General features: G+C 51.8%; 7 protein-coding genes and 2 long non-coding RNA genes across 23 annotated transcripts; 3 read left to right on the top strand and 6 right to left on the bottom strand.

Annotated features, from left to right (window-relative positions):
- Nucleotides 1-1,644: 1,644 nt before the first annotated feature.
- Nucleotides 1,645-2,951, bottom strand: LOC115639842. The gene is made up of 2 exons (XR_003997760.1): nucleotides 2,626-2,951; nucleotides 1,645-1,910 (listed from the first exon to the last, which is right to left on the bottom strand). It is a non-coding gene; the product is annotated as an uncharacterized LOC115639842 (long non-coding RNA).
- A 26-nt stretch (nucleotides 2,952-2,977) lies between these two features.
- On the top strand, nucleotides 2,978-49,261 carry RABL2B (RAB, member of RAS oncogene family like 2B). Of its 10 annotated transcripts, none has more exons than XM_030541970.1 (9): nucleotides 2,978-2,996; nucleotides 32,992-33,143; nucleotides 33,423-33,452; nucleotides 34,344-34,423; nucleotides 41,160-41,239; nucleotides 46,992-47,103; nucleotides 48,103-48,200; nucleotides 48,460-48,543; nucleotides 48,808-49,261. In XM_030541970.1, the coding sequence occupies exons 2-9, from the start codon at nucleotides 33,028-33,030 to the stop codon at nucleotides 48,883-48,885; spliced, it is 678 nt and encodes a 225-aa protein (XP_030397830.1). In that variant the 5' UTR covers nucleotides 2,978-2,996; nucleotides 32,992-33,027; the 3' UTR covers nucleotides 48,886-49,261. The 10 variants fall into 10 exon arrangements, with proteins under 10 accessions (XP_030397830.1, XP_030397400.1, XP_030397736.1 ...); XM_030541540.1 differs by lacking the exon at nucleotides 2,978-2,996 and adding an exon at nucleotides 29,888-29,964; XM_030541876.1 differs by lacking the exon at nucleotides 2,978-2,996 and adding an exon at nucleotides 29,899-29,964 and having other exon boundaries at nucleotides 32,995-33,143.
- Nucleotides 17,151-29,682, bottom strand: NME6 (NME/NM23 nucleoside diphosphate kinase 6). Of its 4 annotated transcripts, none has more exons than XM_030542648.1 (5): nucleotides 29,551-29,682; nucleotides 21,333-21,435; nucleotides 19,054-19,093; nucleotides 18,209-18,369; nucleotides 17,151-17,916 (listed from the first exon to the last, which is right to left on the bottom strand). In XM_030542648.1, the coding sequence occupies exons 1-5, from the start codon at nucleotides 29,638-29,640 to the stop codon at nucleotides 17,750-17,752; spliced, it is 561 nt and encodes a 186-aa protein (XP_030398508.1). In that variant the 5' UTR covers nucleotides 29,641-29,682; the 3' UTR covers nucleotides 17,151-17,749. The 4 variants fall into 4 exon arrangements, with proteins under 4 accessions (XP_030398508.1, XP_030398388.1, XP_030398469.1 ...); XM_030542528.1 differs by having other exon boundaries at nucleotides 21,333-21,520; nucleotides 29,551-29,618; XM_030542609.1 differs by having other exon boundaries at nucleotides 21,333-21,523; nucleotides 29,551-29,578.
- Nucleotides 49,262-51,274: 2,013 nt separating the features above from the next.
- Nucleotides 51,275-53,436, bottom strand: LOC115639758 (acrosin-like). Its single transcript, XM_030542750.1, is given in 5 exon segments — nucleotides 51,275-51,508; nucleotides 51,895-52,160; nucleotides 52,663-52,866; nucleotides 53,298-53,380; nucleotides 53,383-53,436. Coding segments are annotated over 5 exon segments (813 nt in total). The 5' UTR covers nucleotides 53,431-53,436; the 3' UTR covers nucleotides 51,275-51,296.
- Nucleotides 51,503-53,436, top strand: LOC115639911. Of its 2 annotated transcripts, none has more exons than XR_003997782.1 (3): nucleotides 51,503-51,618; nucleotides 52,684-52,876; nucleotides 53,287-53,436. It is a non-coding gene; the product is annotated as an uncharacterized LOC115639911 (long non-coding RNA). The 2 variants fall into 2 exon arrangements; XR_003997779.1 differs by having other exon boundaries at nucleotides 52,681-52,876.
- Nucleotides 53,437-56,816: 3,380 nt separating this feature from the next.
- LOC115645396 (acrosin-like) lies at nucleotides 56,817-103,192 on the bottom strand. Its single transcript, XM_030549996.1, has 6 exons — nucleotides 103,117-103,192; nucleotides 101,513-101,711; nucleotides 64,857-65,122; nucleotides 58,418-58,563; nucleotides 57,592-58,131; nucleotides 56,817-56,921 (listed from the first exon to the last, which is right to left on the bottom strand). Exons 1-6 carry the CDS (start codon nucleotides 103,190-103,192, stop codon nucleotides 56,817-56,819), a joined length of 1,332 nt encoding a protein of 443 aa, XP_030405856.1.
- A 31,680-nt stretch (nucleotides 103,193-134,872) lies between these two features.
- ARSA (arylsulfatase A) lies at nucleotides 134,873-150,511 on the bottom strand. 2 transcript variants are annotated; one of them, XM_030541324.1, is made up of 9 exons: nucleotides 150,428-150,511; nucleotides 149,353-149,692; nucleotides 141,682-141,922; nucleotides 139,557-139,775; nucleotides 139,034-139,203; nucleotides 138,201-138,325; nucleotides 137,650-137,777; nucleotides 137,043-137,145; nucleotides 134,873-136,901 (listed from the first exon to the last, which is right to left on the bottom strand). In XM_030541324.1, the coding sequence occupies exons 2-9, from the start codon at nucleotides 149,580-149,582 to the stop codon at nucleotides 136,597-136,599; spliced, it is 1,521 nt and encodes a 506-aa protein (XP_030397184.1). In that variant the 5' UTR covers nucleotides 149,583-149,692; nucleotides 150,428-150,511; the 3' UTR covers nucleotides 134,873-136,596. The 2 variants fall into 2 exon arrangements, with proteins under 2 accessions (XP_030397184.1, XP_030397271.1); XM_030541411.1 differs by lacking the exon at nucleotides 150,428-150,511 and adding an exon at nucleotides 150,158-150,253.
- A 179,543-nt stretch (nucleotides 150,512-330,054) lies between these two features.
- Nucleotides 330,055-1,057,812, top strand: SHANK3 (SH3 and multiple ankyrin repeat domains 3). Its single transcript, XM_030541199.1, has 25 exons — nucleotides 330,055-330,122; nucleotides 381,232-381,435; nucleotides 391,512-391,583; nucleotides 441,580-441,688; nucleotides 472,783-472,934; nucleotides 473,989-474,156; nucleotides 475,579-475,695; nucleotides 483,184-483,261; nucleotides 520,177-520,243; nucleotides 620,140-620,333; nucleotides 629,821-629,839; nucleotides 667,472-667,513; nucleotides 678,590-678,609; nucleotides 719,473-719,659; nucleotides 821,615-821,728; nucleotides 907,185-907,260; nucleotides 946,508-946,590; nucleotides 969,593-969,717; nucleotides 988,109-988,244; nucleotides 992,490-992,570; nucleotides 998,102-998,125; nucleotides 1,003,140-1,003,267; nucleotides 1,004,579-1,004,684; nucleotides 1,019,556-1,021,881; nucleotides 1,055,503-1,057,812. Exons 1-25 carry the CDS (start codon nucleotides 330,060-330,062, stop codon nucleotides 1,056,044-1,056,046), a joined length of 5,235 nt encoding a protein of 1,744 aa, XP_030397059.1. The 5' UTR covers nucleotides 330,055-330,059; the 3' UTR covers nucleotides 1,056,047-1,057,812.
- A 14,164-nt stretch (nucleotides 1,057,813-1,071,976) lies between these two features.
- On the bottom strand, nucleotides 1,071,977-1,134,824 carry MAPK8IP2 (mitogen-activated protein kinase 8 interacting protein 2). The gene is made up of 12 exons (XM_030541064.1): nucleotides 1,134,747-1,134,824; nucleotides 1,119,707-1,119,812; nucleotides 1,110,546-1,110,773; nucleotides 1,101,041-1,101,149; nucleotides 1,097,318-1,099,885; nucleotides 1,096,434-1,096,509; nucleotides 1,095,791-1,095,963; nucleotides 1,080,830-1,080,939; nucleotides 1,077,138-1,077,257; nucleotides 1,075,584-1,075,654; nucleotides 1,074,405-1,074,503; nucleotides 1,071,977-1,072,936 (listed from the first exon to the last, which is right to left on the bottom strand). Exons 1-12 carry the CDS (start codon nucleotides 1,134,809-1,134,811, stop codon nucleotides 1,072,864-1,072,866), a joined length of 3,798 nt encoding a protein of 1,265 aa, XP_030396924.1. The 5' UTR covers nucleotides 1,134,812-1,134,824; the 3' UTR covers nucleotides 1,071,977-1,072,863.
- Between the last annotated feature and the right edge of the window lie 13,844 nt (nucleotides 1,134,825-1,148,668).

The raw sequence follows: 1,148,668 nt of genomic DNA, 5'->3' as shown, positions 1-1,148,668 counted from the left end.
ATAGGTCCTTGTGCTGTTCTTTTGTGCTCCTCCTTAGCCGTTAGCCATGTTTCCCCTTTGTGTAGGATTCCTTTTCAGGTCACTAATGAGCTTCTGATGGAGCCATATTGGGCTCCGACTATTTTTCCTCTCTTTCCTTCACATTGGAATAGTTTTCAGCTGTGCCTTTAATACTTTCTCCTTGAGAAACTGCCAGATCTCCTGACCTTTTTCCTTTGATTTTCTTCCCATGGGACTTTACCTGCCAGTTCTGACTTTGTTAAAGCCTTTTCTGGAAGTCCATTGTCCTTATTCTACTGCTCTCACTCTTCCCTTTTCTTGCAATCATAAAATCTCTCATTTTACAGTCACTTTTACCCAAATTGCCTCCTACCTTCCGATTCGCTACCAATTCCTCCCTGTTGGTTAGAATCCAGTCTAAAATGGCCGTGTCCCTGGTTACTTCCTCCACTCTCTGAAATAAAAAATTGTCTCCAATACATTCCAAGGATTTACTGGAAATATTGTGTTTTGACACATTACCTTGGGGGGAGGGATAGCTCAGTGGTTTGAGCATTGGCCTCCTAAACTCAGGGTTGTGAGCTCCATCCTTGAGGGAACCATCTGGGGCAAAAATCAGTTCTTGGTCCTGCTAGTGAAGGCAGGGGGCTGGACTCAATGACCTTTCAGGGTCCCTTCCAGTCCATGAGATAGGTATACCTTTCCAATAGATGTCTGCATAAAGTCCCCCTGGTCTCATGTTGTAGATATTTGTTGGTTGTTCTAGAAATGCCTTGTTCAGGAAGAGGAGGTGTTTGGTGGTCTCTAGTAGACCCCATCATGACCTCACCTCTATTTTTCACTTTTGTACCTTTACATAGAGACTTCCAGCTGGTCTGCCTCTCACCATCTTGATTTCCTTAGGGAATATGGTCCTGGGCTAGGCCTTACTGAGAAGCACTGGCTCAGTTCAGGAGGAAGTTGGCTTGAATGTAACTGTGTGTAGTGAGATGAAAAAGGGAAAAAACTAGATGGAACTTCAGGAAAAATGGGAGGTGACTCTGCAGCCTCACACAACAGAGGGGTGGGACCCAATCAGCCTGCACAAAGCCAGGGAGAGGAGAGGGTAAGGAACTTGTCTTGCCCTGGCCCAAGGGGTCAGGGGGAGACTGGTTCTAGCTCTGATCTCAGTGATCCTTACTGGCCAGGATGCTCCTGCAGGGACATGGTGACCGGCTGTGAAAGCTCTTCTGCAGCCACGGGGATGACACTTTGTCTTTAGTATCTTATATTGGTGTTGATGAAATGCACTGACTTGAGGGTCCTGGTGGGTCTGTTACTGCACAGAACAGGTACAGCGCAGACAGCAGCTGCTCCAGCCACCCTCTCCCCTTCCTAGCCTCTCCCAGTGACCTAGAGGAGGTTCCCTGCATGACAGCCTCTACCTATTCAGTCCTGAGCTTGTACCTCTCTCTGCTGAGAGGTAGAAACTGCACAGGGGTCAGTGAGTGCCCCTTAATAGCACACTTTAAACTGAATGGAAAAGCTGAAGTTTGAAAGTGAAGTTTTCCTGCTCCTTGTCTCTGCTCAGGACCTTCCCCACAACAGTCCTGATTTGTCTCCATGACAAATCCCTCCAAGATTTGAGCATTAATGACAACAATACAGAATTTCCTGGGGATTTATTAACCAAGGTGTTTTTCTGTAACTTATAAATCAGTCGCAAAGGGATCTGTTAAAAGTTTGTTTGTCTGAGACACTCGCTGCTGCAGTGTTTCCCCTCAGCTGTGACTTTAAAAACATTATTTCTAAAATTAGTTAATTGCACCATAACATGAAAACAATGGGGAAGGAGAAGAAAATGCCAGTTGGTAAAGCAGAAAGTTCTCCCCTCTGCTCAGCCCTTTCTTCCTTTTCCATGTTCTAAGCTCCTGGGAAAAGAATGGACACAAAGTACTGAACGAGACATGGAAAGAATAGATACAAGTTAAAGATTTTACAGCAGTTTAGAGTGTCAATATGTAGCCCAAGTAAATTAAAACACACTTAAAAAAAATCCTGAGTCAAGAAGCTTATAGTTAGTGCCACACAGAGCTAGAAGTCTGGCCTTGTATCCCTGCCCAGATCCCTTCTCTACTATGATGCAATACAACCATCACATCAAGATGTTACTAATGTGTATAAAAAATAAAAACCCGAGGAGTCCTTTTGGCACCTTAGAGACTAACAAATTTATTTGGGCATAAACTTTTGTGGGCTACAGCCCACTTCATCGGATGCATACAATATTTCCCACTTCATGCATCCAATGAAGTGGGTTTTAGCCCACAAAAGCTTATGACCAAATAAATGTGTTAGTCTCTGAGGTGCCACAAGGACTCCTCGTTCTTTTTGATGATACAGACTAACACGGCCACTATTCTGAAACCTGTCACTAATCTGTAAATTATTCCAGCTGCTATGTATTCTGGAGGTGTTACCCACACAATTTAGGCCCTCCCGCTCTCCTGGGTCCAGTGGCCCTCTATGGGTTAACAAGACCTTGTGCCAGTGAAGGAGCCTTTACATGGTAATACCGTTAAACATGTACACGTATTTATTAACAATCAATCAACAAAATAGACACGCCAAGCATCGACTGCTCACCACTCCCAACAAAGCAGCCAGACTTCTCTCAACGGTCAGTCAGCATCAGATTTCGTCCGGGGGGCTGGCTTCTGCAGGATGTAAGCATTCTGGCAGCTTTGTTCTTGAGCTGTGTCCTGGAGTTAGTTCCAGCTGGCATCTCTTTTGACTCTCATTATATAGTTAAAATGAGAGTCCTTCTTATCTATACTTTTAACCAACTATTTTACTTGAAACATGACTATGCAATAAATTTAACCAATCATAATCCCAATGGGCTCAAACAACTTCTCTAGCAACAGCAAAACCTCATAATTGCTACTTATCAGCAGAAGCAACTTTGAACTAAAAACTCTCACAGGCACCCAGTAAGAAACTTGCAGAAACTCAAGGTTAGTTTGTCCCTACTTCCTTCTATTCCCATGAATGTGATTTTACTGTATCTATCCCTGTTAGTAAGGCTGCAGATGGTATTTTTCTGTCTGCTGAGGATGAATTTTCCTGACTCTGTAGTTTTTATTTCTAATTTATGGTGGCTGAGCATACAAGATGGCTGCGGGTTATGCTAAGTCATACACAAGATGGCTGTGGGTCATGTCAAGTCCAGGCCTCTCACAACAGAGGGTGGGAGATGTATCCTGGTCTCCTGGACTCTTCGTGGAATGACAGCTGTGAAATGAATGGTTCTAGACTTCATATGGAGCAACAGGAGACAAGTTAATTGTTGTCGTCAATTGACATATGAAGTGAAGGAGGGTCTGCATGTGGACTGCACTGTGTGTTGGGATGAGGTGAAGGAATAGCATTGTATCTACAGTAGGAGAGAAGGTATTCCTGATACTGGAATAAACCAAACAGCCCATTTGTATAGGTCTTTGCCATGTCCACAGTGTGGTAGCTGAGGGCTTGAGGTGCATGCTGGGAGAGTGGCTGAGGTGTGGTGAGCTGGTGATATAATGGCTGGGTTTATGGGCTCATGCAGAGGTAGAGCATCGTAATATCCAGTTAGGGCTAAGGCTGTTTGTGAAAACTGAAGTGAGTTTTCAACTTTTTGATGGTGAAATATTTCTCCAGAGGCCTGTCCTGGCTTTGTGCTGGGTTCAGAATGATTCTGAACAGGACAAGAGTGCCCCCTAGAGGCCAGTAGAGATTTGGGACACACAAGACACCACAGCGGAGTGCAGCCAGTATGACCCAGCAACGAGAACTGTATGGGCAGAGACGGTATTGCCCATTGGACCAATTGGAATTCGACTGTAAGGCCAATAACAATTTATTACCATATTTACAGTAAATAACATTTTGCAATTCAAAGGCCCCAGACTCCAGCTAGAAAGTCATGTAATAGCACAGATTCCCAAATGTCAGACAATCTGTGCAGTACACACAAGTGCTCCAGCCAGGCCCTGAATGCCACTGCTGTATAAATGCACCTTGCCCTGAAGCCAGCCGCAGGAGAGGCGCCGCCATTGTCTCTGCTGCAGGGAGTCTGGCCCAAGGCTAGAGCACTTCCAGAAAGGAAGGCACAGCACAAGTTCTTGGACTAGCAAGACGTATCCTGTCACCACTCCACATCAGTGAGTGTCCCAGACTGAGGCAGTCAGTGGCCCCATAATCTGGAGTAGCCTACAAAAATGAGCATGTGTAAACGTGGATGTGATGCACACTGTGGCCCAGCACAGTTAGAACATGGGTCTTCTTGCCTGTGTGGACAAACCAAAATGTGACAGTGGTTAACCCCTTGTTCTCTGACCCTGTTGGTACAGCAGTGCCAGAGGCACTAATCAGGATCAGGGCCACATTCTGTGGGGCTCTGTGTAAACCCAGAGTAAGAGACCGTCCCTGCGCCAGAGAGCTCACAGTATAGCTGCAGATGGGAATCAAAGAGTTGCTGAAACAAGCAAATGGGTGGGGGGGCTGAGGGGAATGTTGACAGGACATATGGTTAACAGAATGATTGTCTGTCTGTCGAACTCTGGGCTAGGTGGGAGTTTTTCATGGGAAGGGGGCTATTTTTGTGTTTAAGCTATCAGTAAATGAGATAGTGATGATCTCAGTCGCCCTGCTGATCACCTGCCCAGTCACTCATTTCTACATGTACAGGCAGGAGGAAAACATGATCACACACCGCTAGGCCACAGGCTTGTTTAAAGCTGCTTGTTCTCGCAGTGTAGTCGACACCTGTGTTGGGTACAGTCCTTTCTGCACAGAGTCATTCTTTCCAGATGACAATTCTGAGGAACTGTCCCAGACTAGAATTCCAATGGAGGAGGTTTGGGAACAAATTGATAAATTAAACAATAGTAAGTCACCAGGACCAGCTGGGATTCACCCAAAAGTTCTGAAGGAACTCAAAGGTGAAACTGCAGAACTACTCACTGTGGTATGTAACCTATCACTTCAATCAGCTTCTGAACCAGATGACTGGAAGGTAACTAATGTAACACTGTTTTTTTTTAAAAGGCTCTAGAGGTGATCCTGGCAATTACAGGCCAGTAAACCCAACTTCAGTACCAGGCAAACTGGTTGAAATTATAGTAAAGAATTATTAGACAAATAGATTAACATGATTTGTTGGGGAGGAGTCAACACAGCTTTTGTAAAAGGAAATCATGCCTCACCAATCTATTCAAATTATTTGAGGGGGGTCAACAAACATGTGGAAAAGGGCGATCCGGTTGATAGAGTGTATGTGGACTTTCAGAAAGCCTTTGACAAGGTCCCACTCCAAAGGCTCTTAAGCAAAATACGTTTTCATGGGATAAGAGGAAAGGTTCTCTCATGGATCAAGAACTGGTTAAAAGACAGGAAACTCAGGGTAGGAATAAATGGTCAGTTTTCAGTGGAAGAGGTAAATAGCAGCATACCCCCAAAGATCTTTACTGGAACTGGTGCTGTTCAACATATGCATAAGTGATCTAGAAAAGGGGGTAAACAGTGAGGTGGCAAAATTTTCAGATGATACAAATTTACTCTAGATAGTTAAGTCCAAAGTAGACTGTGAAGAGTTACAAAAGGATCTCACATAACTGGGTGATTGGGCAACAAAATGGCAAATGAAATTCAATATTGATAAATGCAAAGTAATGCAAATTGGAAAACAGTCCCAACTATACAGATAAAATGATGAGGTCTAAATTAGCTGTTACCACTCAAAGAGAACTTGGAGTCATTGTGGATAGTTCTCTGAAAACATCCGCTTAATGTGCAGCAGCAGTCAAAAAGCTAATGATGATAAGAACCACTAGGAAAGGGATAGACAACTTTAGCGGGTCTTGGATGAGTTCTCCCCTGACATCTAGTGATGAGTTGGTAAAAAAGGACTTCAGGAACAGAAGGTGTTTGCATAGAACTGCCTGTTCTGCCTAAATGCATAGCATGATAGAGGTGCTTTGCTAAAATCACTTTTGGCCAGTGTTGTTACAAATCACTTTAATATTGAGTGATGAAGTGGTGTTATCCTGATTGTACGAGTAAAGGGCAGAAGAACTGTGCTTAGCCTGCCCTGATTGAGGGGGTCACTCTCAACTGAATTGCACTTGCTAAGCAGTGGGTAGGGAAGCCAAATGCCATGAGGAAGAAAGAAGGTGAGGACAGGTTTTCCTATGTGGGGGTAGGGGTGCTGCTTAAAGAGTCCTATACACTGTTTGGCTCCTCTCTCTCCACTGTTTAAAGACAGCTGATTAGACTCAGTTGTATGTTGTTCTTTTGCTCAGCTATTACTAGAGCTGAAATAACTGATAACCAGGTGCTGAACCTTAGATCAACAGTGGCAGAGTGAACAGCAGCAACGTTGAACTAGTTGTAGCAGCTAGGGCATTGCTCAACACTGCCCACTGCAGCGGGCGGGGGGGCGGGGGGAGGAATGAACTCATGTGAACATATTTCTCAACTCTGGGTCTTTGCTAACCAAAAACAGCAACTGAGTGGTGTGTTAAAGGAATATTTGTTTGTTAGACTTTCACACCACAAGGTGAGAAACTGAAGCAAAGGCCTTTACCCAACATATTCTGGGGTGGGTGTTTGTTCGTGGTCATGTGCTTTTGAATCCTGGTTGTGGTATTTTCCCAAATCAGTGCTGGGTTCCTTTTCCCTTTTTACTGAATGCTTTCTTGGCTACACACACTGTATGCTTAAAAGAGTAGTAGTATTTCCTCTTGGAGGCACCCAGAGGTGGTAGTTAATTTTCCAGATTAATGGATGGGAGCTTGAGCTGGTTCTGTTTTGTATTGTCAAGAAAAATCCTTAGATATTGAACCCAAAAAGATTACAATAAGACAGAAAATATCATAATGCCACTATATACATCCATGGTACACCCATACTTTGAATACTGTATGCAGTTCTAGTCACCCCATCTCAAAAAAAAGATGTATTAGAATTGGAGGAAAAGTACAGAGAAGGGCAACAAAAATGATTATGGGTATGATGAGGAGAGATTAAAAGGCCTAGAACTATTCAGCTTGGACAAAAGATGACTAAGGAGGGATATGATAGGTCTATAAAATTGTCAGTGTTGTGGAGAAAGTAAATAAGAAAATGCTATTTATCCCTAATATAACACAAGAACCAATGGTCACCAAATGAAATTAATAGGCAGCAGGTTTAAAACAAACTTCTTCCCACAATGCAGTCAACTTGTGGAACTTGTTGCCAGGGGATGTTGTGAAGGCCAAAAGTATATGTGGGTTCAAAAAAAATTAAATAAGTTAATGGAGGATCAGTCCAAGAATGGCTGTTAGTCAAGATGGTCAGGATGCAACCCCATGCTCTAGATGTCCCTAAACCTCTGACTGCCAGAACCTGAGACTAGATGACAGGGGATGGATCCCTCGATAAAGTGCCTTGTTTTATTCATTTCCTCTGAAGTGTCTGGCACCAGCCACTGTCAGAAGACAGGGTACTGGGCTAGATGGACGATTGGTCTGACCCTGTATGGTTGTTCTTGTGTTAATGCCATGTTCCATTAGCTGACTCTGCCCTCTCCTGCCTACATCTGGTGATTCATGAAGCACCCATTCTTCCCATGGTCTGCTCCTGTCCTAGTCAGACTCTGTCCTTGAAATATTCTTGGACAGTCAGTGGCCAGTGGTTCTAGGCTTCTCTCTGCTGAAGTCTGTATTGTACAAGTGCAAAATGTCAGTGTTGCATTAAGGTAATAATTGGAGATATACCAATCTCCTAGAACTGGAAGGGACCTTGAAAGGTCATTGAGTCCAGCCCCCTGCCTTCACTAGCAGGACCAAGTACTGATTTTGCCCCAGATGGCCACCTCAAGGATTGAACTCACAACCCTGAGTTTAGCAGGCCAATGTGCAAACCACTGAGCTATCCCTCCTCCCATGAATTGATGATGATTGAAAGATTCAGCAAAGAGTTTCCTGTGGTCCTGGGTGGGGACCCATAGGGAAAGCTTGTGCTACTGCTCCCTGGCATGATAGAAGCACAGGGGCTCTCCAGACAGCTGGGAGAAATGCAATGTCTCCCCTGCTGGCACTGGGTTCACAGCATGGCTGGACATGGGGAGTGGCCTATTTGGAGGGTGGGGAGTAGGGAAGTTTAACTTTTCTGGTACCCTGTGAAGCTTCTCGTTTTTATTGCTCATTGTTTGTCAAGTATTCCCAGAGAGCCTGTCTCTATACACAGGATGCTGCTAGCTTTTCCCCAAGAGTCTGGATAAAGGGTAACAAGACAACATTCTACAACTACATTAGAAACAAGAGGAAGACCAAGGACAGGGTAGGCCCATTACTCAATGAGGGGGGAAAAGAATAACAGAAAACGTGGAAATGGCAGAGGATCTAAATGCCTTTTTTGTTTCAGTTTTCACTAAAAAGGTTAGTAGCGACTAAACATCTAACTTAATGAATACCAGTGAAAATGAGGTAGGATCAGATGCTAAAATAAGAAAAGAACAAGCTTAAAAATTACTTGGACAAGTTAGATGTCTTCAAGTCACCAGGGCCTGCCGAAATACATGCTAGAATACTCCAGGAGCTGACTGAGGAGATATCTCAGACATTAGCAATTATCTTTGAAAAGTCATGGAAGATGGGAGAGATTGCAGAGGACTGGAAAAGAGCAAATATAGTGCCCATCTAAAAAATGGGGATTAAGGATAACCCAGGGAATTACAGACCAGTCAATTTAACTTCTGTACCCGTAAAGGTAATGGAGCAAATAATTAAGCAATCAATTTGCAAACACTTAGGAGATAATGAGGTGATAAGTAAGGATCAGCATGGATTTGTGAAGAGCAAATCATGTCAAACCAACCTAGTAGCTTCCTTTGACAGGGTAACAAGCCTTGGGGTGGGGAGGAGAGGGAGAAGCAATAGATGTGGTATATTTTGACTTTAGTAAGGCTTTTGATACTGTTTTGCATAACGTCTCATAAACAAACTAGGGAAATGCAACCTAGATGGAGCTACTATAAGGTGGGTGCAAAACTGGTTGGAAAACCGTTCCCAGAGAGTAGTTAGTGGTTCATAGTCAAGCTGGACGAGCATATTGAGTAGGGCCTTGCATGGATCAGTCCAGTTCTGTCCAGTATCTTCATCAATGATTTAAATAATGGCAGAGAGAGTACACTGATAAAGTTTGCGGACAATACCAAACTTGGAGGGGTTGCAAGTGCTTTGGAGGACAGGATTAAAATTCAAAATGATCTGGACAAACTGGAGAAATGGTCTGAAGTAAATAGGATGAAATAAATAAGGACAAATGTAAAGTACTCCTCTTAGGAAGGAACAACTGCACACACACAAAATGGGAAATGACTGCCTAGGAAGGAGCACTGTGGAAAGGGATCTAGGGATCACAGTGGATCACAAGGTAAATATGAGTCAACAGTGTGACACGTGCAAAAAAAAGCAAAAATAATTCTGGGCTGTACTAGCAGGAGAGTTGTAAACAAGACACAAGAAGTAATTCTTCCGCTCGACTGATTGCTGATTGGGCCTCGGCTGGAGCATTGTGTCCAGTTCTGGGCGCCACATTTCAGGAAAGATGTGAACAAATTGGAGAAAGCTCAGAGAAGAGCAACAAAAATGATTAAAAGTCTAGAAAACATGAGCTATGAGGGCAGATAGAAAAAATGGGTTTGTTTAGTCTGGAGAAGAGAAGACTGAGAGGACATAATTTTCAAGTACATAAAAGGTTGTTACAAGAAGGAGGATAAAAACTGTTCTCCTTAACCTCTGGGGATTGGTCCTGCTTTGAGCAGCAGGTTGGACTAGATGACCTCCTGAGGTCCCTTCCAACCTTGATATTCTATGACTCCAGGATAGGACAAGAAACAATGGGCTTAAATTGCAGCAAGGGCGGTTTAAGTTGGACATTAGGAAAAACTTCCTGTCAGGATGTTTAAGCACTGGAATAAACTGCCCAGAGAGAGGTTGTGGAATCTGCATCATTGGATATTTTTAAAAGCAGGTTAGACAAACATCTTAATCCTGACTTGAGTGCAGGGGACTGAACTAAATGAGCTCTCGAGGTCCCTGTGACACTGCACTCCATATTCTTCGAAGTTGTATGATTATGATATAGCTATGATGTATTTTGTACAAGATGGGCCATGTAAGGTGTGTGACGAACTGGAAATTTTCTTAATGTTTTCTCTGAATACTGTGTTGGTGCCTCAGTGTCCCCTGTGCAGTTCTTAAGTATCTAGGTGGTGGAATAAGGGTGTGTGATTTCTACAGTGCACCTAAATGCCTGGCACTCTGTCTCCTAGCAACTGATGGCCTGGGTCCCTCCTCTGCAAAAGTGTCAACTGAAGGTGTGGGAGACAGAGAGATCAGGTGAGCTCCTGGCCTGGGAAAGGGGCTGAGCAGAGGAGGAGGGGCTGGAGGGGGTTTTGGAGTCTGGAGCTGGCTGGGGACGAGGAGTGAAGTGCAGACGTGAGGGTCTGGCTCACTGCCCCGCAGAATGGACCCGGCTGAGGGGTCCGGCTCGTGGTACCTACAAGCTCTGTTTTAGACCCTGTTTCTGTCATCAAATAAACCTCTGTTTTACTGGCTGGCTGAGGGTCACATCTGACTGCGAAGCAGAGGTGCAGGACCTTGTGGCTTCCCCAGGACCCCGCTGGGGCAGGCTCACTGGGGGAAGTGCACGGAGGGGCAGAGGATGCTGAATGCTCCAAGGAGAGACCCAGGAAGTGAAGACGTGTGAGCTTCTTGCCCTGAACAAGTCTGCTCCAAGGGAGAAGAGGCTCCCCAAAGTCCTGACTGGCTTTGTGGGGAGCAGTTCCAGAGCATCGCCCGGTGACTCCGTGACAAGGTGTCATTGGAAGAGTTATGATATATGATTTTTATTTGTATGCATGTATCATTTTTGTATCTGAAGTTATGAATATTGACCATGTTATGTGTATTTCACATGTAGTCACGTCTGGGTGACGCCCACTAAGTGAAAGAGCCTATTTAGGGTAATGGGCTATTAGGAAAAACAGTAGCCCTTAGGAGAAGCTTATCCCCCATCTGGGATGATCCAGACCACCTGTAAGCAATGCCTTACTATGGCTGCTATGACTCAGTAATAAACAGGGAGAGAATTGCTTCTGGGCTCTGGAAAGCTCAAGGTTGTCTCTCTTCTCCCAGGTAACAATCCCAGTTTTTCATAGGTTTTTCCAGGCCCTTGGTCATTCTTGTTGCTTTTCTCTGAACCCGCTCTACTTCTGCCATATCCTTTTTGAAACAGGGAGACTTCTGCTGCACATGGTGTCCAGAGAAAGCTGCCATTGCTCTATATAAAGGCATTAGAATATTTTCCATATGATCCTCCATTCTGCACCTTATGCACCCTAACATCTGGTCTGCCTTATTGACCAGAGCTGTGTGCTGAGCAGAATTCACCACCGAACTGTCTCCACGGACACCAGGTCCCCTTCCTAAGTTGATTCAGAGCTTGTAAGGTATGTGAGTAGTTTACATTTTCTTCCAATGTGCATTCTTTTGGCATTTATTGACATAAAACTTTATTTGCCATCATGTTGCCCATCCCGCTGGCTTGGTCACGTCTCTGAATATTTCACAGTCCTCTCTGATTCTACCTAACCTAAATAACGTTGTGGGCCTGGTAACCTGTTGCTTCATAAACTAACAATTTGCTCCAGCATCATTTCTTCTGGTCACTGCTAGCAACCGGATATTATAAGGAAAGAGCAGGTGGGGGACAGAGAGGAGAGGGCTAGCTCAGTGGTTTGAGCATTGGCCTGCTAAACCCAGGGTTGTGCGTTCACTCCTTGAGGGGGCCGCTTAGGGATCTGGGGCAAAATCCGTACTTGGTCCTGCTAGTGAAGGCAGGGGACTGGACTCAATGACCTTTCAGGGTCCCTTCCAGTTCCATGAGATAGATATATCTCCATATATTACTTATTACCTCCTCTGCAGTGACGACTGGTATAGATCATTTAGCTCCTCATCGATGTCCTTATCTTTCTTAATTGCTCTCATTTACTTCTTGATGATCTAGGTGACCCACTAATTCTTTCACAGGCTTCCTGATTTAGATATAGATTCATCAATTCTAGGGCCTGAAGGGACTATTATGATCACTTACTCTGACCTCCTATATAACACAGGCCAAAATTCCCCAAAATAATTCCTAGAGCAGATATCTTAGAAAAACATCCAGTCTTGGTTTAACAACTGTCAGTGACAGAGAATTCACCACAACCCTTGGTAAATTGTTCCAGTGGTTAATTACTCTCGCTGTTAAACATTTATGCCTTATTTCCAGTCTGAATCTGTCTAGATTCAACTCCAGCCTTTGGATCTTGATGTACCTTTGTCTGCTAGATTGAAGGGCCCATTATTGAATATTTGTTCTCCAGGTAGGTACTTACAGACTGTGATCAAGTTACCCCTTAACCTTCTCTTTGTTAGGCTAAATAGATTGAGCTCCCTGGGTTTATTACTATAAGGGTTGTTTACTAATCCTTTAATCATTCTTGTGGTTCTTCCCTGTATCCTCTCTAATTCATCAACATCCTTGAAATGCGGACACCAGAGCTGGACACAGGATTCCAGCAGTGATTGCATCAGTGCCAAATAAAGATGTAAAAAACCCACTCTATTCCTACTCAAGATTCCATGTTTATCAATTCCAGGATTGTGTTAGTTCTTTTGGCCACAGCGTAACCCTGGGAGCTCATCCACAACCTCCAAATCTTTTTCAGTCACTCGTTTCCAGGCTAGAGGCCCCTGTGCTGTAAGTATGGCCTGCATTTTTTGTTCCTAGATGTATATGTTTACATCCAGCCCTATTAAAATGCATATTTTGTTTGCTTGCGCCCAGTTTACCAAGCAATCCAGTGACCTGTTCTCTTTATTATTTATCACTCCCCCAATTATTGTATTATCTGCAAACTTTATCAGTGACAATTTTATGTTTTCTTCCAGGTCACTGATAAAAATATTAAATAAGAACAGGATTCTGTTTTCCAACACTGGCCAATGCCAGCTCCTCCAGAGGGAATGAACAGAACAGGTAATCAAGTGATCCATCCCCCATCACCCATTCCCAGCTTCTGGCAAACACAGGTTAGGAACATTATTCTTCTTCAGCATGTTTCCAAGTTCCCTGAAGTCATCTGCTATGTGCAAGACAGTCTGCAATGCAGTGACATTGTGCACTGATATGAACCATGACCAATGGATCGTTGCCTATCAACTTCAGAAAGCTGTCCAATCTTAGAGTGACATCTCATGTCTTAGCTCCAGGATGGCTGCATGCTGTCCTGTTGTCTGCCTATTCCTTGCAGAATGTTTTCAAGCCTTCTGAGTACTGAATCTCCAACAAGGAGTGTCTGTCTTTCTTGGATGGATAGAGAACTCTTGGCAAGTAAGCTTGATTTTCTTAGCGATTGGACCGAGCTGCCATTCACGTGTATCCCATACATCTGTTCGATTGGACCTGCTGGATCTTGAGAGGTATCATCCATAGTTTCCAGTCTGCCCATCCTCATCTGTCTCCTACTAAGTAGAAAGCAGCTGTGACCTCTTGCCTCTGATCAGGCCTCCTCTCTCACCAATTCCTTTGTGGCCAGCTCCATTCTTCCTTGAACCTGAAGTGCTGGTGTTTACCCAACCTGGTTGTCTGCACTTAAAGAACCCTGTTGTAAATGGCTATGGGTCTCAAATCTGGGCCCACAGGTTCCCACACACCCCTTCCACCTGGGCCATCACCGGGTATCTATCCTGAACTCCCGGAAGTGAGGAACTCCCAGAGGCATCACCCACAAGCACCCTGACTGAGGATAATGACCAGCCCAAGTGACTGTCCGGAACAGACTATTTTAAGCCAGGAGACACAAGAAATTGTCTGAATCACTGAATCACTTCCTGACTGGCTGATCCACTGGATCTGACTCTTTCTTCATCCCTAAACTCTGCTTCTGGCTCTAACCCCTAGCTTAGTTCCTGCTTCCTCATTCTGGCTCTGACCACTAGGGTACTCTGCCCAAGTCCCTGTTCTGACAGCTTGCTTGGACCACACACCCTTTGGAAGGAGAGGATCTGCCAAGCATGTCCCCGCAGAGTTCCTTCTGCCTCAAGGGGTGCCAGCAGGCAGCCCACTTTCAGGCAGACAATCAAGTGATGCAGGCACAGGCTACGTAGTTGGCCACGGCAAACCAGACACTGCAGAACAACTGCTCCAATGAGAATACTATGCTTCTGACCCGACTTCCTGCACCAACCTCTGAGCCAGCATCCATCATTCCCCTGCCAGAGCAGTTCCATGGGGATTGCCAAAGATTTCATGAATCCGTGCCACAGATTACTCATTTAATGTGGCCATGGTAAGCCTGGTTGTCAACCTGACTCAAGAATCATCAAACTGGGCTTCCATTTACTTGAGGCTGACAGTCCACTGCTGTCTAACTCGGTGCCTTCCAGCGATTTATATCAACCATCTTTGGTTATCCCAATTGTGCCTACAGCACGGCTGCTGCCCGAGTAAGCTCCAGCAGGAGGCAGGTATCACTTGCCTCTTTTGCAGAGTGTTTCCACTTGTTCACATCAGATACAGTCTGGAATGAGGCAGACAGACTCTATAGAATTATAGATTATTAGGGTTGGAAGGGACCTCAAGAGATCATCTAGTCCAAGCCCCTGCTCAAAGCAGGACCAATCCCCAAATGGCCCCAAGGATTGAACTCACAACCCTGGGTTTAGCAGGCCAATGCTCAACCCACCCAGACATTAAGATCAGAAGGAACTATCTTGATCATCTAGTCTGACCTTCTGCACATCGCAGGACATATAACCTCACCCACCCACTGCTGTAATAGACCCCTCACCTCTGCCTGAGTTACTGATGGCCTCATGTCATGGTTTAAAGACTTCAAGTTACAGAGAATCCACTATTTACACTAGTTTAAATCTGCAAGTTACACATGCTTCAGAGGAAAGCCAAAAAAAACTCAGAGTCTCTTCCAATCTGACCCGGGGGGAAATTCCTTTCTGACTCCAAATATGGCTATCACTTAGACCCTGAGTGTGAGGGCAAAACCCACCAGCCAGACACCTGGGAAAGAATTATTGGTAGTAATTCAGAGCCCTCCCCATCTACTGTGCTCTCAAGGTTTCTTTCCCCACTCTGAACTTTAGGGTACAAATGTGGGGACCTGCATGGACACTTCTAAGCCTAATTACTAGCTTAGATCTGGTATACACAGCCACTACCCAGAATTTCAGTGTCTGGGGCACTCTGTCCCCCCAAACTTCTCCCCCCCACGAGTTGCCTTGAGGGACTTCACCAATTTTCTGGTGAACACAGATCCAAACCCCTTGGATCTTACAACAAGGAGAAATTAACTATACCCCCTCCTTTCCCCCCCACCAATCCCTGGTGAGTCCAGATCCAATCCCCTTGGATCTTAAAACAAGGAAAAAATCAACCAGGTTCTTAAAAAGAAAGCTTTTAATTAAAGAAAGAAAAGGTAAAAATTATCTCTGTAAAATCAGGATGGAAAATGTTTTTACAGGATAATCAGATTCCTATAGACCAGAGGGCTCCCCCCGCAGCCTTAGGTTCAAAGTTACAGCAAACAGAGGTAAAATCCTTCCAGCAAAAAGAAACATTTACAAGCTGAGAAAATAAACATAAGACTAACACGCCTTGCCTGGCTAATTACTTACACATTTGAAACATGAGAGACTGAATCAAAAAGATTTGGAGAGCCTGGATTGATGTCCCATCCCTCTCAGTCCCGAGAGCGAACAACACCACCACAAAGAGCACAAACAAAAGACTTCCCTCCACCAAGATTTGAAAGTATCTTGTCCCCCTATTGGTCCTCTGGTCAGGTGCAAGCCAGGTTTACTGAGCTTCTTACCTCTTGTTTAAAGACTTACAGGTAAAAGAGACATTAACCCTTAACTATCTGTTTATGACATGTCCCATCGCCAGCTGCTGGAGGTACTTGCTGCTAGCAGTCGCAGACTGGCTACATGCCATTGCAGGCAGCACCATCACACCATGCCCTCCATAAACTTATCAAGCTCAGTCTTGAAACCACTTAGGTTTTTTGCCTCCACTGCTCCCCTTGGAAGGCTGTTCCAGAACGTCACTCCTCTGATGGTTAGAAACCTTCACCTAATTTCAAGCCTAAACTTGTTGATGGCCAGTTTACAGCCATTTGTTCTTGGATCCACATTGGCACTTAACTTAAATAACTCCTCTCCCTCCCTGATATTTATCCCTCTGATGTATTTCTAGAGAGCACTCATATCTCCCCTCAGCCTTTGTCTGGTCAGGCTAAACAAGACAAGATCCTTGAGTCTCTTCTCGTAAGGTAGGTTTTCCATTCCAGCCAGTCCCCTGACATGGGGCTGGATTGGAGCCAGCATCCACTAGAGGTAAAGGCTCTGTGATGGGGCTTTATCCCCATCATACAGAAGGCTAGTGAATGTACCCAATTTGTCATGCTTTACACCCAGGGAGGTGGATAGCTAACTGGCTCCTGGTCAGAGGGTATAGAGCTAAGCCATAATAAAGTAGACTGAGGGAGCTCAATTGAGGGAGAAACAGCGGAGGAGACAGGTCTTTCTGAGAGAAGCGGTGGGTTAGGATACACAGACAGAGAATGGGGGTAGTGGGCTACAGGGGAAGCATAGGCTCCTGCAAGGGAAGCCCCAAGATAGGGTCTTTAAGTAGAGAAGAAATGATTTCAGTAGCCCAAGAGGGCAGAAGAACTATTCAATTTTGTTTGGACTTGTTCATGATACCCCAGAAGGTATCACTTAGGTGGCTTGGGTGGAGGGTTGAGACACACAAGAGCTGGTGCCATAGGCAGGTGGGCAGTAAGAACTGCTGGAGCTAAAGATAGTGCCACTGATGCTAGGGGGTGCTCCGAAGGTCAGTGAGCTCAACCACAGGCTCTTACCCTGATTCGCTGCATCCCACCACCCTGGGCATAGGCTGAAACCAGCACCCCTAGAGGTGAAGTTGTCTCCCATGTAACACAGAGGTATCTCTGAGATCTGGCTCGGCCATGCCAGCTGATCCACTCTGTCCTCAGCAAGCTCTGTCAATGAATATGCCTGCAGCAAAGAAAGCTTTATTACTGCAGCACACCATGGCTGTGTTGGAGAAATGCTTTACAGACAAAAGCACAAGATAAGCAAGGAAGATTGTTGCTGGTAGTGAACATCCAGACTGCATGTGGGCAAGGCAGTGGGATCGGCTTTGCGCTTCACAGAGATATTCCAGACTCATCCTCATCACTGACACCTGTGCTCTCACCCCTGCACACAGCTCTGTGCCCTGTGGGGGTAGCCCCCTGCCCCACTGCACCCAGCTTATATGCGAGCACACTCGGTGTTGGTGAATTGCAGGCTGGGGTTCCTCTGCCATGCTGGAGTTCAATGGATTCCTGCTGGTATCTGAGGTTTGTCTGTAGCATCCATGCTATCTAGGAGCTACACGTGCAGCCAGAGGTAAGTGAGACACTCCCCCAGAGCGTGGTGTAATGTGTATTGCATCTGGTATTCACCCACTGTAACAGACATTACATAGCTTCCTGTCCTTGTTACAGGGATAGTCCAGCTGGTGCTGCTAGCAGCACTTCCTGCATGGAAGGCAATGCCCCCTCCCCATCTCCAAGGGGGTTAGTCAATGGTAAGTCTCCCCCACTGCTCTAGGATGACTCTGTCCTGCCAGCCTTGGGTAGGCTGTGAACACGCTCCCCTGCGTCGTAGCGTGCCAGGCCGCACCGCAGATGTGGCTCATCCTGCTGGTACCAGAGACTCTCGCTGAACTCTGGGAAGAAGAAGGCAATTTCTCTACGGGCTGATGCCACCGAGTCTGTGAGAGGAGAGAGAGAGAGCGCCTGAGGTGGTGGTGGCACATTGCCTCGATCGTACCGTGAGTTCTGCTCAGAGGGGTGAAGGGGACAGCCCATGCTCATGGGCCTAAATTCTACCAGTGCATCCCTGAGTCACAGGACTGGGGTGAATGGAGTCTGTCTGCTTAGACGGGAGGAACCTGCAGTGATGCAAGGACGTGGGGTTTGGGCACCAGCAGAGGCAATGAGTTCACTGAGACAGTGCCCCCATCTGGCCTTCCTCCACCCCAACAACTGCCCTGGTGTTCTTACCTGAGCCATGTGTGGTGTTCCTCGTGTCAGTGAGGCCATAGGCTCCTCGGATGGAGTCTGGAGCTGTGTTTCGGGCTCGGTACACTTTGGTGGGTCCCATGAGAGACCTCCAGCGTGCAACAGCATCTTCATGGGCTAGGATATAAGCCCGCATTGGGCCACTGTGAAAACACAGCCAGGTGGGTACAAGAAAAGACAAGATTACAGCAGGATGTGGGCATCTGAAGTACTTTCTAGCCTCAGACACAGCAGAATCAGAGTGGCAGGCGAAGGGGGCTGCCATGCAGCATTCCTCGGGATCACAGAACAGGCTGATTGAGAAATGACAGTAGCCAGGACCCCAGGGTTATCCCAGACTGTTAAAACACCCTGATTCCAAGGCAGTGACCTGATTTAAGGTAGCCTAGAAAGAATGGCATTTCTGACAGTACAGCTCACACTCCCCCAAGGGCTATGCTGGCAGGGCAGCACTGAGGATCAGTTGGTGCTGGACTGGAATCACCAAGTTCTAGCCTTGAGGCCTAAGCATCATTCACTGTCCTACGAATGCTGCCTCTCTAGGACATAAGTTTCATGAATCCAGGAATGAGCTTGCCCATTGCCCTGTCCCACCCACATTCTCCCCTTACCAAGGCAGGGGAGGGAGGGTTTACCAAGGTGAAGGAGCCTCCCATAGCCAAATGGCAGCAGCATTGCTAAAAGCAGCACCAGCATGAGGGGGCAATGGCATGTGTGTGACCGTGGGTGTCACCCCCACTCACTCCTGACAGCCAGAACAGCTCCCAACCCCCATGGCTGGGATCCACTGCTGAGCTAGGATTGATGGGGAAGGGGAGGGGAGGTACCTGGCCATGAACTCCACCAGCCTCTGATAGAAAAATCGCCCTGCAAGGAGAGAGAGAGCATTTCACTCTAAGGGGGCATAGATGCCCAGTTTCCCCGTCACACTGATACCCTTTCTTGGCCTTGCCCTACCACCCTCCCCTCACCCCACTGCCCTTTCCTTTGGTGCTCTTACAATAGGAACAGAGGCATTGCCAGCCCAGGGCATGTCTAGCAAAGCAGCCTGTCTCTGACTGGGACTGATACCAGCTACTTCGACAGCAGGGGCAGAACACCCCAGTGGACAATTCTGGGATAACCTGCCCTTATGGGAGAGTCTCCCCAGCTCTATCGATCAATGGCGAGCGCCTCCCTGCAGCAGAAGGGTTTATCTCATCCTAGCAAAAGTAACGAGGAGTTCTTGTGGCACCTTAGAGCATAACACATTTATTTGGGCATAAGCTTCTGTACGCTAAAACCCACTTCATCAGATGCATGGAGTGAAAAATACAGTAAGAAGAATATATATCAGGGGTCAGCAACCTTTCAGAAGTGGTATGCCAAGGCTTCGTTTATTCACTTTAATTTAAGGTTTCGCACGCCAGTAATACAATTTAACCTTTTTAGAAGGTCTCTTTCTATAAGTCTATAATATATAACTAAACTACTGTTGTATGTAAAGTAAATAAGGTTTTTAAAATGTTTAAGAAGCTTCACTTAAAATTAAATTAAAATGCAGAGCCCCTTGGACTGGTAGGCAGTGTGAGTGCCACTGAAAATCAGCTCGCGTGCCGCCTTCAGCACCCGTGCCATAGGTTGCCTACCCCTGATATATATTATAGCACAGGGATCGGAAACCTTTAGCACACAGCTCGCCAGGGTAAGCACTGGCCTGGAGCGGCGAACCACGGCCAGTGGGAGCCGCGATCGGCCGAACCTGCGGAAGTCGCAGGTAAACAAACCAGCCCGGCCTGCCAGGGTGCTTACCCTGGCAAGCCGCATGCCAAAGGTTGCCGATCCCTGTTATAGCACATGAAAAGATGGGAGGTGCCTTACCAAGTGGGGGGTCACTGCTAATGAGCCCATTCAATTAAGGTGGAAGTGGCCTATTCTCGACAGTTGACAAGAAGGGGTGAATGCCAAGGGAGGAAAAGTATCAGAGGGTAGCCGTGTTAGTCTGGATCTGTAAAAGCAGCAAAGAATCCTGTGGCACCTTATAGACTAACAGACGTTTTGGAGCATGGAGGAAAAATTACTTTTGTAGTGCTAACAAGGCCAATGCAATCAAGGTGGCCCCTTTCCAGCAGCTGACAAGAAGATGTGAGTATCAGTAGAGGGAACATTACTTTTTATAATGACCCATCCACTCCCAGTCTTTATTCAGGCTTAATTTGATGGTGTCCAGTTTGCAAATTATTTCCAGTTCTGCAGTTTCTCATTGGAATCTGTTTTTGAAGTTTTTTTGTTGAAGAATTGCTACTTTTAAGATACCATCAAGACTAACATGGCTACCACTCTGAAACTTATCCTAGTAGATATAATAGGAGCCGTTTATTTCTTTGTATCCATCCATCCACGGTACATATCTGGCCCCTATTACTCCAGGAGCAGAGCACCTGGCAATTTTTAATGTACTGTATTTATCTTCACAACTTGAGGCACGTAGGGAAGTGTGATTATCTCCATGTCTCAGATGGGGAACTGAGATACTAAGTGACTAGTCCAAAGTCATGCAAGAAGTCTGTAATAGAGAACTATGCACGTAAGTGTCTAATTTTGTTTTGACTCCTACTGAACTCTTCGCCTCAGTAATGCCTCGTGGCAGTGAGTTTCACAGATTGTGTGTTGCATAATAAATATTTCCTATGATAAGTTTTACGTGTAGTGCCTTTTGGGTTCTTTGAATGACCTGTTGCATTCAGAGAGAGTGAACAGGACTTCCTGATTTATCTGCATCTGTCCTAGGGTTTATACTGGCATCTATCCTCATAGTATCACAGCACCTTCCAAGAGAAATCTGCTCTGTATCCCTCTGTCATGCCCCCTTTCATTCGTCTCCTCACTGAACTACACAATCTGTCTTCAAATCTCTCTCCACACAAGAGTCTTTCCAACTCTCTCCTCCTCTTTGCCTATCTCTCAACCCCCTGTCCTTCTGCAGTGTCCTTCCTGAGAGAGGCTAACCTGCGCCCTTTCCCTGTGCTCCCCACTGCCCTGCGTGAGCAAAGACAACCTCCCGTCCCAGGGTTCATGCCCTGAAGGGCGCAGTTAGGATCAGTGGCAAGCTCCCTGTGATCACTACCTGAGTGCTCCTGGTAAAATCGCTGGCTGTCTTCCCTTCTCCACATCAGCTCCTTGGTCCGCACGATGAGGAATTTGTTATTTAGGATGGTTTCATGCACGGCCTGGAAAGGCAGGGCAAGGGTGAGGCACAAACACATCAGATGTTGCAGAACCAAGACTTCAGCCAAGGGCCCAGAGGGATCCTGACTACTGGGAGAAAGGTGTGGTCAGAGCAAGAGAGACTGCAGTGCCAAGCACAGGCGCCAGGTACAGGCTAGCTCCTGGAAACGGATACAGTGCAACTAGAATAATTCACAAGGCCTCATACTCCACCGACCTGAATTCCAGGGTAGGACCCCTGGTTCCTGTGGCACCTCCAGCAAGAATGGGGCAGTTCTTCTTCGAGTGATTGCTCATATCCATTCCATGTAGGTATGCGCGCTGCGCGTGCACGTCTGCCGGAAACTTTTTATCCTAGCAACTCCAGTGGGCCGGCAGGTCGCCCCCTAGAGTGGCGCCAGTATGGCACCAGATATATACCCCTGCCGGCCCACCCGCTCCTCAGTTCCTTCTTACCGCCGTGTCGGTTGCTGGAACTGTGGAGTGCGGCTTGCTGACCTCCACGTCCCTAGCTCTCCTGTATTTGTTCATCGTCTTTCGTTGTAAATAGTTCATAGTTAATTAGTAGATAGACTGTTCGTATAGTAGTTAGTTAAAATATTGTATATAGTTGTCTAACATCGCTTGCGGGTGGGCCGTTGGCCTCCCCGGCACCGGGCCCATGCCTGGCTCGCCGGACTTCAAGCAGTGCTCGGCTTGCAAGAAGCCGATGCCTACGAGCGATCCCCACGACGCATGCCTTAAGTGCCTGGGGGAATCGCACATCAGCGACAAGTGCCGCATTTGCAAGGCTTTTAAGCCTCGCACGAAGAAGGAGAGAGACCAAAGACTTTGCGCTCTCCTTATGGAAGCGGCTCTGTCTCCGGCACCGGTGGTGCAGTCAGCCAGTTCTACTCCAGCACCGGACTGCGCCGGCACCGGCAAGACTCCCCGGCACCGACCATCTCCGGCACCGGGAGCAGACTCTCGTCCCTCGGCGTCTGCAACACCATCCAGGCAGGCCCGAGTGGAGCGCCCGGCACCTACCCTGGCCGCGGCACCGCCTGCAGGACTGCTGTCGACTCCGGGCCTGGAAGGTCCGTCGAGTCCAGCTCCTCCTAGCTCCCCCTTAAGATCAGGGGTCAAGCTCCGGGTACCGTCTACGCCGGAGACCTTTGCCTCGGCTCGGGACCTGATAGCGATGACGGAGCCATCACAGCCTCAGCCGGCACCCCCGGGACGGGTAACCTCCAGGGGTAAACCGATGCCTCGAGCGCTGTCTCCCGAGTCCTGGCACCGTTCACCCCGGAGGCGTGAACGCTCGCGCTCGGGGCGCCGCTCTGAGTCCCGGCACCGCTCTCCCAGGCGGTACCGGTCGTACTCGCGGCACCGATCGCCATCTGCACGGTCCCGGTCGGCTTCGTCTCACCGCCGGCACCGAGACTCCAAGAGCCGTTCACCTCGGTGTTCGGCGCCCCGGTCGACCTCCCGGCACCGAACCGGTGGAAGGTCCCAATCCCGGTCGACCTCCCGGCACCGTGCTGGTGGAAGGTCCCGGTCTCCGCTGCCGTCCCAGCACCGCGCTCAGCGAAGGTCGCAGTTCCGCTCCCGGCACCGACATCGATCCCGATCCGGATCCCGGCACCGGTCATCACGCTGTTCCCGATCCCGGCACCAATGTGGGTCCCGGCACCGAGCCTCGGCACCGAGGGGAGCATCGGTCTCGGCGCATGGAGCCACATACCAATCTGGCTCAGCGCCTCCGTGGCCGTCTCGAGAGCCGTCGGTCTCTTCCCAGACTGACAGCGCCTATGCCATGGCCCAGGACACGCACTCAGCCCTGTTCCAGGACCCTCCCCCCACAAGTGCGAGGGCCTCAGCAGTGGGGGTTTGGGACCCCTTGGGCGTATTCCCAGGCCCAGGGCCCGCAATACATTGCCCCCCATCCAACGGGGGAACGCAGACCTCCAGAGGCGACGGTATCGAGGCCCCCTCACTCTCCAGAACCAGATGGCAGGTCCAGTCACCAAGACCCAGAGCTCCCTCCAGGGACTGAGGTGCAGCCCCACACGGACCCCCCCGTGGACACTTTGTTGCCGGGGGTTTCCTCGTCCTCCTCTCCGGATGAGGCAGTGGCGGGTACCTCGTCCTCCAGTCCTCCCCCGCTGGATCTTAGGGCGCACCAAGACCTCCTCCGCCGGGTGGCTCAGAACCTGGACTTGCAAGCGGAGGAGGTGTCTGAAATTGAGGACCCGGTGGTGAGCATTTTATCCGCCAATGCGCCCACCAGAGTGGCCCTGCCCTTTATAAAGACAATCCAGGCCAACGCCAATAACATCTGGCAGTCACCGGCCTCCATCCCTCCGACTGTTCAAGGGGTGGAACGAAAGTACATGGCCCCCTCGAAGGGCTATGAATACTTATATGTTCACCCGACGCCCTGCTCGTTAGTGGTCCAGTCGGTGAACGACAGGGAGCATCACGGGCAAGAGGCCCCAGCGCCCAAGTCGAAGGAGGTGAGAAGAATGGACCTCCTGGGCCGCAAGGTCTATTCGGCAGGGGCGCTACAGCTCCGGGTATCAAACCAGCAGGCCCTCCTCAGCCGCTACTCCTTCAACTCGTGGGTAGCGGCGGGGAAGTTCACGGAGCTCTTGCCTCAGGACGCCCGGCAGGAATTTTCCACGATCCTGGACGAGGGCAAGAAAGTAGCAAGAACATCGCTACAGGCCTCCCTCGATGCTGCCGACTCGGCCGCTCGGACCCTGGCCTCGGGGCTCACGATGCGCCGAATTTCCTGGCTGCAGGTCTCTGGCCTTCCACCGGAGCTCCAACATACGATCCAGGACCTCCCCTTTGAAGGCCAGGGCCTGTTTTCTGATAAAACAGACCCGAGACTAAAAGACCTAAAAGATAACAGGGTCATTATACGGTCACTCGGCATGCACACGCCTGCGACGCAGCGCAGGCCATTCCGGCAGCAAAACCAGCAGCAGCAGCGGCGGCCGTACCCCTAGTTCCGCCCAAGGCAGGACCTCTCTAGGCGCCGCGGCAGGAACAACTGCCGCAGGCAATCCGGTGGCCAAACGGGGCAGAACCAGGGCTCCGCCAAGGCCCCTCCAGGGCCTAAGCCTTCCTTTTGAAGGTGTGCCCGAGGGCGCAGTACCAGTTTCCCCTCCGGATCCCTCCCCGCAGTTTTCCAACCGCCTTTCTTTTTTCCTCCCGGCGTGGACCCGAATAACGTTGGACCGTTGGGTCTTGCGTACGGTGCAGGCCGGTTATCGCCTGCAGTTTTCTTCACCCCCCCCCACCCTCCATCCCCGTCCCTCTTCAGGGACCCCTCTCACAAGCAATTCCTCCGTCAGGAGGTACACGCGCTCCTTGTCAAGGGAGCCGTAGAGGCGGTTCCGGACAAAGAGAAGGGCAAGGGGTTTTATTCCCGATACTTTCTAATCCCCAAATCCAAGGGCGGCCTCAGGCCCATCCTCGACCTGCGGGAACTCAACAAGTATATCGTGAAGTTGAAGTTCTGCATGGTGTCCCTTGGAACCATCATACCATCCCTGGATCCCGGAGACTGGTACGCCACCCTCGATATGCAGGACGCTTACTTTCACATCTCCATCGCTCCACAACACAGACGTTTTCTCCGCTTTGTGGTCGGCCGCCAACATTATCAGTTTGCGGTCCTCCCGTTTGGCCTCTCTACGGCCCCGAGGGTGTTTACGAAATGCATGGCAGTCGTCGTCGCACATCTTCGACGTTGCCGCATTCACGTCTTCCCCTACCTGGACGACTGGCTGATCCGAGGCACATCGGAGCTGCAGGTCCGCGTCCATGTCGACAGGATCAGCACCCTCTTTGCTGCCTCGGGCCTCGTCATCAATGTGGACAAGTCCACTCTGCTCCCCACGCAGCGGATAGAGTTCATCGGGGCCGTTCTGGACTCTACCCTGGCCAGGGCCTTGCTACCCTTCCCCAGGTTCCAGTCGCTGTCGACCATCACTCTGCGTTTGCAGGCGGCCCCGCTGACCTCTCTATGAACATGTCTGGCCCTTCTAGGCCACATGGCGGCCTGTACGTTCATAACGGCATATGCCCGGCTCCGCATGAGGCCTCTTCAATCATGGCTCATTGCACAGTATTGGCCGGCCAGACATTCCCTGGACACGGTCGTCACCGTTCCTCAGAGGGTACTGGACTCCCTTCGCTGGTGGCTGGACCAGTCCATGGTCTGTGCGGGGCTCCCATTCCATCCGCCACAACCCTCGGCATCCCTGACCACGGACGCCTCAGATCTGGGCTGGGGAGCGCATTGCGGCACCCAGAGAACTCAGGGCTTGTGGACGCCTCAAGAGATCAACCTCCATATCAACATATGAGAGTTGAGAGCGGTCCGCCTTGCTTATCAAGCATTTGTCCATCTCCTTCGAGGTCGTTGTGTCGCGGTGTTCACCGACAACACGACGACCATGTTTTACATCAACAAGCAGGGCGGCACCAGATCCTCTCCCCTGTGTTTAGAGGCAATGCACCTCTGGGAGTTCTGTATAGCCCATTCGGTTCACCTTTCCGCCTCCTATCTCCCGGGAGTGCGGAACACTCTGGCGGATCGGCTGAGCAGATCCTTCCGTTCGCACGAGTGGTCCCTCTGTCCGGACGTCGCCCTCTCACTCTTCCAGAGGTGGGGTCGTCCCCGGATGGACCTCTTCGCGTCCAGGCAGAACAGGAAGTGTCGAGCATTCTGCTTCTTCCAGGGTCGGGAACCAGGGTCTCTAGCAGATGCATTCCTGATCCCATGGACAGCCCACCTGTGTTACGCATTCCCTCCCGTTCCACTGATACACAGGGTTCTCCTCAAGGTGCACAGAGACAGAGCCCGGGTGATTCTCATAGCGCCAGCATGGGCCAGACAGCATTGGTACCCCATGTTGCTGGACCTGTCAGTAGCCAACCCAGTTACCCTGCCCCTGCATCGGGACCTGATCACCCAGGACCACGGCAGGCTCTGTCACCCGGACCTTCCGTCTCTACACTTTACGGCGTGGCTCCTGCGTGGTTGACAGACTCCGAGTTGCGCTGTTCTACCCCGGTTCGGGAGGTTCTCATGGGCAGTAGAAAGCTTTCCACCAGGGCGACTTATTCAGCTAAGTGGAAGCGTTTCTCCTGCTGGTGTTCAGAGAAGGCTCTTCGCCCTATGGAGACTTCCGTCACCACTATTTTAGACTACATCTGGTCCCTCAAGACCCAGGGTCTGGCTTTGTCGTCCCCTCGAGTCCACCTAGCGGCCATCTCCGCGTTTCACCTTGGAATAGACGGATGTTCGGTCTTCTCCCACCCTATGGTGGCGAGATTCCTGAAGGGACTGGAGCGGCTCTATCCACAAATCCGCCCTCCAGCCCCTTCATGGGACCTTAACCTGGTCCTAACTCGGCTCATGGGCCCTCCATTCGAGCCATTAGCTACTTGCTCCCTGCTCTACCTCTCGTGGAAGACCGCCTTCCTAGTGGCCATTACCTCAGCTAGACGAGTGTCTGAGCTGAGGGCCCTCACTGTGGACCCACCGTATACCATCTTCCATAAAGACAAGGTACAGCTGAGGCCTCACCCTGCTTTTCTTCCCAAGGTGGTCTCAGCTTTCCATGTGAATCAAGAGATTTTCCTCCCAGTCTTCTTTCCCAAGCCCCATTCGTCCCGCAGGGACCAACAGCTCCACTCGCTAGATGTACGTCGGGCGCTAGCCTTTTATGTGGATAGGACCAAACCCTTCCGCAAGTCCCTCAGTTATTTGTGGCAGTAGCGGACCGGGTTAAGGGGCTACCGATTTCCTCCCAGAGGTTATCTTCCTGGGTTACCTCCTGCATCAGGACCTGCTACGACCTGGCCCACGTTCCGGCGGGCCGTGTGACTGCTCACTCCACCAGAGCGCAGGCATCATCGCTGGCTTTTCTGGCCCGCGTACCGATTCAAGACATTTGTAGGGCGGCGACCTGGTCATCGGTCCACACATTCGCTTCCCATTACGCCCTGGTTCAGCAGTCCAGAGATGATGCGGCCTTTGGCTCTGCTGTACTCCAGGCCGCGACCTCTCACTCCGACCCCACCGCCTAGGTAAGGCTTGGGAATCACCTACATGGAATGGATATGAGCAATCACTCAAAGAAGAAAAGACGGTTACTCACCTTTGTAACTGTTGTTCTTCGAGATGTGTTGCTCATATCCATTCCACACCCGCCCTCCTTCCCCACTGTCGGAGTAGCCGGTAAGAAGAAACTGAGGAGCGGGTGGGCCGGCAGGGGTATATATCAGGTGCCATGGCAGCGCCACTCTAGGGGGCGACCTGCCGGCCCACTGGAGTTGCTAGGGTAAAAAGTTTCCGGCAGACGTGCACGCGCGGCGCGCACACCTACCTGGAATGGATATGAGCAACACATCTCGAAGAACAACAGTTACAAAGGTGAGTAACCGTCTTTTCTTGCCTCATCAAGCTCTTGTGCCAGCCTCTGCAGACAGAGAAACCCCAGCAAATGTCTTTCCAAAAGAGGACTAAGCTTGTGGCGCACAGCTCGGTATGGGCAATCCAGGGAGGTATCTGGCAGGCTCCGCAGCAGCAGAACAGGGCATAACTGGGCCCAGGAGTCGTGTTCACATGGGTCAGTGTCCAATAATCCGAAGGGAGGGAAGGGGGGTACTACCGCCTCCTGGGGGGATGGGCTAGGCCAGGAGGTAGCAATGACTAATGCGTGGGGAAAGGGGGCATGGGCAAAGCCAGGGGGGTATCACTAACTAACGCCTCCCGGGGGGATGGGCCAGGCGGGGGGGTACCACCAACTAATGCCTCCCGGGGAGGAGGGTGCCGGGCCAGGTGTGTATGTGGAGAGGGTACCACCAACTAACACCTCCCGGGGGGCCGGGCCGGGTGGGGGGAGGCCCCTGAGGGGGCGGGCCGGGCCAGGGGCAGGTATCACCAGCTAACACCTTCCTGGGGTGTGGGCCAGGTGTGTGTTGGGGGGTACCACCAACTAACACCTCCCGGGCTGGCTGGGGGGAAGCTCCTGGGGGGGGGGGGCGGGCGGGTGGGTGCTTTCGGGCCAGGTGTGGAGGGGGGGTTGTACCACCAACTAACACCTCCTGGGGGGCAGGGCTGGGCGGGGGGAAGGCTCCCAGGGGGGTGAGCCAGGTTGGGGAGGGGGGTACCACCAACTAACACCTCCCAGAGGGCAGGGCCTGGGGGTGGTGGTTCAGGGCCAGGTGGAGGGGGGGTTGTACCACCAACTAACACCTCCTGGGGGGTGGGGCGGGGCCGGGCGGGGGGAAGGCTCCCAGGAGGGTGAGCCAGGTGTGGGGGGGGTACCACCAACTAACACCTCCCGGCGGGGCGGGGGGGGGAGGCTCCTGGGAGGGTGAGACAGGTGGGGGGGAGGGTGTACCAGCAACTAACACCTCCCCGGGGGGGCGGGGCCAGGCCGGGCGTGGGAAGGCTCCCAGGGGGGTGAGCCAGGTGTGGAGGGGGGTTGCACTAACTAACACCTCCCGGGGGGGGCGGGGGTGGGCAGGGGGAAGGCTCTCGGGGGGGGAGCCAGGTGTGTGTGTGGGGGGGTACCACCAACTAACACCTCCCGGGGGGGAAGGCTCCCGGGGGGTTGTACCACCAACTAACACCTCCCGGCGGGACCGGGGGGGGAAAGGCTCCCAGGAGGGTGAGACGGGGGGGGAGGGTGTACCACCAACTAACACCTCCCGGGGGGGGCGGGGCCGGGCCGGGCGGGGGGAAGGCTCCCAGGGGGGTGAGCCAGGTGTGTGGGGAGGGTACCACCAACTAACACCTCCCGGGGGGCGGGGGGAGGCTCCCAGGGGGGTGAGCCAGGTGTGTGGGGGGTACCACCAACTAACACCTCCCGGCGGGACCGGGGGGGGGAAAGGCTCCCAGGAGGGTGAGACGGGGGGGGGGGGAGGGTGTACCACCAACTAACACCTCCCGGGGGGGCGGGGGCGGGGCCGGGGGGAGGCTCCGGGGGGTTGTACCACCAACTAACGCCGGGCCGGGCGGCTCCAGGGGCTTTGCCAGCGGGCGGGGCCCGGGCGGGGCGCAGCGGCTGGAGCCGGCGGGGAGCGGGGAGCTGCGCGAGGACCCCCCTCACCTCGAGCACCAGCGGGTGAGCCACAGCGTCCGGCTTCAGCACCGCCAGCGTGAGCTGCAGCGGCCGCGCGGAGCGCAGCACGGCCCCCATGGCGCTCGCGGCCGCGCAGCGCGTGCACGGGGCAGCGGGGGCGCGCGGGGCCTCGGGCGCGTCGCCATGGTGACAGAGGATGGTGCAGTGCCTGGGAAGGGATAGATCGGGAGGCGGGCTCGGGGCCCGGGGTCTGCCCCGGGGGGGCGGGGTACGGCGCCCCCCTTGGTGTCCAGGCCCAACCCCTAGTATCTCGCTCAGCGGTCGGCGGCTCAGGCGCTCCGTGGACAGCCTGGGCCGCCAGGTCCTTTAGGCGCGTGGGGGGCAGCCCGGGGCCTCGCGCCACCGCGTCGCGTAGCAGCGGGAACGCGGCTGGGCAGGCCGGTGAGTGTCGGGCCGGGGCTCTGCGGAGACGGGGCAGCCTGGGGAGGGGTGGGGAGCTGTCCCCCGGGGGGGAGGGGTGATACGCGGGGAGCTGTCCCGGGGGGGGTGATAGGTGGAGAGCTGTCCCGGGGGGGGGTAGCCAGGAGCTGTCCCGGGGGGGGGTGATAGGTGGAGAGCTGTCCCGGGGGGGGGGGTAGCCAGGAGCTGTTCCTGGGAGGGAAGGCGTGATACGCGGGGAGCTGTCCGGGGGGGGGGGTGATAGGTGGAGAGCTGTCCCGGGGGGCGCGGGGTAGCCAGGAGCTTTTCCTGGGAGGGAAGGGGTGATACGCGGGGAGCTGCCCCCCGGGGAGGTGACAGGCGGGGTAGCCTGGAGCTGTTCCTCGGGGAGGGGTGGGGTGATGGGTGTGGAGCTGTTCCGGGGGGGGCGGGGTAGCCTGGAGCTGTCCCTGGGTGGGGGAGGGGTGATAGGTGGGGAGCTGTTCCCGGGGGGGGGTAACCAGGAGCTGTTCCTGTGGGGGAGGGGTGATATGCTGGGAGCTGCCCCCCTGGGGGTTGACAGGTGGGGTAGCCTGCAGCTGTTCCCAGGGGAGGGGTGGGGTGATAGGTGGGGCGCTGTTCCCGGGGGGGAAGGCAGGGGAGGGGTGATGGGGGGGTAGCCAGGAGCTATCCCCGAGGGATAGGAGTGGGGAGCTGTCCCTGGGGAGAGGGGTGACAGGTGGGGAGCTGCCCCCTGGGGGGGTGACAGGCGGGTAGCCAGGAGCTGTCCCCAGGGAAGGGGTGGGGTGATAGGTGGGGTGCTGTCCCCGGGTGGGGGGAGGGGTGATGGGTGGGATTCTGTCCCCGGGTGGGGGGAGGGATGATAGATGGAGTAACCAGGAGCTGTCCCTGGGAGGGAGGGGGGAGAGGTGGTGTCATAACATATTCCCAGATTTGGACCTTAGCGTCCAAAATATGGGTGTTAGCATGAAAACCTCCAAGCTTAGTTACCAGCTTGGACCTGGTAATGCTGCCACCACCCAAAAAATTAGAGTGTTTTGGGGCACTCTGGTCCCCCCAAAAGCCTTCCCTGGGGACCCCAAGACCCAAATTCCTTGAGTCTCACAACAAAGGGGAATAAACCATTTCCCTTCCCCCTCCTCCTTTCCAGGTGTTCCCTCCCTGGGTTCCTGGAGAGGTACACAGAAGCAAGCTCCGTGAATCTATACAGAGGGACTTCACCCTCCCTATTTCCAGTCCTGGAAACACAAGTACTTCCCTCTTCACCCAGAGGGAATGCAAAGTCAGGCTAGTAAATCTAACACACACAGATTTCCCCCTGACTTCTTCCTCCCACCAATTCCCTGGTGAGCTACAGACTCAATTCCCTGGAGTTCCCCACTAAAGAAAAACTCCAACAGGTCTTAAAAAGAAAGCTTTATATAAAAAGAAAGAAAAGGACATAAACATGGTCTCTCTGTATTAAGGTGACAAATACAGGGTCATTTGCTTAAAAGAAAAAAATGAATAAACAGCCTTATCCAAAAAGAATACAATTTAACACATTCCAGCAACTATACACATGTAAATACAAAAAAAAAAAAACCCAATAACCCCTATTGTTTTATGATCTTTGTACTCACAACTTGGAAACAGAAGATTAGAAAGCAGGAGATAGAAAAATTCTTCCCATAGCCGAGAGGGACAGACACAAAACAAAGAACTCACACCCAAAACTTCCCTCCACCCAGATTTGAAAAAGTCTTGTTTCCTGATTGGTCCTCTGGTCAGGTGTTTCAGGTTACTCCTTTCCAGGTGAAAGAGACATTAACCCTTAGCTATCTGTTTATGACAGGTGGGGTAGCGAGGAGCTCTCCCTGAGGGGTGGGAGTGGGGAGCTGTCCCCCCAGTGGGGCAGGGGGAGGGGTGATAGGTGGGGAGCTGCCCCCGGGGGGAGAGAAGAGGAGCTGTCCCCCATGTGGGAGGGGTGATAGATGCTGTAGCCAGGAGCTGTCCCCAGGGGAGGGGTGGGGAGCTGCCCCCAGGAGGAATGGGAGACCAAGGAGTTGTCGGTGGTGTCAGGAGGGTCTGGATGAATTGGTGCCTTTCCATTCCACTCTGGTTAGGTGTCTCCACCAAAGGGCTGGCGTCTGATCCAGCAGAGTGGTTCCATTTATTGCAGGGGCTGGCAAACTTTTTGGCCCAAGGGCCGCATTGGGTTTGTATGGAGGACCAGTTAGGTGAGGCACAAGCATGTGTGGCCCAGCCCCTATGTCTCCCTGCTTCTTGCTCCCTGATGCCCCCTCCCAGGACTCCTGCCCCATCCAACTCCCCCATTCCCTGATGCCCCCCCCTCCCGACCACTGCCCTTTCCACCTACCTCAATCCCTGTCCCCTGACAGCCCCCGGAACCCCTACTCCTAACTGCCCCCCCATCCAACCCCCCCTCATTCCTGAATGCCCCCCAGAATCGCTGCCCCATCCACCCACCCCTTCTCCCTGACAATCCCCAGAACCTCTGCCCCTGACTGCCTCCCACTGCCCCATCCAACCTCCTCCTTCCTGACTGCTCCCCAGGACCCCTGCACCCATTCAACCCCCCTGTTATTCACACCGCCACCCTCTGACCACCACCCCAAACTCCCCTGCCTTCTATCCAACCCCCCCTGTTCCTTTCCCCCTTACCGCGCTGCCTGTAGCACCCGTGGCTGGTGGCGCGGTTGTGGCTGAAGCCAGCCAAGCCACTGTGCAGCACGGAGCACTGGGTCAGGCTGCAGCTCTGCAGCTGCGCTGCTCGGCCATCCAGAGCATTGTGCCAGCGGTGGTGCACTGAGCCTGCGGGGAGGGGGAACAGCAGGGGAGGGGATGGGGGCTACCCTCCTGGGCCAGGAGCTCAGGGGCTGGGCAGGAGGGTCCTACGGGCTGTAGTTTGCCCACCTCTGGTTTATCATAACTGCTCTTTGACGGCTAGGAAGGAGACTGTAATACTAGTAGCTTATCCTAGCTCTTTCTGAGAGGCTCAGAAAAGTAAAATCTTCCCCTTGGTCCTAGGAGAGGTGGCTTCTGTGCAGCTAGGGTGGAAGCAGCATGGCTAGAAATGCACCAGGGGGAGATTTGTGTGAGGAGCTGGACCAGATGAAGTATGATGCAGATGAGAACGTGAAGATTATCTGCCTGGGGGACAGCGCTGTGGGGAAATCCAAGTAAGTAACTGGCCCTTATTGCACATGCCAAGAAGGCTCCAGCAACATACAAGCTTGGCACTCCTCGACCAGTGTCTGGTCTCTGCCTCTCCTTTGCACAAAGCAGCAGCTCTAGTTATTGTTATTACCTACACAGTGGTTTATTAGTTGTGTCTGAGGCCAACAGAGAGGCTGAATGTGTAGGAATGGGGTGCCTATCTGTATCAGGGATGAGGAGAAAGAAGATAATAAGATGATCAGGTAAGGACTAATGGGCCTGTGTCATTTCTCTACTTGCAGGTTAATGGAAAGGTTCCTCCTGGATGGATTGTATCCTTCGGGTTCTTTCAGACCTCACCACTGTTTATTTTTGTTCTTGGGCCCAGGAGGGTACATGAGGGGGAAATGGTCTGTTTGAGACCTTTTTGTTTAACCATGTTCTTCCAATCAGGGGCTCTCATTCCATCTTCACCAGAGTTCTGTTTCCTGGCTTTCCCTGCCTGATCTAGACTCTCTTTATACTACATTGATGAGCTAGCTAAATCCACACAGCACTTGGGAACTTATAACTTCTATTCCTCCTAAGAAGGTCTCCTGCCCCCCACCCCCATCCCAACTACAGTATTTTCTTTAGAATTCCTTTCCTGAGCACTGCAGTGCTAGCAGCTGGTCCTGTGAGGCGCATAGGACTGTCATGTGCACTTCAAGTACAGAGCTCCTACTCCCTCCCTTAAGGCTTGTACAGAGTAGCACTTACTTCAATATAACTTATGTCGCTCAGCGGTGTGGAAAAGCCTCCCCCGTCCCCAAGCGATGTAAGTTACACTGGCCTAAGTGCCAGTGTGGACCATGCTATGTCGGTGGGAGACGCTCTCTCGCCAACATAGCTACCACCTAGTAATTATGCCAATGGGAGCACTCTCTCCCATCAGCATAGAGTGTCTGCACTAGCAGCACTACAGTGGTGCAGCTGCCTCAGTACAGCTGGGCGGCTGTATTGATTCTAGTGTATACTAGCCCTTAGTTTGGGATTGAAACTCTGAGGCAAATTTGAGTGAATTGCTTGGCTGTGCTACACCCTGCAGAGGAGCAGCTTGGTGACCCAGCTGCTGACTGCTTGCCCTAGCACCCATCAAGCAAGTTCCCCTCACAGGTGCTCTACTGAACATGAGATTGGTGTCTGGATAAGACTCATTTTTCAGCTCCTTAACCTATGCACAGCCGACCCCAGCAGCTCTCTACGTTTGCATTGACACTCTACAAATACACAACCAATGTGGATGGGAAGAATATCCTTGTGGGTAAGCACCTCCTAGAAAATGAGCACCTATCCTCCTTGTGAGTGCTGGGTGCAGCTGCAGGAAATCCCTGCTATGGCATCACTAAAGGATTTCTGTTGATTCCAGGAATTCCTGTGCATCTCAGTTGGGTGTAAAGTGAACCCAAATAAGGGCAATGGCATTGTCCATGGTATCAGTGTCACTGTTGACCATTTTGTAGAAACACTTGTGCTATTTTGTACTTTTCATGCTGATTGTGCTTGGGGCTATATAGGACACAAAGACAGTGCCTGCTTGAGAAGCTTACAATCTCAAAGGCTGCATTAGGAAGACAGATCACACTGGGAAATTGAGATGAGGGAATGACCTTTGTTATTGCTATGAAATCCCAGTTTTGGGGTACTGCAGAAGAAATGAGTCTAAGAGGGATTTGAATGAGAACTTGGTGAACACAGATTGGAGATCATTTTGCACCTGAGGCAGTATGAAGAAGGCCCAGAGACAGAAGTGTGAGAAGGAATGAAAAGACCATTGAGGCTAGTACCATTGGTGGAGTGGAAGGGGTTTGGAGGGCATGTTAACGGAAAAGTATTGTGATGTAGGCAGGTGTGCAGTGATGCAGGACATTGGAGGCAAGACCAAGGAATTTAAATTTAATGCAGTTGCAAAGAGGGAGCCAGTAGAGGGACCAAAAGGGGTGAGAGGTCAGCTTGACAGACACGGAAGTTAATGTTATGGGCTGTATTTTGGGTGGACTGAAGGGGCATGATGAAAGAATCATAGAAGCCACCGAGGATAAGGCTGCTGTAATCAGGATGGAAGGTGATTGAAGCCTGGACAGGTGTTCTAGCTTTTGGGACCAAAAAGAAGAGCTGGATTTTTAATATATTGTACATGTAAAAGCAGTGAGATTTGGATGAGATGGGAGGAGGAGTGGGAGAGGTCAGTAAGGCTGGGCCACAGGATGGTGGTGGTGTCATCAGAAATGGGAAACGTTACTAATGTGCTTCTCCAGGGGGGCAGGAACTGTGTGAGAACCTGAGAATAAGGTTACAAATGACTCAGTGTTCTGTCCTATTTTGGTCTGTGTCATGGCAGTGAGGCTAGCGGCACTTCAGTCCTCTTTCTGATCTCTCTGACTCCAAAGTGTTTAGTCTCTTGAGGTGGAATCTCATGATTCTTCTGTTCTTAGATGGTATCCTGGTATACTGACCCATGAATACCCAAAGCTTATCACCTTGCTGGCCAGACTCAGTTTCAGGAACCTGTGTGCTTCCTACTTTCAGGATCCTGTGAAAAGCAATACTGACCAACAGCTTTCTTAAAACCAATTGTTTTGATTTAGCAGTTGGAATGAAGTACAGCATATACCACTTATCAGCAATCTCTCATTTCCGAGCAAGAAGTTGCTATTATCCAGAAGTTGCCGATAACCAAAAGGCAGGTTTTTGGGGCTACAGCCAGGAATGAAGTGCTGGGACATGTGAGCCTGGGCCCCCAGCGCCAGGCCAAGATGCAGCCCTGAGAGCGCCAGGAGTGGCACCTTGCAGGCCCCTAGCACTTCTGCTCCTCCTGGAAAGCATCTGGACCGCAACTCGCATCCCAGCTGCTGCCCTGTCTATAGCTCCCCCTCCCAGCCTGCAGCACCACTGGAGAGGAGACTGGGGGGGTAGTCTTTGGACAGGGCAGCATTGGGGAGAGGCAGGAAGCAGCCCAGGTGCTGGGGCTTTCCACGGGGAACAGGGATGCTGCAGGCTGGTGGGGCTGCACTGTATCTCTTCCTGCATTCTCCCTCTCCCTGGGTTTTTCATATCCCAGTGCTTCCATACCTGGCTGCAGACCCAAAAACGGGCCTACTACTGGGTCTTTCCATGGGGAATGGAGGTACTGAGCCCAGGCCCCCAGTGCCAGGGCAGGGCACAGCCCAGACAGCGCAAGAAGTACTGTGCAGCCCCATGGGCCCCCAACATCCCGGCCCCCAGTGGAAAGCCCTGGCATTCGGGCTGCAGCCCAACTCCATGCTGCTGCCCTCTCTGCAGCCTACCCTCCCAGCCTCTCCTTCCACTTTGCAGTGCTGGGACTCATGCGTTATCTCCTGTGTGACTGCTGGATCCCTACCCATGGGGGAAGCTCCATGTCAAAGAAGAAAAGTTGCCAATTAGCATCATGACAGTTGCAAATATCTGAGTCTAGTAAACTTTATAATTGATGGGATAGGATCAGTTTCCAGCAAAATGTTGCTAATAACCGAAAATTGTCAGTATCAGGATTGTTAATGAGCAGTATGTACTGTATTAGAGAAAAAGGGATTTTTTAAACAGCGAAGAGCCTACACATTACACATATAGTCTCATTGATAATAATCATCATCCCCAGAAGGGACCATTGCAGTCATCTAGTCTGGCCTCCAATATAGTACAGGCCACAGAACTCCCACCCCGCAAAAAAATTCCTAGAACATATCTCTTAGAAAAATATTCAATCTTGATTTTAAAATTGCCAGTGATAGAGGATCCATCATAGCCCTTGATAAATTATTCCAGTGATTAATTACTCTTATAATTAAAAATGTACGCTTTATTTCCTGTCTGAATTTGTCTAGCTTCAACTTCCAGCCACTGGATCATGTTAGATCTTTTTCTGCTGGGTTGAAGAGCCTATTAAGTGTTTGTTCCCTATGTAGGTGCTTATAGACTGTAATCAAGTCACCTTTTCACCTCCTTTTCAAAGACTCTAGGGCTGGAAGGGACCTCGAGAGGTCATCGAGTCCAGTCCCCTGCCCTCATGGCAGGACCAAATACTGTCTAGACCATCCCTAATAGACATTTATCTAACCTACTCTTAAGTATCTCCAGAGATGGAGATTCCACAACCTCCCTAGGCAATTTATTCCAGTGTTTAACTACCCTGACAGTTAGGAACTTTTTCCTAATGTCCAACCTAAATCTCCCTTGCTGCAGTTTAGGCCCATTGCTTCTTGTTCTATCATTGGAGGCTAAAGTGAACAAGTTTTCTCCCTCCTCCTGATGACACCCTTTTAGATACCTGAAAACTGCTATCATGTCCCCTCTCAGTCTTCTCTTTTCCATACTAAACAAACCCAATTCTTTCAGCCTTCCTTCATAGGTCATGTTCTCAAGACCTTTAATCACTCTTGTTGCTCTTCTCTGGACCCTCTCCAATTTCTCCACATTTTTCTTGAAATGCGGTGCCCAGAACTGGACACAATACTCCAGTTGAGGCCTAACCAGCGCAGAGTAAAGCAGAAGAATGACTTCTTTTGTCTTGTTTACAACACACCTGTTAATGCATCCCAGAATCACGTTTGCTTTTTTTGCCACAGTATCACACTGTTGACTCATATTTAGCTTGTGGTCCACTATGACCCCTAGATCTCTTTCTGCCATACTCCTTCCTAGACAGTCTCTTCCCATTCTGAATGTGTGAAACTGATTGTTCCTTCCTAAGTGGAGCACTTTGCATTTGTCTTTATTGAACTTCATCCGGTTTACCTCAGACCATTTCTCCAATTTGTCCAGATCATTTTGACCCTGTCCTCCAAAGCAGTTGCAATCCCTCCTAGTTTGGTATCATCTGCAAACTTAATAAGCGTACTTTCTATGCCAACATCTAAGTCATTGATGAAGATATTGAACAGAGCCAGTCCCAAAACAAACCCCTGCGGAACCCCACTTGTTATACCTTTCCAGCAGGATTGGGAGCCATTAATAACTACTCTCTGAGTACAGTTATCCAGCCAGTTATGCACCCACCGTATAGTAGCCCCATCTAAATTGTATTTGCTTAGTTTATCGATAAGGATATCATGCGAGACCATATCAAATGCCTTACTAAAGTCTAGGTATACCACATCCACCGCTTCTCCCTTATCCACAAGGCTCATTATCCTGTCAAAGAAAGCTATCAGATTGGTTTGACATGATTTGTTCTTTACAAATCCATGCTGGCTATTCCCTATCACCTTACCACCTTCCAAGTGTTTGCAGATCTGGTCTGTAGTTTCCTGGGTTGTTTTTATTTCCCTTTTTATAGATGGGCACTATATTTGCCCTTTTCCAGTCTTCTGGAATCTCTCCCGTCTCCCATGAATTTCCAAAGATAATAGCTAGAGGCTCAGATACCTCCTCTATTAACTCCTTGAGTATTCTAGGATGCATTTCATCGGGCCCTGGTGACTTGCAGGCATCTAGCTTTTCAAAGTGATTTTTAACTTGCTCTTTTTTTATTTTATCTTCTAAACCTGCCCCCTTCCCATAAGCATTCACTATGTTAGACGTTCCTTCAGACTTCTCAGTGAAGACCGAAACAAAGAAGTCATTAAGCATCTCTGCCATTTCCAAGTTTCCTGTTACTGTTTCTCCCTCCTAACTGAGCAGTGGGCCTACCCTGTCCTTGGTCTTCCTCTTGCTTCTAATGTATTGATAAAAAGTCTTCTTGTTTCCCTTTATTCCCATAGCTAGTTTGAACTCATTTTGTGCCTTTGCCTTTCTAATCTTGTCCCTGCATTCCTGTGTTATTTGCCTATATTCATACTTTGTAATCTGACCTAGTTTCCATTTTTTACATGACTCCTTTTTATTTTGTAGGTCATGCAAGATCTCGTGGTTAAGCCAAGGTGGTCTTTTGCCACATTTTCTATCTTTCCTACCCATCGGAATGGCTTGCTTTTGGGCCCTTAATAGTGTCCCTTTGAAAAACTGCCAACTCTCCTCAGTTGTTTTTCCCCTCAGTCTTGATTCCCATGGGACCTTACCTATCAGATCTCTGAGCTTACCAAAATCCGCCTTCCTGAAATCCATTGTCTCTGTTTTGCTGTACTCCCTTCTACCCTTCCTTAGAATTTCCAGCTCTATGATTTCATGATCACTTTCACCCAAGCTTCCTTCTACTTTCAAATTCTCAACGAGTTCCTCCCTGTTTGTTAAAATCAAGTCTAGAACAGCTTCCCTCCTAGTAGCTTTTTCAATCTTCTGAAATAAAAAGTTGTCTGCAATGCGGTCCAGGAACTTATTGGATAGTCTGTGCCCCGCAATGTTATTTTCCCAACATATATCTGGATAGTTGAAGTCCCCCATCACCACCAAATCTTGGACTTTGGATGATTTTGTTAGTTGTTTAAAAAAAGCCTCATCCACCTCTTCCACCTGGTTAGGTGGCCTGTAGTAGACTCCTAGCACGACATCACCCTTGTTTTTTACCCCTTTTATCCTAACCCAGAGACTTTCAACACTTCCATCTCCTATGTCCATCTCCACCTCAGTCCAAGTGTGTACATTTTTAATATATAAGGCAACACCTCCTCCCTTTTTCCCCTGTCTGTTGTTCCTGAACAAACATCCACACCACATTCCAAACAGATCTTTCAACGTTCCAATTAGTTGAGTCTATCATTTTAAGGCATGTTTTCCCATCTTTTAATCATTCTCATGGTTCTCTGAATATTCTCCAATTCACCAACATCCTTCTTGAATTGTAAACACCAGAAATGAACACAGTACTCTAGGATCCCAGGATCTCTTTAGCTCTTTTGGACACAGTGTTGTACCTGGAGCTCATGTTCAGCTCATTATCCACCAAGAACCTCAAATCTGTTTCAGAATCACTTCCTTCCAGGCTAGAGTCTCCCATCCTGTAAGTATGGCGTACTGTCTTTGTTCCCAGATGTATACATTTACATTTGGGCATATTAAAACTCATATTGTTTGGTTGCACACAGTTTACTAAGCAATCTAGATTGCTCTGCATCAGTGACCTGTCCTCTTAATTATTTACCACTGCCCCAATTTTTGTGTCATTTGCAAATTTTATCAGCAATGATTTTGTTTTCTTTCAACAAGATGTAAAATAGTGTAGGGCCAGAGGCATGGATGGCAAGAAGGAGGGAGAGATTGGGGCCGGGGAGGCAGGGGGGATGTATGTGAGTAGCCATAGCAATGGGTGTGATGGTGGGAATGTTGGAGCAGTGTCCAAACTGTTTGAGGGTGAGGAGAGGCGGAGCAGGGGAGTCTAAGCAGTTGGAGGCAATATGGAGACGTTAGAATTGGGGGAGGGTCTTGGTACAATGCAGGAAAGAACGGAGTGGAAAGGAGGGGGTTGGAGCTGTGCAGTGGGGAAGTTAGTGAAGCTATACTTGCTCCCCTTCCTCTTACACTTCACAGCAGAGTCTTAGTCTGTGAGGCACTCAGTAGTTCGGGACCTGGCTACTTCAGAGAGCACCTTATCCTCCATGGCTCCGCAGCCACAGAGACAATGCAGCTGGACAGAACCACAGTTAGGCTGCCCAGTGAGGATGACAGCCAGGATTCTGGCATGGAGAATGCTCTACAGACCACCCTGCTAAAAAGATCACACTGCCATTGTTGAGATCACCCCTGATCTGTGTAGGTTTGTATCCCACAATCATCACAGTACTATCTGCATACTTCTAACCCTATTTTCCTCAGCTTTCACACCCATACCTTGCCTTGCTAGTCTGCGTTTTTTAAAATCCAGTTTACACAGAACTTTTTGCACTACTGTATTTACACCCATGCCAACTGTCTCTGCTGGGACATTGTACAGGCATAGCTAAACCCCATGTATCGCTAGAGCCTATGTTTGTAAACTGGTCAAGGAATATCAGCCTGTTATGGCAAAGGCTCGTGTCAGTCGGCATATAGGATAGGGCTGGGTTGTGAGGGGCTTGGAAGCTCTTTCCTGTCATGACATGCTGAACTTGCTGGTTTGTGTCTTTCAGACTTCTGGGACACAGCTGGACAGGAGAGATTCCAGAGTATGCATGCATCCTATTACCACAAGGCCCATGCTTGTATCATGGTAAGGCCATTCTTCTGGCTTTTCATCTGTATGTGTAAAGGATTCCTGGCTGGTAACAGAACCTGTTTAGTATGCATCCTACACATTACCTTTAATAATGTTACTCCAAGTATAGCCTCTTAAGGCCAGAGTGGCTGAACTGGAGGAGCGAAGGGAGACGGAGAGGTGCACAGAGGAGACTCTCCAGGACACAGCAGAGCGGTCCTACCCCCACCCTCTGTGCTGCTGAGGAATATGAAGGTCTTGGGGAAGGAGAACATCAAACTGGAGTAGATGGAAACAATCCCATAGTTGGGACCCTCCTTTCAGATGATGCCATGGTATCTTCTCACACTGAGGATATCTCTCCAAGGGAGGGGACCCCAGTTATTGGAAGAGACTGGTAATAGTAATGGGGGATTTGATTATTAGAAATATAGATAGTTAGGTTTGCGATGACCAGGAGAACTGCATAGTAAATTGCATGCTGGGTGTGAAAGTTGCAGATCTTTCAAGACATCTAGACAGATTTATGGGCAGTGCTAGGGAGGAGCTGGTGGTAATGGTTCATGTGGGTACCAGTGACATAGGGGAAGGTAGGCAAAAGGTTCTGGAGGTCACATTTAGGCTGCTAGGTAAGAGACAAAAGTCTAGGACTTCCATTGTCTGATATGCTTCCAGTTCCAAGCAGAGAGCCAGGTAGACAGGCATCACTGCAGGGTCTCAATGCATGGATCAGACAGTGATGCAGAAATGAGGGGTTTAGATTTATTAGGAACTGCGTAACCTTTTAGGAAAGGAGGAGCCTATATGGGAAGGATGGGCTCACCCTAAATCAAAATGGAACCAGGTTTCTGGCACTTAAAATTAAAAAGGTCGTAGAGGAATTTTTAAACAAAGGGCTGGGGAAAGTTGAAAGGTGTGGAGGAGAACATGGTGCAGACAGAGACATTCCTTAGGGGAGGATCTATTAATGGGAGTTCTCTATGTCCTAGTAAAAAAGTTCATAAAGTACAGGTAGAAGCTTAAGAGAAACAGTCAAATGAAAGAGAGTCCCACTCGGTTACATCACACAAAGGCAGACAATTAAATATTGACAAATTTTATAAGTGCCTATAGACAAATGAAAAAAGTCTAAATACTAAAATGAGTGAACTTGAGTGCCTGGTATTAAGTGAGGCTATTGATATCACAAATACTTGAGGGAATGATGATAATCAATGGGACAGGGTAATACCAAGGTACAAAATATAAAGGAATGGCAGAGTAGGTCAGGCTGGTTGGGGAGTGGCACTATATGTGACAGAAAGCACAGAGTCAAATGTAGTAAAAGTCATAAATGAATCAAACTGCCATAGAATTTCTGTGGATAGTAATTCCATGCTAGAATATTAAGAGTATAGCAGTAGGAATATACTGCCGACCGCCTGACCACAATAGTAATGGTGATTTATAAAATGCTCAGGGACTTTAGAGAGGCTATAAAAACTGAAAAGTTAATAATAGGATATTTTAACTATCCCCATATTGACATGTCACCTCAGGATGGGATGCAGAAATAACATTTTTAGACACTATAAATGACTGCTTCTTGGAGCAGCTAGTCCTGGAACCCACAAAGGCAGAGCCAATTCTTGATTTAGTGGCACACAGGATCTGGTCCAATGGGTATACATAGCTAAATCACTCAGTAATAGCGACCATAATGTATTGAAAATTAACATCCTTGTGTGGGGTGAAATACTAAAGAAGTCCACCTCTGTAGTATTTAACTTCAGAAAGGGGAACTACACAAAAATGAGGAAGCTAGTTAAACAGAAATTAAAAGGAACAGTCACAAGAGTGAAATGCCTGCAAGCTGCATGGAACATTTTAAATAACACCATAATAGAGGCTCAAATTAAATGTATACCCCAAATAAAAAAATAATAAGAGGACCAAAAAAAATGGCACACAGCTAAACAACAGAGTAAAAGAAGCGGTTAGAGGCAAAAAACCTTTCTTTAAAAATTAGAAGTCTGAAGAAAATAGAAAGGAGCATAAACTCTGGCAAATCAAGTGTAAAAGTATAATTACGCAGGCCAAAAAAGAATTTGAGGACCAACTAGCAAAAGACTTAAAAGTATTCTTTGCTGTAGTTTTTAAGTACCTCCAAAGCAGGAAGTTTGCCAAACAATCAATGGGGCCACTTGACAATCAAGATGCTAAAGGAGCACTCAAGGAAGACAAGGCCATTGCAGAGAAGCTAAATGAATTCTTTGCATCTGTCTTCACAGCAGATGATGTAGAGGAGATTCCCATACCTGCACCATTCTTTTTAGGTGACAAATCTGAGGAACTGTCCCAGACTGAGGTGTTGAGAGAGGAGGTTTTGACACAAATTGATAAACAGTAGTAGTAAGTCACCAGGACCACATGAGATTCACCGAAGCGTTCTAAAGGAACTCAAATAAGAAATTGCAGAACTAGTAACTGTGGAATGTAACCTATCGCTTAAATCAGCCTCTGTACCAGATGACTGGATGATAGCTCCAGGAACAATCCTAGCAATTACAGGCCAGTAATCCTAACTTCAGTACTAAGCAAAATGATTGCAACTATAGTAAAGAACAGCATTATCAGACACATAGATAAAGATGGTTTGGGGGAACAGTCAACATGGCTTTTGTAAAGGGAAATTGTGCCTTACCAATTTATTAGAATTCTTTGTGAAGGTCAACAAACTTGTAAACAAGGGTGATCTGGCTGATACAATGTACCTGGACTTTCAGAAAGCCTTTGATAAGGTCCTCCACCAAAGGCTCTTAAGCAAAATAAGCTATCAGGATATGAGGGAAGGTCCTCTCATGGATCAGGGACTGATTAAAAGACAGGAAATAAAGGGTAGAGATAAATAACCAGTTTTCACAGTGGAGACAGGTAAATAGTGGGGTTCTCCAGAGATCTGTACTGGGGCCAGTGCTGTTCAACATGTTCATAAAGGATCTGGGAAAAGGAGTAAACAGTGAGGTGGCAGATTTTACGGGTGATACAAAATTATTCAAGCTAGTTAAGTTCAATGCAGACTGCCACGACTTACAAGGGACCTCACAAAACTGGGTGACTGGGCAACAAAGTGGCAGATGAAATTCAGTGTTGATAAATGCAAAGTAGAGAACACTGGAAAACAACTGTACATCCCAAAGAATGGGGTCTAAATTATCTGTTACCACTCCAGAAAGATCCTGGAGTCAGTGTGGATCATTCTCAGAAAACATCTGCTCAGTGGGCAACATCAGTCAAAAAAGTGACAGACTCATTAGGAGGGGGATAGATAATAAGATGGAAAATATCATAATGCCACTATATAAGTCATGTTGTGCCCACACCTAGAATACTGTGTGCCATTTAGGTCCCTCCCATCTCAAAAAAGATATGTTAGAATTGGAAAAGATACAGAGAAAGGCAACAAAATGATTACGGGTATGGAACAGCTTCCAGATGAGGAGAAGTTAAAAAGACTGGGACTGTTCAGGTTGGAAAAGAGACAACTAAGTGGAGATGTAATGGATGTTAATAAAATCATGACTGGTGTGGAGAAAGTGAATAAGGAAGTGTTATTTACCCCTTCACATAACACATGAACCAGGCGTCACCTGATGAAATTAATAGGTAGTAGGCTTAAAACAAACAAAAGGATGTACTACTTCACCCATTGCACAGTCAACCTGAGGAACTCACTGCCAGGGGATGTTGTGAAGACCAAAATTATAACTCGGTTCAAAAAATAATTAGATAAGTTCATGGAAGATAGGTTCATCAGTGGCTATTAGCCAAGACTATCAAAGATGCAACACCATCCTCTGGGTATCCCTAAGCCCTTAACTGCCAGATGCTGGAATTGGACAACGGGATGGCTCGATAATTACCTTGTTCTTTTCACTCCCTCTGAAGCATCTGGCACTGGCCACTGTCAGAAGACAAGTTATTGAGTTAGATCAGTGGTTCCCAAACTGGGGTTTGTGAACAAATGTTACAGGGGTTCTCGGGGAAAAATTCCCTAATGGTGGTCAGAGCTGTTCCTAGGGACCCCGGGCAGCATGGGGCCAGCAGCACAGAGCCCCTGGACCTTCAAGAGCTAAGCAGATCAATGCAAGCATATCTATCACACTGAGGAGATTTAAACTTCAAGATTCCTTATAAGAAATGGAAAGGGAGTTGGATTTTTTTTGCTGTTTTTAAAATTAAATAGGCAGCTAGTGTTGTTTTTAAAATTATTATGAAGAACAAGTTTAAGCTTTGTTGTAACGTGTCTTGTTTGCCTGGACTGCTTAAGACCTGAATGCTTGTGTCGGAGGGACTCTTTGAGCTGGCTTCTTAAATAACTTCATGCTATTTCACATGATGAAACATAGCAGCCTTGTCTTATAACAGGCTTATTCAAGGTGATACAAGCTACGAAAGTGAGATCTTGGAAGAGTGTTGCCGTTTTCCTAATGTAATAAAAATACTGTAATGATAAATAATAATAGTGTGTAATAAGCATGTCTTAAAAACAAATTTTATATTTCCACGTCACTGCTTTTATAATTTATACTCGGATAAATCCTGGAAATATTCATTTTTAGGAGGGAGTTCACAAGACTTGATATTTTAGTGAAAGGGGTTCACAGGTTGTTAAAGTTTAAGAACCACTGAGCTAGATGGACCTTTGGTCTGACCTAGTATGGCCATTCTTATGTTCTTACATAGTGCTGTAAATATTTCCTTTCCTGGCTTGCTGTTGACAGTCCTTCCTATACTGTTCACCTGTTCCTTCTCCCATCATTGTTTAGCTTTAGCACCTTTCACCTTTCCTTGTAACTCCGTCCCTCCACCCCTTTGTATTTCTGTTGTTTGCTCAACTCCGTCCAATTCATGAATAGCTTTCCAGTAATATCATGCCCAGAACAGGATGCACTTTTCCTGGTGCAATCACATCAAAGCCATGTAGGGAGGTCTGTCCCTCTGTTGCTTTGTGACTCGGTGCCTTGGAGCTGCAGCACAAAGCTGCATTGGTCTATTCTGCAGGATTAGTGCCTTGTAAATTCATGTACCATTTGCTGCCTCCTCTCACTGCCTGTGTCTTTCAGCCATTGCTGCTTCCCATTGCTGGAGTTTCCTGCCCAGATGTGTTCCCTTTCCAGGCTTTAATCTCTTTACTCTCCTCTGTCCACACTGTTATTCTCAGCTCCTCTTAACTTAGCATCATTTGTAAAGCTCACTAACCCCATGTTGCTGACTCCCTTGTCTAGATCATTAATGAAGTTTGTAAATCAGACTGGGCCTGACACCTATCCTTACAGAGCTCATTAGACTTTTCCTCACCTTCCTCATTGTTAAGGGCGAGTACCCTCAGCACTATACAAGGCACGCTGTGCAGAGAGACCAAGAGGCTGATGATAGCTTAGTGCAGGAAGAGGGGCTGGTTTTATTTTTAAGGGCTTGGTGATAGTTTGCCATTTACCATAGCCTCTGTTTTACCACCTTCCTGCCAGTTGTCAGCCCCTAAGCCAATTGTAATTAATTCTGACACTGAGGTTCCATGGAATGCTGTATCAAACGTTTTGATCCAATCTAAATAATCTCCCTTCAGCATCTTCCCTTCCGGCACTAACTCTGCAATTCTGTGTGTTTAAAAAGAAAGGCAGTGGTTTTGCATGGTGGAATGAGATCTTTGCAAATGCTCAGCGCAGTGGGTTGCTCAGGGACTGTCCAGCTGCAGGCCTGGTGACAGGTGGCTCCTCCTTGGCAGGTGTTTGATGTGCAGAGGAAGGTCACCTACAAGAACTTGAATAACTGGTACAAGGAGCTGAGAGAGTTCCGCCCAGAGATCCCCTGCATTGTGGTGGCCAACAAAATTGATGGTGAGTGTTTCTGCCTCTTAGCCTTTCAGTGCTGTGGGATGGTCCTTTTGTGATATGGCTGAGGGAAGTGACCACCTGGCTGGTCCCAAGGGCTTCTTGGAGATGGGACTCCATCAGTCATATTTTACCTAGATAAAGTGCGGGCCTTTCACAGCATGTTTTTGCCTCTTGACTTTGTTTTGCTCAGAAAAAGAAACTGAAAACACACATTTGTTTTCAGCACAGACGTAAATATATAGCACAGTTAGCTGAGCTCTGCCCTGATATCCCCCAGTAACCTTCCTACCCCCTCCCCTAACAGCAACTTGCACCACACTGGCCAGCTGGCACAGCCCTCTTAGCTCACCAGGTTCCCTGACCTGGCTGCTGTTCATAGTCTGTATTGTGGAAGGACCCAGAGGCCCTATCCAGATCAGGCCCCTTTGTGCATAGGATGAGACTGTCCCTGCCCCAAAGAGATTGCAGTCTGCTTTGGGACAAGAATCAACAAGTGAGTGTGACAAACTGTGGAAAAGCAGTGGAGGGAGGGCAAAGGTGATGGTTCTATGCCAACACTGGTATGCTGCAAGTGTCCTAGGAGGTGAACCACTGTTAGCAATAGTGTGAAACGTTTGAAAGACATCCCTAGCACAGACAGCCATGCAGGCCTGGGAGCTGGGACAGATGACAAGTAATGCTCCATTGTTTACACTGCACCAGATGTCCCTCAGTGAGGTGAGAGTCCCTGTCGGTCTCTCTGTGGAAAGCCTTGACCAGCAACAAAAAGGTCCTTTTCCATCCTGTACTTCCTTGCTAATTGTTAGCTTAGCCTGCCACCCTTTGCAGGGACCTCTCGTTGTCAGGAGGCACCATCCAAACTATGCGGTGTATGAAGGGGGCCTTGCCAGCGAGATGCCCTCATGCAGGTTGCATGGATTCCTTCTCTATGCTGTCCCAGGGCATGCTTGGCCTGCTACCAGCAGTGATGGCTCAACAACTGCTTCTCCTTTGCTCCTTCAGCGGATATGAAAGTGACTCAGAAAAGCTTCAACTTTGCCCGGAAGTTCAATCTGCCCTTCTATTTTGTCTCAGCTGCAGATGGCACCAACGTAGTGAAGGTATATCTTGGCTATGTTAGGTGGGACTGGTGCCAAGTTGCATGGGGACATGAGAAGGAGCAGGGGTTCTTTCTGAGACAGGATGTTTCACTGGCTGCCTCACAGGGGTGGGGGGTCCCATTGCTGGGGGGTTGTCTCATGGCTGGTTTCTCTAGAGTGCTTTAGGGTTGGGGGGAAAGTCTTGTGCATTTACCTGGGGTTGGGCATCTCAGACGCCTCTCCCATTCCCAGAGTGACAAGTGCCCCTCTTTCTCCTCAGCTCTTCAGTGATGCTATCAAACTGGCCATTGCGTACAAACAGAATTCAGGGGATTTTATGGATGAGGTCATGCGGGAGCTGGAGGTAAGAGAGCCCTGCCTAAAGCTCGCCTCCCTCTTCTTAGTGGTTGCCAGCACCACACACCTTCCCTCACTAGGAAAAAGCCCCCAGTCCCAGCTCAGAGTGGGTGAGGCAGGCCCTGTGTTGGGAGCGTTGTGGGGATCCTGTACAGACAGTTCCAGATTAGGGGTGAGGGGATGAGGTGCTGTGCTGGGAGTGCTATGGTGGGGTGGGGAATGGCTGGTTCCCATTTGCTTCTCACCATTCCCCCGTCCTGCTCCCTTCCAGAACTTTGAACTGCAGAAAAAGGGAGAGGACTTGGATAAAGAGGAGAACTACCCTGAGGCGAAGCCCCCATCCACCTGAGCCCAGGCCTCAGACCAACCTTGTGCTGCCCCCTATCGCCCAGCTTCTTCATGGTTGGTCAGAACCATCACTCTCTGTCAGGGGAGAGCAGATTTCTAATGCACTGGCCGTGCTGGGAGCCTATGGCTGGGACCATCCCTCCCTGGGAGGGAGACTGTTTGGGCCTGATCTTCCTGGCCTGGACCCCATCCTCCTGCGCATCCGGGACACAGAAGGAACAAGAATACATGTGACTGCTGCCTGCCCCTGTGGGAGGGAAGGAGGGCATTTGCTGAGGTGTTGGGCCACTGCCTGCCCTGCAGGGAAGGGTCCTGCCCAGGTGTCTATAAGCAGAGCCCAGATTGAGAAAACCAACACTAAAGGATTGTTTTACAAAGCGTTGAGCCTGGGTCCTTCCTGCACCCAAACCATGTTTGAATAGCAGCCCTTCCCACTGCTGTTTCAACCCAGTCAGCTCTACCTCTCAACCCTCCCTAACCCCACCACCATACCAGCCCTTCCATTCCACCCCAATGCTTCTCTGGCTCTGTGTGCGCCACCCTTCCTCGTGCCCACTGTTCCAGCCCAGCTGGCTCTGTGTACCACCCTTCTCCACCCACACTGTCCCAGCCCACTACGAGCCATCCCCCCCTTCCTCGGTCCACCACTCTAGCCCAGCTGGCTGTGTGCAGCCCCTGCTCCTGTGTGGTTCTGGGCATGGCATAAAAGGCTGAATAGAACAGAGGCAGAGCTGGTTCTGTTGTGGGCACTGTTTTACTTCTGCGGTGAGGTAAGTGCTCAGTCTCCATCCACAAGGACAACGGGAAGGATGGGAGCTGCATGCTGGTACAGAGTCCTCTAGCGCAGTGGGCAAAGCATCAGAAATGGCCACTGTCCATCTCAGCCTCCGCTGTGCTCTGCTCCCCTCCCTTCTCAAGTCCCCTTTCCCTTCAGGCCCTGTAGGAACTCGTTCAGCTTCCTGAAGAAGTCAGACAGACTGCTGTGGATTGACAGGCAGAGGCCTGGCCTGGGCCTGGGCCTGGGCCTGACTTTCCCCAAGATCCAGTCATGAAAGTGCAGAGTGGAACTGTAGACTCCTGGCCTCTGTGCCTTGGCGCAGCCCAGCCCCCAACTGGTGACTCCAATAACCCAGAAGCGCTTTGACCTTTCCTCTGCGCACATGAGGGGGCCTCCGCTGTCGCCCTGCAGCAGGGGAGAGAGGTCTGAGGCAAAGCCAGCTCCTCACGGTGCATCAGGCTTGGCAGTAGGGGTGACTCCTTGAAAGAGGATTAAGGACCCACAACCCCTATGGCATCAGCCACTGGGAGACATTTGTCAGCTAGAGCTCAGAGGAAGGGGCTCACTCCCAAGGCCTGGCTAGCGTTGGCAAAGCCCTAGCACATGTTCCAAATGGGGACAATCTTGCAGTGCCCCCCACCCCTGGGAATGGACTGTCTAGGGGCTGCAGCCAGGGCTTCCCCAATCAGGAGTCAGCTGCATTTCGGTGTTAGCTCATAGCTGAGCAGTCAGCTCCCTCCCCTTCCTGCTCCCATACAGAGCCCTCTTGGGTACCACACCTCTGAACGCCGCCTCTATGCAGCGGCGCTGTGGCACGGGGCCTTCCTCCCAACTCTGTGTACCATGGGCAGAGTGTCTGCCTCACTGGCCCTGAGCAGTAGCTGCGCTCTTAATCCCAAGAGCGCCTGACCCAAATTGGGTCTCTGAGTCATTGACATTAAAGATAAAAACCGTCTATTGTGCCCCTCTTGTCCATTCCTGTAAGGTTTCCTGTGGCCTGTTCCTTAGTGTTCTGGCCGGTTCCATTGCTGAGGACACTTAAATGGGACTCTTCCCGCTTCCTTTGGGAGATTGCCACAGCCCAACGCAGCTCATTGTGGGCTCTACAATCCCCCTCCTTTTGCATAGCCTCCCTGGGGCTTTACACCCCTAATACAGTGACAGAGAGAAAAGCAGAGGTTTCCAGCTGAGATTACCCAGGAGATGGGCAAATGGAAGGAGTTCTGGTAGCAGGCAGACAGAGGAGAAGATTCCCATACCACCAGGTAGAGAGAGGCCAGTGCTGCTGAACAAGCAGAAGGACCGGGGCATGGGTTTTAAAATGGGGTGGGACAGTTTGGAAGGGACTGGGCACCAGTGGAGGAGCTTGGGGGTGGGCGAGGAGGAATGATGGGGTTGCACTTCCTTTTGTATGCCAGAAACAGCATCATCTGGGACTAAAGGAGACCATAGCCAAGGGTGCCAAAACTGTTCAGGTTGGAGGAGATGGGGGAGGATCTGGTGGGAAAGGAGAGGGAAGCAGAGCCCTGGGTAGGGATATTGAGGAAGAGGAGGCAGGGTCTCAGGTGAGGATTCCAGCAGAGCAGGGGAAAGTGAGAGTTCTAGGCAGGGATCCCAGAAGAGGGATTGTGAGGTCACAGCATGAGCATTTGAGTGGAGCTGGGGAGGAATCTGCAGTGAGAGGGCTCTGTCCTACGTACCTGGCAGCTGTCGACACCTCCTTGCTCGTACCCTGCACACAGGTTGTTGCTGGCGATGGCCCCGTTGTACCAGCGGCTGCTGTTACAGGTTGTGATGTCAAGGAGATGCACCTTGGCTTCCTGCAGGATGTCGGCTGTTTCCTGGGCTGCAGAGACATGAAGAATATTTACTGCACAGCTCTTAGCCCTATCTCCCGTTTCCCAATGCGCCACATGGGTGTGCCCCTCCCCCAGTGCCCAACCTTCACTCCGTCAGGTTTGTGGGAGCTGGTTCTGCTAATGCATCCCCTCCTCCTCTTCCCTTGCCTGGGCGGGTGGTTTGGATCCAGCCCTCGGTGGGCACATGCCCTTGGCTCAGTGAGGTGAGCTGTGAGGGCACTGGCACTGTCAGGAGGGGCAGCTGCTGTCTTTTCCCAGCAGCAGAGGCCTAGACCTTCAGGCTAGCCAGATCCCAGTCGTCCCAGCTGAGGTCACTGTGTCTCTGCTGGGACAGGTGCCCAGTTAGACTGATCAGGGAGCCTGGGGCTCTCACATGTCTCTTGCGTGACTCCCCAGCCGCTGATGTAGCAGTGGGACAGGTTCGACACCTCCACCATGGCATCGGGCAGGCAAGCGGGCTGTGCGTAGTCATTGCACTCGATTGGCTGGTCGAGCTCCAGTAGAGCGATGTCGTTGCTCTCCATGCGCGGCTCGTAGTGCTCGTGCTGCACCACTTGTTTGATGGAGCGCACCTGGGCCTCAGGGCCACGCTGGGATAGCTGGGATGCACCTATCACAACACGCCACTGCGAGAGCAGCCTGGAGACCAGAGTGGGAGTCAGTCACGGGGAGGAGGTGGGAGGGGATAGAGTGGCTCCTCTCCCGGCCAGTGCAGGGCCCCAGAGAGATGAACTGTTTCTGGGTGCATTGCACTGCCCTATTGTCTGAGGTACAGGAGAGAGAGCAGTAGCAGGGAGCCAGGTACAGAAAACAATGGCCAGCTGCTCTGACAGTGTGTTCTCCAGCCTGCTCTCACCTGGGGACAAGCTGTCAGTCAGTGCTCATGCACACCAGGGGCTCAGCCGAGGCTGTGTTGATGCCTGGCCAGGGAGCGGTGCCAGGCTGTGGGATAGGCCATGGTGCCCAGCTATCTCTCCCCATAAGGATCAGCCCCATGGCCTGGCCAGTTTCATGGCATTGCCCAGATGCCCTTCTGGCTTGCAAGTGCTGGGAGTACATTGAACAGTGGGTGGGTGGCCTGAGCTGATGGCCCCCTGCCTGGCCTGTGAGGGCCCCCCACCCCCAAGGTCACCCGTCTCACCTTCTCTTGGCTTTGAAGCAGTGAGCTGCTGTGAGGACCCAGCGAGTGCTGATGAGGGACCCACCACATGAATGCCGGGGTCCCATTCGGGTGGGGATCTGGACGCTGACGAGCCAGGGCCAGGCCCCTGGCAGAGCATCTACACCACCCACGATCCGCATCCCGCCGTAGCCAGACATCAGGGGGCGGCGCCCACAAACTGCACTGGAGACAGGTGCGTTACTGCCCTGCTGCCTGTGGCCTGACTGAAGGCAGTAGGGATTTGACACTTCCCCTCAGCTGACCTTTGCCCCAGCCTGTTTCTGTCTCACTCCCCAGGTCTTGCCATGCATCTTCTGTGTCATGCCAAATGCTTCTCCCTGGACAGAGCACGTGGGCAGCAGCAGGGCCTAGGAGCCCTGTGTGTTACCCACCCCATGTGAGATGGCCCATGGGATTTATATGCCAGGGCCTTATTTCTAACCGAAGAGGCACAGACGTCACCTGAACCTGGGTGTGACCCTGAGAAGGGGGCAGGAATCCCTGTCATTCAGGACAGCCTCATGTTGGGGAGAAGCCAATGCCCTTTGGTGCTTGGGAAGTGCCCCATCAGGGCCACTCTCAGTATTTCCTCTTATGGCCCAGGTGTCACTTACTCACAGCTGCCATTCATGCTGTGCATGGGCCAGACCAGGGTGTGGAACAGGAGGAGGGAGAGCAGCAGCATCTTCCACCGGAGCACCAGATGCCTGCATCTACGGAGACTTGCCTCACCACTCGTGACATCATAAACCAAGTTCTGGGCCTCCGTCCAATCAGTGTCTGGCCAATATGACATCACATAGGTCTCTGGTTTCCTCCTTTCTTTGTGACGAGCAAGAAGAGCTGAGAAGGTGCTGATGGAGGCTGTGAACACTGAGAGGGTGACATGGACGGTGACTTCCATAGACGATGGAGATACCTCTGGGGCAGGTAGGAACAGGTAGGCTACTGGCTTCTGCTTACAGCACAGAGGGAAATCTCCCTGAACAGTGTATCTGGCTTGGCCAGCTCTCCTCCCATCCTGCTCTAGCTATAGTAGGGCACTCTGGGTGTATTACCGCACACAGTGTAGGTTGTGTGAGCCTGTTCTCTAGGCACTCTGTGCCCTGCTGAGGCATCATGGAGTAGCTGCATACATTCTCCCAGAGTGCACTGATACATACACTAAAACAAGAAACATAGTACTGGCCAGACTCGGCAAGCTCCAAGATCCTGCTAGTCCAGTGTCCTGTGCCCAACTGTCCAAAACCAGGTGCTCCAGAGGAAAGTGTAAGAACCCCAAAGCAGTAGATGAAGGGTAATCTGTTCCTCTCCCTCCCCACAAAGGTTAGATTCTAACCTTTAATTGTTGGAGATTGTGCTTCAGGATTTAATCCAATGTGTTATATTCCTCCCAATATCTCTTTTTGCATTAACTCTTATAAATCTGGATAGTCTCATTATCCATCTAAATGTCCAGTCCTTTTTGGATTTTTGCTAAATTTTTGTCCTTAATGATTTCCAGTGGCAAGGAGTTCCACAGACTATGTGTTTTGATGGACAGTATTTTCTTTACTGGTTTTTGAATTTGCCACCTTTTGATTTACTCAAATGACCCCTTGTCCTTGTGCTGTGAGAAAGGGAGAACAGAAGCTCCTGATCCAACTTCACTAGATCATTAATTACTTTATAGATTTGTATCATGTCCCCTTTTATTCATCTCTTCTCTAAAGTAATAATCCCAATCTTTTCAATCTCTCTTCATATGATAGTTTCCCCAGGCCTCTTGAGTATTCCCAATGCCTTTCTCTACACTCCTTCAAATTCTGCCATATCCAGGTGAGGCTGCACCCTGGAATATATAAAGGCATTAGACTCCAGTCCATGCCTTATGCGTCCCAGCACCTGGTTTGCTGTTTTGACTGCAGCTGCACACTGAGCTGCTGCACCGGCACCTGGGTCACTTTCTGAGCTGGTAGAGCCCTGTAGAGTGTATGAGTAGTTCTGATGTTCCCCTCCAATGTGCATTACTTTGCATGTATCTACACTGAACGTGGGCAGACACTTGTCCCCACATGGTGCACGGTTGTGAGTAAGAAGCTGTGCCCAGTGTGGTGGGGTGTGTCACTGGAGGACGAGGGGTAAAGTTTGGCCAGGATCTACCAAGAGGCCCTGCTGACAGTTTGCACTGGGGCAGCGCAGCTAACACCTGCAGCATGGACTGCACAGACTGGCTCTGTGTATGACAGCAGAGATGTATTTAGTGAGTATTTAAACTGTGCTTTGCAAACCAGCAACTAAGAAGTCAGTATCATTGCTCATTTCACTAGTGCTGCCGGGGCAGTCAATACGCCACAGGTGCACGTAGGAGGAAGCCAGCCGGCCAGCATTGTCCGAGAGCTTAGCCTTTCCAGCTGCACACCCCCGTCTATCTGCAGGACCTATCCATCAGACCTGGGCCATCCACCAGCAAGGAAAAGCTTTCTAAGTTCTAAAGCCATCCAGACAAGAGCCTCCCTCTGAGTGTGACGGCGATGGGGACACCTTGCCAGAGAAGTCAGCCTGCTGCAAAGGGTGAGGCCTTTGAAAACAATTCTCCTCCCGTGTAATTCTAATATAGTCACTTCCTGTGGGCACAGTGGATTTGAATGAGGAATAGGGGGTGCCTGTCTGAGGCTCATAAACTCCCTGTGGCTGGTATCAGCGTTCTTCAGTGGTGGGGAATGCCAGGGAGCCTGAGTGCCCAAGTAGCCATAGGAGAGCAAGGTGCACTGGAAGATTTTAACATCAGAAGAGAACATAATCATTAAATTGTGCTTTATTCCTACTCTGAATGTGTCTTGCTCCAGCTTCCAGCCCTGAGATTTGTTCTGCCTTTGTCTGCTAGGGTAAAGAGGCCTGTGCTATCAGAAATCTCCTCCCCATGTAAGTACTTATAGACCGTGGTCAAGTCACTGCTCAACCTGTCTCTCACTCTAAGGCATGTTTCCCAGACCTTGAAAGGTTCTCATAGCTCTTTGCCTAATACTTGCCAATTTATCAGTATCCTTATGGAAGTGCAGGCCCAGAACTGGATACAGTATCCAGCAATGGTCTCACGAAACCTGTATATATAGGTAATATATAGTCCTGCCTGATATCCCCTTGCTAACACAGCCAAGGATCACATGTACTCTCCTAGCACAGCATTGCCCTGGGAGTTCATTTCAGCGGGTTTCTACCATGACCCGTAAGTCCTTGTCAGAGGCCCTGCTTTCCAGTCCCCCGCTGGTACGTGTGACCTCCATTCTTTGTTTCCAGCTCTGCAGCTGATGGCAGTGTGGGAGGGGACTGGGCCGTGATTTTGCTTTTACCTCCCTCTCTCCCAGCTCCCCAGACTCATTCTTTCCCATCGGACTGGCTCTTCAAGGCAATTGTCCATGTGGATCCACACAGTCAGGGTGAACGCTCGCACAACAGGCAAGGTCAGAATCCCTAAAAACAGCATCCTTTGGGGCCACTCATCCAGGCTTTCAAACACACAAACGGACCCCAAACATCCTATATGCCCTCCTACTCTGCGAATGCTTCCCCAAGACTCGGGGGGAAGGGAGCAGGGTCATAATTACTCCGGTGAGGAATCATTTTTATTCTTTGAGAACTGTCCCATAGATTCCCATGCTGGGCAATGGGCAAGCAGTCTTGGGCCTCTAGGAGCACTAGCTACAAAGCACCTGTGCCTTGGGCATCAGCTTGAGAGAGTCGCACTGCGTAAGGGGGGTGTAGCACTGCAAAGTGTGGCTTTGTGTACATCAGTGAGGGAGCCAATGTGGAGGCTTTGGCCCTAGCTTAGTGTGCACTGATCTCCCCAGGTGGCTGAACAGCAGCCAGGTGAGAACAACTGAGGTACAGTCCGATTCATTTGTACCACTTGGGAGCGACTGAACTGGCCTCACCCCTCCATGTCACAAAGGGATGAGGCCCTTGCAGATACATTTGGTCCCACATACAACGTAACTGAAGCGCTGCAGGCAGGCCCAGCCTCCCTGGGCGTGAGGCTTTTGAGAAACACCAAGGGGCTAATGACCGGAAAGAGCCCAGGTAGCTGAAGCAAAGGGCTGCCACTCAGGAGCTCTGGATTCAATTCTGGCTCTGCCACAGATGTCCTGTGTGCCTCAGTTACCCATGGCAACACAGGAGCCAGTCTGTCTACCATCACTCCTCTCCCCACGCCTCACATCGATCTTGGCTGCAGAACTGTGGTCGCAGGAAACCAGGGGCTGAAAGGGATCCGCAGGAGAGCAGGACACTGCATGCTCTCCTCACCATCCTTGTCCTTTCAGTCGCCACCTCTGTGGGGTTGCAGATTATTTGAGGAAGGTGCATGCAGTGGGGGATGGATGAACATACAGATGGGCCCCTATGAACAGCCTCTACAGGGCCTCCATGTGTGTGACGTGGGCCTGCTGCCTGAGCAGTGCTGAGACATCTAGGCACATGCCTCAGTTCCTGGGGAGAAGCCGGGACACTGGTGCCTTCCAAGGGCCCCAGGCTAAACAGACCAGAAGGACAGCCAGAGGGAAATTCAACACATGTAATGCATACGTGGTCTGGGTCACTCAGATCACTGTCCCTCAGGGCACAGGCGCTGCTGGTCCCCTCCAGCCACTACATTCTCCCCCCACCCAGAGGTGGAGTCAAGACTCTTCTTCCCAGTTTGTCTCAGTCATTCTTTAAGTCCTAGGCAATTCCAGGCCTCTGGGGTGCAGACAGGGCCGAGACAGCTGGTGGGGAGGGGCTGCTCTTTTTGTGATGGGTGTGGGTGTATATCTTTGGGGGGATCAGTAGTTTCAGAACAATTACTGGTCTGTGGGGATAACTGGCTTTGGGGAGATTAATTTGTGGGGGATAAATGGCTTTGTGGGTGAGGGATGGTCTGTGTGGGCTCACTGGTTCTGGGAGAATGGCTGGCTTTGGGGAGATGTAGGGTGTCTCTGGGGGTTCGTAGGGTGGTTCAGGGGGTATGTAAGGTGGCTCCAAGGGGGCAACTGGCTCAGGGGGTATGTAGGGTGGCTCTGGAGGTATGTAGGGTGGCTTCAGGGGGGCAACTAACTCAGGGGGTATGTAGGGTGGCTGCAGGGGGACGACTGGCTCGGGGGGTACATAGGGTGGCTCTGAAGGTATGTAGGGTGGCTCCAGGGGGGCGACTGGCTCTTGCAGGACAGGGAGAAGGACAGGTGCAAGTTTGGTGGCAGCAGCAGGAGACTGGAGGGGCACGATCTGTGGTGGCAGTATCTCTTCAGGCGTCGTCTTCTCCTCAGGCTCCAGGAACCCAGTGTTTGCCAGGATCCACTCCAGAAAGGGCTGGGTAGAGGTGTATAGGCCCAGCTTGTAGGCCTGGGCACAGTCTTGGCCCCAGCTGGTGATGCCAATCACGTAATATCGGGATGTGACCTCATCTTTGCACATTAATGGTCCCCCACTGTCCCCCTGCAGAAAGAGGAAAGGAGTGTTACTGAGGGCTTGTGACCTTCTCCAACTCCTTAGGACCAGCTGCAGCCCCTCAAGCCCACGCAGCCCTGATATCTACAGAGCTCAGCTCTCCCCCGGCCCCGTGCTCATTTCTGGGGGAGTGGGTGTTACTTGGGGGGCAGGGCCTGTGTACCTGGCAGCGGTTGCTGGCTGGGGACAGGCTGGTGATGCCCAAGAAGGGCAGGGGGAGAGGGGCTAGAGCTGGGGTGGGGGCTGTGCAGTGAGAGGGCTCCAGCCTGCATACCTGGCAGCTGTCGACGCCTCCTTGCTCGTACCCTGCACACAGGTTGTTGCTGGCGATGGCCCCGTTGTACCAGCGGCTGCTGTTACAGGTTGTGATGTCAATGAGCTGCACCTTGGCCTCCTGCAAGATGTCAGCTGTCTCCACAGCTACAGAGAAGAAGGTTTCAGCTCTGTCCCTGTTCATCCAGCCCGGATCCCGCTCTCAGCTCTGCCCCTCCCTTGTGTGCCCTTGCACCCCCTCCCCTCCCTGGCGTCGTGTCTCAATGCCCCGGCACAGGCCAGTTCTGGCTCCAGGAGTTCTCCCCATGGGCCCCAGGAACTGTCATTCTGACTCCTGTTCCAGCATGGAACCACAGAAAATCAGGGTTGGAAGGGATCTCAGGAGGTCATCTAGTCCAACCCCTGCTCAAAGCAGGACCAATTCCCAACTAAATCATCCCAGCCAGGGCTTTGTCAAGCCAGATCTTAAAAACCTCTAAGGAAGGAGATTCCACCACCTCCCTAGGGAACCCATTCCAGTGCTTCACCACACTCCTAGTGAAATAGTGTTTCCTAATATCCAACCTAGACCTCCCCTACTGCAACTTGAGACCATCACTCCTTGTTCTGTCATCTGCCACCACTGAGAACAGTCTAGATCCATCCTCTTTGGAACCCCCTTTCAAGTAGTTGAAAGCAGCTATCAAATCCCCCCTCATTCTTCTCTTCTGCAGACTAAACAATCCCAGTTCCCTCAGCCTCTCGTCATAAGTCATGTGCCCCAGACCCCTAATCATTTTTGTTGCCCTCCCCTGGACTCTCTCCAATTTTTCCACATCCTTCTTGTCTTGTGCATCCAAAAACTGGACACAGTACTCCAGATGAGGCCTCACTAATCTCAAATAACGGAGAATGATCACGTCCCTTGATCTGCCGGCAATGCTGCTACTTATACAACCCAAAATGCCATTGGCCTTCTTGGCAACAAGCGCACACTGTCGACTCATATCCAGCTTCTCGTCCACTGTAACCCCTGGGTCCTTTTCTGCAGAACTGCTTCCTAGCCATTCGGTCCCTAGTCTGTAACAGTGAATGGGATTCTTCCATCCTAAGTGCAGGACTCTGCACTTGTCCTTGTTGAACCTCATCAGGTTTCTTTTGGCCCAATCCTCTAATTTGTCTAGGTCCCTCTGTATCCTAGCGCTACCCTCCAGTGTATCTACCACTCCTCCCAGTTTAGTGTCATCTGCAAACTTGCTGAGGGTGCAGTCCACTCCATCCTCCAGATCATTAATGAAGATGTTGAACAAAACCAGCCCCAGGACCAACCCCTGGGGCACTCTGCTTGATTCCAGCTGCCAACTAGACATGGAGCCGTTGATCACTGCCTGTTGAGCCCGACGATCTAGCCATCTTTCTATCCACTTTATAGTCCATTCATCCAGCCCATACTTCTTTAACTTGCCAGCAAGAATACTGTGGGAGACCGTATCAAAAGCTTTGCTAAAGTTAAGGAATAACACATCCACTGCTTTCCCCTCATCCACAGACCCAGTTATCTCCTCATAGAAGGCGATCAGGTTGGTCAGGCATGACTTGCCCTTGGTGGATCCATGCTGACTGTTCCTGATCACTTTCCTCTCCTCTAAGTGCTTCAGAATTGATTCCTTGAGGACCTGCTCCATGATTTTTCCACGGACTGAGGTGAGGCTGACTGGCCTGTAGTTCCCCAGATCCTCCTTCTTCCCTTTTTTTAAAGATGGGAACTACATTAGGGTCCAAAGGCAATGGCTGCGGGGGAAGGGGTGGCAGCCTAGGCCCCTCTCAACCACTGTCCTATTCCCCCTCCCATTGCCATGAGTAACTGTCAAGTCATCACTAGTCGGTCACCCCAGGGATGGCACGCCTCCCAGCCACGGCACCCAACAAGGCCAGAGCCGACTGGCCACCAAGACCCACACAGGGCACCTGGGGATTTTAGTGATTGTTTCCATCTCTTTCTCCCCACGGCAGTTGGGGTGAGGCGAAGACGTGACTCTAACTCTTGAGGCTGCTGTGAGATCTGTGCTCATTTGCCTCTCCTCACTAATGGGCCACAACACCTCATCCCAGCTGCCCAGAAAGCCTGGCTTCTGCTTCACAGGCTTTCTCCGTGTGGCTGACAGCGCATAGGAGTCATGGACACGTGCTCTCGGTGGTATCCGGCACCAGTTCTATGGAGGACCTTGAAGATTAACCCTGAGACCATGAGATGGGCTGGGCCCACCAAGGTAGCCATGCCGTGAGCATAGCATGAGGCAGAGGTGTGTGCATACGTGCATGGTGCCTGATGCATGCTGGACTGAGGCTGAGTGCGTGTAGCTCTGTACAACGAGTGGTGAGAGCCCAGCCTGGCTCACAGAGCCTGGAGCACCACAGCCAGGTTGGTTTGGTGTAGCTGAATTGGAGCATGTTTGTGGCCACGGCTGGCCTTGTGTCCAGACTGAATGAGGCGGACAAAGGATGCTGGCTACTGTGATGCTGTGTGAGTAGCTCCCATCCATGGAGGGCTCCAAGCCCTCTGCCTGCCAGCTTGGCCCTGCTTTGCCCAGCTCTGGCTTCAGCCTCCTCTCTGTTGCTCTCTGGCCTGGACAGGGGTTGTTGTGAATGTGGGTACAGAGCTTTATGGGACAGCGCCAGGGCAGCAGGACAGTTACTCATCACCACTGTTTGTGAGTGTGCTCACCGGCAGCAGCGGAGCTATTCTCTGACTTTCCATCACCCCCTGCTAGGTCTCCAAGGCAGGTCAATGGGCCATGGTCCAGGTGTTAAATCCCATTGGCAGATGAAGCCGAAAGTGCTGTCTGAGCAGGAGGCGGCCATCCACCAGTGCTCCCGGCACTGTGTCCACTGCAGGTAGGGCCTCACTGGGCCATGGGCCATGCAGCCATTAAGCAGAAAAGACAGAAAGTCCCTGCCTCAGGAGTTTAACGCTGTTATTGCTATTTATGTGAACGGTGGGAGTGCCTATGCATGCCAGACCCGGGTGGCGCTGCCAGGTGCTGTTCAAATGCAGACCAATGAGCCAGTCCCTGCCCCAGGAGCTCCCCCTCTAAGACCAAAAGACAACAGGTGGCTTCAGGGAGAGCAGTGAGACAACGCTGGTCAGCAGGACGAGCCAAGGGGCCAGCTCCCCCGCTGCCTAGCTGATGCTGAGGGTTTGCAGGCCTCCTGGCAGAAGAGAGATTTGATCTGCTGTCAACTGGCAGGGCAGGAGGGTTGAAGGGAAAAGGGGAACTAGAGAAGGTAACAATTGTGTTTCACACTAAGCAGTACTCCTGGCAGGTCAGCCTCCCAACAACCTATCCTCTGCTGGCTGACAGGTTTCTCTGTCCCAGTCATTCTTCTGAATCCCTCCATGACTTATATGTCTCCCCTCTAAGGCAAGAGACAGTCCCAGTCTCTCTTCACAGATCTGCTAGTTCTTGGCCCGTCTCTGAATTTCCCTCCCTCCCAACCCAGTGACCAGTATAGCACAGTTCCAGGAGGAGGGCACTAACAGTCCAGTTACGTGCTATCCCATACCTTATGCACCCAAACAGCCCCTTTGTGGCTGCGGTGGCTGCTGCACATTGAGCAGAAGTTTCACTGGGCTGCAGGGCTCTGTGGTTACAGTTAGGTTAGAACCCAGCAAGGCGTGAGCTGGTCCAGTTAGCCCTTCCACCATGCAGCGACCAGCACTGACTTCCATCTGCCTTCGTGCTGCCCATGCCCAGCTGGCTCCGGTCCCTCTGATGGGCCTCACCATCTTCTCTGGAACTGACTGTGTCAGCGGCAAGACCTGTCCCTTGCTGCACAGCCCCCTTTCCAGAACCTGCCCCAGTCCTGGTACAGCTCCCTGCTGCTCGCCTTCAGCCAGGATGAAAGATGACCATTTAGTTGTGCTTGTCTCTTAGCCAGTTTCTCATCCAAGACAGCACTCAGCCTCTCCCCCCAGGACTGGCTGACTTTCCCTAACACTCTTTCCAGAGGACCCCATCAAAGGCCTCTGGAAAGTCCAAAGAAATCAGCTGGTTCCTCATTATCCATTATTTTAGTGTCACACAGAAAGCATGTTAATAGCCTGGAGAGGTGCGCTTTGCTATGTAGAACCTGCAGGCGAGAAAGCAGAGACACTGGGGAAAGCAGCTAATGCTCTATGGGCAGGTTAATGCCACTGAAGAGCCAGGGGTTGGAGCTGCAGCTGCCAGATGCAGGGAGGAGGCAGCCCTGGCTGGGTAGGGACTGGTGCAGAGGATGGCACAGTGCCTCCTCACCTTCCCCACCCCTAGTAAACAGACTTGTGGTGTCTGGTCAGTAGATGAGAAGTGGGACTACGGGGAGTAGCTTAGGTCAGGTCCTATATGGCAATTTCAGTAATGACCTACAGCAGGGAAGCAAACATGAACTTCAAGAACTAGGCAGAAGATACTCAATTCCCACGGACTCCAATAGGGCCAGGCCTTCACCTGCACTGGAAGCAGTTGCAAATACTAGTGTAGAAGGGAGGGGGAGGGGAAGAGCAGCCAGTGACAGGGAGAGGAGGAGAGGAGTGAACGGGGTGAAGACTCAGGAGGAAGGGGCGGGGTGGGGCGAGACCTTGGGGGACGAGACAGGGCAAGGTGAGACCTGGGAGGAACTGCAGGGCAGGGGTGGGTCTTAGGGGGGACAAGGCAGGGCTGGAGTGGGGCCTCAGGGGAAGGGACAGAGCTTCCGGCACTACTGCTGGAGTGTCTGTGTTTTATCTATTAGAAAGTTGGCCACCCTAGTGTCTGTCTGCCAGCCACATGGTTTTAGGGTTACCTTACGTCCGGATTATCCCAGACATGTCCGGATTTGGGGGGTTTAAATAGCCATCCGGGAGGACTTTGTAAAAATCTAAAAAGCTCTGGGATTTCCCTCCCAATGCAGAGCGCGGCGCAGCTGACAGGGCGGCCTGGCCGGATTGAGTCGCTTGGATCGGGGCCTCCAGCAGCCAGACCCCGTCCCCTGCTTCCCGCTCCCCCGCAGCCTACCACAACACACACAACAGGGACAGAAGTTACACCCGTAACTGGCACATCACTCGGTGCTCGCTTTGTGAAGAGCAGCACCCTGCTAGCTTTTCTTCAGGCTCCCTTAGAAGGAGCTGTCACGTGTTCAGTCAGTCCACTGGCTAATTCTGCTCCAGCCTGCAAAGGCCACTGAGCAGTGCCGACAGAACTGCTCTCTCACATGGGACCAAGTTCCCAAAAGTCACCATTGGAGAGGGCTCCAGTCACCATGTGGACAGTAGCTCAGAAACAACAACCCCAAATCTCTTCTCCAAACCCTCTGCCTCGGGTTTCTCACAGGTTCCAGTAGCCCTTCGCCATGGCTCCATTGGGCCATTCTGTCCTTTGGCACATTCCCTGCCTGCAGGGCCGTCTCTCGGCGTTGTGGGGCCCGAGGCAGAAGTGATCGATTCATCTTTCTGGGACCGACCATGGTGGCCAATCGCACCAGCCCACAGGGCCCCACAAAGCGTGGGACCCAGAGCGGTCGCCCCGATTTGCCCTATCCAAGAGATGGCTCTGCCTGCCTGAGCTTCTTGTTCCCAGACAGGCTGTTTAACCTGGCCCCCAACTGACCAACACTATCCTCTCCAGCCAGCTCCTCCCTGAGCAGTGGGACACCCCTGACAGACAAGGGGGTAGAAAAGGGATTTTCTAACTCTGGCCACCCCAACCACAGTCACAGCCCAGCTCCTTTCATATAGGTTCTTTGTGCGGCCTGTTAAGACGCTAACAGCACCTGCTGGCGTCCCTTGGCAGATGACTGTGCCCAGTGCAGACTCCTGACCAGCCAGCAGCTTGTCTGACTCCTGGCGTGTTAGAGGCTCAGTAGGATTTGGTACTGCAGGATGGTATGGTACAGGAACCCCCTGGTGTCACTGCCATGCAAATTCACCCTGATGGATAAATTGACCATGAACGATAACACCCCCCACCAATAACGGCTGCAGCTGCATGCCACTGCCCAGCACTGTGTCACCTACACCTGTGCAGAGCAGGTGACAAGTATTCTCAGCCCAGCATTCACCATTCGCACCACTGGGGTAGCTGGCCAGCAACAGCTCAGGTACCGTGCCAGGCAGCACCTGTCTCTCTGTCCACACAAGAGGAGTAAGTGAGCCTCATCCAAGGGGCTACTGGCAGTATGGGGCAGGAGGGACATGCAATGCATTTTCCAACCCCTGTGTGTGCCCCCATTCATAACTGCAATGCATGCATGTGGCCATGAGGGTATCTGCATGTGTGGTGCCCGCACATGTATTTGCATGTGCATCCCCATGCAACTAGCTGAGTGTACGTGTCCCCGTGTGTGGCTGATCTAGGGCAGCCCAGCAGTAAGGGCTGGGTCTGTCTCACTCCTAGACCCCCCCCCGAGGTAAGAAGGTGGCACCCGCGCATACAGCCCCTCACTGTTCTGGGTGGTGGTGCCCCAACCACTGACGTAGCAGGGGGAGAAGGTGGTGACAGCCATGTGTGCGCTGGGCAGGCAAGCCGGCTGTGTGAGGTCATCAAAGGTCACAGGACGGTCAAGCTGGATGAGGGCGATGTCATTTGTCTCCTTGCGTGGATTGTACTCCTGGTGCAGCACAGCCCTGTGCACTGAACGGATCTGCGCTAAGGCTGACAGGTGGGAGAGCTCTGAGATGCCAATCACAATCCTCCACCGAGCCAGAAGCCTAGACATGCACATACAGCTGGGTTAGTGCACAGACCTGGGCACCACAAACTCCTAACACCCACCATACATCACACATACAGCTGGGTTAGTGCACAGACCTGGGCACCACAAACTCCTAACACGCGCTGTACATCACACACACACAGCTGATTAGTGCATAGACCTGGGCACCACAAACTCCTAACACCCATCGTACATCACACACACACAGCTGGGTTAGTGCACAGACCTGGGCACCACAAACTCCTAACAGGCGCTGTACATCACACACACATACAGCTGGGTTAGTGCACAGACCTGGGCATCACAAACTCCTAACACGCGCTGTACATCACACACACACAGCTGGTTAGTGCATAGACCTGGGCACCACAAACTCCTAACAGGCGCTGTACATCACACACACATACAGCTGGGTTAGTGCACAGACCTGGGCGCCACAAACTCCTAACACCCACCATACATCACACATACAGCTGGGTTAGTGCACAGACCTGGGCACCACAAACTCCTAACAGGCGCTGTACATCACACACACACAGCTGGGTTAGTGCACAGACCTGGGCACCACAAACTCCTAACACCCACCATACATCACACATACAGCTGGGTTAGTGCACAGACCTGGGCACCACAAACTCCTAACACGCGCTGTACATCACACACACAGCTGGGTTAGTGCACAGACCTGGGCACCACAAACTCCTAACACGCGCTGTACATCACACACACACAGCTGATTAGTGCATAGACCTGGGCACCACAAACTCCTAACACGCGCTGTACATCACACATACAGCTGGGTTAGTGCACAGACCTGGGCACCACAAACTCCTAACACGCGCTGTACATCACACACACACACAGCTGGTTAGTGCATAGACCTGGGCACCACAAACTCCTAACACCCATCGTACATCACACACACACAGCTGGGTTAGTGCACAGACCTGGGCACCACAAACTCCTAACAGGCGCTGTACATCACACACACACAGCTGGGTTAGTGCACAGACCTGGGCACCACAAACTCCTAACACCCACCATACATCACACATACAGCTGGGTTAGTGCACAGACCTGGGCACCACAAACTCCTAACACGCGCTGTACATCACACACACACACAGCTGATTAGTGCATAGACCTGGGCACCACAAACTCCTAACACGCGCTGTACATCACACACACAGCTGGGTTAGTGCACAGACCTGGGCACCACAAACTCCTAACAGGCGCTGTACATCACACACACACACAGCTGGTTAGTGCATAGACCTGGGCACCACAAACTCCTAACACGCGCTGTACATCACACACACACAGCTGGGTTAGTGCATAGACCTGGGCACCACAAACTCCTAATACGCGCTGTACATCACACACACACAGCTGATTAGTGCATAGACCTGGGCACCACAAACTCCTAACACGCGCTGTACATCACACATACAGCTGGGTTAGTGCACAGACCTGGGCACCACAAACTCCTAACAGGCGCTGTACATCACACACACACAGCTGATTAGTGCATAGACCTGGGCACCACAAACTCCTAACACCCACCGTACATCACACACACAGCTGGTTAGTGCATAGACCTGGGCACCACAAACTCCTAACACGCGCTGTACATCACACACACACACAGCTGGGTTAGTGCACAGACCTGGGCACCACAAACTCCTAACACACGCTGTACATCACACACACACAGCTGGTTAGTGCATAGACCTGGGCACCACAAACTCCTAACACGCGCTGTACATCACACACACAGCTGGTTAGTGCACAGACCTGGGCACCACAAACTCCTAACACGCGCCGTACATCACTCACACAGCTGGTTAGTGCACAGACCTAGGCACCACAAACTCCTAACACGCGCCGTACATCACACACACACAGCTGGGTTAGTGCACAGACCTGGGCACCACAAACTCCTAACACGCGCTGTACATCACACACACAGCTGGTTAGTGCACAGACCTGGGCACCACAAACTCCTAACACCCACCGTACATCACACATACAGCTAGTTAGTGCACAGACCTGGGCACCACAAACTCCTAACACCCATCGTACATCACACACACACAGCTGGGTTAGTGCACAGACCTGGGCACCACAAACTCCTAACACACGCTGTACATCACACACACACAGCTGGGTAGTGCACAGACCTGGGCACCACAAACTCCTAACACGCGCTGTACATCACACACGCACAGCTGGTTAGTGCATAGACCTGGGCACCACAAACTCCTAACACCCACCGTACATCACACACACAGCTGGTTAGTGCATAGACCTGGGCACCACAAACTCCTAACAGGCGCTGTACATCACACACACACACAGCTGGGTTAGTGCACAGACCTGGGCACCACAAACTCCTAACACGCGCTGTACATCACACACACAGCTGGTTAGTGCACAGACCTGGGCACCACAAACTCCTAACACCCATCGTACATCACACACACACAGCTGGGTTAGTGCACAGACCTGGGCACCACAAACTCCTAACACCCATCGTACATCACACACACACAGCTGGGTTAGTGCACAGACCTGGGCACCACAAACTCCTAACACGCGCCGTACATCACTCACACAGCTGGTTAGTGCACAGACCTAGGCACCACAAACTCCTAACACGCGCCGTACATCACACACACACAGCTGGGTTAGTGCACAGACCTGGGCACCACAAACTCCTAACACGCGCTGTACATCACACACACAGCTGGTTAGTGCACAGACCTGGGCACCACAAACTCCTAACGCGCTGTACATCACACACACACAGCTGGTTAGTGCATAGACCTGGGCACCACAAACTCCTAACACGCGCTGTACATCACACACACAGCTGGGTTAGTGCACAGACCTGGGCACCACAAACTCCTAACATCCATCGTACATCACACACACACACAGCTGGTTAGTGCATAGACCCAGGCCTATGGATTCCTAACACCCACCGTACGTCATACACACAGCTGAACTAGTGCACAGACCCGTGCACCACAAACTCCTAACACCCATCGTACGTCACACACACTGCTGGTTAGTGCACAGACCCAGGCCTATGGATTCCTAACACCCATCGTACGTCACACACATAGCTGGTTAGTGCACAGACCCGGGCACCACAAACTCCTAACACCCATCGTACGTCTCACACACAGCTGGTTAGTGCACAGACCCGGGCACCACAAACTCCTAACACCCATCGTACGTCACACACGCTGCTGGTTAGTGCACAGACCCAGGCCTATGGATTACTAACACCCAGCGTACGTCACACACACAGCTGGTTAGTGCATAGACCAGGCCTATGGATTCCTAACACCCATCGTACGTCACACACACATATCTGGCTTAGTTCACAGACCCAGGCACCACAAACTCCTAACACCCACCATATGTCACACACACAGAGCTGGGTTAGTGCACAGACCCGGGCACCACAAACTCCTAACACCCACCATACGTCACACACACATACACAGCTAGGTTAGTGCACAGACCTGGGCACCACTATCTTCTAACACCCACCGTACGTCTCACACACACAGCTGGTTAGTACACAGACCCAGGCCTATGGATTCCTAACACCCATCGTACATCATACACACTGTGACAATGCGGTTCTGGTGGGACCCAACTGAGAGTGCCAATTCAGGACCAATTGCAGTTACAGCCCTAGGCTGGGGTTTTTCCACCTCTAAGGCAAACCAAATCAGCCAGACAGAGAGGACTTTGATTTCACCCCACTGGCTAACCACAAGTCACACAAGCAATTTCGTTAGACACTCCAGTTTCCCAGTATGACCACCAGTGCCACTCGTCCTAGGGATGAACGGTTATGAAAACCAACACCCCAGTAAAAGAAAAAGGTTCTCTCGATCCCAAAGGACCAAGCCCCAGACCCAGGTCAATATACACATCAGATCTTACCCACAAATCACGCTGTTGCCAATCCTCTAGAATCTAAAATCTAAAGGTTTATTCATAAAATGAAAAAGATAGAGATGAGAGCTAGAGTTGGTTAAATGGAATCAATTCCATACAGTGATGGCAAAGTTCTTAGTTCAGGCTTGTAGCAGTGATGGAGTAAACTGCAGGTTCAAATCAAGTCTCTGGAGTACATCCCCCACTGGGATAGGTCATCAGTCCTTTGTGTAGAGCTTCCGTTTGTAGCAAAGTCCCTCCAGAGGTAGAAAGCAGGATTGAAGACAAGATGGAGATGAGGCATCAGCCTTATATAGGCACTTCCAGGTGTAAGAACACTTCTTTGTTCTTACTGTGGAAAATTACAGCAAAATGGAGTTTGGAGTCACATGGACAAGTCCCTGCATACTTTGCTGAGTCACAAGGCGTATCTGTCTCCTCTCAATGGGTCAATTGTGTAGCTGATGGTCCTTATTGGGCCATCAAGCTGGCTAAGCAGAGGTAACACCAACTTGTCTGGGGTGTTTCCCAGAACTGCAGCACCAATTTGAAATACAGACAGTATAGAGCCAATACTTATAACTTCAACTACATAATGATACAGACAGCATAATAATAACCAGTAACCCATAACCTGGTCTTAGACACCTTATATGACCCCCTTTACATAGGATCTGGTGCCACTACAGGACCTTGGTTGCAACCCATGTTCTATATGGTCCCAGTTTATATCAATAACATCACACCCCCAACGCAAAATTGATGCAGGAAGGGATGGGTTAGAAGCTATATCAATGTATAACAGAAATGCTTTACCAAACTCATGTTCAATAACATGATTGAATCTCTTTACAAACTTAAGGTAAAACTTGGTTAGAACAATAGTGGATTGGATCTGCTTTTGCAGCAGGATTCCTGTATGTCTCATATGATCTTCCCAAGAGCTAAAGAAACTAGCTATTTTATCTATACAAGCTCTGGCAAATGTTTGGAACCAAATTAACATCAAATTAACATAGATATTAATGTTGTTTATAGTGTAGGAATCTTGGCATTTAGCCATGAATGCAATATGGTAGTGTGCCTCAGTTTCCCTTTTCATACAGCACATCCGGTCTGGAATGTCTTTTCTTCTGTGAAAAGTTCCAAGACTGTTTACAGGCACTAGCAGTGAAACATCAGTATAACAAGGCCTTTTAACATAACGTATGTTCTCATGTACTGCTTTCAACACGTTCAAGGGACTTTCCAAAGGACTGGGCACATTGTACATTCTTACAATTCTTGGTAATAGCAACACATTAATTACAAAAATCACCATTAGCAATAACAACAAATTCATTGCAAGTGTCCATTTACAATTATGTTTGTTATGCCAGACTTTTGGCTCAATACCATTGGAGTTTGGGAATTTTAGAGTTAACTTTTGGCTTCTCTTTGCAAAATTCAGTTTTCTTTTTTCTCCTTGTCCTGCAGGATCAAACCCTGATTCCTCTTGCTTAACCACATTTACTGGCTGATGGGGTGGGCTCTCTATGCTAACAGCTATTAGCAAGTCTTTTTTCTCCCTGCCAGCCAGGTAATTTGCATTAACACAAACCCCAGCTTTTAATTTCTTAGCTGCTACCAATTCCAAGGCTGGACTCTGTCTTACAGAGATACCACACAAATCCAAAGGGTCTGAGAGTGAGAGTTTGCTTGCTCTTCCCTGCATCCTCAAGCCTTTATCCATAAAACTATTCTGCTCTGAAACACCAGTAACCCAATCTGTTCTCAGATCCTGAAGCACAGACTGCTCACTTACAGAATTAGCATGGAGACATTCCTGTTCCAACACCATTGTCATCCCAACAAGCTGGCTACACACAGCCACGCGGTTATAGGGCTGCTCAACTTTCTTAACAGCTTCTACTCCATCTGAGATCTTTTCAAAGCTACCCCCACTGGATCTTTCAAAAGGAAAGTCAGTGGATCCATTCACAACAGAAAAGTTCTGGCTGTTAGGAACTGAAACTTCCTTGATTAAATCACTTTTACACCCTTCAGTTGCAGTAAACTGTTCGCACAGATTACCCTGAGGATTCCTTTCCCCAGGAGCTTTTCTAAGCAGCAATTCATCTCTCTCAGAACTTTTGTCCTTACTCTCTTCACCTAGGGCTTGCTCTAAAGGAACACTTTCCTGAGCAACCACAGGCTCTTTTTGGGCCTCCCTTACATTTAGAATCACCTCAGGCCCATCAGGCAGATTCCTACACAATTCCTTTTTAGGAAAACTTATAAACTTTCTAGATAACAGGTTAGAAGCATTCTCCTTCCCTTGGCCAGGAAGAAGTTTAGGAATCATTTCCTCCTTGTTACCAGTTGTTAAACTGTCAGTGGGTAACACAATTAAATCACCTTTTTGCTCTCCTTGCGTCCTGGCTAGGGTATCACCCTGATTAGACAGAGCTGCTACACCCTTTTCCAACCACACATTAGCAACTGGCAAACTACAAGCACCAGATTTGTCTGATCTCTGGGATTTTGCTAAGACACTAACTGGATGCAACCTAGTTACAGTGCCATTCTCCCCAGCAGACACAAACTTAGGACCATTCCCTTCCTGGGCTTTTGCTGTATTTACAACCAACTCTGAGACAACTGCACTATTCTCAACCATCACAGACTGAGAGGCACCTTCTGTCTGCTCCACAGACACAGAAGAGCCGGAGACACATTCTCCTTCACCAGACACACAGCTCGGGATCTTATTTCCCTTGTCCCAGCACACAGGGCTGTTCACAGACAACTGCTTGGAGACCGAGGTAGCTTCCTCCATAGGCAAGTCAATACCCCTGACAGACACAGGCACATTCCCTTCTCTGTCACATTTCTCCACACAGGAAACAGGTAAGGGATAGGGACACTCATCTTCCGCTATCCTTGTCTTCCCACACTGCTGACTAGACAAAGCCATTAGCTCACAAGGCTACCTAGGCTTCTCCAAACTTTTCCTCCAAGGCACATTGCCACACCCAACAGATAAGCTGCTGCTTTTTTCACTACACTGAGCTACTTCCAGCAAACAACAGTTACCCATTTCAGGTTCACTTTTACAAGCTGTACTAGCCACCAATTCATCACCCATCGCAAATCTACCCTTTCCTTCCTCAGTTAGGGCTTCCACCTGACCATTTACTTGAATCTGCTCCTGAGAAACATTTTCCTCCCCAATGAGATCTTTTTGCTCTTGATCTAACTCCAGATTCACTTCTGAGACATTAGACAGACATTCAGAAACTCCATTCACAGACACACTGCTTTCTTGCACAGACAAACCTTTGGAGCAACCCTCCTCAGGCATTTCAGACAAACCTTCACCTGATTCATCTTGAGAGACACTCTCTGTCTGTTCGCCGTCCCCCTCACTGCCATCAGTCAGGGCATCTGCCACAGACCCAAACTTCCTCTGTGACCTGGTCACCACATTCACTTGGCCAGGCACCCCCAGTATGTTATTTCCTACCAAAACATCAGCCGGAATTAAATCTCGGACTGCAGCCTTCATGTCCCCTTTAAAGCCGTCCCACTCAAGGTGGATTCTAGCCATCGGCAGGCCCACAGAGTACTCAGATAGTGCCACTACCATTACATATTCCCCAGGCAACATGTCCTCTGGCTTCACCAGATGTCCCTTGACTATAGTTACACCCGAGCCAGTGTCTCGCCATCCCATGCATTCAACACCATTGACCTTTGCCTCCATAATAAACCTCTCACTTCCTTGCCAAGCCTCAGTTCTGACATAGCTGGTGAGCTGATCCCCTCCTCCCAGAACACTGGAGACGAGAGGGTTGGCATTAGCCACTGCTCTGCTTGCCCCTGGACTTCAGGTGGTGCTGTTGTGGCTTGGCTCAGCCTGGGTGCTCAGGGTAATGGAATTGGAATCTACTGTGGCTTTTGGGGTTGCTGGTTTTGGGCTGCCCTTTAGGGTTGGGCAATCTGGTCTTATGTGGCCAAGCATCCCACAGTGATAGCATGTAACCTGTTTATGTTTGGGGTGAGAGTTCCCACCCTCTGCGCCCCCGTGAGCCACCTTACAAGAGTCAGGGCCAGGTTTACCTTTAAATCGTTCCCTCCTCTTAAACTGGGGAGAATGGTGACTGCTTTTCCCTTGGGGTTTATACCCTTCCCGAGCCCTGTTTCGGGTATGGGCATCCGCAATCTCTGCAGCCCGTAGGACTAACTCAGGGTCCCTATCACACACAGCTGCTCTCACGTGGTCAGGCACAACGTTTAAGAACTGTTCCAAAGTTATTAAATCCAGCAGCTTTTCAAAACTCCCATGCGCCTTTGCTCCCATTACCCACTTTTTAACAAAACCCATCAGCTTATGAGCACATTCTACAAAAGTACAATCATTAGACATCTTAAACTTTCTAAACTTAACCCTGTAAGAATCAAGAGTCAATTTGAACCACCTTAACACTGAATCTTTAAACCGCCCGTAATCCAAGGCTTCTTGTTCTCCCAAATCATTAAATACCTCCCTGGCTTTTCCAGTCAGTCTGGTAAGCAGGACAGGCATTCGCTGATCATCAGGGATCTGGTACAGATTGCAGAGGTGCTCAAAGGTGGACAAAAACTCCTCTATATCCTCCGTATCATTGTAAATGGGACACATCTATTCCCAGATCTTCTCCTGGCGGTGGGTATGTGGAGTACCAGGTGGCGATGACTTTCTCCGCTCTTCCATTACTCGGAGCTGCAGTCTGGCCGTCTCCTGTTCCATCTTTTGAGTCTCCTGTTGCCTCTGTCAAGCTCTCTCCTCAGCAGCCAGTAATTCCAGACGCCCCTTACGAGCTTTTTCTTCTCTCTCATCAGCCTCCTTCTTTCGTTCAGCAGCTTCTTTCTGTCTTTCAGCAGCTTCTCTTTCTAATTCAGCTATTTTCTGCCTTTCCAGCAATCGCAGGTCTGCTAGTTTCTGTTCATGCTCGAACTGCAGTTTATTCGCTGCCTCTTTCATTCGAATTGCTTCTGCAGTCTCTGTAGTATCAGGTAAGGGCTGTGCTCCTGCCTCCTGATCACTGGCCATTAACAGATCTCTCAGTTCTTGATTTGTAGCTTTCTTTCTAAAGCTTATCCCCTTTTCTGAACACAAATCTTCCAGGGCTTTTTTGTTAAGACCCTCATATGCTCTTTGCTCACCCATTGCAACTGCTCTTCGACCAATCAAACTCTCAATCCCGAATTTCAAATTTGGATAGAGTGGGGTTCTGCCCCAAAGCTTAATTGACCTGGTTCTGTGGATCCTGCTGACTACGCCACTGTGATGATGTGGTTCTGGTGGAACCCAACTGAGAGTGCCAATTCAGGATCAATTGCTTAAACAGGGCAGTCACAGCCCTAGGCTGGGGTTTTTCCACCTCTAAGGCAAACCAAACCAGCCAGACAAAAAGGACTTTGGTTTCACCCCACTAGCTAACCACAAGTCACACAAGCAATTTCCTTAGACACTCCAGTTTCCCAGTATGACCACCAGTGCCACCCGTCCTAGGGATGAACGGTTATGAAAACCAACACCCCAGTAAAAGAAAAAGGTTCTCTCGATCCCAAAGGACCAAGCCCCAGACCCAGGTCAATATACACATCAGATCTTACCCACAAATCACGCTGTTGCCAATCCTTTAGAATCTAAAATCTAAAGGTTTATTCATAAAGGGGAAAAAATAGAGAGGAGAGCTAGAATTGGTTAAATGGAATCAATTCCATACAGTGATGGCAAAGTTCTTAGTTCAGGCTTGTAGCAGTGATGGAGTAAACTGCAGGTTCAAATCAAGTCTCTGGAGTACATCCCCCACTGGGATAGGTCATCAGTCCTTTGTGTAGAGCTTCCGTTTGTAGCAGAGTCCCTCCAGAGATAGGAAGCAGGATTGAAGACAAGATGGAGATGAGGCATCAGCCTTATATAGGCACTTCCAGGTGTAAGAACACTTCTTTGTTCTTACTGTGGAAAATTACAGCAAAATGGAGTTTGGAGTCACATGGGCAAGTCCCTGCATACTTTGCTGAGTCACAAGGCGTATCTGCCTCCTCTCAATGGGTCAACTGTGTAGCTGATGGTTCTTATTGGGCCATCAAGCCGGCTAAGCAGAGGTAACACCAACTTGTCTAGGGTGTTTCCCAGAACTGCAGCACCAATTTGAAATACAGACAGTATACAGCCAATACTTATAACTTCAACTACATAATGATACAGACAGCATAATCATAACCTGTAACCCATAACCTGGTCTTAGACACCTTATATGACCCCCTTTACATAGGATCTGGTGCCACTACAGGACCTTGGTTGCAACCCATGTTCTTCTTCGAGTGATTGCTCACATCCATTCCAGTTAGGTGTGCGCGCCGCGCGTGCACGTTCGTCGGAAACTTTTTACCCTAGCAACTCCAGTGGGCCGGCAGGTCGCCCCCTGGAGTGGCGCCGCCATGGCGCCCAATATATATCCCTGCCGGCCCGCCCGCTCCTCAGTTCCTTCTTACCGCCGTGTCGGTCGTTGGAACTGTGGAGCGCGGCATAGCTGTCCTCCACGTCCCTAGCTCTCCTAGTTATCTATCGTTTATCTATCGTTCATCTCTAGTCCATTATAGTTGTTAATTAGTTGGTTAAGTAGATAGTTAAGTTAAATAGTTGTTAAGTAGTTCTTCGCCGGGGGCTTAGCCCTTCCCGGCACCCGGCGCCAGGCTCATGCCTGTTTCGCTGGGCTTCAAACAGTGTGCGGCCTGCAAGAAGCCCATGCCTACCAGCGATCCCCACGAAGCGTGCCTGAAGTCCCTCGGGGAATCGCACAGTTCTTCTTCGAGTGATTGCTCATATCCATTCCAGTCATATCCATTCCAGTTAGGTGTGTGCGCCGCGCGTGCACATTCGTCGGAAAACTTTTACCCTAGCAACTCAGTGGGCCGGCAGGTCGCCCCCTAGAGTGGCGCCAGTATGGCACCAGATATATACCCCTGCCGGCCCACCCGCTCCTCAGTTCCTTCTTACCGCCCGTGTCGGTCGTTGGAAAAGTGGAGCGCGGCTTAGCTGACCTCCACTTCCCTAGCTACTCATATTTCTTGTATATAGTTATGCAGTTATAACCCTTTTATATATATATATTGTATAGTTATACGTGTTTTCTTTGGTAACATGGTTAGTTTAGTTAGCGGGGTTCAGGAAGTAGCCCCTTCCATGATCCCGGTGCCGGAGCCCATGCATGGCTCACCGGGTTTTAAAATGGGCCCGGCCTGCCAGAAGCTGCGGCCGAAGGGAGATCTACACGACTCCTGTTTGAAGTGCCTCAGGGAATCACACTTGATAGCTAAGTGCCCCATTTGCAAGGCTTTTAAGCCGAGAACAAAAAGGTGCGGGACTTTCACTTACCCCTCCGATCGATGTTCAAGCGGTGGACAGAAGCGCCTCCTCGGCACCGGACCCCGCCGGTACTACCAAGGCCTTTCGGCACCGATGTCGACTCGGCACCGCTCCCTTCTTCCGAGGTCGAGAAAGCCTACGATTTCTGCTGGTGCCTGATGGCTCCCCGGCACGCGCCGTGGTTGAGCCCCCTGCTCCTGCTGCTTCCGTGCCACCTGCATCGCAGCCAGAGAGCTCGTCTAAGTTGGATTACCCGGCACCGACACCTGCAGAGGCACCGATGACATCGGCACTGTCGATTCCAGTCCCTCAGGGCCACTGAATCCGGTGCCTGGCAGCTCCCCGGCACGCGCCGTGGTAGAGCTTACTGCTCCTGCTGCTTCCGTGCCAACTGCACCGCAGCCAGAGCGCTCGTCTAAGACGGATCGCCCGGCACCGACGATGTCGGCACCGTCGATCCCGGTCCCACGAGGGCCGTAGAATCCGGTGCCTGACGGCTCCCCAGCACGCGCCGTGTTTGAGCTACTGCTCCTGCTGCTTCCGTGCCAGCGGCACCACAGCCAGAGAGCTCGTCTAAGTCGGATCGCCCGGCACCGACACCTGCTACGGCACCGATGACGTCGGCACCGTCGATCCCGGTCCCACAAGGGCCGTAGAATCCGGTGCCTGACGGCTCCCCGGCACGCACCGTGGTTGAGCTACTGCTCCTACTGCTTCCGTGCCAGCGACACTGCAGCCAGAGGGCTCATCTAAGTCGGATCGCCCGGCACCGACACCTGCTGCGGCACCGACGACGTCGGCACCGTCGATCCCGGTCCCACAAGGGCCGTAGAATCCGGTGCCTGACGGCTCCCCGGCACACGCCGTGGTTGAGCGACTGCTCCTGCTGCTTCCGTGCCAACGGCACCGCAGCCAGAGGGCTAGTCTAAGTCGGGTTGCCCGGCACCGACGCCTCTGAGGCACCGACAACGTCGGCACCGTCGATTCCAGTCCCACAAGGGCTATCGAATCCGGTGCCCGACGGCTCCCCGGCACGCGCCGTGGTTGAGCTTATTGCTCCTGCTGCTTCCGTGCTGACGGCACCACAGCCAGACAGCTTATCTAACTCGGACCGCCCGGCACCGACACCTACCGAAGCTCTGACGACCTCGGTACCGTTGATCCCGGTCCCACGAGGGCCGTCGAATCCGGTGCCTGACAGCTCCCCAGTATGCACTGTGGTTGAGCCTGCTGTTCCCTCCACGCTGGAGACGTTACCAACGGCGAGGGCTCTCAGTGCCATGACAGAGTAGATGCTGCATGACCCCGACACCGCCGATGCGGGTAATACAGTCTCTTCAGGTGACTGTCCTCTGTCAGCACAGCAGAGCGGCACCGTTCATGATCACGGTCCCGCAGACACTCCAAGTCCTGTCGGCACGCCAGACACCACTGGCAGTCCCGGTGCTGTTTTCCTCATCGGTACTGGTCGCACTCGCTGCACCGGTCGGTATCCCGTTCGCCGACCTGCTATCGGCACCGTTCCGACTCCCGGCACCGCGGCAGGTGCCTTGGCTCCTGTAGCCTCTCCCCGAGCCTCGAGAACTCGGTCGACCTCCTGGCACCGTTCTGGTTGCGGGTCTGGATCTCGTTCCAGGTACCGATACGCCTCCCGGTGCCGGTCCCCGGTGCCGAGTTGGGCAAGGTCCGAATGAGTCAGAGATTCTGCCTGTGCCTTCTTTTAGTACCTCCATGGCCGTCCGGACACGCATCCGTGTCATCCCATATGCGCAGATTTTATGCTCAGGACCATGATTCTGATATGATGGCCAGCGGGCGCCAGCCCCGAAGCAGAAAGAGGCTTGGCGAATGAACCTGCTTGGCCGCCAGGTGTACTCTGCAGGGGCCCTGCAGCTCTGGGTAGCAAAGCAACAAGCCTTGCTTAGCTGCGATAATTATAGCATCTGGGTGAAGGAGTTTCTCCCTCAAAACTCCCACCAGGAGTTCGCTGCCGTCTTGGAGGACGGGGGAAAAGAAGGTTCCCAGAGCGTCCCTCCAGGCCTCGTTGGGCGCAGCAGACTCTGCGGCCAGGACTCTGGCCTTGGGTGTCGCCATGAGGTGCATTTCATGGCTTCAGGTTTCATACCTCCGGCCGGAGCTGCAGTATGCCATTCAGGATTTACCCTTTGCTGGTAAAGGCCTCTTTGCGGCAGAGACAGCCCCAGGCTGCGAAGCCTGATGGACAATAGGGTCCTAATGCGCTCTCTCAGCATGCATACACCAGCGACCAAACGCAGGCCTTTCTGGCCCCAGCCGCCATACTCTGTACCTAGCCAGAGGCAGAACTCTGGCAAACGGCAAGGCCAAGGTGGTCGCAGACGAACGTCAGGACCCCTAAAGAGCCAAAGTCAAGGTCCCTCGCAATTACCACTGGGACCGAAGACGAACCTTCCAAGGTTCGCCTGAGGGCGGTGTACCAGTCGCAGGCCGGGATCCCGATCCCGCTTTCTCCTGGCGTGGCCCCAGTTACTTTCAGATCGCTGGGTCCTGCGCACGATGGAGCATAGGTACCACCTTTAATTTGCTCCAACCCTGTCCCCCTTCAGCGGACGAAAGGGGCAAGGGGTTTTACTCCCGTTATGCCCTAGTCCCCCACTCGAACGCAGGTCCCAGACCTTCCTGGTCCTGCACGGACTCAACCGGTTTAGGATAAGGTTGAAGTTCCGCACGGTATCCCTGGGAACCATTATTCCATCCTTGCCTCCTGGGGGCTACTATGCCGCCCTGGATATGAGGGATGCGTGCTTTCGCAATGCCATCTTCCCTCCGCACAGGAGATGCCTCCGCTCTATAGCCGACTGTCAATACTCCCGGTTTACGGCCATAGTCGCCGCCTACCTTCGCTGATGTCGGATATGCGTTTTTCCGTATCTGGACGATTCGCTTATCTGAGGAGACTCCGAGAGACAAACCACTCAGCGCGTGGGCATCGTCACGGTCTTATTCACAGGTCAAGGCCTGATGATTACTATAGAGCAATCCACTCTGGTTCCCACGCAGAGGTTGGGCTTCCTAGGGGCTATTCTGGTCTCCTACCTAGCCGGAGCCTGCTTATCACAACTGCGGTTTTAGGCGATGGCAACAATCACTGAGGTCTGAAGGCTTTCCCGACGACCTCGGCTCGTTCTTGTCTCATTCTTGTCTTGCCCGCAAGTTTGTAACCAAACACGCCAAGCTCCGCCTCCGTCCTCTCCAAGTCCGGCCCACCTCGGCGTACCGCCCGGACAGGGAGCCAATGGTCATGGTAGTCACCGTTCCCTCAAACACCTTAGGCTCCCTAGAGTGGTGGCTAACTCCCTCCTTGGTGTGGACAGGGATGCGGTTTCATCCGCCCCAGCCCTCACTGCCCTTGACGACGGACGCATCATCTCTCTGCTCGAGTGCTCATGGTCACCTCCGAGCTTAAGGCCTTTGGTCTTCTAGGGAGCTGGCATTCCTCATCAATGCCCCAAAAATGAGAGTAGTCCGCCTGGCGTGCCAGGGGTTCCAGCGGCAGCTGCGAGGCCGTTGTATCTCGGTGTTTACAGCCAACGCAACGGCCATGTGCTTCATAAATATCCAGGGAGGGACATAGTCCTCCCCCCCTTTTTTGTCAGGAGGCCATCCATTTCCGGGTCTTTTGCATGGCACACTCGATGGACCTGGCGACGTCCTTTCTCCCACGCTCACCGCGAGAGCAGGAAATGCCAGGTGTTCTGCTCCTTCCAGGGTCTCTCCTCGGAATCGATCTTGGAGGCGTTCCTGATGCCATGGAAAGGCCGACTGCATTATGCCTTCCCACTGTTCCCACTGGTTCATCGGGTCCTGCTCAAACTCCGCAGGGGCAGAGCGCGCATCATCATGATCACTACAGAGTGGTCCAGGCAACACTGATATACCACGTTGCTCGGCCTGTTAGTAACAGACCCAATTACCCTTCCACCCCACCCAGACCTCATCATTCACGGCAACGACAGGCTTCGTCACTCGGACCTGCAGCCTCTTCGCCTCACGGTGGCTGCTGCGTACCTGAGTCGGGGGTAACAGGCAGCCTTCCACCTGCGCAATGTACCGGGCCAGGTGGAAGCGTTTCTTCTACAGCTGCAATACGCTCGATCTTGCTTCTGCTGAGGTCTCGATCCCCCTCTATTTGGCCTGCCTCTGGCCTTCAGCGGCAGGACCTGGCGGTATCATCGCTGAGGATACGCTCAGCAGCCATCTCTACCTTCCAGCAGGCTAAGGTGGACGTTCCGTGTACTCACGCTCTATGGGTTCGAGGCCCCTCAAGGGCTTGGAGCGCTTGCACCCTCGGGTGCGCCGCCCAGCCCCAACCTGGGACCTCAACCTAGTCTTGGCCAGACGGGTCTCCGAGCTCAGAGCTCTTACGGTGGTTCCACCGTACATTAGGTTTCACAAAGACATGGTGCAGTTATGACCGCACCCGGCTTTCCTCCCTAAGGTGGTTTCGGCCTTTCATGTTACCCACAGCTCAACGCAATGGGCTCAACCATTGCACTCCTTGGACATCTGTGGAGTGCTCGCATTATATTGTGCTGACAGAACCATTTCCTAAGGTGCCCCAGCTCTGTCCCAGTAGCGGGCCACAGGGAGGGCTTGCTTGTTTTCCTCTCAGAGGATCTCATCTTGGGTGATGGCGGACATCCCCACTTGTTATGATTTGGTTCATATTCCCCAAGCCACATCACCGTGCATTCTACCAGGGCTCAGGCTTCATCTGCCGCCTTGCTGGCTCGTGTTTCTACCCACGAGATCTGTCGCGAAGCTCCATTGGTCCTCGGTCCATACCTTTGCTTCGCAGTATGCCCTGGTTCAACAGTCAAGAGAGGCTGTAGCCTCTGGCTCAGCAGTTTTCATTCTGCCACATTTCACTCCGACCCCACCGCCTTTGTAAGGCTTGGGATTCACCTAACTGGAATGGATATGAGCAATCACTCGAAGAAGAAAAGACGGTTACTCACCTTTGTAACTGTTGTTCTTCGAGATGTGTTGCTCATATCCATTCCACACCCGCCCTCCTTCCCCACTGTCGGAGTAGCCGGCAAGAAGGAACTGAGGAGCGGGCGGGCCGGCAGGGGTATATATCAAGCGCCATGGTGGCGCCACTCTAGGGGGCGACCTGCTGGCCCACTGAGTTGCTAGGGTAAAAGTTTTCCGACGAATGTGCACGCGCGGCGCACACACCTAACTGGAATGGATATGACTGGAATGGATATGAGCAACACATCTCGAAGAACAACAGTTACAAAGGTGAGTAACCGTCTTATCCGACAAGTGCCGCATCTGTAAGGCTTTTAAGCCAAGGACAAAGAAGGAGAGGGATCAAAGGCTCCGGACTCTCCTCATGGAGGCGGCACTTGACCCGACGGCTTCGCAGGCCGTGATCTCGGCGCCGGCACCGGATCGCGCCGGCACAGAGAAGACTCCCCGGCACCGACCCTCTCCGGCACCGGAATCAGAACCAAGGCCGTCGAAGTCCAATACTCCGGCCAGGCAAACCCGGCTAGAGCGCCCGGCCTCGACATCGGCCGCGGCGCCGCCGACACCGTCGACTCCGGGCCCGGCGGGTCCGTCGAGTCCGGTACCGCCGAGCTCCCCCATGAGATCTGGGGTTGAGGTAGTGGTCCCATCCACACCGGAGACCTTCGCCTCGGCTCGGGACCTCATAGCCCTGACTGAGCCCACTCGGCTGCCACCCCCGGTACCTCCGGTGCGGGTTGTGTCCAGAGGCAAGCCCATGATGTCGGCACCGCCCAGAAACTCTCGTTCACGATCCAGGTCCCGACGTCTTGGGCGCTCCAGGTCCCGCCGCCGCTCGCAGTCCCGGCACCGCTCCCCTCAGTGGTACCGGTCGCACTCGCGGCACCGGTCGACATCGAGACGATCGCGGTCAGGTTCCAGTCGCCGAGACCGGCACCGCGATTCCAGGAGCAGGTCCCGACGCTACTCGCCGCACCGGTCGACCTCCCGGCACCGAGCTGGTGGCAGGTCCCGGCACCGAAGCGGCGCCCGGTACCGATCAGGATCCCGGCACCGTGACAGAACCCGGTCCCGATCCCGATCCCGGCACCGATATGACTCCCGGCACCGGTCCCCGGCACCGAGACGATCCTCCGTGCCGACCCGCGCAGACCCTTACCATCCAGGGTCGGCCCCTCCATGGCCCTCTAGACAGCCGTCCGTATCCTCCCAGACGGACAGCGGGTATGCGCTGGGCACCGACCGGCAGGCGGCGCTGTTCGGGGATCCGCCGCTGCAAGACCAAGGCCCACAACAGTGGGGATTCTGGACACCCTGGGCGTACCATCAGGCCCAGGGCCCCCAGCAGCTCCCTGCTAGGCCGGCGACTGCGGAGCGTAGGGCTCCTGAAGCCTCGTTGTCTCGCCCCCCTCCCTCCCCGGAAGGGGAGGAAGGGTCCAAGCAGCAAGACTCCGCTGTGGCTCCTGAGGCAGAGGCGAGGGCTGAGGAAGACCCTCAGTTAGACACTCTCGTGCCTGGGGTCTCCTCATCCTCCTCCCCGGATGAGGCGGTGGCGGGTACCTCCTCCAACAGTCCCCCCCCGCTGGATCTCAGGGCGCACCAAGACCTCCTCAGGCGTTTGGCTCAAAATTTGAGTCTGCAGGCAGAGGAGGTCTCGGAGATAGAGGATCCAATTGTGACCATCCTCTCTTCTGATGCTCCCACCAGGGTCGCCCTGCCCTTCATACGAACCATCCAGGCCAACGCCAACACCATCTGGCAGTCTCCGGCCTCCATCCCTCCGACAGCGAAAGGCGTCGAGAGGAAGTACATGGCCCCTTCTAGGGGATACGAATATCTCCATGTACACCCGACTCCGGGTTCACTGGTGGTGCAATCAGTGAACGATAGGGAGCGTCATGGCCAGGAGGCTCCAGCCCCCAAATCCAGAGAAGCCAGGCGGATGGACCTCCTTGGCCGTAAGGTGTATTCGGCTGGGGCGCTGCAGCTCAGGGTCTCCAACCAGCAGGCCCTGCTGAGCAGATATGCCTTTAATTCCTGGGTGGCAGTGGACAAATTTAAGGAGCTGCTGCCACAGGATGCTCGCCAAGATCTTGCGGCCATCTTGGACGAAGGCAAGAAGGTCGCACGCACGGCCTTGCAAGCCTCCTTGGACGCTGCGGACTCGGCTGCCCGTACCCTCGCGTCGGGAGTTACGATGCGTCGCATCTCCTGGCTGCAGGTTTCCGGCCTTCCGCCGGAACTCCAGCATACTATACAGGACCTTCCTTTCGAAGGCCAGGGCTTGTTCTCCGACAAGACAGACCCCAGACTCAAGAGTCTGAAAGACAACCGGGTCATTATGCGGTCCCTCGGGATGCACACCCCCGTGACGCAGCGTAGACCCTTCAGGTCGCAGCAACAACAACAGCGCAGGCCGTTTTCCCAGTTCCGCCAGCGGCAGGACCTTAACAGGCGCCGCGGCAGGAACGGAAGGCGCAGGCATTCGGGGAACCAAGGGGGGCAGAACCAAGGCTCCTCAAAACCCCCGCCTGGACCTAAGCCTTCATTTTGAAGGTGCGCCCGAGGGCGCAGTAACAGTTTCCCCTATGGATCCTTCCCCCCCATTTTCCAACCGCCTTTCGTTTTTCCTCCCGGCGTGGTCCCAAATAACATCGGACCGCTGGGTCTTAAGCATGGTGCGGACGGGATACCGCCTGCAGTTTGTTTCATTTCCTCCTTCCCGCCCTCCTTCCTCGTCCCTCTTCAGGGACCCCTCTCACGAGCAATTCCTTTGGCAGGAGGTGCAGACGCTCCTCAGCAAAGGAGCTATAGAGGCGGTTCCGGAAAGCGAGAAAGGCAAGGGGTTTTATTCCCGCTACTTTCTGATCCCCAAGGCCAAGGGGGGCCTCAGGCCTATCCTCGACCTGCGAGAGCTCAACAAATACCTGGTGAAGTTGAAGTTCCGCATGGTATCCCTGGGGACCATTATTCCATCCCTGGATCCGGGAGACTGGTACGCTGCCCTCGACATGCAGGACGCGTATTTCCACATTGCCATTTGGCCGCGCCACAGACGCTTCCTCCGCTTCGTGGTGGGGGCTCTTCATTATCAATTTGCAGTCCTCCCATTTGGCCTGTCCACGGCCCCGAGGGTGTTTACAAAATGCATGGCAGTTGTCGTGGCGCATCTTCGACGCAACCGTGTCCACGTGTTCCCTTATCTGGACGATTGGTTGATTCGGGGCACGTCGGAACAACAAGTCAACAGCCATGTCCGCGTGATCACCGGCATGTTTGCAAGTCTGGGCCTCTTGATAAACACAGACAAGTCCACCCTGAGGCCCACTCAGAAGGTGGAATTTATCGGGGCCGTCCTGGACGCCACTGTGGGCAGGGCCTTGCTGCCTCTGCAACAGTTCCAGACCATGGCGGCGATCGTTCAACGTTTGCGGTCAGCCCCATTGACGTCAGTGAGGACATGTCTAACCCTGTTAGGCCACATGGCGGCTTGCACCTTTGTGACCGATTACGCTCGGCTCCGCATGAGGCCTCTCCAGCTGTGGCTTATCAGTCATTACAGGCCGGCAAGGCAACCGTTAGACATGTTAGTCACAATCCCCCAGAAGGTCTTAGATTCTCTCGGCTGGTGGCTAGACCAGTCCGTATTATGTGCGGGTCTTCCCTTCCGCCCCTCTCAGCCCTCGGTATCCCTGACGACGGATGCCTCAGATCTAGGCTGGGGGGCCCATCTAGGGACCCTGCGGACACAGGGCCTGTGGTCTCAGGAGGAGGTGGGGCTACACATCAACATGCGGGAGTTGAGAGCGGTCCGCCTTGCTTGTCAAGCGTTCTGTCATCAGCTTCAGGGTCGTTGTGTCGCCGTGTTCACGGACAACACGACGACCATGTACTATATCAACAAGCAGGGCAGCACCAGGTCCTCCTCCCTGTGCCACGAGGCGATACGACTCTGGGACTTTTGCGTAGCCCACTCCATTCACCTCAGGGCTTCTTTCCTCCCTGGAGTACGGAACACGCTGGCGGATCGATTGAGCAGATCCTTCCTGTCACACGAGTGGTCCCTTCGCCCGGACGTCGCTCTCTCCATTTTCCGGAGGTGGGGTTATCCCCGGGTGGACCTCTTCGCGTCCAAGGGGAACAGGAAGTGCCAAGCGTTCTGCTCCTTTCAGGGCAGGGAGCCGGGGTCGATAGCGGATGCCTTCCTCATCCAGTGGTCGACCCACCTGTACTATGCGTTTCCCCCATTCCCTCTGGTCCACAAGGTCCTCCTGAAGGTGCGCAGGGACAGGGCTCTCGTGATCATGGTGGCCCCGGCATGGCCCAGGCAGCACTGGTACACCATGCTGCTGGACTTGGCCGTAGCCGACCCAGTTCCCCTGCCCCTTCATCCGGACCTGATTACCCAGGACCACGGGACCCTCTGTCACCCAGACCTGCAGTCACTGCACCTGGCGGCGTGGCTCCTGCATGGCTGACTGGTTCCGAGCTGCGCTGCTCCACGCCTGTGAGGGAGGTGCTCTTGAGCAGCAGGAAACCGTCCACAAGAGCCACATATTCGGCGAAATGGAAACGCTTCTCCTGTTGGTGCGTAGAGAGAAATCTCCGCCCTATGGAAGTTTCGGTGACCGAAATCTTAGACTATGTTTGGTCCCTCAAAGGGCAAGGTCTGGCCTTATCGTCGTTGCGAGTCCACCTAGCAGCTATCTCCACCTTTCACCCGGGTGCGGACGGTCGCTCCGTTTTTTCTCACCCGACGGTGTCGAGATTCCTTAAAGGGCTGGAACGTTTATTCCCTAACGTCCGTCCCCCTGCTCCGACCTGGGATCTTAACCTGGTGTTGTCCCGGCTCATGGGGCCCCCCTTTGAGCCGTTAGCTACTTGCTCCCTGCTCTACCTCTCTTGGAAGACTGCCTTTCTAGTAGCTATCACCTCAGCTAGACGGGTGTCGGAACTCCGAGCTCTTGTGGTAGACCCCCCATATACGGTCTTCCACAAAGACAAGGTGCAGCTGAGACCACACCCTGCATTTCTGCCCAAGATGGTCTCAGCCTTCCACATCAACCAAGAGATTTTCCTCCCGGTTTTTTTCCCAAAACCTCACTCCTCAGGCAGGGAGCAGCAGCTCCACTCGCTGGATGTCCGTAGGGCTCTCGCGTTCTACATAGAGAGGACCAAACCCTTCCGAAAATCCCCCCAGCTTTTCGTGGCGGTAGCGGACCGTATGAAAGGGCTTCCTATCTCCTCCCAGAGGGTATCCTCTTGGGTTACGTCCTGTATCAGGACCTGTTATGACTTGGCCCATGTCCCTACGGGCCGTGTGACTGCGCATTCTACCAGGGCGCAGGCGTCGTCGCTGGCTTTCCTCGCCCGTGTGCCCATCCAGGAAATCTGTCGGGCAGCGACCTGGTCATCGGTCCACACCTTTGCTTCCCACTACGCCCTGGTCCAGCCGTCAAGGGAGGATGCGGCCTTCGGAACTGCAGTGCTCCGTGCCGCGACTTCTCACTCCGACCCCACCACCTAGGTATGGCTTGGGAGTCACCTAACTGGAATGGATGTGAGCAATCACTCGAAGAAGAAAAGACGGTTACTCACCTTTGTAACTGTTGTTCTTCGAGATGTGTTGCTCACATCCATTCCACACCCGCCCTCCTTCCCCACTGTCGGAGTAGCCGGCAAGAAGGAACTGAGGAGCGGGCGGGCCGGCAGGGATATATATTGGGCGCCATGGCGGCGCCACTCCAGGGGGCGACCTGCCGGCCCACTGGAGTTGCTAGGGTAAAAAGTTTCCGACGAACGTGCACGCGCGGCGCGCACACCTAACTGGAATGGATGTGAGCAACACATCTCGAAGAACAACAGTTACAAAGGTGAGTAACCGTCTTTTCTATATGGTCCCAGTTTATATCAATAACATCACACACACCCAGAGCTGGGTTAGTGCACAGACCCAGGCCTATGGATTCCTAACACCCACCGTACATCACAGAGACATCTGGTTAGTGCACAGACCCAGGCCTATGGATTCCTAACACCCACCGTATGTCATACACACAGCTGAGCTAGTGCACAGACCCGGGCACCACAAACTCCTAACACCCATCGTACGTCACACACACATATCTGGGTTAGTTCACAGACCCGGGCACCACAAACTGCTAACACCCACCATACGTCACACACAAAGAGCTGGGTTAGTGCACAGACCCGGGCACCACAAACTCCTAACACCCACCATATGTCACACACACACAAACACACAGCTAGGTTAGTGCACAGACCCGGGCACCACAAACTCCTAACACCCACCATACGTCAAACACACATACACGGCTAGGTTAGTGCACAGACCCGGGCACCACTAACTTCTAACACCCACCGTACGTCTCACACACAGCTGGTTAGTGCATAGACCGAGGCCTATGGATTCCTAACACCCATCGTACGTCACACACATAGCTGGTTAGTGCATAGACCCGGGCACCACAAACTCCTAACACCCATCGTACGTCACACACACACAGCTGGGTTAGTTCACAGACCCGGGCACCACAAACTGCTAACACCCACCATACGTCACACACAAAGAGCTGGGTTAGTGCACAGACCCGGGCACCACAAACTCCTAACACCCACCATATGTCACACACACACAAACACACAGCTAGGTTAGTGCACAGACCCGGGCACCACAAACTCCTAACACCCACCATACGTCAAACACACATACACAGCTAGGTTAGTGCACAGACCCGGGCACCACTAACTTCTAACACCCACCGTACGTCTCACACACACAGCTGGTTAGTGCATAGACCGAGGCCTATGGATTCCTAACACCCATCGTACGTCACACACATAGCTGGTTAGTGCATAGACCCGGGCACCACAAACTCCTAACACCCATCGTACGTCTCACACACACACAGCTGGGTTAGTGCATAGACCCGGACACAACAAACCCCTAACACCCACCGTACGTCACATGCACAAAGCTGGTTAGTGCACAGACCCAGACACAACAAACCCCTAACACCCACCATACGTCTCACACACACAGCTGGTGAGTGCACAGACCCGGGCACCACAAACTCCTAACACGCACCGTACGTCACACACGCATAACTGAGTTAGTGCACAGACCCGGGCACCAAAAACTCCTAACACCCACCGTATGTCTCACACACACACAGCTGGTTAGTGCATAGACCCAGGCCTATGGATTCCTAACACCCACTGTCCATCACACACACACAGCTGGTTAGTGCACAGACCTGGGCACCACAAACACCTAACACCCACCGCACGTCACATACACACGGCTGGTTAGTGCACAGACCCAGGCACCACAAACTCCTAACACCCACCGTACATCACACACACATATCTGGGTTAGTGCACAGACTCGGGCACCACAAACTCCTAACACCCACCGTACGTCACACGCACACAGCTGGTTAGCGCACGGACCCGGGCACCACAGACTCCTAATACCCACTGTCCATCACACACACACATAGCTGGTTAGTGCACAGACCCAGGCACCACAAATGCCTAACACCCACCGTACGTCTCACACACATACCTCTGGGTTAGTGCACAGACTCGGTCACCACAAACTTTTAACGCCCACCTACGTCACACGCACACAGCTGGTTAGCGCTCAGACCCGGACACGCCAAACCCCTAACACCCACCGTACATCACAAGCACACAGCTGGTTAGCACACAGACCCAGGCACTGCAAACTCCTAACACCCATCGTACGTCACACACACTGCTGGTTAGTGCACAGACCCAGGCCTATGGATTCCTAACACCCACTGTACGTCACACACACATATCTGGGTTAGTTCACAGACCCGGGCACCACAAACTCCTAACACCCACCATACGTCACACACACAGAGCTGGGTTAGTGCACAGACCCGGGCACCACAAACTCCTAACACCCACCATATGTCACAAACACAGAGCTGGGTTAGTGCACAGACCCAGGCACCACAAACTCCTAACATCCACTATACGTCACATACACACACACACACAGCTAGGCTAGTGCACAGACCCAGGCACCACAAACTCCTAACACCCACCGTACGTCACACACACAGCTGGGTTAGTGCATAGACCGAGGCCTATGGATTCCTAACACCCATCGTACGTCACACACACAGCTGGTTAGTGCATAGACCCGTACACCACAAACTCCTAACACCCATCGTACGTCTCACACACACACAGCTGGGTTAGTGCATAGACCCAGACACAACAAACCCCTAACACCCACCATACGTCACACACACAGCTGGTTAGTGCACAGACCCGGGCACCACAAACTCCTAACACCCACCATACGTCACACACACACATGCACAGCTAGGTTAGTGCACAGACCCGGGCACCACAAACACCTAACACCCACCGTATGTCTCACACACACACAGCTGGTTAGTGCATAGACCCAGGCCTATGGATTCCTAACACCCACTGTCCATCACACACACACAGCTGGTTAGTACACAGACCCAGGCACCACAAACTCCTAACACCCACCGTACATCACACACACATATCTGGGTTAGTGCACAGACCTGGGCATCACAAACTCCTAACACCCACCGTACGTCACACGCACACAGCTGGTTAGCGCACGGACTCGGGCACCACAAACTCCTAATACCCACTGTCCATCACACACACACACACAGCTGGTTAGTGCACAGATCCGGGCACCGCAAATGCCTAACACCCACCGTACGTCTCACACACATACATCTGGGTTAGTGCACAGACTCGGTCACCACAAACTCTTAACGTCCACCTACGTCACACGCACACAGCTGGTTAGCACACAGACCCGGACACGCCAAACCCCTAACACCCACCGTACATCACAAGCACACAGCTGGTTAGCACACAGACCCAGGCACTGCAAACGCCTAACACCCAACGTACGTCACAGGCACACAGCTGGATTAGTGCACAGACCAGGGCACCGCAAACCTGTAACAACCACCGTACGTCACACCCACACACAGCTGGGTTAGTGCATAGACCGAGGCCTGTGGATTCCTAACACCCACCGTACGTCACACACACAGCTGGGTTAGTGCACAGACCCAGACCTATGGATTCCTAACACCCACCGTTATGTCACACACACACTTGGTTAGTGCACAGACCCAGACCTATGGATTCCTAACACCCACCGTACATCACACAGACAGCTGGTTAGTGCACAGAGCCAGGCCTATGGATTCCTAACACCCACCCTACATCACACACACACACACAGATGGTGAGTGCACAGACCATGGCACTGCAAACCCCTAACACTCACCATACAGCACACACACACAGCTGAGTTAGTGCACAGACCCGAGCACCACAAACTCCTAACACCCACCATACGTCACACACACACACACACACACATACACAGCTAGGTTAGTGCACAGACCCGGGCACCACTAACTTCTAACACCCACCGTACGTCTCACACACACAGCTGGTTAGTACACAGACCCAGGCCTATGGATTCCTAACACCCATCGTACGTCTCACACACACAGCTGGGTTAGTGCATAGACCCGGACACAACAAACCCCTAACACCCACCGTACATCACACGCACACAGCTGGTTAGTGCACAGACCCAGACACAACAAACCCCTAACACCCACCATACGTCACACACACAGCTGCCCTCTCTAATTCCAGTCCTGGAACAAAAAGCACTTCTCTCTTCACCCAGAGGGAATGCAAAGCCAGGCTAGTAAATCTAACACACACAGATTTCCCTCTGACTTCTTCCTCCCACCAATTCCCTGGTGAGTACAGACTCAATTTCCCTGAAGTTCCTCACTAAAGAAAAACTCCAACAGGTCTTAAAAGAAAGCTTTATATAAAAAAGAAAGAAAAATACATACAAATAGTCTCTCTGTATTAAGGTGACAAATACAGGGTCAATTGCTTAAAAGAAATATGAACAAACAGCCTTATTCAAAAAGAATACAATTCAAAGCACTCCAGCAACTATAGACATGTAAATACAAAAGAACATAAAAATTCCCTATCTGATCTTTGGTACTTACAACTGGGAAACAGAAGATTAGAAAGCAGGAAATAGAAAAATCCTTCTCTAGCTGAGAGAGATTCAGGCAGAAGACAAAGAACTCAGACACAAACTTCCCTCCACCCAGAGTTGAAAAAAATCCTGTTTCCTGATTGGTCCTCTGGTCAGGTGCTTCAGGTTACTTTTTTTCCAGGTGAAAGAGACATTAACCCTTAGCTATCTGTTTATGACAAGTTGGACCTTACAAAGGGAATTAAACCAATAGTAAAAGGTTCTACAGCCATATAAATAAGAAGAAAACAAAGAAAGAAGAAGTGGGACCGCTAAACACTGAAGATGGAGTGGAGGTTAAGGATAATCTAGGCATGGCCCAATATCTAAACAAATACTTTAATGAGGCTAGTGAGGAGCTTAGGGATAATGGAAGGATGACAAATGGGAATGAGGATATGGAGGTAGATATTACCACATCCGAGGTAGAAGAGGTCAATGTTAATTGGGACAAAACACAACATGGTTTTACAAAAGGTAGATAGTGCCAAACCATCCTCATCTCCTTCTTTGAGAAGGTAACAGATTTTCTAGACAAAGGTAAGCAGTGGATCTAATTTACCTCGATTTCAGTAAGGCATTTGATACGGTTCCACAGGGGAATTATTAGCTAAATTAGAAAAGATGGGGATCAATATGAAAATTGAAAGGTGGATAAGAACCTGGTTAAAGGGGAAACTACAACGGGTCATACTGAAAGGTGAACTGTCAGGCTGGAGGGAGGTTACGAGTGGAGTTCCTCAGGGATCAGTTTTGGGACCAATCTTTTTTAATCTTTTTATTACTGACCTTGGCACAAAAAGTGGGAATGTGCTAATAAAGTTTGCGGATAACACAAAGCTGGGAGATATTGCCAATACAGAGAAGGACCAGGATATCATACAGGAAGATCTGATGACCTTGTAAACTGGAATAACAGTAATAGGATGAAATTTAATAGTGAAAAGTGCAAGGTCATGCATTTAGAGATTAATAACAAGAACTATTGTTATAAGCTAGGGAGGCATCAGTTGGAAGGAACAGAGGAGGAGAAGGACCTTGGAGTATTGGTTGATCACAGGCTGACTATGAGCAGCCAATGTGATACGGCTGTGAAAAAAAGCTAATGTGGTCTTGGAATGCATCAAAAGAGGTATTTCCAGTAGAGATAAGGAGGTGTTAGTACCTTTATACAAGGCAAACTGGAACAGGTACAGAGACGGGCTACTAGGATGATCCGAGGAATGAAAAATCTGTCTTATGAAAGGAGACTCAAAGAGCTTGGCTTGTTTAGCCTAACCAAAAGAAGGCTGAGGGGAGATATGATTGCTCTATATAAATAGATTAGAGGGATAAATACCAGAGAGGGAGAGGATTTATTTAAGTTCAGTACCAATGTTGACACAAGAACAAACGGATATCAACTAACCATCAGGAAGTTTAGACTTGAAATTAGACAAAGGTTTCTAACCGTTAGAGGAGTGAAGTTCTGGAACAGTCTTCCAAGGGAAGCAGTGGGGGCAAAAGACATATCTGGCTTCAAGACTAAGCTTGATAAGTTTACGGAGGGGATGGTATGATGGGATAGCCTAATTTTGGCAATTAATTGATCTTTGACTATTAGCGATAAATATCCCCAGTGCCCTGTGATGGGATGTTAGATGGGGCAGGATCTGAGTTACTACAGAGAATTCTTTCCTGGGTGCTGGCTGGTGAGTTTTCCCCACATGCTTAGGGTTTAACTGATCTCCATACTTTTCTTCCGGGGCAGATTGGCAGAGGCCCTGGGGGTTTTTTGCCTTCCTCTGCTGCGTGGGGCACGGATCAGTTGCTGGAGGATTCTCTGCACCTTGAGGTCTTTAAACCATGATTTGAGGACTTCAGTGGCTCAGACATAGGTTTGATACAGGAGTGGGTGGGTAAGATTCTGTGGCCTGCACTGTGCAGGGGGTCAGACTAGACGATCATAATGGTCCCTTCTGACCTTAAAGTCTATGAGTCTATGAAACACCTGTCAAGGATGGTCTAGATAATCCTGAGTTCTGCAATGAGTGCAGGGGACCGGACTAGATGACCTCTCAAAGTCCTTTCCAGTCCTATGATTCTATATCAGTGGAAGACCCTACAGAGACAATGGGAACCCCAAGGGCTGAACAACTGACACATGTCTGTGGGATGCTCCAGTGGGCTGAACATGTGAATTTAGCCCAGCATTGCAGCAGGAGAACAATGGGGGAAGGTGACAGGAAGGGGCCATAAAGAGGTGTGCTCACAAAGACGTGGGTCTCTTACCTGGAACTGAGACACAAGGAACAGAGAGAAAGCAAAGGTGGTTCCTACAGCAGCTTGGCTCAAGGGAGCCCTAGCCTTGGCCAGTCTGAACTCTTCTTATCCTTTGCCTCTCTGTTAACCTAATGGCTTCCCAATGCTGTGCCCAGCTGACTAATAAACCCGACTGTTTTGAAAAGGCTGCGTGGAGTTGCGGCAGATACCTGCTAAGGTGCCTTGATCAGGAAGACTGGAAGAAAGTTAATGTTGTGCCAAGATTTAAAAAAGATAAATGGGGTGGCTCCGATAATTACAGGCCTGTCAGCCAGACATCGATCCCAGGCAAGAAAATGGCATGCCTGATACAATCCGATTAATAAAGAAATAAAGGGAGGGCAATATAATTAATGTCAAGCAATAAACATAAGAAAGCACAAAATCATCAGTGATCAAGTTTGCAAATGACATAGATGTGGGGAGTGGTCAATAGTGAAAAGGCAGGTCACTGATCCAGAGCAATCTAGTTTGCTTGGTAAACTGGGTTCAAGCAAACCATATGCATAATGTGGCTAAATACACATCAGGGAACAAAGAATGTCGACCAGATGTACAGGCTGGGGGATGCTCTCCTGGGAAGCAGTGACTGACAAAGATTTGGGGGCAGAGGGGGACAATCAGCTGAACAGGAGCTCCCAATGTGACACTGTGCCCAAGACAGCTAATGGGATCCTAGGCTGCATAAACAGGGGCATCTCAAATATGAGCAGAGAGATTATTTTACCTCTCTATTGGGCACTGATGTGACCACTGCTGTCATCCTGTGTCCAGCTGTGCTGGCCACAAGTCAAGAGGGATGCTGATAAATTGGACAGGGCTCAGAGAAGAGCCACAAGAATGATCAAGGGACTAGAAAACCTGCTGATAGCAATAGACCCAAGGAGCTCAATCATTAGCGTAACAAAGAGAAGGTTCAGGGGTGACTTGATCACACTCTATAAGTACCTATGGGGGAACAAATATTTAATAACAGGCTCTTCGATCTAGCAAACGATGGTCTAACGTGATCCAGTGGTTGGAAGTTGAAGCTAGACAAATTCAGAGTGGAAATAAGTGTAAATTGTTCACGGTGACAGTAATTACCCATTGGAAAAATTTACTAAGGGTCACGGTGGTTTCTCCGTCAGTGACAATTTTTAAATCAAGATTGGAAGATTGTCTGAAAGCTCTGCTCTAGTCTGTTAGTCTATAAGGTGCCACAGGATTCTTTGCTGCTTTTACTGCTCTAGGAATTAATTTAGGGGCAGGTCTCTGGCCTGTTTACACAGGAAGTCAGACTAGATTCTCCCAGGGACCCTTCTGGCTTTGGAAGCTATGAATCCCTGACTAGGATAAAAGTCTCTGAACAGGAGTCTGCTTCAGGCAGACTCTCCTGGCAGAGTTCACAGGGAGGAGCAGGAGTGCTGCAGCCTGGAGACATGGTCTGGCAGGCGCTGAGGCTGCATGGCCTACCCCTATGGAAAGGTGTGACCTCCCGGGGGTCTGGCACACTGAAAGCGTTCTCCCAAGGGAGCGCTGACAATCCAGGGCATAGGGGCAGGCCCTGTCCATCTGCAGCACTAGTGCCAAACAGCTATGTGGTGCTAGCAATTTCCAAATACACTTTCCAGGAGTCCGCTTTATCCAAGTGCCCCTCAGCCCACAGTTCTGACCCTCACTGAGGCCATGTCTGCATGAGTGGAGTGTGTCATTCAGAAAATGTGTTGTCATGACTTAGCCTCCAGTGTAGACCGAGGTGGGCGACAGTGAAAGCTTCATAGCTGGTTGTGGCTAATCTGGGGCACCCCTTTCTAAAATGATCCACTTTCCCAAGGCAGGCATGGCCTGTGTGCAGAACCGCAGCGCTTGGCAGCACATCTCATGTGAACAGTGAATGAGGTGCAGCAACCAGGGAAAGGGGTCCCCCCCAGATCCACACCCTTCCTCTCACCCTCTTTATGCAGGCTTGAGGGGAGCGAACAGGAGCTGCTAACAGGGAGTTTTGCAAGGGAGTTTGGAAGGGGAGTAGGAAGGGGGGGGTCCCTTGTCAGTCTCATCTGTGACCCATTGGTCCCCTGAACCCATAACCTGAGCCACATCGAAAACCTTTCTGTTTACAGCAGAGAGGAGCGGATAGGGAGCTGTAGACAGGAATTTGAGAGTGTTTGACAGAGGGAGGCTTACAATGGTGAGGAGGACCCGCAACACCTGTGCCAGCACTGCTTCTGTCTCCTCCACCTGCGCCTGTAGCCAGACAGATCACCAAAGCATGGATGCTTTTACCCAGATTCTGGTGTGGGCTTGCAAAGACTGTAATTTGCAATTTTCACTTACTGATATCCAGGCTGGGGGTGGCATCCAATGTGAAAGGTGCCTACTGGTGGAATCTCTCAGGCAGCAGGTGGGAGAGCTACAGGAGGAGGTGGCCAGGCTGAGGAACATCTATGTCCATGAGCAATTCCTGGACAGTATCCATGTGGAGACAGCTGACGGTGCTGTCCCAGTTGACAGGACTACTGACACACCAGTGGAGGAGGAGATGCCTCAGGGTGTGTCTGACACACCAGTGGAGGAGGAGGCTCAGGGTGGACACAGCCAGCTGGTTACTTCTAGCAGCAGGCAGTGCTCCACCGCTGCTGCGAACCCTCCTGCTGTGGTAAAAGATAACCATTATGCTCTTCTTGATACAGGAGAGAAGAAATCACCCCCAACAGTTAAGGAGGTGAAGCCTCGTACCCCTAAGGCTGGGAGGTCTGCTGCCACCACTGATAAGAAACGTAGGGTAGTGGTGGTTGGAGACTCTCTGCTGAGGGGGACGGAGACACCCATCTGTCGCCCTGACCGTTCATCCCGGGAGGTATGCTGCCTGCCAGGGGCCCGTATCCGAGATGTTACAGAGGCTTTGTCGAGGATTATCCGGCCTTCTGACTACTATCCCATGCTACTCATCCATGTGGGCACGAATGATACTGCGAGGTGTGACGCTGAGCAGATCAAGAGTGACTACAGGGCTCTGGGAGTACGGGTTAAGGAGTTTGGAGCGCAGGTGGTATTCTCTTCGATTCTTCCTGTTGAAGGTAGGGGACCGGGCAGAAACAGATGCATCGTGGAGGTGAATGCCTGGCTGTGAAGATGGTGTCGCCAGGAGGGCTTTGGCTTCCTCGACCACGGGATGCTATTTGAGGAAGGACTGCTAGGAACAGATGGCGTTCACCTTTCGAAGCGGGGAAAGGCCTTATTTGCGCACAGACTGGCTAACCTAGTAAGGAGGGCTTTAAACTAGGTTCGACGGGGACAGGTGAGCAAAGCCCACAGGTAAGTGGGGAACAAGATCTGGGAGATGGGTTGGAAACAGGAGGGAGCACGGGCTATAATAGCAGAGAGGAAGGAGGGTCAGGGCAAAGCTGGGAGGCGAGATCAAACCAGTATCTTAGATGCCTTTATACAAATGCAAGAAGTATGGGTAATAAGCAGGAAGAACTGGAAGTGCTAATAAATAAATACAACTATGACATTATTGGCATTACTGAAACTTGGTGGGATAATACACACGACTGGAATGTTGGTGTGGATGGGTATAGTTTGCTCAGGAAGGATAGACAGGGGAAAAAGGGAGGAGGTGTTGCCTTATATATTAAAAATGTACACACTTGGACTGAGGTGGAGATGGACATAGGAGACGGAAGGGTGGAGAGTCTCTGGGTTAGGCTAAAAGGGGTAAAAAACACAGGTGATGTCGTGCTGGGAGTCTACTACAGGCCACCTAATCAGGCGGAAGAGGTGGATGAGGCTTTTTTCAAACAACTAACAAAATCATCCAAAGCCCAAGATTTGGTGGTGATGGGGGACTTCAACTATCCAGATATATGTTGGGAAAATAACACCGCGGGGCACAGACTATCCAATAAGTTCCTGGACTGCATTGCAGACAACTTTTTATTTCAGAAAGTTGAAAAAGCTACTAGGGGGGAAGCTGTTCTAGACTTAATTTTAACCAATAGGGAGGAACTTGTTGAGAATTTAAAAGTAGAAGGAAGCTTGGGTGAAAGTGATCATGAAATCATAGAATTTGCAATTCTAAGGAAGGGTAGAAAGGAGTACAGCAGAATAGAGACAATGGATTTCAGGAAGGCGGATTTTGGTAAGCTCAGAGAGCTGATAGGCAAGGTCCCATTGGAATTAAGAATGAGGGGAAAAACAACTGAGGAAAGTTGGCAGTTTTTCAAAGGGACGCTATTAAGGGCCCAAAAGCAAGTTATTCCGATGGTTAGGAAAGAGAGAAAATGTGGCAAAAGACCACCTTGGCTTACCCTTGAGATCTTGCGTGACCTACAAAATAAAAAGGCGTCATATAAAAAATGGAAACTAGGTCAGATCACGAAGGATGAATATAGGCAAATAACACAGGAATGCAGAGGCAAGATTAGAAAAGCAAAGGCACAAAATGAACTCAAACTAGCTATGGGAATAAAGGGAAACAAGAAGACTTTTTATCAATACATTAGAAGCAAGAGGAAGACTAAGGACAGGGTAGGCCCACTGCTCAATGAGGAGGGGGTAACAGTAACGGGAGACTTGGAAATGGCAGAGATGCTTAATGACTTCTTTGTTTCGGTCTTCACTGAGAAGTCTGAAGGAATGTCTAGTATAGTGAATGCTTACGGGAAGAGGGTAGGTTTAGAAGAGAAAATAAGGAAAGAGCAAGTAAAAAATCACTTAGAAAAGTTAGATGCCTGCAAGTCACCAGGGCCTGATGAAATGCATCCTAGAATACTCAAGGAGTTAATAGAGGAGGTATCTGAGCCTCTAGCTATTATCTTTGGGAAATCATGGGAGACGGGGGAGATTCCAGAAGACTGGAAGGGGGCAAATATAGTGCCCATCTATAAAAAGGGAAATAAAAACAACCCAGGAAACTACAGACCAGTTAGTTTAACTTCTGTGCCAGGGAAGATAATGGAGCAGGTAATCAAAGAAATCATCTGCAAACACTTGGAAGGTGGTAAGGTGATAGGGAATAGCCAGCATGGATTTGTAAAGTACAAATCATGTCAAACTAATCTGATAGCGTTCTTTGATAGGATAACGAGCCTTGTGGATAAGGGAGAAGCGGTGGATGTGATATACCTAGACTTTAGTAAGGCATTTGATACAGTTTCGCATGATATTCTTATAGATAAGCTAGGAAAGTACAATTTAGATGGGGCTACTATAAGGTGGGTGCATAACTGGCTGGATAACCGTACTCAGAGAGTAGTTGTTAATGGCTCCCAATCCTGCTGGAAAGGTATAACAAGTGGGGTTCCGCAGGGGTCTGTTTTGGGACCGGTTCTGTTCAATATCTTCATCAACGATTTAGATGTTGGCATAGAAAGTACGCTTATTAAGTTTGCGGATGATACCAAACTGGGAGGGATTGCAACTGCTCTGGAGGACAGGGTCAAAATTCAAAATGATCTGGACAAATTGGAGAAATGGTCTGAGGTAAACAGGATGAAGTTCAATAAAGATAAATGCAAAGTGCTCCACTTAGGAAGGAACAATCAGTTTCACACATACAGAATGGGAAGAGACTGTCTAGGAAGGAGTATGGAAGAAAGAGATCTAGGGGTCATAGTGGACCACAAGCTTAATATGAGTGAACAGTGTGATACTGTTGCAAAAAAAGCAAACATGATTCTGGGATGCATTAACAGGTGTGTTGTAAACAAGACACGAGAAGTCATTCTTCCGCTTTACTCTGCGCTGGTTAGGCCTCAACTGGAGTATTGTGTCCAGTTCTGGGCACCGCATTTCAAGAAAGATGTGGAGAAATTGGAGAGGGTCCAGAGAAGAGCAACAAGAATGATTAAAGGTCTTAAGAACATGACCTATGAAGGAAGGCTGAAGGAATTGGGTTTGTTTAGTTTGGAAAAGAGAAGACTGAGAGGGGACCTGATAGCAGTTTTCAGGTATCTAAAAGGGTGTCATCAGGAGGAGGGAGAAAACTTGTTCACCTTGGCCTCCAATGGTAGAACAAAAAGCAATGGACTTAAACTGCAGCAAGGGAGATTTAGGTTGGACATTAGGAAAAAGTTCCTAACTGTCAGGGTAGTTAAACACTGGAATAGATTGCCTGAGGAAGTTGTGGAATCTCCATCGCTGGAGATATTTAAGAGTAGGTTAGATAAATGTCTATCAGGGATGGTCTAGACAGTATTTGGTCCTGCCATGAGGGCAGGGGACTGGACTCGATGACCTCTCGAGGTCCCTTCCAGTCCTACAGTCTATGAGTCTATGAGATAGCCAGCAGCCCACAGCTAGCACAGCGTCAGATCTACAGTAAAGGTGAGTGAGGAGCTCTTCCCCGTCTCACTCGCCAATGCACCCAGGCCTTCCCCCAGTACTGGGCCTGATGCCGTTCACCATTTTCAGCAGTGCTCTGGTAGTGAATATCAAATCGCTGCTGGTACAACTTAGGGATGCCCCACAGATGGGTGGAGTGGTAAATAATGATGAGGCAAGGGGAGCCATACAGAGCAATCAGGATCATTTGGTCAACTGGGCCCATTCAAACAACATACATTTTAATACAGCCAAATGGAAAGTTATGCACCTAGGAACAAGAACTGCAGACCATAGCTACAGAATGGGGGCCTGTGACACTGAACAGGATTTAGGGGTCATAGTGGACAAGTAATTGAACATGTGCTCCCAGTGTGATGCTGTGACAAAAGGGCTACTGTGATCTTTGGATGTATAAACTGGGGAGAAGTGAGTAGGAGCTGGGAGCAGATTTTACTTCTGTTTGCAGCATTGGTGAGTCTCATGCTGAACACTGCATTCAGTTCTAGTGTCCGCATTTTAAAAAGAATGTTGAAAAATTGGAGAGGGTGCAGACAAGAGCCACAGAAGTGATTCAAGGGCTGTAGAAAATGCCTGACAGTGAGAGACAGACAGAGCTCTATGCTCAGCCTAGATTGAGAAGTGACTCAAGTACAGTGCATATAGGCCTTCAGGGAGAGAAAGGACCCCGCAATGACACCTATTCAATTTAGCAGAGAATGGCAGAACAAAAACTAGTTGCTGGAAGCAGAAGCCAGACAAATTCAAATGAGAAATTAGGCCCAAACAGTCAACAATGAAGGTGACTAAGAACTGGAACAAACTCCAAAGGGCAGTGGTGGATTCTCCATCTCATGGTGTCTCCAGATCCAGACTAATAATAATATATGGAGATATGCCTAACTCACAAAACTGGAAGGGACCTTGAAAGGTCATTGAGTCCAGCCCCCTGCCTTTGCTAGCAGGACCAAATACTGATTTTGCCCCAGATCCCTAAATGGCCCCCTCAAAGACTGAACTCACAACTCTGGGATTAACAGCCTAAGGCTCAAATCACTGAGCTATCCTTCCCCCCACAAAAACATCTGATGCTTCTGGAAAATGTTTTAGCCGAACCCAAGTTATTGGGCTTAATACAGGGGGTCAGACTAGAGGTTCTAATGGTCCCTACTGTCCTTACATTCTATGGATCAGCTGCTCATGCTCCCCAAGTGTCTTCCAGCCTCCCCCGCACTGTCTCCCTAAGATCCTGGCACAGACTGCCCCTGTCTCACCTTCTCTTGGCTTTGAAGCAGTGAGCTGCTGTGAGGACCCAGCGAGTGCTGATGAGGGACCCACCACATGAATGCCGGGGGCCCATTCGGGTGGGGATCTGGATGCTGACGAGCCAAGGCCAGGCCCCCGGAAGAGCATCTACGCCACCCACGATCCGCATCCCGCTGTAGCCAGACATCAGGGGGCGGCGCCCACAGGCTGTGGAGAAGATCAAAGACAGGGTCTGTGTGTGAAAAGGAATTGCTGGGCTGTGTGAGCCTGAAGGGACCCATCAAGGGCATGAAGGAAATATACACCCCCAAGCAGTTCTCTAGAGCCATTTCCACTCCCCGGACAGCAGAGATTCAGTCAACAAAGAACCCAAGATCAGAGGTGCCTCCACACCCGAGTTCTGCCAACCTGCAGCTCCTTAATTTCCCAGGCCTGGGATCCATCCCTCCTGCCCCCCCAGCTCTGCCAATGCCCCTTAAACCCAACCCCCAGCCCACAGCTACCCCTGCCCTCAGCCCCATCCCCCTGCCCCAGCTCTGCCAACACCCCTCAATCCAACCCACAGTCCCCTGCCACCCCTGCCCTCAGACCCATCCCCCTGCCCCAGCTCTGCCAACACCCCTCAATCCAACCTACAGCCCCCTGCCATCCCTGCCCTCAGACCCATCCCCCTGCCCCAGCTCTGCCAACACCCCTCAATCCAACCCACAGCCCCCTGCCACCCCTGCCCTCAGACCCATCCCCCTGCCCCAGCTCTGCCAACACCCCTCAATCCAACCCACAGCCCCCTGCCACCCCTTCCCTCAGACCCATCCCCCTGCCCCAGCTCTGCCAACACCCCTCAATCCAACCCACAGCCCCCTGCCACCCCTTCCCTCAGACCCATCCCCCTGCCCCAGCTCTGCCAACACCCCTCAATCCAACCCACAGCCCCCTGCCACTCCTGCCCTCAGACCCATCCCCCTGCCCCAGCTCTGCCAACACCTTTCAATCCAACCCACAGCCCCCTGCCACCCCTGCCCTGGGCTCCCCACCTCTGGCACAAGGGCCTCGCGGGAGTTAAAGCTGCTCAGATGAATTAGTGGGAGGCAACGGCGTCCCCTTGTCGCCAGTTGGAAACGATCTCTGAGTTCCCACGTATTTCTCACTTCTGGGGCTGGGGCTGCTGGATACTTAACCGGAGCCACCTAAACCCTCTCTACCCTGCGGCCTTCTCCATCTCACTATGGGCAAAGGCCTCAGCCCCTCAACACCTCCCTCTCTGCTCTCCTCCCCTTTCCCCTGTAAAGGAAGGGCTTGGCCTCACTGCCTCCTCTCCTGCTTGGAGCACGGGAGGGGCTGGGGCTCCCCCAAGGAGTGTGTCTGGACATTGGTGCATGGGCAGGCCCCACCATGCGGCTGTGCTCATGGCATGAGTGGGGGCAGGAGCCCCGGCCACCTCCATGGGAGCCCCTCACACATAAGTGCTGGAACTAAGGTGCTGGGGGTGGTCCAGCAGCCCCTGCGTTGAAGTGGTTTCCATTACATACAGGATTCACAATTTGGTTCATTGGCTCTCAGCACCCCCATTATACAAATTGTTCCAGCGCCCCTGGCCCCACATCCCGCTCACACTTCGAGCTGTATCCCTGCGTTGCCAGGAGCAGCAGGGGCAGAAGCCCCACGGACAGCCAGGCCAGGGACCCCATCGCCAAGCCCGGCTCCTGGGCACCATTGTGACATCACCAGGCCTTGCCTTGGGCTGGAGGAGCCACATTCTCCCACGTTATGCTAGGAGATGGTTGTAATGAGCTGAGCCCACAGCTGGACTTTGCCTCCCCAAGGGGCTGGGCCAAGCTGAACCAGCCTGGAGAAGAGGCCGGGGGTACAAGCCAGCCTGGGATGGGGGAGCTAAGCAGGCTGGAGGGCAGGGTCATAGATTTTTTAAGGCCAAAAGGGACCATTAGATCATCTTGTCTGACCTCCTGCAGGACCCAGGCCAGCCTCTGTTACCCATTACCCCGTATGATGAAGTGGGAATTTTCTCTAATATTTTCATTAATTCAAGGCATGCCTCAGTTTCCCTGTGCTACCTGCTCCTGGAACAGCACAGGGACAGGAGATGAGTGTGTGTCCCCTAGCAGTCCGGGTGGAATGACTGGGTTTTTAAGGAACTGGTTGAACCTGACCCAGACCTCCAGAGGATACAGTAAGACAAAGAGACACACACACACACCCCTCCAAGTGACTGAACAATCAACATGTAAGAGCAGGAAACCCTGGCAAGCGGGATGTGAACTAAACTGTAATCAGGCCTGCCCCTGAAGGACTTTGGCGCTTTCACCTGGGAACTGAGTGAAAGGAAGGAAGTCAGAGAGAGCACCAGAGTCTGAAAATGGAGCGTGCTGCAGCTTGGCTGCTGAACTGCTCTGGGCTGATCAGAATGGACTATGCTTTACTTTGCCTGTCTCTGTGCTGACCTAAGGACTTCCAATGCTACATTCCCGCTGACTAATAAACCCCACTGTTTTGAAAATGCTGCTTGTGTGTCACTGCAAATATCTGCTAGGCTGCATTCATCCCTGAAGTCTCTGCTGAAGTCTGTCTCAGCTGGAGTAGCTGGCCAGAGCTCACGGTGTGAAGCAGGAGGTCTGAAGACCCAGAAGTTTAGTCTAGGGGGGGTGAGGCTGTGTGGCTCACCCTGTGGGGGTTCCTCCAAGAGTCTGTTCTGAAGCTGGGGCGTAGCACTGAGCCTGTGGAACTGTGAAACCCTCTCTCGATGCGTTTGGCTAAAGCATCTTCCAGAAAGGCATTGGTGTCAGCTCAAAAGCATGAATCCCAACCTCGGGGCAGGCTGCTAGGAACTAGGGCACAATCCCAGACTGGCTGTGAGCGCTAGATTTTGATTTCACCAACCAATTATCCAGTGTAAACTGCTCAGACACCATAACAGCTGTAACGGAGTAAGCAACAGTCCCCTCGGTATGCCGATCTGCCTGCTACCCACCTGAGCCTACCCTAGGGCTTGTCTACACTGGCAATTTACAGCGCTGCAACTTTCTCACTCAGGGGTGTGAAAAAACAGCCCCCGAGAGCAGCAAGTTTCAGCACTGTAAACTGGTAGTGTAAACAGTGCCCCAGCGCTGGGAGCTACGCCTCTCATGCAGCTGGTTTGTTTAGATCACTGGAAGAGCTCCCCCCCAGTGCTCTGCCGTGATGACACAAGCCACATTAAAGTGCTGCCACGGCAGCATTTTAGCGTTGCCAGTGTTGACTAGCCCTTGGTGATAGGTGGCCCCTTGTGCCAAATATCAGAGCAATATTCAGGCTACTCTATCCCAAAAGATTGATCACTCACCCCAGGTCCAGTACACTTCAGATCTCACACCCCAGACAACACCAGTGTAACCAACTGTATAATAAACTATCTAAAGATTTATTAACAGGCAAAGGAAACCAGAGAGTTATTTACAAGGTTAAAGCAGGTAGACATATGCATACAAATGAGTTACAATCTTAAGTTTCCAAAAAGTAATAGATGTTTCAATGATAAGCAAACTCTACATGTCCTTTAGGGCTAACCCAGGCTAAGCAGTGGGGACTTTTGCTTATGCCTGTGATGGGTTGCTATCCCCGGGGTGCAGTCTGGGAGCCATGAGAATTGCTGTGTCTCTCTAAGACACACAGCTGGGCTGGGGACACAGCCAGCCTCACCCAGGCCCTGCTATCACCCAACACGGCAGCAGGTGGTGCCACTCACCCAAACTGGGCTACCTGAGTGCCAACAGCAGACACCAGCCAGTTTCCCAAGCATGCACCCCCCTTCTGGAGTGTAAACCCCAAATTACACCATTGTGCACTGCACAGGGATTTATACAGTGTAAGCTCATTAATATGTCTCCCCCCCCCTCAACATGGAGAGGAATAAGCACAATGCGCTTGTGTTAAACCACGCTGAGATTTTCTCCAGACACTTCAGTCAAAGTCACACTGGTTTGAATTAAAACATAAACCAGTTTATTAACTACAAAAGGATAGATTTTAAGTGATTATAAGTGACAGCAAACAGCTCAAAGCAGATCACCTAGTAAATAAACAAAACTGAAAACTAAGCCAAAGACACTAGAAAGATATGAATTAGCAAATTCTCACCCTGGCTGATCATAGAATCATAGAATATTAGGGCTAGAAGAGACCTCAGGAGGTCATCTAGTCCAACCCCCTGCTCAAAGCAGGACCAACACTAACTAAATCATCCCAGCCAGGGCTTTGTCAAACCAGGCCTTAAAAACCTCTAAGGAAGGAGATTCCACCACCTCCCTAGGGAACCCATTCCAGTGCTTCACCACACTCCTAGTGAAATAGTGTTTCCTAATGTCCAACCTAGACCTCCCACACTGCAACTTGAGACCATTGCTCCTTGTTCTGTCATCTGTCACCACTGAGACCAGCCGAGCTCCATCTTCGTTGGAAACCCCGTTCAGGTAGTTGAAGACTGCTGTCAAATCCCCCCTCACTCTTCTCTTCTGCAGACTAAACAAGCCCAATTCCCTCAGCCTCTCCTCATAAGTCATGTGCACCAGCACCCTGATAATTTTCCTCTGCTGGACTCTCTCCAATCTGTCCACATCCTTTCTGTAATGGGCAGCCCAAAACTGGATGCATTACTCCAGGTGAGGCCTCACCAGTGCCGAATAGAGGGGAACAATCACTTCCTTCGATCCGCTGGCAATGCTCCTACTAATGCAGCCCAAAATGCCGTTAGCCTTCTTGGCAACAAGGGCACACTGCTGACTCATATCCAGCTTCTCGTCCACTGTAACCCCTGGGTCCTTTTCTGCAGAACTGCTTCCTAGCCAGTCGGTTCCTAATCTGTAACAGTGAATGGGATTCTTCTGTCCTAAGTGCAGGACTCTTTTAGAAAAGCTGGACGAGCACAAATCCATGGGGCTGGATGCTCTGCATCAAGGGTGCTAAAGGAATTGGCGAATGTGATTGCAGAGACATTGGCCATTATCTTTGAAAACTCATGGCGAACGGGGGAGGTCCCGGATGACTGGAAAAAGGCTAATGTAGAGCCCATCTTTAAAAAAGGGAAGGAGGAGGATCCGGGGAACTACAGGCCAGTCAACCTCACCTCAGTCCCTGGAAAAATCATGGAGCAGGTCCTGAAGGAATCAATTCTGAAGCACTTAGAGGAGAGGAAAGTGATCAGGAACAGTCAGCATGGGTTCACCAAGGGCAAGTCATGCCTGACTAACCTAATTGCCTTCTATGAGGAGATAACTGGCTCTGTGGATGAGGGGAAAGCAGTGGATGTGTTATTCCTTGACTTTAGCAAAGCTTTTGATATGGTCTCCCACAGTATTCTTGCCGGCAAATTAAAGTATGAATGGACTATAAGGTGGATAGAAAGCTGGCTATATCTTCGGGCTCAAGGGGTAGCGATCAACGGCTCCATGTCTAGTTGGCAGCTGGTATCAAGCGGAGTGCCCCAAGGGTCTGTCCTGGGGCCGGTTTTCTTCAATATCTTCATTAATGATCTGGCGGATGGGATGGACAGCACTCTCAGCAAGTTTACAGATGACACTAAACTGGGAGGAGTGGTAGATATGCTGTAGGATAGGGACAGGATACAGAGGGACCAGGGCCAATGCAAGGATGTTTTGTGCCCTAGGCAAAACTGCCACCTTGTGCCTCCCGTGCCCCCTTCCTGAGGCGCCCCCCTTGCGGCAGCTCCTGAGCCCGCCTCAGCTCACCCCTGCTCTGCGCACAAGCACCCCGAGAACGCCATGGCTGCTTCACTTCTCCTGCCTCTCAGGCTTGCAGCGTCTAAGTTGATTGGCACCGCAAGCTTGGGAGGCAGGATAAGTGAAGCAGCTCACCCCTGCTCCTTCTCCTCCTCCTTCTCCTCCTCCTCCCCGAGCACGCCATCGCTGCTTCACTTCTCTCACCTCCCAGGCTTGCGATGCCAATCAGCTTAGGCGCCGCAAGCCTGGGAGGCAGGAGAAGTGAAGCAGCCACGGCGTGCTCGGGGAGGAGGAGGGGCAGGGGTGAACTGGGGCGAGGAGTTCCCTTGAATGCCTTCCCCCCCACACACTTGCTGCAGGCGGCCCTCCCTGCGCTCCTCTGCCCCAGCTCCTCCCCCTAAATGCAGGAGGCGACTGGGGCAGCTGAAGATCCAGTCGCTGCCAAATAAAATGGCACCCCCACCAAATCTCAGCACCCTAGGTGACCACCTAGGTCTCCCAAATGGTTGCACCGGCCCTGAGAGGGACCTAGACAAATTAGAGGATTGGGCCAAAAGAAACCTGATGAGGTTCAACAAGGACAAGGGCAGATGGGGAGGGATAGCTCAGTGGTTTGAGCATTGGCCTGCTAAACCCAGGGTTGAGAGTTCAACCCTTGAGGGAGCCACTTAGGGATCTAGGGCAAAAATCAGTACTTGGTCCTGCTTGTGAAGGCAAGGGGCTGGACTCGATGACCTTTCAAGGTCCCTTCCAGTTCTACAAGATAGGTATATCTCCAATTATAAAAAAGAAAGAGTCCTGCACTTAGAATGGAAGAATCCCATTCACTGTTACAGACTAGGGACTGAGTGGCTAGGCAGCAGTTCTGCAGAAAAGGACCTAGGGGTTACAGTGGACGAGAAGCTGGATATGAGTCAATAGTGTGCCCTTGTTGCCAAGAAGGCTAACAGCATTTTGAGCTGTATAAGTAGGGGCATTGCCAACAGATCGAGGGACGTGATCATTCCCCTCTATTCAACATTGGTGAGGCCTCATCTGGAGTACTGTGTCCAGTTTTGCGCCCCACACTACAAAAAAGATGTGGAAAAATTGGAAAGAGTCCAGCAAAGGGCAACAAAAATGATTAGGGTATTGGAGCACATAACTTATGAGGAGAGGCTGAGGGAACTGGGATTGTTTGGTCTGCAGAAGAGAAGGATGAGGGGGGATTTGATAGCTGTTTTCAACTACCTGAAAGGGGGTTCCAAAGAGGATGGATCTAGACTGTTCTCAGTGGTGGCAGCTGACAGAACAAGGAGTAATGATCTCAAGTTGCAGTGGGGGAGATTTAGGTTGGATATTAGGAAAAGCTTTTTCACTAGGAGGGTGGTGAAGCACTGGAATGGGTTCCCTAGGGAGGTGGTGGAATCTCCTTCCTTAGAGGTTTTTGAGGCCCGGCTTGACAAAGCCCTGGCTGGGATGATTTAGTTGGGGTTGGTCCTGCTTTGAGCAGGGGGTTGGACTAGATGACCTCCTGAGGTCCCTTGCAACCCTGATACTCTATGATTCTATGATCACTGGTCCAAAGGCAACCACCTGCTTCCAGGCCAGAGATTAATTCATCTGTACATGTCACAGTGAGGTCCGAAGCAGAACTTCCTCACGGCCGGTGCTACACTTTTAGTATTAGAAAATTGTATCTTTAACGTTTAGAGACTCCAATGCTGTGTTACTACTGGCTGCACAAGACATCCAGCCTGTCTCTCAAACTGCAGGCCCCCATAACATCACAGTGTTTTTTTCCACGCATTACAGACAGGTGCCTGAGGAGAGACTCATCCTGTTTTCTGCTGTGATTCAGTCATCTGTAACAGACCCCCACCAGGTCACTCTTAGTGAGAACCTTGATCCATATGTATTAGAGAGCCCATGGTTTGACTTATCAATAATCCTAAAGCAGGTAATGGTGTCTTTAATGTAGAAAGTCACCTTCCCCAGCCCTTTTACGCAGTCTGCCCTTCCTATAGGACCGGAGAGTTTAACATTCCACTCAGGAATTGTCCTTCCAGGTTTCAGCAATGTCAGTTACATCCAATTTCTTCTCAGATGTGAGAATGACTAGTTCTGCTTGCTTATTACCCTAGCCCCTAGCTTTGGTATATAAACAACTGACAAATGTATTCCTGTCTCGTCCTTTGCCACTTCAGTTCAATTTGTTCATGACACAGAGTGTGAATTAAGCGCCCTCTCTTGCATTCTTAGTGTAGAGCCCCTCTCTACCTGGTTACCTCCTTTAATGGCAATCCGCTTACAGGTTTTGAGGGACAGGTCTGGGTTCTTTTGGATCCCACCACCCACTCAGCAGGGTGAATCTTTTTTCTTTTTTGCTATGAAATTATTTGGCGGTGCCTCCACCCCCCTCGCTCCTTCCTGGCAGGGTCACCAGGGCAGCTTGGGTGGAAAATTCTAACTACAGAGTAATCCCCACTTACTTGCCAGATAGTTGGAGACTTCCAAGAAATAACACAACACCTAAAAATATATTCAACACAATATTTATATTAAACAGGCAACAAATACAAAATAACAGGGTGAAACATTATTTTTAGGGTCACCAGTGCCCACACTTAAAATACCCGTGGCTTGATGTAAAAAGTGTAAAATTAGTGTCCTGTTGGTACACGTACTTTGCTGGGGCCCTTGATGACCTATAAAATTCTCTGTGGTGGTTTAGCAGTGTGGCTGACTGGGTTCAGTACAGCCTCAAGGACTAACAAGTGGGAGGGGGTGGTGAATCCCTCCACAGGTGTAATAAGCAGCAGGTTATAAAATCCTCAAACCCTCACTCCCTGGCTTGAGGACACCGTTCAGGGAGTTGTGGGGGGGGGTCCCCAAAACAAATTCCCTGACTGACTGACTAAAATCTGGTGCACTCACGAACTCCATGAATGATCTTCAGGTTTGAAGATGATGCTGGACTCCTCAGTCACTGCAGAGGGGCTGCTGTCTACTGTCAAGGATTCTCCTCAGGCAGGAGCCAGGCTGCATCGGTCCCAGGATCTCCCCTCATCACAAAGGGGTGCAGGGTTCAAGGGGCAGGTTAAACAACTACCCTCACATCCAAACTGTCGTCTCCTAGTCCAGCCTCCAGTCACACACTCAGCAGGCAGCTTCCCTGGACTAGCAGAGCTGACCATGCGGGACTAGTCTCACCAGGGGAGCTGGAGGTGAACCCAGCCTGGCTGGGGAAATTTCTCAGCAAACATAACAATTGGGAATCATCCATGGGGAAGGAAAACCCAGCTGGGGGATCTGCTGTCAGGTCCCTAGAGGCCAGTTCTCAGGAAGAACCCTGCCTGCAGGCCTGGGACTCCCCAGCTCCCCACACAGCCAGTCCTGCCCTTGCCCTGGCTGGCTCCAGCCTCTCCAAAAATGGCTTCTCCCCGTGGAGGGGCATCTCACTCCCTGTTGTTTGGCAGGCAGACTCTGAGTTTGCTTTGGCTCCCCCTCCCTGAGCTGACAGCAGACAGAGCCCCAGGAATCTATGTAATCTCCTTGGGGGTACATTAGTTTAACTCCAGTATTTTCTGCTTTCTGCTTTCTCTTGCTCGTGGGACTGGAAGGATCTCTGAGGAGATCACATGGACCTGCCTTTTCTTCAGCTCCATTCCTAGATCCCTGAAGTCTTCAATAATCTGTGTAGTTCCACCTGATGCCATCCCTGTGGTTCCACAATGCATCGTCACCAGTGGAAACTTGCAGCTGGCTTCACAGTCCTGTCCAATCTTGCACTTACATCTTGTGTCTTCACTCCCGGGAGACAGCACCCAGTCCTGCTGTCCTTGCATCCCATGCTGAATTCTCTCTCCACTCTTCTTACTATGGAGTCATAATGGTGATTTTTGCCTTCAAGGGATGGGTGAAGAATGGCTCTTGGTAGCTGCTTGCTTCATATCCCAAGGACACCCATTGGGTACATCTCCTGTAGCTTTCTGCTCAGTTCCTCTGGAGGACAGTTCCTTGGTAGATGTCTCACTGAGTATCTTCTGTGCTGCTTCTTCACAAGCCCCAGGGCCGGGCAGAGAGCCAAGTGGGCCTGGAGCGGGGCAGCAGGCAGAGAGCTGAGCAGGTCTGCAGTGGGGATGGGGCAGGGGCCAAGAAGGCCTGGAGAGGGAAAGGACAGGTGCCAAGCTGTCTGCCCACCTACATCCTTATTTGGACCCATCCTCAGCAGCCTGGTGCAGCTCATATATATTCAATAATGGTAATGACATCATTCGGTCCCTGTGCAAAGCACCATGCAGGGAGGGTATTGGTAAGAGGGCTGGGTCTGGGGGTAGAGGGGAAGGGAGCGGTGTGTTGTGGGTCTGGTTCTGCATGAACAGCTTATTAATGCTCAGCTAACCCTGGGCTTGTGTCAGGATTCCCAGGCTCAGATCCCAGTTCTGCCACGTAGGGTTGCCAGATATCCGGGTTTTGACCAGAATGTCTGGACAAAAAGGGACTCTGGTGGCTCCAGTCAGCACTGCTGACCGGGCTGTTAAAGGTCTGGTCGGCAGCACAGTGGGGCTAAGGCAGGCTCCTTGCCTGCCCTGGCTCCACGTGGCTCCTGGAAACAGATGCCAGGTCCCTACAACCCCTAGGCACATGGGTGGAAGCTCCATGTGCTGCCCCAGCCCCAAGTGGTCAGGAACTGCGAACAATGGGAGCTGTGGGTCAGTGTCTGCGGGCAGCATGCAGAACCTCCCTGGCCGCCCATGCACCTAGGAGGCTGCAGGGACCTGGCGTCGCTTCCTGGGAGCCTCAGTAAGTGCCACCGGGAAACCCACACCCCAAGCCCCCTCCCACATCCCACCCCCTGCCCCAGCCCAGAGTCCCCCTTCTGCACCCCTGACTCCTCATCCCCGTCCGACCTTAGAGCCCACATCCCCAGCCAGAGCCCTGAAGGCCCCACATCCCAGCCCTCTGCCCTGTCCTGCACCCCAGACCCTTCATCCTTGCCCCACCCCAGAGCTCATAACCCCAGCTGGAGCCCTCACCCCGCCCACACACCTGAATCCCCTGCCCCATCCCAGAGCCCTGTCCCTCATTGCTGGCCCCACCCGGAACACCCCTCACACACTGCCTGGAGCCCTCACCCCCACCCCTACCCTAGACAAGAGCCTCTCCCATACCCCCCACCCCAACCGCAGAGCCCTCACCCCCCACACACACCCTAACCTCCCGCCCCAGCCCAGTGAAAGTGAGTGTGAGGGAGAGTGAGTGATGGAGGGAAGGGAGATAGAGAAAGCAGGAGCAGGGCCCTGGGGAAGGCGTGAGGAAGGAGGCGGAGCAGGGATATTCAGTTTTGTGCGATTAGAAGGTTGGCAACCCTACTGCCGGGCACCCTTGGACAAGACACTGCTCTTCTCTGGGCCCATAAGAACGGCTGTACTGGGTCAGACCAAAGGTCCATCTAGCCCAGTATCTGTCCACCGACAGTGGCCAATGCCAGGTGCCCCAGAGGGAGTGACCCTGATAGACAATGATCAAGTGATCTCTCTCCTGCCATCCATCTCCATCCTCTGACAAACAGAGGCTAGGGACACCATTCCTTACCCATTCTAGCTAATAGCCATTTATGGACTTCTCCTCCATGAATTTATCCAGTTCTCTTTTATTTATATTCATCTAAATTCAAATTCGTCTAGCTCAAGGGCAGAAGGTACCCCTGTGCTCACCTGGTGCATTACACAGGGCAGAGACCCTCCCCCAGTGAGTCCAGCCGCCAGCCCATCCCTGCTGGCTGAACTATGGAGTGACTTGTAGACAGATGGCCAATCCTGATTTAAAGATGCCACATGACAGCAAATCCATTGTGTCCCAGGTCAGTTATCTCCTCTCACTGTAAAGAAAAATTGCATGTTATTTCTAGCAGACTGTGTTTCACGGCAGGGTCCAGCCGCTGGATCTTGTGCTGCCTTTGTCTGCTGTACCGAAGAGCCCTCTGCTATCAGACATCTTCTCCCCTGCTAATCAGCTGTGATCAAGGCACCTCTTACCCATCTCTTTGACAAGCTAAACAGACTGAGGTGCTTTCTGGGAGACAGATTTTCCAGAATCAGAGGGGTAGCCGTGTTAGTCTGGATCTGTAAAAGCAGCAAAGAATCCTGTGGCACCTTATAGACTAACAGACGTTTTGGAGCATGAGCTTTCGTGGGTGAATACCCACTTCCTCTGCTGCTTTTACAGATTTTCCAGAACTCATCTTGTTCTTGTCTTTTCTGGATCTTATTCTTCTCCAGTTTATCAACATCCTTTTTCAAGTGGGGACACCAGCTCAGCACACAGGCTGCAGTGATGCCATATACAGCGGTACTCGCATCTTTCTGCTCCTAGGCGGTAGGATCCTGCTTGTACCGGAAAGGATCACCTCTGCTCTCTTAGCCACCGGATCACACGGTGAGCACATGCTCACTTGGTTTCCACCTGGAGCCCCTAAGTCCTTTTCACGTGGGTGGAGATGGGGGAAATGGGGGGGGCGTCCTGTGCCCCCCAACCTGCAAGTCTCGGGCAGACAGTGTGCAGTGTAATGAGTTCTGCAGAGGAGACAGGAGTTGTGCTGCTCCCAGCTTGTGCCTCTCAGGCAGGGAGTCAGAATTTTGTTTATAAACAGAGGAATTAAGCGGTGATTAAGATAAGAAAGGGCTGTTAGGATGTTTCCTAAAGTTAAACGATCTGTTCCAAGCCTGGTAAACTGCAAAAAAGAAATAGCCTAGATGATAGAAAGTTATTGTAGATTTTTCTACAATAGTTTCAGTTGTATTCAAGAGGTAGTAACAAAGATACTAATATCAGAGGGTAGCCGTGTTAGTCTGGATCTGTAAAAGCAGCAAAGAATCCTGTGGCACCTTATAGACTAACAGACGTTTTGGAGCATGAGCTTTCGTGGGTGAATACCCACTTCCTCAGATGCATGTAATGGAAATATCCAGGGGCAGGTATATATATGTGTGCTAGCAAGCAAGCTAGAGATAACGAGGTCAGTTCAATCAGGGAGGATGAGGCCCTGTTCTAGCAGTTGAGGTGTGAAAACCAAGAGAGGAGAAACTGGTTCTGTAATTGGCAAGCCATTCACAGTCTTTGTTCAGTCCTGAGCTGATGGTGTCAAATTTGCAGATGAACTGAAGCTTTGAGACGATAACTGATTTATTAGACAAAAGAAATGCAGTATATCTAATTTACCTGGATTTCAGTACAGCATTTGATACAGTTCTACATGAGAAATTACTAGTTAAATTGGCGAAGATGAGGATTAATGAGTGAATTGAAAGGTGGATAAGGATCTGGTTAAAGGGCAGACCACAACCCGTCACACTGAAAGGTGAACTGTCAGGCTGGAGGGAGGCTACTAGTGGAGTTCCTTAGGGATCATTCTTGAGACCAATCTTATTTAACATTTCCATTCACGAGCTTGGCATAAAAAGTGGGAGTGTGATGACAAAATTTGCAGATGACGCAAAGTTGGGAAGTATTGCCAACACGGAGCAGGACCGGAATATCATACAAGAAAATCTGGATGACCTTATAAACTGGAGTAATAGAAATAGGATGATATTTAATAGTGCAAAGTGCATGGTCATGGATTTAGGGACTAACAACACAAATTTTTGCTATAAGTTGGGGACTTATCAGTTGGAAGTGACAGAGGAGGAGAAAGACCGAGGCATATTGATTGATCACAGGATGACTATGAGACATCAATGTGATATGGCCGTGAAAAAGGCTAATGCAATCCAGGGTGCATCAGGCAAGGTATTTCCATTAGAGACAGGGATGTGTTAGAATAATTAAACAAGGCACTGGTGAGACCTCATATGGAATACTGTGAGCATTTCTAGTTTCCCATGTTCAAGAAAGAGTAATTCAAACTGGAACAGATGCAGAGAAGGGCTATTAGGATGACCCAAGGAATATAGAATCTACCTTGAGGAGACTCAAAGAGCTTGGCTTGCTTAGCCTTATCAAATGAAGGCTGAGGGGAGATCTGTTTGCTCTGTATAAATACATGAGAGGGATAAATACCAGGGAGGGAGAGGAGTTATTTAAGTTAAGCGCTAATGTGGTCTCCACAACAAATGGATATAAACTGGCCATCAACAAGTTTAGGCTTGAAAGTAAAGGAAAGTTTCTAACCATCGGAAGAGTAAAGTTCTGGAACAGCCTCCCAAGGGGAGCAGTGGGGGCAAAATACATAACTGGCTTCAAGACTGAGCTTGATAAGTTTATGGAGAGGATGGTATGACAGGACTGCCTGCAATGGTGTGTGGCCCAACAGCACCAGCCTGTAACAAAAATCCTGAATGGCCAGAGACAGGACATTCGATGGGCAGGGTTTTCCCAGGTGTCTGGCTCGGGGGGGGGGGTGGGGTCTTGCCCACATGCTCAGGGTCTAACTGGTCACCACATTTGAGGTCAGGAAGGAATTTTCCCCTATATCAGATTGGTAGAGACCCTGGGGATTTTTTGTCTTCCTCTGCAGTGTGAAGCACTTGCTGGTCTAAATTAGTGTCAGTGGTGTGTTCTCTGTAACCTGAAGTCTTTAAACCATGATTTGAGGGCTTCAGTGACTCAGCCAGAGGTTAGAGGTCTATTCCAGCAGTGGGTGGGTGAGGTTCTATATCCTGCGATGTGCAGAAGGTCAGACTAGATGAGCATGATGATCCCTTTGGACACTAGGAAGAGTATCTGAGTGAGAATATACATTACAATGTTAAACCTAACCAGTGTAAGCAGAGTCAGGATGAGCTCTACCCTGACATCTGGTGGTGAATTATGGGGAGTGCGGAAAGGAATTTCAGGTATTTGCATTGGCACACCCACCTCACCTAGCATAGCCCACGGCAGCCTGGGATGGTTATTTTGACAGCGCTGGGATCCCCAATTTCTTTGTTATTGGGGCAGGAGGAATAAAGTGTTGTCACTCTGATTATGTGAATGAGGAACTATGAGACTGCTTTATGACAGAGATGATTCAACCTCAATTCAGTAGTACTTGTTAGACAAGGGACATGGGTTCCAAACCCCAGTGAATTGAGAGAGGTTGGGGACTGGTGTGTGTGTGTCTGATGGTATGGGCCCCTTTTGAGGGCCTGGAACACCAGTTGCACATCCGCCTCTCTCCACTGTTAAAGAGTAGAGCTTATTTTGATTCTATTAGGAGTCCATCTAAAGGCTGCTGAGCTGAATTCATGTTGGGCCAATGGTGCACCAGCACGGGGCTCCCCTACTACAAGCTGAGATCACTGAGTGCTGTGTTAACTAGTGGGGGAGCCTGAAGACATATCGCTAAGCGGCTGGCAGAGTGGAGCAGTTTGCAGCATGTTGGAGCAGCCCATGGAACAGTGAGCGGAGTGGAGCGGTTTGCAGGGATGGCTGGAGTGGCTCACGGGTTGGCTGGAGGAGTGGCACAGCTGGTGTAGTGGAGCTAGTTGTGGTGAAGGCTGCAGCAGAACTCCATGGAGAGGTGGAGCAGTTGGCCTTGGCCTATGTAAGGTGCCTCTTACCACCCTGTGTGGGACCCACCACCCTGTGTGGCCCCCCCCTCATTTCCACCCAGGCTGAGGGGGGTAAAACTCTGCAGATAAACTTTTGAACTCTGGGGTGGCACTGACCAGAGACTTTTGGGTTGTTGGACTTTGGGCTGATTGGACTTAAGACCCTAAGAGGGAAAGGACTTTGCCAAACGTACTTGGAGGTGGGTTTTTTGTTTATGGTTTGTGTTATAATCCTGTTTGTGGTGTTTCTCCAGTGTGATGCCGCATTGTTTCCTTCCTTTATTAAAAGGATTTTGCTACACTCAGACTCCGTGCTTGCAAGAGGGGAAGTATTGCTTCCTAGAGGCACCCGGGGGGTGTATGTAAGTGTCTCAGGTCACTGGGTGTGGGCTCGAGCTGGTTATGTATTGTGTTATTGAAACGGAACCTCTGGATACCGAACCCGGCCCTTGTTGCTGCCAACTCAGAGGGGCAGAAGGGTTACACCAGTGTCCCATACATGACTTGCCACAAGATGTCAGAACGTGTTACTATTAGAGCTGAGTGGGTCTAATATTTATTTCTTTCTTGATATAGGAATTAGATACAATGCTCCTGCTGATAATTTTTTAAGTTATTATCAGCAAAAAAAAAACAACAACCAAACCTAGAGTGTTCGGGGCATAAGTAGCCCCTGGAATCATGGTTACAATTGCCTCCCACACCCTAAAAATTTATGAAATGGCACCTCTGTGGGCAAGCATGGAATCTGCAACCCCTCCCCCCACGCTTGGCCCCATTGGCCTGAGTGGAGCCACACCCATGAAATAGAGAAGTCAAACTACACCTATGGTTTTTCAGAGTCTCGGTTTTCCAAAGTACTGTCCACCATCCTGTAACTGTGACCTATACTCTGGGTGTCCCCTTCCAGTTAGCTGCATTTGTTCAGCTGAGCGCAGAGTGTGCAATCCATCTGACACTGTGTAACTGACTTGTCTCATCCTTATTTATCACACAGCCCATTTGTTCGTCATCTGCAAACTTTACCACAAAGGATTTTATATTTCCTACACAGCATTAGTAAAGGTTCTGACTAGCATTGCGCTAAGAACAGATACCTGCGGGATCCCACTAGAAATACCTCCAATGGCTGAGAAGTCCTCACTTACCATCACTTTTTGAGATCTATCAGCCAATTCATAATCTGTTTAATGTAGGCTGCACTGATTTTGTATAGCGCTAAATTTAAGCAGAATAGCACGTGATACTAAATCAAACTTGTAAGCTTGTGAAAAAAACACTGTCAAATTGGTTTGACAAGACCTATTTTCCATTAACTGATGTTTGCTTAGCACTAACTATGTTGACATCCTTTAACTCTTTGATTGCATCCAGTGTCAGTCTTTCCATGATTTTATCCAGGATCCAAGTCAAGTGGTCTGTTGTTATCTAGGTCATTTCATTTAACGTTTTTAAATATTGACATTTTTTCCCAAGTCTTCTGGGACAGGCCCAGTGTTCCAATATTTGTTAAGAATCAACAATGGCTCAGCGAGCACCCCAGCAATTTCTTTTAAAATGCTTGTATGCAAGTTACCAGGTACCACAGACTTAGGAAGCGTTAGTTTTAGCACTTGCTGTTTAACGAAGTTAGTTAGAATTGAAGGGATTTCATTTGTACGGTAAGCTGGGAGTTTGTCTCAGAGAGGATTATTTCTTGAGCACATTTGCCTTTTGTGCATCAGGATGGACCATTTTCCTGGGCTGCTCCAATTGCGGCCCTAGACCGTGGTGGCATTTTGTTTGCTCCCTGTTTATTTTTAAAACCCTTATTGTCCGGGCTAGTTACATTGCTCAGTGCATGGGGGTGTTCACATGCCGGTAAGGGGCACGAGCGAAGCACCTAAGCCTGGCAAGATTCCATAGGTGTCGTGTTGGGGCATGAAAGAGCCCCGTGGAGCAGCCAAGCCCAAGGCTTAACCCCATTCATTATTGTTTAAAAGGAGGAAATTTCATTGCTCTGGGGTAAAAAGGTCTAAGTAGAGAGCAACAGGGACACAGCTGGGCAGTGAACCAGGGAGCTGCCCATGTGCCTTCTGTGGCAGGGGAGGGGGTACTCACCCCTCACCTGCAGCATGGCCCCAATGCAGCACTAGGGTGGGGGCACAGGAGGGGTGCGGTCCGCTGATAGTGCAGCACAGGGGCTTGCTGTACTACATGGAGCAGGGGAGGGGGCTCAGCTCTGCTTTGAGTTCCTACAGGGAGGCGACTATGGAAATCTCCCCCATCCTGGTTATTTTGCCCCCTTTACTCACAGGAGCCCTGGGGGTAGGTGTTGCACCTTGTGGGTCCAATAGCCCCCTGTGAGCACCAAGGGGTGGGGCTGACTCTCCATCCTCAACCCCTGCCTGGTGGGTCACAGAGCTGTGAGCTAAGCACCTAAGCCTCCCCCCCACCCCTTCCCAGCATTTCCAGCCTGGCTGGCTTGGGCAGCTCCCCACTCAATAGGCTGGTTTCTGAGTATTATTCCGAGGTGCCTAACTTGGGGCTGTGAGTCCCTCCAGGCAGTCCAAGACCTACCTGGGACGCGTTGCACTACCCAGGTCCCCTTTGTGGATCCAGCCCCAAGGTTTGGGGCAGTGAAACACGCTACGACTCAGCCTGACCAAGCGTGTGGAGTCACTTGTAACAATAGACGCACGGGCCGATAGCTGGGCTATCTCGTGCAGAGGGCTCCCAAGGGAAATTACGTATTTGGCAAGTGGCTCCCATTTCCTGCAGGGGGCGTGTCATAACCTTAGTCCCAGATTTGGACCTTAGCGTCCAAAATATGGGGGTTAGCATGAAAACCTCCAAGCTTAGCTACCAGCTTGGACCTGGTACTTGCTGCCACCACCCAAAAAATTAGAGTGTTTTGGGGCACTCTGGTCCCCCTGAAAAACCTTCCCTGGGGACCCCAAGACCCAAATCCCTTGAGTCTCACAACAAAGGGAAATAATCCTTTTTCCCTTCCCCCCTCCAGGTGCTCCTGGAGAGATACACAGACACAAGCTCTGTGAATCCAAACAGAGTGACTCCCCCTCTCCGTTCCCATTCCTGGAAACAAAAAGGACTTTCCTCTTCACCCAGAGGAAATGCAAAATCAGGCTAGCAAATTCAACACACACAGATCTCCCCTGATTTCTTCCTCCCACCAATTCCCTGGTGAGTACAGACTCAATTTTCCTGAAATTTCCCAGTAAAGAAAACTTCAACAGGTCTTAAAAGAAAGCTTTATATAAAAAGAAAGAAAAATACATACAAATGGTCTCTCTGTATTAAGGTGACACAATACAGGGTCAATTGCTTAAAAGAATATTGAATAAACAGCCTTATTCAAAAAGAATACAAATCAAAGCACTCCAGCACTTATATTCATGCAAATACCAAAGAAAAGAAACCATGTAACTTACTATCTGATCTCTTTGTCCTTACACTTAGAAACAGAAGATTAGAAAACAGAACTACTTCTCCAAAGCTCAGAGAAAGCAGGCAGACAGAAAACAAAGACTCAGACACAAACTTCCCTCCACCCAGAGTTGAAAAAATCCGGTTTCCTGATTGGTCCTCTGGTCAGGTGCTTCAGGTGGAAGAGACATTAACCCTTAGCTATCTGTTTATGACAGGGCACTGCCTGTGGGGGAGGTAGGGCAGGTCTCGCATATGCCCAGGCTGCGAAAGGTGTGCCCTGAATTACTCCAACACTTTCCAGCACAGCTGTGTAAACAGTCTATCCTGTCGACTGACGGATGTATTCATTCCAAGGCTCAGAGGCATTAAAGGTGGATAAATTCTTTCACGGCCCAGCATGATACAAACAGGTCTGAGGGTTTTCTATATAGACGCTGGTTTACTCGTTTCTTGGAAAATGCCCATAAGCAGAGTCACTCCAAAGCTGAACCTGTGTTGATCAAACAAGAAATTAAAACAAGCATTTGTATTGAAACTGAAATTGAGAAATTATGCAAACAATTAAAACCTTTACAGTCTCTCTCCTTTGGGAGGCAAAATATCAGTCTCTTATTTTCAAAACACCCTTTCTTTGTTGAAATGGAAGGATTAATTTTACTTTCCATGCTGGTGTGTGAAGGATATTCACCTCTGTTTCTAGCAGCCAGCCAGCCAGACACAAGGTGGAGGAGAGAGAAGATAGAAAAGGTGGGAGAAGTACAACTTTTGTCGATGTCTTTGGAACACTGGATGCCTGGTCAGACATGAACAGATGCTTTGGCTGGCACGCCAAACGCAGCTCCTATTGCTTCGACGTGGGGTCACTTTCCAGTCAGGGAGGTCACCTGGTTGGGTTCTTTCTCCTCAGACAGTGTGGACTGGGGTGAAAGCCGTTCAGTTGGTTTTTAAAAGCAGCAAAGAATCCTGTGGCACCTTATAGACTAACAGACGTTTTGGAGCATGATCTTTCGCGGGTGAATACCTACTTCGTCAGATGCATGTAGTGGAAATTTCCAGGGGCAGGTATACATATGCAAGCAAGAAATGGGCTAGAGATAACAAGGTTAGTTCAATCAGGGAGGATGAGGCTCTCTTACAGCAGTGGAGGTGTGAAAACCAAGGGAGGAGAAGCTGGTTTTGTAGTTGGCAAGCCATTCACAGTCTTCATTTAATCCTGAGCTGATGGTGTCAAATTTGCAGATGAACTGAAGCTCAGCAGTTTCTCTTTGAAGTCTGGTCCTGAAGTTTTTTTGCTGCAGGATGGCCACCTTAAGGTCTGCTATAGTGTGGCCAGGGAGGTTGAAGTGTTCTCCTACAGGTTTTTGTATATTGCCATTCCTAATATCTGATTTGTGTCCGTTTATCCTTTTCCATAGAGACTGTCCAGTTTGGCCGATGTACATTGCAGAGGGGCATTGCTGGCACATGATGGCGTATATTACATTGGTGGACGTGCAGGTGAATGAACCGGTGATTGTGTGGCTGATCTGGTTAGGTCCTGTGATGGTGTCACTGGTGTAGATATGTGGGCAGAGTTGGCATCGAGGTTTGTTGCATGGATTGGTTCCTGAGCTAGAGTTATTATGGTGCGGTGTGCAGTTACTGGTGAGAATATGTTTCAGGTTGGCAGGTTGCCTGTGGGTGAGGACTGGCCTGCCACCCAAGGCCTGTGAAAGTGTGGGATCATTGTCCAGGACGGGTTGTAGATCCCTGATGATGCATTGGAGGGGTTTTAGCTGGGGACTGTGTGTGATGGCCAGTGGAGTCTTGTTGGTTTCTTTCTTGGGTTTGTTTTGCAGTAGGAGACTTCTGGGTACACGTCTGGCTCTGTTGATCTGTTTCCTTATTTCCTCGAGCGGGAATTGTAGTTTTGAAAATGCTTGGTGGAGATTTTGTAGGTGTTGGTCTCTGTCTGAGGGGTTAGAGCAGATGCGATTGTACCTCAGTGCTTGGCTGTAGATAATGGATAGTGTGATGTGCCCGGGATGGAAGCTGGAGGCATGAAGGTAGGCATAGTGGTCAGTGAGTTTTCAGTATTGGGTGGCGTTCATGTAACCATCACTTATTTCCACTGTGGTGTCCAGGAAGTGGACCTCCCGTGTAGATTGGTCCAGGCTGAGGTTGATGGTGGGGTGGAAGCTGTTGAAATCGTGGTGGAATTGTTCCAGAGTCTCCTTCCCATGGGTCCAGATGATGAAGATGTCATCAATGTAGCGTAGATAGAGAAGGGGTGTGAGTGGACGAGAGCCGAGGAAGCGTTGTTCCAAGTTAGCCATAAAAATATTGGTATATTGTGGGGCCATGTGGGTGCCCATAGCGGTGCCACTGATCTGGAGATATATATTGTCATCAAATTTGAAATAGTTGTGTGTGAGGATAAAGGCACAGAGCTCAGCAACCAGTTGTGCTGTGGCATCATCAGGGATACTATTCCTGACAGCTTGTATTCCATCTGTGTGTGGGATGTTCGCGTAGAGAGCCTCTGTATCCATGGTGACTAGGATAGTGTTTTCTGGAAGGTCACCAATGCATTGTAGTTTCCTCAGGAAATCAGTGGTGTCGCGGAGATAGCTGGGAGTGCTGGTGGCATAGGGTCTGAGTAGAGAGTCCATATATCCAGACAGTCCTTCAGTGAGAGTGCCAATGCCCTAGATGATGGGGCGTCCAGGATTTCCGGGTTTGTGGATCTTGGGTAGTAGATAGAATAACCCTGGTCGGGGCTCTAAGGGTATGTTGATTTGTTCCGGTGTTAGTGTAGGGAGTGTCCTGAGTAGATGTTGCAGTTCCTTAGTGTATTCCTCAGTGGGATCTGAGGGAAGTGGCCTGTAGAATTTGGTGTTGGAGAGTTGTCTGGCGGCCTCCTTTTGGTAGTCAGACCTGTTCATGATGACAACAGCACCTCCTGTATCAGCCTCTTTGATGATAATGTCAGGGTGGTTTCTGAGGCTGTGGATGGCATTGCGTTCTGCACAACTTAGGTTATGAGGCAAGCAATGTTGTTGTTCCACAATTTCTGCCTGTGCACGCCGACGGAAGCATTCAATGTAGAGGTCCAGACTGTCATTTCAACCCTCAGGAGGAGTCCATGTGGAGTTCTTCTTCTTGTGCTGTTGGTGGGAGGGTACCTGTGTATCAGTGCACTGTTCAGAGTTGTCCTGGAAGTATTCTTTGAGTCGGAGACGGCGAAAGTAGGCTTCCAGATCGCCGCAGAAGTGTATCATGTTGGTGGGGGTGGCAGGGCAGAAAGAGAGTCCACGAGATAGGACAGACTTTTCTTCTGGGCTGAGTGTGTAGTTGGATAGATTGACGATATTGCTGGGTGGGTTAGGGGTACCACTGTTGTGGCCCCATGTGGCAGGTAGGAGTTTAGACAGCTTACCGTCCTTTTTCCTTTATAGAGATGTGAAGTGAGTAATGTAGATCTCCTGTCTTATTTTAGTGAAGTCCGTTTGTATGGAAGTTTGGTTATTAATGAGAGTCTCCAGGTTGGAGAGCTCTTTTTTGATGTTTTCCTGTTTGCTGTATAAGATGCTGATCAGGTGGTTCCTCAGTTTCTTTGATAGAGTATGACATAATCTCTCACTGTGGTCTGTGTAGTATGTAGATAGCAGTGGATTTTTTACCTTTAGTCCATTTGGTATGATGTCCATCCATTTGCATTTGGAAAGGAAGATGATATCTGTCTGTATTTGTGCAAATTTCTTCATGAGGTTGATGGATTTCCACTCCATACGGCTAAATGCAGTGCCCTGCATGGTGTCAAGAATCAGAGGGTTGGTTCTTAGAATTTGATCAAATGCTGAGAGAGAGAGAGAGAGAAGAAGAGGAAAGAAACAGTGGAGCAGAAAGTTACACAACAGGGAAGGGTGGCAAACCAAGAACTTACATGTTTCTGTAAGCTGGCGGAGGGCAGATGTCATGATGATTTTCAGCATGCATGATGAAAATACAGCTCCTTAAACCAGACCAAGGCCAGCTGCCATCCTCCTCAGAGAAAGTTATTCTGGCTGGTCTGCACCCTCTAGTTCAGGGTCAGAGCTGGGCTGAGCTAGGATGAAAGACAAGACGAGAGATGAAAATGTTTTTTTCCAATGTCCTTTTTTAAGTAAACCACAAAAGAGGGAAAGTGGCTGAATAGTTCATCCTCCACCTTATTTTGTCCACCAACTAGGCTTAATATCTGTCACACCGATTTCGGTCCTGTAACTTCTGGCTTCCACAGGGTCTGTTTATACAAAGCATGATTTCAGCAGGTCATTTTCATTTGGCCACTTGTAGGCCCAACTATCCCAACGTGCCCTTCCTTGAGGGACATGGGAATGCTCACAGAAGACTCGTTACACATCACAGTGTTTATTGGTATGATCCCATCCCCTGAGGGGCACCACGCTCTTTACCAAGCAAGCCAAAGCCAGGGATCTGCCCCTGGAACTCACAGCCAAAGACACCCAGGGGCCAGCTTGGGCAGTATTTAAAGTCCCAGCGCCTAATGTCCTAGAATTACAAAAGACTCTCCTTCTGATCGGAAGCAAGGCAGGTTCTGGCCTTCCTGCTTGGGGAGGAAAGCTGGAAATCGTGAGCCAAGTGCAGCCAAAGGCGCCAACGCCAGTATAGGAAAGAAGCCAAATAGTTTATCTTTAAACATCACATGACTGGGGGGATGGGCTGACGCGCGAGTTCTGAAGTGCTTGGGATTGGCAAGGCTGGGCACCGTGAGCTAGGGGACAGGCAAGCCAAAGGGGCAGAGTGGACAGTTATTTGGCTGAGGCCACATGCACCCTGAAGAGGGGCATAACCCCACAGCTGAAATCAGGGCTGTGGACCCCCTCCCAGCATTAGCTGAGATGCTGCCCAGAGATTCCGAGGTCTCCTCCAAATAAGAACAAAGCCACATTGCAAAATATCTAAATTCACAGCTTCAAGGCCAGCAGGGACCATTGTGACCATCTAGTCTGACTCCCTGCCCCACAATAATTCCTAGAGCAGATCTGTTAGACAAACATCCAGTCTGGACTTTAAAATTGTTAGTGATGGGGAATCCACCACGACCCTTGGTAAATTGTTCCAAGGGGCAATTACTGTCACCAGCAAAAATGTACCCCTTATTTCCCATTTCCGTTTCTGCCACTGCAGAGAAACTAAATGAATTCTTTGCGTCGGTCTTCACAGTTGAGAATGTGAGGGAGATTCCCAAACCTGAGCCATTCTTTTTAGGTGACAAATCTGAGGAACTGTCCCAGATTGAGGTGTCATTAGAGGAGGTTTTGGAACAAATTCATAAACTAAACAGTAATAAGTCACCAGGACCAGGTGGTATTCACCCAAGAGTTCTGAAGGAACTCAAATGTGAAATTGCAGAACTACTAACTGTAGTCTGCAACTTATCATTTAAATCAGCTTCTGTATCAAATGACTGGAGGATAGCTAATGTGATGCCAATTTTTAAACAGGGCTCCAAAGGTGATCCTGGCAATCACAGGCCTGTAAGCCTGACTTCAGTACCAAGCAAACTGGTTGAAACTATAATAAAAAACAATATTGTCAGAAACAGATGAACATAATTTGTTGGGGAAGAGTCAACATGGTTTTAGTAAAGAGAAATTGCACCTCACCAATCTACTGCTGCACGGGGCAGCACAGCATGGGGAGGAGGTGACCAGCCCTCTGTGGAGAAAGAAGTGGTTCGGGACTATTTAGAAAAGCTGGACGAGCACAAGTCCATGGGGCTGGATGCATCCGAGGGTGCTAAAGGAGGTGACAGATGTGATTGCAGAGCCATTGGCCATTATCTTTGAAAACTCATGGCGAACGGGGGAGGTCCCGGATGACTGGAAAAAGGCTAATGTAGTGCCCATTGTGACAAACTGGGAATGTTCTTAATGTTTTCTCTGAATACTGTGTTGGTGCCTCAGTGTCCCCATGGCAGTTCTTAAGTATCTGGCAGAGCAAAGGGCCAGTGCACCTAAATGCCTGACACTCTGTCTCCTAGCAACTGATGGCCTGGGCCTCTCCTCTGCAAAGGTGCCAGCTGAAGGTGTTGGAGACAAAGAGATCAGGTGACCTCCTGGCCCGGGAAAGGAACTGAGCAGAAAAGGGGAGGGGGGGTCCTGGAGGGGTTTTGAGTCTGGAGCTGGCTGGAGAGGAGGAGTAAAGTGCAGATGTGGGGGTCTGACTCACTGCCCCCCAGAACGGACCCAGCCAAGGGGTCCGGTTCACTGTACCAAGCTCTGTTTTAGACCCTGTTCCTGTTATCTAATAAACCTCTGTGTTACTGGCTGGCTGAGAGTCACGTCTGACTGCAAAGTGGGGGTGCAGGACCCTGTGGCTTCCCCAGGACCCTGCCTGGGTGGGCTCGCTGTGGGAAGCGCACGGAGGGGCAGAGGATGCTGAATGCTCCAAGGAGAAACCCAGGAGGTGAAGACATGTGAGCTTCTTGCCCTGAAACAGTCTGCTCCAAGGGAGAGGAGGCTCCCCAAAATCCTGACTGGCTTTGTGGGAAGCAGTTCCAGAGCATTGCCCAGGGACTCTGTGACAACTGGTGGGAGCGGTGGGATGTAATGCACCCCATGAATGGTGCTGCTTGCAGTAAGTGACTGGGGAGCAGTAAAACAAAGAGGGGATAATGAGAACCAGGCATGCTGAAGGCTCAGAGAGGGATGGTTTTAGGGGGCAGTTAACCTCTGGGAGTGTGTGACCAGCAAGAAAGACTGTGGGAGTAATGGGGTCCCCCTGAGGACTGCAACCAGCAGTCTCAGGGACGGAGGAACTTGCCACTCGACACTGGGAGAAAGAAGGATTTTTGCAGTAGCTGGGTTCCCCTGGGGATTGCAGGAGTAGTCCCAGGGGCAGAGGAGTCTGCAGCTCGACCCTGGCAAAGAGGTGGTGATCACGAGAAGGGCTGGCACACCCGGGGTTCTTCCTGGAAACCATAGGGGAGCCAAGAGCACACAGGCCTGTGAGTTCAGAGCCACTTGGGAACGGTGAAGTGATGGCCTATCACCATCTCCTTGAGAAGGACATTGTGATCCTGTGCACAAAGAGAGGGTTACGCATGGGGACGTTCATCAAGGCACAGTTAATCGTGCAGTTGGAGGAGAAGCACCGCTCTGAGGAGCAGATTCCTGGCCCAGATGGGGCTACAAGAGGATCTGAGAGCAGCTGGAGCATCAGCCAGGCATCCCTGGGAGTCTGGTCCCCAGTCAGATGAGGGTCTTCACGACTGGGTTCCCCATCAGGAGATTGGAGACAGATGGCATGGGAGCAGAGCCCGAGAGAGCGAGAGGACTGTGAGAGAGAGCAAGAGCCCGAGGAAAAGCTGCAGGAGAAGCAGCAGCAGCGTGGACTGGTGATGGTGGAGCAGAGAGACATAGGGGGCTGCCCAGGGGTCAGTGGGGAAACACGCCAGCAGGGGCGAGACCCTGGGACAGAGAGAACTGTGGTGGTGCAGCCGCAGATGCTGAGGGGCTGTGGGACCTGGGTGAAGGTCCCTGGGGTGAAGCCCCTCGCCCTGCCTATGGCCCGGATCCCTGTGCAGATCCAGGACGGGTTGGGCTGGCTGGTCATTGGGGTTCTCCAGGACATCGGCTGGGAGATCCTGTTGGGGGGTGACTGTGTCTCTTTGTCTCTCTGCCAGTGGATAAGAGGGAAGGTTCTCTCATGGGTTGGTAACTGGTTAAAAGACAGGAAATAAAGGATAGGAATAAATGTTCAGTTTTCAGAATGGAGACAGGTAAATAGTGGTGTTCCCCAGGGGTCTGTACTGGGCCCAGTCCTATTCAACATATTCATAAATTATCTGGGAAAAGGGGGTAAACAGTGAGGTGGCAAAATTTGCAGATGATACAAAATTACTCAAGATAGTTAAGAGCCAGACAGACTGTGAAGAGCTACAAAAGGATCTCTCAAAACTGAGTAACTGGACAACAAAATGGGAGATAAAATTCAATGTTGATAAATGCAAAGTAATGCACATTGGAAAATGTCATCCCAACTATACATATAAAATGATGGGGTCTAAATTAGCTGTTACCACTCAGGAAAGAGATCTTGGAGTCATTGTGGATAGTTCTCTGAAAACATCCACTCAATGTGCAGCGGCAGTCAAAAAAGCAAACAGAATGCCGGGCATGATTAAGAAAGGGATAGGTAATAGTACAGAAAATATCATGTTGCCTCTATATAAATCCATAGTACGCCCACTTCTTGAATACTGTGTGCAGATGTGGTCGCCCCATCTCAAAAAGGACATATTGGAATTGGAAAAGGCTCAGAAAAGGGCAACAAAAATGATTAAGGGTATGGAACGCCTTCCTTATGAGGAGAGATTAATAAGGGTATGGCTACATTTGGAATTTCAAAGCGCTGCCCCAGCAGCACTGCGGGAGCACTGCCGCGGCAGCACTTTGAAGTGTGAGTGTAGTCGAAGCGGCAGCGCTGGGAGAGAGCTCTCCCAGCGCTGCATGTAAACCATATCCCTTACGGGTGTAGCGTGCAGCGCTGGGAGTCACGCTCCCAGCGCTGCTGCCCTGATTACACTGACGCTTTACAGCGCTGTATCTTGCAGCGCTCAGGGGGGTGTTTTTTCACACCCCTGAGAGCGAAAGTTGCAGCGCTGTAAAGTGTGAGTGTAGCCATGGCCTCAGTCATATTCTCCCCTCCTCCCCCAGTCTCTATTCCAAGCTTAAAAGTCCCAGTCTTAGGCTATGGCTACACTTGGAGATGTGCAGCGCTGGGAGTTACAGCTGTGTTTGTACAGCTGTGGAGGGAAAGCGCTGCAGGGTGGCCACACTGACAGCTATCAGAGCTGCAGTGTGGCCACATTTGCAGCGCTGTTGGGAGTGGTGCATTGTGGGCAGCTATCCCAGCGTTCAAGTGGCTGCAATGTCCTTTTCAAAAGAGGGGGGTGGGGTGGAGTGTGACAGGGAGCGTGGGGGAGACAGAGAGAATGGATTTTTGGAGCTGACACTGTTCTCAGCTCCCTGCCTTGCAAGTTCTAAGGACTGGAAGATACACAGCACCAACCTTCAATCATTTTAAAAGTTTTGACCTTTCCCCCACCTGTCTCTTATTCACTAAATGCAAATTATGCACTCCTAAATAGTCTTTAGACCATATAAGCAGCTGCTCAACATGGACTCCCCCCCCCAAGCAAACAGCTGTGAACATTCCAAAGCAATTCCCCTGCCTCCGCTCGCTCGCTGGAGCAAAGAGCAACTGTGTTTGTTTTTTAGCTAAGTAGCTACAGGGAGATGGAGTTCAGCCATTCTTCCGGTTTGTTGTGGACAGGAATTCTGGGATACCTCCTAATACCCTGGAGGCCAATAACAGCGCTTTTGGTGGCTACACTTGATGACCAGCGCTGCATCACCAGCGCTGCAATCGTTACACCCCAGGCAAACCAGGTGTACAGCCAGCGCTGCAACCAGGGAGTTGCAGCACGGGCCGTGCTTTGCAAGTGTGGACACAGAGTGAGTTGCAGTGCTGTAACCCCATCACCAGCGCTGCAACTCTCCAGTGTAGCCATGCCCAAAGAAAAGGAAGTATTTCTTCACACAACACACAGTAAACCTGAGTAACTCCTTGCCAGAAGATGTTGCGAAGGCAACAACCATAACAGGTAAAAAAAGAACTAGATAAATTCATGGCAGATAGGTCCATCAATGGCTATTAGCCAGGAGGGGCAGAGATGGTGTCCCTAGCCTCTGTTTGCCGGAAGCTGGGAATGGGCGACAGGGGATGGATCACTTGATAGTTACCTGTCTGTTCATTCCCTCTGGGGCACTTGGAACTGGCCACTGTCAGAGCACAAGATACTGGGCTAGATGGACCTTTGGTCTGACCCAGTCTGGCCATTCTTATGATCGTCCTTTGCTAGATTGAAGGGCCCATTTTAAATATTTCTTCTCCATGTCAGTACTTAAAGACTGTGATCAAGTCACCGCCTAACCTTCCATTTGTTAAACTAAACAGATTGAGCTCCTTGAGTCCACCCCAACAAGGCAGGTTTCTAATCCTTTACTCATTTTTATGGCTCTTCTCTGAGCCCTCTCCAACTTACCATCATCCTTTCTGAACTGTGGACACCAGAACGGGACACAGGATTCCAGCAGTGGTCGCACCAGTCCTCAATGCAGAGGTAAAATAACCTCTGTGCTCCTAGTCGAGATTCCTCTAATCATGCATCCCAGGATAGTATTAGCCCTTTTGGCCCAGCCTCACACTGGGAGCTCATGTTTAGTTGATTATCCATCACGACCCCCAAATCTTTTTCAATCACTCTTTCCCACGATAGACTCCCACATCCTCTAATTGGGCCTTTTCTTTGTCCTGGATTTATACACTGGAACACATATTGTTTGCTTGCACCTCATTTACTGAGTGCTCCAAATCGCTCTGTACCAGTGACAGGGCCTCTTCCTTATTTACCACTCCCCCAATTGTTGTGTCATCTGCAAACTTTATCAGTGATGATTTTATGTTTGCTTCCAGGTCACTGATACAAATGCTAAACAGCACAGGGCCAAGAACCAATCCCTGCAAGCCCCTATTGGAAACACAACCTGTCAATTCCCTATTTACAAGTAAATGTTGTGACCTATCAGTTAGCCAGTTTTTAATCCATTTAATGTGTGCCATGTTAATTTCATATTGTTCTAATTTTTATTTAAAATGTCATGTGATCCAAGTCCAATGGCTTCCAGAAGTCGAATATATTCATCATCACTACATTACCTTTACCAAACTAGTAATCGCATCCAGAAAAATTAGCAAGTTAGTTTGACAGGATCCATCTACCCTAAACCCATGTTGATTGAATCCTCCATGAAAGGGATGCACCTTTCTCGACAGAGCCCTCGTCACGTCTCCAGCTGAAGCCACAGTAGCGTGAGCAAATTCACTCCCTTCCATCCCATCAGCGCTACCGTCTTGGGGACCCTTTTTGGCTGGTCTCCACCCACAAGCTGCACTAGTTTCACTAAAACTGTTTTATATTGATTGTAAGTTTCACAAACGCCTGCGTGGACACTGCTAATTCAATTCAAGCCTGGCTTGAATCAGTTTCAGATACCTCAGTATAAACCAGAGTGAGATCCAATTAGTGTAACACAGGGGGTTGCACTGGTGTAATCTGCATCCATTCAAAGCCCACAGCTTGGCTCCAGCCCCAGCCCCTGATGAGTTCCTGTTGGACCCAGCACCGCCTGTTCTGTGGAGAGCTGCACAATGTCCTGCTCACATTGTAGCTTCACACTGACATTAATAAGTGCTGCCCATGCCAGTACAGCTCCTGGTGCTCTCTGAAAACGCATCAGAGCTCCACACGGCATCTGCTGTCAGAAGAATGGTACAAAATGTGAGAAGAGCACTAGGAAATTAACCCAGGAGCAAGTGCCTTGTCCCAGCTCCCAGGCCTGGCATGGAGCTTGAGCTTCCACCCACATCTCCGTTTGCAAGGCTCCGGCCCTACAGCGCCTGCATTTGGAGCACAGTTCTCACCGCCTTTCCTACCCAGCATCCAGCCACCTTCTGCTAAGGAGTCAAGTGTTTCAGTAATTAACACTAATGCTGACTCAGCCTCTTAATAGTCCTTCCCTGCGCACCAGCTCTGTGCTGGGCTCTGCCCAAGGAGCCGACTGTCCCTCTCTCACACGCACGCGGCCGCAGGATGCCATGGGCACCCAAGGGTGGGAAGGATTTCGGGTTCAGGAGTCTCCTCCCGCAATGATAAGCAATGGATTCAGTAACACCATGTTTTAACCATTATTTACGAGGTGCCAGGGTCATAAACAGATAGCTAAGGGTTAATGTCTCTTTCACCTGGAGCACCTGACCAGAGGACCAATCAGGAAACCGGATTTTTCAACTTTGGGTGGAGGGAATTGTGTGTCTGAGGTCTTTGTTTTCTGGCTGCCTGCTGTCTCTGAGCTTTGGAGAAGTAGTTCTGTTTTCTAATCTTCTGTTTCTAAGTGTAAGGACAAAGAGATCAGATAGTAAGTTATATGGTTTCTTTTCTTTGGTATTTGCATGAATATAAGTGCTGGAGTGCTTTGATTTGTATTCTTTTTGAATAAGGCTGTTTATTCAATATTCTTTTAAGAAATTGCCCTGTATTGTGTCATCTTAATACAGAGAGACTATTTGTATGTATTTTTCTTTCTTTTTTTTATATAAAGCTTTCTTTTAAGACCTGTTGGAGTTTTTCTTTACTTCAGGGAAATTGAGTCTGTACTCACCAGGGAATTGGTGGGAGGAAGAAATCAGGGGAGATCTGTGTGTGTTGAAGTGGCTAGCCTGATTTTGCATTCCCTCTGGGGGAATAGGAAAGTCATTTTTGTTTCCAGGATTGGGAACGGAGAGGGTAGTTTCACAGAGTTTGTGTCTGTGTATCTCTCCAGGAGCACCTGGAGGGGGGAAGGGAAAAAGGATTATTTCCCTTTGTTGTGAGACTCTAGGGATTTGGGTCTTGGGGTCCCCAGGGAAGGTTTTTCAGGGGGACCAGAGTGCCCCAAAACACTCTAATTTTTTGGGTGGTGGCAGCAAGTACCAGGTCCAAGCTGGTAACTAAGCTTGGAGGCTTTCATGCTAACCCCCATATTTTGGACGCTAAGGTCCAAATCTGGGAATAAGGTTATAACAGCCAGGCACTTTCTAAACACTCCAATATGGTTTGTCCCTGCCCCAAGGACACAGTTCAAACCCAGACAGACAGACAGAGCCTGTTTAGGGAAGGTTGTGCATCAGGAGGAGTCATGGGGTAAAGCCCTTCCCTCCCTCCCCATATAGATCCCCATCCATCCAGCTCAGGTACCCACATGGCACTGATCCCCGGAGCACAACGCCTAGGCACAGACACACCCAAACCCCACAGCGCATCACCCAACACTAGTGGCCTCTGTTCTCACTTGGCCAGGGTCTAGCTGCCTGTGTGACAACTGAGGGGGTTCCCCAAGGTGCCTGGGGTGAATCGCTACCCTGTTACAGCATGAGGGAGTCCTATCCGTGCCCACCAGGGACGTGCTCCCAAAGCTACCAGGGGCAGGTTACACAAGTTCTCTATGCTGGGCTGTGAGTGTGGCGGCGTTTCTGCTCCTGGAATGCTAACGCCAGAGGCACTAGCAGGGAATGCAGCTCGCCTATTCAGCAGACCATGATGTTGTCATAAGGAAAGACCAAAGGCTCGGTTTGGTGGCGACAGTGCTTGGCCAGGTTTATTGTCAATGAAGCATGGTCCTAGCGCCCCGGCCTGATGGTGACAGGTACACTAAAGTGTAGGCCCATGCCAGTGGCATTGGCTCAGTCAGGACACCAGGATTCTGGCATAAAGGTGCCCCTCCTATGACTTCTCCTTTTATACATTGATATAAACAAGGTACATATCACACTCCAGATGTTGTGTTACCAGCCTTCTCCGTGTACCTGCTAGTCCCTTCTCCATTATCCTGCCATTCCCTCCTTATCTTACAAGGGGTCAGTGCATTCCTGTGCCAGTCTGGAAGGTGCTGACTTGGTGTTAGCTAACACCACATAAGAACAGCCATACTGGGTCAGACCAAAGATCCACCTAGCCCAGGATCGTGTCTTCCAACAGTGGTCAATGCCAGGTGCTTCAGAGGGAATGAACAGAACCGGGAATCATCAAGTGATCCATCCCTGTTGCTCATTCCCAGCTTATGACAAACAGAGGCTAGGGACACCATCCCTGCCCCTCCTGGCTAATAGCCATTGATGGACCTGTCCTCCATGAACTTAGCTAGTTCTTTTTGAATCCTGTTATAGTCTTGGCCTTCACAACATCCGCTGGCAAGGAGTTCCACAGGTTGACTGTGCACTGTGTGAAGAACTTCATTTGTTTTAAATCTGCTGCCTATTGATTTCATTTGGTGACCCCTAGTTCTTATGCTATGAGACGTAGTAAACAACACTTCCTTGTCCACTTTCTCTATGCCGGTCATGATTTTATAGACCTCAATCGTATCCCCCAGCCATCCCTTTTCCAAGCTGCAACGCACCAAACGAAAACTCTAGTTGACGACGCGACTGGGCAAGTGTCAGATTTCTGCTCCCTGCAGCACATCTGGCCAGCTCCAAACCGTGTCCACACCAGACATGGAAGATGCACACTGTAGTGGTGGCTCAGTCATTCCTTTCTCTCTGGGTCGGAGGGAGAGCACACTGCATCACTACACACATACTTACACCAGAGATGGAATTGAGAGAATCGCAGAACCGCACCTGTGGCGGGGTGCAAACTGTCAGACAAATCACAGATGACTGTCCAATCTATGCTCATCCTGGAGGCAGCAGAGCCCTTCACATGGCTACCCCCTCAGCTCTGGATAGGATAAGAGCCCTTACGATCCAGCCGTTGCATTTACTGATTCACTATCACCACACGAAAGAAGAATTCCACCTAGTGTGTTGTTATTCAGGCCAGGCCTGCGCTGGTTCACAGCCTTTGTTCACACTGCTAATTATGCCTACGGATCCAGCAAGACTACCTGGGCTACTGAAAGCCCCACTCTTCCCCTCTGTGGGCTACAATTTACACACCCCACCGCCCAGTCCCTTATCTTCTGCACATGCACAATGGACACCTATTAGCTGCTTCCCGTTTACTGGCATTGCTTCAGTTCAACACAAGGCACCTGGACATGTCTACAGTAAAACCAGATTTCAGTTTATTTAACAGAGCTCGGGTTACAGATTTGAATAAAAGCAAGGAAGAGAGTTTGGAAACATGAGGTTACAGGTAGAAGAAAAACATAAAATGTAACCTAGAGTCTGTACTTGTTAGCGAGTCCCTTTCCTGTCTAAGCAGCCATTTGTCATCCTGTAATCAGTGTGTCCAGTTCAGAGAGCAAGGATCCACTTTTCAGGGGACGCTCCCCTGACAGAGAGCCCTCCGTAATGGATAACATCTTGTGCCCTTTCTTCTTCTCCTATACATCCCCCGACTTGGTCTCTCTTCATGATCAGCAGCTCAGCCCTGAGGGTCCCCGTGGCAGTCTCTCTCCTTGGGGTTCTTTCGTCTGTCAATGCTGTGGCCTGGATCCAGTCCAGACTGTACATACAGCTCTGAGCTGGGTCGGAAAGCACTGACTGGTCTCAATCTTGAGTTTGCCAAGACCCATCCCACCACAGACGGTGTGCTTCTGCCCCAGTAGCTGTGGAACTTTACATCTAAGAAAATTTCCAGTACAAATGTCCTGCAAGACCCATGGCAATCAGCTAGCTTAGCTCAGCAGTGACCACACATGACCCGCCCCCTTCGGTAAAGCACGGAGAAGCTGGTAAAGCCGGAGGGATAACATGCCTGTCTGGGCATGCGTGTCACAGCTTGTACCTGGCCCTTCTCTGCAGGATGCCAGCAGCTTCCTCCTTCCCTGGGTATCCCAAGCAGCTGCTTAGGCCCTCCTTGGCTGGACCTATCCTGCTCTTCTCACAACTCTCACTCCCCGGGCAGGAGCACTGCCAAAGGGGCTCAGGACCAGCTCTGGGCTGGGAACCCTGGCTCCTTGGCCTGCCGGTGCACACAGCCCTGGTCACACCTGCCCAGGGACTGCAAACACCAGCTGAGCCTGGAGGGCAGCCACGCCATGGACTCGTTTTTCCTCATTTCACCCTTTAAACAAGCACAAGTCGTCTCCCAGAGCCACAGGTGGATGCATCCACGCAGCTGAAGGGACCTGCCCCGGAGCTCTGCACAGCTACTCTCCTGACTGCAGAGTCATTTGTCAGTCCCCCATCCACAGGCTCCGGGCCAAGCACCCCAGCTGCTGCTACTGGCCCTGATCCTAGCGTCGCACCCTACACTCCATCTCTGCGCCAGTATTGATACGGCTTGGCCCTCACTGCTGTGCCAGGGTCCAGGGACAGCTGCCAGTCCCCCAGAGCTAGCCATGCTCCACTCCCTGGCCGTCCTGCTCCAGCCGGCTGGTACTGCCGGGCCCCCAGCTGGCTGCATTGGGGCGCTAGGCTCTGAGGGCGTGCCCTTTCCTTTGTTCCAGAGCCCAGTGCGCCCAGGAGAGAGCTGCGGTTTGTGTCAAATAGCCAAAGGCTCCCAGTGCAGAGGTAAAACATCCCACTCCCCAGGAACCTGCATGAGTGCCCCATCCCCCCCACCCCCATGCAGCCAGCACATAGGTGCCTCTGCGTCAGGCCTGAGGAGCGGGAGTCTGGGGGCAGCTCCAATGGCCAGGGAAGCACCCCAATGCAGCACACCCAGCTGCAGGCAGGTTTGGGGAGAGCAGCGGGGAGGCCAGCGCAGGGACTTTAGAGTGGTAGCAGAGAGATGGGCACAGCAGCAGGAGGCTTTCAACGACCAGGGGGGTTCCAGGCAGTGGCGAGAGGAGAATTAGAGGGTGCAATACAGCAGGCAGATTAGGAGCAGTGGCAACAGGAGGGCTTGGGGGTGCAGTGGGGGGCACAGCAGGGCTGGAGGGCAAGGTCAGTGCCCTTCCCTATCTGGCTTTCCCCAAACTCCATGCGCTGGTCGAAGAGCGCCTTTTGCAGCTTGATCTCCTTCAGCACCCACAGCACCTCCAGCCCCACGGCACCACCCTGCAGCAGGTTATAGTTCTCTGCAGGGTCAGTCTCCAGGTCAAAGAGCAGTGGGGGCTCGTGGGGCGTCAGGGGCGTCAGCCCATGGCAGTCCGGGTCGGGGGTCGTCCCACTGTGGAAGGCACCTGGGAGACAAATGCAAACAGCAGCTGAAGCCACCTTCACTCAGCCGGGATCCCCAGGGCTCGGCTGGAACCACAACCAGAACCCTGACAAGGATGCAGGGACCGTGGGCCTGCCCATTCCACTCACATAGAGGTAGCTACCTTGTGTGAAGAAATGGGCCTTGTGCTTCCCGTATCTGACGGCAAAAACGCCAAGCAGCTCGCTGGGGCTGGGCGGGTAATAGAACATCATCTGCCGGGGACTCTGTGCAAGCAACCAGAAGCAGCGTCATGCAGGGCAGTGGCCGAGCCACGTATGGGGAGGAAAGGGCAGTGACTAAGCCATGGCCGGGCCAGCGGACACAAACAGGGAAGGAGATGGGCCGGGCCAGTGGCCATGGACAGGGGAAAGGAGATAGCAGAGGAGCCGGGCCGGGCGGGGCCGGGCCAGTGGCCACGGACAGGGAAGGGGCCAGACTGGGCAGGGATCTCAGAGCCCAGGCTCTAGCCCAAGGCTGAATGCCGAGACTGCAGTTTCAGAGCTCCGCAGCCCAAGCCCCAGAGCCCGCACCAGCTGAACAGGGCTCAGACTCGGTGCTGCATTTGTTATTGCAGTGAAGACAGCCCGAGTCACGGATGCCCCTAGCCCACCCCTCTCCCAAGCAGCGTGCGGAGCACCCACGGGCAAGGGCAGCCTGTCAGACACTGGTGCCCCCTAAACCCCCATCCTCACAGCGTGACCGCGGCAGCACTGGCCTGGGGCACTCACCTTCCCACCTCCAAAGAGCACCGGGCTCAGGTCGTAGCCGTCCAACGGGACAGTGGGGAGAGGCACCTTAGCCAGGGCAGCCAGGGTTGGCAGGACATCCAGGGTGCTGGCCATCTCGTGGGTCACACCTGGTATCCAGCCACAGGCACAAGGAAAAAGGCTCAGGAGCCATTAGTCCCCTCCCTCACACCAGCAATATCCCCCGCCATCCCAAGAGCAGGCTGGTACCCTCCTCCCCCTCGTCCAATGGCTTCCCGCAACCCCTCTGGCCCCTCCCTCACCCACTGCCCCCAAGCACCGCCCTGGGGCCTAGAGCAGAAGGGCTGAGGGGGCCTGGGGCGACAGCCTCCTATGCTCAGAATTTGGGGTGCCAGGCCTACAGACACCACCCAGCCATAGGCACACATTGTTCCCCCTCCACAGGGGTGAGGCCTTTGGATCCTCCACCCTGCCAGCCCTGCACACTCCCTGGTCATCTCCCCCGCACGCCAAGCAGGGGTGTGGGGAGCCCCCGCCCCCCGAGCTGTAGTTTGTAGCAATGCCAGGCTTACCCGGGGAGATCCGGCCTGGCCAATAAGCCACCGCAGGCTCCCGCATCCCACCCTCGTATGTCGTTCCCTTTCCGCACTTCAGGAGGCCCGAGCTGCCCCCACGGGCCATTCGCATGGTCTCAGGGCTGCGGGGTTGAGGAGAGCGCCCATCAGCAAGCACACAGGTTAACACTGTCCTGCCACGCGGCCCCTTCCCAGCCAGCTCCCTGTGGGCACCACAGCCTCACTGAGTATCTGTAGGGAAGGGCACCACCGGGCTGGTAAAGACCCTTGGCTCTCGGGTCCCACAGGCAGGACAGGCCAGCGGGAGCCTGGAGGGACATTCATGTTCCAGCACCAGGCTGGGGATGTCCCTCGCCTGGGAAGTGGGGGTGTGGGTGGAGCCTTCCCCACCCTAGTGCTCCCCTCCCCCCGCACTGCCCCGAGAGCGTGCAGGGAGCTGTGGAGGTGGGGAGCACCCTGAGCAGCCCAACAACTTGCAAGTTATGGCGTTGATCTGATTTCATGTCATTCCAAATGTCCCCACCGAGGGTCCGTGTCACCCCCTTCCCCAAGCACCCAATCCCCACCTGCCCCAACCCCACAGCACCCTGAAACCTCAGCCCTCGAGCACCCCAAATCCCCCTGCTCCAAACACCCCCAAAACCTCCTTGTTCTATCCCTACCTACCCACAACCTCCCCAGCACCTCCCAAATCCCCCTGCCTCATCCCACCCCACCCCCCAGCATCCCCATATCCCTGGGAGTCCCACTCCCACCCTGGACACCACGCTCAGCCCCACAGCCTCCCGTCCCTGGCAGGAGGGGGGGCTCCCCAGCTCGCTCACACTCACCCATTGTCCGCAGTGAAGAAGACCAGCGTGTTCCCCTCCAGGCCATTCTCCTGCAGTGCCTGGAGCAGGAGCCCCACTGAGCCGTCAAACTCCATGAGGGCATCCCCAAAGGGGCCCCGCAGCGACTGGCCCACATACTCCTGGCTCCCAAACTGGGGGTAGTGGGTGTGCTGGGCAAAGGAGCAGCCAGTGAGAGGGGATCCCTGCAGCAGACGGCAAAGCCGGGACCAGCCACCTCTCCCAGCAGAGCCTGGGGCTGCCAGACTGGAGAGGAAGCTGGGGGGGCTTTTCCCTTCCTCTGGGAACCAAGCAGGGGCCATCCATCATGGCCAATGCTCTGTGCTGCAGGACAGGGGGTAAAGGTGCCCCCCCTTGCCCTGCCCCCCAGTATCTCTAGGCCTACCCACCACCACCCCAGGCCACGCCCAGCCTCCCCAGCACATCCAAGTGTCCACAACTACCCTCTATCCTGGCCAACCCCCAGGTCCCATGCCCACCCCAGGCCACCTGCCCCAGCACCTACATGGGAGGCATAGTAGAGAAAGAAGGGGCGGTCCCGGCGGGCGCAGTCAGCAATGAAGTCGCGAGAGAACTTGTTGTAGAGCGGCACCAGCTGGGGGAAGGCAAGCGGCTGCTGCAGGATGCTCTGGTTTAGGAGCAGTGGGACGGGCACCACGCCCTGGTCGCATGTCCCAAAGCACTTGGTGTCTGGGGGGAAGCAGGTGAGATTCTGGCAGGGGCCCTGGAGTGAGAGGAGAGACGCTCTGCTCTGTATCCCCGCCTGGTGGCCAGCACGGTACCAGCCCCACACCTGAGCTCCAACCCCTGAGAGGCAGGCTCCTTCCCTTCCCACGCCCCAGGACCAGGCCACAGCCCAGTGCCCCAAGGACAAGGCTCAACTCCCACCCAATTACCAGTTCATACCCCGCAAATCACTCTGGAGAGTGGCAGTCCTCATGTCTCCCCGCGTGGCCCGGACCCCATCCTGCCCCATAGGAACTCCTTCCCCACAGCACCCCACAACCCAACCCTTCCCCAGGGGGCAGGACCCCATTTCCCCTACAGCAACCCCTTCCCCACAGCATCCCAGTTTGTCACAGGGGATGTTCTTAATGTTTCCTCTGAATACTGTGTGGGTGCCTCAGTTTCTGGTTGACACTCTGTCACCTGGCAACTAATGGCCTGGGCCCTTCCCCCCTGCAAGGGGATACTAAAGGTGTGGGAGAACAAAGATTAGGTAACCTCCTGGCCCGGGAAAGAGACAAAGTCCAGAAAGGAAGGGCTGGAGGGGGTTTCAGTTTGAGGCTGGCTGGGGATGGGAAGTGAGTGCAGACGGGGTTGTTCGGCTCACTGCCCCCCAGAATGGACCCGGCTGAGGGGTCCCATTCTCTGTACCTACAAGCTCTGTTTTAGACCGTGTTCCTGTCATCTAATAAACCTCTGTGTTACTGGCTGGCTGAGAGTCACGTCTGACTGTGAAGTCAATTGGGGGTGCGTGCAGGACCCTCTGGCTTCCCCAGGACCCCGCTGGGGTGGACTCGCTGTGGGAAGCGCACGGAGGGGTAGAGGATGCTGAATGCTCCAAGGAGAGACCCAGGAGGTGAAGCCGTGTGAGCTTCTTGCCCTGAACAAGTCTGCTCCGAAGGAGAGGAGGCTCCCCAAAGTCCTGTCTCGCTTTGACAACCCCAAACCCAATCCTTTCCAGGGGCCTGGACCCCATCCCACCCTACAGCAACCTGAATTCCCCCCTCCCCCACAGCAGCCCAAACCCAACCCTTCCTCAGGAGCCCCAGGACTAGATCCCCACTAACCCAGGCACTGTCTCTCCCCCTCCGACACCTCACAGGGACGAGGGCCCATTATTTCCTTGTGCAGCACGCTAGGGACTGGCCAGGCATCTCCCCGCTCCCCCCAGAAATGTAAACACTTCTGGGTTATTGGCATACACTGACCCCACCAGGAAAGGGGGAGCCCAGCCTGCCCCACCCAGCCTCACATCCAACTGCCCTCCAGACACTGACCCAGCCATCCCTCCCAATCCCCTTCACCCAGCCCATGCCCACCTCCAGTCTCTCACCCACCCTGCTCCCCATTCACCCAGACTGTGCCCCCCAAAGACAGATCCAGCCTACCTCACCCATCCCCCAAGACACTGACCCAACCAACCCTCCCAACCCCCATTCACTTAGCATATGCCTCAAGAAACTGACCCAATGTGCCCCTCCCAGCCCCATATCAATGCAGCCCATACCCTCCTCCAGCCACTCACCTGCCCCCAGTCACTGACCCAACAATCCCTCCCAACCCCTATCCACCCAGCCCCTGCATCCCCCAGACACAGACTACCTCACTCAGCCCCCATTTCAGAGAGATCCAGACCCAGCATGGTCCAGCCTCCTACCAGCCCAGCCACGCCACCAGCGCCCCATTCAGCTCCCCCTCTTGCCCCCATGGCAGAGCCTGCATCCCCTCCCAGCCACCATCAGCCTTCTGACCCAGCTCCCTCAGGCACCATCCCAAATCAGCCCCCAGCCTCCTGTTGCCCCAGGCACTGTACCGATCCCTTCCTGGCCCCTAGACATGCTCCCAGCACTGCCAGGAGGCCAGGACACCCCCCAGGCCTGTGCCCCAGGACGCCAGACACTCACCTGGTCATGGGAGTACGGCACCCCCAGGAAGTGGTCAAAGCCCTGGTGGATGGGCAGGAAGGAGCCATTGGCCCCCAGTCCCAGGTGCCATTTGCCGACCATGGCTGTGGCATAGCCTCGAGCCTTCAGCACCTCCGCGATGGTGACTTCGGACAGCGGGAGGCCTCCCCGGGAGCCAGGGTAGAACACGCCAGGGTAGACCCCAGAGCGTGTCTGGTACCGACCCGTCAGCAGGGCCGCCCTGAGGATGAGAGGAGCCCAGAAAAGCTGGAGCAGCCGGAGAAGTCCTGTGCCCACGCCCAAAGGGGCTGCCAAGCTCCCGGCCCAGCCCGAGGGGAAGGAGCCTAGTTGAGCCCCTGGAGCGGGGGGGGTGTGCGTGTGTGCAAACTTTTTGTCTCAAGGGCCACATCTGGGTGGGGAAATTGCATGCAGGGTCATTAATGTAGGGCTGGGGCAGGGGGGTGGGGTGCAGGAGGGGGTGCAGTGTGCAGGAAGGGGCTCAGGACAAGGGGTTGGGGCACAAGAGGGGCACGGAGTGCAGGAGGGGGCTCAGGGCAGGGGTTTGGGATGCAGGCATGGGCTGTGGCATGGGGCTCAGGGAAGGGAGGGCTCAAGGTAGGGGTTTGGGGTGCAGGCTCCAGCCCAGAGCCACTTACCTTAAGCGACTCTGGGATGGCAGTGGGGCTAAGGCAGGCTCCCTGCATGCCCTGGCCCCGTGCCACTCCCAGAAGCGGCCAGCACCACGTAACTGCAGCCACGGGAGGGGATGGGGAGCAGAGGGCTCCACGCGCTGCCCTCGCCTGCGGTACCTCCTCCAAAGCTCCCATTGGCCATGATTCCCGTTCATGGCCAATAGGAGCTGCCTAGGGCAATCCCGCAGGCTGGATCCGGCCAACGAACCATAGTTTACCCACCCCTGCCCTGGAGGGAGGTGTTTTGTTCAATGGTACCAACACCCCATGGCAAGGGAAGGCCGGTCAGCTTTATGCCAGTCTCTAGAAAAATCATGTATCAAAGGGGTAGCCGTGTTAGTCTGGATCTGTAAAAGCAGCAAAGAATCCTGTGGCACCTTATAGACTAACAGACGTTTTGGAGCATGAGCTTTCATGGGTGAATACCCACTTCGTCAGATGCGAGGGCAGCGCACGGAGCCCTCTGCTCCCCATCCCCTCCCGTGGCTGCAGTTACGTGGTGTTGGCCGCTTCTGGGAGCGGCATGGGGCCAGGTCAGGCAGGGAGCCTGCCTTAGCCCCACTGCCATCCCAGAGTCACGTAAGGTAAGGAGAGCCGGGCTGGAGCCTGCACCCCAAATTCCTCCTTCACCCCGCATCCCAAACCCCTACCTCGAGCCCTCCCTGCCCTGAGCCCTGATGAAATGGGTATTCACCCACAAAAGCTCATGCTCCAAAACGTCTGTTAGTCTATAAGGTGCCACAGGACTCTTTGCTGCTTTTAGAAAAATCATGGAGCAGGTCCTCAAGGAATCAATTCTGAAGCACTTAGAGGAGAGGAAAGTGATCAGGAACAGTCAGCATGGGTTCACCAAGGGCAAGTCATGCCTGACTAACCTAATTGCCTTCTATGAGGAGATAACTGGCTCTGTGGATGAGGGGAAAGCAATGGATGTTATTCCTCGACTTTAGCAAAGCTTTTGATACGGTCTCCCACAGTGTTCTTGCCAACAAGTTAAAGAAGTCTGGGCTGGATGAATGGACTATAAGGTGGATAGAAAGCTGGCTAGTTCGTCACGCTCAAGGGGTAGCGATCAATGGCTCCATGTCTAGTTGGCAGCTGGTATCAAGTGGAGTGCCCCAAGGGTCGGTCCTGGGGCCGGTTTTGTTCAATATCTTCTTTAATGATCTGGAGGATGGCGTGGACTGCACCCTCAGCAAGTTTGCAGATGACACTAAACTGGGAGGAGTGGCAGATACACTGGAGGGTAGCGCTAGGATACAGAGGGACATAGGCAATTAGAATATTGGGCCAAAAGAAATCTGATGAGGTTCAACAAGGACAAGTGCAGAGTCCTGCACTTAGGACGGAAGAATCCCATGCACCGCTACAGGCTGGGGACCAATTGGCTAGGCAGCAGGTCTGCAGAAAAGGACCTAGGGGTTACAGTGGACAAGAAGCTGGATATGAATTGACAGTGTGCCCTTGTTGCCAAGAAGGCTAACAGCATTTGGGGCTGTATAAGTAGGAGCATTGCCAGCAGATCGAGGGACATGATCATTCCCCTCTATTTGACATTGGTGAGGTCTCATCTGGAGTACTGTGTTCAGTTTTGGGCCTCACGCTACAAAAAGAATGTGGAAAAATTGGAGAGAGTCCAGGGGAGGGCAACAAAAATGATTAGGGAGCTGGAGCACATAACTTATGAGGAGAGACTGAGGGAACTGGGATTGTTTAGTCTGCAGAAGAAAAGAATATGGGGGGATTTGATAACTGCTTTCAACTATCTGAAAGGGGGTTACAAAGAGGATGGAGCTCGGCTGTTCTCAGTGGTACCAGATGTCAGAACAAGGAGTGATGGTCTCAAGTTGTAGTGGGAGAAGTTTAGGCTGGATATTAGGAAAACCCTTTTTCACTAGGAGGGTGGTGAAGCACTGGAATGGGTTCCCTAGGGATGTGGTGGAATCTCCTTCCTTAGAGGTTTTTAAGGTCAGGCTTGACAAAGCCCTGGCTGGATGATTTAGTTGGGAATTGGTCCTGCTTTGAGCAGGGGGTTGGACTAGATACCTCCTGAGTTCCCTTCCAACCCTGATATTCTATGACTTGTTATCTATGGTTCTGAACTACTAGGTACACTCAGCCAAGAGCTTATCGTCTACTTCCAGCCAGACATTTGGTTTTACCATCACTGACCTAAAAGCCTTTTTCTTGCCACTTCTGTGAAATCTCCAATCCCCTTTGTGCCACTTCACCTGTCCTCGTGTGACAGCCAGGCCATCCACATCACCAAAGAGTTGGTGCAGACCATTGAGTCACCCACCTGCTCTGGAATCATACCACATTACCCGTGGCCATGTTAGAGTCCCAGGGATCACGTCTCTCCCTGCTTTAGGCCAGCACTGATGTCACTGGCCATGGTACTGAACCCGCTGCTGAATGGCAAATACACAACTGGACCATCCTTACCAGGGATCACAAACAGCTGCGCTGCAGCCCACAGGCCATCCCACGATTTGCGACTATGTGCCGCCTTCTCCCCTGCAGAACTATTCCCACCTTACAATATCTTCCCTGCATTGCCTTTCCAGCTCCAGCCCGGCTTCCTGCAGCCTGCTCCTGCTCCCAAGCCCTCACCCTGCCAGTTCCATACTATCATTCCTCAGAGGATGCACACGCCCCATCTCTCCCTCTGCACCAGCACCGCAAACTCCCCGGCCGGCTCCACACCACCGTGCACCACACACTGGCAAGTCCCATCTCTCCCTCCCCACTGTCGCCACAAACTCCCCACCAGTTCCACACTGCCATGCACCACACACTACGCATGCCTCATCTCTCCGTCTGCACCAGCACCGCAAACTCCCCGGCCGGCTCCACACCGCCGTGCACCACATGCTGCGCACGCCCCATCTCTCCCTCTGCACCAGTGCCACAAACTCCCCACCAGTTCCACACCACCGTGCACCACATGCTGCGCACGCCCCATCTCTCCCTCTGCCCCAGTGCCACAAACTCCCCACCAGTTCCACACCGCCGTGCACCACATGCTGCGCATGCCCCATCTCTCCCTCTGCACCAGTGCCACAAACTCCCCACCAGTTCCACACCGCCATGCACCACATGCTGCGCATGCCCCATCTCTCCCTCTGCACCAGTGCCACAAACTCCCCACCAGTTCCACACCGTCGTGCACCACATGCTGCGCACGCCCCATCTCTCCCTCTGCACCAGGGCCACAAACTCCCCACCAGTTCCACACCGCCGTGCACCACACGCTGCGCACGCCCCATCTCTCCCTCTGCACCAGGGCCACAAACTCCCTACTGGCTCCCCAGAGATGTACCCCACACACTGCACGTCCCATCTCTCCCTCTCCACTGTTGCCACAAACTTTCTGCTGGCTCCACACCACCATGCATCACACTGTGCACACCCTATCTCTCCCTCTGCACCAGCTCCACACCACCATGCACCACACGCTGCCCACGTCCCATCTCTCCCTCTGCATCGGCACTGGAAACTCTCACAATCAAATAGTTTAGGCCCCTCTCTAGGTCGTCTCACCATGGCTCAGAAGGTTCCAGCCTTCACACAATGCTGGGAAAGCAAAACCCAAGACAGCGTTGTGACATTCGGTACCTTGTGGGAACACCCTACACCCCCATGTTAATCTCTATAAAATGACTGTATAGTGTCCAATGCAAAGTTTGTCCTGTCAGGTGTCTTTGGAAGGCTCATGATGCACTCAGCATTGTTGTTACAGTAATCATTGTTACAGCAATGTGACAGTAATGTTATAGGTCAGGAGTCGGCAACCTTTCAGAAGTGGTGTGCTGAGTCTTCATTCATTCACTACATTTCAATGTTTTTAGAAGGTCTCTTTCTGTAAGTCTAATATATAATTAACTATTGTTGTATGTAAAGTAAATAAGGTTTTTAAAATGTTTAAGAAACTTCATTTAAAATTAAATTAAAATGCAGAGCCCCCCGGACCGGTGGCCAGAACCTGGGCAGTGTGAGTGCCATTGAAAATCAGCTCGCGTGCCGAAGGCGGCACACATGCCATAGGTTGCCTACCCGTGTTATAGGTTATAATTTCATGTACATAGTTTGAGGCTGAAAATGTATCCTCATGGCTTAAAATAAGCCCACGTAAAAACTCTCTAAGAGCAGAGAGGCAGCTCACACCTTATCAAGGCCTGTATGGGACAAACCCAGCCCAACCTCACAGGAGCAAAGGATGCTGGCCTAGGCAGCAAGAAAGGATCTGTTGGACTCTTGAGTGAGTCACGCCCCTTCCTTTGGGCTGTCTGGGACTGTGATGAGGTAATGCTGACTCTGAAGGGGGGGTGCAAAACAAAGAGGGAAGAAAGGACATAATAAAAGGGAGAGATGTTTGACATGTTCTTCCTCTCTTCCACCTCCATCTACAGACACTACCACCAAGCGACTGAAGCACTGATCAAAGGGGAGAGCCTGGCTGAAGGGCAACCAGCCAGCCTGTGGTGAGAAGCATCTCAGTTTGTAAGGGCACTGAAAGTGTTAAGATCAGTTTAGAATGCGTTTTGCTCTAGTTTCATTTGACCAAATACAACTCATTATGCTTAGATTTTAAGTGATTATAAGTCAAGCTTTCATAGTTAATAGATTTGTTTGTTTGTTCTACCTGAAGCAGTGTGTTTGGTTTGAAGCCCGTCATAGACTCTCCTTGGGATAACAAGCCTGGTACATATCAATTTCTTTGTTAAATTGATGATCTCATATAAGCTTGCAGCATCCAGCGGCCATAACTGGACACTGCAAGACAGAGGTTCCTAGGGTTGTGTCTGGGACTGGAGATATTGGCTAGTGTCACTCGGCTGCACAGTCCAAGGAGCAGCTTACATGCCACAGGCTGTGCGTAAACAGTCCAGGAGTTGGGGTTCTCACAGCAGAGCAGGGTCAGGCTGGCTCCGGAGTCAAGGATTGGGGTAACCTAGCAGATCACCGGTCCAGACAGTACCAGAAGGGATCACCACAAGCATCTTCTCCTCACCCTTTCCGGCAGCCATGGGGAAAGTGCCCTAAAAACACCAAGCTCAGACTCCACAAGCTCTAGTTCTCGCTCTTCCCCAGATGGATGTGAACATTTCTGTCCCTTTGTGCGAGCCAAGGTACCATACTCTGGGGTAACTCATTCCCCCCTTGGCATGTCAGCCAGCAGATCTCCCAGCATTTTACAAAGGAGGTGGGAGCTCCATGTGAGACAGGGAAGCTGAAACACAGAGCAGGGAAGGGACTTGCCCAAGGTCACCCAGCAGGCCAGTGGCAGTCAGGAATGGAACCCAGCTCTCCTGCACCCTACTAGGACCACCCTTCACAAGGTTCCTTCAGGCTGAGCTGGGCTAGACTCCCCATCACTCATGCAGCACAGTCACAAGGCTCAGACATGTGGCCACACTGTCTGTCATGAGCAAATTAGGTGCTAATGTAACCAGCGCTAGTGCCCTGCGGCTCAGTCACCCACTACAGAGATAGTATCAGAGGGTAGCCGTGTTAGTCTGGATCTGTAAAAGCAGCAAAGAATCCTGTGGCACCTTATAGACTAACAAACGTTTTGGAGCATGAGCTTTCGTGGGTGCATCTGAAGAAGTGGGTATTCACCCACGAAAGCTCATGCTCCAAAACGTCTGTTGGTCTATAAGGTGCCACAGGATTCTTTGCTGCCACTACAGAGAGCGATTCATGACACTGCTACTTTGCTGGGAGGGGGCTGGCTTGCTCCCTAGCGCTCCAGGTTTTCCAGTCAAAGCTTGCAGGTCCATTTCCCAACTCATGCCCCAATAACCCAAATGGGGTGTCGTTCCCCTGGGCTGCGCTGCCTGTAACCACTTGATCCTGCTCTGCTCCTGAAATGGACACAATTAATCTCAAGACCTGACGCTCTGCTGCGGCCTGCCATTCTCGTGTAACCCGCTGGCAGTGTGTGCTGTGTCTCCTGCAGGGGCTGATCCCCACTGAGGGTAAGAGCTTGGTGTCCCACCTCACAGGAGGAAGAAGTCTGCACTGTAAATCAGAAGACTATGAACTCAGGCTTGGTAAAAATACTTACCTTGGTATGCAAGTTAGCACCAGCACCCTCGGTGCGTAGACACTGCTGAACCGTGTGTCCTTAGAAGGGAATTTGGGTCTTGTGCTAATACTTGTTTTACTGACACACTATTAGACGTGGTTAATGGGAGCTACTCCTTTAAGAACAGGCTGGGACAGACAGAGACACTATGTGCAGAAAGAGAACACGCTGCCTGGACATGCTTCAGATTGTAACACTTTTGCTTCCCCAAAACAGCCTCATTCCCCCAGGTGTGAAATTAGCACCACTGGGGCCTGGCTGCCTTGGGTTTGCTCATGAGCTGCAGAGACTCCCAGCTGGAGCGCACCAGCATGAATCCAGCCCCGCAGGAATTCACAGCAGCTCCCGTCTAAGGGGTGTAGGTGGAGTCCTGGCTCCCACGTCTCTCACACCCACACCCCATTCCTTGCACTGCACTGTGAAGTCTCCAGGCAGGGACTGTCTGCCTCCATACAGTGCCCGGAACAAGGGAGCCCCGATCTTGGCTGGGTCCTCGAGTTAGAGCTCCTGCAGAAAGCTCCATAGCTGCCGTTCCCTACAATTCTACCTGTCTCACACACGACGGGGGAGGAGGTGAGACGATTTAACCTTTTAAACAATTTCACTATCTCAGGGCTAGCCGCAGGGCCATTCGGTCACACAGCTGCTGCCACCAGCACGGCTCACCCTGATCCTGTCTCTGCCCCTGCTGGCAGCAAAATCACCCACAGACATTACTATCAAGCCATTTATCCCCCTCCTGCAGTTCAGTAGGGAGGACATTAGACAGCTCCCTGTGGCCCCCATTCAGTTCTCTGCTGTTTCTCAGTGCCCTGCCTTCAGAGACCACCAGCCAGTTTACTGCTCTGTCCTGGGAGGGGTTGCAGACTGGGATGAAGCTGGACCTACCGCGAGGGGCTGCAGAGTGGACAGCTGGCATAGAAGTCGGTGAATCTTAGGCCCCTGGCCGCCATCTTGTCCAGGTTTGGCGTGGCTGAGGTGGGGTGCCCATAGCTTCCCAAATCTCCAAACCCCAGGTCATCCGCAAAGATTAACAGGATGTTGGGAGGGTTTGTGGGTGCAGAGAGCAAGACCAGTGGGCCCAGGGGACAGAGGAGCCAGATACACGCCCACCTCATGTCCCCAGAGGCCCCCGAGCATGGACAGGACTCTCTCAGCAGGCCCTCCTCTGGCCATCCAGATATCCCCAGCGGCCCACTGGCCCGGGCAGGGCCTCTCCACCCACGACCTGCCAGAGAAACCAGAGTTTAGCACACAGCACAGTCTGCACTACATTAGCTAACTACTTTTAGCTGCCAATCCCAGTCCCAGCAGCCCCAGGGTGTTCGGGGAGACTGAGGCACAAGGGCTCTCCAGCCCCTTTCTGCAGAGCAGGCAGCAGCAGAGCTAGGGGCCCCTGCCCCACCGGCTGCCAGGAAGGGCTATGGACGCTCCCGGAGCAGGGGGCGGGATCCAGGGCAAAGCAGGCGGGCACTCTGGCCTGCACACCGGCGCTCCGTGCTCGCTGCAAAGGAAGGGGGGAGTTTGAATCGGTCTCACTCCTTCCCTGGGAGCTTCAACGTGCAGGCCGGATCCCCCCCCCGCCGGCCCTTCCCGGGATCTCGCTCTGCGCCGCCCGGCCCCTCCGAGCCCGGCTCTGCGGAGTACGGGGCGGGGAGCCCCGGAGCGGGCAGAGGGACCGGGCCGCCCTTACCGAGACCGGGCTCTCCCCGCCGGCCCTTCCCGGGATCTCGCTCTGCGCCGCCCGGCCCCTCCCGGCAGCCTCCGAGCCCGGCTCTGCGGAGTACGGGGCGGGGAGCCCCGGAGCGGGCAGGGGCACCGGGCCGCCCTTACCGAGACCGGGCTCTCCCCGCCGGCCCTTCCCGGGATCTCGCTCTGCGCCGCCCGGCCCCTCCCGGCAGCCTCCGAGCCCGGCTCTGCGGAGTACGGGGCGGGGCACGCAGAGGGACCGGGCCGCCCTTACCGAGACCGGGCTCTCCCCGGCGGACACGGCTCCGCGCTCAGCTGAGCCGGTCACGTGTGCCCGAGGCATTCTGGGAGCTGTAGTCGCCAGGGCTGGTCTCCCTTAAAGGGGCCGCGCGTGCGAGGGGCAGGGGCGGGGGCTGCGCGGGGAGGGGCGGGGTCCCTGGGCTCGGGGGTGGGGCACGGCCTGGGATGGGGCACGGAGTTTGGGGGCATCACCCCGCCAAGCAGGCTCACACATCACACGTGTACTTGTGAATCACATGTGTGCATTGCAGCGTGCGACTGGCAGACACGGCCCCACCAAGGCCGGCTGCAGATTGACCATTTGCCATCACGTGCAGCATCCAGACTCCAGGGCCCGTGACCCCTGCACAGAACACACTGGCCAGCACTGTCCCAGGGCACAGCAGGTGAAATTTCCGTGGGGGCTGGGCCCTGGATTCGCCACCCAGGCCGTGGTGACTGCACAGCGCTGTACACTGGAGCACTCCAGCCGCCCCACGCAGACCCTGCCAGCACGCTGGGCACCTGCCAGAGCATGCCAATGCCAGGACACCAGAGCATGCCACCCCGTGCAGACCCTGCCAACACACGAGGTACCTGCCAGAGCATGCCAATGCCAGGACACCAGAGCATGCCACCCCGTGCAGACCCTGCCAACACACGAGGTACCTGCCAGAGCATGCCAATGCCAGGACACCAGAGCATGCCACCCCGTGCAGACCCTGCCAGCACGCTGGGCACCTGCCAGAGCATGCCAATGCCAGGACACCAGAGCATGCCACCCCGTGCAGACCCTGCCAACACACGAGGTACCTGCCAGAGCATGCCAATGCCAGGACACCAGAGCATGCCAGTGCCAGCCCAACACAGCATGCCGCCCCCGTGCAGACCCTGCCAGCATGCTGGGCGCCTGCCAGAGCGTGCCAATGCCAGGACACCAGAGCATGCCACCCCGTGCAGACCCTGCCAACACACGAGGTACCTGCCAGAGCATGCCAATGCCAGGACACCAGAGCATGCCACCCCGTGCAGACCCTGCCAGCACGCTGGGCACCTGCCAGAGCATGCCAATGCCAGGACACCAGAGCATGCCACCCCGTGCAGACCCTGCCAACACACGAGGTACCTGCCAGAGCATGCCAATGCCAGGACACCAGAGCATGCCAGTGCCAGCCCAACACAGCATACCGCCCCCGTGCAGACCCTGCCAGCATGCTGGGCACCTGCCAGAGCGTGCCAATGCCAGGACACCAGAGCATGCCACCCCGTGCAGACCCTGCCAGCACGCTGGGTACCTGCCAGAGCATGCCAATGCCAGGACACCAGAGCATGCCACCCCGTGCAGACCCTGCCAGCACGCTGGGCACCTGCCAGAGCATGCCAATGCCAGGACACCAGAGCATGCCACCCCGTGCAGACCCTGCCAACACACGAGGTACCTGCCAGAGCATGCCAATGCCAGGACACCAGAGCATGCCAGTGCCAGCCCAACACAGCATGCCGCCCCCGTGCAGACCCTGCCAGCATGCTGGGCACCTGCCAGAGCGTGCCAATGCCAGGACACCAGAGCATGCCACCCCGTGCAGACCCTGCCAGCACGCTGGGTACCTGCCAGAGCATGCCAATGCCAGGACACCAGAGCATGCCACCCCGTGCAGACCCTGCCAGCACGCTGGGCACCTGCCAGAGCATGCCAATGCCAGGACACCAGAGCATGCCACCCCGTTCAGACCCTGCCAACACTCTGGGCACCTGCCAGAGCATGCCAATACCAGGACACCAGAGCATGCCACCCCGTGCAGACCCTGCCAGCACACTGGGCACCTGCCAGAGCATGCCAATGCCAGGACACCAGAGTATGCCACCCCGTGCAGACCCTGCCAGCACGCTGGGTACCTGCCAGAGCATGCCAATGCCAGGACACCAGAGCATGCCACTCCATGCAGACCCTGCCAGCACGCTGGGTACCTGCCAGAGTATGCCAATTCCAGGACACCAGAGCATGCCACCCCATGCAGACCCTGCCAGCACGCTGGGCACCTGCCAGAGCATGCCAATGCCAGGACACCAGAGCATGCCACCCCGTGCAGACCCTGCCAGCACGCTGGGCACCTGCCAGAGCATGCCAATGCCAGGACACCAGAGCATGCCACCCCACGCAGACCCTGCCAGCACGCTGGGCACCTGCCAGAGCATGCCAATGCCAGGACACCAGAGCATGCCACCCCGTGCAGACCCTGCCAGCACGCTGGGTACCTGCCAGAGCATGCCAATGCCAGGACACCAGAGCATGCCACTCCATGCAGACCCTGCCAGCACGCTGGGCACCTGCCAGAGCATGCCAATGCCAGGACACCAGAGCATGCCACCCCGTGCAGACCCTGCCAGCACGCTGGGTACCTGCCAGAGCATGCCAGTGCCAGGACACCAGAGCATGCCAACAAGGCACTGTGAGCACAACACCCTGCAGCTTATGCTCCTCCAGGCACCTGCTTGGCCCCTAGATCCTAGGTAGGGCTGGGCGCAAGGAAGAGGGGCTGTTGTAATCATTAGGCCTGTAATGTGATCTAAACTGTGAAGAGGAAGTGAAAGTTCAGACAGAGTCACAGTAACCTTGAGCGACCCAAGGAGACAGAAAGGTGGAAGTAGACCAGACAACAAGGGCGACTGATATAACTCCAGGACTGTGTTAAGATCATGCCTGGTAGACAGGAGACATGTGGGACCAGAAATCGGTGAACCAAAATTGCTGTATCAGATATTGGTCCTAACTGGTGGACAACATCATGGGGGACAGGCTATTTGGCCAGCCTGTCACTCCCTTTTGGGGTCCTCAGAAAGAGCCTCTGGACGGAAAGCTGGCTACCGCAAACGCTGGCTGAAAAACAAACAAAGGGGCAGGAGGGAGCTTCACCATCATGGCTGCAACTCCAACCTTCTCCTGGGACCCTGGGTTCTACTGTGACAACACAGTCCCTTCTTCGTCCTGATCCTGAGAGGTGACGTGACCAAGCCAGGCCAGAGACAGGCATCACAATGACATCTTGTGACAGAGGGGGAATTCTCTGTAATATTTTGTATGATTACTGTGTGTGCCTTAGTTTCCCCTGTGTGCTGCATGGTTTACTGGCAGTGGGGGAGGGGAAGGTTGCAGAGTTCCCGGTGTGACTGATGCCTGGCCATCCGGGGCCTGGGACCCATGTCCATGGACAGTCCGAGAGGACAATGGCCACTCCAATTGCCTGGACATTTGGTACCTAGCAACTAGTGACCATGGAGGGCCGCCCCCTTTGCAGGAAGCCAGCTGTGTTTGCCCAGGAACAAGAACAAGGACTGAGGAGGGGCCTGCTGGTGGGTTGTTAAGTTCGGGCTACTGGAAGCTGAAGTCTCCTGAACCAGGACAGAAAAGGGATCAGAGGGCTCTGGGCTGCCCAAGATGGACCAGGCTGTAACTTTCTGTTCTCTGTGCTAAGCAAGGACCATCTATGCCGTGTTCCAGACGTCTAACAAACCCGACTGCTTTTAGCTCACTGGCTGAGAGTCGCGGCAGGTGCTGGAGGTGGGTGCATGGCTCCCTCTGAGTGAACGAGTCTCTCTCTGGCGCCCAGCTCAAGAGGACTTGCTGCAGGGAGCTCACAACGTGAAGGAGGGTTCCGAAGGCTCCAAGGGTTGGCCTAAAGAGGTAGTGAAGCCAAGTGGCTTCCCCTAGCGATGGAGCAAGACCTAAAGGGGCTGGCATACTGAAGGGGGCTCCAGGGCCGGCTCCAGGGTTTTTGCTTCCCCAAGCAGCACAAAAAAAAGAAAAAAGAATAAGAAGCCGCGATCACAATCTGCAGCTCTACCGCCACCGCTTCAGTCTTTGGCGCCAATTTGGCAGTTGGTTCTTCACTCCTAGAGGGACCGAGGGACCCGCCGCCAAATTTCTGCCAAAGACCCAGACGTGCCGCCCCTTCAACTTGGCCACCCCAAGCACCTGCTTGCTGGGTGGGTGCCTGGAGCCGGCCCTGGGGGTCTCCCAGGGACTGTTCCAGAGCTGCTCCAGAACACTGGGCCTGTGGCTCCATGACACACCTCCACCAGCTCTGGTTAAATCCCCGTCATCACCTGGGATAGCACACTTTGTCCTCCCTCCCATGTGTCCTTTTCTTTCATCTCTCTCTCCTGTTTCCTTCTGTCTAATCAGACTCTAGTCCTGGCTGGCTGAGCCATCTATTTTGCAACATGGTGACCAGAACAGCAGTTCAAAGCAGTGCCCCAAACAGCCCGATGCTTGTACAAGTTTGCCAGGTCTCAGACTGGCTTATAAAACCATGTGCTGGCCTGGGTTTAGCAGTGAGCTTATAAATGAGACTTGTCACAGCTAAAGGCAGAAGCCGCATTTCCAGTCTTTGCTGCTTCCCCCTTGTCTGTACCTTGTTTGCCTTCAGGAAATGAGACCGGATTTTAACAGCAGCCCCAGCCCATCTCAACTCACTTCTTCTCTTCTCCCCAGGCGGCCAGTGCTTATCATGGAAGAGACTGTCAGACGTGGGGGGTTTCCTGGAAAGACTCTCTCCAGCTAATGGTAACGGGAACAAGAAAGATTGTTAAAATAAACCCTCACTTGCGTGCGCCGTTGCCCATGTGACCCAGATTGTGGTCAATGACCTGTCCTCTTCATCATTCACCACGCTCTGAGTCTTTGGCTCAGTTGTAAACTTTATCAGTGATGATTTTATGTTTTCTTCCAGGTCTCTGGGAATACAGAGCGACTCCAGTTGGGTGGCAGGTTTCTCTTCACTTTCACAGAACACTATAAACAGCTGCTTCTCCAGGGATGTTCAGCCAAGTCCCCGGGGCGAGCATGTGGGTTAAATGTCCTCTGCCTGGTGCCACAGGCTTTGGGCTAATTCCCAGCTGGATTCATTCCCAGTGAGGCACCTGCTCCGCCAAGCCACGGACACCTGCCAGGGAGCTGTGGGATAGACAAGGCAGAGATCTGTCATTCCAGCACTGCAGACAGAGCAGCCACAACCTGTGTGCCTAGCTGCATGCGTCAGGCTGGTTTTGATCTCTCACCTCCAGCCTGGTGGGCTGCTTATGCCAGTTTAACTTGCTCTGCTACTCATGGCTTGTGCTACTCAGAGTCAGTGGATCTGAAATTAGCCAAGCTGCACGCTGGGTCTGTTGCTCTTTACACAGCAAATATAAGTGGAAGAAACAACATGGGCACAGTGGGCTCAAATCACCCTGTCTGCCAGCCTGGCTACATCCCGCCCTGCCTCTCTGCTGCAGGGGTTGGAACAGAGAAGACAGAGAGCAGCACTAGAGTGCTCACAAACTACTTCAAGGGATACTGGCCAATTCTTATTGACTACGGAGAGAGGCTGGACTGGGAGCAAGGGGACCTGTTGGGAGAGTTCATATCTGATGCCCCAAGGGCTGGTCAGAATCCCGGGAGTCCAGCACCTGCCCCTCACCCCCAGGCAGTCCAGCACCCATGTTCCTCAGAGTCCCCACACAAAGGTTCCCGTGAGCTGTGACCAGAACCCCTGCCCTTCTCAGAAAGCACCCTCCAGGCCCACTTCTCTGAAACATCCCAGCAACAGCTAGGCCAACTTTGTTCTCTCGCTTTTTTCTACAAAAAGTGGCTCTTTGAGTCAACAGAAAATTTCATGCATAAATGTCCTTTAATGTTGGGATGGGGGTATGTGATAAATTAAGGGAGGGGGGGTAGCTCCCTTTTATGGACACCCAGCCAGCCAGTTAGCTATAAAATCCCTCTTGTAGCTGTTCTCCAGTTGATTTACCTGTAAAGGTTAAAAAGTCTCACTGCTATGCATAGGTAAAAGGAAATGAGTGGGCACCTGGCCAAAAGAGCCAATGGGAAGGCTAGAACTTTTTAAAAGTGAAACAAGACTCCCCTTTTGTCTGTCTGTGGTTGTTCTCCTGGAGAGGAGACACAGGGCTTGTCTACACTACCTGCCGGATTGGCGGGCAGCAATGGATCCAGCAGGGGTCAATTTATTGCATCTAGTATAGACGCGATAAATCGACTGCTGACAGCTCCCATCAACTCCGGTACTCCACCTGAACGAGAAACACAAGTGGAGTCGGTGGTAGAGCGTCAGCTGTCGACTTACCACAGTGACGACACCACAGTAAGTAGGTCTAAGTATGTCAACTTCAGCTACGCTATTCATGTAGCTGATGTTGCGTATCTTAGATCGACCCCGCACTGTAGTGTAGACAAGCCCACAGAGCAGCTGCCCCCAACAAAAAACAGCCTTTCCCCTCCTGCCACCAGCAAAACCTGGCCACTGAGCATCCCCCAGCAACTAAACTGGCCACCCCCCAGCACCAACAGGAACAAGATGGCCCCTAGTGCTGACTACAGCTAGTGACTCCTAGCATTCAGAAAACACACACACAACTCAAGTATTTTCATGTTATTTTAGCATTTTTCTTTCCTTGTGCTAACATGGCGTCACAGCCTGGGCTGCCAGGCATGAATTGTAGCGTGCTCTAACATGTCCCCAGTAGAAACCCCAGCACAATCCTGTATGCAGCTGAGTGCTGCTAAATGGCCAGCTGGCACCCTCAGCTCCGGAGTCACTGTCCCAAACACACCCTTGCTCCTCCCTCACCACGAATCACAGCCCGGGGTGCGCCAGAGACCATAGGTCACACTGGGAGGGTCTCGGCTCAGACAGGCCCTGCCTGTGCCAGCCTGGAGCCCAACCTGGCTGTTTTCTGGCCGTGCTCTACACCATTGCTGTGGGACACTATCACACATCAGTTAGTCCCTGAGCAGGACAGCGCAGGTGGACACGGGTGGGTTTGGGTTGCGGCGGGAGAGAATTCACGACTGAAGGGAGGGGGGATTAGGGGGCGAATGACTAGGAAAGATCCAACCAGGAGCAGCATGCGTGTATGTGCATGAGAACGCGTGTGTCAGAAGTGCAGGTGTGAGAATGAGTGAGTGCTCGGTTGGGGGTGGGGACTAGCCAACTCTGCGGGGGAGGGGACAGTGCGTATTTGTGCACTTTTGCATTCACATTGAGCTCGTGGCTCCTGGGCTGGGCTGGGGAATTTCTCTGGCAGTTTAGCAAGGCAGAATGGAGCGTTTTAGTCCCTTGTCAGTGATGCAAAGGGCAGGGCCGGCTCCAGGCCCCAGCGCGCCAAGTGCATGCTTGGGGCGGCATGCTCTGCCGCTTGCCGAGAGGGCGGCAGGCGGCTCTGGTGGACCTCCCGCAGGCGTGCCTGCGGATGCTCCACCAGAGCCACGGGACCAGCAGACCCTCCGCAGGGACGCTTGCCGGAGGTCCACCGGAGCCGCAGGAGCGGCAGAGCGCCCCCCGTGGCATGCCCCCATGCTTGGGGCGGCGAAATGGCTAGAGCTGGCCCTGGCAAAGGGTCTCCAGACAGCCTGGGGCAGGGCTGGGGCTGGGGGCGACCTGAGTCCTGGAAGCTCCATGCTAGAGTGTTCCTGCCAGCAGGTGGCTCTCTGCAGGGGGTTCTCCATGAGACCCCAGGCCCTGAGCTGCTGTTCTGGTTCCTAGAACCCAGGCCCAGGCTGACCGTCCATACCACTGCTGTGGGACGCTGGTGTCCCTCCTGCATGCCTGTGCCTACCTCATCAACCTGCCCTGGGGACAGGGGCAAGGCCTGGCTCCACTCACACACCTGTGCCAGTCCCACCTGCCCCTTGCACGCACCCTGCACTCGTCCCCAGCTCTGGGTGCAGGGCTTTGGCCCTTGCATGTCTATCTGCCTGGCTCTCAGCACACAATGGATCCAGCTGCTGCTAGCACTGTTTGCTGTGTCATCAATTATTCAGGGCCAAGAGGCAGAGCCAGGGGGTTGCTGCCGCATAAGGAATGAGGCTGCTGCAGAATTCCTGCCTCCCTCTAGCAGGGTCCGGAGCGAGTGAGTGGCAGCGCCCAGTGCTCGACCTTTCCCAGCACGCCCCAGCCAGAGAAAAGGCAGGGCCCACGGGTGGCCTGGGGATAAGGAGAGGGCTGGGGAGAGCACCGCATGGGGCCCAGCAGATGCTGTGCGTCACCAAGCTAGCAGTGCAAACCAGGAGGCACAAAGGCCAATCCAAATTCAGAGAGAAGCCACCGCCCAGCCAGCCGCCCAGACCAGAAACTGGGCCATAAATACCCCCAGCCATTGTCCCAAACACCAGGGAGTGCGAGGGGGAGAGTGAGATATTCCCCGGAACTGCCAGGAATCGTGAGCCAGGCCTGAGGGAACAGTGATGAGGATGAATTGGGCCTGACTCTGAGATGGCCAGCGACGCAGAGATGGCCCCGCAGTGCATAGTCACAGGAATGGACAGGAATGACAGACAGGGGCTCACACCTGAGGAGGGAGGGACGAGGACCCTACCCTGCGCTCTGACGCTTTGCAACACTTGTACAGCGTGAACTGCCCATCAAGCCTCGGCGAACTGAGCTGAGCTGGGGGGAGCTCAAGCAAGTGTGGTAACCATCTGCTAGCGGAGTTGGCAGCAACAGGGGCCACGTTCAATATGTAGGAGTTCCTCTAAACAATACAGCACAGAACCAGCTCAAGGCCCCACCCAGTAACCCGGGACAATTACACACCACCCCTGGGACCCCCAAGAGGCAATACTTACCCCCTCGCAAGCACAGAGTCTGAGCACAGAACAGAAACATGAGGAAAGGAGGGAAGTCACCTGACATTAATTTGGGAAAATGCCACAAGCAGGATTCATAAACATAAAACCATGAGCCAAACCCCGACCCCAGAGCTTGTTGGGCAGCATCCTTCTGCCTCAGGTTCCTAAGCCCAACAACCAAAAGTTCCTTTAATGCTCTCCTCCCTTCTCTGCATCCGACTCACTGATGATGTTCTTGGTCAATGAAGACCAAGAGTTCAGAGGTGTATCTTCATAAGTTCACTCCCACTCTGGCAGGGGTGGAGGGAAAGGCACCTTGGTTGCTCCACTATCCAGGTACTCACTCGAGTCTACCACTCACCATTCTGCCCTGCTAGCAGCTCCTCTGGCTTCTCTGCACTCTCTGGGATATCTTAAGGCAGGGGTCCCCAACGCAGTGTCTGCGGGCACCATGGCTCTCGCCTGGGCATCTATGTGTGCCGGCGTACTGGCCGGCGGATGAGCAGCTACCAAAATGCTGCCGACGAGCTGCGCCATCCAGAGGCGTTGCTGCAGATTTTCAGTGGCATTTCGGCGGCAACACCTCTGGAGGATGCTGCAGATTTTCAGTGGCATTTTGGGGCAACGCTTATTGATGTTGCCACTTGTCAGTGGAATTTTTGGCAGATGCTCGTCTGCCACCACAGTCTTCTGTGGCTCATTGTCTGGCACCCACCAGCTGAAAAAGGTTGGGGACCACTGTCTTAGGGTGCTACCACTTAGCAAAGCCCTTACTGATTTCAGCAGTTATAGGATAATCTCTTCCATCAGAGACACTATCCTAAAGCAGGTCTAACATTTACACCTAGTTATCAGTGATTGCAGCCCCAAAGACCTGCAACAAAGGACTCTTCTTCTTCTCCACCTCCACACCCAACTGTATATCATCACCTTCCCCCCACTAGCTGCTGGCATCCCTATCCCCTGCCTAGCAAGTGCTGTTTAGTTTACAGTGATCCCTCAATCAGGTTATGACAAGCACAGTTCTGCTGCCCTGGATTCACACAACAAGGACAATGACCTTTAGTACCTCTGCACCTAATAACAAAGGGCCTTGCAATCCAGCACCTGCCAACAGTGATCAGTGAGGCAAAGCAGCCCCATCACGCAGCTCCAGGGCCGACTCCAGGCCCCAGCGCGCCAAGCGCGTGCTTGGGGCAGCATGCCATGGAGGGCACTCTGCCGGTTACCAGGAGGGCAGCAGGTGCCTCGGGTGGACCTCCCGCAGGCGTGCCTGTGGAGGGTCCGCTGGTCCCGCAGCTATGGTGGACCTCCCGCAGGTGTGCCTGTGGAGGGTCCGCTGCTTCCGCAGCTATGGTGGACCTCCCCCAGGCGTGCCTGTGGAGGGACCGCTGCTCCCGCAGCTATGGTGGACCTCCCGCAGGCATGTCTGCGGATGCTCCACCGGGGCCACGGGACCAGCGCACCCTCCTCAGGGACGCCTGCGGGAGGTCCACCAGAGCCATGGGACCGGCAAGTGGCAGAGCGCCTCCCACGGTGTGCCGCCGTGCTTGGGCGGCGAAACGGCTCGAGCCGGCCCTGCGCAGCTCACCTGGGCAGGGTGGGCGTGCCCATGCAAACAAGGTTGGCTCCTGAAGTCTCCTCCCCCAGCTCACCACTAGATGTCAGGGGAGAGCTCATTCAGAGCCTGCTTCCGTGTGCATGTGTGAATGGGCATGGAAACACACGTGTGCAAACAGCCAGGAGTCCTTGTGGCATCTTGGAGACTAACACATCTATTAAAATTATTAAATACATTTATTAGTCTCTAAGGTGCCACAAGGACTCCTGGCTGGTTTTGCTGATACAGACTAACCCGGCTACCACTCTGAAACTTGTCATCATGCATGTAAGTGTGCACATGTGAGTGTGTGTTCGCCTTGTGTGTCTGTGCTGATGCATGTCCTGCTTCTGAGCTGCATCAGCCCCACCCCCACCCCCACGCTCACGCAATGCGGAGCAGCCCCAGAGCTTGCAGGGCCTGGCAGCCACCTGGCTCAGCGCTGACTCGGGAATTTTTTGTCCAAGCAGCCACAAGGGGGAGCAGCTGACTAGCATGAAGGGCCTGACACCCTCCCATCGCCTGTCAACTGGATGGGGTCTGCGGCTGCTGCAAGCCCACCCCTCCCAGCCCACCCCACACGAGCCCCCAGAGCCAGCGCTCACCATAAACAGACTAAGGAGCGATTGCTTAGGGCCCCGAGCCGCTCAAAGGGGTCCACTATTTGCTTTTTATATAAGAACTTGGCTGTTTTACTGTGTTTGTGGGGGGGAATCCTGCTCAGTGCCCCCAATGAGCTAGTATTGGCATTGCCCTAACCCCTCCCGCACCTGCCTCCAATACCACACACCAGCCCCAGCCGCTCCCCCACCTGCCCCCAACACCAGCCCCAGCCCTAACTCTTTCCCCACCTATCTCCCACCCCCACACCAGCCCCAGCTGCTCCTCCACCTGCCCACACACCAGCCCCGCACCCCTGACACCAACTCCAGCCCTAACCCTTCCCCTACCTGTCCCCCACCAACAACCCTTCCCCATCACCCTCCAACACAAGCCCCATCCCCTGCACCATGTACACCCCACCCCTGACAACAGCCCCTCCCCCACTAATCCCCACTCCCCCACCAGCCCCAGGCCTAACCCCCCAGGGCCAGTGGCCCAGTCATGCCCCACACACACTCTGCCTGGGCCAGTGGGCAGGGGGCACACACCACAGGCACCACGCAGGACCCCAGTGAACCCCAGGCATGGCCAGGCCGTGGGACTAGCCTCACCACCCCCAGAGCTCACTGCCTGCAGCCACACTGGCCATCTGGCTGGCATGTGGCAATTCCCCAGCTGGGCTGTCAAGCCGCTGACCAGCCTGTTAGTTCCCAGCCAGCGGGAAGCCAATTAGTGCCGTTTTCTGACAAGGACGCTGCGCCGCCTGATCGATGGCCCTGTCCATGCAGTGCGCCAGCAAAGGGGAGAGCGTGCGGCGGCTTAGCACCCAGCCAGCCAAGCCCCAAGCGAGGGCCTTTCAGTCCCATGCTGGGCATCGCGTGCAGAGCCTGCCTCGCCTGGGGCTGCAGCACACGGCCAGCCACGGCCAGCCAAGCCGGGGGGTCTCCCCAGGGCAGGGAGCGTGGCCTGAGGCTGTGTGCACTGAATAACCCAGCGGAGGGGCCCCAACACTGGCTGGGGCAGGGCCCTGTTAATGGGGCGGGAGAGCGGTGCTGGGGGGAGAGGCTGAGACTGTGAGCACTGACTCCCCCAGGGGAGAGGCCCCCACGCAGTGGGGTGGGCAGGGCCCTTCTGCTCCCAGCTGCGCTGGGAATGGACTGATCAACCACCCGGCATTGGCCCGAATGCCCCTCCCTGGTGGGTGGGCGCTGAGGGGTGCAGGCTCAGGGCAAATCCTGCCCTCCCCGAGCTAGGACTGAATTGGCTGGGCGATGGGGGGACGGGTTGGCGTTCCTTGTCTCATCGCCATGGTGATATGGGGCATGTGACTGCCGCGCAGAGGAGCCCATATTGACTGGGGTTCATGCTGCATGCCAGGCCCATCACATCTCCCTCCTACCAGGGCCCCTGCCAGTCCCACGAGGAGCAGCACAGAATCAAACTGGGGTTAATGGCAATTAACAGGAGCCTCAGCTGGGGTTGCTACCTAGCCCAGGCCACCATCCCACTCTGTGATCGCTCAGGGGCTGCATGGGGAATGGGCTGCTATGGTTCTGCGAAGCAAAGCCCTGCCTGGAACAATGGCCTGGGTGCCCCCAGACCGGGCGTGGGGTGTGCTGAGACCTGGCAATGCCCCCCCCCCATCTCAGGGGCAGCTATACAGCTCCCCCAGCACTGGATGCTCTGAAAGGGTTAAACAGAGCCAGCGAGAGTCCCTGGGCCCCTGGCACCTTGGGGTGGGGGTAGCTGGGCTGACTCTTTGCTGAGCAAGGGACAGCTGAGTGGGGCATGCAGGCCAGAACGGGTGGGAGGCAGGGCTCTGGAGACACCTTCTGCTGGGTTCCTCCCTGCACCCTTGGTCCCAGACGTTGCCCAGAGGTCAAAGCAATGCTGGGGCATGGGGGGGAGGCTCAAGGAGGGGCAGGTGTAAGTCTCCCTGCTGTGGGGTGAAGAGCAGGGCCATTGCGTGGGACTATGCCAGCAGGGCTGCTTGGACTCCATGGTGGGCTTCGCCTGGAGCATGGTCTAGGTGCCTAGGGTTGCCAACCTCCTACTTGCACAAAACCAAGCACCCTTGGCCTGCCTCCTGCCCCGCCCTCCTCCAAGGTCCCACCCCCACCCCACCCCTTCTCTGAGACCTGGCCCAGCTCACTCCATCCCCCCTCCCTCTGTTATGTGCTCTCCCCATCCTCACTCACTTGTTCATTTTCACCAGGCTTGGGCAGGGGGTTGAGGTATGGGGTGGGGGGAGCACTCCAGCTGGGGGTGCTGGCTCTGGTGTGGGGCTGGAGCTGAGGGATTTGGGGTGCAGGAGGGGGCTTCAGGCTGGGGCTGAGGGTTTGGAGGGCTGGAGGAGGCTCTGGGCTGGGGCAGGGGGTTGAGGGGGGGATATGGGGTTTGGAGGGCAGGAGGAGATTCTGGGCTGGGGCAGGGGGTTGGGGCGCATGGAGGGGCTCAGGGGGTGCAGGATCCGGATGGAGCTTACCTCAAGCAGTTCTTGGAAGCAGCAGCATGTCCCTTCTCCAGCTCCTACACAGATGCATGGACAGGTGGCTCTGCACACTGCCCCTTCTGCAGGCGCCACCCCCACAGCTCCCATTGGCAGCGGTTCCCAGCCAATGGGAGCTACAGAGCTGGCGCTTGCAGCAGGGGCAGTGCACGGAGCCCTTCGAATGCCCCTATGCCTAGGAGCCAGAGGGGGGACATGCCGCTGCATCCAGGAGCCGCGCGGAGCCACAATAGGCAGGGAGCCTGCCTTGTCCTGCTGCACAGCTGACCGAACTTTTAACAGCCTGGTCAGCGGTGCTGACCAGAGCCGCCAGGTCCCTTTTCGATCGAGCGTTCTGGTAAAAAAACAGACACCTGGCAGCCCTATAGGTGCCGCTTGCCCTGACTGCTTTGTTGGAGGGCCCAGGGATGCTGGGGAGCTCAGAAACAAGGGGGAAGGGGGTGCTCCTCATGCACAGACGGGCTCAGGGCCCTGAGGGGTTCCTCACTGCTCCTGGGGGTTGAGAATCGGAGAGCAGGAATGGCCCTATCTGGCAATGTCAGGTGGCCCCAGTGGTCCAGGCCCTGGGGCTAGCTGGGTGTCCCAGGGAAGGGAAGCAGGAGAGACAAGGGCTGGCTGGGACGTTCCCCACTTGTGGAGTACAGCGGGGACCGACTCAGTGAACTCGCCCCCAAGCGCTGACGGGATTGGCTAGGAAAAATGACACTCCCTTAGCTGGAGGCTCCTGGAGCAGAGAGGGCTGGAAAGAGAAGTGCCCATTCTAGAGAGACAGGGAAAGGCCATAAACCATCCCAGGCCAGGCTCATTAGTCTCCTTCAGACCCAGGCACTCGCAGAGCCGTGCCTCAGAGAGGGCTGGCAGCCCCAGGGGATGGCTACAGCCCCTTGGCTTTTCCATGCCCAGCCTCAGAGCTGGGCTGCACTCCCTGGCTACATCTACACGGTGATTAAAGGAACAGCAGCACCAAGTCTCAGACCCCAGGTCAGCTCACCAGGCTGGGGCTGCAGGGCTGTAAAACTGCAATGGGGTCGTTTGGGCTGGGGTTGGAGCACTGGCTCTGGCACATGGCCCCCTTGGGGGTCCCAGAGCCCAGGCTTCTGCCCAGGCCCAAATGTGCACGCTGCAATTTTACAGCCCCACGAGACTGAGTCTGCCTCCCTGGGCCAGCCGCAGCCGTGCCGTGGGCTTTGTCTTGCAGTGCAGACATCACTCTGAGGTCAGCGAGAGCAGCTGGGGGGTATGTGGCTAAGGCCTGTTGTGATAATTGGGCCTACAAGTTTACCCTAATTGTGAGCACAACTATAAAACGTGCACATAAGTTCCTAGCATGTTGCACTATCGGAGTCCAATGAACATTGCTAGGAAAAGGTGCAAAGAGGACACAGAGAGAATCAGCCAAATAAAAAGACCTCGTGCTGTAACTCAGGGACTGTGTTCAGGTCACGCTGGATAAAGAGCCATGTGGGACCAAAAATCCACAAACCAAAATTGGTGTGTCAGAAATTCGGGCTATTGGTGGACAAACTAATGAGGGGCTGGGCTATTTGGCCTGTCACTCACCTTCGGGGGAGCCTCAGAAAGAGACTGTGGGGAAAATGGGGATGGACGGATCCAAAATGTTGGCTGGGGAAAGGGAAGGAACAAGCATCACCTCCTGGTGCCTCTCGCACCGTCTCCTGGGACCCTGGGCCTTCGCCATCCTGTCTTGACCAGACGGGCCAGAGAGAGGGACCCAGGGACACCGCCCCTGGCTAAGTCCCAGACACCACCTGGGCTGGCCTGCACCGAAAGCTCGCATTGGCATAGCTGTGTCTCTCCGGGGTCTGAAAACCTTACCCTGAGGGCTGAAGCTCTGCCACCCTAGCCCCTGGCACAGGCGCAGTTTGGGGGATGGATGTATTTTTCCATTGACGTAGCTACCACCTTCGGGAGGTGGATTACTTGTGCTGACCAGAAAACCCCTTCTGGCACTGTGGTGAGTGTCTACACCGACGCATAACAGCAGGTGCAGCTGCAGCACTGTGCCGCTGTAGCCTTCTAAGTGTAGACACAGCCAGAGACTTTGTAACCCCCACTCCATTCTGTCCATTTCCTTTCCCACCATTTCTTTTTTTCCTTTTCTTTCTTAGTGCTCTCCTCTTGCCTTCTGTTTAATGAGCGTCTGGCTTGGCTGCCCAAGACGGCGTGCTTTGTAAGAGCGCCGTGAGGCTGAGACCAGAGACAGCTGACAGCAAGGCAGTCCGATGCTGGTGCACGGTTGCTAAGTCTCAGAGTGGCTGATCACACCCTGTGCTGGGCCCGTGTTTCTCCTGCCATGAGGTTCCAAGTGTGAGTCGGTGCCAGAGACAGAAGCTGCATTTTCCTGCTTTGCTGTTTGTTTCCCTCTCCTTGTGTGTGTGTCTCATTGTGTTTTCTTAGGCAGTGGGATCTGCCGTTAACAACAGTCCATTTTCTCCTTTCCACACAGGGACAATTAGCATCTAAGAGACTGTCAGACCAGGGCCTTTTCCTTCTAAAAACTCGCTCCAGTGAAAGGAACAAAGGCTGTTGTTGAAATAAAAGCCTCACTTTGTACTGAGATTTCCAACGCTTTAGCTGCTTTTCCTTCTTTTCTATCTCGCTGGTAGAAGATTAAAAGGATTTGTAGTGGGGTGTTTGCCCTGGCACTGAGCAGGCTGAGCTGCTGTGCACCAGCCCTGGACCTCGTTGAACACGGTTTAATGTTGAACAGTTTCAGGGTTATGTTAACACCTTTGACACTTTGGGCCCCTGCATTCCAAGTAAATTAATAGGCAGGGACTCAGGGAGCAGCGGTATCTCCCCCTGACTCTGCTGCAGTCTCCTGTCCCCTTGGACAAGGGCCGTGCAGGGGATCCTGCCCGGGGGTGGCAGGAGAGCTCAGGGCCCAGCTTTGGAGGACACATTAGAGATGGGGCCAATGCTGGAATTTCTGGGTGGGGGTTTCCCAGTGGCTGCGGGTCAGGGGTAGCATGGTCAGGCCTGGGTGACAGGGAAACTCCAGACATGGTAGAGGGACTCAGTGAGTAAGGGCAGGCCAGGCACAAGAAACAGGCTCTCCAAGGCGAGGTTACTGCAGCACAAACAGGACCATTCCCATACAGCTGGGCTAGGCCTGTGCTGGGAGAGGGAATTGTCTGTAACACAGTTATGAGCCCTGTGTTCCAATCACTGTGGTATTGCTACCCAGGGTTACATGCTGCCCCGGGGCAGCGCAGGAGACAGGAGGTAAGTTCTCTAGGCTGGTCTGAATGGGTGGTTCAGGAGTGGCTGGGCCCAGCCCGTATCAGTGGAAGACCCAAGAGACACTGGAAACCCACAGGCTGAGCAATCGGTGCCTGTGAAGGGGGATTCCCAGCGGGCTGAACGTGTGACCTCAGCACGGTTTTGCAGCAAGGCCAATGGGCAGCGGTGGCAGGAGACATGCGGAGAACTGGCCTCCCCAATCTCTTACCTGGGTCAAAGACAAACAAACAGCTAGAGGGGGGAAGGTGGGGTGGATCCTACAGCAGCAAAACCAAAGGAGCCAGATGCCGGCTCGTCTGGACGGTATCTGAACCATTGCTTTGCTGCGCTGCCCGAAGACCATCCCACGCAGCGTCCCAGGTGACTAGGCCGCACCTCTGATTTGAAACAGGTCACGGAGTGACTGCAGATACCTGCAGAGGAGCATTGACCCCTGAGGGAGCCAGAGTCTTTGACCAGGAATCGCTCACAGTTGGACTTGCTGGACAGCGCTCACGGGGAAAACTGGGGATACATCTACCCAGCAAGCCGAAATCCACAGCAGCAAGTCCCCAAGCCCGGGTCTACAGCAGAGGTCCCCAAACTGCCATTCAGGGGCACAGCGGGGCCAGGGCCAGCCCCACAGGGGGTGGGGAGGGAGCACCACTCAGTCCTGCTCTGCCCTCAGCTCTGCTCTGACCCCACCTCCAATCCCAGCCTCGGCCTCTGGCTCCTGACTCCGCTCCTCCACACCGCCCTCACCCAAGCCCCCGGCACCTGGCCCCAGCTCCAGCCCCAAATGGCGGTCTGGCTCCGGCCCAGCGCCTAGCCCCAGCCACGCCCCCACTCCCGGCACTGACTCCCGGCACGGGTGAGGCAGATTACATTGGGATAAGGGAAGGCGGGATGTAAAACATTCGGGGAGCACCAGCCCGCAGTATGGGGCTCTGGCAGGCCTTGGAGCTGAGACTAGCTGTGGGGTGCTCAGGCCTAGGGAAGCTAGAGGGCTTGAGACCCTGCGCACCCATGTCTACACAGCTGCTTTTAGCAGCGTAGCGCGAATCCCGCAGCCCACCGATGGGGAGCCAGGCTCTGAGAGGTGCTGCCAAGGGCTCTGCTTGCCATGTAGACGTACCGAGAGCGCTGGAGTCCAAGACTCAGGCTAGGAGGCCAGGTGGCCTAGCCTTGTGGAACAGCGGGACCCCCTGGGTGCTCCCAAGGGAGGGGTTACCAGCTGGGACACAGCACAGCCCCTGTGGGTGTGTGGCATCTCCCTGGGAGCACTGTGAGGGGAGGGGATGCTCTCAGTGGCCTCTGGCCATTAGATTACACTGCTCCCAGGACACCCCACTAGCCACCCCAGCCACACACCGCCCCCGCCCCCGCCCGCTGGCTCCCTTGGCCTGGCCGCTTGCTAGGATTGCCAACTTCCTATTTGCAGAAAACCGAACCCCTTTCCCCCCCCGCCCCGAGGCCACACCCCTGCTCACTCCATCCCCCCTCCCTCCTTTGCCCACTCGCCCCCACCCTGGCTACTGTCTCATTTTCACGGCTCTGGGGGGTTGGAGTGTGGGAGGGGGTGTGGGCTCTGGGGTGGGGCCAAAGATGACGAGTTTAGGATGTGGGTGGGAACTCAGGGCAGGGGTCAAGGGGTTCGGCATGTGGGGGGGTGTAGGTGCCAGTCTCAGGTTTGGGTGCCGGAGGGGGCTCAGGGCTGGGGGTCAAGGGGTTCAGCATGTGGGGGGGGTGCAGGTGCCGGGCTCAGGTCTGGGTGCCGGAGGTGTCTCAGGGCTGGGGTCAAGGGGTTCAGCATGTGGGGGGGGTGCGGGTGCCAGGCTTAGGTTTGGGTGCCGGAGGGGGCTCCAAGCTGGAGTCAAGGGGTTCAACATGTGGGGGGGTGCGGGTGCCGGGCTCAGGTCTGGGTGCCGGAGGTGGCTCAGGGCTGGGGTCAAGGGGTTCAGCATGTGGGGGGGGGTGCGGGTGCCGGGCTCAGGTTTGGGTGCCAGAGGGGGCTCAGGGCTGGGGTCAAGGGGTTCAGCATGTGGGGGGGTGCGGGTGCCAGGCTCAGGTTTGGGTGCCGGAGGGGGCTCAGGGCTGGGGTCAAGGGGTTCAGCATGTGGGGGGGGTGCGGGTGCCGGGCTCAGGTTTGGGTGCCGGAGGGGGCTCAGGGCTGGGGTCAAGGGGTTCAGCATGTGGGGGGGGGTGCGGGTGCCGGGCTCAGGTTTGGGTGCCGGAGGGGGCTCAGGGCTGGGGTCAAGGGGTTCAGCATGTGGGGGAGGTGCGGGTGCCAGGCTCAGGTTTGGGTGCCGGAGGGGGCTCAAGGCAGGGGTCAAGGGGTTCAGCATGTGGGGGGGGAATGCGGGTGCCGGGCTCAGGTTTGGGTACGGGAGCGGGCTCAGGGCTGGGGTCAAGGGGTTCAGCATGTGTGGGGGGTGCGGGTGCCAGTCCCAGGTTTGGGTGCCGGAGGGGGCTCAGGGCTGGGGTCAAGGGGTTCAGCATGTGGGGGGGGTGCGGGTGCCAGTCCCAGGTTTGGGTTCCGGAGGGGGCTCAGGGCTGGGGTCAAGGGGTTCAGCATGTGTGGGGGGGCGGGTGCCAGGCTCAGGTTTGGGTGCCAGAGGGGGCTCAGGGCAGGGGTCAAGGGGTTCAGCATGTGAGGGGGGTGCGAGTGCCAGGCTCAGGTTTGGGTGCCGGAGGGGGCTCAGGGCTGGGGTCAAGGGGTTCAGCATGTGAGGGGGGTGCGAGTGCCAGGCTCAGGTTTGGGTGCCGGAGGGGGCTCAGGGCTGGGGTCAAGGGGTTCAGCGTGTGTGGAGGGTGCGGGTGCCAGGCTCAGGTTTGGTTGCGGGAGCGGGCTCAGGGCAGGGGTCAAGGGGTTCAGCATGTGGGGGGGAGGAATGCGGGTGCCGGGCTCAGGTTTGGGTGCCGGAGGGGGCTCAGGGCTCGGGTCAAGGGGTTCAGCATGTGTGGGGGGTGCGGGTGCCAGTCTCAGGTTTGGGTGCCGGAGGGGGCTCAGGGCTGATGTCAAGGGGTTCAGCATGTGGGGGGGGGAGTGCGGGTGCCAGGCTCAGGTTTGGGTGCCAGAGGGGGCTCAGGGCTGGGGTCAAGGGGTTCAGCATGTGGGGGGGGGTGCCAGGCTCAGGTTTGGGTGCCGGAGGGGGCTCAGGGCTGGGGTCAAGGGGTTCAGCGTGTGTGGGGGGGTGTGGGTGCCAGGCTCAGGTTTGGGTGTGGGAGGGGGCTCAGGGCAGGGGTCAAGGGGTTCAGTGTGTGGGGGGGGGGGGTGGGTGCCAGGCTCAGGTTTGGGTGTGGGAGGGGGCTCAGGGCAGGGGTCAAGGGGTTCAGCATGTGGGGGGGGGTGGGTGCCAGGCTCAGGTTTGGGTGCCGGAGGGGGCTCAGGGCAGGGGTCAAGGGGTTCAGTGTGTGTGGGGGGGTGTGGGTGCCAGGCTCAGGTTTGGGTGTGGGAGCGGGCTCAGGGCTGGGGTCAAGGGGTTCAACATGTGGGGGGGGTGCGGGTGCCAGGCTCAGGTTTGGGTGCCGGAGGGGGCTCAGGGCAGGGGTCAAGGGGTTCAGCATGTGAGGGGGGTGCGGGTGCCAGGCTCAGGTTTGGGTGCCCCGTGAGTCCAACCCCCTGTTCAAAGCAGGACCGACCTCACTTAATCCCCCACTTAAAATAGATCTTCTGGAGTTAATAAACTTCTTTTATGTTTTAATCCAAACCAGTGAGCTTTGACGAGTGCTTGGGCGAAATCTCTGCTTGGCTACCACAAGTGTGTTCCTCTTCAGATGGAGGGAGAGGCGGGCTGGGTGTTAAACCCCTAGACTGGCCAGGTTTGGCCAGGGCAGGACGTGCTGCTCTGGGTTCTGGGCTGGGTGGCTGGTCCTTACAGAGCCTGCATGTGACTGCAGCTGGGTGTGTCCCTGCCTGTGTGAATGCTGGCGAACGCATACGCTTGGAGGGTTTTGCAGTTTGTCACAGCAGCAAAGTGGGAGAGGGGGCCCAGGCTGCTGGGTCAGAAGGCTCAGTGGTACCCCATTTCCAGGTGGCACCTGGGGGGAACCGGTCACAGAGGTGTGAGGGGGAGAGGGGGAGTTCAATGAATTGACATGGGCAGGCAGCACTACATGCCTCCCAGGAAGGCATGGAGTCATGACCAGTGCCAGCTCTGTTTGGCGTGTGGCTTTTCCATGCGGAGCTAAGGCCTCGCTCATGCTGGATTCCCGGTGACTAATACAGGCTGGCTTGAGAAGGCTGCGCTGCACTGCTGCAGACGCTCACCACGTGCATCGCTCCTGTGGGGGTAGCAGATGCCAGCAGGAGCCTGAACAGCTCTGGACTCGCGGCAGGGCCCTGGCTGAGCGCATGCAGGGAGGCAGCCCGAAGACCCACTCCTGGAGCTGTTGGAAGCTAAGCCCAGGGCCTGGTGAACATGAAGGGGGCTCTGCGAAGGGACTGATGTGTGGGCCCAACAGGCTTGGGTAGATTTAGGACACCCCATGGCCATGCAAACTGGGCCGTCCCCTCCCCTGGGGCGAGAATTTCTAAAGAGTTCAGCAGCCAACAGCCCCTGAATTCTCCATGGAGGGGGTGGGGGGCAGGCTGTTCATTACACTCCATGGGGGGGGGCTGTTCTCCATTGAGATCTATGGGGGGAAGGCTGTTCTCCATTGAGATCCATGGCGGAGGCTGTTCTCCCGTGCACTCCATGGGGGGGGCTGTTCTCCAGTGTGCTCCATGGGAGGGGGACTGTTCTCCATTGCGCTCCATGGGGGGGGGCTGTTCTCCATTATGCTCCATGGGTGGGGGGGGCTGTTCTCCACTGTGCTCCATGGGAGGGCTGTTCTCCATTGCGCTCCACCTTGGGGTGGGCAGTTGGTCTCTGTGGTGCTCCACACTCTGTGTGTGTGTGTGTGTGTGTGTTTTCTCCATTGCGCTCCATAGGGGAGTGGGGGAGAATATTCTCCACTGCGCTCCGTGGCAGCTGCTACATGCTCATCCCTGGTGCCTGCTGGAAGCCCACGTGAAGGTGCTGTTCCCGGGACACTCATTTCCATCTGCTCATTTCTGACTCCAAATGCACCAGCTCCTGCTCCGTGCTCACACCGAGCATCTCCCTGGAGAAGCTAGCAGTTCAGGGGCAGGAATAGAAGGGAACTAATGAGATAAATGCAAATAACTGGAGCTAGATCTGTCACAGCCCCGAGTTTTGCAGTGAAACCGAAACACTTTACAGGCTGTGTGAGGTGCAGAACTTTGAGCTCAGAGAATTTGCACCATTTTTAACCAGTGCTGGTGTCTTTCTGAAATGGTGGGATCAACAGCCTCTCCCTCCACACGCACAAACACCAGCTTCTTCTTTATATCTGACACCTTTACCAGACCCATACAGAGCCCTGTGGGGGGGGAGCCCCGGCCTGGAGCAGCAGGTAAGGGCAGCTGTGGGTGGTGCCTGCAGAATGCTGGGTGAAGGGAGGAGAACAGCAGTGGGTATGGACTGGGCCGGGGCATGGCAGAGTGGGGCTGAGATAAGAGAAGGCTGCACGTGGGGATGAGGTGGAGCGATGGAGAAGAGCTGGGGAAAGCAGGGGGTGGACTGAAGAGCTGGGGGAAGAGCCCAGAGCTGGAATAATGGGGCTGTGGGTCAGGACTGAGGGGCCTTGCACAGGGTCTGCCTGTGGCATGCCTGGCTCAGCCAGCAATGACAGTCACCAGTGCCACCCTGGGACTCTCCTGAGTCGAATACTCTCATCAGACAGCTGCTGTGGCTGTTAAATAGACAGCAGGGGGGAGGCATGGGGCCAAAAAACGTGAGGCTGGGGGAATGGGGCCTGGTAGGGATGGGGGCAGAGGGGCTCAGCGAGCAGGATGCAGGAAGCTGAGGCATGGGCAGGGGGGACAGGCAGGGGTGGGGTGCAATAAGTCAGGGGGGACAGGTGAGAGGGCATTGGTTGGAGAGGCAGGGGGGCCAGGCAGGGGGGTCGGTAGGAGAAGGCAGGGGGGCCAGGCAGAGAGGGAGGGGTGTGGGTGGGAGAAGGCAGGGCGGATAGGAAGGTGGGGTGTTCGTAGGAGAAGGCAGGGGACCAGGTAGAGGGAGGGGTGTGGGTGGAAGAAGGCAGGGGGGCAGCGGGTGGGTGTCGGTAGGAGAAGGCGGGGGGACCGGCAGGGGGGTTGGTAGGAGAAGGCGGGGGGACCGGCAGGGGTGTCGATAGGAGAAGGCAGGAGCCAGGCAGAGGGAGGGGTGTAGGTGGAAGAAGGTGGGGAGAACAGGCAGGAGGTTGGTTGGGAAGGCAGGGGGGGCAGCAGGTGGGTGTCGGTAGGAGAAGGCGGGGGCCAGGCAGAGGGAGGGGTGTGGGTGGGAGAAGGTGAGGGGATAGGCAGGGGGTGTCGATAGGAGACGGCGGGGGCCAGGCAGAGGGAGGAGTGTAGGTAGGAGAAAACAGAGGGGCAGGCGGAGGGAGTCGGTAGCGGAAGACGGGGGGGGCAGGTGGGGCGGTGTCGGTAGGAGAAGGCGGGGGCCAGGTAGAGTGACGGGTGTGGGTAGGAGAAGGCAGGGGGGCAGCGGGTGGGTGTCGGTAGGAGAAGGCGGGGGCCAGGCAGAGGGAGGGGTGTGGGTAGGAGAAGGCGGGGGGGCAGCGGGTGGGTGTCGGTAGGAGAAGGCAGGGGGGACAGGCAGAGGGAGGGGTGTGGGTGGTAGATGGTGGGGGGCTAGGCGGAGGGTGTCGATAGGAGAAGGCGGGGGCCAGGCAGAGGGAGGGGTGTGGGTGGTAGATGGTGGGGGGCTAGGCGGGGAGTGTCGGTAGGAGAAGGCAGGGGGGACAGGCAGAGGGAGGGGTATGGGTGGGAGAAGATGAGGGGATAGGCAGGGGGTGTCGATAGGAGAAGGCGGGGGCCAGGTAGACTGACGGGTGTGGGTAGGAGAAGGTGGGAGGGTAGGCGGGGGGTGTTGATGGGAGAAGGCGGGGGCCAGGCAGAGGGAGGGGTGTCGGTAGGAGAAGGCGGGGGCCAGGCAGAGGGAGGGGTGTGCGTGGGAGAAGGCGGGGGGGCAGCGGGTGGGTGTCGGTAGGAGAAGGAGGGGGGGCAGCGGGTGGGTGTCGATAGGAGAAGGCGGGGGCCAGGCAGAGGGAGGGGTGTCGGTAGGAGAAGGCGGGGGCCAGGCAGAGGGAGGGGTGTGGGTGGGAGAAGGCGGGGGGGCAGCGGGTGGGTGTCGGTAGGAGAAGGTGGGGGCCAGGCAGAGGGAGGGGTGTGGGTGGGAGAAGGTGGGGGAATAGGCAGGGGGGTGTCGGTAGGAGAAGGCAGGGGGGGAGCGGGTGGGTGTGGGTAGAAGAAGGCAGTGGGGGCAGCGGGTGGGTGTCGGTAGGAGAAGGCGGGGGCCAGGCAGAGGGAGGGGTGTGGGTGGAAGAAGGTGGGGGGGTAGGCGGGGGGTGTCGATAGGAGAAGGCGGGGGCCAGGCAGAGGGAGGGGTGTGGGTGGTAGATGGTGGGGGGCTAGGCGGGGGGTGTCGATAGGAGAAGGTGGGGGCCAGGTAGAGGGAGGGGTGTGGGTGGTAGATGGTGGGGGGCTAGGCGGGGGGTGTCGATAGGAGAAGGCGGGGGCCAGGCAGAGGGAGGGGTGTGGGTAGGAGAAGGCAGGGGGGGCAGCGGGTGGGTGTCAGTAGGAGAAGGCGGGGGCCAGGCAGCGGGTGGGTGTCGATAGGAGAAGGTGGGGGGCCAGGCAGGGGGAGGGGTGTAGGTAGGAGAAAACAGAGGGGCAGGCGGAGGGAGTCGGTAGGGGAAGACGGGGGGGCAGGTGGGGCGGTGTCGGTAGGAGAAGGCGGGGGCCAGGCAGAGGGAGGGGTGTGGGTAGGAGAAGGCAGGGGGGGCAGCGGGTGGGTGTCGTTGGAGAAGGCGGGGGGACCGGCAGGGGGGTTGGTAGGAGAAGGCAGGGGGGATAGGAAGGTGGGGTGTTGATAGGAGAAAGCGGGGGCCAGGCAGAGGGAGGGGTGTGGGTAGGAGAAGGCAGGGGGGGCAGCGGGTGGGTGTCGGTAGGAGAAGGCGGGTGGCCAGGCAGAGGGAGGGGTGTGGGTGGGAGAAGGTGAGGGGGTAGGCGGGGGGTGTCGATAGGAGAAGGCGGGGGCCAGGCAGAGGGAGGGGTGTGGGTGGGAGAAGGTGGGAGGGTAGGCGGTGGGTGTCGATAGGAGAAGGCGGGGGCCAGGCAGAGGGAGGGGTGTGGGTAGGAGAAGGCAGGGGGGGCAGCGGGTGGGTGTCGGTAGGAGAAGGCGGGGGCCAGGCAGAGGGAGGGGTGTGGGTGGAAGAAGGTGGGGGGCTAGGCGGGGAGTGTCGGTAGGAGAAGGCGGGGGCCAGGCAGAGGGAGGGGTGTGGGTGGGAGAAGGTGAGGGGGTAGGCAGAGGGTGTCGATAGGAGAAGGCGGGGGCCAGGCAGAGGGAGGGGTGTGGGTGGGAGAAGGTGGGGGAATAGGCAGGGGGGTGTCGGTAGGAGAAGGCAGGGGGGCAGCGGGTGGGTGTCGGTAGGAGAAGGCAGGGGGAACAGGCAGGGGGGTTGGCTGGGAAGGCGGGGGCCAGGTAGAGGGAGGGGTGTGGGTGGGAGAAGGTGAGGGGGTAGGCAGAGGTTGTCGGTATGAGAAGGCGGGGGCCAGGCAGAGGGAGGGGTGTGGGTGGGAGAAGGTGGGGGAATAGGCAGGTGGGTGTCGGTAGGAGAAGGCAGGGGGGAGCGGGTGGGTGTCGGTGGGAGAAGGCAGGGAACAGACAGGGGGGTTGGCTGGGAAGGCGGGGGCCAGGTAGAGGGAGGGGTGTGGGTGGGAGAAGGTGAGGGGGGAGCGGGTGGGTGTCGGTAGGAGAAGGCGGGGGCCAGGCAGAGGGAGGGGTGTGGGTGGGAGAAGGTGGGGGAATAGGCAGGGGGGTGTCGGTAGGAGAAGGCAGGGGGGCAGCGGGTGGGTGTCGGTAGGAGAAGGCAGGGGGCAGGTGGGGCGGTGTCGGTAGGAGAAGGCGGGGGCCAGGTAGAGGGAGGGGTGTGGGTGGGAGAAGGTGAGGGGGTAGGCAGAGGTTGTCGGTATGAGAAGGCGGGGGCCAGGCAGAGGGAGGGGTGTGGGTGGGAGAAGGTGGGGGAATAGGCAGGTGGGTGTCGGTAGGAGAAGGCAGGGGGGGCAGCGGGTGGGTGTCGGTGGGAGAAGGCAGGGGAACAGGCAGGGGGGTTGGCTGGGAAGGCGGGGGCCAGGTAGAGGGAGGGGTGTGGGTGGGAGAAGGTGAGGGGGTAGGCAGGCTGTGTCGATAGGAGAAGACGGGGGCCAGGTAGAGGGAGGAGTGCCGGTAGGAGAAGGCAGGGGGGGCAGCGGGTGGGTGTCGGTAGGAGAAGGCGGGGGCCAGGCAGAGGGAGGGGTGTGGGTAGGAGAAGGCAGGGAACAGGCAGGGGGGTTGGCTGGGAAGGCAGGGGGCCAGGCAGAGAGGGAGGGGCGTGAGGGTCCAGCAGCGGAGGGAGATGTGCTGGGGGCAGACGTGGGGCCTGGGGCGCAGGCCCCTGTGATTCGTGCTGGGCAGTTCTTGGCGTCAGGGCTCTGATCCCCGAGGCTGGAACATACTTGGCGTCTCTGCCTTTCTGCTTCTGCTCCCGGTGTCGGGCTGGGCCCTGGGCCGGCTCTGGGTGGCTGGGAGCTGGTCCAGTACAGACAGCCATTTCATCCGCTCACCCACGCTCCCCGTCTGCACAAAGCCGCCTCTGATCCCGCTCCTTGGCTGCTCCCCCTAGAAGATGCTAATGGGACAGGGTGGCATTTCGGGAGGCAGTGCATCTCCGAGAAGGAGGGGGCCGCAGGGCAGACAAAGCCCAGAGACCTCCTTGTCCAGGGGGGTGATGGGCAGAGGAGTCAGGACTAATTACAATTAACAGACGGAGCTGGTGAAAGCAGCGCTATGAGCAACAAGCCCCTGCCAAGGGGCTGCCAGCCAGGGCCCGGCGAGAGGCACAGGCACAGGGAGCCGCCCATGGAGAGAATTCGGGTGTCCCCCCTGCCTAGAAGAGATGGGATGCAGAGGAGATGGGGCAGGTGTGTAGGGGTGCAGAGGAGATGGGGTGCAGAGGAGATGGGGCAGGTGTATAGCAGTGCAGAGGAGACGTGGTGCAGAGGAGACGGGGTGCAGAGACCGGGGCAGGTGTATAGGGGTGCAGAGGAGATAGGGGGCAGAGGAGACGGGGCAGGTGTATAGGGGTGCAGAGGAGACGGGGCAGGTTTATAGGGGTGCAGAGGAGACCGAGTGCAGAGATGGGGGGTAGGTGTATAGGAATGTAGAGGAGCTGGGGGGCAGAGGAGACAGGGGGCAGGTGTTTAGGGGTGCAGAGGAGATGGGGGCAGGTGTATGGGGTGCAGAGGAGACGGGGTGCAGAGGAGACGGGGTGCAGAGGAGACGGGGCAGGTGTTTAGGGGTGCAGAGGAGACGGGGGGCAGAGGAGATGGGGCAGGTGTATAGGGGTGCAGAGGAGAAGGGGGCAGGTGTTTAGGGGTGCAGAGGAGATGGGGTGCAGGTGTTTAGGGGTGCAGAGGAGACGGGGTGCAGAGGAGATGGGAGCAGGTGTTTAGGGGTGCAGAGGAGATGGTGCAGAGGAGAAGGGCAGGTGTTTAGGGGTGCAGAGGAGATGAGGTGCAGAGGAGATGGGGGCAGGTGTGTAGGGGTGCAGAGGAGACGGGGGGCAGAGGAGATGAGGCAGGTGTATAGCAGTGCAGAAGAGATGGGGTGCAGAGGAGACAGGGCAGGTGTTTAGGGGTGCAGAGGAGATGGGGTGCAGAGGAGATGAGCAGGTTTTAGGGGTGAAGAGGAAACGGGGGCAAGTGTTTAGGGGTGCAGAGGAGACGGAGTGCAGGTGTTTAGGGGTGCAAAGGAGATGAGATGCAGATGACATGGGGCAGGTGTTTAGGGGTGCAGAGGAAACGAGGTGCAGAGGAGATGAGGCAGGTGTATAGTGGTGCAGAGGAGATGGGGTGCAGAGGAGACAGGGCAGGTGTTTAGGGGTGCAGAGGAGACGGGGTACAGAGGAGACAGGAGCAGGTTTTTAGGGATGCACAGGAGATGGGATGCAGGTGTTTAGGGGTGCAGAGGAGACAGGGTGCAGAGGAGACAGGAGCAGGTTTTTAGGGGTGCAGAGGAGATGGGATGCAGGTGTTTGGGGTGCAGAGGAGACGGGGTGCAGAGGAGATGGGATGCAGGTGTTTAGGGGTGCAGAGGAGATGGGATGCAGATGACATGGGGCAGGTGTTTAGGGGTTCAGAGGAGATGGGGTGCAGAGGAGATGAGGCAGGTGTATAGCGGTGCAGAGGAGAAGGGGTGCAGAGGAGACAGGGCAGGTGTTTAGGGGTGCAGAGACGGGGTGCAGAGGAGACAGGAGGTTTTTAGGGATGCAGAGGAGACGGGGGCAGGTGTTTAGGGGTGCAGAGGAGACAGGGTGCAGAGGAGACAGGAGCAGATTTTTAGGGGTGCAGAGGAGATGGGATGCAGGTGTTTAGGGGTGCATGACAGTTGGCGCTGGGGCTGTGGATGGCAGACTGGGTGCCAGCAGGTGGGAGAGGAAAGGGGCTGTGGCCTCTCTAGCCATCACCCTAAGCCATAGCGGCTTCAGGAGCTGAAGGCAGAACTGCAGGCAGCCCCAGCACCCAACGGGGGGAGAAGGGGGCAGGCAGGCAGCCCCGGGCGGCCCGAGGCTCCAGCCTCGCATGCCCGGCAGTGACAGGCAGGGCAGCTGAGCCCCATAGGCTTTGCCCCATAAACGGTGACTTGTAGGGGTTGGGACAGGAATCATGGGGAAATAAACAGAAAGTGAGGCTGGAGCCCAGGCAATTCCTTGTAGGCTGACCAGACATCCTGGTATTATAGGGACAGTCCCGGTTTTGTGTCTTTTTCTTATATAGGCTCCTATTACCCCCCACCCCCATTCCAATTTTTCACATTTGTTGTCTGGTCACCCTAATTTCTTGACAGTGAGACGCAGGAACTGGGAATCGCCCCTGGGGGGAAAGGCCAGGCCTGTCGCTCTCTGACACATGGATCCAGACGGGAATTGCCCCTGGGGGGAAGAGCGAGGGCCTGTCGCCCCCTGACAGGGGGTGGATCCAGCCAGGAATCGCCCCTGGGGGAAGGGCTGGGCCCATCGCTCCCTGACAGGGGGTGCATCCGGGCAGGAATCTCCCCCCAGGAAGGGCCAGGACCTGTCGCCCTCTGATAGGAGGTGGATCCAGCCAGGAATCGCCCCCAGGGGAATGACCAGTCTGGTGCCCCCTCCCTGTCCAGCACCCCTCTGCATTGGCATCTCCCCCCCATACTGTGTGCCCAGCCTGGTGCCCCCTCCCTGTCCAGCACCCCTCTGCATTGACATCTGCCCCAACACCAAACCAGCCCCTGCTGCAGCTTCTCCCAAACCCAGCTCCATCTATGCAGCCCCCCACCCCCACCCCCAGCAGCACCCCTGGGCACTAGCAGTGCCATCGCTGGGGTGGGCAAGCGGGACGGGCTGTGTGGGTGACTCACTATGGCTCTCTGCAGAGAGGGTTTCGCTGGCTGGGATCTGCCCTGTTCTGGCAGGGGGCTCTGACTGGGCACATGGGGGATGAGCCGGGGGCACAAGGCAGGGCCTGGCTGTCTGTGCCCTGGCAGCCCTGCTCAGCGGCTCCTTTCTTCTGCCCCGCCTTTGTGTGGCTGGTGAATTCCAGGCACAGCTGCCTGTGGAGAGCAAGCTGTGTCCCGCCGGTCAGGGCCAGGCTGCTGTGCGGGGGCAGCTGCCAATGGGCCGTGCTACACTGCGGGGAGGGGGGCGGAGGGGAGCTCCCTACCTCCTGCTCTGCTCTGGCTGGCTCTCAGCGGCTGGTTTCTCTGCACCGAGCCCTGCAGCCACCTTGGGTTTCAGTGCCTGGGAGACAGGCTGAGGCCGGGAGAGGAGCTGCTGGCTGGGCTCAGCCTGCTCCCTCCCTGGCTCGTGCTAGGGAGTGGTGCCCAGCACATGGCAGCCCATCCCCTATTGCCTGTGGCTTCTCCGGGCATGGGCAGGACCCCTGCCGAGCGACCTGGGACATTGCACCTCAGCTCCATCTCGGGGAGCGTTTGTCGGACCTGCCGCTGCCCCCGCCAGGCTGCCACAGGACAGGTAGGTGAAATTCCTCCTGCCCACTGCCCAGGGCCAGGTGCCCTGACTCGGTCCTGCCCACAGCAGCCCCCTCGGGGCTGGTGTGATCCCTGCAGCAGAGGACTGGGGGTGGCAAGCCAAGGACACGGCCCTGTGCTCTGCACTGCCTGCCCCACTCCTCGGCGGTCTGGCCTAGCCGGGGGGAGGGCGGGGTTGACTCTGCCCTCACTGGGGTGGGCGTGCAAGCCCAGCCGATCAGTGCGGGCAGGCGGCCCTCTGGCGGAGCAGCCGCCTGTTCCCCTCCCAGGCTCTGCTGTGTGCTGATGGGCAGGATCCTGGAACTCCCTTCACCACGGGAAACCGCCAAGGTGCATTGTCACAGGGAGTTTTTACTTTTTACACTGTGAGAAAACAAAACCATATACAGCAGAACCCGGGTTCTCCGCATTATCCGGCTCTCTGTATTAACTGAGCTGGGCTGGCAGCCCGAGTCCAGTGCTGGGAGGGCGCCTGCTGTCAGCCCCCGGGGACTCGCTGTGTCATAAACAGATAGCTAAGGGTTAATGTCTCTTTCACCTAAAGCACCTGACCAGAGGACCAATCAGAAAACCGGATTTTTTCAACTTTGGGTGGAGGGAAGTTTGTGTCTAGGTCTTTGTTTGCTGTCTGCCTGCTTTCTCTGAGCTTTGGAGAAGTAGTTCTGTTTTCTAATCTTCTGTTTCTAAGTGTAAGGACAAAGAGATCAGATAGTAAGTTCTAGGGTTTCTTTTCTTTGGTATTTGCATGAATATAAGTGCTGGAGTGCTTTGATTTGTATTCTTTTTGAATAAGGCTGTTTATTCAATATTCTTTTAAGCAATCGACCCTGTGTTGTGTCACCTTAATACAGAGAGACCATTTGTATGTATTTTTTCTTTCTTTTTATATAAAGCTTTCTTTTAAGACCTGTTGGAGTTTTTCTTTACTTCAGGGAAATTGAGTCTGTACTCACCAGGGAATTGGTGGGAGGAAGAAATCAGGGGAGATCTGTGTGTGTTGAAGTGGCTAGCCTGATTTTGCATTCCCTCTGGGTGAAGAGGAAAGTCCTTTTTGTTCCAGGACTGGGAACGGAGAGGGGGAGTCACTCTGTTTGGATTCACAGAGCTTGTGTCTGTGTATCTCTCCAGGAGCACCTGGAGGGGGGGGAGGGAAAAAGGATTATTTCCCTTTGTTGTGAGACTCAAGGGATTTGGGTCTTGGGGTCCCCAGGGAAGGTTTTTCAGGGGGACCAGAGTGCCCCAAAACACTCTAATTTTTTGGGTGGTGGCAGCAAGTACCAGGTCCAAGCTGGTAACTAAGCTTGGAGGCTTTCATGCTAACGCCCATATTTTGGACGCTAAGGTCCAAATCTGGGACTAAGGTTATGACATGGTGTAGCAGTGGTGGGATATAGACAGAATCCAGAAGCCAGTAGGAATATTACATTTTTCTTTTCTCTGCTAAGGGCTTTTTAGCAGAGAGAAAAGTTTGGTTTTAAAAGGGAACCAGAGAGAATTTTTTTTTCTGCTCTCTCTGGCAGTTTGTGGCTTGCATGTTAAGCAAGAAGCCATTACCAGACTGTTAAGGGTCTTTTGTCATGCAATAGCACTCCCATTAGGAGTCATTACCAGCACTGTATACATGCAAATAAAGTGGTTTTTCAGGTTTACTTAACATTGAAGATTAGCTAAAGTCACTGTTGCTAGGCAGACTTCAGGAGGCAACAGAGAACCTGCAGTTCAGAGGATAAACACCGGAGGGCACCCCAACACAAGAAAACAGGAATCATGACTTCTAAGGCAAAAATGGAGGCCGAAGACCAATTCAAAGAAGCTGAACACAGGCGACAACTGGAAATAAAACAAAAAGAGATGGAGATGAAAGAAAAGGAAGAAAGCATCAAACTGGCAGCCTTCCAAAGAGAACAGGCAGCCAAAGAGGCAGCCCACAAAAGAAAACTAGAAGAAGAAGAGGTGGCCTACCGAAGGAAACAAGCAGAAGAAGAGTTGGCCCACCGCCGAGACATGGAAAAACACCAAAAAGAAATGGAAAAACACCAAAAAGAAATGGAAAAACAGCAAAAAGAGAATGAAGAGAAGGAAAAACAGAGAAAACATGAACTGGAGTTGGCAAAAGCTGGGCTGCATGTGCCAGCCAACCCTAACAACCCGGCGCCAATTATTGCTCCACAGCACAGGAAATTTCCCACCTACAAGGCAGGTGATGACACCGAGGCCTTCTTGGAAAATTTTGAAAGAGCCTGTCTTGGGTACGAGCCCTGCCACCCAGGGATGGCCAAGGGAGGGGTTCTAGGCTGCGACTCATTTTCCGCTCTTCCCCCTCAGGCCCCATCCCTGTCTTCTTGTCCCAGCAACCCGCCTCCCACCTGCCAGCCTCTTTCTCCTGCTTCTCCCACACCCTCCTGCCACCTCTGCGATGGCACCAGGAGCCAGCTCCCTCCCAGCAGAGCCCGGCCAAGGGGCCGCAGGGATCCAGTCACATCTGGTGCAGACACTGCCTGGGTAGTCAGAGCCGGCAGATCGTGCCTAGCACCCCTTGTAACTGCGTGACCTAGTGGCACCCCACACACATTGTACCTACTATCTAGCTAGGCCTTTGTCTCCCTCTAGCCAGATGCCTGGGTCACTGAGTGGGGCAGGCAGGGACTAGATAAGTTCATGGAGGAAGGTCCATCAATGGCTATTAGCCAGGATGGGCAGGGATGGTGTCCCTAGCCTCTGTTTGCCAGAAACTGGGAATGCGTGACAGGGGATGAATCACTTGATGATTCCCGGTTCTGTTCATTCCCTCTGGCGCAGCTGGCATTGGCCACTGTCGGTAGACAGGATACTGGGCTAGAGAGACCTTTGGTCTGACTCAGTATGGCTGTTCTTATGACACCCTTCCTGTTAGCACTATTCAATGTCTGGGGGGATCTGCAACAGAGCCTCTGCAGGGCACAGGAGATGGGATGGGCCCAGCAAGAAACACCTCGTGGTAAGCTGCCTCCTCAGTACACCCCCTTGTGTCCAGGTATGGCATTGCAGCAGCCATGCCTCAGTTTCCCCCACCCCATCCTTTGGCCTACTCCAACCATAGGAGTGTTCTGGCTTTCCACCCAGACCCCTTTCCAGAGCCTCACCCCTTCTGGGGTCACAGAGGCCTTCACTGAAGCCCTTAAGTAACGGATAAAAAACAAACCTTCAGCCCGGCTGGGCTCAGCTGACCTACCCCTCGTCGCACGTGTAACTCTGCTGCTCTAGACTGGCCTTCTGTGCCTCCATCTGCCCCACAGTCTGGGGTGGCCTCTCCTCCTCTTACCCAGGGCTCAGGGAGGCTCCACTCACCCCAGAGAAACTGCTCTGCTCTCCTCCTTTCACCTCTATAGCCATCCGTCAGGCTGCTTCTCAGAGAGCAGAATCTCCCCCAGCCCTCCTCTCCTGCAGCTCTGCAATAGCATTAATTAGCCCTGGCCCACCCTCCCAGTCCCAGCAGGAAGCTTAATTAGGTCTCAGACCCAGATTAATCCCCTTATGGCATTTGTGGGATAAACACCCCATCACAACCCTGCCTGTGCCCCATAGTCCCCATCCACAGCCCCTCTGCTATCCCAGCCCTGCCCCCTCCCAAGGGGGCCAGTGCCCCTCACTCACCACCCGCAGCCCCTCTGCTATCCCAGCCCTGCCCCCTCCCAGCCCTGCCAGTGCCCCTCACTCCCCACCCACAGCCCCTCTGCTGTCCCAGCCCTGCCCCCTCCCACTCTGCCAGTGCCCCTCACTCCCCACCCACAGCCCCTCTGCTATCCCAGCCCTGCCCCCTCCCAAGGGGGTCAGTGCCCCTCACTCCCCACCCACAGCCCCTCTGCTATCCCAGCCCTGCCCCCTCCCAAGAGGGTCAGTGCCCCTCACTCCCCACCCACAGCCCCTCTGCTATCCCAGCCCTGCCCCCTCCCAAGAAGGTCAGGGCCCCTCACTCACCACCCACAGCTTCCTGCTATCCCAGCCCTGCCCCCCTGCTCTGCCATTGCCCCTCACTCCCCCCCTGCAGCCCCCTGCTATCCCAGCCCTACCAGTGCCCCTCACTCCCGACCCGCAGCCCCTTTGCTATCCCAGCCCTGCCCCCTCCCAGCCCTGCCATTGCCCTTCGCTCCCAACTCACAGCCCCTCAGCTATCCCAGCCCTTCCCCCTCCCAAGGGGGCCAGTGCCCCTCACTCACCAGCCGCAGCCCCTCTGCTATCCCAGCCCTGCCCCCTCCCAGCCCTGCCAGTGCCCCTCACTCCCCACCCACAGCCCCTCTGCTATCCCAGCCCTGCCCCCTCCCAAGGGGGTTGTGCCCCTCACTCACCACCCACAGCCCCCTGCTATCTCAGCCCTGCCCCCCTGCTCTGCCATTGCCCCTCACTCCCCACCCGCAGCCCCCTACTATCCCAGCCCTACCAGTGCCCCTCACTCCCGACCCGCAGCCCCTTTGCTATCCCAGCCCTGCCCCCTCCCAGCCCTGCCATTGCCCTTCGCTCCCAACTCACAGCCCCTCAGCTATCCCAGCACTGCCCCCTCCCACTCTGTCAGTAGCCCTCACTCCCCACCCACAGCCCCTCTGCTATCCTGGCCCTGCCCTCTCCCAAGGGTGTCAGTGCCCCTCACTCCCCACTCGCAGCCCCCTGCTATCCCAGCCCTACCAGTGCCCCTCACTCCCGACCCGCAGCCCCTTTGCTATCCCAGCCCTGCCCCCCCCAGCCCTGCCATTGCCCTTCGCTCCCAAACCACAGCCACTCTGCTATCCCAGCCCTTCCCCCTCCCACTCTGTCAGTAGCCCTCACTCCCGACCCGCAGCCCCTCTGCTATCCCAGCCCTGCCCCCTCCCACCCTGCCATTGCCCTTCGCTCCCAACCCACAGCCCCTCAGCTATCCCAGCCCTTCCCCCTCCCACTTTGTCAGTAGCCCTCACTCCTCACCCACAGCCCCTCTGCTATCCCAGCCCTGCCCCCTCCCACCCTGCCGTTGCCTCTCACTCCCAACCCGCAGCCCCTCTGTTATCCCAGCCCTGCCCCCTCCCATTCTGCCAGTGCCCCTCACTCCCAACCTGCAGTCCCTCAGCTATCCCAGCCCTGCCCCCTCCCACTCTGCCATTGCCCCTCACTCCCAACTCGCAGCCCCTCTGCTATCCCAGCCCTGGGCTCTCTCCCCACCTCCCCCCAGCTCTGTGGATGCACCTCAATCCTGACCTGCAGCCCTCCCTCCCATTATTCCTGTTCTGGTCTCCCCACGCACGCAGCCCCTCAGTCCCCCTCCGTTATTTCAGTCCTGCCTCCCCACTACACTAGCAGCTCCAAGAATGCAGCTCGCTGCCTCCAGGAAGTGGCCCTGTTACAGGAGCAGCAGGGAAGGTGCACTTGAGGCAGTTTTCTAGCCATGAATCACAGACACTGTGCTGGGGCTCCCAGAGAAGCAGCTTGTGCCTGGTCATTAAATAAAGGAGTCTCCACATCACTCCAAGAAGCAGGTTTGTTCTACAGCGAGTGAGGAGCTGCACGGAGGGAGCAGGAGAGGGCACAGATTGCTAGGGGCTGCTCTAAGCCCCACTCTCTGCAGTTCACCAGCCAGGGCCAGGCCTGGACCACTCTTGCCAAACGGGAAGGCGTTGAACTCTCTCCCATGGGCCACGGGCAGGAGAAAGGCTCTAGCACTTCCTAGCCAAAAGCAGAGAGGCTGGAAGAGCCAGGGAGAGGGACCAAACCCTTGGGAGGTGGCAGGGCTGACCGGCCAGCCGTGGGAGTCCAGGCCCAGACCCAGCCCTCGGGGGCAGGAGATGGGCTCATGGGCTGGCTGCCTAGATGGCGTGTGGGTAGGCAGAGTTAGCTAGTTAAGCCATGCCACCCCATGGTGATGGGGTAGGTGTGCTGGCTGAGAGAGCTGCCCAGGCTCTTACAGATGTGACGAAGTGGGAATGTTCTTAATGTTTTCTCTGAATACTGTGTGGGTGCCTCAGTTTCCCTTATTTCTCAAGTGTCTAGGTGTGTGTGATTGTTGCAGAGCCTTAGGGGACCAGTGTGATGCTGTCTGCACAGAGAATGGCAGACACACTGTCTCCTGGCAAGTGATGGCCTGGGCCCCTCCTCTGCAAAGGTGCCAACTGAAGGTGTTGGAGAACAAAGAGATCAGGTGACCTCCTGGCCAGGGAAGGGGACAAAGGCAGAGGAGGGGCTGGAGAGTTTCAGTCTGGAGCTGGCTGGAAAAATGGTGGGGAGGCTAAACAGACGTCCTGGTCTCCCCTGGCCCCCTAAGATGAACCTAACTAAAGGGGGTCCTGCTGTCTGTACCTGCAAGGCCTGTCTTGGACTGTGTTCCTGTTGTTTAAATAAACCTTCTGCTTTACTGGCTGGCTGAGAGTCATGGTGGATTGCAAGAAGCTGGGGCTGCAGGGCCCTGAATCCCCCAAACTCCATGACAGCAGGGTGCCCCAGAGCTGCCAGCCCGAGGGGCTCTGTGCAGGGTCTCTCTGTGTGCAGGCCCTTGGAAGCCAGCACCACGTGGGTTGGGCCAGGGCCTCTGGCTGGAGTCAGAGGCCTGGGGGAGCTCTGGTCTGGGACTGGCAGTTTGGACAACGGGCCCTAGCTCACATTCTGGTGAGGGGATCCAGCGAATGGTCACTCGCTTTGGGGACAATGTGGGAGCAGCTCTGGCGGTGCCCGGGGTCCTCAGCCTTCCTGAGTGTGGGTCTGGCAGAGGCCATGTGGGGCTCCCCCTGGAGTCCGTGCTCTCTTGGCAGCCAGCCACCCCCTTGTCCCCGGGGAGCTGCTGGCCCATCTCTGGTCCCTGGCAGATACAGACACGGCTCCTGCTTGTCTCCTGTGTCCTCCCTGCCCCTGCTCCATGTGTAGGTGGGGTTCCTGGGGAGCCAGTGGGAGGGTGTCACGGTTTCCCCGGGTGATGCTCTGGAACTGCTCCCCACAAAGCCAGTCAGGACTTTGGGGAGTCCCCTCTCCCTTGGAACATTCAGCATATGTCCCTCCGTGTGCTTCCCACAGCGAGTCTGCCCCAGCGGGGTCCTGGGGAAGCCATAGGGTCCTGCCCCCCCACTTTGCAGTCAGACGTGACTCTCAGCCAGCCAGTAAAACAGAGGTTTATTCGATGACAGGAACAGGGTCTAAAACAGAGCTTGTAGCAACCGCGAACCGGACCCCTCAGCCGGGTCCATCCTGGGGGGCAGTGAGCCAGACCCCCACGTCTGCACTTCACTCCTCGTCCCCAGCCAGCTCCAGACTGAAACCCCCTCCAACCCCTCCTCTCTGCTCAGTCCCTTTCCCGGGCCAGGAGGTCACCTGATCCCTTTGTCTCCAACACCTTCAGCTGGCACCTTTGCAGAGGAGGGGCCCAGGCCATCAGTTGCCAGGAGACAGAGTGTCAGGCATTTAGGGGCACTGGCCCTTTGCTCTGCAGCAATCACACACCCTTATCCCACCACCTAGATACTTAAGAACTGCACAGGGGACACTGAGGCACCAGCACAGTGTTCAGGGGAAACATCAAGAACATTCCCAGTTCGTCACAGGGGGTTTGGGCTCTGGGGCCGTCCCAGAGCTCAGTGTCTCTGATGCACCGGAGCCAGGGGCACAGACCCCCCCACTGGCCCAGCCCTTCGGTCCCACCTGGCTGGGCCCTGGGATGAGCCGCTGTGCAGCACGACCAGCTCCCACTGTGTTTCTGCAGCCACGGGATTGGCCAGGAGGGAGCCAGTCTGGCAGTGACACAAACAGCCTAGTGAATTTGAGCACTCTGATTGGCTGCCTGTCCCACTTTCCCCACCTCCTGAGCAGGGCCAGCTCCAGCTTTTTTGCCCCCTCAAGCAGCAAAGAAAAACAAACAAACACACAAAAAACCGATAAAGCCGCGATCGGCGGCACTACGGCAGCTTCATTCTTCAGCGACAATTCTTCAGTGGGTCCTTCGCTCCGAGAAGGACCAAGGGACCTGCCGCTGAATTGCCACCGAAGAGCTGGACGTGCTGTCCCTTTCCAGGGGCCGCCCCAAGCACCTGCTTCCTGTGCTGGTGCCTGGAGCTGGTCCTGCTCCTGCTCCTGAGGCTGACCAACCAATCAGAGCTGCTGCAGGCCGAGAGCCTTCTCCTGCCATGCCCCACCGCTCCCCATTCACACTGGGGGGAAGGAAAGATCCCAGCAGCTCAGGGCAGCTCCTCCCCCCCATGAGCACCAGGAACGATGGTGACTCTGCCCTCCCTAGACCCAGCACAGGGAGGGCAGAGGGGACCCTGCTGCAGCTCCCAAGCCCCCTCCCCTCTGCTGCTCCAGGGCTCTTCACCTCCTCCCCCACCTGGGAACGGCTGGGGGGCTGCACCGCAGGGAGATGGGGGCGCTGGACTGAGGGGCGGGCTGGGCAGAACTGCTGCCAGGACAGGCTTGACTGGGAGGTGAGGGGCAGAATTAATGGCAGGTGTTGGGGTGAGCACTCCTACCGCAAGGCCCAGTGCCAGAAAGCGTGGGGGGGGCAAGACTGAGCGTCTCACAGGCATGGGGTCAGGGATGGATGGAAGCAGCAGTTCGACAAACAAGAGACAGGCCAGAAACACAGTATTCGCTTTGGCAAAAATCTCTCAAGTTCCGGGGTCAATCTCAGATTTCCGGGACATGACTCCTGCTCTCTGGGGCTGGCAGCCCTAAAGTCAGCAGCCAGCGGGTTGTCAGGGTGAACCATGCAGCCTCCCTGCTCCTTTCCAGCTGCCAGCCAAGCCTGTGGCTGCTCTTCACCCCTTGGGGGGAAATCAGCTTCTGGAGACATTTGCAAGCTGCCCCCTGCCTGCAGCCCACCCTGGCAGCTAAACCACTGTGCCATCAGGGCATACGCAGTCTGTCCTCGGGACACAGCGAGCTTGCCCAGTCCCAGGGAGGCAAGTGATGGATGCTGGACTCCACTGGGGGTGAGTTTTCTGCTCCAGTGGGGCTGGGAGATAGTGCATCCCGCCTGAGAACCAATCCACTTTGGTACCCAGACCAGCGAGGGGCGACCAGCGTGGCCAGGACCCAGGCTCCCCTCTCATTCCCTGCAGGCTCAGCTCATCCAGGCAGCACCACACCAGCAGCTCTCCCCACAGATACCCTGGGCTGTAGGGCCCCGTCCTGCCAGGGGCTGTGAAGCCCAAGGGAGCTCTGATTATATGGAGTCCCCAGGGCATAGCCAGCTTGTGCAGCTGAGCCCAGCCAGCCGACCGGGAGCCAGAGACCTGATCCGCTTGTGGGACGGAACAGATCCTGGGAACAAGATACACCTGAAACCCAATGCCCGCCACATGCACCCTGAGCACCAGGGCAGGGAGCAGCGCCACAATGGGGAGCCGTGGCCTGGGCATTGAGCCAGGCGGGGGGCACCAGTATCATGGCTTGAGGGGGAGCTGAGCCAGGGGGCTGTTACGACAGGGGGTGGGGGGCAGAGATCCCCACTTAATGTCTCCTGCTGCCCCTTGGCCCAGCTCTTCTCCCATCCCTCTCCCCACACAGGGCATGGAGAAACGGCGTTGGCAGCACATGGGACCAGCCCTGCCCACCCACCCATAGGGCAGGGAGGAGAAATGTGGCCTCTAGGGGAGGCAGGGAAGGTTTGGGGCCAGGCTGCCTGACTCTCAGGCTTGGGGCAGACGCAAGCCCAAGCAGCAGTCCCAGGGCAGTAGGCTGAGGAGAGTCCAGGCTGCTGCCCCGGCAGGGTCATGGGGGAGGGCTCCCCTTTCAGCCATGGGGCCTGGCAGGATAGAAAGCCCCTCCTCATCTGGGGGAGCCCAGCTGGCTGGCTGCCTGAGTCAGGGAGTGGGGTGAGCCCTGGGGAAGGTCACAGACTCAGCTGGCTGGCTGGGGCCCTGGTGTTTTGCCCCAGGAAGAGGAGCCATCTCCCTCAGCCCAGAGAGGGAGCGTCCAGCAGAGGTGTAGCAAGCGCCCTCCGTACCCTCCGACCGGAGGGGGCCCCGCAAGGAAGGGGGCCCCTAAAAGTGACAAAAAAAAGTAAGGTATAACTAGGTAAGTGACATTTATTGACGCTATTGCACAATCCATGTTGGTTTTACTGACAAAACCGTGAAGTCATTATGATACATCATAATGCTATTGGCTACATCAGTTGTCTGTCGGTCAGTTTCGAATTTTAGTTGGACCCATTCAAAGAATGTGTATTTGCGTTCATAATGGCGGTCGGTGGATAAATGTTATTAATTTAGTTGTTTAGTTTTTTATCGTTTCCAACGCAGAAGCGTGCTTTGTGATGTCTAAGAGAATGTATAAGAGCAGAGCTAGTAAAGGAAAGGCAGCAAAAGATGCCGAGAAGGAACTTGAGAAAATTCCAAAGTGGTCAACGTATTTTGCGCTGCAATCCAATGTACAGGTACAGGCACATGAAACGGACAGCACTAGCAGCGACGAATCGTATCCAGAAGTATCCAGAAGTGCTTCAAGTGAGGTCGAAGGTGAAGCCAGTTGTTCTACCAAACAAACTGTGACAGATATTCCAGCTGCTGCCAGGAAAGAAGTATCTGAATCTGAACCACTGACTGATGACCCAGGAGATTGGCCGTCTATAATATCGGACAGGCAAGTGTGTGACATTGTTGCACGTGGCCCACCGCAGCAGAATGAAAATTACGAATTTCCATTTAACGAGGAAAGACGGAGGTTCACAAGCACTCATTTCTATCGAACCATGGCAAATGGCGAGAAAATAAGACGTTCATGGTTAATGTACTCAGTTCAGAAAGATGCCATTTTTTGTTTTTGTTGTAAATTATTTGGCACTGGCGACATACCGCTACGTCGTGGAACATCTGCTTGGAAAGCACTGTCAAAAAGACTTCAGCAGTATGAAACAGGCAAAGGTCATCAAGACTGTATGGTGAAATGGTTTGACCTTCAGTCAGGCATAGTAAACCGTACATCTATTGACCAACTCGAATTGCAGGCTTTTCTGAAAGAAAGAGATTTCTGGAGAAATGTTGTCAAACACATGGTTGATGTCGTTATTTTCTTGTCCGAAAGAAACTTGGCATTTAGAGGAAGTAATGAAAAGCTCGGCGATCCTTCGAATGGCAACTTTTTGGGACTGTTTGAATTGCTTGCAAAGTATGATACTGTCCTCAGCGAACTTTTACAGAGATTAAGAAGGCAGAGACACATGTTCAGTACCTCAGTCCACAGATCCAAAACGAGCTGATTCAACTTGTTGCCAATAACATTCAAGAGGCTAACATAGCGCAGCTTAAAAAAGCAAAATATTATTCAGTTATTTTGGACTGTACTCCCGACGTGTCACATGAAGAACAGATGTCTGTGGTGTTACGCTTTGTTGAATGCAACGGTGAAGATGGTGTCAATATTCGTGAAGCGTTTGTTGGTTTTCTTAATGTTCATGATACAACTGGCGAGGGCTTATTGGAAGCGTTTCTTGAAAAGGCAAACAACTTAGGAATAGACATTGCTGACGTGAGAGGCCAAGCTTATGATAACGGAGCAAATATGAGAGGAAAGAATAAAGGAGTTCAAGCCTACATGCAAGAAATAAATGACCGTGCGTTGTATGTACCATGTGGAGCTCACACTTGGAATCTTGTGATCTCAGATGCGGCAAAGTCATTGAAATATGCCGTTGACTTTTTCGGTCTGATTAACAGAATATATGTTATCTTTTCTTCTTCACCTTCATGTTGGGATATACTTCAAGAAGATATGCCAATATCTGTTAAAGGGTTATCGGACACTCGTTGGGAGTCGAGAATTGATGCTGTGAAGCCATTGCGTTATCACCTTGAAGAATTGTGCAATGCTTTGTCATCTTTGTGAGAATATGCGCTCGAAGAGAAAGATGGCAATACAGCAACAGAAGCCGGTGCGCTTTTAGACCATGTTACTACGTGGCCTTCTGTTCTGACTGTTTACATCAGGTACGATATACTATTTCATGTCAATAAAACCAGCAAATTAATTCAGTCACCAGATGTGTCAATTGACGTACTGCAGGCAGAAGTCGGTGCTACAATGAAGTTTTTGGAAGACTATCGAAATACAGGATATAACTCTGTGGTCACAAATGCACGTGAAATAGCAGAGCATATGGGTATTGAGCAGGTGTTTCCAGAAACCAGGGTGCGACGTAAGAAGAGAATGTTTGATTACGAATGTGCTGATGATTCGAGTCATCTTTCTGCCGAAGAAAAATTCAAATCGCAGTTCTTTCTTGTTCTCACTGATCAGGCCATATCTTCTGTTTCGTCGCCATTTGACCAACTCGTGGAGTGGTATAAGTTGTTTGGATTTCTGTACAACGCTAACAGCCTGAAGCAGTGTCACAGAGAATATGAACTGGAGAATCACCACAAAAATTTTGAAAGAAAAATGGGAGACATTGATACCAACGAACTCATAATGGAATTGAATTGTTTTATTTATGTCATCGAGAAAGAGAGAGGACTTGTCACGGCAAACAATTTTTTAACGTACATGTACAAGAACAGCCTTCAGGAGATATATCCAAATCTTTGCATTTGCATCAGAATTCTTCTGACCACACCACTTACTGTCACTGGTGCTGAAAGGGAGCTTCAGCAGAATGAAACTGATCAAGAATATCCTGCGCTCAACCATGACAGATGACAGGCTTTCTGTGCTTGCAGTTATCTCAATCGAAAACAAGATTGCCAGATCTCTGGACTATGACGCATTGATTAACCAATTTGCGGAGAACAAGGCTCGAAAGAAGCGCTTTGTGTAAATACGGAATACATGTACACTGTAGGCCTATGTATACATAATATGAACCCTGTATATTGTATAAAATAAATACCACATTCCAGTTTCTGCATTGTAAGGAGCCACGGACATATGTTCGGAGGGGGCCATGTTCTTTGTTCCTACGGCACTGTCTAACCCCCCCCCTTCTCTCCAGCTCCCACCTGGCAGGAGCAGAAGGGGGTGAAGAGCCCCCAGCGGCTGCAGTGGGGCTGGCTCCCTAGGTCTCTTAGCCTGCTGTCGTGGGAAAACTATACCCTGTCCCCTCTTGGAGCAGGGTTCTGGGGGTCATAACCTCATAATCAAGTGAGGCAGGCTACCCTCCACTCCTGAATGGAGGGGGCCTAGTGGCCAAAGTCTATATGGTTGTCCCTGCCCTCAGAACTGTGGGGCTTAGTGGCCAGAATCAATATGGCTGCCCTTGCTTTCAGGGCTGTGTGGCCTATTAGCCAGCATCAATGGGCTGCCACCCACAGGAGAGGGGGTGGCAGCCAGGGAAGGGGGACCCAGGCCCACCATGCTCCACCAGGTCCCAGACCTGGGTCCTAGTGGCCACAGAGTGTTCCATCAGTGAGGCTCCAAGTGAAACACCCCAACTTCCCACAGCACTACAGCTAGTACCCTCCAGGCCACTTTCTATCATGTCTCTTGGAGCAACAGTCAGGACATTGCTGGGGTTTCTGGGCTCTTCAGCACATGCGGCTCCCAGTAACTCCATTCCCTCTCCAGCATCCACAGGTACTATTGGGTGTTTGGCCTCCACTATCAGATGAGGAGGAGGTGCTGCTGGAGCATGCAATGTGCATCCTTCCCCCTCAGCACTCAGCCCAGACTGAGCTGAACTGCTCCCTCTTATACTAGTGCAGCAGCTGGAGCATGCTCAGGAGGGGTGAAGGGGTGTGGCTTCCCCTTCCCAGAAGGAGGGTTTAACCCCTTCCTGATCAGTGTGGAGAAAGTATACCCCATCACATCTGTCCTGAGAGCAACAGTCCTTTTTCATTCACTGGCAACAATGCAATGCATAGGGTAAACTCAAGCACGCCTCGCTGTCATGTAAAAATGCTACAAAAATTCCCATATCATCACAACGGGTAGGCCAGAAACACATGATTTTATTATATCTCATGGGTTTTGGTCTCTGGAGGTTTCAATATGTGGGATTGTGACAAAGTGGGACTGTTCTTAATGTTTCCTCTTGTCACAGATTTCCTGGGTGATGCTCTGGAACTGCTCCCCACAAAGCCAGTCAGGACTTTGGGGAGCCTCCTCTCCCTTGGAGCAGACTGTCTCCAGGGCAAGAAGCTCACACGGCTTCACCTCCTGGGTCTTTCCTTGGAGCATTCAGCATCCTCTGCCCCTCCGTGCACTTCCCACAGCAAGTCCACGCAGGCGGGTTCCTGGGGAAGCCAGAGGGTCCCGCACCCCCACTTCACAATCAGACATGACTCTCAGCCAGCCAGTAAAACAGAGGTTTATTAGATGACCGGAACACGGTCTAAAACAGAGCTTGTAGGTACAGAGAACAGGACCCCTCAGCCGGGTCAATTCTGGGGCCCAGTGAGGCATACCCCCATGTCTGCCCTTGCTCTTCATCCCCAGGCAGCCCCAAACTGCAAAAACATCCTCCAGACCCTCCTTCTCTGCTGAGTTCCTTTCTCGGGCCAGGAGGTCACTTGACCTCTTTGTTCTCCCACACCTTTAGCATCCCCTTGCAGGGGGGAAGGGCCTGGCCATTAGTTGCCAGAGAGACAGCGCATCAGCGATTTATATACAGTGGCCTTTATCCCACCACCTGGAGACTTAAGAACTGCATAGGGGACACTGAGGCACCTATACAGTATTCAGAGGAAACATTAAGAACAGTCCCACTTCGTCACACCTCTGAATACTGTGTGGGTGCCTCAGTGTCCTCTATGCATTTCTTAAGTCTCCAGTGTGCATAAATGGCCGATACCCTGTCTCCTGGCAACAAATGGCTGGGGCCCTTCCCCACTGCAAGGGGATGGCTAAAGGTGAACAAAGAGATCAGGTGACCTGCTGGCCCGGGAAAGAGACAGAGCCCAGAGAGGAGGGGCTGGAGGGGGTTTCAGTTTGGAGCTGGCTGGGGACAGGAAGTGAGGGCAGACGTGTGTGTCTGGCTCGCTGGGCCCCAGAATGAACCCAGCTGAGGGGTCCTGGTCTCGGTACCTACAAGCTCCGGTTTAGATAGAGCCTGGGCAGAGACAGATGCATCGTGGAGGTGAATGCCTGGCTGCGAAGATGGTGTCGCCAGGAGGGCTTTGGCTTCCTCGACCACGGGATGCTATTCGAGGAAGGACTGCTAGGCACAGATGGCGTTCACCTTTCAAGAAGGGGAAAGGCCTTATTTGCGCACAGACTGGCTAATCTAGTAAGGAGGGCTTTAAACTAGGTTTGATGGGGACAGGTGAGCAAACCCCACAGATAAGTGGGGAACAAGACCTGGGAGAGGGGTTGGAAACAGGAGGGAGCACGGGCTATAATGGCAGAGAGAAAGGAGGGTCAGGGCAAAGCTGGGAGGCAAGATCAAACGAGTATCTTAGATGCCTATATACAAATGCAAGAAGTATGGGTAATAAGCAGGAAGAACTGGAAGTGCTAATAAATAAATACAACTATGACATTGTTGGCATTACTGAAACTTGGTGGGATAATACCCACGACTGGAATGTTGGTGTGGATGGGTATAGTTTGCTCAGGAAGGATAGACAGGGGAAAAAGGGAGGAGGTGTTGCCTTATATATTAAAAATGTACACACTTGGACTGAGGTGGAGATGGACATAGGAGATGGAAGTGTTGAGAGTCTCTGGGTTAGGCTAAAAGGGGTAAAAAACACGGGTGATGTCGTGCTGGGAGTCTACTACAGGCCACCTAATCAGGCGGAAGAGGTGGATGAGGCTTTTTTCAAACAAGTAACAAAATCATCCAAAGCCCAAGATTTGGTGGTGATGGGGGACTTCAACTATCCAGATATATGTTGGGAAAATAACACCGCGCGGCACAGACTATCCAATAACTTCCTGGACTGCGTTGCAGACAACTTTTTATTTCAGAAAGTTGAAAAAGCTACTAGGGGGGAAGCTGTTCTAGACTTGATTTTAACAAATAGGGAGGAACTCGTTGAGAATTTGAAAGTAGAAGGAAGCTTGGGTGAAAGTGATCATGAAATCATAGAGTCTGCAATTCTAAGGAAGGGTAGAAGGGAGTACAGCAAAATAGAGACAATGGATTTCAGGATGGCGGATTTTGGTAAGCTCAGAGAACTGATAGGTAAGGTCCCATGGGAATCAAGACTGAGGGGAAAAACAACTGAGGAGAGTTGGCAGTTTTTCAAAGGGACGCTATTAAGGGCCCAAAAGCAAGCTATTCCGATGGTTAGGAAAGATAGAAAATGTGGCAAAAAACCACCTTGGCTTACCCTTGAGATCTTGCGTGACCTACAAAATAAAAAGGCGTCATATAAAAAATGGAAACTAGGTCAGATCACGAAGGATGAATATAGGCAAATAACACAGGAATGCAGAGGCAAGATTAGAAAAGCGAAGGCACAAAATGAACTCAAACTAGCTATGGGAATAAAGGGAAACAAGAAGACTTTTTATCAATACATTAGAAGCAAGAGGAAGACTAAGGACAGGGTAGGCCCACTGCTCAATGAGGAGGGGGTAACAGTAACGGGAGACCTGGAAATGGCAGAGATGCTTAATTGACTTCTTTGTTTCGGTCTTCACTGAGAAGTCTGAAGGAATGTCTAGTATAGTGAATGCTTACAGGAAGAGGGTAGGTTTAGAAGATAAAATAAAAAAAGAGCAAGTAAAAAATCACTTAGAAAAGTTAGATGACTGCAAGTCACCAGGGCCTGATGAAATGCATCCTAGAATACTCAAGGAGTTAATAGAGGAGGTCTCTGAGCCTCTAGCTATTATCTTTGGGAAATCATGGGAGACGGGGGAGATTCCAGAAGACTGGAAGGGGGCAAATATAGTGTCCATCTATAAAAAGGGAAATAAAAACAACCCAGGAAACTACAGACCAGTTAGTTTAACTTCTGTGCCAGGGAAGATAATGGAGCAGGTAATTAAAGAAATCATCTGCAAACACTTGGAAGGTGGTAAGGTGATAGGGAATAGCCAGCACGGATTTGTAAAGAACAAATCGTGTCAAACTAATCTGATAGCATTCTTTGATAGGATAACGAGCCTTGTGGATAAGGGAGAAGCGGTGGATGTGATATACCTAGACTTTAGTAAGGCATTTGATACGGTCTCGCATGATATTCTTATAGATAAACTAGAAAAGTACAATTTAGATGGGTGTACTATAAGGTGGGTGCATAACTGGATGGATAACCGTACTCAGAGAGTAGTTATTAATGGCTCCCAATCCTGCTGGAAAGGCATAACAAGTGGGGTTCCGCAGGAGTCTGTTTTGGGACCGGCTCTGTTCAATATCTTCATCAATGATTTAGATGTTGGCATAGAAAGTACGCTTATTAAGTTTGCAGATGATACCAAACTGGGAGGGATTGCAACTGCTTTGGAGGACAAGGTCAAAATTCAAAATCATCTGGACAAATTGGAGAAATGGTCTGAGGTAAACAGGATGAAGTTCAATAAAGATAAATGCAAAGTGCTCCACCTAGGAAGGAACAATCAGTTTCACACATACAGAATGGGAAGAGACTGTCTAGGAAGGAGTATGGCAGAAAGAGATCTAGGGGTCATAGTAGACCACAAGCTTAATATGAGTCGACAGTGTGATACTGTTGTAAAAAAGCAAACGTGATTCTGGGATGCATTAACAGGTGTGTTGTAAACAAGACACGAGAAGTCATTCTTCCGCTTTACTCTGCGCTGGTTAGGCCTCAACTGGAGTATTGTTTCCAGTTCTGGGCACCGCATTTCAAGAAAGATGTGGAGAAATTGGAGAGGGTCCAGAGAAGAGCAACAAGAATGATTAAAGGTCTTGAGAACGTGACCTATGAAGGAAGGCTGAAGGAATTGGGTTTGTTTAGTTTGGAAAAGAGAAGACTGAGAGGGGACATGATAGCAGTTTTCAGGTATCTAAAAGGGTGTCATCAGGAGGAGGGAGAAAACTTGTTCACTTTAGCCTCCAATGATAGAACAAGAAGCAATGGGCTTAAACTGCAGCAAGGGAGATTTAGGTTGGACATTGGGAAAAAGTTCCTAACTGTCAGGGTAGTTAAACACTGGAATAGATTGCCTAGGGAAGTCGTGGAATCTCCATCTCTGGAGATATTTAAGAGCAGGTTAGATGAATGTCTATTAGGGATGGTCTAGACAGTATTTGGTCCTGCCATGAGGGCAGGGGACTGGACTCGATGACCTCTCGAGGTCCCTTCCAGTCCTAGAGTCTATGAGTCTATGAGTCTAGACCATGTTCCTGTCATCAAATAAACCTCTGTTTTACTGGCTGGCTAAGAGTCACGTCTGACTGCGAAGTGGGGGTGCAGGACCCTGTGGCTTCCCCAGGACCACGCCTGGGTGGACTCGCTGTGGGAAGCACACGGAGGGGCAGAGGATGCTGAAAGCTCCAAGGAAAGACCCAGGAGGTGAAGCCGTGTGAGCTTCTTGCCTTGGAGACAGTCTGCTCTGAGGGAGAGGAGGCTCCCCAAAGACGTGACTGGCTTTGTGGGGAACAGTTCCGAGTTCGTGACAGGGATGGACCAGGCGTTTGCTGCCCCCCTACTGGAGGTGCCCTGCCTTGGCACACTCTTAGAAGCACCACTTGTGGAGGAGAACAACAGCAAATTCAGACCTCCAGAGGTTACCTAGAGAGGCCTTCCAGGAACAGCAGCTGGTGGAACCAGCGAGACATGGTCCTCCAGTGGCTAGAAGGGTTGGGAGCAGGTAGAGGCCAATCAAGGCCCTGCAGGCGAGATAAAAAAGGCTGAAGGGGGGGTGTGATACTGGCAGTGGGGCAGGTGTGGCCAGGCACTCACCTCTGACAGTGCTTTGGTTGGTGCAGTGCAGGTTTCACACTGTGGGCTTTGCACCCAGGGCTTGGTGACATGAAGATGAGCTCGCTCTGCAGAACGCCCTGTGTCAGCTGCACCTCTGGCTGTTTGGTCCAAGATGGGCTCCTACTCTGTGGTGTCTGAGCTCCTTTCAGTTGTGCACTGAGCAATGTGACTGGCACACGTGGCTCGCTCTCTCACCCTCTTCCCAGGGGGCTGGGCATGCTTTGAGTTGGCAAGATTTCTCTGTGAAGGGTTTCTCTTTATTTATGGCCATGCTGCTGTGTGTGTGTTAGGCAGGCCAGTCAGAGCAGAGCACCAGGCATGGAGTAGAAGGTGGGGAGGTCTGGGACCGTCTGTCCCTCCAGTGGGAGTGAGTGCAGTCCACCACGCTCCAGGGCTGGTCCTCAAGAAACCTCCATCTCCTTAACACAGGAGCTCTGCCCTTGCTGTGGACTGCTCCATCATGTCAGAGGAGAGGAGTTATTGAGCACACTCCTCAGCCCGGAGCTTTAGGTCGCTGAGCCCAGGCCATGGCGTCCCTGGGAGATAAGGAGTGAGCCTAGGAATCTGACATGGGGTCTTTGGGAAACCTGTGTCAGGCTGGGGAGCAGGTGTGACATGCTGCATCATTCTGCACTAGCTGGATGTGCTGTTGTTGTAGCCCAACCAGGAGGTGACAAAAACATGAACAGTTGAGGCCAGGTCTCATGTGCCGTGATGGGGGGAGTCTCCGAGGCGACTGGAGCTGGTGTAAAGTATCCCTCCAGACACTGCTGTGTGAGTGTGTGGTATCCAGGAGGAATCCCAGTGCCCCCTGCCAATCCCAGACTGTGTGATGGCACCAAGGACAGGCTTCTGTGTCCCGTATTCTCTGCGCTGGTGCCAGGCATGGAGCCCCAGGTGCCCAAGGGCTGGTAGCCGAAGCTGACAGCAGGTATCCTGGGAACAGGCCTGGGACCCAGGCAGGCATGTGTGCAGCAGAAGGCAGCGGGGGCAGGATTAAGGAATAAGACACAGCTGTGCTCAGCTGTGTCCCCCCTGGATGAACGACACCTGAGGATGGGCAGGCTAGAGACAAACTACACACCCTTGGGGAGTGTCTATACTAAGAGGCAGGGGAGCCCACTGTGTCCATTGTCCCACTAGTCTGTGTCTGGGGAGACATTTCCCCCCATGCCACTTTCTTTGCTCCAGTAACTCCTCAGCAGGCAGCCTCTGCCCTTGCTCCCAGGCTCAAGGGGAAAGGGGAGTGGGAGTGGGAGCGGGAGCTAGGAGAGCTCTGGGGGAAGCCAGTGGTGCTGAGAGGGGTCTGGGGCAGGACAGAGATCCTGGTGCTAGCCCTTTCCCAAGGGGCAGTGGGGCAACCCTCCACACAGTGTCAGCCCCTCCTGGGAGATCTCCCCCTTCTCTGCACTGTGGCACCCACAGGGTTAACCCTGTTGTGACCCCTAGGTGTGAACTCTCAGGGGCTAGGCCCACCTGAGTGTCCTGGGCAGGAGCTGTGGCCTTTGTCCAGCAGGGGGAGCCCTGCTGCTTCTGCCTCCAGAGAAGTTGGCAGGTGTGGTGGCACCCTCCTCTGTGCACAGGCTGGGGATGAAGATGCCAGGTGCCCCTGCGTGTCCCAGCTCCCCCAACTCCCATGCGGGGAGCTGGATCCAAACACTCATGTTAGACCCGGGACAAGCCCAGAAATGTGTCTCCCTTACATCTTGGGTCAAGCGTCTGGCTCCAAGCAGTCTGGCCATCTAATCCAGCCCCTATTGTCTCCCCAAGAAACTCCAGCACAGTCTAAAAATACAGCCTGTGCCATTGCTAGCCTTCTCCCGCCTTCTCTGAGCAAAGCAGGGTAAAAATAGCCGTCTCCAGGGTTGGGCTGTGAGATGCAGCATCAATGAGGTGGCATGGGGGAGCACCCCAAACAGCCTCAGACTGGAGCGGAGCTGGCTAGCACTGGAAACAGCAGCTCTCCAGGTAGCAAAGACTCCAGTGCCAGCCTGCTCCGAACTGCAGGAACAGCCTGGGAGGCAGGAGGGAGAGCCGGCCCCTATCGGCCCAGGGCCCAGTCCAGTGCAGAAGCCCCCCGGCCAGGAGTGCCTCGACTCGGGGTGCGCATGGATGAGAAGGAGACTCTGAGGTGGTGCAGTGGGAAATGGAGTTCCTGGGCCATGCTTTGGAACTGCTCCCCACAAAGCCAGTCAGGACTTTGGGGAGCCTCCTCTCCCTTGGAGCAGACTGTCTGCAGGGCAAGAAGCTCACACGGTTTCACCTCCTGGGTCTGACCTTGGAGCATTCAGCATCCTCTGCCCCTCCGTGCGCTTCCCACAGCGAGTCCACCCAGGCAGGGTCCTGGGGAAGCCAGAGGGTCCTGCACGCACCCCCAATTCACTTCACAGTCAGACGTGACTCTCAGCCAGCCAGTAAAACAGAGGTTTATTAGATGACAGGAACACAGTCTAAAACAGAGCTTGTAGGTACAGAGAACCAGACCCCTTAGCTGGGTCCATTCTGGGGCCCAGTGAGCCAGACAACCCCGTCTGCACTCACTTCCCATCCCCAGCCAGCCTCAAACTGAAACCCCCTCCAGCCCTTCCTTTCTGGCCTTTGTCTCTTTCTCAGGCCAGGACGTCACCTGATCTCTTTGTTCACCTTTAGCTATTCCCTTTCTGGCCATTTGTTGCCAGGATACAGAGTGTCAGCCATTTATGCACACTTGAGACTTAAGAAATGCATAGGGGAAACAGTATTCAGAGGAAACATTAAGAACAGTCCCACTTCGTCACAGGAGAGGTCAGGTTCTCTGGCTCTGTGATAAGTCTGGCACATCAGGCACTGTTACTGTTACTCAGAGAAGTGGTGGGCACAGTCCTGCTTTCCCCCAGGAAGTCATATCCTGCCCCGGGATCTCTGAGCAGAGACAGACACAGCGTGGCTGGTGCATATGCCTGGCCAGGGCTCTAGGCCTGCAGCTTGTCTCTGCTGAGGCCTCTCCCAGTGCCTAGGACCATAGGGCACCCACCAGCACTCCCAGCTAGGAGGGTTTGGTTGTAAGCACTGAGAATCTGGAGGCCAGGGCCTGGCCCCTCTTGGCTGTGGGGTTCCCACTGTTCCCCATTCCCACTTAAATCAATTTGGAGCCCAGTAACCAAGCCAGGTCCCGTCAGAGGATTCCCCTCCAGTCCCTTCATGTGCACTTGCAGGAAAGGCTGAGGCATGGAGATGGGTCCTCCCAGGAACCAGCCAAGGCTCTGCTGCATGGGGTGCTGCATGGAACACCCTCTCCTGGCATTTCTCCCTGTGGCAGGGGACCGTGAAAACACCTGGCATCTCCGTGATTCAGGGAAATCCTCTGGCCTGCCTCACACAGCAGCTCAGACTAAGGAATCACAGGTCCCTTCTGGCCTGAGACCCTCTGAAGCCTCTTGTAGGGTGTGGCCCCCCCGTGCTCTGCACATGGGGCCCCCTGGCCAGCTCCCCCACGTTGCACCTTCCCTCCTGCCCAGGGGCCACCTTTGTCACCAGTGACCTGAAGGCTGAAGCAGGGTGAGCAGGTGCAAGTGGCTGCCATAGTCACTGGGAGCCTCAACCTCCGGCAAGGCCAGGCCACGCAGGCCCCAAGAGGCCACACTGTAAACAAGCTACAAGAAAAACAGACAGACAGACTGGCCCACTCACTCCAAGGATTCACTCTGCTTGTTCTTCAGCAGGGGACCTCCCTCCATCTCAAAGCAGTTCAGTTTGGGCATTAGTCAGGTGCAGCAGGGTGGACTGCCAGCGCCTGCATCCCCACCCTCTGGCTTCTCAGCACTTGTGCCCTGACTTTAATGATGATTTTACAGATTTGTTTTAAACTGACTTTCAGAATTTTTAAAAAGAAACTGCTCTCTGATTAATCCCAGAGCGAGCTGTAATCACATTGTAATAAGGCACAGCTCCTGCTTATCTGAATGTGTAATCACTGCAATGAATAATACTCAGTACTTAGCATTTAGCTAATTAGCTCTGTCTAGGGGGTGCTGGGCTTTTCACAGATAGACCCTCTCCTGGGTTGCCCACCTGGGAGTCACAGCTCTGAGCAGGTAGGGGCAGAACCCAGCACCTGGTCAGTTATGAATGGTTCATAAGAACTGCTTGTATTTTGAAGGCCCCAGTAGAGGTGCTGGACTCTGTACAGGCACCTGGTGAGAGACAGTCCCTGCCCCAGGAGCTCCTGGTCTACTTAGACAAGGCAGGATTATTATCCCCGTATGACACATGGGAAACCAAGCACAGAGCTGCAGGGACTTTCCCAGTGTCACATGGAGAGTCTGTGACAAAGCCAGGAACTGAATCCAGCTCTTCCGAGTCCTAGTCCAGCCCCTGAACCTCTGATTCCTCCTCCCCCTACAGCCAGCGCTAATGGGCAGCCTGCACACAAGGTCTAGCTGTGTTCAGGACAGCTGCTGTGCACACCCCACACTGCCACTCTGGGCAGCATCCTGCAAGAATCATAGAACTGGAAGGGCCCTCGAGAGGACACCTAGTCCAGTCCCTTGCACTTATGGCAGGACTGAGTATTATCTAGAGCAGTGCTTCTCAAAGTCAGGCTGCTACTTGTTCAGGGAAAGCCCCGGCGGGCCGGGCCAGTTTGTTTACCTGCTGCATCCGCAGGTTTGGCCGATTGTGGCTCCCACTGGCCACGGTTCACTGCTCCAGGCCAATGGGGGCTGCAGGAAGGGTGGCCAGGCGGTGAACCGTGGCCAGTGGGAGCTGCGATTGGCCGAACATGCGGATGCGGCAGATAAACAAACTGGCCCGGACCATCAGGGGCTTTCCCTGAACAAGCGGCGGCCCAAGTTTGAGAAGCAGGGATCTAGATTGTCTAGATTGTCTAACCTGCTCTTCAAAACGTCCAATGACAGAGAACCCACAACCTCCTGGGGCAATTTATTCCAGTGCTTGTCTACCCTCGCAGGAAGTTTTTCCTACTATCCAACCTAAACCTCCCTTGCTGCAGTTTAAGCCCGTTGCTTCTTGTCCAATTCTCAGAAGTTAAGGAGAACAATTGAGCTCCCTCCTCCTTGTAACAACCTTTTATGTACAAATGCATTTTTTTCAGTCTTCCCTTTAATCATTTTTGTTGCTCTTCTCTGGACTTTCTCCACTTGGTCCACATCTTTCCTGAAATGTGGCTCCCACAACTGGACACAATTCTCCAGCTGAGGCCTCATCCACGCGGAGTAGAGTGGAAGAATTACTTCTTGTGTCTCGTTTACAATACTCCTGCTAATACAGCCCAGAATGATGTTCGCTTTTTTTTTGTAACAGTGTTACACTGTTGACTCACATTTAGTCTGTGGTCCACTATCACCCCCAGATTCCTTTCCGCAGTGCTCCTTCCTAGGCAGTCATTTCCCATTTTATATGTGTGCAACTGATTGTTCCATCCTAAATGGGGTACTTTGCATTTGTCCTTATTGAATTTCATCCTATTTATTTCAGATCATTTCTCCAGTTTGTGCAGATCACCCCGAAGTTAGCGCCAGCTCAGGGGCTGTGTCGGGCACTGCACAGACACCCCCTGGGTCAGTGCCGGAAGGAGTCCTGCAGAAAGGGATCTGGGGGTCATAGTGGACCCCACTGCCACCTTCCACCCCACTGCCCCCACCCCCAGGGGATCCCAGCCCCACCCAGAGCAGGTCACTGCAACCCTCCCCCTGGAATCTCAGCCTTGACCAGAGCAGGTCACTGCCCCCCACAGGGGATCCCAGAGAAGGTCCTTGACTCTCCCCACCAAGGGATCCCAGCCCCACCCAGAGACTGCCCCTGCAAGGGGACCCCAGAAAAAGTCCATGCCCCCTTCCACTAGTATCCTAGCCCTGCCAAGAGCAGGTCACTACCCCCCCACACACCAGGATCCTGCCCACAGCGGGTCACTGACATCCCCCACCACACCACCCCCGCCCCAGGGGATTCCACCAGCTTACCTAGTGAGGTAGGAGCTGGTTCCCAGGAGCTGAAAGGCGAGACTGCTGCCCTCCTCTTGGCCAGCCAAGCTGTCCCCAAACTCACAGCTTGAATCTGAGTTGCGGAGGATGCCTAGTCGGGTTTGTCTGACTAATTCACACATCAGGAGGCTCATGCCGCCCACCTGTGCAGAGGTTTATTACTCAGGGAAACGTGGCAGGACTTGTCCTTTTTGATTGACCATGACAGTTCCCTGTGCTCATAGCCCTTCCCCAGGACTCTCCATCGCCCGTGCTCCAGGGAACATGCAATGACCAGCTGGTAGCTTGGCCTCACCCCTCAGCACATGGAGGCCCAGAATTAATAGCTGGGTCACAAGAATTCTCTTCGTCTTATGCTGGGGCTGTCACAGCTCACAAACTACACTGTCACTCAGCGCCTGGGGCAATTCTGTGGGCTCAGGCAGGGGTAACTGTGGGAAATCAGAATGTAAGAATGGCCATATTGGGTCAGCTCGACGGTCCAGCTAGCCAGTATCATGTCTTCTGACAGTGACTCATTGAGTCATAGACTTTAAGGTCAGAAGGGACCTTTATGATCGTCTAGTCTGACCCCCTGCACAACGCAGGCCACAGAATCTCACCCACCCACTCCCACAACAAACCCCTAACCTATGTCTGAGCCACTGAAGTCCTCACATCATGGTTTAAAGACTTCAGGATGCAGACAATCCTCCAGCAAGTGACCCGTGCCCCACGCTGCAGAGGAAGATGAAAAAACCCCAGGGCCTCTGCCAGTGTGCCCTGTAGTAACTCAGATCCCGCCCCATCTAACATCCCATCACAGGGCATTGGGGATATTTATCGCTAATAGTCAAAGATCAATTAATTGCCAAAATTAGGCTATCCCATCATACCATCCCCTCCGTAAACTTATCAAGCTTAGTCTTGAAGCCAGATATGTCTTTTGTCTCCACTGCTCCCCTTGGAAGGCTGTTCCAGAACTTCACTCCTCTAATGGTTAGAAACCTTTGTCTAATTTCAAGTCTAAACTTCCTGTAGCCAATGCCAGGTGCCCAAGAAGGAATGAACAGAACAGGGAATCATCCAGTGATCTATCCCCTGTTCCTCGTTTCCAGCTTCTGGCAAACAGAGGCTAGGGACACCATCCTTGTAAATGTAACGGCCTGTGGTGTGCAGGAGGGCGGACTGGATGGTTTGATGGTCCCTTCTGGCCTTAGACTCTGTGACATGATGAAATCATTAGGTGCTCACATATCTGAGTGCTACGAATGTCTAAATATCTCGCTAACTAGCTAGTGTCAGCACCATGGCTCCCTACCCAAGGATCTTATTTAACCAGGTCAGCTGATTTCAGATAAGGCAGATGGTGGGGCTTTCTTGACTAGTTCACTTTAGTAATTCAGCCAAATGCATTAACATGAAAACACCCGTGTGATCCTGACCCAATCCAGTGAGGCAAAGAGATGCAACCATTCCACCTTCGCTGTCCCATTCATTATTCCATATCCTGCTGTCCTAGCCCCCCTTACTCATCTCCACTCTAAACTACAGTAGTCTTTCCAGGCTCCTAATCATTGGCATTGCCCATCTCTGAACCCCCTGTGATGCTAGTAGACCAGGTACCAGCTCAGGCCAAGGTCCCCTTGGCTCAACTAAACACTGACAGGCCGGCTCACCAGGGTGTGTGTTGTTAAAACAGGTATAAGAATTACAAGGGCGTGTATACTGTTTAGACTCTATGGAACATCCGCACCCTACATTCTAAGGTGAAGCTTGCATGTTTGCATCATAAGGCTCAGTAACTGCAAATCACTGGACAGAAGAGAGACATTCTAGGCTACAGCTAGCTAGAAGCACTACGATGGGGCAGCTGCTGCCGTTCTGGTGGAGATGCTCTAAGCCAACAGCAGACAGCTTTTGTAATCACTCTACCTCCTGGGAGAGGCAGTAGCTGTGTTGGTGGGAGAAACTCTTCTCTCAACATAGCGCTGTCCACGCTGGCCCTTAGGGTGGTGTAACTACATCACTCGGGTGGATTATTCACACCCCTGAGCGACGTAAATTCTAGTGTAGACAAGGTCCTAGTGTAAAGTGCTGATCCCCAACAGAAGGTGTGACATCCTGGCCAACAAGGAAGGCCCATTTACAGTTAGGTTAGAACCCAGCAAGGCGTGAGCTGGTCCAGTTAGTCCTTCCACCATGCAGCGCTCAGCACTGACTTCCATCTGCCTTCGTGCTGCCCATGCCCAGCTGGCTCCGGTCCCTCTGACGGCCTCACTGTCTTCTCTGGAACTGACTGTGTCAGCTGCAAGACCTGCCCCTTGCTGCACAGCCCCCTTTCCAGAACCTGCCCCAGTCCTGGTACAGCTGCCTGGGCCCTGCTGCTGACCTTCTGCCGGGGTGAAAGCTGACTGTTCCTGCTCTCTGCTCTGTCATAGCCGGCTGCAGGCCCATGGAGCACTTTTCCCTCTTGCCTCAGGACCGACTGACTGTTCTGAACCGTGCTCAGGAGGGATCTCATCCAAGACCTCTGGTGAGGCCAGATAAATGACATCACCCCATCCCGCAGAGGGGTTCAGCGCTCTAGCAGAGGTCAGAGGCAGGTTCCCTCTGCAGACGCAGTGTGGTCAGACCCAGTCTCATCTACTCCCCGACCCTGAGGGGATGATCTCTGGTGCTATTAGCAGTTCAGCCTGTTTCATCTCTCCTCGCAGGTGAGAGCTCTGCAAGGGGGTGTCACACTCAGAGCTGCAGGACACCAGCCCCATCGGGGAACCTACGAGAGCTGAGTCTTCCCAGCCCAGCCCCACTGGGCAGGAGCAGCAACATGAGGCCCTCTGGGGCAGGTAGGTGAATCGCTGGGCCAGCAATGGCCGCCCTAGCTCTTCTGGGGAGGTGGGGCTGCATGGCTGCTCCAGGTGCCCAGGTCAGTGTTACTGGGCTACTTGCTGAAGGGATTAATGGGAATGTCTGCGCAAAGTTGATGTCCTGCACTTTGGGCCTGACTATGGAATCAGAGGGGTAGCGCCTCTGAGCACCCCCAGTGTGTGTGGAGTGGGCTGGACTTGATCCGGTTCGGGGCTGCAGCATCCTGGACTGGGCCCTCCAACACAGCGCCCGCTCCAGTCCTTGGGAGATGCCCTGCGAGCGCTCTGTGCACACCCTTCTGCTCCCCCAGGGCCTCGATTCCCTCTCCCTGCACTAGGCTTTGCCAGGATGCAACATGAGGGCAGCCAGGTTCCCCAAGCCCCGACGCTGCACTCAGACTGCTACATGGCTGCTCCCCAGCCAGCTCTCGGGTCTCTCCTTCCCCCTCGCTGGCAGTCTCTCAGTGGGCCCAGGCTGGGAGCCTGGAAAGGGCTAAACCCAGCCAGAGCCCAGGCCACCCCAAGGCTTTCCCCCATGCCCAGGGAGTGTCAGGAACTGGCTGGTTTGCTCTGGGGACGCTCCTGCTCGCCGGTATTTCTGTAGAGGCAGCTGTGGTAGGGTGGAGCAGGCAGCGCATGTCTCAGTCTGGAGCGCCAGAGGAGCGTGTCCCGTCGGGGCCCTGCTGCAGGCAGCTCTGCGGGGTGGAGGGCAAGGCTGAGCTAGCTGTCTGCTCGTGGGCTAGCTCAGGGAACGCCCAGGAGCCCAGTGGGATTCCCAGGCTGGGCTGGCTCCAGGCCCTGGTCTGAGCATGGCCTGGGTGGGGCGGGTTTGAGCAGCAGGGTTTGGGACCAGGGCTGCTGTGCTCAGTGCCCATGCGAGCCTGACCCAGGACAGAGCACGTGGGACACAGGCTGGGCCCCTCTCACTGACAGAAATGGCCTGTGTACAAAGCTGCAGCAGGAAAAGCCGCTGGGATTCTGAGGTGATGGGCCAGAGATGCCTGTGAGTGACTGCAGGGAAGTGCAGGGTCCACCCTTTAAAGGGAAGGTATGGGACTGTCGGGGGAAGGGCCCAAGGTGCTAGGGCCCCCTCAAAATAATTAATTGTGGCGCTAACATGTTGTTGTACACTGGGTAGAAACTCCCAAAGGGCAGGCCCTAGGCTGGCGCAGCCGGTGGGTCCGGGGGCTGGGCTGGCTCGGCCGGTGGGCCCTGGGGCTGGTGGGCCTTGGGGCCGGGGTAGGGCCTGGGCTGGCTCGGCCAGTGGGCCCTGGGGCTGGTGGGCCCGGGGGCTGGGCTGACTCGGCCAGTGGGCCCTGGGGCTGCTGGGCCCTGGGCCCTGGCTGTCTCGGCCGGTAAGCCCAGGGGCCAGTGGGCCTGGGGGCCAGGCTGGCTCGCCTGCCCACAGAGCAGGACCCCAGGTTGGGGCAGGCCATGGTCAATCTGCTCTGGTGGTTCCAATGTTATTTTAAGTCCCAATTTCAGCATGGAGAAGCTGCTGGGCTGGCTGGGTTCTGGGCTGGGCTGGGCTGGGCTGGTGAGACGTGTGAGATCGAAGGTGTCTGAGCTTGTCCAGTGCAAACAGAAAGCTGGAAATGTGTCTGCCAGCTGGACATCCCCCTGCCCACTCATGCATAGCCCCTGCCTAACCCCTTAGCGCTCTCCCCACTCCATGGGCAGCTAAGTCCACCCTGGCTGCCTCTCCTGTCCCAGGGGCCCCAAGTCGCCTTAGTGAAGGCCGCAGGAGAGTGCTCCAGCCCCAGAGCATTGTTTTGGAGGAAGTGGGGGCTCCGATGGCCCTGGAGGGAAGGGAAGTGAGGGTTGTGATGGGCCAGGGGGAGGGGAAGTGGAGACTGCAATGGCCCTTCGGAGGGATAGAGTGGGGGCTGCAATGGCCCTGGGGGGAAGGGAAGTGGGGGCTCCGATGGCCCTGGGGGGGAAGGAAGTGGGGTCTCCGATGGCCCTGGAGGGGGAAGGAAGTGGGGCTCTGATGGCCCTGGGGGGAAGGGAAGTGGGGGTTGTGATGGGCCAGGGGGAGGGGAAGTGGAGACTGCAATGGCCCTTCGGAGGGATAGAGTGGGGGCTGCAATGGCCCTGGGGGGAAGGGAAGTGGGGGCTCCGATGGCCCTGGGGGGAAGGGAAGTGAGGGCTCTGATGGGCCAGGGGGAGGGGAAGTGGGGGCTCTGATGGGCCAGAGGAAGGGGAAGTTGGGGCTCCAATGGCCCTGGGGGGGAAGGGAAGTGGGGGCTCTGATGGGCCAGGGAGAGGGGAAGTGGGGCTCTGATGGCCCTGGGGGGAAGGGGAGTGGGGGCTCCGATGGCCCTGGGGGGGAAGGGAAGTGGAGGCTCTGATGGACCAGGGGGAAGGGAAGTGGGGGCTCTGATGGACCAGGGGGGAAGGGAAGTGGGGGCTCCGATGGCCCTGGGGGGAAAGGAAGTGGGGCTCTGATGGCCCTGGGGGGAAGGGGAGTGGGGGCTCTGATGGACCAGGGGGATGGGAAGTGGGGGCTCTGATGGCCCTGGGGGGGAAGGAAGTGGGGCTCTGATGGCCCTGGGGGGAAGGGAAGTGGGGGCTCTGATGGACCAGGGGGATGGGAAGTGGGGGCTCTGATGGCCCTGGGGGGGAAGGAAGTGGGGCTCTGATGGCTCTGGGGGGAAGGGAAGTGGGGGCTCCGATGGACCAGGGGGATGGGAAGTGGGGCTCTGATGGCCCTGGGGGGAAGGGGAGTGGGGGCTCCGATGGCCCTGGGGGGGAAGGGAAGTGGAGGCTCTGATGGACCAGGGGGAAGGGAAGTGAGGGCTCTGATGGACCAGGGGGGAAGGGAAGTGGGGGCTCCGATGGCCCTGGGGGGAAAGGACGGGCTCAGATTCTCTAGTGCAGCCAGCGAGAGGGTCTGGATTCACCTCACTAAGACCCAGGGGAGCTCAGGACAGCTGGTGACATGTGGTAGACACCCCAGGTTGGGGGAGCGCCTCCTACACAGACAGCTGCTGAGGTGAATCACCCACTGGCTCTGCCTCCGCGGGCTGCCTGCCCTCCTGCTGGGCACGTCCACTCAGTGACTGCCTCGCTGGCCTTCACAGCTGCCCAGCCGGCAAAAACAGCAGCGGGGAGGCACTGACTCCACCCTCTGCCAGCTGCCTGCCTATGCCCCGCTAGTCGTGTGCACTCGCCCTGGTACACTGCAAGGACCCACACCCTTGCACACACACCCTGGGCACAGAGCTGTACAGGTTGTGTGTCCCCCCCGCCAGATATGCACACATCCCAGGCACACACAGCTGGACAGGCTGCCACCCACAGACGTGTGCGCACACCCCATGCACAGACAGCTGGACAGGCTCCCCCCCCAACATGTGTGCACACACAGCTGGACAGTTCCCCCCCCAATGTGCGTGCACACACAGGTGGACAGGCTGCCCCCCCCAGATGTGCACACACCCCATTCACACACAACTGGACAGGCTGCCCCCTACAGACATGTGCGCACACCCCGTGCACACACAGCTGGACAGGCTCCCCCCCCGACATGCGTGCACACACAGGTGGACAGGCTGCCCCCCCAGATGTGCACACACACACGCTTTGCTCATACATGCATTCACCTCACTGCACACTTTCCTGCCACCCCCAGCATCCTCCCCTGCCTCCCCCGCGTGCCGTGCGTCACCAGCTGAGCTTCGCGCATCTCGCCAGGGATTGTCAGAAAACAAATGGAAATAGCACAGAAAACCTTGAGTTTTGCAGATTTTAGTGTGACCATGTGATGCTGTTGCCAGGACAACAAGTCATGTGCCCCCCAGCCGTGACTTACACCTGTTGCAGCCCATGAGTCGGGCCCAGGGGCTTCCCAGAGAATCAGGCTCTGGGTGCGTTCTGGTTCCCCCTCACTGCATGGCCCTGTGTGCCCCTGGGAAGCCACGATTTGCCCACCCTTGCTAGGAAAGCCCCAGTCTTTAGGACCCTTCTTGTCCCACACAGCCCCCACGTCAGACAGGGGCACTCTGCGGCTCTGCAGCCCTTGGCCTGTCCCAAGGGCTGTTGTGGCCAGCGCCAGGATGTCCAGCTGTACCGGCACTGGGGCTGTTGGGCCAGTACCACCAGGGCCTTCACTGCAACTCTTGGTAGCCCCTCTTAGGCCTCTCTGCCGCCACCTGGAGAAAGCCCCGCTTGCCTGAAATAACCAGGGCTCTGTTGCTGCCCAGGGCCCAGCCATGGCCACTGACCCAGGGAAATCGCCCAGTGGCGGGCTCGGTGAGGATCAGAATCCAGCCGAGCGAGGGGGTCTGCTCCCCTGGGCCTGTTCAGGGGCATGACAGCCTATGTCTGACCCAGCCTGGCCTGGGGGAGTGGGACAATGAAGCAGAGGGGCCCAAAGGGGCTGCAGTGTGTGAGCAGACCTGGCTCTGCTCTGGCCCTGGAGCCCCCTCAGTGCTTTAGGCCTCTCCATAGAGAGCCTACAGCCTGGGTCAGGGGCCGCTCTCCCTCTCCCAGATATACCTGTGGGCAGGACTTGCTTGAAGTGCCAGCTAGGCTGTCCGGAGAACCTGAGGTGTGTGTGGGGTGTGTGGATGTCTTTGCAGGGGCGGCCAGGGCTCTGGGTCGCAATGACGGGGGGGCCTGGCCTTTACTACAGACCATGGGTGGAGCCTCCTTTGTGCATGGCCCAGAGACGGTTGCTTGCTGTTTGTAGCCATCTGAGCTGTGCCCCATGGCAGAAGCTGTGGACTGGTTGGTATAGGCTGGGACGGGCCACCTGCCTTGTGGAGCGTTGGCCCCAGTGGTGGCCTAGGATGGCTTCACGCTGCTCAGAACCTGGGTCCATGACACACTGGGACCAGGCCTGGTGCTCTCTGAGAAGCTGGCTTTGCGGAGATGCCCTTCCCAGTGGCCTGGGGCGCTTGCCTTGCTGCTAGTGCTCTGCTCCATGCAGATGCCTTTGATTCAGTAACTCACAGCCCTGGGAAGGCACCATCTGCAGCTGCACTGCCAAGCCTGTCCCTGCCACGTCTGCTCTGCCGCGTGACCAGTGATGCATCCTAGGAGCTGGGGATGGCCTGGCCCAGTGCAGCTACCCGTTCTGCAGCCATGCCTCTGTGCCAGGCACCAGCCAGTGCCCTGGGGACTCCGCTCACCCCCTGACTTGCTTGTCCTCTCCCGGAACTGCATCTCCCCCTCCAGAACTCTGACCAGAGCTGGGATCCAGCTTCCTCTGGGCCCCGCAGCCTTGTCCTGTGGTTGAGGGCTCCAGTTGCAGCTGCTCAGGGTATGTTCCATAACCGGGCCCCAGTCCATTCGTGACTTTACAGTGCAGAGCCTGCTCTGTGGACTCTGCTTAGCTCCTTGCACAGCCCCCCACTGCCCCATAGATGTCAAAGCCAGGAGGGACCAATAGGCTCATCTAGTCTGACCCCCTGCAAGACATATGGCAGAGAATCTCAGCCAGTGACGTCTGCTTCCCGCTTATCTTTTCTGGCTGAGCCAGAGCCTCAGGAACAGCCAGTCTTGATTTAAAGACCTCAGGGGGAGAAGAGGAGGCCTGAACCCCAAAGAATAAACAATTGAATCAGCTGATTGTATAAAAGCTTATTAAACATGCCAGTGATCCTGGCGATTAATATCACTGTGAAATGTTTGTATTAACACTCTGTGAGAGGTTATGGCTGCTCACTGATACTCTGCTTTAAAGTCTCTGGCCAAACAAAGGGAGAAACAGGTTTTCTCCTACACAGGAAAGATGGTTATGACTCACTGCCTGTAGTTCAGCCAGTGTCTGACCCCCTGCAGCATTGTAATAGGAGAGGGGTGACCTTGGGAGCCCCTCAGTACCAACTGGCACAGGGCCCCCCAGACTATAACTCATAGCAGGCCTGACACACACATTGTCCCAACACACTGGTGTCATAAAATGGAGATCAAAGGTGTCATGTAAGGCATCCAGTGTAAACTGGTGACATGCTGGTCCCCAAAATCACAGTGTGATGTATGTACAGATTGTGTACCAAGAACCATGTATGTGTGCTAGAAATATGTTCTTAAAATGTGTTAGGGAAACAGAGCATGAACCTAGCCTGCCCTAGACAAAGGAATGTGTGTTCACCTGTCTCACCAGGCTGGTTACAGGCAGAGGATGATGGCAGTACATCTCATGTAAGGTAAACAAAGCCATCAAGATAAATAGGCGGGGAAGAAATCCAGTTACAATCACGCCAGGGGACAGAATCTGCACCCCAGGAAGCCTTCCTGGCCCTTGAGGCAGAGACAATGGACTTTGAGTAACACAGGGAGCAAAACCACCTTTTAGTTACCCATTACAGAGGAGATGTAGGGTACAGAACCCTGTGAGCTTGTGAAAGTTGGATCCCCTAGTCTGCAGGACAAAGGATGCTGGAAACTGGATGTAAGTAAGAAAATTGCTTAGGCAAAGATTATAATGTGCTAACATTATATTTGAGTCTCTAGGAAGTGTGTTTCATTTTATACCTAGTGTGACAAAGTTCCTCCTCTACCTTGGTGGGTCCTGCACTTATTGGCAGATTTGCTCACCTCAGTGATCTTCCCCACAGTCTGGGTCAACTCCTCTTGTGTCTGATCAGGAGTTGGGAGGTTTGGGGGGAACCCGGGCCCACCCTCTACTCTGGGTTGCAGCCCAGGGCCCTGTGGATTGCAGCTGTCTATAGTACCTCCTGTAACAGCTGCATGACAGCTACACCTCCCTGGGCTACTTCCCCATGGCCTCCTCCAAACACCTTCCTTATCCTCAGGGCCGTCCTTAGGCATAGGCAACATAGGCAGCTGCGTAGGGCACCTGAAAATTTGGGGCACCACTGGGTCTTAGCGTCCACCCTCTTGTTTTCCTATCCCTGTTCTGACCCTTCCTGCAGGCTCCCACAGATGGCTGCTCTAGCCTGGTGAGTCTTCCTTGGGAGGGAATCTAGTAGTTAAAAGTGAAAAAACCTCCAGCCTGCCAGACCTATTAGCACAACATTGAAACTGTTAAAGAGACATTCAAGGGGTAATAAAGCCATTTAACAGGCATTTGCCAACCCCAAGGTATATACTGACAGGTTTCAGAGTGGTAGTCCTGTTAGTCTGTATCAGCAAAAACAAGGACGAGTCCTTGTGTCACCTCAAAGACTAACAAATTATTTGGGCATAAGCTTTTGTGGACTAGAACCCATTTCATCAGATGTCCACGAAAGATTATGCCCAAATAAATGTTTATACTGTCAGTTTCTGACTTTACTGACAAAAACAGTTGTGCATTAATGTAATATTTACACAGAACATGTCAGTCTACAGGACCTTAGTTTAAAATTTGCTTTAAAAATATTTCATTAGTGAGCTGGTGAAGATTATAAAATCACATTTCTAAAAAATGCTTGCATAGAGTTTTAGATGCACAATCATCTTTAGCCTTAAATGTGTGGATCTTCACACAGAGTTTTTTAAATAAATCCTTCAAAAGACCTCCCTTATCTAAAATACACATTTTAATTACTATAGTTAAAAAAAAAGTTCTTCCAAGTCTTCCTGTCCTTTCTGTCCATCCCTTCACCACCTTTCCCCCCACTCCCCACTGAAGAGAGCCCTTAAAGGGACAACAGTCCTTCCCTTCCAGATAGCTGGACAAAGAGTTCCCTTTCTTTACTTCTGACTATCCGACAAACTAGTTTTAAAAGAACCCTCCAGCAAAATCAGTACCTTAGTAAGACAAAATCCTTGTTATATCTTTGGAAATCTTTGGAAACATATTTTTTTAAAGTTGGTGAAATTTCATAACCATGTCTCTTGTTATGGAGATCACACAAAGTAAATTACTGTTCCCTTTTTCTAAAAGCAATGAACATTGTTCTGAACACACTAAACCTCTCTGATTAATTTAAAATAATGTCTTTGTTTCAGTGAGTTAAATATGTAGTAATCTGGAATGCTGGCTTAAGATTTGAGTACATTTAAAATATAAGTTCAACTTAGAAATACTGATGAAGAAAATGTAAAACAGAGAAGAGCTGCATCATGTATTCCATTATATGTAATGTTGTATTCAGCAGGACAGCTGACTCACCCTTACTATGAAGTTTTTGCAAATAAATCTCTGACAAACTTCAGGGCATATCAAAAAACCTGTGACTGACATTTTTTATTCCCAAATTTTAGTGCTTTTAATTAGGTACTTTCTTCATGTCCATTCTGCATGAGGGAGAGTGCATGGAAGTCTCTGCGGGGAACTGTGACTCTTCGCCACCATGAGGCAGGCTGGGCATCTCATTATCCTTTGCTGTCAAGTCCCTCCTCCCCCTCCCCCACCAGGCTGTGAGCTTGGGCTGCCATCCGGCATAGGGGCACCAGTTTAATAATACTGCGTAGGGCCCCATAAATCCTAAGGACGGCCCTGCTTATCCTCACCACAGGACCTTCCTCCTGATGTCTGATAACGCTTGTACTCCTTAGTCCTCCAGCAGCAGAGCCTCTCCCTCTCAGTTCCTTGTGGAAAAACTGGAAAGAGTCCAGCGGAGGGCAACAAAGATGATCAGGGGTCTGGGGCACATGACTTATGAGGAGAGGCTGAGGGAACTGGGGTTATTTAGTCTGCAGAACAGAAGAATGAGGGGGGATTTGATAGCAGCCTTCAACTACCTGAAGGGGGGGTTCCAGAGAGGATGGATCTAGACCAGGGGTCGGCAGCCTTTCAGAAGTGGTGTGCCGAGTCTTCATTTATTCCCTCTAATTTAAGGTTTCGTGGGCCAGTAATACATTTTAACGTTTTTTAGAAGGTCTCTCTCCACAAGTCTATATATTATATAACTAGTGTTGTATTGTAAAATAAACAAGGTTTTCAAAATGTTAAAGAAGCTTCATTTAAAATTAAATTAAAATGTTGATCTTACGCAGCCGGCCCGCTCAGCCCGCTGCTGGTCTGGGGTTCTGTTCACCTAGGCCGGCAGTGGGCTGAGTGGGGCCTGCGGCCGGGACCCCAGCTGGGAAGGGTCTGGCAGCCAGAACCCCAGACTGGCAGCGGGCTGTGCGGGGCCGGCAGCAGGGACCCCAGACTGGCAGAGCAGCTCAGCCCACTGCTGTTCAGGGGTTCCATCCGCCGGCTCCTGCCAGCCGGGATCCCGGCTGCCGGACCAGCTCAGCCCGCTGCCAGTCTGGGGTCCCGGCCCTGCCCACATACAGTGGGTACCTACCTTCTCCTGGTTCTGGCCCATTCTCTTCCTCTCTTTGCACTGAGCTGAGGGTGGGAGTGGACCGAGCACAGGGCTGGGGGTGAAGGGTCTGGCCAGGAGCTAGAATGAGGGTGGGGGCTCAGGGTTGGGGTGTGGGGACACTTACCTGGGCAGCTCCCATTTGGTGTGAGGGGTGCAGGTGGGAATGTGAGTGGGGGTGCAGGAGCTCCTGTTTGGTGCTCAGGGTGGGGATGGGGATGTGCGGGGTGCATGGGATGTGGGGGGGGCTGGGGATGTGGGGGGTGCAAGAGTCAGGGCTGGGGTCATGCAGGGGGTGAAGGAGTCAGCAGAGGGCTGGGTGGTACAGGACTCACAGCAGGGGCCTGGGGATGTGTGGGGGTGCAGGGCTCAGGGCAGAGGGCTGGGTGACTGCCACCCCAGAACCCCCAACCCTCCTCGCCCCGACTACCTTCTCCTGGGACCCCACCCCCTAACTAAGCCTCCCTGCCCCTTGTCCCCTGACTGCCCCCCTAGGACCCTACCCCCTACCTGTCCCCTGACTGCCCCAACCCTTATCCACACCCCCGCATGCACACAGAACCCTCTGGACTCCCATGCCTATCTAACCGCTCCCCGCCCCCTGACAGGACCCCCAGAACTCTGGACCCATACAACACCCTCCTGCTTCCTGCTTGCCCAACCCCTCTCCACACCCCCTACCTCTTGATTGCCCCTCCGAACTCCCAACCCCCCCAGCTTCTTGTCCCTTGACCATCCCCTCCAGAGACCCCCCCCAACTGCCTCCCCAGGACCCTCCTTGCTCCCTGTCCCCTGACTGCCCTGACCCCTATCCACCTCACACCCCCTAACAGACCCTAGGGACTCCCATGCCCCATCCAACCCCCCCCCCCGCTCCCTGACTGCCCCCTCCAGGGACCCCTGCCCCTAACCACCACCCCGGGATCCCACCCCCCCATCCAACCCACCCTGCTCCCTGTCCCCTGACTGCTCCCACCCCTTATCCAGCCCCCCCCCCCCCCCCGGGCCCGGACCCCTTACCATGAGGTTCCCCGCTGACCTGGAGCCCTGCTGCCACGCGCGCAGTGCTGTGAGGGGAGGAACGGGGCTGCGCGAGGCGGCGGGGCTCCGGATGAGTGGGGAGCATCTCTCCCACCCCATGGAGCCAAATGCTGTCCCACAGGAGCGCACAGCCCCAGCCCCAGCCCCCAGAGTGCTGTACGCGGCAGCATTGCTCGTGGGGAAGGGGCCAGCGGCTTGCTGCACTCGGCCCGGCGCTCCAGCCCTGGAGCGCAGACCATGCAGCGTGCTGTGTCGGCAGGATTTTTAATGGCATACTGGGGTCCCAGCAGGCCTCAGCGTGCCATTAAAAATTGGCTTGCGTGCCATCGGTTGCCGACCCCTGATCTAGACTGTTCTCCATGGTAGCAGATGACAGAACAAGGAGCAATGGTCTCAAGTTGCAGTAGGGGAGGTTTAGGTTGGATATTGGGAAACACTATTTCACTGGGAGGGTGGAGAAGCACTGGAATGGGTTACCTGCGGAGGGATGCACGAATCCCCTTCCTTAGAGGTCTTTAAGGTGAGGCTTGACAAAACTCTGGCTGGGATGATTTAGTTGGTGTTGGTCCTGCTTTGAGCAGGGGGTTGGACTAGACACCTCCTGAGGTCTCTGATATTCTATGACTCTATGATCCATCAGAGCTGCTAAAGCTCATTCAGGTCCCTTTCCTGGTTGTGCCAGGTCTAGGCTTCCCGGAACTGGAGCTCCATGAGGGATGTGCGGTCACTCAGCCAGACTTCCCTTGGCCGTGCACGCCTGCTGCCCAGCTTCACGGTGCTGCCCACCTGACATGTGGCAGCAGCTCCAGCCTGGCACTCTCCCAAGCCAGGGTGGCCGGCTCTGTCCCTGCTCCATTCATGTGTTGATCTCACCCACAAGCTGGGGTACAAAGGGTACATGGGAGCAGCACATGTCCCAAGGGAGCACTCAGCTGCCTCTTCCCTTAACGGGACAGTGACTCAGGGCACTGTTGCCAGGGTTCCTCCTGGGTGCTGGAGACAGGAAGGGGTGAGGTCTGGAGAGATGGGAGATGGCTTCCCGCAACTCAGGGAGTATCCTCCCCACAGGGGATTATACCTCCGTGCTGCTGTCAGGCCTGGTGCAGAGGTCCCCAAACTGGGGCGTGCCCCCTGAGGGGGTGCAGAGGAACATTCGGGGGCATTGCTGGGGCCCAAGCCAGCCCCCACAGGTGGAAGGGAGGGAGCACCACCCAGCTCTGCTCCCGGCCCAACCCCCACCCCCTTGCCCCCAGTCCGCATCCCCTGTTCCCACAGCCATGGCCCCGCTCCCTGCTCCGGCCTTGGGGGGGATGGACAGAGGTAAGGGGAGGCCTGATGTGTCACGGAGTCACCGGGCGATGCTCTGGAACTGCTCCCCACCAAGCCAGTCAGGACTTTGGGGAGCCTCCTCTCCCTTGGAGCAGACTTGTTCAGGGCAAGAAGCTCACACAGCTTCACCTTCCTGGGTCTCTCCTTGGAGCATTCAGCATCCTCTGCCCCTCCGTGCGCTTCCCACAGCGAGTCCGCCCCAGCGGGGTCCTGGGGAAGCCACCGGGTTCTGCACCCCCACTTAGCAGTCAGACGTGACTCTCAGCCAGCCAGTAAAACAGAGGTTTATTCGATGACAGGAACAGGGTCTAAAACAGAGCTTGTAGATACAGCGAACCGGACCCCTCGGCTGGGTCCATTCTGGGGGGCAGTGAGCCAGACCCCCTCGTCTGCCCTCAGCCAGCTCCAGACTAACAACCCCTCCCAGCCCCTTCTCTCTCCTCAGCCCCTTTCCCGGGCCAGGAGGTCACCTGATCCCTTTGTCTCCAACACCTTCAGCTGGTACCTTTGCAGAGGGGGGGCCCAGGCCATCAGTTGCTAGGAGACAGAGTGTCAGGCATTTAGGTGCACTGGCCCTTTGCTCTGCCAGATACTTAAGAACTGCCATGGGGACACTGAGGCACCAACACAGTATTCAGAGAAAACATTAAGAACTTTCCCAGTTCATCACATGATGTAAAAAGTTTGGGGACCGTCAGCCTAGCGGGAAGCTCCTAAGAGTCTCTGAGGGCTGGAGGCCACAAGCAGGGCGGCTGAGTGAAGCAGCAAAGCTCTGCTCTGGGAGCTCAAATGTTGCAGGGGCTGCAGGCTCCCAGACTGTGGAACTGGGGCTCCAGCGAGCCCCACCATCCCCCAATCCCTGGTCTCTGGGTGCCTCTCTGAGCACCAGATTGGGGCTCCCAGACGGACCCTCCCCCGCCTGGCTCCATGCTCCCCTTCTGTTCCAGGAGACACCATTTCCTGCTGCCTCCCACTTGCTGTGCTTGGCTCCTGTTACGTATTCTCTGACCTTCAATTCAAGTAATACAGCCAGACATGCCAGGGAGCTCAGCACTTCACGTTGTCCCTGTGCAACCCCTCCCTGTGCAAAAATCCCTACGTAATACCCCCAGTTTAATCCCCCATGCAGCACCCCCCAAATCCTGCATAGCCTCCTCCATCCCCGGGCTGTGATCCCCAGCTGACCCCTCCCAAGAACTGAGAGCCCAAAGGTTTTGGTACGAGAGAGGCACTGCAGAACTGCTCCTCCAGACATTTGCACACTCGCTGTAGTGCAGACACACATGTATGTTACACGTATGGGCACACTTGCACGCACACCTGCACCTCCACAGATTCATATCTATGCACAGACTTATGCACATCTATGCATGTTGGACACACTCCTCCAGGGTGCACTCAGGTAAATCTCAGATTTATACAGGGGCTGACAGGAGCTTGGCACCAAACACTCCTGGGCTTTCACTGGCATTGGGACACCAGGCTCCCTTAGGCCACAAGCACTTGTGCTTGTATGGAGTCACATGCATACACAGAGAGTCTGCAGGTGCATGCGCAGGCTAATGTAGTCACACCCACCCACTTGCACACACTTGTGCTGACAGTTGCACACAGTGACATAAGCCAATCCACGTACCCAGTGCCGCTCTCCTGCGCTGTAGGTCTCCTCTCTCTGCTTGCTCTGGGTCTATTTCCCATTTGGCTGGTCTCCAGGAAGCTGCCCATGTGCACTGAGACGGCTCCATGCTCAGCTCTGGCATGTCTGAGCTTTCCCGGTGCAGCATCTGAACCAGCGTATGAGCTGCCCCCTGACTCTCCCCAGCATGGGCCCAGGAAATGTGCTGTCCCATGCAGCCCCCCAGGACAGTCCCCATAATCCCTGGCACAGACCTTACCCATGGGGTGACCTGCACTACTGGAGCAGAGCAGCTGCCATGGGTGGATTTATCCCCATCCTTGTCTGCCCATGACTGGCCTGTGCTCCTGGCCCTTCCTGACATCACCCAGCTGCCCATCAGCCCCCTTCTCATGCTGGGTCCCGTCTCCCCATCACTGCTCATGACAATAACGCCTTTAGCTGCTCTGACCCAGAGTTCTAAACTCTGTTCCTGCCCACCCCGGAGCACGGCCCTTGCTCACTCCCACTGGCTCTAACCTGCCCTGTCTGGGCCAGGGACCTGGCGGTGTCTCCATCACCGACATGCAGCCGCCAGTCTGTGCTCCAGCTCCTGGCACGTTCCCCTAGCCTGCTGCTAACGAGGAGCCCAGAGTCGAGCCCGAGAGGCCAGGTGTGCACCGAGAGGGACAGTGCATGAGGCCTCTGCATGCTGATCAAAGTCGCATTGGCTTCCTCTGCAGCTGTGAGCCCAGGCAAACTCCTGCCCACTCTGCTGCCCTTCAGTCCCTCTCCATGGGGCTGCTCCTGAGCTTCTGGCCCCTCCAAGGTTCTGGGCTCCGGAGGGTTCCCCCCAGACAGCATGGCTGCCCTTTTCCAGATGAGTCTCTTTGTTCCATTCCCCTCACCCTCACGGGTCCCATTGTTTGGTTTCTCTGGGTTGCCCCCAGCTTTGTGGCATCTGGAAAAGTCTTTCTCCCCTTTCAGGCCCTTGGTGAAGATGTTCAAGGAGAGCAGCCTTGTCTGTTACAAAGCCAACTCTCCTTCACTAAGGCCAGTTCCTCAGAGGGATCCAGACTCCCATTGATTTCAGTGGCCATAAAGGCTAGTTACGTCTACCCAGCAATTAGCCGCCCGCAGCTGGGCCAGGCCAGCTGACTTGGGCTAGCAGGGCTTGGGCTGCAAAACTGCCATGTAGATGTTTGGCCTTGGTCTGGAGCTGGGGCTCTGGGACCCTCCCCATAGAGGTGGAAAATCCACACCTGAGCTGACCTAGTACCTGGACAGTGCTAGGTTGATGGCAGAATTCCTCCGTCGCTTGAGCTACCTCCTCTTGAGTATGCTGATGGGAGCATGCCTCCCGTCACCGTAGTGAGCTCTACAGCTGTGCCGTCAAAACATTTCAAGTGTAGACAAGCCCTTAACGTCTCAGCTCCTGGAGCCCTAGGATTGGGGGAAAAGTCTCAGATTTTGTTTAAGAAAAACAAAGCTGGGAAACACGGCCCTTAATGTCAAAGCTCAGAAGGCAAAGAAACCCTAAAACATATTGTTTAAAAAAACTCCTGGTTTTTAAATAACTCTCAAGATGTGGAGGGCCTGGTGCCCAGTTCCCAAGCATGTGGGGCTGGTGGTACTGCATGAGCAAGGAAACAAACGTCTCCTGGTTACTGCAGCTGCTCTGGGAGCACAGGAACTGGGCCTGCGTGTCCTGGGTGGAGATGGACGAGGACTCAGGCACTGCAGCTGTCCTCAGCACTGGGGAGCAAACAGGGCCCTCCCAAGATTACAGCAGAAGGGGACATGGGGGTGGGGGTGGGGGTTTCAGGCCTAATCAGAGCCCACAGGGGCCTCGTGCTGGGCCAGAACAGCCTGGTGCTGGCTAGTCCACTACCACTGGTAGAGGCCATTGTAGGAACAGCTGACTCATGCTGAACAGGTGCCTGGAGCCCCTGGGAGGCTATTGTCAGCCAGGGAGAGGTTTGTGCTGGCTGGGCCCAGCCTCAGGGTGAGGTCTGGGCTGGCGTATCGGGGGGAGGACTGGGCTGGCGCCTTATGGGGAGGTCTGGGCCGCTGCCTCAGCGGGGGGACTGGGCCGGTGTCTCCGGGTGGGGACTGGGCTGGTGTCTCTGGGTGGGGACTGGGCTGGCACCTTATGGGGAGGTCTGGGCTGGCGCCTCAGGGTGGAGGGGACTGGGCCAGTGTCTCTGTGTAGTGACTGGGCTGGTGCCTTGGTGGGAGGTCTGGGTCGGCGCCTTGCGGGGAGGTCTGGGCCGGCGTCTCAGGGTGGGGACTGGGCTGGCACCTTGCGGGGAGGTCTGGGCCGGCACCTCGGGGTGAGCACTGGGCCAGCATCTCAGGGTGGGGACTGGGCCGGCGCCTTGCGGGGAGGTCTGGGCCTGCCCTCGGGGTGGGACTGGGCTGACACCTTGGGGTGGGGCCTGGGGGGTTGGGCTGTTGGCACACACCCGGCACAGGCGGGTGTACAACCAGATTGGTTAGGGTCTCTGCACTGATGACTCACATGGCACAACCCTTGACGGGCAGCATGTCTGAGTTCTTTTTGCTGGGACACAGACACGAGTCTCAGCCTCTATCCCGTGCTCCTCTCACAGGCGACAGGCCAGCTGGGCAGGGCTGGCCGTGGGATGGGAGGCCACCAGAGGCCACCGAGGGACTCCAGGGTGGAGTGCTGGGGATTGAGTAGGGGGCGCAGTCCCTGTGGGTCACTGCTAGCCCCACTGGTGTGAGCGGGCCCTCAGGACACGGTGCTGCTAGGGGAGTTGCCTTAAGGACTCCCTGAGTAGCTATGACCATCCTGCCTGGACCTACACATTCCATCCTGCCCCACACTTCCAGGCCAGCCCCACTTCTGCCCAGCTCCACACTCTGTCCTGCCCCCTCTCGGCTCGGCCCTACATGCTCCATCCTGCCCCCTCCTGGTTTGGCCCCACAGGCTCGGTCCTTTCCCTGCTCAGCCCCACACATTTCATCCTGCCCCACACCCTCAGGCTGTCCCTGCCACTGCCCAGCTCTGTACGCGCCGTCCTGTCCCCTGTTCACTCAGCCCCACACGCTCCCCACACGCTCCGTCCTTTCCCTGCCCAGCCACACACATTCCATCCTGCCCCACACCCTGAGGCTGGCTCTGCCTCTGCCCAGCTCCACACACTCTGTCCTGCCCCCTCACATCTCGGCGCTACACACTCCATCCTACCCTCTCCTGGCTTGGCTCCACAGGCTCGGTCCTTTCCCAGCCCAGCCCCACACATTCCATCCTGCCCCACCCCTTGAGGCCAGCTGCACCTTTGCCCAGTTCTGCATGCTCTGTTCTGCCCCTGCCCACTCATCCCCACACACTCCATCCTTTCCCTGCCTGGACCCACAGGTTCCATCCTGCCCCACCCTCTCAGTCTGTCCCCACCCCTGCCCAGCCAGTCCAGACCCTGGTTCATGTAATGAGTGCACCAGGCCTGGATGCAAACTGCCCCTCCCTGTGCCTGCTGCATTCCTATGGGGCTGACAGACTGTCCGAGGGGAGGAGGCTGCTCCCCATCATAGTCTGGGGGGTGGGAGGCGGTTCCTCTGGGCGCAGAGCAGGAGGAAGTGGAAATCACTGCTCTGGCAAGGTGCTTCCTGGCTGTGCAGATAGTCTGTGGAAAGCACATCCTGACTCTCCTGGTGTGTGTCCAGATTCCCTGGGAAGTGTGTGTGCATGCGCGCACACACACACACACACACACAGCACCTCCATCACGGGACAGACCCCACGACACACATACATACAGACAGCCCTCTCAAGCCAGGCACACACCCAGCCCCCAGCCCATCTCCGCCCAGCACCCCTACTTTGCCCTGCCTGTGGGCTTCTCTCCCCCGATGGCCAAAGGGCTCATTTGGTGTCTCTGCCTGGGGAGGCGGGTTCTGTCCTGTGGCTGGAGTGGGGGCAGGTGAAAGCCCGAAGGGGCGTCCTCTTCCTGGCAGGAAAGGGACAGAGCCAGCGGCTGTAGATTTCCTTTTGGCCCTGGCCATGAGCGAGGCTGGGAGCAGGAGTCGCTGTGGAGGTAAGGAGGCCACTGGCTGGGTCGGCAGTGAGTTCTGGGCAGAGGGAACTGGCTAGGAGCTGAGTCTCCCTGGACGTGTTGGGGGGGCCACTGGGGCCAGGACAGACCCCTGCTTTGCAATGGTGGCTACTGCCCATTATGGGCCCGGCCTCCCGGGACTCTGGCACCGCCCCACCTCCAGAGGCCACTGTGCATGGCTGTCCCGGCACAGCCACTCATTCCCTGCCCTGAGGAGCTGCCACGCCAGGGCGGGCATGACGGGGAAGGGGCAGCAGAGCAGCCAGGGCCCAGCTCATGTGCTCGCTGCTGGAGAGTGCTGGGCGCTCTGCCGTTTGCTCTGCCCCGACAGGGTGGGGCCCCATGCTCTCCTGGGCTCCGCCGAAGCCCCATTGTTGGGCTCCAGGGGGAGCAGAGTCAAGCCCAGCTTTAGGGGCAGGGACCTGGCTGGCTCTGTGGCAGGAGCCATGAGGCGGGTGGGCAGAGCGCCTGGGCCAGGCTAGTGGCCAGGGCTCGCGCTGTGCTCAGAGAGCTTCCTGGTGAGCTCCCTCGGGGCGTGCACAGCTCAGTCCCGCACGCTCAGCTTCCGGCGGTAATTCCCGGGTGCGGCAGGGAAGTGGCTGCAGCCTCTCGCCCCTGCACGCCCTGAGATGGGCCATGCACTGGCCTCCTCCCCCTTCATTAGCTGCTCCAGCAAGCTGAATCCTGCCTGCAGACTTGTGCGTGGTGGGGGGAGTGGTGGGGCACGAGGAAGGTGGCAGGGGGACGGGCAGTGAACAGATGGGAAGAGGGGGCTGAGAACATTTTAACTCGCACTGTGGAGACTGAATTTTGTGTTGTGGAAAGTCGGTTGATAAGGAGAGATTAAAAGAGCGAATGGCACCAAGCAATAAGGGTGTAGGTACAATCAGCTGCATTCCTGGAGCTCCCCGTGTCATTGAGAGCGGAGAGCGACTGTTCAGAGCGAGTTCTACCTCCCCCAGCCCACACACTCCAATCCCCACACACGTACACGCAGATGCATGCATCCCCACTACTCACACCACACATACAGCCCCCCATAAACACACATACACGCAAACCCACACCCTCTACATCCACACCCCCACACATGTACATGCAGATTCATGCACCTCCACATCCACAGACATCACACATGTACACATACATGCAGATGCACAACCACCCACATACACACACATACACACAGACACACCCACACCCACATCAACACATCCCCACATACGCACACATACATGCAAACACACCCCACATAGCATACGCACACACCTCACATACACACAGAGACACATACGCACACAGACACCCAGCCCCCCCCACACCCACACACACCTCGCTCTGGGCTGTGCAATCCTTTGTACTTGTCAGAAAAGTGATGTTTACGGCCCCCGCTCCAGCCCCTAAAGGGCACCTGAGACTCCACTGGAACAGGCGAGTGTCCCACACCCTTCCGTGGTGTAGGAGGCGTGCAGAGGACATGCTGGGGCAGGAGGCAGCGTGGCCAGAGTGGACTGTGGCTGGCTGGTGATACTGCTCCTAGGGGTTGGTCCCAGTCAGATGAACTCAGAGCAGCCTTGGGGCTGCTTTCAGTTATATGCAGGGTCAGACTGGCCTACGGCAGCCACTGAGCCTGCCCCCCAGCTGCACTGAATGGAGCACTAGCATAGCAGAGGGCCTGTGTCTGGAGTAGGAAGAGCAGGGCATGCTGGGACGGGTGCTGTGTCTAGCGCTGGCTGCAGTTGCATTCTGCGAGTTGGGCTGCGCCTCTGACAGCCTGTGTGACCGGCCCTGGTGACGGGCCCTGGTGTAAATTGGCCTTTTCTGAAGACGAATCTGGTGGCAAACGCCTGTCTGATGTGCTGCTTCCAGCAGCAGGAGCTGTATTCAGCTCCTCATCCCTCAGTCTCAGGTCTGTGGGGGCTAAGATCTGGGCTGGAGTCCTGAGAAGCTGGACACTCTGGGCTGCTAAATCCAGGTGCTCTTCCTTGAGCCTCCCTGAACTTGGCACCAGCTCCAGTCTGAATTTCTCTGGCTTCATTTCCCAGCTATTAGTTCTTGGTCTGCCTTTCTCCAGAGCTGCCAGCATGTGGGCATCCCCTGGCCTGTGGGAGCCTGGTGGGGAGCACTGCTGATTGGTGCCCTGGCCTATGACGGCAGGAACACAGACTTGGGGTGCGCACGCTGCTGTGTAGACAGAACTATGAAGTGGTGGCTGGGGCTCTGGAGCCTAGGGAGGGGGCAGGGGGGCCTTGACCAGGGCTGGGAGGCTTGCTGCCCCAGGCTCTGTGGACATACTCCCTGACACCCCCCTGGAGATGGCCATTGCTGGGTGCTTGCCAAGGGACTGCCCCCCACTAGGAGGGTCAGGGTTAAGAGATGTGGGGGGGCAGGGTGGATGTGGGCTGAGGGGGCAGGGTTAATAGATGTGGTGGTGGGGGCAGGGTGGATGTGGGGCCGGGGGTGCAGGGTAGATGTGGGGCCGAGGGGGCAGGGTTAAGCGATGTAGTGGTGGGGGCAGGGTGGATGTGGGGCCAGGAGGGCAGGGGTAAAGGATGTAATGGTGGGGGCAGGGTGGATGTGGGGCCGGGGGGACAGGGCTAAGAGATGTGTGGGGGGGCAGGATAGATGTGGGGCCGGGGGGGCAGGGTAGATGTAGGGCCGGGGGGGGGCAGGGCTAAGAGATGTGGTGGTGGGGGCAGGGTGGATGTAGGGTTGCGGGGGCAGGTTTAAGAGATGTGGTGCTGTGGGGCAGGAGGTCTATGTTGAGGGCTCAGGGGGCTATGGTAATCCTACCATAACTGGCAGTAATTAACATCAACTGCTATTTGTGTTCTTGCGTCCTGCATTATCCGGCAGCATTTTACATGGGTGTTTCCCTGGGGTAGAGGGTGCTGCCTGCAGGGGATGGATAGGGCAGAGGCTCCTGACTTGTAGGCACCCCATGTGGAGCACCAAACTACCCACCATGGCCAAGGCATGGTCATGCAGAGCCCCCACCCTCTGGCTCTCCTCGCCCCAGGGCAGGGCGTGGCTGTGGGCACAGCCCCCTGCACCCCTCCCCCAGGGCAGCATGTGGTCCTGGGCAGAGCCCCCAGCTCCCCCCCATGGCATGGCCATGACCAGACCCCCTAGCTCCCCTCCCCCCAGGGCAGGGCGTGGCCATGGTCAGAGCCCCCAGCTCCCCCCCAGGGCAGGGTGTGGCCGTGGACAGAGCCCCCAGCTCCCCCCCAGGGCAGAGTGTGGCCGTGGGCAGAGCCCTGAGCTTCCCCCTACAAGGGCAGGGTGTGGCTTAGCACAGAGCTGCCTCCACACAGGGGTGTACCATGCCTGCATGCACACAGTGTACCATGCCCACCGTCCAGACCCTGGGGTGTACTGTGCCCTCTGCCTGCACTCAGGGTGCACTGTGCCCACTGCACACACACAGGGGCTGCACTCAGGTTTGTACCATGCCCACTGCTCGCACTCGGGTGCACCATGCCCACTGCTCAAACTCAGGGATGCACCATGCCCACTGCACACACACGGGGGCTGCACTCAGGGGCGTACCGTGCCTTCCCTCCACATTCAGGGGTATACCGTGCCCTCTGCCTGCACCAGGGGTGCCCACGCACAGGGGTGCACTCGGGTGTACCGTGCCCACCACTCGCACTCAGGGGTGCACCGTGCTGATGTGCACATAGGTGTGCTGTGCTGACCCATGCATAGGGGCTTTGGGGGAAGCAGGGCCTGATGGGAGAGGTTTAGAGCCCCCTCTGACTCTGGGAGGCGTCACAACACCATGCAGAGTCGCCCCTCACTCTGCTCGGGGCTGCCGGGCACCGCCTCGGGTCCCTCTCATGTGCGCAGAGGGTATGCGCGAACCAGACGGGCAGTGTCCTGGGCTGATGTGCCCCTGCGTGTTCCCAGGCCCCTCCATAGAAACCCACAGCTGGCTGCTTTGGCCAAGGGGGCGCAGGCAGTGCTCCTGCTCCAGCCCCCTGCACGGTGCCCAGCGTTTGTGAGAGGGTCGCACCCCCCACGGGAGCAGGCCCCAGTGGGCCCGGGCTGGGGACAGCCAGGACTTGCCCTGTGCACCCCCCCACCAGGCAGGTGACCCTCCCTGGCCAGAGGCAGCTTTCGTCCGGCGGTGTGGGGCTGGGGGGCCGAATGGGGAGCTGCTGGGCCAGGTGGGGCTGGCTCCCAGCGGGGAGGGGGATTCAGAGGGAAGGGCACCTGGCAGCTGGCTGTGCCCAGGATTCCTGTCCCCTCAAAAGGCAGCTAGCTCCAGGGCAGAGGTAGTGTTTCTGAGGGCTGCTGGGGAGGGGCTGGCACCTGCTGAGAACCCCCCAGGAGATCCAGCAATCACCCCCCCAGCCCCGCCCGGCTGGCTTTGAACTTTCCTTCCTTCTCCCTCTCTCCTCACACATACTCTGGTTGCCATGACAACACCTTAAACTAACACTGGCTCCCCAGGCTGTGAGGGGGGCTGAGTTCGCAGGAGAAATGTCTCTGTCTTGTTCCTCTCCCGAATCCCTTCCGCCCCCACCCCCAGCACTGCTCGCTCGCTCGCTCGCTGGCTCGCTGGCTCACTCGCACGCTGGCGGGCTGCTAGCGCTGCTATGGTTACTTGGGCCCTGCCATCCTAGCCCTGTGCCGTGAACAGGCTCTGCTCCAAAGGTAAGAGCTGTGCTGGCCCCGCGGGCAGAGCACCGGGATCCTCCCGCTGCCCACTCGGCAAACTAGCCACGCGTGGGGTTTCCTCGGCCAGGGCATGGGAGGAGGGTGGGGAGCCCTTCAGAACTAATTAAACACAGGGGCACGAACAGAGCGGGGAGCGCATGTGTGCCCAGGTGTGTGTGCCAGGGAATAGCCATCGTGTTTGCACATGTGGGAGTGTGGGCACAAGCGGCTAGAGGCTGTGCTTTCGCAGTGCGCGTGCCAGCAGAGGGGGGGCATGTGGGAGTGCTTATGTTGGTGAATGGGGGACATGTTTGCACAGGGTAGATGTGGGAGTACGTATGCTGGGAAATACGAGTTGTGCTTTCACATGGTGGGAGTTGGTGACTAAGGGCTATACTTTCACGGGGTACACGTGGGAGTGCATGCGCTGGTGAGTAGGGGCCACGCTTTCATAGCACATACACGCATGTACTGGTAAATAGGGCCCGGGAATTAACAGGGTACATGTGGGAATATGTGCATTGGTGAATGGGGCTATGATTTTATCGGGTACACATGGTAGTGTGCGTGCCAGTGAATAAGGGCTGTGCTTTCACAGCACACACAGGAGTGTGTGTGCACTAGTGAATAGAGGCAGTTGCTTCACAGCGCACACATGGGAATATGTGCACAGGTGAGGAGGGGCTGTGCTTTCACAGGGCACACATGGGAGTGCTTGTGCTGATGAATTGTGGCCATGCTTTCACAGGGCACCTGTGGTAGTATATATGTTGGTGAACAGCAGTTGTTCTTGCACAGGGCACACATGGGAGTGTGCGCTGGTGAATAGGGCTGTGCACAGAAGAAGCAGCAAAGTCTTTTCTCAGGTGCAGGGTGTCCTTTGGTGGCTGTGTGTTACTGAGTGTTTGCCCTTGTGGGTTGTGGTGCACACATGACCGCCCATCTCACTGCTGGTACATGTGTCTGTGGGTAGGTGCCTAGGGTGTCATTTTTCCTGTGAGTGTAACAGACTTCCTGCGTGCCACACCATTGCCTGCCCCAAGCGTTCCAAAATCACAGGCAGGTCCACAAACGTGTAAGGATGTTCCAGTGGAAATGTTGGGACCTTCCTATTTGCCTGTCTGATTCCGACCCTTCCGACTGCACTCAGGTCTCGCTTTGGGCTTTTCTCTGCAAGCGCGTGGGCCATGCTAAAGTCGAGATTCTCCTGTAATTGCCTTCTTGTGGAGCTGGGCCAGGTGCAACACAACGCTCAGCTAAATCAGCGGAGTTGTGTGTGGGCGTATGTTTGTCTGAGCATGCATGCATGCCGTTGTGTGCACATGTGTGAGTATATCTGTAATCAGACAGGAGTGCAACAACAGGGGTCCCAGGCTTTCCCTTGGCCATAGACCAACACTACTGCAAATTCACTGTCCCGGTCTCTCTGGGGAAGGGGAGGGGAGGGGAGAGAGATCCCAGCCAACCCCCGTATCTGTGGTGGGAAGGAAGTGGAGAGAGGTCCCAGCCAGTCCCCGTCTCTCTGGTAGGAGGGGATGGGGGAGAGGTCTCAGCCAGTCCTGGTCTCTCTGGTGGGAAGGGAGTGGGGAGAGATCCCAGCTGGTCCCCGTCTCTATGGTGAGAGGGGAGTGGGGAGAGGTCCCAGCCGGTCCCAGTCTCTCTGAGGGGAGGGCAGGCAGGAGAAGTCTTCAGCCAGGCTCCCTGCTTCTCAGAACCCTGGGCTGCCATCTTCTCATACGACTTCCTCCACCTCTTGTGCTTCTGGGCCTGCTCCAGAAGGAGAGATGGTGGCTTGGCGAGGACTTGCTTGGCAACGTAAAGGGGGGGAAGGGAACGCCATGTGCATGCGTGCGCCTCCCAGAATGCATTGCATGCACACAGCAGGATTCCGCTGATGAGGAAGTTGGGACGTAACACATGCTGTGACCTTTGCTACTGGATAGGTAACCCGGGAACTGCCCCTCGGGCCCTCTCCTGAGGAGAATTCTGGTGGCACCTCTGATTTCAGGGCACTAGCATGGAGGGAGAATGGCCTTGAGGAAGCAGACTGGGCTAAAATAGCAGCCCAGCCTCCTGTCCCTAGCTTTTAAGCCAAGGCAGGAGCTCTTCAAAGCCTTCGGTGATGTACAGATTATATCAGTCTGTGGCAAGACATCATGGGGAATGTAGTTGAACATGGAGGAAATTTTTGTGGTCCTACCTGTGGCTAGGCCTGGTGGGAAAACAGGGGGTGAGTAGTAGAGAACCACTGCCCTTGGCAGTCCTAGGGGGAGACTGAAGGGAAGGCTTTGTGGGCAGAGGGAGGGCTAGCTCAGTGGTTTGAGCATTGGCCTGTTAAATGCAGAGTTAGGAGTTCAATCCTTGAAGGAGCCATTTAGTGATCTGGGGCAAAAATCTCTCTGGGGATTAGTCCTGCTTTGAGCAGGGGGTTGGACTAGATGATCTCCTGAGGTCCCTTCTAACCTGGATATTCTTTTCTATAATTCCTTGGTGCAGTGAAGGGCTCAAGGTGTGATGTGACCTCTAGGACTGACCTTCCTCCAGGCCTCCATTCTTCTCTGGGTTTGTTCTTCCTTTGTGTATTTCTTTTTCCTCTTCAAGTGATCACACATGTCCATTCTGCTTCAGGGGTGTGTGTGTCCAGCACACCAAAGTCAGGTACGCACCAGGGCAGCACATGCATCCTCTGCACACTCATGCCACTAGCTGATTTAGGAAGAGAGGAGCTGCCCTGACCTCCCTCAGTTCCTTCTCACTAGCCATGATCGGTAGTTGAAGCCCGTGTGTCACACAAGTTCCTGTTTCTCACAGAGAAAACGTCTTTACGCTGCTGTCAATAGTGAGCATAGTAGCTTTAGCGTTCGTTTTAGGTAGTGGTGCTCGCTTGGCTTTTTGTTTTATTGTTTTGATATTTCAGCTTTTACTTCATGTCATTGACACTTGGGACCAGGAAATGTCTATGTCCCTGGAATTTAAATGCTGCTCTGTCTGTAATTAATCTCTGCCAGTCAGTGATCCCCACCTCCGCGGTCTAAAGTGTTTGGGAGAGGGGCATGTTTGGGGTAAGCGCCTGATCTGCAGGAGGTTCAAGACTAGGGCCAGGAAATCCAGAGATGTGATGGTTTGGCACCCGGGAACGGAAGTGGCAGTACATCAGAACTCAGCTACTCGGTACGAAGAGCCACCGACTCCACTGTGCCTCAGAGTTCCCCTCTGCACAATGCGCTTCCGGGGACTTGAGAAGGAAGCTTCATTCTCCATCTCTGGTGCTGCACAAGAGACAGAAGTCAGACAATCCACATTCTTCAAAGCCTAAGAGACCTTCCTTGTCCAGAAGACCCCAGTGCCTGGCAAACTAGGGAAATATAGCTTAGACAAACCTGCTATAAGGTGGGTGCATAACTGGATGGGAAACCATGCTCAGAGAATAGTTATCAATGATTAACAGTCTAGCTGGAAGAGTATATTGAGTGGGGTCCTGAGGGGTCTGTCTTGGATAATGGCATAGACAGTACACTTACAACAAGCTGGGAGGGGTTGCAAGTGCTCTGGAGGATAGGATTAGAATTCAAAATGGTCCTGACAAACTGGAGAAATTGTCTGAAGTAAATAGGATGAAATTCAATACGGACAAATGCAAAGTACTCCACTTAGGAAAGAATAATTAATGGTACAAATACAAAATGGCAAATGACTGCCTAGGAAGGAGTTCTGCAGAAAAGGATCTGGGTGTTATAGCAGATCACAAACTAAATCTTAGTCAACAGTGTAACACTGTTGTAAAAAGAGCAAATGTCATTCTGAGCTGTATTAGCAGGAGTGTTGTAAGCAAGACACAAGAAGTAATTCTTCCGCTCTACTCCATGCTGATTAGGCCTCAGCTGGAGTATTGTGTCCAGTTCTGGGTGCCATGCTTCGGGAAAGATTGAACAAACTGGAGGAAGTCCAGAGGAGAGCAAGAAAAATGATTAAAGGTCTAGAAAACATGACCTACAAGGACAGAGTGAAAAAATTGGGTTTGTTTAGTTTATAGAAGAGAAGATTGAGGGGGGACATGATATCAGTCTTCAAGTACGTAAAAGCTTTGTTATAAAGATGGTGATAAATTGTTCTCCTTAGCCACTGAAGGAAGCACAAGAAGCAATGGGCTTAAATTGCAGCAAGGGAGATTTAGGTTAGACAACAGGAAAAACTTACTATCAGGGCAGTTAAGCACTGGAACAGATTACCTAGAGCAGTGGCTTTCAACTTTTTTTTCATTTTTGGACCCTTAAAAGATTTCGAATGGAGGTGCGGACCTCACTGTTCTAAGGAAATGACAAACCTACCAAGAGTTATGAAAAAGAGAGGGTAGCTGTGTGGGTGTGCAGGTAGAAATGGTGCAGGAGAATTCATGTAAATTGCTGGATATCTTGCATGCTTCAGGGCCTGGTGGAGTAACTCTATCAATTAGTGAAGCCATCTTGGAGCCCACAAAAAATGTGACAAACCCTGGCATCTCTTCCACCCATGCTGAGAGAACAGAGGGGAGATACCAAGCACCATCCCAAGGTCCCAAGTACTTCTACATGCAGCCCACCCTTGTTCTTTGGTGGCGACTGCACTCAACGAGAAATTACATCACGGATGTTCCAAATCTACCCCTAAGGATAAAAAGTCAAAAAAGCTTGATTTTTTTGGTAGAAAAATTTATTCATGCTCAGGGTTACAATTTAGAATTGCAAACTATCCAGCTGTCTTAACCAGGGCTGGCTTCAGGCACCATCCAAGCAAGCTCGTGTTTGGGGAAGCAGATTCTACGGGGTGGCTTCTGCCCAATCCTAGGGGGGCATGGCTGCTTTTATTTTTTTTGTTGTTCGCTGCTCCGGCCACCCTGTAGGATGCAGCGGCGCAGAGGAGGGGAGCGCCCTGCAGCAAACTTGGCAGGGCAGCTCGGGTCCTTCCCTCCCTGCCGACCGGAGCAGCACGGAGGCCTCCTGGCAGGTGGCGCGGCAGTCGGGGCCGCGGGGTGAGTGCCCCGCTGAAGTGCTGGCTGCCCCCCTGTGATGCAGTAGGGACTGTCTGTGTGGGGGATGGGAGAGCAGGGGAGGACTTTAGGGGATGGACGATGCCAGGGCCTGTAACCTGAGCTAGGTAAGGGAGGGGAAAGGTCAACACCTTTGCCCGGGAAGGGGACAAAAAGGAAGGGAGTGGCAGGAGGGAAGCAGTTTGAGTTTGGGCTTGGGGCTGTGTGGGCGGAATTCAGGGGATCCTAGCTAGGATCCAAGCACCCTGAAAGCCCAGAAGGACTCGGTGGAGGGGTCCTGACTGTGCCTGCAAGCTCTGCTGTAACCGGTGTTCCTGTTGTCCAATAAACCTTCTGTTTTACTGGCTGGCTAAGAGTCACTGTGGGTCCCAGGAAGAGGGGTGCAGGGCCGGACTCCCCCACACTCCGTGACAACTGGTGGCAGCGGCGGGAGATACTGCACCCCGTGGACGGCGCTTCCTGCAGTAAGTGACTGGGGAGCAGTAAAACGAAGGGGTGGTTAACCCCTGGGAGTGTGTGCCCAGTGAGAAGGACTTTGCAGTAACAGGGTCCCCCGGGGGATTGCAGCGAGTGGTCCCAGGGGCGGAGGAGTCTGCAGCTCGACCCTGGCAGAGAGGTGGTGACCTCAAGAAGGGCTGGTGCACTAGGGGTCCCCCTGGAAACCGTGGGGAGCGGCGAGCACCCCGGCCTGTGAGTGGCCAGCAGGAAGATGTATGCCAAGCAGCGCAAGTGTGACCTGCTGGAGCTGTGCAAGCAGAGGGGGTTGCGCCTGGGGAGATGCACCAAGGACCAGCTGATTGCCCAGCTGGAGCAGGGAGACCGCATGAATGAACGGAGCCCTGTCTCTGAGGGAAGCAGCCGAGCAGATGCAGCGCAGGCACCAGTGTCTGTCCCCGCTGGGAGTGGTCAGCCAGCGGACGAGGGCTTCCCGAGACCCCCCCTCCTAGGCGTAGGGGAAGGGCGGGGAGGAGCCCAGTGTATACCGAGGGCACCGTGACACCCCCGGCCAGCAGGGGATCTGCCCAGCGAAGCTCACCCCCCAGCAGGGGATCCTCCCGGCAACGCTCGGCATCCGTGGAGCGGACGCGGCTGGAATATGAAAGGGAGAAGCTCGAGTTAAAGAGGCAAAAGCTGAAGGAGAAGGCGAAACAGCGTGAACATGAGCTGGAGGAGAAGGAGAAACAGCGTAACCATGAGCGGGAGGAGAAGGAGAAACAGCGTAAACATGAGCTGGAGCTGGCCCGGCTGGCAAACAATGGGGCCCCGGCTGTGGTGAGTGAGGGGGGACCCAAGCCTACAAAGAGCTTTGATAAGCACTTGCTGCCCCGGCGTAAGGAGGGGGAGGACATAGATACCTTCCTGACGGCCTTTGAGAATGCCTGCGAGCTGCACCGGGTTGACCCTGCAGACAGGATCGCAGTTCTCACCCCCTTACTGGACTCCACAGCCGTGGAGGTGTACAGCCGACTGAAAGGGGCGGAGGCAGGGGACTACGAACTGTTCAAACAGGCCCTGCTCCGCGAGTTTGGGCTGACTCCTGAGATGTACCGGAAAAAGTTCCGGAGCCAGCGTAAAACCCGTGAGGTCACATACCTACAACTGGTCAACCGGGCGCAGGGGTATGCCCGCAAGTGGACGGCTGAGGCCCAAACTAAAGAGGACCTGCTTGACCTATTCATACTGGAGCACCTGTACGAGCAGTGCCCGTCCGACCTGAGGCTGTGGTTGATGGACCAGAAGCCGGAGAATCCGCAGCATGCAGGCCAGCTGGCCGACCAATTTGTGGACAGTCGGGCAGGGGATGGCAGGGAGGAGTCTCGAAGGAGCAGGCCTGCCTCAACGCAGAGAGAGAGTCATCATGGGACCTCCCAAAGGGGGCCTATAGAGAACCCCCCCAAAAGGGGAACATCCAGTGGCAGGTCCCTCCGACCCACTCAAGGGGACCCACGAGATATGGGCTGCTATCGCTGTGGCCAACGAGGTCACATAAGGGCCCAGTGCCCCAAGCTCAGGGACAGACCAAGCAGACCCAACCCGCAGAGGGTGGACTGGGTAAAAACCCAATCGGAGGAGGGGCTACATTCCCAGGAAAGTGGGGCTGGCAACATACCACCGGCGGATGTTCCAGGTTCCGGGTTTTTGGTTTACCGGGTGGGCGCGGGGCTGCCCCTCCGGAAAGAGTGCATTGTTTCCCTGGAAGTGGATGGGAGGAAGGTCACTGGGTACTGGGACACGGGCGCAGAGGTGACGCTGGCCCGGCCCGAGGTGGTGGCCTCAGATCGGATGGTGCCCGACACCTACCTGACCCTGATGGGCGTGGGTGGGACCCCATTCAAGGTACCCGTGGCAAGGGTACACCTGAAATGGGGGGCCAAGGAGGGCCCCAAGGATGTGGGGGTACACCAATATTTGCCCACTGACGTGTTAATGGGAGGGGACCTTGAGGACTGGCCTAGTAACACCCAGAGTGCCCTGGTCGTGACTCGTAGTCAGAGTCGGCAAAGGGCACTGCTCCCCGACAACGGGGAAGGTACTCGACCCGAGGTGCAGGACCCTAACCCAGGGAGCGGGGAACGCCCAGGGGCACGGTTCAAAGAGGCTGCGGCCTCAGACCCAGCCAGCAAGAGAGAGCCGGTCCCCATCCCTGTCCCAGCTGCTGAGTTCCAGGCCGAGTTGCAGAAAGATCCCTCCTTGCGGAAGCACAGGGACCGGGCTGACCTTAGTGCGGTACAGACCATGAGGAGAGGTTGCAAGGAGAGGTTCCTGTGGGAGAAGGGGTTCCTGTACCGAGAATGGGCTCCCCCAGGGGAAGTAGAGTCATGGGGGATCAGGAGGCAGCTGGTGGTTCCCCAGAAGTTTCGTCACAAGCTGCTGTACCTGGCTCATGACATCCCTCTCGCAGGGCACCAGGGAATCCGGCGCACCAGGCAGAGGCTGCTACAGAACTTTTACTGGCCTGGGGTCTTTACCCATGTCCGACAGTACTGCCAATCCTGTGACCCCTGCCAGAGGGTGGGGAAGGCCCGGGACAAGGGGAAAGCGGCTTTGAGGCCTTTACCCATCATAGAAGAACCTTTCCAGAAGGTGGCCATGGACATAGTGGGACCCCTCAGCAAGACGACCCGGTCAGGGAAGAAATACATCCTGGTGGTGGTGGATTTTGCCACTCGCTACCCCGAGGCGGTGGCCTTGTCCTCTATTGAAGCAGACACAGTGGCAGATGCGCTGCTGACAATTTTCAGCCGGGTGGGGTTCCCCAAGGAGGTCTTAACGGACCAGGGGTCCAACTTCATGTTGGCCCTGCTCCGGTCCTTATGGCAGAAATGTGGGGTCCAGCACAACTGGGCCTCAGCGTATCACCCCCAGTCCAACGGGCTGGTGGAAAGGTTCAACGGGACGCTGAAGATGATGCTAAAAACATTTATGAACCAGCACCCGCAAGATTGGGACAAGTACTTACCTCACCTGCTGTTTGCGTACAGGGAGGTACCCCAGGAGTCTACCGGGTTTTCACCTTTCGAACTGTTGTATGGAAGGCGGGTGAGGGGGCCCCTAGACCTGATGAGGGACGAATGGGAGGGGAAGGCCGCTCCCGAGGGAGAGTCAGTGGTGGAGTATGTCCTGACCTTCCGGGAAAGACTGGCCGAGCTCATGGGCCTGGCCAGGGAGAATCTGGCTCGAGCCCAGAGGAGGCAGAAGGTCTGGTATGACCGCACAGCACGAGCCCGTGCCTTCGCCACCGGGGATCAGGTGATGGTTCTCATCCCCGTGAGGAGAAACAAACTCCAGGCCGCCTGGGAAGGGCCCTTCAAGGTGATCAAGCAACTGAATGAGGTAAACTATGTGGTGGAGCTGTCAAACCGGGCACATCACCGTCGGGTGTACCATGTGAACATGATGAAACCATACTATGACAGGGGAAATGTGGTGTTAGCCGTGTGTGGACATTGGGAGGGGCAGGGAGATGACCCCTTAGTAGATCTATTCCCTGGGACAAAAGCTGGTTCCCCCCTGGAGGCGATTCCCCTCTCTGATCAGCTGACCCCGGGCCAGCACGCTGAGATCAGAGGGGTGCTGCATCTGTACCGACAGCTGTTTTCCAACCAGCCTGGACGCACTAATTTGACTGTCCACCGTGTGGAGACCGGGTCACATCCCCCTATAAGATGTTCCCCTTTTCGGGTCACTGGTAAAACTGCCCAGGATCTTGAAAGAGAGGTCAGGGACATGCTGGCTTTGGGGGTGATCCAGCCGTCTTCCAGCCCTTGGGCCTCACCAGTGGTGCTAGTCCCCAAGAAGGATGGGTCAATCCGGTTCTGTGTGGACTATCGAAAGCTCAATGCCATCACCGTATCTGATGCCTACCCTATGCCCAGGCCTGACGAGCTCCTAGACAAGCTGGGAGGTGCTCGGTACCTCACCACTATGGATCTTACCAAAGGCTACTGGCAGGTGCCGCTGGATGCAGATGCCAGGCTGAAATCGGCCTTTATCACCCCTCTGGGGCTCTACGAGTTTCTGACCCTGCCCTTCGGCCTCAAGGGAGCGCCGGCCACCTTCCAGCGCCTGGTGGATCAGCTACTGAGGGGGATGGAGAGTTTTGCCGTGGCGTATATTGACGACATCTGCGTCTTCAGCCAGACCTGGGAGGACCACATGTCCCAGGTTAAACAAGTCCTAGACCGACTCCAAAAGGCTGGGTTAACGGTAAAGGCTGAGAAGTGCAAGGTGGGGATGGCTGAAGTATCTTACCTGGGCCATCGGGTGGGGAGCGGCTGCCTGAAGCCGGAACCAGCCAAGGTGGAGGTGATCAGAGACTGGCCTGCTCCCCAAACCAAAAAGCAGGTCCAGGCCTTTATTGGGATGGCGGGGTACTATCGAAGGTTCGTGCCCCACTTTAGTGCCATAGCCGGCCCCATCACTGAACTGTGCAAGAAGGGGAAGCCAGACAAGGTGATCTGGACTGAGCAGTGCCAGGAGGCTTTCCGGGCCCTGAAGGAGGCTCTGGTTAGTGGCCCAGTTCTGGCAAACCCAGATTTTGACAAACCCTTTTTGGTGTTCACTGATGCCTCAGACACGGGACTGGGGGCAGTGTTAATGCAGGAGGATGAAAAGGGGGAGAGACACCCCATCGTGTACCTGAGTAAGAAGCTGCTACCCCGGGAACAAAGCTACGCGGCCATCGAGAAGGAATGCCTGGCCATGGTGTGGGCCCTTAAGAAGCTAGAGCCATATCTCTTTGGGCGACACTTCACCGTGTACACCGACCACTCTCCCCTGACCTGACTGCACCAGATGAAAGGAGCCAACGCCAAGCTCCTGAGGTGGAGCCTGCTCCTGCAGGACTATGACATGGACGTGGTCCATGTGAAGGGAAGTGCCAACCTGACAGCGGACGCGTTGTCCCGGAGAGGGGGCCCTGAACTTCCCCAGGTCACTGGGCAGAGTGACCCTGCTCAGTTCAGTCTCGAAGGGGGGAGAGATGTGATGGAGTAGGGGCTGTCGGTGTGGGGGATGGGAGAGCAGGGGAGGACTTTAGGGGATGGACGATGCCAGGGCCTGTAACCTGAGCTAGGTAAGGGAGGGGAAAGGTCAACAACTTTGCCCGGGAAGGGGACAAAAAGGAAGGGAGTGGCAGGAGGGAAGCAGTTTGAGTTTGGGCTTGGGGCTGTGTGGGCGGAATTCAGGGGATCCTAGCTAGGATCCAAGCACCCTGAAAGCCCAGAAGGACTCGGTGGAGGGGTCCTGACTGTGCCTGCAAGCTCTGCTGTAACCGGTGTTCCTGTTGTCCAATAAACCTTCTGTTTTACTGGCTGGCTAAGAGTCACTGTGGGTCCCAGGAAGAGGGGTGCAGGGCCGGACTCCCCCACACTCCGTGACACCCCCTTCTCTCTCTCGCCCCCCGCTCCCCCCCCATTAGACCGGGCGCACACTCTGCAGCACAGGGAGTCTCCCTGCATCCTGGCTCTGGTCGCCCTGTAGGGTTTTTTGTTGTTTTTTTCCCCTGCTTTGCCAGCCACGCCGTTTCCCCTTCCCCCCGCCCCGGCTTTGCCACTCCAACCGCGCCATATTTTTTCCCCCCCCTGCTTTGCTGCTCCAGCAGCACCGTTTTTTTGTTGGGTTTTTTTGGCTTGGGGTGGCAAAAAAGCCAGAGCCGGCCCTGGTCTCAAGCAGGTATGATTTCTCCATGTGAGACAATATGGCTAAATTAATTGTCAACTGCTAGACAAGGCTAAGCAAGAATATCAGGCCATGCTGAAGGAAGATTGTCTGATAGCCAGAGCCTTGCCTCAGTCAGCTGTGGATGGTGCAGACTCTGTGCCAGGAGTGACCACATCGGTGGTCACGATGCGACGCTCCTCTGGGCTACAGCCTGGAACACCAGCTAAGGACCAGCAGATGAGTGAGGATTTCCCAGTGGAGGGTGCTAGTTTGTTTTGGGGAAATGGACAAAGCACTGCATTCCCTAGAAGGCTCTAGGGCAGCTCTGAAGTCTCTGGGTGTTTACACCGGGGTCCTAAGAGGAAGCAGTTTCATCCTCAGACTCAGCAGAGGTACCAGGGCAGCCTGAGCATATGAAGAGGTGCCATAAATCCCAAAGAGCGAGACTTTGCCAACTCTTCCTCTTGCAATAGCTCCATGGAGATAACCCACGGCAGCTACACAGTCTGTCTGACTCCTTAGTCAAGGCCAGCGTACCACCTTGTTGGGATCGGATCTCTCTCCCTCCCTCTGGCAGCAGGTTGTCCCGCTTGCTAGGTACTTGGAGCCATATTACCACTGATTATTGGGTTCGAGTTCTATCCTGCAGCTTGTCCCTGTTCCCCCACGCCTCCCAGTTCCCTGTCCCTCTTCAGGGACTGATCTCCCAGGCCTGCTCTCATTCCAGAAGTGCAGTCTCTTTGCAATCAGAGGCTATAGAACTGGTACCTCCTCAGCACAGGGGGAGGGATTTTCCCATCTCAAAGTCCAAGGGAGGCCTCAGACCTATTCTTGATCTGCGAAACCTGAACAAATACATAACAAAGAGAAAGTTTTGCATGATTATCCAGCCTGTGTTATCCTGTCCCTAGATCCGATGATTGGTATGCTGCCCTCAATTTAAAGGATGCTTACATACAGCTGGCCATCCTCCAGAGTCACAGGATCATTGAGGCAAGGGCTCTTTGTGGCAAAGGTCTATTATCAATTCACAGCCCCCCTGTTTAGTCTGCCCTCAGTCCCTCGAGCCCTCACAAAGTGCATGGCAGTGGTGGTGCTACCTCTCAGGAGAGCAGACAGGCAGGTGTTCCTGTCCTGGGTGACTGGCTGGTATAAGGATGATCCAGGTATCAGGTGGAGATCAGTATCGAGCAGATCCAGTCCCTCTTTCATTCCTTGGGCCTGTTGATCACCAAGGACAAGCTTCCTGTGCAAACAGGTTTCTCTCCAACCAAGAGACGCAGAGCTCTGTCCTCGTTCCTGAACAGCATTGGTTCTCTGACCTCTTGAATCTTTCTGTCCAGGAGCCCATGACTCTTCCTCAAGTCACAGACATAATTTCACAGAACCACAGCCAGCTGCTGCAGCCCAGCCCTTCCAGCCTTCATCTGACAACTGGGATGTTCAGTGGTTACCAGTTCAGAGTTCCCGAGAGGTTCAGAACATTCTCCTAACCCACAGAAAGCCATCCCCCAGGTCTACCTATGTTTCTTGGTGCGGCCCATCAGCGGGGTCCACCTCCTGTGCACTGTTCTCCTTGCTTATTGGAGCGTTTACACTACGTTAAAGTAACGGGGCTCTCTGAGGGTGCAGCTGGTGGCAATTGCTGCATTCCATCCACTACAGAGGGTAGGTCTGTATTTTGCAACCCCATCACTGTATGATTCTCAAAAGGATTGGACAGGCACTTTCCACTGGTAGAGACTTCACACCTCCATGGATTCTACATTTGGTTTTGTTGGCATTAATATGTCGAGCTCTTGAACCTATGGCTCTGGGTTCATTTCTGCCTCTCTCCACGAAAGTAGCGATTACTTCCACCAGGAGTAGCTGGTGTCACGGACTCACAGGTCATCCCCACTCTTGGCCCTGTATGGTCCCTGGGAGACCCCCTTCAGTGAAACAGCCCTTCTCTGGGGTCCACTCTCTCTCTCAGGGTTAGGCCCCTCCACCTCCTGGAGCTGCACCTCTGTGAGCCTTAGCACATCCGTTTCTTGCTGTGGGCCACCTCAGGGAGTCCACTTGCTCTGGACCCCCGGGGCCTCCACCCCCAGGGGGAATAATGCCCCCCTATTCCCTAGACCAGAGTGACTCTCAGCCAGCGTAAAACAGGAGGGTTTACTGAGCATCAGAACACAGCATAGGAAACTCTCAGGGCCCTCAGGGCTGGCCTCCCTCAGCACAGTACATCCAAGTCCCCCCTGAATTCAGGTGGACTCTGCCTGCTCCCCCTCTCCAGCCCAGAGTCCCCCTGCTTCCCAGCTGGGCATCTGATATCCCCGGCCCCAAACCCCCTCTGTCCATTGTCTTCTGTCCAGGTAAACAAGGTCGCTTGGGCCTTCTCTCCCCTCTTCTGTCCTCTGGCCCCTCTGGCTGGAACCGGCTGGTCAGGTCACTGGGGTCCTCTCTTCACAGCCCATTGTCCTCCCCTGGGCCGGAACTGGCTGTGACTCCTGAGCTGGGCTTCTGGGTCAGCAGGTCGCCAGGTCACCAGTCACTGGGGTATCCATTCTCCAGGCCACTGGCCGGGGTCTCAAGTTCCATCACCAGTCCTCTGCAACAACAAACTCCCTCTCCCCTCACCTGGTTAAACCAGTAACACCCAGGGAAACTGAGTCCCACCATCTCTGCATGAAAACCATGGGAAAAACAAGAAAATCCCCCACTTCGTCACAGCTGGGCTTTGGGCAGACCCCCATACACAACTTATTATAACGACAAGTTCTTCTTCGAGTGATTGCTCACATCCATTCCAGTTAGGTGTGCGCGCCGCGCGTGCACGTTCGTCGGAAACTTTTTACCCTAGCAACTCCAGTGGGCCGGCAGGTCGCCCCCTGGAGTGGCGCCGCCATGGCGCCCAATATATATCCCTGCCGGCCCGCCCGCTCCTCAGTTCCTTCTTACCGCCGTGTCGGTCGTTGGAACTGTGGAGCGCGGCATAGCTGTCCTCCACGTCCCTAGCTCTCCTAGTTCTCTATCGTTTATCTATCGTTCATCTCTAGTCCATTATAGTTGTTAATTAGTTGGTTAAGTAGATAGTTAAGTTAAATAGTTGTTAAGTAGTTCTTCGCCGGGGGCTTAGCCCTTCCCGGCACCCGGCGCCAGGCTCATGCCTGTTTCGCCGGGCTTCAAACAGTGTGCGGCCTGCAAGAAGCCCATGCCTACCAGCGATCCCCACGAAGCGTGCCTGAAGTGCCTCGGGGAATCGCACAGATCTGACAAGTGCCGCATCTGTAAGGCTTTTAAGCCAAGGACAAAGAAGGAGAGGGATCAAAGGCTCCGGACTCTCCTCATGGAGGCGGCACTTGACCCGACGGCTTCGCAGGCCGTGATCTCGGCGCCGGCACCGGATAGCACCGGCACAGAGAAGACTCCCCGGCACCGACCCTCTCCGGCACCGGAGTCAGAACCAAGGCCGTCGAAGTCCAATACTCCGGCCAGGCAGACCCGGCTAGAGCGCCCGGCCTCGACATCGGCCGCGGCGCCGCCGGCACCGTCGACTCCGGGCCCAGCGGGTCCGTCGAGTCCGGTACCGCCGAGCTCCCCCATGAGATCTGGGGTTGAGATAATGGTCCCATCCACACCGGAGACCTTCGCCTCGGCTCGGGACCTCATAGCCCTGACTGAGCCCACTCGGCTGCCACCCCCGGTACCTCCGGTGCGGGTTGTGTCCAGAGGCAAGCCCATGATGTCGGCACCGCCCAGAAAATCTCGTTCACGATCCAGGTCCCGACGTCTTGGGCGCTCCAGGTCCCGCCGCCGCTCGCAGTCCTGGAACCGCTCCCCTCAGCGGTACCGGTCGCACTCGCGGCACCGGTCGACATCGAGACGATCGCGGTCAGGTTCCAGTCGCCGAGACCGGCACTGCGATTCCAGGAGCAGGTCCCGACGCTACTCGCCGCACCGGTCGACCTCCCGGCACCGAGCCGGTGGCAGGTTCCGGTCTCGGTCGACTTCCCGGCACCGAGCCGGTGGCAGGTCTCGGTCGACCTCCCGGCACCGAGCCGGTGGCAGGTCCCGGCACCGAAGCGGCGCCCGGTACCGATCAGGATCCCGGCACCGCGACAGAACCCGGTCCCGATCCCGATCCCGGCACCGATATGACTCCCGGCACCGGTCCCCGGCACCGAGACGATCCTCCGTGCCGGCCCGCGCAGACCCTTACCATCCAGGGTCGGCCCCTCCATGGCCCTCTAGACAGCCGTCCGTATCCTCCCAGACGGACAGCGGGTATGCGCTGGGCACCGACCGGCAGGCGGCGCTGTTCGGTGATCCGCCGCTGCAGGACCAAGGCCCACAACAGTGGGGATTCTGGACACCCTGGGCATGCCATCAGGCCCAGGGCCCCCAGCAGCTCCCTGCTAGGCCGGCGACTGCGGAGCGTAGGGCTCCTGAAGCCTCGTTGTCTCGCCCCCCTCCCTCCCCGGAAGGGGAGGAAGGGTCCAAGCAGCAAGACTCCGCTGTGGCTCCTGAGGCAGAGGCGAGGGCTGAGGAAGACCCACAGTTAGACACTCTCGTGCCTGGGGTCTCCTCATCCTCCTCCCCGGATGAAGCGGTGGCAGGTACCTCCTCCAACAGTCCCCCCCCGCTGGATCTCAGGGCGCACCAAGACCTCCTCAGGCGATTGGCTCAAAATCTGAGTCTGCAGGCAGAGGAGGTCTCAGAGATAGAGGATCCAATTGTAACCATCCTCTCTTCTGATGCTCCCACCAGGGTCGCCCTGCCCTTCATACGGACCATCCAGGCCAACGCCAACACCATCTGGCAGTCCCCGGCCTCCATCCCTCCGACAGCGAAAGGCGTCGAGAGGAAGTACATGGCCCCTTCTAGGGGATACGAATATCTCCATGTACACCCGACTCCGGGTTCACTGGTGGTGCAATCAGTGAACGATAGGGAGCGTCATGGCCAGGAGGCTCCAGCCCCCAAATCCAGAGAAGCCAGGCGGATGGACCTCCTTGGCCGTAAGGTGTATTTCGGCTGGGGCGCTGCAGCTCAGGGTCTCCAACCAGCAGGCCCTGCTGAGCAGATACGCCTTTAATTCCTGGGTGGCAGTGGACAAATTTAAGGAGCTGCTGCCACAGGATGCTCGCCAAGAGTTTACGGCCATCTTGGACGAAGGCAAGAAGGTCACACGCACGGCCTTACAAGCCTCCTTGGACGCTGCGGACTCGGCTGCCCGTACCCTCGCGTCAGGAGTTACGATGCGTTGCATCTCCTGGCTGCAGGTTTCCGGCCTTCCGCCGGAGCTCCAGCATACTATACAGGACCTTCCTTTCGAAGGCCAGGGCTTGTTCTCTGACAAGACAGACCCCAGACTCAAGAGTCTGAAAGACAACCGGGTCATTATGCGGTCCCTCGGGATGCACACCCCCGTGACGCAGCGTAGACCCTTTAGGTCGCAGCAACAACAACAACGCAGGCCGTTTTCCCAGTTCCGCCAGCGGCAGGACCTTTACAGGCGCCGCGGCAGGAACGGAAGGCGCAGGCACTCGGGGAACCAAGGGGGGCAGAACCAAGGCTCCTCAAAACCCCCGCCTGGACCTAAGCCTTCATTTTGAAGGTGCGCCCAAGGGCGCAGTAACAGTTTCCCCTATGGATCCTTCCCCCCCGTTTTCCAACCGCCTTTCGTTTTTCCTCCCGGCGTGGTCCCAAATAACATCGGACCGCTGGGTCTTAAGCATGGTGCAGACGGGATACCGCCTGCAGTTTGTTTCATTTCCTCCTTCCCGCCCTCCTTCCTCGTCCCTCTTCAGGGACCCCTCTCACGAGCAATTCCTTCGGCAGGAGGTGCAGACGCTCCTCAGCAAAGGAGCTATAGAGGCGGTTCCGGAAAGCGAGAAAGGCAAGGGGTTTTATTCCCGCTACTTTCTGATCCCCAAGGCCAAGGGGGGCCTCAGGCCTATCCTCGACCTGCGAGAGCTCAACAAATACCTCGTGAAGTTGAAGTTCCGCATGGTATCCCTGGGGACCATTATTCCATCCCTGGATCCGGGAGACTGGTACGCCGCCCTCGACATGCAGGACGCGTATTTCCACATTGCCATTTGGCCGCGCCACAGACGCTTCCTCCGCTTTGTTGTGGGGGCTCTTCATTATCAATTTGCAGTCCTCCCATTTGGCCTGTCCACGGCCCCTAGGGTGTTTACAAAATGCATGGCAGTTGTCGTGGCGCATCTTCGGCGCAACCGTGTCCACGTGTTCCCTTATCTGGACGACTGGTTGATTCGGGGCACGTCGGAACAACAAGTCAACAGCCATGTCCGCGTGATCACCGGCATGTTTGCAAGTCTGGGCCTCTTGATAAACACAGACAAGTCCACCCTGAGGCCCACTCAGAAGGTGGAATTTATCGGGGCCGTCCTGGACGCCACTGTGGGCAGGGCCTTGCTGCCTCTGCAATGGTTCCAGACCATGGTGGCGATCGTTCAACGTTTGCGGTCAGCCCCATTGACGTCAGTGAGGACATGTCTAACCCTGTTAGGCCACATGGCAGCTTGCACCTTTGTGACCGACTACGCTCGGCTCCACATGAGGCCTCTCCAGCTGTGGCTTATCAGTCATTACAGGCCGGCAAGGCAACCGTTAGACATGTTAGTCACAATCCCCCAGAAGGTCTTAGATTCTCTCGGCTGGTGGCTAGACCAGTCCGTATTATGTGCGGGTCTTCCCTTTCACCCCTCTCAGCCCTCGGTATCCCTGACAACGGATGCCTCAGATCTAGGCTGGGGGGCCCACCTAGGGACCCTGCGGACACAGGGCCTGTGGTCTCAGGAGGAGGTGGGGCTACACATCAACATGCGGGAGTTGAGAGCGGTCCGCCTTGCTTGTCAAGCGTTCTGTCATCAGCTTCAGGGTCGTTGTGTCGCCGTGTTCACGGACAACACGACGACCATGTACTATATCAACAAGCAGGGCGGCACCAGGTCCTCCTCCCTGTGCCTCGAGGCGATACGACTCTGGGACTTTTGCGTAGCCCACTCCATTCACCTCAGGGCTTCTTTCCTCCCTGGAGTACGGAACACGCTGGCAGATCGATTGAGCAGATCCTTCCTGTCACACGAGTGGTCCCTTCGCCCGGACGTCGCTCTCTCCATTTTCCGGAGGTGGGGTTATCCCCGGGTGGACCTCTTCGCGTCCAAGGGGAACAGGAAGTGCCAAGCGTTCTGCTCCTTTCAGGGCAGGGAGCCGGGGTCGATAGCGGATGCCTTCCTCATCCAGTGGTCGACCCACCTGTACTATGCGTTTCCCCCGTTCCCTCTGGTCCACAAGGTCCTCCTGAAGGTGCGCAGAGACAGGGCTCTCGTGATCATGGTGGCCCCGGCATGGCCCAGGCAGCACTGGTACACCATGCTGCTGGACTTGGCCGTAGCCGACCCAGTTCCCCTGCCCCTTCATCCGGACCTGATCACCCAGGACCACGGGACCCTCTGTCACCCAGACCTGCAGTCGCTGCACCTAGCGGCGTGGCTCCTGCGTGGCTGACTGGTTCCGAGCTGCGCTGCTCCACGCCTGTGAGGGAGGTGCTCTTGAGCAGCAGGAAACCGTCCACAAGAGCCACATATTCGGCGAAATGGAAACGCTTCTCCTGTTGGTGCGTAGAGAGAAATCTCCGCCCTATGGAAGTTTCGGTAACCGAAATCTTAGACTATGTTTGGTCCCTCAAAGGGCAAGGTCTGGCCTTATCGTCGTTGCGAGTCCACCTAGCAGCTATCTCCACCTTTCACCCGGGTGCAGACGGTCGCTCCGTTTTTTCTCACCCGACGGTGTCGAGATTCCTTAAAGGGCTGGAACGTTTATTCCCTAACGTCCGTCCCCCTGCTCCGACCTGGGATCTTAACCTGGTGTTGTCCCGGCTCATGGGGCCCCCCTTTGAGCCGTTAGCTACTTGCTCCCTGCTCTACCTCTCTTGGAAGACTGCCTTTCTAGTAGCTATCACCTCAGCTAGACGGGTGTCGGAACTCCGAGCTCTTGTGGTAGACCCCCCATATACGGTCTTCCACAAAGACAAGGTGCAGCTGAGACCACACCCTGCTTTTCTGCCCAAGGTGGTCTCAGCCTTCCACGTCAACCAAGAGATTTTCCTTCCGGTTTTTTTCCCAAAACCTCACTCCTCAGGCAGGGAGCAGCAGCTCCACTCGCTGGATGTCCGTAGGGCTCTCGCGTTCTACATAGAGAGGACCAAACCCTTCCGAAAATCCCCCCAGCTTTTCGTGGCGGTAGCAGATCGTATGAAAGGGCTTCCTATCTCCTCCCAGAGGGTATCCTCTTGGGTTACGTCCTGTATCAGGACCTGTTATGACTTGGCCCATGTCCCTACGGGCCGTATGACTGCGCATTCTACCAGGGCGCAGGCGTCGTCGCTGGCTTTCCTCGCCCGTGTGCCCATCCAGGAAATCTGTCGGGCAGCGACCTGGTCATCGGTCCACACCTTTGCTTCCCACTACGCCCTGGTCCAGCAGTCGAGGGAGGATGCGGCCTTCGGAACTGCAGTGCTCCGTGCCGCGACTTCTCACTCCGACCCCACCGCCTAGGTATGGCTTGGGAGTCACCTAACTGGAATGGATGTGAGCAATCACTCGAAGAAGAAAAGACGGTTACTCACCTTTGTAACTGTTGTTCTTCGAGATGTGTTGCTCACATCCATTCCACACCCGCCCTCCTTCCCCACTGTCGGAGTAGCCGGCAAGAAGGAACTGAGGAGCGGGCGGGCCGGCAGGGATATATATTGGGAGCCATGGCGGTGCCACTCCAGGGGGCGACCTGCCGGCCCACTGGAGTTGCTAGGGTAAAAAGTTTCCGACGAACGTGCACGCGCGGCGCGCACACCTAACTGGAATGGATGTGAGCAACACATCTCGAAGAACAACAGTTACAAAGGTGAGTAACCGTCTTTTATATTTATGTCCACATCCTAAATTTCTGACTACAGTGGGCCAGGATTTCTACCTTCATCCATCTATCTATCTATCTATCTATCTATTTACCAACCTTTTTCCCCAAAACCTCCTTCATCTAAGGAGAAAGTGAAGCTTCACAATCTGGACATCCACAGGGCTTTAGTGTTGTACCTAGACAGGACTAAGCAGTTTACAGGGACCCCTCAGCTCTTTGTTTCCTTCGCTGATCAAATGAAGGTGGTGCCTGTCCTGTCACAGAGAATGCCTTCCTGGATTGCAGCCTGGCTTCTGTTGTGCTGTAGTACTGCTAACAGACCTTCACTGGGAGAGTTTCAGCACACTCTACCAGGGCTCAGCAGTCCCAGCACTGTTGGACAAGTGCGCATCAGTAGCATATGCAGAGCTGCAACCTGGCCACTGGGGCATATGTTCACTAGCCACTGTGCTCTCTCCCAAGCCTCGAGAGCTGAGGCTAGATTTGAGAGGGTTGAGCTGCAATTGTGGCTCTGAAACCCTCCTCCTCCTGAACTGGTTGTGAGTCATCTAATGTGGAATGGACAAGTGCAGTCCGTTGAAGAATTAAAAGAATTCAAATTAAAATGGGCAACCCATCTCAAAGAATAACAGTTACAGGGCAGAGAAGTAACCACTTTTCTTTGGGCTCTGCCTGTCCTGCTGCTGTGAGGCTGGGTAATGGCAGGCCTTGGGGAGCCTGTGGCCAAGGTGATGGAGTGCATTTGTGTGCACATTTCACATGGCTAGTTATGCCCTGCTGTGCAGCAGCATGTGACTGTCAGGGAGCCGACAGGTTGGGTGTGAATGTGGGCTGTGAATGTGTGTGTGTGTGCTGTTGGGAGTGAGCTGGTGAGGTATGTGTGTGTGTGTCTGCCTGCCCATGTGTGCCCCCTTGTGCCTGTGTGCCCGTATGTTGTGTGTGCCTGCATGCCGGTATGTGCATGTGCTGCAGGGTGAGTGTATGATGCCTGTGTGCTGGGTTGTGCTTGTGCATGTGTGTGTGACTTTGTGCTGGGTTGTGCTTGTGCATGTGTGCCTGCGTACTGAGTTGTGCATGTGCTGCATGTGTGTGCCTGTGCATGTTGGGTTGTACGTGTGTGTGCATGTGTGCTTGTGTGCTGGGTTATGTGTGTGCTGCCTGTGTGTGCCTGTGGGTTGGGTTGTGCATGTGTGCATGTGTGTTCATGTGTGCCTGCATGCTGGGTTGTATGTGTGCATATGTGCCTGTGGGCTGAGTTGTGCATGTGAGTGTGTGCCTGCGTGTTGGGTTGTATGTGTGTGTGTGTGCGCGTGTGTGCCTCCATGCTGGGTTATGCGTGTGCTGCGTGTGTGTCCATGTGTGCCTGTGTGTTGGTTGTATGTGTGCATGGCTGTGTGCTGGGTTGTGCGTGTGCATGTGTGCCTGCATGCTGGGTTGTGCATGTGCGTGTGTCTGTGTGTGTGCCTATGTGTTGGGTTGTAAGTGTGTGTGTGCCTGTATGTTGGGTTGTGCGTGTGCGTGTGTGCCTGCATGCTGGGTTGTACGTGTGCATGTGTGCCTGTGGGCTGGGTTGCGCATGTGCATGTGTGCCTGCATGCTGGGTTGTACGTGTGCGTGTGTGCCTGCATGCTGGGTTGTGCATGTGCGTGTTTCTGTGTGTGTGCCTATGTGTTGGGTTGTAAGTGTGTGCATGCCCGTATGCTGGGTTGTGCATGTGCGTGTGTACCTGCATGCTGGGTTGTATGTGTGCGTGTGTGCCTGCATGTTGGGTTGTGCATGTGCTGCGCATGTGTGTGTGTATGACAGGCAGGGCTTTGTTAGCTGAGCTGAGTGAAGGGTTCTTATGGCAGCTGTGCCAGGTGCATGCGGAGCTATCAGTCCCAGCAGGAGCTGGGGACTGGAGCAGGAGGCACTGGGCAGGCTCTCTGGGTTGTGCATTGCAGACTGGACCTTCCTAGTCTTGCAGTCAATGAATCTCTTCTGAGCTGCTGTGGATTAGAAGGGACCCAGGGCCGTTAGCTGTGCAGCTGCACTGGGCCTGCCACCCTGACTGATAGCAGGGCCTTGACGAGCTCTGACAGAGACCAGGGATGGAGCCATGGAGGGGAGAGCTCACGCAGGCCTGGAGCCTGGCTTTCCTGCGCTCCTTCGGGCAGCGTTATGGGAGAGGGGGCGTTGGCAAAGGAGGTGGCCCTTCCCGCTGAGCTCAGCATGTCTGTGCAGTAACAGGGTGTGGGAGCCGCTCCGATCTCTGGGATGGGGAGCCAGCCTGGTCACTCTGATGCCTATCTAGCTGTGGTGCTCCAGTCCCTGCCCTGATGTGTGTGGAGTGGAAGAAGCTGGTGGACTGACTTCTCTGGGCATTATGGTACTGTGCCTCCGGAGACGTCAGGGCCCCACTCTGCTGCGGCGTGGGATTGGAGCTGCCACCAGCACATGCATCCACTCTGAGAAGGGGCAGGGCAGGGGTGGGGCCTCAGAGAAGTGGGGGGGCAAGGGTGTTTGTTTTTCTGCAAATAGAAAGTTGGCAACCCTAGGGCTGCTGCAATGCATTCTGGGCATGTGGGGCTGCCATGGGGCGAGGGCTGCCACAGTGCATTCTGGGCCTGGGAGGCCTGCCATGGCGTGGGGGCTGCCGCAGTGCATTCTGGGCCTGTGCATTCACAGTGCACCCCCTACCGTGGGGTGAGGGCTGCCCCAGTGCATTCTGAGCCTGCGACAGGGCTGCCGTGGGGTGAGGGCTGCCGCAGTGCATTCTGGGCCTGGGACAGGGCTGCTGTGGAGTGGGGCTGCTGCAGTGCATTCTGGACGGGGGTACTGCTTTGGGACAGAGGCTGCTGCAGTTAGGGTTGCCAACTTGGTAATATTTAAAAACCAAACACTTCCTGTAAAGCCCCACCCCAGGCCCCACCTCTTCTCCCCCAAGCCTGCCCCATCCCATCTCTTCCCTGAGGCCCTACCCGCCTGTGGCTTGCTGCTTTTCCCCTCTCACTCCTCTTGCCCTGGTCGGGAGGGACTTGCCTGTGGAACCGTTGTTGGGAGCTGCAGCCACGGGACGCAGGCAGGAAGCAGCCCTGGCTGAGTAGGGGCTGGGGCAGGTGATGACCCAGCTGCCCCCCCCCGGTAACTGGACTTCGGGTGTCCTGTCAGTAGACCTGACTGGACACTGGTAGGTCCCTTTTTCGACCAGACTTTCTGGTCGAACACTGGGCACCTGGCCACCCTATCTGCAGTGCATTCTGGGCTGGGACAGGGCTGCCGTGGGGTGAGGGCTGCCACAGTGCATTCTGGGCTGGCACAGGGCTGCCGTGGGGTATGGGCTGCCGCAGTGCATGCTGGGCTGGCACAGGGCTGCCGTGGGGTGAGGGCTGCCGCAGTGCATTCTGGGCTGGCACAGGGCTGCCGTGGGGTGAGGGCTGCCGCAGTGCATTCTGGGCTGGCACAGGGCTGCCGTGGGGTAGGGGCTGCCGCAGTGCATGCTGGGCTGGGACAGGGCTGCCGTGGGGTGAGGGCTGCCGCGGTGCATTATGGGCTGGGACAGGGCTGCCGTGGGGTAGGGGCTGCCGCAGTGCATTCTGGGTTGGCACAGGGCTGCCGTGGGGTGAGGGCTGCCGCAGTGCATGCTGGGCTGGCACAGGGCTGCCGTGGGGTGAGGGCTGCCGCAGTGCATTCTGGGTTGGCACAGGGCTGCCGTGGGGTGAGGGCTGCCGCAGTGCATTCTGGGCTGGCACAGGGCTGCCATGGGGTATGGGCTGCCGCAGTGCATGCTGGGCTGGGACAGGGCTGCCGTGGGGTGAGGGCTGCCGCGGTGCATTATGGGCTGGGACAGGGCTGCCGTGGGGTGAGGGCTGCCGCAGTGCATTCTGGGCTGGGACAGGGCTGCCGTGGGGTGAGGGCTGCCGCAGTGCATGCTGGGCTGGGACAGGGCTGCCGTGGGGTGAGGGCTGCCGCGGTGCATTATGGGCTGGGACAGGGCTGCCATGGGGTATGGGCTGCCGCAGTGCATTCTGGGCTGGGACAGGGCTGCCGTGGGGGGGGGCTGCCGCAGTGCATTCTGGGCTGGCACAGGGCTGCCCTGGGGGGGGGCTGCCGCAGTGCATTCTGGGCTGGGACAGGGCTGCCGTGGGGTATGGGCTGCCGCAGTGCATGCTGGGCTGGCACAGGGCTGCCGTGGGGTGAGGGCTGCCGCAGTGCATTCTGGGCTGGGACAGGGTTGCCGTGGGGTAGGGGCTGCCGCAGTGCATTCTGGGTTGGGACAGGGCTGCCGTGGGGTGAGGGCTGCCACAGTGCATTCTGGGCTGGCACAGGGCTGCCGTGGGGTATGGGCTGCCGCAGTGCATGCTGGGCTGGCACAGGGCTGCCGTGGGGTGAGGGCTGCCGCAGTGCATTCTGGGCTGGCACAGGGCTGCCGTGGGGTGAGGGCTGCCGCAGTGCATTCTGGGCTGGCACAGGGCTGCCCTGGGGTGGGGGCTGCCGCAGTGCATTCTGGGCTGGGACAGGGTTGCCGTGGGGTGAGGGCTGCCGCAGTGCATTCTGGGCTGGCACAGGGCTGCCGTGGGGTGAGGGCTGCCGCAGTGCATTCTGGGCTGGCACAGGGCTGCCGTGGGGTGAGGGCTGCCGCAGTGCATTCTGGGCTGGCACAGGGCTGCCATGGGGTATGGGCTGCCGCAGTGCATGCTGGGCTGGGACAGGGCTGCCGTGGGGTGAGGGCTGCCGCGGTGCATTATGGGCTGGGACAGGGCTGCCGTGGGGTGAGGGCTGCCGCAGTGCATTCTGGGCTGGGACAGGGCTGCCGTGGGGTGAGGGCTGCCGCAGTGCATTCTGGGCTGGGACAGGGCTGCCGTGGGGTGAGGGCTGCCGCAGTGCATTCTGGGCTGGGACAGGGCTGCCGTGGGGTATGGGCTGCCGCAGTGCATTCTGGGCTGGGACAGGGCTGCTGTGGGGTGAGGGCTGCCGCGGTGCATTCTGGGCTGGGACAGGGCTGCCGTGGGGTATGGGCTGCCGCAGTGCATTCTGGGCTGGCACAGGGCTGCCGTGGGGTGAGGGCTGCCGCAGTGCATTCTGGGTTGGCACAGGGCTGCCGTGGGGTGAGGGCTGCCGCAGTGCATTCTGGGCTGGCACAGGGCTGCCGTGGGGTGAGGGCTGCCGCAGTGCATTCTGGGCTGGCACAGGGCTGCCCTGGGGTGGGGGCTGCCGCGGTGCATTCTGGGCTGGGACAGGGCTGCCGTGGGGTATGGGCTGCCGCAGTGCATTCTGGGCTGGCACAGGGCTGCCCTGGGGGGGGGCTGCCGCAGTGCATATTGGGCTGGGACAGGGCTGCCGTGGGGTGAGGGCTGCCGCAGTGCATTCTGGGCTGGGACAGGGCTGCCCTGGGGGGGGCTGCCGCAGTGCATTCTGGGCTGGGACAGGGCTGCCGTGGGGTGAGGGCTGCCGCAGTGCATTCTGGGCTGGGACAGGGCTGCCGTGGGGTGAGGGCTGCCGCAGTGCATTCTGGGCTGGCACAGGGCTGCCCTGGGGTGAGGGCTGCCGCAGTGCATTCTCGGCTGGGACAGGGTTGCCGTGGGGTAGGGGCTGCCGCAGTGCATTCTGGGCTGGGACAGGGCTGCCCTGGGGTGAGGGCTGCCGCAGTGCATTCTGGGCTGGCACAGGGCTGCCCTGGGGTGAGGGCTGCCGCAGTGCATTCTCGGCTGGGACAGGGTTGCCGTGGGGTAGGGGCTGCCGCAGTGCATTCTGGGCTGGGACAGGGCTGCCGTGGGGTGAGGGCTGCCGCAGTGCATTCTGGGCTGGGACAGGGCTGCCGTGGGGTGAGGGCTGCCGCAGTGCATTCTGGGCTGGGACAGGGCTGCCGTGGGGTGAGGGCTGCCGCAGTGCATTCTGGGCTGGCACAGGGCTGCCCTGGGGTGAGGGCTGCCGCAGTGCATTCTGGGCTGGGACAGGGCTGCCGTGGGGTAAGGGCTGCCGCAGTGCATTCTGGGTTGGCACAGGGCTGCCGTGGGGTGAGGGCTGCCGCAGTGCATTCTGGGCTGGGACAGGGCTGCCGTGGGGTATGGGCTGCCGCAGTGCATTCTGGGCTGGGACAGGGCTGCCGTGGGGTGAGGGCTGCCGCAGTGCATTCTGGGCTGGGACAGGGTTGCCGTGGGGTAGGGGCTGCCGCAGTGCATTCTGGGCTGGGACAGGGCTGCCGTGGGGTGAGGGCTGCCGCAGTGCATTCTGGGCTGGCACAGGGCTGCCGTGGGGTGAGGGCTGCCGCAGTGCATTCTGGGCTGGCACAGGGCTGCCCTGGGGTGGGGGCTGCCGCAGTGCATTCTGGGCTGGGACAGGGCTGCCGTGGGGTGAGGGCTGCCGCAGTGCATTCTGGGCTGGCACAGGGCTGCCCTGGGGTGGGGGCTGCCGCAGTGCATTCTGGGCTGGGACAGGGTTGCCGTGGGGTGAGGGCTGCCGCAGTGCATTCTGGGCTGGGACAGGGCTGCCGTGGGGTGAGGGCTGCCGCAGTGCATTCTGGGCTGGGACAGGGCTGCCGTGGGGTGAGGGCTGCCGCAGTGCATTCTGGGGTGGGACAGGGCTGCCGTGGGGTGAGGGCTGCCGCAGTGCATTCTGGGCTGGGACAGGGCTGCCGTGGGGTGAGGGCTGCCGCAGTGCATTCTGGGCTGGGACAGGGCTGCCGTGGGGTGAGGGCTGCCGCAGTGCATTCTGGGCTGGCACAGGGCTGCCCTGGGGTGGGGGCTGCCGCAGTGCATTCTGGGCTGGGACAGGGCTGCCATGGGGTGAGGGCTGCCGCAGTGCATTCTGGGCTGGCACAGGGCTGCCCTGGGGTGGGGGCTGCCGCAGTGCATTCTGGGCTGGGACAGGGTTGCCGTGGGGTGAGGGCTGCCGCAGTGCATTCTGGGCTGGGACAGGGCTGCCGTGGGGTGGGGGCTGCCGCAGTGCATTCTGGGCTGGGACAGGGCTGCCGTGGGGTGAGGGCTGCCGCAGTGCATTCTGGGCTGGGACAGGGCTGCCGTGGGGTGAGGGCTGCCGCAGTGCATTCTGGGCTGGGACAGGGCTGCCGTGGGGTGAGGGCTGCCGCAGTGCATTCTGGGCTGGCACAGGGCTGCCGTGGGGTGAGGGCTGCCGCAGTGCATTCTGGGTTGGCACAGGGCTGCCGTGGGGTGAGGGCTGCCGCAGTGCATTCTGGGCTGGGACAGGGCTGCCGTGGGGTATGGGCTGCCGCAGTGCATTCTGGGCTGGCACAGGGCTGCCGTGGGGTGAGGGCTGCCGCAGTGCATTCTGGGCTGGGACAGGGCTGCTGTGGGGTGAGGGCTGCCGCAGTGCATTCTGGGCTGGGACAGGGTTGCCGTGGGGTGAGGGCTGCCGCAGTGCATTCTGGGTTGGCACAGGGCTGCCGTGGGGTGAGGGCTGCCGCAGTGCATTCTGGGCTGGGACAGGGCTGCCGTGGGGTGAGGGCTGCCGCAGTGCATTCTGGGCTGGCACAGGGCTGCCGTGGGGTGAGGGCTGCCGCAGTGCATTCTGGGCTGGCACAGGGCTGCCCTGGGGTGGGGGCTGCCGCAGTGCATTCTGGGCTGGGACAGGGCTGCCGTGGGGTGAGGGCTGCCGCAGTGCATTCTGGGCTGGCACAGGGCTGCCCTGGGGTGGGGGCTGCCGCAGTGCATTCTGGGCTGGGACAGGGTTGCCGTGGGGTAGGGGCTGCCGCAGTGCATTCTGGGCTGGGACAGGGCTGCCATGTTGTGGGGGCTGCTGCAGTGCATTCTGGGTGGGGGTGGGCTGCCGTGGGGTGAGGGCTGCCGCAGTGCATTCTGGGCTGGGACAGGGCTGCCGTGGGGTGAGGGCTGCCGCAGTGCATTCTGGGCTGGGACAGGGCTGCCGTGGGGTGGGGGCTGCCGCAGTGCATTCTGGGCTGGCACAGGGCTGCCGTGGGGTGAGGGCTGCCGCAGTGCATTCTGGGCTGGGACAGGGTTGCCGTGGGGTAGGGGCTGCCGCAGTGCATTCTGGGCTGGGACAGGGCTGCCGTGGGGTGAGGGCTGCCGCAGTGCATTCTGGGCTGGGACAGGGCTGCCGTGGGGTGAGGGCTGCCGCAGTGCATTCTGGGCTGGGACAGGGCTGCCGTGGGGTGAGGGCTGCCGCAGTGCATTCTGGGTTGGCACAGGGCTGCCGTGGGGTGAGGGCTGCCGCAGTGCATTCTGGGCTGGGACAGGGCTGCCGTGGGGTGAGGGCTGCCGCAGTGCATTCTGGGCTGGCACAGGGCTGCCCTGGGGTGAGGGCTGCTGCAGTGCATTCTGGGCTGGGACAGGGCTGCCATGTTGTGGGGGCTGCTGCAGTGCATTCTGGGTGGGGGTGGGCTGCTATGAGGCTGAGGCTGCCTCAGTGCATTCTGGGCTGGGACAGGGCTGCCGTGGGGTGAGGGCTGCCGCAGTGCATTCTGGGCTGGGATAGGGCTGCTGTGGGGTCAGGGCTGCTGCAGTGCATTTTGGGTGGGGGTGGGCTGCTATGAGGCTGAGGCTGCCTCAGTGCATTCTGGGCTGGGACAGGGCTGCTGTGGGGTGGGGGCTGCTGCAGTGCATTCTGGGCTGGGACAGGGCTGCTGTGGGCTGCTGCAGTGCATATTGGGCTGGGACAGGGCTGCTGTGGGGTGGGGGCTGCTGCAGTGCATTCTGGGCTGCAGGGTGCTCACCATGGGACAGGAAGCTTGTTTGAGCTCCTGCTGCAGTGTGTCCGGAGGCACAGAGCCGTAGCGTGGGGCCAGCACAAGCGGGAGGTTAGGCAGCCTCCAGTACAGCGAATGTTTATCTCAGGACTGGGTGTTTTTGTAAGAGATCTGGTTCAAAGAGGAATTATTTGGAGCAATCTCTGGCCTGTGTCACACAGGAGGTCGGACTAGATGATCACAGTGGTTTCTTTGGGCCTTGGAATGCATTAATAATCTATGACAAAGCTGGAGCGAAGTTGCTGTCCTGGCCGAAGATGCAGCTGAGTCTGCCTAACTCTGGCAACAGGCAAAGACTCTGGTTCAATGGCGGCTTGGCTCCTGTTAGCAGTGTGGCACCAGAGATCCAGCTCTACAGGGCTGATTTAAACCCTTCTTGAGAGTCAAATGTTTGTGCAAACCCTTACAGATAATCTGCCCCAGCTCCCTGTCACAGGTGGCTGGGGGGACGGGCCTCGTGTAATGTGAGAAGCAGGTTAATCAGGAGACTCTATTGTATCATTAAATATTGAAATAGCCTTCCCAGCTTCAGTGAACTCTCCTCTCAGCAATGGTGTCTCTGTGTTCGTGACTTGGGGGAGTTTGGTACTGCCCAGGCTGCTGGCTGGGAATGGGGATTGTGCTGAGCCTGTGTCTGTATGGTAAGAAGCGTCCTGTTGCAGGGAGTCCTCTCCCCATGCCGTGCGGCATCCTCCAGTCCAATGGGCTGGATGGTTCCCCCACAGCAGTGACTCGTCACCACAGTTTTCCCCAGGAGGGAGGAGCATTCCTCTTTCAGCCCCCCATTTTCAGGAGGAGCTTGTTCTTGGGCTGCTCTTTCTCCACTTGTTCCCAGTCCAGGGCAGGGCAGTGGAAAATGGCTGTGAGGAGCAAGGGGTGTTTCCCCAGTGGACTGACCCCACCCCTTGGGTTCTGGGCTATGCTGCGCCTTCCCGAAGCTCACTCCCAGCCCTGGAGCCTGCAGGTCTCTTGCTCGGGAAGAGGCCGATATTCTTAGCTCATTTAAGGAGTGGTTTGAATTTCCGACTGGATCCATCTGCTTTGTATAGACCCCCTCAGGGAGTGCAAAGAATGGCAGGAAAAGCTGCAGATTGGTAAGCGCGTCGCCCAGAAAGCTATTGTTCAGGTTGTGACGGAAGCCAGCTCCAGCCAGACAAGGCTGGGGCAACTCTTCTGGTTTGCGGGAGGCTAGTGCCCGGTGCTTGTAGCACAGATTTCTGCAGCCCACAGCATCCCTTGCCTTGGGTACAGAGGTGCGGTCTACCAAGACTACAGTTCCCAGCCTGCAATGCAAATGCAGGGCAAGGTGGTGCACTGCATGCTGGGACTGTGGGCCCAACCTCTGGAAGGTGAGGGCAGCTGGAGTGCTCTGGGTTTGACACGTGATGGGTGCGCTTCAGAGGCTGCCCACAGGTTGCCAATGAGGCCCCGGGGGCTGTGGCAGTCACTGCCTGATGACACATATTAGTACTGTTATACAAGGCGCTGGTGAGACCTCATCTGGAATACTGTGTGCAGTTCTGGTCTCCCAGGTTTAAGAAGAATGAATTCAAACTGGAACAGGTACAGTGACGGGCTACTGGGATGATCCGAGGAATGGAAAACTTGTCATATGAAAGGAGACTCAAAGAGCTTGGCTTGTTTAGCCTGACCAAAAGAAGGCTGCGGGGAGATCTGATTGCTCTCTATAAATATACAGAAGGACAAATATCAGGGAGGGAGAGGAATTATTTAAGCTCAGTACCAGTGTGGACACAAGAACAAATGGATCTAAACTGGACACTAGGAAGTTTAGACTTGAAATTAGATGAAGGTTTCTAACCATTAGAGGAGTGAAGTTCTGGAACAGCCTTCCAAGGGGAGCAGTGGGGGCAAAAGACATATCTGGCTTTAAGACTAAGCTTGATAAGTTTATGGAGGGGATGGTATGATAGGATAGCCTAATTTTGGCAATTAATTGATCTTTGATTATTAGCAGGTAAATATGCCCAGTGGTCTGGGATGGGATGTTAGATGGGGGTGGGATCTGAGTTACTACAGAGAATTCTTTCCTGGGTGCTGGCTGGTGAGTCTTGCCCACATGCTCAGGGATTAACTCAGGGGTCAGCAACCTTTCAAAGAAGTGGTGTGTCAAGTCTTCATTTATTCACTCTAATTTAAGGTTTCGCGTGCCAGTAATACATTTTAATATTTTTAGAAGGTCTCTTTCTATAAGTCTATAATATATAACTAAACTATTGTTGTATGTAAAGTAAATAAGGTTTTTAAAATTTTTAAGAAGCTTCATTTAAAATTAAATTAAAATGCAGAGCCCCCCGGACTGGTGGCCAGGACTCGGGCAGTGTCAGTGCCACTGAAAATCAGCTCGTGTGCTGCCTTTGGCACACCTGCCATAGGTTGCCTATCCCTGGTTTAACTGATTGCCATATTTGAGGCCGGGAAGGAATTTTCCTCCAGGGCAGATTGGCAGAGGCCCTGGAGGTTTTTCACCTTCCTCTGCAGCGTGGGGCACGGGTCACTTGCTGGGGGATTCTCTGCACCTTGAGGTCTTTAAACCATGATTTGAGGACTTCAGTAACTCAGACATAGGTTAGGAGTTTGTTAAAAGAGTGGGTGGGTGAGATTCTGTGGCCTGCACTGTGCAGGGGGTCAGACTAGATGATAATAATGGTCCCTTCTGACCTTAAAGTCTATGAGTCTATGTCATAGGACTTGCTGGTGCAGGTCAGTCATTTGCTCCTCGCCCGTTTCTGGGGAGCAGGAAATCTGGGAACTGAGGCAGAGAGGCTTAAGGGTGTGGGCTGAGCAGTCTGGGAGGAGGAGCTCTAGGGGATGCCAAACCTGGGGAGAAGGTCTGAGCTGGATGCTCCATGGTGGTGGTAAGGTTTGTGCTCATAAGGCCAGGCCCTGGGCCTGGGGAGTCTGGCCCCTGACTGGAGGTAGGGAGTGGCTCCTGCTCCTGGGGCTTGGCTTAGGGCATCAGCTTTTAGTTTTTTCCTGGAGTGTCACCGAAAGTGTCCACTTTCTCCCTATTTCTAGTGTCCTGGGCCTGTGGGGACAAGTGGGCGGTGTGGCGGCCCAATCTTCACTGGCCTGCCTTGCTCTAGGTGGTAGCTGGAGAAGGGGCTGAGGGACAGGCTAGTATCTGGCCAAGATGTTGCCTCTGATGTTCTGAGTGCTGGGAAGGCCGCTGCATGTCTCAGGGAGCGCGGGGAGGTTCCTGGGTCTCATGGGGCTACAGGCGGCCCCAGCTGTTCCCCCCGGCCGCACCAGCCACAGGCGACCCAGCTGTTCCCCCCGGCCGCACCAGCCGCAGGCGGCCCAGCTGTTCTCCACTGGCCGCACCAGCCGCAGGCGACCTGTGACGGTGCTGCCCATGGGAGCCACCTGCGGTCACTCAGTCATGGTGAACTGCAACAAACAGACAAACCCCAAACGCTGGTGGATATTCCAATACTTAAATTTACCAAGCCAGCACGAAACAGCTTCTATAGTACCTCACTGGTTAGTGAGAAGTCCAAACAATGCAGTTCCCTTAAACTACCCAGCCTCAGGCCTCCGTCCAGACACACCTGTCAGATATGATGATTATTACTGAAAATCTTACTTCATCATATAAAAGAAAAGGTTCTTCCAATCCCAAATGATCAGCCACATACCCAGGTCCAATTATAACATAGATCTTACCCAAAATACACGCTACAGCCAATTCTTATTAACTAAGCTAAAACTTACTAAAAAAGAAAATAGAGAGAGTTGGTTAAAAGATCAATATACAGACAGACTTGAATTCAATATTTGAGGTTCAGATACACAGCAGAGATGAGTTTTTAGCTGCCAAAAGTCCTTTTAAAAATAGTCCAGAGGTTATAGTCCAATGTCCATATTCAGGGTGACTCCACTCAGTGACTGGGGATCTCAATCCTTGTGGCCTAAGGTGTCCCCCTCTTGAAACCCAAAGCAGATCTGAGATGAAGCAGGATCGTGTCCCAGGGTTCTTATATATTTCCAGCAGCCTTTCGGCCTGAGAAAACAATAGGCTTAACTCTCCTTCCAAACATCCTGGCAATTAGCACAGGGTAATTTATCCATTAAACAGTTCAGACACAGGTGACCACAACCTTCAAAGAGACACATAGACAATAATGCTATTTTACTTAAGTATCATCACAAATGTTAATATTCCTTTTTTGATCTTCCAATCAAAGCTATAGCGATAGACAAGATTTGTTTGATTATATCACAAGACCTGAGCAAACACCTCCCCTTCTATCTCTAACAATGCAGACTTGAATTTCAAAGCCCTGTTCATTTACATATCTTCTTAACCAGTCCTTAAGGTTCACCCGTGGGTCAGGTCAGTCTGAGTTAATTAACTCTTTCTGGCCCTGTTACCTTCCAATGAAATATTACCTTACACTCATTACATCACACGGCCCAGCTGTTCCACACTGGCCTCACTAGCCACAAATGGCCCAGCTGTTCCCCATTGGCCATACCAGCAACAAGCATCCTACCTGTTTTCCACTGGCCTCACCAGCCACAGGCGGTCCAGCTGTTCTCCATTGGCCTCACCAGCCACGGGCGGCCCAGCTGCTCCCCACTGGCCTCACCAGCCACAGACGGCCCAGCTGCTCCCCACTGGCTGCATCAGCCACAGGCAACCCAGCTACTCCCCACTGGCCTCACCAGCCACAGACGGCCCAGCTGTTCTCCACTGGCTTCACCAGCCACAGGCCACCCAGCTGTTCCCCACTGGCCGCACCAGCCATAGACGGCCCAGCTGCTCCCCACTGGCCGCATCAGCCACAGGCGGCCCAGCTTCTCCCCGCTGGCCGCACCAGCCGCAGGCGGCCCAGCTGTTCCCCACTGGCCGCATCAGCCGCAGGCGGCCCAGCTGTTCCCCACTGGCCGCACCAGCCGCAGACGGCCCAGCTGTTACCCACTGGCCGCATCAGCCGCAGGCGACCCAGCTGCTCCCCACTGGCCGCATCAGCCACAGGCGGCCCAGCTGCTCCCCACTGGCTTCACCAGCCACAGGCGGCCCAGCTGTTCTCCACAGGCGTCACCAGCCACAGGCGGCCCTGCTGTTCTCCACTGGCCGCACCAGCCACAGACAGCCCAGCTTTTCTCCACTGGCTTCACCAGCCACAGGCGGCCCAGCTGTTCCCCACTGGCGTCACCAGCCACAGGCGGCCCAGCTGTTCTCCACAGGCGTCACCAGCCACAGACAGCCCAGCTGTTCTCCACTGGCTTCACCAGCCACAGACGGCCCAGCTGTTCTCCACTGGCTTCACCAGCCACAGGCGGCCCAGCTGCTCCCCACTGGCATCACCAGCCACAGGTGGCCCAGCTGTTCTCCACAGGCGTCACCAGCCACAGGCGGCCCAGCTGTTCTCCACTGGCCGCACCAGCCACAGACAGCCCAGCTGTTCTCCACTGGCTTCACCAGCCACAGGCGGCCCAGCTGTTCCTCACTGGCGTCACCAGCCACAGGCGACCCAGTTGTTCCCCACTGGCCGCACCAGCCACAGACGGCCCAGCTGTTCTCCACTGGCCTCACCAGCCACAGGCATCCCAGCTGCTCCCCACTGGCCGCACTAGCCACAGGCGGCCCAGCTGCTCCCCACTGGCTGCACCAGCCACACACGGCCCAGCTGTTCCCCACTGGCCGCACCAGCCACACGTGGCCCAGCTGTTCCACACTGGCCTCACCAGCCACACATGGCCCAGCTGTTCCCCACTGGCCTCACCAGCCACAGGCGGCCCAGCTGTTCCCCACTGGCCTCATTAGCCACAGGTGTCCCAAGTGTATACCTCTCCCTGTGGGTTTGACCAGCTTCTTTTCTGGCCTGAGTCTGCTGAGGTGAGAGCTTTCCCCAGGGAAGGCATGTGGGCCGCAGTTGGCCCAGGCAGTCCATAGTCCATGCCCTGGGATAGTGCCACTGCCAGGGTTTATTGGCTGCATTGACAGAGAAGAGGGGTCTGTGCTCCTCTTGCAGGGATGCTCTGAGTTACTGAATCAGAGCTCACACTGGGGATAGACTCGGCTTTCCACAAGGCGAGTGAGAAGTGGCTGGAGTCCCCGTCACTTGGAATCTTTGAATCACACCTGGGAGTATCCGAAGAGCTCTAGGGATTTTGCCGCCCCAAGCACGGCATGCAGGCTGCTTCCGGCGGTTTGCCTGCGGAGGGTCTGCTGGTCCTGTGGCTTCGGCATGCCTGCAGGAGGTCTGCCGAAGCCGCGGGACCAGCGGAGCCTGCGCAGGCAAGCCGCCGAAGGCAGCCTGCCTTCCGCTCTCGCGGCGCCGGCAGAGTGCCCCCTGTGGCTTGCTGCCCCAGGCATGTGCTTGGCGTGCTGGGGCCTGGAGCCGCCCCCGCCGAAGAGCCGCTCTCGCTAGGCCAGGAGCTGCGGGCTGTGTGGGCAGCACTGGGTGGGAGGGATAGTCTGGTCTGTGGGAGGATGCAGGGGTCTGACCGGATCCTAAGGAGAATGGGACCCAGTGCACATCTCATGCCCTGTGCACTGCTCTCTCCAGCTCCCTTGCTCCAGTAGGTGTAAGTGGTCTGGTCTGGTCAGCATGGCCCATTTTTGGCAGTGTTGGAGGTTGCTGAGCACTGGGATCTGTGGTTCAGGGTTTGGGGACAAGCCTGTTTGCTCTGCATTCTCCCTCTTCTCATGATGCTGTTCTGAAGAGGTGCTGGTGGCTGCCAGCAAGCCTGTCTATGATATAGGGGCAATAATAGAAGCTGATGGGCGTGCTTGCCATTTTTCATTCAGGTTAAATGGAAGAAGTAATTAGCTCCTTTATGCAGTAAAAGAGCAGAAACAATGGAAGCCATCACCCAAGGGACTGGCGACAGGGTTAGTCCTGAGCAAGAGAGGTGTCTCTGGGGACTGACCCTGATCACAGGGGCTAGGGCATTGACTGGTTGCAGTGTGTGTATCTGTGCTGGTGTCAGGGAGGAAGCCAGAGAAGCTGTCAGGAGCATGGCCCTGAAAGGGATCAGAGGCAGAGTTCTTTGGGGCACAGGACAGACTGGTGAGGTAGGCTTGGAAAGTGTGATTGTAAACAAACAGGCTTGCATCAGAGAAATACCTGGCTCATATAATCAGTTTCTCCTCCTAATGGAAACAACTCGGCAAGGCCCAGGATTTTGGCTAACGTCTCAGGCCGAGGGGCAACAGTACTAAGCCAGCACAGTGACGCCATGGGTCCCAGGGCCTGCACCTGCCAGAGGTGAAAACAGAGGCAACTGATAGTGGCTGCACTAGGATCCTTCTCATGTTGAGCACCTGTGTTATTGTGTCTGTCCCAGGGGCTCTCAAAGTTCCTTGCACCGCGACTCACTTCAGCAAAGTTATGACATGACCGGGGGAGGAAGGGAGACCCAAGGGTGGGGGAAGAGGGGGCTGGAGCCTGAGCCCCACTGCCCTGGGTGGGAGTGGAGCTCAGGCTTCAGCTTCAGACATGGGTCCCAGCAAGTCTAATGCTGGCCCTGGCAACCCCATTAAAATAGGGTCGTGACCCACATTTTGAGAACCGCTGGTATCTGAACCAATGCAATGACACAGAGCAGAGCACGTCTCCTAGGGTAGATCTACACAGCAGCAGCGAGTCTCAGAGCCCAAGTCAACTGACTTGTGCTGCAGAGGTACAAATAGCAGAGCAGGTGTCCCTGCTCCTGCTGGAGCCAGGCTCTGACACCTGCTGAGGGGGAGAGGCATAGGCCAGGCTCCAGCCGCAGTGAGACAGGCCACATGGCTAGTTGTAGCCTCATAGTGCGAGCCGCACAAGCCCAAGCCAGCTGTCCAGGGCTCTGAGCCTTAATGCCGTGGGTTTTTGTACTAGGTCACTCCCCCCATTCTGTGTCAGGGACAAGCTCTCCATGTGCTCTCTGCTGGATCAGGGTCCTTGATCTCTTTGCCCACTGCTCAGATTGGGTTTCTGGGGCTCAGTGAATGGCACAAGCTGCCACAGTTGCTGTGAGTGTGCAGTGCCAGTGTTGTATCCCAGAGGGGGAAAGGGTGTGAAGGAAGGCAGGAATCAGGGTGCTGAAATGCCTGACCCTGTCAGGTGCCATCCAGTGAGGAAATGTGCTGCAGCAGCTGGCGGCTCTAGCAATCCCTGGGCAGACGCTGTCAGCAGCCAGCTCAGGCCACCTGCCTCTTGTGCGTAGTAAAGGAACCACTGAACTTAGAAAAACTCCTGGTAAAGTCTGTGCGAGAACACAGTGGTTCTTCTCTGCTGCACCAGCCTGAGCTGGCCTGCAGGCCAGGGCTGCTGGTCTCAGCTGACAGGCCCATCCTTGCAGATTTAAAGGTGTAATACATTGAAAACAAAAGCATAAGTTATAATCAAAATACATCATAGCTCATCTGCATAATTTATTCTCCTCTGAAGAGTTTAATCTATCAACTCCAATAATAAACTCATCAATCCCCTTCACTAGTCGGCAGGCCTGTATTTTATGGTTCTGAGGAGACGCTAATGTTATGAGCATTGAATTTATCTCTGGAATCGCCTCCTCTGCAGATGAATGCCTTTGACAACATTGAATGTATATTTAGCCAACGCCACGTTCTGCAGGGCCAGACATCTTCATTTGTAACTTGGAACCAAAACCTGGTGCCTAACTGGGCCCAGCTTGTCAGAGGAGTTCAGAGCCTGGGGCGAACGTCGGGGAGGAGGTGTTAGTTGTGCTGTGCCTGGGTCACTGGGAAGTGGGGGCTGAGGGGCAGAAGCAGTGGGATATGTCAAACTGGATGGGATCCCCATCTGCTGGGGCATTTAAAACTGGTCCCCACACATGTGGGGAACCTTCCGTTAGCAATGACCAGGCTGGATCAGACCCCACAGGCAGATGCTGCAGAGGAAAGTGTAAGAACCCTGCAAGAGCAGATAAGGGATAATCTGCCCCCGATAAAGATCTCACCTCGGTCTCTAAAAGAGTTTGGTGGAAGCCCTGAAGCAGGAAGTTCAGTGTCCCTTCCAAAACTTGTCATCATTAATTAAGAACCTAAGAACAGCCACACTGAATCAGACCAGAGGTCCATCTAGCCCAGTGTTCTGTCTTCTGAGAATGAACAAAACAGGGCAATATATTGAGTGATCCACCCCCTGTTATCTGGTTCCAGCTTCTGGCAGTCAGAGGTTTAGGGACACCCATAACATGGGGTTGCATCCCTGACCGTCCTGGCAATAGCCATTGATGGACCTATCCTCCAGACACTTACCTAGTTCTTTTTTGAATCCTGTTATACTTTTGGCCTTCACAACGTCCCCTGGCAAGGAGTTCCACAGGGTGACTGAGTGCTGTGTAAAGAAATACTTCCTTGTGTTTGTTTTAAACCTTCTTCCTATTAATTTCATTGGGTGACACCTGGTTCTTGTGTTATATGAAGGGGTAAATAACACTTCCCCAGTCACTCTCTCCACACCAGTCATGATTTTGCCAGAAACAGACAGGAGTGGAGAAGCTTTGTCACTGCCCTAAATGCCAGAGGGGTAATGGGAACATGATGATGATGATACATGATTTTATAGACCTCTATCATATACCCCCTTTTGATGAACAGTCCCAGGCCTTTGTAATCTCTCCTTATATGGAAGCTGTTCCATACCCTTAATCATTTTTCTTGTCCTCTGTACTTTTTCCAATTCTAATATATCTTTTTTGAGATGGGGTGAACAGAGCTGCACACAGTATTCAAGGTGTGGGCATACCATGGATTTATATAGTGACATTATTATATTTTCTGTCGTATTATCTATCCCTTACCTAACATGCTGTTGCTTTTTTCACTGTTGCTGCACTTTGAGCAGATGTTTTCAGAGAACTATACACGATGACTCCAAGATCCCTTTCTTGAGTGGTAACAGCTAATTTAGACTCCATCATTTTGTATGTGTGGCCAGGGCCAGTGCAAGGAAGTTTTGCACCCTAGGCGAAACTTCCACCTTGCGCCCGCCACCCCCAGCCCTGCGGCAGCTCCTCCCCACGCCCTGAGGTGCCCACCCCGCAGCAGCTCCCCCCGCCGGGGAGCCATGCAGTACCTCCCCACCCCAGCGCACCTCTGCTCCGTGTCCTCCCCGAGCACACCGCCCCCGCTCTAATTCTCCTCCCAGCCCTGCGGCAGCTCCTCCCCACGCCCTGAGGTGCCCACCCCGCAGCAGCTCCCCCCGCCGGGGAGCCATGCAGTACCTCCCCACCCCAGCGCACCTCTGCTCCGTGTCCTCCCCGAGCACACCGCCCCCACTCTAATTCTCCTCCCAGGCTTGCGGCGCCAAACAGATGATTGGCGCCGCAAGCCTGGGAGGCGGGAGAAGTGAAGCAGCGACCGCGCACTCCGGGAGGAACCACTGTAAAAAAAAACGGGGGCATCGCTTTTTGGTGCCCCCAAATCTTGGCGCCCTAGGCAACTGCCTAGTTCGCCTTAATGGTAGCACCAGCCCTGTGTGTAGCTGGGATGATGTTTTACAATGTGCCTTACTTTGCATTTATCAACAATGAATTTCATCTGCTATTTTCTTTCCCAGTCACCCAGTTTTGTGAGATCCCTTTGTAATGCATCACAGTCTGCTTTGGACTTAACTAGCTTGAGTAATTTTGTATCGTCTCCAAATTTTGCCATCTCACTGTTTACCCCTTTTTCCAGTTCATTTACAAACACGTTGAACAGCACAGGTCCCAGTATAGATCTCTAGGGAACTCCATTATTTACCTGTCTCCACTGTAAAAACTGACCATTTATTCCTATCCTTTGTTTCTTCTTTGAGTGCTGTCCCTGTGGGTGCTCCACTTCTGATGTCGGTGCGTCCCGGCGCCGCTGATTGGAGATTTTCGGTAGGAGTGCCTGGTCAGGACGCATGTGCACAGTAACCGTCTCATGGTGCTGTTGGTGATTCAACTAGTGCCCACATGTCCCATCTCCCTCAGTTCCTTCTCAGCCATCCTCAGCTGCACATGGAACTCCAACAGCAGTGTCACAAAATCATCTAGAAAAGAGTTAGAAATAGTTGTTAGTTAAGTTTAGTTCTCAGTTACTTTATAGTTGGTCTAGGTTTCCATTTTAACCAGTTAGATTCCCTAACAAAAAAACAAAACAAAACAAAATAAACGCTTTTGTCACGCAGTTTACAACAGGGGCGTTTTCAGATATGCCTGTCTCCCAGGTTTTAAAAGGTGCACTTCTTGCAAAGATGCAATACCAATCTCTGATGGACACTCTCTTTGTGTCTGATGCTTAGGTAAGTTGCACATACCACAGAAGTGCACTCACGGCAAAAATCTGAAGGCTGGGGCAAGGAGAGATAGAGACCTTTGACTCAAACTCATTTTAATGGAGAAATCCCTAATGCCTACATTGGACCCTGGACAGACCACGACAAGGAACTCTCTGGGCACAGCCTCCATTGACAGACAGTAAAATTGAGGAAAAGGGCTACATCATCACCAAGCTGAGAACTGTGAAAAAAAAACAAACATTCTTTGGCGAGATCTCTGCCCGCAGTGCTGATCTCATCCACAGCAAGCACCTTTGATGCACTGGGCACCTCCGGCAGGATGAAGGAGTCGAGGGGCAAGCACAAAATGGCCTCCTCCTCCACGGCACTGACTACCCCTGCAAAGGGCTCAGTACCACAACCTCTACCACACAATTGCTCCCCCTCCGGCACCGAGTTCATTGGTGCCAACCACGGAAATGCCAGAACCAACGATTGTGGCACCTAGGAAGGCTACCACCAAAGATCTGCACCGATCTCACTTCCACATGAGGAGGCGACACAGAAGGATATGGCACCGTTTATGTTGGCACCGATCACCCTAATACAGACATCCGACATGCAAGTGTTATCTACACCAGAATCTCCACTACTCGACACTGTTTGCTCACCGGTACTGAGGGCATGGGCCAACCTGATTCTCCCATTGGCACACCTTTCTCAAGGGATGAGAATGATAATGCAGAGGAGGCAAACTTCTCTTCAGGACACTACTCCCCCACAGGCACTGAACCTCATTATAGACCCAGGGGAGAGAGCACCAGGGACCTTCCACCATGGCTTGCTAACCCCTGGATATGCCCTCCCATCCCATTTCCTGGCCAATGGCCACAATGGGATCCATGGGCAGCCTACACGTCTTAATTCCAGAGACTTCCCACAGGAAGCCTGTACGCTCTGCACCAATGTCAGTACCCAAACCCTCTGAGCTAGCAGAGGAGGGAAAGGAAGAGAGGAATGACACTTCAGAACAGGAGGCCTCCCCAGAGCACAAATCCTCTTCTTCCCCGACAAAGCAGTTATGCCCCCACCTCCTGCTACTATAGATGACTTTAAACAATTTCAGGAGCTATTCCGGTGGGTGGTTCAGAGTCAGAACATTCCTCTTGAAGAGGTACAGGAGACACAACACCAACTCCTTAAGATCCTACACACTTCCTCCATGTCGAAGATTGCATTGTCCATCAACGACGCCTTGCTGGAATGGGCAGACATAGTGTGGCAAACTCCTGCCACCATTTCCCCAACCAATAAACGTATGGACAGGAAATACCATGTACCAAATAAAAGAATGGATTTCCTGAACTCACACCCAGAACCAAACTCATTCGTAGTGGAGGCAGTTAACCGATGGGGCAAACAATCTCAATTCAAATCCACATCCCTGGACAAGGATTGGAAGAGATTAGACTTCATAGGACGCAAAGAGTGCACTTCAGCGACCCTACAATTCCACACGGCTAACTATAAAGCACTACTCTCAAACTATGACCATGACAACTACACCAAATTGACAGAATTTGTACAGGATGTCCCTGAGGAAAAAAGAGAACAATTTTGGGCCATCATCAATGAGGGACAGCTTATTGTTAGAAGAGTGCTTCAGGCATCCCTCAACGTGGCAGACACTGCAGCACACACGACGGTGACAGCCATTGTCATGCACAGAGCATCATGGGTTTATTCATTGAGCATCCCCAGAGAACTACAACACAAGGTTGAAGACCTTCCCTGTAACAGAGACAAGCTCTTCTCTGCTAAGGCAGACGTGTTCCTCCACTCCATGAAGGACACTAGAGTGACACTAAGAACCCTCGGGATATACACACCTCCCCAGCTGGAGATGCTGATATCAACCATACAGTCAGAACAGAGACAACACGTTGCAGCGCCAACGGAGACTATACGATGGACAAAGACAAAGAAACAGACCATAGAGATGTCTCCATAACCAATCTCAGACTGCGACCTCCCAACTGCCACCAAACAAACTGCAGTTTTGAAACGTTGGTTGAGGGTCTGACCGACCTCCTGTGACCAGCAGCACCACTAGAACGAGCAACCCAAATTTTTGGTCATCGACTCCAACCATTCTACTATATGTGGAACACTATCACCATGGACCACTGGGTTTTGGAGATTGTCCAGATGGATTGTACCATCCCCTTTACTTCCATCCCACCTACCCACTCCTCCCATGTCCCTCGTCAGGGACCCTTCTCATGAGCACCTATTGAGAAAAGAAGTAGATCATCCCCTCTACAATTAGGGGCAGTGGAACAAGTTCCAACACAACCCAGAGGGAAAGGGTTTTACTCCCATTATTTCCTGACTCAAAAGAAAAACGGAGTTTAGAGACCCATACTAGATCTCAGAAAGCTGAACAAATTTGTCCGCACCCGCAGATTCAAAATGGTGACACTGAACTCGATCATCCCAGCTCTGGAAAAGGGGGCTGGTTCTCAGCCCTCGACCTACAAGATGCGTATTTCCACATTACCATCCATCCTGCTCACAGACAGTTCCTATAATTCACAGTGGGACAAGATCACTTCCAGTACAGAGTACTGTCATTCTGACTGTCGACAGTTCCACGAGTCTTTACCAAAACCCTTTTGGTGGTAGCTGCTCATCTGCACAGACAGGGAATATTGAAATTCCCATCCTTGGACAATTGAGGGATGATTTTCTCATCAAACGGAATGCTCCTTTCCAATACGCATGCCCACCAATACCTCTGATCTCCAAAGTGATACACAAAATATGAAACAACAAGCCAAAATAATACTCATAGTACCAACGTGTCCCAGACAGACTTGGTTCCCTTACCTGACGACCCGCATGGTGATCTGCATACCGTTCACTCTCCCTCACCTATGGAATCTTCTCTCTCAGAACAATGGTCAAAGTCCTCCACCTGAGACTTCACCTGAAGGTTTGGCTACTTCATGGCGCTGCCCCTACGAACTGGCTGCTCAGAACAGGTAGGACAAGTGGTAATAAACAGCAGGAAGCACAACACGCATACTACCTGCCTCCAAGAATGGAAAAGATTTTCTGTGGTGCCAAAACAAACAGATATCTGCAAGCCAGGCACCACTTCCACTATTATTTATTACTCCCAAAGAACTCAGGGCTCGCTCCGAGTTTACTTAGAGTTCACCTTGTGGCCATCACAGCTTTCCAACAGGTAGACAGGATGTCAGTATTTGCCCACCTGATTACCAAGCGAAAAGACCCGAAAACACCTGACCTGAGCCTGAGTGAGACCCAACCTGAACCAGACCCGACCCTTCCCCCAATCCTGAGTCAGCACCGCCACTGCCTTGTCCTTGGAGCTGGGCCTAGAAACTGGGCCATGCCACAGGCAGGAGGCTGTGAGCAGACACCACCCAAGCCAGGCGGGGCTGGTTGTTTTCTGACATGACCTGAACCTGACACTTGGAGTTGGGTTCTCTCAGGTTAGGTTGCAGAGCCCTAAATCACAGCCCCTGGCCTTGCCTGGCATGGGGCCACCACAGGCCCTCAATGCCTGGACACAGGAGAGCTGCCTCATTCACTGGTGCAGCTGTAGCTGCTGGGACCCAAGCATTGTTTTTATTAGGTCCTACATAAATAGTGGTGTGTGTTTTCCTTAGCTATTGCAATGTATAGGTTCTGGTACTCCCAAGGGCTCTTCCTTGGGATAGCAGTAGGACGGGAGCAGGGGGTCACAGCTGGGCCATGTGCGGGATGGGGGTCACAGCAGGGCTGTACATGGGGGGGCTCACAGCTGTACACGGGGGTGGGAGGGTCACAGCTGGGCTGTACACAGAATGGGGGTCACAGCTAGGCCGTACATTGGGGGGATCACAACTGGACCGTATGTGGGGGTGGGGGGTCACAGCTGGGCTGTACACAGGATGGGAGTCACAGCTGGACCGTACGTGGGGGTGGGAGGGTCTCAGCTGGGCTGTACACAGGATGGATGTCACAGCTAGGCCGTACATGGGGGGGATCACAGCTGGACTGTATGTGGGGGTGGGGGGGTCACAGCTGGACTGTACACAGGATGGGTCACAGCTGGACCATACGTGGGGGGGATCACAGCTGGACTGTATGTGGGGGTGGGGGGATCACAGCTGGGCTGTACACAGGATGGAGGTCACAGCTGGACCATACGTGGACGGGGGGGCCACAGGTAGGCCATACACAGGATGGGGATCACAGCTGGACCGTACGTGCAGGTGGGGGGGTGACAGCTGGGCTGTACACAGGATGGGGATCACAGCTGGACCGTACGTGCAGGTGGGGGGGTCACAGCTGGGCTGTACACAGGATGGGGATCACAGCTGGACCGTACGTGCAGGTGGGGGGGTCACAGCTGGGCTGTACACAGGATGGGGGTCACAGCTGGACCATATGTGGACGGGGGGGCCACAGGTAGGCCATACACAGGATGGGGATCACAGCTGGATCATACGTGGGGTGGGGGGGTCACAGCTGGGCTGTACACAGGATGGGGGTCACAGCTGGACCATACGTGGAGTGGGGGGGTCACAGATGGGCTGTACACAGGATGGGGATCACAGCTGGACCGTACGTGCAGGTGGGGGGGTCACAGCTGGGCTGTACACAGGATGGGGATCACAGCTGGACCATACATGGGGTGGGGGGGTCACAGCTGGGCTGTACACAGGATGGGGATCACAGCTGGACTGTACGTGCAGTTGGGGGGGTCACAGCTGGGCTGTACACAGGATGGGGGTCACAGCTAGGCCGTACATGAGGGGGATCACAGCTGGGCAGTACGTGGGGGTGGGGGGTCACAGCTGGGCTGTACACAGGATGGGGATCACAGCTGGACCGTACGTGGGGGGGATCACAGCTGGATCATACGTGGGGTGGGGGGGTCACAGCTGGGCTGTACACAGGATGGAGGTCACAGCTGGACCATATGTGGACGGGGGGGCCACAGGTAGGCCATACACAGGATGGGGATCACAGCTGGATCATACGTGGGGTGGGGGGGGTCACAGCTGGGCTGTACACAGGATGGGGATCACAGCTGGACCGTACATGCAGGTGGGGGGGTCACAGCTGGGCTGTACACAGGATGGGGGTCACAGCTGGACCATACGTGGGGTGGGGGGGTCACAGCTGGGCTGTACACAGGATGGGGATCACAGCTGGACCGTACGTGCTGGTGGGGGGGTCACAGCTGGGCTGTACACGGGATGGGGATCACAGCTGGACCGTACGTGCAGGTGGGGGGGTCACAGCTGGGCTGTACACAGGATGGAGGTCACAGCTGGACCGTACGTGCAGGTGGGGGGGTCACAGCTGGGCTGTACACAGGATGGGGGTCACAGCTGGACCGTACGTGCAGGTGGGGGGGTCACAGCTGGGCTGTACACAGGATGGGGATCACAGCTGGACCGTACGTGCAGGTGGGGGGGTCACAGCTGGGCTGTACACAGGATGGGGGTCACAGCTGGACCATACGTGGGGTGGGGGGGTCACAGCTGGGCTGTACACAGGATGGGGATCACAGCTGGACCGTACGTGCAGTTGGGGGGGTCACAGCTGGGCTGTACACAGGATGGGGGTCACAGCTGGACCGTACGTGCAGGTGGGGGGGTCACAGCTGGGCTGTACACAGGATGGGGGTCACAGCTGGGCTGTACACAGGATGGGGGTCACAGCTAGGCCGTACATGAGGGGGATCACAGCTGGGCAGTACGTGGGGGTGGGGTGGGGGTCGCAGCGGCACACAAAAAGAGGGCACTAAATATTTCAGAGGAAGGAATCTCACTTCATGTGATTTCTCTGCCAGTGGATTCTAGAGTGAAATTATAAATTGTTAAAGGCCTGCTGGAGGTCTGAGCACCGCATTGAGCCCCTGACAGAGCCCCTGAGAGTCGGGCTCCACTCCACCCCTCTGCTGACTGTGCGCTCTGGAGCCGGGACCCGCCCACCCCCCGCTAATCCCTGGCAGTGCCAGCCTGTTTGGTCCACGAGCTGGCAGGTGTTTGGGGAGCCCCAGACCTGTGAGCTCGAGCCAGGTCCCTCTGCTGCTGCCCGCCAGTGTCTGTGACCCGTGCAATGCCGCAGGCCAGGCCGGTTCGGTGTGCTCGCTCGGTCTGTCTCAGACATGCCCTTCGTCGTGTCTTTCTCCTGCCCCATGTGCCCCCATGGCGGCTGAATGTCCGGCCCTGCCTAGGGCTGACCTGGGCCTGGTGATGAGTGACAGTCCATGCTGATCCCTCTAGACCTGCCTGCTGCCAGGGATAGCCCAGGACGTCTGGCGGGGCAGTGCTGGTTCCAGACGGGGCTGGGCTGGGGGCTCTGTCCCTCCCTGGGGGGGGGCGGTGCAGGTTCCAGATGGGGCTGGGCTGGGGGCTCTGTCCCTCCCTGGGGGGGGGCAGTGCAGGTTCCAGACCGGGCTGGGCTGGGGGCTCTGTCCCTCCCTGGGGGGGGCGGTGCAGGTTCCAGACGGGGCTGGGCTGGGGGCTCTGTCCCTCCCTGGGGGGGGGCGGTGCAGGTTCCAGATGGGGCTGGGCTGGGGGCTCTGTCCCTCCCTGGGGGGGGGGCAGTGCAGGTTCCAGACCGGGCTGGGCTGGGGGCTCTGTCCCTGCCCGGGGGTCGGTGCAGGTTCCAGACGGGGCTGGGCTGGGGGCTCTGTCCCTCCCTGGGGGGGGCGGTGCAGGTTCCAGACAGGGCTGGGCTGGGGGCTCTGTCCCTCCCGGGGGGGGGGGGGGGCGGTGCAGGTTCCAGACGGGGCTGGGCTGGGGGCTCTGTCCCTCCCTGGGGGGGGCAGTGCAGGTTCCAGACGGGGCTGGGCTGGGGGCTCTGTCCCTCCCTGGGGGGGGGCAGTGCAGGTTCCAGATGGGGCTGGGCTGGGGGCTCTGTCCCTCCCCGGGGGGGTCGGTGCAGGTTCCAGACGGGGCTGGGCTGGGGGCTCTGTCCCTCCCCAGGGGGTCGGTGCAGGTTCCAGACGGGGCTGGGCTGGGGGCTCTGTCCCTCCCTGGGGGGGGGCGGTGCAGGTTCCAGACGGGGCTGGGCTGGGGGCTCTGTCCCTCCCTGGGGGGGCGGTGCAGGTTCCAGACGGGGCTGGGCTGGGGGCTCTGTCCCTCCCCGGGGGGGGGCAGTGCAGGTTCCAGACGGGGCTGGGCTGGGGGCTTTGTCCCTCCCGGGGGGGTCGGTGCAGGTTCCAGACGGGGCTGGGCTGGGGGCTCTGTCCCTCCCCGGGGGTCGGTGCAGGTTCCAGATGGGGCTGGGGGCTCTGTCCCTCCCCGGGGGGTCGGTGCAGGTTCCAGACGGGGCTTGGCTGGGGGCTCTGTCCCTCCCTGGGGGGGGCGGTGCAGGTTCCAGACAGGGCTGGGCTGGGGGCTCTGTCCCTCCCGGGGGGGGGGGGGCGGTGCAGGTTCCAGACGGGGCTGGGCTGGGGGCTCTGTCCCTCCCTGGGGGGGGGCAGTGCAGGTTCCAGACGGGGCTGGGCTGGGGGCTCTGTCCCTCCCTGGGGGGGGGCAGTGCAGGTTCCAGATGGGGCTGGGCTGGGGGCTCTGTCCCTCCCCGGGGGGGTCGGTGCAGGTTCCAGACGGGGCTGGGCTGGGGGCTCTGTCCCTCCCCAGGGGGTCGGTGCAGGTTCCAGACGGGGCTGGGCTGGGGGCTCTGTCCCTCCCTGGGGGGGGGCAGTGCAGGTTCCAGACGGGGCTGGGCTGGGGGCTCTGTCCCTCCCTGGGGGGGGGCGGTGCAGGTTCCAGACGGGGCTGGGCTGGGGGCTCTGTCCCTCCCCGGGGGGGGGGCAGTGCAGGTTCCAGACGGGGCTGGGCTGGGGGCTTTGTCCCTCCCGGGGGGGTCGGTGCAGGTTCCAGACGGGGCTGGGCTGGGGGCTCTGTCCCTCCCCGGGGGTCGGTGCAGGTTCCAGATGGGGCTGGGGGCTCTGTCCCTCCCCGGGGGGTCGGTGCAGGTTCCAGACGGGGCTTGGCTGGGGGCTCTGTCCCTCCCCGGGGGGTCGGTGCAGGTTCCAGGTGGGGCTGGGCTGGGGGCTCTGTGCCTCCCCGGGGGGTCGGTGCAGGTTCCAGATGGGGCTGGGGGCTCTGTCCCTCCCCGGGGGGTCGGTGCAGGTTCCAGACAGGGCTGGGATGGGGGCTCTGTCCCTCCCCAGGGGGTCGGTGCAGGTTCCAGACGGGGCTGGGCTGGGGGCTCTGTCCCTCCACGGGGGGTCGGTGCAGGTTCCAGACGGGGCTGGGCTGGGGGCTCTGTCTCTCCCCGGGGGGTCGGTGCAGGTTCTAGGTGGGGCTGGGCTGGGGGCTCTGTCCCTCCCTGGGGGTCGGTGCAGGTTCCAGACAGGGCTGGGCTGGGGGCTCTGTCCCTCCCCAGGGGGTCGGTGCAGGTTCCAGACCGGGCTGGGCTGGGGGCTCTGTTCCTCCCTGGGGGGTCGGTGCAGGTTCCAGACGGGAGTAGGCTGGGCCCTCTCTCCTTCCCGGGGGGTTGGTGCAGGTTCCAGATGGGGCTGGGGCCTCTGTCCCTCCCCAGAGGGTCGGTGCAGGTTCCAGGTGGGGCTGGGCTGGGGGCTCTGTCCCTCCCTGGGGGTCGGTGCAGGTTCCAGACGGGGCTGGGCTGGGGGCTCTGTCCCTCCCCGGGGGGTCGGTGCAGGTTCCAGGTGGGGCTGGGCTGGGGGCTCTGTCCCACCCCGGGGGGGTCGGTGCAGGTTCCAGACAGGGCTGGGCTGGGGGCTCTGTGCCTCCCCGGGGGGTCGGTGCAGGTTCCAGGTGGGGCTGGGCTGGGGGCTCTGTCCCTCCCCGGTGGGGGTCGGTGCAGGTTCCAGACAGGGCTGGGCTGGGGGCTCTGTCCCTCCCTGGGGGGTCGGTGCAGGTTCCAGACGGGACTAGGCTGGGCCCTCTCTCCTTCCTGGGGGGTTGGTGCAGGTTCCAGATGGGGCTGGGGCCTCTGTCCCTCCCCAGGGGGTCGGTGCAGGTTCCAGACAGGGCTGGGCTGGGGGCTCTGTCCCTCCCCGGGGGGTCGGTGCAGGTTCCAGACGGGGCTGGGCTGGGGGCTCTGTCCCTCCCCGGGGGGATTGGTGCAGGTTCCAGACGGGACTGGGCTTGTTGCCTTGAGAAGTGAGGGAGGGGGGATTGCTCCCACCTCCCTATGCTAGGGACACCCCAGCTCTGCTCTCTCCCCACCCCTGCTCAGTGTGCAGGTGAGGTCCCTGGGCAGACAGGGGGTGGGGCTGGGGCTGGGTGCTCAGCTCCTGTGTGTCAGTTCGTCCTATCCACACTGCTGCCTGACAGAGCCCCTGCTTATCTTGCCCCTGTCTGTCTGCACTGCCCTCTGGCTCCGGGGTGGGTGCAAGGGGCACTGCATACTATTGACCTCCTGCCCTCTCTGCGTGTTCTCACCCCTAGGTAGATGAAGAGGGATTTCCATGAATCTCAAGCCTGTGACGTTCTCATCAGGTAGGTCCCCGCCTGCAACCCTCTGGGGAGCAGCCCTTCGGGATGGCACAGACCTCCCAGGCGGGAGTGAGGGGGAGCCTGGCGGGAGCCTATGGCAGAGCTCAGGCAGGCAGCTGGAGAGAGATGGAGAGATATGGGTGGGTGGGACAGTGCAGAGCCCAGAAGAGAGGCTGGGGGACGTGAGCTTGCTGCAGTGGGGGAGTGGGGGGCTGGTGAGGACTGGAATGGGGGGTGGGGATGGATGTGCCTGGAGCAGTGCTGGGAGGGAGATCCAGTGAAGGGCCTGAAGAGGAAGCAGGAAGGCAGGCTGAGAGGGGGCCAGCACTGGGGTGGGGGAAAAGGCCTGGCCTGGCCCAGGCTCTGAGCAGCCAGGAGGGAGGGGATGTGGTGGCATTTGGGCAGGTTGTAAAGGAAGCAGAGACGGGATCTCTGCATGTTGCACGTACACGATGGGAACTGACTGCCTAGGAAGGAGAACTGTGGGAAGGGATCGGGGGGTCAGAGGGGATCACAAGGTAAATAGGAGTCAACAGTGTGACACTGCTGCAAAAAAGCAAACATCCTTCTGGGCTGTATTAGCAGGAGTGTTGTAAGCAAGACTTGAGAAGTAATTCTTCCGCTTTGCTCCGCGCCGATTAGCCCTCAAAAAGAGCAATGCCGAGGTTCTCAAACTGTGGTCCGTGGGCTCCGTTCCATTGGTTCATGGACAGTTCCCTCTAAGCTGTGTGCCTGGGCAGCCGCACACAAGAGATTGAAGGGCCACTAGTTAGGTGCCTGGACCCTGGAGAAGACACTCATGTAAGGTCAGGTGGTGGCCTTAGGGGGAAAAGGGGGTAGGTGGACGGGGGTAGGGGGTGAAAAGGGGGGTGGGGGGAATTTGGGACCTGGAGGGCTGTGGTGGCCAGAAAAAGAGGCGACTTTCCCCAGCTCCAAGGCTGCAGCTGCCGGGGAAAGACCCCCCCACTCCTTCCCAGCCCCAGTTCTGTGGCTGCTGTGGTGGAGAGATCCCCCCTCCTTCCCAGCCCCAGCTCTGTGGCTGCCGTGGTGGGGGAGAGACCCCCCCTCCTTCCTAGCCCCAGCTCTGTGGCTGCCGTGGGGGGGAGAGACCCCCCCTCCTTCCCAGGCCCAGCTCTGTGGCTGCCATGGAGGGGGAGAGAGGGCACATCCCTCGCGTTAGAAAGGTAAGACGACTGATATTAAAATATGAGTTATGGGCTTTTATTTGTAGAACAAAAAAAGTTCATTATTATTAAGGGTTTTTTATATAGCACTTTATCCAAAGCCCTTTACAACAGTTAGCTAACAGTACAAACAACATTTGGAAAGTATCGGGGGTAGCCGTGTTACTCTGTGTCCACAAAAACATCTGATGAAGTGGGTTTTTTACCCACTAAAGCTTATGCCCGAATAAATCTGTTAGTCTTTAAGGTGCGACCAGACGCCTTGTTGTTTTTGTGTAACATCTGGAAAGATTAAGTCGTCCGCTGAGACCTTCAGCAATTTTCAAGTGGTCCGCGAAAAAAAAAAGTTTGAGAACTACTGGAGTATTGTGTCCAGTTCTGGGTGCCACATTTCAGGAAAGATGTGGACAAGAAGCTATGGGCTTAAATTGCAGCAAGGGCAGTTTAGGTTGGACATTAGGAAAAGCTTCCTCACTGTCAGGGTGGTTAAGCACGGGAATAAATTGCCCAGGGAAGTTGTGGAATCTCCGTCATTGGAGATGTTTAAGAGCAGGTTGGACAAACACGAGTCAGGGATGGTCCAGATAATACTTAGTCCTGCCTTAGTGCAGGGGACTGGGCTTGCGATCTCTGGAGGGCCCTTCCAGTCCTACAATTCTATGATCTGACAGGTGCCTGGATGTGCTTCACCCCAGAGCAGAGTGCAGGTGTGTGCCAGCCCCACCCCGAGCAGCACCCGGCAACTAGCAGGGAAGGTGGAGGCAGAGGGAGCCAGCAGCCGCCTGGGCTGTGCTGGCAGGAGGATGTAACAATGCTGGTTCTGGTGGGACCCAACTGAGAGTGTTAGTTCAGGACAAACTGCTTAGAGCAGGGCAGTTACATCCCAAGGCTGGGTTCCTTTGCACATCAAGGCAAACCAAACCAGCCAGACAGAGAGGACTAGCTATTATCTTTGGGAAATCATGGGAGATGGGGGAGATTCCAGAAGACTGGAAGGGGGCAAATATAGTGCCCATCTATAAAAAGGGAAATAAAAACAACCCAGGAAACTACAGACCAGTTAGTTTAACTTCTGTGCCAGGGAAGATAATGGAGCAGGTAATCAAAGAAATCATCTGCAAACACTTGGAAGGTGGTAAGGTGATAGGGAATAGCCAGCATGGATTTGTAAAGAACAAATCGTTTCAAACTAATCTAATAGCGTTCTTTGATAGGATAACGAGCCTTGTGGATAAGGGAGAAACGGTGGATGTGATATACCTAGACTTTAGTAAGGCATTTGATACGGTCTTGCATGATATTCTTATAGATAAACTAGGAAAGTACAATTTAGATGGGGCTACTATAAGGTGGGTGCACAACTGGCTGGATAACCGTACTCAGAGAGTAGTTGTTAATGGCTCCCAATCCTGCTGGAAAGGTATAACAAGTGGGGTTCCGCAGGGGTCTGTTTTGGGACCGGTTCTGTTCAATATCTTCATCAACGATTTAGATGTTGGCATAGAAAGTACGCTTATTAAGTTTGCGGACGATACCAAACTGGGAGGGATTGCAACTGCTTTGGAGGACAGGGTCAAAATTCAAAATGATCTGGACAAATTGGAGAAATGGTCTGAGGTAAACAGAATGAAGTTCAATAAAGATAAATGCAAAGTGCTCCACTTAGGAAGGAACAATCAGTTTCACACATACAGAATGGGAAGAGACTGTCTAAGAAGGAGTATGGCAGAAAGAGATCTAGGGGTCATAGTAGACCACAAGCTTAATATGAGTCAACAGTGTGATACGGTTGCAAAAAAAGCAAACGTGATTCTGGGATGCATTAACAGGTGTGTTGTAAACAAGACACGAGAAGTCATTCTTCCGCTTTACTCTGCGCTGGTTAGGCCTCAACTGGAGTATTGTGTCCAATTCTGGGCACCGCATTTCAAGAAAGATGTGGAGAAATTGGAGAGGGTCCAGAGAAGAGCAACAAGAATGATTAAAGGTCTTGAGAACGTGACCTATGAAGGAAGGCTGAAAGAATTGGGTTTGTTTAGTTTGGAAAAGAGAAGACTGAGTGGGACATGATAGCAGTTTTCAGGTATCTAAAAGGGTGTCATCAGGAGGAGGGAGAAAACTTGTTCACCTTAGCCTCCAATGATAGAACAAGAAGCAATGGGCTTAAACTGCAGCAAGGGAGATTTAGGTTGGACATTAGGAAAAAGTTCCTAACTGTCAGGGTAGTTAAACACTGGAATAAATTGCCTAGGGAGGTTGTGGAATCTCCATCTCTGGAGATATTTAAGAGTAGGTTAGATAAATGTCTATTAGGGATGGTCTAGACAGTATTTGGTCCTGCCATGAGGGCAGGGGACTGGACTCGATGACCTCTTGAGGTCCCTTCCAGTCCTAGAGTCTATGAGTCTATGAGACTTCGGTTTCACCCCACTGGCTAACCACAAGTCACACAAGCAATTCCCTTAGACACTCCAGTCTCCCCGTATCCCCACCAGTGCCACTCGTCCTGGGGATGAACGGTTATGAAAACCAACACCCCAGTAAAAGAAAACGGTTCTCTCGATCCCAAAGGACCAAGCCCCAGACCCAGGTCAATATACACATCAGATCTTACCCACAAATCACGCTGTTGCCAATCCTTTAGAATCTAAAATCTAAAGGTTTATTCATAAAAGTAAAAAGATAGAGATGAGAGCTAGAATTGGTTAAATGGAATCAATTCCATACAGTAATGGCAAAGTTCTTAGTTCAGGCTCGTAGCAGAGATGGAATAAACTGCAGGTTCAAATCAAGTCTCTGGAGAACATCCCCCGCTGGGATGGGTCATCAGTCCTCTGTGTAGAGCTTCCGTTTGTAGCAAAGTCCCTCCAGAGGTAAGAAGCAGGATTGAAGACAGGATGGAGGAGCTGCAGCAGCTCTTTATAGTCTCTTGCCAGGTGGTCTCTGCTTTCTTTGTCCCAAAGACAATCATTCCAGCACATGGCCTGGAAAAACCTGAGTTCTGTGCATAGGCAAGTCCCTGCCTTGCTGAGTCACAGGGTGTACCTGCCTTCTCTCAGTGGGTCAGTTATATAGCTGATGGTCCTTAATGGGCCATCAAGCAGGCTAGGAAGCAGGTTAGGCAGAGCTAACACCAACTTGTCTGGGTGTCACCAGAAGCACAGCATAAGTTTGAAATACAGACAGTATCGAGCCAAAATTCATAACTTCAACTACAAAATTGATACATACATATAGACAGCATAACCATAACCAACAACCCATAACCTTGTCGTAGACGCCTTATTTGACCCCCTTTATGCAAGACTTGGTGCCACTACAGGACCCTGGTTGCAACAATGATCTATACGGTCCCAGTTCATGTCAGTAACGTCACAGAGGGGAAATGTGGGGCAGAGCTGTGGAGGTGGTAGGGGATGAAAGGAGATATGGGGAGCTGAGAGCGGTGCCAGAGGGTGGTCTGTGTGTATATGCTGGCTGTTACAGCACAGGAGCCAGCGGGGAGCCAGTGTCTGATCTGATTTGTGAGGTGAGTGTGTATGTCTGTTTGTGTCTCTCTGTGTGTCTGCCTGTGTCTCTGTGTGTGTTTGTGTCGCTGCATGTATGTCTGTGTGTGTGTCTATGTCTCTGCATGTGTGTGTGTGTGTCTGTGCATGTGTGTCTGTGTGTGTATGTCTCTGCATGTGTGTCTGTGTGTGTCTATGTCTCTGGGGGTGTGTGTGTGTGTGTTTGTGTGTGTCTATGTCTGTGTGTGGGTGTGTTTGTCTGTCTGTATGTGTCTATGTCTCTGCGTGTGTGTGTTTTGCATGGGGATTAGAGTTTGGAGTGTTTGGGCAGATTTAGGAGCTGACAGGTCCAGCCCCGCCAGTTACACTACCCCAGCGGGAGTGGCCGTTGCCTGTGTGTTTTGGGAGACGGGATGAGCAGCAGCGGGTCTGCCCCGCGTTGTTTGTTCCTAGGTCCCCTCTCCTTGGTCTCCGCGGACATTGTACTGGGTCTGGTGTTACTCTCTGTTCCGTTCCTTACATATCCTCTTGCTCTGTTTGCTTTTGGGACAGCACCGTTTGCAGGTTCTGTGCTGTGCCAGCTTTTCAATGTGCCCTTGAAGGAGCCCTCCAGGGGTCCCAGTCTCCCTTACGAGCAGGCCACAGGCCTTAACATCCCCAAGGTTGAGCAGCTGGGCTCCAGCCCTACTCTTTCACCCCATGAGCTCTGCCCGGCAATTCGAGCTGAGACAGGCTCTGGCTCAGGGACCCATGCACCATAACAGTGACACCAGGCAGCCTTTCCAAACAGAGGAGGGTTTAGGGGTCCCCTGGAGCACGGCGTGGGGAGCCCGTAGGGCAGCGTAGTGCAGCAAAGACACAGTCCAGACCGGCCAATGCCAAGGCTCCCTTTTGCTGTAGGAACCACCTCGGTTTCCATTCTCTGTGTCTGGTCCATCGGAAGAGCTGTGTCTTTCCAGGGTGTGCAGATCCACACCTTGGAGAGACATGGCTGCTCCAACCTAACCCCCAGGGGACCGAGCTATGGCCTCTCGGGGAAGGGGAGTACCTAAGCCAGAGAGAAGCCCTCCCATCAACCTGGTAGCGTTGTGAGTGCAGACATACCCACAGCCACCTCCCCCATTGTCCTCCTCCTGTCCACCTGTTGTGCTCACATGTGCTGCCTGCCAGAATTGCCCCTGAATGGGGTCAGTAGCTCAGTTCTTGGGGTTCCCACGGTCTTTCCGCAGTCTCCATGGATCTGGGTCAGTTCCGGCCAGTCCCGAACAACCCGTTCATACCATCCCAGACAAACATCTCCTGTCTTCTGCTTTCCTGCAGGGGCAGCATTTTAACACTTCGACTCCTAAGTCACTGCCATGTGTCTCGCTGTCTAGAGCGGTTCACAGCCGTGAGTGCTAGCCTCAGGGCAGACTGTCGGAAGCTGGGCAGACGCCCCAAACCGGTCGTGTATTCTGTGATTAGATTTCACCAACCCAACAACAAGTGTGAACTTCTGAAGCACTGGAACAGTCTTACCATGGAGTCACAGACAGGCCTCGGGCCCTCCAGTCTGTCTGCCACCCACATCTCATACCAAAGACAATGCTGGTAGCCAGTCCTACAGCAAACTAACGCAGGATTTATTAGCTAGGGAAAAGAAACGAGAGAGTTATTTACACGTTAAAGCAGGCAACATGTCCACACCAATGAGTTACAGTCTCTAAGGCGAGAGAGTTGTAGCAATCTGTCAGCACTGATAGGCCTAATCCTGGTTGACCCTGGTGATCTCTGCTTCCCTTCCCTAGCTCCAGCTCTGGGAGAGTCCAAACAGCAAAGAGTGACATGAACAATTTTCTTGCAGTCCTATTTTGTTCCCTTCTTCCAGCATTCAAGCTGATGGGACAGGCTTTCCTGCACTTAACACCTGCATGAGTGTGAGAGGGCCCGTAACCAAGTCTTTGTATCCTGATGTTCTACAAAGGCCCATTGAGTTCTGATCGTCCTTTCTGAGGGGCGGTGGACCATTCCTCCTGCCTGGGTTCACAGGCATTTCTGCAGTTATAAAGCAAAGCTTACATATCACCCTGTAGCATGGGATACAGACATTACCAGTGAGATTAACTCAGACAGCAGCGTACGAGCGTTCCACGCGGTCTAAACGCTGAACACATTCTTATAAGTCTCACCCCTGACTTGGACAACACCAACATGCAGGAGAGCTGCACTGGTGTCCAGCTATGAATTTGTCAGCGCTGAGCTGACACCTGCAGCCTTGGCACGAGCTGGTACTTGCTCTGCCAGCATCACACCCTGCACATCAGTCATAACAATATGACAGAGGATTCCCACTTCATCCCACTCGCCGTCACGTGTTGCTCTGTTTGCTTTTGTGACAGCCCCTCCGCCGAGCAGGGTTTTCACGGAGCTCTCCACAGAGAAGCCTCTGGTGATGGGGAGGCAGAGTCTCTTTCCTAAGTGGTTACAGTGTCCGTTTCCTATAGGCCCAGGCTGAGGGTGGTCTGGTGAGCCAGGTGCTGGTCCCCAGGAAGCTGATGAGATGCTGCCTGAGGGCTTGGGTTGACAGGTACTTTGGGGAGGCTTAAATAGCCAGCTGGCCCAGTGGACACCAGTCTCCCAGTGAGAGGCCCTGGGCTCGGCTGTGTGCATGCTCCCTCCCGTTGGAGACTTCCCCGCTCCCTGAAGCCCCCAGTAGTGCTCCCAGCCCCTGTTCCCCCATAGGAGAGCTTCCAGCCCACTGTACCTGAGGTCCCCTGTCCCCCTTGCCTCTACTCCCCATAGGAGAGCCCCCCACCTTCTGGCTCCTCCATCCAGCAGCATCCCTCTTGTTCCCATGATAAGCGGGTAATCAATTCCGCCTCACGCAGGCCCAGGCCAAGAGAAGGGGTTAGGGTTTGGGCGAGCTTGGCAAAGGCTCTCCAGCCATGCACAGGGCAGTGATTTCAACCACAACAGTTGTTAAAAGCAAAAGGAAAGTGATGTTAAGGAGAAAACCGCTTTGCTTCATTCTTCCCACAGCTCTGGACCCAGCAGGCTCAGCTCAGCTCCCTGGAGAGCGTCACAGGACCCCCCTCCCTTCGCCCCATCACTGGGATTAATAGCTCTCTTTCAAAGCCTTACTGATCCTGGCCAGACCAGGTTGTTTGGCCGTAGCTACTTTTAGTCAGGCCTCAGAGCACTGCCCTGCTGCCCACCACGGAAGTATCTGAGCACGGTCCCAGAGCTTTTCACACCCCTCTTGGCAGAGGGCCTGGGCTGGGGATTGAGGCCCCATCTGAACAATGTGGCTCAGTTAATGCCTCTGTAGGAACCTTAACATTTGCATGTATCCACTTGTTTAACTGCCCACCTGCAGCGCTGTTTGCAGAGCGAGAGCTCTTGGCTGGTTAATACAGTGGCCATTGCAATGGGCCAGGCAAGGTGCTCCAGCTATTCCCCCTCCCCTGGCCCGCCGAGATCACTGGGGGCAACAGGTCTGTTCCCCCCTGGGCTTCTTGCAGTGACTCGCTGGAAGTGGCAGATTTCTGCAAGGCTGGATGGGCCTAGCATGGGGCTAGCAGGATCCTGGCCACCGAACAGCAGAAGGAGAACCCTAAAGCTTCAGGCGTGCAGCACGTGGCAGATGGAGAGCCCAAGCTGCCTACCCACGCACGTATGCACAGCCCAGAACCACTCCGAGTTTAGCTGGGAGCAGCCACCATCTCATGTTCACACTGGAGTGCATCTGTGCCAGGGACAGTTTGCAAAAAGGTACCTTAAAAGTATGCAAGCACAGTGATTCAATGTGCAAATACAACAGTGCCTTTGCTCACTCATTTCTGTGTGTGCACTGCTGAGAATCAGGCTGAAGCATTCTTCCCTCTGTGATCTCCTGTCCCTCAGGCTATGGGAGGGGGAGGGTCAGGGCAGCTGGGTCCCAGTGAGCAGAAGGAGTGGGAGGATCAGCGCAACTGGGTCTCAGGGAGGGAGAGGGTCAGTGCAGCCAGGTCCCAGGGAGGGGAAGAATCATTAAAGAGGGGTCCCAGAGAGGGGGAGGGTCAATGCAACCGGTTCCTAGAAAGCGGAGGGAGGGTGAGGGTCAGTGCAGAGGGGTTACCTATTATTTCATAGACTCATAGAATATCAGGGTTGGAAGGGACCTCAGGAGGTCATCTAGTCCAATCCCCTGCTCAAAGCAGGACCAACACTAACTAAATCATCCCAGCCAGGGCTTTGTCAAGGCTGACCTTAAAAACCTCTAAGGATGGAGATTCCACCACCTCCGTAGGGAACCCATTCCAGTGCTTCACTGCCCTCCTAATGAAATAGTGTTTCCTAATATCCAACCTAGACCTCCCCCACTGCAACTTGAGACCATTGCTCCTTGTTCTGTCAGCTGCCACCACTGAGAACAGCCTACTCCATCCTCTATGGAACCCCCTTTCAGGTAGTTGAAAGCAGCTCTCAAATCCTCCCTCATTCTTCTCTTCTGCAGACTAAACAATCCCAGTTCCCTCAGCCTCTCCTCATAAGTCATGTGCTCCAGCCCCCGAATCATTTTTGTTGCCCTCTGCTGGACTCTTTCCAATTTTTCCACATCCTTCTTGTAATGCAGGGTGTCACGGAGTGTGGGGAGTCCAGTCCTGCACCCCTCATCCTGGGACTGTCACGGAGTGTGGGGGAGTCCAGCCCTGCACCCCTCTTCCTGGGACCCACAGTGACTCTCGGCCAGCCAGTAAAACAGAAGGTTTATTGGACAACAGGAACACAGGTTACAGCAGAGCTTGCAGGCACAGTCAGGACCCCTCCACCGAGTCCTTCTGGGCTTTCAGGGTGCTTGGGTCCTAGCTAGGATACCCTGAATTCCGCCCATCCAGCCCCAAGCCCAAACTCAAACTGCTTCCCTCCTGCCACTCCCTTCCTTTTTTGTCCCCTTCCCAGGCAAAGGTGTTAACCTTTCCCCTCCCTTACCTAGCTCAGGTTACAGGCCCTGGCATCGTCCATCCCCTAAAGTCCTCCCCTGCTCTCCCACTCCCCACACAGACAGTCCCTACTGCATCACATCTCTCCCCCCTTCGAGACTGAACTGAGCGGGGTCACTCTGCCCAGTGACCTGGGGAAGTTCAGGGTCCCCTCTCTGGGACAACGCATCCGCTGTCAGGTTGGCACTTCCCTTCACATGGACCACGTCCATGTCATAGTCCTGCAGGAGCAGGCTCCACCTCAGGAGCTTGGCGTTGGCTCCTTTCATCTGGTGCAGCCAGGTCAGGGGAGAGTGGTCGGTGTACACGGTGAAGTGTCGCCCAAAGAGATATGGTTCTAGCTTCTTAAGGGTCCACACCATGGCCAGGCATTCCTTCTCGATGGCCGCGTAGCTTTGTTCCCGGGGTAGCAGCTTCTTACTCAGGTACACGATGGGGTGTCTCTCCCCCTTTTCATCCTCCTGCATTAACACCGCCCCCAGTCCCGTGTCTGAGGCATCGGTGAACACCATAAAGGGTTTGTCAAAATCTGGGTTTGCCAGAACTGGATCGCTAACCAGAGCCTCCTTCAGCGCCCGGAAAGCCTCCTGGCACTGCTCAGTCCAGATCACCTTGTCTGGCTTCCCCTTTTTGCACAGTTCAGTGATGGGGCCGGCTATGGCACTGAAGTGGGGCACCAACCTTCGATAGTACCCCGCCATCCCAAAAAAGGCCTGGACCTGCTTTTTGGTTTGGGGAGCAGGCCAGTCTCTGATCACCTCCACCTTGGCTGGTTCCGGCTTCAGGCAGCCGCTCCCCACCCGATGGCCCAGGTAAGATACTTCAGCCATCCCCACCTTGCACTTCTCAGCCTTTACTGTTAACCCAGCCTTTCGGAGTCAGTCCAGGACTTGTTTAACCTGGGACATGTGGTCCTCCCAGGTCTGGCTGAAGACGCAGATGTCGTCAATATACGCCACGGCAAAACTCTCCATCCCCCTCAGTAGCTGATCCACCAGGCGCTGGAAGGTGGTCGGCACTCCCTTGAGGCCGAAGGGCAGGGTCAGAAACTCGTAGAGCCCCAGAGGGGTGATAAAGGCCGATTTCAGCCTGGCATCTGCGTCCAGCGGCACTTGCCAGTAGCCCTTTGTAAGATCCATAGTGGTGAGGTACCGAGCACCTCCCAGCTTGTCTAGGAGCTCATCAGGCCTGGGCATAGGGTAGGCATCAGATACGGTGATGGCATTGAGCTTTCGATAGTCCACACAGAACCAGATTGACCCGTCCTTCTTGGGGACCAGCACCACTGGCGAGGCCCAAGGGCTGGAAGATGGCTGGATCACCCCCAAAGCCAGCATGTCCCTGACCTCTCTTTCAAGATCCTGGGCAGTTTTACCAGTGACCCGAAAAGGGGAGCATCTTATACGGGGATGTGACCCGGTCTCCACCCGGTGGACAGTCAAATTAGTGCGTCCAGGCTGGTTGGAAAACAGCTGTCGGTACAGATGCAGCACCCCCCTGATCTCAGCGTGCTGGCCCGGGGTCAGTTGCTCAGAGAGGGGAATCGCCTCCAGGGGGGAACCAGCTTTTGTCCCAGGGAATAGATCCACTAAGGGGTCATCTCCCTGCCCCTCCCAATGTCCACACACGGCCAACACCACATTCCCCCTGTCATAGTATGGTTTCATCATGTTCACATGGTACACCCGACGGTGATGTGCCCGGTTTGACAGCTCCACCACATAGTTTACCTCATTCAGTTGCTTGATAATCTTGAAGGGCCCTTCCCAGGCGGCCTGGAGTTTGTTTCTCCTCACGGGGATGAGAACCATCACCTGATCTCCAGTGGCGAAGGCACGGGCCCGTGCCGTGCGGTCATACCAGACCTTCTGCCTCCTCTGGGCTCGGGCCAGATTCTCCCTGGCCAGGCCCATGAGCTCGGCCAGTCTTTCCCGGAAGGTCAGGACATACTCCACCACTGACTCTCCCTCGGGAGAGGCCTTCCCCTCCCATTCGTCCCTCATCAGGTCTAGGGGCCCCCTTACCAGCCTTCCATACAACAGTTCGAAAGGTGAAAACCCGGTAGATTCCTGGGGCACCTCCCTGTACGCGAACAGCAGGTGAGGTAAGTACTTGTCCCAGTCCTGCGGGTGCTGGTTCATAAATGTTTTTAGCATCATCTTCAGCGTCCCGTTGAACCTTTCTACCAGCCCGTTGGACTGGGGGTGATACGCTGAGGCCCAGTTGTGCTGGACCCCACATTTCTGCCATAAGGACCGGAGCAGGACCGACATGAAGTTGGACCCCTGGTCCGTTAAGACCTCCTTGGGGAACCCCACCCGGCTGAAAATTGTCAGCAGCGCATCTGCCACTGTGTCGGCTTCGATAGAGGACAAGGCCACCGCCTCGGGGTAGCGAGTGGCAAAATCCACCACCACCAGGATGTATTTCTTCCCTGACCGGGTCATCTTGCTGAGGGGTCCCACTATGTCCATGGCCACCTTCTGGAAAGGTTCTTCTATGATGGGTAAAGGCCTCAAAGCCGCTTTCCCCTTGTCCCGGGCCTTCCCCACCCTCTGGCAGGGGTCACAGGATCGGCAGTACTGTCGGACATGGGTAAAGACCCCAGGCCAGTAAAAGTTCTGTAGCAGCCTCTGCCTGGTGCGTCGGATTCCCTGGTGCCCTGCAAGAGGGATGTCATGGGCCAGGTACAGCAGCTTGTGACGGAACTTCTGGGGAACCACCAGCTGCCTCCTGATCCCCCATGACTCTACTTCCCCTGGGGGAGCCCATTCTCGGTACAGGAACCCCTTCTCCCACAGGAACCTCTCCTTGCAAGCTCTCCTCATGGTCTGTACCGCACTAAGGTCAGCCCGGTCCCGGTGCTTCCGCAAGGAGGGATCTTTCTGCAACTCGGCCTGGAACTCAGCAGCAGGGACAGGGATGGGGACCGGGTCTCTCTTGCTGGCTGAGTCTGAGGCCGCAGCCTCTCTGCACCGTGCCCCTGGGCGTTCCCCGCTCCCTGGGTTAGGGTCCTGCACCTAGGGTCGAGTACCTTCCCCGTTGTCGGGGTGCAGTGCCCTTTGCCGACTCTGACTACGAGTCACGACCAGGGCACTCTGGGTGTTACTAGGCCAGTCCTCGAGGTCCCCTCCCATTAACACGTCAGTGGGCAAATATCGGTGTACCCCCACATCCTTGGGGCCCTGCTTGGCCCCCCATTTCAGGTGTACCCTTGCCACGGGCACCTTGAATGGGGTCCCGCCCACGCCCATCAGGGTCAGGTAGGTGTCGGGCACCATCCGATCTGAGGCCACCACCTCGGGCCGGGCCAGCGTCACCTCTGCGCCCGTGTCCCAGTACCCAGTGACCTTCCTCCCATCTACCTCCAGGGGAACAATGCACTCCTTCCGGAGGGGCAGCCCCGCGCCCACCCGGTAAACCACAAACCTGGAGCCTGGAGCATCCACAGGTTGTATGTTGCCAGCCCCCCTTTCCTGGGATTGTAGCCCCTCCTCCGATTGGGTTTTTACCCAGTCCACCCTCTGCGGGTTGGGTCTGCTTGGTCTGTCCCTGAGCTTGGGGCACTGGGCCCGTATGTGACCTCGTTGGCCACAGCGATAGCAGCCCATGTCTCGTGGGTCCCCTTGAGTGAGTCGGAGGGACCTGCCGCTGGATGTTCCCCTTTTGGGGGGGTTCTCCATAGGCCCCCGCTGGGAGGTCCCATGATGACTCTCTCTGTTGAGGCAGGCTTGCTCCTTCGAGACTCCTCCCTGCCATCCCCTGCCCGACTGTCCACAAATTGGTCGGCCAGCTGGCCTGCGTGCTGTGGGTTCTCCGGCTTTTGGTCCATCAACCACAGCCTCAAGTCGGACAGGCACTGCTCGTACAGGTGCTCCAGTATGAATAGGTCAAGCAGGTCCTCTTTAGTTTGGGCCCCAGCTGTCCCCTTGCGGGCATACCCCTGCGCCCGGTTGACCAGTTGTAGGTATGTGACCTCACGGGTTTTACGCTGGCTCCGGAACTTTTTCCGGTACATCTCAGGAGTCAGCCCAAACTCGCGGAGCAGGGCCTGTTTGAACAGTTCATAGTCCCCTGCCTCCGCCCCTTTCAGTCGGCTGTACACCTCCACGGCTGTGGAGTCCAGTAAGGGGGTGAGAACTGCGATCCTGTCTGCAGGGTCAACCCTGTGCAGCTCGCAGGCATTCTCAAAGGCCATCAGGAAGGTATCTATGTCCTCCCCCTCCTTACGCTGGGGCAGCAAGTGCTTATCAAAGCTCTTTGTAGGCTTGGGTCCCCCCTCACTCACCGCACCCGGGGCCCCACTGCTCGCCAGCCGGGCCAGCTCCAGCTCATGTTTACGCTGTTTCTCCTTCTCCTCCCGCTCATGTTTACGCTGGTTCTCCTCATGTTTACGCTATTTCGCCTTCTCCTCCAGCTTTTGCCTCTTTAACTCGAGCTCCTCCCTTTCATATTTCAGCCGCATCCGCTCCACGGATGCCGAGCGTTGCCGGGAGGATCCCCTGCTGGGGGGTGAGCTTCGCTGGGCAGATCCCCTGCTGGCCGGGGGTGTCACGGTGCCCTCCGTATACACTGGGCTCCTCCCCGCCCTTCCCCTAGGCCTAGGAAGGGGGGGTCTTGGGAAGCCCTCGTCCGCCGGCTGACCACTCCCAGTGGGGACAGACACTGGTGCCTGCGCTGCATCTTCCCGGCTGCTTCCCTCAGAGACAGGGCTCCGTTCATTCATGCAGTCTCCCTGCTCCAGCTGGGCAATCAGCTGGTCCTTGCTGAGCCTCCCTGGGTTCAGCCCCCTCTGCTTACACAGCTCCACCAGGTCACACTTGCGCCGCTTGGCATACATCTTCCTGCTGGCCACTCACAGGCCGGGGTGCTCGCCGCTCCCCACGGTTTCCAGGGGGACCCCTAGTGCACCAGCCCTTCTTGAGGTCACCACCTCTCTGCCAGGGTTGAGCTGCAGACTCCTCCACCCCTGGGACCGCTCGCTGCAATCCCCCGGGGGACCCTGTTACTGCAAAGTCCTTCTCACTGGGCACACACTCCCAGGGGTTAACCACCCCTTCGTTTTACTGCTCCCCAGTCACTTACTGCAGGAAGCGCCGTCCACGGGGTGCAGTATCTCCCGCCGCTGCCACCAGTTGTCACGGAGTGTGGGGGAGTCCGGCCCTGCACCCCTCTTCCTGGGACCCACAGTGACTCTTGGCCAGCCAGTAAAACAGAAGGTTTATTGGACAACAGGAACACAGGTTACAGCAGAGCTTGCAGGCACAGTCAGGACCCCTCCACCGAGTCCTTCTGGGCTTTCAGGGTGCTTGGATCAAGGTTTATTGGACAACAGGAACACAGGTTACAGCAGAGCTTGCAGGCACAGTCAGGACCCCTCCATCGAGTCCTTCTGGGCTTTCAGGGTGCTTGGATCCTAGCTAGGATACCCTGAATTCCGCCCACACAGCCCCAAGCCCAAACTCAAACTGCTTCCCTCCTGCCACTCCCTTCCTTTGTCCCCCTTCCTGGGCAAAGGTGTTAACCTTTCCCCTCCCTTACCTAGCTCAGGTTACAGGCTCCAGTATCGTCCATCCCCTAAAGTCCTCCCCTGCTCTCCCATTCCCCACACAGACAGCCCCTACTCCATCACACAGGGCCCAAAACTGGACACAGTACTCCAGATGAGGCCTCACCAATGTCAAATAGAGGGGAATGATCACGTCCCTTGGTCTGCTGGCAGTGCCCCGACTTATACAGCCCAAAATTCCGTTAGCCTTCTTGGCAACAAGGGCACACTGCTGACTCAAATCCAGCTTCTTGTCCACTGTAACCCCTAGGTCCTTTTCTGCAGAACTGCTGCCTAGCCATTCGGTCCCTAGTCTGTAGCAGTGCATGGGATTCTTCCGTCCTAAGGGCAGGACTCTGCACTTGTCCTTGTTGAACCTCATCAGGTTTCTTTTGGCCCTATCCTCTAATTTTTCTGGGTCCCTTTGTATCCTATCCCTGCCCTCCAGCGTATCTACCTCTCCTCCCAGTTTAGTGTCACCTGCAGACTTGCTGAAAGTGCAGTCCATGCCTTCCTCCAAATCATTCATGAAGATATTGAACAAAACCAGCCCCAGGACCGACCCTTGTGGCACTCTGCTTGATACCGGCTGCCAACTAGACATGGAGCCGTTGATCATTACCCGTTGAGCCCGACGATCTAGCCAGCTTTCTATCCACCTTATAGTCCATTCATCCAGCCCATACTTTTTTAACTTGCTGGCAAGAATACTATGGGAGACCGTATCAAAAGCTTTGCTAAAGTCAATGAATAACATGTGCACTGCTTTCCCTTCATCCACAGACCCAGTTATCTCCTCATAGAAGGCAATTAGGTTAGTCAGGCATGACTTGCCCTTGGTGAATCCATGCTGACTGTTCCTGATCACTTTCCTCTCCTCTAAGTGCTTCAGAATTGATTCCTTGAGGACATGTTCCATGATTTTTCCAGGGACTGAGGTGAGGCTGACTGGCCTGTAGTTCCCTGGATCCTCCTTCTTCCCTTTTTTAAAGATGGGCACTACATTACCCTTTTTTGAGTCATCCAGTACCTCCTCTGTTCTCCATGAGTTTTCAAAGATAATGGCCAATGGCTCTGCAATCACATCTGCCACCTCCTTTAGCACCCTCGGATGCAGCACATCCGGCCCCACGGACTTGTGCTCATCCAGCTTTTCTAAATAGTCCCAAACCACTTCTTTCTCCACAGAGGGCTGGTCACCTCCCCCCCAAATATCAGCAGATTCTCATCAAACCATCCAAGCAAATCCCCCCTGTGCTGTGTCTGAGACACGAACTTGTCCCTAGTGGGACCCAGGTGGTCAGCTGGCCTGTTGCCTTTGCTGTGAGTCCCGGCGGGGCAGCCGGACTGTCATGGGCATTCTGTGCCCTGCTGTGCTGGTCCCTGGATGGTGAGGGCAGAGGGCAGGCCCAGGCTAACCACCCAGCTGTGCTATGTTCTGCCTGGCTCCGAGCACGCCTTTGGCTCTAATGCACGGGATTGCAGGCTGGGGGTCCTTTGTTATTTGTGTCACAGCGAAGTGACTTTGTACCCCAGGCCAGTCTTGGGTTCCCCTATGATTGCCCAGTGTTCCAGGAGTCTCTGCAGGACCCTGATTTGTGCCAGTTCTTCGTTCCATAAAACTGCTTTGTTCTGCTCATTGAAGGCGTGTTGCTGCAGTGAGTCCAAGGCACCGGGGGTCTGCTCGGACGGCTGGCCCCAGGGAGGGTGTTCAGGGAGAGGAACGGGGTTTGGTGACTGTCTGAGCTGTGCTGTTGCTCCAAGCGAGGGTTGACAGCACTTATTCAGTTTTTCCTTCAGATGTGTCCTGGGAGAGAGCCGCCATCCCAGGAAATACCCCCGTGTCACTGCTGGGTTAGCTGGTGGCAGCTGGCACACCAGAATATAGTCCCTGGCTGGCTAACTTGCAGCCCTGAGCATAGAAACTGGCCTGACTTTTGACATGGATTGTTTGGTCATCTCTTAGTGCAGCAGGTGGCGAAGGTCCAGCCCCATGGCACAGGGAGTCGCACAGGCCCTGCCCCAAAGGGCCTGCAGCCAGAACAGCTTTCCCCCAATGTCACCACGGGAAACGGGGGCAGAGACACACAATGACTTGCCACGTGCTGCCTGGCAGGGAATTGAACCCAGCTCACCATGCCAGTGCCCCAACCACATGGCCACCCTCCCTGTCAGCCTGGCTCCCTGACAGGCCCAGTGGGCAGCATCGGGCAGAGCCTGCCCCAGAAGTGCCAGGTCATCCTAACAGTCCCCCTGGGGCTGGTGCAGGCTGTCCTTAGCAGCTGCCCTTAAAGGGGGCCATGCCCAGGTCAGGGATGTGAGGGGATGATCCCGCCCCTCCTGAAGGGCTCGGAGCTGGCGCGTGCAGGGAGGGACAGGGATGGCTGCAGGGAGGTAGATTAGCCTGGCAGGCCCAGATGAACAGATGGAGGCAGCTTGATCCTATTACAGTGGCTAAGCAGAGGCAGCCGTGCTGAGGCTCTGTTGACTGACCGGCCGGTTCTCTGGGCTCCTGTAGCTGCAGCCACCTGGTCTCTGCTCTGGCTGGAGTCTCAGGAGCTCTGCGTCTCAGTGACACTCCTCCTGTGAGTACAGGTCAGAATTCCTTTCCTAGCACGCTGTACAGGCCGGCCAGCAGCACCCCAGGCCCTTGGCTCTGCCACCTGGAGCACTGGCACTTTGCCAGCTGGGAACACTGCGGCTCCCCCAGCTTCTGGCATTGGCCCTTGGCCAGCCAAGGGACTCTGGAAGCAGCAAACCGCTGGCTCTGGGACTTTGCTGGCTGGGGTCCAGGGCCGGCGCTTCCATTTAGGCGACCTAGGCGGTCGCCTAGGGCACCAGGATTTGGGGGGCAGCATTTTGCCATCCTCAGCGGCAGTTCAGCAGCGGGGAGTCCTTCCGCGCTCCGGGTCTTCAGCGGCAATTCTGCGGTGGGTCCTTCACTGGCTCCGGGACCTGCCGCTGAAGTGCCCCGAAGACCGGGAGCACGGAAGGACCCGCCCCCCGCCGCAGAATTGCCGCCAATGACCGGGGGCGCAGAAGGACCCCCGCTTAGGGTGCCAAAAACCCTGGCACCATTCCTGCTGGGGTCACAAGGCTGTTGTGAGCCATCAGCAGTGGCATTCAGCTAGCGGTTGGCATGAGGATCCTTCCAGCCTAGGGGTTTTGGTCCCTGGGTCTTGGCCAGCTGGTGTCTCCAGGAATTTTCTAGCATGAGCCCTGGAGATTGGCCAGCCAGGAACTCCGGGACTTGGTAGCTCCAGTCACTGAGACCCAGCAGGATGTGGAGAGTCATGGGCCAGGGAGCATGGGGGCTCTGCCAGCTCCAGCTATGGGCACTGGGAGTTTGCTGCAAACATCTGTGTGACTGCTGCTCCCATTGCATGGCAGCCTCATTACTTGTACTCTTCTGTATGACATGCAGTGGTTCCTGGCTCTGAGGCAGCATGGGCCATGCCCTCTGCCCACATGGCTCTGCGGGCTTCATGCTGCAATGTGCCCATATGGCTTGTCGGCCAGGGTGGTCCAGTGCCCCATGCCCCTGTCTCATCAGGCTCAGTGCCTGGGGACTGCCGGGGCAGGGCTCTGTGCATTTTGCTTACAAGAGAAGGCCATGCCTATGCCTGCACAGGGGTTGGTGTCTATTTGGAGGTCCAAGACTCATGTCCCATTTCTGTGCTGGCCCAGGGTGCGTCTCATGCACGCGTGTGGCTGTGTTTGTGTAGGAGCTGTGCCCTGAGGCTGGGTGGGGAATGTGCCTTATGCCCCATGTCTGTGCTGATGCAGACTGCTTGGCCTTACCTCTGCACCACATGGGCACTTCGTGTCCCAGGGAGAGTAGGTGGCTAATTGAGGACCTGCAGAGCGTGCATCTCTTGCGTGGATGGCTTGAAGTGAAGGCCTCAGATCCTGGCTGCATGGTAGGACTTGGCGGTGGGGCCAGGGGTTCCCTCTGGGCTGCACGGGGCATCTTAGCTGGAAAGGAAACTGTAGCCGATTGTGGGGTGCTGCCCTGGCTCCCTCAGCACTGCTCGAATGCAGGACAGACTCTACGTCCCCGTGCAGCTCCAGCGTGGCCCTGTGGCGTGGATGTGGTGCAGACAGGGCTGTTCAGAGGGGCCCATGCCTCACCCTGACCACCAACAGGCGGGGCGCTGAAGAGCTTCTGCAAAGGTCCAGTGAATTGGCTTGGATCCTTTGGGAAAGTGACCCATTGGGCCTGCTCCAGCCAGCCCAGAGGGACTCGGAGCCTGCTCCAGGGTGATGGGCTGACAGAGGGTGGGTAAGGCCCAGGGCTAGGACTTGGGGGATCTGGTTTCAAGTCCTGGCTTTGCCGTCAACTCCTGAGCACAAGGGCCAGGTGGGAAATGCCAGTTTGCCAAACCTGAAGCCGTTTGCAGGGAAGGGTCAGTGCTGATAGATTTCTCCATTGTCAATTACTGAGTGCTTTTCCCAGGATGTGAAACTATTTACTGTCCCCATCTGCTGCACAAATCTGGCTGTCTCTGGGCCCTCATTCCCCATCTGTTACATGGGCTGGGTGATACTTCTATTTGTCTGCCTTGTCCTTTTAGGGTACAAGTTCCTGGGGCCAGGGCTTGTCTTTCACCGTGTGTCTGGACAGCACTTGGTACAACAGGGCCCTCATCTCAGCTGGGCAGGGCCTGTCTCCCTCTGTGTGTCTGGGCAGCGCCCGGCGTGACGGGGCCCTGGTCTAAGCTGTGCAGGGCCTGTCTCCCTCTGTGTGTCTGGGCAGCGCCCAGCGTGACAGGGCCCTGGTCTCAGCTGGGCAGGGCCTGTCTCCCTGTGTGTGTCTGGGCAGCGCCCGGCATGACGGGGCCCTGGTCTCAGCTGGGCAGGGCCTGTCTCCCTGTGTGTGTCTGGGCAGCGCCCGGCATGACGGGGCCCTGGTCTCAGCTGGGCAGGGCCTGTCTCCCTGTGTGTGTCTGGGCAGCGCCCGGCATGACGGGGCCCTGGTCTCAGCTGGGCAGGGCCTGTCTCCCTCTGTGTGTCTGGGCAGCGCCCGGAATGACGGGGCCCTGGTCTCAGCTGGGCAGGGCCTGTCTCCCTGTGTGTGTCTGGGTAGCGCCCGGCGTGACGGGGCCCTGGTCTCAGCTGGGCAGGGCCTGTCTCCCTGTGTGTGTCTGGGCAGCGCCCGGCATGACGGGGCCCTGGTCTCAGCTGCGCAGGGCCTGTCTCCCTGTGTGTGTCTGGGCAGCGCCCGGAATGACGGGGCCCTGGTCTCAACTGGGCAGAGCCTGTCTTCCTCTGTGTGTCTGGGCAGCGCCCGGCATGACGGGGCCCTGGTCTCAGCTGGGCAGGGCCTGTCTCCCTCTGTGTGTCTGGGCAGCGCCCGGCATGACGGGGCCCTGGTCTCAGCTGGGCAGGGCCTGTCTCCCTGTGTGTGTCTGGGCAGCGCCCGGCATGACGGGGCCCTGGTCTCAACTGGGCAGAGCCTGTCTCCCTTTCTGTGTGTCTGGGCAGCGCCCAGCGTGACAGGGCCCTGGTCTCAGCTGGGCAGGGCCTGTCTCCCTGTGTGTGTCTGGGCAGCGCCCGGCATGACGGGGCCCTGGTCTCAGCTGGGCAGGGCCTGTCTTCCTCTGTGTGTCTGGGCAGCGCCCGGCATGACGGGGCCCTGGTCTCAGCTGGGCAGGGCCTGTCTCCCTCTCTGTCTGTGCAGCGCCGGGCATGATGGGGCCCTGGTCTCAACTGGGCAGAGCCTGTCTCCCTTTCTGTGTCTGGGCAGCGTCCGGCATGACGGGGCCCTGGTCTCAGCTGGGCAGGGCCTGTCTCCCTGTGTGTGTCTGGGCAGCGCCCGGAATGACGGGGCCCTGGTCTCAGCTGGGCAGGGCCTGTCTCCCTCTGTGTGTCTGGGCAGCGCCCGGCATGACGGGGCCCTGGTCTCAGCTGGGCAGGGCCTGTCTCCCTTTCTGTGTCTGGGCAGCGCCCGGAATGACGGGGCCCTGGTCTCAGCTGGGCAGGGCCTGTCTCCCTTTCTGTGTCTGGGCAGCGCCCGGCATGACGGGGCCCTGGTCTCAGCTGGGCAGGGCCTGTCTCCCTCTGTGTGTCTGGGCAGCGCCCAGCATGACAGGGCCCTGGTCTCAGCTGGGCAGGGCCTGTCTCCCTCTCTGTCTGTGCAGCGCCGGGCATGACGGGGCCCTGGTCTCAGCTGGGCAGGGCCTGTCTCCCTGTGTGTGTCTGGGCAGCGCCCGGCGTGACGGGGCCCTGGTCTCAGCTGGGCAGGGCCTGTCTCCCTGTGTGTGTCTGGGCAGCGCCCAGCATGACAGGGCCCTGGTCTCAGCTGGGCAGGGCCTGTCTCCCTCTCTGTCTGTGCAGCGCCGGGCATGACAGGGCCCTGGTCTCAGCTGGGCAGGGCCTGTCTCCCTGTGTGTGTCTGGGCAGCGCCCGGCATGACGGGGCCCTGGTCTCAGCTGGGCAGGGCCTGTCTCCCTGTGTGTGTCTGGGCAGCGCCCGGCATGACGGGGCCCTGGTCTCAGCTGGGCAGGGCCTGTCTCCCTGTGTGTGTCTGGGCAGCGCCCGGCATGACGGGGCCCTGGTCTCAGCTGGGCAGGGCCTGTCTCCCTCTGTGTGTCTGGGCAGCGCCCGGAATGACGGGGCCCTGGTCTCAGCTGGGCAGGGCCTGTCTCCCTGTGTGTGTCTGGGCAGCGCCCGGCGTGACGGGGCCCTGGTCTCAGCTGGGCAGGGCCTGTCTCCCTGTGTGTGTCTGGGCAGCGCCCGGCATGACGGGGCCCTGGTCTCAGCTGCGCAGGGCCTGTCTCCCTGTGTGTGTCTGGGCAGCGCCCGGAATGACGGGGCCCTGGTCTCAACTGGGCAGAGCCTGTCTTCCTCTGTGTGTCTGGGCAGCGCCCGGCATGACGGGGCCCTGGTCTCAGCTGGGCAGGGCCTGTCTCCCTCTGTGTGTCTGGGCAGCGCCCGGCATGACGGGGCCCTGGTCTCAACTGGGCAGAGCCTGTCTCCCTTTCTGTGTGTCTGGGCAGCGCCCGGCATGACGGGGCCCTGGTCTCAGCTGGGCAGGGCCTGTCTCCCTCTGTGTGTCTGGGCAGCGCCCAGCATGACAGGGCCCTGGTCTCAGCTGGGCAGGGCCTGTCTCCCTCTCTGTCTGTGCAGCGCCGGGCATGACAGGGCCCTGGTCTCAGCTGGGCAGGGCCTGTCTCCCTGTGTGTGTCTGGGCAGCGCCCGGCGTGACGGGGCCCTGGTCTCAGCTGGGCAGGGCCTGTCTCCCTTTCTGTGTCTGGGCAGCGTCCGGCATGACGGGGCCCTGGTCTCAGCTGGGCAGGGCCTGTCTCCCTTTCTGTGTCTGGGCAGCGTCCGGCATGATGGGGCCCTGGTCTCAACTGGGCAGAGCCTGTCTCCCTTTCTGTGTCTGGGCAGCGTCCGGCATGACGGGGCCCTGGTCTCAGTTAGAACTTCCAGAAGCTCGTGTAATACACACAATAAATAACCATCTCGATAGCCTGACCCCATGGGGCTGGCCCGAAAGATGTCAGTTCCCCATTAGTACAGGGAAGATGGGTGAGAATAGGGTCAGTGGGCCTGGGAACCAGGGAAACACCAGGTGAAATTGTGGGGAGTGTGGAAGCCCAGCAGGTGCCCTGAGAGAGGGGCAATGGAGGGCCTCGTGGAGAAGGGTCTGCCCTGGAGGACCTGCTGGGTGCAGGGACTGCAAATGGCCCCACTGCTTGGTCAGGGCCAGGGTGCCCAGTGACAGCCCCGGATTGCCCAGGGGTTTACACGAGGCTCCGTTAAACCATACGGCTGTGGTTACCGAGGTAACTGTGTTAACTGATGTTCCTATGGCTACGAGTGTTCATGATGCTCTCGTGCTGAGCTGTATGAACCCACCCTCCCCCTGCAGCCCTGGTGATTCCCGGTGACGCAGCAACGCTGGCTGTTACTGTAGTGACTGGGCGGGAAGTGAGATGACCAGAGTGGAGGCTGTGATCCATGGCACTTTGTAGCTGTGGACACACAGCCCCCACAGACTGCCCACTCCAATGGCTGGACCCCCACCCCAGATCCCGCGTATGCATTGAACTGGGGGCCTGGAGGAGCAGATTCAGCAGTTGTGTCATGCCTGGGAGGGTGAGCCCTCAGGGTCTGGCTGGGGCACAGGGGCTGATTTCTGCATTCTCTGTCATGCACTGAGAGCTCCCTGTGCTGTAGGGACCTGTGTGCCCGAGCACCTTTGGACAAGGGCCTGTCCCCTCCTCACACAGCCCAGCCAGGCCCCTCCAGGAGAGCAAGCGCCCCCAGACTCACTGTCCCCACTCTACCTCGTGCTGCTTTCATCTCCACCACCTCCTCAGAGCAGCCAGCTCCCTCCTCCATCCCACTGCAGAACAAGTGGGCTCTCCCTTGGGGCTCACTGGGGTGTCAGAGCACTAGGCGCCCATCAGCACTGCCATGGAGAGCCGGAGCTTTGGGTGCAGCAGGAGGCTGTGGGACTCCATGGGGTGACAGTCCAGAGCACAGGCGGGGTGCTGCAGTTGCAGTGGATGCTGAGGGTGGCTGCTCTCTGCACTGTTTGGGCAGGTAGGGGCACCCTGGGCTGGCCTGTGGGGGTGGGGGGCAGATGTAACACAGTAGGGAGTGAGGTGGAGTGACCTGGGAATGTCATCTAGTTTTACTGGGACTGTCTGCATGGGGGTTGGGAGAGCAGGGGGTGACTTTATGTAAGAGACGGTACCTGAGCCAGGAGGGGGGTGGGGCAGGTGACACCTTTTCCCAGGTAATGGACAAAGGGAGAGGAGGAGCCAGGGGGAGGGGAGTGAGTTGGCTGGAGGGGGTGGGGTCAGTTTTGGGCTGGCTGGGAAGAGGCAGGGAACCCCACAAAGCCAGGCAGGACTTTGGGGATCTGCCTCTCCCTTGGAGCAGACTGTCTCCAGGGCAAGAAGCTCACACGGCTTCACCTCCTGGGTGTCTCCTTGGAGCATTCAGCATCCTCTGCCCCTCCGTGCGCTTCCCACAGCGAGTCCACCCCAGCGGGGTCCTGGGGAAGCCACAGGGTGCTGCACCCCACTTCACAGTCAGATGTGACTCTCAGCCAGCCAGTAAAACAGAGGCTTATTCGATGACAGGAACAGGGTCTAAAACAGAGCTTGTAGATACAGCGAACCGGACCCCTCGGCTGGGTCCATTCTGGGGGGCAGTGAGCCAGACCCCCCACGTCTGCACTTCACTCCTCGTCCCCAGCCAGCTCCAGACTAACAATCCCCTCCAGCCTCTCCTTTCTGGCCTCTGTCTCTTTCCCGGACCAGGAGGTCACCTGATCTCTTTGTTTCCAACACCTCCAGTTGGCACCTTTGCAGTGGAGGGGCCCAGGCCATCAGTTGCTAGGAGACAGAGTGTCAGGCATTTAGGTGCACTGGCCCTTTGCTCTGCAGCAACCACACACCCTTATCCTACCACCTAGATACTTAAGAACTGCATGGGGGAAACTGAGGCACCCACACAGGATTCAGAGAAAAAATTAAGAACGTTCCTAGTTCGTCACAGGGCGGGTCCCCTTACCAGCCTGTTCTCCCGTAGCCCTGGCCACATTCTCCCCAGCCCTGTGGGTCAGACACCCCGGTCAGGAGCTTCAGGCTGGGTCCGGCTGCTGGGCAATGAAAACTTCATCCCAGCCTGGCCCAGGAGCAAGCGCACTGCTGGTTCCACCCCTGGCTGTGACATTTGCTCTCACACAAGCTCCCGGTCTCCAGGCGGGTGGGAGTGAGAGTAGTGGGGGGAGAGTCAGAACTAACCCTACATTTCTGTCGAGGGTGCTGAAGATGTAAAGGTCTCTTGAAATGCTGGTGTTAGGATCAGGTTTCAGACACTGGCCTGCTCAGCAGCCAAAAGCAGATGTGATTTGATGTCAGTACGAGCAGATCCCTGGCCGGCCAGCAGGATCTGGTCACACTATACTCAGCCCCCTGGGAACACTGTTAAATGACAAGAGCCTCAGAACCTCTAGGGGTTTTTCCAGCTCTCAGGCCACCTCCAGAATCCCTGGCCAGGTTGAACAGAACAGAACTTCAGCTTGAGTGACACAAGCTGGAGGCCGTGTGCTGCCAGTCCTAACAACCCTTGGGATTCCTAAACAGTACAGATGGCAATTTCCTAACACACACAGTGTTGCAGCCAACACGGGGGATTCTATATCAGACCTCATTTTGACAGATAAAGATAGAGGGGAACGGATCACAGAACTAAAAATGAATGGTAGCTTAGGTACCAATGATCATGTCTTGGTCACATTTATAATGTGTAAAGTCCAAACCAGTAATAAATATACTTGGTGTTTTAAAAGGGCTAATTTCACAAAGCTGAAAATGATTATGAGCCAAATCAGCTGGGAGGAAGAGTTTAATCAGAAAAATGTGAATATTGTTTGGCAATTGTTTAAGAAAACTTTATTAGGTGCCCAGAAAGCCAAAATTTAGGAAGAAGGTCATGTTGGTAAAAAAAAATGACCCGGTTTAGAGGGGGAGTTAAGGTCTGTCTAAAATAAATGGAATGAATGGGAAATTGATAGTAATGAATATAAATCAGAAACTAGGAATGGTAGAAAATTGATAAGGGAAGCCAAGGGACACAAGGAGAACTCTATGACCAACAGCATTAAGGACAATAAGAAATTTTTAAAATATATTAGGAACTAAAATAATCCTGAGAATGGTACTGGTCCACTATTAGATGGAAATGGTAGAATTATTAATAATAATGTAGAAAACACAGATGTGTTAAATATTTTTGTTCTATATCTGGAGGGGAAAAACCCTCTGTAGCCTCATCATATGATAACAGTTTCTATTCCACTAGTACCTCAGGAGAATGTTAAACAGAAACTACTAATGATGGACATTTTTAAATCAGCAGATCCAAGTAACTTGCATACAAGAGTTTTAAAAGAGCTGGATGAGGAGTGCACTGGATAATTCATCTTGATTTTCAGTCTCTTAAAACACTGGGCAACACTGGAAGAAAGCTAATGTGCCAATATATAAAAAGAGTAAACAAGCTGTCCTGGGTAATTATAGGCCTGTCAGTCTGACATCGATCTCCAGCAATAGAATGGATCAGTTTATACTGGACTCGATTAATAAAGAATTAAGGGAGGGCATATAATTGATTCCAGTCAACATGGATTTATGGAAAATAGATCCCGTCAAACTAACTGGATATTTTATTTTGATGAGATTACAAAAATTTGGTTGATAAAGGTAATTCTATGTAATATACCTAGAGATTTGTATGGTATTTGATTTGTGTCACGGAGTCCCTGGGCGATGCTCTGGAACAGCTCCCCACAAAGCCAGGCAGGACTCTGGGGAGCCTCCTCTCCCTTGGAGCAGACTTGTTCAGGGCAAGAAGCTCACACGTCTTCACCTCCTGGGTCTCTCCTTGGAGCATTCAGCATCCTCTGCCCCTCCGTGCGCTTCCCACAGTGAGCCTGCCCCAGTGAGGTCCTGGGGAAGCCACAGGGTCCTGCACCCCCACTTCGCAGTCAGACGTGACTCTCAGCCAGCCAGTAAAACAGAGGTTTGTTCGATGACAGGAACAGGGTCTGAAACAGAGCTTGTAGATACAGTGAACCGGACCCCTCAGCTGGGTCCATTCTGGGGGGCAGTGAGCCAGACCCCCACGTCTGCCCTCAGCCAGCTCCAGACTAACAATCCCTTCCAGCCCCTCCTCTCTGCTCCGCTCCTTTCCCGGGCCAGGAGGTCACCTGATCTCTTTGTCTCCAACACCTTCAGTTGGCACCTTTGCAGGGGAGGGGCCCAGGCCATCAGTTACTAGGAGACAAGGTCAGGCATTTAGGTGCACTAGCCCTTGCTCTGCAAGATACTTAAGAACTGCCTAGGGGACACTGAAGCACCAACACAATATTCAGAGAAAACATTAAGAACATTCCCAGTTCGTCACAATTTGGTACTGCATGATATTTTGAGTAAAAGACTGGAATGATTTAAAGTTAGAATGACACATATTAAGTGGATTAAAACTGACTAACTGATAGGTCTCAAAATGTCATTGTAAACAGAGAATTATCATCAAGCAGATGCATTTATGGGGTCCTGCAAGGATTGGTTCTTGGCCTTTTGCTATTTAACTTTTTTCTGGAAGAAAATGTAAAATCATTACTGATAACGTTTACAGATGACACAAACACTGGGGCAAATCATAAAGAGGACAGGTCACTAATACAAAGTGATCTGGATTGCTTGGTAAACTGAGTGCAAGCAAATAATATGCATTTTAATACACCTGAACATAATTGTATCCGTCTAGGACAGTGGTCACCAACCCATCAATCACAATTGACTGGTTAATCCTGGAGACTTTCCCAGTCAATCGTGATCTCCGGCTGTGGCGACGCAGTGGGGCTCCCTGCCTGCTGCGGCCCCACTCTGCTCCCGTGGCGGGGATAGACAGGGGTCTCTGTGTGCTGCTGCTGCCTGTAAGCACCACCCCCACTGCCCAGGAACAGGATGCTGGCTGCGGGGGTGGTGCCCGCAGAGAGTGGCAGCGTGCAGAGGCATGTGCTCCGCAGGGGCATGTTGGCCCCTTATGGAGTGGCGTGGCCACATGGTGCACTCCTGGCTGGCAGGGTGGGGGATGGCCTGGCTCATGATGGGCAGGTGGTGCTGATTTGCCTGAGTGGGGCCAGGGCAGGCAAGGAGCCTGCCTTAGCCCTGCTGCGCCAGCAACTGGGAGCCACCCGAGGTAAGTGCCCCCCAGCAGGATCCTGCAACCCAGCCCTTAGCCCCCTCCCAGAGCCAACACCCCATATCCCCTCCTGCACCTCTAGCTGCTGCCCCAGCCCTCAACCCCTTCCCAGAGCCAGCACCTCAAACCCCCTTCTGCACCCTAACAGTCAGCCTGGAGCCCCCTCCCACATTGCAAACCCCTTGGCCCCAGCCCAGAGCCCCCACCCCCAACCAAACCCCAACCCCCTGTCCCAGCTGAGTGAAAGTGAATGAGGGTGGAGGAGAGTGAGCGGGGGTGGGGGGGAATGGAGTGAGTGGGGTGGGGCTTCGGGGAAGGGGCAGGGTAGATCCTGGGTTGCCCTTAAATGCAAAAAGTGATCTTGGGCATGAAAAGGTTGGAGAGCACTGATCTAGAACAAAGAATGCAGGCCATATTCATGGGGTGAGAGGCTCTGTCCTGGAAGCATAGACTCTGAGAAAAGATTTGGGGATCATGATGGATAATCAACTGACCCTGAGCTCCCAATGTGATGCTGTGGCCAAAAGGACTAATGCAATCCTGGGACGATAAACAGGGAAATCTCAAGCAAGAGCAGAGAGGTTATTTTACCTCTGTTTTGGCACTGGTGCGACCACTCCTGGAATCCTGTGCCCAGCTCTGGTATCCACAGTTCAGGAAGGATGTTGATAATTGGAGAGGGGTCAGAGAAGAGCCACGAGAATGGTTAAGGGATTAGAAAACCTGCCTTAGAGGGATAGACTCAAGCACATCTGTTTAGTTTAACGAAGGTTAAAGGGTGGTTTGATCACACTCTATAGGTACCTACCTGGGGAACAAATATTTAATAACAGGCTCTTCAGTCTAGCAGAGAAAGGTCTAACCCAATCCAATGGCTGGGAGTTGAAGCTAGACAAATTCAGCCTGAAAATAAGGAGCAAATTGTTAATGATGAGAGTAATTAACCGCTGGCACAACTTACCAAGGGCTGGAGCGTATCCTCCATCACTGACCATTTTTAACACAAGCCTGGCTGTTGTCTAAAAGCTCTGCTCTAGAAATGATTTGGGGGCAGCTCCCCAGCCTGTGCGATGCAAAGGGTGAGACTAGATGCTCACAAGGATCCCTTCTGGCCTTGGGCTCTATCACGCTAAGAGGGGGGAAAACTGAATCCTGGCCAAGCAGCTGGCTTCTGGGCCAGAGGCTGAAGTGGGGAGCAGCAGTTCTCCTGGCAGTGACTAGGCGGGAGGGGATTGGAGAGGCCAGGGATTTCCCATTGCGGGGGTGCAGGGATCCAGCACTACACCCAGACTTGCTGGAGGCAGGCAGGCTGGATGCAGAGCTGAGATGCAATCCCTCAATGCTACCCTGCATTCACTGCAGGCTCTCTTCCCTTCCTCACGCGCCATGCTGTGGGGTCTCTCTTCCCATGTGGGGATCCTTGGCTGAAGTCAGGGCCAGAAGCGTTACATGCCGCTCACTTGGAGACTGCAGGGATCAGGCCTCTAGGAGCAAAGCTCAGGGCCCCATGCAGGACACCACTGCCCCAAAGCCCTGCTGCTCACACAGCTGGGTGCCACAACTTTCCTGTCCCCAGCCACTCAGCAACCAAGGAGTCCAGTGCAGATCTCAGAGTGGGGAACAACCTTGTCTTGGCTCCCAGGGGCTGTGACATAGCCAAGGGGACACCATCATGTCTCAGTGCTGGGGGGTTCCAGGGGCTGTGACGTAGCCAAGGGGACACAGTCATGTCTCAGTGTTGCTGTCCTGCCACTTCCCTCATAGTGACTGCAGCCTCTTTGCCCTTGCCTCAGCCTGAAAATCCCAGCAGCCAGCCAGCAGCTGTCTCCTGCTCCCTTGTTCCTGTTAGCAGCCCTGATGTGTCCAGTGGGCTAGCTTCCTTCTGCCTGCTATGCACCCAGTTCTCCCTCTGTGAGCTCCAGAGAGTAACTTGCTCTGGTCTGCCCTGCAGCTCTTCTTATATGGGCCTTCTGGGCCCCGATTGGCTGTTCCTTGCAGCCCCTCTCCTATTGGAAGTTTGCTGTACAGCCTCCCTAGGGTCCTATTAACCTCTTGCATACCAGTGTGGGGCAGACTCCCCATCACAACCCTTTATGCCTCTAGCTAGTTTAATCTCATTTGGGGTCTGGGCCTTTCAAATGTTGTCCTTACATGCTTGTGGGTTTTTTATATTCATCCTTCGTAATTTGACCTAGCTTCCACTTTTCTCAGACTCTTGAGTTTCAGATCATTGAAGACCTCCTGGTTAAGCCAAGGGGGTCTCTTGCCATACTTCCTCTTTCCTACGCAGTAGGATGATTTGCTATTGTGCCCTTAATAATGTCTCATTGAAAAACTGCCAACTCTTTTGAACTATTTTACCCTTAGACTTGCTTCCCTGGACTTTACTAAAGGCAGCATTCTTGAAATCCAGTATCTTTATTGTGCTGTTTTCCCTCCTACCATTCCTTAGAATCGTGAGCTCTCATTCCATGATCACCTTCACACAAGCTGCCTTCACTTTCAAATTCTAAATCCTTTCCTCCCTATTTATCCTGTATCCTTGCTGGGAGTTCCTGGGGGCTGTGATGTAGCAGAGGGGATGCAGTCGTGTTTCATTGCTGGAGATGCCAGGGGCCCAGGGCCATCCCTAGCTATTCTGGGACCCTACGCAGCCCCCGCCATGGAGGTGTGTGTGGGACCCCCAGTCTCCAGGGGGCAGGGAGGCTGACCCCAGGTGTCCACGGGCGGGCTTGGGGGCAGGAGGGAACCGCTCCCCAGTACTCACTGGTGGTGCAGCTGGAGCCAGGTCACAGCACTTCCCGCCACTGAGGGGTGTAAGCTTGACCCTGCAGCAGAGCTCAGGGGAGTGGGAGCAGGGCTGGGGTGGAACAGGGGCAGGGCGAGAGCTTTGGGGAAGGGGTGGAGTGGGGGTGGGGCTAGGGTGGTGCAGGGGCAGGAAGAGGTGGGGCTGAGCGGAGCAGGAGCTGGAGGAGCACGCAGCTGCACAGGGCACCAAATTTCCTGCTACCCTACATATGTGCATACTTGGCATATCAGTAGGGACAGCCCTACTGTGGGCTGTGACGTAGTCAAGGGGATGCAGTCGTGTCCCGGTGCTGGGGGGTCCTGGGGGCTGTGACGTAGCAGAGGGGGCGCAGTCGTGTCTCAGTGCTGGGGATACCCAGGGGCTGTAAAGTAGTTGAGGGGACGCAGTCGTGTCTCAGTGCTGGGCGTACCCGGGGGCTGTGATGAAGCTGAGGGGACGCAGTCGCATCTCAGTGCTGGGGGGTCCCGGGCTGTGACGAAATGGGAATGTTCAAAATGTTTTCTCTGAATACAGCGTTGGTGCCTCAGTGTCCCCTATGCAGTTCTTAAGTATCTGGGTGGTGGAATAAGGGTGTGCGGTTGCTGCAGAGCAAAGGGCCAGTGCACCTAAATGCCTGACACTCTGTCTCCCAGCAACTGATGGCCTGGGCCCCTCCTCTGCAAAGGTGCCAGCTGAAGGTGTTGGAGACAGAGAGATCAGGTGACCTCCTGGCCCGGGAAAGGGGCTGAGCAGAGGAGGAGGGGCTGGAGGGGGTTTCACTCTGGAGCCGGCTGGGGATGAGGAGCAAAGTGCAGATGTGGGGGTCTGGCTCACTGCCCCCCAGGATGGACCCGGCCGAGAGGTCCGATTCTCCATACCTACAAGCAGGAGCGGCACCAGGGTTTTTGGTGCCTAGGTGAGGGTCCTTCCGCACTCCCGGCAATTCTGCGGCGGGGGGTCCTTCCGCGCTCCCGGTCTTCGGGGCACTTCGGCGGCGGGTCCCGGAGCGAGTGAAGGACCTGCCGCAGAATTGCCGCCACTGACCCAGAGCGCGGAAGGACCCCCAGCCGCCAAATAGCCACCCAGGGTGGCAAAATGCCACCCTCCCAAATCCTGGCGCCCTAGGCGACCACCTAGGTTGCCTAAATGGAAGCGCTGGCCCTGCCTACAAGCTCTGTTTTAGACTGTATTCCTGTCATCAAATCAACCTCTGTGTTACTGGCTGGCTGAGAGTCACGTCTGACTGTGAAGCGGGGGTGCAGGACCCTGTGGCTTCCCCAGGACCCCGCTGGGGCAGGCTCACTGGAGGAAACACACAGAGGGGCAGAGGATGCTGAATGCTCCAAGGAGAGACCCAGGAGATGAAGCTCTGTGAGCTTCTTGCCCTGAACAAGTCTGCTCCAAGGGAGAGGAGCTCCCCAAAGTCCTGACTGGCTTGGTGGGGACCAGTTCCAAAGCATCGCCTGGGGACTCCATCACACGGGAGCTGTGACATAGCAGAGGAGACGCAGTCGTGTCTCGGTGCTGGGGGTACCCAGGGGCTGTGATGGAACGAGGAGACGCAGTCGTGTCTCGGTGCTGGGGGTACCCAGGGGCTGTGATGGAACAGAGGAGATGCAGTCGTGTCTCGGTGCTGGGGGTTCCCAGGGGCTGTGATGGAACAGAGGAGACGCAGTCGTGTCTCGGTGCTGGGGGTACCCAGGGGCTGTGATGGAGCAGAGGAGACGCAGTCGTGTCTGTGTGCTGGGAGTACCCAGGGGCTGTGATGGAACGAGGAGACGCAGTCGTGTCTCGGTGCTGGGGGTACCCAGAGGCTGTGATGGAACGAGGAGACGCAGTCGTGTCTCGGTGCTGGGAGTACCCAGGGGCTGTGATGGAACGAGGAGACGCAGTCGTGTCTCGGTGCTGGGGGTACCCAGGGGCTGTGATGGAACGAGGAGACGCAGTCGTGTCTCGGTGCTGGGGGTACCCAGGGGCTGTGATGGAACAGAGGAGATGCAGTCGTGTCTCGGTGCTGGGGGTTCCCAGGGGCTGTGATGGAACAGAGGAGACGCAGTCGTGTCTCGGTGCTGGGGGTACCCAGGGGCTGTGATGGAGCAGAGGAGATGCAGTCGTGTCTCGGTGCTGGGAGTACCCAGAGTCTGTGATGGAGCAGAGGAGACGCAGTCGTGTCTCGGTGCTGGGGGTACCCAGGGGCTGTGATGGAGCAGAGGAGACGCAGTCGTGTCTCGGTGCTGGGGGTACCCGGGGGCTGTGATGGAACGAGGAGACGCAGTCGTGTCTCGGTGCTGAGGGTACCCAGAGTCTGTGATGGAGCAGAGGAGACGCAGTCGTGTCTCGGTGCTGGAGGTACCCAGGGGCTGTGATGGAACAGAGGAGACGCAGTCGTGTCTCAGTGCTGGGGGTACCCAGGGGCTGTGATGGAACAGAGGAGACGCAGTCGTGTCTCGGTGCTGGGGGTACCCAGGGGCTGTGATGGAGCAGAGGAGACGCAGTCGTGTCTCGATGCTGGAGGTACCCAGGGGCTGTGATGGAACGAGGAGACGCAGTCGTGTCTCGGTGCTGGGGTTACCCAGGGGCTGTGATGGAACAGAGGAGACGCAGTCGTGTCTGTGTGCTGGGGGTACCCGGGGGCTGTGATGGAACAGAGGAGACGCAGTCGTGTCTCGGTGCTGGGGGTACCCAGGGGCTGTGATGGAACAGAGGAGACGCAGTCGTGTCTCGGTGCTGGGGGTACCCAGGGGCTGTGATGGAGCGGAGGAGACGCAGTCGTGTCTCGGTGCTGGGGGTACCCAGGGGCTGTGATGGAATAGAGGAGACGCAGTCGTGTCTCGGTGCTGGGAGTACCCAGGGGCTGTGATGGAACAGAGGAGACGCAGTCGTGTCTCAGTGCTGGGGGTACCCAGGGGCTGTGATGGAACAGAGGAGACGCAGTCGTGTCTCAGTGCTGGGGGTACCCGGGGCCTGTGATGGAACGAGGAGACGCAGTCGTGTCTCGGTGCTGGGGGTACCCAGGGGCTGTGATGGAACAGAGGAGACGCAGTCGTGTCTCGGTGCTGGGAGTTCCCAGGGGCTGTGATGGAACGAGGAGACGCAGTCATGTCTCGGTGCCGGGGGTACCCAGGGGCTGTGATGGAGCAGAGGAGACGCAGTCGTGTCTCGGTGCTGGGGGTACCCGGGGGCTGTGATGGAACAGAGGAGACACAGTCGTGTCTCGGTGCTGGGGGTACCCAGGGGCTGTGATGGAACGAGGAGACGCAGTCGTGTCTCGGTGCCGGGGGTACCCAGGGGCTGTGATGGAGCAGAGGAGACGCAGTCGTGTCTCGGTGCCGGGGGTACCCAGGGGCTGTGATGGAGCAGAGGAGACGCAGTCGTGTCTCGGTGCCGGGGGTACCCAGGGGCTGTGATGGAGCAGAGGAGACGCAGTTGTGTCTCGGTGCTGGGAGTACCCAGGGGCTGTGATGGAACGAGGAGACGCAGTCGTGTCTCAGTGCTGGGGGTACCCAGGGGCTGTGACGGAACAGAGGAGACGCAGTCGTGTCTCGGTGCTGGGGTACCCAGGGGCTGTGACGGAACAGAGGAGACGCAGTCGTGTCTCGGTGCTGGGGGTACCCAGGGGCTGTGACGGAACAGAGGAGACGCAGTCGTGTCTCGGTGCTGGGGGTACCCAGGGTCTGTGATGGAACAGAGGAGACGCAGTCGTGTCTCAGTGCTGGGGGTACCCGGGGGCTGTGACATAGCAGAGGAGACGCAGTCGTGTCTCGGTGCTGAGAGGAGCCGGGTGCTGTGATGCAGTAGAGGGGATCTTGAGGCCAGGGTAGAGATGTGCTCTCACTGGATGCCTTTAGTTGGCTTCTGGTCTCCCTTGGGATCTGCGTCCCCTTTTGTGGTCATGCTGCTGGGACCCTTGTGACGAACTGGGAATGTTCTTAATGTTTTCTTTGAATACTGTGTGGGTGCCTGTGACGCAGCAGGGAGAGGGGAGCATTGACCTGGGAATGTTGCAGGAGGGTTTTGTAGGGACTGTCTGCCTTGAGGATGGGACTGGAGGGAGTTTCAGTTTGGAGCTGGCTAGGGACATGGAGTGAATGGAAACGTGGTTATCTGGCTCACTGCCCCCCAAAATGGACCCAGCTGAGAGGTCCTGTTGTCTGTACCTGAAAGACCTGTCTTGGACTGGGTTCCTGTCATCTAAATAAACCTTCTGTTTTACCAACTGGCTGAGAGTCATGGGCAGTCGCAGGAGGCTGGGCCTTGTCTCCCCCCCACTCTGTGACAAGCCTAGAGTTCTCTTGAGAGGTTCTCACACAGAAAGCACCTGGCTTTGCAGAGAAGAGATTCCCCTGGTCTCTCCTCGCCTGGCCTGGCCTGGCCTTCTCAGCAGCACCGCGGAACTGATGAGGCCTCCCTTGCTCCTTTCAGTCCCCAGCAGCAGAGAACACTTAGTGGCTCACCCAGGGCTTTGTTGCCTTCAGCTCCAATGAGCCTGGGCAGTAGACATGCTCCAGTGAGCTGAAAGTGACAGGACTTTCCCTGTAATCAGCCACATGTCCCTGGCGACCCCCTAACCTTGGCAAGCAGAGAGAAGGAAAATCAATTGACTGTGGAATTACCCATCAGGCCTTGGAGGATGTTCTGTAGCCGGGAGTAAAGGCTGATCAATGTTCTTTTTGATCTGCTTTCATCTCCTCTCTCTGCAATGCTGCTGAAGTCGCTGTGGCCGGGTGGTGTGGGAGGGATGGCTCAGAGCACTGGACAGCCCAGTTAGCTATGGCATACAGCCGCCCTCCCCAGAAGGGCCAGGAGAATGCAGCCCCGGACTCCCCATCTCACACAGACCCACCCACCTGTGGTTCCCCAGGCAATGCTGCATCTATCCCGCTCCAGCCCTGGGTTTTATCCCTAGCTCCCCTGGCAGGGCTCCCCTGCTCCTCGGAGAGCCTCAGTCACATAACCTGGAGTGGGAGCCATCCTTCTGCAGCTCAGCCATGGGGCCAGCCGAGATGGCAGGGGGCGGGCAGGTCGTGGCCATGCCTCTGGCTGTAGATTCTGCCAGGAGCCGGGAATCATGGTGCAGAGCTGCTTCAAAGAGTGATGAGAAGGAGTCTGAGCTGCCCTGGGACGCAGAAACAAGAGGGTCCGTCATGCCAAGGTGTGCCGGCCAGTTCAATACCAGACAGAGCAGGGACACCACAGACCTTGGCATCCTGCAATGGCAGGCCTGGCAAGAGGATGGGCTGCTGGGGGAGGGCAGGTAGGTGCCAGTGTCCCTTGGCAGTGGGAAAGAGTGCGAGTTCAGGGCCTTACCCACCAGGGCAAGTCTGGCCAAGATTGCCGCTGTTTCCCTCACTTGCTGCTGTTCCTAGGGCAGTCACCTCATGGGCCCAGCTGGCCAGGGAACAAACACCTGGTGGAACCGGGCCCCTAGCACGGAATCATCCCCTTTCTCATCCCTGCTGCCCCTAGGCACTTCTAAGGGAGTTTACGGGGGGCAGCCCCGTGTGATGCAGGAGGCCAGGCTGGGCGGTCCCTGCTGGCCTTGGAATGTCTGAATCCATAGCGCATGGACTGTGCCCTCCCTCCCTGCCCTCCGGTGCAGGCAGAGTCTGCTCAGCTCCCCTCCAGTTCTCTTGGAGTCAGGCGTGACTGGGTTGGATCTCACTCAGCCCCCGGCCCGCAGCATTCCCAGGGCTCCTCTTGGCTCCCTCTCCAGCTGGTCAGTCTGTCTGAGATGGAGAAGCCTGGAGCTGAGCACAGAGCCTGGGGGAGTCGGGTGGTGTCTCCCCAGAGCTGCGTAGCCAGAGACCATCCATTTGCTGCTTCACGATGCAAGGCCCCAAAGCACAGTGCCCCCTCTGTGAGCGTAGGTTTCTCCTCCCTGCCCGGCAGAGGGTCCGTTTACTTCAGGCATCTTGACCACCCGGTGCTGGCCCGAATCTCACTTGGTGCCCAGCTGACTTGGTCCCTGGTGGACTGGTGCTTTTCAGACTTTGTTTGTTGGGTGTTACTGAAGGACCAGACTGTGACCAGAGCAGGGTGTCCCTGACCCTGGAGACCCCAGCCCCGGGCTTGCAACCCTCCACCCTCACAGACCAGCCTGCAGGAGAGGGGGAAGGTGCTGGGGGCATGAAAGACGCTTCCTTTCCTGTGTGAGATGGAACCTGGAGAGCCGTTACCAGCTTCCCCCAGCCATGTCCCTCCTGCCACTGCAGAATAACACGGCTCCAGCAAGGCCGGGGCTCCCTGCTCAGCCTGCGCCCAGCCACGCAGCCCAGGGAGCCTCCCGCGTTGCTAGCACCCCCTGCCGGGGAGGCCAATGCCCAGCTCGCGCTAGGTGATTCCTGCCCTCTGACAGGGAGCTGTGTACAAGTGCAGGCAGGCGCATGCTGCTTGCTGGGACACAGCTCACGTGGAGCTGGGCTGGTGCCACAGCAAACAGCCCCGCTCCCGCATTGTATTCGTCCTGATACAGAGCACAGCGCCGGCTGCTCCGTGTGCCAGGGCTCCGTCTCTGCCCCTGCTCTGTGTGGAGGTGCCCTTGGCCCACCAGCTGACTGGGCGGCTGGCAGGATACGCCAGCCCCGAGCTCTTGGATTAGCAGGAGACTGACAGAGGAAAAGCCCTTGAGTCCCAACGACCACGCAGTGTCTGTGCTTAGAGGGGAGGCGATTGTGTCCACACACCCTCAGTCCTCCCCACATGGGGAGACACTGCTCCCAGGATTCCCACGCCTGCCTTCCACCCAGTCTGAAATCATTGACCTCACCACCCAGCCTGGGCCCCTTGGCCTCCGGTAACTGAGTGACGTGCTCGCCCGGGCAGGGACGCCAGACTGCAGCCTGCCCTGGCCCAGGTACAGAGTGCCGTGGATGCAGGCCTTGGTCCTGTGTGGCAGGATTTGGGGGCTGGGTGGGGGCCTTTGCCTGCCAGTGGAGTGGTGGCTGGGGAAGGTAGGGCGTGATACCCGGGGCTGTGGGGGACTCTTGGGGACAGCAGGAAGCTGGGATGGTGAGGGGCTGTCTCTGCTTTGTGCCTGCAGGGTCTCAGGCAGGCAGTCTGGCTGGCGCTGACTGGGCGGGGGTTGTTGGTCTCTTCCTGTCCCCTGGCACTGGGTGCCAGCCAAGTGGGCGGAGGGGCCAGCCTTGAGGAAGGCTCTTTAGGATGGTGCTTGCAGACGGGAAGCTCCTTGGGGCAGGGCTTTGTGTGGTTCTTGCACTGGGCCCTTGGCCTGGCTTGTCTTATGGTGTTACTGCAATAGCAGTGCCCCCGGCGCAGAGCCCCCCGGTCCAGGCACCCCTCTGCCAAGGGGGCTGGCTGCTGGAGCCTGTTCAGGTGCCCAGGTGAGGTGAAGTGCGGGGACCCCAGGAATTCCCCTTGCTGAGGGGCCTGGCTGCACAGCTGGAGCCTGCTTGGGTGCCCAGACGAGGCGAGGTGTAGCCCAATGGATGGCCTGTTAATGAATGAGGATGGGGGCCAGGCTGAAATCACAATGATCCTAGAGGGACTGCGCTGCTTTAGCAAACTGGCCTGCACAGAGGAAAAGCAGTTTGACCAAAGAGGCCTGGTCAGCATGGCTGTTGGTGAAGGGCATCTAAGGGAATACCTGGGGATGGCCAGGGCCCATCTCCCAGGTCACAAGGCCCAGCACCAGCTGCTTCAGGGGAAGGAGCAAAAAATCCCTTAATGGGCAAGTCTAGAATAACCACCCATGGGGACAAGTATCAGGGGGCAGCCGTGTTAATCTGTATCCACAAAAACAACAAGGAGTCCAGTGGCACCTTAAAGACTAATGGATTTATTTGGGCATAAGCGAAGTGAGTTTTTTTACCCACGAAAGCTTATTCCCAAATAAATTCATTTTTCTTTAAGGTGCCATCACGAAGTATGGGGGAGTCAGGGCCCCGCACCCCCGGCTTCCTGCAATTCACCGGGACTCTCAGCCAGCCAGTAAAGCAGCAGGTTTATTCAGACGACAGGAACACAGTCCAAGACAGCCCTTGCAGGTACAGACAACAGGACTCGCCCCCAGTTAGGTCCATCTTGGGGCCCCAAGGGGGGGTCAGAGTCTCATCTCGGCTCCCCTCCATTACACCAGCCAGCTCCTGAAACTTAACTCCCTCCAGCATCTCTCACCCTGGCTCCTCCCCCAGCCTTTTCCCAGTTTCCTGGGCAGAGGTGTCACCTGGCCTCCAACCCCCTTCCTGGGTTCTCGTGTTACATGCTCAGGTATCCTCCCTCAAGGCCAGTCTCCCGTCCCCCAATGCAGACAGTCCCAGCCAAACTCCCCTGCAACCTTCCCCGGCCAACACTCCCCACTCAGCATTCAAAGACCACATTAAGAACAGTCCCAGTTCATCACAGGTGCCACCAGACTCCTTGTTGTTCTTTGTGCACCCACGGGGATCTTCTCCCAGCCTAGCAGCCAGAGGTACGTTTCATTACATCCTATGTAATGTGATCAGGGAGGGACCCACTCCCCATAAATGGCTGGCCCGCTCTTGAATCCTGCTGATCCCTTGGCCTCCGTGATGTTTTGTGGCAGAGAAGTCCTCAGGCTAGCTACGCATTGTGTGAGAAATACTTGTACCACTTTTAATGTGCTGCCTTTCCATTTCACTGGCTGTCCCCTTTGTGTGAGAGAGGGGGCAGCCAAGCAGCCTTATCCAGCCCCGTCATGTTTTAAAATTCCTCTAGCGGGATCCCTTACCGAGGTTCTCTCCCAACCAAACATTCAGTATTTCCTCTCCCACTCCTTAGACAGCCTCATATGTCAACTCTGCTTCAGGCTGTTGCGCTGCACCTTGAGCAGATGTTTTGCTGAGTTGCCCCTGGTGCCAGGCAGGTCTCTTTGCTCTGTGGCGCGTCAGGGCTCAGCCAGGTGTGAGTGTTTGAACGATTCCTTCCAATGTGCATTGCCAATACTGAACTCCCATTCCGCTAACTCAGTTGGGTGCTTGTGACAAGCGGGCCCCACTCCCCTTGACTTCCAGTCATGCATCTGCCTTGGTTTCTCTCCTCTGGTCCATATGCTATGCCCACCCCAGGCCATCCTAGGAATCATTATTAAAAAATTTTTTTCTCCCAGGGAATTCCTTCCTCCCTCTCTGCAAGCTCCCAGCCTGACGCCTCCAGCCCACATCAGTGCTGTAATCTAGGAGGTCTTTCTTAGTCTTCGGCAGATGTGCTCAAAGAATTGTAACAGATTAGTGAGGCGTGAGTTTCCTTTCCATAACCATTCTGGTGAACCTCGATCATATCACGTTCATCGTGATGGTTCATAAGTCTCTAATTTTTCAGCCTGTTCTCCTGGTATTGAAGTAAGGCTCACTGGTTTGTAATCCCTAGGATCACCATACCATCTTTTTTAAAGATAGTTAAGTTTGCTTCCCTCTACTTCAGTAGCTGATTTTAATGAGAGAAAGCAGCAGGCCTGGATTCAGAGTCTTCTGGGAGTTATTGAATACATTTACTGAGCCATTGTCAGTTGTATTTTAAACGTTGTGGGGGACTAATGAGGTACCAGAGGATTGGTAAAAGAAAAAGTGATCCTGACTATTATCATCTGGTAAATCTAATGTCTCTCCCCAGTGAAAGAACGCGACAGATATGAAAAGAAATGAAATCTGTAAGTGACAAGAGGCAGACAGAACCATGCGCAGTAAGCAGCTGACTCAGATAGAACAAATCTGCTCAGATGTCACTGCCTTGTCAGACTAAATGACAGTTCAGTGAAGGATGGGAGCCCACTTGGTGTCATGTCTCTGAACCTTAGTAATGCATTTGATACAGGCTCCCATGTCTTCTCACGCGCTTAACTCCAGCCAGCTTGGTTATGAATCTGTGGGATGGACGGCTGAGTAGTGCCAGAGGACAGCAGGGAGCCAGGCTGGGGGCAAGGGAGCCAGGAAATGCAGGGTCCAACTTTGTCATCACTCTTGCCCAAACCCCTCGTTAATGGTCTGGAAGCAGTGGTGACTAGAGTGTTAGTGACATGTCGGGATGCTGCAAACAGCAGGGAGCCATGTGCTCCGGTGCCCACTAACAGAAAAGGACATCAGTGGGCCAAGCGATTAGAGGTGTGGGGCAGAAAACACCATGGAGACCCTCTCATGGGGCAGTCCCCATGTCATGGTGGGTTTGCCCCCACCTCCATGGACTGGGCAGTGACTCCACGGCACAGTCCCTTGGAAGTGACTGGGAGAGCCCAGGACCTGGTGCCTCAGTGCAGCCTGTCTCTCCGCAGTCCAAGGATCCAGCATGTCGCTGTCTCTTAGCTCCCTTCGATGTCTAACGCCATTCCAGGCAGGGCTGTGCCCAGAGCAGCGTGCAGTGTCCCAGAACAGGCGCCACGTGCAACCTGGGGGTCCCGGTGCCACGTGACGTCCCTCCCTGCTCCATGGCGTGAACCATCAGCCCAAGGACCTGGTGGGTTTCCATAACACACAGCAAAAAGGTCTAATTTGCTGCCCACTCTCATGCCTGAGCCTCTTTCAGTCTTCCCGCCCCTCCAGGGTGTGAGCACACCCAGCGCCTGCCTTAGCAATCATTTGTCCTGACCTATTAGCTGCCTTTTTCCAAGCTGAATTTTGTGCTGTTCTTTCCCGCCCTTGTTTCCAAGCTCTTTAGGGCCTTTTATATTAATTTTCCTGCCTCTTTGCTGGTTACAGCTCTTCCCAATTTAAGAGCAACTGCAAATTTCATTCATGTGCTTTTTACTCCTTTCCATCAGATCATTAATAAAAAATCCAGGCTGGGCCCAGAGCCGCTGCCTGGCCCCTGCCAGGCATCTCCTCCCAGCTTCACCTGGTGTGTTTCCTGGGAGGCTGCATCCCTCCAAACAGCAGGTTCCCCTAGAGTCTCATCGCACAGTGAAGGTTGCCTGCCTGTGTGTGGAGTAGTGACACTGCTAGCACCAGAGAGAACTTTCAAATGGGATCCTAGCCCCTCTTGGGGTGCATTGCTGGGGGACTGAGATTCCCCCCAGGGATGCATTACTACGGGGCTGGAATTCCCCTGGGGGTGTATAGCTGGGGGTCCGGGATCCCCCCTGGGGTGCATTGCTGGGGGGAGATGAGATCCCCCGGAGATGCATTGCTGGGGCATTGGCCCCAGAGCCAGGAGAATCTTCCCATGTGCATCCACTGCTACTTCCGTCGATCACCCATCTCTGGCCAAGTCACTCCTGTTCATATGGCTCAGCCCCCTCCCCACATCCTGCTCATCCTGTAGCTGCTAGGGCCCGAGGTGAGGGCTCCTTACGCAGCTGTAACTCCATCCTTCTCAGGTGATCTCCCACAGACTCCAGAGAGAAAGGCCCCCGAGGCTCACAAGTGGCCACATAGTTTGGGTGCCTCAGCATCCCGGGTGCTCTCCAGGAGACCCTTGGTCCTGGTTTTCCGAGGCGCTGAGCACTTGCCTCTGGTGGTGCTCTGTGCGAGAGGCAGGCCTGCCTGTGTCTCTGGCCAGTGTGAGCGTGCCCAGCTGGCGATGCCAGGAACCCGCTGCCCTCCTTTCTGCTGCTGTCACCATTTCCCCACCGGCCATGCCCCCTCCTGGCCAGCTGCACTCTGAGATCATTAGCTGTCTCTTAGGATGAGAATTCCCCTGTGCGCAAACTTAGGCAGCGCTTTGCTCCCACTCGCCCTGGGGATGCAAAGCTTTCCACTGTCCCTCCACACAGGGCAAGTTTCATCTTTGCTGCATCCAGCGCAGAGCAGCTGCCTTTCATGCTCCTACTTCCCCTGTATTCCCTCCCCAGCCCTTTGTTCTGCAGCTATCTTTGTCTGCTCCTCCTCGTTCCCTCCCTGGCCAAACTTCTGCCTTTATCTTTGTTCTGCAGGGAGACCTCAGACAGGAGCTTGGGTCTCAGCCCTGTGTGAGTCACTGGCCATTTCATCCTCCTTCTCACGTGCTACAACCAGGCAGCCCTACTTTCGCCTTGGTGTTTCTGCCTACAAGCCCTCTTTCCCACCCCCTCACTCTGCTTCTTGCCCAGTGCCCTTGAGATCTTCTCCTCCAGGACAGGTCTCTCCATGTCCCAGACCCATGAGCCACCTGGCGACTCCTGCTTCTTCTCTGCATTCTTCCTCTGCACAGGAACTGTCACCTTGCCGTGCCCTTGTCCACAGGGCCAGCTCCAGCTTTTTTGCCACCCCAAGCGGTGAAGGAAAAAAAAACATAATTGAGCTGCTGCCGAAGTGGAAGATAGGGAGTGAAGGACCCGCTGCCGAATTGCCACCAAAGACTGGGACGTGCCGCCCCTTTTTATTGGCTGCCCCAGGCACCTGCTTCCTTCACTGGTGCCTGGAGCCAGCCCTACTTGTTCAGGGGCTGGCAGAGGGCTACAGCCTGTGGGAGCTGCACAGGGTGCCTGGCCATGTGCTGAGCTCTGCATGGTGAGAATTTTCCCAGGGGTTCTCCCTTGCTTCTCTCCGTTGCACCTTCCTCACTAGGTCCCTTCCAGAGGCAGGGGGTCGCAGGGTCCCAGGAGATGCTTCTCCACTCCCTGGGAGGTGCTAGGCTGATATAGGCCTGGGACCTGTGGCTCTGGGCTTTTCCTTCGCCTGAGCAATGGCAGGTTTGCGCTGGCTGCTCTGGAGCTGGGCAGAGGCTGTCATAGCTGCCACGTCCCATAGGAACCTCTGTGTCCTGCTGATCATGCTGGCCCTGTCACGGAGTGTGGGGGAGTCCGGGCCCTGCATCCCCCCGCACTTCCTGTGATTCACCGGGACGCTCAGCCAGCCAATAAAACAGAAGGTTTGTTAGGGTGTGGTTACACTTGCACTTCAAAGCACTGCCAAATGTGGTCGCGGCGCCAGCGACCACCCAGCGCTGCACGTCTCCCAGTCTCCCAGCGCTGCATGTACTCCACCTCCTCACAGGGATTAGCTTGCAGCGCTGGGGGCCGTGCTCCCAGCACTGCGGCACTGTTTACACTGGCGCTTTGCAGCGCTGCATCTTGCAGTGCTCAGGGGGGTGTTTTTTTCACACCCCTGAGCAAGAAAGTTGCAGCGCTGTAAAGCGCCAGTGTAGCCAAGGCCTTAGACAACAGGAACACAGTCCCAAGCAGGGCTTGTAGGTACAACCAGGACCCCCCAGCCAGGTCCCTCTGGGGGGCAAGGAGCTTAGACCCCAGACTTGGGGTTCCCTGCACCTTCCCAGCCAGCCAAACCCCTCCTCCAGCAGGCTCTCTCACCTCCCCCCGTCTCCTCCTCTCCTTTTATCAAGTTTACCTGGCCAAGGTGTTGACTCCCCACCCCCCTTCCTGGCTCAGGTACCGTCCCTCACCTAAAGTCACCCCCTGCTCTCCCCTCCCCCATGCAGACAGTCCCAGTGAAAGTAAATGACATTCCCAGGTCAATCCACCTGCTCCCTCCTGCCCATCCCTGGGCGGGGCCTGCGCTGGGCAATTGCGAGGCGCCCTGGAGAAGTGCCAGCCCTCAAGTGATTTCCAACTGACCCAGGGAAAGCCCCTTCTAATTGTCTGCCTTTTTCCCGCCCCCTGGGGGAGAGCAGCCAATCAGAGCTGCTGCAAGAGCCAGGCAGGGCTCGCCCACCCCCCAGGAGAGGGAGCAGAAAGAGCCAGCTGCTCAAGGTGGCTCTGCTCCCCACCCAGAGCAGAGAATCATCCCTGGAGCTGGTGGGTGGGGGGCAGAAATAACTGCTGGGTAGGAGGCAGATCTGGGGATGGGGGCACAGAATGAATGAGCATTTGGGGGCTCAGGAGAAGATGGAAGCTCTGCACAATCCAGCGGCTGTCAGAGCTCCTGCTCCAGGGCCAGAGCCATCTCACTCGTGCATGTGGGAGGTTAGCAGAGCCATAACTGCCCCACACTCATGGCGGGAGATGGGGGAACCCAGACAGTTCAAAGCACACACAGTCATAGACTCATAGAAGATCAGGGTTGGAAGGGCCCTCACGAGCTCATCTAGTCCAACCCCCTTCTCAAAGCAGGACCAATTCCTGACTAAATCATCCCAGCCAGGGCTTTGTCAAGCCTGACCTTAAAAACCTCTAAGGAAGGAGATTCCACCACCTCCCTAGGTAACCCATTCCAGTGCTTCACCACCCTCCTAGTGAAATAGTGTTTCCTGATATCCAACCTAGCCCTCCCCTACTGCAACTTGAGACCATTACTCCTTGTTCTGTCATCTGCCACCACTGAGAACAGTCTAGATCCATCCTCTTTGGAACCCCCTTTCAGGTAGTTGAAAGCAGCTATCAAATCCCCCCTCACTCTTCTCTTCTGCAGACTAAACAATCCCAGTTCTCTCAGCCTCTCCTCATAAGTCATGTGCTCCAGCCCCCTAATCATTTTTGTTGCCCTCCACTGGACTCTCCAATTTTTCCACATCCTTCGTGTAGTGTGGGGCCCAAAACTGGACATATACTCCGGATGAGGCCTCACCAATGTCAAATAGAGGGGAAAGATTATGTCCTTTGATTTCTTGGCAATGCCCCTACTTATACAGCCCAAAATGCTGTTAGCCTTCTTGGCAATAAGGGCACACTGTCAACTCATATCCAGCTTCTCGTCCACTGTAACCTTAGGATCTTTTCTGCAGAACTGTTGCCTAGCATTGCGAGTCCTGGCCTAATCTTGTGGTTCTTTGGCATCTGACTTATGATTTTGAGCTTCTGGGGCCTCTGGGGCACATGCACAGGGGACCAAGACACGCATACCCGCTGGGGCCCATTGGCTTTCAGTGTCCACAGATGCTGCCTCTCAGGGAATGATCTTCCCATCCCTTCTCCCTGGTGACGGCTTTCCCAGCAGACCCTGTACCAGCCGGGAGAGCCAGGCTAAATCTGGGGTCAAGCTTTCATTGATGCCAACCCAGGTAGTTCCCCGGCCTCTGGCCTGGCTGGCTTGGGGTAGGGCCATTCTTTCCTCAACAGATCCAGGCCATCCATAAATCTCCTCAGCTCTTTGACACAAAGTGGATTAACAACTTGAGCTCCTTCTCCTGAAGGGCAGAGTCCTTTGATCTCTGCTCAGCTGGGCCTTCATGGCAGTGGGGATGACCCCAGCAGCAGTCATGGGTGGCAGCTGCTTGGCAGGAGGTTAAGCGCATAGGTGCAGAGAGTGACTTTGCATGTCTGCATTAGCAGTTCCCTGGGTACCGCCCAGGGGTACCACTCCCAGAGGTACCAGCGGCTGTAACTGGGGCAAACTCCACCCCACCAAGAAAGGTTTGGGGTCAGGGGCTGGTGTGGTCAGGGGGAGAGGCGGAGTCAGGGGCTAGTGGGGGCATGGGGAGGGGCATAGTGGGGGGCTGGTGTGCCAGTGGGGAGGAGCAGAGTCGGGGGCTGGTGTGGGGATGGGGAGGGGGGAAGTCGGGGTTGGCGTGGCTGTGGGGAGGGGCGGAGTCGGGGGCTGGCATGGGGAGGAGCAGAGTCGGGGGCTGGTGTGGGGATGGGGAGGGGCGGAGTCGGGGGCTGGCATGGCCGGGGGAGGAGCAGAGTCGGGGCTGGTTTGGGGCTGGGGAGTGGCAGAGTCGGGGGCTGGCATGGCCGTGGGGAGGGGCAGAGTTGGGGGCAGGCGTGGCTGTGGGGAGGGGCAGAGTCGGGGGCTGGCATGGCCGTGGGGAGGGGTAGAGTCGGCGGCTGGTTTGGGGATGGGGGGGTGGCAGAGTCGGGGGCTGGGGTGGGGAGGGGTAGATTCGGGGGCTGGTGTGGGGATGGGGGGTGGCGGAATCGGGGGTTGGCGTGGCCGTGGGGAGGGGCAGAGTCGGGGGCTGGTGTGGGGCTGGAGAGGGGCAGAGTCGGGGGCTGGCGTAGGGAGGGGCAGAGTCGGGGGCTGGCGTGGCCGTGGGGAGGGGCAGAGTCGGGGGCGGGCGTGGCCGTGGGGAGGGGCAGAGTCGGGGCTGGTGTGGGGCTGGGGAGGGGCAGAGTCGGGGGCTGGCGTGGCTGTGGGGAGGGGCGGAGTCAGGGGCGAGCCTGGCCGTGGGGAGTGGCAGAGTCGGGGGCTGGCGTGGCCGTGGGGAGGGGCAGAGTCGGGGGCTGGTGTGTGGATGGGTGGTGGCGGAGTCGGGGGCTGGCATGGCCGTGGGGAGGGGCTCCATGCAATGCAGTAACTCGTGGGGCTGGGAGGGTGACTCGTCATTATGCGCAGTGCTCCGGGGTCACTGTTTTCCTCACTGCAGGAGTCGCTCCAGCTTTTGCTTAGTGGCTGGTAACATTCAGGCACTGAAAGAGTTAACAGATGCCAGAGTCCAAATTCAGCCTTGGAGGTCATTTTCTGGAGCTGATAGCACCTGTCACTGTGGCCTCTGGCCTCCCACCAGCCTGGTCCCTCCAGGAGATTTCTCTACAGGGAGGGAGGAGGGCAGAAAGGAGGAAGCAGAGGGATGGAGGGAAGGAATGGGCCCCCTTCCCTGACTCTCTTTCCATCACCAGAAGGGGTGTGAGGAATCAGAGAGGTTCAAAGAGGGGCAGCAGGAACGATCGGGGTCCTGGAGAGGCTGACAGGACTGGCCCTGCTTCCCTCTGTGGGGAGCCAAATGAGCAGGGATGCGATGGGCGTACCAGCTAATGGAGAAAAAGTGTTTCACTCTCCCCAAGTGCAGGGAGACAAGGGGCCCTGACATCCCACAATAGCTCAGGCCTGGACTCCGCTGAGCCGCATCAATGAAAGGGGCAAATTCAAAACTGACACAAGGAAACACTTTTTCACACAACACACGGCCAGCCTGTGGAACTCACTGCCACAGGACAGCAGTGAGGCCAACAATTTAGCAGGATTCAACCAAGGCTAAAACGCTGACTTGGGTAACAAGAGCATCCCCACTAACAGTACATATTAAAATAGACCAGAGTTTGGGGAGGGCTATAAAACACCCTGCCCCTAGCCAGGGGCCAGCCTGATTATTGGGGGTCAGGAGGAACCAAGTTAGCCCACTGCTGCCCGTTCCCAGCCTCAGTTGGAGACCAGAGGATGGGCTAGGTGGGTTCTGGCCTGATCCAGGCTGGTCATCCCCATGAACTTGAGACAGGAGAGCTAGCAGAGCCCCAGGGAACTGAGGGACAGAGGCTGGCCCCAGAGTGGGGAGGTATCCCACAAGAGTTCCCCAGGGAGTGCAGTGCTGGGCGGGCTAGGATTCCCCCAAGAGGGGGTGCATTCCTGGGGAGGCAGTACTGGGGGGATGGGGATTCCTCCTAGGCAGTTGTGGGATTCCCCAGAGGGTGCAATGTTGGGGGGAGATCCTGGGGGGTGCAGTGATGGGGGAGCTGAGATCCCTGTGGGGGGGGTGCAGTGTCAGGTGGGCTGGGATCCCCCCAAGGGTGCAGTGCCAGGAGGGTGGGGATCTCCGGTGTGTGTGTGTATGTGTGCGTGGTGCCAGGGGGGCTGGGATCACCAGTGGGTGAAGTGCCAGGGGAGCTGAGATCCTGGGGGGGTGTGTAATGCTGGGGGGGAAGGGCTGGGATCCCCCTGGGGTGCAGTGCTGGGATTCTTCAGAGGGTGCAGTGATGGGGGATTGGGATCCCCTGGAGATGCAGTGCCAGATGTGAAGTGCTGTGATCTCACTGGGGGTGCAGTGCCATGGGGCTGAGATCCCTTGGGGGTCACTTTTGGGGTGGGGCTGGGATCCCTAGAGGGGGTGCAGTGATGGGGATGGTTCGGACTCCCCTGGGGTGCAGGGCTGGGATCCGCAAGGCACAGTGCCAGGAGGGCGGGGATCCCCAGTGGGGTGTACTGCTGGGATTCCCCAGAGGGTGCAGTGCCAGGGGGCTGAGATTCCCTAGGAGTCACTGCGGGAAGTAGGGGGCTAGGATCCCTGGGGGGCACAGTACCAGGGGGCTGGGATCCCCCGAGGGTGCAGTGCCAGGAGGGTCGGGATCCCCCCCAGGCAGTGCAGTGTTGGGGGGTGGGATCCCCATGGGTATAGTGATAGGAGGGGCTGAGATCCCTCCAGGGGGTGCAGTGCCAGGAGGGTTGGGATCCCTCCCAGCGGGTGCAGTGGGTGGGGGGCTGGGATCCTCGTGGGTGCAGTGAAGGGGGCTGGGATCCCCCCAGGGGTGCTGTGCTGGGGGGGCTGGGATCCCCGTGGGTGCAGTGCAGAGGGGCTGGGATCCCCCCAGGGGGTGCAGTGTGGAGGGGCTGGGATCCACCCAGGGGGTGCAGTGTGTGTAGGGGGGGCTGGGATCCCTCCAGAGGGTGCAGTGATGGGGGGGCTGAGATCTCTGTGGGTGCCGTGCAGGGGTGCTGGGATCCCCCCAGGGGGTGCAGTGTTGGGGAGGCTGGGATCCCCCCAGGGAATGCAGTGCAGGGGGGCTGGGATCCCCCCGGGAGTGCAGTGCTGGGGGGGGCTGAGATCCCCGTGGGTGCAGTGCAGGGGGGCTGGGATCCCCCCAGGGGATGCAGTGAAGGGGGGCTGGGATCCCCGTGGGTGCAGTGAAGGGGGGCGGGGATCCCCCCCAGGGGGTGCAGTGCTGAGGAGGCTGGGATCCCCCCAAGGGGTGCAATGCAGGAGGGCTGGGATCCCCCCAGGGGGTGCCGTGCTGCGGGGGCGGCTGGGATCCCCCCAAGGGGGTGCAGTGCTGGGGGGCTGGGATCCCCCTGGTGGGTGCAGTGCAGGGGGGCTGGGATCCCCCCAGGGGGTGCAGTGCAGGAGGGCTGGGATCCCCCCCAGGGGGTGCCGTGCTGGGGAGGGCTGGGATCCCCACGGTGGGTGCAGTGCTGGGGGGGGCTGGGATTCCCCGGGTGGATGCAGTGCTGGGATCCTCCAGGGGGTGCAGTGCAGGGGGGCTGGGATCCCCCGGGGGGTGCAGTGCTGGAGGGGCGCTGGGATCCCCGTGGGTGCAGTGCAGGGGGGCTGGGATCCCCGCGGGGGGTGCAGTGCTGGGGGGGGCTGGGATCCCCACGGTGGGTGCAGTGCAGGGGGGCTGGGATTCCCCGGGTGGATGCAGTGCTGGGATCCTCCAGGGGGTGCAGTGCAGGGGGGCTGAGATCCCCGCGGTGGGTGCAGTGGGGGGGCTGGGATCCCCCGGGGGGTGCAGTGCTGGAGGGGCGCTGGGATCCCCGTGGGTGCAGTGCAGGGGGGCTGGGATCCCCGCGGGGGGTGCAGTGCTGGGATCCTCCAGGGGGTGCAGTGCAGGGGGGCTGAGATCCCCACGGTGGGTGCAGTGGGGGGGCTGGGATCCCCCGGGGGGTGCAGTGCTGGAGGGGCGCTGGGATCCCCGTGGGTGCAGTGCAGGGGGGCTGGGATCCCCCCAGGGGATGCAGTGAAGGGGGGCTGGGATCCCCGTGGGTGCAGTGAAGGGGGGTGGGGATCCCCCCCAGGGGGTGCAGTGCTGAGGAGGCTGGGATCCCCCCAAGGGGTGCAATGCAGGAGGGCTGGGATCCCCCCAGGGGGTGCCGTGCTGCGGGGGCGGCTGGGATCCCCCCAAGGGGGTGCAGTGCTGGGGGGCTGGGATCCCCCTGGTGGGTGCAGTGCAGGGGGGCTGGGATCCCCCCAGGGGGTGCAGTGCAGGAGGGCTGGGATCCCCCCCAGGGGGTGCCGTGCTGGGGGGGGCTGGGATCCCCACGGTGGGTGCAGTGCAGGGGGGCTGGGATTCCCCGGGTGGATGCAGTGCTGGGATCCTCCAGGGGGTGCAGTGTAGGGGGGCTGAGATCCCCGCGGTGGGTGCAGTGGGGGGGCTGGGATCCCCCGGGGGGTGCAGTGCTGGAGGGGCGCTGGGATCCCCGTGGGTGCAGTGCAGGGGGGCTGGGATCCCCGCGGGGGGTGCAGTGCAGGGGGGCTGGGATCCCCGCGGGGGGTGTGCAGTGCTGGGGGGCGCTGGGATCCCCCCGGGGGTAGCGGGGGGCGCTGCCCCGGCCCGGCGGTAACTCTCTCTCTCTCTCTCTCTCCCGGCCCAGCGCTGCGCTGTGCGGGCTCCAGGTCCCGCGGCCCCGCCGCCTCCGCGCCCCCCGCCCGCACGGACCATGCCGCTGCCGCCGCCGCCCGCCGCCGCCAAACATGAGACTCCGGAGCCGCCGCCGCCAGAGCAGCTGCCGCCGCCGCCGCCGCGCCCGCCCCGCGCGGTGCAGGCGGATGCGGGGGACCCCGCGGGCCGCCCCCGGGACGAGACCCCCTATGCCACCATCGAGCCCCCGGCCCCCCGCGCCGAGCCGCCGCCGGCCCGCATGGAGGAAGCCGCCGCCAGCGCCATCGTGGTGCGCATCGGGATCCCCGACCTGCAGCAGACGGTGAGTGGGGCGGGACCGGGACCGGGACCGGGACCGGCTGCTCCCTGCGCGGCTGGCCCGGCCGGGCCCTGGATCGGAACCACCACGCCGCCCCGGATCGGGGCCGGCCGGCCGGCTGGCAGCCTCCCTCCCTCCCCCGGGACCCGCTGGCCACAAGTTTCCCGCAAAGGGGCTGTGACAGCTGCTGCTTAACCCCTGCGCTGCTGGAGCCCCGCGGCAGTTCCAGCTGAACACAGCACTTGCCGCCTGGCTAAACTTTGCACCAACTGCAGCCGCTGGTGAGAGCTGGATGGAGGAGGGGAGAGGGTCCCCGCCCAGACCCTTCCAGCCAGAGTCCATCTGGGGCCCAGCTGTCCCCGGCCGGGCGTGTGGCAGGGGAACCCCCTCCCCAGCCGGGCGTGTGGCATGGGGAACCCCCTGCCCCGCCGGGCCTGTGGCAGGGGAACCCCCTCCCCAGCCGGGCGTGTGGCATGGGGAACCCCCTCCCCAGCCGGGCGTGTGGCATGGGGAACCCCCTCCCCGCCTGGGTGCGCGCCTGCCACTGGAAGTGGTGCAGCCCAGCCCTACACCCAGGTGGTGGGACCAGGAGAGCGGCCATGACAAGCTCCATCAGGCCCGGTCTCCTCCATCCCTCCAGCCTGGCTCCTCAGGGCTGGCCTGGAGTATGCCCCAGTCCCTGGGAGCAGCGGACTCAGCCCTGGACTCTGGCTCGCTCACCTCCCCCTCTCCCCCAGTGCTGCTGGCACGGAGAGCTGCTGAGTCTGGAAAGCCAGGAGCAAATTCCCAGGTAAAAATTCCCAGCTAATCAGGGCCCCTTGTGCCTGCCAAGCACAAGGCCAGTCCCAGCTGGGAACTTGAAGGAGCTGGCATCCCCTCAGTGCCCCTGTGAAGTGCAGTGTGCCTGATGGTGAGGACTGGTTCCAGGTTCTCCCTCATTCTGCCCCAGCCAGCTGGCTCCAGGCTGGGGCTCTCACTTGCCTTTGCATCTGCTTGACAAGATGCAGTGGTCTTGCATAATGAGCTCCAGTGCTGGGACAGGCAGTACTGCGGGTGGGAGAGGCCCTGGGTGGCTGCACAGAGCTGCTTAAGAGAAAGAAACTGCTTGGGATTGGAGCCTGCTGCACATTAGGACATGGCTCCTAAGTCAATGCAGCGTCCTACTGCCTCAGAGCACAGGCAGGGCTGTGTGCAGCCTGCGCTGACAGCAGGAGGAATGGAGCCAAGAGAGGAGCTGAGTTACGGTAGCACAGATTGAAACAAGTTACCGCTGATCTGATACCTCACGGTGCATGATAAAGAGGGATGCTGCTGAGATAGGGCTTGGTGAGTAGAGAGCTACAGAGGGTGTTAGTGCAGGGCATGGTGTATCAGTGAGGGGGTGTGACACAGCGGGTGTTAGAGCAGGGCACGGGGTATCTATCAGTGAAGGTGTGAGATACACCATGTCCTGCACTAACACCCGCTGTATCAGTGAGGGGGTGTGACACAGCAGGAGTTAGAGCAGGGCATGGTGTATCTATCAGTGAGGGGGTGTGATACAGCAGGAGTTAGAGCAGGGCATGGTGTATCTATCAGTGAGGGGGTGTGACACAGCGGGTGTTAGAGCAGGGCACGGGGTATCTATCAGTGAGGGGGTGTGAAACAGCGGGTGTTAGAGCAGGGCACGGTGTATCTATCAGTGAAGGGGTGTGACACAGCAGGAGTTAGAGCAGGGCATGGTGTATCTATCAGTGAGGGGGTGTGAAACAGCAGGAGTTAGAGCAGGGCATGGTGTATCTATCAGTGAGGGAGTGATACAGCTGGGTGTTAGAGCAGGGCACGGTGTAACTATCAGTGAGGGGGTGTGACACAGTGGGTGTTAGAGCAGGGCACGGTGTATCTATCAGTGAGGGGGTGTGACACAGTGGGTGTTAGAGCAGGGCACGGTGTATCTATCAGTGAGGGGGTGTGACACAGCGGGTGTTAGAGCAGGGCATGGTGTATCTATCAGTGAGGGGGTGTGATACAGCAGGAGTTAGAGCAGGGCATGGTGTATCTATCAGTGAGGGGGTGTGACACAGCGGGTGTTAGAGCAGGGCACGGGGTATCTATCAGTGAGGGGGTGTGAAACAGCGGGTGTTAGAGCAGGGCACGGTGTATCTATCAGTGAAGGGGTGTGACACAGCAGGAGTTAGAGCAGGGCATGGTGTATCTATCAGTGAGGGGGTGTGAAACAGCAGGAGTTAGAGCAGGGCATGGTGTATCTATCAGTGAGGGAGTGATACAGCTGGGTGTTAGAGCAGGGCACGGTGTAACTATCAGTGAGGGGGTGTGACACAGTGGGTGTTAGAGCAGGGCACGGTGTATCTATCAGTGAGGGGGTGTGACACAGTGGGTGTTAGAGCAGGGCACGGTGTATCTATCAGTGAGGGGGTGTGACACAGCGGGTGTTAGAGCAGGGCATGGTGTATCTATCAGTGGGGGAGTGATACAGCTGGGTGTTAGAGCAGGGCACAGGGTATCAGTGAGGGAGTGTGACAGTGGATGTTATAGCAGGGCATGGTGTATCTATCAGTGAGGGGGTGTGACACAGCGGGTGTTAGAGCAGGGCACGGTGTATCTATCAGTGAAGGGGTGTGATACAGCAGGAGTTAGAGCAGGGCACGGGGTATCTATCAGTGAGGGGGTGTGACACAGCAGGTGTTATAGCAGGGCATGGTGTATCTATCAGTGAGAATGGAGTGACACAGTGGGTGTTAGAGCAGGGCACGGTGTGTCACTGATGGCAGGTGTTGGAGCTGGTTGAGGGGTGTCAGCGACAGTGGGTGATGGAGCTGGGCCCCGGGCGTTGGCAGGCAATGGAGCCTGGTGTCAGTTGAGTGCGGGTGTTGGACCAAGGCACGATGTGTCTGTGGGTTTAGTTAGGGTGGGACCTGTTTTGCTGGTGGTTGCCAGGTGTTGCATGGCAGTGAGGGTGTGTCTACACTGCAATAAAACACCTGCGGCTGGCCCACGTGAGCTGATCCAGGTTTGCAGGGCTCAGCCTGCAGGGCTCTAAACTTGCTGCGTAGACATTCCAACTCTGGGAACCCTCGAGTGGGAGGGTCCCAGAGCCGGGGCTCCAGCATGAGCCCATGTGTCTACCCTGCAGTTTTAGAGCCCTGAGCGCTGTGAACCTGTCAGCGCGCGTGTGTTGCAATGCGAACATACTCTGCATAGCTCTCCTAGCAGGCTGTGGTCTGGTAGCCAGCAGCGGGGGCTTGGAGATGAGGGTTTGAAGCACTCGGTGCTCTCAGCTCTGCAGAACATCTGCCGTGTGCTGGACGGAGCTATGGAGGCAGAGAAGGGATGCTGGCTGCCTTTGCTGTCGAAGAATCGACTTTGTGTTTTAATGAGAACTGACCTTGTGCTGTAGGAGAGGCCTAAGCACACGCTTGCTGGCACCAAGCAGTTCCTGCCTGAGCCTCTGCTTGGATTCTGAGCCAGGAGGCTCTCCCACGGCCTTTGTGGACTGCTCTCCTTCCCTTCCTGGCCGGAGGTGCAGAGTGCCTTGGTGCCCCCACCCCTCCCTCTCACCAGCCTGTATGTTGGCTGTCTCATGCTAACCCTTCCGCCTTCCCCAAACTGATCGGTAGGGCCACAGCCCCCTCTTGCCTGCCAGCCTCTGCCCTGGAGCCTGCTGTGTCACACGATGCTGTCAGCAATGGTCCGGTGGGATTGTCAGTATGGTGGAGTCACACTCAGCATCATTGTCAGGATGTGGTGAGCCCACCTCTCGTTAGCTATTCCCCTTCCCTGGTGCTCTCTCCTCTTGTGAGCACCCATTCAGCTTCCTGCTGCCACGCATGGCCCTAACGCAGCCCTGCAAGGGGACAATCCCAGAAATGGGGTGCAGGAGCCCTGCTAGGCCATCCGGTCCAGAGCTGGTGCAATCATTTAGGTGACTAGGCGGTCGCCTAGGGCTCTAGGATTTGGGGGATGCCATTTTCATTGGCAGCGACTGTAGTGGCCAGATCTTCGGCCACCCCGGTCGCTGCCGGCATTTAGGCGGAGTGAGCTGGGGCACAGGAGCGCGAGGAGGGCCGCCTGCAGCAAGTAAGGGGGGGGCGGCACACAGGGGAACTCCCCACCCCAGCTCACCCCTGCCCCGCCTCCTCCCCGAGCACGCCGTGGCCACTTCACTTCTCCTGCCTCCCAGGCTTGGGGCGCCTAAGCTGATTGGCACCGCAAGCCTGGGAGGTGGGAGAAGTGAAGCAGTGATGGCGTGCTCGGGGAGGAGGCGGGGCAGGAGTGAGCTAGGGCGAGGGGGTGCCTCAGGGCGGAGGGTGGGAGCTGCTACGGGGGGGTGTGCCTCAGGGAGGGGGCTCAGGAACGGGGGAGGGTGCAAGGTGGAAGTTTCACCTAGGGCACGAAACATCCTTGCACTGGCCCTGATCCAGTCCCTCTCCAGAGTGGGGTAGTCATTACCTTGCCCAGACTGGCTCCTCTCGTGAGCCCCAGGGTCAATTGTGCATCAGGAGGTCTGCGGGGAGAACTGGGTGCTGCTCTGGCCCCATCACCAGAGAACATGTGCATCTCTACAGGCCCAAGCAAGGAGACACCACCTTCCCTAAGGAGAATCTCTGCGCACAGGCAGGGAGCAGAGAGCCCGCAGCTCTGCCTAGGATCAGGCTGTGCATGGGGCCCATGGGGCTGTTCCACCACTGGCCCCATGGGGCTGGGGGTCAGGTTAGCTCTGCAGGCCTAAGAGGCAGGGTGGCGATGTTCCCGCTGGGGAAGGTGGTGGCGTTTAACATGCAGGCAGGGATGTGAAGCTGTGGCCGAGGGGGTGTGCAGAGCACAGGCTGCTGCGCACTGATAAGAGCACAGAGGTGCTTGCATTCCACCAGGCAAGGTCTGCTCACACCACATGCCTGGTTAATGTTTAGAGGAATTCTCTGCAGTCTCGGCTCTGGCTCAGGGCACAGGCACCTGGCAGTGTTTACAGCTGGAGCTAGGAAGCTCCCAGTGTGGTCACGCACACAGCACCAGGAGGATAACAGTCCCGTTTCCACCCAGAACTGAGAGCACAAAGACTCTGCACCCGCCAACTCCAGAGCTGTAACTCCGTGGGGTGGTGAGTGGGAGACAATGTGCTGCTGAATAGGCCGGGCTGCTGCCTGTGCCATGTCACCCACTGTCAGCCTGAGTGATGCCTTACCCCTGGGGAAGCACAGCAGTGGGGTCTGCTAGGGCAGATGCTGCCTCTCCTCGGGGATAAGGAAAGAGTTCTGAAATACTGCCCCATGGCACCCCCACATTATCACCCAGCAATGTCCTGCGTTCTCACAGGCTGGGAATGGACCATAGCACCCCCTGCAGAGCTCTCTCCAGCACCTCAGTGTTAGCTCAGCCCTGCCTTACCCCATATTGCCCCATACAGAATTTCCATCAGATGTCCCCATTCATGAGAGTTGAGACAAATTCCTGCTGATTTCTTCATTCTTTGTGAAATTTGTCCCAGCCACAGGGTTTTTCTTTTTCTACCCACAGCTCGGGGGCCTCTTCCTGCAAGCAGGAGCTATTAAATCAGTGGGACCTGTCTCAGTGGGGAGAGCATCGCCGAGGAGTCTAAGGCACTAGTGCCAGGGATTCCAGCGCTGAGCTGTACGGCTCCATCCGCTGTGTGAACAGGTCTGGGCAGGAGATGTCCCTGATGGACAGTCCTGTGCGGGAGGAGCCCCTCTGTGGCTCTTCGTAGCGAAGGCCCATGGAGAGGTAGCAGCTTATCCCATAGTCCCATTTATCTTCCATAGCCGTGCTTAGAGGTTACTGTTTACTAGGTGTGTGGCCATAGCGCTGTGGCTCCCAGTAGAGATCAGGGCCCATTGTGGCAGGCACGGTACAGACCCAGAGTGAGAGGCAGCCCCTCTGTGGACTTCCAGCCACCCTGAGAATTAACCCTTTAGGGCCTGGGAACTGGGATATTACAGGCACCATGTCGTTGTGGCTGACCTGGAGCAATAGGGACCCAGGTGACTTTAAAGGGTTTTGTGCTGTTTCTCTATAGCCGGCTCCTAACTTAGAGCCTGGCCTCCTGCAGGGCAAAGCTTCCTGTCTGGGTTCCCTGCACACTAGCATGACCATTTTGGTGGGGACAGTCCCTTTTTTAAGCCCTGCCCCGGCCATCCCGACATTTTTGGCAGATGTGTGCATTTGTCCCATTTGTCCTTGCCCATGGGATCAGTAGGCCAGAGCAAATGGGACAGATGCCTACATTTGTCAAAAATCTGGGGTGTGGAGGCAGGGCTTTGGAGCGGAGCCTGGAGCTGGAGCACGGACCAGTAGGTTTTATGCCTGGAGCTGGAGCAAAGCAATTCAAAAATTTGATTGCTCCAAATAGTTGGAGATTGGTCCTGCTTTGAGCAAGGGATTGGACTAGATACCTCCTGAGGTCTCTTCCAACCCTGATATTCTGTGATTCTAAGTGATCCATTCCTTGTCTCCCTTTCCCAGCTTCTGGCAAGCAGAGGCTAGGGACACCATCCCTGCCCATCCTGGCTAATAGCCATTGATGGACCTATCCTCCATGAATTTATCTAGTTCTTTTTTGAACCCTGTTATAGTCTTGGCCTTCACCATATCCTCTGGCAGGGAGTTGCACAGGTTGACAGTGTGGTCTGTGAAAAAATACTTCCTTTTTTTTTGTTTTAAACCTGCTACCTATTAATTTCATTTGGTGACGCCTAGTTCTTGTGTTATGAGAAGGAGTAAATAACACTTCCTTACCTACTTTCTCCAAACCAGTCATGATTTTATAGACCTGAATCCTATCACCCACTAGCTGTCTCTTTTCCAAGCTGAAAAGTCCCAGTCTTATTAATCTCTCCTCATACGGAAGCTGTTCCATACCCCTAATCATTTTTGTTGCTCTTTTCTGGACCTTTTCCAATTCCAGTGTATCTTTTTTGAGAAGGGGCAACCACATGTGCATGTAGTATTCAAGATGTGGGCGTACTATGGATTTATATAGAGGCAATGTGATATTTTCTGTCTTATTATCTATCCCTTTCTTAATGTTTCTCAACATTCAGTTTTCAGAGAACTATCCTCAATGACTCCAAAATCTCTTTCTTGAGCGGTAACAGCTAATTTACATCCCATCATTTTATATGTATAGTTGGGATTGTGTTTTCCAAGGTGCATTACTTTGCATTCATCAACACTGAATTTCATCTGACATTTTGTTGTCCAGTCACCCAGTTTTGGGAGATCCCTTTGTAGCTCTCCACACTCTGCCTGTGTCTGAACTATCCTGAATAGTTTTGTATCGTCTGCAAATTTTGCCACCTCACTGTTTACCCCTTCTTCCAGATCATTTATGAATATTTTGAATAGGACTGGCCCCAGTACAGACCCCTGGGGGGATGTTATTTGCCTCTCTCCATTCTGAAAACTGACCACTTATCAGTGAGGGGATGTGATACACAGGTGTTAGAGCAGGGCTCGGTGTATCTATCAGTTAAAGGATGTGATACAGCTGGGTGTTAGAGCAGGGCATGGGGTATCACTGATACTGTATCAGTTACCTTTGTTTCCTATCTTTTAACCAGTTACAAATCTATGAGAGGACCTTCTCTCTTATCCTGTGGCATCTTACTTTGCTTAAGAGCCTTTGGTGAGAGACCCTGTCAAAGGCTTTCTGAAAATCTAAGTACACTATATCCACTGGATTCTTCTTGTCCACCTGCTTGTTAACCCTCTCAAAGAATTCTAGTAGGTTGGTGAGGCATGATTTCCCTTTACAAAAACCATGTTGGTTCTTCCCCAACAAATTATGTTAATCTATGTGTCTGACAATTTTGTGCTTTATTATCATTTCAACCAGTTTGCCTGGTACTGAAATCAGGCTTACTGGCCTGTAATTGCCAGGGTCACCTCTGGAGCCTGGGGGTGACCCCGGTGGAGAGAGGGGGTCAGTGATTCCTGGAGAGGGGATGTACTGGAGCCTGCCTTGTTGACTTCAGTAAAGCTTTAGATCAGGGTTTCTCAAACTTCATTGCACTGCTACCCCCTTCTTACAACAAAAATTATTAGATGACCCTGGGAAGGGGGACCGAAGCCTGAGCCCCACCACACAGGGCAGGGGAGCCAAAGCCCAAGCCCTGCCTCCCTGAGGGTGCCAAAGCCTGAAGGCTTCAGTCATGGATGGTGGGGCTCAGACTTTGGCTTCAGCCCCGAGCTCCAGCAAGTCTAACACCAGCTCTGGTGATCCCCTTAAAATGGGATTGCGACCCACTTTGGGGTCCCAACCTACAGTTGGAGAACTGCTTCATTATACCAAGCACCGTGTGCATAAATGCTTGATTCTGAGACTGACCAGCCAGGATCTGACACAAAGCTATGTAAATCAGAGACCAAACTGGTTACATGTTGTGACAGATTAGAAACCATCTGTCCAGGACTCACCTGTTCTATCACTTGAAATCACCAACAGAGCGGAGGTTAATAATAATGGTTAATAACAAAGACAGGAAAGTGTTTTTTCACTCAGCGCACTGTCATTCTCTGGAACGCCTTGCCAGAGGGTGTTGTGAAGGAACACACAGAAGGAAGGGGTTGCTCAGATTGCCAGCTAAGTCCCTACGCCTAGGTTTATGGGAGCCTCTGAGCCAGAGAGCAGGTAGGAGGGCCAGCTGGGGACAATTAACACAGACAGAGAGAGGAAGCAGGCTGAATCAAGAACAGACAGTCCCCTTAGCGGGAAGATGCTAAATTGGGATGAAAGACAAAAAGCAGTTTGTGGGGGCGATCCTGATCTGTGGACAAGCTCCTTTTGGTACTGCCGCTTCAGTGCAAACAAGTCTACATCTCTCAGGAGCTGCAGGTAACCAGAGATCCAGAACTGTCCATGGCAGCCGATGCCATTGGCAACGACTCTGGACCTTGCAGGAGTGGAGCAAGAAACAGGAGGTGGCCACAGCTCTCCTCAGGGTCACCCCTTGCATTTCAGAGATGTTGAGGATCTGTAACCAAGATAGCTCTGGGGAGGCACTCTTAGGGGCTAAGAGCTGGACTCCAGTGCGAAGGGTCACAGGACTACTGGGAGTGACAATGGGTGCTCTAGAAATGTGACTGTCATATTTGCTGATTTCTTATCTGTAGCTTCAGTGTTCTGGGCCTCTTAGGATCAGCTCAAGGAGTCTCAGGCCGATGAATAGCGTGTGTGACCCAGGCTGTTTCAGTGTGGGTAGGAATTGCTAATTCCTGTCCTGATGAACCACGTTTGAATGCCGTCTCTGCTGTTCCATAGTGATTGAGAAATTCATTCAGGCCTTTCCTGCTGAGGGGATTAAGCTTTTGATCTTTTTCAGAGATTCCAAGGCCTCAAGGGACAATTGCGATCTGACCTTCTGCATGTAGCACAGATTATAGAATTTTTCAACAATAATTCCTAGATCCAAGCTTTTAGAAAAACATTCAGTCTGGATTTAAAAATTGTCAGTGGTGGAGAATCCACCACCACCCTTAGTAAATTGTTCCAATGGTTAATAACAAAGACAGGAAAGTGTTTTTTCACTCAGCGCACTGTCATCCTCTGGAACGCCTTGCCAGAGGGTGTTGTGAAGGTCAGTACTATAACGGGGTTTAAAAGGGAACTGGATAGATTCATGGAAGATAGGTCCATCAATGGCTATTAGCCAGGCTGGGCAGGAATGGTGTCCCCAGTCAGATGATAACCTGTCTGTTCATTCTCTTTGGGGCACCTGGCATTGGCTACTGTCAGAGGACAGGATACTGGGCTTGATGGACCTTTGGTGTGACCCAGTATGGTCCATTCTTGTGTTCTTCTGTAATAACTGTCACTGTTAAAAATGTACCCCTTATTTCCAGGCTGAATTTATTTACCTTCAGCTTCCAGCCTTTGGATTGGGTTAGACCTTTCTGTGCTACATTGAAGAGCCCATTATCAAATATTTGTTCCCCATGTATGAGCTTTCCAGACTATGATCAGATTACCACTTAATCTTCTCTTTGTTAAGCTAAATAGATTGATCTCCTTGAGCCCATCACTATGGGCATGCCTGCACTGCAGCCAAGAGCCAGCCCCTAACCTGCTAAAAACAGCAATGTGGACATGGGTGCTTAGGCTGTGGCTTGGATTCGTCAGGGCCGGGGAGGTTTGACTATAAGTATTAGGGAGGGAAAGACTCTATAGCCTGGTGGTTTGTGTGCCCACTTGGGAGGTGGCAGAGCAGGGTCCAGTCCCCCTGCTCCAGTCCCTCCTCAATTATTTATTCAAACTGGAACAACTTCAATGGGAGAGAGTGAAGGAGTCCCACATCAGAGTATTCCCATCGCCCAGTGCTTAGAGCTTTCTCCGTAGAGGTGGGAGACATCTGTACAAATCCTTTCTCCCCATCAAGCAGAAGGGGGAGAACCTGAGTCTCCCACGTCTCAGCTGATTGCTCTAACCAAAGGGCAGTCATTACCACCACCTCCTTCTCTTGCTCTGGCCGTTTCGCTTGGAGCTGGGTGTCTGCTTACATCATTCTTACAAGAAGTGGCTTAGGTGCCCACGCTGCCTGGCTGCCAAACGCACATGCAACACACTCTGCATCCCCTCCTCGCACATCACCCTCCATTGCAGCCACGTGTGTGGAGTGGGGTTCCTGTTCATGAATCTCTAGCAGAGATAGGTGCCTCCCTGCAGCCTGGATCTAGGTGCCTGTATCCCTGAGGGGGAGGAGCTTAAAACATGCTTTTCATTGGCATCTCTCACCGGCTATCTTAAGCAGCTACCTGCCTAGTGTGCTGGCTTCTCTGAATCATACCTTACGGTGCCTATCTCTCCCCATGCTTTGTACAGGGAGACTAGGCACCTAACAGGCTTTGCAAACTGCAGCCTGTTCCTGTGATTTTTCTAGCTGCCTAAAAATGAAGCATTGAAACACTCAGCATCACAATGCCTAAATACCTGTTGTCTCACCAGGTCTTTGCAAGCAGAGCTTTCAAGTCCTGGAGAGCAAAGCTCCTTCTTTTAATGTTCTTTTCCTTTTAACATAGTTCCCTGTCATGTATCTTTATTCAAAAAAATAAAAAGGGAAAAGAGAGAATTGAGGAAATTTCACACAACGCACATTTCTGCATCATTAAAGCTTCCCACTTAAACACTCAAATGCCAAAGTTAAGGTTTCCTGTTGAGCCTTCCTGTAACTCTGCCCCCTCTTGAGCATTCGTGACTTAACAGCGTTTAATTACACAGTCACATACGGTTTTTCAAACAGTACATAGCGTATCGTGCAGGGTTTTTTCTACAGCCTTACAAACATTCTTGTAGCATCTTGAAGTGCTGTGCACAGCTCTGTGTATGAGACATGCTAGGAGTGAAGAGACCATGGTGAGGAGTGCTGCTTAAATGCCTAGCTATACTGAGCCTATGGATATAGCTTATATGAAAAGGACGTTGGAGATCATACTTACAATTTATTGCAGGTTAAATGTCTGTCAGAGAGTAAGAGTGAGAATGTGCTGGTATACACAGCCCACTTAAATTCACAGCCACGTTAGCTTTGCAGTGAACTTCTTTGTTCCCAGTATTGCACCTTTGTAAACTCTGATCTTGGCTGAAAAGAGGATATCGACCAGATTGGTACTGACAAAAGCCTTGGTCAGTAATTATCTGTTGGAGGATCCTTGCACCTGCACAGAGCTCACTATGGGCCTAGCTGATAAAAATGCAGACTGTAGAGAGAGAAAGACTTACCACATAGACAGTGAGACAACATGGGAGAGAAAATATCTTTTTTTGGACCAACTTCTGTTGATGAAAGAGACATGCTTTCAAGACTAGAGGAGAAGCTCTGGGGAGCTCGAAAGTTTGTCTCTTTCACCAGCAGAAGTTGGTTCAATAACTTTCAAGCTCCACAGAGCTCTTCTTGGGTTTCAGCTCTTTGGAGCTTAAAAGCTTGTCTTTTTCACTAACAGAAGCTGGTCAAATAAAGTTTGTACTTCACTAACCTTGTCTCTCTCTTAGCCTGGAACCAGCATGGCTACAACAACTCTACAAACATAAACTTGTGTAATTCATAAAGACACATGATACTATTTAATTGCAAGGAATTGCATTTTTCTCTGTATGAACAAATATTAGAAGCTGATTGTGATGGGATCCCAGGGGTACAACCTGGAACTGTGGGACCACTGTGCCCCCTTAACTTTTCAACCTGAGCTGTCTCACACAATGCTATGCCAGTGATGAGCAGTAAAACCCCTCCAGGTGCTGTCATCACTCAGCAGTCAGCATGTGGAGACCCACGTCCAATTAAATTGCATGAATGCTCCCTGAGCCACTGAATTATACAGAGAGAAGCACCAGCCAATCACCCCATCCCCAGCAATATACCATTTTACACTGCTCAAGACTCGCTTGGACAGTGCAAACTAATTAATTAGTTTGCTACTTCAACAAAGGAAAGTGGACATGCACCAGCCTTGGTCATCTGAGATGAGATTCCCCAAGCACTTCAACCAAAAGCACACTGTTTTAGCTCAAATATAAAACAGATTTATTACTACAAAAAGATAGATTTTAAATAATTGTAAGTAATAGGCATAGAAATCAAAGTTGGTTACATAAGAAACAAAATAAATTTGCAGTCTAAATTCTACAAAGTAAGCAAGATTTGAATCCATCAGTCTCTCACCCTAGTAGATGTTACTGGCAGTGCACGGTTCTCACTGCACAGACTGGATTCCCTTCCCAACTGGGATCAATCTCCCCAGGTCAAAGTCTTTGTCTTCCAGACATGCTTCCAGGTGTTGAGATGGTGGGGGGGGCGGGGAAGAGAGGCCCTGTGATGATGTCACTATCCTTCTTTTAGAATTTCTTCCAGCTGCTGGAAAGGTCTTTGCTGTGACATGGGGGTCAGGCAGTGTCTCTATTGCGTAAGTGCCCTGTCTTAAGGAGCCTCTGGGAGAGTGGATTCTTCTTGATGGGCCATCAATGCATGTCTGGCCTGTGATAGTTGCCCCTTTGTCCTTACTGAAAGGCCAGCGCTCGGCGTCTCCCAACCTCACAACACATTTCAGTAACACATATAGTAATACTTCATAACTTCACATACAATGACACCACATACAATTCAACAGAATATTAAGGTTCAACAGACCAAAACTTTTAAAATGAATCCTCACAAGGCATACATTGTACAAAACATGTCGTAATCATATGACAGTGTGAATATGGGGGTTCCAGGGTGCTACTTTGAGATACAGAGTGCCACACTGCTGCACAAGTGTATCTGAGGTGAAGGAAAAATAGTCTGATCTCCTGTTGTAGTCTTTGAGCAGTAATGTGATTGTGTAATACAGATGGGAAGGTAATGTGCCCACAAGGGGGCAGAATTACAGTGTTTTGCATGGAACAAATGTCTTAAATGGGGTAAAGACTGATAATGGCATTCTGTCCCATTGTGGTGACAGAGCTAATGTTCAGAGAGATGTAGCACGTGACTGGATAGGTCTGGGAAATGGCTGGCAGAGTGTAGCATGTGTAAATGCAACATGAGGATGTATTTACGTTCTAAACAAAGAAAGGGTGTGATGGGCTGTGCAGATCCTGTACTGAGCCAAGACGGGAAGGGATGAATGGTCTATCCTAGTGATAGAGATTTAAATCTGTGTCTGCAGGACTCACCAGAAGAGCTGAGCCTGGAGGCAGTGGTTCCAGCTGTAGTTAATTACAGGAGACAGGCACACTGCACCAGGCTGTAGGTTCTAGTGCAGGGTTTTGTCTATTCCCCTAGAACCCTGAGACCTCTAGTCTCCTCCCCCCATAGCCAGTGACAGAGAGCAGAGGTGCTCAAATGCTGCTGTTCAACAGGAGGGGAGCGGGAGTGAAGAGATCAAGTGGCCTAAGAATTCCCACAGCTCTTTCTCAGGGGAGAAGGGCAGATTGAGAAACGTTCAGAAGTGGTGCATCTGGAGCTGCTGCTCCTTCCAGAGTGAAGAGTAAAGCAGACCAGGTGCAGGAGGAGGGGGGCAGGAGCCACACACTCAGTTCCCGGAGTGCAATAGGATCTGTGTGCTCCTTCTTCAAGTGCACTAGTGCCCAGAGTTCAGCTCCATTGCACACTGCTCAGATGTGGTGTTAATGTTTCACTCCACTGACCCATTTCATATGGTAACTGTAGGGTATGGAGCTGATTTGTTTTGACAGTCCAGGCTGCTGCGCTCTGCACTGTTCTCATCATCCAGAGACAGTAATTTACTCGGAGTTTGGTGACCTAGAATCACAGCCTCCTCTTTTAATGCTGCTCTGTGTGAGCTGCTGGTATGGGCCCTGCGGGTGGAGGAAAGCAGATGGGCTCTTATAGTAGACCAAGGATTCCTTTTAATTACTGATGCAATGGCTGCTTGGCATCTGTCTGCCTCTGTGCTCGGCCTCTTGCTGTTCCAAATTGTCGGAGAAAAACTCAGTTCTTGCTTTTAGTTTGGGTGCAGCAAAATCAAATACTTCATTATTTCTCAAGCAATATTAATTGAGGGAGGGAGTGCCCAAGGACACTGGGTTGCCCCAGTCCCGGACAGGTCTCTCCACAGGTAAACAATTACAGCAAGCATTTATACCTTTGTTACAGACAATAGCAAGCAATATTACAGACAATGATGAGCAACAGATGCATTTTGTTTATGCATAGGCCATCCTGCTATCTTATTTTTCTCAGCGTCTGGGCGCCAACCTACGTATTTAATTATCAGTGCAAGGTTATAATAACTTCTCACACAGTTCTTTTCTGCTCGCCTCACACAATCCTCGCTTCTACAAGTCTCACATCATTAGGGTTACAGCTGGCCTAACTCTTGTTAACAAACTGACATGCATTAAGATCCCCTACAGATCCTTGTCAGTTCTTTCCCTTCTTCCACAGGTAGGCAGAGACCGGAGCCCTTTCAGCCAGGCTCTGTTCTGTACTTGGCAATGTGCAGGAGAGGTTGATGGAGAGGAAGTGAGGCCCTGTGTAAAATTTCTCAAAAGGGATCCTAGGTCCCATTTTACAAGTTGACTCAGGTACTTAGGAGCCAGAGTCTCATTAAAAGTCCTTTTGATTTAAGCCTTCTGGTCAATGAGGTGCTTTTGAAAATGTTACTCTCAGTCTCTCACAACAGGAACACTTAGCAATTGTGATCTCAGCCGCTGCTTGGAGGAGGCCCTGGTACAAAGAAGAATGGGACCATAGAAATGATCACAGTGGAAAGCACTAAGGGTCCCTCTAGTATTCAGTCTAGTGTCCTCTCTCTGCTAGTGATATGTGCTGGAGAGATTGTCAGGCTGGCTAGATTGTTGGGCTCAACAGGCAGTGATCAACGGTTGGTCCTGGGCCCAGTTTTGTTCAACATCTTCATTAATGATCTGGATGATGGGATTAATTGCACCCTCAGCAAGTTCACAGATGACACTAAACTGGGGAGAGAGGTAGCTACGTTGAAGGGTAGGGATAGGGTCCAGAGTAAGCTAGACAAATTGGAGGATTTGGGCCAAAAGAAATCTAATGAGGTTCAACAAGGAGAAGTGCAGACTCCTGCACTTAGGAAGGAAGAATCCCATTCACTGCTACAGGCTGAGGATTGAGTGGCTAGGAAGCAGTTCTGCATAAAAAGATCTAGGGGTTACAGTGGATGAAAAGCTGGATATGAGTCAGCAGTGTGCCCTTGTTGCCAAGAATGACAATGGCATATTGGGCTGTATTAGTAGAAGCATTGCCAGTAGATCGAGGGAAGTGATTATTCCCCTCTATTCGACACTGGTGAAGCCACACCTGGAGTACTGTGTCCAGTTTTGGTCCCCCCACTACAGAAGGGATGTGGACAAATTGAAGAGAGTCTAGCGGAGGGCAACAAAAATGATTACGGGTCTGGGGCACATGACTTGCGAGGAGAGGCTGAGGGAACTGGGGTTATTTAGTCTGTAGAAGAGAAGAGTAAGGGGGGATTTGATAGCAGTCTTCAACTACCTGAAGGGGGGTTCCAAAGAAGATGGAGCTAAACTGTTGTCAGTGGTGGCAGATGACAGAACAAGGAGTAATGGTCTCAAGTTGCAGTAGGGGAGGTCTAGGTTGGATATTGGGAAACACTATTTCACTAGGAGGGTGGTGAAGCACTGAAATGGGTTCCCTAGGGAGGTGGTGAAATCTCTTTCCTTAGAGGTTTTTGAGGCCCTGCTTGACAAAGCCCTGGCTGGGATGATTTAGTTGGTATTGGCCCTGCTTTGAGCAGGGGATTGGACTAGATGACCTCCTGAGATCCCTTCTAACCTAAATATTCTATGATTCTATGAATATCATCCCCATTCTACAGAGTGGGAATGGAGGCATGGAGGCACAGACCCACAAAGGTACTTAAGCTCCTAACCACCACTGATTTTCAATGGAAGTCTGGAGCATCAATAGCTTTGTGGATGTGTGACTGACAGGCTACGCCCTGATCCACCAAAGGGACTTCGGCATTGCATTTTTGCACTTAGGAGAGCACAAACCTGTGAGGCGCCTAGGTTCTCATACAATGAATGGAGCGAGAGAGTGCCTTGCAACGCAAGGCACAAGCCAGTACGCTAGGTAGGGAGCTGACTAATGTAGCCAGTGGGAGATGCTGGTGGGAATGGAGGGTGTGCTAAGTCCAGGGGCGGCTCTAGCTTTTTTGCTGCCCCAAGCACGGTAGGCAGGCTGCTTTCGGTGGCGCGCCTGCGGGAGGTCCCCGGTCCCGCGGATTCGGAAGCACGCCTATGGGAGGTCCAGTGGTCTCTCAGCTTCAGTGTACCTGCCGCTGAATTGCTGCCGAATCCACGGGAACAGTGGACTTCCCGGAAGCAAGTCGCCAAAGGCTGCCTGACTGCCGCCCAAGGCACACGCTTGGCGCGCTGGTGCCTGGAGCCGCCGCTGGCTAAGTCCCACCCCCTCACAGAGAGCCCTAACCACTAGAGTCAGTCTTACTCTTTCCCTGGCCCAATTACTCTTGAATTATTCCGTTAAATAATTAAAGTGGAACAACTTTGATCTGAGAGATTGAGGAGACCCATAGCAGGCTATTCTCTAGCCCAATGCCTGTTCTACCCCTTCTCCTCATTGGGCTGAGGGAGAATTTGAACTGATAGTCTCCCACATCCCAAGTGAGTGCTCTAACCCCTGAGCTAAGGGTTATGATGGAGGCCCTGCCAGCCTCAGAGCTGTTCTTGTGGGGCGTAAGGAGCAGGCCCCACACGCAACTTAAGCAAAGAAGTTCCTGTCTTCCCCCATTTATGGAGCTTTCTGGGGCTCAGGCAGGACGAGCTGGTACCTCAGGCTGGCAGGGGGTGGGGGGGTTGGGAAGCGGTGCAGGAAGGGCTGGTACCTCAGGCTGGCGGGGGCTATGAGGGGTTGGGAAGCGGTGCAGGATGGGCTGGTACCTCAGGCTGGCGGGGGCTATGAGGGGTTGGGAAGCGGTGCAGGATGGGCTGGTACCTCAGGCTGGCAGGGGCTAGGAGGGGTTGGGAAGCGGTGCAGGAGGGGCTGGTACCTCAGGCTGGCGGGGGCTAGGAGGGGTTGGGAAGCGGTGCAGGAAGGGCTGGTACCTCAGGCTGGCAGAGGGTAGGGGGGGTTGAGAAGTGGTGCAGGAAGGGCTGGTACCTCAGGCTGGCAGAGGGTAGGGGCGATTGGGAAGTGGTGCAGGAAGGGCTGGTACCTCAGGCTGGCAGGGGTAGGAGGGGTTGGGAAGCTGGTGCAGGAAGGGCTGGTACCTCAGGCTGGCAGAGGGTAGGGGGGGTTGGGAAGCGGTGCAGGAAGGGCTGGTACCTCAGGCTGGCAGTGGGTAGGGGGGGGTTGGGAAGCGGTGCAGGAGGGGCTGGTACCTCAGGCTGGCAGGGGGTGGGGCGATTGGGAAGTGGTGCAGGAAGGGCTGGTACCTCAGGCTGGCAGGGGGTGGGGGGGTTGTGAAGCGGTGCAGGAGGGGCTGGTACCTCAGGCTGGCAGGGCTAGGAGGGGTTGGGAAGCGGTGCAGGAGGGGCTGGTACCTCAGGCTGGCAGGGGTAGGAGGGGTTGTGAAGCGGTGCAGGAGGGGCTGGTACCTCAGGCTGGAAGGGGGTGGTGGGTTGGGAAGCGGTTCAGGAGGGGCTGGTACCTCAGGCTGGCAGAGGGTAGGGGGGCTTGGGAAGCGGTGCAGGAGGAGCTGGTACCTCAGGCTGGCAGGGGCTAGGAGGGGTTGCGAAGCGGTGCAGGAAGGGCTGGTACCTCAGGCTGGTGGGGGGGGGGGTTGGGAAGCGGTGCAGGAAGGGCTGGTACCTCAGGGTGGCAGGGGGTGGAGGGGTTGGGAAGCGGTGCAGGAGGAGCTGGTACCTCAGGCTGGCGGGGGGTGGGGGGGTTGGGAAGCGGTGCAGGAGGGGCTGGTACCTCAGGCTGGCAGAGGGTAGGGGGGGTTGGGAAGCGGTGCAGGAAGGGCTGGTACCTCAGGCTGGCAGTGGGTAGGGGGGGGTTGGGAAGCGGTGCAGGAAGGGCTGGTACCTCAGGCTGGCAGGGGGTGGGGGGGTTGAGAAGCGGTGCAGGAAGGGCTGGTACCTCAGGCTGGCAGGGGCTAGGAGGGGTTGGGAAGCGGTGCAGGAAGGGCTGGTACCTCAGGCTGGCAGGGGGTGGGGGGGTTGAGAAGTGGTGCAGGAAGGGCTGGTACCTCAGGCTGGCAGGGGCTAGGAGGGGTTGGGAAGCGGTGCAGGAGGGGCTGGTACCTCAGGCTGGCAGAGGGTAGGGGGGGTTGAGAAGTGGTGCAGGAAGGGCTGGTACCTCAGGCTGGCAGAGGGTAGGGGGGGTTGGGAAGCGGTGCAGGAAGGGCTGGTACCTCAGGCTGGCAGAGGGTAGGGGGGGTTGGGAAGCGGTGCAGGAGGGGCTGGTACCTCAGGCTGGCAGAGGGTAGGGGGGGTTGGGAAGCGGTGCAGGGGGGGCTGGTACCTCAGGCTGGCAGGGGGTGGGGGGGTTGGGAAGCGGTGCAGGAAGGGCTGGTACCTCAGGCTGGCAGGGGCTAGGAGGGGTTGGGAAGCGGTGCAGGAGGGGCTGGTACCTCAGGCTGGCGGGGGCTAGGAGGGGTTGGGAAGCGGTGCAGGAAGGGCTGGTACCTCAGGCTGGCAGGGGGTGGGGGGGTTGGGAAGCGGTGCAGGAGGGGCTGGTACCTCAGGCTGGTGGGGGTGGGGTGGGGTGGGAAGCGGTGCAGGAGGGGCTGGTACCTCAGGCTGGCAGGGGGGGGGTTGGGAAGCGGTGCAGGAAGGGCTGGTACCTCAGGCTGGCGGGGGGTGGGGGGGTTGGGAAGCGGTGCAGGAGGGGCTGGTACCTCAGGCTGGCAGGGGGTGGGGGGGTTGAGAATCGGTGCAGGAGGGGCTGGTACCTCAGGCTGGCAGGGGGTGGGGGGGTTGGGAAGCGGTGCAGGAGGGGCTGGTACCTCAGGCTGGCAGGGGCTAGGAGGGGTTGGGAAGCGGTGCAGGAAGGGCTGGTACCTCAGGCTGGCAGGGGCTAGCAGGGGTTGGGAAGCGGTGCAGGAGGGGCTGGTACCTCAGGCTGGCAGAGGCTAGGAGGGGTTGGGAAGCGGTGCAGGAGGGGCTGGTACCTCAGGCTGGCAGGGGGTGGGGGGGTTGGGAAGCGGTGCAGGAGGGGCTGGTACCTCAGGCTGGCAGGGGTAGGGGGGGTTGGGAAGCGGTGCAGGAAGGGCTGGTACCTCAGGCTGGCAGGGGGTGGGGGGGTTGGGAAGCGGTGCAGGAAGGGCTGGTACCTCAGGCTGGCAGGGGTAGGAGGGGTTGTGAAGCGGTGCAGGAGGGGCTGGTACCTCAGGCTGGCAGGGGGTGGGGGGGTTGAGAAGCGGTGCAGGAGGGGCTGGTACCTCAGGCTGGCAGGGGCTAGCAGGGGTTGGGAAGCGGTGCAGGAGGGGCTGGTACCTCAGGCTGGCAGGGGGTGGGGGGGTTGGGAAGCGGTGCAGGAGGGGCTGGTACCTCAGGCTGGCAGAGGGTAGGGGGGGTTGGGAAGCGGTGCAGGAAGGGCTGGTACCTCAGGCTGGCAGGGGCTAGCAGGGGTTGGGAAGCGGTGCAGGAGGGGCTGGTACCTCAGGCTGGCAGGGGGTGGGGGGGTTGGGAAGCGGTGCAGGAAGGGCTGGTACCTCAGGCTGGCAGGGGTAGGAGGGGTTGTGAAGCGGTGCAGGAGGGGCTGGTACCTCAGGCTGGCAGGGGGTGGGGGGGTTGAGAAGCGGTGCAGGAGGGGCTGGTACCTCAGGCTGGCAGGGGGTAGGAGGGGTTGGGACGCGGTGCAGGAGGAGCTGGTACCTCAGGCTGGCGGGGGGTGGGGGGGTTGGGAAGCGGTGCAGGAGGGGCTGGTACCTCAGGCTGGCGGGGGGTGGGGGGGGTGGGAAGCGGTGCAGGAGGGGCTGGTACCTCAGGCTGGCAGGGGGTGGGGGGGTTGAGAAGCGGTGCAGGAGGGGCTGGTACCTCAGGCTGGCGGGGGGTGGGGGGGTTGGGAAGCGGTGCAGGAGGGGCTGGTACCTCAGGCTGGCAGGGGGTGGGGGGGGTGGGAAGCGGTGCAGGAAGGGCTGGTACCTCAGGCTGGCAGGGGCTAGGAGGGGTTGGGAAGCGGTGCAGGAAGGGCTGGTACCTCAGGCTGGCAGAGGGTAGGGGGGGTTGGGAAGCGGTGCAGGAGGGGCTGGTACCTCAGGCTGGCAGGGGGTGGAGGGGTTGGGAAGCGGTGCAGGAAGGGCTGGTACCTCAGGCTGGCAGGGGGTGGGGGGGTTGGGAAGCGGTGCAGGAAGGGCTGGTATCTCAGGCTGGCAGAGGGTAGGGGGGGTTGGGAAGCGGTGCAGGATGGGCTGGTACCTCAGGCTGGCAGGGGGTGGGGGGGTTGGGAAGCGGTGCAGGAGGGGCTGGTACCTCAGGCTGGCAGGGGCTAGGAGGGGTTGAGAAGCGGTGCAGGAAGGGCTGGTACCTCAGGCTGGCGGGGGGTGGGGGGGTTGGGAAGCGGTGCAGGAGGGGCTGGTCCCTCAGGCTGGTGGGGGGGGGGGTTGGGAAGCGGTGCAGGAAGGGCTGGTACCTCAGGCTGGCAGGGGGTGGAGGGGTTGGGAAGCGGTGCAGGAAGGGCTGGTACCTCAGGCTGGCAGAGGGTAGGGGGGGTTGGGAAGCGGTTCAGGAGGGGCTGGTACCTCAGGCTGGCAGAGGGTAGGGGAGGTTGGGAAGCGGTGCAGGAGGGGCTGGTACCTCAGGCTGGCAGGGGGTGGGGGGGTTGAGAAGCGGTGCAGGAGGGGCTGGTACCTCAGGCTGGCAGGGGGTGGGGGGGTTGGGAAGCGGTGCAGGAGGGGCTGGTACCTCAGGCTGGCAGAGGGTAGGGGGGGTTGAGAAGCGGTGCAGGAAGGGCTGGTACCTCAGGCTGGCAGGGGGTGGGGGGGTTGGGAAGCGGTGGAGGAGGGGCTGGTACCTCAGGCTGGCAGGGGCTAGGAGGGGTTGGGAAGCGGTGCAGGAAGGGCTGGTACCTCAGGCTGGCAGAGGGTAGGGGGGGTTGGGAAGCGGTGCAGGAAGGGCTGGTACCTCAGGCTGGCAGGGGGTGGGGGGGTTGGGAAGCGGTGCAGGAGGGGCTGGTACCTCAGGCTGGCAGGGGGTGGAGGGGTTGGGAAGCGGTGCAGGAGGGGCTGGTACCTCAGGCTGGCACGGGCTAGGAGGGGTTGGGAAGCGGTGCAGGAAGGGCTGGTACCTCAGGCTGGCAGGGGGTGGGGGGGTTGGGAAGCGGTGCAGGAGGGGCTGGTACCTCAGGCTGGCAGGGGCTAGGAGGGGTTGGGAAGCGGTGCAGGAGGGGCTGGTACCTCAGGCTGGCAGAGGGTAGGGGGGGTTGGGAAGCGGTGCAGGAGGGGCTGGTACCTCAGGCTGGCAGGGGGTGGGGGGGTTGGGAAGCGGTGCAGGAGGGGCTGGTACCTCAGGCTGGCAGGGGCTAGGAGGGGTTGGGAAGCGGTGCAGGAAGGGCTGGTACCTCAGGCTGGCGGGGGCTAGGAGGGGTTGGGAAGCGGTGCAGGAAGGGCTGGTACCTCAGGCTGGCAGGGGCTAGGAGGGGTTGGGAAGCGGTGCAGGAAGGGCTGGTACCTCAGGCTGGCAGGGGGTGGGGGGGTTGGGAAGCGGTGCAGGAGGGGCTGGTACCTCAGGCTGGCAGGGGTTGGGGGGGTTGGGAAGCGGTGCAGGAAGGGCTGGTACCTCAGGCTGGCAGGGGGTGGGGGGGTTGGGAAGCGGTGCAGGAGGGGCTGGTACCTCAGGCTGGCAGGGGCTAGGAGGGGTTGGGAAGCGGTGCAGGAAGGGCTGGTACCTCAGGCTGGTGGGGGTGGGGTGGGGTGGGAAGCGGTGCAGGAAGGGCTGGTACCTCAGGCTAGGCTCAGGGTGGGTCTGTGAGAAGGAGCCATGTTGGCGGTAGATTGCTGGTGTCAGTTATCTCTCTTATCCCAGACGGCTCAGGTTTCGTTGTCCGACCACAAAGAGACAGGCAAGGACCAGCAAGAATCCCACGATCAAGTTCTTTATTGTAGCATGCCATACAAGAGAGAACTGCCCATCTCACTCCATACAGAACCAGCCCGCCTTCACGAATTCAAACTGCCTTTTATTAGCTATTCCGTTGCATCATCACTTACGTCGCGTCATCATTGTAGCTTCCCAGCATTTGTTTCCAGCATACAAAGCAAAGAACAACTGTTACTTCTTGATAACTTCATTCTTAGTACAAAAAAGAATGCATGTTACTTTCGAAAGTGTCTGTAAGCATTTTTCTTTCCCAGCCTCTACAAGCATTCTCTTATCTAGCAAGGTCACACAGATGTCTGTGCTGGCCTATCTACCCCAGCCAGTAAATTAACCAGTAGGCCTTGCTGTGTTATTGCTAAGCTGAACTGGGGTGCTAAACAGAACTAAGCCAGAACCATGCATCAGTGGGGAAATCCTTCCTGGTGTCTGAGAGATATGAGCTGACATTCGAGGTCTGCACAGCACCTGGGGGGTCTTGGGCCAGTGGCATAGGGAAGGAGGCAACCTCTCTTGTTGTGGGGGGAGGAGCTGGGGGAATTGCCCCTGTTTAGAAATGGGAGACTCAGTGACCCGGCGTTTACAGGGAGCACAGTGCGCAGGCCAGAGACAGTACGTATGTCCGGGGGGAAATGGGAAGGTGGGTCTGGCTCAGCTCCAGAGTCGGCCTGACCTGGAGAGATCTACCAAGCTGCTGGCCTGGCTCCGACTGTACTGACAGAGACAAGAGGGATTTATAAAACCCCCATGCCAGAGCCTGTCAGCTGCAGGGAGCTACTCGCGTTCACCCTCAGAGGCTGCCAGAGATGTCAGGGGGTTCACTCCACCCCTAGGCCTCCAGAGCCTGCCAGAGAAGAGAGATTTCCCAACAGAGAGAATTCAGAGTAAAAACCGTGATAAAACCTGGGAAGACGCAAAAGTAATGTGTGTGAGTGGGAGGGCTTGGGCCCTTGGGGTGCAAGGGCAGGGGGCAGAGAGAGTGTGTGTGTGTGTGAGAGAGAGATAGGGAAGGTCTGAGTTTCTGCATTTCTTGGGTATGTGATGTGGCTGGAGCAGGAAGGCCATCTGCTACTATCGGATACTTTGGCTACAGTCAAGATTATTGCAGGGTTTGGCCCTAGAGCAGTGGTTTTGAGCCTTTTTTCATTTGCAAACCCCAAAATTTTTGAATGGAGTTGTGGACCTCTTTGGAAATCTTAGACACAGTCTGCAGACCTCCATGGGTCCGCAGACCACAGGCTGAAAATCACTGCCCTAGAGAATTATAGTCTGTGAAAACTATGGAGGCGTAGCTTCCACATTGTGTATATGTCCATGTGACATTTTATGCATATTATGTATAAGGTCATTTAAATATCTGCAACTAATTTGAATACAACTGTAAAATCTGTTTGTTTTTTAAATTGTGTGGATTGAGTGCTCTTGCAGTCCCAGTGAATGAAATTTTCTGTTTGTCTACAGTGCACAGTAGCACAAGCTTCCTGCATATTCTGCTTTGCCAGCATTTTTTACCACTGATGTGGGCAACCTTCCTCTAGGGGTAGCCAGGAGAGTTCAGTTTCCATGGCTTGTGAAGTTCTTGGCCTCTCACCGCAGCCAGCCAAATAGTGCCAAGCATGGCGATAAGTTTATGCTTTGAGAGCTGGAACTGGGACACACCAACCTCAGATAGGGACTATCAAGCATCCGTTTGATGGGAACAATTTCTAATCCCTGTTGAGTTTTCTGGTTTCACACCGGGGTGACAAGAAAGCAAAAGGCTCTGAAGCTCTTTAGGTACCGAGTCCCTAATGAGAACTAATGTTACAGTTTCAGGAGTGAAGCTTGCTTTCTGGAAACATAACTTTATCAAATTAAGTTCTGACCTTTTTGAAGTTTGCACAGACAAGCTCTTCTATTCTGCTCACACTCCTATATACTGTTGTCTTCTTCAGACAAAGCCTGTAATATGTGCCCAACTCTGTTCTTAAGGGGACAATTAAAATGCATATACTACAAATGCAGCAATAAAACAAATGTTAGTACAGTATTCAAAGTCACCTCTAAATATGTTTTGCAGTACTGTATAAGATGATTTCAACAACTTTTTCCAGAGTCCTCATATTAATTTATATTTACCTTCTGTTCACATGGGTCATCAGATGCATAGCACGGACCATTTTGCTGCACGAATAATTGGTGTGGGAGGTTTATTTTATAGTTAACCTCTATGAGAAGCAGCCCATAGAAGGAGACATGTTTTATCACTGGGTTCCACAACTATTGGTGAGCTGGCAATAAATGCTGGGCATTAGAGTTCCTTGGCTCTGGATGCAGGGTATATTAGAGGCATCATAGCGATGTGCAGAATTTAACATAAGGTTGATGGGAATTGGCTGAGACCTGGGCAGCATCCACTCTGAATCCCAGCAGCATTCACTGAGCTGGACAAGGGCGGACCCAGCTAGCAATTCCCTGTCCCTGCTAACCATGCTTTGATGGTGTTCAGTTCATTAACCACTTTCTCCTCACTAGGGAGGCTCTTGATTCCCTCACTCCTGTGATGGAGTAGGGGCTATCTGTGTGGGGGATGAGGGAGCCGGGGATTACTTTAGGTGAGGGACAAGTGCTCAGCCTGTAACCTGAGCCAGGGATCAGGGAGGTGTGTCAGCACCTTTGCCCAGGAAGCTGGACAAAGGAAGGGGCCGGCTGGAGGGAGTGGAGTTTAGTTTCGGTTTTGGGCTGGGTGGTTGGAATTCAGGGGACTAAGCTTCCTGGACCCCAGAGGGGCTTGATTGAGGGGTCCTGGCTGTGCCTACAAGCTCTGCTGTATCCTGCGTTCCTGTTGTTCAATAAACCTTCTGTTTTACTGACTGGCTGAGAGTCACTGTGAGTCCCAGGAAGAGGGGTGCAGGACCGGACTCCCCCACACTCCGTGACAACTCCCAATTGACCAGGTTCCTCGCTGTCTTTGGCACATCAACAACTTTGAAGTCACCTTTCTTTCTGGGATTTGCCAAACCCACCATTAGCACCTATGGTGAAAGTTGCTGTCACTTTGACAGTTCCCTTTGCATTTTCTGCCTGAGATCAGGCTGAGATCCAGTTCTGTATTCAGGACATACTAGTCTTGGGGCGTAGAGGCAGCTGTGAGAAAGACAGACTTCTGAGATGACTCAGGCCCTGCAGGGAATTGCCTCCTTATACAGTTTTGGGCAGATGCTCTAGGGCAGTGGGTCTCCATCACTTCTGTTCTTTTGGACCAGTTTGTAAGATAGAGATCCTCATGCACCTCCTCATTTCTCAGTATTCCAGTGCATGGTTTGTGAAATGTTTCATTCTTCAGGCCACAGTTAATGATCTGTAGGTGACTGGGCTGGAGTTTGAAGGGCTGGAGATACATACGGTAGTGTGCAAGGCTGGTAGCATGGTAAAATGTGTATGTGGGACATGTGCCAACCAAGGAGAACAGAGCCTCTGCCAATGTGAGTGAGAATTTCATTAAATGATTTTTCTCACTTCCTGCTGTAGAATGAAGTCTCTGCTTCCTGTCTCTGCATTCCTTATCAAAAGAGGGTATACATTCTCCTTGATGAGTTGTTAATTTCATTCTAGCTGGTCAGTAGCTGCTGTTTTAACAACTCTGCTTTTATTTCAATGTCCTTGGTTCCTGAATGGAACAGGCAGAGTGAATGATGGACCAGAGAGGACCATGAGGAATGAAGGGAGGGTCAGCAACAGTCCATAAGGAAGGGAGGCTGGGAGAGAGATGGGCTAGAGAGTGCCATAGGAAGGGGCCGGGGTCAGATATAACATAATAAAATTGGTGAGGAAGGATTTCAGAATAAACAAAGTATAAAGGATTTAATGGGCATATTGTTCTGGGGTTAAATAGTCAAAATCAATGTTTTCCTTTTTCTTTATGGGCTCTGTTTCTTAACCTTGCTGTGGCCTACAGTTCTGGAATCTAACCGTGTTGCTGGAACTCTAAGAAGTTTTTTTCCAACTCTAGGACTTGAATCCCTATCCAAGTCCATTGCAGATGGAGAGGGGTGGTCTTCCCAGTCTCTCAGAGAGAAGATTCTTTTAGAATGTCCTGTGTCAATTCAGTCTGTACTCACTGGATTCTTTACTGGGGCCTGGTTGTGTATGTACATGAGTTTTTAAACATATATTCTTGAGATATATTTGAAGAAGAACACATCAGTGTAGCCCTCCCCCTCCTTCTCCAGCCTATGCCTAGAGGACTTAGTGAGTGTAATTGAACCATAATTCAGTGTTACTGGAGAAAAAACCTGAGCCATAATGTGGGAAGCAGCGTTGCAGCTCTATATTACAGCCATCTCCAGGGGAGATTATTTTTATTAAAATCTGGGTTGATGGCAAACGCTGAGATTAACTTCATTTTTAATGTATGGTTCCCCATGGATCCATCTGAAAAGAGGCTTTTAATGGTTCGCAAGTAATGCCCAGCAGGTCTGTGATGTAAGACCCTGCTCACTGGAGATGCCCAGATCCAATGCATGTCCAAAATTAATTGTCAGCATTTCTAAAAAACCCAAACATACCAGCCCCTAAGTAAAGAGGGCTGGCTCAAGCAAGCCATATTATCAGAAACGTACATTAAACATAAGCAAAACAACAGCCTTGCTTCCCCATCAACCTCTTCCTCCTCTGGCATGAACACAAAATAAGCAAAGAGTGAATCGGGAGATGGAAACCTCACTTCCAGAGAAAGGAACTTCCCCACCTCCTGGGAATTTATCACAGAATTGTAGGAACTAGGAAAGGAAAATCCTCTAAAGCTCACATCTAGTCCATCTTCCTTGGAACGATGGAGGGAAGGGCAGGGTTGTGCTTTGCCCACAGTCTGTTATCCAGCACTTTGCTTGCTCTAGTTTTACATGTTCCAAGTGAAAGAGTGTTCTCTCTGCTATCCTTTGGAGGCAGTTACACAGCCTAGGGCACTGGTTCTCAACCTTTCCAGACTACTGTACCCCATTCAGGAGTCTGTTTTTAGCCCCAGGCAGCAGGGCTTGGGCTTCAGCTTCAGCATGTATCTTAACTTCGTGGGGCCTCTGCTTGTTACCCCTTAACGCCAGCCCCGTACTTGCGACCATAAACCCATCTTGTGACCCCATAGGGACTGCCACGCTTTGAGAAACACTGATGTAGTATACAGAGTGGGATAACAAGTCATTGTTTGTATGAATTTTTAGTTTGTACTGACTTGGCTAGTTCTTTTTATGTAACCTGTTGTAAAACCAGGGAAATATCTAGATGAGTTGATGTACCCCCGGAAGACCTCTGCATACCCCCAGGGATAAGCGTACCCAGGTTGAGAACCACTGGCCTCTGGGACTTGCAGCCATCAAAGGTTTCCTGATTTTACTCAAAAATATTTGTTTTTTGAGGCCTGTTCTCCACACACAAACTGCAGCAATTTAACTAAGTTGGTTTCTAAATTGTTTTTGTTAAATTTGTGCAATCCAATTAAAAATGGGCTAGGCTCTCCCCAAATCAGATGATATTAGAATGAAATAAGAGGGTCTACACACAAACTTGCATTGGTTTATCTAAATTGGTCTAAAAACTGATTTAAATTAAACTGATGCAACTTCTGTGTGTACATAAAGCTTAAGAGTGTCTACACACAGGAGTTACAAACTTATATCAGTATAGACGAGGCCTTAGTTATCACTGTCCCCTTCTTTGTGATTGTCATGTGGTCAAGCAGCTGTTTATGGGTGAAGTTGGAAAACAATTTCCATTATAACACTCCTATTTTTATGTACGTTTCCTAAACACACCTCTTCTGAGACAAATTCTATGTTTTTTCTCTCTGGCCTTTTCCCCCTCAATTGTGTTTGGTGATATGAGTCTGGAAAAATATGCCCTTTCTTGGGCTGAGTATCACTATTTTTCCTTTTAAACAAAAAACAACTAAAAATTTTCTAAGCTTTGAAATTCAGATTTTGGGCTATATCCAAGGAGTGCACTGTGCATTTCAGGAAGGAGCACATAAAAAAGAGACTATAAGCTTGATCTGGCTCTGCACTGGATTGGTCCCTTGGTGTAACTTAGAGTAGCTTAAGCACTGATCTGGCTTCCAGTGCCCCATGGCTCCTTATACTTGGCCTTACCTCCAATGCTGGCAATGGCAGAGTGGGATACAGGGCTGGCTGTACCATGAGGCGAACTGAGGTGGCCCCCTAAAGTGCCAGACTGTGGAGGGTGCCACTAGGACCCAGAGTGTAGAAAGTTGTGTCTGCTGCTGGTGCATATGTATTCTCTCTGCTCTAGATGCACAGAGATGGTGAGTGCTGTGCTGGAAGAAGGAGGGCACAAGTAGGGTGATCAAACAGCAAGTGTGAAAAATCAGGATGGGGGTGGGGGGTAATAGGCACCTATATTCAGGGCTGGCTCCAGGCACCAACTAAGGAAGCAGGTGCTTGGGGCGGCCAATACCAAGGGGCGGCATTCCAGCCGCTATTGGGGCAGCACATCCAGGTCTTCGGCAGCGGGTCCCTCAGTCCCTCTCGGAGCAAAGGACCTGCCGCCTAATTGCCACTGAAGAGTGGAGCTGTGCGATCGCGCTGCTGCAGCTTTTTTTTTTTTTTTTTTGCCGCTTGGGGCAGCAGAAAACCTGGAGCCAGCCCTGCCTATATAAGACAAAGCCCCCCAAAATTGGGACTGTCCCTATAAAATCGGGACATCTGGGCACAGGAGACATAACAAGCAGACAGGAGAAAGGGTGAGAGGGACTAACAGAAAGCAGCAGGAGCTGCAGGGAGAGAGAGGGGAGGAGCCTCTTATGTACCTCTCGTGCACCCCCAAGAACCTGGACTGATTCACACCAGCTTCTCAGAGAGCTTCCTGTTTCCTGCTGTCTCCCTGAACCCACTTGAGGAGAACAGGCAGTCAGCTGAAGTAGCAGGAGCCAGTAAGGCCCTTAAGACACTGATATCTTCCCTCACTCAGGCCCTGCTACCAGCCTGCTTATTTGTCCCCTTCAACTGCATGTTAAGAGCCACTCTAGCTGGCACAGAACAGCAGTCATGAGCGAAAGAAGAAAACGCCCTTTGGGGGCAGGGTTCAGAAAAAGAAAGCAAGCAAAGGAAGCTTTTCTGTCTAAGCAGGAAGGAGCTCTCCTGAGATACATAGACACAAATGTTCACGGTGAGCCTTTCAGTCCCAGTGAGGATATGAGTGGTGAGGAAACACCTGATCTTCCAGTTAGTCAGAATGCAGGTGACCTGCTAGCTACTGCAGCATCCATATCTCCATCCCAAATGGATGTAACCATGCACATTCCTGAAGAAAAGTGTAGATCAGAGAAGATTGTGGTGGAGGAGCAAAAAACAGCTGCTGCTGAGTTTAGTTCCTTAAGTCTAGATGATCCAGGACTGTGGACCCACTTGAGCAGTAGCCTGGGGGACTTCCTTGTACTGCCTGGGCCACAGCAAGTGAAAAACTTCATGTTCCCCAAAGACAATGAAAACAGAAGTTTCCATCCAACACATTACTGGTGTGAAATCCCCAATGGTGACAAAGTGCAGAGGCCATGGCTTATGTACTCGAAAACCCAGAATGCTGCATAGTGTTTTCGTTGCAAATTCTTCCAGTCTAATGTTCCAGACAGATTGGGTTCCACAGGAACAAAGTACTGGAAAAATCTGACTAGAAATCTGGCACGCCATGAGAAGGCAGCAAATCACCAGAGAGCATTCCATAGGCGGAAAGAGCTTGAGGTGAGACTCATAGACTCTAGGACTGGAAGGGACCTCGAGAGGTCATCGAGTCCAGTCCCCTGCCCTCATGGCAGGACCAAATACTGTCTAGACCATCCCTAATAGACATTTATCTAACCTACTCTTAAATATCTCCAGAGATGGAGATTCCACAACTTCCCTAGGCAATCTATTCCAGTGTTTAACTATCCTGACAGTTAGGAACTTTTTCCTAATGTCCAACCTAAATCTCCCTTGCTGCAGTTTAAGCCCATTGCTTCTTGTTCTATCACTAAGGTTAAAGGCCACCATAGATGATCAGCATCAAGAGAAGATTGCATCAGAGTTTCTTTACTGGCAAAATGTTCTGAAAGGGCTCATTGCCATTGTGAGAATGCTTACTACCCAAAACCTAGCACTGTGTGGCACTTCAGATCAGCTGTATGTGCCAAACAATGGAAACTTCCTTAAAATTGTGGAGTTGATGGCTGAGTTTGATGCTGTACTCCAGGATCATCTAAGAAGAGTCACCACCCAAGAAATGGACACACACCACTACCATGGAAAAAACATTCAAAATGAGATCATACAGTTATTGGCAACAAAAGGCAAACAGAAAATTGTGGCAAATCTGAAGTCAGCAAGGTACTCTGTTATTCCGGACTGCACACCTGACATCAGCCATACGGAACAAATGACCTTAATGGTGCATTTTGTAACAACAACAGAACCTAGTGACAATGTCCCTGCAATGATGACTGTCAGAGAGCATTTTCTAGAATTTATTGACATTGATGATACTACAGGAGCTGGTATGACAAATGTGCTTCTTAAAAAGCTGGAAGATACGGGAATTGCGATCAAGGCTACGATAATGGTGCCAACATGAGAGGAAAGGACAGAGGAGTGCAGACGCGGATCTGAGAGTTAAACTCTCAAGCTTTTTTTGTCCCATGCAGTTCTCAGTCATTGAACTTGGTGGTCAGTGATGCAGCATCAGCTTCTAGTGAGGCTGCTGAATTTTTTAATGTCATTCAAAGCATCTATTTATTTTTTTCTGCATCAACTCATCAATGGCAAATTTTGAAGCAACATCAGGGAACATCCCTCTGACACTGAAATCACTGAGTGCCACCCGATGGGAAAGTCGAGTGGAGGCGATAATGCCTATCCAACGCCAAAGTGGGAAGCTAGATGATGCCCTAGTTGCCATTATGGAGGATAATGCTATGACAGGAACTGTTCCTGAGAGAACAGTGGCAGAGGGAAACTGAGTCACCAAAAGCATACAGAACTTCATATTTCTGTGTGGCTTAGTGTTGTGGCATGACTTACTGTTTGAAATAAATGTTGACCTCGATATATCTGAAGCAATGGAACAACTGGACAAAGCAAAGTCATACCTACAGTCTTACCGGTCAGATGAGGCATTTCAAAATGTTCTGAAGAGTGCACAGAAGTTGGCAGAGGAACTTCACACTGAAGCTATTTTCCCACCCATTTAAGAACACAAGAGTTACCGAAGAAGAAGATATTTTGATTATGAGGCACGGGATTGTCATAACCTATTCCCAGATTTGGACCTTAGTGTCCAAAATATGGGGGTTAGCATGAAAACCTCCAAGCTTAGTTACCAGCTTGGACTGGTAAAGCTGCCACCACCCAAAAATTTAGAGTGTTATGGGGCACTCTGGTCCCCCCAAAAACCTTCCCTGGGGACCCCAAGACCCAAATTCCTTGAGTCTCACAACAAAGGGGAATAAACCATTTCCCTTCCCCACTCCAGAGGGGAAAACTCCAACAGGTCTTAAAAAGAAAGCTTTATGTAAAAAGAAAGAAAAATACATAAAAATGGTCTCTCTGTATTAAGGTGACAAATACAGGGTCAATTGCTTAAAAGAAATATGAATAAACAGCCTTATTCAAAAAGAATACAATTCAAAACACTCCAGCAACTACACACATGTAAATACAAAAAAACATATAAATCACTATCTAATCTTTTGTACTTACAACTGGGAAACAGAAGATTAGAAAGGCAGGAGACAGAAAAAATCACTTCTCATAGCCAAGAGGAACAGACACAAGACCAAGAACAAAGGACTCACACACAAACTTCCCTCCACCCAGATTTGAAAAAGTCTTGTTTCCTGATTGGTCATCTGGTCAGGTGTTTCAGGTTACTCCTTTCCAGGTGAAAGAGACATTAACCCTTAGCTATCTGTTGGAGTTTTTCTTTAGTGGGGAACTCCAGGGAACTGGGTCTGTGCTCACCAGGGAATTGGTGGGAGGGAGAAGTCAGGGGGAAATCTGTGTGTGTTAGATTTACTAGGCTGACTTTGCGTACCCTCTGGGTGAAGAGGGAAGTGCTTGTGTTTCCAGGACTGGAAAAAGGAGAGGGTGGAGTCCCTCTGTTTAGATTCACGGAGCTTGCTTCTGTGTCTCTCTCCAGGAACCCAGGGAGGGAACACCTGGAGGGGGGAAGGGAAATGGTTTATTCCCCTTTGTTGTGAGACTCAAGGAATTTGGGTCTTGGGGTCCCCAGGGAAGGTTTTTGGGGGGACCAGAGTGCCCCACAACACTCTAAATTTTTGGGTGGTGGCAGCTTTACCAGGTCCAAGCTGGTAACTAAACTTGGAGGTTTTCATGCTAACCCCCATATTTTGGACGCTAAGGTCCAAATCTGGGAATAGGTTATGACAGGGATAATCTCATAAGAAACCCCAAACAATTCAAAGTTGAATTCTTTAACCAGGTGCTAGATTGTGCAATACAGTCAGTTGAAGAACATTTCATGCAGCTCAAGGAACACAGCAGTATATTTGGGATGTTGTATGATATTCCAAAACTCCTCACTATACCTGAAGAAGACCTGCACCAGCAATGCAGGGCACTAGAGACAGTGTTGACACATGATGACATGCACAATATTAACGCAAGTGATTTAGGTGATGAACTGAAAACCCTTTCAAGACACATTTCAGCAAGATCAACTCCAAAGGCTGTTCTGGAATATGTGTGCACAATAAGATGACCACCCTCTTTCCAAACGCTTTTGTCGCTCTGCACATACTTCTAACACTTCCTGTAACAGTTGCGAGTGGAGAACGCAGCTTCTCCAAGCTGAAGTTAGTAAAAAACACATCTACGCTCCACAACAACACAGGAGAGGCCGGTCAGCCTTGCAACTATCTCAGTAGAGCATGAGCTGGCCCAGACTGTGGACCTTCAGGAAGCAGTTCAAATCTTTGCAACCAAGAAGGTATGGAAAGCATCACTTTGATTATTCAAACAGATAAAAATGCCAATGTTTACTATGCGGACAAGAAAAGTTACATTTGCTGTTTAGGCGTTTGAAAGTTAAGTGTTACTTAACATTTTTGAACAAGGCATTTTAACTTGTTAGCTCTCCTTTATTGTGGTAGGTAGCAGAGCAGTACCACGAGAGGAGCAGAACAGGAGGAAGGCAGAATTGAGAGCTTTCAAAGTTTTGACCCAAGCAAGGAGGCATGGGGGCGTCATTTGAGCTCCTCGCCTCAGATGCAAAAATGTTGTGGGCCGGCCCTGGTGGGATAGCTTAGTGATTCTTTGAGGTGAGCCTTCCATGGTAGACCTCACCAGCTTTAAGTCTTGTATCTTCCATCAGTGAGGTGCAAAGCAGTCGCACCTCAAGGGAGACATTATACAACTGTAATGCTGCCTCAATACAATTTTGCATTTAATACATACCATGCCTAGTTCTTTTAATAGTTCCTCCCTTTTCAAGTGATTGCACATGTCCATTCTGTTCAGGTGTGCGCTCCCAGCGCACTGAAGCTGAAGAACTTTTTCCCATAGCGATACCTGCTGGGGCAGCGCATGCGCATTCTACATGCTCCTACTGCCAGCTAATTGCATAAAGGGGCAGAGCTGTCCCGACTCTCCCTCAGTTCATTCTCACTGCTGTGGTTGTTAGTCAGAGCATGTGTGGATTATAATACTTTCCCCTTTTCACTAAAAGAAAAGTTTTCCTCAAATTGTTGCTGTATATAGTTAGCTAATTCACGTTAGTGTAGTTATAGTTAGTGGTACTTGTTTTTAGATCAATGTTTTTTTTTGTTTTTGTTTGGAGCATATGACACTCAGTATTGGGACATGCCGAAGTCCTGGTGTTTAAATGCTGTTCTGGCTGTAATAACTCTCTGCCAGTCAGTGATCCTCACTCCTGTTGTTTGGGAAAAGGACACATTAGGCAAAAGTGCCCTATATGCAGCGGGTTTAAATCCAGGACTAAAAAGTCGAGGGAGGTTGAGGTTGGCACGCTTAGTGCCTCCCACCCTTGGAACCAAGTAGCGTGAGGTAATATCTTCTGTTGGACCAACTTCTGTTGGTGAGGGAGACAAACTTTTGAGCTTACACAGAGCTTTCCTTCAGATCTAGGAAAGGTAACCAGAGTATCACAGCTAAATACAAGGTGAAAAGATTGTTATGGATATGGGGTTAACATGTATTGCAAGAAACCACTTAAAATGAAATGGGCAATTGACATCTCTGCATCACAGGAGGTGTCTGTCAGTGTAAATTCAATAGTGATCAGATTTGTGGACAACAGTGCAGTTGGAGCGGTAACAAACACACACGTGAGGAGAATCAAACTACAAAGTGAGCTAGAGAGAGAGAACATGAGTTTATAGTGGGGTGGTTTCAGTGCTGATAAAATGAAAGAAAGAGGAAATAGTCCAAATGCAAAATGGGAGGTTGTTAGTAAGCAGCAACACTCACTGCAATAAAGCAAATGTGTTTTTATCTTTCCCCACAGTAATGTCCCAACATTAATTTTTCATATAACCAAACATTAGAGTTGCTACAGGGAAAGTGGGATGGAGGCTGAGAGATGAGGTGTCCCCAAGAGGGTCTCAGCCCGCAATAAGGAAGTTTGAGAACTATGTCTGCAGATGTCTACAGAATTGCTCTGTTAATAATGTTTTCAGCTGTGTTTTGTTTTTAACTTACTGGATTGTAATTAGCAGGATTGCTCTTTTTAAAAAAAAATAATGGTATCATATTTGCTATTACTAAACTTTTGGTATCTCCCAGTTCTCTGACTTTTCAAAAATAATTGTCAGTGTTCAGTAAGTATGCTGGCTAATTCTAGTGAAACCTCAGAATGAATGTTTGCTGGGCCATGTGATCTGTCCACATTTTCAAGTATTCTTGAGTGTGCTGTTTGGCCTCAGTTGAGCAAAACTCTGAAACACACTGAAGTAAGTGGGATTTAAGCATGTGTTTATGTGTTTCTCTGTGACAAGGTGATGTCATGGTTATGGGATTAGCCTAGGACTGGGGAAACCTGGCTTCAGTTCCCTGCTGCACTGCAGAGTTCCTGTGTGATCTTGGGCAAAAAAGGGCGGGATCCATAAAGTACTTAGTTGCCTCAGTCTCATTTTCAGTCACCACTGCGACCCACAAAACTCCTGCTTGTGCCTAACCCTGTACATGCCGAAACTCACCTGGACTACAAGTTTTTGCCGTAAAAGTTTCCTATGTTGCAACCTTGGAGCACATGCACTGTTGCCTCACTCTGGGTGTCTCGGTGCCTACCTCCTGCCTGAGCCCCAGAAAGCTCCATAAATGGGGAGAAGACAGGAACTTCTTTGCTTAAGTTGCGTGTGGGGCCTGCTCCTTACGCCCCACAAGAACAGCTCTGAGGCTGGCAGGGCCTCCCTCATAACCCTTAGCTCAGGGGTTAGAGCACTCACTTGGGATGTGGGAGACTATCAGTTCAAATTCTCCCTCAGCCCAATGAGGAGAAGGGGTAGAACAGGGCCCTGCTGCCTCTCAGGTAAGTGCCCTAAGCATTGGGCTAGAGAATAGCCTGCTATGGGTCTCCTCAATCTCTCAGATCAAAGTTGTTCCACTTTAATTATTTAACGGAATAATTCAAGAGTAATTGGGCCAGGGAAAGAGTAAGACTGACTCTAGTGGTTAGGGCTCTCTGTGAGGGGGTGGGACTTAGCCAGCGGCGGCTCCAGGCACCAGCGCGCCAAGCGTGTGCCTTGGGCGGCAGTCAGGCAGCCTTTGGCGACTTGCTTCCGGGAAGTCCACTGTTCCCGTGGATTCGGCAGCAATTCAGCGGCAGGTACACTGAAGCTGAGAGACCACTGGACCTCCCATAGGCGTGCTTCCGAATCCGCGGGACCGGGGACCTCCCGCAGGCGCGCCACCGAAAGCAGCCTGCCTACCGTGCTTGGGGCAGCAAAAAAGCTAGAGCCGCCCCTGGACTTAGCACACCCTCCATTCCCACCAGCATCTCCCACTGGCTACATTAGTCAGCTCCCTACCTAGCGTACTGGCTTGTGCCTTGCGTTGCAAGGCACTCTCTCGCCCCATTCATTGTATGAGAACCTAGGCGCCTCACAGGTTTGTGCTCTCCTAAGTGCAAAAATGCAAGGCCGAAGTCCCTTTGGTGGATCAGGGCGTAGCCTGTCAGTCACACATCCAGAAAGCTATTGATGCTCCAGACTTCCATTGAAAATCAGTGGTGGTTAGGAGCTGTGATGGAGTAGGGGCTGTCTGTGTAGGGAATGGGAGAGCAGGGGAGGACTTTAGGGGATGGACGATACCGGAGCCTGTAATCTGAGCTAGGTAAGGAAGGGGAAAGGTCAACACCTTTGCCCGGGAAGGGGAACAAAGGAAGGGAGTGGCAAGAGGGAAGCAGTTTGAGTCTGGGCTTGGGGCTGTGTGGGCGGAATTCAGGGGATCCTAGCTAGGATCCAAGCACCCTGAAAGCCCAGAAGGACTCGATGGAGGGGTCCTGACTGTGCCTGCAAGCTCTGCTGTAACCTGTGTTCCTGTTGTCCAATAAACCTTCTGTTTTACTGGCTGGCCAAGAGTCACTGTGGGTCCCAGGAAGAGGGGTGCAGGGCCGGACTCCCCCACACTCCGTGACAACTGGTGGCAGCGGCGGGACATACTGCACCCCGTGGACGGCGCTTCCTGCAGTAAGTGACTGGGGAGCAGTAAAACGAAGGGGTGGTTAACCCCTGGGAGTGTGTGCCCAGTGAGAAGGACTTTGCAGTAACAGGGTCCCCCGGGGGATTGCAGCGAGCGGTCCCAGGGGCAGAGGAGTCTACAGCTCGACCCTGGCAGAGAGGGGGTGACCTCACGAAGGGCTGGTGCACTAGGGGTCCCCCTGGAAACCGTGGGGAGTGGCGAGCACCCCGGCCTGTGAGTGGCCAGCAGGAAGATGTATGCCAAGCTGCGCAAGTGCGACTTGCTGAAGCTGTGCAAGCAGAGGTGGCTGCGCCCGGGGAGACTCACCAAGGACCAGCTGATCGCCCAGCTGGAGCAGGGAGACCGCATGAATGAATGGAGCCCTGTCTCTGAAGGAAGCAGCCTGGCAGATGCAGCACAGGCACCAGTGTCTGTCCTTGCTGGGAGTGGTCAGCCGGCGGACGAGGGCTTCCCGAGACCCCCCCTTCCTAGGCCTAGGGGAAGGGCGAGGAGGAGCCCAGTGAATACCGATGGCACCGTGACCCCCCTGGCCAGCAGGGGATCCTCCTGGCAAAGCTTACCCCCCAGCAGGGGATCCTCCCGGCAACGCTCGGCATCCGTGGAGCGGATGTGGCTGGAATATGAAAGGGAACTGAAATGGAAGGAGCTCAAGTTAAAGAGGCAAGAGTTGGAGGAGAAGATGAAACAGTGTAAACATGAGGAGAACCAGCGTAAACATGAGCGGGAGGAGAAGGAGAAACAGCGTAAACATGAGCTGGAGCTGGCCCGGCTGGCGAGCAGTGGGGCCCGGCTGCGGTGAGTGAGGGGGGGCCCAAGCCTACAAAGAGCTTTGATAAGCACTTGCTGCCCCGGCGTAAGGAGGGGGAGGACATAGATACCTTCCTGACGGCCTTTGAGAATGCCTGCGAGCTGCACAGGGTTGACCCTGCAGACAGGATCGCAGTTCTCACCCCCTTACTGGACTCCACAGCCGTGGAGGTGTACGGCCAACTGAAAGGGGCGGAGGCAGGGGACTACGAACTGTTCAAACAGGCCCTGCTCCGCGAGTTTGGGCTGACTCCTGAGATGTACCGGAAAAAGTTCCGGAGCCAGCGTAAAACCCGTGAGGTCACATACCTACAACTGGTCATCCGGGCGCAGGGGTATGCCCGCAAGTGGACAGCTGGGGCCCAAACTAAAGAGGACCTGCTTGACCTATTCATACTGGAGCACCTGTACGAGCAGTGCCCGTCCGACCTGAGGCTGTGGTTGATGGACCAGAAGCCGGAGAACCCGCAGCATGCAGGCCAGCTGGCCGACCAATCTGTGGACAGTCGGGCAGGGGATGGAAGGGAGGAGTCTTGAAGGAGCAAGCCTGCCTCAACGCAGAGAGAGAGTCATCATGGGACCTCCCAGCGGGGGCCTATGGAGAACGCCCCCAAAAGGGGAACATCCAGCGGCAGGTCTCTCCGACCCACTCAAGGGGACCCACGAGACATGGGCTGCTATCGCTGTGGCCAACGAGGCCACATACGGACCCAGTGTCCCAAATTCAGGGACAGACCAAGCAGACCCAACCCACAGAGTGTGGACTGGGTAAAAACCCAATCGGAGGAGGGGCTACATTCCTAGGAAACGGGGGCTGGCAACATACCACCTGTGGATGCTCCAGGCTCCGGGTTTTTGGTTTACCGGGTGTGCGCGATGCTGCCCCTCCGGAAAGAGTGCATTGTTTCCCTGGAGGTAGATGGGAGGAAGGTCACTGGGTACTGGGACACGGGCGCAGAGGTGACGCTGGCCCGGCCCGAGGTGGTGGCCTCAGATCGGATGGTGCCCGACACCTACCTGACTCTGATGGGCGTGGGCGGGACGCCATTCAAGGTGCCCATGGCAAGGGTACACCTGAAGTGGGGGGCCAAGGAGGGCCCCAAGGATGTGGGAGTACACCAATATTTGCCCACGGACGTGTTAATGAGAGGGGACCTCGAGGATTGGCCTAGTAACACCCAGAGTGCCCTGGTCGTGACTCGTAGTCAGAGTCGGCAAAGGGCACTGCACCCCGACAGCGGGGAAGGTACTCGACCCGAGGTGCAGGACCCTAACCCAGGGAGCGGGGAACGCCCAGGGGCACGGTTCAGAGAGGCTGCGGCCTCAGACTCAGCCAGCAAGAGAGAGCCGGTCCCCATCCCTGTCCCAGCTGCTGAGTTCCAGGCTGAGTTGCAGAAAGATCCATCCTTGCAGAAGCCCAGGGACCGGGCTGACCTTAGTGCGGTACAGACCATGAGGAGAGCTTGCAAGGAGAGGTTCCTGTGGGAGAAGGGGTTCCTGTACCGAGAATGGGCTCCCCTAGGGGAAGTAGAGTCATGGGGGATCAGGAGGCAGCTGGTGGTCCCCCAGAAGTTTTGCCACAAGCTGCTGTACCTGGCCGATGACATCCCTCTCGCAGGGCACCAGGGAATCCGGCACACAAGGCAGAGGCTGCTAGAGAACTTTTACTGGTCTGGGGTCTTTACCCATGTCCGAGAGTACTGCCAATCCTGTGACCCCTGCAAGAGGGTGGGAAAGGCCCGGGACAAGGGGAAAGCGGCTTTGAGGCCTTTACCCATCATAGAAGAACCTTTCCAGAAGGTGGTCATGGACATAGTGGGACCCCTCAGCAAGACGACCCGGTCAGGGAAGAAATACATCCTGGTGGTGGTGGATTTTGCCACTCGCTACCCCGAGGCGGTGGCCTTGTCCTCTATCGAAGCAGACACAGTGGCAGATGCGCTGCTGACAATTTTCAGCCGGGTGGGGTTCCCCAAGGAGGTCTTAACGGACCAGGGGTCCAACTTCATGTCGGCCCTGCTCCGGTCCTTATGGCAGAAATGTGGGGTCCAGCACAACTGCGCCTCAGCGTATCACCCCCAGTCCAACGGGCTGGTGGAAAGGTTCAACGGGACGCTGAAGATGATGCTAAAAACATTTATGAACCAGCACCCGCAGGATTGGAACAGGTACTTACCTCACTTGCTGTTCGCGTACAGGGAGGTATCCCAGGAATCTACCGGGTTTTCACCTTTCGAACTGTTGTATGGAAGGCGGGTAAGAGGGCCCCTAGACCTGATGAGGGACGAATGGGAGGGGAAGGCCTCTCCCGAGGGAGAGTCAGTGGTGGAGTGTGTCCTGACCTTCCGGGAAAGACTGGCCGAGCTCATGGGCCTGGCCAGGGAGAATCTGGCCCGAGCCCAGAGGAGGCAGAAGGTCTGGTATGACCGCACTGCACGGGCCCGTGCCTTTGCCACCAGGGATCAGGTGATGGTTCTCATCCCCGTGAGGAAAAACAAACTCCAGGCTGCCTGGGAAGGGCCCTTTAAGGTTATCAAGCAACTGAATGAGGTAAACTATGTGGTGAAGCTGTGAAACCGGGCACATCACCGTCGGGTGTACCATGTGAATATGATGAAACCATACTATGACAGGTGGAATGTGGTGTTGGCCGTGTGTGGACATTGGGAGGGGCAGGGAGATGACCCCTTAGTGGATCTATTCCCTGGGACAAAAGCTGGTTCCCCCCTGGAGGCGATGCCCCTCTCTGATCAGCTGACCCCGGGCCAGCACGCTGAGATCAGAGGGGTGCTGCATCTATACCGACAGCTGTTTTCCAACCAGCCTGGACGCACTAGTTTGACTGTCCACCGGGTGGAGACTGGGTCACATCCCCCTATAAGATGCTCCCCTTTTCGGGTCACTGGTAAAACTGCCCAGGATCTTGAAAGAGAGGTCAGGGACATGCTGGCTTTGGGGGTGATCCAGCCGTCTTCCAGCCCTTGGGCCTCGCCAGTGGTGCTGGTCCCCAAGAGGGATGGGTCAATCCGGTTCTGTGTGGACTATCGAAAGCTCAATGCCATCACCGTATCTGATGCCTACCCCATGCCCAGGCCTGACGAGCTCCTAGACAAGCTGGGAGGTGCTCGGTACCTCACCACTATGGATCTTACAAAGGGCTACTGGCAAGTGCCGCTGGACGCAGATGCCAGGCTGAAATCGGCATTTATCACCCCTCTGGGGCTCTATGAGTTTCTGACCCTGCCCTTCGGCCTCAAGGGAGCGCCGGCCACCTTCCAGCGCCTGGTGGATCAGCTACTGAGGGGGATGGAGAGTTTTGCCGTGGCGTATATTGACGACATCTGCGTCTTCAGCCAGACCTGGGAGGACCACATGTCCCAGGTTAAACAAGTTCTGGACCGACTCCGAAAGGCTGGGTTAACAGTAAAGGCTGAGAAGTGCAAGGTGGGGATGGCTGAAGTATCTTACCTGGGCCATCGGGTGGGGAGCGGCTGCCTAAAGCCGGAACCAGCCAAGGTGGAGGTGATCAGAAACTGGCCTGCTCCCCAAACCAAAAAGCAGGTCCAGGCCTTTTTTGGGATGGCGGGGTACTATCGAAGGTTCGTGCCCCACTTTAGTGCCATAGCCGGCCCCATCACTGAACTGTGCAAAAAGGGGAAGCCAGACAAGGTAGTCTGGACCGAGCAGTGCCAGGAGGCTCTCCAGGCGCTGATGGAGGCAATGGTTAGCAGCCCAGTTTTGGCAAACCCAGATTTTGACAACCCCTTTATGGTGTTCACCGACTCCTCAGACACGGGACTGGAGGCGGTGTTAATGCAAGAGGATGAAAAGGGGGAGAGACACCCCATCATGTACCTGAGTAAGAAGCTGCTACCCCGGGAACAAAGCTACGTGGCCATCAAGAAGGAATGCCTGGTCATGGTGTGGGCCCTTAAGAAATTAGAGCCATATCTCTTTGGGCGACACTTCACCGTGTACACCGACCACTGTCCCCTGACCTGGCTGCGCCAGATGAAAGGAGCCAACGCCAAGCTCCTGAGGTGGAGCCTGCTCCTGCAGGACTATGACATGGACGTGGTCCATGTGAAGGGAAGTGCCAACCTGACAGCGGACGCGTTGTCCTGGAGAAGGGGCCCTGAACTTCCCCAGGTCTCCATTCCCACTCTGTAGAATGGGGATTATATTCATAGAATCATAGCATAGGTTAGAAGGGATCTCAGGAGGTCATCTAGTCCAATCCCCTGCTCAAAGCAGGGCCAATACCAACTAAATCATCCCAGCCAGGGCTTTGTCAAGCTGGGCCTCAAAAACCTCTAAGGAAGGAGATTCCACCACCTCCCTAAGGAACCCATTCCAGTGCTTAACCACCCTCCTAGTGAAATAGTGTTTCCCAATATCCAACCTAGACCTCCCCCACTGCAACTTGAGACCATTACTCCTTGTTCTGTCATCTGCCACCACTGACAACAGTTTAGCTCCATCTTCTTTGGAACCCCCCTTCAGGTAGTTGAAGACTACTATCAAATCCCCCCCTCACTCTTCTCTTCTACAGACTAAATAACCCCAGTTCCCTCAGCCTCTCCTCACTAGTCATGTGCCCCAGACCCGTAATCATTTTTGTTGCCCTTCCCTAGACTCTTTCCAATTTGTCCACATCCCTTCTGTAGTGTTGGGACCAAAACTGGACACAGTACTCCAGGTGTGGCTTCACCAGTGTCGAACAGAGGGGAATAATCACTTCCCTCGATCTACTGGCAATGCTTCTACTAATACAGCCCAATATGTGTTGTCATTCTTGGCAACAAGGGCACACTGCTGACTCATATCCAACTTCTCATCCACTGTAGCCCCTAGATCTTTTTATGCAGAACTGCTTCCTAGCCATTCGGTCCCCAACCTTTAGCAGTGCATGGGATTCTTCCTTTCTAAGTGCAGGACTCTGTACTTGTCCATTTTGAACCTCATTAGATTTCTTTTGGCCCAAATCCTCCAATTTGTCTAGCTCACTCTGGACCCTACCCCTACCCTCCAGCGTAGCTAACTCTCCCCCCAGCTTAGTGTCATCTGCGAACTTGCTGAAGGTGCAATCAATCCCATCATCCAGATCATTAATGAAGATGTTGAACAAAACCGGCCGCAGGACCAACCCCTGGGGCATGCTGCTTGATACCAGCTGCCAGATAGACATTGAGCCGTTGATCACTACCTGTTGAGCCTGACAATCTAGCTAGATTTCTATCCACCTGATAGTCCATTCATCCAATCCATACTTTTTTAACTTGTTGCCAAGAATACTGTGGGAGACCATATCAAAAGCTTTGCTAAAGTCAAGGTATATCACATCCACCGCTTTCCCCGTAGCCACAGAGCCAGTTATCTCATCATAGAAGACAATCAGGTTGGTCAGGCATGACTTGCCCTTGGTGAAACCATGTTGACTGTTCCTGATCACCTTCCTCTCTTCCAAGTGCTTCAAAATGGATTCCTTGAGGACCTGCTCCATGCTTTTGCCAGGAACTGAAGTGAGGCTGACTGGTCTGTAGTTCTCCGGGTTCTCTTTCTTCCCTTTTTTAAATATGGGCACTACATTAGCCTTTTTCCAATCATCTGGCAGTGTTGTGAAGATAAAACACATTAAAAATTGTAAAGTTCTTTGAGATATACTGATGAAAACACTATAGATGAGCTAGGTATTATTGTTGTTATCATCAGAGCCTTTATGACTGTATTTACAAGGTCTTTGTTACTTGCTAAGTCCAATTATTTTTTGTGTTAAAATCTAGATAAATCTTAAAAAGTAGTTCAGTAACTGAATGTTTTAAAAATATTCAGCATTCATTTCACCTACCTTGTATTTATGTTCCAATTTTCTTTTTCCTGTTTCTTTGCCCCCATTTTCCCTCCCTTTGTTATTGGTAAGAATCTCTTCTTATTACTCTTTTAGCCTTTGGCAGGATTGACTCATTCTGCTTTATTGCTGTCCTTATCTCCCCCCTGCAATATATCAAAGTTAACCATAGATTTGAAACTGATTAAGCTTTCCATGGTCAGTGACCATTTTTATACCTGAGAAGCACAACTCAGAGAGTACATCAGAGAGTTGCAGTTTTTATCTAATACAATTGCCCACTTTTAGCCCATTACATTTCCAACATTCTTAGTGCCAGGGCATGTTCAGTCCATCTCTTTCCTTTAACTGTTGTGTTTAAGGTCCAAGGTTACTAGCTTGAAGTTTCCACCAAAGTCATTGCATCATGACCATGGATCTTACAAATCTGTTTGCCATGGAAAAGTGTGGAATTTGCATTTTTACAGAAAATCTTTAGGTTTTACATTTTGTGAAAAAATAAAAATATATACAGCAGAACCCTGTTTATCTGATCCTCCATTATCCAGCTCTCTATGTTAACCGAACCACCAGCCCCTTGGGGATGACAGTGGCAGAGGCTGGGCTGTGAGCCCCAGGCGGCTGGTGGTTTGATTAATATGGAGAGCCAGGTAATGGAGGCTCGGATAAACGGGGTTCTGCTGTATATCAATAAAACATTGTGTTCAACTGATACTTATATATATTGTGGCTAGGGAAACTAAAGTTGAGCGTTTCATTGTAATCATGGAAAAACATGGATTTTAATTTTTTTTATTAGAGAATTTTGTTTTTTTTGTCTCAGAAAACTAGGATCCCTGATCGTGACCTAGCCCCTTCATACTCTATAGCTAGTTTTACTTGCATTCTTCGGCAGGCTCTTTGGTTCCACAGCAGTCCAGAGCAACAGACTGGAAATTGTGTGGCAGCTTCAGAACAAATTAAAAATGGAATTTCTTTGGTAAGTGGTTGTAGATGTGTATTCCACTCAGGTGTTTGTGTCAGATGCACTGAGAGCTGGAGACTTTCTTCCTGCAGCAGTATCCTCTGGGGCAGTGCACACATCCTGCGCCTCCTTGTGGCCTCTTCAGAGGCTATATAAGGGGAGCAATGCCCCACTCCTACTTAGGCCTTGTCTACACTACAAAGTTGCAGTGCTGGTGAGGGGGTTACAGCGCTGCAACTTAGGATGTGTACACACCTGCAGGGCATTACCAGCGCTGCAACTCCCTGTTTGCAGCGCTGGCCGTACACCCGGTCGTGCCTCGGGTGTAGAGGATCCAGCGCTGGATCACCAGCGCTGGTCATCAGGTGTAGACACCAGCGTTTTTGTTGACCTCCGTGGAATAAGCAGGTATCCCAGCATACCTGAGGAAGCCTCTCTGGTAATTAAGCAAACTCCACTGCCCTCCAAGCAGGTCTCCTTCCCCGCGGTGTGCTCTGGCGTTCCCCGACCCCCCCTCCAAGCAAGTCTCCTTCCCAGCGGTGTGCTCTGGTGTTCCCCGACCCCCCCTTCAAGCAGGTCTCCTTCCCCGCGGTTTGCTCTGGTGTTCTCCGACCCCCCCTCCAAGCAGGTCTCCTTCCCCACGGTGTGCTCTGGCGTTCCCCGACCCACCCTCCAAGCAGGTCTCCTTCCCCGCGGTGTGCTCTGGCGTTCCCCGACCCCCCCTCCAAGAGGTCTCCTTCCCCGCGGTGTGCTCTGGCGTTCTCCGACCCCCCCTCCAAGCAGGTATCCAGCCCCGCGGTGTGCTCTGGCGTTCTCCGACCCCCCCTCCAAGCAGGTCTCCTTCCCCGCGGTGTGCTCTGTCGTTCCCCGACCCCCCCTCCAAGCAGGTCTCCTTCCCCGCGGTGTGCTCTGGCATTCCCCGACCCCCCCTCCAAGCAGGTCTCCTTCCCCGCGGTGTTCTCTGGCGTTCTCCGACCCCCCCTCCAAGCAGGTATCCAGCCCCGCGGTGTGCTCTGGCGTTCCCCGACCCCCACTCCAAGCAGGTCTCCTTCCCCGCGGTGTGCAACAGCGCTGCAGCGTGGCCACATCTAACACCACTTGCAGCGCTGGTTGCTGTAAGTGTGGCCACTCTGCAGCGCTGGCCCTATACAGCTGTACTAATACAGCTGTAACAACCAGCGCTGCAAAATTGTAGATGTAGACATACCCTTAGTTCTTTCTTACTGCCAGTGGCCTAAGTCTGATCTCCTCATGTGGTTCTGTCTTCACAGTTTGTTTTCTGTGTCACAGCTACTTCATGAATTTTTGTAGTGTAGGTAGTTAGTAGAAGTTAGTACCAGTAATGTAGTGTGGATTAGTTGGTTTTAGTAGGCTATGCAGTGTTTTTAGCTAATTCTTGTTTGAACCCTGATGTACTTTTGGACCTCACAACATCTCCTGGCAATGAGTTCCACAGGTTAGCTGTGTGTTGTGTGAAAAAGTACTTTCTTATGTTTGTGTTAAATTTAATGCCCGTTAATTTTATTTGGTGACCCCTGGTTCTTGTGTTAGGTGAAGGAGTAAATAATACTCCCTTATTCACTTTTTCAACAGCATTCACGGTTTTATAGACCTCTATCATATCCTCCCGTTAGTCATCTCTTTTCTAAGCTGACTGGTCACAGTCTTTTTAATCTCTCCTCATATGTCAGCCATTCCATACCCCTAGTAATTTTCTTTGCCCTTCTCTGTACCTTCACCAATTCTATCTTTTTTTTTTGAGATGGGGTGACCAGAACTGCATGCATTAGTCAAGATGTGGGCGTACCACGGATTTATATAGTGGCATTATGATATTTACTATCTTATTATCTATCCATTTCCTAGTGGTTCGTAACATTGTTAGCTTTTTTGACTGCTGCTGTATGTTGAATAGATGTTTTCAGAGAACTATCTATGATGACTCTAAAATCTCTTTCTTGAGTGCTAGTTTAGACCCCATCATTTTGTCTGTATGGTTGTAATTATGTTTTCCTGTGTGCATTATTTTGCAGTTACCAACATTGAATTTCATCTGCCATTTTCTTGCCCAGTCGCCCAGTTTTGAGAAATCCCCTTGTAACTCTTTGTAGTCTGCTTTGGACTTACCTATCTTGAGTAATTTTGTATCATCTGCAAACTTGCCACCTGTTTACCCTTTTTTCCAAATCCTTTATGAATATGTTAAACAGCACTGATTCCAGTGTAGATCATTGGGGGACCTCATTATTTACCCCTCTCCATTGTGTAAACTACCATTTATTCCTACTCTTTATTTTCTGTCTTTTAACCACATACTGATCCATGAGAGGATTTGCCCTCTTATCTCGTGACTGCCTACTTTGCTTAAGAGTGTTTGGTGAGGGATCTTGTCAAAGACTTTCTGAAAGTCCTAGTACACGATATCGACTGGATCGCCCGTGTCCATCTGTTTGTTGAACCCCTCAAAGAATTTGAATAGATTGGTGAGGGATGATTTACCTTTACAAAAGCTGTGCTGACTCTTTCCCATCAAATTGTGTTACATAACATAAGAACATAAGAACGGCCATACTGGGTCAGACCAAAAGTCCACCTAGCCCAGTATCCTGTCTACCAACAGTGGCCAATGACAAGTGCCCCAGAGGGAGTGAACCTAACAGGTAATGATCAAGTGATCACTCTCCTGCCATCCATCTCCACCCTCTGACAAACAGAGTCTAGAGACACCATTCCTTACCCATCCTGGCTAATAGCCATTAATGGACTTAACCTCCATGAATTTATCCAGTTCTCTTTTAAACCCTGTTATAGTCCTGGCCTTCACAACCTACTCAGGCAAGGCGTTCCACAAGTGGACTGTGCGCTGTGTGAAGAAGAACTTTCTTTTATTTGTTTTAAACCTGCTGCCCATTAATTTCATTTGGTGACCCCTCGTTCTTGTATTACAGGAATAAGTAAATAACCTTTCCTTATCTACTTTCTCCACATCACTCATGATTTTATATACCTCTATCATATCCCGCCTTAGTCTCCTCTTTTCCAAGCTGAAAAGTCCTAGCCTCTTTAATCTCTCCTCATAAGAGATGTTAATCTACGTGTCTGATAATTCTGTTCTTTATTATAGTTTCAACCACTTTGCCTGGTACTGAAGTTAGGCTTACTGGTCTGTAATTGCCAGAATCGCCTCTGGAGCCTTTTTAAAAAACCTGCATTACATTAGCTATCGTCCAGTCATCTGGTAGAAGAGACTTGTTTAACAATAGATCACATATCATATATCACAATTAGTTGTTCTGCACACCTCCCCCATTGACACCTGAATCTGGGACAGTTCCTCAGATTTGTTACCTAAAAAGAATGGCTCAGGTGTGGGATCTTCCTCAGATCCTCTGTAGTGAAGACTGATGCAAAGAATTCATTTAGTTTTTGCACAATGGCCTTGTTTTCCTTGAGTGCACCTTTAGCACCTCGATCGTCCAGTGGCCATATTGATTGTTTGCAGGCTTCCTGCTTCTGATATACTTCAGATAAATTTCCTGTTAGATTTTGTGTCTTTTGCTGGTTGCTCTTCATTCTTTTTTGTCCTTTCTATTTTCCTTTGTAGGATTTCACTTCCAATTTTTAAAGGATGCCTTTTTGCCTCCAACTTCCATTTTTATTCTGTTGCTTTAGGCATGGTTTCATTTTTTCAGTCCTCTTACTATTCTTTTTATTTGGGTTATGGCACTCCTGGAACCCCGTATTCACTACTGGCATATAAGTATGATATGTTTCATACAAAGCATGCTGTGTAAGATATTATATGAAAAGTCATGATCTGCTGAAAGCAATTGTTCTGTCCAAATGTGTATATCATTAGTGTGTATCAAGTTATGAGATTTTGCTGTGTGGTTGTTACTGAAATATGTTGTAAGTTTGCATACAAAGAAAGCAAACCACTCAAAGGAGGGTACTCAGGACAGAGTGTACTCAGTGACTATTAACAAGCAGGAGAATGGTAATCAGGGGATTTACAATTCAAGGACAGTTATGGAAGCACCCACACTGGGGGGATTGCTCAACTGGGCAACTCGGAGAAGCCCTCCAGGACCTGCCAAGACAAGTGTCTTCTAGGCACAGGGATTATGAATATAGAAAAGAGAACAGTGGCCGCATGGCTTGGCCTGACTCCCTCCACAACTCAACACCTGGAAACATGTCTGGAAGGGGGAAGGTGGTCCAGGGTTGGAGGAGAATTCCAGCCTGTGTACTGAAGATCTGTAACCTTCTTGTACTATCCGGGTGAGGCACTGCTCGATTCAAATTCTGTTTAGTTTACAGAGCTTAGATTGTGCACGTACTTTTATTTTCTTTGGTAATCATCTCTATCCTTTTATGCCTAAATCTATCTTTCTGTAGTTAATAAACCTGTTTAATAGTTTACCTAAAACTGTGTTTTGGTTGAAGTGCTTGAGAAATCCGCTCAGGAACAAGAGCTGGTGCATTTCCTCTTCATGTTGAGGGAGGGGTGATGGGGTTATAAAAGTATGCTGGTCAGGCTTCTGGCCAGGGAAGGCTGGTACAGCCCCGGGACCAAAGATGGGGAGCTGGGGGAGTTGGCTGGAGCCTCTCTATTGTTAGTTCAAGAGTGGCTGGGAGAAGCATTCATGTAACTCAGCTGGCTGTGGATGTCTATGTGAATGCAGGACCTATCAGAGGTTTGCAGCTTGTCACGGCATTGCTTGGTGAGAGGAAGCACAGGTTGGAGGAAGAGAGGGCTTAGCAGTACCCCAGTTCCAGGCTGCACACCAGGAAGGCCTCTCACAGTTAGTTTGCGCCTTGTGTTATTAAATCATCTCCATGTAGTCTGCAGGCATTTCACTCTTGTGACTGTTCTTTTTAATTTCCATTTAACAAGCCTCTTCATTTGTGTAGTTCCCCTTTATGAAGATAAAAGCCGCTGTGGTGAGTTTCTTTGGTATTTTCTCCCCTCCAAGGATGTTAAATGCAGGGCTGGTGCAACCATTTAGGTGACCTAGGCGGTCGCCTAGGGCGCTGGCATTTGGGGGGCGCCATTTTCTTCGGCAGCGACTGCGGCGGCCAGCTCTTCGGCCACCCCGGTCGCCTCTGGCATTTAGGCAGAGGGAGCTGGGGCAGGGGAGCGCAGGGAGGGCCGCCTGCAGCCTGTAAGGTGTGCGGGGGCGGCATGCAGGGGAACTCCCCACCCCAGCTCACCCCTTCCCCGCCTCCTCCCCAAGCACGCTGTGGCTGCTTCACTTCTCCCGCCTCCCAGGCTTGCGGCGCCAATCAGCTTAGGCGCCGCAAGCCTGCAAGGCAGAAGAAGTGAAGCAGCGATGGCGTGCTCATGCTCGTGTGCGGAGCAGGGGTGAGCTGGGGCGGGGGGGGTGCCTCATGGCAGAGGGTATGGGGTGGGCAGCTGCCGTAAAGGGGTCTCCTCAGGGTGGAGGGGGGGAGCTGCCACAAGGGGTGGGGACGCCTCAAGGCGGGAGTTCGAGGGGTGGGGAGAGCGCAAGGTGGAAGTTTCGCCTAGGGCTCGAAGCATCCTTGCACTGGCCCTGGTTAAATGTAGTTATGTTATGTTCTCTATTACTGATCACTTCAGCTATATTCATCTCTTGGACCAGATCCTGTGCACCATGTAGACCTAAATCAAGAACTGCCTCTCCCCTTGTGGGTTCCAGGACTAGCTGCTTCAAGAAGCAGTCATAAATGGTGTCTAGAAATGTTATGTAGAGCTCTGCCTCCTTTTTCAAGGCCTCTCTTTCCAATGGTTAAAGACCTTTCTGGGTTCCTTCATTGTCCCTAATTGAACTTGCAGTCTACAACCTTGCAAAATCATTTGTCTCTGTTTATATTTGTGAGATCTCTCCACTTCTGGATGTCCAGTAGAGCCTCTGCACCCTTCCACAGGGATATTTATGCTGAATAATGGAGAAAACTTCCTGACAGTGAATTGTGTGGTATTAGGCCATGGAATACTCTCCTGGACATCCCATTACTTGAAACATTTATTTGCAGACAGAATAAAACCCTGTAGATTAGATTGCAGAGAATTATTTTGCCCTGGCATCACAGGAGATAGAGAAGATAGGACCTAATGGATCTTTTCCTCCCTAATTTCTGCAGATTATCTATTTCTACTTACTCACTGCCATGGAAAAGGTTATAGATTTCCTGTTCTAAGCTTGTTCCATGGCCTCATCACTGTTGTTCTTGGATGTGATTATGGAATTACAGAAATGCTGGGTTGCCATCCCCTAATCATTCTCTCTTTCTCTCCATAGAAATGTATGCGGCTAAATCCTGATGTTCCTATCTGGGTCTCCAAACAGCGCATTCTCTGTACCTTGAACCACAGCCTGAAGGATGTTCTGAACTATGGGCTTTTCCAGCCAGCCTTCAATGGCAGGGCTGGAAAGTTCCTGGACGAGGAGCGACTGCTGAGGGAATACCCTCTGAATCCAGACACTCCTGTCCCGTACCTGGAGGTATCTATCTATCTGCTTTTTTTATCTGGCTTCTTTGGTCTCTATCATGGTAGTGTCTGAGTGCCTCAGAAGTACTAAAAAAGAGTAAGAAAAATCTCTTTTTTTTTTTGCCAGTGGGAGTGAAAACATGAATATACCATAACAATTTGGGTGTGTGGGTGGGTGAGTGTGTTTGCTTCTGTGAAGAAGTTTGGAGGGCAAGCTGAGTCACAGAAACGAGCTTGACATTTAGTTCTCAGTGTGCCGAGCCTTCTGGTCATTGTTTGTCTTTGCTGGCAATGGGCTCCACAGAGTTGATCCTGCTCATTTAAAAGTTCTGTCCCTTTTGATCAATTGCTTCAAGTGGAGCATAACTGTTGTGGAAAGCCAAAGGTGGGAGAAGGAGTGTGTCAGATAACTAGGGACTGTCTCACAGAGAACTGGGAATATCAGAACAGAGACCTTGAATTTGACGTTGTATTCAAAAGGTGTCCATTGCAGAGACATCTTTGTAACACTCTCCTTTCCTGCACCTCAGTTTAACTCTTTGCTGAAACACAGATCAGAGTTCTGTCACTTCAGGACTTTTCAGAAAGCATTACACAGTTAACCCTTATGGACTGTTACATAAGTAATCCTGAACATAGGTTTTAATAACAGTTTCCTGTCAGCTGCAGTCAGAAAGGGCAGTGCTACTTCTTAGTAAACACTTCATACACAGAAAAACATTTTGATCTGTATTTGGAATGCTTAATAGCATTTACCTGAAAGCTATTATTTAGTAAATCCACCAGTCTTCCTTAGACAGACTTTCACCACTTAGCTGCTGTTAAATATATTTCAATATAAGGTTTCAAAATAACTTGCATAATTTAGCACACATGCATAATCACATCCCCTCTGATCTTCTTTCAGAGATAATTTCTCAGTTTCTGTCATATGGCCATAATATGCAGTGTGTGGCACTTGAATTCTTCAGACCTTGGGCAGAATAGCAGCTTCTGAGTTATTCTCCAAACACTTCAAAGCCTTGTCAGTAAACAAAAGCCTGGGATTCCAACAGGGAGCAGCATTCCAGCCCTTGGGTTAATAGCTGACTTGTTCTACTCAGTTTCTGGTGAGATCAGGAATCTGTAGGCTGTAGCCAAAGTTATACAGGTATTGGGATCAGCATATAGAATATCCATTTCCTGGCTTTCCCCATAAGCTCAGCTGAGTCAGATAAAGATTTACAACCCCTCATGTTGCTGAGTCTGCCCCTGTTCTTTCTTTATCTAAGACAATATCCTAATTTCTTCTTCCAGTGTCTGTCTGCGGATCTCACTCGTGGTGCGCATGCGCTGCTTGCCCAGGATTATGGAATGTATTCACTAGCAATGTCCACGAGGGGTCGTGCATGCACCTGGCACACCCTCATCCTTCCCTCCCAATGGCAGAAAGGGCAGAGCGACTCCAGCTCCCACTCTGACCACCCCTTGGCAGAAACTCAGAACAACCTCCGTCTCCCATAAGAGTTAGTTTACTGTAGTTTCTGTAGTTATTAGTTTGTTTCATAGTGTTTCATTTTGAGCCTGCTGTCAAAAAAAAAAAAAAAAAGGAAGTATTTTCTGTAGATATAATTTAGTAGTTAGGATACCTGGTGTCTGAACCCATTTCTCCACACTTCAAGACCTGTCCTTCATGTTGGAGGGGTAATTCCCCTTAATGACTGACATATTGCTTAGGAGAGAGTCATATTCCTTCTAAGTGTGCAATTTCTAACTGATTCAAAAAATACACACAAAAGGCTAGGGAATCTTGGCTAAAACTTTACCACCTGGAATAATCTGTGGGCATGATCAGACTCAGAAGTGGTTCAGAAGGAAGAAGTTAAGAGATTAGATACTTCCCTAGAAACACATGCAGCTAGTGTTCAGCCACTATTATCGCTCCTGGATTGAAGGAGTCAAAGAGAGCTCCCTCCTCCTCCATGAGCTTGTAAATGGCACCATAGACACTGTTGCAACAGTCCATGATCTGTGCTAGCCACAGGAGAAAGGAGATCACCTCTAATTTTGCCTCTTGTTTTGCCACTGTTTTCCTTCTCTGAGTACCAAGCAAAAGGAAACCACAGAGCCATAGATCTATGGACATGGCTAAGTCGGCACAATGCATTTGGCCCTGCAAAAGTAATTGGACTCGGCACAGGAACAAGACTGAGCTAAGAAGGCACCCACTGGTCTGTTCACAGTACCTATGACTTTGGTCCCTCCAGCTAAATCTGCAGCACTGAGAGCTCTTTTGACACAACTCTTTGAATGCCAACACGCTCACTGTGAGCTCGTTTGAGGTAGATTCATTTAGCACGGGCTCAGTCAGTGCCGACACACTCACCAGTCACTGGCTCATTCAACACTGTGCCAGATTTCTGTGGTCTTCAGACCTCCTGTACCAGCAAGACCTATAGAAATATCATTACTACCTAGGCAATGTCACGAGTTACTCTGGAACTGAAATCTCCTCTGGTAGATGTCACCTTTTAATTACTGTCTTTGAACCCTTTTCGGTACCAGGGGTTTTTTTTGTTTGTTTGTTTGGGTTTTTTTGCTCTGTCAGTTTACAGAAAGATCCATGAGTTCACCTCAGGAGCCGGAATCCCCCGAGTATATCTCCTCTGGAAGTTTTCTTGTCCTCCTCTCTGTCTCCTATTTGAAGTAGAAACCCTTCCCCCATCCTGGGTCAATTCTCTGTGGGCCAGTCCAGGGATATAGAATAGCATAGGAAGTATTCTTGCTATTTTTCATACAGCGGTCATGTTCCTCAGCCTCTCCATACTTGTTGGATGCCTCTTTCTTGGCCTGGTATGGCTGCATGGATTCCAGACCTGGCTATTTAGCCATATTAGTTTCATTTTCAGGGACAATTTTCATTACTTTCTCCAAGGTCCAGAGACAAATCTCCTAAACCTGAGTTGCCAAAGTCTCTCACTCACCTGCAAGGGAAATCGTTCAAGAAGAGCTGCAGCAGATGGCTCTATATCATCTTCTTCATTCATCAGGAAGACCCATCCGCACGTCCTCTTTTTTCATCAACTCCTTCTGTCCCTGCTGCCATAGATGACTTTAATGCATTTCAGGAGTTGCTCAAGAGGGTGGCTGGAACCTTCTAGGTTCCTCTGGAGATGGCATGAGAAAAGGCATATAAACTATTTCCTGTTGTGCAGCCTACATATCAGAGTATGGCAGTATTGCAAATCCAGGAGGGAATTTTAGATCTGTGGGCTATTTGAGCTTCAATCTCTGCCACATCAGAACATGTGAATTTGAAACATGAAGTTCCAACAAAGGGTTTGGAATTTTTGTTTTTTTTCTTGATGTCATCCTTAGTAGTAACTGCAGCCAAGGAAAGATCCAAGCAGTCAGTGAAATATAGGCTGGAGTATAAAACCCCCCAAAATTGGGTCTTTGGGGGAGAAAAATCTACTCCTTTGCTAGCCTGCAGGTCAAGATAGACCATGATTACATCATGTTGGGCAGATAGGATTTATCTGCAGTGAGATTACACCAGAGAACCATAAAGAGGTGTTCAGCTCCATTTGGACAGAGGGTCGGTTAGTTACCAGGACTTTCTCACAAGCTGTTTTGATGCTGTAGACATGGGAGTGAGGTCAATGGTAACAATTGAGTGAGATCAATGGAGTGACAATGAGAAGAACTTCATGGTTCTTCGAGTGGTTCCAGATGTGCACTCCGCTCACGTGTGTGTTTGTCCAACATGGCAAATCTGGAGAGCTTTGCTTAGCAGTACCCATTGAGGTGGCGATTGTGCCCTCTGGCCCTTGTAGCCTTTCCCATGGCACTGCCCCGATCCCTGTCACTTCCCTCTCACCATCTGTGATCTGAGTCGGAGCTTTTCTTGGGGTTCTACTGCATGGTTACTGATGACAACAGTGAGATTGCCTGTGAGCTTTTGTAAATAGTTAATTAGTACCACTGTACTTATTTAGTTAGCTCAATAGTTAGTTACTGTTTACTGTATTACCTGGTGCTATGCCCTCACCAGGTTTTATGTGGGATGGGTCTTCTGAGAACTGGAATTCCCCAAGTGGACATGTTCTCCTCCAACAGGAACAAGAAATGTCACATTTTCTGTTCCTGAGGGAGAAAAAAGCCTGGTGTCTATAGCAAATGTTTTCATGATTCCCTGCTCAAATCACCAAGTCTGCGCTTTTCCGTCTGGCGTTTTTGTTCTCAGTGTGTTATAGAAAATGAGACAGGACAATGCTTGGTTCATCCCAGTAGCTACAGCCTGTCCTCACCAAGTCTGGTACTCGGACCTATTGCTTCTCTCCAACCAGTGATTCATAACTCTACCTAATCAGGCAGACACAGTCTCCCAGAATTCCGGCCTAATTCTTCACCCAGGCCCTGCTTGGATGGTTTGGAGGCTATGTGGACGTCATCAGTAGAGAGTAGCTGATCGTTGGAAATTCAAGATCTCTTGTTACAGAGTAGAAAACCCTTCACTAGGAGAACCTACATGGCCAAATGGAAATATTTTTCCATCTGGTCATCATCACATGGCTATGCTCCGTTACAAGTTTCTACACTTATGATTCTAGACTATTTACTGTCTTGGAAGTAATCGGGATTGTCCATTAATTCAATCAAGGTTCACTTAGCAGCAATTTCGGCCTTCTATCCACCATTACAGGGAGCCTTAGTATTTTTGCATCAGATGGTTCGTGATGTATAAAGGGTCCTGTAAGGAATCTGTAAGGCAAATAGCTGCACCATGGGATTTGCACATGGTACTCTCATCCCTTATAGATCTTGAACCAATGTTGTCTTGCTTGTTGCCTCATTTGTCAGTGAAAACAGCAATCATTTCAGCGCACAGAATGAGAGATTCAGTCTCTGATGGCAACCCTCCATATATAATATTTCATGCAGATAGGGTAACAATGAGACCTCGCCCTACATTTATTCTGAGAGTGATGTCGGATTTCTGTATTAGTCATTAAATCCATTTGCCAATGTTTTTTCCAAGGCCTCATTTATCTGTGGGAGAGATGAAACTATACACCTTGGATTTTAAAAGGGCACTTCGTTATTATCTTCACAGGGCAAGACATATGTGTAAATCACCTAGGCTGTTTATATCATTTGTTATTAGATCCAAAGTGAAGGCTTTTTCAGCACAAAGACTCTAAATGGGTTTCTGACTTTATTAGAACAGCCTGTGCCGTTGATAAGCTGAGCCTTCTACATCATAGTAGAACTCGGTCTACCAGAGGCTAGGTTGCTTCAGCAGCCTGCTATAGCAGCAACATGATCTTCCACTCACACGTTCACTCAAAATTATGCTCTGCTGGTGGCTTCTAGCTCAGATGCCCCATTTGGTAGGATGGTGCCACCAAATGTTCAGATGAACTTCTATCTTCCATCCTGTGTAGCAGTCAGCTGCTGGCTAATTTCCATGAGCAGGATCCATGGATACAGATATGCAAAGAAAACATGGTTACTTACTGTACAGTAACTCCGATTCTTTAAGATGCTCTGCACATGCGGATCCCGTGAGCCACCCTCTTTTCCCGCAGCTCAGAATTTAACATATGAATTCTGGATGGTGAAGGAACTGAGTGCTGGTTGGGGTCACTCCATCTTTTGTGTCCTTGGGAGGGGAAGAGCAAGGGTGTGCCAGTTGTATTTGCCACCCCAATGGGTGCTGCTGGTGAGAACATTCCAAACTCCCGTGCGTAGGGCATGTGCACGATGACTAAAATGGACAGAACATCTTGAAGAAACACAGTTACTGTCAGGTAAGCTAACTTCTGTAAAAGATAGTTACCAATAGCTAAATGTAAACTCCATAGGTTTTATAGCCTCTAGGACTGACAGAAGTTTCCCTCCTGGATCTCCCTGTAGGACCATAAAACTCACTGTAGTGGACCATAAATTATCCTGAGAGCTTCCCTTGATTTTTTCTTTCTTCTGAAGAAGCTGATGCTGGCTGCTGTCACAGGTGGGATACTGAATTAGATGAGACATGAGTCTGATCCAGTGTGGCAATTCCTATATCCTATGCCTGTACTAGCCAGGCATTGAACCTAGATCAGTTCCACCTGTTACTTTAGCAGAGGTCTCTGTTTCCTGGGATAGAGTACATGCCTTCTTGTTTACTATCTAAAGGTCTCTGTGCAAAATGAGCCTTACTTCTCAAAGGAGTTAATGTTAAACAATATTTACTAGGGATAAGTATTTTTAAATCGGCAGGCCTGGCTAACTTGTACACAAGAGACCTAAAAAAGTTGAATGAAGAGCTCTGTGGCCCGCTCATGTTAATTTTTAATAAATCTTGGATTCTGGGGAAGTTCCAGAAGACTGGAAGAGTGCTAATGTTGTGTCAATATTCAAAAAAGGCAAATGGGATGACCCGAGTAACTGTAGGACGGTTAGCATGACATTAATCCTGGGCAAAATAACAGGAAATCTGGTTCAGGAGTCAGTTGATAAAGGGAGTATAGTTAATGCCAGTCAACTTGGTTTTATGGAAAATAAATCTTGTCAAATAAATGTGATTTCATTCTTTGAGATTACAAATTTGGTTGATAAAGGTAACTGTGTAGATGTAATATACTTAGACTTATGTAAAGTGTTTGACTTAGTACCGCATGACATTCCGATTAAAAATTAGCCCAATACAGTATAAATAGAGCACACGTTACATGGATTAAGATCTGGCTAAGCAGTACCTCAAAATATAGTTTTCAGTGGAGAATCATCATCGCATGGGGGTGTGATGTTTTGCAGGGATCAGTAGTAGGCCTGCTGCTATTCAGTTTTCATCAGTGATCTGGAGATAATTATAAAATCACTGCTGATACAATTTGCAGATGACCCAAAGAAGGCAGAGTAGCAAATAATGATAAGGACAAGGTAGTCAAACAAAGTGATTAGGATTGTTTGGTAAACTTAGCCCATTAAAAATGTATTTTAGAACAGCTAAATCCAAAATTGCACTTCTAGGAAAAAGGAATTCAGGCCACATCTGCAGAATGGGGAACTGTAACCTGGAAAGCCATGACACTGAAAAGGATTTAGGGGTCATAGCGGACAAGCAAATGAACAAGAGCTCCCAGTGCAAAACTGTGGCAAAAAGGGCTATTGTGATTCTGGGATGTATGAACAGGGGAATAATGAGTAGGAGTCGGGAGGGATTTTATCCATAGATATGGCACAGGTGAGATTGATACTGGGATCATCGTGGATAGTTCTTTGAAAACATCTGCTCCATGTGCGGGAGCAGTGAAAAAAGCTAAAGGAATATTAGGAACCCTTAGGAAAAGGATAGATAATAAGAAAGAAAATATCATAATGCCACTATATAAATCCATGGTACACCCACACCTTGAATACTGCATGTAATTCTGGTCCCGCCCTCTTAAAAAGATATATTGGAATTGAAAAAGATGTGGAAAAGGGAAACAAAAATTATTAGGAGTACGGAACAGCTTCCATGTGAGGATAGATTAAAAAGGCTGGGATTGTTCAGCTTTGAAAAGAGACAACTAAGGTGGAATATGATAAAGATCTATAAAATCATAACTGGTGTGGAGAAAGTGAATAGGGAAGTGTTATTTACCCCTTCACATAACAGGAGAATTGGGGATCACCCAATGAAATTAATAGATAGAAGATTTAAAACAAACAAAAGGAAGTACTTCTTCACACAACGCACAGTCAACTGGTGTAACTCATTGCCGTGGAATGTTGAGAAGACCAAAAATATAACAGGGTTCAAGAAAGAATTAGATAAGTTCATGGAGGACAGGTCCATCAGTGGCTATTAGCCAAGATGGTCATGGATGCAGCCTCATGCTCCAAGTGTCCCTAAATCTCTGACTTCCAGAAGCTGGGACTGGACGATGGGGTGGATCGCTTGATAAATTGCCCTGTTCTGTTCATTCTCTCTGAAGTGTCTGGCACTGGCCACTGTTGGAAGACAGGACACTTGGCTAGATGGAGCTTTGGTCTGACCCAGTACGGCCATTCTTATGTTCTGGTGTTCACCCTTTAAGAAGGTTGTTGAAAAACAAATGGGTGCAGAAAAGAGCCACAAAAATTATTCAAGGGCTGGAAAAAATGACTTACAGTGAGAGACTCAAATTGCTCTGTCTGGTTAGCTTATTAAAATGAAGATTGAGAGGTGTCTTGATGACAGTGTCTAAGTACCTTTATGGGGAGAAAATACCAGGTGCTAAAGGACTCTTTAATCTAGTGGAGAAAGGCAGAACCAGTGCCTGGAAGCTGAAGCCAAACAAATTCAAATTGGAAATAAGGCACAGATTTTCAACAGTGCGGGTGATTACCCACTGAAACAAACAGTCAAGGGAAGTGCTGGATATTTCATCTCTTTACGTCTTCAGATCCAAACTGGATGCCTTTCTGGAAAAGATACTTTAGCCAAGCACATGTTATTAGGCTCAGTACAATGTTAACTGGAAAAATTCTATGGCCTGTCATGTAGAGGGGGGCAGACTAGATCCTCTGATGGTCCTTTCAAGACCTAAAATCTGTATTAAACAAAGGGCTGTTTAACCCGTGAAATGACATGAGATCTAGAATAATAGAATCATAGAAGTGCAGGATTGGAAGGGACCTTGAGAAGTCATCTAGTCCTGCACCCTGTGCTGAGGCAGGACCAAGTAAACCTAGACCTTCCCTAACAGTTGTTTGTCTAATAACTTGTTCTTAAAAACCTCCAATGACGGGGATTCCACAACCTCCCTGGGAAGCCTATTCCAGTACTTAATCACCCTTATAGTTAGAAAGTTTTCCCTAATATCTAACCTAAATCTTACTTGCTGTAGATTAAGCCCATTGCTTCTTGTCTGACTTTCAGTGGACATGGAGAACAGTTGATCACCACCCTCCCATTGCTGTCCTGAGTGGCTACACTGAAGTGCTGTAATGGTGCAGCTGCAATGGTTTAAGTGTAAACATAGCTTAAACATGTACAGTTTTCATTAAACCTTTCCTCATAGAGCAGGTTTGCTAAACCTTTAGTCATTTGTATTGCTCTCCTCTAGGCTCGCTCCAGTTTGTCCACATTTTTCTTCAAGTGTGACGCCCAGAGCTGGACTCAGTATTCCAGCTGAGGCTTCACCGTGCTACAGAGAGCAGGACGATTACCTCCTGTGTCTTAGATAATGTCTACTGCATGAGCCAGGAGTGTGGTTTCCCCTGCTCAGGTACATATGCTCGGAGTAGCTCGATGAGACCGATTGTGAATATAAATAACAGTGTAACCATGGCAGCAGTGAAATGACTGAGCTGTACCTAGTACCTACTCACCAATTTCAGGCAGGTTTGTACTTGGCACAGCACAGCCATGCTTTCGCTGATGCTGCCTGTGCTGCTGCAGCTACACTGCTATGTATAATTGTGCGAGCTCTCACTGAACTTCTGCAAGTGTGTGCACAAGAGCAGAGCAATTACACTCCCAACTTGTCGTGTCAACATAGCCTTACATACAAGACTCCTGTTAATATACGCAAGAATATTAGCCTTTTATGCAACTGCATTACATCGTTGGCTCCTATTCAGTTTGTGATCCATTTTAACCCCTAGACCTTTTTCAACAGTACTGCCGCCTAGGCAGTCCTTCTCCATTTTGTATTTGTGCATTTGATTTTTTCCTTCCTAAGTGAAGTACTTTGCACTTGTCTTTATTGAATTTCGTCTTGTTGATTTCAGACCAGTTCTCCAATTTGTCAAGGTCATTTTGAATTCTAATCCTGTCCTCCAAAGTGCTTGCAACCCCACCCAGGTTGGTGTCCTCACAAATTTTATAAGCATATTCTCCACTCCATTATTCAAATCATTAATGAAAATATTGACTAGCACTGGCCCCAGGATTGACCCATGTGGGACCCCACTAGATGTGTTCCCCCACTTTGACAGCAAACCATTCATAACTACTCTTTGAGTACGGTCTTTAAGCCAGTTTTGCCCCCACTATATAGTAATTTCATCGAGACCACATTCCCCTGTATTGCCCTTGGCTTTTGTTCAGTTTTTGTGTCTGACCACCTTCCCTTCCCTTCTCCTCTCCAGTTTCGTTACAAGAGACGTGTGTACACCCAGAGTCTGCTGGATGACAAGCAGTTTGCCAAGCTCCACACAAAGGTAAGACTGGCATTTGGCCTCAGGGGGCTCGAAGTCTGTATAGCATAATCCATATTGACAGCCTATCCAGACAAATCATAGTCTGTCGGAGAGAATCTCGCTGGCAAAGAGAGTGTCAGAGAAAAAGAGATCTGTGTACATTCCAGACTTCCCCCTTTGCCATATCTCAAATTCCCCACTAAAAATGTGTGTTGATTGCCAAGGGCTGGGTTATGTTACTTAGTGATCCGAGCTGAAGGCCCCCCCATGGAACTGTGGCTAGAAGCCCACCTGATGTAATTGAACTGGTTCCATACTCTCAGCAATCAGTTGTGCAGCTGGATTGAGTTCTGAGAGGGAGGTCAGGGCTAAGCCTCTCTGGGATGGTGAGGCTGGGAGAAACACATGATGGGCCAGCTGAAGAGCTGCTTTATTTTCTGATATTGATGAGTCACTGAATACCAGTACAGCACAATGCCGTACATTGACAAGCAGCCTTCCTCTCCCCTGGCAAACACTGTAGGGCTTCTCTTCCTCACATACAGAAACAATATTGCACTGTCTTTCCCACAGGCTTTAACCCATCTGTATCTGGACAGGAGCATCGGATTTCTTTGGGGACTAGTCATCTGGCTTGAACTAAGTTCAGAGTGGAGACTCTTTAGTAAAAAGAGCAGAATAATTTTTTGTGACTGTTTCCTGGAAAGGAATGTACACTCCAAGTCCTCCACTTCCCAAGTACACTGCAGATGGGTGGTGTGTGTGTGTGAGAGAGAGAGTTCAGACATTACACTTGGAAGAACTTTTTTTTTCAGGAAACTTGCTGAAAATCGCATATCCTTTTCTCCATACTACTTCACAATTCAGACTATAAGAAACTCAAGGTATTATAGTAGAGAGGACTAGGGCTTCTTCAGGATTTCCCCAGGATCAGGCCCTCACTCCCTGGGCTGGGATACCCCTCTTGTCACCAGCAAGCAGGGACTCTCACCCAGCAGAGCTGGGGGATTCAAATATTACTGACAGGCAAAGACACCCCTTCTTTTCCCCGAGCCTGAGCCTCTCCCCCCAGGCCAAGGTATCCTTAACTGTTGTTGATTTGTATAGTGATAGTCCATAGAGGGCCAATTAGGATCGGGCCCAGGTGTGCTGGATGCTGCACAAGGACTTAGAAAGACAGGATTTCCAGTTCTGAAGAGCTTAGGGTTTAATTGGAAGCAAGATGCAATCAGCAAGTATGAGAACAATGGATGCTAAAAGAGGAATGAGGACGAGACTGCCTGTCCCACAGCCCCAGAGGTTAGCTGGGTATAGAGCTTGCTTGATGGTTCCAACACTTCTGAAAGTATTAAAAATATAAATAAACAAACAGTGTGAGCGACTCCTGACTCCCTGCAGTCTGGCCGTCAATAAGGGCTGATTTCTTATAAGAGTCACAGGAGAAGAGGGACTTAAGGAGGAGAGAGTAGTGGCTTTATGGAGAAGCTCATGATGGGTGTTCTTCCCCACATGCCATCATTTGACTCTGACCTGCTTGGATGGGGACCCCTTGTATCTACTCTCAGGGCTAGACTCTGAGCTACTCAAGATGGGGCTGCCTAGAGCCATCTCCAGGCATGGCCTCTTCAGCTGCCTGTCACTCTTACAGCGTGAAATGGAAAGTGTATTATTAGTGCAGTGTGGAGTTTCCTTCAGACACATGCCATTTGTCCCTGTTTCTTCCTCAGTGCCCATGGCAATGCTGGAGTCTGTTTGGCCTTCAGCTTTAGGCTTCCTCAGTTCAGCTCCTGGCACAATTCCTCGGGGCAGTGCGGGGATGTTGGGATCTTTGATGCTGCTGGGCAGAGGGGCAGAACGGGGTCAATTGGTCTGTAAAACAGCAGCAGCTGAATGAGAGGACCTCTGAGCAGATCCTAAGCAGAGGGAGAGAAAACAATCTCCCCAAAAGGCTTGTTCTTCCAGATGGGACCCTCTATCCCGGGAAGAAGGAATTACGGCCCTTCCGTTAGCCTTCGCAGGTTTGCCGCAACGTGGGACTAACTGTGTCTGTGGAATGACATAAGGGAGAGATTTTGTGCAGTGAGTAACATGATGTTTGACATAAGAACATCTGTGCAATGGACATGAGTGTCCCGTACTTTCCTAGTGGCAAGGAGTTCAAGTCACTATTGCATGGCACAAGTGGACTATGCAACTTGAGGGCCATGTTTCCAGAAAGGCGGGGCCTGAGGATTAGTGTATAGTGGGGGCACATCTGAGCTTGTATGCAATGTGCTGCCCCCAAAGATGTGTGGGGAAGTATATAGCGTGACAGACCCAGGCCAGTGGGGTACAGGAGTCTGGTAGAGGGCAAATATACTGGCTGAGTAGTTTTCTGTTCCCTGAGTGACCAGAGCAGGGGCTGCACTAGAGTAATCAGGAACCTGCTAGAACCAGTTCAGGCAGACAGGCTGATTAGATCACCTGCAGACAATCAAGGCAGGCTAATCAGGGCACCTGGGTTTAAAAAGTAGCTCACTCCAGTCAGGGAGGGGGGAGCCAGGGGAGAGGAAGTGCATGTGAGGAGCTGGGAGCAAGAGGCACAAGGAGCTGAGAGGGAGAGGCTGTGCTGCTGGAGGACTAAGGAGTACAAGTGTTATCAGACACCAGGAGGAAGGTCCTGTGGTGAGAATAAGGAAGGTGTTTAGAGGAGGCCATGGGAAAGTAGCCCAGGGAGGTGTAGCTGTCATGCAGCTGTTACAGGAGGTACTGTAGACAGCTGTGATCCACAGGGTCCTGGGCTGGAACCCAGAGTAGAGGGCGGGCCCGGGTTCCCTCCAAACCTCCCAACTCCTGATCAGACACAGGAGGAGTTGACCCAGACTGTGGGGAAGATCACTGAGGTGAGCAAATCTGCCAATAAGTGCAGAACCCACCAAGGTAGAGGAGAAACTTTGTCACAATAGACACTTTGCAGGTAAACCTCTATTAAATATAATCCCTTTGTGTTGGATCTTCTTTTGTTCCCCAAACTGTACTGAATCTGTCCCTTAGTATCCAGACAGAGCAGTGCAATGAGAAGCTGAGCCTCCAGTCCCACCTGATTTCTGTGGGGAAGATGCTGACTTGTGCATTTAATTTATTTAAGTATCAGAGGGTAGCCGTGTTAGTCTGGATCTGTAAAAGCAGCAAAGAATCCTGTGGCACCTTATAGACTAACAGACGTTTTGGAGCATGAGCTTTCGTGGGTGAATACCCACTTCCTCAGATGCATGTAATGGAAATATCCAGGGGCAGGTATATATATGTGTGCTAGCAAGCAAGCTAGAGATAACGAGGTCAGTTCAATCAGGGAGGATGAGGCCCTGTTCTAGCAGTTGAGGTATGAAAACCAAGAGAGGAGAAACTGGTTCTGTAATTGGCAAGCCATTCACAGTCTTTGTTGAATCCTGAGCTGATGGTGTCAAATTTGCAGATGAACTGAAGCTCAGCAGTTTCTCTTTGAAGTCTGGTCCTGAAGTTTTTTTGCTGCAGGATGGCCACCTTAAGGTCTGCTATAGTGTGGCCAGGGAGGTTGAAGTGCTCTCCTACAGGTTTTTGTATATTGCCATTCCTAATGTCTGATTTGTGTCCATTTATCCTTTTCCGTAGGGACTGTCCAGTTTGGCCGATGTACATAGCAGAGGGGCATTGCTGGCATATGATGGCGTATATTACATTGGTGGATGTGCAGGTGAATGAACCAGTGATGGTGTGGCTGATCTGGTTAGGTCCTGTGATGGTGTCGCTGGTGTAGATATGTGGGCAGAGTTGGCATCGAGGTTTGTTGCATGGATTGGTTCCTGAGCTAGAGTTATTATGGTGTGGTGTGCAGTTACTGGTGAGAATATGTTTCAGGTTGGCAGGTTGTCTGTGGGCAAGGATTGGCCTGCCACCCAAGGCCTGTGAAAGTGTGGGATCATTGTCCAGGATGGGTTGTAGATCCTTGATGATGCGTTGGAGGGGTTTTAGCTGGGGGCTGTATGTGATGGCCAGTGGAGTCCTGTTGGTTTCTCTCTTGGGTTTGTCTTGCAGTAGGAGGCTTCTGGTACACGTCTGGCTCTGTTGATCTGTTTCCTTATTTCCTCATGTGGGTATTGTAGTTTTGAGAATGCTTGGTGGAGATTTTGTAGGTGTTGGTCTCTGTCTGAGGGGTTAGAGCAGATGCGGTTGTACCTCAGTGCTTGGCTGTAGACAATGGATCGTGTGATGTGCCCGGGATGGAAGCTGGAGGCATGAAGGTAGGCATAGCGGTCGGTGGGTTTTCGATATAGGGTGGTGTTAATGTGACCATCACTTATTTGCACCGTGGTGTCAAGAAAGTGGACCTCCCGTGTAGATTGGTCCAGGCTGAGGTTGATGGTGGGGTGGAAGCTGTTGAAATCATGGTGGAATTTTTCCAGAGTCTCCTTCCCATGGGTCCAGATGATGAAGATGTCATCAATGTAACGTAGATAGAGAAGGGGTGTGAGTGGACGAGAGCTGAGGAAGCGTTGTTCCAGGTTGGCCATGAAGATATTGGCATATTGTGGGGCCATGCGGGTGCCCATAGCAGTGCCACTGATCTGGAGATATATATTGTCATCAAATTTGAAATAGTTGTGTGTAAGTATAAAGGCACAGAGCTCAGCAGACAGTTGTGCTGTGGCATCATCAGGGATGGTGTTCCTGACAGCTTGTATTCCATCTGTGTGTGGGATGTTTGTGTAGAGAGCCTCTACATCCATGGTGGCTAGGATGGTGTTTTCTGGGAGGTCACCAATGCATTGTAGTTTCCTCAGGAAATCAGTGGTGTCGCGGAGATAGCTGGGAGTGCTGGTGGCATAGGGTCTGAGTAGAGAGTCCATATATCCAGACAGTCCTTCAGTGAGAGTGCCAATGCCCGAGATGATGGGGCGTCCAGGATTTCTGGGTTTGTGGATCTTGGGTAGTAGATAGAATAACCCTGGTCGGGGTTCTAGGGGTATGTTGATTTCTTCTGGTGTTAGTGTAGGGAGTGTCCTGAGTAGATGCTGTAGTTTCTTAGTGTATTCCTCAGTGGGATCTGAGGGAAGTGGCCTGTAGAATTTGGTATTGGAGAGTTGTCTGGCTGCCTCCTTTTGATAGTCAGACCTGTTCATGATGACAATGGCACCTCCTTTATCAGCCTCTTTGATGATAATGTCAGGGTGGTTTCTGAGGCTGTGGATGGCATTGCGTTCTGCACGGCTTAGGTTGTGAGGCAAGCGATGTTGTTGTTCCACAATTTCTGCCTGTGCACGTCAGCGGAAGCATTCAATGTATAGGTCCAGACTGTCATTTCGACCCTCAGGAGGAGTCCATGTGGAGTTATTCTTCTTGTGCTGTTGGTGGGAGGGCACCTGTGTATCAGTGCACTGTTCAGTGTTGTCCTGGAAGTATTCTTTGAGTCGGAGACGGCGAAAGTAGGCTTCCAGATCGCCACAGAACTGTATCGTGTTGGTGGGGGTGGCAGGGAAGAAAGAGAGTCCCCGAGATAGGACAGACTTTTCTTCTGGGCTGAGTGTGTAGTTGGATAGATTGACGATATTGCTGGGTGGGTTAGAGGTACCACTGTTGTGGCCCCATGTGGCAGGTAGGAGTTTAGACAGCTTACAGTCCTTTTTCCTTTGAAGAGAGGTGAAGTGAGTAATGTAGATCTCCTGTCTTATTCTAGTGAAGTCCGTTTGTACAGAAGTTTGGTTATTAATGAGAGTCTCCAGGTTGGAGAGCTGGGTGGCAGGCCAATCCTTGCCCACAGACAACCTGCCAACCTGAAACATATTCTCACCAGTAACTGCACACCACACCATAATAACTCTAGCTCAGGAACCAATCCATGCAACAAACCTCGATGCCAACTCTGCCCACATATCTACACCAGCGACACCATCACAGGACCTAACCAGATCAGCCACACCATCACTGGTTCATTCACCTGCACATCCACCAATGTAATATACGCCATCATATGCCAGCAATGCCCCTCTGCTATGTACATCGGCCAAACTGGACAGTCCCTACGGAAAAGGATAAATGGACACAAATCAGACATTAGGAATGGCAATATACAAAAACCTGTAGGAGAGCACTTCAACCTCCCTGGCCACACTATAGCAGACCTTAAGGTGGCCATCCTGCAGCAAAAAAACTTCAGGACCAGACTTCAAAGAGAAACTGCTGAGCTTCAGTTCATCTGCAAATTTGACACCATCAGCTCAGGATTCAACAAAGACTGTGAATGGCTTGCCAACTACAGAACCAGTTTCTCCTCTCTTGGTTTTCACACCTCAACTGCTAGAACAGGGTCTCATCCTCCCTGATTGAACTGACCTCGTTATCTCTAGCTTGCTTGCTAGCATATATATACCTGCCCCTGGATATTTCCATTACATGCATCTGAGGAAGTGGGTATTCACCCACGAAAGCTCATGCTCCAAAACGTCTGTTAGTCTATAAGGTGCCACAGGATTCTTTGCTGCTTTTAATTTATTTAGCTTTTTTCTGTGTATGTGTGTTGCATCCACTGATGTGTCGCTCCGAGGTCGTGAGGATCAGGCAGCAAAGGAGAAGCCCATATCCAGCAGCCAACCAGAGAAACTGCTCCTTATGAGGGACAGAGAAATAGAGTGACAAAGAGAGAGGGAGAGACTGTCACACAGCGAGACAAAAGTGTGAGTGTGACATGCACGCCTGCTGCTCACTTGAGGAGAGCACAGTCCTGAAAGCCAGCGCTGATGTAACTTGTACCCTCAGCACAGACTGCTGCTGCTTTACTTGGAAAGAATAAGATTGTGGAATGCACGTGTTTGCAAGCTCCACATCCCAGTGTGGAGCCTGCTCTGGCCTGAGACAGCCGGGACTGAGAGACCGGAGTGAGAAAGGAGAGGGGCAGAGTGAGGGACATGGGTTCCTCCCTAGGAAGAAAACTGACTGAACAGAAAGGCAAAAGGCAAACTTCAGGGGCTAGCAGGTCCAGAGTGAAGAGCAAGGTACCCTCTTCTTCTGTCCTCATCTCCTATTCCATTCTCACAATTACAGCCCTAGGCATCTCTCTCTCTCTGAGTAGGGTCGTGGTGTGTTGGTGCCAGGATGGTCCTCGTGTGCTGTGGCATTGTGGCTGATGGATGTGATGGATCTCACAGGAGCGTTGGATTTGGGTGAGAGGTTTTGTATTTGAGAAACACTTTTTGTGGAATATCTCTGAGACCAGTCTGAGGGCAGAGTTTATTTCCCTGTGGTGTGACCACTGTATGTAGTTGGCTTACATTTCTAAGCAAACTGGTATGTATATTGATACTCCTTCCTTTGTGTGGGTTGAGGCTATTTCCCTTGGGAAAATGGATGCACATAGCTGATTTCTTTTGGGCACAGTATATAGTGTACAGCTCTCTCAGGACAATGACATGAAAACAGAACTCATTCTACTTGGTTTGTGGTGCTGTGGTGCATAGCATATTTCTAGAGGCAGTTGTTTTGAATACTATAAGAGATTTGTCCATTTGTTCAGCAGAGTACAAGACTACATCTCCGTGGCCAGCTGCATTTGGTATTACAGCGTAGGGGAGGGAGGAGGGAAAGGAAAGGAGGATCCTTGTATTCTGTACCTTCCCTGCATTCTAAATATACTTGTGTTTGTGGCTGTGAGTCTCTCATGGCAGTGATGGTTAGGATATCTCTGGAGGTAGTGTTGGGTGGTGTCTTCTGTGGTACTGGAATTTGGTATTCTCTCTTCAACAAAACTATTATGGCTGTTGGTTGGGGTGTCAAGGATTTTCCCTTGTGTGACAATACAGACTGGTGACAGTTTGGTGCTGCTTAGTTTTGTTTAAAAATCTGCCTTCTGTATGCTCATAACTTTTTTTCATAAATGACCCTGGTTTGGGCTGAATTGTCTCATGACTCAGTCTCGCCAACTCTGCAATTTTATTGCTAGTCCTTAAATTTTTTTAAAGACCCAGTTCCATATGATTGTGTGAGAATGTCAGCTTCCATTTCAGAATAAAGCAAATTTTAGTCCTTGTGGTTGCAGAGAAAAGCCTGAAAATGTGAACTGTAGTATTCAGAAACCAGAAGACAAATGAAAAGAACATAGCTAATTTTTTTTTTAATTCTCATGATGTCGACCAATCTCTTGGTTTTGGGGGCCTGATTCGTGCCCCCAAAAGCTTGGTTTTGGTAATACTGAACTGTGACTTTGTTGCATTCTGTTTGTGAGTTATCAGCATGTTGTGCAAGAAGCTACTATAGAGGCAGAAAAACATGAAAGGTTGGAAATATTTCTGCCACTGGGGTTCCGGGCAGCTGGGAAGGTCTGGTCAAGTTAGGCACTTGTCCGGGGGAAGGTTGGGAGAGGGCATGAAATCTCCTAGATTATGTTTAGTTCTGTGGTTTCTATTTACTTAATTGCTTAGACATTCTGGTCTGTTATTTGTCTCAGAAGCTGAGAGGCCTGATCACCCAGATGGGGAGAGATAGAAAGCAGCCATTCAAGCAAGTCTCCTGTGGGCTCAACCTTATTCATCCTCATACTGATGCCCCCTGCTCTCTCTGTGAGGATGGAGAGAAAGGTGTAGGGGGCAGGGGGTCTCCCTGCTGGACATCTCTTGCTGTTATTTAGCATTTATCTGTATTACAGCAGTGCCCAGAATGCCCAGTGGAGATTAGGGCTCCTGGTACTCCTATCAGAGCCTGCCCCTGCCCCAAAGAGTTTGTAATCTAAGTGAAAAGAAGAATCAACAAATGGGTGTAAGAAACAAGTGGAAGATGTTGAGGTGGGATATTGAGGGGATAAGTGACAGGAATGTGGACTACCTAGGGACAGGAAGATGGGCTACCTAGACTGACTGTGCACAATTAGCGGGACTGAGGGTTTCATACAGGTAAATAAGAGACTTTGATGATATCAGTTACCCTGACATTTAAAATAATAGAATCATAGAATATCAGGGTTGGAAGGGACCTCAGGAGATCATCTAGTCCAACCCCCTGCTCAAAGCAGGACCAATTCCCAACTAAATCACCCTTTTTGCATGGACCACCTTCTCTGAGCCTGTAACAATTTTATGTCTGGGAAGAAAATATCTCTGGCAGACTTTCCCGTGGATTCTGGGAAGTGTAACATCCCAGCACACAGATGTGCTTATTTGTTAAAGGACTTTCACCTCGGTGTGCAGTTTTCAGACTCCATGCTCTGTAATACATTAATTGGATAACTCAGGAGATCTATACTGCGTGAGGCAACTACCCCTGCTGAGGCATGCTAGGCGTTTTCCTCCTGGGGCAGTTAACCAAAGCTTGTCCTTTTTCACAGCCAGACTCCAAGTAATATTAGTGTTTCCATCTCATACTAAATAAAAATACAATGACAAATTTCCTATTGTGCTACAGTTAATGTCACCTACAGAAATGCATGCGCCTCTGGGGTGGAACGCAGCAGCTGTTTAACAGCAGGTTTAGGTCAGGAAGCAAAGGACAAAACTGTGTCCAGCTGAGGTTATGGTGGGTGGGGGGAATTGGGTCAGTAGAATCACAGAATGTACTTAGCTGAGTTAGAAATTGGCTGGGACATCAGGGTTAACACCATGACACTTGCCAAAAACACCATGGATTGCTAATGTATATGAGTGGCCAGGGACGTGGGGATTGATCACTGCTGATGGTACCAGCCTTTGGTTGCAACATAAGACTAACACTGCAGTGAGGCTTTGGGGTCAGTGCTAACTCCAAAGGGAATGTGCTCACATAGACACCCACACTATCAGCTGCTCCCAGCATCCCCTAGCACTGTGCCAGACATAATCCATTGTGGTTCATACTGATTCGGTGGGGACAGGGCTTCCACTGAAAGACTCATGCTATTCGTTGTGGCACACTTCTCCTTTCCACTGTGCAGAGGCTGTTACTGACTCTGAAACAAGAGCTCCCTGTTCAGAGTCAACCATACCACTCCCTTTAGCACAGCACCACCCGGAGCACAAAGTCAGAGGGGAGAGTGCTCTCAATGGATTCTGCTACTGAGGGATAGAATGGTTTCCACGGAATCACCAACGCTACTAGGTGTTCTTTAGAGAGCTCTAGCCAAGTCTTGACCCTACTTCGCATATGGGATTGGTCTGGGTCACAGCCCAAAGTGATGGTCTGGCTTCATCTCTCCGAACCCAGTCTGGGATTCTTCATGCAGAGTTAGAGAATCATTCACTGAGCCTCCAGAGAGGACAGTTAAACCCTCTTTGTATATGTAAGAAAATGGATAATTTGACATCTTGTAGTAGGAGTGAATGAAATCTCTGTTTGTTGATGTCTAATAGTCTATGTGAAACCTGTCAGATCACTGGTATTTCAACTACATCCTGCTAGCAACTGGAAATGTTACCAAATGGCACCCCACTCCCCCCTGCGCTTGGGAGCTGGATGCTTTTGTTACAGTTCTTGCCAGCATTCCGGCCAAACTGAGCCCTGAAAAAGATTGTTAGTTTTATGCTGAAATTGCTCATGAGCCACAGGAAGGACTTTGAAGCAGAAGCCTCCAGGTGTGCCTTATGTTAAGGGAATATTGTCTTCTCACGCCCGGAAAGTATGGTCGTACCCCTCACTTCTCATAAGAATGTCCATACTGGGTCAGACCAAAGGTCCATCTAGCCCAGTATCCTGTGTCAGTGTCCCAGATAATCATAAATTTCCCATTTCCAGCTTGTGGCAGACAGAGGCTAGGGACACCATCCCTGTCCATCCTGGCTAATAGGTCCATTAATGGCTATCTTCCATGAATTTATCTAGTTCATTTTTTAGCCCTGTCATAGTCTTGGCCTTCAAACATCCTTTTGCAGGGAGTTCCACAGGTTGACTGTGCATTGTGTGAAAAAATACTTCCTTTTGTTTGTTTTAAACTTGTTGCCTGTTAATTTAATGTGGTGACCCCTAGTTCTTGTGTTATGAGAGAGTAAATAACATTTACTTTCTCCACACTAGTCATGATTGTATACATCTCTATCATATCCCCCCTTAGTTGTCTCTTTTCCAAACTGAAAAGTCCCACTCTTATTAATCTCTCATCATATGTCAGCCGTTCTATACCCCAATCAATTTTGTTGCCCTTTTCTGAACCTTTTCCAATTCCAATATATTTTTTTGGAGATGGAGCAACCACATCCGCATGCAGTATTCAAGGTGTGGGCGTACCATGGATTTATATAGAGGAAATATGATATTTTCTGTCTTATCTATACCTTTCTTAATGATTCCCAACATTCTGTTCACTTTTTGACTGCCACTGCACATTGAGTGGATGTTTTCAGAGAACTATCCACAATGACTCCAAGATCTCTTTCTTGAGTGGTAACAGCTAATTTAGACCTCATCATTTTATATGTATAGTTGGGATTATGTTTTCCAGTGTGCATTACTTTGCATTTATCAACATTGAATGTTATCTGCCATTTTGTTGCTCAGTCACCTAGTTTGGTGAGATCCTTTTGTAGCTCTTCGCACTCTTCCTGGGTGTAAGGGGGTCTGCTGTCAAGAGAGGGGCTCCTCGTTCTCTGGGGCCCCTGGGAGCCAGGCCGCCTCACTACACTGAGCGAGCAGTTCAGTCTGTCCAGCCCAGGCCCTGGGTTCAGGGTGGGGCAGCAAACACAGCAAAGTCAAATAGGCTCAGGCCTTTAAGCAGGGCTGAGCAATAACAGTTCTCGGCTTTGGCCTCCTCAGGCCCAGGGAGAGGGGGAGGCTGCCACCCAGACCTTGGGTGGCAGGGGGGTGCAGGCCCTCCCACTCCACTGCGTCCCAGCCTGGGGCCCTAGCAGCGGCAGGCAGTCTGCTGCTGTGTCAGTGGGGTTCCTGGCCGCAACACATTGACATTGGCTCTGGCAACTCCGCAACCGGACTGGGGTCGGCTGCCCCCGGGCTGCTTGCGTACTCCCCCTCAGGACCTACCTGGGTCGTCGTGGTATCAGTGTGGGGGTCAACCACCATCGGCTCCTCGAGGTGAGCGTCCACGGGCAGCTCAGCGGGTCCTCGGGGTAGGCGGCGAAAGGTAGGCTCAGCTCCTGGTCGGCGCAGCGAGTGCGGATCCAGTTTGGCTCCACCTCCAGGCAGCTGGAGTGGGGCAGGCTCGGCCAGGCCTCCCCTGCGGGAGCTCGGTCGCAGACGTCCAGCCTCTCCGACGGCGGGGTCCTCACTGAGCTCGGAGGGCCTACCTTTATACTTCCGGGTCGGCGCTTGACCCTTTGCGGGGCGGGCTCAGAGCTCCGTAGCTCCGCCCAGTCTGGCTTCTGGCTAGGCTCTTCGTTCTCCGGGGCGCCTGGGAGCCAGGCCACCTCACTATACTGGGACTTAACTATCTTGAGTAGTTTTGTATCATCTGAAAATTTTGGCATCTGGCTGTTTATCCCCTTTTCCAGATCATTTATTAAAATATTGAATAGGAATGATACCAGCACAGACCCCTGGGTGGACATTATTTACCTCTCTCTTTTCTGAAAACGTACCATTTATTCCTACCCTTTGTTTCCTATCTTTTAACCAATTACTGTTCCATGAGAGGACCTTCTCTCTTATTCCGTGACAGATTACTTTGCTTAAGAGCCTTTGGTAAGGGATCTTGTCAAAGTCTTTCTGAAAATCTAAGTACACTATATCCCCTGGATCCCCCTTGTCCACATACTTGTTGACCCTCTTGAAGGATTCTAGTCAATTGGTGAAGCATGAGTTCCCTTTACAAAAACCATGTTGATTCTTCCCCAACAAATTATGTTCATCTATGTGTCTGACAATTTTGTTCTTTACTGTAGTTTCAACCTGTTTTCTGGTACTAAAGTCAGGTTTACCGGCATAGTAATTGCCAGGCTCACCTCTGGAGCCCTTTTTAAAAATTGGCATCACATCAGCTGTCCACCAGTCATTTGGTACAGAAGCTGATTTAAATGGGAGGTTACAGACTACAGTTAGTAGTTCTGCAATTTCACATTTGAGTTCCTTCAGAACTCTTGGGTGAATATCATCTGGTCCTGGTGACTTATTACTGTTTAGTTTATGAATTTGTTCCAACACCTCCTCTAATGACACCTCAATCTGGGACAGTTCCGACAATTTGTCACATAAAAAGAATGGCTCAGGTTTGGGAATCTCCCTCACATCCTCAATCGTGAAGACCGATGCAAAGATTTCATTTAGTTTGTCCACAATGGCCTTATTGTCCTTGAGTGCTCCTTTAGCATCTCGATTGTCCAGTGGCCCCACTGGTTGTTTAGCAGGCTTCCTGCTTCTGATATAATTAAACAAATTTTTGCTATTACTTTTTGAGTCGTTGACTAGCTGTTCTTCAAACTCTTTTTTGGTCTTCCTTTTTACATTTCATTTTCCAGGGTTTATGCTCCTTTCTCTTTTCCTCATTAGGATTTAACTTCCACTTTTTAAAGGATGCCTTTTTGCCTCTCGCTGTTTCTTTTACTTTGTTGTTTAGCCACGGTGGCTGTTTTTTGGTTCTCTTGCTATGTTTTTTAATTTGGGGTATACATTTAAGTTGAGCCTCTATTATGGTGTCTTTAAAAATTTCCCTGCAGCTTTCAGGGATTTCATGTTTGGCGCAGTACCTTTTAATTTCTGTTTAACTAACTTCCTCATTTTTGTGTAGTTCCCCTTTCTGAAATTAAATGCTACGCTGTTGGGCTGCTGTGGTGTTTTCCCCGCCACAGGGATGTTAAATTTAATTATATCATGGTCAGTATTACCAAGCAGTCCAGCTATATTCATTCACCTGTTGGACCAGATCCTGTGCTCCACTTAGGACTAAAATCAAGAATTGCCTCTCCTCTTGTGTATTCCAGGACTAGCTGCTCTAAGAAGGAGTCATTTAAGTTTCTTGACAACTTTATCTCTGCATCCTGTCCTGAGGTGACATGTACCCAGTCAATGTGGGGATGGTTGAAATCCCCCATTATGACATTGGAGTAATTTCTCTATAAGAAGAATATCTCATTTATTTTCTTTCATTTCAAGGAAGAGGATCTCCACTCCCTTGTATCATTTCCTCTCAAGGATCTTTTTTCTGGAGGCTGCTGATTTTTCTTATAATTTCTTGCTAATGGAGGATAATGGGCTGCAGCACAGTGGGTTGCCAGCTGGACTGCTGTGTGCTAACCAAGCTCCTCCTCCCTGCACAAGCACATTCCACTTTTGCAAACATGCCTCAAACTTACTTAGCAAAATCATCTACTGGTACTGAGCATTGTGGATACTGATATGCAGCTTGCACTGAAGCACAAGAAACTATGCCTTGTAGTCATGTCAAGAGGAGCTAGAGTGAGAGGTTTCATTTGTATAACATCTTTATGGATGATGGGATGGATTGCACCCTCAGCAAGTTCGCAGATGACACTAAGCTAGGGGGAGAGGTAGATACGCTGGATGGTAGGGATAGGGTCCAGCGTGAGCTAGACAAATTGGAGGTTCAACAAGGACAAGTGCAGAGTCCTACACTTAGGGCAGAAGAATCACATGCACCGCTACAGGCTGGGGACTGAATGGCTAGGAAGCAGTTCTGCATAAAAGGACCTGGGGGTTACAGTGGACAAGAAGCTGGATATGAGTCAGCAATGTGTCCTTGTTGCCAAGAACAATAATGGCATATTGGGCTGTATTAGTAGGAGCACTGCCAGCAGATCAAGGGAAGTGATCATTCCCCTCTATTCGGCACTGGTGAGGCCACATCTGGAGTATTGTGTCCAGTTTTGGTCCCCCCACTACAGACGGGATGTGGAGAAATTGGAGAGAGTTCAGTGGAGGGCAACAAAAATGATTAGGGGTCTGGGGCACATGACTTGTGAGGAGAGGCTGAGGGAACTGGGGTTATTAAGTCTGCAGAAGAGAAGAGTGAGGGGACATTTGATTGCAGCCTTCAACTACCTGAAGGGGGGTTCCAAAGAGGATGGAGCTAGGCTGTTCTCAGTGGTGACAGATGACAGAACAAGGAGCAATGGTCTCAAGTTGCAGTGGGGGAGGTCTAGGTTGGATATTGGGAAACACTATTTCACTAGGAGGGTGGTGAAGCACTGGAATGGGTTCCTTAGGGAGGTGGTGGAATCTCCATCATTAGAGGTTTTTAAAGCCTGTCTTGACAAAGCCCTGGCTGGGATGATTTAGTTGGTGTTGGTCCTGCTTTGAACAAGGGGTTGGACTAGATGACCTCCTGAGGTTTCTTCCAACACTAACCTTCTATGATTCTATGTTTCCAGTGGCCATGAGGTCTCCAAGGCAGTGGTCTTTGGTATGTATCTTTTCAAATGTGTCTTGCAAATAAGGAAATAATCCTAGAATTCATGGATTGCAAGGCTGGAAGGATCCATTATGGTCATCTAGTCTGACCTCCTGTATAACACAGGCCATAGAACGTCTTCAAAATAATTCCTAGGGTGCATCTTTTAGAATAGCTTCTGATCTTGATTTAAAATTGTGAGGTGATGGTGAATCCTGTCACCTCAGGAAGGGATCCACCTTAAATGACTGCTTCTTGGAGCAGCTAGTCCTGGAACCCACAAGAGGAGAGGCATTCTTGATTTAGTCCTAAGTGGAGCACAGGATCAGGTCCAGGAGGTGAATATAGCTGGACCGCTTGGTAACAGTGACCATAACATGATAAAATTTAATATCCCTGTGGCAGGGAAAACACCACAGCAGCCCAACAGCATAGCATTTAATTTCAGAAAGGGGAACTACACAAAAATGAGGAAGTTAGTTAAACAGAAATTAAAAGGTACAGTGCCAAAATCCCTGAAAGCTGCATGGAAACTTTTTAAAGACACCATAATAGAGGCTCAGCTTAAATGTATACCCCAAATTAAAAAAACATAACAAGAGAACCAAAAAACAGCCACCGTGGCTAAACAACAAAGTAAAAGAAGCAGAGAGAGGCAAAAAGACATCCTTTAAGAAGTAGAAGTTAAATCCGAACGAGATAAAGAGAGAGGAGCATACACTCTAGAAAATAAAATGTAAAAATATAATTAGGAAGATCAAAAAAGAGTTTGAAGAACAGCTAGTCAATGACTCAAAAAGTAATAGCAAAAATTTGTTTAAGTATGTCAGAAGCAGGAAGCCTGCTAAACAACCAGTGGGGCCACTGGACAATCGAGATGCTAAAGGAGCACTCAAGGACAATAAGGCCACTGTGGACAAACTAAATTAATTTTTTGCATCAGGATGGGCGGGGGGAAGGTTCTCTCATGGATTGGTAACTTGGTAAAAGATAGGAAACAAAGGGTAGGAATAAATGGTCAGTTCTCAGACTGGAGAGAGGTAAATAGTTGTGTCCCTCAAGGATCTGTACTGGGCCCAGTCCTATTTAAGATATTCCTAAATGATCTGGAAACAGGGATAAACAGCGAGGTGACAAAATTTGCAGATGATACAAAACTACTCAAGATAGTTAAATCACAGACAGACTGCGAAGAGCTACAAAAGGATCTCTCAAAATTGAGTAACTGAGTAACAAAATGGCAGATGAAATTCAATACTGATAAATGCAAAGTAATGCACATTGGAAAACATAATCCCAACTATACGTATAAAATTATGAGGTCTAAATTACCACTGAAGAAAGAGATCTTGGAGTCATTTTGGATAGTTCTCTGAAAACATCCACTCAATGTGCAGTGGCAGTCAAAAAAGTGAGCAGAATGTTGGGAATTGTTAACAAAAGTATAGATAATAAGATGGAAAATGTCATATTGCCTCTATATAAATCCATTGTGCACCTGCATCTTGAATACTGCATGCAGATGTGGTTGCCCCATCTCCAAAAAGATATATTGGATTTGGAAAACGTTCAGAAAAGGGCAAGAAAAATGATTAGGGGTATAGAACGGCTGCCGTATGAGGAGAGATTAATAAGACTCTGACTGTTCGGCATGGAAAAAAGATGACTAAGAGGGGATATGATAAAGGTCTGTAAAATCATGACTGTGATGGAAACTTGAAAACAACCTGTGGAACTCCTTGCCAGAGGATGTTATGAAGGCCAAAACTGTAACAGGGTTAAAAAAGAACTAGATTTATTCATGGAAGATAGGTTCATCAGTGGCTATTAGCCAGGATGGGCAAGGATGGTGTCCCTAGCCTCTGTTTTTCAGAGGCTGAGAATAGGTGACAGGGGATGAATCACTTGATGATTACCTGTTCTGTTCACCTAGGGCACTTGACATTGGCCACTGTCAGAGGACAGGATACTGGGCTAGATGGACCTTTGGTCTGACCCAATATATGCATTCTTATGTATCACGAGCCTGGATAAATTGTCCCAATGATTAATTACTCTCACTGTTAAATGTTACACCTTATTTCCAGTCTGAATTTGTTTAGCTTCAGCTTCCAGTCATTGGATGGTGTTATACCTTTCTCTGCTAGATTGAAGACACCATTTTAAAATATTTGTTCCCTGTGTAGATATTTATAGACTGTAATCAAGTCCCTCATCAACTGTCTCTTCGTTAAACTAGCTAGATAGACTCAGGGAGCTCAGTCACAATAAAGCAGGCTTTCTTATCCTTTAATCATTCTTTTGGCTCTGCTCTGAACCCTGTCCTGTTTGTCAGCATCCTTCTTGACTTGTGGACACCAGAACTGGGCTTAGCATCCCAGCAGCTGGGTGCAGCAGTGCCAAATACAGAGGGAAAATAATGTGTCTACTCCTACTTGGGACTGTAGAAGCTGGAGACAGAAAACCTTACAGGCAGGGCCTGCTTTAGGAGGTGCAGGGCCCAATTCAAACAGTTTCGATGGGGCCCCGGCAGAGATGACTAAAAAAAAAAAACACGTAAAAAAACACGTGGGGCTTGTACTCACTGGGCGGTGTTCCAAGTCTTTGGCAGCACTTCGGCGGCAGGTCCTTCACTCACTCCAGGTCTTCAGCGGCACTGAAGGACCCACCGCCAAAGTGCCATCGAAGATCCAGAGCAAGTGAAGGACCCGCCGCAGAAGTGCCGCTGAAGACCCGGTGCGCCGCCAGGTGAGTAAAAATTAAAAAGGCGCCTCCAGCCAGAGAAGGTATTCTCACTGGGCACGGGGCCCTCTTAGGCGCGGGGCCCAATTCGGGGGAATTAGTGGAATAGGTCTAAAGGCGGCCCTGCTTACAGGGTTCATCAACGTCATTTCCTCGGGACTAAAGCAGGATTCGTCCCCATACAACATTTCATACTGGGCTAGCTGTAAGAAAAGGTGGTGTTTGCTCACAGGCCTTGTCAGGCTGCTCTGCAGAAACTTAAGAGCCTGAGTATCAACCTCAGGGCAGACAGTTAAGAACCAGGGCACAAACCCCAACCAGTTGGGGAGTTCTGTACTTAGATTTCACCAACCAATTAAGTGTAAACTCCTCAGGCCCTATAACAACTGTAACATGGGGTCACCGAGAACCCCAAAGATAGCACTTGTAGCCAGTTTTATAATAAACTATCTAAAGATTTATTAACAGGCAAAGGAAACCAGAGAGTTACTTACAAGGTTAAAGCAGGTAGATATATGCGCACAAATGAGTTACAATCTTAAGTTTCCAAAAAGTAATAGATGTTTCTATGGTAAGCAAACTCTACATGTCCTTTAGGGCTCAGCAGTGGGGATCTTTTGCTTATGTCTAGTAATCCTTGCTCTCCAGAATCCAAGAAGCAATGAGATACAGTTCTTCCTGGTTTGGAGGTTTTATTCCCTTCCCACTTTATCTTTGAGTGCAAACTCTGCTGAGGGGAGGAATATACTTGTAAAACTCATCTTCATACAGGTGGGAAGAGTAGACAGCGAAGTCTTTTGTCATCTTTTATGTTCTGCTCTAGTCAGTCTGGTGTCAATGGGCCTGGAGACAGCAATCCACACTAGTTAATATCTCTCTCCTGTTGGGAGATTTACACAGTTACAGAGGCTCATAATGCAAATGTTTAACTATTACCTTACACTATGTTATAAATTTTATACACAGGTGTTATAAATGAGCAGACAGCAGCTCACAAGCATTCAGTAAAGTCTAAAAACTAAACTCATTCTTATAACTCTAATCCTATTTTAACAATACTAACACCCAGGTGAGCCAAACTGATTCCAGTTCTTCTTTGTTGGTATTCCATTGAGGTATGGGGACCTTGGCCTGAGCTGGTAACTGATCTGTCAACATTACAGACCTTGTAAACCACATTCATCTGAGTAACAAGAAGCACTTTCTAACCTCAGGTTTCAGAGTAGCAGCCGTGTTAGTCTGTATCCGCAAAAAAAACAGGAATACTTGTGGCACCTTAGAGGCTAACAAATTTATTTGAGCATAAGCTTTCATGGGCTACAGCCTACTACAGGACAGGCCCAACAAAGAAAATAACAGAACGACACTAGCTGTCACCTTCAGCCCCCAACTAAAAGCTCTCCAGCACATCATCAAAGATCTACAACCTATCCTGAAAGATGATCCCTCACTCTCTCAGATCTTGGGAGACAGGCCAGTCCTTGCTTACAGGCAGCCCCCCAACCTGAAGCAAATACTCACCAGCAACCGCACACCATACAACAGAAACACTAACCCAGGAACCTGTCCTTGCAACAAAGCCGATGCCAGCTCTGTCCACATATCTATTCAAGTGACACCATCATAGGACCTAATCACATCAGCCACACCATCAAGGGCTCATTCACCTGCACATCTACCAATGCGATATATGCCATCATGTGCCAGCAATGCCCCTCTGCCATGTACATTGGCCAAACCGGACAGTCTCTACGCTAAAGAATAAATGGACACAAATCTGACATCAGGAATCATAACATTCAACAAACAGTGGGAGAACACTTCAGCCTCTCTAACCACCAAGTGACAGACTTGAAGGTGGCAATTTTGCAACAAAAAAATCAAAAACAGACTCCAAAGAGAGAGTGCTGAACTTGAATTAATATGCAAATTAGATACAATTAACTTAGGTTTAAACAGAGACTGGGAATGGTTGGGTCATTACATTAATTGAATCTATTTCCTTATGTTAAGTTCTCCTCACACCTTCTATGGGTCATCTCAATTATCACTTCAAAGGTTTTTTTTTTTCCTACTGACGATCCTCATCTCAGTTGATTGGTCTCTTACAGTTGGCATGGCTACTTCCACCTTTTCATGTTCTCTGTAGGTATAAATATCTTCTTTCTGTGTGTTCCATTCTATGCATCCAAAGAGGCTGTAGCCCATGAAAGCTTATGCTCAAATAAATTTGTTAGTCTCTGAGGTGCCACAAGTATTCCTGTTCTTTTTTCTAACCTCAGTTTGGTGTTCACAGCCCAAACTCCAAGGCTCAGTTCCTCCTCTCTCATCCCCACTGTATGCAACTAGCCTACTGGCAGTGGAGAATACAGATTCAGAAGCAACCAGAGCCCTATAATAAGCATCCCACAAATCTTACGTTATGAGACACCTTGCTTCTAGCAGTGACTTTTGGACACAGGACAGCCACTATGAGACAGTTTCAAAAAGCTGTACTTTCTGTTTGCTCTGCTTTATCCAGTGAGTCCGGTTTCCAGCATATCAGAATAGTGTGGGTTGAGGGTCTCTGTACAAGCTGAGCCTGTTATCTTTTCATGTAAGGGGAGGCCAGGTGGGAGTTAACTGTCCAAATATGACTGAGAATGGGGTTCGTCAACACATGGATACTTAACATTGGTTTTAAACCAATTTAAATTAAACTAATGTAGTTAAACTTTGTGTGTGTGCAATGATATTGGTTAAAACCTGGCTTCTATCAGTTTAGCATGTACCAAACTGATACAAGAGGATATAAGAATGTTCGGACACATAGTTGCACCAGTTTAGTTAAACAGGTTTAAAAATCAGATGTGTAGTAAAACCAGTTATTTGTGTGTAAACCAGGTCTCCTTTGCAAGAGCTTTTGAAGAGAAGAGTAAATTCCAGTGAAGAGTTCTGCCTCTGCCACCTTCTTACTGACACCTACAGTAGAGCACAGATTATTTCATTGGCGCGCCACAGATCTTCTCATAATTCTTCTCCAAAGACTTTAAAACAAATTGGAGGATATCTTTGGGGCTGAGCAGCAATTTGAGTGTGGTGCCTTCAGCATTCTTGGGTTATTAGGCTTTAACCCATGAAAACAAGATAATAAGGGGTCTTTATGGATGAATATTCCTGGATGCTGTCTCATCTGATTATACTGGTTTGAAGTGACTGGATATCATGCCTGGCAACTTGCTGTTCTACCTCTTATCTACTCTAATTGATTTTATTTATCTTATCTATCTGACTATCAAGATAGTTCTTCTTCGAGTGATTGCTCATATCCATTCCAGTTAGGTGCGCCGCGCGTGCACATTCGTTGGAAAACTTTTACCCTAGCAACTCAGTGGGCCGGCAGGTCGCCCCCTAGAGTGGCGCCGTCATGGTGCTCGATATATACCCCTGCCGGCCCACCCGCTCCTCAGTTCCTTCTTACCGCCCGTGTCGGTCGTTGGAACAGTGGAGCGTGGCTTAGCTGACCTCCACTTCCCTAGCTACTCGTAGTTCTCACTTGGCAGCCATCTCTACCTTCCAGCCAGGCTAAGGTGGACGTTCCGTGTTCTCACACTTTATGGGCTTGAAGTCCCTCAAGGGCCTGGAGCGCTTGCACCCTCGGGTGCGCTGCCCAGCCCCAACCTGGGACCTCAACCTAGTTTTAACCAGACTTATGTCTCCCCCATTCGAGCTGTTCGCGACCGGCCCTCTGCTATACCTGTCTTGGACGACAACTTTCCTCGTAGCTGTTACATCGGCCAGACGAGTCTCCGAGCTCAGAGCTCTTACGGTGGTTCCGCCGTACACTAGGTTTCACAAAGACAAGGTGCAGTTATGACCACACCCGGCTTTCCTCCCTACGGTGGTTTCGGCCTTTCATGTTACCCACAGCTCAATGCAATGGGCGCAACCACTGCACTCCCTGGACATCTGTAGAGTGCTCGCATTTATATTGCGCTGACAGAACCATTTTGTAAGGTGCCCCAGCTCTGTCACGGTAGCGGGCCAAAGGGAGGGCTTGCTTGTTTTCCTCTCAGAGGATCTCATCTTGGGTGATGGTGTACATCTGCACTTGTTATGATTTGGCTCATATTTCCCCAAGCCACATCCGTGCATTCTACCAGGGCTCAGGCTTCATCTGCCGCCTTGCTGGCTCGTGTTCCTACCCACGAGATCTGTCGTGCAGCTCCATTGGTCCTCGGTCCATACCTTTGCTTCGCAGTATGCCCTGGTTCAACAGTCAAGAGATGCTGTAGCCTCTGGCTCAGCAGTTTTCATTCTGCCACATTTCACTCCGACCCCACCGCCTAGGTAAGGCTTGGGATTCACCTAACTGGAATGGATATGAGCAATCACTCGAAGAAGAAAAGACGGTTACTCACCTTTGTAACTGTTGTTCTTCGAGATGTGTTGCTCATATCCATTCCACACCTGCCCTCCTTACCCACTGTCGGAGTAACCGGCAAGAAGGAACTGAGGAGCGGGTGGGCCGGCAGGGGTATATATCAAGCACCATGATGGCGCCACTCTAGGGGGTGACCTGCCGGCCCACTGAGTTGCTAGGGTAAAAGTTTTCCAACGAATGTGCACGCGCGGCGCGCACACACCTAACTGGAATGGATATGAGCAACACTTCTCGAAGAACAACAGTTACAAAGGTGAGTAACTGTCTTTTATATGGCCCATCCATGAAATATCGGAGGACCTCTCAAGTGTTTAAATACTGAATAGCAATCTCTGTCTCTCTTCCATCCCTGTAAAATTGCTGCTGCCGCTATTATTATTATTCACTTATTTTGTGAAAACCTTGCTGAGGGAAAGCCAAGTCAGAGATGCATTTTGCATTCAATGCCAGAAGTTCCAGTATCACATTCTGGACTAAATAACTTTCCCTTCTCATCACGTGACCTGTTTTTGGCTTTTATGATGTAGGCCTCATTGTTCACCAGTCCACTTGCAATTTTTGGCACTAAAGCATGTTTTGTTTTTCTTGCATGGGTATGACCTGTAGGGAGCAGTTCTGTGCATGAGAGGTAAATCAGTAAGGGAGAGAGAAAGTCATGGAAGCGACTTTACAGCTGATATGCTTAGCATCTAAAGCTAATGGCGCCACAGTTGTCAATGAGCACTTATTCGAGTTCTAACTCGTATACATTCAAATAAACATAATGAGAAAGAGCATTTGCAGTAAACATTAACTGGTAACTCCTGAAAATGTTACATCACTCACAAGTCATACTCTGTCACTACTGTACTTGACAAATACTGCATTCTCCAGATGGAACGGACCACTCCCTATTCCCTCATAAGTCTCTGTTTTCATTCTTACTTTTTCTGTTTTATTTGCTGACCTCATGTAGTGCGGTTGCCCATTCGGTCAGCAGGCCTGTTGATCAGAGCCTGCTCCTCTAGTCTCACTTTCAGTTCAGTGCGTCAGGCGCCCCCTGAATGGGGTTCAGCTGGGTCAGCTTTCTTGTTGGTAAGCCCTAGTCCTGTCCGTCTCAGTGCTAGGTATAGGGAAATCCGGGGTGGATAAGGAGACCTGGGTCTTCCTGCTCCATCAGATCCTGGCCCAGGGCCCTGAAAGTGTGACAGCATGAGCTGGGCTACACTTCGCCCACTTCCTGTTCGTCTTCCCCTTCCTCGCTCAGGGTATGGCTACACTTGCAGCTGTACAGCGCTGGGAGTTACAGCTGTCTTCGTACAGCTGTGTAGGGAAAGCTCTGCAGTTTGGCCACACTGACAGCTACCAGCGCTGCAGTGTGGCCACATTTGCAGCATTTGCAGCGGTGTTGAGAGTGGCTGAACAGGCATTCTGGGATACCTCCGAATACCTCTGGAGGCCAATTACAGCACTTTTGGTGGCCACACTGGCGGAGCAGCGCTGCATCACCAGCGCTGCAATCATTATACCCCTGGCAAAGCAGGAGTACAGCCAGCGCTGCAGCCAGGGAGATGCAGCGCTGTATGTGCCTTGCAAGTGTGGACGGTGAGTAAGTTGCAGCGCTGTAAACCCACCACCAGCACTGCAACTCTCCAGTGTAGCTAAGCCCCCAGTGTCTCAGCTTGGGGCATGGCTGCTGTTCGTAGCGCTTTGATCCAAACTCCCAGAGTCTCAGGGCTGGCGCAGATAACCCTCTGATGCCTCACATGTGGTTCTCCCTACCTCTGAGGTGATGTCTCAAAGGGGCTAGGGAATGATGCACAGCCAGGCCACCTCAGTAAGAGGCCATGCCTGGCTTGCGGGAGCTCTCTTTATACCAGTTCTTTCCTCAGTACTGCTCCAGCCTTTCCCCTGCCTCAGCCTTAGTGAGGGATTTGTTAACCCCATCACCCTCCCAATAATGTAAGTGCTCAGTTTGTAAGAGATGATCCCTGCCACCGGGGGATTGCAGTAACGCAGTGTTGTACCATGCCTTACCCACTAAACTTGTGTTGCAGCTCACATCTCTTGCTATTGTAGGAGATGCTGGTTACTCACTTAGCATGGTTCAGTGCCTCAGGATCCTCCTAACACAATCAAACCCAGTTGTTTGGATTGTTAGCGAGTACTGTGGTATAGTATTGTCATGAGAGATCCAACATAGCCTCATTTCCATCTCTATCTGTTATATCAATCCAATGATCTCTTGGGCCTCAAGGAGCACTGCATTTGACTAGGTCATTGCATGATGAGCCACAAAATCTTCCAGAAAGGAGGCAAATCCAACCTCCCTCCCCATTTCCCCGTAACCAGTCAAAACCCAGCCACTTTACTGCATGCCCTTTCTTGGTGTTTCTTCCGGGGAGGAGGAGGATGCAGCTTTTCTGGCTGTTTACAATCAGATGCCATGGTGCTAAGTGCAGTAAAAATATTTAGACAAGACTCTCCCCTATGGCCTGCCTGGCAGACTCAGTTCTGGAGACAGTGAGGCAGCCTGAGGTCTTCTGAAAGTCACGCCTCTCAGCCAGTGTGTGGGACCGATATTGGTTGTTGGTTTGAAACATTGGGCCTGTTGCTTCTGCAGTCATGAGTGGAGTGGTAGAAAGAGGTTGGAGGAGGAGGCTAGTGGAGGTGAGGTGGGAGGGGTTATGGAGATTGGTTAGATATTACTACCATGCTGGTGACTAGGGCTTTCTTTGAATCATGTCTTTTTGAATCAAGAGATGTCTTTCTGAAAGTGACTGGATTGGTTCCTTGGTCCATTGACTGAATGGCAAAGGGATATTGTAGCACAGAGAGGATCTCTGAGCTGTGGTTCAGTCAGAGGTAGCGAAAATGGCAGTGTCTGGAAGAGTAGTGTCCCATAATAGTGTTCTGCTGGGGGTGAGGCTGTATATGCTGGGAGACAGAACGGGTGTGATTTGCATCAGTTTGTCCTGACTGTGTTTGATTGGCTTCAGTGGATAAAAATCACGATTAACACAATTATAAATGTTTTAAAACTTAAAAAATATTTTTAAAAATTTAAAAAAATTAAGATTTTTTTAATTTACATGTTGCTAGTTCTTTACTTTCTTCATGTTTTGTAGTCTTAAATTGCTACAGTGGATGTTTTGTGCTTTGTTCCTTTAATTTCCTAATTCTTAGAATTTCAGATTGTACAGAGATTTTTTTTCTACTAAGATGTTTCACATTTAAAATACTCATCTGGGCTGGAAAAGACAATTCCAGGGCCTCCTTAACATTCTGGCTGTGAGAACAACACAGACTCAGACACAACACTGATAAGTGAATAGGCTGTATTTTATTTGCAGCCAACAATGCTCTAAGCTGTATTGAGCTTCCACCAGTTAAGAAAGCTGCAGTGTCCTGAGCAGAGTGCCTGCTTCTGTCAGAATTTGCAGCCTGAACTGAAAGGGATTTATGCTCTTAAGGCACATAGGCCCAGATTTTTAAAGGTATTTAAGTCTTGTTGTGGTCAGCATTACAACACCTAAGTGATATACGAGCCTAAATCTCATTTTTAAAAGGAAGTTAGGCACTTAGGACCTAACTCCCATCTACTGTCAATGGGATTTTGGCTCCTAAGCACCTAAATCCTGTTTGAAAATGAGATTTGGGCTCCAAAATCAATTAGGCATTAGGGGTTGCTGTGCTCAGCCTTGCAAATACATTTAAAAATCTGGGCTGTATGTGCTTTAGAAAATTCTACTCTTAGGTGCCTATACATAGACTTGGGAACCTAACTTTAGGTTCCTATTTTTAAAAATTTGGCCTGTATGTATAAATTAATATTAACTTTGTTAATATATTGGAAGTCTAAATAGCTTTTCATTAACATTGAAGCAATTTTGTTTTGAATTGATAAAGTTTTTGTGCCACTAGGAGAAAAGTTTTCAATAAAACCAATGCAGTTTCAGCCCCTGATGGTGCAAACATTTAAGCACAAGTGGTCCAATTGACTGTTAATGTGAATAAAGTGTTTGCAGGGCTGCACCATATTTTGTTTTTGCCTGTAGCAATTTTGTAAAATTCAAGTGAAACCAGTAGTGGCATTTAAAGAAACCAACATTTATAATTTAATACTGTATAAATTTGAACTCAAAATTGCATTAGCACAAATTTTCAAATTTGATTTACAAAACCTCAACCTAATTTAAAAAAAAAAATCAAGTGATTTTAAATCACTGAGCAAATTATTTAAATTACTGCACTCTGCTTCAACGAAATAACTCCTGATTTACACCAGCATAAAAATCTAAAATCTATGACTATATAAACAAGGGGGAATAAGGCTCCTTATTTTCTTACAGCTCCCAAAATTATACTAGTTGCTTTACAAAGAAACCAAACCATTACATTCGTTACCATGTTGTGTTTAGGATCTAGAGGAAAGACAAAGTGGTCTGAGTGTCAGTAGTAACAGTAGGGTAGGCATAAAAGCTAAGGAGGACAAAGACTACAAAAACAAGGTGGTACAGTTAGTTTGGTGATGTGCATGTCCTTGTGGTTGTGATGTGTCTGTATGCAAATATGTGTGCACAAGCATTTGTAAATGATTTTCAATTCCCTGGTTTTTATTGGGAACCTTTCTCTGGACTGCAGAGCTGCTGCTGGAGTGGGGTATGATTTGAGGCTGATATAGGGTCTGTTTTCTCCAGCTGGAAGTTACACCGTCCAGTTTCAGTGTCAACAGACCCTGTCATAAACAGATAAGTAAGAGTTAATGGAACAGAAGTACTTCATATCTCTTTTGCCTGTAAAGGGTTAACAAGAACAGTGGACCTGGCTGTCACCTGACCAGAGGACCAATCGGGGACAGGATACTTTCAAATCTCGAGGGAGGGAAGTTTTTGTGCTGTGCTGTTAGTTTTTGGTTGTTGTTCACTCTGGGGGCTCAGAGGGACCAGACGTGCAACCAGGTTTCTCTCCAATCTCTCTGATACAGGCTCTTATAAGGTCAGAATAGTGAGTACTAGGTAGATAAAGCGAGTTAGGCTTATGGTTGTTTTCTTTATTTGCAAATGTGTATTTGGCTGGAAGGAGTTTAAATTGGTATTTTGCTGAAAAGATTTTAATTTGTACTTGTATACTTAGGCTGGGAGGGTGTTCCCAGTGTCTATAGCTGAAAGACCCTGTACCTATTCCATTTTTTAAATTTACAAAGATAATTTTTACTATTTTTTTCTTTCTTTAATTAAAAGCTTTTCTTGTTTAAGAACCCGCTTGTTTTTTTATTCTGGTGAGACCCCGGGGGACTGGGTCTGGATCCACCAGGGAACTGGTGGGGAGAAAGGAGGGAAGGGGGAGAGAGAGGCTTATTTCTCTCTGTGTTAGGATTACTGTCTCTCTCAGGGAGAGTCTGGAAGGGGGAGAGAGAAAGAGGGGGGAAGGTGGATTTTCCTCTCTGTTTTAAGATTCAAAGAGTTTGAATCACAGTGATCTTCCAGGGTAGCCCAGGGAGGGAAAGCCTGGGAGAGGCAACGGTGAGGGAAAGGGTTTACTTTCCTTGTGTTAAGATCCAGAGGGACTGGGTCTTGGGGGTCCCCGGGCAAGGTTTTGGGGGGACCAGAGTGTACCAGGCACTGGAATTCCTGGTTGGTGGCAGCGCTACAGGTTCTAAGCTGGTAATTGAGCTTAGAGGAATTCATGCTGGTACCCCATCTCTTGGATGCTAAGGTTCAGAGTGGGGAATTGTACCATGACAGACCCATAGAATGCTATGTTGGTGAGGTGCAAGTTTGTGGAGTTTTCAGTGGTTCTTCTTCGAGTGATTGCTCACATCCATTCCAGTTAGGTGTGCGCGCCGCGCGTGCACGTTCGTCGGAAACTTTTTACCCTAGCAACTCCAGTGGGCCGGCAGGTCGCTCCCTGGAGTGGCGCCGCCATGGCGCCCAATATATATCCCTGCCGGCCCGCCCACTCCTCAGTTCCTTCTTACCGCCGTGTCGGTCGTTGGAACTGTGGAGCGCGGCATAGCTGTCCTCCACGTCCCTAGCTCTCCTAGTTATCTATCGTTTATCTATCATTCATCTCTAGTTCCATTATAGTTGTTAATTAGTTTGTTAAGTAGATAGTTAAGTTAAATAGTTGTTAAGTAGTTCTTCGCCGGGGGCTTAGCCCTTCCCGGCACCCGGCGCCAGGCTCATGCCTGTTTCGCCAGGCTTCAAGCAGTGTGCGGCCTGCAAGAAGCCCATGCCTACCAGCGATCCCAACGAAGCGTGCCTGAAGTGCCTCGGGGAATCGCACAGATCCGACAAGTGCCGCATCTGTAAGGCTTTTAAGCCGAGGACAAAGAAGGAGAGGGATCAAAGGCTCCGGACTCTCCTTATGGAGGCGGCACTTGACCCGACGGCTTCGCAGGCCGTGGTATCGGCACCGGCACCGGATCGCACCGGCACCGAGAAGACTCCCCAGCACCGACCCTCTCCGGCACTGGAGTCAGAGCCAAGGCCGTCGAAGTCCGATACTCCGGCCAGGCAGACCCGGCTAGAGCGCCCGGCCTCGACATCGGCCGCGGCGCCGCCAGCACCGTCGACTCCGGGCCCGGCGGGTCCGTCGAGTCCGGTGCCGCCGAGCTCCCCCATGAGATCTGGGGTTGAGATAGTGGTCCCATCCACACCGGAGACCTTCGCCTCGGCTCGGGACCTCATTGCCCTGACTGAGCCCACTCGGCTGCCACCCCCGGTACCTCCGGTGCGGGTCGTGTCCAGAGGCAAGCCCATGATGTCGGCACCGCCCAGAGACACTCGTTCACAATCCAGGTCCCGACGTCTTGGGCGCTCCAGATCCCGACGCCGCTCGCAGTCCCGGCACCGCTCCCCTCAGCGGTACCGGTCGCACTCGCGGCACCGGTCGACATCGAGACGGTCGCGGTCAGGCTCCAGTCGTCGAAACCGGCACCGCGACTCCAGGAGCAGGTCCCGACGCTACTCGCTGCACCGGTCGACCTCCCAGCACCGAGCCGGTGGCAGGTTCCGGTCTCGGTCGACCTCCCGGCACCGAGCTGGTGGCAGGTCCCGGTCGACCTCCCGGCACCGAGCTGGTGGCAGGTCCCGGCACCGAAGCGGCGCCCGGTACCGGTCAGGATCCCGGCACCGTGACAGAACTCGGTCCCGATCCCGATCCCGGCACCGTTATGACTCCCGGCACCGGTCCCCGGCACCGAGACGATCCTCCGTGCCGGCACGCGCAGACCCTTACCATCCAGGGTCGGCCCCTCCGTGGCCCTCTAGACAGCCGTCCGTATCCTCCCAGACGGACAGCGGGTATGCGCTGGGCACCGACCGGCAGACGGCGCTGTTCGGTGATCCACCGCTGCAGGACCAAGGCCCACAACAGTGGGGATTCTGGACACCCTGGGCATACCATCAGGCCCAGGGCCCCCAGCAGCTCCCTGCTAGGCCGGCGACTGCGGAGCGTAGGGCCCCTGAAGCCTCGTTGTCTCGCCCCCCTCCCTCCCCGGAAGGGGAGGAAGGGTCCAAGCAGCAGGACTCCGCTGCGGCTCCGGAGGCAGAGGCGAGGGCTGAGGAAGACCCTCAGTTAGACACTCTCGTGCCTGGGGTATCCTCATCCTCCTCCCCGGATGAAGCGGTGGCGGGTACCTCCTCCAACAGTCCCCCCCCGCTGGATCTCAGGGCGCACCAAGACCTCCTCAGGCGATTGGCTCAAAATCTGAGTCTGCAGGCAGAGGAGGTCTCGGAGATAGAGGATCCAATTGTAACCATCCTCTCTTCTGATGCTCCCACCAGGGTCGCTCTGCCCTTCATACGGACCATCCAGGCCAACGCCAATACCATCTGGCAGTCCCCGGCCTCCATCCCTCCGACAGCGAAAGGAGTCGAGAGGAAGTACATGGCCCCTTCTAGGGGATACGAATATCTCCATGTACACCCGACTCCGGGTTCACTGGTGGTGCAATCAGTGAACGATAGGGAGCGTCATGGCCAGGAGGCTCCAGCCCCCAAATCCAGAGAAACCAGGCGGATGGACCTCCTTGGCCGTAAGGTGTATTCGGCTGGGGCGCTGCAGCTCAGGGTCTCTAACCAGCAGGCCCTGCTGAGCAGATACGCCTTCAATTCCTGGGTGGCAGTGGACAAATTTAAGGAGCTGCTGCCACAGGATGCTCGCCAAGAGTTTACGGCCATCTTGGACGAAGGCAAGAAGGTCGCACGCATGGCCTTACAAGCCTCCTTGGACGCTGCGGACTCGGCTGCCCGTACCCTCGCGTCAGGAGTTACGATGCGTCGCATCTCCTGGCTGCAGGTTTCCGGCCTTCCGCCGGAGCTCCAGCATACTATACAGGACCTTCCTTTCGAAGGCCAGGGCCTGTTTTCTGACAAGACAGACCCCAGACTCAAGAGTCTAAAAGACAACCGGGTCATTATGCGGTCCCTCGGGATGCACACCCCCGTGACGCAGCGTAGACCCTTTAGGTCGCAACAACAGCAACAACGCAGGCCGTTTTCCCAGTTCCGCCAGCGGCAGGACCTTTACAGGCGCCGCGGCAGGAACGGAAGGCGCAGGCACTCGGGGAACCAAGGGGGGCAGAACCAAGGCTCCTCAAAACCCCCGCCTGGACCTAAGCCTTCATTTTGAAGGTGCGCCCGAGGGCGCAGTAACAGTTTCCCCTATGGATCCTTCCCCCCCGTTTTCCAACCGCCTTTCGTTTTTCCTCCCGGCGTTGTCCCAAATAACATCGGACCGCTGGGTCTTAAGCATGGTGCAGACGGGATACCGCCTGCAGTTTGTTTCATTTCCTCCTTCCCGCCCTCCTTCCTCGTCCCTCTTCAGGGACCCCTCTCACGAGCAATTCCTTCGGCAGGAGGTGCAGACGCTCCTCAGCAAAGGAGCTATAGAGGCGGTTCCGGAAAGCGAGAAAGGCAAGGGGTTTTATTCCCGCTACTTTCTGATCCCCAAGGCCAAGGGGAGCCTCAGGCCTATCCTCGACCTGCGAGAGCTCAACAAATACCTCGTGAAGTTGAAGTTCCGCATGGTATCCCTGGGGACCATTATTCCATCCCTGGATCCGGGAGACTGGTACACCGCCCTCGACATGCAGGACGCGTATTTCCACATTGCCATTTGGCCGCGCCACAGACGCTTTCTCCGCTTCGTTGTGGGGGTTCTTCATTATCAATTTGCAGTCCTCCCATTCGGCCTGTCCACGGCCCCGAGGGTGTTTACAAAATGCATGGCAGTTGTCGTGGCGCATCTTCGGCGCAACCGTGTCCACGTGTTCCCTTATCTGGACGACTGGTTGATTCGGGGCACGTCGGAACAGCAAGTCAACAGCCATGTCCGCGTGATCACCGGCATGTTTGCAAGTCTGGGCCTCTTGATAAACACAGACAAGTCCACCCTGAGGCCCACTCAGAAGGTGGAATTTATCGGGGCCGTCCTGGACGCCACTGTGGGCAGGGCCTCGCTGCCTCTGCAACGGTTCCAGACCATGGCGGCGATCGTTCAACGTTTACGGTCAGCCCCATTGACGTCAGTGAGGACATGTCTAACCCTGTTAGGCCACATGGCGGCGTGCACCTTTGTGACCGACTACGCTCGGCTCCACATGAGGCCTCTCCAGCTGTGGCTTATCAGTCATTACAGACCAAGGCAACCGCTAGACATGTTAATCACAGTCCCCCAGAAGGTCTTAGATTCCCTCGGCTGGTGGGGGGACCAGTCCGTATTGTGTGCGGGTCTTCCCTTCCACCCCTCTCAGCCCTCGGTATCCCTGACAACGGATGCCTCAGATCTAGGCTGGGGGGCCCACCTAGGGACCCTGCGGACACAGGGCCTGTGGTCCCAGGAGGAGGTGGGGCTACACATCAACATGCGGGAGTTGAGAGCGGTCCGCCTTGCTTGTCAAGCGTTCTGTCATCAGCTTCAGGGTCATTGTGTCGCCGTGTTCACGGACAACACGACGACCATGTACTATATCAACAAGCAGGGCGGCACCAGGTCCTCCTCCCTGTGCCTCGAGGCGATACGACTCTGGGACTTTTGCGTAGCCCACTCCATTCACCTCAGAGCTTCCTTCCTCCCTGGAGTACGGAACACGCTGGCGGATCGATTGAGCAGATCCTTCCTGTCACACGAGTGGTCCCTTCGCCCGGACGTCGCTCTCTCCATTTTCCGGAGGTGGGGTTATCCCCGGGTGGACCTCTTCGCGTCCAAGGGGAACAGGAAGTGCCAAGCGTTCTGCTCCTTTCAGGGCAGGGAGCCCGGGTCGATAGCGGATGCCTTCCTCATCCAGTGGTCGACCCACCTTTACTATGCGTTTCCCCCGTTCCCTCTGGTCCACAAGGTCCTCCTGAAGGTGCGCAGAGACAGGGCTCTTGTGATCATGGTGGCCCCGGCATGGCCCAGGCAGCACTGGTACACCATGCTGCTGGACTTGGCCATTGCCGACCCAGTTCCCCTGCCCCTTCATCCGGACCTGATTACCCAGGACCACGGGACCCTCTGTCACCCAGACCTGCAGTTGCTGCACCTAGCGGCGTGGCTCCTGCGTGGCTGACTGGTTCCGAGCTGCGCTGCTCCACGCCTGTGAGAGAGGTGCTCTTGAGCAGCAGGAAACCGTCCACAAGAGCCACATATTCGGCGAAATGGAAACGCTTCTCCTGTTGGTGTGTAGAGAGAAATCTCCGCCCTATGGAAGTTTCGGTAACCGAAATCTTAGACTATGTTTGGTCCCTCAAAGGGCAAGGCCTGGCCTTATCGTCGTTGCGAGTCCACCTAGCAGCTATCTCCACCTTTCACCCGGGTGCGGACGGTCGCTCCGTTTTTTCTCACCCGACGGTGTCGAGATTCCTAAAAGGGCTGGAACGTTTATTCCCTAACGTCCGTCCCCCTGCTCCGACCTGGGATCTTAACCTGGTGTTGTCCCGGCTCATGGGGCCCCCCTTTGAGCCGTTAGCTACTTGCTCCCTGCTCTACCTCTCTTGGAAAACTGCCTTTCTAGTGGCTATCACCTCAGCTAGACGGGTGTCGGAGCTCCGAGCTCTTGTGGTAGACCCCCCATATACGGTCTTCCACAAGGACAAGGTGCAGCTGAGACCACACCCTGCTTTTCTGCCCAAGGTGGTCTCAGCCTTCCACGTCAACCAAGAGATTTTCCTTCCGGTTTTTTTCCCAAAACCTCACTCCTCAGGCAGGGAGCAGCAGCTCCACTCGCTGGATGTCCGTAGGGCTCTCGCGTTCTACATAGAGAGGACCAAACCCTTCCGCAAATCCCCCCAGCTTTTCGTGGCGGTAGCGGACCGTATGAAAGGGCTTCCTATCTCCTCCCAGAGGGTATCCTCTTGGGTTACGTCCTGTATCAGGACCTGTTATGACTTGGCCCATGTCCCTACGGGCCGTGTGACTGCGCATTCTACCAGGGCGCAGGCGTCGTCGCTGGCTTTCCTCGCCCGTGTGCCCATCCAGGAAATCTGTCGGGCAGCGACCTGGTCATCGGTCCACACCTTTGCTTCCCACTACGCCCTGGTCCAGCAGTCGAGAGAGGATGCGGCCTTCGGAACTGCAGTGCTCCATGCCGCTACTTCTCACTCCGACCCCACCGCCTAGGTATGGCTTGGGATTCACCTAACTGGAATGGATGTGAGCAATCACTCGAAGAAGAAAAGACGGTTACTCACCTTTGTAACTGTTGTTCTTCGAGATGTGTTGCTCACATCCATTCCACACCCGCCCTCCTTCCCCACTGTCGGAGTAGCCGGCAAGAAGGAACTGAGGAGCGGGCGGGCCGGCAGGGATATATATTGGGCGCCATGGCGGCGCCACTCCAGGGGGCGACCTGCCGGCCCACTGGAGTTGCTAGGGTAAAAAGTTTCCGACGAACGTGCACGCGCGGCGCGCACACCTAACTGGAATGGATGTGAGCAACACATCTCGAAGAACAACAGTTACAAAGGTGAGTAACCGTCTTTTTTGCTGATCTGGCCCCAGGCCAGAGTCAGGACCTCCTGTATTAGCTGATCTGGTCCAAGCCAAGTATTCACCCTTCGCTGGCCAGGTTTGAAGGAGCTGTGGATGATGTTGCAGTGTTTTTTCTTATCTGACCTGTGTTCTGTGTTAGCCTTGACCTGTTACTCTCAAGCACTTTGAAACTTCCACTGAATTACTGACTGCCTCAATGTACCAGTGTAACACACACAGCTCCTAGGTGTGGTGTTCTGTCCCCTCTAGTCGCACCAAAACCACTTAGAGGTTAATGAGTCTGCTACAGCCTTTGCTAACAGCTAGCTGGCTTTTAGCTTATGTAGTAAAGGCTCATATATTTAGCTCCAGAGGTCCTAGGTTTGATCCCGCCCACCAAGGACAGGGCTCTGTTGGTTCTACACCAGCAGCATGTATTTGAGCTGGAGTCCTCAAAGTGGAGAGGCCTCTGATGTCTTGTCTGTTTGCCTATCAGAGAGTTACTGGTACCAGGGTGTCTGTGGGCACCTCCCTGCCTTTCATGAAGAGTGAGCCAAAGTTCTGTGTGGTAGTGGGGAGCTCAGCTGATGATATATATATATATATATATTATTTGTATTGCAGAAATGCCTAAGGGTACCAGTCATGGACCAGGCCCCCATTGTGCTAAGTGCTGTAGTAACACAGAACAAAATCAAAGAGCTTATGGTGCAAGTATCAGAGAAAAGACAACAGGTGAAGACGAGGCAGATTGGGAAGTGCAAGAAAGCAGTGAGGCAGTTCTGGGCTGTATGCTGGGGAATGTTCTTATTACATCAGCTGCCTATCCGTGAATGATGAAGTTTGGTACCAAGGATGCAATAGAGGCATGATGAGAAGAGATTGTTCTGTTTCCTGGTCCCTGTTGTGTGACAGAGGTCTGGGTTACACAAGGTTATACTCTCATCTTGTGGCCAAGAAGAATATGCCCTGACTGCAGTGGCTACTGCTGAGTCTTCCCTTAAAAAAAATCATATAGAAATAAACTAGGGCATTCCACCCCGCCCCATAAGCATCCTGATTTCCCCTGCAATGGCAGAGGCTTTGTGTGTACCCCATTCCACCCATTTGACTCCATTAACCTTTCCCTCTCTACTAGCATCCCCCAGTTACCCCCCACTCACTTCCACCTCCCTCCCCCACACCAGAGGCTCTGGGTGGCCTTCCTTTCCTCACTGCCAGGACTCCATTCCCCCTTCATGGCAGGGGCTCTGTGTGTGCATCCATTTTCTTCCTTTCAGTAGCCGGGTCCCCCAATCTCCATCCCTGCCAGGGGGTCTGACTGCTGCTCCCTTTCCTTACTCCACCTCTTTCAAATTTTCCCATTCTCCCCCCATCAGGGATTCTGTCCCCCCCTGCAATTCTCACCTTTCCCTTTCTGCTTGGGGTTCTGTCGGCTCCCTTGCAGGGAAGGCTAGCTCAATGGTTTGAGCATTGGCTTGCTAAACCCAGGGTTGTGAGTTCAGTCCTTGAGGTGGCCACTTAGGGATCTGGGGCAAAAATCAGTACTTGGTCCTGCTAGTGAAGGCAGGGGGCTAGACTCAATGACTCTTTAAGGTCCCTTCCAGTTCTAGGAGGTAGGTATATCTCCTATTATTTATTATTCTCTCCTCCCCTCCACCAGGGACTATGTGAGTGTCCCCATTTTTCCCTTCCCCATATGCCCCCCCACCATTCTTCTTTCTGTGCCAGCTTGCTAAACTCTATTGAGAGGATAGGCAGAGATGAAATAGGTGTATTGTTATTCTGCAAGGCATTAAAGGGTACCACCAATCAGTTGTTTGATATATAGAGAATTGCAGAGGAACTTGAAGGGGTGGGTGTGCTAAAGAGCTGCCAGAGCTTATGTTCCTCCATTCTCCCCATTTGGTTTTTGTTTTCCCCTCAAATCAATAGGGATCTGGACATTGATGCCTAGAACATTTCCTGAAATGCTGGAATTGATCAGATGCAGCATTCAAAAGTTGTCATGGTACAAAGATATAGCAGATAGTCAGAGAATGCCATTGAGTTGAGTGCAAGCTTGTCAAACATACTGGTCAAAAACAACAATCACAGATGAATGCAGGCAATTGGCAAAAGACACCAGTGGAGAAGTCATGCTAGATAACCTGAACTCCCTGACAGACAAGAGGATTATTCTTCCTTTTATTGGAGATATGTTGACAAATACTATCTTTGAATCTCTGGCTTCTGATCTCATAGCCCTTTCTTACTTCCAGAACAGTTCCTTCTGCTGTGGTCTGTTCAGCCACAGAAGTGGGTCTGCCAATTGGAACCTGTATTTGCTACTACTCAGTTGTCTGTGACTGGGTGGGGATATTCTATTTCTGTCAGTTCATGAACACTTCTATAGGATTTTGAATTTCTTTGAAGAATAAAGCCAGCATCTTCCTTCGTTTAATTTAGATGTTGTCCGTTCCTCCTTTAGGACTGACGCCCAGGGGTAGTTATGGTGTAAGTTGTTGAGAAAGGTATAGCTGTTTACTCGGTAGGCTGCCAGATGCTTCCTGTTTGGGGCCTAGCATTCTCTCCCATGTGGATGGGATTAACTGTTTGGCATTCTTGTCATCTCTCTTCTGTTTTCTGGTGCATAATTCTTTGTAATTACATCAGGGTTAATTGTCTGTCCCTGAAGGGACTTGTTAGATCTTGGCCCTAAGGTATTTGTTCTTCTGCCATGTGTCTCTGTACCAGTGTTTCCAATAAGGACTTGTGAGTACTGTTGTGTTATTCTAAAAGTTCTAAACATGGATCTCTTGACACTGCCAGGGAATAGTTAAATCAAATTCTGTTTGTTCTGACTTTTTGGTATTCCATTCGACTGTGTTTACGACAGACTTGTTATGGTGTGTTTGAAGTCATATAGTGAAAAGAATTGCCAGAATGAGTCAATTGTGACTTTTTAAGGGCATTATATATTATGGCTGCATACAGACTGGATCAGACTTGTGGTCTATCTAGTCCAGTATCCGGTTTCCAAAAGTGGTCAGAACCGGATGCTTCATAGGAAGGTGCAAGATAACCTGCATCTTAATAATTGATGTGGAATTTCATGGCAAGAAAACTGTGATTTACAGTGTCCAACAGCTCCATTAAAAAAATGGTGGTTCGCTGATAAGTAATCTTTACTGTTCCATTCAAATAGATCTGCACCACCTTATACCAAGAGTGATCAGGAATCTCATTTAGCTTTGTTGGCTTCTTGTAGAGAAAATGTACCTTTTTCCAAGAGATATTTTTTGACAGAATCACAGTATTCTTGAAATTTTTGAATGACTTTGTCTAGCAGTTTCCTGTTCTCTGTATTGTAGAATTCCAGTGCATCTGGAGTCCATGTATAACAGTCTAGAGAATTTAATCTTCAATTTCTCTTTCCAGATTTCCAACATCATGTAATAAAGTTGTGACACCCAAGAGTTCTAGGAAGAGGCTGAACTTTATTTCTTGGCCCTGATTATTTGCCATGAGTCAGGGTTGCCTGTTGTGTGGCAGGAGTTATCGTTACAAGACCAAGCCTTCTAAGACTTAGCAATTGGTCCCCTCAAGTTAGGCCTTATTATCACAGTTACCAGTTTGAGTCTGAGCAAATTAACCTATTGTATAGCAGGTCAAGCCTTATGAAGACCTAGAGAACATGCAAACGTTTTATAATCCAACCTTCTTCGAGTGCTGATCTCTATGTGTATTCCACAAATGGGTACACATGCACACCATGTGCCAGAGTCCAGAGATTTTAGCAAGCAGTGTCCATTGGCCCGCACCCACACAGTAGACCTCCTCGTACTCCCAAGTGAGGGTAGAAGAAACAGTACGGATCGACGCCCCTTAAGTTCTTTCTTACCACTGCATGATCTGAGTTGGGATCCAGAGTCCACTCTTGCTTCAGCCTGTCAGAAAATCCTGTAAATATGATTGTAAATAGTTATTCTTTTAGCCTAGTACAGTTAGTTTTTAGTATAGTTAGTGTAGTTTGTTTCCTTGGACTGGAAATTGCCTCCCTACCAGTAGTCCAACCAGAGTCATGGGCTTCAAAAACTACATCTCCTGCCCTAGATCCTTCTCTGTCAGTGACGAACACCAAAGCTGCCTCTACTCTCTAGGTGAGACACATATTTCAATGTAGTACAACATTTGTTGTTCCTTTCCAACGAGAACTTGCAAAGCCCATGAGCTTTACCTTGGAAAACATTTAATGCAGAAGACCATGAGGCTCCTCTCCAATATGTACAGGGAGACCTCCCTGTACATGAGCCTCACCAAACAAACAGTGCCCCTCTGATCATGTGCTTAGGAGCAGATCTCTTGGTTTTTAAGCCTCCTCCAGAGCCTTCTTGAAGGCCAGGGACTCTCTCATGAGCACAAGAAGAGCTCTCTATCAAGGACTGTCCATAAGAAATGCACTCCTTCCCCAAGCCCATCGAGGCTGGGTGAGCCCTTACACACAGACATTAAGGAACTGTTTCTGCAAAGATAAACCCAGACTGGAAAGTAAAACGCGCAGGAAGACGGATCCATTGGTTCCGTTGGTGATTTGAGTACCGAAGCATAAGGACCGTCATCTGCTGGTCCCGCCAGTGAGTGCGGCACCGGACACTATGGTACCAACTCATCTGCCCAAGGAATGCACCATGACTAAAGATGCTCCGATGCTGCTGGTGCCAGCCATTGAAACCCTTTGCACATTGGGGGACACAAAGATCTACATGGCATCAGAGGCTATCTTCCTTTTCTACCTGCAGCCTCCTCTCTTCTCTGGCATAGCCATCCCTGAGGGACATTACTACACCAGAAGATGATGCTACTTCAATTTCCCAGGAACCATTTCACTTACAACTGCTGGGCAGGATTACCTCGGTACTGACATTGGATCAGTCTGATGAGCCATCCCTCCTTCATTGCCATAGAGAAAGCCAAATGTGGATAGGCGATCCAGGACTTACAGTTGCTACCCTTATGGATGTGACCTCTCTAGGGACTGATGGTTTTCCATGCCATGGGTTCTCCCTCAAATGGTTGGCCCCTCTTTATGGCCTTATTGGAGACTGTGGGATCACTATACCAGATGTCCGGGACCCAATCAGGAGTCTTTCTTATTCTTCTCCCATATGTCAACAGCCTGTTCCATCGGTGTATGAGGATGAGGTGGATGTTGAACTGGAGCTGCAGGTACCAACGGTTCTGATGGGAATTGCGTCCTCTTCCCCAGATGACATGGTTTCTCCTTCCTCCTCATCCCCACCAGATGACTACAAGCAATACTAGGACTTATTACAAAGAGTGGCTAACAATCTCCTTATATCTCTGGAAGACGTCCAAGACCCACGCCACTGACTGTTGTACATTCTGCAGTCTGAGGGCCCAAGTAAGGTAGCCCTCTCAGTTAATGAGGCCATAATGGAACTGGTGAGATGGGCCTGACACACCCCAGCATCCTGCACCCCTACACCACAGAGGACTGAGAAGTGCTATTTTGTTCTAGCAAAGGGAGCTGAATTTCTCTTCTCTCACCCTGCTCCCAGCTCTCTAGTGGTACAGTCTTCTATGAAATGAAATAGGTCACAATACCTGTGGCCTATCCCATCAGACAAGGGCTCCAAGAGACTCGACCTCTGGGGAGAAAGGTCTTCGCCTCTGCAGGTTGCAATTCCTCATTGTCAATTACCAGGCCCTGCTAGCCAAGTCGGACTTTAATAACTACTTCAGGCTGGTGGCCTCTTAGGACAAACTTTCTGCTGAGGACAGTACCCAGTTCCTCTCCCATTTAGAGGAGGTTCAGACTGTTGACAAAAATGGCTGTTTGGGCTGCAGTTGATGCAGCAGGTACAGCACCCAGAAGCTTGGCCATAAGTATTGTAATGAGGTGGGATTTGCAATCCTTGGACTCCCCCAGGGAGGTTCAAAACACTATCCAAGACCTTCCCTTTGATGAGTCCAGCAACTTTAATCAGAAAACGGATGACATTCTCCACTCGTTAAAGGATTCAAAGTCTACTCTTTGCTCCCTGGGGATCTACACACCAGCCCCGAGGAGGATGCACCAAACCTTTCAGCCAAGACAGCCTCCTCGTCTGCCTCCTTCTCCTTTGTTCTGCTATCAGTGTCCAGCTGAGCATCCACACAAGCAAAAAGAAGAGTCAGAGACCCTGCTTTTTCGCCCCTCTACCACCACATCTGTGACTCATTACCAGCCCACTGCTAGCAACCACTTTTGATGTTTCAGTTGAGACCCATTTGCCATCTCTGATGCTACCTGCCCCTTCTTCTGTCACCTTTGGAGGCCGTCTCACTCTGTTCACCCACAACTGGGAGCTAATCATGACGGACAGTTGGGTCTTGGAGATTGTCCATCAGGGATACTACATAGAATTTCTCTCCCTCCCTCCTCACAAACCCACTTCCTGGTCCCCTTTTGGGGACCACTCTCATGAGGTGATGCTTCATCAGGAAGCAGAATTCCTATTGCACCAGATCAACACAGCGCATCCTGTCTCAGTATCAAGGAAGGGGGGTCTAGTGTCTATATGTCCTGGTCCTCAAAAAAGACAGTAGATGGAGACTCATTCCGGATCTTCAACAACTCAACATCTTCATTCAGAAGTCGAAATTCAGGATGGTTATGTTGGCATCAATAATCCCTTCTTGAATGGTTTGAGGCTCTTGACGTGAAAGATGCATATTTCCCACAGGAATTTCCTATAGTTTATGCTGGGCTGGGAGCACTTGCAATTCTGAATCCTCCCCTTCAGACTAGAAATGGCACCCAGAGTGTTTACACAAGTTTTCTCTGTCACACCCAGATGAGACATCAGGGCCACACGGTCTTTCTGTGGCTTAATGACTGACTCCTCGTAGGTCGCTTTTGACAGGAAGTCAGGTTGGCTATTTAATTCCTCTTTTAAAATATTGCAGTCATAGGGGTTTGCTGAACAGAGACAAGTTCTTTTAATCCCCCACGAGGACAATAAACTTTACAGGGGCAACACTGGACTCTGTTTCAAAAGAGCCTTCCTGCCTGTAGAAAGGTTTCAAACAATGTGCAGCCTAATTTCTTTGATTTCCTGCAGACCAAGGACTTTCACTATCACTGCTAGGTCACATGGCATCATGTACTTATGTGACACCCGTTGCCAAGCTTCATCTACGTTGCCTTCAGGCCTGTCTCAGTTCAGTCTGCTCATCAGTAAACGCCATATCAGCTACTGGGTGGCCGTTCCCACCAGAATCATTGCCTCCTTCACTTGGTGCTACAAGTGGGAGTTCCCTTCTCTCTTCCCACTCCCAGCGTCACAATTGTAACACATGCATCCTGTCTGGAGTGGGGCGCCCACTTGAACAGTCACACCTGGGCCCCACGGGAGACCAGACTACATATCAACATTCTGGAGCTGTGGGCAGTCCGTCTTGCATGCAAGGCCTTCCTCCTACTCATTTGTTCCCTCCACAGCCAAGTGATGCTGGACAATATCTCCACTGTGGTCTACATAAACAGGGAGAAGCAAGGTCTCTCCTGCTTTGTCTGGAGGCAGTCAGTCATTAAATTAACACCATTATGGGATCATAACCTTGCGTTGTCAAAACTTGTTGGTCCTCCTTTTGAACCCTTAGTGACATATTCTGTGTCCCACCTATCCATGATCGTGGCATTTCTTGGGCCATCCCTTCATCCAGGAGGGTCAGTGAACTGGCAGCCCTCATGATGGGCCCCTCCTTTAGGGTATTTCACAAGAACAAAGTATCCCTTGGCCTTCAACCTAAATTTCTACTCAAGGCTATCTCCGAATTCCACCTTAACCAGTGTATTCACTTGCCTTTTCTCAAAACCCAGCGCTTTGTCTGAAGAGACTTCACTCCTTCAACGTGAGGCACACAGTGGCCTTTTACCTGCAAACAATCAGGCCCATCTGGAAGTCTCCAAGACTCTTCTTCGCAATAGCAGAGAGATCCTGTTGTCAAGCTATATCATCTCAGAGGATTTCTAACTGGGATTCTGACTACAAACTGGCTTTCACCCACCTCCCTGGTGGTATAACAGCCCACTCTACGAGAGTGGAAGCTGCTATGGTAGCATCCCTATAGGAGGTCCCAGTGCAGGACAAATGCAGAGCAGCCACCTGGAGCTCCATACATATGTTTGCTAGGTATTATGCTCTAGTCCAGGCCTCTGCAGTGGATGAGTCAGTGGGATATGTGCTACTGCATTCATTTTTGTTGCTGGCTTCCTCGCATCCACCTCTGAATATTGCTTGTCAATCACCCACATGTGGAATACACACAGAAATGGAGGTTACTTCTCTTACAAACATCTGCCCAGGCAACCTGAATTCTGGCATTTCCTAACTTTTGAGTGCTGGACCTTGCCACCTTTACTTGCTTTTAATGTAGTTGCCCAGGATGCAATTTTTGTTTTATATTTTTAAATGTCAATTTTTAAAATAAAAAATACCCACCAGATGGAGCCATACTGACCCTCCATGTGGGTTATGAGCGGGATGGGGGTCTTTGCAGCCACAGCACAGGTCTCTACAGGTGCCACAAGGACTCCTCATTGTTTTTGCTGATACAGACTAACATGGCTACCACTCTGAAATCTAGCTAACAGAGTAACTGGTAGCAGAAGCACATTGTTATCGTCTCTGTGGACCTGCCACTGAGAGATACTTTGCTAGCTATTTGCTAGACAGCAAAGGAATGCTGAAACTCAAGAACAACTGAATGCACTAGAACCGTTGATAGAGGAGTGTTCTCTAGCGGCTACAGACCCTCTGTCCCTGTCCACCCCCATGCTTTCCCTATCAGGCTGCTCCTGTCCCACATCCTGCCCCTGTGCCCTCCATGCCTGATTCCTCCTCCAGCTGCTCTCAGCTCCTGTCTTCACTCCCATGTCCAGCACTTACCCATTTTCTCTGCCACTCCTATCCTCCATATCCCTAGCTCCTGCCCTGCTCCCCCTCCCTTTTCTCCTGCCTCTCTCTCCTCCTTTACTCCTACCCCCCCATCTTGTATATTCTGCCTCCCTCTGTTCCTCCCCATCCCCTCCTCCAGCTCCTGCTATTAACCCCCCTCCCCTCCAAGCTTCTGCCCCTGTTCTCATCTGTCTGCTTTAGAATCAGGCTGCTTCTTTCCTTCTCCCCACTGTCTGGTGCTAGCAGAGGGAGCACAGAGGAAAGACAGCCTTCTGCTCTCAGTTCTGTGCTGAGTGCTACAGCAGCCCAGAGTGGCCTGGACCAGCAATTGCCTGGAAAGTCCGTCTCGGCTCCTCCATCCAAGGTCAGCACATAGGAGCTGTGAGGGGATGGAGCGTGCTCAGTGCCGGCAAAATCTGCAGAGAATTTAGCAGGCAAACTAACAGATCTCTACTGAGACTGTGCAAATTGTGATTTTTTTCAGAGGCGTATAACTTGGGCACACTTGGGTGAGTTTTCATGGAGACAGCAAAAGGCACAACCTTGACACAAAAACCACCCCAAATTCCATCTCTTTGCTCCAAAGCATGAGGCTGGTGGATGTTCTCAGAGAAATGATTGTTAGAGGCTATTTTTAACATGGCTAAAACTATATATTTTCCTCCAACATAATTCTCAGAAAGAACTGGTTTGTTTTAGCTGAACACCACCCTCCCAGTTCAGCTTGAGGCAGGCACCTGGCATGGAAATCTTCATTCCAAATGGGTAAAGCTGACAAAGTTATAAGTAACTGAAAACAGGGTCTCATAATGGGGAGTGTTGAGCAGCCATCGATAATCAAATGGTTCTGAACCAGCCAGTTGTGTGACTAACCTATGCAATCAAGTGATCTTCATGTTGTAACCTTCATCCCTGTTCTTTCTTACAGTCACTGCTGCATCCTGTTTCAAATTAGTACGTAAGGAAATAAACGTCTGCGGCGTGTTCTAAAGCCCGAATGCTGTTCCCTTGCCCAGCAGCACTGCAGCTTCTTCCCTCACCGGTTCCTTTCACGCTCTCTCATGGAAAAAGTTACTTTCCAGGAGCTTCCTACTACTGGTATTTCATGAACCAGCTCTTCTGACCATGAAGACTCCCAGTCCAATTAGGAAGCAGACCTGGGCTCACAGAGCAGAGAGCCAAGGATCTGAGGGATTTAATTCTTTACTTGCAAAATTAATGCTAGAACAGCAACACTTCTGAGAGTAAATTGGAGTTACGTGTAGCTGCATTGAAGAGTCACCTGGCAGAGCAGCCCAGAGTGTTGTAGTGCCTGGTGTGTGCAATTTGTCTCTCCAGTGAAGGAGCAGATGAGTACTAAGAATGAGTTCCCTGTTTTCTGTCAAGTGCCTTATTAATAAAAAACATGTATTTTATGTGCGACCACAACAGAATGATTTGCTTTGAATTGTTCCCTGTCCCTCTGCTTCTTGTCTTGGCCCACACAGCCTGCTCTCTCCCCATCTAGGCCAGTAGCAGACCTTGCCCACATTTATATTTAGCAAGCACAGATTCTCCCAGATTACAGCTAGTGACTGCCAACAGAACATGTGTCAGGGACTCAGGGTCTTGAACCCTGGCCCACATAGGTGCTTTGGAACTCGTACACCCCAGCCTGCTACTCAGTGACCTGCTAACTGTTGTGGGAATAGGAGCTAAACTCTGACAGAGGACCCCAGTCCTGGGAGCTGATTGGCGGAATGCTGGGGGTCCTGATTGGTTCACAGTTCCTATTTAAACCCAGCACAGGAACAGAATTTTGTCCATGCAACTGGGTTCACCCTGCTTTGGACTGCTTCCACTGGAATAGCTACTCCTCCTGCCTGCTGCTGATCTCCTGGTAACCTGCCCTGCCTGCCTCCTGGTTTGTCCTCTGGCATGTCTCGGGCTCTGATCTCCAGGTATCTGACCCAGCCTAACTCCCATCCAATGTCACAGGATGCACCTTGGGGAAAAAAACGCTATGTTCACTTCTTGGATCTTGTTGGCTTTCCTCAGCAGAAAAGAAACAGGTTACTCTGAAGAGAGAGCTTTCTCAAGACATATGTTGTCCCAATTAAAACTAGATAATCTTGATCTATACTCGGAAGGTCACCAGCACAGATCTCAAAGTTATTCCGGAAAAAAGTGGGTGTAATGGTATCATGAACCTCAAAAACCTCAGGTCATGCTGCACTTCAAGCTCTGCAGCAGGAGTTTGGTTTTGCACTTTTTGTTCCAAACAGAGGACACAATGCAATCAGAGAAGAATCCTTCTGCCTCTCAGAATTTTGCAGCCTTTGGTGAGGGTCTGAAAGAAGCTGGTGTTTTCATAGATCTTAACAATTCCTACCTTTAACATGTCACTAGTGACCTTCTCCCTCTGCCCCTGATGGCTGTCGGTGTGGTAGTGTCCTACGGCATGAATTCTTCTCTGCGAAGAGGGTGAGGGTTTATTATCTGATGAGTCAATGACTACTATTACTGTATTAATAAATCAAACTTTAATTAGACCACCAAGATACTCAGTTTAGGCACCTGCAACCCTTTGTGCTGCTGTTGCTGTGACCCTTCCCTCCTCTTCCCTTCGGCATGTCTCCTTCTCTTCACCTCACGTCAGCATTTAGATTGGAAGCTCTTTGTGCAGGAACCGTGTGTTGTGTTTTAATTTAGAAAAAAACCCAGAGTGTGGACAGAGTGAAAATAAAAACCCATAATATAATAGCACCCAGTCCCTGGAAGGTGTTTTACGGGGGTAGAGTAAGACAAGTGTATGCCTGGGGGCACATGCAGGCTGAATGGACAACATACAGACAAATATAGACTCAGGAGTAGAGGAAAAAGCAAACAGGCAATGGGGATGGTACAATGTGCATCACATTAGCACCATGGTTTATTGAAACACTAAAATTTTTACTTGTTTATAGCGAATTAAAGGCACATTTCTGGGATTATAGAAAGAGGTGGTTCCGAAGAGGGATTTGAAGGATGACATGGAGATTGTCTGGTAGTTGAAGTGGGGAACAGAATCAGGGAATAAGGGGAATGAGAGGGACGATGGAATTGTTGGAGTCTAGATTGTGAACAGGAGAATGGATGGAAGTGCATGAATGCAGCACTGTCATGCTTGGCTCTCGATCCTGCTGTGCTCAGAGCACAGGAGTCTGGATCCAACACTAGCGTGCTGGGTTCTGGATCCTGCTGCGGTCAGTTGGTGGGAGCGAGACCCTCGTCTTTAGTGTGTCAACATTGATTAAGATGAAGGTGAATATTAAACTGTTGTTTGATGACATTGCATCATGCAGAATCCTGGAGCGAAATCTTTCCCCACTAAAGTGAATGGGAGTTTTGTCTTTCCATGGGACTTCTGTGCAGCGGGATTTCAGCCCTGCTCTGTAGTGACAGCCTGCTTAGCTGGATGGAGTTGCAGGTTGAAAGAGAGAGGGAGAAGAAAGCAGAGGGAAAGGATTTGGAAGGGTATCTGAGGGTCCTTTGCCAGACATTAAAGAACATGCAGCTGGCATATTCTCATTAATATTTAAGAATGAAATCTGCCTGGGAAGAGAAACTAGAGCAGACTCAAGCTGTTTGGGACTAGCAAGGAAAGAGACATAGTGGAGAGGCGCTCTTGTAATCCCAAAGACTCCAGGAAGAGTACAAAGCAGCCTCTTGACAGCTGTGCAGGAAGATTACTCGCTTCCAATGGGAGGGTTGTTGTCTTGTTTTTGTGTATGTGCTGCCATCCTGTGGAATGAAGTGTAAAAGAGGAGAGTCTGATTGGAGCCTGGAAATGTGCAAGCTATTGCTAATGCATGTGGAAAAAGCCCACAGAGCCTCGGCGACAAGGGGAGAGTACGTTTGCAGTGTGATGAGGCAGAAAAATGGCCAATGCAGTTTTGGGTTCCTGAGGAATCATACCATGTGTGCACACCCTTTGCCTGTGCCCACACTGACTATTTTTTCTCCCAGATTTCCCACTCTTGCTAACCCCAGTTCAACTCCAGGGGCTCAGGCACCAGTAGGAGTACTAGTGTATGTGACCGTGTGCTGGCCACCACTGTTTTTACCACCAGGTCATTTATAATTGCCTTGGGAAGGATTAGAGACATGGTGATAAGAAAATTGGTGATAGCTGGCATCTTTTCTATGCTAGTGCTCCTCCTATGGTGCATTCCCAGTGTGGGCAGCAATGAGAAACTTTAGGGAAAATGTCTGTATACAAGAGGTAGATGGTTCTGGTGCAAGGTACTGAAGTATATTGAAATTGCAGGGTGTGGGCCTTGGGTGATCAGAGTAAAATCCGTACAGTTTGGATAAGTTGTGGATGGGAAGAATATTGTAACAGTGTGGAAATATCTGAAGAAGTTTGGGAAGGGGCTTGGGAGGGTTTATTTCTCTTCTGATGTTGGGGAGTGAGGAGATGTGTGGGGAATGGTTCACTGATGTCGAGGAGCAGGTGAAGTTTGAGGGGTGTTTCACTATAGTTAGGAGGCAGGGAGGTTTGGGGCATCCAGAAATTGGTGCCATGTCCTTCTCCCCAGCAGCGCTCACTCTATCATACTGTTTGTACGCAGGAACATGATATCCTGGTAATATCCTTTGCCAGCACCATCCAGTCCTAATGACCTGGATCTTCTTTCCTTTCTGAGCTGCTTCTCATGTCCTAGTGAGCCAGGCACTGTGTTACTCGGCTTAATTTGGCGCTCATTTCAGCTGTTGTCATAGGCTGCTTTTCCTTGGCCGATGATCAGAGAATGTCTCAATGGGGGGCCTCTTGGGAAGCTGGGGCGGGACCTGGACTTGGAAGGTAGGGTGATCAGGCTTCAGGTTCAGCACTCTCTAATAAACCAGGAATTCCTCTCCTCTGCCTTTGTCTGTGGCCCTTCTCTGTTGCTCTGCCACTCAGAGTATCAGAATGTGCTGCAACTGAACTTGCACATCGATTTCTTCAAGCTTCAGGTTTTGGTTTCTCGTCAAACTGACTCCTCGGTATGTCTTCGCTTTCTTGGCCTTTCACTGGGGTTGATTGAATAAATGGTATTTAAGTGTTACTCCAGGTTCAGAGCTGCAGAACTTGCTGTGGTGGCTGTTGGGAAGGAGAGCAACAACAGATGTATGTTACGTTCCCAGGGTCTCATTTTCCAAGACTCTAATTTCTCATGCTGAACTGGGGCTGGTTCTCAGTTGGTTTTAGGGGCTTGCTCTAGGTGCCAGCATAGATTTAGAAAAATATTTTGATATCCTTTGGCCCTGTCTGCACTGACTAGCTAAATCACATATGATCCTGGTTTAAACTGAGTTCAAAGCCCCATGCAGATTCACTTCAACTGGATCACTTTCAAGTTTTATTGCATTGGTGACTATATCCAGCTGACTTCCCTCCACCATCTTCCCAGCAAGGAGAGTGCTGCTGGATGCCGATTGCTGGTGGAGCCATGAGGGCTCTTTTGGTCTTTGCTTGCAGAGTTTGGGGTGGTTTCCATGAACCCTATAGACAGAGTTATTTGTTCTGAGACTCATACTATCCAGATCATTATTAATATTATTCCTTTTGTGGTAGGCACTGCCCCAAAGACCTTGCATACTTCCTTCAAAGCTGGCTGTTGCAGGGTTTGATAACATGCGTCTCAGAGGAAGAAATTTCTGTGACACAGATCTGGGAAGCTGAACTAAAGCCCCTTGGGGAATGACCACGTTCAAGCTCTGTGGTGCTCATCTAGGTCTGCTGTCTGTCTGCTTGGGGCTGCCTCCTCAAATCAGCAACTTCTGGAACCTACGCATTTGTGTGGAATTTGCTTAAATAAATATATTTGCTAAACATTATAATTGAAAAAAACCCACAATCTTAAAAGGAGGGCCTGTGTGCAGCTGAGAAAAGACAACCCCCTTGAGAACAGGTCTAATTGCTGGCCCCGTTTGGGAGGCCCACGGCTGAAAGTGACATCAATAGTAAAAGCACAGTTATGAAGTAGAGAGTAAAAGCGACAGTGACTCCAGTTATTAAAACTCACAATAAGAGTCAGTGTTCAAGGAGCCTGATCTCATCTAATGTAAGCGCCTTAAGTTCAAGAGGCAGATAGATGGATTATACCACTTTAAAATGTTGACTGGGGACAACATAGTGTAAACAGAGATACAAATAAAGCCATCCGCCATACATTTTACACGCATCAGCTTGACTTTGCTGCCTAACAGGAAGCTGGTATGTCGCCTTAGGTTTCAAGCAGTGTGTGGTCTTGCTGGAGAAGTTGTTGCTAAAAATCACATAACTGTTGAGACTTCAGTTTATAGTGTGTCTGTGTCACAGTTGTATATACTGTATATGTTTCAATTTATGCTGTATATGAATAGAAGCTATCTAGTGGGAGGGTAGAGGTGTGTCTTGGGGACTTGGGTAGGGGGCAGCGAGAGATAGTTATTTGCCCCAGTGGCTCTGGCTTCCGTGATACGCTTCATCTGTCCCCAATATCTGGGGCAGGAAATGTGTCCCTGGTAGCTCATCTGCTGTATGCCTTCTGACCGGTTTACGGTGCTGGGAGTGAATAGGTGCCCCACTGGCTCTGGTGGATATTTCCAGTATACCTTGGGTCTCCAGGAAGGGTGTGTTTTCCCTCAGTGGCTTTTTTCTTCAGTAACAGGGTGTTAACATTGTGTGTTGTGTATTTTCCTGGGATGTCATGGCTGCAGGCAAATCTGAAGAAGTTCATGGAGTACGTGCAAATGCTAAATGTGGAGAAGGTCTGCAGACTGCTGGAGAAGGGACTGGACCCCAACTTCCATGATCCGGACACTGGAGGTGAGACTAGCCTACCCAGAGATGGGGGATGGCAGAAGAGGGTTGGAGGCAGCTGGTTGCTTTGGGGATACAGTGGGATTTTTGGGGAGTAGTAGTTTGCTTGAGAGGATAGCAAGTGGCGTTAGGGGAAAGGTCGGAGTTGGGTTTTGAGTTTCAGGGGCCCTTAGCAAAGAGTCCCAGTCATGTGTTTTTATGATGTTTCTCTTGCGGGGGTTGGAGCCTGGGTTTCTTAAGCTGGAAAGGACTGTCTTTGGGAGATACAGAGGCCTGGAATTGTCAGGCTAGATGAAAACATAGGACAGGCAAGGGTTCTCTAGATGAGGCAGTCATGGGGATCAGAAGTATTCTCAGGATAGATTAGATGGATCCTGGCTTCTGAGTCCTTCAGGAATTGCCCACCTATGTGAGAAGCACATACATCCCTGACAGTGTGTTGAACCCTCCACAAAAGTAGTGACTATTGGGGCTGGGTGCATCGTCCCTGACACATCCAGATGTTTGATACTGAAGGTGTGAAAGGAGCTGCAGCACTGGTCCCAGCTAGTACTTTTCTCACTGCTTCTGTAGTGAATATGGAGCTCTCACTCTTTCCCCACCTTTGTTGTGTCCTTTAGTGTAGGTCTGGGATAGGATTAGTCATGCTCTTATTTCTGTATTAAAATAATAGTGTGAAGTGTATTACTTTTAGTACAGAGTATGCTCCATGCCTGCTGCATGGCTTAGGCAGATTTCCAACCAATCAGTGTGTCAAGCTGTTCTGCAGAGAAATAAAAGCGTGAGTACCAACCCCAGGGCTGACTGGGGGGAAACAGGGTACAAACCCCAAACTGGTTGTGAGTGCTATACTTTGATTTCACTAAGCAATTATGAAGGGTAAACTCATCATCCTTAATGTGGACTCACAGACTGTCCCCTTGGGTACTGTGATCTGTCTCGCTACCCAGGTGAGCCTACCTTTGGGAGAAATGTCCCTTACACTAACCATCATAGCAAAATTCAGGTTACTCCCAGTGCCAAAGGACCAGTCACTTACCCCAGGTCAGTTGCACCTTAGATCTCACATCAAAAACAAGCTATGTAGCCAATCCTGTAATAAACTGTATGCAGATTTATTAAATAGGAAAAGGAAACTGGAGAATTATTTACAGGGTTAAAGGAGATAAACAGAGATATAAAAATTAGTTACAGTCTTAAATTTCAAAAGGTTATAGAAGCTTCTATAATAACTGAGTCTATGGGGCCTGATGCAAGTGCAGGCTCAGAACAGGTGGAGGTCTGATTGGAATGCCTCAGAACTGAGTGTCCTGGTTCTTGTACAGAGATAGCCTGCTTCCTCATTACACTCATACTTTAAATCTGAGTCCTGAGCTGATTAAATTACTTGGAAGTTTATGACATTAGAGCATTGTTCGCATTCATAGAGTTTAAGGCCAGAAAGGACCATTAGATCAGCTAGTCTGACCTTCTGTATGTCCGAGGCCATTAAATTTCATCCAGTTACCCCTATTGAACTCAATAACTTGTGTTTGACTAAAGAATATAAAAGCAGCAAAGAGTCCTGTGGCACCTTATAGACTAACAGACTAACATGAGCTTTCGTGGGTGAATACCCACTTTGTCAGACGAAGTGGATATTCACCCACGAAAGCTCATGCTCCAAAACGTCTGTTAGTCTATAAGGTGCCACAGGATTCTCTGCTGCTTTTACAGATCCAGACTAACACGGCTACCCCTCTGATACTAAAGAATATGTTAAAGAAACACATCCAGTGTTAATCTGAAGACATCAAGACATGGAGAATCCACCACTTCCCTTGGGAGTTTGTTCCAGCAGTTTGTGCCTAACTTCTAATTTGAATTTGTCTGGCTTCAGCTTCCATCCATTGGTTCTTGTTCTGCCTTTTCCGCTAGATCACAGACCTCTTCAGTACCCAGTATTTTCACCCCAGGAAGGTACTTATACACAGCAATCAAGTCATCTCTGTCTTCTTTTTGACAGGCTAATAAGATATCCTTAAGTCTCTCACTGTAGGGCATTTTCTCAGCCCATGGATATTTTTTGTGGCTCTTCTCTCAACCCTCTCCAATTTCTCAACATCCTTTTAAAAATATGGGCGTCAGAGGTGGGCATGGTATTCCATTATTGGTCTCACAGGTGCCATAGAGAGAGTTAAAATCATGTCCTTACTCCTACCTGTTACTCCCTGTTTATACATCCACAAAATACATTAGCCCTTTTGGCCATGGCACCACACTGGGAGCTCATAATCCACCATGGTCCCCAATTTTTTTCCAGGATCACTGCTTCCCAGGGTAGATTCCCCCCATTCTGTAGTATAGTCTGTAGTCATTTTCCTACATGAATGACTTTACATTTGGCCATATTGAAACATATATTGTTTGCTTGTGCCCAGTTTACCAAGCAACCCAGATCACTTTATATCAGTGACCTGTCCTCTTCATTATTTACCACTCCCTCAATCTTTGTATTGTCTGCAAACCTCATTAATGATGATTTTATGGTTTCTTTCAGGTTATTGATAAAAATGTTGTTGTATGCAGACAAGAACTGGTCCCTGTGGGATGCCCCTAGAAACACACCTGCTTGTAAATGATTCCCTATTAACAATTACATTTTGAGATCTATCAGTCAGCCAGTTTTTAATCAATTTAGTATGTGCCATGTTGAATTTGTATTGTTCTAGTTTCTTAATCAAAATGTTATGTGATACCAAGTCAAATGCCTTACAGAAGTCTATTACGTCAACACTATTAGCTTTCTCAGCCAAACACTGTATTCTCATTAAAGAAATGGAGTTAGGTTGACAGGATCCATTTTTCATAAACCTATCGAGATTAGCATAAATGATTAATAAAAAATTAAAGCAAGGTAAAATAAAGTCCTGTATCAGCTGTTCCATTATTTTCCCCCAGGATCGACATCAGGCAACAGGCTTATAATTACCTCAGTAATCCCATTAACCCTTTTATTAAGTATTGGTACAATATACATTTTTTTCCCCCTAGTGCTCTGGAACTTCCCCAGTGTTCACAATTTATTGAAAATCAACATTAACAATCCGGAGGGTTCATTGGTCAGCCCTTTTAAAATGCTTGGATGCAAGTTATCTGGATCTCCTTATTTAGAAAATATCTAGCTTCAGTAGTTGCTGTTTAATATCCTCATGAGTTGCTGCTGGATGGAAAGTATTTTATCATTATATGATATGAATACATCGTGTGGCTTTTCCCCAGATATGGAACAGAAATGTTTATGGAACACTTCTGCCTTTTCTGCGTTGTCATTGACAATTCTACCATTTCCATCTAGTAATGTACCAGTACCATTGCTAGGACTCTTTTTGTTTCTAATATACTTTAAACGCTTCTTTTTATTTTCCTTAACTCTGCTGGCCATTTATTTCTCCTTGTATCCTTTGGATTCCTTTACAGGCTTTCTACATTTCCTAGCTTCTGATTTGTATTAATCACTATCAACTTTCCCCCCTTCTCCATTTGTTATGTTTTTTTAAGAAATATGTTTTTATTTCTCTGCTTGGTCAGATTATTTTTTAAACCACATAGCCTTCTTCCTCAGTTGTAGGATTGTGGATTTAGGAGGATCTAATGAAATGTTCTTTCAACAGTTCCAAATTGTCACTCGTGTTTTTCTGTTTAAACTCTTTCTTTCAGCTGATTTGGCTCATAATTATTTTCAGTTTTGTGCAACTGCCCCTCCTTCTGTGGGGTCCTTCTACCTCCTCCTCTTCTTCTCTGAGCACTGTTCTATCATTTATCAGAGGGGTAGCCGTGTTAGTCTGGATCTGTAAAAGCAGCAAAGAGTCCTGTGGCATCTTATAGACTAACAGACGTATTGGAGCATGAGCTTTCGTGGGTGAATACCCACTTCCTCAGATGCATGTCACATGCATCTGACAAAGTGGGTACTCACCCACGAAAGCTCATGCTCCAATACGTCTGTTAGTCTATGGCCTGGTCTATGCTACGCATTTATACCGAATTTAGCCATGTTAAACCAATTTAATCCTGCACCCATCCACACAACAAAGCCCTTTGTATCGATATAGAGGGCTCTTAAAACTGATTTCTGTATTCCTCCCCAATGAGGGGAGTAGCGCTGAAATCGGTATTGCCATGTCGGATTAAGGTTAGTGTGACTGCAATTCGATGGTATTGGCCTCCAGGCGGTATCCCACAGTGCGCCATTGTGACCGCTCTGGAAAGCAATCTGAACTCGGATGCACTGGCCAGGTAGACAGGAAAAGCCCCACAAACATTTGAATTTCATTTCCTGTTTGTCCAGCATGGAGCGCTGATCAGCACGGGTGGCCATGCAGTCCCAAATCCAAAAAGAGCTCCAGCGTGGACTATATGGGAGATACTGGATCTAATTGCTGTATAGGGAGACAAATCTGTTCTATCAGAGCTCCCTTCCAGAAGACGAAATGCCAAAGCATTTGAAAAAATCTCCAGGTTATGATAGACAGAGGCCACAGCAGGGACTCAACACAGTGCTGTGTGACAAGTGTAATGGAAAGCCAAAGAATCAAATGGACGCTCATGGAGGGAAGGAGGGGGGACTGAGGACTGGAGCTATCCCACAGTTCCTGCAGTTTCCGAAAGGCATTTGCATTCTTGGCTGAGCTTCCAGTGCCTGAAGGGTCAAGAACATTGTTGCCAGTGGTTCAGGGAATATGTTGTCAATTTACCCCTCTTCCCCTCCTTCAAAGAAAAGGGAAAGAAATCATTTCTCGCCTCTTTTCAGTGTCACCGTATGTCTACTAGATGCTGCTGGTAGACGGCGTGCTGCAGCGCTAAACAGCAGCATCCCCTCCCATCCCCTCCCCGGTGGCAGACGGTACGGCACAATATGACTGATAGCTATCCTCGACCTCATCCTGTGAGTGCTCCTGGCTGGCCTCGGTGAGGTTGGCCAGAGGTGCCTGGGCAAAAATGGGAATGACTCCCAGTCATTCCCTTCTTTAAGCTTTGTGTCCTGGAGATTCAGTCTTAGCAGATGGTGCAATGGGGCTGGTAACCATCCTCATCATAGCAGCTGGAGGCTGAGCTCCTCTCCACCCTCCTTTCATGTCTAATGGAGATTCTGGACTATCATAGCAGTGAGAGGTTGTGCTCCTCTCCCCACCGCTCCCTTTAATGAGTAATGGAGATGTCCTGCCTGGAATATCATAGTAGCTAGAGGCTGCCTCCCACTCATTTTATCTCACTAAAAAGTCAGTGTTTCTTATTCCTGCATTCTTTATTACCTCATCACACAAATGGAGGGACACTGCCATGGTAGCCCAGGAGGGGTGTGGGAGGAGGGAAGCAATGGGTGGAGTTGTTGCAGGGGCACCCCCTAGAATGGCATGCAGCTCATCATTTCTGCGGGATATCTGTGAGGCTTTGACCTGGAGCAGCTGTGCTCCCTGGTTCTCTAGTAGACTTGCCCCATATTCTAGGCAGGACTGACTCTATTTTTAGACAAAACATAAAGAAGGGAATGACCTGGGAAGTCATTTCCATTTTTGTCCATGCGCCCCCGGCCGACCTCAGCGAGGCCAGCCAGGAGCACCCATGACAGCAGCAGATGGTACAATATGACTGGTAACCGTCATCGCCAATTTCCAAAGCAGCAGACAGTGCAATAGGGCTGGTAACCGTCTCTGCTACCTTGCAAAGGCAAATGAATGCTGCTGTGTAGCACTGCAGTACCGCCTCTGTCAGCAGCATCCAGTACACATACGGTGACAGTGAAAAAAGGCTAAATGGGCTCCGTGGTTACCATGCTATGGCGTCTGCCAGGGCAATCCAGAGAAAAAGGGCGCGAAATGATTGTCTGCCGTTGCTTTCATGGAGGAAGGATTGAGTGACGACATTTACCCAGAATCACCCACGACACTGTTTTTGCTCCATCATGCATTGTGATCTCAACCCAGAATTCCAATGGGTGGAGGAGATAGCTACCCACAGTGCAACACTCTGGAAATCGACTCCAGCCTCGGTACATGGACGCACACTGCCAAATTAATGTGCTTAGTGTGGCCGCGTGCGCTCAACTTCATACAATCTGTTTTAAAAAAAACAGTTTCTGTAAAATCGGAATAATCTCATAGTGTAGACATACTCTATAAGGTGCCACAGGACTCTTTGCTGTTCTATCATTGTTCCTCAGTTTGGGAGTCCTCTCAGGATAGCAGGGCTCAGGTTTGAGGACTGTTGAAGTTGACCTCACCTTTGTCTGGGATGCCTTGAATCCAGGCAGTTCCAGATATGGAATCTTCTGAGGACAAAGGCCTTGCTACAATCATAGAATCATAGAACGAAAAGGACATCAAGAGATCATCTAGTCCAATCCCCTGAACTGAGGCAGGACTAAGTATTATCTAGACCATCCCTGACAGGTGGTTGTCTAATCTGCTCTAAAAAACCTCCAATGATGGAGATTCCGCAACCTCCCTGGGCAATTTATTCCAGCGCTTAACCACCCTGACAGTTAGGAAGTTTTTCCTAATGTCTAACCTAAACTTTCCTTGCTGCTATTTAAGCCCATTGCTTGTCCTGTCCTCAGTTATTAAGGAGAACAGTTTTTCTCCCTCTTCCTTGTAACAACCTTTTATGTACTTGAAAACTATTCTCGTGTCCCCTCTCAGTCAGAGAAAGTCCCCTTGGTAGTCTGATCTATTTTGCGACCCCAGTGAGCATACCTTTAGGAGAGATGTCCCTTACACTAAGAATTACAGCCAAATTCTGGTTACTCCCAGTCCCAAAGGACTAGTTATTTACCGCAGGTCAGTTGCGTCTTAGATCTCACACCAAAGACAATGCTTGTAGCCAATCCTATAATTATTTATATACAGATTTATTAAATATGAAAAGGAAACCAGAGAACTGTTTACAAAGTTAAAGCAGGTAAACACTGTAACTCATTTGTGTATCTCTCTTAAGTTTCAAAGGATGTTGGAAGCTTCCGTAATTAGCAAGCTCTATATGTCCTTTAGGATAAACCCAGGCTAAGCAGCTGGGGATGTCTTGCTAGTGCCTGGAAAAACCTTGCCCCACAGAGTCCAAGCAGCATAGAGATACCTAGTTCCATTTGTTTGAGGTTTATATCCCTTTTCTGCCATGTGCTCTTCTGTCCGTTGAGTCACAGAGACTCTCTTGGGACTGTCACCTGAGACTACCTCTGAGCCCGTTTTCCCTGCCAGCTTGGGACTTCAGTATCCTGTCTTGTTGAGCCAGACACGCTAGGCTGCTGCAAACACAGACTGAGGTCTGAACCATGCCCCCCCATAACTGCAGACTTAACTGAAAACAGCTTAAAAAGTGCTCGTCTCCATCATCCAGATACACTGTTCCCAATGGGGTCCAAACCCCAAATAAATCCGTATAAAGCTTATACAGGGTAAATTCATAAATTTTCCACCCTGTGTAAGACTGATAGAGAGAGATGCACAGCTGTTTGCTCCCCCAGGAATTAATTACTTACTCTGGGTTCAATAATAAGCAAAAGTGATTTTTATTAAATATAATAACTAAGATTTAAGTGGTTCCAAGTAATAACAGACAGAACAAAGTAAGTTACCAAGAAAAATAAAATAAAAACATGCAAGTCTAAGCCTAATACATTAAGAAACTGATTACAAATAAAATCTCACCCTCAGAGATGTTCCAATAAGCTTCTTTCACAGACTAGACTCCTTTCTAGTCTGGGGCCAATCCTTTCCCCTGGTGCAGTCCTTGTTCCAGCTCAGGTGGTAGCTAGGGGATTTCTCATGACTGCAGCCCCCTTTATTCTGTTACAGCCCCTATTATAGCTTTGGCACAAGGTGGGAATCTTTTGTCCCTCTCTGGGTCCCCACCCCTCCTTCTCAATGGAAAAGCACCAGGTTTAAGATGGATTCCAGTGCCAGGTGACATGGTCACATGTCCTTCATCCTTCTGGCCTGACTCACAGGAAGGCTTGCAAGTAAACAGAACCATCTACAGTCAGTTGTCCTGGTTAATGGGAGCCATCAAGATTCCAAAGCACCATTAATGACCCGCACTTTGCATAATTACAATAGGACCTCAGAGTTGGCTTCATATTTCTAGTTTCAGACACAAGAATGATACAGTTATACACATAGGTTGATATCACACAGTGGATTATAAGCTTTGTAATGATCCCTTACCAGAGACCTTTTACATGAAGCGTATTCCAGTTGCATTATATTCACACTCATTAGCATATTTTCATTAAAGCTTGTGGAGTGCAACATCACAGCTCTAAGTTGCAAACTCAGCTGATGGGAGGAATCCACTTGAATGGCTTATCTTCTTGAATGGGGGAGCAGAACAACAAACATCTTTAATGCCCACAATAGTCCTACTGTCATTGGACCTTTCCCATTGGGGAGGACATTGCACTTTCTGTTGAAGATCAACCCATCACCCTAATTAACATCTCTCTCCTGTCTGATGATTTACGCATCACAGAGGCTCACAATGCATCCTCTCGGATGTTACCTCGCAGTGTGGGATACAGATGTTACAAGTGAGAGCAATGCTGGCAGCAACTCACAAGTGTTCAAAAGGTGTAAGCACATTCTTAGAATTCTGTTATCTATTTTGACAATGCCAACACACAGGCGAGCTAGCCTGGTTCCAGCTGTGTATTTGTCAGTTTAGACACAGGAATGTTGGCATGAGCTGGCATCTAGTCTGCCAGTGCCACAGTCCCTGCCCAGAAGAGTTTACAATATAAATGATTACATGAGAGACTAGTTAATATATAAAGTGTGCCAGGAAGGGGAGGGGAATGAAGAGAGACATCAATTGCAGAGATATGATTTCAGTGGTAAATTTAGACAGCACTACATCTTGGCCGATCGGGCTGTGGGGCTGTATCATTACTGTAACATTGGGCTCCGACTAGAGCCCGAGCTCTGGGATCCCATGAGGGGGAAGGGTCCTAGAGCTCAGGCTCCACTCTGAACCCAAATGTCTGCACTGCAATTTTTAGCTCTGCAGCCTGAGCCCTGTGAGGCCGAGTCAGCTGACTCGGGCCAGCTGCGTCCATTCTGCAGGTCTTTTATTCAGTGTAGATGTGCCCTAATAGTCTCATGCCTGGGTGCACACAAACTTGCACCAGTTTTACTGAAAATGTGATGTTAAATCAGTATACTGAAACCAATGCACTTTGTATGCAGACAATCTTACATCAGGCAAGCTAAAGCAATGTAAGCCAGGTTTAAACTAACACAAGAGTGTCTACACTCAGAGTTGCATCAATTTAACATCACACCTGGATAACATAACATCTATGCAGTAAAGTTGCACTGGTATAATTTGCCAATATAGTTAAACCTGTACCAGATACTGTGTAGATACTCTTATTTCAGAATAAGAATGGCTGATTTCAGTTCTGGTCAAATTGACCAAATAGAGTCACTCATATCAGAATAAGAGTGTCCACACATTCTTTGGCACCAGTTCAACTATATCTGTTTCAGAGTCAATTCAAGATATTCTGTGGCAGCTTTCTCCTGTAGGCAACTTGTGTGTGCAGACAAGTCCCAGTGAGAAGGCAAGATCAGGATGGACACCTAGATCTAGACCTCTTGATAAACATGTCAAAAAAGGACATTTGAGGAAGGAAGACACACTTATTGGTAGGACCCTACCAAATTCACAGCCATGAAAAGCATGTCATGGACTGTGAAATCTGGTCTTTTGTGTGCTTTTATTCTGTTCTATACTATACAGATTTCATGGGAGGGACCACCATTTCTCGAAGTGGGGCTCCTGACCCAAAATGGAGTTGCAGGGGGGGGACACAAGGTTATTTTTTTTGGGGGGAGGGGTCACACTGTCTTCAGAGCTGGGTGGCTGGGAAGTGGCTGCCGTTGGCCAGGCGCCCACCTCTGAAGGCAGCGCCCCACCAGCAGCAGTGCAGACATAAGGGTGGCAATAGCATACCATGCCACCCTTACTTCCATTGCTGCCTTTGGAGTTGGGCGGCCAGAGCGTGGTGGCTGCTGACTGAGGGCCCAGCTGTGCAGGCAGCAGCGCAGAAGTACAGGTAATACCATACCATGCCATCTTTACTTCTGCACTGCTGCTGACGGTGGATCTGGCTTCAAACTTGGGCTTCTGGCCAGCAGCTGCCGCTCTCCAGCTGCCAAGTTCTGAAGGCAGTGCCGCCACCAGCAGCAGCAAAGATGTGAGGATAACAGTACTGCAACCCCTCTACAATAACCTTACGTCCCCCCCCTCAGCTCTTTTTGGGTCAGGATGCCTATAATTCCAACACCATGAAATTTCAGATTTAAATAGCTGAAATCATGAAATTTATTATTTTAAAAATCATATGATTGTGAAATTGAGCAAAATGGACCCTGAATTTGGTAGAGCCCAGCTTATCAGTGATGTTGCAGTGCAGCCTTGCTGCAGCACACAGTTGATAATTACAAGAGCTGGGTCAACATTGATATTTAGTTTATATATCCAATTAAAAAGCAACTTTGCATAATGCACAACTATTTTAACTGAGTAACTATATAACCTTATTGTGTAACTCATGTCCTTTCTTCTTATCACCTATGTATGGTTTTGTTGCTCAGTTTCATCATGTCATAGCTGAACTAGATTGTAAACTCTGTGGGCATTTTTATCGGTACTTGAGGGTGCTATAAAATAATATTACCAGGCAATGTTGGTGAGAGAGAATTATTTCCCTCAGGATGTTCTGTTCCCCTTTCTATTCCCCATTCTTATACTCCTTCTTCGTAGTCTATGAGTGCTTTCCAGTAATGCATTAAGTAATGTGACTGATGTCTGTAATGTGTGGTTCATTTTTTTGTCATCCCTTCCCCAAGAGACAACTAATGTGTGCAGTTTCGTGTTTTGTGGTGATAGGCTTTAAAATAGAAATATTATTATATGTCCAGGCTGCTTTCTGTTTATCTTAGAGAAGGCCGGTCAAAGAAGTGTGCCTTGGAGAGGAAGGAGATGAGATTTGGAATGGTCCTTAGTTTATTCCATAATCTGGAACCAGATCCCAAGAAAAACCAGATCCCAAGAAAATTCTGTCTCCTGCACAAACCAGATTCATAACAAGAGTGAACAGTTCCATTGTTCCTATGGAGTAGAGTCCTCATTTTGGAGTGTTAATCGATCTTTAGATCTCCTGGGCAAAGACTGTTGAGCACCTTGAAGATAAAGACTGAGACCAGGAACTTGATTTGATATTCTATGTCACAGTAGAAAAAGGAGGACAAGTGAGACATGCTCATGGTTGCCTCGATTGCTGAGGAGATACACTGAAGTCTTTTGTACTAGTTAGAATTTCTTAAGAGCTGATGGTTTCATGGCCAAGCAGATTGCATTGTTGTAGTTCACAAGAGAAGTGACACAGGGTGCATAACTGAGGCCAAGTCATCCATCCGCCAGGATGGGATGGAGGCCCTAGCCAACCAAAGATGGTAGAAAGCGTCACTTGTGTATGCTGCTATGTGAGAGCTCTGTGTTAGCAAGGAATCCAGGAGCCTCCTAAACTATGGAACGAATTGACCAATTGCCGGCATGAACATGTAACCAAAGGAGATAGCATAGCGACTGCAAACTCCTCAAGATTCCTTCCTTTGTTGACAGCATCACCTCTGCCTTTGCGTTCTGCTTCAAACAGCTGTTCTTCATCCAGAAGTTGACCTTGGATAAGCATTGTTCTATCTCAATGCAGGTCTAAGACAGAAACATTTGCTGATATAATGTCAATTAGGGATGTGATTTTGTTGTTTTAAACAATATTTTTATACCAGCGAAAGCCCTAGTATAGATCCAGTTATCCAGCAAAAAAGTGTTTTTGCTAGTAGCTAGCTTGTTTAGTTTAGGAAATTGGTATAAACCATTGTCTCTCAGCCTTTCCTGACAACTGTACCCCTATCAGGAGTCTGATTTGTCTTATGTACCCCCAAGTTTCACCTCACTTGAAAACTACTTGCTTACACAGTCAGACCTAAAAATACAAAAATGTCACAGCACACTATTTCTGAAAAATTTCTTACTTTCTCATTTTTATCGATTGGATTATAAATATTGTACTTACATTTCAGTGTATGGTATATAGAGCAGTATAAACAAGTCATTTTCTCTATGAAATTTTAGTTTGTACTGACTTTGCTAGTGCTTTTTTTGCAGCCTATTGCAAAACTAGGCAAATATCTAAATGAGTTGATGTACTCCCTGGAAGACCTCTGTGTACCCCCAGGGATATGTGTATCCCTGATTGAGAACCACTAGTATAAGCTATCTGCAAGCAAAAGCACATTTTTTTGCCCATTAGAATGGCATTTCTCAAACTGAGGGGGTTTCAACCCCAAAGGGGGTCATAAGACTATTGTAGGGGGGTTGCAAAATTGGTCGCTGCTGGCTGAGGAGCCAGCTGTGAAGGCAGCACTGCCGCCAGCAGCAGCAGAGAAGTAAGGGTGGCAATACCATACTATGCCACCCTTACTTCTCTGATGCTGCTGGCGGGTGATGCTGTTTTCAGAGCTAGGCACCTGGGCAGAAGCCGCTGCCCTCTGCTCTGCCTTCACAGCTAGGTATTCCATGACAACAAGGCCATATTGATTTTGTCACTTCCCTAAGCAACAGATTTGTTGTCATGAAACGTGGTCTATCACTTTTGTAGTGTATCGTTGAAGTTGGACAGCCTTCACTCTAACAGCAGGAAAAAATAGGTAGCAAAAGTAAAAAATATACAGTATTATAATTTCTGAAACAAGCAAATTAATTTTGTTAAAACAATTGATCGTTGTACATGGCATGAAGAGGGGAAGCTGAAGCCAATGTAGATGGTAGAGAACAGGAGTCATAACTGCAATAAAACAACACCCCCCCCTTCACCCTCCAAAAAAATACTGCAGTTCTTATTTGGCATTTGGATTTATTTACACTGACTCAGAAGACAATCCAAGTCCCCAGTGTGTTTTGTGCAGTGAAGTTTTGGTCAATAACAGCCTAAAACCGAATAAACTCTGACGACATTTACAGACAAAACACCTGACCTATGTGGAGATGTCTGGGGAATTTTTTTGAAAGAAAACGTCAGCAACAAGAACTGTTGTACATAAATGAGAAGCGGTGACTGCCAGAACCCTGGAGGTGTCCTACGCTGTTTCACTTTTAATCTCCCTGGCAAAAACGCCGCACAACATTGCTGAATCTCTCATTCTTCCCACAGCTAAACAAATGTCTGATATTATTGCTTGGCAAAGATGCTGCTGTTCAGCTGAGCTCTGTTACATTACCAAATGATAGGGAGTCGTTGTGTTGAGGATATGTCCAGTGACAGACAACAGCAAGTGGTGGAAAGGGTTAAAAAGAGCAAGTTCTTTACATATTGATGAATTCACCAATGTTTCAGGGGCAGCACAGTTACTGATCTACATTCGCTACATTTGGGAAACACAGTAAAAGCTGCAAAGCACTGCCAGCATGTACTAAGGGAGAGGAAATATTTAAGGTCCCTCACACCTTTATAATGGGGGAACACAGTAACTGGAATATCTGTGTAGGGCTCTGCAGTGATGCTGCGAAGCTATGTCTGGTACCAAGAGTGGGCTTGTCAGACTTAAAGAAGTGGCCCCAGAAGCCCAGTGGACACACTGCATGATCCATAGGGAGCCTCTGGCTGGTAGGAACATGGATCCTAATGTTAAATCAATTTTAAGTCAAGCTGTAGCAATCATTAATTTTATTAAAGCAAAGCTGCTGAATTCCTGACTTTGTAATAGTCTCTGTGGAGAAATGGTACTGGAGAATCAGCACTTTTTACTACACACATAGGCTCACTGGCTGTCGCAGGGAAGAGTTCTAACCCGTCTCTTTAAATTCAGAGATTAGGTGCATTTGTTTCTGACTGAAGTGGATTCTACCCTGAAGAAGCCTTTAAGTGACATCAAACGGTTGGCAGCACTCTCGTATCTAGCAAATATTTTGGTGTTTAAATTCATTGAATGAGTCACTACAAGGAAGAGAAAAAAACATTCTCAAACACAACAACAAAATTTATGCCTTTTCTAAAAAACTGGATCTTTGGCAATAACAAGTCAACAACAAAAATTTTCAAATGTTTTCAGCACTGATCTCCTGGAAATCTCATCCAGTGATGTCACTGTTGGAGATATATAAGAGCACGTAGCTGAACACCTCTCTGCACTGAACCAGGTATTTGCTGCTTGACACTGGGTGCTGCACACCTGAGGTGACAAGGCATCCTCATAGATCCGTACCTTGAGGACTAGTTTCCAAAAGCACCATTTCCCTGAGCTGGTCCTTCAAATAGCATTAGCCTTTTTTCCCGTCTGTAGGGCCAAGTCTAAATCTGGAGAAGGCCTTGTGTTTGCTCCAAGTCAGAGGGTGGAATTCATAGGAGCTGTCCTGGACTCTGCCACACGGCAAGGCTTCTCCCCAGCTTCCAAACATGCATTGTGTCACTCAGTCGCCTGTAAATAGGTTTATATTTTTCAAACATAAACAAACCTAACACAAAGAGCTGCTCAGCTCCCCCTTCTCAGCTAGCTCCCTTCTCCTCTCTAGCACTGGTCCCAGGACTGCCTTGCTGAGCCTCAGGGCCCCACCACAGGAGTTAGTTCTACTCTGTTGATGCTCTCTTCAGGCACAGCCTGTCCTAATGACCCTCTCCTTCCTGCCCCTGACAGGACTTTATAGCCCCAGGTGTAGCCAGGCTCCCTTAAATTGGTCAGTTCTCGCTCCAGGATTGAGCATAGCTGTTTCTTTTTCTCACCCTCCACCTGAACCCAGGCTAACTCTTGTTCCATATCTACAAACTGCTAAATAATCTTCCCTCCTCCAGCTTTTGTTGAGTCCTCTTAAGCTGCTCCCGCAAGCCTTGGGGACGGTCGGGAGCTCTCTCGGCTTTCTTTGCTCTTGGCTTTGTCAGTGTATCATGAAGAGGCAATAGTCTCTCCGTAGTCAGGACTGACTGCTTTACCCAGGGGTGTGTCTTCAGTGCAGAATTAAGTCCTGTTACCTACAGTCAAGTTAGCCTAGCCTGGATGACAGCCGCTGCACTGTGAAATGGCACTCCAGCTGCTAGGTCCAGTTCAGGGCTGCACTCACTCAGGTGAGGCACTAAGAGCTCTGGGGCATAGCCCAGGATTCTTAGAGCTGCAGCAAGCTGAGCCACTCTATGAATTCTGTCCCAGTGAATTGTGGGATAACTGGTCTGTCATGCTGAGTGCACATGGGGAATTCTAGGAAGGATTAGCCGTACTCAGGTGGTGTCTGTCACCTTGGCAGGGTGGTCATGCTGCAGCTGACGAGTTGTGCTATGCAAGCTTCAGCCTCTACCTACTGGCAGGCCAGCCAACTTGAGGGAAATGCACCACATCACTCATGGCACGCAGTTCTGTGTGTGAAAGGGAACAGTCAGGGCAACCCTATGAAGACAAGCTGTGGTAGGGGCTGGTTATAATGCTGATTTTTGACACTCTTCCGCCATATAGCTTTTTTTAAATGTCCAGTTAATCCCACTGACAACCAGGACAGGTTCTGAAAAACAGGGGTAAATGCAATAACTTTTCTTTATTTAAAATGCCTTTAAAAGAGCTTATTATACAATTTATTGCAAAATGTCTAGTTTATTTATGTCCCTCTGTCTGCCTGATGAAATCCCATTACATCACAAATTGAAACCAATGCTAGATTTTTAGACTGGGTTGTGCAGCAGGTAGTTTTCAAGAGTAATATTAATCATGTTTCAGATACTGCCATTAATCAAAAATTAGATCCAAGTCTCTGTTGTAGGCCGAGATGGAGAAATATGAACCAGCGGTGAGTGCACTGTACTGTGGCCAGCAAGGTGCAAGGAGAGAACAAGTGAAGACAATTTTGTTCATACTGAAATTATAAAGGCTACTGGACAGTATTGGGTAGTGCCAGTCAGGGTCTCTTACATAATGTGGGAGCAAGTAACAGCTACTTCCACGGCAGAGGTAAATGTGGCAAAGACTGAAGAACCTGAGGTGTGGATAGGTGCCCTGCTGCACACCTAAGCTCTGTCACAGGAGAGTGTGGAAATCTGCAAGGTAGTCCCCTCCTCCAGCAAGTTCTCTGGTACTGCTGGTCAGCTGTGCCCCACACTCCTTGCCAGTCACAGCACATTCCCTCTTTTCCCCCATAACTGCCTAAAGTCTGCAGGAGCCTGGCATGGAGCACTCAGGAGAGAAATGCATATTGGTTCATTAACCACTGGAATAATTTACATAGGGATGTGGTGGACTCTGTTACTTGAAGTCTTTAAATCCAGGTTGGATGTCTTTCTAAAAGCTATGCTTTAGCTCATCCAGAAGTTATGGCCTTGATGAAGGAACCACTTGGAGAAATTCTGTGGTCTGTCTTCTGCAGAATTAGATAGAATAGAACAGGGGTTCTTAAATTTCATTGCACTGCGATCCCCTTCTGACAACAAATATTACCCCTAGAGGGGTGACCAAAGGCTGAACTTGCTTGAACCCTGCTGCCCTGGGTGGCGGGGCCAAAGACTAAGTCTGAGCCCCGCTGCCCCAGGCAAGGGAGCCAGAGCCGAAGTCCATGTCCCGCTGTCCAGGGCTGAAGTCCTTGGGTGGTGGGGCTAGGGCTTTAGCTTCAGCCCCAGGCAATGAGGCTCAGGCTTCAGCTTTGGCCCCAGCCCCAGAAAGCCTAACGCCAGCCCTGGTTACTCAATTAAAATGGGGTTGCAACCCACTTTGGGGTTGTGACCCACAGTTTGAGAACCGCTGGACTAGATGATCCAAATGGTCCCTTAAAAACTTTTAATCTAATTACTTGGAACTTTTGGCTGACAAATTAGCGGCACCTTATTGAACTCACTTCAATGTGTCGGGTGAATTATGAACAATTCATCTGCACTCAGCTGAAAGCGTATGCTGCGTTGGTGACATGGCACTGTGTACATAGGCACCATCTTCTGCTCCTGCCAGTGGGTGCTTGACCCACCTCTGCCCCTGGCCCCACCCCAACTCCACCCCTGCCCCATCCCCTCCTGTCCCCACCCCGTCCCATTTCCAACCCCTTCCCCAAAGTCCCCACCCCAACTCTGCCCCCACCCTGGCCCTATTCTGACTCCTTCCGTAAATCCCCGTCCCGGCCACGCCTCTTCCCTACCGCCTCCCCTGAGCGTGCCATGTTCCCACTCCTCTTCCTCCTTCCCAGCATGCTGCCAAACAGCAGGTAGGCGAAGGAGCGGGGATGCAGCACACTCAGGGGAGGAGGTGGAGGAGGAGATGGGTCACGGGAGGGGAGGAGAAAGGAGATCTTGGCTGCCGGTGGGTGCAGAGCACCCACTAATTTTTCCCCATGAGTGCACCAGCCCTGAAGCTACTGGTGACATGTGTCCAGTTTTGGCCCCACGCTACAAGAAGGATGTGGAAAAATTGGAAAGAGTCCAGCGGAGGCCAACAGAAATGATTAGGGGTCTGGAGCACATGATTTATGAGGAGAGGCTGAGGGAACTGGGATTATTTAGTCTGCAGAAGAGAAGAGGGGAGATTTGATAGCTGCTTTCAACTACCTGAAGGTGGGTTCCAAAGAGGATGGAGCTCGGCTGTTCTCAGTGGTGGCCGATGACAGAACAAGGAATAATGGTCTCAAGTTGCAGTGGGGGAGGTCGAGGATGGATATTAGGAAATACTATTTCACTAGGAGGGTGGTGAAGCACTGGAATGGGTTACGTAGGGAGGTTGTGGAATCTCCTTCCTTCTCCTTCCTTAGAGGTTTTTAAGGTCAGACATGACAAAGCCCTGGCAGGGATGATTTAGTTGGGAATTGGTCCTGCTTTGAGCAGGGGATTGGACTAGATGACCTCCAGAGGTCCCTTCCAACCCTGATATTCTGTGATTCTATATGTTGCTTGTGGGCTGTGCATATCAGGGACAGATTCTTCCTATGACAATGGCAAAAACTACGGGAGCATTATAGGAAGTCTCTTGTCTCTCTTTAGTAAGATTGCAGCCAGGCTTCCAAGTCAAGGCTGATTTATCATCTTGAATTAATTTAGGGAAGTCCTCTGGCCAGGTCCCCTCTAGCCTTATGATTTATGAATCTATGCTTGTAACTTGGAAAAACAGCTTCATATTTTCTAAATGCTAAAGTTAACTCTCAAGGGGAAGTGGATTTTTCCCTTCTGACAATATGAATGAAATTGAACATATTCATTCCAGGAAGAGAGAGTATATAATAGTTTCTTTCTGCTGCATTTTGAAGTGTCTCTTAATATTTTCTGTAAAGCCAGACCTTGGGAATCCCTTGGTAAATAATTTTCAGCATAGTCTTGAAACAATCATTGTGATTTATTAACACTGGGGTAGCTCCCTCAGTACCCCGTTAGGATAGGGGTATGGTTGTTCTGGGTGCTGTACAGATATACAAGAAGTAGTAGTGGCTGCCCGCAAAGAACATGCAAACTAAAGAAAAGATGTAACAAAAAAATGTGACTAACAGGAAGAGGGATTGGGGAAAGAAAGGATGAGGGGGTAACAGCATTGAGGCCTCTCATTAGTGGAGTGCTCATCTTGCTGGTTCTAAATCCTTGGCAAGTTTAAATAAATAAATGTCAGCTCTCCCCAGCTGATGTTCCAGCTGCCATTGTTAGTTGGTGGATTTCTTGTGTGCATCACAGCAGAGATGGTATGGAGGAGGGCTTAGAAGATTATTAGTTTTCAAACAAAAATATATTTTTGAGGGATATCAATTAATCACAGTTAACTCACATAATTAACTCAAAAAATTAATCACCATTAAAAATTAATCATGATTAATCGCACTGTTAAACAATAGAATACCAGTTAAAATGTATTAAATATTTTGGATGTTTTTCTACATTTTCAGATATATTGATTTCAATTACAACACAGGCTAGAATGTGTAAAGTGCTCACTTTATATTTATTTTTTATTATATATGCACTGTTAAAATTATAAACAAAGAAATAGTATTTTTCAATTCACATCATGAAAGCATAACTTACACATGTAGATTTTTTTGTTACATAATTGCACTCAGAACAAAACAATGTAAAACTTTAGAGCTTACAAGTCCACTAAGTCCTATTTCTTGTTCAGCCAATCGCTAAGACAAACAAGTTTGTTTACATTTACAGGAGATACTGCTTCATGCTTTTTATTTACAATGTCACCTGAAAAAGAGAACAAATATTCACATGGCACTTTAGTAGCCAGCGTTGCAAGGTATTTACGTGCCAGTTATGTTAAACATTCGTATGCACATTCATGCTTCGGCCATCATTCTAGAGGCCATGCTTCCATGCTGATGATGCTCATTAAAAAAAATGTGTTAATTAAATTTGTGATTGTACTCCTTTGGGGAGAATTGTATGTCTCCTGTTCTGTTTCACTCACATTCTGCCATATACTTCATGTTATAGCAGTCTCGGATGATGACCCAGCACACTTTAAGAACACTTTCACTGCAGATTTCACAAAATGTAAAGGAGATACCAATGTGAGATTTCTAAAAATAGCTTCAGCACTTGAATCTGAAGTGCTGTCCAAAATGAGAGGGATGAGGTGTGGAGCATGCTTTCAGAAGTCTGAAAAGAGCAACACTCAGATGTGGAAACTACAGAACTCGAACCACCAAAAAATAAAATTAACCTTCTGCTGGTGGCATCTGACTCAGATGATGAAAATGAACATGCATCGGTCCGCTCTGCTTTGGATCATTATTGAGCAGAACCTGACATCAGCATGGACACATGTCCTCTGGAATGGTGGTTGAAGCACGAAGGGACATATGAATCTTTAGTGCATCTGGCATATAAATATCTTGTGACGCTGGCTACAACAGTGCCATGGGAACGCCTGTTCTAACTTTCAAGTGACGTAAACAAGAAGCGGCAGCAAATTGTAACCAACCTTGTTTATCTGAGTGTTTGGCTGAAGTACGACTGAGTGGACTTGCAGGCTCTAAAGTTTTACATTATTTTATTTTTGAATGCAGTTATTTTCTGTACATAATTCTACATTTGTCAGTTCAACTTTCATGTTAAAGAGATTGCATTACAGCACTTGTATTAGGTGAATTGAAAAATACTATTTCTTTTGTTTTTTTATAGTGCAAATACATATAATAAAAATAAATATAAAGTGGGCACTGTACACTTTGTATTCTGTGTTGTCATTGAAATCAATATATTTGAAAATGTAGAAAACATCCAAAAATTTTTAAATAAATGGTATTCTAGTATTAACATCACGATTAGTCATAATTAATTTCTTAATTGTGCGATTAATCACAATTAATTTTTTTACTTGCTTAACAGCCCCAATATTGTCATAATTAACATTAAAAAAAATAGCAGTGTGTCTCCATCATCAAAACTGACGGAGAGAAAAGCATGTAGATGGATAATATTTAAAGCATCAAAGCCAATATAAAATGGGTCCCCCTTTTTGCTAGAGAATAATCCACTGTGAACAATCTTTACATAGAAAGTGTTATATAAGGATCATTTTGGACCTACTGTCCTTTTCACAGGAAAAAATATACATTGCAGTTGGTTGGAGAAGGAGATTTTCTAGGAGAATTGTCTCCTGAAAAAGTTGAACTTCAGCACAATAATATGTGTCCTGATGGTCCGAGTTCTTCTCTTGCTAATCAAGAGTAAGGTCCCTGTTCTACATCCCCTCCCTTCTGACCAAGTATATGTGATGCTTCTCAAATCCTCAAAGGAAATTACACCCCGTAGAAGCTCAGCAGACCCAATCCATACGATACTTCTGAGTTGTTTTGGGGCATGTGCTGTTATAAACGGAAGGCATTTTATCACATGTGGAATGATGCGCATAAAGGCCATCACCTTTGTCTTTATCGGGTTAGCACAAAGCAGATACTTATCGTAATACATTTAGAGGTTGCTCAGTGTACGTCATCTGTTCTTGAGCAGCAAAATCCTTCTCCTGTGATGTAATGCATAGATCATCAGCAAATATAAAGCTCCACGTATTTCTCTGTATGGGCTGGTGATTGGTATATCTGTTGAAGAGGATTGGTTCAAACGCACAGCCCTGCGGGAGGTCATTTCATTGTTGTCTCCAGTGGGTCTGTTTTTTGCACAGTTTTATGTAAAAACATCTCTTCTCCAGTTCTCCAGAAGAGATGATGAGCTGCACTAGGCAGTCATATCGTAGACTTTGGCAAGGAAGTTTTGGTGGTTGACTGTATCATATGCCACTGATAGATCTATGAACATAGTGCCTGTTATCATCCCTCTCTCAAGTCCATCTTCTCTGTGCTGAGTGATATTTAATATTTGGCCAGTACAGGACTTGCCTAATCTAAATCTGGCTTGTTCAGTATTAGATGCTGTTTGATATGAGGTGAAAGGCGATAGAGAATGAGAAGAACCAGCTTCGCGCCAACAAGACATAGGTGACAGCCTTTCACCTACACCATCGAGAAGCCAAGCTGAAACGAAACACAGAATCCCACTGGCTGATCACCCAAACCCCGTCTACCTGGGGGTGACATTGGACCGGACACTTTTCCTCAAAGTACCTGTAGAGAAGACATAAGGGAAAGTTAGCTCCCATCAAAAACATCCTCTGAAAATCGAACACCCCAGTTACTTTGCGAACCACTGCTATTACTTGTGCTACTCCATAGCAGAGTATTCATATCCACTGTGGAAACAATCTATCCATGCTAAAGAACTAGACTCTGTTCTAACCAACAGTTGTCCTGGAATAACAGGATATCTAAAGCCAGCACCAAAGGATAACCTGTACTTACTGTCTGGCATTGCACCACTTGATCTCAGGAGGAAGGTAGCAAGCCAAAGGGAAAGATCATGGCAGGTGGAAGATCTAAGGCATCCATTATATGGTCATATAGGAGTAATCAAACTCCTTAAATTGTGAAAGAATTTTATAACCAGTGTTATGCCTTTGGATACGACAGCTGGAAAGGCACAACTGAGGTTATGGAATTAAGACTATGTGCAGTGGGACGCACTGAAATAGACGTGGAACCCGAGAAAGACCTTCCCATAGGGGACAACACAGACTGATCAATGCGACAATGCCTGAACCACCTGTGTGAGCAAACTGATTGATCAAAGACTAATATGATCAAATGGGCTAGTTTAATGACACAAATATATGTGAGTGCGGTGCAGATCATGGACCACCTGCTCTTTTGCCGACTCTTTGGGGAGACCTGTATGAAGGAGGACCTTGCTGCAGCGATGGAAGAGCCATTGCTTGTGCATAGTTCTGATAAAATATCTAGTTAGTGACAAGGATACAAGAAGAAGAAGATGCCCATAAACCTTTATTGGCTGGAAATAGCTCAGCACATATAGTTTTATGCACATAACACTTCATTCAGTGAAAATATTCCAACACGTAAAAACTTATGCAAAGAAATACTTAAAAAATAAAGATTAACTAACGGTGCTATTAGGGTAAATTTGTAGGCCCAGTTATCACAACTGTAAGCTCAACTGTAAACAGTGAGTGAAAGTTCACAAAATGTCACACTAATCTATAACAACAAAAGTTGATGGGGAAAAAGTGTAAAAAGGAGACAGAAAAAACTTAATTAGTACAAACGAAAAAGGCCTACTGAAATAACTAAAGACCTGTGTTAAGGTGATGCCTGGTAAACAAGAAAAGTGTGTGACTGAAAATTAATGAACCAAAATTGGTGTTTCAGAAATTAGATCTAATTGGTGAACAAAATAATGAGGGGATGGGCTGTTCCTCCCGTCACTCCCTTTGGAGTCCTAAGAGAAAAGACTTCGGAGAAAATCAAAATCAAGAAAAGAAACAACTGTAACTCTGGCTAACTAAAAGATGAGAGAACAGGAAGGAGTGAGCTTCACCATTATGGCTGCCACCCCCACAGTCTCCTGGGGCCATGGGATCTACTGTTACATTGCTGGGCCTTTATCCTCCTTATCCTGAGATGTCCTGATCAGACCTGGCTAGAGCAAGGGACCCAGATGCCATTGCCACCTTCACTGGGTTTCATTGAATCCCAGGCGTGACTTTGTCTTCTCCTCCTCCCCCAATCTGCATCCCCCACATTCTGTGTGTTTTCCTTCCCCACCTTGTTTTTCTTTTTCCTATGCCTCCCTTTTGCCTTCTGTGTAGTTTGCAGCACTGCAGTGAGCCTGTAACCAGAAAGAGGCAGCCAGATGCAGTGCACTAAACAGCCTGATAGTGGGTAAAGTTTGCCAGGTCTTGGAATGGCTGATAGGATCATGTGCTTGGCCTGAGTTTCTCCATTAGTGAGGTGGCTGTGAGTGAGAGTCAACGCCAAAGATAGAAGCTGTGTTTTCTCCCCTTTTGTGTGTTTTTGTCTTGTTCTGTCTTTAGGAATTGGGATCGGCCTTTAACAATGGCAGTGACAGCAACTCCAGCCCATCTCAACTAATTCTTCTCTTTTCCCCAAGGAAGATGGTTATGACCATTTTTAATACCATCTGAAGCATCCCCACTGTTTGGCCTCACTATCACTCTTGGAAAGACACAGATCTTTTTCCAGCCCCGGTACCAGCCATCTTCATCCAAGGCACACAGCTGAAAAATGTGAATTGGTTCAAGTATTTGGGCAGCACCTTCTTGAGTGATGATTCCCTTGATAAGGAAATTTCCTCAAGAATTTGTAAAGCCAGCCAGGCCCTTGGCTGACTCCAAACAAAAGTCCTTACCTAACACAACATTCATCTCGCCACCAAACTGAAGATCTACAGTGCAGTGGTTCTAACACTTCTCTGTATGGATCTGAGTCATGGATTCTTTATAGAGAGTGCATTAAACAACTTGTGCAATTTCCTCCGCTCGGTAATGACCATTTACTGGCAGGATAGAGTGATGAATATTAAGATCCTTGAAAGAGCAAACACAGCCAGAATTGAGGAAATGCTACTAAGAGCACAACTTAGGTGGACCGAACATGTTATCAGAATGGAAGACCACCATCTCCCAAAACAGACCCTGTGTGGGGAGCTGAGGAAGGGCAAAAGAAAGGAGGGTCATCTATATAAGAGCTTTACAGATAACATGAAGAGCTGGCATACAGTGGGCTGGCATCAGTCTTAAAGTACTGGAGCAAATGGCTCAGAACCGGACTCACTTGACGGTCTGTGACAAAATCAGCATGCCACAGGTTTGAGCAGGACTGAGGAAATCATCTCTATGCTGCATGTGAAAGGCGCCACAGAACTGCATCATCAAAGATCATAGATATAGACTTCCCATGCCCTCAGTGTGGCCAACTCTGTGACTCCAACTTCAGACTTTGGAGTCATATGCGTAGCCACAGATGAGAAGTGAGACAATATCATCATCATTGTCAGTGATGGACTACCAACACCACCTGAATAACTGTCAGATTCAGTGTGTGTGTGTGTTCCTTTTAAACACTTCGTCCAGCCAATGGGAACAAAAGATGTTGTTAAAACAAAAGCCTTATTTAATCACTTTATATTTCATATGTTTTAATGTTTTTCCTTCTTTTTCTGTATCTTTAATAAAAAGTTTAAAAAAGATGTTTAAAGTTTTGCTTGCCATGGTACTAAGCAGGCTTAAGTTTCTATATGCTAGACCTCGAACTTTGGGCAGTAACGGGGTATGTCTATACTATGGGTTTATTCCGATTTTACAGAAACCAGTTTTTTAAAACAGATTGTATAAAGTCGAGTGCACGCGGCCACACTAAGCACATTAATTCGGCAGTGTGCATCCATGTACCGAGGCTAGTGTCGATTTCCGGAGCGTTGCATTATGGGTAGCTATTCCATAGCTATCCCATAGTTCCCGCAGTCTCTCCCGCCCATTGGAATTCTGGGTTGAGATCCGAGTGCCTGATGGGGGAAAAACATTGTCGCTGGTGGTTCTGGGTACAGCCTCACCTTCCCTCCGTGCAAGTAGAAGACAACCGTTTCATGCCTTTTTTCCTGAGTGAACTGTGCAGATACCATAGCACAGCAAGCATGGAGCCTGCTCAGCTCAAGACAGCAATCACAGACGTTGTAAACACCTCACGCATTCTCGTGCAGTCTGTGCGGAACCAGGACCTGCAAAACCAAGCGAGGAGGAGGCAGCTACAGCAGTGCGACGACAAGAGTGATGAGGACATGGATACAGAATTCTCTCAAATCACGGGCCCCTGCGCTTTGGAGATCATGCTGGTAATGGGGCAGGTTCTAGCCATCGAACACCGATTTTGAGCCTGGGAAACAAGCATAGACTGGTGGCACCGCATAGTGTTGCAGGTGTGGGACGATTCCCGGTGGCTGCAAAACTTTTGCATGCGTAAGGGCACTTTCATGGAACTTTGTGACTTGCTTTCCCCTGCCCTGAAACGCTAGAATACCAAGATGAGAGAAGTGCTCACAGTTGAGAAGCGAGTTGCGATAGCCCTCTGGAAGCTTGCAATGCCAGACAGCTACCAGTCAGTTGGGAATCAATTTGGAATGGGCCAATCTACTGTGGGGGCTGCTGTGATGCAAATAGCCAAAGCAGTCATTAAGCTGCTGCTACGAAAGGTAGTTACTCTGGGAAATGTGCAGGTCATAGTGGATGGCTTTGCTGCAATGGGATTCCCTTACTGTGGTGGGGCGATAGATGGAACCCATATCCCTATCTTGGCACTGGAGCACCAGGGCACCCAGCACATAAACCACAAGGGGTACTTTTCCATGGTTCTGCAAGCACTGGTGGATCACAAGGGACGTTTCACCAACATCCACGTGGGATGACCGGGAAGGGTTCATGATGCTCGCGTCTTCAGGAACACTACTCTGTTTAAACGGCTGCAGCAAGGGAATTACTTCCCAGACCAGAAAATAACAGTTGGGGATGTGGAAATGCCTGTAGTTATCCTGGGGGGCCCAGCCTACCCCTTGATGCCATGGCTCATGACGCCATACACAGGCAGCCTGGACAGTAGTCAGGAGTTGTTCAACTACAGGCTGAACAAGTGCAGAATGGTGGTAGAATGTGCATTTGGCTGTTTAAAGGTGCGCTGGTGCACATTACTGACTTGCTCAGACCTCAGCCAAACCAATGTCCCCATTGTTATTGCTGCTTGCTGTGTGCTCCACAATCTCTGTGAGAGTAAGGGGGAGACCTTTATGACGGGGTGGGAGGTTGAGGCAAATCACCTGGCCACTGATTACATGCAGCCAGACACCAGGGCGATTAGAAGAGCACACCAGGAAGTGGTGCGCATCAGTGAAGCTTTGAAAACCAGTTTCATCACGGGCCAGGGTACGGTGTGACTGTTGTGTTTGTTTCTCCTTGATGGAAACCCCCTTTTATTGACTCATTCCCTGTAAGCCACCCACCCTCGCCCTTCGATTACCGCTTGCTTTCTAAGGAAATAAAGTCACTCTCGTTTAAAAATCATGTATTCTTTATTAATTAATTATAAAAAGAGGGAGAGAACTGTCAAGGTAGCCCAGGTGGGGTTTGGGAGGAGGATAGGAGGGAAGGAAAAGGCCACTAAAAAAATTTCAAAATAATGACAGCCTATTGATTGGGCTGTCCACTGGGGTGGAATGGGCGAGTGCACAGATCCTCCCCGCATGCGTTCTTACTCGTCTGCTGGGTGAGGAGGCTAAGGAACATGGTGAGGGGGGAGAGTGGTTATACAGGGGCTGCAGCGGCACTCTGTGATCCTGCTGCCGTTCCTGAAGCTCCACCAGACACCGGAGCATGTCAGTTTGATCACGCAGCAGCCCCAGAGTTGCATCCTGCCACCGCTGATCTTCCTGCCAACACCTCTGATCTTCCTGCCTCCACTTCTCATCTCGAGCGTCTCTCCTCTCCTCACATTCCTCCCTCCTGTCTCACGGTCACTGGCATCTTGTACTTTGATACCACGCATTCAGATAAGCTCTTTCATTGTGGGCACTTCCATGATTTCCGAGAACATTTCCTCTCGCGTCTTTTTTTTCCACCACCTTATCTGAGATAGCCTTTGGGACGGAGGCGGGAGACTTGAAAAATTTGCAGCTGCAGGAGGGAGGGAAAAAAGGGAGAGAAGTATTTAAAAAGATACATTTTACAGATCAATGGTTATACTCTTTCTCGGTGAACAACACTATTCACATTACATAGCACGTGTGATCTCAGTACAAGGTTGCATTTTGCATCTTACTATTGAGTGCCTGCGGCTTTGGTGTTAGAGATCACAGACGCAGGTCCGGGCAGCAGAATTCGGCTTGCATGCGGCCATGGTAAGCCATTGTCTTTCGGCTTCTGCAGCCTTCATATATCCAGCGCCCTCCTTTCCCAAATAGCAAGGAAAGCCCATTGAGTGCTGCTGCTTTTCTTTTAATGTGCAGCATCAGAACCGCCCCCATCCAATTCTCTGGGATGATTGCTTTACCCCTCCCCCCACCGCGTGGCTGGTAGTAGGGAAGATCCTAGCTAGCCAAACACAAAAAATCTCAGTGTCAATCACCCCCGCCTTCCCCTGCTTGGCTAACTGCAGGGAAGGATTTCTTTTAAGCCACAGGCAAACAGCCCAACCATCTCTGTCCCCTTAATTAAATTCCTGTATTTCAGCCAGGTTACCTTGAATGATATCACTCTCCTGAGGATAACACAGCGAGATAAAGAACGGATGTTGCTTGAATGTCAGCAGTCACCGGGACCATACGTAGCTAGGCTTTGTCATGCAATGATACCAGATTACTTGCTACATGCATGACGTGGTCAAGTGTCCTACCATGGAGGACCGAATAAGGCTGCCCTGCCCAGAAATCTTCTGCAAAGGCTTTTGGAGTACCTCCAGGAGAGCTTCATGGAGATGTCCCTGGAGGATTTCCTCTCCATCCCCAGACATGTTAACAGACTTTTCCAGTAACTGTACTGGCCGCGAATGCATCCCTAGTCCTCAGGGCAAATTAATCATTAAAAAGCGCTTACTTTTAAACCTTGTTTTATATTTACAGAGGTACACTCACCAGAGGTCCCTTCCATGGCTTCATTGTCTGGGATAGTGGCTTGGGAGGGCTGGGAGGGTACTTCTGTCAGGCTGAGAGAAAGCTCCTGGCTGTTGGGGAGAACGGAGTGCTGTGTGCTCTCTGCAAGCTCGTCCTCCTCTTCCTCCTCCTCATCTTCTCCGTCTGCAGAATCCTCAGGCGCGGCTAAGATTACCCCCACCTGGTAATACACAGATGGGTGGGGTACTGGTGGTGGACCCCCCTAGAATTGCATGCAGCTCAGCATAGAAGCGGCATGTTTGCGGCCCTGCCCTGGACCTTCCGTTTGCTTCTTTGGTTTTCTGGTAGGCTTGTCTGAGCTCCTTAACTTTCACTCTGCACGGCACTGAGTCCCTGGTGTGGCCTTTCTCCATCATGGCCTTGGAAATTTTTTCAAATGTTTTTTCATTTCGTCTTTTGGAACGGAGTTCTGTTAGCACGGAATCCTCTCCCCATATAGCGATCAGATCCAGTACCTCCCATGCGGTCCATACTGGAGCTCTTTTTCCATTCTCAGACTGCATGGTTAGCTGTGTTGATGAGCTCTGCATGGTCACCTGTGCTGATCAGCACTCCACACTGGGCAAACAGGAAATGAAATGCAAAATTTTGCGGGGCTTTTCCTGTCTACCTGGCCAGTGCATCCGACTCCAGATTGCTGTCCAGAGCGGTCACAGTGGTGCACTGTGGGATAGCTCCCGGAGGCCAATACTGTTGAATTGCGGCCACACTAACCCTAATCTGAAATGGCAATACCGATTTGAGCGCTACTCCCCTCGTCGGGGAGGAGTACAGATATCAACATTAAGAGCCCTTTATATCCAAATAAAGGGCTTCGTTGTGTGGACGGGTGCAGGATTAATTTGGTTTAACACTGCTAAATTTGGTATAAACGCGTAGTGTAGACCAGGCCAGGGTTGTTAACATCTTTTTCTCTTTGGGCCCATATATTCCATCTACATTAATACAACAGATCTTGGAATCTAAGAGTATGTATAGTAATCTTTTTATTACTTGGCACAAAAAGCAGAAATGTGCTAATAAAGTTTGCAGATGACACAAAGCTGGGAGGTATTGCTAACACAGAGAAGGACTGGGATATCATACAGGAAGATCTGGATGACCTTGTATACTGGAGTAATAGTAATAGAATGAAATTTAATAGTGAAAAGTGCAAGGTCATGCATTTAGGGATTAATAACAAGAATTTTAGTTATAAATTGGGGACACATTAGTTGAAAGTAAGAGGAGGAGAAGGACCTCAGAATATTGGTTGATCACAGGATGACTATGAGCCGCCAATGTGATATGGCCATTAAAAAAGCTAATGCAGTTTTAGGATGCATCAGGCGAGGTATTTCCAGCAAAGATAAGGAGGTGTTAGTACCATTATACAAGGCACTGGTGAGACCTCATCTGGAATACTGTGTGCAGTTCTGGTCTCCCATGTTTAAGAAGGATGAATTCAAACTGGAACAGGTTCAGAGACAGCCTGCTAGGATGATCCGAAGAATGGAAAACCTGCCTTATGAAAGGAGACTCAAAGAGCTTGGCTTGTTTAGCCTAACCAAAAGAAGGTTGAGGGGGGATATGATTGCTCAGTATAAATATATCAGAGGGATTAATATCAGGGAAGGAGAGGAATTATTTAAGCTTAGTACCAATGTAGATACAAGAACAAATGGATATAAACTGGACACTAGGAAGTTTAGGCTTGAAATTAGATGAAGGTTTCTAACCATTAGAGGAGTTAAGTTCTGGAACAGCCTTCCAAGGGGAGTAGTGGTGGCAAAAGACATATCTGGCTTTAAGACTAAGCTTAAGTTTATGGAGGGGATGGTATGATGGGATAGCCTAATTATGGCAATTAATTTAGCAATTGATCTTTGATTATCAGCAGGTAAGTATGCCCAGTGGTCTGTGATGGGAAGTTAGATGGGTTGGGATCTGAGTTACTATAGATAATTCTTTCCTGGGTGCTGGCTGGTGAGTCTTGCCTACATGCTCAGGGTTTAACTGATCGCCATATTTGGGGTTGGGAAAGAATTTTCCTCTATGGCAGATTGGCAGAGGCCCTGGAGGCTTTTCGCCTTCCTCTGCAGCATGGGGCACGGGTCGCTTGCTGGAGGATTCTCTGCAACTTGAGGTCTTCAAACCACAATTTGAGGACTTCAGTAATTCAGACATAGGTTAGGGGTTTGTTATAGAAGTGGATGGGTGAGATTCTGTGGCCTGTGTTGTGCAGCAGGTCAGATTAGGTGATCATAATGGTCCCTTCTGACCTTAAAGTCTATGTTTCTATGTTTCTGTCTGTGGATGCTGATTGTCATGTTCTGATTTGGCCTTTTTGATGTAGTCGCACCCCTGTACCAGTTCCCACTGGTATATAGCTGGGACTTCAGCACAGAAAACTGAATACCACTATGCACATTGTGTTAAGTGTCTTAAAACCATAGGAGAGAGAATCTATTTCCTCCCTGTATCCAGTGTTATCCCTTTTGCTATAATGGGTGCAGTAGGTAACCCATATCCTGCAACATTCCAGCCAACCCTGTAACTGCTCCTCACTCCTGCTTCACCCTCCCACTCCCAGCCCTTCTCTTCCACTTTCTGCTGTTCAGGACTCCCAGCCTCACCAAAATGTGGGTGTTTGGGTCCAGAAACTGATGATGAGTTTTAAATCAGCTCCTAGTTCAGCTTCCTACTGTCAAGGGATCTTCAAACAGTGCAGCTGCTGCTGTCCACCGCTGGGCTGGGAGAGGAGGTGAAGTGTCCATTGGCTATCTCCCTGGAGAAGCAAGGGTTATATAGCATCATGCAGAGCTGGGATGAGGGAATATGACTGAACTCGAAGGGAGACAGCTCATTAAAAGGGAAAGTGATGCAAACAACTACTAGATACCATTGGGATGAAGGAATGGGCATGGGGCACTTCTGTCGAACTGCCCAGGCCACACCTGTGGTCAGCTACAGGGAACTGAGGAGAAAAGTATTTCATTATGTTTCTCAGACGTTCCTCTTCTTTTTCCTGGGTGGGTGGGTGCTTCAGAATGCCCTCTGACAATGGCAGCCCAGCTGGAGCACAGTGCCGAGGTGATCAAAGCGCTGAAGAATGGAGGAGCACATCTGGATTTCAGGACTCGAGAGGGAATGACAGCTCTTCATAAGGCCATCCGGTGCCGGAACCACATTGCCCTGATGGTGAGTCCTTGGGAAGGCGAGATGTGCTGGGAGGGCCACCTGGCCCTGAAGGAGTCAGACTGGGAAGAGGAGATCTGGGGCACTCCTGTCCCTTCCACTTTCCTACTACTCCCAAGATGTATGCTGCCCTCTCCTTAAGTTACTCTGCTTTCCAGCCGTCCCCCTCTCCTCCTTTGTTTATGGTCTAGGTAGAACCTAAGCTCTCTGCAGCCAGGATGTTGTCTTCAGACCTCTCTGGAACACATAGTGCACAGCTGTTCATAACTAATTGTAAGCTGATTAAGTGAGCTCTGGGATGGAATGAGTCCTGCACTCTGCTACGGCTAGAGACATCTATCTCCTCCCTTCCCCTGCAGGTTTTGTACTGTGATGTTCTCAGCGGCAGCTCTAGGCATATTGCTGCCCCAAGCACGACAGGCAGGCTGCCTTCGGTGGCTTGCCTGCGGAGGGTCCGCTGGTTCCGCGGCTTCGGAGGACCTCCCGCACAGTCCTCCGAAGCTGCAGGAACAGCAGATCCTCTGCAGGCAAGCCACCGAAGGCAGCCTGCCTGCCGTGCTTGGGCAGCAATATGCCTAGAGCCGCCGCTGAGAACATCACAGTACAAAACCTGCAGGGGAAGGGAGGAGATAGATGTCTCTAGCCGTAGCAGAGTGCAGGACTCATTCCATCCCAGAGCTCACTTAATCAGCTTACAATTAGTTATGAACAGCTGTGCACTATGTGTTCCAGAGAGGTCTGAAGACAACATCCTGGCTGCAGAGAGCTTAGATTCTACCCAGACCATACACAAAGGAGGAGAGGGGGACGGCTGGAAAGCAGAGTAACTTAAGGAGAGGGCAGCATACATCTTGGGAGTAGTAGGAAAGTGGAAGGGACAGGAGTGCCCCAGATCTCCTCTTCCCAGTCTGACCCCCCGGCAGAGCGTCCCCTCAGGCTTGTTGGCCCAAGCACATGCTTGGCGTGCTGGGGCCTGGAGCCGCCCCTGGTTGTTCTTGGTCTTTATAACATTCAGACCCCAGAGAAATCCCTAGTGAATCTTGCGCTCTTCCTGCAGACACTGTTAGACCTGGGTGCCTCCCCCGATTACAAGGACAGCCGAGGATTAACTCCTTTGTACCACAGTGCCATGGTTGGAGGGGACCCATACTGCTGTGAGCTTCTGCTTCATGACTATGCCAAGGTGGGCTGTGTAGATGAGAATGGCTGGCAAGAAATCCACCAGGTGAGTCTAGAAGAGTGGCATGATGGAAGCCACTTAGATTAGAGCCTTATATTTTATGGTTGTCCATGTGAATGTATTCTTAAAATAGGTTATGGTTTAGGCACCCTCACAATAAATGCTTTTCTGTTGTCAATGGATTGAGTTTTCCCCAAATAAGAATTCTTCCCATACTCAAGCATTTCTGACAGCCAGGACACCCATCTCTGAGGACAGCCAGGACACCTATTGCTAGCATGAGAAACAAGATGCTTTTTACTGCATTAGTCAATACAGAGATGCCTCCATCGTGTGTTCTTCATTGCAGCTCTTTGCAGTTGCCCCTTGTGACACTCAGTCTGGAATCACTATATAGACCAGAGCTAGAAGTGAGAAACTACTCAGTAACCTAGAGATTCTGGCTTCCTGTCATCGTCCTTCCCCTTCTGTATCTTAGGGCTTGTTTTCATTAGGAAATTACACTGTTAAAATAGATGAGGTTTACCTAGGAGCAGCTGATGCAACATTGGCCACACTGGCTACAAAGTTGTGGTCAGTTTTCTGTTGGTTAACATGACTCCTCAAGGACATGTTCTACCTCGATGTAAGTTCTCTATGCATCTCTGTATTGACTAATTACTTCTTGTGTCTTGAAACAAGACATGAAAAGTAAGTCTTCTGCTCTGCTGCATACTGATTAGGCCTCAGATGGAGTATAGTGTCCAGTTCTGGGTGCCATATTTCAGGAAAGATGTGAACATGTTGGAGAAAATCCAGAGAAGAGCAACAAAAATGATTGAATGTCTAGAAAACGTGACTTATGAAGGAAGATTGAAAGAATTGAGTTTGTTTAGTCTGGAGAAGACTGAGGGGGGAATATAACAGTTTTCAAGTACATGAAAGGTTGTTAAAAGGAGGAGGGAGAAAAATTGTTCTTGTTAACCTCTGAGAATAGGACAAGAAGCAATGGGCTTAAACTGTAGCAAGAATGTTTAGCTGGACATTAGGAATAAATTACCTAGAGAGGTTGTGGAATCTCCATCATTAGAAGTTTTTAAAAGCAGATTAGATAAACACCTGTCAGGGATGGTCTAGATAATAGTCCTGCCATGACATGCAAGGAACTGGAGTAGATGACATCTCGAGGTTCCTTCGATTCTCTGATTCTGTGATATAATTGTTTATTGAAGATAAGACAACAGGAGGATGGGTCTGACTTTCGCTGCAGGGTGAAAGGCAGCTGTTAAAGTCTGAAAGGTGTTTGAGAACAGAATAGTTATGATTTGCTTGGCCTGGCTTGTTCCGTACCCTCCCATGTGGCTGTATTCACAAGCCATTTCCAAATTACTTTCAAATCTGTGTGAATGGGTCCAAAACTTTCTTGTTCTTCCTTATCGTCTTTCTCTTTTTCTCTGTTTCATTGCTTCTCTATTCCTTTTTGAGCAGGCGTGTCGCTATGGCCATGTGCAGCACCTGGAGCATCTTCTCTTCTATGGAGCCGACATGACTTCACAGAACGCCTCAGGAAACACGGCGCTCCATATCTGCGCTCTGTATAATCAGGTGAGGAGAAAGTCATGAGGCACATGGGCATGAGAACAGGGAGACATGACTGTAGTCACCAGAGCAGGGGGCATACAGACCAACAGGGACGGGACATGTGGATACAGAATACATAGGCTTGGATATATCCTCTTGATGTTATTCCTAAACCCTGAGCTGGAAACGAGCTGTTGGGTCCAATTTAGTTCTCTGTCCTTGGCCAGTGCAGGATTGACCTGTTTCTATATGTTGTCCAGTCTAATTTGAAATTTCCCAAGGGATAGATCTCCCAGCCCTTCCCTTGGGGAGATGATTCCACTGTCTAGTATGTACCATTGCCAAGGAATGTTTCCTGATATTCTATCTTCTTCCTTAATTGCTCATAGTTAAACCTCCGGTATGCCAAATGAATGACGAAAGAGTGGCAGGAGTAGAGGCCTCCATCGTAAAGCAGGAAGGGATAGTTCTTTTCTAAATAGCTCTGGTGTCACCACATCTGGAATATTATATTCGGTTTAGATATGATAAACTAAAGAAAATCTATAGAATAGCAAGTGAACTGCTTGGAGGACTGGAGGGACTTCATTCTCTAGAGAGATGATACAGAGTTTCAATCTTTTAGTTTGTCAAGAAGTTGTGAGGAAACTAGGGCTGTCGATTAATCACAGTTAACTCAAGCGATTAACTCAAAAAACTTAATCGCCATAAAAAAAATTAAATGCAGTTAATCACAGTTTTAATCGCACTGTTAAACAATAGAATACCAATTGAAATGTATTAAATATTTTGGATGCTTTTCAACATTTTCATGTATATTGTATTCTGTGTTGTAACTGAAATCAGTGTATATGATTTTTGACTACAAATTTTTGCACTGTAAAAATGATAAACAAAAGAAATAATATTTTTCAATTCACCTCATACAAGTACCATAGTGCAATCTCTTTTTCGTGAAAGTGCAACTTACAAATGTAGGTTTTTTTTGTTACATAAGTGCATTCAAAAACAAAAAAATGTAAAACTTCAGCGCCTACAAGTCCACTCAGTCCTACTTCTTGTTCAGCCAATCGCTAAGACAAACACGTTTGTTTACATTTACAGGAGATAATGCTGCCCTCTTCTTATTTACAATGTCGCCAGAAAGTGAGAACAGGCATTTCTATGGCACTTTTGTAGCTGTCATTGCAAGGTATTTACATCCCAGATATGCTAAACATTCATATGCCCCTTCATGCTTAGGCCACCATTCCAGAGGACATGCTTCCATGCTGATGATGCTTATTAAAAAAAAAAAAAGTGTTAATTAAATTTGTGACTGAACTCCTTGTGGGAGAATTGTATGTCCCCTGCTCTGTTTTACCAGTATTCTGCCATATATTTCATATTATAGCAGTCTTGGATGATGACCCAGCACAAAATGTAAAGAAGGTACCAATGTGAGATTTATAAAGATAGCTACAGCACCTGACCTAAGGTTTAAGAATCTGAAGTGCCTTCCGAAATCTGAGATGGACGAGGTGTGGAGCATGCTTTCAGAAGTCTTAAAAAAGCATCACTCAGATGTGGAAACTACAGAACCCAAACCACCAAAAAACTAAAATCAGCGTTCTGCTGTGTTATCTGACTCAGTTAATGAAAATGGACATGCATTGGTCCCCACTTCTTTGGATTGTTATTGAGCAGAACCTGTCATCAGCATGGACTCATGTCCCCGGGAATGGTGGTTGAAGCATGAAGGGACATATGAATCTTTAGCGCATCTGGCACCGTAAATACCTTGCGAAGCGGGCTACAACAGTGCCATGTGAACGCCTGGTCTCGCTTTCAGATGAACTCGTAAACAAGACACGGGCAGCTATCTCCTGCAAATGTAAACAAACCTGTTAGTCTGAGTGACTGGCTGAACAAGAAGTTGGACTGATCATTTTTTTTTTGTACATAATTCTACATTTGTAAGTTCAACTTTCATGATAAAGAGATTGCACTACAAGACATGTATTAGGTCAATTGAAAAATGCAATTTTTTTTTTACAGTGCAAATACTTGTAATAAAAAATAAATATAAAGTAAGCACTGTACGCTTTGTATTCTGTGTTATAATTGAAATAAGTATATTTGAAAATGTAGAAAACATCCAGAATATTTAAATAAATGGTATTCTATTGTTGTTTAACAGTGCGATTAATTGCAGTTATGTTTTTTAATCCATTGATGGCAGTAGAGGAAACATAAATCTGCAGCCATCCAAAGTGTGTAAATATCAGGGAGGGAGGGTAATCTTTGACTTTGTTACAAGGGGGGTAGCTTGGAGTAAATGGTAAACTAAGAAAGGGTAAATTAAGGGTGGATACCAGGAAAAAGCTCTCGCCAGTGAGACCTGCGGGGACAGTGTGTGCTGTGAGAGGCCAGGAGGTGTTGTCAATTTGTGTGCCGTCTTCTTTCTTTCTGAGAGTGAGTCTTAAAAATCGAGAGGGGGAGATAAAAGGGCATGAATCCATGAGTGACTGAGACCCTTGGGTATAAGGGTAGGGATGGTCTTGAATTCTTCCCTCTGCTGTTTCTGTGAGAGTGAGACTGGTGGGGTAGGGTGCAGAGACCATGGGAGTCAGTGCTTGTGCTGTGTGCCTCTCTCTTTGGCTGTAGAGGCAGTGCAGTTCTAGGGAAAGGGAGGACACACTGCTTGGAGTCATGAGGGGAATGTTTGTTTTGACATGGATGGCATTATAGGCCACGAGAGGGCCTTAGCTGGGAGACACAATGGCTAGCTAGTGAATGGGTGCTAGATTAGGAAGGGGATTTTAGTTTAAGATGTCTCTTGCAGCGAGCCCTGGAGGGAGTGGGGGGTGTCACTCTTTGGGTACTCAACCACAGCAGCTATGTCCCTTCGGTGGCTAAGGCTAAGTGACTGAGAAGATGGAACAATGCTGCTATACGCTGGGAATGTGGAGGCCCAGGACGGGGTATGGTTGCAGATAGTTGCATTCCTCAGTCCCTGTGGTAGTTAGAAGGGAGGGACATGGTAATAAATAGGTAAGGAGACTGTGTAAACCAGGAGCAGTATGTTTAATTTTTCCCCTTTGGTTTTACCTTCTGAAGAGGCGGCACTGTTGGGAGACAAGGCTACTGGCCTTTGGTTCATGATGATTAATGCTTAGTCAGGGGGAAATAAAACATCAGCTGTCTGTAATTTAATAAAAAACAACACCCCTGGCTTCCTGTGCATGGCCACAATCTGGATGGAGGGCGTGGCGGGGCTTGTCCTGGCACAGGTGTCATCAGCTGGGTATTCGGTACCTCATGAACCCCAGGAGAAATCAACAGGGAGGAGGTGTGGCTGTGCAGAATGTATCCAGCCTACCGTGCAGAAAGCCTCCCTGTCTAAAATTGGGTCTGGCAGGGTGTCCAGTCAGTATGTGGATCTTGACGTGGGATTAAGATGGGCCTGGGCACTGCTTGCCCTGCTCCACTGCCAAGTCATTTCATCAGCAGTCTGAATTCCTCATTACAATGGCAATGGGAATGCAGAGTTTGAGTGATCCCTTCCGTGGGAAAGAAGATGCATCTTCTACTACTGCACATCCAGACTCCCTGGCCACCATCATGACCATAGGCACATCCAAGGTATTTACTGGTCTGACCCAGACAGCTAGCCACACGTTGGACCTAGTTTTGAACTGGGATTGGAGGTGAGGCAACCAGACCTTAACCTGTGCCATGGACTGATCATATACTCCTCCACTTTGAGATTGGGGCTCGTCTCTCTTACTGAGAAGAGGGACCTCAGTCCTTGGAGATCAGTGGAACCAGAAAGGTTCCAGACAGTTTAGGAGAATCTTGTTCCACTGACAGACCATTCCTTCTGTGTTTTGGTAGGACACCATAATACTCTTTTCCTTCTACCATTGATAAGGTGGCCCTAGGCACCCTCTTTACTGGCTTCATTCTCATAGGTCACCTTGGTTTATGGATGACCTTCAGTAAATGAAGTGAGTGGGAAATGGCTATAGCACTAGTGGCAAAAGTCTCATGTCAATCAGTCACAGCATAAAGGTTTTTTAAACTCTTACATTGTGCCTGTATGTCATATCAGATACTCTGGTAACTCTGGACTTTCTCAGTTCGGTAACTGGTCTGAGTCTCTCCTGGTGTGAGGAAATTACTTTTTGTTTTGGGGACAGAACTGATCAGATTAGGGATAGCAGCAAAGAATCCTGTGGCACCTTACAGACTATCAGACGTTTTGGAGCATGAGCTTTCGTGGGTGAATACCCACTTCGTCAGATGCATGTAGTGGAAATTTCTAGGGGCAGGTATATATATGCAAGCAAGCTAGAGATAACGAGGTTAGTTCAATCAGGGTGGACGAGGCCCTGTTCTAGCAGTTGAGGTGTGAAAACCAAGGGAGGAGAAACTGGTTTTGTAGTTGGCAAGCCATTCACAGTCTTTGTTGAATCCTGAGCTGATGGTGTCAAATTTGCAGATGAACTGAAGCTCAGCAGTTTCTCTTTGAAGTCTGGTCCTGAAGTTTTTTTGCTGCAGGATGGCCACCTTAAGATCTGCTGTTGTGTGGCCAGGGAGGTTGAAGTGTTCTCCTACAGGTTTTTGTATATTGCCATTCCTAATATCTGATTTGTGTCCATTTATCCTTTTCCATAGGGACTGTCCAGTTTGGCCGATGTACATAGCAGAGGGGCATTGCTGGCATATGATGGCGTATATTACATTGGTGGACGTGCAGGTGAATGAACCGGTGATGGTGTGGCTGATCTGGTTATGTCCTGTGATGACATCGCTGGTGTAGATATGTGGGCAGAGTTGACATCGAGGTTTGTTGCATGGATTGGTTCCTGAGCTAGAGTTACTATGGTGCGGTGTGCAGTTACTTGTGAGAATATGTTTCAGGTTGGCAGGTTGTCTGTGGGCGAGGACAGGCCTGCCACCCAAGGTCTGTGAAAGTGTGGGATCATTGTCCAGGATGGGTTGTAGATCCCTGATGATGCGTTGGAGGGGTTTGAGCTGGGGACTGTATGTGATGGCCAGTGGAGTCCTGTTGGTTTCTCTTTTGGGTTTGTCTTGCAGTAGGAGGCTTCTGGGTACAAGTCTGGCTCTGTTGATCTGTTTCCTTATTTCCTCGTGCGGGAATTGTAGTTTTGAGAATGCTTGGTGGAGATTTTGTAGGTGTTGGTCTCTATCTGAGGGATTAGAGCAGATGCGATTGTATTAGGGATAGGCTGTCAGCTTCTGGGGTGGCAGAGCAGGGTCTTCAGGGAACAAGAGCCTTGTCTTCTCTGCTAGAGTCCCAGCTGTGATGCTCACTGAGGAACTGGAAATGTTGGGAGAACTTCATTCCACAGCCTGTGCTTTGGATCCGTGCCCCTGCTGGCTGGTGAAGGCTGGTGGGAAAGTGATGGGCCCCTGGCTTGTGGCGCTTAGAGAGGGCAGGCTACACATTGCCCTGAAGGAAGCAATAGGGCAGCCTTTACTCAAGAAGTCATCGCCTGACACTGAAAACCTTGTTGTTTTTCCTGATGCAGACTAACAGGGCTACCCCTCTGAAAACTGAAAATCTAGTTAATTAATGACAGTATGCTGATAACATCTACCATATGTTTCTGTCTCATATGACATGAACAATGTCCTTTCCTCAGCTGGAGCGAACAAGACTTGCAGCATGTGGCCAGAGAGCCTGCTGCTGTTGAGAGAGCACAAAGCCCATCAGGGAAGATTGTCGCAATGATGTCTTGCCTTCCTGCCTGCACAGTGTGTGTCATCCATTGCTCTCGCTGTCCCAGCTGCTCTGGGGAGAACATTGATGTGATCCCAGCACTAACCGCATAAGGGCCTGCTGGAGGAACTCCTTAGAGGGAGCAGCAGAGCCATTCCATCAGGACCAGCCTCCCCTGGTTGTTTTTCTGGGCTATGTAGGTTTAGAATCAGGTTTCCCCAAGATTCTGTTCCTTTTGTTGCCTATTGTAAATGAAGTTTTCAGTTTCCCCTGTTTAGGTGGCTGAAAGACCCCCGTCATGAGAAATGATATGTTGTGTTTATTTCTTATTAAACAGATAGTGTTACATTACCGATGATTTATAGCTTGTGGAGTGGTAGGTGCATTAACTCTATAGCTGGGAGACTGTTCTGTCCAGAGGTCTGTCCCTAGGGAACATAAGCCTTTATGGGAGTGATGGAAGAACATTGGCTTCAAACCACAATATTGCCTAAACTTTGCTGTGTTTTGACAGAAGCACAGCACCCCCAAAGAGGTAGAAAGGGATGGAACATGACCAGATTATAGGGAGCAGCCCCCCCCCCAAGGCACAGTTGTCAAGGTTCCTTCCCCACTCTGAACTCTAGGGTACAGATGTGGGGACCTGCATGAGAACCCCTAAGCTTAACTACCAGCTTAGATCTGGTATCGCTGCCACCACCCAAATCATTTAAGAGTTTTTTTGGAAACTCTGTCTACCTCCCCCTAGAATATCTCCCTCCCAAGTACTATAACCCTTCCCTGGGTAGCCCTGAGAGACTTCACCAATTCCCTAGTGAACACCGATCCAAACCCTTGGATCTTAAAACAAGGAGAAATTAACCATTCTCCCTCCTTTCCCCCCACCAATTCCTGGTGAGTCCAGATCCAACCCCCTTGGATCTTAAAACAAGGAAAAGTCAATCTGGTTCTTAAAAAATAAGGCTTTTAATTAAAGAAAAAAAGGTAAAAAATCATTTTTGTAAAATCAGGATGGAAAATAACTTTACAGGGTAATCAGATTCAAAGAGCCCAGAGGAACCCTCTCTAGTCTTAGGTTCACAGTTACAGCAAACAGAGATAAATCCTCTTATCAAAAAGGAATATTTACAAGTTGAGAAAACAAAGATAAACCTAACACATCTTTCCTGGCTGTTACTTACAAGTTTGAAATATGAGAGACTGGTTCAGAAAGATTTGGAAAGCCTGGATTGATGTCTGGTCCCTCTTAGTTCCAAGAGCGAAGAACCCCCAAAACAAAGAGCACACAAACACAAGCCTTCCCCCCACCAAGGTTTGGAAGTATCTTGTCCCCTTATTGGTTCTTTGGGTCAGGTGTCAGCCAGGTTATCTGAGCTTCTTAACCCTTTACAGGTAAAAGGATTTTGGTGTCTCTGGCCAGGAGGGATTTTATAGTATTGTACACAGGAGGGCTGTTACCCTTTCCTTCATAGTTATGACAACAGCGTATGATGAGAGCACTTCCAGCTGCTGTGCCCCTGAATGCTAAGCGGGTATTTGAAGACATGGAGCTTGACTGGGTTGTGGGTGGGCAGGAGGGCAGTTCCCCTGAAGCCGTGATGAGGTCAGGAGAGGTGGAATTGGAGAGACTTGGTCTAAGGCTGTAGAAGTAAATTCTGACATTCTTACCTTATTTCTCTCCCTTGCAATAGGAAGCTCTCTACTCCTGAATGAACCAAGGTCACCTCTTTCCTCATATCAGTGCTAATAATTTCCTTCTTTCTTCTCTGGTTTTCTTCTCCTAGGAGAGTTGTGCCCGGGTCCTCCTGTTCCGTGGTGCAAGCAAAGAAATTCGGAACTACAACAGCCAGACAGCGTTCCAGGTAAGAGAGTGTGAGGCCATCCTCCCTTTGTTGATGATGGAGAAGTGCCTTGTTTTAGAGAGCACTGGGAGAGAGTGTTAGTAGATAAAGCATAGGTGTGTGCCCAGCGAAGAAGGGGAGTCTAGTCACATGTAGGTGTAACCCTTCTGCCATGTGGAGCCAGCAGCCACAAGGGCCTGGTTTAATACCTCGGAGCTTCTCTTAACATTACAAAACTAAGCCAACTTTGAGCCACAATCCTGAAACCTGGAAAAACTAGACACCAACCCATGGCACCTCTATGAGGCAATACTTCCTCACTGGCAAGCGTTGACTCTATGTAGAACAAGAGAAAACTTGTACTAAGAGGAGAAGGAACACCACATTAACAAAAACAATGATTCAAAATGATACAAACAGCAAGTAAACACCTAGATTCAAACAGTAAGTAAGCACCTGGGGGTATCTGCATCTGATCGTTGAGACACAAAAATAATCTGTGGATATAAAGCAGATATCCATAGATTTGGAGGGCTCTAGATACAAAATTTGTATCCACATCTGATCTGCGATCTGTAAGAATGGTCTGCCGATGCAGATATCTGCAGCTATAAAGTGGATATCCATGGATTTGAAGGGCACTGTAAACACCCACCCTACCGTATCTCTGGCAGTGTCCTTTGCCTTAAGTTTCCCATCTTGAGGTGTGAAAGTCCAACAGACGAATGCCCTTTTAATGTGCCCCTCCCCCTTTCACTCACTGTACCACACTCACAGTTTGTTGTCTGAGGTCAGCGAAGTCCCAGAGTCCGGGGCTGCATTCAGGGGGGGTTCACTTTCTGCCCCCGAGGGGGTGGGGCTGGAGCATTACCTCTGCGTCTGTTGCTGCTCATCACTTGCCGCTGCAGCTGCTTATCGCTGCTGCTGCCCTTTTAGTTGTCTTGCTGTTTCCTGAGGTTCCACCTGGCCCAGCCCTTTGTGATTTCAGCTCTTAGTGATTTCCCTGGCTGGTGGGGAACCTCACCCACACCAGATCTAAGGCTTAGCACCCTAGCCCAGCTTACTAGTGACTGCAGCGCTGGTCATCCTTGAGAAGACACGAGGAGTCTCAGTAGAGTCTAAGTAGTTCTGTCTTTAAACACTGGAGAGGAAGGCTCACATGGCACATAGACCATTTCAGTGGAGTCTATACCACCAAGTAGGAACACCTGTCAGCCACGCCCGCCCCCCCGCACACACACTTTTACTTGTATTTGGCAGCATCTTGCGCTCGCTCTCACCCACACACCCTTAGTGAGTGACATTACAGTTAGGGTTACCACCCTCAATTAGGACATACTGAGTACAGTTCTGCTGCACTTTAGGCATACAATAAGGATAACAATAGTTCACTACCTCTGCGTCCAGTACTGAAGTTAGTTTTAACCCAAAACAGTCAAAATTGATCACTTTGGCAAAGCAGAGATGTCTGTTGATCACCTACGCAAAGTAGGTGTGTCTAGGCAAATACAGTCTGCTCCTGGGATCTTCTGTTCCAGCTAATTAATAGATGGCACAGGAGAGCTCATTCACATCACTGGTTTACATGAGGATGGGGATTACTGGAACAAACTCTAGCCCCATCTTCCTTATTCTGGAATTGGTTCAGTCCCTGGAGCGACTGGGGGAGGCAGCGCACACGCACACACGGTAAATGCTGCATTCTTCTTCTTTTTATTGTTAAACTTGTAGCTCTCCTTTCACACACTTGCTTACACACATTCGCTCACATATCCTCATTCAGAAAAGACTGAAAACCATGGTCCTGATTATCAAAGATCTCCTGATATCTTTCCCAAGGGCAGGGGATATTAACTCCAACTTGGGTAGATACAGTCTGCCTCCCCAAATTCCCTCTGCAGTTGCTATTTGGAAACTTGCTTCCTCACTTCCTTTTCCAGAGTGCTGTGTACAGATGCTATAGGTTGTCTGAAGACTGTTATGTTCTACTACAAGGTGGTTGCATTTCAATGGCACATAAAATGATTTTTATCAAGCATGAGAATCTGACTTTTAAACAAATTAAGCAAACAGTTAACACACGTTTCCAGTCCAATAGGTAATGTGCATGTACAATTACCATGATTGCATATGCAGATTAGGCCATTGTAGGGAAGACATATGCTGATGGCTTTTCAGAGAGCAGTGAGTCTCAAACTCTTTAGCTCTGTCATCCATGAAATGGCTCCAGATCATGCAGCGACCCTTTTGCACAGGATTGTGTGATTTGGGTCATGAGAAGAAACAATGGTCGGGGGCCCTGTAGAGTGGATGATGGAAATGATGATGAGTATAGTGCTTGTGAGGGTTGGTGGCTGCTGTGTTGGGGGATGCTGTGTTGGGGATATTTTTCTCCCCATCTCATCTCCCTAACCTAACCTAACCTACAAAGCATTCAGCTCTACAAGGGTACTGCATCCAGAGACTGCAGCATGGGCACCACAGCCTCTAGAACGACTCTTCCTCCATCCCCAGGTTGAGCACTGTCTGGGCTGGAGATGTGGGGAAAAAGAGATCTTCCCATTGCTGGAGTTTGTAGGAAGTAGGGGGCAAAGCAAAGGTGGGGAAACAGCAGCAGCAGGAGGGGAAGGGAATGAGATGCTCCTGTCCTGACCTCTCTTCCCTCCTGCTGTGTTCTAGTGACCTGGCAATTTTGCAGAATTTTGTTCTCAATCAGTGAGGTAAAACCCACCTGAAAATTCCACCCACAGGGTGAGAAACTGCCCTAGGTAACCCACAGTTGTATGTAGTCTAGTTTTAGCTGTCTTGATCCCAGGATATTAGAGAGACAAGATGGGTGAGGTAATTGTGACATTCCTCAGAGTACAGTCTGGACTGCTGGACAACTGTGTCCCCTCAGTTCTCAAACTTGGGGTGCCTTTTACACTACTTTGCTGTGAGAGCAACCATCCCTGGTCTGCTATCACACAGCCTCCAGCATGTAAATCGCTCCCAGTTATACTGTATGAGTGCTATAGCCAACCAGCCACTCTTGAATTACACTGCAAGGCATCACCAGCAAACTCTCAGTCCCAGGCTTTTCCCAGAAATGTGCATCTTGTACTGCCCAGCACACCGTTGGATAACACAAGCTCATAGAAAGTCCATCATTTCATTAATAGAAAACGATGTGCAGAAATTCAATGTATCCCAGATGGAGTTTCCCAAACACTTCAGTCCAAACACACTGGTTAGATAATACAATAAAACAAGTTTATTAACTGCAGAAAGATAGATTTTAAGTGATTACAAGTAATGAGGGATAAAAGTTAGAATTGGTTACAAAGAAATAAAAAGTAAAATGCATCCAACGCAAACTTAACAAGCTAAGTTATTACAAAGCAAAAGTTTCTCTCACCACATTCTGTAGTAATCTGACTGGCTGAAGGCCTTTCAGCCAAGACCCCTCCCTAGTCCAGTGATGCTTCTTTTCTCCTTCAAGTGTTGTCGATGCCATGAATAGTGATGAAGGGAGAGATATCTTGAGGCATCTATTCCCCTTTCTTATAGCTCTCCTTTTCTTCGAAAATCATCTCCCTCTGGGGTCCAGGAGACAGGAGGTGTGGGAGGATGGGAACCTCCATCTGTTTCTTTGCCAAAATGTAAATTCCTTGCTTGCACTCCTTTTCCTGCCAAAGAATGGCGGCATAACCAGGTGATAATAGTCCATTTGATTTTGTTGAAATTGGGCTGAGGCATCAGTTTGCCTTTTGTCTTTGAGGAACTGGTTTGTGCCTGCTTTTCTAAACTTGGAGCATGTTCCAGTAATGTTATTCAGCAGAATTTTACAACTTTTCAATGTTGCCACACATTTTACCAAGACAATAATAATCAGCAAATTATTCATTTTTTCAAATGATACCTCACAAGGTATACTTTGAACAAAATCTATTATAGTTTTGTAAAATGTGTGAACATAGGAATACAGACCATCACAGTAATGTCTTTTATTGGACCAACTTCTGTTGGTGAGAGAGACAAGTTTTTGAGCTACACAGAGCTCTTCTTCAAGTCTGGAAAGGTATTCTGAGCCTCACAGCTAAATGCAAGAGGGAACAGATAGTTTAGCATAAGTGATTAGCACATATTGTAAGGGACCATTCAAGGTAGAGTGGCCCATTAACACCTCTCCAGTCTCTGAACTGTTTGGATTCTGACAGAGCAGAATAACTGAGTGAGAAGATGGAGATCCCCAGAGTTAGTCTGGATAGCTCTGAGAGACTTTTGGGAAATTGGCAGATTACTACGTCTGCCACCATTTGGAATTATAGATTGAGACTCACATGTACATGGTTTTACTTGCTGTAACCTCTCAATAATTTTCTTTCCTTTTTCTTGGCTAATAAGTCTTTAGTTAGTTCACTATAGAATTGAATACCAGTATTGTCTTTGGATGCAAATTGATGTGGGTGAGTGAGTGACTGGTCTCTTGGGACTGGAATATTTGTGGATTTTGATTAACATGACCAGCTATCACATAGTCCAGTTTGCCTGAGTGGCAAGATAGACTTGAGTGTCTAAGGGGAGAAACTACTGAGCTTGAATTAATATGCAAACTAGATACTATTAACTTGTGTTTGAATAGAGACTGGGAGTGGCTGGGTCATTACACGTATTGAGTCTATTTCCCCATGTTAAGTATCCTTACACCTTCTTGTCAACTGTGTAAAATGGGTCATCTTGATTATAACTACAAACGTTTTTTTTTTAATTGATTAGCCTCTTACAGTTTGTATGGCTACTTCATTTTTTTCATGTTCTCTGTATGTATATATATCTTCTTACTATATGTTCATATGTTCCATGCTGTGCATCTGATGAAGTAGACTGTAGCCCATGAAAGCTTATGCTCGAATAAATTTGTTTGTCTCTAAGGTGCCACAAGCACTCTTGTTCTTTTTGCGGATACAGGTTAACACGGCTGCTACTCTGAAATCTAAGGGGACTGTCTGTCACTCCATTATAAGACTATTATAGTACTTTGGGAGTTCACATTAGATGCTGGTGTGTGTGTGTGTGTGTGTGTGTGTGTGTGTGTGTGTGTGTGTGTGTGTGTGTGTGTAATCTAATTGTAGAACACATGACCAGTTTGAAGTATCTGCCCTGCTTTTGACAGTCTGCACTGAGGTGGGCACTCACAGTCCTGAACCACTCTAGACAGTCTGACCATTGAACAGGACAGAAGATACTAACTGTATGGCTTATTACAACAATCTGTGTAACCCACTAACCCCCTCTTTTTGTCCTATGATTGCAGAGGTGTTAACGGGCCACTCTACCTTGAATGGTCCCTTAGAATATGTGCTAACTACTTACACTAAACAGTCTGTTCAAGCTTGCATTTAGCTGTGACACTCAGGGTGACTTTCCCAGACCTGAAGAATTACTCTGTGTGGCTCCAGAGCTTCCCTCTCACCAGCAGATACTGCTCCAGTAAATACATTTGTTAGTCTCTAAGGTGCCACAAGTGCTCCTCGTTCTTTTTGCTCCAATAAAAGCTATTACCCCATCTCTTTAGATAACCTCGGCAGTTTGTAGATATCCTACAGACATCTTGTTCCAAATGAAGTGATGAGTATCAGAGTCCTGTGCTCCTGTCATTGCCCATTCCTCATCAAGAAACTCTGTAATATTTGCTTAAGATGTCAGCATGTCTTTAACTCACTGACTGAGAAGGTTTGATTTTGCCGTGGCAAGTAATCCCCTAGAGATGGCACCAAGGGACATCACGTATATTGTCTTGCAGTGGCTGTATCTCATGTGCTTAATGTTTACAAGCACAAACTAATTTATTTTTAACTTCCAGCCCAGGAAACTCGGCCTGGGTTCTGCAAGTCTCCTGTTTCCTACTTAAACATCATCCCCAGTAATATCCAAAATGCTAACTTGGTGACACCTGTCCAACCCCATGGCCTTCAGTGCTGTGAGCATTGATGGTCACACCAATCATAACCATCTTGCTGTCTGAGACAGTGAGGTTAAAAAACACACAGTGAATAAACCATTTAATTAACCAGTTACCTCCGCTAGGTTTTTCTCCCTATCCTTTAGCTAAAGAACAGACTGGAGAATTATTATACCTTTATGAGTTAAATTAGAAAAAAATAGCTTTTAAAGCAGGTAAGAAATTATAGAAAGCAGAATGAAGATGCTAGCTGACAGTGTGAACACTCAAAAATTGAACTGAACCTGAGAAGTTACAATTATCAAGAGTTAATAAATCAGTTCAATTAATTCAGTAAAGTTCTGTACTAGCCTAGGCAGGTAATTTTGTTATGAACATGAAATCATGGATCTTTAAATATAGATCATTTTAATCAATTTTATATGCCAGTGGATTATTGCACATTAAACCCAAATATAATATGCAGGTAATTATTTTTATGCTATTCTAATTTTTCTGGATTATCACCAGCACTACAAGATCTTATGTCACTTTAACCAAAGATTCAAATAGTGGTAAAACCTTTCATTTACGGCCAGATCAAAGCTTCTTCCTCTTTTTATCTATGTCTATGAAGTTATCAGTTCTTTTGACCACAACATCTGTGATTTCTAGGCTGAGCTCTTTGAAACACTAAGGGTTTCTCACAATACTTTTTGCTGTAGATGAGCATAATTTCCTGTTATATAGTGAGTTTCTCCAGCCTCAACATCTGAATTACTTTTTGATTTTAGCCTAGTTTCTAGAAAACTAAGATTAAACTTGTTAGTGAAACACATACACATCATACATTTTAGTTTTCGGAGGGTTTTAACTGAGGTATACAGTTTCTGAGAAGCATTTAGCCCAGGGGTTGGCAACCTTTCAGAAGTGGTGTGCTGAGTCTTCGTTTTTCACTCTAATTTAAGGCTTTGCATGCCAGTAATACATTTTAATGTTTTTAGAAGGTCTCTTTCTGTAAGTCTATATTATATAACTAAACTATTCTTGTATGTAAAGTAAATAAGGTATTTAAAATGTTTAAGAAGCTTCATTTAAAATTAAATTAAAATGCAGAGCCCCCTGGACCAGTGGCCAGGACCCAGGCAATGTGAGTACCACTGAAAATCAGCTCATGTGCCGCCTTTGGCATGCATGACGTAGGTTGCCTACCCCTGATTTAGCCTAACATAATTCAGTTGCCACTTGGTAAGCATTGATATACAATAAACAGTAAGACATATATTTATCCCATGCCAAGAGTCCTAGACCATTGTGATGTCAGAGGTAAGTCAAACAATCACCACCTTCACTCTACAGCTAATTTACATACAACAATTTCATAGGGATATGAGGGAGACTGCACAGATAGTTTTCAGAGTAGCAGCTGTGTTGGTCTGTATCTGCACAAAGAACAGGAGCACTTGTGGCACCTTTTAGACTAACAAATTTATTTGAGCATAAGCTTTCGTGGGCTACAGCCCACGTCATCGGATGCATGTAGTGGAAAATACAGTAGGAAGATATATGTACACACACACACACACTGTGATAGACCCAGGCCAATTGGGAACAGCAGAGTAGTAGAAGGGAGATATACTGGCCACTGGATAAGCAGTTTTCTATTCCCTGAGTGACCAGAGCAGGGGCTGCTCCAGGCTAATGAGAACACCTGACTCCAATTAACCTGTTAAGAGTCAGGTGAGGCTGTTAAGCACCTGACTGTAATCAAGGCCCCTCTGATGCTATAAAAGGGCTCACTCCAGTCAGGCCAAAGGGAACCAGGGAAACAGAAGAGAGGAAGTGCGTGTGAGGAACTGGGAGCAAGAGGCGTGCGAGAAGCTGAGAGTGAGTAGGCATCCTGCTGGAGGACTGAGAAGTACAAGCATTATCAGACATCAGGAGGAAGGTCCGGTGGTGAGGATAAAGGAGATGTTGGGAGGAGGCCATGGGGAAGTAGCCCAGGGAGTTGTAGCTGTCACACAACTGTACCAGGAGGCACTCTAGACTGCTGCCGTCCACAAGGCCCTGGGTTGGAACCTGGAGTAGAGGGTGGGCCCAGGTTCCCCCCAGACCTCCCAACTCCTGATCAAACACAGGAGGAATTGACCTGGACTGTGAGTTCTACCAGAGCGGAAGGTCTCTGGTCTGTTTCCTGACCCACAGGCTGAATCTGTGAGGCAAATAAGTCCACCAATAAGTGCAGGACCCACCAAGGTAGAGGAGGAACTTTGTCACAATACACAGAGAACATGAAACAATGGGTATTACCATACACACTCTAATGAGAGTGATCAGTTAAGGTGAGCGATTATCAGCAGGAGAGAAAAAAACTTTTTGTAGTGGTAATGAAAATGGTCCATTTGCAGCAGTTGACAAGAAGTTGTGAGGAACGGGGGAAGGGGGAGGGGAAATAAACATGGGTAAATAGTTTTACTTTGTGTAATGACCCATCCACTCCCAGTCTTTATTTAAGCCTAATTTAATGGTGTCCATTTTGCAAATTAATTCCAATTCAGCAGTCTCTCGTTGAAGTCTGTTTTTGAAGTATTTTTGTTGTAATATTGCAACTTTTAGGTCTGTAATCGAGTGACCAGGGAGATTGAAGTGTTCTCCAACTGGTTTTTGAATGTTATAATTCTTGACGTCTGATGTGTGTCCATTTATTCTTTTACGTAGAGACGGTCCGGTTTGGCCAATGTACAGATAGTGGATTACTTGGCCCAACTGCTGCCGTTCTTCAAAGGTTGATTCACCAGCCATACAACTTAAAACAAACTCCCCCATACAACTTTCACATCCAAAGAGATCAACACAATATCCCAACAGAACATCCACCCCCACACAAATCAATACAAATCTCCTAGCCCAACACAACACAAATCAGCACAAGCACCCAAGCAAATACAAAACCAGCAGATGCAGTAACCTCAAATGCAGATAGCTTCTCACTGTAGCACGCATCCCTTGTTTGCCACCCGCAAAAAATTAAACAAATCTCCCAGCACAACACACACACTCCCCCACCCCTATTCATACGCACCTTAAAACCACAAACTTGAGTGGCAAACCTGTGGATTAACACTAGTGAATGTATAAATATCATTTGGCTATTTTAAATGGCATGATAGTGAGTTCTCCAGCTTAGCTTCACAGTCACAATTACAAGCATGTCGATATGGAGAGTTCATTCAGGTGATTCACTCATGGTAGTGTGATAGTTGTATTACTGTTCTCTTTCTGGATTTCACAACAGTCTTCTTAGATAGGACTTGAACAGACAAAAGGGTGTTTGTCAATGATCAGGCTTTAGTTGTTACCGAGCAAGGGGCACTCTCACTGTCCTCAGCTTTCATTAGATTTTGTGAGATCTTGGTCTGCTAGAGTGAAGAGCCCTGTATTTTCAAAAGCAGCAAAGAGTCCTGTGGCACCTTGTAGACTAACAGACGTATTGGAGCATGAGCTTTCGTGGGTGAATACCCACTTCGTCAGATGCATGTAGTGGAAATTTCCAGGGGCAAGTATATATATGCAAGCAAGAAGCGGGCTAGAGATAACAAAGTCAGTTCAATCAGGGAGGATGAGGCTCTCTTACAGCAGTGGAGGTGTGAACACCAAGGGAGGAGAAACTGCCTTTGTAGTTGGCAAGCCATTCACAGTCTTTGTTTAATCCTGAGCTTATTGTGTCAAATTTGCAGATGAACTGAAGCTCAGCAGGTTGAAGTGTTCTCCTAACCCCTCAGACAGAGACCAACACCTACAAAATCTCCACCAAGCATTCTCAAAACTACAATACCCACACGAGGAAATAAGCAAACAGATCAACAGAGCCAGACGTGTACCCAGAAGCCTCCTACTGCAAGACAAACCCAAAAGAGAAACCAACAGGACTCCACTGGCCATCACATAAAGCCCCCAGCTAAAACCCCTCCAATGCATCATCAGGGACCTACAACCCATCCTGGACAATGATCCCACACTTTCACAGGCCTTGGGTGGCAGGCCTGTCCTCGCCCACAGGCAACCTGCCAACCTGAAACATATTCTCACGAGTAACTGCACACCGCACTATAGTAACTCTAGCTCAGGAACCAATCAATGCAACAAACCTCTATGCCAACTCTGCCCACATATCTACACCAGCGACATCATCACAGGACATAACCAGATCAGCCACACCCTTACCGGTTCATTCACCTGCACGTCCACCAATGTAATATACGCCATCATATGCCAGCAATGCCCCTCTGCTATGTACATCGGCCAAACCAGACAGTCCTTACGGAAAAGGATAAATAGACACAAATCAGATATTAGGAATGGCAATATACAAAAACCTGTAGGAGAACACTTCAACCTCCCTGGCCACACTATTGCAGACCTTAAGGTGGCCATCCTGCAGCAAAAAAACTTCAGGACCAGACTTCAAAGAGAAACTGCTGAGCTTCAGTTCATCTGCAAATTTGACACCATCAGCTCAGGATTCAACAAAGACTGTGAATGGCTAGCCAACTACAAAACCAGTTTCTCCTCCCTTGGTTTTCACACCTCAGCCGCTAGAAGAGGGCCTCATCCTCCCTGATTGAATCAACCTCCTTATCTCTAGCTTGCTTGCATATCTATACCTACCCCTGGAAATTTCCACTACATGCATCCGACGAAGTGGGTATTCACCCACGAAAGCTCATGCTCCAAAACGTCTGTTAGTCTATAAGGTGCCACAGGATTCTTTGCTGCTTTTACAGATCCAGACTAACACGGCTACCCCTCTGATACTCTATTTTCAAATTTCTGTTCCCCACGTAGGTACTAATAGACTGTGATCATGTCGCTTCTTGGTTAAACTAAAGAGACTGATTTTGAGTCTGTTACTCTAAGGCAGGTTTTCCAATCATTTAAACATTCTTGTAGCTGTTCTCTGAACTCTGTCCAATTTATCATCAACATCCTTCTTGAATTGTGGGCACCAGGACTGGATGCAGTATTTCAGTAGTGATTGCACCAGTACAAAATACAGAGCTAATATAACCTCCCTCCTGCTACTCAGTATTCCCCTGTCTGGCAGTGTACATATCTGGCATCAACTTTGGAGATTGACCTGCAAAAATGAGCAAGCTGCTCACTTACCTGTGCTACTGGGAGGCTGCTCAGGCCCAATTGTGTCAATCTGGTAAGGTGCAAGTCCAGTTTTGGAGTTCTGCCAGCCAAAATGGCTTATGCCCAACTTAAACAACATCCAGGTTCCCAATCTTCTCCAGCTGACAGAGCCCAGTGTCAAAGTCTGGCACAGTCAACATGGCACCAAGGTCCCTGAATTTGTCTGGGTCAACCTAATCTGGCACCAAAGTCCTAGATCCCTCCAGGTTGACCTAACTCAGTGCCAGGACCTGGCACTATCAACTCTAGTCAACCAGCCGGGTTTGGTACCTACTATAAGTAGAACTAAAGTCCCGGGATCCATCCAAGTTGACAGAAGCTAGAGCCTAGGATCTAGCACCGGGAACTGTGGTGAACCGCTTGATAAAACAGTCCAGTGCCCTTTATACATTGTATTAACGTTCCTACAGCTGTCAGGGGTGTCAGGTGCATTGTCAAGGTTTTGGCAGAATTGAATAGTGTCCCACTTACTTGAAATGCTGCAGCATCAATATTCTTGGATCAGGTTCCTGGATCTGTCTCGGATGACCACATCTGTTGCTGAGAATCTGGCAAAATTGACTCTGTTGACCCACTTTGCTGTGTAGCTGTAAGACCTCTGGATTCCACCAATGCTGAAGATACAGCACTGGTGACTTTAATAAACCACTAACTGAAGAGGTTCTGTATCCCTCTCAGAGGACAATAGGATCCTCAAATCCATCTATAAAAACAACAAGGAGTCCTTGTGACACCTTAGAGACTAACACATTTATTTGGGTATAAGCTTTCATGGACTAAAACCCACTTCATCAGATGCATGGAGTGAAAAATACAGTAAGCAGTATATATATAATATATATTACAGCACATGAAAAGATGGGAGTTGCCTTACCAAGTGGATGGTCAGTGCTAACCAGGCCAATTCAATTAAGGTGGAAGTGACCTATTCTCAATAGTTGACACGAATTCACCCCTTCTTGTCAACTCAGGTGAACCATTTGTCAAAGTGGTTTAGTGCCTGGTATCAGCAATATCCAAGCCCCTAGTCCCTTTTCCAGGTCAGCAGGGTCCAGTGTAAGCCCTGTGGACTGTCTCTGAAGTTCCACTTACTAGAGAGGTATTATAGCTTATCTGAGTGTGGTCAGAGTTCCTGATCTGTCCAGGTTGGCTGCGTCTGAAGGTGTGGCACCCTTGATATTCTAACACCATCAATCCTATGCTGAGCAGACCAGTGCTGAGGATCCAGCACTGCAGATTCAGGCAAACCACATTAAGTGAGGCTCCATGTCTGGCATCCATGGCTCACAGGCCCCAAGTCTAGCTAAACTGACTTTAGGCTATATCTACACTACTACCTTTGTCGGCATAATTTAGGTTGCTCAAGGGGGCAAATATATCACCCCCCTACCCCCCCGAGTGACATAAGTTACGCTGACATAAGTGCTGTTGTGGACAGTGCTACGTCGGCAGAAGAGCTTCTCCCGCTGGCATAACTACTGCTGCTCGTGGGGGCTAGAGTAGTTAAGCTGATGGGAGAGCTCTCTCCCAACAGCTTAGAGCAGCTACATTAGAGAACCTACAGTGGCGCAGTTGCATTTGTGCTGTAAACTCTCTAATGTAGCCATGCCCCGAATCTGGTGCTATGAACTTGACACCATTGCCTCTCTGGTTTATAGGTGGCATCGTCATCTCCCTTACCCTTTGGGGTCTACTGAGTTGGCACCTCTAAATCTGGATCTCCTGTCCCAGAGTCTTTCCAGTGTCAGACACTTAGTCTCACGTAAACACTACTCAGAGTTGATGTCTACAGATAGTTTACTCCTAGGGCCTGCAGGGATAGTGAAATGAGGCTCTAGTCGATCTTTTTGTGGAAGTCTCTCCAGATTCAATAGAACAGTCACATTTGAAGAGTGGGGTTCTAGTAGGATCCAGAAAGGTCTCTGTTGACTCTGAAAGCTTTTAACTGGATTCCCTAGCCAAGGTGTCTTAGACATCCTCAGCACTAAAATCTTGGAAACTATTCCCAGGCCCTGCCTGAGGTAGCTCCAGTAACTTCTGGATCTCATCCAGTGCCATCATGCTTACTGGTTCTTCAAATGACTGAGTTCTAATCTGCTGCTGATGGCTTGACTTTGAAACCATTCATGGCCATTCCTGCTTGGAGACACCCAGGTTCCAAACATCGGTTTCCATGCTTCGTTTCTGAAGACAGGCCATAAAGAACTTACCTGGAGTCTGCTCCAATATCGCCTGCTTATACTGAATCACTGAATCTGTAGGCTTTACCTATTTCTGTGCAGTCCAACTGTGCTTTGCCATCCCCCTGAGCTTCTAGGAAGCAAGAATTAAAAAAAAAATAGAGACATTTAGGCAGCCACTTCTGGAACCACACTGGCACCAAAGGTCTTGATTCTGATTGGTCTGGGCTTCCTAGTGCCTCATCTCTGATGCTTTTAGTCCTGGGACCTGTTCTGCTGTATTGGAAAGGTGGCTCGAGCCCATGATTTATGAGGAGAGGCTGAGGGATCTGGGATTGTTTAGTCTGCACAAGAGCAGAATGAGGTGGGATTTGATAGCTGCATTCAACTATCTGAAATTGGGTTCCAAAGAGGATGGATCTAGACTGTTCTCAGTGGTACCAGATTACAGAACAAGGAGTAATGGTCCTAAGTTGCAGTGGGGGAGGTTTAGGTTGGATATTAGGAAAAACTTTTTCACTAGGAGTGTGGTGAAGCATTGGAATGGGTTACCTAGGGAAGTGGTGGAATCTCCTTCCTTAGAGGTTTTTAAGGTCAGGCTTGACAAAGCTCTGGCTGGATGATTTAGTTGGGAATTGGTCCTGCTTTGAGCAGGGGGTTGGACTACATGACCTCCTGAGGTCTCTTCCAACCCTGATATTCTGTGATTCTATGATAAGCCATGAGGTTACATTTTCAGCCTCATAACTATATACATGAAATTATAACCTTACTATAACATTACTGTAATGATTACTATAACATCGCTATAACAACCATGCTCAGTATATCATGAGCCTTCTGAAGACATCCGACATGACAACTTTGCATGGGATACCACATAATCATTTTATAAAGATGAACATGGGGGTGTAGGGTGTTTCCCCGAGGTACAAAGCATCACAAACATTCCTTCACACACCATAAATTTTACTTCTCACAGATTCTGCCCATACAAAGAACAAAGGCTGGAACAATTTAACTCCTGGTAACTTTCCACAGTAAAGCTTGACATGAGTACAACATATTCTAGGAAACAGAGTTTAAACTTATACAATTTAGTGTCAATACAAAATCATCTAGAAATGTATATTAGCTAATAATAGTGTGCTTGAGCTTGGGGCAACATGGTGGGTCCTCAAGGCCTTTCACCCATCTCTGTAGGACTGAGTAGTACAAGTGCTGAAGAACATCACAGTAGCCATGACCCATATAAACAAGGTGGGAGGAGTGCAGTCCCAGGTCCTGTCTGTAGAAGCATGAAAATTGTGGCTGTGGTAGTTTCAGAATCTGCTTCATCCCATGGCTCTACCCCTGGTGGGGAGGAAGATGGAAACGTTCAGCGGGAGGACTCAGGATCAATGCAAATGAGCTGTAAAGCCAATGGTGTTCAGAGCACTATTTCTCAAATGAAGCTGCCCAAAGAGAGACCACCAAGTACCATCAATACTGCACCAGGCAGAGAGGGGCAAAATCTCTCTCTCAAACATGTTTCTGTGGGATTGGAGCCAGGCTCTCCTGCATGCTTCCCTTCTCATACCCCTTAATATATAGGATTGTAAGAAATATTGACAGACAGCAGCAGTAACATCCTATTGATAGCTCCAAGGCAGCCTTTCCAGCATTGGTATTCAGACCTTCAACATCTGTCTGAAGAGACACCATATCTGATGCTTCTCTCTCCAGACCTCCTGTCTCAACAGCAAAGGTGAATTCTGTATCCCAATCCAGAGTCACCCTATCTCACAGTATGGAAGATAATTTACTAACTAATGTAGCCCATTTCTGCTCCCAGAGAGCCCAGACACTCCTGTTGCAGTCTAGAAAAGGCTCTGTCCTTAAATGCTATAAGAACAAGTGGCCATGGTTCTCTTTCTGGGCCAATAATGAGGGAATAAGCCTGTCTTAAACTGGAGTCCCTGCAGTCTAGAATACATTACATTTAAAGTCTCAGGGCTTAGCCAGGGCCTCTTTAAAAGTCCATTTGGCAGTATATCTGCCTATCATGTATACATTAAGAACAAGTCTTATTTTCTCTCGCCCAAGTGTCTCTAGATTCCTGAAAGCATAACAATTGCATTCCCTTCTATCAGGGAACCCTCTGCATCCTGGGACTTGCATCTCATTGTCGCAAACCTGATAGCCCCCGTATGAGCATCTTGCACAAGTCTTGCTAGAGCACTTATTCTTCTTTGAGTGCTTGTTCATATCAATTCCAGTCAGGTGTGCACGTGTCCCGTGCGCGATCATCGGAAAGTTTTCCCTTAGCAGCTCCTGTTGGGTTAACTATGGAACCCCCTGAGTGGCACCTTTATGTGCTTTCCTTAGCTTGTTCGTTAGGTTTAGCTTAGATTTCAGTTCTTAGTTCAGCATAGTTTAGAGTTATATTTCTGGTTAGGGACCAGGGTTCCACCCTATCGCTTTCCTTCCCTCGGCTCTGGGGCCCTGCTGTAAGCCTATGCCAGTGGGTGACCCCCACGATGCATGCCTGAAGTGTCTGGGGGAAGAGCACCAAACAGACAGGTACAAAATCTGCAGGTCCTTTCGACCCAGAATGAAAAAAGAGCGGCACTTCCATCTGAAACAGCTTTTGATGAGAGTGTGCTCTATGTCCTCAACCCACCTCAGAGCATGGGATCCCGGCGCTGAGTGAATCGGTGCATGATATAGCAGTGAGGAGAGAGTCCAAAGACCCTCAGCACCGCTCCCTAACACCGTTCCCACTCGACGGTATGCACAAGCGGAAGAAAATGGGCAGAGGCCGCTCACCGAGGTTGAAGGTGTCTCAGCCTCCAGGTGTATCAACAGTGCGTCCCAAGAAGGAGCACTCAGCACCCAAGAATCAAGAGTTGGCACCGTTGACTTTGGTTTCCCGGGGAGGACCGTTGAGTCCAGCCTCCAGTGTCTCCCTGGACAGGCAGTGCCAGGTGGAGGACTTGGAGCTCCCCTCTACCCTGGACACTTTTGAAGCAGCCAGGGAGTTGACAGCACCGCAACCCGTGGTGGTCAGGGACAAGCCCTCTGTACCTCTACAACTGGCGGCATCTGGGGGAAAGCCGGCTATGATGTGGTATTCTCCTTCTCCTGCACGGCGCCGTTCTCGTCTGCACCACTCCCGCTCGCCATCGCCCATGCACCAGCAGACATCTCGGGACCCCTTACACTTCTCCCTGGTGCCGGCCAGGCAATCCAGATCTCCGGCACTGGTGGAGCGGCACCAACCTACAGCACCGATGAAGCGGCACCAATCTCTGGCACCCAGCCCTTGGCACCGACCCCCTGTGCAATACCGGTCCTCACCACCATGGTCGTCCAAGTCCACATCGGGGTCGTCGGACTCGGTTGCAGAATCATTTTATTTCCGCCACAGTGAGTGCTGTTCCCACAGACATAGGAGTGAGGCATCTGTAGCTTGGCCTCTGTGCTGGCAGCCTCAGCTGTAATGGCCCTTTTGGACCCAATGGGCTTGTCACCAGGCCCAGGGTTCATTCTCCAGGGGCTCTCATTTGGTCATCTCCAAACCCAGGCCACCTCAACTGCCTAGGGATTGCCCAGGCCCTAAGGAATCAGAGACAGGTACTTCCCATGAGCAGGCAGCCCAAGTCATCACAGAGGCTGCCACGGAAACAACACCGATGGTGGACCAGGCTACCATCGCCGCAACGAGGGTCAGCCCACGGGGCCCAGATATCAAACAAGAGTTGGTCAGAGAGCTTCAGTGATAAGAGGACTCCATGCCACCTCTAGCCTCATCATCCTTGTCCCCGAGGAGGCAGTGGAAGGGGCCTCGGCTGCTGGACCTCCACCAATAGACCATAGGTCACACCAAGACCTCTGGTGCAGGATCGCCCGCAACATGAGATTTCAGGCGGAGGAGGTTATCGAACCTAAGGACCCTATGGTCAATATCCTAATGCTGGAGGGTCCGTCCAGAGTCGCTCTGCCCCTGATTAAAACTGTACAGAGCAACATGAAAAAGCTCTGGCAGACCCTGGCATCCATCCCTCCACTGCAAGGGGCATCGAATGCAAGTACTTTATCCCGTCCAAGGAATATGAGTATTTGTTTTCTCATTCACAGCCATGTTCTCTGGTGGTCGCCGTGGTTAATGAGAAAGAAACAAGGGGCAACAGGCCGACTCCAAAGTCCAAGGAGTCAAAACGGTTAGACCTATTCGGTAGGAAGGTCTGTTCAACTGGGGGCCTGCAGCTAAGGATAGCTAGTCAACAAGCTATCCTTAGTAGATACCACTTCAACTCATGGGCCTCCATGTTGAAGTATAAGGAACTTATACCATCAGACTCCAGAGCCAAATTTATGGCTATTGTTGAAGTAGGGAAGTCGGTAGCGAGGACCTCCCTTCAAGCTTCTCTGGATGCCGTGGACTTTTACGCCTGCACAATTTCGTCTGGCCTAGCCATGAGAAGGGGTGCCTGGGTGCAGGCGTCTGGTCTACTTCCAGAAGTGCAGCAAACCCTGCAGGACCTATCAGCCGAGGGTTCAGGGTTATTCTAAGCTGCACAGTTTAAAAGACTCTTAGGCAACAATGAAGTCGCTGGGGATACATATCCCAGCAAAAACATTTCAAGCCGCAGCCCCAATGGCAACAGTCCTACCCTCCTCGCCCTAGACAAGACTTTTACAGACAGCGGCCTAGAAATTCTAGGCACAAACCAGCCCACTCCCAGTCAGGACAAGGCCAGGGCCTGACCAAGCCATAGTTGGGCTCAACGCAGGCCTTTTGAAGGGGTGCCCAAGAATGACATACCTGACATGACACTGGATCCTCCCCCTTACTTTTTGAATCACTCATTCTACGTCTACCATGCATGGTCCCTAATAACATTGGACCACTGGGTTCTTTGCATGGTAGAGGTGGGATATTCTCTCCACTTCTGCTCCTTCCCTCCCACCCCACTTCCCCGTCCCTCTTCAGGGACCGTTCTCATGAGCAACTCCTTATCCAGGAGGTGCAATCGCTCCTAGATGTAGAAACAGAGGAGGAGGTTCTTCAGGAACAAAGGGGCAAGGGATTCTCATCCCATTATTTCCTCATTCCCAAGGCAAAGGAGGGGTCTCCATTTTAGACTTGCGTGGACTCAACAGGTTCATGGTAAAGTTGAAATTCCACATGATCTCCCTGAGCACACTTATCCCTTCCCTGGATCTGGGCAACTGGTACGCTGCCTTCAAAATGAAAGACACGTACTTCCACATAACCATTCAATCTCAGCACAGACAGCTTCTGCCGTTTGTGGTCAGCCACAAACATTACCAGGTCATGGTCCTCCTATTCGGCCTATCCACTGTGCCCCGGATATTCGCCAGGTGCATGTCGGTAGCAGCAGTCTTTCTCCGCAGGAGGCAGTTACAGATATATCCCTACCTAGACGACTGGCTGCTGCGGGGCCATTCCAGCGAGCAGCTGGAGACTCATGTCCGACTAGTCAAATCCACATTTCAGAGACTAGGACTCCTTCTCATCATGAACAAATCAACCCTATCACCGACCCAGAGAACAGAATTCATCAGGGTGGCGCTGGACTTGTACAAGTGAAAGTGTACCTACCAGAGACATGATTTCAAGCCATAGTGGGCATCATTCAGAGCATCATGCAGTACCCCACCACTACTGCTCAGGACTGCCTGGCCCTCCTCTGCCATGGTGGTCAGGTATGCCAGGCTCAGGCCACTCCAAGCATGGCTCGCTTCTGTATATTGCCCGTGGCGTGCCAGGCTGGACTCAGTACTTACGTTGCCACAGCAAGTACTCCAGTCCCTCCAGTGGTGGCTCGACCCCCATACAGTGTGCGAGGGAGTTCCTTTCAACAGCCCACAGCCCACCTTGAGCCTGGTAACAGATGCATTATCGTTGGGCTGGGGGGCACACCTGGGGGACTGCCAGACATGGGCTATGGTCGCAAGATGAACTCTCTCTTCCCATCAATATCAGAAAGCTCAGAGCGATACGACTGGCCTGCCAAGCGTTCTTGTGCATACTGCAAGGCCAGGGTGTGGCAGTGATGACAGACAATGCTACAGCCATGTTTTACATCAACAAGCAGGGGGGAGCACGTTCCTCTCCACTATGTCAAGAAGCCCTTCAACTTCGGGAGTTTTGCATAGCCCACTCCATTCACATGGAGGCATCCTATCTCCCATGAGTGCAGAAGAAACTAGCGGACCACCTCAGCAGATCATTCCACAATCACAAGGGGTCCATGCGACTGGATGTCACGCGCACACCTGATTGGAATGGACGTGAACAACACATCTCAAAGAACAAAAGTTATGAGAAGGAGAGTAACCTTCTTTTTTTGAAGATGATCTTCCTCACTGCAGTCATCTCTGCTGGGGAGTTAGTGAGCTCGGTGTATTAAGGGCTCCCCTGCCTGCCGCTGTGCTCTAGGACAAGATGTCGGTGCTTCCTCGCTCCACACCTAAGGTGTTGTCCAACTTCCATCTTTTTCAATATATTTCCTACTCTATGTCCTTCCCAAATCTCTATTAACATCCAAGGGAAGCACATCTTCATAGCCTAGATGTGAAATTATGCTCTGTTTTTAACTAGAGGAGACCAAGACCTTTAGAAAAAATGACAGGTAAATGCTAGGGAGACCCACTTATTTCCTAATAAAGGGTATCACAACTTATTAAAAAGTTGTATAGAGCACTGTTCTGTCTGAGCTAGGACACCAGTTCTTCCCTCTGCACTCCATTAGAGGCCCTCCTCTGCAGCACTGGTAGATTGCCTAGATGCATATTGCTGGTGGACACCTGCAAAGCAGCAAGCTGGAGTTCAGTGCATACTTTCACCCAGCACTATTCTCTGGTCTTGGTTCTGATGCCTGTTTTGGAGAGAGTGGTGCTGCAGTGCATATTCCATTAAAGAACTGCTTGCCTACCTTCTATCTAAGGGGCATTGCTCCCTAACTCCCACAAGTGTGAAAACACAGAGGCCTTGAAGAAAGGGAGGTTTAGTTACCAGTAATTGTTGTTCTTTGATAGTCACTTCTGTACATTCATACTTGCCCCTCACCAACTGCTCTACCTTGGAGTTCTCTATACAGTCAGGACCTGAGTTTATTCAGGGAGTGCCCCCCAATTTAGAATACGATGCCACTGTTATGCACACGTGATCCCCCAACAAACACAGCTTTTGAAGGCACTTCCACAGTGTTACACCAGGAGCACATATCCCACAAGCATGAATGCAAAGACAATGCTTGAAACGTAGCAAGTACTGATAAGGGAGCTGTCTTCATTGCATGATGTTGCTACAAGGCAGAATTAATGTTGTTTGGGTGTTTGTTTCTGTCCAGGTCTGCCATGCCATTGCCTATCTGTGACGAGCATCAATACAGTGAGGTTTCCTCTTTGAACCTGTGGGATTTAATCTCTGCTGGGTTGTATTGTCTGTCCCAAGTGACCTGTGGTTTGCCCCTCCTCTCAGAGGAAACTGCAGTGTCCTTTAGTGAAAATTCCCAGGAAGAACAGAGACTGTGTCTACACAGCCACTTTCAGGGGAGTGAAAAAACACCCCCCTGAGCGACAAAAGTTTTAGCCCTGAAAAGCACCAGTATAGACAGCGCTTTATCACCAGGAGCCGTGGTCCCAGTGATAAAACTACCACCACTCGTTCAGGGTGGTTAGTTTTTTATCGCCGGGAGAGCTGTCCCCCAGCTATAAAGTGTGACTACACTGCCCATGTCACAGTGCTGCCATGGCCACACTGTAATGTGGGAAGTGTAGACATACCCAGAGATGCGGCCCTCTTGACCATTCCAGATGTGTGGGAGAGGCAATAAGTCCAGTTCAGAGCACAACTCAGTTTGCAAGGCCTGAGGAAATAGAGAGCAAAAACACTAGTATAAATTATGAGGAGACTGAAAAATCCCTTCTAAGGAAATCCCTTTGTGACACCAAAGCCACCGCTGCTGACAGAGAGAGAAAGGCAGGACTGGGGGTGGCCTCAGTGGTTAGGTCTACTCTGCAATTAGACACCTGCGGCTGGCCCCTGCCAGCTGAGTCGGGCTCGAGCTGTGGAGCTGTTAAACTGTGGTGTAGTCATTCTGGCTCGGGCTGAAGCTCAGGCTCTGGGATTCTCCCATCTCACAGGGTCCTAGAGCTCAGGGTCCCACGCAAGCCCAGACATCTATACTGCAGTTAAACAGTCTCTTAGCCTGAGTCCTGAGCCCAAGTGAGCTGGCAGGAGCCAGCTGCAGGTTTTTAATTGCAGTGTAGACATACCCAATGGGAGCTGCCAGAAACCATCACAGCAACAAGTGTGGAGCAATTGGAGCAGCCCCAAGGCATGGATGGAAAAGATTCCCTAATATAGCCAGCGACTGGCATAATTGAGGAAGCTCATGCTGCCATGGGCCAACCTGCCATGGGTCTGAGGTGGGGGGAAACTCATCCTGCCACATGCCTGGGTGCCATGGGGGCCAGGGTCTGTCATTATTTCTTTCTGTAGACTAGAGTTTTCTGGTTTGATATTTGGGACCATTCAGTAAAACGCTGCTGTGCTGCTTCTGCTAATAGGAAGTGAGATCCATAGTTTGCAGATGGTCTCTTAGAGCATTACGTTTTGGCAGGACATTACAGTACTAGTGATAAACCCTGGGCTATTTTTATCCCAGGCCTGTGTCAGCATATCTCCCATGTGGAGAGCAGCAGAGGCTGAGGGAATCTTCTCATTCTTCTTCGAGTGCTTGCTCATATCCATTCCAATTAGGTGTGCGCGCGCCGCGTGCACGTTCGTCGGAGACTTTTTACCCTAGCAACACTCGGTGGGCCAGCAGGTCACCCCCTGGAGTGGTGCCGGTATGGCGCCTGATATATACCCCTGCCGGCCCGCCCGCTCCTCAGTTCCTTCTTACCGCCCATGTCGGTCGTTGGAACTGTGGAGCACGGCTAGCCGTTCTCCACCTCCCTAGCGTTTCACTCTTCTGCAGTTTAGTGTATATAGTTCTGTAATTGTAGTAATAGTTGTAGTTATAAAGTTAGTTAAGTGTAGTTGCAGATAGTTATATAGAGGATCGGGGGTTCGCCCCTTTTCCTCTCCGCGGTGCCGGGGCCCATGCCCGGTTCACCCGGCTTTAAGCCTTGTGCGGCCTGTCATCGGCCGATGCCAACAGGAGATCCGCACGACTCCTGCCTGAGGTGCCTAGGCGAGTCCCACCTTGCGGACAAGTGCCGGATCTGCAAGGCGTTCAAGCCCCGAATGAAGAAAGAGCGGGACAGTCACCTGAAGCAGATCCTCATGGAGGCAGCGCTGACTCCCCCACCGTCGGCACCGACTCTGGCACCGGGACCAAGTGTCGCCTCTGCTCCGGACTGCCCGGCACCGGCAAAGGCTTCGACTTCCCACTCGGCACCGCTTCCCCTCCCCGAGGAGCAAGAAGCACAGGGCTCCTGCGGTGCCTACAACTGCACCGCAGTCAGAGCGTGCCTCCAAACCTGACCGCCTGGCACCGTCGTCCACCGCGGCACCGAGCATCATCACACCGTCGACTCTGGCTCCTCAGGGACCGTTGAGTCTGGTGCATCTCAGCTCCCCAGTGAGAACAGCGGTTGAGCTCGTCGCACCCTCCACGCTGGAGACCTTCTCCGTTGCACGCGACCTCATCGCCATGACAGAGCCCGAGCTGCCCCAACCCCCGGCACCGCCGGTGCGGGTTCTCCAATCGATGGGCAAGCCCGCCATGGTGCGGCCGCATTCGCTGGGCACTACTGGGCATCGGTCCCATTCCAGATCGAGGGACCACTCTCAGCGTCGCCGCTCGAGATCCAGACGCCGCTCGCAATCCCGGGACCGCTACCTGCGGCACCGGTCGTACTCCCGGTCGCCGTCGTACTACTCTCGGCACCGGTCTAGATCGCGGCACCGACGTTCCTACCGCAGCCGATCCCGGCACGGCAGCGTACGGCACCGGTCGACCTCCCGGCACCGAGCTGGTAGCAGGTCCTGCTCCAGATCGAGGTACCGCCATGACTCCCGGTACCACTCGCCGGCACCGCGCAGCGACGTCGGGATGCGCAGAGGCCTGCCACAGTCATCGACGGCTCCTCCATGGCCTTCAAGGCACTCGTCCGCTACTTCCCATATGGACAGCGCCTCTTACGGGGGTTCGGATGTTCAGGCCCGCCCGGACCAGGGACCACCTCAGTGGTCCTTTTGGACACCCTGGGCATACCACCAAGCCCAGGGCAAACCTTCAGGCCCAGTTCGCTCCAGCCAATCGGAGCATCGTGCACCAGAGGCCACAGTCAGTCGGCTCCCCCCCCAGGTATGGAGGAAGACCCTACGGATCCCCTGGCGCAGCAGGATGCCCAGGAAGCAGAGGTCCCTCTGGCCGAGGCTTCCATTCAGGAACCACTCCTCCCTGGGGTGTCTTCTTCCTCGTCCCCAGATGAGGCGGTTGCGGGCACATCTTCATCAGGGCCCCCACCGATTGATCTCCGGGCACATCAGGACATTCTGAGGCGAGTTGCCCAGAACATAAACCTTCCTGTCGAGGAAGTCCCAGAAGTAGAGGACTCAGTGGTAAGCATCCTTTCTGCGGAGGCACCGACCAGGGTAGCCCTTCCCTTCATCAAGTTGATCCAGGCGAAGGCGGACACCATCTGGCAGTCTCCGGCCTTCATTCCACCCACTGACCACGGAGTGGAAAGGAAATATATGGTACCATCCAAGGGATATGAGTACCTCTATGTACACCCCGCTCCCTGCTCCTTGGTGGTACAGTCAGTCAATGAGCGGGAACGCCACAGCCAACAAGCTCCTGCACCAAAATCCAGGGAAGCCAGGCGCATGGACTTGCTGGGCCGCAAGATTTATTCTGCTGGAGGCCTTCAGCTCCGTGTGGCGAACCAGCAAGCCCTCCTGAGCCGTTACAGCCACAACACCTGGGAGGCTGTCGGCAAATTTACAGAGCTGCTTCCCCAGGACTCACGCCAGGAATTTTCATCTCTCCTGGAAGAGGGCAGGAGGGTCGCCAGGACCTCGCTACAGGCGTCCTTAGATGCCGCAGGTTTGGCAGCAAGAACACTGGCGTTGGACGTAGCCATGCGCCGTATATCATGGCTGCAGTCTTCCGGACTACCGCCAGAGCTACAGTACACGATCCAGGACCTGCCATTCGACGGGTAGGGCCTCTTCTCTTTGAAGATGGATCCCAGGCTACAGAGCCTGAAGGATAACTGGGTCATCATGCGTTCACTGGGAATGCACACGCCGCAGACTCAGAGAAGGCCATTCCGCCCCTACCATCAGCACACTTACCCCCCGCCTCGCCCCAGACAAGATTTTAACCGGAGGTGAGGCCGGCCGAACCGTAGACGTCAGTCAGGTCCTCAAAGGGGTAACACTTCTGGGTCCGACAAGCCACCGCAGGGACCCGAGGCGAACTTTTGAAGGTGCGCCTGAGAGCAGCTTACCAATCCCTTCCCTGGATCCACTTCATTTCCTCAACCGCCTCCGCCCCTTCCTGCCGTCATGGTCCCAGCTAACTTCGGATCGTTGGGTCCTGCGCACGGTGCACTTTGGTTTCCATCTTCAGTTTATTTCTCCCACCCCCTCCCATCCTCCCTCCTCGTCCCTCTTCAGGGACCCCTCTCACGAGCAACTTACCGTCCAGGGGGTTCGCAAGCTCCTGCTCATTGGAGCTATAGAGGAGGTGCCAAGGGAGCTAAGGGGCAAGGGCTTTTATTCCCGGTACTTCTTAATCCCCAAGTCAAAAGGGGGCCTTCGACCCATCCTGAACCTGCGAGGCCTGAACAAATTCATCAAAAAGTTCAAGTTCTGCGTGGTAACCTTAGGAACCATCATTCCTTCCCTGGATCCCGGAGATTGGTACGCCGCTCTCGACATGAAGGATGCTTACTTCCACATTGCGATCTTCCCCCCGCACAGGCGGTATCTTCGCTTTGTGGTAAATCAGGACCACTACCAATTCACGGTCCTCCCCATTGGGCTCTCCTCGGCCCCCCGGGTATTCACCAAGTGTATGGCGGTCGTCGCTGCTGCCCTGCGCCGTCGTCGTATCCGTGTCTTCCCTTACCTCGACGACTGGCTCATTCGAGGCACGTCGGAGGCGCAGGTGACCGGGCACATCACCATCATCACGGAGCTGTTTGCGAATCTAGGTTTGACCATCAACCCGGACAAGTCCACTCTGGTGCCTACGCAGAGCATAGAGTTCATCGGGGCAGTGCTGAACTCCAACTTCGCGACGGCCAGCCTCCCCCGGCACAGATTCCAAGCCATAGTGTCCATGGTCACAAGCCTACAGGCCTTCCCGACCACGTCTGCTCGAACGTGCCTCGCTCTCCTGGGGCACATGGTTGCATGCACCTTCGTCACCAAGCATGCAAGACTCCTCATGCGCCCGCTGCAGACCTGGCTCGCATCGGTCTATGGACCAAGCAGGGACGCCATAGACACAATCGTAACGATTCCACCGATTGTTCTAGGTTCCCTAGGCTGGTGGACAACGCCCTCCCAAGTGTGTGCGGGCCTACCGTTTCACGCCCCTCAGCCTTCAGTGTCCCTGACAACGGACGCGTCATTGCTGGGTTGGGGTGCGCACCTGGGGACCCTGCGTACACAGGGTCTATGGTCTCAGAGAGAGTTGACTCTTCACATCAATGTGCGGGAGCTACAGGCAGTTCGCCTAGCATGCCAGATATTCCAATGCCATTTGCACGGCCGTTGTGTTGCGGTATTCACAGACAACACAACGGCCATATATTACATCAACAAGCAGGGCAGGACCCGGTCCTCCCTGCTGTGTCAGGAAGCAATACGTCTGTGGGACTTTTGCATAGCCCACTCTATTCATCTAGTGGCCTCCTTTCTCCCGGGAGTGCGGAACACCCTTGCGGATCACCTGAGCAGATCCTTTCTGTCCCACGAATGGTCCATCTGTCCGGACGTCCTCTATGTCGTTTTCCGGAGGTGGGGGTTTCCCCAGATAGATCTGTTCGCCTCCAGATTGAACAGGAAATGCCAGGTGTTCTGCTCTCTACAGGATCGCACCCCGGGCTCCCTGTCGGATGCGTTCCTCATTCCGTGGACGGGTCGTCTTTGCTACGCCTTTCCACCCTTCCTTCTCATCCACCGAGTCCTGATCAAGGTCCGGAGAGACAAGGCCCGCCTCATCCTGATCGCTCCGGCGTGGCCGCGGCAGCCTTGGTACACCATGCTGCTCGATCTGTCCCTGGTGAATCCAATTGTCCTACCTCTTTGGCCGGACCTGATCACACAGGACTTCGGCAGGATGCGCCATCCGGATCTACAGTCCCTCCATCTGTCTGCATGGCTCCTGGCTGGCTAAGCCAGTCCGAGTTGCGATGCTCTTGTGCAGTACAACAAGTGTTGTTGGGCAGCAGGAAGCCTTCCACACGTTCAACCTACCTAGTGAAATGGAAACTCTTCTGCTGCTGGTGCAGCCAGCACAGCCACGACCCACTCTCCGTGCTAGTCCCCACCATTTTGGACTACGTGTGGTTTCTCAAGCAGCAGGGCTTGGCGATCTCCTCTCTGCGCATCCATCTCGCGGCTATATCCACCTTCCACCCAGGCGAGGCTGGCAAGTCCGTGTTTTCTCACCCTATGGTGTCAAGATTCATCAAGGGCCTGGAGCGACTATACCCTCAGGTCAAACGGCCTACCCCTACTTGGGACCTGAACCTTGTCTTGACCAGGCTCATGGTGCCCCCCTTCGAACCCTTAGCCACTTGCTCGCTGCTGTACCTGTCCTGGAAGGTGGCCTTCCTAGTCGCTATCACGTCGGCTTGGCGAGTCTCGGAGCTTCGGGCTCTGACCGTGGACCCTCCATATACGGTGTTCCATAAGGACAAGGTACAGCTGCGACCGCACCCGGCGTTCCTCCCTAAGGTCGTCTCCGCCTTCCATATTAACCAAGACGTCTTCCTGCCAGTCTTTTACCCAAAGCCGCATTCATCCTGAAGAGAGCAACAATTCCACTCCTTGGATGTCCGAAGGGCTCTCGCGTTCTACATTGAGAGAACTAAACCCTTCCGACGTTCACCACAATTGTTTGTGGCAGTAGCAGAATGCATGAGAGCCATGGCAATCTCCTCCCAGCGTATCGCATCCTGGGTCACGTCCTGCATCAGGACATGTTACGACTTGGCCTGCGTACCAACGGGAGCCCTTACCGCCCATTCTACCAGGGCTCAGGCTTCGTCGGCCGTGTTTTTGGCTCATGTCCCCATACAGGAAATCTGCCGTGCGGCCACCTGGTCTTCTGTGCACACCTTCACATCACACTATGCACTGGTCCAGCAAGCTAGAGACGATGCCGCTTTCGGCGCAGCGGTTTTACAGTCAGCAACGTCTCGCTCCGACCCCACCGCCTAGGTAAGGCTTGGGAATCACCTAATTGGAATGGATATGAGCAAGCACTCGAAGAAGAAAAGACGGTTACTCACCTTTTTAACTGTTGTTCTTCGAGATATGTTGCTCATATCCATTCCACACCCGCCCTCCTTCCCCTCTGTCGGAATAGCCGGCAAGAAGGAACTGAGGAGCGGGCGGGCCAGCAGGGGTATATATCAGGCGCCATACCGGTGTCACTACAGGGGGCGACTTGCTGGCCCACCGAGTTTTGCTAGGGTAAAAAGTCTCCGACGAACGTGAACGCGGCGCGCGCACACCTAATTGGAATGGATATGAGCAACACATCTCGAAGAACAACAGTTACAAAGGTGAGTAACCGTTTTTTCCTGTTACAGAACGGATTGCGCACAGGTGAAACTGTGATGATTAGTGTATGTTGCAAATAGACAGCAAATTGCAGTGGTGGCCTGACCACCGCATCCTTGCTGAAGGGGAGCCACGCTTTGGGGACAGGAAATAGGCAGAAGAGGGGATTCAAGAAAAGGTGTGTCTCCAGTCAGTCCCCCAGGGTCTGTGCCCTGCCCCATTGGTGGGGAGAGGTACCTCATGCACAGGGGTAGCATCAGCTTCAAACAGCATGCCTTCACTTGCAGGTAAACATCCTCACAGACACAGTGCAGCCCTCCTCACAGGGTCAGAAATGGGGTGCATTGGCTGAGCTGGATGTGCATGGGGAAGGGTTGAAATAGCAGAGTGGGCGGTAGCAGAAGAACCGAGCTGGAGTAAAAGGTGGCTGAGGGTCCTGAAGCTGTGCATTGACAAAGCTCGAGGAGTGCTTAAGAACATAAGGACGGCCATACTGGGTCAGACCAAAGATCCATCTAGCCCAGTATCCTGTCTGCCGACAGGTGTCCCAGAAGGAGTGAACCTAACAGGTAATGATCAAGTGATCTCTCTCCTGCCATCCAGCTCCACGCTCTGACAAACAGAGGCTAGGGACACCATTCCTTACTCATCCTGGCTAAAGCCATTATTGGTCTTAACCTCCATGAATTTATCTCGTTCTCTTTTAGGGTTTGGGTTTGAATAGTAGAGGATCCTGCAGGTTGGGTGTCCCGTACTGTAGCAAAGCTGTGTATGGAGTGACTCGTGCAATTCCTGCCTTCACTGAATCTGGCTTAAATGCCAGAGCTGCTGGCCTCTCCCTGTTGTATAGCTACATTTGAATGGCTCCTTCTGTTCTTTGCTCTGAATTTTAAAATGGCTCCTTCATAGGGTTGCATGGGTGCATCCTCACTTTTGGATTGTCCTTAGGTCTGGATGCATGGACCATCGTATTGTGTGAAAGCAGTTAGCCTTTAGGGGGCTTGGCCTCAGGCATGGATCTGAGCCTTCTATTCCTTGGCATTAGATACAGACCCTCTTGCCCAAATGTCCTGTGTTTCACTGATTTGAAGTGCAGGGACAGCTCCTTTTTGGGGCTTGGGAGTCAATAAATCACAGTGATCCTACAGTACAGTGGGAGGGGAAAGAATGTTCAGTCCCCAGTGGGAGGGAAAAAGGTGGTTAGATTGGAAGAAAGAATTAGGAGCTTCACAGAGGAGATGATGCACCCTATTCCAAATCTCATGAAATAAGCCAGCTGTCCAGTGCTAGGAATCCTTTCTTAAAGTCACTGCAGACGTTATTGATCTCACTGCAGTAAGGCTGCTCAAAGAGCATGTCTCACTGGATTTGGTCCTCTTTGCACTATGGCTATCTGTCATTTTGGATTCCAGAAAATAGGCCGTGGTGCAATTTTATAAAATGCTACCCTTTTGCACTGTGTAGAACATACAGGAATATCAAGGGCATGAGAAATATGAAGGATTAGCTCTTGGAATGCCTTTACAGCCCCTGCAAAAAGACTACTTGAATCTACAGATGCTGAGGAACTCTCCCTCCTGCTATGCCCACCCCCATACTCTGTTCTCGTAAGACACTGGTTGGGTGAAATCCATCTGAAAGCAATACACCAGGTTTTGCAGGGACATTCAGTGGAATTGGTTTGTATTTTCCCAGTTGCCTTTTCTCAAGGAAGCGTAGCATGGTAACACTAAGTGCCATCATCCTCTCCCTGCTTTGCCAGGACTAAGTTGAGCACTGTACCTTTCAGATCTATCCTTACATATCTCAATAAAGCACTGCGAATTGAGTACCAGGATAGTACCTCCTCTCCGCTGCTTCCCTTATCTTTACCAAGCATCAAGGAATGTTGTCTGCTCATCTTTGTGATAAAGAAAATAAACCCCAGGCCCTGGAGCCAGGCCTTGATTAAGTAATAATTACCTCAAGGCCATAGGCCTCAATCAATACTAACATATAGAAAATAAAAAGGCAATCAATTACTAAAACCCCTGAGGCTAATTCTTTGATTTTATCATACAAACTACATTGGTGGTTCAGTGGTAGAATTCTCGCCTGCTACACGGAGGCCCGGGTTCGATTCCTGGCCAATGCACCAAATTGTCGTGGAAATGAACACCACCCTGTTAAGTTGATCAGACAGCCTGAGGCTCTTTTATTGATTAATCAGAGAATACATGCATATGCATGGAGAGATGACAAGTCCCCATAGCAAGGGGTAAGTCGCTCTACCTTACAGCAGTGATACCTGGGTTTATAAAGCCGAAAACCGCAAATTACCATATGAACTCATACATCCGATGATACCTTATTTGGTTAATACAATGACATCTTCTAACCATCTGCTAAAAACAATTGCTATTAATATACCGGTTATGAGCTAATTCGCAAGCCTGCTCCTTTGTTACTTCCCCATTTTACAGGTTTCGCGATCGTCAGGACATTGACACCTGGTTTTCCACCTACTTGCGGTTACGCTATTGCATGTAGCTCAGGCCTTTTTGAGGAACTTGGGTCCAAAAATACATGTTGTTTGTACCTTTGGTCAAGTTGTCAGGAGATATACTTTGTGCATAAGCGACTTAATGAACTATAGTGACCTAAAGTTGTTAGTATATTCTGGCAGCCTGGTTACTTCCTCTTTTAGCAGTATCAGTTATAGCTTGTATGATAAAATCAAAGAATTAGCCTCAGGGGTGTTAGTAATTGATTGCCTTTTTATTTTCTATATGTTAGTATTGATTGAGGCCTATGGCCTTGAGGTAATTATTAGCTTAATCAAGGCCTGGCTCCAGGGCCTGGGGTTTATTTTCTTTATCATTTGTCAGCAAGGTCTCTCGAGTGACAGACTCATGCAAATTCAATATGTGAAGGGCTGAGCCAGTTTTTTGAAGACCCCCTTCTCTTGTGGAGGAAGCTAAAGCTCAGCATAAGTTTATGAATATCTTTCTTGGGGCCTACTGAGAGACTCCCTGGAGTCTATGCTGCAGAGCACTTTCTGTTTGCCTGCTCTGAAAGTATTTTCTGGAAATGTAGAAAGTTACCAAGCCAGTTATTACCCACCTGAAATTCAGTCATATCCTGCCTCTGAATTCAGGCTTATAGCCTCTAGCATGGCAGCCTCCTTCTTTGTCAGTTTAAAAATGTGACTTTGCCATGCTTAGCTAAAATGTCTCTATACAGCAAGTTGGGCCAAGCTTAGGAAAATTGTGTGTGGTCTTCCCCCTGTCTGTTAATTCCTGCTATCGTGGCCTGTTCCTCAGAATGGGCTCCAACAGTTTCCTTTTTTCCACCCATCACTGGTATTTGGAAGAGATTCCTCCAATCCTCCAATGGCTGGGGAGCTCATAGAACCTGGTCTCTTAAACGATGTCTTTGCTGAGAAAGGAAAAATGGCAGAGATTCTTACAGGCAATACGGAATGACTAAGTGGAAAAGAGACAGGGAATAATGCATATGAAATCCAATAACCCTGTAAGCTGTTCTGTGGCAGGGCAGGAAAACCTTCTAACGGACAACCTGATTTGCAGATATTTCCATCAACATGAGTGGTGTTGGACAGAGTCAGTGATGAATCAGATTTTCCTCTTGTTTCATGAAGACGTGAGTGGGACTTGAGGAGCCCATTCAGACGCCTTTGTGCTCTGTTTGCCCTGAGGTCTCCTTTTTGCTTCTCCCTTATTTCTTCTGCTCCCTTCAGGGCTTCCAAAAGTGAAGCAAGAGATGATTCATTTAACTGTGGTGGCCCTAGCTTGGGCAGACACTGGTGTTCAGATTTCTTTTGCAAATAAGTTACTTTGGATATCACCAGTGTCCCCAGATTCATCTGAAATCTAAGGTCCCTTCTCCCAGTGAGTTGGATCTTGGCCCCTTAATGGATGAGGATTTGGACTGCTCAGGAGAACTCTGTCAGGTTTCACTGGCATCTTTAAACCAGGGTGTCCGAAGCGTGGCTCTGTGTCCCTTGAGGGTGCCTGTATTAAGGAGCAAATTTGAAAGTGTTCTTCCTAGTACTTTTCTGTAGGGATGAGGGCATGAGTGGGTCAGGCCTCAGGGTTAGAGAGTTGGGATCCAGGAACCAGAGCCGGGGACAGAGTCAGGAGTCAAGCCAGGGGTTGAAGCCGTAGTCGTCATCAGGGGTGGGACTCTAGACTATTCATCTGATTTCTTCTGACAGATTTCGCCACATCTCGAGTCTTTCAACAGAGAGTGCTTTGTCTAGGCTTTGTGATTGAATTCAGTCTTTGATATAACAGGGCATGAGCCATTAATTGCTTTGAAAATTAGGACCAAAGCCTTAAACCGGCCTCAGAAGCTCACCAGGAGTCAATGGAGGGACTTGAGCACATGCTGGATGTGCTCATGATGGTCTAGGCCATGGAGGAGGCAGGCAGCTGCCTTCTGTGCCAGCTGGAGCCTCTACCTCATCTTCACATTTAATTTCTGTTACAGGGAATTACAGTAATCCAGCCGACAGGTGACAAATGCATATTGTACTGCAACCAGGCCCTCATTCAGGAGGGAGGGACGAAGTTTCATAGTGAGCGGCTGGTGGAAGAAGGCATTTTTAGTCACTGGTCATCCAGGCTTAGGCCTGGTCTGCATTGGGGGGGAGGGGTGTAGCTGAAGTCGATGTATCGTAGATCGACTTAGATTGACGTACTTCGCGTCCTTGCGGCATGGCATCGACAGCCGCTGCTCCGTCGATTCCGCTTCCGCCTCTTGCCCTGGTGGAGTTCCGGAGTCGAAGGGGAGAGCGTTCGGGGATCGATGTATCGTGTCTAGACGAGACGCAATACATCAATCCCCGTTAGATTGATCACTACCTGCTGATCCGGCAGGTATTGTAGACATAGCCTTAGTGAGGAGTCAAACAGGACTCTGAGGCTTTGCACCACTTTGATGAATGGGGGCTGTACAACGTCAGTGAAAGGTGGAGCCATGGCTTGACCAGCTCTTTAAAGCATTTCCTTTTATCAGCATCACTTTGGTCTTGCCTGGGGTCAGCTTGAGCCAGGTGCTCTGTATCTGAGAGCTGATCTCATACAGGGAGGCAAGGCTGGAGGCTGCTGTGGGGGGTCAGGTTTCAGAAGAGAGATAGATCGGTGTGGGACCAGAGGTGCAGAAATACAGATCTGGGTCTGATGAGTGGGGGCCAACAGCAGAGCCTCATCATAAAGCTCTTTTTCTAACACCTCTGCCTGTTTGCAGCATCCCTTATTGCTAATTAAACACCTGTCTCTCGTTCTTCAAAGAAGCTGCCTTTGCATATTTAAACTCCTTGCTTATCTTCCCCTATTCCTTAGAGGTTTTCTGTATCTGTGGATTCTAGTGTTCCTGTAAAGGAACTGAGGGAATTGGGGCTGTACATTTCTTGGGCACTTAATGTTCATTGCCACACAACAGCATTTGTGCAGTCCCTGTAGTCACACGTTCCCAGAAAGTTCCAGCATCTTGTGTAGCAGGGGGTACCTTTCCAGGAGGGTATATGCAACAAGAATCATGCAGAAAGAACTATAGTTACTGGTAAATAGCCTTTGTGTGTGTACCCAGCAATCTGTCGGGGCATCATTTGCTTGGGATTTGAACATAATTCTACTTGGCTCATAGGTTTCATCCTTTAAACTTTTCACAGACTTTGCTTTTTTGTCACCTATCTCTGAAGATAGCATTTCTGGTGGCAATAACATGTGCCTGAACTGTGAGAGTGATTCAGCATCTCGTGGTTCGTGTGCCCATTACAAGTGATTACAAGGATAAAATTGTTATGACCTAAATTCTTGCTTAGAGTGCTGTCAAACTTTCATCTGCAGCAAACAATTATCCTGCCAATCTTGCTTCTGAAGCCACATAGGCCAGACTATATAACTGGTTTTTTAGATGAGGGAAATGCAGATCTAATATACTTGGACTTCAGCAAAGCATTTAACCTAGTTCCACACAGGAAATTTTTAGTTAGAGAAGATGGGGATCAGTACAACAATTGTATGGTGGATAAGGGACTGGCTAAAGGGAGATGGCAAGGGCTTGTGCTAAAAGATGAACTGTCAGGCTGGAGAAAGGTTACTAGTGGAATTTTCCTAGCTGGGATTGGAACCAATCGTATTCAATATTTTTTTAATAACCTTAACCCAAACAGTAGGAGTGTGCTGATATTTGCTGATGATACGAAGTTGGGAGGCACCATCAATACACAGGAGGATCAGAACGGTGCAAGGGGATCTGGATGACTTTGAAGACCTGGAATGACAGAAATGGGATGAAATTCAGTAGTACAAAATTCAAGGTTATACGCTTGGGTCTAATGAGAATTTCTGCTACAAGTTAGGAGCTCTTCAGCTGGAAGTGACAGAAGAGGAGAGAAACCTGGGTGTGGGGGTCAATCAGTGGGTGACTCTGAGCCATCAATGTGATGCAGCTGTGCAGAAAGGCAAATGTGATCCTAGGCTGTATCAGGTGAGGCATTTCCTGGGCACCCATGTTCAAGAAAGATGACTTTAAACTGGACCAGGTGCAGAGAAGAGCTACTAGGATGATCAGAGGAATGGAGGGCCTGTCTTAGGAGAGGAAGTGGAGGAGATTGGCTTGTTTAGCCTGGCAAACAGAAAACTGAGTGAGGGGGAGGTGCAAATCTGATTGGTCTCGATAAACGGGGGGTAAACACTAGGGAGGTTGATGAGCTCTTGAGGCTGAAGGGCAGTGTTGGCACAGCCATAGACACTAACTTTTTTTTTTCCCTGGGGGTGTTCCACCCCCTCTCTACCCTGAGGCCCTGCCCCTACTCAGCTCCCTCTCCGAGGCCGTGCTCTCTTTGTGCCTCTTCCCCCCCCCAGCTCCTCCCCTCCCCGAACAAACTTACACTGGAACAAACCCAAACAAACCTGGCCATGAACAAACTCAGGCTGGAAATTAGAAGCAAGTTTCTAACCATCAGAGGAGTGAGATTCTGGGGCAGCCTTCCAGTACAAGTTGTGGGGGGCAAGCAACGTAATTAGTTTTAAGAGAGAGCAGGACGAATGCAAGAGTGTGATGGCATGACAGGACAGTTGGTGGTAGTAGGGGTCAAGGCTAGTAGTTTGGGGGCTCACTTTAAGCTTATGCCTTACTTTCCTAACAATCTCATGCTTCAGGCTGAGATTGTTCACTGCAGGGGTCATGAAGGGATCCTCTGGCCAATGCATCATGGTGGTTTTTGTCTCCTCCTCTGAAGCATCAGGAATGGCCTCGTCTGGAGATGGGACACTGGGCTGCGCTCCCAGATGGCTCTGAGTATTCTCTCTCTCTGTCAGGTGCATGGCTGGCTGGCTCTTGCCCACATGCTCAGTCTCACTGATCATCGTATGTGGGGCTGGGAAGGAATTGTCCCCCAAGTCAGACTGGCGGTGACCTTGGAGCTTTTTCCCCATCCTCTCCACATGTGGGTGTGGGTCACTGCCAGGTTATCTGCGTATATGTCACTTAATCATTTCCCTCCCATTGCAGTGGCCTCAGGCACTGGTGCCCTGCGGTCCCTCCTGTTCTTTCTCTGTGGCACAGCACAATCTAGTCTCTGAGGGTTGTGATGCTTTGGTCTAATTTGGGCTGTAGGGTTTAATGTGCAGAAGCTGGGTGGGGTTGGTGGCCTGTGATGTACAGGAGGTCAGACTGGATGATCTGGCGGTCCCTCTGGCCTTCCGCTCTCTGACCCTGTTTAAAGGGACTGTAAATTACTCCCATGGGCAGGATTAAGCCTTTTTGCAAATCATCCTGGTGGGTTGTTGCATGTGGAGCTAAGTCTAACGAGCAAGAGATTTTTGGCCCAGAGGCTGTTTAAACAGATGACATTTTATGTTCAGACTTGTTGCAGCCAGAAAGGGTTGCAGGTACCAGACGTTAGGTCTCATTGTGCTCAGCAGTACCAACTCTGGCAGCTTGTCTTTGTAATGCTTTAATAATCTGAACGTGTAAGAAGGCTCTACATAGAGTTCAATTCATACTTTTCCTCTGCTGTCTCAATTGGATGCTCATTTCTGGAGACTAATCCTTCACTTACTGTCTACTTAATCACATATTAGCCCTCCTGAGGATTGCTAGTGGTGTCTAGTTTCCCAGGAGTGAGGATGAGTAGCAGCAATTCCTTGAAGGAGAAAAAGGCATCCTAAATAGTAATTAGAATTCTCTGCATGTGTTTCCTGTTCAGATCTACATTCAACCTCCCTTCTTTCCTTGCTCCTTTGAGTATTATGAGAATCTTTGCCATACTACAAGCTGGTTAATAGGCAGGGCTTTATTTAATCTTGGTTTAGAGTGTTGTGGCCATTGTCTGGAGCAGGCTGCCCGCAACAGTTACCTGCTTTGAAGAGGTTCCATGGCCTGCACAGCTTGGAACAAGCATATCACAGGTCTGTGGCTTTGCCAAGGCAAGACCTGCAGAGAGTTCAGTTACTGCGAAATAACCAAGAGTAAATGTTTTCCTAACAAGCTCCAGGTGTGAGAATTTTTCAGCAGCAACTACAAGACCCAAATTTAATCCTCAGCTAGTAGTGGAAGCATCACTACTCAGCCTCCTCTGAGCTCTGCGTTCTCTGTCACTTCTGAATGTAGGAGTCATTGCAGGAGGAATGTGGGTCGCTGTTGGCACCAGGATGCCACCTCAAAGGTGCTGGCTGTGTATGCTACTTTTGGGCCAAGCCAGGAGGAGTGCTGGCTGTGGCAGTCTGCCACAGCGAATGGCTGTTGCCAGCCCATGTGGTATAGCAGTTTCCTCTGTGCTAGTAGGCCTGGTCTTTCCTGGGGAATAGTGCAGCTCAGAATCATTCACTCCTCCTCCCTTCCTCTCTTTTCAGGTGGCCATCATTGCAGGAAATTTTGAACTGGCTGAAATCATCAAAACCCACAAAGAGTCTGACGTTGGTGAGTTTGGCCTTTCACTCTATTTTCCCCTCTTATCTTACTTTAGGTCCTGTGATATTTCAGTGGTTCTCATTTCCCAGCGCTGCCTAGGGAAACCAGTGGAGCTACTGTAACAGGCGTCTGGCACGCCCTGTGGGTTTTTGGGTGCTGGAACTTGCGTGGGTGGTTGCTGTGTCCGTGTTTGTGCTGTCCATGGCGATAAGGAGGGGCTGACTGCGGCAGTCAGCGTGGCAGCCTGAAACCGTCACTATTTGGTGGACGCTTTACTGTGGCTGTTTCAGTTGCCGTACCAAAGAGTATAAACAGACTGTCAGGCATTCAGCAGGCTGGACTGTCTCTCCAAAATGCTGTTTTTCAATTCCACATCCTCTCTTGTGTGCTTGGGGCAGTTAGTCACCACGGGGAATCTCTCATGCTAAAGCCCTGCAGCAGGACTCTGTGCAGGGGAGAGGAATGCTGCCCACCTCAGGTCACCATTGCTGGGCTGCTATTGCTGCAGCAGCCTCCATGCTAGTTGCACTGACCCAGGGCTCTTCCTCACGTTTGCAGGCAATGTGCTAAGTCCTGGGGGGAGGGATAGCTCAGTGATTTGAGCATTGCCCTACTAAACCCAGGGTTGTGAGTTCAGTCCTTGAGGGGGCCATTTAGGGATCTGGGGCAAAAAAAAATCTGTCAGAGGATTGGATCTGCTTTGAGCAGCAGGTTGGATTAGATTCCAGCCCTGATATTCTGTGATTCACTGGGGCATCCCCATTCTTTGCAATACCTCGGCCGCTCTACACAGAGAATCTCTGCAGAGCTGAGCTCAATACTGTGCATAAAGCCAGGCCCCATGCTGAACTTCCTTCCAGTTCTCTCCCTGAGAAATTGGTGGCACCAGAGTCCTTTAGAGCAATGGAGGAGCTGACAGGATTTGCTCATAGGAGAGGGTTAACTCCACACAGTGGGTCAAATGCCTGCTCTGAGCAGAGGGCCCAGGGGTGTCCAGGCAAAAGGAGATGTTGTGGTGGGCTTCCTGGAATATGGGCCTTCAAGTAGATGTTCAAGCAAATATTGGGCTACCACCTTAGTCTCTCAGGAATCCTGGGCCTCACTCCTCCTCCTTTGACTTTCCTAAAACCTCCACTGCAGCTGTCACTTCCAAGCTTTTCTTTCTGTTCATTTCATTCATATGCTCACTGAAGAGTGTTGGCCTAATACTGGTAAAACAAGCTCACATCATTTGTGAAAAGGGGTGTTAATGCTGCCAAAGGGCTTCGGGGAAATCTGAAGTCTCCATATAAGTATATCAAGCAGAAGTACTGGCAGGAAAGCAAACACAATAATGAATGACGAATGAGATTGCATTCATGATTATTATAGAATGGCTGAGCTACTGAACTGCTTTATTAAATCTCTTTCTGTTGAGAAAAGTTGTAGGAAATCATCTGATCAATTAAGAAGAAAATGCTGACTTTGTGTGTACTGTATAGCTGCTGATATAAAGTAGGTCAGATAATACTTGGGATACTGAACATACACAAACCGGCAGGTCCAGATGGCATGCACCTGCAAGTCAAGGAATTAGCTAATGAACTTTCCAAACACTAGAAATTATTTTTTAAATGTCCATGGAGAACTGGGAAGATACCAAAGGATTAGAAAAAAGCAAAGATGGTGTTGATCATGAAGAAGGGGGGAGAGCATGAACTGGCTAGTTATCATCTCATTTGCCTACTATCAATGTCTAGTAAGGTAATGGAACATATACTAAAAGAAAGAAAAGTTCACTGCATTTCTAGGTTAATGGAGCCCTGAGCAATAAGAGCAGGAACTTATAAAGGATAATTTTGGGATAATGCTTCTACAGGTCCCCACTGTCAGGGCTGCACATGTCTGGCTGTGTGCCAAGAACTGCCAGTGGAGCTGTGAACACAAGCCATGGACCTCGCAAATGAGACCAACCATGTATGGCAGTAAAAGGGGTCATGATCAGCAATCACCGCCATAACTTTCTGCGTCTGGACACTCTCCTAGCTCAGAACCCATCAGGCTGTCCTCTAGGTTCTTACTTTCTTTTTTAGAGAGATTCAGCCCCTTGAATTTGATTTGTACACCTTTGATCTGGGGCAGGGCAGTGTAGAGTTCAGGGTAGAGAAGAGGGAAGCTGTTTATTTCACCAGATTCACGGGGTTGAAGCTGCTTCTACTGAAAATGTGTCTGTGACTCCAGGTGAAGCTGGTTGGTTCTGATCCTGTCAGCTCATCTTTCTTGGCATGGACGGCTTGAAATCCTCTGACAGTGGATATGCCCTGTCAGGAAAGGGATCTTTGCAGACACTGTGTCAAGTATCAGAGGGTAGCCGTGTTAGTCTGGATCTGTAAAAGCAGCAAAGAATCCTGTGGCACCTTATAGACTAACAGACGTTTTGGAGCATGAGCTTTCGTGGGTGAATACCCACTTCGTCAGATGCATGTAATGGAAATATCCAGGGGCAGGTATATATATGTGTGCTAGCAAGCAAGCTAGAGACACCACGGTGCAAATAAGTGATGGTCACATTAACACCACCCTATATCGAAAACCCACCGACCGCTATGCCTACCTTCATGCCTCTAGCTTCCATCCCGGGCACATCACACGATCCATTGTCTACAGCCAAGCACTGAGGTACAACCGCATCTGCTCTAACCCCTCAGACAGAGACCAACACCTACAAAATCTCCACCAAGCATTCTCAAAACTACAATACCTGCATGAGGAAATAAGGAAACAGATCAACAGAGCCAGACGTGTACCCAGAAGCCTCCTACTGCAAGACAAACCCAAGAGAGAAACCAACAGGACTCCACTGGCCGTCACATACAGCCCCCAGCTAAAACCCCTCCAACGCATCATCAAGGATCTACAACCCATCCTGGACAATGATCCCACACTTTCACAGGCCTTGGGTGGCAGGCCAATTCTTGCCCACAGACAACCTGCCAACCTGAAACATATTCTCACCAGTAACTGCACACTGCACCGTAGTAACTCTAGCTCAGGAACCAATCCATGCAACAAACCTCGATGCCAACTCTGCCCACATATCTACACCAGCAACACCATCACAGGACCTAACCAGATCAGCCACACCATCACCGGTTCATTCACCTGCACATCCACCAATGTAATATACGCCATCATATGCCAGCAATGCCCCTCTGCTATGTACATCGGCCAAACTGGACAGTCTCTACGGAAAAGGATAAATGGACACAAATCAGACATTAGGAATGGCAATATACAAAAAACCTGTAGGAGAGCACTTCAACCTCCCTGGCCACACTATAGCAGACCTTAAGGTGGCCATCCTGCAGCAAAAAAACTTCAGGACCAGACTTCAAAGAGAAACTGCTGAGCTTCAGTTCATCTGCAAATTTGACACCATCAGCTCAGGATTCAACAAAGACTGTGAATGGCTTGCCAATTACAGAACCAGTTTCTCCTCTCTTGGTTTTCACACCTCAACTGCTAGAACAGGGCCTCATCCTCCCTGATTGAACTGACCTCGTTATCTCTAGCTTGCTTGCTAGCACACATATATATACCTGCCCCTGGATATTTCCATTACATACATCTGAGGAAGTGGATATTCACCCACGAAAGCTCATGCTTCAAAACGTCTGTTAGTCTTTAAGGTGCCACAGGATTCTTTGCTGCTTTTGCAGACACTGTTGAAGTTGGGCTAGTCTATCTTTTCTGTCCCACTCTTTGAGGGTCTGCAGAAGAGGAGAGGTGGGAATAGGAACTGCTTTCTTCTCTCCGGTTGATTAGAACTGGGAGGCTGGATCATACATAGAATCTCGTCATTACCAACATGATCACTCTCCAGGATCCCTCCGCACTATCAATACATTGGATTGTGGAGGAGGTACAGACTCTGCCCTGACCTGAACTGCGACCTTCAATGACACAGTGCAGAGGTGAAGATGACTTCTTATTCCCTTGATTCTCCTCATTTAAGGGGTGTGTGTGTGATGAGGTGGGGGAGAAGGATTGAGATTTATAGAATCATAGAAATCTAATCTTGAGAAGTTATCAAGTCCAGCCCTCTGCACTGAGGCGTGACCAATAAACCTAGACCACTGGTTCTCAACCCTGGCCCAGTCAGCATACAGCTGCAGCCTATGTGATATCCTCAGGGCCATACATGTAGTGTATATATTGTGTGTATGTGGCCCATGTAACACACAGAGAACTGCATATATGGCCCGCAGTGGTAAATATATTGAGAACCACTGACCTAAACCAATCTGTTTGTCCAGTCTGTACTTAAAATCCTCCAGTTAATTAGTTAAACAGATATTAAAAGGTACAGCGCCAAAAGTGAAATCCTTGCAAGCTACATGGAAACTTTTTAAAGACACCATAATAGAGGCTCAACTTAAATGTATACCCCAAATTAAAAAACATAGAAGAGAACAAAAAAGGTGCCACTATGGCTAACAACAAAGTAAAACAAGCAGTGAGAGGCAGAAAGGCATAATATTAAAAATGGAAGTAAAATCTAGTGAGGAAAATAGAAAGGAGCATAAACTCTGGCAAGTGAAGTGTAAAAATATAATTATGCAGGACAAAAAAGAATGTGGAGAACAGCTAGCTAAAGACCCAAAAAGTAATAGCAAAAATTTTTGTTAAATACATCAGAAGCAGGAAGCCTGCTAAACAACCAGTGGGGTCACTGGATGACCGAGGTGCTAAAGGAGCACACAAGGACAATGAGGCTATTGTGGAGAAACTAAATTAATTCTTTGCATTGGTCTTCATGCCTGAGGATGTTAGGGAGATTCCAAAACCTGAGCCATTCTTTTTAGGTGACAAATCTGAGGAACTGTCCCAGATTGAGGTATCATTAGAGGAGGTTTTGGAACAATTTAATAAATGTAACAGTAATAAGTCACCAGAACCAGCTGGTATTTACCCTAGAGTTCTGAAGGAACTCAAACGTGAAATTGCAGAACTACTAACTGAAGGATTGCTAATGTGATGCCAATTTTTAAAAAGGGCTCCAGATCTGATCCCAACAATTACAGGCTGATAAGCCTTACTATATTAAAGAACAGAATTATCAGACACACAGATGACCATTTGTTGGGGAACAGTCAACATGGTTTCTGTAAAGGGAAATCGTGCCTCACCAATCTATTAGAATTCTTTGAGGGGCTCAACTTGCATGTGGACAAGGGAGATCAAGTGGATATAGTGTACTTAGATTTCCAGAAAGCCTTTGACAAGATTCCTCGCCAAAGGCTCTTAAGCAAAATAAGCTGCCACGGGATAAGAGGGAAGGTCCTCTCATGAATTGGTAACTGGTTAAAAAAAATAGGAAACAAAGGATAGGAATAAATAAATGTTAAGTTTTCAGAATGGAGTCAGGTAAATAATGGTGTCCTCCAGGGGTCTGTACTGGGACCTGTCCTATTCAACATATTCATAAATGAACTGGAAAAAGGGGAAAACAATGAGGTCCCAAAAGTTTCAGATGAGACAAAACTACTGAAGATAGTTAAGTCCAAAGCAGACTGCGAAGAGCTGCAAAGGTATCTCACAAAACTGGATGAATGGGCAACAAAATGGCAGATTAAATTCAGTTTTGATAAATGCAAAGTAATGCACATTGGAAAACATAATCCCCACTATACATATACAATGATGGGATCTCATTTAGCTCTTAACACTGAAGAAAAAGGTCTTGGAGTCAAGAAAGAGATCTTGGAGTCATTGGATAGTTCTCTGAAAATATCCGCTCAAAGTGCAGTGCCAGTCAATTTGGGAATCATTAACAAAGGTATAGATAATAAGACAGAAAATATCATATTGTCTCTATATAAATCCATGGTACGCCCACATCTTGAATGCTGTGTGCACATGTGGTCGTCCCATCTCAAAAAAGATGTATTGGAACTGGAAAAGGTTCAGAAAAGGGCAACAAAATGATCGGGCTTTCGTATGAGGAGAGATAAATAAGATTGGGACTTCTCAGCTTGGAAAAGAGACCACTAAGCAGGGATATGATAGAAGTCTATAAAATCATTACTGGTGTGGAGAAAGTAAATAAGGAAGTGTTATTTACTCCTTCTTGTAGCACAAGAACTAGGGATCACCAAATGAAATTAATAGGCAGCAGGTTTAAAACAAACAAAAGGAAGTATTTCTTCACACAACGCACAGTCAACCTGTGGAACTCTTTGCCAGAAGTTGTTGCGAAGGCCAAGACTATAACAGGGTTCAAAAAAGGACTGGATAAATTGCTGGAGGATAGGTCCATCAATGGCTGTTAGCCAGGAGGGGCAGGGATGGTGTTCCTAGCCTCTGTTTGCCAGAAACTGGGAATGTGCGACAGGGGATGGATCACTTGATGATTCCATGTTCTGTTCATTCCCTCTGGGGCACCTGGCATTGGCCCCTCGTGGAAGACCGGATACTGGGCTAGAGGGACCTTTGGTCTGACCCACTATGGCCGTTTTTATGTTCTGAATTTGTCTTGGTCCATTTGAATTCTAATCCTGTCTTCCAAAGTATTTGTAACCTCTCTCAGCTTGGTGTCATCTGAAAAATTTATAAGTATACTCTCCACTCCATTATCCAAGTCATTAGTGAAAATCTTAAATGGCACTGGACCCAGGACTCATTTCTATGGGACCCCATTAGAGGCTCCCTCGCAGTTTGCCAGTGAGCCATTCATAATTACTCTTTAATTAAAGTCTTTCAACCAGTTGTGCAGATTTGTGTTGTGCATATGTGGTACAGAGAGATTGTACGCCCACCTTTTAGTCATTTCATCTAGATCTCATTTCCCTAGTTTCCTTATGAGAATGTCACATGGGACTACATCAAATACCTTACTAAAATAAAACTGCATCACATTTCCTGCGTCTGCCCTATCTACTAGGCCGTTAATCTTATCAAAGAAGGAACTTAGAAAGATTTGCTTTTGTTGTTTTTGACAAATCCATCCTGGCTATTCCTTATAACTCTGTTATTCCCTGGGTGTATACAGATTGATTATTTAGTAATTTGTCCCAGTATCTTTCCAGGTATTGAAGTTAGACTGACTGGTCTTTAATTCTCCAGATCCCCTTTGATCCTCTTTAGATCATAGACAGATACTATATGTTTCTCCTTCTCCAGTCCTCTGGGACCTCCCCTGCCCTCATGAGTTCTCAAGGATAATTGCTAACAGTTCCAAGATTGAGTCAGTTAGTTTCTTAAGTACCCTAGATGCATTTTTTCAGGTCTGGCCAACTTGAATACATCTAACTTATCTAAATAGTCTTTAACCTGTTTTTGCCCTGTTTTGGTTTGCATTCCTTCCCACCTGTTTTTATTATTAATTGTGTTGAGTATCTCTTTTTAGTGAAGGGAGACGCAAAATAGGCATTAAATATCTCAGCCTTTTTGATATCAGTTATTAGCTCTCTTTCTCCACTAAGTTGAGGACCAACACTTTCTTATGCCTTTCTCTTGGTCCCACTGTATTAAGGAACCTCCTTATTCTGTTTAATTTCCCTTTCTAGGAGTAATTCAGTTTGTGCCTTAGTTTTTCTGATTTTGCCCCTATGTGCTTGTGCTATTTTTTTTTGTACTCATCCTTTGCAATTAGTTCATGTTTCCTCCTTCTGTAGGATACCTTTTAGATTTTCAGATCATTAATGAGGTCCTGATGGAATCACATTGCCTTTTTATTTTTCTTCCTATCCTTTCTTCACATTGGGATTGTTTCCAGTTGTGCATTTAATATTGTCACCTTGAGAAACTGCCAACTCTCCTGAACTCCTTTTTTCCCTTAGATTTTCTTCCCATGGGACTGTTGTGTGGATAGTGATCTAAAAGGCTTAAACGAGTTTCAGGTTTTTATACACTGTTTCGCTGTCCAACGTTAAACAGTAATAGATAGGTTTGGGTTTCAATAATTTTAAACAGAGGCCTTGGTTTTACTTGGTTACTTGGGAAATACCCAGAAGCATTCATTCAGAATGAAAGTTTGTTGATTAAACACAAGAAGGAACAAGAAATTAAAACAAACCTGTTGAAATTGTGGTGGCGTGATTATGCAAAACAAACTTAGAGCTTTTCAGAGTCTCTCTGCTTTTGGAGTCAAAGTATCAGTGTTTCAGATTTTCAGAAGAACCTTTCTTTGATGACAATGAAAAGGTTAATTTTATTATCTCCTGATGTGAAGGGCATGCACTTGTCCTGTTCTTAACAAACAAGTAGACACAAGGTGGAAGAGAGAGAGGATAGAAAAACTGGTTGAAATATGGCCTTTGCTGATGTTTTTGTGTCACTGCTGGTTAGTTTTGAGTGGATGCTCTGGCTGGCAAGTTGTCCACAACACCTGCTACTTGGACCCTGGTTAATTATTGTCTGTTAGGGCTGTCATCTGTCTGGTTGGATTCTTTCTCCTTCGACAAGGCAAGTTTGGATGAATGCAGTATAGTTGATTTCAGGATTCAATAAAAAGCCAAGAGAGGGAGATAGGATAGGAGGCAAGAAATAGTGGGGTAGAAAACAACACCAGAAGGGAAGGTAATACAATACCGGATCTTACCGGCCCCTGCAGCACTGCTAATTAGGTCTCCCCAGTGGTGACTGAGGACTAGGTGTCATGATGATCTGATGACTTTTAGCATTTACAGGTGAAAACAAAGTTTCTCAAACAAGGGCAAGGCCAGCTGGCCTACCTATCAGAAAGAAAGTCGAGGTGAGCTGCAGTGCTGGAAGGGCAGGGGATGAGCCAGGTGAAGATGACTCTTTTTTTTAAAAAAGTCTTTTTAAGAAGCCAAAAAAATTAGTAAAAGTGGGTGGCGTATTTTAGCCTCCTTATGGAAATTGATTGAATTGGTGGTTGAAATAAGGTCAAACTTCAGAGAGGTAACTCTGTTCCCACATTTCTTGTTTACTAAGTAGGATCTCACCACTTTCCTTTACTTATATCTGTAGGTCATTTTATTTGGACTAATACAGTTTCCTGTGTGGTTTTCTTGCATTTGTAACAACTTGATCTATTGTTCATGGCTACTGTATTTGGATACAGACTGGCTAACCTAGTGTGGAGGACTAGGTTTGGTGGAGGCAGGTGACAAAAGCCCACAAGTAAGTAAAAAAGATGGAGACCTGGGAGAAGGGTCGGAATTGGGGGTGGTAGGAGGGTCAGGCATGGGCTATTATAGCCGGAATAAGGGAGCGGAGACCAGAAAGAACATGGTGGGGGGAATCAAATCAATATCTTAGGTGTCTGTATATTAATGCAAGATGTATGGAGAATAAGCAGGAAGAACTAGAAATGCTAGTTAATAAACATAGCTATAACATAGCTGACATCACAGCGATTTGGTGGGACAACATGCATGGCTGGAATATTGGTACGAAGGGTACAGCTTGCTCATGAAGGACAGGCAGGGGAAAAAGGGAGGAAATGTTGCCTTATATATTAAAAATGTATACAGTTGTTCTGAGGTTGACCTGGAAATAAGAGACAGACTGTTTGAAAGTCTCTGGGTAAGGATAAAAGGGGTAAAAAACAAGGGTGATGTCATGGTAGGGGTTTACCACAGACCACCTAACCAGGAAGAAGAGGTGGATGAGGCTTTTTATAAACTAACAAAATCATCCAAAGCACAGGACTTGGTGGTGACAGGGGACTTCAACTACCCAGACATTTCTTGGGAAAATAACACAGCAGGACACAGATTATCCAACAAGTTCTTGGTATGTATTGGAGACAATTTTTATTTCAGAAGGTGGAGAAAGCTACTAGAGGAGAGGCTGTTCTAGATTTGATTTTCACAAATAGAGAGGAACTGGTTGAGAATTTGAAAGTGGCAAAGGAAGCTTAGGTGAAGGTGATCATAAAGTAAGAGTTCACAGTTCTAAGGAATGGTAAGAGGGAAAACAGTACAATAAAGATAATGGATTTCAAGAAAGCAGACTTTGGCAAACTCAGGGAAAGTCTAAAGGGAAAAACAGTTCAAGAGAGTTGGAAGTTTTTCTAAGACACATTATTAAGGACTCAGGAGCAAACTATCCCACTGCATGGGAAAGACAGGAAGTATGGCAAGAGGCCACCCTGGCTTAAGCAGGAGATTTTCAATGATCTGAAACTCAAAAAAGAGTTCTACAAAAAAAGGAAATTAGGGCAAATAACAAAGGATGACTGTAAACAAATAACACAATTATGTAAGGACAAAATTAGAAAGGCCAAGGACAAAATGAGATTGAACTAGCTAAAGACACAAAAGGTAACAAGAAAATATTCTACAGATACATTAGAAGCAAGAGGAAGACTAAGGACAGGGTAAGCCCATAATTCAGTGATGAAGGGGAAAACAATAACAGAAAATGTGGAAGTGGCAGAGGTGCTAAATGACTTCTTTGTTTTGGTTTTCACCAAAAAGGCGAGTAGCGACTGGACGTCTAACATAGTGAAAGTCAGTGAAAATGAGTTAGGATCAGAGGCTAAAATAGGAAAAGAACGAGTTAAAAATTACTTAGACAAGATAGATATCTTCAAGTTACCAGGGCCTGATTAAATGTATCCAAGAATGCTCAAGGAGCTGAATGAGGAGGTATCTGCACCATTAGCAATTATCTCTGAAAAGGCATGGAAGACAGGAGAAATTACAGAGGACTGGAAAAGGGCAAATATAGTGCCAACCAAAAAAAGGGAAATAAGGACAACCCAGGGAATTACAGACCAGTCAAAGTACTCCACTTAGGAAGGAACAATCAGTTGCATACACACAAAATGGAAAATGACTGCTTAGGAAGGAGTCCTGCGGAAAGGAATGTGGGGTTATAGTAGTTCACAACTTAATATGTTGCAAAAAAAGCAGACATAATTCTGTAATGTATTAACAGCAGTGTTGTAAGCAAGACATTAGAAACAATTCTTCCTCTCTAGTCCAGGCTAATTAGGCCTCAGCCAGAGTATTGTGTCCTGTTCTGGGCACCGCATTTCAGGAAAGATATGGACAAATTGGAGAAAGTCCAGAGAAGAGCAACAAAAATGATTAAAGGTCTAGAAAATATGACCTATGAGGGAAGATTGAAAAAATTAGGTTTGTTTAGTCTGGAGAAGAGAAGACTGAGGTGAAGAGAGTTTTCAAGTACATAAAAGGTTGTTACAAGGAGGAGGGAGATAAATTGTTCTTCTTAACCTCTGAGGATAGGACAAGAAGCAATGGGGTTAAATTGCAGCAAAGGAGGTTTAGATTGGACATTAGGAAAAACTTCCTGTCAGGGTGGTTAAACACTAGAATAAATTGCCCGGGGAAAGTTGTGGAATCTCCATCACTGAAGATTTTTAAGAGATTTTTAAGACAAACACCTGTCAGGGATGGTCTAGATAATACTTAGTCCTGCGTTGGTGTAAGTGGCTGGACTAGATGATCTCTTGAGGGCCTCTCCAGTTCTAGGATTCTATGAGTCTATTGTAACATCGTATGAGCTTTCACATACATTTTAGAGTTGAGCTTAGGTTAACTTTTGTAGGTTCAATAATCACAACAAAACCTTACCTACCAGTTCTATGAGTCTATTTTATTGAAGTCCATTGTCCTTATTCTGATGCTCTAACTCTTTCGTTGCCTTAGAATCATGAAATCTCTCATTTCACAATTGCTTTCACCCGAATTGCCTTCCACCTTCAAATTTGCTTCCAATTCCTCCCGGTGGGTTGGAATCAAATTTAAAATGGCTGTTCCCCTGGTTACTTCCTTTTCTTTCTGAAACAAAAAGTTGCCCACATATTTTTCCAACAGATATCTGGGTAGTTCAAGTCCCCCAGGTAGAGCAGCTGGTTCTCCTTCCTCCTCTGGTGTTGCTGTAGTTACCTGTAGTCAGCTAGCATCCTCCATCCCAGATGTTTCCACGTGTGTCCCTTCACTGGAGTCATTGTGCTCCCACATGCTATGCAAATTCACCCTGTAGCTCTCTAACCTGCTTCCTGAGGGGGGGATCCTACAGACACCTTTCACGCCAGTGATTCCCCCTGACTGGCTTTTGTTGTTAGGGACACGCAGGCTGCATTCCCAGCAAGTCAAGACCAGAGTCTGGGTGGAAGCCTCCAGGGTGAGGTTGTGTATCAGGTGAGGGCCCCACAGGTACAGGCAGAGGAAGAGCTAGCAGTGTTGTTCATGACATGCCGTTCTCATCTCATGGCAGGTTCTTCTTTGTAGAGCAGCTGCAAGTTAGAGAAAGGAAAAAAAATCAACACACCACCAAACCTCCCTGCCTTCCTGCTCTGACAGACTCAACTAGGTAACTCCCTTTATCTCACCAGCCATTTGTCTTACCAGCCATTGTGAGTTTCTGTGCTTTTGAAAACCTGGGCCCCACACACTCCTGGAATGGGTGACACAACCCCTCTCACTCAGCCGCCTCTATTCACAGGCCTTGCTGATCAAAAACTGCACTGCACTGCTCTCACTTCAAAGAGCCCTACTGGAAACAGATGCTAACACCCAGCGGCAGGGCAATCTCACCTTTATAGTCAGCAACCTAGCCTTGATTTCAGAACACAGCAAGCAATCCGGCTTCATACCAAAATCAGTGACAAGTTCCCAGCACCAAGAGTACTCCTTTCTTGTTCCTCAAAGTTAGTCAAATAGCAATAAGACAGAACTTCCCAACATACTCACCAGCTGGCTATCTTCATTAGTCTCCCAGCTGCCTTCGTCTCATCATCCATGTCTTCTCTAGGTGGATTTGGAAAAGGGTTTCAGTTGAGAGCTATTATACCCCAGCTGGGGGTAGATTAGAGTAGCCGTCCTTGGTGTGCTTGGCTCTCAGAGGAGGCCTTACTGCTTCTTCAGGGGAAACATCCATTTCTATTTGTCTTCATTTCTTGTAGTTCTTTGGAAGCCAGTCTTTTCACCTTCCATTATTTATGCCAGCCCGTTAACCTCTACCACCTTTATGGGTCTTGTGGTCTTGCACGTTCTCTGGTGCTGCTGCCACAGCAGTTCTCAATAGATCTGTCTTAGAAGAATCTGGTTCAAGACTGAGAATCAAGACTCTCTTCCCCACAGCATCATGAGGCTCCCCACTCACATATGAGAGAATATTGCCTTATGTGATTAGAATGGCTGTTCTGAGTTAGGCTTTGAAGGTGAATTAAAAATTGATCAAAGGAAATGCTTTTCACACAATGCCTAATTAGCCTGTGAAAGTCATTGTCAGAGGAAATCATTAAGACTAGGAACTTAGCAAAATTCAAAGAGGGATTGAACATTTATATGGGTATCAAGGATATCCAGGTATTATAACAAAAGTGATAACATTTTTGGAAGGGATATTAAACGTCATGCTCCAGGGCTTAAGCTGTTCTTTTACTATTAGAAAGCAGGATGAGACTGTATGTGGGCAGCTGATGTCCCACATATGCTATTTCAGGGTTCTTACGCCTTCCTCTGAAGCATCTGGTAGTGGCCATCGTCAGAGACAGGATACTGGAGTAGGTGGATGTTGGGTCTAATCCAGTCTGGCCGCGGCTATGCTCTTGTGGAGAAGAGTGCATAGAATCATAGAGTTTATGCCAGAAAGGACCATTCGATCATCTATCGTAGGCCATTCATTTAATCAATGTATGCCCCCTCTATTGAACCCAGTAACTAGTGCTGGACTAAAGAATGTCTTCCAGAATGGCATCCAGTTTCCATGTGAAGATTTCAAGAGACGGAGAATCCACCATTTCCCTTGGTAGTTGATTCCAGTGCTTAATTGCCCACACTGTTAAAAATTTGTGTCTTATTTCTAATTTGAATATGTCTGGTTGCAGCTTCCAGCCATTTTGATTCTTGTTCTGCTTTTCTCCTCTAGATTAAAGAGCCCTTTAGAATCCCGTACGTTCACTCTGGGAAGATTCTCATACACTGTAATCAAGTCAACTCTCGATCTTGCTTTTTATAAGATAAATAGATTAAGCTCTTTAAGGCCACGTCCAGACTAGGTGTTAAAATCGATTTTAGATACGCAACTTCAGCGACGGGAATAACGTAGCTGAAGTCGAATTTCTAAAATCGAGGTACTCACCCGTCTGGACGGCGCTGCATCGATGTCCGCGGCTCTCCGTGTCGATTCCGGTACTCTGTTCGGGTTGATGGAGTTCCGGAATCGATGTAAGCGCGCTCGGGGATCGATACATCGCGTCCAGACTAGACGCAATATATTGATCCTTGAGCAATCGATTTTAACCTGCCGATGCCGCGGGTTAGTCTGGACGTGGGCTAAGTCTCTCCCCGCTAGGCATTTTTCCAGTGCTCAGCCATTTTTGTTTCTCTTTTCTGCATCCTTTCCAGTTTTCACCGTATTTTTTAAGACATAAGGGACATTATCAGACATCAGTGAAAAGCTTGGCATGGCTAAGGGTAGTAAGAATACGTTTTTAAAGTGTATTAGCAACAAAAAAAATCCTGGCAATGGTATAGGCCCATTGCTAAATGGAGATGGTAAGATTATTGTTAATGTTGCCAAAAAAATAGAATTCTTCAGTAAATATTTTAGTTTTGAGCAAAAGAAGTGGGATGATGTACTACTATCACATGAGGATGATTAAATACTTTCCAGTCCATTAGTAACCAAGAAGGATGTTAAACAACATCTACTAGGGATAAATATTTTTAAATCATCAGGCCAAGATAAATTGCACCCAAGAGTCCTTAAAGCATTGGCTGAGGAGATCTCTGGCTCACCAATGTCATTTTTAATACACTGGAGTACAGTGGAACTTCCAGAAAACTGGAAGATTGTGTGTGTTATGCCAATATTCAGAAAGGGCAAATGGGGTGACCTGGTTAACTTTTGGCTGGTTAGCATGACATTGATACCAGGCAAAATAATAGAAAAGCTGATATGGGATTCAATTGATAAGGAATTATAGGATAGGAATGTAATTAATGTCAATCAACATTGAAGTCAATAGGAGTTAGACAACTACGTGATTTTGAAAATTCCACTAGGCACCTATCTACTTCTTCAGTTGCCAATAAACCTGTAAAAATCTTGCCCGCTGTCTTTCCTGAACAAGTTATAGCAGAGTTCTATCTGATGCAGATGACCCAGCTGCTCAGTCATCAAATTCCCCTTCTCCAAGACTGTTGTTTGTACCAAGATATGTTAGGAGGATGATCGGAAGCTCTGGTTTTTCCATGGTCAGATAGCTCAGAAAAATCCCACAAACTGCTTGACATTTTAGAGCTCATACAAAAGAATAAAATATTCCTCATTAACATGGATCTTTTGGAGCCCGTCCAAGATCTGTGGTTTAAATGATCCTTGATTTACTTTAATCTTGATAAATATATGAATGGAATTATCTGATGGGGTATCCTGCAATAGCAGAGAACTACACTCAATAACTCAGGCGGTCCCTTCCAGTCCTGTGTTCTATGGACCCCTGGCAACAGTAACAAAGATGGACAGGCTGTACCAAATATCACCACTGCACTATGACTCTGTCTATCAGAACTCAATGTCAGGGGCTCTTGTGATCTATATGAGAGTGAACAAATCAAAATTTTCTAGTTCTGCCAAGACTCTTCCAGCAGCTCAGGACTTAAGGGACAAGGGCTATAAATTCTAATCCCCTGAGCACTAGGGTTGCACATGGCCACTTGCCAAGCTCTTATAGACTCTTTATAACTTCATGTGAAATAAAATGTCATTTTGGTGGCACATATTCCTGAAAATGGTTGCAATAAGGGCAATCTCCGAATTAGGGCTTCAATCAGCACTTGCTCATGCTTCTTCTGATACTATAGAGTGAAGACCACTGCTGTGACTAGCTGACCTCATGCGAGGCTCAGGATATCTCAAATGCCTGATTCCATGTTCCCAATCTGATTTGTTGAGACAGAAACCCAGGGAGCCTTTGGGTCGGATAAGTCTGCTTTGGTTCTGCCTGTCTTGAGGCAGCAGATTTGATATTTCAGCAGAGAACCTGAACCAATTTCAAAAGGAGATACTTCATTTTCCTTGTCCTTTCTGGAGCCACTTTGGCACCTTCAGAACAGCACGGCGTGGAATTACTTCAGGTAGATAAGATGTATTAGAAGTAGAAAAGACCAGTTCCTTGCCATGCCAACTACTCACCTTCCTTCTCAGTTCCTTTTCAAGCTTCTTACTACAAAGTGCTGAAGGATGACGTTGTACACTGTTTTAGGCAGAAGCCTTGTAGTGGTAGACTCAAAGAGCTCTAGCTATTTAGCTTAACAAAGAGAAGGTTAAGGGGTGACTTGATCACAGTCTATAAGTACCTACATGGGGAACAAACATTAAATCATGATTGCTTCAGTCTACCATAGAAAGACATAACCCAATCCAGTGAATGGAAGTTGAAGCTAGACAGAGTCAGAGTGAAAATAAGGCATAATTTTTTACCCATTGGAACAATTTGCTAAGAGTTGTAGAGACAATTATTAAATCAAGATTGGATGTTTTTTCTAAAAGATAGACTCTAGTTCAAAAGGAATTATTATTGGGGGGCAGCTCTCTGGCCTGTTTCACACAGGAGGTCAGATTAGATTATCACAATGGTCCTTTCTGGCCTTCGAATTTATGAATCTATAAAATATTGAATTCCAGTTGGCTAAAAGATGTTGGCTTGTTTTTAAATGTGGAGAAATTGGAGAGGGTCCAGAGAAGAGCAACAAGAATGATTAAAGGTCTTGAGAACATGACCTATGAAGGAAGGCTGAAGGAATTGGGTTTGTTTAGTTTGGAAAAGAGAAGACTGAGAAGGGACATGATAGCAGTTTTCAGGTATCTAAAAGGATGTCATCAGGAGGAGGGAGAAAACTTGTTCACCTTAGCCTCTAATGATAGAACAAGAGGCAATGGGCTTAAACTGCAGCAAGAGAGGTTTAGGTTGGACATTAGGAAAAAGTTCCTAACTGTCAGGGTGGTTGAACACTGGAATAAATTGCCTAGGAAGGTTGTGGAATCTCCATCTCTGGAGATATTTAAGAGTAGGTTAGATAAATGTCTATCTGGGATGGTCTAGACAGTATTTGGTCCTACCATGAGGGCAGGGGACTGGACTCAATGACCTCTCGAGGTCCCTTCCAGTCCTTGAATCTATGAATCTATGAAACAAGCCGTCAGTGTCACTGCAAAACACCTGCTGGCTGTACAGCTCCAAGAGGGTTCAGTCTCCAACAGCAGGTTCATACTATTTTGGACCTAGCTGAAGGAGCCACAGTGAGAAACCGAGGTACTGAAGCCTGCAGCTTCAGAATAGTGGAGGAGGGGGCCCCTCCTTTGAAAACAGTGGAGGCCTAGGGCTTAGCACTAAATGTTTACCCTCCCAGAGAGACTGAATACAGCTCTGTGGCCTAACACACTATGTGAACCTCTGACAGCCTTCATGAAGATGCAATGGCACACAGGTGTCAACTTTCCAATGTGCCGGGGGGTGCTCCACCCCTGCCCTGCCTTTTTCCACCTCTGCTCCACCCTGCCTCTTCCCTCCCCCGAGTGCGTTGCATCCTCGCTCCCCTCCCCCCCAAGCCTCCTGCATGCCTCAAAACAGCTGATTGTGGTGGGCAGGAGGCATGGGGAGGGAGGGGAAGGCACAGATGGGTGGGGCCCACTGGGGGGGCTGATAGAGGGGCTGTCAGTGGGTGTTCAGCACGCACCATTTTTTCCCATGGTTGCTCCAGCCCCAGAGCACCTATGGAGTTGGCACTTATGCAGCAGCATTGCTGCTGAGCCATACTAGTAGTTTGGTTCAAACCAGGATATAAACAGTTTTGGTGTCTCTCTCAGGTGCAGAGAGAACTGGGAAAGAAAAGTTCTGGAGGAAATATCCTAGTACAGCCAGGCTTGGAGAAAAAGCTTAGGCTAAAATCTGTTTGGGGTTGGTATATGAGTTACCAGTAAAGCCAGAATCCAGGAAGAGGATAATTTTGGACCCTATTTGTTCACTTTATTAGGAGCAAGGTTAGAAACTCTGCCTGTTTGCACTGTTATTTCTCTCTTCTGCCTGCACCCAATCTTGGAGTCGAGAGATCTACACAGATGCATCACAACACTCAGATTCCATATGGTGAAGTATTGGCAGCTATCAGTCCTTTGTGCCCACAAGACTGGTTTGGGTGCTTGACTTGAGAGATGCCTATTTCCACATCTCAGTCAGGCCATGTTGCAGGAAATAGCTACATTTGTGTAGGAGAAGATCAGTACACCGTCCTTTCCTTAGGGTTGTCCACAGTCCATGGCCTGTTCACCAAATGTACTCTGTGAAGCTAAGAAGCCAGAATAGTTGCAGCTGTCCCTGCTTTAATAAATAGCTTAGTCACCTTCGAGGGATAACCTTATCTTTCCATACAACTTTATCACTGATGCCAAAGGTTGGATATTTAGAAAAATTGAGAGACATCCATATTAATTTCTAACTTGGAGTTCAGTTTTCATAGGAGCCATGCAAGGTGCTTTCAGACTGCTTGCTACCTTCCCTCTGGAAAATATCAAAATATGAAAAGTCTAATAACTGCTCTTTTCAAAGAACCTTGGGTAATTGTGAGGACATTGTCACCATGGTCCTTCATGCACAAGTGACTGTATACCTGAAGTGACATTTCTGAGTTCATCTGGGACTGTGTGTCACCTTCTTACCCCTTGCCTCCAGCATGAGGGTGTCTTGCCCCTGCCTGACTGGGTGTCACCACTCGCCTTTCAGCCACTTAAGCACTCGCCTCTGGGCTGTGCCAGTCCTGTCTTGGCCTTGCATATTAACATTAGGTCACCCTAGTCAGTGAGTACCTTTGAATGGTTCCCTTTGTAATACCCAGCCCCTGACACTGGCCACTCAGAGACATCCCAGATCCTCTGCCCCCAAAGGCTCATTGTACCCCAGTTTAATAATTGTACCTTAAATCACTACTCCTGTATAACCCACAGCACTTGTGTTCACTTACAATGACAAGTGGGTTTATGTAAGAAGGGGTAAAGATTTAACTAGAAATGAGAGAGAGCGGTGGAAACAAATGGTTACAACACAAAACAAAATAATAAAATGAGAACCTGGCTCTACAGTTATTAATAGTTACCTTTCCTGTGTAACGAAGTAGGCCCCTCCCCTCTCACCAATTCCAGTCTGCTGCAGACCTGCTTTTTTTCATGAGACCCAGGATCCAAGGGCTTTCCTCAGTGAACGAATACAGAGAGATTCTCCATCCTCTGTGTAATACTAAAAACAGCCTTTTGTTTCTATTCACAGACAGGGAAACCCAAGTCCCTTTTGTACTGTCAAGTGGTTTGGATTGTTTGCCGTGGCCTCTGATGATCTTCCATTGAAAGTCTTAGTATTGCACAAGGCTAAACAATTGAGCCTTGCATTGCATCACTGGCTAAACAGGGCAGGATGACAACTCCCCCCTGCCCATACGGGCCATCATCGAGGCACATTATCTCCTGGTGACTAATTTTTACTGAGTCCTCAAAGCATACTTTCAATATAAATATACTATTCTTTAAAAATTACCCATACATACACCTCTCAAGGGTCATGAATTTTGACATGTCACAAGCTTTCTGTATGAGCTTTCATGGGTGAATACCCACTTCCTCAGATGCATGTAGTGGAAATTTCCAGGGGCAGGTATATATATGCTAGCAAGCAAGCTAGAGATAACGAGGTCAGTTCAATCAGGGAGGATGAGGCCCTGTTCTAGCAGTTGAGGTGTGAAAACCAAGAGAGGAGAAACTGGTTCTGTAATTGGCAAGCCATTCACAGTCTTTGTTGAATCCTGAGCTGATGGTGTCAAATTTGCAGATGAACTGAAGCTCAGCAGTTTCTCTTTGAAGTCTGGTCCTGAAGTTTTTTTGCTGCAGGATGGCCACCTTAAGGTCTGCTATAGTGTGGCCAGGGAGGTTGAAGTGCTCTCCTACAGGTTTTTGTATATTGCCATTCCTAATGTCTGATTTGTGTCCATTTATCCTTTTCCGTAGGGACTGTCCAGTTTGGCCGATGTACATAGCAGAGGGGCATTGCTGGCATATGATGGCGTATATTACATTGGTGGATGTGCAGGTGAATGAACCAGTGATGGTGTGGCTGATCTGGTTAGGTCCTGTGATGATGTCGCTGGTGTAGATATGTGGGCAGAGTTGGCATAGAGGTTTGTTGCATGGATTGGTTCCTGAGCTAGAGTTATTATGGTGCGGTGTGCAGTTACTGGTGAGAATATGTTTCAGGTTGGCAGGTTGTCTGTAGGCAAGGACTGGCTTGCCACCCAAGGCCTGTGAAAGTGTGGGATCATTGTCCAGGATGGGTTGTAGATCCTTGATGATGCATTGGAGGGGTTTTAGCTGGAGGCTGTATGTGATGGCCAGTGGAGTCCTGTTGGTTTCTTTCTTGGGTTTGTCTTGCAGTAGGAGGCTTCTGGGTACACGTCTGGCTCTGTTGAGCTGTTTCCTTATTTCCTCGTGCGGGTATTGTAGTTCTGAGAATGCTTGGTGGAGATTTTGTAGGTGTTGGTCTCTGTCTGAGGGGTTAGAGATGCCACAGGATTCTTTGCTGCTTTTACAGATCCAGACTAACACGGCTACCCCTCTGATACTTGAGCTTTCTGTAGACTCTGTGGGGATAAATATCCTGTAAGACATGTGTTTGGTATAGTGAGTATGTCAAGTCTGAGGTGAGAGTTGTTTGCAAAGACAAAGGGACCCTTTGCCAAGAAGACTCTGTATCACACCTTGCTCAAAGTGAGTCTACTTCAGAGTTTGGTTAAACACTGTCCAGTTTCAGTTTGAAATTCTCAATCATCTCCATAAACATTGATTCACAGATTTCAGCAGGGAGCATTATGATCATCTAGTCCTATCTTTCGTACATAACACAGGCTGTACAGTCCCACCCAGTAATACCTGAATCAAGCCTATAACTTCTGTTGGTCTATGATCTATCTTTTCCAAAGACAATCCAGTCTTGCTTGAAAGACTTCAAGTGATGAGGATCCCAGCACATGCCTGAGTGAATTGTTCCAATGGTTAATTAGCCTCACAGTTAAAAAATATGCAATTTATCTCTAGTCTGAATGTGTGTGGGTTCAGGTTCCAGCCTTTAGATCTCATTCTACTCTTTTCTGCTAGTTTAGAGAGCGATCGACGATTGGAAATCTCCTCCCCATTCCAGTGTCTGTAGATCATGATCAAGTCACCTCTTACCTTTCTCTTGGATAAACTATGTAGATTGAGCTTCTTTAATCTCTAACTGTAAAACAAGTTTACCAGACCTCAAATTATTCTTGTACCTCTTTTTAATTCTTTTCAGGTTTTTTTAACATCCCCTTTGAAGTGTGGACACCAGAATTAGATACAATATGGTCTCAGTATCTTAGAGGTTTTTAAGGTCAGGCTTGACAAAGCCCTGGCTGGGATGATTTAGTTGGGGTTGTTCCTGCTTTGAGCAGGAGGTTGGACTAGATGACCTCCTGAGGTCTCTTCCAACCCTAATCTTCTATGATTCTATGATCTTAATAAAATATAAGCTTTAACCCAGCATCTATGGTCTTTGTATGCAGGGAGGTCTGGCTGGGTGGTGTCAGTGGCACCCTCTGGCCTTGGAAGCTGTGATCTGTGAGTATCCCTATTTATCCCCTTTCTTCATAGTCTGTAGAGAGAAGAGGACTGCATGCATTGCCCTCAACATGCTTTTAACATTTGCAGCTGTGCATTAAGATAATGACTGTAATTAAATTTCAGGCTGCAGGGCTTCAGATGGTCAGGGGGTCAGGAAGGAATGTTTTTTCCCTAGTGCACATTTGCCTGGATGTATTCTGTTGGGTTTTTGTTTTTCACCTTACTCTGAAGCATCAGACATTCTCCAGAGCTGGAGAAGGGACATCAGTGCTCTGAGGTCATATAGAGCAGTGGTTCTCAAACTTTTTTCATTTGCCGACCCCTCAAAAATTTCTAGTGGAGGTGCGGACCCCTTTGGAAACTTTAGGCATAGTCGGCGGATCCCCAGGGTTCAACAGACCACAGTTGAGTTGAGAACCACTGGTCCATCTACCCCAGTGTCCTGTCTTCCAACACTGGCCAGTGCCAGACACTTTAGAGGGAATGAACAGATCAGGACAATTTATCAAGTGATCCATCCCCTATCATCCATGCCCAGCTTCTGGCAATCAGAGGATTAGGGACACACAAAGCATGGGGTTGCATCCCTGACCACCTTGGCTAACAGCCATTGATGAATCTATGCTCCATTCCTTTTTGAACCCAGTTATACTTTTGGCCTTCACAATATCCCCTGCCAGTGAGTTCCGCAGGTTGACTGTCCGTGATGTGAACAGGTACTTCCTTAAGTTTGTTTTAAATCTGCTACTTATTAATTTATAATCAAAGAGGCTGATAAAGGAGGTGCTGTTGTCATCATGAACAGATCTGACTACCAAAAGGAGGCCGCCAGACAACTCTCCAATACCAAATGCTACAGGCCACTTCCCTCAGATCCCACAGAGGAATACACTAAGAAACTGCACCATCTACTCAGGACACTCCCTACACTAACACTGGAACAAATCAACATACCCCTAGAGCCCCAACCAGGACTATTCTATTTCCTGCCCAAGATCCACAAACCCGGAAATCCTGGATGCCCCATCATCTCAGGCATTGTCACTCTCACTGAAGGACTGTCTGGATATGTGGACTCTCTACTCAGACCCTATGCCATCAGCACTCCCAGCTATCTCCGTGACACCACTAATTTCCTGAGAAAACTGCAATGCATTGGTGACCTTCCAGGAAACACCATCCTAGCCACAATGGATGTAGAGGCTCTCTACACAAACATCCCACACACAGATGGAATAAAAGCTGTCAGGAACAGTATCCCTGATGATGCCACAGCACAACTGGCTGCTGAGCTTTGTGCCTTTATCCTCACACACAACTATTTCAAATTTGATGACAATATATACCTCCAGATCAGTGGCACCGCTATGGGCACCTGCATGGCCCCACAATATGCCAACATTTTTATGGCTGACCTGGAACAACGCTTCCTCAGCTCTCGTCCACTCACGCCCCTTCTCTACCTACGCTACATTGATAACATCTTCATCATCTGGACCCATGGGAAGGAGACTGGAAAAATTCCACCACGATTTCAACAGCTTCCACCCCACCATCAACCTCAGCCTGGACCAATCTACACGGGAGTTCCACTTCCTAGATACCATGGTGCAAATAAGTGATGGTCACGTTAATACCACCCTATACCAGAAGCCTACCGACTGCTATGCCTACTTTCATACCTCCAGCTTCCATCCCGGGCACGCCACACGATCCATTGACTACAGCCAAGCCCTAAGATACAACCGCATCTGCTCTCACCTCTCAGACAGAGACCAACACCTACAAAATCTCCACCAAGCATTTTCAAAACTACAATACCCGCATGAGGAAATAAGGAAACAGATCAACAGAGCCAGACGTGTACCCAGAAGCCTCCTACTGCAAGACAAACCCAAGAAAGAAGCTAACAGAACTCCACTGGCCATTACATACAATCCCCAGCTCAAACCCCTCCAATGCATCATCAGGGATCTTAACCCATCCTGGACAATGATCCCACACTTTCACAGGCCTTGGATGACAGGCCAGTTCTCACTCACAGACAACCTGCCAACCTGAAGCATATTCTCACCAGTAACTGCACACTGCACCATAGCAACTCTAACTCAGGAACCAGTCCATGCAACAAACCTTGATACCAGCTCTGCCCACATATCTACACCAGCGACATCATCACAGGACATAACCAGATCAGCCACACCATCACCGGTTCATTCACCTGCACGTCCACCAGTGTAATATATGCCATCATATGCCAGCAATGCCCCTCTGCTATGTACATCGGCCAAACTGGATAGTCCCTACGGAAAAGGATAAATGGACACAAATCAGATATTAGGAATGGCAATATACAAAAACCTGTAGGAGAACACTTCAATCTCCCTGGACACACAATAGCAGATTCAAAGGTAGCCATCCTGCAGCAAAAAAACTTCAAGACCAGACTTCAAAGAGAAACTGCTGAGATTCAGTTCATCTGCAAATTTGACACCATCAGCTCAGGATTCAACAAAGACTGTGAATGGCTTGCCAACTACAAAACCAGCTTCTCCTCCCTTGGTTTTCACACCTCAACTGCTAGAACAGGGCCTCGTCCACCCTGATTGAACTAACCTCGTTTTCTCTAGCTTGCCTGCATATATATACCTGCCCCTGGAAATTTCCACTACATGCATCTGAGGAAGTGGGTATTCACCCACAAAAGCTCATGCTGTAATACATCTGTTAGTCTATAAGGTGCCACAGGATACTCTGCTGCTTTTACAGATCCAGACTAACACAGCTACCCCTCTGATACTTAATTTAATTGTGTCACTCCTGGTTCGTACGTTATGTGAAGGGGTCAATAACAGTTTCTTATTCACTTTCTTCACACTATTCATGGTTTTATAGCCCTCTATCATATCCCTTTTCAGTTCTCTCTTTTAAACTGAACAGTCCCAGTCTTTTTACTCTGACCTTATATGGAAGCTGTTCCATACCCCTGATCATTTTTGTTTCAATTCTCTGTACTTTTTCTAGTTATGTCCTTTTTGAGATGGAGTGTCTGGAACTACATGCACTATTCAAGGTGTGGGAATACATGGATTTATATATTGACAGTATGATTTTTTTTGTCTTATTCTCTATCCCTGAGTTATTCTTCACATTCTGTTAGCTTTTTGGATTGCCACTGCACACTGAGCAGATACGTTCAGAGAACTTTCTACAATGACTCCAAGATATCTTTCTTCAATGATAAGAGCTGATTTTGGCCCCATCTTTTGGTCTGCATAGGTGGGATTATGTTTTCCAATGTCTATTACTTAGCATTGGTCAAGTAATTTCATCTGCCGTATTGTTACCCAGTCTCCCAGTTTTGTGAGATCCTTTTGTAACTATTCACAATCTGCTTTGGACTTAACTCTCTTGAATAATTTTGTATTGTCTGCAATACTTTGCCACCTTGCTGCTTACTGCTTTTTCCAGATTATTTATGAATATGTTGAACAGCACAGGTCCCAGCATAGACCGTTGGGGGACTCTGCTATTTACCGCTCTCCACTGTGAAAACTCACCATTTGTTCCTAACCTTTGTTTCCCATCTTTTAACCAGTTACTGATTCATGAGAGGACCTTCCCTTTTATCCCATGACAGCTTACTTTGCTTGAGAACCTTTGGTGAGGGACCTTGTCAAAGGCTTTCAGAGAGTCCAAGTTCATTATATCCACTGAATGATCCTTGTCTACACTTGCTGACCCCCTCAAAGAATGTGAATAGATTGGTGAAGCATGATTTCCCTTTACAAAAGCCATGTTGACTCTTCCCCATCATACTGTGTTCATCTGTGTATCTGATAATTATATTCTTACTATAGTTTCAACCAGTTTTCCTTGTAGTGAAGTTAGGCTCACCAACCTGTAATTGCCAGGATTGCTTCTGGAGCCTTTTAAAAAAATTGGTGTGACTGGTTTGGTGCTGGAATTACCTCTGAGCCCGTTTTCCACTGCCAGCTTTGGACTCCAGAACGCTGTCTTGTTGAGCCAGACATACCAGTCTGCTGCAACAGACCCAGGTTTGCCCCCAAAGCTGCAGACTTTAAGCAAAAACTGCTCAGCAAGTCACCTATCTCCAGCACCCAGACACTCAGTTCCCATTGGGATCCAAATCCCAAATACATCTGTTTTACTCTGCATAAAGTTTATACAGGGTAAACTCATAAATTGTCTGCTCTCTATAATATTGATAGAGAGATATGCACAGCTGTTTGCTCCCCCAGGTATTAGTCACTTACTCTGGATTTACTAATAAACAAAAATGATTTTATTAAGTATGAAAAGTAGGATTTAAGTGGTTTCAAGTAGTAACAGACAGAACAAAGTAAGTTACCAAGGAAAATAAAACAAAGCACGCAAGTCTAAGCCTAATACATTTAAAAAACTGAATACAGGTAAATCTCACCCTCAGAGATGTTCCAATAAGCTGCTTTCAGAGACTAGACTCCTTCTTAGTCTGGGCCCAATCCTCTCCCCTGGTACAGACCTTGTTAGTTCCAGCTCAGGTGATAACTTGGGGATTTCTCATGACTGGCAGCCCCCTTTGTTCTGTTCCACCCCCTTTTATAGCTTTGGCACAAGGTGGGGATCTTTTGTGTCTCTGGGTCCCCACCCCTCCTTCTAAATGGAATAGCAACAGGTTTAGTATGGATTCCAGTACCAAGTGACATGATCACATGTCACTATAAGACCTCATTTTCCATTCTTTCAGGGCTGGTCTGCACGTACCCAGGAAGGTTTGTGAGTAAACAGAGCCATTCACAACCAGTTGTCTTAGTTAATGGGAATCATCAAGATTCCAAGCCACCATTAACAGCTCACACTTTCCATAGTTACAATGGGACTTCAGAGTAATACTTCATATTTCTAGCTTCAGATACAAGAATGATACATTCATACAAATAAGATTAACACCCTCAGTAGTTTATAAGCTTTGTAATGATACCTTTCAAGAGACTTTTTGCGTAAAGCATATTCCAGTTATGTTATATTCACACTCATAAGCATATTTCCATACACATATGGAGTGCAACGTCACAATCGGCATTTACATTAGCTTTCCAGCAGTCATCTGGTAAAGAGGTTGATAGGTTACAAACCACATTTGTTAGTTCTTCTTCGAGTGATTGCTCATATCCATTCCAGTTAGGTGTACGCGCTGCACGTGCACGTTCATCGGAAGACTTTTTACCCTAGCAACTCCAGTGGGCCGGCAGGTCGCCCCTTAGAGTGGCGCCGTGGTGCTCGATATATACCCCTGCCGGCCCACCCACTCCTCAGTTCCTTCTTACCGCCATGTCGGTCGTTGGAACTGTGGAGCGTGGCATAGCTGTCCTCCACGTCCCTAGCTCTCCTTCGTTTCACTGTTCTCATAGTTGTAGATAGTTGTAGATAGTTGTAAATTGTAGTTAGTTATTGTTAATTGTAGTATAGTTGTATATACTTATTAGCGAGTTTGGGCTGTAGCCTTTCCCTGCACCCGGCACCGGGCACATACCTGGTTCGCCGGGGTTCAAACAATGCTCGGCCTGTAAAAAGCCGATGCCGACCAGCGATCCCCATGACGCCTGTCTGAAGTACCTGGGGGAATTGCACATTTCAGACAAGTGCCGCATCTGTAAGGCTTTTAAGCCTCGGACAAAAAAGGAGAGGGACCAGAGGTTAAGGACTCTCCTAATGGAAGCGGCACTTAACCCTGTGGCCTCGATGCAGAGCGCCGGCTCCACGCCGGCACCGGACTGCACCGGCACTGGAAAGACGCCCTGGCACCGACCTTCCCTGGCACCAGGACCCGACGCAAGACCCTGGAAGTCTGCAACTCCATCCTCGCAGGCTCTAGCGGAGCGCCCGGCACCTACCTCTGCCACGGCACCACCAGCAGGGATTCCGTCGACTCCGGGCCCCGGAGGTCTGTCGAGTCTGGTCCCTCCTAGCTCCCCTGTAAGATCTGGGGTTGAGCTGTTGGTCCCTTCGACGCCAGAGACGTTCACTTCGGCGCGGGACCTAATTGCTCTCACGGAGCCTACCCAGCCTCAACCCCTGGTACTCCCGGTGCGGGTCATATCTAGAGGCAAACCTGCGACAATGCTAGCGCCGTCTCCGGACTTGCCCAGCTGGCATCGATCCCCTTCGAGGTCCCGGCACCGTGGACGTTCTCGCTGCAGGCGCCACTCGCAGTCCCGGCACCGCTCCCCTCGGCGGTACCAGTCGCACTCGCGGCGCCGGTCATCTTCCAGACAGTCTCACTACTCCCGGCACCGGTCTGGATCAAGTCGGTGCTACCGGCACCGAGACTCCAGGAGCCGTTCCCGTCGGTGGTCAGCACCCCGGTCGACCTCCCGGCACTGAGCTGGTAGCAGGTCCCGGTCCCGGTCGACCTCCCGGAACCACACCAGTGGGAGGTCCCGATCGACATCCGGCACTGCGCTGGTGGCAGGTCCCGGTCCCGATCCCGGCACTGGTACGATTCCCAGTACCAGTCCCCAGCACCGAGAAGATCGTCCACGTCGAGACCGAGGGAGCCCTGCCAGCCATGTTCGGCCCCACCATGGCCCTCCCGGCAGCCGTCTGTCTCATCGCAGACAGACAGCATGTACGCCCTAGACGCAGACAGACCCGCGGCCCTCTTCCATGACCCTCCTCCGCAGGATCAGGGACCGCAGCAGTGAGGTTTCTGGATGCCCTGGGCGTACCATCAAGCCCAGGGCTCTCAGCACATTCCACCTCAACCGGTGGCGTCTGAGTGCAGGGCTCCGGAGGCCTCGTTGTCTCGCCCTCCCCCCTCTTCGGTGGGGGAAGACCGATCCAACCAGCAGGACCCTGAGCTCCCTCCAGAATCAGAGGCGCTGGTACAGATGGAGCCCCCCGTGGACCCGCTCCTACCAGGGGTCTCCTCGTCGTCCTCCCCCGATGAGGCAGTGGCGGGAACGTCATCCTCCAGTCCTCCCCCACCTGACCTCAGGGCGCACCAGGACCTCCTCAGGCGTGTAGCGCAAAACTTGAACTTGCAGGCTGAGGAGGTCTCGGAACTCAAAGATCCTGTGGTGAGCATTCTCTCAGCGGATGCTCCCACCAGAGTCGCCCTTCCCTTTATCAGGACTATTCAAGCCAATGCTAATACCATCTGGCAATCACCGGCTTCCATCCCTCCGGCTGCACGCGGGGTGGAGCGCAAGTATATGGCACCCTCCAAAGGATATGAGTACCTGCATGTACACCCAACCCCGTGCTCCCTCGTCGTGCAGTCTGTGAACGAGAGGGAGTGCCACGGGCAGCAGGCCCCAGCACCGAAGTCCAAGGAGGCGAGGTGTATGGACCTGCTAGGCCGGAAGGTCTACTCAGCGGGCCCCCTCCAAGTCAGGGTCTCTAACCAACAGGCCCTCCTTAGCCGCTATGCCTATTACTCCTGGGTGGCAGCGGATAAGTTCAAGGAGTTGTTGCCTCAGGATGCGCTTCAAGAATTCGCGGCAATTCTTGATGAAGGCAAGAAGGTCGCAAGAACTTCATTGAGGCATCCTTGGACGTGGCAGACTCGGCCACTAGAACTCTGGCTTCAGGGGTTACAATGTGCCGCATCTCCTGGCTACAGGTTTCTGGCCTTCCTCCGGAGCTCCAACACACCATCCAGGACTTCCCGTTTGAAGGTCAGGGCCTGTTTTCAGAGAAGACGGACCCCAGGCTGAAAAGCCTGAAAGACAATAGGGTCATCATGCGCTCTCTAGGGATGCACATGACCGGGACGCAGCATAGACCCTTCCGGCCGCAACAGCAACAGCAGCACCGGCCCTATCCCCAGTACCGCCAGCAGCAGGACTTTAGTAGATGCTGAAGCAGGAATGGCCGGCGCAGACAATCGGGCAACCAAGGGGGACAGAATCAGGGCTCTTCTAAAGCCCCACCTGGCCCAAAACCTTCGTTTTGAAGGTGCGCCCGAGGACGCTGTACCAGTTTCCCCCACGGATCCATACCCCCCCGTTTTCCAACCGCCTTTCGTTCTTCCTCCCAGCGTGGACCCAAATAACTTCTGACCGTTGGGACTTACGCACTGTGCAAACGGGATACTGTCTGCAATTTATTTCACACCCTCCCTCCCGCCCCCCACCCTCGTCCCTCTTCAAGGACCCCTCTTACAAGCAATTCCTCCTTCAGGAGGTGCGGACGCTCCTCGACAAAGGGGCCATAGAGGCGGTTCCGGAGAACGAGAAGGGCAAGGGGTTTTATTCCTGCTACTTTCTGATCCCCAAGGCCAAGGGAGGCCTCAGACCTATCCTCGACCTGCGGAAACTGAACAAACATATGGTGAAGTTGAAATTCCACATGGTATCCCTGGGGACCATTATCCCATCTCTGGATCCTGGAGACTGGTACATCGCCCTCGACATGCAGGACGCTTATTTTCATATAGCCATTTTTCAGCAACACAGACGCTTCCTTCGGTTCGTGGTCGACCGCCACCATTATCAATTTGCGATCCTCCCATTTGGCCTCTCCATGGCCCCGAGAGTATTCACGAAATGCATGGCGGTCGTCGTCGCATATCTTCGGCGTAGTCGCATGCACGTATTCCCCTACTTTGACGACTGGCTGATTCGAGGCACGTTAGAGTCGCAGGTCCGCAACCACGTCCGCAAGATCAGCAGACTCTTTGGAGCTTTGGGCCTCATTATCAACGTGGACAAGTCCACTCTGCTCCCCACGCAGAGGATAGAGTTCATCGGGGCCATTCTGGACTGCACCTTGGCCAGGGCCGTTCTGCCGCTGCCCAGGTTCCAGTCATTGTCGGCCATCATTCGGCGCCTACAGACGGCCCCCTTGACCTCTATAAGGACGTGCCTAACCCTCTTAGGCCACATGGCGGCCTGCACCTTTGTTACGGGTTATGCGCAGCTTCGCATGAGGCCCCTGCAGTCTTGGCTTATCACACAATATCGTCTGGCCAGGCATCTGCTGGACACGGTTATCACCATCCCCCAGGAGGTATTGGATTCCCTCCGGTGGTGGCTAGACCAGCGCGTAGTGTGTACGGGGCTCCCGTTTCATCCGCCCCAACCCTCGGTATCCATAACAACGGACGCCTCAGACGTGGGCTGGGGGGCCCACCTCGGAACCCTGAGGACACAGGGCCAGTGGTCCCCTCAGGAAGTGGCCCTCCACATCAACATACGGGAGTTGAGAGCAGTCCGTCTTGCTTGCCAAGCGTTCTCCCATCAGCTTCAAGGTCGCTGTGTCTCAGTATTCACCGACAACACGACGACCATGTACTATATCAACAAGCAGGGCAGCACGAGATCCTCTCCCCTATGTCAGGAGGCCATGCGGCTCTGGGACTTTTGTATAGCCCACTCCATTCACCTCATGGCTTCCTTTCTCCCCGGAGTACGGAACTCGCTGGCAGACCGTCTGAGCAGATCCTTCCTTTCACACGAATGGTCCCTTCGCCCGGACGTCGCCCTCTCACTCTTCCAGAGGTGGGGTTGTCCCCGGCTGGACCTCTTCGCATCCAGAGGGAACAGGAAATGCCAGATGTTCTGCTCTTTTCACGGGCAGGAGCCAGGGTCGGTAGCGGATGCCTTCCTTATCCCGTGGAGGACGCACCTGCTCTATGCGTTCCCTCCGTTCCCGCTTGTCCACAAGGTCCTTCTGAAGGTACGCAGGGACAGGGCCCGCTTGATTATGATTGCTCCAGTGTGGCCCTGGCAGCATTGGTATCCGATGTTGCTGGACCTGTCTCTGGCCGACCCAGTCCACCTGCCCCTTTACCTGGACCTGATCACCCAGGACCATGGCAGGCTCCGTCACCCAGACCTCCAGTCTCTACACCTCACGGCGTGGCTCCTGAGTGGCTGACCAGGTCGGAACTACGGTGCTCTACCCCTGTACGTCAGGTACTACTGGGCAGCAGGAAACCTTCCACTAGAGCGACGTACTCGGCTAAGTGGAAGCGTTTCTCCTGTTGGTGCCCGGAGAGGAGTTTCCTCCCTATGGAGGTTTCTATCGTCAGTATTCTCGATTACATCTGGTCCCTCAAGCAGCAGGGCCTGGCGATATCATCCCTTCGAGTTCACCTGGCGGCAATCTCCACCTTTCATCTGGGAGGAGACAGCCGTTCGGTTTTCTCTCACCCTACGGTGACTAGATTCCTGAAAGGACTAGAACGTCTCTACCCCCAGGTTCGACCCTCTGCCCCTACCTGGGATCTCAACCTGGTTCTGACTAGGCTCATGGGCCCTCCATTTGAGCCGTTAGCGACTTGCTCCCTGCTCTATCTCTCCTGGAAGACTGCTTTCGTGGTGTCCATCACCTCAGCCAGACGGGTGTCAGAACTCCGGGCCCTCACAGTAGATACCCCGTATATAGTCTTCCATAAAGACAAGGTGCAGCTGAGACCACACCCTGCCTTTCTCCCCAAGGTGGTCTCAGCCTTTCATGTCAACCAGGAGATCTTTCTCCCCGTCTTTTTCCCAAAGCCCCATTCGTCCCGCAGGGAGCAACAACTCCACTCGCTTGATGTCCGTCGGGTACTCGCGTTTTATGTGGAGAGGACCAAACCGTTCCGCAAATCCCCCCAGCTCTTTGTGGCAGTAGTGGACCGAATCAAAGGGCTTCCCATTTCCTCACAGAGGGTATCCTCGTGGGTAACTTCCTGTATCAGGACCTGTTATGACTTGGCTCACACCCCTACGGGCCATGTGACTGCGCACTCCACCAGGGCACAAGCATCATCGATGGCTTTCCTCGCCCGCGTGCCCATTCAGGAGATCTGTAGGGCGGTGACCTGGTCCTCCGTCCACACCTTCGCTTCCCATTATGCCCTGGTCCAGCAGTCCAGAGATGATGCGGCCTTCAGCTCCGCAGTGCTTCATGCCGCGGCTTCTCACTCCAACCCCACTGCCTAGGTAAGGCTTGGGAATCACCTAACTGGAATGGATATGAGCAATCACTCGAAGAAGAAAAGACAGTTACTCACCTTTGTAACTGTTGTTCTTCGAGATGTGTTGCTCATATCCATTCCACACCCGCCCTCCTTCCCCACTGTCGGAGTAGCTGGCAAGAAGGAACTGAGGAGCGGGTGGGCCGGCAGGGGTATATATTGAGCGCCATGGCGGCGCCACTCTATGGGGCGACCTGCCGGCCCACTAGAGTTGCTAGGGTAAAAAGTCTTCCGACGAACATGCACGCGCGGCGCGCACACATAAGTGCAATGGATATGGGCAACACATCTCGAAGAACAACAGTTACAAAGGTGAGTAACCATCTTTTCTGCAGTTTCATATTTGAGTTCCTTTAGAACTGTTGTGTGAATACCATCTGATCCTTGTAACTTATTACTGTTTAAATTATCAGTTTGTTCCAAAACTTCCTCTATCTGGGACATTTCCTCATATTTATCACCTAAAAAGAATGGCTAAGGTGTGGGAATCTCCCTCACATCATCCACAGTGAATATGGATGCAAAGAGTTAATTTAGCTTCTCTGCAATGGCCTTGTCCTCCTTGAGTGCTCCTTTAGCACTTCGGTCATCCAGTGGCATCACTGATTATTTGGCAGACCTCCTGCTTCTGATGTAATTAAAATATTTATTTCTGTTATTTTTGTATCTTTTGCTAGTTGCTCTTCAGGTTCATTTTTGGCCAGCTAAATATACTTTTATACTTGATTTGCCAGAGTTTATGCTCCTTTCTATTTTCCTTTGTAATATTTGACTTCCAATTTTGAAAGAATTTTTTTTTTGTCTCTAACTGCCTCTTTTACTCTGTTGGTTAGCCATGATGGTGTTTTTATGGCCCTCTTACTGTTTTGTTTTTTTTATTATTTGGGGTACACATTTCATTTGAGCCTCTGTAATGGTGCTTTAAGATAGTTTCCATGCAGCTTGTAAGCACAAGAACATAAGAACAGCCATACTGAGTCAGACCAAAGGTACATCAAGCCCAGTATCCTGTCCTCTGACAGCGGCCAATGGCAGGTGCCCCAAAGGAAATGAACAGACAGGTTATCATCAAGTGATCTATGCCCTGTCACTCAATCCCAGCTTCTGGCAAACAGAGGCTAGGGAAATCATTCCTGCCCGCCCTGGCTAATAGCCATTGATGGACCTATCTACCATAGTCTATCTAGCTCCCTTTTGAACCCAAAGGAACCCCTCGATACTGAACCCGGCCATTGTTGCTGCTGGCTCCACCTGGCAGAAAGGTCTTGTGACTGTTCCTTTTAATTTGAAGTTAAATGCTACTGTGGTGGGTTTCTTTGGTGTTTTCCCCCATAGCGTTGTTAGATTTAATTACATTATGGCTGCAGTTGCTGTGAGGTTTGGCTATATTCACCTCTTGGACCATTTCCTGTGTGTTGCTTAGAACTAAATCAGGAATTGCCTCTCACCTTTAAGAAGCAGTTGTTAATGGTGGCTAGAAATTTTGTCTTGCATTCCATCTTGAGGTATCATGTACCAGTCAATATGGGGATAGTTGAAATCCCCTTTTATGATTGAGTTTTCTGTTTTTGTAGCTTCTCTAATCTCTGTGAGCATTTCACAATCAAAAGGGGCATTCTGTTTATACCCTTTTAAAAGCTGGCACAACTCTGGCTTCTTCCAGTCCTTGGGAAATTCTGATGAACTACAAATTAACATCAACAGTTCAGAGCGCTCCTTGGCTGACTTTTTGAAAACTTTTGGGTGCAAATTATCCAGACCTGCTGATTTAAAGATGCATAACTCTTAGTTTGAGTAAACACTGTTTACCACCTTCATTAGTTTCTGGTAGAGAAGACGTAGTTTGTCATTTATGCAATGTGTGCTGTGGCAAAGTACCTGTCTCTCCTCTCCTAGCTCAGTCCTTCTCAGCCTTGCAGACACAGGCTTGGGCAAAGCAGAAGCCCTTCACAGTCGCGCAGGGTCTGGCTGATCCCTTCTCAGTCAGGCCCTTGTTCTGTTGTCCTCTCCTGGGGAGAGTGCAACCTGCCTTGCAAGAAAAGTTTTAGAGTTCAGCTGCCTCTACTTGCTGGCAGCTACTCTACTTCTCTCCTCCCCCCTGCTTCCCTGCCAGGGAGGGTTTAAAAAGGTCTCCAGCCATTGGGGCCAGCTGAAACTAATTACCTCCCTGGTAACCCCTGTTCCAGCTGAACCTTATTCCTCCATGGTTAAGCCTTCTGGGACTAATTACTACCCCTCTCTTGGTAGCTAAGTGTCCTGAGTTTGCCACAGTGTATACATCGTTGTTCTTGTTTCCAGTCATTTCTTCCTTTTCTGTATCTGTCCACTAATAGATTTGTGGTATTGTTAGGATTTCTTTTGTGGGGTTCCTGATAGGATTTCTGAGGGGCAAGAGAGTCAAACAGAGCAAAGGAAAAAGATATCATAAGCTGCAAATGAGAGAGAATTTCCTGACAGTAAGATGCATCAGGCTGTGGAATAATCTCCCAAGAGAAGGCGTGAAAGCCCCATGTTTAAGTTATTTAAAATGGAACTGGACAAAGCCTTGGAGAATTGCCTGCAGGGAACAGTTATCAATTAAATTAAGTATCTATAATGGCTTAAATGTACACTGCACTTTGATGAGTGAGACCAATTGCCAGCTTTGAGAGGCTCACAGTCTCTGTAAGGTCAGAAAAACAAGGAATTGCCATTTGGGTGAGGGGAGAGGAGAAGCTGAGAGACAGTTTTGGAAAAGGTGAGTTACATGAAGTGACTTGAGAGGGGCTGTGGTGGAAGGAAGTGGCTTTGGAGGACTCTGCCAAGGCGAAGAGTCATAGGGGATGAAATTGTATTGCTGAGAGGACGAAGGAGAGATGATTGGAGGAAGAGGAGATTTTTTAAAAATTTAAATGAAAAGAATATTAGGCATTTGGGTAGTGCTTCTTTGCAGAGGACTTGTCATTGGTGGTGTGGACTGGATGGCCTCTACTGCCATTGGGCTGCTCCCAGGCTGCTCCTGGTTTCTTGCAGGAAGTCTGCCTGCCTACCACTATTTCAGTCATTCATCTTTCCAGTGTAGGGGCCTGGGATAATTCCTGGAAAGTCTGTTTCCAGTGGCCTCTCTCCCCTCCCTGGAGTGGAGGAGTAGTGAGTAAATGTGCAGCAGCCATATGGCATGGGATTGCATCAGGGGGGTTTGCAGATAGCCATGTGTGTGCATTCTCTGTGCTCCATTTTGTAATTTTTCTCTATTAAAATGTAAATGTGGCCTCCCGCCTTGGAACTGTGGAAACATTTGCTCTTGGTTTATTTTTGCTCTTGTAGATGAATATTTAACACTGGGCTAGAAAATCTCTAAATAACTGAACACTGATTGCATCTCGGCTCATTAGACTGCTGGCCTGGCATTGGCTGCTGCTTGGTCCCGCTGCTGCAGAAGTGACACTAAATTGTCTCAAATGCCGGGCGGGAGTTCCCTAGAGAAGCCCAGTTTAGTTTCCTCCCTTAACCCTCGCCAAACGGGATGGAGCTTCTTCAAATCAAAGGCAAGGCATTTCCGCTCCTGAAGAGCAAAAGGCAAACAAGGAAGTGGCAGATTAACCAGACTGGCTAGAGCAGTGTTGTCATGGCAACTGGAGTGATTCATTTTGCCGCTAAAAACCCACTCAACATACTTTGATTAAACTCTTGAGAAGAAACAGAAAATAATCATCAAACCAGATTGTGTGAACTGAGCAAAGTGTTTCTCTTTGGACACCCCATTTAGTGCCCAGGCTACCCTCCCCCTCCGGGTGGCAACAGCTTGTGGCTTTTGGGGTGGGGTAGGGTGGGTGACCACACTGTGGGGTTTGTTAGCTGGAGAAAACATGGCTGAAAGCTGCTTTCTGATGAGCAGCAGTCTGATTTCTGGCTGGTAGGCTTCTCCATCCTGGTCGTTTCCACTGGATTGGTGCATACAGGGAATCTGGTTTGTAAATCCCCACGGTGCTGTGAGACGAAGGTTCTGTTCCTGGAGGCAGGTTTATGGATTTCACTGCACACTCAGACTTATACATCTATCGTTTCAGTTGCTTTCCATAGTAACTTACTCTGCGTGTTTATTCTCTGCCCTACAGTACAGGACATAAGAACGGCCATACTAGGTCAGACCAAAGGTCCATTAATCCCAGTATCCTGTCCTCTGACGGTGGCCAATGGCAGATGCCCCAAAGGGAATGAACAGACAGGTTATCATCAAGTGATCTGTGCCCTGTCACCCAGTCCCAGCTTCTGGCAAACAGAGGCTAGGGACACCATCCCTGCCCATCCTGGCTAATAGCCATTGATGGACCTGTCCTCCATGAATCTATCTAGCTCCCTTTTGAACGCCATTACAGTATTGACATTCATAACACCCTCTGGCACGGCGTTCCAGAGGCTGACAGAGCGTTGTATGAAAAAAGACTTTTGTGTGTTCATTTTAAACCTGCTACCTATGAATTTCATTTGGTGGCCCCTTGTTCTTGTATTATGAGAAGGCATAAATAACACTTCCTTATTTACTTTCTCTGCACCACTCATGATTTTATAGACTTCTATCATATCCCCCCCTTAATCGCCTCTATTCCAAGCTGAAAAGTCACTGTCTTATTAATCTCTTCTCATACAGAAGCCGTTCTATACCCGTAATCATTTTTGTTGCCCTTTTCTGAACCTTTTCCAATTCCAATATATCTTTTTTGAGACAGAGTGACCACATCTATATGCAGTATTCTAGGTGTGGGCTTACCATGGATTTATATAGAGGCAATATGATATTTTCTGTTTTATTATCTATCCCTTTCTAGATGATTCCCAGCATTCTGTTCGCTTTTTTGACTGCCACTGCACATTGAGTGGATGGACTCAGCCCTTTGCCCAGAACCCCAGGCAGACGGAGACTGCCCATGGCTTTATAGCATCTCAGTATCACCATCTCCAGATCCATAATCTTTCCCCCATAGGATGGGTGCAGCCCTTTATCCATAAATCTTTGGCTATATCTAGGCAGCTCTAAGGAACTTCTGAAATCTCCTGTGCTGCAGTAAGACAGTAACCACTCTTCTTCCCCAGTGGGCACATCCAACCTGATTAGTGTTTGCAGAGATCCCAGAAGGCATTCTTACATGCAGTGGCCATCACTCTGGAGGTCTGTGCTGTGTCTTTTCTAAAGTTCCATGTTTCTGGGCTGCACTCTTGTTGTTGAGGCAGCCTGACTGCTTGGCTCCTGACTTATCATTGCACATTGTGCCCTCCTTGTTCCAAAGATGCCCCTTCCCCGCCACTTCTGCCACCATTGGGGAATCTGAAGACTTACAGGATTACGCTTGCAGTCAGACTGGATTTTTACTCCCCTTCTCCTTAGCTCTCCTGAGATGCTTGCTTGAATTTCTGTCTCTCTCCTTTCTTCCTGATTCTCCTCTTCTGTGTTAACCTTCCTCTTCCTTGTGCCCTTTCTCTCCCTCCCCAGTACGTTTGTCAGCAGGCTTTGTGTAGCGATGCTGCTTCTGAACGGTTCAGTGATAAAGAGAGACCAAGCTGCCACTCTCCCAGCTCTGCATAGCCCTGAGACAAGAATCCCCAGTATGTCCGCCAGCAGCTGCCATGACCTTGTGTTGTGCCCTGGAATTTTAACATCGCTGCCCCTGCTACAAATCTTGCAGCAATACACTGTATCCTTCCACAGTACAGCAGACAGCACCCTCACAAGCCTCATCACACATCCCATATGCTCTGCCATAAGGTCCGGGGTACTGTGTTACTAGATCCAACCAGTGGCCCATCCAGTCCAGTATCGTGTCTCTGGCAGCGGCCAGCACCAGATGCTTCAGAGGAAGATACAGAGAACCTCACAGTGGGCAACTATGGAATAACCTGCCCACAGGGTACGTTTTTACAATGCCACCATGAGCCTCATTCTGCTTCCTACCATCCTTATAGCCTTCCACTCCATCAAGGTCAGAGCTAGTGTGCAACCTATTGTGCCTCCCTCATGCCCTGCTTCATGCCCTGGCTTTGGACACAGTGTCATCTTCACACCTCCAGCATCATCTTTATCTTTTTACTAGCTCTTCTGATTTCAGCAGCCTCTAAATTCCATGGTGGTAAAATGCATGAGAGAGGATGGTCCAGATCAGAATAGAATGGGGTAAAATCCCCCTTTAATATCTGCATAGTGGTTTAGTGATTTCTGCTACCACCAGCATCTGTAACATTTTGGAGTTTCACCCAGACCAGTAAGGGGTTGTGTCACCACTTGCCCTGTAACTGTAGATGGTTCTATGCTGTGCTGTGCTGCTTTGGCTCAGAGCCCTGACCCCAGCCATTTGCTCACCATCCAATGACCTCACCCTGGCTTTCACCAGCCTGGGTACTCCTTGCAGGGTGATGACAGCAGCCATTCAGGCTCAAGTCTCCCCAGAATTACCTCCACTGCAGTGTCTGGTCCCTCTTGCTGGACCCCGATGCCAGTTAACAAATTCACTGCCTCCAAAGAGACAGAACCTGCTCCTGTCTGTTAGTTTGGCCGCAGATCCATATTTCAATTTTGCACACAGCACCGAGATGGTTTTGTAACAAAACAAGAATTATTTTCTTAACAAAGAACATAGGATAAGTGATTTTAGGTAAGAGTGAAAGAGAAGAGGGAAGAATAGAAATAAAACAAAACAAAACATGCTTTCTAGTGACTAAAACTTAATTCTAGGAAGTTACAGTCTTTGCCTAAGCAGTTTCCTTACTTACATCAAGTTATCAGCCTCCCTCATAGAATCATAGAATATCAGGGTTGGAAGAGACCTCAGGAGGTCATCTAGTCTAACCCCCTGCTCAAAGCAGGACCAACACCAACTAAATCATCCCAGCCAGGACTTTGTCAAGCCTGACCTTAAAAACCTCTAAGGAAGGAGATTCCACCACCTCCCTAGGTAACCCATTCCAGTGCTTCACCACCCTCCGAGTGAAATAGTGTTTCCTAATATCCAAGCTAGACCTCTCCCACTGCAACTTGAGACCATTACTCCTTGTTCTGTCATTTGCCATCACTGAGAACAGCCTAGCTTCCTCCTTCAGGTAGTCCTCCATACCAGTGGACCCAACTTCCATAGGCTCGAAGGGTGCTGTACCCTCGCAGCCCCTCACTGATGGATGGCAAAATGGCTTTTTGCCTCTGCTTGTATCTTCACAAAGTTTGTTGACCCTGTTTCAAGAGGCAGGAAGGCTTCCCCGGGGGTGCAAGCTCCATCACGCATCGAGATTGTTAAGAGGTCATCTTCCCCCGCTTGCTCTCCTGAAGGCTTTTTTTTTTTTTGCCATGCATGGAAACAATGGCTTCTTTTCCCTTTCATTTGCATACAAACTATCCTTTCTTCCATGCACCATCTGGTGCCTGCCTGCCACGAGTCATTCCCCATCTGAAATAAACCTTCTGAGCCAAGGGCCTTTCATCTGGAGCTTCTCCCCAATTCGCCACTACAGAAACACCTCCTGGGAAGGGAAGACAGGTCCCTGTCAGGACAGGAGACTCAACTGTTCTTGAATAAGCCTGTAGGGACAACAGAGACTGTGGGAGTTCTCTTACCAACCTCCTTGCTGGCTTATGATGGAAAGGGCTCAGTAGACTGTACCCTGGCCCTAGAGAGAGAACGGCTATGTGGAGGGTCGCATTGAGCCACTGAGGCTAGCGTAAACTGCCTGGAAGCGCGAGACCCACAGGGACAAGGTCGGAGCTCTGCCGGTTTCTAGGATCCTTGAGAAGCCCTAGACTTCTGCACAATATTACTGCTAAATAGCCATGTTCTTCTGTCTTACCCATGGGCCTAGGATCCTTTTGTGGAGTCAGTGGAAAGACAACATCTTTCCTTGCCAATCTCTTCATAGGAAAGTGGGTCCCAGAGTCAGGGCTAGGAATTCAGAAAGCCCAAGTCAAGAAGAGGAGGAAGAAGTGAATCTGGAAAAGCTCATGCACATCCCAGAAAAGGGTCACCAGAGAAAAAGTGTATTAGTAAAACCGAAGAAGTCATCATCACTCTTGGTAAAATTAGGACAAGATTTGCAACAACATTGGTTGCCTCTTCCTCCTTCATCCCCTTTTCCACTTCCTAGTGCCCAGGGTCTGAGAACGCTGTGAGACCCTGTCTACAGGGTGAAAAGGATTTAGTTGGGATTGGTCTTGCTTTGAGCAGGGAGTTGGACTAGATGACCTCCTGAGGTTTCTTCCAACCCTAATCTTCTATGATTCTATGAAAAAGGGTTTTTCAATCAAGTTTACTTCACTGGGTTGAACACCACCACCACCCCATACCCATGTGGACACAATTTAACATCTTTAGGATCATTTGAATGGGTTATGTTAATGGACATGTATGTCTCTGTCAGATTATACTGGGTTGGCTGAAAAAGCCCGTTGTATGCTCGTGTAGGCAGGTCCCAGGGGATTGTTTCATCAATTACTGATTTCTTTTCTCATAAAAGATTTTAATGTGTGTAATGATAAAAATCCAATTATGGAGCTGGGGGAGATGCTTGGGAGTATGGCAGGGGTCAGTGTGAGGCCTTCATGTATTAATATTATTCATTGACTTGTGTTGTGATAACATGTAGGAGCCCCGCCACAGGTCACGGCACCACTCTGCTGGTGCTTTACAAAGAGACAGTTCCAGCTGTGAAAAACTCACATGTTAAGTGTAAAATACGATTGTGTCTATATGTGGAGAAGGGGTGTGGTTCCCAGCTCAAACAAATGTATTCACACTAGCGCTAATCCAGCTGGTGCACTAAGAATAGCAGTGTCACTGCTGTAGCATGAGCAGCAGTGGGAGGGTTTCCTGAGCTGCAGGAGTATGTTCTGGGGACCAGCACTGCGACCACACTATTTGTAGAGGGCTGGGTCAATGAGAGCTGGCAGCAGTATGTCTGAGTGAACTAGCAAGTGTGGATGTAGCTCAAGAGATGACATGTGGCTACAGTAAACGAGGAGCACAAGGAAATAAGGCGATAACACAAATCAGCATGATAAGCAACACTCACAGCTCACCAGCTGCCTAACTGGACCATCTTCACTGGTGGCCTGGACAAGGGAGGGTGTAAGCAGCACATCAGTGAAATACGCAGCTGAAGCCAAACTGAGCGGAGCTAAAAATGCCAGTGAGGGGAGAGGATAACCTCGAGGAGCCGAGAGATGTTAGAGACAACAGGGGAACCATTTTCTCTCTCTGCAGCCCAGATCCTCAGTGAGGGGAGAAACCCGAGGAGCGGCCATGGCTGAGAGAGGGCGAGAGCGTACCAGGGGATACAATTGCTGAAGAGGCAGATGCAGTTTTGTATTGCATAGCAGAGGCCTCATGGAACAGGGGCAGGAGAGTACCAGCCCTCTCTTTAGGGCTCTGATGTAGCCTCACCTGCAATGCTGTGCTCAGAACTGAGCACCTTGGGATTGGGCAGGTGCTGACAAGGTGGAGGGGAAGCAGCAAAACATGGCGTGGGTCCTGCCCCCAGGATTGACTCATGAGGAAGATTAAAGGAGCTGTACATTTCTGTAGCTTGTCTAAGTGACAGTGAAAGGGAAATAGGTTAGCAGTAAGCAAATACCTCAGGGAGAGGGTTTGTGTACTATAGTGCCTTGTGCATTTGTACAGATAGCGACATTATATGCACTAGTAAAACACTCCAGGGAACAACTCTGCTTTGGTTCCTTGGGGCGTGAACTAGAGAGGACCTAATGGGTTTTTTCTGCCTTTAGTTCTGTGACTCAGTGGGTATGTCTACACCGTAGCTGGGTTGGAGCCCCTTGGTCTGAGCTCGGGTAGCTAACCTGAGATGTGCTCGAGCCCCAGCCTCCACATGCTATTTTTAGTGTGCTAGCTTGAGTCTGTCTTCCTGGGCTGGGCAGCATGCTCCCCACTGCAGGGCAATTATACCTTAAGAGGGCAGCCTAGGAAGGCAAGAGCTTATCCTCTGTGCCCTGGTAATCATCTGCCATGCAGGATCTGTCCTGGCTCACTCCTGCAGGGGCTATAAACAATGGCTTCTTTTCCCTTTCATTTGCATACAAACTATCCTTTCTTCCATGCACCATCTGGTGCCTGCCTGCCACGAGTCATTCCCCATCTGAAATAAACCATCTGAGCCAAGGGCCTTTCATCTGGAGCTTCAATTCCTTCTTCTTCCTTCTCTTGCACACTTGCTTCAAAATCTCATAAATTTCCTCTTTAACCACCTTGCTCCTGATTTGGGACCTGATTTAACCCCTCTCAGGCCTGGTCTACACTACTGTTTTAGGTCGAATTCAGCAGCGTTACCTCGATTTAAGCCTGGACCCATCCACACAGTGAAGCCCTTTTTTCAATTTAAAGGGCTCTTTAAATTGATTTCTTTACTCCACCTCTGACAAGGGGATTAACACTGAAATCAGCCTTGCCGGGTTGAATTTGGGGTAGTGTGGATGCAATTCGACGGTATTGGCCTCCGGGAGCTATCCCAGTGCTCCATTGTGACCGCTCTGGACAGCGCTCTCAACTCAGATGCTCTGGCCAGGTAGGCAGGAAAAGGCCTGCGAACTTTTAAATTTAATTGCCTGTTTGGCCAGCGTGTTTGCAGAGCTCATCAGCATGATGTGCACATTGCGGGGCACATTGCCCGGCCCGTACTTTGTGAGAAGTCTATGACCATGTCAAACACCTGGCGACGCGACCTTCAGGCTGATAGCAAAAAAGTGTGCTATACCTGGAACCAGCTAGAGCAAAAGGCCCAGGATAGAGGACTCTGGAGATCTGTGGTTGGTGGCCCATACCCCGATTGGGGTGACGGGCATGAGTGAGTGAGTATGACCATGTCCCTCTTGTCACCATGCTGCCGTCGCCTCTTCGCCTGGTTTTGCGCTAAACAATTGTCTGCTGTTGCTCTGACGGAGGGAGGGCCGACTGATGACATGGCTTGCAGGGAATTAAAATCAACAAAAGAGGTGGCTTTGCATCAAGGAGAAACACAAACAACTGTCACACAGAATGGCCCCCTCAAGGATTGAACTCAAAACCTGGGTTTAGCAGGCCATTGATTTCACAAAACAAATTGTGTCAATTTCTTGTTTTGATCCATTTTTCTCTTACATCTTAGGCTGGCAGCAGACAGTGCAGTACGACTGCAAGCCATCGTCATCTCCTGGGTGCTCGGCAGAAGATGCTGCATTATGATTGCTAGCCATCGTCATTTCCTGGAAGCTTGCCAGAAGATGGTGCAGTATGAGTGCTAGCCATCGTCATCTTCTGAGTGCTCAGCAGAAGATGAGAATGACCTGGCTGAGTCACTCCCATGTCTGCCCAAGCGCCCCTGACCGACCTCACCGAGGTCGGCTAAAAGAGCACCCAGGAATATGATGATGTTGGCTACCAATCGTAATGCACCGTCTGCTGCCAAAAGGCAATGAGCTGCTGCTGTGTAGCAATGCTGTCCCATGTCTGCCAGGACCCAGGAGACGTACGGTGACGGTGAGCTGAGTGGGCTCCATGCTTGCTGTGGTATGGCATCTGCTCAGGTAACCCAGGAAAAAAGGTGCGAAACGATTGTCTGCTGTTGCTTTCACGGAGGGAGGGACGGAGAGGGATCCTGATGACATGTACCCAGAACCTCCCGCGACACTGTGTTTGCCCCATCAGGCATTGGGGTCTCAACCCAGAATCCCAATGGGCAGTGGAGACTGTGGGAACCGTGGGATAGCTACTCACAGCTACCCACAGTGCAACGCTCCGGAAGTTGACGCTCGCCTCAGTATTGTGGATGCGGTCTGCTGACTTAATGCATTTAGAGCACGTTGTGTTGGGACACACACACAATCGACTGTATAAAAACTATTTCTGACAAACCAACTTCTATAAATTCAACTTAATTTCATAGTGTAGACATACCCTCCGACTGACTTTGATCTTCTAAACATTGCTACGATGCAGTGAGGGAGAAGGCTGAGTCCTGCAAAATGGGTTCCCTGAAAGGGGCAGCTGGGTGGGCAGAAGAACTTGGAGGGAGAGAATATTCGGCAAGAGAACTACCTTCAGTGCATACTGAGGTAGGGACACAGAACAGGCCTCTGCCCTCTGCAGAGTGAAAGGGGGCCTGGTCTTGCAGCACTACAGAGCAGCCTAAGCGTCGTCCCTGAGAAAGCCACAGCTTGTGAAGAAAGCAGCAGCGTGTCTGCTCAGCAGCATCACACCAATACTCTACCAGCTGCCTGTAGTATATCATGTCAAGTTTAAGGTCTCAGTCTTTATTTTCAAGGCACTAGATGGTCTTGGCCCAGGACATTTCATATTTTGGGGCCTTCACTGGTGCCAACAACTTGGTCCTCAGGAAGAATGGAATGGATTCTTTCAGAGGTGAAGGTGGTCCACAGAAGGTGGGGCTTTGGCTGGAGCTAGCCAGAGCCTTTGGAACGCACTGCCTCAGGAACAAGGGATGACATCTGACCTCAGCATCTTCCAGTCCAAGTGCAAAATGCCGTTCTCTCACCTGCCTTTCCTAAGAACAGCACACAACATGGCAGTGTTCTGTTTGCTTTTTAAACACCCCAGTGTTCCCCTGGGGAGAGGAACAGAGAGAAAGCCACCTGGGTGAGTTGTTAGTCCCTTGTTTATTTCTCTGTGGAAGGTTGAGATGCAGTGCTGATGAGTGCAATGTAAGAAATAGAATAGGTGCCTCAAACAGTGAGGTGAAAACTCTCCATTTCCCACCAGTTTCTGTCATTGCAGTGAGTGTACAATGCAGATTTGGGGAGCACAAATTTATCTTTTTACATTTTAAAAGCATCACTGTCCAATGGGTGCTCAGCACCATAGCAGCTGGTTATACCCTGCAGTTTTTCTCCATCCCTCCCTCCTACTCCCCTTCCCCATCCCTTTCAGGGACTCTTCTCTTGGGCAACTTCTCATTCAGGAGGTGGAAGCCCTCCTACGCATAGAGAAACAGAAGAAGTTCCGCAAGAACTGAGAGGGAAGGGGTTTTACTCCCTTTATTTTCTAATTCTGAAGGCCAAAGGAGACCTCAGGCCCATCTTAGATCTGTGTCACCTTAACAAATATCTCAAGAAATTGAAGTTCTGCATGGTCTCCCTGGCCTCCATCTTTCCTCTCTGGATCCAGGAGACTGGTACGCTGCCCTCTACTTGAAGGATGCCTGTTTCTGTATTTCTATTTTCCATGGACACAGGAGATTCTGCCAATTTACATTGGGCCAGCGCCAATACCAATTTACGGCACTGCCCTTCAGTCTATCATCTGTTCCGAGGGTTTTCACAAAATGCATGGCGATGGTGGCAGCTTACCTGAGATGTCGAGGTGTATAGGTCTATCCATACCTTGGCGACTGGCTTGTCAGAGGCAGGTCACGAACTCAGATCCAGCACAGACTCACCTTAGTACAAGCCACCTGTCAAGAGCAGGCCCTGCTTATAGACAAACAGAAATCAACTCTGACCTGAGTTCAGAGGATAGAATTTTTAGGTGTAGTACTCATCTCTACCCAGCCAGGGTCCCAACTCCAAGCTGTGGCGGATCTCATCACACACTTCAGAGCCCACCCCTCACAACCGCCTGGGTATGCCTCAGGTTGCTAGGCCACATGGAGCATGTACTTACATGGTCCAGCATGTGTGGCTGTGCCTCAGGTGCCTGCAGATATGACTCAGAGCAGTTTACGCCTGCAGCAGACACAATTTGGACTTAGTGGTCACAGTCCCATTGAACGTCCTGTCGTCCCTGACGTGGTGGATGGACCCGCAATCAGTGTAGCCTCACTCCCATCGGTGATGGTGGTCTCCAATGCTCGGATCTGGGGTGGGGATCCCACTTCGGCAACCTCAGTACCCAGAGCCTCTGGTTCCAGGAGGATCACTTCACCCATATAAATGTCAGGGAACTCAGGGTGATATGCTTGGTCTGCCAGGCGTTCCGTCCCTATCTAAAGGGCAGAGTGGTGCAGATCTTGATGGACGACATGACCGCAATGTTCTACATCAAGAAGTAAGGTGGAGCCCACTCGTCAGCCCTGTGTCAAGAGGCTGTCTGGTTGTGGGACTTCTGTGTGCAGCATGTCAATCGTCTTGAGGTGTCGCACTTCCCAGGCACCTGGAATTCGCTGACAGATCTCCTCAGCAGGTCCTTCTCTTCTCACCACGAGTGGTCACTCCACCCAGAAGTTGTCAACATGATCCCCCATTGCTCCTTGTTCTGTCATCTGCTACCACTGAGAACAGCTGAGCTCCATCCTCTTTGGAACCCCCCTTCAGGTAGTTGAAGGCTGCTATCAAATCCCCCCTTACTCTTCTCTTCTGCAGACTAAACGAGCACAGTGCCCTCAGCCTGTCCTCATAAATCATGTGCTGCAGCCCCCTGATCATTTCTGTTGCCCTTCACTGGACTCTCTCCAATTTGTCCACATCCTTTCTGTAGTGGGGGGCCCAAAACTGGACGTAGTACTCCAGGTGTGGCCTCACCAGTGCCAAATAGAGGGAATAATCACTTCTCTTTATCTACTGGCAACGCTTCTACTATTACAACCCAATATACCGTTGGCCTTCTTGGCAACAAAGGCACACTGCTGACTCATATCCAGCTTCTCGGCCACTGTAGTCCCTCTGGTTCATAGCTGGCCTGGCAGGCTACGGGGGAGGGACAGCATTTATAGATGCAAAGTAGTGACAGCTCCAGGGAGCTCCAATTGGATAGTGCAGGATCCTTGGTGTTAGGGAACAAGAAAACAACACAGCACAGCACAGACATGACTGGGGCCATCTACTGCAGCCTTCTGGCCAGGAGCAGAGTGAGACGCCTTGACCTTGCTCCCTTCCAAACCTGCGTTTGAACCTGGGTGTCCAGAGTCTCTACATTTTTCTGCTGTCTCCGAATAGCTGTGAAACCCACTGACAAAGTGTGTTTCTCATCCCTCTTTAATGGCTGGTCCACAAAGAGGATAATAGCATGGATTATGAGTGGCAAATAGTATGTAATCACATAATTAAAGACTATACAGGGCTGGCCTTACCATGAGGCAAACTGAGGCGGCTGCCTCGGTGCCAGACTGTAGGGGGGTGCCACTAGGGCCCGAGTGTAGAAAATTGTGTCTGCTGCTGGTGCATATGTATTCTCTCTGCTTGAGATGCACAGGGATGGTGGAGTGCTGTGCTGGAGGAAGGAGGGCACAAGAGACATAACAGGCAGGCAGGAGAAAAGGTGAGAGGGACTAACAGAAATCAGTAGGAACCGCAGGGAGAGAGAGGGGAGGAGCCTCTTATGTACCTCTCGTGCACCCCCAGGAGCCTGGACTGATTCACACCAGCTTCTCAGGGAGCTTCCTGTTTGCTGTTGCTTCCCTGAACCCACTTGAGGAGAACAGGCAGTCAACTGAAGTAGTAGGAGCCAGTTAGGCCTTTAAGAAGCTGATATCTTCCCTCACTCAGGCCCTGCTACCAGCCTGCTTATTTTTCCCCTTCAACTGAGTGTTGAGAGCCACTATAGCTGGCACAGAACAGCAGTCATGAGTGAAAGAAGAAAAAGAAAGAAAGCAGAGAAAGCTTTTCTAGCTAAGCAGCTCTCCTGAGATACATAGACACAAATGTTCACAGTGAGCCTTCTGGTCCCAGTGAGGATGTGAGTGGTGAGGAGATACCTGATCTTCCAGTTAGTCAAAGTGCAGGTGACCTGGCAGCTACTGCAGCATCCATATCTCCATCTCAGATGGATGTAACCATGCCCATTCCTGAAGAAAAGTGTAGCTCAGAGAAATGTGGTGGAGGCACAAGAAACAGCTGCTGCTGAGTTTAGTTCCTTAAGTCTAGATGATCCAGGACTGTGGACCCACTTGAGCAGTAGCCTGGGGGACTTCCTTGTACTGCCTGGGCCACAGCAAGTGAAAAACTTCATGTTCCCCAAAGACAATGAAAATAGAAGTTTCCATCCAGCACATTACTGGTGTGAAATCCCCAATGGTGACAAAGTGGAGAGGCCATGGCTTATGTACTCAAAACCCAAGAATGCTGCATAGTGTTTTCGTTGCAAACTCTTCCAGTCTAATGTTCCAACCACACTGGGTTCTACAGGAACAAAGTACTGGAAAAATCTAGCTAGAAATCTGGCATGCCATGAGAAGGCAGCAAATCACCAGAGAGCATTCCATAGGGGGAAAGAGCTTGAGGTGAGACTAAGGTTAAAGGCCACCATAGATGATCATCATCAAGAGAAGATTGCATCAGAGTCTTTTTACTGGCAAAATGTTCTGAAAGGGCTCATTGCCATTGTGAGAATGCTTACTACCCAAAACTTAGCACTGTGTGGCACTTCAGATCAGCTGTATGTGCCAAACAATGGAAACTTCCTTAAAATTGTGGAGCTGATGGCTGAGTTTGATGCTGTACTCCAGGAGCATCTAAGAAGAGTCACCACTCAAGAAATGTACATACACCACTACCTTGGAAAAATCATTCAAAATGAGATCATACAGTTACTGACAACAAAAGTCAAACAGAAGATTGTGGCAGATCTGAAGTCTGACTTTAATGGTGCATTTTGTAACAACAACAGAACCTAGTGAAAATGTCCATGCAATGGTGACGGTCAGAAAGCATTTTCTAGAATTTATTGACATTGATGATACTACAGGAGCAGGTGTGACAAATGTACTTCTTAAAAAGCTGGAAGATATTGGAATTGTGATAGCTGACATGAGGGGTAAGGATTACAATAATGGTACCATCATGAGAGGAAAGGACAGAGGAGTGCAGACATGGATCTTAGAGTCAAACCCTCAAGCTTTTTTTGTCCCATGCAATTCTCATTCGTTGAACTTGGTGGTCAGTGATCCAGCATCAGCTTCTAGTGAGGCTGCTGAATTTTTAATGTAATTCAGAGCATCTGTATATTTTTGTCTGCATCAACTCATCAATGTCAAATTCTGAAGCAACATCTGGGAACATCCCTCTGACACTGAAACCACTGAGAGCCACACGATGGGAAAGTCGAGTGGAGGCGATAAAGCCTATCAAACACCAAATTGGGAAGCTAGATGATGCCTTAGCTGCCATTATGGAGGACAATGCTATGACAGGAACTGTTTGTGGGAGAACAGTGGCAAGAGACATGGAATAACCAGAAACATACAGAACTTCAAATTTCTGACTGGCTTAGAGTTGTGTCATGACTTACTGTTTGAAATAAATGTTGTAAGCAAGAGACTGTAAGGTGTTGACCTTGATATTTCTGGAGCAATGGAACAACTGAACAAAGTCATACCCACAGTCTTACCGGTCAGATGAGGGATTTCAAAACATTCTGAAGAGTGCACAGAAGTTGGCAGAGGAACTTCACACTGAAGCGATTTTCCCACCCATTTAAGAATACAAGACTCACCGAAGATGAAGACATTTTGATTACGAGGCACGGGGATAATCCCACAAGAGACCCCAAACAACAATTCAAAGTTGAATTCTTTAACTAGGTGCTAGATTGTGCAATACAGTCAGATGAAGAACGTTTCATGCAGCTCAAGGAACACAGCAGTATATTTGGGATGTTGTATGATATTCCAAAACTCCTCACTATACCTGAAGAAGACCTGCACCAGCAATGCAGGGCACTAGAGACAGTGTTGACACATGATGACATGCACAATATTAACGCAAGTGATTTAGGTGATGAACTGAAAACCCTTTCAAGATACATTTCAACGGGATCAACTCCAAAGGCTGTTTTGGAATATATGTGCACAATAAGATGACCACCCTCTTTCCAAATGCTTTTGTTGCTCTGCGCATACTTCTAACACTTCCTGTAACAGCTACCAGTGAAGAATGCAGCTTCTCCAAGCTGAAGTTAATAAAAATACATCTACGCTCCACAATGACACAGGAGAGGCTGGTCGGCCTTGCAACCACCTCAGTAGAGCATGAGCTGGCCCCGACTGTGGACCTTCAGGAAGCAGTTGAAATCTTTGCAACCAAGAAGGCACGGAAAGCATCACTTTGATTATTCAAACAGATAAAAATGCCAATGTTTACTATGCGGACAAGAAAAGTTATATTTACTGTTCAGGCGTTTGAAAGTTAAGCGTTACTTAAATTTTTTTAACAAGGTATTTTAAACTGTTAGTTCTTTATTGTGGTAAGTAGCAGAGCAGTACCATGAGAGGAGTAGAACAAGAGGAAGGCAGAAGTGAAACCTTTCAAAGTTTTGGCCCAAACGAGGGATCATGGCGGCATCATTTGAGCTCCCCACCTCAGGTGCCAAAATGTTGTGGGCTGGCCCCAAGACTATATTATAATGCAGAGGTCAAGAGGGATGAATTAAGGTTTCACAGGCAGCCTTAATTCTGGCATTTCCTAACTTTCAAGTGTTTGACTTTGTAACATTCCTTTAATTTAGCTTTTTGGATGTAATGCCGACTCACATTCTGCCTGAGTCGTATAAGCTGGCCCTGGACAAACCACTGGTAGCTGCCTCAATTAGATGGAGTGATCCTGTACCTAATTTGAGGTATCTTTGGCCTGCCTTTCGGATGCTGAGCCCTACAGCTCTGCTAAAGTCAGTGGGAGCTGTGGATGCTCAGTACCTCTGAAACTGAAGCCCCACCTGTCTCACGCGGGGCACACAGAATCAGTGGCCAGTGTTGAAAAGCCTCCAGCCTCGCATACTCAGTCATGCTGTGTAGGGAGTGAGAACATTTCAGGCACATATTGCATCCCTTTGTACTCAGACCTCCAAGTGGTTAAGCCCGGAGACTGTGTGTTCTTTTTGCTCCCTAGCATGGAGTCCAAATGTTCAGCCCATTGACAGCGACCCTTTGAGGTAATGAGACAGGTAGGGCCAGTTAATTATGAAATGATGCAACCTGATGCAAGGAAAATGAAACAGATCTACCATGTAAACATTTTCAAATCCTGAAAAGTACAAAAGGTTTTCTTCATAGCCTCCTGACCTCGTGAGGCAGAGCGGGGACCGTAGTGCCCTGTGACAAAGCCCCAGGCTCTGTACAGGTTGGGGAAAAACCAACAGAGCAAAACACCCAGCTGCAACACCTGCTGGCCCCCTACCCAACAGTGTTTTCGGCCTGTATGGCAGGAACTCCAAACTATGTTGGGGCCTGGGGTTATAGGTGAATCCCATAGTGACTGGAGGAGCCATATTGTCTTGGTCCCCAATCTGGATGGCACCACCTAATTTTGTGTTGATTTTAGAAAAATAAATGCCATTTCTAAGTTGTATGTATATCCCAAGATCAGCTGGGGTGAAGCCCAATATATTACCACATCTGACCTCACAAAGGGATATTAGCAAATTCCTCTGATACCTTGGTCCCATGAAAAGACTGCCTTCATCACTGCTTACGGGCTTTCTCAGTTCTGCGCCATTTCGCCTCCATGGAGCACCCGCAACTTTTCAAAGGTTAATGGATTGGGTCATCGACCCAATTGGCTGGTGTGTCGCAGCATACTTGGGTGATATGGCTATTTGTATGTGTGATTGGGAGGATCACCTAAAGCATGTAGTGGTCATTGTCCTGTCCCTAGAAGATGCTGGGCTGACAACAAACCCCACTCAGTGCCAGATAGGAAGAGATGAGACTTTATATGTGGGGTATACATTGGGGAAGGGCCACTCATCGAGAAGGTGGAGAAAAGCCACCCATCTTTGTCACAAGTGGTCTCTGAAGTACTCAGTACTGTCTCAATTTTTTCAGACATGGGGAGTTCCTCCAGGAGATTTTTGTGACCCAGGAAAATATAAAGTGTCCTAACTTTTACCATCTCCCCTACTTAGTCACACTCAGGCCTTCTCTACACTGCAAACTTAAATCGACTTCAGTTACATCAATGTATAGCCATCACACTGATTTATCCACTGTTGCATGTCCACACTATGCTGCTTGTGTCAGCAGAGCGCATCCACACTAGCAGGTCTTGCATTGACACAGAGAGCAGTGCACTGTGGGTATCTATCTCACGGCACAACTAGCCACAGGGTTCTTTGGGAAGGGTTTGCAATGCCTCATAGGACAGGTTTCACACAATGGAAGTTTCTCAACCTCATCATTCCATGGGCATCCTACTAGCTTTCCAATCAATTTTCAACTGCCCTAGTAACCTGCGAGCCAGCCATCTGTGTCAGAAAGCTTGGATCCTGCACTGCTGTTCAGCATTGTGCTGTGTGTTATGAACACAAGGCTATAGGATGAGCCCAGTGGGGGGCTGTTTGGCTGAGGGAGGTGTTGAAGGAGCAGTTTAATACTGTGCCACAGTAATGCGTGTTGCTGTAGTGTGCTAAGCCTGGGATTGTTTGTTTGCACCATACTGTGAACCTTGTAATGATTGCTGTGTGTGCCTGACTAGTACAATACACACGCACCTGTGGATGTTAGCAGCAGCCATCATGTGATGGAGAATAATGAAGATAAATTCAGTTTTCCTAAGTAGATTTTTCTTCCACACCCATGCAAACATACTTTTGTAACTCTGAAGTAAACATCATATATGCAGGGGAAAGTGTCTGTAAAGAGGAGGGAAAAGCACATACACTAAGGAGGCTCTCACAGCTGGATGTATGTGCGGCTGTCATGTGTAATCTCCCGCGGAATGGAGTGCCTGCGATACTGCTGTGGCCCTGGAAGATACGTGGAATGTGGGGGGGCGGGGGGGAGGAGGGAAAGTGTATGGAGGTCCTGGAATGCTGTTTTTTTTTCTAATTAAGCTTCGTATGATTGGAGCCGGTTTCAGCCAGAATTAAAACAAACCTCAAACATAGGAATTTGTTTCACAGAATTTATTTACATTTTATCTACTGATTTCTTGTAGAGTGTGTAACTCACATGCAGCGCATTGCAGAATGAGAAGTACGGAGAACTCCCTTGTGATTCTTTCCACAGTCATTTCTCTTTGTATCAGGACTTGTGCATCTATGCCAAGAGGAAAGCGTTTGATCCCCTTTGCTTATGATTTCTCTGTGGCTACTAGCGCTTATGAATTCTGTTGTAAAAACATTTGAGTAATACAACACCAATACAGAACTGAGCCAAAAGAGCATATCAGAGCAAAAATAACTACAGGTGCAGTGGAAAGACAGAGATTCTTGAAATTGGAGGCACTGTACCAGGTTTTTTTTCTGAAACCTGTTTCCTTTTGAGACACTCCTCTCCTTGACAGAGGTGAGAGTCCAAAGGATACCACTGTGCATCTGTGATCACGGTGGAGGTAGAGACCCAAGTCATATTGTCCAGATAACAAAAGTTCATTCCAATTCTGAATCTGTACAATGTAATGGCAGTACATTATCTGTCCACATGACACTGACTCACTTTTAATTATGCTGTACAGAGCCATGAAATGCTGCAATTTATTTTAACATAAAGTAACATGTTTACTGAAGTAAAGATGTCTTGAAAATGGGATATTGTTTTAACACAAAAACCTTCCTCAGGAGATGTAAATCTCTTTTATTTAATGAATAATCTACAGTGGGCGTACAGAAATTGTACCAATTTCCCACCCCTCGTCAGTATTTTAGCCCTGTGCAGTTTACAGCAATATGAAAAAGTGAATGCCAGTGGCATCTGTTTATACTTGTCCAGGGGAAGTTTTAATTCTATTTCTTTTCATTCTTTCTTAAAACCATCCCCTCTTTTCCTACAGCGTGAGGCTAAGCACTCTGACCCCCACGCTGACTGCTCCTCCACCAGCCCTCTACCCATATACTCCCACTCTGACCCCAAATCCCACTTTCCCCCAGAACCTCCACCCTGTCTGCTCACCCTGCCAGCCCTCCACCTATATACCACTACCCTGACCCCAGCCCCCACCTTCCTCCACAGGCACCACCCATGTTCAGAGTTCCAATTAGTCACAGTAGGCACATGCCTAGGGGCGCCAGTGTTCTAGTGGTGCCTAAAAGTTTAAAGTGGGTTACGAGTTAAAAAGTTAACACATACGTGGTTAAAAGTGGTTAGCGTATGCTTATTTTTAAAAATTATAAACAACTCAAGGATAAAATGACATGGGAAACCGTGGAAACACTATACCTGGATTTCATATTGCATGTGGTACCAGCTCTGCTTGTTTGTAATTGGCCAACGTCGGCGCTGTGTGTAGATGCTCATGTATATGCACTACATTTAGTTACCAGCCCACATCTGTGCTTGCAGCTCTATTCGTGCATGTACACAAATGCTATTTCTACCTTTACCATAGTATATTGCAGCCAACACAGATTTGATACGATACGAAATAAGTTTCATGTTTATATTGGTGCAGGGTATTTTTTGTGACAATGGGCGAACCAAAGAAGAAATTGAGTGGTTATCAAAATAAGATTAAGAGAGAAGCGGAACATAAAAAAACAGTTGAGTTCCTAAATAAAGTTCTGAAAATCGATGTTTATTTTGGTAGTCAGGCCAGTTCAAAGCGTCGTGATAAAACTGTGAATGCTGAAGAGGAAAAATGTAGTGATAATGATAAGAGTATGTTAGGGACAGTGGATGAAGAAACTGATATTCATGACAATTCTATGCTTTCTGTGTCTGATAGAAAGAATACAGAAATGAAACAGTGGCTGAAAATGTGTGTGATCTTACAACTGCGATGTTTAGCATTAGTGTTGATCCCGCTGAGTGGATAATTAATGATAAAACACGAGATTTTATAGCAATGCATAGTGCACATCAGAATACTGAAATAGACTTTGACAAATCAAAGTGAGTTTATGGAGACAATACATTAAGATTTTGTTCAGATGAACTTTTTAAAAGGAAGCTAAAGAGTGGCGAAGTAAAAGTAAGAGCATGGCTAGTTTATTCAGAAAATAAAGGTAGTATGTTTTCTGTACCGTGCCTTCTTTTAGACAACAAACTAAACGCATTTTCTACGGGATTCAGCAACTGGAAGCATGTTCTACAGCACAAAAATTCACCTTACCACAAGTCATGTGTTGCTGCTTTGAAAATAAGAGGAACTGCTAAGGGGCGAGTCGACAGAATCCTTTTGCAACAGTTGGAAAAGGAATGGCAGTAATGGAGAAGTGTTTTAAGATGTGTATCTGCAACCGTCAAATCTCTTTAGATTTGCAGACTGCCATTTTGAGGTGATGATGAGCGTTTTGGTAGTAGGCACAACAGCAATTACCGTGGAACGTTGGAACTGATTGCACAATTTGATTCATTTCTATCAGTACACATGCAGTGATATGGAAATGTGGGCAGTGGGCATACTTTGTATATCTCTAAAACTGTTCAGCTAATGAATGATTAACTACACAAATGAAGTAAAGACTGCAAAAGATTATGGAATAAGCTTTGATTTGACTCCAGACATTTCACATGTGGACCAGTTAACGTTCATAATAAGATACGTAAAAGAAGATGGCCCAGCCATAGAACAATTTGTGGGCTTTATACCCAATGTAGGGCATAAATCTTAACAGCTCGCAGAGACTGTACTGAATACCTTGGACACATGTGGCCTAGACATTAGGGACTGCCATGGGCAGTCTTACAATAACGCAAGCAATATCTCTGGTGCGTACTCAGGAGTACAAGCTAGAATAAGGGAAGTGAATGAGTGGGCTCCGTACATCCTGTGTGCAGCTCACTCACTTAACCTCCTGGGATCATATGCCGCCAGGTGCTGCAATGAAACAACGTCTTATTTGTGTACTTTGCAGTAGCTGTACAAATTTTTCACAGCTTCCACCCATTGTTGGGGCATATTAATGTCTTGTATCAAACCTGGTATACATGTAGTTAAAAGCTTATCTCAAACATGTTGGTCACCGAGACAAGATCCATGCCAGGCTCTTCAAGAAGGTTAGACTGATATTGTTAATTCCCTTTAACATATCTCGGATGATGCCACTGAAAAGGCAATGTCACAAAATGAATCGAGGGGTATTCTTGATAAACTCAAAAACTTGGAGACAGTAGTAATGACAAACATCTGGGGAACCATACTTCAGTGGTTCAAAGCAGTTGATGTAAAGGTGCAGAATGTCCACATTGATTTGGGAACAATTGTTCAGCTTTACAGTTCTCTTTTCGAATTTGTAACAAGCGTAAGAGACAATTTCGATCATTACGAACAATTCGCTAAATCGATACCCGACCTAATGAATATGAGTATGACCATAAGCAGAAGAAGAAATGTAACCCCAGGTTTGATGATAACAAAGAAGATGAATAACCAAAAACAGGTTGAGTCAACTATCATATTAATACATTGTACTGATGGATAGACTACATGAAGAGTTGCAGTTGATGAAGTGAAGCTTACAACATATTGCTTGGACACTTCAGTTTTCTAGAAAAGTTAGACATTGACTATACTGGAAATCTTGACAGGTGTTGCTAATTTGTTAGTGGAGTTCAGTGAGGACTTGGAAGATTCATTTACAGATGAATTCTTCCACCTCAACGGGCAACTGAAGAAGTTGATGGAGGAGACGACAATCCCACAGTTATGCAGTATGTTGCTTGAGAAGGACTTGCAGGATACTTATCTGAATGTTTAGATTGCCCTTTGCATTTTTCTCTCAACTCCAGCGATGAACTGTTCCGGGGAGCACAGTTGCCAACTTTCACGTGGTAAATAAGTACCCCAACTTTCACAATAAGCCCAAAATCAAGCTAATCCAATTTCAAAACAAGGCTCAAACAAGCCAGTCCCTAAGAACCCAAACACTCTATGTGACTAGGTCCCCGTGGCATGCAGTCTGGTGGGCCCGCTGTGCACCTCGACTCTCTCCCCCCTTGCCCCTACTAGCCAGGAGCCGATCGAAAAAAAAAGAAGCAACAAGCTACAAGCCAAACAAGCAACAAACTAAAAGCAAAAAAAAAAAAAAAAAAAAAAAGCCAATAAGCAACTCACAAGCCAATTAAGCCAAAAACAAGCCCAATTTCTGGTTTTTTTCCCCATGGGTTTGGCATGTCTGCCAGGGAGTGACCCTTTCCCACTCAGAAGAGTTGAAAACTACTTGTGGGAATCTGTGGTGCAAGAATGATTACATGCACTCTCCTGTCGAACTATTGAGGAGAATGTTTAAAAGATATGGATTGCGAGGGTGTCATTAGTGCGTTCGCGGATCAGAAGTTAAGGAAGAAACATGTGCATGTGCAGTAAAGTAGCACCTGCCTGCAACCTATGAGATTCTTTTAATTACATGTATTTTTGTTATTGTATTGAATATTTAAATGATCATTTGTATTTCTTTTCATTTTATTTTTTACGGAAAACACGAAGGTCAGCTGTCGGTGGTGGTGGTGGGCGCCGAAGATGCTGTTCCTAGGGTCATGTAAGGTGTAAATCCAGCCATGACCCCACCCTGACTGCTCCTCCACCAGCCACCCCCCCATATGCCACTACTCTGACCTCAGCACCCTCTTTTTAGAAGCAGCCTGTCTGGGGCTCCTCAACAGAGCCTTTCTTGCCTTCTGGTGTGCCTGCCGCAGCTCTTTGATTGTACCAGTCCTTCTTCATCATGCCTGTGAGTGCACAGCCTCCTCTCCCCACAGCCCCAGAGGATGCACCCCCTCCTGTGTGCTTCAAGCAGGAGTGTGGTTGCTGTGTGGAGCCAGCATGCTCAGCTGGGCAGTAGCTATCTGAGCTCTCCATATGGAGCAAACAGAAAGAGCAAGTTAAAACTTCCCAGGGCTTTAAAAGGGGAGAGGCGCATGCTGGTGTACCTGGCTGCAGGGCAATGAAGTTCAAACTGGTGATCAGAGCAGTCATGGTGGACACTCTGGGACACCTCTTAGAGGCCACTTAGGTGAACGTAAGCTCTAGGCTTCTCGTCTGAGTGGTTTTATTAGATCGGCTTAGCAGGCAAGTTAAAGCGGCGGGAGGAGAGTTGTAGTGTGTACACCTCCATACGCCTGCCTTACGTTGACTTAACTTTGTAGTGTAGACAAGCCCTCAGTCTCATGGCCACTTGTAGCATGGGCTCTTTCTCGGGTTTTAACCCTTTCATGCAGCTGATGATCTTAGAGTTAATCACCAAACCAAGAGTGTCAGTACCAGAACAGTTAATCTCAGGCCATGTCTACATCTAAAATTTTGCAGCGCTGGTTGTTACAGCTGTATTAGTACAGCTGTATAGGGCCAGCGCTGCAGAGTGGCCACACTTACAGCAACCAGCGCTGCAAGTGGTGTTAGATGTGGCCACACTGCAGCGCTATTGGGCGGCTTCAAGGGGGGTTCGGGGAACGTGAGAGCAAACCGGGAAAGGAGACCAGCTTCGCCGCGGTTTGCTCTCGCGTTCCCCGAACCCCCCTGCAAACCGCAGGGAAGGAGACCTGCTTGCTCGGGGATTCGGGGAACGCGAGAGCAAACCGCAGGGAAGGAGACCTGCTTGCTCGGGGGTTCGGGGAACGAGAGAGCAAACCGGGAAAGGAGACCAGCTTCGCGGCGGTTTGCTCTCGCGTTCCCCGAACCACCCTGCAAACCGCAGGGAAGGAGACCTGCTTGCTCGGGGAACGCGAGAGCAAACCGCGGCGAAGCTGGTCTCCTTTCCCGGTTTGCTCTCGCGTTCCCCGAACCACCCTGCAAACCGCAGGGAACGAGACCTGCTTGCTCGGGGGTTCGGGGAACGAGAGAGCAAACCGGGAAAGGAGACCAGCTTCGCGGCGGTTTGCTCTCGCGTTTCCCGAACCACCCTGCAAACCGCAGGGAAGGAGACCTGCTTGCTCGGGGGTTCGGGGAACGAGAGAGCAAACCGGGAAAGGAGACCAGCTTCGCCGCGGTTTGCTCTCGCGTTCCCCGAACCCCCCTGCAAACCGCAGGGAAGGAGACCTGCTTGCCCGGGGGTTCGGGGAACGAGAGAGCAAACCGGGAAAGGAGACCAGCTTCGCGGCGGTTTGCTCTCGCGTTTCCCGAACTCCCCTGCAAACCGCAGGGAAGGAGACCTGCTTGCTCGGGGTTCCGGGAACGCAAGAGCAAGCCGGGGAAGGAGACCAGCTTGATTACCAGAGGCTTCCTCCTTCCACGGAGGTCAAGAAAAGCGCTGGTAAGTGTCTACATTGGATTACCAGTGCTGAATCACCAGTGCTGGATCCTCTACACCCGAGACAAAACGGGAGTACGGCCAGCGCTGCAAACGGAGTTGCAGCGCTGGTGATGCCCTGCAGATGTGTACACCTTCAAAGTTGCAGCGCTGTAACTCCCTCACCAGCGCTGCAACTTTCTGATGTAGACAAGCCCTCAGAGGCAGACATGACTCCCCTCTGAACTCTTCTTTTATATATGATCTGAGGCTGTAAAGTGGTTCTGGGTTTGACTTGCTGTGAAGACTGCCCTCCCACTCCCGCAGTGAGATAATAAAATGGGTGCTTGCTTCATTTGCTGCTTAAATGATAATTTAATGGTTGAGACATTGGGAAAGTCATCGCGAATGTGTAAGGGAGATGGACATGTGATATGCTCTTACATTCTAGACTGAGGCGGAGGGAGTGCTGTCAGTAAAGAGGCCTAGTGGAGGCAAGTGGAGGCATGGTCACCCTTTTTGGCAGTAGCATTCATGTAAAGGGTGTGAAAACAGGTGTCAAGATGACTAACTTGAGTGCCAAGTCTGTGCAATAGCACTACCCAGCCAGGAACCCTCCTGTTGCCTTGTAGTGTGCCGGACTCCAGTGACTCCCAGCCTGTTCCTCATCCAGTTCCTGCCATGGCCCCCACCCTGGCCCAAGCCCTGTTCCAGTCCTGGCCTTGCCCTGCCCCAATCTTACTCCAGCCCTATTACTGGCGTGCTCCAGTCTTGCCTCCACTGCCTGATTCTCCCTGGACCCTTGGACTCTGATCACCAGACCTGGACCTTTGGCTTGTATCTAGACCCTAGCTATGATCCTGACTTCGCTTGTCCCTGGACTTGGACCCCTGGCTTGCTCCTGAACTTCAGCCGTGGCATTATTCTAGCTTGTCTACAGACTCTGAGCTCAGTTCTGACCCTGGCATGCAGCTGGATCTCGACTCCAGCACCATCCTTGGCTGAGTCCTGACTGGATGTCCTACTTCAACCTCCACTCCAACCACTAGGCCTGGCTACCAGGAGGCAGCACCTGACACAGTGTCCCATTTATATGCTGAATGCATGTTAGTCACAGTGGAGAAGGCAGGGACTGAGACCAGCCCGTTGTATTTAAGCACAAATTCATGGGTATCTAAGACAGCTATAGATAGAGTCCTGCCAGAGACTAAACTTTTTACCCAATTGATGTATTTATTCCTTCCCAGCTTCTCCTTAGAGGAGGTATCTTCTCTCTTCCTAAAAACCTCACCTCTGCCTTAAACACTAACAGTGTTGCCCAAGATATTCCAAATTATTCCCCTAGAAAGTCTTGTAAGAAACACTTCCCAAAACTACGTAAAGAGTTGTGACTTTGCCTGGGGCTGAGTCCTGCAAGGCACATGGCCCTCTGACCCCCGCCACCCTCTGCAGAGTTCAGTTCCACTGGAAGCAGAGTAGCAAAAACAGCTCACTTGCCGACAAGAGCACATTAAAGGGATCTGGAATACAATCAATGAAACATACAATTATACATTTCCCCTAAGCAATTAGCATCAAGAGACTAATAATTACCTTGTACAGCACATTTACAGCAAAACCGAAACCAAACTGCTGCTCTCCCAGGAGCGTCTCCATCCCTTAGTTTTGCGTCTGCATTCCTACCTCCTGCCCTTCCCCCACTTTGGTTCGCTATCAGATAGCATGAGGATGAGTGCAGCATAGAACCTAGAGAGACAAGATAGATACATACCTTGCTCTAAGCTTGGCCCTGCAGACACTGTCATGTGTGAGTAATCCTTGTGCTTGGAGGTAGCCCTGTTTACTTCAGAGGGAGGAAGGGGCAGCAGGATCAGGCCTGTGGACTGTATAATGCCATATGGCCCCAGGGTCAAATTCTTGCCCTGGGTTACTCTGATGCACCTTCCTGAAGTCAACAGGATACACAAGTAATCTGGCTTCTGGTCTCAGAAGTCTGTAAAGTGCCACGTGCTTCAAGGGCACTTACATAAACTAATATTTGGATCAGGTTATCCACTGCATCCAAATCCTCCTGGGTGCAGCAAAAAAAGGAGGCTGTCAGGAAGGTTTTCCAGAATCCAAATCATTCTTGTAGCTCTTTGCTGAACCCTTTCTAATTGGAAAATATCCTTTATTAAAGTATGGGCACCAGTCCTGGACACAGTATTCTGTAATGGTCTCACTAATGCCATATATAGAGGTCATACCACCTTCCTACTCCTACTTCCAATTCTTGCTTATACAGCCCAGGAGTGCATTAGCTCTTAGCCACCATGTTGCACTAGGAGCTCACATTCATTTAGTTTCCACCATGTTCTTTGAGTGATTGCTCATATCAATTCCAGTTAGGTTTGTGCGCTCGCCACGTGCACGGATGTCGGAAACTTTTTCCCTAGCAGCTACCCGTTGGGCCGGCTGGAGAGCCCCGTGGAGTGGCGCCGATATGGCGTTCTATATAAGACCCTGGCAGACCAACCTCCCTTCAGTTCCTTCTTACTACCCGTGACGGTTGTTGGAACAGTGGTCTCTTGTCTCAACTCCTAGCTTCTCTTATCTTGATTGTCGATTAATTATTATTGTGTTAAGTGTTTCCTATAGCGTAGTTTAGTAGTTGAGGGCAGTCCCATCAACGACTGCCCTGTGGGGCTCTGGGACATGTCATCCCAGGCCTTCAAGCCTTGCAACTGTTGCAACAACCCCATGCCTACGGGCGACCCTCACGATTCCTGTCTCAGGTGTCTGGGGGAGGGCCATCAGGTGGACAAGTGTAGAATCTGTAAGCTGTTCAAGCCCCAGATGCAAAAAGAGAGGGAGATTCGACTCAAGCAACTCCTCATGGAGTCTGCTTTGTGTCCCTCTCAAGATGCAGGCACCGCAGAAGATCCTGCGCTCATCTTGGGACCAGTGATCTCCCAGGCCCCAAAAACGCGCGCCTCGGCATCCCTCCCATTCCCTGGTTGCTGGCAAGAAGCAAGCCTTGGAAAGACCCCCTGTTAGGGGCGAAGCAGTTGTCCCGGTCCTGACTGAGCAAGACTCTAACCAGGCCTCTAAGCAGGACAAGGCCACCAGGCCCAGATCTGCTCATCCCAGCCCTGCACAAGGGACAGTGCAAGTGGAAGAGATCACATTACCTTCCAGGCCGCCAGAGGGCTCATCGAAATGACGGCTCTGGTGCCTCTGGCCCCATCACCAGCCCCAACCCGAGTCCAGGTACCGTTCAAGGGTAAACTGGTGATGTTCAGAATGGCAGCCCTCAGACCAGCATCTCCACGCTGCTCGGAGTCCCAGTGCCATTCCGAGTCCCAGAACCACCACAGGTACCTGTCTGACTCACGGCACTGGTTAGACTCGCGGCGCTTGTCTCGCAGTCCCGATCCTCGGAGCCAGTCCCGCTTGAGGTCGCTATCGACTGCTGGGTCATGGTCCTCCTCCAGATCCAGGTCATGACTGGCGACCTTGTGGCACCGTTTGGACCGGTGCAGTGTGGAACTCTGATCCTCGCATTGACTGTCGCACCGGCCCACGGCCTGCCACTGATCTGCTTGTCGGCACCGCTCTCCATTGCGGCACCAATGCCGTCGCAGCACTACTCTCCGTCACAGCACTGCTCATCAGCTCGGCGCCGTTCACCAGCGCGGCACCGTTCAGCAGCATGGCACCACTCTTCATCGCGGCACTGCTCTGCTGCCCGGCATCGCTCTTCATCGTGGCACCGGTTGCGGTTGCAGTCATCCTTGCGGCACCGATCCCCACATGACCCGTGCCTACCAAGGGACTCGGTGCCACCTTTGCTTCACTTGTGCACCGCTTCTCCTTGGCCATCGCGATCTCAGTCTCCTTCTGGCAGGTTGGAGAGAGTATCAGGGTTCTCAGACATTCACCAGTTGGGCCCGGGGAGCCTCAGCCAAGATCCCTCAGCACCCAACTGGCAGCCCCAGTGGCAATTTTGGACCCCCTGGGCATATCACCAGGCCCCGGGCCCGCTCTCCCCCCCAGTTGCCCGGCCATTGTCAGGATTGAGCACCCAGCCCCCCGAGGCAACTCTCAGCTGCCCCGCTCCAGACCCGGACCAACCTGCAGAGCCAGCGCCCATGGTAGGGGCTACCCCAGGCACCCAAGAGGACCCACCCATGCCCGACCAGGAGACTATCTCCGCACTGGCCCTTCCAGTGGAGTCATCTTCGTCCTCCCCTGATGAGGCTGTGGCTGGCACATCCACGTCTGGTTCACTCCCAATGGACTTTAGGGTCCTTCAAGAGGTATTGAGGTGCGTGGCCCTCAATATGAACCTCCAAATTGAGAAGGTTGTGGAGGAGGACCCTAGGGTGGACATTCTAGGCCCTAAGGGGCCTTCCAGGGTGACCTTCCCCATGAATAAAACCATCCAGAACAATGCCAAGTCTCTCTGGCAAACCCGGGCCTCCATCCCTCCCACAGCTAAGGGGGTAGAAAGGAAGTACTTTGTCCCCACTAAGGATCATGAATACCTTTTTACTCACCCTGCCCCATGCTCGCTTGTGGTGAACGCGGTGAATGCTAAGGAAAAGCAGGGCCTACAAGGGCCTGCTCCCAAGTCAAAGGACGCTAAGTGGCTGGACCTTTTGGGGAGAAAAATTTATTCTACTGGGGTTCTCTCGCTGCGGATCGCTAACCAGCTAGCGATCCTCAGTAGGTATACTTTTAACTCTTGGTCTGTGGTCCTCAGATTTCAAGAGCTTCTCCCAGCAGAGGCTCGAACAGAACAGGGGGCCATTGCTGAGGAGGGTAAATTGTTTGCTGGGACCTCCCTCCAGGGTTCCCTCGATGCTGCAGACATGGCTGCACGCACTCTGGCATCAGGTATCGCCATGCAGTGGAACACCTGGCTTCAGTCTTCAGGCCTCCCGCCTGAGGTTCAGCATACTATCCAGGACCTCCCCTTTGATGGCCAGGGCTTGTTTGTGGAACAAACTGATTCCTGTCTGCATACCTTAAAGGACACAAGGAATACTATTAAATCCTGAGGTATGCATACCCCAGCTAACCAAAGGAAGCCATTTAAACCCCAGACCACCCAGCAATGCCCCTTCCCTCCTAGACCGAGGCAGGACTTTTCTCGTTGAAGAAGTAGATACTCTCGATGTAGACCGTCTCGCCCCTCCTCCAGGCAAGGCCAAGCACAGTCCAAGCCACCGCCGGGCCCTAAGCACCCATTTTGAAGGTGCGACAGAGGACGCAATACCAGCTCTTACCCCGGACAATTATCCCTTTCTGAACCATCTATCCTATTTCTACCATGCCTGGTCTCATATCACATTGGACCGTTGGGTCCTCCACATGGTGCAGACGGGATATTCTATCAATTTCCATGCCATCTTGCCCTCCCACCCCCTTCCCCATCCCTCTTCAGAGATCCTTCTCACGAGCAACTCCTCATTCATAGGGGCAGTGGAGGAAGTTCCTCAGGAGCTCAGGGGCAAGGGTTTCTATTCCAGCTTTTTCCTTGTCCCCAAGGCAAAGGGAGGCCTAAGACCTATTCTGAACCTCAGAGAGCTCAGCAAGTACATCATCAACCTGAAGTTCCGTATGGTCTCCTTAGCAACTATCATTCCCTCACTGGATCTGGGAGACTGGTATGTGGCCTTTGATATGAAAGATGCGTATTTTCACATTTCAATTACTCCACCTCACAGACGTTTCCTCCGCTTCGTGATGAGCAAGATGCACTGTCAGTTCACAGCCCTCCCGTTCGGCTTGTGCACAGCCCCTCGCGTCTTTACCAAGTGCACGGCGGTCGTGGCAGCCTTTCTTCGCCGACACCACGTGCATGTCTTCCTGTACCTCGATGACTGGTTTATACAGGGCTGGTCTCACCATCATGTCCAGTCTCGGGTACATCTAATCACAGATACATTCACTCGCTTGGGTATCATGGTAAACGTCAGCAAATCCATCCTTGCACCTACTCAAACAATAGAGTTCATAGGTGCAGTCTTGGACACAAACCAAGCGAGGGCTTTCCTCCTGGAAGCACAGCGCCTGGCTATAGCAGGCATAATGACCAGCCTCTGCAAGATTCCCACCACCACAGCAAGGTAGTGTCTCAGGTTGCTGGGTCACATGGCTTCCTGTACCCACGCGGTGCAGCACGCCTGACTAAGACTCAGGCTGCTACAGACGTGGTTGGCTTCAGCCTGCTGACCAGGACGCGACAGTCCAGAAATGATCCTCATGGTCCCGAAGTGCACACTCGACTCCCTACAGTGGTGGCTGGATCCTTGGATAGTGGGTGCCGGAGTCCTGTTCTATCCCCCCGAACCCACCCTTACCCTGGTCACAGAAGCATCTGCCCTGGGATGGGGGGACCACCTCGGGAACCTGACAATGCAGGGCTTATGGCACTAGAGTGAGCTGTCATTGCACATCAACATCAAAGAGCTCAGGGTGATTCGCCTTGCGTGCCAAGCCTTTCTCCTCCACTTGCAGGGCTGCTGCGTAGCAGTCCTAACGGACAATACCATGGCCATGTTCTACCTGAACAAGCAATGCGGTGCCCGGTCATCGCCGGTCTATCAAGAAGTCCTTGTTCTGTGGGACTTCTGCTTAGCCCAGTCCATCAACCTTCAGACCTCGTACCTGCCGGGTGTCCAGAACGTTCTGGCGGACAGCTAGAGCAGGCATTTTCTTACTCACGTATGGTCGATACGTCTGAATGTCATTCATTCCATTTTCTGCACCTGGGGGTTTCCCTGGGTCGACATGTTCACTTTGCGGTCCAACAGGAAGTGCCCAGCCTTCTGTTCCTTCCGGGGCCACAGTCCGGGCTCGGTAGCAGACACCTTCCAGATCACCCGGTCGGGTCAGTTGCTTTGTGCCTTCCCTCCGTTCCTGTTGGTACGCAGGGTGCTCCTCAAGGTCTGCCGGCACAAGGCAGATGTCATTCTGGTAGCCCCTGCCTGGCTGCGTCGATGTTGGTACCCGTTCCTGCTGAATGTGCCTATTCGGACACGGTAAGGCGGGTGCTTCTCGAAAGTCACAAGCCATCAACCAGGCTTACCTACGAAGCCAAGAGGAAGAGGTTTTCCAGCTGGTGCGCTAAGCGGCAGGTGCCCCCGCTTCAGGCTCCAGTTCTGTACATCTTGGACTACTTGATATTCCTAAAGGACCAGCACCTAGCCTTTGCATCCCTTAAGGTCCACCTCACGGCCATCTCTGCGTTTCACCCAGGCGCGGCTGGGCACTCCGTGTTAGCACACCCGGTCGTGCGGCATTTCCTCAAAGGCCTGGAGAAAATCCATCCTCTAACGAAGCCTCCCGTGCCTGCATGGGACCTCAACTTGGTCCTCACTTGCCTTATAGGCCCTCCTTTTGAACCGCTGGTCTCCTGCTCACGTCTCTGTCTCTCCTGGAAGGTCGCCTTCCTCATGGCCATCACTTCTGGACGTCGGGTGTCTGAACTACAGGCTGTCGTGTGTGAGCCGCCTTGTACTGTCTTTCATAAAGATAAAGTTCAACTAAGACCTCACCCGGCTTTACTACCAAAAATGATGTCGCGCTTCCATGGGAGCCAGGATATCTTCCTATCCGTTTTCTACCCAAAACCGCATGCTGACCTTCATGAACAATGTCTCGATTCTCTTGACATTCGAAGGGCACTCACCTTGTATATAGACTGGACAAGGCCCTTTCGTAAAACAACCCAGTTGTTTGTCGCCAAGGCGCCCCAGTTTCCTCTCAATGAATATATTTGTGGATCACTGAGTGCATTCATGCTTGCTATAACCCGGCAAACGTCCCTCCGCCTGCTGTTATAGCTCACTCCACGAGAGCTCAGGCGTCATCAGCTGCCTTCCTGGCACACATTCCTCTCCAGAAAATCTGCAGGGCTGCCACGTGGGCCTCGGTTCACACCTTCACGCCCCACTATGCCATCGTCCAGCACTCACGGGATGATGCGGCCTTTGGCAGAGCGATCCTCCAATCTGCAGTTCCTTGACTCCGACCCCACCTCCGAGGTAAGGCTTGGGAGTCAGCTAACTGGAATTGATATGAGCAATCACTCGAAGAAGAAAAAATAGTTACTTACCTTTCTGTAACTGTTGTTCTTTGAGATGTGTTGCTCCTATCTATTCCATTCCCCTCCACCTTCCCCTCTGTCAGAGTAGCCGGCAGAAAGGAACTGAAAGGGGGGTCAGGCTGGCAGGGGCTTATATGGATCGCCATTTCGGCGCCATTCCACGGGGCTCCCCAGCCGGCCCGACGGGCAGCTGCTAGGGAAAAAGCTTCCGACATCCGTGCACACAGCGTGCGCACACACCTAACTGGAATAGATATGAGCAACACGTCTCGAAGAACAACAGTTACAAAAAGGTGAGTAACCGTTTTATCCCTAAAACACTTTCAGAGGTACTGGTTTCCAAAATACAATCCCCAGCCTGTTAACATGACGAACATTGTTGGTGCCTAGATGCATGCCCTTGTATTTAACTATACTAAAATGCATGTTGTTCAGATGAGTCCTCATTACAAAACTACCTGGGGTGGTCTATACAATTGATCTATCCTGTCATTATTTACCACTCTAGCAATGTTTGTATCAGCTGGAAACTTTACCAGCAGTGACTTTTTGTATTTTCTTTTAGATCTTTGATTAATGTATTGAACAGCATTGGGCCAAGAAAAGATCCCTGCAGAACCCCACTAAAAACGCCCCATTGGATGATAATTTCCACTTTACAGTTACTTTTTTAGCTCTGTCAGTTAGTTAGTTCTTAATTCATTTAATATGTGCTGCACTGATTCTGAGTGGTGCTTTTTTCAAAATCAGAATATTGTGTAGTACAAAGCCAACTGCCTCAAAGAAGTCTCAGTATATTTTGGCAACAGTTATCTTTGTTAACCAAATTTGCAGTAATATAAAAATATTATCAAGTTTTCTATATTTCCTATTTTTCATAAAACAATGGCAATTTGGATAATTATGTTGCCAGCCTTTAAAATCTTTACCAGTTGCATCCTGCATCAGCCTTGCCATGATTTTTCCTGGGATTAATGTCAAGCTAACTGGTCTGTAGTTATCCAGGTCATCCTTTTTGTGCTTTTTGACTCCAGAGCTCAATAAAATTACACCAGGGGTGAATTTGACCCATGGGTGTGGTCTCCTTGCCCACTAGCAGTTGTCTTCAGTTGTTCTCACTTGTGTCTTTAATTCTCTGTCTGTGAGGTGGCACAACAGCAGTGGCTATATTAACCCTACTTTGAAACTGGAATTGGTCACTGAGCACTAGGGGACTTGTAATGCCTGGCAGTAGGGTGCACACAGGCACTTAGTGTGCTGCAGGCTAGTTCAGGGTAGATATACATCCCAGTTTGCCACAAACTAAGTGTTTGTATAGACAAACCCTTCTAAAATCCAAGGGGAAGAAGACTCCTCCTTTTACTTCCTGCTGTCCTCCACCTCTTCTCCTGGTGCTCTGCTGTCTCCAGTTCGCACACCTGAGAGCCTGATGGTACACATGGAAACCACCTAAGCAAGGAGGAGGAGGAGAGCGCTATGAACTCAGCTGAGGAGACGTGTAGGGGCCTGCTCTTAGGTACCAATGGCTGAAGAGTAGTCTGGTCTCTATTCTGGAAACTCGCCTCTCCTCTCCCTCCTTCCATCCCATATAAGTGCAGGATACAGACTGAATGGGGCTTAGTCACCACTGTGAACTCTGACACCTTGAAGTGAAATTCCAGAACCATGTGACTAAACCAGAGAGAATAAATGCACCAAGTTGCTATGGCAACGGGAAGGTTTTTACCGGAGCTTGAAAGTTATGTATTTTGAACATAAAAGATTCTTCTGTGAACTAAGCGGAGTGTCTGGTTGTGTGGCACAGCTGGTAATGCCCCAGGGCTTTGAGTTCAGGTTGAAAAGAGCCATAAGGCTTCCGTAAAGGCAGGGAAAGATACCTTACCTCTCCCTGCCCGCCCCCTTCCCTGAAACCTGTCAGACGGCATGATTAGGCCACCTTCGGAGCGTACGCTCTGCGTTTTTACATTGAACGTGTGCTCGTTGCTATGGAAATAGTGACATTAGGATGGATGGAAGCGAGGGATGTGAGTCAATGCAGAATAGAGTAAAGGCATTCCTGCTGAGCAGGCTCACGCCATTTCGCTGGTCTGCTCTAGACTAAGACGAAAGGTGATTTCACGTGCATTAACTAACATGTTTTAAACCAGGAGTCTTAAACTCAAATGACCACGAGGGCCACATGAAGACTAGTACATTGGCCCGAGGGCCACATTACTGACACCTCCCCCCCACCGCCCTCAGCCCTGCCCCCACTCCACCCTTTCCATGAAGCTCCACCGCTGCCCCGCCTCTTCCCACCCCTTCCCTGCCCCCATTCCAACCCCTTCCCCGAAATCCCCACCCCAGCTCTGCCCCCTCCCTGCCCCCAGGGGGTGCAGGAGGGATGTGGGGTGTGGCAGGGGCTCAGGGCAGGGAGTTGGGGAGTGGGGTGCAGGAGGGATGAGTGCAGCAGGGGGTCAGGGCAGGGGAATGGGGTGCAGGAGGGGTGCGGCAGGGGGTCAGGGCAGTGGGTTTGGTGCAGGGTGCGGCACGCAGCTCAGGGCAGTGGGTCAGGGTGCAGGGTACAGCAGGGGGTTGAGGTGTTGCGGGGGCTCAGGGCAGGTGGTTGGGGTGCAGGAGGGGTGCGGGGTGCAGCGGGGAGCTCAGGACGGGGTCAGGGTGCAGGGTACAGTAGGGGGTTGAGGTGTGGTGGGGGCTCAGGGCAGGGGGTTGGGGTGCAGGAGGGGTGCAGGGTGCAGTGGGGGGGCTCAGGGCAGGGGGTCAGGGTGCAGGGTACAGCAGGGGGTTGGGGTGTGGCAGGGGCTCAGGGCAGGGGTTTGGGGTGCAGGAGGGGTGCGGGGTGCAGCAGGGGGCTCAGGGCAGGGGGTCAGGGTGCAGGGTACAGCAGGGGGTTGGGGTGTGGTGGGGGCTCAGGGCAGTGGTTGGGGTGCAGGAGGGGTGCGGGGTGCAGCGGGGGACTCAGGGCAGCGGGTCAGGGTGCGGGGTACAGCAGGGGGTTGGGGTGTGGCGGGGGCTCAGGGCAGTGGTTGGGGTGCAGGAGGGGTGCGGGGTGCAGCGGGGGGGCTCGGCAGGGGGTCAGGGTGCAGGGTACATTAGGGGATTGAGGTGTGGTGGGGGCTCAGGGCAGGGGGTTGGGATGCAGGAGGGGTGCAGGGTGCAGCGGGGAGCTCAGGGCAGGGGGTCAGGGTGCAGGGTACAGCAGGGGGTTGAGGTGTGGCGGGGGCTCAGGGCAGGGGGTTGGGGTGCAGGAGGGGTGCAGGTGCAGCGGGGGCTCAGGGTGCAGGGTACAGCAGGGGGTTGAGGTGTGGCGGGGGCTCAGGGCAGGGGATCAGGGTGCAGGGTACAGCAGGGGGTTGGGGTGTGGCGGGGGCTCAGGGCAGGAGGTTGGGGTGCAGGAGGGGTGCGGGGTGCAGCGGGGGGCTCGGGGCAGGGGGTCAGGATGCAGGGTACAGCAGGGGGTTGGGGTGTGACGGGGGCTCAGGGCAGTGGTTGGGGTGCGGCGGGGGGCTCAGGGCAGGGGGTTGGGGTGCAGGAGGGGTGCAGGTGCAGCGGGGGGCTCAGGGCAGGGGTTCAGGGTGCGGGGTACAGCAGGGAGTTGGGGTGTGGCGGGGGCTCAGGGCTGGGGGTTGGGGTGTAGGAGGGGTGCAGGGTGCAGCGGGGGGGCTCAGGGCAGGGGGTCAGGATGCAGGGTACAGCAGGGGGTTGGGGTGTGGCGGGGGCTCAGGGCAGGGGGTTGGGGTGCAGGAGGGGTGCGGGGTGCAGCGGGGGGCTCGGGGCAGGGGGTCAGGGTGCGGGGTACAGCAGGGGGTTGGGGTGTGGCAGGGGCTCAGGGCAGGGGGTTGGGGTGCAGGAGGGGTGCAGGTGCAGCGGGGGGCTCAGGGCAGGGGGTCAGGGTGCAGGGTACAGCAGGGGGCTGGGGTGTGGCGGGGGCTCAGGGCAGGGGGTTGGGGTGCAGGAGGGGTGCGGGGTGCAGCGGGGGGGCTCAGGGCAGGGGGTCAGGGTGCAGGGTACAGCAGGGGGTTGGGGTGCAGGAGGGGTGCAGGGTGCAGCGGGGGGCTCAGGGCAGGGGGTCAGGGTGCAGGGTACAGCAGGGGGTTGGGGTGTGGCGGGGGCTCAGGGCAGGGGATCAGGGTGCAGGAGGGGTGCGGGGTGCAGCGGGGAGCTTGGGGCAGGGGGGCAGGGTGCAGGGTACAGCAGGGGGTTGGGGTGTGACGGGGGCTCAGGGCAGTGGTTGGGGTGCGGCGGGGGGCTCAGGGCAGAGGGTTCGACTGCATGGGGGGTTTGGGGGGCGGTCTCTGGCCTGGCGTGCACCGGGGGCAGGGCAGGCTCCCTGCCTGCCTGCCCTGCCCCCGCGCCTCTCCAGGAAGTGGCTGGAATGTGGGGGAGCAGGGGCACAGGAGTCTGTGTTGCTGTTGCTTCAGGCACCAGCCCCAGCATCTCCCATTGGCCAGGAATGGGGAACCACGGCCAATTGGAGCCGCTGGGGGCGGTGCCTGAAGCAACATCAGCACATACCCCTGTGCCTCTTCTCCCCCAAGTTCTTTCTGCTTCCGGGAGCGGCGTGGGGGCAGGGCAGGCAGGCAGGCAGGCAGGGAGCCTGTCTTGCCCCCGGTGCGCACCGGGCCAGAGCCGCTCTAGGTAAACACTGGGGGAGGGCAGGGGGGCCGTGAGAAGCTCACGGGCTGCAGAAAATGCGGCCCGTGGGCCATGTGTTTGCGACCCCTGTTTTAAACACTAGCTGCCTCGTATAGACAGAACTTGACCTTTAAAAATGTGTGAGAGGTGAGCTGATCAAGGTCAGCCCTAGGCTGCCCACTAGAATTGTCCACAACCAGCGAACAGATTTTTAAAGGAAATAAACCACGTCTGCACTGACTTACATATGTGTTAGCTGACACATTGTAGAAAACACCTTTTCTGCTAGGGTTTGTCTACCCAGGGGTTTAATCCACAGCTTTTGGCTGCGTGTTGGGTAAGTGCAGGGTGCAAGCCTCGGTAATAGCGTGCACACGGACGGTGTGCCTTCTATCAGTGTGCCTTATTGTGTACACACCGAACAGTTTATTCTGAACTGAGGGCATAGTGTTCTCTAAGGGTAGCACATATTCCTTTGCTTCGATGCTAAGCAGTGTACATGCTGGGCCTTTTCCCGCTGTGCATTGTGGGAGGCTTGGCGAAAGCCAGATGCATTCACATTTTTTAAAAATCCCCTGATTCATCTATCTCCGCCCTGAGCTTCCTTTCTGGGTGGGCTAGTGCCATTTCCGACTTGCATTTGGCCAGCGTGGACCCACCAATGCTTCGTGCCTTTATGCTGGCAATCTTAAATACACAAAGCTGCTTGGGCAGTATTTCAGCAGTCAAAACTGAATGAATTTGGCTTGGGTCTTTGCCTACTGCTCTACCAGGCAGATGATGTGGCAGCAGCAGCAGGAGGGTCTTCAGCAGTAGTGGAACCAGGATGTGGAAGAGGAAGAACAGGAATACACTGAGCAATTGGTATAAAGGACCCATTCCTGGAGCAACTTCACAGCATGCAGCACCACGTTTGGGCTTAGGAAATCAGCATGGAGTGGTGGGATGGAATTGTTCTGCAGACCTGGGGTAAACAGGTGTGGTGAGGGAATTTCAGCATGAGGAAGGCAACCTTCCTGGAGATATGTGCTGAACAAACCCAGGAGCTGTAGCAGCAGTGTACCAACGTACAGTGCCCCATACCCATGGATAAGCACGTCAGTATTGCTCTCTGGAAACTGGCCAGCCCCACATACTGCCAGTCCGTAGTGCACCAGTTTGGCACGGGAAGATTGGCTGTTGGGGCCATCATGCAGGCGTGTGATGCCATGGAAAAAGTACGGTTGAACTGAGTTAGAAGGATCGGTAGTGGTCAGGAGGTATTGATGGCTTTGCTGTCCTGGGTTTCACAGAAAGTATTGGAGTGATTGATGGAACCCATCTGCTTGTTCACCACCACCACCAGGCCTAGAACTCATAAACAGAGAGGGATATTTCTTCAGGGTGATACAAGGGCTTGTTGGTGGATGGGTGGTCTGGAAGGGGCCACCATGCTATGATCTTTCAGCTCTCTTTACATTAATGGAGAAAGGACTGTATCCCCAGGAATGTGGTGGACATTAATGAGGTGACCATTGCTCTGGTTTTCTGGGGGAGGCAGAGGTCCAGAGACTTGCTCAGCACTTGCAGCAGCTGGCGTCCCATACAAAATGCAAACAGCCTGGGCATTGTTGTGAGGGATGCCTTTTGCTCTTATGTTTAGTCTCAGGCCTGAAATTGTGCAGTTGTACATCCCATGAAGGTGTAGGGGCTGGAAGTTCTTCTGCGTTCAGTGTTGTGTATGGGCAGTTGATTTGAAATGTTGTGGCAGTCCCCGTTGTACCTTGTGCCTTTGCCTACATGTGTTTGTAAAACCTTATGAATTAGTGCAAACAAGAATTTTCAATGTAAAATGAACAGGCCATGTCTTCATGAATGCAATTGTAAAGGTTTTTATTATTAAACAATCTATTAAATAACAAGCATAAATGAACCTGCAACTGAAACAACTGCTTGTAATTATGAAACAATGTGTTAAAAACCAATCTATCATCTATCTACAAAAAAAACTCCTTTTAATTAAACCGGCAGTGAAACAAAACAGAATAAGAATATAAGAACGACTGTACCGAGTCAGACCAAAGGTCCGTCTAGCCCAGTATCTGTCTACCGACAGTGGCCAATGCCAGGTGCCCCAGAGGGAGTGACCCTGATAGACAATGATCAAGTGATCTCTCTCCTGCCATCCATCTCCATCCTCTGACAAACAGAGGCTAGGGACACCATTCCTTACCCATCCTGGCAAATAGCCGTTTATGGACTTCACCACCATGAATTTATCCAGTTCCCTTTTAAACGCTGTTATAAGTCCTAGCCCTCACAACCTCCTCAGGCAAGGAGTTCCACAAGTTGACTGTGCACTATGTGAAGAAGAACCTCCTTTTATTTGCTTTAAACCTGCTGCCCATTAATTTCATTTGGTGACCCCTCGTTCTTGTATTATGGGAACAAGTAAATAACTTTTCCTTATCCACTTTCTCTACATCACTCATGATTTTATACACCTCTGTCATATCCACCCTTAGTCTCCTCTTTTCCAAGCTGAAGAGTCCTAACCTCTTTAATCTTTCCTCATATGGGACACTCTCCAAACTCCTAATCATTTTAGTTGCCCTTTTCTGAACCTTTTCTAGTGCCAGTATATCTTTTTTAAGGTGAGGAGACCACATCTGTACACAGTATTTGAGATGTGGGCGTACCATGGATTTATATAAGGGCAATAGTATACTCTCAGTCTTATTCTCTATCCCCTTTTTAATAATTCCTAACATCCTGTTACCTTTTTTGACTGCTGCTGCACACTGCATGGACATCTTCAGAGAACTCTTCACGATGACTCCAAGATCTTTCTCCTGACTCGTTATAGCTAAATTAGCCCCCATCATATTGTATGTATAGTTGGGGTTATTTTTTCCAATGTGCATTACTTTACATGTATCCACATTAAATTTCATTTGCCATTTTGTTGCCAAATCTCTTAGTTTTGTGAGCAAACAGCAAAGTATGAGAGCGCAGTGTAAGGAACGACCGAGAGGTGGGGCAGGTTAAAGTCAAAGGCGGTACACGTCTTGGCTCTGCTTGTTTTGGTTCGTGAGGCTTCTGGTGTGCAGTGTTGATGCTCAAAGGTCCCAGGAGCAATGAAGGGCTCAGAAGAGCTGGTGTTCAGGTGTTATTGTTCTCAGCTGGCTCTGGGGGGGGAATGGCCTGTGGGAGCCGTGCTGCAGGGGTGCAGCAGGGGAGAGGAGCTTTGTGCCCAGGAGCCTGTCCAGGGGCAGCGTAACATGGCTGGGCGTTGGCTTACAGCACTGACGTGTGCTACAATAGGGCATCTTGGCTTTGTATTGCTTCCAGGATCTGCATCTCCCTTTCTTCTGGGCATGGTAATTCTTTCCTTGACAACTGCCATGCAGTCCTTTGCCACTGCCGTTATCTCCCTGAAAGCACCTTGTCAGATCCCCAGTCCGCCCTCAGATACTGCCACCACTGCTCCACGTTTTTGGTTTTTCTTTGGGGCTGTATCATCATATCTGTGAGAATTTCATCACCAGTTTTCCATTTTCTCCCCCTTGGATTTACCTGCCATTCCCATGTTGATAAGGGCCCTGGGCTTGAGAGTCTGGCCAGTGCAGGCTCCATAAATGTGGGGGTATTTAACAAAAATGGCAAGGAGGTATTGTTCATGTTCTAGGGAGGCTGTGATGGCATTTTTTACATGCATTGCTGCCTTTACCTCCTTGAAATTTTTCTCAGTCGTGGGTGAGCCTCTGAGATGATGAGTAGTGTGTGGGTTTTTTACCCGTGCAATATATGCTGTTTGGCTTGGCTGTGGTGCCGTGGAGGCCAGAAGGTGGGAAGGGATGGGTTGGGATTTGTAACCGCAGTCTGTGGATGGTGTTGGGAATTGAGTTCCCCATCTGGCTTTGCAGTTGTGTTGTGCCTGGGCGATGCTTTCATGGTGTTGGGGCATTAGCCAGGTGAACCTGGGAGTGAGCTGGATAGTAATCCCCGTTACAGACCTTGAAGGGTGACCTGACCTGAACAACGTTACACTGAGGCAGGTGACAGGAAAGACAGTGGCCTTACTCAGAAGGGCAGACCAGCAAGAAAGATGCTGTGAAGTTATGCAGCAGGATGCCGCCCCCCTGCCCAGGAGTGCTGCAGAAGTAAAATGGCGTCACCCAGGCTATACTGGGGAATAATCCCTCATAATCTCTGAACAAAAATTGGACAGTTTTTCCGTTTTAGATTTTGTTTGTATCACACCTGCAGACATGGTAAAAGTGCAGAGCAGAATAGCTAGTTTCTGCACTGATTGCTTGACGCATTTCTCCAGGTAAGCCTGTGAAAAGCCTGGAAGAGCTTTGCTAACCCCAGAGCAAAGCTATGTTACTGCAAGAACGCACATAGGGCATTTATCCCTTGGCGGGGAGCTGTACTCATTGCACTTTTACCGGGGGCGGTGTCCGTTTCTACCTCATGTGTAAAATGAGACTGCTGGCCAAACTCTCTCTCCTGTAATCACTGTCTCACCAAACATTTACATTTCACACAAAAGCATGTTTTCACTGTTAAAATCTGCCATAGGGTGGTGGTGGTACAGGCTGCAGCTGGGCGTGCTGCTCCTTGCCCTTTTGAGCCGGTGAACCAGGTTGGGTGGGCGGGGGGTGTTCTTCGAGTGCTTGCTCATGTCGATTCCATTCTAGGTGTGTGCGTGCCTACGTGCACAGTCATCAGAGTTTTTTGCCATAGTGGTATCCATAGGGTCAGCTGTGGTGCCCTCTAGAGAGCCACACACCTGTATCGGTACATTAGGCGCCATTGGCCCTATGCCCTCTCAGTTCCCTCATATCACCTGGGATGCTTGGTCGGAGCACTTTCCCCTGGCCTCCCAAGTGGATAGCGGTTTTCTCTCTAACTCTCATAATTGTTAGCTTTGCACATAGTTTGTTTACAGTAGTTAGTCAGTAAGGTGATGTTAAGTAGAATTAGTAAGTTAGAGTTCCAGCGGGGACTTAACCCCGGAACGGGTCATGGCCTGATCCTCAGGTTTTAAGCCTTTTTCTGCCTGCAATAGGCCTATGCCCATTAACAACCTCTATAGCAGCTGCCTAAAGTGCTTGGGGGAGTCACATGTGAAGGACAAGGGTCGAATTTGCAAGAACTTTTGTTCTAGAACTCAAAAGGAGCGTGATATTCGTCTAAGGGCCCTCCTCACTGAGGCTGTGCTTTGCCTGGCGTTGGAGCCTTCTCGCTCTGACTCTGTACCCAGTGCCTCGTCTTCAGTGTGCAGTGCACCCCAGCACCGGGCTCTGCCCAGCACCGCTCCCCTTCACCAGTACCCAAGACGCGGCTGAAGAAGTGAGACTCCCAAGCACCAAGCAAGAAAGGTCAAGGGGCGTTGGGCAAAGGACCCAGTTCTGAGTACCCGCCCACATCAGAACCACAAAGGGGTACCTCTCCTGTTGGATCCCCCAGGCCCTTGAGGGGTTCCACTCCCAGGAGTGGAAGGGGACCCAGACACCTAGTGGAGCCGTCGACATCTGAGGCCCTCCTTTCCTGCAGTGAGGGATCAGAGAGCTCTCCAGGTGCCACCAGTACCACGCATGGCATTGGACCCAGCTAAGGGTCCCCATGGGGGTAAGCCAGCCATGAGACCTCCCCAGCGGGCAGTCAGATGCCATTGGTCCCTGGAGCAGAGGTAGCATTGCCTGTCTCCATGGCCGAGATCCCCGACTCTGTAGCCTAAGTCTCCCGTTAGATGACCTAGGATGCTAGTACTGTGCTTGCGGTCACCATCAACTGGGGCTGGATTGCCTATGGGGAGATGTTGGTCACCGTACATCTGGCACCGATCATCCTCCTGCCAGCCCACGCCTCATCGGTGCATTGTTCCCCTTGACTACGGGACCAGTCACTGGGGAAGCACCGGTCTCCCTGCTCCTGGTACCGATCCCTAAAAAGACGGTCTTCCTATTTGAGACATCACTCCCACACCGTTACGGTCAGCTGTCAGACACAAGCTCGGATGGCCCCACCCTGGTCACCAGAGGGGATTCAGCTGGATTGGAACTTCAGCCTCTCACCACAAGAGCAGTGGTCCTCGTGGGCACCTGAGGACTCCTCGGCTCCCACGGTGACGACCTGGCAGCAGGGCCAGTGGCCTGTACAGTGGCCATACTGGACTGTGCAGGGCATGCCTATGCCGATGCCCTTCTCGTACCACTCCTCCCTTGCTGCCACAGAGAAGCAACCCCCAGACTGACGGCATTGTGCTTGGTGTGCGGAGCTGAATCCAGCACAAGTGGAGGAGCGGATGCCCACTCCAAAAGAACCTTCCCCCGTGGGTGACAATGTCCCAAAGCTTCCGCTGATGGTTCAATCCTCATCCTCATCGCTGGACAAGGCAGTGGCAGGGCCTTTCACACCAACCCACCTGATGACTTTAAGGAACACCAAGTCTTACTCAGAAAGGTGGCTCAGAATTTGGGCCTGGAGGTGGAGGAAATGGCAGAGCAGTCTGACACTGTATTCAATGTACTCTCGGTGGCAGCCCCGTCACGAGTTGCACTGCCTGTGCACGACAGGGTTTTAAAAATAGGTAAAGCCCTCCGGCTAACCCCCTCCTCTATCCCACCCACCTCCAAGCGGGCCAAAAAGAATTATTTAATCCCTGATAAGGGGTTTGAATAACTTTATACCCATCAATCCCTAGGGTCACTGGTTGTATCTGCAGCCAATGAGAGAGACAGACAAGGGCAAGCAAGTTCTACCCCCACAAATAAAGATACCAAGAGGCTGGACCTTTTTGGGAGGAAAGTCTATTCAATGGCCATCTTTTAGTTTAGGGTGGCAAACCACCAGGCTTTATTGGGGAGGTATAACTTTTATCTGTAGGACTCCTTCCAGAAATTCAAAGACTCTCTGCCCCAGGACTTGGTCCCAGGACTTGGTCTAGGACTCCCCAGCATGGGGAGGAGGTGACCAGCCCTCTGTGGAAAAAGAAGTGGTTCAGGATTATTTATAAAATCTGAACAAGCACAAGTCCATGGGGCCGGATGCGCTGCATCCGAGGGTGCTAATGGAGTTGGCGGATGTGATTGCAGAGCCATTGGCCATTATCTTTGAAAACTCATGGCAATCGGGGGAGGTCCCAGATGACTGCAAAAAGGCCAATATAGTGCCTATCTTTAAAAAAGGGAAGAAGGAGGATCTGAGGAACTACAGGCCAGTCAGCCTCACCTCAGTCCCTGGAAAAATCATGGAGCAGTTCCTCAAGGAATCAATTCTGAAGCACTTAGAGAAGAGGAAAGTGATCAGGAACAGTCAGCATGCATTCACCACGGGCAAGTCATGCCTGACCAACCTGATTGCCTTCTATGAGGAGATAACTGGGTCTGTGGATGAGGGGAAAGCAGTGGACATGTTATTCCCTGACTTTAGCAAAGCTTTTGAAATGGTCTCCTACAGTATTGTTGACGGCAAGTTAAAGAAGTCTGGGCTGAATGAATGGACTATAAGGTGGATAGAAAGCTGGCTAGATCGACAGGCTCAATGGGTAGTGATCAATGGTTCCATGTCTAGTTGGCATCCAGTATCAAGCGGAGTACCCCAAAGGTCGGTCCTGGGGCCGGTTTTGTTCAATATCTTCATTAATGATCTGGAGGATGGCGTGGACTGCACCCTCAGCAGGTTTCCAGATGACAGTAAACTGGGAGGAGTGGTAGATACGCTGGAGGGTAGGGATAGGTTCTTCTTCGAGTGATTGCTCACATCCATTCCAGTTAGGTGTGCGCGCCGCGCGTGCACGTTCGTCGGAAACTTTTTACCCTAGCAACTCCAGTGGGCCGGCAGGTCGCCCCCTGGAGTGGCGCCGCCATGGCGCCCAATATATATCCCTGCCGGCCCGCCCGCTCCTCAGTTCCTTCTTACCGCCGTGTCGGTCGTTGGAACTGTGGAGCGCGGCATAGCTGTCCTCCACGTCCCTAGCTCTCCTAGTTATCTATCGTTATCTATTGTTATTCTCTAGTTCCATTACAGTTGTTAAATAGTTTGTTAAGTTGATAGTTAAGTTAATTAGTTGTAAAGTACTTCTTCGCCGGGGGCTTAGCCCTTCCCGGCACCCGGCACCGGGCTCATGCCTGGTTCGCCGGGCTTCAAGCAGTGTGCGGCCTGCAAGAAGCCCATGCCTACCAGCGATCCCCACGAAGCGTGCCTGAAGTGCCTCGGGGAATCGCACAGATCTGACAAGTGCCGCATCTGTAAGGCCTTTAAGCCGAGGACAAAGAAGGAGAGGGATCAAAGGCTCCGAACTCTCCTGATGGAGGCGGCACTTGACCCGACGGCTTCGCAGGCCGTGGTATCGGCACCGGCACCGGATCGCTCCGGCACCGAGAAGACTCCTCGGCACCGACCCTCTCCGGCACTGGAGCCAGAGCCAAGGCCGTCGAAGTCTAATACTCCGGCCAGGCAGACCCGGCTAGAGCGCCCGGCCTCGACATCGGCCGCGGCGCCGCCGGCACCGTCAGCACCGTTGACTCCGGGCCCGGCGGGTCCGTGGAGTCCGGTGCCGCCGAGCTCCCCCATGAGATCTGGGGTTGAGATAGTGGTCCCATCAACACCGGAGACCTTCGCCTCGGCTCGGGACCTTATTGCCCTGACGGAGCCTACTCGGCTGCCACCCCCGGTACCTCCGGTGCGGGTCGCGTCCAGAGGCAAGCCCATGATGTCGGCACCGCCCACAGACAGTCGTTCCCGATCCAGGTCCCGACGTCTTGGGCGCTCCAGATCCCGACGCCGCTCGCAGTCCCGGCACCGCTCCCCTCAGCGGTACCGGTCGCACTCGCGGCACCGGTCGGCATCGAGACGGTCGCGGTCAGGCTCCAGTCGACACCGGCACCGCGACTCCAGGAGCAGGTCCCGACGCTACTCGCCGCACCGGTCGACCTCCCGGCACCGAGCTGGTGGCAGATCCCGGTCCCGGTCCCGGTCTCGCTCGACCTCCCGGCACCGAGCTGGTGGCAGGTCCCGGTCGACCTCCCGGCACCGAGCTGGTGGCAGGTCCCGGTCGATCTCCCGGCACCGAGCTGGTAGTAGGTCCCGGCACCGAAGCGGCGCCCGGCACCGAAGCGGCGCCCGGCACCGTGACAGATCCCGGTCCCGATCCCGGCACCGATATGACTCCCGGCACCGGTCCCCGGCACCGAGACGATCCTCCGTGCCGGCCCGCGCAGACCCGTACTATCCAGGGTCGGCCCCACCGTGGCCCTCGAGGCAGCCGTCTGTATCCTCCCAGGCGGACAGCGGCTATGCGCTGGGCACCGACCGGCAGGCGGCGCTGTTTGCTGATCCGCCGCTGCAGGACCAAGGCCCTCAACAGTGGGGATTCTGGACACCCTGGGCGTACCATCAGGCCCAGGGCCCCCAGCAGCTCCCTGCTAGGCCGGCGACTGCGGAGCGTAGGGCCCCTGAAGCCTCCTTGTCTCGCCCCCCTCCCTCCCCGGAAGGGGACGAAGGGTCCAAACAGCAGGACTCCGCTGTGGCTCCGGAGACAGAGGCGAGGGCTGAGGAAGACCCTCAGTTGGACACTATTGTGCCTGGGGTCTCATCATCCTCCTCCGCGGATGAGGCGGTGGCGGGTACCTCCTCCAACAGTCCCCCCCCGCTGGATCTTAGGGCGCACCAGGACCTCCTCAGGCGATTGGCTCAAAACCTGAATCTGCAGGCAGAGGAGGTCTCGGAGATAGAGGACCCAATTGTTACCATCCTCTCTTCTGATGCTCCCACCAGGGTCGCCCTGCCCTTTATACGGACCATCCAGGCCAATGCCAATACTATCTGGCAGTCCCCGGCCTCCATCCCTCCGACAGCGAAAGGAGTCGAGAGAAAGTACATGGCCCCTTCTAGGGGCTATGAATATCTACATGTTCACCCCACTCCCGGTTCACTGGTAGTGCAATCGGTGAACGATAGGGAGCGTCACGGCCAGGAGGCTCCGGCCCCCAAGTCCAGAGAGGCCAGGCGGATGGACCTCCTTGGCCGTAAGGTGTATTCGGCTGGGGCGCTGCAGCTCAGGGTCTCCAACCAGCAGGCCCTGCTGAGCAGATATGCCTTTGATTCCTGGGTGGCAGTGGACAAATTTAAGGAGCTGCTGCCACAGGATGCTCGCCAAGAGTTCACGGCCATCTTGGACGAGGGCAAGAAGGTCGCACGCACGGCCTTGCAAGCCTCCTTGGACGCTGCGGACTCGGCTGCCCGTACCCTTGCGTCAGGAGTTACGATGCGTCGCATCTCATGGCTGCAGGTTTCCGGCCTTCCGCCGGAACTCCAGCATACTATACAAGACCTTCCTTTCGAAGGCCAGGGCCTATTTTCTGACAAAATAGACCCCAGACTCAAGAGTCTGAAAGACAACCGAGTCGTTATGCGGTCCCTCGGGATGCACACTCCCGTGACGCAGCGTAGACCCTTCCGGCCGCAACAACAACAACAACAACAACGCAGGCCGTTTTCCCAGTTCCGCCAGCGGCAGGACCTTTACAGGCGCCGCGGCAGGAACGGGAGGCGCAGGCAGTCGGGGAACCAAGGGGGGCAGAACCAAGGCTCCTCAAAACCCCCGCCTGGTCCTAAGCCTTCATTTTGAAGGTGCGCTCGAGGGCGCAGTAACAGTTTCCCCTATGGATCCTTCCCCCCCGTTTTCCAACCGCCTTTCGTTTTTCCTCCCGGCGTGGTCCCAAATAACATCGGACCGCTGGGTCTTAAGCGTGGTGCAGACGGGGTACCGCCTGCAGTTTGTTTCGTTTCCTCCTTCCCGCCCTCCTTCCTCGTCCCTCTTCAGGGACCCCTCTCACGAGCAATTCCTTCGGCAGGAGGTGCAGACGCTCCTCAGCAAAGGAGCTATAGAGGCGGTTCCCAAAAACGAGAAAGGCAAGGGGTTTTATTCCCGCTATTTTCTGATCCCCAAGGCCAAGGGGGGCCTCAGGCCTATCCTCGACCTGCGAGAGCTCAACAAATACCTCGTGAAGTTGAAGTTCCGCATGGTATCCCTGGGGACCATTATTCCATCCCTGGATCCGGGAGACTGGTACGCCGCCCTCGACATGCAGGACGCGTATTTCCACGTTGCCATTTGGCCACGCCACAGACGCTTCCTCCGCTTCGTTGTGGGGGCTCGTCATTATCAATTTGCGGTCCTCCCATTTGGCCTGTCCACGGCCCCGAGGGTGTTTACAAAATGCATGGCAGTTGTCGTGGCGCATCTTCGGCGCAACCGTGTCCACGTGTTCCCTTATCTGGACGATTGGTTGATTCGGGGCACGTCGGAACAGCAGGTGAACAGCCATGTCCGCGTGATCACCGGCATGTTTGCGAGTCTGGGCCTCTTGATAAACACAGACAAGTCCACCCTGAGGCCCACTCAGAAGGTGGAATTTATCGGGGCCGTCCTGGACGCCGCTGTGGGCAGGGCCTCGCTGCCTCGGCAGCGGTTCCAGACCATGGCGGCGATCGTTCAACGCTTGCGGTCAGCCCCGTTGACGTCAGTGAGGACATGTCTAACCCTGTTAGGTCACATGGCGGCGTGCACTTTTGTGACCGACTACGCTCGGCTCCGCATGAGGCCTCTCCAGCTGTGGCTTATCAGTCATTACAGGCCAAGGCAACCGTTAGACATGTTAATCACAATCCCCCAGAAGGTCTTAGATTCCCTCGGCTGGTGGTTGGACCAGTCCGTATTGTGTGCGGGTCTTCCCTTTCACCCGTCTCAGCCCTCGGTATCCCTGACAACGGATGCCTCAGATCTAGGCTGGGGGGCCCACCTAGGGACCCTGCGGACGCAGGGCCTATGGTCCCAGGAGGAGGTGGGGCTACACATCAACATGAGGGAGTTGAGAGCGGTCCGCCTTGCTTGCCAAACGTTTTGTCATCAGCTTCAGGGTCGTTGTGTAGCCGTGTTCACGGACAACACGACGACCATGTATTATATCAACAAGCAGGGCGGCACCAGGTCCTCCTCCCTGTGCCTCGAGGCGATACGACTCTGGGACTTTTGCGTAGCCCACTCCATTCACCTCAGGGCTTCCTTCCTTCCCGGAGTACGGAACACGCTGGCGGATCGATTGAGCAGATCCTTCCTGTCACACGAGTGGTCCCTTCGCCCGGACGTCGCTCTCTCCATTTTCCGGAGGTGGGGTTATCCCCGGGTGGACCTCTTCGCGTCCAAGGGGAACAGGAAGTGCCAAGCGTTCTGCTCCTTTCAGGGCAGGGAGCCGGGGTCGATAGCGGATGCCTTCCTCATCCAGTGGTCGACCCACCTGTACTATGCATTTCCCCCGTTCCCTCTGGTCCACAAGGTCCTCCTGAAGGTGCGCAGAGACAGGGCTCTCGTGATCATGGTGGCCCCGGCGTGGCCCAGGCAGCACTGGTACACCATGCTGCTGGACTTGGCCATAGCCGACCCAGTTCCCCTGCCCCTTCATCCGGACCTGATTACCCAGGACCACGGGACCCTCTGTCACCCAGACCTGCAGTCGCTGCACCTAGCGGCGTGGCTCCTGCGTGGCTGACTGGTTCCGAGCTGCGCTGCTCTACGCCTGTGAGAGAGGTGCTCTTGAGCAGTAGGAAACCGTCCACAAGAGCCACATATTCAGCGAAATGGAAGCGCTTCTCCTGTTGGTGCGTAGAGAGAAATCTCCGCCCTATGGAAGTTTCGGTATCCGAAATCTTAGACTACGTTTTGTCCCTCAAAGGGCAAGGTCTGGCCTTATCGTCGTTGCGAGTCCACCTAGCAGCTATCTCCACCTTTCACCCGGGTGCGGACGGTCGCTCCGTTTTTTCTCACCCGACGGTGTCGAGATTCCTTAAAGGGCTGGAACGTTTATTCCCTAACGTCCGTCCCCCTGCTCCAACCTGGGATCTTAACCTGGTGTTGTCCCGGCTCATGGGGCCCCCCTTTGAGCCGTTAGCTACTTGCTCCCTGCTCTACCTCTCTTAGAAAACTGCCTTTCTAGTGGCTATCACCTCAGCTAGACGGGTGTCGGAGCTCCGAGCTCTGGTGGTAGACCCCCCATATACGGTCTTCCACAAGGATAAGGTGCAGCTGAGGCCACACCCTGCTTTTCTGCCCAAGGTGGTCTCAGCCTTTCATATCAACCAAGAGATTTTCCTTCCGGTTTTTTTCCCAAAACCTCACTCCTCAGGCAGGGAGCAGCAGCTCCACTCGCTGGATGTCCGTAGGGCTCTCGCGTTCTACATAGAGAGGACTAAGCCCTTCCGAAAATCCCCCCAACTTTTCGTGGCGGTAGCAGATCGTATGAAAGGTCTTCCTATCTCCTCCCAGAGGATATCCTCTTGGGTTACGTCCTGTATCAGGACTTGTTATGACTTGGCCCATGTCCCTACGGGCCGTGTGACTGCGCATTCTACCAGGGCGCAGGCGTCGTCGCTGGCTTTCCTAGCCCGTGTGCCCATCCAGGAGATCTGTCGGGCAGCGACCTGGTCATCGGTCCACACCTTTGCTTCCCACTACGCCCTGGTCCAGCAGTCGAGGGAGGATGCGGCCTTCGGAACTGCAGTGCTCCGGGCCGCGACTTCTCACTCCGACCCCACCGCCTAGGTATGGCTTGGGAGTCACCTAACTGGAATGGATGTGAGCAATCACTCGAAGAAGAAAAGACGGTTACTCACCTTTGTAACTGTTGTTCTTCGAGATGTGTTGCTCACATCCATTCCACACCCGCCCTCCTTCCCCACTGTCGGAGTAGCCGGCAAGAAGGAACTGAGGAGCGGGCGGGCCGGCAGGGATATATATTGGGCGCCATGGCGGCGCCACTCCAGGGGGCGACCTGCCGGCCCACTGGAGTTGCTAGGGTAAAAAGTTTCCGACGAACGTGCACGCGCGGCGCGCACACCTAACTGGAATGGATGTGAGCAACACATCTCGAAGAACAACAGTTACAAAGGTGAGTAACCGTCTTATACAGAGGGACCTAGATAAATTAGAGGACTGGGCCAAAAGAAATCTGATGAGGTTCAACAAGGACAAGTGCAGAGTCCTGCACTTAGGAAGAAAGAATCCCATGCACCGCTACAGACTAGATACCGAATGGCTAGGAAGCAGTTCTGCAGAAAAGGACCTAGGGGTTACAGTGGACGAGAAGCTGGATATGAGTCAACAGTGTGCCCTTGTTGCCAAGAAGGCTAATGGCATTTTGGGCTGTATAAGTCGGGGCATTGCCAGCTGATCAAGGGACGTGATCATTCCCCTCTATTCGACATTGGTGAGGCCTCATCTGGAGTACTGTGTCCAGTTTTGGGCCCCACACTACAAGAAGGATGTGGAAAAATTGGAAAGAGTCCAGTAGAGGGCAACAAAAATGAGTAGGGGGCTGGAGCACATGACTTATGAAGAGAGGCTGGGGGAACTGGGATTGTTTAGTCTGCAGAAGAGAAGAATGATGGGGTATTTGATAGCTGCTTTTAACTACCTGAAAGGGAGTTCCAAAGAGGATGGATCTAGACTGTTCTTCATGGTAGCAGCTGGCAGAACAAGGAGCAATGGTCTCAAATTGCAGTGGGGGAGGTCTAGGTTGGATATTAGGAAACACTATTTCACTAGGAGCGTGGTGAAGCACTGGAATGGGTTGCCTAGGGAGGTGATGGAGTTTCCTTTCTTAGAGGTTTTTAAGGTCAGGCTTGACAAAGCCCTGGCTGGGATGATTTAGTTGGGGATTGGTCCTGCTTTGAGCAGGGGGTGGGATTAGATGACCTCCTGAGATCCCTTCCAACCCTGATATTCTATGATTCTATGATTCACTGCCTTTGTAGAGGGGAGTACAGCAGCGGCAAGGAGCTCCCTCCGGATGGCTTGGGATGCAGCCGATTTGGCAGCCAGGGTGGTTGCCTCGGCTGTGATTAAGAGGCATGGTTCCTGGCTTCAAACCATGAGCCTGTCCCAGGAGATGCCGTCCTCCATCTAAGACCTCCTGTTTAATGGGAACAGATTCTTCTCTGGGCGGACAGATGCAAGACTGCATGGGGTCAAGGACAATCAAGCCACTTGCCACTCGCTGGGCCTGCATATGCAGCAAATTGCGAGCAAGCAGTTGAGACAGCCGCCACCTCCTAGGCCTTGCCGTCCTCAGCAGGGCTGCACTAGGAGAAGAGACAGAGACATGGGTTTTAGTCATCACTGTCTCTTTACCTCCTGTTCAGTACTCAGTCTGGCCCGGTGAAACATCATGAGGGCTAGAAGCGCTTGATTTGAGGCTGCACTCAAGAGCAATGGCCCAGTCAGTTTCCTGGATCCGTCTTATTCTTTCCTTAACCACCTACGCCACTCCCATTCAGCCTGGTTGTGAATGACCTGGGAACGCTGGGTGCTCGGCATTTTATCTCTGAGCTACATCCTGCAATTCTCTGCTCCCCCTCTGTCCCACCCTCCTCCTCCATCCCTCCTCAGGGACCCTTCTCACGAACAACTTCTCGCACTGGAAGTGGAAAGGCTCCTACAGCCTTGAGCAGTGGAGGAAGTCCCTTGAGAAATGTGGGAGAAAGGGTTCTATTCCTGCTATTTCCTAATTCTGAAAGTGAAATGGGACCTAAGACCCATCTTGAATCTGCGACACCTCAACAAATATCTCAAGAAGTTGAAGTTTCGCATGGTCTCACAAGTCTCCATCATTCTTGTTAGAGGGCTTTCCCTTCACCCTCTCCCCAGGTTCTTGCCACGCAGACAGAAAGCAGAAGACCAGAAGTCCAAAGTGTAGAATATACGATATTTATTGGGGTTAGTTTCCTGCAAACATATATTCCATAACTCTGACACCCCAGAGCCTTGTCTCGTCCCCACCTCCTCAGGAGGCATAATTATACTTGAAATGCATACCCACAGTCTCACCCTTTACAACTTAGGATCATGTTCCATTATGGACCTGGGGTCTTCATCCCACTTCTTTTGCACCCCATAGGAGAGGTAAGGAGTGAGGTTGTGCTGCGGTCAGGGAGAGGCATTTATTTGGTCTTTTAGTGTTTTATACCTCCCCCACCACAAGCCCCTTTGCTTCTCCCAACTGGTTGCTTGATTTTGCCTTGAGATAGGAATTGAGGCAATCTTAAAGTGTGCTCTGAGTAACTCTTTAACTGCTCTTATCTATTCCCATTGTACTAACAAATCCATCTGACTAGGCAGAAGCAACATCGCGGTGTCTTTGTCCTTTGTTTACACATATTGGTATAAGAGTATCAATAACTCAAACCCAAAATTCTATCCTAGGCTACAAACAGACCTATATACTAACAATTCCCTCCCTGGATCCTGGAGACTGGTACGCCGCCTTCGACTTGAAGGATGCATATTTTCATATCTCCATCTTCCAAGGGCAGAGACAGTTCTTCTCTTTTGTAGTGGGTCTGTGCCACTTCCAATTCATGGTGCTCCCCTTTGGACTCTCGTTGGTCCCACAACTGTTCAAAAAAGGTATGGTGCTGGTGGCTGCTTATCTGAGGTGTCGAGATGTCCAAGTCTATATGTATTTTGATGATTGGCTCATCAAGGGCAGAACTTGGGATCAAGTGCAATGGAGCCTCAATCTGGTACTATCTACGTGCCATGACCTGACCCTGTTAATAAACTAAAAGAAATCAACCCTAATACTGGTACAATGGATAAAATTCATAGGGGAGGCCCTTGACTTCATGCGGGCCAGGGCCTTCGTCCTGGAGGCCCATTTCCGAGCCATGACAGACCTGATCTGTCATGTAAGGGCCCACCCACTCACCATCGTTCACATGTGCCTGAGGTTGTTAGGCCACATGGTGACATGTACTTACGTGGTCCATTATGCTCAGCTCCATCTCCAGTCACTGCAAGCTACATCCCCAACAAGCATGATCTAGACTGGGTAGTCAGGGTGCCAGATCACATATGGTCATCCCTGGAATGTTCGTTAGACTCCAGATCAGTGTTGGAGGGAATTCCCTTTGTGGCTCCTTCCCCATCTCTGAACTTAGTCTCTGATGCCTTGGACCCGGGCTGGGAGCCCACTTGGGCGAGCACAGTATACAAGACCGCTGGTTGCGGGATGATCGCTCCCTCCATGTAAATGTGAGGGAGCTCAAAGCGGTGTACGTGGCCTGCCAGGCTTTCCTGCCCCACCTTGAGGGCAAGGTGGTAGAAATCCTGATGGACAACACTGCTGTGATGTTTTACATCAACTAGCATGGTGGAACCCGATCGTCAGACCTCTGCCAAGAAGTTCTCTGTCTCTGGGACTTCTGTGTGCAGGATGTCATTCATCTTGTGGCCACACACCTTCCTGGGGACAGGAAAGTGTTAGCAGATCACCTCAGCAGATCTTTTCTCGCCACAAATGGTCACTCCATCCAGAGGTGTTCAGTGCAATCTTCCAAAGGTGGGAGACTTCCCAGGTGGACTTGTTTAGGTCCCGACAGAACAGGAAGTGCCTCGTGTTCTGCTCAGTTCGAGGGCTCTGATGTATGCCTTCATGCCAGTGCTCTTTATCCACAGTGTCCTCATGAAGATCAAACAGGACAAGGTGAAGGTAATACTGATAGCTCTGGCATGGCCTGCCAACACTGGTTTTGCACATTGCTGGACCTTTCGGTGGCCACCCCACTGCCTCTCTGGCCGGATCTGCTGTCCCAGAACCATGGCAGTCTTCTGCACCTGAACTTGGCAGCGTTGCACCTGATGGCCTGGCTGCTGCATGGTTGAATGGTGCATGGTGCTTGGCCTGTGTCTAGCAGGTACTGTTGGGTAGCAGAAAGCCTTCAATGAGGTTGATCTTCCTGGCCAAATGGAGAGGGTTCATGTGCTGGACCTCAGACCAGGTTATTCGGACTAAGCAGGCCTTATTGCAGGTGATCTTGGGCTACCTTCTAGGGAGGGATAGCTCAGTGGTTTGAGCATTGGTCTACTGAACCCAGGTTGTGAGTTCAATCCTTGAGAGGGCTATTTGGGGATTGGTCCTGCTTTGAGCAGGGGGTTGGACTAGATGATCTCTTGAGGTCCCTTCCAACCCTAAAAATCTATGATCTCAAGCTCCAGGGCCTGTCCCATTAAGGTCCACTTGGCTGCTGTCTTGGCCTTACACTCTCTATTCCCGGGCAGGTTAGTCTTTGCTCAAGGAAGATGGTCTGTTTTTTGAAGGGTATAGAATGAATCTATCCCCAGATCCGTGACCCTGTCCCTCCTTGGGACCCAAATCTTGTGCTGTTGAGGCTCCTGGGTCCCCCCTTTGAGCCTTTGACTTCCTGCTCCTTTTGTCTGCTCTCCTGAAAGGTCTCATTCCTGGTGGCAATAATGTAAGCCCGCAGAGTCTCTGAGATTAGGGTGCTTACCTCGGAGTTGCACTATACAAGGACAAGGTCGAGCTATGGCTGCACCTGGCTTTCCTGCCCAAGGGAGTCTCACAATTTCATACAAGCCAGGACATATACTTAGAATATTAGAATACTTATCTGTCTCCTTTCCCAAACCTTGAAAGTCAGAAGAGGAGTGCAGGTTACACTCTCTGGATGTCAGGAGGGTGCCGTTCCATAAGTCGACGCAGTTGTTCATCATGGTGGTGGACAGAATGAAAAGTCTTCCACTGTCCACCCAGAGAATTTCATCATGGATCATTGCCTGCATCCATTTCTGCTATGATCTGGTGAAAGTGCTTCCACCAGCAATTGTAAGTGCTCACTCAACCAGGGTGCAAACCTCAGAGGCAGCCTTTCTGGGCCAAGTGCAAATTCAAGTCATCTGCAAGGTGGTCCATCCAGACGTTTACATCTCATTACATACTGACCCTGCAGGCCCAAGATGATGCTGGCTTTGGTAGAGCAGTATTGGAAGCTGCGTGACCGTGAACTCTGAGCTCACCTCCAGGTATACTGCTTGTGAGTCAACTAACATGGAATCGATATGAGCAAGAACTCGAAGAATTAAAAACAGTTACCTACCTTTTGTAACTGTTGTTCTTTCAAGATGTGTTGCCCACGTTCATTCCATTACCCGCCCTCCTGCCCCTCTGTTGGAGTTGCTGGCAAGAAGGAATTGGGAGAGCGTAGGGCCAGCAGTGCTAATATACTGACTCATGGGTGTGGCACTCCAGAGGGCGCCACTGCCAACCCTATGGATGCTGCTAAGGCAAAAATCTCACATGTGGACGTGCGCACACCTAGAATGGAATTGATGTGAGCAACACATCTCGAAGAACAGTTCTTCTTCGAGTGATTGCTCATATCCATTCCAGTTAGGTGTGCGCGCCGCGCATGCACATTCGTCGGAAAACTTTTACCCTAGCAATTCAGTGGGCCGGCAGGTCGCCCCCTAGAGTGGCGCCATCATGGCGGCTGATATATACCCCTGCCGGCCCACCCGCTCCTCAGTTCCTTCTTACCGCCCGTGTCGGTCGTTGGAACAGTGGAGCGCGGCTTAGCTGACCTCCACTTCCCTAGCTACTCGTAGTTCTTGTATATAGTTATGCAGTTATAACCCTTTTATATATATATTTGTATGGTTATACGTTTTTCTTTGCTAACATAGTTAGTTTAGTATTTGTTAGCGGGGTTCAGGAAGTAGCCCCTTCCATGAACCCGGTGCCGGAGCCTATGCACGGCTCACCGGGTTTTAAAATGGGCTCGGCCTGCCAGAAGCCGATGCCGAAGGGAGATCCACACGACTCCTGTTTGAAGTGCTTCAGGGAATCACACTTGACAGCTAAGTGCCCCATTTGCAAGGCTTTTAAGCCGAGAACAAAAAGGAGTGGGACTTTCACTTACCCCTCCACCTTTGGCGCCGAGCGATGATCAAGCGGCTGGCAGAAGCGCCTCCTCGGCACCGGACCCCGCCGATACTGCCAAGGCCTTTCGGCACCGGCCGTCGCCGGCACCGAAGTCGACTCGGCACCGCTCCCTTCCTCCGAGGTCGAGAAAGCCTACGATTCCTGCTGGTGCCTGACAGCTCCCCGGCACGCACCGTGGTTGAGCCCCCTGCTCCTGCTGCTTCCGTGCCACCTGCATCACAGCCAGAGAGCTCGTCTGAGTCGGATTGCCTGGCACCGACACCTGCAGAGGCACCGATGACATCGGCACCGTCGCTTCCAGTCCCCCAGGGCCATTGAATCCAGTGCCTGACGGCTCCCCGGCACGCGCCATGGTAGAGCTTACTGCTCCTGCTGCTTCCGTGCCAACTGCACCGCAGCCAGAGAGCTCGTCTAAGTCGGATCGCCCGGCACTGACACCTGCTGCGGCACCGACGACGTCGGCACCGTCGATCCCGGTCCCACAAGGGCCGTAGAATCCGGTGCCTGACGGCTCCCCGGCACGCGCCGTGGTTGAGCTACTGCTCCTGCTGCTTCCGTGCCAACGGCACCACAGCCAGAGAGCTCGTCTAAGGCGGATCGCCCGGCACCGACACCTCCGAGGCACCGACAACGTCGGCACCGTCAACTCCAGTCCCACAAGGGCCGTCGAATCCGGTGCCTGACGGCTCCCCGGCACGCGCCGTGATTGAGCTTATTGCTCCTGCTGCTTCCGTGCCGACGGCACCGCAGCCAGACAGCTCATCTAACTCGGATCGCCCGGCACCGACACCTACCGAAGCTCTGACGACCTCGGTACCGTCGATCCCGGTCCCACGAGGGCCGTCGAATCCGGTGCCTGACAGCTCCCCAGTATGCCCTGTGGTTGAGCCTGCTGTTCCCTCCACGCCGGAGACATTACCAACGGCGAGGGATCTCATTGCCATGACAGAGTCGATGCTGCCTGACCCCGGCACCGCCGGTGCGGGTAATACAGTCTCTTCATGTGACCGTCCTCTGTCAGCACAGCAGAGCGGCACCGTTCATGATCACGGTCCCGCGGACACTCCAGGTCCTGTCGGCACGCCCGACACCGCTTGCAGTCCCGGTGCTGTTTTCCTCATCGGTACTGGTCGCACTCGCTGCACCGGTCGGTATCCCGTTCGCCGACCCACTATCGGCACCGTTCCGACTCCCGGCACCGCGACAGGTACCTTGATTCCTGTAGCCTCTCCCCGAGCCTCGAGATCTCGGTCGACCTCCCGGCACCGTTCTGGTTGCGGGTCTGGATCTCGTTCCAGGTACCGGTACGCCTCCCGGTGCCGGTCCCCGGTGCCGAGTTGAGCAAGGTCCGATAGAGTCAGAGACTCTGCCTGTGCCTTCTTTTAGTACCTCCATGGCCATCCAGACACGCATCCGTGTCATCCCACATGCGCAGATCTTATGCTCAGGACCACGACCGAAAGAGGCTTGGCGAATGAACCTGCTTGGCCGCCAGGTGTACTCTGCAGAGGCCCTGCAGCTCTGGGTAGCAAGGCAACAAGCCTTGCTTAGCTGGGATAATTATAGCACCTGGGTGAGGGTAGTTTAGTTTATGGAGTTTCTCCCTCAAAACTCCCGCCAAGAGTTCGCTGCCGTCTTGGAGGACGGGGGAAAAAAGGTACCCAGAGCGTCCCTCCAGGCCTCGTTGGACGCAGCAGACTCTGCAGCCAGGACTCTGGCCTTTGGTGTCGCCATGAGGTGCATCTCATGGCTTCAGGTTTCAAACCTCCGGCCGGAGCTGCAGTATGCCATTCAGGATTTACCCTTTGTTGGTAAAGGCCTCTTCGCGGCAAAGATAGCCCCAGGCGGCGAAGCCTGATGGTCAATAGGGTCCTAATGCGCTCTCTCAGCATGCATATGCCAGCGACCAAACGCAGGCCTTTCTGTCCCCAGCCGCCATACTCTGTGCCTAGCCAGAGACAGGTCTTTGGCAAACGGCGAGGCCAAGGTGGTCGCAGACGAACGTCAGGACCCCTAAAGAGCCAATGTCAAGGTCCCTCGCAATTACCACTGGGACCAAAGACGAACCTTCCAAGATGCACCTGAGGGCGGTGTACCAGTCACAGGCCGGGATCCCAATCCCGCATTCTCCTGGCGTGGCCCCAGTTAATTTCAGATCGCTGGGTCCTGCGCACGGTGGAGCATAGGTACCACCTCTAATTTGTTCCAGCCCTGCCCCCCTTCAGGGACCCCTCTCACGAGCAATTCCTCGTACAAGAGGTGCAGATGCCGACGGACGAAAGGGGCAAGGGGTTTTACTCCCGTTATGCCCTAGTCCCCCACTCGAACGCAGGTCTCAGACCTTCCTAGTCCTGCACGGACTCAACCGGTTTAGGATAAGGTTGAAGTTCCGCACGGTATCCCTGGGAACCATTATTCCATCCTTGCCTCCTGGGGGCTACTATGCCGCCCTTGATATGAAGGACGCGTACTTTCGCAACGCCATCTTCCCTCCGCACAGGAGATACCTCCGCTTTCTAGCCAACTGTCAGTACTTCTGGTTTACGGCCATAGTCGCCGCCTACCTTCGCTGATGTCGGATATGCGTTTTTCCGTATCTGGACGATTCGCTTATCCGAGGAGACTCTGAGACACAAACCACTCAGCGCGTGGGCATCGTCATGGTCTTATTCAAAGGTCAAGCCCTGATGATTACTATAGGGCAATCCACTCTGGTTCCCGCGCAGAGGTTGGACTTCCTAGGGGCTATCCTGGTCTCCTACCTAGCCGGAGCCTGCTTGTCACAACTGCGGTTTTAGGCGATGGCAACAATCATCCGAGGTCTGCAGGCTTTCCCAACGACCTCGGCTCGTACTTGTCTCAGTCTCCTGGGTCCATGGTGGCCCGCAAGTTTGTAACCAAACACGCCAAGCTCCACCTCCGTCCTCTCCAAGTCTGGCTCACCTCGGCGTACCACTCGGACAGGGAGCCAATGGTCATGGTAGTCACCGTTCCCTTGAGCGCCTTAGGCTCCCTAGAGTGGTGGCTAACTCCCTCCCTGGTGTGGGCAGGGATGCGGTTTCATCCGCCCCAGCCCTCACTGCCCCTGACGACGGACGCGTCATCTCTCTGCTCAAGTGCTCATGGTCACCTCCGAGCTTAAGGCCTTTGGTCTTCTCGGGAGCTGGCATTCCACATCAATGCCCCAAAAATGAGAGTAGTCCGCCTGGCGTGCCAGGGGTTCCAGCGGCAGCTGCGAGGCCGTGGTATCTTGGTGTTTACAACCAACACAATGGCCATGTGCTTCATAAATGTCCAGGGAGGGACATGGTCCTCCCCCCTTTTGTCAGGAGGCCGTCCATTTCCGGGACTTTTGCATGGCCCACTCGATGGAGCTGGTGACGTCCTTTCTCCCAGGCGTTCGGAACGTCTTGGCGCTTTGACTCAGCAGGTCTTTCCTGTCTTACGAGTGATCACTCTGCCCCATGTGAGGCGTTCTGCTTTCCAGAAGTGGAGATGTTTCCTCATATAGTCCTGTTCGCTCACCGTGAGAGCAGAAAATGCCAGATGTTCTGCTCCTTCCAAGGTCTCTCCTCGGGATCGATCTTGGACGCATTCCTGATGCCGTGGAAAGGCCAACTCCATTATGCCTTCCCACTGTTCCCACAGGTTCATTAGGTCCTGCTCAAACTCCGCAGGGGCAGAGCGCGCATCATCATGATCACTCCAGAGTGGTCCAGGCAGCACTGATATACCCCGTTTCTCGGCCTGTCAATAACAGACCCAAGTACCCTGCCACCCCACCCAGACCTCATCACTCAGGGCAACGACAGGATTCGTCACTCGGACCTGCAGCCTCTTCGCCTCATGGTGTGGCTGCTGCGTACCTGAGCCGGGGTGACAGGAAGCCTTCCACCTGGTCAACGTACCGGGCCAGGTGGAAGCGTTCTTCTACAGCTGCAATACGCTCGATCTTGCTCCTTCTGAGGTCTCGATCCCCTCTATTTGGCCTGCCTCTGTCCTTCAGCGGCAGGACCTGGCGGTATCATCGCTGAGGATACACTCAGCAGCCATCTCTACCTTCCAGCCAGGCTAAGGTGGACGTTCCGTGTTCTCACACTCTATGGGTTCAAGGTCCCTCAAGGGCTTGGAGCGCTTGCACCCTCGGGTGCGCCGCCCAGCCCCAACCTGGGACCTCAACCTAGTTTTAACCAGACTTATGTCTCCCCCATTCGAGCCGTTCATGACCGGCCCTCTGCTATACCTGTCTTGGACGACAACTTTCCTCATAGCTGTTACATCGGCCAGACGGGTCTCCGAGCTCAGAGCTCTTACGGTGGTTCTGCCGTACAGTAGGTTTCACAAAGACAAGGTGCAGCTATGACTGCACCCGGCTTTCCTCCCTAAGGTGGTTTCGGCCTTTCATGTTACCCACAGCTCAACGCAATGGGCGCAACAATTGCACTCCCTGGACATCTGTGGAGTGCTCGCATTTATATTGCACTGACAGAACGATTGCGTAAGGTGCCCCAGCTCTGTCACGGTAGCGGGCCAAAGGGAAGGCTTGCTTGTTTTCCTCTCAGAGGATCTCATCTTGGGTGATGGCGTACATCTGCACTTGTTATGATTTGGCTCATATTTCCCCAAGCCACATCACTGTGCATTCTACCAGGGCTCAGGCTTCATCTGCCGCCTTGCTGGCTCGTGTTCCTACCCACGAGATCTGTCGCGCAGCTCCATTGGTCCTCGGTCCATACCTTTGCTTCGCAGTATGCCCTGGTTCAGCAGTCAAGAGAGGCTGTAGCCTCTGGCTCAGCAGTTTTCATTCTGCCACATTTCACTCCGACCCCACCGCCTACGTAAGGCTTGGGATTCACCTAACTGGAATGGATATGAGCAATCACTCGAAGAAGAAAAGACGGTTACTCACCTTTGTAACTGTTGTTCTTCGAGATGTGTTGCTCACATCCATTCCACACCCGCCCTCCTTCCCCACTGTCGGAGTAGCCGGCAAGAAGGAACTGAGGAGCGGGTGGGCCGGCAGGGGTATATATCAAGCGCCATGGCGGCGCCACTCCAGGGGGCGACCTGCCGGGCCACTGAGTTGCTAGGGTAAAAGTTTTCCGACGAATGTGCACGCGACACCTAACTGGAATGGATATGAGCAACACATCTCGAAGAACAACAGTTACAAAGGTGAGTAACCGTCTTTTACGAAAGGTAGGTAACCATTTTTTTTGCTGGGCAGGACAGTTGAGGGAAGAGAAGAGGAAATAGGTATATGATTATGTGCCCTCCACAGCATGGGCCTGGACACGGTCAGTACTCAGTGCCTTTCCACTCTACATTTTTGCTCAATGGAGCAGTCACTGTTTTGGAAAGGTGATTGTGCAGGGGCTGAATGGACAGCATGGGCTGAGGGAGGGAGGGGGCAGGGATCTTGCACATGGAAAAGCTTCTAACTCGCTTCCGTCTATAGTGATTGCAGCTGGGGTCACCCAGAATAGAAGGTAGCATGGCAGTGTAGCTTACTAATAATAAATTAAAATGTAAATAGTAAATTAGTAACAAAGTAACAAGAAAACTCATATGCTGAGGTTCTCTCCACAAGATCAGCTACCTCAGCTCTGGTCTGGGAATTGGGGTTGGTTGCTTCAGGGAGGGAATCAGGCTTTTCTTCCACGTCTCCTGCATCAAAGAGGTCTCCTAAGGTCTCTTCCGACCCTAATCTTCTATGATTCTAAGAGCCAAGTCCCGAAGGGATCCCGGCATTATGTGGAGATCTTTTCACTGGCTTCCTCATGCTCATCCCCCCAGGACTCTTGCTGACCATCCTTGGGGGAAGGTGGCCAGCAGGCGCCACGAGCTGCCGGGGTTCAGTGGTCATGGAATTTGCAAAATCTTGTCCAGCGCCTCAAATAATGGACAGGTTACATGTCCCCTTGTCATCCCTCCTTCTTGTCGTTCCTCGTTTTAATGAGGTGCTCTTGAGCTGTCTTCTCCTTATATAGCACTGTCCTGCATCCTGGGCATGGCCTAGCTACGTCCACAAGCTCTTCCTGCACCAACGCTTCTCCCCAGATGGCAATGAGATCTGGGGTCTCAGTGCAGCTCCACGCAGCAGCTCCAGGCATTTTGTAGGGCTGCTAGAATAGTTCTGAAGCTGTTGTGATAAACTGGAATCCAGTAGTGAATGGACAAAATTTCGCAGTGCCCCAGCTTATAAATGGGGTGACGGGACATCCGATCAGCATGACTTGAGAGCAGAGGAGGGCCCACAGGGAAATCGATCAGAAACAGTCACTCACAAAGCAGAGGGGGTCAGCTGTTGGAAGACTGTCAAAGGAGTTTGCAGCACGGTTTTATGCACATGAATAATAGCCCAGACTAACTCGCTTTGCAGTTTGAAAGAGAACTCCAGAGCTTGAGATAAATGCAGAGTCAGTGCTCTATGATGGATTGCGTTGCATGTAAACAAGCGGTTTCAAACTGGACTAAGTAAAAAGCTGCATATTAAACCACCTGTGTAGACAAGCCCCTAGTGTAGACAAGGCCTCTGATGCTTCTGCTACCTCCATGTCCATCTGTCCAGTCCCTACAGTATCCATAATGTTTTCTTCATTGAGGTAGAAGGTGGCTCTTTCAGTAGCTGCCTGAGTGTCATGGTTTCCATTCACACTCCATGCAAAGGAGCACAGGAGGAGGTGGGGATGCTGGAGGGTTCGGACAGTGGAGTGGTGCGGGAGTGGGGACAGAGGCGGGAGTGGTGGACTCGGGCTGAGGAGACTGTTGGGTGACGTGCTCAGTTAATGGTGTGTTATGTAGGGAGTTGTTGGGATGTCAGACCTGTGCTTTGGACCTGAGGCAGCGGCCCAACCATTGAGGACTCCCAAGGCCCTTTGCGTTTCTGGGAACTGCTGTGGGATGTTAGCGGGATTCTAGCAGTCAGGTGATAGCTGTTTGGTAGGAGTGCTAAGACTTGCCAGCTGGAGGAGGGCTGTTTCGGACCTGGTGGGAGGGACCCTAAATTAGCTCATTCATGGGTTCATTCATCAAGTCTGGAGCTTCCTGGGGTGTTTGTGCAGTGGCCTGCGAAGAGCACCCATTGTTTTTATCAGTGAGCTCTCCACACCTGAGAACAGGACCTCGGAATGAGGGAGCAAAGTAAGGGATGAGAGGAGGTGCAATTTCCAAGTGCAAACCTTAGGGGTGGCAGCAGCCGCCCCGAGCCTGGGGCACAGGGAACCTGGGGTCATGACAGGGGACTTGAGTCAGTGTGGTGAGAGTTGTGGAGGAGTTGGAGGGAGAGTACACTCTACACACCTCCCCATGAATGGTCAGTTTTCCTCCCGGTGAAAGGCTAATAGGCAGATGTCTGGAGTGGTGTCAGAGCCGGGATTCTGGACTCGATGGATGAACCATGAGCCTGACCCAGTTTGGCAATTCCTATGTTCCCTCTAAAGGACTTCCACGCTTCTTCCCAGCCTGGGGGGTTGCAGCAGGCCCTGCATCTTCAGGATCTTTCTAGCCAGACAGTCCTGGGTGAGACTCATCTTCGTTCCATTATCCTGAACCCTAATTAACAGAAACATGGCATGATGGGTGACCTGTGTCTCCAGGAACTCACTATGCTGCTTCTCAGCACTGGCTCTCAGCACCTGGTAACCCTAGGAGAAAGAGGCCAGCACTGGAGATAAAGCAGACCACGCATTTTCTCATGGCAATCAACATCATTATTGGTAGAAATGAATGTTTTCAGGGACGTTGAGCACTGCAAAGCTGCGTTTAGGTTCGTGTGCGGTTAGTAACTGATGGGACTCTCTTTGCTTGGTTTCTTGCAGTGCCTTTTAGAGAAACTCCCAGCTACACAAAGAGGAGACGGATCCCTGGCGCAGGCGGCCTCTCCTCCCCCCGCATGCTGCAGCGTTCTGCCAGCGACAACAATTTGAAAGCCGAGAGCCACCCGTCCTACTCACCAGTGCCCTCGCTCCGCAGCCTGCCCCCACAGCTGCTGGCACAGATGCAGGAAGCTGCTGTTGGGGCAGGGGTGGGGGACAGTAGCTTGGCGAGCACGGGCAGCTCCCGGAGCACTCACAGCCGCTCCCCATCTCTGCAGCGCGTGCAGGAAGAGAAGGAGGCCGACATGCACACACTCAGGAGAAGCAGCCGAGGCAAGGCCAGGTAAGAGAGAGCATGGGGATGAGGGAGATAGGTCGCTTGGTGCTCTCCCGGCAGCCCGCTGTGGTTCCTTGCTGAGTTTGCGAGCTCCTGTGCTGGAGTTGTGAGAGAACTGGAAGGGGCTGCAGGGTTTGTGTGCATGGGCTAGTGGGATCTCAGCCTCAGCAAAGCTGATATTGGACCAGGCCCATCTCCTTCAGTGGGGTGTGCTGTGAAAGGTGGTCCTGGGTGTAGCTGAGCTGACAAGCAGCACAGCCACCATATGTGTTGGTGTTCCTGGGAAGTCCCAGCTCCTGGAGCTAACTGGGGACCCTATTTTGTCTCTCCATGGTTGCGAGGGAGCAGTGACATTGTCTGAGTGGGAACAGGCTGACCAGTGGAGTATGAAGATACAGTGCAGTAACCTGGTCTCTGAGGCTCTGCATCGTCCTAACCAAGCACCTCGGAGAACAGGAGCTGTCCTGGATTCCCAAGGGGCACGTGCCCAGAGTTAATACAGCAGGGGTTGGTTTCCTTTTCTCGCCTCCCGCCCCCACCCCAGTCTATTTCCATGCCTCAAGAACCCCTTAGTACATCAGCGGCCATTGTTGACTTTGTTGTTGCTATGACAATGGAGCATATTTTGAGAACAAAGACATTGAGATGGCATATTGCAAACAATCGAACAATCACTAGAGCCAAACTGACTTTCTGGCAGTGCTCACTCACTCCTGCCTAGAAGTAGGTACAGTTCCATTGTCCTGTAGAACCCAGCACCAGCCTTCAGCCCCTCCGCCATGCGTGGGCTCGGTCCTGTTTGATGGGAACTCTGCCATCTCGCTGACGGAGCAGTGGAGATCCGGGTGAAGTTGACCAATTTCCAGGCAGACAGACACTGCTAGGGTCACATGGGAAAGCTTCTAGATGCTGTTTCAGATAGTTTTATTGAACTGAATACATGGGAGCAATGTAACACACATTCTCTACTATTATTTCCCAGTCACACATTGGTCTTTCGGGGGGATGAGCCTCAGGTCTGACACCAATTCCTCATTGGCTGGAATTTCTCTTTGTAAAAATGCTGGTGAGAATCCTGGGAACAACAAACACATGAGCATCACCTGGGCACCAGGGAAGATGACTAAGACTGTAATTAAGGACATAAGAACAGCCATACTGGGCCACAGTGATGGTCCATCTAGCTCAGTATCCTGTCTCTGACAGTGGCCAGGTGCTTCAGAGGGAATAAACAGAACAGGGCAATTTTAAGGGACCCACCCCATCATAAAGTCCCAGCTTCTGGCAGTTGGAGGTTTAGGAACACCCAGAGCATGGGATTGAATCACAGACCATACTGGCTAATAGCCATTCATGTATCTGTCCTCCATGAACTTATCTATTTCATTTTTTAACCCAATTATACGTTTGGGCTTTACAACATTCCCTAACAACAAGTTCCACTGGTTGACAGTGTGTTGTGTGAAGAAGTTCTTCCTTTTGTAAGTTTTAAACCTGCCGCTTATTGATAGGGTACTTGGACTTTTGGAAAGCCTTTGACCTCCATGTCTGTCTGTCCAGTACATAGTTTGTTTACAGTAATTATCAGTAAGCTGGTGTTAAGTAGTGTTAGTTAGTGAGTTAGGGTACACTATATTGACTGGATCACCCTTGTCCAAATGCTTGTTGCTACCCTCAAAGAAATCTAATAGATTGGTGAGGCATGATTTCCCTTTACAAAAACTGTGTTGACTCTTGTCCAACAAATCATGTTCATCTGTGTGGCTGATAATTCTGTTCCTTACAATAGTTTTAACTAATTTGTCTGGTACTGAAGTTAGGCTTACCGGCCTGTATTTGCCAGAATCACCTGTGAAACCTTTTAAAAAAATCAGCTTACCTTAGCTACCCTTCAGCCATCTGGTACAAAGGCTGATTTAAATGACAAGTTATATACCGCAGTTAGTAGTTCTGCAATTTCGTATTAGAGCTTCTTTAGTTCTTTTGGATGAATACCTGCTGGTCCTGCTGGTGATGTCGTGCTGGGAGTCTACTACAGGCCACCTAATCAGGCGGAAGAGGTGGATGAGGCTTTTTTCAAACAACTAACAAAATCATCCAAAGCCCAAGATTTGGTGGTGATGGGGGACTTCAAATATCCAGATATATGTTGGGAAAATAACACCGCGGGGCACAGACTATCCAATAAGTTCCTGGACTGCATTGCAGACAACTTTTTATTTCAGAAAGTTGAAAAAGCTACTGGGGGGAAGCTGTTCTAGACTTGATTTTAACAAATAGGGAGGAACTCGTTCAGAATTTGAAAGTAGAAGGAAGCTTGGGTGAAAGTGATCATGAAATCCTAGAGTTTGCAATTCTAAGGAAGGGTAGAAGGGAGTACAGCAAAATAGAGATTTTGGATGGATCCCAAAATGGATTTCAGGAAGGCGGATTTTGGTAAGCTCAGACAGCTGATAGGTAAGGTCCCATGGGAATCAAGACTGAGGGGAAAAACAACTGAGGAGAGTTGGCAGTTTTTCAAAGTGACTCTATTATGGGCCCAAAAGCAAGCTATTCCGATGGTTAGGAAAGATAGAAAATGTGGCAAAAGACCACCTTGGCTTACCCTTGAGATCTTGCGTGACCTACAAAATAAAAAGGCATCATATAAAAAATGGAAACTAGGTCAGATTACGAAGGACGAATATAGGCAAATAACACAGGAATGCAGAGGCAAGATTAGAAAGGCAAAGGCACAAAATGAGCTCAAACTAGCTATGGGAATAAAGGGAAACGAAGACTTTTTATCACTACATTAGAAGCAAGAGGAAGACCAAGGACAGGGTAGGCCCACTGCTCAATGAGGAGGGGGAAACAGTAACGGGAGACTTGGAAATGGCAGAGATGCTTAACGACTTCTTTGTTTCGGTCTTCACTGAGAAGTCTGAAGGATGTCTAATATAGTGAATGCTTACAGGAAGAGGGTAGATTTAGAAGCTAAAACTAAAAAAGACCAAGTAAAAAATCACTTAGAAAGGTTAGATGCCTGCAAGTCACCAGGGCCTGATGAAATGCATCCTAGAATACTCAAGGAGTTAATAGAGGAGGTATCTGAGCCTCTAGCTATTATCTTTGGGAAATCATGAGAGACGGGGGAGATTCCAAAAGACTGGAAAAGGGCAAATATAGTGCCCATCTGTAAAAAGGGAAATAAAAACAACCCAGGAAACTATAGACCAGTTAGTTTAACTTCTGTGCCAGGGAAGATAATGGAGCACGTAATTAAGGAAATCATCTGCAAACACTTGGAAGGTGGTAAGGTGATAGGGAATAGCCAGCATGGATTTGTAAAGAACAAATTGTGTCAAACTAATCTAATAGCGTTCTTTGATAGGATAACGAGCCTTGTGGATAAGAGAGAAGAAGTGGATGTGATATACCTAGACTTTAGTAAGGCATTTGATACGGTCTCGCATTATATTCTTATAGATAAACTAGGAAAGTACAATTTAGATGGGACTACTATAAGGTGGGTGCATAACTGGCTGGATAACCGTACTCAGAGAGTAGTTATTAATGGCTCCCAATCCTGCTGGAAATGTATAACAAGTGGGGTTCCGCAGGGCTCTGTTTCGGGACCGGCTCTGTTCAATATCTTCATCAACGATTTAGATGTTGGCATAGAAAGTACGCTTATTAAGTTTGCGGATGATACCAAACTGGGAGGGATTGCAACTGCTTTGGAGGACAGGGTCAAAATTCAAAATGATCTGGACAAATTGGAGAAATGGTCTGAGGTAAACAGGATGAAGTTCAATAAAGATAAATGCAAAGTGCTCCACTTAGGAAGGAACAATCAGTTTCACACATACAGAATGGGAAGAGACTGTCTAGGAAGGAGTATGGCAGAAAGAGATCTAGGGGTCATAGTAGACCACAAGCTTAATATGAGTCAACAGTGTGATACTGTTGCAAAAAAAGCAAACGTGATTCTGGGATGCATTAACAGGTGTGTTGTAAACAAGACACAAGAAGTCATTCTTCCGCTTTACTCTGTGCTTGTTAGGCCTCAACTGGAGTACTGTGTCCAATTCTGGGCACCGCATTTCAAGAAAGATGTGGAGAAATTGGAGAGGGTCCAGAGAAGAGCAACAAGAATGATTAAAGGTCTTGAGAACGTGACCTATGAAGGAAGGCTGAAGGAATTGGGTTTGTTTAGTTTGGAAAAGAGAAGACTGAGAGGGGACATGATAGCAGTTTTCAGGTATCTAAAAGGGTGTCATCAGGAGGAGGGAGAAAACTTGTTGACCTTAGCCTCCAATGGTAGAACAAGAAGCAATTGGCTCAAATTGCAGCAAGGGAGATTTAGGTTGGACATTAGGAAAAAGTTCCTAACTGTCAGGGTAGTTAAACACTGGAATAGATTGCCTAGGGAAGTTGTGGAATCTCCATCGCTGGAGATATTTAAGAGTAGGTTAGATAAATGTCTATCAGGGATGGTTTAGACAGTATTTGGTCCTGCCATGAGGGCAGGGGACTGGACTCGATGACCTCTTGAGGTCCCTTCCAGTCCTAGAGTCTATGAGTCTATGAGTCCTGGTTGTGATGGGATTCCTGGGGTGCAGCCTGGGACTGTGAGACTGTTGTACCCCCTTAACTGTCTCCATCCTGAGCTGTCTCTCACAATGCCTTGTTAGTGACCAGCAGCACCCTCCTCCCGGCGCTGTGATCACTCAGCACAACAGCATGGGAAGCCCCACACCCAGCTACATTGCATTAATGCTCCCAGAGCTGGTCATGAATCACACAGAGAAAGGCACCAGCCAAATCCCCCCAGCTCCCAGCACTGTACATCAGGGATATGCTGTCTTGCGCTGCTCAAGACAAGCAGTGCAGATTTATTAATTGGTTCACCACTTCATCAATGGAAAATGAATGTACACCAGCCTTTGCAAACCTGAGCAGTTTTGCCGCACACTTCCTTCAAACTCACTGGTAAAGATAAACAGTTAAACACATTTATTGACTACAAAAGATAGATTTTAAGTAATTATACATGATAGGCAAAAAGTCAGAGTTAGTTGCCAAAATAAAATAAAATACAACCACGCAGTCTAAACTCTGAACCCTATTAGACTGGGCAACATCTAGATTAAGCAGTTTTTCTCATCCCACTGGACAGTACAGTCCTTAATATACAGATTTGTCCCTTGAACCTGGTCCAGCCTCCTCTGTTAACATAAGAACATAAGAACGGCCGTACCAGGTCAGACCAAAGGTCCATCTAGCCCAGTATCTGTCTACCGACAGTGGCCAATGCCAGGTGCCCCAGAGGGAGTGAAGCTAACAGGCAATGATCAAGTGATCTGTCTCCTGCCATCCATCTCCATCCTCTGATGAACAGAGGCAGGGGACACCATTCCTTACCCATCCTGGCTAATAGCCATTTATGGACTTAGCCACCATGAATTTATCTAGTTCCCTTTTAAACACTGTTATTGTCCTAGCCTTCACAACCTCCTCAGGCAAGGAGTTCCACAAGTTGACTGTGCGCTGTGTGAAGAAGAACTTCCTTTTATTTGTTTTAAACCTACTACCTATTAATTTCATTTGGTGGCCCCTCGTTCTTGTATTATGGGAACAAGTAAATAACTTTTCCTTATCCACTTTCTCTACATCACTCATGATTTTATATACCTCTATCATATCCCCCATAGTCTCCTCTTTTCCAAACTGAAGAGGCCTAGCCTCTTTAATCTTTCCTGGTATGGGACCCTCTCCAAGCCCCTAATCATTTTAGTTGCCCTTTTCTGAACTTTTTCTATTGCTAGAATATCTTCTTTGAGGTGAGGAGACCACATCTGTACACAGTATTCGAGATGTGGGCATTCCATGAATTTATATAAGGGCAAGAAGATATTCTCTGTCTTATTCTCTATCCCCTTTTTAATGATTCCTAACATCCTGTTTGCTTTTTTGACCATCTCTGCGCACTGCGTGGACATCTTCAGAGAACTATCCACGATGACGCCAAGATCTTTCTCCTGACTCGTTGTAGCTAAATTAGTCCCCATCATATTGTATGTATAGTTGGGGTTATTTTTTCCAATGTGCATTACTTTACATTTGTCCACATTAAATTTCATTTGCCATTTTGTTGCCCAATCACTTAGTTTTGTGAGATCTTTTTGAAGTTCTTCACAATCTGCTTTGGTCTTAACTATCTTGAGTAGTTTAATCATCTGCAAACTTTGCCACCTCACTATTTACCCCTTTCTCCAGATCATTTATGAATAAATTGAATAGGATTGGTCCTAGGACTGACCCCTGGGGAACACCACTAGTTACCCCTCTCCATTCTGAGAATTTACTGTTAATTCCTATCCTTTGTTCCCTGTCTTTTTACCAGTTCTCAATCCATGAAAGGACATTCCCTTTTATCCCATGACAGCTTAATTTATGTAAGAGCCTTTGGTGAGGGACCTTGTCAAAGGCTTTCTGGAAATCTAAGTACACTATGTCCACTGGATCCCGCTTGTCCACATGTTTGTTGACCCCTTCAAAGAACTCTAATAGATTAGTAAGTCACGATTTCCCTTTACAGAAACCATGTTGACTATTGCTCAACAGTTTATGTTTTTCTATATGTCTGACAATTTTATTCTTTATTGTTTTGACTATTTTGCCCGGTACCGACGTTAGATTTACCGGTCTGTAATTGCCGGGATCACCTCTAGAGCCCTTTTTAAATATTGGTGTTACATTAGCTAACATCCAGTCATTGGGTACCGAAGCTGATTTTAAAGACAGGTTACAAACCTTAGTTAATAGTTCCACAACTTCACATTTGAGTTATTTCAGAATGCTTGGATGAATGCCATCTGGTCCCGGTGACTTGTTAATGTTGAGTTTATCAATTAATTCTGAAACCTCCTCTAGTGACACTTCAGTCTGTGACAGTTCCTCAGATTTGTCACCTACAAAAGCCAGCTCAGGTTTGGGAATCTCCCTAACATCCTCAGCCGTGAAGGCTGAAGCAACAAATCCATTTAGTTTCTCCGCAATGATTTTATCGTCTTTAGGCGCTCCTTTTGTATCTCGATTGTCCAGGGGCCCCACTGCTTGTTTAGCAAGCTTCCTGCTTCTGATGTACTTAAAAAACATTTTGTTATTACCTTTGGAGTTTTTGGCTAGCCGTTCTTCAAACTCCTCTTTGGCTTTTCTTATTACACTCTTGCACTTAAGCTGGCAGTGTTTATGCTCCTTTCTATTTACCTCACTAGGATTTAACTTCCACTTTTTAAAGGAAGTCTTTTTATCTCTCACTGCTTCTTGTACATGGTTGTTAAGCCATGGTGGCTCTTTTTTAGTTCTTTTACTGTGTTTCTTAATTTGGGGTATACATTGAAGTTGGGCCTCTATTATGGAGTCTTTAAAAAGGGCCCGTGCAGCTTGCAGGGATTTCACTTTAGTCACTGTACCTTTTAACTTTTGTTTAACTAACCCTCTCATTTTTGTATAGTTCCCTCTTTTGAAATTAAGTGCCACAGTGTTGGGCTGTTGAGGTGTTCTTCCCCACACAGGGATGTTGAATGCTATTGTATTATGATCACTATTTCCAAGCGGTTCTGCTATAATTACCTCTTGGACCAGCTCCTGCGCTCCACTCAGGATTAAATCTAGAGTTGCCTCTCCCCTTGTGGATTCTCGTACCAGCTGCTCCATGAAGCAGTCATTTAAAGTATCGAGAAATTTTATCCCCGCATTTTGTCCTGAAGTGAAATGTTCCCAGTCAGTATGGGGATAATTGAAATCCCCCACTCTTATTGGGCTCTTAATTTTGATAGCCTCTCTAATTTCCCTTAGCATTTCATCATCACTATTACTGTCCTGGTCAGGTGGTCGATAATAGATCCCTAATGTTATATTTTTATTGTAGCATGAAATTTCTATCCATAGAGATTCTATGGAATATGTGGATTCGCTTAAGATTTTTACTTCATTTGAATCTACATTTTCTTTCACATATAGTGCCAGTCCTCCCCCTGCACGACCTGTTCTGCCCTTCCGATATATTTTGTACCCCGGAATGATTGTGTCCCATTGATTGTCCTCAGTCCACCAGGTTTCTGTGATGCCTATTTATATCAGTAATCTGTTGGAGTCTTCAGTCTTCTTCTGAGTGTCTTGATTGCTTGCAGCATGGGAGTGGCAGAAGAAAAACCAAGCATGGAGCCCCTGTGTTCTGTTTTATACCCTCAGGCTATGTCCAGACTACCCGCCGTATCGGCGGGTTAAAATCGATAGCTCAGGGATCGATGTATCGCGTCTAATCTAGACGCGATATATCGATCCCCGAGCGCGCTTATATCGATTCCGGAACTCCATCAACCCCAATGGAGTTCCGGAATTGACAGGGAGAGCCGCGAACATCGATCCCGCGCGGTGTGTACGGGTGAGTAATCCGATCTTAGATATTCGACTTCAGCTACGTTATGCACGTAGCTGAAGTTGCGTATCTAAGATCGATTTCCCCCCTGTAGTGTGGACCAGCCCATAGTCCCATGTGCTTGTAGAACACAAGTCCAGGCATGTCTGGGGGGCATTGCTGAGTCCCTAGGCCAGATTGAGCAGTTCCCCTGTGATGGACCATTCCCCTGTGACTAAGAAATGGAGCTGTGGACCATGATACTCATCCCAGAGCTCCAGGTGATCTTTTAGGTATGCCGGGCCCAGGCCCTAGGACACCTTGGGGTGAAGGACCAGGACCTTGAACTTGACTTGATATTCTATGGGAAGCCAGTATAAAGAGTGGCAGACGACGAGTATGAGGTGGGGTCTGCTGCCAGGGTGTCCCCATGCCCTGGAAGTTTGTTCTTCCCTTGGTCCATAATAACCTGACCTTGTTAACTTTGTGGGCATGCTACAAGGCTCATCTTTTTTCCTGAGCTTGTCTTGTGTGGGAAGAATGGGGAGTATGTGTAGTGAGGGATGTCTGGAGAGGACTCCGCTGCAGGAAGAAGGAGAGGATACGTTTTGTTAGACCTTTACTGCTGCCAACATATTATTTTTATGGGATAACTGAAGGAGTCTGCTTATTTCACTGTGTCGGGTACAGTTCTAGATAGACTGTCAGAGCCGGGGATAGGCCCATTTTCATTTAATGTAAATAAATGAATTCAAAGGCAGAGACGTAATCTGTGAAAGAAAGGACATCCAAGACCACTTTGTGTGGAGCTTATCAACAGCTTCACATGGGTCTCGTTTCAGCAGGCCACAGACCTATTCCACTTTGTGTCGAAGTTGGACTGCGCTGCAAGACCAGTGTTAGTTACATTTTAAAAAGGTGACATTTGATTGGAGTGAAGCAGAGAGAAAGAGATGCAAGTTTCTTGGCCCTCCCATGAGTGAAGGTGGAAACTGTAAGGATGTGCCGAGATGAGGTTATATTCCTGAAAGTTGGCAGTAAAGGTGTTGGCTGGAGAAACTGGACACATTTTGACCCACAGAGACTGGGATAGTCCTGAGGTGGGGTTGTGGCTGAGTTAGCTCAGCTGGCCCTGCACACCAGGACTGGGGCAGCCGGTACTGGTTGGCCAAGCACTGGACCTTTTTCTCTTACAGACTTGAGGGAAAGGGCTTATTTGCTGAGGAAGCCTAGGATATGATTTCTAAGATACACATTGCTTTTGTTTTGTCTTTTGGTATCATATTTGTACTAAGTAAATGCTTCCACACTGGGGAATATGGGCTTGTAATATATTTGGGGCACCTAATCTGTCAATACTGACACACACATCAATGCTTGTGGCTGTTCTGAGAGGGTCTTTCTGCGCATGTTGGGATACCTGCTTGGAAACGCCAATCTTCTCCATTTCTACCCTGCTTTCACTACATGCTGATACAGGTTGGCTCTAGCAAGTCCTCTCTGCTGGCCTACAGCCTTCTAGGGCAGGAAGGTTTTGAGATGAGCCATGTGTACCAGGACTTCTGTACATCAGTTAACTCTGGGGGATTAGATGGGACTTTGTCATGAACCCTCATGTCTCTAGAACTGTGATGGAGGCACGGACTGATTCCTGGTACCCTTTGAGCAGCTTATCCTCTAGAGAGTTTCCACATGTCAGTCATGGGTACTTCTATGCAATTATATATTGATTTGTGTGAACTAATATAGAGGTGGTCCCGTTCCTATATTATAATCCTGATGAATGTAATGTGACAAAGTCAGACTTGGCTGCTAACAGAGTGGTTGGTGGAAGGCAGGTATATCAGCCTAGAATGAAGGTAACTTTTCCTATGAACTGAAAGAGGTTACCTCAGGGTAATTAGAGACATCTACATTCATTTAAAAGCTACCGATGACTGCTAAAAACTGCTCTTCCAGTAGGAGAATGGGAGGAGGGATGAGAAACAAGCTGCAGCTGGGAGAAAAGGCTTTTCCTAGATGGAGGGCCATTCTCTCTAGAGGGGAAACACTGCGCTTACCTCTGTTTGGTGAAGGCTGGCGACAGGAAGCCAGAATGTCAGTGCTCCAGTGGGGGCACGAAGAAAGCCCTGGCTGGGATGATTCAGTTGGGGTTGGTCCTGCTTTGAGCAGGAGATTGGACTAGATGACCTCCTGAGGTCTCTTCCAACCCTGATCTTCTATGAGTCTATGTACATCTTTGTGTTGTGGGGTTCTCACTTAAGAGAGCTCCTCCGGCCTGGCCTGAGGCCTGCCCTGTCACTACTGTAAATAAACCAAAGTGAAGAATTTGGGAGTAAGTTTACTGCAGGTCCAGCTCCCCCAAGCCAGCAGGAGAAACGCTCAGTCTGATGTGGTGAAAGAGGTGTCTTGCCACGCTGGGAATGTTTTGATGAACTTGTCCTTAAGACTGAAAGAATTGATCTCATATTTCAGCCCTGAGCCCTTTGCAAATATTCACCGGGCACTTTCAAGTTAATGTTCCACTTCGCAAACTCCCCCCTGACTCAGACAGTGGAGGTTCCACTGTAAGGAGAGATGTACTGGAAATGTCACGCTCCTCCCTGGGCTCCCAGACAAACACATCGCGACCCACTTCAGTCCACAGAGAAGCAGTCACTAATGTTCTTTCATAGCTCTCCACTCGTAACTGTCAAGTGATTCCTCATCCTCTAACAGGCCATATTTTAAGATGCTTTTAATCACGTTCAAAGATCTGCATAACTCAGCCATTCCCTGCTTATCCTCCTCCCCGAGCTTCGTATTGTCCCTCCCTCCACCAGTGTTCCCAACCTTGTCCACCTACATGTCAGCCTCTTGCACAGCCCCCCGTGAGCCTTCTTCCACGCCCCCACCCCTTGCGCCTTCTTGCACTGAGGTAGTCTGACTATTAGCCATGTAATGAGTATTTGGGACAAATGACTATGGGTCGTCAAGCAACTGTAAATACAAAGTTCTTCTTCGAGTGATTGCTCATATCCATTCCAGTTAGGTGTGCGCGCCGCGCGTGCACGTTCGTCAGAAACTTTTTACCCTAGCAACTCCAGTGGGCCGGCAGGTCGCCCCCTAGAGTGGTGCCGCTATGGCGCTTGATATATACCCCTGCCGGCCCACCCGCTCCTCAGTTCCTTCTTACCGCCGTGTCGGTCGTTGGAACCGTGGAGCACGGCATTGCTGTCCTCCACGTCCCTAGCTCTCCTTCGTTTTACAGTTCATAGTTGTAGTTAGTAGTAAATAGTTGTTAAGTATAGTCAGTTAATTGGTGTATTGTAAATAGTTGTAAATAGTTGTTAGCAGGTTTGGGCCGTAGCCCTTCCCGGCACCCAGCACCGGGCCCATGCCTGGTTCGCCGGGCTTCAAACAATGCGCGGCCTGTAAGAAGCTGATGCTGACCAGCGATCCCCACGACGCGTGCCTAAAGTGCCTGGGGGAATCGCACATTTCGGACAAGTGCCGCATTTGCAAAGCTTTTAAGCCTAGGACAAAAAAGGAGAGGAACCTGAGATTAAGGACGCTCCTTATGGAAGCAGCACTCAATCCGGCAGCTTCGCAGACCATCGCCTCTACATCGGCACCGGACCGCGCCGGCATCGGAAAGACACCCCGGCACCGTCCTTCCCCGGCACCAGGACCCGAAGCAAGGCCCTCGAAGTCTGCGACTCCATCCAGGCAGATTCGAGTGAATCGCCCGGCACTTACCTCGGCCGCGGCACCACAAGCAGGGATCCCGTCGAATCCGGACCCGGAGGGTCTGTCGAGTCCGGTCCCTCCTAGCTCCCCCATAAGATCTGGGGTTGAGCTATTGGTCCCATCGACGCCGGAGACTTTTGCTTCGGCACGGGACCTGATCGCTCTTACAGAGCCAACTCAGCCTCCACCCCCGGTACCCCCGGTGCGGGTTGTGTCCAGAGGCAAGCCGACGATCAGAGCACCGTCTCGGGACTCATGTTCGCTGTCGAGGCCCCGTCACCGTGGACGCTTCCGCTCCCGGCGCCGCTCACAGTCCTGGTACCGCTCCCCTCGGCGGTACCGGTCGCACTCGCGGCGCCGATCATCCTCCAAACAGTCCCGGTCTGGTTCAAGTCACCGCTACCGGCACCGGGACTCTAGAAGCCGTTCCCACCGGCGATCAATTCCCCGGTTGACCTCCCGGCACTGAGCTGGTGGCAGGTCCCGATCCCGGTCGACCTCCCGGCACCGTGTCGGTGGCAGGTCCCGGTCCCGATCCCGGCACCGAGTCGGAGGCAGGTACCGGTCCCGATCCCGGCACCGAGTCAAAGGCAGGCCCCAGTCCCGATCCCGGCACCGGTATGATTCCCAGTACCGGTCCCCGGCACCGAGAACATCTTCGGCGTCAGGACTAAGGGATCCCTACCAGCCGCGTTAGGCCCCTCCATGGCCTTCCAGACAGCCGTCTGTGTCGTCACTGGCAGACAGTGTTTATGCGCTGGACACAGATAGGCACGTGGCCCTTTTTCAGGACCCTCCTCCGCAGGACCAGGGACCGCAGCAGTGGGGGTTCTGGACACCCTGGGTGTACCACCAAGCCCAGGGCCCCCAGCAACTTCCTCCTCGGCCTGCGACGGCTGAGCACAGAGCGCCGGAGGCATCACTGTCTCGCCCCCCTCCCTCTCCGGACGGGGAGGACAGGTCCAAACAGCAGGACCCTGAGCTCCCTCCGGAGTCAGAGGTGCCGGCTCAGACAGACCCCGCCATGGACACTCTCTTGCCAGGGGTCTCCTCATCGTCCTCTCCCGATGAGGCAGTGGCAGGCACATCTTCCACCAGCCCTCCCTCACTCGACCTCAGGGCACACCAGGACCTCCTCAGGTGCGTAGCGCAGAACTTAAACCTGCAAGCTGAGGAGGTCTCCGAGATCGAAGATCCCGTGGTGAGCATCCTCTCCTCAGATGCTCCCACCAGGGTCGCCCTGCCCTTTATTCGGACTATCCAGGCCAACGCCAATATGATATGGCAGTCGCCGGCCTCCATCCCCCCTGCTGCACGAGGCGTGGAGTGTAAGTACATGGCTCCCTCCAGGGGCTATGAGTACCTCCATGTTCACCCAACATTGTGCTCCCTCGTAGTGCAGTCGGTGAACGAGAGGGAGTGTCATGGACAAGAGGCCCCAGCTCCCAAGTCCAAGGAGGCCAGGCGTATGGGCCTCCTCGGCCGCAAGGTCTAGTTGGCGGGGGCCCTTCAGTTCGGGTTTCCAACCAACAAGCCCTCCTTAGCCGCTACGCCTTTAACTCTTGGGTGGCAGCGGATAAGTTTAAGGAGCTGTTGCCACAGGAGGCGTGTCAAGAATTTGCGGCAATTCTTGACGAGGGCAAGAAGGTCGCAAAAACCTCGTTGCAGGCCTCCTTGGACGCAGCAGACTCGGCCGCTCGTACCCTCTCCTCAGGGGTTACAATGCGCCGCATCTCCTGGCTTCAGGTTTCTGGCCTTCCACCGGAGCTCCAATATACCATCCAGGACCTCCCGTTCGAAGGTCAGGGCCTGTTCTCGGAGAAGAAAGACCCCAGGCTAAAAAGTCTGAAGGACAATCGGGTCATCATGCGCTCCCTTGGGATGCACACGCCCGGGACACAAGGCAGACCCTTCCGGCCGCAACAGCAGCAGCAGCGCCGGCCGTACCCCCAGTTCCGCCAGCGGCAGGACCTCAATATGCGCTGTGGCAGGAATGGCAGGCACAGACAGTCGGGCAACCAAGGGGGGCAGAACCATAGTTCCTCCAAAGCCCCACCTGGGCCAAAACCTTCGTTTTGAAGGTGCGCCCGAGGGTGCGGTACCAGTTTCCCCCACGGATCCTTCTTCCCCGTTTTCCAACCGCCTTTCGTTTTTCCTCCAGGCGTGGACCCAAATAACATCCGACCGCTGGGTCTTACGCACTGTGCAGACGGGATACCATCTGCAGTTTACATCTTTCCCTCCCTCCCGCCTCCCACCCTCGTCCCTCTTCAGGGACCCCTCTCACGAGCAATTCCTCCGCCAGGAGGTGCAGACGCTCCTTGACAAAGGAGCCATAGAGGTGGTTCCGGAGAACGTGAAGGGCAAGGGGTTTTATTCCCGCTCCTTCCTGATCCCCAAGGCCAAGGGAGGCCTCAGACCTATCCTCGACCTGCGGGAACTCAACAAACATATGGTGAAGTTGAAGTTCCGCATGGTATCCCTGGGGACCATTATCCCATCTCTGGATCCTGGAGACTGGTACGCCGCCCTCGACGTGCAGGATGCTTACTTTCATATCGCCATATTGCCACAACACAGACATTTCCTTCTGTTCGTGGTCGACCGCCATCATTACCAATTTGCGGTCCTCCCGTTTGGCCTCTCCACAGCCCCGAGGGTATTCATCAAATGCATGGCTGTCATCATCGCATATCTTCGGCGCAGTCGCATTCGCATTCACGTGTTCCCTTACCTCGACGATTGGCTGATTCCGGGCACATCAGAACTGCAGGTCCGCAACCACGTCCGCAGAATCAGCGCCCTCTTTACTACCTTGGGCCTCATTATCAACGTGGACAAGTCCACTCTGCTCCCCACGCAGAGGATAGAGTTCATCGGGGATGTTCTGGACTCCACCTTGGCCAGAGCCCTTCTGCCATCGCCCAGGTTCCAGTCGCTGTCGACCATCATTCAGCGCTTGCAGGCGGCCCCCCTGACCTCTATAAGGACATGCCTAACCCTCTTAGGCCACATGGCGGCCTGCACATTTGTGACAGGTTATGCACGGCTCCGCATGAGGCCCCTCCAATCTTGGCTCATCGCGCAGTACCAGCCGACCAGACATTTGCTGGACACAGTTGTCACCATCCCCCAGGGGGTATTGGATTCCCTCCGGTGGTGGCTAGACCAGTCCGTCATGTGTGCAGGGCTCCCGTTTCATCCGCCCCAACCCTCAGGTGTCCCTAACAACGGATGCCTCAGATCTGGGCTGGGGGGCCCACCTCGGAACCCTGAGGACGCAGGGCCTGTGGTCCCCTCAGGAAGTGGATCTCCACATCAACATACGGGAGTTGAGAGTGGTCCGTCTTGCTTATCAAGTGTTCTCCCATCAGCTTCGAGGTCGTTGTGTCACGGTGTTCACCGACAACACGACGACCATGTACTATACCAACAAGCAGAGCGGCACGAGGTCCTCTCCCCTATGTCAGGAGGCGATGCAGCTCTGGGACTTTTGTATAACCCAGTCCATTCACCTCACGGCTTCCTTCCTCCCCGGAGTACGGAACACGCTGGCGGACCGCCTGAGCAGATCCTTCCTCTCACACGAGTGGTCCCTTCGCCCGGACGTCGCCCTCTCACTCTTCCAGAGGTGGGGTTGTCCCCGCGTGGACCTCTTCGCGTCCAGGGGGAACAGGAAATGCCAGGCGTTCTGCTCTTTTCAGGGCCGGGAACCCGGGTCGGTACCGGACGCCTTCCTTATCCCGTGGACGACCCACTTGTTCTACACGTTCCCTCCGTTCCCATTGGTCCACAAGGTCCTTCTGAAGGTGTGCAGGGACGGAGCCTGCGTGATTATGATAGCTCCAGCGTGGCCCAGGCAACATAGGTACCCCATGTTGCTGGACCTGGCCATAGCCAACCCAGTCCTCCTGCCCCTTCACCCGGACCTGATCACTCAGGACCACGGCAGATTCTGTCACCCAGACCTCCAGTCGCTGCACCTTGCGGCTTGGCTCCTGCGTGGCTGACCAGATCCGAATTACGCTGCTCTACCCTGGTACATGAAGTACTCCTGGGCAGCAGGAAGCCTTCCACCAGAGCGACGTACTCGGCCAAGTGGAAGCATTTCTCGTGTTGGTGCACAGAGAGGGGTTTCCTCCCTATGGAGGTTTCGGTCGCCAATATTTTGGAGTACATCTGGTCCATCAAGCAACAGGGCCTGGCGATATCGTCCCTTCGGGTTTACCTGGCAGCTATCTCCACCTTTCATCCGGGTGGGGATGGTCGCTTGGTTTTCTCTCACCCGACGGTGACTAGATTCCTGAAGGGACTAGAACGTCTTTACCCCAACGTCCGACCCCCTGCCCCTACCTGGGATCTCAACCTGGTTCTGGCTCGGCTCATGGGGCCTCCTTTTGAGCCGTTAGCGACTTGTTCCCTGCTCTATCTTTCCTGGAAGACTGCCTTTCTAGTGGCCATCACCTCAGCTAGGCGGGTGTTGGAACTCCGGGCCCTCACGGTAGATCCCCTGTATACGGTCTTCCATAAAGATAAGGTACAGCCGAGACTGCACCCTGCCTTTCTCCCCAAGGTGGTCTCAGCCTTTCACGTCAACCAGGAGATCTTCCTCCCCGTTTTTTCCCCGAAGCCTCATTCGTCACGCAGCAACAACTCCACTCGCTTGATGTCCGTCGGGCTCTCGCGTTTTATGTGGACAGAACCAACCGTTCCGCAAATCCCCCCAGCTTTTTGTGGCAGTAGCGGACCGAATTAAGGGGCTTCCCATTTCCTCGCAGAGGTTATCCTCGTGGGTAACGTCCTGTATCAGGACCTGCTATGACTTGGCTCACGTCCGTACGGGCCGTGTGACTGCGCACTCCACCAGGGCGCAGGCGTCGTCTCTGGCTTTCCTCGCCCGCGTGCCCATCCAAGAGATCTGTCGGGCAGCGACCTGGTCATCGGTCCACACCTTTGCTTCCCACTCTACGCCCTGGTTCAGCAGTCCAGAGATGACGCGGCCTTCGGCTCTGCAGTGCTCCATGCCGCAACTTCTCACTCCGACCCCACCGCCTAGGTAAGGCTTGGGATTCACCTAACTGGAATGGATATGAGCAATCACTCGAAGAAGAAAAGACGGTTACTCACCTTTGTAACTGTTGTTCTTCGAGATGTGTTGCTCATATCCATTCCACACCCGCCCTCCTTCCCCACTGTTGGAGTAGCCGGCAAGAAGGAACTGAGGAGCGGGTGGGCTGGCAGGGGTATATATCAATCGCCATGGCGGCGCCACTCTAGGGGGCGACCTGCCGGCCCACTGGAGTTGCTAGGGTAAAAAGTTTCCGATGAACGTGCACGCGGCGCACGCACACCTAACTGGAATGGATATGGGCAACACATCTCGAAGAACAACAGTTACAAAGGTGAGTAACCGTCTTTTTTCATCAGTGTTTTCATGTGCAAGAGCAGGAGAGGCCAGGAGCATCTATCCAGTTGTTTTGTAATCACTGAGGCAAGGGGGCAGCATCTCATTAGAGCTGCAGAGCCTGTTTCCAACAGGGTACTTGGTCACTATTAGTGCACATTCATTCTGAAAGAAACTCCAGGGGAGTCTCAAGTTTGTCCATTGAAGATTCTTATCCCAACTGTTAAACAGTTCTAAGAGCCACAATAGTGGCACTTCCTTTGTCTGTAATGACCCTTTGCATAGCTTTAACAACATAATTTCTCTTGCCCTTAGAAACAACAGCATCCGACGAAGTGGGTATTCACCCACGAAAGCTCATGCTGCAATACGTCTGTTAGCCTATAAGGTGCCACAGGACTCTTTGCTGCTTTTACAGCTGCATTGTGATCTCCAATGCCTGCTTGCCTCTGCAGACTCCTACTTCTAACACTGCCTGTGTCTTCAAGACAAGTATGTTTCTTCCCATGGATTTTGTATATTGTACATGTCATTTTATTTTCCTCTGCTCTGAAATGCAGCCAAGCACAGTAATGAAGCCACAGTTCAGAAAATTCTCTCTCTGGCCTCTTTACCATGTGGATATTTGGACTGATAACTGGAGGAGCTGATGGGTGACATGATTAACAATCTCAGCACCAGTGTTACATCTGGCACTGGCAACCTCATTAGTATTCCAGTCCTCACCACTAACTTTAGCCCATTCAAGTAAACCATGTCCAGCAAGAGAGGGGTGGTGTTTTCTTTGTTTGCCCTCGACAGCAGGAATCTTTGAAAGGGGAGATGTCAAACTACAAAAGTAAAACTGGCCGCTCCATGGCACATGTTCACAGGCTGAAGTATGTCGGACCACAGTAGGATAGTGCCCTTTCCAGATAGATTTTATAAATGTATATATGATGGAAACAACCTCTCCTTGCCCTTTTCAATTGCAAAAGAAGTGTAGACACCGTCTCCCATTTCTGGACCCCTCTCCTGAAGAATTCTGGCAACTGCTTTCATGAGCAAATTACAGATTTTTAAGGTGCTAAGACTTCAGTTTTATTACAACAGCCAAAGCCCAGGAATTTGATTTTTAATCTTCTCTGACCCATCCCCCAGCGGTTTTAACAAAATGACTTCCCTATATCAGCCTTGTGTACTTTTTTAAACAATATGAATTAATTCACTGTTCCCATAGCTTTTATTTTACTTCAGCGGTCTGAATGAGAGCTCTGTCCCCAGTGCTGCGTGGTTGGTTGGTTGGTTTGTTTTTATAAAATCAATGTGCTGTATGCTCCTGGCTTATGAGAGGATTTGAATCGATTGGTTTTGTTCTCTCTGCTTTGAGTGTGTGTGTGTGTGTGTGTGTGTGTGTGTGTGTGTGTGTGTGTGTGTGTGTGTGTGTGTGTGTGAACACCACGATTTGCTCTTCTTTGAGTGACTGCACATGTGTGATCCGCTTTGGTGTGCACGCATCCCATGCGCAGGCACTGGAAACTTCCCCATCAATGGTACCCATCAGGGCAGCGCATGCACCCTCTTCTGCCAAGTGCCACTGGAGTTGGTATAAAGGACCTGGCTGACCTTGAGCCCCCTCAGTTTCTTCTTACCGCTGCTGGGGTTTCTGGAACAGCTCTTCACGTATTTGCAAGTTCTTTCAGTGGACTGGGCTCTCTTGTATTGTAAATAGTTTGTTACTAAGGTTATTGTATTTAGTTAGAATTGTTCCAAGTTTCGGTTGACTCCCAGTGCCGAAGGATGCCTCTGTCACTGAGCTTCGAGCCCTGTGTTTCTGGCAATAAGGCTTGAGGTGCTATGGGGAGACTCAGATTGGAGAGAGCGTTGCCAAATTTGTAGGGACTTTAAGCCTCGCAAAAATAAAGTTTGTGAAGTCAGGCTAAAATTTCTACTCACGGGCATGGCTTCGAGACCTTCATCTGAGCCAGACTGGTCACCATGTGCCTTGGTGTCAGTGTGCCTTAGCCTACGCAGAGTCCATCGAGTCTAGAGGAGCACTGCACCGTACCGACACTATCTTGGTACAAAGCATGCCAGAGGCATATGCATCTACCAGGGTCCATCTGACCTTGTCGGTGCCATTATCACTGTCAGTACAAGAACTGGTGTTATTGGGGCTGGTGGACATGGGAGAACGGATATGATTTCTGCAACACTTGGTACCATGCCAGTTTCATGTACTCTGATGACTCACCCTTCAGTACCGTCAAAGGGAAAACCCATGATGCTCACTTATCTCTGGGCTTCTCCAGCTTGGCACTGATGGCTGGCACCATCTGGAACTGCTTCTCCATGGTCAGCAGAAAGAGTCGTCATCTTTTGAATTGGAGGTTGGGGCCTACATTTCTCATCCTCAGAGCCACTCTTGCTCCAGACGTTTCCACCCTGTCACTGGAGTATCATTGAATGGTTGGCAGGAGGTCACAGGGGGATTATGCCTTTCTAGTGGCCTTTTTAGAATCCATGGAGCTTTTCTGTAGTTTCCAGGTTGTATTCAAAGTTAGTGACCTCAGAAAGGCATGTAGCTCTTACTTTCTGGGCAGCACAGTTCCTGACTCCAGGACTGAGCCTGGTACGGGACTCCAAAAGCCAGCTCAACAGCATCCTGCAGGTCAAGAGAGGAAGGAAGAACATCCAGAGCCAGTGCTAGCCTCCTCTTCCTCCTCCTCTGATGAAGCAGTCTTGGGGAGTGGGGCCTTTTGCCTTCCCCAGATGACTAGAAGGTGCCCCAGGAATTGTTAAAGAGGTTTCCTTAAGTCTGGCATACATGTGGAAGAAATAAAATAATCCTTTCATGTCCTGGTTGATATTTTAGTCACTGCAGGTCTTTCCAGATTGGCCCTGCCTCTCAATAAGGCCAAAATGGGTGCAGTTAAGGGGCTGTGGCAGACACCTGACTCCCTATTCAAGGTGGGCTGAGCACAAGTATTATGTGCCCATCACAGGATTCGGAGTTTCTTTACTCCTACTCCCCTCTCCCCAGGTTGCTGCTGGTATCTGCTGCCACTGAGAGGAAAAGGGAGGGGCCTTAGGGTGCAACCCCAAAATCAAAAGACTCAGAGAAGTTAGACATGTTTGATAGGAAAATTTATTCTGTGGGGAGGAAGAAGGGGTTTGTAGCTCAGGATTGCAAACCAGCATGGACTTTTGGGCAGGTGTGACTTTACCACACCAGGTGTGACTCTACCTAGGCATTACAGTGGATGAGAAGCTGGATATGAGTCAACATTGTGCCCTTGTTGCCAAGGAGGCTAACGGAATTTTAGGCTGTATAAGTCGGGGCATTGCCAGCAGATCGAGGGATGTGATCATTCCCCTCTATTTGACATTGGTGAGGCCTCATTTGGAGTACTGTGTCCAGTTTTGGGCCCCACACTATAAGAAGGATGTGGAAAAATTGGAAAGAGTCCAGCGGAGGGCAACAAAAATGGTTAGGGGGAAGGAGCACATGACTTACGAGGAGAGGCTGAGAGAACTGGGCTTGTTTAGTCTGCAGAAGAAAAGAGTGAGGGGGGGATTTGATAGCTGCTTTCAGCTACCTGAAAGGGGGTTCCAAAGAGGATGGAGCTCCGCTGTTCTCAGTGGTCGCAGATGACAGAACAAGGAGCAATGGTCTCAAGTTGCAGTGCGAGAGGTCTCGGTTGGATATTAGGAAACAATATTTCACTAGGAGTGTGGTGAAGCACTGGAATAGGTTCCCTAGGGGGGTGGTGGAATCTCCTTCCTTAGAGGTTTTTAAGGTCAGGCTTGACAAAGCCCTGGCTGGGATGATTTAGTTGGAGTTGGTCCTGCTTTGAGCAGGGAGTTGGACTAGATAACCTCCTGCGGTTCCTTCGAGCCCTGATATTCTATGATTCATATGGGGCTCTATGCTGAAATTTAAAGACATGCTCCCAGAAAAGGCTAAGCAGGAGTTTACCTCGCTAGAGGATGAGGGAAAATCAGTCACAAGGATATCACTGCAAGCTGCTCTGGGAGCTGCTGACTTGGTCGTCAGGTCCATGGCTTCAGAAGTGGTCATGTATAGGAGCTCCTGGTCGCAGTCCTCTGGGCTCCCTCAGGAGGTCCAACAGACTGTGCAGAACCTTGTCTTTGAGGGATCCTTGCTCTTTTCAGAGCAGAATGATGCTAAGCTCCCTTGAGTTGTACACCCTAGACCCTTCCAGGAAGCACTCCAGGCCTCAGCAGCCCCTGCACTATTATGCTCTGGCTGTCCAACGGGACCTGCAGAGAAAAAAGAGTTTAGGACATAGGCTTATACCACCTCCTCTTTCAATCGCTGTCTACCCCATCTTGACATCCAGGGGGTTTTAAGCATGTGTTTTGATGGGAGGCTTCAGGATGCTGCACTAGTTACCAGGAGTCCAGACCCCATTTTTCCTTTGTTTCCAAACTGCCTTTCCCATTTCCTCAGTGCCTGAAGCCCTATCACCATGGACCGTTGAACACTGAGCACTGTAGAAGTCAGATAAACCCTCCAATTTAATTTCTACCCCTCCTTCCCACCCTCCTTCCCTGTTCCTTTTCAGGGACCCTTCTCACAAAGAACTTCTGATCCAGGAGGTTCAGTGTCTCCTTCAGATGGGGGCGGTAGTGGAGTTTTCACAGAATGTAAGAGGGAAGGGTTTCTACTCCTGTTATTTCCTAATTCAGAAAGCCAACAGAGGTCTCGGACTTATTTTAGATCTGCGTCAGCTCAACAACTATCTCAAAAAAATAGATCACAGAGACTGGTACACAACTGATTTAGGAGACACCTATTTTTATATGTCAGTATATCAAGGTCACAAAAAGTTCTGCAGATTTGTAGTGAAGCACTCACCGTACCAGTTCATGGGGGGTGCTTCCATCTGCAACTCCTTGGCTGTTCACAAAATATATGGCCATGGTATCAAGTATCAGAGGGGTAGCTGTGTTAGTCTGGATCTGTAAAAGCAGCAAAGAATCCTGTGGCACCTTATAGACTAACAAACGTTTTGGAGCATGAGCTTTCGTGGGTGAATACCCACTTCCTCAGATGCATGTAGTGGGAATTTCCAGGGGCAGGTATATATATGCTAGCAAGCAAGCTAGAGATAACGAGGTCAGTTCAATCAGGGAGGATGAGGCCCTGTTCTAGCAGTTGAGGTGTGAAAACCAAGAGAGGAGAAACTGGTTCTGTAATTGGCAAGCCATTCACAGTCTTTGTTCAATCCTGAGCTGATGGTGTCAAATTTGGAAATGAACTGAAGCTCAGCAGTTTCTCTTTGAAGTCTGGTCCTGAAGTTTTTTTGCTGCAGGATGGCCATCTTAAGGTCTGCTATAGTGTGGCTGTCATAACTTTATTCCCAGATTTGGACCTTAGCGTCCAAAATATGGGGGTTAGCATGAAAACCTCCAAGCTTAGTTACCAGCTTGGACCTGGTACTTGCTGCCACCACCCAAAAAATTAGAGTGTTTTGGGGCACTCTGGTCCTCCTGAAAAACCTTCCCTGGGGACCCCAAGACCCAAATCCCTTGAGTCTCACAACAAAGGGAAATAATCCTTTTTCCCTTCCCCCCTCCAGGTGCTCCTGGAGAGATACACAGACACAAGCTCTGTGAAACTACCCTCTCCGTTCCCAATCCTGGAAACAAAAAGGACTTTCCTATTCCCCCAGAGGGAATGCAAAATCAGGCTAGCCACTTCAACACACACAGATCTCCCCTGATTTCTTCCTCCCACCAATTCCCTGGTGAGTACAGACTCAATTTCCCTGAAGTAAAGAAAAACTCCAACAGGTCTTAAAAGAAAGCTTTATATAAAAAAAAGAAAGAAAAAATACATACAAATAGTCTCTCTGTATTAAGATGACACAATACAGGGCAATTTCTTAAAAGAATATTGAATAAACAGCCTTATTCAAAAAGAATACAAATCAAAGCACTCCAGCACTTATATTCATGCAAATACCAAAGAAAAGAAACCATATAACTTACTATCTGATCTCTTTGTCCTTACACTTAGAAACAGAAGATTAGAAAGTAGAACTACTTCTCCAAAGCTCAGAGAAAGCAGGCAGCCAGAAAACAAAGACCTCAGACACACAATTCCCTCCACCCAAAGTTGAAAAATCCGGTTTCCTGATTGGTCCTCTGGTCAGGTGCTTTAGGTGAAAGAGACATTAACCCTTAGCTATCTGTTTATGACACGCCCCCCAAATTGCAGACAGTGGGGAAGCTCACTGGCGGCGATTTCCTTCTAGAACTTGAAAATAAACAGATTAATACAACACATGCACCTTTACATATACCCCTAAGTATATAATTAACAGACTTCTACATTTTAAGAACACTTTTTAACTACTGGATTCTGGGAAACTCTCACGGGAGAGTGCATCAGCAACTTTGTTAGAAGCTCCTGTGATGTGTTGAATTTCAAAATCAAAATCTTGGAGAGCTAAACTCCAACGAAGAAGTTTCTTGTTGTTCCCCTTGGCAGTATGAAGCCACTTTAGTGCAGCATGGTCAGTTTGTAGTTTGAATCGCCGTCCCCAAACATATGGGCGTAGCTTTTCCAGGGCGTACACAATGGCATAGCATTCCTTTTCACTGACTGACCAGTGACTTTCCCTCTCAGACAGTTTCTTGCTGAGAAACACGACAGGATGGAAGTTGTGATCTGTTGCTTCCTGCATGAGCACTGCTCCTATACCACGCTCAGATGCATCTGTGGTTACTAGGAATGGCTTGTCAAAGTCCGGGGCCCTGAGCACAGGGTCAGACATGAGCATCGCCTTAAGCTGGGTAAAGGCCTTTTGACACTCATCAGTCCACTTAACGGCATTTGGCTGGGTCTTTTTGGTCAGGTCGGTCAATGGGGCAGCGATTTGGCTGTAGTGTGGTACAAATCGCCGGTAGTATCCGGCCAAGCCTAAGATGGATTGGACCTGTTTCTTTGACCTTGGGACAGGCCACTTTTGGATAGCATCCACTTTGGCCTGTAGGGGGTTTATGGTTCCTCGACCCACCTGGTGCCCCAGGTAAGTCACTCTGTTTTGGCCTATTTGACACTTTTTGGCCTTAACAGTTAGTCCTGCCTGCCTGATGCGCTCAAAGACCTTTTCCAGGTGGAGTAGGTGTTCGGGCCAGGAGTCTGAAAAAATGGCCACATCATCGAGGTAGGCAACTGCAAATTCTCCCAGTCCAGCTAATAGACCATCTACCAGCCTCTGGAAGGTGGCGGGTGCATTTCGAAGGCCGAAAGGAAGGACATTGAATTCATACACCCCCGCATGGGTGACGAATGCTGACCTCTCCTTGGCAGGTTCATCTAGCGGTACTTGCCAGTACCCCTTGGTTAAGTCTATTGTAGAGATGAACTGGGCACGTCCCAACTTCTCCAACAGCTCATCGGTGCGTGGCATTGGATAGTTGTCCGGACGAGTTACCGCATTTAGCTTACGGTAGTCCACGCAAAAGCGTATTTCCCCATCTGGATTGGGTACCAGAACCACTGGAGATGCCCATGCACTGGTAGATGAGCGGATTATACCCATCTGTAGCATGTTCTGGATCTCCCGTTCTATAGCAGCTTGAGCATGAGGAGACACCCGGTAGGGTGGGGTTCTGATTGGGTGAGCATTACCTGTATCAATGGAGTGGTATGCCCGTTCAGTCCGTCCTGGGGTGGCTGAGAACAATGGGGCGAAGCTAGTGCACAGCTCCTTAATTTGTTGCCGCTGCAGACGTTCCAGGGTGGTTGAGAGGTTCACCTCTTCCACGCCACCGTCTTTTTTCCCGTCGTAGTAGACACCGTCAGGCCACTCAGCATCATCTCCCTGGACTGTAAACTGACAAACCTGTAAATCTCTGGAATAGAAAGGCTTGAGAGAATTAACATGGTACACTTTAGGCTTTAGTGAGGAATTGGGAAATGCTATGAAGTAGTTTACAGTTCCCAGGCGCTCTTGGACCGTGAATGGCCCTTCCCATGATGCTTCCATCTTATGGGCCTGTTGCGCCTTCAAGACCATAACCTGGTCTCCTACCCTGAAAGAACGTTCTCTGGCATGTCTGTCATACCAGGCCTTTTGCTCTTTCTGAGCATCCTTTAGGTTCTCTCTATCAAGGGCTAAAGAGTGTCGGAGGGTGCTTTGTAGGTGGCTTACAAAGTCCAGAATGTTAGTTCCTGGAGAAGGCGTAAACCCCTCCCATTGCTGCTTCACCAACTGTAATGGCCCCTTAACCTCGTGACCATACACAAGTTCAAATGGTGAAAACCCTAAACTGGGATGTGGTACAGCCCTGTAGGCAAACAGCAACTGCTGCAACACTAGGTTCTTCTTCGAGTGATTGCTCACATCCATTCCAGGTAGGTGTGCGCGCCGTGCGTGCACGTTCGTCGGAAACTTTTTTACCCTAGCAACTCCAGTGGGCCGGCAGGTCGCCCCCTAGAGTGGCGCCGCCATGGCGCTCTATATATACCCCTGCCGGCCCGCCCGCTCCTCAGTTCCTTCTTACCGCCGTGTCGGTCGTTGGAACTGTGGAGCGCGGCTTAGCTGTCCTCCACGTCCCTAGCTCTCCTAGTTCTCTATCGTTTATCTATCGTTCATCTCTAGTTCCATTATAGTTGTCCCGGCTCATGGGGCCCCCCTTTGAGCCGTTAGCTACTTGCTCCCTGCTCTACCTCTCTTGGAAAACTGCCTTTCTAGTGGCTATCACCTCAGCTAGACGGGTGTCGGAGCTCCGAGCTCTTGTGGTAGACCCCCCATATACGGTCTTCCACAAGGACAAGGTGCAGCTGAGACCACACCCTGCTTTTCTGCCCAAGGTGGTCTCAGCCTTCCACGTCAACCAAGAGATTTTCCTTCCGGTTTTTTTCCCAAAACCTCACTCCTCAGGCAGGGAGCAGCAGCTCCACTCGCTGGATGTCCGTAGGGCTCTCGCGTTCTACATAGAGAGGACTAAGCCCTTCCGAAAATCCCCCCAGCTTTTCGTGGCGGTAGCGGACCGTATGAAAGGGCTTCCTATCTCCTCCCAGAGGGTATCCTCTTGGGTTACGTCCTGTATCAGGACCTGTTATGACTTGGCCCATGTCCCTACGGGCCGTGTGACTGCGCATTCTACCAGGGCGCAGGCGTCGTCGCTAGCTTTCCTCGCCCGTGTGCCCATCCAGGAAATCTGTCGGGCAGCGACCTGGTCATCGGTCCACACCTTTGCTTCCCACTACGCCCTGGTCCAGCAGTCGAGGGAGGATGCGGCCTTCGGAACTGCAGTGCTCCGTGCCGCGACTTCTCACTCCGACCCCACCGCCTAGGTATGGCTTGGGATTCACCTAACTGGAATGGATGTGAGCAATCACTCGAAGAAGAAAAGACGGTTACTCACCTTTGTAACTGTTGTTCTTCGAGATGTGTTGCTCACATCCATTCCACACCCGCCCTCCTTCCCCACTGTCGGAGTAGCCGGCAAGAAGGAACTGAGGAGCGGGCGGGCCGGCAGGGGTATATATAGAGCGCCATGGCGGCGCCACTCTAGGGGGCGACCTGCCGGCCCACTGGAGTTGCTAGGGTAAAAAAGTTTCCGACGAACGTGCACGCGCGGCGCGCACACCTACCTGGAATGGATGTGAGCAACACATCTCGAAGAACAACAGTTACAAAGGTGAGTAACCGTCTTTCCCAAGTATTGGAGAATTCGTTGATGAATTTTCGTATCATGGCCCCCAAAGTTCCATTGAACCTTTCCACCAGGCCATTGGTTTGATGGTGGTACGGGGTGGCAACCAAGTGATTCACCCCATGAGTTTCCCACAGTTTTTCCATGGTCCCTGCCAGGAAATTAGACCCTGAATCTGTAAGGATGTCAGAGGGCCAACCTACCCTGGCAAAGATGTCTGTTAGGGCCAGGCACACAGTGTTAGCTCTGGTGTTGCCTAGAGCTACTGCTTCTGGCCATCGGGTAGCAAAGTCCACTAAAGTCAGTATGTACTGCTTTCCTCTGGGCGTCTTTTTTGGGAAAGGGCCCAGAATATCCACAGCTACTCGCTGAAATGGGACCTCAATTATGGGGAGTGGCTGGAGAGGGGGCTTGACCTGGTCTTGAGGCTTACCCACTCTTTGGCATACCTCACAAGACTGGACATACTTGGCAACACCCTTGCCCATCCCCTCCCAGTGGAAGGACTTCCCCAACCGGTCCTTGGTTCTGTTCACCCCAGCATGGCCACTGGGATGATCATGGGCTAAGCTTAAGAGCTTCCCCCGGTACTTAGTTGGAACCACCAACTGTTTTTGCGGCTGCCATTCTTCCCGGTGTCCACCAGAAAGAATTTCCTTGTATAAAAGTCCTTGGTCTATAACAAACCGGGATCGATTAGAAGAGCTGAGAGGCGGTGGGGTGCTCAGTGCCGCCGCCCACGCTTTCTGAAGGCTGTCATCTGCTTCCTGCTCAGTCTGGAACTGTTCCCTTGAGGCTGGGGTCACCAGTTCTTCCTCAGACTGTGGACTTGGGCTTGGTCCCTCTGGAAGCGATGTAGGTGATGGGGTTGTTTCCGTTGCTGGTGAACCGCTCTCCGCTGGTGCACCTGAGGGTATTTCAGGCTCTGGCTGAGCCTTTTGGGTATGGCTGTCTGTTGTTTCTGCCAGTTCTGGCTCGCTGGCGCCCTCTGGCGTTGAGTTTGAAGATGTGGTTGCACTTGCTGGTGCTGGTTGCTGTTCCAGTTCCGGGCCTGGGACTGGAGATGCTGTGGCTGTTTCAGTGGTAGGCATGGAATCCGGGTCCACTACCTCTGTCTGGGTCTCTGGTAACACCGACGGGGCCTCTGTGGACGGCTCAGGAACAGGAATGGGTCTGGAAGCTTGCCTGGTTTGGCTACATGTAACCATTCCCACTCTCTTGGCCCGCCTCACCTGGTTGGCCAAGTCTTCCCCCAGTAGCATGGGGATAGGATAATTGTCATAGACTGCAAAAGTCCACATTCCTGACCAGCCTTTGTACTGGACAGGCAGTTGAGCTGTAGGCAAGTCTACAGCTTGTGACATGAAGGGGTAAATTGTAACTTTGGCCTTTGGGTTGATGAATTTGGGGTCAACGAAGGATTGGTGGATAGCTGACACTTGTGCCCCCGTGTCTCTCCACGCAGTAACCTTCTTTCCGCCCACTCTCAAATTTTCCCTTCGCTCCAAGGGTATTTGATAGGCATCCGGGCCTGGGGATCTTTGGTGTGATGGTGGTGTAATGAATTGCACTCGCATGGTGTTCTTTGGACAGTTGGCCTTGATATGTCCCAGTTCATTACACTTAAAGCATCTTCCATCTGATGGGTCACTGGGCCGAGGTGAGTTACTGGAGACTGGTGAGGTGGAAGGGTAGGGTGTCTGTGGCTTTACTTGGGTGGTATGTGGGGTCTTTGGCTGTCCTCGGTTGTAGGGTTTATGGTCTGTGTGCCCCCTGGGGTAATCGTTCCCCTTGACAGTAGCTTTCTTGCTTTCTGCCAGTTCCATCCATTTGGCTCCAATCTCCCCCGCCTCAGCGATATCTTTGGGTTTTCCATCTTGTATGTACCGTGTGATGTCTTCAGGAACACCATCCAAGAACTGCTCCATTTGTATGAGGAGGTTCAGTTCTTCCAAGGTTTGAATGTTGTTTCCTGTTATCCAGGCCTCATAGTTTTTTGCAATGTAGTAGGCGTGTTTGGGAAACGACACCTCTGGTTTCCACTTTTGGGTTCTGAAACGCCGACGGGCATGATCTGGGGTTATCCCCATCCTGTATCTGGCCTTGGTTTGAAAAAGTTTATAGTCATTCATTTGCTGCTTAGGCATTTCAGCTGCCACCTTTGCTAAAGGTCCACTGAGTTGTGGCCTTAATTCTACCATGTACTGGTCTTCGGGGATGTTGTACCCAAGACAGGCTCTTTCAAAATTTTCCAAGAAGGCCTCGGTGTCATCACCTGCCTTGTAGGTGGGAAATTTCCTGTGCTGTGGAGCAATAATTGGCGCCGGGTTGTTAGGGTTGGCTGGCACATTCAGCCCAGATTTTGCCAACTCCAATTCATGTTTTCTCTGTTTTTCCTTCTCTTCCATTTCTTTTTGGTGTTTTTCCATGTCTCGGCGGTGGGCCAACTCTTCTTCTGCTTGTTTCCTTCGGTAGGCCACCTCTTCTTCTTCTAGTTTTCTTTTGTGTGCTGCCTCTTTGATTTGTTCTTCTCTTTCTTTCATCTCCATTTGTCGCCTGTGTTCAGCTTCTTTGAATTGCTCTTCGGCCTTAATTTTTGCCTTAGAAGTCATGATTCCTGTTTTCTTGTGTTGGGGTGCCCTCCGGTGTTTCTCTTCTGAACTGCAGGCTCTCTGTTGCCTCCTGAAGTCTGCCTAGCAACAGTGCCTTTAGCTAATCTTCAATGTTAAGTAAACCTGAAAAACCACTTTATTTGCATTTATATAGTGCTGGTATGACTCTCAATGGGAGTGCTATTGTGTGACAAAAGACTCGTGATAGCCCTTAACGACTTCTTGCTTAACATGCAAGCCACAAACTGCCAGAGAGAGCAGAAAAAAAAATTCTCTCTGGTTCCCTTTTAAAACCAAACTGTTTCTCTCTGCTAAAAAGCCCTTAGCAGAGAAAAGAAAAATATAATATTCCTACTGGCTTCTGGATTCTGTCTATCTCCCACCCGCTGCCACTCATGTCATAACTTTATTCCCAGATTTGGACCTTAGCGTCCAAAATATGGGGGTTAGCATGAAAACCTCCAAGCTTAGTTACCAGCTTGGACCTGGTACTTGCTGCCACCACCCAAAAAATTAGAGTGTTTTGGGGCACTCTGGTCCCCCTGAAAAACCTTCCCTGGGGACCCCAAGACCCAAATCCCTTGAGTCTCACAACAAAGGGAAATAATCCTTTTTCCCTTCCCCCCTCCAGGTGCTCCTGGAGAGATACACAGACACAAGCTCTGTGAAACTACCCTCTCCGTTTCCAATCCTGGAAACAAAAAGGACTTTCCTATTCCCCCAGAGGGAATGCAAAATCAGGCTAGCCACTTCAACACACACAGATCTCCCCTGATTTCTTCCTCCCACCAATTCCCTGGTGAGTACAGACTCAATTTCCCTGAAGTAAAGAAAAACTCCAACAGGTCTTAAAAGAAAGCTTTATATAAAAAAAAGAAAGAAAAAATACATACAAATAGTCTCTCTGTATTAAGATGACACAATACAGGGCAATTTCTTAAAAGAATATTGAATAAACAGCCTTATTCAAAAAGAATACAAATCAAAGCACTCCAGCACTTATATTCATGCAAATACCAAAGAAAAGAAACCATATAACTTACTATCTGATCTCTTTGTCCTTACACTTAGAAACAGAAGATTAGAAAGTAGAACTACTTCTCCAAAGCTCAGAGAAAGCAGGCAGCCAGAAAACAAAGACCTCAGACACACAATTCCCTCCACCCAAAGTTGAAAAATCCGGTTTCCTGATTGGTCCTCTGGTCAGGTGCTTTAGGTGAAAGAGACATTAACCCTTAGCTATCTGTTTATGACAGTGGCCAAGGAAGTTGAAGTGCTCTCCTACAGGTTTTTGTATATTGCCATTCCTAATGTCTGATTTGTGTCCATTTATCCTTTTCCGTAGAGACTGTCCAGTTTGGCCGATGTACATAGCAGAGGGGCATTGCTGGCATATGATGGCGTATATTACATTGGTGGACGTGCAGGTGAATGAACCGGTGATGGTGTGGCTGATCTGGATAGGTCCTGTGATGGTGTCGCTAGTGTAGATACGTGGGCAGAGTTGGCATCGAGGTCTGTTGCATGGATTGGTTCCTGAGCTAGAGTTATTATGGTGCGGTGTGCAGTTACTGGTGAGAATATGTTTCAGGTTGGCAGGCTGTCTGTGGGCAAGGACTGGCCCACCAACAGCACAAGAAGAAGAACTCCACATGGACTCCTCCTGAGGGTCGAAATGACAGTCTGGACCTATACATTGAATGCTTCTGCCGGCGTGCACAGGCAGAAATTGTGGAACAACAACATCACTTGCCTCACAACCTAAGTCGTGCAGAATGCAATGCCATCCACAGCCTCAGAAACCACCCTGACATTATCATCAAAGAGGCTGATACAGGAGGTGCCGTTGTCATCATGAACAGGTCTGACTACCAAAAGGAGGCCGCCAGACAACTCTCCAATACCAAATTCTACAGGCCACTTCCCTCAGATCCCACTGAGGAATACACTAAGAAACTACAGCATCTACTCAGGACACTCCCTACACTAACACCAGAAGAAATCAACATACCCCTAGAGCCCCGACCAGGGTTATTCTATCTACTATCCAAGATCCACAAACCCAGAAATCCTGGATGCCCCATCATCTCGGGCATTGGCACTCTCACTGAAGGACTGTCTGGATATATGGACTCTCTACTCAGATCCTATGCCACCAGCACTCCCAGCTATCTCCGTGACACCACTGATTTCCTGAGGAAACTACAATGCATTGGTCACCTCCCAGAAAACACCATCCTAGCCACCATGGATGTAGAGGCTCTCTACACAAACATCCCACACACAGATGGAATACAAGCTGTCAGGAACACTATCCCTGATGATGCCACAGCACAACTGGCTGCTGAGCTCTGTGCCTTTATACTTACACACAACTATTTCAAATTTGATGACAATATATATCTCCAGATCAGTGGCACTGCTATGGGCACCTGCATGGCCCCACAATATGCCAATATCTTTATGGCCGACCTGGAACAATGCTTCCTCAGCTCTCATCCACTCACGCCCCTTCTCTACCTACGCTACATTGATGACATCTTCATCATCTGGACCCATGGGAAGGAGACTCTGGAAAAATTCCACCACGATTTCTACAGCTTCCACCCCACCATCAACCTCAGCCTGGACCAATCTACACGGGAGGTCCACTTTCTTGACACCACGGTGCAAATAAGTGATGGTCACATTATCACCACCCTATATTGAAAACCTACCGACCGCTATGCCTACCTTCATGCCTCCAGCTTCCATCCCGGACACATCACACGATCCATTGTCTACAGCCAAGCACTGAGGTACAACCGCATCTGCTCTAACCCCTCAGACAGAGACCAACACCTACAAAATCTCCACCAAGCATTCTCAAAACTACAATACCCGCACGAGGGAATAAGGAAACAGATCAACAGAGCCAGGTGTGTGCGCAGAAGCCTCCTACTGCAAGACAAACCCAAGAAAGAAACCAACAGAAGTCCACTGGCCATCACATACAGCCCCCAGCTAAAACCCCTCCAACGCATCATCAAGGATCTACAACCCATCCTGGACAATGATCCTACACTTTCACAGGCCTTGGGTGGCAGGCCAGTCCTCGCCCACAGACAACCTGCCAACCTGAAACATATTCTCACCTCGATGCCAACTCTGCCCACATATCTACACCAGCGACACCATCACAGGACCTAACCAGATCAGCCACACCATCACCGGTTCATTCACCTGCACATCCACCAATGTAATATACGCCATCATATGCCAGCAATGCCCCTCTGCTATGTACATCGGCCAAACTGGACAGTCTCTACGGAAAAGGATAAATGGACACAAATCAAACATTAGGAATGGCAATATACAAAAACCTGTAGGAGAACACTTCAGTTCATTTCCAAATTAGACACCATCAGCTCAGGATTGAACAAAGACTGTGAGTGGCTTGCCAACTACAGAACCAGTTTCTCCTCTCTTGGTTTTCACACCTCAACTGCTAGAACAGGGCCTCATCCTCCCTGATTGAACTGACCTCGTTATCTCTAGCTTGCTTGCTAACATATATATACCTGCCCCTTTATGGCCATGGTAGCAGCATTCCTCAGGAGATGGGGAGTGCAGGCCTACTCTTAGCAGGATGACTAGCTAGTCAAAGGCCAGTCCAAAGCGCAGGTTATATCCAGTGTTCAACTTATTCAGTCAGCCTTCGAGGCCATAGGCCTTCTGATCAAAGCAGACAAGTCTATTGTTTGTCTGAGTTCATAGGAGCTGTATTGGACTCTCCCCAGGCCACAGCGTTCCTCTCAGGTGGTAGAAAGAAATCCACCGGTCACCAACCCTGTCAGAACCAAGCTCCCACCAAACCATCAACAGGGCCCAGGCAAAACTTTTGAAGGTGTGCTCGAGGATGGCATACCAGCCACCATCCAGGATTCTTCCCCCTCATTTTGAGATTGTCTGTCCCATTTCCACCATGCGTGGTCCTGTATAACTTCAGACCAATGGGTTCTTCGCGTGGTGGAAAGGGGATATTTTCTCCAGTTTTCTTTCTCCCCTCCCTCCCACCCTCCCTCCCTGTCCCTGTTCAGGGACCCCTCTCACGAGCAACTCTATACAGGTGGTCCAAATGCTCCTGTCCATGGGAGCGATCGAGGAGGTTCCAAGGGAGCTAAGGTGCAGGGGCTTTTACTCCTGCCATTTCCTAATCCCCAAGCCCAAGGGTCGGCTTCGACCCATCCTCAATTTGCTTGGACTCAGTGAATTCATGGTATAGTTAAAGTTCCGCATGGTTTCATTGGGGACCATTATTCTTTCCCTGGATCCTGAAGACTGATACGCCTCCCTAGACATGAAGGATGCGTACTTCCACATAGTGACTTAACCAGTGCACAGACGCTTCCTTCGCTTTGTGGTCAGTCACTAACGCTGCCAATTTGCTGTCTTCCCTTCGGCCTGTCTATGGCTCCCAGAGTGTTCACCAAATGTATGGCTGTCGTGGCGGCCTAACTTCGTCGACAACGGATCCAAGTGTTTCCGTATCTCAACGACTGGCTCATTCAGGGCCACACCAGGGACCAAGTACAATCCCACGTTCGACGCACTCTAAGCATGTTCTGCGAGCTGGGCCTCCTGCTCAACAATGAAAAGTCGACTCTGGAACCAACCCAGAGAATAGAGTTTATCAGGGCAGTCTTAGACTCCAGACTTCCCCAAGCCCGCCTGCCGGACGCACACTTTCAGTCAATGGCGAACATCATCCGCAGCCTTCAAAACTTCCCAAGTTCCGTGGTAAAGATGTGCCACAGCCTTCTGGAGCACATGGCTTCATGCACTTACGTAACCAGGCATGCCAGACTTCGGCTTCACCTGCTTCAGGCCTTGTTATCAACAGTTTATTGACCAGGTCGAGACAGGCTGAGCATGGTGGTCACTGTGCCGGAATCGGTTTTGACCTCCTTCCGTTGGTGGTTGGACCCCATGTCGGTGTGTGAAGGGGTACCATTTCACACCCCGCAACCTACCTTGTACCTAATCACAGATGCATCAACTCTGGGATGGGGCGCCCACCTTGGGGAACTCCAAATGCAGGGCCTTTGGACCACATCCGAACTAATTCTGCACATCAATCTACGAGCACTGATGGCAGTACACCTAACACGTCGCATTTCGTGAGAACCTACGTGGCCGTTGTGTGGCAGTACTCACAGACAACACCACGGCCATGTTCTACATCAACAAGCAAGGGGGAGCCCAGTCGTCCCCCCATGCCAGGAGGCCGTTCGCCTGTGGGAGTTCTGCATAGTCAGCTTGATACATCTGGTGGCGTGTTTTCTCCCGGGAGTCCAGAACATGCTGGCAGACCACCTCAGCAGGTCCGTCCAACCTCACGAGTGGTTGACTCGCCCAGACATCATCCTCTCTGTCTTCCTGAGGTGGGGGTTTCCCAGGTTGACCTGTTTGCCTCATGCAACAATCAGAAGTGCCAAATGTTCTGTTCTCTCCAGGGATGTTTCCTGGGTTCCCTAACAGACGTTTTTCTACTTCCATGGAAAGACCACCTGTTCTACGCTTTCCTTCCATTCCTGCTAGTCCACAGGCTCCTGCTCAAGTTACGCAGGGACAGGGCACGTATGATTCTGGTCGCCCCATCATGGCCCAGGTAACACTGGTATACCACACTCATGGAGTTATCGGTAGAGCCTCTGACCACACTCCTGCTGTGGCTGAACCTGATCTCACAAGACCACGGGTGCCTTTGTCATCCTGACCTGCAATCACTCCACCTTTACAGCGTGGATGCTACATGGCTAACTCGGTCAGAATTACTCTGCAAACAATCAGTGCAGCAGGTTGTGTTAGGCAGCAGGAAGCCCTCCGCTCAAGCCACGTACCTGGCCATATGGAAGTGATTCTCCTGTTGGTGCGAGTAGCGCGCCACGCCTCCCTTACAGACATTGATACCGCTTATACTAGACTATCTCTGTCATAACATATTCCCAGATTTGGACCTTAGCGTCCAAAATATGGGTGTTAGCATGAAAACCTCCAAGCTTACTTACCAGCTTGGACCTGGTAAAGCTGCCACCACCCAAAAAATTAGAGTGTTTTGGGGCACTCTGGTCCCCCCAACAACCTTCCCTGGGGACCCCAAGACCCAAATTCCTTGAGTCTTATAACAAAGGGGAATAAACCATTTCCTCCCCCCCCTTCTCCCTTCCAAGTGTTCCCTCCCTGGGTTCCTGGAGAGACACACAGAAGCAAGCTCCGTGAATCTAAACAGAGGGACTCCACTCTCCCCGTTTCCAGGAGAAACAGAAGTACCGAGAGCTAATCTCTCTTCCCCCCTCACCCAGAGGGAATGCGAAGTCAGGCTAGTAAATCTAACACACACAGATTTCCCCCTGACTTCTTCCTCCCACCAATTCCCTGGTGAGCACAGACTCAATTCCCTGGAGTTCCCCACTAAAGAAAAACTCCAACAGGTCTTAAAAAGAAAGCTTTATGTAAAAAGTAAGAAAAAATACATAAAAATGGTCTCTTTGTATTAAGGTGACAAATACAGGGTCAATTGCTTACAAGAAATATGAATAAACAGCCTTATTCAAAAGAACACAATTCAAACCACTCCAGCAACTACACACATGTAAATACAAAATAAAAACCATATAAATCACTATCTTATCTTTTGTACTTACAACTGGGAAACAGAAGATTAGAAAAGCAGGAGGCAGAAAAATCCTCTCATAGCCGAGAGATTACAGGCAGAAACCAAAGAACAAAGGACTCACACACAAACTTCCCTCCACCCAGATTTGAAAAAGTCTTGTTTCCTGATTGGTCCTCTGGTCAGGTGTTTCAGGTTACTCCTTTCCAGGTAAAAGAACATTAACCCTTAGCTATCTGTTTGTGACAATCTCTTATCCCTAAAGCAGCAGGGCCTGGCGATATCATCTGTCAGGGTGCACCTGGCAGCCATCTCTGCCTTCCATCCAGGAAAACATGCTTTCTCTGTCTTCTTCAATCCGATGGTCATTAGATTTCTGAAGGATTTAGATCACTGCTAGCCTCAAGTACGTAAGAACGGCCATACTGGATCAGACGAAAGGTCCATCTAGCCGATTATCCTGTCTACCGACAGTGGCCAATACCAGGTGCCCCAGAGGGAGTGAACCTAACAGGTGATGATCAAGTGATCTCTCTCCTGCCATCCATCTCCACCCTCTGACAAACAGAGGCTAGGGGCACCTTTCCTTACCCATCCTGGCTAATAGCCATTAATGGACTTACCCACCAGGAATTTATCCAGTTCTCTTTTAAACCCTGTTATAGTCCCAGCCTTCACAACCTCCTCAGGCAAGGAATTCCACAAGTTGACTGTGCGCTGTGTGAAGAAGAACTTCCTTTTATTTATTTTAAACCTGCTGCCTATTAATTTTGTTTGTTGGCCCCGAGTTCTTGTATTATGGGAATAAGTAAATAACTTTTCCTTATCTGCTTTCTGAACATCACTCGTAATTTTATATACCGCTATCACATCCCCCACTTAGTCTCTTCTCTTCCAAGCTGAAGAGTCCTAGCCTGTTCAATCTCTCCTCATATGGGACCCTCTCCAAACCCCTACTCATTTTAGTTGCCCTTTTCTGAACCTTTTCTAGTGCCAGTATATCTTTTTTGAGATGAGACGACCACATCTGTACGCAGTATTCGAGATGTGGGCGTACCATCTATTTATATAAGGGCAATAAAATATTCTCTGTGTTATTCTCTATCCCTTTTTTAATGATTCCTAACAGCCTGTTTGCTTTTTTGACCACCGCTGCACACTGCGTGGACATCTTCAGAGAACTATCCACGATGACTCCAAGATCTTTTTCCTGATTCGTTGTAGCTAAATTAGCCCCCATCATATTGTATGTACAGTTGGGGGTATGACAACTGGTTCCAGCGTGGGACCTTAATCTGGTCCTTTCCAGACTCACAGGGCCCCCATTTGAGCTGATGGCCACCTGCTCACTTCTTCACCTATCTTGGAAGACAACCTTCCTTGTAGCCATCACTTCAGTGAGACACGTGTCTGAGATCAGAGCCCTCCCATCTGACCCACCATATACAGTTTCCAACAAAGACAAGGTGCAGCTTTGCCCCCATCCTGCCTTTCTCCCCAAGGTGGTATCAGCTTTTCACGTTTACCCGGACATTTTCCTCCCAGTCTTTTATCCGAGGCCGCACGCTCCATGGCAGAATCAAGATATGCACTCCCTTGATGTTCGTAGGGCTCTAGCCTTCTATATCGAGCGCTCTAAGCTGTTCAGGAAAACGACCCAACTCTTCATTGCAGTGGCCGACTGGATGAAAGGCCTACCAGTCTCTTTGCAACACATCTCCTCATGGATCACGGCCTGTATCTGTGCTTGCTACAGCTTGGCCGGTGTCCCGACCCCGCACCTCACCACCCACTCCACGAGGGCTCAAGCCTCATAGGCTGCTTTCCTGGCCCAGGTCCCAATAGAAGAGATCTGTAGAGCTGCCATTTGGTCATCGGTACTTACCTTTGCCGCTCACTGTGCATTAGTTCAGCAGTCTAGAAACGATGCTGCATTTAGTTCAGTGGTTCTGCACTCAGCAAAGTCTCACTCTGACCCCACCACCTAGGTAAGGCTTGGGAGTCACCTAATTGGAATCAATATGAGCAAGCACTCAAAGAAGAAAAGACGGTTACTCACCTTTGTAACTGTTGTTCTTCGAGATGTGTTGCTCATGTCCATTCCAAACTTGCCCTCCTTCCCCTCTGTTGGAGTAGCCGGCAAGAAGGAACTGAGGGAGCGCCATTAAGGTGGCGCTCCAGGGGGCTCCACAGCCGACTCACTGGGTGTTGCTAGGGTAAAAATTCTCCGACGATCATGCGCGAGGCGCGCGCACACCTAATTGGAATGGACATGAGCAACACATCTCGAAGAACAACAGTTACAAAGGTGAGTAACCGTCTTTTCTCCTTTCACTGCAAGCAGCTGTTGTGATTGCAGTACCACCTGCCAGAGAGTGAATGAGCTCCAGCTTCAATGGCTGGTCCTCCCTCCTGGTTTTCCTCTGGGCAAAGTTTTCCAGTGCCCTCATATTAAATTGTTTCCAAAAAGGGAGTCTGATTTCCACTGAATCATCCATCTCCACATGTTCTTCCCCAGACTTCATTCTCATCCTATGCAGTTACAGTCTCAAAGACTTCATTACGGTCATCCAGTCTGACCTCCTGCACAATGCAGGCCACAGAATCTCACTCACCCACTCCTGTAACAACCCCCTAACCTATGTCTGAGTTATTGAAGTCCTCAAAACGTGGTTTAAAGACCTCAAGGTGCAGAGAATCCTCCAGCAAGTGACCCATGCCGCATGCTGCAGAGGAAGGCTAAAAACCTCCAGGGCCTCTGCCAATCTGCCCTGGAAGAAAATTCCTTTGACCTCAAATATGGCGATCAGTTAAACCCTGAGCATGTGGGCAAGACTCACCAGCCAGCACCCATGGAAGAATTCTCTGTAGTAACTCAGATCCCAACCCATCTAACATCCCATCCCAGACCATTGGGCATATTTACCTGCTTGTAAGGAGGCGCCCTGGCTCCCCGCCACGCCTGAGGGGGACGAGCCAGAGCAGGCGCCTCAGTGGGCGGAGTCAGCACGGCCTGTCCCCGCCCCCCGGAAGTCAAGGGGCGGGACAGGAAGTATAAAAGCCCGGCCCCAGCGCTCAGTTGGAAGCAGGCTGCCGGAGAGGACAGACGCTGGTGCCCGGGCTCCCGCCGGGCCGGACCTGCCCCGCACCCACTACCCAGAGGAACGCTGGCCTGACCTGCCCCGCGCCCGCTACCCGGAGGAGAGCTGGCTGGACTTGCCTCAGACCCGGTACCCGGAGGAACGTCGGCCTGACCTGCCGTGTGCCCGATACCCCGAGGAGTGGCCTGAGCTTCCCCACGACCGGTACCCAGAGGAACCTATGGTCTGGGACCCACCAGACGATGCCGGCAACCCAGAGAGGTGGAGGTCGGAAGTAGCCCGGGGGTAGCCAACCCTGGTTTGGCTCCGGAAGAGCCCGAACCCATGTCAGTGTGTTGCTGCCAGGATCCCCACTGACCGCAGCGGGTCTTGACCGCTGCTAGGGCCCCGGGCTGGAACGCAGTGGAGTGGGAGGGCCTGCGTTCCCCCTGCCACCCGTAACCGGGTGGCAGACTCCCCCTCTTCCCGCCTATTGCCACTGCTCTGCCCTGACCCAAAGGACCAGAGCTAATTAGATTTGTGTTTGGTGCCCCGCCCAGACCAAGGGCTGGGCCCCTTTGACTTTGCCACTGCTCTGCCCTGACCCAAAGGGCCAGAGCTAATTAGACTTGTGTTTGGTGCCCCGCCCGGACCACGGTCTGGGCCCCGTTGACTTTGTCACTGCTCTGCCCTGACCCAAAGGGCCAGAGCTAATTAGACTTGTGTTTGGTGCCCCGCCCGGACCAAGGGCTGGGCCCCTTTGACTTTGTCACTGCTCTGCCCTGACCCAAGGGGCCAGGGCTAATTAGACTTGTGTTTGGTGCCCCGCCCGAGCCAAGGGCCCGGGCTGATACTGGGTTTGCTCAGCCCCTGCTAGGGACCTGAGCCTGAACTATTTCTGCCCGCCCTGTCCAAGGGCTGGGGCTTATTTACTTTGAGAGCCCCGACCCCGGCTAGAGGGCCGGGGCTCTACCTTGTTTACAGACATTATACCCCGCTCAACACCTGCCGAGGGGCTAAGCTGACCTGGACTGCAGTGCGTAAGGAGGCGCCCTAGCTCCCCGCCGCGCCTGAGGGGGACGAGCCCCGACACGACCGGCTTACACTGCTAATAATCTAAGATCAATTAATTGCCAAAATTAGGCTATCCCATCATACCATCCCCTCCGTAAACTTATCAAGCTTAGTCTTAAAGCCAGATATGTCTTTTGTCACCACCGCTCCCCTTGGAAGGTTGTTCCAGAACTTCACTCCTCTAATGGTTAGAAACCTTCGTCCAATTTCAAGTCTAAACTTCTTAGTGTCCAGTTTATATCCATTTGTTCTTGTGTCCACATTGGTACTAAGCTTAAATAATTCCTCTCCCTCCCTGGTATTTATTCCTCTAATATATTTATAAAGAACAAGCATATCCCCCCTCAACCTTCTTTTGGTCAGGCTAAACAAGCCAGGCTCTTTGAGTCTCCTTTCATAAAGCAGATTTTCCATTCCTCAGATCATCCTAGTAGCCCTTCTCTGTACCTGTTCCAGTTTGAATTCATCCTTCTTAAACATGGGAGACCAGAACTGCACACAGGATTCCAGATGAGGTCTCACCAGTGCCTTGTATAACGATACTAACACCTCCTTATCTTTACTGGAAATACCTCGCCTGATGCATCTTAAAACCGCATTAGCTTTTTTAACGGCCATATCACATTGGCGGCTCATAGTCATCCTGTGATCAACCAATACTCCAAGGTCCTTCTCCTCCTCTGTTACTTCCAACTGATGTGTCCCCAATTTATAACCAAAATTCTTGTTATTAAGCCCTAAATGCATGAACTTGCACTTTTCACTATTAAATTTCATTCTATTACTATTACTCCAGTTTACAAGGTCATCCAGATCTTCCTGTATGATATCCTGGTCCTTCTCTGTGTTAGCAATACCTCCCAGCTTTGTGTCATCCACAAACTTTATTAGCACGTTTCCACTTTCTGTAATAAGAGTAATAAAAAGATTAAATAAGTTTGATCCCAAAACCAGTCCCTGAGGAACTCCACTCGTAACCTCCTTCCAGCCTGACAGTTCACCTTTCAGTATGACCCTTTGTAGTTTCCCTTTTAACCAGTTCCTTATCCATCTTTCAATTTTCATCTTGATTCCCATCTTTTCCAATTTAACTAATAATTCCCCATGTGGAACCGTATCAAATGCCTTACTGAAATCGAGGTAAATTAGATCCACTGCTTTTCTTTTGTCTAAAAAATCTGTTACCTTCTCAAAGAAGGAGATGAGGATGGTTTGGCACGATCTACCTTTTGTAAAACCATGTTGTGTTTTGTCCTAATTACCATTGACCTGAATGTCCTTAACTACTTTCTCCTTCAAAAATTTTTCGAAGACCTTACATACTACAGATGTCAAACGAACAGGCCAGTAGTTACTCGGATCACTTTTTTTCCCGTTCTTAAAAATAGGAACAATGTTAGCAATTCTCCAGTCGTACGGGTGTCATAAGAGTTTTGGAGTCTTATTTGCGTAGGACAAAATTGCTTAGAAAATCACTGAGGTTTTTTGTATCCTTTGGCAGTCACTCTAGGGGACATGCATCTCCACTCAGCTACCTAATTGCATTAGGATATGGCTCTGTCTACACTAGAGAGCTTATGGCGAGGCAGTCAAGTATCAGAGGGGTAGCCGTGTTAGTTTGGATCTGTAAAAGCAGCAAAGAATCCTGTGGTACCTTATAGACTAACAGATGTTTTGAAGCATGAGCTTTCGTGGGTGAATACCCACTTCGTCAGATGCATGTATTCACCCACGAAAGCTCATGCTCCAAAACGTCTGTTAGTCTATAAGGTGCCACAGGATTCTTTGCTGCTTTTATGGCGAGGCAGTGCATGTGCTTCGCTGTAAACCCTCTATTAGAGCCACTCTAAACTGACAGAGCTCTGTCTTGTTGGCTTCATTACTCAGCCCCCACGAATGGCAGTAGCCGTGTTGGCAGGAGAAGCTCTCCCGCTGACTTAGCCCTATCCACACTGGCACTTAACTTGGCATAAATTATGTCACTCTGGGGGAGTGGCTAATTCACAACTCTGCACGACATAATTTATGTTAACTTAAGCTGTAGTGTAGCCATAGGCTACGCACTGAGCCCCTATTAAACCAGTTATCCATTAGCCAGGGTCAGACGGTACATCCAGACTATCCGCCCTATCGGCGGGTAGCGATCGATTTATCGAGGATCGATATATCGTGTCTCATCTAGACACAATATATTGATCCCCGAATGCGCTCCCCATCGACTCCAGAACTCCACCGGAGCCAGCAGCGGTAGCAGAATCGATGGGGGATGCCGTGGACATCGATCCCGCGCCGTGAGCACCCAAGATAAATTGATCTAAGATACGCAACTTCAGCTACATGAATAGCGTAGCTGAAGTCGAAGTATCTTAGATCGACACCCCCCTCAGTATAGACCAGCCCTCAGTACCTCAGGTCTGGCTGCACTAGGGCTAAGATTGATGTTCTGGCATGTGTCCATAATGTTTCCATTTGAGAGCTCTCTGGCGAGCCAATCAGGAGTTCTGTACATCTACCTTCTCATCCGAGTATCCATGACACTGCTGTGTGCTTCGGGAGGACAATTCTGCGCCCTTGTTCAGTAAGAACTCCTCAGTCCACCTTTGCAAAGTTTGGTCTGCTAGCTCCCGTATGAATACACAGAGACTCCCTGAAGAGGGGGGAGAGAATATTTGGAGCCAATCTAGGCAGTGACGTGGTCCTCATCACCACAGTATCTGAACTCCTCCATCATTAGTGGATTTTATCATCACATCGTCTCTGAGGTAGGAAAGGACCATCCCACTGTTAAAGATGGGCAGCTGAAACACCAAGATTTAACCAGAGTCACACAGGAAATCTGTGGGGGGCCCTGGCAATTGTACACAGGCTTCTGACCCCCAGTGCTGTGCTTTATCCACTTACTTATCCTCTCACCCTATAGTCACACTCCCTGTCTGTCTTCCTTGGAGTTCTGTTCCCTGGGAGTCTGGGGCATAGTAGAGGGAGTGGATTTGGTGGGTTCATAGAGACCTGGTTTAAGCTGGGCCCACACTGGGTTGTGCTTTCTGGAAGTTCTTGAACCTCACTCAGCAGCTCTGGGAGGACAGCCCTCAGGTGTGTGCCTCGGTGATGCTCTTAATGAGCGACAGTGCTGAGGAAAAAAGAACAGGGGCACTTGTGGCACCTTAGAGACTAATAAATTGATTTGAGCATAAGCTTTCATGGGCTATAGCCCCACTTCATCGGATGGATGTAGTGGAAAATATAGTAGGAGGATATATATACACACAGAGAACATGAAACAATGGGTGTTACCATACACACTCTAAGGAGAGTGATCAGTTAAGGTGAGTGATTATCAGCAGGAGAGAAAAAGAACTGTTTGTAGTGGTAATGAAAATGGCCCATTTCCAGCAATTGACAAGGAGATGTAGGGAACGGGGGGGAGGGGAGGAATAAACATGAGGAAATAGTTTTATTGTGTGTAATGGCCCATCCACTCCCAGTCTTTATTCAAGCCTAGTTTGATGGTGTCCAGTTTGAAATTAATTCCAATTCAGCAGTCTCTCGTTGGAATCTGTTTTTGAAGTTTTTTTGTTGTAATATTGCGACTTTTAGGTCTGTAATCGAGTGAACAGGGAGATTGAAGTGTTCTCCAACTGGTTTTGGAATGTTATAATTCTTGACGTCTGATTTGTGTCCATTTATTCTTTAGCGTAGAGACGGTCCGGTTTGGCCAATGTACATGGCAGAGGGGCATTGCTGGCACATGCTGGCGTAGATCACATTGGTAGATGTACGGCTGAACCAGCTCCTGATGGCGTGGCTGGTGTGATTAGGTCCTGGGGGAAGTTACCTTTCTGCTGAGTTCCTGTCCCCTCTCTTGTTCCAGTGTGTCGCAGAGCCTGCTGTTTCAGGCAGTCTCTGTGTCTGGCTGAAGAAGTTACTTTGATTTCAGCGTTCTCGCATGGCCTTGTTAAGCTGGTCACTTGAGCCAGCGTCATGTTTTACATGCACATGTGAGAGATCAACCTCTCTAGTGGTTCCCCAGGCCTCTACATCGGAAACTCTGGTTCCAGGAAGTTGTCAGTCCCTCTCAAAGCATCTCAGGCTGGCCCCTGCTGTCTTTACATTCAGGAGGGCTCTGAGTCCATCCCGAGGGATCAGGCACAGACAAAGAATGGAGACTACAGACAATCTGAAAAGTTACTTTTTTATCCCTTTTGTTTCCGTAGCACCTAGGACTGCTAGTCATGGACTAGGAGCCCATCGTGCTAGGTGCTGTACGAACACAAGACAAAGAGACAGTCCTTGCCCAAAGAGCTGACTGCCTAAGTATGAGACAAGAGACACCAGATGGACACAGATGAGGGAGGGCAAGTGAACAACGAGCCAGTGCTGGTCAGCATGACAGGCCATGGTCTCCGCACACCAGCAGCCGAGCCATTGTCATGTTTTTTGTAGGCATCAGGCAAAGAAGAATTTTGAGGAAGGATTTGAAGGAGGATAACAAGGTGACTTTGTGGATGTCTCTGGGGAGTGCCTCCCAAACGTATGGGGCTGCGTGGGAGAAAGCACAAAGGTGCTTGTCTGAAAAGTTTGACAAGTGGCCAGTGGAACTTACCATCATGGCTAAATTTTCTTGACTAAATTCCAGTTTGGATAATTATACTCTGCCTATCTAAATTCCCTCTGCTGTTTTGACTTAATATGATGTTCTTCTTCACTGCCTGTACTAAGCCTTGAATGAAAGATCCTACAGAAGTGCAAAATATTATTAAGAGTCATCGATTCCAGGGCCAGAAGGGACTACTGTTATCATCTGGTCTGATTTCCTGCGCGACACAGGCCAGAGGATTCCCGTGAACTCATTCCTGGAGTAGTGTTACCAGCAGCATGAGCAGTAACCAGCCCCTTTCAGTATTGGTGCTGGGGCCAAGATACCATTGCTCCCAGTACCCATGACTCTGATGTGTTTCTGTGCTTACTGCATTTTGAAAGCTATGCCTATGAATCAGCCAGGCGTATGGAATTGGTGCCACACACAGTGAGATAGGTCTGTGTCCCTGCGTGCAGGAATTGGGCCAATCAGGTGCAATATCCCTGTGTGAGGTTTTTACATATCTCCGATGGAAACCTTGGCTAAGGACTTAGGCAGATGGGCAGGCAAGAGGGCGGGAGCTGGCGCAATGTTCTGTTCTGCAGGGATGGTGAGGGGTTAGCTGTGAGTGTTTTGTTTTGCCTTCTGTCTCTTTGCAATTTGCAGAGTCGGTGGGAGAGACTGGCTAAAGGAAATTGTCATGTGGAGCCTTGGCAGAGACCCAGAGTAGGGGAAGTGCATGTTGGACGGCACTAGTGATGACCTTTTCATGGGAGCTGCGGTAAATACTCCATCCTACCACTTTATTTTTGTACAGCAAGTGTCCTTCCCAAAATGCTTTACAGAGTGTGTCATACAGAACAGTGTACATACTTTTATTCAGAGAGTGACTGAAGTGCAGCTGTCAGTCATAAGGAAGGCAAGGAAAAGAGAGAAGTTGGAAGGTCAGATTTGTAAGTAGATGGTGCGTTAACGAGATGGCGAGTAATAGGAAGACTGCTCCAGATGGCAGGAGCTGCAGAGGAGATGTTTCTGTCACTGATATTGTATGAAGGGGCTGAGAGGAGGAATGTAACCATGGGAAGGCAGTAAAATAAAGGTCTCTTTTCTCCTGGATTCTGAGATTAGTGGGAAGCTAGTGGAGTTGTTTGAAGGCAACAGATAGAGGCAGCAGCATCCTGCATATCTGGAGCACTGGAAAATTGAGAGACTGGGTAAGGGAGCTGCAGTAGTTAAGGTGAGGGGACCTGAAGTCTGGAGGAGGAATCCAGCAGAGAAGGAGTCGAAGGGCATGGGGCGGAGACCTAGCTCTGGATGGGGATTTCAGCAGAAGTAGTTCTGAGGCTGTGCTGTTCCATAAGGCAATTTGTCAGAGCTGACAACGCATAGTTACAGGTGTAAGTGATGCAGGAGGAGGAGCCCATGGACAGCAGAGGCATATGGGATGCCTGAGTTGAGGAGGATGGTGGGGTAATGCTTGGAGGTGCTCCTCTTGCACGTGAGATACCCTTCTGACTTCAAAGATATGTAGCTGAAAAATTCCGAGAAAAGCCCCAAATGTGCATGAAGCGTAGAAACCAAAGGAGGCAGCTCCCTGGGACAGCACAGAATTGACAGAGGATGAGGAGGGGCAGTGGCCAGCCCAAGCAGAAGCGAGGAGTTCATTAGCTACAGAGAGGAGAGCCATTCCTGTCTGTGACTAGAGTAACCCCCAGACTGTGCTGTGGCAAAGCTGTTATTTGGCTGGGTTATTTCTATAGCACATACAGTGACGGGAGAGCAGAGAGGGAGACTCTTTCCGGCCCCCTGCTTGGGAAAGGAGGTTTGGAGACGGGGTGTTAGTATAAGGGCTGTGCTCTGGGATGGGTTTATGAGGTGGCCAGGGGTAGATTTCTGGGGCAAAGGTCAGGTCACTGACTAAGGCTGACAAAAGGAAGGGAATTCCTCACACCTAACGGGAGGGACGCGCCGGCCTATTTGCACTGAAGTCAGTCAGAAAAGGCTGCTCTGTAGATGTTTTGTGCGACATTTTCATAATGTCAGTTGTTTCAAACCCAAATCTTCGTGATTTTAGCAAAGCTCATATTCCTCCTTGAGGACGAGGCACACACAGGGCCAGTGCTTCCATTAGGCGATCGATCCTAGGCAGTCGTCTAGGGCACCAAGATTCAGGGGGGCAGCATTTTGTGCACTCCCCATGGGGCGCACAAGAGCTTCCGGTTCCACTCCCGTAACGCCGCCGAAGAAAGGACCTTCTGCTGACGTGCTGCGGAAAACAGCAGCAGGCAATTGAGCAGCTCTGTGACTGGGGATTTCAGCTTTCGGCAGAGGGTCCTTCTTCGGCGGCGTGATGGGAGTGGAATTGGAAGCTCCCGCGTGCCCCATGGGGAGCACACAAAATGCTGCCCCCCGAATTCTGCCTAGGGCGCCAGAAAGTCTGGTGCCGCTCCTGGGCATAAACCAAGGCTGAACCACCAAGATTAGGCTAGTTTTGACTTAGGACTGCAAAACCCAGCTGAACAGCGTTTGGAAGTGCGATGGGCCAGATTCTCCTCTGAGTTCAGGCCACTTTACTCCCTAGTACACAAACAATGCGGCCATACAGCTGGTGTAGTGGACATAGGAGAGTCATCCTATGGGGAACATCCCATACGATACCCCTCCCTGCAGTTGGGGAGAGGTGTTGACTGGATCCTTGCACCCCAGTCATCCCTGGCTACCATAACAGCGCCCTAAGGCCACATTGGCAGTGGTGTGATATAGAGCATTTTTAAGCTACTCTGCTTTATGCTGGGGATCAAACCAGCACCCAGCTGGCTCAAGGTTGTGGTAGTGAGTTTTTTACATGTAGATAACTCTGTAGGGTTTAGCTTTAAACCTTTGTGGTTACATCAAGGTTAAGACATTTCAGTCTGAAGATTTTTTTCTGATAACATTACAAGCAATTGAAAATAGCAGTTTAGAATGAATGTGCCCAACTTATCGGTAACTAAAGCAGAGCAGCCGGGGGTCTAGAGTCGGGGGGGGGGGTGTCAGAGAAGGATGGTAATGAGGCTTGGGGTGGAGAATTTAAGTCAGGAAATTCAAAGTGGCTCCCACAGCAACTGTGACTCAGCGACTCTGTGGGCAGGTCATTTCTGAATGTGAAATGTGTTGGTAATAGCTTGATATTCATGATTGCAGGCAGGCCACCTGGTGCTGTGATCTCTTCAGCTCCCACAAGCTACATAGACTTAGGGCTGGTGTGTACTGGGAGGAGGAAAGTCTGGAGGGTACTGCGCATTGCCTTGGTAGCAGTCTCTGTTCCCTCCAAGGTGATAATGACCTAATGCCAGGTACAAGGTGCACTGTGCTGGTGGAAAGGAACAGTCTGATTCAGCCCAGGCAGAGATGGGATAAAGATGGCTTACACCACCTTTGCACTGCTCAGACTGTGAGCTGCCCGGGGCCAGTGCAGTTCCTGGGTGTAAATTAGTGGCTTCAGGGTTGCTGTAATTTGCAGTAGCCTCTCCGTTGAGCTGTGTCACACCCCAGAATTTACCCCCCCATGCTGCTCATGCCCCGAGACAGGAGATGCAGCGAGGGGCAAGGAGATCTCTCCTGTAGTATTTTCAATACTGAGAATCTCTCTCATATCTGTAATGCAGTTCATCTGAGCTCGTGTAGGTATTTTAAAAATCCACTGCGACATCTGCAAATAAGTATAACTATCTGTTCCCACTTTGCAGAGGCTAATAGTGCGGAACAAAGGGGTGGGGAGATGTGGCCAAGGTCACATGGTGAGTCAACAGCTGAGCCAGGAACAGAAGGAAGGTGTCTCCCTTCCCCTCCTCCCAGACACCTGCTCTAAACCATAGATTCTTCTTCGAGTGATTGCTCACATCCATTCCAGTTAGGTGTGCGCGCCGCGCGTGCACGTTCGTCGGAAACTTTTTACCCTAGCAACTCCAGTGGGCCGGCAGGTCGCCCCCTGGAGTGGCGCCGCCATGGCGCCCAATATATATCCCTGCCGGCCCGCCCGCTCCTCAGTTCCTTCTTACCGCCGTGTCGGTCGTTGGAACTGTGGAGCGCGGCATAGCTGTCCTCCACGTCCCTAGCTCTCCTAGTTTCTATCGCTTGTTTATCGCTTATCTCTAGTTCTATAGATAGTTGTTAATTAGTATTGTTAAGTAGATAGTTTAGTAAATAGCTGTTAAGTAGTTTCTTGCCGGGGGCTTAGCCCTTCCCGGCACCGGGCGCCAGGCTCATGCCTGTTTCGCCAGGCTTCAAGCAGTGTGCGGCCTGCAAGAAGCCCATGCCTACCAGCGATCCCCACGAAGCGTGCCTGAAGTGCCTCGGGGAATCGCACAGATCTGACAAGTGCCGCATCTGTAAGGCTTTTAAGCCGAGGACAAAAAAGGAGAGGGATCAGAGGCGAGATTCCTTAAGGGGCTGGAACGGTTATTCCCTAACGTCCGTCCCCCTGCTCCAACCTGGGATCTTAACCTGGTGTTGTCCCGGCTCATGGGGCCCCCCTTTGAGCCGTTAGCTACTTGCTCCCTGCTTTACCTCTCTTGGAAGGCTGCCTTTCTAGTAGCTATCACCTCAGCTAGACGGGTGTCGGAACTCCGAGCCCTTGTGGTGGACCCCCCATACACGGTCTTCCACAAAGACAAGGTGCAGCTGAGACCACACCCTGCCTTTCTACCCAAGGTGGTCTCAGCCTTCCACGTCAACCAAGAGATTTTCCTCCCGGTTTTTTTCCCAAAACCTCACTCCTCAGGCAGGGAGCAGCAGCTCCACTCGCTGGATGTCCGTAGAGCTCTCGCGTTCTACATAGAGAGGACCAAACCCTTCCGCAAATCCCCCCAGCTTTTCGTGGCGGTAGCGGACCGTATGAAAGGGCTTCCTATCTCCTCCCAGAGGTTATCCTCGTGGGTTACGTCCTGTATCAGGACCTGTTATGACTTGGCCCATGTCCCTACGGGCCGTGTGACTGCGCATTCTACCAGGGCGCAGGCGTCGTCGCTGGCTTTCCTGGCCCGTGTGCCCATCCAGGAAATCTGTCGGGCAGCGACCTGGTCATCGGTCCACACCTTTGCTTCCCACTACGCCCTGGTACAGCAGTCGAGAGAGGATGCGGCCTTCGGAACTGCAGTGCTCCGTGCCGCGACTTCTCACTCCGACCCCACCGCCTAGGTATGGCTTGGGAGTCACCTAACTGGAATGGATGTGAGCAATCACTCGAAGAAGAAAAGACGGTTACTCACCTTTGTAACTGTTGTTCTTCGAGATGTGTTGCTCACATCCATTCCACACCCGCCCTCCTTCCCCACTGTCGGAGTCGCCGGCAAGAAGGAACTGAGGAGCGGGCGGGCCGGCAGGGATATATATTGGGCGCCATGGCGGCGCCACTCCAGGGGGCGACCTGCCGGCCCACTGGAGTTGCTAGGGTAAAAAGTTTCCGACGAACGTGCACGCGCGGCGCGCACACCTAACTGGAATGGATGTGAGCAACACATCTCGAAGAACAACAGTTACAAAGGTGAGTAACCGTCTTTTCACTCCCTCCCCTACCTGACAGGGATGTTTGGAGGATTAATTCATGTTTCAGAACACGCTGAAAATATAAAGAGCAACATTATTAGTGCTTGTTATTCATTTGCAGTGATTTATTACTAGCATCCCTGCCTCCTTGTGCTGCACACTTGGGGTATTAAGGAGCCTGTGTAATTTTTTGTTCTGACTAAATTCAGTCCTCCTAAATCTATAATGACCACATGTCCCAGTTTTTCTAGGGCAGTTTCAGTTTTCCAGATGTCTTGAAGTTTCCTGGTTTGGTTTTTTTAGATCAGTCAAACAATTCTTTTTTAAAATAACTACAAACTGTTTGTTCAGGGTGACTTGCGGCAGTGAGTAGCATTTGCTCTGTTTGCCAGGAATAGACAGGCCAGTGGAATGAGCAGTGTGATGAACAGTGTTTGGAGTGAAGACAGAAGTCAAAGGAATGCAGACACAATCAAAGATGTCCTTTTGCTGCAGGTCTGAAGTTAGCAGCACTAGTACAGTGTTTCAGGATAAATTCATTCAGAGAGTAAGTTACTGGAAAAAAATCTTCCACTCTTAGGAATGTGGCTGTGCTGCCACTGAGTCATCCACCAGCGCGTTTTAAAAAGAGTAAATATCAGTGTTGCTATTTCATGACCCTAGAAAACATTGTTCCAAAAGCACCTAATTTATGGCCACTGTACCTACATTAGCACTGCAGTTTCACTTGGTTATGGGAGTCTTCTTTTCCTGTCCTGCTCCTGCTCCATCTGAGAGATGGCTGGTCTTTGGCAGTTGTTAGGTGATTCCTAAACTTGTAAACTACCTTGAGACCCTTTGGGATGAAAAGTGTAATAATGATAATTGCTCATCCTTTTAATACAATGGCCACGTTTTCCTGTTGTTTCTGTGGGAAACAACTGAACTTTCTTTCCTGTGCATCCCACACGTGGGTACACAGGTGCACCATGCGCCTGGGTCTGGAGATTTTTAAGTAAGTAGTGTCCATTGGGCCGCACACAGGTAGTTGTTTTCCTCATGCTCTGAACCGACGGCATAAGGATGGGGCGGACCTGCACCTTTCCAATTCCTTCTTACCACTACGTGGCCTGAGTTGGGATCTTCTGTGTGCATGGCTTATTCCTTCAACAGCTTCAGTTTGTAAATATATTTTAAAGAATTGTATTTTCTTGTAGTCTTTTTGTCTGAAATACTAATGTTGTTAGTTAGCTGTATTTCCCTGCCCTGGAGAAATCCTCCCTGGGAGCTGGGATTATGCCCAGAGCTCTGGGGTTCAAATATTGCATCTCCTGCCCCCATTCGTTTTCAGTGTGTGATGAACACCAATGCTGCCTGCACTGCCTAGCCAAGGCTCACATCCTGGCTACATGCAGCATTTGCCGCTCCTTCCCTCGCAGCATGCATGGGGGTCGAGATGTAGAGAACACCTGATGGAGATGACTGTAAGATCTCAATCAGATCTGGGCTGGGGAGACCCCTGTACATCAGCCTCAGTCAACAGGCGGCACCCTTCCAAGCACAAGAGTCGAGGCCAAGACTTCCAGGCCTAAGGAGATGACTTCTTATGCGAGTAAGGGGCACTCTTATCAGCTTAGCGACAAACCTTCTTCCAAAGCTGCACCGAGGAGAAGAGATCCCTCCCAGTCTCCTTCAAAAAGTCAGGAGAGTCCTTGCACTAGAGTCTTAAAGATTTAGGCCCCAAAAAGCCTTCTGAGCAGGAGAAAGTGTCACAAATAGATCTGTCAGTTTGGGTACCGGTTCCAAGGTGTACATGGAAAGATGTCCATCAATCACCACTCCTACCGACATCCAGACAGACTCTGTGCTGAGGTTATCACAGCCCCAGAGGGATCCAACATCCACTGTGACCAGGAAAGCTCTGGATCCAACGGCTCCGCTAGCTGGTTCCCACGTACATTGGGGCAGTCCGAGGCCTATGTCTCTGTCACATCTTGGGGTGCACCCAGACCAATGAGGGGCTGTGTCACCGCCTACTCTGTAATGCTGAGTGCCACAAAATGTTGCAATGCTGTGATTCTCCTGTCTGCACACTTCCAGCCAGCATAGAAGCGTGCAGTCTGCCGTGTGTCTGTGAGCTGTGCAGCCCTGGTTCAGTGCTCTGACCCCAACAGCCTGCCTACAACATAAGTCCCACTCTCATCTCTGTCACCCAGTGACCTTACACAGGCATGGCCCCAACACACTCCCAGTCCTGAACTTTCCCAGAACTGTGAGCTCTGCAACATCCAGCCCTCTTCTGGACCCCTCAGAGAGTTAGTAAGGTTCATTTGCTCCTCCAAAGATTCCCTACCCAGCAGCTTACCACATTAAATGGAGTTAACGTTCACTTTAAATCAAACCCAGCACTGGGTTGGTTTAAATGAAAAGTAAAATACGCTTATTAACAAAAGGAGATGGGATTTTAATTGAGTTCAAGCATAAAGGCTAGAGTAAGAAATGGTTACAAGCAAATAAAAGTGAAAAATGCTTTCTAGAGCAGTGCTTCTCAAAGCCAGTCCGCCGCTTGTTCAGGGAAAGCCCCTGGCAGTCCGGGCCAGTTTGTGTACCTGCCGCGTCTGCAGGTTCAGTTGATCATGGCTCCCACTGGCTGCTGTTCGCTGCTTCAGGCGAATGGGGGCTGCGGGAAGCGGTGCGGGCTGAGGGATGTACTGGCCGTGCTTCCCGCAGCCCCCATTGGCCTGGAGCGGTGAACCGCGGCCAGTGGGAGCTGTGATCGGCCGAACCTGCAGACGTGGGAGGTACACAACCTGGCCCGGATTGCCAGCGCTTTCCCTGAACAAGCGGTGGAAAGGCTTTGAGAAGCACTGCTCTAGAGGCTAAGACTTAACAAAACAAGCCACAGCCTTCGTGCAAGGCAGTTTCCTTACCGGCCTGCCTTCCAGCAATGGCTGACCAACCCTCTGATCAGGATCTTCTACAAAGTCCAGAGTGCTCGGTTTCTTTATCATCTCAAGTGAAAGATACCAGGGGCAGGGCGTTGCCCCCCCTTCAGTGAATCTTTTAAACGGATTCTTCAGATGGTTACAGCTCTCAGTAAAGTTCAGTCAAGCTGTGAGGAAGGCGACGTGGAGTCTCCTGCTAAAGGAAGTTTCATGCTGGTTACTTCCTCCGCTGGTGTTTGCTGAACTGCAAATTGATCTGTGCCTGCAGTCTCCTTCCTCTGCTATCTTGATGGTCCTGTGTACTTCTAGGTTGTTTGCATTCCCATTTTCTCTTAACATACCCGGGAAATCCCATATTTCTTTCTCTAGAATGGAGTAACTTCAGCCCTGCCTGACAGAGGCATTTTGGGAACATCATTCCCAATGTGGTTGTAAGTTTGAATTTGCCCTCCATATGTACATCACACAATAATATTAATGATCAGTGTTGTTAGCTTTCTATTGATCTCTTACATGACACCTCTTAGATGCCCCAACTCATGAATGTCACAAGCTGTTATGTTCAACTGATGAGGCAGCTGAAACTCCTACCGGATACCAGTCGCTCGTCTTCTTGCACTGGGGTGCTGTTAGGATCAGTCGCTCTGGAGGGTGTTTTCACTCTCTCTCTCATCTGCATTCCCCCCTCCTCTCGACTCTGTCTTTGTTCAGAGACATAGTTACTCCTCATGTGTTAAAAGCCAAGTGAGCTAGTTCTAGTTTCTTATCCAGCTCCAAAATCACTGGGCACAGGGGGTGCACTAGGCAAGATTGACAGCCTGTCACAATCCTCAGCTAATATACCATAGTGGTCTGACAGCCAGATAGAAACGTTACCTAGAGATTGTGGGGAGGAAGAACAGCCTCCAAGGTGCCTTGGTGTCAGTAGCAGACGTTTCTGCCGATGCTGTGAAGAGCAGAGTGAAGTGGGATGAGCTAAACCCCATCATGTTGCCAAAGAGAGAGAGAGAGAGAGAGAGAGAGTCTGTATTGCAGGGCCCAATAAATGAGTTTCACAGAGAGCATTTCCCCAATGAAACGAAGTTTTGTCAACACTGTGCTTCCTGCATGGTACACAACCCAGCCTGTGCAAGGGGTGTCAGCCTCACAGCCCGATGTGATGGAGCTGGAGAAGCAGACTGGCCCCATGTGACCCTCCTCTCAGCTGAGAGATCTAATGATGCCCAAATGTTTGCACTTACTTCAACCCCGCAGTGCTGGAGTGGGAAGACGGAGACACTTCCAGTAGGCAAGCAGTAGACAACACTAATGTGGTTGACTTAAATTACCCTCTCTACACACACACAGGCCTCATAAATCATTTGAAAGCTTATGATGTCTTCTTTAAGAGGAGGTATGCCATGGAACTGTCAAGTGGTGCCGTTACCATAGAAATGAGGATTAACAATGACACCATCAACATATTAGAATGACCACTTTGAAATATTTGCTATGGTTTCTGTTAGTTTAATGGCACTATGTATTATATTAAGACATACAATTAGATGTCTTTGAGACCTCAGAGCTTTGTAACAATAATCTAAAGGGTAAAACAAAATCTCATAATCAGTGTGTTCAGGTATCATTGAAGTATAATAGTGCTGGTGACATTTCTAGTCTAGATAGATAATCATTATCATTCTGATGTCTGTTGACAGAGCATAGCTGATAATAATATATGGAGATAGGTCTATCTTATAAAGGTGGTAGGGACCTTGAAAGGTCATTGAGTCCAGCCCCCTGTTTCACTAGCAGGACCGAGTACTGATTTTTGCTGCAGATCCTTAAGTGGCCCCCTCAAGAACTGAGCTCACAACTGTGGGTTTAGCAGGCCAATGCTCAAACCACTGAGCTATCCCTCCCCCCCATCACAGCCTTCACTGGCTCGGCATGGACACAGTTCTGTGCAGGGAAGATTGTTTCGACTACAAATACCAGTGACCCCTTCTGGTACATGCATGAATAACTCAGACACCATTGGGCCCTTGAAGCATACACAAAGTGGTAAATCAAGGTTGCAATGGTGGTCCAATATTGGGTTCACTATGTGCAAAGACATCCAGATCTGTGTTTTTCAACATGGTCTTTTGACACGCTTGTTGGAACTGTCCTCATGCAGTGGGAGCTTGGCCAGTGACTTGCCCTTGTTAATGGCTAGATTGAGGCGCAAAAAGTCACGTCTCTGAGGGGCTTCTTTCCCTTTCTGGTCATCCAGCACTGCTACCAACTTCCTTGCTGCAGAAATTGTGGCTTGTCTGTCACTTTCTCCCAATTTCGTAAGATCTCTGAAGCGGTAAGATGCCTTTGTTCAAAAAGGTCTCACAAAACTAAGTGATTGGGCAACAAAATGACAAATGAAATTTAATCTGGATAAATGTAAAGTAATGAACATTAGAAAAATAACCCCAACTATACATACAATATGATGGGGGCTAATTTAGTTACAATGCACCAGGAAAAAGATCTTGGAGTCACCCTGGATAGTTCTCTGAAGAAGTCCATGCAGTGCGCAGCGGCGGTCAAAAAAGCAAACAGGACGTTAGGAATCATTAAAACAGGGATAGAGAATAAGACAGATATCTTATTGCTCTTATAGAAATCCATGGTATGCCCACATCTTGAATACTGCATATAGATGTGGTCTTCTCATCTCAAAAAATATATACTGGCACTAGAAAAGGTTCAGAGAAGGGCAACTAAAATGAGTAGGGCTTTGGAGAGGGTCCCATATGAGGAAAGATTAAAGAGGCTAGGACTTTTCAGCTTGGAAAAGAGGAGATTAAGGTGGGGTATGATAGAGGTATATAAAATCATGAGTGATGTGGAGAAAGTGAATAAGGAAAAGTTATTGAATTGTTCCCATAATACAAGAACGAAGGGTCACCAAATGAAATTAATGGGCAGCAAGTTTAAAACAAATCAAAGGAAGTTCTTCTTCACACAGTGCACAGTCAACTTGTGGAACTCCTTATCTGAGGAGGTTGTGAAGGCTAGGACTATAACAGTGTTTAAAAAAGAACTGGATAAACTCCTGGTGGGTAAGTCCATTAATGGCTGTTAGCCAGGATGGGTAAGGAATGGTGTCCCTAGACTCTGTGTGTCAGAAGGTGGAGGTGAATGGCAGGAGAGAGATCACTTGATCATTACCTGTTAGGTTCACTCCCTCTGGAGCACCTGGCATTGACCAGTGTCAGAAGACAGGATACTGGGCTAGATGGACCTTTGGCCTGACCTAGTACGACCGTTCTTATGTGGGACTCCCCCCTGCCTCCTTGCCATTGATAATCTGGGTCTAGGACCAAGAGAAAGATATAATGGGGCTTGTGGATGGGGGCATAGACAAACACTAATGCAAGCTGCCCTAGTGGGTGCACAATCGGACCAGAGGGAAGAATTTACCTGCAGTGCATACATGGATCTGTAAAGCCCTATCCCAGTAAATGACAGGAACTAACAGCAGGGCCCACTGATTCAATGACAATAGCATTAGCAGACAAATTAGAATACCTGTTGATTATAGGACAGGATTGGCCAACCTTTCAGTACATTGTTTACAAACTGACCCAAGCCAGCATTGAGCCCTGGGACAGGCCCTGTCTGGAGGACTCCAAATACCCCCTGGAGGAGATGTCCCGGAGACCAGGGACGGCTGACGCTGGCCATGGACCTCAAGACCATCCTATAAAGGGGAAGCTTTATCCAAAAGCAGCATGACGACAACCCAAGGCTCATCCCCCTGGCTCACCCCTCTTTGTCCCATCCCCCAAGGCCCTGCCCCACTCGCTCTTCTTCTCCCCTAAGGTTGCCGCTGCTCAGGCCTCTTCGCCCCCTCCCCCAAGGCGCTACCCAGCAGCCACTCATGCCTATTTGCTCTGTTCTCTGCCCTGAGCAGTAGGTTCTTGGGGGAAGAGACGGGGCAGGAAGAGGAGCAGCATGGGCAAGGCCACAGGAGATGAGGACTAGTGGGTGGGGGCCTCAGGGAGGAGCATGGGCAGGGTTACAGCCCGGACTCCCTTTTGGTGGTGGCATTCCAAAGGTGGCACGCTGGCATGCCTCCAGAGGGAGCTGCCCAGCATCCTGTTTATGGAGGCCGCTACACCAGCCGTGTAATTTCTGGGTGTGGCACTGAGCCAGGAAGGAGCATACAAATGCAGATTTTCTTTTCTCGGGGGATGGGGAATGAAGAAATGCTCAGGCAGGAAACCTCTCTGTACTTGAGGGGCACGGGTATGTGATGGGATGCCCCCATTCCACTGACAGCAGGCATGCCGAGTGCCAGTCAGCACACCTGCAGAGCATGCTCTGCCTGGAGAAGGGGAGCTTACAAAGTTAAGGTGGCTGCAGAGCAGGGGGAGGAGTTTGCCCTAGAGGAGAAGCTGCTAAGAACTGCTAGGGAGCCCAGGAGCCAGGGGAGCCCAACTTGAGTCCAGTCTTCTCTTCCTCTGCCACCCTTGGTTAGGGCAGGTAGACACTACCGCCCTCCTCAGGTCCAGCTACAGGGCACTGATGGAGCAGCAAGAGGGACTGGAGGTAATTGAACTCAGAAATGACCCTGGGAGTGAGCTCAGCTCCCATGGAGAACAGTGAGCTTAACCGGGAGTGGGGGTTCCAGGGCAAGAGACGCAAGGAGACCTCTCTCAGGCTGAGAGTCAGCTGACTGCAAATGTAGGAGCATGTTAAACAGAAGCTACTGTAGTTAGACGTTCTAAAATCACCCGCTCCAGATAATCTGCACCCAAGAGTTTTAAAGAGCTGCTGAGGTGCTCTGCAACCATTAATGTTGATTTTCAGTAATTCTTGGAGCCCTGGGAATGTTCCAGAGGACTGGAAGCAAATGTTGTCACAATATATAAAAAGGGCAAATGGGATGGCCCAGGTAGTTGGAGACCTCTCAGTCTGACACTGATTCTGGGGAATATAATAAAACAGTTGATATAGGACTCTTTATTAAAAAAATTAAAAGAGGGTAATTAATGCCAATGAACAGGGGCTTATGGCAAATAGATCTTGTTAAGCTAATTTGATACCTTTGTTCTGATGAGCTGACAGGTGTGGCTGATAAAGGCCGAAGTGCTGATGCATCAACCTAGACTTTTGGGAGGCATTTGCCTTAGTACTGCATGACATTTTGATTAAAAAACTAGAATACAAAACTAATGACACATTAAGTGGATGAAAAGCTGGCCAACATAGGCCTTCAGGGAACTGTCATTGAACAGGGGTGATTCTGGTGGGTCCCTGCTGGGATTAGTTTTTGTCCCTACGCTACATAAAATTTTTATCAGTGACCTTGAAGAAAATGTAAAATCATCCCTGATAAAATTTGCAAGTGACACAAAGATTGGGAAAATAGTAACTAATGAATAGGGCAGATCACTGATACAAAATGATCTGGATCGTTTGGTAAACTAAATACAAGCAAACAATATGCATTTTAATAGCCCAAATGTTTGGTTGTACAAAGCATGTAGGCTTTACTTATGAGATGTGTGACTGTTCTGCGAAGCAGGGATTCTGAAAAGGGCTTGGGGATCATGGTGGATAATCAGCTGAGCATTAAAAGGGGCTACTATGATCCTTGGATGTATAAACAGGGGCATCTCAAATAGGTGTAAGGGGAGGTTATATTATCTCTGTATTTGGCACTGGTGCAACCTGGCTTTTCCATCAGATCAAAGGAGGGTTAGAGTTAGGGACCATAAAAATAAAGCAATACAAAAAAGAGGATTTCACAGCCACAGCTATTGATAAAAGAGGAGTACTTGTGGCACCTTAGAGAGTAACAAATTTGAGCACAAGCTCTTGTGGGCTAAAACCCACTTAATTGGATGCTTGCAGTGGAAAATACAGTAGGAAGATATATATACACACAGGACATGAAAAAAAAAAGTGTTGCCATACTAACAACAAGAAGAGTAATCAGTTAAGATGGGCTATTAGCAAGAAAAAAAAAACACCACACACTTATGCTCAAATAAATGCATTAGTCTCTAAAGTGCCACAAGTACTCCTGTTCTTTTTGATGATACAGACTAACACGGCTGCCACTCTGAAACAGGTTACAAAATGTTAATTCTCACCCTAATGTTATGTAAGGCAGGTTGCAAAGTTTCTGTGGTTCAGAGTTCCAGTTATATTCCTTTTCAGAATGACCCGTCTCAGTCTGGACTCCCCCCTTGCCTTCCCTTAAGGTGGCTTTAGCAGTCTCTCTTCTTGGGCAGACATGCCATGGAGAGGAGGAGTCCCATTTGCCTTCCTCCCCACCCTTTAATAAGATTTACATAAGGCGGGAATCCTTTATTTCCCAAACTTGATCCCCGCTTCCCTTCCAGTGGAAAGTTACAAGAAGTCCCAGGTAATGTTTAATATCAGATGACAAGACCACCTGACTCAGTAGTTTCACAGCATCCATGAGTAAGCGGCAGTATGGAGTGTCCGCAGGAAGGCCAAGCTTTTCATAGTCCATTGTCCTCACTGATGGGCCATCCACCCTGTCTGGCTTTTCCATTGTTGTACCTGAAGTGTTAGCAGTGGGTGTCACCCAAAATAGTATAGTTGAAATACAGATACATAGGAATATTGACGAACTTCAGATACAGGCATACAGACTGGACAATCACATTCAGTAAATCATACCCTTTCCAACAATCTCACATGAGCCATCTTGCATAAAGTATCTCAGTTATGTTGCATTCCTATCATAAGCATGAAGAATATGGAGTGAAACACCACTCTTCAGTAGGATGAACTGTCTAGGTCAGATCAGAGATGAGCGATGGAAGAGATCCACCCAGGGAAGGACTCTGGCCTATAGTTACTACATTGCTGGTATTACTCTAATAGTTATAGGAGCAATGTGCTCACTGTTGTACAGAGCGCAGCACTGGAGACAGTTCTTGGCCCAAGTGTTTGCAGCCTAAGTGACAGCTGTGGGGGAGGCTGTCATAAACAGATAGCTAAGGGTTAATGTCTCTTACACCTGGAAAAAAAGTACCTGAAACACCTGACCAGAGGACCAATCAGGAACCAAGACTTTTTCAAATCTGGGTGGAGGGAACTTTGTGTGTGAGTCCTTTGTTCTTGGTCTTCTGCCTGTATGCTCTCTCAGCTATGAGAGGATTTCTATTTCCTGCTTTCTAATCTTCTGTTTCCAAGTTGTGAGTACAGAGTTCATAAAAACAATACTGGTGAACCGCTCTCTGCTGGTGCACCTGAGGTTATTTCAGGCTCGGGCTGAGCCTTTTGGGTATGGCTGTCTGTTGCGTCTGCCAGTTCTGGCTCGCTGGCTCCATCTGGCCTTGAGTTTGAAGATGTGGTTGCACTTGCTCGTGCTGGTTGCTGTTCCAGTTCCGGGCCTGGGACTGGAGATGCTGTGGCTGTTTCAGTGGTAGGCATGGAATCCGGGTCCACTACCTCTGTCTGGGTCTCTGGTAACACAGACGGGGCGTCTGTGGACGGCTCAGGAACAGGAATGGGTCTGGAAGCTTGCCTGGTTTGGCTACGTGTAACCATTCCCACTCTCTTGGCCCGCTTCACCTGGTTGGCCAAGTCTTCCCCCAGTAGCATGGGGATAGGATAATTGTCATAGACTGCAAAAGTCCACATTCCTGATCAGCCTTTGTACTGGACAGGCAGTTCAGCTGTAGGCAAGTCTACAGCTTGTGACATGAAGGGGTAAATTGTCACTTGGGCCTTTGGGTTGATGAATTTGCGGTCTACGAAGGATTGGTGGATAGCTGACACTTGTGCCCCCGTGTCTCTCCACGCAGTAACCTTCTTTCCGCCCACTCTCAAATTTTCCCTTCGCTCCAAGGGTATTTGAGAGGCATCTGGGCCTGGGGATCTTTGGTGTTATGGTGGTGTAATGAATTGCACTCGGATGGCGTTCTTTGGACAGTTGGCCTTGATATGTCCCAGTTCATTACACTTAAAGCATCTTCCATCTGATGGGTCACTGGGTCGAGGTGAGTTACTGGAGACTGGTGAGGTGGAAGAACAGGGCGTCTGTGGCTTTACTTGGGTTGTATGTGGGGTCTTTGGCTGTCCTTGGTTGTAGGGTTTATTGTCGGTGTGCCCCCTGGGGTATTCGTTCCCCTTGACAGTAGCTTTCTTGCTTTCTGCCACTTCCATCCATCTGGCTCCAATCTCCCCTGCCTCAGCGAGATTTTTGGGTTTTCCATCTTGTATGTACCGTGTTATGTCCTCAGGAACACCATCCAAGAACTGCTCCATTTGTATGAGGAGGTGCAGTTCTTCCAAGGTTTTAACATTGTGTCCTGATATCCAGGCCTCATAATTTTTCCCAACATAGTAGGCGTGTTTGGGAAATGACACATCTGGTTTCCACTTTTGGGTTCTGAAACGCCGACGGGCATGATCCGGGGTTATCCCCATTCTGTATCTGGCCTTGGTTTGAAAAAGTTTATAGTCGTTCATTTGCTGCTTAGGCATTTCAGCCGCCACCTCTGCTAAAGGTCCACTGAGCTGTGGCCTCAATTCTACCATGTACTGGTCTTCAGGGATGCTGTACCCAAGACAGGCTCTTTCAAAATTTTCCAAGAAGGCCTCAGTGTCATCACCTGCCTTGTAGGTGGGAAATTTTCTGTGATGTGGAACGATAATTGGCGAAGGGTTGTTAGGATTGGCTGGCACATTCAGCTTAGCTTGCACTAAGACCAGTTCATGTTTTCTCTGTTTTTCCTTCTCTTCACTTTCTTTTTGTTGTTGTTCCATTTTTTTTGTTGTTTTTCCATTTCTCGGCGGTAGGCTACCTCTTCTTCTGCTTGTTTCATTTTGTGGGCCACCTCTTCTTCTTGTAGTTTTCTGTGGTGGACTGCATTTTTGGCTTCTTGTTTTTGTAGCCTTTCCATTTCTTGTTTGTGAGTTGCCTCATCTCTGGCCATCTGTGTTCTGAGCAGTTCTATCTGTTTTTCCATTGCCTCGAGCTGTACTGCATCTGGTTTTCGTGACATCTTGTTTTCTTGTGTTGGGGTGCCCTCCGGTGTTTATTGTCTGAACTGCAGGCTCTGTTGCCTCCTGGAGTCTGCCTAGCAACAGTGCCTTTTTCCCTTTCTTTCTCTAGCTAATTTTTTCAATGTAAAGTAAACCAGAAAAACCACTTTATTTGAATGAGTATAGTGCTGGTATCTGCCTCCTAATGGGAGTGCTATTGTGTGACAAAAGGCCCTTAATAGTCTCTTAATGGTTTCTTGCTTAATATGCAAGCCACAACTGCCAGAGAGAGCAGAAAAAAAAATTCTCTGGTTCCCTTTAAAACCAAACCCTCTCTGCTAAAAAGCCCCTAGCAGAGAAAAGAAAAATATAATATTCCTACTGGCTTCTGGATTCTATCTTTCCCAACGCTGCACACCATATCATAAACCTAGTCCCAGATTTGGACCTTAGCATCCGAAATATGGGGGTTAGCATGAAAACCTCCAAGCTTAGTTACTAGCTTGGACCTGGTAAAGCTGCCACCACCCAAAAAATTAGAGTGTTCTGGGGCACTCTGGTCCCCCCAAAAACCTTCCCTGGGGACCCCAAGACCCAAATCCCTTGAGTCTCACAACAAAGGGAAATAAACCTTTTCCCTTCCCCCCTCCAGGTGTTCCTGGAGAGATACACAGAAGCAAACTCCGTGAATCTAAACAGAGGGAGTCCACCCTCTCTATTTCCAGTCCTGGAAACACAAGCACTTCCCTCTTCACCCAGAGGGAATGCAAAGTCAGGCAAGTAAATCTAACACACACAGATTTCCCCTTGACTTCTTCCTCCCACCAATTCCCTGGTGAGCTGCAGACTCAATTCCCTGGAGTTCCCCACTAAAGAAAAACTCCAGCAGGTCTTAAAAAAAAAGCTTTATATAAAAAGAAAAAAATACATAAAAATTGGTCTCTCTGTATTAAGGTGACAAATACAGGGTCATTTGCTTAAAAGAATATTGAATAAACAGCCTTATTCAAAAAGAATACAATTCAAAGCACTCCAACAACTATAGACATGTAAATACAAAAGAAAAAAACAATAATCCTTATTGTTTTTATGAACTCTGTACTCACAACTTGGAAACAGAAGATTAGAAAGCAGGAAATAGAAATCCTCTCATAGCTGAGAGAGCATACAGACAGAAGACCAAGAACAAAGGACTCACACACAAAGTTTCCTCCACCCAGATTTGAAAAAGTCTTGGTTCCTGATTGGTCCTCTGGTCAGGTGTTTCAGGTACTTTTTTTCCAGGTGTAAGAGACATTAACCCTTAGCTATCTGTTTATGACAGAGGCCGGTATGGGGCAGGAGTCAGCAGCCCTAGAACTCACTCCCAGTTTATGTCTTATGTTCCTAAAGGCTCAAGCTCCAGTGTATTGGCCAGCCACCTGAAGGGGTCAGGAAGGGATTTCCCCCCACCCCAGTGTGTGCTGGGTTTTTATCATCTCCTTCCTCTGAAGCATCAGGACGGGCCATGGCTGGAGATGGGACAATGGGCAAGGTGAGCCAGGGTTCTCAGGTGCTTGGCTGGCCGATTCTTGTTCGCAAGCTTGGGGTGTAACTGATTGTCATATTTGCAGTTAGAAAGGAATTTTCCCCCAGGTCCAACTGGCAGTGACCTTGGGAGTTTTCACTGTCCTCTGCAGTGTATGGAGGAGGGTCACTTGCCAGGATTATCTTGGTACTTCTCACTTAATCATTACCCTGCCATAGCAATGGCCTCAGGCCTTGAGGCATCTTGGTTCTTCCTGTTCTTCTTCGAGTGATTGCTCATATCCATTCCAGTTAGGTGTACGCGCCGCGCGTGCACATTCGTCGGAAAACTTTTACCCTAGCAACTCGGTGGGCCGGCAGGTCGCCCCCTAGAGTGGCGCCACCATGGCGCTCCATATATACTCCTGCCGGCCCACCCGCTCCTCAGTTCCTTCTTACCGCCCGTGTCGGTCGTTGGAACAGTGGAGCGCGGCTTAGCTGACCTCCACTTCCCTAGCTACTCGTTTTCTCGTATATAATTATGCAGTTATAACCCTTTTATATATATATTTGTATGGTTATACGTGTTTTCTTTGCTAACATGGTTAGTTTAGTTAGCGGGGTTCAGGAAGTAGCCCCTTCCATGAGCCCAGTGCCGGAGCCATGCATGGCTCACCGGGTTTTAAAAGGGGCCCGGCCTGCCAGAAGCCGCGGCCGAAGAGAGATCTACATGACTCCTGTTTGAAGTGCCTCAGGGAATCACACTTGGCAGATAAGTGCCCCATTTGCAAGGCTTTTAAGCCGAGAACAAAAAGGTGCGGGACTTTCACTTACCCCTCCACCTTGGGCGCCGAGCGATGTTCAAGCGGCTGGCAGAAGCGCCTCCTCGGCACCGGACCCCGCCGGTACTACCAAGGCCTTTCGGCACCGACCGTCGCCGGCACCGATGTCGACTCGGCACCGCTCCCTTCTTCCGAGGTCGAGAGAGCCTACGATTCCTGCTGGTGCCTGGCGGCTCCCCGGCACGCGCCGTGGTTGAGCCCCCTGCTCCCGCTGCTTCCGTGCCACCTGCATCGCAGCCAGAGAGCTCGCCTAAGTTGCGTTACCCGGCACCGACACCTGCAGAGGCACCGATGACTTCGGCACCGTCGATTCCAGTCCCCCAGGACCACTGAATCCGGTGCCTGGCAGCTCCCCGGCTCGCGCCGTGGTAGAGCTTACTGCTCCTGCTGCTTCTGTGCCAACTGCACCGCAGCTAGAGAGCTCGTCTAAGATGGTTCGCCCGGCACCGACGACGTCGGCACCGTCGATCCTGGTCCCACGAGGGCCGTAGAATCCGGTGCCTGACGGCTCCCCGGCATGCGCCGTGGTTGAGCTACTGCTCCTGCTGCTTCCGTGCCAGCGGCACCGCAGCCAGAGAGCTCGTCTAAGTCGGATCGCCCGGCGCCGACACCTGCTACGGCACCGATGACGTCGACACCGTCGATCCCGGTCCCACAAGGGCCGTAGAATCCGGTGCCTGACGGCTCCCCGGCACGCGCCGTGGTTGAGCGTATTGCTCCTGCTGCTTCCGTGCCAGCGGCACCGCAGCCAGAGGGCTCGTCTAAGTCGGATCGCCCGGCACCGGCACCTGCTGCGGCACCGATGACGTCGGCACCGTCGATCCCGGTCCCACAAGGGCCGTAGAATCCGGTGCCTGACGGCTCCCCGGCACGCGCCGTGGTTGAGCTACTGCTCCTGCTGCTTCCGTGCCAACGGCACCGCAGCCAGAGAGCTCGTCTACGTCGGATCGCCCGGCACCGACACCTGCTGCGGCACCGATGACGTCGGCACCGTCGATCCCCGGTCCCGCAAGAGCTGTAGAATCCGGTGCCTGACGGCTCCCCGGCACGCGCCGTGGTTGAGCTACTGCTCCGGCTGCTTCCGTGCCAACGGCACCGCAGCCAGAGGGCTAGTCTAAGTCGGATCGCCCGGCACCGACACCTGCTGCGGCACCGATGACGTCGGCACCGTCGATCCCGGTCCCGCAAGGGCCGTAGAATCCGGTGCCTGACGGCTCCCCGGCACGCGCCGTGGTTGAGCTACTGCTCCGGCTGCTTCCATGCCAACGGCACCGCAGCCAGAGGGCTAGTCTAAGTCGGATTGCCCGGCACCGACGCCTCTGAGGCACCGACAACATCGGCACCGTCGATTCCAGTCCCACAAGGGCTATCGAATCCGGTGCCCGACGGCTCCCCGGCACGCGCCGTGGTTGAGCGTATTACTCCCGCTGCTTCCGTGCTGACGGCACCGCAGCCAGATAGCTTATCTAACTCGGATCGCCCGGCACCGACACCTACCGAAGCTCTGATGACCTCGGTACCGTGGATCCCGGTCCCACGAGGGCCGTCGAATCCGGTGCCTGACAGCTCCCCAGTATGCACTGTGGTTGAGCCTGCTGTTCCCTTCACGCCGGAGATGTTACCAACGGCGAGGGCTCTCAGTGCCATGACAGAGTCAGTGCTGCCTGACCCCGGCACCGCCGGTACGGGTAATACAGTCTCTTCAGGGGACTGTCCCCTGTCAGCACAGCAGAGCGGCACCGTTCATGATCACGGTCCCGCAGACACTCCAAGTCCTGTCGGCACGCCGGACACCACTGGCAGTCCCGGTGCTGTTTTCCTCGGTACTGGTCACACTCGCTGCACCGGTCGGTATCCCGTTCGCCGACCCGCTATCGGCACCGTTCCGACTCCTGGCACCGGGGCAGGTACCTTGACTCCTGTAGCCCTTCTCCGAGCCTCGAGATCTCGGTCGACCTCCCGACACCGTTCTGGTTGCGGGTCTGGATCTCGTTCCAGGTACTGATACGCCTCCCGATGCCGGTCCCCGGTGCCGAGTTGGGCAAGGTCCGAGTGAGTCAGAGACTCTGCCTGTGCCTTCTTTTAGTACCTCCATGGCCGTCCGGACACGCATCCGTGTCATCCCATATGCGCAGAATTTATGCTCAGGACCACGATCCTGATATGATGGCCAGCGGGCGCCAGCCCCGAAGCAGAAAGAGGCTTGGCGAATGAACAGGCTTGGCCGCCAGGTGTACTCTGCAGGGGCCCTGCAGCTCGGGGTAGCAAAGCAACAAGCCTTGCTTAGCTGCGATAATTATAGCACCTGAGTGAAGGAGTTTCTCCCTCAAAACTTCCACCTGGAGTTCGCTGCCGTCTTGGAGGACGGGGGAAAGAAGGTTCCCAGAGCGTCCCTCCAGGCCTCGTTGGACGCAGCAGACTCTGCGGCCAGCACTCTGGCCTTGAGTGTCGCCGTGAGGTGCATTTCATGGCTTCAGGTTTTAAACCTCCAGCCGGAGCTGCGGTATGCCATTCAGGATTTACCCTTTGTTGGTAAAGGCATCTTCGCGGCAGAGACAGCCCCAGACTGCGAAGTCTGATGGGCAATAGGGTCCTAATGCGTCTCAGCATGTATACGCCAGCGACAAAACGCAGGCCTTTCTGGCCCCAGCCGCCATACTCTGTGCCTAGCCAGAGGCAGAACTCTGGCAAACGGCAGGGCCAAGGTGGTCGCAGACGAACGTCAGGACCCCTAAAGAGCCAAAGTCAAGGTCCCTCGCAATTACCACTGGGACCAAAGACGGACCTTCCAAGGTTCACCTGAGGGCGGTGTACCAGTCGCAGGACGGGATCCCGATCCCGCTTTCTCCTGGCATGGCCCCAGTTACTTTCAGATCGCTGGGTCCTGCGCACGATGGAGCATAGGTACCACCTTTAATTTGCTCCAGCCCTGTCCCCCTTCAGCGGACGAAAGGGGTAAGGGGTTTTACCCCCGTTACGCCCTAGTCCCCCACTCGAACACAGGTCTCAGACCTTCTTGGTCCTGCACGGACTCAACCGGGTTAGGATAAGGTTGGAGTTCTGCATGTATCCCTGGGAACCATTATTCCATCCTTGCCTCCTGGGGGCTACTGTGCCGCCCTGGATATGAAGGACGCGTACTTTCGCAATGCCATCTTCCCTCCGCACGGGAGATGCCTCCGCTTTATAGCCGACTGTCAATACTCCCGGTTTACGGCCATAGTCGCCGCCTACCGTCGCTGATGTCGGATATGCGTTTTTCCGTATCTGGACGATTCGCTTATCCACGGAGACTCTGAGACACAAACCACTCAGCGCGTGGGCATCGCCACGGTCTTATTCACAGGTCAAGGCCTGCTGTTTATTATAGAGCAATCCACTCTGGTCCCCACGCAGAGGTTGGGCTCCCTAGGGGCTATCCTGGTCTCCTACCTAGCCGGAGCCTGCTTATCGCAACTGCGATTTTAGGCGATGGCAACAATCATCTGAGGTCTGAAGGCTTTCCCAACGACCTCAGCTCGTTCTTGTCTCAGTCTCCTGGGTCCATGGTTGCCCGCAAGTTTGTAACCAAACACGCCAAGCTCCGCCTCCGTCCTCTCCAAGTCCGGCTCACTGCCCCTGACGGCGGACGCCTCATCTCTCTGCTCGAGTGCTCATGGTCACCTCTGAGCTTAAGGCCTTTGGTCTTCTAGGGAGCTGGCATTCCTCATCAATGCCCCAAAAATGAGAGTAGTCCGCCTGGCATGCCAGGGGTTCCAGCGGCAGCTGCGAGGCCGTTGTATCTCGGTGTTTACAGCCAACACAACGACCAGGTGCTTCATAAGTATTCAGGGGGGACATAGTCCTTCCCCCTTTTTTTGTCAGGAGGCCATCCATTTCTGGGTCTTTTGCATGGCCCACTCGATGGAGCTGGCGACGTCCTTTCTCCCAGGCGTTTGGAACGTCTTAACTCTTTGCCTCAGCAGGTCTTTCCTGCCTTACGAGTGATCACTCTGCCCCATGTGAGGCGTCCCGCTTTCCGGAAGTGGAGATGTTTCCTCACACAGACCTGTTCGCTCACCGCGAGAGCAGGAAATGCCAGGTGTTCTGCTCCTTCCAAGATCTCTCCTCGGAATCGATCTTGGACGCATTCCTGATGCCGTGGAAAGGCCAACTGCATTATGCCTTCCCACTGTTCCCACTGGTTCATTAGGTCCTGCTCAAACTCCGCAGGGGCAGAGCGTGCATCATCATGATCACTCCAGAATGGTCCAGGCAGCACTGACATACCACGTTGCTCGGCCTGTCAGCCCAGACCTCATCACTCAGGGCAACGACAGGCTTCGTCACTCGGACCTGCAGCCTCTTCACCTCACGGTGGCTGCTGCGTTCCTGAGTCGGGGTGACAGGCAGCCTTCCACCTGGTCGACGTACCGGGCCAGGTGGAAGCGTTTCTTTTACAGCTGTAATTCGCTCGATCTTGCTCCTGCTGAGGTCTCGATCCCCTCTATTTGGCCTGCCTCTGGCCTTCAGCGGCAGGACCTGGCGGTATCAGCGCTGAGGATACACTCAGCAGCCATCTCTACCTTCCAGCAGGCTGAGATGGACGTTCAGTGTTCTCACGCTCTATGGGTTCGAGGTCCCTCAAGGGCTTGGAGCGCTTGCACCCTCGGGTGCGCCGCCCAGCCCCGACCTGGGACCTCAACCTAGTCTTGGCCAGACGGGTCTCTGAGATCAGAGCTCTTACGGGGGTTCCGCCGTACACTAGGTTTCACAATGACAAGGTGCAGTTATGACCGCACCCGGCTTTCCTCCCTAAGGTGGTTTTGGCTTTTCATGTTACCCACAGTTCAACGCAATGGGCACAACCGTTGCACTCCTTGGACATCTGTGGAGTGCTCGCATTATATTGTGCTGACAGAACCATTTCCTAAGGTGCCCCAGCTCTATCCCGGTAGCGGGCCAAAGGGAGGGCTTGCTTGTTCTCCTCTCAGAGGATCTCATCTGGGGTGATGGCGGACATCCCCACTTGTTATGATTTGGCTCATATTTCCCCAAGCCACATCAACGTGCATTCTACCAGGGCTCAGGCTTCATCTGCCGCCTTGCTGGCTCGTGTTTCTACCCACGAGATCTGTCGCGAAGCTCCATTGGTCCTCGGTCCATACCTTTGCTTCGCAGTATGCCCTGGTTCAGCAGTCAAGAGAGGCTGTAGCCTCTGGCTCAGCAGTTTTATTCTGCCACATTTCACTCCGACCCCACCGCCTTTGTAAGGCTTGGGATTCACCTAACTGGAATGGATATGAGCAATCACTCGAAGAAGAAAAGACGGTTACTCACCTTTGTAACTGTTGTTCTTCGAGATGTGTTGCTCATATCCATTCCACACCCGCCCTCCTTCCCCACTGTCGGAGTAGCCGGCAAGAAGGAACTGAGGAGCGGGTGGGCCGGCAGGAGTATATATGGAGCGCCATGGTGGCGCCACTCTAGGGGGCGACCTGCCGGCCCACTGAGTTGCTAGGGTAAAAGTTTTCCGACGAATGTGCACGCGCGGCGCGTACACCTAACTGGAATGGATATGAGCAACACATCTCGAAGAACAACAGTTACAAAGGTGAGTAACCGTCTTTTCTCTGCCAGAGGCATTTCCACTCCCTGGGTGCTGCACTGCATTGGTCTCTTTTTGGTTTTAGGTTTAGTGTGCAGGTGCTGGCTAGTGATTTTAACTGGTTTGGTCAGAGAGACTCCCCTCAAGACTGTCACTTGATGAGCTGGGATACCACTGAGAAAAACCCTTCTGCTAGGACAGGCACTCATCCACTCCTGTCATGCTGAGTTAGACAATCCAGTCAGCTCCAGCACAGACCCAGAGGCTGGGCCACACACAAGAACAGCCATATTGGGTCAGACCAAGGGTCCATCCAGCCCAGCATCCTGTCTGCCAACAGGGACCAATGCCAGGTGCCCCAGAGGGAGTGAACCTAACAGGCAATGATCAAGTGATCTCTCTCCTGCCATCCATCTCCACACCTCTCTGCAGTTCATTGAAAGAGATTCATTCAGCTCAAGGGCTTCTCAGTTAACAGGGACTTTCCCAACACCCAATGTTCAGCCTTTCTGGGAACCTTAACCCCAGATAAATCCATTGTACTCTGTATAAGGCTTATGCAGGGTAAATTCATAAATTGTTCACCCTCTATAACACTGATAGAGAGATATGCATAGCTGTTTGCTCCCCTAGGAATTAATCATTTACTCTGGGTTTATTAATAAATCTTACTTTTTACACTTAATAAAATCACTTTTGTTTAAGTTGTTTCAAGTAATAACAGACAGAAAAAAGTAAGTTACCAAGCAAAATAAAACAAAAACATGCAAGTCTAAGCCTAATACTTTAAGAAACTGATTACAGTAAGAAACTGATTACAGGCAATATCTCACCCTCAAAGATGTTCCAATAAGCTTCTTTTACAGACTAGACTCCTTCCTAGTCTGGGCCCAATCCTCTCCCCTGATGTAGTCCTTGTTAGTTCCAGGAGACATCTCACGTGTGTGACAAATCTGTCCTTGTCTCCATGGGTCCCACATTTCCTGGTGGATTTCACTAGCCTCAGAGGCTCACTGTGACCCTCCATGTAGCCCTTCTTTCTCTAGAGGCAGGGGTCACAGCCTACTGAGCCATTTTCATCATAAGCCAGCAAGGGAGGTGAGGAGAAACTATCCTCCCTTTCACAATCTCTTGTCTCCCAGTCTCAGTGATTAACCGGGGGGGCAAAGGGGGGAGCCCAGGCCCACCCTCTACTCCAGGCTCCAGCCCAGGGACCCTAATAGTAATAGTAGTATTTAGAAACAGGACATGTACAATTCCCAGGTTACTTCCCCACAGCAGCCCCCACTTCCTCAAGCTACACTTCACCCTTACCTCAGGGCCTCCTTCCTTATGCCTGATATGGTGTATACAGCTCAGTCTCTCCAACAGCACAGCTCCTGGCATGCACACCCACCCAGCTAACTGGGAGGCTTTTAACTAGTTTCAGCCAGCCCCTGATTGGTTTCAGGTGTCTTGATTAACCTGGAGCAACTGCTGTTTGGTTACCATGGTAACAGGGATTTGTTTAGCCTGGGGTTAACATACCTGTTTCTCACTACTTTCCTAGAGCCATCTGGCCTTGCCCTGTCACAGGTGGTAAGCAGGGGTTTTCTCATGACTGGCAGCCCCTTTTTTCCTGTTCCACCCCCTTTTATAGCTTTGTCTCTCTGGGTCCCCATCTCTCCTTCTAAGTGGAAAAGTACCAGTTTTAAGATAGATTTCGTTATCAGGTGACATGGTCACATGTCACTGTAAAACCCCTAGTCTCTATTCCCCATGGACTGGCCCACACGTAGGCAGGGAGACTTTCAAGTAACTAAGGCCGTTTACAACTGATTGTTTCTGGAGCACCCTTAATGGCCTCCACTTAATATGTTTATATCAGTGAAACAAGTTTATATCTTACTTTCCTAACTTCAGACATAGAAATAATACATCCAAACCAATAGGATGAACACACTCAGTCGATTATAAATGTTGTAATGATACCTTACAAGGGACCTTTTGCAAAAAGCATAGTCCAATTATATCATATTCACATTTATAAGCATATTTTCATAAAGCATATGGAGTGCAACATCACAGAGATAGCAAGAGAGGATTATATCTACTGCACCTTTCCCTAGGCCCTCTTTATTCCATCAGAGAGAATCCCATTCTTGGTCACTCCCCTTCTAAGGTAGGGCTGAAGGTTCCTTTGGAACCAAAGATCTGCATCAGGTGGTGTGGCGAAGTGAGAGTTTTCTGTAATATTTTTAGGAATGATTTGCATGGCAGTGACTTACCTCAATTGGTGTTGTACTTAGTGGGTGCAGAAGGGTTAAAATGCTTGTGGGGCAGAGCAGGAGACAAGAGGTGTTTGTGGTCATGTAACTGTCTGGGGCGGCATGAATGGGTTGTTCAGGGCTGGCTAGAACCCACCCATATCAATGGAGAATCTGGAATGACAATAGAAACCCAAGCAACTGAAGAACTGACACCTAACACTGGGAAGCTCTGCCAAGTGGAAAACATGGACTCAGCAGAACTCTGCAGAAGGAGGACAATGGACCGAGAGGTGTCAGAGGTGAAAATACAAGAAACTCTCACCTGGGATTGACAGACAAAGGGACAGACACAGAGAAAGGAAACCAAGATGATTCCTACAGCAATATGGCTCAAGGGAACCCTACTTTAGCCAGTATGGACTGTGTCCTAACCTTTATTTCTTGATGGTGTGACGAAATGGGAATATTTCATAAAATTCGTCTGGGTCCTGTTTATGCCTCAGTTCCTGCTATATGTTGCATTGCTCCATCCCAGTGGGTAGGAAAGGACAGTTTGCTTTCAGAGCAGGCAAAGTGGGTGTCACCCAGCTATCTGGGTATTAGTCTTCATATCAGTGGAGCATCTAAGAAAACAATGGCAAATCCAGTCACCAGGACATTGACACCTAGCAACCAATATCCCTGAGGAAAGAGGGTGAGCAACATTCCTTGGCTGGAGAACTGTAGGTTAAAGCATGGCTAATTCTGGTCATCCAGAGCCCAGCTAAGCTGTAGTGACCCTCAGTGTCCCAGTTCTGTACATCTCCCTCTGTCTGATCTCTTTGGTCAGACACCAGGTGAGAGCACCTACTCCTTCCAGCAGCCAACTCTGATCCCCCAACTCTTGCCTTCCCAGTCCTTTGTTCTCTAGGCTACCCAAAGAATGTCCTGTGCTGTGGGCCAGTGAGCTAATAAACCTGACTGTTTTGACCACACTGTTTGAGTGTCACTGCAAGTGCCTGAGGAAGTGCATTAATCCCTGAAGAGTGGCCAAGTCTCCATCAGGGTCTGTCTCGTTAGGACTCGCTGAATGGAGCTCATGGTATGACACAGGGGTCTGCAGGCCCAGAGGTCCTGTGTCAGGACAGGAGGCAATGAAGTTGTGTGATTTATCCTGGACGAAGAGTGAGACTCCTAGGGGGTCTGTCACATTGAAGGGTTCCCCCTAGAGACTGTTGTAAATCTGGGGGCATGGCCCTGATGCTGTGGGCCCATGAGAGATGGTAATCTCAGCATGTCCTGATGCTGTGTTCTTTGAGTGATTGCTCAGGTGTATTCCACTATAGGTGTGTGTGCTCGCCACATGCACTGGTGCCAGAAGTTTTTCCCTTAGCAGTACCCGTAGTGGGAGAGCACTGCTTTGACCCCTAGCGTGGCGCCTCTATATCGCGCCATAAAGAGGGCTGTGCGCTCCCCCCCAGCCTCAGTTCCTTCTTGCCTCCAGTGAAGGTAGCGGGAACCTCGTGCTCCAGCTCTGCTGCAGCCCTTCTAGCCTTAGTAGTACAACTCCTCTTGGTAGATGGTTTTTTCTAGTCAGTTGCCTGACTCGGGGCATGCCGCGTGCCCCAGGCTTCAAGTCGTGCGACTCCTGTCGCAGTTCTGTGCCCAAAGCAATCCACACTCTCGGTGCCTTCGCTGTCTGGGCGAGACTCACGTAAGTGAGCGTTGCAAAATCTGCAGGTCGCTCAAACCTCAAACGAAGAGTGAAAGAAATATTTGACTCCAGGCCCTGCTAATGGAGTTGGCATTGGCCCCAGCCCTGGCCAGCTGATCCGACTCAGCTCCGGGCACCGCGTCATCAGTGTGAAGCAAGGCTCCATCCACCAGTTGGCACCGCTCCCCCGCAAAGAAGCAAGGGAAGACTCAGCAGTGCCGAGAGGACAGGGGTGAGGCTGGACCCGAGTTGGGCAGCCCATGATCCCCCTCAGGAGCCAGACCTCTGACTCACACTGAGTGGAGTAGGCCGGTTCCGTCCGCGCGTGCCTCTCCTGTGGTGAGAATGCTGTTGACACCAGAGGCAGCACAGGCAGCACGTGACATCCTCACCCTTCCAGTGCCAGGTGCGCCACCTGACACGGGCCCCTGATCCCAAGGGAAGCCACTGCTGGGATCTCATCAACCCTCCCTGGTCCGGCATAGCCCCCGCTCCAAGGATGAGATACCTACCCATTCTGTGCGGCTATCCTGGAGCCTGCACCAGACTTCCATTCTGTTGGCCGATTCGCCTGAGAGGGAGTCTTGAGGGTTCTCCACTGCCCACAGAAGTCACAGGCACCGAGACAAGAGGTGTCAACACTCCTCTTCCCACCGAAGCTATAGGAGCAGGTCTCAATGCCGTCGGCACCAACACTCAGATTCGAGTGTTCTCTCTGACAGACGTCATGCTAGGAATGCCCCTCGACCATCATCAGCACCCAGGCATCATAGACATGATTGCCGGGGGGAATCTAGAAGTACACGTCTTCGTTGCTGAGATCTAAATTTTGAGGTTGGCACTGACACGGCCGTAGATGCTCCCAGTGCTCGTACAGCACCATGCATTCCTCAGCGACTTCGACTTTGGCACCCAGCCACCCATCCCTGGGCCGCACTGCCCCTTGGGATCAAGCGGCTCTGCTTGGTCCCAAAATGGGTCAGTGGCAAGGGGCGCCTTAGCAGGGGCAGTGGTATCAGTGGGCACCATGGCCCCAACTACCTGCACCAGCAAGGCCCCATTCAGTAGCCGGGGCATCACAGATACACTCTACGTCCCTGCCTCGGCACTGGGAAAAGTCAACCAGTACTGAACCAGCAGCACCGCACTTGGGCTTGGACTTGGGGGTTGAACCACCGGTACTGCCCGACGCCCTGGGGGCAGAACCAGTCCCCTCACCAGCACTGGAGGAATCCATAGTGGTGCCACCACCGGCCCTACAGGAAGATTTCAAGGCTCACCAAGAGCTCCTTAAGCAGGTGGCCTCGAATCTCTGTCTTCAGGCTGAGGAGATGGAGGAGCCGTCAGACACCTTGATCAACATGTTGTCCTTCTTGGCACTGGGCCGTGTGGCCTTATCTCTCCAGCAGGGGGTGGCCAACATATCGACTTTGCTTTGGTGAACCCTGGCCTCCTTGAGACCTATTTCTAAAAAGGCAGAGAGAGAGTATTTTGTGCCAGCAAAGGGGCACGAATACTTGTCCTCTCACCCAGCACCCAACTCTCTGGTGGTGGAGTCTGTAAACCACCGGGAGAGGCATGGCCAACCTGCGCCCACCCCCAAGGATAAAGACGCCAGGAGACCAGACACCTTCAGCAGGAAGGTTAATTCAGGGGCGAGCTTCCAGCTCAGGGTGACAAATCACCAAGCCCTACTGAGCCGGTATGATTTTAATTTGTGGGGGTCCCTGCCAAAGTTTTAACCCCTTCTCCAGGAAAGAGACAAGAAATGTTCAGAGCCTTGGTCAACAAAGGAGCGGCAGCGGTGAAAGCACCTCTTCAAGTGGTTTTGGACACGGCGGAAACAGCGGCCTGTTCGATAGCCTTGGCCATGCACAGGGCGTTGTGGCTCTTGCTGTCGGGGCTGTCCGCGGAGTCCCAGTCCCTCATGCAGGACCTGGCCTTCGACGGGAAGGTCCTGTTTGCGGATCAAACAGGCATCTGTCTGCATGGGATGAAAGACTCCTGCACCACCCTGCAAACTCTGGGCCTATATGTCCCCCAGTGAAGGACAAACCCAGGCCACAGACCTTGGCCCCTCCAGCTAGAGGCAGATATGAGCCCCTACCTAAGAGGCCGAGGGAGCAGAGATGCAGGTCCCAGCGCCGGTCCCAGTGCCAGTCCCGCTCGGCCCCGTGTCCTGGCAGGGGAAGAGGTGTTTTTGACTCTTTGCGGCGGGTCACTGGGCCCGTTGCCAGGGAAGCCGCCCAGTTAATAAAGTTTGTGTTCTGCAACCGTTTATCTGCCTTCTGAGTGCAATGGTCCCGTATAATGTTGGACCAGTGGGTCCTCAGCACCATTTCCAAGGGCTACATGTTGCTATTCGTTTCACCACCTCCACCACCCCCCACCTCTGGAGGTCCCCAGGGACCTGGAGCACACACTCCTTCTAAACCAGGAGGTGACACACCTCCTAACACTGGGCGTGGTGGAGAAGGTACCTCGGGAATTCCAGGGCAGAGGGTTTTACTCCCAGTATTTCCTGATTCCAAAGGCAAAAGGCAGACTCAGGCCCATCCTCGACCTGCGGAACCTCAACCAATTTATGGTCCATTACAAGTTCCATATGGTTTCCCTAGCCTCTATTATCCCGTCCCTAGACCCAGGGGATTGGTTCTCAGCCCTGGACCTCCAGGATGCGTATTTCCACATCCATATTTTCGAGGGTCACAGGCGCTTCCTCCACTTCTGGGTAGGACAGGACCATTACCAGTTTACGGTCCTTCCCTTTGGCCTCTCCACGGCCCCCAGGGTTTTTACCAAATGCATGGCGGTATGGGCAGCCCACCTCAGGAGGAACAGGCTGCAATTTTTTCCCTACCTGGATGACTGGCTGCTCAAGGGCAAGTCCCGGTCCCAGGTGCAAGCCCAGATGGAATTTCTGCAGGCCACTTGTGAGAGTCTAGGCCTAGTGGTGAAAGAGGACAAGTCCACGTTAGTGCCGGTTCAGCACATACACTTCATAGGGACGCTATTAAACTCAGTGGTGGCCACAGCCTCTCTCCCCTGGGACAGGTTTGAGACACTCAGAAGTCTCATAGCTTCAGTCAGGGCCTTCCCCGTGATGACGGCAAGGGTGTGCCTTCAAATATTAGGCCACATGGCAGCATGCACCTCCGTGGTGCGACATGCCAGACTCAGAATGAGGTCCCTCCAACTCTGGCTGGCCTCCTAATATTCCCAGGCCAGGGACGACCTGGACAAGGTGGTCACGTTACCTCCCAACGTAGTAGCCGACCTGCAATGGTGGTCCCTCCTGAGCAACATGTTACAAGGGATTCACTTCCAAGAGACTTCTCCCTCACTAGATCTGGTGTCGGACGCCTCGGACCTGGGGTGGGGACCCATATGAGGAGCTTCCAAACCCAGGGCAGATAGTCGACCTCGGAATTGTCCCTGCACATAAACGTCAGGGAACTCAGGGCAGTACGCCTGGCGTGCATAGCTTTCAGCCCACACCTACGGGAAAAGATGTCAGCGTCCTCACGAACAATATGGCCACGATGTATTACATCAACAGGCAAGAGGGCACACGCTCCTCGGCCTTGTGCCAGGAAGCCCTGGACCTATGGGGATTCTGCATAGCCCACGATATCTCTCTGAGGGCTTTTCACCTACCCGGCACTCACAATACGTGAGCCGATCACCTCAGCAGGGTTTTCTCCCACCAATACGAGTGGTCACTGCACTGGGAGGTCACCTGGCAGCTCTTCTGAGAGTGGGGAGCTCCCCAGGTAGATCTCTTTACTACCGCCCAGAATCGTCTCCAGGGTGGGCAGGGAGGCGATCTCGGACGCTTTCCTGATTCGGTGGTCGGTCCACCTGTTCTGTGCCTGTTCTATGCCTTTCTGCCATTTCTGCAAGGTCTTACAGAACGTGAAGGCAGACAAGTCGAGGGTTATCCTCATAGCCCTGGATTGGGCCCAGCAATATTGGTATGGAACCCTCCGGCAGCTTCTCGCGGCCCCCCCGCGCAGGCTGCCGTGTCGGCCAGATCTCCTCTCCCAGGAGGGGGGATGCCTCCTCCATCCCAGCCTGGCCACGTTTCATCTGGCGTTCTTCGAGATGTGTTGCTCGGGTGTATTCCACATCCCGCCCTCCTTCCCCTCTGTCGGAGTTGTCTGGCAAGAAGGAACGGAGGGTGTGGGGAGCGCGCAGCTCCCCTTATAGTGCGATATAGAGGTGCCACTCTAGGGCTCACAGCGGTGCTCCCCCACTACGGGTACTGCTAAGGGAAAAACTTCCTGCACCGGTGCACGTGGCGAGCACGCACACCTACTGTGAAATAAACGTGAGCAACACATCTTGAAGAACGCCAGCTACGGAACAGATAACTGTCCTTTCCTGTTGGCTAATAAACCTTATTGTGCTTTGAAAAGGCTGTCTGACATCACTGCAAACACTTGCTGAGGTGCACTGATCCCTGAAGAAGGTCGGAGCTGGAGTCTGGCTCAGATGGACTGGCTGGGCTGTGTGGCTGTCCGTAAAGAACAGTGGGATCCCTTGGGGGTCTGATGCAATAATAGGTACCTCCAAGGGAGCATTTAAAAGCCAGGGCACAGCACAGAACTTGTGGATCTAGGACAGGAGGTTTTTGGAGTCAGCCTCACTGCTATCCAGGATGGAGTCTGCGGCTCCCCCCAAGGACACTTCGTACCCTATGCATCAAGCTTGGCCTTCCTGGCATCCACCTTCAGTATCAGGGACTTTGGTACAAGCCTCTCAAATGGTGTTTAAACTCCCATTGGTACCAGATTTGCCCATTACCTTGGGATATGCTCATTTATTTGGATTACTTTTCTGGGGAAGGGGATTCTGTAATTCTGTCAGTGTACTGCTTGTGTCACTTGTGTGTTCGTATGGAGCTCTGCTTCTCCCTTTTACCAGTCCCCTCCCAATGGAGCTATCCTGCAGGACCTAGGTTCCCTAGGGCTGGGTTTCTCCAGCCCAAGAACCGGATGAGCACACACACACACACACATTCATTAACAGAGCAAGTCTGAGCAGACCAGGTCAATCAGCACTGTCAAGCTGACCCCTTACATGTCCCTGGACTCACTGGGCTGGACGAAGCAGCACTTTCAAACTGCACCCCCTTATCTGCCCCTGGGCTCCACGGACTGGGCCAAGCAGCACTTTCAAGCTGTTACCCTCATGTGTCCCAGATTCAGCACGTCCCTATCCCCACCTTCACAACACAATTGTGCTGGCAGTAACCTACCTGATGAGCAAACCCCACACTATTTTGGGCACTGCAGGGATCTCTAGCTTAGGTAACAGAAGCGTTGCTGCAGAGTGAATGGGGGGAGCTAAAAACACAAAAGAGTGAGGTTCAGCCAGAGAGCGAGAAGCAACCAGCTTAACCATACAAGTTATTTATTGAATACAGGTGATAGCTACACAAGGAGGCTAAACCAACATAACCTACATTATTACAGGTTAATACCTAAGGTAGAAAGGAAAAATGAAAAGAGAGAGAGAGAGAGAAGGGGATCTCACCACCCCCTGAAGCTTGGACTGGTCGGGGTTCCCAGATGATGCTGATAGCTGAGGGTCCTGAGGGCAGGAGGCAGGCAGAGTCCCCAGCACGATCAGTCAGGACAGTATGGAGTCCTAGTGGAGCTGATGCAGAGTTTGGATCTGAGCATCAGAACCCTCACTGGAGGGTGAGTGGGGATTTTTGTAGAGAAAATACAGTTGTTCAAGGGAGACCAATAGATTTGTTTATAGGTAAGGCTGATAACTCAAGGGTTTTCTTTAGACTAGGCAAAAGGAGCTGATCACTCTTGGCTATGGGTGGTGTTTTCTTCCAGGGAGCTCACAATGCAACTAGGCAGCTTCACTATTTGGATATCAATTAAGGATTCATTACTAGAATTGGTCTGATAATTGCTGAGCTGGGTGTGTGCAGACCTAGGTTCATTAGCATCTGGAGCAGAGATTCCCATGATGCAGTGTTTCCCTGCTTTTTCTGGTCCGAGAATTCAGTGTGGTTCTTGGTTCTCCATTCTGTATGCAAATTGAGATGTCTTCCTGTCCCATCTTTTAGGGGAGTTATCTCTGCTCTCCATTCTGTATGCTAATGGGAATGTCTTAATCTTGTCACCTTTGTCATGAGGGGTCTAGGTGTGTCTCCTAATGCCCATCACTGCTCTCTGCAAGTTCTTTTCTCTGATGGGTTTTGGTTTAAGCAGAGGCTGGGGGGTGAGGGGGAGGAGTCTTTCATGAGTCAGGCTGGATACTGCACCCTGGTTCCCCAAGAACACAGAGGTGTCTGGTATCATCATGTCCTTGAACATTTTCATGGGACATCACTACCTGAATTGTGGGGGAAAACAGAGCAGTACTCGTCCAGGCTCCACCCACAAACCATGTTCTGTCCTCTCTCTCTCTCTCTCTCTCAAGAGAGAGAGTGAGCTCACCGCAGACCATACAGATGTTCAGAATGCTTGCTTTGCAGTGTCCTTGGGTCTTAGCTCCCCTGCAGTGAGATCCAGATACAACCAAGTACTCTGCTGGGCTTCCAAGGCCTGGCTGTGCCTCGGCTGTCCCTTATGCTCTGCTCCTCCCCTTTTGGCTGTTAGGCTCCTGCTGGCAATTTAGAAAAGTAGAAGTGTAAGTAATCATTGGAGATATACCAGTCTCCTAGAACTAGAAGGGACTTTGAAAGGTCATTGAGTCCAGCCCCCTGCCTTCACTAGCAGGACCAAGTACTGATTTTACCCCAGCTCCCTCAGTGGCCCCTTCAAGGATTGAACTCACAACCCTAGGTTTAGCAGGCCAATGCTCAAACCACTGAGCTAGCCCTCCCCCTACTTCTGAGACTGTTTCAGATTGGGTTCACAGCCAGACAGCACATATTCATAGCACCAAAATGCAAGGTCAGTATCAGGCTGTGCAAATCATTATAATCTGATCATCTCTCTGCTTTTTGATTATTAGTGTTGATGCTATTAGGCTTTAGAGCAGGGGTCAGCAACCTTTCAGAAGTGCTGTGCCGAGTCTTCATTTATTCACTCTAATTTAAGGTTTCACGTGCCAGTAATACATTTTAACAATTTTAGAAGGTCTCTTTCTATAAGTCTGTAATATATAACTAAACTATTGTTGTATATAAAGTAAGGTTTTTAAAATGTTTAAGAAGCTTTATTTAAAATTAAATTAAAATGCGGAGTCCCCCGGACCAGTGGCCAGGACCTGGGCAGTGTGAGTGCCACTGCAAATCAACTTGAGTGCTGCCTTCGGCACATGTGCCATAGGTTGCCTACCCCTGCTTCAGAGATAATGATCCATTGGGATGAGGGGGGAGACTCTGCTCTGGGGGCTTCTATTTCAGGGTGGCTATAGATTAGGGGAAAACACTGCATTTGTTTGACACTTTCCAGGTTATTTTCACAACCATAAGGGCTGAAAATGTAATTTTTTTTTTAAGCATAGATTCAGGAGAAATATCCTGGGTCATTGAGCCTGCCCATCTTGGCCCCTTTGCAGCCCATTTATTCTCCTTTATCCTTATGGAAGCTGTTCTCCATGGGCTGAGAGTTCCAAAAGATTTTTCCTCTTTCCATGGATGGTCACCTCTACAAAGAGATCCTGCTCTGGAGAACACCGAGTGCTTTCAGGGTTGCCCCAGGTAGGGTGAAGATCTGGTTGCCTAACAGATGCCTTCTTACTGGACTGCAGCAAATATCTGTATGGTTCTCCAGACTCAGTGATCCTCCGTGTGATCAAGAAATCTAATAGAACAAGGCTCACATTCTGCTGTTGCCCCAAATGGAGCAAGATATTTTTAGTACTTGGGGCATCTGTGCTCTCTCTCACTCAACTGTCTTGAAGGTCATCTGCCCTCCAGGGCTACATATCATGCTTCAACACAGGGAGCCTCTGAATCTATACAGACCACTGTCAAGATGTCTCAAAAGAGACTATCTGATGTTTCCCACTTGAGGATGAGCAGGTGCTTTCCTATTAACCAAACTAATGAACTCCCTGCTGAAGACTCTAGGGAAGTGTTCTTTCTGTTACTGTCCCTGAAAATTGGAACCCCTGGGCTAAGGCAAGTTCTAGGCACTAGTGGTTGACCTGCCCTATACAGACATCCATTAGATTAAGGTGGTATTATGTCCTCATCCATTACCTACATCAGACTATTAATTTGCCTATTATCTTCCCCAAATGTCACCCACTCCCAGAGGAGATCAGATTTCACACTTTAGATATTAAGGGGACCCTTAGGTCCAGGTCTGCAAAGGGATTTAGGAATTGTAACACCTAAGTTTCAGGCGCTTAGCCTCCCAGTGGAGGTCACAAACCCTGGGTTAAGCACCTGGGATCCCTGTACAATGCAGGGGAGAGAGAGGCTCCTGAGTATGGGATCCACAAAAGCCAGCACACTATGCAGGAGTCACCTAGGCTAGCCAATAACAGATGCTGATGAGAAGATGTGTCCCAACACTCACCCCTCACTGGGTCTTAGGTGACTATCTCTGCTTGGAATCCACAGCTGGAGTCAGGAATCTGTGCCATTTCTCATAAGGACAGTGGTGGATGCACACCTATCTCCTAACAAAATGGGGTTGGGTGACCTCCCCTGTCATCCTTTGCCCAGTGGTTAGGGAACTCAGCCAGGATGTGGGAGCTCCTAGGTCAGTTTTGCCCTCTGCAGTAAAGGGACTTGAAAATGGGTTTCTCCTACCTCTCAGATTGAGTGCCCTAACCACCAGACCATAGCTTCACTCTTCCTTGCTGTCTCTGGCCCACTCCATATTTAATTATTTATATAGAGTGGAACACCGACAATAGGAGAAATTGAGAGAAGTCCGCATCAGAATATCCCACACTCCAGTGGCTTGTGTATTCCTGTTAACTGTTTCTAAACCATTAAACTAGCATCTTAAAGGTGCTAAGAAACAGTATTATGTAAAGTAATAATGGACATATTGGGTCAGACCAGTGGTCCATCTAGTCCAGTATCCTGTCTCTGACAGTGGCCAGTGCCAGGTTCTTCAGAGAGAGTGAACAGAGCAAGGCACTTTATCAAATGATCCATCCTCTCTTGTTCAGTCCCAGTTTCTAGCAATTTTAGGGACACCCAGGACATGCAGTTGCATCCCTGACCATCTTGGCTAATAGCCACCAATGGACCTATCCTCCATGAACTTATCTAGTTCTTTTTTTAACCCACTTGTACTTTTGACCTTCACAACATCCCCTGTCAATGGGTTCCACAGGTTGACTGTGCATTGTGTGAAGTACTTCCTTATGTTTATTTTAACCCTCCTTTTTATTACTTTCAGTGGGTGACCCTAGGTTCATGTGTTATGAGGAGGAGTAAATAACACTTCTTTATTCACTCTCTCCACACCATTTGTGATTTTATAGCCCTCTATCATATCATCCCTTAGTCGTCTCCTTTGTCAGCCTTTTTGATTGTGATGTCAGAGTTGTTCTTGAGGCTGTTGATGGCATTGTGTTCTGCATGGTATCACTTGCCCCATAACCTCAGCCATGCCGAACACAATACCATCAACAGCCTCAAGAACAACTCTGACATCACAATCAAACAGGTTGACAAAGGAGGTGCTGTCGTCATCACGAATACGTCGGAATATGAACAAGAGGCTGCTAGGCAGCTCTCTAACTCCACATTCTACAGGCCATTACCCTCTGATCCCACTGAGGTGTACCAAAAGAAACTACACCATCTGCTCAGAAAACTCCCTGAGAAAGCACAGGAACAGATTTATACAGACATATGCCTAGAACCCCGACCAGGTGTATTCTATTTGCTATTCAAGATCCATAAACCTGGAAATCCTGGACGCCCCATCATCTCAGGCATTGGCACCTTAACAGCAGGATTGTCTGGTTATGTGGACTCTCTCCTCAGGCCCTACGCTACCAACACTCCCAGCTACCTTCGAGACACCACTGACTTCCTGAGGAAACTACAATCCATCGGTGATCTTCCAGAAAATACCATACTGGCCACTATGGACGTGGAAGCCCTCTACACCAACATTCCACACAAAATGGACTACATGCCATCAGGAATAGTATCCCTGATAATATCACGGCTAACCTGGTGGCTGAACTTTGTGACTTTGTCCTCACCCCCAACTATTTCACATTTGGGGACAATATATACCTTCAAGTCAGTGGCACTGCTATGGGTACCCGCATGGCCCCACAGTATGCCAACATCTTTATGGCTGACTTAGAAAAACGCTTCCTTAGGTCTCGTCCCCTAATGCCCCTACTCTACTTATGCTACATTGATGACATCTTCATCATCTGGACTTGTGGAAAAGAAGCCCTCGAGGAATTCCACTGTGATTTTAACAATTTCCATCCCACCATCACCCTCAGCCTAGACCAATCTACACAAGTGGTCCATTTCCTAGACACTACTGTGCTAATAAGCGATGATCACATAAACACCACCCTATACCGGAAACCCACTGACCTCTATACTTACCTACATGCCTCCAGCTTCCATCTAGGACACATCACACGATCCATTGTCTACAGCCAAGCTCTAAGATACAACTGTATTTGCTCTAATCCCTCAGACAGAGATAAACACCTACAAGATCTCTATCAAGCATTCTTAAAACTACAATACCCACCTGCTGAAGTGAGAAAACAGATTGACAGAGCCAGAAGAGTACCCAGAAGCCACCTACTACAGGACAGGCCCAACAAAGAAAATAACAGAACGCCATCACCTACAGCTCCCAAATCAAACCTCTCCCGTGCATCATCAAAGATCTACAACCTATCCTTAAAGATGATCCCTCACTCTCTCAGATCTTGGGAGACAGGCCAGTCCTCGCTTATAGACAGCCTCCCAACCTGAAGCAAATACTCACCAGCAACCGCACACCGTACAACATAAACACTAACCCAGGAACCTATACTTGCAGCAAAGCCCGATGCCAGCTCTGTCCACATATCTATTCAAGTGACACCATCATAGGACCTAATCACATCAGCCACACCATCAAGGGCTCATTCACCTGCACATCTACCAATGTGATATATGCCAGCATGTGCCAGCAATGCCCCTCTGCCATGTACATTGGCCAAACTGGACAGTCTCTACGCAAAAGAATAAATGGACACAAATCTGACATCAGGAATCATAACATTCAAAAACCAGTGGGAGAACACTTCAGCCTCTCTAACCACTCACTGACAGACTTGAAGGTGGCAATTTTGCAGCAATAATACTTCAAAAACAGACTCCAAAGAGAGAGTGCTGAACTTGAATTAATATGAAAATTAGATACAATTAACTTAGGTTTAAACAGAGACTGGGAATGGTTGGATCATTACACTAATTGAATCTATTTCCCTATGTTAAGTTCTCCTCACACCTTCTATGGGTCATCTTAATTATCACTTCAAATGTTTTTTTTCTCCTGCTGATGATAGCTCACCTCAATTGATTAGACTCTTCCTGTTGGTATGCATACTTCCACCTTTTCATGTTCTCTATGTATAAATATCTCCTGTCTGTGTGTTCCAGTCTGTGCATCCGAAGAAGTGAGCTGTAGCTCATGAAATCTCATGCTGAAATAAATGTGTTAGTGTCTAAGGTGCCACAAATACTCCTGTTCTTTTTCCTCAGATTTATCACCTAAGAAGAATGGCTCAGATGTGGGAATCTCCCTCACATCCTCTGCAGTGAATTTTTTTAATCTCTCTGGAATGCACTTGTCTTCCTTGAGTGGTCCATTAGCATCCAGTGGCGGCCCCACTGCTTGTTTGGCAGCTTCCTTCTTCTGATGTACTTAAAAAAAAAATTTCCTGTTAGTTTGTGTCTTTTGCTAGTTGCTCTTCAAATTCTTTTTTGGCCTGCGTAATTATTCTTTTACCTTTGACTTGCCAGAGTTTATGCTCCTATTTTCCTCAGTATGATTGGCTTCTGGGTTTTAGAAGGATGTCCTTTTGTCTCTAACTGCCTCTTTTACTCTGTTCTTCGAGTGATTGCTCAGGTGTATTCCACTATAGGTGTGCATGCTCGCCACATGCGCCGGTGCCAGAAGTTTTTCCCTTAGCAGTATCCGTACTGGGGGAGCACCGCTGCAATCCCTGGAGTGGCGCCGACATATCGCGCCATAAAGGGGGCTGCGCGCTCTCCCCACCCTCAGTTCCTTCTTGCCGCCAGTGAAGGCAGTTGGAACGTGCTGCAGCCTAGGCTGCAGCATTATAGCCTTAGTGGTATCCAGTTTTCCTGAAAACTCCTGGTGGCCATTTCGGCCTCCCACCCCATGGTGCAGGGCCTGTCTGTGTTCTCGCATCACATGGCGGCCCGGCTTCTGAAAGGGTTAGATCAGGCATTCCCATACGCAGACCCCCGGTTCCGCTCTGGGACCTGAACCTGGTGCTGTCCTGCCTCACAGGGCCTCCTTTTGAGCCTTTAACCACGTTCTCGTGGTCCCACCTGCTGTGGAAGGTGGCATTCCTAGTTGCCATCACCTCAGCCCTCCAGATCTCGGAGCTCAGGGCCCTGACTTCTGAACCACCGTATACAGTCTTCCATAAGGACAAGGTTCAGCTCTGCCCTCAACCCGCTTTTTTGCCGAAGGTAGTCTCGGCTTTTCACGTGGATCAGGATATTTTCCTCCCGATCCTCTGTCCTAAACCCCATTCCTACAGTGAGGAACGTTGTATGCACACACTGGACATGCGCTGAGCGCTGGCCTTTTACCTGGACAGAACCAGGTCGTTTAGGAGGTTCCCTCAGGTTTTTATTGGCTTGGCCGAGCATATGAGGGGATGGCCGGTCTCCAGCCAGCGGATCTCCCGCTGGATCACCTCATGCATTCGCACCTGTTACGACCTGGCAGGGGTTCCCCTGCCTCCTGTTGTGAAGGTGCATTCGACAGCCCAGGACTCGTCAGTGGCCCATGTGGCTCATGTCCCTATTCAGGACATCTATAGGGCTGCTACGTGGTCCTCTGTCCACACCTTTTCATCTCACTATGCGATTGTCTCCCAAACGAGAGATGACGCCGGGTTTGGTAGGGCAGTGCTCCACCCGGGTAACCCTTGAAACGTTACATTTAAACTCCTACCAACCTCCATCAGGTATAGCTTGGAGTCACTACTGTGGAATACACAGGAGCAGTCACTCGAAGAAGAAAGGACAGTTACCTGTTCCATAACTGTTGTTCTTCTTCTAGTGATTGCTCATATCCATTCCAGGTAGGCGTGTGCACGTCTGCCAGAAACTTTTTACCCTAGCAACTCCAGTGGGCCGGCAGGTCGCCCCTTAGAGTGGCGCCACTATGGCACTTGATATATACCCCGCCGGCCCGCCCGCTCCTCAGTTCCTTCTTACCGCCGTGTCGGTTGCTGGAACTGTGGAGTGCAGCTTGCTGTCCTCCACGTCCCTAGCTCTCCTGTACACTGTTCGTAGTCATAGTTGTAAATAGTTGTATAGACAGTTTAAAGTAGTATATTAGTTAGTTGTATATAGTTGTATAACTGGTTCGCGGGTGGGCTGTTGCCCTTCCCGGCGCCCGGCACCGGGCTCATGCCTGGTTCGCCGGGCTTCAAGCAGTGCTCGGCATGCAAGAAGCCCATGCCGACTAGCGATCCCCACGACGCGTGCCTCAAGTGCCTGGGGGAATCGCACATCAGTGAGAAGTGTCGTATCTGCAAGGCCTTTAAGCCTCGCACAAAGAAGGAGAGGGATCAAAGACTCCGCGCTCTCCTAATGGAAGCGGCACTGACTCTGGTACCGGCGGCACAACTGGCCACTTCTACTCCGGCACCGGACCGCGCCGGCACCGGCAAGACTCCCTGGCACTGTCCATCCCCGGCACCGGGAGCAGACTCACGACCCTTGACGTCTGCAATACCATCTAGGTAGGCTCGAGTGGAACGCCCGGCACCTACCTTGGCCGCGGCACCGCCTGCAGGGCTGCTGTCAACTCCGGGTCCGGAAGGTCCGTCGAGTCCAGCCCCTCCTAGCTCCCCCTTGAGATCAGGGGTCGAGCTGTTAGTCCCATCTACGCCGGAGACCTTTGCCTCGGCACGGGACTTGATAGCGCTCACGGAGCCATCGCAGCCTCAGACCACGGCACCCCCAGGACGGGTAACCTCCAGAGGCAAACTGATGCTGAGAGCGCTGTCTCCGGAGTCCAGGCACCGATCGCCCCGGAGACGTGAACGCTCGCGCTCGGGGCGCCGCTCGCAGTGCCGGCACCATTCTCCCCGGTGGTACCGGTCGCACTCACGGCGCCGATCAGCATCTGCACGGTCCCGGTCTAGCTCCTCTTACCACCGGCACCGAGACTCTAGGAGCCGTTCACCTTGGCTTTCAGCTCCTCGGTCGACCTCCCGGCACTGAGCGGTGGTAGGTCCCGATCCCGGTCGACCTCCCGGCACCGCGTCGGTGGCAGGTCCCAGTCCCCACTGCCATCCCGGCACCGCGCTGAACGAAGATCGTGGTCCCGCTCTCGGCACCGACCTCGAGGCAGATCCTGATCCGGATCCCGGTCCCAATCCCGGCACCGGTACGGGTCGCGGTACCGATCCTCGGCACCAAGATCGTCGGCGTCGGCATATAGAGAGGTCTATCAAACTGACTCAGCACCTCCGTGGCCTTCAAGGGAACCATCCGTGTCCTCTCGGGCAGAGAGTGCCTACACGCTGGGCCAGAACAGACACTCGGCCCTGTTTCAGGACCCTCCACCTCAGGAACGAGGGCCTCAACAGTGGGGATTTTGGACCCCATGGGTATACCGCCAAGCCCAGGGTCCGCAACATATCACTCCCCGCCCTGTGGCGGAACGCAGGCCACCAGAGGCAACGGTGTCTAGACCCCCTCCCTCCCCGGAAGCAGAAGACAGGTCCAGCCATCAGGACCCAGAGCTCCCTCCAGAGATGGAGGTGCAGCCCCAGACAGAACCCCCCATGGACGCTCTGTTGCCAGGGGTTTCCTCGTCGTCTTCCCCGGATGAGGCAGTGGCGGGTACCTCGTTCTCCAGCCCTCCTCCTCTAGATCTTAGGGCACACCAGGACCTCCTCCGACGCGTGGCACAAAACCTGGACATTCAAGCAGAGGAGGTCTCTGAAATCGAGAACCCTGTCGTGAGCATCCTCTCCGCCGATGCGCCCACCAGAGTGGCCCTGCCTTTTATCAAGACTATTCAGGCCAACGCCGCTACTATCTGGCAGTCACCGGCCTCCATCCCTCCGACCGCTCGAGGAGTGGAAAGGAAGTACATGGCTCCCTTGAAGGGCTATGAATACCTGCACGTTCACCCGACACCCTGTTCCCTTGTGGTCCAGTCGGTGAACGACAGGGAGCGCGACGGTCAAGAGGCCCCGGCACCCAAGTCTAAGGAGGCGAGGCAGATGGACCTCCTGGGCCGCAAGGTCTATTCAGCGGGGCCGCTACAGCTCAGGGTCTCGAACCAGCAGGCCCTCCTTAGCCGCTACTCCTTTAACTCTTGGGTAGCGGCGGGAAAATTTGCAGAGCTGTTACCACAGGACGTCCGTCAGGAGTTTACCACCATTCTGGATAAGGGCAAAAAGGTAGCGAGGACCTCGCTACAAGCCTCCTTAGATGCTGCGGACTCGGCCGCTCGGACCCTTGCCTCGGGGCTTACGATGCGCCGCATTTCCTGGCTTCAGGTCTCTGGCCTTCCGCCAGAGCTCCAGCATACTATCCAGGACCTCCTCTTCGAATGCCAGGGCCAGTTTTCTGATAAGACAGACCCCAGACTAAAGGACCTTAAGGACAATAGGGTCATAATACGATCTTTGGGGAAGCATACGCCTGCGACACAGCGCAGGCCATTCCGGCAGCAGAACCAACAACAGCAGCATCGGCCGTATCCTCAGTTCCGTCCGTGGCAGGACCTCACTAGGCGCCGCGGCAGGAACAACTGACGCAGACAGTCGGGTGGCCAAATGGGGCAAAACTAAGGCTCCGCCAAGGCCCCTCCTGGACCCAAGCCTTCATTTTGAAGGTGCGCCCGAGGGCGCAGTACCAGTTTCCCCTCCGGATCCTTCCCCGCAGTTTTCCAACCGTCTTTCATTTTTCCTCCCGGCTTGGACCCAAATAACATCGGACCGTTGGGTCTTGCGCACTGTGCAGGCCGGTTATCGCCTGCAGTTTTCATCCCCCCCACCACCCTCGTCCCTCTTCAGGGACCCCTCTCACGAGCAATTCCTCCGTCAGGAGGTGCAGACGCTCCTCGTCAAGGGAGCCATAGAGGAGGTTCCAGAGAGCGAGAAGGGCAAGGGGTTTTATTCCCATTACTTTCTAATCCCCAAGTCCAAGGGGGGCCTCAGGCCTATCCTCGACCTGCGGGAACTCAACAAGTATATGGTAAAGTTGAAGTTCCGTATGGTATCCCTTGGAACCATCATCCCATCCCTGGATCCCGGAGACTGGTACGCCGCCCTCGACATGCAGGACGCTTACTTCCATATCGCCATATTCCCCCAGCACAGGCGTTTCCTCCGCTTTGTGGTCAACCGCCAACATTATCAATTTGCGGTCCTCCCGTTTGGCCTCTCTACGGCCCTGAGGGTGTTCACGAAATGCATGGCAGTCGTCGTCGCATACCTTTGGCGCAGCCGCATTCACATGTTTCCCTACCTTGACGACTGGCTGATCCGGGGCACATCGGAGCTGCAGATCCGTGACCACGTCCGCAGGATCAGCAGCCTCTTTGCTGCCCTGGGCCTCGTGATCAACGTGGACAAGTCTACTCTGCTCCCCACGCAGAGGATAGAGTTCATCGGGGCCGTTCTGGACTCTACCCTAGCCAGGGCCTTGCTACCCTTGCCCAGGTTCCAGTCGCAGTCGGCCATCATTCTGCGCTTGCAGGTGGCCCCGCTGTGCTCTCTAAGAACATGTCTGGCCTTCCTGGGACATATGGCGGCCTGTACATTCGTAACAGCATATGCCCGACTCCGCATGAGGCCTCTTCAATCTTGGCTCATCGCGCATTACCGGCCGGCCAGACATTCGTTGGACACAGCTGTCACCATTCCCCAAAGGGTACTGGACTCCCTTCGGTGGTAGCTGGACCAGTCCGTAGTCTGTGTGGGGCTCCCGTTTCATCCGCCCCAGCCCTCGGCATCCCTGACTACGGATGCCTCAGATCTGGGCTGGGGGGCGCACTGCGGCGCCTGAAGAACTCAGGGCCTGTGGACCCCTCAGGAGCTGGACCTCCATATCAACATACGGGAGTTGAGAACGGTCCGTCTTGCTTGTCAAGCGTTCGTCCATCACCTTCAAGGTCGTTGTGTCGCGGTGTTCACCGACAACACGACGACTATGTTCTACATCAACAAGCAGGGCCGCACCAGGTCCTCTCCCCTATGTCTCGAGGCGATGCGTCTCTGGGAGTTTTGTATAGCCCATGCTGTTCATCTTTCCGCCTCCTATCTCCCGGGAGTACAAAACACTCTAGCGGATCGACTGAGCAGGTCCTTCCGCTCGCACGAGTGGTCCATCCGCCCAGACGGCGCCCTCTCACTCTTCCAGAGGTGGGGTTGTCCCCGGATGGACCTCTTCGCGTCCAGGGAGAACAGGAAATGTCGAACTTTCTGCTCCTTTCAGGGTCGGGAGCCCGGGTCTGTAGCGGATGCCTTCCTGATCCCATGGGCGACCCACCTGTTTTACACGTTCCCTCCCGTTCCGCTGATACACAGGGTCCTCCTCAAGGTGTGCAGAGACAGAGCTCGTGTGATTCTGATAGCTCCAGCGTGGGCCAGACAACATTGGTACCCCATGTTGCTGGACCTCTCAGTAGCCAACCCGGTTGCCCTGCCCCTACATCCGGACCTGATCACCCAGGACCACGGTAGGCTCTGTCACCCGGACCTTCGATCTCTGCACCTTACGGCATGGCTCCTGCGTGGTTGACAGGCTCCGAGTTACGCTGCTCTACCCCGGTTCAGGAGGTTCTCCTGGGCAGTAGAAAGCCTTCCACCAGGGCTACTTATTCGGCTAAGTGGAAGCATTTCTCCTGTTGGTGTTCGGAGAAAGGTCTTCTCCCTATGGAGATTCCCCTCACCACTATTCTGGACTACATCTGGTCCCTCAAGGCCCAGGGTCTGGCGTTGTCATCCCTTCAGGTCCACCTAGCGGCTATCTCCATGTTTCATCCTGGAGGGGACGGACGTTCCGTCTTCTCCCACCCTATGGTGGCGAGATTCCTGAAGGGACTGGAACGTCTCTATCCACAGATCCGCCCTCCTGCCCCTTCATGGGATCTCAACCTGGTCCTAACTCGGCTCATGGGTCCACCATTTGAGCCGTTAGCTACTTGCTCCCTGCTCTATCTCTCATGGAAGACCACCTTCCTAGTGGCCATCACCTCAGCTAGACGGGTGTCAGAACTACGGGCCCTCACAGTAGATCCCCCGTATACGGTCTTCCATAAAGACAAGGTGCAGCTGAGACCACACCCTGCCTTTCTTCCCAAGGTGGTCTCAGCTTTCCACGTTAACCAGGAGATCTTCCTCCCCGTCTTTTTCCCAAAGCCCCATTCGTCCCGCAGGGAGCAACAGCTCCACTCGCTAGATGTCCGTCGGGTGCTAGCATTTTATGTGGACAGGACCAAACCATTCCGCAAGTCCCCCCAGTTATTCGTGGCGGTAGCGGACCGGATCAAGGGACTACCGATTTCCTCGCAGAGGATATCTTCCTGGGTTACTTCCTGTATCAGGACCTGTTATGACCTGGCCCACGTTCCGGCGGGCCGTGTGACTGCTCACTCCACCAGAGCACAGGCGTCATCGCTGGCTTTCCTTGCCCGCATGCCAATCCAAGAGATTTGTAGGGCGGCGATCTGGTCATCGGTCCACACATTCGCTTCCCATTACGCCCTGGTTCAGCAGTCCACAGATCATGCGGCCTTTGGCTCTGCAGTGCTCCAGGCTGCGACTTCTCACTCCGACCCCACCGCCTAGGTAAGGCTTGGGATTCACCTACCTGGAATGGATATGAGCAATCACTCGAAGAAGAAAAGACGGTTACTCACCGTTGTAACTGTTGTTCTTCGAGATGTGTTGCTCATATCCATTCCACACCCGCCCTCCTTCCCCACTCGGCAAGAAGGAACTGAGGAGCGGGCGGGCCGGCAGGGGTATATATCAGGTGCCATAGTGGCGCCACTCTAGGGGGCGACCTGCCGGCCCACTGGAGTTGCTAGGGTAAAAAGTTTCCGGCAAACGTGCACGCGCGGCGCGTACACCTACCTGGAATGGATATGAGCAACACATCTCGAAGAACACCAGTTACAAGGTGAGTAACCGTCTTTTCTCCGAGATGTGTTGCTCAGGTGTGCTCCACGTCCCACCCTCCTTCCCCTCTGTCGGAGTTGTCTGGCAAGAAGGAAATGAGGGTGTGGGGAGCTGTAGCTCTCCTTATAGTGCGATATAGGGGTGCCACTCTAGGGCTCACAACAATGCTCCCCCACTACGGGTACTGCTAAGGGAAAAACTTCCGGCACCGGTGCACGTGGCGAGCACACACACCTACTGTGAAATAGACAGGGGCAACACATCTCGAAGAACGCCTGTTATGGAACAGGTAACTGTCCTTTGTTTAGCCATAGTGGTATGGGTTTTTTGGTCCTCTTGCTGCTTTTTATCTGGCATGTACATATATTTTGAGCCTTTTTATGTTACTTTTACATACTTCCCATATAGCTTTCAGGCATCTTACTCTTTTGACTGTTGGTTTTAATTTCTGTTTATCTAGCCTTCTCATTTTTATGCATTTCCCCTTTTTGAGTTTAAATATTATTGTGGTGAATTTCTGTGGTATTTTTCCTCTACAAGGATGTTTAATTTCATTACATTATTACCAAGTGGTTCAGCTATATTCACCTGTTGGACCAGATCCTGTGCTCCACTTCAGACTAAATCCAGAATTGCCTCTCCCCCTGTGGATTCCAGGACTAGCTGCTCCAAGAAGCAGTCATTCATGGTGTCTAGAAATTTTTGCTCTGCATCCCATTCTGAGATGACACATTCTCAGTCAGTAGTTGAAATTCCCCATTTTTATTGTTTTCTGTTTCTGTAGCCTCTATTCTCCCTGCGCATTTCATAATCACTGCCAACATTCTAGTCAGGTGGTAGGTCGTGTATTTCTATTGCTATGCTCTTTATTACTCAAGCATGGATTTTCTATCCATAAAGATTCTATAGTCGTTTTATTCATGTACGATTTTTACTGTATTTGACTCTATGCTTCCTTCTTCATACGGTGCCACTCCCTCAGCAGTGCAACTACTCACTCATTCCTATATATTTTGTACCCTGGTGTTACCATCTTCCATTGATTCTGATTATTCCACCAAGTTTCTGTGATGCGGGGTATATCGATATCCTCATTTAGTACCAGGCACTCAAGTTCACAAACACTTGTCAAATTTGTCAATATTTAGTTGTGTGTCTTCATGTAATGTCATTGAATGGGATTCTTTTTTTCATTTGTCTTTTTCTCTTCAGTTTCTACGTGTACTTTATCAACATCTATCCTCTCCTCTTTATAGAGTATCCTCTTTAATAAATCCTTCTCTAAGGGATGAGTCTGGCCAAGATACGTGCTCCTCCAAACCTGCTGGCTTTCCCCCAGCCCTTAGTTTAAAAACTTTATGACCTTTGTAATTTTACATGTCAGCCATCTGGTTCCATTTTGGTTTAGGTGGAGCCCATCCTTCCCATGTAGGCTCCTCCTTTCCCCAAAAGTGCCCTAGTTCTTAATACACCTAAATCCCTCCTCCAAACACCATCATCTCATCCATGTATCAAGACTCTGCAGTTCTAACTGCTCCTATGTGGAACTGGAAGCATTTAAAAGAATGCTACCAAGGAGTCCTGGACTGTAATCTCTTTCCTAGCAGCCTAAATTTGGCCGCAAGGACCTCTCTCCTACTTTTCCCTATATCATTGGTACCCACATGTACTATGACCGCTGGATCCTCCCTTCCACTGTGCATAAGGCTATCTAGATGTGTCGAGAAGTTCATAACCTTTGCACCTGGCAAGCAATTCACTATGTGGTTCTCCTGGTCATCACAAATCCAACTAGCTATTTCTAATAATCAAATCCTCATTACTATTTCTTCTACAGCTAGTAAAGGTGATACTAAGGTGCGATTTAGAACTCTTATTACAGAGTTTTATTTATTATTTTGTATAAGCAGCATTTCGCTTCAGGGACTACAGTTTTGTACTGTACAAAGAGCACCAAGCTTTTGACCCGAGGCCTGCTTATTACAGAAAAATTCCCGCCCCACTACTACAGCATGTCTTGAGTTGAAGCCTGAGACTGGGAATGGGACTGAGTTGGATGAAAGGATTTCCTTAAATGGTGATTTCCAAGACACGAGGTCTTGCCATTTTGTTATGTGTTTTGTTTAAGTATTAACCATCCCTTCCCCTCTTCTCTGTATGGGGGTATCTGGGTGTTCATTGGTCGGTGATTTCGAGAACTATGAAAAATGCATTCCTGTCCGTCCAGAATTTGCTGTCTTTCCAGAATTGCCTGTTATACCCCTCACCTGGTTGTAAATCCAAGGAATTACATAATCTCTATGTTTGAGTGATGCCTTTCAGTGTGGTACCTCTGAGAGCACCTGAAGGGCTAGCTTTTCTTTTAACCCTGTCAGGGTGCCCCCCTCAGTCAAGCAACTTTGAGCAGCAGCAGAGCCCAACACAGACAGGAAGACGGTGCTATTACCATCCCCCCCCCCACCTACTTTATTTGTCTGCATGGCCCTTCCACTTCCCCAGGGGCAGGAGGAGGCTGTCTCTGTGCTGAGGAGCATTTGGTTTGAGGCAGGTCTTTTTCCAGCCACTGTTCAGTGAATATGAGGTTACTATCAGAAGCCATGGAAGGCTGGGGGATCCTGAGGCCTAGCTTGAGGTCGAAGGGGGAGGGCAGTGCAGAGGAGCTGGCCAGAGGAGAGGGAGCCCAAAGCATGGTGCTGAGAAGTTGGCTGGGAATTCTGTGCTATGCTCAGGGCCTTTCATCACCTTTCCCATTATTGCAAGCAGCTGGTTGGTGACTGATGTTGACCAGAGGAAACCAAAAACCCCTCCCTACGTTTACAGTCCCCAAGGCAGACAGCAGGAGGGCCTGGCCCTAGGAAGTCCAGGAGGTCTTGGGAACTGTGCTGCTGGGGTTGCAAAGCCCTTGAGAGCCACCAGGCCTGGGCCCCTGGAATGCTTCCAGCTGTCCCCTTTCCCTGCCAGGCCCCTCTCCTCCTGTGTCCCCCACTCCATGCCTCACCTTTCCCTGTATGCCCCACCCTTCTCTCGCTGCCCACTAGTCTGTCCCCTCGCTGCCAGGTTGTATTAGTATTCCACAGCCATCCCAGCCCAGGCTCCTGCTGCCATTCACAAGAGCCTGCGGGGCGGGAGCTGGAGCAGAGACAGGGAGGAAGCTCCGTTCTGCTGAAATAGGGAGGGCTGGCTCAGTTCCCATCACCCCCCCCTTCGCAGAACCAGAGGGGCACAGAGTAAATTACACAAACCTTAACACAATAGGTGGGGCTGACATTCACATTCCCCCACCTCCCACACAAACCACCAGGCCCTGCCCCCCCCCACAAACCACCAGGCCCTGCCCCCCCCCACACGCTGGCACTGCCCCCACCTCCCACACAAACCACCCGGCTCTGCCCCCTCCCACACCCCAGCACTGCCCCCACCTCCCACACAAACCACCAGGGCACTGCTCCCACCTCCCAAATAAACCACCAGGCCCTGCCCCCCCTGCATTGCCCCCAACTCCCCCATAAACCACCAGGCCCTGCTCCCCCCTGCACTGCCCACATCAATACCCACCACTGTTCTCCCAGCCCATGAGCTTCCCCCCAGCCCCCTCAATACCTGGGGCACTGCCCTCACCTCTGACAGTGCTCAGGCACTGCTCCCACACAAACCATCACCCCACCCTCCCCATGCCCAGCACAGCCTGCCAGCCCCCAGGCAGTGCCCCCCAGTTCCTGCACCAACCCCCAGGTAGTGCCCCCCAACTCCACAGCATTCCCCCCAGTCCCTGCCCCCCAGTCCCTGCCCCAACCCCCAACTCCACAGCATTCCCCCCAGTCCCTGCCCCCCAGTCCCTGCCCCAACCCCCAACTCCACAGCATTCCCCCCAGTCCCTGTCCCCCAGCATTGCCCTCAGTCCCTTCCCTCCAACACTGCAGCATTCCCCCCAGTCCCTACACCAACATGCTGGCCCTGCCCCGCAGTCCCTAACCTCCAGGCACTGCCCCCCAACACCACAGCATTCCGCCCAGCCCCTGTACCAACACCCTGGCCCTGCCCCCCAACATGCAGCGCTGCCCCCGCTTTCAGCCAAACCCCGTCCTTGGCCCCGAGGCACCGCCCCCCATCTCCGGTCCCCGGGCACCTGGCACCGCCCCCCATCTCTGGTCCCCGGGCACCCGGCACCGCTCCCCATCTCCTGGCCCCCGGGCACCCGGCACCGCCCCCCATCTCCGCTCCCTGGCACCCGGGCACCCGGCACCGCCCCCCATCTCCAGACCCTGGCCCCCCGGGCACCTGGCACCGCCCCCCATCTCCTGGCCCCTGGGCACTGGGCACCGCCCCCCATCTCCTGGCCCCCGGGCACCCGGCACCGCCCCCCATTTCCGCTCCCTGGCCCCCGGGCACCCGGCACCGCCCCCCATCTCCGCTCCCTGGCCCCCGGGCACCCGGCACCGCCCCCCATTTCCGCTCCCTGGCCCCCGGGCACCCGGCACCGCCCCCCATCTCCGCTCCCTGGCCCCCGGGCACCCAGCACCGCCCCCCATCTCTGGTCCCTGGCCCCCGCGCACCCGGCACCGCCCCCCATCTCCTGTCCCTGGCCCCCGGGCCCCCGGCACCGCCCCCCATCTCCTGGCCCCCGGGCACTAGGCACCGCCCCCCATCTCCTGGCCCCCGGGCCCCCGGCACCGCCCCCCAGCCGCGGCACGTGGCTCTGTCCCACGCCGCCCGGCCAGGGCAGCGCTCGGCGGGCGGAGGCTGCCGGAGTCGCGGTCCCGCCGGGCCGGGCCGTGCAGATGGCGAGTCCCCGCCCGCCCGCCTCCCGCAGAGGGGGCGGAGCCGCGGCCGCCGAGAGGCACCTGCCGCCCGGCGCTGAGCGTGCGGCGGCGCCGGAGGGAGCCGAGCCCCGCGGGGCCCCGCGCCCGAGCCATGCGCCGGCGGCAGCCCGCAGGCAGCGCGGCGGGGCGGCGCGGAGCCATGGAGCCGCCCGCGGCCGGCGGCCCCCGGGGGCCGGGCCGGGCCGGTGCCGTGCGACGGCGGCCGCTGGCGGGGCTGCGCTGAGCCCCGCGCCATGGCGCTGCCCCCCGGCGGGCTGGGCTGCGCGCTGCCGGGCATCAGCACCATAACCTATGTCTTCGTTTACAGCCCCAGCGGCGGCCAGGGCGCCCCACCGGGGCCGGGGCCGGGGCCCGGGGCCGAGCCCGCCCGCCACGCCGCGCCCGCCGCCCTCCGCGGGCCCAAGCGCAAGCTGTACAGCGCCGTGCCCGGCCGCAGGTTCATCGTGGTCAAGAGCTACACGCCGCAGGGCGAGGGGGAGATCCAGCTGAACCGGGGCGAAGCCATCAAGGGTGAGTGCGGGGGTGAGCAGCGCTGGGCGAGGGGTGCTGCGCACAGCTGGGCGGCGGGGATGGGAGCGAGTAGGGGCACCCCATGGGCAGCGCTGGGCGAGGGGTGCTGGGCACAGCTGGGCGGCGGGGGATGGGAGCGAGTAGGGGTGCCCCATGGGCAGCGCTGGGCGAGGGGTGCTGGGCACAGCGGGGGGGCAGGTGATGGGAGCAAGCTGGGGTGCCCCATGGGCAGCGCTGGGCGAGGGGTGCTGGGCACAGCTGGGGGGCAGGTGATGGGAGCGAGCAGGGGCGCCCCATGGGCAGCGCTGGGCGAGGGGTGCTGGGCACAGTTGGGCGGCGGGGGATGGGAGCGAGTAGGGGCAGCGCTGGGCGAGGGGTGCTGGGTACAGCTGGGCGGCGGGGGATGGGAGCAAGCAGGGGCGCCCCATGGGCAGCGCTGCGTGAGGGATGCTGGGCACAGCGGGGGGGCAGGTGATGGGAGCAAGCAGGGGCGCCCCATGGGTAGTGCTGATCAAGGGCTGTTGGGCACAGCTGGGGGCAGGGGCACCCTGCGGACAGCGCTGGTCGAGGGGTGCTGGGTACAGCTGAGGGGCAGGGGGTGGGAGCGAGCAGGGGACCCCATGGGCAGTGCTGATTAAAGGGTGCTGGGTACGGCTGGGGAGCAAGGGCACCCTGTGGGCAGCGCTGGTCAAGGGGTGTTGGGCACAGCTGGAGGGCAGGGGCACCCCATGGGCAGTGCTGATCGAGAGGCCCTGGGAACAGCCGGGGTGCAGAGGGTGGGAGCGGATGTGGGGGGGCCCTGTAGTGGGGTAGGACAGAATGGGGCCCCGCTGACCGTGGGCCCAAGGTGAAGCTGTGTGCAGGCAAAGTGCAGTCAGCAGCTGGCCAAGGGGCTGGTTCAGAATCACTGCAGATCCCCTCTCGGCTCTGAGAGGGAAGGACAGTATGAGGATGAAGGAGCAAACAGAAGTTGGTCCCTTGCCTGGCTGGGACTATTGCTGTGCCTATTGGGGACCCGCTGCTTTTGGGGTGTCCCCATTTTATAGGCATTGTGTTAGTCATGTTTGTCTGTAGTGGGGTCTGCTTTGTACAGGCGGTTTCCCTTGGGATTGCACTCTGAGATAAGTGCAGCAAAAATGGTTTGGGGGACTACAGAAACTTACCATTGTCGCTGCAAATTCTTGCAGTGCTCCATGCATGTTTCAGGGCATGGGCGTGCAGTCAACGGGGCCCAGTGACCCCCAGCCTCTGCTCGCTGGGGTTTTGTCAGTATCAAGTGTTCACATATCTTCTGAGGTGGTAAAGGGGAGACTGGAAGCTTCCTTTGCTTGGAAGCTGCTCCTAATAGGGTATCCCCGTCCTGCAGAGATGGTGGGGCCTTACCCTGGTGCGTATAAGTCCACAGATCACCTGACTTCTCTCTGAGATTTTAGAGGAATCTGGTAGCAGTAATTACCCAGTAAGCAGAAGCTGAGTTTTGCCTTTCCTTTTCTCTCCCTGTGGGCCTAATATCTTACCTGCCTGTCCTAAATCTCACCCTTGGCCTGGTTCTGCCTGCATTCATCCTTGTCTAGATTCCTAGTAATACTGCCTCCCTCTAGAAGAGGAATATCTTTGGAAAGAGATGCTGTTGAACTGGATGGTTTCGGTCAGAATGCTGGGCAGTCTCCTTGAAGGATAGGTTTCAAGAATTGCCTGCTCCTGGTCCAGGCCATGGTATTGGGCAGGGGATTGTTTTGAGAGGAAACTTTAAAGTGACTCTTAGTTTCCTTTTCTTTTTGTATGTTGATTGCTGAATGTTGCTTCACTTCACTGATATTTTCAAGTTTGTCATAAATGTCGCCAGACGTGCGCGTTGATGGGAGAGATTCTGTTTAAAGTGCCACAGTTCTCCCCCTCCCTGAAATCCTGGGTTAATATAGTGCCTTGGATGTCTCCTTTCTATTTTTCTCTTATTTTTCATATTTCCTCCTTCCATATGTATCTCTGCTTTGTGCTTTCGATAGGTATATAAAATAATAGTTGGGATTGACAACATAGGTGCGTTTCTCTTATTTGTCCTCGTAACGCTGCCTGCAAGGACTCAAGTGCGAGTACCAACCTCAGGGCAGACTGTCAGGAAGCTGGGCACAAACCCCAGATTGTCTGTGAGTTCTATGCTTTGATTTCATCAACCAATTATCAAGTGTAAACTCCTCAGGCACTATAACAGCCATGACATGGAGTTACAGACAGTCCCCTTGAGCACTCTGATCTACCTCGCCACCCAGGTACATTTGTGATAGATTGTCCGTAATACCAATACCAGCTCTAGTTACTCCCAGTCTCACTGGACCAGCCACTTACCCTTATGAGTTGTACCTTAGATCTCACACCCAAGACCACTCTTGTAGCTAATCCTGTAATATCTATTCAGATTTATTAACGAGGCAAAGGAAACCAGAGAGTTATTTACAAGGTTAAAGCAGCCGGACATAGATACAATTGTAAATTATTTGTGTAAGTTTTGAAGGGTAATAGAAGCTTCTGTAATCAGCAAGCTCTCTATGTCCTTTAGAGCAAACCCTGGCTAAGCATCTGGGGATCTCCTGCCTATGCCAAAAAACATTAACCCCCCCTCCCAGTCCCAGCAGCTCACGGAGATAGCAAGTTGCTTTTGTTTGGGTTGTTCTCCTCCTCCTGCCATGTGCTCTGAGCTGAGCACTCAGCTGTTGGGTGGAGTGGTGGAGTCCACTTGCATGGCTCATCTTCCTGGGGAAGGGAGCAGAACAACAAATGTCTTTTTTGTTGATAGTATATAGGGAAATTCCAGTGGCAGCCACCCACAGTAGTCCATCTGGTCTTGATGGACCTTTCCTGTAACAGAACACTTTCTTTTGAAGATCAGCTCTTCGTGCTAATTAATATCTCTCGCCTGTCTGGTGATTTACGCAGTCACAGAGATGTAGAACAGAACCACTCAGGGTACAGATGTTGTAAGCGACAGTAATGCGGGTAGCACCTGACAGGCATTCAATGAAGTCAAAACACATCCTTATCATTCTAATACCTATTTTAACAATACTAATACCCAGGTGAGCCAGGCTGATTCCAGCTTTGTATTTGTCAGTGTCTCATTGAGATGTGGGGACCTTGGCAGGAACTGGCACCTCTCTGCCAGCGCCACAGTCCTCCCTCATAATACACAAACAAGGGGACGATCAGTTAAACTGAAACACAACACATATAAAGCTGATAAAATGACATGCTTTTTGCACAAAAAACAATCTCTGGGATAGACCTGCTCCAGTGTGTCAGGGAGGCCAGAATTATAGCAGAATTCAAGGTAGGATTTGAGATTTATGGGATCTTGAGAACATCCTCAGTTACATTAGAAAGGATTTTTAAAAATCATGTAAGTGCTCCTGCTTCAGGGCAGAAGCCAGCCTCCCACTGACAAGGCTAGGAACAAATTTCCCCAATGAGCAAGAATCCCATCATTTTCACAGCAGGATTTCTTGAATCTTCCTAGAAAGCATTGTATGTTGGGCACTGTCAGAGACAGGATACTGGGCTAGGCCCACTGGTCTGATCCACTGATAGTGTCTCTGTGGTCAGATTCTAGCCTGCCTCTGACCTGTTGAAAGGCTGAGGAGGGAAATATGCCCGCTTTGTACTTTTGTTCCTGTTTCTGTTTATTTGTAGCCGTGAAAGGTGCCATCTTGACAAACCTGGAGACTGAAGTCCTTTGTCTACAGCGAGAGAGGCAGGGGGCAGGAATGGGCAGCTCTTTACTCTGACCCTATGGTGCTGTTTTGCTGTTCTTGTGGGAAGGAGAGGGATGATCTGATAGATATGGGGCTCTGCCCTTGTCGTTGCTCTTCGAGTTCACTCTCAGGTTCCCTACCCCGGCAGCAAACTCTGCTGGGGGCTATCTGGACTGCTTTGGGAGATGTCTGGTCACTGGTTCGTGTACAAACCCGCCGTTCCCATTGCGAGCTGAGGCAGATGTCCGGCTATGGCTCTGGGTCTCTTCTGCCCGACCTGCAGGAGGGAGAGACGGTTCCTGGCTGACACGCTGGGGCACTCTGCTGGAGCTGGCTCTGACTAACATTCTTGCCAGAGCATCAGCTTCTCAAGAGACGCCTGGGGCTGGGGGGAGTCAGGATCTGACCAGAAGTGGGAGAGCAGCTCTCTAAGGTTGGGATAACGTTCATAGGGTGCCAATGGCCATGGAGTTTCCACAAATGGAAGTACTGAAAGGTGTTTGTGGGAGCATGAAATAGACGATCTCTCTGGGGATGGAGGTGCTGTACTGGGGGGAGTGGGAGCTGTCTGGGAGTAGGGTTCCTTAGGGAGCCAGAGAGAAGATGGGCGAGGTGTCCCTGGATGGCAGAAGATGAGCAGAGGAGCTCTCTGCAGACGGGTGCTGAACAAGGGAAGGGGGCGGTCCTGCAGACGGGGGGCTGAGCAGGAGAAGGGGGAGAGGTCTGCAGACTGGGAGGTGGGGAGGAAGGCTGAACAGGATGTCGCAGAGTGTGGGGAGTCTCGCCCTGCACCCCTCTTCCTGGGACCCACAGTGACTCTCAGCCAGCCAGTAAAACAGAAGGTTTATTGGACAACAGGAACACAGGTTACAGCAGAGCTTGCAGGCACAGTCAGGACCCCTCCACCAAGTCCTTCTGGGCTTTCAGGGTGCTTGGATCCTAGCTAGGATACCCTGAATTCTGCCCACACAGCCCCAAGCCCAAACTCAAACTGCTTCCCTCCTGCCACTCCCTTCCTTTGTCCCCCTTCCTGGGCAAAGGTGTTGACCTTTCCCCTCCCTTACCTAGCTCAGGTTAGTATCGTCCATCCCCTAAAGTCCTCCCCTGCTCTCCCATTCCCCGCACAGACAGCCCCTACTCCATCACACAGGAGAATGGGGAGTGATCTGCAGACAGGGGTCCTGAGCAGGAGAAGGGGGAGCTGTCTGCAGACGGGGGTCCTGAACAGGAGAAGCAGAAGTGGTCTGCGGGGGGGAGGCTGAACAGGGAAAGGGGGAGTTCTTCGAGTGATTGCTCATATCCATTCCAGTCAGGTGTGCGCGCCGTGCGTGCACGTTCGTCGAAAGATTTTTACCCTAGCAACTCCGGTGGGTCGGCAGGTTGCTCCCTGGAGTGGCGCCGCTATGGCGCCTGATATATACCCCTGCCGGCCCGTCCGCTCCTCAGTTCCTTCTTACTGCCGTGTCGGTCGTTGGAACTGTGGAGCGCGGCATAGCTGTCCTCCATGTACCTAGCTTCTCCTTGTTCATTTGTTGTATATAGTTGTTGTTAGTGTATAGAGTACTTAGTTCTTAGTTGTCAATTAGTTTTTGTGTATATAGTTTAGCGGGTTCGGGCCCTAGCCCTTCCTGGTGCCCGGGCTCATGCCAGGGTCGCCGGGATTCAAGCCGTGCTCGTCCTGCAAAAAGCTGATGCCCACGAGCAATCCCCACGACGCCTGCCTAACGTGCCTTGGGGAATCGCACATATCCGAGAAGTGCCGCATTTGTAAGGCTTTCAAGCCGCGGACCAAGAAGGAGAGAGACCATCGGTTGAAGACTCTCCTCATGGAGGCAGCTCTCAACCCTCCTCCTTCGGCGCCGACACCGCGCTGGCACCACGAAGACGCCTCAGCACCGGCCTTCCCCAGCGCTGGGTCCTGACAGACAAACATCAGCGGCTTCCACTCCTGCGACGCAGACTCGTGCGGACCGCCTGGCACCGACTCCTCCCGCGACCCCGATGCTAGTAATACCGTCGACTCCGGGCCTGAGAGGTCCGTCGAGTCCGGTCTTGGTGAGCTCCCCGGGGAGACCCGTGGTAGAGCTAACAGTCCCATCTACTCCAGAGACATTCTCGTCGGCCAGGGACCTGATCGCGATGACCAAGTCTGCTCTGCCTCAACCCCCGGCACCGCCAGTGAGGGTTCTTCAATCTAGAGACAAACCGGCAGCCATGAGACCTCCGTCCCGGGAGTCGACGAGCCGGCACCGATCTCCACCTAGGTCCCGGCACCGCTCCAGGTCCCGTGGAAGATCTCGGTCGAGGCGCCGCTCGCAGTCCCGGCACTGCTCACCACGGCGGTACCGGTCGTACTCGTGGCGCAGATCCACCTCCCGGTATTCTCAGCACTGTTCCAGTTCTAGACACCACTACCGGCACCGAGACTCCTGCAGCCGCTCGCGACGTCGACGTTCCCAATCCCGGTCGACCTCCCGGCACCGAGCTGGTGGCAGGTCCCGGTTGAGGTCTCAGCACCGTTATGATTCCCGGTACCGGTCTCCAGCACTGAGAAGGTCTCCACCAACGGGGGCAAGGGGCCCGTACCAACCTCAATTGGCCCCCCTCCGGCTGTCTCGCCAACCGTCTGTGTCCTCCCAGGCGGATAGCCTGTATGCCCCGGACACGGATGTCCCGGCCATGTTGTTCCACGAACCCCAGCCCCAAGAGCATGGACCGCAGCAGGGGGGTTCTGGACACCTTGGGCGTACCATCAAGCCGAAGGCCTTCAGTCGGGGCCCCCGCGCTCCAATGTCTCGGAGCACAGGGTCCCTGAGGCCACAATTTCCCGTCCTCCTCCTCCTCCTACCGTGGAGGAAAGGTTGTCCCAGCCTCAAGACCCGGAACCCCCTGCGGAGTCGGACGCAGTCCTTCAGACAGAGCCCTCCGCAGACCCACTCCTCCCGGGTCTCTCCTCGGCATCGTCTCCGGACGAGGCTGTCACTGGGACATCATGTGCTTGTAGAACACAAGTCCAGGCATGTCTGGGGGGCATTGCTGAGTCCCTAGGCCAGATTGAGCAGTTCCCCTGGTGGGGCTTCATACAGGTGAAATACTAAACCTCCACTTGACCTTAGGGCGCACCAGGACCTCCTCAGGCGTGTCGCACAGAACATGAACCTGCAGGCCGAGGAGGTCTCGGAGATACAAGATCCAGTGGTGGACATATTGTCAGCAGATGCCCCCACTCGGGTGGCCCTCCCGTTTATTAAAACCATTCAAGCCAACGCCACTACCATCTGGCAGTCTCCGGCTTCTGTTCCCCTTGCTGCACGAGATGTGGAACGTAAATATATGGTCCCCTCAAAGGGGAATGAATACTTGTATGTCCACCCTTCCCCTTGTTCCCTCGTCGTCCAATCTGTGAATGAGAGGGAGCGACATGGTCAGCAGGCCCCAGCCCCAAAGTCCAAGGAGGCGAGACGCATGGACTTATTCAGCCGCAAGGTCTACTCTGCCGGGGCCCTCCAGCTCTGTGTCTCTAATCATCAGGCCCTCCTTAGCCGCTACAATTATAACACCTGAGCCGCAGCGGACAAATTTAAAGAGCTGCTCCTGTAGGACGCACGTCAGGAGTTCTCCGCGATCCTGGGTGAGGGCAAGAAGGTCGCGAGAACTTCCCTGCAGGCTGCTCTAGATGCTGTGGACTCAGCCGCACGTACTCTGGCATATGGCGTTACTATGCACTGTATCTCGTGATTGCAGGTCTCCGGCCTTCCCCCGGAACTCCAATATACCATCCAAGACCTCCCATTCGAGGGCCAAGGCCTGTTCTCCAACAAGACTGACCCTAGGCTACAAAGCCTGAAAGACAATAGGGGTCGTTATGCACTCCTTGGTGATGCATACACCTATAACCCAACGCAGACCCTTCCGGCCACAGCAGCAACGCCGGCCCTTCCCCCAACCCCGGGAGAGGCAGGACTTCACCAGGCGGCGAAGCAGGAATGGTCGCCGCAGACAATCCGGCAACCAAGGGGGCCAAAACCAGAACCCCTCCAAGCCTTCTTCCGGGCCCATACCTTCCTTTTGAAGGTGCGCCCGAGGGCATTGTACCAGTTTTGTTTATGGACCCATCCCCTCCTTTTTCCAACCGTCTTTCCCTTTTCCTCCCTGCATGGTCCCAACTAACATCGGACTGCTGGGTCTTACGCATGGTGGAATCTGGATACCGCCTGCAATTTGCTTTAACTCCTCCCTCCCACCCCCCTCCCTCGTCCCTCTTCAGGGACCCCTCTCATGAGCAACTCCTCCTACAGGAGGTGCAAGTGCTCCTCGCAAAGGAGCATAGAGGAGGTTCCCGAGTTTGAGCGGGGCAAGGGGTTTTATTCCTGATACTTTCTAATCCCCAAGGCCAAGGGAGGTCTCAGACCTATTCTCAATCTGAGGGAACACAACAGATACCTACTAAAGTTGAAGTTCTGTATGGTATCCCTGGGGACCATTATCCCATCCCTGGATACTGGTACGCCGCCCTTGACATGCAAGATGCCTACTTCCATATAGCCATCTTCCCACCCCACAGGAGGTTCCTCCGGTTTGTGGTCAACCGGCAACGTTTCCAATTCGCGGTCCTCCCATTCGGCCTGTCTACAGCCCCAAGAGTGTTCACCAAGTATATGGCTGTAGTCATCGCCCACCTTCGCCGCAGTCGTATTCATGTATTCTTCTTCGAGTGATTGCTCACATCCATTCCAGTTAGGTGTGCGCGCCGCGCGTGCACGTTCGCTGGAAACTTTTTACCCTAGCAACTCCAGTGGGCCGGCAGGTCGCCCCCTGGAGTGGCGCCGCCATGGCGCCCAATATATATCCCTGCCGGCCCGCCCGCTCCTCAGTTCCTTCTTACCGCCGTGTCGGTCGTTGGAACTGTGGAGCGCGGCATAGCTGTCCTCCACGTCCCTAGCTCTCCTAGTTATCTATCGCTTATCTATCGTTTATCTCTAGTACTATTGTAGTTGTTAATTAGTTTGTTAAGTAGTCAACCGGCAACGTTTCCAATTCGCGGTCCTCCCATTCGGCCTGTCTACAGCCCCAAGAGTGTTCACCAAGTGTATGGCTGTAGTCATCGCCCACCTTCGCCGCAGTCGTATTCATGTATTCCCCTACCTGGACGACTGGCTTATCCGGGGGACTTCCGAGGCGCAAGTCCTCAGGCACATCCGCATGGTCACAAGCCTGTTCATAAGCCTAGGCCACTGATCAATGTGGAGAAATCAACGCTAATCCCCACACAGCTGATAGAGTTTATCGGCGCCACCCTGGACGCCACCCTTGCCACAGCCTCTCTGCCTCCCTCGAGGTTCCAAACTTTGGCAGCCATCATACGGAGACTGCAAGCAGCGCCCCTAACCTCGGTGTGCACCTGCCTTACCCTCCTGGGCCACATGACGGCCTGCACGTTCGTAACGAACTATGCAAGGCTCCGCCTAAGACCCCTCCAGTCCTGGCTCAACGCCCAATACTGTCCAGCCAGAGACCCAATCGACATGATTGTCACTATTCTGCAACATGTCTTGGACTCCCTTCAGTGGTGGCTGGACCCTTCCGTGGTGTGTGCGGGGCTCCCATTCCATTCACCCCAACCCTCGGTGTCCCTGACAACAGACGCCTCCTCCCTGGGTTGGGGGGCTCACCTCGGGCTCCTGCAAACACAAGGCCTGTGCTCACCTCGTGAACTAGCCCTCCACATCAACGTCCAGGAGTTGAAAGCAGTCCGCCTTGCTTGTCAAGCGTTCCGTCACCATCTGCAGGGCCGTTGTGTCTCCGTGCTCACCGACAAGATGACAACCATGTATTATATAAACAAGCAGGGCGGCATGAGATCCTCCCCCATGTGTCAAGAGACCTTACGACTTTGGGACTTTTGTATAGCCCATTCAATTCACCTCATCGCATCCTTTCTCCTGGGGGTGCGAAACACTCTGGCGGATCATCTCAGCAGGTCCTTCCTGTCCCACGAATGGTCCCTTCGCCCGGATGTGGCTCTTCCGCTCTTCCGGAGGTGGGGGTTTCCCCAAATGGACCTCTTCACATCCCACGGAAACAAGAAATGCCAGATGTTCTGCTCCTTCCAAGGCCTCTCACCGGGTTCGGTGGCGGACGCCTTCCTTGTTCCGTGGACGACGCACCTGCTATATGCCTTTCCACTGTTTCTGCTCGTCCACAAGGTCCTGTTGAAGATGCGCAGGGACAGGGCCCGCTTGATCATGATAGCTCCAGCGTGGCCTCGGCAGCATTGGTACTCCATGCTGCTGGACCTTTCCGTAGTTGACCCTGTCCCGCTGCCCTTTCATGTGGACCTGATCACTCAGAACCACGGCAAGCTCCATCACCTGGACTTCCAATCGCTCCACCTCACGGCATGGCTCCTGAGTGGCTGACCCAGTCTGAGCTCCGTTGCTCTACCCCAGTGCGGCAGGTGCTCCTGGGCAGCAGGAAGCCTTCCACCAGAGCGACGTATTCAGCCAAATGGAAACGCTTCACCTGCTGGTGTGCGAAACGGAGTTTCGTTCCAACCGAGGTCTCCATTGCTCAGATCTTAGACTACATATGGTCTCTCAAGCAACAGGGCCTCGCGATTTCATCTCTCCGGGTTCACCTGGCAGCCATCTCCACCTTTCACCCGGGCGGGGATGGCCGCTCGGTGTTCTCACCCCATGGTGACTAGATTCCTTAAGGGCTTGGAGCGTCTCTACCCCCAGGTTCGCCACCCTGCTCCTACCTGGGACCTTATAGACTCATAGACTCTAGGACTGGAAGGGACCTCGAGAGGTCATCGAGTCCAGTCCCCTGCCCTCATGGCAGGACCAAATACTGTCTAGACCATCCCTAATAGACATTTATCTAACCTATTCTTAAATATCTCTAGAGATGGAGATTCCACAACTTCCCTAGGCAATTTATTCCAGTGTTTAACTACCCTGACAGTTAGGAACTTTTTCCTAATGTCCAACCTAAATCTCCCTTGCTGCAGTTTAAGCCAATTGCTTCTTGTTCTATCATTGGAGGCTAAGGTGAACAAGTTTTCTCCCTCCTCCTGATGACACCCTTTTAGATACCTGAAAACTGCTATCAGGTCCCCTCTCAGTCTTCTTTTTTCCAAACTAAACAAACTCAATTCCTTCAGCCTTCCTTCATAGGTCATATTCTCAAGACCTTTAATCATTCTTGTTGCTCTTCTCTGGACCCTCTCCAATTTCTCCACATCTTTCTTGAAATGCGGTGCCCAGAACTGGACACAATACTCCAGTTGAGGCCTAACCAGCGCAGAGTAAAGCGGAAGAATGACTTCTCGTGTCTTGTTTACAACACACCTTAACCTGGTTCTGACCCAGCTCATGTCCCCTCCATTTGAACCTTTAGCGACTTGCTCCCTTCTCTACCTCTCATGGAAAACCATTTTCCTGGTGGCCATCACGTCAGCGAGAAGGGTCTCGGAGCTTCGAGCCCTCACGGCAGATCCCCCGTATACCGTGTTCCATAGAGACAAGGTGCAGCTGAGACCACACCCAGCCTTCCTCCCCAAGGGTTTCCATCTTAACCAGGAGATCTTCCTACCTGTCTTCTTCCCGAAACCCCATTCGTCTTGCAGGGAGCAGCAGCTACACTCGCTGGACATCCGTAGGGCGCTCGCCTTTTACATAGAAAGGACTAAGCCATTCCGCAAAAACCCCCAACTCTTTGTTGCGGTGACGGAATGTGTCAAGGGGTTACCCGTCTCCTTGCAGAGGATTTCCTCATGGGTAACGTCCTGCTTCCGCACCTGTTATGAATTGGCGCACGCCCCCCCCCGGGCCACGTGACTGCGCACTCCACCAGGGCTCAAGCCTCATCGGCTGGTTTTCTTGCTCATGTGCCCATTCAGGAAATCTGCCTGGCAGCGACCTGGTCTTCTGTCCATACCTTCGCTTCCCACTACGCCCTGGTTCAGCAATCTAGAGATGACGCAGCCTTCGGCTCTGCCGTGTTGCACTCTGCGACATCTCTCTCCGACCCCACCGCTTAGGTAAGGCTTGGGAATCACCTAACTGGAATGGATGTGAGCAATCACTCGAAGAAGAAGAAAAGACGGTTACTCACCTTTGTAACTGTTCTTCGAGATGTGTTGCTCATATCCATTCCACACCCGCCCTCCTTCCCCACTGTCGGAGTAGCCGGCAAGAAGTAACTGAGGAGCAGATGGGCCGGCAGGGGTATATATCCAGCGCCATAGCGGTGCCACTCCATGGGGCGACCTGCCGACCCACCGGAGTTGCTAGGGTAAAAATCTTCCGACGAACGTGCACGCGCAGCACGCACACCTAACTGGAATGGATGTGAGCAACACATCTCGAAGAACAACAGTTGCAAAGGTGAGTAACCGTCTTTTGTCTGCAAATGGAGGGGTGGCTGCAGACCTGGCCGGGGGGGAACTGAACAGGAGAATGGGTAGCAGTCTACAGACGGGTGTCCTGAGCAGAGAAGCAGAAGTGGTCTGCAGATATAGGGGCTGAACAGGAGAAAGGGAGCGGTCTGCAGGCCGGGGGAGCTGAACGGGGAAGGGGAGCAGTCTGCAGACGGGGGCTGAACAAAGTAAGACAACGGGGAAAGTTGTTTAGGCAGGGCTTGGCAGGAGCGGGGCTGAGAGCATCATGGATGTGTAACGTTTCTCTGTGTGTCTTTCTCTGCGTCAGCAGCGTGGGACATGTGAGGGTGTCTCTGGCCTTGTCTACGCTGCAGGTGTGGGGGTTGATGTAAGATGTGCAACTTCAGCTACGGGAATACTGTAGCTGAAGTCGATATATCTTATTTCAACTTACCTCCCGTCCTCATGGCACGGAATCGACGGCTGCGGCTCCTCCGTCGACTCCGCTACCGCTGCTCGCTCTGGTGGAGTTCCAGAGTCGACAGGAGCACGTTCGGGGATCGATATATCACATCTAGATGAGATAAATCGATCGCTACCCGCCGATCCGGCGGGTCGTCTGGACGTCCCCTCTGTGTGAGAAGTAGCTGTTCAGCTGAAGGTATGTTGCCTGCTGCCATCTTACCCTGTACTGCTCCCTGTCTTTAGAACCTGTTGGGCCATCCTGAAGATGCCTGGGTTAAGTTCTTTATCAGAGCGTGTTTGCCTTTTCACAGTTTCTTCTAGGGCTGTTGAGGCTGCAGGGCAAAACCTCTGAGCAAGAGTCTGATCTGCTGGGCTTGGTGGCATCAGGAACCAGTAGAAGTGCTCCTTGCTTTTGAGCCTGCAGGGATTGTTCTCAGTCACAGAGCTAATCACTTGCCCTCCAGATGATGAGAGTCCTGCCCTTCACTAGTTGATTTCCTGGGGCGTGTTCAGCACCACATCGAAGCACATATGTGGGGGAGGGAGGGGACTAGGCAGGGTGGATTTTTCTGGGCTGTTATGCCAGGGAGGCAGGGGGGTTCATCAGGACTCTGATACTCTAACTATCTTGAGGATGGCTGGTAATAATAACCACACATGAATCAGCATAGAGATTCCATGTGTTAAGTTACTTAAGGACAGAATCCAAGCAGAGGGGAATTCATCTTTGATCTGATTCATGCAGATAGGGAGGAACGGGGTGAGAATACTAGGTTAGTGATCATCATCTGCTGGAATTCAGCGTAGCAAGGATGTAGAAAGAAACAGTTGATAGACACAGCAGAACAAGGGGATTCAACTTCAGGAACACAAACTCTGGGTGAATTTAGAAAACTTGGAAGCCTATTGTTTGAGTCTGGTGTGCTTTATACTCCCAGAATGATAGAGATTCCTAAGGACTCACCAGGATGTATAGGAATGGTTTGTCTGGCTTAGGGTTTCATATGGCCATTCATCAGCAAAGTATCTAAGCAACTCCTGTGTAAAACTGATAGCAATAGCTAAGTCCCTAGTGGAGTTCATGAACTCCTGCCTCTCCTCCCTTTTGGGGTTTTAAATCTTGCTTGTGGAGTGGTTGTAGTTTTGTTTGCTTGCCTGGTTTGGATTTCTGTGTTTTTATTTTTGTGTGTGTGTTTGAGTTTTGGGGGTGTGTGGGGTAGCTGTTACAGTGGTATCATTCTCGTGATGAAAAAGATTTTGTCAAAGCACAAGGGTTTGCAGTGTTTCCTAACAATAGACTCTGGATTTGCCGTCTCCTCTGGAAGATCTTTACACAGCCAGAGCCCCTAGGCAGAGAACGTTTGTTTTGGTCCCCGAGTGCTTCGTTTGTGATCTGTACCTTCCCAGAGGAATGCAGCTGTTTTAGTGTTTTGTAGATGGAGATGTGGTCACTGCAGTAGATGAGGCTTAATCCACAATTAGGACCAAGATCTTAAAATGCCATTTGAAACAGATTGGGAATGACTGGAGGGACTTGAGCACAGGTCTGACATATCATGGGGGCCTAGGTCACGGAGGAGGCAGGCTGCTGCTTTCTATACCAGCTGCAGCTTGTGCATCGTCTTCATATTCAGCTTCAGAAACAGTGAATTACAGTAATCCAGCTGGGCAGTGATGAATGTGTGGATCACAGGGGCTAGGTTCTCATCCACGATGGAAGGGGTGGAGTTGCCTGGAGAGCATGAAGTGAAAGAAGTCACTGAGGCCACCTGCTCCTCCAAGCTTCGTGAGGAGTCATGCAGGACCCCAAAACTTTGCATCACTTTGATGAATGTGGTCTGTGCACCTGCAGGGGAAGGTGAAGATAGTCTATGGGCAGCTCTTCAAAGCGTTTACTTCGGCCAGCCAGGATCACTTTGCTCTTATCTGGATTCAGCTTGAGCTGGCTGTCACAGCTTCAGAGTTAACTGTTCCTTTGACTCCCCTTCTGGTCTTCCTTGAGAGAGACCCACTTAAGGGTTTAGGCTTCCTAGCAGCCACCTCCTTGGGTCAGAGATCCACATCTCCCTCTTTTCGGACCCGGGGTTTAAGCTTGCAGTCGCTCTACGCTCCCTGTGATTTCCTAGCAGGTCTGATCGGGATCCAGTGTCCATGGTTAACTCTTTCTCCAAGGGTTGTAACAGTGTATGACAGTTGTCAGGCAGCTTTTACAAAGCATACTGCGTTGACTCTTGGGGGTGGGGGGAAATAAAAAAAATGTTTAAAAAAATAAATGCCTACAGTCATGCTAAAAGCATACCACAGGTCACCTCCAGCTCCGGCATAGAGCTCTGGTAGGTGTCAGTCTTTCAAACTCCAGCCTCAGTTTGCCCCTTTGATTATAAGTTCATGTCAGTTTTTAGCTCAGAAACCAGACCCTGATTGAACAGTTCTTCTTCGAGTGATTGCTCACATCCATTCCAGTTAGGTGTGCGCGCCGCGCGTGCACGTTCGTCGGAAACTTTTTACCCTAGCAACTCCAGTGGGCCGGCAGGTCGCCCCCTGGAGTGGCGCCGCCATGGCGCCCAATATATATCCCTGCCGGCCCGCCCGCTCCTCAGTTCCTTCTTACCGCCGTGTCGGTCGTTGGAACTGTGGAGCGCGGCATAGCTGTCCTCCACGTCCCTAGCTCTCCTAGTTTCTATCGCTTGTTTATCGCTTATCTCTAGTTCTATAGATAGTTGTTAATTAGTATTGTTAAGTAGATAGTTTAGTAAAGGGGACGAAGGGTCCAAACAGCAGGACTCCGCTGCGGCTCCGGAGACAGAGGCGAGGGCTGAGGAAGACCCTCAGTTGGACACTATTGTGCCTGGGGTCTCATCATCCTCCTCCCCGGATGAGGCGGTGGCGGGTACCTCCTCCAACAGTCCCCCCCCGCTGGATCTCAGGGCGCACCAGGACCTCCTCAGGCGATTGGCTCAAAACCTGAGTCTGCAGGCAGAGGAGGTCTCGGAGATAGAGGACCCAATTGTCACCATCCTCTCTTCCGATGCTCCCACCAGGGTCGCCCTGCCGTTTATACGGACCATTCAGGCCAATGCCAATACTATCTGGCAGTCCCCGGCCTCCATCCCTCCGACAGCGAAAGGAGTCGAGAGGAAGTACATGGCCCCTTCTAAGGGGTACGAATATTTACATGTTCACCCGACTCCCGGTTCACTGGTAGTGCAATCGGTGAACGATAGGGAGCGTCACGGCCAGGAGGCTCCGGCCCCCAAATCCAGAGAAGCCAGGCGGATGGACCTCCTTGGCCGTAAGGTGTATTCGGCTGGGGCGCTGCAGCTCAGGGTCTCTAACCAACAGGCCCTGCTGAGCAGATAGGCCTTTAACTCCTGGGTGGCAGTGGACAAATTTAAGGAGCTGCTGCCACAGGATGCTCGCCAAGAGTTCACGGCCATCTTGGACGAAGGCAAGAAGGTCGCGCGCACGGCCTTGCAAGCCTCCTTGGACGCTGCGGACTCGGCTGCCCGTACCCTCGCGTCAGGAGTTACGATGCGTCGCATCTCCTGGCTGCAGGTTTCCGGCCTTCCGCCAGAGCTCCAGCACACGATACAGGACCTTCCTTTCGAAGGCCAGGTCCTGTTTTCCGATAAGACAGACCCCAGACTTAAGAGTTTAAAGGACAACCGGGTCATTGCGCGGTCCCTCGGGATGCACACCTCCGTGACACAGCGTAGACCCTTTAGGCCGCAACAACAGCAGCACCGTCGGCCGTTTTCCCAGTTCCGCCAGCGGCAGGACCCTTACAGGCGCCGCGGCAGGAACGGGAGGCGCAGGCAGTCGGGGAACCAAGGGGGGCAGAACCAAGGCTCCTCAAAACCCCCGCCTGGTCCTAAGCCTTCATTTTGAAGGTGCGCTCGAGGGCGCAGTAACAGTTTCCCCTACGGATCCTTCCCCTCCGTTTTCCAACCGCCTTTCGTTTTTCCTCCCGGCGTGGTCCCAAATAACATCGGACCGCTGGGTCTTGAGCGTGGTGCAGACGGGGTACCGCCTGCAGTTTGTTTCGTTCCCTCCTTCCCGCCCTCCTTCCTCGTCCCTCTTCAGGGACCCCTCTCACGAGCAATTCCTTCGGCAGGAGGTGCAGACGCTCCTCAGCAAAGGAGCTATGGAGGCGGTTCCCGAAAACGAGAAAGGCAAGGGGTTTTATTCCCGCTATTTTCTGATCCCCAAGGCCAAGGGGGGCCTCAGGCCTATCCTCGACCTGCGAGAACTCAACAAATACCTCGTGAAGTTGAAGTTCCGCATGGTATCCCTGGGGACCATCATTCCATCCCTGGATCCGGGAGACTGGTACGCCGCCCTCGACATGCAGGACGCGTATTTCCACGTTGCCATTTGGCCACGCCACAGACGCTTCCTCCGCTTCGTTGTGGGGGCTCGTCATTATCAATTTGCGGTCCTCCCGTTTGGCCTGTCCACGGCCCCGAGGGTGTTTACAAAATGCATGGCAGTTGTCGTGGCGCATCTTCGGCGCAACCGTGTCCACGTGTTCCCTTATCTGGACGACTGGTTGATTCGGGGCACGTCGGAACAGCAGGTGTACAGCCATGTCCGCGTGATCACCGGCATGTTTGCGAGTCTGGGCCTCTTGATAAACACAGACAAGTCCACCCTGAGGCCCACTCAGAAGGTGGAATTTATCGGGGCCGTCCTGGACGCCACTGTGGGCAGGGCCTCGCTGCCTCGGCAGCGGTTCCAGACCATGGCGGCGATCGTTCAACGCTTGCGGTCAGCCCCGTTGACGTCAGTGAGGACATGTCTAACCCTGTTAGGCCACATGGCGGCGTGCACCTTTGTGACCGACTACGCTCGGCTCCGCATGAGGCCTCTCCAGCTGTGGCTTATCAGTCATTACAGACCAAGGCAACCGCTAGACATGTTAATCACAGTCCCCCAGAAGGTCTTAGATTCCCTCGGCTGGTGGGGGGACCAGTCCGTATTGTGTGCGGGTCTTCCCTTTCACCCGTCTCAGCCCTCGGTATCCCTGACAACGGATGCCTCAGATCTAGGCTGGGGGGCCCACCTAGGGACCCTGCGGACGCAGGGCCTATGGTCCCAGGAGGAGGTGGGGCTACATATCAACATGAGGGAGTTGAGAGCGGTCCGCCTTGCTTGCCAAACGTTTTGTCATCAGCTTCAGGGTCGTTGTGTAGCCGTGTTCACGGACAACACGACGACCATGTATTATATCAACAAGCAGGGCGGCACCAGGTCCTCCTCCCTGTGCCTCGAGGCGATACGACTCTGGGACTTTTGCGTAGCCCACTCCATTCACCTCAAGGCTTCCTTCCTTCCCGGAGTACGGAACACGCTGGCGGATCGATTGAGCAGATCCTTCCTGTCACACGAGTGGTCCCTTCGACCGGACGTCGCTCTCTCCATTTTCCGGAGGTGGGGTTATCCCCGGGTGGACCTCTTCGCGTCCAAGGGGAACAGGAAGTGCCAAGCGTTCTGCTCCTTTCAGGGCAGGGAGCCGGGGTCGATAGCGGATGCCTTCCTCATCCAGTGGTCGACCCACCTGTACTATGCGTTTCCTCCGTTCCCTCTGGTTCACAAGGTCCTCCTGAAGGTGCGCAGAGACAGGGCTCGTGTTATCATGGTGGCCCCGGCATGGCCCAGACAGCACTGGTACACCATGCTGCTAGACTTGGCCGTAGCCGACCCAGTTCCCCTGCCCCTTCATCCGGACCTGATTACACAGGACCACGGGTCCCTCTGTCACCCAGACCTGCAGTCGCTGCACCTAGCGGCGTGGCTCCTGCGTGGCTAACTGGTTCCGAGCTGCGCTGCTCCACGCCTGTGAGAGAGGTGCTCTTGAGCAGCAGGAAACCATCCACAAGAGCCACATATTCGGCAAAATGGAAACGCTTCTCCTGTTGGTGCGTAGAGAGAAATCTCCGCCCTATGGAAGTTTCGGTATCCGAAATCTTAGATTATGTTTGGTCCCTCAAAGAACATGGTCTGGCCTTATCGTCGTTGCGAGTCCATCTGGCAGCTATCTCCACCTTTCACCCGGGTGCGGACGGTCGCTCCGTTTTTTCTCACCCGACGGTGTCGAGATTCCTTAAGGGGCTGGAACGGTTATTCCCTAACGTCCGTCCCCCTGCTCCAACCTGGGATCTTAACCTGGTGTTGTCCCGGCTCATGGGGCCCCCCTTTGAGCCGTTAGCTACTTGCTCCCTGCTTTACCTCTCTTGGAAGGCTGCCTTTCTAGTAGCTATCACCTCAGCTAGACGGGTGTCGGAACTCCGAGCCCTTGTGGTGGACCCCCCATACACGGTCTTCCACAAAGACAAGGTGCAGCTTAGACCACACCCTGCCTTTCTACCCAAGGTGGTCTCAGCCTTCCACGTCAACCAAGAGATTTTCCTCCCGGTTTTTTTCCCAAAACCTCACTCCTCAGGCAGGGAGCAGCAGCTCCACTCGCTGGATGTCCGTAGAGCTCTCGCGTTCTACATAGAGAGGACCAAACCCTTCCGCAAATCCCCCCAGCTTTTCGTGGCGGTAGCGGACCGTATGAAAGGGCTTCCTATCTCCTCCCAGAGGTTATCCTCGTGGGTTACGTCCTGTATCAGGACCTGTTATGACTTGGCCCATGTCCCTACGGGCCGTGTGACTGCGCATTCTACCAGGGCGCAGGCGTCGTCGCTGGCTTTCCTGGCCCGTGTGCCCATCCAGGAAATCTGTCGGGCAGCGACCTGGTCATCGGTCCACACCTTTGCTTCCCACTACGCCCTGGTCCAGCAGTCGAGAGAGGATGCGGCCTTCGGAACTGCAGTGCTCCATGCCGCGACTTCTCACTCCGACCCCACCGCCTAGGTATGGCTTGGGAGTCACCTAACTGGAATGGATGTGAGCAATCACTCGAAGAAGAAAAGACGGTTACTCACCTTTGTAACTGTTGTTCTTCGAGATGTGTTGCTCACATCCATTCCACACCCGCCCTCCTTCCCCACTGTCGGAGTCGCCGGCAAGAAGGAACTGAGGAGCGGGCGGGCCGGCAGGGATATATATTGGGCGCCATGGCGGCGCCACTCCAGGGGGCGACCTGCCGGCCCACTGGAGTTGCTAAGGTAAAAAGTTTCCGACGAACGTGCACGCGCGGCGCGCACACCTAACTGGAATGGATGTGAGCAACACATCTCGAAGAACAACAGTTACAAAGGTGAGTAACCGTCTTTTCATCTGTTCCTTTGCATCGCTTGGGCCTTTGATCTCCAGTCTCTGGGGACAGGTAATCACTGGTCAGTGGCCCTCTCCTCCGAGTGGAGCTTCGAAAGGTTGAGCTTTTGCATAACCAGGCTTATGTAATATGTGTTAACCACTCCCCAGAGATTCCCAGGAAACCAAGTTAACACTTAGTACCCAAAAGTCCTTGCCTGTCTGACACATTTCAGTATAGTGGTTTGAACTCCTTACACTTCCCAGATCTTGCATCTGCCACAGCAGCTGCTCTTCATCCAAGAACTGATTTCTTGTAGGCATTTCTACGTGTTAAGAATGGCAGTCAGTGGAGAATGAGTTTCAGAGTTGAGTATCATTGGCATGCTGTTGCCAGCTGAGTCTGTGGCATCTTACTGTCTCCCAGTCATCTCATGTAGGTATTGTAGAGGAAGGCACAGTATGGACCTCTCTGTGACCCTGAGGGCAAGACCTTTTGATGAGAACACTCTTTCCATTCCACGGATATATCTTGAGGTTGTTAAACAGCAGCTAATAAAGTTAGACCTTTTAAATTTAGCAGGTCCAGATAATTTTCATCCAAGAGTTTTAAAAGAACAGTCCCAGGAGCTCACTGAACTGTTAATGTTGATTTTCAGTAAGTCTTGGAGCTCTGGGGAAGTTCCAGAAGACTGGAAGAAAGCTAATGTGACAATTTTTAAAAAGGGTGAACAGGATGACCCGGGTAATTATAGGCCTGTCAGCCTGACGTACATCCTAGGCAAAATAATGGAGCAGTTGACACAGGACTTGATTAATCAAGAATTAAAGGAGGGTAATGTAATTAATGCAAATCAACATGTGTTTATGGAAAATAGATCCTGTCAAACCAGCTTAATACCTTATTTTGATGAGATGACAAGTTTGGTTGATAAAAGTATACCTCTACCCCGATATAATGCGGTCCTCGGGAGCCAAAAAATCTTACCATGTTATAGGTGAAACCGCCTTGTATCAAACTTGCTTTGGCCTCGAGCATTTCCATTATGAATAGTCAACAAACATGCCTGGCCCTGCCCCCTATCTGACCCCCACCTACTTCCCGCCCCCTGACTGACCCCTCAGAACCCCCAACTCATCCAAACCCCCCACTCCTTGTCCCCTGACTACCCCCTCCAGAGACTCCCCACCCCTAACCACCCCTCCCAAGAGCCCACCGCCTATCTAAGCCCCCCGCTCCTTGTCCTCTGACCACCCCCTCCAGAGACTCCACCCCATTCCTAATCACCCCTAGGACTCCCATGTCCTATCCAATGCCCCCATGCTCTGACTGCCCCGCCCTCGAGCCTCTGAACCATCCAACCCCCCCTTCTCCCTGTCTCCTAACTGCCCCCCAAGACCCTTGGCCCCTTATCCAAGCCCTCGGCCCCGGCCCAGCACCCTTAACATGCTGCTCAGAGCAGTGTGTCGGAGCCTGACATGCTGATCCACCAGAGCGTGCAGCCCTGCCCCTCACAGCGCTGCTTTACCGTGTTATATCCAAATTCGTGTTATATTGGGTCGCGCTATATCGGGATAGAGGTGTAATAGTGTTGATGTAATAGACTTCTGTAAGGTGTTCGACTTGGTACCACACCATATTTCAAATGTATTTAAAACTGGCTAACTGATAGGTGTAAAAATGTAATTCTAAACAGGGAATTGTCATCAAATGGATGTTTTGGTTTTTTTATCAGAGGGGTAGCCGTGTTAGTCTGGATCTGTAAAAGCAGCAAAGAATCCTGTGGCATCTGATAGACTAACAGATGTTTTGGAGCATGATCTTTCGTGGGTGAATACCCACTTCGTCAGATGCATGTAATGGAAATTTCCAGGGGCAGGTATATATATGCAGGCAAGCTAAAGATAACGAGGTTAGTTCAATCAGGGAGGATGAGACCCTGTTCTAGCAGTTGAGGTGTGAAAACCAAGAGAGGAGAAACTGGTTCTGTAATTGGCAAGCCATTCACAGTCTTTGTTGAATCCTGAGCTGATGGTGTCAAATTTGCAGATGAACTGAAGCTCAGCAGTTTCTCTTTGAAGTCTGGTCCTGAAGTTTTTTTGCTGCAGGATGGCCACCTTAAGGTCTGCTATAGTGTGGCCAGGGAGGTTGAAGTGTTCTCCTACAGGTTTTTGTATATTGCCGTTCCTAATATCTGATTTGTGTCCGTTTATCCTTTTCCATAGCAACTGTCCCGTATGGCCGATATACATAGCAGAGGGGCATTGCTGGCATATGATGGCGTATATTACATTGGTGGATGTGCAGGTGAATGAACCGGTGATGGTGTGGCTGATCTGGTTAGGTCCTGTGATGGTGTCACTGGTGTAGATATGTTGGCAGAGTTGGCATCGAGGTTTGTTGCGTGGATTGGTTCCTGAGCTAGAGTTACTATGGTGCGGTATGCAGTTACTGGTGAGAATATGTTTCAGGTTGGCAGGTTGCCTGTGGGCGAGGACAGGCCTGACACCTAAGGCCTGTGAAAGTGTAGGATCGCTATCCAGGATGGGTTAAGATCCCTGATGATGCGTTGGAGGGGTTTTAGCTGGGGACTGTATGTGATGGCCAGTGGAGTCGTGCTGGTTTCTTTCTTGGGTTTGTCTTGAAGTAGGAGGCTTCTGGGTACACGTCTGGCTCTGTTGATCTGTTTCCTTATTTCCTCGTGCAGGTATTGTAGTTTTGAGAATGCTTGGTGGAGATTTTGTAGGTGTTGGTCTCTGTCTGAGTGGTTAGAGGAGATGCGATTGTACCTCAGTACTTGGCTGCAGACAATGGATCGTGTGATGTGCCCAGGATGGAAGCTGGAAGCATGAAGGTAGGCATAACGGTCGGTAGGTTTTCGGTATAGGGTGGTGTTAATGTGACCATCACTTATTTGGACCGTGGTGTCCAGGAAGTGGACCTCCCATGTAGATTGGTCCACCATCACATACAGTTTGATCATCCCCTCTTTGGATCCGGGAGACTGGTATGCTGCCCTCGACCTCAAGGATGGGTACTTCCACATCTCGATATGTCCTGCCCACAGATGTTTCCTCAGGTTTGTGGTCTGCCACAAGTATTATCAATTCATGGTCCTCCCCTTTGGCGTGTCCACAGCCCCTTGTGTGTTCACCAAGTGCATGTTGGAGGCAGGTTCACGTATATCCATACCTCGACAACTGGCTGCTCAGAGGACCCAGGGACCAAGTGAAGGCTCAGATCCGCTGCGTGAGATTCACCTTCGACCGGTTGGGTCTCCTTCTCAGCGAACAAAAATCAACCCTGTCACTGACTCAAAGGATAGAGTTTATCAGAGCAGTGTTGGACTCAGGCAGGGCCAGGGCCTCACTGCCGGAGATCCATTTCCAGGCAGTGACGAACATCATACAAAGCCTCAGATGGTACTCTACTATCACAGCAATGGGTTGCTACAGGCTCCTCGGCCACACAGGGGCATGTACCTATGTGGTACAGCATGTGAGGCTGAGGCTGAAGTCTCTCCAAGCTTGTCTAGTGTCGGTCTACCGTCCAGGGCATAACTGCCTGAACACAATGGTCACCCTTTCAGTGCAGGTCCTCGAGTCCCTCCACTGGTGGCTCAACCCACAGATGTGCAAGGGAGTCTCCTTCAACAAACCCCAGCCCTTTCTGTCTCTAGTAACGGTGCATCAGCGCTGGGATGGGGCGCTCACCTGGAACTATGGACTCAGGGCCTCTGGCAAATCTTCCAAGCCCAATTGCAGGGGAAGTGTGTGGGGGTCATGACAGACAACACACCTGTGATGTTTTACGTAAACAAGCAGGGTTAGGCTCGTTCCTCTCTCCTGTGCCAGGAGGTCCTCAAGCTGTGAGACTTCTGTATAGTGCACTCTGTTCACATGGAAGCATCTTACCTTCCAGGTTCCCAGAATGAATTAACAGACTATCTCAGCAGATCCTTCCACAACCTCGAGTGTGCCATCCGCCCAGACGTGATACACAGCATTTTCCAGAAGTGGGGAGTTTCCCAGATCAACCTGTTTGCCACACAGGGCAACAGAAAGTGCCTGCAAGTCTGCTCCTTCCCGGAATCACAGTCCTGGCTTGCTTGCAGATGCGTTTCACCTCCCCTGGGCAGACCATCTGTTGTACACATTCCCACTCATCCACAAGGTTCTGCTCAGGATCCGCAGAGACAAGGCAGCAGTCATACTGGTGGCACCAGCATGGCTCATCACCACTGGTACACCATACTCCTGGAGCTGTCGGTGGACACCCCAATCGTATTGCCTGTGGTCTCAGACCTGATCACCCAAGACCATGGTCACTTTCACCACCTTGACCTCCAGTCCCTTCACCTCACAGCTTGGAAGCTTCATGGCTAAACCCCATGGAACTCATGTGCTTTGAGCCTGTTATAGAGGTCTTTCTTGGTAGCAGGAAACCCTCCACTAAGGTCACCTCCCTGGCCAAGTGAAAAAGGTTTGCAGTCTGGTGCTCTCAGAACCACTCATCTGGCAGCCGTTGCTGCTTTCCACTCAGGAGCAGCTGGGCGTTCCGTCTTCGCCAACCCTATGGTTGGCCATTTCCTAAAGGGCCAGACAGGTGTAGCCTCAGGTTAGACAACTGATCCCAGTGTGGGAATTTAACCTGGTCCTTTCCAGACTAATGGGGCCACGATTTGAACCCTTGGTGACTTGCTTACTCCTCTACCTGTCATGGAAATTGGACTTCCTAGTCGCCATTACTTTGGCAAAGATGGTATCAAATATAAAAGCCCTCACCTCCAGCCCTCCTCACAGAGTTTTCTATAAGGACAAGGTGCAGCTTAGGCCTAACCCAGCCTTCCTTCCAAAGACTGTGTCCCAATTCCACTCCAACCAGGACATTTTCTACGTGTTTTTTATCCTAAACCTCACACTGATAGCTGAGAACAAAGGCTTCACTCCCTGGGGACGTTCGACGAGCGCTTGCCTTTTACATTGAATGCACAAAGCAGTTTTGTATGTTGAACCAGCTGTTCCTGGCAGTGGCAGACCAGATAAAAGGACTCTTGGTCTCGTTGGAGACAATCTCATCATGGATCGCGTTCTGTATCCGGACATGCTATGAGTTAGCCAAAGTTTCAGCCCCTGCACTAACGGCACATGCTGCAAGAGTGCAGGCCTCCTTGGTGGCGTTGATCCAGGAGATCTGCAGGGCGGCTACATGGTCCTCAGTTCACACTGTCACCTAGCATTACACAATTATCCAGCATACCAGAGACAGTGCAGGCTTTGGCAGAGTGGTACTCCAGTCAGTGATTCCATAACTCCAACCCCACCTCCTGGGTAGGGCTTGGGACTCACTTAATTGGAATCAACATGAGCAAGCACTCAAACAGTTACTCACCTTCTTGTAACTGTTGTTCTTTGAGATGTCTTGCTCATTTCCATTCCAAACCCACCTGTCTTTCCCTCTGTCGGAGGAGCTGGCAAGAAAAAACTGAGGAGATGTCAAGTTGGCAAGGTCCTATATTCACCGCCATAAAGATGCCACTCCAGAGGGTTCCACAGCCACCCCAACAGACGCTGCTAGGGGAAAAACCTTCCAGTGATGGCACACGCACACTTAATTGAAATGGACATGAGCAACAGATCTCAAAGAGCAACAGTTATGAGAAGGTAACCGTTTTTTATCCCTCTAACTAAAGGAAGTGTGGGAAGCAGGGCCAGCTATCACTTTACTGATGCCACTGAGACTTGTTCTGTTTTCATTGCCCCAGAACCTCTACTGGAATGGTGGACCTTGGCTCCTGGGGCCCTGGTACAGGAAAGTGTTGCAACCATTGAGGATGGAGTTTGACGCTCATACTGGAGTTTCTCAGTATCTTAAGTCAGTCTGTCCTTGCTGTCCTGGCTCTGCTGGGTCAATCTGCAGCAGAGGTCTTTATCATGGATCAGCATCTACTTCCCCTGTGCCTTGCTCGTGAGCTCCTCCTGACTGCTGGAGACCCACTGGGCTACCATCCTTCTCATGCAACCAGCTTTGCTTCCTCACAGCTGCCATCTCAGTGTGAGGGGGTCAGTTGTTGAGGAGGGAAGAGTTTCAAGTGGCTGAAATGCAGAAAACATCTTCTCCAGCCATGTCTTCTCCAGCTGAGTTGTAGGCTCCTCATTGGTGGCTGCTTGCCTGCCTGGTGGCATGAAGGCTTGCAGGAGTGGAAGCCTTAGACCAGGCCCTTGCTATGGTTCAGGAGAAAGCTCGGAGATTCATCAATCCGTTGCAGCCAAGCAGCCCTCTTTATAAACAAGCATACACTGAGCCAGCAGAGGCCTGGCATACAGGTAGCAGTGGGGCCCTCCAAAAGGATAGGTGTATTCTCACCGTCAAGGTTATCCGATTCTATTGGCAGCAAGGCTGGCATTCGTGGGTTCCTACCTAATAAGATACCAAGCATCTGGATCTGTTGAGGCATAAGATTTATTCCTTGGCCACTTTCTAGAATATTGTAGTTAGGACTGGCTGGAAAACAAGAACCGTGTTGGTTTTTGTTCCAATGCAGAATGAAAACAAAGGATGGAACCTCAAAATTATTCACAAAATGGAATTCTTGGTTTCTGTTCAGGAATTCTTCTCTGTATTTCCTCTTCGTCTGTTTATCCAGTAGGTCATTTTGGAAGAGACAGGAAGGAGCCAAGATGCGGCTGTTAGCTGTGTCCTGGGATATGAAGATTTTACTTGTCTAACCTCCTGGAACTGCAACCTTGACTATGTTGGGGAGGAGGAGATTTTTTTTTCCCAAATACTTTCTGAATTTTGTTATCCTCCTTCTGTATCTGAGATTTTACACTGGCATTTGAATGGAATTCATAGATCCTAAGGCCAGAAGGGACTATCGTGATCATCTAGTCTGACCTCCTGCATACCACAGGCCATAGAACTCCCCCCCACCCCCAAACCATTCCTAGAGCAGATCTTTTAGAAAAACATACAGTCTTGGTTTAAAAATTCAGTGGTGGAGAATCCAACATGACCTGTGGCAAATTGTTCCAATAGCTAATTACCCTCATTGTTAAAAATGTACATTTTATTTCTAGTCTGGATTTGTCTAATTTCAATTTCCAACCGTTGGATCAGGTTAGATCTTAAATATTTGTTCCCTATGGAGATACTTACAGATTGTAATTGGGTCACCCCAGATTGAGCTCTTCGAGTCTGTTACTTGAAGGCATGTTCTCTGATTCTGTAATCATTCTTCTGGCTCTTTCTGAATTGATCAACATCTTTCTTGAATTATGGACACCAGAACTGGACACAGTATTGCAGCAGTAGCCACACCAGTGCCAGATACGGAGGTAAAATAAGCTCTCGACTTGTACTTGAGATTCCTTGATTTCTGCATTTTAGGATTGTGTTACCTCGTTTGGACATGGAGTCACACTGGGAGCTCATTTTAAGCTGATTATCCATTACAACCCTCAGATCTTTTCCAGAGTCACTGCTCCCCAGATTTCTTGTTTCTCTCTGTGTTTAAGGCTAATGGTGGTAGATATTTCAAGCAAGCTTGCAAACATTATCCCTGTAAGCTGACAGCATCTCTGATTCTGTTAAATAAATCAGCTCCCAGTATCGTCACATCAGAGTCCCCCTGAAATTAATCAAAGTGCAGTTCTATTGTGTGTGTGCCGTTTGTAAATCACGTCGGTGCCCAGTGTTGCAGGTTGTATTATTGTAATTTACCATTAAAATGTCACTTCCTTTCTTTGGCATTGGTATGTGAGATATCAGCTTGTTACTCGTGAACAACTTTTCTGTCCCCAAGTCAACCAAATAAGAGACAATCAACATTCATTGCTTCTTAAGAGAAACTCGCTACCGCTGCTCTGTGTTCCCTGGGGCTGGAAAGCGGTTGGTGTATATAGATCTCTCTTGGGTTCAGCCATTGGGGAGTAGAAGAATATTTCAAGGTGGGCTACTTCTCTGAAACTGCAATGGGGCAGCAGTTCTTGGCTCTTATGTGCTTGGCTGAATAGCTGGGGTCTGAAACTTTTTTAGCATCCCACTTCCTAAGAAAATACAAAAGTCACCTGTTCAAAGTGGACATTTGGGGAGATTTTCAAAATATTTTTGTAGTCTTTCCCTGGGACTTGTGCTCCTAGAATCCCTTAGGCACATCTGAAAATCTCTCTGAACTACACAGTAAAAATAGGTCTGTCTAAACCTTGCATCCAGCAACATGTTGGTCAAAACCTTGCACAGTTTCAAAGCCAGCCTGGTGAGGGGCTACTGAGTCTTGGAACTTGCCAAATTCCTTTCTCAAAACTCTTTCTGTCAAGTCAAAACACTCCTGAACTCACTGACATTAAATACAAATGCCTGATCTTACCTGTCTCACACATCACTTACCCTTCTCCTTGGCAAATCTAAGAAATGCATTTTCAATATACTTATGTACTGATCTTCACTCACTTTCAGCTTTGTATCAAACTTCGCTGCTGTTTGGCTTATCTGCCAAGTGTCCTGGGTCACCAAGACATAAAAGCTGGCACCAAAATGGTATTTGATAATGCCATTCCCTCTCTTTGTGAGCCCGCAGCATCCCATTCCTGCAGCACTGCCTGAGACTAACCAGTTCTCTGCTTGAACCCTTTCATCTTCTGTACCTGAGGTTGCTGTGGTACTGACGTGCCAGCTTCAGCTCTCTGAACCAAACTGTGCTCTCATCACAGTTAACCTCTCAGCAATCTTCCTGCTCTGCTCCTGCCACTCGCTAGCGCAAGAGCCTTGTTTCTTCTTTTGTAACCTGCCTGTGGGCAGTTCTGCAGTTCACCAGATTTCCCAGAGCTATACAGGTTTTCTGCATGTTCACGTTGTGTGACTTTCTAAATGAATGGTCTCAGAATCTTCTGATACCTTTTCTGGTCTCTGATTTTCTGTGGCCAGTTGACTTGCTCTTTAATCTTAAGGGCCTTCATCTCTCCCTGTGCTCTTTGCCTTGTCCACATGCTGTATCTGCAGCTGCTGGGGGTAGCTTTCGCTGCATATCTGCCCAACATAGGGGGCGGGGGTTCATTTCCAAGCCAATCTTTTCCCTTTGGCAATAGCGCCTCCCAGATCCTATTCCTGGGGAGAGCAGGAAGCCTGGCTGGGTCAGCCAGCCTTCCATGGCAGTTCTTTGGCTGAGTTGGCAGCATCTGAAAGGACCAGGAGGAGAGGAGGAGGGCATACTGCCCTGCAGCCTTTATTTTAAGAAGTTCTAATGATATGCTAAGATATGCCCTGATTGGAGCATATCCCTGAGAGCAAGAAGTAAGAGTTTTTTGAGACTTGTAGGGAGAATCAGGTGGTTGTAACGTGGTCTTGGAGGGCCTCTAATGACATGTCTGACTCAGTGCCTGGGTCTCTGGCTGGAACAACCCTTGTCTACAGGCACTCTTTGCTCTGGAGTTCTGTGGTAGAGCGCTATTTCAGTAGCCTAGGCCCAAGTTATTCTCTGTGCAAGAAGCAGCAATCCTTTTCCTGTTACTGGAGAGGCTAGCCCTTCCGCTCTTCAGGCAACTTACAGAGCCAGCCTGGTTTACAACTCAGCAAATCTGAAAGATCGCCAGAGAGACAGAGCTGTTTCTTCCATCCATCTTGGGTCCATTGGCAGCTTCTTTTGGAAGCCAGAGCTTTAATGAAGGCTCTAGAACCAATTTTAATTTCAGCTCCTGAGTTTCCAATGTTTACATGCGTGAAAAGATATCTCTTTGGATTAGTGGTTCATGGAGAATGTCAAATTGAAGAGCATCACATGACACCTACTGCTCTTCAACTAGGCAGTAAGGACAACAACCTAGCCAGCAACCTCAGCAGGAGACACAAAACTTGCTACAAGTGGGCCCGGGAGGACTCCATCCTTAAACCTCTTCAACAGGTGGGGCACGTTTCACGTAGATCTGTTTGCCACCTGCCAGGACAAGGAGTGAGAATTGGTCTGCTTTAGAGAGAGAGAAATCTGGCATTCATCCCAGATCTCTTCCTCACCTAATCTGGTTCCAGAGTCTTCTGTGTGCATTCTCCAGGGGCCATGTGAAATATCAGACAGGATAAAATCCCAGTGAGACTGATAACTGTGTCCTGGACATGGAGGTTCTGGTTCACAGGTGTGCTGGACTTGCTGGTGGGTCCTCCTATCCCATTACAGAGTGTCCCAGATTTCTTGTTTCAGAACCAGAGCCAGATTCACCACCCTGACCACCTGATGGCTTGTATAACACACAACCAGAGGTCACCCAATGAAATTAAGATAAGTTCATGGAGAATAGGTCCATGAGTGATCAAGGATGATAAGGGAGGAACTGCATGCTCTGGGTGTCCTAAGCCTCTAACTTCCAGAAGCTGGGAGTGGGCGATGGGATGGATCACTTGATAACTGCCCCGTTCTATTCATTCTGTGTGAAGCACCTGGCATTTACCACTGTTGGAAGACAGGATACTGGACTAGATGGACCATTGTTCGAACTCTGTATGGCTGTTCTTATGTATGTTTCCCTGTTGGGCACAACAGAGAAGTGGTGTTCTGAGGATGTCCGAGAGGTCCTAGCAGAAAAGCATTAATTGGTTCCCTTTACAGTTTGAGGTGAAAGAGATTTTTGATATGGATACTGCGGAGGAAACACCCATTGCTGTAATTATAGACCGTCTCCTTTGCCTCAAATGATCAGGACTGTTAGTGCAGCCAGTGAACTCACGGGGATCTCTGCTTCTCATCCTCCAGTATGAGCTCAGTTGTTTTCTCAAACGCAATGGTATCCAGATTCTTTAAAGGTGTATCCACCTGTTCAGGAGTCTCCCCCATCCTGAGATCTGACTATAGGGGTAAAATCTGTAGGCCCAATTGTCAGCCTAAATCTAAAAAGTATGTGAAAGTTCATACGATTTTTACAATTACCTATAATTTTGACTACTTGGAAATTAACATGGATAAATAGGTTGCGTTGTTTTCAGTAAATGAATATTGCAACCAAGTGCAAGAGAACCAGGCAAAGAAGCTGCCGTGTGCCAAACACAAAGGACCTGTTCATATGATTCAAAGACTGTTGAAATCATGCTGGGTAAAAATAGAAGATGTGGAATTGGTGTGACGAATATTAGGCCTAATTGGTGAACAAAATAATGAGTGAACTATGCCAACAGTTCTTCTCCTCTTTGGGTTTCTTGAAAAGAGACTTTGGAAAAAAAATCATCTCCTATCCCAGTTCGTCTCATCTCATCTTCCCTGACCCCGAAATGAAAGAAGCAAATCTCACTGAAAGACTTTGTTTTTTCACTTGTGAGTTCTGAAAAATCATCATGTCCCATCTTCAGCCCATCAGTGGGGACACCTAATTTCCACCGTTGCAGAGCCTTCTAAGATCCTGTTTTGTCGCCCTTCCTTTTGTGTTATTCCGACCTCCCTTCCTTCCTCTCTCTTATTCTCTCTCTCTCGTACTCAGCTTTTCATCAACCCTGAAATCAGTGGCACTGCATCAGCACAGCGAGATGAGCTGACCACAATCCTGCCCTTTCTAAGGAGAAGAGGGGGCAACAGATGATACCCTGACCGGAAAGTGAACCAGGCAACAGGCTCTGTGGTCAACCTGCCAGCCAAAGCATCCGTTCATGACTGACCAGCCGCCCTAAGTTTCACAGATATCAGCAAAAGTCGTATTTCCCTCAACTTTTGTATCCTCTCTCTCCTCCACCTTGCATCTGTTTGTCTGTTAGAAATAGAAGTGAATACCGTTCACACATCAGGACTGAAAGTAAATATGATCCTTTCCTTTTCATCAAAGACAGCTTGTTCTGAAAATGGGAGACTAATATTTTGCCTCTAAAACTAGAGAGACTTTAAAGGTTTTGATAGATGATGTGGAAAAAGCTGAAGTACTAAATGCTTTTTTTGCCTCGGTCTTCACAGACAAGGTCAGCTCCCAGACTGCTGCACTGGGCAACACAGTATGGGGAGGAAGTGAGCTGCCCTTAGTGGTGAAAGAACAGGGTAAGGATTGTTTAGAAAAGCTGGACATGCACAAGTCCTTGGGTCCAGATCTAATGCATCCAAGGGTGCTGAGGGAGCTGGCTGATGTGATTGCAGAACCATTGGCCATTATCTTTGAAAATTTGTGGTGATCGGGGAAGGTCCTGGATGACTGGAAAAAGGCAAATATAGTGCCCATATTTTAAAAGGGGAAGAAAGAGAACCCGGGGAACTACAGACAGGTCAGCCTCACTTCAGTCCCCGGCAAAATCATGGAGCAGGTCCCCAAGAAATCCATTTTGAAGTACTTGGAGAAGAGGAAAATGATCAGGAACAATCAACATGGATTCATCAGGAGCAAGTCATGCCTGACCAACATAATTGCCTTCTATGATGAGATAACTGGCTCTGTGGCTACGGGGAAAGCGGTGGATGTGATATACCTTGACTTTAGCAAAGCTTTTGATACGGTCTCCCACAGTATTCTTGCCAACAAATTAAAGTAGTACGAATTGGATGAATGGACTGTAAAGTGGATAGAAAGCTGGCTAGATTGTCGGACTCAACAGGTAGTGATCAACGGCTCGATGTCTAGTTGGCAGCCGGTATCAAGTGGATTGCCCCCAGAGGTTGGTGCTGGGGCTGATTTTGTTCAACATCTTTATTAATGATCTGGATGATAGAATTAATTGCACCCTCAGCAAGTTTGCAGATGACACTAAGCTGGAGGAGAGGTAGATATGATGGAGGGTAGGAATAGGATCCAGAGTGACCTAGAAAAATTAGAGGATTGGGCCAAAATAAATCTGATGTCGTTTTAACAAGGACAAGTACAGAGTCCTGCACTTAGGAAGGAAGAATCCCATGCACTGCTACAGGCTGGGATCTGTGTGGCTAGGCCGCAGCTCTGTAGAAAAGGACTTGAGAATTACAATGGATGAGAAGTTGGATATGAGTCAGCAGTGTGCCCTTGTTGCCAAGAAGGCCAACGGCATATTGGGCTGCATTAGTAGGAGCATTGCCAGCAGATTGAGTGAAGTGATCATTCCCCTCTATTCGGCACTGGTGAGGTCACACCTGGAGTATTGTGTCCAGTTTTGGGCCCCCCCCCCCCAGAGAAGGGATGTGGACAAATTGGAGAGAGTCAGCGGAGGGCAACAAAAATTGTCAGGGGCCTGGGTCACATGACTTTGGAGGAGAGGCTGAGGGAATCACCTCCATTTCAGTTTCAGTATAAATGTTTGTTTTGATTTCTTGTTCCTTCTTTTGTTTGGACAATCATCTTTTATCTTTAGAATAGCGTTTTTTGGTGTTTGCCAAGAAATTGAGTAAACTAAGGTCCCAGGGGTGTGGGGGAGGGGATCAACTCAAACCCCTTTGTAGCACTATTTTCATTCTGGAGGGTGGAAGAGTTTATTCCACCTTTAACTCCTTTCACGCTTTACATTAATACAACACATCTCAAGGTGCCCATAACAACACCTCTGGGGCTTCCCTTTGACCCAACAAAGGACTTCCACCCTGTATCATCTTTCTACATAGTCTGCCATGCCAGTAAGGAATGCATTGCCGTGCAGTGTGAGCAAGACACAGGCCCTGATGGCTGAACCAGCATAACAACAAGGTGGGGCTACATCTCCAGTGTTTAACAGTGAGGTTAGCCATTTGAGCAATTTGCCAAGGGATGCGATGGATCGCTGTCACTTGAAGTCTTCAAATCAACACTGGACATTAGTTCTAAAAGAGACACTTGCTCAATCCAAAGTTATAGGCTCAATGCAGGAATTTCTGGGTGAGATTCTTTGGCCTGTGTTAGGCAAACCAGAGTAGTGATCATAATGGCTCCCTCTGAATTCTAAATTTGTATCCAAGGGGCTCTGGTACTGCCACTTCCACCAGTCCATTAACCTGCCTGTGTTGTTTCCTAACTCCCATTTGCACCCTGGGAAGGTGAGGTTATGCACACTAGATATTCTACAGGCTCTCAGCTATTACTAGGATATGACTAAATGTTTTTGCCAATCACCTCTCCTGTTTGTTGCTCACGGAGATAACATTCTACCCAAAGACTCTCCAACAAGTAGATAAGACCATGTATCCAAGCCTGCTGTGAACTGCCAGGACTCGTTAATGTTCTGGCATGAGGGCTCAATCTGCCAGATTTAAGGTAACTTTTATGAGTGTCTTAGAAATGTCCAATTATAGACCTAGCTAAAGCTGCGTTCAGGAGCTCTCTTTATGCTTTTACCTGGCTTCATTCTCTCGCTCTAATATCCAGGTCTGATGCTGGATTTGAGAAAACTGAGACTTCTCAAATTCTCTAGAAGTGACTGCTAACTAATCACGGGGGTGGGGGATCCACACAGACAATGCTCGGAGACATTTAACAATGGTAAGTGGTGTTCTTTGACATTTGTCTGTGTGGATCCCTGCCATCCACCGCCCTTTTCTGCTGCTCCAGTGTTTTACGCTATGGTGGTGTTTGAGTTAGGAAGTGCTCAGTGGCAGTTGTTGGGGGTGCACCCACTTATACACCTTGGGCCGCACGGTCATAGGCCAGTAGCATGTGCAGCCCTGTCAAATGCTGTTCTTCAAAGCTTCTGCACGTGTGCGTGCACTGAAGTGCCATGCACGCTGCGTGTCCCAAAGAAGCACAGTCACTGTAGATCAGTGATGCCAGTTCTCGCAAGGCCAATGGAAGGTCTTTTGGAGCCTCTGGGGACCTGCTCCTTACTGTATCTATCCCCCTGCGGTTATGACCTCTGCAGGGAGCATTTCAGAGCCACAGGGTTGGATGGAAGAACCTTTCCTAAGGACGAAGATTTCCCAAAATCCCATCCCGAGTTCTTGTGGTGGTCTTGGATTGTCACTTAAATCAGACAGCTTCTTTTCTGATATTTTCCTCTGTCTCATGTTCTCCCTGGTTAAATATGATTCTACACCTTGGATGTTCAGGAAGCTTTGATATTTGACACATAAAAAGTCAGCCTTTTAAAAAATCTTCAAGGTTATTTGTATCGTCTGGTGAAATGAGCCAATCCATTTCAGACCAGAGGTGATAGAAACAGATAACGTTCTCTATTCCGCTAGACGGTGTGCGCATTGAAATTTCTATGCTAGATAGACTGAGAACATAAGAACGACCATACTGAGTCAGACCAATGGTCCATCTAGCTCAGTATCCTGTTTTCTGACAATGGCCAGTGCTGAATGTTTCGGGGGAATGAACAGAACAGGTCAATTTTGAGTCATTCATGCCCTGACATCCAGTGACAGCTTCTGGCAGATGAAGGTTTAGAGACACCCGGAGCATGGGATTGTGTCCATGACCATCTTGGCTAATAACTATTGACGGACCTATCCTCCATGAACTTATCTAATGTTTTTAACCGTTATACTTTTGGCCTTCGTAACATCCTCTGGCAATGAGTTCCACAGGGTGACTGTATTGTGTGAAGAAGTATATCTTTTTTGTTTGTTTTGAACTTTCTGCCTATTAATTTCATTGAGTGACTCCTGGTTCTTGTGTTATGTGAAGGAGTAAATAACACTTCCCTATTTGCTTTCTTCACACCAGACCTCTGTTATATCACTCATAAGCTATCTTTTTTTTTTTTTTTTTAATAAGGTGAAAAGTCCCTGTCTTTTTAATCTCTCCTCGTATGGAAGCTGTTCCATACCATTTTTGTTGCCTTTCTCTGTATCTTTACCGGTTCCAATAAATCTTTTTTGAGATATGGAAAACAGAACTGCATAAAGCCCTCAAAGAGTGGGTGTAGCATGGATGTATGTAGGGGCATTGTGATATTTTCTGTCTGATCTATCCCTTTACTAGTGGTTCCTAGCAGTCTGTTAGCTCTTCCAATTGCTGCCGCACATCGGGCCGATGGTTTTCAGGGAACTAGCCACAATGACACTAAAACCTCTTTCTCGAGTTGTAACAGCCAATTTAGACCTGATTGTTTTATATGTGTAGTTGAGATTATTTTTTCCAATGTGCATTACTTTGTACTTACCAACATTGAATTTCATCTGCCCTTTTCTTTTCCAGTCACCTAGTTTAGTGAGACCCCTTTGTAAGTCTTTGCAGTCAGCTTTGGACGTAACTATCTTGAGTAATTTTTAGATATCAGAGGGATCACCGTGTTAGTCTGGATCTGTAAAAAGCGACAGAGTCCTGTGGCACCTTACAGACTAACAGACGTATTGGAGCATGAGCTTTCGTGGGTGAATACCCACTTCATCAGATGCATGCAATGAAGTGGGTATTCACCCATGAAAGCTTATGCTCCAATACGTCTGTTAGTCTATAAGCTGTCACAGGGCTCTTTGTTGCTTTTTGAGTAATTTTGTATTTTCCATAAACTGAAGGTTTTTCTGCTGTGGCTGGGAGGGTAACAGATTTTGCTACACCTGTTTGTTATGTGCAGACTGTTGAGGATCTGCACAATTACTACTTGGAATTCCATGCCCAGTTGTACAAGTATTATTCTCTCAGACTGGCTGGTCCATATGAGAGCAATGTTCAGTCACTTCTCAGGTGATTGTACGCCTCCATCCTGCCCCTGCGGAGGATCCCCATTAAGGAGGAATCTGTGAAGATGATACAGACATGAAGAAGAAAAGAGGTCACTTACCGAAGTAACATTTGTTCTACGAATACAGTGCCCCACTGACCATCCCTGCTTGCCTCTGCTTTGGAGATGTAAAGGCTATGCCTAGTGTTAGAAAGGAACTAAAAAGAGTTGAAGCAGAGAGCTTTTATAGAACCAAAGATATCTATACCGCTGGAACACGGGGTCAGGTACGTGTTTCCTCAAAGGCTAATTTATTTCAAATCAGTTCCATTGCTGCGTGGCATTTCATGTGCTCTCACAGCATGGATGTGCTGCATTTCGAGAACCAAAGTTACTTTGGTAAGTCTCTACTTTTCTTGCAGACTTTCTTCTCGCAAAAGAGCGAGCGAGCTTTATCTTCACTGGCTTATCCTCCCATCATTGAATTCCACAGGGATAGGATTCCCTGATGCAAGGGTCAGATTGGGGTACTCAAAGGGGGGTATTCTGTGATATTACATTCCATATTCTTTATAGAAATAGGCTTATGGTATGAATATGGCATAACTAAGATATATTTTATCCAAGATGGGTCTTGTAAGATATCATTGGAAAGGATATGATTTACTGAATGAGATTATCCAATATGTGTGCTTCTATCATTTCTGTATCTAAAGTTAGGATTATTGACTATGTAGCGATTACAACTGTATGTGTACTTGGGAAACACCCACCAAATAGCAGGCCATCAGCCTTGATAGGCCATTTTCATGGGCATGTTCATAGAGCTTAACAGTTCCTACCTTTAATGCTAAAGCTAAGACTTTGAAGATACTAATCTCTCTCCTTCCTGAGAAGTGTCCTGGGACGTTCCTTTGACACTACAAGGTCATGTCACCTGGTTCTAAACACCATCTTGGACTTCTAATAATTTTTCCACTGAAAGGAGAGGGAGCTCAAGACTGGGAAACAAAAGGTTCCTGCCTTATGTAAATTCTATTTAAGACTGGGGAGTCAGTTGATCTAGGTTCTCTCTTCACTGAATCCCCACGCAGGATGAAGCTAAAGAGATCTGAGAAACAAAGACATGGGGGCCCCGCCTGAGGGGGTAAGTGTTGAGCCCAGGCTGGAAAAGGGATCTGGTCTGTGAATATGATGTCTAAAGATTTATGCTGCAAGCAGGGCAGCTCACTTTCAAGAATTTCTGCAGCCTGCCCAAAAGCAACATTTAGGGAGAGAAATTACCTCTTGAAACAGGTCTCTTTAAGATCTTAAGTTTAGTATTGTCATGGTACAATTCCCCACTCTGAACCTTAGCATCCAAAAGATGGGGTACCAGCATGAATTCCTCTAAGCTCAATTACCAGCTTAGAACCTGTAGCGCTGCCACCAACCAGGAATTCCAGTGCCTGGTACACTCTGGTCCCCACAAAACCTTGCCCGGGGACCCCCAAGACCCAGACCCTCTGGATCTTAACACAAGGAAAGTAAACCCTTTCCCTCACCGTTGCCTCTCCCAGACTTCCCCTCCCTGGGTTACCCTGGAAGATCACTGTGTGATTCAAACTGCTTCAATCACAAAACAGCAAGGACAATTCACCTTCCTCCCTCCTTCTCTTTCCCCCTCCCAGACTCTTCCTGAGAGAGAAAGTAATCCTGACACAGAGAGAAAATAGCCTCTTTCCCCCTTCCCTCCTTTCTCCCCACCAATTCCCTGGTGGATCCAGACCCAGTCCCCTGGGGTCTCACCAGAATAAAAAAAAACAATCAGGTTCTTAAACAAGAAAAGCTTTTAATTAAAGAAAGAAAAAACAGTAACAATTATCTTTGTAAAATTAAAAAATGGAATAGGTACAGGGTCTTTCAGCTATGGACACTGGGAACACCCTCCCAGCCTAAGTATACAAGTACAAATTAGATTCTTTTCAGCAAAATACCAATTTGAACTCATCCCAGCCAAATACACATTTGCAAATAAAGAAAACAACCATAAGCCTAACTCGCTTTATCTATCTAGTACTTACTATTCTGGATTGTATCAGGGCGAGCAAATCCACCAATAAGCTCAGGAGAGATTGTATCAGGGAGATTGGAGAGAAACCTGGTTGCACGTCTGGTCCCTCTGAGCCCCCAGAGTGAACAACAACCAAAAACTAACAGCACAGCACAAAAACTTCCCTCCCTCAAGATTTGAAAGTCTCCTGTCCCCGATTGGTCCTCTGGTCAGGTGACAGCCAGGCTCACTGATCTTGTTAACCCTTTCCAGGCAAAGAGATATGAAGCACTTCTGTGCTATTAACTCTTACTTATCTGTTTATGACAAGTATGCATGTTTATTTGCTTAGTACTGTTTGATATTCCTTATAATCACTTAAAATCTGCCTTTTGTAGTTAATTTGTTTTTGTTTATTATAAAAGCCAGTTTGTGCAATTTATAACTGAGGAAGGGGGGCAAGAAGCTGTATAGATCTTCCTCCACATTGAGGAAGGGGGCGGATTTATGAACTTACACTCTACAGACTTCTCCTCAGCACAAGACAATATTGTTTTGGGTGCCCTCTCCAGAGGGGAGCTGCACTTAAGTGCTGGGCAGTTTCCTAGCTGTTTGCCGTCTCTGTGTGATTCTCCAGCTGGGGTGTGTGCGCGAGCCTAATTCAGCAAAACAGGGAGAGGGAGTCCAGGCTGGTGGAGCAGGAGGGGCTCAATGAAACCTCAATACAGCAGGTGGCTTTCCAAAAGGGGGGTCTAACCTGTCATACTCTCCCAAGCTCCATCCAGCTGAGCTGTCAAAACAAGACACTCTTCTCAGTAGATAATGTTGATCTTCGAGATACGTTTGGCTCTCCCTCCACTTTCCTCTGTGTTTTGAACTGTAGTACAATAGCTAGCGATGCAGGCATTTAGGCTACCATCACTAGGCTTCATGGTTAACGTTCCACTGTGTTGAGGTAAGGCAGTTCACATGCTGCTCTGAGTTTTTCTGTCAGGTTCTCACCACGCTCAAGCCGCCATCACTGCATCAGTTTACTTTCAGTTCACATTTTAAAGACAATCTTCCATAAAGGCAGTAAACTGATGTCTTTTTATAATCAAAGTGGAGATTTTGAAGCACAAGATGGCAGCTTCCAGAAGCAATACCAGCTCTCTGAGCCTGGCCCAATTTAATCTCTGGTTTTATGTCCTTCTCCCAGATCTTAAGTGATAACTTGGTTCCACTTTAACAAAGCCACTTACCTCTGATCTTCTGTCTGAAACCTTCATTCCTCGGGGCGTTCGGTTCCTCCTGCTTTTATGTCTCAAGTGCAGCTCTTCATCTTTACTGGGCTATGGCTTTGTCTACGCTAGCAATCTGTTGGTCCAGGCTGTGAAAAAAACACACCTGTGCCCCACTAAGATTTCATCGACTAAGGCGCTGGAGTGAACAGTGCGATGTCGGTGGGAGACGCTCTCTGCTAACATAGCTACCGATGTTCATTGGGGTGGCTTAATTATGTGGTGGGAGAGCTCTTGCACGCCAGCATAGAGTGGCTACGCAGGAGACCTTGCCGTGCAGTCCATAGTGCAGACCTAGCCTAAGACTTTTAGAAAGCCTGCTAGACTTTTTGTGGCTGCTGGGCTCACTGGAAGGGGATTTCCATCTCCACCCAATGTCTGTTCCCATGGAGCAGAGTCTGTATGGAGAGGATAGGTAGCGAGGCTGTATTTGAGAGGCAGAAGGCCTATTCTGGCAGAGCTAAGGCAGAATCAGTGCATGTCACAGCTCCGTAGGATTACAGAACGACAGTAGTGTGCTCGTGATATGTTCTCTAGATCTCGCTCACTCTCGCTTTGGGAGGGCAGGGCTGGAACAGTTTGTACAGTGGGGGTGTTGAGAGCCATTGAACCAAACTGTAAACCCAGTTTATATAGTGGAAACCTCTTCACGCCATGGAGTGCTGCAGTCCCCCCCTCCACCGCACTCCTTGTTCCAGCACCTATGTCTACCTCTTTGTTTAACTAGAACTTTTCAGCTCCCCTTTGGGGGGGCTCACAGGATTCCTCCTTGTGGAAATATACAGAGCTCACCATGAAGAAAGACAGGAACTGCCAGCCCTTGTGAATGTTGAATCTGCTGTGATAGACCCAGGCCAGATGGGAACAGCAGAGTAGTAAAAGGGAGCCAGAAGACAGAGGAGAGGACGTGTGTGCGAGGAACTGGGAGCAGGGGCCGTGCAAGAAGCTGAGAGTGAGTAGGCATCCTGCTGGAGGACTGAGAAGTACAAGCGTTATCAGATACCAGGAGGAAGATCCTGTGGTGAGGATAAAGAAAGTGTTGGGAGAAGGCTATGGGGAAGTAGCCCAGGGAGTTGTAGCTGTCACACAGCTGTACCAAGAAGCACTGTAGACTGCTGCAGTCCACAGGGCCTGGAACCCGGAGTAGAGGGTGGGCTTGGGTTCCCCTCAAAACCTCCCAACTCCTGATCAAACACAGGAGGAATTGACCTGGACTGTGGCTTCTACCAGAGGGGAAGGTCTCTGGGCTGTTTCCCGACCCACATGGTGAATCTGTGAGGCGAGCAAATCCACCAATAAGCTCAGGAGCCACCAAGGTAGAGGAGGAACTTTGTTACACTGCACATATATTTATTTCATAGGCAGGCCCAAAGGAAGTGCCTGTGGAGCCCCAGCGGGTCACTGCTTTCTAGATGATTCCCAGAACTCAGCAGTGCCAGGCACACAACTCACAGTGGGAATTTGCAGAGGCAGATCTCAAAGAACCTGCTCTACTGTGGAGTAATCTTCCTTTACCAGAGCAAAAGCACCATGAACCCAAAATCTGAGCTCCTGCTGCACTTGAAGCTCTGCAGCTAAGAGTTTGGGGCACAGTTCTTGCACATTTTGTTCCACACACAGGACATGATGCAATCAGACAAATATTGCGCGGAAACAGTTGTTGGTTTCCTTCTGTCTCTGGTGAGGGTCTGAAAGGAGCTGGCGTTTTCATAGAGCTTAACAATTCCTACTTTTAACGCATCGCTAGTGAGCTGCTTCCTCTGCTCCTGCTGGCTGTCGGTGTGGTAGTGTCCTACGGCATGAATTCTTCTCTGCGAAGGGGGTGAGGGTTTATTATCTGATGAGTCAATGACACTATTACTGTATTAATAAATCAGACTTTAATTAGACCACCAAGATACACAGGTGCCTAAACTGAATCCTTTTAAGATGATATTGCTGGGACCCTGTCCTCCCTTGCCCTTCCCTTCCCTATATTGTGTCACTCTCACGTCTGCATTTAGATTGGAGGCTCTTTGGGTAGCGACCATGCCTTGTTTTGTTTCTGTGAAGTGCCCAGAGCATGGGCAGAGTGAAAATAAAAACAAATAATATAATAGCAGCCAGTCCATGCTTTACAGGCACAGAGTAAGATGAGCTTTGCACGTGCAGTCCAAGTGGACCTTTTCAGTTAATCACTTCCCCTTTCAGTTAATCAGGATTCCCATTTTGGGGATCTGGAATGTCCCAGTCACCTGTAGAGTATTATCAGAAAAAAACCTGAATTTCTAATGTTAAAACAAGCAAACAGACAAAGCCAACAATGTTTTTTTTTTGAAGAAGGGAGAACCCCTTCTTGGAGCATTGTCTGTGTTGGTGACCCACACACTGGGCATGCAGGCTCGGAAGCTTCTCGTCACAATATCCGTTGGGACTGTGCCTCCGTGTGGCCTTCCGCCTACCGGCACATAAGGAGGCTCAGCTCTACCTGCTACTCAGGCACTTTTATCATCCGGGGTGCAAGTTGGCACTCCCTGGGGCTTGCCTCACTGTACTTCACTGCAGAACTGTACTGCATGTTCTTGGTGCTATCGTAACAGGCACGGCAATTTCCTGCCATCTCTTCGGGAGATCTTACTGTGTGAAGTTATTGTACCATTGAGGGCAGGACCGGAAGGGACAATTCCTTGCCTGCCGTAACAGGTTCTGTGAGATGTTTGTGTGGATCCGTTCTGCTCAGCCTCCTCTGGCTTCTGTGGAGTGTCTCAGCACTCTAGAGTCCGAATTAGTGAAGGAGCTGAGTGGCAGTTGGGCCACTCAAGTGGGGATTACAGGGAAGCCGGGGTAGGGGGCATGTGCTGCTGGAGCTTCCAGACTTGCCCATGTGTGGCACATGCACACAGCGAGTGGGACCCAAACAGACAGTGCTGGAAGAGCTATGCGGAAATCACTGGTTTTGCCAGGTGTTCTCTCTCCAACATAAAGCAGCAAAAAAGAACTCAAGTCTCCGCCCCCTTCCCGCCCTCTCTCTCATCCTTTGCAGGCCAGGTGTGTAGATTTTGCATTGGCAGTGGGAGTGTGTGTCTGAGCTAGGAGGAGACGTGAAGTCCCCTGACATCTCTCACTGCTCATTTCCACGCTTCTAGCTGTAACATTCCTTGGCAAACTCAGAGCAACCTTCCCTTCAAGTGCAGCCAGTGCATCTCCTGCAACGGGGGGTGTGATGGAGTAGGGGCTGTCTGTGTGGGGGATGGGAGAGCCGGGGATGTCTTTAGGTGAGGGACAGGATCTTTAAGCCTGTAACATGAGCCAGGTAGGGGGGAGGAGGTTAGCACCTTGGCCTGTGAAGCTGGACAAAGGAATCGGCCAGCTGGAGGAGGGGCAGTTCAGTTTCGGTTTTGGGCTGGATGAGGGGAATTCAGGGGATCCTATGCTGGACCCAAGCACCCTGAAAGCCCAGAAGGACTCGGTGGAGGGGTCCTGACTGTGCCTGCAAGCTCTGCTGTAACCTGCATTCCTGTTGTCCAATAAACCTTCTCTTTTACTGGCTGGCTGAGAGTCACTGTGGGTCCCAGGAAGAGGGGTTCAGGACCGGACCCCCCCACACACACTCCGTGACAGGGGGAATGGGATAAAAGCCCAGAGCCTAGGCAAGTGGAGTGCGAGACCTTGGAAGGCGTGATGTAACCACACACAAACCAGCCAGCTTCTGCTTAGAGCTACCTGGCTGGAGACATGCCATTATGGAGTGAGCAGGGTGTGTGGGGTGGTGGTGTTTCTCTTCACAGCCCTGGGGCCACCAAACCTGGGATGTAGGGGTCAGCTGTAGGCATCTCAGTAGCTAGGAGATGGTGAAGAATTGGAGGGAGTTCAGGCATGAATTCACATGACCAGGGTGTGTCTCGGCAAATCAGTGATTTGGGATTTAACGGCAGTGTGCAGTATCTGAAGGGGGTGGGCTCCACAGAAGATGAGGGACTGAATGTGGGGATAGGACTAGCGGAGATGGGGTGACGTTAGAAATGGGGAGTATTATTCTGGATACGAGGAAACCTCCTGACTGTGAGATGCATTTGCTCTTGTCATTTGGAGACTTTAACAGCTGTCACTTTTAAAACTCTGCTGGGCAAAACAGACAAAGGTCTGTCGGGGTAGCATTTTCTAAAGTGCCCAAGTCCCATGGCAGCCTAAGGCCTATTGATTTTCAGCACTATTTTAGGCACTCTAGCAAATGGGACTTAGGTGCTTGTGAAAATGTTACCCACTGTCTGTCAGTCTTTATACAGCTTATTGGTGCACCTGGCAGTGTCTGGGCAAGAGAGGGGCAAGGCACAAGGGCTGGCAATCTGTGTGAGACTGAAAATACAGCAAGCCGGGGGGGGCAGCATTCAGAATGAGATGCTGTGTTGCTGAAGGTGGGGGTGGAGAGTTGTCTGATGGGTTTTGTTCATTTCTTTTTGGATTTTGTTGTATTTAACTTCTGAAAAACAATAATATTCTCTTCTCTGGTATATACTGGGTAGGAAGCTTTGCAGAGGGGGAGTTTTGGGAGGAAGGGAGAAAGTGTAAACTAGCCCTATGGCATGGGGTGGAAGGAAGGAGGAGACTACATAAGGCCCATGGAAGGGGCGAGTTAGGCCCATGTGGGATAGGGAGCGGTGAATCAGGCCCATGGGGTGGTGGGGAGGGAAGAGGTTGGTCTGGGAATAGACTCATATACTCATAGACTCTAGGACTGGAAGGGACCTCGAGAGGTCATCGAGTCCAGTCCCCTGCCATCATGGCAGGACCAAATACTGTCTAGACCATCCCTGATAGACATTTATCTAACCTACTCTTAAATATCTCCAGCGATGGAGATTCCACAACTTCCCTAGGCAATCTATTCCAGTGTTTAACTACCCTGACAGTTAGGAACTTTTTCCTAATGTCCAATCTAAATCTCCCTTGCTGCAGTTTAAGCCCATTGCTTCTTGTTCTATCATTGGAGGCTAAGGTGAACAAGTTTTCTCCCTCCTCCTGATGACACCCTTTTAGATACCTGAAAACTGCTATCAGGTCCCCTCTCAGTCTTCTCTTCTCTTTTCCAAACTAAACAAACCCAATTCCTTCAGCCTTCCTTCATAGGTCATGTTCTCAAGACCTTTAATCATTCTTGTTGCTCTTCTCTGGACCCTCTCCAATTTCTCCACATCTTTCTTGAAATGCGGTGCCCAGAACTGGACACAATACTCCAGTTGAGGCCTAACCAGCGCAGAGTAAAGCGGAAGAATGACTTCTCGTGTCTTGTTTACAACACACCTGTTAATGCATCCCAGAATCATGTTTGCTTTTTTTGCAACAGTATCACACTGTTCACTCATATTAAGCTTGTGGTCCACTATGACCCCTAGATCTCTTTCTGCCATACTCCTTCCTAGACAGTCTCTTCCCATTCTGTATGTGTGAAACTGATTGTTCCTTCCTAAGTGGAGCACTTTGCATTTATCTTTATTGAACTTCATCCTGTTTACCTCAGACCATTTCTCCAATTTGTCCAGATCATTTTGAATTTTGACCCTGTCCTCCAAAGCAGTTGCAATCCCTCCCAGTTTGGTATCGTCCGCAAACTTAATAAGCGTACTTTCTATGCCAACATCTAAATCGTTGATGAAGATATTGAACAGAACCGGTCCCAAAACAGACCCCTGCGGAACCCCACTTGTTATACCTTTCCAGCAGGATTGGGAGCCATTAACAACTACTCTCTGAGTACGGTTATCCAGCCAGTTATGCACCCACCTTATAGTAGCTCCATCTAAATTGTACTTTCCTAGCTTATCTATAAGAATATCATGCGACACTGTATCAAATGCCTTACTAAAGTCTAGGTATATCACATCCACCGCTTCTCCCTTATCCACAAGGCTCGTTATCCTATCAAAGAACGCTATCAGATTAGTTTGACACGATTTGTTCTTTACAAATCCATGCTGGCTATTCCCTATCACCTTACCACCTTCCAAGTGTTTGCAGATGATTTCTTTGATTACCTGCTCCATTATCTTCCCTGGCACAGAAGTTAAACTAACTGGTCTGTAGTTTCCTGGGTTGTTTTTATTTCCCTTTTTATAGATGGGAACTATATTTGCCCCCTTCCAGTCTTCTGGAATCTCCCCCGTCTCCCATGATTTCCCAAAGATAATAGCTAGAGGCTCAGATACCTCCTCTATTAACTCCTTGAGTATTCTAGGATGCATTTCATCAGGCCCTGGTGACTTGCAGGCATCTAACTTTTCTAAGTGCTTTTTTACTTGCTCTTTCCTTATTTTCTCTTCTAAACCTACCCTCTTCTTGTAAGGATTCACTATACTAGACATTCCTTCAGACTTCTCAGTGAAGACCGAAACAAAGAAGTCATTAAGCATCTCTGCCATTTCCAAGTCTCCCGTTACTGTTACCCCCTCCTCATTGAGCAGTGGGCCTACCCTGTCCTTGGTCTTCCTCTTGCTTCTAATGTATTGATAAAAAGTCTTCTTGTTTCCCTTTATTCCCATAGCTAGTTTGAGTTCATTTTGTGCCTTTGCTTTTCTAATCTTGCCCCTGCATTCCTGTGTTATTTGCCTATATTCATCCTTCGTGATCTGACCTAGTTTCCATTTTTTTATATGACGCCTTTTTATTTTGTAGGTCACGCAAGATCTCAAGGGTAAGCCAAGGTGGTCTTTTGCCACATTTTCTATCTTTCCTAACCATCGGAATAACTTGCTTTTGGGCCCTTAATAGCGTCCCTTTGAAAAACTGCCAACTTTCCTCAGTTGTTTTTCTCCTCAGTCTTGATTCCCATGGGACCTTGCCTATCAGCTCTCTGAGCTTACCAAAATCCGCCTTCCTGAAATCCATTGTCTCTATTCTGCTGTACTCCTTTCTACCCTTCCTTAGAATTGCAAATTCTATGATTTCATGATCACTTTCACCCAAGCTTCCTTCTACTTTTAAATTCTCAACAAGTTCCTCCTATTGGTTAAAATCAAGTCTAGCACAGCTTCCCCCCTAGTAGCTTTTTCAACTTTCTGAAATAAAAAGTTGTCTGCAATGCAGTCCAGGAACTTATTGGATAGTCTGTGCCCCGCGGTGTTATTTTACCAACATATATCTGGATAGTTGAAGTCCCCCATCACCACCAAATCTTGGGCTTTGGATGATTTTGTTAGTTGTTTGAAAAAAGCCTCATCCACCTCTTCCGCCTGATTAGGTGGCCTGTAGTAGACTCCCAGCACGACATCACCTGTGTTTTTTACCCCTTTTAGCCTAACCCAGAGACTCTCCACCCTTCCGTCTCCTATGTCCATCTTCACCTCAGTCCAAGTGTGTACATTTTTAATATATAAGGCAACACCTCCTCTCTTTTTCCCCTGTCTATCCTTCCTGAGCAGACTATACCCATCCACACCAACATTCCAGTCGTGTGTATTATCCCACCAAGTTTCAGTAATGCCAATAATGTCATAGTTGTATTTATTTATTAGCACTTCCAGTTCTTCCTGCTTATTACCCATACTTCTTGCATTTGTATAAAGGCATCTAAGATACTGGTTTGATCTTGCCTCCCAGCTTTGCCCTGACCCTCCTTCCTCTCTGCTATTATAGCCCGTGCTCCCTCCTGTTTCCAACCCATCTCCCAGGTCTTGTTCCCCACTTACCTGTGGGCTTTGCTCACCTGTCCCCGTCGAACCTAGTTTAAAGCCCTCCTTACTAGGTTAGCCAGTCTGTGCGCAAATAAGGCCTTTCCCCGCTTTGAAAGGTGAACGCCATCTGTTCCTAGCAGTCCTTCCTCAAATAGCATCCCGTGGTCGAGGAAGCCAAAGCCCTCCTGGCGACACCATCTTCGCAGCCAGGCATGTTTCTCCGGATAAATCTACTGGCTTGTTATAAAGCAGATCATTGAACCACCCTCTCAGGGCCCTTTGGGGGTTGCTATTTTGGTTCCTGATGAAGAGTGAAAGAGGTGAAATTGTGGGCCATGGGCGATGATGCCTGTAATCATGCGGAGGGAGGGCAGGAGGGGTGTAGATATGCCACGGTGACCAGACTCCATTTGTCTCTGACGTTCTACTTTGTTGTCAGCTGGAGCCTGTCCCATCATTCTCTTTTCTTTTTCATTTTCATTCATGCTCCACCCTAGATGACCTGCTCCATGATCTAGGTAATTATGGTTTTTCATTCTCCCACGACCTTCAGCTCCCCCACCCCTGTTGCCGTCCCTTCCCTTGGTGAGACCCAGGAGGCTTCTGGGAGCAGGGGGCAAATCTTTCCTTTTCTTTCCTCGCTTGCGAACTCTCAGTACCAAGCAACTCCAGCCCAGATGGGTGGACCAAAGCACAAGATGTCGGGGCTTCCCTTCCCAGCCTGCTCTCTGTCCTGCAGTCCCCAAAGCTCCTCTCCTCTCCTGCTTCATGTCCCTTTGGGAGGTCCTCAGAGATGCCAGCAAGGGCGGCACTCTTGCTTCCCAGAAGAATGGAGACGAGTTCGGACGGTGCCTGGTCCAAAGCTCAGGGAAGCAGCAAAGCAGGCGCATCCCAAAGCAGGCGTCTGTCTGTCGGTTAAGCTAATGGCTAAACCTCTTCTCGCTGCTCAGTGGTGAGGAGGCCTGTGGCGGGGGGAAGCGCTGAGGCCAGACTCTGCTCTGGAAGAAATGGCAGGCAGCATGTGGGGCCCACTCTGGCCTCCTAGCTGTGGCATGTTTGAGTTTCCACCCTTTCCCAAGCTGGGGCATGGATGTGTATCAGTTGGGCTGAGAGGAGCATGGTCCCCTCTTCTGTTTCCCTCTCACTCACTGGCCTGTGCGGTCGTGCACTCACAGAGCACCTGGCCAGGGGTCCAACCCCAGGAGACATCTTCCATCTGTCCCCAACACAGGGACTGCCAGACTGCATCCGACTGAGTTCTCCTATCTCTGTCAGTGCCAGGTACCATCTGCTGTACAGCAAATGTAAGAAATAAATAACCTGTTAGTGGCTGGCTTCTGCCCTGAAGTGTCACCACAGCTCATAGTTATGGTGGGGCAGGCAGTGATGCTCATAGTTAAGGTTGCCCTGCACTTCCCATTATAAGACCTTATTTTCATTTGCTTATTACTTTGCCAAACTTTAATTGTTTGGGCCAAAATTTCCAGGCTGCGTATCTGCCTTAGACTACTTCTTTTTTAACGTTTGTTTCAGCTAAAAAGGTCCAGCCTTTTCTCAGCACAAAGATAAAGGAAAGTGTATTGTTTTAGCATTGTTAAAAAAAATCTACCATTTCACTGGGAAGCTCTAGCACCCCCAGGATTGCCCTGGTGGCATAGATGTGCCTTTTGCAGTCTGCCCACGTTTTGCCAAGTTATTAACCTCTGAAAAATCTCAATTTGCACTTGCTTGGAAGAGACTGGTTAGAGTTCGGCAGATAAATTATCTGAAGACTTTGACTGACTAGACATGCAGCGTACCCTCAGCTCCTCCCACAGAACGACTCGGCATGCTCCACACTGGGACTGCAAGGGCTGAGCTGGCTTCTGCTGCCACTGTTCCTTCCAGCCACCACGGGCTGCGGTGGTAACAAAACTGAGACTGTCCTGTGCTCTCACTGCCCCCTCCAGCTGGCACACAGGCAGAGTGGAGGAGGAGAAGGGGAGCAGGATAGGAACAGAAGAGTGGATTGGGCTGGTGTGGGGAGAGGAGGTTAGTGGACAGGAGCTGGGGGGGGGGATCAGGGCTGGGGCAGTAACCGAGGAGAGAAGTGGAGAGAGGAGCAGGAAGTGAGGGAGGGAAAGGGGCAGCACTCAGATAGGGAATGCCAGAGTTCTTCTTCGAGTGATTGCTCATATCCATTCCAGGTAGGTGTGCGCGCCGTGCGTGCACGTCTGCCGGAAACTTTTTACCCTAGCAACTCCAGTGGGCCGGCAGGTCGCCCCCTGGAGTGGCGCCACTATGGCACCAGATATATACCCCTGCCGGCCCGCCCACTCCTCAGTTCCTTCTTACCGCCGTGTTGGTTGCTGGAACTGGAGTGCGGCTTGCTGACCTCCACGTCCCTAGCTCTCCTGATCGTCGTTTAACTTGTAGATAGTTAAGTGTTGTTAATAGTTAAGCGTAGATAGTCCGGTGGGTGGGCCGTTGCCCTCCCCGGCACCCGGCCGGGCCCATGCCTGGCTCGCCGGGTTTCAAGCAGTGCTCGGTGTGCAAGAAGCCGATGCCCACGAGTGATCCCCACGACGCGTGCCTCAAATGCCTAGGGGAATCGCATATTAGCGACAAGTGCCGCATTTGCAAGGCCTTTAAGCCTCACACTAAAAAGGAGAGAGACCAAAGATTCCGCGCTCTCCTGATGGAAGCGGCTCTGTCTCCGGCACCGGCCGCGCAGTCGGCCAGCTCTACACTGGCACCGGACCGCCCCAGCACCGGCAAGACTCCCCGGCACCGACCATCTCTGGCACCGGGAGCAGATCTACGTCCCTTGGCGTCTGCAACACCATCAAGGCAGGCCCGAGGGGACCGCCCGGCTCCTACCTTAGCCGCGGCACCGCCTGCAGGACCGCTGTCGACTCCGGGCCCAGAAGGTCCGTCGAGTCCAGCCCCACCTAGTTCCCCCATGAGATCGGTGGTTGAGCTCAGGGTCCCATCGACGCTGGAGACTTTCGCTTCAGCTCGGGACTTAATTGCGCTGACGGAGCCAGCTCAGCCTCAGTCGGCACCCCTGGGACGCTTAACTTCCAGGGGCAAGCCGATGCTCTGAGCGCCGTCTCCCGAGTCCCGGCACCGATCACCCCGGAGACATGAACGCTCTTGCTCGGTGCGCCGCTCGGAGTCCCGGCACCGGTCGCCCAGACGGTACCGGTCGTACTCGCGGCACCGATCACCATCCGCACGGTCCCGGTCGGGCTCATCTCACCACCGGCACCGAGATTCCAGGAGCCGATCGCCTCGGCGTTCGGCTCCACGGTCGACCTCCCGGCACCGAACCAGTGGCAGGTCCCGAACCCGGTCGACCTCCCGGCACCGCGCTGGTGGTAGGTCCCAGTCTCCGCTGCCGTCCCGGCACCGTACTCTACGAAGATCACGGTCCCGCTCCCGGCACCGACATCGCTCCCGATCCTGGTCGGGCTCGAGGCACAGAGCATCACACCGTTCTCGGTCCCGATCCTGGTACCGAGGTCAGTCACGGCACCGAGCCTCGGCACCGAGGGGAACGTCAGTCACGGCGCATGGAGCTGTATACTATCCAAGCTCAGCACCTCCCTGGCCTTCTAGGGAGCCACCAGTCTCGTCCCACGCGGATAGTGCCTATGCCCTGGCACAGGGCAGACACGAGGCCCTGTTCCAAGATCCATCACAAGAACGGGGGCCTCCACAGTGGGGGTTCTGGACCCCATGGGCATACTCCCAGACCCAAGGTCCGCAACATGTTACCCTCAGCCCTGTAGCGGAGCGCAGACCTCTGGAGGCAATGGTGTCTCGACCTCCTCCCTCCCCGGAAACAGAGGGGACTCACCGGGACCCAGAGCTCCCTCCGGAAGTAGAGGAGCAGCCCCTCACGGATCCCCCCGTGGACGCTTTGGTGCCGGGGGTGTCCTCGTCCTCGTCTCCGGATGAGGCAGTGGCGAGTACCTTGTCCTCCAGTCCCCCTCCACTGGATTTGAGGGCGCACCAAGACCTCTGCCGCCGAGTGGCACAGAACCTAAACTTACAGGCGGAGGAGGTGTCGGAAGTTGAGGACCCGGTGATGAGCATCCTTTCAGCAGATGCACCCACCAGAGTGGCCCTACCTTTCATTAAAACCATCCAGACTAATGCCACTAACATCTGGCAGTCACCAGCCTCCATCCCTCCGACCACTCGAGGAGTGGAGCGTAAGTACATGGCCCCCTCTAAGGGATACGAGTACTTGTATGTTCACCCGACCCCCTGCTCGTTGGTGGTCCAGTCAGTGAACGATAGGGAGCGCCACGGGCAAGAGGCCTCAGCGCCCAAGTCAAAGGAGGCGAGGCAGATGGACCTCCTGGGCAGAAAAGTCTATTCAGCTGGGGCGCTGCAGCTCCGGGTATCCAACCAGCAGGCCCTCCTCAGCCGATACTCCTTCAATACCTGGGTAGCGGCTGAGAAGTTTACGGAGCTCTTGCCCCAGGATGCACGCCAGGAATTTTCCATCATCCTGGTCGAGGGCAAGAAAGTAGCTAGAACATCGCTACAGGCCTCCCTTGATGCTGCCGACTCGGCCGCTCGGACCCTAGCTTCAGGGCTCACGATGCGCCGGATCTCTTGGCTGCAGGTCTCTGGCCTTCTGTCGGAGCTCCAGCACACGATCCAGGACCTCCCCTTCGAAGGCCAGGGGCTGTTCTCAGATAAAACAGACCCTAGACTCAAAAATCTGAAGGATAATAGAGTCATCATAAGGTCGCTGGGCATGCATACGCCGGCGACGCAACGCAGGCCATTCAGGCAGCAAAATCAGCAGCAGCAACGGCGGCCATATCCTCCATTCCGCCCGCGACAGGACCCTTCGAGGCGCCATGGCAGGAACAACCGCCTCAGACAGTCCGGTGGACAAACGGGGCAGAACCAAGGCTCCACCAAGGCCCCTCCAGGGCCTAAGCCTTCATTTTGAAGGTGCGCCCGAGGGCGCAGTACCAGTTTCCCCTCCGGATCCCTCCCCGCAGTTTTCCAACCGCCTTTCCTTTTTCCTCCCGGCGTGGACCCGTATAACGTCGGACCGTTGGGTCTTGCGTATGGTGCAGGCCGCTTATCGCCTGCAGTTTTCTTCGCCCCCTCCCTCCCATCCACCATCCCCGTCTCTCTTCAGGGACCCCTCTCACGAGCAATTCCTCCGTCAGGAAGTGCATGCGTTCCTTGCCAAGGGAGCCATAGAGGCGGTGCCGGACAACAAGAAGGGCAAGGGGTTTTATTCCTGCTACTTTCTAATCCCCAAACCCAAGGGCGGCCTCAGGCCCATCCTTGACCTGCGGGAACTCAACAAGTATATCGTGAAGTTGAAGTTCCGCATGGTATCCCTTGGAACAATTATCCCATCTCTGGATCCCGGAGACTGGTATGGCGCCCTCGATATGCAGGACGCCTACTTTCACATCTCTATTGCCCCCCAACACAGGCGTTTCCTCCGCTTTGTAGCTGACTGCCGACATTTCCAATTCGCGGTCCTTCTGTTTGGCCTCTCCACGGCCCCAGGCAGTCGTCGTCGCACACCTTCGGCTTTGCCGCATTCACGTCTTCCCCTACTTGGACGACTGGCTGATCCAAGGCACGTCGGACTTGCAGGTCCGCGACCATGTAGACAGGATCAGCGCCCTCTTTGCGGCCTTGGGCCTCGTAATCAACATGGACAAGTCTACTCTACTCCCCACGCAGCGGATAGAGTTTATCGGGGCTGTTCTAGACTCTGACCTTGCCCAGGTTCCAGTCATTGTCGGGCATCATTCTACGGTTGCGAGCGGCCCCGCTGACCTCAATACGGACATGTCTGGCCCTCCTAGGCCACATGGCAGCCTGCACGTTTGTAACGGCACATGCCCGCCTCCGCATGAGGCGTCTTCAATCCTGGCTCCTTGCACAGTATCGGCCGGCCAGGCAGTCGTTGGACACAGTCGTCGGACACAGTCGTCACCGTCCCTCAGAGGGTACTAGACTCTCTTCGCTGGTGGCTGGACCAATCCGTAGTCTGTGCGGGGCTCCAGTTCCATCCGCCCCAACCTTCGGCATCCCTGACCTCGGACGCCTCCGATCTGGGCTGGGGGGCTCACTACGGCACCCAGAGAACTCAGGGCTTATGGACTCCAGAGGAGATCAACCTCCACATCAATGTGCGAGAGCTGAGAGCGGTCCGCCTTGCTTGTCAAGCATTCGTCCACCTCCTTCAAGGTCGTTGTGTCGCGGTGTTCACCGACAACACGACGACTATGTTTTACATCAACAAGCAGGGCGGCACCAGGTCCTCTCCCCTCTGTCTCGAGGCGATACGTCTCTGGGAGTTTTGCATAGCCCATTCTATTCACCTTTCCGCCTCCTATCTCCCGGAAGTGTGGAACACCCTAGCGGATCGGCTGAGCAGATCCTTCTGTTCACATGAGTGGTCCCTCTGCCCGGACGTCGCCCTCTCACTCTTCCAGAGGTGGGGTCGTCCCCGGATGGACCTCTTCGCGTCCAGGGTGAACAGGAAGTGTCGAACATTCTGCTCCTTCCAGGGTCGGGAGCTGGGGTCTCTAACGGATGCATTCCTGATCCCATGGACAGCCCACCTGTGTTATGCTTTCCCGCCCATTCCGCTGATTCACAGAGTTCTCATCAAGGTCCGCAGGGACAGAGCCCTGGTGATTCTCATAGCTCCAGCATGGGCCAGACAGCACTGGTACCCCATGCTGCTGGACCTCTCGGTGACCAACCCAGTTACCCTGCCCCTGCTTCGGGACCTGATCACTCAGGACCACGGCAGGCTCTGTCACCCGGACCTTCAGTCTCTGCACCTTACAGCATGGCTCCTGCGTGGTTGACAGACGCCGAGTTGCGATGTTCCACCCCGGTTTGCGAGGTTTTCTTGGGCAGCAGAAAGCCTTCCACCAAAGCGACTTACACAGCTAAGTGGAAGCGTTTCTGCTGCTGGTGTTCAGAGAAAGCTTTTCGCCCTATGGAGACTTCCGTCACCACTCTCTTGGACTATATCTGGTCCCTTAAGGCCCAGGGTCTGGCATTGTCATCCCTCCGAGTCCACCTAGCCGCCATCTCCGCGTTTCATCCCGGAGTAGACGGATGTTCCGTCTTCTCTCACCCTATGGTGGCGAGATTCCTGAAGGGGCTGGAGCGGCTTTATCTGCAAATTCGCCCTCCGGCCCCTTCATGGGACCTCAACCTGGTCCTAACTCGACTCATGGGTCCTCCATTCGAGCCATTAGCTTCCTGCTCCCTGCTCTACCTCTCGTGGAAGACCGCCTTCCTGGTGGCCATTACCTCAGCTAGACAAGTGTCAGAGCTGAGGGCCCTCACGGTGGACCCACCGTATACCGTCTTCCATAAAGACAAGGTACAGCTGAGGCCTCACCCTGCCTTTCTTCCCAAGGTGGTCTCAGCTTTCCATGTCAACCAAGAGATTTTCCTCCCAGTCTTCTTTCCCAAGCCCCATTCGTCCCGCAGGGAGCAGCAGCTACATTCGCTAGATGTCCGACGGGCTCTAACATTTTATGTGGATAGAACCAAACCCTTCCGCAAGTCCCCTCAGTTATTTGTGGCAGTTGCGGACCGGGTCAAGGGGCTGCCGATTTCCTCCCAGAGGTTATCTTCATGGGTTACGTCCTGTATCAGGACCTGCTACGACCTGGCCCAAGTTCCGACGGGCCGTGTGACTGCTCACTCCACCAGAGCGCAGGCGTCATCGCTGGCTTTCCTCGCCCGCGTGCCAATACAAGAGATTTGTAGGGCGGCGACCTGGTCATCGATCCACACATTCCCTTCCCATTACGCCCTGGTCCAGCAGTCCAGAGATGATGCGGCCTTTGGCTCTGCAGTACTCCAGGCCGCGACCTCTCACTCCGAACCCACCGCCTAGGTAAGGCTTGGGATTCACCTAACTGGAATGGATGTGAGCAATCACTCGAAGAAGAAAAGACGGTTACTCACCTTTGTAACTGTTGTTCTTCGAGATGTGTTGCTCATATCCATTCCAAAACCTGCCCTCCTTCCCCACTGTCGGAGTAGCCGGCAAGAAGGAACTGAGGAGCGGGTGGGCCGGCAGGGGTATATATCAGGTGCCATAGTGGCGCCACTCTAGGGGGCGACCTGCCGGCCTGCTGGAGTTGCTAGGGTAAAAAGTTTTCGGCAGACGTGCACGCGCGGCGTGCACACCTACCTGGAATGGATATGAGCAACACATCTCGAAGAACAACAGTTACAAAGGTGAGTAACCGTCTTTTAAGGTTTTAAAACCAGTGATCCCTGCACAGACCCTTCTGTCACTTGAGCGCTGTTGTGGGCTGTTCTCCTCCCGTGGAGCAGACACTGGAGGGCTTCACAGCTGTTTGCCAGACAGCAGAGGAATGCTGAGACTTGGGAACCCTGAGTTCTCTTCTGGGTTGTGGAAGGAAGCGTGATCTACTGCTTACACATTCTGCACTCCCTGTCTCCTCTGCCTGTATCCTGTACTCCTAGCATGTGCTCCCCTAGTCTGCCTGGCTGGCTGTGTGTATTCAGATGAATAAATGGGCCAAAGGTGTTAACTTCACCCAGTCACTGTCCAACATTAAGTCATGTTAAACAAGTTTTTGGGTTTGTCATACAGAGACCTCCACCTGCTTAGCACCGTGGCAAACAGACCAGGAAAAAATATTTTAACCTTTTGTTAATGATACAGAAAAAAATGAAAACCCAGTTAATGCATTTGAAATGTAAAGTATTAAGTAAGGCTTTTATTTTAACAATGTTCCTTGTTCTTTTCCCTTTTTAGCTGCAGGGAGTTTCAAAAGGGGAAAAAAGCCCTTGTTTGACAGTCTGTGAGATGGCATTAAAGGTTGTATCTACTGTCCTTTGGGGTCGCAGGGAAGAAATACAGCTGGCATGCGCTGGAGTTACCTCTGTTTGTTGACGTTTTTAAAACTGTCATTGCGGGTGAAGAGGAGTTACATGAGATGGGCTGGAGGGGTCGCTGCTGCTGCTGTTGTTAAATTTCAGTTCCATTGTTGAGGAAAACAGAACAAGACAAACACACACACACAAAAGGGGAGAGGAGAGAACAGCAAAGAGAAAGTGCAGCTTCTGTCTCTGGTGCTGACTCTCACTTTCAGCCCCGCTGCTGGCGAGACAGGCATGGCACATAATCTCAGCAGGCACTCCGAGACCTGGAAAACTTGTACCAGCATCAGCTTGTTTAGGGTATTGCTTTTAGCTCCCTCTTTCTGGTCACAAGCTCACAGCAGCATTGCAGAATATACAGTCTTGGCTGGCTAAGCCAGACTCTTCTTAGATAGAAGGAAAAAGGAGAGGATACGGAAGGAAAAGAACACACACAGTGAGCGTGGTGTGGTGTGTGTGGCGGGAGAGTTTCACATCCCAGTGGTGGTCGGGATTTAGCTGGTGCCTGCCGGGGGAGGACGAGGTCATTTGGGTCCCTCTCTCTGGATTGGTCTGGTCAAGACGCTGAAGGCCTGGGGTCCCAGGAGATGATGGGGATGGGAGCCATGATGGTGACGCTCGTTCCAATAGTCTCCGTTGGTTCTTTCATTTTCAGTTTGGGGAAGATGAGCTGAGCTGGGTTCTGAAGCTGACAGGTTGGCTCTGATGTTTCTTTGAAGTCTCCTTTATAAGGACTCTAAAAGGGAGCGAGGGACAGTAGAATAAATCCCCTCATCATTTTGCTCACCAATTAAATCCATTTACGAAAGGCTGAATTTGGCAGAGGTAACTTCATTTCCACGTTTTCATGTTAACCAAGTTTGATCTCCCCTAGTCCTTGGACTATTGCACAGGCCCTGTTGTTTCAGCTAATGGTTTCTCTGTCTGGTTTTCTTGCACTTGTTATAACATTCATCGTTGTCAACAACTTGACCCATTTGTCATGGTTATTGTAACATCTTAGGAATTTTCAAGTCCTTTGCACTGAGGCAGGACTAAGTATTATCTGGACCATCCTTGACAGGTGTTTGTCCAACCTGCTCTTAACCACTTCCAATGATGGAGATTCCACAGCTTCCCTAGGAAATTTATTCCAGGGCTTAACCCCCTAACAGGAAGTTTTTGCTGATGTCCAACCTAGACCGTCCTGGCTGCAATTTAAGCCCGTTGCTTCTTGTCCTATCCTCAGAGGTTAAGAACAATTCTTCTCCCTCCTCGTTGTAGCAACCATTTATGTACTTGAAAACTGTTCTCATATCCCCTCTCGGTCTTCTCTTCTCCAGACTAAACAAACCCAATTTTTTCAATCTTCCCTCATAGGTCATGTTTTCTAGACCTTCAGTCATTTTTGTTGCTCTTCTCTGGACTTTCTCCACATCTTTCTTGAAATGTGATGCCAAGAACTGGACACAACACTCCCAGTTGAGGCCTAATCAGCGCGTAGTAGAGCGGAAGAATTACTTCTCGAGTCTTGCTTACAACACTCCTGCTAATACAGCCCAGAAGGATGTTTGCTTTTTTTTGTAACAGTGTTACATTGTTGACTCATTTATCTTGTGATCCACTGTGATCCCCAGATCCCTTTCCGCAGTGCTCCTTCCTAGGCAGTCATTTCCCATTTGTATGTGTGCAACTGATTGTTCCTTCCTAAGTGGAGTACTTTGCATTTGTCCTTACTGAATTTCATCCTATTTGCTTCAGACCATTGCTCCAGTTTGTGCAGATAATTTTGAATTTTAATCCTATCCTCCGAAGCACTTGCAACCCCTCCCACCTTGGTATAATCTGTAGACTTCAGCGTACTCTCTATGCCATTATCTAAATCATTGATGAAGATATTGAACAGATCTGGACCCAGAAACAATCCCTGCAGGACCCTACTCATTATGTCCTTCCAGCTTGACTGTGAACCACTGATAACTACTCTCTGGGAACGGTTTTCCAGCCAGTTTTGCACCCATCTTATAGTAGCTCCATCTAGGCTGTATTTCCCTAGTTTGTTTATGAGAAGATTTCTAACCATTAGAGGAGTGAAGTTCTGGAACAGCCTTCCAAGGGGAGTAGTGGGGGCAAAAGACATATCTGGCTTTAAGACTAAGCTTGATAAGTTTATGGAAGGGATGGTATGATGGGGTAGCTTAGTTTTGGCAATTGATCTTTGATTATCAGCAGATAAGTATGTCCAGTGGTTAGTGATGGGATGTTAGATGGGATGGGATCTGAGTTATTGCAGAGAATTCTTTCCTGAGTGCTGGCTGGTGAGTCTTGCCCACATTCTCAGGGTTTAGCTGATCGCCATATTTGGGGTTGGGAAGGAATTTTCCTCTGGGGCAGACTGACAGAGGCCCTGGAGGTTTTTCGCCTTCCTCTGCAGCGTGGGGCATGGGTCACTTGCTGGTGGATTCTCTGCAGCTTGAGGTCTTCAAACCACAATTTGAAGACTTCAGTAACTCGGACATAGGTTACGGGTTTGTTATAGAAGTGGATGGGTAGAGTTCTGTGGCCTACTTTATGCAGGAGGTCAGACTAGATGATCATGTTGGTCCCTTCTGACCCTAAAGGCTATGAGAAGGTCATGCAAGACAATATCAAAAGCTTTACTAAAGTCAAGATGTACCACATCTACTGCTTCCCTCCATCCACAAGGTTTGTAATCCTATCAAAGGAAGCTATCAGATTGGTTTGACTTGATTTGTTTGTGACAGATCCATGCTGACTGTTAAAACTTATCACCTTATTATCTTCTAGGTGTTTGCAAATTGATTGCTTAATTATTTGCTCCGTTATCTTTCCAGGTACTGAAGTTAAGCTGACTGGTCTCTAATTTCCTGGGTTGTCCTTATTCCCATTTTTATATTTTGGTGCTATATTTGCCCATTTCCAGTCTTCTGGAATCTCTCCCATCTTCCACAACTTTTTGAAGACAATCACTAATGGCTCAGATATCTCCTCAGTGAGCTCCTTGAGTATTCCAGGATGTATTTCATCAGGCCCTGGTGACATGAAGACATCTAACTTGTCCAAGTAATTTTTAACTTGGTCTTTCCCTATTTTCGCCTCTGATCCTACCTCATTTTCACATACTCTTTACAAATGAGCCTAGGTTAAGTTACTAAGTCCAGTAATGACCAGAGACCCTATCCCCTAGTCTCTGTCCCCAGTGCCGCCTCTCTTTCTCCTCTGCCTGCCCCTTGCAGCTTGTCTCTTCTGCCTCTGCTCTGTCCTCCCTACAGTTTGTCTTTACCCTCCTGCTTTCTCTTCACGCTGGATGCCAGCTTGGGGAACACTCACAGGAGAGACAGACTCCCCCTCGAGTGGGGAGGGATAGCTCAGTGGTTTGAGCATCGACCTGCTAAACCCAGGGTTGTGAGTTCAATCCTTGGGGGGGCCATTTAGGGAACTGGTGTAAAAATCTGTCTGGGGATTGGTCCTGCTTTGAGCAGGGGGTTGGACGAGATACCTCCTGAGGTCTCTTACAACACTGATATTCTATGATTCCTGCTTCCCATGCCTGTTGCCACAATGACCTGTGGGGGCTAGAAGGGGTTACTGCAGGGAAGAGTGTGTTCAGCCCAGTGGTGAGCTGGGGCCAGTTCGCAAGAACCACTTGTTAAATTCAGAAGCTGGTGTAGAACTGGTTATTAAAGGGGCCGGCAGGTGGGCAAACTCCAGTCCGCAGGCCACATCTGGCCGTGGGACCGTCCTGTCTGGCCTGCCTGAGCTTCCAGCTGGTGAGGCTCCCCCCGGCCCCTTCCCTGCTCCCCCCCCCTCGCAGAGCCCCAGTGCGCCACGCCGCAAGCGCTCTGGGAAGCTCTGCAGCTCCTGACGCTTTGAGCACCATGGTAAGGGGGCGGGACTGTGAGCTCCAGCGGACCGCGCAGCATCCATACACGCTGCCTTGAGCAGCATGGTAAGGGTCTGGGCCGGGGCTGGGAGGGGGTGGAGGTTCTGGGGGGCGGGTGGTCAGGGGATGGGAAATGAGGGGGGGTTGGGTAGACGTGAGAGTTCCAGGGGTCTGTCGGGGTGGTGGTGGATGAGGTCGGGGCAGTCAGGGGACAGGAAGTGGGGCGAGTTGGGTAGGGGGTGGGGTCCTGGGGGGCAGTTAGGTTGGGGTGGTCAGGGAACAAAGGAGCGGGGGGAGGGTTGATGGGTTGCAGGTTCTGAGGGGAGCAGATGGGGGCAGGATGTGGGTTGGGGTCAGATGGGTGTGAGGGGAGGAGACAGGCACATGGGCGAACAGAGCGGCTAACAGGGGAGTTTCAGTGGGAGTTTCCAGGAGGAGGTTACAGGGGAGACCAAGGCAGAGAAACCAGGAAGTCAGACAAGGGAAGGGGCAGGGGTCTGCCAGCAGCCCAACACTTGTTGGTGGCCTGCGGTGTGGTGTGAGTCGTGGATTGCCAGGCACAGAGTTGGAGCGCTACGATGGAGGCAGAGGCAGCAGGTGCAGACACACTGAGGATGACCAGATGCGGTAGCTGTGGCATGTACATGGTCCTAGAGGGAGCACCTGAAAGGAGTTTCATCTGCATGAAGTGCCGCCTGATAGAGCTGCTGGAGGAAAAGGTAAGGGGACTGGAGATGCAAGTGGAAACTCTGGCTGAGTTTAGAAGGGGGTTTGAGCAGATGATGGAACACAGACATGATGAGGCGCAGGGGACAAGCCCAGACGAGCGGATAGAAGCAGGACCAAAGGACTCTGAGGAGGGGCTTCTGGGTCAGGAAAGTGGACGGTGGAAGCATGTGACTAGGAGAACCAGGCAGAGGAAAAGACGGGCCAGCGATGGAGAAATAGAACTCAGGAACAGGTTTGCTGAGTTGGGAAATGAAGATGGAGCACAGCAGGCTGCTGAAGGACAAAGGGCGAGGAAGAAGAGGCGAGCAGCTAGTCCTGCAGAAGGAGGGGAGGAGTCGATGGAGGCGACACCAAGTGCAAGCCCTAGGAGGACTGTAAGGACGAATACAAATCGAAAGGAATTGCGACCACCTGCTGTGGGGGATAGACCGCAGAATCGCACTGTCACCAGGAAAAGGCAAGTCTACGTGATTGGAGACTCTTTACTGAGAAGAGTAGATAGGCCTGTAACTAGACCTGATCGGGAGAACAGAAGGGTGTGCTGTCTGCCAGGGGCTAAGATACAGGATGTGGACCTGAGGCTGAATATGATCTTAGCAGGAGCGGGAAAGAATCCGTTGATTATCCTTCATGTGGGAACGAATGATATGGCTACTTACTCGCTGGACTGTATCAAGGAGGACTATGCCAGACTGGGGAAGAGGCTCAAAGACATCGAGGCTCAGGTGATCTTCAGTGGGATTCTGCCGGTTCCTAGAGCAGGGCGACGGAGTGACAAGATTATGGCGATCAACAGATGGCTTAGGGAGTGGTGTTATAAGGAGGGCTTTGGGATGTACGGTCACTGGGAAGCGTTTACGGATAGACGACTGTTCGCTCAGGATGGACTTCATCTAAGCAAGGAGGGAAATAGAATTCTAGGATGGAGGCTCGCCGACCTCATCAAGAGAGCTTTAAACTAGGAAGTTGGGGGAGATGGTTGGGAGATGTTCGGGAGATCTCCACGCCAGAATATAACCTGGAGAGGAAAGTAAACAAAGTGAGAGGGGATACCCTTGCAGTCCCAAGATTTGATCCAAGGAGGAATAGTGGAGTAGAAACCAGAGTAACGGGTGATGCTGGTGGTAAAAGGTCTCTGCACGACGGGGGAAAGAATGTCACTGACGCCAAACGCCGAAAATTAAAAGGTCTGTACACTAATGCGAGGAGCCTAGGTAACAAGATGGAGGAACTGGAGTTACTGGTGCAGGAAGTGAAACCGGATATTATAGGGATAACTGAAACCTGGTGGAATAGTACTCATGACTGGAGCACGGTTATTGAAGGCTATGTGCTGTTTAGAAAAGACAGGAAGAAAGGCAAAGGTGGTGGAGAAGCCTTGTACATCAATGATGAAATTAACTGTAGCGAAATAAGAAGCGATGGAATGGATAAGACAGAGTCTGTCTGGGCAAAAATCACACTGGGTAAAAAAGCAACTAGAGCTTCCCCTGAGATAGTGCTTGGCGTGTGCTACAGACCGCCAGGATCTGACTGGGATATGGATAGAGACCTCTTTAATGTCTTTAATGAAGTAAACACAAAGGGGAAATGTGTGATTATGGGGGACTTCAACTTCCCAGATATAGACTGGAGGACGAGTACTTGCAAGAATAATAGGGGTCAGATTTTTCTGGATGTGATAGCGGATGGATTTCTTCATCAAGTAGTTGAAGTATTAGGGGAGTACCATTAGGGGAGTGAAGTTCTGGAACAGCCGTCCGAGGGAAGTAGTGGGGGCAAAAGACTTTCCTGGCTTTAAGACAAAGCTTGATAAGTATATAGAGGGGATGTTATGATAGGATTGTTAATTTGGGCAATTGATCTTGGATTACCACCAGATAGGTCTGCTCAATGGTCTGCGGGGAGATGTTGGATGGAATGGGAACTGAGTTACTGCAGAGAATTCCTTCTTGGGTGCTGGCTGGTGAGTCTTGCCCACATGCTCAGGGTTTAGCTGATCGCCATATTTGGGGTCGGGAAGGAATTTTCCTCCAGGGCGGATTGGCAGGGGCCCTGGAGGTTTTTCGCCTTCCCCTGCAGCGTGGGGCACGGGTCGCTTGCTGGTGGTTTCTCTGCAGCTTGAGGTCTTCAAACCAATTTTGAGGATTTCAATAACTCTGTCCTGGGTTAGGGGTTGTTATATAATAGGATGGGTGGGGTTCTGTGGCCTGCCTTGTGCAGGAGGTCAGACTAGATGATCAGATTGGTCCCTTCTGACCTATGAGTCTATGAGTCTATAAGTACCTACGAGAGGAGATGCCATTTTAGATTTGGTGTTGGTGAGCAGTGAGGACCTCGTAGAAGAAATGGTGGTAGGGGACAACCTTGGTTCGAGTGATCATGAGCTGATTCAGTTCAAACTAGATGGAAGGATAAACAAATGTAGATCTGGGATTAGGGTTTTTGACTTCTCGAGGGCTAATTTTAAAGAGTTAAGGAAATTAGTTAGGGAAGTGGATTGGACGGAGGAATTAGTGGATTTAAATGCGGAGGAGGCCTGGAATTACTTTAAGTCGCAGCTGCGGAGACTGTCGGAAGCCTGCATCCCAAGAAAGGGGAAAAAAACCATGGGCAGGAGTTGTAGGCCAAACTGGATGAGCAAGCAACTCGGAGAGGGGATTAGACAAAAGCAGAAAGCTTACAGGGAGTGGAAGAAAGGCAGGATCAGTAAGGAAAGCTACCTTGGTGAGGTCAGAACATGTAGGGATAAAGTGAGGAAGGCTAAAAGCCGCATTGAACTGGACCTTGCAAAGGGAATCAAAACCAATAGTAAAAGGTTCTACAGCCACATAAATAAGAAGAAAACAAAGAAAGAAGAAGTGGGGCCGCTATACACTGAGGATGGAATGGAGGTTAAGGATAACCTAGGCATGGCCCAACATCTAAACAAGTACTTTGCTTCAGTTTTTAATAAGACTAGTGAGGTACCTTGCGATGATGGAGGGATGATAAACGGGAATGTGGATATGGAAGTGGATATTACCACAACTGAGGTAGAGGTCGTGCTTGAACAGCTCGATGGGACAAAGTCAGAGGGCCCAGACAATCTCCATCCGAGGATATTAAAGGAACTGGCGCATGAAATTGCGAGCCCGTTAGCGAGAATTTTTAAGCAATCGATAAACTCGGGGGTTGTGCCGTATGACTCTAGGATTGCTAATGTAGTTCCTATTTTTAAGAAAGGGAATAAAAGTGATCCGGGTAATTATAGGCCTGTTAGCTTGATGTCTGTAGTATGTAAGGTCTTGGAAAAAAATTTAAGGGAGAAAGTAGTTAAGGACATAGAGGTCAATGGTAATTGGGACGAATTGCAACACGGATTTAGTAAAGGTAGATCGTGTCAAACCAATCTGATCTCCTTCTTTGAGAAGATGACGTATTACTTAGATAAAGAAAATGCGGTAGATATAATTTACCTAGATTTCAGTAAGGCGTTCGACACGGTTCCGCACGGGGAACTGTTAGTCAAATTGGAAAAGATGGGAATGAATATGAAAGTTGTAAGGTGGATAAGGAACTGGTTAAAGGGGAGACTCCAGAGGGTAGTACTGAAAGGTGAACTGTCAGGCTGGAAGGAGGTCACTAGTGGAGTCCCTCAAGGATTGGTTTTGGGACCGATCTTATTTAACCTTTTTATTACTGACCTTGGCACAAAGAGCGGGAATGTGCTAATAGAGTTTGCGGATGATACGAAGCTGGGGGGTATTGCTAACACAGAGAAGGACAGGGATACTATTCAGGAAGATCTGAACCACCTTGTAAACTGGAGTAATAGAAATAGGATGAAATACAATAGTGAAAAGTGCAAGGTTATGCATTTAGGAATTAATAATAAGAATTTTGGCTATACGTTGGGGGCGCATCAGTTGGAAGCGACGGAGGAGGAGAAGGACCTTGGGGTACTGGTTGATAGCAGGATGACTATGAGTCGCCAATGTGATACGGCTGTTAAAAAAGCAAATGCGATTTTGGGATGCATCAGGCGGGGTATTTCCTGCAAGGATAAGGAGGTGTTAGTACCGTTATACAAGGCGTTGGTGAGACCCCATCTGGAATACTGTGTGCAGTTCTGGTGTCCCATGTTCAAGAAGGATGAATTCAAACTGGAACAGGTTCAGAGACGGGCTACAAGGATGATCCGAGGAATGGAAAACCTGCCTTATGAAAGGAGACTCAAAGAGCTTGGCTTGTTTAGCCTGGCCAAAAGAAGGCTGCGGGGGGATATGCTTGCTCTATATAAATATATCAGGGGGGTTAACGTTAGGGAGGGAGAGGAATTATTTAAGTTTAGTACTAATGTAAGCACGAGGACGAATGGGTATAAACTGGATATTAGGAAGTTTAGACTTGAAATTAGACGAAGGTTTCTAACCATTAGGGGAGTGAAGTTCTGGAACAGCCTTCCGAGGGAAGTAGTGGGGGCAAAAGACTTTCCTGGCTTTAAGACAAAGCTTGATAAGTATATGGAGGGGATGTTATGATAGGATCGTTAATTTGGGCAATTGATCTTGGATTACCACCAGATAGGTCTGCTCAATGGTCTGCGGGGAGATGTTGGATGGAATGGGAACTGAGTTACTGCAGAGAATTCCTTCTTGGGTGCTGGCTGGTGAGTCTTGCCCACATGCTCAGGGTTTAGCTGATTGCCATATTTGGGGTCGGGAAGGAATTTTCCTCCAGGGCGGATTGGCAGGGGCCCTGGAGGTTTTTCGCCTTCCCCTGCAGCGTGGGGCACGGGTCGCTTGCTGGTGGTTTCTCTGCAGCTTTAGGTCTTCAAACCAATTTTGAGGATTTCAATAACTCGGTCCTGGGATAGGGGTTGTAATAAAATTGGATGGGTAGGGTTCTGTGGCCTGCCTTGTGCAGGAGGTCAGACTAGATGATCAGATTGGTCCCTTCTGACCTATGAGTCTATGAGTCTCTATGAGTCTCTACCTTGTGCTCACCGCGCAGTTCCCTACCTGGTCTTCAGCAGCACTTTGGCAGCTGAGGGGCGTGTCTTCACTCATTCCAGGTGAAGGACCCGCTGCCGAAATGCCTCCGAAAACCCGGAGCGAGTGAAGACACACCAGTTATTAGGATTTTGGGAGTTCATCACTGGTTCAGCCCCAGGATCGGACATGGTGCGTGCACAGTGTGGAGGAGCTGTGCGGGATAGAGCATTCCCAATAAAGGTGGTATCTTCAGATCAGTTACTTGCCAAACCTCTGCTGAGCATGTGTGAACCTTTTTTTCAGTAGCTTTTGATTTGACCAAATCCATGTGGATTCTCAGAGGGATTGCAAAAGGCAAGTTCCGGACACTGTGGTGTCCCCCCCAGTCAAATTACAAGGACCTGCTCCAACTAGAGCTTCTCACTGAAATGACTGAGAATTTTTAACATTGGTAGGACAGCAGGTTTTTCCTGTTTTTTTTCTCAAGGAACAGCTGAATCATTTTAGCTGAAACGTTAACAAAGAAAAAAATTCAGTCTGCGACAGGCAACCAGCATGGAAATTTCATCCTAAACAGTTTGTCTGGCAAGACAAAGGCAATTGAAAAAAGGATCTTATAATAAAAGGTGCAGGACAACCTTACCTATAGGCATTGTTATCAGCTCTGCCTAAAATAACTTTTCTTGTTGTAACAAGCTGGCAGCGTTCTGTTAGCAGGTGCTGATTCTACTTGTGGTCTGCTGACTCCCGGAGGCAGGTGGTTTGATGTCCCACCTGCATATTGTATGGATGCTGGGACTAGAAACTGGGTCTGTCGAGCCTGGGATGGCTGGGGTTCCCACAGCGCCACCAGGACGCGATGCAGAGCCATACCCAGGGAGCACTTTGGAGAATAGGCGCCACAGGAAGTACCGCCTAAGGGATCCAGAGTAATAATACCCTGCAGTCCTCTGATTGGCCAACCACTCTGTTTACCTGCAGGGGTTGCCCTGGGAAGTTGTCTGGGCAGCAGCATGGACTTCAGGCCTGCTGCAACTCCAGACCTCATCTCACTTCCTGATCTCTGGCTTCCAATCCCAGCCTGACTCTGACCCCGACTCCTGTCTCCCATTCCAGCCCAATACTGTCTCTGGTCTCCAAACCCAGCCTGACTTTGACCCCAAGTCTTGCTTATTGAACCTGGATCTAGCAATTCCTCTGACTCCTGCTCATGACTACCATCTCTGCTGTGTGACCTCCAGTCCCTCTGCGACCGCTAGACCAGGCTGCCTATTCTTCAGCCCTTGCACATATAAAAAGTGGGAATAGGTCTCTGGGGGAGAGAAAGTCAGAAGCTTGGAGGGAGGAGCCAAGCCTGGGGAGAAGGTCTGATTCAAAATATGTTGTACTGTTAATAAAACCAAACCCCAGAATAGGGAGGTCTCTACTCCTGTTTACATTCTGAGAGCACCTGCCCACAATTCTCTGCTGTCGCTGTGGATGTTCCCATTATCCATGTAAGCTGTTGATTCTTATTTCAATCCTCCTAAGCTCTTGGCCTCCACGATAAATTGTGGTAATGAGTTCCACTGGCTAAATATATCGTCTATAATTTTTCAAAGTTTAAAATTTTTTAAATGATTTCCATTCCCTTTAATTGGATGCCCCTTTTTTCTTCATTATGAGAAGGGGTAAATAAGAGCCTTTAATGTAACTTCTCTACCCATTTGTTACTTCTGTATTTCTCTGTCATGTCTTCTCTTATTCACCTCTTCTTTAACCAGGGCCAGGTTTTTCAGTCTCTCTCCATACAAAAGTCTTTTCAGGCCTCTGATGATTTTAGTTACCATCTCTGACACTGTTCTAATTCCAGAAATATCCTTTGTGAGACAAGGTGACCAGTACGGCACATAGTGGGTATCCCATTGATTTGTATGGTGACATCATATTTTTCATATTCTGCATCACATTTTGGGGTGTGGATTTTTTTTGTTCTGTTTTGTTTTGTTTTTGTGTGTGCTTGTGGTGGCTGCCTCCCTCACATTGAGCAGAGGTTTCTTTCTTTCTGTGGTTACGGTTAGATTAGAATCCAGCCAGGGGTGAGCTGTTCAAGTTATTCAGAGAAATGTCAGGCTGAAAGTGACCTCGAGAGACTGTCTAGTCCAACCCCCTGTACTGAGACAGGACCAAGTCACCCTAGACCATCCCTGACAGGTGTTTTGTCCAACCTGTTCTTAAAACCTCCAGTGACAGGGATTCCCCAACCTCCCACGGTATCCTGTTCCAGAGCTTAAATTATTCTAGTAGCTTGAAGGTTTTCCTAATATTTAACCTGAATCTCCCTTTCTGCACCTAGAGCCAAGTACTTCTTTTTCTGCCGTCAGTCGAGGTGCAGAACAATTGATCACAGTCCTCTTTATAATGGCCCTTAACATATTTGAAGTCTGGCCCCCCTCAGTCTTCTTTTCTCAAGACTAAAATACCCACTCTTTTTAACCTTTCCTCATAGCTTAGGCTTTCCAAACTTTTTATCATTGTTACTGCTCATTTTGAAAGTGTGCCCAGAACAGGACACAGTATTCCAGCTGAGGCCTTACCAGTGCTGAGTAGAGTGGGACAATTACATACAACCCTCCTGTTAACATACCCAAGAATGAGATTAGCCTTTTTAGCAACCGTATCACATTGTTGACTCATATTCAAATTGTGATCCCCTAGAACCCCCAGATCCTTTCCAGCAGTGCTGCCACCTAGTCCATTAGTACCTAGTTTGTAGTTGTGCATTTGATTTTTTGCTTCCTAAGTGATTTTGCACTTGTCTTTATTGAATTTCATCTTGTTGATTTCAGACTAGTTCTCCAATTTGTCAAGGTCATTTTGAATTCTAATCCTGGCCTCCAAAGTGCTTGCAACCTCTCCCAGCATGGTGTCATCTGTAGATTTTATAAGCATACCTTCCACTCTATTATCTAGGTCATTAGTAAAAATATTGTATAGTTCCGGACCCAGGACTGTCCTCTGAGGGACCCCACTAGATACATATCCCCCGGTTGACAGCAAATCACTGATAATTACTCTGAGTGTAGGGTCTTTCATCAAGTTTTGCACCCATCTTATAGTAATTTCATTTAGATCTGATTTCCCTAGTTTATGAGAATGTCATATGGAACTTTGTTGAAAACCTTACTACAATCAAGATATGTCATGTCTACTACTTCCACCATATCTGCCAGGCCAGTGACCCCATCAAAGAAGGAAGTTGGCTTGGCATGGTTTATTCTTGACAAATCCATGCTGGCTATTCCTCATTCTCCTTGAGGTGATTGCAAATAGATTAATAATTTGTTCCAGTGTCTTTCAGGTATCAAAATTAGGCTGACTGGTCTGTAAAGTCCCCAAGTTTCTTTGTTCCCCTTTTTACAGATGGGTACTATATTTGCCCTTCCTAGTCTTCTGGGACCTCACCCATCCACTATGGGATTTGAAAGATAATCAGTAATGGTTCTGAGATTGCTTCAGCTAATTTCTTAAGTACCCTAGGATGAATTTCATTAGGCCCTGCTGACTTTAATACATCTAACTTATCTAAATATTTGTAGCCTGTTCTTTCCCTATTTTGGTTTGTGTTCCTTTCTGCTTGTTATGAATTTTATTACATTTTCCTTTTCAGTGAAAAGCAAAGTAAAATAGGCATTGCATACCTGAGCCACCTGGATGTTGTCCATTCTTAGATCTCTCTCCCTGCTAAGTAGAGGACCTGCACGTTCCTTTCAGTGTGCAGTGTCTCGGCTGGCTACGCCGGACTCGTGTTAGTCAGAGAACGAGAGAAGAGAGACAGGAAGGAGAGGGAATCCCGTGGGGAAGGAAAATGACACATGAGGAAGGGGATGAAGCTCAGGAACCCAGCCTTAACATTCCAGGCATTCAGGCTTTAGCCAGAGCTAGTGGAGGTGCTGATGTCATCTGTGATCTCTCTTTGACCCACTCTGACACATCATCTTTCAGGATCAGTATGATGAAGGCCCAATCATGCAGTGGAGGATCCTGGGATCCAAGGAGGTTGTAGGGTGGCAGCCATGATGGTAAAGCTGGAGTACACATCTGGAGTACTGTGTCCAGTTTTGGGCCTTACACTACGAGAAGAATGTGGAAAAATTGGGAAGAGTCCAGCGGAAGGCAACAAAAATGGTTAGGGGGCTGGAGCACATGATTAATGAGGAGAGGCTGAGGGAACTGGGATTGTTTAGTGTGCAGAAGAGAAGAATGAGGGGGGATTTGATAGCTGCTTTCAACTACCTGAAAGGGGGTTCCAAAGAGGATGGATCTAGACTGTTCTCAGTGGTGGCAGATGACAGAACAAGGAGTAATGGTCTCAAGTTGCAGTGGGGAGGTTTAGGTTGGATATTAGAAAAACTTTTTCACTAGGAGCGTGGTGAAGCACTGGAATGGGTTACCTAGGGAGGTGGTGGAATCTCCTTCCTTAGAGGTTTTTAAGGTCAGGCTTGATAAAGCCCTGGCTGGGATGATTTAGTTGGGAATTGGTCCTGCTTTGAGCAGGGTGTTGGACTAGATGACCTCCTGAGGTCCCTTCCAACCCTGATATTCTATGATTCTGTGATTCTATGGAAGCTCACTTCTTCCAGGCCCCAGGTCTCCTCATCTCCTGTTTAGTGACCCTGATAAATGCTGCCCTAGAAGGAGTGACAGCCTTGTCCATTAACACTCGCCAACCCAAACACATTGTGGTGATTTCTATTCTAAATGTTCTCTCCCAGTGCTTGACTTTCCTCTCGTTGCCATGCCAATCCCTGAGTTTATCAGCGCCTTAGACCAATGGTTCCCAACCAGGGGTATGCAGAGGTCTTCCAGGGGGTAGATATTTGCCTGGTTTTACAACAGGCTGCATAAAAAACACTAGCGAAAGTCAGTACAAACTAAGATTTTGTACAAACAATGACTTGTTTATACTGCTCTGTATACTATATCAGTGTTTCTCAAACACTGGCGACCCCCAGGAGGTCACGGGATGGGTTTGGGTGGTTGCAGGTGTGGTGCTGGCATTAAGGGGTGGCAAGCAGAGGCCCTGCAAAGCTCAGCTACATGCTGAAGCTGAAGGCCAAGCCCTGCTGACTGGGGCTGAAAACAGCTTCCTGAATGGGGTACAGCAGTCTGGAAAGGTTGAGAACCACTGCTTTAGGCCCCATAGCACTGTTCTCTTAATCTAAACAAGCCGCTTTGTACAAGTCTTTGTGTCCATCTTTTGCTGACTGTTATAAGCAATGTGTGGTAAGGGGCTGAACTGGACTCTCGTTACCTAAGACACCTTAAAGAGCAGGCCTGTGTGTATCTGTTGAGTGGTGCAGTGAAGTGTAGATTGCCTGTGGGGATATCGCGGGACTTTGAGAGTGCCTCTTTAACATGGCATGTAGGGCAGGGTAAGGGTCTCCCCAAAGCTGTGCACCGTCTCTGCATGTGCCCAGGGCTTGCAGAAAGTACAGCCACAATGAAGCAGAGAAGTTACAAGCTGCTTTTTACTGCACTGGCTGCAGAACCAGCATATGTCACGTGTCTGCCGTTGGTCAGTGGTGCCAAAAACTGCAGCAGCAGCTCATTTTTCTCTGCCCTGGCTGGGGTCCTCTCATCTCTCTGTGGCCTCGGTAGCAGCCTGCTGCGGGGGCGGCTGCTAATCAGAAATGAATTCTTCCTTTCGTCTGATCCCTTCCCTCGTTTATTTTTGTGTGGGTGTTTCTGTCTCAGGAAAATTGGAAATTGCGGGTTGATGAAGCAAAGCCCCTGGGAACCGTGGTGAGCCGGGCTCCAGGACTCAAGCAGACGGCTGGGTAGAGCCAACAGCATCAGAATAACAACCACAGGCACAGTCCCCTACTCCACCTGGAAGGAGCCGAGAGCTGCACGTTCAGGGACCCTGCACGGGCTGCTGGGGCCAATGCAGAGCGGAGAGGTTGTTCCCCTAGAGCTCCTTTGCCCACTCCCCCCGGAGAGGCCAGGAGCTGAGAGGAACAGGGGCCCAGAGCCTGGTTGCTTTAGAGGCTGTGTAGTGTAGGGCATAGAGCAGGGGTGGGCAAACTTTTTGGCCTGAGGGCCACATCAGGGATGCAGAACTGTATGCAGGGCCAGATAGGGAAGGCTGGCTTCCGCCCTCTCCCAATTACTGCCCCCCTCAGAACTCCCAACCCATCCAACTCCCCCGCTTCTAGTCCCCCGACTGCCCCCTCCCGGGACACTGCCCCCTATCAAACCCTCCCACTCCCTGTCCCCTGACTGCCCTGACCCCTATCCAACCCCCCGCCGCTAACCGCCCCCTAGGACCTCACCCCCATCCAACCCCCTCTGCTCCCTGTCCCCTGACTGCCCCGACCTCTATCCACCCTCCCACCCCAACGGCTCCCCCCGGGACCCCACCCCCATCCAACCCCCTCTGTTCCCTGTCTCCTGAGTACCCCGACCCTTATCCGCCCCCGCCACCCCTAACCAGCCCCCGGAACCCCAGCCCCATCCAACCCTCTCTGCTCCTTGACCCCTATCCACCCCCAGGGAGTCCCATGCCTATCCAAACTCCCCTGTTCCCCGTCCCCTGACTGTCCCCTTCCCCCCCGCCAGAACCCATGACCCATCCAACCCCCCCTGCTCCCTGTCCCCTGACTGACCCAATCCCTCCTAGGACCCCCTGCTCCTAACCGCCCCCCACCACTCTCCAGCCCCCCTATCCCCTGACTGGCCTGACCCCTAGCCACACCCTCGCCCCCTGACAGGCCTCACAGGACTCTCATGCTTATCCAGCCACCCCCTGCTCCCTGCCCCTTTACCCTGCTGCTCAGCAGCACGAGCTTTCAGCCTGGCCAGAGCCAGCCATGCTGCCTGCACTGCCCAGCAAATTCATCCCTGTGCCACTCTGCCTTGTGGATTGCTATGGCCTGCCTGCAGGAAAGCTGCCTGGGAGCCCCGCGAGTGACAGGTGTGGGGCCTGGACAGACGGCTCCAGCACTGCAAGCACAAGACAGAGTTGTTCGGGACGGGGGTTGAGGGGCTGTCTCCTGACATAACAAGACAGCTGAAGTCCTTCTTTGCGAATTGACTGCACGGACCCCTCGAGGGGGGCTGCATGCCCCCTCAGCTTGCCAGTGCAGAGTTTCTGGGCAGTGGAGTCCACTGAAGCTGCGGCCCCACCCTGTCTGCGCCCCGGTGTCTCTACTCAGGGACATATAACAGGACCCCGCCTAATGGCGTTCAGTTTCTTCTCACAGCTGAAGGCAGCAAACAGCAGCTCATTGGTGCCCGTAGCTGCCATGAGCTGGCTGAACCAGTGTCACCAAGTTCTTGGTCCTGCTGGACGCTCACCCCCTGGACTCCATCATGCCTTCCCCTCTCCATTATGGGCACCTTCTCTATGGGATGGCAAAGGCCAAACCACCAGCTCTGTGCCATGTCCCTTCTGTGGTGGCGCAGCGTCCTTGACAGATAAACACACCACAGCCCCCTGGTCTCAGGGAAGATCAGAACCCTGATGCTCTCTTTGTAGAGCTGTCAACAGTAGGACTTGCTGGTCTCCACCTCCTGAGGTAGCCATGTGGCCATTGTGCCTGGTGCTAGATAACAAGGTCAACTCAGCGTCAAGATTTCAGCCCTCTGCTGACCATGATGCCAGAAGCTGAGTAGTTCAGTGTTCAGCAGCTCGGTCCTCGGGGTGAGTTCCAGTGCAAGGAGTAAAAGTACCATTGAGTGGCTGCCCCTTTTGTGTTGAGGGCTCTCCCTAGTCTGTCAGGCACTCGGGACTGCAAGAATTCAACTCTTAAGCACCCCGTCACTCTGCTGTCAAACTCTGGTAGGACATGTAAGAAATCCTGGATTTTGCTATAAGGGGCAAGCATAATAAAGTCTGGTCCAATAATGGATAGACTTAGTGGTTTAATAGGGCCAGTTTCACAAGCTGGTGGAAGTCCATCACCTCAGTGATGGTCTGAGAGCCCCGGTGCTTCAGCAGTGCAGTGTGCTTGAGCTATTTAAGCTCATAGTAATGCTGAATGTATTTAATGCTGCCCCAAAATGTTTCATTTTCAATGTGCCGCAGAATTGTATTTTGGAAATGCGTAAGTGCATTATAGAACTTGTGGGTCTGGGTGGTTGAGTAGGGGATGGAGGGGCTTGTGGCATTTGCAGTGATGTGGGGATGTGGCTTTGGGGTGTGTATTCGCTGCCTATTTCTGCGTAGTTGATCAGCATTGAGTAGTGAACAGTGTTAACAGCCCATTGAGATGAGTGGGACAGTTCGCACTTCTCACAGCAACTATGTCAGGCGGCCTGAAGACTTGGGCAAACAGCAGTGCATCTCTGGGCCCTTGAGTCCTGTTGAGAAGGTTTTCTTCATAACTGTAAGGGCTTTCAAGTGAAAGCTCCCAGTTGTGCAGGAGCATTCTTCAGTAAGGGATGAGTTCTCTAGCAAGTTCCTCAGCTTTGGAATCACGGAGACCTGGGGGATGTGCAGGGGCTCTTAGCCCCAGCTTCGGTTTTCCAGGGAACCTCCCATCCCTCTGCCCAGCCGAGGGACAGATTCTGGAGTGCCTGCATCTGTAGGGAATGCCTCCAACTCACTCTTCTGCAGTGCACACTTCTGATACTTGCAAAGGGCAGTGGGGAGGCTGACATCTTGCAAGGGTAGAGTTAAGGTGGTTTGGATGTGCAAGCCACCACAGCATTTCCTGGTTTCCTAACACCTGAGTTTTGTTTAACTTCCAGTGCACATTTTGGGCAGCAGCCTTAACTAACTCCAGCCTTAACAGTTGAATGGCTGTGAGAAAGAAGAGTCGAGCCTGCACCAGCCCAGAGGTGTACCTTGCCTGTATTTTCCATGAGTCCATTGGGAGAGCGAGGAGTTGGAGCAGGATTCCTTCCCCTTAGGCTCCTCACTGCTTTGCAGCTCTGGGTTTTCTTTGCAGTCGTTGCTGTGAATGGATCTGAACATTTCCAAATCCATCTCTCCTTAAAGGCCCTTTCTCAGCTGGAGCTGTAATGGAGAATTGTGATTGCGAGTCCTCTTTTTGTAAGCGCCTGAGTGGGGCTCGTTCAATGAGGGCTTGGAAAATCGCATCAGCCTGCAATAACTTTCCAGATGCTTACTGGCTTTTCTTTGAGAAGGCATTTCAGATCTCTGAGTGGAGTTAATACAGCAACACGTGTCACAGCATTTCTGTGGGGAGGGATTCAAGCAGCAGACAATGGGGCTGGCTGAAATCTAGGGCTCTGTCTGGGATCCTCCTCCTCCAGGAGGATAGCACTTAGTTGGGAGGTGTTAGAACAGAACTGGCAGCAAGGTGAAGGATTTCTCCTCTCCCCCACGTGCGGGGGGCTAGTTCCTGGTCCTGACTGAGGCCAGTAGAAGTTTGGGGGGGGGGTGGGAATACCGATTGCTGAGTGCCCTCTCCAACTGAGCATTAGGACTCCCGGCCTGCCTGCCTGTTGGGCTTTCAAAGAGCTGATATCACCATGTAAGTCAAGACCCTACATGTCCCCACATTGCACTGCCAATGAACATACCCAGAGTGGCAGCATATTAACATTCACAGGAGGGCAGGGGCAGCGCTGGGGCTGCTGCAAGCCTGCATTAAGTGCTGTAACAGTCCTGGTCCTCGCTTGGATTGCCCACCCACGGGAGGCTTGGCAACCAGAGGACAAAGGCATTTAAAATGATAATGAGGTAAGGGGAAAGAAACATCTCATCTCATGCTGAGGAGAAACCCTGAGCCAAGTTGCTGGCAGGGAAGGGAAGGAGGAGTGCTGACTCGTTCTGTGTACATACGGCATGCTGTGGTGCAGTGCCCAGAGGAAATAGTTCTGTTCAGAGCTCAACAGAATCCTCCCCGTAGCTTTGGACTGCTGAGATTGGCTCTTGAATTCTGAAAGTCACCCTGTTGTAGGGCTGCTGAGTGGTAAAAGCTCCAGTGCCGGGGCTGAGGAATGAGCAGAGTGGGGGCTCGGTTCTCCCCATCAGCTGTGTTGCAGTTAGTGGGGGCTGCATGCCCCTCTCATGCATTATCTGGCCCTAGAAGTTCAACTAAACAGGCTGGTAACTGGCTAAAGCAGCGCACAGAACATAGGGGCTGTGCTCCTTATCCCCTCCACTCTCCCCAGTCTTGGAAAAGCAGCCGCTCATCTCCATTCTGTGGGGTTATCATATCCTGCTCCTCGCCGCGGTATCTCAGCGCCTTCCAGCAGCGTGTTACATGACGTGACTCACATGTGTCGTGGGTTGGTCTCTCTTTCTCCCTCCCTCTCTGCAGGCAGAAAATGGGTGGGATATTTTATTGAATATATTACACGTGTGCTATAGGCTGTGTTTATAATAGCAAGGTCAAGGTCAAGGTCAAAGTCAAAGAAGTAGGAGAGGAAGGAAACTCCTGCTCCATACCGTAGGAGGGGCACAGGAGGGACTCTCTGCTCATGCAGAAGTTTGAGGAGGAAAGAATATAAGAACACAAGAACAGTCATACTGGATCAGACCAAAGGTCCATCTAGCCCAGTATCTTGTGTTCTGACAGTGGCCAGTGCCAGCTGCCCCAGAGGGAATGAACAGAACAGGGAATCATCAAGTGATCCATCCCCTGTCGCTCATTCCCAGCTTTTGGCAAACAGTGTCTAGCAACACCATCCCTTCCCATCCTGGCTAATAACCATTGATGGACTTATCCTTCATGAACTTATCTAGTTCTTTTTAGAACTCTGTTATAGTCTTGGCCTTCAGAACATCCTCTGGCAGGGAGTTCCACAGGTTAACTGTGTGTTGTGTGAAGAAGTACTTCCTTTTGTTTGTTTTAAACCTGCTGGCCAGCTCTGAAACACCTGAGGAGCTCTGCTATGAGAGGTGCACAGTGTGCTTACACTTGGAGTGCAAACTGGGGAGGTTTGTGTTGCCTTTGTAGCTCCGGAGGGACATCATTCCATACTCTGGGGCCAGAGGGCAACGAAAATGAGTAGGGGGCTGGGGCACATTATTTATGAGGAGAACCTGAGGGAACTGGGATTGTTTAGTCTGCAGACGAGAAGAGTGAGGGGAGATTTGATAGCTGCTTTCAACTACCTGAAGGCGGGTTCCAAAGAGGATGGAGCTCGGCTGTTCTCAGTGGTGGCAGATGACAGAACAAGGAGTAATGGTCTCAAGTTGCAGTGGGGGAGGGCTAGCTTGGATATTGGGAAACACTATTTCACTAGGAGGGTGGTGAAGCACTGGAATGGGTTCCCTAGGGAGGTGGTGGAATCTCCTTCCTTATTGGTTTTTAAGGTCAGGCTTGATGAAGCCCTGGCTGGGATGATTTAGTTGGAGTTGGTCCTGCTTTGAGCAGTGGGTTGGACTAGATCAGTGGTCCCCAACCTTTTTGTCTGGTGTGCACCAGATGAAGAACTGTGGCGGCGGCGGCGGAGCATCCGCCGAAATGCCACCGAGTGACGGCAAGCAGTGTCATCGAGAGGCGTCACCGCCGAAATGCCACAGTAATTCGGTGGTATTTTGGCAGATGCTCCACCACCGGCCAGGACGCGGGCGCATTTAGATGGCGCCTGCAGGCACCGCATTGGGGACCCCTGCACTAGATGACCACCTGAGGTCTCTTCCAACCCTGATATTCTGTGATTCTGCGAAATGGCTCCAGGCAGCAGGCTAACCAGGGGTTAATGTGGTCACATCTGTGCGAAGATAAGGAGAGATCAGTGCTGAGAGGTGGGGGCAAAGCAGAGTGGACAATGGCTGGGGGGTGGCAGGGCAGGGGGACGCTGTATTTGCATGTGTCTCAGCTTCACTTCTGGTCCTTGTTTCCAAGCACCATATTGATCCAAGCTGCATCTGGGCCCTGCCTTTGCAATCATCTCATTAATTCCAAGGGATTAATGAACTATCAATGTGAAAAGTCCTCATTAATTTTTGGAATAAATTAATTCCCTCCCTTTCCCCACCCAAGCCTGGCTGACTTTGATTGGCACCTCTTTTTTACACAAATGTTTAATTAAAGGCATAATGAGTGTAAAATCAGCTAGAGATGAGAGATGGGAGTAGCTTGGGAGCAGCCAGAGCCACAGACTCTCTTAGCACGTACTGTGATTTGTATTCCACAGGCAGCGCCATGGGCACGGCATGTGTCAGGAGACATGGTCCCTGCAGCAGAGCACTCTGGGGACCAATACAGCTTGGGAGGGAAGTGCTGGGTTATGCAAATACGTAATGTTAGCGATGGGTGGGGTCTCCATTTCTTCATGGGTAATGAATGCCTAGCCACTCTTGCTGGGCAGATTCCTGTGAGTGTGGTGAGAGAGGGGGCAGTCTTGGGGAATACAGGGTGCAGCAAAGGGCAGTGGGTTGTGCTCGACCTGGGTATACACAGTGACTGATACGCTCCGGAGAACAGATTTGCTGAGGAATACGGACCCCAGCTACTTTCCTGAGTCTAACCTCATAGCAGCATCTGTAGGCACCACATTCTGCCTTATACAACTGGCTAGGAGACTGTGTCTTGTCCTGGTGGACAATGACCTACCTCAGGTCTTCACACCTCTGGACCTCAGCAGTGTGGTATGCCTGGGCTTGACGCCCTTAGGAACCACCAGCTAGTCCAGAACGCTGCAGCACGACTTCTCAGCTGCACTGGCTATCATAGGCACATCACTTGTCCTCCGCTCGCTACACTGGCTTCCCAGAGAACATTGGGTCCAGTTCAAGGCCTCACTCCTCTCCCCTCAGCCCCCCCCCCAAGCCATACTGTCTGCAGAAATTACCACCCAAAGAGGGATGAGAGAGCTGTTAGTGATGCACTGCTGGAAGGCACCAGGTGCCCTGATGATGGGGCAGTGCAAGAACTTGAATAGAATAGAAATGCCCCAGGGCTTCTCAATCGTTTTTCTTGGGATGCTCCCAGGACTGTGCCAGGCTGAGGACTGTGTGTCCTGGCTCTTGTTGTTGTGCTTCTGGGCACAGATTTCTGCTGTGGCTTCTGTACCAGCTCTCACGTGAATACCATCTGCTCCTGGAGACCTGTCAGATCCCTGGGGCTGGAGCTGAATTGCTTTTACTTGCCTGCTGCTGAAGCTACCCAGGAAAGCAAAGGCAGTCAGTGGCAGATGGCTTGTGAGAGTGATCTCTGCCCTCTCCCCCTGCCCCGTTCTCTCCGTGTCCCCATTGTGGGTCATGTCCCAGTCCGTCTCATAATGCTGTCACGTCCTCCAGGGCTGGTTTCTTACCCCAAATCCTATTTAGAGCCATCACTGCTGCTCAGTCTCTGAGGTGCATTTCTAGCTCTCCTCCTCCTCACAGCCAGGCACCCCCAGGCTACAGAAGGGACCCTGCAGTGCAGAGAAGATGGGGCTTGTTCGGCGTCACTCAGGGAGTCTGTGACACAGCTGGGAACTGAGCCCAGATCTCTGGAGTCCTAGGCCAGTGCTCTCAGCACAGAATGGAGTCCTGATGGCATCCCCTGTCTCTCCATGGGGCTGCGACCTTGCTTAGCTTTGAGGCACTTTCTTCATCGGGTGATTTCATCCTCAGTCTGTTCCTCGGATTTAGGAGATGTTTCTCCTTCTCTTCGGCATTTAAACTCTCCATTCTTGGGCCCCTCCCAGCCCAGCCTGTCCCTTCCATCTGATGGCTGCAGTCTCCTCTTCCCAGCTAAGTTGGATCTCTTGGCCCTACAGGTTCATTGGCCTCTGGCCCCGCATCCCCTGATGTCACTACTGACAGGCTGGCAGAAACTGGGCATTTGTATTTGATTTCAGATATTCTCAGATGCAATGATATCGTTCTTGTTCTTCTGACTATGGGCGCACTTCCAGAAGGGGCTGTCTCTGACTCCCGGGCAGGGAGCAGATGAGACAGCGGGTTACTGATGCAGATGCTAAAATGGGAGGAATGGGGAGTGCAGTGGGGACAGAGAAACAATCCAGAGGGGCTGCCTCTTTAGTCTCGAGAGTCACAGGGTATGTCTGCCCTCAAGCTGGGGGGAGTTCTGTGTGCGAGCTGTGATTGAGCTACTGCACTAAAATAGACATCAGCCATGGGTGAGTGGGCAGTAGGACAGGCTGGCCCCCTGACTAAGTGCTGACGGTCCCGGGCAGGACTGTACTGGGGTGGCTAGCCTATGCCATCACCCTGCCTTCCATGCCGACACTTCTGTTGCTAGCATGCTAGCTCAATCCAATGCATCGACCCGTGATGGATGTTATACCTTCAGCTTGAATGTAGGTGTACCCAGAGTCGAGCGGCTAATCTTGCTGTCCTCCTGCTGCTAACTGCTTTCCACCCCTACCATTGTCCTCGCAGTCAGAGAGGTCAGTACTAGAGCAGGAATGGCTGGAAACTTCTTTTCCTTCCATGACTTCTCCAGATGAGTTTGTGGGCTCCTAGATTCATAGATAGGAAACCAGAAGGGACCATTCTGATCATCTAGTCTGGCCTCTTGCATTACACTGGCCATAGGACTTTCCCCAAGTAATTCCTATTTGAATTAGAGCAGATCTTTTAAAAAAAATAGTCAATCTTGATTTAAAAATCTCCAGTGATGGAGGATCCTCCATGACCCTTGGTGAATTGTTCCAGTAGTTAATTACTCTCTGTTGGAAACATGCGCCTTATTTCCAGTGTGAATTTGTCTAGCTTCAACTTCCAGCCATTGGATCTTGTTCAGGAGTTCTCTATTAGCAAATTCCTTTTCTCCATGTAGATAATTGCAGGCTATGATCAAGTCACCCCTTAACCTTTTCTTTGCTCAGCTGAACAGATAGACTCAAAGAGCTCAATCACTCTAAGGCAGGTTTTCTAACCCTTTAACCAGTCTCGTGGCTCTTCTCTGACCCCTCTCCAATTATCAACATCCTTTTGGAATTGTGGACTTGCTAGGGTCTGCAAGACGGGGAGGAGCAGAGATGAAGAGCACCTCTGCTATTCGCCTTAGGAAGAGAGGAACTGCACTCATGCAGAAAGTTGAAGTAGAGAGCCCAGATCTGAAATAGCTGAGGGTGAGCGCTGCATTTGGGGGTGCAAAGTGTCTTCCCGATGTGCAAAACTTTCATCTGTACGTGTATCTAAAAGTAGGACTGCAGATTTTGTGTGCACATGCCTGTGTGTGAATGCGTGTACGCCTGTGGGCAGGCACGTGCCTGTGGGTGAAAGTGGGTACATCTGCGGGCGGGCATGTACCCATGGGTGAAGACAGGTACGCCTCTGGGTGGGGGTATGTGTGCAAATGCAGGTATGCCTGCACCTGTGAATGCGGGTACGCCTGTGGGTGTGGCTGTGCACCCGTGGGCGGGAGCGGGTACGCTTGCAGGCGGGGCAGTGTACCTGTGCGTGAATGCGGGTATGTCTGCGGGCGGGGCTGTGTAACTGTGGGCGAGGATGGGTACGTCTGCAGGTGGGGCTGTGTACCTGTGTGTGAATGTGAGTACACCTGCAGGTGGGGCTGTGTACCTGTGTGTGTGAATGCGGGTACGCCTGCGGGCGGGGCTGTGTACCTGTGTGTGAATGCGGGTACGCCTGCGGGCGGGGCTGTGTACCTGTGTGTGAATGAGGGTACGCCTGCGGGCAGCACTGTGTACCCATGGGCGAGGGGGTGTGTGCCTGCGGGCGGCGCTGTGTACCTGTGGGCGAGGGGTGTGTGCCTGCGGGCGGCGCTGTGTACCCGTGGGCGAGGGGGGTGCGCCTGCGGGCGGGACTGTGTACCCGTGGGCGAGGGGGGTGCGCCTGCGGGCGGGACTGTGTACCCGTGGGCGAGGGCGGGTACGCCTGAGGGCGAGGGCGGGTACGTCTGCGGGCTGGGCTGTGTACCTGTGTGAATGTGGGTACGCCTGCGGGCGGGACTGTGTGCCCGTGGGCGAGGGGGGTGTGCCTGCGGGCGGGACTGTGTACCCGTGGGCGAGGGGGGTGCGCCTGCGGGCGGGACTGTGTACCCGTGGGCGAGGGCGGGTACGCCTGAGGGCGAGGGCGGGTACGTCTGCGGGCTGGGCTGTGTACCTGTGTGTGAATGTGGGTACGCCTGCGGGCGGGACTGTGTGCCCATGAGTGAGGGCAGGTACGCCTGTGGGCGGGGCTGTGTACCTCTGTGTGTGTGTGTGAGAATGTGGGTACGCCTGCGGGCAGGGCTGTGTACCTGTGGGCGAGGGTGGGTACGCCTGCGGCCAGGGCTGTGTACCCATGTGTGAATGTGGGTACGCCTGCGGGCGGGACTGTGTACCTGTGGGCAAGGGCTGGTACACCTGCGGGCGGGGCTGTGTACCTGTGTGTGAATGTGGGTACGCCTGCGGGCGGCGCTGTGTACCCGTGAGCGAGGGGGTGTGTGCCTGCGGGCGGCGCTGTGTACCCGTGGGCGAGGGGGATGCGCCTGCGGGAAGGACTGTGTACCCGTAGGCGAAGGCGGGTACGCCTGAGGGCGGGACTGTGTACCCGTGGGCGAGGGCGGGTACGCCTGAGGGCGAGGGCGGGTACGTCTGCGGGCTGGGCTGTGTACCTGTGTGTGAATGTGGGTACGCCTGCGGGCGGGACTGTGTGCCCGTGAGTGAGGGCAGGTACGCCTGTGGGTGGGGCTGTGTACCTCTGTGTGTGTGTGTGTGAGAATGTGGGTACGCCTGCGGGCAGGGCTGTGTACCTGTGGGCGAGGGTGGGTACGCCTGCGGCCAGGGCTGTGTACCCATGTGTGAATGTGGGTACGCCTGCGGGCGGGGCTGTGTACCTGTGGGCAAGGGCTGGTACACCTGCGGGCGGGGCTGTGTACCCGTGTGTGAATGTGGGTACGCCTGCGGGCGGGACTGTGTACCTGTGGGCAAGGGCTGGTACACCTGCGGGCGGGGCTGTGTACCTGTGTGTGTGAATGTGGGTACGCCTGCGGGCGGGGCTGTGTGTGTGTGTGTGTGTGTGTGTGTGTGAATATGGGTACGCCTGCGGGCGGGGCTGTGTACCTGTGGGCGAGGGTGGGTACGCCTGCGGGCGGGGCTGTGTACCTGTGGGCAAGGGCTGGTACACCTGCGGGCGGGGCTGTGTACCCGTGTGTGAAGGCAGATGGGGATGTGGCCTGTTCCCAGAGTTCAGTTTGTGGCCTGTTCCCAGAGTTCAGTTTGTGACTTGTTCCATCCTTGACGTCTGCTGAGGCTGCCAGCAGGGGAGCAGATCGGGTGATGCCAGTGGCTGCTCAGCGTGAACTGGACTGACACCCAGGGGCCGCCAGTCGCCTGTGTGTGAAGGCAGATGGGCTAGTCACTGTCCCTGCTGGCCCAGGTGGTCTAGTAACAAGGATCTTTCTAGTTTCCCTGATTGTGCTGGCTGCCGGCTCGTCTCTCCCCGATCCCCTGATTAACAAACCCCAATGAAATCAGGCATTGTGCTGAAAGGCCCTGCAAACACCTGCCAGAGGCCCGGTGCGCAGCCAGCGTATTACTGTAATTGGGCATTTTACACAGTCAGCTCTTTAATTACTTTTTAATTTGCTAGCAAGTGAAGCTGCTGTGCCAAATGAAATGCAGGGCCAGCGAGTCATGGGCGGGGCACTGGCTGCCTTTGAAAGCGGCATGTGGGCTTTAAGGTTTGACCCTCTCAGTGACCTCTGGGCTTCAAGTGGTCAGAGGGCCCCAGAGGCTCCAAACTCTGCCGTTTGGAAGGACCGCAGCCTCCAAGCTGTGAGGGCCAAAAGCCGATCGCACTCGCTCTGCCCAGTCATTCCAGGGACTCTCAGTCCAGAGGGCAGTTCCTTCTGCTCTTTAAAAGTTTCTTACCGGACACTTCCAGCACCAGTGCTGGGTCATGCTGGTGCAATTGGCATGTATGCAGTTGTGTACTTGTCTGTGCATAGCCATGCGAGACGACGTGGTCATGCCTGGGTGTGTGTGTCAGTGTGTGCATGTGTGCTTGTGTGTGTCCGTGCAGGTTTCAGTCCGCAGAGCCAGGGCAGAGGAGGCAAAGCCGGGGGAGTTTACCTGGCTTGCTCCCAGTTTCACAGGGACACCGAACGGCGAGAGAACACGCTCTCTTTCAACAGCAAGAAGCTCAGAGCCTGAGGGGCCCAGGAAGAAGTGTAAGGTCACAGTGCACTCCTAGGCTACTGCTCAGGCATGGCACTGAGGTGGAAACTGGGTCAGGCAGTGAAAGCTTTTCAGGGCTGAGCCTCAGGAATTCGTGACTCGCACTGAGCCAGTTTGTGCCTGGAGTATGCTGCAGGGAGTTCCCGTGGCTCTGGATCCCTGCCGAGAATGCTGGGATGTGGGGTCTCCAGCACCTGGCCAAAGGAGGAGGGGATGGGGGAGAGGCTGCATTGTCTCTCCTAGGTCCCCTCAGGGAGATATGGATGCCATCTAGAGCACCTGGGACAGGGTTTTCAAACTTCATTGCATCGCGACCCCCATCTGACAACAAAAATTACTGCATGACCCGGGAAGGGGGACCAAAGACTGAGCCCCTCTGCCCCAGGCAAGCGGGCCAAAGCGGAAGCCTGAGCACTGCCCCTCTGGGTGGGAGGGGGCTGTAACCGGAGCCCTGCCGGTCAGGGCTGAAGCCCTCAGGTTTTGGCTCCAGCTCTCGGCGGTGGGGCTCAGACTTTTGGCTTCGGCCCCAGCAAGTCTAACGCCAGCCCTGGTGACTCCATTAAAACAGGTTTGCAACCCACTTTGGGGTCCCGACCCACAGTTTGAGAACTGCTGACCTAGGAGAGATGGGAATTCTCGGTGGCATGGGGGTGTAGTCTGATGCTGCCTCGCTGTAGAGGAACTAATGTGGCCTTTAGTCCCTGCTGGTCATATGACAGGACTGGTGGAAAGGCGGCCGCTTGCAGTGATGGCCCTGACTGGACCAGAGAGGAGGTGGCCGCCCTGTCTCTAGCCTATCCCTCAGCGCATCACACTGGAGCTGGGTGGCTGCAGGGAAGAGCCTATGACCTGGACACTTCTGGGGCTCCCACACTCTGTCAGGAGGATAAGGGTTCCTTCTCCTCTGAGCCCTAGACCTCCTTTCCTTGAGTTGCCTTATGCTGTAGAGAGCTAGTGTGGTGAGGGGATGTGCTGCAGCCTGCCCTCAGGACGGCCCCCATCTCCCAGGCTTCCGGCGACAGCTGCTATGTGTGGACCAGCGGTTTACACCTTCCCCCCTCACCTCTTCCAGCCCCCCCACCTTATCCTGCCTCCCCCCCATGCTAATCTTACACACCCTCCCTAACCTCTGATCTCTGCTTGTTTCTCTGTCCTATGCTGTGTTGGGAGCCGGGAGGGGTCGCTTGGGGTGCCGTCACTCTGGGTGCAGTCTGTTTTAAGAATGCACCGTGAACGGTTGCTGTTTGAGCACCATAACTTGCAGAACAGGTGCAGACTAGGCTCGTAGGGTGATCTGAGAAATGGAAAACCTACCTTCTGGGAGGAGGCTCAAAGAGCTTGGCCTGTTCAACCGAACCAGACGCAGGCTGAGGGGAGCTTTGATTGCTCTCTGTAAACACATCAGAGGGATAAATACCAGGGAGGGAGAGGAATTATTTAAATTAGGGGGTGATGTTGTCATAAGAAGAAATGGATATAAACTGACCAGCACCAAATTTATGCTTGAAATTAGACGAAGGTTTCTAACCATCAGAGGAGTGAAGTTCTGGAGCAGTGGGGACAAAAAACCCAACTGGCTTCAAGATGGAGCTTGATAAGTTTATGGAGGGGATGGGATGATGTGACTGCCTGCAATGGCACTTAGCTGATCTGTGACTGCTAGCAGCAAATATCTCCAACGGCCAGAGATGGGAGACTAGAAGGGGAGAGCTCTGAGTTACTGGAGAATTCTCTCCCAGGTGTCTGGCTGGTGGGTCTTGCCCACATGCCATATTCAGGGTTTGGAAGGAATTTCCCTCCAGGTCAGACTGACAGAGACCCTGGAGGTCTTTCACCTTCCCCACAGCACAGGGCGTGGGTCACCTGCAGGCTTAAACTAGAGTGAATGGTGGATTCTCTGTAACTTGAAGTCTTTAAACCATAATGTGAGGACTTCAGCCAGAGGTTAGGGATCTATTTCAGCAGTGGACGAGTGAGGTTCTGTGTCCTGCGATGTGCAGGAGGTCAGACTAGATGATCATGATGGTCCCTTCTGGCCTTAGTCTACGAGTCTCTTGACTTAGTTGTACCTCTGAGACTGCTCAATTGGGAGCAGCCCTTGAACACCTCTAGGGCTTCTGAAAATGCTGCTGGGATATCCATCCCACAGATCATGTCCCACCGGGGCCCTGGGGAGAGCTCAGGCCACTAGCTGCTCAGGTCACTTGGGCTTGCCCAGCCACCAGCTTTGAAAGTCTCCTGGACTCAGCGTCCATGTTACTCCTGCAACAGGCACCCACGGCTATTTGTGCTGGTCTAATCTATTATCAATTTTGGCCTGAATCTGCCTGTGCCTTGGTTTCTCACTGTGTGAAATGGGGATAATGGTGTTCCCAAACCTCCCAAGGATGTGAGGACTTGGCTATGAGGGTGATAGGAGCCACAAAAACGCCATAAATATGTAACGCACCAGGGTGGGTCCCAGTTTGTAACTCAGTGCCTCTGTCAGGCGGAAGTGGTGCGTCAGGGATATGAGAATCCATGTGAACCCGGCTGGGCTCAGCACGGTGCACTGGCAGGAGGTGAGACGGAGAGGGAATAGCTGAGTGTTGCTGATGCAGCCTTGAGGGGTCTTTAATGAGCATCTCCATATTAGGGCACTCCGAGGCGGTATGGGTGGAGGCTGTGTGTCCTTGGGAGTACGTCCATGAAGTGTCATGCAATCACTAGGAGGGCCAGGCCCCTGACGGAAGCAGAGAGGTGCCGCAGGAGTGATTTGTGTGGGGAGCCCAGGACATGAGTAGCAGAGGGAACAACTGGTCCTCCAAGCTGTCTCAGTCCCCTTCTCCCTCTTTGGGTGGGTCAGTGATGCTCCAAGCGTTGGTGCTGCCTCACTCCCTCCTCCCCTGCAGGCTCAGGAGCAGCTGAGACATTACTCAATTGATCTTGTGTTGCCATGGGGGCATGGACACAATGGGATACAAATACACCTCGCAATCCCTGCCATTGATACTAACCAAGGGAGTGCTGGGAAGCACCAGTACTGGAGCCAGCAAACACATGGAACGGTCAGCAGACTTCAGCTGACCCCAGATGGGCATGAGCGTCCGGGAGCTGAGACCATGTTGACAGGTGCTTTAGATACACTTTACATAGAGCTGCCTCCGGAAGGAGAGCTCAGGAGCGTGAACGCTCGTGAATGGTGACAGAATTACCCCTCCTTGGAGAATACACCTCTCCAGCTGCTACTGTTCTTCGCCCCATGGCAGAGCCATGCATCCTCCTTGAGCACGGCTACCACAAGCAGAGGATTGGGGGTGGCTGGCTGCACTAGAGCTACTAATAGGGCTCTGCTCCCTCACAGCCCAGCCTGCACTAACCTCCTCAGAATCCCAGAGGGTCCCACCGGAGAAAGGAGCCCTTTGTTTCCACTCTGGCCAGCGCTTACTGCTAGACCGGCCTACACGAGGAGAAGAATAACACCTGAACCAAACCCTGCAGACGGCTGTGAACAAGCTACTCCTGCGCTGGGGCCGTGGCCTCCAGCCATGACAGTGCTCGCTGCCCCCAGGTGCGGACGCGCATATTCATTTAGATGGAATAAATGGGCCCGAAGAGTCAAAGGTGTTGGCATCGCCCAGTCACTGCTCAACTGTCAACCAATTTTAAAATCAGTTGTGTGGTTTGATATGCAGAGACCTCAGCCTGCTTAGTACCGTGCAAACAGACCATGAAAAACCCTCTTAACCTTTCATTAAAGTTACAGAAAAAGAAGGAAAAGCAGCTAAAGCATGTGAAATGGGAAGTGTTAAGTAAGGCTTTTATTAGAACTGTCTCCCTGTAGCTATAGTCTTCTTTTAGCTAGAGAGTCTTTAGAAGGGGAAAAATCCCTGTTTGACAGTTGTAGATGGAAACAGCTGTCCTTTTGGGGCGCAGAGGAAGAGAAAACGTTAGCTGGAATGGGCTGGAGCTGTCGCTGCTGCTGCTGTCTGATCCTGTTTTCTAAAAGACAAAGCAAGACAAATGGGGAGCAAACGAACAGCAGAGAGAGAAAATGCAGCTTCTGCCTCTGGTGCTGACATTTGCATGGTACCTCACTGCCGGAAAATCGCAGGCATGGCCTATGGTCTTAATCAGCCACCCAAGACCTGGCCAACTTGTACCAGCATCAGACTGTTTACGACACTGCTTTTAGGTGCCTCGTTGGTCACAGTCTTACAGCAGTGCTGCAAAATATCCCCTCTTAGCTGCCTAAGCTGGATCTTAGTGAACAAAAAACAAGAGATGGGTAGGAAAGAGAAGATGGGAAAGGAAAGGACACATGAGGGGGTGGGTGTGACAGTCTCACATCCCATGTAGTGTTCAAGATTTCGCTGGAGCTGGTGGAGGCAGCAGTGTTATTTGGGTCCCTCTCTCTGGCCTGGTCTGGTCAGGACATCTTGCAGGATGAGGATGACAAAGGTCCAGTGGGTGTCACTGTGGATCCCGATGTCCCGGGACACAGCTGGGGTGGCAGTCATGTTGGTGAAGCTTGTTTCTTGTCCACCCATCTCGCAGCCAGCTAGTGTTGTCTGACAGCTTGAATCACATTTCTCTCCCAAAGTCTTTTCTTTTAAAAATCTCTGAAGAGAGTGATGAATGGAACAACCCATTCGCCTCCTTATTTTGTCCACAATTAAACCTCATTTCTGACACCAGTTTTGCTTCATTGGTTTCTGCTCCCACACTGTTCTTGTTTGCCAGGCATGATCTTAACACAGTTCTTGCATTATATTAGTAGGCCTCCTTCTTTGGAGTATTTCTGCTTTACTGTCTTGGTTTGCATCTTTTTCATGACTATTTATGGTTATAGGTTATTGTGACACCTGATGAACTTTCACTTACATCTCACAGTTAGGTTAAAGTTGTAGGCCCAATTATTGCACCGCTCACCTCTGACCCACCCTCTGCTATCGTGTTTGCCTGCAGCCATTATAGGACATAGCCCCTCAGTACCCATACGTTAAAATATGGTTAAAGAATAGTTTGATGCATTAGATGTATTCAGCTCCGCAGGACCTGATAAAATTCATCATAATGTACTTAGGGAACTACCTGAAGCAGTTTCTGAACTATTAGCAATTATCTATGAGAACTTATGGAGGACAGGAGAGATCCAAGAGGCCCGGGGAAGGGCAAACATAAGAACCTAAGAATGGCCATACTGGGTCAGACCAAAGGTCCGTCTAGCCCAGTATCCTGTCTACCGACAGTGGCCAATGCCAGGTGCCCCAGAGGGAGTGAACCTCACAGGTAATGATCAAGTGATCTCTCTCCTGCTGTCCATCTCCACCCTCTGACAAACAGAGGCTAGGGACACCATTCCTTACCCATCCTGGCTAATAGCCATTTATGAACTTAATCTTCATGAATTTATCTAGTTCTCTTTTAAACCCTGTTATAGTCCAGCCTTCACAACCTCCTCAAGCAAGGAGTTCCACAGGTTGACTGCGCACTGTGTGAAGAAGAACTTCCTTTTATTTGTTTTAAATCTGCTGCCCATTAATTTCATTTGGTGGCCCCTAGTTCTTATATTATGGGAACAACTAAATAACTTTTCTTTATTCACTTTCTTCACACCACTCATGATTTTATATACCTCTATCATATCCCCCTTAGTCTCCTCTTTTCCAAGCTGAAGTGTCCTAGCCTCTTTAATCTCTCCTCATATGGGACCCGTTCCAAACTCCTAATCATTTTAGTTGCCCTTTTCTGAATTTTTTCTAATGGCAATATATCTTTTTTGAGTTGAGACCACATCTGTACGCAGTATTCGAGATATGGGCGTACATAGCAGCATTCAATAGAGTGATAAATAATAGCCTACATGGATTTGTCAAGAACCAGTCATGCCAAATCAACCTAAATTCCTTCTTTAACATGGTCACTGGCCTAGTGGATGAGGGAAGCTGTAGTCGTGATATATTATTACTTTATAATAAAGCTTCTGACACACTCCCACACGCCATTCTCAGAAACAAACTAGGACAATATGGTCTAGATTAAATTACTATAAAATGTATAAAATCCCCCCTCATTCTTCTCTTCTGCAGACTAAACAATCCCAATTCCCGCAGCCTCTCCTCATAAGTCATGTGCTCCAGCCCCCTAGTCATTTTTGTCCCCCCCCACCCCCGCTGGACTCTCTCCAATTTGTCCACATCCCTTCTGTAGTGAGAGGACCAAAACTGGATGTAATACTCCAGATGTGGCCTCACCAGTGCCGAACAGAGGGGAACAATCACCTCCCTCGATCTACTGGCAATGCTCCTACTTATACAGCCCAATGTGCTGTTGGCCTTCTTGACAACAAGGGCACACTGATGACTCATATCCAACTTTTCATCCACTGTAATCCCCAGGTCCTTTTCTGCAGAACTGCTGCCTAGCCATTCGGTCCCTAGTCTGTAGCGGTGCATGGGATTCTTCCATCCTAAGTGCAGGACTCTGCACTTGTCCTTGTTGAACCTCATCAGATTTCTTTTGGCCCAATCCTCCAATTTGTCTAGGTCACTCTGGATCCTGTCCCTACCCTCCAGCGTATCTACCTCTCCCCCCCCAATTTAGTATCATCTACAAACTTGCTGAGGGTGCAATTAATCCCATCATCCAGATCATTAATAAAGATGTTGAACAAAAGAAGATGAAATTTAATACAGGCCAATGCAAAGTACCACATGTAGGAAGGAGAAATCATATCCATAACTACAAAAAGGGGAATAACTGGCCAGGTGGTAATACTGCCAGAAAGGATCTGGTGATTATAGTGGATCACAAATTGCATATGAGCCAACAACGTGATGCAGCTGACTAATCACTCTAGGGTATATTAACAGGACTGTTGTATGTTAGACTTGGGTGGTAGTAGTTCCACTCCGTTTGGCACTGGTTAGGCGCCAGTGGAGTGTTGTGTCCAGTTATCCGCACCATGCTTTAAGACGGTGGTTTCCAGTCTGTGGATCTCTGGTTGTCTGCAGACTATGTCTAAGATTTCCAGAGGGGTCTGCTCCTCCGTTTGAATTTTGTTAGGGATCTGCAAATGAAAAGGTAGTTTGAAAACCACTACTTTAAGAAATATGAGACAAACTGGAGAGTCCAGAAGAGAGCAACAACAATGCTAAAAGGTTTAGAAAACCTGACCTGTGAGGAAAGGTTAAAACGGGTTCTCAAACAGGGCGTCGCAAGGTTTTTATATGGGGGGGTTGCGAGCTGTCAGCCTGCACCCTAAACCCCACTTCGCATCCAGCATTTATAATGGTGTTAAATATATAAAGAAGTGCTTTTAATTTACAGGGGGAGGTTGCACTCAGAGGGCTGCTGTGTGAAAGGAATCACCAGTATAAAAGTTTGAGAACCACTGAGTTAAAACAACTGGGCAAGTTTAGGGTTGAGAAGGAAAGCCTGAGGTGGAAGACGATAACAGAGCTGTTAGAAAGAGAAGGTGAATGACTGTTCTCCATGTCCACTGCAGGTAGGACCAGAAGTAATGGACTTAATCTGCAGCCAAGGAGTGTGAAAGGGCGAATGGTCCCTTTAAGAGGGAGCAGAGCCTGTGCACCTGTGACTCGTCAGCTGACCCCAGTTAGATTGAAAAGATGGCACCCGAGCATAGGAGAAAGAGAGACAGGGTGAGTGAGAGACCGGCAAGAAGCAGCAATAGGTGACAGCAAAACCAGAGAGGTTCTCTGAGAGGAGAGGCAGTGAGACCCTGATGAGGAAAAGCTCTGGGTGGCAGTGCTCTGTGAACAGAGCATGGATGGTTCCCACATAAAACGGGAAGGACTGAAAGGTAAAGGAGAAGTTACGTGGGATCTGTGTAGCCCAGGGTGGACTGAGGGCTTATTACGTGCGGAGAATGCAAGCATAGTGATTGCCCCTGAAATGAGGGGAAAGTGATCAAATGGGGTGTGGGGGGGGGGGGGAGATGGCATGTGTGGAAGCTGTCTGAGCTGAAGAAGAGTCTCTCCTTCCAAGCTGGCATATGGTGGGATGCAGGTGGCTGCTGGTGGCAGCCAGACTGGAGAAGCACGAGGAGCTGTGGAAGGGATTGGTGCTGGAGGACAGCAGTGGTACCTCCAGGAGCTAGGTCCTGCACAAAGAGAGAGCTCATGGACATGAGGTTTCAGGCCCAGCAGAGGATGTGTTTGGCAAGTGGGTCACATAGGGAGTGTTTGCCCCCACGTGGATGTTAGTACTGGCTATGCTGAGCAAAGCGCAGAAGAAACCGGAGAGATTCTGGGCAATACCTTCATGGGAGGCCTGGGGGTTGTATGTTTTCATTGTGCTGTTGCCCCACAAAGATCTGAGACTGGAGGAAGTCTGGACACAAAAGGTTTGGGTGCCCCATGGGAGGTTTGCAGATCAAGGGACGTACTCATCCCGGGAGAGAGACCAAGAGAGAGGGTGCATCAGATCCTATTACAGAGATCAGTAGATCTAAAGGCCAAGAGGCAGTCTGCAGCGCCAGAATCTCCTGGGGCAGGAAAGGGCTGTAACCTGCTTGCTGCAGTACAAGGGCAGGAGAGCCAGACACCTCCCCTCGCCGAGGCTGAGGAGAGGGAATTGAACCAGAAGGTTGAGCTGGAGACACTGATGAAGCGGACACAGCATCACAGACTGTAATAAGACACGTCTATAGTTTTGTCCCAGCAACAGAGAATGCCCCAGGATAGGCATGGCACGGTCTTCTCCGAGAGGGTCGCTTGAGTGAGCACGTGCTCCTCCGAGGAGAAGCAGCCTATTTTCCTGGGGGTGCTTGTCCTTGTCAGCTCAGTGTATGCGCTGGGCCAGTTGTCCTTGTCAGCCCGGTGCCTGGCTGGGAGCTCACAGTGCTGGGATTGGAGGCAGGCAGGAAGGCAGCAGGAAAAGGAAAGTGGAACAGGGATAAGGATAGCTCAGTGCTTTGCACATTGGCCTGCTAAACCCAGGTCTCACCTGCCTGGCCTGTTCTATAGGCAGCGTGACAGAGGTGAGCCGTACAGCTGGGCTGGAAGGAGGCTTGGGATGTAGACGTTTGGATTTTTGTCAGGGTGTTTTCCCCAAGCATACAGGGCTATGTGGGAGTCAGGAGAAGTTGGCTGGTAGGCAGAGAAGGCTGGGAATGAAGACAAAGTGAAGGCAGGGTGGCATCAGTCCGGGTTCCTAGGTCAGCTGCATAGGACAGAGACAGTTCAGACGGGCTGAAAGGTGAATGCCAGACTCATGGGTGTGGGAAGCTAAAGGGGAGCCTACAGAGAACCCAAGGAGGTGGCTGTGTGTGGCTGAAGCGACAGGCCGAGGACACTCCAGCAGCAGAAACTTTCTGAATAGACTTGCAAGGAACCAGGTTGTAGATGTCAAGGCCAGAAAAGTGGAGGCTGCTGTAGTCAAGACATGAGGTGAGGAGCTGTCATAAACCAATAGCTAAGGTTAATGTTCTTTTACCTGGAAAGGAGTAACCTGAAACACCTGACCAGAGGACCAATCAGGAAACAAGACTTTTTCAAATCTGGGTGGAGGGAAGGACCAATCAGGAAACAAGACTTTTTCAGATCTGGGTGGAGGGAAGTTTGTGTCTGAGTTCTTTGTTTTTGTCTTGTGCCTGTACTCTCTCTCGGCTATGAGAGGATTTCTGTCTCCTGCTTTCTAATCTTCTGTTTCACAGTTGTAAGTACAGAAAGGACAGTGTTTTTTTGGTTGTTTTTTTTTGTATTTACATGTGTGCAGTTGCTGGAGTGTTTTGAATTGTATTCTTTTTGAATAAGGCTGTTTATTTATATTTCTTTTAAGCAATTGACCCTGTATTTGTCACCTTAATACAGAGAGACCATTTTTATGTATTTTTTCTTTCTTTTTACATAAAGCTTTCTTTTTAAGACCTGTTGGAGTTTTTCTTTAGTGGGGAACTCCAGGGAATTGAGTCTGTAGCTCACCAGGGAATTGGTGGGAGGAAGAAGTCAGGGGGAAATCTGTGTGTGTTAAATTTACTAGCCTGACTTTGCATTCCCTCTGGGTGAAGGTGGGGGGGAGCTTGGCTCTCTCTCTCGGTACCTATTTCCAGTACTGGAAATAGGGAGGGTGGAATCCCTGTGTTTAGATTCACGGAGCTTGCTTCTGTGTATTTCTCCAGGAACCCCGGGAGGGAACACCTGGAAGGGAGAAGGGGGGGGGGAAATGGTTTATTCCCCTTTGTTGTAAGACTCAAGGAATTTGGGTCTTGGGGTCCCCAGGGAAAGTTGTTGGGGGGACCAGAGTGCCCCAAAACACTCTAATTTTTTGGGTGGTGGCAGCTTTACCAGGTCCAACCTGGTAACTAAGCTTGGAGGTTTTCATGCTAACACCCATATTTTGGACACTAAGGTCCAAATCTGGGAATATGTTATGACAGGAGGACTCGAGCAAGTTCTGACGGTTGGACAGAGGAGAGGCTAGAGATTTCTGGGGTAAGAAATTGGCAAGATTTAGAAGTGGGCTGAGCAGGTGGGTCCAGTGAGGGGTGAGTCAAAGCTGAAACCCAGGTTACAAGCCTGAGTGGGTGGGAGCATGGTGGTGGTGTCCACAGGGATAGAGTGGGAGAGAGGGCAGGCCTTGCCGGACATTCACGATCTTCAGTTGGGAGCGTCACATCATCTGGCCCAGAGTCCAGGCAGTGTATACAGAGGGTAGCTACGGAGAGCACCGGAGCAGGTCTGGTGCCTTGCAGACACCCAACATGGAGAGTGCAGGGCATAAATTTCACACTCCACAAGACGAGTGATGCTTTGTGACTCTTCCCTCAAGAATACCTGGTGTATCACAGTCAGACCCTGCTCGCTCCCCAGTATGGAATTGTCCTTGTATAGGAACTTCCTACCCAGCAGGCATCTCTGAGTCCTCTCCCTATGTGGGTGGCCAGAGTTACCAGAAAGCATCAGTCAAGCCATTTGAGATCACCGAGAGCCTTGGCTAAGACAGGCTAGGCTTGACATGTGAACGAACGCCCGTGCTCTTTGTCCATTTCTGGGCACGATGCAAGGAGTGGGATGTTGTGAAACCGCCCTGTGCTCCCCAGGAACCAGAACTTGGATTCTGCCAAAGGACACACGGGGAAACCTCTGGCAAGCAGAGTTAAGGACAATAAGGAGTTTTAAAGTATATTAGGAACAAAAAGAATCCCCTGACGATGGTATTGGTCCATTCCCAGCTGGCAGTGGTAGGGCAGTGATAATGCAGCAAAGGCGAACGTGTTCAATAAATATTCTGTCCTGCCTTGGGGTGGGGGCGGGAATGGACAGATAATGTAGTGGTATCATAATGCTCTTTCCATTCCACTAATCTCAATGAAACAGCTGCTACTAAAGTTCGACATTTTTAAATATTGGCAAAACATTAGCTTTCTTCTGGGACTTCCTCCATGTTCCAAGACGTATCGAAAATCAACATTAATGGTCCAGCGAGCTCCTCAGCCAGCTTTTAAAACTCTTGGATTCAAGTTATCCAGGCCAGCTGATTTAAAAATGTCTATTCTGCATTGTTAGTGATAATTCTACCACTACCATCTGGCCATGGACCAAAAGCACTGTCCGGGCTCTTTTTGTTCCTAATATACTTAACCTCCTTATTGTCTTTAATTCTGCCGGCCATACATTTTATTTTCTGTGTGTCCCTTGGCTTCCCAGCTTCTAGCTTTTGATTTATATTCATTACTATCCATTGGCCAACTTCCCTTTTCTTCCACTTACTATAGATTAATTTTTTTTATAGCTGCCTTCACTCCCCCTCCAAACCAGTTTATTTTAACCAATACAGCCTTCTTCCTTGGCTGTGGCATTTTGGGCAACTAGTATGGTGATCTTAAACAGTTTCTGATTATCATTCATATTTTGCTGATTACATTTTTTCTCCGAGCTTATTGGGCTCATATTGTTTTCAGTTTGTGAAATTAGTCCTCTTAAATACATATACTTGATACTTCATCCGTCAGTCACTGGTTTGGACTCTGTTCTGTTTGCACATTATAAAGGTCATTGAATCATGATCCCTGGCACCTAAGTTACCATTATTTTTTAGAGACAAGATAGATGAGGTAATATCTTCTATTGAACCAACTTCTGTTGATGGAAGGTATAAGCTTTTGAGCTAACAGAAGTCTTCCTCAGATCTGGAAACAGAGTGTCTGACAAACATTAATTTTTAGTTCTGTGATCAGTTCCTCTCAATATGAGTATCCATTTCTAGTGTCTCAGTCAGGAAAGCCTGATAAAAGGATTAGAAAACCTGCTTTTTGATAGACTAAAGAATCTCAGTCTATTTAGTTTAACAAAGAGGAGGCTAAGAGGTGACTTGATTACAGTCTACAAGTATCTACATGGGGAACAAATATTAGATAATAGACTCTTTGGGCTAGCAGAGAAAGGGATCACACTAGACAGTGGCTGGAAGTTGGAGCCAGACAAATTCAGACTGGAAGTAAGGTATGAATTACCCTCACCGTTAAAAATGTACCATGGGAACAATTTTCCAGAGGTTGCGGTCAATTTTCCATCACCGACCATCTTTAAATCAAGATTGGCTGTGTTTTGCAGAAGATCTGCTCTAGCTATTTTTGTGGGGAAGGTCTATGGCCTGTCTTAGACTGGAGGCGGGACTAGATCACAGTACGGTCTCTGGTGGCCTTGGAATCTGTGAATAAAATTGGAGGGACTGGGGTCATTTGGGCCCCTAGCAAGGAAAACTCTAGAGCAGAAAACAGGCTGAACTATTCATTCTCTATAGGAATCAGTGTCTGGGCGTAATTAGGGCCTGCAGTACGAAGCCTCTTTCTCATGGAGTTTGCGCAGATTAGAGTAGGGCAGTATTCGTTTATAAGTTATGCTAATATGTGGTGTTTGTTATGTAATGACAGGTGTGCACCATTGTGAAGGGCACAGAAATGATGCTAACTAATAGTAACTCTAGCTGCTAAACTCTTCCAAGAGTCTTGTGTTAGGAGGAGATGAGAGTCTGCAGGTCCTGGAGGTGATGGCTACCCAGGGGTACAGGAGGTGGATTTGAATTTAAGAAGGCAAGCTCTCCAGAAGACCGTGTTGCTTGCAATGCTGAAACTTTCTACTTGGTGCAGCACAGGGCTGGGAGAGCCCAGGTGTGGGGATGGGCATGATAAAGCAGCAAGGCTGGGGAGATGCTGTCTCAGGACAGGTAAAGAGAAGCCACTTTCTTCAAGAGGCTTTTACCACCTCGGCTGTGAGACATGGTTGCTCCCTTTATGACAGCAAAGTAAAACAAAGGGCCCTCGGGAGGTCAATTGCAAGGAGAGGAAATAACGGGAGATTGAGTTTGAATAACACAGTGAATCCACATGAAGCCCAAATAAGAAATGGGAGGCAGAACCAGTGTGCTGGGATTGACTGGCCCAGCAGGAGAGCTGGGAGCAGAGTGACGCAGCTAATGAGCAGCCCATGATTGCACTCCTGTAAACCTCTCCTTCCTGCCAGTGGTGCCATGGTGAAACTGAGGCCACATCTACACAGGAACACTCAGAGTTAAGCCAGATTAACTATAGGTGTGAATTCAAAGTGCTTTAAACTCATATATGGGTGCTGTCCATCAGAGGTAAAGTGATCTTAATTCACTTTAGTTTCAGAAGCAAAATAAGGCAACCTTTCTTGGGAATGGGAGTGTTCACATGGGGTCTTAATTCATTTTAAGTTAATTCCATTCAAGCTAAATGGAAGGATAAACAAAAATATGTCTGCAACTTCTTTTTTTTATTTTTTCAGAAGAACAAACTTAAAAAAATGATGAGAATTAGTTAGGGGAAGCTGGATGGGCTGAAGAGCTCACGGATCTGACCATGAAGGAGGCTTCACATTACTTCAGGTTAAAGTTGCAGAGACCGTCAAGATTGTGGTCTGGATTGTGAAGAAAGGGGGGAAATCTCCTAGGGAAGGGTTGCAGACCAAACTAGATGAACAAGCATCTCAAACAGGTTATTAAGAGAGAGCCTTCAAGGAGTGGAAGAAGGGAGGGATCAGCAAGGAAAGCTGCTGCTTGGAGATCAGGAAGTGTAGGGATAAAGTGAAAACTGCCTGCAGCCAAGCAGAGTTGGACCTTGCAAAGGAAATTAAAACCAATAGTAAAAAATGCTTTAGCCATATGGGCCCACTGAGGAGATTAAAGATAGTCTAGGCATGGCCCAACACCTAAATGGATACTTTGCTTCAGTTTTTATTGAGGGTGATAGGAAACTTGGGGTCAGTGGCAGGGTGGCTAATTGGAACAAGGATATGCAAGTAAAAATTACCACATCCTAAGTGGAAGCCACACTCAGACACCCTAATGGGACCAAATTGGGAGGGAGAGTTCAGGGTCGGCTCCAGGCACCAGCGAAGGAAGCACGTGCCTGGGGCAGCACATGCTAAGGGGCGGCACAGTCCAAGTGGCTTTCTATTTTATTTTATTTTATTTTATTTTATTTTATTTTTTATTTTTGCTTGGGGTTGCAAAAATGATAGAGCCGGTCCTGGGACAGTTAATCTCTATGCAAGGATATTAAAGGAGTTGGCACATACAATTGCAGGCAGAGCCCTATGTGGGACTAGTATAGAGCCCTGCAGTGGGACTGGGATCCCCCAGGTCCCACAGGATCTACTGCCATAATAGCAGGAGCAGAATTAAAAATAGCCCTGCACAGGGCTCTAATTGCAAGCCCAGCAGTCAGGATTTCTAATGAATCTGTAAACTCAGGAGTTGTAGCCTGTGACTTGAGAATTGTGTCTTTGGTACCTGTATTTAAGAAAGGAGGAGTGGGGAAGGGATGCGGGAAGCTAAAGGCCCATTAGGTTGACCTCAGATGTATGCCAGGTCTTAGGACAAACTTTGAAAGAGAGGCATGGAGGTAAATGGTAACTGGTAGATTGTGCCAGCAGCCAGACCAAGCTGATCTGTCTTTGGGAAGAGAACTGGTTCTTTAGAAAGAGGAAATGTAGTAGGGGTAATCTATCAGGATGTCAGTACAGCATTGGAGACAGTTCCACATGAGAAATTATCAGTTACATTGGAGAAGATGGGGGTTAATATGAGAACTGAGGGGTGGCTAAGGAACTGGTTAAAAGGGAGACTACAGTGGGTTACACTGAAAGGTGAACTGTCAGGCTGGAAGACGGTTACTAGTGGAGTTCCTCAGGGATCGGTCTTGAGACCAATCTTCATTACGGTTTTTATATTGACCTTGGCACAAGACTTTGCGGATGCACAAAGTTGGGAGGTATTGCCAATATGGAGAAGAACCAGAATATCTGACTATGGCAGGGTGCTGCTGGGCAGCCTCAATCAGCTCCTGCCACCCTGGCCCCAGGCAGGAGGAATGGACTGGGGCTGGTAAATAGCCTAGGTTTGCCTTATCACTGACTGCACCTGCCAGCCTCAGTAGGCAGGAGCTATAAGGCTGGGAGGAAGGGAGTGAAAGAGGAGTTGGGGACAGAGACCAGGAGGGAGGGGAGGCTCAGTGAGAGATAGGAGCCTGCTACTCTGTTGCTGACCAGGCCTGGGTCACGCCAAGCCACTGTAAATATCCCCTGTATATAGTAGGAAACTGGTGGTGAAACGGACAAATAAAGAGCATGAGTGTTGCACCAGCGTGGAGTGTCCCCGAGTCAGTGAGGAGCGGGGCCCAGGGGCTGGGTATGCAGGGGCGTGCTATACACCTGTTACACATACAAGAAGATTTGGACGACCCTGAAAATGGGAGAATAGAAGTGGGATGAAATTTAATGGTGCAAAGTGCAAGGTCATGCATAGAGGGACTAAACGAGAGTTTTTTCCTCTAAGCTGGGGATTTATCAGTTAGAAGTAATGGTGGGGAAAGACCTGATGTATTGGTCGATCACAGGATGATTGAGCTGCCAATGTGATGTGGCCATGAAAAAGGCGAATTGCTCACCCAGCGCATCCCAGGATTACGTTTCCAGCAGAGAGAGAGAGAAAGAGAAGTGTTATTGCTATTGTACAAGGCACAGCATCTGGAACACTGTCTGCAATTCTAGTGTCACATGTTTAAGAAAGATGAATTCGAACTGGAACTCGTACAGAAAAGGGCTGTGAGGATGATAAGAGGAATGGAGAATCTGCCTTATGAGATGAGACTTAGGGGGCTTGGCTTGTTCGATTGCTCTCTGTAAATACACCAGGGAGGATGTGATGTTCCCCTCTGGTGTTATCTAGACTGGTGATCTGCGAGGTCACCCCAATCCTCGACTCAGGGAGCCAGCCTGACCCTGCTCTGCTGTGAGAACTCCACTCCTGGGCTGTTCATGCACAGCCTCTGCCATGTAAGCTCCTCCTTGGATTGTGCAACTGAATGACACTAGCCAATATCTCCTGTCCCAGAGACAACCCTAGGAACCTCCATCTTGCAGTGTCAGTTATGCCTGCTGGACACTGCAAGCTTATGAGAGTTCATCAATTTAACAAAGAGATTGAGATGAACCAGCTTTGTTATCCCAAAGGGAGACTCTGACATGCTTCAAACCAAGTGCACTGCTTCAGGTAGAATAAACAAATTTATTAACTATAAAGATAGATTTGAAGTGATTATAAGTCAAAGCACAACAAGTCAGAGTGGTTACCAAAATAAAATAAAACATAAGCATGCAATGTACTCTCTCAACCCTGTTAGACTGGGCAACATCTAGATGAAGCAGTTTTTCTCACCCTACGGGATATTGCAGTCCTTAATATACAGGTTTGTTCCTTAAACCTGGGCCAGTCTCCTGTGTTGGAGTCTTGTCTTCTCAGTGTCCTGGTTACTTGCCGTGAAGGTGGGGCAGAAGAAGGGCCCAGTATGTATCCGCTCTGTCTGTTTTATACCAGTCCATGTGCTTGTAGAACACAAGTCCAGGCATGTCTGTGGGGCATTGTTGAGTCTCTTCCAGCAAGGTTGAACAATTCCCCTGGTGTCACCTCATGCAAGTGAGACATTGCATTGTAGTTCCCTTGCTGGACAATGGCTGTCAATGTGTTGTTTGACACCCCGCTCTTTGTGTATTAGCACATTCCCGCTCTTTGTGCCAAGGTCAGTAATAAAAAGGTTAAATAAGATCGGTCCCAAATTAGATATCAACCTGTACACTTCTAGTGATTTGGCCTTTGTTGCTGCAGTAATGTATGGGAATCAGTGAGGTGTCAGCTGACCAGTGCCCTGGCTTAATCAGGAAAGGGCTACTGGCAGGATGCCAGCGAGGGATCCTTGGCTCTGGAATTCATTTCTGCCCTTGGCCTGCTCTTCCGGAGCTATTTCAAGGCCTCTCTGTTTTTCTGGGCTATTGGGAGCGGGTGACTTGGGAAGGGAAGGTTATTAGTTAGTCCTGATGGGTCAGGAGGATTTTGCCACTGATGCTGAAGTGCTCTGATAGTAGGTAAGACATCTAGGCTGTACCTTAACTCAGGTTAAAAGTGCCGCGAGGACAAGGCCACTCAGGTCTTAACTCAGATCAGCAGCTTGAGTTCAGCCCCAGGCTCCTGTATTGGCTGTAACTTGAGTTAAAACCTGAGTGGCCTTGGCCTCACTGCTATTTAACCTGCATTAGCTAGCTCGAGTTAAGAACACAGCATGGCCTCTCTTTGCAGGGAAGATGCACTCTTAGAGGCAGCATTTTCTAGTTCAGGGAGCACGAGACTGGGTGCCAGACTCCTGAGATCTAATTCCAGCTCTGATACTGACTTGCTGTCCGGCTTTGGGAAAATCAGTGTCCTCTCGGTGCCTCCGTTTCCCTGTTTGTAAAATACTGGCAGTGCTTCCCTGCCTCGCAGGAGACTTCTGAACACATTCATTATGTTGAGATCTTGTTTCCAAACCCCCCCCCCCCCCCCGACGTCTCTGGAACACCCTGGCTTCCCTTCCACTGCTTCCTGTAAACAGGGTGGATGCTCCTGGCGCTCTCTCCAAACGTATCACTGCACGCACCTCAGGTCTCTCGCTTTCTAACTGAGGAGGCTGGAAGGACAAAAGACAACCCTTTCCAAGGGCTCTTAGGTGGCTCCTTCCCAGTGTCCAGGCTCGGACTCTAGACTTGTTTCCTAGGTTGTGCACATCCACAGACCATGTACTTGGGCATGGTAATTCTGTACTCTGCACGGCCCCCTTCCCTGTTCTGAGCTGTATGTCTGTTTCTCTTTCCGTAGTGCTCAGCATTGGTGAGGGTGGCTTCTGGGAAGGAACCGTGAAAGGACGGACCGGTTGGTTCCCGGCAGAATGCGTTGAGGAAGTGCAGATGCGACAGTATGATTCACGGCAAGGTAAGCCTTCCTGCTCGGGGAGGGTGACTGTCTCAGATGCTGGGCTGAGCGCCTCCTCTGCAAGGCAACTGTGTCCAGCCCCCAGCAATTCAGACTTGTTGGCTTCCACTTACACAGAACTCCCAGGCTGCCCATCTTCTGCCCTTGGTGCCCAGCCCATAAACTGAAACCCACAAAATAACAGAAGTTACAGTCTAGTCAATTTGTCAGTGATTCTCTTGCTGCTCCCGGTCCAGAGTTCCCACCTTCAGCTCGTTCAGTGTCATGACCTACGTGCCTGCCGTCCTCTGGGAACAGTTAGTCATACAGGGCAGTGGCTTCAAATCCGACCACTGGCTCTTTGGGTGCCAAACTGGAGATAATTCGGATGTCCCCAGCTGAGTGGCTGTAGCGCTTTCAGCAGTGACTGTCAGTATGATACAACCTGTGACTCACAGGGGATCCTGTCCCCTTAATCAGGGCTCAGCTTATGGTTGCGTAAGAAGCTGGCTCCCGTGTGCATCTCATGCTTTCCTCCGGCCATTCAAACACAGGATGCTGAGAGAGCAAAGCAGCTGCGTGACATGGAGCCGGTTTGCTTCCCCTGCCAAGTGCCTTCTTCAGTGCCACGTGCAGACATTGGCTTAGTGAGCAGTTGCTCATCTCAGGAAGCTCTGGCCTCCTGGAACAGCGTCTAGCACGGCACAAGTGGCTAGCAAGGGGCCAGTCCATTTGGTGCTTTCCATACATCTGAAAAAAGACACAAGTTACATCTGATCCTCCAGAGAGGCTCCACGTGTGGGCAGGGCCTTCTGGGAAGGAGGTGTGGTCATGGCAGAAACCTTCCAAGAGCTGTGTAAAACGGGCAGCTAGCTTCCTGTGTGCACAGGGCTGTGGCAGGTGCTGGCGAGGAGTCCTGGAGTGCCGTGGACTGCATTGTTTGATGAACATCCTGCAAGGCTCATATGTTGCACCAGTTCTGCTAGAATTCAGACTGAGAAGCCCTTTCTGTTCAAAGGGTCACTCTTCTAATTGTGCTAAGATGCACATGCTTACTCAGAGTGCCTTGGCGTGTGGTGTGCCGCATGGGGGTGTGGGGTAGGGGGAGTGATCCAAACTTGAGGTCACTTGAGCGAGGGGTTCCTGAAGTACAGCTCCCCCCACCAGTTCTGGAGGTTGACAGATTCTACCAATGTTTTTTGCACACACCAGAGGCTCAAACTGTGGCTCTGATTGTCCCTCGTTTGATCTCAATTGCCTAACATTGGTCCCAGCTAGTGCATGGTTCCCACAGTCTCTTGGGGGAAACAAAATAGAAACATTATGAGAGGAAGAGCTTAGCTCTCTGTGTTAACACGTGCTAAACACTCCCACAGCAAACTGCCGTGCCTGCATGCAGAAAGACTAGCCAAGAGTTTCAGGCCAGCCAGCTTTCACGGGACCTGTGTGGCTTAGGTGCATGCTGTGGCTGGACTTAAGCCTCTGTCAGGCACTGCAAGTTCAAACCCCACCCGTGGCAGAAATCTGAAAATGAAATGTCAGCCTGTTGCTACAAGCTGCCTCTAGCAAATGGTGGGGGGTGGAGTCTGAGCAGAAATTCAGGAGCTGCTGAAACTATTCTAATTACATGTGAATTTTTGCAGGGAGGGGGATAAATGGGGTGGGGTTGGGTTGGGTTGGGTGGGGGAAGGGACGCTGGAGGAGTGATACGGGGCTGGGTTGCAGGGTGCATGGGGGGAGCTATGTCAGCCACACATTCTCCCCTAATGTGAGTGTGTGCTGGGGCCTGGGAGGCCTGCCACATGGGACCTCTGTTCTTATTGCCATGTATTACTGGGATCTGTGTCCCTTTCCCTGCCCTCTCTTGTGAGCTGGGCTCGGGGGATTCCTGCCCATCGAGGGTGTCTAAGCCCCTCTCCCTGTCCCATGAGAGTGAAGTGTGTCAGTCCGAGGGGTTGGAGCCCCTCTCCATGTGAGCCCTGCTTCTTTGTGTGGGAGGTTCACCAAGTTGAGAGTGGGCATACTTGGGGCATGACGCCAGCTACAAGCGCCCTCACTTGGCTGGGGCGTGAGAATGCCCACAGAGATGAATGGAGCAGTTTATGTGCCTCGGGGCCATGGTTCCAGGCTGTATTCCTCTCCAAGGGGGTCCTTGCTCAGCCACTTCGCTCTCAGAGTCTCGTGTTCTGCAGCTGTATGTGTGCAGCTCATTCCCGCCATCCTTCCCATGTTCTTTCTCAAATGTCCCATCTTAGGACTGGCCAGTGCCACACGCCTGAGCACAGCAAAGCAGGTGCTGATTCATTTCGTGCAGTAGCTTACTGGAGTGCCAGCTCCACTTGAGTTCGGGTTGAAAAACTCTGACTGTTTAAAGGTCGACTTTTCTAAGTGCGGTGAAATCCATATGCCTTGGAGTTTGCTGTGCCTCCTGGCAGTGCAGGGTAGGGTTAGTGAGCCAAATCTGGGTTCGTTTGAGCCAATGGTTCCTGACACGTATGCTTCCAAAAACACCATTTCACAAAATCCACAGATTCCGCCTGCCTGGGTGTGTGTTTGCTTGTTGCACATGTGGGGCTCAAACTAAAGCTCTGAGCATCCCCAGTTGATCGATATTCATCCCAGTTAGTGCCTGGCACCAACAGCCCCACTGGGGAAGTCAAAGGTTGACACTGCCTCTTTCAGAGGGAAGAGGCCAGTGCACTGGTGGTCAGCTGACCCCATTTCACCTTAAAAGAGGGTCAGGAGGTGGTAGGTGAGAGCTGCCTGGGAGTAAGAGATTAACAGGTGAGAGCTGCTGGAGATCAGAAGAGGTCCCTGAAGGAAGCTGTAGCTGAAGGCCGGGCAACGGTGGAGGGACTTAGCCACTGATGTCTCCATGCTGGAGAGCTAGAGCCAGAGGATTGGAAAGGGGAGGGAGCTGGGGAAGGGAGGGTCCTGCTGCAGATGATCTCACAGCAGAGAGGCTCCTCTTGCTGGGAGTAGCAGGGCTGCACTCCAGCTGGTGGTGTGGAGAAGGCCAAAGAGGAGCCTTTGAAATGTGAAGTATTGGACAAGACTTTCCTTGGAACAGCCTCCCTTGTTCCTGCCCCCTGTAGCTGGAGAGAGTCTTAGAAGGAAAAGCCCCTGGTTTGACGGTCTCGCTGATGGTGCTAATTGTCATTGTGGGGAACAGAGATGCTAGCTGAGATGGGTGGAGCTGCTCTTTCTGCTGCTGCTACTGATAAATCCAAACCCATTTTATCTGCGGTGGTGGTTGGGATTCAGCTGGGGTGGTGATGTCATGTGAGTCCCTTTCAGTGGGACAGGAAGCTGGTCAGGATGTCCCTCAGAAATGGTCCAGGGACCCATGAGGTGGGGTGGGGGCATCCATGATGGGGGAACTCGCTTCAATAGTCTGCCTCTGTTCTTCCCCGTTCTTCTTGCTGTTCTTTTTCCCACAGTCCTCTTTGTTCTCTTAAGACCCAAAAAGGGAATGATGGGTAGAATAGCCCCTCTCCTCATTAGTTTGTCTTCCAGCTAGGCCCAGTATCCAGCCTACCGATATTGGGTTAATTAATTTCTGATCCTGTCTCGTCTTCTGTTTTTACCAAGCATAAGTTCAATATAATCCTTGAATTCTGTCAGCGTGAACTAATTCAGTCTGTCTGGTTGTCTTCCACCTGTTTATAACACTTTTCACTGAAAATAACTTGACCTGCTTTCCATGGTAAATTCTGAATCAGGCCAAAGTTAGAGACTAATTGTCACAATAGCCCAGCAGGGGGAATCTGTTCTGAATACCTTGGACTGTGTGAAGTTTTTAAGGAGCCTTGAGAAGGGGAGACTGAGGCAGGGCTGCTGTAGCACGACCACAGGCCACAAGGGGGCACTCTGGAGGAAGCATACCCAATTACGATTATAGGGTAGTGCTGGTTCCGCTGTATGGTTCAGCACCACTTTCTGTTTAAAGGATGCCTCTCCTAATTTCTCTAAACTCAGCATGCTTACTCAGAGTGACTTGAAATGTATCTGACAAAGTGGGTATTCACCCATGAAAGCTCATGCTCCAAAACGTCTGTTAGTCTATAAGGTGCCACAGGATTCTTTGTCGCTTTTCACAGATCCAGACTAATGTGACTGCCACTCTGATGCTTGAAATGTTCTGTGACTCATGGGAGGGTGAATGGTCCAAATTTGGGTTCATTTGAGCAAAAAGATCCTGAGATATAGCTCCCTGAGGGGTGGAAAACAGTATTTTACAAAATCAGCAGGTTCTGACAACTTTGCATAGATCTGGCTCTGATTTGTCCCTCACTTGCCCTGGCCTCAGCGAGTGCACGGCACCCACTGCCCCTTTGGGGAAGCAGCACTAGAAGTTGTTAAAGGAAGAGTTCAGTTCTCTAGAATGGGGTTTGCAGTCAGTTGTGTGCTGAGACTGAAAGGTGCCCTCGCAGCCAGACGAGGAAGGGGATTAGCAGCCAGCCTGTGGTCATGGAACCTGCACTATACCCACGCAATCAGTGTGAATTCAAGCCTTACCTGGGGCAGAAATTGTGAGAACGCTCCTGTCCTCTGCTTTCCAGGGTTCTGTACTTCAGGGAATGTGCCCTGCTGACTTGCATGGCTGACGTACGAGGGGCTCTTTTCTGGAAGATGATAAATCACACGTGCTGCACAGAAACATGAGAACAATTTGTGGTCATGCTGCTATTTCCCACCTGCTGATTGATTATAGCACAGCGCCGTGTTGAGTCACAGCATCGTATAGTCTCAGGCCAGTGAGGATCCGTGTGATTAATCTGATCTGACTCCTGTATAATACAGGCCGTAGGATTTCCCTGCATTAACTCCTGTTTGAGCTAGAGCCTGTCACTTAGAAAACGATCCAAGTGCCTTGAACTGCGAGTCACCGTATTACCCCCTGCCTCTCGTGCACAGTAGCCTTGCCTGTGTCTGGTCGGGTGCCAGCTCCCTACCACCACAGACTCTCAGGTCCTCTTCTCTGGGCTAGACCAGCCCTGTCCTTGCCTTGCAGGTTACCAAGGGGGGCACCTGAGTTCCTTTGAATTGTTCCCTGTGAGATCCAGCTCCTGAGACTGGTTCCTCACAGAAATCCCCATCCTCTGCCCCCAAAGGAGGGATTGGTCCTGCTTTGAGCAGGGGGCTGGACTAGATAACTCCTGAGCTCCTTCCAACCCTGAGATTCTGTGATTCCAAAGGAGCAGCATAGCCCGGTTTTACGCACAGCACGTGTGAGCACTTACAATAAAACAAAAGTCCATTTCATTAGGAAAGACTGGAGGGTTAAGTAGAGGTGTGAAGAGGTGGAAACGTGGTTACATTACAAAACAGATTCATAACTCAAACCTGCATCTACACTGGGTAGTCACCTTTCCTATCTAACCAAGCACATCTCTCTTCCCCCACCCACTTCCCAAACAGGTTGAGTCTGTGGCAGAGGTGCATGGTTTCCCAGGAAGCAGGATCCATTTTTTCAAGAGAACATCCTTGCTCCCCAGGATATCTTCTCCAGGAAAGGCTAGAGTGCTTTTCCCCTCCCTATTTACGGGAATGGTCTTGTGGCTTCCATCAGAGACAGAGTGGCTCTCTGTCTGTTGTGCTGTTTCTCTCGTCTCTCCCTGTGGTTGTGATGGTTTGTGGTTGTCCCTGCAGGTTTATCATTGAAAGTCTCAGGATGGATCAGGGCTAGACAGCTGAGCCTTGGGTTCCATCACCAGCGAACAACGACTGGGTGGCAGCTCCCCACTGCCTGAATGGGCCATCACCAAGATAGCCCCTGGTGGCTGACTTTGAGTCCATAGAGCGCACTTCCACTCGAAATACATTATTCCTTAAATATTACCTCCACGTAGGTCTTGCTTGCTGTAGGTACCTTGTATGCCCCTCTTTGTGGAGAAATGCTCTGCAAGACAGGTTTGTTGGAGTGAGATTGTCTGGTATGGGATAAGAGCTGTTTGTCAAGGAGGTTTAAAAATGGTTAGTGATGGAGAATCTACCACAGCCCTGGGTCAGTTGTTCCATTGGCTCATTGCCCTCACGGTTCTAAACAAGTTAATAAAACGTGTTCTTTCTAGTCTGAATTTGTCTCAGTTCAACTTTCAGCCATTTGTCCTTATTCTCTTGCCTGATGGATCAAAAGTCCTTCTGTTGCCATATTTCTGTTCCTCATGGAGGCACTTACAGACTGTAAGGAAGTCATCACTTAACCTTCTCTTTTATAAGCTTAATCTCTTGAGCTCCTTGAGACTCTCCCTATGGCATGTTTTCCAATCCTTTGATTATTCTTGTGATATTTTTATGAACCTCTCAAATCTTTCAACACCCTTCTTGAAGGGTGGGCACCAGAACTGGCACAGTATTGCAGTAGTGACTGCATCCATGCCAAATATGGGGCGATAGATCCTTTTTACCCCTAGTCAATAGTCCCTGTGTAGACAGCCAAGGATCACATTAGTGTGTGTGGCCATAGCATTGTATTGGGCCCTTATGTTTAGCTGGTTATCCACCATGACTGCCAAGTTGCCTTCAGAGCCCCTGCTCCCCAGGATAGACTTCCCCGTCCTCCATGCAGGGCCTTACAATCAGCTATACTGAAATGCACATTGTTTGCTTGTTACCAGCTCACTAAGCGCTCCAGATCGCTCTGTTTTAGTGACCTGGCCTAGTATGTGCCCTTGTCACAGCCTCACCACTGTCCTACCTGCCTGGGGTCCCATCACGCTTACTAAGGGCATGGAGTGGCAAGGAGGAGGGTCTAGCTGCTTTGTCTGGACATGCAGATAATTCGCAATGGCTATTTCTAGGTTCAGCGCAGGGTAAAGGCTGTGCTGGCAGTCTGTGAGGAACTCTGCAGGATTGACAACAGACACGGTTTGCGGCAGAGTGTGGTGGAGGGACAGAGAAAGTCCAACTGCACAGCCCCAGGAATTGGCCCCACAGTTGTAGAAATGACCCTTTCCCTGCCCCAGACACGAGCTGCTGGGTGAGTGCTCAGAAACTTCTCCTGGCCTCAGGCTGTGAAGTGGCACATTCTGTGGATAGCAGTGAGCTGAGAGTGGGTATGTAGCCACCAGAGCTCTGAACACCAGCTTCAGGCGACATACAACCGATAGTGTTTCTGACTCTCCTAGTTATCCTCAAAGCAGTGGTCCCCAAACTGTGGGGTAGGGGTGCAGAGGAATGTTTGCGGCGCATGTGGCGGGGCCCAGGCCAGCCGCCATGGGGGATAGTGGGCGAGTGTCATGCTTCCAGCCCCGCTCCCTCCCTAGACCAGCTCCACCCCTAGTCCCATTCAGCCTCCAGCCCCAGCTCCACCTCCAAACCAGCTCTGCCTCAGGTTTCCAGTTTTGGTTGATGTATTCCTGGAGGTTTCATCACCTGACATAATCTTTAATTAAATATTAATTCCTGGGGACTCCAGGACAATCCTGGAGGGTTGGCCACCCTAGTTCCGCCTCTAGCCTCACTCCTCCCCCACACCATTCAGCCTTCAGTCCTGCTCTGCCTCCAGGCCCAGGCTAGCCCCCATGGGGGATGGGGAGAGAGCACCCCAGTTCCAGCCCCACTGCACCCCAGTCCCATTCCACCCCAACTCCGCTTCCATCCCAGCTCCGCCTCGATGCCCATCTCCTCCCGCAGCCCTGCCTTCAGTCCTGCTTTGCTGCTGAGGAAGCCTGGGCTGTGCAGTAATGTGGCAGGGAGTGGATAGATTCCATTAATGGCATGGGGGGGTCAACAGGAAGAGTTTGCACACCACTGCCTCGAAGGGATCTGGATACCATCTGTGATGGCCAATGGGAAAGTCTCCATGGCATAGAGCCCTGGCCTAATGTGGTGTTGCTGCTGCCCAATCTCAGGGTTTTCTACTGCTGCCCAACACTGTAGAACTGAAGTGCCTCCCACATAAAAACTATAGCAATCGCAAAGTCCGTAGAGGCCCTTCTGGGGCCTCTGACACTCCTCCCTTTTCAGGATAAGGACTGTTTGGGGTAGGGCTTGTCAATTTATTTTATTTAAAAAATCCTATGTACTTTGGGTTAGAGGGCTTTAGGCTGGGTTGGGGGGCGTTGGTTGGTTTGGGATTTGAGGTGTAGAAGTGAGGGCACTAGGTTATGAATGTTGTTGCCATGATGTAAAAGCCTTTTTGAAGAAGATATTGCAGCTTTTCCTAAAGGGAGTCAGATTCTGGGGTCACCTAATTTCTGGATCTGTACCAGCTTTCACATGCTTTGTCCTACGCTTTGTGTCTGTGTTTTCCCAGAGCGGCGCAGCGATCATGATGGCTCATAGATTGAAATTTAGGGTGGCCATTCATAGAATGGAAGCTGATCTTTCATATGACTGGGGTTCGTTCCATTACTTACCTTGAAAATTAGAACCAATACATTAAACTCACATTTGAACTGGCTGGGAGCCAGTGTATGGACTTGAGCACAGGCTGCATATGCTCATGGTGGCCTAGATCATGGAGGAGGCAGGCAGGCACATTCTGTACCGTCTGGAGCCTGTGCATCATCTTCACATTCAGCTTCAGATGCACAATAAGTGGCACTGATCCAGGTAACAAACGCATGTTTTACCACGACCTGTTCCTTGTTTGAGAGGAGGGGACAAAGTTTCCTAGCAAGGTGAAACTTTCACCCAGGTGGTGAATGAAGATGGTTTTTAGGTTCAGATGCTACCTGGTTTCCCAGCTTAGTGAAGAGTCAAACAGGACCCCAACTCTTCACACTATTTTGATAAGTGGAGTCTGTGCACTTTCAGTGGACGGTGAGGACAGTGTCCCAGGTAGTTCTTTGAAGTACTTTCTCCTTCCCAGCCAGCATCACTTCAATTTTACCTGCATTCAGCTTGAGCCAGCTGCCTTTTCTCCAAGAGCTGATTTCTTGCAGAATTTGGACGTGTCGGTAATGGCTGCATCGCATCAGTGGAGAAGGAGATGTAGGGTTGAGTGTCATGGGCATACTGTTGACAGCTCGCTGTTGGCAGCTCGTTGTTGCTCAGTTCTCATGTGGATCCTGGAGAGAAGTAGACAGTATGGACCCCTCTGCAGGCAAGGGAGTGCTTGCCCATCACTCTTCTGAGCTCTTCTGGAGAAGAAGACTAGAGCCACTGCAGTGCTGGGCCATTCATTCTGGCTGTGTCTTGTCGGTGGGTTAGCAGTACCTTGCAGTCTCCTGGGTCAGAGGCTGCAGAGAGGCCCAGTAGTCTGTGCATGGAGCACTTGCCTGTCCATGGCCATATGAGGAGTAGCATTTAGTGCTGCTAGAGCCATCTCTGTGCTGTGCCCTGGTCTGAAGCCTGATTGGGAGGCATCCAGGATGGTGGCTGATGTCACTTATTGCTGGAGCTTGGTGGTTATGACTTTCTCAGTTATGTTGCCCGGGAATGGAAGGTTAGCGACAGATGGCCATTTCAGAGAGCTTAATGATCAAGCAAGGCTTCGTGAAGAGAGGGTGAGCTATTGTGCATTTGAAGTTGTTTGATAGAAGCATTGCTCTGAAGGAGGCATTGACTGTTTCCATTAATAATGGGTGTAGTTCTTCTTCACCATCTTCCACCAGCCAGGAGGGGCATAGATCCTTTTCACTGGTGGTGGCCCCAATATTTTTCAGAATTTCTTGGGTTTTGGCATGTGTAATGGGGCCAAGCCCAGACAGGGTAGTGGGGAAGATAATATGAGCTGCTGAGGGGTGGAACTTTGTTTCCTATTTTCGTACGTATTCGGTTGTTCTGATCAGCAAAGTATACTGACAGCTCCTCAGAGCAGGAGATGAGATGCCGGGGTCTGGTCTCTGGGCTACAAAGTGGATTGATTAGCTGGCTTAATATGCAGAATAACTCTACTGACCTTGATTCTGTGTCGCTGATTGTGGAGGAGGAAGAGACTGGTTTTGCCTCCTTTACTGCAGTGGTGAAATCCTGTCAGAGTTGTTTGTGGGGCATTCAGAATACTTGCTGTGCTACCAGCGTTTTAAGTTCCCTGTGCACGGCACCTGCCATAGTTGATCTATGAACTGTGGTGATCTTTTCAGTCACTGGGGTGGGGGAGAGCTGGCAGCTTGAGGCCAAGGCATCTGTGGCAGTGGCCATCTGGTGACGTGTTGTGGTACTAACTCATCTGTGCCTTGGGCTGCTTCTTGTAGGGCAAGTTGGAAACCTAGCGGTTCAGGAATCTTGGGAGGCACCAGCTTTGGCTGTTCGCTACCATGGAGGGGAGGAGGGAAGTCTCTGAGCTCTGCCTGGATATTGGAGCTGTCAACAACAGGAGAGGGGTATGTTGGTGACATCTCCAATATTTAGTCCTAAGCCAAAGATAGGATCCAGCATCTGTCTGGCTGCACGTGTAGATCCAGAGACTGCCTGTGAGAATGCCATACTTCCGTGTGCTCAATGAGGTCGGGTACTATTGCATCTTTTGCACTGTCTATATGGAGACTGAAGTCACCAGGCCATGAATTCTGGGGGACTCCAGTACTGTGCTGGGCAGAAGCTCTGGGAGAGCATCCAGAAAATAGACCAGGTTTCTGTCTGGAGGTCTGTATGTCATTAGGAGCTGTAGGTCCCTCTTTGTCCTTTGCCTCACAGAACACAGAGATATACTTAAATGTGTTTGTTGCTGGGGTGGATCATCTTCTGCGTCTGAGTTTGGAGAGAAACAGGATTGCTCCTCTGTCTCTTCTTTTTTTCATGGTGCATTCTGGGGTCTCTCTTGGCCTGAGACGTATAGAGTATCCTCTGGGAGGCTTGCTGTGTTGGGTAGGAATGGAGGTGGTATTGAACCATGTCTGTGATGCAAGTAAGCACGGGACATCATCCAAAATGGGATAATGCATGGTCTAGTGAGGAGCTGGTGTGGCCAGTAGCCTGGCTGATGAGACCCTTTAGGAAGCCCTCTAGGCACACAGAGGCAGTGCAATTGCTGGTCTCAGTAGTATCCCTACTGGCCATATGACAGGACTGGTGGAAAGGCGGCCGCTTGCAGTGATGGCCCTGACTGGACCAGAGAGGAGGTGGCCGCCCTGTCTCTAGCCTATCCCTCAGCTCATCACACTGGAGGTAGATGGCTTCAGGGAAGAGCCTATGATCTGGGCATTTCTGAAGTCAGTGAAGCCCTCTGAGGGTGTCTACACTACAGGCATTAGAGCAGCACAGCTATGGCACAACCGTTCTGCCACTACAGCTCCATAGTGCAGGCACTTCCTACGGCAATGGAAGGGTTTTTTGTTGCTGTAGGAAATCCAGCTCCCCGAGTGGCAGTACCTAGGTCTGCAGAAGCATTCTACCGTCAGTCAAGCCGTCAGGACACCAGGTGCTACGTTGGGCTAGCTTTGAAAGTCTCCTGGACTCAGCTTCCATCCTTCCCACGATAGCACCTCATGGCTGTTTTGTGCCAGCCTAATCCAGTAAGAGTTTTGGCCTTAGTGGCTATTTTCTGTGAATGTTCTGCATTTAGAGGCATTGAGGATCTGTCCTTTTCCAAGCACTCCTCAGAGATTCAGCACAGTGTGGTTCGGTAAACTGGGTTTGAAGCACCCAAGGCCAGCTCTCAGCTTCCATGTCCCTTTCCCTGTCTGACCTCATGTACGTCCTTATTTCCACACTCCATTAGCCTAATGTGGAATTATGTGTTGCTGTCACCTAAAATAGGCTCCCAAAAGCCTGTCTGATTCACATCTGACTTATTACTAATGGGGAAAAAAATCTCGTCTCTTTTTCTGTTCAAGAGCTGAGCGACTGCACTTAGGAGCGGGAGTAGGGGCAGTATGATTGGAAATGAAAGATTCCCTGTCTTGGCTATTTGAAATTTCCAATTCCAAGGATGAAAATGGAAAGCTCTGGTTGAATATTGATAAGTGCAGAATTTGTACTTTGTCTTTTCTGTGAATATGTGCAGGAGGCAGTCTGAGAATTCTTATGGAAAGGACTCCTGGAATGGCCATCTGTTCTTAGATAAAAACAATGAGGAGTCCTTGTGGCACCTTAGAGACTAACAGATTTATTTGGGCATAAGCTTTCATGGGCTAAAACCCACTTCACTGGATGCATGCAGTGGAAAATTCAGTAAGCAGTGTATAAATACAGTATATATACACAGGACATGAAAAGATGGGAGTTGCCTTACCTAGTGGGGGGTCAGTACTGATGAGGCCAATTCAGTTAAGGTGGAGGTGGAAGGATTCGGGATATGGAACAGCTTTCACATGAGGAGAAATTAAAAAGACTGGTGGTGTGTCTTCACTTCTGGCCGAATCGGTGGGCAGCCATCGATCCAGCGGGGATCGATTCAGACTCAATAAATTGATCCCCGAGTGTTCTCCCATCGATTCCTGTACTCCAGCTCGGCGAGAGGCGCAGGAAGAGTCGACGGGGGAGTGGCAGCAGTTGAGTCACTGTAGTGAAGACACTGCGGTAAGTAGACCCAAATACGTTGACTTCAGCTATGTTATTCATGTAGCTGAAGTTGCGTAACTTAGATCGATCCCCCTCCCCTAGTGTAGAGCAGGCCTGGTACTAGTCAGCATGGAAAAGAGATGGTTAAGGGTCAATGTGGGAAAGGTGTATGAAATCAACAATGGTGTGGAGAAAGTGAATAGAGAAGTGTTATTTATCCCTTCATGTAACATGAGAACCAGGGTCACCCAATGAAATTAATGGGCAGCAGGTTTAAAACAAACAAAAGGAAATATTTCTTCACACAATACACAGTCAACCTGAGGAACTCGTTGCCAAGGGATGTTGTGAAGGCCAAAAGTATAACTGGGTTAAAAAAAAGAATTAGATAAATTTGTGGCGAACAGGCCCATCAATGGCCGGTAGCCAGGGTGGACAGAGATGTAACCCTGTGCTCTTGGTGTCCCTAAACCTCTGACTGCCAGAAGCTGGATCTGGATGACTGGGGATGGATTGCTCTGTAATTGCCCTGTTCTGTCCATTGCCTCTGAAGCACCTGGCACTGGCCATTGTCACATTGGATACTAGGCTAGATGGACCATTGGTTTGACCCGATGTGGTCGTGCTTGTGGTCCACAGGTCTGCATCTCTCTCATTCAAATGCCTCCTCAAGACCCACTTCTTCAACATCTATCAAAACCATGCTCTGGATTCTGCCTACACTACATTAGCAATTCAGAGAGGGCTTAGGCTGCTGCAGAGGAGCAGTGGAGGGTGTCTCTTGCTTAGGGCAATCCCTGTGTGGTGTGTCAGTCTCCTGGGCCTCTCCGTCATGGGAGATGTGCTGGGAGTAGGATGGGGCACAGCTGAAGCTGTTTTAACTTGCACCAAGGGGGGATCAGGCTGCAGAGGGGGGACAATGGCTCAGTTCCACTAATCAGCCCCTATCTCTGCAGCGCACTTGATAGAGCACTGGGGACTGAGTCTTCTACTTCATTTTCTCAGGTATTTTTCCTCTGGGTGAACTGCTAATTTATGGGGAAGGAACTGATTAGCCATGGTCTATCCCCACCACCCTGATCCCTAAACTTCTTCCACACCTCGCCCCCCCAGCCTGCGAGGTCTGCGGGACAGGGAGGGCTGCTTCCTCCATTTGGAAAGTGCCTAGTGCCTGACTAATACTACGATGGCAGTTTGTAGTGGGAGTGGCTATTGCACCTACAGTTCCTGAAGTCAGAATTCAAGCTTAAGGTCACAATTCAAATGAGTTTAATAGTCCCGTTTTAATACCTTGTCGTGACCTTGTCTAAATCAGTCTCTGTGCAGGAGAAGCCCATGGTGGACATAGCCGGTGGTGCTGCAGGTCAGGACTGAGATCTGTCAGCCGAGCAGCATAGTTCTTCGAGTGATTGCTCATATCCATTCCAGTTAGGTGTGCACGCCGTGCGTGCACGTTCGTCGGAAACTTTTTACCCTAGCAACTCCAGTGGGCCGGCAGGTCGCCCCCTAGAGTGGCGCCGCCATGGCGCTCGATATATACCCCTGCCGGCCCAGCCGCTCCTCAGTTCCTTCTTACCGCCGTGTCGGTCGTTGGAACTGTGGAGCGCGGCATAGCTGTCCTCCACGTACCTAGCTCTCCTTCATTTTACAGTTCATAGTTCTAGTTAGTAGTAAATAGTTGTTAAGTATAGTCAGTTAATTGGTGTTTTGTAAATATTTGTAAATAGCTGTTAGCGGGTTTGGGCCGTAGCCCTTCCCGGCACCGGGCCCATGCCTGGTTCGCCGGGCTTCAAACAATGTGCAGCCTGTAAGAAGCCGATGCCGACCAGCGATCCCTACGACACGTGCCTAAAGTGCCTGGGGGAATCGCACATTTCAGACAAGTGCCGCATTTGCAAGGCTTTTAAGCCTAGGACAAAAAAGGAGAGGGACCAGAGATTAAGGACTCTCCTTATGGAAGCGGCACTCAACCCGGCAGCTTCGCAGACCGTTGCCTCTACACCGGCACCGGACCACGCCGGCACCAGAAAGACACCCCGGCACAGTCCTTCCCCGGCACCGGGACCCGAAACAAGGCCCTCGAAGTCTGCGACTCCATCCAGGCAGACTCGAGTGGAACGCCCGGCACCTACCTCAGCCGCGGCACCACCAGCAGGGATCCCGTCGACTCCGGGCCCAGAGGGTCCGTCGAGTCCAGTCCCTCCAAGCTCCCCCATAAGATCTGGGGTTGAGCTATTGGTCCCATCGACGCCGGAGACTTTTGCTTCGGCACAGGACCTGATCGCTCTTACAGAGCCAACTCAGCCTCCACCCCCGGTACCCCGGTGCGGGTTGTGTCCAGAGGCAAGCCGACGATCAGAGCACCGTCTCGGGACTCATGTTCGCTGTCGAGGCCCCATCACCGTGGATGCTCCAGCTTCCGGCGCCGCTCACAGTCCTGGTACCGCTCCCCTCGGCGGCACCGGTTGCACTCGCGGCGCCGATCATCCTCCAAACAGTCCCGGTCTGGTTCAAGTCACCGCTACCGGCACCGGGACTCTAGAAGCCGTTCCCACTGGCGCTCAACTCCTCGGTCGACCTCCCGGCACCGAGCTGGTGGCAGGTCCCAGTCCCGGTTGACCTCCCAGCACCGTGTCGGTGGCAGATCCCGATTCCGGCACTGAGTCGGAGACAGGTACCGATCCCGATTCCGGCACCAAGTCGAAGGCAGGCACTGGTCCCAATCCCGGCACCGGTATGATTCCCAGTACCGGTCCCCGGCACCGAGAACATCTTCGGCATCAGGACGAAGGGATCCCTACCAGCCGCGTTCGGCCCCTCCATGGCCTTCCAGACAGCCGTCTGTGTCGTCACTGGCAGACAGTGTTTATGCGCTGGACACAGACAGGCACGTGGCCCTTTTTCAGGACCCTCCTCCGCAGGACCAGGGACCGCAGCAGTGGGGGTTCTGGACACCCTGGGTGTACCACCAAGCCCAGGGCCCCCAGCAACTTCCTCCTCAGCCTGCGACGGCTGAACACAGAGCGCCGGAGGCATCGCTGTCTCGCCCCCCTCCCTCTCCGGACGGGGAGGACAGGCCCAAACAGCAGGACCCTGAGCTTCCTCCGGAGTCAGAGGCGCGGGCTCAGACAGACCCCCCCCATGGACACTCTCTTGCCAGGGGTCTCCTCATCGTCCTCTCCTGATGAGGCAGTAGCAGGCACATCTTCCACCAGCCCTCCCCCACTCGACCTCAGGGCGCACCAGGACCTCCTCAGGTGCGTAGCGCAGAACTTAAACCTGCAAGCTGAGGGGGTCTCCGAGATCGAAGATCCCGTGGTGAGCATCCTCTCCTCAGATGCTCCCACCAGTGTCGCCCTGCCCTTTATTCGGACTATCCAGGCCAACGCCAATACGATCTGGCAGTCGCCGGCCTCCATCCCCCCTGCTGCACGAGGCGTGGAGCGTAAGTACATGGCCCCCTCCAAGGGCTATGAGTACCTCCATGTTCACCCGACACCGTGCTCCCTCGTAGTGCAGTCGGTGAACGAGAGGGAGCGTCATGGACAAGAGGCCCCAGCTCCCAAGTCCAAGGAGGCCAGGCGTATGGACCTCCTCGGCCGCAAGGTCTAGTTGGCGGGGGCCTTTCAGCTCAGGGTTTCCAACCAGCAAGCCCTCCTTAGCCGCTACGCCTTTAACTCTTGGGTGGCAGCGGATAAGTTTAAGGAGCTGTTACCACAGGAGGCCCGTCAAGAATTTGTGGCAATTCTTGACGAGGGCAAGAAGGTCGCAAGAACCTCGTTGCAGGCCTCCTTGGACGCAGCAGACTCGGCCGCTCGTACCCTCTCCTCAGGGGTTACAATGCGCCGCATCTCCTGGCTTCAGGTTTCTGGCCTTCCACCGGAGCTCCAATATACCATCCAGGACCTCCCGTTCGAAGGTCAGGGCCTGTTCTCAGAGAAGACAGACCCCAGACTAAAAAGTCTGAAGGACAATTGGGTCATCATGCGCTCCCTTGGGATGCACACGCCCGGGACACAACGCAGACCCTTCCGGCCGCAACAACAGTAGCAGCGCCAACCGTACCCCCAGTTCCGCCAGCGGCAGGACCTCAATAGGCGCCGTGGCAGGAATGGCAGGCGCAGACAGTCGGGCAACCAAGGGGGGCAGAACCATAGCTCCTCCAAAGCCCCACCTGGGCCCAAACGTTCCTTTTGAAGGTGCGCCCAAGGGCGCAGTACCAGTTTCCCCCACAGATCCTTCCCCCCCGTTTTCCCAAGCGCCTTTCGTTTTTCCTCCAGGCGTGGACCCAAATAACATCCGACCGCTGGGTCTTACGCACTGTGCAGATGGGATACCGTCTGCAGTTTACATCTTTCCCTCCCTCTCGCCTCCCACCCTCGTCCCTCTTCAGGGACCCCTCTCACGAGCAATTCCTCCGCCAGGAGGTGCAGACGCTCCTCGACAAAGAAGCCATAGAGGTGGTTCCGGAGAACGAGAAGGGCAAGGGGTTTTATTCCTGCTACTTCCTGATCCCCAAGGCCAAGGGAGGCCTCAGACCTATCCTCGACCTGCGGGAACTCAACAAACATATGGTGAAGTTGAAGTTCCGCATGGTATCCCTGGGGACCATTATCCCATCTCTGGATCCTGGAGACTGGTACGCCGCCCTCGACATGCAGGACGCTTACTTTCATATCGCCATATTGCCACAACACAGACGTTTCCTTCTGTTCGTGGTCGACCGCCACCATTACCAATTTGCGGTCCTCTCGTTTGGCCTCTCCATGGCCCCGAGGGTATTCACCAAATGCATGGCTGCCGTCGTTGCATGTCTTCGGCGCAGTCGCATTCACCTGTTCCCTTACCTCGACGATTGGCTCATTCGGGGCACGTCAGAGCTGCAGGTCTGCAACCACATCCGCAGGATCTGCAGCCTCTTTACTACCTTGGGCCTCATTATCAACGTGGACAAGTCCACTCTGCTCCCCACGCAGAGGATAGAGTTCATCGGGGCCGTCCTGGACTCCACCTTGGCCAGGGCCCTTCTACCGCTGCCCAGGTTCCAGTCGCTGTCTGCCATCATTCAGCACTTGCTGGCGGCCCCCCTGACCTCTATAAGGACATGCCTAACCCTCTTAGGCCACATGGTGGCCTGCACATTTGTGACAGGTTATGCACGGCTCCGCATGAGGCCCCTCCAATCTTGGCTCATCGCGCAGTACCGGCCGACCAGACATTCGCTGGACACAGTTGTCACCATCCCCCAGGGGGTATTGGATTCCCTCCGGTGGTGGCTAGACCAGTCCGTCATGTGTGCAGGGCTCCCGTTTCATCCGCCCCAACCCTCAGGTGTCCCTAACAACGGATGCCTCAGATCTGGGCTGGGGGCCCCACCTGGAAACCCTGAGGACGCAGGGCCTCTGGTCCCCTCAGGAGGTGGATCTCCACATCAATATACGGGAGTTGAGAGCGGTCCATCTTGCTTGTCAAACGTTCTCCGATCAGCTTCGAGGTCGTTGTGTCGCGGTGTTCACCAACAACACGATGACCATGTACTATATCAACAAGCAGGGCGGCACGAGATCCTCTCCCCTATGTCAGGAGGCGATGCGGCTCTGGGACTTTTGTATAGCCCAGTCCATTCACCTCACGGCTTCCTTCCTCCCCGGAGTACGGAACACGCTGGTGGACCGCCTGAGCAGATCCTTCCTCTCACACGAGTGGTCCCTTCGCCCGGACGTTGCCCTCTCGCTCTTCCAGAGGTGGGGTTGTCCCCGCGTGGACCTCTTCGCGTCCAGGGGGAACAGGAAATACCAGGCGTTCTGCTCCTTTCAGGGCCGCAAACCCGGATCGATAGCGGACGCCTTCCTTATCCCGTGGACGACCCACTTGTTCTACGCGTTCCCTCCGTTCCCACTGGTCCACAAGGTCCTTCTGAAGGTGCGCAGGGACAGGGCCTGCACCATTATGATAGCTCCAGCGTGGCCCAGGCAACATTGGTACCCCATGTTGCTGGACCTGGCCATAGCCAACCCAGTCCCCCTGCCCCTCCACCCGGACCTGATCACCCAGGACCATGGCAGACTCTGTCACCCGGACCTCCAGTCGCTGCACCTTGCGGCGTGGCTCCTGTGTGGCTGACCAGATCCGAATTACGCTGCTCTACCCCGGTACGTGAAGTACTCCTGGGCAGCAGGAAGCCTTCCACCAGAGCGACGTACTCGGCCAAGTGGAAGCGTTTCTCGTGTTGGTGCACAGAGAGGGGTTTCCTCCCTATGGAGGTTTCTATCTCCAATATTTTGGACTACATCTGGTCCCTCAAGCAACAGGGCCTGGCGATATCGTCCCTGCGGGTTCACCTGGCGGCTATCTCCACCTTTCATCCGGGGGGGGGGATGGCCGCTCGGTTTTCTCTCACCCGACGGTGACTAGATTCCTGAAGGGACTAGAACGTCTTTACCCCAACGTCCGACCCCCTGCCCCTACCTGGGATCTCAACCTGGTTCTGGCTCGGCTCATGGGACCTCCTTTTGAGCCGTTAGCGACTTGTTCCCTGCTCTATCTTTCCTGGAAGACTGCCTTTCTAGTGGCCATCACCTCAGCTAGGCGGGTGTTGGAACTCCGGGCCCTCACGGTAGATCCCCTGTATACGGTCTTCCATAAAGATAAGGTACAGCTGAGACCACACCCTGCCTTTCTCCCCAAGGTGGTCTCAGACTTTCACATCAACCAGGAGATCTTCCTCCCCGTCTTTTTCCCGAAGCCTCATTCGTCATGCAGGGAGCAACAACTCCACTCGCTTGATGTCCGTCGGGCTCTCACATTTTATGTGGACAGAACCAAACCGTTCCGCAAATCCCCCCAACTTTTCATGGCAGTAGCGGACCGCATTAAGGGGCTTCCCATTTTCTCGCAGAGGATATCTTCCTGGGTTACTTCCTGTATCAGGACCTGTTATGACCTGGCCCACGTTCCGACGGGCCGTGTAACTGCTCACTCCACCAGAGCACAAGCGTCATCGCTGGCTTTCCTTGCCCGCGTGCCGATCCAAGAGATTTGTAGGGCGGCGACCTGGTCATCGGTCCACACCTTTGCTTCCCACTCTACGCCCTGGTTCAGCAGTCCAGAGATGACGCGGCCTTCGGCTCTGCAGTGCTCCATGCCGCAACTTCTCACTCCGACCCCACCGCCTAGGTAAGGCTTGGGATTCACCTACCTGGAATGGATGTGAGCAATCACTCGAAGAAGAAAAGACAGTTACTCACCTTTTGTAACTGTTGTTCTTCGAGATGTGTTGCTCATATCCATTCCAAAACCTGCCCTCCTTCCCCACTGTCAGAGTAGCCGGTAAGAAGGAACTGAGGAGCGGGTGGGCCGGCAGGGGTATATATCTGGTGTCATGGCGGCGCCACTCTAGGGGGCGACCTGCCGGCCCACTGAGTTGCTAGGGTAAAAAGTTTCCGACGAATGTGCACGAGGCGCACGCACACCTAACTGGAATGGATGTGAGCAACACATCTCGAAGAACAACAGTTACAAAGGTGAGTAACCGTCTTTTCTCGGGGTTCTGCACGTCAGGAGTGAGGTGCACTGAAATCAGAAGGGGAATTGCAGGAATCCAGAACTGAGTTGCTCCAGCAGAGGTCTGTGGAACTCAGCATGGGAGTAACTGGGGTGTTACAAGCCAGGGTTTTGGAATTGCTTCCCCCTGAATCATTGCCTGGAGTGCTGGCAGACTTCACTGTGTTACAAGCTTGGGCCGTGGGGATAACTGTAGCTAAGTGCTCTGAGATTACTGGGATACAGCTGCTGAGGTAGCAGTCCCTTGGGGCCTAGTCTGGGCTCCTTCAGAAGGATGATCGTTCTCTGGAAACTGTGAAGCCAGAATTCCCTGATATGTTGAGAGCTTTGCAGCAGACCGGGCTCCCAGCTGGAGTTGTGTATGCAGCCCAGGCACATGTGGAAACGTGCACAGAAAGGGCTGAGGGCTGGGAACAATGGAGCAGCCGATTACAGAGCATTGATTGACAAAGTCGACCAGCTGCCTGGGAAAGTGGACAAATTTAAAACCATCTTCTGAAAGCACTGATAACCTCTCAGCTCCCCGCAGGGCTGGCACGCTAGCCGAATCCCAAGCAGGGCTGCTCCCCACCGCTGACAGTCATTGCTTGCGTCACAGAGGAAGTGGGAATGAGCCCTGCAGCTGCTCGGTTCAGCGCTTTGAAAATCCCTTCATTTGTCTTCCACTTCGCTGACTCTCATCTCCAGCTCCACCTCATGTCCTCGACCACCTCCTCAACACAGGCCTCCTGTTCGGCTGCGTTACCTGTAGCCTGGACTCCCTTCTTGACCCTAAACTCTCCTCCTCCTTCATCTCATTGGGTGGGCTACCTCTGCACTACTGCCTTCCTACACCGTGGTCATGCATCGCCAGCACAGCCTCTGTCTCCTCTTGCCTAGCTCTACTAAACTCCTCAAGCAGGCCTCCATCTCCCCTTAGTTTGAGTCCGACTTTAGTGAATGCTTCAACTCCCCTTCTTGCATGTACAAAGCGTGACCCCATCACAGACTATCTCAGACCTTTTATGTCTTCCAGCTTTAGGCTGGCTGTTCAGAGGCTCCTGAGTCTCTGGGCAAGCCCCATGCCCTGAAGGGAATGAAGACTATGGAGCAGCGTGGTGTGGAGCAAGTGGGTGATAGGGCGTGGGGCAGAGGCAGCTGGTGCAGCAGCATGGAAGTGATTAGAGGGGAGGTGGGCTTGGTCACCCTGAAGGAAGTGATGTGACGTGAGGGGGTGAGAGAGGCAACCACAAGGGAGAGAGCAGAGGAAGAATTACTGAGGCTGCTGTTTGGCCAGGACCCCTGGGTTTGCACCCAAATCCTTGTGCAGAAAGGGTTAAAAGACCCACTAGAACTTTAATTCCTAGCCAGGCATGCGCTGCGCAACCTCTTGGCTTTCTGCCTCACTGGGCTGCACAGATTTTATGTATTTATGTTTTAACACAAACAGTTTTGATCCAACTTTGTAATATTTTGGTCAAACTGCAGTTCCCAGAGAAGAGATGGTCCTAGGGCACCAGCGGTTTCCTTGGGGCTTCTAAGTCCCTCCTCCTCTTGTAAGGAAAAATCCGGGGGGAGTGGGTGATAGTGCTCTAGTAACCTGGGGATTTATTTGTATAAACAAGGAAATGCATATTCACCAAATACATCATTTGCTTAAAACTCCAGATTTCTGGACCTTCAACCTTAACAAGTATGTTCTATGGACAGCTGTGGCACAATGTATCCACATTAACAAATATTCTCCCCAGCAAAGTTGGTTAACTTCAGGCTGTTCATTTGATTTAATAACCCTTCTACATATCTAGCAAGAACCTTTCATTGAAAAACCCTCCTCTTGAAAACAGTTCTGCTGCTAGTGTGCTGAGACTGTTGTCTGTCATGCTGACTGGGCCTGATCTGGCTGCATACATCTGCTTTCTCTTGGCTTAGATTTAGTCGTAAGCTGTTGGGACAGGGACTGTCTTTTTGTTTTGTGTTTGTGCAGCACCAAACATAACAGCTTTCTAGGCTACAGTAATACAAATAATAAGCTCTAAAAAGTATGGAAGTTGCCAGTTACAGTTCATACCTGCAAAGAACAACAATGCTGATGTTTACAATTCGATTCTACAAACTATCTTGTCTTTGACTCTTGAAGCTGGGACCTCGGCGTCGTTCCTGACACTCCTGAGAATTCTGTGCCGTAGAAGCAAAGAGGCTTATAGTTTAGCCAGTTAAGCGCTTTGACACTTGAAGATTTGTGTGTACAGCTTTGAGATAGTGAAGCACTAACCCCTAATGATGTGTAATCCATAAACACGGATTTCCCTGATGATGAAAAAGGAGAAACTTGGTTCTTTGAAAGTGGGTTTTTTCAAAGCTGTCCCATGGAGGAGTGTACGTGTGTAAGTTTAGTAACCATTGCATTTTGGAAGCAGGGAGGAGAGAGAGCCTTGCATTTCTGTTTTTTTTAAAGGTGACGTTTGTAAGTCCTTGTAATTTGAATGAAGTTGTAACTGCAGGAGGAAAAACTAGAACTTCCTATGATTAAGGACAAAGATTTCAGAGGACAGTGTTATTTCTGTAGGAAGTGAGTGGGGTAGAGGAGTCAGGGGAAAGCTAATAAGGGAAGCCTGGATACACCCACTGCTGTGGAGTCACAACTAACACCTCCATAACAATAGGGCACCTATCCTCGTTCAGTCATTGAGGATTTGTTTCAGAATTCATCTCATTTGTTTTCTCTGTTGTCTATTGACACTGTAATAGCTGTTGCCAGTTAACTATTACAGCGTAAGAAGAGATACTGGAAACTTTTTCAGGAACAGTAATCACTTTACTTAGCTGTTGCTAAGAACTGCACAGGTGGGTATTGTTGGCTTGCCTGTCTGGCTCCAAGGGCCAGCAAAGTGTATTTGCAGATAAAGCTCACTACCTAATGATTCCCAGGAGTAACAGGAGTATCAGTGTCCCATTGTTTTCTGTATTCAAACTGAGCATTTGTGATTCAGGTTTCTGAGTTGGACGTTCACACAGTCTGTTTTACCATATTTTCATTCTCCTCCTGCTCAATTATTTTAGTGCTCCCCTAATCCTGTCCATTTCTTCTACAGATATCTCCATCCTCTGTCTCAACAAGATAAGATCTTGGAGCACTTATGTGTCGCTCAATCGCCTTTGCAGGTTTCCGTGCTCCTTTTAGATGAGTACAAACAGTCTCTCAGGGTATGTCTACATCTACAATTTTGCAGCGCTGGTTGTTACAGCTGAATTAGTACAGCTGTATAGGGCCAGCGCTGCAGAGTGGCCACACTTACAGCAACCAGCGCTGCAAGTGGTGTTAGATGTGGCCACACTGCAGCGCTGTTGGGCGGCTTCAAGGGGGGTTCGGGGAACGCGAGAGCAAACCGGGGAAAGAGACCAGCTTCGCCGCGGTTTGCTCTCGCGTTCCCCAAACCCCCCTGCAAACCGCAGGGAAGGAGACCTGCTTGCTCGGGGATTCGGGGAACGCGAGAGCAAACCGCAGGGAAGGAGACCTGCTTGCTCGGGGATTCGGGGAACGCGAGAGCAAACCGCAGGGAAGGAGACCTGCTTGCACGGGGGTTCGGGGAACGCGAGAGCAAACCGGGGAAGGAGACCAGCTTCGCCGCGGTTTGCTCTCACGTTCCCCGAACCCCCCTGCAAACCGCAGGGAAGGAGACCTGCTTGCTCGGGGATTCGGGGAACGCGAGAGCAAACCGCAGGGAAGGAGACCTGCTTGCTCGGGGATTCGAGGAACGCGAGAGCAAACCGCAGGGAAGGAGACCTGCTTGCTCGGGGGTTCGGGGAACGCGAGAGCAAACCGGGGAAGGAGACCTGCTTGATTACCAGAGGCTTCCTCAGGTATGCTTCAAGGAGTGATAAAGGCTTTGTACCGTTGTCAAAGAAATGTTTTCCGCTTGGCTTGTCTCAGTTTTAGCTGGTTTGTATTGCTCCTTGTAACAGTATGGATTGCATCAGTTTTAAAGTTGGCAATCTGGTCCTTAGACATCTTCCCAGGAGGAGTTGAGTAGGTGATGTGCAGTCTCCCAGTGATGTATTCCCATAGCCCAACAGGCAAAGATAAGGGTCTACGTTATCAAAACTAGATTTTTTCTGGATCCTTTTTACAATTCCATTCGGTTGAGGAAACAATGGACTTGAAATTTTGTGAATAAATTTCCATTGCTTTGCAAAAGTCTCTTTTTAAAGTCTCTGGAGCAAAACTGTGAGCCATTGGTCACTAATGAGTTCTCCAGGCATGCCGTGCCTTGGAAACATAGACTTCTGGTGTCTGATGGCAGAGGCACTTGGTTTTCTGAAGCGGGCAGATTTCTAAGTATTTGAAATAATATTCATCCGGAATAAGATAATCTGCACCTTGAAACTCAGACAGGTCAGTGACAAGTTTCTGCCAAGGTCTGTTTGGTACCTCATGTGCTAGCATTGGTTCCTCTGGATTTTTGTTTTTGAAGGTTTGACATGTATTGCAAGACTGTATCATGTCCTCAAATTGACTACACGTGCATGACCAACAGATAGCGTCTCAAGCTCTCCTTTTCCGTAGTTCTGTTCCCAGGCGACTTTCATGAATAATAGCCAAGCTTTCTTTTCTGAGACTTGCCAGCACTATAATGTTGTCACTTTTAAAGACAAGCCCATCTTGCACTTAGTTCCTCTCTGTATGACCAATAATCATGAATATCTTTTGGTACTGCAGGTTTCTTGTCTGGCCACCCTTGCAAAATAGTTTGTCTTAAAGTTTGTACCATGACATCATTTGTAGCAGCTGCTTGAAATTCCTTTGATTTCTCTCTAAAATAGGCAAATAAGGACATTGTGAGCTGCACTGCACCATCAGCTGCTTCTGAACTTTCTCCTTCACTATGCTTCATGAATGTGTAGTGCCAGCAGACTCTGGTCGTCAGCGGGCGGGATCGAAGCGGGGACTTCTGGAGTTCAGTGCATGAGCCTCTACGGCATGAGCTCAAAGCCAACTGGTTCTTAGCTAAGGCTGTCGAGCAGACTCATTAATCAATCTCTCTCTCTCTCTCTCTCTCTCTCTCTCAGAGGTCTTGGGACAGAGCACCACACCCAGGAGGTGTGTGGATTACAAATGCTCTGGATGAGGCATTAGCAGTTGCAAACTCTTTCCCTGGGCTGTATCCAGCCTCCATTTGATATTTCTGGAGCCTTGGCTACCATCTTTAAACTCTTGGTGGAGCAATGTACAAAGCTTTTCTGAAGATGGCCTGAAGTGGTTTGTGGTTTGTTTCCACAGCTACTTTCCCCCCAGAGATAAAGTGATGAAATCAAGTACAACCAAACACTGTCACCAGCATTTCTCTTTCTATATGGGAATAGTTCTGCAGTCTAGTTGTCAGACCTCTGGAGCCATCTTCTGTAGCAGTACAGCCCCAATCCAGTAGAACTTGCATCCACTGACACAGTGACTGGTTCTTCGACATTAAAGTACCTTCAGCCCTTGTAAGCAGTTCTTTCAAGTGTTCTTCTGCCACCTCGGGTATTGGCACCCAGGCAAACTTGATCTGTTTTCCCAACAACTGGCTTAGAGGAGTTGCTGCTGTTGACACGTGTGAGATAAATGTCCTGAGGTAAGTAACTATTCCAAGAAATCTTTGCAATTCAGCCTGTCAGGTCAACGTGGCCTTGTCAGTAATTGCAGCAGTTTTTGAGTAGTCAGGTTTTAGGCCTTCTTTGGCCAGCTGAATCCCCAAATGTTTGATTTCTGTCAGAGCCTGTTTTCATTTGCTCACATTCAGTTTCAGGTTCCTTTCATGAGGCCTGCCTAGAACTCTCTTCTGCCTTTCATCATGCGTCATGCTATTTCCTCACACCAGATTTTCATCTGTATAACTTTCAGCTCCTTCCAGACCTTCAGATATCTGTTGGATCATTCCTTGGTGCACTCCAGAAGCGGAGCAGGTGCCAGAGGGCAGCCTGGTGAACCTGTACCTGCCAGACGGTGGGCTGGGCGTACAGACTCTCTACAACTTTAGTCATCCACCTCTTTTCGTCAAAATCTGCCACTGGCATCTATGGGTGAAAATTATAGCTCTCGCCAGCTGGCTGGTGATTCCTTCTCCTGTAGGCAGCTGCAGCCGTTCCCTTCGTATTGCTTTTCTCAGATCTCCTAGCACAGGAGTCGGCAACCTTTCAGAAGTGCTGTGCCGAGTCTTCATTTATTCACTCTAATTGAAGCTGTTGCATGCCAGTAATACAATTTAACCTTTTTAGAAGGTCTCTTTCTATAAGTCTATAATATATAACTAAACTGTTGCTGTATGTAAAGTAAGTAAGGTTTTTAAAATGTTTAAGAAGCTTCATTTAAAATTAAATTAAAATGCAGAGGCCCCCGGACTGGTGGCCAGGACTTGGGCAGCGTGAGTGCCACTGAAAATCAGCTCATGTGTCACCTTCGGCACCTGTGCCATAGGTTGCCTACCCCTGTCCTAGCATCTCAACCTTATCTGTCTACACCTACTATAGAATTGACCCATTTTGTAAGTTCTTGCACTTTTGCAACAGTTCCATGTGGTGCAGTTTTTTCTGCTTTCTCCCTTCATGCCACTGGCACTTTGTGAGGTGTATGAATCACAGGTGGTGCTGGTGAGTATTGCACTGTTCAGCAATGCTTCCTTATCCTGATACTCACAGTCCAAGTTGCATTTACCAGGAGCTTGCTCCCGTGAGCAGATTATCAGTCAGATAAGTGAGCCGCAAAGGGGTTTGGCCCTTAAAGTGTAGTATAATGTGACCCTGGGGTGCATAAACAGGGGACTCTTGAGTAGGAACAGAGAGGTTATTTTACCTCTGTGTTTGGCACTGGTGCAACTGCTGCTGGAATCCTGTGTCCAGCTCTGGTGTCTACAATTTAAGAAGGATGTTGATAATTGGCGAGAGTTCAGAGAGGAGCCATGAGAACGATTAACGTATCAGAAAACCTGCCTTGTAGTGACAGACTCCAGGATCTCAATCTGTTTAGTTTAAGAAAGAGAAGGTTAAGGGGTGGTTTGCTTATAGTCGATAGGTTCCTACCTAGGGAACAGATATTTGATAACAGGCTCTTTAGTCTAGCAGACGAAGATCTACCATGATCCAGTGGCTGGAAGTTGAAGCTGGACAAATTCACGCTGGAAATAAGATGTACTTTTTTAACGGTGACAGTAATTAACCACTGGAACCGTTCACCCAGGCTTGTGGTGGATTCTCCATCACTGGCAATTTTTAACTCTGGAGATTGGGTGTTGTTTCTCAAAGATCCACTCTAGAAATTATTTGGGAAAGTTCTGCAGCCTGTGTTATGGCAGGTCAGACGAGATGATCACTGAGGCCCCATCTGCCTTAGAATCTATGAGTCACTTTAGAGTCACGTTGGCCTGTCTCCCAGTATCGATTTTAAAACTCAGTTTTGTGATTATTAACAAGCAAATCACCATTCTACTCGTCCTTGGCAGGCTCATTCTCAGCATACTAAGGAACAGACGTTGTGAGTGCTCATTGCCTCTGTGACGGTAAAACATCCGTTTGCCCTGGGCCTTTCCAGAGTTTCACATTTTGGCAAAATAAGTGCATTTGGCACTGCTTTGGCATTCTTGCCCATATGCAGGACATTCCTTCTGGCATGGCCACAGCTGTATTTATAACAAATCTTAGTTGCCACTGACTGGTAGGTCTTTCTTCTCCTGATCGTAGGCTTTTATTAGCACCAGGACACCATCCAGTCCATGGCTGCTTATGCAGGGGCTTACTAACGGGGGAATTCATGCTGCAATGTGTGCACATGTTTTTCCTGTGCAGAGACATGGAGGATTCAACTGAAATCCATTTCTCCTCCCCACTGCTTCTCTTCTTTCCTTTGTACTTAGGAAAAATAGAGTATTGCAATGGAAGCATGTGGGTTGCACAGCTCATTTTAAATAACACAGTGTTAAACACAATGTTGCCCTTAGGGTGGGCAAGAACTATCATTGGTTTTAAGTTTTATTTCATAGAATCATAGAATATCAGGAGGTATCTAATCCAACCCCTTGCTCAAAGCAGGACCAATCCCCAGTTCCCTAAGTGGCCCCCTCAAGAATTGAACTCACAACCCTGAGTTTAGCAGTGCAATGCTCAAACCACTTGGCTATCTCCCCTCGTGTTAGCTTGTCATGGTTAACCCTAGTCTCTTCCCATTGCCTGCTTCTTACAGCGCGGCCCAGTTCCCCTCCAAGTGTGCAACCAGGCTGTTGTGAGGGGGCCCAATCACTGGGTCCCACATGTAGCTCTGCCAGCTGGGTCTGGGTAGAGTCTAGTCACTGCTTTTAGCTCTGGGTCTGTATGCTCACACCTCTTGTCTGAGCCCTTCCCTGAGACAGGGAACTCTGAAGTCCAGCCTCCCCCGACCTGGAATCGGAGCCCTGTCACTTTACATGCTCTCCAGCAGAGCTCCCCCTTAGCTGGGGGCACTCAGGGTTTCTAGTCTAACCTCTTTGGAAGCAGTGTGGCAGGAAAACCAGCACCACAGGCTTACCAATGGAAGTTTTCAACCACAGAAACCTCTCTTGGAAGCACTCGTTACAGATCTGTTAAAACAGCAACAGCCCTGAGACTCACCCTCCCCGCGTCAGAGCTCACCCTTCTGTGAGGTCACGGTCTGTTACCATCTCAGCCTGGGCTGAGTATCTCCTGCTGTCTTATTCCTGCAAACCCTTCTCTTTGGGGGCCATAGTCAGCCCCCTGTTCAGAGCAGCACCCCATCTTAAATGTGGTCTGTCTCCTTGCCATGTGTGCAGCTGGTAAGCTCCAACTCCTCCCCAGTCATCAGGATTGGCCCCACTTCGTCAGATGCATGTAGTGGACATTTCCAGGGGCAGGTAGGTGTGTGTGTGTGTGTGTATGTGTATGTGTATATATATATATACACACACACACACACACCCCTGCCCCTGGAAATTTCCACTACATGCATCTGACGAAGTGGGTATTCACCCACGAAAGCTCATGCTCCAAAACGTCTGTTAGTCTATAAGGTGCCACAGGATTCTTTGCTGCTTTTACAGATCCAGACTAACACGGCTACCCCTCTGATACTTGAGTCCTTTGTGTAGAGCCTCAGTTTGTAGCAAATTCCCTCCAGAGGTAGGAAGCAGGACTGAAGACAAGATGGAGATGAGGCATCAGCCTTATATAGGCACTTCCGGGTGTAAGAACACTTCTTTGTTCTTACTGTGGAAAATTACAGCAAAATGGAGTTTGCAGTCACATGAGCCAGTTCCTGCACACCCTGCTGAGTTACAAGGCGTATCTGCCTCCTCTCAATGGGTCAGTTGTGTAGCTGATGGTCCTTGATGGGTCATCAAGCAGGCTAAGCAGAGCTAACACCAACTTGTCTGGGGTGTCACCCAGAACTACAGCACCAATTTGGAATACAGACAGTATACAGCCAATATTCATAACTTCAACTGCAAAATGATACAGACATACAGACAGCATAATCATAACCAGCAACCCAGAACCTGGTCTTAGACATCTTATATGACCCCCTTTACATAAGATTTGGTGCCACTACAGGACCTTGGTTTCAAACCATGTTCTATATGGTCCCAGTTTATATCAATAACGTCACAATGAGGTATTAAACCCCTTTCCTGGGGGAGGGGAGGCGAGGGGGGGCTATGTAGAAAGCAATTCAGTAGGTCTGTCTCAGCAAGTTTAGCCTGTGTTCAGCACCTAATACAAAATGGAGCTCACAGTTTTGTTCAGATGTATCCCACTTGTCACGCCCGACCCAGTGATGCAGAAAAGGCACGACATGTATTTAGGTGCCTGAAGAAGTGCTGAAGAGCCTGACTTTAGGTACCTCTTTTTGGAAGTCACAGCCTTAATCAACTATCAGAACTGTCAAAACCTCGGGAGTGGTCGGTGGATTGCAGTGACCTCTGTGCAATGTCTTTGGCAGGGAGCGAGAACAGATGATAGGACCTAACATGTCTTTTCCTCCTATTTTCTGTATAAAGCTTCCTGTTCATGTTAATGGCTCAGGCTGTGTTACTTACTGTTGCTCTTTCCTGCCACTCCTCTCCCCCCCTCCCCCCGTGTCTCCTGGTGTTCAGCTCTGATGGGCACACTCCAGGCAGCCAGATCATCCAATTGTGATAGTTACAGTTCTCCCAAGGATGTGAGCCCAGCGTGACGTCTACCCATGTAACTGAGGTCACAGACCTACTGGCTGGCGTTTGGCTAATACAATTGTTAATGTAAATATCTGTAAGAAGCCGATGGATAGTTCTCATCCTATCCCAGGAGTATTTTTGTCTTATCGTGTCCCTCCCTCCCCTCTCCTCTGATTAAGCGAAAAGAGAGGAAGACCTCCACCCAGAGCCAGGCACACCACAGAGGCAAAGGACCTGGTAAAAGGATGTTAGTTCTCGGACCCTGCATAGTTCTTCTGCTAGTATACTGTGTGCTGGCAGGTCAGACTGATTAGTTCTAATCCAGAAGGATAAAAGGGTTTGGTTTCAAATGTCTCTGCTGACAAGGGAAACAGGGACAGGGATGTGGGGAACACAAGAAACTACCGAACTCAGGAGCCGTTTATGGCTAAAATATACGTGTTGCTCTTTAAATTGATTGTGGTCACAGGGTACCCAGCAGTCCTTCTTCGAGTGCTTGTCTGTATATGTTCCACAATTGGTGCACATGCACTCCAAGCCGAGCTTGGAACGCTTTACATGGCACTGCCTATTGGTGGCACCTGCACCATGCATAGCGGCAAGCCCCTCCTTCCTTGAGGATATAAAAGGGGGTGAAGTGATCAACTAAACCTTGCTGCTTCTCACTGCTCTTGGCTGTGAGATAGATGGAGCCAGCGGGCAGTGTCCCATCCCATCCACTCACATATTAGTTTATCTGTAAATAGTTGCTGATGGTTGTCACGACGTCCCCGGGCGATGCTGCTCCCCACAAAGCCAGTCAGGACTTTGGGGAGCCTCCTCTCCCTTGGAGCAGACTGTCTTCAGGGCAAGAAGCTCACACGGCTTCACCTCCTGGGTCTGACCTTGGAGTATTCAGCATCCTCTGCCCCTCCGTGCGCTTCCCACAGCGAGTCCACCCAGACAGGGTCCTAGGGAAGCCACAGGGTCCTGCCCCCTCCCCCCCCACTTCACAATCAGGCGTGACTCTTAGCCAGCCAGTAAAACAAGGTTTATTTAGATGACAGTAACACAGTCCAAAACAGGTCTTGCTGATACAGACAACAGGACCCCCTTTAGTTAAGTCCATCTGGGGCCCCCAGGGAGGCCACAGCCCCGTTGGGAAGCCTAAGCCCTGTCGGGGCCCCTCTCCATTTCCCAGCCAGCTTCAAACTGAAACTTCCTCCAGCTTCTCACTCAGCCTCCCCCCAGCTCCTCCCCCAGCCTTTGTGTCCTTTGTTCAGTGTCCAGGGCAGAGGTGTCACCTGGCCTCCAACCCCCATTCTGGGTCTAGGTTACATGCTCAGGTATGCTCCCTTCCCCAAGGCAGCCAGTCCCAGCACAACCCTCTGCAACCTTCCCAGGTCAATGCTCCCCAGCCAGAACAGTCCCACTTCGTCACAGTCGTAGTTACAGTATATTGTAACTTATCTGATCCTTCATAGTGTGTTTTGGTTTGTTTTGTTTTTTCCAGTTTATGAAACTTCCCTCATGTTTCCTCAAAACTCCTCAGGTTTTAAATTTGTTTTGTCATGTGGGGTCGCTGTGCCCCTTAATTACACCTTCTCCATTTGTCCTTTACTGCCTAGTTGAGGTACATGGCAGGGGAAAATGTAAGGAATGTTTGGCCCTTACACATCTGAAAGAATTCTAGTTCTTCTTCATGTGATGGTCCCTAGTGTACTCCACAGGCAAACCATGCTTCTGGAGCTGGAAAATTTGAAAGTGGCAGCCACTGGTCCACACATGCATCCTGACTCACCTCAGGGTTTCGTCCGAGTTACCGTGTCTCCAGTTCCTTCTCACTGCCGCATGGTCTGGGTCGGAGCTATCAGTGTCCTCTTGCAGGTGATGCAGTCGTATATAGTTAGTTTTACAGATGTTTTCACTGTTTTACTGTTTTATATCGTTTTTAGTAGTTTTAGCAATTTTAGGAGTTGAATGGGTAGTTCGGGGGTTTGTTTTCTCGTAACTCCCCCATGCTGAAGACCTCAGGCTTTAAAATCTACGCCTCCTGCTTGTGCTCTTTCTTGGTCAGCGACAAACATCAATGCTGCTTCTACTGCTCTGGAAAAGGCCACGTCACATCCAGATGCATCATCTGCCAGTCCTTCCTCACCTGTACCCGCAAATCTCGAGCTCTCTGGGATTCTATCCAGCCTATTTCCTGATACCCTCTGGAAGCATCTAATGGAAGTCGCCATGAGGCCTCATTCAGATCCAGGCTGGGGAATGCCCCTGTACATCAGCCTGGGACAACCAGGAGTGCACCTCCAGCTACATACAGAGTCCAGGTCCTGCACCGGTGGTACCACCACTATGGACCCCGCCACAGGGCCTAATCGGGAGGTAAGAAAGCACGTCCATAAGCATGGCATTAAGCCTTCCTCCAAACCCAAGAAAGGGGATGCTCCTTCCACAAGATCTAGTCATGGAGGAAGAAAGCGCTCTAAGCCACACAACCATGAGAAGAATTCTCACAAGATGACGGATTCACCGGTATTGAGTACTGAACTGCTGACATCTTCGACATCAGCACTTCATAAGGTGTGAGACCCTCCCACTTCAAGGAAGTCCACTGCTCCTGCACCAGTACCAGATAGTAAGAAAGAAAGAGTACCCTTAACACCGGGGAGATCGGGGAGAGTGCCAGAACCCCAGGAAGTGTTTGCCCTGGGGGAGCCGACATCTCCACGCCTTTTGGGTTCCAGGGAGATTATACCTCCCTCTCAGGACATGCCAGTTATGACACCCTTCACCTCCCACCCTGATTATCTACTTGCTTCCACCAGCTCTGATGGTACTGTTGATGGAACTGGTGTCTGAGTTTTTGTCTTCAGAGGAGTCGAATGATGGGCAGGGACCATCCATGCCATACTGCCAATACGAGTACTCCAGGAGACCAGCTATGTTGTGGCAATATCCTCCACTGCTTCCCCACGCTGTGGGGTCCTCTGCAGCACCCTCCGAATCTGACATACTGGTCCTACTGGCGACCTTGGCCCCGATACCCACCCTTCAGACTGTCAAAGTTAGAATCAGGACTCACAATTTGTCAGACCACTCTGTTTATTAGCGCAGCGCTCCGCCAATAACATTCAGAATATGTGAGTGGCCATGCAAGGCCCAAACAGTCTTATTTATACAGATAAAAGAGCGGGAATTTAGACAAAGGGACAAAGAAATCAAAACAGTAAAATTCACCTGGGGCACAGCATGCATATTCTATTTCCTTACTAACTGTTATCGATCTAAGGCTAATGCTTCACCAATTGCCCTTAAATAGTGCAATTGTTCTATGTTAATGTCTATATTCCTGACACCTGGTTGCAACATTCCAACAACTTTGCTTAAAGGTACAGACAACATTTCTTTAATCCTTTCTATTCTTACTATATAATTCATTCTACTTTCACAAGACCCACCCAGTCCGCGAGGGAAACCTTGCCGATCTCCCCATCTTGTGAGCCTTTCTGTAGATGCTCCAAGCTGATGATGGAAGAAGAGCTGCTCAGCCCGTTTCTGAAAGTATCGCCAGAGCAGGAGAGATTCCCGTCATCCTCACCAGATGTGTCAATGGCTTCAGCATCCCTTTGCCTCCAAATGACTTCCGTCAATTCCAAGATCTCCTATGTAAAGTGACAGAGGAACTTCACATCCCCCTGGAGAAGGTTGAAGATAATCAGCATCAGCTCTTAGGCATCCTTCACTCATTGGCACCAGGTAGAGTTGCATTGCCCATCAACAATGCCATCTTTGAGCCAGCCAGGACAGTCTGGCCATGCATGTGCATACCCCTACAGGGGCAGAAAAGTGTTGTTATGTACAGGGCCGGCTCTAGCCATTTTGCCACCCCAAGCACTGCGGCATGCCGCGGGGGACGCTTTGCCACTCGCCGGTCCTGCGGCACGCGGGACCAGCGGACCCTCCACAGGCATGCCTGCGGGAAGTCCACCGGAGCCACCTGCCGCCCACCCGGCAACCGGCAGAGCGCCCCCCACGGCATGCCGCCCCAAGCACGCGCTTGGCGCCCTGGGGCCTGGAGCCGGCCCTGATTATGTACCTGTTGAGGGATCTGTGTTTCTTTTTTCTCCCCTCCCACAACTTGCAGTCCAGATAGCAATGGAACAGTCCAGGCAGCAACATCCATGCTCCACTTCATCTGATAAGGAGGGCACAAGGTCATCTTGTCAGCTGTCTTTCAATTCTGGATCTCGAACTAACAAGCGCTGCTTGCCAAGTATGATTTCCTGAATTATTGCAAACTGGACAAATCTGCTGAAAAACTACCACAGCAAGACTGGGCCAACTGCCAAGCAATCATAGAGGACGATAAACTGGTAGGAAGGCCAATGCTTCAATCAGTGTAGACATGCCAGATACTTCCTCACGATCCACAGCAATGGGCATAGCCATGTGGATGGAACCATGGCTCCACTCTTCTGGCTTCCCCAGAGAGGTACAAAATACCAGCAAAGACCTCCTTTTTAGTTAATCCCATCTCTTTAACCAGAAAACGCATGATTCCCTCTACACCCTCAAGGATTTCAGAGTTACTCTGTGTTCCTTGGGTATTTTACTGGCCTGCACCAAAGCACAGATTCCACAGCAAGACATGCCATACACAACATTACATGAATACCCAGTTCTTCCATCAGGGGCCCTACGAACCAAAAAGTTCCTGGATTGTCTGTACACTGCTGTATTGATCTCCCAGCAGATGTCAGGGTGATTGAGATCCCCCATGAGAACTAGGGCCTGTGATCTGGAACTTCTATTCGTTGTCCGAACAAAGCCTCGTGTACCTCATCCTCCTGGTCTGATAGTCTATAGCAGATGCCCACCGCAACTTCAGCCTTGTTGCTCTTGTCTCTAAACTTAACCCAAAGACTCTCAACAGGCTTCTCTCCAGTTTCATACTGGAGTTCTGAGCATTCATACTGCTCTCTTACATACAATGCAAGTCCTCCACCTTTTCTCCCTCACCTGTTCTTCCTGAACAGTTTATACCCATCCATGACAGTGCTCCAGTCATGTGAGTTACCCCATCAAGTCTCTGTTATTCCAATCATATCATAGTTCCTTGACTGTGCCAGGACTTCCAATTCTTCCTGCTTGTTTCTCAGGTTTCTTGCGTTCATGTAAAGGCACCTAAGATATCTAACCGATTGCCCTACTTCCTTAGTATGAATCCGGAGGCCTCCCCTTTTGCACTCTCCTCCTTGTGTTTCCTCCCGGTATCCCACTTCCCCACTTACCTCAGGGCTTAGATCTCCATGCCCCAGCAAACTTAGTTTAAAGCCCTCCTCACTAGGTTAGCCAGCCTGCCTGTGAAGATGCTCTTCCCTCTCTTTGTAGATGAATCCCATCTCTTCCTAGCAATCCTTCTTCCTGGAACAACATCACATGGTCAAAGAATCCAAACCCCTCTCTCCAACACCACCTGAGTAACCACACATTTACCTCCACAATTCGATGGTCCCTACCTGGGCCTTTTCCTTGAACAGGGAGGATGGACGAAAACATGACTTGCGTCTCAAACTCCTTTAGCCTTCTTCCCAAAGCCACATAGTCTGCAGTAATCCACTTAAGGTCATTCTTGGCAGTATCGTTGGTGCCCACATAGAGATGTAGGAAGGGATAGTGGTCCGAGGGCTTGATCAGTCTTGGCAGACACTGCCACATGCTGAATTCTAGTTACAGGAACTAGTTGCCCACCAGTTCACCAGTCTCGAGTTTCCCAGTCTGGATGGCAGATGGATGACTCTGTCCCCCTTAGGGAGAGAGTCCCCGAAAACCCACCACCCATCTCCTCCTCTTGGAAATGGTGGTTATGGAACCACCATCCCTAGGACAAAGCATCACACACCTTCCGTCAATGGGGTCATCAGAAAATAAGAAAGGCCATACTGTGTCAGACCAAAGGTCCATCTAGCCCAGTATCCTGTCTTCCAACAGTGGCCAATGCCAGGTGCCCCAAAAGGAATGAACAGAGCAGAGAATCATCAAGTAATCCATCCCCTGTTGCCCATTCCCAGCTTCTGGCAAACAGAGGCTCAGGACACCATCCCTACCCATCCTGGCTAATAGCCATTGATGGACCTATTCTCCATGAATTTATCTAATTCTTTTTTTGAATCCTGTTATAGTCTTGACTTTCACAATGTTCTCTGGCAAGGAGTTCCACAAGTTGACTGTGTGTTTTGTGAAAAAATATTTCCTTTTGTTTCTCTGATTCAGCGCAAGGTTGATACTTGGGTCTCTAGCCCTTTAACCTTCTCTTCCAATATGGAGACTACTCATCACGTCATGGACCTCATGCTGACAGTTCCCCCCCAAATTAATCTCACTCCTTCTCATCCTGCGTAGGGGTTCCAATCCTCCACTCCTCCCCAGACAAGATGATTATCATCCATGCATCCCTCTTAGGGAACCCTGGGACTCTTCAGGAGTCCAAAATGCATATCAGCATTTTGGAGCTCTGAGCTGCAAGGAAAGCATGTCAAGCCTTTCTCCTACTCATCCATTCCCATAATATTCTCATCCTGTTTGATAACACCACAACTGTTTGCTACATCAGCAAACAGGGGCACGACGTCAACAGCTATATGCACAGAAACAGTCACTCTTTGGAACTGGTGCATCGCCCACCAGATCATCTTGTCTGCAGCCTGTCTCAAAGGGACAAAGAATGTGATTATAGACTCACTCAGCAGGCAGTTTGTGACCAGCCATGACACCATAGTACCAGACGTCTTCAACAAATGGAGAACTCCAGTCAGAGACCTCTTCACATCCCCAGTGAACAGATAATGCAACACATATTGCTCCAGATAGGGTCTGGGGCGCCACTCTCAGGGCGATGCTCTCCTCCTCCCCTATCAGACCAACTCAACCGCACCTTCCCTCCTCTCCCACTCCTACCACAAGTACTTCACAAGATCAGATGAGACAAAGCATCATCTTGATGGCCTCCTACTGGCCCAGACAGTTTTGGTTTCCCAATCTCCTTCATATCTCTGTCCATCCCCCATTTCTCATCCCCTCTCTCCCCAATCTCCTGACACAGCACAGTGTCAGCATCAGCCATCCCAGTCCATAGGCACTTCACCTCAGAGTGTGGTATTTGGATGAGCATCTTCTGTAGAAGGGGTGTGCTCATCAGACATGCACAACATCCTCCCCAGGAGCAGGAAGAAATCCACTAGGCATTGTTACTGAGCCAAGTGGTTTGTTTCATCTCCTGGGAAAAGCACAAGGGTCTTTCTCCAGAAGCAGTAGGGATTCTCCTCCTCCTGAACTACCTCCTGTCCTTGAAGGCATTGGGTCTTGCCCTCAGCTAGCCCTCAGCTCTCTCTAGGTCCACTAGCGGCAATTAGTGCCTTTCACCCCCTCTCCCCCCCTATGGAAGGACACTTGTCTTTAACTGCTAGGTTTTGGAAGGGCCTCAGGAGAACCTTCCCACTTGTTCAACCCATCACTCCCCAGTGGGAACTCAACCTGGTTCTATCCGTACTGCCTTCCTTGGTGCTATCACTTTGTTGAGCCTGCTCAGTGAATTTGTGGCCATGATGCCTGACCCTCATTTCATGACTTTCTGTAAAGATAAAGTCTCCCTTCACCTGCATCCCAAATCTTTGCCAAAGGTCATCTTTGTCAAAGTTCATGTTCCACATTAATCCATCCATTCACTTACTTGCTTTCTTCCCAAAGCCTTCCTCTAAAGAGGAACAATGACTCCACTCCCTCAGTGTCTGTTGTGCCTTGGCCTTCCACCATCTTGCACAAACCTGTTTGAAAGAGTTAAGGGGCAAGCAATCTCTACACAACGGATCTCCAAGTGCATTTTGGGATGCATTACACTCTATCAATTATTTGACCTCCCACCGTTGTTGAGGGTTTGGGCCCATTCTACGAGAGACCAGACTTTGACTATGGCCTCCTGCCATGATGTGCTGCTTCAGGATATCTGTAAATGGCCACGTGGAGTTCAGTACTCGCCTTTGCTTCGCATTACGCCTTTGTGCAGGACTCAGTGGCGGATGTCTCTCAGCACGGCTGTCCTCTGCTCAGCCCTTCCATCTTCATCCTCACACCCTCTTCTGACTTAGGTATTCCTTGTTAATCGGCTTCAGTGGAATACAGTGGGGCCGTCACTTGAAGAAGGAGAGGAGGTTACTTTCTTCAAGTATGTGTGGAGGTCCTTCAAGATGTGTGGTCCCTATCTATATTTCACTCCCCACCCTCCTTCCCCTCTGCTGCAGAGCTGTTGGATTTGTAGTGGAGAAGGAACTGAAGATGCAGTCGGTCCATCTTCATCACCTCAGACAAAACCACAAGGTTAATCAGGGTGCATGCATGGACCAACGGATGCTACTTTCAAATTTGTTGACTCTGCATGGTGCACATGCACAAACCCTCAGTGGAATACAGATAGGGACCACACATCTCGAAGAACTTCCAGTTACAGGTAAGTAACCTCTTCTTACTGAACAGGTAAGTAACTTCTCTCTCTTCTATCCTGGATAGACCAGAGATCAAAACTCAAGTCTTCAGTTGAGCAGGAAGCCAGCATTGCCATCAGGATCCACCCATGTAAACTCATTACTCTAGCCAGATTTCCAGACATCCTCAGAAAAAAACCCAACCACCTGACAAGCAGAGAGTGGAAGAACTTGTGAAACATTTATGACCACTCCCCACACATACTTTCCCTGTTGCTCCCCCAGTCTGTTGTTGTTAGCATAAAACATAGGCAGATATAGATAGTCTTCATTGCAAGAATCTGCTGGAATCTTACTCTGCAGCTAAAGTAGAGTCTAAGAAGCGTTTTTCCTTCTCTGCTATTGCAGTCACTAACTCCTGATCAGCTGAACTCTTCCCGACTGTATCCCTCTGACAGCCCCAATTGTCTCCACATAACCCCAGAACACAACCCCTTTTGTGAAGATCTGTAGAGCTTCGTAGCGATACCAAGTATCAGAGGGGTAGCCGTGTTAGTCTGGATCTGTAAAAGGGTGACCTGATCTGTGCGCAGCGTTCACCAGGGACCAGCAACGCGGCCGGACACGGAGACAAGGATCCGGGGTACAAATGTTGAGATTCCCCAACAGCCGATGACAATATTTCAGCAGATCCCTGGGATCCTGTCTCCGTTCACTCAGCCTGTAAGGCCAGGACACGTCCGAGAAGATCTGATAGAGTTAATGATGATACAAAATGCCCAGATGCATCAGGTGATCATGAACAACATGACCATGGCCACACTGGCATCCTTTGGATTCAGCCCAGCTCCCGCTGCTGCCCAGGGACAACAAACAAATGTTGTTTCCCTTTTGGTGGACGCAGCATTTGTGGCCAGTGTTTGTTGCTAAATAACTGTCATATCCAGCGACACCATCACAGGACCTAACCAGATCAGCCACACCATCACTGGTTCATTCACCTGCATGTCCACCAATGTAATATACGCCATCATATGCCAGCAATGCCCCTCTGCTATGTACATCGGCCAAACTGGACAGTCGCTATGGAAAAGGATAAACGGACACAAATCAGATATTAGGAATGGCAATATACAAAAACCTGTAGGAGAGCACTTCAACCTCCCTGGCCACACTATAGCAGACCTTAAGGTGGCCATCCTGCAGCAAAAAAACTTCAGGACCAGACTTCAGAGAGAAACTGCTGAGCTTCAGTTCATCTGCAAATTTGACGCCATCAGCTCAGGATTAAACAGAGACTGTGAATGGCTTGCCAACTACAAAACCAGTTTCTCCTCCCTTGGTTTTCACACTTCAACTGCTAGAACAGGGCCTCATCCTCCCTGATTGAACTACCTCATTATCTCTAGCTTGCCTGCATATATATATATACCCACCCCTGGAAATTTCCACTGCATGCATCTGACGAAGTGGGTATGCACCCACGAAAGCTCATGCTCCAAAATATCTGTTAGTCTATAAGGTGCCACAGGATTCTTTGCTGCTTTTGTAGCGATACCAGTATCCCTGTCACCATAGCTAGAGAACAAGAACTGTACTTGGAGCTCCAGGATAAAATTATCAAAAGCTCCTGCATGTGTTCGGAGCCTACGCTCCATTTTCAGAAGTGACTTAAGCACTTAGGAGTCTCTCCGTGAAAGTCAAGGGGTGTTAAGCGTCCAAGTGCCTGAGTCACTTTTGAAAATGAGACATAGAGGCACTTTTGATAACTTTACTCCAGGCTCTCCCCACTTTTTCAGAATTCAGCCTATTCACACAATGCGATACTTGAAGCAATCCAAGAAATCAGTGACTACATGTGACAGTCCCACACCTTTTTCTGTTAATGAAGGATACTGAGGTCACCTACTAACTGAGATTATCAGTGCCACTGTTTTGAGAGAGAAATGTCCTCTCACTCCTTACCATGTCACAGTCCGGCCACTCAGTTCGGTGTTTCTAGACTCATCAGACCAACTAGCGCCTGGTATCAAATCTTCCATTCCTGAACAAGGTAACTGGAAAACAAGCCGAGAGCTGCGTTCAGATGTTCACCCCCAATATTCTGGATCCTTCCCAGTCACAGGCTGTGGCCATGAGCAAGGGGAAGATGTCCATTCTGATATTGCTAGTTTTCTTTGTGATATTTGCTGTTGATCATCCTGTACTGCCTTCTGCAGAGCGGTCAGTATAGGTGTGGCTCTGTGACAGGTTGTACCCAGGCCCTTTCAGGTCACCTGCTGGAGTCCTTGTGGTCCTACCACACCCCGCCCCAGGCAAAGAGGAGCCAATCCGAGCACAGCAGGCTCAGTTAAAAGGAGCTTCAGGGCCTGGACAGGTTAGCTGCTGGTGGGAACCAGAAGAGCAAGGACGGGGCTCCTTGCTGGCTGCTGGAGCTCAGGGGAGAACCAGAAGACTGGTTCTTGTGGCATTAACGGTGAAACGGAAGAAGCTGTGTGGGAAGTGGCCCATGGAATAGCAGCAGCAGTTATTAAATGTGGCTGGTATTTGTAGGGTCACTGGATTGGGACGCAGAATAGTGGTCAGTCCCGGGTCCCCCCATCAGCCACTCTCAGGATGGCCTAAGACCCGAGAAGGGGATACGGCTTGTTTAGAGTCCCATGTGAAGAACAGGACTTAAAGGGACACCAAAGAATGGTAAAAGGAGTTAGAATCTCCAGGGAGGAAGCCTGGGAGGCCCTCTTTTGTACCAGGACCGACACGGACTTAGAGCTAGCCCAGAAGGGGCTGAGGACTGAGCCCAGATACAGGGCTGCAGACATTACTGAGGGCACAGGTACAGGTCATCTTGGGCCTTTTTGCCCCAGAGAGGTGCCTTCATATGCTAGACTGTGTCATTTAGCCAGAGGGCTGAGCCACTGAAGACCCATCTGACGAAGACAACAGCCAAAGGGGGGCAACAGGAAAAGAAAGAATGCAGGTTTGCACTCGGCCAACATGATAGGTGAGTGTCCCCCGTCACAGGCCCGGAGGTTGTTCCAGTCATTCCTTTGAGGTCACGCCCAGAGAGTGGTGATGGGCAACTGCTCTTCTGTCACCAGAGTGCTCACTGACAGAATTCAACCAGCTTTCGTCTTTTTTCCCATCCTAATTCATATCTGCGAAGGGAAATTGTGGGACATTGTTTACTTGAACACCAACAGTGCACAGATAACATCCAGCTTTGTCCATCGTGTGCTGCTGCTGCTGATACGTAATTGCCTAGCTATCCCAATGCTGGCCAAGACCAGCTCCTGGATGACAGACAGCTGGGGGAATCTGAGCCCAGGCAAAGTGACAGTGGGAAGAGAAGAACGTTTGGAAAATTGAACCACCCCCAGTTTCTGTGGAGGGAGTCTGCCCTGTTTCTTTCCAGAATCTCACTGCTGCTCGGGACTCAAATAGCTGCAGCTGCTAACAGGTCATGGTGGTATGGGAATGGGAGAGATGGAACAGAAAGGAGGACAGCTAGAGAAGTAGAAGTTCTGTGTGAATTGTGGTACTATCCCTGAAAGTGTGATCAGTTAAACTGACGCATCCGAGTTTTCTTTCTGCGGCTTCGGCTAGTGTTTGTCACTGGAGTTTGGAAGTGCGTTGGGAGCCTGGGGCTGTGAGCTGCAAGTAGGACTTATGCCCCTTGTGATTAGCAGTTTCCAGTGGGATTGGTATAGAGACTGAATTGATACATCTCAGTCTCCAGCAATGGATGAAAAGTAAGTGTCCATGCCGCTGCTTCTGGAATGTCAGCTGCCTTTGCTGCTGCTTACCATAAAGTATTGTTGTCATGCCAACAGACCTTGGCGCCCTACTGCTCCGCATGGTGTCAAGTGTCAGAGGGGTAGCTGTGTTAGTCTGGATCTGTAAAAAGCGGCAAGGAGTCCTGTGGCACCTTGTAGACTAACAGACGTATTGGAGCATGAGCTTTCGTGGGTGAATACGTCTGACGAAGTGGGTATTCACCCATGAAAGCTCATGCTCCAATACGTCTGTTAGTCTATAAGGTGCCACAGGATTCTTTGCCGCTTTTTACCATACTGCTCGTGTGTCTTCATTCTTTACTTTCTCTGAAGAAACAGAAATCAGTACTGAGCAAGTGCTCGTCTGCTACTACAAGGCAGGTTTTCCAGTCCTTTTCTTCTCATAGCTCCTCAGGGAACCCTCTCCAGTGTAGCATTGCCCTTGAGCTATGAACATCGTCTTCCAGTAGTTGTTCAGCCAGTGCCAAATACAGAGGTAAAATAATCTCCCTCCTTCTACGCGATGTCCCCCTATTTATGCATCCAGGGATCATATTAGCACTTTTGGGCACATGTCACAGTGGGTGGTGGTAAGCTGATTGATTATCCACCATAACTCCCAAATCCTTTCCAGAGTCCCTGCTTCCCAGGATAGAATGCTCCATCCTTAATTGTGGCCTTCAGTTTTTGTTCTGAGATGTATGACTTTTACATTTGGCTGTATTAAAATGCATGTTGATTTGCATCCAACTTACAGTGATCCAGACCACTCTGTATCAGTGACCTGTCCTCTTCACTATTTAACACTCACCCCCCAGGGTTTAAGTCATTGATGATAATGTTAATAGTGTAGGACCAAGGACTGATCCCTGCAGGACCCCACTAATCCATTTAAGTGTGCTGTGTTAATTTTGCAGTGTTCTAGTTTTTTAATCAAAATGTCATGCAATGCTTAGTTTCGAAATGCCGTGCAGCAGTCTAATTATATTACATCAACTCTATTACCGTTTATCAACCAAACTTGTAGCCTAATAAAAAGATAAGTTATTTTCCTTACGTCCATGTTGATGGGCATTAATTATATTATTCTGCTTTAACAGAGACCCACATTAGCCATTCTATCATTTTGCCTGGGCTCAATGTCAGGTTGACAGGTCTATAATTACCTGAGTCATTCTGTTTGCCTTTTTAAAATATTGTCACAACGTTAGGTTTCTTCCTATCTTCTGTAAGTTCCACAGTGTTCTGAGACTTATGGAAAATCAACATTAACAGTCCAGACTGCTCCGCAGCCAGCTCTTTAAAAACTCTTGGGTGCAAGTTATTTTAAAATGTCTGATTTTAAAATGTCTAACTTTAGTTGCTGTTGTTTAACACCCTCCTGAGTGACTATTGGAACTGAAAGTATTTTATCACATGGTGTGACTACATCAAACCCAGAACAGAAATATCTGTTAAACACTTCTGCCTTTTCTGCATTGTTATTGACAGTTCTACCATTTCCATCTAGTAATGTACCAGTACCATTGCTAGGACACCTTTTGTTCCTAATATACTTTTAAAACACCTCTTAATGCTTCAGGTCATAGATTTTGCCTTGTGTCCTTTTATTATTTTTTTTACTAGTAGGTGAAAGCCAATACTGTCTGTACAGGTGGGGCAGCTGGTTCAATTAATCCACCATCTATGCAGACCAGTGAAATTGGTGTATGTAAATTAGCTGTAGAGTGAGGGCGGTGATTGATTGAGTTACCTCTGATATCACAGTGGTCTAGGAGTCTTGGTGTGGCGTAGATACATGTCTCACTGTAGCTGTACTCTGCATGGGTGTAATCCATAAAGTCAAAATGACTGAAAACTTAAAAATTGAATGGTAACAGGCTGTGAATCCCAGTGATGATTGAACCTGGTGATACTCGACAAAAAGAGCTCTCAGCCGTGCTCATGCTTCTATCCATCACTTCACACTGACTCAACAGACATTCTAGGTTTCTGAGTGACACAGACAGTGACAATCCTGGAATTTTATTATATAGATTATTTGTATTGCTGCATCACCTAGGAGCCTTAGTCATGAACCAGAACCCTGTTTGCTAGGTGCTGTGCAAACACCGAACCAAAAGGTGGTCCTTTTGCTTTCCTTATCAAATGGATGCGTGAAGCAAGATGAAAGTGACTCCATCTACCCGTGCTAGGTCATGTTGCTAATGAGCACCATTTCAGTCTGCAGTGTTGGAATGCTGAGAAGTGTCCAGGAAAATGAGCATGACCATTTACTCTGTGTACACTGATGATCAGCTCTTCTCTCAGTACTGGGGAGTGCTTTCTCCAGGCCAAGCACTCAGCCAGAGCATCTCATAATTGTCAATAAGATTGATGAGATTATCTTCTTCCTCACGTGAACCTAGCTTGGGACAGAACAGAGTTCTTTCACCAGAAAGTTCATTTACATTTGAAGCTCTCATTTATTACGTCGGTGATTGAGCACTGTCGGGTCCAGAGGGTCAGTGCACTAGTCTGCTGAGATTTTGCTGGTGTGTCTGCTATTACGAAGGAGACTGTGGTGGGGAGTCATTCAAAAGGAATCCTGTTTTCATCTCCCCCAATCTTTTGGAGATTGAACTAATTTGTTTTCAGGGCCAGGCCTCTAGTTTTAGCTGGGCGACTGCCACTTACCTCAGTGGACATTGTCCCACTATAAACATGTAGAACTCTAAGCCCATTAAATCTATCTGCATGATGAAGTGTGGTCATTGCTGAGCAATGTTCAGTGCAGACACTTTTTTTCATAAATGCAGGATGTATGAAAATCTGCCTTGTGTGGCCCCTGGTCTCTGTGGTCTTCTTCCCTCTTTCAGGGGTGGTATCTGCTTTCTGTGTATCACAGTGGCCAGCTACAGTAGCTTGTCTGGAGCAAATGTCCCATTAAGTGCCAGAGGATCTGGCCCTTTAGTTGGTTGGTGCGCTGCTTGCAAACCTGCAAAGGGGGAGCTTGAGAGACAGTGAGCTCACCCCTATCGAAGGAGGTTGCTGAGGTAACTCTCTTGACAGCATGAAGGATTGACTGGTTCAGTCTGCAGAAGGCCAGAGCAGCATAGACAAAAATGAAAAAGTTTTCAAAGTAGAAACAAATGTTCAAATTATCTGGTGAGTGAAATGACTGTAGGATTTGACTGGAGACTAGCAAGTGTAGAACCTATATTTAAGAAAGGGAGAAAATGATCTGAGCAACTACACACCCGTAAGTTTGAGCTTAGTAGTATGCAAGGGTTTAGAATACATTTTGAATGAGAATAATTAAAAGGGAGGTAAATGGAAAATGGGATAAAATGCAACATGGCTTTACCTAAGATAGATCATGCCTGATTAACCTGATTCCTTCTCTGATAAGATAACTGATTTTTTTGAAAGGGAAATGTGGTAGATCTGCTCTAGCTGGACTTCAGTAAAGCATTGATACTTTACCACATGAGAAATTATTAGTTAAGCTGGAAAAGATGGGGATTAGTACAAGAATTGTAAGGTGAGAAAGGAACTGGCAAAAGGGTTGTGCTGACCGGAGAACTATCAGGCTGGAAGATGGTTACTAGAGAAATTCTTCAAGGATAGGTCTTGGGACCAATCTTTATTTAATATTTTCATTAATGACAGTGGCACAAAAGTAGGAGTGTGCTAATGAAATTTGCCGATGACAGAAAGTTGGGAGCCTTTGTCAACACAGAGGAGGATCAGAATATCACATGGCAAGAACCGGATGATCTTAGGAACTGGAGTAACAGAAATGGGATGAAATGTAATAGTACGAAGTGCAGAGTCAAGCCCTTAGGGACTAATAATGAGAATTTCTGCTATAAAGTGCGGGCTCCTCAGTTGGAAGTGACAGGAGAAGAGAAAGACCCCTGGTATTAGTTGATCACAGGAAGACTGAGTTAGCAGTATGTTGCGGTCACAAAAAGGGAAAGACATCCTAGGATCACATCAGGCAAGGTGTTTTTAGTAGAGATAGGGAAGTAGTAATGCCATTGCATACGGCACTGGGCAGACCTCACGGAGCCTGGTGTACAGTTCTGGTCACCCATGTTTAAGAAAGATTAATTCCAACTGAAATAGGTGCAGAGAAGGGCTATCAGGTTGGCTAACCTTACGAGAGGAGGCTAAAAGAGCGTGACTGAGCTGGAACATGAATGCTCTCTGCAAATGCACACAGTGGGAAGACACCAGGGAAGGAGAATAGCCATTTAAGCTAAAGCCAATGGGAATCAACTGGCCATGAACAAAGTTATGTTGTGAATTAGAAGAAAGTTTCTAGCTGTCATTGGAGTGAGTTTCTGGAACAGGAAGAGTGGGGGAAACAACCTAGCTAGTTTTAAAATGGAGTGTGATACATTTATTATGAAAAGGTTGGTGTGATGGGGTTGCTGGTGATAGCCGGAGATCCCTTCCTTTTCTGTGTTCAGGATGAGCGGTGAGGGGTTTGGCTGCAGACCTTTGTGGGAAGGGGTGACGAGGAAAGGCCCTAGGGATTCAGGGACTTCACCTGGAAATGGTACTGCCTCCGAGCAGTGACACAGCTGAGCTGGGAACAACTTTTCTGATGTTTAATTCTGGGGCTGGCCTAGCATTGAAACGTTCACTCATCCTTCAGTCCCCTCGGTATCTCCCCAGTATTTATGTTCCTCCTCTGTGGATGCTGCTGCCATCCACTTGCAGAAATCATTGTGTGACCTGTGTCCTGGAGCCCAGAGCAGTCTTGGAGCAGCTCTCCACTCAGGTTCTGTTTCATATGACTTTATTGAGAAGCTGGACAAGTGTTGCCAAAGCAGGGGAAAAGAGATAGCGAGAGACCTCTCAGGCCTCCGTCTGCGGACGGTAGGGTGTGGCTTTGATCTGCTGTATCGGCTTGTCGGTGGCATCCATTCTGGTCTCATGGCAGGTGGCTACATAGCACAATGCGGGGTTTGTGTCCATCTCTCTCCCTCCTTTTCTGCCAGGTTCAGGCAGCTTTTTATCAGCACTTTTTAGGAGCCCTGTAATTCCTTATCGTTTGAGGAACTAGTTTTCTAGCATTTGTTTGTTTTTCAGACTTTGGAGGAGAAAGCAGCTCTCTGCACCAGTCTCTCCTGGGTCACACTTGTTGCACATTTTCTCCTTGTTGGGTTTGGACTGTACAGTACATTGTCGCTATAACACCCTTCATAAGAGCAGACCTTTGGCACTAATGAACTTGGTCCCTGGATCTCCCCTCCAGGAGGGGCCGTGGACAGCTCCTCCGGCTCCAGGGCCATGGCCCCCACTCCAGCCCCAGCAGCCCCCACCCCCGGCAGCAGGGTTCTTTCACTAGAACAAACCCCTGGCTATAACAAACAAATGGCCTGGTTCCCCAGGGGTTCATTATAGCGAGGGTGTACTGTGCTTCATACCTCCCAATTTACACCTGTACTTTCTGATCACTGATTATCTTTTTGGTGAGAACCTACCTTAGCTTTGCATACTCAATTAAGACAGGACTGGGTCTTTGCAGCCAGGCTGCAGTGTATGACAGGGCAGTTTTACTACCAGAGCAGGCCCAGTGCAATGGCAGAAACTCTGTTCTCTCCCAGGTTCTGAAGTAACCCACTGCAGCAGAACTGACCCCAGAAAGGCCCAGAGCAGTTTCTAGAATTTCTGGGGAGTTTTCTCGTCTGATATCAAGGCCCTCTATAAAAAGTTCCTAGAGAGGACAGAATGTGCCAGAGATGATCTTGTGGCTTTGATTACTCCCTTCTCTGCACAATTTCTAGTTAGGAGGGAGTGTCTCCTGAGAGTTCAGTGTTCAGTAAAATATCTCCAACAGTGGGTCATACAGTCTCGTATTCCACTACTTCCTGCAGCAGCCAGTAGCTGCTTCAACGGAAGATGAAAACCTCCATCATGCACTTGGCCAATTGTGCCAGGCTGCAATAATTAACCTGATGGGTACCAATCTCCTGGCTTAAAATATCATGTTTTCTGGGGCAGTTTTAAAGGGGATAGGAGAGGGGGAAGGGGAGCTTTCACTTAATTTAAAACATTTGACACATTTTTCCTATTTAAAATAAAAAGCAGATGGTCTACAATCGATGAATAATAAGAATAAAGAAGTATTTGTGCACTTGGGTGTCTGTACACAAATACAAGGAGCACAGGAAATAAACAAGAGCAACTAGGAGTGCCATTGAATGCTGAAGATTATGCCCATCGGGGAAAACTGAAACCTGGTGGGATGATTCTTGTGTCTGGTATGTTACCAGTGATGGCAGCGGTCTTCAGCAAACTGTATTGTAAGAATAGAAGAGACTGGCATGGTGTTATATATAAAAATATTCACAAAACTAGTGTGACACAAATTGGTACTGGAGATAATGACATTCTTAGGTAAATTTAAAAGGAATGAAAATCAAAGGTGAAACAGCTGAGTATGTATGCTGCAGATTGCTGGGACCAGAAATATGTAGGGTTGTGCTGAATCCCAGACACAAATCCACCTACCATAGCAGTGAGCATAGTATAAAAACTTAAGAGTTCTCTTCTTTGGATTAATTGATTCTTGAACACACCTCTGCCCTATGGGCCACTTCACCTGGAATGGTTATTTGAAATCCATAACTACTTATGCTAAACAATCTGTTCCATCTTGTATTTAGCTGTGGCGCTCTGAGTAAATTTCCCAGACCTGAAGAAGAACTCTGTGTAGCTTGAAAGTTTGTCTCTCTCACCAACAGAAGTTGGTCCAATTAAGGATATTATCTCACCCACTTTGTCTCCCGGATATCCTGGCACTGACACAGCTACAACAACACTGCATACAGTTTCTAAGCTAGTTTGGGGTTTTTCAAGTTTGTCAGGTTGCTCTCGGTTTTGCTGCATCACCAGCTCCGAATGCTTTGCTGTTTGTATTGCTGTGACTAGGACAATTATAGTTGCTGAATGGTTTTTATATATTAACCCAATAACCAGCCTGTCTGTGATATATTTTCATGATTTGCATTCCCCAAAATCACAATTGTTAGCCAACGCGCACAGAGCTCTTATAAAACGTTCAAGATTTATTTCCCCCAGTTCTTGAAGTCTCTGGTGAAAACGTGATCTTTCATAAACCATATTTATCTGAGATATAAAGTATGATCAGACAGAGAACCCTTTCATAGTTATATTTTTGACTGTCTTCAGTAAAGTCAAAGGATTTAAAGATAACGCTCTGCTTGCTTCCCCAAAGCATAATCAAATAAGATACCTGAATATCATCAGTTTCCTCAAGGAGCTTGGTAACAATTATTGTTACCAGTCTGTCCATTCTGAAGGTTTGTCAAATCTGACGTTCTCTGGGGCATTGAAGAGTGGCATGTGGATTAGATTCTGCAACCTTTGTTGATTTGATCCTTCTGTCTGCAAACTTTATTTCTGTTTTCCTTCTGTTTCTCTTCTTAGTTTACACCAGACTCTATGTCACATACTTCTGTACCAGATATGGACTGGTCACAGAATTTGCTTATACACCCCAGATGTGCTCGTCATAAGATCCTTAATTCTCTGATAGGCATGGTCGAGGTTCGTTTAAATAAGGTATTGTACATGGCGCTGCCTAGTGGCTGAACGGTATAATATAGAGTAGTATTCCATGATGCCTTGGCCCCATGTCTGGCAGTAGAGTGAACTCTGCATTGAGTTCCTGGAACAAAAGAGCATCGGTCCCATATTTCTACCCCATATCAAATGGCTGGGAAAAGTAAAGGACCCCAAATTCTCCAGGACTCTCAGACGAGAGGAGGGGGAGGGCTGTGAGGTTTCTGTTCACTAGGAAAGTGAAATCACAAGACTGAGGAGTACACGTTTTCCGTAATCCCGAGGCTACGGAGAAGTAGATGCTGTACAATAATTTGAGGCAATCTCTGAAAAGAGAGAACGGAAACTACTCCTGAGAGAGAGGTTGAAGAGTGATGACAAGTTAGCAATTTCTCCACAACAAGGGTAGTGAGAACTAGAACCCTAGGAATTAGAAATGAAAAAGATTTATTTAGCTCTCTGGTCTGTCAACAGACAGTGCAGAATTACAGCATGTTTTCTAACGTTTGTCCTGGCCAACTTTATGTGAGCCAGGGGATGGGGTTTCCACCATTTCCCACAGGAAGCTTTTTTAGCTTAACAAATTGTACCATAAGCAAGTTTTTCCTGACACTCCTCCTACATTTTCCCTTTCTTAATGTCATCCCATTCCTTCTTGTTCATTTATTAGTGGATTTAAGGCCAGAAGGGTCACTTGATCATTTAGTTTGGCCTCTGCTTAACACTGGCCCGATTTCACCCAGTTGTTCCTGCAGATGAGGGAATTATTCTCCTTTGCTATGTAAATAAATGCTGTTGATCCCCATAACTGGGACTGAATGAGAATGAATCTTTTATAGAGACATCCCATTTCAGATTAAAGACTCCGGGTGGTGAGATGTTTCAACTATTAAGTCCATCATTGTTAAAAAGTTGCATCTTATTTCCAATTTGATTTATTTTTATTTCAACTTCTAGCTTCCGTATGTCACTATAAACAATTCCTCTCCCTTCAAGTACTTGCAAATGAATCTCCCTGGCCCTCCCTCCCTCTACCCCCACATTAGTCATCGTTGAAGTAAGCGAAGTTTATGTGACATTCTTAGGCTTGGACTGCACTGTGAAATTTTACTGCCTCACACCATTATAGGACAGAAGTGTTCAGGAGTTTGTCATCGAAATGTGATTTAAACTGTCAGTCAGGTTTTAGTCATGTTAGCTGACATAATCTTATATCTGTTAAGCGTATGTTGCTGCTCATGACCCTATAATCTGAGCATCTGAAAACAGTGTCTTTTGGTGTACATTGACTGGGGTCTTGATCCTGACTGGGACATCTCAGTATTAAGGTAATATAAACATCAACTCACCACCACCACCACTATATATTTATAGTTTGTAAAGGTCTAAACTGCCTCAGTCTTCAGACATCCATTCCAATTCCACAGGGCAGATTTGAACTCCTCCAGTGTTTTAGATTTGGATCTAGGGTTCTTCTTGTATATTCAAAGTCACACCAAATAATCCAGTTTCCATTGCAGCTGGGTCTGAGCACAGTATGATGGATTCCCACACAGGTCAAGTTTAAAAATGAAAACACCACCACACAGTATGCAAATACTGAATCAGCTCAGATAATGCGGAGTCTCAGAGTGAAGTTTGTGGCCTCTAGCACTGTTGGACTGTTCCCAGTTGTGCAAATGCACTTTGCTCTCACAGTGGCTTGATATTTGGTGTCGCTAGTGTGTGATGGTGACTATAGACGCTGACTCTGTGAGTGCTCTGGGGCTGGAGCACCCAGAGGGAAAAAAAATAGTGGCTTCTCAGCACCCGCCAGCCGCAGCTGTTCAGGTGGCTGGGACAGGCGCTTAAGGGAGGATTGAGAGCAGTGGGTGGGCAGGGCCTTGGGGAGCGGTTGAAGTGGGGTGGGAAGAGGCCGAGCAAGGCTGAGCCTTTGAAGGAGGGGGTGGAAAGAGGTGGAGTGAGGGCAGAATCTTGGGGGAGGGGTGGTGTGGGGGCAGGGCTTTGGGGTGGAGCAGGGGTGGAGCACCCCCAGGGAAAAAGAAAACTCAGCGCCTATGGTGGTGAATCATCTGAATGGGTCCAGTGCAGCCCCACACTGAAATAGGTGCACAAGCACCAGAGATTGCCTGGTTGTTGTTGGGAATTCAGTGACAGCAGTGTAAGTTTGGAAGTCCAGAGTCCCTGATGGAGAATGCTCTGCCAACAACTCCCTCTCTTTAAAACCCTGTTGGCTCCTCTGTAGGACCCAGTGATTGAAATCTTCATCAGATGAAGATGCCACATCCACATTGCAGTGCTGGGTGAATGAATGGACGTGTCCACACAGCCGCATCACATATCTTGTCACAAGATCTATTTCCGTCTGTCCCAGAGGCTGCCCCTGAGCACCCACTCCATATCTCAGCACATGCCACCCAAAAGCGGCAGCAACAGTGAAGTCTCTAGAGGACTCTGTGGGTGCCCTGGGGCTGGGTTTTCTCTTGGTTTGTCTGAGTTGGTTAGTTGATTTGTTTGTTTCTTCTTCGAGTGGTTGTTCATGTCCATTCAAAGTAGGTGTGCACATGCCGCGTGCATGCAAACCAGAAGATTTTCCCTAGCAGCGTCCGTAGGGTCGGCCCAGGCGCCTCCTGGAGTGGCTCCACCACGACGCCCTATAAAGGGGCCCGTCGACCCTCCACCCCCTCAGTTCCTTCTTAGCGCCGGTGACGGCTAGCTGGAACTTCTCTTGCGCATAGCAAGTTGGCAGTGTCCTATCCTTACTCATCCTATCCTTACTAGTCCATGTATTCAGTTACATTATAGTTAAAGTAGATCTTTGTATATAGTTCTTCGTAGTTGGGGGGGTTCTCCCCCCCACCTGAGTCTTCATCACTCGCTGGGGCATGCCCGGGTCTCCCGGGTTCAAACTCTGCAAGTACTGCGGGAAATTCATGCCCAAGAGTGACCTGCACTCTGCTTGTTTGAGGTGCCTCGGAGAGAGCCACCAAAAGGACCGCTGCTCTATCTGTAGAGGCTTCCACCTGCGAACTCTTAAGGACAGGGCTCAAAGAATTAGAGTCCTCCTGATAGAGGTGGCCCTGCGGCCACCCTCGGACCCGGAACCGGCCGAGGCGGTGCCCAGCTTGTCGTCCTCGATGCGGAGTGCCCCGGCACCAGCATCAGGACTTAGGGCCCAGCCCAAGTCATCAAAAACCCGGCACCGGACGGAGTCGGGTCATAGGAAGTTGGCTTCAGTGTGGCATCGCTCACCTTCGCTGGTGCCCGCCAAGAGAAGGAAGCTGGTAAGGGATCGGTCACCCCACCAGGATCTGAGGCCGACGCCGTCTGTGGCTACAAGTGGACAGGCTGGGCTACAGCCCTTGGCGGTTCAGTCGACTCCTGCACCGCGGAGAGGGCAGTTGAGTCCAGACCAGCCTAATTCCCCGGACCTGAGCGGAGACATATGCTCCCTGTCGATGCCAGAGGCATTTGAGGCGCCTCAGATCTAATGAGTCTCCCGGCGCTGGCCTTCCCACATTGTAGGGAGTTGCCTACTGTGGTCCATCTCCCAGTGCAATCTAGGGGCAAGCCAGCCATGCTGTCACCTCCCTCCCCGCACTGCGCCGTGAAGGCGGCACCGGACCAGATGAGAGGCTCCCCGCCGCCTCCGCACCATTCTCCATCGGCACCGGGCACTGCTCCCCCTAGATCCTCATACTCAGAGACCTCAGACTCAGAGGCAGACTCCTATCGCTCCAGTCGGTCGCGGAGCAGGAGATCGGTTTCAGGGGCGAGCCACCAACGTTACCCGCAGTTGCAGCAGCAATGGCAGCCGCCCTTGCAGTGGCCGTTTTGGACTCCCTGGGCCTTCCATCAGTTGGTGGGCCAGACGTTTGGTCCTCGATCACAGTTGACCTCGGTGTCCTCAACGTCGGTGGCCCCGGCGCAGCTGCTTCCTCCACTGACACCATCACCGGGCAGGGATGTTCCATTGTCAAGTTCAGCACTCCCTAGCCGGGCAGCAGCACCAGCAGCGGCTTCAGTTCGGGCTCCGCTGGCACCACATGATACGCCAAGCTGCTCACTGGCGACCCCGGTACTGGTCGCGGTGCCGCCAGGGCCGGTGCAAGGAATTTTTGTGCTCTAGGCGAAACTTCGACCTTGCACCCCCCCACCAGCTAATCCCGCCCCCCCACGGCAGCTAACTCAGCCCCCCACCCGGGAAGACCCCCCCGCAGCAGCTACTCCCCCACCATGACAGTTAACACCTCTCCCCCTCTTCCCCCCATTGGCAACTAACCCTGCCTGGGGAGACTTCCCCCCTTCCTCTCGCCCCGGCAGCTAACCCTGCCTGGGGAGACTTCCCCCCCTTCCGCCCCTCCCCCGGCAGCTAACCCTGCCTGGGAGACTTCCCCCCTTCTGCCCCCCCCGGCAGCTAACCCTGCCTGGGGAGACTTCCCCCCTTCCTCTCGCCCCGGCAGCTAACCCTGCCTGGGGAGACTTCCCCCCCTTCCGCCCCTCCCCCGGCAGCTAACCCTATCTGGGGAGACTTCCTCCCTCCCCCGCCCCGCAGCTAACCCTGGCTGGGGAGTCTTCCCCCCTTCTGCCCCTCCCCCAGCAGCTAACCCTGCCTGGGGAGACTTCCCCCCCTTCCGCCCCTCCCCCGGCAGCTAACCCTGCCTGGGGAGACTTCCCCCCCTTCCGCCCCTCCCCCGGCAGCTAACCCTGCCTGGGGAGACTTCCTCCCTCCCCCCCCCAGCAGCTAACCCTGGCTGGGGAGTCTTCCCCCCTTCTGCCCCTCCCCCAGCAGCTAACCCTGCCTGGGGAGACTTCCCCCCCTTCCGCCCCTCCCCCGGCAGCTAACCCTGCCTGGGGAGACTTCCCCTCTCCCCCCCCCCCAGCAGCTAACCCTGCCTGGGGAGACTTCCCCCCCTTCCGCCCCTCCCCCGGCAGCTAACCCTGCCTGGGGAGACTTCCCCCCCTTCCGCCCCTCCCCCGGCAGCTAACCCTGCCTGGGAGACTTCCCCCCCCGGCAGCTAACCCTGCCTGGGGAGACTTCCCCCCCCCCGGCAGCTAACCCTGCCTGGGGAGACTTACCCCCCCCGGCAGCTAACCCTGCCTGGGGAGACTCCCCCCCCCGGCAGCTAACCCTGCCTGGGGAGACTTCCCCCCCTCTCCCCTCCCCACCACGGCAGCTAACCCTGCCTGGGGAGACTTCCCCACTCCCCCCCCCCAGCAGCTAACCCTGCCTGGGGAGACTTCCCCCCTTCCGCCCCTCCCGGCAGCTAACCCTGCCTGGGGAGACTTCCCCACTCCCCCCCCCAGCAGCTAACCCTGCCTAGGGAGACTTCCCCCCCTTCCGCCTCCCCCCCCCCGGCAGCTAACCCTGCCTGGGGAGACTTCCCCCCTTCCGCCCCTCCCGGCAGCTAACCCTGCCTGGGGAGACTTCCCCACTCCCCCCCCCAGCAGCTAACCCTGCCTAGGGAGTCTTCCCCCCCTTCCGCCTCCCCCCCCCCGGCAGCTAACCCTGCCTGGGGAGACTTCCCCACTCCCCCCCCCAGCAGCTAACCCTGCTTCGGGAGACTTCCCCCCCCCCGGCAGCTAACCCTGCCTGGGGAGACTTCCCCCTTCCTCCCCCCCCCCCCGCAGCTAACCCTGCCTGGGGAGACTCCCCCCCCCCCCCGGCAGCTAACCCTGGCTGGGGAGTCTTCCCCCCTTCTGCCCCCCGCCGGCAGCTAACCCTGCCTGGGTAGACTTCCCCCCCTTCCGCCCCTCCCCGGCAGCTAACCCTGCCTGGGGAGACTTCCTCCCTCCCCCCTCCGCAGCTAACCCTGGCTGGGGAGTCTTCCCCCCTTCTGCCCCTCCCCCGGCAGCTAACCCTGCCTGGGGAGACTTCCCCCCCTCTCCCCTCCCCACCACGGCAGCCTACCCTGCCTGGGGAGACTTCCCCACTCCCCCCCCCAGCAGCTAACCCTGCTTCGGGAGACTTCCCCCCCCCGGCAGCTAACCCTGCCTGGGGAGACTTCCCCCCTTCCGCCCCCCCCCCCAGCAGCTAACCCTGCCTGGGGAGACTCCCCCCCCCCCCCCGGCAGCTAACCCTGCCTGGGGAGACTTCTCCCCTTCTGCCCCTCCCCCGGCAGCTAACCCTGCCTAGGGAGACTTCCCCCCCCCGGCAGCTAACCCTGCCTGGGGAGACTTCCCCCCCCCCAGCAGCTAACCCTGCCTGGGGAGACTCCCCCCCCCCCGGCAGCTAACCCTGCCTGGGGAGACTTCTCCCCTTCTGCCCCTCCCCCGGCAGCTAACCCTGCCTGGGGAGACTTCCCCCCCCTTCCGCCCCTCCCCCGGCAGCTAACCCTGCCTGGGGAGACTCCCCCCCCCGGCAGCTAACCCTGGCTGGGGAGACTTCTCCCCTTCTGCCCCTCCCCCGGCAGCTAACCCTGCCTGGGGAGACTTCCCCCCTTCCTCTCGCCCCAGCAGCTAACCCTGCCTGGGGAGACTTCCCCACTCCCCCCCCCCCAGCAGCTAACCCTGCCTGGGGAGACTTCCCCCCCCCCCGGCAGCTAACCCTGCCTGGGAGACTTCCCCCCCCTTCCGCCCCCCCCCCGGCAGCTACCCCTGCCTGGGGAGACTCCCCCCATGGAAGCTAACCCTGCCTGGGTAGCCGGCCCCAGCTCGCCTCGGCTGCGCCTCCCCCACTGAGCACGCTGGCGCTGCTCTAATTCTCCTCCCCGCCCAGGCTTGTGGCGCTCATTGGAGGAGACTCAGAGCTGGGCCGTGTGCTCAGCGGAGGAGGCAGAGCGGAGGTGAGCTGGGGCACAGAGCGGTGCCCCTTTGCGCCCCCCCCATTATTGCGGGCAACCCTCCCCGCACGCCCCCCCACCCAGCTCACCTCCACCTCCTCGCCTGAGGGGCCTTTTAGGCGCCTCCAACCACTAGGCGCCCTAGGCGGCCGCCTAGTTTGCCTAAATGGTTGCATCGGCCCTGGGTGCCGCCTTTAGACTTGGAACCGGCACTGCAACCTCAATATCGTGTGCCGCAGGACCCCGAGGGGCTGCTCCATGTAATCTCCTCGTCATCCTCCCCGGACGTGGCGGTCTCGGGCACGGCTGCGGCACCGGCCCTAGAGGACACTCAAATCCTCCAACAGTTGCTTCGGCGAGCAGCTCAGAGCCTCGCAGTCCAAGCGGAGGAAATCAAGGTGGACGCGGACCCTGTAATGGACATCCTGGCTCCCTCAGGGCCATCCAGGGTGGCCCTTCCGCTGATAAAGACTACAGCAGATACGTCCCGCACCCTATGGCAAACACCAGCCTCACTGGCCCCTACTGCCAAGAGGATGGAGTGGCGCTACTTGGTCCCCTCTAAAGAGCACGAACACCTGTACACCCACCCTCCCCCTGATACCCTGATAGTAGATGCGGCTAACCAGCGGGAGCGTCAAGGGTTTCAGGGGTCAACACCGAAGAGCAGGGACATGAAAAGACTTGAGCTCTTTGGAGGAAGGTGTACTCTACGGGGGGTCTCCAACTCCGCATTGCCAACCAGCAGGCAATAGCAAGCCGATATGGCCACAACACGTGTTTGGCCACGTCGAAGTTTGCAGAGCTCCTTCCCCAGGACTCGAGGTCAGAGTTTTCGGCCCTAGTGGAGGAGGGCAAGCTGATCTCCCGAGCCTCTCTCCAGGCCACCCTAGATGCGGCGGACTCAGCCTCACGCACCCTGGCCACGGGCCTGGTCATGCGGCGGGGAGCCTGGCTCCAGGTCTCGGGCCTGCCCTATGAGATCCAACAGACAATTCAAGACCTCCCCTTTAAGGGGCAGATGCCGTTTTTGGAGAAAACGGACAAACATCTGCATAGCTTAAAGGACTCGAGGGCCACGCTTCGCTCGCTGGGCTTGCATACCGCTGCAACCCAGCGCAGACAATTTAGGCCACAGGCGGCCCCTCGCCTATACCAGCCACAGACTCGCCAGGAGCTGGGGCGCAGGCAGGGCAGAAATGGCAGGAGGCGTCACCAACACCACCCCTCTGGCCAGGCGTCTGGCCAATCGAGACCACCATCAGGGCCTAGACCCCCTATTTGATGGTACGGTCGAGGGTGACCTACCAATCGAGATTCTGGATCCTTCCACCCCTACCTTTGGGTCACATCTGTCTCACTTCTACCGTGCCTGGTCCCGAATCACGTCGGACAGATGGGTGCTCCACATGGTAGACAGGGGATATTCTATCCAGTTCTCCTCCCTTCCGCCCCACCAACTCCCCTCCTCGTCCCTCTTCCAGGACCCATCTCACGAGCAACTTCTAATTCAAGAAGTGCAGTCCCTCACGAAGGCAGGGGCAGTGGAGGAAGTCCCGCGGGAGCTCAGGGGCAAAGGCTTCTACTCCCGGTATTTCCTCATACTGAAGGCGAAAGGGGGCCTGAGACCCATCGTAGACTTGCGGCGGCTGAACAAGTTTGTGCGAAAACTCAAGTACCGCATGGTCTCCCTGTCCTCGATTATCCCCTCCCTGGATCCAGGAGATTGATATGCCGCCCTCGACTTACAGGACGCCTATTTCCACATTGTCATAATTCCACAGCACTGTCGGTACCTCAGGGTCGTCATGGCCAGCGCCCATCTGCAGTTCACGGTGCTCCTATTCGGCCTGTCAGCTGCTCCCAGGGTCTTCACGAAGTGTATGGCGGTCGTGGCGGCCTTCTTGTGCAGATGGGGCATCCAGGTATTCCCCTACCTGGATGGCTGGCTCATAAAGGGCTCCTCCAAGGAGCAGGTAGAGACCCAGGTGTTGTTCATCAGGTGGACCTTTCTCGATCTCGGCCTCCTCTTGAACGAAGCCAAGTCCACCCTGTCTCCGACACAACGAATAGAGTTCATAGGAGCGGTTCTGGACTCCACCCACGCCAAAGCATACCTGCCGGAGTCCAGGTTCCGTGCAATTTCCGAGCTCATCCTTGGGCTGTACCATGCCCCGGTTACTCACAGTGCGAGTTTGCCTCCAGCTGTTGGGCCACATGGCGGCGTGCACCTATGTGGTGGTTCATGCCAGACTCCAGCTTCTCCCACTACAGTCCTGGTTAGCGACAGTTTATCGCCCAGCCAGGGACCCCCTGGACTCAGTGGTGTCCGTTCCCCGCTTGGTGCTGAGTTCGCTGCAGTGGTGGCTCAACCCACGGAAAGTCTGCATGGGTGTCCCCTTTGCTGCCCCGCAGCCCTCCCCCTCCCTGGTGACGGACGCCTCGAATCGAGGTTGGGGGGCGCAGCTCGGACACCTCAGGACGCAGGGCTTGTGGTCACCAGAGGATCTCGAGTTGCATATCAATGTCAGGGAGCTGAGAGCGGTCCGCCTGGCGTGTTTGACCTTCCGGTCTCACCTGGCTAGCAGGTGTGTTTCAGTCTTTCGGACAACACGGCAGCAGTTTTTTATATCAACAAACAGGGCGGTGCACTCGCCTCTCCATTGTGCAGGGAAGCCCTCACGCTGTGGGATTTCTGCGTTCACAATGTCACCCACCTGACGGCGTTCTACCTTCCGGGGGAGCAGAACGGTTTGGCGAACACCCTCAGCCACTCATTCCAGGGTCATGAGTGGTCCCTCCGATGGGATGTGGTGCGCTCAATTTTCCAGCTCTGGGGCTTTCCCTGGTTAGACCTGTTTGCTTTGAGGGAAAACAGGACGTGCCGACGGTTCTGCTCTGTCCTGGGCCGCAGTCGAGGGTCTCTGTCGGACGCCTTCCTACAGTCATGGGAGGTCAGTCTGCTCTATGCCTTCCCTCCGATCCCCCTGAAACACAGGGTACTTTTAAAGATTTGCAGGGATCACACCTGGGTAATCCTGATAGCTCCGGCGTGGCCGCGCCAGCATTGGTACACGTCACTCCTGCACATGTCCGTTCAGGCGCCCGTGACGCTGCCCCTACTCCTGGACCTGATCATGCAGGACTAGGGCTGCCTCCCACATCTGAACCTCGAGTCACTTCACCTCACAGCCTGGATGCTTCATGGCTGAACCCGATGGAATTGCAGTGCTCCCAGCAGGTCAGACAGTTGCTGCTAGGTAGCAGGAAATGTTCAACTAGGGCCACCTACCTGGCCAAATGGAAGCTGTAATGGTATAACCCCCACTCTGAACCTTAGCGTCCAAAAGATGGGGTACCAGCATGAATCCCCCTAAGCTTAATTACCAGCTTAGATCTTGTAGTGCTATCACCAACCAGGACTTGCAGTGACTGGTAAACTCTGGTCCCCCCAAAACCTTCTCAGAGGACCCCAAGACCCCCTGGATCTTACACAAGGAAAGTAAACCCTTTCCCCCACCATTGCCTCTCCCAGGCTTTCCCTCCCTGGGTTACCCTGGAAGATCACTGTGATTCAAACTCCTTGAATTTTAAAACACAGAGGAATTCCACCTCCACCCCTCCTCTCTCCCACCAACTCCCTGGTGAGTACCGACTCAATATCCTTTGAGCCTTAACAAGGGAAAATCAATCAGGTCTTTTAAAGAAAAACTTTTAATAAAAGAAAGAAAAAAAGTAAAAGTTGTCACTGTAATTTAGATGGTAAATGTTACAGGGTCTTTCAGCTTATAGACACTAGAGAGGAGCCTTCCCCCAGCACAAATACACATTAAAATCCTTCCAGCAAAATACACATTTGCAAATAAAGAAAACAATCAAAAAGACTAAACTGCCCTTCTACTTGTACTTACTATTTGAATAGAAAATTAGAGAGCCTGTAGGTACGTCTGGTTACTCTCAGAATCCAGAGAGAACAACAGACAAACAAACAACACAAAACAAAGACTTCCCTCCACCGAGATTTGAAAGTATCTTGTCTTCTGATTGGTCCTCTGGCCAGGTGGTCCAGGTTCATGGCTTGTAGCCCTTTACAGGTAAAAGAGACATTAATCCTTAACTATCTGTTTATGACAGAAGCGCTTCTCTATATGGTTGGGTCAGCGGGGTCACGACCCGCTGGGGGTACCAATCCCCACAGTCCTCGACTATTTGCTTCACCTAAGACAACTGGGCCTCTCCCTTTCCTCCATTCGCGTTCACTTGGCCATATCCGCTTTTCATCCGGGATAGGGGGGTGCCTCGGTGTTTGCGACCCCGCTGGTTGGGCGTTTCCTCAAGGGTATGGACAGGTTCTTCCCGCATGTGCGTCAGCCGACCCCTGCTTGGGACCTGAATCTGGTCTTCTGTCCTCTCGGGGCCTCCCTTGGAGCCACTGGCCTCGTGCTCCCTGCTGTACCTGTCGTACAAGACCGCCTTCCTGGTGGCCATCACCTCGGCCAGACGGGTGTCAGAGCTTCGAGCGTTAACATCTGAGCCCCCAGACACATTCTGCTACAAGGACAAGGTCCAACTTAGACCTCATCTGGCTTTCCTACCCATGGTCGTTTCACAGTTCCACATGGGCCAAGATATCTTTCTCCTGGTGTTTTATCCGAAATCACACTCCTCCAGTGAAGAGCGGAGGCTACACTCCCTGGATGTCCGCAGGGCCTTGGCCTTTTACATAGAGTGTACCAAGCCGTTCAGACGCTCGACCCAGCTCTTCGTCGCAGTGGCAGAGGATGAAGGGACTCCCGGTCTCCTCTCAGCGAATCTCTTCGTGGATCATGACCTGCATCTGGGAATGCTACTGTATAGCTAAGACCCCTGTCCCTCTGGTCAGGGCCCACTCCACTAGGGCGCAGGCCTCCTCTGCGGCTTTCCTGGCTCAGGTTCCGACTCAGGAGATTTGTAGAGCGGCCACGTGGTCCTCCATCCACACGTTCTCGTCTCACTACACCATCACGCACTAGGCAAGGGAGGACGCAGCCTTCGGGCTTGCAGTTCTACAGTCAGCAGTGATCTCCGACCCCACCACCAAAGGTTAGGCTTGTGAGTCACCTACTTTGAGTGGACATGAACAACCACTCGAAGAAGAAAAAATGGTTGCCCACCTTTTAGTAACTGTTGTTCTTCGAGTTGTGTTGTTCATGTCCATTCCAACACCCACCCTCCTGCCCCTCTGTCGGAGTGCTGGCAAGAAGGAACTGAGGGGGTGGAGGGTCGGCCGGCCCTTTTATAGGGCGTCGCGGTGGCACCACTCTAGGGGGCACCTGAGCCAACCGTACGGACGCTGCTAGGGAAAATCTTCCAGCTGGCATGCACGCGGCACGCACACACCTACTTTGAGTGGACATGAACAACACATCTCAAAGAACAACAGTTACTAAAAGGTGAGTATCCATTTTTTCTGAAGGCATGGGGGGTGTATTTGTGTAGAAGAGGTATCAGGGTTTTGACAGTCAGTCTTTCTGTGGTGGAAAGGGGTTTTGAAGAAGAAGATTTTACAGCATTTCCAAAAGATGATGTAATTTTACACACACTCAGTTCTTGCCCCAAAGAGCTTTAATTTTAAGAAAACAAGCATCATGTGAGGCATGTATGGGGAGGGGTACAATCAAATATAGAGAGCATTTGGTATACATATTTATTAGGGCTGTGAAGCAATTAAAAATTAATCACAATTAATCGTGTTGTTAAGCAATAGAATACCATTTATTTAAATATTTTTGTATGCTTTCTACATTTTCAAATATTGATTTAAATTGCAACACAGAATACGAAGTGTACAGTGCTCACTTTAATTTTATTACAAACATTTGCACTGTAAAAAGAAACTCAATTAACCTAATACAAATACTGTAGTGCAATCTCTTTATCTTGAAAGTTGAATTTACAAATGTAGAATTATGTAAAGAAGAAGAACTGCACTTAACAATAAAACAATGTAAAACTTTAGAGCCTACAGGTCCACTTCTTGTTCAGCCAGTCGCTCAGACAAACAAGCTTTCAGTGTTGGGGGAGGACAGGGGATGGGGGAAGTAAGCAATGACTTGTGCAGGAGGAAGGTGACGAAGGTGTCTTGCTGCTGCTTCTGGAAGGGTGGTTTCTGGTACTGGGCTCACCTCCTTTTACTGAGCTAGGTGGGCTCCCTTCAGCTGAGTGAACCCTTGTTTGCAAGGGAGGGTGGGTTTTACCTCAGGGACTCATCATAGAACTGGAAGGGACCTCGAGAGGTCATCTAGTCAGGTCCACTGCACTCCTGGCAGGACTAAGCATTATCTAGACCAGAGGTGAGCAAACTACAGCCTGTGTGCCACATCCAGCCTGCCGGACCCTCTGTCCAGCCCCTGGGTCTCTTTTATGGCCTGCTGCCATTATAGGCTTTTCCTTCTAGAGAGAATGGTATGGTAGATCTCAAATCAATGAAGGCTACACTCAGAAAGACCTCAATATGCTGCTCAAACAGTTTCACTTTTGTTTCTACTGCCTGTCCCACCCTTCTCACATTTATCTCCAGACTTCTCCTTGTCCAGATCTATTCCACCCCCAACAATCTTCTCTTCATTGAACTTTTTGAAACTTTGCACTTTTAGAGAGAGGTAAGGGATTTACTCTGTGTATACAAATTTGCAGAGGGACAATAGGGTTGAGGTCTGTTATTTCTCACCTCTATGTATTATTTATTTAAAAACATTTTTGCTGTTAACAAGCATGTTACCTCTGGAGACACAAATCCACACTTTGAGAACTGCAAAAAGTTCCTCTGATGGTATCTTCTAGACTGAGCACTGAATCCCATTGGGTAGATAGAAAGATTAACTTAAATAATCGATACAGGATCCCCTGAGACCCCGAAAGATTGGGTTCCTAATCCATGAACTATTAGAACTCTTCTACAAAACTTTTCTTAAACATGACATGAATATATTATCTCATACTATAGAATTAGAATTTATAATCCTAATTCCATGATGAGATATCTTTCAGCTATAATGTATCTTAATTAAAATGATTTTTAGATAGGTTTTTTCCTCAGAAAGAATTTTATCAAAAAAATCCAATTTAAATTAAAGAAATCTGATTTTTTTATTTTTTTTTTATTTTTTTAAATACTTGATTTTTATCCGCCCTGCTTCTCCAGTCTAAACAAACCCATTTTTCTCAGTTATCCCTTATGAGTCATGTTTTCTAGGCCTTTAATCATTTTTGTTGCTCTTTGGACTTTCTCCAGTTTGTCCACATCCTTCCTGAAATGTGGCTTCCAGAACTGGACACAACACTCCAGTTGAGGCCTAATCAGAGCAGAGTAGAGTGGAAGAATTACTTCTCATATCTTGCTTACAACACTGCTGCTAATACATCATAGACTCATAGAATATCAGGGTTGGAAGGGACCTCAGGAGGTCATCTAGTCCACCCATCCAAATCCTTGAAAGCATGAAAACAAGTTACGGTAAAAGTTTCCAGCATTCCTGGCCATCTCCCCTAGAAGCAGATTGAGGCGGGGGGATAGCTCAGTGGTTTGAGCATTGGCCTGCTAAACCCAGGGTTGTAAGTTCAGTCCTTGAGGGGGCCATTTGGGGATTGAGTTGGGGATTGGTTCTGCTTTGAGCAGGGGGTTGGACTGGATGACCTCCTGAGGTCCTTCCAACCCTGATATTCTATGAGAACAAGGGCAGGTGATGAGAGTAAAGAAGGACAGGAGAGGACTGAATTGTCCCACACAAAGGGGCCAAATTAAGGTTGCACAGGCAACTTTAATTCTGGCATTTCTTAATTGTGACCACAGCCAGCCCAATCTGCTTCAGAGGAAGGCATCTGACCTCATTGTGGGCTGGTAACTGGGCTTTCCTCTCTGTCAGTCGTTGCAGCTTGGTAACATGAAAAGTGCTGCCCTTCTTTGAGTGATTGCACACGTCCTTTCCACTCTTGGTGTCTGTGCTTCCATGCACCATCATGTGCCACCCCTAGAACCTCTCCACTCTTCCTTGCTGCCTGTGAGTCATTGGAACCTGTGTTCATTTGCCAGAACAGTTTCTCTCAGTTCTGTATATAACATAGTTTAGTTAATATTATAGGTAGGACGTGGCTAGATTTTTGCAAAAAAGTGTTTTACAGGTAAGTTGAACTTTTTCCCTTTCTGTGATTCTAACACCAGCAACAAGGCATGTACCAGTTGCCGGCTCCAAGCCGTGTGCTGCTTGCCCAAAGCCTGTGCTGGTGAATGACTCACACAGCAGTCTGAAGTTGTCATAAACAGATAGCTAAGGGTTAACATCTCTTTCACCTGGAAAGAAGTAATCTGAACACCTGACCAGAGGACCAATCAGAAAACAGGATTTTTTCAACTCTGAGTGGAGGGAGTTTTGTGTCTGTGTTCTTTTTCTTCTGCCTGATGCTCTCTCAGCTATGAGGAGTGATTTCTATTTCCTGCTCTCTAATCTTCTGTTTCCAAGTTGTGAGTACAGAGATCATGTATTTACATGTCTATAGTTGCTGGAATGCTTTGATTTGTATTCTTTTTGAATAAGGCTGTTTATTCAATATTCTTTTAAGCAATCGACCCTGTGTTGTGTCACCTTAATACAGAGAGACCATTTGTATGTATTTTTTCTTTCTTTTATATAAAGCTTTCTTTTAAGACCTGTTGGAGTTTTCTTTAGTGGGGAATTTCAGGGAATTGGGTCGGCAGCTCACCAGGGAATTGGTGGGAGGAAGAAATCAGGGGGAGGTCTGTGTGGGCTAGATTTACTAGTCTGACTTTGCATTCCCTCTGGGTGAAGAGGAAAGTGCTTTTGTTTTCAGGACTGGAATTACAGAGGGTGGACTCCCTCTGCTTAGATTCACGGAGGTTGCTTCTGTGTATCTCTCCAGGAGCACCTGGAGGGGGGAAGGGAAAAGATTTATTTCCCTTTGTTGTAAAACTCAAGGGATTTGGGTCTTGGGGTCCCCAGGGAAGGTTTTTCAGGGGGACCAGAGTGCCCCAAAACACTCTAAATTTTTGGGTGGTGGCAGCAAGTACCAGGTCCAAGCTGGTAACTAAGCTTGGAGGTTTTCATGCTAACCCCCATATTTTGGACGCTAAGGTCCAAATCTGGGACTAGAGTTATGACATGAGTGGCAGCGGTTATGGGATAGACAGAATCCGGAAGCCAGTAGGAATATTTTATTTTTCTTTTCTCTGCTAGGGGCTTTTTAGAGAGTTATGACAGAAGTGCCCAGGCAAATCACATGTGAAAGACTCGTGCCAGTGTTGCTGGGAATTCAAGCCTAGAATAAAGGAGGATAGGCTGAAATTCCTGCCGATGGAGGTGGCCTTGGAGCTGTCTCGATCTGACTCAGTGTCAAGTCCTGCCGCTTCAGTGAGCAGCGTACCTCCAATGCTGTTGGAGTCCTAGCCCCTATCTCCCTCACCCATGCTGGAGAAGGAATATTTGCCTTCTGAAGAGGCTCCCACAGGGTACGAGCTCCCCTCTCCAAGTCTGGTAGAGGCATGAGAAGGAGTTGAGTAGAGTATATGAAATCCAAGCATTCCTCCTCCAATCAGTGCCCAAGTCAGCACCGTTGGCTTTGGGGCCAGAAAGGGCACCATTGAACTGGTGCCAGAAGCAGCACGGTCAACATCGTTGGCACCATAGCAAGATACGGTCTCCATGCTGACTACCCTGGAGGCATTGACAGCTGCAAGGAACTTGCTCTGGCTCTCGATGCCGGAGTCGCCAACAGCACAGGAGTCCAATCCCTTGGCACAGTTGCCCCATCCGGCACCAATACCAATAGTGCAACTTGCGGTATCTCAGCTGCCTACTTCCTGGACACTGGACCCATTGATGGCGTTGCTCCATCCATCCCTGGGGTCTCAGCATCGGTCCCTGGCACCACAGGAACATCATCTAGATGGTCAAGGGAGTCTTCGTCATCAGACTTGGAGATGGGATCTTACATCTCACAAGCCTGAATCAGAACCCACCAGTCCCCTTGCAGATCCTCCCTCGCTGCCTGTCATCATGATCCCATGATGGGAGCTTCCATGGGAATGTGGCCAGGATATCACTGAGATCTGGCACCCTATCACGGGCCTTCCCCCCAGCTCCCAGATCCTCCCCTCACTGGGTCTAGTCAGTGCCCTCATCTGGGTAGGGGGAGTTTGTATGCCAACCTGCCCTGTCTCCGGAATCTGGTACCAAGTATCAGGAAGAGCTGGAAGCAGAGGAACAGCCTCTGAAAGAAATTCAGCTGCTTCCAGTCTTGGCTTCCTCTTTCTCTTCTCCAGGCGAGGTGGTTTCCTCAGAAGAAATTCCCCTCCCCCCCCCCCAATTATTTTAAAGCTGATCAGGAATTGTTAAAGAAGTTGGCTGCAGAGGTGGGCATTCAGGTCAAGGAGGTCAGAGATCCTGACACCGCCTGAATGACATTGGATCGATGGCATGTCCCTCTAGGCTGGCCTTGCTAATTAACGAGGCAGTACTAGAGCCTGTCAAAGCGCTATGGGAGACAGCATCTACATTGCCTCCCACCTTAAAGAGAGTAGAGCGAAAGTACTGTGTGCCCTCCTAACACTTTACACTCACCCTCTTCCAGGGTTGCTAGTCATTACAGCAGTGAATGAGAGAGAGCAATGGGGCATCAGGCTGCCACCCCCAAGTCAAAGGACACAGAGATTGGACTTGTTTGGTAGGAAGATTTATTCAGCTGGGAAACTGCATCTTCACATTTCCAACCAACAGGCTCTGCTGTGGCGTTGTGATTGTAATGTGTGGGGCTCCAGGAGAAGTGCAAAGAACAGCTGCCTGGGAACATGAAGCAGGAATTCTGTTCCCGGGTGAATGAGGGCAGACTAATCCGAAAGCAACGCTGCTGAACGCAGCAGACTCAGCAGCTAGAGCCATGGCGTCTGCAATTGCCATGCAGAGATCTTCCCACGTACAATCTTTTCGTCTCTCTGGTGAAGTCCAGCATACTAGTCTGGTCTTTCTGTTCGAGGCTCCTTCTCTGTTCTCAGACCAGACGGGGAGCAAAGACCATGAGCTTACAGACTCAAGGGCCTTGGGTTAGTACACGCCTGCCCCAGTCAGAAATCACAGTCTATCCCAGCAGACACAGCACTTTTCTGCTCCAGCGCCTCATCCGGACCTGTCAGAAAAGAAGTTATGGGTTATGGGGGCAGGCCTCCTCCTCCTGCTGCTGCATCAGCTCCAGCTCTGGGCCCTTCAAGACCCTCAGGAAGTGCCAGACAGTCATTTGATGGGCCTGTTGAGGTCGTCATACCAGTCTCCATCTCTCCAGACCCAAATCCCCCCACCTTTGCAAACCCTCTGTCCCAGTTCCAAAGTGCTTGAATTACTTCAGACCAGTGGGTCTTGACACTGTGGAGATGCGATATACCCTTCAGTTTGTTCCCACGCCCCCCCATCCTGCCCCTTTTCAGGGACGACTCTCACAAGGAGCTTTGCATTGTCCAGACTTACGGGTTCCCCATTTGAATCTCTGGCTACTTGCTCTATGCTGCCTCTGTCAATGAAGGTTGCATTTTCAGTGGCCAGAAGGGTAGAAGAGCTGCATGCCTTCATGTTCAGGCCTCCATATACAATATTCTTTGAGGACAAGGTGTCCCTGCATCCTGACATCTGTCATCTTTCCATATCAGCCCCGCCTGTTTATTTCCATGCATTCTACCCAGAGCTGCATTTAAGCAGGGAAGAGGAGCATTTACATACCTGGGATGTCAGAAGAGCTCTGGCGTTCTTTCCGGGTGGTATCAGGCATTTCTGTAAGTCCAGGGCTGGATTAACCTTTTGTGGGCCCTGTGTCAAACCTATTTGTGGGCCTCACATGAGGAACAATTGTAAAAGCCGGGAGAGCAACACAGACGTCGTATTTGACACAGTGCACAACTGCACAGCTTTTATAAGGTAAAGTTGCAGCAATGGCAGCCCGAGAGCAAAGAGACACACACACGTCTACATCAAATACACGATACAGGAAAAAATACAAAATAAAACCTGGTGGGTAAAAACAGTGAACAAAAGCCAAAGCACCAGCCACGTGCTGCTGCCATGAAAAGGGAACTCGCGCCCTTCACACGAACTGCAACGGTGTGAGTTACATTTCTGTGTGAAATTGAGGCGGATTTAAAACATTTTAAAAATTAAAAATATGAAAATTATTACATTTTATTTACAGTGTCGTTATTCATAGTGGCCTTGCTTGGCCTTCCCTGCAGACAGAGAAGCATAGAGACTAGGATCAGGGCCAGCTCTGCCCCCAAAAGACTGGGCCAACCCTCCAAATTGGACCAGACCCACATCCCTCCCCACAGCGACCCACCTGAACTGGACCAGACCCGCACCGCTACCCAGACCAAAGCCCCCCAGATGGATTAGACCACTTTCCAGCCTGAACCAGATCAGACCCTTCTGCGAACTGACCCCTCTCAACCCAGACCTCCCCACTGCCTGCCAGAACAGGGCTCCTCCAGGGCCGAGATGTTTCAGCATCATCGTAGCCGGACTGGGCCGAGCTGTTATGGCAGCGGCGTAGCTGGGCTGGGCCGAGCTGTTTTGGCTGTTTCAGCGCAGAGATTGGCTAAGTAAGTCACCTCTTGCATTTGCCTAAGTTATTCTGTGGCTAGGGCCCCCCTCCTGTAGGGTCCATGCTACATGAGCCCGTGCCACCTAAGCAGCATGGCTTAGTCACTTGGAGTTACATCGGTCTGGTGAAGAGCTCCCTGACCCACCGTCCTCTGTCGGGGCACTGCTCAGTACGCTCCCACCAGAGGGTGAATACACAGGGGCCCTTGAAAAAGAAAGAGGTTACTTGCTGCTATATATTGTTCTTTGAGAGACACCTCATGCATTCACACTCCCTCCACCTTCCCCTTGGCCTCAGAGTTCTCTTCCCACTGCGGGACTCTGCTGTGCTCAGGAGAAAGAATTAAGGTGCATAGGGGCTGCGCTTCTTGTGTCCGCTCAGATGCTGGAAGCTGAGGTCACTAGGGGGCATGGCTAAGGCAGAGGTTCAAGAACTTGATACTTGGGGGCAGCACATCACATATGAGTGCATGCACAGCAGCAGTAAGTGACCTTTCTTCATCCCCGTTTCACAGGTTGAATGGAGGCATACAGAGGGGAATGAGATACCACACAGGAATTTCTGCCCATGGCAGAGCCAGGACTAGAAATCAGAGTCCCAGCTCATTGCTGTAAACTGCACAGCCACCCTTTCCTGCTGTTAACACAGCTCTGTGCATGTATTTATCTGAGACAGCTTGTGAGATATCATAACAAGCTGCTCCCAGAGCTGGATCCACCTGCAAAGGGAATGAAAAATATCCTGCACAGGGGTTAATAATGGCTCTTAGCAGCCGGATCCATGATGGGAAAGAGGAGGAACCCTGCCTGAGTAGCCTGCAAGTGTTAGGCCTTTGAAATCCATCAGCCCTCCAGAGGAGTGGAGGGAGTGCGGGCAGAGGTGGTAAACAAGGGAAGACTGCAACCCATGCTGGCAGGCCAGGGATGGGGTGGGTAAAGACCTGCCCCTGCCCCATCTCTTTGGACACTAATACTGCTGTCACAAGAGTTGCAAAAACCAGTTGCTTCTGAGCACTGGGAGCTAGATAATCCCAAGGTCTCCTGTAGGCATGCTGTTGGGGGAAGGCTCGCGGTACCCCATCCCAGTCGAGGACAGTGTGGCCTTAGTGCAGAGAGAATTATTTTAAATACAATATTGAGGGAGAGAGAGAGAGAGACGGCCCTTCTGACAATGAAGTGTGACAAATCTTACATATTGCTACAGATATGGATCTAAGCTGTTTAGCAAATAATCTGAGATGCTCTTTTATTGTCTGAGGAGTAGTCTGTGATTGTGTAATGAATATGCCCAAGGGGCAGAGTTAAGGTTATACAGGCAGCCTTCACTTTGGCATTTTCTGAGTGTTCTCTGCTTAACCATAGGATGTTAATGTTCTTATATTTATTTGCATTTAATTAGATATACGTATTAAACTACCTGCCTAGGGAGAATTGTCTTTGAAAAGCTTTGCAAAAGCAATTTGTTTTAAGGAGTGATTTAAGTAAGAGAGTGCTGGAGTGAAGCCTATATCCTCTGAGTCTGTCTGCCCTGTCTGGTTTTCAGGCTGTAGATTTTCAGGGTCTCCTCTGTTTGTTTATTCCCACACCCGTTTCCCTACTTGAGACTCTCCCTTGCAGGCTGCCCTGGCCCTCCTCATGCATATCAATGAACTGCCACCTCCGTGTGAGCACAGCTCCACCTGGGGGGCTACCCCGGCATTTCTCCTAGCTGCTCTGTCAGCTGCCACACTAGGGTCCTCTTGCTCTGTCTCCTCTAAATATAGAGCCTCCCCCTCCACACCTATATCCAAGTGGCTCTTTTCTCTCCATCCATCAGCCATCGTCCCTGGTTCCTACTTGACGGCTTCATTAACCACAAGCTCAGCAGCAGCTATATTTAGAAGTTGGGAGGAGAATGTGCTTTCGGGCTGCGGACAGCCCATTAATCCAGCTCCCTCGTGCAATCACGGTTCTCTGCTCTGATCTGGAGTGAGATCAATAGCAGTGTTTTCAGATGAGGAACAAGCATCTGTGAGCAGAGGGCAGGAGATGAGGGAACAGGTAGACAGGAAAGAGAGCTGAGAAGGAAATGGAAGCAGAGGGGCTGGGGAGAGTGCAGAGGGCAAAGAGAGGGGGCCAACAAAGCATAAATGGGGGCACAAAGTGAGAGAACAGGCAAGACTCGAGGGAAAGAAGGGTCCCGAAGGAGGCAATTTCCCCTCTTCCCACCATGAGTGACTGACTACTAGTATATCGCAGCCGAAGAGTGGGTCCCTGCATACAACAGGCAGAGACTTGGGAAGTCTGGGGAAGGAGCCGGGGACAGATAGAGAGAAGAATGGAGAAGGAACCACAGATGTGGCGTCTTTTATCCCTTGGACTAGGAGTCTGGCCATTGGGTGCCAGCTCTATTCTGACTGTCCCACAGTTTGGCCTGGTTTTCATCAGTCACTGCTGATGGACTGACTCCAGTCCCACTTCCCCCTCCAAAGAACTTTTAACAGTGGGGCTAAAGCAGCAAAGAGGGGCTGCAACCAGGGGCACATCCACCCCATGGCCCCACCCCAGGCAGCTGGGTGGGGCTGCGACCAGGGGTACATCCACCCCATGGCCCTGCCCCAGGCACCGGGTGGGGCTGCAACCAGGGGCACATCCACCCCATGGCCCCACCCCAGGCACCGGGTGGGGCTGGCACCAATGTCACACCTACCCCGTGGCCCTGCCCCAGGCAGCCAGGTGGGGCTGGCACCAGAGTCATGCCCACCCTGTGGCCCCGCCCCAGGCAGCCAGGTGGGGCTGGCACCAGAGTCATGCCCACCCTGTGGCCCCACCCCAGGCAGCTGGGGTCATGCCCAGCCCATGCCCCCGCCCCAGGTGCCACTCTCAGCTAATTCTGTAATGTTTCTTGTTTACTTTCATGCCCAGCCTGCTGAGGGCTTGATCTAGAGACCATGTGCTGGGCAGCTGGGGCTCTGCACTCTGCCATACTCCAGCATTTGTCGAGATCTCTAACCCCTGCCTCAATGGCAGCTCTTTCTGGGCAGCCTTGGACAAGACTCTGCTTTTCCCAAGCCATGGAGCTTTGATCTCCTTGCGTTACAACAAGCCTGCCCACCTCTCCCATCCACTTTCATATATAGCTGCATCCTTTCTCCCTGCCAGCGGCTCTCTTCTTCCCTGCCCCTGTCCACCTGGCTCTTGCTCGTCTCCCTTCTTGTTGGCCTCCCTCTTGGTCATGATCCATGTCACATTGTAAACTCGAGCGCCAGCATGTTCCAAGTGGGCCATGGGTCCCTAGACATGTCTGTTACACAGAGAGAAGCTGCAAGGATAGTGCCCATCTCAGAAGCCTCTTGCTACTCCTGCTGGTTTGCCCCACGCTCTTGATGAGAGGGAATGCAGGAGCATAATTACGCAGGCCAAGAAAGAATCTGAAGAGCCTGCTAAAAAATCGGTGGGGCCACTGGATGATCGAGGTGCTATCAGAGCACTCAAGAAAAACAAGGCCATTGCAGAGAAGTTAAATGAATTATTTACATTGGTCTTCACTGCAAAAGATGTAAAGGAGATTCCCACACCTGAGCCATTCTTTTTAGGTGACAAATCTGAGGAACTGTGCTAGGCTGAGGTGTCGAGAGAGGAAGTTTTGGAACAAATGGATAAATTAAAAAGTAATAAGGCACTAGGACCAGATGGGATTCACCCAGGAGTTCTGAAGGAACTCAGATGTGAAATTGCAGAACTACTAATTGTGATATGTAATCTATTGCTTAAATCAGCCTCTGTACCAGATGACAGGAGGATAGCTAATGTAACACTCATTTTTAATAAAAGACTCCAGAGGCGATCCTGGCAACTACAGTCCAGTAAGCCTAATTTCAGTACCAGGGAACTAGATTGAAACTATAGTAAAGAGCAGAATTATCAGACACGTAGATGAATACAGTACGTTGGAGAAGAGTCAATATGGCTTTTGTAAAGGAAAGTCATGCCTCACTAATCTACTAGAATTCTTTGAAGGGGGACAACAAATGTGGATAAAAGCAATCCAGTGGATACAATGTACTTAGACTTTCAGCAAGCCTTTGATAAGATCCCTCATCAAAGGCTCTTAAGCAAACTAAGCAGTCATGGGATAAGGGGGAATGTCCTCTCCTGGATCAGTAACTGGTTAAAAGACAGGAAACAAACGGTAGCAATAAATGATCAGATTTCACAATGGAAAGAGGTAAATAGTGGGGTGCCCTACGGATCTATGCAGGGATCAGTGCTGTTCAAAGTTTTCATAAATGATCTGGGAAAGGAGGTAAACAGTGAGGAGCCAAAATTTGCAGATAATTCAAAACTACTCAAGATAGTTAAGTCCAAAGCAGACTGCAGAGAGTTACAAAGAGATCTCACAAAACTGGGTGATTGAACAGCAAAATGGCAAATGAAATTCACTGTTGATAAATGCAAAGTAATGCATATTAGAAAAACTAATCCCAACTATACATACAAAATAATGGCATCTAAATTAGCTGTTACCACTTAAGAAAGGGATCTTGGAGTCATCGTTGATAGTTCTCTGAAAACATCTGTTCAACATGCAGCAGCAGTCAAAAAAGCTGACAAAATGTTAGGAACCCTTAGAAATGGGATAGAAAATAAGACAGAAAATATAAAGCAGCTGTATAAATCTCTGGTACGCCCACACCTTGAATACTTCGTGCAGTTCTGGTCACCCCATCTCATAAAAGATATATTAGACTTGGAAAAAGTACAGAGACGGCAGCAGAAATGATAAGAGGGATGAAACAGGATTAAAAAGACTGGGACTATTCAGCTTCGAAAAGAGATAACTAAGGGGCATATGCTGGCGGTCTATAAAATCATGACTGGGATGAAGAAAGTGAATAGGGAAGTGTTATTTACTCTTTCACATAACACAATGAAATTAATAGGTAGCAGGTTTAAAACAACCATAAGGAAGTATTTCTTCACACAATACACAGTCAATCTGTGGAACTCAATGCCAGGGGATGTTGTGAGTCCAAAATTGTAGCTGGGTTAAAAAATATAAGATAATCGAGGATAGGTCCATCAATGGCTGTTAGTCAAGATGGTCAGGGATGCAACCCCATGCTCTGGGTGTCCCTAAACCTCTGGCTGCCCGAAGCTGGGGCTGGACGACAAGGGGGCGGATCACTCACTAATTGCCCTGTTCTGTTCATATTCTCTGAAGCAATTTGTGCAGGCCACTGTTGGAAGACAGGACACTGGGCTAGTGGTACCATTGGCCATTCCTATGTTCTCACTTTGCCCCTAATATAGAGACAGAAGCTGGTGAAGAGTTTCTGGTAACAGGCTGCTAAGTGATCCCTGCAGTTGCTGCCTGGGCACTTCCGTTCCAGTAGTTTGGAGGGGAGAGGGGAGTCAGTCAGTGATGGCCAATGCAGCTACTCCTCTGAGGGCATGAGCAGGTGCCCTTCGCAAATTCTTCAGACATTCTTCATCCAAGGCTGCATCGTGTTTCTTGATGTTCTGTCACAAGCAGAGTTCATGGATGTGTTTCCAGGAATACAGGCTGAGGGGGGCACCTAGTGTGACCAGATAGCAAGGGGCCAGGGGGTGGGAGGTAATAGGTGCTTATACATGACAAAGCCCTGAATATCAGGACTGTCCCTATAAAATTGGGATATTTGGTCACTCTAGGGGCACCTGTTCCCAGGGCTGAATGTGAGCAGGATGGTGAGTCGCTGTGAGTGATCTGGGAGTCAGGATAACAGGAACCTTTTTGCAGCTGTCTGTTCACTGTTTACATCGCAAGCTGTTAACATTTTCATCTCCAGACACAAAGTGACCTCTTGCCAATAAGCGTGTTGTTAATTCCTTGGCTCTCGGAGCCAGCTTTCCCCAGGGTTGCAGGGATGAGACTCAGTGGAGGATCAGCCAGGCACAGGACTGTGAGGATTCACGTGGCGGCCTCAGCCCCCGTCGCACCTGTGTCCATCTCCAGGAAGTCTCTCTCGGGATTAGGTAAACGTCTTCCACTAATTAGCCCAGCAACAGGACCAAAGAAGGCAAAATAATGAGTCAGACAGCGGTGGCAGCCGAGTTGACAAGGCTGGTTTTGTGCAGCGCGTTCGCATGCGCTGTGACTATGACTGTGCAGTTCTGTCACTTCAAGCTCGTCACGGAGTCTGATACACTCAGGACCTGCGGGACCACTGCAGGCATCTGCCAGGCTGCCACTGTGGACTTGCCACCTACGTGGGACGGCGCCAGGTGCCTGCCCTGCTCACTGAGCTCTCACCGTCTCTTTGCACCCAGTGTGGGTATCCGAAGTATTTCTGCCACTGCGTCTTCTGCACGCTGCGTGCGCCATCCTGCCAGTTCATCACCACGTTGCAGGTGTGCACGTGTCAGCAGCACAGCATGGCTGTTTCTTCTAGACTTGTCATGTGCACCAGGCCATTGTATGCATTAGCCGTGTTCTCACTGTGCACTTCCCCTCACACTGGGGTTCCGTGCATGTGGGCACTCGCCTGCCCAATGGGATCACAGAAAGCACCTGCCCCAGGCTCGCCACCCGCTCCAGAGCACCGGCTGCATCAGGGCATCTCCATGTAGGTGGGACGCTGCTGAAATCTGTCGTACTCTCACTGTGTTCTCACTGCACGCAGCAACCTACTGGTGAATTGGGGCACTGGCCCTCGAGATAGCATCCCCTTGGGCATGGCTGTGCCCTCACTACACGCTTGCCATCGTACTCTGTTGCACTGCTGCTATAGAGATGGGTGCGGTATAAATACCTAGGGTGATGGATGCAGAGAGATGTGTGTCTGCTGTGATTGCCACCTGAGACATTACTGTCACATCTGCCCTAGTCTATATTCTGTTTAGGCTCTTTTGCTGTGCTTGTCATTGTGGTATCTGGGCACTTTCAGTAACTTGTTGAGTAACGAGACCAGTGTCTTTCACATGTGGGTCTTTCACCATTTCTCTTGCTGGACGGTGAATTGTACTGTGTCTTTGTAGTCTGTAAGTATGGTAGTACTTGTGGCACCTTGGAGACTAAACTAGTCTCTAAGGTGCCACAGGTACTCCTGTTCTTTTTGTGGACGCAGACTAACATGGCTGCTACTCTGAAACCGGTAAGTATGGTGTGATACGTGTGTTAATTTGCTGTTGTGCCCATTCTGCCAGCCTGGACAGGCCCCCCCACCGGTGCCCACTGTGCTGTCCCACTGCACTGTACAGGCCCTGTTCACCAGTGCCTGATCTGCACAGGTGTGTTCTCACCACTTGCATGGAGTGGATGTGACTGTAAAGCAATCACTACCCTCTCCAGGCTCATCCCAGCTACTGCCTGGATTGCTCATTATGCACAAGAACAGCCACTGTGACCACTCACCCGTGCTGACCCGGCACATGTCAACCATGGGAACCCAGGGAAGGTGTTACCTGCATGCAGGCCATGCAGAGCTGTTCAGAGGCAGAAACTATCTGCTTTCTTGGACAGACCCCTTCTGTCAGCCCAGGTCTCAGACTAGCTGATAACAGGCTCTGTTTGGAACATCTGCTTGATCAAGACTTGCTGATTATCCGAGCTGCTGAGACAGGAACTGGAAGGTCAGAAGGTTAAATGTCTGACTAAACAGCAGCAGCAGCAGCAGCTTTGGAGGTTCCCAAAGTCTCTCAGCTGTGAGGTGAGATTACCCTCTGCTGGTGACAGGGAGACACTACATTGTCATCACTAGAGGGCAAAGGAAATACACCTCCTGCTGCACCACTCAGTGCCCGAATGGGCCTTTCTGGCTCCTGGGACAAGGGACCATTCACAGCTCTTAGCACAGGAAGGAGATGAATGGGGACCAGTCCTAGTATTCCACAGATCACAGCTGGTCGTGCATGGCTGCGGCTAGCACACTTCAGAGGGGATGTGGAGGGGCATGGTTTGGTATGCAGGGGGCAGCAGGCACAGAGCATCACACGCCTGGGGGACCGGGACGAGTGTGCTGGGGTTGGGACACACAGAGGAGCATCACCTGAGTGTCCACACCACGAAAGGAAGACGTTGCTGTGAGATTTCAGTCCCCGCCCCACCTCTTTTCAGGCAAAGCATTTAGCCAACAAATTCTACCTAGATGCAGGAAGGATCGTTGTGTCATGATCAGCGGAAATGGAGTCAGAGGGTGCATGTCCCCTGAAGGGACTGTTGTTGATGGGACACAGGGAACTGGGGAGCTGGGCTGGAAGCAAACAGCCACGTGGGAAGAGCAGTGCACAGAGTTTAACAAAGTCCCACTTGTTCAGTTTCACTTTCATTCAGCTTCACACGTTCCCAATAAAACACGGTGTCAGTGTCTGAGCAGTGCACTCTCTGTGCGCTCTCTGGAATGCAGCAGCTGGCAGCGTGAGCCCTGAAGCGCAGTCTGAAGTCCTGGGGTTTGCAGACGCAAACCTAGGTCAGCGATGGAGCCAGTGGAACTGGCCATGCAGGAGAGCAAAGTCCTTGTTTTCCCTTATTGGGGAACAAGGCAGAGATGTCTACACCACTCTAAAGCTCCTGACTTGCCTTAGAGCAATCCTGGAGCCCTGGACCCATTGCTGCCCAGAGTGGAAGGGATCTGTGGAGCAGCACAGGTAGCTCACTGGAGACAAAGCTGAAGGGGAGGGGATAGACTCCTGGGTTACTGCCTCACACACACTGGCTGCTACATGCAATTCTGGGGACTCCCTAATTCAGGCACTTAGGGGCATTCAGGCACCATGTGCAGGAGCAGCTGCTCCAGGAGGTCAGTCTCACACTACACAGGTGCCTAGACATGGGGTGTGCAGCAGGAAGCCTCAAGAGGAAGGATGGAAACCCTGGGAGGCATGACACCCCAAGAAGTACACGCGGGAAGAGCAGGCGGCCAGGGTTCCATACCCATAGCGAGATGCATTGACTGTGGGAAACAGCCTGAGCTGATAAAGGAGACGTGCCCTGCACTAGGCCAGCATTGCAAGGAACGTGGCAGGTTGAATCGTATATGCCATGTGTGCAAGAGCAGAGGAAGGTCTCAGAATGATTCAGTTAGACAAGTACAAGTGGGGGCTGGCACATCAGCCAGCAGTGATGACATCATGACTCTCTCAAGTCCAAGAGCATATCATGTTCAGGCTGTTGCGACAGGAAACCAAGAAGGAATGATACCAACTTCCATGCATAATAGAGAAACAGCCGAGGATAGAAGGGCCTTCTGCAACGCGGTTCCTTGGGGTGAACTGGATTCAATCACCCCCATGAAAAAGACAGTGGCAATCTAATAATGTACAATACGAGCATAATGCAGCTCGCAGGAGAATGAGATCTCATAGTAACTCTCCTGAAAAATGACAGACGGGCAGCTGAAGTTTGTGATGGTGGATGGGAAGCACCTCATTTCTCTTGTGGGGAATACTGCCATACAAGCCATGGACCTAGTCAGGGTGCAGCATCAGAACTTTATAGCTGCAGTGCAAGAAGCAAAAGGGGCGCTCCCATGGACAATGGAGACAATTTTAAAAGCCCACAGGGACGTTGTCAAAGGCAATGGGTGCCTGTAAGGGAAGCTGTGACTGGAAGTAGGCCCCACAGTGAAACCTGTGCTTACCAGGAAGGAAAATTCCAGTGGCACTATGTAATCCTGCATGCCTGGAACATGACCATCTACAGAGCCAGGGTATCGTAGCACCTGCAGGGGCCAGTGGGACCTGGGTAAGCAGAATGATGGTGATAAAGGAGCCACCAGGCAATTATGTATCTGCACAGGCCCAATGCTGGTGAACCAGGCCTTGGGAAGATACCACTATCCACTGCCTATCATTGATGATATCTTGCCAGAACTGCCCAAAGGCAGAATCCTTACAGTATATGGTGTAAGGAAATGGGTTTTGGCACATCAGCCTGGATAAAGAGTCCAGCATGCTGACAGCCTTTGCAACCCCATTTGATTGCTACAGATGGCTGTGCATGCCAGTAGGTATAAGCCCTGCACCGGAGAAATTCCAGAGAAGGCTCAGACAAGCATTGGAAGAATTGGCTGGGGTGAGAGTAACTGCAGATAATATCCTTGTCGTAGGCGAAGGGAGTAATGACAGAACAAGACCACAACACAAAACTACAAGCTTTTTTGCAGCTATGCAGGGATAAGAACATAAACTCAAGCCAGAAAAAATCTGACTTCAACAGTGTACTTCTGGCAAGGAGAGCCACTGCTACTCCAGTGTGACAAATTGGGAAATGGATTGAGTATAGCTCTTTTGTAGGAGCAGCCAGTCGCTTAGCCAGTTGAATCCTGTCAGAGAAAGAACAAGGGGATGCCAAAATAGTAAAAGGCCTTCTGGCTGTGGCATTTGGAGTGGAGCAATTCCATCAGTGCCCCTAGGGCTGCCCAGCAATAGTGCCATCAGACCACTAATCACTAGAGATAATCATGGCAAAGCCCCTTCTGAGGGCTCCAGAGAGATTGCAGTGCATGTGGATGCACCTCCAGCTCTATCAGGGAGAGCTCCGATCTTGTCCAGGATGATTACTGGAGTTAGCTGGCAGCCCGAGCTGGCCATATATACCCAGCATTGGTGAGTTGGGGGAAGGGGATCAGAACACAGTGCAGTGTGTTAATGGAGTCAGTCTCCAGTTTCAGCAGTGAAACTGATGGAAACCAAAGAGGCTATGGAAAAGGGCACCCAACTACAGCCAGTCAGGAGAGTGATACTAGCAGGTGGCCAGAAGACAAAATCCGGGTACTCTAGGAGTAGAATCCTATGTTCACAATAAAGATGAATTGAATGTGTAGGATGGAATGATGTTTCGAGGACAGAAATGTGCTGTCTCACCTCATTACCTAAGGATGTTGTGCAGAAAATGCACACCTCACACCTAGGCATTGACAGCTACCCTAGATGGGCTCGAGAGTGAGTTATTGGCTGGGAACGAATACCCAACTTTGCAGCTTTTTAGAGGGGAGTGATACCCCCCTGTTGGGTGATAACTGCCAGCAGAAGCAGAGTCCATTGCCACAGGAGCTGCCCACCCGGCCAGAGGAAAAGGTGGTAGCGGACTTACTTACCTCTAGGAAAAAGCAGTGCTTGACTACAGTGGACTACTTCTCAGATTTTTGGGAGGTTGCTGCCCTGCATGATACAAGAAGCAGGCCACTGATTGGCAAACTAAATGTAAATTTGTCCATCTAGGAACAAAGAGTGAAGGCCATATTTACACAATGGAGGACTCTATTCTGGAAGCAGTGACTCTGTAAAAGATGTGGGGGGTCATGATGGATAATCAGTGATCATGCGCTCCCAGTGCAATGCTGTGGCCAAAAGGGCTAAAGTGATCCTTGGGTGCATAAGCAAGTGAATCTCAAGGAGAAGCAGAGAAGTTATTTTACATCTGTGTTTGGCACTGGTGTGACTGTTACTGGAATGTGTCTGGTACTGGTGTCCACAATTCAAGACGGGGTGTTGATAAATTGGTGAGAGTTCAGAGAAGATCGATGGGAATGATTAAAGCGTTAGAAAACATGCCGTATAGCTTAACAAAGAGAAGGTTAAAGGGTGACTTGATTGCAGTTTACAAGTACGTAGATGAGGAACAAATATTTAATAATGAGCCAAGAAACCTACAACACAATCCAATGGCTGGAAGTTGAAGCTAGAGAAATTCAGACTGGAAATAAAGCAGTTTTTTGACAGTGAGAATAATTAACCATTGGAGCGATTTACCAAGGGTTGTGGTGGATTCTCCATCACTGACAGTTTTTAAATCCAGATTGGATGTTTGTCTTAAAAAAACTGCCCTGGGAATCATTTGGGGGCAGTTCTCTGGCCAGTGTCACAGGAGGTCACAATAGATTATCACAATGGTCCCTTCTGGCCTGGTAAGGTTCATATGTATCTATGAACAACTGAAGGCTGTCTTTATGAGATATGGCATTCCGGACACTATATTCACTGACAACATTCAACAAACCCCAATCTACCATGGAAGAATTCAAGTAATTTGCACAAAGATGGGAGTTTGGCCACAACACCTCCTTCCCAGCACACCCACAGAGTAATGGTAAGGTGGAATCAGCTGTGAAAACAACCAAGAGGCTGTTTCTTCTGGATCAGATCACTTGTTAGCATTTTTGGCCCACAGGAATACCAAAACAGGCCAGCACAGGCGGTGTGGGGAAGGAACAAAATCCTGGTATCAAGGAGAGGAGACCTCTTGCAGCAAGAAGGATGAAGATGCCGCCCAGAGGAGCTGGCCAACAGAGAAAGCATGAACTAGAGTATGACAGATCAGCCAAGGACCTGCCAGCCTTCGAGACAGGCACTTCTGTGAAGATTCAGCCATTAGAGAGACACCAGCAGAAGTGGACTAAAAGAGTTGTGAGGGGTCCAAATCCTACAAAGTGACTACATAAGAGGGACATGTGAACTGAAGGAACAGGAGACACTTAGGAGCCAGCAGACACAGCCCCTAGAGAGAGCTGACAGAAATACAGAGCTCATCACTGAATGGAGAAAGAGAGAACCACCCAGAGGCAGCCCCACAGGGAAGAGGGAGACTCCACAGAGAGACAGAGATAGGTCACTTCTGGTGAGAAGACCATTTATCTCAAAGACTGTGTAAGCAGCTGAGTCTGTGTTACAGATGAGACACCAGCGCGGGTATGTTGGACTAGATACCTCCTGAGGTCCCTCCCAACCCTGATATTCTATGATTCTATGTGCTAGCAATCTCTGACCAAAGGGGCACGGGGTAAGGGTCTGGGCATCAGTTATTTGTTTTTAATGATTGTTAAAATGTTCAAAAATAGGGAAGATGTATCGTGATTCATGGAACTGGAGTTGGAGGGCCCATGTTCCGTGAAGGGACTGTTATTGGCAGGACATAAGGAAGACACAGGGAATGCTGGAGGCAACTCGGCCAGAGGTACAGAGCAGTGCACCGGGGTTAATGAAGTTCCACTTGTCCAACGTAACCTGCACTCAGCGTCACTCTTTTCTAATGAAACAGTCGTAAGGCAGGAAGCTGGAGTTGTGAATGCTTCGGTGGAGCCCCATCCTGTCAGCGTACCCAAGAGACGCTAGGGTTTGACTCTGATCTGTGAGGGTCGGTCAGTGCAGCCCTTTGCTAAGCTGCACATTGATGGGACGGGTACCCCAAACCGGTGAGCAGGGACCGCCTCATTCCTGAGCTGCTGTTCCTGGAAGGGTGTGTTTTTGATCCCCGCCTCCGAGAGTCAGGCCAGGGCTGTTCCTGTCCTAGAGGGCCACTTAAAGGTCTAACTGCCCTAGTCCCACAACTGGGCTCGTCAAAGTTTTCATCAGGCAGTTCATATCTTAACAGCGAGATCACCCCGGACACCTGCCCCCCTTCACCATTGCACAGAGCACGTCCTCTCCCATTCCTGGTTACTCAGCGTCCCTGGGACAGACAAAGGCAGCTGCTTGTTTAGCAGATGTGTGTTTCTGAATGTTCTGAATATAAGAAATGTTTGTTGTGTCCTTTGTGGAGGAAAAGCACCTCTCGCTGTCTAGTTTTGTCCTTCAGTGCATCCTCCCTTCCCATCCGGTTTGTTCTTCTCCCTCTCCCTGCCCCTCTCCACATGCTGCGGAACATGGGAGCTGCCAGGTTGGATCAGACCAGTGCTCCTTTAATGCAGTATCTGGTTTCTGAGAGTGACCAGAACCAGCTGTTCAGAGGGAGGGACGAGAAACTCTGTACTGGGCAATTTACTGAATAACCTGATCACAGGGAAGCCTCTCCCGGGCTGTTGGCTTATGCCCCGAAGCAGGCGGGTTTATATCTTTGCTTTAAAGACTCCGTGTCTCAAGTAACCATAGAGGCTCTCATTCTGTGTAACCGTCAATCCAGTTTTGAATCCTATTTACGTCTTGGCCTCAATTGCATCTTACGGCAGCGAGTCCTGCAGATTAATTATGGGTCGTGTAAGTAAAATAGTGCTTGCTTCTATAGTTTTAAATTGTTGCTTTGTAGCATTTCTTTGGAGTTCCAGTAACTGTGTTAGGAGAGAGGGTGAATAGAAGCGGCTGATTTACCTGCTCTCTCTGTCATTTTGTATCTCTCTGTCATGTCACGTCTTAACACAGTTCATATCTTTTCCAGCACCCCAGCAGGGAAGTTTCTTCAGCTTTCTAATCATTTTCCTTGCACCCTCTGTTTCTGTTAGGTGTTTTTTGAGGTGCTGTGACCAAAACCAGGTGCAGCAGCCCAGTGTAGAGTGCCCCGTAGATTGCTAGAATAACACCGGCATTGGCATTATTACTTTCTATCTGCTTTGTTGGGGTTGGTCTACCCTGAAAACTTACATCGGCATAGCAGCGTCTCTTGGGTGTGAACAGTCTAGACCCCGAGAGCCATAGTCATGCAGCCTAATCCCCGGTGTATTCCCTGCTAGACTGGCAGACGCATTCTTCCAGCAGCCTGGCTACCGTCACTTGAGGAGGCAGATTAACTACAGCAAAGGAGGACTCCCCTCGTGGTTGGAGAGTGGCTACACTGAAGCGCTAGGGTGCAGCTGTGCTGCTGAAGTGTTTTAGTTGGTGTTGCTTTCATTCACTCTCTGCATTCTGAGCTGCCCTGGCCCGTTGCCTCCTCTCCCTGCATGTACTGTAGCCACTTCTCTTGGCCGTTCATCTCCCACAGGTGGCTGAGGTCACTTCTCTTAGCAGCAGTGTCTTCCACAAGAAGCAGCGAGTTCTGCTGCCCACAGTTCAAGAAGGATGCTGATGAATTGGAGAGGGGTCAGAGAAGAGCCAGGAGAATGACCACGATTATAGTAATAAACTACATAGATTGAGCTCACTGAATCTAACAAAGCAAAGGTGAGGGAGTGACTTCTTTCTAAGTGCCTGCATGGGGAACAGGTAGTTAATAACGGGCTCTTCAGTCTATCAGACAAAAGTGTAACACAGTCCAGTGCCTGCAAGCTGAAGCTAGACAGATTCAGCCTGGAAATAAGGGGTAAATTGTTGACGGTGAGAGTAATTAACCACTGGAACAATTCACCCAGGATCCCAGAGAAGTTTTAAATCCAGACTTGCTGTTTTTTCTATAAGTTCTGCTCTAGGAATTATTGTGGGGCAGGTCTGTGGCCTGTGCTGTGCAGGGGGTCAGACGAGAGGATCACGGTGGTCCCTTCTGGCCTTGGAATCTATGGGCATGTCTGCGCCTGCAGCAGGCCCATGTCAGCTGACTTAGGGTCACAGGGCTCGGGCTGCAGGCCTATGAAATTGCAGTGTAGAGGTTTGGGCTTGCATTGGAGCCTGGGTTCTGGGCCCCACGAGGGAGCCGGCCCCAGAAGCTAGGCTCCAGCCTAAGCATGGATGTCTGCATTGCATTTTTATCACCCTCAGTCCAAGCCCAGGCCAGCCACAGATGTTTTATTGCAACAGTTTCTACACTCACCAAATGTGTTTGAACTTAAACTCCAGACCTAAGGGCCTGGTCCGACTCCCAGTGACATCAGTGGGAGGTGGATCAACGGCATATGAGAATGTGTCTTGCCTGCACCTTATTCCACGTGGGTTTCTGAACATTCAATATGTTTTGGGACAAACCTTTATAATAAATAATTGGAGAGATACCAGTCTCCTAGAACTGGAAGGGACCTTGAAAGGTCATGGAGTCCAGCCCCTGCCTTCACTAGCAGGACCAATTTTTGCCCCAAATCCCTAAGTGGCCGCCTCAAGGATTGAGCTCACAAGCCTGGGTTTAAGCAGGCCAATGCTCAAACCAGTGAGCTACCCCTCCTGCCCCTTTGGTGCTTGTCAGTCAGTAGATTGGAAGCTGTATTGAAAAGTCCTTGTAGAAAACTCTTTTCTATTGTGTGCATGTGACTCTGTGCTCAGAGACACTTTGAGAAGTGAAGAGTGCATGTGTGTCCGTATGGACACATTCTGAGACAGAGGAGTATGCGTGTGGGATCTGTGCAAATGAGTCTGTGTGGGTACGTATGGAGATGAAGAGGCTTATGTATGCACGAATGGGTGTCTGTGTAGACACGTACCTGGAGGGAGCAGGTAGAGGAGCATGTGCATGTCTGCTCACACAGTCACATACTTTCAGGAAGATGGTTCTGATCCCATCTTTCAGCAGCATGAGAAATCTCTGCTTTTTTCTTACAGAAACGAGAGAGGATAGAACAAAGCGTCTCTTCCGACATTACACTGTGGGTTCATATGACAACTTCACTTCCCACAGGTAAGTGCCAGGCTACCTCTCGGTGAGAGATGAGAAAATGGGGTATAGTTAAAGCCCATGGGACTGGTATCTCTTTGATTTGTGTTGCAGTAGATCATGGGAAGGGAGCTTCCTTCAGTCAATCCACATTCTACACTGACAGTCCAGGAGCGGAGTTCGTTAGGAAAAAGGCTGAGATAAGTGATGGCTATGAGATTGGGTGCCCGAGATTAGGAATAAAAGTACTTTTGGTGGCAGAGGGGTAGGGGTCAGAGAAGTGTCTTTTTTTTTCCTAGTGACTCATGTTGGGGAATTGTGTTGGGTGTCCTGGGGGCTGGAGCCTGAGCATTGGGCAGGGATGGAGAGCTCTGGTTCTCTGCTGGAGAAGGACAGAAAGGATGCTGTGTGCATGTGTGAAATAAAACAACGAGAGGTATGTTAGAAATTCCATCGTTTAGATAGGGCTGGAGTGTTCTGGGGCTGGAGGTCTGGAGGTGGTGTGTGGTTTGCTGCATTTGAGACAACCCCAAGATAAAATGTAAGGAGTTACAGCACTCAGCATGGAAATAGAGAAGAGAACGGGGTCTCTGTTGTTATACAGCCATGCTTGGCCTGGGCGATGTGTGGCTGGGAGACATTAGGAATGGAAGGGTTCCTAGGACTTGGTTTGGTGTTTGAATGCAAAGCTGCCCCTGGAGCTGGGTTTTTATGTGAGGTGTTTGGCTGTCTAAGGAAGGGGATAGGCTTGGTGGTGCTTTGAGGATGTGATCTCTGCTTGCTCCTAGGCACCCATGCTTGTATAAGGTGTTGGTTGGTGCAGGAGAATGGGCTAGGCATTACAGAACACGATATGAACAAATTGTCACAGCTCTTTATAGGAAAACAGTCTCTCCAACCGCTTTGAAATCCTTCACATGTGTCAACAAAAGAGTGAATGTTATTCTGTTGAGGTTCTGATAACAAGACCATCAGTGCGGTGTCTGGGCACCTGGCGTCTGGGGAGAACTGGTAGATGTAATTTATATGAATTTTCAACAACAAAAAAGCCTTTGACAAAGTCCCTCAAAACCGGCTGGTACGGGGACTATGTGGTCATGGGTACGAAGCAAATCTGCCATAGATCAGAAACTGACTAAGAGACAGAAAATGGCAGTATGTCAATAGTGGGGATTCCCCAGGGTCCGTGCTAGGTCTAATATTGCATTTCTTTGGTATCTTAACATCTTGAAAAAAGCTGTGAATAATGAGTGGCAATTTGCAAATGACACAAAATTATTTAAGCCTGTGGACAGTGGGACATAACCAAGCTAGGTGAATAGTCAGATGAGTGGCAGATGGAATTCACTTTTGACAAATGCAGGGTACTGAACATCAGAAGGGTCCGTTTGAACTGCTCATACACATTACTGAATTATAACTTCATTGTGATCACTTAGGACTAAAGACCTGGTATCATTGGGAGCAGCTCAGTGAAAACATCGGCTTGGTGCACCGTGGCAGTCAAAAAGCAAACAAAATGTTAGATTGTATAAAGAAAGGAACAGAAGATATTACTGAAATTGTTGTAATGTCGTTATATAAGTGGAAGATACAGCTTGGAATGCTGTATTCAGTTCTGGTCATTCCATCTCAAATGAGAGTGAGAGCACAAAAACAGAAAGGGTCCAGTGGTGAAAATGACCAAGAGCATGGAAAGACTTTGGAATGAGAAGAGAGTGTAGAAGTTAGGGCTAACCTGGATACTCCTATTTACTCTCTAATAATAGAATAACACAAAGGCTTAGCCTGTGCTATAAAGTTTTGCTGGCATCACTGTGTTGACAAGAAATGTGAAAAAAAAATCACACCTCCTAGCTGACTTCGCTGTTCTGGGAAAACCCATCATGTCGATGCGGCTTTGCCAACAGCAGAGTACTTCTGTCAGCTTAATTAGTGTCCTGTGGGGCAGTGGTTTGGCTAAGCCGTCAGAATTCCTTCTCCTGTCAGCTTCACCGGTGACTCCAGCAGGGGGCTCTGCCGACAAAGGCCTACCGATATAACGTTTTTAGCAAAGCATTTGTAGCATAGACCAGCCTGCAGATGCTCAATGAAACTGAAATACCGTGTGTTCAAAACTGATCAAACAAAATACTTTTTACATAAAACATAATGAACTCAGACATGTTAAACTCAAAACCACAAGTTATCATTTAGATCAAGAGTTTAGCAAGATTGCAGAAAGGATTAGGTATTACTTTAGATAGGATGAAAGCGATAAAACATTCATGCTTCCGAGAATAAGCCAAATGCTTACTAACAAGGAGAAAAAGTCAAATATGAGCCAATTATTCCAAAACTGTTGGGTATGTGGTTTCTTGTACATTCTCTTGAAGCAGCTGATATTTAGCACTGTCAGAGATGGGAGACTGGGTTAGGTGGACCATAGGCCTGGTCCAGTGCAGCAATTCCTGTGAAGTATCAGAGGGGTGGCCGTGTTAGTCTGAATCTGTGAAAGCAGCAGAGAGTCCTATGGCGCCTTATAGACTAACAGACGTTTTGGAGCACGAGCTTTCGTGGGTGAATACCCACTTCGTCGGCTGCACCCTGAGAAGTCACTGTGGGTGGCTAGTGTTTGGTAACAGATTGAGTTGCACTGAGGGAAACCTGGCTGGGTAGTGCTGAGTCACAACAGTTAGGTTAGTATTAGGGTGAGGAGACTGTTTCGGATGTTGGGATTATGTTTGGGCCATTGATGCTTCAATTGGTGTTGAAGGTTCTGGGAGGAGGCGGTTTCCGTGACATAACTGGTTTGGGCATGTGACAAATAGCCCTTGTTGCCTTAGAGAGACAGGCTGGAAAGGGTGTTAGGATTATTATAGGACGAGGGTTGGAATGGAGAATGAAAAGAACTGGGGCTGGTGTTGAGTAGCGTGGTCCCTATTTGCCTGGCTGCCCATCGCCACTGATAAAGTTTGCAGATAATACAAAAATTGGGGGAGTGGTAAATAATGAAGGTGCAAAGCAATCTGGATCACTTGGTAAATTGGGTGCAAGCAAACAATATCAAATAAAAAAACACAACAGGAGAACCAAAAGAATACCAGCGTGGCTAAACAGCAGAGTAATGGAGGCTGTTAAAGGGAGGAAGGCATCCTTTGAAATATGGAAGTCAGTCCTAATGAGGAAAATAGGAAGGAGCATACACTCTGGCAAGTCAAATGTAGAAGTGTAATAAGACCGGCCAATACAGAATTCAAGAAGCACTTGCTGAAGATGCAAAAATTAGTAAAAATTTTAAAGTACATCAGGAGCAGGTTGCCTGCGGGTCACGTTGTAGTGGGGTTACTTGATGGCAAATGTTTTAAAGAAAAACCCCACAGACAAGGCCACTGCAGAGAAGCAAAGGGAACTCTTTGCGTTGGTCTTGATTGCAGAGGATGTGGGGGAGAAACTCACATCAGAGCTTTTCTTTTTGAGCAACAAATCTGAAGTACTGTCCCACATTGATGTGTCAATGGAAGAGATTTTAGAACAAATGGATAAATTAAACAGTAATAAGTTATCAGGACCAGCTGGCATTCACCCAAGAATTCTGAAGGAACTCAAATATGAAATTACAAAACTACTAGCTGTGGTATTTAACCTATCGCTGAAATCAGCCTCTGTACCAGATGACAGAAAGGTAACTAATGTAATACTGATTTTTAAAATGGGCTCCAGGGGAGCTCCTGGTAACTACCGACTGGTGAGCCTAACTTTAGTACTGGGCCAATTGGTTGAAACAGTAATAAAGAACAGAATTTTCAGACACGGAGATAAACACGATTTGTTGGGAGAGAGTCAACATGGCTTTTGTAAAAGGAAATCATGCCTCACTGATCTGTTAGAATTCTTTGAGGGAGTCAGCAAGCATGTGGATTCTTTGAGGGAGTCAGAAGGACTTTGATCCAATTCTAAAGACTCTTAAGTAAATGAAGTAGCCTTGGGATAAGATGGAAGGTCCTCTCATGGATCATAACTGATTGAAAGATAGGAAATGAAGTATAGTTGTGAAGGCCAAAAATATAACTGACTTCGAAAAAGAACAGGATAAGTTCATGAAGGATAGGTCCATCAAGGACTCTTAGCCAGGATGGTCAGGACGCAACCCCATGGTCTGAGTGTCCCTAAGCCTCTGGCTGCCTAAAGCTGGGAGTGGAAGACAGGGGTGGATCACTCCATGACGACCCTCTTCTGTTCACTCCCCCTGAAGCTCTGGTATGTGCCAATGTCAGAGACAAGATACTGGCTAAGATGGACCATGGTCTGACCCACTATGGCAGCTCTTGTGTTCTTAATGTGCATTTTAATACTGCTAAATGCATACGTCTTGGAACAAAGAATGAGCGCATGCTTGCAGAATATCCCGGGAAGCAGTGACACTGAAAAAGATTTGGGAGTCATGATGGTTAATAAGCTAAACAAGAGTGCTGCTGTGGCCAACAGAGCTAATGTGATCCTGGAGTGCATAAACGAGGGAATCTCTGGTAGGAGCAGAGAGGTTATTTTATCTCTGTCTCTGGAATTGGTGTGAACTGCTGGAATCCTGTGTCCAGTTCTGGTGCCCACAGTTCAAGAAAGATGTTGATAAATTTGAGTGGGTTCAGAGAAGAGCCATGAGAATGATTAAAGGATTAGAAAGCATACTGTAGAGTGATAGACTCAAAGAGCTCAATTTATTTAGCTAAACAAAGAGAAGGTTAAGGGGTGACTTAATTACAGTCTGTAAGTATCTGCACGGGGAGAAGTATTTAATGGGCTCCTCGGTGGAGCAGAGAAAGGCATGTTCCAATGTCTGTAATTCGAAGTTAGACTGGAAATAAGGTGTAATTTTTTAACAATGACAGTAATTAACCATTGGAACATTTTACCAAGGGTTGGGGTAGATTCTCCAGCACTGACAATTTTTAATTCAAGAGTGGCTGTTTTTTCTAAAAGCTCTGCTCTAGGAATTATTGCAGGGCAGGCCTCTGACCTGTGCTGTACAGGAGGTCAGACTAAATGATCACAATGGCCCCTTCTGGCATTGGAATCTGTGACTCTGTAATCAATAATATGAGGTTGGTATTGCTGTGATTTTCTTTGGAAAATAGAAATATCCCAGATATTGAGAACTTGTTTCCCCTCTTGGCCACAGCAGCTCCTTTAGAGCAGAGATCTTTTCTTCTGAAAGCATCTTTCCAGCCAAGGAGAGCAGTAGACAGATACAGTGGTCTACAGGTGCATCCCCCCAAGTGGCTGATATGGAGAGCCCCTGTTGGGGAAACCCAGAAGGGTTGAACCAAATATTATGGATTAAGGTGCCGTGAACCAACAGTATATAGGAGAAGGGAAATTCTGTTTCAGACTGGGCCAGAGAGCAGCCAAGTCTCTCTGGAGGAAGGAAAACTCTGATTTCACATCTGAGCACTCCAAGCTCACTAGCTTTCAAAGGTAGTGGCCTAGGATGGAATTGCTGATACCTGTTCCCGGCAGGCCGTGACAGCATCCCTAGAAGTGCGTAGGTTGGCTTGGCCTGACAAGCTAGTATATATGAACCTCATTTGTTTCAGAAGCAGTACAGCAAACTGAAGAGTGCAGAGATGGTGAGATAATATCTACGGTCCTGTCTGCTCAGTACAGCAAAGCAGATTAAAACAATTTGAAGGAGAGCCCTTATGCCGCCATCCCTCACTTCACTGGAGATCTCGAGAGTGGAAAGAGATGAACTCAATGACGTTGTTTAAGGAAAGACTTCAAGGTGCTTGAGAAAATTATATATTATCTAGCTTCAATTGCAGGGAAAGTCTTTGTAATAGTTTCCAGGTGTGAATGGATGTCCCCCAGCGTGCAGTATGGAACAGCTGGATCAGAGCGAAATAGCAGGTTTGTGGGCTTAGATTTACTCATCCGCCTCTTAGTTTAATAAATTGCAAGAAGAGCCTAAGAGCCAGGCTGTGGTGGCAGCCCTGCCTATTGGTAAGGGTCTGTGGCAACGCGTGAGGAGGGGAACCCAGGCCCCCCTACTCCACCAGGTTCCAGTGCAGGAGCTCTCGTGTGTATCATAGGCAGCAGTCCGTTACCTGCGGTCCAGCTAACACTCTCCCCTGGTCTCTTCCTACCTCTCTGCCCCTCCTCGGGCTGTGTCAGGGCTGGCAGTTGTCCTCAGCAATCTGTCCCACAGGTCTCAGTGGGGAGCCCCAGCTCTGAGCAGTAGGCCTTTCCCTGGGAATGCCTTCCTGGCATGGTCCTGCTGCAGGGTGCTTCTCTCCACCTGCCACCCTGCTGTGCTGAAGAGACTCCCTGTGTGAAGTCCCTTCCTCAGGCCCGTCAGAGCTGGGCTTCCCAGGCCCAGAGCTGCTCCTGCCCCTCAACTCTCCAGTGGGAGATTTACCACCCATCACATATCTGCAAACTCGATTTTATGTTCTCTTCCAGGCCATTAATAAAAATGCTAAAGAGCATAGGGCCAAGATCTGTTAGCTGAGAGACTGCACTGGAAACAGACCTCTCAGTGATGGTTCCCTATTTACAATCACATCTGGGCATCTATCCGTTAGCCTGCTTTCAATCCATTTAATGTGAATTTTATCTTTCTAGTTTTTAATCAGAATGTCATGCACCGTCAAATCAAACGCCTTACAGAAGTCCAAGTATATTACATCAACTCTGTTGTCTTTATCAGTCAAACTTGTGATCTCATCAAAACAAGCTTGTTAGTTTGACAGGATCTATTTTCCATAGAACCCTGTTGATTGGCATTAATTAAATAACCTCCTTTAATACTTTATTAATTAAGTTCCATATCAGGTTGTCTTGCCCGAGTCCGATGTCAGACTGACAGGCTAGCCAGGTCCTCCCATTTACCCTTTTTAAGTACTAACACATTAGCTGCCTTCTGGAACTTCCCCAGTGTCCCGACGCTTATTGAAAATCGGCACTGAGGGTCCAGCGAGCTGCTCAGCCAGCACTTTTACAGATCAAGTGCAGGGGGGATGTCAGAGTGTGTGATTAATAAAAACAGCGACCCCACTCAGCCGGGGCGACGGCCCTGCTCCTCTTCCTGGCTGTGCCCATGTATCCCTGTTGTTTCCCCTCCCCGGTTTCGGTTTGGCTGGTTTCGTTTCCCACCTCTTCCCCAGTCCCACACTGCACATGTTTCTTGGGGATAAGACCCAGAGCTCTCACTTTTCCACCTCCCTCAAACTTTGGGTTTTCTCTAGGGCCCAGCACTGTAGTGCCTAAAAGGCAGTTCCTCATGGCACTGGGTTCAGTCCAAGTCCAGCCCATCTTTGAAGAGATCGGGGTAGAGAGATTCCTTTCCATCTCCTTCACTGGATTGCTTCTGCACTTTCCTTTCCTAAGGAGTCATGTGTGTCCCTCCACCCCCTCCAGTCCTCTAGAACGGCACAGCTGGTAGGCAGCGTCTGTGCAAAGAGCTTGACGCCAGTGTTCCATTCAGGATTATATAAAAAGAATCTCACCCAGACTCCTCCTCCAATCTTTCTGAGCTGATGTATGTGGCCTTAGAGCAGAGATCGGCAACCTTCGGAACACGGCCCATCAGGGAAAACCGCCGGCAGGCCGTAATGGTTTGTTTATCTGCTGCATCCTCAGGTTCAGCCGATCGCGGGTCCCACTGGCCGCTGTTCGCTGCTCCAGGCCATTGGGGCCTGCAGGAAGCAATGGCCAGCACATCCCTCAGCCTGCACCGCTACCCGCCGCCCCCATTGGCCTGGAGCGGCAAACCACGGCCAGTGGGAGCCACGATTGGCCAAACCTGCAGGTGCTGCAGGTAAACAAACCATCCAGGCCTGCCAGCAGCTTTCCCTGATGGGACGCATTCCAAAGGTTGCCAGTCCCTGCCTCAGAGCAAACTCTTCTGTCCTTCTCCGAGCATACACCTTATTTCTTGTCAAGTTTTGACCCAGTGGGTCCGTAGTTCATTATTTGGAAGTAGTGACTGAAATGTGCTGGACACAGTGCAAATATAGTGCCTGGTCTTTGCTCCAGAGAGCTTTCAATCTAGAAGGAAAGCAAAGACAGAGGGCAGGGGTGAAGAATGAGGCACCACTGCAGAAGTTGCTGGCATTGTTCTGCCCTTCTGCCTAGACATTACTAGCTAGTCAGCTGTTTGTAGGCATTGTGATATAAGTGGTTCTCAAGGAGGAATTTAAGAGAGGCCAGGGTCGTTCAGCTGAGCATCCATGTGAAAAAGGGCTGATGTTCAATAGCTAGTGTGACAAAAGCTGAGTCTTTGACAGACTTTTCCTGTAGTTTTAGTTGTATGTTTGTCGAGCAGTCTTGGCTGGTCTGCGTAAGATGCCTGCTTTGAGGAAGTGTTTGTTTTAAAAGAGCTAATTTGCATTAGACCAGGTATCCCGAATTTTTCGTTCCATTCTGAGATGCTGGCTAGATTGTCAGGCTCAATGGGTAGTGATCAAGAGCTTGATGTCTAGCTGGCAGCCAGTATCAAGCGGCGTGCCCCAGGGGTCGGTCCTGGAGCTGGTTTTGTATAACATCTTTATTAATGATCTGGATGATGGGATTAATTGCACCCTCAGCAAGTTCGCAGATGACACTAAGCTAGGGGGAGAAGTAGATACGCTGGAGGGTAGCGATGGAGTCCAGCGTGACATAGACAAATTGGAGGATTTGGGCCAAAAGAAATCTGAGGAGGTTCAACAAGGACAGGTGCAGAGTCCTGCACTTAGGAAGGAAGAATCCCATGCACCGCTACAGGCTGGGGACCGACTGGCTGAGCAGCAGTTCTGCAGAAAAGGACCTGGGGGTTACAGTGGATCAGAAACTGGATATGATTCAACAGTGTGCCCTTGTTGCCAAGAAAGATAATGGCATATTGGGCTGTATTAGCAGGAGCATTGCCAGCAGATCGATGGAAGTGATCATTCCCCTCTATTTGGCACTGATGATGCCACACCTGGAGTATTGTGTACAGTTTTGGTTCCCCCATGACAGAAGGGATGTGGACAAATTGGAGAAAGTCCAGCGGAGAACAATGAAAATTATTAGGAGTCTGGGGCACGTGACTTACAAGGAGAGGCTGAGGGAACTAGGATTATTCAGTCTGCAGAGGAGAAGAGTGAGGGTGGGATTTGAAAGCAGCCTTCAACTACCTGAAAGGGGGTTCCAAAGAGAATGGATTTAGACTGTTCTCAGTGGTGGCAGATGACAGAACGAGGAGTAATGGTCTCAAGTTGCAGTGGGAAAGGTCTAGGTTGGATATTAGGAAACACTATTTCACTAGGAGGGTGGTGAAGCACTGGAATGGGTTCCCTAGGGAGGTGGTGGAATCTCCTTCCTTAGAGATTTTTAAGGCCCGGCTTGACAAAGCCTTGGCTGGGATTGACCTCCTGAGGTCTCTTCCAACCCTAATAGTCTATGATTCTATTCTATGATTCTATGCTGCCCTTACGTGAGAGGGCAGGACCCCAGGACAATGGCAGCAGAGTTAATTAAACTGATTCTGTGAAAGACCCCCAAAATTATCCTTCCAACAAGGGTGGAGCTGGGGAAGGCACCTGTAAGACTCCCAGTGGCTCTGAGAGAACAAGCAGAGAGAGGGGCAGCAAGTTATCTATCGCAGGTGTTTCTGTAGCAGTCATTCACTGAAATGCCTAAGCACTGAATAAGCAAATTAGATCTGTGTGGCAGAGTCCACACTGGACTCCATAGAGGACTCTGCTTTTCATCCATTTGGGAGGTAGGAAACCCTATTTGCTTTCCACTTACCCATGAGTTGGACAGCTTTAAAAAACAGGTGAGGCTTGCAAACTGTTCTACGAATAGTCAGCTTTTGGGCTAACCTAATCTCATCTAAAGAAAAGAATGAGGAGTACTTGTGGCACCTTAGAGGCTTATCATAACCTTAGTCCCAGATTTGGACCTTAGCGTCCAAAATATGGGGGTTAGCATGAAAACCTCCAAGCTTAGTTACCAGCTTGGACCTGGTACTTGCTGCCACCACCCAAAAAATTAGAGTATTTTGGGGCACTCTGGTCCCCCTGAAAAGCCTTCCCTGTGGACCTTAGCGTCCAAAATATAGGGGTTAGCATGAAAACCTCCAAGCTTAGTTACCAGCTTGGACCTGGTACTTGCTGCCACCACCCAAAAAATTAGAGTGTTTTGGGGCACTCTGGTCCCCCTGAAAAACCTTCCCTGGGGACCCCAAGACCCAAATCCCTTGAGTCTCACAACAAAGGGAAATAATCCTTTTCCCCTTCCCCCCTCCAGGTGCTCCTGGAGAGATACACAGACACAAGCTCTGTGAAACTACACAGAGACTGCCCCCTCTCTGTTCCCAATCCTGGAAACAAAAAGTACTTTCCTATTCCCCCCAGAGGGAATGCAAAATCAGGCTAGCAATCCAACACACAGATCTCCCCGATTTCTTCCTCCCACCAATTCCCTGGTGAGTATAGACTCAATTTCCCTGAAGTAAAGAAAAACTCCAACAGGTCTTAAAAGAAAGCTTTATATAAAAAGAAAGAAAAAATACATACAAATGGTCTCTCTGTATTAAGGTGACACAATACAGGGTCGATTGCTTAAAAGAATATTGAATAAACAGCCTTATTCAAAAAGAATACAAATCAAAGCACTCCAGCACTTATATTCATGCAAATACCAAAGAAAAGAAACCATATAACTTACTATCTGATCTCTTTGTCCTTACACTTAGAAACAGAAGATTAGAAAGTAGAACTACTTCTCCAAAGCTCAGAGAAAGCAGGCAGACAGACAAAAGACTCAGACACTCAAATCCCTCCACCCAAAGTTGAAAAAATCCGGTTTCCTGATTGGTTCTCTGGTCAGGTGCTTCAGGTGAAAGAGACATTAACCCTTAGCTATCTGTTTATGACAAGGCTAACAAATTTATTTGGCATAAGCTTTCGCCGGCTAAAACCCACTTCATTGGATGCATGCAGTGGAAAATACAGGTGGATGATATATATACACAGAGAACATAAAAAAATGGGTGTTGCCATACCAGCTATAACGAGACTACTCAGTTAAGGTGGGCTCTTATCAGCAGGAGGGAAAAAAACTTTTGTAGTGATAATCAGGATGGCCCATTTCCAACAGTTGACAAGAAGGTGTGAGTAACAGTAGGGGAAAAAATTAGCATGGGGAAATAGTTGTACTTTGTGTAATTGTTACCGAAATATCGGGTTTGCCTAGCTGAGAGCCAATTAACAACCTGACAGGGATAAGGAAAAATGCTTTATTCTGCAGAAAAAGGAGAGCCTCTACCTTGGTACAAAAGACTCTGTCTTACACAGATTTCACAAACCTTTTATACACATTCAGACAAAGACCCTTGCGTGTTAATACTTGATTGGTAAGTGTAAAATCTCATGTTCCCCTTATCTGGGTAGTACTGACTGGTTTGGAGCAGGATCTTCCTGGTTTGAGGCAGAGGAAAAGAGATAGTGAAAAAGTTCAGGCTACTGTGTCCATGAGCAGTACTCACCTCCTCCCCCCCCACCAGCCAGCCACTTGTAATCTATTAAGGGGGATCAGCCAGCTTTCACATAATGACCCATCTACTCCCAGTCTTTATTCAAGCCTAATTTAATGGTGTCTAGTTTGCGAATTAATTCAAATTCAGCAGTTTCTGGTTGGAGTCTGTTTTTTAAATTTTTTTGTCGTAATATTGCGACTTTTAGGTCTGTAATCGAGTGGCCAGGGAGGTTGAAGTGTTCTCCAACTGTTTTTTTATTGTTATAATTCTTGACATCTGATTTGTGTCAACTTATTATTTTGTGTAGAGACTGTCCAGTTTGGCCAATGTACATGGCAGAGGGGCATTGCTGGCACATGCTGGCATATATCGCATTGGTAGTTGTGCAGGTGAACGAGCCCCTGATGGCATGGCTGATGTGGTTAGGTCCTGTGATTGTGTCCCCTGAATAGATATGTGGACAGAGTTGGCAATCTCATCTAGTAGCTCATTCTACAATTGAGCAACCTCAGCAAAGAGGGCTTTATCTCTGGTTCTCCCAAGGAGAATTATATGCCTAGCACAGTTCTCTACCTGCATAGCCACAAATGTTCTAAAAGCAAATGCACCCAATAACTCTAAATTAACATAATGTCCAGGAGTGGCACTAACAGCACTCCCTCCCACCCAGCCCAGCCCTTCAGAGAAAGCATCAGAAGAGTACGGGTTCAAATGTCAATTCTAAAGGGGTGGACATTAATTTCATAATTGCTCAAAGTCTAAATGGAAAAATAATTTACTCTATGGCAAAGAATCTTGGATGTGTCTTATCTTTAATTTAAAAGCAAGAAAATGTTGCATTCTCTCTCTCTCTTTCTTTCTTTTAATTGTCACTATCCCAGTGACCTGTAAAAGAGTCCTTTGGAATGTAAAACCTTCTAGGAAAGCAATGCTGAATTTTTAATAAGAGCTTCTATTGTAATATACATGATGAATATACATACATCACCCCTGAAGGCCAGCCTATCTCATCTGGAGACACAGTAAGGCAGTGGTTCTCAACCAGGGGTATATGTATCCCTGGGGGTATGCAGAGGTCTTCCAGGAAGTACATCAACTCATCTAAATATTTGCCTAGTTCTTGTGTTTTGAGAAGGAGTAAATAACACTTCCTTATTTATTTTCTCCACACCAGTCATGATTTTATAGACCACTCTCTTATCCCCCCTTAGTTGTCTCTTTTCCAAGATGAAAAGTTCCTCTCTTGTTAATCTCTCCTCATACGGAAGCCATTACATACCCCTAATAATTTTTGTTGCCTTTCTCTGAACCTTTTCCAGTTCCAATATATCTTTTTTGAGATGGGGTGACCCACATCCGCATGCAGTACTCAAGATGTGGGCATACTATGGATTTATATAGAGGAAATATGATATTTTCTGTCTTATCTAACCCTTTCTTAATGATTCCCAACATTCTGTTCACTTTTTTGACTGCTGCTGCACATTGAGTGGATGATTTCAGAGAATTATCCGCAGTGACTCTGAGATCTCTTTCTTGAGTGGTAACAGCTAATTTAGACCCATCATTTTATATGGATTATTTTATGGGGTTATGTTTTCCAGTGTGCATTACTTTGCATTTAATTTCATCTGCCTTTTGTAGCTCTTCACAGTCTGCTTTGGACTTAACTATCTTGAGTAGTTTTGTATCATCTGCAGATTTTGCCATCTCACTGTTTACGCCTTTTCCCAAATCATTTATGAGTATGTTGAATAGGTCTGGGCCCAGTACAGACCTCTGCGGGATACCACTATTTACCTTTCTCCATTCTGAAAACTGACCATTTATTCCTACTCTTTGTTTCCTGTCTTTTAACCAGTTACCAATCTATGAGAGGGCCCTCTCATTTATCCCAGGACAGCTTACTTTGCTTAAAAGCCTTTGGTGAGGGACCTTGTCAGAGCTTTTCTGAAAACCTAAGTACACTATATCCACTGGATCCCTCTTGTCCACATACTTGTTGATCTCTCAAAGAATTCTAGTAGATTGGTGAGGCATGATTTCCCTTTACAAAAACCATGTTGAGTCTTCCCCAACAAATTATATTCATCTGTGTCTGACAATTTTATTCTTTACTATAGTTTCAACCAGTTTTTCTGGTCCTGAAGTAAGGCTTAGTGGCCTATAATTGCTGAGATCATCTCTGGAGCCCTTTTTAAAAATTGGCATCACATTAGCTATCCTCCAGTCATTTGGTACAGAAGCTGATTTAAATGATAGGTTACAGACTACAGTTAGTAGTTTTGGCAATTTCACATTTGAGTTCCTTCAGAACTCTTGGGTGAATCCCATCTGGTCCTGGTGACTTATTATTGTTTAGTTTCTCAATTTGTTCCCAAACCTCCTCTAATGACACCTCAGTCTGGGACAATTCCTCAGATTTGTCACCTAAAAAGAATGGCTCAGGTTTTGGAATCTCCTCCATATCCTCAGCTGTGAAGACCAATGCACTGAATTTATTTAGTTTCTCCACAATGACCTTATTGTCCTTGAGTGCTCCTTTAGCATTTCAATAGTCCTGTGGCCCCACTGGTTGTTTAGCAGGCTTTCTGATTTTGATGTACTTACAAAACTTTTGCTGTTACTCTTTGAGTCTTTGGCTGGCTGCTCTTCAAATTCTTTTTTGGCCTGCCTAATTATATTTTTACACTTCATTTGCCAGAGTTTATGCTCCTTTCTGTTTTCCTCACTAGGATTTAACTTCTACTTTTTAAAGGATGCCTTTTTGCCTCTCACTGCTTCTTTTACTTTGTTGTTTAGTTATGGTGGCTCTTCTTTGGTTCTCATATTATGTTTTTTAATTTGGGCTATACATTTAAGTTGAGCCTCTATTATGGTATCTTTAAAAAGTTCCATGCAGCTTTCAGGGATTTTGGCACTGTACCTTTTAATTTCTGTTTAACTAACTTCCTCATTTTTGTGTTTCCCCAGTTCCTAATAAATCTAAATCCCTCCTCCCTACACCATCGTCTCATCCACGCATTGAGACCATGCAGTTCTGCCTATCTAACTGGCCCTACATGTGGAACTGGAAGCATTTCAGAGAATGGCTCCCATGGAGGTCCTGGACGTCAGTCTCTGCCTAGCAGCCATTAATTTGGCCTCCATGACCTCTCTCCTACCCTTCCCTATGTCATTGGTACCTACATGTACCATGACCACCGGTTCCTCCCCAGCACTACACATAAGTATGTCTAGATGTCTCGAGAAATCCACAACCTTCGCACCTGGCAGGCAAATCACCATGTGGCTCTCCCAGTCATCGCAAACCCAGCTATCTATGTTTCTAATGATCAAATCCCCCATAACTATTACCTGTCTCTTCCCAATAACCAGAGTGCCCTTCCCCGGAGAGGTATCCTCCGTGCAAGAGGGTATCATGACATCATCTGGACGGAGGGTCCCAACTGTGAGATCATTTTCCTCTGCTCCATCTAGACATACTTATGCTCCAGTTAGATTCTCTCCTTCCTTGAGACTTTCATTCTCCTCAACAGCACAGAGGCTGTCAGACCGGGGGTGGGACCATTCTCCTGTGTCCCCGAAAGTCTCATCTATGTACCTCTCTGTCTCCCTCAGCTCCTCCAGCTCAGCCACTCTGGTCTCCAAAGCCCATACACGGTCTCTGAGGGCCAGGAGCTCCTTGCACCAAATGCACAAGTATGCTCCCTGCCCACAGGGAAAGTAATCAGATATGCTGCATTGGGTGCAATAAACTGGATAGCCCCCACTCTTGCTTGACTTCTACCTGCAATCTCTTTTTATTCCTGCAGCTCATTCCTTTGTTGATGTTTTGTTTTTAGGGTGGTTTTGGCTTTAAGTGTAAAGAATGTTAAGTGTATTTAGCTCCCCCCTCTCACTTCTCCTCTGAACACACACACTACAGATAACAAACTTACCCCAAGGGTCACGTAATCGCTCCTCCTTCACTGGAGAACTTCCTCGCAAAACTCCCCTGTTAGCCGCTCCTGGCTGCTAGCTCCTTTGGTTGCTTAGGAGCGGGCTTTTTAAACAGGGCCAGCTCTACAGTTTTTGCTGCCCCAAGCAGCGCGCCGAATTGCCGCCATGGGCGGCGGGGGCAGTTCGTTTGCCCTTAGGGCAGAAGGTGCGTTTCCGCGGCGGCGGCAATTCGACAGCAGCTTCTATCTTTAGCTGAAGCTGCCGTGGAAACGCGCCTGCTGCCTGAAGGGCACACGGACTGCTCCCACCGCCCACGGCGGCAATTCAGCGTGCTGCTTGGGGGCAAAACAAGGGGGACTGCTGCCCCTTGCAGATTGCCGCCCCAAGCACCAGCTTGGAATGCTGGTGCTTGGAGCCGGCCCTGTTTTTAAAGCCCTGGTCTTCGTGAGTAGTCCCGCCCCCTAGTTAAGGGTTGAGGGGGGCTAACGGGCTTAGGGATCACAGCCTTGTTAAGAAGCTCTTAGCCTTACCTAGCAGGCCGCTAGCCTCAGCACACGATCTCCCAAACAAAGAGACAACATGGTATATTTCAGTCAAGCAGCAAGCACAACACAAACACAAATACACACACCTCTCAGATAACAAACTTACCCCAAGGGTCACGTAATCGCTCCTCCTTCACCTGGAGAACTTCCTCGCCAAAGTCCCCTGTCAGCCACTCCTGTTCACTTGCTCCTGTGACCTGTCGTCATGTAGTTCCTTGATAAAGATCTTGAGTAGTGCTGGGTCACGCACCGATCCGCGCTCATTCATAGCCCTTCATTAACAATTACGTTTTGAGATCTCTCGGTGAGCCAGTTTTTAATCCCTCTAATGTGCACCCTGTTAGGGCCACATAATGCACGTTTTTAATCAAAATATCATGTGGTAATAAGTCAAATGCCTTGGAGAAATCCAAGCTTATTGTATCAACACAGTGATCTTTATCAACCAGAACTGTAATCCTGTCAAAAAAAAAGACAACTGCTTTGTTTGACAAGACCTCGCTTCCATGAAACCATGCTGACTGGCAGTAATTATACATTTCTAGCCTCCGTTCTCTGTTGATGAGTCCTGAATTAACTTTGCTACTATTTTACCCAGTATGGACGTCAGGCTAACTGGTCTGTAGTTCCCTATGGTTTCCCTTTTACCTTTTTACAAGATTGGAATTATGTTGGCAGTCCTCCAGGTCGGTGGAATTCCTCCGTTTCCAAGGATTTGTTAAGAATTAGCATTAGTGATTCAGAGAGTGCCACAGTTAGTGCCTTTGCCTTGGGGTGATGTTGCCCATGCCCATTGGTTTGGAAATGTTCAGTTTCAGCGGATGCTGGCTCACATCCTCCATTGTTACAAGTGGTAAGCTTTTTATTCCATGCATAGCATCATATGGGATGCACACATCCTCCTGCTTTGTTCCAAGCACAGAACAGAAATATCTCTTGAACATTTCTGCCTTTTCTAGATCACTATTTACAGTTTTGCCATCTGCATCATATACCTGACCTGACAGTATTTTTTGTGGACAAGCGCCCTCCTTGCATGGAGATATTGTAGAAGCCATTGAGCATATTTCAGTACCCAAGCGTTTCTTTGGCTGCACTCCATCTCTCTAACAATGGAATCAGACATTCAGAGAAATAACAGAGCTCAAAACACTGAACAAAGATACAAAATTTCTCTGGCCACACGGCAACCCTCACAGTCACCATCTCAGGGCATTTAGTCACCTTAACCTATGTTAAGGAGATGAGATGTATGTTCGCTTTCCAGCGAGGCTGTGACACAGCATGCCCGGTGTTTGATTACAAGATACTGCTGTTACAGGGCCCTTCCATTTTTTTTTAAAACACCTCAGCAAATCCCTGCCAAGATATTTTTATGCCAATGGTCCTGCAGCACCTTTGTGAACAAATGGATCTGATTTGAGATGGCATTCAGATCAGAGCTCAGCCAGAAATGCAATTCTGAAAGCCAACAGACTACAACTCTTCCACTGAACCAACACAGCCTTGTGATTAACTTCAAGAGCAACGGCAAACACATGTCCAGATCCCTGCCCCATTGGGCATGCTCACTAGAAGAGTTTTTTTCTCTTCAGAAAATAGCTAAGAACCTCTGATTAACCCTGTCTATCCAATCCCTGCTGAAACTACTGTGAGGAATAGTCTCCTACACAGAAATGCTTTCCTGTGCAAATTTCATCTGAGGTTGTTGCAGCTGGGACCAGAGGGATTCCACTTACTTTCATGTGCAAAGTACCAGGGTTGATCAATTTAGTAGACAAAGGCATACCCATATCCAATGAGTGCAAGCTGAAATTAGACAAATTCAAACTAAAATTAAGGTACTTTTTTTTAACAGTGAGTATAACTAATCTTTAAACAACTAATTTATGGATGTGGTGGATTCTCCTCTTTTAATCTTGAAACCGAGATCGGATGCCTTTTTAAAAGATCTGCCCTAGCTCATCCAGAAGTTTGGGCTTGGTGCAGGAATCACTCTGCAAAATTCTGTGGCCTGTCTTACAAAAGAGGTCAGACGAGATGAGCATAAGGGTCCTTTCTGGCGTTACAATAAATGGAAGACTAACCATCTGGGTCATCAGGACAATTCTGTCGAAGGTAATTATCATCTTTCTAGAGTCTTATAGCTCACCCATTGGAGCACCTTCCAGCAATCCATAAAGTGAGGTGTCACATCAGATTCCTTCTCAGTTTCTGTCCCTGGGGGAACGTGCATACATTGTTCTTGTTGTAGGGTTGGCGAGCCGGGGGTGGTGGTGGTGGTAATGATCTGATAGATGAATTTTTCAGTTACAGGAGGGTTACAGAAGTACAGCTTGCCCTTGAATCAGAGAGTAGGGCGCTGGAGGTGGTTTTGGGGGAGTGAGTTCTATACAGTCATGGACCAGCCCCCGGAAAGTGCTGTCTGTTGCACAAACACTGTTAGGGTGGGACAATCCCATTGTGCCTGGGTGAGAGTAGTCATGGGAGATGGAGGTCTCTGTGCTCCAGGCAATCTTTTAGGTGTCCTGGACCCATTCTGTTCATATCTTGAAGATAAAAACCGAAGTCTTGCATCTGATGTGATGATTTTGGGGAGACGGTGTCGCGAGTGGAGGGCAGGTCTGATGTGTTCATGACAATCCATGCTGCTGATGAGAAGGGCTGCCACGTTGTTCTCAAGGGGGGAACAGAGCCTTCTAGCCAAGCGGAGCTGGAACACGCTACTTACAGGTGTGGCAACTTGGGAGCTCACTGACCGTGAGAAATCTGGTAGTCTTTCAAACTACAGACTGACGTGGCCGGCTGTGATTGTGAGTTTTCATCCTGGGAGACTGCACCAGGGCTGCAAACTCCTCAAATCATGTTTCCCTCTGTCAGCCAATATCGCATGCAATGGATTAACTTCAGTCAGTTCTGCAGAAGCTGAACTCCAAGAGCTGAACTCAGCCAACAGTGGGTGAGTGACCGTGGAATTGTTTCATGTTCTCTTGGGCAGAGAGCGCTGTGTGTTACCCCTGCATTTAATGTTGGCATTTAAGTCTGTCTTGTCTCAGTGGGGGTATGGGACCCGAGAGAACTGATCTTTGTGGGACTCTGTACATGAAAGGCTAGGTGGCAGAAGAGCGGTTTCTTTTCGCTCTCCTTTGGAGTGAGTCCTTCTAGGAGGGATTCGGATCATTTGGATGCATTCCTCTGGAATCCTGCTGGCTCCTTCAGGTGAGAGAGCAGCATCTCAGGATCAGCAGTGACGAGTGCTGCAATATACTTCAGGGACGGAAGAGCAGTTGCTTGCCCTTCATCCACTGACACAACAAGAGAGAAACCATCAGTGCCGCTTGTCGTCAGGTGTTTGGCTTGCATGTGTGCTCTCTCTGCGTGCTGTACTGACTCCGTGATTTGCCCTGAACCCTGAATTTACGCAGAATCCTGTATATTGAATCAGCTCGCTAGGCTTGAAGGTAACTTTTAGCTACCTTCTCTGTGAGCTTCCTGAGGAAGAGAAGTTTTGATGCTACACACTTTGTTAGCTGGGTGTGATGCTTCAGTGATGATGGTCACGCAACTGCCAGACGGTCCTTCCCTGAATGAGGCACTGGCTGTTTCACTCAGAAGAGAAACAAATTGCTCATGGGTCTCAATAACCAGCCAGTAGGGGCTGGGGCCTCATTCACAGGTAGTGAATCGTGCCTCCATTAGTGTGAGAGCAACAGAATGAGGAGAGACGACTTCAGCAGTCTCAGAGAACTGGTAGGTGTAGATAAGGTCCTGTGGGGAGAAAAAACTAAGGGAAAGGGAATTCAAAGGAGCTGGCAGTTTCTCAAGGAGACAATATTAAAGGTACAACTGAAAATTATCCCTATGTGAAGAAGAGTCAGAGCCACATTGGCTGTGTTCTGTTCATCCTATCAGGAGCTCTTTAATGACCTATCAGAAAGGTGTATCTCCATATATTTTCAGAACTGGAAGGGACCCTGAAAGGTCATTGAGTCCAGTCCCCTGCCTTCACTAGCAGGACCAGGTACTGATTTTTGCCCAGATTCCTAAGTGGCCCCCTCAAGGATTGAACTCTCAACTCTGAGTTTAGTAGGCCAGTGCTCAAACCACTGAGCTCAAACCAATCCCCCCCCAAATGATGATAAAAAACAACTGCTACATAAAGCCTGAATGAATTGCAGAGAAGTGTAAAAGGGCAGCACGAGCATGTACGGACAAAATGGGTTACACCCAACCAAGGGATATAAAAGGCAATAAGAAGAGTTTCTTTAAATACATTGAGAGCAAGAGAAAAAGGAAGGAAAGTGCAGGTCCCCCACTTAGGGAGGAGAGAGCCAATAACTGATGACATCAGGAAGGCTGAGGTGTTTAATGCCTGTTTTGCTTTGGTTTTCAGTAAAAGGGTTGAGGTGACCAGTCACTCAGTACAATTAACATTATCAAAGGGGAAGGAATACAAGCCGAAGTAGGGAAAGAACTGGTTAAAGGGTATTTAATTAAGTTAGAAATATTCAAGTGAGCAGTGCCTAATGAAATTCATCATGAGATACTTAGGGAGCTGGCTGAAGCAATCTTGGCACCATTAGCAGTTATCTTTGAGACCTGATTGGAATGGATTTGGTCCCTGAGGCCTGGAGAGGGCAAACATAGTACCTTTCTTTAAAAAGGGGAACAGAGAGGATGCAGGGAATTACAGACTGGTGAGCCCTGACTTCTGTACCTGGAGAAATAGTGGAATAAATTATTAAGCAATCAATTTGTAAGCACCTAGAGCAGTGGTGGGCAACCAGCGGGCCGCAGGCTGCACACGGCCCATCAGGGTAATCCACTGAGAGTTTACAGACAGTTTGTTTACATTTGGATGGCTGCCTGAAGCTCCCAGTGGCTGTGGTTTGCCGTTCCCGGCCAATGAGAGCTGGGGGAATCGGAGGCCAGCGCGTCCCTGTGGCCTGTGCCGCTTCCCACAGCTCCCATTGGCCGGATAATGGAGTGGAAAATATTGCTTATAAAATCTGCAAATGACACCAAGCTGGGAGGGATTGCAAGCACTTCAGAGAACAGGATTAAAATTCTAAATAACCTTGACAAATTGGAAAATTGGTCTGAAACCAATAAGATGAAATTCAGTAAAGATAAGAACCATAGAAGATCAGGGTTGGAAGGTACCTCAGAAGAGCATCTAGTCTAACCTGCTGCTTAAAGCAGGACCAATCCCCAGACAGATTTTTACCCCAGTTCCCTAAATGACCCCCCAAGCATTGAACTCACAACCCTGGTTTAGCAGGCCAATGCTCAAAGCACTGAGCTATCCCTCCCCCCTGAAGTACTTCATGTAGGAGGGAAAAATCAAATGTACAGCTACAAAATGAGGAATAAAGAGCTATGTGGTAGCACTGCTGAAAAGAATCTGGGAGTTAGAGTGGATCACTGAAGTACTTGATGCTTTTTTTGCCTCCATCTTCACAGACAGGGTAGCTCCCAGACTGTTGCACTGGGCAGCACAGCATGGGGAGGAGGTGAGTAGCCATCAGTGGTGAAAGAACAGGTTGTGACGTTATTGATATAAACTGGCACCATATAGAACAGGGTTTGCAACCAAGATCCTGTAGTGGCACCAAATCTTATGTAAAGGGGGTCATATAAGGTGTCTAAGACCAGGTTGTGGGTTGCTGGTTATGATTATGCTGTCTGTTTGCATGTATCATTTTTTAGTTGAAGTTATGAATATTGTCTCTATACTGTCTGTACTTCAAAAGTGTGCTGTGCTTCTAGGTGACATCCCAGACAAGTGGGTGTTAGCTCTGCCTAGCCTGCTTGATGGCCCATTAAGGACCATCAGCTACACAATTGACCCATTGAGAGAAGGCAGATACGCCTTGTAACTCAGCAGGGTGTGCAGGGACTTGCCCATGTGACTCTAGACTCCATTTTGCTGTAATTTTCCACAGTAAGAACAAAGAAGTGTTCTTACACCTGGAAAAAGCTATATAAGGCTGATGCCTCATCTCCATCTTGTCTTCAATCCTGCTTCCTACCTCTGGAGGGACTTTGCTACAAACTGAAGCTCTACACAAAGGACTGATGACCCATCCCAGCGGGGGATGTATTCCAGAGACTTGATTTGAACCTGCAGTTTACTCCATCACTGCTACAAGCCTGAACCAAGAACTTTGCCATCACTGTATGGAATTGATTCCATTTAACCAATTCTGGCTCTCATCTCTACCTTTTTCCTTTTATGAATAAACCTTTAGATTTTAGATTCTAGAGGATTGGCAACAGCGTGATTTGTGGGTGCGATCTGATGTGTATATTGACCTGGGTCTGGGGCTTGATTCTTTGGGATTGAGAGAACCTTTTTTCTTTATTGAGGTGTTGGTTTTCATAACCACTTGTCCCCATAACGAGTGGCACTGGTGGTGATACTGGAGAACTGGAGTGTCTAAGGGAATTGCTTGTGTGACTTGTGGTTAGTCAGTGGGGTGAGACCTAAGTCCTCTTTGGGTATGGCTACATTTGGAATTTCAAAGCGCTGCCGCGGCAGCGCTTTGAAATGTGAGTGTAGTCAGAGCGGCAGCGCTGGGAGAGAGCTCTCCCAGCGCTGCATGTAAACCACATCCCTTACGGGTGTAGCATGCAGCGCTGGGAGCCGCGGTCCCAGCGCTGCTGCCCTGATTACACTGACGCTTTACAGCGCTGTATCTTGCAGCGCTCAGGGGGGTGTTTTTTCACACACCAGTTGCAGCGCTGTGAAGTGTGAGTGTAGTCAAGCCTTTTATCTGGCTGGTTTGGTTTGCCTTAGAGATGGAAAAACCCCAGCCTTGGGCTGTAACTGCCCTGTTTAAGCAATTGGTCCTGAATTGGCACTCTCAGTTGGGTCCCGCCAGAACTGCATCATCACACAGGTTAAGGCCTGTAGCTGGGTGGTCACCCATTCCTGCCCTGTGGGGTTTAGGGACAGCCCTGGGAGAGGGCTGTGGCAGGGGAAAAAGCTGCTAGGCTGACTGGGGAAGTAGCTGCAGCTGGGCCATGCCCCAATCAGGCCCCTGCTGGCCTGCATAAAGAGGCTGGGAGCCAGGAGCTCAGCAGTCTTCCCGTGCCTGTAGAGGGAGAAGGGCCTGGCTGCAGGGAACTAGAGACCGGGTAACAGAGTGGAGCAGGGCTGGGGAAAGGCAGAGGAGCTGGGGAGCTCCAGCGTGGAAAGCCCCAGGCGGTGGCCTAGCAGAAGGCAAATAGGTATTGGGGGTTGCAAAGGGCAGCCCGGGATAGACAAAGGCAGCAGGTCCAAACCCCACCTTGCCAGTGATGAGTGGCTGACACTGGAGTCGGCCCCAGGACATGGGTGCTAAATTACGACTGGCAGTGACCTTTAACCGAGGTGAGATGGGGATAGTGGGTGGGGGTTCCCTGGGGAGGGGTGACTCTAAGACCGAGGGGATTACTGTTAGGGGGCAGCACCCCATGGTGGCCAAGAGGCAGTGAGACACCGGCCTGCAGAGGGCAGGCTGGAGGCCGGAGAGCTAATTCCCGGAAGAGACCAGCAGGAGGCGCCTCAGGGGGGAGTCTTCCCCCCTTACAAGGACTATTTAGAAAAGTTGGAGATGAACAAGTCCATGGGGCCGGATGTGCTGCATCCGAGGGTGCTAAAGGAGTTGGCTGATGTGATTGCAGAGCCATTGGCCGTTATCTTTGAAAACCCATGGCAATCGGGGAGGTCCTAGATGACTGGAAAAAGGCAAATAGTGCCCATCTTTAAAAGAGGAAAGAAGGAGAATCCGGGGACCTACAGACCAGTCAGCCTCACCTCAGTGCCTGAGAAGATCATGGAGCAGGTCCTCAAAGAATCCAGTTTGAAGCACTTGGAGGAGAGGAAGGTGATCAGGAACAATCAACATGGATTCACCAAGGGCAAGTCATGCCTGACCGACCTGATTGCCTTCTATGAGGAGATAACTGGCTCTGTGGATATGGGGAAAGTGCTGGACATGATATACTTGATTTTAGCAAAGCTTTTGATACGGTCTCCCACAATGTTCTTGCCAGCAAGTTAAAAAAGTATGGGCTGGATGAATGGACTATAAAGTGGATAGAAAGCTGGTTAGATCGTCGGGCTCAATAGATAGTGATCAATGGCTCCATGTCTAGTTGGCAGCCGGGATCAAGCAGAGTGCCCCAGGGGTCGGTCCTGGTGTCGGTTTTGTTCAACATCTTTATTAATGATCTGGATGATGGGATGGATTGCACCCTCAGCAAGTTTGCAGATGACACTAAAGTGGGGAGCGAGGTAGATATGCTAGAGGGTAAGGATAGGATACAGAGGGACCTAGACAAATTGGAGGATTGGTCCAAAAGAAATCAGAGGAGGTTCAGTAAGGACAACTACAGAGTCCTGAAAATAGGACACAAGACTTCCATGGGCTGCCACAGGCTGGGGACTGACTGGCTAGGCAGCAGTTCTGCAGAAAAGGACCTGAGGATTACAGTGGACAAGAAGCTGGTTATGAGTCAGCAGTGTGCCCTTGTTGCCAAGAATGCCAACGGCATTTTGGGCTGTATAAGTAGGGACACTGCCAGCAGATCAAGGGAGGTGATTATTCCCCTCTATTCATGTGATGGAGTAGGCGCTGTCTGGCTGGGAGATGGGAGAGCCGGGGATATCTTTAGGTGAAGGACAGGATCTTTAAACCTGTAACATGAACCAGGTGGGGGGAGGGGGTTAGCACCTTGGCCCGGGAAGCTGGACAAAGGAATCGGCCGGCTGGAGGACGGGCAGTTCAGTTTCAGTTGTGGCCTGGGTGAGGGGAATTCAGGGGATCCTATGCTGGACCCAAGCACCCTGAAACTCCAGAAGGACTCGATTGAGGGGTCCTGACTGTGCCTGCAAGCTCTGCTGTAACCTGCATTCCTTTTGTCCAATAAACCTTCTGTTTTACTGGCTGGCTGAGAGTCACTGTGGGTCCCAGGAAGAGGGGTGCAGAACTAGACTCCCGCACACTCCGTGACAATTCGGCACTGGTGAGGCCACATCTGGAGTATTGCGTCCAGTTGTGGTCCCTTCTAGCCCTGTGGGTCTGTGATTCAGATCCCTTCTGGAATCTCCCTTCTTCCCCTGAGAGTTGTCTTCAGCCCAGCCTGTGTCTGCCTTCAAGTGCTTTGAAAGATTTGCATCAAAGATGTGCTGTATCAAAGTTATCTGCCCGCGGATAGAGACCCAGCTTTCCTGGAGCAGGTAATCTGCTCCTATTGTTTCGAAATGATCTGCATTGCTTGTGTCAAGCAGACGTCTCTGAAGTGCGTTGAGGCCTCAGTGCACTGGGTGGATCCGGGTATGCAATCGGTGCTGTGCTACCGTTTACTCAATGAGACACTCACCCATTTCTGCGGTAAGCATGGATTGCCTCCATTGAAGAGCTGAGTGCAGCAGGTGCTGAGTATGAGCTATCTCCAGCCAGCTCCGCACGGACACCACTGGTACCCCTCTTTGCTGTGTGTGGGATGGAGCTGAGGAACCTCACTGGAAGTGTGTGCTGCAGGGTTTTGCTAAGTTTACTGGGTTCATTGCTGAGGCTGTCTTGTGAGAAGCTGTACTGCCTTTGATGCACAATCCAGCGGACTCTGCACAGAGTCTGTCGCAGATCCCAGCACAATGAAAAGAATCTTTGCTCTGAGAGTTTGCTTTCTTGGCACAGGCCGCACAGTGGCCCCCTGCACTGAGGGCTCAGCACAGTGACGGTTAATGTTTCTTCAGCCTTTCACTCAAGCACCATCGTGAGTGGTCTGAGCAGGATGACAGGGTTGTTCCTCTGAAGGAGGGCTGTTCGCTCTGATGAGTCCTCTGCACTGTCAGTGTGAGCCCTCCGCTGCAGCAGAGTAGGTGGGACTCTCCTTTAGGTAATCCAGCCTCTTCTACAGAAATTGGCCAGGCACATCCCCAGCGGTCATCTGCATGCTCCTCAGTCCATGGGCCTATGAACCCCTCTCCCAGAGAACACCCTGCCGGGAAATACCTCCAACTGCCAGACTTCCTGTCCAGGCTTGGGACTGTGGCTCTTGGGGCATCTGCTGAAGTGTTCTTAGACAAGCTCGTTATCCTTTGCATTTTCTGATTCAGCTCTTCCTCCCAGCTGATCTGGCCCATGATTAAGGTTGCGAGTCTGTCATGGAAGTCACCGATTCTGTGACTTTACAGAACCTCTGTGACTTCTGCAACTGGCAGGAGTGACTGACCCCAGGACCACCCAGCTTGGGTGGCCTCATGCCAGCCACACTGGCCTACTCACTCCTCCAGCAGTGGCAGTGGTCCCGGGCTGCTCCTTGCCAGCAGCAGCTGTGGCAGTCCCAGGCCAGCGAGGCTGCCCCCAGCCAGCTATGGTGGCGGTAGTCCCAGGCCGCCCCCCCCCTACCCTGAGCACTAGTAGGTACCCCAGAGTCCCCCTCACCCAAGCACCAGGGTGCACCCTGGAGGACCCCCCCAGCACCAGTGGGTGCCCCAGAGCCCCCCCTCCACAGCAGCAGTAGCACCCTCGGAGTCCCCAGAGCACCCAAATGCACACATCATGGACAGGTCATGGGGCCATGAATTTTTGTTTATTGCCCGTGATCTGTCCATGACTTTTACTAAAAATACCCATGACTAAATCTTAGCCTTACTCATAATCATTTTCAGTTTTGTGAAACTGGCCCTTTTAAAGCACCAAGTATCTGTATAACTGGTCTGTACTTTTTTCTGCTTGCACATTATAGATGTGAACAAGTCATGATAACTTGTAGCTCATTGCCATTCATTTTGGTTCTGTGATCAGTTCCTCTGTCTGTCAGGATGAGGTCTAATAAAGAGTTCCTGTTTGGGATGCTCTACTCTTTGAGTTTGGAAATTGTCTTCTATAATATTTAGAAATTCCCGGGATGTTTTAGTAGCGACAGCATGAGACCGCCAACATATGCCACTCACATTGAAATCCCCAATGGTCATAGAGGTTTTTAACCCTACACGTTATAGGCAGGTGCATGAAGAGGTTCTCACCCTGTTCCCTTCTGTGGTTTGGGAGTCGGTAACAGACACTTTCAAGAGCATTTTCTTCTAAGGTATCAGTGGCTTGGGAACCGGTAATGCCATTTTTTACTCTCTCTGCCCTTTTGTCCACTTGAGCCTTTCTAAATAGATTTCTTACCATTGCTTTTAACTGTCCAGTCACGAAAACCATCCCAGCAGGTCCCAGTAAGATGGAAAGATGCACCAAGAATGTTTCCTTCTTTCCAAGGTGGCTTTTTTTTAAATTGCCATCTCGTCAGAGCTGATCCGAGTTTAGACTAAATCCTGGCAGACGAGTGGGGAGAGGGCAGGCAAACTGACCAAAGGTGCCCAGTGAAGTTGCACATGAATAACTGCAGTTTCTTCTTCGAGTGATTGCTCATATCCATTCCAGTTAGGTGTACGCGCCGCGCGTGCACATTCGTCGGAAAACTTTTACCCTAGCAACTCAGTGGGCCGGCAGGTCGCCCCCTAGAGTGGCGCCACCATGGCGCTCCATATATACTCCTGCCGGCCCACCCGCTCCTCAGTTCCTTCTTACCGCCCGTGTCGGTCGTTGGAACAGTGGAGCGCGGCTTAGCTGACCTCCACTTCCCTAGCTACTCGTTTTCTCGTATATAATTATGCAGTTATAACCCTTTTATATATATATTTGTATGGTTATACGTGTTTTCTTTGCTAACATGGTTAGTTTAGTTAGTGGGGTTCAGGAAGTAGCCCCTTCCATGAGCCCAGTGCCGGAGCCATGCATGGCTCACCGGGTTTTAAAAGGGGCCCGGCCTGCCAAAAGCCGCGGCCGAAGAGAGATCTGCATGACTCCTGTTTGAAGTGCCTCAGGGAAGCACACTTGACAGATTAGTGCCCCATTTGCAAGGCTTTTAAGCCGAGAACAAAAAGGTGCGGGACTTTCACTTACCCCTCCACCTTGGGCGCCGAGCGATGTTCAAGCGGCGGGCAGAAGCGCCTCCTCGGCACCGGACCCCGCCGTTACTACCAAGGCCTTTCGGCACCGACCGTCGCCGGCACCGATGTCGACTCGGCACCGCTCCCTTCTTCCGAGGTCGAGAGAGCCTACGATTCCTGCTGGTGCCTGGAGGCTCCCCGGCACGCGCCGTGGTTGAGCCCCCTGCTCCCGCTGCTTCCGTGCCACCTGCATCGCAGCCAGAGAGCTCGCCTAAGTTGCGTTACCCGGCACCGACACCTGCAGAGGCACCGATGACTTCGGCTCCGTCGATTCCAGTCCCCCAGGACCACGGAATCCGGTGCCTGGCAGCTCCCCGGCTCGCGCCGTGGTAGAGCTTACTGCTCCTGCTGCTTCTGTGCCAACTGCACCACAGCTAGAGAGCTCGTCTAAGATGGCTCGCCCGGCACTGACGACGTCGGCACCGTCGATCCCGGTCCCACGAGGGCCGTAGAATCCGGTGCCTGACGGCTCCCCGGCGCGCGCCGTGGTTGAGCTACTGCTCCTGCTGCTTCCGTGCCAGCGGCACCGCAGCCAGAGAGCTCGTCTAAGTCGGATCGCCCGGCGCCGACACCTGCTACGGCACCGATGACGTCGTCACCGTCGATCCCGGTCCCACAAGGGCCGTAGAATCCGGTGCCTGACGGCTCCCCGGCACGCGCCGTGGTTGAGCGTATTGCTCCTGCTGCTTCCGTGCCAGCGGCACCGCAGCCAGAGGGCTCGTCTAAGTCGGATCACCCGGCACCTGCTGCGGCACCGATGACGTCGGCACCGTCGATCCCGGTCCCACAAGGGCCGTAGAATCCGGTGCCTGACGGCTCCCCGGCACGCGCCGTGGTTGAGCTACTGCTCCTGCTGCTTCCGTGCCAACGGCACCGCAGCCAGAGAGCTCGTCTACGTCGGATCGCCCGGCACCGACACCTGCTGCGGCACCGATGACGTCGGCACTGTCGATCCCCGGTCCCGCAAGGGCCGTAGAATCCGGTGCCTGACGGCTCCCCGGCACGCGCCGTGGTCGAGCTAATGCTCCGGCTGCTTCCGTGCCAACGGCACCGCAGCCAGAGGGCTCGTCTAAGTCGGATCGCCCGGCACCGACACCTGCTGCGGCACCGATGACGTCGGCACCGTCGATCCCGGTCCCGCAAGGGCCGTAGAATCCGGTGCCTGACGGCTCCCCGGCACGCGCCGTGGTTGAGCTCCTGCTCCGGCTGCTTCCATGCCAACGGCACCGCAGCCAGAGGGCTAGTCTAAGTCGGATTGCCCGGCACCGACGCCTCTGAGGCACCGACAACATCGGCACCGTCGATTCCAGTCCCACAAGGGCTATCGAATCCGGTGCCCGACGGCTCCCCGGCACGCGCCGTGGTTGAGCGTATTACTCCCGCTGCTTCAGTGCTGACGGCACCGCAGCCAGACAGCTTATCTAACTCGGTTCGCCCGGCACCGACACCTACCGAAGCTCTGATGACCTCGGTACCGTGGATCCCGGTCCCACGAGGGCCGTCGAATCCGGTGCCTGACAGCTCCCCAGTACGCACTGTGGTTGAGCCTGCTGTTCCCTGCACGCCGGAGATGTTACCAACGGCGAGGGCTCTCAGTGCCATGACAGAGTCAGTGCTGCCTGTCCCGGGCACCGCCGGTACGGGTAATACAGTCTCTTCAGGGGACTGTCCCCTGTCAGCACAGCAGAGCGGCACCGTTCATGATCACGGTCCCGCAGACACTCCAAGTCCTGTCGGCACGCCGGACACCACTGGCAGTCCCGGTGCTGTTTTCCTCGGTACTGGTCACACTCGCTGCACCGGTCGGTATCCTGTTCGCCGACCCGCTATCGGCACCGTTCCGACCTCTGGCACCGGGCCAGGTACCTTGACTCCTGTAGCCCTTCTCCGAGCCTCGAGATCTCGGTCGACCTCCCGACACTGTTCTGGTTGCGGGTCTGGATCTCGTTCCAGGTACCGATACGCCTCCCGATGCCGGTCCCCGGTGCCGAGTTGGGCAAGGTCCGAGTGAGTCAGAGACTCTGCCTGTGCCTTCTTTTAGTACCTCCATGGCCGTCCGGACACGCATCCGTGTCATCCCATATGCGCAGATTTTATGCTCAGGACCACGATCCTGATATGATGGCCAGCGGGCGCCAGCCCCGAAGCAGAAAGAGGCTTGGCGAATGAACAGGCTTGGCCGCCAGGTGTACTCTGCAGGGGCCCTGCAGCTCGGGGTAGCAAAGCAACAAGCCTTGCTTAGCTGCGATAATTATAGCACCTGAGTGAAGGAGTTTCTCCCTCAAAACTTCCACCTGGAGTTCCCTGCCGTCTTGGAGGACGGGGGGAAAGAAGGTTCCCAGAGCGTCCCTCCAGGCCTCGTTGGACGCAGCAGACTCTGCGGCCGGCACTCTGGCCTTGAGTGTCGCCGTGAGGTGCATTTCATGGCTTCAGGTTTTAAACCTCCGGCCGGAGCTGCGGTATGCCATTCAGGATTTACCCTTTGTTGGTAAAGGCATCTTCGCGGCAGAGACAGCCCCAGACTGCGAAGTCTGGTGGGCAATAGGGTCCTAATGCGTCTCAGCATGTATACGCCAGCGACAAAACGCAGGCCTTTCTGGCCCCAGCCGCCATACTCTGTGCCTAGCCAGAGGCAGAACTCTGGCAAACGGCAGGGCCAAGGTGGTCGCAGACGAACGTCAGGACCCCTAAAGAGCCAAAGTCAAGGTCCCTCGCAATTACCACTGGGACCAAAGACGGACCTTCCAAGGTTCACCTGAGGGCGGTGTACCAGTCGCAGGACGGGATCCCGATCCCGCTTTCTCCTGGCATGGCCCCAGTTACTTTCAGATCGCTGGGTCCTGCGCACGATGGAGCATAGGTACCACCTTGAATTTGCTCCAGCCCTGTCCCACTTCAGCGGACGAAAGGGGTAAGGGGTTTTACCCCCGTTATGCCCTAGTCCCCCACTCGAACACAGGTTTCAGACCTTCTTGGTCCTGCACGGACTCAACCGGGTTAGGATAAGGTTGGAGTTCTGCATGGTATCCCTGGGAATCATTATTCCATCCTTGCCTCCTGGGGGCTACTATGCCACCCTGGATATGAAGCACGCGTACTTTCGCAATGCCATCTTCCCTCCGCACGGGAGATGCCTCCGCTCTATAGCCGACTGTCAATACTCCCGGTTTACGGCCATAGTCGCCGCCTACCGTCGCTGATGTCGGATATGCGTTTTTCCGTATCTGGACGATTCGCTTATCCACGGAGACTCTGAGACACAAACCACTCAGCGCGTGGGCATCGCCACGGTCTTATTCACAGGTCAAGGCCTGATGATTACTATAGAGCAATCCACTCTGGTTCCCACGCAGAGGTTGGGCTCCCTAGGGGCTATCCTGGTCTCCTACCTAGCCGGAGCCTGCTTATTGCAACTGAGATTTTAGGCGATGGCAACAATCATCTGAGGTCTGAAGGCTTTCCCAACGACCTCAGCTCGTTCTTGTCTCAGTCTCCTGGGTCCATGGTTGCCCGCAAGTTTGTAACCAAACACGCCAAGCTCCGCCTCCGTCCTCTCCAAGTCCGGCTCACTGCCCCTGACGGCGGACGCCTCATCTCTCTGCTCGAGTGTTCATAGTCACCTCTGAGCTTAAGGCCTTTGGTCTTCTAGGGAGCTGGCATTCCTCCTCAGTGCCCCAAAAATTGAGAGTAGTCCGCCTGGCATGCCAGGGGTTCCAGCGGCAGCTGCGAGGCCGTTGTATCTCGGTGTTTACAGCCAACACAACGACCAGGTGCTTCATAAGTATTCAGGGGGGACATAGTCCCCCCCCCCTTTTTTGTCAGGAGGCCATCCATTTCCTGGTCTTTGGCATGGCCCACTCGATGGAGCTGGCGACGTCCTTTCTCCCAGGCGTTTGGAACGTCCTAACTCTTTGCCTCAGCAGGTCTTTCCGGCCTTACGAGTGATCACTCTGCCCCATGTGAGGCGTCCCGCTTTCCGGAAGTGGAGATGTTTCCTCACACAGACCTGTTCGCTCACCGCGAGAGCAGGAAATGCCAGGTGTTCTGCTCCTTCCAAGGTCTCTCCTCGGAATCGATCTTGGACGCATTCCTGATGCCGTGGAAAGGCCAACTGCATTATGCCTTCCCACTGTTCCCACTGGTTCATTAGGTCCTGCTCAAACTCCGCAGGGGCAGAGCGTGCATCATCATGATCACTCCAGAATGGTCCAGGCAGCGCTGACATACCACGTTACTCGGCCTGTCAGCCCAGACCTCATCACTCAGGGCAACGACAGGCTTCGTCACTCGGACCTGCAGCCTCTTCGCCTCACGGTGGCTGCTGCGTACCTGAGTCGGGGTGACAGGCAGCCTTCCACCTGGTCGATGTACCGGGCCAGGTGGAAGCGTTTCTTTTACAGCTGCAGTACGCTCGATCTTGCTCCTGCTGAGGTCTCGATCCCCTCTGTTTGGCCTGCCTCTGGCCTTCAGCGGCAGGACCTGGCGGTATCAGCGCTGAGGATACACTCGGCAGCCATCTCTACCTTCCAGCAGGCTGAGATGGACGTTCAGTGTTCTCACGCTCTATGGGTTCGAGGTCCCTCAAGGGCTTGGAGCGCTTGCACCCTCGGGTGCGCCGCCCAGCCCCGACCTGGGACCTCAACCTAGTCTTGGCCAGACGGGTCTCTGAGATCAGAGCTCTTACGGGGGTTCCGCCGTACACTAGGTTTCACAATGACAAGGTGCAGTTATGACCGCACCCGGCTTTCCTCCCTAAGGTGGTTTTGGCTTTTCATGTTACCCACAGTTCAACGCAATGGGCACAACCGTTGCACTCCTTGGACATCTGTGGAGTGCTCGCATTATATTGTGCTGACAGAACCATTTCCTAAGGTGCCCCAGCTCTATCCCGGTAGCGGGCCAAAGGGAGGGCTTGCTTGTTCTCCTCTCAGAGGATCTCATCTGGGGTGATGGCGGACATCCCCACTTGTTATGATTTGGCTCATATTTCCACAAGCCACATCAACGTGCATTCTACCAGGGCTCAGGCTTCATCTGCCGCCTTGCTGGCTCGTGTTTCTACCCACGAGATCTGTCGCGAAGCTCCATTGGTCCTCGGTCCATATCTTTGCTTCGCAGTGTGCCCTGGTTCAACAGTCAAGAGAGGCTGTAGCCTCTGGCTCAGCAGTTTTATTCTGCCACATTTCACTCCGACCCCACCGCCTTTGTAAGGCTTGGGATTCACCTAACTGGAATGGATATGAGCAATCACTCGAAGAAGAAAAGACGGTTACTCACCTTTGTAACTGTTGTTCTTCGAGATGTGTTGCTCATATCCATTCCACACCCGCCCTCCTTCCCCACTGTCGGAGTAGCCGGCAAGAAGGAACTGAGGAGCGGGTGGGCCGGCAGGAGTATATATGGAGCGCCATGGTGGCGCCACTCTAGGGGGCGACCTGCCGGCCCACTGAGTTGCTAGGGTAAAAGTTTTCCGACGAATGTGCACGCGCGGCGCGTACACCTAACTGGAATGGATATGAGCAACACATCTCGAAGAACAACAGTTACAAAGGTGAGTAACCGTCTTTTGTCCTGGGCTAAAACTTCCACATCTGGACTGTACGAAGAGGTGCAGGTAAATAGTTTTCCGTGTTGTGCACTTTTAACCATCTCACTGACAACCTGCTCCCTGAGCCATTCCCAGCAGGGCTAATCCTAACACTCCAAACGCTGGACAGCTTCCCTCAGACCCCACTTCAGGTAAAAACACTAGTTTGTGTAGCAAAGGTTGCCTGCTTCCTCTCCTGTGGCACTGTGGAATTTGCCCCCATGCCAGGTGCCTTATGAATCCCTGGTGGATGGGAGCTGCTTACCATGGGAAAAGGGAGAGGTACCTGGATGTGGTGGATTCTTCATCACTGGAAGTCTGGCAGTCAAGACTGGATATTTTTCTAGAAGATCTGCTCTCGCTCAAACCAGAAGTCATGGGCTTAATGCAGGAATCACCAGGTGGCTTCTCTGTTCTGTGTAATGCAGGATGATCAGAATGAACCCATCTGTGAGTCTCTCCCCAGAAGGGTGCACGTCGCTTTTGTCTGGGTTTAGTGGGTGCCTTGTCCTGGAAGGGGACTAATGGATTGAAGGAGGGAAAGGATTCTGTACATATTGGGGAGCGTATTTCCTAAGGAGATGTGGGTTTGAAAGGTAAGTAACCACTTGATTTCACTTAGGAGGGGATGATTGGTGCAGTGGGCAAGCTGCTAGCCTCTTCGTACCTTTGCCAAAGTCCTGATCTGCCCCAGACTTTCTGTGTGCCTTGGGGCAGATTCACAAAGGGCCATAGGTGCATAACTGCCTCCTTAGTGCAACATCACTGACATTCACAAACCCACCACTCAGCTTCTGCCTAGCCTGGGGTGCCGACATCCGCAGAGAGACCTCAGTTTCCACTTGTAGACGTGCAAAACCATCTAAGTCTTGATGCCGTTGCACAGCTAATGACCTAGTGAGAACTTGCCCTCACTCCCAAGCCCTGACGTCCACTCATACTGCCTGGGGAGCTGATCCAGTCGGTGCGCTCAGGGCAGGTATAACCCACTTCAGAGATCACTGGGGCAAGCCGGTCAGAATGGTGGGGACTGGCTCTTTGTGTGTCCTCCAGAATACACAGCAACCCAGTGATTAGGGCATTCACCTGGGATATGGGAAACCAGTGTTCAAATCTGCCCTCCGTTTAATTACTTACACACTGGGACAGCTTCCACAGGCACAACTCAGCCCCACCCACACTACCCCCACCCCCGCCCTGCCTGGGGGTTCAGGCACTTGCTTAGAAGGGGGGAGACCCGGGCTTAAGTCTCTTCTCCAAATGAGGCTGAGAGGGGATTTGAAAACCTGTCTTCCCAGAGCAGGGGAGAGCCCAGCCACAGAACTGTGGGCTGTAATGGGGCAGGTCTTTCGCTCATTTTTCCTATGACAGGGCTGCCCTAACTCCAGGAGAGGGGTGGGGATCGGTGCCTCCCTCCACCGGCCCAGATCCCTGGGAGCTTCGGTACCTTTGTGGATTTGGGCTCTCAGCCCCATGCCCTTCTCCTGCATTTCACTCCTGGCTGGCTTGGGTGCCTCCTCGCTCAGCTCACTGGCTTCTGAGACTCTTTCTTAGGCACCTAACACTCCCCATACCGTGGCGGGGGAGCCCCGGGGCCTAGCTCGGGGCTGTGAATTCCACTGGCCAGAAGAGCACGGCATAGTCAGGCCTTGCAACATCTAAGTCCCCTTTGTGAATCTACCCCATACCTGCCCAGGTAACAGCACTGCCCGGCCTCACAGAGCGTTGGAAGGATAAATACTTTAAGTGTGAGGAGTTCTCAGGCACTACAGGAAGGGGGGTCGAATCAGTGCCCTAGAGGGATTTGTTTGTGATCCTCATCCACCCATCCTCATTCACTGCGGCTCTCACTGGGTGACACATCTGCCTTCAGAGGGTAGGAACGGTATCTAGTGTGTATGTGCTGTGCGCAGCATGTTTGGGCACTTCTGACTTATAACTCATAAGGTTATTAGTCATGGGTTTGCTCCAGCTGAGGCCTGCACCACTGGATCCATAAATATGACACCTTAACTTACAAATGCAGGGATAAAAAACCCAAAAAATTGTTGGTCTGTAAAATCTGTGGCCTGTTTTCTCCCTGCTGCCCCTTGTGCCTGGGGAGTGCCTCCCCTTAAACTTCAGCAATGCCACCTCATCATGCACCTTCCAAACCCTCCTCACTACTCTCCGTTGCCAGGATCCCTGCAAAAATCTGACAGCAGTTAGGCCACTGCCTGCCATGCTGCCAACAGTGTCTCCTTGTGCTCCCCCATCAGTCTGTGGCCAGCCGGTGTCTCTCGTCTTCACTTGTAAGCTAGCATGGGAGTGCGAGTCCATGATGGGGACTCCTGGAGCTACAGTAGCGGTACTGCCCCTACTCATCAATCCTACGGAATTCCTAGGGGTGTCTTTATAACATGCCACACACCTCTGGATCTCTTACATAGCTACAGTGTCTGCATTTTCCTGGTGTGTGTGTGTCTGTGTGTGGCAATCCATGGCTCCATCTAACTATATACCGGCAGCATGGGAATCAAATATGTGGACTTCTGCTTCAGAACCCAAGTGTTTCTCCAGCGAGCGGAGACAGCTGCTCCACTGACTCAGCTAGCAGAGAGGAATGAAAAATACGCTTGTAAAGCCCTTTTATTTCTGATGGTTCCTTCTGACAGTAAGGACATTTCCACGGCTCGTGTAGCTGCATCATCATTCCAGCCCGGGAAGGTATCCGTGCCCAGCACACTGTAAGAGCTCCTAGGTCTCCCAGGAGAAATGAATACGATATAGTTCCTCTGTAGAAAACTTTTTTTCTCAGATTTGAATAAGTTTGTCCACGTCCTGGACACTCGCAGATGGATTAAAAACAACTTCTGGCCCCTCCTCCCGCCTGACAGTTTGTGTTTATAGTTCAGCACATGTAGATAAGCAGCTCTTCAGTGATGCATCCAAAGTTGTATCACATCAGAATAGTCAAAAGGTTCCACAAGGTGTAAATCAGACCCAATCTGTATTTACACCGTTCTTAGCATTCGAGCCCCGCCAATCTGCAGAGACCTGCTGACCATGTATCCAGATTGCGGATCAGATGTGGATACAGTTTTGTATCTGCGCAGGGCTCTACTCAGAATCATGGTATCCCAATGCAGATGAAGCCAAATTGCCAGATGAGAAACTGTACGATCCAGGGCAATGAGCTGAACATAACGAGCCAGAGGGTACCAGTGTAATCAGGTCTGATCAGCTCTGCATTGGAGACTCAAGTATGTTCTGTAGCTCTTCCCAAACAAATGGCAGTGAAAACAGCAGATTCCTTCCCCACATCGGTAGCTTTATTTTTTTTTTTTCAGTACTTATCCCTCCTGTGGTTTGGGAAACAGGTGTTTATAGAACAGGAGCACTTGTGGCACCTTAGAGACTAACAAATTTATTTGAGCATAAGCTTTTGTGGGCTATAGCCCCACTTCATCGGATGCATGCAGTGGAAAATACAGTAGGAAGATAGATAGATAGATATAGATATAGATATAGATATAGATATAGATATATATACACAGAGAACATGAAACAATGAGTGTTACCATACACAGTCTAAGGAGAGTGATCAGTTAAGGTGAGCGATTATCAGCAGGAGAGAAAAAATCTTTTTGTAGTGGTAATGAAAATGGTCCATTTGCAGCAGTTGACAAAAAGTTGGGGGGTAACAAACATGGGGAAATAGTTTTACTTTGTGTACGTGAATAAAGACTGTGACTGTATGGGTCATTACACCCACGAAACACCCATTGTTTCATGTTCTCTGTGTGTGTATAGATCTTCCTACTGTATTTTCACTGCATGCATCTGATGAAGTGGGGCTGTAGCCCATGAAAGTTTACGCTCAAATAAATTTGTTAGTCTCTAAAGTGCCACAATTGCTCCTGCTCTTTTTGCAGATACAGACTAACACGGCTCCTACTCTGAAACCTGAGAGGTGTTTATGCAACTCTGTGTGTTTACCTTTGTTAGTGGTTGTATTTATTAGTATCTGCTGCTTCTAGCAGGAACCCGAAGTTGTGTCCCCTCCGTTAAGGGGTGTCTACAAGCACACCCAAGCTGCTGGCAGGTTTGGCTACACTCAGTGCAGAATATAAAGGGCCACCTACTAATTCAAACACTGGTCTGCCATGGCTTGTGGCTGGGCAGATGCTATTGCCACAGTACCAGCTAAGTGGCCACTGCATGCACCTTGAAGTGCAGCACTTGGAACCCAGCCCCTTTTCAGTCCAGAAAGACAGCTCTCTTCTGACTCTGACTCTGGCACATGCTCCTGCTGTGATGGCGGTGATATACGAAGCTGGCGACAGCGGAGCAATTCCACACGCGGAGTCGGCAAACTGGGAAATCCTTGATCAGCTGTGATACTCATTCCAGGCGGTAGCAGGCAGCAGCACACCGATCCAGCACTCTGTGTAGTGTGTGTATGTTCAGGGGTGTGTGTCTCTGTATGCAGCGCATGCATCTGGGTGTGTTGAGGGAGTTTCTACTGCAGTGTGTGTGTGTGTGCGCGTGTACACTCTGTCTGTCTTGCACAGGTGTCTGTCTGTAGTGCTCCCCTTTCCCTCTGGTGCACAGGAACCAGGCGGACATGTCCCGGGAGGGTTTACTTCTCCAGGCAGTGCCTGGATGCTTTGGCTCTTTGTTTCTCTGTTGCTGCACTCAGGGTGTATCAGCCTGAATGGCTACACACATGTAGTTGTGGATTTGGGGCTGGCACATTCCCTGCCCTCTTGCTGTGCCTTTGGTGTGTAAAACTCCTTCGCTGTGCTGCTGAAAAGCACTGAGATCTCTGATTAATTCCACTCTGATGTCAGACATGCGGCTCTGCTGGGAGGGATTTACAGAGCTGCATTTAAGCTCGTTCGCTGAGAGAATCTGTCTCTGTTTCTTCCCTCCCCCCTTCCCCTTTCCAGCCCCCCCCCCAGCTCTCTGAAAATGTGTAGACATTTTTCTGTTGAAAGGGTCGCTAAGGCTTGGGGTCGGTTCAGAGCTTCGCGTTTGATTCCCTCTCCTTATCACTGGATATTTCTTCATTCTTCTCATCTAGCTGCCATTGAGGACAGAGAGAGCAGCTTTGTTAGAACAGGACAATGAAATGAGCACCCCCCCTTTTTTCCCCTAATGACAGCCCGTTACTTAGCAACGGGGTGGGGATTTTAACAGAAGATCAGAGCATCAGGATGAGGAGATAAACTCTGTCATTCTCTCTCCCAGGAAACTTACTAAAGAGCCACCTTCCCTTTTGTCAGGCTCCTGATTTTTCCCCCCAAGAGCCAGTAGGAAAGTCTCAGAGAGAATCCTCCCTGATGGCTGGCTGGCTGCCTCCCCCTGCAACTCCTCTGCTCGGGCGCCCCACTCTTCAGTTACATGCTAAGGGCATCATGTAAAGGGAAGCCCAGTGTGGGATCAGTAAGCTCTCTGCATACACATGCAGGTGACTGAGAGGGGGATCTGTGGGCAGAAGGGAGAGCCAGGCGGCCAGGGCTGACCCCTACCCACTCAGGGAGGGAAAGGAGCATTCGCCTTTTGGTTCTGACAGTGGGCAAGGGAGGGAGGGAGAGAGACTGTGCCCAGCTCCGTGCTGAGAGCGATGGTTGCTCTGAAGAGGTCTCCGTGTGAAAGGCAGAGAGGCCACCTGCGCCTGGCAGCATGGTGCTGAAATCTAACCCTAGCATCATTCTCTTGTGCTCTTTCCTGCCCAGTGACTACATCATCGAGGAGAAGACGGCCGTGCTGCAGAAGAGGGAGCATGAGGGATTCGGGTTTGTGTTGCGAGGGGCCAAAGGTAAGGGCTGGTTTGTTTCACTCGGGGCTGGGGCTGGGGCTGGGAGGGGAGGGTCCGTGTCTACAGGGCCCTGCTCTGGCTGGCTGCACTGACATGACACATTGCCAGCCCATGGGCCCCTGTCCAGCAGGGCTCTCGAGGGGCTCTCCCGCCCCATTTCTCGTGCCCAGGCACATTAGAGTTTAACTCTGTTGATGTGCATTGTCTATGGCTGGCGTTTGCACTGACTGGTAGTTCTCTGATTGACTCTGCACTGTGTCTGAAGCTCTGCATGCCGAGGAGCTTCCCTTCAGCTATTGCATGTGGACAGTGTGCATGCCCTGTGCTCTGTGCATGCGTGATTCAGACTGGGAGCCCCTCAGAGCAGGGCCCGTGTGCAGCCCCAGGCCCCCATGTTGACTGTGAATTTGGAGCCCGGTTACTACAATCCCTGGCTGGGTTGGGGCATAACTCCAAGCTGGGGAGAAGGATCGTGCTGGTGATGCCCCTGTTCTGAGGCGGCTACTTGTGGTACTGTGCTGTCACCACACCCCCAGCCCTGCCTGATCAGGGTCTCCCCTGCCGGCATCAAGGGGACATTTCCAATCCCTACACACCGTCTTGGGGAATTCCACGTCTCACGCTGCCAGTGCATCTGGCCCACGCGGTAGCTATTGTGGTTCACATTACTAGGAATTGTTACCAGAAAGAATCCCTCTGGGACGGAGCGTGATTGAGCTCATATATTGGCATTGAATAACCAGCGTTAGCCCTGAGCTGCAAGCATGTGGAAGGCAGGGGACTCCTAGGTTAGAGGGTCATTTTTCCAGCAATCTCAGGTTGAAGACTGGGGCAGACCCAGCACTGAAGTGTACTGAGGGATCAGATCAGTATGGGAGAACATAGCCACAGTGATGTCTGTCTGTGTCCCCTCTTGCTGCACAGGAGACATGGTACCTATAGGGAAGGCTTGGAGAGTGGCTGCCAGCTTTGCGTAGGAGATCTGCTCTTTTTCGAGACCTTGCTGTGGATGGAGACCCTTTTGATTTGGGTTGGAGCCCCACAAGTGATTTCCTCATAGCATTCATTGATTGCCTTTTTCTGCATGTATCACAGAAGGGTTTTGTGTGCAAGTGGGTGTGTCTCTCAGTACATGTATGTTTGTATTTGTGTGTGTGTGTGTGTGTGTGTGTGTGTGTGTGTGTGTGTGTGTCCCCTACTCACATCTGCTAGTCTGCAAATTGTGTAATGAAACTTTCCCACCCTCAGCATGACATCTCCCTTTCTCATGGGTTCAGTTGTCATGGTGCGGGGTTACTCCCATAATGACCAGCTTTTCTCCTATTCTCTCAGGCTTTCTCTGTTTCCTCTCCTCAAGTTTGTATGCTCTGTATTTTCTTGTGTCTGCTGATAGCTGGTGGAAGAGACTCCAGGCAGATTAGACAATGGGCATTTGGCTGTGGGGCTCTGCAGCCAAATGAGTCTTTGTGGGATTTTTGGTATAAATATGGCTTAGCATCTGTATGACTCTAGGGACCACAACACTGCTGTCAGAGGCCAGGGGGAAGCATATGGCTCTGGAGGGTCATGGGCTGAAGGTAGCTTTGAGGGCAGGCCTTGTAGGGGTGAAGGTCTCTGATTAGTGAGGTGAGGATGTGGCTCACTTGGGAACCCATCACCCTCCCATGGTCACAAACTGTTAATCCAGGAGTCATCCTTGATCCCTCTCTCTCCTTTACCTTCCCCTGCTTAAAGCTACTGCCAAACCTGCTTCTTCCTCTGTAACATGCCCCAATCCACTCATCCTCCTTTCCCACTCCCAGGAGCCTTGCCCCGGCCCTGGTGTCACCCAGCCTGGGCTGCAGGCTCCATCTTTCTGGATAACCCGTTCACCCTTCCCACCTGTTTATGTGACCGTAGAAAACACAGAAAAGCCCCCATCCCTTCCTGTGCCCAAAGTTATCACAATGAGCTTAAAGGGCGTTTCCCGCTCCCAGAGTAATGGCACGCACAGACAAGGTACTGATGTCTGTTCACCCCACAGCAGCCATAACTTTATTATTGATTTGGCACGTCCTTGGACCGGGTGCTAGGTAGACATACAGGAACAGGTGGGCCCTGCCTCAGGGACTTTGCCATCTAAACGAGGGCTCAGCAGTTAGATGAATAGTGAAAACATCCCCAGCTAGGTGAATCAGAGTGAAAAAAACAGATGGGTTATGAGCCCCCATGCTTGAAGGCAGGCCACAGCCACTAGCTGACTGGGTTGTGGGAGAAGCAGCCCCACTCAGCAGGTTATACCCTATGCGGTTTTTGTACTTTCCTTTGAAGCAGCTGGTCCCGAGTCTGGTTGGAGCTGGGATCTGGGGCTGATCCTGTTCCTATTTGTCTTCCAAATGCTGTTGCTGAACTCCTCTTCTTGTCCTGCCTCTCTGAACCTGTCATCTGCCCTCTTCCTATTTCAAGTCCCTTCATTGGCTCTACCAGTCTCAGATTCAAACTCTTTTTCCTTACCGTCAGGTCTCAGCCCAGCTCTGCCCTTGCCTGCCTCTCCTCTCTCATCACTTGCTGCATCCTGGCCCAGGACCTGCACTCTAGCAACTCCACTTGCCTCCATCTACCATGAGCACTTCCACCTTCCCTTACTCTCCTCTGTGCCTGGAATAACTACAGGCCACACAATATCCTTCTCTTCAAATCCCAGTGTTGTATGTCCGATGCCGAGCCACACACTTGCACCAAACTAATTATTGAAAAGTAAACAAAGCACAAATGGAAGACATATCTCTAATGTGGTGTATCCACTGCAGAGTCAAAGGAAAGGATGGTGCCGTGGTTAGGATGCTAGGCGGGGACTCTGGAACCATAATTCACAGATTCCAAGGCCAGAAGGGACCATTGTGATCCTCTGTATCACAGGCCATCGAGCTTCCCCAAAATAATTAGCTCCTTCCTTCGTCACAGACTTCCTGTGTGGCCATGAGCAAGTCTCTGTGTGCCTTTCTGTACTCTGGGGTGACGGAACTTTCCAACCTCACAGGGGTGATGTAGGATAAATCTATTACAGATTGTGAGATGTTGTGGTACTTCAGTGATAGATACGCCTTATTTCGTTACGCCGTCCCCTCCTATCCCACTGACCTCTGTCTTTTGTCATCTTCATCGTTTGTGTGGAAGAGGCGTAAAGTTTGGTACTTGATGTCCTGTTTTGGGGGTTACACTGTCTGCGGGGCTGCATGATGCATAGCCACAGTGATGAAGTAGCACTTCCCAGCGCAGGGAGTAGATGCACTAGTAATATAGAAATATTCAGAGAACTGGGAAATAGCAGCTTAAGAAATCCAGTCATCAGCCGTAGTCCAGGTGGAATCCCCTGGTCTCATTTGTGATCAGAATTCTGGGACAATGGGAATAAGACTCATACCTGCAGCTCATGGTATTAGCATACAGTTGGTTTTTGTAAATCCACCACCATCCTCAATTTAATGGTGACTGAGACACTTGACCTTCCTGGAACTTCTTTGGTTCATGCTTCGTCTTTGAGCCTTTGTCCAGAGAGGTAGTGGAACGGGTTCGGAGTGGGTGTGACCATGCACACTTTGTCTGTCCTCACCTGTATCAGGAACCCCACCCTCAATGTGGTCTCCCTTAGTATGTGAGTCCTAGAATGAAATAAACACTGGAGTTGTCTTAGTTACAAGGTAAGCACCCTGGTCCCTGAGATTCCTCTCTTGCCTGGTGATTTATCTGATCTGTTTTTGGAATTGAGATAAATTGCTCCGAATGAGTTCAGTTGTTCTCACCAACTCAAACTCTTCTGCATGCATCTGAGGAAGTGGGTATTCACCCACGAAAGCTCATGCTCCAAAACGTCTGTTAGTCTGTAAGGTGCCACAGGATTCTTTGCTGCTTTTACAGATCCAGACTAACACGGCTACCCCTCTGATACTCAAACTCTTCTGTGAATTTTCTCTGTATCTCACGGCTTCCATGGCAACTTTTACACTATACTAGGTCATTCTAGGCTCAGTCATCACCTGGTGGCGGGATGCAACTCTCTGATCTTCACAGTGGGACTGGACTTTGGAGATGTGAAATATCCCCTCTTCCTCCACACCACCACCTCTTCTAGGCTGAGGCCAAGAATTCCCCTCATGCCTGAGGAGATGGACATGCTAGTTTCAGTGCCTGCCCAAGGAGGCTGATAGGCAGAGCTGATTCCAGACATTTCTGGGGCTATGTTTAGAGTGATGGTGAGGGGTATGATTCCCCTGCTCAGTACTCATGCTCACACAGGCTAGTGCAAGTACAAATAGCAGCGTATCCACGGTAGCAGGGGTAGCAGCAGCAGAGGCACAGCTTAGCCATGCCAAGTATACACCCAACAGTTTCAGCTGGGTTTGTACTTGGCATGGCTAAGCCATGGCACTGCAGCGACACTGCTCTTTATACCCACACTAGCTCAATGAGTGTACACGAGCAGAAGAAATCACACCTCTAGCTCATAGGATATACCTCGCCCAAGGCAAGAGACGCTCTCCTCTCCCACAGAACCACTCTGCCCAGGGTGGCGTCTGCATCATCCCACATTTCAGGTAAGTTTGTCCCAGTGCACCAACTTGGAATCTTCTAGAGAGCAAAGTTCATTAGAGCTACTCGCCTCCCCGTCCTCCTCTTTTCCTGCAGAGCTCAAGGGTAAAAGGGGGACTTGCCTTGGGCGATGGCTGAAGGTGCAGTGAGCTCAGAATTCATTCACTTACATTCTTGGCCTCCCTCATGTGTTTTTCTTTTACCCCACTGGGGCCTCTTGTTGTGTATGTGTAGTGTGTCAGTCAGCTTGCCTTTTACAGCAAAGAAACACAAAACGTGAGTGAGAAGCCAGGCAAGGGTGCCTCTGTGTTGTGGGCTTTGTACAGACCTGCAATGATCACAAGGGCCACCTCAGACCTCTTCTGACCAAGGGAGGCTCGTCAAACCCAGTTGACTCTGCTGGTTACTGTGCAACCAGCATCAGCTTTGGAGAACCACTTGCCCAAATGGTTCTGTGCCCAGCATAAGCCATCCCTAGATATCTGGGTTGATGTTGAGATCCTCTGTCTTTCTGTGCTTACTGAATTCATTGCTGGGGGTCTGGATTGAAGGATTTATGTGGATGGCACTGCCAAGGGGCATGGCCACTCCCCAGAATGTCCAAATGATCTTCATGTGGGACTTCAGTTTGAGTGACACATGCTGGAGGTCTCATGGTGCCAGTAGTAAAACACCCTGGGAATTTCTAAACATTACAGGAGACAATTTCATAACTCAGAAAGTGTTGCCGCCAGCATAAGGGAATCCTTTGTTAGACCTTGTCTTAACGGATAAAGAGGACCTGATCACAGGACTAAAAATTAATGGTAGATTAGGTACAAATGATCATGACTAAGGCAAGGATTTAGTCAGGGATATTTTTAGTACAGGTCATGGACAGGTCAGAGGCCATAAACTTTTGTTTATGGCCCCTGACAGTCCATGACTTGTACTAAAAGTACCTCTGACTAAATCTTATCTGCTTTGGGGGTTGACCTGGGACCGCTGTTGCTCTAGCAGTCCCTGAAGCCAGCCACACCTACTGCAGCAACTGCAGAAATCCCAGAGGTCTCGGAAAGTCACGACATCCATGACCACTGTGACAGACTCACAGTCTTAACCGTGACTTGGTCATATTTATAATGTGCAAGTAGATTAAAGTCCAGACCAGTTATATATAAACTTGGTGCTTTAATAGTATAATTCCCAATTATCATTCACATTTTTCTGATTACATTCTTCCTCTTAGCTGATCTGGCTCATTTTTTTCAGCTCTGTGAAATTGGCCCTGTTAAAGCACCAAGTGTGTGTGTATGTATATGGAAGAAGGAGAAAGTTGATAGCAATTACTATAATTCAGAAGTTAGGAATTGTAGAAAATTGGATAAGGGGGAAGCAAAAAGACACAAGGAGAAAGCTGTAGCCAGCAGAGTTAAGGACAATAAGGAGGAGTTTTTTAAATATATTAGGACCAAAAGAATTCCTGACAATACTGTTGATCCATTATTAGATGGAAGTGGCAGAATTATCAATAATAATGCAGAAAAAGGCAGACGTGTTCAATAAATATTTCTGTTCTCTATTTGGGGGGACATTAGATGATATCGTCCCATCATGTGGTGATGACACACACTTTCCATTCCACTAATAACTTGGGAAGATGTTAAACAGAAGCTGCTAAAGTCAGACAGTTTGAAATCAGGAGGTTCAGGTAACTTGAATCCAAGAGTTTTAAAAGAGCTGGCTGAGGAGCTCACTGGACCATTAATGTTGATTTTCGATATGTTTGCAATACCAGGGAAGTTCCAGAAGACTGGAAGAAAGCAAATGTTGAGTCAATTTTTTAAAAAGGGAAGATGAGATGACCTGGAGAATTATATGCCTGTCATCAATCCCAGACAAGATAATGAAGTGGCTGGTATGGGACTTGATTAATAAAGAATTAACAGAGGATAATGTACTTACTGCAAATCAACATGAGTGTATGGAAAATAGATCCTCTCAAACTAATTTGATCTTTTTTGATAAGGATATAAATTTGGTAGGCAAAGGTAGTAATGGTGATGTAATATACTTAGACTTCTGTAAGGAGTTTGACTTGGTACCGCACGACATATTGACATTAAAAAGCATAATAATATGACATTCACATGTCTCACATTAATGGACTAAAACTGGCTAACTGATAGATCACAGAATGTAATTGTAAATAGGGAAATCTTCATTCAGTGGTGTGTTTCCAGTGGAGTCCAACACTTTTCTATCAGTGACATGGAAGAAAACAAAATCATCACTGATTAAGTTTGTAGATAACACAAAACTTGGAGAGTGGTAAATAATGAAGAGAACATCGGTCACTCATTCAGACCGATCTAGATCACTTGGTAAACTGGGTGCAAGCAAACAATGAATATACATTTTAATACGGCTAAATGGAAATGTGCACAATCTAGGAACAAGAAAAGAAGGCCACACTTACAGGATGGTGGATTCTATACTGGGTAGCAATGTCTCTGACAAAGATTTGGGGGCTGGGGTGAATGAACAGCTGAATAGGAGCTCTCAGTGTGATGCTGTGTCCAAAAGAACTAATACAAGCATGGGATGCATAAACAGGGGAATCTCAAGTTGGAGTAGAATCAACTTCTGTCTTTGGCACTGTGTGACCACTGCTGGAATCCTGTGTCCTCTTCTGGTGCCCACAATTCAAGAATGATGTTGATAAATTGCAGTGGGGTCAGAGAAGAGCCATGAGAATGATTAAAGGATTAGAAAATATGCCTGACAGTGATAGGCTCAAAGAGCTCGATCTTTTTATCTTGATAAAGAGATTAAGAGGTTGACTTGATTACAGTCTGTGAGTATTTACATGGTGAACATATATTTAATAATGGCTCTTCGATCAGCAGAAAAAGGTGTAACAGGATCCAATGGCTTGAACTTGGAGCAGACCTAGTCAGACTGGAAATAAAGCATACATTTTTAACAGTGAGTGTAATTAATCATTGAAACAATTTACCAAATGCTGTGATGAATTCTCCATCAATGGCAATTTTCAAATCATGGTTGGCTGCTTTTTCTATAAGCTCTGCTCCAGGAATTATTTTGGGGAAGTTCTCTGGTTTGTGCTATACAGGAGGTCAAACTAGATTATCACAATGGTTCCTTCTGGCCTTCGATTCTATGAATTTTTGGAGCCCCTTCCTGTCCCATGAGGGAAGGAAGATAGAAGGCAAAGGATTCTGGAAGTGAACACTGCGGAGTTAAGTGGTGTAAAGTAGAGGGTTTGGTTTTGTGGATCATCTGCTTCCCTTCTGTGGGGAGAGAGAGCTGAATACTTGAGGTGGTCTCCGTCTCAGTAAAAGGGGGACCAAGTTCCTCGAGGACAACTGGCTAGAGTAGTCAGAAGGGGATTGAACTAATAAAAAAAGAGGAGAGTGAAAACAGAGAACATATGAGCATGCAGCACAAAATGTAGATGTTGAGAACAAAATTAATCAAGATACCAAAGTACATAAGGAGAAGAAATTCTTTAATTGCTGATACACCAACGCTAGGAGCTTGGGTAACAAACGAGAATTGGAATTGCTAATTTAGTAGCATAAATTCGATCTAGTTGGTATTACTGAAACCTGGTGGGATGATTCACCATGATTGGAATGTTAAAATCAATAGTTATAATCTATTTAGGAAGGATTGAGTGGGCCAACGGGGAGTGGCGCTCTGTCAAAAAAATAACACTGCCTGTTTCCAAGGCATTAGAATCATAAAATCATAGAAGATTAGGGTTGGAAGGGACCTCAGGAGGTCATCGAGTCCCACACCTACTCAGAGCAGGAGCAACACTAACTAAATCATCCCAGCCAGGGCTTTGTCAAGCCGGGCCTTAAAAACCTCTAAGGATGGAGATTCCACCACCTCCCTAGGGAACCCAAGCCTTGTCTAGATGAACTTTAGTTCCCAGCACCCTGAGGTGTGCATGTACCTGCAATAGCTTGCTGCACACGTAGGGTTCGTTACACTGCAGTGAAACACTGGCCGCACAGACACTGCTGGTCCAGCTCAGCTGACTGGGGCTCACAGGGCTAATAGTTGAAATGTAGATGTTTGGGCTTGGGCTGGAGGTCTGAGGTCTTAGAGTCTGGGCTGCAGCCTGAGCCCAAATGTCTACAATGCAGTTTTTTGCCCCACAGCCTGAGACCTGTGAGCCCAAATCAGCTGGCCCAGGCTCTGAGATTCAGTGCTATGGGTATTTGATTTCAGTGTGACATGCCCTATGTGTCTGTGTGGACCCTGCTTCCATGCACTTAAAATTCCCTACTGCGCTTGAATCTGTCCCCATTTCACAGCGAGTTTGATCAAAGCGGACTAGGGAACTTCTAGTGCGGCAGCAGGGTCCACGCAGATACGTAGTGCACTGCAGGCGCTGTAACTTTACACCCAGATTGCCACAAACTAAGTGTTCGTACAGACAGGCCCCAAATCACTGCCGGCACGGAGGAAAATAACCGTGAATCAGTGTCCTAACAGATAAGGCACGAGGTTGGGTACTAGAGGGTGTTTGCTTACAGATGACCAATTCCATTAGGAAAGCATAGAATATCAAGGTTGGAAGGGACCTCAGGAGATCATCTAGTCCAGCTCCCTGCTCAAAGCAGGACCAATCCCCAGGCAGATTTTTACCCCACTTCCCTAAGTGGCCTCCTCAAGGACTGAGCTCATAACCCTGGGTTCTTCTTCGAGTGATTGCTCATATCCATTCCAGTTAGGTGTACGCGCCGCGCGTGCACATTCGTCGGAAAACTTTTACCCTAGCAACTCAGTGGGCCGGCAGGTCGCCCCCTAGAGTGGCGCCACCATGGCGCTCCATATATACTCCTGCCGGCCCACCCGCTCCTCAGTTCCTTCTTACCGCCCGTGTCGGTCGTTGGAACAGTGGAGCGCGGCTTAGCTGACCTCCACTTCCCTAGCTACTCGTTTTCTCGTATATAATTATGCAGTTATAACACTTTTATATATATATATTTGTATGGTTATACGTTTTTCCTTTGCTAACATGGTTAGTTTAGTTAGCGGGGTTCAGGAAGTAGCCCTTCCATGAGCCCAGTGCCGGAGCCATGCATGGCTCACCAGATTTTCAAAAGGGGCCCGGCTTACCAGAAGCCGCGGCCGAAGAGAGATCTACATGACTCCTGTTTGAAGAATCACACTTGACAGATAAGTGCCCCATTTGCAAGGCTTTTAAGCCGAGAACAAAAAGGTGCGGGACTTTCACTTGCCCCTCCACCTTGGGCGCGGAGCGATGTTCAAGCGGCGGGCAGAAGCGCCTCCTCGGCACCGGACCCCGCCGGTACCACCAAGGCCTTCCGGCACCGACCGTCGCCGGCACCGATGTCGACTCGGCACCGTTCCCTTCTTCCGAGGTCGAGAGAGTCTACGATTCCTGCTGGTGCCTGGCGGCTCCCCGGCACGCGCCGTGGTTGAGCCCCCTGCTCCCGCTACTTCCGTGCCACCTGCATCGCAGCCAGAGAGCTCGCCTCAGTTGCGTTATCCGGCCTGCAGAGGCACCGATGACTTCGGCTCCGTCGATTCCAGTCCCCCAGGACCAGGGAATCCGGTGCCTGGCAGCTCCCCGGCTCGCGCCGTGGTAGAGCTTACTGCTCCTGCTGCTTCTGTGTCAGCTGCACCACAGCTAGACAGCTCGTCTAAGATGGCTCGCCCGGCGCCGACGACGTCGGCACCGTCGATCCCGGTCCCACGAGGGCCGTAGAATCCGGTGCCTGACGGCTCCCCGGCACGCGCCGTGGTTGAGCGTATTGCTCCTGCTGCTTCCGTGCCAGCGGCACCGCAGCCAGAGAGCTCGTCTAGTCGGATCGCCAGGCGCTGACACCTACTACGGCACCGATGACGTCGTCACCGTCGATCCCGGTCCCATAAGGGCCGTAGAATCCGGTGCCTGACGGCTCCCCGGCACGCGCCGTGGTTGAGCGTATTGCTCCTGCTGCTTCCGTGCCAGCGGCACCGCAGCCAGAGAGCTCGTCTAGTCGGATCGCCCGGCGCCGACGCCTGCTACGGCACCGATGACGTCGTCACCGTCGATCCCGGTCCCACAAGGGCCGTGGAATCCGGTGCCTGACGGCTCCCCGGCACGCGCCGTGGTTGAGCGTTTGCTCCGGCTGCTTCCGTGCCAACGGCACCGCAGCCTGAGGGCTCGTCTACGTCGGATCGCCCGGCACCGACACCTGCTGCGGCACCGATGGCGTCGGCACCGTCGATCCCGGTCCCACACGGGCCGTAGAATCCGGTGCCTGACGGCTCCCCGGCACGCGCCGTGGTTGAGCGTATTGCTCTGGCTGCTTCCGTGCCAACGGCACCGCAGCCAGAGCTCGTCTACGTCGGATCGCCCGGCACCGACACCTGCTGCGGCACCGATGACGTCGGCACCGTCGATCCCGGTCCCGCAAGGGCCATAGTATCCGGTGCCTGACAGCTCCCCGGCGCGCGCCGTGGTCGAGCTTCTTCTCCGGCTGCTTCCGTGCCCACGGCACCGCGGCCAGAGGGCTAGTCTAAGTCGGATCGCCCGGCACCGACACCTGCTTCGGCACCGTCGATCCCGGTCCCGCAAGGGCCGTAGAATCCGGTGTCCGACGGCTCCCCGGCACGCGCCGTGGTTGAGCGTATTACTCCCGCTGCTTCAGTGCTGACGGCACCCCAGCCAGACGGCTTATCTAACTCGGTTCTCCCGGCACCGGCACCTACCGAAGCTCTGATGACCTCGGTACCATGGATCCCGGCCCCACGAGGGCCGTCGAATCCGGTGCCTGACAGCTCCCCAGTACGCACTGTGGTTGAGCCTGCTGTTCCCTGCGCGCCGGAGATGTTACCAACGGCGAGGGCTCTCAGTGCCATGACGGAGTCAGTGCTGCCTGACCCGGGCACCGCCGGTACGGGTAATACAGTCTCTTCAAGGTACTGTCCCCTGTCAGTACAGCAGAGCGGCACCGTCCATGATCACGGTCCCGCAGACGCGCCAAGTCCTGTCGGCACACCGGACACCACTGGCAGTCCCGGTACTGTTTTCCTCGGTACGGGTCACACTCACTGCACCGGTCGGTATCTTGTTCGCCGACCCGCTATCGGCACCGTTCCGACATCTGGCACCGGGGCAGGTACCTTGACTCCTGTAGCTCTTCTCCGAGCCTCGAGATCTCGGTCGACCTCCCGACACCGTTCTGGTTGCGGGTCTGGATCTCGTTCCAGGTACCGATACGCCTCCCGATGCCGGTCCCCGGTGCCGAGTTGGGCAAGGTCCGAGTGAGTCAGGGACTCGGCCCGTGCCTTCTTTTAGTACCTCCATGGCCGTCCGGACACGCATCCGTGTCACCCCATATGCGCAGATTTTATGCTCAGGACCACGATCCTGATATCATGGCCAGCGGGCGCCAGCCCCGAAGCGGAAAGAGCCTTGGCGAATGCAAGGTGTACTCTGCAGGGGCCCTGCACCTCTGGGGTGCGAAGCAACAAGCCTTGCTTAGCTGCGATAATTATAGCACCTGGGTGGAGGAGTTTCTCCCTCGAACCTCCCACCTAGAGTTCGCTGCCGTCTTGGAGGACGGGGGAAAGGATTTACCCTTTGTTGGTAAAGGCATCTTCGCGGCAGAGACAGCCCCAGACTGCGAAGCCTGCTGGACAATAGGGTCCTAATGCGTCTCAGCATGTATACGCCTGCGACCAAACGCAGGCCTTTATGGCCCCAGCCGCCATACTCTGTGCCTAGCCAGAGGCAGAACTCTGGAAAACGGCAAGGCCAAGGTGGTCGCAGACAAACGTCAGGCCCCCTAAAAAGCCAAAGTCGAGGTCCCTCGCAATTACCACTGGGACCAAAGACGGACCTTCCAAGGTTCACCGGAGGGCGGTGTACCAGTCGCAGGACGGGATCCTGATCCCGCTTTCTCCTGGCATGGCCCCAGTTACTTTTAGGTCGCTGGGTCCTGCGCACGATGGAGCATAGGTACCACCTTAAAATTGCTCCAGCCCTGTCCCCCTTCAGCGGACAAAAGGGGCTAGCGGTTTTACTCCCGTTATGCGCTAGTCCCCCACTCGACCACAGGTCAGACCTTCCTGGTCCTGCATGGACTCAACCGGTCTGGGATAAGGTTGAAGTTCTGCATGGTATCCCTGGGAACCATTATTCCATCCTTGCCTCCGGGGGGCTACTATGCCGCCCTGGATAGGAAGGACGCGTACTTTTGCAATGCCATCTTCCCTCCGCATGGGAGATGCCTCCGCTTTATAGCCAGCGGTGAATACTCCCGGTTTACGGCCATAGTCGCCGCCTACCGTAGCTATGTCGGATATGCGTTTTTCCGTATTGGGACGATTCGCTTATCCGAGGAGACTCTGACACACAACCCACTCAGCCGTGGGCATCGTCACGGTCTTATTCACAGATCAAGGCCTGATGATTACTATAGAGCAATCCACTCTGGTTCCCACGCAGAGGTTGGGCTTCCTAGGGGCTATCTTGGTCTCCTACCTAGCCGGAGCCTGCTTATCGCAACTGCGGTTTTAGGCGATGGCATCAATCATCTGAGGTCTGAAGGCTTTCCCAACGACCTCAGCTCGTTCTTGTCTCAGTCTCCTGGGTCCATGGTTGCCCGCAAGTTTGTAACCAAACACGCCAAGCTCCGCCTCCGTCCTCTCCAAGTCTGGCCCACCTCGGCGTACCGCTTGGACAGGGAGCCAATGGTCATGGTAGTCACCGTTCCCTCGAACGCCTTAGGCTCCCTAGAGTGGTGGCTAACCCCCTCCTTGGTGTGGACAGGATGCGGTTTCATCCGCCCCAGCCCTCACTGCCCCTGACGGCGGACGCATCATCTCTCTGCTCGAGTGCTCATGGTCACCTCCGAGCTTAAGGCCTTCGGTCTTCTAGAGAGCTGGCATTCCTCATTAATGCCCCAAAAATCAGAGTAGTCCGCCTGGCGTGCCAGGGGTTCCAGCGGCAGCTGCGAGGCCGTTGTATCTCGGTGTTTACAGCCAACACAATGGCCAGGTGCTTCATAAGCATTCAGGGGGGACATAGTCCTCCCCCCTTTTTTGTCAGGAGGCCATCCATTTCCGGGTCTTTTGCATGGCCCGCTCGATGGAGCTGGCGACGTCCTTTCTCCCAGGCGTTCGGAACGTCTTATCTCTTTGACTCAGCAGGTCTTTCCTGTCTTACGAGTCATCACTCTGCCCCATGTGAGGCGTCCCGCTTTCCGGAAGTGGAAATGGTTCCTCACACAGACCTGTTCGCTCACCGCGAGTGCAGGAAATGCCAGGTGTCCTGCTCCTTCCAAGGTCTCTCCTCGGAATCGATCTTGGACGCATTCCTGATACCGTGGAACGGCCAACTGCATTATGCCTTCCCGCTGTTCCCACTGGTTTGTTACGTCCTGCTCAAATTCCGCAGGGGCGGAGCGTGCGTCATCATGATCACTCCAGAGTGGTCCAGGCAGCACTGACATACCACGTTGCTCGGCCTGTCAGCCCAGACCTCATCACTCAGGGCAATGACAGGCTTCGTCACTCGGACCTGCAGCCTCTTCGCCTCACGGTGGCTCCTGCGTACCTGAGTTGGGGTGACAGGCAGCCTTCCACCTGGTCAACGTACCGAGCCAGGTGGAAGCGTTTCCTTTACAGCTGCAGTACGCTCGATCTTGCTCCTGCTGAGGTCTCGATCCCCTCTATCTGGCCTGCCTCTGGCCTTCAGCGGCAGGATCTGGCGGTATCATCGCTGAGGATACGCTCAGCAGCCGTCCCTACCTTCCAGCAGGCTAAGATGGACGTTCAGTGTCCCACGCTCTATGGGTTCGAGGTCCCTCAAGGGCTTGGAGCGCTTGCACCCTCGGGTGCGCCGCCCAGCCCCGCCCTGGGGCCTCAACCTAGTCTTGGCCAGACGGGTCTCTGAGATCAGAGCTCTTACGAAGGTTCCACAAAGACAAGGTGCAGTTGTGACCGCACCCGGCTTTCCTCCCTAAGGTGTTTTGGCCTTTCATGTTACCCACAGCTCAACGCAATGGGCATAACCTTTGCACTCCTTGGACATCTGTGGAGTGCTCGCATTATCTTGTGCTGACAGAATCATTTCCTAAGGTGCCCCAGCTCTGCCCCGGTAGCGGGCCAAAGGGAGGGCTTGCTTGTTTTCCTCTCAGAGGATCTCATCTTGGGTGATGGCGGACATCCCCACTTGTTCTGAATTGGCTCATATTTCACCAAGCCACATCACCGTGCATTCTACCAGGGCTCAGGCTTCATCTGCCGCCTTGCTGGCTCGTGTTTCTACCCACGAGACCTGTCGCGAAGCTCCATTGGTCCTCGGTCCTTACCTTTGCTTCGCAGTATGCCCTGGTTCAGCAGTCAAGGGAGGCTGTAGCCTCTGGCTCGGCAGTTTTATTCTGCCATATTTCACTCCGACCCCACCGCCTTTGTAAGGCTTGGGATTCACCTAACTGGAATGGATATGAGCAATCACTCGAAGAAGAAAAGACGGTTACTCACCTTTGTAACTGTTGTTCTTCGAGATGTGTTGCTCATATCCATTCCGCACCCGCCCTCCTTCCCCACTGTCGGAGTAACCGGCAAGAAGGAACTGAGGAGCGGGTGGGCCGGCAGGAGTATATATGGAGCGCCATGGTGGCGCCACTCTAGGGGGCGACCTGCCGGCCCACTGAGTTGCTAGGGTAAAAGTTTTCCGACGAATGTGCACGCGCGGCGCGTACACACCTAACTGGAATGGATGTGAGCAACACATCTCGAAGAACAACAGTTACAAAGGTGAGTAACCGTCTTTTTAGCAGGTCAACGCTGAAACCAGTGAGCTGTCCCTCCCATTGGGGAGCAGGCTGACTCACCCCTAAAGTCCCTGTCCTAATGTGCAGGAAAACAGCTCTGTGCCCATAGGGGGCTTCAGTCTGAACGCCACATGCTGGATGTCTCCTGCCAGCACTAACACCCTCAGAACTATAGATGACCATTCTCTCTTGAATGATTGTGCACATACATACTCCACTGCAAGTGTTTGTGTGCCCAGTGCACTCGCGTCCAAGAGTTTTGCCAGCAGTACCACTAGTGCTCGCAGATAAAGGCATGAAAAGGGCATATTTGCTGCCTCCCTCTCGCTTCCTTCTTACCATCCATGGTGAGAGGTTGAAGGCCCCTGTAGCACTTGCTTTGGTTGGCCAGAGTTTCCAAGTTCCTGTCGTGTACATAGTTATAGATAGTCGTGTTTACAGTAGTATGGCCAATTGACTTATAGTATTTGCTATAGGTACCTGGTGGATTTATTATGAAAAAAATCCCCAAATTTCCAGCAGTGTGCAGCATGCAGGGCTGCTTCCCCTGTGATGAGTAAGCACAAGAGCTTCTGGGTTTGCCTTGGCGAGGGCAGATGCCCTATTTGCACCTCCTTATTCACTAGGACAAAAAAACAGAGGGATTTCTACCCCAAAGTTCCCCTTGTGAAAGAGGTGATGCATTCCATCTCAGAACTGAGGCCTGACCACAAAATAGTGAGTCCACAAGGATTGCTCCTCCGGCTGCACAAGTCAGATGAGAAATGTCGCTTCTCCCTCAGCAGCAGCTGCCGCAGAAGTGCTCCAAGCATTCTGATGATAAGTGCTCAAAGCCTCAGTCTCCAAAAAGGATTTCCAGTAAGACCTCCAGTACTCATTTGAGACACCACAAATCTAGACGTTCACCAGCTCTATCTGAGGCGACACTATTGACTCCAGCTATGGATGCCGGAGTCTTCACTCTTTCTGGCTCCATCTTCATTGTTCCAACCTTAACATCACTATCAGCGCCGACTGACAGATACTTACCTATTTGGATGCCTTCTCCACTGCAGGCCTTGCTGGCCAGGAATCTTTGGTGTCTCCCCTACTGGAGACTCTTTGGTGACTCTCTTTGCTAAAATCAGCTCCTGTTAAGACAACTTTGGTATCTTCAGCACCCCTGGAATCATAGAATCATAGAATATCAGGGTTGGAAGGGACCTCAGGAGGTCATCTAGTCCAACCCCCTGCTCAAAGCAGGACCAATTCCCAACTAAATCATCCCAGCCAGGGCTTTGTCAAGCCTGACCTTAAAAACCTGTAAGGAAGGAGATTCCACCACCTCCCTAGGTAATTCCAGTGCTTCACCACGCTTCTAGTGAAAAAGTTTTTCTAATATCCAGGCTAGCCCTCCCCCACTGCAAATTGAGACCATTACTCCTTGTTCTGTCATCTGCCACCACTGAGAACAGTCTAGATCCATCCTCTTTGGAACCCCCTTTCAGGTAGTTGAAAGCAGCTATCAAATCCCCCCTCACTCTTCTCTTCTGCAAACTAAACAATCCCAGTTCCCTCAGCCTCTCCTCATAAGTCATGTGCTCCAGACCCCTAATCATTTTTGTTGCTCTCCGCTGGACTATTTCCAATTTTTCCACATCCTTCTTGTAGTGTGGGGCCCAGAACTGCACACAGTACTCCAGGTGAGGCCTCACCAATGTCAAATAGAGGGGTATGATCACATCCCTCGATCTTCTGGCAATGCCTCTACTTATACAGCCCAAAATGCCGTTAGCCTTCTTGGCAACAAGGGCACACTATTGACTCATATCCAGCTTCTCATCCACTGTAACCCCTAGGTCCTTTTCTGCAGAACTGCTTCCTAGCCAGTCGGTCCCTAGTCTGTAACAGTGAATGGGATTCTTCTGTCCTAAGTGCAGGACTCTGCACTTGTCCTTGTTCAACCTCATCAGGTTTCTTTTGGCCCAGTCTTCTAATTTGTCTAGGTCCCTCTGTATCCTATCCCTACCCTCCAGCGTATCTACCGCTCCTCGAAGTTTAGTATCATCTGCAAACTTGCTGAGAGTGCAGTCCATGCCATCCTCCAGATCATTAATGAAGATATTGAACAAAACCGGCCCCAGGACCAACCTTTGGGCCACTTTACTTGAAACCGGCTGCCAACTAGACATGGAGCCATTGATCACTACCTGTTGAGCCCGACGATCTAGCCAGCTTTCTATCCACCTTATAGTCCGATCATCCAGCCCATACTTCTTTAACTTGCTGGCAAGAATATTGTGGGAGTCCATATCAGAAGCTTTTCTAAAGTCAAGGAATAACACATCCACTGCTTTTCTCTCATCCACAGAGCCAGTTATCTCCTCATAGAAGGCAATTAGGTTAGTCAGGCATGACTTGCCCTTGGTGAATCCATGCTGACTGTTCCTGATCACGTTCCTCTCCTCTAAGTGCTTCAGAATTGATACCTTGGGGACCTGCTCCATGATTTTTCCAGGGACTGAGGTGAGGCTGACTGGCCTGTAGTTCCCTGGATCCTCCTCCTTCCCTTTTTTAAAGATGGGCACTACATTAGCCTTTTTCCAGTCATCCGGGACCTCCCCCAATCGCCATGAGTTTTCAGAGATAATGGCCAATGGCTCTGCAATCACATCCGCCAACTCCTTTAGCACCCTCGGATGCAGCGCATCCGACCCCAGGGACTTGTGCTCGTCCAGTTTTTCTAAATAGATCCGAACCACTTCTTTCTCCACAGAGGGCTGGTCACCTCATCCTCATGCTGTGCTGCCCCATGCAGCAGTCTGGGAGCTGACCTTGTTCAGGAAGATAGAGGCAAAAAAATCATTGAGTACATTAGCTTTTTCCACATCCTCTGTCACTCAGTTGCCTCCCTCATTCAGTAAGGGGCCCACCCTTTCCTTCACTTTCTTCTTGTTGCTAACATACCTGAAGAAACCCTTCTTGTTACTCTTAACATCTCTTGCTGGCTGCAACTCCAAGTGTGATTTGTCCTCCTGATTTCACTCCTGCATGCCTGAGCAATATTTTTATACTCCTCTCTGGTCATTTGTCCAATCTTCCACTTCCTGTAAGCTTCTTTTTAGCGTTTAAGATCAGCAAGGATTTCACTGTTAAGCCAAGCTGGTCCCCTGACATATTAACTATTCTTCCTACACATCGGGATGGTTTGTTTCTGCAACCTTAATAAAGATTGTTTAAAATACAGCCAACTTTCCTGGACTCCTTTCCCCCTCATGTTATTTTCCCAGGGGATCCTGCCCATCAGCTCCCTGAGGGAGTCAAAGTCTGCTTTTCTGAAGTCCAGGGTCCGTATTTTGCTGCTTTCCTTTCTTCCTTGTGTCAGGATCCTGAACTCGACCATCTCATGGTCACTGCCTCCCAGGTTCCCATCCACTTTTGCTTCCCCTACTAACTCTTCTCTGTTTGTGAGCAGCAGGTCAAGAAGAGCTCTGCCCCTAGTTGATTCCTCCAGCACTTGGACCTCCAAGAGTGGAGCACATGGTGCTGCCGATGCATTGCCAACAAACTTGGCACTACCTTTTATGTCATCTGGAGAGACAGCACCGTGTCTCCAACCCATTGTGCTTGTACTGCCAGCACCAATCCTTGGATCAGTGTTCCAACCATCTCAGCCCTCAGTTATGTTGAACCCCCAGGTATCTCCTGTAGCCAGAGCACCTGGAACCCCAAAAGGGACCACTCCCTGTGTCACCCTTGAGGTCTTTTAGCAATCCTTGCAGACCTCCTACTAAGGTTATGGACCAAGTCTAGTTTTCTTATAAAGAGGCTCAAGCATGGTGTCCCCACCTTGGATGACTCAGACAATGCAATATCCTTTGTGGCCTGACTGGTCTTGGGCTACTCCAAGGCATTCTCCCCCACAATCACACTGTAGGAGGAAGTCCCCTCCTCCCCTAGGGCAGGAAACCTCTACCCAGAATTCTGCTACCGTCCCTCCACCCACTGTACTGGACCCTATGGAGGACAGAGAAATAGTAAAGGACCCCCTGATTGTTTCCAACCATATTTTATCGTCTTCTCCAGAGTCAACATCTTCCGCCACATCCCCCTTGAGGACTTCAGGGTCTTCCAGGACCTTATGAGGAGGGTACCACTTCCCTAGGAGAACATGCCGAACGTGAGCAAGAAAACCTGCACAGCCTCCTTAATATTTTGCAGACTCCTGCCCCATGAAGCATTGCTCTTCCTATCAGTGAAGCCTTGCTGGAGACAGCATGAACCCTCTGACAAACCCCAGCCTCTATACGATCTATAGCCAAGCAAGGGGATATCAAGTTCCTCAACAAGATTAGCCATGCCACCTGATTGGATGCAGAGGTCAGCAGGCTGGCTCTTAAGCCAGCAGCATCAGCAGCTCACTGGCTTCTCAATGCTCATACCCATCTCTGTGCGTGCTCCTGCATTACCTGGTTCTTCGAGTGATGGTTGCTATCTGTATTCCAAACATGGGTGCGCATGCACACCATGCACCAGAGCCAAAAGTTTTCAGCAGCTGTCTGTTGAACTGCACGTGTCTTGCATGCTCCAAGCGAGGTTATAAGTTTCCTCTTACAACATGGTCATAGTCGGAATCTTCTCTCCTCATGCTTGTAGCTTTTACGAGAGCACTCAAATCCGTTGTGTATAGTTAGTTTAGTTGTTTTCTTTGTTGTGTACGTACCTATAGTTAGAGTAGATTGTTGCCCCTTTGGGCACCATCGACTCCCACACCAATCATGCTACGCAGCAGCCCTCTGAGGCACACCCCTCCATCTTGGCAGGAGTCCCCACACTCCACTCTGCACACACCTGCCACCAATTTGGTGGGCAGCAGGACATGCCTTGGACACCCAGACAGGCTAAACCTGTGACAATGCACCTTAACTTGCCATACATGCTCTCCTCACTTCTCTCAGCTCCACAACCACCTACAGCGGCAGATGCACCACTCTTCCTGGTCCAGGATCTGCATTCGACAACCGCTGGACTGCCTGCACCACCAGCCCTGTCATTGTCAGAGGCCTCTTCAGATTTGGAGGGTTTTTCCATGGAGGAGCCATCATTCTCCCCAGTGCCCAGGTGCAGCACGGACCCCCGAGTGCGTCCACCACTTGTCCAGCTGCAGTGGTACACTTATTCCTGGGGCCCACAGTATCCACCAAACCCAGCCCCATGGCTACACTGTCCCACGTAGGATCCGCACCATTGCCTATACCTACCCCCACCAGCCTCACACCATTCCATCCATACCCCTCTGCTGGAACCGTCCAGCTCAGATCCAGAGGTGAACTCAGAATGCGGCCCATTAATGCACATAAAGTTATGAGGTGGTGGTGTATGGTTGTCACTAAAACATGCTGTAAGTTGGGGAATCAGCCAGACATTAGCTCCCCAAAGGCGGCAGCAGCAAGGAAAGTATCAAACGCCCGGGCGGGGTGTCAATCAACCCATCGACAACCATTGTCCAGCAAGGGAGCTACAATGCAATGACTCACCTGAATGAGGCCCCAGCAGGGGAATTGCTCAACCTTGTCTGGACACTCAGCAATGCCCCCAGACATGCCTTGATGTGTGCTCTCCAAGCACATGGGCTGAGGGTCTAAAATGGAACACAAGGGGCCCAGGCTTGGCCTATCTCCTTCACCCACCTACGCTGCAAGCAACAAGGACACTCTGAAGACTCCAGCTGAGGGGACTGGCCCAGATTTCAAGGATGAAATCTGTATACTATGGACTGCAGTATCCAGTGGGGTGAGAAAAGCTGCTTAATCTAGATGTTGCCCACTCTAATAGGGTTCAGAATTTAGACTGCCTGGTTGTATTTTATTTTATTTTGGCAACTTAACTCTGATTTTTTGTCTATCACTTAATATCACTTAAAATCTATCTTTTGTAGTCAATACACTTCTTTTAGTGTTTATCTTTACCAGTGAGTTTGTATAAAGTGTGTGGCAAGTGAGCTCAGGTCTGCAAAGGCTGATGTACATCCGCTTTCCATTGATGAAAGTGGGGAACCAGTTAATAAACCTGCACTGCTCATCTTGAGCAGCGCAAGACGGCATATTCCTGATGTACAGTGCTGGGAGCTGGGGGAATTTGGCTGGTGCCTTTCTCTGTGTGATTCATGACCAGTTCTGGGAGCATTCATGCAATGTAGCTGGGTGTGGGGTTTCCACATGCGGTTATGCTGAGTGATCACAGTGCCAGGATGGCTTTGCAGCTGGTCACTAGCAAGGCATTGTGAGAGACAACCCGAGCTATTTTTAAGGCAGGTTTATGAATGGGATGGTATGAGCGGCTGCCTGTGACAGCAGGGATGGGACTCGATGGCCCAGAAGGTCCCTTCCAGCTCTATGTCCAATGTTCCTATGTGCCAGTCTTGTCCCCAGCCACATGAGCTAAGGGAGAAAGAAATTCCCACAGAGTCAGAGAGAGCCCCTGGCAGCCATAGACTGCACCAGCAGCAGCCAGAGCCCAGGAGGAGTGCTCCTGCAACAAGCCCCTGTTTTTCCATCAGGGACCTAGATCCCAGTGAGGCAGGCAGCAGCAACCCAGCCAAGGCCTTTGCTGCAGGGGTCTCAAACTTCACTGCACCACGACCCCCTTCTGACAACAAAAATTACTACACGACCCCAGGAGAGCGGACTGAATCCTGAGCCTGCCTCCCTGGATGGGGTGGAGGGGGCAAAGCCCAAGGGATTCTGCCCCAGGCAGGTGGCCTGTAACCTGAGCCCCATCCCCTAGGGCTGAAGCATTCAGGCTTCAGCTTCAGCTGCAGTTGATGGGGCTTCCGTTTTGGCCCTGGGCAGTGGGGCTTGGGCTTTGGCTTCAGCACCAGTAATGCCAGCCCTGCTGACCCCATTAAAACAAAGTCATGGCCCGTGCTGGGGTCCTGACCCACAGTTTGAGAACTGCTGCCCTGTGGCATTCCTGGAGGTGGTATTTTTCTCTCTGTTCCTGGATACCTGCAATGGTTTCCTTTTGGGGGATCAGACAGCATACCCTTGCCTTCTCCCCACATTGCTCCACACCAGGGAGCAATCTGTATTTTCCCCCCATCCCCCAGTGATGGTTCCCAGTACCTCCTAGGCAAAATGACTCACCATGGCTGGACAGCGAAGTCGGATTGGGTGGGTGAGGGTGGGATGTAAGGGAGCAGGGGGCAGAGGCTGGAAGGAGATTTTGGTTGGTTGGTGGGGAGGAAATTTCATGTGTATTGGGGGCCATATTTCCTAGCCAGACGTGTGGTTAAAGTCTAAGTAAGCATGGACCTTCTTTCTGTAGGTACGTGGCTTAGGGAGAGGGACTGGGGTGAGTGGCTGTGGGCATCTTGTGGAGGATGAATGCGACTCTGTGTGTGAGGTAAATGTGGCTCTGGGAGGCCATTAGCAGGTTGTAGAGTGATGAGCATCACAGAAATGACTGTACATAAATAGCATTACACCATGCTGCAAGGGGAGCGGTCAGGTGCTCAGCAGAGACACCTCGGCTTGGTCTCTGAGCCAGTAAAGCTCCTGGGGGGCTTTTTCCTAGACGTCACTGAATGCTCTGTTGCCTCCCTCCTGCGTACTGCTAATTGGGGCTCGGTCTTTCTCTTTCAGCGGAGACTCCAATTGAGGAGTTCACCCCGACTCCAGCCTTCCCAGCGCTCCAGTACCTGGAGTCAGTTGATGTGGAAGGTGTGGCCTGGAAAGCAGGACTTCGCACGGGAGATTTTCTGATTGAGGTAAGTGCCAGAGGCTGAGGAGAGCTAGGTGTGCTCATTACTAAGGTTAAGATTCTGTCACGGTTATTTTTAGTAAAAGTCATGGACAGGTCATGGGCTATAAACAAAAATTCATGGAAGCCAATGACCTGTCCCGGACTTGTACTAGAAATAACCAGGACAAAAGGGGGCTGACATGGTAGGGGAGGAGATGAGAGCCTGAGCACCACTGCAGAAAGGCAGGGGTCCAGCACCTACTGCCCATGGCGGCTCGGAGCTGTGGGGGCCCCCTGCTGCCCACAGCGGCTCAGAGCGCCAGGGGCCCTGCCAGCTGACTGCTCTGGCCCACCACCCTGGGGCTGGAAAATTTCACGTCGGTCTCTGTATGTCATGGAATCCGTGAGCTCTGTGACATAATCTTACCCTTACTCATTACTTAAATCTCTGAATCTGCCTCCTGTCTCGGCTCCTCCAGTAAACCCTCCAGCTTCTCCAGATGTGACAATGCAGCTATGTGCTTCCCATTCCACCAGTCAGGAAACAGGCTGACTTGGCTGTGATGGGAGGTACCCTGGGGTGAAGCCTGGAAGCTGTTGGAACCGCTGTGCCCCCTGACTAGTCAGCTGGATTGGCCTCTCACACTGCGTTAGCTGATGACACACAGCCAGCCCTTCTGGGCTCTATCACCACGCAACATGACAGCAGGCGGCACCACACCCCCACCCCTGAGTTACCTGCGTGCTTTACCCGGGCCATTCATGGACCAACAATGGAGGCACCAGCCAATTTCCCAGCTCCCCAGCCTTGCCCCCCTACTGGAGCAGAAACCCAGAATTATTCCGTCCTGCACCGGTCAGGGGTCTGTACGGTGCAAGCTGAGTAATTAACCTGCTTCCCCATCGCTGTGGGGAAGATACGCACCAGCCTTTGTCACAGAGCTGAGATTCCCTAGCGCTTCACTCAGACACATGGGTTCAGATCAAACAGGTTTATTAACTACAGAAAGATAGATTTTAAATGATTATAAGTGATAGCAAACAGATCTAAGTAAATTACCCTGCAGATAAACAAAAACCTCAATCTAAGCCTAATATACTAGATAAGATTTGAATCAAACAGTGTCTCAGCTGTTAGCTAGTACAAGCAGTTTGTAGATGTTCTATACACAGGCAGGAATCCCCTCTTCCAGCCTGGGAGCAGCACTTCCCCCAGTTCACTCATTGTTTCTAAAGTGTTTCCAGGCATTGAGCTGTAGAGGGAGTGAGGCCCCTTGGTGAAGTCACTTCCCCCTTTTATAGTTTCTTCCATAGGGCGGGAACCCCTTTGTTCTAAGACAAGTTCCCAGCCCACTTTATGGAAAAATACAGGTAGCAAAATGGAGTTCAGTATCATCCGGTCTAGTCACATACCCTGGCATCTTGATGAGTCATGGCAGCCATTATCCATAGGCTGTCTGAAGTGTTCCCTGGTGAGGACAAGTCTTTTCCATGGCCGTTGTTTTTGTTGATGGACCATTAGCACTGTCTAGCTCAGGGATGGGCAAACAATGGCCCAGGGGCCGCATCCGGCCCTTCAGTTATTTTAATCCAGCCCTCGAGCTCCCATCGGGAGCAGGATCCTGGGGCTTGTCCCACTCCAGCTGAGGAGTGGAGTTGGGGGCTTGCCCTCCTCCACGTGCTGTGGCTCCACATGGCTCCTGGAAGCGGCAGCATGTTCCCCCTCCAGCTCCTATGCGTAGGGGCAGCCAGGGGGTTCCACACGCTACCCCCACCCAAGCGCCATCCCTGCAGCTCCCATTGGCCAGGAACCACGGCCAGTGGGAACTGCAGGGGTGGCACCTGCAGACCGGGCAGCGCACATAGGAGCCAGAGGGAGCACATACCATTACTTCTGGGAGTTGCTTGAGGTAAGCGCCACCTGGAGCCTGCACCCCTGACTTCCTCCCACTCCCCAACCCCCTGCCCCAGCCCTCATCCCCTTCCTGCCTTCCAAACCACCCTCCTGCACCCCCAACCCCTTATCCCCAGCCCCACCACAGAGCTCGCACTCCCAGCCTGAGCCCTCCCCCCCTGCTCCCCAACCCTCTGCCCCAGCCCAGAGCTCCCTCCCACACCCTGAACTCCCCATTTCTGGCCTCATGCCAGAGTCCGCACCCCCTAGCCAGAGTCCTCACACCCTCCTGCACCCCAACCCCCAGTTTCATGAGCATTCATGGCCTGCCATACAATTTCTACTCCCAGATGTGTCCCTTGAGCCAAAAAGTTTGCTCACCTCTGGTCTAGCTTCTTCACTGTTGAGTGTGAAAGGCTAATTGTGGGCTTTTCCAGCTTCACAACATCTTTCAGTAACACACACAACGCACACAACAAAACTTCACATACAATGACAGCACGTGCAATCCAACCAGATATTATTGTTCACAGACCCAGGCTTTTAGAGTGATACCTCACAAGGCAGACTTTGTACAAAACAGCCTAATTATAGGACAGTGGTGAATATGAGGGTGTGAGGGTGTCACAATGTCCCCTGCCACTAACGAGGAATCATAATAATAATCGAGGTTAGAAATGGTCCACTGGATGCCATCCAGTCCCTCTCCTGGAGGCCAGTGCAGAATTGTTCACCACAGGACATTTACTGGAGCAGTGTGAAATATCACAGCTCCTGGGGCTTCCAGCCAGGCATTGTGTTGAGCTGATACAGAGCATTGCACTCTTCCAGCGCCGCGCTGTAGGCTCCAGCAGTTTTGGCAGAAAGTCAGAGACAATCAGTAGATAACTGTACTCTGCCATTCATCTGCCTTAATGACATTTTTGTATGTGGAATTCCCTGATTTTGTTAAAACAACAACCACCAAACTTGAACTTTTGTGGTATTGTTTCCTAATGCTGCTGTACAGATAGTTAGGTATTAGAATGAAGAAAATCTTGTTACCACATATGCTAGTGTGTAAACAGATGCTCAGAATCCGGCCACACCGATCAGTAAAAAAAACAAAAAAACGCTGACCAGCCTTTACGCTGACATGGCTTGTGTGTCCATGGCTGGAGCTGGGGCATAGCCAGGCATCCTGTCTGGGGAGCCCAGCCCTTGAGTCAGGGACGGTGAGTTACCTGGTGTGGGAAGCATACAGCAGCTTTGTCAACATTATTTAGTATTCATACAACATTCACTCCCCGAGCCACTGGTGCTGATGAGAACCCCAGTGTGCTGGGTGCTGTGTTAACACACAGGCTGACACAAGGTGTGGGGAGGATAATTGTATGGATTCACAAGAGGGTGAGCTGGGCGGGGTTAGAAAAGTAACTGCCAAGCCACTATGAGTCCATATTTCATTATGTTAGGGGGCTTATTCCTTACCCTCCCACTGCCCTGGTCCTTCTTGCATGAACAGAGAGCAACAATACCCAAAGTCCAAAGGCGCAAACAATTCGATGTTTATTGGGGTGAACTTTCAGCAAGTATGATTCCACTTTCCTTCCTTAGTGTCTCCCTTCCCAGCTCTGACACCACAGAGCCTTGCCTGTGTCCCTGTTCCTGTTCCCGTTCCCATCCCCTGTTCCCATTTCCCCCTTAGCAAAACATGATCCCAATTCCCCCATCCCCAGTCCCTGTTCCCATTCCCCCCCTTACTTCCTGATTGACTGTAGACTATATAGTAAAACCTGAGTTTTGCTTAGCTATTCCTTAACCAATTATTTTACTGAAATTTAACTAACCAATCCTAACATACTGTAACATGGTTATTTAACCAATTATATTTCACCACCTTTATTGGTTTACACTCAACAAAATTAATTATACAGCAGACAGAAACAATTACAGAACCAGACAGAGACCATGCAAATAAACATACAAAACTATATAGACGTGAGGATTTCACAACTACATCTATACAGACGTAAGGGTTCTCTGGCTGTGTCTATTGATACGTGAGTTCTTGCCAGACAGGATGCGATCAAACTAAGTTTCCTTTAAATCTTCTAGGCTCTTCCCTTCCTCTGGAGGTGATAGGAATATCAGGGCAGGATTGTATTCCCAATAGCCCAATAGCACCTTATTTCAATGTGACTAGTTTGGAATGTGAGGATGTGACCATACACTTCCCAGCTTATGGCTACCTAACTACATCTTAGCTGAAGGCCTCAGACTGTCACAGTAAGAAAAGGCCATTGCACAGACACTGATTTTGATTCTTTCTTTTATACCTCTATAACTAGCCAAGTGATAAGAATACACCTACATTCTTAAGGTATAGGCCTTTGCAGACAGGCCTGAATATCTATAATCTAACACATTATCCATATTGAGCCTGAACTATTCCCTGCTTCGTCGATTCCAAGGCCAGCAGGGACCACTGTGATCATCTCATCTGACCCCTGCACAGCACAGGCCAGAGACCTGCCCCACAATAATATTGGATCTGGGTGGTTGGTTCTGGCACTTTCCTTGAAACCATCACACCTTTGGTGCCAGTTGAGTCTCTGCTCTAGCTCAGACTGGGGCCAGCATCACAGCTGTGGGGTCTGTTACTCTGACTGTTGCCGAGTTTGGTTCAGTGGAGTTCTTAGATCTGAGAAAAGCTAGTTACACCCAGTTCAGTTCCTGCTGCTCATAGAGAGCCAGACAGTGGAGCAGGGACTTTGTCTGATCCTTATTTACATCCTTGGACTGTTCTTGGGTACGCTACCCTTGGTGGGCCACCTGGGCCTCCCACTTCAGTAACATCATGAAAGAGATGTGCATCCAAGCCAAAGTCACCACCTCTTAAAAAGGGAAGGAAACTTGTGGAGGCATCCCAGCTCCTTCTCACGTATCCCCTGCAATGTGGTAGGGGCAAATGTGGTTTCTGCCGGTCAGAAGAGAAGGAGGAAGAACCAGTGAGTGAAGTGAAACAGAAACTTCCCCACTGGACAGGTTATCCCATAAGAGGCCATCATTGGATTTCTTAACCTTCCTCTGAAGCATTTTACAGTGTTGCTTGTCAGAGACAGGCTACTGGGCTAGATAGTCTGACCCAGTAGGACAATTCCTTTGGTCTGACATGGCCTCTTGGGCCCAATTTATACCAGAGGAAAATAGGCTGGAGTTTCTTGAACTCTTTCAGAAGGGCTAGAAGGAGTCAAAGCATTCTTTGATGGCTTCCTTTCACATCTCCGATACCGAAACCAGGTCTTCGGCCACAACTGTGGCTTTTCCATTCCAAGGCTGAGGAGGTTTTTAAAAACTGAAGGGCCCTCAAGGCAAGAGCCAGGCATTCGGACCTGAGCCAGCCCACCGTGTGAGGGCTGTCAGCCTCCTGTTCCAGCTGTTCTCAGGGACGGCACAACCCAGAGCTAGACATCAGAGAAGCTAGACAGACCTTGCAGGGGCGTTTGGGAGCCTCCCCTCTGCATCTCTTCAGCCTTAGTGGGCGCTGTGTCTAGGACTGAGGATATATTTAGGCTTGGCAGAATTCACTTTCTATTTTTATATCATTTTGACAGATAAAATCAGGGTTTTATTTTAAGCATTTTTTTCTACAGTTGTGAAAAATTATGTGTGAGGGGGGAGGTCAGACAATTATTTAATGACAGCAAAAGTTGAGAGTCAAGAAGTTAGAGCTCTACAAACTGTTAAACATTACATGTCCAAATATACAAAGTCAATGTCCATAAATCCGCAAATCCCAACCGGTTTTACAGTTCATTCACTAGTCCATTTGCAACAAGCCTAAATCAAAATTCTAAATCACTGGGTTTTGACTCTAATAATTTCTGAAGCAGCATTTTTCTAACTTTGCCTATCTGTACATTTCTGTTGTTATTGATGGAAATATTTTTTGTTGGTTTCTGCCTGCACAGTGAAATTGATGTTAACCAACATATCCTGATACAAATCTAAGTCTTCCAAGCCTAGATATACTGGAAGACTCAGAGACAGCTCTGAAGTTAGATCTGCCTTCTACATTTATCTCACCTTTTGGGGAATGCTTAACCCAACTTTTTCCAGCATGACAGAAGATCTGTTCGGACTGTTGGGTCCTGGAGATCATCACCCATTTTTGTGAGATCCTTTTGTAGCTCTTTGCAGTCTGCCTGGGACTTAACTATCTTGATTAGTTTTGTAACATCTGCAAATTTTGCCACTTCACGGTTTACCCCTTTTTCCAGATCATTTATGAATATATTGAATAGGTCTGAGCCCAGTACAGACCCCTGGGGAACACCACTATTTACCTCTCTCTGTTCTGAAAACTGACCATTTATTTCAACCCTTTGTTTCCTGTCTTTTAACCAGTTACCATCCATGAGAGGACCTTCCCTCTTATCCCATGACAGCTTACTTTGCTTAACAGCCTTTGGTGAGGAACTTTGTCAAAGCTTTTCTGAAAAGCTAAGTACACAATATCCACTGGATCCCCTTGTCCACATGTTTGTTGACCCCCTCAAAGAATTCTAGTAGATTGGTGAGGCATGATTTATCATTGCAGAAAGTATGTTGACTCTTCCCCAACAAATTATGTTAATCTATGTGTCAGACAATTTTACTATAGTCAGGCTTACCGGCCTGTAATTGCCAGGATCACCTCTGGAGCCCTTTTTAAAAATTGGCATCACATTAGCTATCCTCCAGTCATTTGATACAGAAGCTGATTTAAATGATAAGTTGCAGACTACAGTTAGCAGTTCTGCAATTTCACATTTGAGTTCCTTCAGAACTCTTGGGTGAATACCACCTGGTCCTGGTGACTTATTACTGTTTAGTTTATGAATTTGTTCCAAAACCTCCTCTAATGACACCTCAATCTGGGACAGTTCCTCAGATTTGTCACCTAAAAAGAATGGCTTAGGTTTGGGAATCTCCCTCACATCCTCAGCCTTGAAGACTGATGCAAAGATTTCATTTAGTTTCTCCGCAAAGTCTTATTGTCCTTGAGTGCTCCTTTAGCATCTCAATCGTCCAGTGGCCCCACTGGTTGTTTAGCAGCTTCCTGCTTCTGATGCACTTAAAAAGTAAGAACAATTTTTTTTAAGTCTTTGGCTAGCTGTTCTTCAAATTCTTTTTTGGTCTTCTGTAGCAAGCCGCCAACTCACCGGTGTGGTGACTCCTGCTGGTCAGTCTGGGAATTAGCTCATCCAGCTCAGGAGTGCCCTTCTCTAGCCAGTTTCTCCCCTGCCCTTACTTGCCCCTCTTCAGTCTCTTTATCTCCTGCAGTTCAGGCCACACGTCCTTCTGAACCATGGTGCCCCATACCTTGGGGTACTGCCCCCCCAGCAGTGTCCCCACACTATGGGTCTCTCGTCCTCAGGGGAACCCCAATCCCCCTATACCTAGCTTGTATCAGTGGCTACTGCCAGTCATCATCCAGCCCCTTCTTTCAGGGGCAAACTGCAGTCTGTAATGGCCACTCATCACTGGCAAGGGGGTTGGACCTGCTGCCTTTCTAGCCCCAGCTGTCTCCTTTCAGCCTAGTAATTCCCTCAGTCTGGGGAGTCACCAGGACAGAGCTCCTCAGCTCTGCCTGTCCTTCCCCAGCCCTGCTTGCTCTCCCAAGCAGCATGGTCCTTTCTGCTCCCCAGCTGGAGCAAGAGTCTCTACAAGGCAGCTAGGTCCTTCTTGCTCCACTGCTGGAGCAAGACTCACTTCCTTTCCCCAGGAGCCCTTTTATACTGGCCCATCTGAACATTTTTGAAGCCGTTCTCAACTGCCCCTCAGTCATCAATGATGAGGCCATTGACAAGATGCCTCAGGTTGCAGTCAGTGACTCCATGGGCCTTCTTTTCCTTTGGCTGCTCACGCTGGTGCAGTCCTGTGGGCACAGCTTTCCAAGGAGTGCCAGAGCCCAGCAGTGCTGCAAGACCCACCTCGCTCAGGTGTGGCTGCTCTGCACACAGCTACGCGGCCAGGAGCTGGGTATTCTGGAGCCAAGCGTGCTGTTACTGCTCATGCCCCAGGCTGTAGGGACAGTTTCCCCACGCAAATCCCATGACTCCTGCCGACTCTCCTGCTCTGGTCTCCACCCCTCCAGTCTACCAGTAGCCACCCCTGCAGCCCTGACTTTCCACACTGAGATCAGACTGAGAGTGATGGCACCAGCGCCGTGACCCTCAGCTGCCCAGCCTCCCTGGCAGTTAGACCAGCCGGGGGCCTACTGGAAAGGTTGCCATTGGCGTGAGCTCCATAATGGAGCTGGGGCTGGCAAAAAATGTCACACCATGGGGGTCAGCTCCACCGCATGGCTGACATGCCATTCCCCCTTTCTGACACGGCAGGAGGAATGGGGTGCAGGAGGTGGCTACTCCAGTGCAGATTCACCTCCCCTCCAGGGACACTTTGTGCCACATCACGGGGGTATCTGGGCGTTCTTCTTCGAGTGATTGCTCATATCCATTCCAGTTAGGTGTACGCGCCGCGCGTGCACATTCGTCGGAAAACTTTTACCCTAGCAACTCAGTGGGCCGGCAGGTCGCCCCCTAGAGTGGCGCCACCATGGCGCTCCATATATACTCCTGCCGGCCCACCCGCTCCTCAGTTCCTTCTTACCGCCCGTGTCGGTCGTTGGAACAGTGGAGCGCGGCTTAGCTGACCTCCACTTCCCTAGCTACTCGTTTTCTCGTATATAATTATGCAGTTATAACACTTTTATATATATATATTTGTATGGTTATACGTGTTTTCCTTGCTAACATGGTTAGTTTAGTTAGCGGGGTTCAGGAAGTAGCCCCTTCCATGAGCCCAGTGCCGGAGCCATGCATGGCTCACCAGATTTTCAAAAGGGGCCCGGCTTACCAGAAGCCGCGGCCGAAGAGAGATCTACATGACTCCTGTTTGAAGAATCACACTTGACAGATAAGTGCCCCATTTGCAAGGCTTTTAAGCCGAGAACAAAAAGGTGCGGGACTTTCACTTGCCCCTCCACCTTGGGCGCGGAGCGATGTTCAAGCGGCGGGCAGAAGCGCCTCCTCGGCACCGGACCCCGCCGGTACCACCAAGGCCTTCCGGCACCGACCGTCGCCGGCACCGATGTCGACTCGGCACCGTTCCCTTCTTCCGAGGTCGAGAGAGTCTACGATTCCTGCTGGTGCCTGGCGGCTCCCCGGCACGCGCCGTGGTTGAGCCCCCTGCTCCCGCTACTTCCGTGCCACCTGCATCGCAGCCAGAGAGCTCGCCTCAGTTGCGTTATCCGGCCTGCAGAGGCACCGATGACTTCGGCTCCGTCGATTCCAGTCCCCCAGGACCAGGGAATCCGGTGCCTGGCAGCTCCCCGGCTCGCGCCGTGGTAGAGCTTACTGCTCCTGCTGCTTCTGTGCCAGCTGCACCACAGCTAGACAGCTCGTCTAAGATGGCTCGCCCGGCGCCGACGACGTCGGCACCGTCGATCCCGGTCCCACGAGGGCCGTAGAATCCGGTGCCTGACGGCTCCCCGGCACGCGCCGTGGTTGAGCGTATTGCTCCTGCTGCTTCCGTGCCAGCGGCACCGCAGCCAGAGAGCTCGTCTAGTCGGATCGCCAGGCGCTGACACCTACTACGGCACCGATGACGTCGTCACCGTCGATCCCGGTCCCATAAGGGCCGTAGAATCCGGTGCCTGACGGCTCCCCGGCACGCGCCGTGGTTGAGCGTATTGCTCCTGCTGCTTCCGTGCCAGCGGCACCGCAGCCAGAGAGCTCGTCTAGTCGGATCGCCCTGCGCCGACGCCTGCTACGGCACCGATGACGTCGTCACCGTCGATCCCGGTCCCACAAGGGCCGTGGAATCCGGTGCCTGACGGCTCCCCGGCACGCGCCGTGGTTGAGCGTATTGCTCCTGCTGCTTCCGTGCCAGCGGCACCGCAGCCAGAGGGCTCGTCTACGTCGGATCGCCCGGCACCGACACCTGCTGCGGCACCGATGGCATCGGCACCGTCGATCCCGGTCCCACACGGGCCGTAGAATCCGGTGCCTGACGGCTCCCCGGCACGCGCCGTGGTTGAGCGTTTTGCTCCGGCTGCTTCCGTGCCAACGGCACCGCAGCCTGAGGGCTCGTCTACGTCGGATCGCCCGGCACCGACACCTGCTGCGGCACCGATGGCGTCGGCACCGTCGATCCCGGTCCCACACGGGCCGTAGAATCCGGTGCCTGACGGCTCCCCGGCACGCGCCGTGGTTGAGCGTATTGCTCCGGCTGCTTCCGTGCCAACGGCACCGCAGCCAGAGAGCTCGTCTACGTCGGATCGCCCGGCACCGACACCTGCTGCGGCACCGATGACGTCGGCACCGTCGATCCCGGTCCCGCAAGGGCCATAGTATCCGGTGCCTGACAGCTCCCCGGCACGCGCCGTGGTCGAGCTACTTCTCCGGCTGCTTCTGTGCCCACGGCACCGCGGCCAGAAGGCTAGTCTAAGTCGGATCGCCCGGCACCGACACCTGCTTCGGCACCGTCGATCCCGGTCCCGCAAGGGCCGTAGAATCCGGTGCCCGACGGCTCCCCGGCACGCGCCGTGGTTGAGCGTATTACTCCCGCTGCTTCAGTGCTGACGGCACCCCAGCCAGACGGCTTATCTAACTCGGTTCTCCCGGCACCGGCACCTACCGAAGCTCTGATGACCTCGGTACCATGGATCCCGGCCCCACGAGGGCCGTCGAATCCGGTGCCTGACAGCTCCCCAGTACGCACTGTGGTTGAGCCTGCTGTTCCCTGCGCGCCGGAGATGTTACCAACGGCGAGGGCTCTCAGTGCCATGACGGAGTCAGTGCTGCCTGACCCGGGCACCGCCGGTACGGGTAATACAGTCTCTTCAAGGGACTGTCCCCTGTCAGTACAGCAGAGCGGCACCATCTATGATCACGGTCCCGCAGACGCTCCAAGTCCTGTCGGCACGCCGGACACCACTGGCAGTCCCGGTACTGTTTTCCTCGGTACTGGTCACACTCACTGCACCGGTCGGTATCCCGTTCGCCGACCCGCTATCGGCACCGTTCCGACATCTGGCACCGGGGCAGGTACCTTGACTCCTGTAGCTCTTCTCCGAGCCTCGAGATCTCGGTCGACCTCCCGACACCGTTCTGGTTGCGGGTCTGGATCTCGTTCCAGGTACCGATACGCCTCCCGATGCCGGTCCCCGGTGCCGAGTTGGGCAAGGTCCGAGTGAGTCAGGGACTCGGCCCGTGCCCTCTTTTAGTACCTCCATGGCCGTCCGGACACGCATCCGTGTCACCCCATATGCGCGGATTTTATGCTCAGGACCACGATCCTGATATCATGGCCAGCGGGCGCCAGCCCCGAAGCGGAAAGAGCCTTGGCGAATGCAAGGTGTACTCTGCAGGGGCCCTGCACCTCTGGGTAGCGAAGCAACAAGCCTTGCTTAGCTGCGATAATTATAGCACCTGGGTGGAGGAGTTTCTCCCTCGAACCTCCCACCTAGAGTTCGCTGCCGTCTTGGAGGACGGGGGAAAGAATTTACCCTTTGTTGGTAAAGGCATCTTCGCGGCAGAGACAGCCCCAGACTGCGAAGCCTGCTGGACAATAGGGTCCTAATGCGTCTCAGCATGTATACGCCTGCGACCAAACGCAGGCCTTTATGGCCCCAGCCGCCATACTCTGTGCCTAGCCAGAGGCAGAACTCTGGAAAACGGCAAGGCCAAGGTGGTCGCAGACAAACGTCAGGCCCCCTAAAAAGCCAAAGTCGAGGTCCCTCGCAATTACCACTGGGACCAAAGACGGACCTTCCAAGGTTCACCGGAGGGCGGTGTACCAGTCGCAGGACGGGATCCTGATCCCGCTTTCTCCTGGCATGGCCCCAGTTACTTTTAGGTCGCTGGGTCCTGCGCACGATGGAGCATAGGTACCACCTTAAAATTGCTCCAGCCCTGTCCCCCTTCAGCGGACGAAAGGGGCTAGGGGTTTTACTCCCGTTATGCCCTAGTCCCCCACTCGACCACAGGTCAGACCTTCCTGGTCCTGCATGGACTCAACCGGTTTGGGATAAGGTTGAAGTTCTGCATGGTATCCCTGGGAACCATTATTCCATCCTTGCCTCCGGGGGGCTACTATGCCGCCCTGGATAGGAAGGACGCGTACTTTTGCAATGCCATCTTCCCTCCGCATGGGAGATGCCTCCGCTTTATAGCCAGCGGTGAATACTCCCGGTTTACGGCCATAGTCGCCGCCTACCGTAGCTATGTCGGATATGCGTTTTTCCGTATTGGGACGATTCGCTTATCCGAGGAGACTCTGACACACAAACCACTCAGCCCGTGGGCATCGTCACGGTCTTATTCACAGATCAAGGCCTGATGATTACTAATAGAGCAATCCACTCTGGTTCCCACGCAGAGGTTGGGCTTCCTAGGGGCTATCTTGGTCTCCTACCTAGCCGGAGCCTGCTTATCGCAACTGCGGTTTTAGGCGATGGCATCAATCATCTGAGGTCTGAAGGCTTTCCCAACGACCTCAGCTCGTTCTTGTCTCAGTCTCCTGGGTCCATGGTTGCCGCAAGTTTGTAACCAAACGCGCCAAGCTCCGCCTCCGTCCTCTCCAAGTCCGGCCCACCTCGGCGTACCGCTTGGACAGGGAGCCAATGGTCATGGTAGTCACCGTTCCCTCGAACGCCTTAGGCTCCCTAGAGTGGTGGCTAACTCCCTCCTTGGTGTGGACAGGATGCGGTTTCATCCGCCCCAGCCCTCACTGCCCCTGACGGCGGACGCATCATCTCTCTGCTCGAGTGCTCATGGTCACCTCCGAGCTTAAGGCCTTCGGTCTTCTAGGGAGCTGGCATTCCTCATTAATGCCCCAAGAATGAGAGTAGTCCGCCTGGCATGCCAGGGGTTCCATCGGCAGCTGCGAGGCCGTTGTATCTCGGTGTTTACAGCCAACACAATGGCCAGGTGCTTCATAAGCATTCAGGGGGGACTTAGTCCTCCCCCCTTTTTTGTCAGGAGGCCATCCATTTCCGGGTCTTTTGCATGGCCCACTCGATGGAGCTGGCGACGTCCTTTCTCCCAGGCGTTCGGAACGTCTTATCTCTTTGACTCAGCAGGTCTTTCCTGTCTTACGAGTCATCACTCTGCCCCATGTGAGGCGTCCCGCTTTCCGGAAGTGGAAATGGTTCCTCGCACAGACCTGTTCGCTCACCGCGAGTGCAGGAAATGCCAGATGTTCTGCTCCTTCCAAGGTCTCTCCTCGGAATCGATCTTGGTCGCATTCCTGATGCCGTGGAACGGCCAACTGCATTATGCCTTCCCGCTGTTCCCACTGGTTCGTTACGTCCTGCTCAAATTCCGCAGGGGCGGAGCGTGCATCATCATCATGATCACTCCAAAGTGGTCCAGGCAGCACTGACATACCACGTTGCTCGGCCTGTCAGCCCAGACCTCATCACTCAGGGCAATGACAGGCTTCGTCACTTGGACCTGCAGCCTCTTCGCCTCACGTACCTGAGTCGGGGTGACAGGCAGCCTTCCGCCTGGTCAACGTACCGAGCCAGGTGGAAGCGTTTCCTTTACAGCTGCAGTACGCTCGATCTTGCTCCTGCTGAGGTCTCGATCCCCTCTATTTGGCCTGCCTCTGGCCTTCAGCGGCAGGATCTGGCGGTATCATCGCTGAGGATACTCTCAGCAGCCATCCCTACCTTCCAGCAGGCTAAGATGGACGTTCAGTGTCCCACTATGGGTTCGAGGTCCCTCAAGGGCTTGGAGCGCTTGCACCCTCGGGTGCGCCGCCCAGCCCCGCCCTGGGGCCTCAACCTAGTCTTGGCCAGACGGGTCTCTGAGATCAGAGCTCTTACGAAGGTTCCACAAAGACAAGGTGCAGTTATGACCGCACCCGGCTTTCCTCCCTAAGGTGTTTTGGCCTTTTATGTTACCCACAGCTCAACGCAATGGGCATAACCGTTGCACTCCTTGGACATCTGTGGAGTGCTCGCATTAGTTGTGCTGACAGAATCATTTCCTAAGGTGCCCCAGCTCTGCCCCGGTAGCGGGCCAAAGGGAGGGCTTGCTTGTTTTCCTCTCAGAGGATCTCATCTTGGGTGATGGCGGACATCCCCACTTGTTATGATTTGGCTCATATTTCCCCAAGCCACATCACCGTGCATTCTACCAGGGCTCAGGCTTCATCTGCCGCCTTGCTGGCTCGTGTTTCTACCCACGAGACCTGTCGCGAAGCTCCATTGGTCCTCGGTCCTTACCTTTGCTTCGCAGTATGCCCTGGTTCAAGAGAGGCTGTAGCCTCTGGCTCGGCAGTTTTATTCTGCCACATTTCACTCCGACCCCACCGCCTTTGTAAGGCTTGGGATTCACCTAACTGGAATGGATATGAGCAATCACTCGAAGAAGAAAAGACGGTTACTCACCTTTGTAACTGTTGTTCTTCGAGATGTGTTGCTCATATCCATTCCACACCCGCCCTCCTTCCCCACTGTCGGAGTAGCCGGCAAGAAGGAACTGAGGAGCGGGTGGGCCGGCAGGAGTATATATGGAGCGCCATGGTGGCGCCACTCTAGGGGGCGACCTGCCGGCCCACTGAGTTGCTAGGGTAAAAGTTTTCCGACGAATGTGCACGCGCGGCGCGTACACCTAACTGGAATGGATATGAGCAACACATCTCGAAGAACAACAGTTACAAAGGTGAGTAACCGTCTTTTGTAATGGCCTGTGATACACAAAAGGTCAGACTGCGTGAGCTGGTGGCTGTTTTCGGCATAAACTCTATGAAGGTATTAAATTGTTGTTAATGATGCAGAAAATCATTAAATCTCAGGAGAAATTTCCTAACTGTCAGAGCAGTCGGACAATGGACCAGACGCCTCGGGAGGTCGTGGAAGCTCCTTCACTGGAGGGTTTTAGGAGCAGGCTGAAGAGCCATCTGTCTTGGATGGTTTAGACACAGCACATCCTGCATCTTGACAGGGGATTATACTGGAGGACCCTTGTGGTCCCGTCTAACCCTGTGGGTCTGTGATTCTGTGGAAAGGCAGACGTGTTCAATAACTTTTCCTGGTCTGTATTTGTAAAGATACAGGATGATCTAATCGTATCACATGAGGATGATGTAGTATTTCCGTTCAGTAGTAACAGAGCAGGATATTTGATAACTTCTACTAGGGAGAAACATTTTCAAACCTGCAGGTCCAGGTAACTTGCACTCCTACAAGAGTTCACTGAGCAGCTCTCTGGCCCACAGATGTTAATTTTTAATAAATATTGGAATACCAGGAACACTCCAGAAGAGTGGATGCTAATGTTGTGCTGGTAGTCAAACGGAGCAAGTGGCATGACCCGGACACGTGTAGGCCGGCTAGTCTATCAGTTCTAGGCAGAATAACAGAAAAACCAATACAGGATTCAATTAATTAAGGCTTAAAGGATAGGAATGTAATTAATGCCAGCTAGCGTGGTTTTATGGAGCATCGATCTGGTCCCACAAACCGGATTTAGTTCTAGGATGCGATTACAAGTTTGGTTCATGAAGATGACTGTGTAGATGTAATATACTTAGACTTTTGTACAGCATTTGACTTAGTACCACAGGACATTCTGATTACAGAATTGGCACTGTGCAGGTCGATAGAGCACATGGTAAATGGATTAAGGAGTGGCTAACTGATAGACCTCAGACAGCTGTTGTCAGTGGTGAATCAACATTGCATGGGAGTGCTTCTAGTGACGTGCCACAGGGATCGATTCTAGGCCTGATGCTATTCACCATCTCCATCAGTGATCTGGGAGTGAAACATGAAATCACAGCTGATACAATTTGTGAATGACGCAGAGGTTGGTGGGGTGGTGTATAGTGACGAGGACAGGGCAGTCATACAATGCGATCTTGATCACTTAATAAGCTGGGCCCACTCAAAAAAAAAATGCCTTGTAATACAGCCAAATGCAAAGTTATATATCTAGGAACAAGGAATGCTGGCAATGCCTACAGACTGGGCCTTTGTCCTGGAAAGCTGCAAAGGATTTAGGGGTCGGAATGCACAAGCAGCTCAACTTGCTCTCCTAATGCTATGCGATTGCCAAAAAAACACAAAAAAACAAAAAAAAACAAAAAGGCTAATGCAGTTCTTAGATGTATAAATAGGGGAGTAGTGAGGATTTGATTTTACCTGTGTATATGGCATTGGTGAGACCAATAGTGGAATATTGTGTACAGGTCTGGTGTCCACATTTTTAAAAAGATGTTGAAAAATTGGAGACTATGACCTCCTGAATATCACAGGCCTTTTCATTTTGCCCAGTTACTCCTGTACTTCACCCAATAGTTTATATTTGGCTAGAGCATCTCTTCCAGAAAGGCATCTAGGCCATCTAAAAGATGGAATATCCACCACTTCTCTTTGGAGTTTGTTCCAGTGGTTAATCACCTGCACTGTTAATAAATCTAATTGATCTGTTTTTAATTTCAGGCCATTGGTTCTTACTATGCCTTCCTCTGCCTTTAGTACCTGGCATTTTCTCTCTGTGAAGGTACTTACACAGTGTAATCAAGTCACCTTTCAATCTTATTTTTGGTAAGCTAGACAGATTGAACTCCTTCAATCTCTCACTGTAAGGAATTTTTCCAGATCTCATCTTTTTCTTTTTTTATGTTCTCTGCAGCCTCCAATTTTTCAACACCATTTTAAAAATGTTGACATCAGATCTCTGTGCAGTTATTCCCACACTGGTCTCATCAATGCAGCGTAGAGAGGTAAAATCACCCCCCTTCTACCATGCTCCTCTTGTCACACAGGGTTGATGTGGATATAAATTCCTTTAATGTTTGAGAGTCTCTCAGATGCTCTGTGGATGAGCACCATAGAGAAGACCACGAGGAAATGAATAATGCACTATTCAGGGCAGGCTTTGGCTGGTGTCCAGTACATAAGGCAAGGGTCACTAAAAGAAATGTGAAGAAAAATACTGCACAGCTGTTCATTCTGTGCACTGAATGAGCCAGCGGCCCTGTGGACGACGGCCTTGTAATGCATGTGCACAAGGGGGCAGAATGAATGTTTCACAGGCAACATAAACTGGCTTGATTTCACAACCTGAATAGTGTTCTTTTATCATACAGATTTTCTTTTTAAAAATATATTTTGTTTCAATTCTGTTATCAATAGATAAAGTGTCAGCCGTCCTCATCTGCCCGCCATCTAGACCCCGTTAATGAACTCACTGGTCGTTCTTGGAGTATACGGCACTTTTCATCAGTAGCTGTCAAAGCACTTTACAAAAGTGGGTCCTCAGTGGTGCCCAACCTCTGTGTTACAAAGGAGGTGACTGAGTCACGGGGAGCTTGAGGCCAACACTTCCAAGCAAAGTGCCTAGAGCTGGGCATACTGATCCAGGCTTAGGCGCCTAGATCTGTGCTCTGATTTTCAAAGGCGCTGTGCACCTCCACTTACAAGGTTCCTGTGCCCAGCACCTCTCAAATTCAGGCCACTTGTTTAAGTGACTAACGGGTGCCTGATTTTTTCATTTCTTCCATTTCGTGCTAGTCTACATCATATTGCATGTCATGAGGCCTCGGATCACAACCAGACTCTTTCTGGCCCAAGAAGTCTTTAAAAAGCTGGATGCCAGCACTGGAAACTTGGTGAAGAATGATACCTAACATGTCACCTACTGATTGCTGAAGAGATTTACCAAACATGCTGATAAGGGAGGAAATTCTGGGGAATTAAACTCAGGGCTAGAAACCCAAAATTTCTGGGTTCTCCTTTGAGTGATTGTCCATACACGTATTCCACTTATGGTGTGCGTGCTTCCCATGTGCCAGAGGTCAGAGTTGTTTGCCCAGCAATGTCCAGCGTGGCCACGGATGTTACAGTTCATTACTGTGCCTGTTGGTGTCACAGTAGTAGATTGTTCAGAGTAGGTTCCTTTTTACCAACAGATTGCTTATTTTTCTTCCTGGTACCAGCATGCCTAGTTCTAAGTCTCCTGGTTTCAAACACTGGCCCTTATGTTTGGGGGAGTCCTCGTCCATGGTAAATGTGCGATATGTAAGTCATATACACCTAGGTCCTGACAGGGAGGCCCATCTCCAGATATTTCTAATGGACACATCAATGAGACAGGCTTTGGCCCCCGGGTCATTTGACCCCACTGTACACGAGCTGACTGTATCTGAGTGCTTCTGTTAGCATGGTCTCTACAACATCTGAAAGCCCATCAGCTATGGCTTCAAACCTGACCCTGACTCCCTCTGTGATCTTGGACAGTTCACATCACCTGTCAGCCTCAGTTCCCCATCTGTTAACTATTAACTACAGAACAGTAAAGAGGCTCTGTGCAGGTGACCTGGGTTTCCTGTCCCCGACCCTGCTTCCTGATGCACACACATCACCAGTGTGCTCTGCAAGTTCAGAACACAGCCTGGAACCCCTAAGCCCCCTTTGTCCGTGCTGCCTGTTTGCTGTGGTCTGGGCAGCAATTGTGCTGATCAGTGTCTCTTTGTGTCCCAGGTGAATGGTGTGAATGTGGTAAAGGTAGGGCACAAGCAAGTGGTGTCGCTGATCCGGCAGGGGGGAAACCACCTGGTGATGAAAGTCGTCTCCGTCAGCCGCAAGCCAGAATCAGAAGACGTCGTCCGAAAGAAGGGTAGGTGTGGAATGGCCTGGTGTTTCTGAGCCGTGAACAAGTGAGCTCCGTCTCATTCTGCAGGTTGTCCCTCCGGCTCAGCCTAGTCATTCGTTATGCTGGGTTCAGTCTCCCACCAACCCAAGCTCTCGGTACCTCTGGAAGCCTTTCTCTGCTGCCAGGGCCTGTTATCCTGCTGGCCCGGCTCAGCTGCCTCTTCCCCTGGGGCCCTTACCTCACCAGCCTGGCTCATTTAACCCGGAGGGAGCTGGCTGACCACCGAAATGAACCTCCAAAGCTAAAAGCGTGAGTGGCTGCAGTGTGTGCTGTAGAGCTGTACCCCTGGTGCAGGCACCATAACCACTCGAATCCTCGCCAGATGGCACAGCATGGCCCTTGGACTCGTGGATGATTCTTTGCCGCTCGTTACCCAGGGCCTGTTTACTGCCCTGGCCCAGCCCAGCGAAGGTGAGAGCCGCTGCCTGCTGCTCCCTGGTGACAGGAGACTGGCTCCTGTCTGTGAAGCTAGATGGGGGTTTCACAGCAACAGTGGGATGGAAGTGAAGGTGAGTGGCTCTCCAGGTGCAGCCTGAACTAAACCAGGCCGGAGGTGCCTACCAGCGGCGAGACCAGCCAGCCTGCGCAGACACTTCTGGGCTGCATTTAGCACAGGAGACACTGCAGCACTCAGCACAGGCCTGTGGGCACCACGTCGGCCAGAGCACTGGACTGCACAAAGCAGGATAAGGTGTCCCAGCACAGGATAAGTCTCAGGCTGGTGGCTCCGGCCAGGACAGAATGAACAGCGTATCAGAGACCAGTGGTACCGGGCACCCCGGGCTTAGGATGGCACATCCAGGGCTCCCCCTTGGGCTGAGAGAACCACCCGGACTTTGGCTCCGTAGGGCATTCTGAAGTGCCCCCTCTAGCTTCTGCCAGGCCAGGCCCTCCACTGTTCACCAAGAGATCGAGGGCTGGAATCTCCACTCAGAGCTCAGGGGAATTAGGGGAGGGGGGCCACAGGGAGCCAGGCGTGGCTTCCTAATTCTGAGCCACGGAGGCCCTTGGGCCCTGTAGCCAATGGAGGACAGGGCAGAGCCCCTTTGCCCTGTGCCTCATCCCTTTCACAGACCTTGGGGTGCCTGGCAGCTTTATGCAGGGGAATTATTCGCGGACCATCTACGTAAGCAGCTGTAGAGGACTGGAGAATTCAGCCCTGAGTTTATAGGCTTTCCTTGGTAAGGTGTTGCACCCACACGCCACCCAGCGTGGACCCAAAGACACAGGAGGCTTTGGCAATTCCCAGGCTCTGTGCAGGAGGAGCTCTTTGCAAAGTGCTTGTCAGGAGAAGGGAATTTCTTCTAGAGGTTTTCCCAGTCTGGCCAAAGGGGCTTTTCTTCAAGGGTGGAGAGGTTTCAGGAGTGGATTGTGCCCCTGGCCTGGAGTGGGAGGTGCCAGGTGCTGCTCATGTCCCCAGCCCTGAGGGAGAGGTCCTGGGTGGGGTTCGTGCCCCCGCCCGCAGGGGGAGGTGCCGGGTGGGGATCATGCCCTTGGCCTGGAAGAGGAGGTGCAGATCACGTCCCCAGCACAGAGAGCAGATTCCAGGTGGGGTCATGCCTCCGGCCCGCAGGGGGAGGTGCTGGGTGGGGGTCATGCCCCTGGCCCGCAGGGGGAGGTGCCGGGTAGGGCTCATGCCTCCGGCCCGCAGGGGGAGGTGCCGGCTGGGGCTTGTGCCTCCGGCCTGCAGGGGGAGGTGCTGGGTGGGGGTCATGCCCCTGGCCCGCAGGGGGAGGTGCCGGGTAGGGCTCATGCCTCCGGCCCGCAGGGGGAGGTGCCGGGTGGGGCTCGTGCCTCCGGCCCGCAGGGGGAGATGCCTGCTGGGGCTCGTGCCCCCGGCCCGCAGGGGGAGGTGCCGGCTGGGGCTCGTGCCCCCGGCCCGCAGGGGGAGATGCCTGCAGGGTGGGCCGTTTCCTCCGGCCCGCAGGGGGAGATGCCTGCTGGGGCTCGTGCCCCCGGCCCGCAGGGGGAGGTGCCGGCTGGGGCTCGTGCCCCCGGCCCGCAGGGGGAGATGCCTGCTGGGGCTTGTGCCCCCGGCCCGCAGGGGGAGGTGCCGGGTGGGGCTCGTGCCCCCGGCCCGCAGGGGGAGGTGCCGGGTGGGGCTCGTGCCCCCTGCCCGCAGGGGGAGGTGCCGGGTGGGGATTCTCTCCCGCTCTGAGCCAGGGAGGTGTCTGGGGCACATGGAGCGTCGGGAGGCTGTTAGAGGAGGAGGGTGGTTGCAGGGGAGAGGCCCCTCTTTCCCCCAGGCGTGGGACCCGAGTGGACCTTCCAGCCGGCAGCAGCTCCCTGGGGAGGTTTGAGCAATCTGATCCCCTGGCAGTCGGGCCGAGGGGAGGCAGCTGCCGGTGCAGGTGGTGGACTGGGGGCAGGTCAGAACGAGTGCTGGTTTAGCAGTCGGGGGCTGTGTGGCGAAGGAGCCCGGGGCGCGGAGCCTGTTCTGGTGTGGAGTGTGGCTGGGCGCCAGGCGCTGAGGGAAAGGGAGGACTGAGGCGCTCGGAAAGCAAGACACGAGGAGAGGGGGAGGAAGGCAGCTCTGTGCTGACACTAAGAGCTGTAATTATATTGTCACTGCTCCAGAGCACGAGTCGTGGGAAAGACTGAGGCTCAGGAGCTGGTGCTGGGATCTCTGCCGGGGCCGCTTCCGCCTCCTCTTCCCACGCCTCCAGCCTCTTCTTCCGCTGCTCTCCGGCACCAGCTTCCTCCCCAGGCCTGCTGCGGGACCCTGCCTCAGGCTGGCAGCGGCTGCTAGGAACCGGACACCTGCTCTTTCTAGCAGAGTGTATGTGGGCTGGCACCGGGTCCTGGCATTCACCGAGCTAGCTGGTACCCGGGCCCTGGCCTCACCAATGCAGCTGGCACCCGGGCCCTGGCATTCACCGAGCCAGCTGGTACCCAGGCCCTGGCCTCACCAAGCCAGCTGGCACCCGGGCCCTGGCATTCACCGAGCCAGCTGGTACCCAGGCCCTGGCCTCACCAAGCCGGCTGGCACCCGGGTCCTGGCATTCACCGAGCCAGCTGGTACCTGGGTCCTGGCATTCACCGAGCCAGCTGTCACCCGGGTCCTGACCTCACTGAGCCGGCTGGTACCCAGGCCCTGGCCTCACCAAGCCGGCTGGCACCTGCGCCCTGGCAGGCTCCCCTTGGCTGGAGGAATATTGCTTCTGCAAGGCTCTGATTGCCCAGAGGCCCAGGCTGCTGTGCCCTCTGCCGCAGAGCTCTGGCCGTGCTGCCCTCCTCTCCTCCCGGCCCAGGTCTGCCTGTTTTCCTGGCGAGTGGAGGCCTGTGTGGGAACAGCGTTTTCCGCCTGAATCCGCCCCTGTTGGGGTCTCTGATGCAGGCAGCTCGGCACCAGCCTGAAGCTCTGGTTCCCATGGTAACGCCTGAGCGTTGAATCCTGCATTGTTCCAGCCGAGCAGGCGAGGAGGAGGCACCTGAAGTGAAGAGGAAAAGCCTTCAACTCGTCTCCACTCCCGTGAGCCCATGGCATGGCACCTCTCTCCGGCAGACCCACCGGCGGGCCTGGCTAGGGAGCCCCTCGCCACAGCAGCCACTGCTCGTGGGCTTTGCCACATGCGCCACGTGGCCCCTCAGCTTGGCACAGAGACGTCAATCTCCAGCCCTTCGCTGGGGCCCTGACACCGCAGCCGGGCCTGGATCCAGCCTGAGTTCGGAGACGGGGCGAGGTGGGCGCTGGGCACTGCAGGATGGACACCCCCCCAGGAGCTGGGGAGTGAGAGGCTGAGAGCCCGGACTCTGTCCCCCTCTCCCACTCTCCGCCCATGGCGTGCACGGAGGGGAAGCAGCCAGCCAAGCTGTTTGCCAAGTCACACAGGCAGCCAGCTGCCTGAGGGTGAATTTGAGAGAGGCTTTCACAACCTGAGCATCTCCTGGCACTTCAGGAGTGCGAGCAGCCCAGGGACCATGGCTTGGACTCTCGCATGCTGAGGGTCTGTGATCACCTGGGCACAGGACACTCCCCTGCAGACCTCAGCAGCCCCGGGGCTGCCCTGTGCCCTTGGGAGCCTGTGACCTGGACAATGAAGAAGTTTGCTTCCACACGCAGCCTTAATAAGATTCTGCAGCAGTGCGACTCCTCGTCCCGCGAGTACGAGGAGATCCAGGCTGTGGAGAAGAAGTGGCACCTGCACTTGGCCACTCCTCGCAAGTTCCTGGACAAGAAGTGCAAAATGCCATCTCTCTTCCTTTCAGCCCCGCCGCCTCCCAAGAGAGCCCCCAGCACCACCCTGACGCTGCGCTCCAAGTCCATGACGGCCGAGCTGGAGGAACTAGGTAAGCAAGGGGCACGGGGGCAGCCGCAGGAATGCCAAGGTGCATGAGGAGCATGTGCAGGACATGGAAAGTGCAGGGATACACCCAGCAGGAAGCCACACGCAGCACACGCTTCCTGGGGCGGGGGGAGCTTGGAGGGACGCATGCACCACTCCACACACGGCAGTTTCTGCATTGCTTGGTCCTGTGCAAAGCGTCACTGCTGCCAGCGCAGACAAGCCAGCAGGAGCAGAAAACCTGCGCAGAACCACCCGTTCCCCAGCGTCGGCACTGCGCGGGCTGGGGGGTGGGGCCCTCCAAGAGTGCTTCCAGGCAGCCGCACATCCCCCCAGCTTGCACACGTGCTGTTCCCGGCAGCCCCCACCCCCTGTATTTGTCTTCTGCCTTCCTGCCCTTCCAGGGGGACCCCACCTGCTTCCGGGGGTTACCATGGAGCCCCCCTCCCCTCACCCACTTCCTGGGGGTCACCACGCAGCCTGCCTTCCCCCACCCACTTCCTGCGGTTACCACGGAGCCCCCTTCCCCCCCACTTGCTTGGGGTCACCACAGAGCTCCCCTCCCCCCAATTCCTGGGGGTCACCACAGAGCCCCCCTCCCCCTACCCACTTCCTGAGGTCACTACAGAGCCCCCACCCCCACTTCTGAGTGTTACCACGGAACCCCCCTCCCCTGCCCACTTCTGGGGGTCACCACGGATCCCCCCACCCCCACCCACTTCCTGGTGTCACCACAGAGACCCCCTGTCCTCCACACTTCCAGGTATCACCACAGAGCCCCCCCCCGCCACTTCAGGGTGTCATCATGGACCCTCCCCCTCCCCCCCCTGTTCCTGGGGTCACCTCAGAGCCCCCCCTTCCCTGCCTGCTTCCAAGTGCTCCAGGGAGACCCCAAGCGCTTCCCCTCCGTCCTCGTGGAGCCCTCACCAATTCCAGGAGCTCAGACATTCCTGCAGAGGCCCCTGATCCCATGGCCGCCTGCCGTCCCCCTGCACACACTTCCACGTGTGTCAGGGCTTCCACAGCCTGGGGGGGTCACAGTTTGTTTCCTATGCATAGAAGTGATCCCGTTCCAAGCCCCAGTCTGCCCAGTGCCCTGCGGGGCAGCTCCAGTGCTGCCTTCCTGGGGTGTGCACGTCGGCTGGGTCAGAGACACGGGCCTGTGCAGGTGCTAGCTAGCCGCAGGCACCAGAGGTAGTGAGGAGTCTCCTTACCCCCTGTGCCCCCAGTTGTGTTGCACGCCCATTTGGCACGACGGATGGGTGCTGTTCAGGGGCCCGGGGCTGGAAGCGAGGCGCCTGCTGAGCGCTGGAGCCAAGAGCTCTGAGTGGAGCAATCTGTCACAGTACCTGCCTGCCCCGGGCCCGGCTCATCGTTGTCTGGACACTGAAACGTAGCCATGTGTCCACCGCTGCCTCTCGGAGCGTCACGCAGTGGGAGGAGAGACACTGGGGTGGGGAGGGTCTCCCTGTCCCAGCCCCTCCCTCTAGCATGGCTTTCTCACCCAGCTGTGCCCGTGGCTGGCTTTAGACTGGCCCTGCTTCCTTGCCCCCGCCAGGGGAGGCGCTGGCTGTGAACAGCCTCGGGCCAGTCCAGGTCGTCCCCTCTTTCTTGCTTTTCCCTTTGAACATGTGGGCCCCAGCTGCACAATGTTGGTGGTCACAGGATTCTGCCCCAGGCCTCCTGCCCTCACAGGCCTTCTGATTAACTTGATGAGGGTCCCTGAGGATGGTGAATGCACAGTGACGGAGCGCGGAGCTGGGCCCCCGGCAGCCCGTCATCGGAGACTGGCGTGTTCCGTGCGCGTGCACTGCTCTCGCACGTTGATGGGACACGCCAGCCTAGGCACTCACCCAGCAAGTCACTGTGCACACATACAGGATGGGCGTGCGAACGTGTACTTACACCTGTGTGAGGGCAGGCACAGCTCTCTATGCGTGGGGGGTGCAGACTCGCAGCATGGAAAGGGAAGTCCCCAGAAACGCAGGAATTATCTCTCTGTGCGGGGAGATTTAGTGAGAGTCCCTGCTCTGATCTCCCTGGGGGGGTCATTGGCAGCCAGTCCCTCCATCAGGCCTCAGGGCAGAAGGAGTGGGGAGGTTAAGGGCTGGTCTCTGTCCCCCCATCTCTCCCAGGGGGAGGTTAAGGGCTGGTCTCTGTCCCCCCATCTCTCCCAGGGGGAGGTTAAGGGCTGGTCTCTGTCCCCCCATCTCTCCCAGGGGGAGGTTAAGGGCTGGTCTCTGTCCCCCCATCTCTCCCAGGGGGGAGGTTAAGGGCTGGTCTCTGTCCCCCCATCTCTCCCAGGGGGAGGTTAAGGGCTGGTCTCTGTCCCCCCATCTCTCCCAGGGGGGAGGTTAAGGGCTGGTCTCTGTCCCCCCATCTCTCCCAGGGGGAGGTTAAGGGCTGGTCTCTGTCCCCCCATCTCTCCCAGGGGGAAGTTAAGGGCTGGTCTCTGTCCCCCCATCTCTCCCAGGGGGGAGGTTAAGGGCTGGTCTCTGTCCCCCCATCTCTCCCAGGGGGGAGGTTAAGGGCTGGTCTCTGTCCCCCCATCTCTCCCAGGGGGGAGGTTAAGGGCTGGTCTCTGTCCCCCCATCTCTCCCAGGGGGGAGGTTAAGGGCTGGTCTCTGTCCCCCCACCTCTCCCAGGGGGAGGTTAAGGGCTGGTCTCTGTCCCCCCATCTCTCCCAGGGGGAGGTTAAGGGCTGGTCTCTGTCCCCCCATCTCTCCCAGGGGGAGGTTAAGGGCTGGTCTCTGTCCCCCCATCTCTCCCAGGGGGAGGTTAAGGGCTGGTCTCTGTCCCCCCATCTCTCCCAGGGGGAGGTTAAGGGCTGGTCTCTGTCCCCCCATCTCTCCCAGGGGGGAGGTTAAGGGCTGGTCTCTGTCCCCCCATCTCTCCCAGGGGGGAGGTTAAGGGCTGGTCTCTGTCCCCCCATCTCTCCCAGGGGGGAGGTTAAGGGCTGGTCTCTGTCCCCCCATCTCTCCCAGGGGGAGGTTAAGGGCTGGTCTCTGTCCCCCCATCTCTCCCAGGGGGGAGGTTAAGGGCTGGTCTCTGTCCCCCCATCTCTCCCAGGGGGAGGTTAAGGGCTGGTCTCTGTCCCCCCATCTCTCCCAGGGGGGAGGTTAAGGGCTGGTCTCTGTCCCCCCATCTCTCCCAGGGGGGAGGTTAAGGGCTGGTCTCTGTCCCCCCATCTCTCCCAGGGGGAGGTTAGGGCTGGTCTCTGTCCCCCCATCTCTCCCAGGGGGGAGGTTAAGGGCTGGTCTCTGTCCCCCCATCTCTCCCAGGGGGGAGGTTAAGGGCTGGTCTCTGTCCCCCCATCTCTCCCAGGGGGGAGGTTAAGGGCTGGTCTCTGTCCCCCCATCTCTCCCAGGGGGAGGTTAAGGGCTGGTCTCTGTCCCCCCATCTCTCCCAGGGGGGAGGTTAAGGGCTGGTCTCTGTCCCCCCATCTCTCCCAGGGGGGAGGTTAAGGGCTGGTCTCTGTCCCCCCATCTCTCCCAGGGGGAGGTTAAGGGCTGGTCTCTGTCCCCCCATCTCTCCCAGGGGGGAGGTTAAGGGCTGGTCTCTGTCCCCCCATCTCTCCCAGGGGGAGGTTAAGGGCTGGTCTCTGTCCCCCCATCTCTCCCAGGGGGAGGTTAAGGGCTGGTCTCTGTCCCCCCATCTCTCCCAGGGGGGAGGTTAAGGGCTGGTCTCTGTCCCCCCATCTCTCCCAGGGGGGAGGTTAAGGGCTGGTCTCTGTCCCCCATCTCTCCCAGGGGGGAGGTTAAGGGCTGGTCTCTGTCCCCCCATCTCTCCCAGGGGGAGGTTAAGGGCTGGTCTCTGTCCCCCCATCTCTCCCAGGGGGGAGGTTAAGGGCTGGTCTCTGTCCCCCCATCTCTCCCAGGGGGGAGGTTAAGGGCTGGTCTCTGTCCCCCCATCTCTCCCAGGGGGGAGGTTAAGGGCTGGTCTCTGTCCCCCCATCTCTCCCAGGGGGGGAGGTTAAGGGCTGGTCTCTGTCCCCCCATCTCTCCCAGGGGGAGGTTAAGGGCTGGTCTCTGTCCCCCCATCTCTCCCAGGGGGGAGGTTAAGGGCTGGTCTCTGTCCCCCCATCTCTCCCAGGGGGGAGGTTAGGGGCTGGTCTCTGTCCCCCCATCTCTCCCAGGGGGAGGTTAAGGGCTGGTCTCTGTCCCCCCATCTCTCCCAGGGGGGAGGTTAGGGGCTGGTCTCTGTCCCCCCATCTCTCCCAGGGGGAGGTTAAGGGCTGGTCTCTGTCCCCCCATCTCTCCCAGGGGGGAGGTTAAGGGCTGGTCTCTGTCCCCCCATCTCTCCCAGGGGGGAGGTTAAGGGCTGGTCTCTGTCCCCCCATCTCTCCCGGGGGGGAGGTTAAGGGCTGGTCTCTGTCCCCCCATCTCTCCCAGGGGGGAGGTTAAGGGCTGGTCTCTGTCCCCCCATCTCTCCCAGGGGGGAGGTTAAGGGCTGGTCTCTGTCCCCCCATCTCTCCCAGGGGGGAGGTTAAGGGCTGGTCTCTGTCCCCCCATCTCTCCCGGGGGGAGGTTAAGGGCTGGTCTCTGTCCCCCCATCTCTCCCAGGGGGGAGGTTAAGGGCTGGTCTCTGTCCCCCCATCTCTCCCAGGGGGGAGGTTAAGGGCTGGTCTCTGTCCCCCCATCTCTCCCAGGGGGGAGGTTAAGGGCTGGTCTCTGTCCCCCCATCTCTCCCAGGGGGGAGGTTAGGGGCTGGTCTCTGTCCCCCCATCTCTCCCAGGGGGGAGGTTAGGGGCTGGTCTCTGTCCCCCCATCTCTCCCAGGGGGGAGGTTAAGGGCTGGTCTCTGTCCCCTCACCTCTCCCGGGGGGAGGTTAGGAGCTGTTCTCTGCTCTGGGTCTCACAGATCAGTCCATGTACCCAAGGCGAGGGCCCATGATGGGAGGGTGCACTCATGGGTTCTGTGACCATACCATTTCAGCCCAGTGGAGAAAGGTATATTCCTCGTGAGCCCCCGTTACCAGTGGGGGCTAAAGTCGCCTCCTTCCGAGAGGCCTTTCTTGGTGTTTGTCTTCTCCAGGACTTCAGGTATCCAACCCTGTCCAGGCCTCCCTCCGCTCCTCTTCTGCCATCATCTCTCCTTCTGGGCTAGCGCTGGCCAGAGAGGGCTGGGCTCAGGTCTGCCTGGGCTGAGGGTGGGACATGGGAGAGTCGGCCTGGCCTCGTGTCCTGTCATGCTGCGAGTCGCGGTGCCACACCATGGCCCTCCCACTCCCACAGAGGGGCTGCAAAGAGCCCCATTATCGTGTGCTGGCCCCACACTGGAGACATGAGGGTGGGTCAGACCCCTGGGCTGTCTGAGCCCTGATACACTGCGCTGCCCATTGCAGAAGCTAGGAGGTAACTGCATGGAGAGCTGCCCCTTGCCTGGCCAGAGCCAGGTGGGCCCAGTGTGCCCCCGGGGGTTGAGAAGCCGGGAGCGTGGGGCAGAGTAGGGAGGGCAGCTGGCGAGGAGCGAGTGGGACAGGGAGCAGGGACTGTGCATGCCATTCATGTCCTGTGTTCTGCTTCTTCATTCCAAGCCTCAATGCGGAGGAGAAATGGGGGTGAGTGAAACTGCCCAACCTGGGAGCTCGTCCCATCCCTGCTGAATCCCACAACTTCCCTGGCTTTAATCCTCCCAGAAACCCCTTGCTGCTCCCCCCATCCCTTCAGAAAGTGGGTCAGGGCTGCCCCACCCTCAGTTCTCAGCAGGGCTGAGGTTCCCATGCACGACAACAGAGCAGAGTGCAGCAGCAGAGAGGTGACTAGCCCCGTGCCCAGATGCTCAGAATGGGGAATTCCCTTGTCAGCTAGATTCCCAGAATCCCAGGCCCTGGTCCTTCCCTGCCTTACGTCATTCATGCCTGCGCAGGGTGGGGTAAAGCTGATAGGCCACAATCTTCCATTGGCTTCAGTGTGCTTTGTGCCTGGCCTGTGGCCCAGCGAAACCAGCCCCTGAAGGATCATCATGCATAGGGGACCATTGGGTGCTACCCCATCCTGGCCCCTGGAACTCACAGCTGGATGAAATAATGACCACTAACCTGGCCACACTGACTACTAGGTGCAAACCCTCTGCCTTGCCTGCATGGACAGGTCGGCAGGGCAAGGCCCATCCCATGGTGCTGCGTTTCTGTGCGCTGACACCCCAAGTCCTGGAGGGAGGCAGGCAGCAGGCTAGGGCTGGAGCAGGAGGATGTTACCAAATCTCCAGCTCTCCTGGAAGTCTGATGCCAGCTATAATGGTTACAAAGGTAGAACTCTGCTGCTGCAGCAGGAATGTAGGGCAAGCTGATGTGGGGGACCAACATCCCCTCTCCTTCCCTGCGAGGGAGGGGCCAGCTAAGCACCAGGGAAATGCCCAGTCTTGGTCACAAGTACAGAAATTGGGGTGCCCTTGAGTATCCCCTCTGATTTTCAGCTGGGCCAGAGAGGAAGAGGGGATGCACAGAGAGGGAGGGGCTGTTTAAGGGGGATCCCTGGGAGGAAAATGAGGACATTGAGTTGCTGTTTGGTAATGCTCAGCTCTGTCAGCTGGGGAAATGTCCCTCTGGGCAGGAGGGGGGGAGCCCTTCTCCTGGGATCTCCATTGAACTAACTGGCCTCTGCCTTGGCAGACATTCTCGGCTGCAGGGCACACGCGAGGCGTGACTTCATGGGGCTTTTCTAGCTCGTGCCAGGGCACCACAGAGGCATGTGGCTGTTAATGACAGTTCTCTCCTCCCACTCTCATGGCACCACCGAACTGTAATTCATTACAGGAGATTTGGAAGGACAACTATGATGCTTCCCGGGCACTCAGGTCCGCGAGGCACCTGGCTACCCCCCGCTCTGAACGTAAGGGAGTCGTGTCAGTGCCTGCCAGCAGTCAGCTCCCCGACCCTAATGGCCACGAGCAACACAAGCACTTCCCTCCCATGCCATGCGGCTCCACTGTCCCTCGTGCAGGCTACCGCCAGACACTCCTCCTGCAAGTGTTCCAAGCAGCCCCTGCACAGCCCAGCCCCGACCCACAAGCTGCTCACAGAATTGCCAGTCCTGCTGTTCCCAAAGGAACACAACACAGTGTGACACCTGGATCATAGCCCCGCTTACCACACAGCATCTACATTGTGTTTAGTTAACAGAGATCCAAGTCGTGTGATGGCAGAGGGGATATTGGAAACGAAGGGTTGTCCAATAAGGTCCTGCTCGCCCCAAAGGCCTTCTCACAGCGTCTTTCACCAGGATGGCTGAGACCCTTCCTTCATGGGCCCAAACCCCCTGGCAGCTTACTCCCCCCCCCATGAAGGTTGCCAGGGGGTCTTTCTGTACCCCGGATATGTCAGCCCAGACCACTGAGCTTCACCTAAAAACAGGGTGCCCTGCCTCCTGCTGTTTACCTCTTCCTGTTAATTTTCCTTCCAAAGACCCCTATTTGACTCAGTGAGAGAATAGACTTCTGTTGTAAGCCACACAACATGCAATGGCTAGCCAGGGAGATGTGTGACTCCTGTCTGGAGACATCTGTCTCAAAGCACACTGCCTCCGAGAGACCTGCCGTTAACGTCAGAATGTCCGGTAGATACAGGGATCTCCTTACGTACTGCCTGCATGTGCGCCACAAAGGTGTGGAGACATCTGTCTCAAAGCACACTGCCTCCGAGAGACCTGCCGTTAACGTCAGAATGTCCGGTAGATACAGGGATCTCCTTACATACTGCCTGCATGCGCGCCACAAAGGTTATGACAGCCAATACAGCTTGGCACGGGGCTATTTTTTAATCCCGCTCCTGTCCCACCCACAATACCCACTCGCACTCCTCCTCGCTCCTGCGTTGCCTCTTGCGTTTTTATCCCACTCCCAGCTGCCAAAACCTAGGATCCCACAAATCCCGCAAGAGAGACAGATTCTCCCACGCTACTAACAAAACAAAAACACCCAAATACGTTAATACGAATTCAAAGACAATTTTTACCACTAAAAGAGTAAAACAAATCTTGCGTAAACCGGGTAAAAAAGTACTTTAACTCCTATTATAGTAGACATCAAATTGCTTTCTATCCCTCACTTAAATTTAAGTATTAAACCCTATATTTGAAAAACAAAGAAAAGCTTTCTTTCCATTGCTGAAATTCCATTTGTGACAAACTGGCAAGATTTACTGCTTTCCCGGAAATCACCACAGGCTGGGGGTTTTGCCCACCCAGTCCCGCCTCCAACAAAACACATTTTACCTGCTCCCACTTTTGTGGCAGTGGGGCTGCGGGTTCCCAGTCCCCTGCAAGGCTCTACAGCCCAGCTTCAGTCAAGAGCTTGCCTGACACTTGAGTGAACTGGAATGTACATACCAGAGCCCAGGGAGCCTCTGCCACTTGCTGCCAAAAGGCCCTTCGGTCACAGGGACAATGCTCGGACTTGAATCAGGCTTTCCTGGTGGGAGTGCCCAGGGCTCAGAGCCTCACTGTCATGTCGCTTGTGTCATCAGCCCCAGCGTTGTACCCTCGCAGGTGCCAAGGATGCCGATGAGGCACATTTCCAATCTCCTCGGTTCAGCAGAGAATTTAGCGCATGGCCGTTCGCTCCTGCTGTCTTCTGGTGTTCTGCTTTGTGCAGCCGTAGAGGGGGCACTTGCTGTCCTGTCCACTGGCCAGCCCAGCAGATGGTTTGGCTCATCCCAGGAGGGGCCAGCAGAGAGTCACCTGGGCTCAGTGGGTGGGACTGTGCACAACACTCCTGCCGTGACTCTGCGGCTGTTGAGATGGGCACAGTGCCTGGTCCTGGCTGTCCCCACAGGAAGTGTAGTTCCAGCATGCAGAGAGAGGCGCTAAATCGGAGTTCCACGGCTGTCTTCTGGGGTGGGCCACCTTCCTCCTCAGGCTCGCCCAGGCCAAGTCCTTGGCTTTCAAATGTTCTGGAGCCACCTTTGTCCACCACCCCAGAGAGGCATTGCACATGGCCAGTGCCTCCCATCCCATCAGTCTCTGGCTCCTGACTGCTCTCTCCGTCTGTCGGGTAGTGGTGCCAGGGGTCTGCCCCAGCGAGTTTGCAGTTGGGTGACCAGCCCAGCAGGGATCTAATAGCTCCTCAAGCTTCCACACCTGTGGAAACCTAGAGCCGTGGTCCCATGCCCCCCCCAACCCCCTGAGCTGGAGTGAGAGTGGAGTAGTGGCTCCAGTGAGTGGGAGGAGGATGCAGAGGGAGGGAAGGGGCCCAGGCTGGACAGGAGTGGGGGCGGGGCCAGGAGCAAAGCGGGGTGGCACTCCTTCCCTGCCCCTATGGGGGCTGGGCCAGGCCCCATCCATGCTCCCCCAAATGGAGTACGCCCCACAGTTTGGGGAGCTCTGACCTAGAGGCTCTGTGCCATGGGCACCCCAGGGGCTTGTCATCATGGCACGCCAATGCTCACTGGGGGCAGAGGGGGCGTGAGTTCTAAAGCGTAGCGACATGCTGTGCAGGGACTCACCTGCGTGGTCCCCACTGGTGCGAACTGTAAGGCAGCTCTGATTCACTAGTGCAAACGGCTGCACCAGGTAGACAAGGCCTCTGGGACTGAGCTGTGTTCATGGAGAGATGGCAGTCTCCCTGGAGTCACGGCGGTGAGTAGCTTTCAGGCAGACTTAGTCTGAAGCTCTCTGCCTGAGATGGCAGCTGTGGTTGCTGCTGGCAGAGGATTCATGGGTTTGATTGCTGTCACGGGCCCCACTGCAGACCGGATTGCTGGAAATTTGAGGGGTTTTCAAGTTTTCTCGTTTTTTCCCCCATCTAAAAGCAAGAATTATTGGCCTAGCAATGCCAAACGTGGCTCGTTTTGCTGCCCTCAGTGAGCACTGCAGCATTTGCCTAGCCGGTGCATCCACTGTGGAGTTGTTCTGTGTGCTTTTTTTGAACCTCTGAGCTGTCTGTGTTCTTTATAGACGCAGCAACCCTGACATTCAAAACTCTACACCTTTCCTAAAGCTTCTGTTTGACTGGCCAGGCCTACAGAGCTAGAGACCCAGGTTCAGCAGCCAGGCTGGACAGAGCCTAGACATTTATCCGTGCCACATGGGTGCTGGCCGAGCCTGGCAGCACCACCTGGACGGTCAGTCTTTTCAATAGACGGATTTTTAAAATCTCAAGAATTGCCTAGATGAAGGGCATCACTGGTAACCTAGGGAAAAGAACTGCAGCAACATTTGGCAGTTAAAAAAGCAACCCAGCCCGGATGTTGGCCAGCCAGAAAGTGTAAATAAGGTGAAACTTTAGAAATTCCTGTTGTTTGGGAGGGCGACAATACAGACGTGGCCTGGGCAGTGCATGGTGGAATGACGCTGGGACATACTGGCTAGTGCTGCCTTCACACATGAGCCTGTACCCGGATGTAATGTAGGCAAATGACTTGGGGGCGGGGGGGGCTTCGTTAGGATTGCAGGACTTAGAGCAAAGGAGGAGAGTGAGCAGGAGCTGCCATAAACTCCACCTGATCTGTAGCCCATCCCCAAGTGCAGAGTTCAGACTGGCCCCTGCCACACACCCAAGGCTGGGTCTGCCCCAGGAAAGCTGCCTGGGAGTGAGGGGCCCTATTAACTGGGTTGGCTTTATATCTGAATTTCTAGAGAAACTGGATGAGATCTTGGCAGCAGCTGAGCCCTCGCTGAGAGCAGACATTGTTGAAGCAGATTCCAGGGCAGCCACTGTGAAGCAGCGACCCACGAGCCGGCGCATCACGCCAGCGGAGATCAGTGTGAGACAGGAGGGCGTCTGAGCGCGGGAGGGGGTTCTGCTTCCTGGCCTCCAGCAAGGACACAGGATGTTATGACAAGTGTCTAGCTGTGGGGAAGCAGCTGTGCAAAGGAGCCAGAGCAAGGAGAGGTTTTCTTGGGCTGGAGTGGGGATGGGTGGGTAGATCGGCTGAGAGGACATGGGTGGGCATAGTGAGTGGAGGGAGGCCAGAGGTTGCAGGGGAGATGGGGGATTGGAGGGGGAAAGAGGTTGCATGAGAGATGGGGAGCAGAGGGGAGGCCAGAGGTTGCAGGGGAGATGGGGGATTGGAGGGGGAAAGAGGTTGCATGAGAGATGGGGGAGCAGAGGGGAGGCCAGAGGTTGCAGGGGAGCGAGGGGGCGGAGAGGCTGCAGGGGATCATGTCAGGGAGATATCTGCAAAGCCAGTCGCAATGCTGGGTGTGACTGGGCAATGGACGGTCACCCAGTGACCACTGCTCCAGGTCTGTGCGGAGTGAGAGCGCAGGCTGGCTGCAGCATGTCAGGGCACTGGGGAGTTGAGTCTGGGATCTAGGGAAGATGATACAGGAGGGAAGACAGTCCGAGAGGTAATTGGAGCAGGAGTGAGGACTCAGGCTCCGGAGACAAGGTGGGACAGGACATTGGGAATGCTGGAGGACTCCGGATAAAAGAAGGGCATGAGAGAAGTGCGAAGGCTGAGGCAGTTTTAGATGGAGGATCTCAGTGTCTGGAGCAGACAGCGACGCGGCTGAGGTGCTGGGGAAGCGCCATGTGCCTCACTGCAGCGGGGTTGGGGGGGTGGTAGTGCAGCGGTGAAATGGGCATATGGGAGGGAGGCGCAGCTAATGGCCGAGGGTTCTGAGATGTTCTTGAGAGAGAAGAGAGCCAGAGCCAGAGCTCGGGGGAGAGCGGGCCCCTGAGGCTGTGAGCTTTGCACTGTACATTCGCTATAAGCGCTACGGATGGGGCTTCTTCCTGTTACGCTCCAGGGGCCGCAGCCTGCTCCCAGTGACATCAGTGAGGTTTTGGCTGTCAGCCTCAGCGGGAGCCGAGAGGGAAGGGAACGCATGTCCCCTGGACTGCTGTGTTAGTGAAGGGTCCCTGCCCCAGGCTGTGTGAAGGCCCCACTGCATCAGGGCACGGCACACACACAGCCAGAGACGGGCTTTGCCCAGAGTTCCGGCCTGACCTTAGCGCCCCACTTGTCCTTCACACCACGTAGCAGAGTTGGACGGTGCTGTGGGTGAAGCTTTTGTTTCCGTTTGTGGAGTACGGTGTCAGAGTGACGTTCCCACCTTTGTTTCTTTCCTAGTCGCTCTTCGAACGCCAGGGAATGGCCGCTCACTCGGGAGTTCTCCCGGGAGCCGAGAAACCCCACGTGTCCCTACGCAAAGGAATTCCCCGGACAAAATCTGTAGGTAAGGCAAACGAGGGGGCGGTCCGTTCTTAGAGACGGTGAGCTCTGGGAAGGGTCTGCTGCAGACCACGAGAGCTTCTTGAGCCAGCAGATAACACTCTGCCCTCCTCCAGCACCTTCCTTCCCAGGAGCTCAACAGCCTGGTCAGATACTAATGACTAAGAACTCACAGCCTTGCGGGAGGTAGGAAAATGTCAGCATCCCGTTCACCAGGAAGCCAGGCCCAGGCATGAAATTACTGTGTGGTATAGTGGTGTCCGAAGGGCCCAGGGCCAGGCTTGAAGCCCTGTTGTGCTGCAAAGACGTTACAGTGAGGCTGCCTCTGTGGCTGACATGCCAGGGATGGACCGGGGACCTCTAGAGCTAAAACAGGAGTTGCTCCCGCTAGCACTGAAGGGGCTATCACATCTCATGTCTGCTGTGGATTGGCGCAGAGGGGGACCTGTAATCCACACGCACCCCAGCCCAAAGAGCATACAGTCTAGATCAGTGGTCCCCAAACTTTTAAGGGCTGTGCCCCCTGCCCCGATCCTTGTCCACACACACCCGCCTCCCTAGAGCCGGGGCCATAGTTGGAGGGTGGGGACACGGACGAGGTAAGGGGGCCAAGGCTGGGGCTGCAGCTGGGCATGGGTCTGTGGCCAGGAGCAGGGCTGCACCCAGGGGCTGAGGCTGGGGGCGAGGGCAAATCCACAGACAAGCTGTGTTGGGGGCTGGTAACCGGGCCCGTGACCAGTTGCAGCTCTGTTCCTGGTCTCCCCCTCATTGTCGGCCCCAGGCCAGGAACAGAGACAGGGCCAGAAGCCAAAGCTGGGGGCTGGTGCAGGGCTGGGCACGGGGCTGGGAGCTGGGGATGCAGCTAGCGGAGGGATCAGAGCAGAGCTGGTGGCTGGGTGGTGGTCCCTCCCCGCCCCCACTGGGGGCTGTCCTGGGCCCAGCTGCACCCTCCAAGTCTGGGGACCTTTTCTCTGGATAGAGATCAAAGCAGACTCAGGCTATGGGGTACAACTCAGGAGCTAAGTGAGCCAGCTGGTGGCAGGAGAAACCGGTCAATTCCATGTCTGTTTTTGTTTTTTTCTTGGTAATTATAAATATATTTGTTTTATTTCTGTGCCAAACCCTTAGTTGTGGGGACTTGTGGGGGGCAGTCAGGTTTGGAGTGGGGAAGGGGAGAGGTTGTTTCATAAGAGAGAGAAGCTGAGGGGGAAGGAGGTAGGAAGGAGAGAGAAAAGAGTAGTAGATACTGACCCCTACCATGTAACAGGGGTATTAACCTACAATAACCTTGATCCATCCCTGTGACGGGGACAAGAGAGAAAGTTCTCTCTCTTACCAGCACCCCCGTGTGTTACATCCTTATTTACATGCTGCCAGAAGAAAACATGCTCTCTGGCAAAAATGGGAGCAAATGAACCACCAGAACCTCCCAGTCTGGAAATGAGCCTGGCAGAAAATTGAAGGATGTGGTTCCAGCACTCCCAGATTCTCCTGGAAGCAAGTTACATTGCAAAGAAATCTGAGGGTGCCTGGTTCAACAGGCGGAGAGAATCTACAGCGCATCGTCGTGGAGGCATGAGGAGAAGTGCAGACTGCTAGACAGAGCCATTCCCATGTCAGATACCCCAGAGGGTCACACAGAAAGGGCTTGTTTGTTTTACTAGGAACCAGCTACACAGTGAGAGCGTTTCCAACCTGCGGAATATGCTAAGGCACGTCAATTTGAGCAATTAAACAGTGGACCAATTGGAGACTGAGTTATTGTGGTTTAATAACTAGCTCAAAACAAGGTTAGTGCAAGAAGTGGACTTGCCTTTGCCAGAAACAGGAGATATTTACAGGACGAGCAAAAACTGCTTCCCACCAGAAAGTGGTAACAAGTGGAGAATGACCTGCAGTATATCCAGGTATAAGGACAGAATACAGAGACCAGCTTTGTTTGCAGTAAATGTGGAAGCAATCACAACACTATGCTAAGGTATCCAGTATGCAGGGAGTGAAATGCAAAGCAGCCATTTTATCAAAGTACATCTGACCCTGAATCGCAAAGAAACACAAAACAGGTTCTTCTTCGAGTGATTGCTCATATCCATTCCAGTTAGGTGTACGCGCCGCACGTGCACGTTCGTCGGAAAACTTTTACCCTAGCAACTCAGTGGGCCGGCAGGTCGCCCCCTAGAGTGGCGCCACCATGGCGCTTGATATATACCCCTGCCGGCCCACCCGCTCCTCAGTTCCTTCTTACCGCCCGTGTCGGTTGTTGGAACAGTGGAGCGCGGCTTAGCTGACCTCCACTTCCCTAGCTACTCGTATTTCTCGTACATAGTTATGCAGTTATAACCCTTTTATATATATATTTGTATAGTTATACGTGTTTTCTTTGCTAACATGGTTAGTTTAGTTAGCGGGTTTCAGGAAGTAACCCCTTCCATGAACCCGGTGCCGGAGCCCATGCATGGCTCACCGGGTTTTAAAATGGGCCCGGCCTGCCAGAAGCCGCGGCCGAAGGGAGATCTACACGACTCCTGTTTGAAGTGCCTCAGGGAATCACACTTGACAGCTAAGTGCCCCATTTGCAAGGCTTTTAAGCCGAGAACAAAAAGGTGCGGGACTTTCACTTACCCCTCCACCTTGGGCGCCGAGCGATGTTCAAGCGGTGGGCAGAAGCACCTCCTCGGCACCGGACCCCGCCGGTACTACCAAGGCCTTTCGGCACCGGCCGTCGCCGGCACCGATGTCGACTCGGCACCGCTCCCTTCTTCCGAGGTCGAGAAAGCCTACGATTCCTGTTGGTGCCTGACGGCTCCCCGGCACGCGCCGTGGTTGAGCCCCCTGCTCCTGCTGCTTCCGTGCCAACTGCACCGCAGCCAGAGAGCTCGTCTAAGACGGATCGCCCGGCACCGACGACGTCGGCACCGTCGATCCTGGTCCCACGAGGGCCGTAGAATCCGGTGCCTGACGGCTCCCCGGCACGCGCCGTGGTTGAGCCCCCTGCTCCTGCTGCTTCCGTGCCAGCGGCACCGCAGCCAGAGAGCTCGTCTAAGTCGGATCACCCGGCACCGACACCTGCTATGGCACCGACGACGTCGGCACCGTCGATCCCGGTCCCACAAGGGCCGTAGAATCCGGTGCCTGACGGCTCCCCGGCACGTGCCGTGGTTGAGCTACTGCTCCTGCTGCTTCCGTGCCAGTGGCACCGCAGCCAGAGGGCTCGTCTAAGTCGGATCGCCCGGCACCGACACCTGCTGCGGCACCGACGACGTCGGCACCGTTGATCCCGGTCCCACAAGGGCCGTAGAATCCGGTGCCTGACGGCTCCCCGGCACGCGCCGGAGTTGAGCTACTGCTCCTGCTGCTTCCGTGCCAACGGCACCGCAGCCAGAGAGCTCGTCTAAGTTGGATCGCCCGGCACCGACACCTGCTACGGCACCGACGACGTCGGCACCGTCGATCCCGGTCCCACAAGGGCCGTAGAATCCGGTGCCTGACAGCTCCCCGGCACGCGCCGTGGTTGAGCTACTGCTCCTGCTGCTTCCGTGCCAACGGCACCGCAGCCAGAGGGCTAGTCTAAGTCGGATTGCCCGGCACCGACGCCTCTGAGGCACCGACAACGTCGGCACCGTCGATTCCAGTCCCACAAGGGCTATCGAATCCGGTGCCCGACGGCTCCCCGGCACGCGCTGTGGTTGAGCTTATTGCTCCTGCTGCTTCCGTGCTGATGGCACCGCAGCCAGACAGCTTATCTAACTCGGATCGCCCGGCACCGACACCTACCGAAGCTCTGACGACCTCGGTACCGTTGATCCCGGTCCCACGAGGGCCGTCGAATCCGGTGCCTGACAGCTCCCCATTATGCACTAGGGTTGAGCCTGCTGTTCCCTCCACGCCGGAGACGTTACCAACGGCGAGGGCTCTCAGTGCCATGACAGAGTCGATGCTGCCTGACCCCGGCACCGCCGGTGCGGGTAATACAGTCTCTTCATGTGACCGTCCTCTGTCAGCACAGCAGAGCGGCACCGTTCATGATCACGGTCCTGCAGACACTCCAAGTCCTGTCGGCACGCCGGACACCACTGGCAGTCCCGGTGCTGTTTTCCTCATCGGTACTGGTCTCACTCGCTGCACCGGTCGGTATCCCATTCGCCGACCCGCTATCGGCACCGTTCCGACTCCTGGCACCGCGGCAGGTGCCTTGACTCCTGTAGCCTCTCCCCGAGCCTCGAGATCTCGGTCGACCTCCCGGCACCGTTCTGGTTGCGGGTCTGGATCTCGTTCCAGGTACCGATACGCCTCCCGGTGCCGGTCCCCGGTGCCGAGTTGGCAAGGTCCGAATGAGTCAGAGACTCTGCCTGTGCCTTCTTTTAGTATCTCCATGGCCGTCCGGACACGCATCCGTGTCATCCCATATGCGCAGATTTTATGCTCAGGACCACGATTCTCATATGATGGCCAGCGGGCGCCAGCCCCGAAGCCGAAAGAAGCTTGGCGAATGAACCTGCTTGGCCGCCAGGTGTACTCTGCAGAGGCCCTGCAGCTCTGGGTAGCAAAGCAACAAGCCTTGCTTAGCTGCAATAATTATAGCACCTGGGTGAAGGAGTTTCTCCCTCAGAACTCCCACCAGGAGTTCGCTGCCGTCTTGGAGGACAGGGGAAAGAAGGTTCCCAGAGCGTCCCTCCAGGCCTCGTTGGACGCAGCAGACTCTGCGGCCAGGACTCTGGCCTTGGGTGTCGCCATGAGGTGCATTTCATGGCTTCAGGTTTCATACCTCCGGCCGGAGCTGCAGTATGCCATTCAGGATTTACCCTTTGCTGGTAAAGGCCTCTTCGCGGCAGAGACAGCCCCAGGCTGCGAAGCCTGATGGACAATAGGGTCCTAATGCGCTCTCTCAGCATGCATACGCCAGCGACCAAACGCAGGCCTTTCTGGCCCCAGCCGCCATACTCTGTACCTAGCCAGAGGCAGAACTCTGGCAAACGGCAAGGCCAAGGTGGTCGCAGACGAACGTCAGGACCCCTAAAGAGCCAAAGTCAAGGTCCCTCGCAATTACCACTGGGACCAAAGACGGACCTTCCAAGGTTCGCCTGAGGGCGGTGTACCAGTCGCAGGCCGGGATCCCGATCCCGCTTTCTCCTGGCGTGGCCCCAGTTACTTTCAGATTGCTGGGTCCTGCGCACGATGGAGCATAGGTACCACCTTTAATTTGCTCCAGCCCTGTCCCCCTTCAGCGGACGAAAGGGGCAAGGGGTTTTACTCCCGTTATGCCCTAGTCCCCCACTCGAACGCAGGTCTCAGACCTTCCTGGTCCTGCACGGACTCAACCGGTTTAGGATAAGGTTGAAGTTCCGCACGGTATCCCTGGGAACCATTATTCCATCCTTGCCTCCTGGGGGCTACTATGCCGCCCTGGATATGAAGGACGCGTACTTTCGCAACGCCATCTTCCCTCCGCACAGGAGATACCTCCGCTTTCTAGCCAACTGTCGGTACTTCTGGTTTACGACCATAGTCGCCGCCTACCGTCGCTGATGTCGGATATGCGTTTTTCCGTATCTGGACGATTCGCTTATCCGAGGAGACTCTGAGACACAAACCACTCAGCGTGTGGGCATCGTCACGGTCTTATTCACAGGTCAAGGCCTGATGATTACTATAGAGCAATCCACTCTGGTTCCCACGCAGAGGTTGGACTTCCTAGGGGCTATCCTGGTCTCCTGCCTAGCTGGAGCCTGCTTGTCACAACTGCGGTTTTAGGCGATGGCAACAATCATCTGAGGTCTGCAGGCTTTCCCAACGACCTCGGCTCGTTCTTGTCTCAGTCTCCTGGGTCCATGGCTGCCCGCAAGTTTGTAACCAAACACACCAAGCTCCGCCTCCGTCCTCTCCAAGTCCGGCTCACCTCGGCGTACCACCCGGACAGGGAGCCAATGGTCATGGTGGTCACCATTCCCTAGAGCACCTTAGGCTCCCTAGAGTGGTGGCTAACTCCCTCCCTGGTGTGGGCAGGGATGTGGTTTCATCCGCCCCAGCCCTCACTGCCCCTGACGACGGACGCATCATCTCTCTGCTCGAGTGCTCATGGTCACCTCCGAGCTTAAGGCCTTTGGTCTTCTAGGGAGCTGGCATTCCTCATCAATGCCCCAAAAATGAGAGTAGTCCGCCTGGCGTGCCAGGGGTTCCAGCGGCAGCTGCGAGGCCGTTGTATCTCGGTGTTTACAGTCAACACAACGGCCATGTGCTTCATAAGTATCCAGGGAGGGACATAGTCCTCCCCCCTTTTTTGTCAGGAGGCCATCCATTTCTGGGTCTTTTGCATGGCACACTCGATGGAGCTGGCGACGTCCTTTCTCCCAGGCGCTCGGAACATCTTAACTCTTTGACTCACCAGGTCTTTCCTGTCTTACGAGTGATCACTCTGCCCCATGTGAGGCGTCCCGCTTTCCGGAAGTGGAGATGTTTCCTCACACAGACCTGTTCGCTCACCGCGAGAGCAGGAAATGCCAGGTGTTCTGCTCCTCCCAGGGTCTCTCCTCGGAATCGATCTTGGACGCGTTCCTGATGCCGTGGAAAGGCCAACTGCATTATGCCTTCCCACTGTTCCCACTGGTTCATTAGGTCCTGCTCAAACTCCGCAGGGGCAGAGCGTGCATCATCATGATCACTACAGAGTGGTCCAGGCAGCACTGATATACCACATTGCTCGGCCTGTTAGTAACAGACCCAATTACCCTTCCACCCCACCCAGACCTAATCATTCAGGGCAACGACAGGCTTCGTCACTCGGACCTGCAGCCTCTTCGCCTCACAGTGGCTGCTGCGTACCTGAGTCGGGGGTGACAGGCAGCCTTCCACCTGGTCAATGTACCGGGCCAGGTGGAAGCGTTTCTTCTACAGCTGCAATACGCTCGATCTTGCTCCTGCTGAGGTCTCGATCCCCCTCTATTTGGCCTGCCTCTGGCCTTCAGCGGCAGGACCTGGCGGTATCATCGCTGAGGATACGCTCAGCAGCCATCTCTACCTTCCAGCAGGCTAAGGTGGACGTTCCGTGTACTCACGCTCTATGGGTTCGAGGCCCCTCAAGGGCTTGGAGCGCTTGCACCCTCGGGTGCGCCACCCAGCCCCAACCTGGGACCTGAACCTAGTCTTGGCCAGACGGGTCTCCGAGCTCAGAGCTCTTACGGTGGTTCCGCCGTACATTAGGTTTCACAAAGACAAGGTGCAGTTATGACCGCACCCGGCTTTCCTCCCTAAGGTGGTTTCGGCCTTTCATGTTACCCACAGCTCAACGCAATGGGCACAACCATTGCACTCCTTGGACATCTGTGGAGTGCTCGCATTATATTGTGCTGACAGAACCATTTCCTAAGGTGCCCCAGCTCTGTCCCGGTAGCGGGCCACAGGAAGGGCTTGCTTGTTTTCCTCTCAGAGGATCTCATCTTGGGTGATGGCGGACATCCCCACTTGTTATGATTTGGCTCATATTTCCCCAAGCCACATCACCGTGCATTCTACCAGGGCTCAGGCTTCATCTGCCGCCTTGCTGGCTCGTGTTTCTACCCACGAGATCTGTCGCGAAGCTCCATTGGTCCTCGGTCCATACCTTTGCTTCGCAGTATGCCCTGGTTCAACAGTCAAGAGAGGCTGTAGCCTCTGGCTCAGCAGTTTTCATTCTGCCACATTTCACTCCGACCCCACCGCCTAGGTAAGGCTTGGGATTCACCTAACTGGAATGGATATGAGCAATCACTCGAAGAAGAAAAGACGGTTACTCACCTTTGTAACTGTTGTTCTTCGAGATGTGTTGCTCATATCCATTCCACACCCGCCCTCCTTCCCCACTGTCGGAGTAGCTGGCAAGAAGGAACTGAGGAGCGGGTGGGCCGGCAGGAGTATATATCAAGCGCCATGGTGGCGCCACTCTAGGGGGCGACCTGCCGGCCCACTGAGTTGCTAGGGTAAAAGTTTTCCGATGAATGTGCACGCGCGGCGCACACACCTAACTGGAATGGATATGAGCAACACATCTCGAAGAACAACAGTTACAAAGGTGAGTAACCGTCTTTTCATGAGTGTACAGCTAAAGGAGAGAGCGATGATGATAATGATGAAGAAAACAGAATTCTTGGTTGAGTCCCGTAAGATATTTACAAGGCAAGATTCTACAACTGATGGGGGTTGTTCAGCGCTGGAAATAAATGAATGAAAAGTAAACGTCAGTATAATCACAACAAGCTTTTACAGAGTTAATTGTGACCACCCAACGTTAAAATAAAAAAAGGAGCTTCTTTCATTTAATGGACATGAAATTAACCCACATGACAATGCCTCAGGGGAATGTTTATACAAGGACAGGTTCCACATGTTCCCATGTGAGCTTAGGTTGAAGAGCAGTATGCAAATATAGATGATCAAATGTGTATATAACTTGTCTGCAAAACAGGGTGCCACAGATATCTAAGAATTTGTTGAGGTGTTTAATAGACTGGTATGGAATAAGGATATAATACACCACGTTAGAGTAGGTCCTAAAGTGCCACCAAAAATACATGTATGAAGTACCGTTTGCACTAAGAAAATGTAAAAGCTGAACTTGAATGGATGGTAAAATAAGATATTGGAAGCAAATAAAGGTACCAGCTGACTGAGTTTAGAGTACAATCACCATAATAAACCAAACAAGCCAAGGATTTGCATAGATCCAAAAGACTGGAATAAGGCCAGGTGAGATGCAGCACCATGAGCGGAGCCCACAGCTAGACTTCAGAATGCAAGAGTATTTTCAGTTTTGAATGCAAGCCAAGACTTTTAGCAGGTCTGACTCGATAAAGGAAGGGCAAAACTCTGTGCCATGAACTCTCCTTTTGGTAGATATATGTTTAGATTACTTCCTTTTGGGGTGGCCTCACCACCTGAGAACACCAAAACATCATGCTTCAGATCTCTGGGGATCTGGGTGGGGTGGAACTACTTGCTGATTGGTTAATTTTGGTTAAAAAAAAGATCAGTAATACATTGAGTGACGGTAAGGTTCTGCTCTGTGCCAAAGAAAATCTATTTAAAGTGAAGAAAAACAAATACCATATGGAGCTAAATCTGAGCACAACTGAGTAGGAACATAAGAGCCGCCAGACTGGGTCAGACGAAAGGTCCATCGAGCCCAGTATCCTGTCTTCCAACAGTGGCCAATGCCAGGTGTTTCAGAGGGAATGAACAGAACAGGGAATCATCAAGTGATCCATCCCTTGTCCACTCCCAGTGTCTGGCAGCCAGAGGCTAGGGAGACTCAGAGCATGGGGTTGTAGCCCAACCATCTTGGCTATGGACCTATGCTCCATGAGTACAAGCCAAGAAGGGTGAAGGTATAAATGAGTGTGAATAGATACAAGGAGTGAAGCAGCACGTGATTCCTGATCATCCTTAGTCCAAGGTTGGCACAGATGTATTTGAATTAAACAGGAATAATACTTTGTATCAGTGAACTGCTACTCAGATTTGTGTGAATTCAGCCCTTTCGCTTCTCATCGAGTAGCAGTGTGTGCTGGCAATCACAAAGGCCTCACTCCGCATGGAATTCCAAGTGAGCTAGTAAGAGCTGTTAGCCACAGTCAGAAGTGTCTTATTACAGAAATTCTCTTTGGTCTCTCAGTCCAAGCCCACCCTGGCAAGCCCATGCCATGCGCGGGCAAACATGTTACTGGAAAAAATAGTACAAAGAGCAACAAACTTGTTGATAAATAAAGAATGCTGGTGGTTTGAAGGGACCCACAGTTAGCACTGTTAGACTATCACAGCACACCTCGTAGCTAGAGCTGACTATTAGAATCACCAGCTCAAGACTCATGGGTGAAAACCTCAGTGTCAACATACAACAAGTATCAGAGGGGTCACCGTGTTAGTCTGGATCTATAAAAGCAACAAAGAGTCCTGTGGCACCTTATAGGCTAACAGACGAATTGGAGCATGAGCTTTCGTGGGTGAATACCCACTTCGTCGGATGCTTGTCAAGGCAGGTGATGCATGTGACTCTTTGTCACTTTTAACATACAAAAGGTTTCTTGAGCCAAAGAGCTGGAGGGGTTTACAGAAGAGCTCTGTATGCCTGGAAAGCAGAACAGAAGAAGAAGAAGAAATATTAGAGACTGTTAGATCCCAAGCCGTCTGCCCCAAGGTCATTTGTCCTAAGGCCAGTCCTGCAGGATGGACAGATGACATCTAAATGAAACCAAAGAGGACACTGGCTCTACTTCCTGAGGACATTCATGATTTCAGAGGGAGTTAAGCACCTAAATACCTTTACAAGTTTGGCCCTTAGGCACTAGGAGTTTCGGTCCCCTTGACTTGACTTAGGATAATAAGGCCCAGATCATCAAAGTCATTGGGTGGCCTGCCACCTATGCAGCTAGGCCCCCAGGCTACGGAGAGAGACAGGCACCTAAGAAAGGGATCCTCAGAAGCCAGCAGGCTGCGTGGGGAGCCACCTAAGCTAGCCAGGAGTGAAATGCCAAGGAGAGTAGGCTTAGGCGCCTAAGCAGTTGACTGATGCTCCTGACCGATGGACCAGAGAAGATACCTGCCTGTGCTCGGGTACCTCAACTGTGAACTCCCTCCTGGAGTCAGGCACCTGAGCCCAGGTCAGCTGCTTGGGCAGCCCATGCCCTATCAGCCAAAACAGCCTCTTCCATCTCTGTCTCCCTCTCTCAAGCTCGCCCTGCCTTGCCCTGTGCCCTAACTGTCTGTGATGCAGGTTTGTGCATTGGTGGCCTGCATCCGGCCCTCTCCCTGTGGGATCTGACAGGTGCCTGTGGAGTTAAATGGAAGCTGAGTGCCAGATTTGAAAATGTCAGTGGTGCCTAAATGGTGGATTTAGGCACCTAAAGAGGCAGAGAGGTGCCTAAATAGCTTTGAGGACCAGGGCCCATGTGCCTCAGTCACTTCTGAAAATGGGACTTAATGCCTTAGACCTTGCAATACTTAGCCAAGCAGGATCTAAATACCTTTAAAATCTGGGCCCTAGTGTGTCTGTCACTGAGGTGCTGAGCTGTAAAAGCAGGGTACTAATGCTTCCCTGCCTCAGACGGTGTTGGGAGGACAAATGCAGCACATCACATACGGCGCTCGGTTACTGCGGGGGCAGGGGTCACATCCCTAAGGCAGAGAGGGGCCCAAGCGCTCTTGGCTCTTGCACCATCTAAGAAGGGAATGTGGCCAGTGGGAACTCAGCCAAAGCTTTCTGGTTGTAGCATCGGCTGAATTCTGTGAAGGAAGGAGTTGTGTGGTGGGTTTGGCATATGCTAGTAAAGTCTGGATTCCAGAATGACAGTCCCAGATGGCAGTGATATTCTCTGTGAAGCAAGTAGAAAGAAGATATTCCTTGCAATGCTGTGCTGGGTTCTGGAACAGAACAGAAACAGTCTGCATTGATAGAGCACGGTACAGTCTGCCATAGCTGAGTTGGGTACAGCGTTGCAGCTGCTCTGGCTGAAAAGAAAGATCCTGTGGCCTCCTCTGTGGCTTTGGTGTAGGACTGTAGAATGTCCTTCTGTCTTTGCTTTTCCTTGATTGTGAGCAGTTTTGCCACCAATGGCCAGTTCTGCTGTCTTACCATTTCCTCTGTTACGGGTTCTGAGAACCATGGTGCCCTGGTGGAGAAGGTGGAAGGAAGGGACGTGCTTCATTAATCTCAGTGTCCTACCTGATTCTCCATAGCTGGACCTCTCAATTATCTGTCTTTCTGGGTTCTTATCTGAGGGCCCAGGGCATAGCTTTCTTTTAGGATTACTACAAGCTATTGAAGTGTGACCCATCGCTGCTTGGCCACCAGCGCAGAGCTCTGTTTTTGCCTAGGAGAAGCTGGGGATCTGTCTGTGCTAGTGGTTCCTGTATTGCCTGTGTCCATATCCAGAATAAAGATCAGATCATGTCTGGGACTGTCTCCATCCAGCAGTTCAGAGGCATTATCTACCTGGTGCTGAAGTCTAGGGGATTCCACCACCATGCTGGTTGGTCTAATACCACAGTTCGTTTTGTATCTTCCATCCCAGAGCAGTTGGATGCATTTCCAGGACTAGTGTTCCTGGTGGGGCTTTTCCTGGGTTTGATGTCAGACTGGAATACTATGCCTACTCCTCCTCCAGATTCTCCTTTCCCCATTCCATACATTTTACTTCTGGGATTATAATGGAAGGAGTATCTTGGGGAGGAGGTGGGCCAGCCTTGGGCCTGTGGTATGGTCAAGCCACTCCTCCGGTATGCAGGCAAAGTCTACGTTTTTCTTTTGATATCTGATTCTCCGGAGGTATCTGGAGATAGTCTTCCCCCTTTGGCCTTTTCTGGTCTCTTGAGGACTTGTCCACTTTGACCAAGGCTCATTACCCCGTCGGGCCTTTTATACCTTGCCCTAAGTGGCCCATCTGGCATCAGCTTTCTTAGGCCCTCCCTTGTAATGGAATTCCTACTACAGCAGAGCTGCTGTATTGTAATCTGCCCTTCCCTAAACTGGCAAAGGGATACAACTGCTGCTTCTCAGAGAAACATGTCCTCTGCTTTGAGCCAGATCATGAGCTGGCTGAGTCAGATGAACAGGGGGAATGGAGAAACCCGGCCCCAGTCCCAGACCAGTGTTCTCTGGCTTCAGTGATCACTGCCTTCTCGTCTCCTACACCTGGCTGTGAACAGCTTCAGACATTGCTGGTTTGTCTGACAGAAGCACCTCAACTTGCATGTTAGGCATCAGGGAAAGATCCCACGAAGACAGGTGCAAGTTTCTATTCCCTGTCAGAAATGGAGGCCTGGAACCAGCTGGGGATATTTGGAGCACGTGTGCCCATCATGCAACAAAAAGGCTACTAACTGGTGGTTCAGGATGCAGAAGGTGAGGGATCAGATCCAGGGACAAGATTGCACAGCTGTCAGTAAAGGTGTATGCTCAGCATGGAAGTTCTTGTTGTTGGCTTATTTGTTTTCCATCATAGATAATATAAACAAATGAAGTAAAGTGAAACAATTTGATTGGCGCACGTGTTTTGGCATCACAGTAGAAGTGGCCCGTGGAAGATCAGAATGAAGTGAGGGGAGCATCACAGCAAACCAGCTCAAGGTTTGCAGAAAGGCATGAAGCAGGCTGTGGGGACATGGACACCTGGGGCATCAGACTTGGCATCATCAACAGAGTGTCCACAGCCATGCGACGAGGAATGAGGTCGGATAAATAGATGGGGTGCAGTTCTGCGGGGCTTAGAAGGCAGCACGGTGGAGCTGTGTTGGAATGGTGGTGGGGACAGAATGGAGAAAGTGTCTTGTCTCCTACCCTCCTTCACCGTCCCTTTTCAGGGTTGTTCTAAGCCCTGGGCACTTTCTCTCTAGCATGGAAGCAACAGAAGAAGTTCCTGAGCAGTTTGAAGGGGATACAGGTCATCCCTGGTACTTTTAGTAGCCTTGTGGTGAAGGCACTTGGCCAGGCACTCAGGAGAGCTGGGCTCAAGCCCCAGCTCTTCCACCAAGTCCCTGAGTGGGCAAATCGCTGACTCCTGCTCGGCCTCTCTCCTCATCTCGGCCATGGAGTTAATGAGGCTTCTCTGCCCTATTTGAAAAATGAAATGAGACATCAGCACAGGAGATGAAAATAAAATATAGAAGTGGGTGGGGGTTAAAAGGAATAGAAACAGGTGTTTAAAATACAAATGAAACAAAAATGAGTGGGGCTCGTCTGCACAGAGCATTAGTGCCTGGCAAGCTGAAGTATTAATCAGTAGCTCACTAGCCTTTGGGGTCACTGGAGCACAGTGAAGTGCCTGCCCAGCACAGTACGCAGCTGCCTTAGAAAAGCAGACTGGATGTGTGGATGCATTAAAGAACAGGATAAAAAATAATAGCAAAAGTAACTGACATGCCAGGCTGTGGCATGCCCTCATCTTCAGTGCTCACTCGGATTAGTTACTCCTGTTGAGGAAGATCTAGCTGGGGCTGACAAGAGCCAGGAAGGCAAATGATGACTTGAGGTGGTAAGGTGGGTTGGGTAGGAGGGGCCAGATTCACAGGAGAGACCAGGAAGAGTCTAAATTGGTGTAACTCACATCTTCATTCGGCCCCCTCAATGTCCACGTTACATCAGTTTATTCTCCCCCAGACCGCCTTTGCCACCCCAGGCTCAGATATCCTTCTATTGAGTGGTACCTTAGCCAGAAGACAGTCTCACCGAGTATTCCTGGAGGAAGTGACCCTAGTAACACTAGAGTAGTGGAGAGAGACATTTGTCTGTAGTTATGTACTTATTTACCAGCACAGACTCTAGATCCCTCGGAAACATTCCCCTGAGTTTCAATGTGTATAATTCACTCCCAGGAGGGAGAGAAGTGTGTGTGTGTGTGTGTGTGTGTGTGTGTGTGTGTGTGTGTGTGTGTGTGTGTGTGTGTGTGTGTGTGTGTGTGTGTGTGTTACATTGTAGCAGGCCACCCCTGGGTATAATGAGCCCTAAGTGAAGCCCCCGTGCACACTGGTAATTGGTGACTACGTCCAAGGAGTCTGTGTCTAATTACAGCATCTCTGGATTTGGCCCTGGGATTATTTAGCCTGGCCAGGGAAGAGGTGGAAAGGCCTGACTGAGGGATTTACGATAAATTGAAGGACATAGTGAGAACCAGTCACTGCCTGCTCTGCACCCTGTCTTGTCATACAAGGGAGCAAGCTGCGGAATTAATGGCTAGTCATGTAGCATAAAGATGAGGAGTCGCTTCAAAACTAGAACTGCAGTGGAAGGTGGAATCCCTCCCTAGGGCACCAGACATCCAGCTTGCAGTGCCCAGGGAAAGACTGAATTCTCAGCAGGGCCCATCTCCCTTTGTTCTGGGATTCTGACTTTGCTGTTCTTCTGGTTTCCTAGGTGAAGATGAGAAACTTGCTGCTTCTTTGATGGATGGGAAGTTTCCTCGGAGCACGTCAATGCAAGACACTGTCAGGGAAGGGCACGGAATCCCACCCCCACCTCAGACAGCTCCGCCCCCTCCTCCGTCTCCATATTACTTTGACACAGGCCCTCCCCCATCCTTCTCCCCACCTCCACCTCCGGGAAGGGTTTATGATACCATAAGATCGAGCTTTAAGCCAAGCCTGGAGGCCAAACTCCATGGCCTCCCCCAGGTTATCAGTGCAACTGAGATGTATGACCAGGCCAGGACTTCTATCCCATATCCTGAAAGGCAAAAGAGAGCTCGATCCATGATAATCCTGCAGGACTCCTCTCATCTTCCTGTGGAGCCAACAGAGATCCCTCGGCCTGGCCCTTCCGCCACGCCCCCGGAGAAGCTGAAAAGGAAAGGACGGGTGATTGATAACCCTTACGCCAACATGGGCCAGTTCAACGTCAGCCTCTTTGCTCCCACCAAGCCCCAGAGGAAGAAGAGCCCTTTAGTGAAGCAGCTGCAAGTAGAGGACGCTCAGGAAAGAGCAGCTTTATCCATCACAGGAGGTTTTACGCGGGAGCCCTCTCCCACCCGCCGGAGCCATCGCATGAGTGGCATAGAGTATCAGCACCACGCGGGCATCGCTCAGGTCGACCCCTCGAGCATCCCCTTTGCCACTGCCATCGCTGGAGTCATGAAGGACAGAGAGCGTCGTCTTGATGAGAGGCGGAAATCCACTGTCTTCCTCTCGGTTGGGGCCATCGAAGGGAGCCCTCCCAGCATTGACATGCCATCACTGCAGCAGTCCAGGTCTATTGATGAGCGGTTGCTAGGAAGCCGAGATGTGCTGCTTCCTTCACCTGTCTCAGCTTTAAAGCCATTAATTAGCAGCTCATCCTCAACATTCATCCACCCCCTAACAGGAAAGCCTCTAGATCCAAACTCACCACTGGCGCTTGCGCTGGCCGCAAGGGAGCGGGCCCTGTCCACTCAAGTCCCATCCAGGTCGCCCACCCCAATCCACAGCCCAGATTCAGACCGAGCAGTACCCCTGTTTGTGGATGTCCAAACCAAAGAACCAGAAAGGGGGGAGCTAGAGAGCCTAGTGTCACCTGCATATTCGCCTGGAGCCAAAGGGGCAGCAGGGGCAGCTCCTGGGACTTTGGCCCCTACAAAAAGCCACTGGGGGACTCCAACAACACTGAGAAAAGAGACTGAGACAAGAGCAGAAACACCTGTGAAAGAAGAGAAAAAACGTGAAGACAAGAAATCTATGATCATTAGTATTATGGACACATCACAGCAGAAGACAGCTGGCCTCATCATGGTCCATGCAACAAGTAATGGCCAAGAGGAAATAGGACTTGAGATGAAAGAAGAGAAACCAGATGTTCCTGAAGCAAGCATGGAACCGGCAGAGCTGCCCAAAACGGAGACTGAGCCCAGCCCTGTGGGGAAGTCTCCGGTTAGCCCAGCATCTGACAAGACACTTGGTCAAGGAAGTTCAGAGGAGGAAGTGGAGCCCTACACAGTTACCCTCCCACCAGCTCAGCTGTCTTCAAGTGATGAAGAGACCAGGGAGGAACTGGCCAAGATTGGGCTGGTGCCTCCACCAGATGAGTTTGCAAATGGGGTACTAGTCACCACCCCTGGCACACCGATCAGCCAACTGGCTAAGCCTAGCACGCCATCCATACCAGCGGCAGCAGTAGCACCTTCTACCACTGGTGGAACACCCTCAGGGAAGCCCTCTGATGCCCCCGTAGCCCCAGAGTCTGCTGCAGACTCAGGAGTAGAAGAGGTGGACACCAGAAGTTCAAGTGACCATCACCTGGAGACCACAAGCACCATCTCTACAGTCTCCAGTATGTCTACATTGTCCTCTGAAAGTGGGGAGCCTACTGACACATACACTTCCTTTGCGGATGGACAAACTTTTATACTCGAGAAGCCACCAGTGCCTCCAAAGCCAAAACTCAAGTCCCAGCTCAGCAAGGGGCCAGTTACTTTCAGGGACCCACTTTTGAAGCAGTCTTCGGACAGTGAGCTCATCTCCCAGCAACATGCGGCTACTCTGGCTTCAGCCAGTGTTGGTCGGCCACGCTACCTCTTTCAGAGAAGATCCAAGCTATGGGGGGACCCCATGGAGAGCAGGCCAGTCCACGGGGCTGAGGATGACAAACCAACTGTGATCAGTGAGCTAAGTTCCCGGTTACAACAGCTGAATAAGGATACACGATCACTGGGGGAGGAACCTGTCGGGCCCCCTTTAGATCCTGGGAAGAAGTCACCTGTGGTCGCAGCACGGTAAGACTTACGCTGGTCAGGGGAGGGGATTGGTGCAGAGTTTAGGCACTCCAGGAAGATAGGGAAACTCAACAGCAATGGTGGCTTTTAAATATGCTGCATAATCACAAGATGCATTTTGAGGAACATTTCAGAGATGTCAGAATTCCTCAGCTGCATAGAGGAGAGAAAAGCTGAGACAGACATCCTAGAAATTGTCATGTTTGGTTTTGGGGCGTCTCCTTAATCCTACCCACAAACACGGACCTTTCTCACTGTCTCCTTTCCTCTTCAAGTTGCCTTTCTGTTGTTTCATGTTGCTTCTCTCTCTGTCTTGATTCTTTTGTTAAATTGCTGTATTTGGTTGTGGGTTCCTCTTTTAAGTGTTTTCTCCTGAACAGTTAACAATTATTCGAATTTCTCTAGTGCCTTTTGTCCCAAAGGATCCCAAATGCTCTCAGACTAAGTACATAGGAACTGTGTAACCCATCAGTGAAAACAAGCCACCTCTGAGGTGGGATGGGGCAGCCTTTGAACAGGCCACAGGAACATTGCACACTATCTCTATAACATGAAATGCAAATTAATCCCGTATCCAATTGTAACTGCAGAGGGAATTTAGACTGGCTGAAAGTTGGCAGGAGAAATGCCATGTGAGTGGTCAGGGACTCAGTTTTACATCACATCTGTCAACATTGCACCATCAATAACACGGGTCTCCCTAGCACCATGATGCAGTCACCCATGCTCCTCCCTGCAGCACAGCCCCTCCTGTCTGGTGGGGGCTTTGAGACTGTCGCTGACTCAGAGGGGAGAACGCCCCCACTGCGGCATCCACACCACTACCCACATTACCCTAGGTTTTTCTCTTCAGGTCTCGCATTCAAGTACAGACCTGGCCAGACATTGTGTAACTTGTGAGCTCTGACAAGATTGCAGCCCCAGAAGATAGGGATAAGAAGCCCATAGAAGCTTCTTTCTCAGTCCCAGCTATATTAGATTCCTTCACCCTCGCGATGCTCAGGAGACACCAGCTTCCACCCACACATCAGTGACCTCCATACTCCCTAAGTGGTATCAACCTCTCCCCATTCCTCACAGGCCTCAAGGGACTCCAACCCCAGTCCACCCCTGCCCACACAGTTTCCCCAGAGACTCTCAGGGACACAAGCCTCCCACCACCCAGCCTCTTTTCTCAAGGGCCCTTAGCAGTGTCAGCCTCCCCATTCCCTGAGTTCTGCCCACTGCCCACACACCCTTCCTGGCCCGCAAGTGTCCCTGGCTGCCCATCGCCTCCCTCCCATGGGCCAAAGCCTGGATTTCTAGCTCACACTTGGATTGTGCTGGCAGAGCTGTAGAGGGAAGGCCACGTCGGCCTCTCTTTGTCCAGCAGTTTAAATATCTCAGGATGCTGTGCTGAGGGCTTTGAGCATGACCAGTGCCTCCTCTCCTCCCTTCCACTCCCCCACCTTGGGTTCCAAGAGACACCAGCCTTCCTCAGTCTTTCACAGCCTGAGAGACAGCAGCTTTCCCAGCCCCACATGCCCCTCGGATATACCAACTCCAGCTAAACACCCCGCGACCTCCACTGCTCCCTGAGGAACAGACAGCTCTCTCCATCCCCTACATTCCCTGAAAAACGCCATCCCCTTTCTGCCAGACCGACCCTCGCCCGTCACATTCCTCCTCTGTCTCACAAAGGCACTGAGATACCAGCTCACCCTCTGCTGCCCACAGGCCTTAAATGGCTGCAGCCTGCCTCTCCACTGTACCTGCCACCAGAGACACCAGTTCTCCCCGGCCCCAGCTCTGTCCATCTCTACGTATTCTGGGACACCAGACTCTTCTGTCCATCATGCTTCAAGAGATGCTGACTTCCCACTGCCTCCCATGCTCCCTGACAGACATCCTCCCAGATCCCAGCCCTTTTCCCAGAGAGTCCCCTCACTATGCTCCATGAAATCAGTTCCTGCACTGCACTCTTCTGTTTCCCACGGCCCCTCAAAGTCCTGTGCCCTGCCGGAGAGCCGCCAGCACCTCACCCTCCCCCACACTGTCACAGGGGGATGCTGCTCATTCTCCAGGCGTTTAGCATCTTTTGCTGGTCTTGTAGAGTTAAATATATCTCATTCACTTTTTATGAAAGTTGTGGCCTTTCCTCTCTGAAATTGGGTGCACTTGGTGGGTGTCCAAGAACTGGAAATATTTCCCAGGAAGTCAGCTGTAAATAGACTATTCTAGAGTGATATGAGGTGCTCTCTTCCATTGTGCTAATTCCCTCTCTTTTATTCAACTCCTGTCAGTTCAGAAATGAATGTAGAGAATAATTTACAAATATACAAATGGAGCCCACTTCCGCACACTTTCCAGTCCCTGTGCTTGATTCTAAGAGAGAAATTACCACCTGAAGCTTCCACAGCACACCGCCCTTAAATCCCTCCAGTGCTGTGATGAAGGGCAGGAGAACCAGGACCAGCTAAATCTGCTGCTGCCACCACCAGTGATGGCCCTTGAATGCTCCTGATTGCTGAAGAATAGTGAGGTCTCACCTGCCAGAGATGACCCTAAATCCACAGTTGCTGCTACTGCCGTCAGAAACAGCCTTTGGACCCTGCAGTTCTGCATAAGGGGTGAAGATGCTGCTGCCAAGGCCTCTCCTGCAGCTGCTGGTGCTGTCATCCTTGAGCTCGTCCTTGCTTCAGGAGGGCAATGAGGGCCCTTTGCCAGGGGCCAAACTGAAGCCATGTCTCCAGGAGTTGCCCAAGAATCGCCCTGTGATTTGAGAGAGACAGTGCACTCGCTGCTCTCAGAAGCTGTCCCAGCACAGCTGCTGCTATTGCCAGAGATTCTCCTTAGACGAGAGCCCGGGAGCTGGAGGAACGGCTGAGTAAGCAGACCTGGTGGTGCACAGTTTTGTTTGTTCCTGATCCTATTAATTTCTGACTATACAACAGGCAGGCCCTGGTACATCTCTCTTCCAGAGGTTTATAGAGTTTTGGCCAGGGAGCTCCAGGGATGAAAGACAGAAACTGGGTTCTCTGACTGTCTTCTTGCAAAACAGTCTCCCCAAGGAGGATGTTTGACGAGAGTCACTGAAAAAGACGGCAAGACGCTGATGATGAAGAGAACACAATGTCAGAGTTCAGGCAATCAGTAGTGAGAACATTCCTTCTTTTCTCCCTGTTCTTAGGCCAGTGCTGAATAGGGTGAGGAAGGCTGTGCTTGGCCTGTACATCACGTGCTCTATGCACGGATGAAGATTTTGGACAACAGTGGCAAAACGGCAGCTCTTCTCCGTCCCCAGAGGCAGCACACAGCCTGCAGTACAGTGCTCAGAACAGCCCCATAGAGTCTGGCAGGAGATCCTGGCAGAGCCGTGTGGCAGCTTCCAGTCATGGAGTCTCGCTGGCATGTGTCGCACCTAGACTTTGCTCAATCCTCAACCACATTGGCAGTTGCAAGGAGCCCATGGAGCCTAACAAGCACAGTATAAAGTTCGAGGCAGCCACTTTCATCTTTAATGTGGATGTGGCCCTTGGAGACGGCAGGTCCCAACATCTAGTGTTCTGAGCAGCAAGGAAACATGCCAGTGCCATGAAATAGCATGAGGAGAGCTAACTTCTGAGTTACCTTGTGATCGCTCCTAAGGCAGCATGAGCTGTCATATGGTAGCTCCACTGGAGTGCCAGCCGTACATTGGCTCATAGAAGGCTTATGAAGAGCTTGCAATTGAAGGACGCTCTCTGGACACTACAGTGGAATCACTGTGTGACATGCATTATCACAAGACAGCTCCGAAGTTAACTCCTGATCCCTGCGTTCCCTGATCAGTGAGCGGTAGGCCTAGTAAGTCACAGTGAGCTGTGAAAAGGCAGCTGGAGACCTGTATCCTAGCACCAGAGGCTGAAAGCATAGCCCTACGGAGCGAACCTCACCTGTTACATGTACAACATTAAAACATATGTTTAAAATGGCATTCTCGTTTAATGTCCTTGTGTCATGTGACTCTGGCCATGGCCATCCAGTGTCATCAGGGTTGTGCCATTTCTCATTGGGTGTAGTGAACCTGGACCTAACTATCCCACCTCTGCTGATTAGCTGTGCTGTGACAGTGGTCATCTGGACCTCAAGGCGTATCTGTGAACAAGTGTTCAGCTCAAGCCAGGATTGTTCAGTAGTATCGACACAGTTTCAATTTTAAGTGCCAGCTAATACAGTGGAGAATCCAGGTTAGAGGGTTCTCTGCACAGGTTTTTGGTTCTTATGTCTAAGCAACAACAGAACATGCCAGATGTATCATTTGAAGCAAATGTGTAGATGCAAAACTGAGTTTTTCAGGTGCTGTTCTGGAAACCCACAACTGCTTTGTATTTCTACAGATCTGAAAGAGAGAGAGAAGAAAAATAAGCCCTTTAGCCATTTAGCTCCTAGGGTAAAGCTACCTCTTTCTATATAAACTCATCAGTTAATTCTGTTTCAGTCAAATGGTGTAACATTTCTGGTGTAAGCTTTCTGCCACTGCAGTTACAACCCCCTGTTTCCTTGTAGGCTTTTTATCTCTTCATTGTGTCTAAGCTTATGCACAAAAAAGAACTGAAGTTTCATTCCACAGCCTGGGCAGATTCCTGTGGAGGGCTGATTCAGAGGCTCAGGTTTGTCAAGTCAAAGATGAATTAGATCCATTTTTTTCAGGCCCTTTCCTAACGGGGATCCCCTGGTGTGTAGGTACAAATGGCACAACCATTTCTACTCCTGTTTGGAGAGAACGTGGCCTTTTCAGGTCAGGGTCTGAATCCAGTGCAGGAGTACAGACAGGAGTTTCAGAATTAGGTGAAGTGAGAAACTAAACTCCCCCCTAGCCCCTCAGGAAGATGGTCCCCCTAGGCTGGGAATAGGGTCCAATGGTGAAGTAGAACAAAGAATGCCAGTATTAGATGAACAAATCTGTCTTCCCCTCCCTCCGCAGGAAAAGGTGGTCCCTCTGCCTCCTGGCGGGGCATGTGGGTTTAAGGAGTATGGGAAAAGCCTATGATCAGTTGAGCTAGAAACTGAGGCTCTGTCCAGAGCTGGATTGTGTTGGTGGAGCAGGATGCTGTACTGCAGGGGTAGGCAACCTATGGCACGCATGCCGAAGGCGGCACACGAGCTGATTTTCAGTGGCACTCAGATCTGGGGGCCTCTGCATTTTAATTTAATTTTAAATGAAGCTTCTTAAACATTTTTAAAACCTTATTTACTTTACATACAACAATAGTTTAGTTATATATTATAGACATAGATAGAGACCTTCTAAAAATGTTAAAATGTATTACAGGCATGCAAAACCTTAAATCTGCGTGAATAAATGAAGACTCGGCACAGCACTTCTGAAAGTTTGCCAACCCCTGCTGTACTGTGAGTGTTAGTGCTGAAGAACATCCCACCCATTCAGTCGTGCTCTCTTCTTCTCACACAGGCCTGGATCCTGCACCATTGAAAATGGGGCAAAATTCCTTGACTTCAGTGGAAGCAGAATGGGTCCCATGTTCTCTTAGAGGCCATCCTTCACTTCCGGAGAGCCCCAATGTTTGGCAATGTGGAGAGGCCCCTATTCCCACTACATTTCAATTAGACACTCGCGGCTGGCCCGTGCCAGCTGACACGGGATAAGGGGCTGTTTAATTGCTGTGTAGATGTTCTGGCTCCGGCTGCACCCTGAGGTCTGGGACCCTCCCGCCTCGCAGGGTCTTAGAGTCCGGCTTCCAGCCCGAGTCCACCAGGACAGGCCAGCCGTGGGTGTCTAATTGCAGTGTAGACATACCCTCTGTGATCTGAAACTCAGTGTGGCCCAGCCCTCCCCTGCCTGGTGTGTGTCAGAGGGATAATGCCTTGCTCATGAGCAAACTCAAATGGTAGGAAGTTGACCAGAGATCAAGCGCTAGAGTGTTAAGGAAGCCATCACTAGGTAAGAGTGTTGAAACTCGTCTTACCCGCAAACTTGCTGGGTGCTGATATGTTGTTTTCCATTGGTCCCTAAACTATGCCATCGTCCAAAGGTGTTTTCAGTTAGGCGGATGCTGTGGCGTTCCTGAAACCAGTCTGTCTCTGTGTCAGTCGTTGAGGTTTCCCTTCTAGGCTTGGCAGTGCAGACAACAATAGAACATGATAGCATATGTCCTGTAGGGACACAGCTGTGGAGACGGGGTATCTGGAGAGTACAAGCTGTGTTTCTAGGTTAGTCGATGAAGAACTAGTGATTCGTGTGGTAGTCACCCCGCAAAGAAATTAGCCCTTTGATCCTGAGCAGACACACTAATCTGAAACCAATCAAAGGCTTCCTTCCCTGGAAGAATGGGAAATGTTGATGTGCATTGCCTACAAGGAGACAGGGGCATTGTGGGTAATAAGTCTCGGCATGTGTTCATATCACAGCAAGCACAGCTGGCTTCACCTCATCTGATCACTAACATACTAATCACAGCTCATGCACCCATTACTCTGATGAGTGAATAGAAGAGCAAACCTTGACTTCAGCTCGTTTATGCCCATGGGGTTATCACATAGGAATGAGTCTCTCAAATATGTTACCTACACAGCAGTAAGAAACCTACCCATGCCCCTGACAGATTATTTCCCTGTCAAAGTGGCCAGAAAAATCAGGAATTAAACCTAACAAAGCTTTCTTCCCTGTTGATTTCAGCACTGAGAGCGTCCTGAGATGAAGTTTTGTTTCATACAAATTATTGCCTAGGTAGAGGGGAATAGAGTCTCTGCTCCAGGGAGAGGGCTGTTCCTGCCAACTTTACGACTGGAAATGAAAGTCACAAAAGGAAGCTAAAGGAATGCAGGACTTTCCCACTTCTAGATCAGCCTCCAAAGAGCCACATTTCAGCTGTAAGGCTATGGTCAGTGAACAGGTTGCCAAGCAGAAGATAGAAGCAGTCAACGTAGAAAGCTCCCTGCAAGCCAGCTTAGAGTGGCTCTGTAGGAGTCCCTCCATGTTCACTTAAACTCTATGTGTAGGTATATTAAGAGATTGGCTTGAAGAGTCCCAGAGGTTGAATACATGGGGAATAGAAAAAAGCCCTTCTCCCATCAGGAGAGGCCGGGCCTTCTAGAGGAGGGTTGAAGTCTGCTGTGGAAGAACCATGAGCAGTGAAGTGCTTAAGGATTAGACCCGAATTCCCTTCTCACCAGCAAGGGCAGAGCTGAGGCATACGGGTGGGGCAGTAAGCAATGTCGTGGTAACATTCATGGTTATCATGGATGTGGTGTTTATAAGTCTCCTATTCCTAATGCAGATTTGCTGTTGTCCATGATTTCGATTGAAATACAGTTTTTGGTTCTTATTTCTCTCTGTTTCACCACTCCGCAGATTGTGACGAAGAGACACAGCAGTGTCAGGAGTCAGAAAGACTTTCACTTGACTTACGGTGGTTCTGCAATCATGTCATGGTGTTTGAAATTGCCAAAGAAAAGCTAGGGAAGCCGTTTCATGCCCAGTCCTTCTTACATTAGAAGAATGGGAGGGACATTTTTCAAAAAGAGCTTGGAAGTCCTCTTGCTCTTCTACTTCATTCTAGCAAGCACAGCAGAGTTGTTACTGTGACATCCAGCTGGGACGGCACTCTCTTTAGAAACCCCTAAAACTCACAGATGCTCACTAGGGGAATGGCCACAGTACTTTGTAAGCCAGACAGATGTGTTTGTGGGGCTCGCTCTGTGCATTGACTTTGAGTTGCTCTGCAGCTTAATAAGGATCTTGGGTAGCCTCCACCAATGCCAGCCTCACTTGATCCTGGCTTTTGTGTACGGTATTGAGTGCTAGCCAGTACATTTCACTTGCTGTCTCTCATTTGGCAGAAGACAGTTATGTCTGAAACGATGTTACTGATTAAATTGTTTGTTTCTCTCTCTCCCTCTGGAATCTGATGCAGGCAGGAGAGCTATATGTTCAATGCAATGTTCTTGTGAACTTTGTTCCATTATGAGTGCAACCTCTTTCCTTGTAGAAACTTTTAATTAATCCAAGGCTAAGCCCCTGTGTTCATAGCACCAATACTAGCTTGAAATATTGACTAAAGCCTCTGATACGGTGAGAAAAACTTCAGGAAACAAGGAGGTTTCTGGAAATGGGAGACAGGAAGAGTTTCGGTTAGGGAGAGAGATACTGTGAGCTGTGTTCTCAACTGAGTTCCTGTCCTCTCAGATCCACTGGGGAGCCACTTGACTTTGGAATATACAAAGGGAATGGTTAGGAGTTCCTCTTAGGAGTTAGACAGAAGCAGGATTCCACTGGGATGAGAGCGGACAACTCTCCTGAGCTTTTCGTGTCACTCAATCTGGCCCAGCTATTTTCTGGAAACCAAATGTCGAGCTCAATCTAATTTTCTGAAGAGAAATTCTTGGTGTCCCTGGCTGAGCAGGAAAAATCTACAATTTATTGCAGGCTCTCAGGTAGGGATTAAACCAAACTTCCATACCCAGGGAACCTGGGGCTGCAGTAGCTCTCTCTCAGGTGATCATGAACTGTCTATTGGCCATTAGTTCTAGTTACTGTTCTCACAACTGTCAAAAATCAAACCACTGAAGCAAATTTCTGGTTCAGTCAGATAAAATGTTGAATTGTATTTACTGCTCTCATTCTCTTGTTCTTTCTGTCGAGCATTCTCTCCCGTGCACGTGTTCTTTCTCCCTCTCTTATTCTCCCCTCCCCCATCTCTCTCTATTTCCCAAACTCCCCTTCCCCCCCATTCCCTACTCCCTATCTTTAGGAATACCACTGTCAGAGATTGTCTCCGGCTTTGGCTGTTGAATTCATGTGATTATGAATGTCCCATTTTCTCTAGTAAATGCAGGAATGTGAACTCAATGAATACTGAACTGGTTCCCCGAATCCATTTGGTTCCAATCACCTGGATCCCCTTTAACATCTCCCCGAGAACCACACACAGCCCCCTCTGGTCTGCTGCGTCACAGTAAACGTCAAACTCAGTCAGAGCATCCAAGCCTCGCTCATGCCACTTGCAGAGCTCAAATACTTTCTGTTCTGCCTTGTCTTTGGAGATGATGGGCTGAGACTATTGTACATACACAAAACCAGAGAGAGCTGGTGCACACAGCCCTGGGGAATGCACCAAACTGTTTGATGTCAGGCTTATGCCTGATACCCGGCAGTGAAAGAGCTGTGAGGGAGTCACCAAACGCTGCAGTGCTAATCAATTATAAGTGTAGTACTTAGAGAACTGCTTTTCTACCATAGACTTCAGTGCATTTCTGTGAGATGGGGAGAAGGCCCCACTTCAGTAGAGCAAGGACTGCCCACATATTCGCTCCTCAATACAGCTGTAGCCACCCTCCCCCTGTTGCTGAGTTGGTCATTCTTCTCAGCATCTTCCACCAGCGGAGAGCTCTGCAATGGGAGGGAAGTGTGAGGAACCAGCCCTTTGGTTTCTGGGAGTCACAGTGGTTCTGGAATGGTTTGGGATGAAGTCTGTTCATTCTCTGTGTTGTTATTGCGCCCCGGATTGAAGCTAACATTCTCTCTCATTGCCTCTCTTCCTGCTCTCACATCTGCATGTCCGCGCTGCTCTGTCTAGAACCGCCTCAGGCCTCAGGAGGGTGGGCGAGTTGTGTAAGTGAGCATGCTCTCATCTCATAGCAAACCCATGTTGTCCTCCCCGTGCTGCTGTGTGTCACGTGCCAGTCACTCTCCCTTCTTGTCCCACAGCCCTTGGGATGTGGGAGTGGAGGGAGTGGAGCTTGCTGTGAACCGTGAACTTCAACCCTCCCCTTACCCTCTTGTGCCCCAGTAGCATGTCTGTGTCCCTGTGCTGTGATATTATGTGCCGCTGATTTCTAGGAGGAAACTGAGGAAATTCCCTTCTGGCTTCGACATGGTTCAAACTATGGCTTGAGAGAGCCCTCCCACTCGAAATCACTGCTCCCAGGGGGCAGCCAGCAGAGGATGCACAGGGACGGGGGGCAATTTCAAGTCACTCTGCAAGTTTTCAATCAAGTATTCACATTTGTAAGGTTTCTGGAAAAGGCAGAGTCTGAATTAGCTGGCAGCTCCTCCACAGCCAGCATTTGCTCCTCCTGCACCTTTCCCAACAGCTCCCTGAGAGCTGACCACATTCCCTTTGTCAGAACTGGAGGAGCTCAGCGCCCCAAATGTCTTTTCCTTTGAGTACAAGTTTCCCCACCCTAGGTTGTCTTTAGCTCACTGCCTGGGCCCTGGAGCAGACTGTCAGGTGAAGGTGGTTGTGAGATGAGGAAAATAGCATTTTATCCTATTTCAGCTCCTGAAATGAAATAACATTTCTAGGTGTGGGTCAAAATGGCAGACAGAGAAGGGGCTGTCCAGACTGGGCAGCAGGAGGATGCTATCCTCTCTGCCAGGTGGCTTAGCAGTGACAGGGCAACTGAGGTGGTTGTGTCAGGTTCTTGTCCTGATTCTAACGGAATAAATGTGAAGCCTTGTTCCATGCAGATCCTAGTACAGACACCATCATCAGTGACCAGTGTCTGCATGGAGCAGTCACGGAGGAATCTCAGCTCGAAGACCCTGTCTGAGCCCAGCACAGACCCTGGTGGTGACCAGTACCTGTTGAGGACATTGACAAGCAAATGGCTGATCAGTTTAATGTAGCTACCTGGCAGGAACAGGCAATAGGGCCCTAAGCAAGGAGGTTCATTTTTAAACAATACCATTTTCACTGGAGAGTGACAAGAAGAAAATCCCAAGCATGAGCTGAATGTGACCTGCCAGATGGTGACCTGGGGCCAGGAGTAGGGGAGGGAAGCTTTGAATTGTGACGTGCTCGAGTCCAGAGGGCCAACCCGGTGAATTTCCCCAGAGTGCATGCCTCACTGTTCCAGTTGTGCAACTGCTGTGTCTGTCTACCCCTCTGTCTCTCACCAGCAGCATAAATCGGAGTCCAGCTCACTACCTGTGTGCTGCCCCCATGTGTGAAGGCAGCTCCAGAACACAAGCGAAGTTCTGTGCAGACTCATATTGTTTTTTACTTGTCTCATTTTCTGCTGATTGCTGAAATTCCAAGGCTGCCTCCCCATCCCAGGGCCCAGCCGTGCTGGGCCAGAACCCCAGGACACCCAATGCAACACCTAAGGAATCTCCCAGTCCCATCCCTTCCAACCAGACACACAACTCACCTCCACAGGGACCAGAGATGCTCCAGTCCCACAATCTCTGATGCACAGGAATTCTTAACAGAGATATAGGAAATGCAGAAGCCCATCTGCCTCTGGGCTGCCTACAAAACAATTTTAAAGCCCTTCAACCCTCAAGTGTACCAGGAGACCCTGGCTGATAAGTGTGTGCGCCTCAGCTTATGCAGAACGAATCTTGTTCAGTGTGTCCATGGCCAGCGAGGGAGGGGCCTCCTCAGGTCAGAGTTCACTCCACATGTCCATGTTTTCATGCATTCAGTCCTGTTGACTCTGTGACTGGTGTTACACAATGTCTGAGTGTTTAGGGCATTATCATGTGGACTCAGGAAAAACTGGGCTCCGGCATCCAGATGTGGAGCCAAACATTTCTCAAAATTCCCAACTGAGGCAGGTACCCTGGACCTCCCTCATCCTGATGCTACAGAGAGGGAGGAGGGGTCTGAACATAGCTGTTGCTTAGACCCTTCACTTCCACACACCTGATACTCCCAGAATATTGCCAGCCTGCTGGCAGCACCAAAGACATTAGAAAGCATCAAAGTGATCAGCTTTGCTTGGAGTGGATGGAGCTGGTGTCATCCTCGTCCAATTGAGTGTGGGTGTCAGATGATGTCTGAACAGGAGGTTCAGATAGTGCTTTGATCTCGATCTCAATCTCTCTCACAAACACACAACGTGACTGAACGTGAGTGTCAGCTGCTGTTTCCACTACACAGCCCTGTTTGTTTATGTGAGACTTTACTGGGTGTTGTTTCTTCTGAGCCCAGCATCCCCATCTGACTGTGAGCATAAGCTTCACGCAGTGCTGTGTGTCAGCCCCATCCAGTTGTTCATGAGTTTTGAACAATATTTTGTCTCTGCCCCACAGCCCCATCTGTTGCTCATGAACTGCAGACAGTGCTCAGGCACAACTCCAAGAGGGTGAAACCTTTGGCTGATTCTTGTCATGGTGCCATATCGCATCCAAGTATACATGAGCTTCATACAAAGCTTAGTCTCCATCCTACTGCCTAATCCTTCTTAACATGACCATGATTTCTGTGCTACCCAACTCTATGGGAAGAGCTCCTTAATAATAATCCTAGTTTCTTCTTTGAGTGTCCTCTGCATATTCCCACTTTTTGGATATATGTCGACTGCTGTCACTCAACGGTGCAGCCTTCTACTAGTAATGCCTAGTAGAGTGCTCATGTCCCCTTCCCAACTCCCCTCCTTCCCCCCCAGCTTTGAGCACATTCTGAGAGTGGAGCTATAAAGGAGGATGTAGCAGTGGTCACCTCAGTTTCTTCGAGTCACTGGCCATACGTGGATGTGAACCTTCTTGAGAGTCAAGATCCTTACCAAGGTGTCTTACCTTTTTAATTGTTAGATAGTTAGGTGTAAATAGACTGCTCTACATCATCTTTAAACGTGAGGATAGCTAACTGCCTAGCCAGTTTCACTTGTAGGACAAGAGTTCACTCTTCACCAAGAATCCACCTGATGAGCATTGCAGACTGATAATGCCCTATTAAGGAGGACCATAATGGTGCTGAGCATGCACTGAGAGCACCGTTTGTTGTCTCTGGTACATCTTCAACACTGATAGCTGCAGTGATAGCTGCCTGAAGACAAGCAAGGCTATGCTCGTCCGCTTTTCCCTACCTAACAAGGTCAAGGAGTGAAGAACTTCTGCTTGAAAGGGATAGACTTTTTAGCTGTAAAATGGATGGAGGATTGGAGAAAATGAAAGAAACAAGATCAACAGCTAGCTCGCTAGATCTCTTGTAACCTTTCAAGAGAAGAATTCTTACAGCTGCCTTCAGATATCCAAGGCAATATTATCCACCTTATTCTTCATCTTCATATTTCAACAAAGGGAGACAACACGACCAACAGCAATAGCAACAGCAATCCTCTGCTTCTCAGCAGCAATATAAAGGACGTCCCTTTAAATCCAAGATGAGACAAAAGAATTCGTCCTCCACTTCTTCCTTCCTTACAATTAAACTTCAGGTTTGACATGAAGATGGAGAGCCACAAACCCAGCCTTAATTCTCTTCCCCTAACCGTTGGTGAATGTTTATGCCATTTGGGCACTATAGTTTTGGATACTATGAAACACAGTTGTATGATCCAGTTTGAGAATCTCCCTCCAAACCAATCTGCCCTGTCAGGATCCCTCTTCCAATTCAGTGTTAAGAACAAAAATCAACGCTCCACTAAGGAAGAAAGTAATAGAAGAGGTTCCAGTAAATCTGAGAAATCGGGGATTCTACTCCTGCTATTTCCTAATTCCTAAGAAAGATGGAGGTCTTTGTCCAGTCCTGGATCTGAAGAAGCTAAACCGATAGATCCAAAGGTTTCACATCAGAAAGTTAACTGTAGGATTCATTATCCTTTCCTTGTCCTATTTAGATTGGTTTGCTGCTCTCTATCTCAAAGTATCTTACTTTCATATTTTGATAAGCCCGTCACATGGGAAGTACCTTAATTTTGCCATAGGGCATTTCCAAGATGGGTGTCACACCTTTGACTTTTCTGCTGTACCCCAAGCCTTTACGAAGTGTCTATCTGTACTGGCAACTTTTCTGAGAAGATGGGATTTTTATTTTACCATATTTCAGTGATTGGCTCCTAAAAGCATCTGCCAAAGATGAAATGAAGGGAGTCACTCAATTTCCATGCTCTCCATTAGAAAGGTTGAGATTTTTGATAAACGAAAAGAAATCTCTATTGACATTTCTCACAAAATATCCTTTTCATAGGAGCACTTGACTCTAGAATGGCGAGAGCTTACCTTCCAAAGGAGAAATTCCTAAAGATGAAATCTACCATTCAGTCTCTACTTTAAAGTCCTTCTCAAAATGTAAAGTTCTTCCTCTCCCTACTGGGTCTCATAGCACCACCACATATGTTACCCCTTACGTAAGACTAAGAATGAGACCCTGATTGGCAAGAAACTTCAGACCTGCAGTACAGGATATGAATCGAATACTTAACATTCCAACAAGCTTCCAGAAAGCTCTTTTGTGGTGGATGAACCAGGAACACGTACGGCGGGGGCATGAATGTCAGCCTTCCCTCTCCTTTCATGATAATTACAACAGATGCCTCTAAAACAGGATGGGGTGAACATCTCAGCAGTCATTTAACAAGAGTTCTCTGGAATCATAAAGGTGACCCTCTGGCTATCAGTGTCCTGGAGTGAAGAGCAACTCATTTGGCGCTCAGATCTTTCCTCCCTCAGGTGCAACTATCTGTGGTTCAAATGGCCATGGACACTATGACAGCAATGTACTATGTGTACAAACAGGGAGGAGCCTACTCCTCACTGTTTTGCAAGGAGGCTTTGATGACTGGTGTATTCTTCACCAGAATTGTCCAGTTGCTTTGCATGTGGCACAATCATTCAACCAGTTAGCAGACCAATAAAGTAGAGACTCTTCCCAGATGCAAGAATGGTACTTCTTCAAGATTGTGATCCAGGACATTTTTTTCTCTTTGGGGTGCTCCAAAAATAGACCTGTTTGCCACAAAATTCAGCACCAAGTGCTATTGCTTTTGTTAAAAAGTGAGCATATACTTCTGCTCTTGAATAGATGCATTCCTCCGCAGTTGGGGTGCAGATCTACTGTATGCTTCTCCACCATTCCCTTGAAGGTTGAAGGACTCAGCAAGGATTATATTGATCACCTCTGCATGGCTGAGACAACAGTGGTACATGGACTTGCTCCTTCTTTCCAAAGGGAACTGCAGGTGCTTACCTGTGTCTCCAGACCTTCTGTGATAGCAGCACGGGAAAGTACCACCTAGGTCCACTTTCACTGCATCTAACAGCGTGGGCACTAGGGCTCTGACAGAAGTAGAGAATTGCTCTCTATTGGTGTACATGTTTTACTTAACGCTAGAAGATGGTCTAGGAAATGTTACCATTTAAAATGGAAGAGATTTTCACTGTGGGTATCTGTTAAGGTTATTGATTCTGAGTCGGCTCCTATTCAATCCATATTAAAGTATTTGCTGTTACTGAAGAATAAGGGTGTATCTGGTACATCACTCATGGTACATCTAGCTGCAGTTGCGGCTTTTTATATACCAGTAGATAGTCAATCTATATTCTTGCATGATGATACTGAGGTTTCTGAAAGGCTAAATCGTTATCCCTTGTGAGACAGCCTGTTCCCTCATGAGATCTGGACTTAGTGCTAGCAGACCTTGTCTCCACCCTTCGAACTCTCTCTTCTTGCTCTCTATTACATCTTCTGACTAAACTGCATTTGTTATAGCGATAATGTCAGCCAGGAGGTTTAGCGAACTTCATGCCTTAATGACTCACCTTCCAGTTACAATTTTTCATAAAGATAAAGTAGTTCTTCATCCTCACCAAAAAATTTATACAAAAAATAATTTCTTATTTCCCTGTCAGTCAATCCATTACTCTTCCAGACTACATTCAAATAAGGGCAAGTCAAAGCTACACTGTTTGGATGCTAAGACTGTTACATTTCTATTTCAGTAGGACTATAGATTTTAGATCTTCATGCAAGCTTTTCTTTTATACGTGGATACCTGTAAATGAAATCCCATTTCCACACAAACTGATCTCGCTGGGTCAGACTGTGTATAGTAGAAAAGGGATAAAAATGCCTCATGGGTTCCCTTGCTCTGCTGAGAGCACACTCCACAAGAGCAATGGCTGCTTCTGTTGCATGTTTCAAGCATGTCCCACTAATTGAAAATTGTAAAGCAGCCCTGTGGAGTTGAATACAAATGTTTACCTCAATCAGATGCCTGGTTAGGTAGCTTGATACTGCCCCTTCCTTGTTCTAATTAGGACTCCTTACCCACCATGCATCTTTCAGTATATACTGACTACACTGTCCCGAGAATGGGAATTTGCAAAGGACACTCAGAGAAATGCAGGTAACTTACTTGTCACCAAGATTCTTCAAGATGGACTCTGCATATTCACACTCCTTCCCCTTCTTCCCCTCTTCTGCGGAGCTGTAACTCCTCATGGCTCTACACTACCAGTGAAAGGAATTGAGGCAGCAACTGCCACTATGCCTCCTTTTCTAGCCTCGTGCTCACTGAGGGGAGGTGTAGGAAGGGGCATGTGAGTGCTCTGCTACTAGCAGAAGGCTGCACCATTCAACGGCTCCAGTTGATGCATATCCCAAGAGTGGAGATGTGCAGAGTCCATCCCAAAGAACCTTGGTTACAAGTAAGTAACCTTCATTTACTTTTTGAACTGGGGCTGTATAGCAAGGACTCTTCCCATAAGCAGCACAGACGGGAGGCAGGCATTGCTCATATATAAAGCACTTTATGAAGATGTAGTTCTACTTAATATTTAAAAAAGTAAAATAGTGTATCATCATAACGGGGCAGAGTCCAGGTTGTATATTCAACCTTAACATTTGCTTTGCCTGACTCCAGCTTAGCTGTGCAGCCTTAACATTGCCTTATTGTAACTTTTTGCATTTAATTTCTTAAGTTTTTTAAAGATAGAAGCTTTAAAAAAAATAATAAAAAGGCCCAATTCTAAAACCAACTAGGACCAGTCAACACAGAGTCCCAGGTGTCTGCTAATACTGAAGACTAGGTACACATTTCCAGACCTGCACATACCCGTGTCTATAATACTGTACTACACCCTGTGAGGTGCCCCACTGTCAGCAGTGTTAAAACATTCCTGGGCAAAATTTTGCTCTCACTTGTACCTATGTAAAGCCAGACTGATTCCACTGAAGTCAATGGATTTACTTCAGATTTACACCAGTGTAACTCAAAACAGAATGTGACTCATATAACTTTAAAACATCAGAACCATACGTGGCTTAGCACATCCATCTCTGTGAGATTTACAAAACAAGCCAGACTTGAAGGAAATCAGTCCAGTAGCTTGAGTGCTACAATCATTTATCAAAGGAGTAGCCATGTTAGTCTGGATCTGTAAAAGCAGCAAAGAGTCCTGTGGCGCCTTGTAGACTAACAGACATTTTGGAGCATGGGCTCCAATTGGAGCATACGTCTGACGAAGTGAGTATTAACCCACGGAAGCTCATGCTCCAATACGTCTGTCTCTAAGGTGCCACAGGACTCTTTGCTGCTTTTGCAATCATTTATGTAAGCAAACCAGCTGCCTCCTGTTACCCAGCTTTGAAACATGCTGACTTTCTGAACTGTCTCCCATTGAGTGTGCACCTCCTGGCTTAATGAAAAATAGCTATTGCCTGTGCTCAGTGCACGGTTTTGCTTTATTTAAACCGTTATTTTCAAATCAGCTGAAGTGTCTGCTCATTCCTAAGGACTAGAGCCAACTGCAGGAGTCAGACTTTGGCCATTTTGGGTGTTCCAAGAGATGGTTAGAATTTTCAAAGCAGCAAAAAGTGTATTTTTCCACACCTGTAACTCAAATGCAGAGAAAGGGATCTTAATGAAACTCCCTAGACACACTGGACACAAACAAGGAGTTTCAGCTCAGTGTCTTGGGTAAATTTCTCAGAAGTATCTTAGCATGTGAAAAAAGGAGGCTAGAATGGAAGCTGTTTTTCAACCTTAATGTACAGTTCTACCCTCCTACTGTAGTCCCCTGTCTAGGGCCATCTGACTTCCCCCCCTCACAGGAGCTTCTGGGTACCAGTATGCCCTCTTCCAGGACCAGCAAACTGCCCACATAACGCAGCTCCTCTAGGGATCAGTATAACAACCCTCAAAATGCATCCCTTTGGGAACCACCTGATCTACCTTGAAGATGATACAGTGGCTGCCCATAAGCAAAGGAAACAAGCTCCAGAGAACAGATAAATATACAGCTGGGTGTCATAGACTGGGATGTAGGTTGTCAGAGCAGGAGTCAGAAGCTAGGAAGCAGAGACCGAGTCAGGAGTCAAGCCAAGAAGGAGGTGTAGAGCAGAGTCTGGAACAAGTCAGGTGGTCAGGAATGGGACAAGAAGGCAGAAATCAGGAATAGGGTAAGGCCCAGGAGCCAGGCAAGAGGGAGCTTCCAATGTAGCAGCCATCCAGGAATTCATCTAGTTGTTCACACAACTTCCTGTGCCTCCCGTCTTATATAGTGAGTCTGAGCTAATTGGAGAAGCCAGATGTCTCCTCCAATTGGGAGCTTTGTGGGCAGTGACTATGGTAAGCAATGTTCTACCAGCCCATACTTGCTGCTGGTATTAGCAAGCTGCTGGATGGTGGCTGTGGTCTGGGGACCTGCAGACCCAGGTTCAGAACCCATGATCCTTCACACTGGGGCAATTGATGATTCAACTCCAGCACAAGAAACTTCTAGTTCTTCTTCGAGTGCTTGCTCATATCCATTCCAATTAGGTGTGCGCGCGCTGCGTGCACATTCGTCGGAGACTTTTTACCCTAGCAACACTCGGTGGGCCAGCAGGTCACCCCCTGGAGTGGTGCCGGTATGGCGCCTGATATATACCCCTGCCGGCCCGCCCGCTCCTCAGTTCCTTCTTACCGCCCGTGTCGGTCATTGGAACTGTGGAGCAGGGCTAGCTGTTCTCCACCTCCCTAGCGTTTCACTCTTCTGCAGTTTAGTGTATATAGTTCTGTAATTATAGTAATAGTTGTAGTTATAAAGTTAGTTAAGTGTAGTTGCAGATAGTTATATAGAGGATCGGGGGTTCGCCCCTCTTCCTCCCCGCGGTGCCGGGGCCCATGCCCGGTTCACCCGGCTTTAAGCCTTGTGCGGCCTGTCATCGGCCGATGCCAACAGGAGATCCGCACGACTCCTGTCTGAGGTGCCTAGGCGCGTCCCACCTTGCGGACAAGTGCCGGATCTGCAAGGCGTTCAAGCCCCGAACGAAGAAGGAGCGGGACAGTCGCCTGAAGCAGATCCTGATGGAGGCAGCGCTGACTCCCCCGCCGTCGGCACCGACTCCGGCACCGGCGCCAAGTGTCGCCTCTGCTCCGGACCGCCCGGCACCAGCAAAGGCTTCGACTTCCTGCTCGGCACCGGCCCGGCACCCTAGCCGGCACCGCTCCCCCTCCCCGAGGAGCAAGAAGCACAGGGCTCCTGCGGTGCCTGCAACTGCACCACAGTCAGAGCGTGGCTCCAAACCTGACCGCCTGGCACCGTCATCCGCCGCGGCACCGAGCATTGTCGCACCGTTGACTCCGGCTCCTCAGGGACCGTTGAGTCCGGTGCATCTCAGCTCCCCAGTGAGAACAGCGGTTGAGCTCGTCGTACCCTCCACGCTGGAGACCTTCTCCGTTGCACGCGACCTCATCGCCATGACAGAGCCCGAGCTGCCCCAACCCCCGGCACCGCCGGTGCGGGTTCTCCAATCGATGGGCAAGCCCGCCATGGTGCGGCCGCATTCACCGGGCACTACTGGGCATCGGTCCCGTTCCAGATCGAGGGACCACTCTCAGCGTCGCCGCTCGAGATCCAGACGCCGCTCGCAGTCCCGGGACCGCTACCTGCGGCACCGGTCGTACTCACGGCACCGTTCAAGATCCCGGTGGCCGTCGTACTACTCTCAGCACCGGTCTAGATTGCGGCACCGACGTTCCTACCGCAGCCGATCCCGGCACGGCAGCATATGGCACCGGTCGACCTCCCGGCACCGAGCTGGTAACAGGTCCTGGTCTAGGTCAAGGTACCACCATGACTCCCAGTACCGCTCGCCGGCACCGCGCAGCGACGTCGGGGTGCGCAGAGGCCTGACGCAGTCATCGACGGCTCCTCCATGGCCTTCAAGGCACTCGTCCGCTATTTCCCGAATGGACAGCGCCTCTTACGGGGGTTCAGATGTGCAGGCCTACCCAGACCAGGGACCACCACAATGGTCCTTTTGGACGCCCTGGGCATACCACCAAGCCCAGGGCGAACCTTCGGGCCCCGCTCGCTCCGGCCAATCGGAGCATCAGGCACCGGAGGCCATGGTCAGCCAGCTCCCCCCCGAGGTATGGAGGAAGTCCCTACAGATCCCCTGGCGCAGCAGGGTGCTCGGGAAGTGGAGGTCCCTCTGGACGAGGCTTCAGTTCAGGAACCACTCCTACCTGGGGTGTCTTCTTCCTCGTCCCCAGATGAGGCGGTTGCGGGCACATCTTCATCAGGGCTCCTGCCGATTGATCTCCGGGCACACCAGGACCTTCTGAGGCGAGTTGCCCAGAACATAAACCTTCCTGTCGAGGAAGTCCCGGAAGTGGAGGACCCGGTGGTAAGCATCCTTTCTGCGGAGGCACCGACCAGGGTAGCCCTCCCCTTCATCAAGTCAATCCAGGCGAAGGCGGACACCATCTGGCAGTCTCCGGCCTCCATTCCACCCACTGCCCGCGGAGTGGAAAAGAAGTATATGGTACCATCCAAGGGGTATGAGTACCTTTATGTACACCCCGCTCCCTGCTCCTTGGTGGTACAGTCAGTCAATGAGCGAGAACGCCACGGCCAACAAGCTCCTGCGCCAAAATCCAGGGAAGCCAGGCACATGGACTTGCTGGGCCGCAAGGTGTACTCCGCGGGAGGCCTTCAGCTCCGTGTGGCGAACCAGCAAGCCCTCCTGAGTCGTTACAGCCACAACACCTGGGAGGCTGTCGGCAAATTTACGGAGCTGCTTCCCCAAGACTCACACCAGGAATTTTCATCTCTCCTGGAAGAGGGCAGGAGGGTCACCAGGACCTCCCTACAAGCGTCCTTAGATGCCACAGATTCGGCAGCAAGAACACTGGCATCGGGCGTAGCCATGCGCCGTATATCGTGGCTGCAGTCTTCCGGACTACCGCCGGAGCTACAGTACACGATTCAGGACCTGCCATTCGATGGGTAGGGCCTTTTCTCTGAAAAGACAGATCCCAGACTACAGAGCCTGAAGGATAACTGAGTCATCATGCGGTCACTGGGTATGCACATGCCCCAGACTCAGAGAAGGCCATTCCGCCCCTACCATCAGCGCACTTACCCCCCGCCTCGCCCCAGACAAGATTTCAACTGGAGGCGAGGTCTGCCGAACCGTAGATGTCAACCAGGTCCTCAAAGGGGTAATACTTCCGAGTCCGACAAGCCACCGCAGGGACCCAAGGCGAACTTTTGAAGGTGCGCCCGAGAGCAGCTTACCAATCCCTTCCCTGGATCCACTTCATTTCCTCAACCGCCTCCGCCCCTTCCTGCCATCATGGTCCCAGCTAACCTCGGATCGTTGGGTCCTGCGCACGGTGCAGTTTGGTTACCATCTTCAGTTTGTTTCTCCACCCCCCTCCCATCCTCCCTCCTCGTCCCTCTTCAGGGACCCCTCTCACAAGCAACTTATCCTCCAGGAGGTTCACAAGCTCCTGCGCATTGGAGCTATAGAGGAGGTGCCAAGGGAGCTAAGGGGCAAGGGGTTTTATTCCCGGTAATTCTTAATACCCAAGTCAAAAGGGGGCCTTCGACCCATCCTGGACCTGCGAGTCCGGAACAAATTCATCAAAAAGTTCAAGTTCTGCATGGTAACCTTAGGAACCATCATTCCCTCCTTGGATCCCGGAGATTGGTACGCCGCTCTCGACATGAAGGACGCATACTTCCACATTGCGATCTTTCCCCTGCACAGGCGGCATCTTCACTTTGTGGTAAATCAGGACCACTACCAGTTCACGGTCCTCCCCTTTGGGCTCTCCTCAGCCCCCCGGGTGTTCACCAAGTGTATGGTGGTCGTCGCTGCTGCCCTGCGACGTCGTCGTATCCGTGTCTTCCCTTACCTCGACGACTGGCTCATTCGAGGCACGTCGGAGGCGCAGGTGACCGGGCACATCACCATCATCAGGGAGCTGTTTGCGAGCCTAGGTCTGACCATCAACCCGGACAAGTCCACTCTGGTGCCTACGCGGAGCATAGAGTTCATTGGGGCAGTGCTGGACTCCAACCTCGCAACGGCCAGCTTCCCCCGGCACCGATTCCAAGCCATAGTGTCCATGGTCACAAGCCTGCAGGCCTTCCTGACCGCGTCTGCTCGAACGTGCCTCGCTCTCCTGGGGCGCATGGCCGCATGCACCTTCGTCACCAGACATGCAAGACTCCGCATGCGCCCGCTGCAGACCTGGCTCGCGTCGGTTTATCGACCAGGCAGGGATGCCATAGACACAATCGTAACAATTCCACCGATTGTTCTAGGTTCCCTAGGCTGGTGGACAACGCCCTCCCAAGTGTGTGCGGGCCTACCGTTTCACGCCCCTCAGCCCTCAGTGTCCCTGACAACGGACGTGTCATCGCTGGGCTGGGGTGCGCACCTGGGGACCCTGCGTACACAGGGTCTATGGTCACAGAGAGAGTTGACTCTTCACATCAATGTGCGGGAGCTACGGGCAGTTCGCCTAGCATGCCAGACATTCCAACGCCATTTGCACGGCCGTTGTGTTGCGGTATTCACGGACAACACAACGGCCATGTATTACATCAACAAGCAGGGCGGGACCCGGTCCTCCCCGCTGTGTCAGGAAGCAATACGTCTGTGGGACTTTTGCATAGCCCACTCTATTCATCTAGTGGCCTCCTTTCTCCCGGGAGTGCGGAACACCCTTGCGGATCACCTGAGCAGATCCTTCCTGTCCCACGAATGGTCCATCCGTCCGGACGTCCTCTCTGTCGTTTTCCAGAGGTAGGGGTTTCCCCAGATAGATCTGTTCGCCTCCAGATTGAACAGGAAATACCAGGTGTTCTGCTCTCTACAGGATCGCTCCCCGGGCTCCCTGTCAGACGCGTTCCTCATACCGTGGACGGGTCGTCTTTGCTACACCTTTCCACCCTTCCCTCTCATCCACCGAGTCCTGATCAAGGTCCGGAGAGACAAGGCCTGCCTCATCCTGATCGCTCCGGCGTGGCCGCGGCAGCCTTGGTACACCATGCTGCTCGATCTGTCCCTGGCGAATCCGATTGCCCTACCTCTTTGGCCGGACCTGATCACACAGGACTTCGGCAGGATGCGCCATTCGGATCTACAATCCCTCCATCTGTCTGCATGGCTCCTGGCTGGCTAAGCCAGTCCGAGTTGCGCTGTTCCGATGCAGTACAACAAGTGTTGTTGAGCAGCAGGAAGCCTTCCACGCGGTCAACCTACCTAGCGAAATGGAAACACTTCTGCTGCTGGTGTAGCCGGCACGGCCACGACCCACTCTCCGTGCTAGTCCCCACCATTCTGGACTACGTGTGGTCTCTCAAGCAGCAGGGCTTGGCGATCTCCTCTCTGCGCATCCATCTCGCGGCTATATCCACCTTCCATCCAGGCGAGGCTGGCAGGTCCGTGTTTTCTCACCCGATGGTGTCTAGGTTTATCAAGGGCCTGAAGCAACTATACCCTCAGGTCAAACGGCCTGCCCCTGCTTGGGACCTGAACCTTGTCCTGACCAGGCTCATGGCGCCCCCCTTTGAACCCTTAGCCACATGCTCGCTGCTGTACCTGTCCTGGAAGGCGGCCTTCCTAGTCGCTATTACGTCGGCCCGGCGAGTCTCAGAGCTTCGGGCTCTGACCGTGGACCCTCCGTATACGGTGTTCCATAAGGACAAGGTACAGCTGCACCCGGCGTTCCTCCCTAAGGTCGTCTCCGCCTTCCATATTAACCAAGACGTCTTCCTGCCAGTCTTTTACCCGAGGCCGCATTCATCCCGAAGAGAGCAACAGCTCCACTCCTTGGATGTCCGAAGGGCCCTCGCATTCTGCATTGAGAGAACTAAACCCTTCCGACGTTCACCACAATTGTTTGTGGCAGTAGCGGAACGAATGAGGGGCATGGCAATCTCCTCCCAGCATATCGCATCCTGGGTAACGTCCTGCATCAGGACATGCTACGACTTGGCCCGTGTGCCAATGGGGCCCCTTACCGCCCATTCTACCAGGGCTCAGGCTTCGTCGGCCGCGTTTTTGGCTCACGTCCCCATACAGGAAATCTGCCGTGCAGCCACATGGTCTTCTGTGCACACCTTCGCATTACACTATGCGCTGGTCCAGCAAGCTAGAGACGATGCCGCTTTCGGCGCAGCAGTTTTACAGTCCGCAACGTCTCGCTCCGACCCCACCGCCTAGGTAAGGCTTGGGAGTCACCTAACTGGAAAGGATGTGAGCAATCACTCGAAGAAGAAAAGACGGTTACTCACCTTTGTAACTGTTGTTCTTCGAGATGTGTTGCTCACATCCATTCCACACCCGCCCTCCTTCCCCACTGTCGGAGTCACCGGCAAGAAGGAACTGAGGAGCGGGCGGGCCAGCAGGGGTATATATATCGGGCGCCATATCGGCGCCACTCCAGGGGGCGACCTGCCGGCCCACCGAGTGTTGCTAGGGTAAAAAGTCTCCGACGAATGTGCACGTGGCGCGCGCACACCTAACTGGAATGGATGTGAGCAACACATCTCGAAGAACAACAGTTACAAAGGTGAGTAACCGTCTTTTTCCCTTAAGTAACGTGTCAGCACAGGACCTGCTCTGGGGATGCACTTGCACCAAAGCCTCTGGGAAGCTGTGACTGTTGGGGATGCATACACCCTATCTTGTTCTACCAAATGTTCTAGCAGAGGTTATATAGCCACATGGCCTACCACTACCCCTTCTCTTTCTAGCCACCAAACAGCCAGGTTGGAACTTCCTTGCTCCCTTCCTAACACGCATTGCCCTGCCTGCAGTTCTCTGTCAGGCCTGTCTTTGTATTTCTAGGTAGTACTTCAGATAGCATGAGAGAATCAGGTGGAACCAGGTAATTCCCACTGCCCCGTTCCCTTGTTGCTATCACACCCTCACTAATGAGATGGTCTCAGAGAATGGCTCTCCTAGCTGATTGTATTTCAGGACAGGGGCATCTGATACAATATGTGGCAGCGTGTCAAATGTTTGCTGGTGGGGAACTGCACAGTTCCACTCAAAATCCTGCCTGCTGATGTATGTCCTCTACTCCTGGACAGAACATTTCTCAGTCCTGTGAAGTGCTGTCTCCCTTTCACATCCAGTGAAGCTGCTGTGTCTCTGACTGCCTTGGTCTTGCTGGGATCTGCTTTCAGCCCCGTTGTTGTGAGCAAGTGTTGCATGTACATCACTTCTCGCTGTGTGAAATGATTTGTTTTCTGGGATCAGTTTTACATTCTTGTCCCTGCCTAGCTGTAGAAAAGGTTGTAGTTTTCTGTCATGGTCTCATTTAGCTTCTGTACCATTGCTCCCTTCTCCTGCAAGGGGATGTCATATCCAGTTATTTTCAACCTGGGCCGTCCTTCCCTCATTTGGGAGTGTTTCTCTGGAACACCTCTGGTGCTGGGCTTGTGCCCATCTGCATGTACAGCCATCTATAGCCACCTACTGCTGTTGCAAAGGGTGTCAGCATGCTGGGCTCTTATCCAGGCATCTGCGCCATTCCTCCCCTCACAGACCATGAAGATGCTGGCATTGGAAAGTGCAGGCAACATGTCATCAGTTGTGGACAGTGGCTGTTGGCATCTTCATAGTGCCCAGTCCAGTGAATTTGGGCCTGAAGTCCCCTTTGCCACCCTCATGCTGCTTCCCCAGGCCATGCTGGCCTCTCCAGGTGCTGTGCTGCCCCTGTTTGCAAGCTGAGGTCCCTGGTTCGCACTGGCAGCTGCTGCACTGCAGACAACGCACTGCTCAGGTGCTGCCACCATGCATTGTTCACAAAGAGAGATGCTGAATGCAGGTTGGGTTAAGCAAGTGGAACTTTATTAAACTGTGTAGAACTGGAGGAGCGTGAGAGAAGAGTGATCACAATGATCAAAGCCTGGAAAAACTCTCAGAGAGAGATTGAAAAGATTTAAATGTTACTTTACAGAGGAGACGAATGAGATGGGGTACCATTAAACGTATATGAAATACTAAATGGTTTGGAGAAGAGAGACTGGGAACTTCTGTTCTCGTCACATAGCACAAAAAAGGGGGCATGCAATGAAATGAAAAGGTGGCAAGTTCATAATAGATGAAATAGTTCTTCACAACGCATGATTAAACAGTGGAACTCATTGCCACCGTGTGTCTGTTTTAGAAAGGTTCTTATGCCAACCTCATCACCATGGTCTCTGAGCACCTTCCAGCATGCTTTAAGTAACGTGACTAACTCCTGTCACATGTGGCTGATTCTCTCTCATCCTCTCCCCAGGGAGAGAATTGGTGTGCAGTTGAGTGGGTTGTTTCGACAGCGTTTTATTTCACTGAGTTTTCTATTTTTTTTCTTTCTTTTCTTTCTTTTTTTCTTTATTGTGCATATAAGCTGTCAGTGAGGTCAAGAACTTAGTGAGGTTCCAAAATGGATTGAGCGTTTCTATGGCTAACAGGACTAGCCATCGGTAGAGCAGCTATTTCTAACACATTGTGGCAGAGGTGCATAACTCTGTGCTTTAGGGCTTAAAACTCTAATGATTGGAGATCATAATGAGAGCTTCCTGGGGATCAGATTATCCCATATCTGCTACTGGGGGATTCTCAGACCTCCTCTGAAGCAGCTAATGCTGGTTACTGAACTAGTCAGGCAATTTCTGTGTTGCTGAGGAGACTCTCTTCTAGTTGTAGTTCCCTCAGGGCTGACAATGTCATGCACAAGGTGGTGGAAAACCAGGGGGATCTGCCATGGGAAGGAGGGCCTGTTGGGTGCCAGCATGGTGGTGGTTGAGGTTAGCATAAGCCGTTGTAATGCACCACTCCTTGCCATATGTACCCATCTTTGGCCTGGTGGGGAAGTGTGGCCGGTTTTCTGCATGCCCCTTAATTTGGAAGGGTCAATGAGCCTCTGTGGATAAGCCAGAATTGTGGACCTTTTGAGTTCCATAGATCTGTGAGAGCTCAGACCACAGCCTGAATGTGCAAGAAACGGACTAGACTCTGGGCTGGTCTACACTACGGGGGAAAATCAATCTCAGATACGCAACAAGTCGAAGTATCTAAGATCGAATTACCGTCCTCACAGCGCGGGATCGATGTCTGCGGCTCCCCATGTCGACTCCGCAACTCCGTTGGGGTTGGTGGAGTTCTGGAATTGATATAAGTGCGTTCAGGGATCAATATATTGCGTCTAGATGAGACGCGATATATCGATCCCCGAGCAATCGATTGCTACCCACCGATACGGCGGATAGTGAAGACGTAGCCTCTGACACTCTCTATATCAACATCTCATCCAAAGAGCAGGTGTAGGATGTGACCAGCTGTATGGGCGGGTGATGACCTACCAGAGTCCTAAGAAAGCAAGCAATGAAATAAATTTGGGAGGTTTTGCATCTGATGCCTTGTTGATGTGGATGTAGAAGTCCCCCAAGGCAACAAGCCATGGGTGTTTCATTACCAAGGTCACAATCAGGGCCTTTATGAGCCATGCAGCCTTTGGCAGCCTGTACCTAAGAACTAAGTCAGCATTCACTGTGCTTCTGGTTTCCATCGTTGGGTGGGTGAATTTAGATGATTTGGTTTTACCTGTCTCTCTTTTGGATCTAAAGTTGGAGGAGAAGAATCCTGTTCCACCTGCCCCCCTGCACTTTCTTGGCTTGTGATGGGCTCAGCAGCCTGGAGGTGACAAGAGGGGCTGGCCTGGGGCTCGGTGTCATCCTGCCGGGTCTCAATGCAGGCTGCATTGTGAGCTTCATCAGTCATAACAGCATAGACTGCTGTCTGTTTGCTGACCACCAATCTTCACTGACCACCATCGTTTGTGTTCTTGGGACTTTGTAGCTCCTGCCGTGTGTATGTCCAGGCAGTGGCTCTGAGCAGGGACTAGGCAGTAAATATCTGCCATAAGACATCCTATATCTGACATGTCTTTTTTCTCTTGGGCCATTCCCAGTTTGGACTGTGATAAGTGATGAGCTGGGTTGAATCAAGGACCCTTCTGAGTGGTGCTGGGTTTCTGGTTCCCAGATACTGTGATTACAACAGACCCGTTTGACACTCAGCTAGCTGAGTCCTTGGAGGAGAGGAAGCTTGGTGTAGTCTGGTCCAAAGGAGTCATGGTTATGGAGAATGGCATGGGAAGTAGTGGAAGGGTTTTGCCTTCTTCATGTTCAGGTTAGTCTTCAGTCTATGCAAGTAGAAGCTTCTCTCCAAGTATTCTTCCAGAGCCTTCAGTTCCACCAGTAGCCATTGGTCAGTCTTGCTGCCAGCCACACAAAGGCTGAGGCATGTGGGGGCTTTTGAACATCTTACTCCTTGTGTATTAAAAACAAAATATTTCCTTGTATCAGTTTTAAATGTGTTGCCTTTCAGTGTCACTTTGTATCCCCTGGTTCTTGCATTGTGAGAGAGGGTAAACATGAGTGTCAGATCTGCCCTCTCCAATGGGAGTGCTGGTCCACGGGGATTCCCCAAAACCCACTCCCAGGAGAAGGTTGTGAGACAATTAGAACACCTTGGATGTAAGTGCTCTTGTTCACCAACTCCTCCGCTAAAGGTAGAAATCATCAGGCACCGTAATGATTCCCTAATGTGGGATCCGATGACCCCCTTTCAGATCACTTTGCAGAAGGCCATTGAAGGACAAGGGATGGCCCAACATTCCCTGAAGGCAGCTCTTAACACTTCAGATAAAGCAGCTCCATCTGTTGCTACTGCTGTTACTATGCAGAGAGCAGCATGACCGCAGTGGCAAAGTCATCCTGCAGGTTTGCTGTCTGCAGAGAATACTAACCTTTGGAGGGGCCGGAGTTTTTCAATTCCTGCAGGGTTAGACTGGTTCAACTTTGTGATCTTTGGGCATTTATCAAGCATTCTTCAGGAAGCATCCTGACAGTAGGGTACATCCTTCCAATGTCAGAGGCAGCCCCAGCCTCCTCCATCGACAAACCACCAGAGGAAAACCTTGCAGCAAGATCTAAATCTCAGACAGAAAATAGTGACTTCTCCTTCCACTTCTGGACTCTCATCATTTGTGACAGAGACTATCTGAAAGCTTCTGACTGGTTCCAGTGAATTTCTTCATCTTTCCTGTCTCTTTTGAAAACTGTTGGCAGTATGCAGTGAATGGGTTTTTGCAGATCACCCAGAAATGCTTTTTTCCATTCAATTCTGCCCCAAACCACTCCCTTTTGCCCTCACTTTTCAGGGATAACTCTTGTGAGAATGTTCTGAGGCTCAGTCACCACCCTCCTTCAGGCGGGGAGCAGCAAAAGTGAGACCTCATGCCAGCGGTGTCAGGGAGGGAGATTACTATGCCCATTATTTTCTCAGCTTGGAGATGCCAGGTTGCCTTCATCCCAGTATGAACCTAAGAGGACAACCCCTTCCCTAAATCCACTGGCCTCAGCTCACCCTCACCTTTGCTACAGCGAGATCACTATAACTACAAAAAGCGACAGAGAGTCCTCAGGCACCTTATAGACTAACAGACGTATTGGAGCATGAGCTTTCATGGGTGAATACCCACTTAATCGACATGTATCTGACGAAGTGGATATTCACCCACAAAAGCTCATGCTCCAATTCATCTGTTAGTCTATAAGGTGCCACAGGACTCTTCGTCACTTTTTACAGATCCAGACTAACACGGCTCCCCCTCTGATACTTATAACTACAAAGTTCAACATTTTGTCTTTACACTGCACCAAGTTTTCGTGATAGATCACATGAGAAGGCAGGGAATTCGCATCTCCTCATACCTCAGCAATTGGTTGGTGCATGTCCTCACCTAGACCTGAAATCTTGGCAACTGGCAGCATGGTTAATGCAATCTTGATAAGAGGAGTTGAGGATTACTTATTGCAGGTATGAAAGCACCTGCTGGAGAGTAAAGAAAACAGCGACTGGAAAGTCTTACTAAGCTAAGTGGGAAAAGGTTTTCTCACTTAGAACTGGTTAAAAGCTCAGCACTCCAGTCTCGGCATCTGTCCCTAACATCCTGGATTATTTGTTACTTTTGAAGAAATCTGGATTGAGCCTCTTGAGTTCATTAATAGGACACAACTGTGTCGGCTCACCATGATTCCGGTCAAGGAACCTGTGTTTGGACACCCTCCTGTAAAATGATTCTTGAACAGGTTAGCCAGGCTCTTCCCAGCTGTATGGAATTCAGGTCCCTCATGACTCTTACACTTAGTTTTCACTAAGCTGATGCTCCTTTGCAACCTTTTGGAGGTTGACTCCTACAGGCCCTTTTCTTCCCCCTGAATTAAAGTCAGTGGGAATCACTCCTATCCTGTGGTGGGAGAATCAGGCCCTATCTTACTTGTTTCCAAAGACTGCATACCTCATACCAATAGCATTAGCCTGGAGAGCCTGCTAACTCCAAGCCGTAGTGGCTAGCCACATGGCCTCCCACTCACTCCCAGCACATGGTATTCCCTGAGGATGAAGGTAGCAGAGCTCGTTCTCCATGGCCTGCCTCACGTCTGCAAAACATTTCTGTGGTGGAGATAAGCAGTGCTGCCAGCTGGAGCTCCACCCATCCCCTTACACAGCATCAGTCTCATGGCCTGGCCTCCAGGTCTGATGCCAATTTGGGAGAGCAATCCTGCAATCGCTTTTGAATGACTCCTCTTCTCACACCCTCCTCTCTGGGGATTTGGTACTGCATATCAGTGTCCCCAGAGCGTGGATGTGTGCCAACAGTGCTCACCTCAGAACGTACGTTTGCCCACCAGTAACTGTGGCTCTTTGAGTAACTCACCAGCCCAGATCTCCACCCACCACATTGTTGCAGCATCTCCTAGATTCAAAGTGAAAGGAACTGAGAGGTGGGAACCACCAGGCCTTGTGAAAGGCTGAGTAGAACTGGGCAAAATTGTTTTGGCAAATTATTTGCCAAAAATGCAGTTCTTGGTCAACCAAAACTCTTCATGAATTCCAGTTCAATTCAGCAAATACTTTCAGCTGGAAAAGAATGGGTAGCAGGAGGGAATCCTGGAAAAACGAAAACATTTTTATTTTGAAATGTTTTGTTTAGAAAATTATCTAGATTTGATGAGAAAAACTCAACAGAAGCAAACAAAAAACTCAAAAATGAAACATTTAATTTTGGGTTGAACAAAATATTTCATTCAACTCTAAACTATTTTATTTGTTTGTTTGTTTATATATTTATTTATTGGGGGGTTGTTTTGGCAAGAAAAACTGGAAAATTGTCATTTGGGGTTAACATGAAATGAATTTTGGGGGGAATTTTTCCATTCGGCCACTGAACTAAAAGCTCAAGTTATTTGCCAACTCTAGTGTTGAGGGAGTGTATGTGGGGACCCCAGTGGTCACAGCTGTCCAGAAGGTTCCAGCCCGTGGTGCTTTACACAGAGATATCCCAGTCTGCTCTGATACCCCCAGGGGCAGGTGAGTGACTGCTCTTTCCAACCAAGAAGTCAAAGCTATAATTGCCCAGGCAGCAACAGAGAGAGGGGAAGGGTAAAATGTCACACAGCATCAGAACGAGCTGCACAGTGGCTGTGACCAAAGGGGGCTCTGTCCTGAGAGCCCCAAGCTATTAATTCTGCCCTTCAGCTGGATTGGCTGCAGGCCTGCACAGTCTCCCATCCCTATAGCTGTGTTAAAGAGGCTGCTTCATCCACATCACACAAAGGTGCATCTGTTTCTCAAAGAAGATTGGGTAGTGAAGGAAGCACCACGGCCTACCTACGTTCACCCTCACTCTATCCTTTAGCATTTCATCCCAGGATTAGCTGTTGTGTTTTGTGTCCGTGGAGCACAGAAACAGAGCCATGGGGTGACTTTGATCACCTCTCTGAACTCTGATTCCAGCCCCAGGTGCACTCTTGCATCTGCCCCACTCCCCGTTAGTGACCTGGTACAGCTTTTAGTGGAATGGGAACATCTGACAAGAACTGACAATCAGCTCTGTTATTGTGCAGCGACTATTCATTGAGCCTCTCCTGGGGCCACCAAAACAGACCTCAATGCACTGCACAGACCATTCTTCAGTCCCAGGATGTTAGTGTTTCAGTTTAAATACTCTCTTTAATGCTTGCACAAATTATTCTGATCCCCAGGTTAATCCTGGATAGAGGCGGCTGGTTTTCTACCCCCAGCACCAAGCCCTGCCCCCACCCAGGCAGATGTCATGTGCAGTTGCTCACTACCCGCCCACCACAGCAGGAGGCGTAGAACTACCTGGTGGTGTTAAACAGCTGTAATTGCATTTCACCCATTCTATCTGGTGGGCCATGCTCCATGATATTGAGATACCCAGACCTGAGCTCGTGGAGCCAAGGATCCAGCTGAGGGATGTCTCGACCCATCCCAGGGGTACCAACCTACCCATCCTGAGGATCCCTGGACCCACCTGTGAAGTCAAGCTACCTGGCATGAGGCTACCTGGACCCATGGCAGTGGCAGCAAGCTAGCCAACATGGGGACAAGGAGCTGAGCCAGTGAGGCCTTGCTTCTCTGCTCAGGGACCCTCAAAGCAGAGTCAATCTGCCATGATTTCCTTCACAGGAACATTCAGAGCTGTGCCACATTGATTCACAACCTGTACCTTTGGCAATGCGAGAACTGGCCTTTCCTCGTGGGTCTGGCGCAGAGCCTGGAGTGTGTACAGCAAGAGAAGTGAACCTTCTCTGGTTCCACCCACCCACCATAAATAGCCACCTAGGAGGAGGGAGGGAATAAACACAAGCAGAAAAGAAAAACATTCTTAAAAGAAGAGGCCTTGACTATAGCACGCAGTGTAGCCTTCAGTGCCATGTAAACCTCACAGCTTCTAGAGGAGCAGGAGGCATGCTCCGCTTGCTTTGTCCATGCCCCTCGTTCATGCATTACCCACACGGACGACCTCACACCCTGCATTAATGGGCCAAGAGAAACAGTCAAAATACCTTCTGTGCAATACCTGAGCCCCAGTACTTAGCTGTCTCACCTCCCCTGTGGTGACTCACCCCCTGCTCGATAGCACCTCACCGTGCAGGAGCTTTACTCCCATTCACAGCCCATGATACCCCTGATACAACCCCAGCTGGGTCCATCTTCTCCCAGGCCTCGCTCTGCCCTCTGAGATGGCAGAGCGTGCACAGAAGGTTTCTGTTACTTTCTGATAGCGTGGCGGGATGCCATGTCAAAGGCAGATTTACATCGTTGGCAGGGGAAGCTGCAGAGATGACAGGCCATGTGGTGAGGAGGCTCGAGTTGTCTCAGCCTGTGACCACGGTGTAATGCAGGAGTCAGGTTAACAAGCTGCAGAAGCTCTGCGTGTGTATGTAGGGAGCATCAGGGCCTACGTGGTGGATCTCCACAGGCATCAAGAGTTATTGTACCTGGGCTGCGTTCGAGCAGGATGTGGAGACTTGCAGACAGCTATGATACTTCCTCCGGAAACTGCTCGTCAGGGCTTTCCCGAGAATCTTGGCTAAAACACTCCAGGCTTGATACCACCCCAAGAATAGCATCCCCTTGACTGCTACACAGAACCACTCCTCCAGTCCCAGGCTGACCCTGTTCTCCAGCAGCTGGCTGCTTCCCCCATGTATACTGTATCTGTATGTTCTTGTGTCTCGGGAGCGCCACCTCACCCCTGCCCTTTGCTCTCTCTCTCTCTCCCTCTCTCTCTCTCCCTGTATCTCTCTTTCCACAGACTTTTCAGTAGTTTAGGAGAACTCAGCACCATTTCCCAGCGGAGCTCCGGAACCACCTACACAGTTCGACCTGGCAGCCGCTACCCTGTAACCCGACGTACTCCCAGTCCAGTGAAGCCTGCCCTGGATAGGACAGACCCTCTCAGCACCGTGCGGCCCTATGGATTGACACCTCCCACCATCCTCAAATCTTCCAGCCTCTCCATCCCGCATGAGCCCAAGGAGGTGCGCTTTGTGGTGCGGAGCGTGAGTGCTCGGAGCCGCTCCCCATCCCCCTCGCCCTCTCCTGGGCCTCCCCTGCACACTCTGCACCCACCGCGGCCCTACATGCAGAAACCCCTCCACCTGTGGAACAAATACGATGTAGGGGACTGGCTGGAAAGCATCAATTTGGTGGAGCATCGAGACAAGTTTGAGGACAATGAGATTGAGGGCACACACTTACCTGCCCTCACCAAGGAGGACTTTGTGGAGTTGGGGGTGACACGTGTGGGGCACCGCATGAACATTGAGCGAGCACTCAAACAGCTGGTAGACAGTTGACCATCCTAGGCAGTGCTGGCCTCTTCCAGAGCCAACTTATGGGGGAAAGGGTGCATTTCTACTAGACGAATAAAACCAATTTGATTCTCTTTCTATTCTGACCACTGCACTGAAGGGCGAAGAGCTGAGGAGCGCCCACTCACTCCATACACCCAGAGCCCCAGGTGTGCACAAACACACATGGACACGCACATGCACACACACAAACACATGCTCAGCCCCTACTCAACCGTGCACCAGCCAACACCGCCTTTGGGAAAAGGAATGTTGCATGAAATACACTCCCTTTTCTGTACTCCTAAAGAGTCAGGCCTGTATAGTGCTTGATGTGCCTTTCCCCAGGGGCGCTGCTGGTGGCAGGAGGCAGTGGGCCCTGCCCGGATTGGCCCATGCTCCCCAGTCTGTGATAGAACCTTGTTCACCTGCGTGGAGCAGGCTGTGGAATGTATTCTGATCAAAGGGCTGTGGCGAGGAGGGGAGTGGTCAGTGTTACTGGTGCAAATTAGGAACCATAGCTCAGTTAGGGCGATGGGGCTGTGAGCTAAAGGGGCTCAGCTGTGTTGCAATGGTCGTTTTGTGACCCAGGAACTGAACTGATCTGTATGTGATACAAGGTGCGCGTTTGTTTGAATGTCAATCGAGTCCCCGTTTCCTGAGCTACATCCTGCCAAGCTGCCGCTCACCAGTCCCGCGGGAGTGGCTGACTCTGGTACGCAGGTCAGGGGTCCTCTGTGCACCTGGAGGAGCTGCTGAATAGCATGGGGGTGGTGATGGGAGTCTTGGAGGGGCCATGTGGAGAGTGCAGTGCTGGCATTCACAGCCCCTGATGACAGCTCAGAGACTGGTGAGGGCAGGCAGGCACCGAGGTGCAGGTCCCTAGGCCCAGCAGTGCAGTGGGAGCGGCGTCAGGGGTTCTGGGAGCAGGCAACCTGTTTCCCAAAGGCTGTGAGCAAAGCCTGCGCTGGCATGCGGGCGCCTGGCACTATTGGTGGGCTCCAGCTCAGACAGACCCTAGTGGCCGTGGCAGCAAGCAGGGCCATTCTGATTCAATGGCCAAGATGCAGAGTTAGGAATGCCCTGCAAGGAGAACCGGATCTGCAGCCTCTAGCCAATTGCTGCCCCTTCACTCTATGCTCCTTCAGCAGCTTCCACCCCAAAGCAGAGCAAGCCTGTTGCCATGCAAACAAGAAACCTGAGATGGCTTGCCGAGAAAGCCGAGCCTTTGGACTCTGTTCCTTTGCCCTGTTGCCCTGGGCTGCCCTGGTGAGAGAGGAAGTGAAGCTGCATGGATAGAAAGAAGCATGTTTGGGGATTTCTGAGGGAGGCTGGTGGGGAATCAAGCAGAAAATGCTTTGCCAACGTTCAAAGGGGGTGGGGGGTGGGAGGAGTCTTCTTTTGCCTCTTGGTTTGGCGTCTTGTTCCCAAGGGGGACATACTGATGGCTAATATATAATCTCCATGCATTTATGTAGAGCAGCTGATGATCAACAAGAGATGATGCTAAACTCCAGGATTCCCATGCTGTCCTAGTCATCCTTATTTTGCATCTTTTTAATCAGCTATATATTTGAAAAGAGAAGAGAAAAAATATCTATATATCTATATCTGTAGCACCTGAGTTTGTTAGCATTTTACTAAATCTCTGTATCTCTAGACTTACCGAGCGGCTCCCTTTCCCTGGGATGCTCGTGACTTGGTGAGTTTAGTGACTGACTGAGCGAAAGTTTAAGTCTTTTCATAGACTCATAGATTCATAGACTCTAGGACTGGAAGGGACCTCGAGAGGTCATTGAGTCCAGTCCCCTGCCCTCATGGCAGGACCAAATACTGTTTAGACCATCCCTGATAGACATTTATCTAACCTACTCTTAAATATCTCCAGAGATGGAGATTCCACAACTTCCCTAGGCAATCTATTCCAGTGTTTAACTACCCTGACAGTTAGGAACTTTTTCCTAATATCCAACCTAAATCTCCCTTGCTGCAGTTTAAGCCAATTGCTTCTTGTTCTATCATTAGAGGCTAAGGTGAACAAGTTTTCTCCATCCTCCTGATGACACCCTTTTAGATACCTGAAAACTGCTATCATGTCCCTTCTCAGTCTTCTCTTTTCCAAACTAAACAAACCCAATTCCTTCAGCCTTCCTTCATAGGTCATGTTCTCAAGACCTTTAATCATTCTTGTTGCTCTTCTCTGGACCCTCTCCAATTTCTCCACATCTTTGTTGAAATACGGTGCCCAGAACTGGACACAATACTCCAGTTGAGGCCTAACCAGCACAGAGTAAAGCGGAAGAATGACTTCTCGTGTCTTGTTTACAACACACCTGTTAATGCATCCTAGAATCACGTTTGCTTTTTTTGCAACAGTACCACACTGTTGACTCATATTTAGCTTGTGGTCCACTATGACCCTTAGATCTCTTTCTGCCATACTCTTTCCTAGACAGTCTCTTCCCATTCTGTATGTGTGAAACTGAGTGTTCCTTCCTTTTCAAGAATCTCTATCTCCTTTCGGACTCTCAGGATTTTAAAGATTTAGAAATAGAGAACAGAACATGGGTTTGCGGCACGCCAAGTCTCCCATTCCCAGGCCAAGCTGAACAGAGCTGCAGCTTCCCTGGCACTGCTGCAGTCCTGGGGTGCCTGGTGCAACAGCTCCTCCCCTGCCTCCTATCCCGAGGAACAGGCATTATCGTCTGAGTGCAGGGAGGCTAGAGGCCCACACCCAGGCAGCAGGGCAAGGAGGCAGGCGCCCTTTGGCTGCTCCCACAGGACTTGAGGGTCAGGGATGAGGCTGGGGAGGACGACAAAGAAGGGCCCTTTCAGGACAGAGACTGGGAGGTGGAAGGAAATGCACCCCTCCCCATTCCAGGGCTGGGCTGTGGCTGGGCAGGAGGAAGGCCTGCTCGGAGGGCAGCTGGGAGGAGATGCTCGCTCTGGGCAAAGGGCAAGTCCCCACTTGGTTGCAGGAGCAGTGTCCCTCCCAGCCTGGGGGGGAGACCCTGGGAGGAGCAGCATTCCTTTATAATGCCGGGATGAGCCCAGGAGGCCGTCGCAGCCAGGGAGATCTGCGGCTAGCCTTGGCTGGTTCTTGTCCCTTCCCTCCTGGTTCACTGAATTGTATCAGGTCTCATGTCTGCCACCATACCCTCTGGCCCACCTTCAGACATGAGAGCATGCAAGTGAGAGGCGGGGGGAATTACAGGAAAAGAAAATAGGCAGGGAGGGGGTTGTCCTGCAGGGCCACCCCAGCTTGTCCTGCAAATGTCACACGCTGGCTTTTCACCTGTCTTTGATCTCTCACTCATACGGCCAGCCCCACCGTTTCTAGGTGCCCCATCTGGGGCGGAGGGGGATCAGCCCCTGCCCTCTCAGATGGCTGGTGTGCCCAAAAAGCCAAGTGCCCTCGTGAGGCATTAACGCTTCTGGTGTTAGAGAGAAGGACAAGGAGGTTCCTCTCCAACCCTCACACATCTTGGAACCTTACAGCCATCAGCTGGTGCAGACTCAAGCCATGTGCTGAGGCACTGCAGCCCCATGGTGTGCTGGGGCCAGGGGCTCTGGAAGCTAGCTCCTGACGTACTCTGAGGGTGCTGTCTCCCCTTCCCTGAGCTGTCACTCGCCTTGGGCTCAGAGGAGCAAACCCAGCCCATGCCCTAGACCACTCTCTCCAGAGGACACTACTCTGTTTCCTTCCATGTGGGCATTGCACCAATTTGGCCCATGCTGCATCTCAGAGCTTGCAACGTGGGGCACTGCCATGGGGAAGGGACATAGAGGGGCTGGGCATCTGTAGCCATATTAGTCTGGAAAGAAAATCCTACTGTGCACCCTTTATGGACCCCAAACACACACCGGCTAATCCCATGCCCTGACCCAGCCACAACCCAATTGCCCCATTCTCCCAAGACCCCATGGCGCCTACCCTAGCCTGAGCCAAGAACACAGCCGCAGATACCCTACCCAGTGCTCATCCCCCATCCCAGTACAGCAGCCTTGCGACAGCCACCATTTCAACTCTGCTCACGTGCCCCGCCCCACATCCCAGCCACCAGCCCTTCATACCTAGCCGCACGTCCCAGCCACCAGCCCCACATCCCAGCCACCAGCCTTTCATACCCAGCCCCACGTCCCAGCCACCAGCCACACATCCCAGCCACCAGCCCTTCATACCTAGCCGCACGTCCCAGCCACCAGCCCCACATCCCAGCCACCAGCCTTTCATACCCAGCCCCACGTACCAGCCACCAGCCACACGTCCCAGCCACCAGCCCTTCATACCTAGCCGCACGTCCCAGCCACCAGCCCCACATCCCAGCCACCAGCCTTTCATACCCAGCCCCACGTCCCAGCCACCAGCCCTTCATACCTAGCCGCACGTCCCAGCCACCAGCCCCACATCCCAGCCACCAGCCTTTCATACCCAGCCCCACGTCCCAGCCACCAGCCTTCATACCTAGCCACACATCCCAGCCACCAGCCCCACATCCCAGCCACCAGCCCTTCATACCTAGCCACACGTCCCAGCCACACATCCCAGCCAGCAACCTTTCATACCCAGCCCCACGTCCCAGCCACCAGCCCTTCATACCTAGCCGCACATCCCAGCCACCAGCCCCACATCCCAGCCACCAGCCTTTCATACCCAGCCCCACGTCCCAGCCACCAGCCCTTCGTACTAAGCCCCTGTCATGAATATAGGGGGAAGGGTCGCAACTTTTATGTATCCTTGGCAACTGTACTGGATTGCCTTACCTGTAAAGGGTTAAGCAGTTCACGTAACCTAGTTGGCACTTGACCAGAAGGACCAATGAGGAAAGAAGATACTTTCAAATCTGGGGGGAAGGATTTGTTTATTGTTCTGTGGATTCTCTGGACAGAGGGAGAAGCCGAGCAGGTACAATATCTTCTGAAATTATACCTGGAATAATCCATCTGACGCCACAGACACTGTGAGTAGGGCAAGGAAATATGCTAGGTTATCTTTTGTTTTGGCTTGTGAATTTTCCTATGCTACAGGGCTAGTTTCATTGAAGACAAAGGGTCTGGTCTGTGCTTCTGGTTCAAAATGATCCCACCACTCTGCCACCATGCCCCCCTGCCCCACTCTGAACTCTGGGTACAGATGTGGGGACCCACGTGAAAGACCACCCCCCCAAGCTTATATTCTACCATCTTTGGTTAAAACTTCTCCAAGGCACAAATTCTTTTCCTTGTCCTTGGACGGTATTGCTGCCACCACCAAGTGATTTACACAAACATTCCAGGAAGGGTCACTTGGAATCCCTGTCCCCTCAAAATACCCCCGCAAACTCCTTCACTCCCGTTCCTGGGGAGGCTTGGGAATAAACTACCAACCAGTTGCCTTAGCCATGTAAGCACAGACCAGACCCCTTGTATTAGGACACTGAAATCAGTCAGGTTCTTAAAAGAACTTTATTTATAAAGAAAAAAATAAAAGAATTACACCTGCAAAATCAGGATGGATGGTAACTTTACAGGGTAATAAAAAAAAATGTAAAACACAGAGAATTCCCCTCTGGCTCAGCTTCAGAGTTACAAAAACAGGAATGAAACTAGCCCTGTAGCATAGGAAAATTCACAAGCCAAAACAAAAGATAACCTAGCGCATTTCCTTGCCCTACTCACAGTGTCTGTGGCGTCAGATGGATTATTCCAGGTATAATTTCAGAAGATATTGTACCTGCTCGGCTTCTCCCTCTGTCCAGAGAATCCACAGAACAATAAACAAATCCTTCCCCCCAGATTTGAAAGTATCTTCTTTCCTCATTGGTCCTTCTGGTCAAGTGCCAACTAGGTTACGTGAACTGCTTAACCCTTTACAGGTAAGGCAATCCAGTACAGTTGCCAAGGATACATAAAAGTTGCTACCCTTCCCCCTATATTCATGACAGCCCCACATCCCATTCACCAGCCCCACATCCCAGCCACCAGCCCGTTGAACTGAGCCCCACGTCCCATCCACCAGCCCCACATCCTAGCCATCAGCCCTTTGTACCCAGCCCCACATCCCCATCCACCAATCATTCATACCATCCACCAGCCCTTCATACCCAGCCCCACATCCCACCCATCAGTCCTTTGTACCCAGCCCTACGTCCCCATCCACCAACCATTCATACCATCCACCAGCGCCACGTACCATCCACTAACCCTTCGTACCCAGGCCCATGTTCCAGCCACCAGCCCCACATCCTAGCCATCAGCCCTTTGTACCCAGCCCCACGTTCCCATCCACCAATCATTCATACCATCCACCAGCCCCACGTCCCAGCCACCAGCCCTTCATACCCAGCCCCACATCCCACCCATCAGTCCTTTGTACCCAGCCCTACGTCCCCATCCTCCAACCATTCATACCATCCACCAGCGCCATGTACCATCCACTAACCCTTCATACCCAGGCCCATGTTCCAGCCACCAGCCCCACATCCTAGCCATCAGCCCTTTGTACCCAGCCCCATGTCCTCATCCACCAATCATTCGTACCATCCACCAGCCCTTTGTACCCAGCCCCACATCCCACCCACCAGCCCTTTGTACCCAGCCCCACATCCCCACACATGGTACTCCTGTACTCATCCCCAGCCACATATTCCAATGTACTCTACCCATACACCATAGCTGCAGCCCCACACATTGTATCTCCCAGAATACACATCTCCAGACACTGTAAATGCCCTCCCCTGCCCCATACTGCCATACATAACCAACCTCTATCCTCATACACCATACCCCAGCCCCAAGCCCCACACACTCTACCCCCCAATCCCCATACATTGTACCACAGCCCTATATCCTCATACACTGTATCCCAGCCCGAGCCCCACACACTCTACCCCCATCCCTATACATTGTACCCCAGCCCTGTAGCCTCATACACCGTATCCCAGCCCCAAGCGCCAGCTCTTCGTACATTGTAGCCTCCAACCCCTATCCTCACACACCATACCCACAACACTATCCCCATACACTGTACCCCCCAGCCCCTATCCTCATATACTGTATCCCCTCCACACATGACATCTAGCCCCATATCCAACTCATCTACATCCCTTCCCAATCCCCCATACCCCATGTCCTATACACTGTGCCCCCACCACCGTCATACGTGATATCACACACAGTATCCATGCCCATACCAGCACCCTCCACATACATCCATGCTGTCAGCATCCAGCCCCGCTCACCTGCAAATGCTGCTGCCTCCCTGCAGGCTGCACAATCCCCCTTCATGCAGCATGTGTTCAGTGCTAAACATCCTGCAGCCTTGCCTGTCTCACCAGAGCCCCTTGCTAATCTTTCTCCCCAGTACTCAACAGTAAGATTTGAGGGTATCCTGTTGTTTGCCCCAGGCCTGACAATTGCTACCAGACAGGATTTCCCATTCCAGCCCTGACCCTTCACCCAGTGCCTCAGTTCCCATGGTAGGCCTTGCTTCCATTCACACCACAGCGTCTGGCACACCCAGCGCAACTCCCCAGCCGTGACGCCAGCACTTAGCCCTGAGATGCAAACTCTGCCCAGAGCTCCCAGCAGCCCGTCAGTTGCAGACTGCAGCCATGTCATCATGCCCCAGGCTGAGGGGGTATCCCCAAGCCTGCTGAACAACGAGTCAGAAAAGCAAACTTTCCTCTTTGGCATGGACCATACGCTTCTCCCCACCTGTCCTTGCAAGCCCCATCCTGGATCGCTGGGCCCCCCTTGGCAGCTCACAGGTCTTTTCTGGCTCTTGGGCGCCTGAGGGGTGGGCTGCAGTATTGCTGGTTGTGTTAGCCAGAGTGCAGGCTGAATTCTAGTTCGTGCTCTGGGTCTTTGTCCCTTCTGCAGCTGTTTCTGGGGCAAATCTGTTGAGACCCTGCCTGCACCCTGCCTCCGGCTTGAGGAGGCCACAAGCCTGCAGACCATACATTGTCTGCAACGTGTTCAGCCTGGGACAGGGAAAGCTGGAGACCTTCACCCATTTCCCACGCGCCCTCCCCCGTAGCGTTCTTAGTCCATGAGAGGGCTGGAAATGGCAGAAGCAGCAGCTCTGCTGACTGCACAGCACCGCCCAGGTGCTTCTCAGCTTCCATCCCACTAAGCAGCTGCAGCCGTACCTGTGTTAGCAAACACTGCGTGATTTCCTGACACTAGACTGAGGCCTCTGAAGCTATCAGTCCTGGGGACACCACGGCTAGTCCCAGGCAGGCATAACATAAAAGAAAGAAACTTCCAACCAAAGTGGCTAAACTCTTTCCAGCGCTGGAAGCATCTCCGGCCAACAAAGGCCTACCCAGCTCTATAAGCCAACCCCCCGTTTCCCTGCCCACCCAGTACATGCAGCATGGCACCAACTGGCCCATCCCTGTTTATGGGTCACCCTCCCTTCCAGGACAAGATTGGCTGGATCCTCTTATTACCCTCCCACCCTCTGCCCCTGGTGCATGATTGTAGTTAAATGTGTCAGCTCTGCGGCACGGACACAGCACCCTCTCAGTACATGCTAGATGTCCCAAAGGCACGTGCTTTTGTTGAGGCACCGTAGCTTTCTGGAGCTGTCTCGCCGCAGCAGACGCCTGCAGAATGCAGCCCCAATGCAAGGAAGTCCCATTAGGCTGCAGTGTGACCAGCTGGGATGGGTGTCTCTTGTGATGGGTGTTAATTTCCAAAGGCAATTTGCTGCCGTTGATGCTTACCCTAAGGCAGTGACAGGCTGAGGCTAGACCAATAGCTCTGCTTCCTTCTTCCTGGCGTCAGACGACAGAATCTCCTTTTGTAGCAGGCGAGATGCAGTCAGAAACCCCCACTTCTGGTGAACACAGGACTCTTGAGGGAGGGGCTCCCCTGTCTTGGCTGCCCAGTGAAAGCCATGGGTTATGTTGAGGTCTGTACAGAGCCTTGGTTGCATCACAGTTTCATTGACTTCTTGGGGAGTCACATCCCATAGTTAAGCACCATTTGCCCAGGGCTCATTCTTGAGAGCCCCATCTGTGGGCTGCTGGCTGTGACGACTGTCTCGTGCATTATTCGCACCCACAGAAGTCCAGTTCAGAGCTGGCCACCTTCCCCTGCTGGCCCTGTCCCATGGTCAGTTATAGACTCTCGTTGGCAGAAGTGTAACTTGCCACAGCTGCTGCTCCTCCAGAACCGTGTTTTCTCAGCTGAAGCAAAGGGGATATTTTCCATGTGTAGATAGCGTTTTCCTGACTTTATACCTAGTCTAGCTGCATTTGAGGGGAGGCTGAGTGACCCAGGAAAAGGGAGCCAACCAAGACACGTTAGCATCAGGTTCATGTAAAAAACAAACGCCCCCATCCGTCAGGACATCCTGAGCGACTCAGGATTTGCCATGTGCTGAGGTGACTCTGATTGCTCCTGGCTTCTCAATGACTTTTGGTATCTTCTGTGTAAACTGAGGACAACGTTTTTGCTTTGGTTTTTTTGTTTGTTTTTTTAAAGGTGTCAATTTTTATTTTTATTTTTTGGGCCAGACTAAATTCATCAATTTTTTGTTATTCATGCTCTTCTGTTTGTATTTCTAGACATTAAAACAAGGACGACTCAAAACCCTGAACACTTTGCTCCTGATGGTTAAAAGCTTTTCCAGCTACAACTGCTTGGAACTAGAAACAAAGTGTGGGTTAATGTTTCCAGTCTCACACGCGCACACGCACACATGCCCCTACCAACACACACGCTCATACACACACACACGCGCGCGAGCACGCGCCCTGTTCTTTCACCCAGACAAACTCACCTGTGGGTTTTTGGTTTGGTTTTTTAAATTTTACAGGGTCAGTTTGACTTCACACCTTATTTTGTATGGATTTTCGGAGATTTCGCCTTCTCCAGAGTCATGGAGGTGTGGCCCATGCACCTCCTGCCCCTCAGCGTTGTGATACACACACCCCACAGAGATCTATGTTTCTTATATTATTATTATTATTATTATAATATTATTATTATGTAATAAATTTATAAGAAACCTTTTGTTGTGTTGTGGGCAGTATCGTTGCTTTGCTCTTACTAGCTTGGGACCAGGGTGAGCAGTTCAGGGAGCAGCACCCCTGGACAGAGAGTCTGTGGGCATCTGTTTACGCCTCATCACATCCCTACACATGGGTGTAGAACAGTGACACTTAGACCTCAGAGGCTCAGGGGCCAAATTAGCCATCCACATGCCCCGAAGAGCCGCAGGTGTGGGAATTCAGTGTCTGGTTTACTGTGAGTGGTATAGAGTCATTTCACCCATATGATGGGAAAGATGTAGTTTATCGTTCTCACAGCAAACTCACTGACCAAATATTGTTATTTTATCAACTACAAGTGGCTAGTGACATAGTAGCTGCATCCTGATTCAGCATGGTTAGTAATTCAGTCACCCAGCGCGTCAACATCATGCGCTGCTAAGAGCCACAGGAGATACCTTAACACGCCACTCACGGCTCCCGTGCTGCAGCTGGAGGGTCTCACTGGGATAGAATCATCGCTGACCCAACAGAGGCACAACACCAACCCCCTGCAGTAAATCCCCGCAGGTGACAGCATTACCTCGCCCACACCCTAGCCAGCCACAGTCAAGCGTCCTGACTCCAAGGCCAGGCTGGACTGTTGCTTCCCACACCACACCCTAAAGGCTCCCAAAAGTGGGCTTTGCTGGGCTGCAGGATGGCATGAAGTCCAGCACCAGGGGCCCTGAGCTGGGACGGTTGGACCCGTGGTTTGGAGCTCTGCCCGTGGGTGAGGACAGACAGCGAGAGCACTCCCAGACCAGCAGATGGGGGTGTGAGCCTGCGGCGTCTGACCCAGTCCCTGGAGGTGGTGTACATGGGATGGCATGAGAAAGTGGCCAGGCATGTGATGTCAGCCCTACACAGTGCAGCAGCAGGCCCCCCAGGTCCTCAGCCAGGTGCCCACTATGCAGTGCACATTGCCCCAGGGAAAGAGCCAGGAGTCTGAGGCGGGCTCCACACCAGCAAGGCAGGAGAGGTTTCCCCCAGACGGCTGACCCATGCCCCACAGTCCCTAGCTCAGGGCTTGCAGAGAGTCTTCAAGACCCTTGGAGTCACCTGGGGGCATTGCCCATGTTCTCCCCAGGGTCGGTCACAGCCGCTGGGCTGGCGCCATTCCAGCCAGCAGTGCCAGTGCCTGAGCTGCACTGGGCTTCAGCCCCACCCCGTGTTCAGCCAGCAGCCTCGCTTGGCCAAGCGCAGGGGGACCAAGGAAACGGCACAGGCCGGCCAGGACCCAAAGCTTAATGTCAGCTGCCCAGTGCAGGAACTGGAGCCGAAACCCCTCATACGTGTCCAGCTGTGGCACCTGCTGGCTGAATGGGGGGAGCCCTTGTGGGGGGAAGGGAATGCCCAACTGGGACTGCAATCCAGTCACCAGCCCTTGTGTCTAGCTGCCACCACGAGTACAGGATCCAAATCCCTCAGCAAGGTGCCTGGTCTCCGCCTACCATGACCAGGGTGGCCATGTCACTGCCCTCCTCAGGCCTTACTGAGGGCCAAAGCCTGGTGGAGCTGAGGACCACAGGCTCCTCACCCAGCTCTCACCAGCCATGTGGGCCAATGGCTGCTGAGCGAGGCCCAGCCTCCACCAGGGACATGTGCCTGCCACATGCCCCGCCTGCCCTGACGTGGAGGGGGGGGGGGACAGCACCAGCCTCGCATTAGCCAACTTTGTGCCAATGGCTGCAAGCCCAGTGCAGGCCTGGGAGCTCAGGCAGGAGCTGGGAGGCAGTGACGGGGGGGGAGGGGGGGTCTGTCCCCATGGCTCCTACACTAGGCCAGCTTGGGAGTCACACATTCACAGGCCCTCATCTTGGGGTTGAAAGGTCCCAGACGGCTGTGGGAGGCGACATGCGTGGCTCAGCCAAGGCTCGAGCACACACACACACTGGGACGGGAATTAGTGGCAATGAAAGCAGGCGTCGTCATGCTGCAGAGTTGCTGCCGTGCGCTGGAGGGCAACACTGAAAGCACCAGGGCCTGGGAGTGCCCAGCGAGCACCTGGCCAGATTCCCATGCAGCTAGGCCTCGCCTTGCACTGTGCCAAGTGAGCTGGCAGAGCAAGGGCACAGCAAGCGAGCTAGACTGGCTGCCCTGGCTGGAAGGTTCCAGGGCAAAGACGTGGTCAGAGCAACTTGAGAAAATATACCGAGGGCTGGTGAGCTGGGGACCATAAACAGGCTGACTAAGGCCTTTCTGAGACAAAACAGGGCCATAAGCCCCCCCCAGTGTAAACTTGGAGCCAGGCAACCCCGCCCAGGGTGAGAGGCAGAAGACGGACATGCTGATGGCTCAGAGAGGTGCGATTCCAGAAGATGGAAGGGCCTATGGCGTGAACCCCGAGTGCCCCCCCCCCCCCGCGAGAAGGGCTGTCACACTGAGGGGGATTGTATGGCGCCAAGCGAGCACAGGGCCTGTGAGTCCGTGCCAGATCTCAGTGTAATGTTACACAGGGGCTCGTCCACCAGTGGGGCTGTTTCCTGTGGGGGGCCCACAGGGATTAGGCCTTGGCCTTTCCACATATTGGGGCATGGTGGGCGGTGACAAGGCCAGGCCCAAGCCACAGAGCTTGGTGAGCTGGCCACACGCAAACTACACACGTGTCATGGTGGTCACATGCATGGCCATGCAACTACCAGCACGGCTAGCCCATGTTGTTTTCCCTCCGGCTCCTGGCCTCCAGCACCACCGGCACCTTGGAGCCCTGCAGAGCCATGTCTGCAGGAGGGAGTTGTACCAACGGGCCAGGCTTGCTTCCAGTCCCGCGCTCTGTAAATCCAGAGTCACTCAGCTGGAGTCAGAGTCCAGACGCTCTGGACCCCCCGAGCCTCCACCCCCCGAGGGAACAATGCCTCTGATCTCTAGACCGGAGTGAGTCTCAGCCAGCGTCAAACAGGAGGGTTTATTGAGCATCTGAACCCAGCACAGGCAACTCGCTGGGCCCTTGGGCTTAGCACTCCTCAGCCCAGCACATCCAGGTCTCTCCTCCATCAAGGTGGGCTCTGGCCGCTCCTGCCTTCCAGCCGATATCATCTCCCCCAACAGCTCCTCCCCTGTCCTTTGTCTTCAGTCCCAGGTAAGCAGGTCACTGGGGCCCTCGCTCTTCCATCCTTTGTTCCCCACTGGCTGGAACCGGCTGGTCAGGTCACAGGGTCCTCCCTCCTCAGCCCTTTGTCCTCCCACTGGCCAGAGCCGGCTGACTGCCAAACTGGGGTGGGCCTCCTGGTCACCAGGGTCCCCATCTCCAGGCCATTGTCCAGGATCCCAACTGCTAGGCGAGGTCACACCTGGTCCCCTGCAACAACAAACCCTCTCCCACCCCCTTGTTACACACACAGCACATGGGGAACCGGAGCCCCACACAGTGGTCATGCCAAGCACTAAGACAATCCCACACTGGCCAGCCCCATTTGTCCTGCCGTGTTGGGCTTTGCTCAGTGGCCACCAGGGACTGACCTGGGAGGCAGGTGCGGGCATCAGGGGGGTGAGTCAGGAAGGCTGTGGGGCAGCGGGCTTGTGTGGCATGAGGCTTGGGCTCTGTCAGACACCATGGCAGAGGCTGCGCCAGTGGTGAGGGGCACATGGTGCAGGCCCTGGCCAAGCTGAACATGCCAACCCTGCAGAGGGGAACTGCCCAAGGATCCAAGCTAGGGACACCTGTAAGGACAAGTGTGTGGTGGGGCTGCCTGTGAGAGGGATACAGGGGGAGACCCTGTTAGCTACACCCCTGCCCCCAACCCGTACAGGTGGGGCTAGGTGGGGTCTGACAGGTGGCCCCCTCGCCAATGGGCCGGTTACCCACCCACTAGCTGCCATCCCTCAAGCTGCACCTGCTGGGCTCTCTTGCAGCTCAGCTGGGCCGGGCTGCCCCAGGCTTGGCGCGATGCTGGCAAACCAGCTGATTGCCCAGCCAGCTGCCGGCCAAGCACTATGAGGGGGCTGCAGCATGTGACCGCCCCTCTCCCCCACCCCGACATGGCTTCAGCCTGTCAGGCTGCACCAGCTAGAGTAAAATGGCTCTGGCCTTTTGGCCAGTGTCTGCGTGACAAAGTGGGAATGTTCATATGTTTTCTCTTAACTACTGTGTGAGTGCCTCAGTTTCCCCTATGCAGTGCCTAAGTATCTAGGTGGTGGGAGGAGGGGTGCGATTGTTGCAGAGCCCTAGAGGGCAGCTGCGATGCTGGCTGGACAGAGAATGCCAGACACCCTGTCTCCTGATGATCTGGGCCCCTCCTCTGCAAGGTGCCAGCAACCTCCTGGCCGGGGAGAGGGGCAAAGCCCAGAGCAGCAGGGGCTGGAGAGAGTCAGGCTGGAACTGGCTGAGGCCGAAGAGTGAGGGCAGATGCGGGTGTCCGGTTCGCTGGGCCCCAGGCTGGACCCGGCCGAGGGGTCTGGTTCGCTGTATCTACAAGCTCTCTTCTGGGCAGCTGCGTTTCCTGACGCTGACACACCGACGGAGGAACGGGCATGAACTAGAGGGGGGAGCCTAGTTTGCACGTACAGTGGCACACGTCCGTCCGAAGGACCGAGCCCGGAGCCCTGGCTGCCCCCAGGCGCTGAGCGGGGTGCCCTGCTGGCTGTGCAGACAGACGGCCCAGCCCGCGGGCACACACCAAGCAGATATTTATTGAAAGACCAACGCCAGGTGAGGGGAGACTCTTGCCCCGGGGTTTTGTACAAGTCACGGTCGCTCGGGAGTTCCCGTGGTGACTGGAGTTCACGATAAATAGTGGGACACAGAGCGGTGGGGCGATGGGCACTAGGCTAGCACAGAGCGGAGATACACGCGGGCTGGCAAGCGGCAGAAATGACCAGGCACAGCAGTGGGGCGAGGACAGCAGGGCCGAGGAGCTGGGCCCAAAGGCAGCTGCGGAGCACAGCTCACAGGCCCTATTGCCCCGCCCTGGGGCTCCGGACAGAGTGCTGGCTTCGTAGCCACGGGCTAGTGACTTGGGCTACTGGGGTGTCTGTTGTAACCGCCTGAGCTACTCTGGTGGGGGTGCAGGACGGGGTGGCCACGAACCAGTCCCCCCGCTCCCTGGTGACTCCCGCAGAGGTGCAAAGCCCCTCCTGCATCCCAGCCCCCTCAGCGCGGCCCCATGCCTCTGGGCCAGCCCCACGTGGCTACGGCAGGTGCCCTGAAGGGGACATTGGCCGGGGAGGGGCCAGTCAGGGCAAGGTGCTGAGCAAAGCAGAGGCCAAGTGGCCCAAGGGTCAGCGCCGCACCTTCTGGGGAGGGGGACACAGCTTGCCAGGTGCATGTGGCGAGGGGGGGGAGGGGAATGACTCAGCCCAGGGGGTGGAGCCATTGTGAGGGTCGTGGGGGGTTGGGGGGGTCATGGTGGATGAGCCGGCCCAGGGGCCGTTGGGGGGGGCCGTGGGGGATGAGCCAGCCCAGGGGGGGGTTGGGGGATGAGCCGGCCCAGGGGCCGTTGTGGGGGGTCGTGGGGGATGAGCCAGCCCAGGGGCCGTTGTGGGGGGTTGGGGGATGAGCCGGCCCGGGGGGGTTGGGGGATGAGCCGGCCCAGAGGCCGTTGGGGGATGAGCCAGCCCAGGGGCCGTTGGGGGGGGCCGTGGGGGATGAGCCAGCCCAGGGGCCGTTGTGGGGGGTCGTGGGGGATGAGCCGGCCCAGGGGCCATTGGGGGGGGCCGTGGGGGATGAGCCAGCCCAGGGGCCGTTGTGGGGGGTCGTGGGGGATGAGCCGGCCCAGGGGCCATTGGGGGGGGTCGTGGGGGATGAGCCAGCCCAGGGGCCATTGGGGGGGGTCGTGGGGGATAAGCCAGCCCAGGGGCCGTTGTGGGGGTTGGGGGATGAGCCGGCCCAGGGGCTGTTGAGGGGGGGGTCGTGGGGGATGAGCCGGCCCAGGGGCCATTGGGGGATGAGCCAGCCCAGGGGCCATTGGGGGGGGGTCGTGGGGGATGAGCTGGCCCAGGGGCCATTGGGGGGGGTCGTGGGGGATGAGCTGGCCCAAGGGCCATTGGGGGCGGTTGTGGGGGATGAGCTGGCCCAGGGGCCATTGGGGGATGAGCCAGCCCAGGGGCCGTTGGGGGGGGTCGTGGGGGATGAACCAGCCCAGGGGCCGTTGTGGGGGGTCATGGGGGATGAACCAGCCCAGGGGCCGTTGTGGGGGGTCGTGGGGGATGAGCCGGCCCAGGGTCCATTGGGGGGGGGTCGTGGGGGATGAGCCGGCCCCGGGGCTGTTGTGGGGGGTTGAGGGATGATCTGGCCAGGAGGGCAGCGCTGTGGGGGGGGTGATGCCTTAGGTAAGTCTGGCAGGTGCCCAGATCATGCTCCCCTTTGTGCCAGGCACCCCTCCCCCACTCTCTGCACCCTCCCCTTCCCCTGCCGGCCCCTCCCCCACTCCCTGTGCTCTCTCCCTCCCCCGCCGGCCCCTCCCCAGGGGAGCCTGCTGCAGGATGCAGCCGCCCTGGCCCAGCCCTTGCACCCTCCCTGCCTTAGCTTTGGTCATTGAGGCAGGTGCCCTGCAGATGCAGTCTCTCCTCAGGCCCCCGGGCACCACTCCCAGCAGCTGCCGGAAAGGCGCCAGGCCAGGGCGGGGTGCCCCACACCTGGGACAGGCCTGCACTCCTGCCGGCTCAGGGAGGGAGCAGTCGGCTCGCCGGGCCCCAGCGAGAAGCAGTGAGGATGTGCAGCAAGTCTGTCGGGTTGGGGGGCCAGTGCATGTGCAGGAGGAGGGTCCAAGCCGGCTGGTTGTGGGGTCAGACAGAGTCTCTGGCCATCTGTGGGGCTGGATGGGGGTGGGGGGGAAGAAGCAGGAGATGCAGTGACTTGCTCCCTTACTCCAGGTAAATGTCCTCTGTGGGGCAGGCATACTCCAGGTGCTCCTGGTAATATTCCTGAAACGCCCGGCTGCAAGGCAAGGGACATGGTGAGCCACAGGCCAGGGCGAACCCTGGGACGGTGTGGGGGGCACGCTGCAGGCCAGCCACAGGCCAGGGCGAACCCCATGGGGACCCACGCTGCAGGCCAGCCACAGGCCAGGGCGAACCCCATGGGGACCCACGCTGCAGGCCAGCCACAGGCCAGGGTGAACCCTGTGGGGGGTGGGGCCACGCTGCAGGCCAGCCACGGGCCAGGGCAAACACATGGGGGGGGGAGTACGCTGCAGGCCACCCATGGGCCAGGGCAAACCCTGTGACGGGGGGGGCACACTGCAGGCCAGGGCAAACCCCGTGGGGACCCACGCTGCAGGCCAGCCACGAGCCAGGGTGAACCCCATGGGGACCCACGCTGCAGGCCAGCCACAGGCCAGGGTGAACCCCATGGGGACCCACGCTGCAGGCCAGCCACGGGCCAGGGTGAACCCCATGGGGACCCACGCTGCAGGCCAGCCACGGGCCAGGGTGAACCCCGTGCGGGGGGGCACGCTGCAGGCCAGCCTCCGGGAAGGGCAAACCCCATGGGGTCGCGGGGCATGCTGCAGGCCAGCCACAGGCCAGGGTGAACCCCGTGCGGGGGGGCACGCTGCAGGCCAGCCACAGGCCAGGGTGAACCCCGTGGGGACCCACGTTGCAGGCCAGCCACAGGCCAGGGCGAACCCCGTGGGGACCCACGCTGCAGGCCAGCCACAGGCCAGGGCGAACCCCGTGGGGACCGACGCTGCAGGCCAGCCACAGGCCAGGGCGAACCCCGTGGGGGGGGGGGCACGCTGCAGGCCAGCCATGGGCCAGGGTGAACCCCGTGGGGACCCACACTGCAGGCCAGCCATGGGCCAGGGCGAACCCCGTGGGGACCCACGCTGCAGGCCAGCCACAGGCCAGGGCGAACCCCGTGGGGACCGACGCTGCAGGCCAGACACAGGCCAGGGCGAACCCCGTGGGGGGGGGGCACGCTGCAGGCCAGCCATGGGCCAGGGTGAACCCCGTGGGGACCCACACTGCAGGCCAGCCACGGGCCAGGGTGAACCCCGTGCAGGGGGGCACGCTGCAGGCCAGCCACAGGCCAGGGCGAACCCCGTGGGGACCCACGCTGCAGGCCAGCCACGGGCCAGGGTGAACCCCGTGGGGACCCACGCTGCAGGCCAGCCACAAGCCAGGGTGAACCCCGTGCAGGGGGGCACGCTGCAGGCCAGCCACAGGCCAGGGCGAACCCCGTGGGGACCCACGCTGCAGGCCAGCCACGGGCCAGGGTGAACCCCGTGGGGACCCATGCTGCAGGCCAGCCACGGGCCAGGGTGAACCCCGTGGGGACCCACGCTGCAGGCCAGCCACGGGCCAGGGTGAACCCCGTGGGGACCCACGCTGCAGGCCAGCCTCCGGCCAGGGCAAGCCCTGGGGCCCATAGCTCCAGCTCCAGGCTCCCCACGGCCCCGGCTCACCCGACACACTCGGCGACGTGCCGCATGGACTCCTGGGAGACGAAGACGTGGCAGGCGAAGCGGCTGAGCACGGGGTGTTTGGTGATGAACCCGAAGTAACTGCAGCACAAAGTGCAGGGTCAGAGCAGAGCCCCAGCCAGGCACCAGGGCCTGCCTGCTTGCTGTGGGGTTAGCAGAGCCCAGGAACCCAGGGCTGCCCCACAGGGCTGTGGGCACAACCAGTGGGGAAGTCAGCACAGGGGCCGCGTGGGAGACATGGGCTGGAGAAGACCCATGATCCCCAAAGGCCCCCTTGCACCCCAGGTTTGCACAACAGCAGACAAGGAGCCAAGGCAACTGCAATAACCTATTGCCAGGGCTCTGGGATGTGATTCCCCCATCTCGGCAAACCGGGGATGGGGCGTCCCCAGGGCACAGGCTGGGCAGGGCAGATGTGGGGGGGCTCTCAGGCTGAGCAGGGCAGAGGTGGGGGGCTCTCAAGGGGCTGGGCAGGGCAGAGGTGGGGGGGCTCTCAGGCTGGGCAGGGCAGAGGTGGGGGGCTGTCGAGGGGCTGGGCAGGGCAGAGGTGGGGGGGCTCTCAGGCTGGGTAGGGCAGAGGTGGGGGGCTGTCGAGGGGCTGGGCAGGGCAGAGGTGGGGGGGCTCTCAGGCTGGGTAGGGCAGAGGTGGGGGGGCTCTCAGGCTGGGCAGGGCAGAGGTGGGGGGCTGTCGAGGGGCTGGGCAGGGCAGAGGTGGGGGCTCTCAGGCTGGGCAGAGCAGAGGTGGGGGGGCTCTTGGGCTGGGCAGGGCAGAGGTGGGGGCTTTCAGGCTGGGTAGGGCAGAGGTGGGGGGGCTCTCAGGCTGAGCAGGGCAGAGGTGGGGGCTCTCAGGCTGGGCAGGGCAGAGGTGGGGCGCTCTCGAGGGGCTGGGCAGGGCAGAGGTGGGGGCTCAGGCTGGGCAGGGAAGAGGTGGGCAGAGCTGAGCAGAGAAGAGGTATGGGGGTGTCGGGGGGCTGGGCAAGAGCAGGGGGGTGCTCCTGAGGGCATAGGCTGGGCAGTACAGGGTGGGCTGTGTGTGTTGTGCTGGAGGCCACCTCCAGTGCCCTGACCCTGGGTAGCCAGCTGCTGTGCTGTGCTGTGCTGTGCTGTGCTGTGCTGTGCTGTGGGTTTGCCCCCTTTCCCGGCTGGACAGGGGCCTCTCACCAGCTGTTCCTGGGGTGGCAGCCGCAGAAGGAGATGTTCTTCATCTGGAAGAAGTGGCTGCATCGCTCAGACTGAAAAGGAAGCAGCGGTCAGAGACGATCTGAGCCCTGGGGCCCCCAGTCTGCAGAGAGCAAGCTGCCCCCGCTAGTGCCAGGGCACCCCCCTCCATCCGTCCGTCCGTCCGTCAGACCCCCCCACCCCATCAGCGCGTCTCTTCCCCCCTTGTACCAGGTTTAACCGTATTTGGTGTGTGTCTAACCCTCCTGCTGTCATCTCCTGCCTGACTCTGTCTCATGGCACATGAGCCCCTCTGGCCCTGTCTCTCTGCCTCAAGCTGGGCCCCATGTCTCTGTGTCATGCCAGACCCCTCAGTGCTGGCCCAGTCTCTTCCCCCTCCGGCCGGGTCCCCATCTCTCTCTGCCTCGAGCCAGGCCCCGTCTCTCTGCCTCGGGCCGGCCCCCAGTGCTGGCCCAGTCTCTTCCCCCTCGGGCCGGGCCCCCATCTCTCTCCGCCTTGGGCTGGGCCCCGTCTCTGCCTCGGGCTGTGCCCTCAGTGCTGGCCCAGTCTCTTCCCCCTTGGTCCGGGCCCCCATCTCTCTCCGCCTCGGGCTGGGCCCCGTCTCTGCCTCGGGCTGTGCCCTCAGTGCTGGCCCAGTCTCTTCCCCCTCGGGCCGGGCCCCCATCTCTCTCCGCCTTGGGCTGGGCCCCGTCTCTGCCTCGGGCTGTGCCCTCAGTGCTGGCCCAGTCTCTTCCCCCTTGGTCCGGGCCCCCATCTCTCTCCGCCTCGAGCCAGGCCCTGTCTCTCCGCCTCGGGCTGGGCTCTACTGCAAAGCTCTCTTCTGCCAGACATGGGGACAAGGGTTTGGCCTGTGTCACTTTCCAGAGCCTGCCCCTGGCCTGACTCCAGCTGGGCCAAATCTCCTGTTGCTGCATCTCGGTCTGATCCTTGTGTACTTCCTGCATGAGGCCATGGGCACCCCTTGCCACACTTCAGACCATTTGTCCAGATCAGTCTGAATTTTAATCATATCCTTCAAAGCACTTGCAACCCCTCCCAGCTTGGTATCAGCCTCAAACTTTATCAGTGTACTCTCTATGCCATTATCTAAATCATTGATGAAGATATTGAACAGATCTGGACCCAGAAACAATCCCTGCAGGACCCCACTCATTATGCCCTTCCAGCTTGACTGTGAACCACTGACAACTACTCTCTGGGAACAGTTTTCCAACCCGTTATGCACCCACCTTAGAGTAGCTCCATCTAGGCTGTATTTCCCTAGTTTGTTTATGAGAAGGTCATGCAGGACAGTATCAAAAGCTTTACTAAAGTCAGGATGTACCACATCTACCGCTTCCCCTCATCCACAAGGCCTGTCACCCTGCCAAAGGAAGCTCTCAGGTTGGTTTGACATGATTTTTTCTTCAGAAATCCAGGCTCACTCTAAGTGTTACTTATCACCTTATTATCTTTTAGGCATCTGAAGCCAGTCAAGTGGCCAAGGGGCCCGTCCCCCCACCTTGCCCCAGCCCAGAGCTCCCCAGCCTCCCTCACCTCCTCGTCCCGGTTGTGCTCATTCACGGTCAGGATCAGCTTGATGCCCTGCAGCGTTATCCTCAGGTCACAGGTCGCCGGCGGGCGCAAATGCACCGTCAGCTTCCTGGTGGTGGCAATCTGAAAATGCCCATGGAGAGGGTAAGCGGGAGGAAGGGGCCAGGCTGAGAGCAATGGAAGCAGGTTGCTAGTCAGGAAAGGCCGCATGCACTGGACCCACCTTCTGCAGGCGCCTTTCCCACCACCCAGTGCCCCTGGCAGCCAGACCAGACAGGCGTTGCCGGAAGCTCCCCAGCAGCTAGCACTCCTGCCCCACTCCCTGCAGTGCCTCTCCAGTCAGAAACTGAGCCTGACCCCCTGGGTAACTGTGACCTTATGAGTGTAATATAATATCTCACTGAAAGGTGACAGGGCCAGAAAGAGTTAATTACCTCCCAGACTGACCTGACCCAGGGCTGAACTTTAGAGACTGGTTAGGAAGAGCTGTAAATGACTAGAGCTTTGAAATGCAGCCTGCAGTGTTAGAGGTAGAAGGGTAGATGTTTGCTCAGGGCTTGTGATGCAAGCAAACAAGTCTTGTCTATTGCTGTAGTTTTAATTCAAAGATCAAAAAAGAAATATTAACATTTATGATACTTGAGTGAAATAGTGTTATTGTCTATATGTCTCTGTGAAGGTTGTGGTAACCTGTATCTGAACTGTTTAATGAAGAAATTACCCTGTGCTAATTGCCAGGATGTTTGGAAGGTGAGCTAAGCCTATTTTGGAAACGTATAAGAACCATGGGATACGATCCTGTTTCATCTCAGATCTGCTTTGGGTTTCAAGAGAGGGAAACCTTAAGCCACAAGGACTGAGGTCCCCAGTCACTGACTGGAGTCACCCTGAATATGGACATTGGACTGTAACCTCTGGACTATTTCTAAACGGACTTTTGGCAACTACAAACTCACCTCTGCTGTGTATCTGAACCTCAAGAATTGAATTCAAGTCTGTCTGTATATTGATCTTTTAACCAACACTCTCTCTCTTCTCTTTTTAAATACATTTTAGCTCAGTTAATAAGAATTGGCTGCAGTGTGTATTCTGGGTATAATCTAAGTTGTAATTGGACCTGGGTATGTGGCTGACCCTTTGGGATTGGAAGAACCTGTTCTTTTATATGATGCGATCAGATTTTCAGTAATCATGTCTGGACGGAGGCCTGAGGCTGGGCACTTTAAGGGAACTGCGTTGGTTGGACTTCTGAGTAACCAGTGAGGTGCTGTAGAAGCTGTTTTGTGCTGGTTGGTAAATCTAAGTATTGGAATAACCACCAGCGTTTGGGGTTTGTCTGCCCCGTTTTGTTTGCAGTTCAGCCTAATTGAGTGGCCTCAGCTGGCTCCCACGGGCACTATCGTCACAGTAACACCAACTAGAGACCCTTGCTCTGTGCTTCCTGCATCCAGCCCAACCCTTCTGGCTGAGTGTCTGAGACAGCCCCACCCGATCTCCGAGTGAGGAGGAAGGCACCAGGACCCTGGTAAATTGTTCCAGTGGTTAACTACCCTCACTGGTAAAAGCTGAATGTGCCTAGCTCCAAGCTGCTAGCCACTGGATGTGTTGTGTCTTTGCTAGACTCAAGAGCTGTCAGCTAGCAAAACCCTTTTGCCAAGGGAGATGCTTGTAAACAGACTGCGGCCAAGTCACCCCTTCACATTCTCTGTTGAGCTCTCACCCTTTAGTCAGTCTGCTGGCTCTTCTCTGGACCCTCTCCCGTTTCTCCACACCCTTTCAATGTGTGGACATGAGAACTGGGCCCCGCCTTTCCTCCCGGGACTGTCTGACTGATCGTGGCAGCACCTCTGCACGACTCACTACTCTGCCCCTTGTATGGCTGGGGACTGCACTGGCTTTCTTAGCGACAACATCACCCTGGGAGCTCACACATGGCTACTGCAACCAGGGTGCTGGGCTGCGGCAGCAGCCCCAGGCTTGGAGTAATAATAGCAACCAAATGCCTGGCTTCCATCACTGAAAGGGCCCGTGGTTTTGTTCAATGGCTTTCAGCTCCCACGGGTGACCAGACAACCCAATGTTATCAGGACCATCCCGATATTAGGGGCTTTGTCTTAGATAGGCAACTATTTCCCTCCCCCCTCATCCTGATTTTTCACATTTGCTGTCTGGTCACCCTATAGCATCCTGGAGCTCACATTCAGCAGGTTTCCACCACGACCTGTAAGCCCCTGGCAGAGTCACTGCTTTGCAAAGTCCAGTCCCCCAGCCTACGAGTGTGCCTGCCATTCTTGGCTCCTAAAGCCTGCTCTTGCATTTCGCTGTGTTAAAACACGCAGCAGAGAGCACGCTGGGACCACAAGGTGCTGGCGCAGCACTGTCTGTGTCTTCTGCAAATGTCACTCACCATTACCCGGTGTTTTCTTCCTGATCACTGACAAAGATACTGAGCAGCACTGGGCCGGGAGCAGATCCCTGCAGGACCCCTAGAAACAGCCACTGGATGCTGATTCCCCACTCACAATCACTTTTCCAGCTCGCTCAGTAATGGTTTAGTGTGGGCTGTACGGATTTTACAGTAGAGCTCTGTTGTTTTTTATCAGAACGTGCTGAAGTACAAAGTCCAGTGTCTTGCAGAGGCCAAGTACATTATGTCAACAGCCAAACTCTTCATCAACCAAACTTTGCGTCATCAAAAATGATATCAGATTTGATTGACAAGCCCTACCTCCCATAAAACCATTTTGAATGGCTTTTATTATGCTGCCACCCTTGGGAGAGGCCAGGAGCGCCCCCCACAGCCAGTGCTTCTGCCCTATCCTCTACAGCGCCCCCTGCTGGGAGAGGCTGGGACTGGAGTAGCAGGGAGAGCCCCCCCCCCGCCCAGCCAGGGCTCCTGCCCTGCTTCTTACAGCGCCCCCGGCTGGGACTGGAATAGCAGGGAGCGCCTCCCCCCCCCCACCCAGCCAGGGCTCCTGCCCTGCTCCTCGCAGCGCCCCATGCTGGGAGAGGCTGGGACTGCAACAGTAGGGAGTGCCTCCCCACCCACACCCAGCCAGGGCTCCTGCCCTGCTCCTCGCAGCGCCCCCTGCTGGGAGAGGCTGGGACTGCAACAGTAGGGAGTGCCTCCCCACCCACACCCAGCCAGGGCTCCTGCCCTGCTCCTCGCAGCGCCCCCTGCTGGGAGAGGCTGGGACTGGAATAGTAGGGACTGCCCCCCCCCCGCCCAGCCAGGGCTCCTGCCCTGCTCCTCGCAGCGCCCCCTGCTGGGAGAGGCTGGGACTGTAATAGTAGGGAGCGCCCCCCCGCCCCGCCCCGCCCAGCCAGGGCTCCTGCCCTCCTGCTCACAGCGCCCCCTGCTGGGAGAGGCTGGGACTGGACTAGTAGGGAGCGCCTCCCCACCCACACCCAGCCAGGGCTCCTGCCCTGCTCCTCGCAGCGCCCCCTGCTGGCAGAGGCTGGGACCAGGGTAACTGGAGCACCCCCCACAGCCCGTGATCCTGCCCCATCCCCTATGGTGCCCCCTGCTGGGAGAGGCTAGACTGAGGCAGCTAGGAGGCCCCTCCCCCCAAGCCCAATGCTGCTGGGTTATCACATCAATTCCCTGGGAAGTACTATGTCATGTCCCTTGACTCCAGCTACCCATTTTGCTTGGCCCGCCCCCTGCAGGCTCCCTGCAGAGTGTGCTGCCTCACCTTCTGCATGGCTGCACACAGGATGCCATTTCCCTGATGGTATGGGACCTCCACAGAGCCCAGGAACTGCACGTTGAATCTCTCCACCCAGGAAGGGTTCCTCTTCAGCCCTGAAAACAAAGTCATGCAAGCCCTGGAGAAACCCATCAGCACCAAAGGGTTGAGGGGAGTAGGGGTTTATCCCAGCCAGAAGCCCCCCGCTGAGTGGGGAGGGAGCCAGAGGCATTGCACGCGCTGAGCTGGAAGCAGGGTCGCAGGATACCTACAGGCGGGCTGGGCACTAGGGAGTGCTGGCGTTCTGGGAGGCAGAGCTGCTTGCTGTTTGGCCGACAGAAGCATGCACATCAGAGACAGGAAGAACCCACCGGCTCCAGCCTAATCCTGGACACTGCTTGAGACATGAGACATCATCTCCCCTGTCCCCCTAAAGCGTGTCCTGTCCCCTTCCTGCCTCGTTTCTCCTCCTTCCTCTCCCTTCTGTCTAACAAGAGTCTGGCTTAGACAGCCAAGACTGCATAGTTTGGAACACTGCTGTGAACCGTGACCAGAAAGAGTCTGCTAAAAGCAGTGCCCTGAAGCAGTGGTTCTCAACAAGAGGTACGCGTATCCCTGGGGGACGCAGAGCTCTTCCATGGGGTACGTCAACTCAGCTAACGATTGGCCTAGTTTTACAACAGGCTACGTAAAAAGCATCAGCAAAGTCAGCACAAACAAAAATTTCATACAGTCAATGACTTGTTCACATTGCTCTATCTACTATACACTGAAATGTAAGTACAATATTTATATCCCAGCTGATTTGTTTTACAGTTCTGTGATAAAAAGGAGAAAGCCAGCCATTGCTCAGTAACAGTGTGCTATGACACGTCTGTATGTTCATGTCTGATTTTGTCAGCAAGTAGTTTTTAAGTGAGGTGAAACTTGGGGCACGGAAGACAAATCAGCTTCCCAAAAGGGGACCAGTTGTCCGGAAAGGTTGAGAGCCACTGCCCTAAACTCTTTGACGCTGGTAGAAGCTGCCGGTCTCGGGGAGGCTGATCAGACCGGGTGTTGGGCCTGTATTTTCCCAGCAGTGAGGTTGCAAGTGGGAGTCAGCACCAGAGGCAGACGCCGCGTTTTCTCTCTTTGCTGTCCTTTCCCCTCCCCTTGTGGCTTTCTCTTGTTTTGGCTTCTGGGAGCCAATATTGGATGTTAACAGCAGCAGCAATGCCAGATCCAGCCCAGCTCCAAGACTTCTCTTTTCCCCAAAAGAGAACAGACACCATTGTTAGAGCCAGGTAAGAGGCTGCCAGTCATGAGGTTTTTCCTGCTAGAGGCTCTCTGCGGCTGAAGAGAAAGGGAACCCGGGGTGTTGTGAAATGAAAGCCTTACTCAATGTGATGAACTGGGAAAGTTCTTAATGTTTTCTCTGAATACTGTGTTGGTGCCTCAGTGTCCCTATGGCAGTTCTTAAGTATCTGGCAGAGCAAAGGGCCAGTGCACCTAAATGCCTGACACTCTGTCTCCTAGCAACTGATGGCCTGGGCCCCTCCCCTGCAAAGGTGCCAGCTGAAGGTGTTGGAGACAAAGGGATCAGGTGACCTCCTGGCCCGGGAAAGGGGCTGAGCAGAGAGGAGGGGCTGGGAGGGGTTGTTAGTCTGGAGCTGGCTGAGGGCAGACGTGGGGGTCTGGCTCACTGGCCCCCAGAATGGACCCAGACGAGGGGTCCGGTTCGCTGTATCTACAAGCTCTGTTTTAGACCCTGTTCCTGTCATCGAATAAACCTCTGTGTTACTGGCTGGCTGAGAGTCACGTCTGACTGCAAAGTGGGGGTGCAGGACCCTGTGGCTTCCCCAGGACCCCGCTGGGGTGGACTCGCTGTGGGAAGCGCACGGAGGGGCAGAGGATGCTGAACACTCCAAGGAGAGACAAAGGAGGTAAAGACGTGTGAGCTTCTTGCCCTGAACAAGTCTGCTCCAAGGGAAAGGAGGCTCCCCAAAGTCCTGACTGGCTTGGTGGGGAGCAGTTCCAGAGCATCGCCCGGTGACTCCGTGACACTCAATACTTTATCTTTCAAACAGTTTAACTGGGTTTCCTTCTTTTCTTTGTCTTTACGAAAGGGTTCAAAGGAGTTGTCAGGGTCTGTTTGCCATGTACTAAGCAGGTGGAGGTCTCTGTGTACTCACAGACCTGGTTTAAAACTCTTTAGCCTGGACGGTTTCAGGGTCATGTTAACACCTTTGACTCTTTGGCCCCTTTATTCCATCTAACTCAGTGGTTTGCAACCTTTTTTCATTTGCAGACCCCTAAACATTTCAAATGGAGGTGTGGCCCCCTTTGGAAATCGTAGACATAGTCTGCAAACCTTCATGAGTCCATGGACGACAGCTTGGAAAGCACTGCTCTGGGGGTAGATAGCCATGCTGCCAAGAGCAATACAGAACGGTTACTCCTCTGTCCGCGGCAGCTGTTCTTCACCATGTGTTGCACGTCTCCATTCCACGTTAGGTGTGTGCGCGCCCTGTGTACCAAAGCTGGAGGCTGTTCCCACAGCGGTTCCTGTCGGGGTGGCACATGTACCCAGGGTCTGACCGTGCTCCCAGTGCAGGGTATAAAGGGAGGAGCCACCCTGGGTACCAGCGCTGCCTGGGCCAAGCAGGGGTTATTAAGATCAACTTGGTGCCGTCCTGCTTGAGTCTGAGAATCACCTTAGGAATTAAAGGCATGGGAGGGAATGCACAGCATAGACCGTCCTTCCTCGGGAATAGCAGTCCATCCAGGATGGAGCCCGGACTATAACCTGCTCTGCAGCAGAACTGATGGCACTTCCTAATCTGCTTTATGGTGAACAGATCTACTACAGGTGTCCGTTGAGTGTGAAACAGCAACCAGAGCACTTTGGTTTTCAGACACCAGTCATGGCCCATCCTGAAGGACCTGCCAAGATGGTCTGTAAGGCGGCTCTGTATTCCCAGAAGGTGTGGCCCTTTGAACATTACTGCATGTCTGATGCAGGACTTTGAAAGGTTCGCTGCTTCCTGTCACACATGGCACTGCCCTGTCTGTTCAAATAAAGCATGGCTGTGGTGTTGTCCATGTGGACGTGCAAAGGGCTGCCTTTGATGTGGGGCAGGAAGACCTGGCCTGCCTGCCATACTGTGCAAAGCTTGAGAACATATATGTGTAGGAATAGGGACTAAGTCCTTGGGAGGATGTTTCTGTGGCTAGGCTCATGGAGGGAAGGGGCGGTGAGAAGGAAACTCTCCTGCACAAGCTGGACAGGTTCACCCATCAATTCAAGGAAGCTAGAACCCTTGCAGGCGTGTGAACTAGCATGCCCAGTGGATGTCTCGATGGATGGTAGAGAGACTTCAGGCACCCCTGCACACACCTCATGTGACGACTGCCATACCGAGTCATGTATGCACAAGCTGCCATATGCCCGAGGTGGCTCAGGCAATTTCTTACAGGAGTCTGAGGTTGAGCTGGGAGAGCAGCACACAGGTCCAGAGCCACTTGGAACCTGATCTGAGGCATACAGGCTGTTGTCAAAGTGAGAACTGCCTTGATAAACTCTATCCTTTGCAGAGTACAGGACTAAGGCATCAAACTGGGACTGGATTTGTCTCTTGTCCTCTGCTTGCTATCTGGGGCAGCCTCGGATGCACCAGCAGTCCAGACACAGGAATATTGGAACATTGATCTTCCAGAGGTAAGCAGCCGCCACTGCCATGCACTTGGGGCTCACAACAGGGCGAAGGGGGGACTGTAAACTGGTAGTGAACATGTACAACAATGAACCCGGGGGACCTTCTTTGGCCCAGGTGGATAGCCACATGAAAATCAGCGTCTGTCAAGCAGAGAGCACCATGCCAATCAACAAGATCTATGGAAAGCATACGGGGAACCAGGGAAACCAGGCAAAACATTATCTTCTTGATGAATCTATCCAAGTTTTCTAGATTGAAGATAAACCTCAGGTCCCTGGACTTTGCTTTGAGGGAATAGAGAGAGTTAAACTCCTTTCACCAGTGTTGTGCCAGTACCTCCTCTATGACTGCTAACCCGAGTAGAGTATGTTCTCTTGTTTGAGAACAGCCTGATGAGATTGCCCACTGAAAAGGGATGGAGAGAAACTGCAGCATGTAGCCCAGTCCCACAGTTCTTAGCACCCACCAGTCTGTTGCAATGGCACTCCAAGCACTGAGGACGTGAGACAGCCTGTTTCCAAAGGGAGCAGTGGGACAAGGAATAGCCCCATGAATGGATATGGTGGCCTCAACTGAAGAGTCAAAGAGCCTGCTTCAAACTAGAGAGCTGCTGAGAAGAAGCAGAGATGGAAGGAGGAGGTGGGCTCCTTCTCTAAAATTTAGGTCTCCTTCTAGCCTGGTCAGGTTGCTGGGGGGACAGAATGTCTGTCTCTGCTGGCGTTGAGGATGGCACCGTTTCCTCTTTGGTACTAGAGCACAGATGCCCAACAACCCACAAGTCGCTCTAGAATCCTTGAGCGAATGTAGAGCCTTGTCCATTTTTCAGAGATGATTCTTTTCTCAACGGGCAGGTCTTCAATTGTTCGTTGGACTTCACAAATATGTCAGCAGATTACAGCGAAGAACAGGAGTGCATGGTTACCGCCATCACTCTGACTGCTGAGTCAGCCAATCTAGGGCTACTTGGAGGGATGCTCTTGCCACCCAAGGGCTTTCAGCGAGCATCACCTGGAACTGCTTCTCGGGCTTCTTTGTCAGTTTGTCCAGGCACATGATCGTCATATCCCTGTTCAAGAAATTGTACCTAGCCAAGAGTGCTAGATGACTGGCTACATGAACTTGCAGTCCTGGTGCTGAATACATTTTTTGACCACATAAGTCCAACTTTTTCAAGTCTCTGTCCCTGAGGTTTTGAGTTTTCTCACTAACTGCAGTGACCATCAAGGACCCTGGGGGTTCGGTGGGAGTAAAAATCTTCATGCCCTTGTAAGGGGACCTGATACCTACTCTCAGTCCTTTTAGCCATGGGAGACAAAGACAAGGGTGTCTGCCAGAAAATCTGTATTAGTTCCTGTATAGCGTCATTAATGGACAATGCCACCCTGTCTGGAGTGGCTGCGTAGAGCTGTCCACCAATCTGTGGTGATTTTTTCCGAACTAACTCCACCTGTATGCCCATGGAATGAGCCCCCTCTGTAGCAATACTTCATACATTTTCCAGTCATCAGGAAACCCCAAACCAGAGCCCCATCTGGGGATGATGAGTATGCATTTATGGGAGTTGGAGTAACTTCAGTAAGTGCTGGTAGTTTCCAATGGTCCAGTCGCACAGACCCAAGTGCCAAAGGAGACACGTGCTCGATAAAGGTGGTACCGAGGTCGGTACCGGAATTGGTATCAGGCACAGTTGACTCCCTTTGAGGCAACCTAGACTTAAATTTAATGAGAGAGGCTGATCTCAAAGTAGTGGGCATATGGCATGGCCAATAAAATCAACATGGAACATGACGGGGCATAAGAGACCAATTATATTGACTCCACGAAGTTCGGTCTCTGTATCTACTTATGCATTTGTGCCTGGCATGCACAAGAATGGGAGGGGGGGAAACCTGGGACCTCCTGTAATACGAACAGGAGACACATGATCCAACCTCCAACTCCAACAAACAGGGGAACCATCCACTAGACAGGATGGCCCAGCACCAAGTGGGAGTTGCTGGGGAACCGGAGTGGGGCTGATGGGTGGAGGTAACGTTGCAGCTGATGAGTGATCAGTGCCACTTGTCGTCCTTGAGTTTGCACCAGTGGCTTCTTCACAGCTGACGCTGAGGTCAGGGCTGGCTGTGGTGCTGGCTCTGTGACAGTGGGCGCTGATGCTGGTACTGGCAGCTGCGCTGGCATTTGCACTGTGGAAAGAGGAGGTGCCAAAGTGTCCAGGTCAGTTTGAAGCACGGGGGAGTCCAGGACTGAGAGGCACAAAAGGTCCTTGGCTGCTTCAGACACCTCTGGTGTGGCTGGTTGCACGGCCCTGTGCGGCGGTGCTGACGCTGAGGCTGGTTCCATGATGTGGTATAGATGGTGTCAGCCTCAACGTACCAAGGACTGCACCATAGTCGACAATTCCAACACAGGAGTCTCTAACCCTCAGCACCCGGGAGCACCAAGCTGGCGTTCAAGCCCTAACATCAGCACCCAAACGGCTCTGCAAGGTATCAGCCGAGGCAGAACAATGTTCCTTGGTGGCCCAGAGGAGGTTTTCTTAGACCTCTATTCCAGAGGCTGCTCTGAAGCTCTTCTACCTCTTGCTCATGGGCCCCCGAGAGGGAGACTGTCATCTTCTATCATGCTCTGCTTGACAAGGAGAGTCCGACAAGTCAGGAGGAGCACTTCCGAGCTGCTGCCCTGCACTGATCTCCCTGGATCCAAGCCGGACGTAAAGCACACTCCATCCGAAAGTCTCGGAGTCTCGCCTCCCTTGATTTCTGAGTTCTGGTCTTGAAGCCCTTGCAGCTGTGGCTCTTGTCTCTGATACGGCCCTCTCCAAACATTTTAAATAGCAGCACCGAGGGGCCATGTTGGGCACAGCTACTGTACAGACAGCAGAGCTGGTAACCAGGAGACTAATGCATTGCTAAGTCCTGGTCCCAGGCACCTGACACCCAGAGCAAACTAGTAAAAAGAGAACAAAAGTGAAAAAACCAGCTAGGACAAAACCTGAATCCTATTAACTTCCTAGAAAGATTTCTCAATGATTTACAATGGGAAATAATCCCCTTCAGAGCAAGAGGGTCGTGTGCTCCTGTGCGTGGGATACTCTGCCCACCAACCCCAGGCAGTGAGAAGAAACCAAAGCGGGGGTCGAGGCAGCTCTGTCCCTTATGGCCTTGGCTGGGAGCCGACATAGGCTGCCTGCACTGCCCCGACGGGTCCTGCTGTAGGACAAATCTCTGTCTTCGGCACACTGGGCACACACACCTAACGTGCAATGGACATGTGCAGTCACTGGAAGAAAAACCTGGGGTTCCCCCACCCCACGGCCAGGCCAGGGGGTCTGACTCACTCTGCTCCTGGCCTGGAGGCTGCAGCGGGCATGTCTGTGCCGTGTCTGTGCCATGCTGCTTTCCCTGGTCCCTAACACCGAGGATCCTGCGCTGTCCCACTGCAGCTCCCTGGAGCAGTCACTCCTTTGCTGCCTCTCCCCTGTAGCCTGCCAGCCTGGCTATGAACTGCAGCCTCCCAGCGCCATGTTACGCTGGCTATCGCCTGGCCCTCCTGGCCTGTCTCCCTCTCCCAGCTCTGGGTACAGACACTTCAGTCCGTTCAGGCTCTTCTGCAGCGTCAGGGTCAGAGCGACTCCACCTGCTGCTTTACTGCGTCCACGGGGCAGGACCGGCCTCATTACCAGAATGGAGGAAAAAAGACGGTTACTCACCTTTGTAACTGTTGTTCTTCGAGATGTGTTGCTCACATCCATTCCAGTTAGGTGTGCGCACCGCGCGTGCACGTTCGTCGGAAACTTTTTACCCTAGCAACTCCAGTGGGCCGGCAGGTCGACCCCTGGAGTGGCGCCGCCATGGCGCCCAATATATATCCCTGCCGGCCCGCCCGCTCCTCAGTTCCTTCTTGCCGGCTACTCCGACAGTGGGGAAGGAGGGCGGGTGTGGAATGGATATGAGCAACACATCTCGAAGAACAACAGTTACAAAGGTGAGTAACCGTCTTTTCTTCTTCGAGTGCTTGCTCATATCCATTCCAGTTAGGTGATTCCCAAGCCTTACCTAGTCGGTGGGGTCGGAGCGAGACGTTGCGGACTGTAAAACCGCTGCGCCGAAAGCGGCATCGTCTCTAGCTTGCTAGACCAGCGCATAGTGTGATGCGAAGATGTGCACAGAAGACCATGTGGCCGCATGGCAGATTTCCTGTATGGGGACGTGAGCCAAAAACGCGGCCGACGAAGTCTGAGCCCTGGTAGAATGGGCGATAAGGGGCCCCGTTGGCACACTGGCCAAGTCGTAACATGTCCTGATGCAGGACATGACCCAGGATGCGATACGCTGGGAGGAGATTGCCATGCCTCTCATGCGTTCTGCTACTGCCACAAACAATTGTGTTGAACGCCGGAAGGGTTTTGTTCTCTCAATATAGAACGCGAGAGCTCTTCGGACGTCCAAGGAGTGGAGCTGCTGCTCTCTTCGGGATGAATGCGGCTTTGGGTAAAAGACTGGCAGGAAAACGTCTTGGTTAATATGGAAGGCGGAAACGACCTTAGGGAGGAACGCCAGGTGCGGTCGCAGCTGTACCTTGTCCTTATGGAACACCGTGTACGGAGGGTCCACAGTCAGAGCCCGAAGCTCGGAGACTCGCCGGGCCGATGTAATAGCGACTAGGAAGGCCACCTTCCAGGATAGGTACAGCAGCGAGCATGTGGCCAAGGGTTCGAAGGGGGGCACCATGAGCCGGGTTAGAACCAGGTTCAGGTCCCAAGTAGGGGTAGGCCGTCTGACCTGGGGGGTAGAGCCGCTCCAGGCCCTTGATAAATCTTGACACCATTGGGTGCGAAAAGACGGACTTGCCAGCCTCGCCTGGATGGAAGGTGGATATAGCCGCGAGATGGATGCGCAGAGAGGAGATCGCCAAGCCCTGCTGCTTGAGAGACCACACGTAGTCCAGAATGGTGGGGACTAGCACGGCGAGTGGGTCGTGGTTGTGCTGACTGCACCAGCAGCAGAAGCGTTTCCATTTCGCTAGGTAGGTTGAACGCGTGGAAGGCTTCCTGCTGCTCAACAACACTTGTTGTACTGCATCGGAACAGCGCAACTCGGATTGGCTTAACCAGCCAAGAGCCATGCAGACAGATGGAGGGATTGTAGATCCGGATGCCGCATCCTGCCGAAGTCCTGTGTGATCAGGTCCAGCCAAAGAGGTAGGGCAATCGGATTTGCCAGGGAGAGATCGAGCAGCATGGTGTACCAAGGTTGCCGTGGCCACGCCGGAGCGATCAGGATGAGGCGGGCCTTGTCTCTCCGGGCCTTGATCAGGACTCGATGGACGAGAGGGAAGGGTGGGAAGGCGTAGCCAAGGCGACCCGTCCACGGTATGAGAAACGCGTCCGACAGGGAGCCCGGGGAGCGGCCCTGCAGAGAGCAGAACACCTGGCATTTCCTGTTCGATCTGGATGCGAACAGGTCTATCTGGGGAAACCCCCATCTCTGGAAAATGACATAGAGGACGTCCGGACGGATGGACCATTCGTGGGACAGGAAGGATCTGCTCAGGTGATCCGCAAGGGTGTTCCGCACTCCCGGGACAAAGGAGGCCACTAGATGAATAGAGTGGGCTATGCAAAAGTCCCACAGATGTATTGCTTCCTGACACAGCGGGGAGGACCGGGTCCCGCCCTGCTTGTTGATGTAATACATGGCCGTTGTGTTGTCCGTGAATACCGCAACACAACGGCCGTGCAAATGGCATTGGAACGCCTGGCATGCTAGGCGAACGGCCCGTAGCTCCCGCACATTGATGTGAAGAGTCAACTCTCTCTGAGATCATAGACCCTGTGTACGCAGGGTCCCCAGGTGCGCACCCCAGCCCAGCGATGATGCGTCCGTTGTCAGGGACGCTGATGGCTGTGGGACGTGAAACGGGAGGCCCGCACACACTTGGGAGGGCATTGTCCACCAGCCTAGGGAGCCTAGAACATTCGGTGGAATCGTTACAATTGTGCCTATGGCATCCCTGCGTGGTCGATAGACCGATGCTAGCCAGGTCTGCAACGGGCGCATGCGGAGTCTTGCGTGTCTGGTGACGAAGGTGCATGCGGCCATGTGCCCCAGGAGAGCGAGGCACGTTCGAGCCGATGTTGTCGGGAAGGCCTGCAGGCTTGTGACCATGGACACTATGGCTTGGAATCGGTGCCGGGGGAGGCTGGCCGTCGCGAGGTTGGAGTCCAGCACTGCTCCTATGAATTCTATGCTCCGCGTAGGCACCAGAGTGGACTTGCCCGGATTGATGGTCAGGCCTAGGCTCGCAAACAGCTCCATGATGACGGCGATGTGTCCGGTCACCTGCTCTTCCGACGTGCCTCGGATGAGCCAGTCGTCGAGGTAAGAAAAGACATGGATACGACGACGTCGCAGGGCAGCAGCGACGACCACCATACATTTGGTGAACACTCGGGGGGCCGAGGAGAGCCCAAAGGGGAGGACCGTGAACTGGTAGTGGTCCTGATTCACCACAAAGCGGAGATACCGTCTGTGCGGGGGGAAGATCGCAATGTGGAAGTACACATCCTTCATGTCGAGAGTGGCGTACCAATCTCCTGAATACAGGGAAGGAATGATGGTTCCTAATGTTACCATGCGGAACTTGAACTTTTTGATGAATTTGTTCAGGCCTCGCAGGTCCAGGATGGGTCGTAGGCCCCCTTTTGATTTGGGGATTAAGAAGTACTGGGAATAAAACCCCTTGCCCCTTAGCTCCCTTGGCACTTCCTCTATAGCCCCAATGGACAGGAGCTTGTGAACCTCCTGGACGATAAGTTGCTCGTGAGGGGGGTCCCTGAAGAGGGACGAGGAGGGAGGATGGGAGGGGGGTGGAGAAACAAACTGAAGATGGTAACCAAACTGCACCGTGCTCAGGACCCAACGATCCGAAGTCAGCTGGGACCATGACGGTAGGAAGTGGCGGAGGCGGTTGAGGAAATGGAGTGGATCCAGAGAGGGGATTGGTAAGCTGCTCTCGGGCGCACCTTCAAAAGTTCGCCTTGGGTCCCTGCGGTGGCTTTTCGGACCCGGAAGTGGTACCCCTTTGAGGACCTGACTGTCGTCTGCGATTTGGCCGGCCTCGCCTCCGGTTGAAGTCTTGTCTGGGGCGAGGCGGGAGGTAAGTGCGCTAATGGTAGGGGCGGAATGGCCTTCTCTGAGTCTGGGGGGTGTGCATTCCCAGAGAACGCATGATGACCCGGTTATCCTTTAGGCTCTGTAGCCTGGGATCCGTCTTTTCAGAGAAGAGGCCCTGCTGATCGAATGGCAGGTCCTGGATCGTGTACTGCAGCTCCGGCGGTAGTCCGGAAGACTGCAGCCACGATATACGGCGCATGGCTACGCCCGACGCCAGAGTCCTTGCTGCTGAATCTGCAGCATCTAAGGACGCCTGTAGCGAGGTTCTGGCGACCCTCCTGCCCTCTTCCAGGAGAGATGAAAATTCCTGGCGTGAGTCCTGAGGGAGCAGCTCTGCAAATTTGCCGACAGTCTCCCAGGTGTTGTGGCTGTAATGGCTCAGGAGGGCCTGCTGGTTCGCCACACGGAGCTGCAGGCCTCCAGCAGAATAAATTTTACGTCCCAGCAAGTCCATGCGTCTGGCTTCCCTGGACTTTGGAGCAGGAGCCTGTTGGCCATGGCGTTCCCGGTCACTGACTGACTGTACCACCAAGGAGCAGGGAGCGAGGTGTACGTAGAGGTACTCATACCCCTTGGATGGCACCATATACTTTCTTTCCACGCCACGGGCAGTGGGTGGAATGGAGGCCGGAGACTGCCAGATGGTGTCCGCCTTTGCCTGGATCGACTTAATGAAAGGGAGGGCAACCCTGGTCGGTGCCTCCGCCGAGTGGATGCTTACTACCGGGTCCTCTACTTCCGGTACTTCCTCTACAGGAAGGTTTATGTTTTGGGCCACTCGCCTCAACAGGTCCTGATGTGCCTGGAGATCGATCGGCAGGGGCCCTGATGAAGACGTGCCCGCTACCGCCTCATCCGGGGACGAGGACGAAGATACCCCAGGGAGAAGCGGTTCTTGTACTGAAGCCTCCTCCAGAGGGGCCTCCGTTTCCCGGGAATCCTGCTGCCCCATGGTATCCGTGGGGTCTTCCTCCGTACCTGAGGGGGGGGGGCCGACTGATTGTGGCCTCTGGTGCAGGACGCTCCGGTGGGTTGGAGCGAGCTTGTCCCAAGGGCTCGCCCTGGGCTTGGTGGTATGCCCAGGGCATCCAAAAGGACCATTGAGGTGGACTCTGGTCCGTGCGGGTGTGCACATCTGAACCCCCGTAAGAGGCGCTGTCCATATGGGACGAAGCGGACGAGTGCCTTGAAGGCCAGGGAGGAGCCGATGACTGTGGCAGGCCTCTGCGCATCCCGACGTCGCTGCGCGGTGCCGGTGAACGGTACCGGGAGTCATGGCGGTACCGCGATCTAGACCGGGACCTGCTACCAGCTCGGTGCCGGGAGGTTGACCGGTGCCAGCCACTGCCGTGCCGGGATCGGCTGCGGTATGAACGTCGGTGCCGCGATCTAGACCGGTGCCGAGAGTAGTACGACGGCGACCTGGATCTCGAATGGTGCCGCGAGTACGACCGGTGCCGCAGGTAGCGGTCTCGGGACTGCGAGCGGCGTCTAGATCTCGAGCGGCGGCGCTGTGAGTGGTCTCTCGATTTAGATCGTGACCACCGCTCGGTAGTGCCTGGCGAATGCGGCCGTACCATGGCGGGCTTGCCCAGTGATTGTATAACCCGCACCGGCGGTGCCGGGGGTTGGGGCAGCTCGGGCTCTGTCATGGCGATGAGGTCGCGTGCCGCTGAGAAGGTCTCCGGCGTGGAGGGTGCAACGAGCTCAACCGCTGTTCTCACAGGGGAGCTGAGATGCACCGGACTCAACGGTCCCTGAGGAGCCGGAGTCGACGGTGCGACGATGCTCGGTGCCGCGGCGGATGACGGTGTCGGGCGGTCAGGTTTGGAGGCACGCCCCGACTGCGGTGCAGTTGTAGGCACCGCAGGAGCCCTGTGCTTCTTGCTCCTCGGGGAGAGGGAGCGGTGCCGGCTAGGGTGCCGGGCTGGTGCCGAGCGGGAAGTCGAAGCCTTTGCCGGTGCCGGGCGGTCCGGAGCAGAGGCGACACTTGGTCCTGGTGCCGGAGTCGGTGCCGACGGTGGGGGAGTCAGCGCTGCCTCCATCAGGATCTGCTTCAGGCGACTGTCCCGCTCCTTCTTCGTTCGGGGCTTGAACACCTTGCAGATCCGGCACTTGTCCACAAGGTGGGACGCGCCTAGGCACCTCAGGCAGGAGTCGTGCGGATCTCCTGTTGGCATCGGCCGATGACAGGCCGCACAAGGCTTAAAGCCGGGTGAACCGGGCATGGGCCCCGGCACCGCGGGGAGGAAACAGGGGCAAACCCCCAATCCTCAGTATAACTATTTACAACTACACTTAACTAACTTTATAACTACAACTATTACTATAATAACAGAACTATATACACTAAACTGCAGAAGAGTGAAACGCTAGGGAGGTGGAGAACGGCTAGCCCTGCTCCACAGTTCCAACGACCGACATGGGCGGTAAGAAGGAACTGAGGAGCGGGCGGGCCAGCAGGGGTATATATCAGGTGCCATACCGGCACCACTCCAGGGGGTGACCTGCTGGCCCACCGAGTGTTGCTAGGGTAAAAAGTCTCCGACGAACGTGCACGCGGCGTGCGCACACCTGACTGGAATGGATATGAGCAAGCACTCGAAGAAGAACTTCTTTCTCTTCCCTGCCAGCTTGAAAACCTCCTACCGGGCCCTGTCTGCCAGGGACCAGGATTCCTCCTGCTCTGGTGGAGATGGTCAGAGCCAGGATGGCTCTCAGCACAGGAGTCGTGCTCCTCTCCCCCCGCCCCCCTCACAGGTGCCAAGCACTGGAAGGTCACTGGGAAGTTCCCTGTATCACCCCCATCTCCACTCCTTTCACCAGGGCCCTGAACATGCTGCACGTGGGCTCTCATTCACAGGAGCTTCCCAGCATGCTTTGGGGAACCCACACCGTCCTGCCTGAAGCATCAACTGCCCTGGCACAGCATCTACTCCCTGTTAGGGCAGCCACAGGTCTCTTGGTCAGGTTCCTCACTACAATGCTTCTGTCTCGCTGGTGACTCCCTGTCACGCTCACCTCCGCTCACACATCTCCTCTCCTGGCAAGGACAGCGGGTGTTGCAGGGATCAGCACCTATTCCCTGCTGCCTCTCCTTCCATGCCTCCCTCTCCTGCCACCGTCCCACGAGCTGTGTCTCTTTGATGGGCTCAGCTACTTGTGCAGACAGAAACACCTGCCGGAGTCAGCTGGGCGCCCTTTGCCTCTGGCAGAGACCCCAGCAGCTGTTCAGGCTCCCAGAGCACTAACAGATGTGGATCCTTGGTGGTCTCATCTACACTCAGAGACGGGACCACTATGCACTGGGCAGCCTGGACCATCAACAACCAGCCTCCATCACCCAACTGTTGCACACTGGAGGCCCTCCTGTGCAACTGTCTGCTCCCCTGATAGCTGCCCCCCATGTGCTCGCCTGCCCCCTCCACAGACTCTGAATGTTCGGGACACTCCATATGGATTCACGCCCTCTTCTGTTCATAAGAGCATAACAGCGGCCATGCTGGGTCAGACCAAAGGTCCATCCAGCTCAGTATCCTGTCTTCTGACAGTGGCCAGTGCCAGGTGCCCCAGAGGGAGTGAACAGAACAGGGAATCATCAAGTGATCCATCCCGTCGCCCATTCCCAGATTCTGCTGCTGCTGCACTCAGCCTGCAGCTGTCAAGCGACCCCAGTGGCTTGTGGGTTTGCTCTCACTCTGTTCTTTGCTGGCCGCTCAGAGCTCCAGAGCCCAGGACAGGCTCTTGGTGGGGATAGGGGGGTGAGTGGGGGATTCCTGGCTGCTTTCTCAGTGATTACACAGTATGATCTAGGGGCACTGGGGCAGCAGGATGGGGTCAATGCTCACCCATCTGGCCGTGTCTGTGAGGGGGTGAGAGGGGGTTTATGTGGGGAGGGTCTCCCTGGCAGCCCTCCCCATTTGCAGCAGAGCGCTCTGGGTCACTGCCAGCCTGCCACTCGCTCAGACATGGCCCGAAACTGGCAGTGCCGTGAGCTGGCTATTGCTGTCCCGGCAGGGCCCGTGGGAGCACCGAGGGCTGCAGGTGCTCAGGGCTCCCACACCACACGGAGGGAGGAGAGGGGAGATGCCTACCTATGACCTCCTTTGCTTGGCTCACCACCTCGTGGGCATAGAACGCCGGGAAGATGCCTCTCTCTCCAGTCCGCATGTTGTAGCCTCGGTACCAGTAATCATCCTCCTCCAGCTCCACCAGGATTGGGTCGTCCACATCCAGCTCCAGCTCGTCCTCATGGCGAGGGATAAACCTGCGAGCAGAGGAGGCAGTGCCAGGATGGGGGGAAGGGGTGTTGGGTGGGGGAGGAGGGCAGAGGAAATGTGAGAGACAAAGAGAGAGACAGAGATGAAGATGGGCGAGGATGCTCTTGCACAGAGGAGCCAGAGGCACTGTGCCCGGTTCCTGGCAGCCCCCTTGGGCCTTTCCGCCACAGCAGAGGGCAGGACAATCATAGGCAGACTCAGGACTCCTTGGCACCAGCTGGACCACCATCCTATAAACGTATCTAATAGGAAACGGTGGGGCTGCCCCGACAAGGCACGCTGCCTGCCTCACCCCTGTTCATTGCCCTGGGGCTGTGTATTGATCAGCTGCTCAGTCCTGGGGATGAAGCTGTTTCCTCCTCTCAGTGTCAGGTAGACCCCAACTTGTTCCTGGCCACGCGCCCAGAGGGGCAGCGTTGGTGCGGCCCTGGGGTCCAGGCTAGGGTGCTCTTCTCACCTGAAGACAGCCCGGTGAGTCTGCTCCCGTTCTTCCCCATTCACCATGCAGGAGAACAGCCCAAAGGACTCTGTACCTAAGGAGCAGAGGAGAGGTCACTGCAGCACGGCGGGAGGAGGACACGCAGGAGGCACCTTTGCCAGCCAAGCAAAGGACAAGAGACCTGAACCATTCAAGCCTCGCTCCTCAGTGGGGAACACCTGGCCCCGAGCCACTCGGGCCTCGCTTCTCAGGGAGAATATCCAGGTCAGAGCCAGTCGGGGCTGCCCTTCCTCTCTCAATTCAGCCCCCTCAGGCTGTGGGGAGAGGAAGGAAGGAAGGAAGATGGCCTAGCAGTTAGTGCACTAACCCTGCTTCATCACAGACTTCTTGTGTGACTCATCGACAGGGCCCCGCAGTCAGCGTACGGGGATGTGATTACAGCACACACCCCACTGCTGTGCGGAACTGCCCTCGTGGATGTTGCTGGCAGGAATTCAAAGGTACCTTGTCCATGCTAACGCAGTCCTGTTTGAAGAGGACGATGTTAACACAAACTAGGTACCTTTGAGTTCTGCCCGCAGTGTGACACGGGGCAGTTACAGACCAGCTCTTTGGTGCACCCTGCAGTTCACACCCTCGTCGTCTGGACGCGGCGCAGGATAGACGCAGCCTTTGTCTGTCTGTGTCTGTACAGTGAGGGGCATAGCATTGCCCTGCCTTCCGGGGCGAGGTGAGGACACAGGTACTGAAGAGAGTGAGGTGTTTAGACATTGGCGGTTAGGCAAGGGCCCTACCTGGTGAAAGAAGTAGGTTTAGGGTGGCCCAGTCTGGACGTGTGACTCTCCTACAGGGATAGACATGGCTGACCCCTCTCTGGGGCGGGCAGGGGAATTGGTACTTACTGGAGGAGCGGGATGTGCTATTGACAAAGACATTGAGGAACTTTTTGGAGAACTGGAGGTCGGCTTCGGGGGAGGAGTCCTCCGAGGAGCTCTGCCCGTCCTGTGCTGTCAGCCCCTCCCCAAACTCATCCTCATCCTCCAGGTCGCAGTTGTCGCAGGCTCTCAGCAGCTCACTGTCGTCGCTCAGCACCGAGGTGCAGCGCTTCAGGCTCACCAGCTCCAGCTGCGTGTCCTCATCCACCACCAGAGTGTATTTGATGGAGTCGTAGACCAGGGACTCATCCAGTGGCCGTGGCTCCTGGGCCATGGGGGGCAGAGGAAGTGGCAGGTCCTCCTCAAAGCTCTCCAGGTCATCGTGGAAGGGGGAGCCCTTCAGGCTGCCGAAATAGGGCACGTCATCCTCGTCTGTGGAGTAAGTCAGGTTAAAGCACCGGTTGGTCTTGGCCGTAGAGACGTCGAGCAGGGGCAGGAAGGCGTCAGGGTTCCTGCCCAAGTTCTCTAACCGGATGTCATCGATCATGCCATTGTCCTCCAGGATCCCCGAGTCCAGGTCCTTATCGATGGCCCAATCCTCTGGCCCAGCTGCTCGCTCCACCTGTGGGCCCTGTTCTCTGGACGCTGGGTCCGAGCCCTCTGTGCTGGCGGGGGAGGTGAAAGAGAAGCTTTTGATGGGCCCCGTGCAGCAGCCAAAGTTTGCCAGCACCCTCGAGCTGCCCAGTCTGTCGATGGAGAGAGGGTGCCCCAGGAACACTGGTGTGATAGTGTCATTGGTTGGGTTGCTCATGAATAAATAAGGGCTCGAGTCACTTCCTGGAGGTGAGGACTCTGTGGCAGGGCTCGTGCTTGTGGGTTTCTCGTCCTCGGCGCTCTGGAGTGAGCTGCGCAGAGTCTCCATGTCCACCAGCTCGATGCTTTGCTGGGAGCAGGACAGCTTGGCCGGCTCTGCTTCGCTCCCTGGGGAGTCCCGCAAGCTGGGCTGCACATCCAGGGATTCGCTGAGAATCTCGGGCTCCAGGTCAGAGGCTGGGGAGATGGTGTCGCAGAGGGAGTGGGCCTGCTGGAAGCACTCGTCCGGGCACTTGAGGGGATATGAGCCCTCCAAGATCATCTTGTTGACGAGGTTGCTGAGCAGCCAGGGTGAGTCCGAGTCCTCGCTCAGGTCAGGCTCCGACTCGGAGTCAGAGTCGTACTCGCTGTTACCCTCATCGTCCACCTCTGGCAGGAGTTTGGGCCCGATGGGCAGGTAGAAGGAGCGGCGGATGCTCTCCAGGCTGTGGTCTGGGTCAATCTTTAGATCCAGGGGACTGGACCCAGACACATCTGTCTGGTCGATGGGGGCGGAAGAGTCCTCCGGGTTCAAGGTGTCGTAATAACCCTCCATCTTCAGGTCGGCCAGGCTCTCTCTCCTGACCATGTTCCTGTCCCTCAAGTGGCTCTCCGGCAGCTCCCCCTCCAGGGTCACCTCCTCCTCCTCCTTGCACTTATCCAGCAGCAGGGAGTCCTTGATGCCCATGAGCCCCTGGCCTTCAAGCTCTGTCTCCAGCTCAGCCTCTGAGGTGGGGGAGCTGGCCTCCTCGATGGAGTTAGTGAGGTGGGAGGACCTGCCACTGCTGCTGTCGCTACTCAGATCCAGCTCCGTCTCCGAGATGGAGGAAATCATGTTGCTGACCAGGCGGCCACCACAAGCAAAAGCAGCCTCGATTTCCCCCTCCACATCTGAGTCAGAACCTGGGGAGCTGAGGTCGTCACTGTGCCGGCTGCGGGGCAGGAACTGCTTTGAGTTCCTGCTGGTGAGATCTGCCTCAATGCCCGGGTCGGACGACGGAGACGTGGTCTCAGAGGAGCCTGAAGGGAGCCCACGCATGCTGGCGGCCCTACTGCAGTGGGGACCCTCCCCTTCAGAGCTCAGCTGCTCTGTCAGCTCCCTCAGGCAGACGTAGGCACCCGGAGTGCACCCCACTTCCCCATCGCTCCGATCAGAGAAGACTCCAACTTCACTGTCTCCATAGCCCTTAGGCAGCTCTTCCTCAGACAATGGGGTGCTGGACTGGCCAAGGAGGGCGATGGGGGAGCCATGACTAAGAGCCAGGCCTGCTCCCCCTCCAGCACCATCTGCAGGGGGACCCTTCTTACTGGGCTTTTGTCCTTTCCTGTCGCTGGCTGCCTCGGTCTTGAGCTTCGCACAGTCGCTTTCGGCTTTGGGCTGCCGGGAGTTGGCTTCGCAGGTCTGGGGTTCCTTGCTGGCTTCCGAATGAGTGGCTATGTTAGGAGGAGCAGCAGGCCCTGTTGGAGAGAGAGACTGTTTAGGAGACGACTGGCGGAGATGAGATGGGGAATGTGGTGAGCATGGTGCAGAGGAGATGATATTCATATTATAATCTTCCCCGGCTCTCTCTGGCGGTTGGTTACCATATGCCCTAGACCCATGTCTGTTGCCTTCCAAGTCATAGAAGGAGGGTTTGAGCTGAGTCTGGGCCTGCCCTGTTTCCTCAGGGGTCAGCCCCAGGCCGTTCTGACTGTCCAAGCAGGGGCCGTCTTGGACACAAGGGTGAGAAGGAGACAGGTGCCCTGCGAAGAAAAAGCAAAGAGCCTGAGATTAGAACTTTGAACCAGTTCCAGCCCCCCTGGCTAGGGTCCCGCATCCTCCCTCTGATTCACTGGGAAAGCTGGCAGGAGAGTCCCCAAGCCCAGCTCTGATCCCTGCTGGACAGTGCCTCACACACTGGCTTGGCTCTTTCTGTGGAGCCACATCTTCACCGGCTGGAGCCCCTGAGGATGAGCAAGACAGGCCCTAAATGCCAGTCCAGAGAGGTACAACCAGGGCCCGTGCGCTCGGCAGCGTGTTGACGCACAACATGGCAGCGACTCTTTCCAGCGATGACCAGTGTGGAGGACAGATTGTTTTGCTGTGTTCTCCAGGCACCCAGCTTTATGGGCCTCAGCAGTTAGGCTGGTGTCTGGGAGCCCGGCTCAGAGTCTCCTTCCCCTGCCCCACATGTGCCAGGGAGGTGGGCTGAGAAGTTCACCTTCTCCGCTCCCCAGAGCTCAGCTGCTGCTCTGTTCTCCAGGCAGCTGGGCTGCCCAACCTGCACAGTTGGCCCCCTCTGCCTGGTGCAGTAGGACAGTGCTGGCAGCAGGCACTGTCATCCACCCAACGATCCCTTGTGGGGAAAGGTGCAGCACCAGAGGCAGCTGCAGGCAGAAAACGGTGCCAGGAACCTGGTGCAGCAGAGTAATGAATCCTACAGCAAAAATACAACATTCTGTGGGATCTTGGGAAATGCCGAATTCCAGAGCCCTCTTGTCACTGAGCCCACGGGCCCCTGTGTCCATCTGCCCCTCTCTGAGCCCTGGACTCTGAGCAGTCACACTTGGGTCCCATGTTCGAGGACTGAGAGCAAAGTGCCTTCCAGGTACGAGCCGAGCTCCCAGTCATCAGGCAGCCCTGGAAACAGCCCAAGGGGAGCAATGTGGGGAGGAGGCGCAGAGGAAGCACGAATTTCCCCAACACAGAGCTCAGACTCAGCCACGGGGGAGAAGCTGGGCCTGTAACCCTCCAAGGAGCAGCTCACCCTATCCCCTGAACATCCAGCCTCAGTTTCCCTCCCCATCCCAGGGCCCAGAGCAGAGCCTGGCTCTTAGGGCAGCCACACAGCTGAGCTCAGATGCCCTTCTGCTGGTGGAGGTGGGGGCTGTAGCAGGTGAGGGAGGGGGTATGCTCACCAGTGTGTGAGGAAGAGGAGGAGGAGGAGGAGTGGAGAAGGCTCTCCTGCCAGGTGGCCCGCTGAGCAAGGGAGGGAGGAGGGTAGCTGCCGTTGTTGTTCAGGGAGTCCTGGTCAGAAAAAGAAGAGCCAGTGAGTTTAGAAATGAGGGCAGGAGGTGTCCGGGCCGAGGGGGAACAAAGAAGTGAGAGCACGTCTACACTGGCTGTGCATTACAGGTATCGGCCGGCCAGGCTCCAGGGCTCCCAGCTCGGCAAAGCTGGGCTGTGCTCGGGATAGTACAACACCCCGTGAGTGACACAAGCAGCAAAAGCCCCTGGGGATCCCGCCTCTAACCCCCGCAGAGAGAGAGAGCTGTGCCGGCCAAAGTCTGGAGCCTTCCTCTGCTCTGAGTGGAAGCAAAGGCTAAGTCCATATGCAGCCAGATGAGGTCTTTGCAAAAGGCCCCTCTGTCCCCACTCAGACACGAGCTCCCCCCAAAGAATGACCCCCGGCTGCCGCTGCACATGCTGGGTGAACGACAGGTCAGACTGCGTCTCCTAAACTCTGAAAGATGAGTCCTGAGTCAGCAACCCTGTCAACCCCCTATCCCCACACGTTCCCCCCTCCCCCAGCTAGCCCCTTCTCCCCCCACCCCCACACCCCTGATGCCCAGTGCTCCAGGAAACTTCAAACATGGGGCAGCTCCTCACGTGCCAGGGGGACTCCCATCCCTGTCTGCCATGCCTGGGGGGGAGCGAACCAGCCACACCAGGGACAGTATCAGCACTGCCAGCTGGGTTAGCACCACTGACAGGAATGGGGCAGTTCACACCACACAGCAATTGTTTTAGGCTCTCTGCAAACTCAGCATCGGGCACCCAGGGTCACAATGGGAAGGTTTTCACCACATGTGTAACAGCTAGAGACTGACTTGTTACACTGAGAGCTGAGACTTTGAAGGAGAACCCAGAGGTCCATTGGCTCCCCCCATCAGGCTTTGTGTCCCCCAGAGGACAAGTCCCCCGGGTGGGGAAACACTGATGCAAGACATGCTGCCAGCACCACACAATCTTCCCCTGACAATCTGACACACGTACAGGCACATGCAGACACACATGTACAGAGACACAGACACACATGCACAGGCACACACAGACACATGCACAGAGACACAGAGACACATGCATAGGGACACAGAGGAACACAAAGAGACACAGGCACACAGAGACATATATACACAAAAGTATCAGAGAGGTAGCCGTGTTAGTCTGGATCTGTAAAAGCAGTAACACACAGACATACACACAGGCACACATAGACACATATGCACAGAGACACACAGATAGACACACACACAGAGACACAGACACACATGCACACACACACAGACACAGACACACATACACACACAAGCAGACACACATGCACAGACACAGACACACATACACACACAAGCAGACACACATGCACAGAGACAGACACACAAATAGACACACAGAGACACAGACACACACACACACAGCAGAACAAAGGCAAATGCTGCAGATGGGGTGAGGGGAATGCGATGAGGCTGTTGTGACTCCACTGAGGAAAAACAGGACAAGCGGGGGATGGATCCCGCTCTGCAGGGCTGTGCAATAGCAGAGAGACTCAGATCTGCACCAGACTCCACCGTGTAGAAGGGAGAAAAGCCATTCTGCTCGATCTGCTCTGGTTCTCACCCAGTGCCCTCCACTGGGTACCGGGACCCCGGCCTGTCCAGACAGTTGATGAGTCAGGACAATGCTGCACCAAGAAGTGAGCAGCGACTCAGAGATGGGGGCAAAGCAAATGTAGTGTTTCTGTCTCAAAAAAAGTGACTAGAATGACTGCACATACCCAATGGGAACTGACTGCCTAGGAAGGAGAACTGCAGGAAGGGATCGGGGGGTCAGAGGGAATCACAAGCTAAATAGGAGTCAACAGTGTGACACTGTTGCAAAAAAAGCAAATATCCTTCTGGGCTGTATCAGCACGAGTGTTGTAAGCAAGACTTGAGAAGTAATTCTTCCGCTTTGCTCCGCGCCGATTAGATCTCAACTGCAGTGTCGTGTCCAGTTCTGGGTGCCACATTTCAGGAAGGATGTGGACAAATTGGAGAGAGTCCAGAGAAGAGCAACAAAAATGATTAAAGGTTCAGAAAACATGACCTATGAGGGCAGATTGAAAAAATCGGCATTGTTTAGTCTGGAGAAGAGAAGAGTGAGAGGGGACATGAGAACAGTTTTCAAGTACATAAAAGGTTGCTCCAAGAGGAGGGAGAAAAATTGTTCTCGTTAACCTCTGAGGACAGGACAAGAAGCAATGGGCTTAAATTGCAGCAAGGGCAGTTTAGGTTGGACATTAGGAAAAACGTCCTCACTGCCAGGGTGGTTAAGCACTGGAATAAATCGCCCAGGGAGGTGGTGGAATCTCCATCTCTGGGGATGTTTAAAAGCAGGTTGGACAAACACCTGTCAGGAATTGTCAGATAATCCTTAGTGCTGCCGTGAGTGCAGGGGACTGGCCTAGAGACCTCTGGAGGCCCTTCCAGGCCCATGATTCTGTGATCCTGGCAATGACTGTCCCTACCTCACTGCACAGGAGAAGAACGGTACAAGCTGCGTGAGGTACAGAGTTCCTTCCTCTACGGACAGCAAAGGGAGTCCAGGGCAGTTTGGGCCCTTACAGGAAAAGGTCACCGAGGATGGGCTGGAGGTAGCAGTGCCGCGAGTTGCTCAAAATCAGCTTTGCCAGACGTACTGGGTGACTCTACTATGAGTATTCACCTGCAGGACCAGAGCTGTCTCAGCAGCAGACACGTGTGATACAGCATCTCCTAGGGGGCTTGGCTGGGGCACAGTCCCTGAAGACTTGCTGAAAGGTTGTAAACAAATTGTTCTGGAAGCAGCAGAGAGGGACCTGGGGGAGCATCTGGCTCAGCCCCGGCCCCAGCACAAGAGGGTTTAACGACATTTGCAGATTAGACTCTGAGAGGAGCTGTGAGTGCAAGAGGGGATAGAGCTCTAATCCTGGGGCTGAGAGATTAGAGATGTGGGCAGGAAACAAGAAGAGATTGGGCAAATCCAGTGAATCCAGCTGGGGACAGATCCCAGATCTGTGATGGGGAGAGAAACATGGAGAGCAGCCATGGTTCTGCTGCATGACCGGGGGCAGCGAACCAGCCCGGAGTTTGGCAGGGAATATGGCTGCAGATGAAGCCAATGAGATTCTATGCTGCATGTCCTAAGGGATCATGTCCTGGAGCAGGGGAAGGCTGAGCAGAGACACCCAGGATCCTACACTCCCAGAGGCCACCTTGTTCTGGGGAGCAGATAAAGGAGAGTCCCTCTCTCTACAGCCCTGGGGACACCGGATTTAACTCTGGGTGCCTCCTCTCCAGAATGCTATGCAAACCGCTCAATTTGCCCAGCGTGGCTGTGTGATGTCCAAGGAGGGCACATGACCCCAGTCTGCAGAGGCAGAAGACCTCCAGGATTACTTGAGCAGGAAATTAGTAAATAAATGATCAGAGTGATAGCTGGAGCGGAGCTCGGGATAATGGGATAGAATTAAGGAAAGAATAATTTATATGGAATCTCAACTCTCTCAGCAACTGACAGGGGATCTGGCCAGCAATCCCCGCAAAGGGAAGGGCCAGGTGTCCATCACTCCCTGACAGGGGGTGAATCTGGCTGGGAACCGTCCCCGGGGAAGGGCTGGGGCCCCGTCGCTCCCCAACAGGGGGTGGATCAAGATGTGGCAGGGCTTCTATCGAGGGTGGAAAGAAATGTTTGATACTCTCAGGCCCCGTTCTGAAGGGGCTGGCCCACGGCTGGCGCTTCCTCATGGCCAGGCCTGGCGTGGCAGCTCTCTCCCCTATGCTCTGCGGCCACTGGCTGCTCCTCTTCTGGAGGGGCCTGCCTCTTCCTGTGTCTTGGCCATCCGGCCGGCGCACTTCCAAGTCTCTCCCCTTCTGGGGTTGGCTGTGAACAAAAGCCAGGGGAATTAACACCAACCAACAGAGTTAGTGAGAGAGAAGGGAACGTCTCTCTTGCAGGGCGTATCACGACTGGGCCCTCCTGTCCCTCAGGGAAGGGCCTCCAGGCAGTGCTTAGTGAGGAAGCTCCTGCCTTATCTCAGCCCTCTCCTCAGGGCTGAGGGTCTGGTCCCATCCCTGGGCTGCCCACAAGTGAGCTGTTCTGCTCCCGTTACTGCCTTCTCCAGCCCTGTGGGTGTGGGGTGGCGGGGCTGGCTGAGCCTGGGGCAGCTCCAAACCCCTTGTTATCCAGCATGGGGTTTGTGTGCCCCATCACTCCCCCTCCCCCACAACGGCACCCAGGCAACCAGGCCCAGCGGACGGTTCACCCTGCCTCCCTGGAAAACCAAATCAGCCTTTTGGTGGGCTTTCCCCGCTCCACGCTGCACTGGGAAGGTATAACGCGGGGTGGGGGGCATCTTCTGTGGCATGTGATCATCTCAAGGGGGAGTGGTCGGTGAATAGATTTCACTAGAGGTACTAGCAGTGCAAGTCCACAGCCTGTTTCACAGTGAGACCTTCCTTCTCTGTTATGGATTGCGCCGTTCCCCAGGGCCCAGTCTGCCGCTCCAACAGAGCACGGGATGTTCCCCTCTGCTTCCTGGGACAATTCTGCACTTGAGCTGGTTTGTAAAACAAGCTTTTTGGAGAGGTCAGGACTGGCCATGTCTGACTCTTTACACGGGTGTTTTTTCAACTGCTGAAAGGCCTTCTCACAGGCCTTGGGCCAGCACACCTTCCTGAGGCTACTGTCCTTAACTGGGTCCCTGAGGGGAGCTGCTAGCATTGAAAACCCTGGCACAAAGAAGCAGCCGTAGCCTACAGGCCCCCAAAACCTTTGGACTTTCATCTTTGTGGCTGAGCATGGGCACGTTGTGAGGGCCTGGACTTCACCGACGAGAGGCTGGACTTGGCCTTCCCCAGAATATATCCCAGGGAGATGGTCTCTTTTTTCTCCCCTTTGCACTTTGCCAGTTTGCAGGCAGCCCAGCCCCATCGCAGGGACCAAAGCACATCAGCAACCTGTGCTACATGCTCCTCCCACTCTTGGCTGCAGATGGACCATGTCACCTAATTGGGCTGTTGCCTGTAAGCCAGGAGGTGAAGAACTTGATCCGTGAGCTGTCGGAACATTGCATGGAGAACAAAGGGAATAGTCTGAAATTGACAGAGGCCAAACGGTGTGGCAACGGTGGTTTTCTCCTGTGATTCCAGTGTGAATGGGATCTCTCTGTTTCCCTTTGTTACTTCTAACATGGTGCTATACCGGGCCTCATCCAGCTTGTCCACTCAGGGGATGGGGTGGGCATCAAATTTAGAAATAGCACTGACCTTTCTGCAGAACTGCATAGTGTCATCCAGCTTTAGGACCAATACAACCAGGCTTCGCCATTCACTGCAGGATTCTTCCATGACCCCTAGATCCAACATTATCTGGACCTCTTGCCTCCTAGCCTCCCACATTTTTGGATGGAGTGGCCATGGATTCTTCCAGATGAATTGCCAAGATTCCATTTGACAATGGTAGTGCACAAGAGAGCTGGGCTCTCTGTTCCAGGAAGAGGTGTTCCCCCATCTGTAAATAGCATCTGGATCTGGTGAGGTGAGCGCTAGAGGCCCCAGTTCTGGCTTAGGGGAAAAGGAGCAATAAATAAGCCCCGTCGCTCCTTCCCTGGCTTCAGAAGGTTAACATGCTGAGTTTCCTCTTCTCAGTCTGCCTGATTTCATAGTTATCTGGCCCTACTTGTCAAACTACCTCATATGGTCCTTGCCATTCAGCAAGTGACTTGGACTCCGTCCTTGGGAGTAGAGTTACTGTCCAATTGCTTTAATATGCACGTACCTGCCCCCTGCTGCTGGCTCGCTCTTGGGTCTGTTGAGCATTGAAGATCTTTTCTTTGGCAAAAGCCCCTAGGGTTTTGAGGTGATGGGAGAGGGAATCTGTTGTTGCAGAGGACTGGCGACGGAACTTGGGATCCAGGCCAATGACTTGGAGGATGGAGACCCCAGTGACCGGTGACCTGGCGACCTGGTGACCCAGAGGCCCGGCTCAGGAGTCACAGCCGGGTCTGGCCAGTGGGAGGACAATGGACTGCGGGGGAGGACGCTGTTGACCTGACCAGCCAGTTCCAGCCAGAGGGGCCAGAGGACAGACGAGAGGAGAAGAGGCCCAGGAGACCCTGTTTACCTAAATGGAAGACAATGGACAGAGGCAGAGCTTGGGGCCGGTGATCTCAGATGCCCAGCTGGGAAGGAGGGGGGCTGGGGCTGGAGTGAGGAGCAGGCAGAGCCCACCTGGATGCAGGGGAGACTTGGATATGCTGTGCTGAGGGAGGCCAGGCCTGAGGTCCTGAGAGTTTCCTATGCTCTGTTCAGACGCTCAAGATCAGGGCTGCATTATTCCCTGTGGGGGTGGAGGCCCCAGGGGGTCCAGAATGAGTGGACTCCCTGAGGGGGCCCACGCGAGAGACAGGTGTGCCAAGGCTCAGAGAGGTGCAGCACCAGGAGGAGCAGGGGCCTAACCCTGAGAGAGAGTGGACCCCCGAGAAGGGCTGTCTCACTGAAGGGGGTTCCCCCGAGAGACCACAAAGGCCAAGAGTGGGCATGATCTGTGAGTCCGTGACAAACGTCGACGATGGGGAGTGTGACCATAGGGGCTTCTATACCCCCTCAGGTCCTAGGAGTTTGCATTTGGGGCAGAGCTGCACAAGGATTTAACGCCTTGGTGAATTCTGGGCCAAAAGAAGTGATCTAAAATCCTGGCCAGGGTCTTCTCAGGACCAAGGTGACCCCCAGAAGGGATAGCGTGAGCCTATTGCAGGGCTTCTTCCCTAAGGTCATGGAATTGAGTAGTTGCAACCAAACGTCCTCCATTGGTTGGTCTTTCTCCAGCTAGTGCGGTTGCTCTGCCTGGAGCTCAAACCATGGTGCTACTCTGCTTGCTGTGCGTCTGGCACAAAGTTTCGTCCTCCCTCTGGTTCTTTATGAAGTCTGTCTCTCTGGTTGGGATGTCCCTCTCCTGGAGGAGGGCCACTGTTGCTTCGTTGTGAAGGGGCCTTCTGGAGAAGCTTCCCTCTGGCTGGATCCTACCTCCCCAGGGTCCTCACCAACACATGCCAATGTCACAGGTTTGGGGCTCCCGTCTCCCCAGGTCTCCTCAGCTGCTTGCTCCAGGGTCCCTGGGGTTGGTTTAAATTCCCTCGATACCTCTGAGAAATGCTCCCAATCCTGTCCTAAGACCATGGGGAAGGATATTGTTGAGGCCAGCCCCATTATAAGCCACTTGGTGTTTTCCCCTATAGCCAACGGCACACTTCTCCGTGGGGCACACCCAGAATCCACTAGGCCCGTGACCTCAGCTCCATTTATCTGCATAGGAACCATTTGTGGCGAATTGGGAATGTTCTTGTTTTCTCTGAATACTGTGTTGGTGCCTCAGTGTCCCCTATCCAGTTCTTAAGTATCTAGGTGGTGGAATAAGGGCGTGTGATTGCTGCAGAGCAAAGGGCCAGTGCCCCTAAATGCCTGACGCTCTGTCTCCTAGCAACTGATGGCCTGGGCCCCTCCTCTGCAAAGGTGCCAGCTGAAGGTGTTGAAGACAAAGAGATCAGGTGACCTCCTGGCCCGGGAAAGGGGCTGAGCAGAGAGGAGGGGCTGGAGGGGGTTGTTAGTCTGGAGCTGGCTGACGGCAGATGTGGGGGTCTGGCTCACTGACCCCTAGAATGGACCCGGCCAAGGGGTCCAGTTCGCTGTATCTACAAGCTCTGTTTTAGACCCTGTTCCTGTCATCGAATAAACCTCTGTTTTACTGGCTGGCTAAGAGTCACGTCTGACTGCGAAGTGGGGGTGCAGGACCCTGTGGCTTCCCCAGGACCCCGCTGAGGCGGGCTCGCTGTGGGAAGCGCACGGAGGGGCAGAGGATGCAGAATGCTCCAAGGTCAGACCCAGGAGGTGAAGCCATGTGAGCTTCTTGCCCTGGAGACAGTCTGCTCCAAGGGAGAGGAGGCTCCCCAAAGTCCTGCCTGGCTTTGTGGGGAGCAGTTCCAGAGCTTCGCCCGGGGACTCTGTGATACCATTACTTCAGCTGGAATTCGTTTATGGGCCCAGCATTCTGCCATCCACACCTGTGCATAGCCACATACCTTATGGGCAATCGTGGTACCAGGGACCTGGGGGCCCACATGAAAAGCAAGTCCCTGCTGCTGGCCGAGTGGCTGCTGGCCCCGGGCCCGCTATTTGAGATAGCCCTTCCCTATATGCCTTGTCTACTCCCCCTCCATAGGGTCCCAAGGGCCTTTGTTCAGACTGGGGTCTGAGATGCTGGGGTTTGCTGCCAGGGCCCAGTCCGGGCTCAACGACCTGCTGGGCACCTTAGAGGCTGGTGGTTGCAAGATCCCCCTGTCTGATTGCTGACTCCCTGGGGGGGCCCTCCCTTGAGCTGAGGTGCCCTTGGCCTCAGGCAGTTGCTCATATGAAGCAGTTAGAGCCATCTCTGCAGCTAAATAATTCTCGAGCAGCCAGGCGCATTGGCTAGGGACTCTGGCCAGCGTCTGAGCACCCAGCCCCTGCCCTCACACAGAAGAATGGGGTTGAACTGCTCCACCACACTGAGCTCGGCCACCTCCACTGCAGTCTGAGTCTCCGGCTATTGCCATTTCTCCCCAAGGAACCTCTGGGAGGCCTCCCCAAACCCCTTCAGTGCCTCACGCAGAGACTCCCCCAAACACTCTCAGCGCCTCACACAGAGACCCCCGCAAGCCTCCTCAGCACCTCACGCAGAGACTCCCCCAAACTCCCTCAGTGCCTCACGCGGAGACCCCTCCAAAGCCCCTCAGTGCCTCACGCAGAGACCCCGACCCCTCAGCACCTCACGCAGACCCCCTCAAAGCCCCTCAGCACTTCACGCCAAGACCCCCCCAAACACCCTCAGCGCCTCATGCAGAGATCCCCCGACCCCTCAGCACCTCACACAGAGACCCCTCCAACCCCTCAGTGCTGTATGCAGAGACCCCTCCAACCCCTCAGTGCTGTATGCAGAGACCCCCCAACCCCTCAGTGCTGTATGCAGAGACCCCCCCAAACCCCTCAGCGCCTCATGAAGAGATCCCCCAACCCCTCAGCACCTCATGCAGAGACTCCCCCAAACCCCCTCAGTGCCTCACGCAGAGACCCCTCCAAAGCCCCTCAGTGCCTCACGCAGAGACCCCGACCCCTCAGCACCTCACGCAGACCCCCTCAAAGCCCCTCAGCACTTCACGCCAAGACCCCCCCAAACACCCTCAGCGCCTCATGCAGAGATCCCCCGACCCCTCAGCACCTCACACAGAGACCCCTCCAACCCCTCAGTGCTGTATGCAGAGACCTCCCCAAATCCCTCAGTGCTGTATGCAGAGACCCCCCAACCCCTCAGCGCTGCCCACGGTGACCCCACCCTGCCCCCGTCTCAGCGGAGCTGCAGGCCCCTCACCTGGGCCCCCGGCACGCTCAGGCTCAGGGTGCTGGGCCGGGGTTTCTGCGTCTCCTCGGTGCTGGGCGAGGGGATGGGGGAGGCCGAAGGCGAGGGAGGCACGTCCAGTCCGGTCCCATCCGGCTCCTCCTCGTCCTCGTTGTCATCGATCATCTCAAACTCCTGGAAATCCTCCGAGAAGGTGCAGATGGGGTGGGGCTGCTCACAGCGCTCCAGCACCAGGCCGTCCTGGGGGGCACACAGGGGTTAGGGGGCAGTGTTACAGCACCAGGCCGTCCTGGGGGGCACACAGGGATTAGGGGGCAGGGCTCCATCACCCAGCTGTCCTGGCAGGGCACACAGGGATTAGGGGGCAGGGCTCCATAACCTGGCTGTCCTGGGGGGGCACATAGGGGTTAGGGGGCAGTGCTCCAGCACCAGGCCATCCTGGGGGGCACACAGGAGTTAGGGGGCAGGGTGCCATCATCTGGCTGTCCTGGGGGCACACAGGGGTTAGGGGGAAGGGCTCCATAACTGGGCTGTCCTGGGGGGGCACATAGGGGTTAGGGGGCAGTGCTCCAGCACCAGGCCATCCTGGGGGGCACACAGGGGTTAGGGGGCAGGGCTCCATCACCCGGCTGTTCGGGGGGGGGCACACAGGGGTTAGGGGGTAGGGCCCCATCACCCGGCTGTCCTGGGAAGGCACACAGGGACTGGGGGAAGGGCTCTATCACCCGGCTGTCCTGGGGGGGTACACAGGGGTTAGGGGGCAGAGTTCCATCATCCGGCTATCCTGGGGGGGCACAGGGGCTAGGGGGCAGGGCTCCATCACCCAGCTGTCATGGGGGGGCACACAGGGGTTAGGGGGCAGGGCTCCAGCACCCAGCTGTCCTGGGGGGGCACACAGGGGTTACGGGGCAGGGCTCCATCATCCAGCTGTCCTGGGGAGGCACACAGGGATTAGGGGTTAGGGCTCCAGCACTCGGCTGTCCTGGCGGGGCACACAGGGGCTAGGGGACAGGGCTCCATCACCCAGCTGTCCTGGGAGGGCACACAGGGATTGGGGGAAGGGCTCTATCACCTGGCTGTCCTGGGGGGGTACACAGGGGTTAGGGCTCCAGCATTCGGCTGTCCTGGTGGGGCACACAGGGGCTAGGGGGCAGGGCTCCATCACCCGGCTGTCTTGGGAGGGCACACAGGGATTGGGGGAAGGGCTCTATCACCTGGCTGTCCTGGGGGGGTACAGGGGTTAGGGGGCAGGGCTCCATCACCCGGCTGTCCTGGGGGGACACAGGGGTTAGGGGGCAGCGCTTCAGCACCAGGCCATCCTGGGGGGCACAAGGGGGTTAGGGGGTAGGGCTCCATCACCCGGCTGTCCTGGGGTGGGCACAGGGGCTAGGGAGCAGTGCTTCAGCCCTGGGGGGCTGTGACATTATGAGTGCAATATATCTCATTGAAAGGTGACAGGGCCAGAAAGAGTTAATTAACTCACAGGCTGACCTGACCCATGGCCAAACTTTAGAGACTCATTAGGAAGATATTAAATGAACAGAGCTTTGAAATACAGCTGCATTGTTAGAGGTAGAAGGGGAGGTGTTTGCTCAGGGCTTGGGATGTAAGCAAACAAATCTTGTCTATTGCTGTAGCTCGGATTCAAAGATCAAAAAAGGAGTATTAGTGTTTAGGAAGCCACTTGAGTGAAATAGTGTTACTGTCTATGTCTCTGTGACGGTTGGGGTAACCAGTATCTGAACTCTTTAATGGAAAATTCTCCTGTGCTAATTGCCAGGATGTTTGGAAGGAGAGTTAAGGCCATTGTTTTCTCAGGCCAAAAGGCTGCTGGAAATATATAAGAACCCTGGGACACGATCCTGCTCCATCTCAGATCTGCTTTGGGTTTCAAGAGGGGGAAACCTTAAGCCACAAGGACTGAGGTCCCCAGTCACTGACTGGAGTCACTCTGAATATGGACACTGGACTATAACCTATGGACTGTTTCTAAAAGGACTTTTGGCAACTACAAGCTCATCTCTACTATGTATCTGAACCTCAAGAATTGAATTCAAGTCTGTCTGTATATTGATCTTTTAACCAACTCTTTTATAATAAATTTTAGTTTAGTTAACAAGAATTGGCTATCAGGCCATGTCTACATCTAAAATTTTGCAGCGCTGGTTGTTACAGCTGTATTAGTACAGCTGTATAGGGCCAGCGCTGCAGAGTGGCCACACTTACAGCAACCAGCGCTGCAAGTGGTGTTAGATGTGGCCACGCTGCAGCGCTGTTGGGCGGCTTCAAGGGGGGTTCGGGGAACGCGAGAGCAAACCGGGAAAGGAGACCAGCTTCGCCACGGTTTGCTCTCGCGTTCCCCGAACCACCCTGCAAACCGCAGGGAAGGAGACCTGCTTGTTCGGGGAACGCGAGAGCAAACCGCGGCGAAGCTGGTCTCCTTTCCCGGTTTGCTCTCGCGTTCCCTGAACCACCCTGCAAACCGCAGGGAAGGAGACCTGCTTGCTCGGGGGTTCGGGGAACGAGAGAGCAAACCGGGAAAGGAGACCAGCTTCGCCGCGGTTTGCTCTCCCGTTCCCCGAACCACCCTGCAAACCGTAGGGAAGGAGACCTGCTTGCTCGGGGGTTCGGGGAACGAGAGAGCAAGCTGGGGAAGGAGAGCAGCTTCGCCGCGGTTTGCTCTCGCGTTCCCCGAACCACCCTGCAAACCGTAGGGAAGGAGACCTGCTTGTTCGGGGAACGCGATAGCAAACCGGGGAAGGAGACCAGCTTCGCCGCGGTTTGCTCTCGCGTTCCCGGAACCACCCAGCAAACCTCAGGGAAGGAGACCTGCTTGCTCGGGGTTCGGGGAACGCGAGAGCAAGCTGGGGAAGGAGACCAGTTTGATTACCAGAGGCTTCCTCAGGTATGCTGGGATACCTGCTTATTCCACGGAGGTCAAGAAAAGCGCTGGTAAGTGTCTATACTTGATTACCAGCGCTGGATCACCAGCGCTGGATCCTCTACACCCGAGACAAAACGGGAGTACAGCCAGCGCTGCAAACAGGGAGTTGCAGCGCTGGTGGTGCCCTGCAGATGTGTACACCTCCTAAGTTGCAGCGCTGTAACTCCCTCACCAGCGCTGCAACTTTCTGATGTAGACAAGCCCTCAGTGTGTATTTTAGGTAAGATCTAAGTTATCATTTGACCTGGGTCTGGGGCTTCGTCCTCTGGGATCAGGAAAACCTTTTCTTTTATATTGATAAGATTTTCAGAATTTATCATCATACGTTTGACAGGTGTGTCTGGACAGAGGCCGGAGGCTGGGCACTTTCAGGGAACTGCAGTGTTCGAACTTCCAAGTAACCAGTGAGGTGCTGTAGAAGCTTCTTCTGTCCCGGTTGGTAAATCTAAGTCTTGGAATATCCACCAGCATTTGGGGTTTATCTGCCCCGTTCTGTTTGCAGTTCAGCCTGATTGAGTGACCTCAGCTGGCTCCCATGGGACACACAGGGGTTAGAGGGCAGTGCTTCAGCACCAGGCTGTCCTGGGGGGTGGGAGGGCACAGGGGTTGGGGGCAGCGCTTCAGCACCAGGCTGTCCTGGGGTGAGGGCACTGGGGTTAGGGGGCAGCGCTTCAGCACCAGGCTGTCCTTGGGTGGGGGGGGGGGCAGTTTAAATCTGAAATGGTGCCTCTGCCCAAACCCTGAAATGTGAGTGAATGGAGGGAACAGTGACCCACTGAACTGGGAGGCTGCAGCCACATGTCTGTCTGGCCCCGTGTGTCCCCCCATGTGTGTACATGGCCGGTGGGTATAAGAGGCCGGGGGAGCCTAAGCCTCCCCAAATAAGATGGGGTGCACCTCCCACTGCAGGCTCCCCGACCCGCCGTGTTTGGAGCACTGCTGGTGAAAGGGTGCCTGGGCCATAGCCCTATCTGTGCTGCTCCTCTTCCTGCCCCCTCTCCACCTCTTCCCCCAAGGCCCCGCCCTCATTCCACCTCTTCCGAGGCCCCGCCCCCTCTCCGCCTCTTCCCCCAAGGCCCCGCCCTCATTCTGCCTCTTCCCCCGAGGTCCCACCCCCTCTCCGCCTCTTCCCCCAAGGCCACGCCCCTCTCCACCTCTTCCCCACAGCCCCGCCCTCGCTCTGCCCCCTCCCCCAAGGCTGGGGGAGACCGAGAGCCACAAGTGATGGGAGGGGGGACTTAAGGGGAGGGGGAAAGAGGCACAAGCAGCAGAGGTCCTCAGAGGAGGGGGTAAAAAGGCACAGGCGGGTTGGCTTTGGGGGAGGGGGCCAAGCAGGATCAGGGCATGGGGCAAAGGGATCGTGGAGCTGGGCCTTTGGGGAGGCAGCCTCGGGGTAGAACAGGTGATGGGGCAACAATCTGGGCAGTGCAGGCCCCCCAAATGCAGGAGTCACGTGCTGCCCATGTCCGTCTGTCTGGCCTAATGTCCCCCCTGTGTCTGTCTGTCTCTATGTGCCCCCCCGTGTCTGGCCCCGTGTCCCCCCTGCGTCCATCTGTCTGGCCCCATGTCCTCTCCCGTCCGTCTGTCTGTCCCCAGATGCCTCCCCATCTGTCTGTCTCCATGTGCCCTCCCATGTCTGTCTGGTCCTGTGTCTCCCCCATTCTCTCCCTTCTCTTTTGCCCCCTCTCCTCACCTTTGCTGCTGGTGTCTGGGCTGAGCCCAACATCAGTGTCCCTGCCTGCCTGCCTTCTGCGGCTTCCCTCTCCCTCCCTGCACCATCCTGGGCCTGGAGTTGCTGAGTAAGCCCAGCCGGAGCGCTGAGTCACCGCTGTCTCCAGGCGCCTTCCCCCAGCTAGCTCGGCCAGAGGAGCAGATCAGGGCACTCAGCAATCCTGGCATGTCTGTGCTAGCTGAATTCGTGGCTGGCTTTCAGCACCTGCCAGCTGCACCCCTGGCACCAGCCACGGGCAGGATCCCAGCGTGGCAGGGTTGCTGCTCGACTACCACGTGCTTTGGCCCTGCTCTTGGGTGACCCTGCGGTAGGGGAGCCAGAATCCTCTCTGCATGAGCAGTTTAGCAACAGGACCCCAGGACTTGTGCTAGCAGGGGCTGGAATATGCTCACAGATTAGAGAGGCAGAAGGGACCACAATGAGAACATAAGAGTAGCCGTACTGGGTCAGACCAAAGGTCCATCTAGCCCAGTGTCCTGTCTACCCACAGTGACCAATAACAGGTGCCCCTGAAGAAATGAACAGAGCAGGGCAATCACTGAGCATCCCCTGTCATCCAGTCCCAGTGTCTGGCAGTCAGAGGTTCAGGGACACCCAGAGCATGGGGCTGCATCCCTGACCAAAACCTGTGTTGACTCTTCCTCAACTAATTGTGTTCATCTATGTGTCTGACAATTCTGTTCTTTACTCCAGTTTCAGGCAATTCGCCTGCTAGTGGAGTTAGGCTACCCAGCCTGTACTTGTCAGGACTGACTCTGAAACCTTTTAAAAAACATTGGTGTACATCTGGTACAGAAGCTGATTTAAATGATAGTTTATAAACCACAGTTAGTAGTTCTGCAATTTCACATGAGTTCCTTCTGAACTCTTGGGTGAATCCCACCTGGTCTTGGTGACTTTTTACTGTTGAGTGTGTTTAGTTTAGTACTGTTTAGTTTGTTCCAAAACCACCTATAATGACACCTCATTCTGGGACAGTTCCTCAGATTTGTCACCTAAAAAGAATGTCTCAGGTGTGGAAATCTCCCTCTCATTCTCTGCAGTCATGACTGACACAAATAAGGGCTTGGCTACACTGGAGAGTTGCAGCGCTGGTGGTGGGTTTACAGGGCTGCAACTTAGTAACTGTCCGCACCTACAAGGCACATCCAGCGCTGCAACTCCCTGGCTGCAGCGCTGGCTGTACACCTGGTCTGCTTGGAGTGTAACGATTGCAGCGCTGGTGATGCAGCGCTGCTCATCAAGTGTGGCCATCAAAAGTGCTGTTATTAGCTTCCAGGGTATTAGGAGGTATCCCAGAATGCCTGCTCACAACAAACCGGAAGAATGGCTGAACTCCGAGCTCTCCCGAGCTGCTTAACTAAAAAACAAACAGCTCCTGTTTGCTCCATCGAGCAGAGGCAGGCAGGGGAATTGCTTTGGAAGGTTCACAGCTGTTTGCTTGAAGAGAGAAACGGTATGCTCACACGGCAGAGGGGAAGGGGGAAGTCCGTGTTGAGCAGCTGCTTATGTGGTCTGACGGCTATTTAGGAGTGCATAATTTGCATTTAGTGAATAACAGAGGGGTGGGGGAAGGGCTCGAAACTTTTAAATTGATTGCAGGTTGGTGATGTGTATGTTCCAGTCCTTAGAACTTGCAAGGCAGGGAGCTGACAGCTCCAAAAATCCACACTCTCTCCCCCCCACGTTCCCCCTCACCCCCCCTCTTTTGAAAAGCACGTTGCAGCCACCTGAACACTGGGATAGCTGCCCACAATGCACCACTCCCAACAGCGCTGCAAATGCTGCAAATGTGGCCACATTGCAGTGCTGGTAGCTGTCAGTGTGGCCACACTGCAGCGCTTTCCCTCCACAGCTGTACAAAGACAGCTGTAACTCCCAGCGCTGTACAACTGTAAGGGCTGGTCTACACTACGGGGGAAAATCGATCTTAGATACGTAACTTCAGCTACGTGAATAACGTAGCTGAAGTCGAAGTATCTAAGATCGAATTACTCACCGTCCTTATGGCGTGGGATTGATGTCCACGGCTCCCCCTGTCGATTCCGCAACTCCGTTCAGGTTGGTGGAGTTCCGTAATCAATATAAGCGTGTTCGGGGATTGATATATCGCATCTAGATGAGACACGATATATCGATCCCCAAGCAATCGATTGCTACCCGCCGATACGGCGGGTAGTGAAGACGTACCCTAAGTGTAGCCATATCCTAATTCATTTAGCTTCTCTGCCGTGGTCTGTGATCATCTAGTCTGACCCCTCGTGTAACACAGGGCAGAGACCTTCCCTGAGATAATTCCTGTCTGAAGTAGAGCAGATCTGCTAGGAAAAACATCCCATTGATTTAGAATTGCCAGTGGTGAAGAACCCACGTCAGCTGTGGGGAAGCTACCCCAGTGGTTAATAACCCTCACTTACAAAACTGCACCTTATTTCTAGCCTGAATTTACCTGGCTTCAACTGCCAGTGCTGGATCTTGGTACACCTGGCTTTGCTAAACTCACCAGCCTTCTATTATGATCAATTCACCCTTTAATCTTCTCTATTAGCTGAACAGATTGAGCTCCTCGAGTCTACAACTACAAGACCTATTTTCCAAACCTTCAATCATTCTCGTGTCTCTTCTGGGACCCCTCTCCAGCTTATCAACAGCTGTCACAAATTGTGGGCATGGAACTTCACACAGGATCCCAGCAGTGGTCTCCCCAATGCCAAACACAGAGATGAAATAACCTCTTTGCTACTCAAGATTCCCTGCTTATGCACCCCAACGTAGTGTCGAGTCGCTCTCTCCTCCACAAGCAGGAGGAGAAACCAGGAGGCCACTGCACAGGATTCTCTAATGTTATGAGACGTTATTGACATAAACTGTGACCGTATAGATAATTGTTGCAACCACTGTTATATATTTGCAGCAAATATTGTACAAAGGTTGTTGTATAAAGTGTCTAGAAAAAGGTTAGAATTTGCTGGTTATGATTATATTACCTGTATGTGTGTATCATTTTTGTAGCTGAAGTTATGAATATTGGCTCTGTACTTGTATCTCAATGTGTTTGATTCCAAGTAGCATTAGTGAAGCATTTGGTCAGCTTCTTGAGAAAGGAATTTGCAGACTAAGTGCCCAGTCAAGAAACACTTAACTGACAATGGATCTTGGGAGACTCGAATCCACATGAGAAGTCTGCCTGGGGAAGTTCAAGGTAGCATGTGAGTAATGGCTGCTCTCCCTGTAAAGAACTGAGTCACGCATGGACATGTGACTTGCCCATGTGACTCCAAACTCCATCTTGCTGTTGTGACTTTCCACAGTAAGAACAAAGGGGTCCTTCCAGGGTGCAGAGAATATAAAAGTCCCTGAAAACTCCTCCATGTTATCTTCAATCCTGCTTCTGACCTCTGGAGGAACCTTGCTTCAAACTGAAGCTCTACACAAAGGACTGATGACCCACCCCAGCTGGGAATGTTCCAGAGACTTGATTTGAACCTGCAGTTCATTCCATCAGTGCTACAAGCCTGAACCAAGAACTTTTCCATTACCGTATGGAATTGATTCCATTTCACCAATTTTAGCTCTCATTTATATTTCTATGAATAAACCTTTAGATTCTAAAGTATTGGCAGCAGCATGATTTGTGGGCAAGATCTGACTTGTATATTGACCTGGGTCTGGGCCTTGGTCCTTTGGGATCAGGAGAACCCTTTTTCTTTTACTGGAGTGTTGATTTTCATAACCATTTATCCCCATAACAAGTGGCTGCTGCTGGTGATACTGGGAGACTGGAGTGCCTAAGGGAATTGTTTGTATGACTTGTGGTTGGCCAGTGGGGTGAGACCAAAGTCCTCTCTGTTTGGCTGGTTTGGTTTCCCTTAGGGAATGTAACTTTGCTGCTCTAAGCAATTTGTCCTGAATTGATACTCTCAGTTGTGTCCCATCAGAGGCCGCATCATTACACCCTCCGTCAGATATTGCTGGGGTGAGGGGCTGGCAGACCTGGAGGAATGGGAGGTGCTGCAGGCTGAGATTGAGGGGCATCAGCAGAGCCATAGATGTCAAGGTCAGCAGGGACCATTGTGACCGGTATCCAGGACCTGCTCCACAATCACTCTGACAGCACATCTCTGAAAAACCAGCAATCTGGTTCCAACCCAGGATGGAAAGAGACTGGGGTGCTGCTGGTTGGGATTGAGGGGCATCAGCCGAAGTGTATGCACGTCTGTGTGTGCGTGTGCACGTGCCGGCACACACATGCTTGAAGAGACCGGAGCAGGGCTCAGGGTAGAGGTCTGGGGTAACAAGGCATTTCACTTCTGCCATCTGAACTTTCCCCATTGGGATTTACCTGGGGGAATAGGGGGAAATCACTGGTTAAGAGCAGGAGCTCAGTTGTGCTCACCCTGCACTAGCCTCCCATTTCTGGGTGGCAGCACATCACCCTGTTGGCACGCGCGGGCACCAGGGTCTCTGCCTGTCTCAGCCCCGCCTTCCCCCTCTCACCTTCTCATAATGGTCCGAGTCATAGTTCAGGCCAATGCCACAGTCATCTGTGATTTCCGAGAGGTCCTCGTCGTCAAACTCCTCCAGGCTGATGTCCTGCGGGGGCCTGGGCAAAGAGAGAGCAAGCAGAGATCAGGTCTCCTGGGCCACCCCCACACAGCCATCCCCTACTCCGCCCTGTGTCCAGCAGGGAGGCAGAACCAGACACTGGGGGCCTCTGGGCTGGGGAAGGGCAGGCAGGGGGCCTGTCAGGCCTCAAGGGGCAAAGTGCCAACCCCTTTGGGTTGGAAGGAGCTGGAGAGGAGAGAAGACATTGAGGACACCCCACCCCAAACCACAGGAACAAGCCTGTTCGCACACGCTGCCCCTTGCACGTGGAGTCCCCCTCTCCCGCCCATCGGTTCACAGACCCACCATCCAACAGCCTCACACATGCCAGCTCAGCTGGGATCCCCACGGGAGCCAGCCTGAGAGCAGACGGCAGGGCCGGGCCTGGTCAGGGTCATATCTCCCAGCCACAGCCCGTTCAGCCCTCCAGCCTGCACCCAAACAAATGTGTGAGCCCTCGTCTTCCTCTCGCTGCCCCCTGGCGCTCCCACCGGGGGGTCTCCTAGGGTCGAGCTCTCCTGGGCAGGGACTGGCTCCTTCTGTACATGCCCAGCACCCAGCACAATGGGGCCCGACCCTGCCAGGGTCTCTGGGTGCTGTCAGCACACACATCAGGGGGATGGGTAAGAGGAGGGCCCTTGGCTGCAGCGTGGGATGCGCCCATGAGTGGGGCAGAGGGAAGGGGTCAGAGATGCATGCTGGCATCCCCGGTGGGGTTCCATTTGAAGTCTTATTTTTAACCCCTTCTAGCTTTCTCAGCCAGAGCCAAGGCAGAGAGACCCCCTCCCTTCAGGGTGTGTCCTCTGGCTGCTCTGGCTCCGGCTCAGGGTTTTTGCCTGTGGAGCTGACGGGGCACTGGGGGAAGTTCCTGGGGGCTCAGGGCTGCCACAGGGATTTTGCTCTGTCATCACTAGAAAAGAATTTCTCCCCCCTGCGCTCTGGGCCCCGTCAGGCTTGGGTTAGTAACGCCTGCCGTGAGTGCACTTGGCTGAGGGGGGAGCTCTGCGGGAGTCAGACCAGCAGCTTTTCTCATCCCAGGAGTGGGGCTTTTCCTTGGAGCCCCCGTCTCTGAGAGCAGGGGGTTCTGAAGGAGAGCTCCCTGCAAACAGCCGCCCAACCTCCTGGTGCGCCTTCAAATCCCTCCTTTGCCCTGCTGCCTACAAAACGCTCCAGAGCCCAGCCTGTGACGCTGACCAGTCCTCTCTGCTTCCTCGTGCTTCCCTGACAGCCTGACTCCCGTCTGACACTTCGACTGCCAGCTCCCTGGGCAGGGGCGGTCCTTTGTTCTGTCTGCCCAGTGCCAGGCACGGGGGGGGGGGGGGGGGGGGGGTCCTGGTCCAGGGCGGCAGCGGGACACGGCCGATAGGCTGGCCTGGACGGAGCAGCCCGGATTCTGTCTCACTCTAAAGCGATTGACTGCACCTGGGGCTGGCTAATCGGGCTTTGCGCCCATGGATAGGGCTGTGAAGGCCAGCGCAGCAGAACCGAGTCAGGTTGTTGCTCCTCATCAGAGAAGCCATTGTGTCCAGAAACTGCACTTTACCCACCACTGCCATGCAGCCACCTCTGGGGAACAACATGGAAGCTGCTGAACAGCAACAGTGCACAGGAATTTAGACCAGGAAGTGCAAACGCCTCTTGTATCTGACTGAGGCTGCAGGGGGGTGTAGGGAGGCAGAATGGAACCATCCAGTTTGGAATGTGGCATGAATATCTGTGAAAAGCAAATTCCCAAGTGTGAGTTGTCATGGAAACTCAACTTTAAACTCACACTGCACTTGCCTGTGCACCCAGCCAGGCAGGGCACAGAAACAGGAGCATGAGCACAGCTCAGCAGCAGCCAGCCCTGACCCCAGATTCTTCCCGTGTGCCAAACAAAACTGGCCAAGTGTGTGGAGTGGGGAATAAATGGGTGGCGGCTGTGACCTGCTCCTGGCCACAGCTTTCAGCAAGCTCTCCTGTCCTACCTCTACCAGTGCACCGGCCACGTGCGACCCTGGGCTTGCTCCTCTCGCTGGCAGCTGCCTCCCTGATGGCCAGGCCACCCCCTCTCTGGGATCCAACCATGACCTGCTCTAGAAACTCCCTCCTGCCCTCTGCCTTCCAGTGCCTCCCTGGGCCCTGTTCCAGCTGCATGCCCCGCTCCCGTCCCTTCAGGTGACCCTCCCTGGGAGGATTTGCACAATACATGACCCCAGGGAGCAGGCCCTGCTGCATGCCCCCCCTCCCATGTGCTCTGGAGGCATGGAGCAGCTTTCCAGTCTGCAAAGCGGTACATGGATAATATAAGATATGGAGATATACTTAGCTCATAGAGCTGGAAGAGACCTTGAAAGGTCATTGAGTCCAGCCCCTGCCTTCACTAGCAGGACCAAGTACGGATTTTGCCCCAGATCCCTAAGTGGCTCCCTCAAAGAGTGAACTCACAACTCTGGGTTTAGCAGCCCAATGCTCAAACCACTGAGCTATCCCTCCCCACCCAAGGAGGCCAGCTCTGTTATCTGCTGGGAACTATTCACTCAGCTCAGCCAAGAACAAAGTCTGAGCAGTCTCCTCCCCCTGTCTCTTTTCCTGCTACTAAAGCAAAGGACTCTGGGGAATGGGTGAGTTTGCACTAAAAGGGGTGAGACGCAAACTCAGCAGGGCTGGACCCTCTCACCGGCAGGGTCTCTGGGGAATGAGAGGCCCGGGGTCAGAGACCCTGCAATGCAGATATCAGAGGGGTGAGCCCTTCTCCCTGGTCTAGCTGGAGACAAACCACCATCCTGACCCTCCCGGGCTGGGTCTGCCACCCAATCCATGCCACCATAGTCAGTATGGGAGCGAAGACAAGCGCAAGGTGCTCCTGGTGCTGCCAGACAGAGACATGGGGCTGCACTCTGCCCTGCCTCACCGGTCCCAATGGGAGGAGGCTCCGTGCTGCCCAGAGGAGTCCCAGCCACTCGCGAACCCTGCACCTGTTCGCTCTGCAGCTGCGCTAGGCACTGCAGGGACGCCGCGCCGCCAACCCCACATGCGGAACATCGCCAGACGGGCCCAGGAATCAGCAGATTGTTTCAAAACAACCCACTGGGTGATTTTTCATTTGCCTTCTGCCCCTTGGGGGTCACTCAGGTCATGTGTTCAGACTTCTCGCCTCGGCCACGAGGGCTGGAAATGTACTGTTCTTTCTAACAGAAGCCGAGATTCTCATGGGATCCCAGGACTCCAGGAGCTGGAGCTGCCAGAAAACACCCCAAGCAGCGCTATACTCCTGGCTGAACAGTGAACCTTCGCACTCCGGGGAATGTGTGGTCACAGAGGGTCCACTGGTGTGTCCTGAAGCCCACGGAGCCATTAGGCCTCATTCTCCCACAAGCCCAGGGGATACCAATGGCCACAAAGGCCAGGCCAGGCCATCTGAAGGTTCCCAAGAGAAGAGTCTTGTTAAACTGGAGCGAAGGGAACAGTTTCGGTGACTGAGGGCACATCTACACGATAAGAACAGCCCACGGCAGCAAGTCTCAGACCCTGGGTCAGCGGACTGGGGCTTGCACCTGGGGGCTCGAACTAGCAGTGTAGTTGTTCCAGCTCAGATTGGAGCCTGGGCTCTCAGACCCTCTCCCCTCACTGGGTTCAGGGCCTGGGCGGGAACGGCGACACTGCTACAAGCCTTGCTGCCGGCAGGTCTTTTTGGCAGTGCAGACATCCCCCGAGAGGTTAGAGAGCTCCCGAGAAGGCTGCAGTTACCCCAAACCAGCCAGAACGGAAGGGACTGAAGGAAAGGTTAAATTCGGACTAACCCCAGCACTGGCAAGGATGGCCACAGACCCGGTTCCCCTACACCTAGCCCTGTGGTTGCTGTGGCAAGCCGTGGCCCAAGGAAAGGGAGGTAGCGGAGAGCTAGATCATGGGGGAGAGCCAGGACCCCGAGCCGTTCCAGGCCACTCACTGGGTGACAGTCATTTAACAGCCTGCTAACTAACGCCCAGAGCTCCTGGGCCAGGCCTGGCATTACAGTCAGCACAGAACGTGTGCGTGGAACCCCTTCCTCCGGGAGCACAGCCATGCAGAGACTCTTACAAATGTCACAGCCCTTCGGAAAAACCCCAGAGAACCTGTGCTACACGGCAGGCCTGGGCCAAGACGGGAGCCGTGCTGGAGTGACCTGAACTGCACTTCTGCACTTCCTAGGCATTGGGGTTATTTTAACTCTAACCTGACCGGAATTCCCTATAATTCTGATCACTCTCAGGCACTTCTCTGGCCCTCACCTGAGCACCCTGGCGTTCCTCTGCACACACCCCTGGGGGAGGGTCACTTTTGTAACTGCAGCAGTCTTGCAGGAGGGGTTATTCTGCAGTTCCTGCTCTTTTCCCCGCCTCTCTCAGCTCAGTATGATGTTCATGGTGCGACGCGCCAGACAAGTGTTACCAATGTGTTAAAAAGAAAAACCATAGTGAGGCAGAGCTGCTCAAAACACGTAGAACTAACATTTCCCTACCAGACAACAGGATTTCACTGAAACTGTCTTCAAGAAAAGGTCACTGCCAGCAGCATTTTCTCTCAGGAAAGTTGGCACAAAATGTTTTGGGTCAATATTAATCCCTGCCTCAGCATGGGCTGCCGCAGTGCCTCATGGGAGCTGTAGTTCCAAGGGCCTCCTGCTCCCTTTCCCCCGCTCTTGCTCTTGCTCCCTGGCCACACTACATCTGCCTTGACGCACTGTGGTCTTTCCCTGGCGCAGATCACAAGGCATTCTGGGAGATGTAATCCAACCAAGGAACGGCCCAGCCCAGAGAACGGCAGCATGAGAGGCCCAGAAGGAGGACTCCCGGGAGCCCCAGAGCAGCCCAGGCAGGCAGAGCTCACTGCCAGCCCTAACAAAAACTTTACAACATTTCTCAATCAACGTGTTTCTGACTTTTCCCTTCTGTGACAAGTCTGGCTGTTTGCCATGATCCCCTTTTCCAAGGAGCTGCAGGTGGAGCCCTCACGCCCCTGCTGGGGTGCGTACGACTTGCCCAGGATGGAACTTCACAGGACACAGCGGGTTGGAGCCTCTGCACCCACTTGCCTTTGCTGGCCATTTCCGACAGCAGCATGGCCAGCCCCAAACATCCCCAAGTCAGGTCCCCGCAATCACAGAACTGGCACAAAACCAGGAGATTTTACAAAAGATCAAATGTGGGGTTGTTTTTCTCTGCACTCGGCTCCAACCTTTAGTTCTTCCCCTCAGCTGAAGCACGGAGGGGACAGGCTGCTGCAGCGGAGTTGGCAGTGGGCAGGGCTGCTTCTGGGACCTGATCTCTCTCCCTCCTCAGAGCACTGCGTCGAACCGTGGTGCCTTGGGGCAGGGACCAGTCTCCATTTGCCTGGAAAACGCTGAGCACAGGCAGGACAATAACCAACCCCCTGGAAATCTAACCCCTCCCTCTGTTCTGCCGGCGGATTCCCCAGCCAGCAAGAAGGGAGAAAGAGAGGAACGTGGGGGCCAGGTCCCCATGTTAGCTTCCCCTAATGCTAAGTGCTGCTCCTCCCATCTGTGCCGGGCAGTCAGCCCTTGGGGAGCCATCCTGGAGACAGGGCTCTGCTTGGCTGTTAGGGCCTGTCTACACTGCCCCAGACACCCACGCTGGCCCAGGCACCATGGCAGGAGGGAGACGTGCAATTGGGGAACTGACGGGCAAACACAAGATGATCTGGGATAGGTTCAGAATGGGAGGAGGAATGAACCCGTTGGGGAAATGCAGACAAGGCCCTCAGAGGAAGCCATCCCGAACCCCAGTAACCAACAAGTACCATGGTGGAGGGAGACGCTGGGGCGGGAACGCTGGGGGGGGAAGAGAGGAGCTGGTGCTCCTCCCACCACAGGGGCTGTCATAGCCTCTACCCAGGTCTATGACTCTATTCCCCAGCTGTCTTACCATGCAGGGACCCTGGGGCTGGGGGAATCAGGTGATGAACAGCAGTGAATGCTGCCCAGTCTGGAGCAGAACCAGGAAAAGACATGCTCTGGTCTGGGTCGTGCCCTAAGGCACTGCCCCCTCCATCCCACCAGCCTAGCATCCCCTTCACTTCCTCCCACTTCCATCATACTGTCCTTATGCTGGCCCCAGGCACCCCCCATCCCAACCCATCTGCATGACTCGCTTCCACCAGGCCCACAGACACAAGGAGAAAGATATCGGTGGGTGCAGACCCGCCCCCTATGTCTGTCTGACCAGTGCATGTCGTGGGCACGCCACCCAGGGCTCAGCAACTGCCAGCCTGGCTCTCCAAGTGCCAAGGCCCCAGCTCAGAGGTCAGTCACGGTGCACGAGGAGCTGCTGAGCCCAGCTATTGCCTGAGCAGCGAGCCCTGGCCTCGCTGAATCATGGCTGTGACCCGAGCGTGCGGAGCACAAGCTGCCCTTTTTGCAAGGGGAGAGGGAATGTTTTTCCCCTGGTGAGTAACTGTAGTTATTTGGGATGCCGGGCCCTACGGGTGTGCCACTCCAGGTGCCTGCGCTTCTCGAGCCCTTGGGCAGAGATTTCGAGCTGGCAGTGCCCACTCAGCCCCCGCAAGTGCCCAGTGCCTCCTCCTGCCAGACCCCAAGGCTGTATAAGGGTGTGTGGGCAAACCACTCTCGTTCCTTAGAGAACAATGGAAGCAGAGAGGAAGGAGGGTGAGTCACGGAGCACCCACAAGGACATGCATCTCGACGAACTCCAGTTATTGCACAGGGTGAGTAACACTTCCTTCTCCTTTGGGTAGGCTCCCACTGGGGGCTCCCGGGCAGTACCCCCAGGGGGGGAGGGAGCGTCAGAACAGAGGCCAGAACTGAAGACAGTACTGCAGAGCCGAGGGCGTGGAGCAGAGTGTAGCACTTTGCAAACGTGTGAACTGAGCTCCAAGTGGCAGCTGTATATACCTCAGATACTGGGACATTCTTGAAAAACGCAGTGGACATCGTTTGGCCAGAGCACAGGCATTCTTTCACCAGTAGATTCGGATCAGGTACAGATACAACCTACTATCCATTTCTAAAGCCTACAAACAGAAAAAGGAACCCCCTTATATCAGTCTGTGAAGGAGATGAAGAGTCCAGGTGATCTCCTAAACGGCTTAGTCCTATTCAGGTACAGGGCCGAGGCCCTTCTAACATCTAGGATATGGAACCAGGATTCCTGTTGGGAACTGTGAGGTTTTGGGAAAAGTACTGGTAGATGGATGGATGGATGAAGATGAAAATCTGACAAACTTTGGGAGGAACCTAGGATGTGGATGCAGAGAGACCTTTTTATCAAAAAAAAACATGGAAAAGGGGCATCTGCCATCAAGACTCCAGTCTCCATGACCCCACGAGCCAACATGATGGGAACTAAGAAGGCCGTCTTCATAGATAAATGAAGTAGGGAGCAGGACGCCATTGGTTCAAATGGAGATCTTGTGAGGTGGTTGAGAATCAGGTTGAGGTCCCAAGATAGGATGGGTGTCTAATGTGGGGGAAGTGGTTATCCAAACCCTTAATAAATCTGGATGATGCCAGGTGAGCAAAAATGGAGAATCCCACAAAGGGATGAAAGGCTGAGATGGCAGCCGGGTGTATCCTGACCAAACTGATGGACAACCCGGATCCAGCAGGTAATCTAGGATGAGGGAAAAGGAAGCTGACTCCAGCTGGAGGTAGTGACGACCATACCAATGGATGAATCTCTTCCACTTTTGCTGGTATTTGTTTGCCCTGAACTGTAGGTCCAACTCTTGGAAAAGAGAAAGGGCCTTATGCATGTAGACAAGGATTGAGAACTGGTTAAAAGACAGGCAACAAAGGGAAGGAATTAATGGCAAATTCTCAGAATGAAGAGAGGTAACTAGTGGTGTTCCCCAAGGATCAATCCTAGGACCAATCCTATTCAACTTATTCATAAATGATCTGGAGAAAGGGGTAAACAGTGAAATGGCAAAGTTTGCAGATGATACTAAACGCTCAAGATAGTTCAGACCAAAGCAGAGTGTAACGAACTTCAAAAAGATCTCACAAAACTAAGGGATTGGGCAACAAAACGGCAAATGAAATTTAATGTGGATAAATGTAAAGTAATGCACATTGGAAAAAATAACCCCAACTATACATACAATATGATGGGGGCTAATTTAGCTACAACTAATCAGGAAAAAGATCTTGGAGTCATCGTGGATAGTTCTCTGAAGATGTCCACGCAGTGTGCAGTGGCGGTCAAAAAGGCAAACAGGAGTTAGGAATCATTAAAAAAAGGGATAGAGACTAAGGGCTTGGCTACACTAGAAACTTCAAAGCGCTGCCATGAGTGTTGTTGCGGCGCCAGCGCTCGGAGAGAGCTCTCCCAGCGCTGCATGTACTCCACCTCCTCACGGGGATTAGCTTGCAGTGCTGGGAGCCGTGCTCCCAGCGCTGCGGCACTGTTTACACTGAGGCTTTACAGCGCTGCATCTTGCAGTGCTCAGGGGGGTGTTTTTTTCACATCCCTGAGAGAGAAAGTTGCAGCGCTGTAAAGCACCAGTGTAGCCATGGCCTTAGATGGAGAATATATTATTGCCCTTATATAATCCATGGTACGCCCACATCCTGAATACTGTGTACAGATGTGGTCTACTCACCTCAAAAAAGGTATTCTAGCACTAGAAAAGATTCAGAAAAGGGCAACTAAAATGATTAGGGGTTTGGAGAGGGTCCCATAGGAGGAAAGATTAAAGAGGCTAGGATTTTTCAGCCTGGAAAAGAGGAGACTAAGGGGGGATACGACAGAGGTCTATAAAATCATGAGTGGTGTGGAGAAAGCGAATAAGGAAAAGTTATTTACTTGTTCCCATAGTATAAGAACTAGGGGCTACCACATGAAATTAATGGGCAGCAGGTTTAAAACAAATAAAAGGAAGTTCTTCTTCACACAGCGCACAGTCAACCTGTGGAACTCCTTGCCTGAGGAGGTTGTGAAGGCTAGGACTATAACAGGGTTTAAAAGAGAACTGGATAAATTCCTGGAGGTTAAGTCCATTAATGGCTATTAGCCAGGATGGGTAAGGAATGGTGTCCCTAGCCTGTTTGTCAGAGGGTGGAGATGGGTGGCAGGAGAGAGATCACTTGATCACTGCCTGTTAGGTTCACTCCCTCTGGGGCACCTCTCGGCAGACAGGATACTGGGTTGGATGGACCTTTGGTCTGACCCAGTATGGCCGTTCTTACGTTCTTAGACAATAACACTGCTGTGAAAGAGCAGCCTTTGAGCAGCCGGTTGTCGGGGTATGGGAAGACAAGACTCGCCTCCTGCCGAAGGTAACCTGCCACTACTGTTAGGATCTTCGAAAACCCTCCTGGGGCCCAGGATAGGCCGAAAGGGAGCACTCGGTTCTAAAAACGATCTTGGCCTATGGTGAATTATAGGTATTTCCTGTGTGATAGGTGTATAGTTACCCTGAAGTAGGCCCAACCCAATCCCCTTCCTCTAGTGAAGGAATTTATAGTTGCCAGAGTCACACTGCTGAACTTCTGAGGCGTCATGAACTTGTTCAGCTGTCTTAGAGCCACGATCAGCCCCAACCTCTGTCCATCTTTGGCGCTAGAAATATTTTTAGTAGAACCCTCTGACCCTGCGAGGGGAAGGGAGTGACTGCTGTTTAGAGTACACTTGGGTGGTCATGGAGGACAGCTGGGCAGCCCTCTTCCTCAGAGATCTGTCTCTCTTTCTGGGAGGTTCCATGGGCCAGTGGTACCCCATGCACTGAGCAGGCCATGACCTCTGGGAAGTTTCCTGCTCATATGTGCGTATATGCCCCAGGGATGTAGGGCAGCTCTGGAGTCCTTCAGCATGTGCAGGGAGTCATTTATGGTCTCCAAGAAAGCATTTGACCTTCAAAGGGGAGGTGCTCCACAGTGCTCTGAACATCTCTCCGACCCTGGAAATTGGAACCACGGTGTCCTGCACACAACTACTGCTGGTGAGATGGATCTAGCAGCAGTGTCTGCAGCATCTAGGGGCTCCTGGAGAGGCATTCTGGCCAACCGTTGGCCCTCCACAACTACGGACTGGAGTTGCTCCTGGCAGTCTCGTGGCAGCTGTTCAATAAATGCCATGAGCCTGTTGTAATGAGTAAAGCTGTATTTGGCCACGGACAGTCTGACAGCCCATGATCTGGAACTGCAGGGCTGCAGATGAGCAAGACTTTCCTCCAAAGAGATCCAGTCACTTTGGTTCTTGTCATGGGGGAAGTTCTCAAACAGTGCTGCTTGCTCCACTCATTTACCACATCCACCACTGGGGGGCTGCGGGAGGAGGTGATGGAAAATAACAAGTGGAATCCTTCAGGGGCAAGGAGTGCTTCATAGCTGCCCTTTGATACGTCAGTGCAATAGTGGCCGGTCTCTGCCCTGCTGTCCGAGCCAGATCCAGGGGAGCCTCGTTACCAGATAGTGCCACACTGGAGGGTGGTGCCAAATGGAAAATATCTGCAGATCTTTGACCTCAACTGAGGGATCTGTAGGGCAATAGCTACCCTTCTAGTGAGGGCCTGAAACCATCTGAAGTCATCGGCCATGGAAGGTGGTGGAGCCATAACTTCCGCATTAGGTGACAGAAATGGGAGCCTGCCTCACCTGCTGGAGCTGACGATACCGGTGACAATGGGTGTACTGCAGGCACTGTAGACATCAGGCACCCATGCTTGCAGTGTACCCCCGGCTGAGCTGCGTGGGTCGGTGCTGATGGCTGGGACAAGCCACATGATGGGACCAGCTGCTGAGGGGAGTGAGCTCGATGGGTCCCGGTGCTTTCTCTCCTTACCGGTGCAGGTGCCCTCTCCTTGGAACTCCAGGGTTTGGGGGGCTGCTGGTGCCGGAAGGAGAGTCCTTGGCCTCAGCTATACCCTCGGGCAACGGCTCTCTGAGTTGCTCCTCAGAGTTAGAGATCACGCTCCTCTTTTCGGCTTCCCTTTCGGAGGAGAAGCACACCCCAAGGCTGACGGGGTGCTGGGTCTGGCCGAGGACAGATGTACAGGCAGTGGGCACGGACCTGGCCCAGAGGGTGGCTGCAGGGAATATCCAATGGCCAAAAGTCTGAGCTTCATCCCCCCGTCCTTCCGAGCCCCAGACTAAAGAGCCAAGGAGAAGTAGCACTTCTGGGAGATGGGGGACGCCTCTCGGCAATGGACTGTCACACCCCAGCAAGAGAGGCAGCATTAGAAGCCTGGCAAACCAGGCACCCCCACCAGAAGGGGACAGGTGTCCTTGGGGAAAGGAGAGGGAAGAAGCCATACTCTCACCTTAGCTAACTATTACTGTTCACTAAACAGTCACCTACAACCACTAACTAACCGAAGAAGGAGAAAAGGCCGAGAACGCTCTATGAGGACCCGCTGCTGCTCTGTCTCGGGCCAAGGCGGTGGAGAAGGAACCGAGGGTGGTTCACCCGCACACCCCTCCACAGCCTTGGTGTCTGCCAGAGGAAGGCACTGGGTGCGTGCATGGGCCGAACGGACACTGCTAGCTAGAAATCTCCCAGTTAGGGCTGGAGAGGTGCATGAGCCCCTGAAGTGGAGCACCCAGAAGGACAAGCCCTGCTGAAGGCTCCATGTCTGGTCAACACCTCCTGATATGTCAAGGGACCTGCCTGCCACCCGCTTCCCACCTGGGGGCAGCTGAGACCTTAACCTAGGTTAGTAACCAAGGAAAAGCCCTGGCCAAGTCGCAGTCCGACAGCCCTTTGAACGCATACGTCCCACGTGGAGCTGTTCAGAACTTCACAGCTCTGCCCCGCTCCGAGTTCTCGAGGGGCTTGCTCCAAAGCCTGAGCCCAGCCCTAGCAGAGGAACACAAAGCAGGCTCCACACTCCCTGGCTCAGTCTCATTTCACAGAGACGGGAAGAGACTCCCGCAAGGTCACAAGGAAATGGCAGCGCTGGGATGGGAACCAGGCGTCCTGATTCGCAGGGCCAGCTTAAGTGCAGGGCCCGATTCAAATACCTGGCGGCGGTCTGGGTCTTCGGCGGCACTTTAGCGGCGGGTCTTTCACTCGCTCCGGGTCTTCTGTGGCACTGAAGGACCTGCCGCCGAAATGCCACGAAGACCCAGAGCAAGTGAAGGACCCGCCACTGAAGACCTGGACGGCCACCGGGTGAGGTGAGTAAAAATTGAAAAGGCGCCTAAGTTAGGCGCTCTTCTTTAGGGCACGGGGCCCAATTCGGGGGAATCAGCCTAAAGCCAGCCCTGCCGGAGGGCACAGGGCCACCCTGCCACGTGCCAGAGAGCTCTGGAAGGTCAGGGACAATCCTGGGAACCTCCCTGCTTGAGGGACTGCAGTGGGCCTTACCCTGATCTCCTCTGCCCATATTCCCCCCCTTTCCTCAGCTTCCTGCTTCACCCTGGAGGACGAGGGAGCAGACGCAAGCCCAGCAGCTCCCCCGCAGGAGGCTTGGAAGCTCCCCGGCCTGCTGGTGCCAGGATCGGTTCCCTGGCTGGGTAATGTACCCATCTACGTGGGAGCAGAGCGTGGCTCCGGCCCGAGGAGTCTGGGCCCGCGTTGATCTCTGCAATGGGAGCTGTGGGCCCCTGGGAAACGCCAGGAGTAATAATAAACAAACTGGAGCCAGACCACAGGAGAGCAAGAGATCGACTTCCCGGGAAAGATTAAACCGGCTAAATCTGTCGAGTTGGGCTCAACAGGCGCGGGGGAGGGGACGTGCTCAAAGCCTGCAAATCTCTGGAGGGCGTAAATCCCAAGGACACAGAGCATGACACGACGCGTGTAACTAGGGCAAGGACAGGCTGAGCAGCAGGATGACTTCCTGGCAGAGTATCCAACGGAACTAGGGAATCGTGCCGGGCCCGCTGCTCCCTGATGGCGTACGGATCCAGGCAGGAATCATCCCTGGTGGAAGAGCGAGGGCCCATCGCTCCCTGACAGGGGGTGGATCCGGCCAGGAATCGCTCCCGGGGGAAGAGCCATGGCCCATTGCTCTCTGACACAGGGTGTATCCGGCCAGGAATAGCCCCTGAAGGGAAGAGTGAGGGCTCGTCGCTCCCTGATAGGGGGTGGATCCGGCCAGGAATCGCACCCAGGGCTAAGAGCCAGGACCCATCGTTCCCCGACAGGGCCGGGGGTCACAACCCTGGGGCATTCAGAGCCCTAGGGAATGGGCACTTGGGTGGGTCCCAGCCCTGTCCACAGGATGGAGGGGTGGGATGCAACTGGGCTTTTGGTCTCTAGTTTCTGAGCTTCCAGGATAGGAGGGGCGGGATCAGCCCTATGCCAGCCGAGGGCAGGGGCTCCCCGTCTCTGCCATCCATCACACCATGGGGCTAAGCTGTCGGTCTGCGGCTTGGGCCTCAGAAGTGGGGTCTGTGTCTTGGATGCTGCCCTGCCCCCTTTTTTAGGATCCACTCCCCAAACCCACCATTTTCTGATAACATCAGTGGGGATGGACTCCCGCTCTGCCCCCCATACCCCCAGGGAACCAGCCACTAGAAGAGGTCTCAATCCTGGGGAACAGGATGAGTCCTGGGGGCCAAAAGAAAAGTGGACAGAGAGTGAGGTCCAGAGGCTCTGAAGGCCCCGCCCCACAAGCTCACTACCTTTGGGGGCAGCTCCCTCATACACACACCAGCTGATGGCCCCTGTGGGGCTGGACCCAGCTCCTGCCATGGGGCAGGGGAACTGGGAGCAAAGAAACCAGCCGTCAAGGAGCCCCTGCCCAGCCCAGCCCATGGGCAGTGCTGTCCCAAGCCCTTCACCCAGTCCCCCTTGGGGCAGGCCTGGGACACCAGCCTGTGGCCCCGCGGGGGAGCTGGGCCAGGCCTGGCCCTGCCCGAGCATTGCAGCAGCTGCCTGGGGCAGTGCGCCCCAGGTGGAGGGGGGGGGAGGGGAACAGGGAAAGGCCCAGCCTGGGGGTGGGGGGGGACTGGAGGAGGAAGGGAAAGACCTCGGGGGGTGGGGAAGGGGAGGCAGAGACCCAGCCTAGGGGGCGAGGAGGGCAGGCAGAGGCCTGGTGGGGGGGCAGGCAGAGACCTGGTGGGGGGGCAGAGGGGGGCAGGCAGAGACCCGGGGGGGGCAGGCAGAGACCCGGGGGGGGGGCAGGCACGGACCCGGGGGGGGCGGCAGGAAGGGACCCGGTGGGGCAGGGGGCAGGCACAGACCCGGCGGGGGGCGGGGGGGGGCAGGCAGAGACCCGGCAGCGGGGGCAGGCAGAGACTCGGCGGGGGGGGCAGGAAGGGACCCGGGGGGGGCAGGGGGCAGGCAGAGACTCGGCAGGGGGGGCAGGCAGAGACCCGGGGGGGGGCAGGAAGGGACCCGGGGGGGGGGCAGGCAGAGACCCGGGGGGGGGCAGGGGGCAGGCAGAGACTCGGCGGGGGGGGCAGGCAGAGACCCGGGGGGGGCAGGAAGGGACCCGGGGGGGGGCAGGGGGAGGCAGAGACTCGGCGGGGGGGGCAGGCAGAGACTCGGCGGGGGGGGCAGGAAGGGACCCGGGGGGGCAGGGGGAGGCAGAGACTCGGCGGGGGGGGCAGGCAGAGACCCGGCAGCGGGGGGGGGCAGGAAGGGACCCGGGGGGGGCAGGGGGAGGCAGAGACTCGGCGGGGGGGGCAGGCAGAGACCCGGCAGCGGGGGGGGGCAGGAAGGGACCCGGGGGGGCAGGAGGAGGCAGAGACTCGGCGGGGGGGGCAGGCAGAGACCCGGGGGGGGGCAGGAAGGGACCCGGGGGGGCAGGGGGAGGCAGAGACTCGGCGGGGGGGGGCAGGCAGAGACTCGGCGGGGGGGGCAGGAAGGGACCCGGGGGGGCAGGGGGAGGCAGAGACTCGGCGGGGGGGGCAGGCAGAGACCCGGCAGCGGGGGGGGGCAGGAAGGGACCCGGGGGGGCAGGGGGAGGCAGAGACTCGGCGGGGGGGCAGGCAGACACCAGCCCCCCCGTGCCGGCCTGGCTGGGGGCTCCGGGCCCCTCTTACCTGCAGCCCGGCGGGGAGAGCGCGTGGAAGGTGGCGAGGGAGAACAGCTCCGCCCGGTCCGCCATCTTCTCAGCGCCGAGCCCGACTGCGGAGCGAGCCTGGCGGGGGCGGGGCGGGGGCGAGCCGGGCCGGGCCGGGCTGGGCTGGGCCACACGCGGGGCAGGGCCGGGAGCTGCGGGGCGCAGAGCGGCCGGGGGGCTGTATGGGGGGAGCTGGGGGGCAGGGCGGGGAGCTGCGGGGCAGGGCGGGGAGATGTACGGGGGGCGGGGAGCCGTATGGGGGAGCTGGGGGGCAGGGCGGGGAGCTGTATGGGGGGCGGGGCGCTGCGGGGCAGGGCGGGGAGATGTACGGGGGGGTGGGGAGCTGTAGGGGGAAGCTGGGGGGCGGGGAGCTGTACGGGGGGGCGGGGAGCTGGGGGGCCGGGCGGGGAGCTGCGGGGCAGGGCAGGGAGATGTACGGGGGGCGGGGAGCTGTATGGGGGAGCTGGGGGGGCAGGGCGGGGAGATGTATGGGGGGCGGGGAGCTGTATGGGGGGAGCTGGGGGGGCCGGGCGGGGAGCCGTATGGGGGAGCTGGGGGGCAGGGCGGGGAGCTGTATGGGGGGCGGGGAGCTGGGGGGCCGGGCGGGGAGCTGCGGGGCAGGGCGGGGAGATGTACGGGGGGGTGGGGAGCTGTAGGGGGAAGCTGGGGGGCGGGGAGCTGTACGGGGGGGCGGGGAGCTGGGGGGCCGGGCGGGGAGCTGCGGGGCAGGGCAGGGAGATGTACGGGGGGCGGGGAGCTGTATGGGGGAGCTGGGGGGGCAGGGCGGGGAGATGTATGGGGGGCGGGGAGCTGTATGGGGGGAGCTGGGGGGGCCGGGCGGGGAGATGTATGGGGGGCGGGGAGCTGTATGGGGGGAGCTGCGGGGCAGGGCAGGGAGATGTACGGGGGTGGAGGCTGCGCTCCCCTTACTGCAGACCCCGGCCCGGGCGCTTTGCCGGGTCCTCCCCCGCCGAAGGCGGAGCCCGGAGCCGGGCCGGGCCGGTGCAGCAGCGCCCGGGGTCCCGCCTGGCCGCGGCGGGAGCTGTCCGCAGCCGGGTGCTGATCAGCCGGGCGCTGTCCGGCCCGCGCTGCCGCAGGGCGGAGCTGGCGGGGCTCAGCCCGCCCCGGGGAAGGGCCGAGCGGGGCCCTGCAGCCCGGCTCCTGGAGCAGCAGCGGGGCCGGGAATTGCTCCCCCTCGGCGGCGCTGGGGGGAAGGAGCCCGGCCAGGCGGGCGGGGACTCAGGGTGAGGCCCGGGGCTGGGCTCCATCATGGGGGGCTCAGCCCCGCTCGCGCCCTCGGGGCAGGGGAAATCCTGGCTGGGGAGGGGGCTGCTGCAAGCAGGGCCCAGGGCAGCCTGGCCTGGCCCCAGGCGGGGGGGTGGCAGGTACCCCTGCGCGGGGACTGGCTGAGCTCTCCCCCAGAGACGGGGGCTGCCTTTTCTCTCCCCCGTTTGCATGTGTTTGGCTCCTAAGGCCCAGTCCTCCCTTGCCCCCAGCGCCATGCTGCCCGGGGCCTGGCAGATGGGGGTCTCGGTCCTTCCACGCTCCCGCCAGCCAAGGGAACACAGGGCCTGGCGAAATGCAACTCTGACTTAGTCTGTGACATTTCTACTGCATGCCTGGTTGTACCCTCCTTCCTGTGCTGGAGGGCTGCCGGGGTGTTTGCCGTGGGGCTAAGCGGCCAGAGGTGGCTGTGGACCAAACCCCCCTTCACTCGGTTTAATGGTGGATGGTTATGGTGGCACATTAACACCTTTGCCTCTTCGGGTTCCTCTGGTCCATCAGAATTAACACAGACTGTCCGGCCCCCTAGAGCCGGGGTTCGCCTAGGTAGGGCAAGGGGGCGGTTTGCTGGGCCTGTCCCAGAGCTGGGGGACAGTGTATGTGGGGGGGGGGGTTCCCAGAGCTGGGGGACGCTGTGGGGGAGGGTTCCCAGAGCTGGGGGACAGTGTGATTTGGGGGCCTGTCCCAGAGCTGGGGGACAGGGTGTCTGTGTGGGGGGGTTTCCCAGAGCTGGGGGACAGTGTGAGGTGGGGGACCTGTCCCAGAGCTGGGAGACAGTGTGTGTGTGGGGGGTCCCAGAGCTGGGGGACAGTGTGATTTGGGGGCCTGTCCCAGAGCTGGGGGACAGTGTATGTGGGGGGGGGTTCCCAGAGCTGGGGGACGCTGTGGGGGGGGGTTCCCAGAGCTGGGGGACAGTGTGATTTGGGGGCCTGTCCCAGAGCTGGGGGACAGGGTGTCTGTGTGGGGGGGTTTCCCAGAGCTGGGGGACAGTGTGAGGTGGGGGTTTTCCACCAGAGCTGGAGGACAGTGGGGGGGGGCTGTCCCAGAGCTGAGGGACAGTATGTGTAGGGGGGTTCCCAGAGCTGGGGGACAGTCTGAGGTGGGGGACGTGTCCCAGAGCTGGGAGACAGTGTGTGTGTGTGGTCCCAGAGCTGGGGGACAGTGTGATTTGGGGGCCTGTCCCAGAGCTGGGGGACAGTGTATGTGGGGGGGGGGTTCCCAGAGCTGGGGGACACTGTGTGTGTGTGGGGGGGTTCCCAGAGCTGGGGGACAGTGTGAGTTGGGGGTTTTCCACCAGAGCTGGAGGACAGTGGGGGGGGCTGTCCCAGAGCTGAGGGACAGTATGTGTAGGGGGGTTCCCAGAGCTGGGGGACAGTCTGAGGTGGGGGACGTGTCCCAGAGCTGGGAGACAGTGTGTGGGGGGGGGTCCCAGAGCTGGGGGACAGTGTGATTTGGGGGCCTGTCCCAGAGCTGGGGGACAGTGTATGTGGGGGGGGTTCCCAGAGCTGGGGGACACTGTGTGTGTGGGGGGGGTTCCCAGAGCTGGGGGACAATGTGAGTTGGGGGTTTTCCACCAGAGCTGGAGGACAGTGGGGGGGGCTGTCCTAGAGCTGAGGAACAGTATGTGTAGGAGGGTTCCCAGAGCTGGGGGACAGTCTGAGGTGGGGGACCTGTCCCAGAGCTGGGAGACAGTGTGTGTGTGGGGGGGTCCCAGAGCTGGGGGACAGTGATTTGGGGGCCTGTCCCAGAACTGGGGGACAGAATGTGGGGGGGGGGTTTCCCAGAGCTGGGGGACAGTGTGAGGTGGGGGTTTCCCACCAGAGCTGGAGGACAGTGTGTGTGGGGGGTTCCCAGAGCTGGGGGACAGTGTGAGGTGTGGAGGGCCTGTCCCAGAGCTGGGAGACAGTGTGTGCGTGTGTGGGGGGGGTCCCAGAGCTGGGGGACAGTGTGTGTGGGGGGGGTTCCCAGAGCTGGGGGGACAGTGTGTGTAAGGGGGGGTCCCAGAGCTGGAGGACAGTGTGAGGTGGGGGGGTTCCCACCAGAGCTGGGGGACAGTGTGGGGAGGGGGCCTGTCCCAGAGCTGGGGGACAGTGTGAGGTGGGGGGGTTCTCACCAGAGCTGGGGGACAGTGTGGGGAGGGGGGCCTGTCCCAGAGCTGGAGGACAGTGTGAGGTGGGGGGGGGTTCCCACCAGAGCTGGGGGACAGTGTGGGGAGGGGGGCCTGTCCCAGAGCTGGGGGACAGTGTGAGGTGGGGGGGTTCCCACCAGAGCTGGGGGACAGTGTGGGGAGGGGGGCCTGTCCCAGAGCTGGGGGACAGTGTGAGGTGGGGGGCGGTTCCCACCAGAGCTGGGGGACAGTGTGGGGAGGAGGGCCTGTCCCAGAGCTGGGGGACAGTGTTTGTAGGGGGGGTTCCCAGAGCTGGGGGACAGGGTGTGTGTATGGGTGTTCCCACCAGAGCTGGGGGACAGTGGGGGGAAGGGGGAGGAGCTGGCAGCACTCGGGTTGCTGCACCAGCCCCTTAGCTGCAGCTGTGTTTGTCGGTGCCTCGGGGAGGGCAGGGCCGGAGCTGTGTACAATGTGCTGGCTGCCTCCTCTCCCGGTCCCTTGGGGTGTGCGTTGCCATAGCGCTGCAGCTGGGGACTGTTAGACCCACAATACAGCCTTGTCAGGTGTTTTCTGCTCCTGTAAGCACTGAAAGCTCCTCTATAATACGGGCAGAAGTCACTGCTCCAGGCCAGCCCCAAGGGACAGGGCAGCAGCTGGGTGGCTGCAGGCTCCCTGGGGCCCTGATGCAAACACCAGCTGTACCTGTGCTGCAGTAAGAGAGGCTGATTCCCGCTCCTTGGCTCCTGGGTTCAACTCAGGAAACCTCCCATGATTGCTCAGGTGTAAATTGTCTCCCTGCAGAGCTGATGTGCTGCAAACCCACTGCAGAGCTGCTGCTAATGTGCCAGGGACACTGCTATCAGTGGTACAATTGTAACCTACACTGGCCTCGCCAGTCCCAGCAGAGAAATCCCCTGCCAGTCCTGGCTCCATCATCATTGAAAGGTCACAGACCCTGCTGAGCTCCCCGTCCTGAACTCCTCAGCCAGGGAATTCCAGTTCCAGTGCATCGCTTTGCCATTTCTCCTCTGATTTAGTGTTTGTAGCAGGAGCGGAGGGCTGGCCCCACACAGCCCTGGAGAAGGAGGCCTCCTGCCCCTCCTCTGCACAACACCACCCTGACCCCCAGCTTTTAATTCAAGTGCCCTTAGCTGGTTGAAGTCAATCCTACAACCCCCAGCTATCTCCACAAGCTACGCTGAGAGAAAGCTGCCAGCGCCGTGTTTCCACGGGGATTTCACACTGGGATCGCTCTCACCAGTATAAAAACAATCTTCCTTTGGAAGGAGCAAAGCCCTGAGGTACAGCACAGGCCTAATCACCTTCCCACCTGTGCCAGGACCATGGGAACCTGAAAGGTGGGGGCGGGGTGGGTCTGAGTGCCAGTAGCAGTCAGGACAAGAGGAGAGAGGAGCCTGAGAGGAGGCCTGGCAGTTGGTAACCACCAGAGGCAAGAGATCCCAGCAGCATTGTGCATGGCTGGAGATAGATGAGGATAGGGGGAGCGGGGCCATCGTGGAGAAGAGACTCAGGAGGAATTTCATGCAACTAGAAGTTTCAAATCGATACCAAGTCCTCAATGTGAACACTGTGGAAGATACCGCTCAAGTTCCAGCAGGTCCCAGGGATGGAGAGCTGTACAGGACATGGTATGGACAACATCTGTAAGAAAATCAAGCTCACCCACAGAGTTCTCTGACCATCCAAGGTAGACACACAATCCTTCTTGGAGATGAAATATGCAGAGTCAAAAGAACATTCTGCAAGGGCCAGGTGGAGAAACCAGACAGTGGGCTGCCTTCCCAGCGTCAGGACACGAGACATCACTCTCAGTCCGGACAGGTTTCTGAAATCGATGGGCAAGGATCCATCAGAGATGGTTCATATCAGCACTAAGGACACTGCATCGCAGGATTGCTCACAGATAACAGACACTCCAGGGAACTTGGAAGCCTGCTGAAGAAGAATGACCTTGTCCTGTGAGCCCAGGAAGGCAGAAGCTGGAAGACGCTGGAAATGGTGCAGGGCTTTGGTTTTGTGGAACGTTGGCCCATGTTCTACAGGGAGAAGGGGTGGGATAGTTTGACTGGCCTCCATCTCAGTAGAAGGAGGACCAAGAAGCAAAAAAAGAAGTGGGACCGCTAAAAACTGAAGATGGAATGGAGGTTAAGGATAATCTAGGCATGACCCAATGTCTAAACAAATACTTTGCCTCAGTCTTTAATAAGGCTAATGAACTTAGGGATAATGGTAGGATGACAATCGGGAATGAGGATATGGAGGTGGATATTACCACATCCGAGGTAGAAGCCAAACTTGAACAGCTTAATGGGACAAAATCGGGGGGCCCAGATAATCTTCATCCGAGAATATTAAAGGAACTGGCACATGAAATTGCAAACCCATTAGCAAGAATTTTTAATGAATCGGTAAACTCAGGGGTTGTACCGTATGACTGGAGAATTGCTAATGTAGTTCCTATTTTTAAGAAAGGGAAAAAAGTGATCTGAGTAACTACAGGCCTGTTAGTTTGACATGTGTAGTATGGAAGGTTTTGGAAAAAATTTTGAAGGAGAAAGTAGTTAAGGACATTGAGGTCAATGGTAATTGGGACAAAATACGACATGGTTTTACAAAAGGTAGAACGTGCCAAACCAACCTGATCTTCTTTGAGAAGGTAACAGATTTTTTTAGACAAAGGAAACACAGTGGATCTAGTTTACCTTGATTTCAGTAAGGCATTTGATATGGTTCCACAGGGGGAATTATTAACTAAATTGGAAAAGATGGGGATCAATATGAAAATTGAAAGGTGGATAAGGAACTGGTTAAAGGGGAGACTACAACAGGTAAGTATGCCCAGGGTTCTATGATGAGATGTTAGATGGGGTGGGATCTGAGTTACTACATAGAATTCTTTCCTGAGTGCTGGCTGGTGAGTCTTGCCCACATGCTCAGGGTCTAACTGATCGCCATATTTGGGGCCGGAAAGGAATTTTCCTCCAGCGCAGATTGGCAGAGGCCCTAGAGATTTTTCACCTTCCTCTGCAGCGTGGGGCACGGGTCACTTGCTGGAGGATTCTCTGCAGCTTGAGGTCTTCAAACCACAATTTGAGGACTTCAGTAACTCAGACATAGGTTAGGGGTTTGTTACAGGAATTGGTGGGTGAGATTCTGTGGTCTGCATTGTGCAGGCGGTCAGACTAGATCATGATGGTCCCTTCTGACTTTAAAGTCTATGAGTTGTACTGAAAAGTGAACTGTCAGGCTGGAAGGAGGTTACTAGTGGAGTTCCCCAGGGATCAGTTTTGAGACCAAGCTTATTTAATCTTGTTATTACTGACCTTGGCACAAAAAGTGGGAATGATCAGGTGGGCAAAAGGGAACTGGCATTATCTGTTTTCAAGTCACTGGTAACATGGAAGAAAATTATTATGAAAACATACGGATCAATGTCCTAACAGATGAAGTCCTAGCTGTTGTCTGCTACAGACCCCCAAATCACACTAGAGAGCAGGAGGACCTCTTCCTTAGACACTTACCCACAGTGTGTAGGGAAAAACCTACTTGATCATGGGAGGTTTCAGTCTGAGTGACATATGCTTGAGGTCTCATTTTGCCAGTGCTAAACACATCCTTGAAATTTCTCAACTTTCTGTAAGACATTTCCTAACTCAAAAATGTTGCGGCCAACACAGGCAAATTCTATATTAGAGCTCATCTTAACAGATAAAGAGGAACTGATCACAGAATTAGAAATTAATGACAGCTTAGATACAAGTGATTGTGCCTTAATCACAGTCATAATGTGCAAGCACAATAAAGTCCAGACCAGTTATATAGAAACTTGGTGCTTTTGTAGGGCCAGTTTCACAAAGCCAAAAACAATTATGAGCAAGATCTGCTGGCGGAAGGGGGGACAATTTAATCAGAAAAATGTGAATGATAATTGGGAATCATTTAAGAATATCTTACTAGATGCACAAAAAGCCACAACTGAGGAAGAAGGCTGTGCTGGTTTAAAAAAACAAAAACAAAAAAACACAATAACCTAGTTTAGAGGGGAAGTGAAGGCAACTGTAAAAATAATATATATGTACACTAAATAGGAGATAGCAAGAAAGTGATCATAATGATTATAAATCAGAAGTGAGAATTGGTAGAAAATTGATAAGGGAAGCCAAGGGACACAAGGATACCTCTATGGCTATGTGACAGAGTCCTCTGCTCATCACTGGATTGTGCTTCCCGCTGGCTGTTACAGGGATTAGCTTCATGAGGTCAGCACCCCATCCTGCAGTTGCACACGGTCTCTCTGCCTTGCTTTTTCAGTCTACAGCCCCTCTCTTATTCCACAAGCTACTGCTGCCTGCTTGTGACTCAGCCCTCCAGCCAAGTCACTCTATGCATTTTCCCCTTCCAGGGTACCACAGTCTTCCTTTAGGAATCCTGTGAAGTCTTCTGAATCCCTGCCACATAGTGTCATGCCCTCAGTGGCTGGCAGGGGAACCTGGGCCCACCCTCTACTCCAGGTTTTGGCTCATGACCCCTCTAGTGATCAGTCAAGAGCTGTTCCCTTCTAGACCTTACAGCCTTCCCCTGAGCCCTTTCCTTACCATCTGACACTCCTCCTCCCTCCAACTCCCATCCCAGGGGGTAACTGTAGGCTACTTGTCTCTGCAGCCTTCTCCCAGGGAGTGACTGGAGCCTTTCCCAGCAGCCCCCTTCTGCTGCCAATTTCCTGCCTTTGTAAGTCCAGCCCACCTTGTTCCTCCTCAGCTGGGCTCCCTCAGCCCAGGGATTCCCCTCTGCTGTACCTTGTTGGGTTAATTAGCCCCCTTCTCATCCTGCATTAACTCTTTCAGGGCAAGTGTGGGGTGACCACTCCATTCCAGCCCAGCTGACTTACTGATAATAGTAATGAGAGTTTTAAAAATATAGAGTCATAGACATAGAGTCATAGACTTTAAGGTCAGAAGGGACCATTATGATCATCTAGTCTGACCTCCTGCACAACACAGGGCACGGAATCTCACCCATCCACTCCTGTAACAATCCCCTAACCTATGTCTGAGTTATTGAAGTCCTCAAATTGTGGTTTGAAGACCTCAAGCTGCAGAGAATCCTCCAGCAAGCGACCCGTGCCCCATGCTGCAGAGGAAGGCGAAAAACCTCCAGGGCCTCTGCCAATCTGCCCTGGAGGCAGATTCCTTCCCGATCCCAAATATGGCGATCAGCTAAACCCTGAACATGTGGGCAAGACTCACCAGCCAGCATTCAGGAAAGAATTCCCTGTAGTAACTCAGATCCCACTCCATCTAACTTCCCATCACAGACCACTGGTCATATTTACCTGCTGATAATCAGAGATCAATTAGCAAATTAATTGCCAAAATTAGGCTATCTCATCATACCATCCCCTCCATAAACTTATTAAGCTTAGTCTTAAAGCCAGATATGTCTTTTGCCCACACTGCTCCCTTTGGAAGGCTGTTCCAGAACTTCACTCCTCTAATGGTTAGAAACCTTCATCTAATTTCAAGTCTAAACTTCCTAGTATCCAGTTTATATCCATTTGTTCTTGTATCTACATTGGTACTAAGCTTAAATAATTCCTCTCCCTCCCTGATATTTGTCCCTCTGTATATTTATAGAGAGCAATCAGATCTCCCCTCAGCCTTCTTTTGGTTAGGCTAAACAAGCCAAGCTCTTTGAGTCTCCTTTCATAAGGCAGGTTTTCCATTCCTCGGATCATCCTAGCAGGCCGTCTCTGAACCTGTTCCAGTTTGAATTCATCCTTCTTAAACATGGGAGACCAGAACTGCACATAGTATTCCAGATGGGGTCTCACCAGTGCCTTGTATAACGGTACTAACACTTCCTTATCTTTGCTGGAAGTCCCTTGCCTGATGCATCCTAAAACTGCACTAGCTTTTTTAACGGCCATATCACATTGGCGGCTCATAGTCATCCTGTGATCAACCAATGCTCCAAGGTCCCTCTCCTCCTCTGTTGCTTCCAACTGATGCGTCCCCAATGTATATCTAAAATTCTTATTATTAATCCCTAAGTGCATGACCTTGCACTTTTCACTATTAAATTTCATCCTATTACTATTACTCTAGTTTACAAGGTCATCCAGATCTCCCTGTAGGATATCCCGGTCCTTCTCTGTATTAGCAATACCTCGCAGCTTTGTGTCATGCGCAAACTTTATTAGCACATTCCCACTTTTTGTGCCAAGGTCAGTAGTAAAAAGATTAAATAAGATTGGTCCCAAAACCGATCCCTGAGGAATCCACTAGTAACCTCCTTCCAGCCTGACAGTTGTCAAAGTTAGAATCAGGACTCACAATTTGTCAGACCACTCTGTTTATTAGCGCAGCGCTCCGCCAATAACATTCAGAATATGTGAGTGGCCATGCAAGGCCCAAACAGTCTTATTTATACAGATAAAAGAGCGGGAATTTAGACAACGGGACAAAGAAATCAAAACAGTAAAATTCACCTGGGGCACAGCATGCATATCTTATTTCCTTACTAACTGTTATCGATCTAAGGCTAATGCTTCACCAATTGCCCTTAAATGGTGCAATTGTTCTATGTTAATGTCTGTATTCCTGACACCTGGTTGTAACATTCCAACAACTTTGCTTAAAGGTACATTTCTTTAATCCTTTCTATTCTTACTATATAATTTATTCTACTTTCACAATCCCTCCTTTTGGTCAGGCGTACGCCATGACCAACCCTTACTGAGTTTCACAAATTAACCGTTCCTTATTTCTTAGTTTATCAGCGATATTCAAAATCATCATATTAGCACACTGTTTTGGAGCAGCCATCTGGGTGACACAATTCTGGATACAACAGGAGATTAACTGAAAGCATACAAAAATCACTAAGATTCCAAACAGGATAGTTAGGGCTCCCTGAAACAACCAGTTTCCTATGCCAGAGAAATTGAACAGGTTACTTAGCCACTTTCATAAAGAATTCAGCTCTTCATGAGGAAGATATGCGATTTGTTCTAAGTGGCTAGCATGATCTATTACCTCATTGGTATTGTCAGGTATAAACACACAACATTCTTTTCCAATGAGAGCACAGGTCCCTCCTTTGGCCGCCAGCACTAGGTCTAATGCTTGACGGTTTTGGAAGGCAACCTGTCTGATCACCCCTGTTTCTTTGGCCAGGGTTTTTAAACTTTCTCCGGTTTTATTTGCCATTATTTTAACCACTGCTTGTAACCTTAGGAGTCTTTTTGCGTGGTGTATTACTCCCCCAAGTGGGATAAAGGAACTGCCAATAGCCTCTTCCCAGGTGTCATTACTGTTCCATATTGTGTTAAACGGACAAGGTCCTCCAGTGAGGTCTGGGGAATTGAGTGGGATAGCCAGGACAGGAACACCAGTTTGAGAGTGGGCTGGGATGTGGCTGCAGACCCAGCAATTAGAAATAATAAGGGTCTGAGCTATCCACACTTGCTGCTGGATAAAAGAATTGTCATTGTGGACTCCCCAGACCTTAAGACACCAGCAGCCGAAGAACAGGCACCACCAGAGGCGCATGTTGGAGGCAGGGCCCTTCTGGTTCTGACAACCTCACTGAGGGAACTGCAGTCACAGTTTTATGTCCACCAGGCAGCAGGTGCTAGGCTCACTACTGCTTCTTCTTGGGCCTTGCTTTATGTAGTCATCTGCTTCTGGCAACCCTTACGAGAGCGTAGATTGTAAGTTATTGCAGGCTGTTCCTCTACGTCTTCTTCTGGAGTCAAAAAATTGACTCTGCGTGGTCCTGAGGTGGTGGTTGGTTTACTGGGGGTGGTGCATTCTTACACTGCGAAGCATGTATCCACTCTGAGATGCCAGACAGTTTAACAGCCGTCCCTTGACTCTGGCTGTAACAATGGCCTTCACACCTTATCTTTTCCTGATGCATACATTCCTCATTCACACAAATAGATTGAGAATACAAACAGTAGTATTTTATATTGAACAAAAATGCATTGCAAATTAAACCTTGCTAAGTTTTACAATTGATAACTAAGACAATGTACATTGAGACCCAGGCCTTCAATGTTTCTCTAAGTTACTCAACATAGACACAATAGAGAATCCTGACTCTTACTATCTAAATTTTAAAACAAAGAGTTAGAGGGGGCCCAATTTGTAATGCATATGGGAAAACAGAATCTTATAGTCCCAGGGGGTCATTTATTTCTGCTATTTAAAAAAAGAGGCTAGCAGGATGAAATCAAATTATACTTTAATTCTTATGGGACATTATAAAATTCTGCAACACAGGCTTGACTTTTGGATTTAAAGCCATAAGCAGAGCTCAGAGACTCTGTCTTAACACACAGGGATCTGAAAAAGAAAAAAACCAGCCTATTGCGGTTTTTTTTGGAGCCCTAATAGGATTTTAATTCAGCAGCATGTTTTATTTGCATTTTTTTTTACCCCTTTTTACAATATACACCGCACATGTCCGAGGGAAAATGCACATTTCTTATATACTATAACTTTTTTAAAACATTAGCCATATTAATTTTTACATAAGGTGTAACTGTTTTTTTTTGTTTTTACAGAGTTTTTATGTATTCTTATTAAAGTGACAGTTTGATTTCACAGAGCCATTTTAAGGCTCAGTGTTTTTAACATTGCTTTTTTTTGTTTTGTGCACCTTACCTCTGCTGTTGCTCCAGAGGGTTATTGTTAATTTTTTATTTTTTTCACTACAGCTCTTATTTGCTATTGTTACAAAAAAAACAAACCAAACAAACAAACAGACTCCAGAATTTTTACCTATTTTTCTGATTTTGACTGCCCTATTGCAGCCATGACTTGGTCTTTATTTAAAAACATTTTAATTTTTGTAAAGAATGAAGTTACTCCTTAAGGGTTAAATGCTAAATCCCAAAGCCAAACAACACTAATTGCCTGTGTTTTGCAAAAAGGTCTGTTAGTTTTGCAACTTTGAATTAGAGTTAAATGAATTTGTAGTGGCATTAAAAACAAAAACAAAATTAATTTATTTTACCCCTACAAAACAGGAGTTTTACAAACCAGATGTGCTGGTTTAGATTTTTAGAACTTTACATATTTTTACAGACAAATAGATACATACACTTTTTTTTCTTAACTTTTTTTACACTACTTTGTTTTTACATAGCTGTGTATATATTTGGATGATTTACAGGCATTCTTCTGGAAAAGGGCCCATTTTTTTTTTAGAATGGCTGCAAAGAAACCAAGAATTTTTTTTTTAACATGGTTCTTTTTAACATTTTTTACAAAGTTTAACTGCTTAATTTTTTTTAGCCTTTGTAGAGTTAACTTTTTACTTTTTTTCCTTAAATTACTTGTTTATGTTTCAAAATGACACCTTTATTACCTTAGATTTTACCATTTTAAGTATTGTTCCAGGGATTCATGTCTGCACTTACTGCTTTTCTTACTCCTGACACTATGCCCTTAGGGCTTCCAACCTGTTTTTTAGTTTTTTTATTTGTTGCTTGCCTGCTTTTCTGGGCCCGATTCTGCTTTTTTTTTTTTTTTTTTCCCAATGAACCGTTTGTGAGTGCTATTGTGGTTACTTTACAATTTTGAAAGAACTGTTTAAGGAAAGGGACCAGGAAGGGTGGGGGTTAGTTGAGGAGTCCCCCCTCTTGCTGAATTAGTAGTGGAACACTAACAAATCAGTTTCTGAGGCAGACAAAGGGGAGCAGAACAAGGAGCTTTTTGTCCTTTTTACAATGAGATGGGAGTATGAAGGGGGTTGGATCGATCCGGGGTTTGGAGAACAGGGTAAAGGGGAGCGCTCGGTCTGGTGGTGGGAGAGCAGGCTTTTAATAAAGATTTTAACTTATTATTTGAATAATTGAGAGAGGCCAGTTTTGATTTTGATCACCTACGATTTGCTTTTTTCCACCACTGCAGGAAACAATTAACCTCTCCTTTAGCCAATTTAGTTTTAGGTTGGCCGAGTTTGTTCTTTAAGACGTTCACTCAGTCTTTGTTTCAAGATTTTAACAGTGGCCGCTGAGTTTTGGGATCCCCCTGAGTTAGCCTAGACCATTTTCCCAGAAATTTACAAGAGTCTGGACCCTTTTTACAGGAGTCTGGACCCATCCTAAATACATAAAATGAGCCGGCGTTCATTTAGGGAACTGTCCCGACTTAGACGTCTGGTTACCCATACAGGAGGACTTCACACACCAATCAGACAAGAAGGAAATTCGGGTTCATCAAAGCGATGCCCAGTGCAACACACAAAAGGAGCCCACAGACTACTGCCTCAATCGCCCTTGCTTTTATACCAGGGGTTTTACCCAAAGTGCGGTGCGGCTGCGATTGTGCAGATTCCACTTACTCAGACTGTGGGGACAGGAACCCCTTGGTCGGCCGATCCCCAGACAGAGACGGCACCCGGACTTAAACACTTCACAAGAGGACAGATAGACACAGAGACAGGACAGTCCTTAGTCCGGACAAAACACAGAAATAATT

Source organism: Gopherus evgoodei, chromosome 1 (genome assembly GCF_007399415.2).
Source record: "Gopherus evgoodei ecotype Sinaloan lineage chromosome 1, rGopEvg1_v1.p, whole genome shotgun sequence".
NCBI classification, from domain to species: domain Eukaryota; kingdom Metazoa; phylum Chordata; order Testudines; family Testudinidae; genus Gopherus; species Gopherus evgoodei.
This window is presented reverse-complemented; position numbering and strand designations above follow the sequence as displayed.

Coding starts and splice junctions, on each gene's coding strand:
- NME6 (XM_030542441.1), bottom strand. CDS start 21,736: ATGGATATGAGCAATCACTCGAAGAAGAACTGCCCCATTCTTGCTGGA. Junction 21,521..21,650: donor GGTCCTACCCTGGAATTCAG/GTCGGTGGAGTA, acceptor TTCTCCCAGTAG/TCAGGATCCCTCTGGGCCCT. Junction 17,917..18,208: donor GAACACCACACATGGCTCAG/GTAAGAACACCA, acceptor CTCCTCTCACAG/ACTCGGTGGCATCAGCCCGT.
- SHANK3 (XM_030541199.1), top strand. CDS start 330,060: ATGGAGGAAGCCGCCGCCAGCGCCATCGTGGTGCGCATCGGGATCCCC. Junction 992,571..998,101: donor GGCCGAGCTGGAGGAACTAG/GTAAGCAAGGGG, acceptor CTTCATTCCAAG/CCTCAATGCGGAGGAGAAAT. Junction 998,126..1,003,139: donor AATGCGGAGGAGAAATGGGG/GTGAGTGAAACT, acceptor CTGAATTTCTAG/AGAAACTGGATGAGATCTTG.
- LOC115645396 (XM_030549996.1), bottom strand. CDS start 103,192: ATGGGGTCCCTGGCCTGGCTGTCCGTGGGGCTTCTGCCCCTGCTGCTC. Junction 65,123..101,512: donor TGCTTCAAAGCCAAGAGAAG/GTGAGACAGGGG, acceptor GTGCATGTCTAG/GCTTCTGGCTCGGTGGAGGA. Junction 58,132..58,417: donor GAGGCGTCGACAGCTGCCAG/GTATGCAGGCTG, acceptor CTCTTTCTGCAG/GGGGACAGTGGGGGACCATT.
- ARSA (XM_030541324.1), bottom strand. CDS start 149,582: ATGAGGTGGGCGTGTATCTGGCTCCTCTGTCCCCTGGGCCCACTGGTC. Junction 141,923..149,352: donor CCACTCTGCAGCCCCTCGCG/GTAGGTCCAGCT, acceptor TCTCATCCTCAG/GGCGGCCCTGCTGACGGGTC. Junction 139,204..139,556: donor TTCTCTACTATGCCTCCCAT/GTAGGTGCTGGG, acceptor TCCTTTGCCCAG/CACACCCACTACCCCCAGTT.
- MAPK8IP2 (XM_030541064.1), bottom strand. CDS start 1,134,811: ATGGCGGACCGGGCGGAGCTGTTCTCCCTCGCCACCTTCCACGCGCTC. Junction 1,119,813..1,134,746: donor CTCTCCCCGCCGGGCTGCAG/GTAAGAGGGGCC, acceptor CTCTTTGCCCAG/GCCCCCGCAGGACATCAGCC. Junction 1,072,937..1,074,404: donor CACGTCGCCGAGTGTGTCGG/GTGAGCCGGGGC, acceptor CTTGCCTTGCAG/CCGGGCGTTTCAGGAATATT.
- RABL2B (XM_030541970.1), top strand. CDS start 33,028: ATGGCTAGAAATGCACCAGGGGGAGATTTGTGTGAGGAGCTGGACCAG. Junction 33,144..33,422: donor AGCGCTGTGGGGAAATCCAA/GTAAGTAACTGG, acceptor CTCTACTTGCAG/GTTAATGGAAAGGTTCCTCC. Junction 48,201..48,459: donor ATGGCACCAACGTAGTGAAG/GTATATCTTGGC, acceptor CTTTCTCCTCAG/CTCTTCAGTGATGCTATCAA.